General features: G+C 40.0%; 19 protein-coding genes and 1 long non-coding RNA gene across 53 annotated transcripts; 11 read left to right on the forward strand and 9 right to left on the reverse strand.

Moving 5' to 3' along the window:
• Nucleotides 1-375: 375 nt before the first annotated feature.
• On the reverse strand, nt 376-27,605 carry adam10a (ADAM metallopeptidase domain 10a). Its single transcript, XM_042408328.1, has 16 exons — nt 27,324-27,605; nt 23,212-23,362; nt 15,697-15,815; nt 13,237-13,395; nt 10,679-10,779; nt 9,981-10,139; nt 9,410-9,502; nt 8,965-9,148; nt 5,046-5,209; nt 4,721-4,904; nt 4,473-4,623; nt 4,175-4,358; nt 3,937-4,048; nt 3,535-3,755; nt 3,274-3,400; nt 376-2,014 (listed from the first exon to the last, which is right to left on the reverse strand). Exons 1-16 carry the CDS (start codon nt 27,373-27,375, stop codon nt 1,899-1,901), a joined length of 2,277 nt encoding a protein of 758 aa, XP_042264262.1. The 5' UTR covers nt 27,376-27,605; the 3' UTR covers nt 376-1,898.
• A 4,811-nt stretch (nt 27,606-32,416) lies between these two features.
• mindy2 (MINDY lysine 48 deubiquitinase 2) lies at nt 32,417-52,016 on the forward strand. 3 transcript variants are annotated; one of them, XM_042412508.1, is made up of 9 exons: nt 32,417-33,444; nt 33,899-33,956; nt 36,135-36,199; nt 43,895-44,053; nt 44,786-44,888; nt 46,345-46,487; nt 47,783-47,956; nt 48,889-49,098; nt 49,355-52,016. In XM_042412508.1, exons 1-9 carry the CDS (start codon nt 32,539-32,541, stop codon nt 49,541-49,543), a joined length of 2,007 nt encoding a protein of 668 aa, XP_042268442.1. In that variant the 5' UTR covers nt 32,417-32,538; the 3' UTR covers nt 49,544-52,016. The 3 variants fall into 3 exon arrangements, with proteins under 3 accessions (XP_042268442.1, XP_042268451.1, XP_042268457.1); XM_042412517.1 differs by having other exon boundaries at nt 49,358-52,016; XM_042412523.1 differs by lacking the exon at nt 49,355-52,016 and having other exon boundaries at nt 47,783-47,974; nt 48,889-48,972.
• A 3,069-nt stretch (nt 52,017-55,085) lies between these two features.
• On the reverse strand, nt 55,086-65,739 carry sltm (SAFB-like, transcription modulator). The gene is made up of 20 exons (XM_042413580.1): nt 65,572-65,739; nt 63,974-64,061; nt 63,815-63,867; nt 62,959-62,986; nt 60,908-61,574; nt 60,280-60,323; nt 60,035-60,144; nt 59,752-59,901; nt 59,459-59,571; nt 59,220-59,380; nt 59,022-59,119; nt 58,851-58,907; nt 58,600-58,742; nt 58,240-58,420; nt 57,919-58,043; nt 57,539-57,712; nt 56,803-57,114; nt 56,547-56,685; nt 55,889-56,046; nt 55,086-55,795 (listed from the first exon to the last, which is right to left on the reverse strand). The coding sequence occupies exons 1-20, from the start codon at nt 65,704-65,706 to the stop codon at nt 55,684-55,686; spliced, it is 3,048 nt and encodes a 1,015-aa protein (XP_042269514.1). The 5' UTR covers nt 65,707-65,739; the 3' UTR covers nt 55,086-55,683.
• A 1,802-nt stretch (nt 65,740-67,541) lies between these two features.
• rnf111 (ring finger protein 111) lies at nt 67,542-98,714 on the forward strand. 4 transcript variants are annotated; one of them, XM_042435036.1, is made up of 16 exons: nt 67,542-67,633; nt 67,974-68,043; nt 71,358-72,329; nt 76,125-76,257; nt 85,037-85,191; nt 87,222-87,416; nt 87,642-88,060; nt 88,695-88,950; nt 89,557-89,923; nt 90,031-90,156; nt 90,359-90,476; nt 92,974-93,054; nt 93,924-94,019; nt 94,304-94,390; nt 94,836-94,939; nt 97,184-98,714. In XM_042435036.1, the coding sequence occupies exons 3-16, from the start codon at nt 71,441-71,443 to the stop codon at nt 97,299-97,301; spliced, it is 3,144 nt and encodes a 1,047-aa protein (XP_042290970.1). In that variant the 5' UTR covers nt 67,542-67,633; nt 67,974-68,043; nt 71,358-71,440; the 3' UTR covers nt 97,302-98,714. The 4 variants fall into 4 exon arrangements, with proteins under 4 accessions (XP_042290970.1, XP_042290876.1, XP_042291052.1 ...); XM_042434942.1 differs by lacking the exon at nt 67,974-68,043 and having other exon boundaries at nt 67,548-67,633; XM_042435118.1 differs by lacking the exon at nt 67,974-68,043 and having other exon boundaries at nt 67,548-67,633; nt 94,307-94,390.
• On the reverse strand, nt 95,819-154,662 carry myo1ea (myosin IEa). Of its 3 annotated transcripts, XM_042434680.1 has the most exons (32): nt 154,279-154,662; nt 136,133-136,276; nt 134,977-135,066; nt 133,696-133,790; nt 129,026-129,113; nt 127,197-127,286; nt 126,000-126,131; nt 125,541-125,675; nt 125,131-125,263; nt 120,945-121,141; nt 120,732-120,812; nt 119,967-120,053; nt 119,774-119,857; nt 118,047-118,214; nt 116,940-117,025; nt 114,804-114,885; nt 114,436-114,542; nt 112,590-112,688; nt 111,965-112,109; nt 109,141-109,255; nt 108,887-109,056; nt 108,648-108,793; nt 106,743-106,889; nt 106,191-106,348; nt 105,481-105,570; nt 105,169-105,373; nt 104,081-104,116; nt 102,724-102,893; nt 100,374-102,611; nt 99,825-99,909; nt 99,388-99,437; nt 95,819-96,339 (listed from the first exon to the last, which is right to left on the reverse strand). In XM_042434680.1, the coding sequence occupies exons 1-29, from the start codon at nt 154,279-154,281 to the stop codon at nt 102,535-102,537; spliced, it is 3,360 nt and encodes a 1,119-aa protein (XP_042290614.1). In that variant the 5' UTR covers nt 154,282-154,662; the 3' UTR covers nt 95,819-96,339; nt 99,388-99,437; nt 99,825-99,909; nt 100,374-102,534. The 3 variants fall into 3 exon arrangements, with proteins under 3 accessions (XP_042290614.1, XP_042290773.1, XP_042290695.1); XM_042434839.1 differs by lacking the exon at nt 104,081-104,116; XM_042434761.1 differs by lacking the exon at nt 99,825-99,909.
• Nucleotides 154,663-159,406: 4,744 nt separating this feature from the next.
• On the forward strand, nt 159,407-177,615 carry mtmr10 (myotubularin related protein 10). The gene is made up of 16 exons (XM_042412590.1): nt 159,407-159,979; nt 161,458-161,518; nt 165,084-165,220; nt 165,696-165,768; nt 166,636-166,778; nt 169,068-169,161; nt 169,292-169,439; nt 170,151-170,238; nt 170,466-170,551; nt 170,866-170,996; nt 171,147-171,216; nt 171,577-171,647; nt 172,000-172,172; nt 172,282-172,452; nt 173,124-173,306; nt 174,292-177,615. The coding sequence occupies exons 1-16, from the start codon at nt 159,923-159,925 to the stop codon at nt 174,901-174,903; spliced, it is 2,298 nt and encodes a 765-aa protein (XP_042268524.1). The 5' UTR covers nt 159,407-159,922; the 3' UTR covers nt 174,904-177,615.
• Nucleotides 177,616-182,220: 4,605 nt separating this feature from the next.
• atxn1l (ataxin 1-like) lies at nt 182,221-192,828 on the forward strand. Its single transcript, XM_042417920.1, has 4 exons — nt 182,221-182,404; nt 184,462-184,728; nt 184,786-185,696; nt 187,122-192,828. The coding sequence occupies exons 2-4, from the start codon at nt 184,584-184,586 to the stop codon at nt 188,595-188,597; spliced, it is 2,532 nt and encodes an 843-aa protein (XP_042273854.1). The 5' UTR covers nt 182,221-182,404; nt 184,462-184,583; the 3' UTR covers nt 188,598-192,828.
• A 2,271-nt stretch (nt 192,829-195,099) lies between these two features.
• Nucleotides 195,100-212,646, reverse strand: LOC121880809 (zinc finger protein 821). 4 transcript variants are annotated; one of them, XM_042388553.1, is made up of 6 exons: nt 212,543-212,646; nt 203,406-203,537; nt 203,146-203,264; nt 201,583-201,681; nt 200,533-200,699; nt 195,100-198,911 (listed from the first exon to the last, which is right to left on the reverse strand). In XM_042388553.1, exons 1-6 carry the CDS (start codon nt 212,544-212,546, stop codon nt 197,951-197,953), a joined length of 1,482 nt encoding a protein of 493 aa, XP_042244487.1. In that variant the 5' UTR covers nt 212,547-212,646; the 3' UTR covers nt 195,100-197,950. The 4 variants fall into 4 exon arrangements, with proteins under 4 accessions (XP_042244487.1, XP_042244401.1, XP_042244316.1 ...); XM_042388467.1 differs by lacking the exon at nt 212,543-212,646 and adding an exon at nt 209,167-209,626 and having other exon boundaries at nt 203,146-203,261; XM_042388382.1 differs by lacking the exon at nt 212,543-212,646 and adding an exon at nt 209,167-209,620.
• Nucleotides 212,647-212,700: 54 nt separating this feature from the next.
• ap1g1 (adaptor related protein complex 1 subunit gamma 1) lies at nt 212,701-233,959 on the forward strand. 2 transcript variants are annotated; one of them, XM_042388177.1, is made up of 24 exons: nt 212,701-212,799; nt 219,778-219,981; nt 220,108-220,232; nt 220,441-220,582; nt 220,788-220,884; nt 221,755-221,831; nt 222,256-222,264; nt 223,657-223,752; nt 224,194-224,274; nt 224,362-224,460; nt 224,543-224,598; nt 224,698-224,811; nt 224,926-225,066; nt 225,599-225,653; nt 225,807-225,929; nt 226,044-226,133; nt 226,279-226,403; nt 226,527-226,631; nt 226,781-226,922; nt 227,220-227,346; nt 227,834-227,938; nt 228,100-228,260; nt 228,897-228,995; nt 229,116-233,959. In XM_042388177.1, exons 2-24 carry the CDS (start codon nt 219,781-219,783, stop codon nt 229,215-229,217), a joined length of 2,472 nt encoding a protein of 823 aa, XP_042244111.1. In that variant the 5' UTR covers nt 212,701-212,799; nt 219,778-219,780; the 3' UTR covers nt 229,218-233,959. The 2 variants fall into 2 exon arrangements, with proteins under 2 accessions (XP_042244111.1, XP_042244190.1); XM_042388256.1 differs by lacking the exon at nt 222,256-222,264 and having other exon boundaries at nt 212,702-212,799.
• Nucleotides 233,960-235,916: 1,957 nt separating this feature from the next.
• Nucleotides 235,917-277,169, forward strand: phlpp2 (PH domain and leucine rich repeat protein phosphatase 2). Its single transcript, XM_042418882.1, has 19 exons — nt 235,917-236,288; nt 241,202-241,482; nt 246,225-246,358; nt 254,283-254,473; nt 255,105-255,230; nt 258,995-259,149; nt 260,863-261,009; nt 261,937-262,167; nt 263,530-263,732; nt 263,880-263,940; nt 264,682-264,777; nt 265,449-265,604; nt 267,463-267,663; nt 268,988-269,150; nt 269,252-269,382; nt 269,605-269,718; nt 270,388-270,582; nt 270,740-270,971; nt 271,082-277,169. The coding sequence occupies exons 1-19, from the start codon at nt 236,088-236,090 to the stop codon at nt 272,366-272,368; spliced, it is 4,305 nt and encodes a 1,434-aa protein (XP_042274816.1). The 5' UTR covers nt 235,917-236,087; the 3' UTR covers nt 272,369-277,169.
• A 1,300-nt stretch (nt 277,170-278,469) lies between these two features.
• On the reverse strand, nt 278,470-285,787 carry marveld3 (MARVEL domain containing 3). Of its 2 annotated transcripts, XM_042418944.1 has the most exons (5): nt 282,250-282,377; nt 281,910-282,044; nt 280,360-280,626; nt 280,110-280,207; nt 278,471-279,343 (listed from the first exon to the last, which is right to left on the reverse strand). In XM_042418944.1, the coding sequence occupies exons 3-5, from the start codon at nt 280,614-280,616 to the stop codon at nt 278,733-278,735; spliced, it is 966 nt and encodes a 321-aa protein (XP_042274878.1). In that variant the 5' UTR covers nt 280,617-280,626; nt 281,910-282,044; nt 282,250-282,377; the 3' UTR covers nt 278,471-278,732. The 2 variants fall into 2 exon arrangements, with proteins under 2 accessions (XP_042274867.1, XP_042274878.1); XM_042418933.1 differs by lacking the exons at nt 281,910-282,044; nt 282,250-282,377 and adding an exon at nt 284,915-285,787 and having other exon boundaries at nt 278,470-279,343.
• usp10 (ubiquitin specific peptidase 10) lies at nt 284,146-310,630 on the forward strand. Of its 4 annotated transcripts, none has more exons than XM_042418895.1 (15): nt 284,146-284,443; nt 292,076-292,144; nt 293,324-293,369; nt 293,819-293,878; nt 295,999-297,234; nt 300,683-300,774; nt 301,355-301,464; nt 301,556-301,614; nt 301,702-301,805; nt 302,229-302,328; nt 303,876-304,056; nt 305,800-305,965; nt 306,604-306,748; nt 307,763-307,828; nt 308,621-310,630. In XM_042418895.1, the coding sequence occupies exons 1-15, from the start codon at nt 284,423-284,425 to the stop codon at nt 308,806-308,808; spliced, it is 2,643 nt and encodes an 880-aa protein (XP_042274829.1). In that variant the 5' UTR covers nt 284,146-284,422; the 3' UTR covers nt 308,809-310,630. The 4 variants fall into 4 exon arrangements, with proteins under 4 accessions (XP_042274829.1, XP_042274837.1, XP_042274847.1 ...); XM_042418903.1 differs by having other exon boundaries at nt 296,002-297,234; XM_042418913.1 differs by lacking the exon at nt 293,819-293,878.
• Nucleotides 310,631-316,738: 6,108 nt separating this feature from the next.
• Nucleotides 316,739-332,300, forward strand: crispld2 (cysteine-rich secretory protein LCCL domain containing 2). Its single transcript, XM_042418707.1, has 15 exons — nt 316,739-317,114; nt 319,568-319,934; nt 321,052-321,170; nt 322,489-322,621; nt 324,125-324,240; nt 324,698-324,798; nt 324,885-325,079; nt 325,167-325,227; nt 325,350-325,416; nt 325,507-325,637; nt 325,797-325,840; nt 325,928-326,000; nt 326,480-326,555; nt 327,580-327,710; nt 330,325-332,300. Exons 2-15 carry the CDS (start codon nt 319,659-319,661, stop codon nt 330,374-330,376), a joined length of 1,575 nt encoding a protein of 524 aa, XP_042274641.1. The 5' UTR covers nt 316,739-317,114; nt 319,568-319,658; the 3' UTR covers nt 330,377-332,300.
• Nucleotides 332,301-362,535: 30,235 nt separating this feature from the next.
• hnf4b (hepatic nuclear factor 4, beta) lies at nt 362,536-375,596 on the reverse strand. The gene is made up of 9 exons (XM_042410665.1): nt 375,393-375,596; nt 368,003-368,181; nt 367,332-367,426; nt 365,648-365,754; nt 364,882-365,037; nt 364,591-364,678; nt 364,223-364,375; nt 363,119-363,442; nt 362,536-362,816 (listed from the first exon to the last, which is right to left on the reverse strand). The coding sequence occupies exons 1-9, from the start codon at nt 375,594-375,596 to the stop codon at nt 362,773-362,775; spliced, it is 1,350 nt and encodes a 449-aa protein (XP_042266599.1). The 3' UTR covers nt 362,536-362,772.
• A 5,304-nt stretch (nt 375,597-380,900) lies between these two features.
• On the forward strand, nt 380,901-725,646 carry zfhx3b (zinc finger homeobox 3b). Of its 3 annotated transcripts, XM_042396488.1 has the most exons (19): nt 380,901-381,025; nt 383,493-383,556; nt 392,499-392,548; nt 408,048-408,172; nt 410,244-410,286; nt 481,110-481,218; nt 523,954-523,994; nt 547,869-547,943; nt 570,896-571,260; nt 632,161-634,689; nt 634,867-635,446; nt 638,475-638,971; nt 663,664-663,895; nt 697,902-698,009; nt 707,628-707,764; nt 708,320-708,520; nt 712,324-712,447; nt 713,293-718,815; nt 720,493-725,646. In XM_042396488.1, exons 10-19 carry the CDS (start codon nt 632,197-632,199, stop codon nt 722,223-722,225), a joined length of 11,628 nt encoding a protein of 3,875 aa, XP_042252422.1. In that variant the 5' UTR covers nt 380,901-381,025; nt 383,493-383,556; nt 392,499-392,548; nt 408,048-408,172; nt 410,244-410,286; nt 481,110-481,218; nt 523,954-523,994; nt 547,869-547,943; nt 570,896-571,260; nt 632,161-632,196; the 3' UTR covers nt 722,226-725,646. The 3 variants fall into 3 exon arrangements, with proteins under 3 accessions (XP_042252422.1, XP_042253219.1, XP_042254033.1); XM_042397285.1 differs by lacking the exons at nt 380,901-381,025; nt 383,493-383,556; nt 392,499-392,548; ... (4 more) ...; nt 547,869-547,943; nt 570,896-571,260 and adding an exon at nt 583,825-584,132; XM_042398099.1 differs by lacking the exons at nt 380,901-381,025; nt 383,493-383,556; nt 392,499-392,548; ... (4 more) ...; nt 547,869-547,943; nt 570,896-571,260 and adding an exon at nt 603,133-603,197.
• A 27-nt stretch (nt 725,647-725,673) lies between these two features.
• On the reverse strand, nt 725,674-753,684 carry LOC121893786. The gene is made up of 3 exons (XR_006095430.1): nt 753,379-753,684; nt 752,505-752,557; nt 725,674-726,627 (listed from the first exon to the last, which is right to left on the reverse strand). It is a non-coding gene; the product is annotated as an uncharacterized LOC121893786 (long non-coding RNA).
• Nucleotides 753,685-753,730: 46 nt separating this feature from the next.
• Nucleotides 753,731-863,805, forward strand: LOC121887811. 15 transcript variants are annotated; one of them, XM_042401365.1, is made up of 12 exons: nt 753,735-753,844; nt 754,197-754,404; nt 765,344-765,423; nt 784,208-784,314; nt 849,911-850,012; nt 850,872-850,928; nt 851,073-851,124; nt 852,064-852,206; nt 858,154-858,274; nt 858,482-858,577; nt 862,589-862,759; nt 863,617-863,805. In XM_042401365.1, the coding sequence occupies exons 5-11, from the start codon at nt 849,953-849,955 to the stop codon at nt 862,678-862,680; spliced, it is 621 nt and encodes a 206-aa protein (XP_042257299.1). In that variant the 5' UTR covers nt 753,735-753,844; nt 754,197-754,404; nt 765,344-765,423; nt 784,208-784,314; nt 849,911-849,952; the 3' UTR covers nt 862,681-862,759; nt 863,617-863,805. The 15 variants fall into 15 exon arrangements, 11 of the variants coding, with proteins under 11 accessions (XP_042257299.1, XP_042256557.1, XP_042255160.1 ...); XM_042400623.1 differs by having other exon boundaries at nt 765,348-765,423; XM_042399226.1 differs by lacking the exon at nt 765,344-765,423.
• Nucleotides 863,806-919,242: 55,437 nt separating this feature from the next.
• Nucleotides 919,243-940,320, reverse strand: dhx38 (DEAH (Asp-Glu-Ala-His) box polypeptide 38). 2 transcript variants are annotated; one of them, XM_042411586.1, is made up of 27 exons: nt 940,045-940,320; nt 938,816-939,144; nt 938,116-938,309; nt 937,423-937,578; nt 937,154-937,316; nt 935,899-936,017; nt 935,736-935,809; nt 935,475-935,630; nt 935,190-935,351; nt 934,947-935,054; nt 932,302-932,426; nt 932,014-932,151; nt 931,695-931,881; nt 930,965-931,150; nt 930,661-930,801; nt 930,191-930,301; nt 929,655-929,771; nt 929,383-929,490; nt 929,137-929,249; nt 927,401-927,609; nt 925,703-925,857; nt 925,280-925,435; nt 924,128-924,262; nt 923,552-923,677; nt 923,353-923,448; nt 922,116-922,237; nt 919,243-920,082 (listed from the first exon to the last, which is right to left on the reverse strand). In XM_042411586.1, the coding sequence occupies exons 2-27, from the start codon at nt 939,139-939,141 to the stop codon at nt 920,001-920,003; spliced, it is 3,765 nt and encodes a 1,254-aa protein (XP_042267520.1). In that variant the 5' UTR covers nt 939,142-939,144; nt 940,045-940,320; the 3' UTR covers nt 919,243-920,000. The 2 variants fall into 2 exon arrangements, with proteins under 2 accessions (XP_042267520.1, XP_042267511.1); XM_042411577.1 differs by having other exon boundaries at nt 938,116-938,312.
• Nucleotides 940,321-943,091: 2,771 nt separating this feature from the next.
• LOC121902536 (cytochrome b5) lies at nt 943,092-949,489 on the forward strand. 2 transcript variants are annotated; one of them, XM_042419876.1, is made up of 5 exons: nt 943,092-943,600; nt 945,781-945,909; nt 947,158-947,184; nt 947,331-947,362; nt 947,828-949,489. In XM_042419876.1, the coding sequence occupies exons 1-5, from the start codon at nt 943,400-943,402 to the stop codon at nt 947,919-947,921; spliced, it is 483 nt and encodes a 160-aa protein (XP_042275810.1). In that variant the 5' UTR covers nt 943,092-943,399; the 3' UTR covers nt 947,922-949,489. The 2 variants fall into 2 exon arrangements, with proteins under 2 accessions (XP_042275810.1, XP_042275820.1); XM_042419886.1 differs by having other exon boundaries at nt 943,095-943,600; nt 947,831-949,489.
• Nucleotides 949,490-954,365: 4,876 nt separating this feature from the next.
• Nucleotides 954,366-958,294, reverse strand: zgc:162592 (uncharacterized protein LOC561993 homolog). Its single transcript, XM_042412330.1, has 2 exons — nt 957,297-958,294; nt 954,366-955,980 (listed from the first exon to the last, which is right to left on the reverse strand). Exons 1-2 carry the CDS (start codon nt 958,096-958,098, stop codon nt 955,685-955,687), a joined length of 1,098 nt encoding a protein of 365 aa, XP_042268264.1. The 5' UTR covers nt 958,099-958,294; the 3' UTR covers nt 954,366-955,684.
• Nucleotides 958,295-999,815: the final 41,521 nt, after the last annotated feature.

The following is a 999,815-nucleotide window of genomic DNA, read 5'->3' on the forward strand; positions in this document are numbered from 1 at the left end:
TTGTTCCCTCCTGAAATGATTTTAAGAAACTATACATATATATATATATATATGTATATATATATTTCTATATGTTGCCAGTAACTCAACTAGGAGTATTCTGCACTCTCATCAGTGAAGTTGACCTAAATTTCTTCTGTCTGGAGACAACTCAAGTTAGACCAAATTAGGGCTGGGCAATAATATGTTATAAAATGTAAATACTAATTATAATCTTTCAAACATCTAAAACAAATTGCCCTACAAGCCCTAAACCAGATAATTTTGCTTTTTCTTTGAATGTCAGCAGTCCACACTGATAATAGTGCTTGGTTAAGCTTCCATCTCGTGTGTGGGTTCAGCCACTGTAAAGATCACTGACAATAGTCCATCAACTTCAGTCACACTGCTCTGAGTAGGCACATTTTTAATGCAATAACAGAAAATCAAAAAGGTGTAACATAGGTAAGAAATGTTCCTTGAGAAAACTCCCATCAGTAGGAGAAGAAAGGACAGAACAGTGATGATGGATGGCTGACACAAAGTGACGGCTGGCTCTGGTAAATTTCAGTTAACAGCAACAAGCAACAATAAAATTAAAATCTCTAGTTCTCCTCAATCGATTCCTCTGCATATACAAATAATCTGAACTGCAAGTAAAATCAATGAAAGCTAAATCCACAATCACATTTAAAGCAACCACGTTTTTCATCGAGAGGATTCCTCCAAACTGCTTTTGAGTGGTTTTGAACAGATTTTGTCATTTCTTCAATGACTGCAAGTGTCTGAATTTCAAGACGGGACAGAACAGAACAAGTGAGAATGTGAAAAGGACAATTGTGCTGGAATGAAAATCTGAATGAAAAGACACGCTTGAAGTGGTCGTCTTGCAAATGGTGTCACAAGTCAGTGCCAAAGCAACAAGTCGGGGGAAACAGAATAAAAGTGTGATACAATCAGGTTGATAAAAAGCTATTCTCTCAGCCCCAGACTATACCTTTATGTAAATGCTGCTGCAAGAACTATACACATCCAGATAATCAATCTCTCCCCCACAACGCTCCATCTGTTAACAGATGACACAATAATCTTGTTCAGCTCATTCATCTACATTCTTTTCATACAACCTGTCCTCTACATCCCACAACGGCAGCTAATGTGAACCCTTCTATACAGGCACCAGCCAGGAGGGACTTTACCCTGAAATGCACAAGCAGCCATCTTTTTATTAATCCTGAGAAAAGTGAATTAAAACAGTAAATAATCTTCATCGTATAGAAAATTAATTTCATTTGAAACACAGAAAACAAAAACTACTGCAACAATCACCTGTACAATCACGCTGAAGGAATGTGTCTGCTTTAGAAATGAAAGCTTCAGTGTTTGATGGAGCTTTGATTTAAAAACAATCTAATTACATTGGCAAAAAAAAAAAATCTTCCAATATGATGTTGTTTTCAATTGGCAGCAAAACTTGCAGTCCTCCTGCTGTGCTGATGATGGCAGCACCTCAGAGAGGAAGAACGAGTAAGAAAAAAGGAAGTATAGATGGGAGGACAGAGGAAGGCAAATCTAAGACACACCTGCTTCTATCTCTTCCACTCTGGTAAAAAAAAGCATTCAAAGAAAAATAAAGATTAAGACCACATAACAAAGATCAGTGAATTTCTCCTTCCGTCCCTCCTTGAAAAAGTTATTTATTTTCTATAAAAGCTGTGTGAACCACTGCTCATCTGGCTCTCAGAGCAGAGGTGCTGAGTGAGTTTGTTAGGCCCAAAACACATCAGGCTTTGTCCAGTGAAATCATTTCAGTTGCAAGTTCTTTGAATTTTGCAATATGTGGTAAAGGTAACTCTTTGGAGTTAAGTGCTCCCATTGTAGGCACTAAGAGGAACCGAGGCAAAGAGCAGACCAGTGTCTCAGCGTCTCATCTGTCCCATTTGATAGTTCTCTCTTTGCTGACGGTGGTGGTGCTGGCCCTGTGACTGTGCGTATGCCTGCTGCTGCTGCTGCTGTCGTCTTCTTTTCAGTGTACCTACAATACACAAACACATCAATAAGGGTAAAAAAAATGTAAGAATCTCAGATTCATTCTTAAAATGCACATACGAGTGATTTAAGAACATTTTTTTCTCTTAGGCATGAACAAAATTAACGAGTGGTCCACACCTGTCGTACGTGTCATGAATAGATAATCTCGGCCTTTCTTCACAGGGGAGAAACATTTTTTTGACTAACAATTATAATTCCCTAATCTGAATTAATTTGGAGTTTAAATATGATACCGAAATTAACAAAAATGAAAGAAACTTCTATCACTCCAACAGCTGCCTCTGTGTCTCTCTGCAGGTCTCTGTCCAGTATCATCTTGTGTTGCAGCTGACAGTGTAACATCACCTACTGTAGGCTATATTATTGTCCTCTAATATCTTTGTGACTTTGTGACACATGACCACCTCCCATCACGGAGATGTTTTTAGCATCTAACTTCATGTCAAATCATTCCTTCTTTATTTCTGTCACAGTGCAGAGCTGTTCTGAAGACACATTAGCTGGATTCATATTTTCTAATTGTTTCTAGTCTCCTACTGACACTCCTAAATTTGTTATGTGTTTGTCTACTGATTTCTGAAAGCAGGACTTGAAGCTGTGTGGTGTTTTTACTCTTTGGAACTTTTTGTGAATGAAACTCACCCACAAACAGAGGGGAACATGGAGCTCTAAATGGCAATTTTAGGGGCGTAGATTATCTAATGATTACATCTCATGAACGCGCACCTCCTCATGAGCAATTTACGACAAGTTCAGGCAGTTAAGAGAGTTTGTTGAATTCCACGTAGGATTTTCTTATTTTCCTTTTATTGCTTTGTGCGAGAACAAATATAAGAGAAAAATTTTAAAAATTCATGCATGAGGCCCAATGAACACTAGAAACTTGCGCCACTCCTTAAACCAGCGTTACTAATTTTTTATACCATCAGAAAGGTGCTGACAGCAGAAAACACAGTAATCACATGTAGGATCAAACACTGAAAACCTGCCTCATTATTTCCAATGCAGTATACTAATGATCTGGTTCATCTGCCATCAAATGATGCTGCAAACTGTACAAGTTATCTCAAAATCCACAACTCATACTTAAAAGAGAATTCATGTTGGTCCAAGTATTGTACAACAAAGTCTATCAACATGCACACTTACATGTCTCTCCTTAAACTGAACTCAACTACCTACAGTATATACTGTGGGCGTAAGTGTACATACATGTTAATATAAACATATTATGTACTGTACCTGGCAGTGGCTTTGGTGGGGGCAGTTTGGGGTTGCTGCTGGGGGTGTGGACACTGCAGATCTTGATGAAACCAGCCATTAGCATAATAAGAGCAATGCCCATCAACAGCACTGCCCACCAGTGACCCTGGATAACAGAGGATAAATCAAAAGATATCAAAAAAACAGGTGAGAAACACAGCAGAAATAGTTTCTACATGTATGTGTAATTGTGTTGACCAATCTTCAGTGTTCGTGCATTTCCTGAACTGGGATACTCACAACTATCCACTCTGCAATGTTCGCATAGAGTTCTGCATTGAAGATGGCTTTCTTTAGCCTTGCCAGAGGCCCGTCTGCGTCCACCAAACGACACCTCATGAACACGTCACAGTAGCCCTTAAAGTCATTGCAGGGTGAGCCAGGCTGCAGCGTTGTGACCGTCTTGTTGAATAATTTCTCCCATTTCGCTGAGCCTGTGCTGCTGCAGGTGTGGGGTTTCACTGTGGGCAGAACGAGAGGGAGTGACCTCCGAGATACTGACAATACGTCGGTTCTTATCCTGAAGATGTTTGAACTCATACACATAACTATCAGTCACTGATGTCATGCATCAGATAATTCTAGCTTAATATTACTACTGGCAAGGTGTATTTTAATTCAGTCTTGGAGCCTGTCACTCACTTTTCTCCATGCAGCACACGTGGCACAGTTCAGCTGCCTCATCCTTGCCGTCTTGGCTGGCACAGGTGCAAACCTCTAGGTCATACTTCTCACATATGGAACCAGAGCATACCTGGTCCATACAAGCGGGTAGAAGAAAATTATTTTTTACAATTTCTTTACTGAAAGTACAAACACAAGCTCAAAATCTGTGCATACCAGACACAAAACAGCAGTAGGACAACTAATGCTAACATACCCCATTGAGGCAGACTTGTGTTTCTTCATTGCAAGATGTGAAATTTTTCTTTGGTGCAGAGGCAGGACACTGAGGAGAATTTCCATTGCAGCTGCCCTGTTGGGCACATTCAGATTCCAGCCTGCAGTTGTCAGTTTTGCCCTTGTAAGTACACTCTTTTGTGCAACAGGGGCCTTGGCTAGGACTGTGGAAAGGGAATTACAAACACGCAGTCAAAAATCAAACAAATGCTATGCTATTAACAGCAATGTTTTGTACTCACAAAGTAGTGCACAAAGACACAAAAATCACATCTAACCTGCATGTTTTGCCAGGTTTGAGTTTGCACTTTTTGCCCTCCTCTTCATTGGCGTTATAGCAGCAGTTGTCTGTACACTGATCGACGTAGCCACAGTCACATTGTTCTTCACCTTCCACTAGTCCATTACCACAGATAGGCTGGCCAGACTCTGTACACACAGACACAACAGAATGAAGACCGACTCGCTCCCTCGCATACTGTCAAACATAAGCGGGGAACAGATATTTTCATATAAGAGGATTTACCAACAAAACAGTCGTCCCTCTTCTTCTGCAGAACAGCGCTTATGTTGCGGATGCTGCAGATGGAAAACTTGTTATTGTTGAGCTTGTCTCCTGATGTGGCTCTGGAGTACATGATGTAGTTGCCCTTCTCCTTTTTGTCCTGAAGCTTAGACTCTCCAGGGGTGCATTCGATCCCAGAGTCATGCTGCAAAACAGTAGACAAGTAAAGAAGAGAGGGCAGAGAGACTTGAGAGAGCTGCATATTATATGTTGCACAGCTTGGTAAGAAAAAAACTTCACATGGATTCAAACAGCAAAGGTCAGGGTTTCACATCATTGTACTTACAGGGGAACCAAAGTTGTGCCCAACCTCATGAGCAAAGGTGATGTGTGACACCTTGGGAGGGACATGGGAGGCGTAGTTCTGCACAGTAATGATACCAGTGTTCAAAGACTTCCTCTTCCCATCAGAGTACATCTTGTTCTTCTCGCAGATGCCCCCAGAGCTTCCTGTTGCCAGAGTGTAAAAAAAAGTTTTAGAGGCTTTGATTACCCTACTATTTAAATACTTAACATTTCACAGAGAATTTGATTTGTATTTTTTAACAACTGGTATTTTAAACACCTTTGCAGACTGAAGTGAAAGAAACGAGCCTCAACCAAAAGCATGTTTGTTTCTATGGTGCAAGGTGTTAAAGAGATAGTTCACCTTTTTTGAAGTGGGGTTGTATGAGGTACTTATCCACAATGTATTACCTACAGTAAATGGCGGTGTGCCCCTTAGTTTGGAAAAGCAGGCAGAAGTATTGGCACAGAAGCTAAGCAATGTACTGCTGTGGACGAGGGCAGAAGCAAAACATATTTTAGCTACCTAAAAAAAGTCCCACCTAAAACAAAAAAATATATATATCCATCAGTTTATATCAGTCTATATTTAGAATATTTTCACCGCTTTGCCTTGCCGTCAGACTGCCCTTTGCTCTGGCACTTCTGCATTCCTACACATGCTGCGCACTGTATTATGCCACAACAGCACTCTCTGACCCAAACATCTGATCTGTGGTGTTTTACAGTGCACAGCATGTGTAGGAATATTGAAGTTCTACAGTTGATAAAATGTAGTGCCAGAGGAAAGGGCTGTCTGATGGCAAGGCAAAGCAGTGAAAATATTCTAAATATAGCATAAACTTAAACTGATATTGATGTTTTTAGGTAGGCCTTTTTTTTTTTTTAGGTGGCTAAAATACGTTTTGCTGCTGCGCCCATCCATAGCAGTACATAACTTAGCTTTCATGCCATTACTCCTGCCTGCTTCTCAAAAATGATGGGTGTGGACCGCCATCTACAGTAGGTAATACACTGACTATGAAAAAGTACCTCATACGACCCCACTTCAAAAAATGCAAACTATCCCTTTAAGAGTTAAAGTGATCATATGAACCCTGCAGTCAGTTACCCTAGCAGGTTAAACACAAACATGAGTGTGCACACATGCCCACACATGCATGCACACACACACAGACACACACACGGGAGAGTAGCCAGCTGGTGCTGGTAGCGGGGACAGCTCAGCTGCACCAGGGTCACTGCTCCACAGTTCACAGATAAAAAACTACTTATGCACATCTGCACTCAAAGAGAAAAATCACTGAACCATAAACTACAGTAACAGATAGAGCAAGTTAGTCTTGCATACCAAATTGACTGATGCATGAGTAAGTGTCAGTTTTACCGTAAAACTAAAAACATATTGGTCTGTATACACAAGGACAGAGATCTTTTGCAAGGGTGTACAATAAGTAATGTCAGGTTCCGCACTATTAGTGTCTTTGATGCTATAGAGAATTTAGACACAGTGGTGCTTTGAGATAAATCAGCATGCTAACATGCTCACAGTGATAATGCTAGCATGTTGATGTTTAGCAGGTATAATGTCAACTATATTTATCATCTTAGTTTAGAGTATTGGCATGCTAACTTTTGCTAATTAGCACTTGACACAAGGTACAGCTCATTCTGATGAGAATGTCATCAGTTTTTTTGGTCAGAACCAAAGCATTATACACATACAGTATAATGGTGCTAGATAAAAGATCAGGGGGGCTATGAATGTCTGTGCAAAATTTCATGTCAATCTACCTAATAGATATTTTTAAGATATTTTTATACCTTATAGTGGCTCTAAAGGAAAAGTCAAGTAATCACCAAAAATAAAAAAAGCGCAATACAAAACACATTGTGTACATCCTTTTTATGTGTGCACTGACTGTGTAAAAATTAAACGAAAAACGTGTTGAAAGTATTTGCTTTTTGACTTTAATACTGAATTTTTTTTTTCATTGTGATATGAGTTGTATGTGCCAAATTCAAATTGTATTTCAGTGTTGTCCAGCAGAGGGCAGCATAGACATGCCAGTACTAAACGCAAAGCACAGTCATAACTTTTCATGAGGATATACAAGGGAAGGACACTACTATTAAGTTAGTTTTGTACATATACACATGTATGATCTCAAAAAGCACAAGTATGTAATAAATTATCTGCACAGCTCTGCTCAAAGGGCTGAAGCATGCAGACCTTTGCTGCACATCAATCCCATTTTCTGTACTTTGAATTATTCAAAATAAAAATACCAAAACACGGTCACTTCAAGGTCAAGATCAAGGCAAAAAAGAAAAAAAAAGCTAAACCCTGGAAAGCATTTGCAATCACAGTCAACATTAAGCATGCCTGCAGTGCTGCTGCTTTTCCCATAATCCATAAAGTCAGTCATTAGGAGGCAACATCAGAGGCAGGTTCTAGCTGCACAGAAACATCTGAGTAACCGAAGCACTCAGAGCAATAAACAATGTGTCCATTATGTCTAAGTGTATATGTACATGACTGCACATTATATGTTTGTGTACTGCTTGCGTGTGTGTGTGTGTAGGTCTTTCACTGAATCCACTTGTATCTTGACAACAACTGGTCACATCCAAAAAGACACTCATTAGTTGTGCTAGACCAGAATCCCTGATTGCCTTTTGTTCTGGACTCCCTTTGTGAAAGCATTCACCCCGCAGCTCACTGCAACCCATCTCTCATCCTGAATCGATTCTTTCAGCTTACAGCATTCCTAATTTGCCTGTATTGATTGTCTGAGTTTGTTGCTGTAGTCTTCATGTTGAGATGGTGGTGTCTGAACTTAATCAAAGGAATAGGAAGGAGTACCCCCCATAACCATTATTCATACATGTGCCTGTGAGGGAAAAACCTGTTTATTAAAGATTTCTGTGGGAACACATTATGAATCATTATGAATCTGGATAGCAGGGGACTTATAAAGGCATTCCCACTGGCATATACTACCATATAAAAGCTATTACATGTTTATGTAGTCATACACCACTGCAACCTATTTTCAGAAATATGCTGATAAGAAGATCAGAAGAGGTTTAACTCCATGGAAGAGCGCATAATGCCTATAAATATATTTGTCAGGACATGACACATATTTCACCAAAATCAATTTCCTCCATGCCACATTTGAAATTTGCTTCAGATTAGGAGATAAACACATTTTTCAAACATCAATGAGATCTAATCAGTGTGACAATTAAATTATTTCTTGATTGTTCCATGACCAAGCTGACCATAATGTTTATCTTGCTATGCAACTCCTCTGGAAGGCAATTTTATATTTAGTTTAATAATTGGATAATGCTAAATATTAATTAGCTGAATGCTTTTGGTACATACAAAAAAAACAAACTGAAACCAATTTAACTTGTTCACTCTGAGATAAATCTAAACTCTCACTAGAACATACAGACAAAGAGAAGAAATCAAGACACAGAATGCTGACAGGACATAACCTAACAACTTAATGCATTCAACTAGTTGTCCTTTCAGTTACTTTTACTAAGGCGCGTGTGTGTGTGTCAGAGTGTGAGCGTGTGTGAGAGAGAGAGAGAGAGAGAGAGAGAGTGTGGTGGGGCAGTCAGTGAGGTGGTAAAACAATGACTGAGATTAGGTTTATCAGGTTCTGCTGGGGTTAACGGATACACAGTCCTATCTGAGATTAGTTCATTATTTCAAGGAAGATTCGTACCACGATAACAGGGGAAGAGTGATCAAACCAGCAGTCAAGCCTCTGCTTATTCTGCTCACCACTACAGTTCTACCACTGATGCTGAGATATGTGATCTCAAACCAAAGTGATCTCATAACAAAGTCGGAGAGGTACTACCAGCTCCAGGGTTGTGTGTTTCTGTTGTGTACCAACCTGAGGGAGCCCCAACCCAAGCCAAGCCCAGAACGCCATCATCAAAGTCTCTGTCAGTGAATACGTAGGCCAGGCAGTAGTCATCATGGTTCTGTTCAGAGTTAAGCTCCAAAAACTTCTCCACTCCGATGTTGGCAAATCGAAAAGGATTGCTCTTGTCCTTCTCGTCCTCGGTACTGTTTATCTGAAAAAAAAAGGAGAATTGAACAATTACAGGAGAGAAGGTGAGAAAGGGGACAGACCTGTACACTGAGAGTGAAACGAAAAGGTCCTTACAAATATTCACTCCCTGAACAACAAGGTCAATAGACTTCTTCATTCATCTCTCTTTCAGGCCAGGTGTTTTAGAAACTGATTCTGCAGCACAGCCCGCATTTCCATGCTCAAGATGGCAGCAGGCATTCACCTGAGGTTTAACTCTACAAAGAGTTGAGATCCAACTTACCCTGATCCTTTTAACCATGAAGCTGATGTTTCGGATGCCCATGAAGTCTGTGGCCTGGTAAACAGAGTCGATGGCCTTTACATGGCTGGAGATCTGCAGAGAAAGTGATAGTTTAGATTAGTAGTCATGCAAATATGAAGCGTCTTGGTGGCTGAGTGGTTTAGATGCTCAACATATAAAGTAACTGAAACTGTAACCTTTTTAGCATCTCATCACGCTTTCCCCTACATGTTTCCTGACTATCTATTGTCGCTATCAATAAAAAGCTGAAATGCAAATGCAAAGGTGGAAATAAAACACATATCATGACAGGTAGTTTGTACTGCAAAGAGGACAGCAAGCTTTCTTCACATTTCATTTCTGGAGGAAAAAACTGATGACTTTAGCATTGAGTCACTTCTGCTGATCAGATTTTAAGTTATTGTCCAAAACACAGTAGATGTGAGTCAGTGAATGAATGATTAAGCAGAAAAGCAAATATATGAATGAGTTTTTTTTAGGTGCTAGCAAAAGAGCCTCCAGACTTCAGTCATGTTTACATACAGTACATACTATATGTATGGCTACGTACCTGGGCAATGACAGCCTCTTTTGTGCCATAGTATCTGAGGAAGAGGTGATCAGTCTGAATGAAGAGCTGGCAGGTATTTTTCTCTTTCCCCACTGCCCTCTTCTTCCTCAAAATGACAGGACCATGGGAGCTCTCCTCTTCCAACACACTGTTTACACCCTGTACAAAAACAACCATCAGGATGAAGCAGGAAGAAGATAAAGTGGGGAGACAAAGTAGTCTAAAATTAACAAGAATAAGGTAGAGAGTTAACGCTGTCCCCGGCCAAATCTATTCTTCTAAAAAAGCAGACATCCTCTGATGGTTCCTTCCTATTTTGAAAACTCTAACAGTGTGGGGAAATAGTGGGAAAAGAACTGCCCTGAAGACAGTGCACAGAAAGGGTAGGGTTTAGTGTTTTCACACATCAAAACAAAATAAAAATAACATTGCAGTATTTAAAAAGGTTAAGTGTGGCTCTAACATTACCAACAATCAGATGCTTGATTAAAGCATGTACACCTATGCTGTATATACTGTACATATATATATATATATATATATATATATATATATGCACACATGCTCTTACTGGTAGTGTAAGGTAGGTTAGACATGAGACAGAATCTATTTAATCTCGTGAGCCTTGTCCATCTGTGTTTTTAATTATGGGCAGAGGGAGGGAGGGGGAGGGGCGTTGTTGTGATGTTGGCACTTACTTTGACTGGCTCTTCTACTGCAGATGACTGGTACTTCCTCATCCTCTCAAACACCGAGTGGTCAGCACAGCCGCCTTCTGAGCCATACTTATGAGGATAATCTGTCAGATAGGGAGGAAACAAGGGAATGATTGGAGAGAGCTTACACTGCATTACGGATCTCTTTAGAAACATGTGTGGTGGGCTGGGTTAGGTGAATTAGGGTGGAAGAGTAGCTGCGTTAAATAAAAAGCTTAAGCGACAGGGCTTTTCTCTCAAAAAATTCTAACCAACAAATCAGTTTGCTTCTCTTTCTCTTTCCTTTATATCTTTCTTTCAGCTTTCAATCTAAGTAGAATAAAGGTCTTACTCGTGATCTGTCTCTACTAACTGAGAAAAAAGTGGTTCTCTGATCAACTCAATTTACAACTTCTGTGTAACAAAGTTCTTTCCAAGCTGACACACGGTGCATTAATCCTCACAATCCGCTGCATAGAATTTAAAAGGGCAAATGGGATGAGCCCTCCAGCAAACTCTGTGTGCAATGTGAATGGTTAACCAGCTCAGATCACGAAACAAGTCACGTCATGGTGATGGACGACTCAGGGAATTCTCACAGTATTCTCGCAACCCCTTTTCCATCCATTCCTAGGCTGCACACTGTGTAGAAAGTGACTGCATTATTCCCTTTCAGAAACAATACATGGATCTACATCATACATGAAATAATGTATGATTAAAAGCATCACCAAATAGGCCATTTTAGCTAAGAAGACATTAACAAACAGACTGACAATGTTGAATATATCATGTTTACTTTAATATGAAAATGTCTGCTGATGCAACTGGCTGCTATAAAGTTATAAAGTCAATGGCTACAGTTCCTCATAGTGACAGCAAAGAGCAAACCCAACTGCCATGTTGTATTATGTTCTTATAAACCTGATAAGGATCTGTGGCCAAACGTTACTTATTTACTGTACAATGTAGACAGTGTGCTGGTGTTTTATCTAATTTAAAAGCCCTGACAATCGCAATTGGCTTCAAATAACAACAATAATAATAACATGATTTTGGAATGGAATATATATTTTTAGCTGGGCTTGTAAATCAGTGTGTTCTGATAACGTTTGTTTCAATCAAATTGCTTCCGAGCAGCCTGTATTTGCAAAACTCATGATCCCAATAATATCGGTGCAAGACATCAGTCTGAATGTCAGGAAACCATCATTCAGTCCTGTGCTGGTCACTAAACTGACTGGACACACACTGAAACAACGCATTCAACCTCTGACAATGTGTGCCCTCTTTGTCAGCATAGTGAATGCCGTCTCATTCATCTGCTAATCAAAAGACCCTTGCAATCAGAAGTCAGAAATGAGGAATCTGTGTTTTATAACCATTATCCTCTTCTCCACTGATACTAGCACCACAAGCCAGCAGGAGACTTCTAAAAAAAAAAAAACAAGATTTCCCAGTTGGTCGGAGACATCACTAATGGCAGACAAATAATGAGTTAAATCTTTAAATATAATTTTATTCTGAGCAAAGACTCACTAATACAGCTCACACTAAAACAAGGTTTTACGAAGTCTTGGGAAGAGAACAGAATGAAAATGAAGGCCAAAACTAAGAAAATATAACACAGGTGGTTGAAAACAAACTTTTCCTTTATCTAGTGGACTGAGTGATAAACAAATCTAAATAATAAGTTCCTTGGAGGTTGCAAGAAGTCAGAAATTCTTCCATAAAGGTTTCACTTTTCTTCACTTTAACCTGTGACCTTTTGTTCCAACGCTCAAACCAACTTCTTTATCACTGCTGACAGAATTACTCCCCTGCTGTGGACGGATGACTTCACCATATCAAAAAACTCTTGTGGGAGCCCAAAAATAGTGCTTTCATCTGAATGCAATCTGCAAGTCAGTTTCAAATGAATATGCAAAGATTTCCATCAGCAGTTCAAAACAATCTCCCCCGGTCTCTGTATACGCCTGTGTGTTTGTGTGTTCCAGAGAAGTATTCAGCAGGACAGAGTGCCTTGCTGTAAATATCAGTCAGCGCAGAGCCAGGGTGGGGCTCATATCAGACTCCCTGCTTGTTTGCTGAATGCAGTTCTTTGGGTTAAGTCACTATATTGTGATTTCACTCACACAGTGTTTGGTTCATTGAGTTTGCCTGCAACCACACCTTGCCTGTCTGTAATCTACAAATTATTTTCAAACATGTGCCTGACCGAGAAACTCTCGGTTGTACTCTTAGCTTATCAGTGGTGGCCATGACTATGTAGGCCATGACTATGATGTGTGGTACTCCAATCCTGCTTCCAGTATCACCTTGTCTGTGGCCCAGGATCCAGGACCCAGAGCCAAATGTCTGTCAAACATAACCATTTCTCAAAGCCTGCCAGATGAGTCTGTGAACATCTCAACCATCAGCCTCTTACTCAACAACACTTGCCACACCAATACATCACAATTCTATTCCTCAAATTGCAAAAGAAACGTGTTTTGCAATATCACTAGAGTATTTTAAAATCTTTAAGAAATAGTAAAGCAAGTGCACTGGCAGATACTTACGGATGTCATCCTCATGATAGATGACGGAGTGGAAGGGAACATTCTTGTTCTTAAGGTATCTCTCTGAGGGTTCAACATAGTATGTTCCTTGGTGGGTCTTAATGAAGCCTTCAAATCGCCCGTCAACCACAGAGCCATGAGTCAGTGTGCCCTTTTCACCTATAACACAAAAGAGGAAGAGGATTTGCAGAAGCAGAAAAAAACATAACAAACTTGCCTTTCTTTCTTTTTACAGTCAAAAATGAACTATTACTACTAGTAAAATTCTCCAATACTGTGATACACAATACAAAGAAACACCTCTGGTCTAAATATTAGATCGGTTTAAGGGTAGAAGTCATCTTTTTAATGAGCATATAGTCACAGAGGGCGATGTTTGCATGGAGTCTGACAACACTGTAAATGTTTGCATTGACAACACAGTACAGTAATATTTGTGTTTTGTCTCCACTTGTGGCATTTTAATGGGATAAAAATGTGTGATGAGTACAACTGTCATGATGTGTTCAGACTGAACATAAAGCAAATTTTAGAGTTGGTGCAAAGGACAGACAGAAGCTATAGGAGGCACATACTGAAGTGAAAGAGTGTCTGCTGGAGTTGAAAATGTTTCAACTTGAGCAAAAAAAGATTTTGCATGAAATTACATGACATGATTCACCAACCAAACATTTTACAGCAATGTATGATGTGTAGCGTGCATGGAGGTTAGGAATCTGGTTAAACCTGCAGTGCAGAGCTTTAACATATGAATGAATGTCCCTTATATTCAAGCCCTTGCCAAACAAGTTCACACAACGCTGATTAGGTCTCTGACGGCTAGATAAATCTCTCTGTATTTCACAGTATACAGAGTTTTTAAATCTCATGTTGGGAGGAACATTCCTGCGCTGGCTGTTTGAAAGCGCACCCAGAAACTTGCCGGCCAAGCCCACTAACTTCCAGTTAGCCCTCTGCTAACTTGAATGGGGATAAAATAATTTAATCGTGTGGCTCTTCTAGACTTCCTAAATGTTATCGGACCAAATGGATCAAATCCTGATGAAATAAGTCATTTAGCTGAGGTTATGTGACACGTGTGGCAATTTATCCGATGTTTTACAGCCCAACAGTAGCGACAGAGTAGGCTACGGCGTAGCCTGTGGCGTACGCACATGTTGAAAGTCTTTTTGTATTAACTCTCACTGCCAGAAGGGAGAGACAAAAGTCCCACACTCCAGCTTTAATTAAGTGTAAACAAAGCAGGATGATACCACTATAGTCGTCAGGAGCCGGTGCCACAAAGTGATTGTAAAAACTAAAACTTTCTAAGATAAATTTTTGAGTTGAGGATATTTATTAAAAGGGCAAAATCCTGAACAGAAGAGTATAAATAATTTTCTCTGTTCCTCTCTCACACACTCTCACACTGATCACAACAGGACAAACAACCTTGTTTTTTCTCTTGTTCATTTGAACTCTGCTGGAGACAGGCAACAGGAAGACGTCCAGGAAGGGAACGGAATTGCGAGCGGAAGGTAGAGCTAAATGAAAGGTAAACGTGAGCCCTGTGTGTTTTGGGTTGTGATGTGATAAATACTCCAACAAAAAAAACAACCTCCAAATTTCTGTGACGCACACATACACACACGATATTCTATAATGCTCTTGTGAGAATAAAACTGAACTTTAAAAGGATAGTTTCACAATTTTTCAAGTCAGTCTTAAAACAGTCAGGAGCGTACATGATCGTTCAAACAAGTTTTGCTCGCTTTAATCATTCTTCCTGTTAATACTGACCATTAGAGATCCCCTCCAAATGCACTCACAATGTAAGTGATGGGGAAAAAATCCACAGTCTTCATTTTGAGCAAAAATATATATTTAAAAGTTGACCTAAAGCTAAAATGAGGCTTCAGTTGTCTGAGTTAGTCAAATCAAGCAGATATATTCCACAGTTACAGTCTTTTTAGTATAAAAAAAATCCCTCTTTGTGGACAGTGTTTTCCTGTTCAGCTGCAGCAGAAGAATAGTACCAAAAGAGGGAATCTGGTACTAAAAAGACTATAACTTGAAAGATATCGACTTAATTTGACTCATTTGGACAGCTGAAGCCTCATATTAGCTTCAAATGAACTTTTAATAACACATTATGAAGGGATTTCCCTAATGGTCAGTATGAACAGGAGGAATGATTACAGCAAGAAAAAAACAAGTGTCAGTCTTCAATTGGGCACATGACTGTTGTTTTAGGACAGACATGAAAAATTGTGAACCCATCCTTTAATCATTAAAACAGCGATAGATGAAAACATGGTCTCTTAGTTGGAATATTGGAGTCAGTCAGGAGATGATGTAAGAGATATAAAGCAGGAAGGGATGATGCAGACTTTGAATTAAAGTGAAAAAATAAAATCATAATAATTAGATTAGGGAACTGCACCTCCGCCCAGAATGCTGTGTTGAAACAGCTGGACTTACCAAAGATTTCTCCACTGTAAATGTGTGATGTATCAATGGGTGACTCCTCTCCTGATACCTCGATGATCACATCTGGAGAAAATAGAGTTGTATCCCTCCTCATCCGCAAGTTAAAATGCCTTAGTGAAGAAAAAGAGAAAATATCTAATTAGCATAAGCAGCATTAAACACCAAATGCAAAGGTGCACTTGGCTTCAAAGATTAAGGCCTAAGTACTTGATTTCATTTAAGGTCACACTCACATAGTCAAGAAGACAATGGCATTCAAGAGTCTTATAAATATTAGTTTAGGAGCCCACATTTAAAGGGGGTTTTGAATTCAGCCATTAATACTTTCAGTTTTCTTATGCCATACTGACTTTCACTATTACGTTGTTTTACCGTAAAAAAGGGACCAAACATACTTGAAAGCTGAGACAGCACACAGATTATTTAAAAACACTGAGAAAGTAGCATCATTTACACATTTTATTGAGCTTTACCACTCTGCTGTGCTGCTTGCTGCTCAGTACTGTGGTGCTCAGTGAGTTAGAAGAATAATTATGTCATGAGGAAAAGCACATGAACATTTGTGCGTAGCCATAGTGCAATTTTTTTGCAATCCTCTCATTAGCATAACCATGATGTCGAAGGCAAAACGGTATGCATCACATGAGGTGCACATGAGCCACTAGCTTCCCAGAAACCTGAGGCAATGCACTGTGAGGTTCACTGGATTATTCTTCACCAGGAATCTTTTGAGTAGTAACATGACTTGGTCTCAAGGTGTCAAGTATCCTCCAGGTGACTCAAAACAGTCACAAACTTTGTTTGTTTGGTTGCTTGGTAAATTCTCATTTATTTCAAACTCCCTCAATTTGTAATGTGGGGTTTTGTATCTTATAATTTTTTGTCTCCAAGCCCAAACTGAGATAACCTGATGACAACATCAGGGGTATTTTCACAGACTTTGGAAAGCTCCCTTCAAAGCCGCAAAGGACATTATACAATGTTTTCATGGGCTGAGTAGTATGCCTAGTAACAAGTATCCTGACCTTTATGTGTAAATTATAGTACCTTTAAGGTCTTTCTAAATATTTTGGGGACAGACCAAAACTAGATTGTTATTTCCTCCTGGGCAGCACAGGCCCATGACACAGGATGACTCATAGACCTTCCCCAGCATTCAGATTTCCTTTAATCATTATTCCTGCTCTCATTTCACACACACGCACACGCACACGCACACGCACACACACACGCACACACACACGCACACACACACACACCTTATTATTCTAGTTACAGTATCTTATTTATTAGCATATTATTAGTTTAGTGTTTTATTGTCTTTACTTTGAAATTCTTTAACCATACAGTAGCGTATGATCAGTCAAGTGAGTCCAGTCAGCTTTATTTATATGGCCCAAATTTTCCAAATATGGTTTAACAATCTGTGCAGCATATGACACTAACAAGGAACCATTTGTCAGAAGTTAAGTTCAAAGGAAGCCAAGAGGAGGGTAATAAAGAAAGCAAACAAAATAAAACAAACAAAAAAGACGAAATGCTAAAAGTGGAAAATGAAGCTCATCTGGCAATAGATTTTGTATAAATTCATCTGCTTGTTATTCATTCTGGCACACCCATTACAGCTCCTGTACTCTCCCCACCTTATTAATGGCTTCTACAACAATCAATATGACCTCACAACTTCATCTATGCCCCATCAAAAGCTCAGTCAACCAATATATCCCTCATGGCATACTGGTCACAGCTGCAGATGAGTCCATAAGTAGATTATTCAGTTTGAATTTTAATCTGCATTATAGCGTTTTAAACCTTTATTTTAAGCAACTGTTATACTGTCAATGAAAGCATCTCTTACAAAATATTTTTGACAAACATGCATCACTGAGCAAGAGGTATTTTATATAACACACAAATCTACCCATGTTCCTTTAAAACGTCATCATGCCCACCTCTTCCTCCATGAAAACTTCACTTAGTGAAAATCAGTGATACCATTAGCTATGAGATACACTTATACTATTACTATTACACACTTGAGACGTGGTTGTTCTTCTGAACAATACCAAACCAAAGCCACGAAGCCCTCATATTTCATCATTAAAACCCAGATGCTAACCTTGTGTCTTGTGCTCAAGTAGCAACTCCACTCCAAGAGACCATTACCAATGGACAATTATAGTGTGAACACTGAAATGCAGATTTACAATCTGTGTCATCCGACTCTACATCCAACCTTTTGAACCAAACCACAATAAACTATCAGCATATCAACTGATAAACAAACACAACATTTTGGGGGTCACTATTACATCATTAATCTTTCATAATAGCCCTCAGCTCAAGTTCTTCTCTGCTAAATGCCAAACTATTGTATGTTTAAGGTTGTATAATTACTAATGATTCATTGTGCAATATCAATTAATGAATAGCTTTTCATTTCAGGAAAAACACAAAATAAAACAAGCACATAATAATAAAAATAAAAATAATAATAATAATAATAATAATAATACTGTCTTTTTGAAAGGACAAGATTGAACTATGAGAATATTAAAAATGAAAGCAACTGAGACTCTCTGCCAAATCTGCTGAATAGTTAAAACTCAAAAAAGTTTTTTACTAACGAAACAAAAAGAAAGAAAATCACTGCCTCACAAAAAAACAACAACTTACAGACAAATAAACATGGCTGGCAACAGACAGGAAGAGAAGAGGCTTAGGATCAAGTCAGTGCTACTCTACTCACAGAAGCAGCTGGCTGATAAATTATTCAGACATGTCCCAAATGCTGAACACACTGACTCAAGCATCTGACAGTCATACACTTTGCTCAATAAGCAGACCAGCCCATAGAAATGGAGTGCCCTCGGGCCATGTCTACAGAGATTGTACTGTATATCTACAACAGGGGTAGTATCACTCTACACATATAAAGCATGTTTTATAAATTGTTAATTAATTACATTCTCTGGAGGAGCATCTGCTCTAGCCTTTGTTTTTGTGTTTGCTTGCTCACTTTTTGCAATGCACAATACTTACGAACCACAATATATATTCTTTACTTTCAAAGAATCCTCACAGCCCCACACACCCAAGGCCGGTTGCTACTATGCACTTTTGGTGTTAAGAGGAATTGCTTTCAAAGCTAAAACACTTATGACATGAACCACATCTAGATTTTATCTCAGAGGAAGACGTGTTTGTGGTGACACATTTGTTCAAAAGTACCTTCAGTAGAGAAACTGTTGAGATAATCTGTGTCACTCAGCATTGTCTTTTATTATGAGTGGAGTCCTACAAACTGAGAAGCACGGAAACATCTTCAAGAAAGGAAGGTTGTAACACTAGTATGTCCTCACTATGTTATGTATGTATCTATCTGTTAAAAATAAACAACCTCCAAGAGATTCTAAGCCAGTAATGTTGCATTGACAAATGACTGCTTACAAAAATTATAACAATACATCAATGTTGGAACTTTCACCACTGCAGTAAACATACAAGTTCACCATGATTTGAATTAGAATTTTTTTTGAAGACCACAGAACTGTCTGTGTTTGTGAGTGATGATAAATTATTAAAAAGAAAAAATCAGTAAGGATATTACAACTCCTGTAACATGTGCCCAGTGAGCTCAAATGGTAGTACAGTGATGTATGAATTCTATGTTAGTTAAAATGATTCAGAAAAATATCTTGATGTATTAAAATAGAAAAAATAAGTCTTACAAATGAGTCTTCTTCGTAAAAAAGTGGGACTCTAAACTGAACGGTAAATTATGTCACTTGCACCAGCAGTGTAGTCAGCCAGTGCTTGAATACTTTTTTGGCACCTCTCTACGTAAAGGAGCTCTCCACAGAGACAACTGTCTGCTCTGCTTTGTTCTGTCACCTGACCCAGCCTCAAATACTCATGTGAGTGGGCATACACAAGAAAGCTTTTCTCTTGTTACAACAAACCTCTATAGTGCCACACAGTCTTGCCTTGGGTTTTCAGAAAGGGAGAGAGAGGGGAGAGTGTGTGCCTGGGGTTATCTGAGCACACACACATGTGTGTGTGTGTTGAGAGGAAGATAGTCACAAACAAACCCAGTGGGTTCAGTAAGGATATGAGGGCTGAGATGGTTTCTCAGAGCTCACTATAGTAGTATTATGGAATTAATTAATTTCAATTAAGTTAATGCTAATAATGTCAGTCTCTTTCAACAAAATGATTGTAATTTTTTTTTTTTTTTTTAAAAAGAGAAAAAAAGGTAATTGATGGCTTTGATTGGCGGAGGGAGATTCCAGGGATAACTTCTTGTCAGACTTTCTTACTGAAATATCTGCCTATTTTAAATTATTGAACTAAAAAATTTTACATTTTCATCACTCTTCACTTCAAGCCCTTTTGTCATTATACATTTGAAGATAAAATAGGAACAATTTGGGCTACTATGACACCAACTCCACAACAAATTACAGTCTCAACACCACAGAGTTGAATTAAACCCTCTCTGACACAAAACAAAATCTCACAAAAGTAATATTTGCTTCAGGACAATGATATTGGCTTATATCAACTCATACAAGAGTTCATAATATTGATTAGAACTGGACCATTTATAACTAGAGCCACTAATGGTGACGCTAACTGGCTAACCTTTCAGGCTACCACAATGCCAACTTACATCAATGAAAATTCAAAATAATTTCTCCTCAGACCAAAAATGTCATTTTATATACAGCCAGTGCGATTATTAAGTTAATATGTAACTGACTTAATATCACTGACACTTCCTCATCGTTCTGTCCTCATACAGGCTGACTGTTCATGAATCTATCTCTCAATGTGTACTCTTTTCCTGTTCAGTGAATTGCACTAGAGAACTCAGTAATAAACATGTCTGGCTTGCTCCTCTGAGTCATTGTGCAGAACATTTCCTTCTGCTTAGACTATCCATGAATTTGTTAACAGTAATATACTGCAGGTCCATTTGGCCAACTGCTTCTAAAGAAAATTGTGTTTATGTCTTGGTCAGACACAACAGCGTATTCATACTTTGAAAATGATCATATTGTATGATGCTATGGTTACCTCACCAACACAGGCAGCACTGTTTCTCCAGCCAGCAGTGACAGGAAAGAGCACAAAAGCACAGGAAAAGGATCTGTGTGACAAGGGCTTGATAACCCAAAACAGACAGGGTGAAGAGGAAGGCAGGGGGGACTTTTCAGAAAAACATATTGCTGATAACACAGTGCTGCTAAGACAAATTATTTCTACGCTCTTAAACGTGTGGCATGAGCCACATGCGAGCGGATATTGATCAGTGACGGTGGCAAATCACCATGCATTATGGTGGTGACAAACTCGGTTGCTAAAAAAGGTACCACTTCACCCATCTGGACGTACTTTGGGTTTGGCCTAACGAAAGAGGCTTTTATCAACCTCTGCTTGGTGTAGTTTACTGTGTGGTACGGCCTGGCCATACCAAATTGGTGTGTCTGTGTGTGTGTGTGGCAATGTGTGCCCCGGTGTTGGTGGTCTAGGGGAAGGGGGTTACGATGGTGGAGGGCTCAGTGGTCAATGACTGTCCATCGGCACAACCCTAGTATACAATTGAAAGCAGCAGAAAACAAACTTCTATTGTTAGTGAGTCAAGGCAAGCCAGCTAGTCCACATTTTCTATGTCATGTGTTGAGGCACTGTGCAATCCTAAGCTGGGGTCTAGTAAGGGGAAGGCAGGCATTACTCCACGTTCCTTTGGAGTTGTAGCATATCCTTGCACTCAGAAAGAGAAGCTTGAATGATGTAGCAATTACAGTCTTATTTCTCTTTTGTGGAAGTCAAATTACGTCACCAGTCTCACAAAGATATAATTTGGGTATGAAATAAGTAGCTAGGGAACTGTGAACATTTTAAGCAATCACTTGTTCATGTACATTAAGCACATTCAAAGCTATACCAAAATTTGTCACTACTGTTAAGTGACATTTTGTAACTAACCTGTAGGTTAGTCCCCCACAATAACTGCTAAATTTGCACTGACTCTGATTTTGTTCCAAAGTAAACACAATAAATAAATTTAAAAAATAAAAGGTATGCAAATGTCTGTACTTTGAAAACATTTGCAAACATTTGCTGAATCAACTGTTCCTTCCAATGTCAATACCCTCATTTACAAAATTATACAATGTCTGACAAAGTCCTTACAATTACTGTTCAGCAGCATGTGCAAAATGCAGAATCACAGATAAAAGAGGGAATTTACAGTCTAACAGCATTTAATAGAAGTGAAATTCTTAGTAGTTATTGTCTTGTTCCTCTATTGCAAGCAATTTATTTGAAAATGTTTTACTCCTGTTTTCACACCTTCTGCTGCAGCCTGCTGTCACTTAATACCAAATGACAAGAACTCAGCTGATACAAATCTTAGAACATTTAAACCGTGTTACCACCTATAATAATCTGTTTCCAAAACAGGGGAGGCACCACTGTACTCAGACAACTTGGCCCTGACAAGAGCTCACCTCGAATTACACGTTATTTTAAACAGAACAGGAAAAAGATGGAGAGGATACAAGGGGACTTAAGAGGTAGGGAAAAAAATAAGAAAAAGGGAAGGTTTCGATTACAGCTTGCAATAATGTGGTTAGTCCTGTCTTTTCTGACCTTAAATAACCACAATGTTGCCACTGGTGCTCGCAGAGACATCTGTGCCACACTGACAGGTATCTGTTTATACCAGGAATAAAACCTACGCAAAATGGTGAATGATGTTCCCGCAAAATTTCACACTATTCTTGTTCAATGCAAAGAACAGCAGCTGCTTCGTCCATGTGGTGACCTTGCTGATAAATGTAACCTTTAAGCTCTACTTTTCCAGCATTATACTGTAGTAACATTGATTATGTCAAGCTGCAGTTCTTTCTATGATGGATTCAATAAGGAACCAGACATAGATGATATAATATGCCTTATCAAATGGCAGTGGGAGAACTGCGTGAAGGTTACATCCATTTCACAGGCATTATAATAGCATATCTAATAACCAGGTAGATATTTGCAAGAATTTGGACAGTAACATCACTGCTTTTTGAATGAACAGACCTGATGAGACTAAGTGTGTGTGTATGATCCACTATTTTATAATCTTGTAACCCAGGTATGATTGCATTTAGGCAAATTATTAATGCATATGAAGATAAAGCATATGATCTAAACTGTGATGACATGTTAAATAAACAAAGAGATCACCAGGGCACATGGACCAAGGTAAAAAACAAACAAACATCAAATGTAATTAGCACAAATAAATGACTGAAATGAATGAAAAGAAATGAAAAATACTTCATATCGTTCCTCATTCTATAAGTATAAAAGAATAAATACTTTTGTGTTAGAGTAGGAACGATATTCACAAAGAAAACTAAAAACAAATCAATTCTAGCAGCACAGTATGAGGTTGAGTCAGAGAAGTGAAACAGGAGAGGAGGAGAGTGTGTTTGTGCTTAAACTGACCTGCCATGAGAATGAAAGTCCAGGTGCACAGTCTTGTCTTGAGGAGAGAGTGCCCTCTTGGCTCTCTGGTGACTGTTGTGTAGGGCTTCTGTGTCATATGATAAACCTTCATAATGGTGAATAAATTTGTTCAAGGGGTTCCCATACTGACCTGAAACAGAGTTCAATGGCTCATCATTTATTTATCCATCTAATATAGAGTTTGACTGATACAATACACAGATATTAAAGCTTGCATTGCATTTGCTTCTCCAAAACAAATCCAGGGATGAGTACTTCAGTGGTAAAAAAGTGAAAGAATCATCCATGTGTTGGTCATTTTGGTGAACTTTATTTGCAGCTAATGGACTAAAACCTTTTTAAAAGACACATCATGCAATCAACAGAAAAACAACTGCACCTGCACACCTGCAAGAAGATCAAAGACCATTATACATCTCTGGCCAACAGGCCTTTTCACAGCAGACAATCTGATTGTCATGGTAGGAATTTTTTTTAACATGATGATTTTTTTAATGATGGCTCTGTTCAATTGACGTGTCCCGGTAAGCCATGACAGTGTAAAAGTGAGCCAGCATGCACAATACCAGGAGCAGCTAAATGGAATTAAGCCTTGATTAATTTTATTTACACCTGTGCTTTTCCTATATAGTGACATGTCAAAATGTCGTCCATGAAAACAACCTTTGGAGCCGGTTTGGTAAAAAAGGGATGAATCTCTGAAATGGTGACCAGCTATAGTACAAGCTGTCGCTCACTAGACATGCTTAACAGGCTTATTCAGCTTACTGACATGATCCCACAGAGTTAATCCTGCCGGCTTTCATAATGACCATTTCTTTGTTCTTTCAACAAAGACAAAGAAAGTGGTCAGTTTAGAGCACAAGTGAGGAGCACATGATGCACAGCCTGTCAGGTGACCGAGGTTCTTTTTCACTAGTACTGTATGTCATTGTGTCAGCTCAGGGACTGAATTGGCTGCAGGCCCTTTAAATGCTTATCTAAATTCCAAGGAAATGCTACTACCTAAATTCAAGTGAGTATTGTGTTGTAACAGGAAAAGCTTTGTTATGACGCTACAATGACGAAGTCTTTTGAAATTTCAATTAAAACTGAAGTTCATTAAAAAGTTCTGTTTAGAAAGTTAAACAGAAGAGGACTGGGGTCAAAGCTCTTTTATTGAAAGATCTTTGAGGAAAAAATAATGAAATACACATTACTAAGAGACTCCCTTAAGCCAAAAGATACCCCACCTTGCCTTCATATGTGTGCTTCACTGTTTTGCTATTTACTGTAAGGCTTCCTTCTGGTGGGACTCACAACTCCCTAAACAGGGAGAGGCTGTACCAGGCTCGTAGCAACTTGTCCATGACTGAGGAGAGAAAATATTCTAAGAATTAGCTTCTTTAGCCTTTCCTCAATAATGCAAATAATGACCACAAGCTTGACTGAACCAACAACCAGCTTCAAAAACAACAAGATGGGCTTTGGTATGAGAAATATGTTGATTTTGTACCAAAACAAACACTGCCAGCTCAGATTGGCTATGCCATCGTGATTTCAGAGACTTCCATTTCAGCCTCAATTGCCCTAGAGAGGTATGACTTTTGACAGACAGGAAACCACTGACACAAACAGAGGAGGTGGTGACTGCATGGATCACAACTGATCTCAGCAGTGCATTATCATGCATGCTGGGTGAAAGCAAGCTGGCTTTCACAACACATCCAACACCCGACAGCTCAGAGCAATCACTGACAGTGACAACTCAGACAGCGCTGGAAAAATAACAGTAAAAGAGGTTGTTGTACCCTGCACGCATCAAGCCTGATCAAAACTGCTCATAACAAAACTCAGTATTGCTCAAGACAATTGTCTGCAATGTACTATTCCCGTAAGACTAAGCTGCGTAACAGCAGCTTAACCACACAGATCATTTCCAACATGTCTATCATATTAATAGATTTATGGGTAGAGTGTGGTTTAGTGGAATGACGGAAAAAAACAGGTGTTTGTGGCAATCTGGATTCACAGGAGAACATCTTTTTTTTGCCCACCTTTCCTGCCCCTTGGGAGTATGTAAATTGCACATAGTCCCTTGATGCAGCTGAAGCACCGATCCACATGTTGCTCTGTCTGGTCACTGGATTCAAAGACAGATAGAAGAAGCAGGAAAAAAGGGAGTCTTTTTCATTTAAAGTTCAAACTGCAGCTAGCACTACACCATAAGCACTTGCTATGGTGGTTGCTGGTATGCCAGGCAAAATCAAGATGATGTTGCTGCATTCTGGCTTTATCATGGCTCATATTGTACAGTTATGGTTTCATACACAAACTTATTAACAAAGTTGGATTGTGTATGAATAGACAAAAAGGCTGACCCAATGAAATATATCTGAAGCAAGCAATAATTTTAGGCTCTTGTAGCAATACTCATACCAAAACTGCACAAACTGCATTCCTTATGATGCACTTAAAGTGCTTATTTGTGGTTCAACTCTTCATTCCACAACATGATGAGTTTAAGCACAAATGCTCCAACGATCAAAACAACCTTTACCTGAGTGATATAGTCAAGATAAGGTACTTATATTCACTTCGGGGAACCTTGATTGAAAAGGGATCAAGCTGATGCTCACCGACATTTGATTAAGTCTATGAAATGAAGCTTCACCATTAGTGTATCAGTGGAAGGCAACCGCTTGCTCATGATCTATTAAGTAGTTCAGCTCTGTTCCAAAAAAACTAAAAATCTAGTTTGTCTCCTGTCCTAATTTTCCACTCCCTCTCAGCACTTTAAGTGACTTGAGCTGTCTCAGCAACATCAGTGTCCTCAAGGGTTATAAGAGGATGTTTTAAAAAAAATTAATAGCTGCTTTCAATTACATTCTCATAGACATACTTTTTTACTTGCACTTGTCAGTATTCACTTTTTGCACATACTTTAAACTTCCTCTTTTGACAATTTACTATATTGTATTATATATATAAATATATTGGTCTATTTTGATGTTTTGTTGCAATGTTTGTGACACACTTCAGTTTGTATAATTGTATGAGATCTGAAAACCTGAAACTCCTCAGCACAAAGCATTTTATTGAAATCATCAGGGCGGAGAGCCATCATCAGGTTAAATAAATGTACTATTATTTACTTTTAATTACACAATACATGAGCCTCGGCTCTTGTTGTTTTGACTCATAGTGACTCACTGAGACCTGGAAACAATGACTAAAACTGTAGTTACTGATATCGTGGCAAGCTCTGGTGTACATAGATGCTATCTGGTATTGTTCAGACATTATAATACTATTGTTGAGGACAATGTTAGGTAAGCATTACACTTTGAAGGTTTTGTGAGGTGGTGGAGTTGTGACAAACAAAACAAGACATTAAGTAAAAGCAATGTCGGTGTGTCTACAACTTTTGATTAAACTAATGTAATAAATTCAGTCTGTTAATCATCCCTGGTAAGAGCAGTAAGAGGATATTAAACTACTTGACATTGTGGATCTATTTTGCTGCTGTAAACAACACTGGTGGATCAGAAAAAGTTTAGTTGACGCTCATTTACTGGCTTGAAGTGGAAAATTGAGATAGCTTACAAATATGCTTGTGGCACATGTGACAACTGTCAAACGTTGCAGCAGCACAGCTTATCATAAACAGCAGGTAACCTGCTAGCTGTAGTTAGCTGTATAACGCAACATTTACCAGAGCAGCGTCTGTTGTTCTTACATCATATTGACACAGTTTAACACTTGTGTTACTTCCGACTCTCTTATGTCTCCGCCATTCAAATATTTGTGGACGTTAGCGCTTTAACGTTCGTGTGCCAGTCAGGAACCGTCAAAAAAAAAGGAAAAAAAAGAAACGCGGTGTTGTCTGTGTCTGAGCGTAACTGTATCACACGAAACGTAAATAACCTGATATCCAGCCAACACGGAATACACACAGGTTAACAACCACAAATACTAGTTACCGTTAACATTAGCCAGCTAGCTAGCAAGTTAGATAGCCTGAGTATATAACTGCTTGATCCGATTAACGCTAGCTCTACTGACGATCCCTGAACACTTTCCTTTTCCTGTGAAATCAATCACAAACTTACCTGTAATATCTTGTAGGCAGCAAAGCATGAGAAGGAGATTAACAAATATCATATCGGAATTCCCTGTAAGTCCAGTAATAAATAAGCTAAGAGAGCCAGCAATACGGATGATTGCTTCTTGTTTCGTTTTTTTGTACTTAAAGGTATAGTCGTTCTTCCTAGTTAGTGACGCGCTCCCATCGCATACACCTCTGCCTGTCTCTCCGGCGAGTCTGACGTCAGACAGACAGATAAACCGATAGACAGACAGTTAGACAGAAAGACAGGCCCTCCTCCCTTCCGGTGTGTTTGGCACATAGAGACTCAGGACACACCTATCACCCAGTCGAGAGGCGAGCTCAGAGAAACGCCGTATTTTGGTCTTGTACACATACAAAACTAAACAACTGTGGAGTAAACTGTCACGATGTATTAGTGACTATATGTACCCTCACTTTTTATTACTTTGGAAATATGTATTGTTTGGATTCACGGGTGAATATTACAGAAATCTCTTCGCAGTTTTATTTAATTTATTTGTTTACTATTTTGACCAAATTTTATATTCGCAAAAATAAATTATTAGGCAAAAAGCCAAACGTTTCAGAGCTGACTCTCCATATCAAATCCATTTGTTCATTTTTAAAAAATGTATTATTACAACCTTTAGCCCCCCTGGCGTGTTTATAGACTCAAGTTGCATACACAAGGTGCTGTAAACTTGTTATATACTTGTTTCAATAAAGCTGTTTTAAAAAAATATAGGTCGAGGGGCTCTAAAAACAGCTACAAACCACCTCTATTCCACCATTCAGCAGTGCACAGGGCCAGCAAAACATGTTTGAGGTAAATTTCTCGGCTGGCAGTCTGAAATCATGGACCACACTGCTTTTCGGAACTGTTTTCATTAATCACACCGTTAGTTGTGTACTTCACGGATGTATTATGAGAGCTCTTTTAATACACTTCCGCAAATCATGACTTCCGGGTTTACCATCTGTTTTTTAGGAGGGGTTTGAGGTTATCTAGAGGACAAATCCCTAGTTCAGTTGTTTTTGTGTAGTTAGGGTTGGTGATTGTACAATAAAAAGTTGACTTTTAGTTATAATTGTATACTGTTTGGGCTTATGTTTACATATTATGTCAGTAATGAAAAAGAGTAAACTGCAAAAACTCCCTTACTTGAAATGGTACAAAATATTCTTTGAACTAGTCAAATTTTATTATTTCAAGCAAGAAAATCTGCCAATGGGATGAGCAAAAATGACTTCATAATTTTTCTTGATACCAGCATAAAAATCGACCTACTATCCAACACAATCTAACATTAAAACTAGTTTAAAAAAAAAAGACTTAGACTATACACCAATTAAAAAATATTTATGAATATTTTATTCCATTTCTGTCAAGTGTGTTACACTAGATGCCACTAAATTCTACACACTGCAACTTTAAGCCTGTTGGGCTTCATATGAGATATGAAATGTCAGAAATTCAAGTTAAAGATGCTTGAAACTAGATTATTTGTCTTTAAAATCACCTCAGTTTATGAGGTTATGGGTTGTGGTATGAGTCTTAACCAGCAGACTACCAGGGCCTACCCTTTAAAGCAGCTCACTTTATGAATTAATATCTTCAAACACTTTAGTTGAGATCTGGTTTTTGAAACAAGAAAACCAATCTTGTTTTCTCATCATAGAGATGTGGGATACTGTGTGATAACTGTGAAATCCACTTTTCAGACTTAAATAGACTGAATACCTTACGAAGACAAAATAAGACAGTTACCTTGAAGCAAGTCTAATAACCTACAGTGCATAGGGTGCCTGACAGGAGTATTTGTCTTTGATAAGAAAAAATAAGGTTTAATCATCCTAAAATAAGATATTATAATGTTCTTGAATTTCTTTTTTCTTTTTTCTTTGCAGTGTAGGAATGGTTATAGAATCAGAATAAAAATCTGTTTATTGCAAGCACACAAAGAACATGTCTTGGTATTTGCTCCCACAAACACAACATTTTAGAATAATAATAGAACAAGAGTAAGACAATAATAATAATGAAATTAAAAAAAGTAGGACTAAAATTAAATGGAAAAAAAAAATCAAATCTATATACAGAATGGAATAATAATAGTTTTGAAATGGGTTATAAGACTTAAAAATATTGACTGTACAAAGGAAATATGGACTGTGCTATGGACAAAGAAATGAAGTGTATGAAATATATGAAGGTGACAATAAATAAATGTGACATGTGCAATAAATAATTCAATTATTTAACAGTGAAGGTTGAATGCAATGTATAACGTTAAGTTCAGTTTGATACAGTTTAGCTATTTATTAGGGCAACAGCTTCTGGAAAGAACAGCTTCTGGAAAGAAGTTGTTCCTTTGTTTGCTGGAATTAACTGCTGTAGGTGTTAATTGTCGGAACTGGAGGCACACCCTTTTATTATGTAAGAGATTGACTAATTTAGACATGTAAATTCCAATTCAAAGCTAGTTGAGAATGAAGGCTCACATTAACACAGACAACACACATATAGTACAATAGGGAAAAAGAAAAAAATACAAACAATACACAGTTGATTTGAAATTGCATGTGGAATCCAGTCAGCAAATCAAGAGATAAAACAGTGATTATGAAGATTTTAAAAAGACAAAGCTAAGAAAAACATTGAGCAGACAGATAGACTAAGTTTTCATTTCCTGGATTGGTTTCCTTTTTAAACCACACAATTTATGCTACATCCGTTCTCTGTGCTTCATCTTTTAACAAATCTGAATTATACTGATGTTAAAGATGTCTGTCTGTCAGTGATATATTATGACACCAGCTGATGAGCGAAAGACTTCAATAGACTCAGTAAAACTGACTTAAAAGTCACTTAATTGGCATTAAGTTAACTATCCTTATGTTTTGCTTTGTGATTTTATATTATCTTTTTATATTAATCTTCAGGTACAACACGTGGCTACAGTCCTCTCAACCACTTGCCACAAATATGTCAGTAGGTGCCTCTCTGGAGGTCAGGTCCTTCATGCGCCAGAAGCAGGCCAGGTAACACTTGTGACTGATGCTCTAAATGCCCTGCATGCTCTACTCGGAAGCAATTTTTTTATTTCCAAGTAAAAATAATAGATTTAAACTATTTTGTATTTGATCATCACACCCATTGATAGCTCAGATTACTAACAGCTAAAATAGCAATGAAAAGAGCATTTTTTATTAAGGCTTAATATATTACAGAAGTAAGCTTTCATATCCACCACAAACCATACAAGTCAGATCAATTCTTCAAGATCATATACCCCGAGAATAACATTAAGAGACAGCAGTCACACCTAATCCTATTCTTAAAAAATGAAAATAAAGTAAAATAAAACAAACAAAAACCTAACCCTATTGCACATCTCTCCCTGGCAGAACTAATGCTTTAAGTTACAGGTTGTTATGGTTACGGATATGTATATATATATATATGGGTGGCCAAATCCTGATGGAGCAAAGATTTTCATGCAGTCTGAAGAATAATCTTTATGAGAGGCTTTTTAAGGAAAGAGTGCCCTGTTGCTTTTTCAGCTGGGTCGAGCAACTGCTGCCACCCAGCGACTTTAAGCAGTTACTGCATGTTTATTGGTCAGATCCGTCAAAATAACCCGCGTCACCCTGGGTACAGCAGTTTATGTAGACAGTATCTTTCCTTGCCTCGCTCTTAGTTAACTTATTTTAATTTCACACTTGGCCTAAACGTGTTTTTTTTCTTTTTCTTTGTCATTTTTTTGTATTTAGTACTGTTTCAGGACGAATGTACACTTTGTATTATTGAAATATGCCATAAAGGTTTGTAATTGAGTTTTGTACAATAAAAAAGGTTTCTTTTCTTGCATATCCATAACAGCCCACCCCCCAAAAAAATAATTTTAAAAATGATTAGAAAAGGGCGGAGACACGGTAGGCTGTTAAAACCAATTAATTAGATTGCTTTCAGGATGACTGGGGTTTTGCACCCAATAGAAACACAGAAGTAAATAATAAAAGACTTATGTTTTCTAGCGTGTTCAAACCATAGACTGTATGTAAAGAATACTGATAATATAGATAATTTTAATATACAGTCGGTGGTTCAAACCATGAATGTAGTTCATACTCACAGCCAATAATTGCCTCATCATTTCCAAAGTCTCGTTTAACCACACGGTAGTGTGGTCACGCGAGATTTCTGTGGCCTCACAAACGCTCGTGCACTCGTACGCAAGACGGCCACGGCAGGTTCTGTTCATGCTTCATTCAGGTGTCCTCGTAAAAGGGAGGACTTTAACATTTCAGCGGTTTGAAGAGGCAGCTACCTATACATACTTGATGTAAAAGTTTGAGCCAGCGCAAATACTTTGGGAGCTTAAAATGGTATCATAGCAGCACAGACCCCAGACTCTTTTTTAACTTTTCTATGCAGGAGGGGTTTTTTGTCTTAACTCTTATTATTTTCTTTATGTTGTGTGTTGTAAGTTTTTAATGTTGTAGCACCGAGATTCACTACGAATGAAAAGTGAAGTACAAATTGAATGTATTATTATTATTATTATTATCTTATTTTTCTTCTTCTTTTTATTATTATTAATATTATGATTATTATTATTATGTATTAATAGACCACAGACATAGACCAGAAATCCGAAATTCTCTGACAGCTTTGGATCATGTAAGCTGTCAAAGCTGTCACCTTTGAAATGGTGACAAATGTGCATTTGCTTTGTTCTGGGAAGTGAAGAGGAAGATATCTGAGCGCCACACACGTTAATTCATTCATACACCTATTGTATACATGCATTTTTTACATTATCAATACAATTATGTTGCTAAAGCGTCACATTCTGAATAAAACCATCCACAGTCTGATGAAATCACACACACACCTATAAGATATGTATGCTTCATGTTGTGGTGAAAAAATATTAAGCTTAAATTAGACTTTAAAAAAAAAAAGAAAAAGAAACATCACCTACAATTCAACCGCTGACGTGTTTTAATCAGTCACCGAATAAAGTCATCTGAGTGATAAACTTTAGAGTTTACAAGAATACGAGCTCACCCAAACGCACCACCGCCTGGTCTTTACCGCCCCCTTTACTCTGATGACGTCACTCGCGGAGTTGTCATGGCGTCTTTGGGACCGAGGCTGCTGCTGCTGCAATTTAGCTAAAAAAAAATCTGTCGACAGTCTGTAAATCGAAATGGAGAAAAATGCAAACCTGCACCGAGAAACTGACGGGAGCTCTCTGTGTGCAACGATCGCGGGAGAGATGAGCGACGTTACGGCTGTCGGCGGAGTGAAAGGAACAGCGGAGAAATGCAAGAATAGTGAGGCTCCTCTCAGTACTTTGGTTAACGTTAGTTGTAATAACAGCACCACAAATGTTAGTGCTCCCAGCGCCGTTAATGTCATTGCCAGCGCTGGGAAGTCTGACGTGACAGAAGTGATCCAAGTCCCCCCGGTGCAGGAGGAGAAGAAGAAGGACACCGAGGCGAGCGGGTCGTGGTCCGGGGATCAGATCAGTAACGGGATGGGACATGAGTCTGTACTGGCTGCAGAAGATAACGAGGGTGGTGCCCCAAAGTTAGTAAACAACAAAAACGACGGCCCGTCCTCACCTTCCGCCGAGGAGAGCGCAAATGTCGAGGCTGAGGTTTCGGCTTGTGTAGATAATGAGCCGACAAAACTTGCCAAACCGACTCATCTGTGTCCGGACGGCGCAATCACAGCAAGCGTCAAGTCGGGGCTGTCCGGTGATCACACCTTATCGGAGGGATTGCCGAGTGGGAGTGACCCCGATCCCAGCCTCGGTGGAGAGTCCCGAAGCATAGATTCACTCGAGTCCTTCTCCAACCTCAACTCCTGCCCCAGCTCCGACCTGAACAGCGAGGGGCTGGAGGACAGAGGGCTGGCCCTGGCCCTGCAAAGCGAGTACGGGGTTGATGGGACGAAGACTTCATGCACAAAGGACCGGGCCGCCGGCCAGTCCATATACCACATTAAGTGGATCAAGTGGAGGGAGGAGAACACGCCGATCATCACCCAGAACGAGAACGGCCCGTGTCCATTACTTGCAATTATGAATGTCCTTCTGCTTGCATGGAAGGTAAAGCATCCGAGATGAGCATAGATCAATAAGAATTTGGTTCTGATTTAATACAACTAGATGTTTTATGAGGTCGCTCAGAACTTAAACAGCAGTTGTTATTATTATCTATCACAGAGCCCTGTTGTATATGATTAATAACACAAGGTAGTGTGCATACACAGCTAACACCAATCCTCTCTATCCACCTCCTGTGAAAATCAATTTACTGTCAAGACATGTTGATATAGTATTTCTCAATGTTGTCATTGGACATGAATTTATTTCAGCATGCCAGTACATGCTGAATGCTGACAAGGCGTGAGCTGTTTTACAAACTGTACTTTCCTCTGTACTGTAGCTCATGACTCCCAACAGTAAATCGTTTGGTTCTGCTAAGTTTATGTTGCAGTGCTTTGTTTGATAAATGGGTGCTAAATAAATGAAAATGGGTGTTCACGTGTCTCTGTTGCAGGTTAAGATGCCACCTATGATGGAAATTATAACTGCTGAGCAACTAATGGAATATCTTGGTGAGTGTTTGCAGCTATTTAATCTGTTACGCAAGAGCAAGTTGCCAACAAATGCGATGTCACATCATTTAACAAAGGGGAAAACAATTGTAATAATGATGATATTGTGTGTTGTGTCGTGTCACCGCGCTGGCGCTCTTCTGCATGGTTTCTTTAACCTTGTTTCACATTTACAATAATGATCTGTTTTCTAACCTGCAGAAGACAACACGCATCTATAAAGTAGCTTAGCTCCACAATAATATGTTGGTCAGCCTTTACAGAGTTACACCATCCTGAATGAGTGTTGCCTGTGAGTCTGCACTTGTAAACACACTAACCCATAAAGACACTGAGTTTCAGCAGGCTAGTCAACATTCTTGTGTTTCACATCCTCTCAAATGAGTAGCTACATACCTAAGATCAGATATACAGTATTTATATACTGTATATATATATATATATATCAGTCAACAGAGGAAGATACCAGAACAGGGGAATCCCCCCTGAGCCAATCTGCTGCTGCTGCGAAGGAAACAGGAGCTATCCCTTCTCTTTGGCTGTCTTCTGCCCTTCATAACTAAAATGTCTTTAAAATATCAGATTGTCAAAGTGTCTGATTACAGCAGGGGTCCTCACTAGTGTTTCTGGACTATATGCGTACAGTAATAATTGAATGTCTTGGTGTCTGCCTGTTGTCGTGGCTCAAACAGCGCTCTCATTTCTACGCATTCCAGGTAGACTCTAATTTGCCCATCTGTGTGGTATTTAGGAGGATGAGTTCACCTCGTTCTTGCTTGTGATTCCAGCTCATGCAGTTCATTTTGTTTAATGTTCAGGAGCAGCTCCTGATAACTTCTAAAACTCAGCACTGTTTGTCATAACACATAACACACAAATCAAGATTGATGATGGGTGACAACGTTCAGGTGTGGTGTCATAGATGATGGTGGTCATTGCTCAGCAGCACAGCAGTGTATAAGTGGAGCATGCCAGTGATCCCGAAGCAGAGATGAGTCTGTCCACAGTTCACTGGAGTACAGAGCAGTGAAGGATTTTCCCTGTTGTGGATATACTGTAGTGAAACCATTCAGCTGGCCGGCCACCTGCTGGAAAAAATTTTGACTTGCACTGAAATTTTGGGTAACAGCACAATAAATCAAATGAGACGAGTTATTTTAACGCAACCATTAACGAGTCAGTCCAAACACCTCCTGAAACTTGAGTTCACACGTGTCTCAATTTAAATGTCTTTTGTGCATAGTCTGTTTTAGGGTCGGACTGTAATTTTTCACAGCATGCACATGAAGAAATCATCCTGCCTCAGGTCAACGATTACAATAATTTAGTGCTTTTTACCCTGGCAAAAAGCTTAAAAAGCCTTTTTTTGTCCCCTGGATATACTCCATTCATTATTACTTTCTTGAACAAAAAGAATTACAAAGTGTTTTCTCCATGTGTAGCTGTTTTCACTTCATGTGGCTGTTGGTGACAAGAGGTCAATGGCATTTGTCTGAGTACTTCTCACTGAAAATATGTGTTGACAGTGCAGCATGAGGTAGTTCTTAATAAATGAATGATTCTCTGTGAAGCATTTTGAGAAAAGTTTTAAAAGCAATGAATCGACTGCAATAGAGCATTCACAGCAATAGCAAGAATATATTTGCATTACTTTCTCTTCCGTTCAGAGTAAGCGAAATACTTCAACTCACAAATCACTTCATCAACAGTATACTGTTCAAAATGAAGACAAACAAAAATGTGGCCTTGCTGCATGCCTTTAGAAATATCCACCTACCTGTGATGTACTGTAAAAGTCTAAGATTTGTTTTGTCAACACTTGCACTGTGGTTTGCTGTGTCCACGATAAGAAAGCAGCATGTTTGTAGCGCTGAGCAGGCCGAAACTGAGCCGGAGCCCGACAGCTGCCAGGCTACGGAGCCGAGTCGATAGAGCTCTCAGGTGACACCACATTGGACAGAGACATGACTGAGCCTACGTATTTGGCCCAGCCCTTCCTTTGAGACATCTCAAAACATCTGTCACACTCCGTACAAAGGCATAAACTATGAATCCATTGTGATGATCATTGCTGATCAAAGTAGTGATTGTTTCTCTGTCAACGCTGCAAAACACAACATATGTGTCAACATCTCTCTCTCTCTCTCCCTCTCTCTCTCTCTTCCTGTCCCCCTGCAGGAGACTACATTCTGGAAACCAAGCCAAAAGAGATATCAGAGGCTCAGCGGCTAAACTATGAGCAGGTAAGGCCTGCCTAATTACTGCAGAATATTATTAATAAACAGGTGTGTGTTTTTGCTTATCCGTGTGCAATACTAAGCTGCTGACTGTACATGGTACTTGAGGAGCGCAGGGCCTTTGGGAAGAACTCTCTCTCTCTCACGCTCTTATGTCTAAACCGTAATCGTGCAAGTCTAACATGAGCGCTCACTTTGTCTCCTTGACACACTCAAAGTATATCAGCACCATTATTGATACATTTCATCACAGCATAAGAAGTGAGGTTTACACTGCTCTGATGTGCCACACAGAAACACACATTCAATATAGCCACCAGCGAGTGTGTGCAACATTTGCATCAAGGTAACAGAGAAGGTCAGCGGATGTTCTGTAATATGGAAATAAGCATCGGGTTGATTGCAAACCACATAAAACTGCAGCTTAGCTTTTTTTTCCAACTGCTCTATAGGTTACGTAAGATGTGTCTTGCAAGGCCCAGGGAACAACAGGGGTCAGGAGTGTCAGATTATGTTGTTTCACATGTCGGTAAATGCTTAGAGACGCATGGCTGGGTCCAGCTCCGGGCTATTACTGAGGCAGTGTGTGTGTGTGTGTGGCTCACCATGAGAGGCACTTGGAGATGGAGCTCCAGCTCTTCCTCCCATCTCCACTGCCTGCCTACGGTGTGGGTGGGGCCCTGCATCTCCTCCTCCTGCGTGGCAGAGCACCAGCACATCTGTGAATGATTTGAAGCCACACTTGTCCCTCATTTGGAGAGGAGGAAAAATAATGTGCAGTCTCACCCGTAGAAGCTCACTGGAATGGTTTTTCTAAATTTAAGTTGCAATACAAGCTCTTAAATAAATCAGTGGCAGCGTCAGCGTGCACGGTTAGAGTAAGGGAGTGGTTGGAGTTTGTGTTGCATAGTTATTATGGCGGTCTAATCCTAGACATTGGCCTGGGAGCCCATTTTTTGCATGTGGGTGTCCACACATCCATGTGCTGTCTGTGTTGGTGCTGTGGTTGATGCAGTATGTGGAGACTACAGTGGGCAGGGCTCTAGGATGCTGGAAGCTGAGATCTGGAGAGCAGGTGTGAGTGTGTGCAGGTGCCCTGTTCATTACGTTTTAAAGAGATGTGTTTCATTGCTTGTTGGATTGTGACGAAACACAACTGAAGCTACTCTGACTTTGAAAAGAGGAGTTCACCACAGAAGTAGTTCTATTTATATATTTAGCTTAAAAACATCATCTGTCACAGGAGTGTATGAGGTTTAAAATAGCAGTTGCGCGGCTGCTCTTTAGCTATTGTTAAATATTTACTCAGAGGAGCCGTGGAAGTGAGAGTGCAGTTTTGCTCTGCTTTTGTCTCAGTGGACCCAGCTCAACAGCACTCACAGGGCAGTTCATCCATGAGGACTGTTCCACCATTGGAGGAAATGGGTGATCATGTTTAAGAAGCCTCTTTTGTTTTAATTTGTCATTCACAGTCATCGGGCGTTCTTCAAAGATTTTGCTTAAACCTTTTTCTTGTTCTGAGCAGAGCAGATAAAATCCCAATGTGGAATTCGAAAAGCATTGCTCTTTGATGTGTATGCCTTTAACCGAAGCCTGTCTGACAATGAATGAATGCTAATTTTTTTCATACAACAGCGTGTGTGTTTGGTAAACACCCTGTTAATCAAATTAAAGGCCTTCTGAATATAAATCTATCTTTAAAAAGAGTCTACAGACGCATCAACTGAGACAAAAGCATGATTGGAAATTGCTGATGAGGATGCCAGAGACCAAGAAATTGTTTGTTTTAAAGTAAGAATATAAAAAAGCTCATAAAAAGAAATACAGCACAGTTTATTTGCTCCATATGGGGAGCAGAGGAGTGAATAACAAGAGAGACTGAACTATCAGTTGTGCAGGTTATGGTGTTAGACACTGATTTAATTCAAGTAACATCCATCTTATTACAAAATCAGTGATTAAGGTTATTTCAGGTGTTTCTAATATTCTGCTCTCCTAATGTATGTAAATGAAAAATGTATGCAATGTAATGTAAATGTAGGCAAACAAACATTAGATTAGCTTAATGATACACCCAACAGAAATATAGAGCAGCAACAGCTGTTGATATGTGCCAGAATTCATAAAAGTATGGCCTGTATTGTGGGACATAACAGTCTTGTAAACTGTTCATTATTTACAGCTCCCACTGATGGGTCATGGCATGATGTAATGGTTTATCCTCCAGTGATTGATAGGTTGTTTTTTTAGGTTCACGGATCTGGCTTCTCCAATATGATAATATGATTTTAATTTTGTTTCTTGGCTGAAAAATTTAAAAATCAGAATTCAACATGGAAAAATCAACTCATTCTTCCAAAACAGACAAGGCCTCTTTCTTTTACATGAATTTTTACAGGTTGAGACTTGATTAGACTTGATTAAATTTATGGGCTGCATTTTGTTTTAATGTTTGAAATGCTTAATTTAATGTACTGAAGGTTTTTGTTTTTAGGCCAGTTTTGTGTGAAAATCAACAAAGAAGCCTTCTCTTAGACACTCTTACACCAAAGAGTGAAAGTAAAAATACAGAGCAGCCACAGCAGAGTACTGTGCTGATGATGACGTGCATCCAACACAAGCACAGATGAATGTGAGGGATGCAGTGCTAATCATCTGATCCCGGAGTGCTCATCTGCTGTTGCAGCCCTCTGCCCTAAAGTGAAGAGATGTGGTCCATTACACAGCCCTTGCTAATCCTGCCATCAGTGATGCTCATAAGCGTCCTAATCCGCACACTCAGATGAGCCAGCTGAAGGCTTTACACCTCAGCACTCCACACCGAGCGCCAAAGCTGGAGTAGCTCACTGCTCATGGGACGTACAGTATTGCTACTGTAAACTGGAAAATAGAGTCTGCACACTACCACGGCTTTCATATGAAAATGTGTTTTTAAGTGACCGGTTATGTGACATTCAGAGCTATTATTCTACTTTTTGGACATGAAAGACAGTAAAAACTGATTCTGTTAAAATTCTGTGAGACAGTTGACTTGAAAAAGTTTGGATGTGAAATTTCATAGCCCAACTTTTTTCACATAATACGACTGCAATACATTATGGAAAATCAAGAATCATATACACAAAATATGGCAAATGTATGCAAAAGAAAACTCTTCACACTTACAAAAATTAAATTATTATTTTGATGATTTTGTAAAACAATAACACAGTATGATTGTATCATCACAATACAATTAAAAAACATTGAAAGTCAGTTAATGATAATATTGAATTATCATTCAGTCCTATCTCAAGCCTCAAATCTGCGGTTTATAGACTGGAGTTTATTGTTCTGGTGTCTATAAAGTAACTGGCTTTGTGTTTTAGGAATTTTCCTGTATTTCCACTTTCTCTAGTAGTTCATTGACAAAAGAATTGAAATGTCTTTCAACTACACACTCATAATAGAGTTGTAGGGCTCAGCTGCAAGGCTTATAGTGATCTCAGAGTTAAATGGCAGCAGGGGTTTGAAGCCAGCTGGGAAACATGGCTCAGAGGCTGAACGGAAGAACGAGTCTTCATCAAACCTTGTGATTAATATATACATACCAACAGTGGGTTGTTTCTCAGTTCAGATTTTTCTACATTACAAACAAAGTTCTGATGTTTTCCAATCAGTGTAAAAAGCTATAAGCAGCATGGAGTGGTGTTTTTCTTACTTCTGTTTGCGCCACATGAGTACCAGACAAGACAAATCCAATTCTAACCAATGCAATTCAAACCCACAGGAATCAAGTGCTAGATTTATTTTAATGAAACTTGTAAACACCTTACAATTGGGAAGATTTTTAGAATATTTCCTTAAATTGTACAAGTTAAATCTGCATAGAGATTAATGCACATTAAGTCACTGTACACAGAAGTCGTGATGGTCACTCTCCCCTTATTAGCAAACAAGCAATCAGCATCTGCCATTGTGCACTCACATGGGAAAAACACATAGAAAACACTGGTAAAATGGTGAAGAGCTTTCATGGAATTCAGTGAGAAGTTTTTATTTCTGAAGGCTAAAGAGCAGAGAAGAGAATACATTCTAAGTGCCTGTGTAACATTAATAAAGCAAGCATGAGGTTTTTTTAAATGAAAAATGTAATAAAATAAATAATGTACAAACTTGTCCACAGACAACCAGAATATCATTTGAAGCCGTCAACCATATTGATGAGGCTGATAAATTCAGCTTTGAAATAGGACCAGGTTTCTGTTTCACAAAGCAGGGTTTTAGTTATCCAGATCATTTTGCTGAATAAATCCCAGAACAGCTCTTTTTACACCTTACAGTGATGGAGATTTGAGGGGGTTCTGGGTTTTACTCAACAAATGCATCCAGGTATGGACTTGGTGCTCTATGCTGCTCCAAAAGCCTCTGTAATAACAAATGGCAAACAATCTCCCGTCTTTCCACTTGAATGAGGCGCTGCACAGGGCTGCCTGCTATCACTTTTACTCTTTGCATAAGCAATAGAGCCACATGTAGAGGCCATCCGTACAGATCCTGACATTAGGGGCATTCAAACAGGGGCGAAGCAACACAAAATATCATTGTTTGCTGATGACATATTACTCTACCTATGTAATCCTGCCAGGTCTGTTATCCAAGTTATTGAGCTTATTGATATGTTTTCTACATTCTCTGGATACAAGATTAATTACTCAAAATCTAAGGCAATGTCTCTCCAAGCAGGATCCTTGCGTACACGCTGATGCTTCTTTTTTTTGATGGTCTCCATCAGGATTTACTTATTTAGGCATCCGTATTACCCCCTCTCTACTTGATTTGTATATGGCCAATTTTACTTCTTTAATCTAGCATATTAGCAAGGATCTCGGCCGTTGGTCCAGTCTCCCTTTGTCATCGCTGGGGAGGGTACGCCTAAAATGAATGTTCTACCACACTTATTATATCCATTTCAAATGGTCACTATATTATTATTCTGTAAATAACTATCAGAGTTGAATTGTGCTCTCATAGCCTTCCTATGGCGAAACAAAGGTTCAAGACTAAAACTGGCCTGCCTACAGCTGCCGCTGGAGAATGGGCGGTTTAGCTGTACCTAACATTAAGCTGTACCAACTCTCATGTCTCAGCAGATATATTTGAGACTGGTTTCAAGAAGACCCAGAGTCTACTTGGCTTGATATTGAATCAAACCCAGTATCCCCTATACCTCTGAAAAATGTATTGTACACTTCCATGAAGTGGGTCAGTTTAGCTGTTAAGGGTAGCTTTCTTTTACAAAAATACTCTTAAAGTTTGGAGGCTAATTAGGAAAATAGAGGACTTGGACAACATTATATCCCTACTGATGCCCCTATACTCCAATCTAGATTTCCCCCCGGTCTAGAGCAGAACTCTTTCTATGTATGGTCTGGTAAAGGCATTAAGACACTGGGAGACATTGAAGAAAACGGTTCAATCTTGACTTATGATCAGTTAAAAGATAGGCACAAAATCCCAGCCACCCGTTTTTTTTTAGGTACTTACAGTTATGTAACTATGGTGTATGCACTCTCAAACAGTCTCAATACTGTTCTCTCCTCTTTAGAAAAAATATTCATTAACAGCAAGGACTCAACCAAATTAGTGACATGATTCTATGGGTCACTCTCCGGAACAGTGAAAGACAATGCAGCCAAAATTAAAACAGAATGGGAGAGTGCCTTTGGAGTGGGATGATATGTAGCTCAACCTATCCGGCTGTTTTACCACTAATAGAGGAAAATAACTACAATTTCAGATAAATCATAAACTACATATTACCCCAGCAAGACAAAATATAATGAACCCAGATCTATCAAAGTTTTGTAATAAGTGCAAGATTACAGAAGGTACATATGTTCACTGTTTACTAGAATGTGTATAAATGCACAACTGCTGCACAACTTAAAGAAATCAGTGACACAATTGGTCAAACAATGAACATTTCTCTGTCATCATGGATTCTTGGTATAGATAATCCCCAAAATATTCCTCCAAATCCATTAAAACTCTTGAAAGTTCTCTTCTTCTGCAGTAGGAGATGCATTTTATTAAGGTGGGTGTCGGAGGAGTCCCCTAACATGGCACTGTGGATAAGTAGTGTGTAAGAGTTAATGCCTCTCAAAGCTCTCAGCTTTTATTTAAGAGAGGAACCTTATCAGTTGTATAAAGTTTGGAGTCCTTTTACAATTTACTTAGGACCTGATTGTTTGCTGACGATAACAACAGGGATCTGTGGTCTGGTGTGGGGACAGTAGATGTTTTATTTTCAATGCATCATGTTTATGCATTTCTTTTTTTATTGTCATTAGCTTTTTCATCTGTCAAATCTGTCATAAACTGTAAACTGTCGATGTTTTTAAAAAATGTACCCCAGTAACACAGTAAACCTGCTTTGCGAGACAAGCTCCAGGCATCTTTATGCCTTCAGGCTTTGTTTTGTGTAACATTAACTTGCCTGGTGTGAAGCTACATACTGTATACATCATTTCAGACCACTGATTGTCTAGTACACTGTATGGAACATTGTAGATTTTGCTGGCCTTTCTTTTTTAAGATATCTCTGTTTTCTCCCTGGTATCATAGCTCACTCTGAGCATAGCAGCTGTAGAGGGTTTGTTTGGCCACTGAGTGATGGTGGGGGGGTATCATGTGAAAAAGTGACGTCAGTGCATACCTTCTGCTACAGTGAGTCATCTCCCATCATCTGGACATAAGGACATGACAAATTAACAGAGATAAAGTGATTTACTTAAATAAAACTTAAATAAATATGGCCAACACTAGATATATCAGTACAATCTCAGCTGTAGTGGGAACTCTGCAGTATGATGTGAAATAAATCTTTGACTTAAAGTTTTGAGAAAGTATTAAAAAAAAAACAATAACTAATTTTCGTGCCTCAAGAAAATATAGTGAACAGGGCTACGTTACTGGAACAACTTAAATATATTGCAAGTTTTTGGACTACATCATGAAAATAGCCATAAAATAAAACAGTTGAATCCTCTGTCTGAGATGACTGCACTAAAACATTTAGGGGTGTCTTGGTGACCTTAGGGGTTGAGGGTGCTGACTGCATTGTTGCAGCATCACATCTCTACTGTGCACCTTCAAAAATAAAGAATAAAAAATGCCCCAAAAAATACTTGAAAATGTTTGAATAAACGTAGTGTTTCTTACACAGCTATTGGATTGCATTATATTGTTAAGTGTTCCTGTTATTTCTTCCACCTGTTGTTAACATTATCAAAAGGAAATATCACCTCTCATGATGGTGAGTCTGAAAGCTTACACAAAAATTTTATGTCCAGTGGTTTCCTGACAGAGACTTCCATTTCTTCCTGTGGTTGCCAGTTGATTGACAGTAAACAGAGAGCAATTTAATACGTACAGTAAATATGAAACTACTCAATAAAGTCGCAGTGAAGTGACTGTATAGCAGAACAATCTGACAAAACCAAATGATGAGCATGTGTAAGCTGTTTATGGTACTGTACAGGAATAAATGGCAGCTAATGGTTTCTTGTAAAAGGTAGAAAATCAATCCCTGATAGCTCATAGCTATGCTGACTGTGTGCAAACAACCAGGAATAATGTTACAGAGAAAGGCAGAATCGCTTAATCTCTCTGCTGCATTGTTATCACACTGTTTTTAACAGAAATTCCCTTGTTTCCTAGAACATGAGTGATGCCATGGCAGTGTTGCACAAGCTGCAGACCGGCCTGGATGTCAATGTGAAGTTCACAGGGGTGCGAGTCTTCGAGTACACCCCAGAATGCATTGTGTTTGATCTGCTGGACATCCCTCTCTACCACGGCTGGCTGGTTGACCCCCAGGTGAGACAGACCTTGCTCACTACGAATACTGAAATATTTCACCAGGCAATTTATTTGTTGTTTGTTGAGGTCGCTTTCACACCTGTGGCTGTATTGATGTATTGGTCCGGAATAAACATAAGGTTATATAATAGCCAGACATGAAATTATGCATTTATTTCAATCAAGATCAGGAGCTCATTAAGAAATAAGTGGATATGAACATTATTAGTTGAGACTGCAGCCAGACCTCATATGTTATAAATAAAAAAGGACATCTAAGCAAAAAACTCAAATGTAGCATTTTATACTGTATGATAGTTGTTGTCAAATAATGTGGTTGCTATATTTTTCTCATTTTTGAATGAGTGACTACCCAAGCATACATGTTATCATGGTTACAAAATGATTTTAGTTCCCAATCCAACTGCCCAGTCTGCAGATAGATTGCATAAATTTGATAGTAGCAGCTGATCCTTCTTTTCAGCTAGTCTCTATGCAGTTGTTTGGTTCACACCCCCCCCCCAAATAAACGGAATCAAACAGGAAAATCCACCAACAAACAGGTTATGTATGAAAACACCCTGAAATTAAGTGTGCACAGTGATATGTAGTTGTTTCAATGTGAACACCCTGTCACTAGCATTTTCCTCTGTTAGAAATTTTGTATAACACTATTGTAGCATTTAGCAAAACAGTACCAAATCCTGGTGAATGTTCTTTCCCACAGTTTTTTTTTATCTCTGTTTGCAGATGCATGACATTGTCAAGGCAGTGGGCAACTGCAGCTACAACCAGCTGGTAGAGAAGATAATATCCTGCAAACAGTCAGACAACAGCGAGCTGGCAGGGGAAGGTCAGTTCTCTCTCTTCACTCCCTCCACTTTGTGACCTGCCCTACTTGGCACAGGTCTCCCCCTTCATCCCTTCATCCCAGTGTAGAAGAAGTAGCAAGTTTAGAGGAAACTATTAGAATTAATGTTTTGTCTAAATGCATTTGTCTAATTGTGCTTCCTGTTTGGTCCATTATTGTACAATAAGTTGAGCTGAGTTGAAAGACATTGCCATTTTGATAATATCCTCTTTCCTTTAATTTCACATGTTAGAGAAATCAAAGTCTTCATTGTTCACATATACAGTAGCGGTACAAGTACAGCTGCATAACATTGATTAATTCAGTGGCACATTCATTACTGTACATGGATATGTTTAGTGGACTGACCAGTGCAAACACACTCCGCACAAAACCACAGACCAAGTTCAAATAAAACCAGGACATATATGTGGCTCCTCAACAAATGACCTACTTCCACAGCTCACAGCTTTCTTACCAGCTGTCCTCAACTTTCTCCACTACATATTTACACATTCAACACTGTGCTTTCTGAGCAGTTGTCAGCTGGGCTGCTGCCAAGTCCTCAGTCAACGATGATATTGATAGGGGACATTCACTCCTTTTCCACTGTATTCCTGCATTTAGAGTTGGGAAATTGCTGTGAGGACTTGATTGAAGTGGTTTTATGCTGATGCTTCCCGTCACTGCTCAAAGAGATGAAAGAGCAAATTTCGACCACTTTAAATGGATTGATGCAACTCTTGAAAAAAACTCTAAAGTAAAAAAAAAACATCTCTTGTTTTGTTGAAATGTGTTAATGTGCGTAAATATTTAATAGTAAGGATTAACCAGGTAGTTGTTTTTCAGCGTTCTGGCTCTTTCTAGGTTAGCCTGTTTCTCTGTTTGAGTATAACACTGATTTTTTCAGGTGATTGCTCCAAATTGAGTGCTGTTCTGCCTTACAGATGTCACTCACCATCTGCCTCTGGGCTTACATTGGGTTCACTATAGTAACAGTAGCAAAGAGTCAGAATGTCCAAATAACTATGACAGACATTACAGCAGTGTTTCCAACATGCTTTCCAAATAATGTTCATGAATGAATAAGGGAGGTTTAATTGGTGATTGTAGTGTTGATGAGTCATCCGGTGGTCTGTGGTCTAATAATAAAAATATTTGTGAGTCAAAAATCAAAATGAGGTTTGCTTGCATCCTCCTGAACTAAATAATTGAACGTCCGTAGAAATAATTTAATCACTCACAGATCAAAAGGAGGGTGACAGGTGAAGTTTATCTTCGTAAAAGCATCATCATTAACATCATAAACACAGGGACAACGGCCACGAACCAGAAACAGTAAAATATTAAGAGTATGAGAGTAAGAGTCCATGTTTCTACATGTGCCAATCAATCACAAGTTCAGTCTTCTCTTCTTTGTTTTCCTGTATGTTTGTTCCTCTCCTTCTCCCTCTCCCAGGCATTGTGGCAGAGCAGTTTCTGAGCAGCACAGCCACTCAGCTGACGTACCACGGCCTATGTGAGCTCACATCCACAGTACAGGAGGGAGAGCTCTGTGTTTTTTTCAGGAATAACCACTTCAGCACCATGATCAAATACAAGGTAAAAAGTAAAAGTCACTGACAGAACCAACACCATTACAGCTGGAATTGGGAGAAAGCATGAGCATCACGTATGGAGCTCACTATAAAAATGGCAGCAATTTAAATCAGTCAGGACATGTTATGATCTGTCATTTCAGTCAGTGACAACGCTTGAAGCCTTTTAACTTTAAAGGACAATTCCTGTTTTTTTTGCATGTGGTATTTTGATGGTTACATTGACAGACATGTCTACCAGGTAAAACTAGATTTCTGTCTCTCTTAAACAGGCTGTCCTATCTTTTGTCTGTGCATTAAACATAATAAACTTGATTTAAATAGATGTCTTTCTGTGGGCTGCTCAGTACGAAATTGTTCAGTTGGCTATTTATTTTGGTCAACTTTGTTACAGAAAAGCCTTTGAGTAATATTTGATTGTTTAAACATTTGTAATTATTAATTGCAGTAGATTAAAGGATAGGTCCCCATTTTTTCCAAGTCGAAAAGTCAGTTTTTCTCGTGAATCCCAGCTGTGTGGTTCTATCCCACCGCCACAGCTCAGCACAGAAACACTGTCCACCCAAGTGGGAAAAGAGAATAGTAACCTTGGAAGATACTCACTTTTCACAGAACAAGGACTGTGGATTTTGTCCCTCATCACTTACTGTACATTACAATGACATTAGGAAAGGATCTCTTAAAGGCCAGTATGAACAGAAGGATTACAGCGAGAAAAATCTGTTTCGATGCTCTGTAATGGTATCTTGAATTTTGTTTTAAGACAAACTTAAAAATTGTGAACCTATCCTTTTAGAAAAGGACTTAATTTTATCAAATGTTAGCAGCATCGACCAGTTAGCAGATGAATTAGGAGCCTGTTCCTCTCTTTGCTTTTCCTCCGTTTCAACTAAAGCTCCTCAGTCCTTTTTCCATAGTGTTCACTGCACAGCATTGCTATGGCATGTTCTTCAAACTGATTAAAAGCTATGTACTTATTATGTAACAGATACACGATGTTAGCACGCACAGATCTGCATCCCATCTCAAACAGCTCTTGCCCACAGCTGGCTTGCCGTATCACTGCAGCTGGGACAGACCTTTCCTGTTATCTACAGGAGGGGAAGTAAAGCCTGCATACTTTGTTTTAAACAGTACACTATCGTTGCCAGAGTAAGCAAAGCTGTGTGTGTCACCTTTAACCCTCATACAATCATTAGAGTATAAGTTAGTAGAAAGAGCAGAAACCATGAAGTCATGGTCAAGTACATGATAAGACGTGAGTATGTAATGTATGTATACATGTGTGGTTGTTTCCAGGGCCAGCTGTACCTCCTGGTTACAGACCAAGGCTTCCTGACAGAAGAGAAGGTCGTGTGGGAGAGCCTGCACAACGTTGATGGAGACGGCAACTTCTGTGATTCAGAGTTCCGATTGCGGCCTCCTTCTGATCCGGAGACCGTGTACCGCGGGCAGCAGGATCAGATAGACCAGGTCTGAGCACTGATGCAGGCAAGGCTAGCAGAACCAGCAGAACCAGCAAAACCATGATGTACTTAACCATGATATGCTTATGACACCATCAGTGTGCCACAAAAGACAAGACAAAATACAAGACCAGTGATGTCATGCTTTCCTCAGTTTTTTAGTGACAGAAATGAAAGAAACGCGATGCAAAAGGAGAGACAAAAAGGAACAAAACACATGACTTAAAGCCTCCGGAAGCAACTAAATGGCACAAAATGTCAAAGTACTTCAGTAATGAAACTAAAATTGATTTCACAGTGGCTGTCTGTGTCTCTCAGATTCAACTGTGCACCATCCCAAACTGAAAAAAATGTAAGGAAAGCTTCCTCAATAATAGATGTGTTATAGCTCCCCATACCAGCTTTTTAAACAAACACACACGGCAGCTTGAAAATCTGTTGTGTGTGTTGCGTGGCGCCCCCCTCCATTCTTCTTACGTGCTCCGCTGTACCACACTGTCTCTATGCGGGTCTATGCTCATTGGTTGACCAGTGAGGTTCAAGCGCAGAACTTGCTGACAAATTGTCTGGCTTAATCCCGCGCTCACAGACTAGACAAGAGCATAATTCTCTTTGCTTACAAGATAGCTTCTGTGAGAAAAATCTTTTTTCTGCATTCTGCATGAGGTCTTTGCAGCAACAAAGTACATAATGTAGAGAAGAATAGAACATACAGAATATAATATAATAGGTAACTCTAGAATAAAGGAAGTTTTCTTAATCGTACCACAACTTATTACTACAAATAGTACAGTGAATTTGGTTATGTGTGTAAGTTATACACACATAACCAAATTCTGACTGACCAAGACTTCAGCTGTATCATGACAAGCATTGTATTGACAGCTTTGCTCGTAAATCATCAAGTCCCTCTCTCTCTCTTTTGCGTGTGTGTATCAGGACTATCTAATGGCGCTGTCGCTGCAGCAGGAGCAGCAAAGCCAGGACTTACAGTGGGAGCAACTCCCCGAGGGCATCAGTGACCTGGAGCTGGCTAAAAAACTCCAGGAGGAGGAGGACAGACGAGCCTCCCAGTACTACCAGGAGCAAGAGCAGGAGCAGGCGGCAGCAGCTGCAGCAGCAGCAGCAGCAGCAGCAGCACAAGCACAGGTGTGGAGGGAGGGCTTGAGGGAGACGGAAGCAGGTGGGAAAGGGAGGAGAAGTAGGACTTTTAACAAATGTGGGGCATTTAATGAACCACAGAGGGAAGATGTTGCCTTTTTGAATAGGACAGTCATTCTCAGTGCACATTATATTGATTAATCAATTTCTTCTAAAATACCATATTGGAACAAAATGTGATGTTTTTCAAGAAGCCTCTGGGTCTCTGCAGCTTCTCTGACTGTGTTGTTCTTGTTCGGTGCAGCAGGGTCAACAGGAGCCTGTGGAGGGAGACGAGGCGGACAGAGGGGGAGCAGGAGCAGGCGGAGCAGCAGCCGGCGCTGGGACGGGAGCAGCAGCTGGAGCCACGCCCAGCCCGGGAAAACAGTCCTCCAGTGGGGAGCGCAAACCCAAGAAGGAATCGAAAGATAAAGACAAATGTGTCATTTTGTAACATACAGCGCGTCTGTGTGAGTGTGCGTGTTTTGTGCATTTGCTTATCTGTGAGAAAGGGGACTGCATTTATTTCTACGTGGATCGGACACACAACGTACAGCCCCGACTTGACAACAAACAAGGGAAGGAGATGTTTGACTAACAAGAGGATTTGCTGTTCCCAAACCACTGGTGCCTGCTATCCTCTATCCTCAGCGGAACCTGGACATCAGAGGAAGGGACACTACAACGACAACTACCCCTTATCTTTGATAGAGTCAGCCAAACTTTGTTACAAGTTGCACAGTGCACTATATTTGTGATGTGGGGTCAAGTTTATTTGGGGTGGTATATTTTATAGCAAAAGACATCATCTGAAGAAACAAAATGTCACCCTGTCACCATGGTTTTCTCCAAAAGAAACATTCATTTCATTCTTTTTTTTTATTTTTATTGCAGCTTATAAGCTTTTTTGTACGTATCAATATTTACAAAACAAACACAGACCCACTTTTGTTTCAGTTGAGTTTTTTAAGTTAGCCGTTGATGCCAAGATTCATTTTTTATTTATGTATCTGCATAACAGGTAGCTTTTGGGAGAGATTTTATCGTTTTTTTTTTTCTGTAAGCTGAAAGGGATTTTTCTCCTAAATATTGCCTGTTGGAAATTAATGTTACACTATTTGTGTCCCCCCTCTGAAACACTATATACCTACAAAGTCATATGAATTCCTACAGGGTTAATTAATGCCAGACAGCTGCCAGATACTGTAGCTAGGTAACAATGCTCATCACAGCTTGCCCTGTTCAGATTTGCCTTACCAGAGTATGGCGGTGTTGTATTCTGCTCTGTTTGAATGTGAATGTGTGTTTGTTTTCATGTGTATGGCATATACAGTACACGCGTGCTATGTGGTATAATGGCGTATGATATACAGTACATGTCTCAATTCCTGAGTATCACTGATGTAACAGAAAGTTTTGGAAATAGACAAATCTTTCTACGCTGTATTAGTTAAGCTACAAATATGGGACATTTAATGTCTTTTATGTTGCGATTCTATTTCACATCAACTGCTTTCAGGACAGTCCAGATGAGGATAGTGTTGCAGATTTTAACTGAGAGATTTTTTTTGTCTGAATCTGATGCTGTTTCAGTGTGAGACACTACACGCGGATTAGATTTGTATTAGATCGCACCCAGTGTAGAGTGGACAGTGGTTTCTACAGTCCGAAAGGCTCTTTTCATTCTCACAGTCTATTTTGACACAATCACGATCTTCTCTGTTGCGTTCTGGATGGGGAAGTTCCACTGCAGCCATGTTTAGAAGAGAAATACCACACTATTCATATGTAAGTCACATGAACTATTAGTTTGGTCTAGGAAAGCTCAATTATCTGTGGACGTGTACTGTTCTTTTCCAGAAACCTGAATCCAAACCTTGAATCAGTCACATCAAGATATACAATCTTTAAATTTACCCCTCTATCAGTTTCAGAGAGGGTTAAATTCAATAGTGAACATTCACAAATTGAGCTGTCCTGGGTCATAGGAAACACACTATGAATACTGCATTTCTGTAGTACGACCTTTTAACTTTCACTGCAACATTGAGCGTTCAAATACACGGTGTACATATTTACGTAACGCATTCTTAAAATGGAATTAGCTAGTGGTTTGTGCCATTATCGTACCATGGGACTGCCTCCTGAGAAACTTTTCTATCTATACATTCCAATTGGATGCCTTGACTCAAGCCTTCTCTTACGCGTCCGAATGAGGGAGACAGTTGTCGCAGGAGGTTGGTCTTTGCAGTGCTTGTACAATGGTCTCCATTTTTGTGTAACCTTTTTTGTTCAGGACGGCCTCCTGCCTTGACAGGAGGACGATTACATGGAGGCAGCAGGCTACCTACTGTGTGGAAACCCCTTTCTTACGGGCTTCACTTGATGGCTGGAGTTTTGAGCTCCATGTTTGTTTGGCCCTAACAAGGCTATTTTTTGTATATATATATAACGCCTTATGACATTTCAACATATTTTATAGGATAAAAGGAAACAGGCGTACTACCAGAATGAGACAATCCATGCATTTTGACATCAGAATTACTCAGGCCTTTTCTGAAGGGACATAACTCTCGAGTGTCTTTTTCAAATGGTATGCTTTGTATCGGCACAGTTCCTTGGCCTGTAGTCACTTTCTCAGTCACAACTTTCAAGCATCTGTGTATGTATACGCACAACAAATACTTTGACACTCTGAAGGACTTAACACTATATTATTTAAGACCCTCATTGTTGAACTTCACACTACAAAAAACAATGAATTAAGCTGCTCTTCATGTGTTAACGTGGACTACCTGAAAAAAAAATAAAAACCTCCTTGGACAGGGTTAAGGAACACTGTTAATTATGTACACTTTTTATTGACTCCTTAGTCATTTTTTTCCCATGCAGCTTAAATAAATAACACACATTTAGTCAGGACAATATACTGTATGTGATCTATAATTATTAAGTGAAAGCAGACAAAGAGGAGGCTTTCTGGCAACGTTGTGCTGTTTTCTTTGCCTCTTTCTTTCATTACTAAATTCAACTTGGGGACCCACACTCCCGAGTTTCACCTCATTAATGTCTGAACATGCTGATTAAACATTCCAGTGGACGTTTAACAAAGAAACTACACCTTGGGCAGTTTGAATTGATTTGAAAGGTTTTTTTATGTTGGTTGATGTTTGTATGAGTGAAAAGAGTGCGGAGCGACACATGCCACACATTTTATTTTTTGTTATTACTTCAGATTTATGAGTTAGCTTGCTATTCATAGTCATTATTACCAGAATTTGATTTTTTTTTTTTTTTGTTGTTGCTGTAATGTGTTTGTTTTACCATAGTTTCTAAGATGAATTGATGGGAAGGATATTGTGTGTTCTATGTCTCAAGTGGTTTCTTGTATGCCTTGTAAAAGTGATGGTGGGTTAAATGCTGTAAAATTAGTATTTTGACAAGTTGGTGGTTGAACATAATAGTAGTTGTAATTTGGTTTTGCACTGTTACATTGATATGCACTAACAGAAAAAGAAACATACCTCATTTTATACAGAACATAAATTGTGCAAGAGTGCTATTGTTCTTTGGGTACCTTTTTAAAAAACTGAGTAACGGCCAAAAGAATGATCTCAACTTGGTTGCTCTTAAGCCAGGTGAATAATATTAATTTGTAAAAGTATGAAAGGGCTGTTTAAATGTTCTGGCTTAAAATGAACAAGTACATTTGTTAAAAATAGTACCACTTCAATAGAACTTGCTGCAATTTGATATATTCAGATTAGCGGTACACCTATACCAGACAGGCCTGAGTACCAGCACACAGCTCATAAATGATGAGAGGAAGCTATGAACTACAACTATTGATAGATGGATGTTATTTGACTGGTTTAACAGGAGCTGAAATTATGTTTTTCTAGACAACACTGGTACCGACTCAATGAGCAAAAAATGGTGTAGGTGCACCCCTAATTCAGGTAGTTATTTTTCCAGTCCAGAGTCCATCATGTAACTACACAGCTTTTCACAAACAGGGGTCATATGTCCAAACATTTAACATGACAAAATAGAAGAAAACGCTGCTTTAAAAGGCTTGAGTGTTGTCATCTATGTAGCAGAGGGAGCTGTTCATTCTGTCAGACACACATCCAGAGTGCTGAATAATCTGAAGGGAGACGTTTTCGTTAATGCAATATCAAACTCCCAGACCTTACTTTGTGGTGCATGTATAGTGTTGACTGGAATGTTGGTAAAATTTTCATTATTAACTACCCCAAGAATATAATTTCTGCTGTTCGGCCATGATGGTTATATAACGTCGCATAAAACATACAAGCAAAAGGAAGGTGTTTGTGAATATGGGAGGTTACTCATTTGTGTTGATTTCAATGTTCATCTATTCTACATAAATGACCAAATAATGTATGTAGCCTTTCACATTACAGTCACATATAATGTATATGGTGATATATATATATATATATATATATACACACATATATATAAATATATATAACAAAATGCCTTATAGACGAGGGACATTCAACCTGATTAGAAGTACCAGGATAATAAAAGACTAAGATCAATAGTTGCTTTGTTGTCATTGTTTGTAATAACTTAGAAGACGACCTAATATATCATGCTCATACTGTAAGAAAAGTATAAAGCATAAACTTCAGTGTTAATGATTAACTACAACTCACAGGCTCCTCACATGCCATCCCTGCCCATGTTGTTATGCAAGGACCAATTTCAGAAAGATTCATAATACAAAAAAAAAAAAAAAAAACGCAGCAAAAATGACTTCTGCAGTCCCTTTGTTGACAGTACACAACTCCCTGACTTTTTCCTTTGTTTTATAGTTTGACAGAGACAAAACAAATTAAAGTTGCATTATTTTGACAAGGACCTGCATACCAGAGCCCATAATGTTATGTTAAATTATTGACAAATTAAATTCAAACATCCTTGAAACTTCTCCAAAGCTTGACTGAACTTCATCTCTGGTCAAATCAATTCATTAATTTTTTTTTACAATGACAATGTATGTCTGAGCCTGAGGCACCACAGATGGCAGTCAATGTCAATGAAGCATCATCAAAGTCTGAGGGAAAAGGCTACAGAATTTAGCAATGCTGTACTTGCTGTATGAAAATCCTTGATTGTTCCCATGGATCTTCACTTCTATATTAATATTTACATTTTAAATTCAAGTCACCATCTGCAAGTTAGGTGCAAACTTGCAAAGATGTTCAGTGTCAGTGTCTAGTTTCGAGACCTTAATTATTTTTGTGTAAATTGTGGTCACATAGTACATGTTCCTACAGAAAGTTCTGTGACAACATACATACAGAGGAGCTAGGGCCAGGCAGTAATATTCCAGTGTAGGAGCACTGGTTGTTTTTTTAGCTGCTGCTGTGTGCACTGGGAGCATGAGCTGACACAATACACAGAGGAGAAGATGGGAGATGGATTAATGAGGGACCCAACAGCAAATTATTACCCTATTCTATTAATAGGTTAATCTAGCTGTGACTAGCGAGGCCATCATGAGTCATTCTGCTTCTTAATTTTGTGAAGTTTAATCAAGCTTTATCAACCAACTGTAAAGAGTGTGATAATCTCAGTGCATGCGTTGCAGCCCTGGATGTGTAGCCTTGGTCCAACTATGAAGGGACAAAGAAGCATGACTTCTTTATTTAAATTAAATAAAAATAGACAAAACTCAAATGACAACAAGCAATATAAAGGTTTATGGGGATGGTCTTATCTAAGTAGAGATTTCATGTTGTGAATCATATTTTCCAGACTCACAACAGATATGCTGCCACTAAACTGCTTCCTGCTTGTACCACAGGGTGTAACAATATCATGCCTCTAACAAAATCATATTGTGTGCAGACTGATTGCGTAGTGTACCCAAATTTCAAGTCTTGATGTAATAACAAAAATAGAAGACATGCTGTGGTCCTTTCCCGGACACCGACACCACTGAATGCTCTACAGTGACAGACTTAAATGTCAAATTTTATTTTAGAGATGAAGGCCTACTCACTCGCGGCCTATGAGAGGTATTTTGCTACTATGCGGGGTATGTTACAGTTTGACATTTTTTAAGCAAATTCAACAAATCTTTTACAAAACAACATCCACACCAAGCATGACTCTTCAAATAAAAATTACTCCTATGTCACTTCATGAGCTCTATAATACACTAAAATAAGACATGTAACACAGGAAAACTGAGTGTGACGTTGCCTTCAGAAGAATGAAGACAACACTAAGCTACTGAAAATGTACAAACAACACTCAATTGAAGGAGGTGATAACATCACTTGAAAACTTGTTACAAAGACCTAGAGCTGTACAATAGCGTCCTAAATATAAGTAAAACTTGTGCACGGGGTTGTTTAATGGTAACAGCAGAACTGTCAGGAAAACCCTACACTGAGGTAAACACTTGTCTATACAAAATAAAATAGTGTTATCAACCTCATGGCTACAAATGTGCCACCTAAAACAGTTGATATTCTAAAGAAAAAAAAAAAAAAAAGAGTTCAAAAAAGTCTTAAAATTTTCAGGTGCTTTAAAGTGGCAGAATTTGGTTGACAGTTAGAACTGCCGCGGCGTTCCTTTGAAGGGCTTGAAACCACCCACGTTGCCACCGCTGGGAATGGGGTTGTTGGTGATCTGTACAATTCGGTTCATTCCGGACGAGGAGTGACTGAGGAAAAGACAGATGAAGATCAAGTGTTAGATGGTGGAGGACAAGGGTCAGTACTATTCAGTTTTGTCATCATTTGTAACTTTGTTTTACCTGGAAGGCGGAGCCATCATGCTGCCTCGTGTGTCTCCCATCCTACGATTGTCAGGGAAGCCGCCGCCCTGGGAACTTGATCCTCCGTGCCACTCCTTTCTCAGTCCCTGCTCCCTGCTGTGACGTTCCACCACAACCTGGCGGCCGGAGCTAAACGGCTGCAGAGACAGAGATTTGGAGTCAGGAACCAGTCTTCTATGAACTGTTAAATGTGAGTCTGAGTTAAAACTAAAGGCTGAAACTTTGCTGTTAAAAAGTCTAGACAGTAGTATTTCTTATTTCGTAAGTGAAAACAGACTGTAATCTTGCAGATTATAGATCTGCTAGACTACCAGTAGACTAATAAAACTGGACAGGAAATAATTTTAATTTCTACTGCTGAGTACAATGCTGCAACTACAGATTATTTTCTATGAAATGTCAGAAAAAAAGTGGAAAATCCTCATCACATCACACTGAATGTTTCTTATTTTTGCTTGATAAATTACTCAAATATCAACATTGAGTTCAACAACGTTTCTGTAGATAATCATCAATCAATATTTCAGCACTAGCTGAGTTATTAAAGAACTTTAAGACTTAAAAAATAACCTAAGGACATTTTAATATTTTATGCATAACCATGGATCAAAGAAATGCACTATGAAGGTAAGCTGACCTGGTCACTCATCACCATGGGTCTTCCACCATCTCGATCGTTAAAGCTGCTCCTTCCACGGCTGGCTGAGGAACCTCCTCTAAGCGAAGGACCTGGTCCATCTCTGCCTGATCGATCTGCACGCATTCGCATAGGTCCTCTGCTCAACCCAGCACCAGCACAACAGCAGACAAGAGATTAAAACAAAGATTAGCTTTCAACTATGGGAAAGCAACATCCAAATGATAATTGTTCAAAAATACATAATTGAAATTACCGCATATCTCCCTTGTTGGCATTCATGCCGCCATCATTCTTCCATCCATGCCCTCCATCCCTGGGTGAGCGGTTGTGCGACATGCCAGGCATTGTAGCTCTGGCTCCCATAGGACGATCATGCATGGGTACGGGCCGTCTCTCATCTCTTTCCCTGCGGTCCGTGTCTCGGAGTTCGGCGCGTGGAGGAGGTGGCGGCTCAGCTCTGCGAACAGTTTCAAAGTTCTTGGGGTAGCGGTCAAAGCCAGAGCCATCTCTGTGAGGAGCAGGGCGACTCTTCTTTACTTCTGGCTCACCGTCAAACCGGTTTCGTCTGGAGACAAAACAAAGAAAGTTGGGATTAGTTGCGATACAGCATCCACAGAACCAAATATTTCCAGCGCATCCACAAACTTATGTCTATTCTGACATAACCTGAAAGCTTTTTTTTGCAATTAGTTACCTTCCTTAGTCCACACAGGTTACCTTTTAACCCTTTGTTGTAACAAACTGGGAAAAAACTAGATAATCCTGAGGTGAATTTTAAAATATCAAGCGCACACAAGAAAAAAAAATACATTTACCTTTATGTGATAGTTAACCCAATTAGAGGCCAATAAAATCAATAGGTTTTTAATAGCATATGTGTGTGTGGGACCTGTTGACAGAAATATTGTTCTAAAATTGTCTCTTAATTGTGACAACAATACCACTGATAACACTGCCACAATCTCGGTTCCGAGTTTAAACACTTGTACCTGTCGTATGCGTTAGGCTGCTCGACAGCGGCCTCTGGAAAGCGACCCCTCTCTCGGGGGTTGAAGTTTGAAAAGCGGTTCTGCTGCCGGTTGTAGTTGGAGCCTTGGTTCAGACGGACATCAGAGTCAGACTGAATCTTCTTATTGCCATTCCAATACGAATCGTCCCTCCGACTGAAACATAAAACACAGACATCATGAGTTTAAGATTACCACTTCTTGGGTATTTCAGAATGCTCAAGGTGTAGTCAGTACTGTAGTATCATTCATGCTAAATAAAATGTTAGTGAATCACTGCCTAATGATGAATCGTCAAAAAAGTGACACAATCACATCATCATCCTGAAACCGCAGAGGGACAAAATACAAACAGTATATACCCGTGTTCAACTTCACGGCCTCTTTTTAGGTTGTTTCTTTTTTCTTGTTCATAACGGAGCTGCTCCTGCTGCCTTCGTAGCTCCTCGCGTTCACGTGCCATGCGCTCTGTCTCTTTACGGCGTTCCTGAAAAATATTGAAATGCACTGATTGAATTAAACTGCTATGGGGTGTGTACATGGTTATGCAAAAAAAAAAAAAAAAAGAATAGAAACACTCAAAAATAATTTATTTAGGGGTAGCTGTAAAATTTCTCTAACATTTGACTTTGACTGTGAAAAGGTGTTTACTTTTACAAGCAGGTGACTCATGCTCAACGTACCTGCTCTATACGGATTCTCTCTCTCTCAAGCCTCTCCCTCTCCAAGCGCTCCCTCTCCAGCTTTTGTCTTTCCATCTCTAGTCTCTGGCGCTCCCGGAGCAGGTTCTCCCGTTCTTCACGCTCCCGCAACAGACGGACACGCTCACGCTCGCGACGTTCTCTTTCTGCAATTTCACGTCGCCTAAAAACAAACAAACATACATTCCTTGTTTGTTTTTTGTTTTTTAGGACAATGACGTAGAACTGAAGAGCAGAGTCCAGGACAAAATTTGCCACAGGGACAGTAAAATATATTCTATTCAAATACTTTAATTTTGTTCTTAATTTTGACTTAAATGTGTGTGAACTGCTCCAAATTACCTGCGCAGCTCTACAGCTCTACGGGCACGCTCCATACGAGCCATCCTTTCACGCATCCTCTGCTCCTTTATCTTCTCAAAAGGCAGGATGTCCATGTCTTCCCCCTTGTTAGCAAAAGGTCGTTTGTCTTTCATCATCTCTAACTGAGAGGGGAGAATGGAAATTTGAATTTTAAAAAAAAAAGGCCTTTTGGTGTAGCATGATAGAACCAAATACTTAACATTATATCCATAATATCAAGAGTTTTATACCTCTTCGGGAGGAATCAACCATTTGGGCCGTCTTTGCATATTCATGTTAACAAACGGCTGGAAGAAAAAACAGAAGCTCATTTAACATCCCCTGATGACAAGGACAAAAACATGCTTTAAAAATAAATAAACTCAAACAAATTTAAAACAAAACAACAAAAAAAGTCTTACTTTATCAAAATACCTTCCCCTTCTAAAAGGTCTCATTTTGCCCATATTAGAATCTTTGGGATGATCCATCATCATCATCTTGCCTGGGCTTTTTGTCCCTAGAGGAAAAGAAAATATAAATAATCAAAGATGAAGCATATGATCATTTGTTAACTGAATGCATCAAATTAGTTAAATGACAAGAAGAATAGAACCTACGCCCATGCTTTCTGTCATCTTTCTTCGCAGAACCTTGGCCCGAGTTAGATGAAACAGACTCAGATTTTCCACTTTTGGCCTCCTGTTTTTTGGATAAATCTCTCTCCTTTTCTGGCAGTTTATCCAATTTCTTGTCCTCTTTTTTGTAAGATGGCTGTGCTCTACATGTGAAGAGAACATCAGGTTAAACTTGCTTTCAACCAGCGAAGGATTCACTTTTCAACTTTTTTCTCACCCACTTGTTTGTCAATTTTATCCCGGTGGAACTGCGCTTATCACTTGATTTGCTGGAACTTGCTTTGTCCTCTGCTTCCTTCTTTGAGGGCTCTTTTTTGAACGGATCATTTTTAGCCTGGAAAACAAAAACAAAACAAATTAAATGTAATGACACAAATTTCTCATTAATAAAAGGCCACTCAAGGTCTGAAATGTGACTTCTAATATTCTGCAATGAAATAAAACAAATCCAGAAAAGCTAGAAATTAAATCCCTAAGCAACTTTACAAGTCTTGACATCTGCTTCCTAACTTACCCTTTCGACATATATCTGCTGCCCATGGAGCTCTGTACAGTCAAGGTGGGAGACGCACCGTGTCACCTCTGTGCTGGAAGACATCGTCACCAAGCCGTAACACTTTGAACCAGGACTACGGGCATTTGTAACCACCTTGGCACTTAGAACCTGTCAGCAACAAGTCATAAATTTGGATTTACAACATTTTTCTATGACATCGAGCAGAAAATTACAGCGACATTGTCACACATGTTCCAAATACGGAACAACTCAATCCAAAAACACAGCACAAATGATTTACCTTCCCATATTTGCCAAACAGGTTCTTCAGATCAGCTGCTTTGGTGTTTGATGACAGGCCGCTCACCCATATGTTACGAGAGCTGCTGTTACTACTACTGCTGACAACTCCTGATAAAAAAAGGTTTTCCACAACAAATTCAGCAGTTATCGGGTATTAAAAAACAGATATTGCATCAAGTTGAATAAAATGAGATAAGTGCCTCCCAGTTTTCATATTTCTGACAACATATGGACATATCTTACCTTTTTCATCCTTTGTAGCTTTTCCATCTCTGTCTCTTGAAGAGCTACAAAGCAAATGTTGCAACAACAAACAGTTGAAATGAGTGAAAGTAAATGAAACCCTGGTTTTAAGTGACAAAGCATACACCTATTGGAATAAAACACCGTGTTTTGTACTTTTCAGAAAAAAAAATCCTGTAGGCAAGGCGTGGATCTGAACCAATGTCTCAAAGGCTTCATTGCTTTTCCAGTGGTGTGATGGGTCAGGTTGTCAGCCAATTTATTCCCTGGACCAATGAAATCTTCGGAGGTTTGTTCAACTTCACAGCGAATCATTTGACCAAAAAGAAAAAAACTGCCATCATGGGGACTAATGCTCTTTTACAATGCCTTGTGTAGAAACTGGAAAAGGCTTTAGAACTGCTGGAACAGTCAAAGTAACAAAGTAAGAGGTGTTTTTCATCTCCTGGGTAATGTCACAATTTAACCAACGTCAGAAAAACAAATCAAAAGTAGTAAATGGCAGGATTAGGTACATCAGTGAACACTTCCCTTAAGGCAAAAAAAATCTTGAGGCTACCCACAATGTTGCGTTCTTAGTGAGCTGGACTTGGTAGTAGTATCAAAGAACTGACATAGAAAGACAAACCTCTTTGCTTGACCTGATGCCCCAGTAGTGGAGGGGCCTTTCTTCCCAGAATCCTTTTCTTTATCTCCCGTTTCAGCTTTCTTCAAGGCCTCTCTGCTGTCTTTCTTCGTGGGCTCACCCCTGGATCCATCATCTTTCTTACCATCTTTGTGGCCCTCCGTCTCTTCCGCCTTCATGTCATCATCTGGGCCCGTCTCAGCAGAGGCCTCTGGCTCATCAGTGCCTTTCTCTGCCTCTGGATCTGGAAGTTTCACATGTTTACCTGTTTCCAGGAGATCGTCCCCATCAACATCTAGGGTGATGGCATCTTCATTTTGGATTGAGACGGATAGGTGATCGTCCTCAGCTTCTTTAGAGGAATTCATGGCTTCAGCATCCATCTCAGCCAGTTCGCTCTCCACCTCTGGCTCAGCCTCCTCATCCATCTCAGGGTCTGCATCCTCATCCACCTCTGGCTCAGCATCTGCGTCGACCTCTGGCTCAGCCTCAGCATCCACGTCTGGCTCATCCTCAGCATCCACCTCTGGCTCTGAGTCAGCCTCAGCCACCATAGCTTCTGACTCTGGTTCGGCCTCAGCAAGGGCCTCAGCCTCAGGCTGAGCAAGGCTGTCCTCACTGGGTGCAGGCTTAGAATTTTCACGAGTACCATCATCTGTATCAGTTACATCTGGAGGGATTTAATAAGGATAAACATGGCAAGAAACACAACTTTTAACATTGACATGTCGCATGTTACTTTACCTAAAAAGTAGAATAGAAAGCACATTCAGTGTTAGTGGTCATCGAGGGCGTAGACACCACAGGAAGACACAAAACACACAATCTTCACTGAAAATGGGGGATGATTCAGTATTCTTCATTTCTTGTCACATCTAAAGTACTTGAGTCATAATTCATACTGAACGTGCAGATGCTTCCTAAAGTGTGTGGTGGTAGTTCTCCAGGTGGGAATCTCAAGCCAAAGTTCAAATGGGGAGGAAAACTCAGTTCTTCCTTCAGTTTCTTCCATTATGCTGGTCAGTCCATGGAAAGTCATCTGTGACTTTTTGGAAAATCTTCAATGTCTTCCAATATTTCTTCAATCATCAATGTCATCAATGTCTTATCAGCAGATTTCAGGAAACTCTGAAAAACTGTCTTTCGTCATCAAATCCAACCTGCTGTAGTGTGTCCAGTCAACTGTACACAACTGTGTACAAAAGGTGTGTCCTTTTAGTCACAAGAGTCTGTTCTCGCCAGTCCCTGGTCATGATGTATGTTAGGTCTCTTCACTGCACACATCATGCTGGGGCTACAGTCAGCTGGTAGGCAATATGTGTGATTTGGATAGATGATGTCAGTGATGAATTGATGAAGTCTCTTTGTCTTTCAAACGCCTTGTCAACCAAGGACTCTGCATCTTTTCAAAGTGTTCGAGGAGTCTGGCTATCCTTGAGTTTCCCAAATCCCAGCCTCATTCACAGGCTGTCTCACTTCTCAAAGCCTGGAATAAGGCACCTGATTCCTGTAAAGGTAGTGAAGTATTCGGATCTATGCAATGCACTTGTCATGGGTCTGTCCACCAATGTTGTCAATCAAAATGTCAACAGGAAAGTGCAATCATCCTCACGTTCTACAAGTTGTTGCTTCTTCCATTTCATTGGACATAATAAAATGTCAACTTGTTTGCAAACCTTCAATCCTTGTTTCCCTTTGGGAATGTAAGCAGGTGAGTGCCAGAGGCAACGGAAATCCATTGACACCAATAGAACGTTTCTGTAAAGTATTTAGGGTAATCCAAGTAAACTGGGTACCTGAGTCAAGATAAACCCAAATCCAATGATTCATGTGTGTACAAAAAAAGTTGAGTTGGTCTTCAGAAATGTCTTCATTAAGCATATCCTTGTTGCTCCTTTTAATGTATTGTGACCTAGATAGTGCAGTAGCTGACAGAGGCATAAAATACCACTAGATGTAAGTTATGCCAGAAGTTTCTGGCCATCATATGCGTGAGCTGTAAAAAAGAAACACCTTAATATTACAGTTTGGCATTAGTGTGCCAGCATACATACCTTTTTCTGATTCATACTCTTCGGTTTCCTATAAAAAGAAAACACTGAGGTGAGGCAACAAATATTTCAACATAACAGGCACAACAAGAAAAAGAACTCATGTGTAATATAATTTGTTGATGTATTTCAGTAGTTTTCCAATATGGACTTCTATTTTATCATTTTTAGTACCCATATTGCATTAATCGAGTCTCACATCAAGGTCTTAAGATATAGTACTTTAACTTTTCAAAGGTTAAAATTTCCATTAGAATTTAGCTTTAAACTATGTGTTGACAAATACATGGACTATGCTTTTTCCCCAGTCCTTTTAAGAGAATCACAAGGAAGAAGTTTCAGCATGTGTGAATCAAGTTTGTGGCTTTGTTTTCAGTTCTTGTGTATTAAATGGAACTGAGAAGAAAGGCCTGAATTACATGTATGAGAACTTTGTAAACAATACTTCTACGCACGGTTGTTGGCATGTTTTGCAAGTATCTTAACTGCCTCTTGTCATACATCTTTTTCCACACGTCAGACTTTGACTTCTTGGCAGCCACTGGACATTTGTTGAAATGGAAAGAGGTTTGTGTGGCCTCCTTTGGCGACCCAAACTTAAATAAATTCAGGTTTGCCTTTAAAACTGGCTTCACACAAACCATGGAAACAGCTCTCATTATGGTGATGAGGCTCACAATTAAAAACAATAGTTCTAAAATGCTTATGCTAAAGAACTCTCTACAAAGATGGCACAATATGCAAATCATAGAGAGGAAATTTGATATTAGTATCTAGCAATTATAGGTAGGAGAGGGCAAAGACAAAACAAACAACAACAGAGTTGTGGCAAATATTAAAAACGCAATGCCACAGTCACCTTGGAAAACACATCTTCCGACGTGGTGTCTGCGTCTGAATCCGCTTTTTTCCCTGAAACGTTAAATAATACAAAAGATCAAAATCCACATGAAAAAACATACAGAACATATGGATTTGCTAAGCCACCCAATCTCAATAAAATCAAAAGCAAGATTACCTTTAGTTTTTCCGCCTTTACGAGGGGGGGTGTCAGTTGAAAGGTGGATTTGAATGTTTTCAGGGTCACCATCTTCATCCTCAATTGCCTTAAAAAAAAAGTAATTTCATTAAACCAGTCCATCTCACACTACACTCTTGTTGTTCAAAACTGCAGTTTCATGTGTTGTTTACTCAAGACAGAATAAACTGTGAGCTAGATAGACAATGAGAGTTAGATAAAGGTTAAGAACTGTAAAAAAAAAAACAAACTAAAATGACAATAGATCATGTCTATAATTCTTCACATCACTCTGGGGATGTGCAACAGGTTAAATGTGCAGGCCAAGACAAAAGCCAATAAAGCCACATACTGTTGATTCTATTGCAACTACATAAAGGCATTTATTAAGATAATTTGTTGTCCATCAGTCAAAAATTTAGCCTAATTTTTCCAGCAGGAACAGCTGATTATAGATTTCAACTGAAACATGATGTTCTTTAAGGTATAGGGTGGATTCATTTTAAAAAGGTGAGCTCAGTGTAAAATGGATGGATGGCTTTGGGTAGTGAATATGATATCTAGATGCCTTAAGATATTAAATTATTACTACATTTGACATGGAATGTCAATCTCTGAGTTTTAGATAGTAATGTCCATGACCTGAATTTGTTGGAAGCTAAACAGATTTGATAAAGAGATTTAAAAAGGCTTTAGATTCAATAAGTTAATTTGATACATTCAATAAAATTGTATCAAACCCAACATCATTTAGATCTTATTAATTTCAGTAATATCCATGGCAAGCAGGGATCTTCCCCCAAACCTCATACGTTAAATGTTACAAAATTCAAATTGAACTTTTCATCAATATCAGGCCAGCACATTATGCAGTAAATGACTGTGAACATTTTCATTTCTATCACCTAAATGTTTTCGGTCTAAATCGCCAGCCATGTGAGTTTTGACATCGCTTCATCTCCCTAAAGTCATTCCATTTTTTTTACTGAACTATTTCATAGATAAGCACAAATCCTACTTTGGATGTTGTAAACATCATTCATTATGACCAAACACACATTCAAGGCACGTCTATTTAAAACCACACTTGAACGTGCCTATGCTAAGTTGGTCCTCTACTCCATTTGCAGAGGCTGAAGCCAATCACGTGCAATCTGTTATAATACGATAAGCTTGAAGTGATGCTCTAATTTCAGATCGTAAAGCTTCAGGTTCAGAAAACCCAGTTTCGCACTGCTCTGCATGTTCACGTCTCGTTTGGAGGCCTATCATCTATTCTCCCCCTTTTTTAGAAGGAGCCCATTTTGACCCCTTTTGCTGAATATCTCCAGTGTTACAACAACAATTTCTCCCATTAATCATTCCCCTTAATGTAGCTAACACCAAATGCTACACGCCTGATGTATGTGAAGTTTGCCAAAGTGTAACTGGCTACACAGCTTAACGTAAAAGTACTAATTTAAACATTTTAACTGCTAAACTGGCTGAAGTTAGCCAGCGAAACAGGAAGTCTGTTAGCTAACGTTAGCTACACTGCATTACATTCCCCAGGTTTATCCCTCTTTCTTGCACAAATGAGCTCGTGCTTTTTTAATTACCTGTTTAAGTCTTGCAAGAAGAACGCTCTTTACACCCGAGGTGTCCAAATTCCTTCGTTTAAGCTCGGATTTAAGGTCAACAACTCTTAATTCTGATATTTTCTTTGACTCCGTGGAAATGGCACCCGACGCCATTTTACCTCAAGATTACTGACTCGTGCGCGCGCGCAGACGGAGCTCTTGCTGCTTCTTCTTCGTTGTTTATTTGGTGTCTTTAAAAGCCGCGGCGCCACCCACTGCGGAGGAGAGGGCGAATAAATAAATAACACTATACATCTGTGTATCCCCGTTTAATTGGTGGTCCTTTGCAGATTAAGCCAACTTTAGGTTGTATGTATCTCACACAAGACTTCACAGGTAGACAGTTAATGCCTTTCCATTACGATGGGAACAGTTTTATTTACGAGTGAATTGCAACAGGCAAGTTTGTTCAGGCTGTCATATACATAGGGCTTTTCGGAGTGACAGAGAATCTTACTTCAGTTACAGGGAATTTTCCATTACAATAAAAAGCCAAGCATTGTGATTTAAAGCGTGGAACATTTTTTTTTTTAGCAAAGTACTGGAAATGCTCCAGCCCATATTAGTCCACATATGTACCCAGCTTATGAGCTCACACAGGCCACATTGCTTCTCTTGTTGAGCTCAAAAGACATTAAGACTGTTCCTTTAATCTAGACTCATTCTTAAATTTGCCACAACAGCCTCAGATATTTGTAAGGAGTCAGTAGTCACAAACTATATCTTTTGCACAGTATGCAAAGTCTGGCCTTGTGAAATATCTCATCTCAAATATACCTTGCAGTCTGACTGAAGGTGGTTGGAATGTGTATGTTAAATGAACAATTTACATTTCCTATATTTTTTGACAACATAATTTCATCTGCCAGGCTTATTTAATTAGAATATTATTATTATTATTATTATTATTATTATTATTATTATTATTATTATTACTACTACTACTAGTAGTAGTAGTGGTAGTAGTAGTAGTAGTGGTAGTGGTAGTTGTAAATAATAATTATAATAATAATATTTTTTGACAACATAATTTCATCTGCCAGGCTTATTTAATTAGAATATTATTATTATTATTATTATTATTATTATTATTATTATTACTACTAGTAGTAGTAGTAGTAGTAGTGGTAGTAGGAGTAGTAGTGGTAGTGGTAGTTGTAAATAATAATAATAATAATTATTATTATTATTATAATGATAATAATAATAGTAATAAGTCTGCACTCTTCCATAGTTTCTCTAGAGGTCATCAAATATTTTCACTTCTGCATAAGCTCCGAGGAGAGACTTTACATGTTTTCTTTTTATTATTGATTGAATGTTTGATTTCATTTATAGATTATCAGACGCAAAAAAAGAAAAAAAAATCTAAGGGATAACAGGTTAAAGTGAAAACACTTATTTCCAACATTAGTCTCACAGCACTGAGATCATTGTCCACAGGGTCCTTTTTTAAAACAGAAAAATAGAGGGTTTCATTTTCATCTATTTGAATGCGTGGATGAAACATTTAGCCTGAATGAAAAAGGGCTTAAAAAGCTGTAAATTACAGGACTAAGCTCTGTCCACCAGGGGACGGACGAGTACAGTATTTGCAATCGAGGATTTAGGAAGGTGACATGCAAAACAAGGATGAAACAATGTTAAATTATCACCAGTATATCAGATGCTTGTAATCGTACTTATGTGGACAACAACAAAGTCGAAGATGGTGTATGATCCTCTCGATCCATATGAAGTGAAATAAAATTAAATAAATAAGTAAATAAAGACACAATTAACAACAACAACAACAACAACAATGACAATGACAATAATAATAATAATAATAATAATAATAATAATAATAATAATAATAATAATAATAATAATAAATCAAGCTGTCGCAAAGTGTCGTAAAGTAATGCTTAGTAACGGTCTGGCGCCGCCTAGCGGGGTAACGTATGTGTTGTAACTGCAGCCAGCGAGCAGACGACCTGCTGGGTAAACAACAGTGGAAGCCTCGGAGGGCAGGAATGGGAACTTCGTCGAGGGCTAAATAGTGAGACATTTCTATCTTGTCAAACAGAAACATAATAGAGAGGTCGTGCTACCTTTTAAGAATTGATAGGATTCATTTTCGAGTCAAAATGGTTGAGTGTAATCGGGTATTTGATGAGTTAAAGTTGAGCTAGCCTCCACGTTAGCTTAGCTCGTAGCCATCCAGGGCCCCGTTGCCTCTGATTTTGCTTCTCGGCTCAGCTCGGGACTGTGTTGTCAGTTTCACAACCCAGCCACTACCGTCCTCGGATCGCGATCCCTGTGTAGGCCTGCCGAGTTACAGTTAGGGGTTAACATGTAGATATCTGTCCGTTTTCAACGCTTGTCGTTAATTTCTGCAGGATTAAACCTCACATGTTACAAGAAAAGGACGGTGACACATTTTGGTGGAAAAAAAGGATTTAGACCCAGGTACGTGTTGTCTTTGTTGTCTTCTGTCTGGAATATCTGTCAGGCTAGCTGGCTAGCTGTCCACTTTGGTTTCTCCTGATATGATAGCCATCGTACTATAACTAACTAACATTGGATAGTCGTATGTTTTAAGTTGATTAAGTTTATCCGGCCTTAGTCACTTGAGCAACGTTTGTGGGATACAGACAGACAGACAGACAAACAGACAGACAGACAGACAGATAGACAGACAGACAGCAGCCGGGCTTATTGTAATTGTTTAGCGTTGTAGAAACTATGCTTAGCCTCAGATTCAGTCTCGGTACTGTCAAGCTTGCTAAATAAAATCTGTTTTTGCTTGCCTAGTCAGATGGTCAGACAGAAAGCACGGTGTGTGTCGTTAGCAGCAGCTCAGCAGTCCTGGCTCAGTCGTACATCTTGAATAGTTTTACTGTTGCCATTTCTGTAACACCATGTTTTTCCTACTATCAGTAGCTGTGATTAGCTATGTTATATCTTACGTATCGCCATTGGATCCATTTTATGAGAGATCTGTATTATTGAGCTCTGATTCATGGGGAGTTTTTTTTCCTTCAGGGCTGTCCTCTGAGGCCCCCTGAATTCATGCATGTCATTGCGCAGCTTTCTCTTTGGCATGTGAAGGACTAATACTCATCAGTGAATTGTATATAAAAGCAGAAAGACATTGTGGCTTGTGTTATTGAAAGCCAGCTCACTGAATTCACAGTTTCACCAGATTCTTGAGAAAACACCCCTCTGTCACCGCTAGTCACATCAACCTTATTTCCACAAAAGTTGCAGCTTCAGGTCAAGTGACAACCAGTGTGTTACTTTGAAATGAGCTGTGAATGCTTGGTGCTTTTTCTCTCCCTATCAGCAATTGAATGCAGTGCAACACACAGGAGCATCATGCACACATGTACAACCTAATGCAGTCCAATACAACTACCCTCCAGTAAACACCACCAGGAATGTTGTTGTATGACATTTTACTGAGAGAGATGTTAAGTGAAGTGTAGTAGTTTTTGTGGACGTACCCAGAAATCTTGAAGCGTTCATATGAGTCTTGAACTTGCTAACAACTGAGCCCCCACAAAGGATTAAAATGCCAGAAATGCAGTTGTTAGGAGTTAAAATCTTTACCATGTTTACCATGTTTGGTAAAGATTTTGATACAGATACAATAATATCCGGATACTGGAAGACTCTTAGCATTTGTAATAACTTTTCAAAGAAGAATTTGGAAAGCAAGACACCCAGATGTCTCAATGTTGAGAATCAAGTTGTCTCAGCAAACAATGTGGATGGGATTAGCTTTGGTTTTATTTTCTTGTGTTGTGTTACATCACTTTTACTTCGAGACGGCTGCGTACACAGGGGTCGGTACAATATGTTCTTAAATCACTTGCTCAAATAGTAGCTCCATGATTTTGTTTTCTGATTATATCATATCAAAAATCGTGGTAAGCTTGTTGCTGTGGGTGAGATCACTGCATGCATACACTGCATGAGCCTAGACTTGTGTCATTTCCTCACACTGGCCCTAATGTCATGTGATTATTTTCTAAAAACCCAGCACACTCAGTGAACATCACCACAGCTATTTAACATCTTTTGTGATTAATGACAGTGGCATCTGCAATAGAGATATCCACAAAAATTTGGATCTCTCCAATTGCGAGCGATCAAATGTTATGTTTGTGTGTACTATGTGGGGTAGATGTTGTGATTTAAGATAGATTGTATGAAACAGTTGATTTGTCACAACTGCAACACTGTTTAATCTCTTCAGGTTAAGCATTAACATAGCTTTTCTGTATTGGTATTGTAAGTATTTGTGCAAGGAGTAAGGGAAATTCAAATTTTTGTTTATTTTATTTATTTTAGAAGAAGCTTAAACTTTGGGAGAACTTGCACTGCTCTGATAATTCTACCCCACCAACGTGGCTAAAGTGCCTCTTTTGTTCATTTTTTTTCTGAGTTACTTTTTGGTGCACACGATTACACACAGAACCAAAATCATGACATAAACACGCAAATCAATTTCACAGTGGATATTCCCTTTGAGGTCCCGTTTTCCTTTAGTGTGATTAATGTGTTGCCTTGAATCAACAATAAAACACCTCAGTATTGACTCAACCGTTACTTTTGACTCAACCTGCGGGTATTTATTTTCTGTCTTTAATCAGCAACCTTGAGTCACGCCGTCTTAATTTATACTAACAAACAGAATGAATGTTTGTGAATGAAACCATTGCCTCACATTACACATCATGAAACATTGTGACTGGCATACTAATGTTTTTTGGCTTGTGTGATGTCGATTGGTCAATAAAATGCATGTAAAAATATAATAATCACATATTTGGTTAAAAGCAAATCTAATATACTCTGCAGTGAGTTGCTTTGATGTTTAACAATGCAGTGCAAACAGCATGAGAACTTCAATGATCACATTATCTGCATTATGGAAACATTTTAATGAGAGAGATGACAGGTTTTTGTATACTTTAATGTAATTGTATAGTAACAGATTTTGGCCCCTCGTTTGTGCTCCTTGCATCACCTTCATATTTTTGAGTTTTCTGAGTTGATTTTTGTCTTTTTTTTTTTTTTTTTTTACAAATTTTCCCTGCAAAGCCCTCAGTAACTGTTACTAGTAGGGGTGGGGGGTTTTTATTGACGTAATAGTCATTCAAATATGTCTTCTATGTCCTTGTTTTCAAAAAGTACCAGTTGTTTAAACTATAATTGGTGCGTTGGATTGACTTTGCCCAAAAAACGCCTGTCAAACGAGCTTTGTGTCCAATTTCAGTAAGAGTCTACCTGCAATACCCAAAGCTTTGGCAGTTGTCCTGCTCCATTTATGCCAGCTGATTGTGAAGACAGATAGTAAATGTAATGGTCTGATGGGTAGGGTCCATAATTTAAATATTTGGTCGTATTTATAACTCCCTGAAACAGGTCTCACCATGTCATCTCATCATACAATGTAAAGATTGTGCTCATCTTGCAGAACCAAGTTGATCTTGATAAGCTCCCTGACTTTATCACAATTTATCCCAGCATTGCACCTCATGGATGAATAAGAACTGATAATATTTATAGAGCTCATTGGTCAGAACCCATAATTAGATTTGAACACTCTATTGCTGTTTATTTCATGTTGTGGTCTTCAATGTCATTCGAGAAGCCATGAAAAGTCTTAATACTGTCACTGGCATAATGATCTACTCTTTGGTAAGCAACCAGCTGGGCGGCTTGTGTGCTTGAAATGTAACTCTTTTTCTCTCCTCTTTTTTTTTTTTTTTTAGATTTAGTGAGATGCAGTGGATAGACGCCTAGGAACTGATGCGAGTGTACTTGGTGTTTGCCCTGTGAGGACGGACCTGCCACCATGAAGAGTGAGGTGCCATCTGAGGCCTCCAGCAGACAGGAGAATCTGAAGGAGCCACTGGTGAACCCAGAGCCCATGGAGGCAGCTAAGAGCTTCCCTAACAACATGGAGGTGATTGGAAAGGCGGGCAGTGAATTTGAAACCCTGTGTGGTGAGACCAGGCATCGGACCCTGAGGGACACAGGGACGCACAGAGACTCAGATAAAAGCCTCCCTGGGCGCAGAAAACGAAAAGGCCAACAGGCAGGGCCGTCAGACTGTTCACTTAAGGAGGGCCACATTAGTGAGAGTTCACTGGCCCCTCAGCGTCCCAGGGTAGAACATTTACAGCACCCCAGTGAGGATGAACATAATCATGAGTCCTCTTTTAGTGACTGTGCTTCCTCCCCATCGTCCAGCCTGCGATTTGGGGACTCGGACACACTTAGCTCAGAGGACGAGGGGGAAGCTGGAGCAACAGGGGGCCAACACAAGGCTCCTGCCCTGACAACAGGAGGAGCCACTGGAGTTGGTCTGCGCTCTGTTCGACCTGTTCTGGGCCGAACTCGGGGGAATCGCTCACATAAATGGGTGCGGTCTGAGGCTGAGCCAGTGCTGCTGAAGCGACCGTGTCTGAACAGCCGCAGGCCTCTACATAGGAAACGATTTGTGAAATCAGTTCCTGGAGGGGGACAGCGGACTCAGAAGCAAAAGGAGCGACTACTACTGCAGAGGAAGAAACGTGAAGTGATTGCACGCAGGAAATATGCTCTACTCCACAGCACCAGTAGTTCCAGCGAAGAGCTTAGCAGTGAGTCGTCCTCCCCCTCCTCTACTGAAGCAGAGGATGAGCTGTATGTAGATGTCAGCAGCACCAGCAGCCAGCCCAACAGTGCTACAGTAGCCACAGGTAATTACAAACCCTGACTGTATTACAGTTGCATCTTTGTGTTGAGATCTTTTACAGCTTGAGATATGTTTATATTGGCTTTATCACATGGTTGAAAGCATAAACTAACAGGCAACCTTTACACCATGTTAACAGTGTATTGCCAAAACACTGTGGTCTATAAAAGACATTTATTCTTGTATATTTAGGGCTTTCAAAATTTGTGTAGTAATGCTTAAAATTAATTGATTTAACTGATCACCAGTCAATAAAAGACAACTTAGATAGTTTGTACAGTACATAAGACATTTTAACAGTTATTCATTTTGAGCAGTCTGTTCATTTTTCTCCATTTAGAGAGCTGTTTTACCCCATTCTCTTTCCTTTAGTGTCACCCTCATTACAAACCATGTTTCATCTTTTAGCATGATTACTGGTAAGTTCCTGAGAATTGCAAAATAATGAGTGTGTGTCCTATGTTTTCGTATTGTATGGCGTAATGAACATTGCAAGCAACCGCGAGTGGCTGCTAGCCAGCTTTTAGGCTGTGAGTGTTACATCATTATATGGACATATTTATTTGTGTAATTGTTTTATATGGTTTGTTAAAAAAATAAGCGAGCGGATAAGAATTTTCAACAGTATAATGTAGCTCGTAGGTACCAGGATCGCTGACGTTGTAGAAAATAGTGCAAACCAGCATGAATTAACATACATTGACGCAATGTGAATTACTATGCACTGAAAAGCAGAACAAAAAAACACAAAAAGCTGTTCCTGGAGAAGAGGTCAACATATTTTGTAAACTTGCAATGAGAGTGCAACATAAGTTTTGAATCAGAAAGGTTGTTAGGATAAGTTGTTGGTGTGGTACGTTTTAAAAGTTGAAATGTATCGTCACAATTTATCTAACTTTTAAACCCTAGACTGTTAGTTCAATTCACTGTAAAATTAGGAATGAATTGGCCATCGTCCTAAACAAGGTAATGCATTAGTGGTTCCCACATAACACAGGACTTGGGGTTGTCAAGTTGTATGTAGAAGAAGCGTGATGATTGTAGGTTATCATCTCTGGTGATCTATGATCAATCATCTAGCTCACAAATAACCCTGGCCCTCCATTTAACATGGTTGCCTAACCCTGCTGTGATTTGTCTCATGCCTACACAAATACACGAGAAAATTATCAAACCTATTGTAGCTTTTGACGCTAGTTTTGCTTAAACATGATAAATGTGAGAACATACATATAAAAATTGAATGTATATTGTTTTAATGGCATGGGCTTGTGTGGATTGTTGGTTTGAAGGCTCTACTGATAAACAGCTACTCCCCTCTGCTGTTCAGGGCCCCACACCTGGCAGGCTGTAATGGAAACTGCAGCTCTCTGTACCTGTTGGAACAACAGGTTTATGCAGCTCCCAAATCTGAACTATAGCTTTCTTCTTTCATTGTCAGGGAAGTGACACAAGCACAGTGTGCATACGAAGGGCACCTTCAGTTTTCTGATCTGAAATGGTCCAGCATTAACAGTGTATTACGCTTTGCCCCACCTCTGCCTTAGTTCATTGTTTTCTTCATGTAGCCATTTTGGCTTTGCAGTATCTCTGCTGCTGTGGCCCTATGGGAGAATGGAAAGTTAGTTGTTGTGCCTCTATGGTGGGAGGCAGGTGGGAGAAAACTCAGGCACTGTTGAGCGGCAGCATTTGCATAGAAACAACAGGTCTCGGAGGGAAAACATTTGTTTACAGCAAGGGGAAGGCAAGGAGGCAAGTGATGAAATCAGCCTTTGAAATGTTCAGAGTTAGTGAAGATGTGTAATGTAGCCAAGGATAATCCTACATCTTACTTGAGGTCATCACAAAATATTAAAATGGCAATATACCCATATGTTTTTTTTCTCGAGATAAAACATCTGCTCCACACATGCTCTTGTGCACACATCTGGTGATTTGTCACACTTAATTGTTGACAACATCAATAACCGTTATAAAAATGGATCAGTCTCAAGCGTATTTCGTATCCACTTATTACCTGTTCAAGGTGCCACCTAGTTTGGATTCTATTGTAATGTTATATAGTCATGTTAGGAGTGGTAGTAGTGGTGTTATCATATTACATTGCATATTTGTTAAAGTTGTCTCCCAGGTTGTAAGGTGCTGTTGTTTTTGTAACCACATGAAAGCTTCACCAGAGTCCCAGGTAGCTAGACATGTGGAGGGTGCTAAGCAGCAGTTCTCAGGGGACAATTGGAATAGACTTCACAATGGGGAATTACGGATTTCACTTCCAAGGCAAGTCACTGCGTACTGGTTACAAAAACACAGCCCTACAACTCTGCAGCATAACACAAACTGTAACCGTGTTACTCTGTCTCTTAAGTAATGTGGTAGTTACTTTAAAATGTCAGTATGTGTTAGTTCTGACAATATATACTGTAGTTTGATAATGATACAGATGACTATCTCCTATTAAAGTTTGGCTTGAGATTTATATTCAAGGCTGAACAACATGGGTGAGAATTTGTATCTTTGAATCATGCACCAGATGATATATGCACAAATAAACATTTTCTGCATTTTATGCTGTATATTATTTGAATTTCTAGGAACTTTAAGAAGATATTCATGATTAGGCTTAACTCTAAGGTAATTGTGTAGGTTAAGCTGTGGGTCCAGTAAAAAAACAAAGAAACGTATAATGTATTTTGGGAGGCATTGCACATGGTAGCGTCACCATCTCCATTAATGAGGTTGAGGAGAATGATGCATTTGTCTGATTAGTTTTCCATGACTCGGCTCCTTGAGTATGATGTGGGTGGCATTAATACAGCAAGAGATGAAGTATTGACAGGGATCTTCATTGAGTGCGTGTGGTCAATTTAATTTTAAAATATAAATTATATATTACATCTCATTTTTAAAAATGGTTGTTTGAGAGAGTAGATGTACTTATTAATGTGTTGCCTAAATGATAACATTAAAGTTTAAAATCTTTCATCCACAATCCTTTTGGATGAGAGTTTAACTTCACATTTGAATATGCATTTGATGTGATAACTGTTCTATGAGAGTTGCGCCACATTGATGTCATACGTGTAAAAATGTTTACTACTAATTTGAACTAATTTTAAGGAAATTGTAATAATTTTTATTGGGAAAATACCTTTATCTACTGTCCTTCTGATCTCATGATTCAACCATTTACACAAACCTGAGGTGGCTCTCGTGATATTAAATTCACTCAAAGATGGAGTGAATCTGCATAGGGAACCAGTCACAGGGCAGATTTGTTAATAGTGCCAAAAAAAATTCCAGTGCAAACAGAGTTGAGCTCTGATGACCTACATTTCTCCTGTGCCCAGCATTAAAGTGTTAGCCTGATGATACTGCTGTTAGCATGAAATTAGATGAAATATAGATGAAATTGGAGAAATAACCATCTGAAGATTTACACAATTCACTTGGTATTAAACTAAGCTATTGAAAGGGAAATGGATCACATGGTTTTTGAGTGAGACTAGAAGATAAAAGGAAGACAAATGAGGAGTATATATCTGTCGTGTGAGAGTAAAAACACAAACTTGTTTTCTGCTCATTAAACGGTTCATCCAACATTAATGTGAGCATTTCCTGATTAACAAAACTGTGTCAAAATCCAGTGAATTGTAGCCAAAATCGTAAAAAACACAAGCTTTAAGTTTTCATTTCAAGTATGTATTCTTTGTTGATTTTTTTTGTAGTTGAATCCTTTTCGTGGCTTTGTCAGATTGTAGCAATATGTCAGTACAACACTAAATTCAACTGTTGTGCTCAGGTGCTCTGGATGAAGATGTGGTGGTGATTGAGGCAACTCCAGCTCCAGCTCCAGCTGTCCCTGCCAGTGAGGAGATCAACGTCACCTCAACAGACAGCGAGGTGGAGATCGTCACTGTCGGAGATGGTTTCAGGTAGGTGCCTCAGCTTTTTCAGCAAGCTCTAAATAAATAATGTGTTTGCTATGACTAACTATCAGGTTGTGTGGATCTGCTGTGTGGAAAACAGTAGAATAGTAAATTAATTTTTCATCAGCCATATATTAGCCATTTCTTAATTTTTAGCATGATGTAAGGTAAGGTAATGTTTCACTGTGTCTCAGATGTACTGTTTTTGTAGAGGAAGTGTTGCTTTTTCCTTTCTCCTCCTCTTTGTGTGAGAAAGAAAAAGCCATTTCTTTCACATTTTTTCAAGTAATCAAATTAATCAGATAATCAGTAATGGGGTGTTCAAACTGTTAAGTAATCATTGCAACCCATCCTTGATGTTTACTGTCAGACTATTGGTACTACCCCAATTGTTATTGGAGGTGGGTTGGTGCAATCATTTCCACCAGCTGAATTTGATTATCTCTCCCTGAAGTGTCTCAAATAGCAAGAGCTATACATTTCATTCCTGCTAGTAAAGCCACTTCATCAATTCATATACACTTCTGTGTGTGATGTCTTTCTGGGAGTATTTCAGCCTGCTTTGCTCCTACCATTGAAGTTCCCCTGCCTTGTCTCGATAAACAATAGCCTACATGTCAGCTGTGTGTAGTTAATGCTCAACATGTGGGTCTCCATCCATACTGTGGTAAACAAAGAGAGAACAAATGAAGGCTTAGATAATTATTTAATTTGTTGCTTCTTACGCATTGAAAGCACAATTAAACACCTTTATTTAGTTGTGTCAGGGCTCAAATGTAAATTAAACAAAACACTCTTTACACTCTGAGACAAATATTGAAGTTCTTAAAAAAGTCTGTCTTGCCCTTATGAAGGTGAATGATAGATACAGTTTTGTGGTGTTTGCGTAACATCATGTGGAGCATCTACAGACTAAAAAAATAGGACCTAATATTGAACCTTGAGGTACACCTCACCTCAAGTAATATTTGTTGCCAAGGAGCAAAATTTGCCTGTTTAAACAAAAGGTTCTATTGAAGTATGGTATGTTTGAAGTGCAACTCACTTTTGTAAACGATCAAATAAAGCTTGAAACCCAAAGCTGCGTGAGTTCCCAGAGCTGTAAATCAATCTAAAGCCAGACTGAAAACTACAGGAAATGTCATTGTTTGTCAGAATTGTCCAGAGCAATTCTCCCTTGTGAGTAATCATGTCTGTTGGTGCCTGGGGCTAAGGACAAGCTTCTTCTCTGTGTCTTGTGCATGACTGGTCTTGTGGTGTTGTTCCCCTTTCTTTAGAGCTTGAAGAGCCCCCTTTCCAAATACTGCTAAGCCATATTTGTTATGCTATTTATGTGGTATTTACTGCGGTAGTGTTTTGTCTAAGGGAGTTTTTAAAACAGGAAGTTGAACTGGTTTGTACTAATGGCTGCTTTTCCCAGATTGGGGTGCACTATATGAACCTGGGTGTTAATCAATAGTATGCCCTCTCACTAGCAGTGACTGTATCACTTATCCTATAACCAAGCACCAGTGTACATGACTGAGTTGCGTACTGTTTGTGGAATGCAGTGGTGAGTGTTGATGCTATGGGTTTAGCATGCTCATGAGACACTTGTGATTGCACTCATGAACAAGCAACAAACAGAAGCTGTGTATATAGAAATCTTCTGGCAAACCAATGAGTGATTGGAATAAACGATGCATTTGGATGGACAGTGGAGGAGTGGATGATGCCACAGGAGAGGTCAACAAGTTTATATGGACTTTTAATGGAATATATTTTAACTTACAGGAATTCAAGATGATCACAGAAACTGTCCTCTATGAATGAGGAAACAAACTGCCTTTTAAGCCTAAAGGGTATGAATCTGTTTAGGTGGAGTAAAACATTTATAGAACTTGAATAGAATAATTAAAGTCACAGGAAACTTGATCTAGAATCACATTTTTTCCATATCTATCTGTAGGAATACATGTGATGCACTGTGCAAAGCATTCGAAGTTAAAGGGAAACATCAAATAACAACAAAAAACCACCATTGAGTTTTGTAATTTTTCTAGTGGAAGTCCAGACACCGGATGGTTGTTACAGTTAGATGCAAATAACATCAATGACGACCACAGAAACAATTAATTCACATGACGGAAGTTGCTATGGCAACATGCAAACATGGCATGTTACAAAGGTAACAAAGGAATCTCACCGCCATAAACTGCATGTTTGACAGAGATGAACTCTAAAGGACCAGAACTGAAAATACAACAGACAATGAATACAACTTCAAGCTCAACCCAACATGAAGACAAATGGAAAGTTTTTCGTGCTAAACACTGATGGAGTATCAATAACCTGAGTATCAATAGCAGAGAGGGGGACAAGTTAACAATGCGGGCAAGCTGTTGAACGCTACTGTGCTGTACAACTGTAACAGTAAAACATATGTGGGTTAATAATATACAGTATATCGCTGCTTTTTCACAAGCAGTTAATACAAAAACTCATGTCAGTTGCAGAACTCCTCAACAAAACAACAAAACAACAAAACAGTTTACCAGCTCTGTTTGATGTGTATCCAGTTCTGCTGAAATTCATGTTGCACATAAATATCCTTTTTCTTTTTCTCCTTGGAATAAGCTTTGTACATGTTTCACCTGTAATAGTTCTGCATTGTCCAAGACTTAACAGAAATGAGAAAGTAACTGTCAACACTAATTGGACTTAATGATTGTCAATTAGTCCAGATGAGAGTGTTTTCTCTATTTGGATCTCTTTTACCTGTGACGTAACAGAGAAATTCAGATAATAAAAGGTTGGTAAAGAAACAACATACAAGCTATTTACAGCAATTAGTGACATTTCTAACAGCTGATAACAAGACATCACACATAATTTTGTTTCCTGTATATTTAAGGGATTCCAAGATCATGAAAAGTCCAGCTGAGGCTCCTTGCATATTCCAATATTTAACAGTTGACTGTTTATTTTATAGTCCTTTCACCGTTGGTTTTCTTGAATTAGCTCACTATTAGGGAGCGGAGCTGTTGATCGCAGCTTTTCATACTTTTGCTCTCAGACCTCTTTTTCAGGTTGATGGATTTAGGGCTGCAACTAATGTTTATTTTTAATTAATGATTAATCAGCCAATTATTTTCTCAATTAATCAATTTATCATTCTGTCTATAAAATGTTTATGTGAAAAAAATACATAATATTATAATTTCTTAAAGCCCAAGGTGACACATTAAAATGTCTTGTTTTATCTGATCAGCAGTCCAAAATCCAAAGATGTTCAATTTATTATCATATATGACACATAAAAGTTTCACATCCTCACATTTGAGAAACTGCAACCAACAAATGTTTGACATTTTTCTGGCTGTGTTTGTGTGTGCATGTAGGTGTAGCCAGTATGACATAAAAGGAGTAAATGCAGGTTGCTGATTGCTCATATTTAAAGATAAGTATGCCGCTTAGGATGAAAGAGCACAGAGTTGGGTGGTGTTTTAGTGCTCCAGTGGATCTGCTTTGCTCATGGATTCCATAGATCTACTTACGTTGCCCTGAGAAAGCAGGCATAGTAGAGCTACATGCCTAGTTGTTAATAGCAATGAAACCACATCACTCTAACAGGACCTGCTCGCCCCCCTTGTTTTTTAACTCTTTCCAGAAACACTTAACATAAATGTTAACTGCTTGTGGGCATAAAGGTTAGTTATAAGCCTGACTCATGGATGGACAGTTTGAGTGGTAGGGGGGCAAAAACAGTCTGTTTTTGAACAGGTTGAAGGGTCATTTTGTTATATGCCTCTCATAGTAATACCATATGTTGCCATTAAAAGTTTATTACTCGGTAATTAACACTTATGGTTACGGTGAAGAACAGGCTCCACAGGAAGTGAAACACATTTATTATTACCAGATTATACAACAATAAATACAACAATAATAATCCATTTACCATAAATCATATATGGTATATATATATATATATATACTTTATATTCCTGTTTACCATTTTCCAAAACATATAATAGTGTTTTCAATGTGTTTTTTCCATACTTAACAGCCTGGGTTTGTTTTTATTTCTGTGGTGTATAAAATGCACAAAACTGAGCCTCTCCTTTATCTGTCCCCCGCTTTGCATCTCTACCACTACAGTATCTTTTCTTCTTCCCTACTTTATATTAATGTTACCGCTAATATCTGAAAATATTTCCCGGAAGTGAGTACACCAAGCTTGGAATGCTATGGCTTGTCTAATCTGCCTGTTTTCCTGACTTCCAAAGATGTCCGGGCTCGCTAGAGTATGTAGAGATGTGCCTTTCCTGAAAGGGGGGGGAGGGGCAGCGGGAGGGCGGGGAATCAAAGGCCAACAGAATGAGCAATGAAAGCTTTGTTTTCACCGCCAGTTATCCAATTTATGAATGTGTGTTTGTGTGTAGTTTATGTCAATATAGACACAGTGCATGTGCATGCATACACAAACACAAATGTATCATGGGTCTTGGCTTTGTTTTTGATAGTGTAATAGTGTGTTACGGATAAGTGAAGGATAATTAAGTATTTATTATTTTTTGGTTGTTTGGTTAATTCATTGCCCTTGATCCCTCTTATTTAATTTTGTTAATGTGCAAATACTATATTCACTGTAATAATTACATTATCCTATATAATTCTGCTGCACAGTGCACACAAAGCCTCAAGTAGGTCTACATTAGTATAGAAAATTCTCTCCTTTCCTTTGGTGTTTTGTATAGTGTCCAGTTGTATTTTCTCTATTTTCATGTCTGCGGACAGAGGAGTGCCGGTCTGCAACAAAGGTTTGGACGGGATTTAGACAGCCTCTCTTTATCCCCAGCTTGTACAAAATAAACACAAAAGCAGTTTTCAACCATCGGCAGCACTTCAGGGAATGTGAAAAATGTTACTGAAATCGAGGGAAAGAGACAATTTTTTAACCCAAACCTGCTCTTCTCACATTGTTCAGGGACTTGCCGTCAGTATGGATATCTTTAACTTTAACTGCTGTCCGTTGTTAAGTCGTTCGTGCCACGCCACAGTTGACTCACTTGCAAAGCAGTGCATTAAGAGAACATTCCAGTGTTTTAACAGTGCACTGTGGGGCGTTTTCGACAGCTGGCCTACCCAGAGCGCAGCGGTTTACAGTAAACAAGGATTATGTAGTTGATATAGATCAATTAAAAACGGCCTTGATCAGTCCCAGCCCTGATGCTCCAGATCAGCTCAGGGACATGTGTACGTTCACAAAACATTCTGAATGCCATTAAATGTCCCGTGACAACAACACATACTGTCTTTCTGTCTTTAGGATTCCAGTGTAGATCCAATCCATGTATAAATAAGTAATGCTGTGTCTTTGTTGGGGATGGCTAAAAACAAACAGAAGGGAAAGCCACCTGTATTCCTTGACTGATCTACAAACACATCAAATCAACCTAAAATACAAATCTATTCAATGCAAGTTGGAGATTAAAGATCCACTCCAGACCTGTTTTAAGACATTCACAAAATACTCTGAATAGTTGTATCCAACGGAAAACTGGATATCATAATTCTTCTCATGTGTATTTGCAGAGTAATGCATTTTTAGAGCTTAAAATCATTGTGCTTCATTTTATTTTATATCTCTTACATTGAAAAGGATTGTTCCAAACTCAGTGTACTTTATCAGCATGAAGGGCTTGCATGTGGCTCTGTGATGATTATGATATCTCTGTATGAGATAAGGGTATCAGTGTTAGATAAGTACTCGGTGCTCAGAGTTAGTGATGTCAATATATCCACTATTGTGAAGACAAACTCAATGCTTCCATCAGTGCAAAGCCTGATGCCTCAAATTGTTTACCACTATGAACACAGTGCTATTCCTGCCTTGTATGAAGTCCTCCCCTTCAACTCCCAAACTCCCAGCCTTAACTGTCCATAGCATCAGTCCCAGCAGTTTACTCTACATTACCGCAGTGCTCAGCCCTCAGCCCTCCTCTCATCCCTTGGGTATGTGGCTCACATCACGTTGGCTTGGCACAACCTCAGCTTTTGCCACCCATTCCCATAGTGTTCATGTTTACAATGTACTGTTTTCCTCTTGGCTACCCCCCCCATCCTCAAGGGGTCACGGTGGTAAACAGATATTTACAAAATAATCCCAGGTCTGCTTAATTAGGAACTCTTCCCTAGTGGGTAGTCCTGCTCCCTGGGATCAACTCAGAGCTGAGGAGCCTGGCCAATTAGACCCCAGAACAACCACCATGTGCCCCCCTGTGCATATCACCCTCACAGCTGTGTGTTTTGTCTCTGTGTGTGCTTGCACGTACTAGTTTGCTTTTGCGATTTGTGAAGTAAGAAAGTTAATAAGCTTCCTCTTCAGTTCCATTTGTATTGTCATGCAGCATGTCTCACAGGAAATTGAATTGGATGCAGACAGTATGAGCTAATGGGAATCCCCCTTATCACAAACAGCAAGCAAGAAAGGCATTTCCTGCACTGAAGCAAATCTGAAGGATTTGATCAAAGCCAAACTCTTAATTGAGCATTCTGCATAATGAGAAATAGATCAATAATTTCACCAGACCATAATATTACATACTAAATGTATGTATTCTTACTTTCATATACAGTACAGTCTTGCAGTTGAACTCCAAACAGTGTCAGCAAACAGTTTTAGTTAATTGTTCCGCTTGTTGAAGGTATTGAAGTCACAATAAACAATTGAAATATTGACAGATTCATATTTCATGTTTATTGTATTGCAAGTTTTATTAGGCACATAATTCTCATCCCTTCGTTCTCTGTACTTATTCCTGTTCAGTCATATTTAGCTTGTCCTAGTATCTGTTGGGTGAAGGTCAGAAAAATACCAAAGCAGGCCATATCGCCATTCTATAACAAAACTAACACAAAGACAGACAAACACATAAACACAATGACACCAAAAGCCAGTTGTAAGTTTCCAATTCACCTGACTTGTCTGCAGGTGACCTGCATGCAAACAGGGGGAGTAAAAACCCTCACATCATTCCAATAAGGATTTATTGAATCACTTCATGATTTCATATGTGTGTATGCTTTAATCAATAATAATCACTGAGCTAGTCTATAATTTAATTTGACATACCAGATGCTCCATAGTTGGGATGAACGTGTGCTTAACAGGGTTATGCTATTGGCACTCAGATATACAACCTTCTCCCTCTGCACCTGTGTATTTTTTAAAAGCTCTCTGGGAGCTGCAGTGAAATCCCCTTGCCACAAAGCTCCATGGTTTCCCGCTTTACGGCACTCCCATGCAGTCTCTAGGCTTGTGTCTCCTGGGCTTATCCCTCCTCCCTCTGATCACCTGGCTTTACGGCACTGTGGGGAGAAATGCGGCTATTCCCTGGCCTTCCTCTCACTCTAGTTTTAGAGAGCAGGGGGTAGAGCGACAGGAGCCTTTAAGAGAGAAAATTAAAAGGAAGAAAAGAGGAAGGGCCGAAGGCAGGACGAGAGAGGTACAGAGCATTTGAGCGAGATGTTGGAAAAAGGAAGATGGGGGTGGAAAGGATGCTAAGATTTAGATGGAAGTGCTCCATGTTGGCAGTCCTGAGAGCAGGGCACAAAATAAGCACCAGCCATCAGCCAAATGCTGGTAAAACATACAAGTGGCTGGTAGGTTTGCTTCACTCACCCGCCAAAAAACAATGGTAATGGTAAAATTTGAACATTCACTAGTTATTTTGCCAGTTGACAAAAAAGTTAAGTTTGCACACTGTCTGAAAGAACAAGCTATCCCTATTTACTGACAGAGCTTAAACACAGGTAGCCTAATTCCTTTTAAGCATAGCTGTAATCAGGCATGTGCCAATCATACTTTTATGATTTTATTGTATTTTGCTCTCTGTAACTATATTAGGTCTTTCTGAGATGTGCACATGGATTTAAATGTGATTTGATGTGTGTCTGTGTACTGATGTTTTTGTTTCAACTTGTGTCACTGTGTCTACTGGATCTGTAAAATCCTGTCATGGTTTCCAGCAGTTCACAAAGTGAGGCTGACTTGATTCTCACTTCGCACAAAAAGCAGTTTGAACCACAGACTCTAAGCACTGTTTTGCTACATGATCAACATAAAGCACCATCATATCCGTTGACATACTTAAGAAGTGTTGTCTCAGTCTCTTAAATGGTTGGCGGAGAGCATGTTAAGTTAGTCTTAGCTAGCATTTCTTTTGAAGAAGGATAATGATGTGTCCTGTTTTAAATAATTTAAATGTTCTGCAATAAATACAAGTGCTGTCTTAAAATATATTCATTGGTTTGTTCCTCTTGTTGTGAGTGCAATTGTTTACACTAAACAATGGATACACAAGTAATCCTATAAGAATTGATCACCATATTAGCTCCCACAATTAAATAAACTGCATCAGGTGCAATATTGACACCCACTTCTAGTTTGTTTAGATTGATTTTTTCCTTCATAAAAGGTAAATGTGATGACCTAACTGTCTCACATACTCAAATTAAGTTTAAAAAGTGTTTTAAGAGACTGTAATATAAATTGCTGTACTCACTGGGTAGTAAGACCAGATTTAAATGCTTTTGTCAGGATCATCCACTATTGCTTCCTTGCCTACATTTGTACCAGCAGCCTTTTGTCAAAGCTGTCACTGTCCTGGAAATGAGCTTGAGAGTCTGGTTCTAGCAAAGGCAATGCTTCACTGAGCTGTGAGAATATTCATTGTGAGACCAGTGGTCCTGCACTGCAGTTCAATTGGCTGTAACAGGTTTTATGTTTGTGTGTCTACAGGTCGCGCTCAGTGGGGGGTCTTGGCAGGATCTGGGCTAATAGTTGCTCCCAGAACCGTCTCCAGGAGCCACGCGGACGTCACAGACTCTCCACCGTCATCCAACCACTGCGTCAGAATGCTGGGGAGGTGGTGGACCTCACTGTTGATGAAGATGGTAAGAGTAACTTAAGGAAAATCTGCCATCCAAGTACTTTAATTAAAAGTGTCACACTATGCATACTGTCAACAATTTTCTCACTTTTCTAGTAACCTGCCACCTCTCAGCTGCATCAAAGGTCATAGTGATGCCTTGAAATCTTACTATATTTTTCTTTAAGCAAACTGCTGTACATATGTAAAGGTCATAGAAGCTATTCTTCTGTGGTTTTACAATCTATTCTCTGATGTTTCATAACTATCATCCTTGAAGATGCATCTTAATAAGTGACCTGTGATATTAGTTTTGCATTTGCAGTATTAAATAAAATTTAAGACATTAGTGCCAAGGTGAGAAACTACAAATTAACAACTAAAATGTCACAAAGGTGCCTCATAGGCTTGACACAGGTTGACATTGACCTCTGTTTTGGTCACTTATCACCCTGGATTTTTAGTAGATACATTGTTAAGGAGTTGCAGAGCTTCATGTTAAGCCATACACCAAACCTCTTTAAATGTTTTTTTTAATTTAGACATGAGATAAGAGGCATGACCTGGTATCCTACTAGGTAAGATGCTAGCTACATAACAGCAACATCTGCAGTATGATTTCGGCAGCAGACCTTTGTTGCATGTCTTTTTCCATCTCTTTCTCTCCTCTCTCCTCGCTCTCTCTCAACTCTCTACTATAAATGTAGAACAAAATATAAAAGACAAACAAAGCAAAAAAAAAAAGAAGATCGTAAGAGCTTCATGCAGGACTCAGCCAGAATTCTAAATGACGTAAAATTGTTTATTAAAAAAATAATGTTTGGTATTCAGTCCCTAATAAAACATTGGCCAGAGACGGAGCTATCATAAAAATTAGTTTGACAAATGTGCTAATCATAATTTTTTAGTTTTTTAGTTTTCTAAGTAGTTTATTAAGTTAACTAGTAAAATAAAAATGGGTTGTTGTTATGCTTTAAATAGTAGCTCTTAATATGCATCAATTAGCCAGTCAGTGATAAGAATAAAGAGTTAATTGTTGTACACTGGCATTAACTAACCTACTAAAGCAGTAAACATATTTATTAAAACTGCCATTTACCTTCACAGCATACAAGTACTTTTTATTTTCTGCTGAGAGAGAGGCTCTGTGTGACATTCGGCATTTGTTTGACTTGTGTCCAATGTTAGTCTCTTCATCAGACGACACCCATGACAGATAGCAAAAGAGAAGAGCACTGAGTATTAGAGTTTTTGCATTTCTTAGGAGAAAGGGGGGAAATTAATTTGTGAATATGAAAAGCAGATGGCGTGCACACACTAGAATGCTAATAAGGTTTGCTCTTCTCCCCGGCTGCTAAGCCTCCGCAGACAAGCACACACATGCTACAGTCCAGACCAGGATTATTCTTTTCCAGACTAAGTGTCCAGTTGGATTTTAGGTGGCCACACACATTGAGAAAATCAGGCTTTTTAAATTCACAATTAATAATGCATACATCAGTCCAGTTCAGTTTTATTAGTCATATTTAGGTTAACACAGGGTCAACAGTACAATGAAATGTATTGAACTAGAAAAAACGGTCAGCTCAGCAACATGAGCGCTAGTCATAAAATATAGAATATAAGATTAAAAAAAATAAAACAGATGGGATGAGATATAAATGAAATACATCCACATGCTGTAGGCTTATTTGTAAACATGATGTAATATTTAATGAATAAGGTTTTGTTAAATAGTATAAATGTAAAATGGAATTTCCTCAATTAACAGTTTGAATTAGGCACTCAATCAATCCCCAAAGATAGAGTTTTCTGAAGCCTCACAGTCATCTCGATTCTACTCATTATACCTTTATCGTTTCAGTCAGTTCATATTTTATCTAGTAATAATAGCAAATAAAAACATTTTTAGGATCAGTTATTTTCAGAGCTCTGCACGTTCTCTCTTTTTTTGTGCACTGACAACAGAGAGGCAATACCCATGACTCTCCTCCTGATCACAACTGTCATTAATCCTCCTCTTCTAAATCATCACCCGTCTTTCTTTCTCCTCAGATCTCTCAGTTGTGCCAACAACCTCTGGCAGCATTCACCCTCAAACAGTCAGGTCATCCTCGTCATCATCTTCCCATCATGCCTCTACCTCAGAGCTCAATGATGTCCCAGGCCCCTCCACTAGCTGCCCAGGCTCAATACCTGAAAGTATGCACACACAGAGGCCAAGTGGCTCTACTCGCACAGCCACAGAGGGTAAGACAGGACACGGCATGTTGTAACCAGCTGCTTTAGACCATGTCATTGGAACTGTTTTGCAGCTTGTGTATGAGATTACCTCCTGTCAGCTGCTGGACTAGCAAACCCTGCAACAGGAAAGATGCGTATTTTATGAAAATGTCTATAGTCATATCACATCTTGAAATATTAACCTGCCCCTATCTTATATCTTTACTTAATGGTATGTCTTACTCTCATCAGATGACAGCAGACCAGGTTTGTCAAGTACATCGGGAGAGAACGCAGGCACGGCCATGCCCAGACTCCCATCCTGCTGTCAGCAGCACTCCCCATGTGGAGGGCCCTCCCCCGGTCACCTGTCCCTGAGCCACTCCCACTCAAGCTGCTTGCAGGTGTCATCCTCTCAGCAGACCAGCGGTTCTCAGCACGGCCACAGTCACAGCCACGGTCACAGCCACAGCCACAGTCACAGCCACAGCAATGCTCACCACTTCCTCCACCACGTCCATCACCCCACGCCACAGCCCCCGGGCACCCTGCCTTTTCAAGAGTCGAGCTGCGCCGTGGAGCGACCCAATGCGCTGCCTGCGCCCTGTGCTGGAGTAAGCAGCAGTGGCAACAGTAGTAGTAGCAGCAACACAGCCCACTACCACGACCAGGTGTGTCTGTGGTGTATTAAATACCAACATACTGCAGTTTTACAATAGTTTTTGGATTATTGCTGTTAGTGTGGTTATATAAACATTCTACTTAAACCTGGTATCCTCGACCACCAAATTCATAAAATGACAGATAGCTTTTTATTAGCAAAGAAAAGCACAATTAGCAACTCCTAAGCAGTTATACTGCTATGTTTTAATGTTATGTTAATTCCCAGATTGGCAGGACCAGTTCAGGTGGGGAAAGTGATATCTAGGCCGGTATCTCAACACTGTTGTTTTAGCACACTGGGTTGTTATTACCTTTTTAGAGTTTGGGGGAAAATATTACAAAAATGTCATCAAGAAGAGATTGACCTGTGATGAGTAGTAATTGTAACAGTTCCTCAGCTGTGTCTCACCTTAATTAGGACTATTGTGTGAATGAGGTGAGAAAATTACATTTTATGTGTTTAAAATGTGTTTGTGTTTTCACTCAAAGAAAAATACAACAGTAATAACTATTTAATTGTACATGGCTTATGACTTGTGCTTGACTGTATTTGAACCGGTGCCCACACAAAGGCTCATTTAGCATTCCACAGGAGGAGTTTGTCCCTCTTCTTTCTATAATACGTCTGCCACCCTCCCACAGCAAACTCTGCCAGTGGACCTGAGCAACAGCGGTGTTCGAAGCAGTGGAAACAGCGGGGCTAGTTTCCATGGCAGCACCTCGGCCTTTGACCCGTGCTGCCCGGGCTCCACCTCACGGCCTCCCGCGTACGTTTCCCAGGCCACCCCTGGGCCCAGCCAGCCAGCTGTAGTGGACTCGTTCAGCTCCTCCATGGTGGCTCAGCCTCAGCCACAAACACAACCCCAGCAGCCCTGCAGACATTACATGCACCCCTCATGTGAGTACGACAGGCTTACATTTTCTGAAATGTTCTTTATTTTTGTTTTTTGCTTTTTAAAGGTCTACTACCGCATTTGGAAAATGTACTTATTTACAGTACTGTACTGCTTGCGGAAATTGGCATACTGTCTCACTCCTAAAAACTAATGCTAATAGTAATTAACAGAGCCTGATGGTTAATGTGCCAAGTGCTGTGGGAACTGTACTAGGCAGCAGTAGTTAATTGCTCATTCTACTTAGAATAGTTCAGTATAGAGAGTGAAGCTGCATGATAAGGCTGGAGATGTAGTATGACAGTTAGTTGCTGCTGGTGAGAATAAATGCCTTTGCTTGCCTCTCCTCCTCCCTTTACTGCTGCTTAGACAAGTAACAAGGAAGTCTGCACCAAAAGTTATTTTATTGTTGATCAAGAAATTGCTACGGATGCACCATTTATACCATGAGGGGCCAAGACGTTTGTCTGCCAGCTTAAAGTACAAAAAGAACTCTTTTGCCCACATTTTAATTGATGCCTGTGAGAAATAACTAGACACTTGTCGGTCATTGGGGTAGTGCTTAAAGATGTTTTACTTAATTCTTTCATCTTCTTTTTCTTCTAACCCAGACGGCTCCCTAGCACGCTCACTGCATCATCAGCCCTCCTCCGCCTGCCCTCATTCCCACGGGAACCCCCAGCTTACACCTCAGCCCCCTCCACAAGGCGATTATGTCATTCCCCACACTGTCCATACCTTTCACCCACCACTGCCATCCCACCCCTCAGGCCACGCCGTGCCCTCTGCCCCTCCCGCTCCTCTGCCTGCCCACCACCTCTCTAGCTCAAGTGCCCCACTGGCCCAGCACCTGCCAACGGACCACCAGACCCTGCCACACCATATGCCGGCACTTGGGGCCTCGGTGCAGAGGCTTCATCAACACGAGATGCTGCAGAGGATGGAGGTCCAGAGGCGCAGGATGATGCAGCACCCCACGTGAGTACCACCATCACCCAACACTGGCTTTTGCCCATCCTGAGTTTGTGTGTTAGTGTAAGCTCTAAACCATTCTATCTTGAACCTGTATTCTCTTTTCTTTGCAGACGAGCACACGAGCGTCCACCTCCACACCCCCACAGAATGCACCCCAACTACGGCCATGGACACCACATCCATGTGCCACAAACTATGTCTTCCCACCCTCGCCAGCCTGAGCAGAGAACAGCATGGTCAGTGTCAGAAGCGATGAGGCTTGGCAGATGGCTGGTTTTAGTGTAATCTAACCCTGGTTTAATGTCAGATAATCAAATATTACACATTTTTAATGTGCCTCAATGGTTCATTGGTTTTATGTTCATGTTCATGTTATGTTATAATAGAGGAAGTTTTGATGTAATGATGATTTATCACTATTAATGTGCTTGTCAACAGGGAACTTGGCATCGAGGCTGGAGTGACTGTGGCACCATACCCTTCAGGGCACCTGCACTCCCACCTGCCCCACTACCACCCTCCCCCCAGACTGCACCACTTCCCCATCCCCTTCATGGTGAGAGAAACTCTGAGCACACATGCATATATTTGCATAATGAGAAAGAATCACTTTTTCATGAAGTCTGGCTTAGATTTAAGGGTAGACTATGCAGGATTTTACTAAAAAAACAATGTATAGACTCATACAAAAGTAATCCCTCTTAATCATCACTTATGACCCACTAGAAGTGTGTGGTGGTGTATTTATCTGCAGAGACTCTGCCCTCTGCCTGTAATTTATTGTTTTCTTGTTATTTTGCTGTGTTTGGGATGCTTCTGGGCGTCAACCTTTGGGCAGTGGGTGTGTAGCCTCCAGCCAATAACAGCGTGCAGGGTGTGAGGTTAGGACTCGTAGCGCAGCAACCAGGTTACATTGCTGTGTTTTTATTTGATTCAGTGCTTCTTCGTCTCGTCTATGTGCAGAGTGCTGCTGTGTGCTGTTCCTCTGCTGTCGTGCGTGTGTGTTTGACCGACACACACATCTGCAGAGCAGAGAGTGGATGTGTTTATTTGTGCTTTAGAACGTAACCACTGTGAAACAATCAGAAAATAACATTTTATTACTCTGATTCATGGCTTCATTCTCGCCAGCACCACTCGCTCTCTTCATTCACTCTCTAACTCACTCAACCACCTCTCTCTCTCTCTATCTTTCTCTCTCTCTCTCTCTTTCTCTCTCTCTATCTCTCTCTTTCTCTCTGTCTCTCTCTCTCTTGCTCGCTTGCTGGGCCGGGAAAGAGGCACTAACTTTGTATGCCGTGTGTTAACAAACACCAACCGACAATTCCTGCATAGTATACCTTTAACCTTTTAAACTCCACAAGGACGCTAGCATCCTCAGCCGACATTATTGTCTTTCAGAGGCTGTAGCGGGCTCAGTTTAAAGCTAGATTCTGATATCATATGAAACTAGAACATAAGGCATCCATTGGTACCAATCATGTCATGCTAGCTTGGCGGGAAGAGGGCTAAATAATGTTCCAAATTTAGGCTAAATTTTTGCAAGGGAAAAACCACCATGGCCATTTTCACAGGACCTCTTACCTCAAGATATCTGAATGAAAATGAGTTCTGTGGATACCCACCAGTCTCCCCTTTACACACATACCCAGTTTATGCTAATCCCATGCAGGTCTGGGCAAAAATCATGCAGTTTTTTGCATGCACTATAAATGTAGAATTTTCACCTATTCTAAAAATGGTGTATTTGAGTATTTCTGAATACTGAGGTCCCTAAACAGTCTTGGAACTGCATAAATTGGATATGACTGGAAAGCTGAGACTCTTGTGGATTCAATGAGCCCAATTGTATTTATGTATGATGATGTTCATCCCCACATTAGCCTTTTCATTGTACTGAGACCATTTTTTTGAAACTTGACCTCACTGTATAAAATGACCTATTGTGACCTCAAGGATAATCACAGCCTCATGAAACTTTACAACCACAAACTAGAGACCGAGGTCATTCAGACTATGTTTGGCTCTACTAGGTATATTGACAATAAGAGGGTTTCTGAGCAATTCCCAGAACAGAAGTGCTCACCATCCAATCACTGAAAAATGTGTTCTTACAGAAATCTCCAAATCTCAAAAGTTTTTTATACCAAATCAAAGCATGAATTTTTCTATGGTGTTCCTCAAGGTCTTGGTGTCTTAATGTGGTATTTTGGAGGGACGTTTGACTATTTTTATCAATTCTTGAGTGGTCAAAAAATGGTTAAATTTTGCACCAAATCTGTATAACAAATGGTATCAACCCAAAAATTGCTGCAACAACTTATGAGACATAAGAGAGGTTAATGTTGCTGGCCCCCTTATTTATACCATCAGTTATTTCAAGGATGGTTTGGTGAACCACATGAATTATGCATTAGCAATTAATAGTAGCTCATCAGGCATCTCAAGTGCACACTCAACAAATCCAGAGGCCTTGAGAGAAAAGACAGTCGACAGTTTCTTCATGTTATTGCTTGGTTGTCTTGTACAATCAGTTCCCCTCTGTATCATCGATGCAAGTGCACACAAAGTCAGGGTACTGTTTAATTTTTACAAGTTCCCCAAATGTTTTTAGCGTATCCACAATTCATCACAGCGAGTATGCTCAGAATTACAGGGCTGAGAAGTGGAAGGGATATGCAAGTGAATTTCGACAAAGATTCTCGGCAGAGCTCATTAGTTTTAATTTGTATACATCTATGACCTTCACAATCATTACATATCTTCTCCTTTGAAACATTCAGAACAAATAAAACATCTTTCTTTAAAACTGATCATAACTTTGATTTCAGAAATGCCAAATGTTACACACAAATTAGTAAAACTCACTCTCAAGGAGAATGTACACATCCCTCACTCCATAAGAAACTGCATGCATCATTCCAGGCTCTGCAGTTTACTAAAATTCACGTACAAATGCAGTGTGTAAAATTATGGAGGAGAAAAAAAAAGCGAAAATGTTTTCCTGAAGCTAAACATAATGTGTTTCATGTTTTTTGCTTCCTCCCTCATAGCACACTGGCATATCTGAAGTGACCTACCCGCACATTCGGTACATCTCATCTAGAATGACTGGCTTTGGAAGAACCTATGAGGTGAGGGTTGTTTTTTTAATGTCACTGCTGCTAAATGTCTTTTTTTTAATCAGCCTAAGCAAATATGAGTCGCTTTATTACTGCTTCATTCATCACTACCAGTCATCATCACATGACTGATCATTATTTTATCTTGTTATTAGTTAGTTATTGTTAATTTGTATTCAAAATGCACGCTGCAATTGGATGAACACACGTGAAGGAAGAAGAAAGGAGAAAGCAAGATTTAATGCTGTAGTGGAAGAGCATACAAGGAAAATGTTTAACATCTTGACCAAAAAAATAAAGACATTTTTTAATCAAGCTCCACTTAAAAGCTTTTTCCAGAGCTTTAAACTGCCTCTCACGGTCTTCATCAGTGGATGGAGTTCAGTCAGTTTAGCATCTTGTTTAACTCGGGGCTGTTTCACAGTTGGCAGAGCGGGTTGGCTATTAATCAAAAGTCGGTGGTTCAATCACCAAGCTCTGGTTCATATGTCAGAGTGTCCTTGAGCAAGACGTGTGTGTGTGTGTGTGTGTGTGTGTGTGTGTGTGTGTGTATGAAAAATGAAAGGCACTTTGTAAGTTGTATGCCAAATGAATGTAATGTGCTTGTGGCTGCTTCATTTTCTCCACCAGCATACTGGACAGATAGTGATTTACAAATTTAGCTGTTAGATTAATTTTGTGGTGTCAGTTTGGACATTCACACCAGCATACACACATGGACTAATCACTTCATCTTTGGCCTCTACTCGGGACAGGCATTAGTTGGTGTTATTGAATGAAAAGCGGAGCTGTTGTCTCCAAAAATCATCCACCAGGGAATGTACTGTTTTCCCAGAAATGTCCTTCTGTATCATAGAGTTTTGTTTCTCTCTTCCATTCAGGACCTGCTGCATTTAGAGGAAAGATTGGGGACTGTGAACCGAGGAGCCTCTCAGGGAACCATAGAGAGGTGCACTTACCCACACAAGTACAAAAAGGTGAGGATACGTGAGCATGTGTGTGTTTTTAAGTAGCCATGTATATATTACTAAACATATTTTGCAGATTATGTATATAGTTGTGCTTGTCTGTTACAGTTTATTCTGGGACAGAGTGCGTAGTGGTCTTTTGTGCTCATTTTCAAACGTCTGATGTTTTGCCAACATTTAGCAAAATACTGTAGTGTCTTTTACCCGCTGTGCAGATATGTTGGGAAAAGGTTTCCTTAGAGGTTTCCAAATGTATCTAAATAAGCAATCTAACACCCTGCCACCCAATACAGAAGGTGTTGGAGAGAGACATTGACCAACAGTTAACCCCTGAAGCTTGGGCATCTATTGGGAAAAATATGCACGCAACCCCAGAATCGGTGAGAAATAATGAACAAATCAATTTGGAAACATGTCTCTGCTCACATGTACAGTAGATGTTAGCTGTAGTCTTGGGGGCCAGGGAATTCGGCTCTAGAATAATTTAGATTTGTTTAGTATAGAAACAACAGATAGAAAGTTTTTTTTTCTGTTTTCAGGACAAAATGACCATTCTCTCTGTCCCCAAAGGAATTAAATGTTTTTGTTGAAATGTTTGTTTCTAAGAATAGTTACCTTTTTATATGCAGTATTATATTTTTATTCAAATGTAATATATATATTTGTAATGTTATTGCAGTGTTTTAGTTGAGCAGTTGAATGTGTTTTTACAGAGAATGGAATAATAGGATTAATCAACATATGTATATGTGATTCTGCTGAGGCAGCTATGCTGATTGACGCTGTATATCAAAAGACACATTTCCAAATGTTTCTCACGAACAGAGAAAGCTGCATGGTAAGCAAGACGAAGACGAGGGGGCAGATGAAGACACGGAAGAAAAATGCACCATCTGTCTGTCAATACTGGAGGAGGGGGAGGACGTCAGGTAAATGGCACCCCTCCTGGGTGTTGGTTCACAGTTTTGAATGTGTTCAATTATGCTTTCAGGGGCGTGTCTGTGAGCCTGTGAGCACAGACATGTGGGACATCAGATGTATTTGTTCCATTTTGCCACAGTCTCATGAGAGATTTAAAAAACAAACCCAAAGGCATAGTAATCAGCAGAAAACCCCAGAGTGCCTTAAAATTACCGGCCTCATGGAACTGCTTTTTGGCACTCACTCAGCTTTTTGAAGAGGACTTTCTGCCCTCTGTTGGTATTAAATGAAACAACAAGTTTTTTTTTAATTGAGGCACATTTGAGGAGATTATGTACAGTCATCAACTACAAGCAGTTTTATGAGTATAAACATAAATAATAGCACATGATATTACTTAATTTCTAAATGATAACAGCCATAAGCAGCTGAATTACAGAAACACAAATTTGTTTGTAAATTTAGTTTTTTTAGTATGTTGGTAAATCCCGCATTATTTTGGGTTAGTTTTTTTAAATATTACATTAGATTAGATTCAACTTTGTTGCAATTGCACATTATTCAAGTACAACAAAATGCAGTTTTGCATCCAAACAGAAAGTAAATAGTAGAATAAGGTGCCGGATGAGGCAATATTTACAGGTGAGAGTATATGTGATTATATGGTTATATAAACATGAAATATATGGAGATAATAAAAAGAAGGTGCTGGCAAGGCAATGTTTATAGATAAGGTGCAAGGGATGAGGCATGCATAAGTTATATGAAATTAATATTATATATGAGAATAAGTACAGTTGTTTTTGTTGTTAATAAATAACGTGTTATGATAGCATATGTTAATGAACTTGGCTCAAGTGGCCACAACAAAAGGGAGACACACCATGTTAAAGTTTCAACAAAAGATACGTTTATTTACCCAAATTAAACCAAAACAAAGAGTTAACTAAATATTTACAGCATGGAGTGCAGAAATCAGTGGTATCAGTTGTGTATGTGATGCATGAGTGGAGAGTGTGTGTGTGTGTGTGTGTGTGTGTGTGTATGCGTGAGTATTGTAAGGTGCATGAAAGCAAAAGCAAGGAACAAAGCAGCAATATAACCAAAACAAACAGGTGCCTGTAGGGAGAGGAGAAAAAGAGCTGCAGCAGCGAGGCAGCCGAGTGTCAGAGAGGCAGTGAGGCAGAAGGAGCTGCCAGCTGCAGCCAGGCTTTATAAACCCGGGAACACCATGAGCTCCAGGTGTTCCCGGTTGCGCTAATGACCGCCTGTAGACTGAGACAGGGCAGACAGACAGGTGAATCACACAGCGAACCAAAGATGACAGCAGGGGTCATCACAGCTAGCTAGTAAGGTGTCTCTTCACTTGTAGTATGACTTCTAGTGGGACGGGATCTGGAAGGACAGTCTGAAGAATGGACATGAAAACAGAACAGTGCTTGTTTAAGTTTTATATGAAGAGTTTAAATGTTTGAAGGTTCTCTCAGGAACATTTTAAAGGATAAGATTGACAGTATTCTGTATTTTACTGTCAACAAAACCAACAATGTGTTCGTCTGTCCTACCCTTCCCTCCTGTCTCTACTTTTCTTTTACTGTCTGTTGTATTTAGCCCCAAGCCAATTTGTTCCTACTAAAGACAGAAACTTAGAAAAACAGGTCACAAATATATAGTTAAATCTTTATTAGAAGCTAAATAATGTCCTTAAACTGCCGTGCACTGTGATTTGAGTATTTACAGTAGTATTAGAGTATTTACGGCAGCAGGACAGTGTATGTAGGATCAACTCAAAACATACTATAGTGTGTATGTTCAGGCTAATGAAGGAACATGTCACACAGTGCAACAATGCAGCTCATTGATGCGGTTTTAAATAGTTTCTTAGCAACAGTGGAGGTCAATGGGAAAGAGGGATAAGCTATTTCAGGCTTTGGCTTCATACTTATTAATAGGTGTAACTAATTCATGGGTCTCTGCCTGGGATTTGTTGACAAAAAAAAACAACACAGAATATTACAATATTCTCCTTAAAACAAATAAATAGCAGTGATAATTAGGCAGTACATCATTATCACATAAAGGCAACAGATATAAATGGAGCAAAATGGAGCAGCAAGTACATCAGGAGAAGAGCTGAACCACACTGCACCCTGCTGTTATTTAAATTACAGCTGTGACTTAAAGGTAAAACCTCAAAATTCTGTTTTCAATATTCCTAATCTTCTCTTTCGCCTCTCGTGTTTCCCCTCCAGACGCCTGCCATGTATGCACCTCTTCCATCAGCTGTGTGTGGATCAGTGGCTCCTTACCAATAAGAAGTGCCCCATCTGCAGAGTGGACATTGAGGCGCAGTTGTCTGCTGAGAGTTGATGCTGTTTTTTTTTCTAACAACCCTTTTGTTGAAATTTATTTTGAGATCATATTAATTTTCTCTTCAGTACTGCAGTCAACCAAAGATGGCATGAATTACCTGCACAGCTCTACTACTAGAAAATTAAAAATAAAATAAAAAAAAAATCTGACAAAAAAGCATTGAGCCTAGAGTGCCAGCTATCACATATTACTACAACAGCTAGAATTCTCCATTAAGGGTTTAAGATTTTATTGTATTTATAAAGCTTTTATGTAGCTTTTGATTGTTTCCTCAAGTGTCATTTTTGTTTTTGTTTTTCTGCATGTTTCCTTGCAATGCATTTCTTTGCACATGTAACATGGGCTCAACACGGCCTAACAAATTTGCAGGTGAGGATAGCTGCTCTAGTAAAGACGCATTTCTGTAAACCTAATGCCTTGCTTTACTAGAATAGAATGTCAACCTCCAGTTTTGAAAAAAAAACAAAACATTGCAGGATTCATTTTACCAATCATTGTATTGATTAGTTTTATGTTTAGAAGATGTGGATTGTTAGTGAAAGATGTTTTTTAAGTAAATCAAGACATTCCTAACTAGGGAAATATGTTAACAGATCAGCTGCTGTATTAGTGCACACCCAGTATTTCTAGAGTGGAAATAAACTCCAATGTTCACCTCACTCCCAAGAATATGCACATGCTTTGCTACGATGACACCTCCCTTCCAGCACCTGCATTTGACTAAACAACACCGCCATCTGATGTATTTTAGAGAACAAGAAAAGAATGTCACATCCCCCCTCCCCCTCTTGACTGTTCTTTCTAAACTGAACGATTGTTGGAGATCTGCTGTGAATCTTTTCTTCATTTTGTTGGGGCCTCTGCTGGTTAACTGAGTTTCTGTAAGGCGATCTCAGGCCAACGTGTGTAAGAAATTTCACATGAGCCTGCAAACCTGGGATCACTTGTCAGTTTTATCCAAGAAGTGTTTTTATTTCCCCGTTTTGTGTGTTCAGAGGGAAATACACAGCTCAATTTGGGATAAATACTTACAGTTTGTTCTCACACATGAGTCCATTTTATCAACCCTCCCTTTTGTCTCTCTGTAGTTAAGCAGCAGCGTCCATTTTTACTGCTGCCGGAAAGAAAAAACACTAATACTGTTGACTAACTCACTCGCATAGACTTGCACAAGAGAGAAAAAGGTAGGAGAATAGTAGTGAATATGACAGTGCGCTGAGGCCATGTATTTCCACTCTGACGAATATTAAAAAAGAAAAAAAAAAAAAAGATATTTTGAATGGAGTGTTGAAATGCAGTACTTAAAAGCAGGTATACATGCATTCATTGACTTAAAGGCACCAGGATCATATTCTGTGGGATTTATATTAGTTTTAAAAAATAATATTAATAAACTTGGATAACTCTTAATGGAGTCTTTTCCTTGGCGTCCTCTTTGAAAATCATGACGTTGGAGTGAATGATGGGTTGTTGAAGACACGGTCATGATGTTTTACGAAATGTCCGAGAACCATGGTACGAAGACTTAAAAGTTGATGTAAATATAAAGTCAGTGGTTTGCAACCTTTTGGGCATTTGACCTCTTAAGCAACGTCTCCTCATCACTGGTTTGTGTGCCAGTTGTGACCAGTTCAACAAGAGGTTTTTGTTGAACCACTACCTTAGATAACATGCTAAGGAATATGCACATTTTAATGTTAGTGTATTAATGGTTCCTGTATTCAACTACTCAGCTTATCCTGATTAAAATTAAGCCCTGCAGTATTCCCAATTTTTTCAGTTTTTCCCCAAAACCAATAAAAATGTCAAATAAAGTGTAGTAGTAATGTAGTAATTCTATTCTATATAAATTTCAGGTTTTTAGCAGTGACTCTAATCACCGTTGTACCTAGTTAAATGAAGACAGGCCTATGATGCCAGTTTCCCCCTCTAGTCACAGTATAAAGCACCCAGCTATGCCTACCTATGAAGAAAGTCTAGATATGGAACCAGGTGTGTAAGGGATAATCCATCCAGTTTTAATACATCAACTTAATCCCTCAAGGCATACACATGGAGCATTTCTTTAAAAAATCTAACTTACCAAAATGTGGCATTGCCTGGAAATTGTCCCAAAGATAGACAAAGTCGTTCCTGAAACAAAACAAGAATCATCAGAGAAACTGATTCACCTTCTGCTCCGTCTTGAATCACAGATGTGAAAATAAAAACTGTAGAGGAAAGAGTTTTTGTTGAATTTCTGAATATAGGCGTTTACTTTAGATATGACACCAACAGCCTAAACCAAAAGCCCTGCACACCCACCCAGGTGTTTCCACTTAATCTGGCTGCTTCTCTCTGCTTAAGTTAAAGGTGAGTATAGCTACGATGGAACTGCACTCCAGGTACTAATAAGAAGGATAAAGGTGTATTGCCCTGCTCTGACAGGAGCAACAAAGCTAACAGGAGAGTGAGGGAAACATCTTATCAAGCACATAGTCTTCCTACACCCACACAGTGAGGCACAATATTTAAAATCACCTGTGTGGCCTTTAAAGAGCATCATCGTCTCCTCAGCATGCACAGAGAGAGGCGATGTACTTGACATAACCAAATGTTCTAGTTTCTGTCAGCAGTAAGTGATAGTAAACATACAGCATTTAGGAGAAAGAAAACGATGTATTGATTGAAATTGTTATATATTTTCAGTTGAGAAAACAGGAAAGGCTTCAGGCCTCTGGTCTGGGTAGAGAGGAACTGTGAACGTACTACTGGCCTTCAAGTTACCCTCCCACAGTGCAGCTGCACAGTCTTAGATCTGACCTTGATTTGTGTTTCGCTTAACAGCTGTAGGATTCACTTATGCCAAGAATTATGCAACCGCAGTTGCATAGAAGATGTTTTGTTGCACTGCAGCAGCTGAACAGTCAGGGCAAATTAACATTGTTTACTCAACTATAAAACTGTATAACTTCAGTGCACTTTAGGGGTCTGAATCATTCAGTGATTTTCAAGGTACTTTTATTGCCCATGACCTCTATCAAAGATCAGTGATTTGCACCATGGCTAAATTTCTCTACAATTACTCACCCAGGATTAATAATCCAAAGGGCTGTTGCTTCAGAACAGACTGTTTTCACAGCCGACAAGCTGACTAGTCCAGTAGGGAAAGTGCAGGTGTTCACAATAACAATGTCTCTGTTCTACTAAAAGAATCCCAGTGAGTCATGACTCTGTGACATTTAATTTTATCATTTACACCTGTGCGTTTCCTACTGTAGCATGTCAAAATGTAAAAAGCTTGTGTTTATTGAAAATAAACAGATCTGTAGTTACCACTGAAGACACTGAAGGCATGTCCTTTGTATTTTTGTTTTTCTTAGGAATGTTATCAACCAGAAGTTTATTTTTTTTACTATTTAAAGTTGCACACAATGGAATTTTTAAGGCTGATACTGACATTTTTTGATTATTATAAGGAAGAAAATTAAGAAATGCAAATACAATTCTGTAATTTCTTCATGTTATTCTTTACAGAGTGGAGAAAGCTCATATAAAACATCATTTAGACAATAATGAAGGGAAACTCTGCAGCACATTACTCTTTAAAACAAACAATTGGCTTTAACAAAATTATATTTGAACAGTTAGATGACTTAATTAAACATCTGTTAAGTGCAGTTTGATCAAAGTTATCTGTGATGGCATGTGAATGTCAGGTAATAAACATAAAACACCTGCTTGATCATTGGTCATTTAATGGTTCCTCTTATAATAAAACAAAATAAAGCAGTTAAATTTACAATATTACATACTTTATTAAAAGACTCATCTACTGTTTTGTATTGCACAAGGATGCTTTTCAACCATCCAAGATCAAACTATATTTGATGATGCAGAGGATCTACGACAGAAGTCCCAGCAGTTCTTACTGACTAGAGCATAATGTGGTTATTTGATTTAAAAAAAATACAAAGGAATGTGTAAGTAATGCAACAGCAGTGCAAAAGATGTGCAGGAACAGTTGAGCCAAAGCAAAAGGAATTCTTTGTAGTGCCACGGAAAAATGCCAACAAATATCTTTCACCTAAAACCACTTTTGCGCTTGACAAAACAAAAATCCATTCACCCTATTCTGTGATAATTATCTACGTGTCGCTGAACGGGAAATAAAGCAGCCCTGTGAGTATCGAAAGCAGAGAGAGTGAGAGAGAGAGAAAAAAAAGAATACTAAGATCCTTCAGAAAAAATACAAAACAATTAATTTAAATCAGCAACAGGCGTACTCCTACATATGAACACATATACAGAATCAGATCTAAAAATGCCTGTTTTATCGTTTCATGTAAACAAATTAGTCTCCTCAGTAACTAGGCTTATTGCTAGCTTGGCAATCTGTCCTTCATAGACTTGACTTACTGGCTGTGGCATGATGAGCAAGTGACGGTGTCTGTGTCTAAGGTAGTACCTGTACCAATAAAGTGCTAATACACCACAGACAGCATGCTCAGGTTACAGTATACATGGCCTCTTTTCTGTGTCTAAAATATACTGGTGTGATAGAAAAACAAAACAAAAAAAACTAGAGATGAAGGTGGTTTTCCAGGTGATTCACCACTTGACCGCACAGACTGATTAAAATGCATTGCTTTGGTATTTAAAATCATGTAAAAATCACAGTGTGATTAATTACTGAATGTCTGTTCCCTGTAAGCAGTGACAGTTTTGCATCCAAATAAATATTCCTGGTAAAAACAACTTCAGTTTCCAACAACGAGCCGGTGACACTGGCACCGGCAACCGCCTTCGCTTCAGCAATCAAACCTTCATCTAAAAAACGACGAGTGGAGATTAAAATCGCAACCTCGTCCCACAGATTAAGCATACTTCATTCCAACGCTTCAAAGTGTTTGCGCTCGAAAAAAACCTCTCAGCAAGGTGAAAATGACAGTAAGGAGGACACAGAAAAGCTATAAATACAATAAATAGTTTTTGTTCAGTACTCAGAGGGACTGTGGAGGAAAACAGACCCCGGGGTCAAACAGTCTTCTTGTCTTGACTGTCTTTTGGTCTGGTGTAACAGAGAGTTACATTCATTTACTACAAAGGCAGTAGTGGAGGAAGTGTGAGCTTTTTCTCCTCAAAAAATCTCACAGCGCTTCACTCTCTGACTATAAGCACCATCCCATCCTCTGAGAGGGTCAGCAGGGACGCAGCAGACTCTCCTCCTCGTGCTGTAAATCCGCGGCTTCTAGATCTTGGTGACGTAGTTGTTGGGGAAAAGTCCCTGCTTTCCACGAAGTCGTCCTGTCCACCATCCAGATGCATCTAAACAACAAATACGGCTAAATTAGAATCTCATTTCAGACCGACATTTGGCAAGATCTTCACAAACACAGACATTATGATATCAAGAATAGGATGCCGTCTGTCTTCTTACCCTCTTTGATTATGTCAATAACGTCATCAGCATTGAAGCTGAGCTCGTCTGTGTCCTGAGCGTCGTAGGCGTACAAGGCTTTGCACTGGGGCACCTGCGGTTTGGGTTTGGGTGCGGGTTTGGGTCGTCCTCCTCCTGGTGGAGGCCTGGTGGCTGACGGTCTGTGGGCCCTGAGGTGTCAGAAGACAAAGAAGGAAACCACACAACTGTCAACATCTGCAGTAGGGTCCGCCTACAGGAGGGCACTAAATGAAAGAGCGAGTTTACTGTGCTGCAGTGGCTGTGAAGGTAACTCAGAAGTGTCAGAGTGCATCTTAAAATATTTGTGCATGTACAATCACCATCTTGTTATGTAAAAAGCCACATTTTTTTAGCTTAAATTTTAAGGTTGTATTGTTCACAGCTGTTAGAAACAGTAGTCAAATTAAACACTTGGTGTGTTTTTGGTTTTAAAACTGACAGCGACCATAAATCCTCCTGGAAGCTATAAAAATGTGTCACACACAAGTATATGACAACGTAAACAATATTTGTTTGTGTTGTCGTGTTTCATTTTAAAAGAATGCAGTAGTTCATCAACCAGCCACAAGATGGTGATCTAGTACATGCTGTATATTTACATCAACAAATGAACTGAGACTGAAAAATGTTGAAATTTTATGAAACCTTTCAGAGCAAAGAAAGGTGAAACACAGTCAGTGTATTTCAGTTCATCACTCAGGCTTTGCACTTAGGGCTCTGTAAATGTACATGGGAAACCATATTTATATACTGTATGGTCAGTATATTCTCTTTTATCATTATTTTGTAAACACAATGCCAAATGTAATACAAAATGCTGTGAGAGTGAAGCAAATAATTCAGGATAGTGCCGTCACCATAGTTAGGGGTCAACATATACGGAAATTGTTAGCTTGTAAATATGCTATATATGCATTTACTGAATACAAATATTTCCATCGCTCTCTTATGACTGTGCTTGAAAGCAACTTTCATCTTTAATATCCACTTTTTTTTTTTTTAATAAAACGGATCCCTGATGAAAAATGAGCCAGCAGAAGTGCACAGCAGGGATTCTTTCATTACAGAAATGAAAGATCTTCCACAAAAAGACGAATTTTAAAATAATTCCTCTTTGATATAAACTGAACTGCAGCAGAAAAAAAGATATTAGTTGCGAACTACGGTTGGCTCCTTTAGCGAGTTTGAACTTCTTTGCAGTAAAAAATTTTTTTAAAAAAGAAAGTATTTCACTATTAGCAGCTTAAAAATGTACAGAAGCATAAACATGTCCTGCTACTGAAAGCTTTTCTACTACTGAACCACCACCCAAAACACTGCAAACACTCCAACTCACATTCCTCCATTTGAAGCTGGTCGTCTGTCTCCATTACTACAAAAGAATAAATTATCCAAATTATGGCAAATTAAAGAAACACAAGCGTGTGTATTAATGTGTGTCTTTGATGTCTATGTGCATGTCTGGTAACTGTGCATGTGAAGTTAGAGAAAACATTTCCAGATAACACTGTCTAGTAGCATTAACCTGCAGGTATGTATGCTGTTCACACAAAATCTTTGTGTTTGTAAAGAAAACTATATAAAATATAATTGAGCCTCTAAGTTAATACATTAATTTATACAAGGTAGAGACAATAATGTGTCACTTGAAAAAGGATTTTAAACCTAACCTTAATTACACTTGCAAATAGTGCTTCAATGCTGGGTCATATTAGGCTGAATGACGTTTAGTGTTAGTTAGCTATTAATCATTAGCTATTATTAGGTCTGACATGCACAGTACCTGTCTACTTAATTGTAGAAATAGAAAATAGAAATTAAGAGAAGGGTCTCATCTTTTGGGAAAGAGTGTCACATCAAGTGTAAAGACACGTGAGGCCAGTGTTGAACTTAAAACACCACAGAAGTGACGAACTGCTCTCAGTTCTGGTGCAGAAAACTTGTTCTACTTCTTTAACCATCAGTATTTTATCACTTGCAACACACACTTTTAATTTTCTTTTTTAGTGCAACCCTGAGATTTTAATTTCTGGCCAGTGAGATGCCAGTAAAGACACTAATGTGTGAGTCTCAATTGTCAAATATAGGACATGACAGAAGCGACTGAGTTCTCAAAGCAACACAAGATATCAAACAGAGCTCCAAAGAGGCCAAATAACCTGAGACCAGATCACAACAGAATTGCAAAACTATTTAATATGTCAAAGAGAGCATTTCTCCAAAATCATGCCAAACACAAGATATATCACAATATGGAACTAACCAACAGTGATATAGTTGACAAATACTGATAAATTGCATTTAATATGTTTAATATGACCCACCTTTGTAGCAGAAAAGCTTCTACATCCTTTTTCCTAACACGTTGTCTGTGTGTGTGTGTGTTATTTAGACTATAGTAGTGTGTTCGTGCCAGTTTCTCACCCAGCAGCTCCTTGGTCAGGGACTCTCAGACAATCCAGGTTTGGCTGCGGCCGGTTGCTGCCTCGCTCGTTCAGCTGGTTGATGTTGCTGGGCAGGAAGGGGCGCGTCGCGTTGCTGGATGAGGGATTCTTCTGGTTGTGATGCTGAGCGTTCCTCTGATTGGCTACATGGTTAATATTTTTCACTCCACCGTTCTGGTGAGCAACTGCGAGGAAGAAACAGAAGGACGAGGATGGGTCACAGTGTGTTTTAGACAGTCCGCATGGAAACACGAAAATGCTTGTTTCAGTGGCAGTGCGGTGAAGGCTGTACCTGGAGGTCCCGGTGCAGCGCGGGAAGGGGTGTTCTGGTGAGTTCTGGACACGCTGGAGCGGCTCTGAGTGAAGCTCTTCCTGGTGGGACCTAAATAGAGACAACACAATGAGCTTAACTGAAAGAAACTGAGAGGTGAGATAATATCATGAGCTATATTTTGAACTGATGTATATTGTCAGAGGTGGGGCCGAGTCATTTCTGTGTGAGTCTTGCACCCTGACATTGAAGTTTTCAATCAAGTCTGAAGTAAAAAAGGGGTTTTTTTTTGTATTAAACATGTAATAATAATGAGTTATTTATTAAACTGAATGCCATTTGAAATGTTAAAACCAACAGAATAATAGTAAGTACCAATTCAAATGAATATAAATCAGAAATGCTTTACAGAGTTTGTGTACAGCACATTTACAAATGTATTTGATCGTAATTCACTGCAGTTACAATTATACATAAAATGAGATGTAGTCTGCCTTTGAAACAAAAAAATCACTAAGACTGGACTTAATAAAATAACATGCAGTTAGATGCACAATTCTTATAGTTCTATATGCTATAGTTCAAGTCAAGGTTGAGATTTTTTTAGTTTTTCTTCGTAGGTCATGATTGAAGTCATCAAATTCATCATGTGACTTGAGTCCACACCTCTGATACACATTGCTCATAGTGAGAACAGGTCATGGCTGTTCTTCGGGTCCACTAATACTCACGTGTGTTCTTGGGAAGCCCGAGGCCAACGCTGACCTGCAGAGATTTGCTCGAGGGCTTCAGTACAGGCATGTCTCCCTGACCCTGGATAAACATGACCTGCCGGGAACCGCCTCCACTCAAAAAGCCCCAGTTCTCCTTCTTCAACTTCATCTCCAGTCTGAAAACAACACAAATAGAAGTTTTGTACTGCTCAAGCTTAATTTACATCCTCTACATCAGAGTGATGGTTCATGTGACTTCATTAGGACATCATTTTGAAAATATGTTATATGTCACATTAGAGTTACAGTTTTTTCAGTTTTGCCTTTAAATATAGATTTTTTTAAATCTGTTTGAGCTGCTGAATCCATTAAACATCTCAACAAAGTCAGAAATGATTAAGTGTCAAATACATTTTAGAGGAACATCAACACTAAGGCAATATTTTAATGTTTCTTGAATGCAAGTTTAAAAATTGAGGATGAGTACTGAGTATAACTGACTGCGATAGATTTGTGTACTTTGCTGTTTTGACTCCCAATTGGAATGTTATTTTCTGTGTGTTTACTTACGTGTTACTAAACTTGAGTGGTAGCTTCCTCTGGGTTTTCTCCTCAAACCTGCGGGCCAACAAGCTGATGAACTCCGTCTTAAAGACACACTCCAGCAGGCTGTCGTACTCCTGCTCATGCAGGATCAAGAAATCATCCTGCATTGTACTGAAAAACATGAACACAACAGCTAGTGAGGCTCAATTTTAAAATCCGTGAAACAAATCTCACCGAGCGAAATTACACTCACAAGATTTTTTTTTTTTTTAAATGTATTTTGCAAAGACGCTCTGCACCTCAACCGTTCTGCTTTGATGGGAGTCAAGATGGAGAGTCAGAATCAGTTTTCACATTTGCATAGTGACACACAAAGCGGCTCACATCTAAAGAGGGGAGACAGCTTGTGCCCGTAACTCACACAAGGATACTTTGTTCCTTCCAGTGAAGTGGAGTTTTTTCTCTGATGAGCTTTTACAACTCATGCTTTTACTCATTTCACCACCTGGTCCGTATTACCCCACTGACTCAAAAGCCACATGCTTGCATCAACAGCTCTGTGATTTCTACCTCTAAAACAAGTTATACAGCGTTCCCAACAACAAAGCCCCCACAACTCATTCTGTCCCTTTTATTTCCTTCTTTCTTTGTAGTAAACTGGTCGACATTCTTTCATGAGAATGTTTTTAACTGATTTCAGCAACATTTCTGAGATGTGCACAAAAACTGCTCTCAGTCAGACCTACACACACACAAAGGGACGGACACACACAGGAGGTAGTTTTGATATACTCCACATGTTTTTGATATCCCTTGTGTGACATTTACAGGAATATGGGAACTTGTGTGTGATTGGAAATCCAGACTGTGGCTTTGAAGTAGAGTCATGACTCTGTGCAAATGTCTACAGTTTACATGTTGGGCCCCTGCACCACTGTGTGCCTCTGCTGCATGTTTAGCAGCAATTGTATTGTTTTAGAAACAACTCATTACCTACTGGTACCTTCCTATACTTGTAAATTTTGATTTTTTTTTTTTTTAACATGTGCCTGTGAATCCCAGGGAGGACTCTGTGATTCACCAGCTTTGAGATAAAGGCATTGGCAGGTTTCAAGGATTTTGGAAAAAGTAATTTTATTTCCTCTTCTATTAACATACCAAGAAACAACAAGTAGTAGCTCAGTTACAATGATGTTTTAGATGGTGCATACATGGTAACATAATAATAAAAGAATTACACAACAGTATATTGTCATGTAATTCAGTTCATGGTATGCAGGCATTGTTTTTTTATTGTTTTTTAAGCATTATGCTCTTTAAGCCAAGACACACTTGTCAGTGTTTTATCATTTGTTGAAACAACAATATGTATTTGAGTTTGGCAACGTGGCTCAGCTCATGTGATGTTTCTTAACTAATCTGTGTAAGCTTGATAAAGATTGTCCATGAGCTGGAAAACTCCTAAAATGAACATGACATCATACTACAAATAAAGATTTTTTAGTTATTTGAATTCATATAAACATGCAGCAGGTGACTGGAGAAGTGGAGGAGGTAGGCAGTGATGTAGCATGAAGAGTGTTGGTGTATGCTAATAGAACGAGCAACAAATTTTGTTTATACTGACCGTCTTTGTTTGACTTGGTTGTGTTCATATGATTGTATGCTAGATGGAACATGCAACTAAAAAGTCACTTTAGACTCCACTGAAATCACCTAAAGGAATAATGTACTCCAGCGTTATTCTGTCTGGAGAAAAGTAACTTTCCCTGCTCTGCGGAAGGGTGACACATAGCTTCAAGATGTAAAAGCTACATAAAAAGCTTTGTTCACAGTCAGAGAGAAGATACATTTCTTTAGGAATATTGCAACCCAGTTTTTCCCACATCGGAAGGAACTATATGCTGAAAGGTAGTGTCTATTTCATACCTGAGAGACACCGCCAAGATCTTCTCCACATCAATCCGCCTCTTCACCACCTCTGTCACCTGCCCTTTCTCTGGTCCCTGTTTCACCTTTTCTCTTCCAATCAGGTACACAGATTTAGGGGTCAGGATCAAGTCCCTCTTAATTCCCTGAGAAGAAAAAAACACAACATCTCCATACAGTAAATGTTTTGTCAGTTGTTGCGCCAAAGAAACAGGCTGCAGACTGAAGAAAAAACAAACCTTGAACCGGCGGTCATATTTTGTGACTTTGTCGGCGAAGTCGATTTTTTCTCTCTTAGCCAGAAACTGTCGCAGCTCAGGCCTGTCGTCCATACCCAGGTAGTCACCTATAAAGTTTCTGTTGAGGCTGTGTCGCCGCCTCTCCTTGCGGTTCAACAGCAGGTCAGAAGCTGCACAAACCCACAGAGAGAAAGAGAGTGAGAGACAGGGACGGATAGACGGGCACAAATATTATAAAAAGTTTCCTTACTCACCTTCTTCTCTCATCTGGACATACTTCTTGCGGGCCTGGTATTTCCTCCAGGCTCTCTGGATGGTCCTGGCGAAGCCATCAAACTTGCGCTCCCTTGTCTCTTCCAGCAGAAAGAGCTGTGAACACAAAGAAAGAGACACGACACAACAGTAAGAGACAGTCATACCTCAGTGCACAAACCCAAACAGACACACCTAAATACACTGAATGGAAGGAATGACAAGCATACTGAACATGCCTGAGTACAGTTGAATACACAGAGTCCATTCTCTGCTGGCAACTTCACTGATCATCTTTTTTGCACTTCAATGTGAGAGTGGAAGTTTGACTCCTAATGGACTACAGTTAATGTCCTTATCTGACAGCAAGAAGCGTCGGAAACTGTTTGGTTGAAACGTTGACGGGTATCGAATCATTTCTCGAAACACTGCAGTCACTCTGGTCATGCTTCACTGACCTGAAGAGCAACGTTGTATAAACTTGCGTGTAAAAAAATGAGATTATATCAACACCAAAACAATGTCAGCCAGAGGCCTGTTACGCAAAAGCAATTTTCTAGCACTGCTTTCACGTAGATCGTAAAATGGTGCCGGCGTCCCATTTCCTACTCGTGCACAGGTCATATGGTGGGTTCTTTATTAGTTAAACGCGTCAGAATCAACGTGAGAGGAAATTAACTTATGTTGCAAGTTGCAGTTTACAAGTTGCACATTTGGTAAAGTGGGACAGAGATTTTTTGTACAGAACGCAAACACTAAAAAGCTAGCTCAGCCACATTTTTACAATTAACAGAACTTGCACTTCACAGCTTAGATGATTCCTGTCTTTCAATTGTACACACTTAAACTGGATTGATTTGTTGTAATTCCTGGTTAATTACAAAGACTAAGCTAAATAAATTGTAATATTGTAAAATATGTTTGATTTCAGATATATTTGCACTTTTTGTTCTGTGTGTTGTTCATCAACACATTGTTCTATATTCTTCTATATGATCAATAAAACTCTTACACACATTTAAAAAATGTATTTTTCTGGATATAAAGTTATTTCCCCACTTCCCGCTCAAGGAGCTGACTCTGCGCCAAGAGACCACCAGTCTTTTCACCAGTCTATGTCATTTCCTGACGGGCCTCTAGACACGCAATCACAATCTCTGCCCTCTCCCTGCCAGACTAAACATCCTGCCCGCTGCTGTAACAGGCCTGGCATTGACACAGCCCGGCCACAGGCCGCAGTGTGACAGCACAGGACCGAACCACAAGCAACATTAAATACAACATCTCAACAGATCAAACTTCAACCCCAAAAGCTGTGAGGAGAGAAATACGTCAATTGATTCATTTATCTATGAAGTTACATCATGAAATCACTGAGGCTTCAATGTTTTTTTGTCAGACAGGTAATTAAACTTCCGAGGTGACAAATCCAAGAACAAACAGCAGGTGGTGTTTTGTCTTATATTACATGGTGATGAATTTAGCTCAAGGAGGAAAAACTCAAAAAAGGTTTCAGCCTTTCTATTATTACGTCTTTATAACTCAAATATCTGACAGGCATTTCAAACCAAAGCAGTATTGATCTTACTGATGATCATAGGGCTGCAACTCCCTAATATTTTCATTATCAATGAATCTGTCAATCATGTGTACCTTAATTGATAAGTAATTTAGTCTATAAAAGGAATTATGTCTTTAAACAACCAAGTTCCAAACCCAAAATATACAAAACTGAGAAAAGCAGCAAATCCTCATTTTTTAAGGCAGGAGAGTGAATTTAAAAAAAATGACCTAAATTATATAATAGTACACTTATTTTAAATCGATTCACATGTGAATGACAACTCTCTGTGCTCGTCGTTCTGCCTCAGCGCAGCACTTGTAAGACCTCACATGGACAGTAAGCCAGCAGCTCATCCATCACCACTGTGGGGGAGAAACTCTTCTCCAACATCTGGCTCAGCGTCAAACTTTACTTATTACATCCAACAGAAAAGTGCTTGAGTCACACAACTAATTAGCTAGTGTCAGTGTCTTATCAGACAGAAAGGCTTGTTTTGAGAAGCCTTTCAGCTCATTTCAGCGGTCCGCCCTGTGTGATATTTGCGTTTCATAAGTACACCTCAGTGACTCGGACTTTCAGTCTGGCACTGTGGGGGGATGGGGGCTCTTGGCGGCGCACTGCTGCAATGAATAAGTAAAGGCATTCAGTATCAGCTGTAAGGCCTGAATTAAGACTAAGATGTCTGTGTATTAGCCTCTAAGCATACATCTGTGTGTGTGTGCACGTGCATGCTCGGCCGTGCGTGATGTGTACAAATGTTAATAAGTGAAAGCTCAGGCTTCACACAAGTGCTGCTTTCATAGAAACCATGAAAAAAAGTGGTTATGGTGGAAAAAGACAACCCTTTACGATGTTCCCCCGACTCTGCAACCACAGCCTGAGCTTGTGTTTTAGTTCCAAAGTGGTGTTGACTCAGTGCTGACGTGGTACAAGGGTCGGGTTGAGTCTCCTCCCCTACAACAAGGATTTGAGCATGATTCAGGACACTAGTGCCCTTTTATGGAGTTTAGTGTAATGGTGAGTTCAGTTTTCCCCCTGCTAACAAATAGGCTTTTTGCATGTCAGCAGACACACTGACATGTGATATGAACTCTACATCTGTACAAAGATAACATATGAAAGAGTTGTGACGTGGTACTTTTGCTCGATGAATGCAAAGTGGAAAGATTTCAAATGGAGATGGAGTATTAGAAAAAGGGCGAAGACGAAGCAAAAGAACAGAGAACGTGACAGTCTGAAGGTGAGGAAGAGGACAAACGTACCGACTCGGGGGCCTTAACGAAGATCTTGGTGCGACCAAGCTGGAACTGATCCTGGTCCATGTTTACAGACCGTAAGAGATGAAGGACGCCTTGTTTCTCATCTCCTCGCCATGTTGGCCAGGACTCTTTGGTCAGGATGGCATACCTGAGGGCCAGAAAGTTTAGCAGAGACAGAATTTTTTAAAAGTGCTGTGTGTTTCAGAGTGTCTCCTCAATAAGGCTAAACACGCAGCTTGACGATTGACCCAGTGAACCCAACTGACCCAAAGAGATGCTGCACTCTTTCCTACTGACTGGGACCACAGAATAAGTGCTGCTGTTGCTGCTCTCATCCCAACCCAAATCAAAGATTATGATGATGATAGCCTGACCAGCGTAGACCGGAGCTGGAGAAACACATTTTGTGTTCATGTCCAAAGTGAAGGAAGGATGTGTTCAGTGCCCTTAAAGTAATATTGCAATATGATATCCTCAAGTAGTCTTCAGGCTTACAGATCTGACTAGTGGCCAACATTAAGTGTGTTACAGTTAGGTGGTTTAAACCTGACCCCTTTATTTATACAGATCATAATGAGATGGAGAATAACAAATAGTGTGACATCACTTTGAGTCTGAGGTGTGTTACCTGTTGAGGAACTTCTTGAAAACTCTGCGGTAGGCGTAACCAGCACGCCTTACCCTGATGTTTTCCTTCAGACCCAGGTACTCCACCTGATGCTTTACGCTAAAGACAGAAAAAGAAACAAAGATGAATATTAGGATAAAATTATGTCAGACTTTTCACTGAAGCGATGTCGACTACTGATGGAAGGTTTGATTACTTTTCTGTGTTTTTTGGACAGACAAAAAGGAGACTTTTGGGACATTTTGTGGCTTATAATGGACGCTTGTTATTGTTTTTGAATTCTTTTGGACATTATAGGCTTGATGATGGGGGAACGCTACAATAATTCCCTTCTTTTAGTGAGCTGGACTAAAAACACAATAAATACTCACACATGCTTACTGCTGACCCTCTGAAGTGGTATTGATGGACATTTATTCCCCCCTTTTTTTGTTACACCATCCTTAAATGTATGTGTTTTAATTTCATGTTTTTGACACTGCTGCCTTTTTGTGATGTAATGTTGGTGTTGTAAATATGTAAATTTGAGAATAAAAAAGTTAATAGAAAAAGACATAAAAAACTAAAAATAAAAACAATATCCAAGCAAAGAACTGCAACAAGTGTCTATATCCAGAAAAAATATTAATATTCAATTAACTTTGATTTATAACCACAACTACCTTGCAGCAGTGGTTTGAGATATCAGCTATTATTCTTAACTCTTTACTAGGTTCAGTATACTACACATAAAGCTCCCACTCCACTGGCGGAAGGGATAATCACAGGTTCATTGTATGCAAACGAGTTGCGTTTTGCTAACTTCTTCTCAAACAAAGACCTTAAGTACTACTTAGTACACTCAGACTTCCTGTGAAAACAGCGGTTCCGGTGCAAATTAACGAGCCACCCTGCACCGGACTCATAACAGGAAGGTCATAGGCTCTGAACAATACAGCAGCAACTCTACATCTGAACATGTAGTACCCAAGCCCTGTGAGCAGGGAGGAAAGAGCAAGAAACTGAAACAAAGGGATAAAGAAGGGGGAAATGTGAGACATGTCTCACATGACTTGGTCTTCAGACGGATAGAAAACATCCAAATAAGACCAGAAAAATGGTTGGAGGCAGAACAGAAGTCTTTGAAGCAGCAGCACTGACCAACATCTGAACAATGATCCAGTGTTGACCTTTTATGTGTGAATAGTTAAAGACCTACACCCATGTTTATTAAACTTTTAAAAGTGAAATTTTGGACTTAAGTGAAAGAGTGATTGTGCAAAATATCATTGATCATTAGCACTATGTCTAATTCGTGTTGCTCATGTGCTTCCATCTTCTAATGGCATTGAATAAAGCTGGCATTGATTTTCTCTACAATCACTTTTCATGCATCTTTACTGTCAATGTGGTGCTAAATTCTCCTGATTGTCTGTTTTCTCTGATGTATTTCCTCCAACTTGACTTTATTTTTGTTTCCATTTCAGTCAATTTTCTATTATTTCATCTCTATTTATACATTATAAATATATTAGATTGTTGTTCATTTCAGGATTTTACAAAAATAAGAATAACTTTTAAAAAAATCACACAGTATTCTTTTGCAAAAGAACATGTCACTGAGTAAAATGGGAGGATATTTTATGATGATTAAGCAAGATCACTTAAGAGCTGCTCTTATTGTATGTTACTCCCACACTTCCCTGTAAATGGGATGAAGTCACTTGATAAATGTGCCTCATTACTCACATTAAGGAAGGATTTTTTTTAAACTCTTAAACTGTCTCTTTACAGCATTCTTAAGTATAATTTTTGGTTGGAGTTTTAATTATATGTGTGACAGTGAGGGTGACAGGGGATGACTTACCGACTCTCTTCCCAGTCTCTGGGCTTCTTGGTTTCGTTAGGTTTGATGCAACGGATGTAGTGTGGAGTACATTTCATCAGTGTGCTCACCAAATCATTGGCTTGTCTCTGAGATTTGAAGTAAGAGCAAAGATCAAGAAAGGGGGAAAAAAAGAAGATGAGAGTGATGATGATGATAACGCTGTTAAGGTCATGAAAACCCAACATACTGGGACTTATTGAAATACTGACTCTGAGGGCCACTCCTGTGAGTCCACTGAATAGCAAACATATAGCACACATTATCTTTTCAAAGGTCTTTTCCCACGGGGACCCTGATAAGGAGGAGGGGCAGGTGTATGCAGTACACACACTTTGCTGAATACACACCTTTATTTTGCTGCCTGCAGTTGTGGGCCGACCCTTCTTTTCAGCGTTGAGGTTTTCTGGAAACAGTGCTCTGATGAAGGCGCTGTAAGGGGACAAAGGTGAAGAGACTGAGTCAGTATCAACAAAAACATATGTTGTAGACCTGGAAAAGCAGTAATGTCTACTTTCTCTGGCAGCCAAAAACAAAAATGCAGTTAATGATTGAAGGACCTTCGACAAAGGTTAATGGTTTGAATTCCTAAACCACTTGGGAAAGTCTGAGTTGGGGGTGGGTGGGAAAATTAGGGATGTGTGTGCACACTGTAGTATATTTGAACAAACCCTCCCTGTGCAGCTAATCTCCCCAAGGCCACTGCTGTAAATAAGAATGTGAGCAATTATTTGACAACGCTCCAGTTGCAGTAAAATAATTCAGGCATGAATGACTTTTGCTTGAATTTTGGCCTTCTGCACGATGAAGCACTATTTTAGGAATATATTTTAGGTAACTGTAAATGTTTCATTTGTAGATGTGTTTTATAACAACATCTTCACTAGGACATCTTGCTGCAGGTCAGAATGTCACAGATATCTGTGAAGTTTCCATACACTCAGGTTTCTCTCAACTAAAGACAGACACTCTTGTTACCAGGATATCTTATAACTTACCAGAACTTAAAGGATAGTGGCTCAGATTTGTACTTTTGAGCTCATTTTCATTATTACAGATTTTTTTTCCCATATAACTTGGTATACAGTGGTAAGAGAGATGACATGTGACAAAAGGTACATCTGAAGTCATCTGAAACCTCAGACTACGCCATTATAAAAATAATTTAGCATCTCATCAAAACATACTTGGACTCTCTTGGCTCAAGTCTCACATGCTCCTGTGTTATGGAAAAGTGCACACCAACTTTTTGAGAAGGACTAGAAGCTCTCCCTTGAGAATGAACGACGTCACCGTTTTCCTCAAAGCCGTAAATTGAAATTAATGATGATGTCTAGCAGTTGTTCTTGGCACTTACGCTGTAAATTGGACACTTTTTAAAGACTTATTTAAAAGGCTTGCCTGGATAATCTGATGCAGGTAAAACAATATAAAACACGGTCACGATCTTCAGGGCTTCTGTTCCCTTTTACCAAAATTATTTTTCGCTTCAGTGATCAGCACATCTGTCATTCAGGCACCGAGTGTGTGGCTCCTTTTGAACTGTGTCGGCTTTGAAAACTCACATACAAATGTGATGGCCTGTTCTGAAGCTGACATGTACTGCTGCTCGGCATTCAACTTATTACAACTTGCTTACATCTCTGCCTTTGGTGTTTTGTTGTTTTATTATTTCAAAGTGCTTTTTCATGTTGGGATTTTTTATATAATCCCCTATCTGCGATTTTCCCACATTGGTATTTGTTTGGTTTTAAACTTCTGACTCAAGGCTATGGACACAGAAGAAAGGATCAGCAGGTTATGTGTACAAATAGACCAGAAGTCTGCTAATACTGTCCAGCTGACAATACTGGTCATTCCTTTCTTCTCCATTTAGACCTGCTGCTCTCAGGAATGAGGCTGCTTCCTTCCTTCTCATGCTTCCTTTGTGACTGTGCCAAACTCTTTTATCTATGTGTTTTTATATGTGTATGTGATATACTGTACATATATGTGCATACTGTATATATATGTGCATTTTCGAGCACGTGTCTGAATGGGATTTTGACATAACCTCCTTTCACGCCTCACAGAACGTACACACAAAGGGTTTGAGCAGTGGCTTGAGGCCTGCGGGGGTTACGCAGACAATGCAGGCTGTTTGCACAGATGGCCACTTTGACACAAAGAAAGCCCAAGAAACCATAACACAGGGAGACCAGACTCCACAATGCAGCCCCGCAGGGAGACTGCACTTGTAAGGCCAGACTGGGTAGACCCCAAAAGCCGCATATCTGAACAGCAGCCAGACGTGATTCAGGGCAGAGGGCACGACGTAACGCGGCCCTGCACACTTCTGTTACATCCCGCCAGTTTCCAGATGCAAAGGACATCTGAAGCTCTCATTCAGATGTATTCAATTACGACCATATGCATCACAATAGTGAGTGAGCTCCATAGAAAGCCTCACCACATGTCGCTGCAATGTGGAAATAGGAGTTACTTACATTTGACTGCTCTGCATCAACTCAATGAGGTCGTTGAAAAGGACGTCTCGGTTCCTCTCACAGAATCCTTCTGCGTCGTAGGACACCTGGAGGATGATTAGGGAGAGGTGATAATTATCATAGGGGACGAGGTTAAGCTGTTTAAAACCTGCAGCAAAATGAGACATGCGAAAAATCAAATTTTGACTGATATTCCGACCTAAATCAATGGCTTGAATTTTATGGGAAAAGAAAATGATGGGTTGCAGAGCCAAGCTTTACACCTCCCTGGATTAGCCTCCTTATAAAACCAGCAGTGGTTTCAAAGTGTGTAAATTAAACCATGTTATTTCTCCTACACTATAGGCAGAGCTTGGAGGAATGTTTAAAGCCCGGTCATGGGAGCCCCCTCAAGTCTTTATGACATGGCTCATTAAGCCTGCGGCATGTGTACCAAGCTGAGGCCACCACACATCTGGAGAATGACACAGGACAACCTCGGCCAAGACCACCAAAATGAAAACGAATGTTAAAAAAAAAACATTTGATCAGCTGCAATATTCAAATGAAATGAGGTGGATTAATATGTGTCACGCTGTTACATAATGGGGACTGCATTTATAAATACACAAAGAAGGTGCAGAAGAGAGGAGAGAGTGTTAAATTAGATGGGAAAAACTTAAAAAGATGAAGATGACGACAGCAACTCCAGAATTAAATTACCAGCTGCAGAACTGGTATTTATGACAGATCATACAAGTAGGGAGCAACAGGAACAGCTCCCATACCAACACCATAAAAAATGACACTTTAATAACTTTCTATTTCCAGAAGTTTCTGTCAGTTCCACACTGCAGACTGTGTGCACACAGTAACATGATAGTCAGTTTATACCAAGGCCAAGTGTATGCGGTTTGCTTTAAATGTTGTTTTGTACTGCACCGTTTTGTGAACCAAGACATACCAGCGTCGGTGAAGTGCGATGTTTATGTCAAAGCCGAGTTCTGTTTATCAAAAACATACCAGCTGAGGCTAATACCTTTTAAACAGAACTATCAGGGACACTGGGAGTTGTGAGAGGACAAATGTACCAAACTCCTCAAAACAAACACATGCACTCAGACTGACCTTGCCTGCGTAGTGGTGGATGATGAAGCCTTGGTTCCAGCTGTTGAAGTGTTCGTGAGTGTTGATCTGGACTCTCAGCTTCTGCAGCATGGTCTGATCAGCTCCCTCACCCACAGCGTGCATGGTGGCACACACATCATCCAGGATGCACATGATGCCGGGGGGACTCTGAGACCACAGGGAAAACACTTTGCATTCATATTTTTCTGAGAAGTTACTAGTTTGGACGTTACATATTCTGAAGTTGATTGAATATTATTTTTTTGACTCCAGGGCTTATATGTGCCAGAGATAAAACAATTGACTGAAAATTGGTAACAATTTTGATAATTTAACAATCGTTTAACTCATTTATCAAGAAAAAATGCCCCAAAATATGAACTTGTTCCTGCTTCTCAAACGTAATGTCTTCTGTGATAGTAAATTTAATATTTTTAAGGTTTGTACTGTTGGTCAGACAAAACAAGATATTTGAAGACATCACTTGGGCTCTGGGGAATTGGGATGGGCATTTTTCACAATTTTCTGACATTTTATAGAAAATAATGGGCAGATTAATCTGTAATTAAAATAATTGTAGTTGCAGCACTAATATGTAGCATTTGAAGTTGATGATTATAGTAAATATCAAAAAAAAAAGAGAAATAAATTAAGGTCACTTCAGCTGATGGGATAATTATTATTATTATATTATTATCATTATTATTATTATTATTATTATGTATTAAATGAGAACTCAATACAAAATTTGTTGCACAAACACATAAAGAATCGTTGCTTTTTGACACTAATTATGCATGTAAAGGAGATGTAAAAGCTACAAATCTAAATCTAAATCTTCAAATCAGTGGAGTAATACACAGCCCTGTTTGGCTCCATCATGTCCAGAGCTAATCAGCGGCCTTTAGTGTGCACAGTGGTAACAGTGTCTCTAACTCAGAGAACACAAGTCTCTGTTGAAAGGACACATGCAAACTTGTCACTGGATTAACCAAAAAGGGTCTGGGTGTAAAGAGCTAAACTGTCAGGCACTGAATCAGATCCCCTGCTCCTCTCAGATAGAGGCTTGTTTTAAAACCCTTGTTGTGGATTTCATGGATTAGACCTCTCAGTGGGACAGATAAATCAAATTAAGAGGCATGTCGGCACGTTTGAGGATATTAAGTCACTAGTCATGGCAACAGAGCAGAAACTTGGCGAGGAACTTGTGCAACTCAGTTTACATTCACAAGGATAATAAAACTACCAAATGTTTCTTATAAAAACCTGATGACTATTGATACCCTTGTTTGTTGTGAATGTAAGTTGACAAATGGAAAACAGTACTATATTTTCAGATTAACAACTCTCAAAAGTTTATTTATTTGTTTTTTTGTTTGTTTATCTGTTTGCTATTTAGCAGGATATCTCAAAAACTGTCTTGTTTTTTGCATATATGTGATTTCCCTTCTCTGTTTTCAGGTGTGTTATGTGCATGTTGTTATGATAATGCATCAGAGCAAATCAAAATTTCTTACCATTGCAAAATAGAGCATTTTCTTTATCCATTTTTACTATTTTCTCATGAGCTATGTAAAAAAATATGTTGCATGTGCTGAGATGCACATGCAGATTAGACATTTCTAAACATTTCGTATTATTAAAATAAGACATTTTGAGGATTGTGCACTCTTGTCATACACAATCAGCATTATAGTTTCTTTATTATTTACTTATGGTTGACTTACTTTGCTCTCGATGAGATCACAGACGATCTTGTTGTTGAAGTACTCAATGGGAGTCCACTTGATGCCCTCCTGCACATACTCCTCCTACAAAAAAGAGACAGTGGGAGAGTGCAGAGTCAGAATATAAACCAACTATTAAGGCTGGTAATAAAAAATAGAGACCAAAAAGAAGAAGAGTCTGGAGGAACATCACCTGCTCTGCCTTTAGAGTCAGCTCGATGAATATCTGCTGGAGTTTCTCATTCACAAAGTTGATGCAGAACTGTTCGAATCCATTTTTCTAATGAAGAGACAACATGGTTAATAAAATCCATACAGACTAAGTGAGTTTTGTCTTCAGTTGAGTACGGAAATCCTCTAAGCTCAATGGGCTTTGTTTGGCACGGGAGCCATATGCAGGCTGCCTGGTATAAGAGGAAGGGCCGCATTGTGCAATTCACAGCACATACAATGGACATTCGGCATTAGCCTTATGTGGTGGTGGTCTGCATCTTCCTGTGGTCATCGAAATGTAGCTGACCTTTTCTTACATTGTGTATACAAAGAGAGGACCTTCAAAGTGAACGACAGACAAAGCTGGTGGAGCTGATTAGATATTATTCAGAGGGGATAACGTTATGTCACGTCATGGTACACACTAACAATCTGTGCTTCATATTAGGAGCCTAGAGCTCTTGCACACCAAAAGAAGACAAAAACACTTCCATTTAGTTTGTCCAGTCCTATCAACAACTCCATTAAGCAAACTAAACAAACACATAATCAGATTAGAAAGGCATGTTGATGTCTGCCTTCAATCTGCAATCAGGAGATGGAACTTAATCCACATACTTTATAAATTAGTCTTATCCTTTGTGTTTAATCTGTTTAAATGCTCAAAGTTAATACCTGTTAATCTAATTTATGTGTTGCTACAGAGTAGAACATGTGTCAGCATGTGAAACGACCAAACACTTACTTGGAAAATTTCAAATCCATAAATGTCCAACACTCCGATATTTAACTCCTGTTGATCCTTCACCATGGCTTTGTTGATGGACTGAAAACAAAGGATTGTGTCACAAGATAAAGGTTTATTACAGGTTATTTCAGCTTTTGTTTTACTTATTACAACTTCTGATATTTATTATTTATTTATGAACTAAACTAAACTAAACTAAAGCAATCATACCTCAACCAGGTAGTCAAACACACGTGCATGCAGGGCTTTGGAGAGGGCATCACGTGTGTAACACGCTTGCTCCACATTCAGTGTCACGTCAATAGACTCCAGCGCACTTCCCCACTTGCTGTCCATCTTGCGGCTGGTCAGTTTCTCCTTCAGACGGTTCTGGTCAATTCCAAGCAAAAACGCAGGAAAGGCTAGAACTGTAAAAAAGATAGAAGAGTTCAACTGTTAATTTTCCTCTTTTAAGATAAACCTCAGAGTGTGTACACTCAACTGGCATAATTACATTTTATGGCAGGACAGATGTTTTAATCCTGCATTAATTTACACACAGAAATGCCTATAATCAATTATTGTGGAAAACAGCAAAATAAAGCAGCACATTAGTGCTGGGTCCCACTCTTAAATAGCAATGAGACATTTCCCTTTGCTAAAACAAGTATGCAAATCAAACGCAGGACTGCATTCATTCGAAAGGTGGCCTTATGTAACCTTTGCATAGCAGAAAGAACCACTGTGTTCCGTATACCTTTTATACTCTTATCAATAGATCTAGTCTCACAAATCAGAAAAGCTTCGACTCATTATTTCATTGTGTACGACTGTGGTGTAAATCCACAAAATTGGGGCCGTTTTGTGGTCACACAACTGAAACTAAACATCTCCTCGAGAGAATTCAAAGTAGATGAGCTTTGAATTACTGCTGGATGCAAAATAGAAGAATAGCTTTGGACTAAAGAAGTGTGTTGAGCACACAGCATATCTTTTGCCGCGACCTGGCGTTGATGCCGTCCCCTGAGAGCCCCTCCCTGCCTTATTACAGTGACTCACTTCCCCTAAAAGGAAATGGCTCTCAGGCCTGCAGACTCACTGTGTCTGGGAATGCATCAGACCACTGCAGTAGCTCCCCTTTTGGGACATTAGGGTGTGACTGACCGTACGCCAGCTTAAATCATGAGGAAAAGTTATCCTTTGTGTTACGCAGGAAAGGTATGGATTGCATACAATAGCCTGAAGACTTACGCTGGCTGTTTAGGTGAATTTCGAGAACAATGCTCATAAGAGTACGAGTTTCCCTGCAGGAAATTTGTTAGTCAAAGTGGTGGTGGACAATGAGAGAAATAGCAAGGGGTGTTGTCTGTACAGAAGTTTGCCGAGCATGTGGCGTCACCTATACAACAATCCTGTCACTCGGTGCTTTACTGCTATAATATTGACTTTGCTTGGCTCTTGATGATAATAATTTTGAATAATGACATTTTGGATATTTGCATGTTGAAGTTCCGGTGTGGGGGCTCTTTAGCCAAGGTGGTACAGAATAATGAGATGAAATAAACCCTGTGTCTCAAAAACCATGATCAAAAGATTGGAAATATTGACATCTGTTCATAGAAAATGAACAAATCCGCTGTGAAAATGGAGACATTCCTGATAAGACTGTCACACCTTTACAGATTATTAAGAGTTACATCACATCTGCGATGGATTTTCTATGCCCGTGTTTCCCAGCAGTTTTTAAAGGATTTCTTTCAGAGATTTAGATGAGAAGGCTGATACCACTCTCCTATCTGTACAATAAATACGCAGCTGCAGCCAGCAGCCAGTTAGCTTAGCTTAGCACAAAGACTGGAAACAGGGGGAAACAGCTAGCCTGCTCCGTGGGCCTGCAAAGGTAACAAAAACTGCCAATCAGCACAGCTAACACTTAATAATTAACACGTTATATCTTGGTTCATACAAAAACCAAAGTCTAAAGATTGATTGGCTGATTGTGGTTTTACCTGAACTACTTCTCAGCCAGTTGCCATAATTTCTTTAATTTCTTTGTGCTAACCAGCTGCTGGCTGTAGCTTTATATTTGTAATCACCTCATGTAACTCTTAGAAAGAAAACTAATAACAGTATTTCCCAAAATGTTGAACTATTCCTTTGAAGGACTTTCTCAACTCTTCTGTATGGATTAATTTGATCCGGTACATTAACACCACATCTCAATTACAATTCACTCAGAGCCAAGGAACGCCCTGATCACACTCACAACTCTAGTCAAGATCTCCACAGATATGAAAGCTTTTTTTATGCTGAATGATGCAACCATACAGAATTGCATCTTGGATTTTAATATTTTACCCAATATAAAGATGATGAAACATTTGATCGAGCAGATGCAGAATATATATGTGATGTTGTCAAACAGCATCAAATGAACATTTAATATTATGCTGAAGCTACTTAAGAGAAAATTTACAGGTAATGTTTAGAATATTCTAGATGGTTAAAGTATGTAAATGATGATTTTTTTGTTTGTAATTTGGAAGAGCATTTAAAAAACAAAGATTTCCTCCTCAAGTACTAATTTATACAAAACATTACTGTCAGGATAAAGTTACTTTCAACCAGAAATAATGTCCCAACCAGCCTAATGTCTAAATGGTTTGTACAAGTAGTCTCAACATTTCTTTCAACAAGAGCTGACGCACTGACTCTTCTCGCTGACTGTGAGTAGATGTTTATGTGAACTTGGCCGGTGCAGTTTCACATGTGGACAGGGGGTCTGGATATATACAACACACAGGAAGTGAGACTGGAGGGAACAGGAAAGGCAGAGATTATGAAGCGCTGCTGTTACGTCTGCACAGAACAGACTAAGGCTTTGTACACTGGCAACTGCACTCTCATCTGCATCATACAGACCGGACGGTTTTAGGATCACGGCAGACACAGCGTGAGAGGGTAGGAGAAAGGAAAAGAAAAAGAAAAATGAGGCAAGAGGAGGAAAGAGGGAAGGGGACAGAGGGAGAAGTATTTTTCCAAGTAATTTTTGTCTCTGACAAAATATGTCCAGACCTTCAATAATAGTGTTTTATTTTCTGGTAATCTAGCAGGGCCTGGATTACTCCAGACAGTACTGGCTGCAGCCCTGCATTAACACAATAAAAATTTTAGGGAGTGAAAGTGGTGAGAGAGAAATATCCTCCAAAACCAACTGAAGAAGGGCAGCTCAGGACACTGAAGAGAGGAGAGACATTCACATAGGCAAGACTGCAATGAGAAGAAAATATTCACCACATCTCAGTCTTAAGCTGGATATCAGCACCAGCCTCTTCAGCCTCAGTCATAACCACTGAACTGTAGGTCTATTTGTCTCTTTTGTAGCCTTGCTAACAGCAAGACTTAAGGGATATCAGGCAGTCAGATGGTCAGTCCACCAGTTTGGTACAGACTAAAATATGTCTGCAACTGTTGGACGGATTGCCGTGATGTTTTGTACAGACATTCATGGTCTGCAGAGGATGAATCTTAACAATTTTGGTGATTCCCTGACTTGTCATTTAGGTCCACCAAACAGGTCAAAGTTTTTATTTATCCAGTGAAATTTCTTGACAAGTATTATATGGATTGGCGCAAAATTAGGTGCAGACATTCATGTTCCCCAGAGGATGATTTACAATTACTCTAGTGATCTTGTGACTTTTCATCTAGCCTAATGACATTCTCATCAGCCTAATGGTAAACGTTACACCTGCTTGACATCAGCATAAGCCTGTTAGCATGCTGACATTAGCATTTAGCTCACAGAACTGCCTCAAAGAGCCACTAGTGTGGCTGTAGACTCTGAGTCTTGTTATAAACACACACATAAAAGAGTAACACTGACACTTAAATACACAGTATGACTCTTGCCTATATAACTGTGTTAGATTGTAGTAGTGCTATATCTGCCCTGTGTGCTCAGCTATAAACTTGATTTTCCATTGTCATCAACATACTGTGGAGGCAGCCAGTCAGCTTCTCAAACCCACTAGCCTATGTTTTTTAGTTACAACTTGACTTATTTTAATGCCTTATGCCTTATATTCCTTAAAAATTGCTACCAACCTATAACCTTCTCTCAGAGTCTGACCAGGCTGACCAACAATCTTCTGCCAAACAATTTTGTGAAGGACAATGAAACGGAGCGTTGCACATCAAATTCATCTAATTTTCCCACTGACACACACAGTTTTGTGTATTTGTTGTCTTTATCAGGGATAGTACTTTGCCAAATGTTAAATAGCACCACCATTTTCAGTTTTAACATCAGCTTGTAGTTTGTTGCTACCTGTTTTAGGGTGAACCACATAAGGGCAGTAAACAAACTAGTGTTCAACTCTTTCCCGAACAGGTCAGAGTACGTGAGCCTACTTACACTCTTCACTCTCCACAGCAGCGTAGTTGCCTGCTTCCTTGAAACTGATGTTTCCCAGGTGCAGGACTCCAGCCACAATCTGAAGCACCATGGAGCGGTCCTCTGCTGAGATGCCAATCACCTCCATGGCATGCTGGGAAAGCAAAGGAAAAAATCATGCTAAATCAGGGGCCACAGTGTGGGTTCACTCACTCCTGCGGTACCTAGTTCATGTCCTCTAATTACTCCTGTTGCGGTTTTACTGGTAAACAAAAACAGGAGGAGACTGTTGGAAAAGAAAACAAAAGAGGACTGGTAGGGAGAGAGTGGAATGTAAAGGGAAGATTGTGAACCGCACGTTAGGCACAAGACTAGTATAACTTATTGTAGGCACTTGAAACACAACCGAAGGCGTGAAGTTAGTACTGTACCACTGTCTCCTGGAAGTCGCTTTTGTCGTTGATGTCATCCACTTTGTAGGAGCCAGACTGATTGAGGTAACTGTAGTAATCCAGGCTTGTGATCCCCAGGCTGCTCTTCTGCTCTCCACTGGCTCCTTCTATCAACTGCACAGAGAAAATTTATTGTGTATAATTGCGTAGGCAGCAGTTATAGACAAAGCCTCTGCACAAGGCTTGTGTGTAGTCTCATTTTCATACTTTTTCATGTTTATATTTATATTCTGTGCTCCACTTTGCATGTGAAGCCTGAACAGTTCTCAGATCTCTTCCAGGGGCCCCTATAGCCATGCACAATGAAAACAGATTGACCCTCTCCCTGCAGCCAAATGGCACGTCTAATCCAACGTGTCCTGAAATTCCCTCACAGACTCTCTTCATGAGCCAAATGTTTCCTCATCGCTTCTCAGTTAAAAAAAAAGAAAGTCTTACCTGATAGAATATATGGAAACTCCTCTCTCCAGGATTCCTCATGACGACACGTGACTTCTCCAGAAGGAAGTTGGAGATTTTCCCTCCGTCTGGTTCACCACCGGAGCTGAACTGGATCTCAAAGTATTTCCCCTGATGGATCAAAGCGTGATTTGTTTTTACTATTGGAGCGGGCTGCAGTAAAGCTTAAAGCAACGGCTATAAGATCTGAAATACCAGCACCTGGCTATTCTGGGGTTGCTAGCATTGTATTGTGTGTGTATATGTGTGTGTGTGTGTGTGTGTGTGTGTGTGTGTGTGTGTGTGTGCATATTTTGTGTTTGCTCTGTTCTCCAGACAAGCCTGTAATGTAATATCTGTTGACTGTCCCAGTCAAGCTGAAACCCAAAACTGAACAGACACACTATTTATCCAAAGACACTACCTCAAAAGTACTGATCTCAGGCCATCAGTGCCAAACCAAAATTCATTTCCCCAAAAGTAGACCAAAAAAATCCCAACTCCTGAGACAATACTGCTTTGTATGCTAACCTGAACACTGAACCAATAAACTCAGCCGAAAAAGCTCTGAGGGAATACTTTTTTCTAAAATGTGCTTGTCCTTAATTTCAGGTCCCTGCTGACCAACTTCCTTTGTAAGCAGTAGAAGATGTGCCTCAGTGGTTCAGCACGTATGTCTTTCTGTACAGTGTGTCCTTAGAATGCAGCGCTGGTTAACCAGGACACACATGAGGTTTGCAGCCTCAGGCAATAAAACAGAAAACAGAAGAAAAGCCGTTACTGTAAATCTTTGTTTTCCAACGTCTCAGCTGGGATCCAAAGGTGCGCCACAGAAAAGTTGAGTCCTCATATTATTCCTGGCCAACTGGTACCTAGTGCGTTTATTTCCCTCCACAGTTGAGGATTTGCATTGTGAGTGGGTTATTCTAATTTTGTCTATCTTAAAATATCCCAGAGTCATCCAGGCTTGTTTTCGGATGTGAGAAGATTTTCAAAACGAAAGTTTTCAATTCACCGCTCCTGTTTTTAACTTTTGCTTGTAGGTTTATACTCTTTGAAATGGACTTTCATATGTTTTCTTTGGTTAACAAGAACCACTTTTAAATTGAGCCACATTAAACGTCAATGCCAGTAACACAAAGTTAGGTGCTCTGATATTCAAAATGTGGAAGGGCCAACACAGAAATGAAGCCTTACAAATCTGCTGGAGTTGTTGTTCCTCACAGTCTTCGCATTACCGAAAGCTTCTAGCAGCGGGTTGGACTGCAGGATGATGTCTTTGACGTGCTGCGAGGAGACAGACGCAATGAACTGTTAGCTACGTCACACACAGATTGTACAGCAGCTAGAGACACCACGCTCTTCACATCCTCACCGACAAGCTGGTGTGTACGTCTCTGGAACTTTCCACTCACACACACACACACACACACACACACACAGATGCACATCCACAGACAGACGCACAAAGTCTGGAGGACATTATCTTTCCTGTGAGCCATCTGCATGTCAGAAACACATGAGTTTTAAATCAGTGCAGCAGACAGAGCTATTCCCACTTCCAGTATTGTACACAGAAGCGGGGAGAAAGTTATTTTGTGGACTCTTTTGCATTCCTGAACTTAGTCCTGTATGAAATGAAAAAATAAACATTGAAGTTCACACTTAGTTATTAACACAGTTATTAGCTTACTACTTTATAATAAATAACTTTTCATAGGCAACCTACACTACACTAATATCTTTTATGTTTTGACATGATTGATTTATTTGTGGAGCTGCAGGACACACAGTATCACATCAAAGAGATGACAAGTAAAGTGAGAGCACATTTCCCACATTGTCCAGAGATGTTACAAAAAATACTTTTTTAACCATAACTTTGATTTTCAAGAAATAATTATGTGTAATTATTAATAGATAGGATTAGTTTTTGTGAAGATGGTAACTGTCAAACAGATGAATATTGGCATGGGAGTTATTATCTATTCAAAACTATTCTCACACACGTGTGAACACACACCGTAAACATTGCATAACTGTACGTATCACAGAGTGTGTGCAGAGATGAAAGGAACCATGAGAAGTGACACTGAATGACGAAGTTTGTGTGTGTGTGTTTGCTTTAGAAGCAAACATTAATACTCCAACTTGCAACTCTGAATACTCAAAAAGAGTAATACTGCTAAATAACACACTTCAGGACTTAGTCATAGATTACCAGTCCTACTGTTGATTCAAACTTAAACTCTGTAGGTGATTTCTAATATCGCCCTGGTGGAAGAAGCTCTGAGTGGATTACATATAAATGCCATCATGGTGCAGGCATTTCCTCATGAAACTTAGATCTTTATCAAGCTTAGGAACAGGACATCTGCTGGTGTGGGGGTCTGCCAGATGGCTGGAAGGGGGGGGGGGGCGCTGGGTGAATAAGAGGCTGCTGATGGGCTGATAATGGGGTATAAGGGTGAGGATGAAAAGAGGAGGAGCATTGGGTTTGAGGAAAGGAAATGAGTCCAGGGTTGAAAGTAGCAACAGGTTGTTTGATATCATATAAGTCTACACTGACATTACATGTAATGCAGAATTTGTGAATGATTCTCCAAGTAGGATGTGCAAAAAAGAATAAAATATTTTGACATTGATATTAAATGAGAGCCATTAATTTAAAAAAAAAATCACAATCAATGTTCTCTGTTGAATGTTTGGTGATAATGATGGGAGAAGCATCTACATACCGAGTCCTTGTCTCAGTAAATGAAGATGCTTTTCTTGTCATTATACAGTATAGATATGAATCTCTGCTCCCTTTATTTAATGAGCAGGGATTTGATTTTAAAAGAGATTTTGATTAGTATTTGCTTTTTGCTGTCAACTCAGGTCACAAAATTATGCATTGCAAAAGACTCATTGTAATATTTCTTAAATATATTTACAGAGTTATCATTTAATCTATGAAACTCAACAGCTCAAACATCTCAAACATTTCACGCATCTCTTACATAGCGTCCTCGAGAAGTGCTCACCTGTACTCTGGGTCCGCCCCCTGACACTTTGGAGATGTAGCCCATGATATATTTGGCCGCCACAGTCTTCCCTGCTCCGCTCTCTCCACTGAAAAACAGACAAAGCTTAGGCACGTGTTTTTTCATACATGTAATCTGAGCTAACTTGAAATTCATCTGATGCACTGAGTTATAGCATGTGACACCTGCATATATGCCTGGATGTCAAGTTAAGTGATTGATGCAGGCCTGGAAGGCTGTTTGGTATTTGATACAAAACAGCCATTGTATTTTTGTATTTAATAATGGGGTGGGGTTATGTCCTTTGAGTGACTTTATCTGGATGTTTGCAGCTCCATAAATTTGAATCTCTTACATCAACAATTTTTATTTAATTAAGGATATTCATGCTATGTGATAATCATTGTCATGAAGATGTTTGAGTTTATTTTTGATTTCCATGTCCCAACAATGTAGATCGTGTATGTAGTATTTCTCATTTAGATGCTAAAAATCCTGCTGTAACTAAAGTCAAAACAATTATTGATCATATTAAGGATTTTGAGCATCTAGATGAAAAATATTACATATACAATCTTGTGAACCTATCCTTTAAACAGCAGGATACAACGAGGATGCCATCATATCTGGATTGGGATAAATCTAAGGGCAACATGGACATAAAGACAATAGAGTGTTAAATATATTGAATCCTGTGTTTTATTGAGGTTCGTTCTTTCCTTTTCATTTGTAAAACATCTTTGAATTGTTACAAATAAAAGTGACCAAAAAATGCAATTTTACACCACAAAAATGATAATGTTCCCCGTCATTCTTAGGATTATGCACGTGTCAGTGTGTATGTGTGTCTTTGTGCACATGTTTCAATCAAAGAAAAGACGACCTAGGACTAATCAGTCATACAGAATCTACTGAATAAACAGGTGAAATGTGTACACACCCCTTTTACTGAGTAAAAGAGTTTTGGGAAAGTTGAAGCTAAATTTAATTCAACATGTGATAGGCCACCGCACATCTGGGCAGATGAATGCTAAAGTAATAAGGACATTAATTCTGTTTTGTCACATTTACAGATTTTTCCCCTCATCTCTCTCTTCCCACACCCTACACTTGTCTATTTTCCTCCTTGCCTTTCACTTTGCCAGGGTCATACTTATTTTGACATATGTGGTTTGGCAGTGGAGTCTGTTTTTTCTTCTGGGCCTTAAAGTAGAGTCAGGTTGGTAATGCCTCTGTGAGAACCACAGCTGCAGACTGTTAGGGGCTGCCAGAGGAAGTCATGGGAGCCACTCTATTACACAGCAGTCTCTATATGGTTGTAACCCTCCCCCTATATACTCCCTGTCTCTCTCTCAGATCCTCAGCATTGTCTGGGCTACCTTGCTGCACACTTACTTCTCAAGTAACAACATGGGGTCGGGTAATAAACATGCTAAGTTTCAGTTTTACGTTTAATGTCAGACGAACCTCCAGAGCTCCATCTGAGAATATTGTTTCTCCTCCTGCAAGTAATTCTGCGAAGGGCTATTTTCAGCACAAGCTGCAGTGGGAGTTTGAGTCCCACTTTAAGCCCCCAAAAGGGCGAGTCTCATTGTTGTGGTGCTCTAATGCTGAAGGCATTGTTAACTTCCGCAGACATTTATTAGCCAAACAAGGACATAAGTTAAACAATGCAAGAAGCAGCAGGGTTTAAGCATCAACTTCATAAATCTTTACAGAAATCAGTTATGAGAGAAACACATGAACACTGTATTCTAGTTTTGATGGGTTTTAAATACAATAAAGCATATTGCATTCCCACAGAACTACTAGACTTTACATGAACAGTATTTAAGTAAACTCCTCAGGCTTCTTCATGATGATGAAGAGAGCATTGCTTTCACAGTATCTTAAAAACATCAACTTTTGCATTAAATTCAGACGAGCCGGCGTTCATCTGTTTTTAAGGCCCAATTTAACAATCTTAAAGAAGGATAAAAGTGAGTAGTTCAATATATTTTTCATTTCAAATTGAGGGAAAAAACTTAAAATGACACACTACCACAAGGATTTAGTGAAAGTGTTTGTGACTATAATTAACTTCTGCAGACTTTTGAAGCTGTAATTGTGATTGTGTTATGAAAGCTTTTTCTCATTAGAGCAGATTTTATGAAAGAAAACAAGCACATTGGATGACATTGTCTAAAAATAATTAGAATGGAGACATGTGGGTACACAGACGATGACAGAATATCCTCATGCGTTTTGGATTTTGTTTATTTTTAATGTGCCTAAAATGACGTGTACACACATAATTAAAATGTCTTTGAAGTGCCGATACCATCTGAGCTCTCAATCATGGTAAATCTCTACAGTATGAATAGAGAAGGACTTTATACGACTTCATGCAAAGTATGGCGACACAGCTTTGGTAGCAGCACCTCCCTTTATTATTGTTTTACACGCATACTGAAGTTCAGCGTTTGCTGATACGCCTCAGTTTCTGGACTGCCGCTGCGTCAAGCCAGCAGGAGTCAGACATCCGACCATTGGTACAGTACAGTGTCTAAACTGCTGAGCAGCCCATTTCAAAGCAGTACAATCAATTGTCCATTTAGCCTAAAATAATCTATGTTGAGGTTGGAAATTGGTGAGCAAGAGGATAGTATGAGAAAAGCAGATGAGTCCAAGGCCTTTGTTTGTTAATCCAAACAATATAATCCAACTTCTTTAAATCATTTTGCTAATCTACATCCAGATAACTGTATTCCTCAAATACAGGAGGCCGATTGATTGGTCAAATTTAGATGTTGTTCTCATATAATGGAAATCTTATTTTTACTCCAAGAAAACACGAACCAGAAGTATGATGCTGTGTCAGTCATATGGCAATAGTAGATCAACAGGCAGACATTTAAAGACAAAAGTAAATACAAGTGAAGAAGCTTATGTTAATTACAACATACACACAACAACCACTGTGAGTTACACCCTCTGACTAAAGCTGTATTTTTCAATCATTAAAAGTATCTTGGCAATCTCTCAATACACATTGTCCCCTTAAACCGGTCTAATTATAACAGCACCCTGCTCTGTTGGCACCTCTGAAAAGAAAAGCACAGCTGTGTCTGGAAATGAGCTCATGGACGGTTATTAAATAAGCCAGCCCGCACTGAATAAACCTGCTTTTTTTTGGTAGGATTAGGTTTAAGGAGCTGCTCAGTTCAGGTGACATGTTGACTGAAATTTGTGGCTTCATGTGTGAAAATGTCGACAAACTGAGAAATCACGTATTTCTGATCGGAGCAGATGTGAAGAGGTTGGTTCTTGGATGACAAAAGTCGTGATTGAACCTTTAAAAGATGTCAGGGCCCTGATTTCATCACATAGTTGTGATGTGGAGTGCCAAACTGATAACACCAACACAACACCTGCTACAATTCACCCTTATAATATCAAATTTCAGCAGTCACATGCTGTAGTAAGAGCAAGATAAATAGATACACTCTTAAATGTATACAACCTTCCAATGAAATGGCATTAAAATAACAGAGGAATAGAAGACGTCACAATTTCCCTGCAAGAATAGTCAAAATCGTCTACCTCTTCATGCTGAATATCCCTTACAGTAAATTCACACATTTTCTTAGTAAATAGGAAAAAGAGCTAACACAGGGCGATGCTGACCACACTGCCTGGCCAGCAGTTCACAGCAGCCTTTGTTTGCTGAGACCTGGTTCATCATAAAACCACTTCCATGCTTTTGTTTTGCTGATTTAGTCGATCACAAAATCCACCTCAGTGCCTTTATGTGGGAAACTGAACCAGCAACTGCTCGCTGTCCAAACAACGGGCTAAAGTGCTGAAGCAGGGGTCATTCATCATGAGGTAAGCACTATAGGAACCACACTGCTCAGGTGACTGGACCATAGGATAAAGCCTCAATCATGACACCACACTTTTCTCTGTGCAGCTTCCTACCTCAAAAACACTCACCGACACAAACAGACTGTAAAACGATCTAAAAAATCCCTAAATAGAGAAAGAGGAATGCCGGGTCAAGGATCATGCAGGTGTTCTTCCTGTTTTTTTATCCTGAAAGCAGGAAGTTAATGAAAAAAAGGCACTATAACAATCGCTTTGTTTTCAACTCACATCCTGAGTCCACATCCAGTTGTTCACTGAGTATTGTTTTCATACTTGTGTTTTAGAGCATCTTTATTTTCCTTAATTTGCATTTCACTGAACCTGAAATTGTTATGATGGAAAAACTCCCAGGGAGACACGTCACTTTTGGTCAGTCAGCTGTACTAAATGATGTGGTGGAACCTGTTACGTCTGTTCTCCTGTGCCCCTCCCATCCATTATCATGACCTGCAGAGGCTCAGGCGCAGCAGCTTTGTCATATCTCCTCACAGATCACATTGCACAGATTACTATCTCCAGCCTTTGTCTCACTCTCTCCCATCCTGGATGTTTGGTGAGTTGACTGACAGCTATAAGGTGTGGAAGTCATACAACTAACAAGTTAAACAGCAAGTCAACAGAGATATCATATTAAATGGAGAATTTAATCAAGCTGTCTCTTGTTGCGTGCTCATGTGTGTTTTGGTTGTCACATGCCATTAGATCATGATCTGTGAAGACATTGGAGAATCGTACAGTATGTGATTATAGTTTCAAAGTCTTACCTGATGATGACACACTGGTTTTCACGGTCGATCATCATATTTCTGTACATATTATCTGCCAGAGCGTAAATGTGAGGAGGGTTCTCATACTGAGCCTGAGGGTTAACAAAAGAAGGAGAGAGCCAAATTACGATGAAATAATATCAGGAATATCTGACTTCAAACATTAACATCCAAGGATGTGAAGACTGTGAATTTTAAAACTAAAGCCAAAAACACATTAAAGGATGAGGAAGATGTTCTATATTTTATTTATCATCAATACGAACAAGATCAACTAACAAGTAAGTCTGATTATTCCCTTGTGCCTCCACTGTTACCCAAAAAATATTGAAAACACACAAATGAGTGCACTGTTTTTTCATTATCATGAACATGGGCACTATAGTTTATTTTCACTCAATCCCACATATAGCACACCCTCCTGCTGCTGTGAATACTAGCATAAAAAAATCCGCCGCTGAAAATAGTTCCTTACAAACACACTACTTACTCCTGTTTGAGCAACTTTTGCCCAAAACTACAGTGCACACTACAGCAAATTACTGAGCATTTAAGAAAAATAAAATGATATATTTGTGTCTTGTTTTTAAATATGTATGCCTCAAGAATGAATGAATAAGCTTGGGGCCGAGGGCTTCAGTCAAGGTAGGAAAACAGAAAGTATCAAGAGATGAACTAGTGCGTAGTTGCTTTTGGTCTTTTTATGGGATTTGTTAATGAGATATATAGAATTACATCATTTACATGTATATATTAACCCCACTTATATTAACCCCATGATGACTTTTCTGCTACTTTCTCCTGTAGTTTGAACTGGAAAACAATGCAAATCTGAACCCGGTGCACTTAAGTACAACTGTAATCTGCAAAAGTCGACTGTTAAATTTGGCATGTGTAACGCTGAGTGTTTTCACAGTCAGTTGGGATTTTAAAAGCCTTCAAGTGTGCTCCTGGCTCAGGGAGACAAGCCCACTCTCAGCAGGCCGGCCAACAGAGGAGGCAGACTTGAATAGGCTGTTCTACGAAGGTACTGCCAAAGCCTTCTCAATGGTTGAGTCAAGTTTCTGACAGGCAACATCTGCGCCAGCTCACTGGAAAGTTCGCACTGCATCTAACCTGGTTCATTTCAAAGCCTTTGTTCTTCAGACTGTTACCATCTTAAACAGCATGAGGTGGATTTTTCTGGTTTTAACTTTTCAGCTGACAGAAGCCATTAAAATGACTTAATAAGTCATATAGTTTCATGTGTCTCTTAAGGGAAGATGGGATCATACTTACAGCCCCCTGATACATCTCAACTTCTTTTTCTCCAAAGTACGGCATCTGCTTGAACGGGTTGACGGAGATGAGCACAGGACCAATGTATGTCTGAGGAGGTTATATATTAAAGATCATAAAGCGAAAACAAACAAAACAGCAAAATGAAAAGCAAGTGCAAACGTCATAAGATTATTAATGTTTTAGAACTGGCAACACAATCTCAAAACAACTGAATTACGTTTTTACAAAGAGAGGTATGAAAGAAATTACTTAATTTTAGGTTGCCATGACGTCAAGAGAGAGTGTGCAGCAGTGGAGTATTTGGTGATCAGGACTGAGACTAAATAAGTATCCAGTTCTTACAAATGACAGAGAATAGACTGGCCGTGTAACACTGTGAGGTTTTATGCCCTGAAGCCAAAACGCGGCTCAAGGCAAATAAAGCTGCTATTGTGGGTGGCCTACAGTGACCCACAGCCTTGGCAGGGGGACCTCACAGTTACGGCTATTTATTGAACCGAATCAAAGGCCTGACTCAGAGTTGTCGAACCTATAACTGCCAGCATTTACTAAATTTCATAATCCTCAACGCTTGCCAAAGCGTGGACGAAGTTTATGTAACGAGTTGCTTTGAGAGCGCTCACCATTGCTTTTCAAAGGGGTTATTCATTCATTCTTCAACTCTTTTCACGTCATGAACAGCTTATGTGTGTGTGTAGCCACCACAGCTGCACATTTAAAAAACCTTAACCTCCCATTTGTGCAATGTGCTGTATGGAAATGATAGCTCTCAGCACACCACAATCAAAAATTACGACTGCTCAAAAAAGATAGCAACACCGCTCTGATTCTGACTGTAGACTTATGCAACCTGCTCTTCCTCACACCATTTCTTTCATATTTTGCACCAAAGTGAGAGAAAACTAGAGCGAATCTGACTTCTTTAAGAGAATGAGTAGGAGTGAGAGGTCTGGCCGGGGATACGGAGAGGCCCTTTGCCCTCCTACACACAGCACAGGCTCAGAGGAAGGCGTCACCTTCCAACACTGGCCTATTACTCACTGCTACTATGACACTGTGAATGACCATTCAGCTATTCTGGGAATAGCAGGCATGACACAGAACCCAGCAATTCCTCACTGAGGTGTGAACTGCGATTGTGAGGGAAGGATACAAAGATGTAGTCATCCATGTATCTCTTCTTGAGGTTGTCCACGATGGCGTCCTCATTGATCTTGCTGAGCAGCACCATGTCATCCACTCCGCTGTGTTTGACATTGTGGCTCTGCCAGTGGTACCGGTAGTGCCCCCGGCTCCCCTGAAACAAAACAAAAACACACACAATGCACAATTGTTAGTTCACTCAGAAAGACACAATGAGATGGCGTGGACTCATCGAGAGTCCGGTATGAAGGTCAAACAGACTGCTACATGAATTGAATGAATAGCACACTCAGAGGCTGAGGTAGTGCGGTTTCATCACACTGTTGAGATAATTGAACAAAATGAAAGCCAAGGGGAAAACGGTTATTATCACTTCAACAAAATCTCAATTCGTGCACATTTTCTAATCTCAGCTGCATGACCAGCCATGTTTACTTTAAAATAATGCAAAGTCAGATTCCCAGAAGTGCTTGTTGTTATTTGTCCAAGTGTTAAAGATGCTCTTACCCAACTTTTCTCCACATCCTAACAATCTGGTTTCTGCCTACGTTCCTGTTTTGTTTGAGCCGAGTGAGTCTCCAGAGAACTGAGGTCATTCATCATGCGCTATGAGTCAGTGTTGTCTGGCTACTGTGGACGAGGGTCACAATGTGCTGTGAGGAGTGAGTCTCTTTCTCCTGGATGGAGAACCACTCAAAGCCACTGAGAGCATCCAGAACATTAGTCAACACTCAATTTAACTCTTGACTTCCTCTCTCTTTAGTGAGGAAGTGTGGCGAGAGCAAGGAGCAGAGTGGCAAACAATAAAAGGAAAAAAAATCATTTAGTGATGCAGTACAGCATCATACTGTAATCTATGTAGAGAATTGTATTATTTTTTACGAAAATTTTATCTCTCTCACTGTACTCATAACTCCCTCAAAAGTAAAAGCAATATTTGTTTGAGAAATTTTGAATTTAAGAGATGTTTTATTATAATAGTGTACAGTGCAATAATATACGATCTGAACTTCCACTGGTTAACATAATATTAAAAGAATGGCATTATTCTCTATGTTTCATTGTCAAAAATCGCATAAAAAGACCAAAATCAACAATGCATTAATCCGTCTCTCAATGCTTTTCCAATTTCCCAGTCTGCCTGTGGCCAAGCCCATTCATTTCTGCTGTTCAGCTTTAAAAATAGACACAAACATAGAGTTTCTTTCCAAAGAAAAGGCTCAATAACTTCCTTGAAAAGCTAGCCACTGTAGTTTGTTTTTTTGGGTGGGTAAGTATTTTTGAGGCATTTTGAGCTTTTAGAGAGATGGCAGGAAACAAGGAGAGAGAGAAAGGGAATGATGTGCAACAAAGGTCCCCAGATGGAGTCAAATCGGCACGTTGCAGTTCATGGTTGGTGTCTTGACCCCTCAACTACATCGCCCCAGGGCACTGTAGAAGACCACTTTTGCGGCTGATTAATACACACTTGGAGCTTTAGTGAGTATTAACACCAGCAGGACTGAATAAGTGGAAATGATTCAGAACAAACTACAGTGCTCATGTTCATTGTAATGAAGCAATGTGTCATTCAGTGCAACAGTGTGACTCAATGATGTGTTTTTAAATGTTGTTGGGCAAGAATACTTCTTAGTAAAAATCAATTAGTTGTTGGTTTTGGTCCTTCCATTGAATTTTCTGACAAATACTGAATATCAGGACAAAACTCTGTTAATATTAAGGGCCACAACAAGTAACACCACGGTGCAAAATAAACCAGTGGAAAGTCATTGTGCATTTACTAATTAACTGTGAATTACTAACTGAAGGAGGAGGGCCAGGGAGCTCTTAATATCCTCCAGGGTGACTTTATTCTTTACAAGAGCAAAATTAAAACCACTTTACAGACTCAGTCGTAGCATGGGAGATGGCAAGGAATGTTAACAGCTTTTTCAGCCTAATTTTGCGGGTATTTTCCCTCGGGAGGGAAACAGCAAATTATAGCTTGATTAATCCTCCAGATCACGCCCATTAACATGTTTTACTGCTTTTTAGGTGTGGCAGAGGGAGATGCTTACTTCCTTCCTTCCTTCCTTAGCAACGTTGACAGGGTGATGTCATTGCAATGAGTGAAAGGAGAGGGGGGAAATCTGGACATCTGATAGGAGTTTAAGAGGAAAATTTGTGACGTGAATTGTCTGAAAGAGAAAGCTCACACACAAACACACTTACGCCCTTTCTAAGATTAGATTGTTTTTAGGACACTGATATGCAAAAAGAGCCCATAACCTTCTTGGGATATACAGCGATTCTTCTACTTTGAGTTCATTTGAGTTTACTTTGTTCTCTGAGGGGCTGACAGGATCTCAGTAAATAAAATTTCTTAGAGAAATAATCCTGCGTTTACTTTCCTTTATATTACTAATGAACTCAAATGTTTTATTCTGGCAGTTACTGGTTATCCTTTTACTGACAGCTAGTTCTTAGAAGTAATACTTTGACATATGAAGACCTTTTCTCTAAAGACAGACGTTAGGAGAGAGGGCTGGCCCAACCGCTAAGTGGAAACAATTGAACATGCTATATTTAACCTCTCTCTGCTATGTCTGGAATGAAAGTGTGCAGATTCAAGAAGGGAGAGGTAATAAACTGTAAACGTAGGACGTGAACACCAAAATATTCTGAAGATTGTTTCATATGTTTTGACTTAGGCTTTGTTTAGGCAAGAGCACTGAGAAAGTATTCTTAACTTACAGCAAAAGACAAAGGGAGAAGCTGAATAGGGAAGGATAGCTGCACACAAACACACAAAGACGCCTGGGAGGTGCCTGAAAACAACCGCACTCCTCAACAGCCGGGGGTGAAGGGTTGTTGTACTCAAGTGATTGTAATATTGGTGTTGAAGTGAGGAAGGCTGCTCTGCATCTGATCATTAATACATTTCTTTGTATTGCTATTAAATTCAAACTGCTACACACGTTTCTTTCCAGACAGTCTGAGAAGCTAATAGTATGATAATGATCTGCAATAAGAGCAGCTGTTTGCCTCATCATAACAACATTTTCTTTTATATATCTGCCTAAAGAAGATGTTAACTTTCCCTTAAATGTGTGACTGTATTCTGGACTTTCCTGTTTTGTGGCTAACACTGAAATTAAACAAGCATAACCCTATGAGTATGTGCATCCAATACAGCAGAACTTTATTAATCCCTGTAAGAGCAACTGGCGATGATGGTTGCCAGTAAAACAGTCAACAACACACATACTGTAGTGTGTAAAATACAGAAAAACAGAAGAATCTAACACCTAATGTAAGTCATACATCAACTAAGTAGACATGGTTTAAAACTGATGTACATACATTGACATTGGCATACAATAAATTGAAGAAAATCTGAGTTACTGTCTTATGTACACACACACACACACACACACACACACACACACACACATACACACAGGGGATAACTGGCACGACTGGAGTCTATGGTGGCTATAACAACATCGCTATGGAACCACAGACTTCTTCCTGAGTGCAGCTTAGCAACACAGACACAGTAAAGAACTGAGCATCTGACATCACTAATAAACTGTGTATGTAGTACAAGCAGTTTGGACTAAATATATGATATTTTGACAGATATTGTAGCAACAGCTATTAAAGGACCAGTGTGAGAGATTTAGTGGCATCCAGCGGTGAGGTTGCATATTGCAACCAACTGAATACCCTTCACCCTCCCCTTCCAAGCGTGTAGGAGAACCTACAGTGACCGCAAAAAATGCAAAAGACCCTGTCTCGAGCCAGTGTTTGGTTTGTCTGTTCTGGGTTACTGTAGAAACATGGCAGTGCAATATGGCGGCCTCCGTGGAAGAGGACCCGCTCCCTATGTAGATGTAAAGGGCGCATTCTAAGGCAAGAAAAACATTTATTCTTATTTTCAGGTGATTATACACTAACTAAAACATACTTATGAATGTTATATTCCATTTCTGCCAAGTCCGTTCCACTAGATGCCACTAAATTCTACACACTGGAAGTATTACGAATCAATGAAGTTTTTGTCTTGATTAGTTTTCCCTCGGAGAATTAAACATAATCATCCAAACCAAAACTATGGGACCAGACCTTTTCCCAGAAGTTAATACAAAGGAATTTCAACACTAGTCCTGATCCATAAGCCCAGGCTTTCCCTTCATGCAAATACCATTACCATATATGGAGAGTGCTGAGCAGAGCTGGCTCGGGATACAGGAAATGGCTGGGTTTGATTCAGTATCATAAGCGGCACTTTTCCCCTCATTTCTCCCTTCTGTGCAATTCTCCTTTTCCACTCCACGATCTGACACACAGTCCACCATGTGTTAGCCCTCTGTGGAAAACTTGGATTAAAGCCATGAGAACAAATTCCTCCCTTCTAAAATAAGAAGCAACTGAGGTCGTTAATCACTCTGTACCGAAAGTCTTGAGAAATCGCCCAACCTGCAATCGATACAACCAAGCAATTGAGGAAAAAACATGTAGAACTGACTACACATGGCAAAGGTAAACTGGATACTGTTTTTGACACAGACCAGTTGGGTTTTTGACCAATCAAAATTCCTGGTTGTCATCTTCAGATTAGGAAAAACCTTTTTAATGAAGCAAAGTACAAACTAAGCTAAATCTAGCTTAAGAAGACAACTCTTTCAATGCCAAAAGGCAGACTTATAGGTCATGTACTGACTTCTACTACAGAGAAACAGAAAATGCCCAAAGCATGCCAGCGGATATGACTTTGGACTGGAGCAGACTGCAGTAGGAGTGAAACGGTGCCTCCACCCCATGTCTGATAAGCCCTCATGTAGAAGATTAGCAGTGCCACCATGTAACAGCTTGCTTGATCTGATTTCTAGAGTCAATCCTGCCTAAAAAATGTTCTGTTCCAAACACATTACTTCTTGATTAATCTTTATTAATTTTCAGACTTACAGCTTTGAGAAGATACACAGTTGTGTTGATAGCAAAAAAAAAAATTCTTTCCTCTTTTTTCTTTCCTCTCCACATATTTACCACTCAGACTTTATAAACAGGTCATCTATTTCTCGAATGTACTTGTGCCTGTGCAACAATAACTGCTGTCATTTGTTTTTGCAGCCAAATTAGACGAAATCTCATCAAGGTTCGATCAAGGTTCGAGATGCACCGATACTGATATTAGATATTGGTCCGATACTGACTCAAATACCTGGATTGGGTATCGGTAACAATGGTCTGATCTGGTATGTAATACCAATATTTTAATAAATAACAATTCAGTAAATTTATATCTATGTATTTATTTGTTACATATTGTTTTACAAAGTTCGGTTGCACTGAGCAAAACTCTGAGACTTTGTTTAGCGTCGTCAGGTTAGGCTAACCCAGTGTTGCTAACCCCCTTCACTTTTCCTGCAGTTGGGGAAACAATAACTTTTCTTGATCTTTAGAAGCTGCAGCACTTATTAACTCACACATTGTAGCCTGTACTGTACACTTACTGCCAGATTGACAACTTACTGCTAACCTTTTTCTCTGCTTCGCTCGCATTCACCGTCACTTTTCTGCCGCTCGCTCTCTTACTCAACCACTCACTTGCTACGCACAGACATTACGCACTGCCCTGTTCCTTAAAAGCAGTTACGCTACCAAGAGTTTCACAGGCAACGACATAGAGATTAACTCACGTTTCAGAAAAGCGCTGCACAGACGCTCCCGAACACTATTGATTTTCCAAATTAATGGATATTTGGCATTATTTTTCACATTAAACAATGTTTTTTGCCCTGGTATCGAAACGGTACTCAGTATCGGCCAATACCCAAAGCCCAGGTATCAGTATCGGGACTGAAAAAGTCAGATTGGCACATCCCTAATCAAGGTCTTCAAATCCCTAACTTCATCTCCATTCCCTCCCTTTGGCAAAGTAAACGAGCAACTGGTGGTCAAAAAATAGCTAATGGTCTGGTTAGAGCTGGCTATGGATGCGGGGCACTGAATAACTGGCCAACAGCAGTGATTCAGATGCAATGGCCATTTCCAAATTATTTTCAGCACTAGCTAATAACTGTGTGATGAAAAGGCCAGTGGTGATAGAGCCAAGGACAAAGACCTGAGTAATCTAATTTGGTAAACATGTGTCACAAATTAAAGGATAATTCTGGTCATGGTGCAGGAGGCCAGCAAGTTTCCAAGGAGACTCTCAGTCTTATGAAATTAATTTAGCTTTTTTGTTTTGTTATGGTAACCTAAAGCTAGATAGGTTTCCTGAGACATTTTTACCATACAAGGTACAATCTACATATAGTCCAAATTAAAACAAAAGTCACCTCACAATCACAATTAAAAACCCCAGACTGGAAATCTACTATCTCTCTCAAAGTGGCTGACAGGTATCAGGATATTCTCAATTGATCATTTGTGAGACACAAGCAAACTTTATTTTTCATCTAGAAGTCTAGTCTTACCCTTCAGTTTTACATATAACTATACCAGCGATTTACTGAGAGGCTTGTTATGAAACTGATTTGAAGAAGAAACATATTGAGAGCAACTCTAAGTGCTTTCTAAAGAGGAGACGTGAAGAAGTAAAGTGGGGGAAATTATGCTCTGATGGTGCATTCACCTGAGCATTTCCATTAGTAGTAAGTTAATTTTTCATGATACACTCAGCACAGTTTTTGGTGACAGAACAATGAGGTCTGAGGTATTTTAAAGATATTTCTACAGTACATCAAAAACAGATGTAAAGCTGATGCATGTTGGAGACCACAGTGTGGCGTTACTTACAACAAATGCACACATGATATTGTGTCAGAGGTACTACTGTAATGTTGATGCAGCAAGCAGGAAAATAGTTCAGGCTTAAAGCACTGCACCAGTGGTTCTGCATGTTTTAGCCCATTAAATACAACTCATGTATTACTGCCAAACATTTTTGAAAGCATACCATAAGGTTTTACATTGATTTCCTACCTTCCAGCTAGCCGTTGGTGGTGGTTAACTTTAGCACCATATGAAAATCAACACGTCGAGACTTGAAACTTGCTTATTATCGACATTCCATCATAGTGAACATTAAATCTGCCTTATTTTGTCTGACAAAGTTACATAATTATTACGCAGCAATGTGGCCGTGAGCAGGGACTGTTGTGAAAACTGATCCTCACTGGTGTGTTTAAGCATTTGTGGGAAATATCATCCTCCAACCTGAGAGCTCGATACAAACAACAACCTTTAAGATGCAACACACAACCCAAGTTACTTGTTGTCTCCCTGGCTTTACTTTATCAACAACCATCAAACTTAGAAATCCTGTGAATGCAATGTTTTATGAAGTTGACAGTCTGATTGTCTGATCTCTGAGCTTCCTTGAATGCACCAACAAGGACTACTTTGCAAAATAGTCGCTGCTCTCAGCTTTATCACACAACCACATGGTAACTATTGTAACACAGAATAATGGCACCTAAACGTCTGCTTTAATAGATTACATATCTCAAGAAAGTCTTCAAGTTGAAAACTGCACTATGCTTCAGAAAATGGTCTGCTGCAAAGTATTGTGTATAACAATCTGCAGTTAACTGTCTGAAAGAACGCTGAACCCTGGTCAACCAGTAAACAGTGGATACATTTACATCATGAGTCATTCTTTTTATCTGGTGCTACAACTGGACAAACTATTAAAATCTATAATTGCTACTAAGAATGTCCACTCCTGAACTGTGCCAAGAGAGGCCGGGGAATAACTCCAATACATGTTCACGCCAGCAACGCGTGGGTTGATTTTGACTAACTTTTCCCCCTACTCCTTGTTGGAATCCAAAACATATCTGGTTTGATGGAAACTAAAAAGGGCTTAAGGGGAGGTATTACTCTCTAAACAGTATTTCCACCTGGTCTCTGTTGCTTGCGTTTGCACTTTGTCCAAGTTCACTCACTGTGCTTAATCGGGCCAGATGTAGATAAAAGTGCTGACTGAGATAAGTCAGCCTTTCCAAGGCAGAGGAAGAACATAAACAATGATGAGTAGAAACTCGGTAGATCTCAGTGGTGTCTATGGAGCAATGGCCTACAGTGTGGCAGTCTGAACCGGTCTGAACTTCTAAGGGATGGGATGCTCATTAAGGTCACACTGAGCCCTGTAAACACACTCATGGCTCTTCCTCTAAAGTGATATTGCAAACTCCAGATGAGGCTGGAGTTTGATTAAAGAGTAAATCCACACTGAATTACACAGAGCAGAAAACTGTTGCTGCATTGCTTTCTCTAAACTCAAACTGTCAAAAAGGCTGAAACTCTCTCGTTGCTGGGAAACAATGTATATAGTTATGAGTTGTAATTTTATGTGTATAGATTTTCATTTTGGCCTTATCATTCCACATTTGGCATTGTTTTTTACAGTGTTAAAAGTAGGCACAAAAAAGCCAAAAACCTCAGTGAATCTTAACTTTGAATAATACCTTTCTAGGTTAAATCCAACTTCAAGACAAATGAAAGCTTCATGACTAAAACTGTCGAAGCAAATCCACATTTTGTGGTATAACGACAACCAACAAGAAGTCCCATTTGGCTGAAAACCATATGGAAGAAGAAAGAGAGAAAGAGAGCAAGAGCTGCTTCACCTGCCAACTGTGGAGTAATGTCTGTAAAGTCTGTTCTGATTACATGGAGAAATATACCTGTATAACCTGTAGTCGAACATATTAAACTTTTATGACACACTGTCTCCCCTTAAACATCACTGACAGTGTCAATCAATTATTCTCTGTGGCCCAGTATTGAAAATTTCCCCTGGAATTTAAAAAAAACACTGAAAAGAAAAGCAATACCCATTGAAGTGGCTTAAGAATCAATATTTCTTCTTATCTGGAGTCTGCAGATTCACTCACATCTGTCAAAGCCTGCAGTGACATCACTGACTGGGGTACAGCCAAAAGTTGAAGCAACCAGCTTTCTTTATTTCAGAGCTAATTTAACTTGGAAGGCAAATTACATCTATTTTAAAACATTCAAATTATTCTCATGTTTCTTGAATGTTTTGCATAGAAACTGACCCATAAATGATACTGCTCAACAGGGAATTAGGCTCTTTTTTGGGACTTCTTTCAACCAAACAAGGTTTTAATTCTGCTTAATACTTGTTAGCATAACTAGAATATAAATTTAATAAACCTCATGGCTCCTCAGATTTTACATCACAGTGGCACAGAAATAACAATATACGGTATGTGAAGTCTTAAAATGGATGGCATTCCCAGTGGAAAGCGGGTCCTCCAGGGAAAGAGCAATGGTTTGAGATTGTTTGGGATATCTATTCAATGGAAAAATGAAAAAAGTTGAATTTCCTTCTGAGAGTTAAAGGAAATATTTTTGACAAGAACTGTGAAATGTGGATCTTTTACACTGACCATGATGCCAAACAAGCAACTTAACTGTTGGGATATGGAATAACTGGAAAAGAAAACATATACACGTCTGAGTTGCCGTAGTATTTGTTCAGTGTTGTATTGTTCAGTGTTATATGTGTGCTCATGCTGTTGTGTCCAGAGCTGAACACCCAATAAAAAGTAATAAAATGGGTGGCATTCCCTTTTCGACTCTAAAACCAGAGCCAAAACACCATTCACACCTTTGCCTGAGTCTCTTCCAATCACACAGGGCAACAAAGCAGACACGGCAGTGATCCAAGCCAAGACCCACCAGACTAATGTGAGTCAAAAACTGACTGCTCTGACCTAGACTGGTTTTCTATACAGGCAATAATAATTCTCTATGAATGCAAAGGCTTAGCACTGGAAACTTTGCCATCACAGGAAATGTTAAATGTATGTAAGTGTGAATTACACTGAATATAAAACTTGCTTTCCCATAAAAGATAAGCACCTACACAATGAGGAAAGAGCAGCGTGGGGGCTGAGACTTCATGTTTTCACAACACAACTTGCTCGGGAGACAGCGGTCACTTGCTTGTACTTATAACTGGGACCAGCATAAATAATGCAAACCAACAGGCCTCGTTCTCTAATTCCTTGCCTCAATTTCTCACACTGTTATGGATCTGAGCTGCCTATGGTCACATTCAAAGAAAGAATGAAAAGTAATATATTATTTTGCTAGGATTTGGTAACATGAGCACTGACTGGTTGGGATGTTATAATACTGTGCCTGCAGGGCAGGGTGAGCACCGCCTCTCCCAGAGAAAGAGGACATAATGATCAAGTGTAAACAGATACTGGAGGACTTCTTCTACACAAAAGTTTCAGCTTTACAGTGGCAGCATTTGTCTTTATCTGAGTATAGTAATGGAAACTGCTGATGTTAAACATCTCAAACTGAATCAGCGTCTTAAATGGATGACAACTGCTAATAAAATATAATATCAAAGACAGTGGTTTCGGGTGGAACTCAAACTTTTCGTGTGGAACTCAAACAGAACTGAAATCCTAGACAGAGCTGCATTTTCTTTTTAAAAGAGCCTCAGTAGTGGTTGAATGTAAACAAACCATCTGCAGTGGAAATTCATTCATAGCCGTGCCTTGTGCCACAACAAGGCCGAACTCTCAAGTTTCAATCAATGAAAGCCTAACCAGCATCTACCCTAATAGCAACTGAATACATGCAAATACACAAACTGTAGGCTTTTTCAATTTAAGACTGAAGAGGGAGGAGACATTTGAGTCATATGCAACAACGAAGCAGTAGTTTGGTTTGGTAAAATGCCACCAAACCCAGCAGGGCTCACTTACGCCTTTCCTGCTACTCATAAATTATATGAATGCATCCATCACTTCGTTGAAGGTAAAAGAAGAATCATGGACGCAGCAAATTTGAGTTTTGGTAACTAAAATGAGCCAAAAAAGACACACACTCTGGCATTTAGATAAGAAATCATTTAAAGTGGGTTGTAAGTAATACTGTCAAAAGCCCAGCTTTTCTTTGACTACATAAAGCCTCAAAAATTTCATAATGTACCGTTGGCACAGAAAGGTCTTCTAGTATCAGCGCTGAGAAGCTATAGTACCTGCTCATTTTATCAAACAGCTTCCACGAGAGAAGAAAAGTACAATGGTCAAGGTCTTCAAAAGAGCTTCCAGCTGAATCAGAAAGTTGTATCACAGAACAGGAGTCTTGCTTCTGTTTAAACAAAAATTGAAACAGACGTCCAAGGCTCAGTCAGAACAGTTGTTGGAAACCAGAGGTTTATCTGGTACATCTGAAAAAGACAGCAAATTATAGGAATTCTTTCACAGTGGGCCAGAGCTGTTTGGTTCTCGAGTACAGTGCTGCTACAGACTGAAACACTAACATGGGTCAAAAGGTGGCTCACATTACTATGAGAAAGGTCACGTAAGGTCAGACAAGGTCAACCCTAGGTTTTAACCTAAGAGCAAGAATACATTTTCCACACACAATGTGGTTTCAGTAAACAACACTTGTTCCCCACAGTTTTTAATTAATTCAAGAACTTAAGGAGCCTTTATAAAGAGATCAAACAGGACTGTGATGTAACAGCACAACAATATTGTTGTTAATCCTCCTTCCTGTCACTGAAACGTAAAAAAGCTCCTGACTGCATGTAGCAAGTGCATTTTCTACTGCAGGTTCACTGGGTGAAGAGGTGTGGTGCGTGCACATTATGAATGGGAGTCTAATGATGTTGACTTTATCAACTCCACCAAAGTGAACACAGTAATAATATAGCTAAAAGAATGACTCAGCTGTTTAATTCATGCACTGACAGCAACAAAAATCCCTGAGCTGCTTCTTAGTATGTGGTGAACAAAGCGCCAACCAGCCTGTACTGGTTGATGATGCATACTGTAATTCCTCTAATTAAAGAGCAGTGTAAAAAGTGTTAAACAAAAAAACACAAAAGTCTGGTGCTCACAGATGTGTTCACTTCATCTGTCCTTTGATAGAGGATAGCGATGAAATCACAGATGCTGACCTAAAACAGGAGGTGTGTTAAAAAATTGCCTTCGGCTTGTTTGGTTCTTTTGCTTTCTAACAGTAACAAGATTTCTCAGAGCAAAGATGAAAAAGCTGGATTCCAAGCAGAAGGGTTCAAGCCTAAATCAGACTCTATGAGGCTAAACAAGCACTGAAAATGGCCATCCCACAGTTTAATGGAGTTCATAACTCACTGAAATACAATTAACCCTCACATAAATCAAGATTGAGACATATTCTGCAGGACAAAATCCACCCCGTTGTTCATTACAGTTAATAAGAAACATAATTTGAAACTTCCGGTTATTACACCGAGGTCAATTTGTGAAGGCCAATTTGCAAATTTTGACCATGACCAAAGTCAGCTGACTTCAATCACACATCAGTAAATATAACTGATAAGCCAAAGAGGTCAAGGACAAAAAAATATTTTTATTTCATCCATTTATTTAATTGTACTGAGACACTGGTTGCTGTAAGCACACATTTCTATCAATAATGTCAGCAATCCAAAAGAGGAAGCCAAATCCAACCAAGATCATATCCAAGTCAATATTTGTTCTGGCATGTTAGCGCAATTTTATTCATAGAGAGAATATCCACATGGAGACTAAAAGTGGTTACCTGGTAACAGCAGTGACTACCAATACTGATAACTTTGCTGCTGAATACTGCATGACATAGGGTAGAAAAGATACATTTAATAAAGATAAAGATGATGTGATCTCTGTCACTCAACCACAGGACTACTAAACTGAACTGTTACTTACTTATTTTATAGTAATATATTTAGTTGGTGGACATGTATAGTACACTGTAAAACACGTTTCAGAGCATATCCGTTGTGACACTCCGGTCACTGCATGATTCCACAGAGAGAAATGCACTGACTCAGCCCTGCCATGGGACATGTGCCAAAACAAGACAACTAATTCAAACCAGCTAACTTTGGCTTTGTTTCCAGTCAGTTAGTTTATGTCTTTTTACAGACACACCAGCTGATGAGCCTTTAAAAAGCTGTGAATCAGTTCTTGTTCCCCATTGATCGCTGTCTACAGTTCTGTGAGTTTTCCCCACGTGGTCTGGGACAAAATTATACATGTAGAACTTGATATTTTGGGGATGTCACTGCAAGATATTCATTTGAGCACCTTATGGATGCCCTCTGTAACTGATTGTGGAGAAATCTGATAAATCAAAACCATGAGTGGCATCCAACCTTGTTTTATGTCCCTAATGTTTAATTCAGTAGGGCTGACTTCAAGAACTACAAAAATATAACTGGATATAATAATCCAGCCTAGTGCAAGCTCTACCACAAAAACCACTATCTGATCTGATATAACAGGCATTGTAATTCTCTTTGCCAGTACAGTTTCTAAGAGGAAGTGGGGTAAAACAGTTATAACTTATAGGGTCGAGGAGAACTACTGCAACTGACAGGATACAGACAAATTACATTTCCATTGGACGGAGTCAGAGGCCAGGCACTGACTCAGAGGCCACAAAACTGGCTGACATGTGACGATGGGAAGCTATCAGAGCAGATAACCTGGGGCACAGCTCCAAGAGTCTGACCTTGTTCCCTATCCACGATGAGGGAAGTCGTACATGCAAATAGGCAGCTATGAAAACACACAGTTTGGTTCATGATCTAAGGACAAGGAAAATAAACTAAACATGCATTAAAGGACATTACATTGACACAGCATTTACTATCATGTTAATTTCACTCATTACTTTCTTACCTTATTAGCTGTTTAAAGTATAAAATAGGTGGTCTGTTCAGGCTTTAAGTTGGGAAGAATGATCTTACAACCACTGAGATAGTGTTGAGTGGTGAAGACACCTGGGTTTAATACCCTTTTTGAAATACTAGACAATGATGTTCAGCAATAACACCAAGATGCAAAATGTGATTCATCGCCTCTTATCATTCAATCCCATCCACTGGAAGGCAGACTTCACTTGTAGTATGATTGGCATGTTTACCTTCTCGGTGGTGAGTAAGGACAAACCCAAACCAGCTACAGATACAGTTGTCCTTCATAATACCATGAACATCTATCTAATATCCAAATATATTGTGGAAAAACTGGAATACAAACAAAATTAAAGGCACACATCACATTTCAGCTGATGTCTAATTAAGTTTACAACCTATAACATTTCCATAAAATGTTTAAATGGTGTAATTATTAACAGTAACTATTATTTACAGGAACAAGTCCACTTAATCACACAGCACTAACATGTTGTGGGTGAGCTTTGTTGATCAACTGAAGTAGCTCCATACTTTCTCACCATTATACACTGTGAAAATATGGTGGCTGAGAGAGAACCAGTGCCACAGTAGAGTGAAGGTTACTTTAAGGCCGCCCTGGTTGCCAATCGTTTTGAAAACAAGCCTGAGGCAGAGTCAAACTGCTACAGTGGGGTAGGACACACTGCTCTGGGGACACAGTAAACAAACAGTCACAAGGAGAGAAAACTGCTGGGTGCTCCTCAAATCACCATTTCCAGGGTCCAGAATATCGTCTTACATCAGAGTTACAAGAATACCAGAGGCCTTGACGTCATCACAAGATGACTCATTGATAAAACATGAAGCTTTTTTAAGTGACAAGATCAAATCAAGCCTGTGGTTGTTATGGAAATACTGCTAAACCATCATGATTAGGTACAGAGGAAATATGCAGGACAATACTGAGATTTTTTCTTTTAAACTCAGCTGTTCAACTGCAAAATGTTCAAACATTACTATACCTGAGTTAATGAAAAAAAGGGATTTTGGCCAGTTAAAAATAGACCTTTATCGATTAGTCGACTGACAGATGATTAATCTGCAACTATTTTGGTAATTGGCTTCTTGAGTTTTAGACATTTTTTTAGAGAAGGATGCAAAACATTTGCTGGTTGCAGCTTCTTAAATGTGAGGGTTTGATGCTTTTATGTACCACACATGATAGCGAGCTGTCTTTTGGGGGGATTTGGACTGTTAATCTGGCAAAACAAGACATTTGTAGATGTCACCTTGGGTTCTAATTAGAAGAGGCACTTTTATTGTTGGACTTTTTATAGACAAAATGATTCATTGAGAAAATAATCTTCAAATGAATCAATAATGAAAATAATCATTAGTTACAGCTCTAGTTAAGAACAAAATAAGGTAAGTGATGGAGTACATTACTGTGAATGTGGTGTCCATCTCCTAAAACAACCTGAGTAATACGTGCAACACGGTAGTATAAGACTAGAAAGGATCTTTGTTGATGCATTAGCATTCTTCATTACTGGGTGTGTTCATATGTAACAATATCTAAAGCAGGACAATCACAACTGCTTCAAAAAAATGCAAAGATTAAATAATAAAACCAATGGTAATGCTACATTTCTATTGGTTTTACAACATAAAATACAAAAAAGCAAAAGTTGCAAAAAAAGCCGAACCAGATTTGCCTCAACTAATACAAACTTGATGGTAGTTGACAACTTGAATTTACAATGTGTGATTTATAAGATTCTTTCATCCAGGATGATTTACAACAAGTGCAACAGTAGAATAAATCAACACTTGTGAGGTTCGCCATCACAAACAGTGAAGCAGCGAAACATAGTTGCAGCTTTGTAACAAAGACGTATGGAACTGATCAAGAGGAGTGTGTGAGTGTACTGAACCACAGCGACAAGACTAACGAGTTCCCCAGGTCCACAGAATGGGTGTTCATCCTGTTTTGAGAGAGAGGGCTTGAATTCCTGAGCAAATCTCTACAGCAGTGATGGGTTTGAAAATGGAGCACCAGCTTTGAGATGAAGGGAGAGGGGGGTTACTCAGTATGCACCTCCCTGTAGGAGAAACTAATGCAAACCATCTGCTGTCATACCGACTTGCTATTCAGCATCTGGCAGAGAAGGAACCAGTGAGCGATGCTGCTGTCTGCTATTCCAGACAGTTAGAATGACAATCAGACTATTTTTTGCTTTACTTTAATAACAGAACTGTCTGTTGGAACCTAAAAGGACGGACCATGAAGTGATACTCTCCCTGACCTCATCTAAAAAACTCTAAAATGTAAAGACAAAACCTACTGTAACCAAATAAGTTGTTCTTGAAACATCCTTACATTAAGAAGAGAGAAGATGTTTACTTTTATCCCTGAACACTATATTACTTATAAATCTGTCATTGCAGGAAAGTATTTTCCTGCTGTCATTAAGTTAAACCACAAGAAGAAACATGCAGCTCCTGTTCATTTACACTAACATCAAAGCAACCATGTACATGTAAGATTCAAAATTTGAATGGAATGTGTAAATGATAACAACTCTGCAAAGGCAGATTATAGCAGAATTGTTACAGGATTATATTAAAGTTTTTCTTTGCAGTTTTGGCTACAGCTCAAGTGCAAAGACCCCATTATGCTGACTGTATATTTTGCAACCTTTGTCCTTTGGGTTTCCCTGTGGGCAACCCAAACTACTGATTCAATACAACAGTTTGGATGGCAGAATACAAACAGGTTTCAGTCCTAACTGTTTAACCCTCCTATTGTGTTAGGGTCAAATTTGACCCATTTCCAAGTTCAGATGTGTGAAATATACTTTTAATTTTTTCTGATCAAAACAAGGCTTCATTACATCCTCTACAATGGCCTACTGAATACAATAAAACACATTTTGATCATTTTTCTTTTTTTTAATGCCTATATATAAAACAAAATTACATCTGTTGTGTTATGGGTCAAATTTGACCCGGTAGTAATTATGGGTTGTTTATGCACAGAAATACATAGTAAATGTTGCCAAACCATCATGAATAACAAAAACTACAGCAAAACAAAAATAATAGTAATGAAATCCTATAAAAATAGTATAATAATATTGTGTAATAATATTAAAATTATGTGTCATGCAAAGAAAGTATATCGACTTGAATTCAATTGTAGAGTGGCATGCATCAAATATGATCCCATATTTATCCCATATAAGGTGTAAACTCTTTTCTAACACATTAGGAGGGTTAAACATCGTCAGTGTGCAAACTTCTGTTAACTGCTAAGGGTTTTGGGTTGGGGTTGGGGTTAGGGTTAGGGTTTATCACCTGGAAAGTAAATTTAAACCCATGACAAACTTATATTTTGCAGTCGAGGTCTTTACAATCGCAACACCTTCATTTAAAAGTGAAGTCTCCATTAAAAATGAAGCAGCCACATTTCCAAAGATACACAGGAATACTGCATCACAACTGTATTATGTTCAACCTCTAAAGACGGAATTTGGCTACAGAAGATAGCGGCACAAGGAATTGTTGCCAAAACATAACGATGAGGCCACACAGCGTCCTCCACAACCTGGCTCTAGGCGTGTCTGCAGCAGGGATGGCATTCGGTAACCAGGAAAAACCTGTCTCTATGTAATACACAGACACACAAATATATGCACACAACAAGCAGCACACACACAGTACACACACACACACACACATACATACCCTCCACCTGACACATGCTCCCTGCCTCTTCTTCCAAGACTAACCGGTTTTTAAGTAAGAGACGTCCCTGTCACTTAAACACTAATGTTTTTAAGTGACATGACATCTCTGTGGCAGCCATTCAGACAAAGTCAAATTCAACAGCTCTGGGTCAGTGCTGTCTGATTACAGTACTTTCACTGCTGCCTATAAAAAGTGTGTTACTGTCAGAAGGACTCTCAGGATGGAGACAGTGAAGGAGAGAGGGAGAGACCCACAGACAGACTCAAAGATGATTGATTAATGATTCTGGGGTGGATGGCAAATATAGAAAGGAATAATAATACAACATGTATCTCAAATAATTACAAAAGTACTATCAAATATTACTCAGAAATATGTTGGTTTTTTTAAAAATATATTTATGATATGTTCTATCCATAACAAACCAACAACAAAACAAACTATACAGTAGACTCACAGAAAGTAGAGCCATTAATTATATTTTAGGATTTAGTCAATGAAAAAACTATGAAGAGAGAATATTTTGTTTATTTTGTTTGTGTACTTATATGTGACTCATTACTTATAATATTGAATATTGTTGGCTTTATTGATTACAGTGGTGTGTTTATTTACAGGTACTGGACAATAAAGCCACCAACAACGGCTCTGTGTCCAATATTTGAATTATATTGGTAATAAAAAAGTAAGTAGAGACATTATATCTCACTCACCATCCTCTGCCTTCAACACAATAGTCTTCTCTCTCGTATTCCTCGCGATCCAATATTTCTGCGAACCTCAGTGAAGTTAAAACCGAGTCAAAAAGTCTACTTTTTCAAGGTAAAGCCAGAGGACAAAATCCAAGTTAACAGATGATATTCCCGATAGGCATCGGAAAGCGTGGATGCGGCTCCTCAGCGGTGTCCTCCTCCGTCCATTGTGCAGACAGATCCGAGTCCTACACTGACAGCATAAGCAGTGTTCAAGCTGCGAGCTGGATGGTAATTTACAGGGAGAGCAGTGCCCTCAAAATCGGCTCTAAAACATAACACAGGAAACTGAGCCAGAAGGTCCAATCAAAGGGCGCTGAACGCGGAATATGCTTAAATATTCATTAGTTACCGGGAGTGAAGCAACTGAGCATGCGCATTATTTGAATGTTCATAACAACAGACTTTCGACACTGCAAGTAGAGAAAGAATATTTCAGCATGACTCACATCATAAATGTAAACCATATATTCCCCTTGTTAGCTCTATCAGCTCCAGAACATACATAAATGTTTACTATATTACAAAATCTGACTCCTTTTTCTCTTGTTTGTGCTTTGCAGCCGTCCATTATAATACTAAGACCTACCAACCAATACTATAGACTTAATACAACATTGATTAGAATTTATTACACATTTTTCTTTATGTGCTTTAAATTCGCTGTGTATTTTATCAATGCCACCAACAGGTGGGCAACTGCCCTGGTGTCCCACACCCTTAGGGACCCCTAAAACTCCAGCTTTAACATATGTATGGATTGTGGAAAAGTAATTGATTATGAATAGGCTATGTTTGGGAATATGCACCACTTAATTACATTGAAAACTGAAACTGAAATGACAAGGTCCTGCATTTTTACCACAGCCTGTCTTGAGACCCCGTCTATGTCAAAAACTAGTTTTCATCCATACATAATTTAAGTGTACAGTATGCTCACGTGCTATTCTTGTATAAATCTATTTCATTTACTACAAGGTGACAGCGTACATACACAATGCATAGAAAAATGGATGTGCCGGTGTAGAGTGTCACGGCTCATTTTTGCCCCAGGCTCCCAAGTGGGTTAATCTTGCGATGCATACTGTAGAAGGCTTTTTTTTCCTACATGCTGAATGTGGAGTAATTAATGGCACTACATACACAGGCTGGGACTTTTTGTGACTCAGTGTGTCAATATCACTGGTTTATATACAGTTTATGTTCTTTGTTCTGGTCAATGTTATCTTCTGCCACTTCTCTTGAGACTGTCTTTGTTCTAAAATAGCCAATGACTAATAATTATGTTTTTTAAGTTAGTCCCTGAGGAACATTTATATGATGTAATTTAGGCCCACTCCCTCCTCAGACGAATAAAAATACAAACCAGAGGTTCTTTAGGAAACTTCTTTTGAAGTGCATGGTTGGTAATGGTATCCACTTCTCACAATCAGTCTCCAGCGTGGCTTAGGCTCGCCTTGAAATGATGTTGGGCGGTGAGACGACTCTCTGGGTGTAACCTGTCTAACAAGCTGCCTTCTGTAGACACATAATGTGTGTGTGTGTGTGTGTGTGTGTGTGTGTGTGTGTGTGTGTGTGTGTGTGTGTGTGTGTGTGTGTTTGAATAAAATGTAATTTTTATGATGAATATTAGAAAGTACCATAAATTAAATACTCTCTACAACATATTGAAAAACTTCCTTATAATAAAACCCAATATTTGTCATCTGAACTTAAAAATCATGTTTCCATCTATATTCACAGAATGTAATACATGTGGAAAGTAACACTAGAAAGTGAAGAAGGCTGTTCAAATATACAGAGTAATGGTATGACTTATCGAGCTTTTTGGTGTAGTGTTATGTCACCACCCAGTGGTCATTGCAGGACAAGGCAGACACCATGAAACAACCTGGAAATTTTGGGCACAACATTGTTGATTTGTGACAACAGCAGGGCATTTACCAAGAACAACATGAAGAAGACATTTGATTGTTCAACTTTTTTTATTTTAGTCTTTGTGGAGAAAGTATTCATATACTTTTCATGAACCACAGTTTGTCATAAACATGTTGCCGTGCTCAGCATTTTGATCTGTCTTTATACAACGAATTGCAAAAGAAGTTCAGTTCTAGTACTTTACTTCATGTAGTCCAGCACACAAAAAAGGATCTCAATCAAGATATTTGAAAGCCACTTTTCTCCTGTGGCACACATAAATATGTTTGAGAACTGAACTCATGAGTTGCACATTGGAAGTTCAGTGTGACATGATTGGTTGCAATATGTGAGAATTAACTGACTGATTTTCAAAGTTATGGTAAATGGGAATAAGTATTTATTTGTGTTTGTAATTCAAAGACTGTGTCAAACTGATTGAGAAAACTGATTAAATTTATCATCCACACCAATAAATCTATAAAATTTCAACACTTAAATTGGTAACTCTTGGGTCCCTCAAGTAATGTGGATTGTATATGGTGTATTAATTTCTGTAATAAAAGTTCCAATTGCCTGCATGACTGAATCTACAAAAAAGCTCCAAGAATAGATAAACAGCACAATCTAGTGGATATAATCTTGCGAGGTAAATAATATATAAGTATAAGAAGTTTAACATAAAACATATAGCAGTTTTGAACCATAAGATTATCTTTTTGGCCTGCATGAATCAATCAATCGCAGAAAAATCCCAGGTAATTTTTTTGTGACTGTTTTCAAATTTATGTGTGTTTTGTTTTAGGATCACACCGAGAATGCAATAAAAGATAACCTGGGTTTGTGGAGTACAAATTAGGCTGTTAGTAGCCTAAATGATGAGAGGCATTGATGATGTTAGAAATAATAATGTAATGTAATATAATAATGTATTTGTGTCAAATAATTATTATATATACCTCAGATTGTTGTGTACCCATGGAAATTAAAACAAGTTATCTAATTATTATGGTTTTGAGCCATCAAAAAAAGTTAGTCCCATGGCACAGCTTACCCCAAGGTAGGGGTAAAATGAGCACTCTAGGGGTAATTAGTGCTACCATTAAATACTGATATGGAAATGTCACAAAATCAAACAATTTTGAGATAATTTTGAACTTTATTAATGTCATCAATTAAACAAAGGCAAAAACTCATACTTTTAAGTAAAATCATGTGTCCTGTTTTCCACCTTGTTACCAAAACATTTTTGGTAAAAATTAAATTGTGAGTTTTGTGTGTTAGCTACAGAAATAATATGTGTATAAATGTGTTTTTGTGTATACAGACAGGTGACAAATTAAAGGAAAAACCGGTACAGGTCTAAATGCTTGACCCCTACAGTGAGGGGGTCTGTTGGCTCTGTTATGCTGTGGGGGGCATTTTGCTGGCATGGTTTGGGTCCACTTGTCCCCCTAGAGGGAAGAGTCACTGCAAATCAATACAAAGTTATTGTGAGTGATCAGCTTTATCCTATGATGAAACATTTCTATCCTGATTGGAGTGGTCTCTTCCAAGATGACAAGGCTCCAATTCAAAGGGCATGAGGGGTCACTGAATGGTTGGATGAGTATTAAATGATGTGAATCATATGCTATGGCCTTCACAGTCACCAGATCTCAACCCAGCTGAACACCTATGAGAGATTTTGGACTGACGTGTTAGACAGTGCTCTCCACCACCATCATCAAAACACCACATGAGGGAATATCTTTTGGATGAAATGTGTTCATCCCTCCAGAAGAGTCCAGAGACTTGTAGAATCAATGCCAAGGTGCACTGAAGCTGTTCTGGTGGCATGTGTTGGCCCAACACCTTACTAAGACACTTTATGTTGGTTTTTCCTTTAATTTGTCACCCGACTGTATGTACAGCATGTTTGTTTGTGGCTTAAACTTAACATTAGTCAAAAATTAGGTATTTATTCATCAACATTGTAAAACTTGTAACAGTGATAAAACATTATCATGAACAGTGTCTCTAGTCTCTAGAATATCAGAAAATAATTTTGGGGGGGTAAATTGCGCCTTTGACTCAACTTGCCCCAACATCACTGGCATGTTTTACCCCACAACCTCCATTTTGACAAAACTGTCACGCAGTGGCTCAGATCCACAGTTATGCTAAGTTTATGACCTTGTTTTGTAGCTTACATTGACTTAAACTAACATGTAATAATGTCTAAAACTTATCTATTTTAATTAAGATACAAGACTGATAACTTTAGTAACATGATGAATTCACTTGGCATGACAAAAATCTTTTTTTTTGCTCTGTTTTGCTGACCACTCTCTCCATGTGTTTGAGTCGAAGATGGATTGAGTAATGTGAACTATACTTTCTTAATTTGTGCTCAAATGATTACTTTTGTGTATAGTTACCTTGATAAAGGGGGTGGCTCATTTTACCCACTGGCTCGCTTTACGCCGTTCTCCCCTAGACATAGAATGTAGACCCTGCATGGCACTTTTCACTTGCGAAGGCAACACACTATTTAATGTTGTAACATTGGTTGTATACCTATATCCAACATTAAAAAGTTAACAGAAGATAGAGGAGAGATTGACAGACAGATGAATAGATAAATACATTCATACATACAGCACTCATCAAAAGTTTGGACGCACTTTTGACTGGTACTGTAGATGCAGATTCTCATAACATCAGTTTTATTTTTCTGCCAATGGTTGAGTTTATTTATCGGCCCTTGGTGTGTATATTTGCGTGGACTGAGTTTAACTCATATCAAATTGTGGTTGTATACGTAAAATGAAAGAAATTATGTTACTGTGTTTTGAAATCAATTTTGTTACTCCTACATGTGTTTGTTTATTTTGTGCAATAAAGTTACTGTAAAAAAATAAATAATTCACGCCTAAAAGCCTCTCGTTCTTCTGAGTTTCATGGGAGTTGTAGTCCATTGGGTGGTGCTCATGATGAATGCTAACGCAATAATCGTTATTTTATAATTCAAATGACAAAGTTGTCAGTATTTACTATCAAGTACAGTCGTAGTAACCCATTTACCTTAGAGTATGAGCAGCATACTGCCGCGTCCTGTTTCAACTTTTCAAAAAGTTTGATAAAAGAAGAAACTACAGAAATAAAGCTCAGCAGTGTAGCCCGGAAGTAGGGCGGGACCTCGACGCTTATAAACATGGCCGTTAAGCCCTCCACAGCATCAGGGACTGCGTTTGGCTCAATTAGTTAGACTTTGAGGAAGTCATTGGTGGTAACTACTTCAGTAACAGGTGGAAAGAAAATGTAGACGTTCATCGGAAGCCTTTACATTTTTTAAATTGTTTTATCTTTGCGTGGCAGCGGTTTTTATAAACTTTATGTAGTACTTCATGCTGGCTAGCTAACCGAGCTAACGCCGACGTCTCAACGTTAACTTCTGTCAACTTTTCCAACCAGCTAGTACCGAAGTCTGCGACTTGACCGCTTATCGAAATGGAGGAGTGCCGTCGCTCGTCCAGGCTGTGTCGATGAATATTTTACACACGGACGTCTCGGATTTACTCAGCTAAGGGCTGACTTAAACTTTATTGAAGGCTCCTTTTTGGGTTGTTTTTTTTCCACTGGCAGCGGCCAAGCGCTTTGCCAGGTCGCCCGTTTAGGACCAGCACTAAGAGGTCGGACATAAACAATGTTTTCTGTCAAACCCATGAAACCAACCTTCAAGTGCTATCTTCCTCCTGTGCAGGTATGTGTTTGCTCTTGACTGATAACGGCAAAGTTTTATTTTTTTTTACTTTTCACAGCGGATGGTCACGATAGAGTGTCTAATAATTGCTTTTGATTAAGATACTTTCAGCTGAAGTCGACTGGTGTTGCGGAAGGAAAGTTAATAGGCGTTTTTGACGCGTGGTCAAGAAATGAGATATGTGTAAGCAGCCCCAGTTCCAATATTAGTAACCATCATAAAATGCAGAAGCATTTACCAGATCGCCTTTGCTTCACGTCTTGATGTATGAATTGTCACTAGGTAGTTAGAAGTTTTTCTCCCTACTCCTCCACAACTTGGAGAATTGGACACCACAGGATCAAATTTATTTGCCTTGTTTTGCCCACAGGTGTACACACTTCTCCAGACAGTAAGTCAGAGGATTTGTTTACAGATGCTGGTGCAGCAACCCAAACAAAACCAGTGTTTCTAAGGCAAGGTTAAGACAAGAATCTAGACATTTTATTGAAAAATGGATCAATGAATATAGTATAGTGTAAAAATCAGCATCATATTGCCATGTATGGTCTTGGTAATCGCTTATAAGTTGCAAGTAGTGACAACAAATGATACACATTACAAGGGAATATCAATGATGCACTTAACCCAGATGAACAAAAGAAGAGTGAACCGTTGACGAGATATTTAGTGAACCGTGACGCTGCTTAGTGGCATTCCTTCATTCAGTTATAATGAATGGACTTTCTGAGGGCATGTTGGGCCACCTGCTATACCAGTGCTTTGCTTATGAAAGAAAATAAACTGACCATTTCATTTTTACCTTTTCAAGTAGAGTGCAGTCCTAGTATTTTGGGCTTGTTTCCTGACTGTGTACTCCAGCACTTCTAATTTTGAATAAAACAACTATTTGGTTAAATTGCTAACATTTAGTTTAATTTGAGGATATATACTTTCACATCTGATGAACCATGTAGAAACTGTTGTTCATTTTATACATACCCCCAAGTGTAAAAATGGCTAAGATTCCTACACTGCCCACCTCAAACACTCTTAAAGCTTAAAGTCAGTGCTTTAATCTCTTAGTCATTCATTCACTTGAAATATATGGTGTTGGAGTAAAGCCAGCAATGAAAAACACATGACTTTGTCTTTATGTCCATCTAATTTTGTAAAGAAAGCTCGCACAAGGCTTATCGACACTTACTGCATATTGTAATTGGTTATGCAACCTTAATTTACCACAACAAATCATAACAGCTGTGATGATGATAAAGATAGCTGTATGAAAACCACTGGTTGAACAAAGTTGTTTTGGGAACTTACAACTGCAGTCAGTCGTGCGCTTAGAAGCTATTTTGATTTCATGCTTTGTTTACAATGCCAGGACACGTTTGAGATCTACTTTTATAGCCCCTGATGTATTATTGCTATTTATTCTTTAACCATCTGACAAGTTTACTGTTTACCTGACTCTGTGTCTCATGTTTGCTCTTTAGACTGATGTGAAGAAAACTATCGAACCACCTATCAAAAAGGTGGAACCGAAGCTACTACCAGGTAAGTTTATTTTGACATGGTTCAATTTGATACGAAATGTTTTATAGTTTTCATAGTTTGAAACAAACTTCTTAGCATATTGATATTTTATTTAGTCAAGTCAAGACCCTGTGGGCCTAGTGGGCACCTAATGTTGTCTCAAAACTTTGTTTCTGTCTACATTAAGAGGAGACTTGCCACAGAGATCTTTATTTAGCTTTTTAATTTAAGAAATTCTGTTTGGGCTGCTGTTGTAGTTTTGATTAATGTGCTCCAGCAAGTTGTCATCGCTATTGGTTTCTGAAATAATGGATGTTTCAACACATTGTGGTAAGGCTGACAGCAAGTTGCTCAAAAGTAGTCGTTCCAGTCACACTAAAAGTTAGATATCTGGGATGGCTTTGAGGCAATAAATTGTCAATCTCAGCAATGGACTGAGAAACACCAGTGTGAAGCTCCTAAACTAGACAATTAAGTTACTTCCCTCTGTCCTGTTTGCAACACTGTCTGTTAAATTTCCTTAGACTAATATCTATGGATTTTACCGTAAAAGCACAGAGGAAGATTTTTTTAAATTTTTTTTTTTTTTTAAGCTTGAACTAAACATAGCTGGCAGTGTTTAATCAGACTGGTCTAACAAGTGTTTCAGCTCAGGCAATTGTTCATCAATCTGTCTTTATCTACAGTTTATAATACAAGTAGTCTCAAATCTTAGGAGTGCACTGTGTGTTGTGGTTTATCATTTATTGCCTCCCATTTTCAGCTTTCCCAGGCCCTCATTATTTCTGCCTACTCAGTAGGACTGGGCGATATGGACAAAATAAAATATCACAATATTTTTTATCAAATACCTTTTTATATTGATATTGCGACAGTATTGTAAGGATGACTGTTGGTGCTTTCACAAAATATTTACACAATTTTGATAAATAATCATTAGTAATGTGGATATAATGACTAAGTGGGTAAAGGGAAATCATAGAACAACTAAACAGTCTGGTAAGTTCAGAAAATTACATCACTTTATTGTAATGCAGCCTTTAAAACCAGAAAGATAAGAATGATTTGCCAGTTTGCAGTGCCACTGCCACCAGTGCTCAAATGAGCAATATAGCTTTTAGGATGATAATACTATAATAGATGAAAGTTATAATGTTCTGTAAAGTCAATAGTAATGAACATTTTAAAAGCACCTTTTAAAAAAATCAGTGGCCGCAATTCGAAAAGTAAAGAAGTGAATTGATTACTGATTAATTATTGCACAGATTAATGGAAATTTTAATGTGTTCAAATGGGATTTTTTTCTTTAACATTATCAGGAGCATTGATAATTGTTTGTAAGACATCATTGTCAATCAGCACAACTATTTTAGGAGTTCAGGTGGTGTAACAACTGTTTTTTTTTTTCTCACAGTGTGATTTCACCCTCTCATGAGGATTTAGAAATATTACCCTGATATTTCTGTTTGCATGAGCTTAGTGCAAAGTGCTCTTTGCAGCACAGTTCCTCTCTGTCCCCACTGTGTTTCCTCCTCTCAGTCATGGGAATTTGCCTTTTCTCCAGGAAATATTTACTTTAAAGCTCTATCATAAAAGTTGACTTAAAATGCTTTGCCAATTCTAATGCTGTGCCAATGCTAGTTAAATAACTGGAGCAGCAGGAAAACCTTCATCTCAATGATAGATTCTAGTTTAGGTCTGAGCAGCTGTCTTGGGACTCTCATAGGAGTGGCTCGACACACCCTTTGCATAGTGTTAAGTGGTATGTTATTTGGAGTAAATATACAGAGGTGTTGTTTTTATAAGTAAAACACTCCAGAGGCATAGAGTAATTGTAGTTGTTAGAGCCTCTCTTATGGAAATTATTCTTCAGTTAAAAACCTGCTGAATATCTGAGAAGCGCATTTTATTTAGCTCAACATCAACATTTTAATTGACTACCTGCTAAAATGTCTGGTAAAACAAACTTTCCACCCATTTTCAGGCAGCATTTACCAGTTTAGTGTCAAAGCTCCCTCACCATCCAAATCCTGGAGCTGGACAGACAAACGGGTCCCATGAACAGCTTCCTTGTTTTTAACTCACTGTAAAAATGCTGTTGGCTGCTCCGAGGGGAGGCTTTGAAGTGACTGTCTGTAGGACTCCACCCTGGTTGCCCCAGTTCTCACCTTTTTTTTAAGAAAATCTCTGGGGCAAGTTTATATAGCCGCAATCTTGTCTACGCTGAGCATTAATCGGTTTGTGATCGTGTTAAAGGGCAAGGATCATGTTACAGATAAACAACAGTGTATAGAAAGCTGCCTTATTAATCTAAAGCTGATGTGAACATAATGTGACTTTCATGTGGCAGAGCTGAAGGGGGTTACTGTCCCACTTGTCATTACAGAAATTTTAGATGTGTGTAGTGGTTTCTGCCCAACAAAATCTTTTCGTAAAGTAGCTTCAGTTCTTTGAATGCAGTGAGCTTCTGGTTCTGCAACACAGACTTTTTTAAAGCCAAACTGCCTTTACAGAAGAGCATTAAGTTATGATTAAGTGACTTCAGCCTCCTGCTGGCTTGGATAACATTTGATATACGTATAAAGTTATGAAGTTTCTTCTATGCTTCTGAGGAATCTCAATATCAATCACTGAAATATTGTCATAGGCTTAAAATTCTTTGTTTCACATTGTGTGTAATGTACATTTTTCTGTTATCTTTAATCTAAAAGGGAAATGGGAATTTCAGTAAAGCAAAACACAAAGGTACTTGACTGTTGGACTAGTTGAACTTGTTTTTAAATATCACTGCTAAAACACTTCTAAGTCCTTATTCCAAGATCTAGCAATAATGGTCAACTTTTTATAGCAGCATTCTTATCTATATATGAATCATTTTGTGATCGATGGGCAAGAGTCATGTTACCCATCAAAATCAAGACGTTTTCAAAATAACATTTTAGTTGATTTGTGTCAGCATTTATTGCTGTATTTGGCAAACTGTCACTATTCCTTGTCAACAGCATCATCAAGACTAAAACATGTATGTACGTTTTTAACTACTACTTCTCACATATTTAAATGGTTACATGTACAAAGTAGAAACAGAGAGGATGATGGTAGAAAGGAAAATGTGTGAAAATTGTCGACCTTGCTAAATTGAAATTGTTTAATCATGAACAACTCAGAAACCAAACAATGAAGGATTTAAAAATCAAACAAAAACTTAATTGCACAGCAATATGGTTCTCAATAAGACGTATGTCAACTATTATTCCAATTCTTTTTCTGAAAATATTGAAACAGATATTTGTTATTCAACATCAGTAATTTATACATTCATATTTAAATACCAACATCAATAATAAATTGATTAGATTATAATAAGAACATAAATAGTAAGTTTTGGTACACCAAGTTTGGGGAAATTTAAAAAAAGGATGTACAAACCACATTTCAGCTTAACAGCAGAATTTTTTGCAGTATCGTTCAAGTGCTCAAGTCATTTACTTTACTTCGCCTTTCTAATTTTCATTTTCTGTATGGTTCATTGAACTCTACTGGTAGATTTCACACAACCCTTTTTTCCATTTGTGTTTGTCACCAGGAGAGATAGTAGTTAATGAGGTGAACTTTGTGAGGAAATGCATCAGCGCTGAAAGCAGCCAAGATGACCTTTGGGGCAAGTTGATATGTACCAACTTCAAGGTCTCCTTCATCCCTCAAGATGCACCACCTAAACAGGTATTTGTGCAGACTAAGGTTTTGAAGCAGTTGAACTGTGTTGTTTTGAAATCTTTGCTATTCTTGGTAGTTGAACAATGTTGAACTTTCCTGTGGCTGCAATTGTGACTTTTTTAATTTGTTAAATATTCTAGTGGCACCAGCACACTGCTTTGTAGCTTAAATACTTGTATTTCGACTGCCATGTTTGTATGTGCAGTGCATCTGGCAAAGAGGAAGGAAAACTTGTGTACTTTCCTGCTTGACATTGTCAGTGATGTCGCGCAAGAAGTGAGAGAACAGACGTCATTTCCGGCTATGCTGTAGATTGTTGTAGTGATAATAAAATGTAACTTGATGATAGTTGCTCAGCCAAAGCACATTAAGTCAGTCTGTCAACCAGTATTTGAGACAGTGTTTCAGTGGGTTATGCATGTAATGGAATAGCCTACAAGATGTTGAACATACTATCTTTGTTGTTTTGCTTTCGCCACAGAAGACCCAGCTGTCCCACCTGCTGCTTGGAGTGCATGATATCCCCCTGACATGTTTAGAGCAAGTGGTAACAGGTAAATCTGATGTCAACATTTGTTGTGGCGAAACTGAAAATTTCATGTTTCACCATATCAGAGTTCAAACATTTTAGCCTAGAATTTTGTCTAAGTATCCCACACTATTAATTCCCTAATAATAAACAAATAAAAGCTTGCTACTATTACAATTTTTGCAAGTGTACCCAGCAGATATTTGATCTTACTCAATCAAAACTCTTGATTAAATAATTGATCAGTCAACTGTTTCAGTTCTAACGTCACATATCTTAACCCAGTCATTTTACAAGAATATTAGATGGCCCAGTCTACTCCTCATTAATCTTTGACATCATGGCTGCCAGGTCTCATTTGTTGTTCTTTCCTGGTCAGCAATCTGATAACAAGTGATGTCACAGCTTAGGTAGTGTTTAGTGGCAGGGCAGCCTAGCTGGGATTATCCTTGTTTAAATATCTCATTGCTGTCGATTGCTGACACTGCAAGGGCAACTGCCCAGAGCAAGGTCTGTTGTGTTACAGTGATGAAGCATGATGCTTGTTGTACCCAGCGTGTTTCTGACCCCGTTTGAACTGGGCTGTTAAAGACAACATAATCATTATTGGATTTGTCCAGTGAGAACAAGTGTATGTGCATCAAGAATGAGATAAGGCCCCAGTGTTAGTGTTAACATCAATTAAATCACACAGAAGTATGTTTTCTGTTTATACAGCCTTTACTGTGGTATGTGCTGAGTGTTTTCCAGTTGACCCAAAACCTCTAGTCACCTGTTGTGTCCAAAGAAGAATTGAATTTAAATTCTTTTTTTGCTTTGACTTTTTTTCTAAGATCTTTAAGCTTTGGCAATAGTTGAAGCTTTCTGCTTATATTTTGTTTGTTCTTCTCAGTGAACGATACAAAGGGGAAGAAAAAGGTGTTGGGCTCAAACCAGAAGCTGAAGTTTAACCCCACTGAGCTCATCCTGTATTGCAAAGACTTGCGCATTATAAGGTTCTGCTTTGGTGAGGCTGGGCCTGAGAGTGCCAAAAAGGTGAGTGATGCTCGAGTTTTATACCAGTGATGGTGATATGATGGTGGTCTTCTTGGAGCGGCTTTTAAAAATCAGTTTAATGCTTGTCAGACTCTTACCAACTTAAGGCCCATGTGGGTAATGAAATTAATTAATGGAAATGGTAAGAAAGTGAGGAAAAATATTCTGACCACATCTTAGTGATTTTTTTTGGATTTTTCTCATTTTAGACTTTGTCACCCCCTAGTGGTTGTATACAAAACTACGCCGCTAACCTCCACGCATCCGACCCAGAGACACTGAAGTTAATGTGCAGAAAACAACACATCAAGCAACACTCGGTTGCATCAGTGTTCACGTTTTTATTTTACCACTGGCTCTTTTTTCTACACAGAAAAGTTTGCCATTTCAAAAATTCAAAAGATGCTATAATCACATAAAAAATCTGCACATAGTGAAGAACAGACCATTCCTTTTACTCAGTTTCCTGTTGCTGATCAAACTTTTCCTTTCCTGACTGTGTTAGATCATTAAACACACACATACTCTGTTTCAGTGCTACAACCACTTCCTCAGTGACAAGGATATTTATATTATACAGACTTTACTTTGATGTGCTTCTCTCTCACCCTCCATCTGAACGGACGTGACTATCTTCTCAAAAAGCATGTTCACTGTGGCCATTAGCCAAACAATAAATAAAGACATCGAAAACAATGCTCATTCAAGTCAAAGGAAATCGAGAATGATCCTGACCGTAGGAACAACTGGCAGCGTGACTCTGACTCATCTCCTGCACAGAGAGATCGGTGGGACAGATGTTTCATTCTTCAAATTAGAGCTCAGTTAGTGGCCAGTATAATGAGAGATTTTTATAACAGTCATACATTAAAATGGTGTGTTTTTAAACTGAGGTTTTGGGCGATGTTGATGAATCAAATATTACAAATATCTCAAAACCAACATATTGATATAATGTCTTTTTATATTTAGTTGCACACAAGTGAAATTAAAGGAAATCATTAATAATATACAGATACAATGATCAACCATGTGAAGGCATTCACATCAAAATCAACTAAAAGAATCTCAGAGGCACAGAAATAAGGGGCCACCCAACTCGACGACCAGGAAAACTAAACACATTTCCCTGGTCACATTAGTCAGCTGTGTAGTGGGCTGAACTGTTAATTAGCAGGAGGCTTGACTTGACTCAGCAAGCCTTTCAAGTCCTTCAGCTAATTTTGGCAAATGATAATAGAACAAAAAATAAAAAAAGGGAAGTTGTTACCTTGAACAGAACCTGCTAGGCCGTGGTATTGTGTGACTGCTTGACATTCATTCAGCCTTCTCTCACATTGTAAGTGCAGGTGTCGTGTAAAAACACTGTGGAATCTGTAGTTGCATTAACAATGGAAATAAATTTGGATCTGTATTATGTGCATGAGGGTCCTCAGGAGCTGTTTGCTCACTGCAGGCTCACTACATGGCCCATTAGAGTTAGACAGCTGTACATCTATCTACAGTGTGCCAGTGAAGTGTACACGTGAATGTACACAGTTGCATGTCTGATCTCCTCCCATGTCATCTGGGAGCACTTTTTGTGAAGGTTTTAGAGCTCCGTAGCACATACCTTCAGCACATTTGGCTAACAGCAGCATTACAGTATGGTGCTGCGTTGAGCAGGGGCTCATTGCCAGTGTTATAAGTCTTAGTCTGTGTTTACAGACTAATTTAATTTATATAAAATGCATTATTAACTTTTTCGTTTATTCTGCTTACAACAGAATATGAAAGCTTTTATTTGTCCATAGAACACTGAAATAGAAATGGGTCTGCCCTCTCTCACTCCTTGACAGTTTATTTATGGACACCATATATGTAATTACAGTGTGCACCTAAAACGGGGCTCAGTTCTTTTTTTTTCTTTGTGACATATGGAATTAAGCCAACCTATAATAGCTTATTTCACCATAGGAAATTACAGAGTTGGGACCAGCCTTGTCTACACACACACTCACACACACACTTTTTTGGTGTCCTCTCGTGTTATTCACAGCTTTACTACTGAATGGACTGCTTTGTGTGACTCTAGTCGAGCCACAGAACGATTCAGTCCTGTAAACCCAGAGCAGTAGGCTGTCTGTTAAACATTTGCTTCCCCAGGTTGAACTTGTCCTTGTTTTCGTACGGTTAAAGAACATGCCTCAGAGCTCATTTTGGCACTCTGAATGAACCTGAGTTGGGAAGCTGAATAGTTATGATTAAGTATATGTCCTATAAAAGTACGTTTTCTTCTTTTTATTCTAGGTTTGCCTTGCTATTGCCCACTATACCCATCCAGCTGATCTTCAACTGCTGTTTGGTTTTGAGTATCAAGGGCGACGATACCATGAATCTAAAGGTAAACATAGCATGCAATACTTTCAAAGATTTCCTTCAGAATTAACTATTCCAAATTTGACAACCTGTGTTTTATTTCTCTGCATTAAATATGCACCAGAAATAATTCTAAAGTCTATCTGCATTTCCAGAGGAACGAGTCAACGGCTCCACCCCACGAGGAGGATTACTGACCCCCATTTTTGACCGTCCATCTGACTGGGATCGAGAGATCAAGCGAACGGGTGCTTCAGAGTGGAGGGTGTGCTCCATCAACGAGAGTTATTCCATCTCACCAAGGTCTTGAGCTCATGTTGGTTATTGTAACTTATGAAAGGGGGTTTCTGGCCTTAGATATTACAGACACTCTAAATTCCAGCCTTTATTCATACTCGGTATGTTTTGGCAAGACAGTATATTTACACTGTATGCCTTTTTTCGCTCACTTCACGAGTGACTTGTCGGGAAAAAATGGTGAATGTCTCAAAGAAACATGCGAGTCTCTATTTGACAATAAGTGCTATTCATCTGAGTTCAGTGGTGACATCATGGTGGGTTGCAGAGCAAGGATTGTGCAGTGTTTTATGTGGAATTTGAAAAAAGACTCAAAATTACATAATAGTAACTTGCACCACATTGTACACATGACATGGGTCTAGAGACTCTAAAACAATCCTTACTGTATACTCCCCAAAAAACAAACACAATGCTAAAGATACTCACCATGAGACAGAGACTAAAAACCAATGCCATGCTAACAATTTATTTACATCAACCCAGGCATTCTTTATTAACATTAATACAATATTATGGTATGACAGCATGAACATCACACTTAATGTATTCATGTAAAAAGATGGGTATGGTTATGTGATTGAGTGTAGCTAGGAAACATGAAAATACATGTTCTTAAATTTTTTTCCCTGTTTTTTCTAAAATGGTGTTTTTCTGTTTGATTCCTGTCTAATGTGTGTCTGTCTTTTTTTTTTTTTTTTTTTTAACATTTCTTAGTCTTCCAGAGTACATTGTGGTTCCAGTTTCTCTGGCAGATCAGGATCTGAAGCAGTACTCATATTACTTCACTGATAATCGCATCCCTGTGAGTACCTGATCTTTGATATCTCCCATTTAAGCTTGTCAAACATCGCTTAGGAATATTTTTCAATTATCCCTTTTTAATTGTTATCAGACCTGTAAGGACTACCGATGGAGTCATTTGTAATCGTTGTCTGCCAATTTCAGTCTGCATGTAATTCAATTGGTCAGAGTATTCCTACTATGCTCTCACCGATCCCTGTCTGTGTTATCTGCATTTCTTCTGTTTAGCTCTGGTGCTGGAATCACCCTAATGGGAGCGCTCTTGTCCGCATGGCCAGCATAACTGATCAGCAGCAGAGGAGGATTGATCAGAAGTAGTTCAAACTCCTTCTTTCATTCATATTCAAATCATGTGTTAAATGTGCTGTTTCTACTCTCTTCTACACTTAAATTTAGTAGCAGCCAGCAGATGTTCAGTTGCAGCAATGCAAAAAGTCTCAGTATGATTAGATAGAATAATTTTAAACATCAATTTTATAGTCTTGGTTCTTAGTTATTAAACTGTCCGTGCTAATGTTGTGAATATACAAATGATGTATTGCTGAGATGTTGCTACAGATGTTTTAAAGGGATCTATATTTCAGTCATTAATGTCATTAATGTCTGTATGTTGTTGTTGTTGTTGTAGAGTCTGCACTGCCATCACAAAAAGCCACCCACAGCGCAGTGAAGTCATCAGATCAGATCTGGACAAGTGTCTGCCTAACATCCAGGACATCCAGAGTGCTTTTTTTAAAGTCAAGCAGATCTGTGTCATAGGTGAGCCTCATTGTGCCTTTTTAACAGTAATGAAGTAGGTAACCAAGTATTCAACCTCTGTAAGCAGTGTAACTCGGTGAACATTTCTTTTCCATGGAAATGGACAGTTTTATAAGTGTACAAGTATTTGACTGTTTTGATTGTGTGCAGATCCTTTTGAGGAGTCTGAGGAGAGGTGGCTTTCTTCCATCGAAAACTCACGATGGCTGGAGTACGTCAGGTATGTAAACAACCTGACACTGCATGATAGTACTTTTTAAACTACTGTAGTCCTGATAGTTTACAGAGAGCTAAATTAACAACTTCATGCTGCATGATGTGAATGTGACCCTTTTGATGTGTAAAATTTTTATATTTTTGGCATAAACTTACACTTATTTGTGAGACCAGTTAATAATATAATTTTTCAGCCTTGAAATCTTTGGTCTGGTGATAATGTGACCATTGTGTGCTGGGCAACGACACGCTGCTGTCATCTGTTATCCAATGACTAATTAGTCCATGAGGACCAAAAATGACTGTTAAAAAATAATGTTTATATCTTGCTTGTTCAGTTAAGAGTTTTTGTTTGTGACTCCAGGGCCTTTCTTAAGCATTCAGCTGAGATGGTGTACTACCTGGATGGGAAGAATGCTTCAGTCATTCTCCAAGGTAAATTCCTCATTTATAAATTGTCTGAATCACTCGTATAGTCCTATAACCTTTTAAAAGTCACACCTCACAGTTTCAAACCAGAGTCACATAGCAACAGTATAATTTTTTTCTTTACTCTTCCAATTATTTGTTTTTGTAATTTTTCATTTTTCACAACTTTTGATTTTATTCATCATTTGTGATATTGTTCCAACATTTGGCTTCAAACATGAATGTTTCACACCAGCCAAAAACTATATTGTGGTTGAATTTCATTCATTAACATATGATCATACTGACCTTGAACTTGCTTACCTTGCAAACAGCTTGCTGATTTATGTTTTTGGTTTCTATTTCTACACCTGTACAGAGGAAGAAGACAGAGACCTGAACTGTGTGGTGTCCTCCTTGGTGCAGCTCATGTTGGACCCTCACTATCGCAGCCTCACTGGCTTTCAGAGCTTGGTGCAGAAGGAGTGGGTGATGGCAGGCCATCGCTTCTTGGATAGATGCAACCACTTGAAGAAGAATGACAAAGTGGAGGTATTTGTCCCAGACTGAAATTAGCCCACTGCCAGAAGAACTGACCTAATGGATTTGCCAAGATACTCATGCAGGTTGTTGTTTGTTTCTCTGTGTTCTCTCGGTTAAGTCCCCGCTGTTCATGCTTTTCCTGGACTGCGTGTGGCAGATGATGAACCAGTACCCTGCTGCGTTCGAGTTCACAGAGGCCTATCTGACGGTCTTGAGTGACAGCATGTGGATCCCGCTCTTCAGTACTTTCCTCTTCAACTCTCCTAAACAGCGCGCTCAGCACTTGATGGTGAGGGATGTATATACAATACCAGTCAAAAGTTTGGACACACTTTCTCAAATTTCAAGGGAATGGGAAGGTGTGTCCAGACTTTTGACTTGTGGTGTATGTACATTATTATATATTTAATTATTTATTCAGTTGCATTTAATGAATGTATTCCACAGAAATGCCACAGAGAACTAAAGCTAAAAATTAGACCATCACGCTGAATTCCAAGACATACAGTAAATAAACTAATTTAAATGAGAACAGGATTTTTAATAGATGGTGCAGTCTGTGCACAACAATAGAGCAAGTTTAGATCTACCTGTATGATGTCTGTCAGTTTGTGGTCCAAGAAGAATAAAAAACAGGCCATTAACTGCAGGTGACGGCATGTAACAACTCAACATGTTTTTGTGGTATCATTTCATGTCAGAGACTATTATTTCCTTCTGTGTGTGTCAGATAATTGAAAGGAAAGAGTGCAACGTAATGCTCCCAGATATGAAAACATTCAGCTTGTGGTCAGAGAAGTAACCAAGAAAATGACAAAAGCAAATTATGGCAATTTGTTTACCTCAATGGATTTTAATTTGGAGTCTGGAAGTTTTTTTCATAGTTTACAACAATGTTTTCTTTGTAAGACAACATACAGACATGTATGAAGCAAGAATAACCTTGTTTTTATTCTACAGGACTTTGCCAGGAATAAAGCCATCCCTCAAGGGGAAGACCAGGTTGTGTATTTCCCGCCTGTTTGGGACTGGTCACAACAGTTCTCCATCAAAGACCAAACCCTCTTTAACAACCCCATGTACATAGGCAAAGGAGCCGCCTGTGTTCAGAATGGGGAGGTGAAAACCTTCAGACGCACAAAGGTACGCAAGTCACCGAGTTTCACAAGTTTTTATAGGAGGAGTGACAGTATGTTGCGTTATGTGTGTCCTGTCTACTTTATACCTTGGATATATTACAAACACTTTAAAATTGCAGTGTAGATATAATTAAATGGTTTTCAGCCATGTTGAATAAAAGACTCAGGGTCTATACTCTTCATCACTCTTCATCACTCTTCATGGCCAAGCATCTCTTTTGGCTGTTTGATTGTTTTAAATCTCATTCAATTCATGTATAGATTAATATGCCAGTTGTTAGTGTGCAAGGACATTTATCACTGTTTTCTCTTTGTGATTAGGTAACACATGATTACTTTTATCACTATTCTATGTTTTTTTTCCATATGAAGTCAAATAGGAAAAAGAATTAAGTACTTTTTAGAGCTAGTTTATAATTTTGCAACCTACCTTTTTATAAAATACAAGAAAAAACTACACTGCAAAGGCAGTTACAGTAAGTAACCTCTGTGACTGTCATTTCTGATTAATTTTAAGTTGCTGAAGTTTCATTACTCCAAAGGTCAGATTAAGATCAGCAATGATGTGTATCCAAAATAGGTCATGTCAATCATGTGTTCTCTTATAACTACCTCATTCATGCAGCTGTTACAGTATGTTGTTAAAATGCCTCCAGTTTCTGATGAAGTAAATGTTTAACACGTGTAAACCAACCAGTCAGCAGTTTTGTTTATTGCTGCTGAGATTTTTATGGCCAGTCTGTTGTTTTGGTGTCATCAGCAACTTCAGAGAGAACACAGAAGGCGATTTATTACACAGAAAATAAATAATTGATTTTTCTTAAGTTGGGGATATCAGGATAATGATGATTTGATATTGCAGGTGGATATGCATATGAGAGCCCGGAAAGAGTGAATTTTGGTCCTTCATCCTGCTGCTGCAGCCTGTTACAGAGCTACTTTTTCATGTTATGTGAAAACAATCTATTACTGTGTGTCTTCTCCAACAGAAGGCCTACAGTTCCACATTGCGAGGAACCCCTGCATCTCTGCGTAACGGACTGAAGGGCGGAGAGGATGCAATGACCCGGCGGGGCTCTCTGGTGTCGGAGCTAAAGCCGGATTTCTCACCAGTGAAAGACGTGGAGAGCCCATCAGAGCGATTCTTCAGGGACTGGTTCTCTCGGCCTGCTGACCAGCAGGGCCTCCTGATTCCCCTGCTTGTACCTTCACACGTGGCCCTCTGGAAGCTCTTCTTTCTACGTTGGGTTCCTGAAGCCTGCATTCCCAAAGGAGGTCCCATCACCGCCTACCACAAGCTCTCCCAACTGGTCGACGAAATCGAGATACTGCAGAGCCACATCAGGCAGTATAAGGGACCCAGTCCGGGCAGCACACCACTCCCCAGCCCAAGCGGGCCCCCTTCAGATCAAAGGAGGATGTATTTTAAGGCCAGCTCCCCAAATGACCCCCCTACACCTCCAGACTTCCTTACCTCCTCCTTTCCTTTCACCCCAATGGGAAACCTGTGCCGCCGCACTGTCCATGGGACTCCCATTAGCAAATTTCTGAATGGGGCGAAGATCTGGCTCTCTACAGAGACTCTCGCTGACACCCCCTGAGGACGTGGGGCTTTAGGGCTCACTTTTCTGAGCCCAGCACAAGATTCTGTATCAGTTAATCATTTTATTTTCTATTACCTCTTTCTTAAATACTAAGAAGGTGATTGATTAATAGAAAAAATTAACTTTGTACTTCTGATTTTTAATTTATAAGCTAGAATTTGCACCATTGGTGCTGCAATGAAATTTCTAAACTGGTTAATTTCTAAACTGAAGTGCCATCTATAGGACTGAATCATCATTGTCCGTTACAGTTGAGGAGTTCACAATTGCTGAAGCACATACTCTTTATTGGCCAGTGAGTTGTTACTGTGATGTCTCCTCTTACTGTGAAAGATCGTCATGCTTAAAGCATTTTTATGTATTTTCTTGTCTACTTCAGCTAAGGTCTTTCTCAAGATTAAGCTAACTGCTCTTTTTTGCTGAGTTTGTTGCTTTTGGAGATGTTAATACTGAGTTGTGACTAGGTTGAGAGCTCCCTCTCTAAGATTTACCTTTTTGATTCAGTGAACATTTTTCAGCTATAATTGGAATTTAACAAAGTATGCGTGTGGCATTAATGGTATCAGTTTAATTGTCCTTTCTTTGAAATCTCATTGGTCAGTATGACTTCCCAGCTGTAATGGAACTGAAAGATTTCATCCAAATAGTGACGCTTCAAATTAGAAAATGACAGTTTATTTTTATTGCAGCAACAATGATGCATTTCACTGAATACTGATTTTTTTTTCTTTTTAAGTACTACATTGTCAATTACATTTCAGGAAATGTAATTTATAATGTAATATTTTATCTGATCTTTTTTTTTATTTCAGAAAGAGGAACAGAAAATAACACTGCTAACATGATTCTACTATGTGGTAGAAACAACAAAAAAAAAGGATCTGGCCTGGTTGAATGTAATGGGTTGGTTATTATTTTTTCTTTTTTTTTCTTGCACAAACTTAATGCTATTTGCTCCAAGTGCCCATATTTTAGTGGTTGGGTTAGAGTTTCACTGTAGGTAGCAAATAGTGTGAATTCAGGGTCTCACTTTGTAGATTTCCTCTATTTTTGAAGCAGAGATAAGGGCCTATATTTTTAGTATCACACTTCAGGTGATACTTAAAGGGGGAAGTTGAGCTGTGAGGACTTCAATCTGTGGTAGATATTCACTCTTCCTTTTGAAGAGGTTTCATTAAACTTTTATAGAGGCCTTCTGGTAAGGCACAGAGGACAAACTATTCAGATGAACAGTAGCTGAATGGGTGAATATTTGAAAGCAAAGGGATAGACAAGGGCTATGACTCAAACCAGTCCAGAGTTTAGTTATGTGGTGAACTGGATCTCAGACACTGAAGTTACTGATCCAATGAACATGACGGCGATGGGTCAATGACATAATTTCAAGGCAGTACATGAGAAAACAGCAATCAAACATCTGGAATAGAAAGTGTCAGACATAACATAAAACATGTCTTGCATAACACATAAATAAACTGTGTGTATTTCTGACATTTTGAAATGAAATAATAAAAATCTGTTAACTCACCACAAGCTGCACAGTGTTAGAGAGTGAAAGGGTTTGAAAGAATGAAAGCATTAACTGTATACACTGTTTAACATACTGTATGTAGCTATAGCAATACTTACATTTGCTTACTTTGTGTTCCTTTTTGTTTTTCCAGATAATGCCACTCTGCTTACAGGAACAATATCATAGAAAACATGCAGTAAAGTTCCTGTACTTCCTGTCAAGATAGTGATGCTCATGAGTGTTTTATGATGCAAATGTTGACTTTTGGAATGGGACATCCTTAAAAATGTCTCGTTGAGACGTTTACTACTTGCTAAACTAGGGACTGGTTTGAGACGCATTAGGGGAAATGGATCAGCCATCCAGTGCCCCTTTAAAAACTGGTGAGGAACTAGCACTGTGTAATGATTTAATGTCTTAAAATAACAATACAGCATTTATTATTAAAGCCCTTTGTAATGTTAAATATTAGACCACTGGACAGAGTGAACATCTGTCCCACCATTACACAGCAGCATTGATCCTTAGATGTTAGATTGACCAGTTTCCAATGATATTCAGACAAACTCGTGATTCTTTAGCAATAACTAGTTTCAGGTATTTTTAGTATACATGTGTATAATGTGAGTGCAGAGCCTGCTCTCCCAAATGCTAACAATTGCACATTTTACTCCATATATAGGTTAGTTTGTTTTAAGATGGTTGTTGAATATCATTTTGGCAGATATTATAAATACTGTATATGCTTGAAATCTTCCAATTAATATTTTTGATTCATGGTACTAAATAACTTCTATCCTTGATTTAGTCTTTATATTTTATCGAGAGATATTTATATGCCGTGTTCTTCCACTAATTCACGTCGTTGCACTCTGCTGTAATTGTATGATGACCGTGCTTCCACTTTGGCACAGTTTGATATTGATTAGCAGCAGATGTATTTATTCAGTTATGCAAATGTACTCTGAGAGGGATGCAGTTGCTGCTCTACATCCCCTGTGCCTTTTTATTGGGAAGACCATTTTGTAATTGTATTCTAAATCCTGTTGACTTATTTTAGTTTTCTAATTCTGACGGTTTTTATCAGTTCTGTAACCCGATAAAGTCAGAGGTACTGCACTGAAGCTGTTTTTCCTAACAGAAAATAAGGCTCAAATGTGTACCAGTAACCAATCATTACATTATTTTTCAAACGAGGTTGCATTCTGTCTTTTATTTCACTTGGAGTGAGCCCATGAAAATCCATCCATGGACAAGAATTCACTGATTTTTGTCTGTTACCTTTGACAGTATAAGCTCACCTCCCATACAGTATGTTACAATTCATGCAGTGAGAGACGGCACTGCTGTTTGTTCCCTGCGCAGCTCTTCTGATGAATACTATTGGTGGAGTTATTTAAACAAAGTTCTAGGTGGTTACCCCACAGTTTAGGATTCTCATCTTTAGTCTTGACTAAAGGCACTGACTTTGTCTCAGAATCTATAGTGGAAAAGTAACGCACACAAAGGGTTGTAGTTAGGTGCTGATCACTGGAAGCGGATTCAAAAGCAGAAAAGAAGTGTCGCACACTTTGGTTCCATATGTCAACAATGATGATGATGATGATTGTTGATCTTGAAGAAGGTTTGAGGGCCGAAACGTCATTATAATAAAAGAGAAATACATATGGAGCCAGAGTGAACAACACTTCTTTTCTGCTTTTGTCTCAAAATCTAACACTGAGTTGAGGTTATTATGCAAATAAATCTTTAAGTCTAATTAGGGCCAGACTACTAATACTTTTCACAATACTATACGTAAAATGAGTGATCATAACAGGCAAGATACATCAGTGATGATTTGGGTAAGAGCAAGGGCTCTTTTCACAGACTTATATTTTTATATAATATATTTAACTCCTTCTGAATTTCTGCACCTTCCAAACCAACTAAACATTTATGGATTTGAACTTGAAACCTTGAATTTCTGAAGACCACCCTGGTGTTGTTGGGGCCTCGTCCACATCATGACAGTCTGGGTCAAAAACTTCATATAGTTTACCAGTCAGTGCTGGTCCAGTTTTAAGTTGATGAATTGTACGTGTGGCCCTTGTGTCGACCACATTACCTTGCTGAGATAAAGGTTGAGCTCCCTTGCTCAGACTCGCTCTGAAAACTACTAAAGTGGGAAATCCTGCTAGAAATATTAGAGCTTAGAATATTTTCAAATTGTTTGAAAATAAATGGTGGAGATAATTGTACATCTGTTGTTGAGATGCACAGTTTTGTGGCAAATTTGGAAATGAAAATGAAAATGGAGCATTCACAACACTATAGTTATACTGAAACTGTTGCCCTGATACCTTGAGGGCTGTCAGCGGATCCTGCAAACCAGAAAGTAACTGGTGTACAAGTGTAAGTTTCACATCTGACTCAGAATCTGCACATGCATTACATGAAAGTGTCTTTATGATGAAGTTATGTTATCTGTAGATAGATAAAGATATAAATAAAGATTAATAAAAAGATGAAATCTGACCAAAAAGCAACCTAGACAAAAATATAAAAGAAGACAACTAAAGAACATGGTGTCAAATTTGTACTCAGGCATAGTTAAGTTGCTCTTTTGAACTTTTTTTGAACAGCTTGACATTTTTGTTAGTTTGTAAGTAATTTGAGTTTTTAAATAACCCTTCAATGCACCATTTGCTGACTTGAATGAACATAATGCATGATGAACCGTTTCAGCAACAGAACATTAAGGTTCGCCTTAAGACTAATAATAGAGTTGGACTACTTGACTGATTGTTTAACATGGATGCAGAGGTTATGTATAATATTTAGTTCCTTATTGTTGTACTCAAGAACTCAATATTACAGCATATTTTATGAGATGTTAATGTGACTAAATCTGATTGCATATAACCTTGCTTCAGTAAAACAAAACACAACCTGGAATTTTATTTTATTTTTTTTACATTAATGATGGTTTAATGATGTTTTTGTGCTTCAGAGTCAGATTACTTTGTGGAATGGAAGAACAGTGTCAGTGAGGAGATAAAAAAACATATCACCACATCCTCTGTTTTCACTTAAGTCTTTTGCATACAGCATGCTGTTCAGTGCACTTGAACTTGCTGTCACTGCAGTCATGACTCAGCTTTGTTGTGCTAATAGACCTTTTTCACTGCAGGCATTTTGGCAGGTCATAAGAAGGAAAAGCACAGATGCACCTATTAACAATGCTTACGTGTCATTGCAGTATCTCATTAAACCGTGCCAGTGAGCCAGCATGCACAATACCAGGACCCTGGAGCTGGAACACTACTGTCATTATTAATATTATTAATTACACTTGTGCTTTTTCTGCATTGTCAAATGTCTGCTGTGAGAAAGGCCTAATACACATTTGCTTTGGTCCCCAAAAGGCCTTGAACTGACTGATGTTTTTCAGGTGTTTTCAATTACTGCACCAACACCTGATCTTTTTTTTTTTTTTAACATATGGTCAGAAGCTTTTTGTTTGTGTCAGGGCTAGATAAACCAGTCATACTTTTGATTACTTGCAAATGTGCTTTCAAGTATCAACTTAGGCATGTCCTGCACCATTAAAGGACAGGTTCACACTTTTTCAAGTCTGTCTTCCACTGCAGCTCAACAGTGAAACAAAAAGAAAGAATTTGATGCTAAAAAGACTGTAAATGTGGCAGATATCCACTAGATATGACTAACTCAGAGTGCTGAAGCCTCATTTAAGTTTCTTTATTTACAAAATGACTGTGTGGACACACAAAATCATTTTGGATATCTGCCACACAGTCTTTTTAGCATCAAATTCCCTCTTTGTGTTTCCCTGTTGAGCTGCAGTGGAAGTATAGTAACAAAATGAGGGACTTTGGCACTAAAAAGACTGTAACATTGAAAGATATCTACTTGATTTGACTAATTTGGACGGCTGAAGCTTCATGTTAGCTTAAATATATTTAAAAGTTTATCTGAAGCTAATATGAAGAAACTTAAATTTTGCACAAAATGACTGTGTGGACAGACACACTGTGGATTTTGGCCCCCATCACTTACATTTAAAGCACATTTGAAGGGGATCTTTTAATAGCCAATATGAACCGGAGGAAAACCTCTTTCAGTGTTCATATTTTTGATTTGTTTTGTGCTCACATATATCAAAGTGCACCTGAGGAATAGAGAAAAACCTGGATCCAGGTAATGTTATTCCCCTTAAAAAGGCATTAAGAGTATTTTGTTTGTCTCGTAAGTGGATATAACAGTGACTCAGGTGTATTACATGATAAAGTGCAACCTCCTTGGTTACAATACAGAAAACTGTGGACAGAGCTTGAGACAGAGATTGGAAAACACCTGGATGGTAAATGTGAGTGTGGAGGCGCAGAGACAGTAATGCACATCCTCATAGAGTGCAATAATTACATATACATACAAAGTAGGAAGCTGTTCAAAGACCTGGGAGCATCTAGAGAAACTGTTTTTACTCTGCACACTATACTACTCAACCTGGATAGCCGGAGTAAGATGGCGGAGCTGCTGGAGTTTCTGCACAGTGTTGGATTATACTACAAAAATACTAAGAACTGTCAAAAAGCAGCAACCAATAAATAACTGTGGAGGGCAGCAATACGCCAGTGCAGCGTCTATTCTGCCTAAATAACAGAAGAAGAAGAAGAAGAATTGTGCGTACGTGCTGGACATTTGTTTGTTTGTTTGTTTTTTAACTTCATTGAGTACAATAAAGAACGAGGTATATTCTTGTGGACAAAATGCCAGGGGGATCACAAACAACACATAACAAATAGAAAGCAACATAAATAAGAAAAAATAATAAAATAATAAAGAATAAAAAATAATAAAAAATAAAATCAAAATAAATTAAACAACAGAATAGCTAAATAAAGACATTAAAAAAATCACTCATTAACAGTGTTTACAGCCTTCTTATTATTGTAGCTGTAGCTGTAAGTAGCTGTAAGAACATCTCGTATTCTTTATGAAAATCTGAAAAGAGGCTTTTTGTTACACAAATATGAAACTTAGCTAAAATAATAACGAGGCTGATGATGTAGGCTTGTTTCTTATGACAGAGTATTAGGGACACACTGAGAATAAAGTATTTTATTACATTAAAAAAATTGTAATATTAAAGTTGTAATATAACGAGAATAAAGTAGTAATTTTACAACAAAAGTCGTCATTTTATGAGAATAAACTGTTATAACGAGAAAATATAACAGCCTATTTCATAGGCGCAGTCTGCATTAAAATGAGGAATGTGGAGAAAAGTTACACTTTAGACTAGATTGCACAAATGACCAAATACGTAATCTCTTACGACACATCAGCACCAGATTATTATTAGTATCAGGACTTTGAAATGATTGTGCAAACGACTGTGTCTATACCGAAGAAAGAACCACACGGACTTGGAAGAAATGGCCTCTTTTGTAAAAGAAGAAATGTCTCGAAGCTCAACGGTTACATCTGATATAACGACTTTTTTCTCGAAATATTATGACTTTATTCCTGTAATCTAAAATACAAATATTTTTCTCTCAGTGTGGCTCTAATTTTCTTTCTGTTGTTACTTAAAAACCCAAACAGAACATGTTTATACAATGGAGCAAAATCAGCCATTAAATGTACCATGAATAAACCTCTTGCCGCAGTCTTTCAATGTAGTAACATGCCAAAATAAACGAGGCACAGTTATAGACTGTGCAGAGCAAAAATCAACACAATGAAAAAAACACAGGAAATTGAATAAACTCGGTGACGTCATTGTTGAGCGCCTCTGCTGGCCTTCGGAATGGGCTCGACTCCTGAGCCTTGATTTCTCCACTTGTCCCCCAGCATATCAACTTTTTATTTATTTTTATAAAGCAAAGCCTCTTCGCGATGACATTTGGAGGTACGTCTACAGATCGAGACACCGCAGAGGCATCCGTTGCAGACATTTCACGCGTTGCCATGGTAGATGTGAGTGAGTCCATCCAGCTAGCAGCGTTAGCAAAGTAGCTAACTAGTCTGAAGCTTTGGGAGATGTCCAGTGATACGTTATAGCTACAAATATATACAACTAACGGGCCTTACATAGCATTACCTACCATTTTAACCTGTCATCTACATTTATTATTAGTATACGAAGTGTCATGCTGTCATTTATTTATGTTTTGCGGGAAAATAGTGATTCTAAGTAGCTAACTTTAGCCAAGTCACCCACTAGCTAACGGTAAACAGTAACTGAAGTGAAGAGTAACGTTGGCTGGCGGAGATTTCTCGGTTGTAACTATATTATAAGACAGGAGTTGCTTTGTTAGTGTAGAGGAGGCGTTTGTTAGGAGAAGCAGGCTTTTTGAGTGTACGGATAACAGCGCTGAGAGAAACCAGGAAGCCTCTCGAGTTTGGACCAGGGTCTGGTGTATAAATAAAAAAGGAGATCTTTGAGATTGAATCCAGGATAAATGAGTTAACCTGCTTCTTAAAACAGCTCACGATTCACTATGGTGATCTAGCTGGGCTTATACACCACAATCTCAACTTTCTGTCTTTTAGATGTGAAGTGATAGCTGGATTGTAGAGTGTTATCTCTGATTTATATTAGAATAAAGTTGATGTATAAAACCAAAAAGTAATAGTGAAGATGTGCTAAAAAATATTTTGCCTGCTCATTATAAGGTGCTCTATTTGTGGATGTATGTGGGTTCTTCACTTTAAAAAGGGGCCATTTAGTCATGTTATGTATTTGTTATGTGTAAAATGTTGTGAATGCATGTGAAAAAGGATGTATGCAATTGGTGTGATTGTGAATTTTGATTAGTTAAACATTGTGGGTTTATGGACAGTGTTGGAGAAGTGCCTGCTGTTGTAACTTCTTTGACCCCACTGACCTGTTTCTAGGCCATTTAAACTAATGAGATTCTATGCAGCAAAACTTTGTTCAAACTCGAGCATTATTTTAAATTCTAGATGAGATGCCAAAGATATGCAGGGCTAAGTTTTGGGGAAATGCGTGTAAAATGATAAAGTTATGTAGAATACTTCTATCTGATGAGATGGTATCACCATAAAAAAAATCTAATCTTTGGTTTTAATGTTTCACTCAGCATAAACATCAAATAGCTTCAATGAAGAGTTGGAACCAGCTGATTTTTGAATATATGTTATAATGTCGGACAGTGTGGAATAAGATCATTTTTACAACTTTAAGGCCACTTAAGGGGACATAAAACTGGGATGTTTAGCAGTTGAGGTGTGTCGGGGAGGTGTGATGGGTGACTCATTTGATAACTATTAAACAAAATGTCTCCCTTGATTACAATGGTATCACTGTACAAGCGATTCTGTAGTATTTGGTGTGGTGCATAACTTTTTGTTATACATTTACTACTCTGTATAACAAGAGAACAACAAAAATCCAAAATGGCTAAATAAATCACATATTCAATACAGTAAGTCAATATTGTAAATAAATATGTACTACTATATGAAGTGCTTTCTATTTCACAGTTTTTATAGACAGCTGAGATAATGAATTTTTAAGACACTCAACATGACCATATGGGCCATCATTCAAAAGACAAACGGCCATAAACTAGCAAAAAGCTGAAGTGACAGAAAGTACAACCGTTCAAAGTTCAAACAGGTTCAGTTATTGAAGAGAACGAGAAAATCACCCATCTGATAACTCCGATTGAAGATGAAGTTGGTGTTTGGCCAGTCTTTAGGTAGCAGCAGTGCTACAGCCTTACCTGCAAAGTTTATTGGCTGACCGGCAACAGCATTCTCTGCCCATTTCTGTCTGTACAGTGACAGATCAGTGTGGCAGCAGCTTTCCATCTGTGGTTCAGCATAGACTTACACAATCTGTCAAGGACCATAAATAATTTTCTAACAAGCCTGAAAATGAAGATTTGATTATTTTGTCGTTTTTACTCTGTTAGACATTCTTTCATCAGTTTAGCCCTTATGTGATGCAGCTGTATGTAACCCTGAAAAAGATTTGAGTTGTACTTAAGAATCCTTTCTGTTTTCAGGTGAATTGGCAGATGAAGTCAGCCAGGTGATTTCAGAACTGTTTCCTGTGCGGGCGGACTGGCTTGCAAGTTTCAGTTCCTGTGCAGTGCAGTAAAGCTACTCACTTGGTCAGAGGATCGCAATGAAACCAGCTCAGGAGCGCAACCAGGAGTGCCTACCTCCTAAGAAGAGGGATCTCCCAGTTAGTAACAGTAGTGGAACTGGAGGGACAGGGGGAGGTGGGGCTTCAGGAGGAGCAGGAGCAGGAGTAGGAGGAGGAGGAGGTGGTGGTGGTGGTGGTGGCGGCAGTGGAGGTGGCAGTGGTGCTGGTAGTGGTATTGGAGAAGATGAAGTGGTTTCCATCCAGAACTCTGTGGCTAACAGTGACTCTCAGGGAGGGACCCCTGGATCTGGAGAGTGGCTGCGAGCTCAGCCAGGGCTTCATTATGGAGTGGATAGTTCTGATGGCATACCAGCAGTGCCAGTTGACCAGTACAGTATGCTTTATAAAGTAGCTCTTCCATCTGTTACCTACTCACCTACCAGTCTTCACCCAGTGTTAAGCCACATCTCTCCAGCCTACACTGTACACTCTCCTCTCTTGCAGCATCCGGGTCTCCCTTACCCTCCTCTTGGTTATGCCCAGATCCCTCATTCCTCTCTCCAGTTTGTTAGCTCCCCTTATGCAGCAGTACCCTACGCTCTGCCCCCAGGGTTTGTCCCGGGCTCATTAATCTCTCCCTCAGGCACAATCCCGCAGCCCCATGCTGTGTCCCACCTCGTTCCCTATCCATCTGTCATACAGGAAGGTGTTGTTTCCCCACCTCCCCCGGCCCAGGTAGCTGCTCATACCTTTGCCAAAGTTGCAGCATCTAGCGGTGTCCCGCTGATGTTGCCTTCAGAGCAAGCTGCCCAGCAGCACCTTGGTACTGTAGGAGTTCTACCTGCAACAGAGCTCAGCTCTCGAGGGATGCCAGTCTTCTACCATCCTCAGGGCGCCAGGGCTGCCACTGCCACCAGAGACCCACATAGTGCCCAGCAGGAGAATGAACCAGAGATGAATGGAGGGGATAAAGAGCAGGGGTCCAGGGAGGTTGTGCCAGAATCGGCCTACACTTCCAGAAACGCACGGCTACAGCAGGTAGCACCCAGCTCTGCAGCACAGGAGCACAACCAGGACAGAAGCCTGCAGAGCCGCAGGTTGGAAGAGAGGAGCTCACCTGGCCAACGCAGCACTCCAGACAGCGACCTGGAAGTAAGACACATTGTTGGCCTCCTCATGTGACTAATGTTTTCCTGTTAATCTGAGTTTCCCAGCTTTTATCTGAAACTGGTAATAGAAATGTTCATGTAAATACAAGACCATTTTCATGTGAAGGGATTAGGAATAACCTGGTTATCACACCTTGATTTAAGATGAAGAAACTTGATCACTTGGTCAGAAGTGATCAGTGATCAGGTTTCTAAAATTGTACATATGTGCATGAAAAGACCTCTGATAGATCATTCAGTATGGCACGCAACAGAATGAACTGAAAGCAACATTTCTGGAAACAGGCTCATGTTGTTGAAGGAATAAAATATTCCAAGAGACAGAAACACTGCAACTTAATAACAGAAAATATACTTCTCACATAATTTTTTTCAGGATGTGAAAGGTGTAATCAGAGTTCCTGGCTTTACATTATTACTGCATGCAAATGTACAGTACTGATCCTGATTTTACTGTGGTATTTTTATATTCAGTCAAATTTATAGAAATTTATATAGCCTAGATATTTATTTTATATCATCAGTATGTCTGTCTTAATTGTACACCTTCTCATAGCGGTATCTCTAAGACAATGCGTGTTTTAATTTAGACTCTACTTCCTTCCTTTATTGTGTGCTGTGTTAATTGGGCAATCACTCACAGCTTCACAATTGCCACTTTGTACCAAAGCTGTGGTTTCATGGAGATTTGTGGTGCCCAGTGAAGCCCACAGTTTGCTTAATTTGTGCTGCTGTTCAGGGAAAGAAGTAGACGATTCCTTAAAAATTAGATTAGTTCAGGCACTGTTGGTTGGCTGGCATCACTGACCACTAATCACTCAAAGTAATTAGTGCCATTTGAATTTCAATTTAGTTTTCACAGTAAGGACGTTATAAAGTAAGGAAATGTGGCAAAAAGCTGCACACTACATCGTTAGCTTAGGAAAATGTTTTAAAATAAGGAAAATAGGAATAACTGGTATTTTTACACCTACAAAAAAGGCAGAGCAATGGTGGCAATAATGTTTAATAATGGCTGCTGCTTGATTTGATTTTGGATGTTGTGATTTTTAAAAAAAAAAATTTAAATCAGGCAAGGCTCTAAAAGTTTACCCCCTTTCCAAAATTGTATAAATATTCATATAAAATGATTATATAAACATATGAAATGCTTATATTAAATTGTAAGGCATGTAGAGTATCTTTAGAAATTGTGTGTTGGAGTGAGCTTGAGTGGTGATATGATTAAAATGTATTTATTTACTGAGCCCTGCAGATATTACATACTTGCATACTGTGACTCAGGCTCCTGTGGGAGTACATTTGAATGTCTTGTTGGAAAGCGTGTTGCAACCCAATTTTGAATTGGGTGTTTCAGCAATATTAAACAAGGTCTGACTAACAGTTTATTTGTTTAATCAACTTGCAGGTGCAGCAGGTGGTTGGTCGTTTGGCCTTCCCTGGCCAAGGCAGCAGTGGAGGGAGGAAGGAGGTCTCCTTTGCTCCCTTGAACCTCTCTCAGGGTGCTCAGAGAGCCAGAGATGTCCATGGAGAGAGCACAGGAGTAATTTCTGGCCGCACTGCGTACGCAGCCCAACCTGTGAGTTACAGTGACCCCAGAGTGACGGGTCTCCAGCAGCAAACAGGGCAGCCAGGCCATGCTGTCATGCTAGCTAATGGGCAACCAGTCCTTATTCCCCTGGAGTATCATCCACAGCATCAGCCTCAACCACCACAGCAACACTACCCAGGACAGGCTAATGATGCCTCAGCCAGCCATGCCTCTACCACCATGGCCTCCCCTAACCCCAGCTTTAAAGCCTCTGATCCTTCAGCCAGAGTGTGCCTCTCTGAACGGGCTGTGGGCGAGCCGGCCACAGCTCAACAGCAGCAGCAGCAGCAGCAGCAGCAGCTCCCCCAGCAGCCGCCTGTTCAGCCTACAGCAGATGTGACTCAGGCCTTAGCTTCAAGCCTCATTCCTGCCTCGGCTCCCTGCAACCCGTCGCACTTCATGAAGGGCGCCATTATTCAGTTGGCTACTGGGGAACTGAAGCGTGTGGAGGACCTGCAGACTCAGGACTTTGTGCGGAGCGCTGAGGTGAGTGGGGGGCTCAAAATTGACTCCAGCATGGTGGTGGACATCCGTGCCAGCCAGCAGAGACCAGGTCTTGTGTCACTTCACTTTACTGTTGGGGAGCAGCAGAGCAAAGTGACCATCGATGTGCCCCCGGAGCACCCCTTTTTTGTGTTCGGCCAGGGCTGGTCATCCTGCAGCCCGGAGCGCACAGCCCAGCTGTACGGCTTGGCCTGCCATCATCTGCAAGTAGGAGACGTGTGTGTATCCATCACCCTGCAGCAGCAGCTTCAGCCACAGCAGCAGAAACAACCGCAGCACCATCATTCACAGCAGCAACAGCAGAACCTGTCCAGGACTTTGAGCAAAACCAACGCTACATCAGGACCTGGTCACCAGCTCATGGGGCCACCTGCCCCTCAGCAGTCACGGCCACAGTCTCATTTCAGGATAGACCGCATTCACAGAGAAAGACAGAGGGAGGGGGATAAAGATATGGTCGATAAGGAGGAAGCCACACACTTGGGGGTTGTTGGGCACACTGAGCCGCTCATCAGGCCAAGTAGGACCTCAGCAGAGCATCCCAGGAGTCAGAGCAGTTATCACTTGCACACAGAGGGCTCTGCTTTTACAGGAGCAGGGATGGGAGCAATGCAGGCTGCACTAGGTGCTTCTCAGAGGCGTTGGTCCTCACCTGGCCTCCAAAGATACAGTATGAAGGGAGACGAAGGGCAACGCCCTCAGATAAGCACCTCCGGCCACACAAGGCCCTCATTCATTCCCCAGGAGGTCAAACTGTCCATTGAGGGGCGCTCTAATGCAGGGAAGTAGCATCACATTTGGTAGCAACTACAGAAGAGACTGCCACGAGTAAAAATGAGTCTGACAAGGAGAGAAAGAGGAAAAAAAGAGTGTGAATGTAGCCTCAGAATGTTTGAGATTTTGCACACCTAACAAAAAAAATACAAGATCTTTGTCGTATCTGGTGAGAAGTTCTGGTTCCGTTTCACTCAGCCAAAGGATAAGAGCCTGTGGTATCCCAGCCAGCAGAGGTCTGACAGGGACACGAGAAGCTGAGTAGAAAGTATGTAGCTGATGAAATGCCTACCCTAGTCCTTACACACTGCATTTCTCTTCCTCCCTCCCTCCTTTGTCACCACTTCCTCATACCCACGCTTGGAGGTCACCATCTCATTTAGAATACTCTTGCTTCCTTTTTGACCAACACGGACTACGAAAGAATGTGTTTGTAGCGCGGTGAAGCTACCAACTCTGCAGGGTTTGAGTATTGAAAAGATTACAGCCAATGATCTTTTATCTCCTCCATTCCTAAGATCCTGTTTCCTTCTAAAGCATTTACCCAAAAAAGAGTGAGTTTGCTGACACCAGTGGCTCCTGCGGTGATGTTGGCAGCGTTGACGCTAACTGTCAGTGTATGTTACATTATGCCTCTACGGCAGGAGTCTAAAACCTCTGCTGTCAGCAGAGATATTCTCTCCCTTCCTTGCTTTTCAGGAGGCCGGTCTGCAAAGAGTTGGATCCTCTCTCAGGCCAAGCGTGGCATGTCCCACTTGTCTTACAATCGAAAATAGTGATAAATCAATCAGTCTCTCTATTCAGCAATCGACTTTCACTCCAAAAATAGTTTGAATTCATCATTACACACCATCACGCCCTCCGGTTTGGGCCGACGTAACTAACACGTGTGTGTCTTTGCATAAACGCCACAAATTGGAATCACGCTTTGTTCTCTATGAATGTTAGAGATATCTTGCATTCCAGTATCATCAGTGAGAATATCCATCAGTTAGTGTTGAACTTCATTCAAACTTCATTTAGAGAATCATTTCCCATCCTGAGCGACACCCTCCCTCCTCCTCCTCACTATACCTCAAAGCTTTCCAGACCAGACCGGTGACTTTTAATGCAATTTTGAAATGGTGTAATTAAAGGAGGAGGCACTGGCTGGTCATCACCAAAGCTACCTGTGGGAATGAACATCCTGTCACATCACTGACTGCAGGACACTTTAGCGTAAACCCTGGACAGCGGGGTGGAAGGGCCTTCTTGTTTGAAAGAAAGCCTGTGTGCGAGTGAGTCATCCACTAGGTGTTCTTTCTGTCCGCAACTTGAGTTACTGTTTGCTCAGTTACCAAATTAAAGCAATAGTTGTTTTCACAGCTCGCGGCTGTACTGCTCTCCATAAGGAATCTCTCTTTTAATCTCTACATTTGAGGTGTGAGATCTCTTTTAACCCCGACTTTTAAAGGTGATGCACTATTTTGGTGTTCATTTTCATCGATTCTTCAGTAGTTCTACACAAGCAAAGCACGCCTTTTGATAAATTTCTCAAAAACCATTGTAGATTAAACAGCTTCTCTTGTTTGATTCTCCATCTCACTGATGATATTTTATCTTGTATGGATTTACTCAAGTGCATCTTTAAGAGAGGCTTGACTCTAATTAAGTTGTGAACATAGTTGTGAACATTATCTTCTGTATTGTCTTTTTGTTTTGACGTATTCCAGTACAGTACGGTCCTTCGCTGTCGTGCTAGGACATACTTTATCCAACGCATCTTATGATTGTCTTGTGTTGCACAAATGTCACTCATTGATTTCACACTGACCTTGTAATAGGAATCACAGTACAGTAGATGTTTTTTTTTTTTGTTTTTTTTTATGAAGGGAATATGTTTAAAGTGTTGTTGTTGGTGTTTTGTGGTGAGATCGAAAAAAAAACTGACTTGCATTTTTAACTCTGTTTACAAATTAGCCAAGATGAATGCTGCAGTTTCCTCGTGGTGACAGAATTTTTTTTTATCCTCGTCACTGAAAAAAAAAAAATTTTTCAAAAGGGTGAAATTGAAAATAAGTGCAATTAGATCACACATGAAATCATTCAGAGGTTTCTAATCAGACTGCATACCACGCACAGACATTCCCATTGAAAAGCGTGACTCACACAGTACCAGTTTGTGTTTCCTCACCTCTGACAAAACATTTGATCACCTTTAGAATAGTTCATACTTTTTTTTTTCATATCTCCTTTCATGTACGTGCTCAGGCACAAATCTAAGGATTTGTTAGTTACATTGTTGTCAGTTTTGTGTCCGACTAATGTGCCGGTGTCAGTACTTGTAGACTTTTGAGCTAGCTTGTCTATTAGCCCCCCAGACACTGTTAGAAATGATGTCTTCTGACCAGCAAGGGTCCCACTTCCAGTGCTACACAGAAGCAAAGGTATTAGATTTATTTCATACACACCCGCTTCCCTGCCCCCCACCCTCGAGTAAAGCCCCTGCCTCCTTGTGGTCCTTCGAGTACATAACCTTATGCTCTGTCCTCAGGTTGAGGGGCATGAGAGAAATATCCCACAGGATTGACCCGAGGACTGAACAGGGCCTAGTAGACTCATCCACTGGTACTGTCATTATGAGATTGCCATTCAGAAAATAGTTTTACTACCATTTCAGAACACACATCACACACTCACCACGTTGTGTTTTTTTCATGCTGTAAGCAATATACATAATACCTGAAAACATTTCACATAGTCTTGGCGTTTTCTATGCAGTAAACTCAGTATTGTAAATGTCATTGTCTTAAGTACACCTGTCTGAAGCAGCAGGGCAGGTTGGCTGATGCAGTCTTTTTACGCTGATGTCTGGTTATTGGATTTATGCTTTATTCTTCTAGTGATACAAACCAGTATTTTGCTTTGCTACTTTTTTTTTTTTTTTTTTGCTCAGTGGTTCCCATCTTCCCACCCGTAAGTCACAGTAAACTCTTATTGTCTTCTTACGATGCCACACAGCTGGAGCCGTACCACTCAAAATGAGTGTCGCTCACTTTCCGTGTGTTAATCCAGCATTGTTTTTGGCACAATTGCCACTCAAACGCTGTGTTTTAGGTCAACATGCATTTGGCGGGTTTTGAACAGTGCAGGCAGTGCCACCTGTGACTTTACCTCCAGTTAATTCTCGCAACAAAGGCCATCCTGTGCTACCACGAGCCTTCAAGCAGGAGAGCTCCACTCGTACCAAGATGTCCGACGGATTTTACTCACATCACTTGATAGTCTGTTGCTGTAATTGCACTAAATGCCCTTCTTTACAGTGTTTAAAACTGTTGGTAAACTGAAGAGTTTCAAAAATGTAAAGCACACAAAATCATGGAGAAATCACAAGTTGTGTGTTTCTGTAGATAGATGTTTTTGGGTTTTTTTGTACAGATAGCTTTGATAATGCTTGTCGATAATGCCTTAAATTCTGCTTTGTACAATGTGTGTTGACATAATGGAATAATGCTTCTGGTAGACTTGGTGTTCCCTTTTCAGGCTGTGCAAGAGCAAATCACAAATGTCCAGCCTTGACACTCTTGTCATGCTTACAAGCTGAAATGAATATTTAGATGTCCCAAAGGGTGACAATGAATTCCCTTTTGGCCCCAAACGGTTCAACCATGAAATGTGCAACTTTAATTGTGTGTGTGTGTGTGTTTAGTTTTTGTTTTTCTCACAATCTATTCCGTTACAGTTCTCAATGCACTCTTTACTTAACATTTAATTCCTGTTTTTTCCCATGTGTGGACGTGAAGTAAATGGAAGCACTTCTTACAAGACAATGCCAAGAGCATCAGCAACAGAAGGCAATCCATCAACTCTTACACACACACACACACACGCAGACAGACACACGCATCTGTTGTTATTTTTATTGTTGTTGCACAGGATGCATACTTTTTTTTTCATCCATAGAATAAATGGATTGTGTTTGGTGTATTGTGCTTTGTACCCACAGTCTCTGGCCAACAGAAGGTGGGTTTGAGTGTATGGAGACAGACAGGCTGCGTAAATCTGATAGCTTTCCATTGGTGGTAATGTGACGGTTTATTTGTTTTGTGACGTTGGCAGTGCAGATTTTTTTTTTTTTTCTCCCTGTGTGATCTACTTCCTATTGTTTGATCCAGTATTGAACTGCAAAGGTGAATTTAAGACTGTTTTTGGTATTGCTGATGTCGAATTAAATCAGGAGAAATACAGAACGGTTTAAAGTTTTAAAGAAGTCTGTGTATTTTCAGATTTGACATTGTACTTTTTTGGCACAAGGTGACACTGCTTTTTATGTGACGTGTAACTATCTTAAAAACAAAACAAAAAACAGTATCTTTTTTTTTAAATGCCTAAATCTGCAAAATATATGCAATGATGTAAATGTAACATTCAATCCTCAAGTATAATCCAGGTTGTATGAACTTTGTATAGTGAGTTTTAATATCGTATGGCCGTACCAATATGTATTGATCTTTATCAGAAGCCTTAGAGTTGTCGACCCAAAGTGCTCCCTTAGAATACCCTACACCTACCTGAATTTAACAAAGCATTAATATTTCTATTTTGTTGCATTTTCATTTGTACCCTTTTTGAATAAAATAGATTTGTACTGTATATTTGTACCACTCTGTGAACTACTTAGGGCGGTTTTTGTTTTTTTGTTTTGCTGTTTTAATTCTATGTACTTTAAGGACACAAAGATATTGTATTTTTATTGTTACAGCTAACTTGGAGACATTGCATTTATCATGTTTGTTAAGTAAACACAATATAATATATATATACAAATATAAATATAAACTATTATCCAACTTGTGTGCTGTGTTTCTTAAGTTGCATTTACTTTTGTATTTTAGTTTTTTTTTGTTTGTTTTTTGTCTTAAGCGGTGTTTAGAGAAAGTTATGAAGTTACGTAAAAGCAGTAGTGGGAAAAATGTTCAGATCCTGAAGTAAAAGTTCTAATACCACAATGTAAAAATACCCCCAATACAAGTAAATGTCCTACATACAAAGTACAGATATATCATCAGCAAAATGTTCTTGAAGTATCAAGAGTAACAAACCAAAGAGGTTTGGGACAGCTGGTTTAACATAACAGCACATTGTGTTATAAACTTATCCTAAAAATCTGAAAAAGTAACTTTAGCTGTCAAATAAATGTAGTGGAGTAAAAACGGCAATATTTCTATTTGAAATGTAGTTGAATAGAAATATAAAGTACCTCAAAATTGTACTGTAGTACTTGTACTACTGTTTCCACTTGGATTGGTGGAAGTAATATATATAGATATTTTACATATGTACAAATGGCAATACAGTCAGTGTAAAACACTATTGGTAGTGATAGTCCAGCATTAATAAATTTACTTTAGAAGTTAAAAAGTATTGTCACAATATACTTACATGTCAAAACCAAAATTACTTGTATATATTATGAGTTATATATATATATATATATATGTAGGAAATGTGTGGCAAGAGCAAGACTTGCAACAAAAAGTCCACAGCTGGAATTGAACAGAAAATTGTGAGTTGGTGCCTCTAGGTGCCTGTGTGGATCATATTATTATTGATGCATTACTCTGTAAGCAGCATTATTTAAAGACTGTTGGGTAGTTTAACCTGTAACTATCATATTCTATAAGCCAACTATATGTGTCATGTAGTCAAAGCTTCATTTTCAAAGTAACCAACTATAGCTATCAAATGTAGTGGAGTAAAAAGGACATTATTTAAAAATGTATTTTAACTTAAGTGAGGTAGAAGTGTAGTGTAAAATTGTAGCATTAAAGTAAAATACAAAAATAGTAATTGTACTTAAGTACAGTAGTTGAGTAAATGAACTTAGTTACTTTCCACTACTGACAAATTGCCATTGTAAACAAATTAAACATGTTTCTAACACAAATCATTCTTAAATGTTATATTGACCCTAACCCTTTTTTGGAGGAGACCTCCAGCTGTTACAGAACTGTGACATCTGATCAACACTTTTTAAAAGTAGTATATAAACAATAAAGACATTTTTAACTATAACTCACCCTGTGACACATTCCTACCTGCTGTATAAAAAGTTAATGAAGTAAACATATTTTGTCATATGTTATATGAATACAACTGAACAAACACTATTTGTTGATGAATGCCAGGAAAGAAATCTAGTAAGTGGACCTTGAGTTTTCCAAGAATGAATGTTAAAGCTCAGCAGGTCTTTGTGAGTTTTGAAGACATTTATAAAGTTTTAAACCTGCCAGTGAATTATTTATACACATGTTCAGTTAATATATATTCATATATTATTATTATTATTATATATATCATTAAATATGATTGCGGCTCTGTTAAACTACGTTATCAGTCATTCATTAACTGTTTACACACCAGCTATTGATGCTTCATGGGATGTTGAGAAATACAGTAACATGTCCTTATAGCTACAAGTATAGAAAACATGAGAGTATAAAACATGAGAAAAAAATGAGTGAAGTGACACCGGCCATTACCATTATAGTAAAGTCAATGTTTATTTCCACATTCTTTACCAGGTTTCATCATGATCTGTACATCTGTTAATCCAGTAACAGAGGATGGCGGCCCCAAAGTGCCATCCAGTCAGAATGCATTGATATCGCAGCTAGCGTGAATGTTCTCATTAGCAGTTTAGCTCATTCATTTGGCCTTGTTCAGAGAGATTTTCTTTTGTAAACATGGACATTGAGAGGAAAATCCTGATAGAATTAATGAAAAGGCCAACGTTTTTTTTTTTTTTTTTTAAACGACACGTTTCTTTTTGATTAAACTGTAAAAAACAGGCAGGCATAAAACTAACAGTAGAACACAAGCTCATATTGAACCATTCTAGGACAAGTGCAGTTTCACGACATGCAGTGCTTACCTAATCCATACTGAAAGTACTGCTCATAAAGACCAACATAAAACTTCAGAGTTCATAGTACTTTCTTTGAAATAGTATGTCAAGACCACGGACACCGCAGTTTCTGTCGCGTTATTCCACTGTAGGGCAAAGGGGGGAATCACAGCAATTTCAAAGAGCAACCTCTGAGAATACCCAGTATTCATAGTCTGAGAGAAGAGAGAAATAAATGACACCTGAAGCCTTTGTCGAGAACACTGATCTGCCCTTGGTACAGTATGTCATGAATAGGATGGCAGTGAGACCCTGTAGCTTTCATGTGCTGAACTAGGAAGAGAAAACAAATCTTTGAGGACAACACGTCTCTAGAAAAGTCACACTAAAAACTGTTGCTATCACATCCGTATGATAGATCTATAAATGAGTCTTATGGACCAGGGTGTTGTATCTAGGCTCTGAGGCCTCTCTCACTGAGTTAAATTGCCTGAGAAGCTAAACTCTTTACATTGAAGTCTGTTTAAATTAAAAGTCGCATTCTGCATAGTTTCAGTGAAAAGTGAACTAATTTCCCTCGGAATAAATAAAACATCAGTTGCATAGAAGTTTGATGCACTCCTAGAAAAGCCGCTGAGGATGAAAAAAAACTTTCTGTTAAAATTTGCTGCTTTAGCAAACAGTCAGGTAGATTGACTCTGGTCTAGGAGTGACTCAAACAGAACCAGTACTTGTTTGTGTCTCTGATAATCATTGAGGAATATTTCAGAAACTGGTCATTTGACAATGTAAATGTTTGCATCTGGAGACGTGAAGTCAAGAAAAATTGGAGGTAACTTTACAGGCAGAAAGTTTAACTAAGGAAGGGGAGGAGGGGGGGGGGGTGGAGGTCCATCCCAGACATGGCCTCTAATTTAAACATTTTATACCACTGACGGTAACAAAATAATCAAAACATTTCCACGAGAAAAATATATTCACATCATATTGCATAAATATGTGCTGGAATGAGGTTAATGAATATAGATTAACAAAATCTCTCTCCCAGTATGAGTTGAATGTGTCATGGAATTAGGCCCCAGTGCTCAGTAACGGATGGGAAAACAAAAACCAGTTCCCCTTGTCGTACTATATGAATCACTATTAAATATGTTTCATCAATTCTGCTGATGCAGGAAATAAATTAAGTGGTTCAAATGATAGATTTCAAAAGTACTGCAGCCTTACAAAGCACGTGAATGCTACACAGATTGCACAAAGCAAAGGGACGCGTTATCTGTGTATGATCCTCTATAATAAAACCCCACTTTCATGTTGTAATGTACTCATAATGAAGCAAACTAATGCATCTTTGCGGGTATAGTTCAAGTAATGTAACAAATTCTGTTCTTAACAAGTAACGTATTAGGAACTGTTTCATTGTGACCACTAAACGGAACATTTTTAATACAATATTCCTTGATGTGATGAGCCCAAAATATATAAGAGGTAACTAATGTATTGTACAGTACAGTAACAGCAGCACAGACTGAGTTTTTATGAGCTAAAGAAAAGCTCTGTAACAGAAAATACAAAACATTGGCAGAATATTTGGAGTGTAACGATGTACGGAAAGGAAAAGAGATTGGCAAAGAGAATGTAAGAGGCGTACGCATTGAGTTGTACACCTCACGAGATGAGGGGGGAATGTTGCTCAACACTGGGCGTGTTCAATAGGACAAAACATTCAGAGTATCAAACCTGGCGAATACATGTGGTTACTGGTGTGTTTGTAAATCAGCTGCTCCTGTGAATGTTTTTGTCCTATTAAAAGTGCCTGAGTGATAAATGCAAACACAAATAGTGGAAAACAACCCGCATCCTCTGTAGTAGTGTACAGTACATATAGAGCTTTGGAAGCTTGGAGTTGGAACGCAGTAAGCCACAGGACAGAGGGCGCCACCACGGCGCCGGCTGAGGTAGTAGTTTGACTGAATGTGAACTTCCCAGGGACTCACGGTGGCAGCTTGAAGAGAGGTGTAGCTACCGGTAAACCCGAGTCACTGGGCTGGCGGAGTGGACCAGTAAGGAGGGGGCTGTGGCTACAAAGTCCCCACTCCCATCACTGAAGGTCCATGTGCAAAAGATTTTTCTCCACAAAGGAAGTATAACTGCTCTTACTTGAATGAACTGTGTTACATCTGCTAGCCCATTGACGAACAGATAAATCTCTTTACAACATGCTTTTATGTCATCATCCATACAATATGAAACATACTCAACCCTGTTCTTAAGGTTTTCTAGACTGTAATAAATTAGGAATTGAAGTAGTTTTTGTTGTATTTAACAACGCAGTTTGTGTGTGAAGCTGTTCCAACACTGGGAGCTGAGAGTAAACCAGCTAGGAATGCTTCACGGCGACCATGATAGCCTGATGGTGGAGTACGGAGCTTAACAATGCTGCTAGAAGCCAGTTGGTTTCCTCCCCAGCGACCAGGTCTGCTTATGGCAGCTTCATGAACAGACCATTATCAATGGAAGGGACAGGCATGGGACAGGGGAACTGAAAGAGACTCATGTCTGCTGTGAGGGCGGCCATAGCGGCAGGGTCATGCTCTATCTGCGTCCTCAGAGCAGGGTCGATCTTCTCCAGTCGTCGCTTGATCCTCTTGGCCTCCCTCTCGCGGATCAGCCTGGCCTGCCTCTTCTCGGGCGTCTCGTTTGCCCTCTTCAAACGCATGGCCTCCCTGTCCCTCTGCAGCCTGCGTGCCCTCTGCTCCTCTGATTCCTGCATCCTCTGCATGCGCTTGGCCTCGCGGTCCCGCAGCCTCCTCATCTCCCTCTCCTCTTCCGTCTCACACGCGCGTTTATTCTTCTTCGCCGTGCGCTCGCGCTCCAGGCGCTGCATGCGGGCCTCCAAGGGTTCGTTCTTCCTGCGCAGAGCCCATTTTCGCATCGGCGACTGGGCCTCCACCAACTGCTGATAGGCCACGCAGCTGTTGCACACCAGCAGCACCCCGGCAGGATACACGGGCATAGGGCTGAGGATGTCTGGGATAGGAGGAAGGCCAGAGGAAGAGGAGTTAAGAGCATCAGGGATAGAGGCGAGCGATGGCCCTTCAGAGAGGAGACTGTCGGGCAGTGAGGGGAAGGAGGGCCCTTGGTCGGAACCCGTGCATGGTCCTGGGCCATGACATGGTCTGGGGCCTTGACACTGGCTGGAGATGTGGCCTGGTCCTTGGCAGGTACGATGAGCTTGACATAGGTTGGTGTTGGGGTCAGGTGCTTGACATGACTGAGGGCCCTGACATGAACTGGGGCTAGGGCCCGGTCCGTGACAGGAGTGAGTACCTGGGCCTGGGCTGGACATGGGGCTGCTGGAGAGCGACTGGGACATGGAGCACGAGTCCCTGTCACCGGTGACATCCATCCTGGTTGTGTCGAGAACATCTTTAAGCTTCTCCCTGAGAAAAGAAACAGCATTAACCTTCACAGGTGAAACCGTGGCTGAATGAGGCACAATTTTAAATTTAAACTACAAGTGCGAGTGAATGTTATTAATGAACTGAGCAACATCTTTGTCCATCAAGCTGATATAGTGACATGATTTGAAACCGTTTTGTCTTGTGGGGAAAAAATGACTCATCTCGTCTTACTCATTTCCCAGTCCACTGATTTCAGTGATGAGTGAGACACTGTGTCACCTGACCTGTGGTTAGCTAAAAAAAGACTTTAGTGCTGTGAACACCTTTAGAGGAGGAAACTTTTCAGAAACCCTGGGTGAACAAAACATGTATACCAGGCGTACCTTCAGACACACTATTTAGAATTGTAAAAAAATATGAAAATATAATTTTGAGAAATTTTTTTACATTTACTGGCATTGATTGTCTGCCTCTGTATTGACTGTCAAATTATTACTTTAAGACATAATCCATTTATAACTTTGTTATAAAAAGATTCAGCATTTTACAGGTTTCTGGGGCATTTTATTATAAGTGGCAGTGTTCCACCATCTTTATCATATTTACAGTGACACACAACATATATTTATGTACATATAGGCCTTCTGATACTAATTCTTTTATTTAGAGTTAATTACTGCTGGCTATAACAAATAGCTTTTCCACACACCACTTAGATTCAGCTTTTCGAAGTTCCTGCTCAGTTGAAACATACTTATGCAGGTTTTTATGAGGATAAACTAACACTTGACTGTATTAGCACATCTCTTTTCTTTTCCCTCCTGTCAGAAATACAGTACATTACAGCCTCTATGTTTCTCCTTCTACTACGTGTCCTGACCTTGCCAGTGCTGCTTAAATTTGAAACACTATGGTAGTTGCTTAGCAACGCGCAAGTTTATTTCCATTAAATCTGTCATACCAGTATTAATTTTATTCATCCCTCATGTTCCGCATCTTGCCTAATCTCACACTTTTGAGAATAATTGCTCTATTGTGTTTGGGTGAACTTTATTAAAGACTATTTCAATTCATCTTTAAAATGTACAGGCCAACTGTTTATATATATATATATATATATTATATAACTTTAATAATAAAAACCTTGGCGTAGATATGTGTCTATTCAATGCTTTGTGACCTGCAGTTTTTAAAATAAAATCTTCACTATGCTGCTGCAAAAATCATTCTTGATCTGCACTATCTAAATTAGTTTCTCCTGCTGAATCAAGTGCCTGAATCGTCTGCCGGTTTCATGTTGAAGGTAACTGAACCCTCAGATCTGGTTTGAAGTGTTTAAAGATTAATGAAAACATCAGGAAAATGATCAGGAACAAAACAAGCCAGGAAGACAGAAAACGACTATGAGATGCAAACTGTATTGTGTATTATTTATTTGCTATGAAATATTTATTAATTATCTTTAATCTAATTAAAAACTGTGGAGCCACTTGACTTTTTTTTTAACTTTAATTTTTAACGGCTTTACTTTTAAAAAAAAGGTAAATACAGCATATAACTTATCAGATGTCAGATTCATCTAAATATTTGTTTTAAAAAGAAAGCACTGTGCGTTCACCACCTAGTGTAAGATGAGAGCTACACTGGAAATGAGCCCAACCTGTTAAAGTTGTTGGTGTCTGTGAAGTGTGCGCCACAGACAGCGCAGTTGGAGAGGCGGTCCTCGGAGTGGATGAGAAGATGCCGTCCAAGCGAGCCAGGCGAACTCAGGGCTCGCCCACACACTGGGCACACATAGCTCTTGGTGTTGCTCATCATAGTCGTGTGCTGTTAAAGACAGAAAAAACAAAATAAGAAGCTGGGTAAAAAAAAGAGATGTTTTAAGTACACCGCCGACAGCAAAAGAGGAAAGCTGTCAACTTTTTTAATGTAGTTGCTCGCTTGGATCAGAAAGAAAAAAAAGTTAACAACGGAGTTGAAGAAGTGGCGATTTTCACTTTTCTGGTGGTTTCATTTACCAATCATAAAGGAGAATACAACAACAGTAGAAATATTGCTGTGAAATATTAATGAATTTATACAACATATTTTAAACTGCAGGAGATAAATGATTTAGAAAACTCAAATATTGAAAAATAAATATTTTGATAGTATCAAAATGGACATTAACAAATCAAGTCCTGTGAAGTGATTTCAGTATTTCCTGCTCTAAATTGAATACTAATGTCCTACAATAAAATGTGTATGGCAAATTTTAAATGATGCTTAAAATATAAAAATTTAAGTTACAAAAGTTATGACACAACTTTGAAAATTAAGTCTATAGGTTAAAATCATATTAAATATAACTAATATTCTGGGCTACATTTAAATGGCTTGATATGGTCCTCAGAGCACTCAAGGCTAAAATGTAATTTTTTGATCACTTGTATTGAACTTGAACCAACTTAAGAATGTATTGCCTTGTAAATCCAACTTCATGATGGGATTTTAATTCACTACATGACACTAGACTGGATCATACAAGTCAACACCTTCACTGTCCACCTGCATTTCATTCAAGTACTGATGCTGAAAGCTGCTTAGGGGCTTTAAAGGTGGTGACCTACAATCAGCTTATTTGAAACAGACTGTAATAAAGGATCTAAAGCTGCTTTGTTTTCACGGTTCTGTACTTGATTAGGACGGGCGAGACAAGTCTTGTTCTCACCTGGTAGACATGGGAGATGAGCTTCTCAGGGCTGCTGAAATCCAGCGTGCAGAGAGGACATACAAAGTTGTTGCTGTGGTCTGACCCTTCCTCGCTCTCCTGAGGAAAATCAAGCACCATTAAAACAGATTTCAGGAGAAACACTAGTTCTACATGCAAAGTACATTCACATCACCTACACTTTCATATCAATTCTGATATTTTTAGCCCAACATCTTTTAAGTAAAAGCGAGTTACTATTTAAAATGTTGCCTTTATTAGTGAGATGTTTTTTTTCTGATGATGTTATGAGATTGGTGCATAAAGAATAAGGCTACACACATTACACATTTTTTGTCTCTAGCTGGGTCTTCGTGGACAGACTACTCGTTTCACACGCCTCCAACTGAAGCATTTGCTGCATTTGCTATATGATGATGTGTTGAACGTGTGAATGAGCAGAGTTCTCACAACCCTGATGACTCACTAACAGTGACATGATGCCGTGTACTGTCACAGATGTGACTCAGGCACAAACTGAAATGCAGAACGTTTTCTAACAGAAGGTCCAGGCACAAAACATATTGGCTGACACCAGTGGTGTACCAATTTGAAGTGCCTGTGATTTTTCACTTCCATTTTTGTTTAATAAGTAGGGGTATACTGGTTTATCCAAGCATTGTTGTACCCTGTAGAAGTGATTTAAGATCCTTCAATATTCTAAAACGTTTTTGCTGGTAAACAAAAAGACCTCTTTTATTTACCATATACACATAAAACCCATCTCAAAATAGTGAACTGGTTAATGAATGGTTGTCAAGTTTAACAAATAGACAATTTTAAAGTTTCATACGTGAAAAAGAGCCACCACATGAATGGTAGATATATATCTGTGCACTGCAACTGGATAAAATCCAGTTTGAGTTTTACAACTTTTAACATGTGATTTAATGACAAGGAAACACTGCGAAAATGTCAGATATAACAGATAGTACTACTTCCTGTTCCTGTTGACCTCCCACTGAATTTCAGGCAAAGTATCTGCTATTTTTCTGAGGCATGAATCCGCACAGCTACACGGATCTGTACAGTAACTTAGACTAAACACTGTTAAAACTGCAGCAAATCATAGAGTGGCATAGACTACTATAACACACATTACACACTGATCTTTATCCCAATTAATATTCATATCACCTGCTGTTTCACCCACAACTGGAGGATGAGAGTTTAAAAAACCTGCGGCTATTAAGTTCATCATTTTTCACAGCCCACACAAGTCTTGCCACAGTGCCAGCCACTTCAAACCTTGTGAATCTATGAACCACAAGTTGTACAATATATCTGAGTGTGAATATATGGTGAGGCACAAGCTTGTGTTAACTAGTTCAACCTACAATAGCTTGTGCATGTTTTTTTTTTTTTTTTTTTTTTTTTTTTTTTTTAAATGGGACATGTTAAATTAAAGTGTACTGCACCTGTAATGTTATGTAAAAGGTATATTGACCATTTTACACAACATTTTCCTCAGTTACACTTCTCCAGCCCATTTTTACCACTTGACGTGGGTACCGGCTCTCTCACCTCTTTGACTCCCGCTCCTTGTAGGCGGCACTGCGTTCTCTTGGTGGTCATGTGGTCGTCGGCTGAGGTGTTGGAGGATGAGTCTTCACCGTGGTTGTCAGGGTCACTATCGCTGTCTTCTATGGAGGCAAACACAGCCCTATCAATACAGACAGACAACAGAACACAGAGCAGGGCTTACTCTCACTAACACCCCTCAGTCCAAGGATGTCCTACAGAGTCCATCCAGTCCTTCCCTGTTACATCCCTCCATCCTGTACCTGAGATGCTATCCTGTCCAAGGACCTCCTGGGAGTTGTTGCTGCAGCATTCACTGTCCTCGGTGAATTCGTCCCTGCCATCCATGTTAATAGTGTGCTGAAGTCCTGTGATGCCTGAAGTGTGGAATGGCCCTGGAGGTAAAGACAAGTAACAGTCAGTCAGATAAGTGTTTCCAGTTAGCACCATGGAGTTTTCTGACTGGAGAGATAAGTGAGGAGTGCGGCAGGTAGTAGAATATTTATATACTGTATGTTAAATGACATGAAAATATACACTTAACACTAGAGGTGGGTAATATGCCATTATGTATGAGATGATATAAATGTGTCTTTTGTGAGAGATTTTGCCATTTAGTTTATTTCTTTACAGAAAAATTGGATTTTTATATGATTTTTGCATCAATGCCTAGTTACTCAAGTATTTAAATTGCTGGAGAGGCCAAAAACAGACATTCCTGACTGATTATTCTAATGTATCATATCAGGATATAAACCTAATTGTTTTATATAAAATTTCACCGTGACAGAGGATTTCATTTGTATTGTGCACCATTAAATTTCACATCATATTATAAAGTCATATGATGATGACACAATGGAGTTTCATGGTGCAAAACCACTGTATCGTTGTTTAAGAAAAGCTCTAATAGTGCTTGTTAATTTGACGATGAATCAATGGGTAACAAAATGCCAAGAACAGCATGTGAAGTCTGCAGGTGAAACCAGCGTGAGAGGCTAAAGAACTGAAAATAGTCAATTATTTTTTATGGTTGCCATTTCACGAAATGTTACGAGACACGTGAATAGAAGAACTAACCAGTCATCTCTCAGGTTTCAGAAATAAGCGAAACTGTTTTTGTATGACAGCATAATTTCCTGCATACCATGAACAGACAGCACTATGACTGTGCACCGTGGTGGCTCGCCCTCTTTACATTTATAGTGGATTTATTTCAATAACAGGTACTTTTTTAAAATAAGGCTATTCATAATATTTAATATAGAGCCAAACACGCCAATAAATTCAGCCTGTTTGAACACAGAGGACATTTTTATCCATATATTACATCAAGCACAGGAGTGCTTTATCTCCATAGCAACATAGAAACAGCATCTACTGTCATAATATACTGCAAGAAGGTATGAATTTTTCAACACTGATCCATTCACATATGGATGTCGATCTGGTTTTGTCCATGGAAACACACACTTTAAATTTTGTGAAAAATGTGCCCAGGCTTCTCATCTCAGAACATTTTGCCATTTGAGACGCAGAGACGTAGAGATGATTCATGCATAAAGGCAGCAAAAGTGATCAGACTGGTAAATTATTTACACAATTTTACATTTTTCTCAAGTCCTTTGGGATCCACATAAGATGTAAACCGCTGGAACTATGGAACTTCTTAACGGATGAGGCTGCTTTCATACGAACCAGACACTGAAACATAATGAATGCTGTGCGAGCAAACGGCAAAGGCAAGCCCGCTGACATGTATATGTGCACACACACATTAACTTCATTTGCATCCCAACCCCCACTTTTTCACATACATATACACTCACAGATACATGCTAGCTCTGTTCGACAGCCATGCTGCAGTCCCACGGGGGAAGCAGCCTGCACTATTTTCCTCTAGCTAGCTGCCTTGCTATTCGGTGTGTTTCTCTCTCTCTCTCTCTCTCTCTCTCTCTCTCTCAGTACCACCCACACACTGAACAGCCTGGCTTGCCCTCTGTCCTCCCTGCTTGTATGTAGCTCTGACTACTTCCATATCTATACCATCAGCTCTGAGGGGGAGGATAAAGCTTCATACCATGACAGCCCATATGTGGCTCATTTAACTCCTTGAGATGCCACTCTTTTGTTTTATCGCAGCCCTGATGGTTTGCAGGATTGGTTGAAACCCCTTCACTTTTCTGATTATCACACTTGACCCTGCAAGCCCGCATTTAACTGCCAACATTGCTTCACTGGAGACAGTTTCGTTGAACGCTCCTCTGGCATTCACACACAGAACATCCCACTTCAGATGGCTAAAATTAATGATGGCTTAAAATCCAATTTTCTTCCCTTGTGTGCTCTCCTTCCATTAACACGGATCAGAGATGGGAGAGAGATCCTGACTTCAGTTACCTGAGACTGACAGAAGTAATTACAGCCTTCGTCGCAATCCTGAGGTATTGCGTGCGCACACACACACACACACACTCTCCCTCTTGCTGTCTTAGAGGAAAACGACGGTATAATCTTGAGGAGGCTTGTCATTCTACTGTTTTGCTACTGGTGAGAAGTTGGTATGTGAATGCAGTTTGGGCACTTTTCCCATAGAAATCCAAGCATTCATTAGCACTGGTAGAGTGGGTCGGAGTATTGAACTATGAACTACTACAACAAGCTGGCTTCACGGCACATAGCCAATGATTGATGTGTGAGGGATACCCATCCCCCCTCTGCTACTCTGCTAGGCTCTGTCTGTACATCTGTCTCTCCTCGCTCCCCCCCCCCCCCCCCCCCCCCACACCCCCCCCTCCCTCAGTCTCTGCCACTGTGATGTTATCTCTGAGTCTGTGTGTCTGTAGGCAGGAGGTGACGCAGTGTCTGACTGAATCCAGACAAAGAGACAAACTCATCAGCCAACAGACACAGAAGAGGGAGAGAGGAGGAGGAGGTGGAGGAGGATGGGGTGTGTGTGTGTGTGTGTGTGTGTGTGTGTGTGTGTGTGTGTTGGGGGGGGCAGCGCGCAAAACAAAACAGACAAAAGATAGAATGCCAAAACTCTACTCAAACACCAAGCAATGGGGGTCCTGTTGAATTCAAGGCCCCCTCCTTCTCCTTTTCAGCCGCCATCCCCTCCAAAACACACACACACACACACACAACACCGTCTGAATCTGCAGGAAGCGCTGGGGCCCCTGTCTTCCATCCAGGAGAAGAACGAGGATGGTGGGCCAGTCATCTGATCAATTTTTACTTTGACCTAATGTTACAGAGAACAACTTGAAGTGATTTAACAGTTTTCTTTGAATGTGCAGTCCTTTCTTTTTCTTAGTGGAAGACTTTGTCTGGTTAGTGTGACACCTGAAATGAACACAAACTCCTCTCCTTGATAAATCCGACAAAAATGTCAGTTTTACACACATACACGGGGCTTTTTATCGGGCCACAAGACTACACTGTCATCCTTAGGACACATAATCAGGGAGGATTTGTGCTGAACATCTCTGAGTTCTTTAAAAGCCAAGTTGCTTGGCACAAACATGTCAACTCTAATAAACTGTACTTTTCACACTAGATGAAATGTGTGTCAAATTACTAAAAATTGCGGCTTCTGTTTGCACGCATATGTACACTTACTCAAAAAACTGAATGTTCTGAGATGTTAGTTAAACTCTCCAAAGAAAAAAGAAGAGTTTTTTTTCAGTGTGTGTGTACTGCAACCACACCAGTACCTACACTGTCAACAAACTGGTGTCTATTTACAGCCAATCTGAAGGAAACATTCACTTTTCTCCAGAAATCATGCACCACTTCCAATCCCAATTAACTTTTATGTAAGAGTGTTTTTCTTGACATACATCAAACTCAAGGAAGAACACAAATAGCCAGACAGACAGCACTGTTGTGTTATTGTCTGGAATTCTGTGTGTGTGTGTGTGTTTGTGTGTGTGTCTTTGTGTGTGTGTCAGCCCGCCTGCCTGTCAGACTGTCTCCCTGCCTGTCTGGTCTGTCTGTCAGTCTGTCTGGCCTGACCCTCTCTGGAGGGACAGCTCCGTGCATGTAACTCATGCCTCGCAAGAAAAGACAGGTAAAACAATCAAAAGGCAAAAGCAGAGGAAAAGTCCACGTACAAAAACACTTGAGGCCTGAACTCACACTGTGGTGACAAGGTGGGAGGTGCGGGTTTGTCCGTCGAGAAAATGTTTTGGCATTTGTCACAGCATGAAGCACACAGTAACGCATGCCACCATTATATTGTAGAAATCCCTCCTCGGGGTTTTCAGCTTCAACCTTGGGCTCTCTCGCGGAACTGTTACAGAGCAGCAAATGATCTCATTAGCTTGTGGGGGATTACTGCAGTCACAAGTGCAAGATGTATTTCAACACCAGTTTAAACTAACTATGTTTAGAAAGGAGGGCTGTAGCAAACATAACTTCAGTAGATTACACTGGGCAATCCCCTTTTCTGTAGGCTGAGGCGTGTCTTAAGTGGTCAGCGTACTGTCCACCAACAAGGGGATCTAGGGGGCAGAAGGCCAGAAGGTACCACACAGTCAGGAAGACTGACATTATACCCACACCTTCAGTTTGGTCTATTACCAACGTATTTTGTATATTGTATGCCAATACTTCATTAGAATACTAAATGGAAGTAAATGATGGTGCTACAGGACATAAATGTGCAGTGGTATTGATGGTACGTCAGAAAAGTCCTGCATTTGAAAAAAAATATGCTCAAGGACAACGTGCCACTCAGAAAAACACTCAAGTTAATCAATATGAGAGAATATGTAGGAATGATCGTAGTGTAGCAGGAAATACTGTTGATATCTCATTCTAAAAAAAAGACAGAATGACTGAATTGTCATCTTAAACCACATTTTTTGAATAGCTGGGCCTTTTTTTTTTTGCTGATTGGGTGCTTTCTGTCGCTTTCCTGTCATCTTGTACAAACTGAAATGGCCCCATGCAGATCCACAGAGTGTAAAACTTGAAACGCGTGTGTCCCCTCTCATCATCTAACAATAAGCTAGCTATGGTGAAACTCTTCTTCAACACACTTAAGAGGCGTTTTGCAAAGCTTATCTACAGAAATGACACCTTAATAACCAGAAAACAAGGCGAGCCCACAAGCCCCGACATACAGGCTATACTAGATGGAAACCACTATCACAAAAACTTCCTGTGAACCAGTCTCACACACATACAATGACATGAAGTACCAGACATGCCACTGAAGGTTGCACACACTCTCAAAATCTCAAATGAAAGTTATTTGCAGGATTATGTTCAACGAGCATGTAGTTGATGTTTGACAGGAGATCAAGTTGATGATTCCAATATAATATATTAGCACTGTACCAATCTGCCTGCCAGATGTCAAATATACAGCTACTTTTAAGTACCTATTGAACATTCATCAAAGGTCTTTGCTTATTTGTTTCATTCATTTAGTCATTTACTTATCAGTTACTACTTTGTTGTATAGTATTTGCCCACAGTTTGATTTTAATTAGTGGGAAATGAGTGTCTATAAGTCTATAGAGAAAAGTGTCTATAAGAAAGAAACAGAAAAAAAAAGAAATTATAAATAAGCCAATAATGTCTTGTGCTGTATTTTCACACAAACAACAAACTAAAATGAGATATCCACCACCGGCTGACATGAAAACGTTCTAACTGTTTTAATTCAACCGTTCACACACACACACACACACACACACACACACACACACACACACACACACACACACACACACACACACACACACACACTGCTGACATAATATACTTTGACTACACAATAGAGTATGTGATGTGTAAGTGAAGAGGAACCCTGTCTTTGCCTTACTACATGTATCTATATGAGTCTATTAGGCTATAGGCTACAGCGGACATCAAGCAGAGCAACTAAAACACTGTTTATGCAGAAATGATTAAACATATTCGTGTCAAACAACCAGAGAAATATGCGGATAACGAACGTGACATGTATAACTAAGTCGTGAAACAGTATCAGACAATACCTGGAATACCTACAGTCAACTTTGAAGGGGTTGGTCTGTTTTCGCCTGGACATATTATTGCCCACTCCCGGTAAAAAAAAAAAATAAATAAATAAAAATAAAAAAGAATCTCCTCCTAACCCCTGACTGTCCCCCCAGAGACCAGTCCAGGTGTATTCCGCACTGAAGGTGCAGATGATGAACAAAAATAATGAATAAAAAAAACCCCGATCAAATCGTCGATCAGCGCCAATGCAAAGGGTTAAAAAAAATAAACAACGGACACATAAAAGAGTCACATTCTTGCAGCTTGTTGAAAAATAAACCCTGTCTCCATCCGATCAGGGTTTCTTTTTTTTTTTTTTAATTTTTCAAAAATGATGTCCAAACCCGAGCAGAGAGGCACACCGAGCAGCCCCGAGCAGCTCCGATCCCCGAGCCGCTGGCACCCGTGCGCTCACTGCAGCGCTGCAGGAGCTCAGCTGATGTCAAGCCACGCCGAACAGGATTGTGGGATACACAGGGGCGATGAGGAGTTCACGTTAAAAGATAAAAGATACTATGATGCGTTCACGTCACATGGGAGGGAAAAAAAATGACGATGTAAAGTATGCTTGTAAGAAAAAGAAAATGTTTGGTACTTCAATAACACATAAAAAGTCGTCAAAATATATAAATTCAAAATATATCTAAGGGCTTCTTTGCTATATCTTTTTTTTTTTTTTTGGTCCCCATTGGTCACTTAGATCCAAAATGAAATACTGTGAAAGAATTAAAAAGTACAAATATTCTATTTGAAACATTTTGGTGTGTTTATAAACATGTTGTTGAATATTAAGTTGTAATAAAAATAGATAATAGTGGATAATAGTATTCAGATCCTGAGTTATGAGTTGTGTTTTGTCAAACTACTATTTTTTAAAAAGGTCTTCCAAACTTCCACACCCAACTTTAAAGCCTTCAAGTCTTCTTACATTCACACCCACAATTTGGGTTTTCTCAAGAAACTGGTTTACTATAAATATGGCTTAAAGTGATAAAGAAAATCCAAAACACATAACTTTCTCCAATAAGGAGAAAGGATTATTTCTTTATATAATTTCTAGATCACCTTTATACTAGATTTATTGAATTTACTACACAAACTGTTCAGTGTAAGTTAGACTATGACTGATACTGGATATTTATATTCATATTAGACGAGTCTGATCATGTTGGCAGGTATTTGTTTTTGATATGAAAGGATTACACAGACTTTTGATAGTGATCTCTTAAATTTGATTATGAATGAATGGTGACCAAGCTATATATACCGGGCATGACATTTAACAGTTAGGGTTAGGGTAATAAACTTGTCAGTGCTCTCTGGTGGATAAACTATGTAATGGCAACACTGTTTCTGTACTGAAATGTCTTGTTCCTCATCTCACTAAGCAGAAGCCTTTTTTTTAACAGTTAGTTCACCCAAATTACAAAATCATGTCTGTTGTTACAGTGGAAACCTGCTGAAAGCAATTTCTGTGAATTATCCAGAGAAACTGGAACATTGTTTCTGGAAAGACACATTGCATTTTTTTGTGCAATATTTCAATGCTGTGGCCGCGCAAAATTTTATTTAACTACACTGTAGTGTGATGGTGGCAGATATCTCAAAGCCAGGCACAAAAAAACAAAACTCTCTGCATAGCTATATGCCATATAATTGAGAAAATATGTTTTTTGTAATTTGGGTGAACCAAGCCTTTAAATTTAAGTCCCTGTTCCAGATTTGAAGAGGTTTGGAGTTTTACTCAACAACGTTATCCAGGTAACTTTGTATTATTGCTGTGTGAGAGAGGCCTCTAGAGCGGGTGAGTGTGGATAAGAGTATAGTTTGTTCACTCAGATGTGTCTGTGCTGGCAATTCAGAAATATGAAAAAGTGGCTTGATGGGTGTGGACCTATATTAACAGTGCCACAGTCATATACTCAAAGGCTTAATCAAGACTGACAATACTCCTGTGTACAATTCAGAAAAAAGGCTTCAGGCTGGTCGAAATAGCCTTTGCTAATAGGAAAGACCACATTAAATTAACAGAATTGGGCATAAAAAATAGCATCACATTTTCTGCATACAACATTATATTATAGGTTTTGCTAAGGCATTTTAAAATAACCATTTTTCATTTTTCTGCCACAGTCTAAAATAACATGTCAAGTTTATCAGACACACTTGTCCATAATTCCTGCCAGAAATGTGTTTTGCTTCTTGTTCCTACGGTTGGATGTTTGAGCTTCACTGTGTAAAATGATGTATGTGCAGAGTTTGACAACAGAAAGCTGTTTTCACATTCATCTACTGAAAGAGGAAAGTTTCTCTCTGCTCATTGAAAATCCAATTTAAAGGTGTGGTACTACAAGCATGATTTGCGACATCTAATTTGGAAGCCAATTCCGGTCCGATATACAAGTGTGATGTGGAAACATGAAGCCTCCAGTGCACAAACACTGAGAATGGACTTTAAAGTGAAGTAGGACACATCTTGTGTCCAGCCTGTAAACTTTTGAAATATATTTGCATAACTCTGGATTTTTTAATGAGGGAGAGAGAATAGATGTCATTTTAAGGATTTTAACAAGATAATTTAAACTTTTTTGTGGAAAAAAATCTTAAAACATGACTGGAGGGGATCTTTAAACATTCTAAAAGAAAGATGATATTTGACTACATCACTGGGAAAGCTGAAGTCTTTTCTCAATGTTCCTATATACCATGGATACATATTATGATGTAAGTATGATGGCCCCAATTTCACTGTATTTGGACCTTATTAATACCTCTAAATATTATCAGTAGCTATGAAGCCATGAGGTTTATCATTCAAAACCTCCCAGCTGCTTGAGCTATCCTACAGACCAAACCTGGGGAGTTTCTTATGTTTAGTAAACCATTGATCGAGCCCAGACAGTACAGTACTAACACTAGGTGGCGCCCAAACCACTGAATCAGCTAATGTCATAACATCACATGTAGTCGTCATCACTGACTGCCACGAGTAAACGGACCGCAGCACGACATTGACAGGGTAAAAAAAAATGTGTTCTTCCGCAGCGTTAAAAGGAAAATATGCCATCTCAACAAAATAATCTCGCCGTGTCATGAAATTCATGGCATTTGTATACCAAGTGACAGATGACACGCATTAGTGCGCAAACTAAAAGTCACATTTCGCTTAATTATTTAGTCAATCAGGCAGTGAGATAAATGAATTAATGTTAGCTAGCTGGCTAAGCCTACCGTTAGCCCTTTATAGTCAATGCGAGAACGATGGAAGAGAACAAGACGGCAATAAGCAAACCATAACCGGGATCAACAGTACAGTCAGCTAGCTACAGCTATCATCATCATTACAACATAATTAATCAGTTACCCATGTTGTCCAGTGAACACTGGCATATCAGGCGGGAGTGTCGGACAGAGGAGCAGACTAGTACAAGCTAACGTCACTGTGCGCTGATGTGATCAACTGTCCGCGCTTCTTTCACCAGCCTCTGGGACATGTCTGTGTAACCCTCCGCCTGCGGTAGTGCTGAGGCTGGAGTAGCCACCATTTTGCATGTCTAGTGTGTTCCTCCCTCCATTGCTAATAGAGACGATTCCAGTCATTTTCTGGCATCATTACGGCTAGTAAGTATATCCTAAGAATACTATGTCGGCAGAAATAAATGAAATTGGCGTGACGTTTGAGTAATCGTCAGTAGTTTGTGTTGTATCTGCGTTGACAAGTGTCACTGTGGTAGGAAGTCGCAGCCCTCAGCACCGGGGTTGTGCCTGTCAGCAGCTAAGGTAGCATAGCCTCATAGATGGCTAACTACCTGCTGGGCTAGGGATGTGAAGCTCAGTAGCCATTTATTGTCCTCTAACTCATTATCATCATGACACTTCCTTAATGCCAAATTCGTTTTTTCGTCTAGCTAATGTAACCACCGTTTACCTTGTAGTTGAGATAGTATTAGGATTAGGTAACGTTAACAGGGGAACATACGAGCCACAGAGGACTTGCTAGCTTGATAATCCAAATGCTTCAAGGAGGCCTAAACTGCATCATGTCCTGATCAATCGGCGATCAGGTTCAGGTGTCTTGCCCAAGCCTGTAATGGCCTCTCGTTTCAGTTCGACAATATCCCTCCTAATGCTGTTAATGTAAACCCTTCATTTAATGAAATATAATGTCAGCCAGCTGCTGCTGTGTTGGCAGCTTAATATGTTGCCCTTTCTCTGAAAATACTAGTGTAGTAGTGTTAGCTCGTTGTTAGCTGACTTTTGATAGGTGTAATTCGCGTTAGTAAGTAATATTGGAAATTTGATGTTTGGCTCCAAGTTAAGTAATGATATCAGACTTTCCTCACATGTGACAGTTTGTGTACATTTCATTCGCAAATTAAGGTAGCATTTGGATAACCTGGGAAGCTAACGATAGCTAGCTCAGTGTGTTAAGGACGTGGACTTTTTTTGTTCCAGTTGCTGAAGTTAATTGTGTGGTGTTGACAACGTGTTTATTGAAACGAATTAATATTAGGTACACCCCTTTTTAATAATGCGCCATGTGAGGAAAAGCCGTTGTTGTCAAATAACAATTTGTGGGTTAACGTTAAAGAAGTCAGCTGTAAGTAGGAAGTGGCAAATAAGCGTGACGTACAGTATGGGTGAGTCCCGTACATCTTTGTTAGACTCTTTTTTAAGTAGCTGCAGGTATATGTGGAATATTAAATAACTGTCATTTCATAAACCCAATTTGGGTCTGAACCACTGTCAAGTTTCCCTTATGAATTCATGCAGTTTCATAACATAAAGGCTGCATGATGTTATGCTTCAAATAAGACAGCAGTGACCTTAATGAAACCACTCAACCTTTAGCTCTGTTGGCAGTGAGTGTGGTGACTAACTTTGTGACTGCATACTTACTTGAGCATCAAGTAGAACTTTATTTTACAGAAGGGTGAGTCATTATTAATCGCACAGTATAGCAACACACTCACACCAGGCACTGTCACTGTGTCTACAACTCAGTCTCCTATATCGTAAACCGAAACCTCATGGGTTTGTCTCAAGCGCAGCAGAAACAGTAACGCTGTTCTCGAATAAACTGAGGTATCAAAAGAGTAGCACAGTGTCTCAATGATATGGAATATTTATGGTTTAGTTCTGTGCCTTATTCTATATTTTTGCGCTCAATATAGACAATTTGCTTAATAGTATGTAGTGAGCATTGCCACTGTCTTGGTAATACATCTGTCATGCACAGTTGCTCCTAGATTTTTAAATTATTCTTCACCACCTCACAGTAACAACTACGTCACAAAGCCAGGGGCAGAGAAAGTACTGTAGGAACTAGCATTAGTTAGTGTTTTAACGTTAGTGTTGGTTGCTTTACTAGCTTTGCCTACTGGCTGGTTTGCAATCTAACAAAGCCGAATACTTAACTATGTGTCTAGGTTAACTGAGGCAACTGGAAGCAACAACTGTAGCTTACGAGGAAAGAAAAGATGAAGAATGCTTGAGCTGAGGCATTAACCCTTGTTTGAACACAACCAGTTCGTCATTGGACCTCCATGAAGGCATCCTTAATTGTTGGTGTGAGATCTGTTGACCCGGCTCGGCTATTAAGATGATTGCCAGTTAGTTAGACTTGAGCCCCGTAATGGCTCTCTGTTGACCACTACACTGTGAACATGCAAGTCAAGTAATTTCATACATATTTACAGTTTCCCACAGACTGAGTATTTACTTATGGTAACAGGCCTTTGTAGGAGGTGGAATGGCTGCAAACAGTGTTGTATTCACCAGCTAACTGACATTTGCACATGAATGTAACAGTCTGACAGACTTTTCGATCTGTGGTCCAACACAGACGTGTGAATAGAAGAAATGGTGAATTCAAAGATCTGACAAACCATAAAAGTGGGGGCAACTCCATTAAAATTGTGTATATATACATATGAAACACTGGTTATAATATTTTGACTGTCAAATTCATGTTGTCTACTAAGATGCAGGACTCAATGTGACTTTGCATTCAGGAAGCAGCCAAGCATGGCATAAATGTAAAACATGTACTATCTGACACAAAATCAATTTTGTTTTTTATTTGTACTATTGCATATTTTCTCTTCCTTGTAGTGTTTTACAGTGATACTGTCACTTATTTGTAGCTATGTAGAGCTGATGACTTAGAGTTGGCGATATAAGAAGGAAAAGAGTTGTGCTTTGTTAGTATTTCATTTTTAACATCTGAGCGCATAGCTGCGCTTAGAGAGAAAATAAAGAGACAAAGTGCAGGTTACAACATCCTGGCAAATTGAGTAGGGAAAATGCTTCTCCCCAGTGGTGACTCTGTATATTTGTCTTCTTGGAGCTGTATGATGATCCTTTTGTCTAATTTAACTGTGCAGCTTTTCCCCAACAAAGAAGGTAGCAGTGAATATTACATTTCTACTTTCAATAATCTAATGTAAAACCATTTAAAACTGTGTTTTATCTCTTTATACTTCCAGTATGATGTATCAGACTCGACAGGTTGACTGCTCCCTGTGGTAAAAGGGAGGTGTGGCAAGCTTTTTGCCTGTTGCTGGTTGTCAGGCTCTGAAAGCTAATCTAGGCTGGCTCTACAAATCTCATGAGAGGAAAAGCTTGTTATGAACATTTAACAGTACGTGTAAATCACTCCCATATTGGAAAGGTGTGTTCTGTATTCAAAGCATCTGTCTACCTCATAATTTTGTATCAAAATGTCTTTGGGGGAAAGAAATTTATTTTGCATAATTCCTGATTCATGTTGATGATGCTAGCTTAGTTGTGTCAGATTACTTTTTTTTTTTTTTCCAAATGACCTGTAGTGTCAGTCAAGTTGTTAAGGGTTTGGAGAACTTTGAAGGTACTGGGGGATAATCACTCTGAGATACCTGCGTAAAAATGCAATGTCTACAAAACTAGTTTTTGTCATGTATGGTGTGCCTGCGATGAGCTCTGCAAACTGTGTATCATGAGACCCACGATGTTATAGAAGTGCAATGCTATTGCAGTGGAAAACTCTTTTAACTTTAGCTATAGAGCAAAACTTTCCCTTTTTTCATTTATAGTAAACATGACCTTGGTGAGTGAACGTTGGCTGTTGCTGCTTAACTAGTTTTAGCAGTGAAAATAATGGTAACAGTACACAAAATTCACAGTTTGGTATGTACCTCAGATTTGGGGTCACAGTTCGGTATGATTTCGGTATAGCAGGAAAAAAAAGAAAGGTGGAAAATAACATTTTGGTATTTATGTTTAACAACAATGGGTGATGGCCAAAACTATTACTGAAACAGTTTAGTTTTGCCGCAGTGGAAAAAGAAAACAACCTTTTTGTGTCCTGCAGGGAGTCAGGACACCTGCTGACAACTGTTTTATGCTGATTTATGGTCTAACTGTATATAAAGTAGCTGAAATTAGCTCCACCTCCATCAACTACAACAGAAAAATGCTGCTCACACACTGATGCTTTAGTATTTATTATCTAATGATGTCATATGTAATAACATATATAATATATGGAGCATTTTTAAAGCCATGTTAAAAGTTCGTGTAACTGAGAATTGCAACTGCCTTATTTGAGCTGGACTCAGTCTCTTCCTTGTGTGTTTGATGTTAATATTCCCTATCTGTTGTGTTTTATTTCTACTTAAACTGTAACTGGTGTGCTATCTTGGCCAGGTCCCCCCTGGAAAAGAGATTTCAATCTCAAGGGACTTCCTAATTAATAAAGAAAAATCAGTCAGAGGGACCAAACTACTACTTTTACTTTAATACTTATTAACATTTTTCTCTCTCAGAACTGGCGATGTGCTGTCTGACAGCACGTCGTAAGAAATCATATGTGTTTATAGTTGTCCTGAACGGCTTCACTTAAAGGCAGAGTGAAAAGCCGACTGTCATAGAGAGGGGAGGGAGACGTTTCACTACATAGATGACAGAGCATATTTTAATAAGTGTTGCACTCGGTCAACGTTATGGGTCTCCTGTTTGTCATACTGACAGCGGCAACATTAGTGTAACGAGGGTAACCAAGCTACCTTGGCTAAGCTGGCTAACATACACCAATGAGCATGCTAGTGGTGCGCTGCCAAAATGTTCCAGGTGAAACACGCACTCTAGAATTATTGATCTACATGTCGGATTAAGTGGATTATTAAACTATTTTGACAGTAATTGTTTGGGTCATGGAGTATATTCTCCGTACAACTGCATGAATTGAACTTTAACATCCGTACCGTGATGGTTTGGGACTACACGTACACTTTGGGAATACACATACCGTTACACCCCTAGTAACAGTAATAACAGTAAGGGATAGTAAAAAAACAAGTTTTCTCTGATTGTCTAAGAACGTGCCGCTTTTCTGCAAGAATGAGGAACCGTAATTCAGCTCTCAGCAGAGGCTGGATTTACCTTCTTTAATGTGTACACATTTGATTATAAGCACAGCAAGAGGCAGGGAGCCTCTTGCCTAGTTCAACACTGGGTCCATTCAGCTCAGGTAATATAAATGGTATTAAGACGGACAGTAGATCTTTGGCTTTATTAAAGTGACGCCTTGCCTGACTCCCTCCCCATTCCAGTGTGCATACAGTGAATTCTTAGATTCTCTACAAATCACCACCTTATGCAACAAAGGATGTCCTCATTCCCTCTGTGTCTAGATCCTTATTTCTCTCAGCAGACTGGCATAGTTTCAAAGAATTTCATTTGATCTCGTCAGCAATAGTCAGTGATAAGAAAAGGTAGGGAGTTTTCCTCTTTAGCCATTTAGATGAAAGTATTACGCCCACAGGTCTAAAAAGAAGAGTCTTAGCCAACCAGTTATGTCCAAGACAGATTTAAAGTTGATTTTAGGTTAATTTAAGGCTCATTCTGCATTAGTCACCTTCATCTATGAACGCTCAGGCAATATTCAGAGCTGGTGTCATGTAGGAACAGGAGCTGGAGTTGGTTTTCCATGTGAGGCACTCTGGCAATAAGCCAGCTCAGGACCTTGTAAGATTTCCATAAGTGTTAATGCAGAGTTCTAGTGAACAGTAGTAGTAACATTACTGGATAAGTCAAATGCTTACTACACATTTTGTAGGTATGACAGCTTAACAGAGCAACAAAGTGTCACCTGTTAGTGTCATTGAAAACCATAGTGGAAAAAAGCAACAACCTAATAAACCCTCTAATCTCCCGTTTACGACACAAATATAGCCAGGTGGGATAAATAATCTACTAAATAAATTTAAAAATCCATCACTAACGCAGCTTGTGTCAGAATCCACAGCACGTCTTCTGTGGTGTAATTATTGTCCAGGAAAAAAAAATGTATAATCTACCGTGTTGTGTGATAACCCTAATCCTCTACCTTACGTGGATAATAATACCAAGCAATTTTACTGGTTCCATTTGTGAAAGGGCCTCACGGGCAGACTGTGACTTCTAACCATCTTTCTGAAACCAGCTAGCAACTGCCTTTATAGACATGCTTTTATAAAGCACTCATCAATGCAGTCTCACATTAAGAATTACATTATTCATGAGATGCGTTGTGTATCAGAACAATGTCATCTACTAATTTATCACATTAAAAGATTTTTTAAGGCAGTTTGTTTTTAGAGTTGAAAGTGTGATGATGGATTGTGTAGAAATCTGTGGTCCTTATTTAAGTGAAACACCTGAGAACCTGCATGCCAGAATCTACATTCACATTATATTTTCATCATATAACTTAAATTTGTGACGTTCCGACTGTTTTATTGTTCCCTATAAAATCTTCTATTGCTAATCGCCTCGTAGTCTTCATGAGATCTCAATTATGGTTTGTCAAAGCTAGTTTGGCTTCCTAACTGATATGTTTCATTTTATAGAAGAGTTCATTGAGGAGTTTATTTTAAAATCTGTGAATCACCTTACCTGTCTTGCCTGTTTTGAAGAAGCAAGCGTAGTGACTGCTGGATGTGTTTGGGGTTTTTGGGTTAATGGTATTATTTTGGGTGTTGGTACATACAGTATAAACATAAAAAAATTTATGCTCACAACTAAGCATGCACTTCTTATAAATATTTAAACCTCTTCCTGTGGTTTAAAGCTTGTGTGCTCTCCACAAGGGAATGGAATTTCACCTGCCACTCTCCTTTCCCTCTGCACTTTTAATACTCTTAAAGAAATGCAGCTCTAAATGTAATAGTCATCTGTTTGCAGCAGCCTCTTTCAGTCAAATATTCATCATATCATTGGCTAAAAGTGTTTTAGGAGTCGGTCTGTTTACCCCCACACTTTCCACCTACCCTGAGTGCAGTCTGTCTTTCTGGATAATTTCAGTGAGTGTGTTTACATGCACACAAGAAACCAGGTTAATGGGAGAAACTGGGTTAAGGCTGAAGATCAGAGGGTGTGTTTACATGCTCTGCGGTGACTTCAGAACTCCAAAACACATTAGTAATTCCAATCCAAGCTGACATAGGTGTAGGTTATGTTATATAAGATGCTGCAGTGTGAAGAGTTTTGTTTTTCCTCAACTGTGAATTGATTAGAAGTGTACCTTATCTGCTTTAGTGTGGTCTAGTGCTAACCTGTTTGCTTTTCTTTGTTTTCCAGAGAATGCCAGCTCCGATTAGACTGCGGGAGCTGATCCGGACTATCCGGACAGCACGGACCCAGGCAGAGGAGCGTGAGATGATCCAGAAAGAGTGCGCTGCTATCCGCTCGTCCTTTAGAGAGGAAGACAATACATACCGTTGCAGAAATGTGGCTAAGCTACTTTATATGCACATGTTAGGCTACCCAGCACACTTTGGGCAGGTAAGTTGGGCGGTGGTGGTTGGAGGATGACTGGGAGGGCAAAATGAATGGAGGCTTTTTAGATTTCCAGTAACATTATAAGTGCAAATTTTGAACAGCTTTTTGACATGATGACTTGTTTTCCAGCTGGAGTGCCTGAAGTTGATTGCGTCCCAGAAATTCACTGACAAACGAATAGGTTATTTGGGAGCTATGCTGCTGTTGGATGAGAGGCAGGACGTCCACCTACTAATGACAAATTGCATTAAAAAGTAAGTCGAGGGAAAGAGCCTCACTGTACATATTTAATATAATTCTGTTCTTTTTTTTTGCTTTTTCATGCCTGCTTCTTACTAAATGTTTCCTCAAGCCTTTCTCAATCCCTTTTAGTATCAGTATGTATTGTAGTATTCAAAGTTCTGTCGTGTTTGTATACTTGTGTGTTTCCATGGCTAATTCATCTCATTTGTCCCACCCCAGTGACTTGAATCACAGCACACAATACGTCCAGGGGCTGGCATTGTGCACTTTGGGCTGCATGGGTTCCTCAGAAATGTGTCGTGACCTGGCTGGGGAGGTAGAGAAGCTGCTCAAAACATCCAACTCCTACTTGAGGAAAAAAGTAAGCCAACTGTTGTTATAATTAACTTCAAGACAAAGGAGCAAATGATTGACATTTATGTGAATATTTGAAGAATCAAATATTTGTGGTTGAATGAAATACAGGCATGTTTGCTGAACAGTTACACTTAACATCCTGAAGTGAAAGACTGTGTTTAAGATCGGACCGTTTTTCACTGTGTGTATTATATCTAAATATTTGACAGGCGGCGTTGTGTGCAGTTCATGTCATCAGGAAGGTCCCAGAACTTATGGAAATGTTCCTTCCAGCCACAAAAAACCTGCTGAGCGAGAAGAACCACGGTAAGTGTAAACGGTTTGTCAGGATGCAGTTGCTGGCTTGTAGGGAAGTATGCTTGTCCTACACAAATGCAGACTTTGTCCTATTTCCTGCCACTCACTGTGCTTTGCTGTGAACAGCTGGGCAGCTCATGTCCTTTTGAGTGGTGTCCTTTGCAGAGGAGAGTGGAATTAATGAGTCTGTCATAAACTCTGTGGCTTGTGTGTCTACCCCCCCCTAAAAGATATGTCACAGGCAATTTTAGGAAAATTGCTAAAATAACCTGATCGTGACATTGTATGGCAATGTAATATGGCCACAGACAAGAGAATTTGATTATTATCGTTTGCCACTGAATAATGTATACTGTAAATGGAGAATGGCAATAAGATGCACAAATATGCAACCTTGAAGGTGCAAAAATCTTGAGTTTCATCTTTTGCCAAAATGTAACACAACATCAAACACACTGTCGTGACCAATCAAATGGATGCAAGCTTGCATTCCTGACAGATTACTTTATAATGTGAAGGGTTACAGCTACTACTGTTTACCTCGCTATTGTTGATACAGATGATACAATAATTGTCACTTTGATAACTTTTCAGAGTTGCAAAATCCTGTCTCGTGCTTATAAACTGCTGTACAGGGTTTTGGCCATGATATGCCTTCATACTCATGGATCTATTATTCAAACTAGTTCTCCTGAATTATATTCCACTAAACCACCGGTGCCTTAAAGCACTGGCACTCATCAACAATAGTCCTTTGTGTGTGTGTTTGTTTTTTAACACGTTACTGTTTTAGGTCTGAATCCCCCGTAGCAAAGTAGACATACTCCTGTCAACATATTACTTCAAAACGAATGACCTTAACCTTGTCTATTCCCCCAGGTGTTCTGCATACATCAGTTGTCCTCCTCACTGAGATGTGTGAAAGAAGTCCTGACATGTTGGCCCACTTCAGAAAGGTACAAACATACTCTTACCTCAAGTACCTTTTGAAGAAATGACTTTGCATTTGTCTTAAGCTCATGTCACATTTCATTCTCCCTTTGCGTACACATTTCCTTCTGGTACAGCTAAGCTAGAAAAACACTTGAAACTTTTTGAGGCTTGGATTTGGATTGCGCTACAGGTTTATTTTACATTCAAAGAATGTCTCAGTCTTTTTATCTCCTACCGCTGTCTTTTTCTCTTGTATTTCAACTGCTGCTGTACCTCTCCTTCTCTAGGTGTTACAAAAGTGTGCCAAAAGCACCACCCGTCATACTCATGATCTAAAACATTATTTTGAGCTCTCTGAAAGTGAATGATTTCCAGTTTCCCCTCCCTAACATCTACCTCATATTTTTTCTGTCATTTGTCTTTGTTACAATTCCTGCATTGTGTTAGAATGAGAAGGTAAGAGTACATTCTGATCTCATAGCTGGTGCATGCTGTAAATAGTAATCACTTCACAGTCACCTCAGATGTAACCAAATTTGTGTCAAGTAATGTCATGTTGTGTTTTGTTTTGTTTTTTAAATATATAATTTTAATTTCTTTATTTAATATCTTTCTTTAACTTGTATGGTGATCATTACTATGTCAGTGTTTTGAATATTGCAAAAAAATTGTTTTGGTCCATTTGTCAGACACATTTCTCACGATTGTTTTTAAGTGTCATTATTTACCTAACTCATTTGATCACTGTTTATTTAAATACGGTCGGGTGATTTCACATGATTGCTACAGGTTTTGTCACCAGGAACAGATGATTTCCACTGTATATGTGTCACTGTTAGAGGATTATTTGTCATGTTAGTAACTGTCTGCGGTGGTTTTCTGTCTTTAACAAAAGTTAAAAGACCCTTGAGTTTAGCAATATAGTGCTAGGATGTCGTGTTAAGACTAAGAGAAGGTCAAAGGTTTAGATTTCTTTTTGTTTTTTCAGAGAACACTCTGTCATTTTGGGTTGATTGTCATCATACCCACAGTTAGAGGACAAGATTTATATCAATTTTATGACTACTGTGCACTCTGTTCAGTGATTGGTCTGGAATGTGTTTTGTCTTGCCAGAAAGACTGTAAGCAGGAAGAAACAGAAACAAAAGGGAAAAAATACACCTAACAACTCCAAAGCTGTTTTATTTACATGCCGAATCTTGTAAGTCAGCATGCTAGTCACCAATACATCCCGAGAGTCGCCAAGAACTGTGCTATCAGTTTCCTCTGCTGCCAGTCTTTGTGCTAAGGTAGCCTAAACATCCCAGATCTATCTCTGTACTGATTGCAAAGAAATTAAAATTATACCAATTTTCCATTTAACTCTGGAAAGACGGCAAACTGTTTCCCAAAACGTTCAATAGTTCTTGAAAGGTTACGTTTAACTGTTTTAGAAGAGAGCGAGATTGGGAGACTGAAACTAAGTCAGGTTAGGAAATAAATTGTTGTATAAATTAATTTTCTTTTAGAATTGAATCAAACTCTAGTCTTGAATATATCTGATTATTAAGCCATGGTCACCAAAGTGTGTATGCTCATTCTTTAATTCTTTCAAAGCAAAATCCTCTAACCTAATATTTTTGTACAATCAACCGCAAAAAACCATATTACTCTACCTCAATAACAAATTATTAATCCTTATCCCTTTGCTCTTGTTATGAGTTTGCCTGGCTGCCAATGTAAATGAGAAATTATGAAATTTGAAAGTGAATGAAATATGTTGATGAGGAAAAAGTAGAAGGTTTGTCAGATCAACACAAAATATTGTGACACCTCTTCTTTTCTCTTTTATTGTTGGTCTTTTTGTAGCTGGTTCCACAGTTGGTGAGAATCCTGAAGAACCTAATCATGTCTGGATACTCTCCTGAGCATGATGTGTCAGGCATAAGCGACCCGTTCCTGCAGGTAAATCTCCCCCTCACTTATTTCAAGTGCCCTCTACTATAATTGTGGATTTTCAGTTTGCCTGATGCTTATGCTGTACCATGCTACAAACAACTGTGACTAGAAGTTATGATGTAGGCACAACATCAGCTGTGTTTCAGTTTGACAGAAAAGGCAACATGTACAAGTGTTGAATATACAGGACCAGTCAAGGGAATGAGAAAGTGTGTCCAAACATTTGACTGGTACTGTAGGTGTAGACAAATTTTAATTGAACAGGGACTTTAATTGAACAAACTGCAAACGATTGAAGCATGGAATGGCACCCCTACAGCTACAGCAGACAATGTTGTTGCTGTGGAAAATGAATGATGGCAGAAACCAGAATTCATCTGCAGGAATCAATTAAGTACATCCTGCTTGTCATGTAGACTGACAGGACTGCCTCTTTCTTTTTCGTAGGTGCGGATATTGAGACTACTGCGAATTTTAGGAAAGAGCGATGATGACTCCAGTGAAGCGATGAATGACATTCTTGCACAGGTTGGAATGAAACATTAACACTACTTTCACCCAGAGGCTCTTGGATTGAGTATTATTCTGACAGACGCATGGTATATGTACTTACAGGTTGCAACGAACACAGAGACAAGTAAAAATGTAGGCAATGCAATCCTGTACGAGACTGTACTGACTATAATGGACATCAAGTCTGAAAGTGGACTGAGGGTGAGCTAATTTATTTAAAGGAAAACATTGTAACAGCATTGTTGTTGTTGTTTTTCCTGCCTAAATGCATTTTCTGTCACAGGTCTTGGCCATCAACATACTAGGTCGCTTCCTCCTTAACAATGACAAAAATATAAGGTAATTCATTCATTTACAGTACTCAAGACCTGGGCAGATAAAAAATGTACACATTAATTCCTGATGATTATATGTTTTTTATTAAACTCACCATTCCAGATATGTGGCATTGACATCTCTACTAAAGACAGTACAGACAGACCACAATGCAGTGCAGAGGCATCGGAGCACCATTGTGGACTGTTTAAAAGACCTGGATGTGTCCATCAAGAGGTGAGACAGGGATTTCTAGGGCTTTTGCATAGATTACATTCAATTTCAATTTTAAGTTTCTTTTTATATATCCTGGTGCTTTCTGTTGTTAATCTGCTTTTGATTGCTGTGTAGACGTGCAATGGAGCTGAGCTTCGCCCTGGTGAACGGCAACAACATTCGAGGCATGATGAAAGAGCTGCTCTACTTCCTGGACTCCTGTGACCCGGAATTCAAAGCAGACTGCGCATCAGGAGTCTTCCTAGCTGCAGAGAAGTATGACACTGACACACAGACTTCCCTACATATTACAGCTGGACTCAGCTTTTTGGTACAGATTTGATAACGCATCCTGTGTGACCTTGTTATGTGCAAGAGTGCAAAAGCAATTTTCTCCTTTTCATTTTCCTTTTGTTAGTGCTTCAAACAGAATAATGAAGGTTGATAGAACTTGTTGGAAGTAGTGTAATAATTTAAGCATAACTTAGTTCAGATACGTGCAGACTGAATCTCAGTAATGTCCGAAGAAGGAAGAAAATCAACATGTTGTTTCACAGAATACAGTATACAACATACCGAAATGCATCATACTGAAAGTTTGTGGTCCCACAGTGGACAGGACGGCTAACATTGAAGGAAATGCTGTATGATGAGAAAATGAGTGATCCATCGTCTGAAAGACTATGCTGACACCATTTATTTTCTGACAGCATTTGTCTTCTGGATGTAATGAGTTTAGACAACTTAACATGTTCCTCTTCCTCCTTCAGTCCTAAACCAGCAACAATCATTATATCCTCTGTTACAGGTATGCCCCTTCGAAAAGATGGCATATAGACACCATCATGAGAGTCCTGACAACAGTACGTATATTACGTGATTATTGGTTGGTTTTGATTCTTAGAGGTACAGTAATAATAATAGGACTTCCCTGTGTGCTATAAATGATAATTTCATCAAATCAGATTTCCTGTTAACCTACTCAAAACCATTGACATCTCTGCTCATCCTTACAGGCAGGGAGTTACGTGCGAGACGATTCTGTTCCCAACCTCATCCAGCTCATCACTAACAGTGTGGAGATGCATGCCTACACAGTACAGAGACTTTACAAAGCCCTGCTGGATGACATCTCACAGGTCAGAGCAGTTCCGGTGATGATTACATCTTTGAAGTGTGCAGACATAGATTTCACTATTGAATGTACTTGTTTGTGTATAAGAGGTGGACTTGTGTTTCTCTGTGTTCTGTAGCAACCTCTGGTTCAGGTGGCGTCATGGTGCATAGGAGAGTATGGGGACCTGCTTGTTTCTGGACAGTGTGAAGAGGAGGAGCCCATCCAGGTACACCCGGAAGAATCCCAAACATCACACACACACACACACACACACAAAACTGAAAACCATGCGAGGCACAAACCTCAAACTTGAATCAAACACCTGGTCATCAGAGGTTTATGTGCTTTTCATTTACTCTTTTTGAATCAAGGTGACTGAGGATGAAGTTCTGGATGTGCTGGAAGGGCTCCTGGTGTCCAATCTATCCACCCCTGTAACTCGGGGTTACTCTCTGACTGCCATCATGAAGCTGTCTACTCGCTTCAGCAGCGTTAAGTGAGTAATGGCCTTTTACATCTATCCTATGGTTTTAAGCTTAACATGTGCATGCTAAGGTAATTAAGATCATTAAACATAAATTTTTATCCTCTTTGCTAACCTGTGACATTTTTGTTTTAGCCGAATCAAGAAGGTGGTTTCGATATATGGCAGTAGCATCGATGTGGAGCTGCAGCAGAGAGCCGTGGAGTACAATGCGCTTTTCAAGAAATACGACCACATGAGGTGAGACAGCATTATTATCTTCCAGAAATTGCTGTCACATCCATCACAACTACATTGTACCAGTTAGCAGAGACGGAAAATCCTCCAGGGGTTGAGTTTGGCAGATCTTGTGTGTCCATCCTTATCCCTTTTTTGTTCCCCCACCTTAGGCCAGCTCTCCTAGAGCGAATGCCCATTATGGAGAAAACCGCCACTAATGGTCCCACAGAGATTGTGCAGACCAATGGAGAGACAGAGCCCTCTGTTGTGGAACCAAAACATCCACCCCCTGTCACCCAGCCAGCCAACCAGGTGAGGGCAGTTTTAATTACTTTATTAAGAAGAAATTAAATGACATACAATCATTGAATTCAATAACTAGATAACCAGTTAACAGAGTACCCTCTCCCACTATAAGATCTAATGTTCTTATGCAAAAATTGAAAAAAAAAGTTGACGTGATTAAGTTGTCTTCGACAATATAGATTTTTTTGTAATGATTGTAAAATAAAGTGGCAGAATTTTTTCTAAATGTAGTTTTATTGCTATTTTAATATGGTCCACATATATATATTGCACACATTTTATCATCTCTGTGTTGTCCTCTAGGCTAATTGTTTATTAGACCTGCTGGGTGGTAATGATGTGGTGCCAGTAATCCAGACCACAATGCCCACCAAGCCGGCCTCAGCAGGAGGAGAGCTGCTGGATCTACTGGGTGACCTCTCACTAAGCGGTAGGATATTCTGTATGAAGCTCATGACCCCTTTTAGAGCAAACAAAGACCTGATATAAACCTGTTTGCCACCAGAGTGAATGTGTTGTCAAACCTGTGTCTGCTCCTGTTCAGCATTAAAATAGTGCTCACACTTCCTGTTTTTGTATTAAAAAGTGAACTTGGGTTACCATAAAATTACTTTAATTTGCTAGACATTGGTGGTGACTTCCTGCCCACTGTACCAGAAACTGTATTTATATCAATTGCAGAGATAATTTAACATGACCATAGAATCCTATAAAGTTGCTCCACTTTGTTCATCCTGTTGAATCTCCAATATCAACAGTGTAGTGACAACTTTTAATGAGGTGAAAGTATTTACTAGTATTTTAAGCCCATAGAATAATACAAGGTGTGGAAAATGGTTTTGTCGAATGCTGACAATGACAAGATATGCTAAGTTGATAGCAGTTTAAACCCTGGTGTGTTACTTTCCCCCTCCCAGGCGGTCCGGCCCCTGCTCCCGCTCCCTCCGTGCCCGCTTCCCAACCCTCTTTCCTCCTGGATGGCCTCTCCTCACAGCCCTTGTTTAATGACATTGCATCTGCAGGTGAGAGCCTGTTGTTCCTCTTGACCATCCACTCCCAAATGTAGTTTGTGGTATCATCCTTACGTATTAAAGTGCTTGGTTATTACCATGACGCATTCCATGTGATGTTGGTTATCTCATGTCTAAATCTTGTGATGGTCTGCTCTAAAATCTCCACATAGGTATTCCTCCTATGACGGCATACAACAAGAATGGTCTGAAAATAGACTTCACATTTGAGAGAGCTAATCCCAATCCAAACGTTGCGGTCATCACCATCCATGCTTCCAACTCAACAGAGGCAGATATGACAGACTTCGTTTTTCAGGCTGCAGTACCAAAGGTAAGCAGGCATTATCTAGCGCTAAGAGTCATTGGCCCAGAACACTCGGGTTAAATGGGTTAAATTTTGCACATCTTAAAACATTCTTTTCCTCTTGTCATTATCTGATAATGTTAACAGCTAGCAATGCACACTTGCACAACTATACTGTACATTTAATAATGTAGAATGCCATCATATATGTATGTGGGATGTAAATTTTGAATCTGTAGCTTGAAAACACTGCCAATCTATAAGCCACATAGTACTAGTTTACAGTCTAATTTAAACAAATTGGCTTAAATAAGACAAAAAGAGGTTAAAAAACTTAAAATCTCACTGGACAGCCCAAAGATGCTGCCTGCTTGACTGTGTTGCAAGTTCCACCTTTGTCACTGGCGCCATCTTGAGTCTGTGTTTGACTAGACAAGAATAGAAGCCACAGACTGGAGGGTTGTGGAGATTCGGCAGCCCTGCTTGATCAAGGAACAAGAGCAGTGTTTGAGTGACATTTATTTATCTACATTTGTGCAATTGAGTCATTTTAACATTCATCAGTTTTGGTTAGCACCCGGTCAATGACAGCATCCCTATTTTATACTTCTGTAATGACCCCAAATTTTTCACCTAATCTAGTGTCTTTTATGTGTTTGTTAGACATTCCAGCTGCAGCTCCTCTCCCCTAGCAGTAATGTTGTCCCAGCACTCAACCAGGGAACTGTCACACAGGTAATCAGAGTCCTCAACCCACAGAAGGTGAGTTTGTCCTCTACAAATTATGTTTGATCACTTTTTTTTTTTTTGCACATAGTCTGCCACGTGCAGACTTCAATTACTTACTCTTTTATAAACATGATAATCCTCACAAAATTTCAGCAACAGCTACGAATGAGGATCAAGCTGACGTACACCCACAAAGGCTCGCCTGTGCAAGACCTGGCTGAGGTCAATAACTTCCCCCCTCAGTCCTGGCAGTGATGAGCTGCTGCTGTTGCTCTTAAAAAGCCCCACCAATGGAACTATGAAAACGATTTTTCTTTCGCCTCCCTCCTTTCTTCCAACGGATCCCCCTGTGACGTCACTGCAGACCGCTGCCCTCGAGTTGCATGGGAAACAGCAGAACATCTAACACAGGAGAATAATACAGATGTTGAGAAGACCCTATTGACTATTGACATCACCAGAATAATTGGGAAAAACATATCAATCAATGAACTTTGTCTTTTCTTTCTTAATTTGTTTCATGATCTCTTTTCTTAGTACTATTTTTCCACACATACCCTCCGCCCAGCACCATCACCGCCCACAAAAGCACATATGCACACCATTCACTGTGGTACACTCCACCTCTCAAGTCACTGTAGAGAAAAAAAAAGTGTTGCCCACTATGAGCACTGCAGTAAACTATAGTTTTATTCAATTAACACACTTTGCTCCATTGATATTTATGATTGGCTTGGCATTACATTTTTTATATGAAGGCCTGGGCGTTCAATCCTATGATGGCAGCAGAAAAAGCTTTGAAAGGTCTATTTCATGCAGTCATAAATTCTCCAACGGTTCCTTTTTTTGACGCTCCACATCATGATTGATATAACTTGTCAGAGTTGTATTTATTTTGAATTACATTAATTTGCTTAAAGCATGTTTGAGCATTGTAAGGATCACAATCACACCTTGACTCAAGTTCGGAGGGGATTTCTGGCTCTGGTAGTAGGCCTTCGTGTCCTATGTTTCTATAGGAAGTAAAAGAAGATTTCGAGCATAAACAGATCCACAATGCCCAGTTTGATCGCACGTGGCTAGTTTCAGAGAATGTCCTCAGATTTTCCCCTCACAGCTCTCCTAAAACCATCTAATCTGTAGCTTTAGTTTTAGATCTGTATAATAAATTCAACAGTAAATTGCTTTGCATAGTTTGAGGATGTTCATAGATTCATTAGGATGGATATAATCCAGGCCTGAAATTTATTTGAAGACAAGTTGATTGCGTTTAAATCTTTCCTGCATCTGTGTCCTCACAGTCTAGCTTGCAATTTAGATACATTTGAGATTTGTTTAACCTGGTTGAACTTAGTCACCATGCACATACATGTAAATGAAGCTTGTTATGAATGTAGTTACATGCACTGAATGCTTTTTTTTTTTTTTTTTTTTTTGTCCCCTCAAGTCTTCTTTTTCATGGCTGTCTTCTTTGATGGAGACGGCCATCTTATTGGCACTATTTTTGTGAAAGTATGTTTTATTTCTGCAGTAAATTGACTTAATTATTTATGCCTGATATCAAAGTGATGTGCCTTTCTGACTTAGCTAGATAAAATCCCCTGAACTATTGAGTTCTGTATGAGCTTCGTTTGTAAGTCTGCTTGTGTGCTGATCGTGTTTTTTAAATCTGAGGGAAACGGTCCTGATGGATTTGAAATGGTTTATCACTTGATTTGATAAGTTTTAAATTTTCACTTCTGTATATCGTAACGAGTTAATCAGTCACCCACTTGTACCGTCTTCCCCGGATGTCCACAGCGAAATCCTTTTGTTCTTATTTTTGACAAAAAACACAAATTATAGCTACATGATCCTGATGGTCTCATTCCCTATGTTGTGTTAAAGACTTTTCTTTATTCCTAAAATACCCTGAAATGCTTGTTTCTAATAACAAGTCCTAAATCAAAGCAAATCTCAAAAATTATGGCAGCTAATAGATGTAACCTTTTCATAAGCTGGCATCAAGGTTTAAAGTGTTTTTAAAAAGTATAAATGTTCGACTTAATAATGTTCAAAATATCATTAAGATCCCCCCCCCCGTCAACAAACATTGAAGTGTGAGTTTGGATCACTCGGTGAGGTACTGCGACGGGCTGCTCTGTGGTGACTGTTAGTATGATTTCTTGGCTCTCATCTTCTCTAAATCAGAAGTCTGACCATGCTGTTGGGGACAGTAACCTTAATACCTCACAATATTCTCTCTTTCTGTTAACTTTCAGTGGCAGTAGATCGACAGCTTGGTTTAGTCACAAATTGCAATCAAGGGGAGCATCTGCATGAAAGAAACTAATGATAGTTTGTACATCTCATTACTTACTAAGCTTAGCAGCCCTGCAATGCTGTGTTGAGATCCTCAGATGTTCAATCAGGCTGTATACTTCTTTTCACTATGCTTCACTATCTAACTTCTGTGACCAAATCAGAGTGACTATTAGCTTTGGAAATATTTTTGAGCTATGATATGTGTATATGGAGAAAATTATTTCAGTTTAACTTTTTTCTGTTGTTGACAAATGCTATATTGGCTTTTTTTCTGTACATATTGAGGGCTTTTACAATTTTGTCTCTTGTACTATCTTTCATCCTTTTTTTAGATACCATTTTCTAAAAATTCCAATTATTCACAATGTATATTGTCTAAATAGATCTAGTCAACATCAGTCTTTAAAGACTTCCCTGTATCACCACTTATTCATTGTAAAAGATATATGATCTGCTGCCTGTACATTGTATATAGTTGTAAAACAAACAAAAGCTGATCAAATTAAATAAAAACCCACATGAAGAATTAAAAGATTAGCTAGGAAGTATAATTGTATGCATATATGTACAAAAAAAAACAATCTTAAAAGGATGCAATTGAGCTGCATTTGATTTACTATTCTTCATACTTCAGTCATGATTGGATGTGTCATCTTTTACTTCTTTTACAAAGATAGTTGGTGAGTCAGCAGGCTACTCGTTGGGGTTCCTTTTAGATGTTGAAATAAGGGTTGAATCTGTCCTAAAACAGATGTTGTCTGAATGATGTACTGTACTACTGAGAAACCTAAGCACAGCGCTGCACAGCGGCAGAAGTGGCACCTTGCTTCACCTGCTTACCTGCCCCTCAATCGCCTCATGTAGCCATGCCCCCCTACCCCCCAAAGTAGAGCAGATTTCTTACCAAGATGTAACATTTCCCTCTGGCCTTATTTGTAGTTCAGTCCTACACTCTAGATTATTGACTATTAAATGCTGTTCAACCTACAAATCGATTTGTGAAATGATGCCCCTTGATATTGGTGTGTTTGCTCTCATGTTTGCCTGATTTTTGTCTGCCATGTATCACGTTCCTTTAGAACAATCATATCTTAACCAAACAAGGCCACAACTAATGCCGCACCAAGGAAGTTTGTTAACCTCACTGGGATTTTTCCCTCCACTATGGCCAGTTGGTAACAATTGGAATAGAGTTGTATCAGGATAAGAGCTAATACATTTTTTTTATTGGAGCAGCTGTGTCCTTCATTAGGTGTGAACAATACAGGGCGCTCTTTTGCCTTCATTTCTTTGCTTTTATCCCCTTATCGCTGATGTTATTTGCCCATGCATGGCACACCTTCCAGCTTTCTTGTTTGGTTCAGGTGCTCTTCTCTTTGGGGCTCCCATGTGAAAGGTGGGGCTGTAACCCATCATGTCAAACTGATCTGAGCCCTCACTCTTTAAAAATCAAACCTCACATGACAGTCAATCACGGCAGGATATGAGGGAGGAAGGCAATGGATAGCTTATTTGATTTTTGCATGCATAGAGGTGCTGCTTTACCAATCCAAACACAAACCTGGGACAAGTCTGTTCCACAAGCTAATAACCACAAGGGGGAGCTGTGCAAAACGGAAGGCTGACGGGATGGGAAAGGAAGTTTCATACATCTATTCCTGAATGTTTTTGTTGATGTTGTTTGTATTGTCTTATTCAACCAGTATGTACCCTTGTTAATCACATTTGATCAGTTCTCTCAATGATACCGTAATTCATGCAGTTTTAAATGTACAAAATGGAAATGAACCCAACATAAGTGCTTTGGACACTGTAACTTAAAAAGGAAGAAAAGAAACAGCAGTGTGATCAGCGTTTGAAGTGATAGTATGTTTGTGTGTTTGTGTGCGTGCGTGTGTGTGTGAGAGAGAGACAGAGAGAGAAAATATTAATGCTTGGGAGAGTGATGGTGTGCAACATGTCTTTTATTTAGATAGGACATGATTTTTGGCTGCAATTTCAACTTTCAGCTTCTGAGCTGCATGTGAAAGCCAGTGTAAATAATGTCATTTCTACTCTTGACCTGAGACTTTTTTTGAAATGCAAGAAAAATTCAAATTATAAATCTGTCACACCACCTTCATGGGTCAGTACTAACATATACAATAGGAGTTTGTTCGAATAGTGCTCACAATACTGTTACTGTTTTTGAGAGGGTGATGAAAGTGCACATCAGTCATTTGGATTAATTGGATATTTGATTTTTTTTTTTATTATTTTTTTTTTTTTTTAATTTTGTTAAGGTGAATTCAGTGTGGAAAGGGCTTGGAAGAAAGAGCATCTGGATTACCACCATGTTCACTTTCCCTGTGGAATTGAAAAAAAAAATGCACCCATTGTATTTTAAAACAAACTTTATTTGTAACCCCCCAGGCCTGTCCTGACTGTAAAACAATGTGGTATCTGATTTTTTTGGGGGGAGGGTGGAGGCATGAGGTTCACTTTTTCCAGTCAAGATTGTCATATTGAACTGAATCTCGGTTCCTTGGCTTCAAGGTGAGTGTGAATGTCAGACTGAAAGTATAAAATGATGATTAAAGATGAGAAGTTGTAAACTATTAAATGGGATATTTTCAATTTATGCTGTGTATTCTTGTCTTTGGGTTGGAGAAAATGATCAAGCGAATAAAAAGTCAAATAAAAATCTAGTTGAACTATGGTAGTTTGTTTTCTTGGTTTGGGGGTGTGGTGCAACAGGCTGACCTATTGAAAAATGACGGGTAATATGACAATATACACTGAGACAATATAAAATTAAGAAAATACCATTTATACCAATGTAGTAACAGAACTTTGAGAACAATGTTGCAAATCAATGAACAGGACATACTTATGGTCATAATCATGGATTTTATATGGTTTTTGCATTGTGATGAAGTACCTTGCTGCCATTCAATCTGCTGCATTAGTAAGAAAGTTACAGATAGTGATAACTTTTATCCATGTTGACCACCCCAAGCTCAACTGATTCTATGAGAGACTGTATCGCACAAATATATTTCAGGAAAATAATAACTTATTACGCTTAACTTTAGTTTCAGTTTACCAGCAATTCATCATGAAATGTACATCAGAGAGTCAATTAAAACATGAGAAATGAACATCTAGCAGCCAGGCAGCTGCTTTTATTCAGTATTCAATAATGTCACAAGAGTGTAGGTTAAACCTTGAGCGTGAAGAGCCCCTTTAGCAATCAATCCTTATTCACTTTATTGTGTAATCTATACAGAGGCTGAGTGGGACCATATAAAGAGCCAAGGTTTAATATTAAGAGTCAGAATAGACCTTTTTTAACAGAAGACATCCTGTCATGTCAGTAGGAAAAGCATAGGTGTGAATAATAAAGTTAATGATTTAGCTGCTTCAGTTTCAGGGTCCTGGTGTTTTGTGTGCTGACTCACTGTTACATTGTCGTAGCTCACTGGGACACTTGCGTAGTACGGAGCCATCGTTAATGTTATAAGTAACACCTGTGCCTTTCCTACAATGACAAGAAGTTTGTTGTTAAAAGGCTCATTCCTTAATTAAGCTGAAGATTCAAAATGAAAGTTAATTATGAGCAGGTGTGTAGTTGGGATTTCCTGACACTCAGTTTATACTACTTTGATTTTAGTGGCCCTTCTCCAGTCACACTACATATTACATACTATTAATGCTATCTTGCTGTTTACTTGAACTGAAGCTACAGAAATTAAGACATATTACATTAATGTTATTGGAGGATAAGTTGTGTAAATAATGGGAATAAAACAACTATTAGCATTATTGTGTAATTGTTTAATTTTAGGCCCAACATTTCACTGTAAGTAAATTTAAAGGATACATTTTCAAAAACTCTAAACCCCAAAATTAAAGATTAGGAAAATGTTATATGCCAATACATTTTATTAATGATATTCAAGATTTTAAAAAATGTTTCAACACATATATTTATGCTTTATAAATCAGTTAGATCAGCCATTAATAAGAACAACTTTTATGTTGCCAGGTTGTGAAAATCCTAAGATCATTAATTAAGTGCCATAAGTTTCTGAATTTCTAATAAGCCATAGGGTTTGCAATAATCATTTATAGGCCAACTTTCTGATATAGATACCATTGATTTTGTTCCAAATGTTAATAAAGTCATCCATAAAGGGTCAGGGGTTTGTCATCTGCAAATGCTAGCAAGTCACTAATAAATCTAGTTTTCTGCTGTAATACTCCATTTCTCTTTTCAAAAGGACAAACAGTCAAGTTAATAATAAAAACAAGACAAGTGTCATGCTTGAGGAAGGAATATTTCATAACTTGGCAAAAAGTTAATTGCCTATCTATAAAGCATTAATAATTGATTTAATATGCTACCATTAGTTACAGCTGATAAACCTTTTAAAAGGGCGATTTATTGAAAGGGGGCACTGAATGTTATGATATTAATGTTATAGCTACTGATACGGTGGGAGATTAAAATTGAAATATTGCACAAGTACAAATTAAAATCTACAAAATCACAGACACGCCCTACAACGACGCGTTTCGTGATTTTCTCTTATTTAACTGCATCAAATGGCAAAAAACGAGCCTCAGCGGCTGATGAATAATAAATACCTTGAAGCCGCCCATTTAATGTTTATTGATCAGCTGTCCTGCAGGCCTGTCTGACAGGCAGCAGTCAGATTCAGTCTGGATATGGCGTCGCTGCACCGACACAGGAGGAATTTTTACCTCTCCGTGGGAATTTCCCAGTCGCGTACCAGGACGGCACTTCTTGGTTTTTGTCGCTGTTAATATAGACCATACATGGCGATGGAGGACGAGGATAATAATACAGCGGTCGTGGCGACTAACACCCAAACGGGCATCAAGAAAGGAGATAACGGGGCTTGCATAGACAGGCAGCCGGACACGGTGGTCCACCGAGCGGGGCTGAATCAGACTGCAGGTCGCGGTAGCCGCAGTGGTCCCGGAGCTCATGCTACAACGGGGATACGAGTGCTAAAGGCAGGTCATAACCAGAGGATGTTTTTTTTTCTTGTGATGCAGTAGGTGATTCATACAAGACAAAGTGCTAGAAAAATGTCTCAATATTGTGTTACATGTCAAGGTTTTTCTTACATCGCAGTAGGTGATTCAAACAGGGCAAAGTGCATGAGAATGAAAAAACGCATCCTTGTAATATTATGTAACGTCTGTGATATTCGATGATTGATATTCTCTGGTTGATGATTGATCTGTGGATGATTCCCATCCAGTGAGGAATGTACCAGAGCCAATTAACATCCACAAAACACACACGCGCGCGCGCGCGCACGCACATACACACGCACAAACACACACACTCTGTAGGTTGTTTTAAGCTTTATATGAAGGCTCACTGCTGAACAGTTTTTCTAGGCAAGACATATGATGTGTAATGACAAATAGTCCCTGAGGTAACTGCTCACAAGGCACTACACACACACACATACACACACACACACACACTTAGACAGAATTACAGATGTGCTATTTAATGTGTATGCATTACTCAGTTATTGTATTTGAAGGAAGGATACACATCAAAATCCTTAAATAAAATAGGTCATCACTGCTTAATTCCACAAGTACAAGTGAACTACTCATTTTTATTCATTTGATTAAGCTCTATACTATATTTGCTAACAGATATTGATACACCGTTCCCATTCACCCATAATTCAGTGTGAACCTCTAAGAGGCAGTGCTGCTTACTAGTCTTTTTTTGCCTGTTAATAACAACATAAAACGAGAGTTACGAGAGTTACTAAGGTTCTATGCCTTCTGGATGACTGCCAGACACGGTATGAAATACCTGGATGTGCATTGCAAGACATAATACCAAAGTCACAGGTGTGACCTGGATGACGCAAGCAACCTGATAAAGAAGCCTGGCACCCAGCAGTCGTCTCCTACAAAATCTTGTTGTCAAGACTCCAAGTGACAGTGAACTATGGTGGCCATCTAGAATTCATAGAACCTTAGTTACATTTGTAACTAAAGTATGAAAGGGGCATCCAGGTATGAAATACCTGGGTCATACATGGGTCATACATGGGAAATACATGGTCCAACAAGATCACAAGGAATCTGTACTGACCAAGCCTCAGTTGCAGACCGAAGGAGCAGACAAGACAGCTGTCGCCACAGGTTGGGGGGGTGCCATGTTAATTCTGTAGAAGCAGGCAAAGGTACAGGAAGAAGCCAAGCAGCTGCAGCACAGATGTACTCAGTGGAGTAGCCCAGGAAGTGGAGACACTCCTGTTGAATTGACATTTCACTGGGGGGACCTGGAGGCCCCTGAGCCTGTATTCAACCCAGTTCGAGAGCCTCTATTTGAACAAAGCACAACCCTTCCTGTGCCCTCCATAACAGACAAACAGCGCATCAGACTTACAGAACTCAGCCAACATATCTATGTAGTACTGTCTCAGAGCCTGAGCAGGACAAAGCAGATTGACATTAGGAAGCAGTTCCTCCGCCCCTGGCTGCGGGGTGAAAACTGCCAAATTGATAAGCTGATTGATGTGAAAAGCTGAAAGCTTCTTAGGAAGAAATGAGGGGTTGGGCCAGATGGTAACCCCAGACCCATCAGAATTCCAACAGTCCCTGGCAATGGACAGGGCATAAAGCTCACCAACTCCCTTTGCAGATGCAACAGCAAGGAGAAAGGCAGTCTTACCAGACAGACATTTGAAGTCAGCATGTTCCAGGGGCTCAAATGGAGGGGAACACAAAGATTCTAGGACAACAGGCAAATCCCATGAAGGCACCCGTACAGCATGTGGGGGCTACAACTGGAGAGCACCTTTCAGAAAATGGCTCACCAGAGGATGTGACCCCACAGTTCGACCATCCACCAAAACATATCGAGTGGAGATGGCAGCAACATACACCTTAATGGTAGAGACGGAGAGCCCTTTATCCAGCAACATCTACAAGTATTTGAGCAATGTAGGCACAGAGCAACGTTCCGGGTCCACATGTTGATCCCTGCACCAACTGGAAAAGAGTTTCCACTTGTTGGCATACAGCGCCCTAGTCGAGGATGCACAAGCATTGATTATGGTCTGGATCACAGCCTGATCGCAAGAACTAAGTAGTGAGTCCGGCCCTTCAGGGGCCAGACATGCAGCTGAAGGCAATCCGGGTGAGGATGCCAAATGCGCCTCCCCAACTGTGACAGAAGATCCTGTCTCGGTAGGAGAGGCAGATGGATCACAGGAAACCATATCCTTCCTGGCCAGTGTGGAGCCACCAGCAGCACTGTGTGGTTGCATCTGTTTATTCTGTGAAGTGTCAGCATGAGTAGTAGAAGCAGAGGGAAGACATATAGGAGGCAGTCTGGCCAGGGATGTGCCAGAGTGTCCTGCTCCAATGGACTGGTTGGTTCCAAGAGGGAGACAGCAGGTAATGTGTTGATGTTTCCAAAGCAAACAGGTTGATGTCTGCTCTGCTGTACCTCTCCCAGATCATCTGAACCACCATCAGCTTCAGTCTCTTCTGTTTCTCCAGGGTTCTAGAGACAGAAGGCACTTGCTTGAGATCATCACCATCCTGCTTTGGTGCCTCTTAGGGTTGAGGCCCAAACTGTTGATCCAGATCTGCAAGGGGTGCAATGAAAGGAGTCCTAGAGTGATGACTGTCATTGCTGCTGTCAGTTTGCTCAGCAGCCAGAGGAGTAGGCCGTATGTTAATCTTGTGCCTCTCTGAAAACAAGAGATGAGGCTGAGGATGTCATCAACCCTCTGGAGGGTAGGGAGAGGCTCTCATTAGCACTGAGTCGAGGGCAACACCCATGAACATGACTTGCTGACTGGGAACTAAAGAGCTCTATACAAAATTCACAGTGAGTCCCAGCTGGGGCTGAGGCCACAATAGATACATTCTCATCATTTTGGCTAGCAACATAGGGTAAAGCAGCTAGGCCATCACCCTCATCATAGGTCTGGAGTGGTGGCTCTGAAGCAGCAGGGACAGCAGTAGTGGAGGGGCTGCCAGGCTGTAAATTAAGAAGAAGGGCCATAATCTGGGCAAACTCAGAGCCCAATGTGTCCACTTTAAGGGCCAAAGGTTCATCACACTTCTGTTTATTCTTAGTGCTGGAGGCGTCAACCTATGTGCCTGTGGTGCTTAGAACCTGAAGGGGGGTTGAATGGAGGCATTCCTGAAGGAGGTAAGCCAGCCTCAGCAATGCTACTGTCAGATGTGATCAACCTTGCGGCCCTCTCTGCTAACTACATTCAGCTACAATCAAGACAAGCATTTTCTGTCAGTCTTCGATGCCTCAGGTGTTCAATGCTGAGGCACGATGGGCATCTGTCATGGCCATCCTCTGAGCTAAGAGGGACCAAGCAAGAGTTACAAATGGAGACCGTAATCGTCGTAAGGCTAGTGATGTAGCAGTAGAGCGGGAAAAATTCAGCTACAAATCCAGACTCTGCTAGTGTTGCAGGCAATTAACAGCGTTAAGTCAGTACCCAAGGAGCAAAACAAAACATTCTCCGCTATGGTTCCCCAACCATTGACACAGCTGTCGTAACGAGGTGAAAACATGTCAATGAAACTGGCTGGTCAAGTATAAAACTCACAAACTAATACAGCACATGATAGCAATTCACCCGCAATGAGTGGAGACGTTAAGCAGGCAAGTTAGCAAGGCGTGCCTGCTGGGGACGTAAAGTTGGCTACTTACCTCCAACACTTTGTGGTCGGAGTTTTGGCAAAACTCCCGGTAGAGATGAGCACTGTCTATGCAGCCTCTGGGGGATGGAATCGTAGCTCCAACTGATGGCTACTGGCTTAGGTGGTAAAGCACTGACGCTAGCTAATGCTAAGCATACATGACCTGCGCATTTAGATGAGAAGATGAAAAGGAGACGACTGCTGGGTGCCAAACCCCTTTATCAGGTTGCTTGTGTCACCCAGGTCACTTGTGTGAGCAAATGAGGCAAAGATGACAACATGATTTGCAAACAGAGATGATGTCACCTTTCGATCATCAAACAGGTCTTCAGACTTGTATCTTGATATCCTGTCCATAAATATTCAGAATAAAAGTGAGGTTGAGGTGCATCCTTGACAAACTCCAACAACAGTGTGATGTTTCTGTGTGTGTGTGTGCAGAGCCTACTTGCAGAGTCAGAATACATTTTCATTGGATAGTTGCATGTTGTAATGCCTCTGTTGTGCCTGTGATCTGTAGTCTTCCATGAGCAGCTGATGTTACTAACATTTTATCATTTTAGTGTAACATCAGTCCTTATTAATGTCAAAGTTAAACAGTCTAGCATTTCATAATTTTCAGGGAAAAACATTAGGCTACCACACATCCGGCTAAGGTCACCACAAGTGATTAGGGCAATAATGGGTAGCAACAACGTGATATTCTAGGTGCTATCATTTATGCAGTCACATTGTCCATCCTTAGTGAGAGAGGTAACAGAATAAAAAAGCTTTTCCTTCTCAGGATTGTTCACAACTTACAGTCAGTGCTGTTGTTACAGGCAGATACTGCTCAGGAAGTTGAGTCATCTCTGGGGTTTCGGACTGTTGCTGAGACAAGACATTTGAAGCTGTCACCTTGGACTCTTAGAAACTTGGATGGATTTTTTTCCACTTTTTTTTAATACTTTATAGACCAATTGATTTATCAGCTAATCAAGAAAATAGTCTGCTGGTTAATTGATAATGAAAATAATCATTAGTTGCAGCCCTAATTGAGATAATGAAATGGGTAACTCCCAGCACAGATGCTGTGTTGAATTAAGCCCACAGCACCTTTGGGAGCATCAACAGCACTTTGTCAACCACCCTCAAGGTCTTTAGGCTATTAGATGTCCTGATCTGTATCTCTGATGTCAGTATGTGTGTTTGAATGACTCTTTCTGTATCCATAGCGCAATATGAAGCGAAATGGGAGTCGTGGCTGCGTGACAAGAAAGACCAGATTTGGATCACGAGAGCGGGACTGGCTCAAGGGGGACACCCAGCGGGGCTGTGTGTGTCTGTATGGGGGGACAGTAGACCCCCAGTTACCTGCCTCTGGCCCCCAGGCCACCTCCACCCCTCAGACAGACTTGCAGTTGGTGCTCTGCTCCACCAGCACCACCGTGGAAGAGCTGTGTGCCCAGAGGGATGGAAAGGGACTCTATGCTCAGCTGCATGGAGACCTAGTCAGGTAAATACATACTCATCACAGTTATACTTTATTACATCCAACAGCTACAGCCCTGCATCAGTGCCCTTACTAGATCCATTCAGTCACAGGATTGTTGTGCACTCAGAAGCATCTGAATGCTCACAGCCCAATGCATAATCATGTAATTACTGTACATGGGAGTAGAAATAAGTGAAAGAAATGAAAAGATATTTAAAGTGTATAGAGATGCTTTGGATTGCAGTTATGCATACATAGTGCAAACGAAATGTGAGTCCTTACACAGCTTGTTTAGACAGCTGTGTTGGATAAAATGGAAGCACATCTCTTCCAATCAGACTCACAACAGTTCCCTAACATCTAACATATGCAAATTTGAAGCACTAAACTTATAAATAAATGCCCACATCTCATTTATCTCCTATCACAAAACTAGACCAGGCCTTTGCTTTTAGTTGATAACAGAATGTCACCTTGAACAAGCTGGACTTGATGCAGAGAAGGCAAACACAGCAGTGAGGACCTGCTGCAGTTACCCCAACATCCCACACTCCCACAGCACCTCACCCACACCCTCAGGGATTACAACTGTACGCCTCTGTCAAATCCACAAGACATACTGTATGTAGACAGAAATAGCAAATGACCGCTTGATTATCTGTGAAAGCATAAAATGCTGGCTCGCTGATCCATGACCAGGAAGGAATCTGGGCTGTTCCTTTTCTGCTTTCCTGGGAAAGCCTATGTGAGGATATTAGAAAGGAGACAGTCTAAAATAAGTAATCAGCTGTAGCTAAAATTGCAGTGGCTTATGCCTTACTGTCTGTTCAGTGTTTTCATGATGTGGAATATTGAGACATATCTTCAAATCTGAAAAGGCATGTGGGGAACTAGAAGAAATGCCAGTTGTTGGGTTTATAATGGAACATAATTAATGGGTGTGTAGGTGGATGTTAATGGCAAAAAGATCATGCCATTGACATCATATATTGTTTTAGAGGCATGACTGGAAGTTGTTAATGACTCAATAGGCTGGCAGCCAGTGGTGTGATCAAATAACAGTGTATGAACCAACCTGGTTATATCTATGCTGATTATGAGCTGTAGGCATTGCAGAGTAATTCATACTGTTAAAAAATGAAAGGCTTTTGGTAAGCTTGTGGATAGTCTGTGCTGGTTAAATTTATATTCCAGCAGTACAGCACTTAAATTGCAGTCTGCCAGCCAGTATGACTGGGCAGATTTAAATCAAATAATAAAGTCTTCAACATCGAAAAACGGAGTAATACCAACTCTGTTTATACAAAGGAAAATTCCCTTCCTACATACAGCACATACGGTAAAATCAAGGTTAGCATAAATGCATTAAATTAAAAAGTGCATATGTCCATGGAAAATACATGAGCTGTAATGTTTGACCTTAAAGAGTCTCCTAGGCCTATAATTTTCTCTCTTTCATGTTAATCAATTTAGATAAATCATGCTATGATTTATAATACATGCAGATGTTGACAATAGTGAGACAAGTGCTGAAGAAGGAGCAGCAAGTAAGGACGTGATGGAAGAGATGCAAGCTTTTTTTAGTGACTTTCTTTTTATAGCTTGTAGTAATGTGCTGCTTACAGGAAGACATCTGTGTTCTTTCCTGATTTTCAGTCAGACAAACTCCCTTTTAAGTTAAATTTACTGATGCAATGGAGTTGATGGAGGACATTCATCCTTCCAGGATCACAATGCCAACAGAGTGAGCAAAGTGGTCTAGTATTCTCTTTCCCACCAATGGGCTCTTCCTGGGGGATCCCTAAGTGTTCCCAGGACAGATGGGATTTGTAATCCCTCCAATGTGTCCTGGGTCAGTCCATGGCTTTCCTCCCAGTTGGTAATGCCCAGAACACATCCAAAGTGAGGCTCCCAGACATCTCAGCTGGCTCCTCTCAGAGGAATAGCAGTCTAATACCATCGGCCTCCCAAATCACTGAGCTCCTCACTCTAACATGTAAAGTCAGGCCAGCCACCCTGCAGAGAAATCATATCTCATCCGCTTGTATTTACAATCTGCAAGGTGAGGGACCACACCAATAGCAATTCATGAATACTGCTATGATTGAAAATATCAGATGGAACTTCAACCAGGTGCCAGTGCTACTGGAGTCAAACGGAAGGTAAATTTACAGGTGAATGCTCCCAAATTCTGCCCAAATAAGTGGTACAGGACCAGTATCTTGTGGGCTCACAAGGCGAAGGGTAGACGCTGGGTGCAATACGACTGTTGGACAAGGGGAAGGATTGGAACAGATTAGGTATTGTGAACCTTGGCAACAGGAAACAGGGGATGGAGGATGACTGTTATTATTTGGCATTTGCCTTGTGGTCAAAGCTTTAACTTGCTATAACTGGGAGACAAGATATGGGTTGAACATATTATAGACTGCTATGTGGCAAAGAAATAAGCTATGAATATTAGTTTTGATTAACATCAAGCCCAGATTTAAGCACTCAATTGGCATTACTATAGTGGTAAATTAGAAAAACATGTCTACCCACAAATATTGTGATTTGTTTCATTAATTGTAAGCTTTGCTCAATTATAGTCTGATTATTGATTTTCACTAGAGGTACCTTCCAATACAGTACAAGGATAACAAATAATTAATACATTTTCAACCTCCTGCTTCCAGCACTTGATTTCTATGTGAAGAAACTGAATTGTTGCTACATGATCTATAATCATAGAGACATTACATCTCCTGAAAACTAATATAATTTGAAATACACCCTGCTGAAATTAAAACACACTTCTCCTCTTTTTGGTACTTGCAGAGCCTGAACCCATTTAAAGTTATTTTGGCTAATTACACCTCTCGATGTCTCTGTTGGGTGGTACAATGCTGGGAATCACCAGCGCAAACTAATAATAATTGTAAAGGTGTAAGGAAAATTTCAGTCAGTTACCATCTGTACATGCCCACACAATCCAGAGAAGTCTAATCAACCCAAATAAGTGGAAACACCTGTATAGATGCACCATTGTTTTGTAGGGGTTCCTCTACATACCACCTATCTCTGGTGTATCTACAGTAAATCCAGAGACACGTTTCCATTTTTTTCTGCACAATTTACCTTCCACCCTGAGAACAAATGAACCCATTGCCTGCCATCGGACAGAGATTTAACAGCTTCTTGCAGCATTGCCCAAGGTTAGCGGATTTGTGAATAAATGAGGCATATCTGTGCTGAATGTTAGTGTCAGTGTGAATGGTTAACAGGGACTGTCAGTCATCCCCCTTGCTGCTGGATGGAAGCTCCCTTAATCCTGCACTGAGGTGTTTGGGCCACAGCTGTGTGAAATCAAATGACATGATCCTGCAAATCACATATGCTCACAGAGGGAAGGTGGCCTTTGGTTGTGGCATGGGGACAGTGATGTTTCAAAATTCAAGCACTGCAAAGCATTTTCTGTTTAATTTACAGTAAATGTTCTTTAATCTTTAATCATTTAACACATTTAGTTGTTAGTCATCATACAGATACTGACGTATTTATAAAAAAACAGCTAATACATGTATATCAGTCCAACTCTACAATGAAATAGGAATCAAAAACTAATTGCTACTAACATCAATTTATCATCTTCATGGTATAACACTGTCTTTCTCTTATTTCTGAATGGCAGATGTGTCTCGCGTAATAATACGAATGACAAAAAACATTGAGACCTGTAAAATTATAATAAAGTTATAAAAATGGAGAGCTCCAGATTATCACTCAAAACAATTATTAGATTAAACAAAAGTGTGAGTTTCATTTGATTTGATTTCCTTCATGCAGAAGTATATTGTTAATATGAAAGGCTGGATTGCATCTGGCTATGGGTACTGGATTTCAGGTTTGGCATTCATCCTGTTACATATCAGTGAGAAGAGCCCTTAAAGTGCTTAATAGTGAAGTGAGATGATTCCCTCAGTCAAATCCACAGTTGGAGAAAGATTGGTCTTAACTATACATTCACATTTTAACACTTTTTTGGGTTTCATTGAGAAAATAAGTATGGTATGCAGGGTGATGAATATGTAGTATGTTCAGTTTGTCTGAGGTAAATACTTGTAATGCCTACAGTATTTTCCTATGATGTGACTCAAAGCAGTGGAGGCACAGAAGCACAGACAAAGACGTTTTGGTGGCACAAGTGCGTTTTCCACAGTTTGGTTTGGTAATTTTTTGGCTCCAAATGATCCATTCTGAGGTCAACCATCTCAGGGCATTTTTTTCTTTAAAGAAAATTCCAAAACACACACAAAAAAGGTGGCACACCCATCAGTCCCTGTTAGCAGTGCTTCCAGCTTGGCCAGACACCCCATTGAACATTTTTTGTAATATTTGTGGGTGGGAAGCCATTGAGGGGTCTTGTGTCATGTTGCTCCTCAAGTGACTCCTTCTGGTTGGTCAGGGTGATTTTGCAGAGGGAAGTTGAAGTTTTTAAATAGACTATTCCTTTTCTTGTTGTTGTTGAAGCCTAACTGCATATATATTGTTTTCTAATTCAAAATATTACACAATAGTTTTCTCCTAGGAGAAAAGTTTTCTCTCCAAGCAATTGTCTGCTGCGAGAGAGGATAAAGGAACTGTACTCCTTTAGTTTAAAACTTGTTTTTTATGTAATGCTTCTGTGTATGTGTCCCCCATTTATAGAGACTGAAAGAAACTGATGTTACTATTTTGTGGTGACATTGTCCCACCATCTCACCTTTGCTTCTCTCCTGCAGGAGGCTGGACCCCACTGAGCGACCTCTCCAGATGGTGTATGACTATCTGGCAGCTATGGGCTATGCAGACCCTGTGCGAGTGCAGCAAGAGGCAGCCAACTCAGACCTCAGCTGCTTGATCCGCTTCTACAGTGGTGAGTACTGACCCACAGAGGCCATCATCTCCAATCTTCACTATCTGCTGTTGATCCTTGGGATCTGGTGGGGGCCCAGTATCTTCCTCTGAAAAAGGTCTCTTTGTGTGTGCATGAAAGTGTGTGTTCTCTGACAAGCATTTTCCTCTGGTCAAATTAAATGCAGTTGTTGTTAAAGGCTCCCTGAATGAAATGCCTTTCTGAAGCTGTGCCTCGCTTTCAAGGTAGTCGGGGATACCACAAACATACACCCATCATGATGAGTGACCCACCATCCCTCTTCCTGTGGTGTTTCTCCATCCCTGTGTGGGCTACCTTTCACCTGCTGCTGTCAACATGCTCCCTTGAACACAGACCTGGAGTGACTAAGTGTCCTTGTGTCAGTGTGATATATAAATGCAGCAACTCTGTAGAGGAAACGATGACAAATTTGTATCCCTGCATGTATCTAAATACGGCTTAGATAAACACACAGACATCTTTAGCTCTCGTTTGTTGCAGGTCTAATGATACTCTTACAGTAGCAGCAATTAAGAGATTTGCCATTAAGGGTAAATGGTGAACGTTGTTCTGTAATGCTTTTCTACTTAATGAACTGACTGCTGTTCCTGCTGAGTCAGTGGAACTCCTCGTGTTTGGGGTTATAACTGCACGCTTGCTGTGGTGCCAGAGAAAGAGGAAGACTGAGCAAACCACAGCGTCTGAAGGGCTTACATGTCATTCCTCCCACACAGAGCACACACTCCTCCCTACACTGAAATGCAGTGCTGCCACACTGAATAAAAATACAGGCTAAACACAAGCTTTGTATTGAAATTTTCTTTGACCAGGCACATGCAAGGAAACTATTCTAACCATGAAAAGACTTAGCAACAGATATAATGACTTTGTTTATCATCTGAAACAACAAGATTATACTCAAATTTGACCAGTATGATATAACTGTGTACTATAAGATACCATAGTGACCTGCTTTATCTGTCATACATACTTCAAATCCATCAATCATCAAATTTTGGGTTACAAGCAGCTTTTATATTGTGATATGTTGTCATGGCTTTAGGCAGCCTCTTAAGAATGAATACAACTTTCTTTTTATACCATTTTGGTAATAAAACTGATGTTTGTTTGTTTAGCTGTCAAATCTCAAGCTCACTGTGGCCTCAGTCTTATTCTTAGTGTCCAGTGGAAGCTTAACTGTTGTTTGCCCCTTGCCAACATGAGAACTGGCTGGGTCTTGGCTACTATCTGTAGTCAAGCCGCATTGGCCAGAGTCTAGCCGGGGCCCCTGGGAGACTTCCTGCCTCCTTTTGTCAGCTCATGGGAAAAGAGGACCAGGGACCAGGCTTTACTGGTACTCTGGCTAAGGTCAAGAGGACAACTTCATTTGGTTGTTTGCTGCCTGTAGAATTTGGAAATAAGTAACTTGTAGTATAGTTTGTGTGTTATTGCTGCGTGTTGAATTATCCCATTGTGTTCACCCACCTTCCCTGTGCTCTCCAGTCATACAGCCTCACCAGTATACTACATTCTTTGGCTGGCACAAGGTAACCCTGGTGTTTCATTTCCACCCACCGTGCTGATGTGGGTGGGCTGTGATGTATTGATGAAACACACAACAACAGCCTTATTCTGAGATCCCTCTCCCAGGTGGTTGCTTGTCTAACAGCTGTTGTCAGGGGTAATGATCTGACTACGCAGATGAGGGGAATTGTGGCCCATCAATAAAGACTACAGTGCCTACGGAACCACCTGATGTGGTGCACCGTATATGTGAGTTCTGCAATTTAATAGGCTTATATCAGTGGTTTTCGACCTGCGTGTTGGAAACTTGAAAGTGGTAATAAGCTAAATCTAAATTAGATAAGTAAGACATGTACCTAAGAGCATGATTTGTGACATCACAACTCGTCTGGATCTAATCGTCGTCTAGTATTACCTTTCGACGTTGCTAGATTCGCACGATCATGACATCACAAGATCACGCAAGAATCCATCTTGTCAGGCGTATGTGTACCAATCAGTGTCCTACGTGTGATTGTGTGATCGTGTGATCTTGTGATCTTGTGAATCCATCTGCCTTGCAAGGTAAGACGATGATAGGTGGTGATAGACAAATGGCTCATCCAGTGCCTGCCCTTTTCCAAACAGTTTCCAAGGACGACTTCTGTGTAACAAACCATCTGGCGCATCAGATTAGGTCCAATATGCAACTTATACAAGTGTGATGTGGAAACTTGAAGCCTCCAGTAATACACTGAGAATGAACTTTTCAGTGAAGTAGGAGAGATCTTGTGTCCAGCAGTTAAACTTTTGAATTAAAGATATTTGTCTATTTATAGATTCTGGATTTTCCATTGAGGGAGGAGGAGGAGTAATTTAAAGGAATTTAACATAAGCAAGTAATTGTACTTCTTTGGTGGAAAAAACATATTATGCACAAATTATTATTCAAAGCAGCATATTTTTATGTCTCAAAATATGTCTGGAGGGGATCTTCACCATCCTCTTATTTGTACAGGAAACTCATCTCGAATCTTCTCCACCCTCCCACCTCCCACACTCACTCCTGCTGTGGTACACAGATGAGATGAAAACAAACATGGACAAGGGAGTAAACATTTCTAAATGCTGACTTAATAAAAATGCTCCAAGTGAAAACAACTCAGGGGCCTGAGGGCCAGTGGTTCTCTAGTTCGGCCCATGCAGCTGTAGCACAGATAAGGAGTGCTGTAATCTCTGGCGCTTGTCCACTGGGCCCTGTTCCACCTCTGCCTGGGTGATCTCTGTCTTACATCTTTGAGCATTGAGACCTGAAGCTGCTACACACAGTTCATGTCAGGCCTACCTCCAGTTTCAGAGCAGAAGGAAATAAGTCATTTGCGAGCAGTGTGAACTCACCTAATAAGTTATTGATTTGGCTGGTGCCAATTTACCAGCGGAAATTAAACTTAAATGAAGAGTTTGAATGTCTGTGATGGCATGGACAGTGAACCAATGTCTGAAACTCTGGGGCCCAATGATTTATCACTAAGTCATAATTATCATGTCCTGAAGGAGCAGAAAGCAAAAAATCACAGTAAATAACCAAGCACAAGGTTGCTCTTTCATTTTATGGTTTGTAGGGAGGAAGCTGGTTTACAGCAACCGAAAGTAGCGAAAGAGAAAAATTAAATTCTATTCAGATCTAGGTAGCCACAGAATTGCCCTGAGCAAGAGAGCTCTGCAGAGCGGGCTCTCCGTGGTTTCCTGCCAGTTCCTCATAATATGCTGTTTCTGTGATGGAGCTCTACTCCAGAGGATTTCCTCTTTCTCATTTCAAACCTGCAGACTGTCTCTTATCCTAGATTTATGGTCAGTTTTCAAATGAGATAGCTTACCGTTTGAGAAACAAAATGTTAATGACGTCTGTTATTGGTCTGTTTTAATGTATTCGGCCTTCAGTTGTGCATTTTCCATCTGTTTGCAGATCCTGCTATATTTGATATAGATAGAACTAAATTCCATGCACAGAGTTTAAAGAAGAGTTTTTTAATAACACAGACCACCGAGAGGAGGCATCTGGGTGGTGGGTTGAATTTGAATTTGCTGCCAAAAAAGAGCTTGCTGTTCTGAGTCAAATCAGACTGTGTTTCCGCCTCCACTGACCCCCTACTGCATGCTAACGCAATCTATGCAATCTTGAGCAAAACAAAAAAGCCCTGTGATACAGGGAGTATTGTGTCCAACTAAGTGCTTGACAGTTGCCTTGAAATAATCAAATATGTGATTAAAAACAGATTCAAAAAAGGGTAAACACCCTCCAGATCAAGATGAAGAGTTACAGACTGATTGTTACACAAAAGAGATGAAAATGGGCACAATGACTGTCTTTTGACTGCTGACCTTTTTTTTCTAAAACACAGACATGCTTTGAAAAGGGACGATAATTGGCTAACATACCTTTTTCATTTTTACGTTGGCTGTCATCCAGTTAATTAACAGCTGTTCAGAATTATATGTTGCTGCTCTTGTTTATCATTCTAATTAGGGCTGCAACGGTTTTATAATCGATGAAGCTGCAGATTGTTTTCTTGATTAATTTATTAATCGTTTGGTTAACAACATCAGCAAACAGTGAAAAATTCTCAAGACAATTTCCTAGAACTCCAAATGTCTTGTTTATGTCACAGATATATGGAAGATATTCAGTTTAATACAATGTTAAGACAAGGAAAAGTAGCAAATTCTCAAAAGTGGAACCATCAAAAATGTGGAATTTTTGTTTGAAAACAGTCTCAAACAATTACTTGATTATTAAAATAGTTGCAGGATTATTTTCTGTTGGTCAGCTTTTTGAATAATCAACTAATTTTTGCAGCTATATTTCTAATGTTTAATATATTAATATTGTCAATTTCAGTTCATAGTTATAGTAATAGATATGAAGACAAGCCGAAACACCAGTTTTATTCTTCTGTAATGAGTTATTAGAACAAATGGCTTCAGTTTAACTTACTTTGTAGCCCTCCACCCTGTTGTAGCTCCTCAGTTCAGTTCCCCTCTTTGTTTTTTATCACCCAATCACATCCTATCTTACACTTTTCATACAGTCCCTCTGTCCTCCCTCCCTCTGTCACCTCTCTCTACGGGAGCAAAATTTGACCTGCTGCGCGGCCTCGTTGCTCATCTCGCAGGCCACGTGAAGTGAGATGTCACCGAGACTGCTGGCGGGTGAAGGCCGCGGCCACACTCGAGATGAACAGAGGAGAGATAAGAAGTAGCACAATTGACTCTGATCTGTCACTTGTCACCCTGTCCCCGTGGTTTGGCAGCATCTCCAAGGAGGCCGCCTGACACAGGTTGAGGATTAGTTTAGTGGAGGCAAAAACATCCTGCAACAAAAAACAGTGTTACACAACATTTACGACCATGTCACTAAACCCCTCCAGAGCCACTGGGAATGGACAACACTATTCGTCATCGGTGGGATGGGATTGATTTGGCCAGCTTTCCACAGAGCAGCCAGTGGTGGCTGTTGAGACAGTTGGGAGGTTTACCGGCTCGGATTGGACTTTGATTTTGTGAACAAACCCGTTTCCCTAGCAACTAATAACCCCACAGACCTTGAGATAGAACATGTGTGTTTGTTTTAGAGAAGTTGGCTCTTTATGGCTAAGACTAGTTTCGTATTGTGTAAATAGGCCAATGATCTTTCAGACGAATGGTCGTATTGATAAGAAAGTGCAAAAAGCAACGTATTGGGCATGTGTGGATGCCTGTGTGATCACAGGGAGAATGTCCACTTTTTGTGTGCATATTACTCACCAAATCTGATCAAAGTATTATTTTACCTGTTGAGAAATAAATTTATTATAAGGTGTGCAGTCTTTGGTACATGTGTACACTTCACTGCTTTAAGAAGAACAAGTAGAAACCATCAAACTAGCAGCAGATCACTTGAGTTAGCTCCTGTAAGTACCAGGGAGAAGAGAACATGCTTTGCTGCACGGCTCTTTCTCTGTCTTACTTCCATTATCTCAGTTTGCTATGACAGCTCTCCGTCGCCTTTAATCTTCAGAGCTGATGAGAGCCATTGAAGGAGGCATGGCTGACATAATTTTTTGATGTTCAAATACCTATTTAGACTTCATTTTACATTCACACTTTAGCAGACCCTGCAGATCAGACTGAACTATTGTTGCAGTTTCTTCACTGCCTTTTGAACTCACAAATTATTTTATTTTGTCTAATATCTCTTGATCTCCAGGTCTCCTGTGTGAGTCTGTGGTGCCCTAATTGTGAGCTGATTCTCACACAGAAACACAAAAAAATTATGTTCTGCCTCATATCAGTCTTTTTTAGATGACCAGTGTCATACAAAAAGGATTCTTTCTCCACTGTTAGCATCCTGTAGGTTCTGGTCTTAAGACAGCATAACACAGCTAGCTTGCCTCTGTAGCTGTACTGTGAAGCCAGTGAGAGCATCCTGTCAACCTGTATCAATTCAAATCAGTTTGCAATGATGGCTTTACTGATGTGTGCGGGTGTTTGCAGTGTGCGGGTGTTTGGCTTAATTACTTGTTTTAATTCATGTATTATGTTTGGATTATTTAAACTGACTCTTTGGCTGTCAGCTGTATTCTGTAAACCTTTGAGGTTGTTGACAACAACTACTGTAACAAATACTCAAATGAAATGTTAAAAGGTTTTTAGTGTTTGACTTGCAGCATGTCATTTGCTGAATCTCTCTCTTTATCACTTGGAGAGGGGATTTGTGTGTGGATTCCTTGCACGGATTTAAGAGTCAGTCCATGATAGTAAATCCTCATCTGAATTTAAATGTTCTCTCAGCACAAGTAGCTGTTCAAATAAAATACTGTTTAAATGATGGCATTTAAAAAAAATATAAAACTGTCTGATCAAAGAATATATAAAGAAGAGTATGAATCTAAGCAATGCCTACTTACTGTACCTGACAGTTTTTGATACATTGTGCTGTGGATGTATTTCATATTGAATTGAGGTTTAATATCCAGCCATTCTGTCCAAGTGTTTCCCCCTCTTCAGTCAGTTACGCTGTAAGAGTTTGTGTCTCTAATTTTCTCTCTGATTGAGGGGACGCCCAAGGAACGGGCACTACTATTGATCTGCCAGCCAGTCAATTTGTCGTCAGAGGTACTTGGCTTGTTCATTATCAGTTTGCCTGAAGAAGAAAAACATGAGCAGGCTGTCATTTCATTTGGATGTCCGTGAAGTGAAAGTGAAGGTGGAGAGAGACAGAGAGAGCTAGTCAGACAGAAAGAAGGAGAACAGATTGCCAGTGAGAGCCTCTGAGTGGGAGGCAGCATAAGTTGGTTGGAGGAAATTTTAACAACAGAGGACAAGAGGCTGAGGCAGTGTCTCCTCTGTGCTTATTTGACCTGCCATTAACCTGAATGTGTAGAAGAAACCTGGCAGAGACAGCAGCACTGCTGTCTGATGTGTCCTTCAGCGCTGACCAGCTGAGGCTGTCTGCTGTGCAGGTTGGCATAATTTAATCGAAAAAGAGTTTAATTTGACAAAACCATGACTCATTCATCAATATGATTGATTCTTAGCAGTAGAGATATAGAGAAAGAAAGGAAGGAGAGAGTGATAGAAACATAATCATATACGTTCACAGGACACCTTAATAATTTACCTGCCGTTCAACTTTGCTTTGATGTGTTGACTGGCATGTGGATTTGACAGACACATATGAGAAGTAATTATATGATGAGAAAGTTTGGATCCTTAATTTCAAGGATCAATTGAGCCACTATGACTTAGACTTCTGCACTGGCCTAAAAGTGATACCCGTACCCGGCGATAATCATGTCTTCAAAACCTGATCTGTCCGAACCTGACTGGTATTGTCGAATTTAGCCTTGTGTATATTTTAGAACAGATTCGGAACAGCACACTCAGACAGATAAAGTGGGAAATTTCTCAATAAGTTACATTTAAAATAAACAAACACAAACACAACCTGAGTCTGCAGCTTTTATGCAACAAAACAGCTCAAATGAGTTGGGCAGCAGCGCTCTGCTATGGTTTAAATTTGATCGGTTTAATGGAGAAACTTTCTCCCCCTCAGTGTCAGATCAAACATATTATTGTGCAGTCAGTCATTCGTCCAGATGTACAGAATATGAGATAATAGGGCAGTGTCCATCCTAAGTGTTGATGTAAGATCAGTCCCTGGAAACATGAAGCTAAGGAACTGACTAATCTATAGGTGATATCATACTGACCTGTGACTATCTATGTGACTTCATTTTCTGGAAGCCTCCATCCTGACCGCAGAACATTTGCTATTAATTAGCTGAATGTGTTTATCAGGGGAGGTGTGGGGGTTCCTGTGCATTAGATAGATGTTTGCATATGTCAACACTAACCTCTATTTGTGGCCTTTTTCCTCCAGAACGTCCAGGGAACGCGGACCAGCAGGAACGGACCCTGCTGACAGGCGTATTTAGCGTCAGGAAAGGCAAGACGCAGCTGCACAAGTGGGCGGAGCGGCAGGTCATTCTGTGCGGCACCTGTCTAATCGTGGCCTCCGTCAAAGACAGCCTGACTGGGAAGATGCACATCCTGCCTCTGGTGGGGGGAAAGGTGAGAGATCAGAGTTTGGAGGTCAGACAACCTGAAGGGGTTTTCGCTTTCCCCAAGGAAGAGCCCACACTCTGTGCTTAGTGTAGATACTCTACATCATCACAGCTGGGCTGGATGTCTGGATAGAGCTGAGTCCAGTGCTATCAGTTAAGAAGATGACTCACTACTGTAGATGCACACTGTGTCATCTAACGCAATGCCCCTCAAGCATGTGCTATTTAGGTCATATACATACTATATATGTACGCATATAACGGTTGTCATTCCAACTAAAGATAATACAGGAGCTTATTTCCCTCTTTACCTTGACAGGGAGTCAATAAGCTATTTTATTGCTAACCAATAAAAGAAGGTGCAGATTCCTTTTATACATAACTATATGCACACTTTAATGAAAGGAATCCATTTACAAGTCTTTAAAATACAAACTGTATATCAAAAATACATTAATACATCACCACAAAATAAATACTGAAACAACGCTGACTGATGTAAAACTTTGTTAAGATGACTGAAAACTGAGTGATTATTTTACCAATATCATTGCAATAAATAGTAATGATAAACAGTATTTGCCATTTGTCTGCCAGTGTTCCTCCTCATCATATCTGTGTGTTGTCTTTGTATTGAGGTGGAGGAGGTGAAGCGGAGGCAACACTGTCTGATGTTCAGCTCAGCCGGATCACAGGCCCAGACATACTTTGTCAACTTTGACACACTCGCGGACTACCAGCGATGGCATCGGCAGGCATCAAAAGTAAGCAGGAGACAAAGAGTGTGTGTTACTGCCGTGTGTAGCGCACATTATGTTTCCTCCCATCTTTTCTCTCTGCAGCGATTTGTTTGATCCCAGTTTGTCCCTCTGGGCTCGTCCTTAAATCAGGGATTAGATGTTGGGACTACAGTTGCCTTCTGTATTGTCTGCCTGTGGAGTCGTCCAATCAGAAACCGTTTGTCTGAGTGCTGCTGATTGGCTCCACAGAGGCAGACTCTCAGTGGTGTCTGGCAATGATTGAACAGCATACCTCGAGTCACATAGTTGATCTGTTTTATTTCTATTAGAGTTCACTTCTATTGAGTTTTTTCTCTTTTACTGCAACTCACATCAGTCTTACTTATATAAGTCAGTGTGGATGAGAGTTAAATGACCCAAACACATTTTTGTATTTGTGTTATATATCTTTCAGACAGTGCTGCCAGGTCTTCACAGCTGTTCTTCAAACAAGTCATTGTTAGGGACTGAGCCCAAAAGGCAGAGGAAACGAGGACTACTGTTTTACAGTAGTCCTTGTTTCAGCTTGCTTTGGCTCTAATATTCTAATTCATGGCTATTGTGCCGCAGCTCCTTCCTGGAGCTGAACAGCCTTTTTGAGAGCCTCCACTGAGGCAGAGCCAGCCTACAATTAGCCATGGAAGGAGAAAGCCAACTGGAAAAAAAAAGAAAATCCAATTAGTTGCAGATTCATGCTAAGTCCAGGATCTCTCTCTACCGTGGTGGTATGGATTACTGGGTTAGAGTAGCCTATGAGCGCACTGTATTTAGGCAGAGACTTAGACGAAAGGTTTCTATGGAGACCGGGGATGATGACTGATGAAGGTTTTTGGTGGATTTGGGCCAGTGTTTATGCTACATTGCATAAATCGTAAGAGTGTGTGTTTGAGACGCAGCAATTGCATTTGTGCTTGCAAAATGAGCATACAGGATTAGACTGAATACTGAATGCAGGTCAGAGATACATTACAGTTCTGGAGCAGCATATAAGAATTAGTATTAATTGGAAGTCTGAATGTGTGAAATACAGTCCTGTAGATTTGTTTTTGTACATGTTTAAACTAATTATGTTACATACATTTGTACAACTAATTAGCATTTGGTACACATAATTAAAAATGTGAAGAAATTTTTTTGATAATGATTTTGCAGTATATGTCCTCTATTGCTGACATTGGCTATGCAGTTGCCAGAGATATACGAGGCTCTGGCTGATGTCAACAATCCTCTCTCAATAATGATTTTATGAGATTAATTATTTGTTCACGTACAAACTGCATTAAAAGCATAGCCCTGACTCCACATCAGATGTCTTTGCTAAAATTGAGTTTGCAGTTAGTTAATTTGATTAGTGAATAATATGTATTGCATTACTCACTGTTCAGTAACCATCGCACCAGAACAAGGACATCCCTGACAGTGTTTAAAAAGTCAGAAGCTGCACAGAGAAGGCTGAACTACTGCAGCATCTTGGAGTTTTAAGGGTGCAGCAAAGAGGACTGGAGATGTCGATCAAGTGCTACATTAATGCACCAGATATATCTGAGAAAACGGCATTATCAGTGAGATTGCCTATTTTTGAGCTGTCTTGTAATCTTAATATGATGCTAAACTGACATAAGACAATAGCATAGACATGTGAAAGTACATCAGTAGGCAAACAAAAAGGCTCAAAAAAGTGATGAGTTCAATTGTGGACAATTGTTAACTTCATCCATGTATGAATGATTGACTCAATGTGTTTTGACTGAATGATCAAGGAATGTGGCGTCCATCTTTGAGCATCTAGAAGAACTGGTAAAAATCACAAAACTTCTGTTCATGTCACAGTATGGAGTATTAGTCTCCTCCAACATAGCTGTCCATTTCAATGGACCATCTGTCCTTTCTGTGTCTTCTCTCCTTGTCTTCTTTCTCTATCACATTCCTTCACAGTTATTCACTGTCACAATGTTTGTAACTACTATGCAAATCACCTAAAACAACAGAACTATTATCTTTTGACCCCTCTTTAATTCTTCTGTCAGTCAGTCTGTGACCATCATCCCACTCTCACGTCTCTTAATAACTCTCTTTAAAGAAGAGTTGCCGGCAAGTAGAAGAGTAGTTTTGTGGGAGATGAGCAGTTTTGTCTTTGTCATCTCTAAAAGCGGTGACGTGATGTCACGCTCTGCTGAGCAGCCGTCCCATTTTCTGGCCTGCTGCACAGCGTGCAGCCCTGTAGTTAATGGAGGACGCTGTCCTCAGACTGGCTGAACGAGCATTACTAGGAAGCCTGCGATGATGGCTGGCCTGTAAACAGTCATCTCGGAGATGAGCGAGGGTCTGTTCAGCTGCATTTTGTTTGTGAAATGAGACAAATCTGTGTAAACGTACTGTAACAGCAGCGAAAGGAGACTGAGATTTGAATTATGCCACAGCACAGAATCACACATGTAGATATAATCACAGACACGTTGGTTTTGCTACTTGTGAAGACATTGTGTGTCTCACATTCATTCCCTTGGGGCTTAACACTATCTTAGCCTAACACAGTACAATTCAACAGCACCACAAACTCCAGCCATCAAAATGACTATAACATTGAATTAAATCCTCTCTAAAGCAGTTTTTAAAAAATTTACATTTTAACCTTGAGAGGATTGGATTTATCGCAGGGGTGTTGTATTAGACTGCATTAGTTTTAGATAGATGTACCTAATGAACTGGCAACTCAGTGTACAGCATGTCCACACATGTTTGCTGAGGCCTGACTGTAACAGGCTCATATTAAAGAGTTACTCTGTTTCTTAATTCACAATGACAGTGCTCCTCTGGAAGATAAACTTTATTGCTCTGGAAACTGGGGCATTGCCTGTCTGAAGTCACTTCTTGGCAAATAAACCGGCTGCTTGCATAATCTGAGGCAAATCTACAGTAGTTGTTTCCACTGTCCAAGTTCTCTTTAGGTAAAAACTTTGTCACACTTTCACAAGTGAAGCCAGCAGTTGTGCTCTTGGGGTTGGAGTTCACAACAAGGCACGAGGTTTTGGGTGTTTGCTGCCTGATAATGTTGATCAACTGTTCTTATATTTCTGAGTAGAGTTCTTGTGCAAGAAGGAAAGAAGTTTTATTGGGTCAAGGGAGGATGCTGGTTTTCTTAATTGGATTTGTTGATACTGATAGGAAAGCCGTTGGTAAGCAGTTAGTATGCCCTAAAAATGGGGTTTTAGTCCTACATTGTAAAGCTATTAATGTCACATGAGGATAGGGAGATAGTGTAGCTAATAGTTGTTAAATAAAGCAGAAGGTGTTAGCTAAAGTTAGCTGGAGTGGCACAGCTCTTCGTTTTAGATTTTTTGCCTGACAACTGTGTTATTGCACCACCTCTGAATGTGATTTAATTTCAAAAACTTAGAAAATATACAAGCGTAATGCTGCAGCTACCAGTCGTTTTTATTGTGGTTTGCTGTGCCTGAACTGCATCCAGAGTCAGCTCAGGAGAAGTTGACAAGGCATGTAATACAAATACTGTTAAGTTTTGGGAACAATGCTCCATCTACAGAATCTGGACACTGACTACTTCAACTGCAAGATGACAGAAGCCATAATAGCCATATTTTGGTGTCAAAATTGCAATATTAAAAAAAAACATGAAAAATGTGGTTCTGACACCCCGACCACAAAAAATATAGCCACTCTAATATCCACTTACAGTTTTCTAAACTCTGTGTGTATGTGTGTGTGTGTGTGTGTGTGTGTGTATAAAGGTGGTGTCTCAGACAGTGAGCCTGGTGGACCTGTCCTGCTACAGTCTGGAAACGGTGCCAGAATATCTGTTTTACAGCCAGGATATCACTCACCTCAACCTGCGACACAACTTCATGAGCCTACAGGGGCCTGGAGGCCTGCTCCACCTCCCCAGGTAATCACACATCCTTAACCTGAAGAATTTTAGCTGAACGTCTGCTGATAGAAGGATGCAACGAAGGTGAACAACCTTCAGCTAGAGAACAAGAGATTACAGTAAGAATTTGTCTTGCTGAAATATGTTTTAACACGACAGAGAATCTCTACTGAATTTTTTGGGTGCTGTTGTGTAGTTGACCCTGTGCTCCAGCCTCCCAGTGGAGATTAATGAAGCAGCATATTACTGTGGTACTTGGGGGTTTAGAAGAAAGCTACAAAGCTGTCATCAATCAAATTAGTCAAATAGGCATTTAGCTTCATGTCTAGTCCTGCACTGCAAATTTAGCTTATTTAAAAAAGCGGAATTTATTACTAGATGTACCACTATTAAATATTAATTGTCTGCAAATGTCTCTATTAGTTCTTGTTGTATGCCTCCAGCATTATCGCTTGGCTGGGATGTGTTTATACATTATATTATGTTATATAAGACCCTAATCTGCTACTTGCGAAGACGACGATCTACACTTCAATATCCTGCACTGCTACAATATATATTTCTCCTCCTCCATTTCTGGTGCACCCTCCTTCTTGTTTGTATATTTAGAAAGAGGATGCAAGGATAAAGTAATGAGGTCTGTACTCTAACCAGCTGTGACTCAAGACCGGCACCTCCACCGCTTACAGCACCTGGGGGAACAAGAGGAAGGTTAATATGGAAGATGTAACTGTGCAGGAGCACGGCACCACTTCATTCATCACAGCCCAGTCTCTTTGACATGTGAAAGACGTGCACACACACACACACACAGTAAAACTGATGCTTGGGATGTGTTTTTATTTGAGAGTTTAGGAAACACACATCCATGCAGTATTTTATATCAACTTCATCAAATCTAGCAGACACTGACTGGCCTAGCCACATCTAGGAAACATCATAAACTAGTGATACTAAGGCACCTATGGGGGTGATATAAATACTTTTCACTGTGAACGCTGTTCTTTCTTCCCTGCTGGGGCCGCTGGCTGTTTTTTCCAGCTGCTTTCAAAGCTGTCTTAATAACACGGTGCAAGCCCGAAGCACAAATAACAGCACAAAAACTCCCACAGTGGTGGACTTGTGGGGGAATGGATATACAGTATCTAATTTCCACAGTGTTCACCCGGGATTTCAAGCCTTACTGCAGTTTACCATATATCCTCTTTTTTATTCACATCCCTTGTCCTCTGCATTCTCCTGAGGAACAGCAAATAGCTCCGCAGTTGAGACAGTGCACTTAGAATGTGGACCACAGTACGAGGTCGGCTACTATGCTGGTGCTCGTCTGTCTCATTGAATGTTCCGCAGAGAAATTTTGCTTCTGCTCTGAAGCTGGTGGATGGTCACCTCAAGTTTTCTGTATTTTCACTGTTTATTCTCAGCACCACGCCGTGCTTGGCAGGTCATCTTCTGTTTCCCAATGTGGAACTAACAGCAAACAAAAACTTAAATGCCTCATAGATCACTTAGATGGCTGTTTGGTTGAAGAAAAACAAGCACTCTGTGTTTGTTTCTGTGTTCATTTTTTACCTTTTTCCTGGCACAAAGACAATGCTGTATCATAGTAAAGCTATTATTGTGTTATTTTTAAATAAATGAGCAAAAGTTTAGTTGTTTTTTTATTTTTGTAAAAGTTTTTGCTGTCCTACACATGCTAAATGTCCTACATGCTGTTCTCTTTGTCTTTAGGTTTTCCCAGCTGAAGAGCTTGAACTTGTCTCACAATCGTCTGGGTGTGTTCCCTGAATGTATGTGTGAGATTCTCACTCTGACTGAGCTCAACCTCTCCTGTAATAGTCTCCACACCGTCCCCGTGCAGATCGGCAATCTTCAAAGGTGTGATACACTGACACACATATACATGTACATACAATACATACGCTGCATACAGTACATAGATTCATACTTTAGATGTAATGTATACATTTCTTAATGTACATATGTGAGATGCGGATGAACATACAGGACACATATATTCAGTTAGATGTTAGAACTGCATGAGATAGACAAATAATTTCTGCAAAGGTGCATCAAGTAATTCTACAAGGACTAAATCCCAAAAGCAATAGTCACAAAATACAGCAAACTGTAAACATACCTCATTTGGCAAAAAGATAGATATTTTTCTTTGCTATATCTTAACCATCAAAAATCTGTCTATGTATCGGTATATAACGTTTCAAAAAGCAAGTTAACAAAAGCGAAAACAAAATGACATTTTCAGAGCTAATCAACAAAAGGGAAAGCATAACATTGAAAACAAATGAACCAAACAGAAAACACAATGTATGTGTTTGCCTAATTTGTACTTTTCTTTAGCTGAGAGAAAATAAGAAAGAAATAAGAAAGAGAATGATTTATTTCTCGTAATATCAGGATTTCAGTTTTATTAATTGGTTTTCTGAATTTTGGTGTTTTCTATTTGTGTAATGTTATTGTGTTTTTGCTTTTTTTCATTTGTTCTCTCAAATGTTGATGTGGTTTGCACTTTCAAGCCATTGTCCACATAATTAATGTTCTCAGAAAGTCTGGATTGAGGCTCTCATGGAGACAGTGAAAAGCATGAAGTTAAAATATTACGTTATGCAACCAGATTAAATCAGGATGTTAAATCTATCCAGCCTGTGTACCTGCTTAATGTAGGATGGTGCTCAGTAAACAATGAATTATTGTAACTTCAAATGGACACAAGCAGATATTTTGACCAGTCTTTGAAGTAAAATAAAAGAAAACATGACATGTTTTGTCCTTTCCGTCCTGTAGCCTGCAGACGCTGTCTTTGGATGGAAACCACCTCAGCTCCCTGCCTGAGGAGCTGGGTGGCCTGTCCCAGCTCAACAGTCTAGGGCTCTCCTTCAACAACTTCACTCACATCCCTGCTGTGCTGGAGAGATTGAGTGCATTGGACAAGCTGGCCATGGCTGGAAACAGAGTGGAGAGTCTGGAGTTGTGTACTCTGGCCAGAATGAGCCATCTGAAAAACATCGACCTCCGGTAAAAAGCCAGCCAGGGAATAAACAGCTCTCAGCCTCTGTACTGCCTTAGTCTCTTTCTTCTCTCTCTTTCTCTCGTCATTCTCTTCCTCCTCTCTTAATAAAGCCATCCATCATTGTGTGCATAACGTCAGATCAATATGTAATATATAATGGAAACGGAGCTTCCATATCACTGTCAATCATTCAGTGAGTATGAGGGCTGATGGAAAATATCCCTGTACTGCCATCTGTCTCCAAAATTTCCCTTCTGTACTTCTTATTCCAGCATTGACAGTAAGATTAATATCCTGACACAAACACTACTCTGAACCTCAGCCATTCCTCCATTCCTCACCTCTCATTTATTTATAGATGCCAAGTTTGCTGAGCACAAATGCTATTTTTCAGCCGTGCCCTGCTTCACACCTACATTCACACCTGGAAGCTTCCCACAACTACACTCATACAAATTTATTGGCCTCTTAACAGCTCCTCAGGAGCAGTTGGGGGCTAAGCCTCTTGCACATGGGGGTTCAGTGATGGTGTAATAAGGGATGGGAATGTTCTACTCACTGATTTTCCTGCCCAGATTTCTCCTATGATTCTGGGGATCAAACCGGCAACCACTGCTCCACCCACAGCCAGACAATAACTCAACCTTGAGAGTTAAGTTGTGGTTTGGCAACGGCAGACGTTGTTTATAAGGGCAAGGTGCACCTGTGGTGGATTAAAGGGCTGACAGCTCTCATAAAAGAGGAATTGTTGTTTATTAACAGGAAGGATTGGATCAGGGAGAGCCTTGACAGTCATGAGCTCAGAATTTCTCTACAATTTGTTGTCCATCTGGGGACTGTTTAAAGAAATAGAATACTAAATACAAACGACAGGACAGAGAGTTCCAGTCTGATTTTTCATGAAACCTGGATGAACCCGGATGCGTGCAACTTGTCTAAAATCTGTCATTATTTAACTCCAACATTTATAAATTATTTTTCTAAGAAGAGTGCTACAGTGTTGGAGTTTTCAACTGATGTTGAATTTTCTGCATGCCCTGATTTTCACAACAGTATAGTTCATTGCCCTGTTCTCGATAAATGTTAAACCATAAACTAGAGCTCCAAGTAAGGTGAATTTTAGAGTAGGAAGTGTTTTCTATTATTCATCCCTATATTCATAAAGATGAACATTAGCAGCAATAGCTGTAATAGTCTCCCAGTAATGTGTGCAATAAATACCATACTACAAACATATTTTGTCCACTTATTGCAAATGTGACATACCAGAGTTTGTACCGTTTATTTACTGTTTAGGACATTTCATATGATGTAACACTAATACATCGAAGTAGTAATTTCATCCCTTGTACTCCCTTATAATGCAGGCTGAATGGGCTTCGCTGTGTGAAGAGTGAGACTCGAGAGGCAGTGAACCAGGTGACCCAGCTGGACTTAAGGGACAATTGCTTGGACACACTGGACCTGAGCTGCATCTGCAACCTGGAGACTCTTCACTGCCAGCGCAACCAGCTGGGGTCACTCACAGTCAGCGGTTTCACACTGCGCATGCTTCACGCCAGCAGCAACCGTGAGTCAAACAGAGGGTCAACTAGCTGCTGTTATTGCCTCACTTGGCTGTAAATGTCTGTATGTTTAGTGATACATTCATCTCATAAAGGCGCATGTGAAGGGTTCAGATGTTTAGGTGCTGATTGCTGCTTTTATCTGCCCGTAGGCCTTACTACAGTCAACATCTATCCAGTCCCTAACCAGCTGACACACATGGACTTATCACAGTGAGTTCTGGCTGGGAATAAGAGCCGGCCACGGGATCTGTGTTTACAGATTTTTTTTACAGGCACAGAGGAATTTGCAGTACTCATAATGTTAGTCAGAAAATGTATTAGTTTGGGGTCTGCAGATTTAATTGCTATGTAGTAAACATTACTCATTGTTTTTTCTCTCATAGTCTGCTCTTTTTCCTCAACAGTTTGGCCCTATCACTTTTTCTTTTTCATAATGCCCAAGGAAACTAATGGCAGCTCTACAATATGCTACGCTATAATGTTTAAGGCAAATATGTACAAAAAGAGCCCCTCAACCTATCTTTTTAATAAAAAATAGATTTAAATAGATCTAAATAGATATTTGGCCAAGACCTTTGACCCATGCATACAATTTAAGGCTACTTAATTTTTGGTATGCATGTTTATAACCTGGTGGATGTAGGCCTGTAATTAAGCAGTAAACTCTTCATTATGTTAGAAATAGAAATACACTGTTTTCTGTTTCTGATCCAATTCCCAGTGAAGGAACAATCTGTAAATTTCCCCTTTTCAAGTAAACCTCCATTGTTTACTGTGCGGACTCTGTGTTATTATTAAAATAATCATTTGCATACTTAAAATTACTACTGTTTATTACAATGTCAAAACTGTTTACTCGTCCGTACAATTGAAAGCAAAATGCCAGCTTTGCTCTCTTTGAGTCTTTGCGTGTGTGTCTCTCTGTGCATATGTGTGTGTGTGTTGAGACAGGAACCTTTTGGAGTACCTTCCGGACTGGGTGTGTGACTGCAGAAAGATTGAGATGCTGGACGTGACGCACAACCTCCTGTCTGAGCTTCCCTCCAGGTTTACTGGCTCTGTTCTTTTGATAATCCTGATGCTCAAAATCCATATTTCGTGTTGCATAATTTGAATTTATTTAACTACGTGTTATAAACAGCCGACTATCTTGTCCAGAGGACCAGGTGTGACATAACAAATGGTCATGCTTTTTAACAGCTCACTCCTATGCCAAACTGACTTTCATTATTCCTGAAAATGTTGTTATTGTTGTAAGTACAAGGCACAGATAACAGATGGTACCTCTCTGTTTGTGGAAGACAGTATCTTTGTACAACTGTAAAGCAGGGCCATCCTGTAGTTGTTGGCTCAAAGTTTTCATCATTCACTGCCAGCCCTCAACACATGTATTTGCATTTGAATGAGACATCAGAAAAGCTTTTGCAAATGAGATAATATTCCTCTATCCACTGTACCCGCTCATGACCTCTGTGATGGTTTCAGAAGAGAATAAAAAGCTCCTGTGCCAGTCTGTTTAGGCAGCCAAGCTGAAAAAGTCATTGATGGATTAGTTAGCATGGGTTGCCATGCCTGGAAACCCCCCCCACCCCCCCAGCTTCACAAGTAGTCAAGTCTGCACGGGGAGATGATGTTCTTTAGTTCTTTGCCTTTTTGTTGGTCTGCTCCTTTTTCACATCCTAATCTGGCTCTCTAACGTCTCCTCTGGCCTCCAACAGACTGCTCAACAGCTTGAGTTTGAGAAAGCTGCTGGCAGGGAACAATCATTTGCAGAGAGTGCCTGACCTACTTGACCACGTCCCTCTGGAAGCCCTAGACCTCCAGCACAACAAGCTAGTCGAGCTGCCTGAGAGTCTCTTTTACAAGGCCTTAAAGTGAGTCTCTTACCTCCTTTTTCTCTTCTGATCCGACTCCCTTTCCCTTTCCATCCTCTCCTCAAGACTTTGTATGCTATTACTTGATTTCTTTAATAGTAAAAGTTGGTTCCTCTTCCTGCAGTTCCCTGTTTGGTTGCAGTTGATAGTCACAGTATCGTAGCTTATTGTTTTGGGGATGAAGCAGAATGTGAGTGGAAGGTTTGTGGTCTAGCTCAATGGACCATTCTAGACCATAAATGGAGCTTCACTCGCCCTCCTATTTCCTGTGTGGTAAATCACTTAACACCCATTAGGAGTTCAAGCTCTCTAATGTACTTTACTGTCTCTAATGCTGAGACGTAATGGCAGTGACTGCTTTGTGCATGATGGGTTTCCTGATGTGTTTTCTAAAAGCTGCACAGCTTATAAGGGAGAGCAGCAGTTACACTCAAGAATGATGCAAAAGGTGTCAAGTCAAGTCAATTTTATTTGTATAGCCCAATCACAAATCACAAATCTGTCTCAGGGGACTTAGTTACCATCGAAACTGTAACTATCGAAACTTCGCTGATAACTAACAGTCGTGCTTATTCATATTTCCATAGTCAGTAAAATCCAACACAAAGCCACAAGGCCTGGCCAGCGAAATGTCAACAATATTGTAATGTTTGTGGGTTACAGAGATATCATTGCACTTTAATAATGTCTGACTGTTTTAAAACAGCAACATGACAAAGGTCACTCCCTCATGGGTCAGAAGGACAGGTTTTATACTGTTCAGTATGTGATACCCACAGACAATGACTTAACAACACCAATTACACAGGAACCGCTGGAGCTCAAATTACTGTCCCTCCTCTCTGTGTAGGTTCAACAGTATGTAAATCAATGCTCCACTTGCAGGGATGAATTAATGCTCTGTGTTTAGGGGTATCCTCTTCAGTGCAGTGAGAATAAGTAGAAACCTCAGAAGCCTGTAAAGCTCTCACAGACTTGAACTGACTCCTTAACTATCTACATTTGTACCTTCACTAACATTACTATATATTCTCTATTCTGTACAAAATCTGTGGATTGTTCTTACGTACTTAACACATAACGTTGTAATACTACGACAAATATTGTAGCGGTAACTGTTGTTAGAATAATGTAATGTTAATCATCCTGCCACAGACTGCTTTATTGAATATAATCTTAATTGTAAATACGTCAAGCACTCTGACATATAAATTGGAAATTATAGTTGTTAAGCTCTTCAATATTTAAATTAACACTTGTCACATAGTCAAACTCCTACTTTAAACAAAATTAAACATAATTGATGCACAAAGACAAAAAAATCTGCCTCACTCTCCAAAGTGCTTGTCAATAATGTTATAAACCTTATGTTAAATCCAACTATACCTACATTTTAATATTCACTCTTTGATATGATTTAATAAGTTATACTGAAGTAACATGTAATATCCACAGAATTAAACATTAAAACAGGTGGAAAAGACTACACAGAAAATCACTACATACTTAAAGAACCAAACTAACAAATGTATTAATGTGGACCTTTGATTTGACAATACTGCATCTCTAATTATGTATTGTAGCAATCTAGTCTTTTAGTAATTAAGATTATATTTTTTTTGCCAGCTGCCTCTGATTAGGGGGGATTCACTTTGTGGAACTTAGAAGGTTTCCAATTAACATAAAGATCACTCATAATGGGCACCCACGTTCAAACCCACTGTAAATGAGACAGGATTGGATGGGTACACTCCGTAAATGCAATCCTTACTATGACACAATGGGCAGTGCAGAGATCTGCACACACTTTTTGTTTAAAACTAACACATGTGTTGCTTTTATTTGTCCTCCCTCGCAGCCTAAAATACTTAAATGTGTCAGCCAATGCCCTGGAAAGTATTCCTCCCAGCAGCCAATCAGAGGAGAGCCTCAGCACACTGCAGGAGCTTTACCTGACGAGGAACAACCTAAATGAGAACTGTGGTGCTCTGTTGGTGGGACACCAGAACCTGCGGGTGCTTCACATCGCCTACAACCAGCTGCTCTCCTTTCCCGCCAGGTGTGTTACCTTAGCTTCCATGTCAGTCAGCATATCTGATGCTCCAACCATTTGTGAACAACTGACTTCCAATGGTCATTATTATTATTTTAAAACTCCCTTTTATAATAAGGTCTTTTTGTCATTTTGTCTGTTTTTATTGTTTAGCTTTTTAACTTGGTTTGCTTCATTCTGCCTATTTTCTGATTTGTGTTTCTGCTTTTTGTAAAGTACTTTCTGTATGTTTTTAGTATTGCTATACAAATAAAGTTATTATTATCATTAAGAATCATTATCTAAGATGCTACTTATAGTGCCTTATGTTTATATTCTACAGTTGAAGTTGAATACATTGCCGCCAAATGCAGCCAAATACATTGAAACTCAGTTTTTCACAGTTTGATTGATTGTAGTTGTCATTCCTTGTCTTAGGTCAAGTAGGATCACTATTTTATTTTAAGAATGTTAAATGTCAGAATAATAGTAGAGAGAATGATTTATTTTGGCCTTTATTTCTTTCATCACATTCTCAGTGGGTCAGAAGTTTACATACACTTCGTATTTGGTAGCATTGCCTTTAAATTGTTTAACTCAGGTCAAAAGTTTCAGATATCTTTCCACAAGCTTCTCACAATAAGTTGCTGGAATTTTGGCCCATTCGTCCTCACTGAACTGGTGTAATGGAGTCAGGTTTCTAGGTCTCCTTGCTTGTAAACACTTTTTCAGTTCTGCCTACAAATTTCCTATTGGATTGAGGTCAGGGCTTTGTGATGGCCACTCCAATACCTTGACTTTGTTGTCCTTAAGCCATTTTGCCACAACTTTCAAAGTATTGGGGTCATTGTCCATTTGGAAGACCCATTTACGACCAGGCTTTAACTTCCTGGCTGATGTCTTGAGATGTTGCCTCAATATATCCACATAAGATGCCATCTATTTTGTGAAGTGCACAAGTCCCTCCAGCAGCAAAGCACCCCCACAACATGATCCTGCCGCCCCCGTGCTTCATGGTTGGGATGGTATTCTTCGGCTTGCAAGCCTCCCTCTTTTTCCTCCAAACATAACAATGGTCATTATGGCCGAACAGTTCAATTTTTGTTTCATCAGACCAGAGGACATTTCCCCAGAAAGTAAGATCTTTGTCCCCATGTGCAATTGCAAACCGTAGTCTATAGTTTGTTAACATGAAATCTGTGGAGTGGTTAAAAAATGAGTTTCAATGACTTCAACCTAAGTGTATGTAAACTTCTGACTTCAACTGTATAATTTAATGACATTTTTAATGCAAGTGTTCTGCTTGTTCAGCTCACTGGAGTTTTTCACTGTCATGTTTGTGTGTCTTTAGTAAACTGAGTAAGCTAGAACTGCTGGAGGAGCTTAATCTAAGTGGGAACAAGCTTAAGACTATCCCCTCCACTGTGTCCAGCTGTAAGAGACTGCATACCCTCATAGCACACTCCAACCACATTACTGTCTTCCCAGAGATCCTCAATCTGCCCGAGATCAAGGTCAGACTTCTTGTGGATCTGTTTGCGTCACCTGACAAGTGTGTTTATTTATAATTATGTTCAGCATGTTTCAGCTCAAGTGTGTTTCGTATGTTTTGTAGCTCGTAGATCTAAGCTGTAATGAGCTGACTGAGATCCAGCTGCCAGACTCGCTGCCTGCCACTTTGCAAGAGCTGGACCTGACAGGCAACAACAGCCTGATGCTAGAACACAAAACTCTCAACCTCTTCAGGTGAGTTGCAAAACTCAGACCAATTTTGAATAATTACTCACTGAAACCTTGGCTTTGTATTCTGTAGTTGTCTGGACACATACTGGAGGGACATTGCATCATTCTTACATGTGAAACATCATATACTGTAGCTTTATTACTGGTAGTGGTAGAAAATTCTGAAGTACATATATACTGTCATCATCTAAAATACTTTTACTGTATTTCTTCTCCTTTTTTTAGTCACATCACCACCCTTAAATTAGACCAGAAATCCACCACGTCAGCAGGAGACTCCCTGAGCACCTCTACTCCATGGAACCACAGTTACTCTGAAATGAGCGGCCAAAGGAACAAGTGAGCAGTGTGTTCTCTTTTGTTTGTGAACATAAAAAGCCTAATTTTCTTCAGCTGCAGACAGTATCTCTCCAAACTGTCATATACAAATAAACAAATGAGTACACAAGTGCTCATTGTATAAACAAATCTGTTTTTACCTAAAAAGCTTTCATTCATGTCAAATAACATCTTCCCTCAGCCAGCCTTTCTAGTCTGAAAGAAGTGCCCGGCTTTACCTTTTGTCTTCTGCTGTCAGGCACATAATCAGTCTTTTAAAACTTGTTTTGGTACATTGGATATACTGTTGGGTTGTTGCCATACAAGCACAGAGCAGGTGTCTAACAGAGTCAATATCTGAATCTTTGGCAGGCGCCTAGCAGTGGCATCAGGGCAGTCAGTGGATCTTTTTTAAGAGCTGCTGGTGCAGTGAAGCCTAATAACTCAATTGGATCTAATGCCTGTAACAATGATAAGTGCATCACTGTTGAGAGCTAAGTATGCTTGGCTGCTCCTTCAGGGTCATGGCTACCGCAGGGGCCCACATATGTTTTTTATCAGCTGTCACCCCTTGCTGTTTCCCTTGACCTGGAGCTGCAGTGTCACAAGCTGAACTATGTATGAGGTTTACCTCTGTATGGGAGGCTCTAAGTCATCTGTTTGTTAATGCCGATCCATCTGTGGGGACAGGTTGTGTGTGTCTGTGCTGGCCGTAGACCGGTTTGGAGACAGCATGGAAGCGTGTTACGGTATCTTTGATGGAGACCGCAATGAGGAGGTGCCCCGGCTGCTGCAGTGCACCATGGGAGATGTGCTGTGTGAGGAAGTGCAGCACTCTAGTATTGACAATGTGTATATGAGCAACACTTTCCTAACATCACACAGGTAAGACAAATTTGTAAATGTAACTCTTAACAAATACTTATTTTTGTGCTTGCAAATAACAAACAGATAATTGCACTCTCACTACAGTTATTTTGGCTACATCCAGTGAATTTTAGGGTTTTACAACAGCTTTGTTGTGTATTCTCCTATGGGACAGGAAACTAGGTATGGCTGGACAGAAACTGGGTGCCTCTGCCTTGCTGTGTTATATCCACCATGAGCCCTCAGAGCCTGGAGGCTACCTGAGCCTCACTGTGGCCAACGTGGGTACCTGCCAGGCAGTGCTATGCCGGAACAGCCGACCTGTACCTCTCTCTAAAGTTTACAGCTTGGAGAACTGCACTGAGGAGATGGAGAGAGTTAAACTTAGTAAAGCCATTATTACCGAGGTAATGTACAGATTTCTTACACTAGAGCCATGATTTAAAACTTTAGATCTAGTATTAATGTGCAGCTTTATATTCAAAGATTGTACACTAAGGGCCCTTCTGTTTTATAGGATAACAAAGTAAGTGGAGTGACATGCTGCTCTCGCCTGCTGGGCTGCTCTTATCTGTCTCCCTGGGTGCTTCCAAAGCCCTGGGTCCACACTGAGCCCCTCTGTTCCCAGGATGAGTTCTTGATCTTGGGGAATCGAGCGCTGTTTGAACGGGTCTCCTACCAGGAGGCTGTGTGCACTGTGCAGGCTGTGCGGGATCCACGCGCCGCAGCTAAGAAGCTTTGCTCACTCGCCCAGAGCTACGGCTGCAAGGACAACATCGGGGCTTTGGTGGTGTCCCTGCACATTAGTGAGGACAGCTGTACCTGTGATCCGCCGGTCTCCACCACTGAAACCCGGGGTCCTCTCCCAGCGCCTTTGCCTGTGTCTGTGACCCCAGGCTCCAATGACACAGCCATGCTGTCATCCAGTAGTGGTATTGTCTCTGAGTTCAACAGTGAGACATCAGCGTCAGAGGTAGGCAGCGAGGCGGGGTCCACTGCCTCTGACGAGCACCCATCGTCGGGACCTGGCTCTCGCCCAGAGAGACGGTGTAGCGTGCACCCCGCTACTGCACTGTGTGGGATCATGGTGCCAGGCTCAGCTGGGCCAGGAACCCACCCAGGTCTGTTCCAGCGGCAGCCCTCCTGTGCCACGTTCTCAAGCAACCAGTCTGACAACGGCTTGGACAGTGATGATGAAGCACCACTCGAGGGTGTGATCTCCAATGGCAGCAAGTTAGAAGTGGAGGTAGACATTCACTGCTGTGCTTTCCAGCTACGGTCAGGGGCCCCTGAGAGCCCCAAAGACCTGGATCTTGAAAAGCGAGGCTCTGACTATCCCAACGGCAAAATGCGCAGGCAGAACACCGTGGTGGTATCTGCGACAAACGGCTGCCTGCTGGCTGTTTGTGGGAGAGAGATTGCCGATCTTAAGAAGTCACCTTCCACATCTAGCCTGTTTGGAAAGAAGCTGTGCAATGGCTCTGTGGTGGCCCCTGAGGATAGTCATAATCTCATTGAGGTGGCCCTGGAGGCTCCCAAGAAGAAATCTGGCTACTTCACTGCCCCAGCACAGCAGGACCCCGAGGACCAGCTGATTGTGCCTCCTTGTCTGGAGCAGGAAGTCAGGGAGCAGCTAAGAGGCCAGAGCCCTCTAGTCTCAGGCCCCTGCGCACCATCCACACCCCCTTCCTTAAAAGACCCGGTGTGGGATCATCCACACCCTCCTGCCTTTGCCCCCAACCTGGTCCCAGGTCCAGGGCCGACTCCCATCTTACAGCAGGAAGTCTACGATACTGCCCTCTAGAAGGGTGACACAGCATATTGCCATGTGGCTGCAATTCTGTGATCGTGCCATTCCAGGGAGGTAGAGGAGATTTTTCTCATACATGTGGGATATTCCAATTCAAGTTGCCATTCAGATCTTTTGTGAAGACAAGACAAACATCTGGGACATTGATAGTCACAAGGTGATGCTGTGCCATTAATGTGAGAGTAAAAAAAAGGGTTTATGTGCAACAATTTGGGTATCCAAGAAAAGAAGGCAACCAAGATCCCAGATCATGACATAATGTGAAAAGGAAAGCTGACTATCATAGACCAAAACAAGCCTGACCTGAAATGGGATACCTCATGTGTTTAAACATGTCAGCAACATTTCCCTTTACTTGGAAAGTCAAGCAATCTAGATGGTGTGTGCGGGATCGTCTTCAGTGAGGTCAAATCTCCTCTCCAGGGGCTCCATGGTCTCTCAGGTCCTGGAGAGAAGCCCTGTGACTGAAACTTGAAAAAGTGCCTACTGCAGATAGCCTGGTGCTCCCGTACACCCTGGCTGTGTTTGAGGATAGAGTTCATTGTTTAAATTTGGAGGAGGGACAGTGTCTCCAAGAGACCAACACTGGCACAGCTACTGCTACCCTCCTCCTCCTGTGGCTTATAAAAGGAAAATCCAACAATATAAATGCTAGTAAGTCACATAGGACTAAAATATGTGAAGACAAAATAATTTACATTGCCAGAAAACTTATGCTTGGGTTTTATTTTATTAACATTCCCACTTAATGTGTATAGAATCTCCTCTATAGAATAAATAAATTCTATAAAGCATAACACACACTCACAACTAGCAGGTTTGACCTGGTGTGCTTGAGCTTATGACATCAAGATTGAAAAATATTGCTATTTAGATCAATGCACTTTGAATAGCTGTCAAAAATAACAATATCAAAGTCATTCAACTGTACAGAGCTGACATGGTGTAGAATTCAAAAATCCTTATAACGCTATAATCTGTGACAGTGCATGATCGAATGATCTCCTTACAAACTACATAGGAAAACAAAAGTTTCATTTAAATCTAGTCAGTTTTATGGTCATTGGAGAGTGGACTGGAGATCCCAGGATGTTTGGATATAATTTGGATATAATATAATTCAATGTCATCTGAACAAACCAGTCTATCAAGGCACAAAAGTGAATTATTACATGGTGTTCTGTCAAGACATGAAGGATAGATGCAGTATTTTATGTACTATGTGTTATGAAATATCTCCCCTAGTACTAAGATTGTACAATTTAATATATCCAAACTTTTGAGGCTGTTACCATTAAATTTTTTTTCATCCATCCATGTCCTTACAGGCAAATTCAGTCTCTGACATTTTTACATCACATTAAATCTTTTTTTCACATCCAGATGATTTTCAGGGTGTCTCACAGGTTATTTTGGCCCATTATAAAAAGGATGGATTCCCTTTTGTATTGCTTTCTATGAGATCGAATCTGTGCCCAAAATGGTGTCACAAAGTTTGTTGGCAGAACCCACAGTTTGACAAGTAGACATGCTATTTTTAATAAACATTAGTTTGCAGAAAAATTGGGACAAAGCAACTAATTGTGTCCCCTTATAAGATGATATTGCTGTCTTTCACTCGCACATATTTCATACATGCCTTTTTCTGATTAGGGGGAAATGCTTCTCTAAGGATTCAGCTCACATGGTTAATAAAAAAGTTATTCAGTGCAGCAGCACTATGAGGTACTGTAATATGAATGCACTGCAGCAGGATATGTTCCTTCCTTTAACAGTGTGTATTTTTCCTCTATTTGGTCCCATGCAGTGCTTCAATAGTTGGTGCCATCCATCATTCCCTATCAGTTTTCTCTTGAAATGTGTGGGAACAATCATTCAGTTTAACGTATGTTGTCAAATTACATTTTAAAAAAATATTATTTGAATTATCAGGTAAATATTATGCAGCCCTGAAAACCTCAGTTCACCCATTCCTGAACCTCCCCCACCTTGTGCCAAAAGAGTAAGCAGCTCTGCTGGGGCTGCCGTGGTTGTAAGAAGGCCAAAGTTGGGTAATTGCTCATGTCAGTGATTACTACATTAGATGTATATTTTTGTTTTCCACTCCAAAGTCGGTAGTGGTGCAGTTTTGGCATTCCACAGCTGTTGCATAGCTGGACCTTTCAGTGTTCCCTTTTAGCCTTAAAGCATCACCATTCAGTATTTTTGAAAGGAGGAGCCATTTGTTTAATCCCACTCATGCCGTTTGTGACTGAGGTCTTTAGCACCCAGGGTGTTGTTTATTAAAGCAACCCTTCTGTCCTTACTTTGCTCCACAGGAATGAGTGAAAAGTCGGTGATGAAGCCTTAATTGATGTATGAGTCTGAACCTTCTTGTGTTTTTTTGCGTCTTTTGGTTATTTGGATTTAACACTGTTAAAGCACTTTGTACATAGAGAATAAGGCTACTCAGAGTTATGTATATTTGAGTTTAATATATGTGGTTTTGATCAACATAGTGTGCTTGGATTATTGTGGCTCCCCTCAGCCCAACATATCACCTCTTATCTAAGAATACATAGCCAACAGATGTGATAATAATGTAAGTCACATAACAACGTGACATAACATTCACTTTTTGGTGTGTTTGTAATATGACAAGTAGTTCTTATTTATGAGAGATTTGTCTTTGCTTTCAGTTACTTCTGAATTTGTCTCAACTTATAATTCAATTTTCAACATCAGCACCACAAACAGCATAATATGCATTCTCAACTCCTAATAACAGTATCTGTCCAACATTGTTCTCATAGATATATATATATATATCTTACTATATAGTACAATGTTGTACATACAGTATATATGCCCCCTCCTGGCTGGAAAAGAGGAAGTTCAGTTGTGCATTTTTTTTTTCATTTTCATGTATTCCTTACTTTGCTTATTTAAAATTTAGACACTAATTTCAACTTTTTGATTTTTTTCTTTCAAATTAAGAACAGGAAATATTTGATAAGGCTGATAAATTGTTTCCAGTCACATTATTGATTTGACGGCACAATGTCTGAGATAGAAAAGGGAAAGCTTCCCTTTGACTCTGGCTATAACCAGACCTGCACCATCAGAAACCACATTGTGTGTCAGACAGTCATCCTGACAGATAGCAGTGAAACATAAACAGCACTGCACATGAGAGCATGTACCTGCCACAGGAAGAGCTAGAGAAGCTTTAAGACAGATTCTGATTGTGAAGAATATGGTACACATCTGAAAGAAGTTTGAAAAGTGCTTCTTTTTTGCAAGTTAGGAGAGGAGAAACAGACTTTTCCACAAGGTTTACTAAGAAATTGTATTCACAATAGAGGTTGGGGAATTCCTTCATTTAAATATGCAAAGTGTCATCTTTATATATATCTATGTACAGTACATCAGAGCATCATTTTCCATCACCTAAAACTACAAGAGTAATTTTTCTCAAAATGTCTGAAAATGAATATTGACTTTTGTGTGTATGTGTGTGAGATGTGTGTTATTGGGATTGTGTGTGCAAGTTGCATCACTGTTTTGGTATTTTGTGAGTGTCCTTTCCTTTGGCTTATTTTTAGTGCTGCTTTAACTATTTGGTCCCAGTTTGCCAAGTCAGACTTGGACCGCATTGCACTGTAACATGTAGTGCTCTTCAAAACCATCTGTTTTTTATACAGTTGTACATTCACTGTACATTCATTCTGTCTGTCTCTTGGTCAACACCATATATTCACCCACTATCCAGTCCACATTTTCAACATGAAATATGTTTGTATAATGATTCATGTATCAGTAGACTAATCAGTGTGCGTGTACATAAGCCTACTGTATGTGTAGATACAGGAAGAGGGAGCAGAGGGTACAGTAGAGTACAATGCATTGGTTAGAAATATTCCCTTTAATTCTTTAGTGGAGGGGGTCCAGTAGAGGGTATGTGCATATGAGTAGGCTACTGTGTCAGTGCTTTTTTTAAGCTGCTGATTCATTTAAGTGTAAGTCCTTTCCTCTCTGCACAACTTAACAAGCTCCCTGTACAACTATGTTGCAAAATGTCTGTGTTTGTGTGTATGTAAAAATGAAGCTAAAGTGCACATGTGCAGTAAGTGTATGCATGCCCTTGTGAGTAATGGATGGACTGTAATCCCGCGTGAATACGGTGAATGAACCTGATCAAAGATTCTCCAGTTGTTTAACATGTGACCAAAGTAGCCAGTTGTTTAATCTCACGGTTCCTTCCTGTACATTATTTTCTAGAAATGCTTGAATATTTTTTTTCTTGACACCAAGAAGCTGATGTTTATTTTTGTACTTCATTGTTTCATGCAAATTTCTATTTCCCTCTCCACTACAGAATTTAAAGTGATTGGGATTCTACAGAAAACTGTCACTCAATACGGTACTTTATTTTAAGGTACAAATTATAACTGTATTTAATGTTCAAAGCATGCCCTAAATATAAATCAAGATAAAAGCATAGAATACACACAAAATGTGATTTATTTGTACAAAAATGGAGCATATCGAAGATTTTTAGGTTTTTATTCAAGCATGCAGATTGCTGCTAAAATTTAGTTTTGTGTTTGATAATTAGAGAAGAGAGATTATTTAGGAACAAGACTAACAATGCGCACTTTTGCTGTTTGTCAGACAGAATTGTACTCCTGTGAACTTTGAGGGTGGAAGATGGTCATTATTTTATTTAAAATGCTGCTATCATTAGTTTCGAGCAGATGAGCTGTTTTTTTAAATTAACTTTAAGCCAAGTAGCAATAAAACTTTTTACTGTGAATTTCTGTCCAGTGTCCATTTTACTCATGATTTAATGATCATTTCATACCAATGCATATCATCAGAATTACTTTTTTGTTCGGCATAGATGTGTCTTCAGTTTATTTTGCCATTCATTTCAAAGTCCCGAACTATAATGTAATAGGAGGTTATCTTTATTTGTATTTATCTTAGTTTTCTCCTATTCAATCAGCCCTGATGTAGAACTCTCAAGCTACTGTAGACATTTGTATAAACAAGCTCCATATGCTGAGGTCTTGAGTAAATCCCTGAACACAGTGGATCTGCCATCTATAGGTGAAGCTCAGAATGACATCCTAAACTCTAGTTAAATAGTTGACAAATTAGGAGGAAAAAAAACAACAAAAATGTGACGAAACTCCTGGTATCAATGGTTTCCTTGTAAGGGGTGTGAGACATTTAGGGAGAAACAAAGTACATCTCTTGGCTTCTTTCAAGCAGAGTCTTAAAAATGGAAAGATACTGTACCTCTGAGGAGAGGAGCCATCATTATCATTTATTCATTTCCCTGAGGAATACTGTAGATGTTTTAGCCTTCCATCAGTTTTTAATGTGTATTATGAGTCATGCTATGTGTCAGTGATGTCAAAAGGATTTATGCCCAGCCTGATTAGTGAGGATCACTCTGTTGATATGAGGACACAAACAACATAAAAACTGTTGTGCACTAGTCAGACTTGATGCTTAGAAGGCATTTGACACTATTAACTGGACATTTTCCTATCAAGTGCTACTTACATTTGGATTAAAGAAAAAGTCGATTTAGTCTATCACAATGACCGTCTGTTTCAAGATCCAAGTGCCGGGATTAATTATCAACAGACTGAGCTTCACCCTGACAGAGCTGAGATCTGTGGAGGGTATATACAGTCATGTAGGTCTGGAACACACATAGTTCAAACCTGAAAGAGATCTTGGACCATGAAACCCTTAAAGACTGTACCTGACAATGTCATTCTTAAAGATACTGTTTGTGGCAAGTTGTTGTTTTTCTCTGCTACACAACTGACTCTTCTAAAAAGAAGTGTCTAGGGTTTTTTTTCTGGCAATGGAACAGTTTACTTTGAGAATCAACATCAGTACTGCCTGTACTATGAAGAGAACCATAACATAGAGAAAATAAAATTTAAAGTATAGCTGCTTGTACTGTTCTCATTGTTTGCTCTTTGCAAATTTCTCTATTTGAGTTTTACCCTCCTGGTGTTATTTATGCACAAGAGTTATTAAAAATGAGTAATAAAACATCATTTATATACCAATAGAGTAGTTTATTATAACTATACATTTATAGAAAATGTAACAGACACTATACAGAGGTATGTAAACTGGAAAAGTGTGAGAATAAAAAAAAAGTATGCTACAAAATCCAATTAAAAAACGTATAAAAACTTCATCAGAGCATAGCTAGTGGATAAAAAAGCTGATTCACATTCAACCAGAATGATTACACACAGTTACACTTGATAAGACAAAAAAAACCTTCCATGTGTTCTTGTTGCTCAGTGAACAAACGTGTTCAAATATGTCAAGGAGTAAATGGCGCTTAAAAATGATTGTCCTCGTTTCTCCTCTGCTTCTTCAGCTCCCGCACTGACCTGAAAGCTCTGACAGCTAACACTGCGCCAAAGATGAAAACAAACACACCCAGCACCCCAAAGAGACCTCCTGCGATATCAGCGCCGTGAAACTGGCACTCAAAGCCCTTGTGCCCTTTGCTCTTGTAGAGCTTCTCTCTCTCCTGACAGATGGGATTGTTGTAGGTTTCCCGCAGTTTAATAAAGTAGAAGGCCAGTGCGGGGATGTAGCCAAGGCCAATCAGGAAATTCAGCAGAGCCTCCCCGAGCAGCACAGGGGGCCAGCGGAAAGGGACTCTGAAAATCCCCAGGGCCAACATGGCACAGGCGTAGATCATCAAAACCCCTCCGCAGGCCATGGTGAAGACGTACGGAGGTCGCTTGAGCTGATGGAACAACAGATCCAGCTCCTTCACCCTTTCTGCATCGGCTCCAGTGAAGGCATTGGCTCCACCGAAATGATAATAGTAGATTCCACCGAGGCTGGCCAGGTCACGGTAACCCCCGTTGTTGCTGTATGGCACTCCGGCACAGATGATGATGAGGAGATTCACAAATACCTCCATAAGCTGGCAAAGACCTGGGAGACACAGGATATAAACTTTCCTGATACTAATGTATAGCAAAATGAAGCAATGAAACCAGAGCTGACACAATTGGTCGATGAATCATGTAGTTGATCAATATAACTTTAGTTATTTTTCATGAAAAAATGACAAACAGCTGCTTTTCGTCGCATATAAGAATAAAAAGAATATCAGAATATTGGTCAGATATAACCATGTGCTCTGGGAAACTGTGATGGGCATTTTTCACTAATATCTGACATTCCTTTATACAAAATTATTAACTGAATAATCAAGAAACTGATCAGCAGATTAATTGATAATGAAAAGAATCAATTTATCTGCTGCAGTCCCAAATGAAGTGGAACGATTTAAAAAACATCCCTGGGCCTGTTTCAACTCAGCCCTTCAAAAGTACATAGACATAGTATGATCTATTATCACTAGAGGGCAACTGTTAAGTATGTGCTCTCTGCAGGTGATAACTGAAGGAATAACAAGCGTTTTTCCCAGGTTTCAACTTTAGAGCAAACAGCGCTGAATTTCCAAGTTAACTAGAAACTGCCCAATTGCACCATTCTGAATTTTCAACCACTCTGTGCTTTAAATTCACTTTTAATGGATGATCGAAAGGAAGAAAAAAATTAATTTCAAAAAATCGGGAGTAAATATTTTTGGGTGGGCCATCCGGGCAAATTTTAAATGTTGACAAGCATGAGCTTTGATTGAAACTTATATATAACAGTCTCATAGAAAAACTATAAAACAAACATTACTTGCCTCTACCGGTTAGGATATATCTGAGATTGTAAAGGGCTTGTTTGTGTTGTCGCTCGTTATATTCCTCTTCAGAGTGATACACTGACATCTCTCTGGACCTGTAAAAAAAATACATGTTTTACAGTGAGACGGGATGTCATTTTACACGGCAATGTAATGAAATGAGCTGCATGACTCAACACATCAATCTGTGTGGAAGACATGACAGTGAGTACATGAGCCTGTCTATACAAAATATTTGGCCCCTTACAGTCTCGAGGGTCCTTGATGATCGTGGCCTCTGTAAGCAGGTGGCCCCTCATGAGAGGCGGTTGTCATGTCCCTCTGTCTCCTTTCTTTGGCCCTCCTGTCACCAGCAGAGCCTCTCTCGTCCATGTCTCTGGGCTTTTGGTTGCGATCTCTGCTGTCATACATGGAGTGGTCTGCATTGTGTGAATAGTCCCTGTCCCTGCTCTTGTACTCTGCATACTCATCACTCCTCTGGTGGTGTCTTCCCCTCTCTGGCATCGTCCTCTGCCTACAAAGGACGATTATGGACACAAATCCTATTATGGACCCTCATAAACAAAGATGGCTCATATCTCTGTAACTGACGCTGGTCTAGACAGTGAAGCAGCGTGAAGGATCATTTAATGAAGATTAATAGTTGAATGAAGTAAAGGACCACAGACTGAGGTTCATTCATATATGGCTAGTGGGGCAAGTGATGACATACAGTGGTCCCACATCTGGAGAGCAGTGGTGGAAAGTAACATTTACAAGTACATTTACTCAAGTTATGTACTTAAGTACAATTTTGAGGTACTTGTATTTCCACTTTATGTTACTTTATACTTCTACTCCACTACATTTCAGGGGGAAATATTGTACTTTTCAGATGAAGATTTGACACAATGGATAATATAACAAGCTTTTAAAATACAACACATTGTTAAAGATGAAACCAGTGGTTTACAATGTTTTTGGCTTTTTACATCTTACATAAAGCAGTGTGTAGTCGGGGTCACATTTCAGATGTCTATGAGTTGTTAACAGATCCACCAAATAGTGATTTTTCCCTCTAAACTTCTAACATGGTTTGACTTCAATAAATGTTCAAATGATCCAATATTTCACCAAAATCAAAGATTAGAGAAAAAGTCCAAAAATTGAAAACAGATTTGTGTATCAGAACTTTGAGAGGAAAGAAGAAATCCTCTCCCATTAATCATCTCATGACCCCTCAGATTTATCTGGTGACCCTTCGGAGGGGCCAGACCCCTAGGTTGGGAATCATTGCACTAAACTAGCTAACTGTACATAAAATAGTTCAAACTTGCTCCACCTCCAGCAGCTACAGCAGTAACATGCTGCTTATGCATGGTGTCATATATAACAATATATCCCATCAGTCAGAGGGACCAAACTATTACTTTTACTTTAATACTTTAACTACATTTTGCTGCTAATATTTATGTACTTTTCCTCACGCAGGATTTTTCATGCAGGACTTTACTTGTAATACTGTAGTATTATTTGTAGTATTTTTACATTGGCCGACTGGTACTTTTACTTGACAAAAAGTTCTGAGAACTTCTTCCACCACTGCTGGACAGGGCTACACAAATCTCTGATTGCGTCCTATTCAATAAGTTCATCAAATTCATCCGTGTAACTCTGACTGATAACATCACTTTTATTCTTTCAAGGGTTCCGCTCCTGCCTTTCTCATTCATCTGTGTTTCCATTTCATGATTTCAATTAAGGCTAATGGATGTAGAAGCTCCTGAATAATACAAAGATACACTATTGGTTTCCTACCTTTGGATTATCTACACAGTGGGGCGTTGATGGTCCTCGTTTCGTTTATGTCGAGAAAAAACAACTCATCCCGAGCTTCCTGTGTTGAAATTTCCTGCTTCTGCTACTCACCTGTGCTGTGCCACGCCCACTGGTCTGCGAGAAGACGGTGAAATTAATACCCAAAGTCGAAAGCTTTTAGGCTAATTTCTCAATTTATTGTGGTTAAAAGTGTGTTCAATGTATTTATTGTGTATACTTGTATATTGAATTGTAAGTATTTTATTAGGCCTATATTGGGGTTTATAACAGAATAAAACCAAACAGCAACATTTAATTCAATTGTATCAGTTTGACTCACACATTAGAGAGCAAATGCAGCTTCACTGAAGCTCAATAAAAACCGGAAAGTGTATAAAAATGGTTGGTTTCAGTCGTGCTTCAACTTCTAAACAAAAATGTGCGATTCATGCCCCAACCCGGACGTACACAGCGCACGCGGTCACGCTTCCACTGTGAAGCACGCGGCCACAGTCCACAACGTCACTTTTACTTTTTCCGCCCAGGCATGGATGCAATTCAAAATAAATGTCACGTAAAACTTGTGACCGTGTTTTGATGTCAATGAGGTCATGATAATTGATGATTGTTAATTGCAGCACTGTAGCATTTGTATTTCTGATACAAGTCATGACAATCAGTGGGTTATTTATTCAAGTCAATTGCTCCATGCATTAACGGGAGGAAGATCCCTCCACCCCCTCTGAAGTTGAAGAACCCATCAATTAATGTACTTCATGACGAAATGTAAGGCTGGATTACCAACCGAGTAAAGCATGCAACTGCCCCAAAAGGCCCAGGTTCACTGTGTTTCTCATTATATGATTGATTGCAAATATGGCAGGGATTTTTATTTTCTGGTAGAGGGGTGTCAAAATCTAGTTTGAACACCTGTATTATTTTAGTTTATATTTTGCTAACATGGTGCATATTTATAATAAATTTCAGAATCATCTTTATCTGCCAAGTATGTTTACGCATACAAGGAATTTGACTCTGGTTTAGTGGCTCTCAATGTAATTACACAGAATAACAACGCAACAGTCTTCAAAAAGATAGGTAAGGAATGACTATATACAGGTGAAACCATTTCTGTGAACTGTAAACAGGATATAAATAGTGCAAAGAAGTGAAGTGCATGGAGTGCTGAGATAAATATTAAATGGTGAAAAAAAGACATGTTACTTTATATACATATAGTAGGTGGTTATGTACAACCTGTTCAAATATACAGTGATCGCAGTAAGTTTCTGTTTAATCAAACTTGAGGTCAGGTAGTATTATTCCAGCATTGGGCCATATATCATGTCAAGTCAATTTTATTTGTATAGCCTAATATCACAAACACAAATTTGTCTCAGGGGGCTTTACAATCTGTACAGCAATACATCATCCTCTATCCTTAGACCCTTGATTCCAATAAGGAAAAACTTCCTAAAAAAACCCTTTTAACATGGAAAAAACTGGATGAGACTGCAAGAAGAGCAACAGAGGAGGGATCCCTCTCCCAGGACAGGCATGCAAGAGATGTTGTTTGTGCAGAATAGATGAAGAAACACAAATTGCAGAAATACAGCATGGAAAAACAAGGTGACAAATTTAACATGACAGCTTTAATGTAATAAAGCTGATAGCTTTAATATAATAAAGCTGTCATGTGTAATCCTCTGTGTGCAGTTTTACTTAATGGGAGCTTGGAGGCAACAGCACACACACACACACACACACACACCAAATGGGCACAAGGCAGGAGGTTGTGGTGGGGAATGAATATGAGGCAATTTTTTTACTTCGGGGAGCCCTGAAAAATCAGTCTTACCATGAGTGAATGTGCCTTAGCAGTGATTATGACATAACCTTAATTTGTTGTTGGAAAGGAGTTGCCCCATATGCACTCCCAGGAGGGTTAGGGCACAAAAACAGTCAGCTGAGCAGTCTACAAGTGTACAACCATGTTCAAACTGTTGCTTTTTTATCAATAGTGTTATCTTTCATTATTTTATTGTTGGCTCTTCCATTCATATAGATTTTGTAAGTATTAGCTTAGCTTTTATAATTTCTTGTACTTGTATTGTGCACTGTCTTTGAATTTGATGCAACAACATCTCTCACTGCGAAGGGGGGGGGATTACATGCACGGGGACTATTATCGTGAAGTGTGAGAGCAAACCGACACCGGAAGTGTCTGTCGTTATTCCTCGAGCTCACGCTGCCACTTACAACCGACCGCGCGCTGGTTCGGCTAGCAAGGCGAGGAAGATGCTCGATAGAAATGGCGGTGACGGCAAGGCGAGCGGCGTGAAGTGCTGATGCATTACACGGATCGAAACGTACGACTGCCAGGACAACATTGGGGAAAATGACAATGACGTCGAAGTAGGACACCTTCTGTAGCGGTCGTTACAAACCTTACAACACCTTCCCGGGAGAGTTTTCATCTTGTCAGCGGAGGAGAGAAAAATCTCACCGGGAGCATGGCTTCTTACAGCAACCAGGTAGCTAAGCTAGCTGGCTAACGTTAGCCTGCAAAAACAACTCCTGACGCTCTTTATAGACTCACGGCCGCCACACATTTGTACAACAGTCTGACCTAAAGTAGTGGCACAGTGTAGTAGCAGCTTGGTTACACTTGTGTTGTGATTTGAAACACCAGGGCTAGTCGTGTCATTGAAAATGTGAGTGCTAAAAAAGTGCTTGCTAATGCCCCTCTTTAAGCCTCATTGAAACAGCACCAGCATGGCAGCTAACAGGCCCCGCCGTCCCTCCATTCAAATGAGCCAGCGGCACTATTTGCTGCAGTTTTTCCCCCCTGGTTTTCACAGTATAACAGTCACGTTTCTCTAAATCACATGAAAACATACTTGAGCCAATGTCAGTGACACTTTGGTGCGAGATCCCGCAAGTGTCATGAGTTAATTCTCAGAGCAAAGTGACACAGAAAACTGCTGCGTGTATGCATGGCCCACCTGCTCCAGTGTTGCGACAGGCCTTCCCCCGAGCTCACATTTTCCATAACTGGTTAAAATTGCACACTAGTAGCGAGGAAGCATGGTGACGGTTTTGTGAATTGTTGTGCATGCGGTAATTGAAGCAGTTGTGAACTAGGATGTGATAATGTCGTGCTGTTCACTTAGCTGGTAGCCAGCTAGCAGCTTTGCACAGGTGGTGTGGCTCTACTTTGCAGTCAGCTCGCTAGTTGTTGAGCTAGATATATGCGACAGTGTGGGCCCTTCGTTGATAGCGAGGATTCATTTGATAGGGAAATACTTATAAACCAGGATTGAGCTTGCACTATGCCCGGGTGAACGTTAACACCGCCAGATTATGTGTGACTTAGATTTTTAGATGGCAGGCTGTGTGTTATTTCTGAGGAAGTTAGCTATCATGTGGGAAGGCCCATTTTGAAGTCTTAGCTATGCATGGCAGAGACATGCCAGGTCTGAAGTTTCTAGTAACTTATTTGATTGAAGTAACTTTTAACCTGAGACAAAGGTCCACACAATATAAATAGAGTGTCTGATGAAACATGCTGCAAAGTGTTCAAACTGGCTGATGAAGCAAGAGTTGGAACATGGCTAACGACCGTAGGAAGGGAAACCTCACTGAAGATTTGACTCTGCATGCTTTCACACTTCTTCCTGGCCTTCAAAATTCAGTGTTTCTATTGGCTTACTATTCTGGAAAGTGGAAGCTTAAAGGATGAAACCCGCCCCAGCTTCTTTCAAATATAGTTCTCAGCTTTTGCATGTCTGGTATGATGACCAGGCAAATTGTATTTGGTCTGTCAAATGAAGCATCGTACATGTATTCATGGGCATTCCAATAATCTTACTATGCTATTGTGTTCATTGTTCAAGTGTCTAAGTAGCATAAAATAAAGTAGTTAATAAATACAACCTAAATCAAGTATTGGCTAACTTGTTTCCCAGTTTCCTCAGGCAACCAGATTTGGATCACTGTCAACTATTTCGTTTGGTCTTGTTGTTCCTGTTGGCAACCATTTTTCTTGTGTTTTAAAAAAAAAAAATCCTTTTAATGACTTGTCCTGTGTGTAAAGTGCTCAGAAAATGAAAGTGCTGCTGTTCTGTTAATCAACTTTACATAAATTACAAATATGAAGGTTAGTGGAGTAAAAAATGTGAAAAATCCACAAGATAGTTATGTTAATATTGATATTGAGACACCCAAATGAAAGAAAAGTTTAAACAAGCATCGATAAAAGTTCTGTGGCAAATGAGGGCTGATAACCAGGAGGGGCAGCAAAAGAACTAAAGGCAGCAGCACCACAAGAGACATCACACTTTTAAAACGGCTTTCCCAAAAACAAGGAGCCAGTGTCAGCGCTTACTTATTGCATCTGCAAATAAATACAGCTTTAATCTAACATCTGTCAAACTACAACTGCAGGCAGTCATTTGTTCCCGGTTGTAATTCATCCTAAATATCTTCAAAGTGTTCCACCAAAGCATGTTAATTTCAACTGTTCTGTTTTTTTAAGTTTGTTGAATTAGCAAAGCTGAGCTACTTGTTAGTCATGTTTACCCATGTATGTGTGTAGGCTATATATGACAAGGGAGTATGAAAACAAAATCCAAAGAACCCTTGTGGGTAAGTGACAGTTAACGGTCTTAATTACAGAGATATTCAATATAATTACACAGGGTCATTATAATTGCAATTATAAACATTTAAAATATGGCATGCAGTCGTCAGCTTTAGCAACCGAATGCTGATGGCTGATTGTTAGCCTTGCAGCACTTTGGTGAGATTAAGTTGCATTAACCTTATTCAGAGTTGCAGTAATAAAGGCTTAGTCAACAATTTATATATTTCAGGACACTCAGGAAGGCCACTGCAGGGTCTGAAGAAATACACTGAAAATTGGAATTAATTTAGAGTAATTAAATGAAATTTGAAAATTAAATGATGCATTAAAACTGACTTGTAGATGTCACATTTAAACATTTATCCACAAAGCAAACCAGTTTGATATTTTGGGCATAAAATTGGGATTATTCTTCAAAAAGGACGTTCTTTGAAGTTGATACAAGTGAGAGAACCATTATGTCTTGCTTTTTGATAGTTACTTACATACCGTTCATGACATTGACATTATGAAACAGTTTGTCATTAATATGTTGTGAACTTTTATGTGAAGGTGTCCACCAACGCAGCATTTTTGTATGTAGCATTTGTTACCTCTGTAGCTACAATGTGAGATAGTGTATGCCTCAAAAATCTATTGTGCTCTTAAGACTGTTAAAAATGCACAAAAGAGCCGCATGTTGCAATCAGGTGTCATCTTTATTTTGTAGTGTAGTTCATTCCTATCAGCTTGCCAAACTAGTAAAACAGTGTAAACGAGGAGCTTCCTTCAAGAGAACGCACAGTGATGTCTGCCTGTCACTCCCCGGAGATCAAAAATGCAGTCATGTAGTTAGTATAAGCTTCACCAGCAATGAAATAATGTCATCTGGTGAAATGGTATTCTCATTAGTTGTATTCAAGTGTGCCATGAAATTTGGTATAAACATTCATAGTCCACAGAGTACTTTATATCTTTTGATTACTCCACATATTTTCATGTAGCCTCACCAACAGGTCAACATTTGCACTTGTGCAACACAAGTTATCAGCTAGACTAATGTTCAAGATGTTAATAATCTGCCTAGTTGCATTTTTAGCATTCTACTGACCTTTAAATAACAAAATCTGATATTTGATTTGATAGATTTTGCCACACAGTGGTAGCAGAGAACCCCATCATCCACCCTATTCAGTGTCAGTGAGAGTAGACTAAATATTAGAAACACTTCAAGCAATGCAAAACAATTAAATAACAGCTTCCAAAATGCTCTAAAGCAGAAAAAACCTACCTAACCTTTATAACCTTCATGAAGGTTTTATTGCCAGGCTTTTGTATTAGAATGCATTACTTTTAGCTAGGTGTACCTAGTTAAGTATATAAAGTCGTTTATAGGGAACAGTTGAGGGTTTGATTACAGGGAACAGCAGAATGGGATTCACCAAGTCAATTAAACTTGTATGAAACACAGCCCGTTGTCTTCAGAATGATTAATTAGGTGGTGGGGGAGGAAAGTTTCATACCAATTCTAACATTTATCTTCCAAGCCTAACAAAATGTTCAAATAACTTTTAGCAATTCACATTAATTTATTTAAAAAAAAAGAGAAACAGAGAGAGGGTTGTTTTGTGGCCTACTGCTAAGTATATCACTAAATGGTGTTGCCACAGTGTTTAACTCCCTAACAGTTGCTCTTGTCTGGTGACACCTTAAATGTTTTTTTTAAGCAGAATAGATGACAGTGATTCCTTTCTCCTTGTGTCATACTCCTCTTTATTACATGCTTGGTGATTATTGTCACCATATTACTACATCACACCAATATGCAGTCACAGGCATGCACTAGTGATTCATTGAAAACTAGTCTGACCTTATTTGTAGTGGTGCTGCAGCATTTTCATGCTCAGCCAAGTTGTCCATTAATAACTCTGCATTCCAATTTAAGAGAACAATCACATTAGTGCTGGCTGTGTCCCCTGTTTGGTCAGAGTTCACAGATTCTTTGACTAGTAGTCAGTTTTGGGGTGCCGTACCATATTAGTGTGACTCATCATTTGTAAAATAATTCAATGTTTTTGAATCTGTATATATTCATATACTTGCATCTTTAATGATTGCTTATGGTATACATTTCAAATATATTATGCCAAAATACTAAGAATACTCTGGCTAACTTTATTTGTATTTTGAAATACCACTCTGGGGTGTTTTGTGTGATTGGATTGTAAATGGGATGCACATCAGGGAGCAACAACAGTGAGGACGTTTGCTTAATTGGGCTAAATGTCAAGTTTTTTGTTTTTAGATTTTGCTATATGTAGAAGATAATGTGATCTTTTTGTGACCTTTGTCAGTTTTAGGGTTTAATGTGTGTTTTGGACAAAGCTATTTTTAGTAAGTTTTGATTTTAAATTGTATTTTCAATGTCACACATCTATAGATATTATCAGAGGGTTTTGAAAAATCCATGAAGAGAAAGTATCAATAATGATAGCTTATAAACCAGAATCAATCTCTGGAACATCATGTTCTTCATTGTTGTACTTTAAAAGTTCCATTCACATACACACAATCACAATCTGATATTATTTTGTCCCTGCTCACTCTGTCATGTTAGGCCTTCCCTATAGTCCTGTTGTGTGTGTGTGTGTGTGTGTGTGTGTGTGTGTGGTGTCGTCACTAAACTGTGTTGAAATCATACAGATGGCTAATTTGTTGTAATCCTCAGTGCAAACGAACAGCAAAGGAAGCTTAGTGTGGTACGTGCGGCACGCCTGCAGAAAGAAGCAAAGGGACATTCTTTCTGTTGTGATTGTTTTAGCCATCCTGAGGCCGTTGGATTATGGCTGGCTGGCTGTCGCTTGTAGTGCCATTTCAGCAATGTGGGCCCTCGCGTGGGGCCTCGTTTGCAAAGAGTTACATATGCTTGAGTTGCACTTTCTTTTCTGTGTGCCTCCCCTTTCACGTTCCACTGTTTATTTCACTGAGAGGATTAACGGTGTGGCTAGTGAGTTCATTTCATCTTTTCACAGTTGCTTTGTGTTTTCCATGCACATGTGGACACTTACGTTGCACTGTATGGTGTTTCCCATATAGCTGTGAGGGGTGAAGCATGACTGCAGATTAAAAACAATGTTTAAAAAAATAAATAACAATAGTAATAACAGTCCAACAATGTACTGAATAAACGAAATGAAAAAAAAAATTGTAAAGAAAAGTGACTATAAAAAACTCTGATACAGTAGTTAACTTATTTTACTATAGGAAATCATGGTAGAGTGATTTTTAATTATTTTTTATTTTTCATTAATCGATTCACATAAGAATCTCAATTTGTATCTCCTACGATTCTGAATTGATTCACAAAAGTCGATTTTCTAAATGTTAGTTAATAACATTGTGTTGACGGAACGAAAAAGGGAGAACTCAACTATGAGGGCAGTGCAGCACCCGGACAGTTTACAGCGCGCATACACTAGAGTTACCTTGTAGTTCATCCTCAACAAAGGCAACGGTTGCACGAATTTTTGATTTAAAGCAGACAATCTATTTCTGACCAGCTTTTTACAAGTGTGCATATGCAAAAGAAAAGAGCAAATAGGGAAACTGACCTGAACACAAGACACAGTGTGAAACGCTGTAGGGAGTAAACACTTTCTGTTCTACATTCTTATTGAAGAACATTTCATTTTATTTTAAAATGATATCAGATGAAAACAGGGATTTCCCAGAGTTTGGTGAAGCTCTCACGGGAAATCCCCGTTTTTATCTGAGATTATGTAAAGAGGCCAACTGACCTATTATCTTTGGCTGACGTGTGCGACGGCTGCAGCACAGTGACCGTCTGGGGGAGGTCGCGGTGGGGGAGAACCCTGAATATGATGAAGTGCATGTATAATGAGATTTTGAGTATAATTGGTGTATGGTAACATAACCTGGTTACTCTCAACAATCGGGTTTAGGCATGGGATGATATGAAAATTTCATGTCACGAAATAATTGCGATTAAAGATATTATCCTGATAATCATCACTAAAACATACTGGAATCACTTGACATTTTGCTTAGAAACAAATATCTTTATTGCATCATCATTTGAGTTCATTTGCCTTACTTGACGTCGGGCGTCCTGCAGTGTGAATATTGCACATCGCAACGTCAATACTGAAGCAATATATTGTGCAGCCTTAAAGCAAACTATTAAAAAATTCTTCTAAAACCAAAAGACTTTGTCAAACTCATTTTCACCAATATCAGGGCAGTGTCTCCACTTAGAAATCAATTAAAGATTTCATAATTGAGCTACCTGTAGCAGTGTGCTAGAGATGGCACTACGCAGAGGAAACACTGGTGGGTCAGTGGCTAGAACTGTTGCCTCACCTGTTCACCTGCTGGTATAACGAGGGTACAACACCAGAAATCTTGCTGTGTTGTCTGGGTATTTGTAATTCAGGAAAATTAAAAATGTAAACCCACATTTGTGTTAACATGGACATTTCTAAAATGACATGAATGTTCAAAATGAGAAATAATCAGATAACTGAGACTGAGTAGTGTGAGCTCACATGTCATGGGTGATTTTTGAAGCTGTACTTTGTGGTGTATTTAGTAAATGTTTGCTGGACAGGATCATGGTGTTACCACAGTCCTGTGGATTGCTAGCCATCATTTATGTGTTGGTGACTTAATGATAGAAAATGATAACTTAGGCCTCCACTGCACTTGGACAATTATATCAGTGTTCACAGTGTTCAGTGTGCAAGCATACAGCCATCAACCCTGTTATATTAAGCTATTGATACATTATTGATTATTTAACCAGTGACAAATTACTGCTGTAAATTTCCAGATGATGTTAGAAGAACTAGTTGGCAGACATACTCCACTGCATGGATCTGTGTGTGTGTGTTTTTTTTTTTTGTTTTTTTTTTTACATCACAAAAGCATTAGTCAAATGTCTTTGTGGTGTCTTAAAGAAGCTCAAACTGCATCCTTGGTTTCATTCTGTCAAGTTACACTACACATCTGCTTTAGCTTGTTTTGATGTTGAGGACACTTTGAGTTGTTTGTTTTAACGTTCTTAAACCTCTCAAAACTCACTTCACTAAAGCCAAACAGTCTTGGAATCAAATCTGAGCTTTTTGTGTTCATGATTTATGTATAACACTGCATGACTCATCACTTCATGTAGTGCTTTACCTTTGCACAAGCTAGCATTGCAGTCTTGGCTGGCTGACGGACTGTAGTAAAAGCCCTTGTACCCAGATATCCAGTGACGTTGCCTTTTGAATCAGTTCCAGGTATGAGGTGGACTTATCTGCCCATTTGACGTTTCCCTTGATTTGTTCTCTTCTTTATATGGATGAATGACCTCAAGTTTTACGTTTCTTCTGATGGTGTGTCAGGCCATTCAAGATCAGTTTCCTGATTTTTTTTTTTTTTAATTTGCACCATACCAGGAAAAATATATATTTTGAGAAAAGTGGAATTTACAGTATTGCCCTTCTTTTAACCTAATTGTTGTATTGATTTCTCCCCACAGTACATCTTCGGGGAATTCAGCCCTGATGAGATCAATCAGTTTTTTGTGACTCCACGATGTTATGTCGAGGTAAGGAATTGGATTACAAAGTAACTATAATCTCAAATATTTTAAAATGTCAATAAATAAGAATGCTAATGTGTTATTTTTACTTTGACAAATCATAGTTTTATTGCGATTGACAAAAAGACAAATTGGCAGCCTCTATTGGTCAGCAATATCTTTTTTAAGTTTATTTTGAACATGTTAAAAGAAACAAATAAAATATATAAGAGAAAACAAAACAGACAAAATCAGCAAACATATGTATCAAAATCCCAGTAAACAATCCAAAGAAGGTATTCCATGTCTGAAAAGGAGTGGGAAGAAGTTAAAAACTAGTCTTACCCCATTTTTTTGCTTTTAACTGTAAACTTTATGATTAATATGAAAACAACTATCTGCCAACATTGTCCATGATATCAAATCAAACAAAAACCAAACATTCAAACAACACAAGAACAAATCAATCAGGTTGGAAACAACCTGATTGATTTGTTCTTTGACAGGAAGTAACAAGGTTCATTGGACATGTGGTCCAAAAATGTTTTTACAAAGGTGTCACCATGAACTGACAATGAGAATGGGAACATGGTTGCATTTATAGAGCTTTGCCTGCTTGTTGTGCTACATATCACAACCTCTTGTACTCAAGTTCTTTCATGAATTTATAATATAGCACAAAGTCAAGAGGTTGTGATATGTAGCACAGCAAAGCTCCGTAAACAGAACTGCGTTCCTGTACATGCGTAGTAGCGTCTGCCTTACACAGAATGTCTCTCTGTAGACTGAAGATGTGATCACTGTTGAACTGACTGTTGTCACAGGTTGTGAATGCAGCTCCAGGCAACTTTTTTTTAGGTTACAAGTACTGCATTTGTGTCAGAACTTATAACAGCTTTACAATGACGACCTGCGCTCTCCTCCGGTGCTCACTTTGTCACATGAAGTAACACACACTCGTCATTAGTTGATGCAGCTTAAGGAGAAATTAGGTGCATTTGTTTTGATGCAACAGATCTCCCCACTAATACAATTATAGCAGAATAGTTGTCACACAAATGAGATTTAAAAAAATGTTGGACCACTTAAAGATATTCAGTTATCTGCAGAAATGTCAATAAATCTGGCTGCTTTTAAGAATTTCTTTCCTTAGGAAAACATTTTGAAAAATCTTTTTAACTTCTGATTTTGCCTTTTGTCTCACAGCTTCCTCCATTCAATGACAAAGTCCCGTGCGTCACTCAGTCTCCTGGTATGTACATTTCACATACACTCAATTATGTATAATTATAATGTAATGATGTGATAATGTATTTTTCAAATTCATTGGCATCAAGATACCCTACCCTCTCTTTTAGGAGCTGGCTATTCTCATTCTTTTATTTGATATTACTGTAGTTTCCCAAAGCAGGTCTTTTTAAAATATAAGATTGAAGCCCAGGCGGAGCTGACCTGATCTGCCTGGCAGGGAGATGTTTTTCATGTTATTTTTTTCTATATATTTATACATACAATGTGTATTAAACTAAAAATCCCAGTAGATTTCGACCTTCTCATTATTTTTAGGAATACGTCAGCCATTTTCATCTTTTACATTTCAAGCCACCAAGTAATAAAAAATTGATTAACAGCCACCATTCTTTAAAATGGTACCCATTTGCACATGACATTGCCTTACCCTGATTTGTATTGATTATTTAGGAAGTTACTGCACTCCTGCTGTACCTTATATTATGGAGTCTATGGGACTGCAGGTTTGCGGTGAGTTGAGGAGTCCGACACCCTGTGGCTTGACTAGCTGTTGTACGTTTGCTGTAAACTCAAAATCCAGGTTTCAAAAACTGGTGGCTTTCTAAACCTTGCGCCTGTATTCTTTCTCTTGCCTGTTGGTAAAATCTGTAGAGCTTTGCATGCTCAAGATACTGTTAAGTATCTTATCCTCTCTTGCATATAATGCATTTTCACCACTGCAGGGCTCCAGATTGACTTAAAATCAGATTGGACTTTTGTATGATTTAACAATCACAGCTTATTTACTAAGGGCATAGTGATGGTTTTATGTGGTTGCTAACATGTGTGAACCTATTTAGCCTTACCTGGTTAAGGTTTTTCTGCTGAATGCATTCTACAGTTATGAAGTGTGATCTCAGTAACACTAACAGAGGACTTTTCTAATCCCAGTAGAGGAGGTAACAGCTGTCTTCATACCCTCTTAACCCTTGCAGAATATCAGGATTGACAATTTGGGTGACCAGTCAATTTGTGTCATGATAAAAGCCACTTGGATGATTTTTCTGATTAGCATTTACTAATGTTTCCTGTTTTGTTCACTTTTTCACCTTTTGCGCCTCACACTGCATAATCATTTACTATTTAAGCTGCCATGCAACACATTTTAACCAAATGACGTACATTTGTTTTGTAATGGTGACATACATGTGTTTGTTGTACATTGTTCTATATTGCTGAAGCTGTTTTGATACTTGAAAATGCTAATCTAAAAAGTACTCTGTTTTCCAGAAATGATGCATTTTGATGTAGGCTACATCATTCATGTGCAGTCCATTGTGAAGTATCCAGACCATTTCACTTTTGGCACATCTCTAAAATTTTTAAGTTGTTGAAATGCATTCCACTTTCATTTCAGGGCATATAAATGATAAAAACACAACTGAGGACATTTGTGAATGTATGAAATTGAAATGACAACTGAGTTTGTATAAATAAGCAGCTAGCTTCATTTGGGATAAAATACCACACCAGCAAACAGCAACATTAAAAAAAAACTTATGTTAATTAGATGTCTCCATCAGAATACATAAACTTAATGGAATATATGGTTCATTTACAGTTAGTCTAGTCATTTTATGGATGACCTCAAATCAGAAAATATCAGTTGTCACTTTGCCATCACAGTTTAAAAAAATGCAGTTTGCAAATATTTGAAACATCAACAACTGGACTCAGTCATCTATAAAAGAATATTGTATAAAACTTCATTGACGTTTGAAGGTGGGTTGTATCATACAGAGAGGTGTAAGGCAGGCATGTTATGTCTTCTAGAATATCATCTTTTATCACGTTCTTTGAATTGTTTCCACACTAAATTCCATCACTTCATTCTATGATTTCTGATTATTTAAATCTATGTAAGCCTACCTCTTAAGTTTTTTTTTACACATTTTTTTATAGTGAAGGGTTACAATAAACCCCTTGTGCTTTGTTACTGTCTTATCGCTCTTGTCAAGCGACCTGGTCTCTTTTTTTTTTGTAAAGGCAAATTCGGCACAACTTACAAAACAGAACTCAATGCAAACTAAATATGAAATCTCAGTAACTTTTAAGAAATGTTGAATGTTTTGCTTCTGTGGCAGTTTAGCCTAAAAGGTGTAAAGTGGTGGGCTGCTTGTGCAAAACAGTGTTTGGTATGATATTATACATTCAAATTTATTTTTATACATAAATAAATTTACAACAACTCAGTCTGGCAATATGATTGCTAGCTACTGTTGAGAGTATGTCATAGAATATGTAGCTTGTAGACTTTATTGTCTCTTTTTGCCTAATAGGAAATGTTAGATGGTGAATCATCCTACTTAGGAATGTGGGTTTAGTCAAGCATAGACACAACAATAGTTGTTGGAGCTAAAAATAGGTCTAGCAGATTTTTCTCTTTTTATTGGTATGTCAGATTCAGTCCGAACTCCCAAAACCCCTTTTGGTGATGGTTTACTTGTTTAGAAATACAGTTTTTATATCAAACTCTGAAGGGCATCTTGTGTAAAACAAAACAGTGTTTGTTTTTTATATTTAGGCTTTAGGCTGTATTTGAGGACAAAACTTGTTGTTTCTAATTCATTTATGTGTCATGTTACCCGCAGCAGAAGACTATCAACGCATTGAGTTTGGCGTTGATGAGGTGATGGACTCCAAGCCTGTTGGGGTGAATGATCCTTTATACAAAGTATCGAGCACCCTCAACCCACAGGCTCCAGAGTTCATCCTGAGCTGCCAGCCAGCCCAGAAAGCCCAACAGACAGCTCCTCCAGCAGCTGATGTCCCTGATGGAGCCCACTTCAACTCGCTGGATGGCCCTGACTCGGAGGCCTCAGCCTTGGACAATCACCAGGCCTGCCAGGACATGGACGGCCTCCCTGGCAGCCTGGGACAGCGAGAGAGGAAGAAAAAGAAAAAGCGACCGCCGGGATACTACAACTACCTGGACCCGGCAACTGGCAGCAGCAACAACAACAGCAGCAGCGCAGCAGATGGGACGCCTGTGACAGCACTGGTGAACGGACATGCACTCGGTGCCCCACACCACAGTGCTGAGGATGTGGACGGTAAGGCATTGTCAGGGGCTGAACTTTCCACCCCTGGTCTTGTCTCCACGGCAACGGCTGCAGTGACAGCAGCCAAGTTTGCCCCTGCATCCACTGCCAATCAGAGGACTTGTGATAGCCCTGATGACTCTTCTTTGGACTTAACAAGTGGAGCTGCCTCTTTATCAGATGGCAACAATGCAACTTCCTCCTCTTCATCCTCCTCTCAAAGCAGAGGGATGACAGAGGGACCGAGGACTGCAGACCAGCAGCCAGATCATTTGGCTCCACAGAGCCCTGAACTTTCAGATACTCCACACAGCCCCTGCTCCAAATCACCTCTTCCTCCTTCAGCTGCTGTGGCCACCCCCTCTGTCGCCGCATCCATTACGACTACTGAACTGGAGGGAAGGGAGGTAGCAGACAGTGGGGTGGCCAATGGCCTAGCAGAGCCTGATACTCCTGTCAGTGCAGATGGACACAAAGAAGACTGTGAGAGTGGGGAACAGGCTCAGCAGGTCTCCCCAGACTCTGCTGCCCAGCCAGTAGTGACAGAGCAGGCTCATTCGCCTGTGATTCCTGCTGCACCTACTGCCAACCTCCCCAAATCCTGGGCTAGCCTGTTCCACAACTCCAAGCCTCTGCCTGGGGGCCCTCAGGCCTTTGTGGAGGTAAAGAATGTTGTGGAAGTTGTGGCTCCCTCCCCTGCTACGCCAGAGCAGCCTGAGAAAGTTGTGGAGGTCAAAGATGGCCCTGTCCATGTATCAGAAGATCCTATGGCCCCTAAACTTGCAGGTATTATAGAAAGATGTTTCTAAAAATAGCCCATTCTACCTGTTTTATATTGCTTTGCTGTAAAAAACAAAAAACATGTGCATTGCTGCTACACTCCCTTTACGTCCACTTGGTGGCAATGTTGAGACAACTGTACTGTTCTGCTCCTTCTATTTTTAAGTGAGTGTAAGCTTTTAAAACAATTGATGTTTAAGAGCAGAGCAGATAAGTGACCGTATTTCTCATTTTGCAGCCTGTGATCCTTTATATGAAAATCTAAGCTGACAAGTTTGCTCATTAACACCTTACCTCTGGGAAGTGTTTAGGACATTTAACATTAATGTCCAAGAAATGAAATGAACACTAGATGGTAGTACTACATCCAGAATAGCTGTCAGATACTGAGTCATTAGTCACATTTGTGTAACCCACTTTATCTGACACCCTGTTTCCAGCTTAACACCAATATAAGTAGGCCAGGAATGCCTTGGTAGGCCCACACCCTGTTAGCAGAGGATTGTTCCCCTCACACAGCTATGTCACAGGTAGATGGACAATATTTTTTTTAGATGTTGTAAGTATTAATTTATCTCTTTAGAGTCATCTTCCTTGGGAGAAATCATGTGTTCCCTATAAATGTGATATTTCAAGAGGGACATATGTTGTGTGTGGATGTAAAATGGAGTTAAGATCCAAGTGTTTGATTCAGAAGAAGATTCCTCTGAGATTATATTTCAAGTTATGTGTATATATCAAAGTTAAGATAGAATTTGGCCATTCAAACATTTAACTCCAGGGAGATTTTTTAAAAAAAGGTCTGAATACCCTGTTTCTTGAGGACATAATCGCCGAACACACTCACAACACAACTTTAACATTCACTTAAACTGTATCTTCTCAACCAAAAGAGAAGAAAAAGACTTCTTGAAACATCCCATTGATCAGAACAGGCTAGAAAATAAACTGAGGCCAAACACTTGTGGTTTGGCTTCAACGATCAGATGAAGTGACCACACCAGCAAGCACATTTTACTGGGATTTAAGAGGACTTCCGGTGTCAGTTATTTGAGAACTTGCAGACAGATACAAGATGCAAAGTACTTTGCTGTGCCAAGTCATTCACAGCTATGTCTTAGGCTAGGGATGTGCACTGTCAGTCTGTGGGTTGGTCTAGACTAGAACATCTCAACTATTTGATGGATTGCCATGAGCTTTTCGACAGACATTATTAGTTACCAGAGGAAATAGTTACAAGATGAATTCTGACTTTGGCTATCATCTGACTTTTCCTCGAGTGCCACCAGAAGGCTCACATTTTGGGCTTTTATTAAAAAAAAAAAAAAATCAACATTTACTGGATGGATTGCCATGAAATTTTGTAGTGTCTAGACGATGCATACTAATGACTTTGGTGATTCTTGTGTCTTTTCCTCTAGTGCCATCATCAGGCCAAATTTGTTAATTGCCCAGTTCTTTGGGTAAAAACAAAAGCCTTGAAAACCAATGACCCATCAGCTTCAGTAAAACATTGTGTTTAGTGCTAATTAGTAAATGTTTGTGTACTAACATGCTAAACTAAGATGGTGATCATGATCATGGTATGTTAGCATTTAGCTCAAAGCACTGCTGTGTCTTTAGTACAGCCTCTCAGAGCCACTAGCATGCCTGTAGACTCTTAGTCATGTTTCCATTTGAGTTGTCTTATCTCTAGCAATTGGACTTTAAAAAAAAAAGAAAGCAGATTGCACTATTTGAATTGAGTCCTTTAGGATAAACCTGATAATGTTGCATGTTTTTACACATGTTTGGGTTATTCTACAGTTGTCTGTCAGAAAGTTATGGAAACATACCCGAGACCTAATTTATGTCTTTGTATCCAGTTCCACTTTAAACACAATCCTGTTAAGTCAAAAGTGAGCATTTACAGCACGCTTTCTTCTTCTAAACTGCACAGTAGTTATTAGGTGTAATTTGATGCAAAGTTTTCACATTACAGCAACGGTTTGTTCCCTTTAATGTTTAAAAATTGTTTTGTTTTTTATGCAGAAAACCTTGGGACTGTATTGTTTTAGGGTTTTTTTTGCAGAATAGGGTTTCCTTAACCTCATGGGTGTCAGTCAATACCGGATTGTCTAAAACTCTAAACCGCTGGGATTATTCATATATATACACACATACACTTAAAAGCATCAGTGGATCACATTGATCCCCACACTGTAATAGCTTTTTTTTTTTTCTGATGGAGAAACATGCGACATAACAAGACTGTAGACTGTGTTAGACAATGCAAGTACCAACGGAAGGAAATGTGTCCCCACTGTTTGGATTATTGTGCATTTTAGTTCCTTAGCAGTTTTTATTTGAATGTGTTTGATAGTGTTTAGTCTGTTATTGCAGTATTTAGTACAATGGAGCTCCAAGTGAACGCCGTTTTGAAATGGATCGGCACACAGCCACAACCTGTTTGTCTAGTCTATACAACAGATTGGATTGATTGAAACAGAAAAAAATATGTGCAATAAGCCTCAGCGTTGCACCATTGGTTTACTTTTTCATTAATATGTAAGCTATTGGAACATTTGCACAAGGCATTGAACACTGGCTCAGTTGGGCCAGAGATGGTCACAGGTGCATAAAATTACAAATGGAGACCATAAGCAGATCTATAATCATTAACTAAAAACTGACCATAAGTTTTGTCTGTGTGTATTTTCTGTATGTGTTAAATAACACACAGTCGACAGGGGTTTGGGAAAAAAAGGTTTTCTTTTAAGTTCATAAAGGACTGTTGTGCTGTCCGTAGTGTCAGTAAGATGCATGTTTCTTTTACACAAGAAATGCTAGTGAAGTCTTCGTGGGTCAATATGACTTACTAGCCCTTTCTGGTATAAATACTCAATACTTGTTTCTCTTTTACTCTATAACCGGATTACCTTAGATTATGTTGTATAACACTGTTTTACAAAAAGTCAAGTACTGGCATGATAACTGGGTTATACTTACTACTATACTATACTGTATTAGTACATTCTATGTAAATAGAGGTTAAAGATGCACATCTTGAAAATGCTGTTGATGTATTTGTACTGTGTGATGTGATCGCCAAGTTTTTTTTTTGACAAGTTTAATCGTGTTACTGAACATTAATCACTTGTGTAAAACTATATCCACGTTACCATGGGAGCTGTGTTTGTGAATGACAGTCTCCCTTCCTAGGCGTGGTACAGCATATGCTTGCTCTCATTCAAGACAGTCTCTTGTGCTGTTGTCACAAGAGGCAGGAATGGAAGAAGGGACATTTGTATTGTTAAAATGAAAACTTGAAAGCTTGTTATATGATCTACTATGTTTATCATCATATCAGAGTGTTAATGACTGAAAGTATGCACTCAAAAATTATATTGATGTGGGTGTTCATTGTTGTATTGGCCTACCTATTGAAGAACATTGTGTCTGTTTGAATCCCCAGAACTTATTGAGAATGTGAAGTTGATACATAAACCAGTGTCTTTGCAGCCGAGAGGACTGATCAACAAGGGAAACTGGTGCTATATCAACGCTGTATCCTTTCACTCAGCTTTCTGCTTCACAGATTTATTTTTAACACCTCAGAACTGTGTTTATACATTACCCGTTGGGTTGTTTTAATGTCAGTGGAATAACTTGTTTTTACAACAGTGCCAAGCCAGAGCACAAAAGGATAGGTCAATTGGTAGATTGTATGAAGTCCCAGGCAAGCTGTTGTGCTTTTTATAAATACTGTGCCATTGTGAACTTAAATTCTTTGTGTTTTTCAGCTCTGCCTGGAAAGTTCTGTGAACGCCAGGAAAATGGCATTTTTCTTTTTAAAGAAAGCAGAAAACAGTTTAACAGTGATTAATCTTACTGTGTTTTTTGGAAACTGATGGAAAATTTGAGACCTTTCCAGCCTTCATTTTGATTGGAAAAACTTGCAAGATGAAACTCAAAATATGAAATATCTCCTAAAGACATTTTTTAATTTTACGAGCTTCTGAGTTACACCATGTGTTTCATAATGTTAGAATTCATCCATTCATCATTATCATATTAAGAATATTACAGTAACTTGTTACATTGCTTTTCCTACACACGGTTTTCCTCCCTGACTCTAAACACTCAGACCCTACAGGCCCTGATTGCATGCCCTCCCATGTATCACCTGATGAAGTCTATTCCTCTGCATAATGAAACGCAGAGACCATGTACCTCCACACCCATGATAGACAACTTGTGAGTTATGTTTCTGCAAACCGCTAGTGAATTGGATATCAGTATTCTTTGTCAAAATATGTTGAGCTCATCACCCTTGTTTCTCTGACAGTGTGAGGCTGGTAAATGAGTTCAACAACATGCCTGTGCCATCTAAAGCCAAACAGCAAGGTAAGTTGTTAGAAAGCCTATCCAGACACAGTTTTATTTCATTTTCTGTCCACATAACTGATGCGCAATTTGAAATTGTGTCCACAGCTGTTGGTGATAAGGTCATGAAAGACATTCGACCTGGTGTACCTTTTGAACCGACTTACATTTATAGACTCCTCACTCTCATCAAGTCAAGTCTCTCTGAGAAGGTAGGATATGCCACCTCAGGATCTTGTAAATTACAGAATCACTGCAAAACCAGTGTCAAGGTTTTGCTTTTATTTAATGGTCACACTCTTTTAATACACTTCCACTGGAACATACGGTGCTCGAAGGGAATGTTCTTGTTTTTTCAGAAATGCACTTTTTTCGATATGTAGAACAGAATTTGACCACATAGGTGAATAAAGCCAGTTCATGCATCACACATGCTGAATCAATCATGATTCACAGTTTTAATGAATGAAATTACGTAAACCCTAAATGAGACCGTAATCTTTTCCTGTCTGTGATTACATCAATGAACGTCTGTGTATGCACATTGATTTTGAGTCATCAGTGTTTTATTTGACAGGAGGCATTCTTAGTAGTGTGTTTTAATTGGTGATGGTGTCCTCATGCTCTGTTCTCAGGGTCGACAGGAAGATGCGGAGGAGTACCTTGGCTTCACTCTTAATGGATTGCACGAGGAGATGCTGGCATTGAAAAAACTAATCTCGCCTCAGGAAGAGAGTAAGCATGTTTACCACTTATCAAAATCATACCACAAAGCACATAAAGTCTTTATAGATGTTGGCTAATTCAGTTAATCTGTTGCATGTTATTGCCCCTCTGTGTTTTAAAGCTGAAACTCTTAACTTTCTGCATAATCAAACTGCAGCGAAGCAGACGGAAGCATTGAGCTTGTGAAGTTTTAGTAAAACTAACTTCAACCAGTTCAGTAACGGGAACGCCAGTATATTATTTACTGAAGTGATAAAGTTAGATGCCGTTTTCAACTGAACAGGTGTGAAATTTCTCAGCAGAACAGAGTAGCGAATGTGAATGAACTACAATAAACATTTTAAACACACATCACCAAAATGAAACTTACGTACACTTTAATAACAGACATGGATCAATTTGAACCCATGGCAGTGCAAGTGTAAAATCAGCTTTACTGAGCTGACCAGTGATTGGCTGGCTTGGGTTTTTGCCAAGCTAAAGGTTAAATTATTTACATATATAAATACAGGTTAAAGATGCACATTTTGAAAATACTGTTGTTGCATTTGTATAGTCTGATGTGGATTATATAGCTACATCATGTTGAATAATGTTAAACACTGTTTAATGATATTTTTAATCATGCTTTAATGTATATCCACGTTACCATGGGAGCTGTGTTTGTGAATGACAGTCTCCCTTCCTAGGCGTGGTACAGCATATTCTTGCTCTCGTTCAGACAGCGTCTTGTGCTGTTGTCACAAGATGCAGGAATGGAAGAAGGCACATTTGTATTGTTAAAATGAAAACTGGCTTGTTTTGCGATCTAGAGATAGTCTACTGTTTACCACTAGAGCTGCTGTGATTATTTGATTAATCAATTAGTTGATCGACAGAAAATTAATTGGCCGCTATTTTGATAATTGAATAATCATTAAGCAATTTTTCAACCAAAAATGCTGAATATTTGCTGGTTCAAGTCTCTCAAATGTGAGAATTTGTTGCATTTTTTGGTCTTACATTACTGTAAGTTTAATATTTGAGGATTTTGGACCGTTGGTTAGACAAAATAAGACATTTGAGGATGTCACCTTGGACTCCAGGATGTTGTGATGGGTATTTTTCACCATTTTCTGATGTTTTATTGACCAAATGATTAATCGTGAAAATAATCACTAGATTAATTGATAATACACAATTATCGTTAGTTGCAGCTCTATTTCCCTTTATTTACCTTTATTTACCTGTCATATCAGTGCTAATGACTGAAAGGATACACTCCAAAAATTATACTGACACAGATTTTCATTTTTTATTGCAGTTGTTCGGGGCTACCTATTTAAGAACATTGTATCTGTTTGAATCCCCAGAACGTCTTGAGAATTGTTTAAAATGAAACTTGTATCATCTTTTTATCCGTATATCAGTTGAAATACTATTGAATTTCCTGCAAACATTAAACTGAGGTGGGATTCAGGAGAGGAGTTCATTTTCAGCATGCTTCAAGGCAGTTTGAAGCACTTTGGTCACTGGATCTCTAAAGTTTTTTTTTTACTTTCATGTTCATTGAGCAGAAGCTCCTACACCCAACGGGCCAGAGTCTCAGCCAGGTGTGGAGGAAGATGTTGCTGATAAGGAGGAAGAGGGTAGTGAGGATGAGTGGGAGCAAGTTGGCCCCCGAAACAAGACTTCCATTACTCGCCAAGCTGACTTTGTCCGCACTCCAATCACTGACATATTCGGTGGACACATCAGGTACGTTGACAGACTGTTGTGTCAGTGAATGTGGAGGGGTTTTATGGGTTGTTTTTTTTTTTTTTTTTAAATTTTCATGAGCCCTGTGTATATGAAGGAATTATCATGACTTGCGGCCTGTTTTTGACCTCAGTTTATGGTGGCATCACTAATCGGTTTGCCACCAGCCATCTCCAGCTTTTATCCAACTAGCACAACAGTCCGTCAGAATAACAGCCACTGTGGACTCACTGTGGTAAGAAGTCTCGACAGTAAGACGTGGGGCACACATTCACAAACAAAGGTCTTAACTTTCAGACAAATTTGAAAGTTAAGAACCTGTGCAGGCATAGCCTACGTAAATAACATGTTCTATGAGGTTCTGGTCTGGCACAGTCCTGGTCTATACTAGTTGTACAGTGGCTCCAAGGATTATTTTCTCAGAAATGGTTGCAACCAGAGAGAAATGGAATACAGAAGTGTATGTTTACGGAGTGTGGTGTGTACGCCCACTGAGCTTGGCTATAACCCATGGCTTTTTTTGGAGGCTCTTGCAAAAGTAATTTGTTTGTCTTGGGGAATCACTCAGTGAGTTTACATGCACTTAAGTAACTGGGTTGCAGTCGATTTTCTCCTGAAAGCCGATTTCTGAACTGTCACTTAAATGAGAAACCTGGTTTCTGCAATCAGGGTAGGGGATTAAAGCAACCTGGTTTCCCCAGGTAGATTTCTCCTGGAGACGCCAATTACTCTGCCAAATATACAGGTAACCAGGTTTCTAATTGGCTTTTTACAACTATGCATGTGCATAACAAAAGACTACAGACAGGGAAAGCGCAGTGCAGCTGGATGAAAGGAGAGATTGTTACATGGAGTGATGTGTCCTCATATTTAAAATAATTTAATTTGACTGAAAGTACAACAAAGTAGTCTGAACATGTCTAAATAAGTCTGTTTCCACCACTGAAAATGTGCCTGTTGTTCAGACACTTGTGCTGTGAGGAAGTGTCTGCCTGTCTCTCTCACTGCGTTCCAACAAAGACACACACACACACCCAAAAAAAAAAAAGTCAGGAAGCAGCGTCTTCTATCACTAATGGAGTTAAAATCAGTTAGCCACGCTTCCAAAATAAGGTTGCCGGTAGGGGAGAAATCGGGTTACCGTTCTGCTGCATGTATACGCAGATTTGCAGTAACCAGGTTACTAAAGCGCACGCAAACACATTCCGCGATTACCCACGTAACCTAGTTTCTCAGGTTTTTACTGTGCATGTGCACAGTAAAAGACTGTGATTTTCCACAATTCAAGTTTTTTTAGTGGAACTATTCAACCATCAGGAGCAGCCAGGATGTTAGCTGCATTTTCCTTTTTAACTTTTCTGGGTCAGATGTTGCAATCAGGATATGCTTGGAATGATAAATAAAGGTCAGGTCATTTGATGATTCCAACGTCACTTGTTTAATCTTGAGGATCTACAGTATGTAATTATGTTACACTTAAAACAATTTAAAGCCATCAAGTGGTACTTCACAAATTAAGGATTATAAAATTCAACATTTGCAATATAAAGTGTGTATTTACTCAGCAAAGTATGTTATATAAAAAAGTGATTGTTTTGGTATTTGTACTGAAAAGTATCTCACTGGCACTGTTGGTGAAATATTTTAAATTATAACCTGCCATGATGGTAGAAGGCCAAGTCTTACATGTGTTATCTGGTATTTCCTCTGGATATCTTACCCAGTGTTTTGATTCTCTGTCAGATCGGTGGTGTATCAACAGAACTCTAAGGAGTCGGCCACGCTGCAGCCCTTCTTTACCCTGCAGCTGGACATCCAATCAGAGAAGATCCGCACTGTCCAGGAGGCTCTAGAAACCTTGGTGGCACGGGAGTCGGTACAGGGCTACACTTCTAAAACCAAGCAGGAGGTATAAAAAAAGACTTTTAGGTTACATTTATCTTCAGTCACGCTACCACTGGCTCAAATTTTTTATATAAAACCCTGCTCCACTGATGTACTGCTAGTTATCTTATTGTATTTTATTATGTTTTGGAAGCTGTAAAAATGTATCTTGTGCTCAAATAAGATATATTTGATTTACTTCCATCCCTGAATTTTCTTCTCAAAGATTGTATTTGTTTCCTTGGGTCGTCACAAATACTTGTCTTAGAACGGTACAATCAGTAAAGATTAGGTTTCTATTGTACTGGAACAACTGGTACAGCTTTAAAATGGGCAATCTTTATTTTTTATCTTTATCTTTCAACAGATAAACCTATCATTCTGGTCTTTGACTTTTGTCTCTTGCTAAAAGCCCCAAAACAGAGGGATTTATGAGTCACTGCTTTGAAGCTCTTGGGTTTCCAATAAAATGTAACCTCTTGTTCTGTGTTTGTTTTGCTCTCTCTTGTTTAGGAGCTTTTTATTGGGTTTAAGCCTACAGTTATAAATAAATGTGTGAGAGTCTTTGAAAATTGTAACAATGTTGTCTGGGACAAATCTTTCTACTACAATGTGTTCTCTCTAAATGCACATCTGTCTTGTCTTTTTGTCCTTCCTTTTTAGATTGAGATCAGTCGGAGGGTGACTCTGGAAGAGCTGCCCCCTGTGCTGGTGCTCCATCTCAAGAGATTTATTTTTGAAAAGACTGGAGGCTGCCAGAAACTGACCAAGAACATTGATTACCCCGTTGACCTGGAAATTAGCAAAGGTATGGAGTCCACCAGGTGTTCAACTTGGCCCACACAGTCTGGGGGAGGACTGATTACACTGTTACCCATGAACGGTAGAAAGTTGATGACCCAGTTTACCCACATCGACCAAAGACATCTCACTTTGAATTGAACTTTGTATTCAAGATCATTTTGTGATCATCACCAAGCATATGTACATGGGTTTGCATGCAGCAGTCACATTAACGAAGGCCATCCTTTTTATATATTTTTGTAAAGTCAGCTAATCGTGACAGCCTTATTGTGGGTAAGAAACATGTTTACAGGACTCCATTTCCAGTCATAAGAGCTCTTAATCTGGGTCAAGTTAGTAAATCTGCATCAACAGGCTGACAGATAATTAATTCCTTGAGTTGGCCAAATGAAATGCCAGTGTTGGCACGATTTACACTCTGAAAAAGATGGTTCCCTAGAGGAAGATGAATCTTTTTGATGTTCTAAAAGACAGAGTGGTGAGTCTTTCTCTAGGGGAATGATCTGTCTGCTCAGCATGGGAGCAACACATTAAAATGACACAATATTACCGGCATAGCTATGGCAAGATAGCCGTAGACGATCTGTGAGGAATCAGGTTCAGAATGAGTCAAAAAAAAAACAATGTTGCAGAGAGATTTTTAAACCTACATAAATATTTCTTTTCACCATTTTTGCACATTAAAAAAATAATTAAATTATATTTTTGAGACTTAAAATGAAAGTGATATTCCATGTTTTAACCTTGTCAGCCAACCAAAGCTGTTAACAGATCACACTACCTCAGAACAATGTCCCCATCTGAGGTTCAGGCCTCTAGGCTGTATAAAAATGAAAACCCTGTGTCAGCATAAAGGCAAAATTCCCCCCAAACCTGTTAATTTTTCTGCAGTGTAAATCATGAAAGTTCAGCAGCAGAACATGGTGTAAAGACATTCTGTATTTAATTATAATTTAACAGATTGCTTTAGAACGTCTTTTTCTTATCAGTGTATTTTTCAACTATGATTTCCTTTCAGATCTCTTATCCTCTGGAGTGCGGAGCAAAGTTGTGAAAGGCCAAAGAACTTACAGGCTCTTTGCAGGTATGTTTGTGTTTTGTTGCTTATGTACTTTAGTCACATTATTACATCTACTGGAGTGGGTTGTATTTTTACATATTGTCACTGTAATAGTTGTTAATTGAATATGATGTGGATCCTTCATCCACCCATAATAATGCTGCCAAGGGTACTTTAAGAATGCCCGTCCTCTCCTGTGTTGACAGAAGCTCTTCTGTTTGACATCAGTAGGTACTTTCAGATCGTAATAAATCAAACCTTTTTTGGAATATTTCAGTGTTTTGCTGAGTTTTCCAAGTAACACTTCATCCAGCTGGAGGAAAAGCAGTTCGTAATTAATCAGCCTCTGTTTTTCCTCTGCTTTCATTATTGCAAAATTCACAAACGAACATCATAGCTACACTGACCAATGGTTGAGGAGTGTGTTTGCTAAATAAATGAACAAAATGCCAAAACAACCAGCAATAACTGTGATTGATTTAACTGGACTTCTATCCCTCTTTTAGTCCCAGGGCTGAGTTCACTGAGTTTTTTAAAACTTCGTTAAGCTGAAGTGTTTCAAGAAAATAAATGTCACCCCCTGTGAACTAATTAATAAAATGGAAAAGTGAAAGAATCTCTTTATGTGTCAAGTTAAACTCACAACTTTCCTCCTTTTTTTTAAAGGAGTTTAGTCAGTGTTTGTATGCATTATTGTAGCTGTATTGTACAGCATTGGGTTTGTGTCAGTGTTCAGGTAGAAGTCAACAGATTTTTTAAATCAAATTTCCCACACTTACCTGATTTCCTTTTTTCTCCGTCACTCAACTTTGCCAGTTGTCTATCACCATGGGAACAGCGCGACAGGTGGTCATTACACCACGGATGTCTTCCACATTGGTCTTAACGGCTGGCTGCGCATCGACGACCAGACGGTGAAGGTCATCAACCAGTACCAGGTGGTGAAGCAGACTGCAGAGCGCACCGCTTACCTGCTGTACTACCGCCGCGTCGACCTGCTGTAGACACACACATCACACACATCCCGACATATACGCAAGCATCCCCGAATATATTCACAAACACACAATACATACATGCTCAAAAATGCACTCGTTGACAGTACATGTACACATGATACAAACACACACCAAACAAACGAACAGGAACACTGCCCAACTTGTTCTCTTGCAAGATTTTCCTCTTCTTCCCTCCTGTCCCTGCTTTCCTGAGAACCAGCTTTTCCAACACCCTTTTCCTTGTCTCTTGGAAGAAGAGAAACAAGCTGCATTCACGAAGATTTCCCTGTGACTGCTCTCTCTTCTCTGTGCACCACTGCTGTGTTTTTGTTTTTGTTTTGTTTTTTTTCTTTTTGTTTTACTTTAAAAGCAGCAAGGAAGGACTGTTGAATAGATGGAGGTGGGTTTGGGGTACAGGTTTAGGACCCAAGACTCACCTCTGGCTGAGCCCACAGCTTGGCTCAGATAGTGAACAGTGGACTCACACACAGGAAGAACTATCTACCACAGGCTGCAAGTGGACTGCTGGGGTAACTTCTCTTGTTTGGATTACCTTTTTTAAAGGAAATGACATAGAAATATCAGTGTTTGCCTTTTAGTAAGGAGAACTGTTGGCCTAATGAATTTGCAGCAGTTTAAAAGCATATTTGGATTTGCTCTAGTGCATTGAAAAGGCCCAGCACCAGCATTTACAAGTCTCTCCTCCCAAGGCCAGATTGTCTTTTCTGCCACCAACACCAACTCCTCTTCCTCCATTTCCTCACTTTTATGATGCTTTTAAATCTAGGTACAACTTGAGCCATCAAAAACAGGAAATGTGGTACATTAAATGAGAACTGAGCAGCTTCCTTGTTTGAGAGAACCTTGTTATGGTATCTGGGTTTAGATTTAGAAAGACTATCTAAAAAAAACAAAACATTAATGCGCTTTAGAATTTAAGTGATAACAAATAAGCTTCTGTGCACAAAGTATAAACTGATTGATGATTACAATATGACAGGCAAATACATATTTTGCAAATATTTAGACTAAAATGTAAAAAAAAAAGAAAAAAAGATATAAAAAATAAAATCTAGCTGACTGGAAACTTGTTTGGGTCCTAAAGGACTTCGCTAGTTTTTAGACTCAGTTCTTGCACTGGAGAGATGGCAACCAATCAAGACAGATTCCACTGCAAAACCCGCCCTTGTTTACTTTGTACATTTCCTTCTCTTATCCATTCATTCATTTTTATTTTGTCTTTACTTGTTTAAAGGTTCCACCTGTGTATAGGTGGCTTATCAGTGTAGTTTTGAGCCACACCACCCATCTAACCCCCCAACTCAGCAGAAAACGGGGGCTGCCTTAGGTTCAATCTGTGATGTTTTTCCACTCAGTGTACGTGTCTAACCCTAATCAGGCGGAAACTGCAAGTTTAATGTCTGTGATGTGTTAGGGGAATGTACCTGACACCTCTGTATTTACTCTTTTGTGGCTCAGCATTGCCTCCCAGTCGAGGGAAACTGAGTGTTGAGGGGAAAGTGGGACTACATCTGTGCTAAGCTCTGCATAATGACCCCCGGACATGCGCACAAAAGGAGAGTGTTTGCTTTTGTTGAAGATATTGATTTTTGGATCATTCATTCATTGTGATGATTTTTGTTTGTTTGAGCTACTAAAAGATGTTAGTTTTTTTTTTTTTTTTCTTTTTGTCATTGATCATTTATTGGATGTCCCCATGCTCTCGCTCCCTTCAGAAATATGCTTGCATTTGAATTGGTGTTTTTGAAAAGAAATTACACAGGCTAAAGCACAACGATGAATAAAATTGAACTAGTTCTTTGCTTGATATTTATTTCTATTTTGTCATTTTCTCTTTTGTCATGTTTTTCGATCAAGATCCATTTCATTCCAAACACCAGTGTCAGAATCGCAGTATTAACACATAACAAAAAATAATCAGCTCAAGTATTTCTACATGATTATTGATGTGTACTTGAACTTTTTTTTTCTCACAGACTGTCGTCAATTAAAACAAGATACACAGGTGAGAGCAGGTCCCTGTCTGAAGGTGGTTGTCCCACATTTTCCTGCTTCAGATCAAAGAGATAGTGCAGAGTGAAAACATCTATATTTTAATAGAAGGGCATATATTTGAATTAATTTAACATGTCCCTTGTTTGATTGTAAATTCACTGACACTGATTTGTTTGTCCTTTCAATTTGAAATTAAATTAATGTTGGATGTTTTCCAAAATGACACATCAGTTTTAAATTATTTTTAGCCTCTATGTGATATAACATCTTTATGTGATGCATAGTCTCAATTGACTTGTGGGTTTCAAAATCAGAAACCTCTCCCAGATAAACCAAAGGACAGCATTATATTGGCCCTACTGCCTCTCCTGCAATTTATATTCAAACTCTATTTTGCCTTCTCCATCGGAGGTCTTGTTCCACGTCTCGTCACAGTCCACGACTCATTCCACACTGAAAACAGAAGCATGCTGTTTAAGCGGTCAATACATCTTCTAACAATAGTTCAGTTGTGCTGCTGGCTTTGTAATCATTTATGCACAAATTGTGACACTGTTGATTTTTTTTTTTTTTTTCCTCATATTTTCTTTCCCCCTTTTGAAGAATGTTTGGATGTTGGGACTTTGAAACGGACACCTTGAGCTTTCTGTTGTACAGTTTTATCTCAGTCTCTCATGGCTGGTCAGGAAATGTGCTGGTGAAATGCTTCAATAATATCTCTCTTTTCAGTATGTGCTCCTAACACTATTGTCTGCTGGGAATTGTTGGGATATTGACCTAAAAACAAAATCTATACTGTCTTTTAATTTTAAGCCTCCAGCATTCTATTTTGTTTATTGTTCAAATAAAGGATTGTGCAAAAAGCAGTTTGCTAATGAAGTGTAGTCAGAAGACTACTTGGCTTTCTTATGATACTGAAAACATCTGCAGTCTCTTCACCTTGGACTGGCCTACAAAACAATGTGCACAATAAACCAAAACAAAAAAACGATCCACAGAGTCTTGGTCTACCACACACTGCTAATTGGTCTCATGTTCCTGCACGTCAACATATACTATGGTGTAGTATTTGTAGTATGTTATATCTCCCTTCCTGTGGTCTTGCTGGCTGCCTCAGTGCCCAGAGTGATCTTTAGGGCCGTGGCTGAGCTCGCCTCTGTTTGGTTTAATGGGAAGCAGACCCATCATTGAAAAATCTGCCATGTCAGGTTTTTTTCTGCCCTTCGGTATTCCTTACTATTTATTCCTCCCTTACTATAGCTCGGCCATCCACTGAAATGTGGCTTTGCTCTCAAACTTACAATCAAGCGTAGTATTTTTCCATGTTAATGTCAAAAGGCAACTACAAGAACTCTTTCTTTACAGGCCCACAGCATGAAGAGAAAATTACATGTTTAGACACCCACTGATAGACCACCTTTACTCACAAGCGTGTCCTTAAACCATGCTGTAGTGATGATAGTGTATGTTATCCTGCTCCCCAGCTTTTCTTTTCAAGGCTTGGTCTGGTGTTTTGAAACTGCATATTTTTCAACGCAAGTGAGTAATCTTGACGGTCGCAGTGTTGCAGCAATCACATGAAGTGGGCTTTTACAACATGATGCTTTTCTGTAATACTATGTTATTGTGCCATTTTAGGTCATTAAAGTGCCAGGGATCAGAATAATTATTCAGAGTAGAGATGGGCAATCCAGAATTGAGAGCTGTCCTGGGTCAGCAAAGTCAAACCACATGTAGCATCAAGATGAGAACAATGGGGCCCTGTCACATCTGCTCCACAACCAACTCGACCTCTTATGCCTGAGTTGCACTGTGTTGAGTCATGTGTTTTAATAGGCGAGAGACGGCCAATAAACTCTGTACTTTACCAAGCAGTAGCCATCATGGCTCAATATTCAAACGATGCAATAGTAGTGCCTTAATCCAAGGCAACATTTCACCAAATTTTCAACGTGAGATTACAGCATTTTCCTCTCACTCATTTTGACACATTAAACTGGTCACACAAAGCGCTACATGTGACTAATAGTTGGCCAAATCTGGATTTTCCAGCTGCAGGATCCGGCAAAGGTGGCGTTGAGCAGTAAAAAGCCTAAAAACATCCCTTACCAAATCAAATGGTGAAAACAGATGCTATGTCCATGTGTTTCTACTGTGTTAATGGACGTATAGTACATATTACTGATATGATGTTTTCTACCTATAAATCATGGCAGTTACCTCTGCCATGATTGTTGGATGTAACATATCTTCTACTCAAGATGTTAAAAACCACTAAAGCTGCAGTATGCAGTACAAGGTCCTCTGTGCAGCACCCTTATCCTCATTCTTGTGTGCTGGCTTTGAACTTATCTGGCCACCCGTCACATCTTCATACTTGTGGGAGTGATTTTTGTGCATTTCCTGTTCCATTTCAATACACCCACTGCTTGTTTTTATAATCAGCCTCGTACACCATATGGTCTCTTCATTCAGTCTCCCCCAGTTTTTCCCCCCGTTTCATCTCATCTTTATGCGTCTTGTTTAGAAGTTCTGCAGCACTCCAAAGTTTCTAAGGGAAGTAAGCATGGAGTTTCAAGGACCTCAACAAGCCCCTGTCCAAATAAACCAGCTCTCTGCGTTGTGTGCAGAGATCAGGATGTGTGTATGCGGAGCGGATGGTGGTTCCCCTTGAACACTGCAAAAAGAAAAACTAGGCTCCCGCTTCTTGATTATATAATGTCAAAATGTAAACAAAAAAAGATGTTTGAGTTGTGTAATCCCTCTGTTGTCTTCAACTGAGATTAATGCAGAGTTGTGAGTTTCCAGTTTCCACTTGGCTCAGTGTTGGGTTGATGCAGCCGAGTAATGAATAATGTTTCTAAGAAGAAAATCATCCCTTGGGTATTTGAATTCTGTCATCACATCTGACCTACATGATGATAACTAATCTTTATCACACACATACACACTACTCTGGACCAGGAAATGCAGATTGAGGTTTTCTCATCAGGACACTTACAATAAATTATAATCTTGACAATCCACTCATCCACACTCCCGAAATATGGATCATCTTTACACCAGAGTCTGGTTTGGGAAAAAACAGCACAAAACAATTAATGTTCTCATACTCATGATTTACAGTGTGTCAGAAAAGACACCAGTGAGACAGGACGTCTTGGCAATGTGCTTTGAAAGGTCAGCAGTGCTTAAGGAGTTTTCAAATTAATATGATACTGCTGACTGGTATTTGTGAACGGTCTTACCTCAGCCACGAAGACAAAAAACTGTAAAAAAGAGGGTGTACAGTTTTAAAAGATCATGGCAACATACCATACATGCACAGACTAGCACTACAGATCTAGAAGAGGAACTCTTATGGTTTCGTATATTCTTCCATAAAGTTGGGGGACTCACTAGGGAGGGACATACTAAAAATGGTCAAAATGGAAGACAACATAGGCCAAGATATCCTGACTTTTAGTTCCTAATATGGGTCAAGCTCCAAAACCACTTGGTCCTTGATGTTATCATTGCAAAACGATAACATCTTTCATTGGACCCTACTTCCTAAATGCCCTTTCATACCCCACAGGGTTTCCTGACACTGGCTTCCTGTTAAAAGTCAGTGATGATGATGATGAGGATATAATTTTGACATTATCTGGGTTGTTTTCTCAGACTTGACAAAGCTCATCCAGAGCCACACACAACATTATAGAACTGTTTTAACAGGCTGAGTTGTTATGACTAGTAAACTTCATGTGTAAAATCCGTGGAGTGCCCTTTTAAAATCAGAGCGGACCCATAACACTGTAAGGCTCCGCAAAGCTGTAATTTGTGGATGGTCTGCTGCTCTCATTGTCAATGCACAAAAAAACAAAAACAAAACTTGCATAAGGAGTCAAATAATCTTTAATATGGTGTAATCTTTTGCACTTATTTCCTTCATGTGGATGGCTTTATGTTTGGATAATCGATCTGTAACGGTGGCTGTCGCCAACTCAAAAACCATCAGGATCTGATTACATTGTTGTGTAATCGCTGAGGAGAATGGCTTCGTGTCAATTCAACATGATGCACCTGAAGGAGAAAACACTTCCCTCATAAATTCTGAGGCAGACTGCAGACGTTAGGACAGATCTAAATATCATTCACAAGATTTAAAATCTCCATTTAGAGAATCTCTGGATTGTGCCATTACAATCCCAGATGTTCTGCTAAGTGATTAATTGTCTGATATCCCACAATTTACAAACTGTATATCACAAATAATGACTTGTCTGACAGATGGGTGAGTTTCTCTGACGAGGAAGAATGAGGTCAAAATGTGACCCCATGAAGTTACTCTAGATCAGACAGATGAGCTTGATCTTCTAGCTTTTCTTTTCCTCTCTCTAAGAAACAAAATTTTACGGCAAACATCTCACATGAGCTACCCTCTCTAGCATCTCTGTGGGACACTGAAGAAAGAAAGCAGATGCATGATGGGCCAGACTTCCTGTTAAACATGTATTTTGACTGAGTGCAGAGCCCAAACTGGCAGACTCCTTGTGGGAAGACAATCTGTCTGAGGGTTTAGTTGCTGGCCTCCCTTCTGAGTGGCTGTGTTCTTGTAAATATCTGAGATGTTTCAGACAGAAATCAGGCTCATGATGGAATAAGATGTGAACTATTTGGGTCACAACACAGCTAGCCCTCTGGAAGGTCAGTAAGGAGATACGTCAGTGATGAACCCTGTTTTTAGAGCAGATGAGCCTTGCTTCCCTGTTCCAGCCTGCTTCCTCTCTTTCCCACTTTATCCTCTCCAAGACCTGATGTGAAGTGTGTTAATGCTGTATTTACTGATGTCATTGTCATGTTGTGGAGATCTAAATGAAGGTAATATGATTTTTTTTTTTTTGTAGTTTGTTTTAACTAGGGATGTAAACCCTGCGTGATGCAGGCTTTTGTTCCAGCCAAACTACAAAAGCTGATATCACTTTATTATCCCATGTACAATTAGTGAAATTAAAGTCTACAAAATGAATTGCAATGGTGCTCCGCTTGGACACTGTTATCAGTGCTGACATACAGAAAACAGAACTTTTAAAATAATATGTAATGTGGTGTAATATGTCGCACTTATTTCCTACATCTGGATGGGTTTATGGTTGGATAATTGATCTGTAACGGTGGTTGCAACCAACGCAAAAAACATCAGAATGTAACTGCATCGATGTGTTTGGTTGGAATGAAAACCAGGATATGGAGCCTTGTTTGACCTTTAACATCCCTGGTTGGGTCATGAACAGTGATCAAAAAGCGAGTAGACTGTGTTATCTGCAAGAGTTATTGTCCTACAGTGTTTTTAAAGGGGTTCTCCTGCAATTTTTTGAGTTGCCCTTCTATAAAATTGGGTGGCTCACATGAGACAGATTTTAAAAAGAATGGCCAAAATCGAAGCAGCAGAAGCCGAAATATCCTGATTTTAAGCTGAGTTTGTGTGTGTCAAGCTCCAAAACCACTGGATCCTACATTTCCCATAATTCATCTCATACAGGTATACAATACACAGGTATACAATACAGGTAGCATATTTTATAACACATACCACAAGAGGGCATTATGCAAATGTTTTCACAGGCTTTACCTGTAGTACTCCTTATGAGGAGTAACTGAACTTCATGTGTAAAATCTGCGGACTGCCCTTTTAATATTTTTATAAGTGATGCTAAAAAATAACACTGGTAGGATTAATAGTGAATAAACACTGTAACAAAAATCGATTAAAGTCATAAAAAATAGGCTTTAACTTAATATTTAATCGTCTAAAATGTATTCAATTTATGACAGAAAAGTTTATTGAATAATTACGGAGTCTAAAATGATCCACATCTGGTGTTGTTAAGTTTATTCTAATGTCTGTGTATGTGTCTATGTAATAACGCGATTGAGAAATGATCTGCCTGCCTGCCGCTGACTCGTTTTACAAGCCGGTGATTTACGTTATTTGTAGTTTTCCTGCTAACAACAGGCTGCTTGTCAGCGCGCGCACGCTGCGCGCCGTTTGCCTGCCTACTTCAGGGAAGCTGGCGAGTGCGGGGGAGTGAGGAAAGACAGTAATTTTTTCCTCTGCTCCTGAGGGGTCCCCTTCTCTATATAAGGCTCTCTGAGAAGCTCAGAAAGTCTCACAGTTCCTAGTTGCTTCAGGAACACCGCCAACAAGCAGCAGCAGCAGCAGCGAGCCCCGCGGCAGCCTGGTCCTCTCACAAGGGAATAAAATATAAACTGCTCCGTGTTCCGAAATATTCAAGCAACTGGAGACAAGCAAGGTAAAGATGAGCAAGATGACACATTGCACAAGTTATATTGCATGCAGCTACGCCTTGGTATATCAGAGGGTTTAGAAAAGCTAAAACAGCATTTTTATGCAACCAGATATAAATATGGCATAAGCCTATCACTCCGCAAAAAATAAGACTATAAGATGTGTAGCTGGTCAGGCTGGCTTTGTGGATGTAACACTTTTAGACAGAAATAACTTCGGGTGAATGGAGCTGAACCTTTCTTCTTTATTTACAAGGATTTTTTATTTTCCATATGCACTGATTTATTCAATGTAACACCATGAAATTATGAGAGAAAGAATCCACATATGGGTTTCAAACTGTGCCACTATAACTGTAAAATAGGCTGACACTTTACTTTTCAGCCATCTCAGTGGGAGATCAGTACCTACTGAGCAAAGGAGGGAAATATTTCAACATTTAATCCCAAATTTTGAGATATCATAATGTGCATAAAGTCATAGATGTCAGGCAAGTGTTTATGAAAATGCTTTTAAATAAGAGAATCTATATTGTGATATAGTTGTGTTTACATGCAACGTGGTGTTGAGGTGAAGTGGAGGTCAGTCCATCTTCAGATCACCATCAGTGGCAGAGGTAGTTCCCTGGTCTATAGCAGCATGTGGATATGTTTGTGTGTCCGTGTCCTCCGCTCGGTCTGTCACTCTGGTATAAAATTCAGGAGAGCCATGAGAAGGGCCCAGACAGTGAAGCCGGTAGAGGTTCAGTGTGAAAAAGGGGCACAAGGAGAGGAGCAGGGTGTGGTGCCTCAGCTGGCTCACGGTGTCCAGAGCTGGCACAGCATGTTGACACAGAACCGGTGCCAGACCTCAAGCCGCCTTTTCAGCTAGAGGGAGAGAGGTGAAGGGATTCAAGGAGAAGAGCAACCAGTGGGCTAGCTAGAACTTGGTTTATTTTTTTTCTTTCCTCTGTGATCACACTGCCTGACTCCTCCTCTCTTTACAAAGGTTTATGACTTTGTAATATTTGGTCTAGCTCAAATCTTGGAAGTCTTGTTCTCTTCCAAAGGGAGGTCAGTTGCAGGAACAGTTAGAGAATATTGCCCCCGGATGTGTCAGGAATACACTGTTATTCTCAAAGAGGCTTCAACAGGGTGAACACTTGTCAACCTGAACTGAACTCAGGTTTACCTCCTCAGTGTCACACCCTGCTGCTCAGTTTGCTTAGAACATAATGAGAGAGAGTCAGCAGATGATGAAGAAGGGTTAGTATTTCTACGGTGCTACAGCGAAGTCAGTGTTATATTTACTAACTAAGCTTAAGGTATCATTATATTCCATGTTAAAAGTGCTATATTATCATTGGGTAGCAAGGCTCTTTAAAGACCTTTGACTAAAATGATGTTAACCTGATAGTGAGGGGTGTATAAACTGAGCATTTGCTAGATCTTGCAAAAAAGTTTTTGGTTCATGTCATTTTTATATTTATGGAAAAATAATCACAACTTATCTCATTTGTGTTCAAAATAAGATGGTGGCAAATTAAATGTTGCACACTCATACATGTGGGCAGGTCAGTGTCACAGTGTAGTCTCACAATATGTTACATAGGATAATGATGATATCATGATGTTGGCAATTCAGTAATGCACAATAAATTGCATATGTAGATAAAGAGGAAAACATACCTCTTAAATTTGGAAAATAACTTTTCAAAAAGATGGCTTTGATCATACAATAGAAACTGAACCACCACTTTACACCAGTACAATATAGTATAATCCAATACAACAACTTTGCCAGTTTATAATGATCTAATTGGATTGTATTATATTTATTGTTATGTGTTTCATACATGAGGAGGACAGAATATTTTAAACACATGAATAGTTAATACTTCACTGTAAACACAAACGAAACACCCAAAGCTTCCCACAGAGATGACTCACTGCAGGGCAGTTGTATTAGATTGCATCAGCCTCTATTAGTGCAGGCTTCTTAATAATCTGGTGACTGTTTTCATGCAATGACCATAAACTTACTAAAGGTTACGCTGACAGAAAGCAGAACTCTTGAGAGTAAAAAGCCCAAAGTTGAGTGTGGACTCTATGTCTCAGTTTACTATGCCAGTCAGTATCACAAGAGACTTGTTCCCAGAATCAGTTATAACATTACACAACACCAAGGAATGTATAAGGAATTATAGTCATATTTCTATATTAGTTATCAATCCCAGCTGATGAGGAGAGAAGCAAGTGACAGCCACTGATACTTTGTACTTTGTCACACTTGTAAAACTTTGCAAAATGCATGTTTCTATATGTGTTTGTGCATTAAATTGACAATTTTGTTTGAGGAAGTGGCTCCTGCATAAGCTAAGTAATCTGTACTCTTGTATTTTGTAACCAGTACTCAGTACTTAGTGCCTTGTTGACTCACACAGCGAAGAAAGACTCATTAAATGTTTCCTCCCTGCAGGTTGTGTCTGGGACACAGAAGAGCTGCATTCGCACAAAAAAACGCTGTCTACTGTAGTCTGAAAGTCTAACCCAGACATCTGGGTGTCAGAATGACCTGTGCTGTCATGGCCTGGCTCCCTGTCCTGTCCCTCTCCCTCCTGCTGTTGTGCGTCAGGGACTCAGCTTCCCTCTTCCTGCCTGATTCCAAGGAACTCAGGCAGCTGTTGAGCCGCTACGAGGAGGAAATGGACCAGAACAGCACCAGCAACACAGCTGGCAGTAGGACCCGACGAGCCATCCGCTGGTCAGACCGCGAGGAGATTGTCCAGCTGCACAACAAGCTGAGGGGCAGTGTTTACCCCACTGCCTCCAACATGGAGTCCATGGTGAGACATGCCCCATTAACCAAATTACCTTCATATCTAACTATCATTCTCAATCAACAAAGATAGTTAACAACTTTAATTTTTGGCTTTATCTCACAGAGACGTTAATTTTAATGTGTCAGCAACACTGAGCTCTGAAATGAGGCTGGTGATTAGGGTTTAAAGCACTTTAAAAAAGTGGCGTTGCTTTAATAAAAACAACCTTTTCTCTCTGCTGGAAACATGCAGTCATGATGGTGAACTATTACCAGCCTGCTGTGCTGCTCTTTTACAAGGATAATAATGCTGACTCTGTCCTACCTGCAAACAGCTCAGCGCTGGAGAAGACAGCAGCAGAGCAAGGGAGGGCTGGGTCAACAGAGGACAGAGAGAATCAGGATAGAGAGGGAAAAATTATGAGACTACGTGGCACATCAATGGGTAAAGTAGATGAGGAATTATTGTTGAGACGCACAGAAGGTTATTGAAAACCACAAGGTCCATAAAGTTGAGAGACGCAGTGGTGGCCTGTGTCTCTGGAGTGCGGTTATAGCCGGGTAGGAAAGTGTCTGAAGATTTACTCTGCCCAGTGCTCTCTCGAATTCCAGCAAACAGGCAGTGTGTGTGTTTGTGTTAGTGTATGGGTGTTTGGGGTTACAGTGGTGTCTGTGTGTGCATGTGCAAGCGACCACCAAAAGGCTGGAAATTTACTGAGGAGATGTGCTTTGAGGGGCTACGCTGTATGCAGTCCTCCCTCCCTTCATAGCGCCCCCTCCATGGTGGGAGTCAGGTGTCCTCTCCGCTTTCCACCCTCCTCTGCACTGCTGTAAAGAAACCCACTCAGGAAATGTGGATAATTCAGCTGTGATTGCTGGAGATTTGTAGTGGACTGGGGCCAGGCGCCAGCTGCTCCACTCAAATGTCACTGTCTAAGGTTAATGTTGTACTTGTATCCAGCTCAGTTTCAGCTCACTGGGAAGGAAGGAAGTGCAGGAGGCCTTGAACAGGTTGTGGTTAGATATCTACTGAGTCAGAACAGGATGTGGATTACACTGCTTTACATTGTAGCGGATGGAGCAGGTGAATGTCGCAGGTAGATTCCCTGTGAGTGACTGTTGTTTTTACTGAATGTGTCCAGATATGGGATGATGAGTTGGAGCGGTCTGCTACTCATTGGTCCGAGGAGTGTCAATGGGATCATGGACCTCAGGACCTGCTCATGTCTATTGGACAGAACCTGGCTGTTCACTGGGGCAGGTGAGATGCACTAACACACGAAGAAAAATCTTTAACTGTGTTTATTTGGATGAGTATTATTATTACAAACAGGTGAAAATTGGGCAAAAATCAGTAATTCAAGTCTGATTTTAGAAACACCATTAATAATCTTAGGTATCATTTGAAATTTTTTTTTAGTCCTAATACAGCATCTAAGTTTCAGTACCAGTACTTAAGTACTTTTTTGCTACCTTACTTTGAGGAATATAAACATGTTCATCTACAAAACATTTTTTTAATTTAAGAAGAAGCCTGAGGAAGTTCTCAAATGTGAAACAGGTGTACAAAACTCGGTGACAGATTTTTTTCATCAGAGTATTGACGCTTGATACCCAGGCCAAAGCAGCACAGACGATTAGTTAAGTCATATTCTGTCACATTACCAGCAGCTCATTTGAACTTTCTATGTACTTCTATTTTTTTATGACGGTAAGTATTTCCTGAGCTGTCTATTTTGCAAGAGAAAGTCATTTATCGTAAAATACTGTGATGAAGAAATGCAACGACTGTTGGATGCTGCAAGACCCAAAATCTAGGTCAAAATCAGTTCAAACAGATTTGCTTCTTAAAAAAAAATCATGGCATTTTTCAAAATCAATGATCCATAAACGTGTGAGGTGAAAGCATATATAGCACTAGTCAGTGCTATCGTATTAAGTTTGATGTTTTGAAGTGTGTGTGTGTGCGTAGACATCAGACACAGCAGGCCTCTGTGTACACTACAACAGCGTATGGCTATCGCAGCAGGTGCCCTTCCAGGAATCTGCTCTCATTCTCACAGCCCCTTCCCTCCCTCCCCACTCCCTTCTTTTCTTCCTGTGCCAGCAAACCCAGTGTGGAGTCCTATTTTTCCACTCCTCCTCCACTCTCCATTTATAAGCTCAGCACTTTTCAATACCGTAAAAAGAGATGTTTATAATAAGGCCTAGGACTGATTTGTTAGGCTGTGGAGCCATGTTTAGGTTTGCTCTGATTTTTCCTTTTTTTTTAACCTGATTTGATTTCCCCTGTTATGGAGGGGAACAGACTGCTGTTTTGTGTGCCAGGTCAAATTCAGACTCATCGTTTGAGGCCTGCAGCAAGGGGAGGAGCAGTGAGGTTCATGCAGTGTTTCTTAAGTCTGGCCAAAGCACCTGGCAGCTCCCTCAGATATTTCCCTTTTGCCCCTGGTACCTGGATGGCCTGTGACTGAGCCTACTGTTTGTCTCTCTCTCTCTCTCTCTCTCTCTCTCTCTCTCTCTCTCTCTCTCTCTCTCTCTCTCTCTCTCTCTCTGTGTGTGTACATGGGGCCCTACAGATACCGCTCCCCTGCCTTCCATGTCCAGGCCTGGTACGATGAGGTGAAAGACTACACCTATCCCTACCCCCATGAGTGCAATCCCTGGTGTCCAGAACGCTGCTCCGGACCCATGTGCACCCATTACACCCAGGTGAGACCAATCAAAAAAAGAGGGCAGGGGAAGATATGTTAAAGGAATTCAGGAGAAACTTTTTAGACAAAATTAAAGTTAAAGTGAGTTGTAGGCTTACTCTTAACTTCAGTTATTATGTATATAATATCAGTTATTGCAAGATTCTTCTAGAGGAAAAGTTTTGCACCCAGTTTGGCAGGTCTGATTTCAGACTTTTGACTTCCTTTTGAATTATATGCTGTTGTCTCTCTGCTATATTTATGATAGTGTTTGTGCCAGTGTTGGCCATGTGCCTTCTTTTACCTTTTATACAAAACATATGTAACATAACAGGTGTTTCTGGACATGTATAAGAAAACAACGTGGTATGCGCCTTCTCCTCCTGTATGATATTTCACAGTATTTATGGGCAAAGTTGTTGAGAGACAGGGGGGTTAAATGACAGGCACGTATATAGTAACTTGTAGGCAGTGAAAATAGGGATGTCACCAGACGTAAATAATGAAACAGTGCAGAGTGAGGGACAGAGATGAGAATTTAGGAACGGGTATGAAAATGAATAAATCAGTCTAAAGGAAATAGAAGTGGAGCTGGCCTCTTCTTCCACTAGACTTTACTTTGTAGCTGCTGGGATGAGTTTACAGAAACATCCAGAATCCTCCCTCTGCCCTCACCCTGAAACCCGATCACTGCCATCTGGTAGTCATTTCCAGACACCAGACATCCCTCGCTGCTTGACCTGGATTCTTTTGAAGATGCTGCAGAGAGGGGACAGTGCCAAATCTGAGCATCATCACCTTGTCTCAGTCTCTTTATTTGCTGGAGGTGCTGATGTATCTGCAGCCTGAGCAGTCATACCCCATAACTACCTCTGCGGAGACCCTCTGGAGCTTGAGATTACACTGAGCTAAACTACTAGCACTTAGCACACATCAGTCTGCGTGCTGACTCACTGCTTCCAGTGGCCTCGAACTGTACCAAGAAAAAGATGAACATTCCTGAGGAGGGAGAGCGCACATGTTTGAGAGTTGGGAGGAAAGTGAGGAGGAGTCTTGGAACACGCTGTGTTGAATTCGCCGTCAAATGGCACATCATTCATCTGTAACACCACTGCAGCAGCTTTCCGTTTAATAAGGCGTTTTATTTTACCTTGGACAGCTTCGGGTCTATGCTAACTTCTGTTTGTTCTGAGTAAGATATTAAAACAACTGCCATTTTTTCCACTCCTAACTAGATGATGAATTTGATCATGATTGTGTCACAGAGGGTAAAATGTGTTCACACATGATGAGCATCTGACTGGGGCAGAATAAAATAACAGATGAGGCACTGCTGAAAGTCCCAGTGGCCCCATTAATTGTGACTGCCGATCTAGTTGCTTCCTCTGGAGTGACCGATTGACCCAGCTGAGCTGTTAGAGAAGTGACACAGGAAATCCAGGCTGTAAGCTGCATAGTTTAATGCGCTATATGTTTCTTTTCATTCATACCACTGGCCATTCTTTTATTTCCCTCTTTACAGCTGGTCTGGGCAACCACTAACCGTGTTGGCTGTGCTGTGCACGTGTGTCCAAGGATGAACGTGTGGGGAGAAATATGGGAGAATGCCGTTTACCTTGTGTGCAACTATTCCCCAAAGTAAGATCAATATTCTCTCATGTTCCACTTTTCATCAACACCTTTTCTCACTGGACTCTTCTTTAAATTTCCATTCTTAAGGTACTGACAAATGCTACAGTTTGTGTTCCTAATAGCTGTAGAGTTGATTTTGCCTGTTTGAATAGTTGTCCGGGGCGTTTGTGTGACATATTGGGGCCATTAAAATTCCTCCAGAAGTCAGAATAGAAAAATAATAATGAACACTGGGAAAGAAAAATAAGAGCTGAGCAGACGTTTGTTTTCCAGACAGCCCACAGGATGTAATTGCCTGACAGACAACGAGGAGGGTTTTTATTAGTTTGCGGGACTAATGACTGTTAGGAGTGTTGACCGCAGGCAAAGAGGGCTGAAGTAATTTCAAGGCCATGAGCCCAGAGATGCTTAACTGATGATTAATTTCCACCTAAGTCAAGCTGTCCACTGTGCGTTTCTGCAGGGGCAACTGGATCGGTGAGGCCCCATACCAGCATGGCCGCCCTTGTTCCCAGTGCCCTCCCAGCTATGGAGGAGGATGCAGGAACAACCTGTGTTACAAAGGTGAGAAAAGCCATGTGATTTTCATTCAAAGATGTTCAAATTAAACATATTACCAGCCTGAACTCTGTCTGTTTATCCATCTATAGACTCCCAGCGCTCAGAGACAGAGGACATGAATGAGGTGGAGAAGCCTCAGGTTCCACTCCCACCTCGCACCACTGCCAAACCTGCCTTCAAACCCAAGTCCTTTGCTCCAAAGAAACCAGTGTCCAGGCCCGCCACTCCTAAGCCCACCATTCCCAGAACTCCTTCTTCAAAGACTCCCAGTAACACCTACCTGGGTAGCTACAGGAACTATTAAAAATGACCCCATGCTTTCATATTGTTATGCATTTCTTCACAGATTCTTTTTTCTCTCTGTCTTGCAGCTCAGAACATTAAGTGTGAGACTAGACTGCGAGATAAGTGCAGAGGAGCAACCTGCAACAGGTCAGATTATTTTAATGTGTTTCAAAGTAAAGTTATTTTTGGATGTACACATTATGAATCTATTCAGTCTCATTTACCTGACACTTTCGTCAGTTTCATAAACTCTTTTTCTGACTCTGCAGATTTAATTGTCCTGCCAATTGCCTGAATAAAAAAGGGAAAGTTTGGGGGACCGTCTTCTACGATGTGGTGAGTCTGTTAGCATGAAACAAACATACATCATGTACCATTTTATAATGTAAATGTAGACTTATATGTACCTATTTTTCATTGTTTAAGCAATCAAGTATTTGCCGTGCTGCTATCCATTTTGGCGTGATTGACAACAACGGAGGACTGGTTGACGTCACAAGACAGGACAAGTTTCCGTTCTTTGTCAGAGCCATAAAAAATGGCATTGAGTCTTCCAGGTAGATATCTCTGCTCAGCCTCATTGTTGCCCAAACAGGTTGAAATCACATTAACTGATGCAACACTTGTGAAACAGATTTGCTTCTGTGATACACAGTTTATGCAATAATGAGAACCAGTGTCTTCCTGATTTCTAAACACTACGATGTCTTTTACAGTAAATATAAATCTGGCAATGCATTTGTGGTGGCCAAAGTGGAAGGTAAGGCTCACAATTGTGTTTACATTCACTCAGTAAGCAAACACATATTAGGTATATTAATTGTTTTTTCTTTTCTCTCTGTGTCAGAAATGTCTGTTGACTGCTACACCACAGTGGCTGAAATCTGCCCATTCAAGAAGCCTTTCTCACACTGCCCAAGGTGCACTCTCACATCTTTTCTTTAAATAATGCAATAACTAGCCAGTTTGCTTTATATGACTGCTCCATTAAATAGTACTGAAAACTTGTACTTATCTATAAATTTAAATATCCATGACCAAATAATCAACAATCAAAGTAAAAAAAACATTTGTAGGTATTATTTATTAAGAATTTTACAGTCAAAAACTCAGTTAATCTACTTTATTATAAAGTACGTACTTCATTCTAGTGAGATAAGCACAGAGAAATAAAGAAATACAAAAATGTGAAATAACCAAAATTGTTGTAGAATGTAGTGTGTTCATTAAGAAACTGATTGAGAAAATAAGTTTTCAATGCCTTTAACACACTTACATGTTGTAAAACCATTGAAATCTAGACACACATCTGCAAAAGAAGCTTTGAAATAATGATGAATATTAATATTACCCTTTCCTGTTGCTGCAAATTCATACAAATGTTCAATATGTTCCTCAGAGTCTCCTGTCCAGCCAACTGCAAAAATCAGCCTTCCTCTTGGTCACCAGTGATCGGGAACAGCATCTATACAGATGTAAGTAATACAGCGTTACAAACACATTGATCAAGAATCACACAGGAGCAGCGGCCATCCTGTTCTGTCCTATTTAAATAGAAGGGTCTTCATCTTCTGGAGAGCGACATCTGGATCTGGATGGTTAAGTTAGAGTGACTTTTTCAGGCTTTGTGGTACATGGTAGCTATGGAAAGCCATTCACAGTGGGAATATGGCTCATGGAGAATGAGAGTAATGGTGAGGCAAGCCTGAGGTTGCCAAGAATGTGTTACCCTGCATGAGGCCCGATCATTTACAGGCTCACTCAAGTGTTATCTTAGACTAAGTGCCTGTGTCTTAGAGGGAGGAGAGAAAGAAAGACATGGTTTTAGAAGACTAGTTTGTACATCATAAACTCTGACGTCATCTGAGACATGTTCAAAGTGCATTAGTCATTGTAAAGTATCCTCCAGACTAAACTTACCAGATGTACACTGTGCAAGTCTTCCCGTCACTCCTCTGGCTCATTTTGGTGTTTCCAACTGGCACATAAGGTCCATGAGAAGGTTAATGGGGTTTCACCTCGGACGATATTGACGATTGATGACGTCCAGCTGGCCACAGATCACAGTTCCCCAGAGATTCTGAATTATCATTGCTTACGTATCAACCGACGCAGAATCAGGAAGTCATGTGGCTCGAAGCAAATGTGCCAAGGAATGTTTTGCAATTTCAGGCACCCAAATGAATTTCTAAAGCTTTGTCGTAGTTGTTGATGTCGTAGATGTTGGTTAAATATGAGACATGAACCGTCTGGTAAAATTTGTTGGAGGGGAGTATGGACAGTATGATCTGTGTTTGGACTAGAAATGAATGATTCTGTTCCAGACTGTTGATAAGAGCTTATGGTCTGTTGTGTTAGAGCCAGACTTCTGGCTCAGACTGTGGAACAACTGTGTGAGTGTACCAGTGTGTATGTGTGTCTGGGTGCAATACATTTTGAACTGTATTTCATAGTGGAAGAATTACAAAGATATTAATTCAGCTCTCTTCCTCTTCACAGCACTCTAGTATTTGTAAAGCAGCTATCCATGCAGGGGTGATCAAAGCAGACGGGGGCTTAGTGGACGTTCTACCACTGGACAAGAGAAAGAAGTATGTTGGCGTCCTGAAAAATGGCATCCAGTCTGAAAGGTACTACTCATCTTTTTTTGAGGCCAATTATTTTTACTGTAATTCTGTTTCCCAGATCACGACTGTTGCACACTAACAGAAAGTACTAAGAGGGCACCATGTCAAATAGTTGTAGCTTACCATAGTGACATTAGAGATAGCCTGAGTTCCAGAAATCTATATTTTTAGATTTGGCTCCTAGCAGTCTCGCTGTAGCATATTTAAGAGAAGCTGAGTCCAAAAATGAGAACAACCATTTATATTTGGACATGGTGTGGATGGCTTCTATCCACAAGCAACTGTTTGGCAGCTGTGAAACCGCAAAGTCTCCCCTAGTTGCAATGTCAGCTATCAGTAAGAAGTGAGGGAATATGTTTGCTAGTAACATATCTTAGTAAAAAACTAACAGCCCCCCCCTAGCCTGCCATGATGGGGCATTCCCTTCACATTATATAAACCTATAAACCTGTAATCTGATAAGTCTCATACGAGTTAGGTGAGTTGGATGTTCAAAGTTATAAAGTATAATTCAGTGGTTTAGATCCAGGATAAAAAGAGAATATTTTTCCACACCACCAACCACTTGAGGTTTGCAAGAAATGGCGCGAAGGCCCTGCAGTCTCACAGGAGACTCCACTTATTCTGTCAATTCAGAATAATTCTATGATTCACATGAGGATAACAAACTCAGTGCACTAAAAAGATGAAGATGAAAGGTGCTCCACGCCAACAGGTGCAACAAAGCTAATGAGAAAGCGAGGGAGATGTCTATCAACTAGTGTCTGTACACGTCCATGCAGTGACGAGGTCTAATCAGGCAAAATAATTGAGAACGCCTGTGTTGGTGGACAGTTGTTGTGAAGGGGCTTTAAAGAGAAATAATAAATAAATAATTATGCAACTGAAGCTTTGTCCGAAATCACTCCCTTATTCACTCATTCACTGCTCCCTCCATAATAGGAACTCAATAGTGAGCAGTAAATTGTGATTTCAGACACTCACTAATCTTTGTCGTTTTGCGAAATCACTTTCAGCTGTACAGTTGCACAATGCTAATTTTCGCATTTATAAAATGCAGCGCACTGTATCGTGGGATTGTTAGCAGAGAGTAGTGTACATGCCATTGTGGAACTTTTTATAGTGGATAAATTTACACACTAAGAATTCTAATTATAATTGGTAGATAAAGTATAATATTTATCTTCAAAACTATGCTCAGTTCAAGCTTTAATATTTGACCAGTGGGAGTGTGGTAAAGAAAACCTTCACATACAACTGAAATAGAAAACATGAAGCTTGTAGTAAAATTGGACAAGTAAATTTGACAAGAGGATCTAAAATATGTTTGAGAAAGGTGCTTTTGTTCACCATACCCTACCTTGATTTATGTCTCCTGTAATACTGTATGTAGGCTAGTGGGTTTCTTGCATGCACACCATGTTTCTCACATCACTCTCATGTCTGTGGCCGGCTCCAGTGGACTAAGCTTAGGCAAGGAAGCCCTTGTGGCCAGTTCTGCTGGCATGTGGGGTTGTAAGAGTAATGGTGTGGTTTGGTGTGTGGACGGGCCACACATGGGATCTCTGCTTACTTTACCCAGGCATTTCAATTGAGTGTGCAAAGTGCTGAATGGCCAAAATAATCGCACTAGTCTGACTTCTATGAAATCTAATGCTGAATTGCGAAGGCCCCCACTCAGGGCATTGGGATAGGAGGTCAGTAAATGGCTGAGAGAGAGTCCGAGCCATGTGCCAACATCATGGCAGGGTGGGCAGTTTGGACTGGAGTCTGTTGCCGGGGAAGTAATCACAGCCTATCCAATTACTCAAGGATGGAAATGCTGTTGGCCACTTAAGTCAGGGCTTTCCTATATGGACAATTATCTGTGAGCTGATACCAATCGCATAGGCCTATCATGATTATTGATCATGGCAGAGCATCAAGGTCTCTCCACTAATGAACTAATTACAAAGTCATCAAGTTTAACACATGTGGTAGCTGGAAATGTCAGAGTCAGTAATACAGCAACAATGAGTCATACTGCTAACATGCCAACATGGTGGATGTTTTTTTCTTAAGATGTTGTGAACACCATGATTTCGTACTTTTTGATGGATTTGGCTGCTGGCAGGACTTGGGAAAGATTGAATATCAGACTTCCAAGAATGATGAAAACAAACATTTTGTCCAAAAAGATGTGTTTATTTGGGTCAGTCCAACAATTTTACACATCACAAGAAGTACTACTCAGCCTGCTGTGGCTTTGAAGGGAGCTTTGTCATGTCTGATGTGATCAGGGTTACCTCAGCTCAGGCTTTACTTTTTTTTTTTTTTTTAACAGAAAGCCTGCATTACAAACAAGAGGTTTGCAGTTTGAAAGTAGGCATTTAATGGGGCAGGAAGGGTCTAATGAGAGACACTATTGGTTAATATTGCATGAAGAAAAATGGTAGGATTCAGTGTTTTTGAGGCTTAAACCTAAAAGTCAACAAAAATCAACCTGTGCTGCTTCAGTTTTGATCAGTCTCTCACAAGTACCCCGACTTTGTGAAAGTAACATACTAAATCACTGCAGCAGCCCTCCAATACCCCCAAATGTAACATGTTCTTATTATTGTCTGTTGTCTTTTTGCAGCCAGAGCAACACAGAGGGAGGCTCTTTCCGTGTCTTTGTTGTGAGGGAGTGAGTCGTCAGCTCAGAAGTCCAAACACCAACAGAGTCACCTCAGTTGCTCTTGAAGAGCAGGAAGTGCCCACAGGTTGGATACCATGGCTATTCATCTGTCTCAGTGCCTTCAGTGGGAGCAAAACGTCCCGACAGATTGATAGACACTTTCCCCTCTAGTTAATAAACAGTAGCCACCCAGTAAAAGTCATCGTTCAATATTTTGATGGACCTTTATGTTTTCTCAGCTTTTAACTCCAGATATAGATATTTCTTAAACATACTTAATCTGTGAAAACAAAATGTTTTTATATATTTTATGATGCATTGAACAGCTGGTGCTGGATCTCTGTTTTGACATTTGCTAAGTTTTGAGTTAGACATGTTTTCCAGAAAGTATTATGTTTACATCGATGTTCTTATTACAACGTTTAAATTGGTTTTCATACACAGGAATGTTTACTGATCACACTGTATTTAATCAATGTGTACAGAATATATGATATTTTTTTTGTTTTAAAAATGGAGTACAATATACATTTTTTTATGTTCTATTCTATTTGTATTTTGTTTAATTGCCTTCTTCTGCTCACCTGGATAATCTTTACGTTTCTACTCCTGAAGATTTAGACTGTGAAACCAAAAGTCTAAATTGTATTTATGAGTTTAATGGAGGGATGATTGTGTTTCAGTGAGTAGGGATGTTTTGTTGGCTGGGTAGACCAGAACTCGTCAGGCAGATACTTATAGAGGGGAAACAGTGTGGTAGATGGAAGTGTGTACAGGCAGCAGGCACTGCTGTGGGGAAATAATGTTTCCCTTAATAAGGCTGGTGTCACTGCAGTTCCAGACATGTGGAGGTGATTTATAGAAGGTGTTACATTGCTCTGTTCGCTGTGGAGTCTGCGATAGTTGGTGCAGATGGGCATCAAGAATGGTGGCGATATTGTGGATGTATTCAATGACAATCACAGTCAGCAGATATGTTGAAAATAATAAGCAGTCATACGTCATTTCTGTATTTATTGTTGCTTACTGCTTTCCTCATTTCCTTTTTTTTGTCGCTGTATGATATATAAAAAGTGCTCAAATTGTTGCCCCCCTCCCTCCCACACCTAAGACAGATGAATGTGTCACATGTTTCAGGTACAGAGAGAGTTTTTTTTGTGTAGAGATTATTTTGAGGTGTTTGTGAATGTGCTTAAGATTCTCATCATCAAACTGAAATTTATGCACTTTTGGAACAATTTACACTTTGCAGTGCATGCAAGAGGCAGACACCTGTAATGTCCATTACTATACTGGATTGAGGCACTGTTGCCATTGGTACAGCCCTGATTTTAATGTTTGTTTGTTTTTTTTAATTTATCTTTACACTTTTTTGTAGTGGCACTTAAATTGACAGAAAAAAGCATTTTAGCATAGTTAACATCCCTCACTGAAACTAATATTAAGTCCCGTTTTTGTTGCAAAACTGGATCGGCGAGATCTGAAAGTCCGAAATTACATCAGATACATTGGTACCATATAGCCTTGTTGCTCTAACTGTTGGTTTCCTTTAGGATACAAACCATGGTAACGGATTGTTTTCAGAATAAAGACACACATACATGGCCTAGAAAAAATGAATCAGTAACTTTAAAATCTCTTCTTTCAAACATATTTTAACTTTATCTCTTTATTCTACCTCAGTGCTATCGCTACGCTAGGCATTTAGGTCTTTTCTATATGGGTTTTTTAAAATGGGAAATGATAAAGGTTTTGTAAAGTTATGGGAACTGTAAATACTATTATTTTTGTTCATGAATCATCCTTTATGCAGCAAGATTATAATTAAAATGTGTGAATTTGTTTTGTCTTGGTTGTATCGTTTTTATACAGGTGTAGGATGGGTTCTATATTTTTTGCACAACTTGAAAATAAAGTATGACTTACAAATACTTCAACACATGTTTCTGTTTCATTAAAGATGTGTCAAGTGAGTACATGATGTTATGGTTGTTTTTAACAATGTTTGATGGTTCAGTTATGATCCAGTCATTTCACAGGGGGCAGTGCCAGGTAACGCTCAGCACAGCTTAACCAGACAAGTCAGCTAACTGAATTTGTGACCTCATGGTCCATTAAAACTCAAAAGTCCTTTTTTGATTCACATTCAAAGCAACAACACAAAGCTAAAACAACATTGAGCTGAGTGAGTGAGTTTTTTCCCAAATAAGTACGTGAATTTAGGGTAGTGAGTGGCAAAAGATGAGAAAACTATGTAACTTTATTAAATGTACTTTGAGCAGATCATGATCCTAAAATCTGTGTATAAAGCATTATGAATGAAATTCAGACCCAGGCCACCCAGGATTTATCCGTCATCTTTGGAAGAATATCACTGACCATGTTCATAACTTGGCTCAGCTTTTTGTGGACATACGCATGTAGAGTGAAGTGGAACAATAAATTGAAGCAATCACTTTTATTCAAGGACCACATGCAAAATCTGCCAATAGTGCCGTTAGCTTATGGTGGAATGATTTCAGAAGAAAGAAAGAAACTCTGTGGCTAAAATTTAATGTTGTCCTTTTGGTTCTTGACCTTGTAATTTCCCATTTCACACTCCAAGTTGTTTGTGACAAGCTTACTGAGCTGATCACTTTATATATGCCATTAATAAATGCCTCATTTAATTAGACCCTGAGATAAGGGGAGAGACATGGAAAGAGGAAAGGAGCCACCAGAGCAACTTTGTGCTCTTATTAGAGGCAGATGTTCAGTTTCAGTTAAGCCCTGGTTAGACAGGGCCCTGGCCACCTTACTGATAAACAGCTGCAACTGGCTTATGTAATGACTGTTTTACTCCCATTGTCAATGGAGATAAAGATTTGCACTCACCCTGTAAATCTAGGGGTTGCTCAGAGAAAAAGCTTGGGGGCTCAGTCCAACTTTGAGTTTTCTTGTCCTTAAATGTGCTTTGCACAGCAGAGTGTATTGCTTGTCCAATAACTGAATTACACAGAACTCAAAGGGTAATAGTAGTTCAATTTTATGTTTTTTCTGATTGTAAGGATGGTTCATGTTCATCAGCCGAGCAGTAAGTTTCCACAAGCTGTTTTACTGGATTTTTGACAACAGTAGAAGATGTTGTTGGTTTTCGGAAACAATATTTTCCAGAGTCTTTAAAGGATAAGGATAGCAGTTTTCTATATGCTCATCCTATTTACAAGTATTGTGTACAGTATGTATCCAAAGCCTGATATATCGTATTCCTCGGTGCCATAGATCTCTGTTGTTGTTCTCTGGTGTTGAGTTTGTTTGTTTCTTCTTCCTCTTCTATTCTTGGGAAACACTGCAGAGACTTATATTAGCGATCGTTATTACGTTGTACATACATACAACATACTACATGCTACATTCCCGTGCATGTGCGGTGACATTTGCTTTATGCAAAACTACTCTCTGGAGACTGAAAACATGATCGCTGTTATAAGTCTTTGAAGGTGTATTTAAACAAACTACTGTGCCTATACTCTTGGTGGTGAAGGAACATGTCACCCAGTGCAATGGTGTGACTCACTGATGTTTTCAATAGTTTTTGGACAGAGCTCTACAGCACAAAGGAATAAGGATTATGTAAGATCAATTCATTGTTGGTTCAACTCTGCACATGAGATTTGTCTGCAATAAGAAAAATGTAGAAAATCACCATCCTTTAAAGACTCTGGAAAATATTGTTTCTCTACACCAACATCTTCTATTGTTGTCAAAAATCCATCAATACAGCTTGTCGAAACTTACTGCTCGACTGATGAACATGAACCATCATTTTAAACAAGGTAATAATGACAACTTTCCTATGATGACTCTATAAGGCCGCAATCATTACAGGTCTATCACAGGAAATAAACTGAACATGAGGAGATCACTACATGTTCCCAACTACCTCTAGTAATCCAGTCAGTAAGGCCCCACAACATGATCTGTAGGGAAGAAAATGCCTTCTCAGCATCTCTGTTGAATGATTAAGACTGCAACACTCTCTTAATCAAACAGCTGTCCCCTGTAAGTTTAAAGGGAACGGAGTTCAAGCAGGAGTCTGGTGAGCAATGGTTCTCAAATATATCTCAAACTTTCCCTTTTGGGTGTAACTTAGGAGTGATTTGACTCACCCTTGCATAAATTGCTGACTCTAGCTGAGCTGCAGGGAACCACAAACAGTTGATGAGTATGTAGTATGTAGTAGTATGTAGTGTTTCACAATAACTTAAGGTATTGTGCTTAAAATATTGGAAATTAGTTTGAAAAGTATTTGCATGTATTGGATGAAACCAGAGCGAAATACAGCACTCAAATTTACTGTTCAAGTTTTAACCACTAAGAGGTCTGTTCTTTACTTCCATGTGCAATTTCACATTGTTATACCGAGGGAGAGCCATGTGTATGGCTGTGCTACACTATTATTACCAGAAGTGAATATTGAGAATTTTATTGTTGGGGTTTTGGAAGGTGGGATGAGAGATTATTACGGTATAGTTCATATACTCCAGACAGGACAGGACCTCCAGGCAGGATGTTGAACATTAGACACAAATAAGTAATAGATTCCAGATTTCCAAATTATGTAATTGTGATGATATTTCTCTGGTCAGAGAGGCCTTATATAGCACATGATTTCAAGAAAGCCAGTTGGGACAGGCCTATGTGGAGGAATTTATGATTTAGAGAGGCTGGAGTTAAAGGCATCTTGTCTGGCCTGCTTGTTCATCATAAGAATTTGGTAAGATTTGTAGATAGAAAGGAGGCTTTACTAAAGCCATTTGTCTAAAGGGAGCAATTTGGAACGTATTTGGTTTTGATAAGTTTACCTCCTTTTTCCTATGTTTTCTGACTCACAGAAAAAAAATGAAAAAACATAATTTTACTCAATATTTTTGTCTCATTTCATTTTCATTTTATTTATTTATGTGACTCAAGACTATGATCACATGGTATGGAGCACAAACAGAACATACAATAATAACAAAACGATAGCACACAGCATGGCTAAAGTACGACAAATGTAACTTAAACAAAGGAAGGACATTCTTCAAAAAGGCATGTAATTTACCAATAACTTTTGGCTTATCTGATTGTAATAACAAATTAATTTAAGCATAGATGGACAGTTTAAATAATACTTTGGCAAATACCTTTGTCTATAATTCATTATGCTCACATTCTTACATTAAAATAAAATGTGATACTCCTCTCCTTAATGATTATAATCTCTAAAGTTATAGTGCAGACAAGATTTAGGTTCCTGACAACTCTTTTTTTTAACATAGTGGAGTTCATAGGACTTTGGCAATCATTCTTTGAGTGGATGTAGGGAGTAAACGCTTCACTGGGGTCATAAGGTGGGGACCCTCTTTCCATGGTGTTTAGTTGATAGGCCCACACAGCAACAGAACTTAAAAAGGATCAGTCAAGTATGGGTTTCTTCTGTCAATGATTCAGTCCTGTTTATTTGAACTATAAATCATAACCAAACTTCAGGAGAATCTGTCAAGTCCAGCTTTCTTCTGTCAATGATTCAGTCCTGTTTATGTGGCTATAAATCATCAACAGAACTTCAGCAAGATCTGTTGAGTCCAGGTTTCTTCTGTCAATGATTCAGTGTTGTTTATGCGGACTGTAAATCATAACCAGTAGCAACAGAACTTCAGGAGGATCAGTCAAGTCCAGGTTTCTTCTGTCAATGATTCAGTCCTGATTATGCAGACTGTGAATCATAACCAGCAGTAGAAGTGGTAGAAGCTTCACTGGGGTCATCAGATGGGCCCCCTCCTTCCTCTGTGTTTTATTGATTGGACCATGTCACCACCAGAGGGCTCAACAGTGACAGCTGGTGTCCCAGGTGCACCCCTCTCCGCTTTTACCCCTCCTGCTGGCTGATAGTCATTTTGCCGCCTAGTTCTTGTCCTTTCTTTTCAGTCAGAGCCAGTTGCTGCTTCGCTCGGCAGCCTCTGCCAGTAACTTGGTAGCTTATCAGAGGGCCTGTCCTCAGACTCCCATCCCTTTCAGCAGCCTGGTGGTTGACATGGCCACAAACCCCCTGCAGCTGACCTCCACAGGGAGCACCTATGTTCTCCAGCCCTTTTGTTCTGCTTCAGTTGCTAGATCAGGGGACTTCAGCTTTTTGCATTTGTATGCTTCACCAACTGCATCCTCCCATGGCAGGGTCAGTTCTATGACGAACAGGGACTTTTGTAAGGCTGACCACAGGATCAGATGCGGCCTTAGACTGGTTGTAATGATCTTCGGTGGGAAGGTGTGCTTCTGGTCTAGAGTGACCTTCATCTTACAATCCTGAGCTGTATCCAGTAGGCTTGATTCTTTTCCTGTAGTTGACCTCTTTGGTACCTTTCCTGCTGGTACAAAGGCTATGGTGTTTGAGAAGCCAGGGGTTGGGGGAAAGAAGGCCTCATTGTTATTCCTCCTCTCTTCCAGCACTAGTGCCAGTTGCCGGAGGACCTGGTTGTGCCTCCAGGTGTAGTGTCCTTGGGTGAGGCTGGTCTTGCAGCTGGTGAGTATGTGCTGTAGGGCTGCTGGTGTCTGCCAAAATGGACATGATGGGTCTTCCGCAAGCCACTGGTTCAGGTTCTTGGGACTGGGAAGAACATTGTAGATGGCTCTGATGATGACGCTAAGCTTCCATTTGCCAAAGATCCTTCCAGGCAAGCTTCTGGTGTTCGAAGTTTTCCCATCTTGTCCATTGGCCCTGTATTGCCTGTGAGACTGCCTTTGGACATCACTCTGCCTCCTCCTGCTGCTGTATCTCTTTTACCACCAGCCTTCTCTTCTGGGCAGGTGTTGCTCTGTGCCATGTGGGTCTACTTGTGCGTAGCCCAAAGCTGCCCTTCCATGTTGCACTTGGCCCACAACATCTCCATGCCTGAAAATAAATAAAATAGATAAGTGTGAACCAGAAAAATAATTTTCGAGCACAGTGTGTGAGTAAAGATTACAACCTACTGTAATCTTTCCCCCCACTGTTAATCCTTCAGAAACTAGTATTTAATAGTCAGATAATGTACAATGTTTATTAACAGTGAATTAGTTTCACAGAAAATAAATGCTGCCAAGTATAAATATCAGCACACTGCTAACTGTAGCCTCAGTTTGTGCCTCTCACAAAGCTGCTGGTAGCGTTATCAAGTCTGATAAAAGATGGCAGAGAGGTGACATTGTGCTTATAAGCCAAAGATGTATTCCTTTTCTGTGGCAGCAAACACAACACATGGGCCGATAACTATGCTGTGCTATATTCATAGCTTTACAAGATATTCAGGGCTGACGAAAATAACATTATAAACAGCAGGGCTGCGGCTATGTACTGACACTCCCCCTCAGACACACACATACACACACCGGACAGCATCTTGGTGCTGAGATGCTAACGTTAGCTCAGCTACAACACAGGTACCACACAGAAACTTTTACAAAGGGCCATGGATATGCTTCTAGTGACTGTCAATGCTCCAGTGGACTCTGACAGCAGCTGCTCATGGCTGGTTATTTTGCTTGGAATTTGTCTTCATTGTCACCTACAATTGCCGTCCATCTGACCATCATCAGTCTGTTCAGTGCCATAAGATCAAGGAGGGTAGTGGCACTCTGGTAGTGCTGAGCCAAAGTACGTGAATCTATTCAGTTACTTTTGATCATCTAACTGATTAATCGACCAATCTTTGCAGCTCTAGTGTAAAACACACAATGAGGACTGTTCCTGATTAATGAATTAACTTCCTGTCTGTGGTCCAACACAAAAAGGTGAATGATAGTTCAGTTCCTGTTCTCTTATTGAACAGGAGCCCCTTGGAGAAAATGATGTTCTCTCAGAATACAGATCTTGCATCAGGCTGCCCTCAATGTATTTAAAAGTGAGTCTATTTGACAAAGACCAGAGCATACCAATGAACAGCACAGCAGAAACAGCAGCAGGTGTTAGCTGACAATGGGATACAGACTGTAAGACATAGTAATGAACAGTTTTCACTGTGAAATTTTTAATTTAAGAGCACATGTACTCCTTGGGAAAAACATTAGCATAGAGCCCTGCTGGCATCTCTGATACTGTTGCTATGGGTGTTCTGTCAATGTGGAATCTGTTCATTGAGTTTTCCTTTGATAATGGAGATGGTCCTGGACTTGCTGGGCTTAAACTTCATACTTGCCCATGTTATGTTGGAATGAAGTTTTTTCCAGGAGTCGCTTTGTTCATGTGATAGTGTTGGCCAGGGAGGTCATGTCATCCATATAGGCGAATGAGAGGTAGTCGTTGTCCGGACTGCAGGTGTTCTCTCTCGCTGTCTCCTACCACCCATTTGGATCTTCTGACAATCAGTTCCGTGGCCATGGTTAAGGCTAGTGGGGAGATGGTGCATCCTTCCATTATTTATGATCCGGCTATTATTTATTATTTATAATTACATTAGCATTTCAGGGTTTGTATCTGCCTGCATCTCTTTCTGCAAGAAGGCTTACTGTGACTTTAAAACTGACCAAATTGAATACCAGGCGGATAGTGGATTATCTGGTGCAAGTAACCTGCAGTAAATTATATAACTGTATTCTGTCTGTGAGGAAGAAAACCAAAACAGTGTGGACCAAAATAAACACAGAATGAGGGGAACAATATGCCAAAACAAGTGGAACATGATATATCAGAAAAGATTCTCTGGGCTTAAAATCTTACAGTATGTACAACAAATTCATATAAAATATTTTTGGTAGGAGTACTAGTAAGGTATAAGCTGGTTTTGGACTGCTGAATCATTGCCACATCTTTGATTTGTTCAGTTATTCAAATAAGAAAATTAGATATAAGATAAAGAAAGCAATAAGAAATTGGCTGATGTGAACATGATGTCAGCCTGAGAAGAATGAAATGCAAAGAAATGTCGATTCAGTCTGATTATCAGGCAAGCCAAGTCATTAGAAAGGAACATTCAAGAATTAAAATGGAATTATGAACTGAAATTGGATGGAATTACAAGTTGAAACTACATATAAAATTGAATCTTATGTCCATATTTGACATACCTGTTGTGTTGTTGATTTTACATCGCCGACATTAAGACATTCAATGAGTGATAAATTGACGAAAATGTGATATTGCATTGAAATCTCTGCAATGTACTTATTGCAGATGTGACCTATGTTTTAGTCTTTCTTCATCTTTCTCATTTATCTCTTGTTTGGTCCGTCAGGTAAGACTGAAAGTTACTTTAGGTCTTAAAAGCCATAAAACACAGAGTTTCAACATCCTGCGCTGATCCTGATCCAAACCACTCATGCGATGATGCTTTCCTCAGTAATGTATCCCCATCCCTATTTCATTCGGTTCACCCTTCTTTGTTTTTTCTCAGCCTGAGAGCCACCGCAGTGAATCCCTGGCTCCATTCCCTCAGGACTTGGTTTGAATTCTGGCCCAGAAGGAGGCAAACCCAAGTGAGAGAACACAGGCTGTTTGTCAGAGAGATGATGGTGTGTAGTCAACCAATGTGGACTGGAACAGTTAAGCAAAGTTTCTCCGTCCGGGTACATCTATAGGTTCCATGTATTGGTCTAAAACGATAAGACCTCAGTCATTTCAGTGTTGACAGTCACACAGACAGTTTTTCTTTCTCCCTTGTGACGCACTTCCATTTTGGAAAGTGGGTTGTGTTGAAGATGCACAGCCCATGACTGTTGAGTGTTTACTCATTCACCTCACTCAACAGTCAGCATTTTGTGGTATAAACCATAATCCATGTTTTTTTGAAAACATACTTTTGTCCCCACTCAAGGATTAACATACATTTATATGGACGATGATTAAGAAAAAGTCGTCTGTTTCTGTCAGAAGTGGAAAAATTACAAAATATTGTCATGTTTAAACTCCTGGTTGCCTACTGGTTGAGACATACCACATAACTTAAATTGCAACGTCCGCAGACCTTTTTACCATATCATACCCTCTCTCAACTCATTTTTCCTGGCTCTCTGCACTTTCAGCCATCCAATAAAGGCAAAAATGAACCAAACCTAATCTATCTTTGGGCACATATGGTGTTTATTGGAAGTTTTCATAACTAGATCTATGATGCTGGACCCAATAGTAATCTGAGGGATTCAGTTTTTCTCTTTGAATTTGACTTTTACATTTGACACTTTACATATTTCGATTTTGCTGCTACAAGTGCTGCTGTTTATTTAAGCTGCTATCACTGCTACCTGCAGACTCAAAACACTTTACCCACCACTCAATTTCATTTCCTTGTATTTTTACTTTTTATTTCAACTTCATCGTCTCCTCACTGTGATGAGTTTTGTATCAATAAACTTTATAGTTACTATTTATGTTGGTGAATATTATATTTAGTATGTTTATTTTAAGTTTTTTACGCCTTCAGTGCTACATATTAGAGGTTTATAATGTACATAGTACATGCAATGTAGTAGTAAATGATCTATCCACCTGTTTTTGTTCTTCTGCTGCTTTGACACTTGTTTTTCCCTGTGTGGGATCAATAAAGCTGATCCAGTGAACTGATTTTAAGGTTAGGATAAAAAAGTATACTCCAATCTTCAGTTTAAGAATTGTGTTGTTTATGTATACGGCCTATTTATAACCATGTAGAGTAGAAAAAACACACAGAACATAAAACTGAACACCCCTGGTTTAACATTTTTTCCACCAGAGCTTTTCACAATGACAGATTGAGTCATAAATGATGAGGTAGGTAAAAGACTTCATTCACTCCTCCACATGACTTTCCTCAAAGGATCCACATTAGTCCAATATTTGGCTAATGATGGGTTCATGAAAAACTAGTTACATAAAACAGCTTTGAGTAGCAGTCTAAATATAGAGAACCTCGTTATAGACAACATAACAAAGAACACACTCATAACTCAGTTTTGTTTTCCAGCATCACACACCAGAGCCGACACATAATCACATGCTGATGATGGTTGGCTGCTTCTTTTGTGCCTCTTCTGCTGGTTATTTCCCTGCTTAGTGAACATACAGCATGAAGTAGCAGAAGATCTTGTCACCACTTTGTTCTGAGTGGAGCAGTGAGACAAGTGGAAAGTTAAGCTGAAGTAAACAAAGCTTGAGGGCCAGTGTTATTGTCTGTTTAAATAGTTCTATCCTCAGAGGGTTTGTGCTAGTACACCACCATTGAACCACCGAAGAAGGAATAAGCTGCTTTGGCAAACCTCTAGTTTGTTGAAATTTTCTCTCTGTGAGGAGGCTCTGAGAGCCTTCTATGGAGGTTTAGTTTGTCCAATCAGTCTAATGTCCTGACAGCAATGATCAAAACAATGCATAAACATTTACCCTCAGCAGGTATAGAAGTGGAGCACGGCGGAACAACAGCAGAGTGCAATTCGAGTGTGACTTAAAATACTTTTTACGGTTTGTGAAAAGAAATTTAAGAAAATTGACTTAAGTCCTGGTCATAGGGTTGTGGAGCCTTTTTATTTAGTTGCTTAGTACTGTTGAAATGTTTATGTCAGACGTGGAGAAGATGGCGATCTTCTTGTTTAACAGCAAATGCAAGAAAAAGACAAGATCTTGGGAAGAACTTAAGAAAATAAAAATTTTAAATGTCCTTTTGCATGTTTGTGTGTCTTTCTTCTTTAGTAAAGCTGCTATCCAGAACAATGCACAGCAAAATAGTAGAATGAGAGGTATTTTTCAAGCAACAATTTAGGATAGAAATACAAAAATATAAGGAAAGAGGTTGAAGACATATTTTTGGAAAGTAGCACATAATGAAGAATTTTTGTACATAGTAATATATTTAACACATTTAAAACCTGATTTTGTCCAGCTGCTCTTGTCAGTGATAAATTTGTTATTCCTTTACGTTATATAACCCTGCTGTCTCCCAGACAGTATGTCATATATTGCAGCATACAATATGTGTTGGATCTTAGAAGAGGTCATAAATCGCCCCTCCAGCACCCACTGTCTCTGTCAAGCTCTCTTCAAGAGTGAAAAACAAAACATTGAAAAGCTACAGTATAGTTCCAGGTATGGAAAACTAACCCCAGACTCATCTGACTTTTCGCGATTCTGAGAAAAATGGATTCTCTACTTGTAACTGCTTACCTCATCTTAATGCAGTGGCCATTAATTATAGGCTGCTCAATAGAACGCAGAGCACAGATGTGATACATTCATCACACTTGCAGAGGAAGGACTCTAAATGATGAAGTTCGGACAGGTTATATAACAGATAGTGTTAAGATATGTTGGGCTCTCTCTATCTCTTGGAACGGGCATCCATGCATACATGTTATTACTTAAAATCTGGTCATAAATTCAGATCAGGTTTCCACTCCAGATATGGCTTCAGCTCGGTTGAATGAACTAGTTTCCTCCACCACTCTGCCATATTTCTGCAAAGGGTCGGAATATTTGATATTGATCTGGAATTTGTGGATTTGTTGTCTGCTGAATCTCATTAGAAAATCATGCTTATTATACTGATATACAAACTGCCAACTTAGTTTTTTCATTTGCCCGGATGATCACAGTCACCATTTGGAAGATGGAGATGGTGACAGTTAACATATGCAACTGGAGTTGAGAATGCTAAGAGGAGCTAAGCAGAGCTCACACACAAATTGTTGACATAAGTTAGTAAAACACAGAAAATGTTTATGCCCTTTCTTTACAGTTTGTTGTGGACACTCAAACAACACCTTGACCACACTCTTGACAATACCTGACATGCTTGCATATGCCTGCCAAACCAGTTGCACTTCTCAGGATTTAGAAAAGATCAATATATTATCCAGACTAGTGCAGTGCCTGTTCAAAACGTGCCTTTTTGAAACAGGCTATATGTATCAATTGACAAAAGTATTGAATAAAATGATAAGGATTTAATGAATGAAATGGTTTAAATCCAGACAGAAACTTCACCAGTGGGACTAAACTGAGGTTGAACTGTAGGAGCAGTTTATGGCCTTCCATTGGTTGATTCTGCTGCTACTCAAATGTATCTGTGCTCCTATTGGCTAGTTTTACTGCCTCCTTCTCTGTTTTTTTCTCCTGTGTATGCTTGTTTTTCTCTCTTGGACAGTTTAACTGAGCAGGGCACGTGCCTTTGTGCCGCACAGCAAGTCAGACCCAGAAGCCCCACCCTGTTGTGATGTGACCGTGTTTATACCAAACAGCCACTGCTGAACTCAGACACAGAGCTGAGTGGCTCGCTGTTAGCTTGTTTTTTCAAAGTTTAATACTATTAAACGTATCGCGTGTCCAAATTGCACCAAATTCAACATTGCATGTCCTTGGGTCCCCAGCAATACACCCACCAAATGTGAAGTAGATTGGATGAATGGTTCTCCAGATATGCAAGGGACATACAGACAGACAGAGATTCCTTGCTTTATAGAGAGAGAGAGATATAGAGATGATGTAGCAGATGTTGCCAAAAACGTGCTTTTCTGTCTTTTTACATTTTTTTGGGTTTTAAGGTAAGTTTTATTGACTTTTAACAATATAACAGCACAAAGAATATATGTGACCACAACCAAAGCTGGCCTCCACCCAAACAGTCAGTCAGCACATCACAGTGCATCATATAACGAGTAGATTGATAATAAGGGTAAATTAAAGGAAAAGTAAAAAAAATGTATATTCAAAAATGAAAGATGAACAGATCCATTAATATATACAGTATATGAAAAGTATATAATCAATCATGCTATAAAAATTTAAGAGTTAAAATTTAAGTTAACATATTTCTCTTCAAACTATTTCAAATTCTGATGTTTTCAAATCATTTCATGTAGCACAAATGAGAAATCTGCAAATTGGCAGCTTCAAAAAATGTTTATCACAACAAGCCCACAAGCGACGTAAGTAAGGCAGGAGTGCACTGCTCTTCATCAGACTGGGTTAGAATTAGGGTTTGTGGGTTAGGGTTGTGTATGAGAAAGTGCAGTGGAATCGAAACATGACTCAACTCATTTGTTTGTGGTGATAATAAACAGTTTGTGTATTGGGGGCTTTCAGTGTACAGACTTTATTGCTTCAATTTGTGTTTCTGTTTTCTTCAGCACCTGCTTCATATTTTTGTGGGATGTGTTCTCTTTCTCCAAATAGTGTAACTATGCATAATTAGGAGCAACATTTGCCAATAGAATCAGTCAATTACTTTATGGACTATCATTTTGTGCAATATGCAGCTGTAACATTGTAAATAAGGTCTGTGGCCACTTCTGTGTCATAGATACGGATTCTCATTGAGTCATATGTAATCAGCATCTCAGTGAATACCCTGAGGTCACTTTTCCCATGTTACTGATGTCAGTGATCTGCGTTCACATTGGCAGTGACTGCTCATGCCAAGACAAATGTCAGCCTGGGCCTCTCTTTCCAAGTCCCAGCTTGTGGTGAGTTTATTATACTAAACTTTGAAAATCCCTTACTTTTTGCGCAGTGGTACCGTGGGGGCTCTGGGAAAGGTTTGGTTCCCAGACAGAAAATGCAACGCTGAGTGTGAGACAGGTTTTCTAGGCTTGTTGGTGGCCTTTTCTCTGAAGGTTAAAGCAGCTGATTGGTTAAGAAACCACTCTCTTTTTTATCTCCTCGCATACACACTGCTGCTCTCAAGAGTTTGGCTTACAAGTATGTGGGCCATTGTCGAATAATTTAAATGCCAGCTTTCCTATTTAAGGCTGATAATGACTTTTAATGCGTTTACGTTTACACATAAGGTTGAGACAGCTGTGATGAATGTATGTCATGTTTGTTTTTGTCTGTGTAATTATGCATGATTTTGTATGAGCAGCTTTCACTCTAAAGGAATGTTTCTCTAGCTGTATCTGGACTTTATTTGACATGCACTGTTTCTTGTTAAGAGAGCCGACCAATATGTTATCATGGTATAAAACACAAACCAGAAGTGTTTCTCTTTTCCCTTCTGTAATTTATAGTCACTAATTATGATAGTGGGTGGATGGCTGTATTTACAAGTGTAGTTATATTTAAAATCAGGTTGAGACAACCAGACGGAGGGGGGAGAAAACAGAAGAGCATTTTTGTTCTTGTCTCTCCTCTCCAAGAACCATAAATTATGTTTTGGGAGTGGTGGTTGGACTTTGACGTCTGAGCTAACCAACTTACTCACTCATTATGGCATTGTCTCTTTGAATTGAGTAGTAAGCAGTAACAGTATATCAGACTGCTGACATGAGTGTGAAGCCATCCTGACAGGCCTGCTTACGCACATCAATTTGAGGGGGACCAATGGATGCTGCTTGAGCCAAGATGCTTCCCTGGAACTCATGAACTGTGTCTGACTGACAAGCAGGCATCATAGTACTGCTGTCACAGCAGAGGGGTCCATCCAGAGTATCCAGAGCAATTGTCCCACCATGTCTGTCTTAACGAGTAATTGAATCAGTCAAAGAAAAAAAGCTATCTTAGACACATAGCAAACAATGGTCACAATTTCTGATCATGTGAATTATTTTTAGTGTATAGGTCATTCTCCGTACTCGCCTTTAGATGACCTATGCTGTGCATTTCTTTCATGAGTCTTTATGCAGTCTGTAGATTCAAAGGATGCTTTGCTCTGCTTAGCAAGTGATATAATTTCTTCAGAATCTCCTTCACAGTCTTCAGTTGCTGGTTGCTGATGTTGTAGTCTTGTTTCGTGGGGCTGAGGTGGCAAGAGATGAAGGCACGGGCATGGAGCAGGTATGGATGGCACAGGAGCGTCTGGTCTTGGAGGTTTTTGAGAAAGTATTGCTTCGTGGCATGCACCTTAATATAGCAAGGGAGCAACAGGTCTGGGTAAACCAGTATGGGTTCAGTAGTGAGAACATGGTAGGTATGTCTAGAAGAGAATATTGATAACTCTGTACTGAGGAGGAGCCAATCTGGGCACAAAACATTGCACTATTTTTGATATGCAACAAAGAAGAATATTTTTTAAGGGAGCATTTTGAGAAATACAGAGGAACACACACTTTTTTTGGACTCAGCACCTGGAAAAGAAAGATGTGTGTGCATTTTACCCACTGTTTGTAGAAGAGAATATTTAGAAAAATATGTGAAAACCTGGATAGCCTGAATTGATATGACCGAGCTGAAATACCTGAGGAATTGTTGATAGACATTAGCAAAGCTCAGAAACCATCTGGGCCCAAACTGTGCAGTGTGTTGTGAACACTCAGACACTGTCTGACATACAGTATATCGGAGCTGCCATACCTGCTAAACATGCTGTTGAACTTTGTGAGAATGTTCCTTAAGATGTTGACCAGAGCCTATAAAGTAGGGGATACAGTGGATCACCACGGGCTGGTAGACCATGGCACATAAAGGGAGACACATGAAAGATCTGCTTAACTATTTTATCTACAAAACATAAATTAAACTGCAAGAGATGAGATGTGGACACCAGGCATAAGTCTCATGAGACTTGGTTGACAGGACAGACCTTTGCCGCTACAGGATGACAGGACCACTCACCAAGGGAGTTGTGACAAATTCGAAATGACCCAACACCATTGCTTTAATCTCAGAGCCCCTTTAGGCAGACCTTCAATTAGCTGTTTTCTGTCACTCACTGTTTTGAAAAAGTTGCGTAATAGTTTGTCATTTGTATATAAATCTTTGAGTCTAAATGTAGTGGAAAAAAAGCATTTGGTTGCTACACATGCTAGAATGATACACACTTGATGAACACATTTTTCTGATGTGCTAATGTCATCCCACTATGTCTCTGTTTTTTAATGTCTGTCATCATCTCTCTGCTTTCGTCTTTCCGTTGCTCCACAGCTGTAAGTCCTTCCCAGGAGAAAGAATATAATATATGTTGCACTGGCAGCTCCAGTGCTTTTGTGGATTTTGCTGTCCTGGATGTGCACACTGCCATCTATCATCACCCCCCCTTTAGAATGAATGAGTCTCTGAAGTGATTATGCTGCACAGAAAAAAAGTAAAGAAGTAAACAATTTAGTGTGACTTTGGTCTGTCTGGATAACATGTGGCTTTACTTCTCCCCAAATGCTGTCTTTATTTTTCTGCCAAGAATAAATTAAGTGATCCTGCATGTTTGTGTGCTATTCATTTCTCATCTGTAAATAACTATTATCACTTCTACTGCTGTGACTATTACTACTACCACAACTACTGGTGCTACTGCCACTTCAGAGACCTTTGTAACCAGTTAAAACAAAACAGCGGCTGAATTGAAAAGTAATAATATATCTAATCCAAATACAGTAGCCTAGTCATAAACAAAAAAATGGTTTTACTACACGAAAACATGACTATAAAAGCTGTTTGAAGATGAGATGTAGAAGATGACTCATTCTGACAGCTTGAACTCCTGGATGGTCCCGAGCCTTGAGGCCCACATGGAAAAATGTCTGATTGACAATTAAGACTAGACTTTGTGGAAAGTTTCTAAACTGAAGACAAAATGTCAATTCAAGTTCGGTGTGACACAACTCAGAAACAACAGATGATGTACGGAAAACATTTTCCTTAATCTACACCAAATTGTTAAATCTTACAAAATTACCCCTTTCACTGAAATAGTCTAATCAGCTTTATATTAGCACAAACAGATGTACCAAATTGTAATATTTATATGATCAGAGAGCTCACTAGGTTGTAAAAGGTCAGCCATATGTTTCTAGATTTTGGCCATTTTGTAGCTCCAAGTCCAAAAAAAATGCCAGATGGGGTTAAGGTGAAGTGTGCTGAATCGTGTGCATGAATAAAGGCTTGTCTTTTTTTCTCTCTCTTTTACTTGTTGAGTGTCCAAGAGACGTCTATCTTGCGTTGGCATTTGTAAGTGTTGAAAGGAGGTGGGTAGTCAGATCAGGTTGTACACTGTGTATGTTTGTTTAAGAACAGAGTTATCAGAGGTGAGCCAGGTCCAGAGTCAGGTCATGTTTTTGCTGAGGCAGAGAAAAGTTTACAGTCTCTTTAATACAAGCAAGTATAGAATCAGAAATCTTTTGACTTTAGTTTAATTCTCTCTAGGATTCTGAGGATTGAGTGGAAACCTTAAAAACTGTCCTAAGAGAGCGACTATTAGAAATCCATTCATATTTTGTTTATCTGTCTTTAGACATTATAATCCTCAGCGTGAGTAAAAGACCAACCACTCCACTTCTTGTGCAATTCAGTGTCTGTTCTCCAGCTGTATTCCCGATGAGCCCAGACCACAACATTTTAATACTCGCTATGTCATTTCTGACATTCAGGAGACCCAGTGCCAGTGACCAGATTGGAAGCCCTCTCAAACCATGATATAAATTTACATGACGTGTTGACTTAGGGAAACTAATGCACATACTGGAAGACTTTACACATAAAAAGGACACATCTTGTGAAGAAAAGACGATCTGTGCTCTCTTTAATTGCTCCATTTATTGTGTAAAAACAGTGCTTCTCTGCAGTGGAAAAAGCTGAACTGCAAGGGGTTGTGTTGCGGTTTGGTCCCTCCGGGGTGTCTCTCTGTGATTCTATGTAACCAGGTGCTCTCAGGACCCCAACATGTTATGGTGGGCGACAAGTCTGCTGCCTCTCATCCATCCTCCACTTGTTAAACTGCGTTACACAACTCCAGAGCTTTCTGTATGTGTGTGTGTGTGTGTGTGTGTGTTTGTGTGTGTTTGTGTGTGTGTGTTTTGACTGCCCCACTTTATATGAACAACTCATTCACAAGTAGAGCAACAAGTCTGGCTAAAATTCAGCATTGTGGGGCTCTTGGAAAGTGAATAGAGAAGCAGCTCAACACACATCTCTGCCTTGTCCTAGCAAACACAGCTGTGGCTGCGTCCCCAAGCCACCCCTCTCTGTCTGAACTCTTTAGCCCAGAATTCCCTCAGCCAAACAAACCAAGCAGGTCAACACAGCAACAGTGGCCAGTTTATCCTTCATGCTGTGCTAAACAAGGATAGTTTAGAGCTCAGAGGCAGCTCTGGTGAGCTTATACAAACTCTATACCTGTCATGCTTTTGTCAGGGATATCAGTATCACATTATAAAATTCACTGCCTATAAATATACTGGCAGGAGGAAGCAATAGAGACTTATTATATATTATTATTTATTACCTTTAAATCACAGGTTAATTTAATCAAAATACATCAGTTTTCACCTTTTGTTTATGCAGTTTACTATTATGCAATGATGGCAGAGCGAACAGTTTCCTCCTGTCTTCATTGTAATTGTTTACATGTGTGGATTTTTTATGGCTGCGTTTACTGAAGCTTGTTTTTTATGACATAACATTGAAGTTTCTCTTTGATAAATGCAGCTTCAAAAAGCAAACTGTCGAGTTATTGGTAGAACTTTCTAAAATGTACAATGAATGATTTTAATGTTTTTGTCATATCTAAGCAACAGTCATGAGGAGAAGAAAAACAAGGTATTTTAAAGATTTTGTCTTTGTTGCAAATCTTGTTTGTTGTCACTGCCGCTATTATTATTCATTAGTCATATTTCTATTATTATTATTAATGTTGTTGTCATTGTTATTATTGTTGTTGCTGTGCTTCTCTGGGCTCTTCTCATTTCTCTATTTTGTGCCTCCTTGTCTCCTTTCTCCCGGGCAGATGATGCAGCTGTGCCACACGCCATATTTAATTGACATTGCTTTAAAATGACAGCTCTGGAGCAAGGATGTCTTATTTTGTTTAATCCCTGTTGCCTCAACTCCTCTCTCCTCGTGTCTCTTCCTTGCCTCCTCCACTCACATCTCAGGTGCGAGGGACTAAGACGTGAGGAGAGGAGGTGAGGAAAGGAATCAAGGATGTACAAACTGAGAAATGAGAAGAGGCGTCAGTGTCTCTCTCTCTCCTCTTTCCCTTCCCTCATTCTCTCTCAACCCAACTGATCAAGGCGGATGCCCGCCCACCTAGAGCCCCGTTCTGCTTGAGGTTTCTTCCCGTTAAAGGGGAGTTTTTCCTTGCTGCTGTCGCCAAGTGCTTGCTCATGGGGGAATGTTGGGTCTCTGTCAATTAAAGAGTACGGTCTAGACCTGCTCTATGTGGAAAGTGCCCTGAAATAACTTCTGTTGTGATTTGGCGCTATATAAATAAAAATTCAAATTGACTTGACTTGCACACACACACACACACTCTCACACATACACACACACACACACACACACACACACTAATTGTATCTAAATACAATAATAAAAGTAGAAAAATGACCTTTATAGGTACAAATAGTTGGATGTCATCACATCTATGGCTGCTATTCACATTGGGGACATGTAAAACTGTCACAGCAGCCATTGTTTTATTTCAGATTCAATTTGATTATGTTAACAGAAAAATAACACCATCTGACTTTTTTCAAAAAAAATACTTTGTGTTCAGTGGACAGAAAATCTGCTTTTGCACCTTCTCCTTATTTTCTACATACACAGAAAGTGTGTCAGGAGCTACAGCTGCATGAAAAGTATATTTGACTCAAAGTGGAAAGTATCAATATAATGTCATCAACTTTCTTTCCAACTTCATTACATGATGATGACACATTACCAAGACCTTACCATTTGTAGGTGACTTATTTTCTTCCTGAGGCACAACTGCAGTACTTTCACTTAACCTTTATCTGCAAGGGACAAAAAGGTCACAGGTTACAAACTCTGAGATCACATCAGGACCCTTGCTCTCAGTCAGACATAAATCACACTCATGTGATGGTAGTCATTCTTTTTGACTTTGTAGGGTCTTACCACTAGTGGGACAACTGCTATTTCTACCAATAATCGTACAAACTTATTGGGTCTTCTCTCTTCATACTAAAAGATATCGTGGTGTACAAGTTCACTGGAACATGAAGACCCTCTTTTGTTTGTTTTGTTGTATAATGTGGACTGGCAAGCCGTCTACACTTAGAACAGCCTCGTGAAACTTCATACACCCAAACCAGAGACCTAGACATCTCATAAAAAGGTTCTTAATAGTTTGCTAAGGTATTGTATATTCAAGATAAGGAGGCCTTTGAGGCCATCTTATAAATTGGATTTGGACCACAGAGCTCAGGTAGCTCTAGTAAGAATTCCTTTATAATTACATTTTATGGTTCACCTGTCTAAGAGAATTGTTTGAAACCTGAATTTGCCCCGGCATCCCAGTGTTTGTCTGTCTCCGTCACTTAAGCAGTTTTGAATTTACTGGACAGTACAGTGCACTTACGTTTCTAAGAGAACAAGAAGCAGACGTTCCTTTTGTTCTTGACCTCGTTGTGTCTACAAGTATGCAACCAGTATGGACTGAGTTCAGGATTGAATGCACCTTTCATTTGTTTAGCTACCTTCAAGAACAAAGGGTAAAAAATTACAAAATTTTCTCTTCAAGAAGGTGATTAATGGGGCACTGACAGTAGATCTTATCTTACCTAATTTTCTGGCCACAGCTGTTACGTCTTTTTACTTGCATAATTCTACTAATTTGCCCTTGGTTGAACATTAAGTTCAAACTTCAAGCGCTAGCTCTCCCTACAGAGTCCCCGATTGAAATTCAGACCACGGCAAGAGCAACTCTCTGCATGGCTATATTTAGGTAGAGCGGTTTCCAGTCATAAATCCATAACACAAAGAAGACTCCTGTCTGTCTCTGCTACCTGAGAGGCTAGAGAAAACATTTGGATGATGGACTTAACTGGCCTGACTGGACAGAAAGACACATACTGTCTCTCCTTACTATGTGTTTATTATAGGATGAATATGTATGACCACTGGAAATGCTAACTTCCTCGTCTGTCCTTAGACCATGTGAAAAGATGATGTTGATGAAGTTCCTGGTATCAAAAAACACCAAAAAATAAAAAGCAATGCTACTGCAGTTTTAGTGCTACCATGCCTTTATTGGTGCTACAGTTCAGTGTGACAATGAGGTGGAAATGGAAATATGAGTCAGGCATAGGTAGTAGTTGTATCATTGTATCAGTGAAGGTAATTTTCTTGCTCTCTTGATAAGAGTTTTACAGTCAAAAAGGATAAGTGTTAGTGTGGGGGTGACTGGAATATTCCTCTTTATCAAAGACGGGGTCTTTGTGTCAGTGCTTCAGCAGCTTCATGAGAAAATCATGATATAACTGACCATTTTATTTTATGAACCACTTGTTGATAGAAAATAGGCTTTTTTGCAAAGTCCCTAAATACTGTAAGTTCAGTCATCCTATAAATCCTACAAAATCTGCAAATAATGCTTCATTTGAATAAATACTAAGGTCCCTTTTTGAATAATTCATGTGTTTTTCAGTAAGTGTTATCATTCTCAAGGAATGAAATCAACCATGAACTGGCCAGCGACTTCCCCAGCCTTTTTGTGCATGGTGTTTAGTCTTTGAAACTGGCACCGTCGCACAGCCATCGAGCAAAGTGGAAAAGAGACAGTTAAAACAAAAAACAAATAATACCCAGAGGAACACGCAATGGAACAACTGCTCCAAAGATTTCCGGAAGAATTCATGGACAAGTTGGAAAATTTCAAGAAAGACTTTAAAGTATTCCAGACTGAAATGAAAGAAGCCTTTACTGATCTGAGTTTTAATGTGAAAGAACTTAAAGAAGAACTCAAGAATACCCGAGAACAGGTGGATGAGGCAGAGGAGAGACTAGGTATGTGTGAAGAAAGAGAGACAATCCAATCAAGGGCAACTGGACTTGGTTGTAGATACTTGAAGATGTTTCACCTCTCATCCAAGGGGCTTCTTCAGTTCTCACTGACTGGTGGGGAGTCCCAGGTATTTAACTTCAGTGGGGTCGTTATCAAGGTCATTGATACCCCTTGGTTTATTAGTGCTCCTGGCTGTTGGATTCACCTGAGGCCAAGTGTAAACAACACTCATTGGAGTTGTCACATAAGGCCAAATGTGAATGGTTAAGTCTCCTGGGAAAGGATGAAAGGACAGCATGTAGGTGGGGAATAAATGGTGATGTAGACCTCCTCCTCTGTTGAGGGATGGTTTCTCTACTAGTCAGTTGCCACTAGTTAGAACTGAGGAAGCCCCTTTGGATGAGAGGCAAAACATCTTCAAGTATCTGCAACCAAGTCGAGTTGCCTTCAACCCTCCTTGGATAACCATGACCTGGATTATGAAGAATCTTCATAGACATCTATTGAGAAATCAGCAAGACATGGCCGATAAGATGGACTATTTAGAGACCAAATCACAACAAAACTCAATCAGGATATGTGTAAGAAGGAGTTGAGGGAGATGACATAGTTGAATTTGTGAAAGGATTTTCATTGAACAAACTTGGAATAGGTCAAGACCAGCTAAAGATAACTTGAGCACACTGCTCCTCTCCTATGCATGCAAGTAGCCGAATGCAGGAGCCACAAGACAATAGGTGTTGAAAAGTGCCTGGGGAAAAAAAGAAATTTTACTTTGACTAAAGGTGCAACAGGAAAGAAAAACCCTGTATCCCATTCAAAAATATGTTCAGGAAATGCAGGTGGAATATAATATTCCCAGCTAAACTGAAAGTGTTTGGAAAAGATGGTGTGGATATCTATGAAGATGTCTATGCTGCAGGACAGGCCCTGGGTTACAAGGTCCCAAGTACATATGTGAGTGATTTGGAAGAGAAACTACAGAAAACAGACTTTTTGACAACCAAAGGGGAGCGGTGGCGGTAAAAGAAAGAGGAAAGACATGACAGGAAGGACTCCGCCTGTACTTGCAGAATTGCCCAGCCACAGGCTAAGCTGTTCAATAGAATTGAATTTAAGTGACTGCTAAGACCTTGCCTTTATTTGGACTTCATAACATGCACATCTATAACAGAGATAAAAATGGACCGTGGACTGTGAAATGTATAAGTAGCCAACAGATCTACACTGGTGTATGAATTTGGAGAAGAGTGAATATGAAACTAAGGTACCTGTAGTGGTTTTGAAAATATCAAATATAGTTAAGACATTGACTGGAGTTGCACCAGTAAGTTTGAGTAGATGATAAAATAGCTCTAACTTACAGTTTCTTTTTTTGTTATTGCTATGATTGTGTGTTCCACTGTTTTCTCTTTCTCTTTTTCCATTTTTTTTTAATTTTATGTTAAAAATGTAACCTCTAAAACCATTTACCCCATCTTTAGTCATCTCTTCTCTTATCTTCCTATATATACATATCTAGTACTACACCTAAGTGAGTAAAAATTTCCTTTCTATTATTTATTTATCTATCTATTTGTTGATTAATTTATTTAAAGGTTTCCCTTTTTTGTGTAATGGAAGATGTTGAGAATTAAAGGTAAGGGTTACTGCATCTATTATCTTATACTATGTAATATATGAGAGGAAATTAGTTAACCGAGGGGATGGATCAAAGTAGGCTCATCTGATACACTCATCAGCCATGTGTTGCAAATGATTTTGTTTTTCTTCAAGGGACGGGTACCAATTTTTCAAGGACCCTAGTATCCATCTGATTTGTTATACATGGAAAAGCTACCCATGGGAGATGGTAGGAGCAATGGAGTTCAGGTTAATTTTTTTCTTTTTTTTCCTTTCCTTTTTTTCTCCTTTTTCTTGTTTGTTCAAGTTGGTCTTCACAAAGGGAAGTTACGAGATTTGGCTCAGGGATGTGGTCAGCAGGAAAGGAAATCAAGAGCAGATAGCTATACTAAATTGCTGTGTTTGGAAGGGAAGGCCATGGTTTTTATCTAAGGGGATAAGACAAGATGATAAGAAAGTTACGCCCGTCAATGATGACAGACTTTAAAGTAGCCTCACTTAATGTGAACGGATTAAACAGTCCGATTAAAAGAAAAAAAAATTATTAAAATTAAAAAGGGAGGGGGGTAATATAATGTTTCTTCAAGAAACCAACTTATCAAAAGAGGAACACTTAAAACTAGAACAACTTACTGCTGCCCAAGTCTTTTCCTCATCTTATTGATCTGCAAAGTGAAGAGTTGCAATATTAATTTGAAAAAACATCCTATTCTATGTTGGGAAAATTATTGCAGATAAGGATGAGAGACATATTTTAGTTAGAGGTAAAATAGAGGAGATAGAAAAAACACTGTTAAACATATATAATCCACCAGAGCAGGGACCAGAATTAATGGCCAAAATTATAGCGTTGATTACTTCAGAGGCAAAGGGGACAACAATAATTAGTGGAGATCTAAACTTGATTATGGATCCGAAGTTAGACTGTCAATATAATATAAAACATAAATCAGAGAAAACATCAGTACTGTTAAAGAGGGGAAAAACAGAAATTGGCATCATAGATGTTTGGATGAATTATATCCCAATGAAAGAGACCATACGTACTACTCAAAAGCCCATAATAAATATTCAAGACGATTATTTTTTATGTATAAATCAGATTTAGAAAAAGTAAAACAATGGCTTTGTTTCCAGTAGAATTCTGGGGGATAATGTCAGAAGAACCTTGAATGTAATAGAAAACTCTTCAAAGGCAAAACAACAAATGCTTTCAAACTTTAGATGCAGAAAAAGAGTTTGATAAGGTCTCCTGGTCTTTTATATTTGAGGTGTGTCAAAAATTCTAATTCAATGACAAATTTATCCGTTGGTTAAAAATTATGTATAATACACCAAAGGCAAGAATACAAGCAAATGGTGTAATCTCGGATCCCTTCAATTTCTTTCGGGGAACATGGCAGGGAGACCCTCTCCCCCCTCTAATTTTTATTTTGGCAATGGAACCATTTGCAAAGAAAATAAGACACAATTCTAAAATACAAGGATTGGTACTCAGACCTGAAGAGCACAAACTAACAATGTATGCAGATGACTTGATCCTTTACCTAACATATCACAATTGCTGGAGGAGATAAAACATTATAGCATAGTGACTGTCTACAAACTAAATATGGGTAAATAAGAAGCAATGGTAGTTGAGCCAATAAATATAATCTAAAATGGGTCCATAATAAACTGAAATATTTAGAGGTGACCATCTGTCATATAAGATACATCAAAATAATTTCAGGGCTTTGGAGATCCAAATGAAACAAGATTTTTTTCTAAAAAATGGATACTGATCCCATTAACAATAACAGGGAGAATTGAGATTATTAAAACATATTTTTACCAAGATTTATATTTTTAATTCAAACCTTGCCAATTCATATACCAAATCTTTAATCAATGGGATAAAATGTTTAATAAATTTATTTGGGGAGAAAGGAAACCTTGTATTAAACCTAAAACGATCAAATCAACTTAACTACAAAGAGGACTGGCTCTTCCAAATTTAATAAACTTTTACTATGTCACTTTAATTAAACCATCTGGTTATGTAACTATTCAATGGCAAAGTGGAAAGAAATGGAAATTCAACAAATTTGTAAATATTGGAACATGTATTTATCTGCTAAAATGACTACTTAGGATATAAAATTGAAAATACATGTGTAAAAAAATACAATAATGGCCTGAATAAAAGTCACAAAACCAAAGGATATTCAAAAGGATATTATATTTATGGGAGAGATTGCAATGGACAGGGAATTTAAACCAATTTTGAATGAATGACAACAATTTTAAAAACTGGGCAAGTAAAGGCTTGACCTGATATAATCAGATAGTTTCAGATAAAGGAATAGATACTTTTGAGAATTCATTCATCAAAATTATATAGCCTACCAAAATTTCATAAATATTTACAAATGAAGAGTTACCTTGTAAAAGAAATAGGATTAAATAAAACGGTGAAGGAGATACACCAAAAAACATACTAGATCAGATTTATCACACAGTGTAGGAACTGCAGGAACTGAATTTCATTATATCACCAGAAATATGGAAGGACATAAGTGGCAATACATGGAAAACCACAAGTTCATTAATTTTGAGAGACTACTCTTGGAAAATTGAACTATGTACCTTTAAAACATCTGTTATTCAACCAAAACTCTACAGAGGCAACACCAAGTTGCTGGCAAAGATTTCGGGAAGTAGAAGCCAACCACACCCATACCCATATCCCACACCCATGTATTCTTTTCCTGGACAGTTTTGCAACAATATTGGACTGAAATAAGTGAAATAATTTTTCACACGCTCCTTCTCAGCCCAAGCACTTATTGCTTGGTAAAACACTACAGCCATTCTCTCAGCAAACTGATAAGTATCTCTTTAGAATTTTAAGAGCAGCGGCATTTAAGCAGATAACAAAAAATGGCTGAAACCAGCGGCACCACAACTAAGATAACAGAAGGACACAATTAACGGAATCTGTAAAATAAAGATTAGAAATCTAGCTAAACTGTTTGATATGTGATGGAAGAGGATACAGAAAACAAAAATTATACAAAAAACTGTATACTTTAAGATATTCCCTGAGCCAAACCTATTTTTTAAATTTTGCTACTTAAACTTCTTAATCAAATGTATTACTACTACTCGTGTTTTTTCTTTCTCCTCGTAGTTCTTTCTTTAATCTTTCCTACTTTGAGATGTTGGGATCATGGGGTGGATGGGGGGTGGGGGGTATACAGTAGTTATTATAAAGTTGTTTGATGTTACTTTTTCCTTTTTTTGGAGAAGTAACTACTGTAAGGCATCACAATTAATAAATAAAGAGTATAAAAAAAGAAAAGAAAAAGAAAAAAGAAACTGGCAACAATCAACAATGTGTATCCAGCTGTTGGCTGTGAAATATTTTCCATTGTTTATATGCACAGTGAGAATGTGTTTCTAAAAGGCTGCTTTGAGTTACCACAATATGCTTTTATTTTATTCTCAGGATGTTTAGAAGGGTGGTTTTCAAGTAATCCGTACTGTTTACTATTCACTTGTTTCATGTGGTCATCATAAAAAAAACAAGGTTCACAAGTTCAGTCAGATTTCAAAACTTGAACGGATGCAAATGTGATTTTAACGACCTCTGATTTGATGATGTTGGTGTTTCCCCACTTTTCCCCCACTGTCTCTCCACACTAACATAATCAAATAATACTGTAATACTGTGGCATGGCTAAGCCCTTCATGCCCTTTAGCAGAGGGAATCAAGCAGGTCTGTTGCCAGCTTTTGCCCGTTACGCAATATTTATACATGAGCAGATATCCAAGGAGCTCTAAGATGTTTGGCAGTCCCCGTGTTCATACACTCACAAGAGACAGCTGGTCTGTGATGCAGAAAGGGGGACTAATACGACGAGTTTGCATATTGTTTTGTAAAAAAAATGCCAGTACAGACAAAACCTCTTTTCTGGACTCCTTCCACCCAGGGTGACATAGACAGCTGAGAGCTGTGTGTTCAGCTTTTAACACCGATCAATGTGCTCTCTGCTGAACTTGACAGATCAATAGACTGCCAGCACAGCAGGCCCCTGGGAAGGAAACCAACATCACAGCAGTGTCACTGTTGATCCTCTTAACAATGACAAACAGTGAAACCCGAGTATGACAAGGAGCCCATTTTCAACTATCTCATGTTCCTGTTTAAAAGCCTAATTAACTGTTTTGAGTGGATATGAGAGTGCATGGTGGGTGAGTAAGCACATTCATTCTGTGATTTGAGGAAAGCGTAGTTGGGTAGAAAGCCATTACATCTTTGATATGGCACTTAATTTTCAGTAACATTTATTCAAAACCAAACTTATGCCAATAATGAACAATCCAAAGTCAATAATTTGACAATTCAGATAACACAGTATCACCCTTCAACATTATTACAAATAGAACATTTTGATCCATGCAGTTTATCTACAGTATTTAAACTACATTCAGTGACTGGTCAGTAGTATTACTGGTGTTATAAATCTTTTTTCAAAGGAACCCTGGCCTGGCTTGAAATGTCATATCTTGTTTTTTTTGTGGTGTGAAAGCAAGAGATTTCATGGGGCATACATTTATTTACAAAAGGAATGCCCATTTTACACACTTTTCCAGCCATGGTCTTGTTTCCACAGTTTCTCCTAGGGTGTGAAATAGTGAAGAGATTTTACCTCTCAGTCCTCCCTCTCTGCCTGATGGTGAATGCAGATCAACACAGATCTCTTAAAGTACATCCCAGACAAAGTTATGATCAGGAGGTTGAAAGAACTTGTTTTCATTTTTGATTTTTTATCCAGGAAAGGTTTGAAGGCAAAGGTCAAGTGATATCAAAGGCCAGTTGTAGAACATGCAGCAGGAAGCTCTTCAACTTCTCAGCCTATGGCAATATACATAATTCTTCTGTCATGGTTGATAAGAGTGAGCAATTCATATCAACCATAATGGAAAACAAAGGCGTTTGCTAAAATATCTGAACACAGAATATGTCCCTCTTATTCACTCTTAGTGTCTATCTGCCTACGTCTCTATCTGTTAATTATTTACAAAGTTTGTTCAGTCATGGGAGCTTGGAGCCTTTTTTAGCATGCTTTCTAAAAAGTAGGCATCAGTGAAGCACCAATGGCAGGTCAAAGGTCAATCACAATCACAAGGCTGAGACAAAAAGATGATTCTTGCACACTTGTATTTGTACACTATTTAGAATCTCCAGTGGGCCTGAATTGCACATCTTTGGATTACAGCGGTAAACCAGAGAGAAGCCAAACAAACACGTATTCATATTATATATTTTCTGTTCTGTAGCTGTACGATACATCTTCACCCAATCTGCTCCATGCTGTCCTCCACAGTGTCCCATTGCAGTCCCACAGCTGTATGTTTTTCTCCAAATGAGAGGAATCCCTCTGGTCTATATGAGTTAATGCACAATATGCAGCTGAGAAGAGTACAAGCCAAGCACACACTGTATATGCTGTCAGTGAAATGTAAACTTTGAGAAGACTTCCACCATCTGTGGAGACGATACACTGAACCACTTAGCTTTATGGGATTATATAATGTTATATAACTTCTTTAAACATGGGCACAGCTCATGTCACAGACCTGATACTGTCTCAAAGAGGAAGAGAACATGTCACTATTTAGCTAACCTGATTTGTGAAATGCATGAGTATTTTTTAAGAAAGCATGAATGCTCAATCTTTAGAACAGAGGGATTAAAAGATGACCTGAGGTCTGTCACTTCATGTGAACTCTTTTTATATGCAGATGACTGCGGTACTGGTTTCCCATAAAGATGAAAGCATAATTGAAAGTATGGTGAGTGCAGAACTTCTTAATGTTAGTAGGTGGATGACTGAAAACAAGCTGTCACTCCATTTAGGAAAAACAGAATCCATATTGTTTGGGTCAAAGATAAAATTGAAAAGGTCCCCTGGTTTTAATGTTGTTGTTGGTGACACTGTGCTTGCAGAGAAGGAGTCAGTCCTTGACTGTGTTCTGGATAACCAAATGTCAGGAGTGGGCCTGGCTGAAAAGGTTCTCACCAAAGGTCAATCAAAGAACACACTTCTTAGCTGGAATTTCAAAATTTCTGGACAGGAAAGCAATGGTGACCCTGGCAGGAGCTCTTGTCCATCCTTATTTTGACTATGTCTGCTGTTCATGGTACAATGGCCTAACTTCATACCTTAAAAACAGACTTCTCAAAACAAGTTAGTTAGGGTTATTCTGAATCTCCCCATGAGAGCTCACCTTGACCCTTGAAAGTACAGGAAAGAGTCCCTCAGATTGAGTTATTCATTGCACATAAGATGGTGCATATTGCTGTTGCTCAATATCTAAAAGAATATTTCATCCAGGCGAGTGATATTCACAGCTATTCCACTAGAGGCAGTTCCACTGATTTTGTTTCTCCCACATTTAGGAGTACCCTGGGGAAGGAAACTTCTCTGTACATGGCAGTAAATCTATGAAATAGATTGCCAAGAAATCTTAAAATCATAAGCAGCTTGGGAGGTTTCAAGCTGGTGTTTAAGAATTGGCTCAGAGGTTTTTTACAGTAGGATATTATATCTGATAATAGGGTGTCTTTATTTTATTTTCTTGGTTGTGTATTGATGTAGCTTATTTATTTTAATTATTATGTACAGACCCAGACTTGTATATAATCTGCCGAGGGGGCTCTGAAGTAATGTTGATATATTGATGTATTTATTTCTGATGTACAGAATTTGAATTACTTTTATGAACTGTGTGGCGAGTAGGGCCAGGCATTGTTCAACAAAGCACTGAGGTAGAAACTGATGTTGTTAATACAATGAAAACCTTGCTCAGTGATAATGAAGGCACCATTGTATTGTATTGTGTTATTGTTTTGATTAATGTCTTTGTGTCACTCTTGCAATGTCAGATCTGCCATCTTGACCCCTCCCCTGCACACCCCCCATCCCCAAAGGGACCACAATGGAAATAACCCTTAGGGCTTTATTGTGTTATCCTGACTTTTCCTTTGATGTAAGCACTCAATGCCCTGGCAGAGCTGGTGTTTTTAAAATGAAATCGTCATATAAAATCAATCAATCAACAAGCAATACATTTTTTAGAATTTACCTACTGTTGTGGATTCGGTTGCCATCAGCTTCAGGCAAGACTAAAGGATTGATTTCTTTCTCTATTTTTGTAGGGATCCTGTAATTTAGATAGGAAAACAAGCAGAGTAGCCAGACAGAGAAAGGCTTTCCTCGTGAGGAACACACTTTTACCTTCAAGTAACAATGAGTCATTGCAGCCCCTGTGACCTTCTGTGCTACCACCCCCCCACACCATCCCTCATCACATCAGGATTAATGCTCATCAAGGATTGTTGATTGATTGTTGATTGATAAAACTTGGTTATCTATAAACCAACATTTCTGAAATCTTAGATTAATTACTTAAATCCTACATATGATAAATTGAGCCTTTGCATTGAGAAGTCCCATGTGATTTGGAATGTAACCATTTCTCCATTAACATTAATGTGACAAATCTTTGACCACAAATACACATTTGTGAAGGTCCTTACTTACAAAGAAAAGCTTGCCTCACCTGGTATCAATGAATGAATTTCTCAGCTGGCTTTGAGCACCCTCTGCTGATAAATGTTGGGCTTGCAGTTCAGTTTTATGCACCAGTCAAAAATACTGCAAATGTGACAGGACTCCATTATGCTTTGTTATATTTCAGTGCAATGTTAACCTTTGTATGGGCCTATAGTTTGTGATGTGTTGAATGTTGCAGGTGCAAGGGTTCCTGCAAACTCAATACATTTTTTATTTATCTCAATCCCATCACAAATGAATAACAAGAAGAAAATTCAAAGAATTGCTCTTGTGGGTCACAGTAAAAAAAAAAAAAAGTTTTTTTAATTGCAAAATGGAACTGTACTTGTGTGTGTGCATGCATAATTGCATGTCTGCGCAGTATGTGTGTGGCTGAGTGTGTATATATTAGTTTGAGTGCTGTCTCAAATGCATAACATCCGTCCACTCTTTGGTTATGTTGTTACTTCCTAAGGGTGGTATTTCTTGGTGTGGACAGGTGCCACTGGTATGCCGTGGGCCCATTGGCAGCATCATCATGTCTGTACAGCTCAGTGCCAGTCTGTGTGGGCGGCAGGGAAGCCACTTGGAAGAGCTGTGTGAGACAGATGGACATCAGCATTGGCATTTAGCACATGAGGATTCAGTATCTACCGATAAAAAATATATATAATGCTTCATTACAAAAATCAAACAGTCAAGATTTTAAAAGAAAATCCCCTTTAGATAAGATCAGGCAAATTCATGGAAACAAGTATCAGGTGAGATCCACTGAACACTAAATTAATTTCATCTCAGTGAAAAGTCATTGCTGTTTAGGATCATATGAACACTGTTCCATAGGTTTCTACTTGGATGTTCAAAACTGTCTATGAAAATTGGTGTGTGAGTACTCACCTGTGGAAACATGAGAGGTGACTGAGGTGAAGTTGGTTGGTGAAGCTCTATGCTCATTTTGCTGGTCTTGAGTTAGTCCCCGGCCTTCTTTGGCTTCCTCCCCCAGCAACATCTCCAGCAGCAGGCTGTCCATTTTGGCTTCCCCCAACAGCTGTGCTAAGTGCAGAGTCTCCACCATCTGCCAAGCCACACTCTGCAGGGGAGGCAGGATCAGCAGCAGCTCCCCAAACCTTCCCCGCTGCTCACAGGTTGCTTCTTCTAGCAACAGATGGGCCTGAAAACGCAGATGCCGAACCACCTGAGAACTCGCCAGTCCTGGACAGTCTGTGAGACAAAGATAGTGAGACATACAGTATACTGAATAGAAGAGATCACTCTGTAAAGAAAATGAATTACTTAAGTATAGAGCTTTTATCATAGAAATCATAGAAAATTATCAACATGGACAAAGACTGAAAGAAAGGCAAGATTTTACACATGTATCAGGGTAGCATCTCAAGTTGAAAGAGTCATTTGCAGTTGCCAGCATGCCTCTTTAAGACACCTTTTCCACCATAAAGATGATATTTGACAGATTATCTACTCTAGTAATGAGCTTGACAGATTTAGAAATCCTGTTACAGATCTATTCTACACTGTCCTCACATCCAGCATCCAATAGTAATAATACTACAACTTTTTAAGGGGAGGATTGAAAAGATGCTTGATTAATCTTTCTATGAAAATCCCAAGATTATGTTATGGTGATATATGGTATCTTTGCACAGTTTTGGGGCAGAGTTAAATCAATTTGGAAACTCAGTCCTCAGGCCTTTGGTCCCCCAGCCTGCCTCTCCTCCTACTGCAGGTAAATGGACCATTTCTTCCAGCAGGCACCCACCTCTGCCTGAGGTGCCAAGGACTTTACCACATCCTGATATTATTAGAAAGTCTCCCTGAAATATACTGAAACTAGACTGTCCAGACTAAACTACAGATGCAAAGGGCCACGAAAATAAATGGATTCAAGAGAAAACACCAAAAAAGTTATTCTTTTGTCTGGTGCAGCGGATGAAAGTGGCAGAGAAGAAAATACTATCCACTGTCGCCCTCTTTCAGACTTACCTGGGGCAAAGAAAACAATGGCTCTGAGGCAAGCAAACTCTTTGTCTGTGATGTCCAGGTCTCTAAGAGGTTTAACCAGCTCCTCTTGGATTCGGAAAGCCACTCTGGACACCTCTACCTCTGCACCTCTCAGCGGGATCACAAAGTTGTTACCTGCTCAATAAACATGAATATATCAATTCATATAAAAGATATTTGAACTCTGACTCTGTAAGTTTAAAGCTACCTGTATTTGTACATTTTTATATTCACTTTATTTACAAAATATTAAAACATTTGATCCATGCAGTAATTAATATGTAATTGTTTCCCAATACACATAACTGAATTATAAAATAAAAAAGGACACAACCAGTGGGAGGTTTTACCTAAAAGGATGAGATTGTTGTAAGGTAGGGAGCGTCTCGCCGCCCCTAGAATAAGATGTTCTGCAGAGTGGGTTCTTAACAGGGCCACCTGCACACAGACATACACAAACTTCATTTCATATACAAGCTGTAAAATGCAAATCAACCAAAACATCACTCTGAACTGAGGAATGTAAACACAGTGAAACAAAGCAAAAAGGCAGCTGCTGTTACTTTATTCTACATGAACAAGCATACTGTATGTATGCTGTCTGTATAAGCAGAGCTTTAGGTATTCAGCCCCCTTCGTACCCTGTCATCTATTGGGAGACTACAAAACTCAGGGATGTGTTTTGCCCATTCTACCAGCAGGAGGAGTTGCTGCTTCATGGACTCAAACACATCTTCAACACAGGCCGTCTTCTTGGTGCTGATGTCGAGACTCCTTGGTAAGACCACCACTGGAAACTGAGAGCAGCAAAGCATAATGTGAGTTCACAGTGGGCTCAGGTGATACTGCAATGTGGGAATGAGCTTTAGAGAAGGTGTGTGAGTGTATATGTGGGAAGGGAGATAAATGGGGGGACGAGGAAGGTGATGAGGCTACTGGGTGTATTGGCACTCAGAGAGCTGTGATGGTTAAGGCAAGATAAGACAGGTAGAGGAGGTTTTGTGTGGAATATATAGAAACACGATGTACAGTCATAGCACACTTGTCAATCATATAATTTATTTCTATGTATTCCTTTCACATTCAAAATGGTATATCTGGTTGTTATTATGCATTTGAAGGTAATTGACCATCGGCACACAATCTCAGACCGAGTGGTGCATGCAATTAAATTGGCTATGATTAGATGGGGTCCCTTGGCAATTTTGTCATTTTTAAGGAGTAACTGAATCCAGCCTACAGCTAGAACATCCACAGAATTTAATGGCTACCTGTCTAAAATATAACCTGCATCTCCATCTCTGGTCTTCCAGAAATAGAGGGGGGGATCTCTTGACTGGCCTGTATGAATATGTTTATTTGAGTCACAAGACTTTGTATCTGAGTTATTATGCAATGGCAGGATACCTGGTGCACACTGGCCTCTGCTTGCAGCAGCACATTGATGGACAGAGTGCCCACTGTCTGTCCCTTGGCTCTGTGGCTGCTGATGCAGTCTCTCTCATTCTGAACAGCTGTGGATTAAAGAGAGGAAAGAACCATCAGAGACGTTTCTTGGCTACTTCAGACTTCACTCCTGCACTCCACTTTTTTGCACCTCAGCTGCAAACATGTTCTGAAAGAAACAACCCACTCTTTGCTTCCACAAGGTCTTTCTATCCTCTTTTTACACAGAGGTTGCTGATGCCAACATTTGCCATGCCAAAATGTGCCTGCTTTGCAAATGTGGCAGAAATTAGAGAAAATTCAGTTTTTTTCAGGGGTCTCCTGAAGTCTCCTTCTGTTTGGAGGCTCAAGTGTATCAATTTCAGGATGTAAAGTAGTATGGTGCAATTACATGTAACAGTCTTTAATGTGAAATAATTGGGGAGTTGAAGTACATCTTTCACTTATCTGTTTTGTTAAAAACAAAAAGATACCTAAACTTACATTTTATGTTGTATATTGGGTGCAGAAGTACTGTTCTGTGACCAAACAGTAAGAAAAAAGTGACTGGAAATTTTTTTTATCTACTCTGCTGATGGGAAGAATCTGCGACTTTTTTATTCTCTTCATCTCATCTGTCTTGTCTCCCATCTTCCTTTTTCATTTAGTCATCTAATCAAAGTTGCCTCCTGATTAGAAAAGAGTAGCAGTGAAAAAAAGAAAGAGAAGAGGGCAGGAAAACCAGCTTTCCATTGCTCTGTACTTAACATGAATTTAAAGTATGTAGTATATGGAAACAAAGTTTTAGAGGATAATAATAAATTCTCTTGCATAGACATGTCTTAAAATGATATATCTTGAGTTGATATTCTGATGACGACAACTTCTTCCATGTGGACTGACAAAAAGTGGGAGTGGATGCAAGGATGTTTGATGGTGCAGATTATGTTTAGTGAGATGTCATCACATAATGATGACTCCTCTATGTAAGTCATTAGAAAAAGACCAATCTGGATGGCCTCAGACTGATTCCAATATGGCTCCACAAAGTCAGACAACAAGACCAAGTATCCAAGTCATCAGTCATCAGAGCTGTCCTCTCACCAACCAATCAGGAGCATATTAATCAAACTAGAGGAGGGTCCCTCTGTGCTTTACTTACATGGTCCTGCATGACAATGTCACAAATTAATCTTCTGTGGAACATCAGTTAAGTCAGGATTTGGAGTAAACAGTTACAGGGAGCACGGGCAGAGGTCAAGTGTAAGAAGACTTGCTGCCTGAGGAGTCTTGTTTAATGCTTTATTTGTGTGTTTCTACCACAGCTGTACTTCTGGTTTAATTTGAATGCAATACTACAGCATGTTATGCAAACCAGACAAATTAGTGAAGTAAACATTTAAATTAGTAGCCCTGGCCTTCACTTCAGGGGGTTGTGAGCAACATCTTTCCAGAAAGCTGTGGAGCAAATATTTGTTCATGCTCCTCCATGTTAATTATTCATGCGAAGAGACTATTCATGGCTCCTCTGATCTCATCCCTTTCTCCCTGCTTATCTGTGGGAGTCGATGGAAGATAAAACCACTGATATACTAGGTGCACATACATATATAGTATATATGCTTGAAAATATATATCTGTCTGAAAATACAGAAATATTTCTGACCTTCTTTTCTCATTCCAGCCTTGAAACACTTTCGTAGTCTGCAGTAACGACACTGGTTCCTTTTATCTTTGTCCACAATGCATTGCCTGTTGAACCTGACATATTTGCACAGAATACAATTTCAGGACAAATGCACATACTGTCAATCCTTTTAAAACAGCTGTGACATACACATGTTTGTCAGAAGAAGACACAGTTACATACATATGTTGAACATTCTGAGGTTTAGGAACTGATCATATTTTATTCTTCAGTATTACATGAAGGGACCTGACTACTCATTACACACTCTGGGACACTGTGTCAATAGCTCAATCAACTGCTCACACAGGGAAGGAAAGGCGCTACAGCTATATCTCACAATTGATTTTGAGTCTTCAGTCATTACATATGTTATTGTTTCCATGCCAGGACTGGTCCCAGTGACCATGACCTTCAAGCTTCTTCGATGATAAGTCTCACCTTACAATAGGTGATAACTTAACACCACAGAATAACTTCTCGTTTTAACTTAAGTGAAGACCTTTTGAAAATTCCCAACATCATCGTCAGTGCTTCCGTCCATCACAAAGAGTTTGATGTAATATGTTGAAGGATATTAAGATGCATATGAATAAAACATATTTGATTCATGATCTGTGGTATTAAGGACGATTTATGATGGAACTCACCTACAGTTGTAAGTGTGGTTGCTGCGAATGCTCCTTCTGAAGAAGCCCTTGCAGCCATCACAGCTGGATGCACCATAATGTTTACCTGTAGCCCTGTCGGCACATATGGAACAGAGAGTCCTACTTCCATCAGGCTGTGGCAGTGCCGAGGTGGGTGCTGACACTGTCGAATCTGTCAATTAAGACAGCAGACACTGCAAAATCCAGACATCTGATAAACTACAGTATACAGTGAAAATGCCTGAGGAAAAGTTTGAATATGAGACAAGTGATAGATAGACATTAGCATTGTAAGGTAGCGAGATACTGTGTGACCTTTAAGACATGAACCCTTTTTATTTGGTTGCTAATGAATAAATAAATATCTCTGAGGCTAATCTAACAAGCCCCACAAGCATCTCAGACAGATCACATAGCTGAAAGAACATCAGCTTTGTTAGGAGCAGACAGCCACCTTGACAGAGACCATCATTCAAGATCCCTTTCATCAACCAAGGCAGGTAATGAATCTTATTCCACCTCAGTGAACAGAAATAACCTTGTATATGGACAGAACTTTGCAGCAAGCTGTTCATTGTCAACTTATGGCCCCTTAGAAATGGTGATGATAATAAAAACAAGGTTATAGGTAGAGATATCATTGGTCTATGTGAATGCTAGTGCCACAGGCCTCCGAAGAGCACTGCTAGTTATTACACAAGTGGAAGAGGAAACTCCCCATTCAATTAAACCATTTAGAGGGCAGCAGCAAGCCAAAATCCACACTTCTCCTCTGGCTAATTTTACACTGAGCGCTCTGTTTAAATCCAGTCTCCATCTGTTTTGCTCTAAATTGCATCCTGCCAGTGTTTGATTGCTGCAGGATTGTCTCTCTTAAAAGCGCTAACCGTCAAATACATGTTCCCGGTGCAGTGTTCCTGCACTGATGTTCCTACTGCACAGAGCCCAGGCTATAATGTATGTAAATTGCATACTTAGTTTAGGGAGATGAAGCAGCTAGGGATTACAATTTAACAAGGAAAATACTTTCTGTGGTCAAAGATCAGTTAGATTGAATTAAGAGATTAGAATACATTTGCCTCACAGTTATCTGGATTTGAAGAGCGGCCTGTTGGTAAAGCTTCCTCATTTAGCAATGAAGTGGCAAGGAAAGGGTCAGATTCACCTCAGAGCACTAATTATAATGTGGACACAATTCAAGGGAAAATCAGTCCAAATGTAAACTGATGTAGAGCTGATTTATTGATTAGTCAAACCACAAAAAAAATATTGGCAACTATTTTGATAATTGATTAATCATTTAAATTATTTTAAGCAAGAATGCCAAGCATGACCTGTTTCAAGCCTCTCAATTGTAATGATTTGCTACTTTTCTAGGTTTTATATCATTGTAAAGTATTTTTCTCTCTGTTGATCATTTGAAGACCTCGGACTTGGGTAATTGTGATGGGCCGCAGGTGGATATATATATATATATTTTTAGATCAAATTATTCCTTGAGGAAATAATAAAACATTAGATCACTGCATTTCTATCTTTGTTCTCTTTCTAATAATAATCACCGCTCCAATTTCAGCATCTTGTAGAGTGACAGCTGATGCCTTTGTTTGTAGAGAGTGATTTAAGTGAAAGTGTTTTCAGTCATACCTGTTGTATTTGTTTGCACTGGTATCACCATCATGTTGGCTAAGACTTCAGTGTCCGTGCTGCATTGAGTGTATTCTAGTTTAAAGATAGTCCCAGTAAGCTTCATGATCCTGATGTAGCTGTACAGTTAGCAGATTTTTTTTAGATTGGTTGATTTGCAAAACTCCACAAAATATATTTACTGTAACTTCCAGATGATTCATCCAGATCTTTTCCTCTTCATGTCAGCTCTCCCGAGTATAGGCCCAATCCCTTTCCTTCTCCAAAGTTGTTGCTCCTTCGGTTTTTTTTTTGTCTTCTTGATCGGCTCTCTGGGTGTTTATCTTCTCTAAAATGTCACCTCTAACATTCTTGTGGTAGTTTGAAAAGCAGCTCCACAATAGTCTGCTTCAGTGACTTCTATGTGCTGAAATTTGGCCCGCTGTCTGTTTGCTTGTTTCTTATCGGTAAAGTAGGGGAGAGTTCAGAGACAAGTAAACAAGACTCACTGTGAGGACCAAAAGGAGATAACAGTGAGAAAGACTTGTGCCTCTTAACATGTCACAATATCTTCATGATTACTTACATTTATTAGGAAGATAAATCTCATCAACAGAAGTAAAGACAAGTCCAAAGGTTGCATGTTGGGATGTCTTATCAAATTTTAGCTGAAAACTTATATGGTTTTCTGTTCCCTTGGATAATCAATATGGCACAGAAGAGTGATATAGCACAAACAACAGAGTGGGAGAGTGGGGGACTTTTTGATAAGGCACAGTGCTTGATTAACCTTTGCTTTTAGTTTTGTGGTAAGTGATATTGATCAATAACAAGCCTCATTGCAGGGGGCACTGGTGATGTTTGCATACACTATGTCTATTCTTGTCTCCATGGTATTGATAAAGAGCATGAGCATGTTGTTTCATGATGGAGACGGGCTTAATTGCTTTATTCTTTGACCATAGTGAGTGTGCCACCAGCTGTCTGCTGTAATTGATCAGCACTAGAGTCCTACTTCAACTTCAGAAATGTCATTACATGGTTTAGCAAAGATGTCTGTGTAAGTTACTTCATTCTTATTGTAAATGCTATTATGCTACACACTGTTGTCTGAGAAAAGTCTCTCAGTAAAGATAGATAACTCATCACTGGGCAGTTATTGATTATCCATTGAAAACTTACTTTGTATTCATCAGCTCTGTGGTAAAGAGAGTACATTCCATGGCATCCATAAAAAATATGGCTAGGCTTAGAAAGAAAAGATATTACATGGTAAAATATATGCTGTGAAATCAAATGTTTAACATTGTTTCATTAAAATATCCAACTCACCATCTCTGCAGTCTATATGATCTCACATACAAATACAGGGCAGATGAACAGAGTGTTTTAGATCTTAGGCGTATGAGGTGACGTGTGTATAGGGACAGTTTTGAAAAAGTGAAAGACAGGGATAAAGGTGAACGTGGTCATACCATTTTTTACAAATTATAACAAATTATATGTCAGACCACATATGAGCTTTCCCAGTACTGATATCCATCATACTTTGGTGTAATGGGATTTCCTGGGTGAGTAGCACTCCTTCCTTGAATGTCACGCTAGGCCGCAGGTCAGACCTCCCCTGGCAGTAGCTCGCACACTCAAGCTTTGTTTAGGTGATTGATAGATCATGAAAATCTGAAAGTCATAAGAAGACTGCAGAATAGGCTTCTCTGCTCTGTCAGATTCAGTCAGAGAAGGGTTAAAAATGACCCATGAATATTGATTGTCCTGATTGTGAATCTATAAACAAGTGACCTTAAAAACAACAATAACAAAAAAGATGTTTTATACCATCAACCATATAACTATGAACTGACAAGTGAAAACAATTCTTATACATTTTAATTCCCACATTCCCATAGTTTTGATTGGATGTAATATTAAGAATTAACAACAAAAAATACTAAATTTAATTTTGTCCATCTGTATTATTTGAATCCCTGTAGAGGAGGAAAGCTGACATACAGATGAACATCATCCAGCCAGGATTTTGTTTGTCCACTAAGGGGAGACAGAGTACACCATATCTGCCCAAACTTCACTGTAATACATGTATAATGTGTATGACCCAAAGCTGACTACAGCACTGCATCAAGGTAGTTATAAAACATTTTTAATAGCTGTCTGATATTTATTTGTTTGAAAACTCGTATTAATGCTTTACTACTTATACTCCATAATCAAAAATTGTCAGCATCCATACAGCTACTTAATTTAAATAAACACATATTTTCTTTTGGCACTATTATTTGATGACATGAAACATAATAAAAATGGCATTATTGTGTCTTTGTACTCAAGAAAACTTATAAGCATACTTCCCAAAAAGGAACCCTATTTGGGTAAAAACTCTCCAGAAACCTGCCATTCATTTATTTGATGTGGTCACACAAATGATGACTTGCAGAACGATACAAACTTGTTGTGTCTTTTATACATTTAGTATTGCATGAGCAATAGGTGTTTTCTATAGGACAATACAAATGACAACAATCTTTATCACAATGAAAATTATTATACACTGTGACACCTATGCTGAAACTCTGATTAATCTTCAGTAATTCTGCAATTTATACCTAATAAATTTTAATGAGTTTACTTAAAATTATTCATCATATTCATCCTACTTTAAAATGTCAATGCAGAGATGTCTTGACAGCCGAAGGGTTTAGGACACTGACCATGTACTCATCAATGTCCCCAGTTCAAGTCTGACTAGGGATGCATGTCATTCTTCCCTTCATTTACTACCACTATTGTACTGTATGCTATCAAATAAAGGCAAAAGAAGCCTCCCCAAAAATATATTAAAACATTTTTTGAATAATTTTTGTATGAGTTGCAGAAAGGCATATAAGGCTTATTACTAAGACTGGAAAATAAGAATGATTACACCAGCACGAGTAAAAGCCAAAATAACATGATACATTTTCATTTTGCTTTAGTAAAAATAAAATATCACCTGCTTAGTGATTTTTCCTGATCGATGTTTCAGTGGTATTTGTTTTTCATCACACATCTACATGAACAGTTCAGTTACACCATATGTCATGGATTCATGACAGACTGCTGCTTCATTCAAGCTCAGTATCTGAAAACATTCTCTAATCAAAATTGATTTTTCACCAACACATACACTACATGTGTAATCAATTTATTACATTGCTTAAATGTGCTCAATCGGACACAAATAAGTAAAAGAAAGAAGCAGGTGCACATAAAGACTACAAACTCCATAGTCTAGTAATTTATTATACCAAAGGAGAAAAAAAAGCTGTCTCTTCTCAGGCCGTCTCCCCTGCCCTGACACTACTGTCTGCCTGTCAATCTCTCTGACCAAGCTCCAAGTGTGACCCTCACTCACATAAATAATTTATTTCTTTTCCAGAATTACAATAGACACATCCCTACCTGCTTCTCAAGTTATTACTCAGTGGGTAAAAGAGTGCTGCATAACAGATGCAGGTTACAATAAACTAAATAAATGAAATGAAATATTCTGGAAATAGTTTTTAGATAAGAGCATTTTCTGTGGAACGTTTCTCCAGTCCAAACAAGGTCTGACACATTTGTCTCAGTGAATTTGATTAATATGGCTAGATCCCAAATTTCCACCTGAATAACAATGCAATGATAAACCCTCAAAGATTAATATGATGTGCAATACAAAAATGAAACCACTGCCTTTTGGAGTTTCATTCAAAAAATGGGGGGAAAGTCAAACAAAGCAGCAAAAATTGGTCATAAAAGCATGGTAAGCGCATGATTTAGTGGGGCGATAAAGACTGGAAAGGTGGTCATTCATCATGGAGGCTAGCTCACCAGGAGAGGGCCTGTCACAGACACCACCAGGTCTGGGAGGCATTTCAAGAGAGAGGGAGCCTCCAGCTGCCCCTATAACCTGTTTGTTCCAATGTCTTTTCCAGATGGACACATACAGACCTTAGATGGGTGACGAGTGATTTGTCTTTGCTGCTCTGCAACTCAATTGTCACAGCAGTATTGAGGGATGGATGTTGTTAACTGCAAAGCAGTTAGACTTCAGGGGGCTTAAAGCTCCACAAACAGATGAGGGGAACAGGAAAGCTTTATTGTGGTAACTTCAGATTACACCGTAACAATACAATTGCTCATGCAATAATGGAAACATTGACCCATATCACAGATTTGCAAATGTTGCGGCAAAAGGACCCAAATTTGACTTGTACTTCCATTACGTTAAATAGTCAGACTTAAGTGAGAGAAAAAAGGAAGTAACCTTTAATGAAGTCATCTGTTGAAAATAAGGTCACTTTAGTTAAAACAATTTTATTCATGAAACAGTTACCTTTTGTTTTGCAGGGTAAACTTGTAATGTGAGTCAGGCTACCTAAAGCCCCATTAAGTAGTAGAGTAATATCTTCTGTCAACTGTTTGACACACATAGGTCAAACCTGACTTTGCATTCGCCTTAATGTGTCATTGTGTATTTACACTGAAATAACTAATAAGAACCACAACTGTCTGTTTGTCACCATACATCAGGATTTGTTTATCTCTCATAAATCTCATATCTCTCTCTCTCACTCAGGTAGCGTATAAGCCAGTGTGACTATTAAGACAGTGTGCCTGAAAAAATGGTAATATTTTTCTGTACTTATATACATAGTAAATGTAACTATAGGTTGTTTTTGCCGGCCTGAATTCTCATAGAGAACTCAGAGAGAGACTGCAGCTCTCTATGTGCTCTCCCAACAGAATTGGTATTTTGTTTATGTTGGTTATGTGGTCAAATTCAGGATGTTTGTATTTGAATTTGGGGAAATATTTTCTTCGAACCGATTGGAGTTTTGTGCATTCTGTTAGAAAGTGCAACTCTGTCTCGACTTTGTCTTCCTTGAACAGCTAGCAGAACAATTCCTCTTTGGGGAGGCATGATTTTTTGCATCGGCCTGTCTCGATGGCCAGGCTGTGCTCACTGAGTCTGTATTTTGTCAAAGTTCTTTGTTGTTGTCAGTCACTGTGGTCAGGTAATCTGCCACACTGTACTTCTTAAGGCCAGATAGCACTGCATTTTGCCTTGTGCTTTTGTTTGTGTTCCAATTGGTGATGTAGATTTGTTTCTGGTGTGTTATAATTTGGTTGACACTAATTGATTTGTTCTCAGACTGGTCCTGAGGCAGATCAGGGTTAGAAAGTGAACTAAGGGCTCTTTTCTTTGCTCAGCTCTTGGCATTGCAGGGCTTTGTAGTGATAGGAGTGGGGATCACTGTTTTTTAGATAAAGCCCACATTTGATTGCTCTTCTTTGAATTTTGATGTATGATGGGAACTGGCGTAATTCAGCTCTGCAGGCATTGTTAGTGGGCTTTTTTTTTTTACTCTAAATGCATAATTTCAACTGGGTGTTTGCCCAATTTGGCCTAATTCTGGTGAGAAAGAGGACCCTTCACCTCACTACCATAGAGGGGAATTGGTTCTATGACAGATTTGAATGATTTGAGCGAGATTCAAATTGGAATTTTAATATAAATTTGATGTTTTAATGTATAGACTGCCCTGCGTGCTTTCTCTCTCAGTTCATTTACTGCTGGGTTAAAACTTCCTGTGGAACTTATTTTCAATCCTAAATAATTATAATGTGTACAGTTGTCTAATTTGTGTGTTCCTAATGTGAAGCTATATGTATTTCCCTGACATCTGGATCTTTTTTGAAAAATCTTTGTCTTTTTCATGTTTACTGCCGGGGCCCAGGTCTGGCAGTACTCCTCTAGCATGTCCAGGTTCTGCTGTAACCCCTGTTTTGTGGGAGACAGCAGAACCAGGTCATCTGCGTGGAGCAGGAATTTGATCTCTGAGTTGCATAGAGTAAGACCAGGTGCTGTTGATTTCTCTAGGACGGTGGCCAATTCATTAATATAGATGTTGAATAGAGATGGACTCATAGAGCGGCCCTGTCTCACTCCATGCTTCTGAGAGAAAAATGTTGTCCTTCTGTTGCCAATTTTTATACCACACTTATTGTTTGTGTACATTGATTTAATTATGTCACGTTTTACCCCCTACATCAGATTCAATAACTTTGTAAAATAGACCATTGTGCCAAATAGAATCAAATGTCTTTTTGAAATCTATGAAACAAATCCAATTGGACATTTGCCCAAGACATCATATTTGGTAATGAAGTTTATGAGTCTTGAATTTTTAATGCTACAGAGAACCTTCCCCAGATTACTGTTCACTCAGATGCCTCAGCAATCATTCGGGTCAAATTTATCTCTGGTTCTGAAAATTGGTGTGATGACACCATGATTCCAGATGTCAGGGAAATAACCTACACTGTGAATCAAATTGAAGCATTTCAGGATGGCCAATTGGAACTTTGGGCTTGTATATTTCAGCATCTCATTCACGACGCCATCAAGCCCACTGGCTCAGTAATGGGGGAGTCCAGGGGATTCAGATTTTCTTTTATTGCCAATTCTAGTTCATTTAATTTTGTTATGATTTGGTTTTGATTTGGGTCTGGATTGCTTGATAAAATCTCATAAAATGTTTCAAAATGACTGATCCATATGTCTCCATTCTGTATTGCCAATTATTATTCAATTTTTCTCAAAAATTGGTTTGAGTTTATGGACTCCTCAATTAATGTCAGCTGTTTGTGTGTGTATTGTGCCTTTTTGATTCTGAATGTACGTTTGTAGTGTTTAAGTGTGTCATAGTAAAGAAGGCACAAGTCCACATTTCCTGGATCTCTGTGTTTTTGACTGGATAATCTCCTAAACTTTTGTCTAATTTCTTTACATTCATTATTAAACCAATTATCATCTTTGGGATTCTTAGGTTTATTTTTGAATTGTTTCAATTGTGATTGCGGTCTGCATGATGATGTGATTGACATGTCTAACTGCATCATTTATGCTTTCTTCACTGTGTACATATGTGGTGTCCAGAAAGGTATATAATTGTGTTAATCTCAGGGGTGCTGATTGCTTTCTGGGACTCTTCTGTGCTGTACACAGTAATTTGGCTGTGGTCAGACAGAGGGGTTAATGGTTTAACTGTGAATGCACTGAGAGAGAAAGGATCTAGATTTGTTACCATGTAATCAACTGTACTGTGGCTAAGAGGTAAGTAAAAAGTATGTCTACCTAACGAGTCTCCTCATGACCTACTGTTGACCATGTACAGACCCAGACTTTAACAGAGTTGCAGGAGGTCACTGCCATTCTTGTTAACCTGGAGGTCAGAGTTGGAACAAGGAAGGTTAGTTATGTTTTGTGGGAAGTTTTGTCCAAATATATGAATGTTACCTAGCTCTGTACTGTAGTCAGGTAAAGAGCTGGTTCATGCGTTTAGGTCCCCGCAGATTAGCACACTTTCCTGGGCCTGGAAGCTGCAGATCTGCTCATGGAGAAGGGGAAGATATCTTCAATATAGTATGGGGAGTCACTAGGGGGAATGTAGACAGCACATAGGAATATGTCTGTTGGAGGGTTAATGATGTCTTGTTTTATTTAAAGCCACGTGTGAGCAGTCATATTTTATAAGGGTAATGTAGTTTGACATTTCTTCTTTGTACCAGATAATAATCCCTCCCTCTTTTAACAGTAGGGAGTTTGGCTGATGACAGAATGATTTCTTTGTAGTTTGGGGGACAGTGAGTGACAGACCCTGATCTACACCAGGTCTCTTGGAGGATGATGATGTCTGTGTATTTGGTGTTTTCTCTCAATTCAGTGGACCAGCAGAGGACCTCTTTAAATCCAGTGTTTATAAAAGACCACAACAGATTATGAGTGTTACTGTGGTGCCAGAGATTTACTCTTCATTTTTCAGTAATGACTAATAAGAAATATGCTAATTCATTATGCATGGGAAAGAGGAGAAGGAAATAAATAAAGTAGTAATAATAGCCTAATTGTCTGATTAGTTGACCAGCCAAGAGAAGACAGCCCTAATTGAGATAGGATACTAGTTAAAGTTTTAGTTAAGATGTTAAGTTGTCTTTTATACACACTGCACATAATAAACTTTTTATAACCATTAGTGGTCTTTATAGAACTTGAAACTAGCATTTGGCTCATTATTCTTACAGTGGTACATATGAATAATGTTCATGACACTTTAAAGTAACACTTAGCTCATCAGTCTGGTACATATGAGACTGAGCAGGTGTTTGATTTCTCCCAGGTCTACAGTGCTGCCAGTGCTGGTTGGTGTCATCAGTGCATTAGCATAGCGCGTCAGCTCTGGGTGCTGGGCATGGTGTTAGGCTGGACTAGCAGGATGTGGTGCAGGGTGAGGCTTGGTGAATATGGGCAGGGTGGTTCCGGCAGGGTGTGGGTTGGGTCGTCTGCTGGCTGGTCCTGAGGTGTGGGGTGGGTCTTGGGCTGTGTCCTAAAACCACATCCTTCAATGTCTTTGAAAAGGTGCTGATGGTGTCCTTGTGGAGGTGGACAAGGTCATAGAGACTTTGAATGTTGAGGGCAAGGTGGTAGGCTGCGTGGACAGTTGGCATGAGGGCGCATCCACAAGAGGTATCAGCATCTTTGTGGGAGGATGGTGGAGATAATGATCTTGGAGGAGGGGAAGGTCTGTGTAGCTCTTTGTGCTACTCTCTTCACAGACTCTGCTACCCTCTCCTGTCTCAGGTCATTACTACCTGTGTGTATTATAATGTGGCTAGGCTGACCCAAGGTGGACTCTGTGAGCAGCTGGAGGGCGTTGTCAGTCCTGCGGCACCAGATTTTTACTAACTTTGTGACCAGGGAAAAGCTGGTTCTCATTAACAAATTTCCCATTTGAGTCTATTAGGATAAGAACGTCAGCATCACTGGCTATCTTTTCCTCTCCAGATGTCTTGCTAGGCCTGCTGGTAGTGGCCTCCCTGTGTGAGTCAGTGGTAGAGTGGGTGTGGGTGGGCGTTACCGCAGGTTGTTGTGATGGCCTGGTGTCAGTCAGGGCGGAGGTGGAGGCCTGTGGTTCAGACTGAGAGGAGCTGTTGGTGGTGATGGAGGGTTGTTGTTGTTGGCTGGTTCTGAGACTCTGGAGCTGCTCCTTCAGGATGAGGATGGTTTGCTCTCTCAGGTGCAGTTCCTCTCTCATAGCAGTAAGCTCTCTCCCCATAGCCTGTCTGTTCTGCTGCAGCTCCTGGACCTCTTCCCTCAGCTCCTGCAGGGAGGCCTTTAACTCCTTCCTCACCTGGCTGTACTGGTCTCTTAGCTGCTGTGTGGACTCAGTGGATGTCTGGTTGGAGAGCAGCAGCTCCTTCAGTTCCACCAGCTCTACCTCCTGTAGGGACAGACGCTCTCTCATCTGGCACACTCTGCTCCCTGGTTGACTGCTGTGCACTTAACAGTCTCCTGAAGGCTGCTTCTCTTCTTGCCTCTCCCGCGATGGCTGCTCTGTGTTGTTAGTGCTGCTCCTCTCCTCACTACTGTCCTTGTCCTGTTTGTTTCTCTGCCAGGAATTTGACAGTGTTAAAGTCTTCCTGAACAGAGCTGAAACTGGTCTCATTGCCTTGAAACATTACGGTCCCATTGTGATAAACATTTACGGTGAGAGACGGGCTGTCCCTGTCCTCATCTTCAATGGCAGTAATAGATTAGTTATAATCAGTCTCTCTCCTGTGTGGGAGAAATCTGCAGTCAGAGCCTCTGGGTTTTCTCTCAGTATTTTATGTTTATAAGCTTTCTTTGCCTGTGCACTTTTCACTTCTGTTGGGTAGTTAATGACAATGAGGCAGGGTTTCCCATGGTATTTTGCAACACTGATCATTCATGATGGGTCCTCAAGGGCTCTCGGCTGCTACTTAGCAGGCTACTTTAAGTTAGCAAAGGTCTAGCCTTTGTATATCTTGAGGTAAGAGTTTTGTGGATATGAAGGGGCTTACTTCACTACTTCACAGCTTCACTTGAGTGAGAGGAAGGCTGTGCTAGAGTTTGGTGTCTTTAATCCTTTGGTTTGGAGTCTTTTTGTCCTTAGCTTAGCGTAGCCTTCCCTCTTCTCTTCTGTGTCATTAGCTGTCACGTTAGCCAAGTTAGTATCTCTGTGTCTCCTTCTTGTCTTTTCTAATTTAATGGCTCTATCTCAGTTTAAAACTATTTAATTTGTCATTCTGTAAGAGCTTCTGTGAAACATGACTTCTCCTTAACGCTCTCTCTTTTTTCTATCAATTGCCATTATTTTTTACATTTATTTAAATGATCAATAATGGTCAGATTTTTCTTGCTTCATGCAAAATAGGCAAGTTAGATGTCACTCCCGGCTGAAATTTAAAAAATCGTCGTTATTGTGCAGGAGATGTGCCTCAGTTCTGTGCCGTTGTTCATGATAAAACACAGGCGGTTGCTCTTAACTCCGGGTCTGAAAAGTGAAGTCAATGCGGAAGTGCCTTAAACCTGCATTCTCTCTAATGGCCAGCAGACGGCGACTCCACCGGTTGCAAAATGAGGTCCGATTATATGGAAGTCCATGAGAAAATGACCCTACTTCTAACTTGATTTATTACCCCAGTAAACACTTTCCTAATGACTTTATGGCCTCAATCGCTAGTTTCAAGTCTTCTTCAATACAGCATGATGTTCATCTTGTAAGTTATGGCCCATAAAATAGACGTAAAATAGATGATAAAGCAGCGTATGCTTTAGGGCGTGGCTACCTTGTGATTGACAAGTCGCTATCATGGCGACAACGTTGGTTAGTAACGTAACCATGGCGTACCCCAGATTCACAAAGTATAGACGTAGCTGCAGCCGTCGCTATTTCAATGTGTTTTTCAGTTCATGAAAGTTAATTGTAACATTTTGGTCGCCCACAAAAGTCTTGTTCAGGATTTGGTTGTACTAAAAGACCCTCTAAGGAGTCGGATGTTCAGTTTTTCCAGTAGGTACATTTTGTTTTAATAGTTTTAAGCCTGTTTTTCGCAGCATTAGCATCATCGCAGTTAACTGTCCATATTCAGACCAAATAGACTGTAAATGCACCGTGCTAACCAAGCTAGCAGGTAGCGTCAGATTCAGCGCCACTCTCTCGCCCAAATATGGTCACTTTTGGCTCCAAAAATCCAAGAAGGCAAAGTCAAAACAGGAATCCTCAAACCAATGGGTGACGTCACGGCGGCCACGTCCATTTCCTTTTACAGTTTATGCTTCCGAAAAAGTGAGTGCGACACCCGCCTAACTTTACGGTAGATATTCTATATCTATGTGCCCATCACTAAACGGCTGAGGTGCCAGGTAACTTAACTGCTAGACCCCCAATAAGCTAATAGCATCAAGAGAAAGTTGGTAAACCAGACTAAAGCTTAACTGGTCAGTGAATTCACCAGGTGGCCACAAACTAAACTCCAATGGGATGACAATTTTAAGTGAGTTACTTACTTCAAATAAGTTCCCAGCTAGATTTTCCAATGCTCTGGTGAAAAGGTCCAGCTGGTATGTTTTCTGTAGCTAATGTTCAGTAACTTCAACAGCTCATTGCTTTTAGAAACGTTTTGAGGAGGGCAAAAGTCCTACTGAGACAGGATGAATATTACAGGTGATGTGGGTAAAACTTTTTTTTGCCTCCACAATTTAACAGGGAAACTGGGGCTGTAATTTTTTACAGGGAGTAGGGTTGGGAAATATGACAATATAAACCATGAGAAATTAGTCTACCATCAAAAATGTTATTTTTTTAGCTACTCGCAGTGACTTTCTGAAGTCTTGTCCTAATAGCGAGGTTGCCAGGCAAGTCACTGCACCCTTCCAAGAAATAGTTCGGCACATAAGAGCCTGTAAAACCACAAATTGTCGTTTTTACGCACGTTTTTATTAAGTTGCTATTCTAAGGAATAGCTGTGTGTGGCCCTGCACTCACCAGAGATTGTTTTTAAGTCAGTCCCTCTCCCAAGTAGTTAATTTATAGTCTTTGGATATTGTAGATACTCTTGCTAGCGTAAATATTAATCACAAATGTGCAATATTTGTGAATGAATATTAACCTCACAAAAAATGCTGGTTTAAAAAACTTTTTGTCACCCCTTCATAGTGATGGAACAAATTGGTGGCATCAAAGCCCTGTGTTTTTGTGTAGCTGCTTTTAAAGTCAGTTGTTATGGTGATTATGCCCTTACGTAATATCCTTCAAAGTCTCGAGGTCATGGACACCATGACCCTGAGACTTTGAATTTCTTGAAGTGCTGTTGGTTGAGTAAGTTGAGATGTAGATTGAACAGTCTACCACTAACACAAGTTCAAGAATGGCTCAAGTGGAGAACCCCTTCTGCCTCTTTTCTTGTCAGAATTAATAAAGCAAAATCTTTGTGTGGCCTTCTCAAGATGCTTTCATATGCCATCCATCTGTTTTAAGTACTTCTCTTTTGTTATGTAAACAGGAAGCCCAGCATCCTAAGAACTATTGGGGCTTTGTGTGTTAGGGTGAAAAACAGTTTGAAGCTGTATCTATTTGTTTCTTTGTTTGTTAAGTGGAAAAAATCTGATTTGAATACTAACTGTGCATGATTCTGTATCTTTTTCTTTTCTTTCTGCTTGTAAAAATGTTTTTTCTCTCCTTTTTGTGGTCTAAGCGTACCCATGACTGCAAATAAAAGAAAAAGATACAGGGTACTGTGAAGAATGATTTAAAAAAAACTCCCTTTTTGAAGGTCCTCTGTGAACCAGCATTTTAATTAAAACCACTTGTTCCCAAACCTGTACTTAATGTTTCCCATTAGTCATGTTTGAGGGATTACAGACAGCACCAATGAAAGTCAAAGATTAAATGGAAAATGCAGATATGTGAACAATGCGGCTTGTTTTATAGCTATCACAGCTTTTTAGTAATTTTGAAAAATTAAGTGGCATTGACAAGGTTCCCTAAGTCCACTTGCAAATAAAGATGACATTTTTCAGGGAAAAAAATGAAAAAAAGGTTTTCTTGGTTTGCAGGTCAGTGGGAGAACACTTCAAGGGAGTTGAAAGATTTCTCAGAAATAAGATAAAACCTGGAACAGATAGGCTATTAACTAATGCATGTGTTTTACATATGATTTTGTATAAACTTTGTCTTAATGGGGGATGGTATGATTTTCTTTTATGACTGTTTATTCTAAAATATTTCCATTTGATATAGAATATACACAAAACTTCACCTTAAATGAAAAGACAACTTTTTTGTGGGATGCAAACACACTAATAGACCTGCTATCAGTTTAATGTTCTGCAGCTTGTCTGTATGCATTGGGAATAGTCAGTGACCCTTGGTCAAGGGTTTGTACCCCTGTCATTCAAGCCCCCTTCTTCCTCATATGTTCCCAAATGTGTCAGGACAGACAAAAGGGCAGACTGCCCTTTCCTGATTTCCTAGTGCCCTCCGCTGAAATATATACGCACAAGCTGAACCTAGCAGAGGTTTAGTGATTTTGAAAAGCATGGTTTAATTAGGTGGTGCATTTACCTTAGGTATGTTTTTAAATATGTGCTCTGTATTTGATCTCTCAGAAATGTTTCTTTTTTAAACCTACCACCTGCAGTAGTGTATCAGCATTGTGATCTAGCATTTAAAATGTGGTGAAGAATATTATTCAACTTAAGCAGACGATGAAACATTTTTCTTGCTTGTGTCTTTATGAAAGAGTGCGGAAGAAGTGAGGGATGCAGCAGCAGTTCATTTTTATCCTGTATCCATCCCCAGAGGAAGGGAAGGCAATGATCAGTAATGAGTTTGGCTGTTGGCCCAGTATGATTATTAAGAATTGCTACTGATAGCAACACACACTGTATGAATTATATCATGACATTGGCATTTGTAATCACATCTTTGCTTTCCCCCCTCTCTTACTGTTTATGAATTAGAACCCTGTCAGCTCTCCAGTACATTTTCAGAAGAGAAATGGCTGTGCAAGAGTTTCAAAACCAGGTATGAAAGTAATTTTTTTTGCTTTTCAAGATTTTGGCATATTTATGGGGCATTACTGTAGGAGCGGGCCCTTTAATGTTATTTGCAGAAAGCACACATTGTTCACATCAAGCTTACAAAAGCTGAAGGCACAGCTTTTGTAAGGCACATGACCTTGCAGCTGAAGGACCAAGCTGCATGAGGCAAATAGGATTCAGCATTTGTGAGAGCTCCATACAATTAATAATAGAACCAGGTTATGAACATAAAACTGCTTGTCCTAAAGCTTTGTGTTAAGCAGCCCAAAGCACCTACACAATACTGAACTGAAGAAGCATGATATGATGCAATAGCTTAGTCTATCAAAGCACGTGTTCAATAAAGGAGAGAGAATGGACCTGAGTAACTTCTGTGAGTAGGAATTATCAAAATTTTAACTTGGATCCCTGCTGGGCTCCCTAAAAATGTTTTACACATGATTGTGAATGTGAAATAGTGCCTTCATCATCACATTATCTTCATGTTTCAGTCAATAGCGTTGCGATTTTTCTTATACTCCTCCGCAAGTGTTTTAATGTTGAAATAATAATCAAAGATTTGCCGGACCATCTGGAGAATTGTTTGCGTTTGTTTTTTTAAATATTTAAAGCTAGATTGCAAAACAAAAATAGCACTATATATAATTAAAGTAACATTTAAAATCACAGATAAACATTGTAATTCCAAGATCTCGCCATACTATACAATATCTCAGTGCTAAGATGGAAAGCTAGAGGCCTACTGTCCTGATTACAGAAGTGTAACCACTGACTCTTGGGGCTGAGTCAGACAAAAATGTGGTGTGCTTTTACTCTGCTCGGCCAAATGTGAAATAAATAAAAAGAAAGGAAAATGGCTGCTCTCTTGGCTGTACCCTTGGTCCCTTGCTCTTTGTTAAAACCATATCTCTGCTGCTCCATTGCCCCCAGCTACATTAAATCCCATTAAATTCACCTTCATTAAAGCAGTCCTCTCTACTCCTTGCAGCAGCCCTGGTGCGGGCCTCTCAAGGACAGAGCAGTAATGAGGGTGGACTGGATTTAACCTTGAAGAGTACAGGTTTTCATTTCCAAATCAATAACTTATGGTTCAAAACTGCCACTAGATCCAGGCTATAATTTTCAAGCATTAATTGTGTGGATTATGTTTCTCCAGCAGTGAGAAGGTATTTAACTTTAAGCTGCAGTGTAGATATCACATTTATCATGTTGTTTCTTTTCTTTTTTTACAATGGGAATTGACAGCTTGCACATTTTCTATATCAGTGAGTTGTGTATGTGTGTATGTGTACATGTTGCTACACAGATGGGATAACTTAGGGAGATTATATTTCAAAGAGTCTGTATGGGTATAAGTAATTAGGCTGTTGGTGCAATTACAGTGAAACCAAGCAGAGGGCAGTAGGCTAGAATTTCTCCGTCTCCTCAATTCGGTGTTGCAGAACAGTGTCATCATTCACTCTAAAGATGTAGAAATATAAGACATCTCCTTCACAGCTATGTAAGGTAAGATTTGGCAGTTACCAGCTGTCAGAAGTAGGAAAATATGAATTATGAATGAAAAAATTAACACGTGGATGAAAGACAGCAGGTACAAGGGGAAAAGAAAAGAAATGCCTGACCTACAGTAAAGGAGTGAATTTTTTTCAACTCCTGTCAGTCTCCACGTTTTTAGTGGGACATTCTCTGTAGTGGGGTTTGCAGTTGACATATGATTGTATGGAAAGCATTAACTTGTCCTGCGGTAATAATTTCTGCTCGACATGTTCATAATATGAAATATTGGATCTTTTCATGGAATGGGGAGGGCTGAGGCTGTGGTGATCACTGGAGCTTAATTTTTTAATCAACTTCTCTCTTAAATGAAGCTTTATTAAATTACAAAGCTCACACAGTGGGAGTAGGACACAGGCAGAGATGGCCCAGTGTAAAAAAAGAGCTTTGTGGGATAATTAAATAAAATTAATAAAAAAAACCCTCCACTAGCATAGACTGGAAGAATGGGAAGGAGAGGAAACCCGGTAGCCATTTTCATGCTCTGCTTTTCTTTCATTCTTTCTCATTAGGGTCTCAGGAAATTTACCATGTGGAATTATGAAAAGAAGAATGGGATACAATGACTGCATATTGATGGATAGTAAATGGACACCCAGTTACATTCATTTTTTTCACAGTTATATTCATGCACAGCGCACACAAAAATTAAATGTACCTATTGTTGTTGCTTTGCCATTGAAAGAGGATCTGATTACATTTGGTAACTTTGGCAGCTTTGGTTAGAGTTAACTTCTGAGAATGCATACTACATTGTCATCCTTCACAGCTGACTCAAACCAACAATACAGTCATTTGTAACTTTTTTGACAAAAAAGTAAAATCCTTACACTATGTTACAGTATAATTGTGTGGTAATACAGTTGAGAGGAGAAACAGCAAACTTACTGTTGCATACAGACGCTTGTGAAAAGCTCTGACATCTGAGATTTAACAAATGGCTGCCGCCATTATAAGGGGAAACTTGTAATGTAGTTTAATTTTATGTTTAACCCCACGTTTTGGACATTATTTTCCACAGACTTGCAGTGTGAAGGGATATTTGTTTTTGGCATTTACTAGAATTAAGTAACACATATAGGCAGGTGGCTAAGTCAACAAAATGCAAGACTGTGTGGTGGGACAGAGCCTAACTTAACTTAATAGTCTTCCCATGCCCTTATCAATTAACAGCACTTGACCTGAGTAAACTGTAGGTCCTGGAAATGATGGACTGTGATTGTCTGTCGGGAGCATTTAACTTGATTGACAGGTGACCAGAGTAAGGGACTTTCAGGAAATATGGATTCTAAACTGTTTAGAAAAGTAGGAGTCTTTTTCAAAATAATTTCTCTGGTAAATAACTAGACCTCAGTGGGTAAGAGATGTTGATAGAGCAAAAATGGCTGAGATTAAAACTAAAGAAACCCGACCCCAGCATTGCCACGTACAATGCAGAAAAAAGTACCATCTCAAAATGCCAACATATTCTGCAAAAATGTGCATATACTGCACAAAAATGCATACAAAGATATTCCTTATCTACAGCTCTGTCCTCTTTTTCGACTTAGATACAGTATCTGTCAGTTTGTGTACCACAAAGAAACAGTTTTAAATTCTTATCTAACTTTGGGTCCACTCAGAGCAATATATTCTGCACTAGCTCAAGACATTGTTATTATAAACACACCCAAATTAGACTGGTAGACTGGTACTCTTATAGACTTAAAGGAACTGTCTCTGGAATAAATATCTTGCAGATTTCTCAAGGAATGTCTTGGGAAGAGATGTCAGTGGGTTGTTTTTGGCCTCAATCTGACACCACCAGTCTGTGAAAATGTGTAGTCCACCAGAAATCTTAGCTTACCGTATGTCCAATCCACAGTTCCAAGACATGAGCCATAGGGATCTTATCTAATTAATTAATCAGAGTCAGTTTCATTAATATGGTGTTCAAGACTATTTATTATGGATTATGCTATCTGCATTATTGTCTTGAGAGAGTGTTCAGGTACAAGTGCACCATCCAATAAAAGCATCTTTGAGTATTGTTATACAGTACTGTTATATACTTTATTTTCCGCAGTTGGGTCTTGCCTCATAATTAAACAAAGTGGCAAGATTTATTTGTCTTTAGCCATCACAAAGATTTTGGGAATTATCCTGCCAGGTTAGCATTACAATGAAACAGCTCCTCCTTCAACATGTATGCAGCCAATTGGAACAGTAATGTACTGTCATTGTCTCCTGTGGCAGAACATGAGATGGACATTTCCTCTTTATGTTGACAGCTTTTGTCTCATGCTTCCCCAGAAGTAGGATTTATTATATCCTGCTCTGTGAAGCACAGTGTTTTGCGTTTTATCCACCATAGAAAATGTCTTTGGCCTACTTGCCTTGTTTTACTATTGCCTTTAACATTTAACACAGCTGTCCTTGACATTTTGGAGAGCCTTATTATTATGTGTAGTCTCTTAAGAGGTCCTGCATTGTGCTGTCGGCTATTGCTATAATGTGGTATCTCCTTCACAATTCTGGATTTTCACTCTCACTGTTTTTAATTTTCAGAGATTCAAGTGCATGTTGGAAGTTTCAGGAAAAAAATCGCATTGACCCTCTTGTTTTAAAAGTAGACATCCCTTATAACTGTCCTTTAAATGATTTATACTGTGGAAAAAACTCCTTAATGTACTCTGAGCTGCTGTTCTTCTGAATATTCCTTTTTGAGCTGCATCTGTATCCGGGTCACTGCATGGCCAGATTAGATGGAGACTTTTTTTGCATTAAAGGTGCTTGTGATTAGCTGTCCCCATACTTAGCTCCGTGTGGTTCCATAACTACCTTCAAATCAATCTCTGGCATGACTAGAAACACCATGTCAGGTGGAGGAACATATTATTCAGATTGAAAAAGCATTTACAGGATGCAATCTTGTTTGAATTACAGTAGTTTTCAGTGGTCAAACTCCCTGCTGGGGTTAAAAAACAACAACAACAAAAAAATTCACCCTGCTGTGTTTGACTTATATTTTATAGAAAAGTTACTTTTCACTCATCTTTTGAAGGGTAATTGCTTTATGGAGGAAAAGAACACAGTAAAGATTTCTGGCACAACTTAACCTACTTCCGAGGTATATGGAAAAGTAAAAATGTCTGGAAAGGTCAAAACTTCAACAACAACTTGATAGTGAGACCCTCACAATCTCACACAGTCTAACAATAAAGTTGTTATTTTTACTACAAGCCTTGCTGGAGTTTTGACCCTTTCACAGGTAAGTGCAACAGTCAGGGCCTCCATATAAATTAATTTTACAGATATTTACCTTTTCTTGTTTTGTGATTCAACTCAGATTTGTTCAGTTGTTCTTGTATTTAATTAGGGAGTTCTGCATCAGTGTATAGTAGTCTTTGTCGGACAGCACTGATTGATATCATCCATGGCCAGAAACAAGACTATGTTCCAACCTTCACTTATGTCAAGCTTGATAGTGAATTAAAAAGAAAGAAGACTCAAGTCTCACATTGTATCTGTGACAGGACAAGAGATAGGCATGGCTGAACCCAAAGCAAAACAAAATCCTCATATAGTGCATGTCTGGTGGTGGACAATACCCTAATCCTAACACCTGCACTCCAGCTTTATATGTGTGGGGTTTGACCATGTTTCCAAGTTTGAATAGGTGATCTAATTTCTTTCCACAGTCTAACAACATCCTAATCAGGTGAGCTGGAGACTCTAAATTGCCCACATAGTGTGAGTAATTGTCTGCCTATTTGTGTCAGAGGCAGTATGTGTTCCTGTTGTCTGCACAATGCATTGTGGGCTAGACTCTAGCCCTTGTGATCCTGTGAATAGAGCTACTGGAGTAAAAACAATGAGAGAATGTGTTTTGACAGGAATGCCTCTAAAATGGATGTAAATTATCTGAGAAATAGATTGCAGTACCTGCAGCCGATCCTCAAAAACAATCTCTCAACTTGACCCTGTACATTTTTAGAGCTTTTTTCTTTGGTATGAAGTTGTCACATTGTGCATTCCTGTATTGGTTTCCAATTGTGCCTTTAGACAAAATGCCAAAACTGGAATGTGAACCGGAAACCCAATACTTAGCCATGCTTTTAAAGAAAATAAAAACACCTTTGGTGCACGGAATGCACCCAGTTCACTCATCCTTCCATAGCAAGATATCTAATGTCAGTCACAAAATCTTTGGCTGGACTTCAAAGCTGAAAATACGGTAAATCATATTTCAGCACTTAGTGTTGTGCTTATAGTCACCATGGAGCGTGTAGTTGGGCTAATTCAGTTAGCCCAAACCTCTTCCAGCCAAGGCTCTGAAGTTTTACACTCATGCCCAGTATGTTGTGAAACTGCAAACACTTTTATGTCTGTCTATCAAACTTTATAATGCTCTGATTTCTACCCCACTGGCAGTGTCTTTTAATTAGATTATACTGGAGGAATAACCAGAGTTCAGAATGCCAATTTGTGTCCCAGACTGTGTAAAATTTGCTTTTACACTGCCGCCAAACAGAGCAGGTGAGAGCAGTTAAGGTCCTCGGGCAAAGAGCAGCTAACTGTTCTCTCTTTATTTCTTTCTCCCTCTCTCTCTTTCTTTTACCTCTCTCTTCCCTTTTTGCAGTCAGACATGAGAGACATGAGAGGATAAATAAACATGTTATTCAAGAGACCTGCAATCAAAGGAAAATACAAAGGTTTTCGCACAGATGATGTCTCTAGGGCAGAATTATCTATACTATAGAGAGCAGTGATGTTGGCAAGCAATGAAAGCATGTGCAGTGTACGTGCTGTATATAGAAATTGACAGCGTGTAAGCTCACTCAATCATTTTTCTGATTTCTGACTGAGCAAGAGGTCAAGCAAGTGTCTACAGCTGGGTGCAAAAGCAAAAGGTAGGATCACAGGATTTATTTCACCCAATATTTTGACATTTGTGGATGTGTGCCAAGAAAGCAGTAATTGCCAAAATAATGTGAAAGTTTCATGACAAGAATTATGTTGCACATTGTAAATGCTTATAACAATCAGACTTTTTTATTCAGTGTGTTAGAAATTTATAATTTACATTGAAAATGGTAAGCCTGTGTTTGAAGAATACAGCCAATGAAAGCAGCAAAGTGAACAGCTGCAGGTAATTAGAGCTGGCCCAGGAATGGCCAGGGATTCAAAGTAAACATGGATGGTTTCCACAATCAACAACATTTACAAATGCAGAAGAAGGAAGCTACTGAATTTGTGAAGAATGTGCAGTGGGAATGGAAAGCATAGAAGCATGAAGCCAGCAGATGTTGAAAATTAAATACATGCGGCATGTGGCTAACAGGACTGTGGGCTTATTCTTCTGATGGTGGACCCTGGAGTTCTTGAGGGCTAGAGGACAGCTGTTCCGGGTTAATACTTACAGGTTTACATCCAGCCAGCCATAGCTAAGATTTTTTTTAAATGGATTTCCTTTAGGGTAAACTGACTTTAGTTTTGGTGCATATCTATGGCTTGCTACTGTTGTTTGCAACAGTACACATATCAAGTCTGATTCCTTAAAATTGGTCAGGAGTTTGCTACAGGGTACAATTGACTGTTGAATTGATTGACTTTAAATGGTTGGATGAAACCAAACTCGTATAGACTCATGGCACCCGGGGACCCCTGATTCTTTCAGGCAAATCCCTGAAATAGTTAAGTGTACAAGTGCCAAATGTTTCTACTTTAAATTGCTGAAAAGACGTGTAGATGATTGGCAGCAGGAACTTGATGCTCACTTGTGGCTTTGTGTGTGGTGATGCTTGCTGAGTTTTCAGTAACACAAAATGGCAGAACTACTGTAGGTAGATTTTTTTCTGTCCTGTGAAAGCAAACAAACCAACAACAAAACAACCTATGTAACAGCTCTTAAAAGGTCAGCGTCGGGGAAAGTATTATGAGACAGATGTATTTCAAAGTATTGTTCCATAAGATTGTAGCATTTCACAATACAACTCTGCCTTTTTTGTGCCCTGCAAACATTAGATGGATTTTTAATGAAAATGCGAAAGAACTTTAAGAACTTATGGAATATATATAGAAGAATTTTGTTCTTTGGCAGTAGTTTGCCAGCTGTACTTTGTACAAGAAATTCAATAGCTTTTTCCTCTTGAATTACAGATGTTACAAATGTTTTAAAACAAGACATATTCTCATGTATTTATATTTGTGGGTTTTGAAAGTAGTGCAGCAAAGGCATCGGTAAGAAATGAAATGGCTGGGAGTTGCCCAGTGGAATGCATTTTGTTAAGTCTGTCTCTGTGTGGCATCGCTTAACTAAATATTAGTGCACTGACTGGGCAGCCAGTGTGGTTCTTCCTTCACCAGCTTCCATTGAAAACTGTGCTGTGTTTATTCAAAATAGCTGCCTGAAATTTTACTGTCAGACACTCGGTCTCTCTTTGCTCTTTGGCTCTTGCAACAAAAACATGTCAGTTGTGTTTAAAATAGTAGTGTCATAAATTATTTGCACTAATCTGTGTTGGTATTTGTTCTGACTCATGAAGCAATGGGTGATTCTAGGCTGGAGAGTATAGGTTTTGTTTTTCAAAGCCAGGAACAGCTTCACAGAAATGAAGTTTAACATTTGCTTTTTGTTTAGCCTCACAGCCTGTAGAAACAAAATATGGCTTTTCACTGAGAAAGAAAGCACTTCATTAGAAAAACACTCTGCCTAGCATACGGTGCTCATTCGTTTCAATGTTAATATTTCAAAACGTCACTTATGTGCATAAGTTATTCTTTACAGCAATGCTTTAGTTTTCCTATGTTGGTACTATACAGTATGACATGTTCTTGGAATCCATAAAAAATTCTTCATGTTAGCAGAGTCTTGTGTTTTAAATTTTGAGAAACATGAGAGGATGTGGGAAACTATTCCATGGCTGGAATCATTCTTCTAAATAAAAGATGTTTTGTTTGTATTTTTCACCCATTTTAGAAATGAATTATCATAGATTACTACAACAAATGATTTAGAACTGCAAACTGGCCTACGATAAAGTGCTAATGTCTAATTTTGTGGCTTTTATCTTTCTTTCACTTCATATTAGTGTAAGTGTCCACCCCTACAATACATGTATGTAAGACATAAGGCAGTGTGTCAAGTTTGCTCTCGCTACTTCTCGCCTCTTTCACCTCTGTCACCCCTCATATCTCTGCCCCATCTGACCAGGTGTGCCTGTTCATTCACCCCACTCATGACTGCAGGTTGGGTAGTTTATTATTACTTAATCGCTCCCGTTGGCTCCCATCAGGTTTTAAAATTAATGTTGCCAGCTGTTTCTCTGCTCTCCTTATTTCTCTCCTAGTCTGACTGTGTCTTTTTCTCTGTTTCTCTGTACTTGTCAGATTTGCTTCACATGCAGTGGCCTCACGGTGGTGGTGAAGCTCCTTCAATGGTGAGTACTTTACTGTAGACCCAGTCTGTGGATCCAGCAAACAAGTTCTTAAATTCTTTGAAGATGTAGTCACAAAGTTTTAGCATAGTACAGTGCAGATTCACTTGCAAGAGAGGAAATGCTGCAAATTCTTTCATTGTGGGCTTCTATTGTTAGTTTTTATTTTGCAAAAACAGAACTAGATGTGTCAGATAAGATGATACATATTCACCCCAACTGCCCCCCTGTGGATTCAGAGATAGGGAGATATGCATTATGTATCTCATGTTAAATCACTTCTAAATGCAGTAGTAGTAAGGTTGGGGGAATGGTCAAATCTCCATTTAAAGGAGTTATGTTTTTGCCAAGGGGATGTTGGACAAAGTTGAAGCCCTCCTTCTCCCTGGAGGTGGGCTAGGATCATTAGTTTTAGTTTTTGAAGTGTTTGGCCTTTTGATGTTCCAATGTTCTCTTTAGGCAGCCTGGCCTGAAGGATATTTAATATCACTCCTACAAATTTCCAGTGAGGAATAATTTGAACTGAGCATCTGTCAAAGAAACAGCCATTTAAATACATTGGTCATGGTTAAAGAGGCATAAAATGAGGCCAGATTAGACAGAGCACCTTTCTCTGAAGGCTGGGTCTGGTTGAGTCGGGGCCAACCTGGGGCACAGGGACCCAGCCAAACTGCTCCTGCTTCTGATTCATTAAGTATAACTATCTAACACCACTGGGTTTCAAACTCTCTCCCGCCTGCCCTTCTCATGACCAGCCATGCTTGCGCCTCCTGACACTGTGTCAGGGTGGGGATTGTCTTAGGGTCTCAGTTACTTGATATTTTATTTATGAATGTTCAGGGGAGCTGGTACTAGATTATATTTCTCTCTTTCTCTGATGCTCTGAGTAACAGGGGACTGCGGTATCCCCGATGTCTTCACTTCAAACAACCCCCTTGTGTTTCCACTAGGGTGTGCAGGAGGACCTTTATCAGCGTATTCAATCTTAGATTATGTCTTATCACCAAAAGAATCATGAAAGAGCATGCATTATGTTCTATGAAAGAAGCTGTCTGTGCTTAAAGCAACTGACTGGGCCTGTCTAAAAAAATGTTCAGCTTTTCTTCTCTCCATCAACTAAAACAAAGGCACAGCCACTCTGAACCACAGCAGGATACAACACATTATACTGAAGATTATTTAATTGATGTAACTGACTTTTGTCTATACTCTATTTTGTCGCAACAAGGTTTATGCTGAGTTGTTAAGGGCTACCATTTTGTAACACGTAATAAAACATAAATTGTAGTAGTTAGTGCATTGCAAATTTCAGTCCTTTGTTAGTTTAATCTTGTGGAAGTACAACTTCTTTGATTTACCTATGTAAATACTTAGTTGGTTTTGAGGTCAGAATGAAGAGTATAATATCTAAAATAATATAAAAGTGAAACTAATAATTATTTTTTCCATATTTTGCTAGCAGTATGTATGTTTTAATGTCATTTGATAGACATTTAATGATGACTAGACACTATAATTGTTGGTAGAACATTTCATATCGGTGGATCAAAACAGATCAAACATTGTGAAACATAATTTTGTAGCCCTGGCCCTACATAGCCCCGTCTCCTACCACTCTTCCTCTTGGGTCTAGGTGTCTACAAATGAAGATGGGTTGCGTGAGAAGAACACCTCAGACATTACTATATCTTTGGGGTGAAATAAACAACACATTAGTTCCACATTGCCTTGGAACAGAAACAAAAGAAGGATGAAGAAGAGAGGTTAGAGGAAGTCCACTGCAGGAGGGAAGCTTGGAAGTATTGGTGGGCAGGGACATTTTCAGTGTGCTCAAGCATCTCTCTCTCTCTCTCTCTCTGTCTGTCTCTCTCTCTTTCTGGCCTCCAAAGTTTTTTTTTTCTCTTTTTTTTTCTCTCTCTCACCATGTGCTATAGATTAACTGCACCTCATACTGTACTGCCCTCCCTTCTGTCTTGTCCTTACCCTTCTGTCTGTATTCTATGCAAACTACAAAGGCTGGATAATATATTTTAATGTGAGACTCACAAACATTTAAACTTCTGTGATGGTCATTCCCTAAAAGAAAGGTCAACATGATGTATGCTAATGATACAGGCCTTTTCCAGATTCTTAAAAATCTAATTTGCTGTAGTAGTTACGGCCTTTTAAATTTTGCAATTTATGACCTGAATGAATAGCATTCCCGCAAAGTTAATAGTTGTAATTTTTAAAAACAGGAGTGCCAAAGGGCATAATCAATCTGAGTTTTCATTTAAATTATCACCCATTTGTGTTGAAAATTTTATAAAGTCTTTAACTTTATTTCTTGGCAATTTCCTTGTAATACCTGGGTTTGTGTAGTCTGTCCTTGCGTGTGAGAAGAGTCTCATGAGTTGAACACACTGAAACATTTGGTGTCTCTTCCTGACACTGATTTTACTTCATGGTGATGTCACCATGCATTATTTATATCCAAGGGCAAATCAGAATGGTAAATCATATGATGCAGGTACAGTGTGTCTTTAGGTGAGCTGGTAAATATTATTATGTAACTTAATGCAGAAAATCACTTTCACATTTTGGTGTCAGAATGAACCAGTGGACCGTCGGTCATGAATCAAACATTTTAGTGTTTGACATTTTTTACCTTTAGTTAGGAATCAGGACAGGCAATGTGTTTTGAGACATTGACAGAACAAATTGCCAAAATGCCTCATCCAATTTTTGTCAAAATCAGACTACTTTTGACTAAAATATTGTAACACAGTTGATAGATAGCTGAATATATAGCTCCAGGTAATCCATAGTCCCCCTAACCTACAAATGCATTAAATATAACTTCAGGTTCACTAAAGGAATTGTGAATCTTTTTATTCTTTGACATGGTTGCCCTTATTCTATCACATGTAGCTCCGATGCAATTAACCCTAAAAATGTTCATTAAAAAAATAGGTAAGCCTTAAGTGTTAATTGTCTAAAAATAGTTATCTCTGGGTCTGAACAAATCATTAATGAATGGAAATTCTAATCTAGTAGCAAAAGGACTTTCCTATCGAAGTGATCATATGTGCATTGTGCAAGATTTTCTAATTTTTCTCTCCTGATACTGATTCTGATACCTATACTCATAGAATTGGCGGATACAGAGTACAGATTGTGCTGTACTTGTGCTGTTTTTTTTCTTTTTCAATTTAAAATATGTATACTTTGTTTGGATATGATTTGAGAATCGCTTTATTACCATTTTATCACAATGTGACTAAGGAACTGAATGTAGAGTGGATCAGACAAATCTTTCCGATACCTAATCCATTTAATAAGGTTGAATACGGCCCACATGCTATCCACTATATCAGATCAGTGCACCGCAACTCATAACAATGAAAAAGGAAATATACAAATCAGCATTTGGCTAAAGTTCACCCTTTTGTACACAGGTCTTCAAGAAAGAAATTATAGTTGGTAGTAGTGTCAGAACGCCTGCTATACAGGTTTAGTTTAGTCTGCGGTGATATTAGTGTTCATTAACTTTACAGTCGCTAAACTTTTGGTACAACCAAGATGCTTTTGACCTATGGTGCTGCTGTTAATGTTAAGTAAAGGTTGTCATTTGGTAAAAGTTAAACTTCGTTATTTGTGCAGAATGAGGACTGTCAGTGTATTTGATGTGAGAGTGGCCATGCTGCCACTGCACACTTTCAAGTTCGTTTGGGTGTTAAATAACTAGATATCAGGGAGTAGTTAATCGGTGTAAAGTTGTAACTTTATCCTCTCTACCTTGACTTGACCTGGTGGTGGGAGGAGAGTGTTGGAGGTGAATGTGCTGTAAGTGTGGAATCACTGTGGAATAGGCTGTCAGGGTTCATTAGTCCAAGCCATCTCTATCTCAGGAGGAATGTGGCCAGTGGTTTAAAACCAATTTTCATTACCTGCCTTCATTTTATTAACTTCCGTACCATTACAAGGCGCTTCCCTTTGACAGTTGTTCCTTCTCACTGTCTTGTACTTCTTAGAGACCCCTGCGGGATCAAGGTTGTGAAACCTTACTTATCCTGTACTCTGTGTTCCCTTTAATCGCCAAGCACTGTGCCTCAGCCCTTTCCAGCCTTGTGCCAAAAGTGTGTGGTGTGTGTCAGTCTCAGAATTCAAATGTGACGGCCCTTGCATGAACCTCTGTGGCATCAGACAAGAGCCGACACGAGTATCCAGTCAAAACTATGGTTTACTCCCTGTGGATCTCAGATCTGTTGTACAGAGAAATTCTGCGGTAACATAAGTTTTTCTTAAAAGGTTAGAACAGGTCTCTCAGCCTAGTTTGAATTGTCACTAGCTGCTGACTTTTAAGTCAGACATATTGTACTAGGATAATCCTGCGGGAGCCAGAGATGTGTGGTAAATAGTAACCGTGATATCTATCTACTTCATGACCCCAGTCCACCACCACTGATTAGATCTGTTGGGAGCGTTTGTCCATGAATAAGATGGGCTTTTTCTGTAGCCTGGATGAAGAAGAGTATGAAGCTTGTGAGACGCTTCTCTTCGTGACTGCCACTTGGGAACAGAGGGAAATGGAGGAGGAGGTGAAAGGCCAGGTGTCTGCCACAGAATTTAATTAGAAAGACTGGATGCTTTGTCCTCTGTAAAGTTGCTTCAGGCATTCTTTAATTGCCCCATTCCCCATTTCTTCCAGCAGTCCCTTGTCTAAAGTTCATTAGTATTCATCTTACTCAAGCATTTGAATGTTGATTTCAAGGATATTCTACTTTACTTCAAACTGTTTCCTTAACTCTTATCCAAATCTTATTAGTGCTTAAATGTACACATTGAAATACGTGTCTAATAGCTTCCTTGAAAAATTTGGCTTCCAATTTTAAATATTGAAGTTGAAGCCACTCTAGCTTAGCTGATGAGATCAGTAATTGACTGTACTGATTAACGTAGTAATTATTAAAAAGCTTCCAGCTGAGGTTTTAGAGTGTAACAATACATATTAAGATTTGGATAGCTGGAGTTATAATATTGGCTCAAGAGACAGAGAGGTCAAGACCTGATAAAACATGATGATAAGGATGTGCACACTTTGAAATCTTTTAGGGATTCTCTCTCCCTTTGAAATTGTCAAAAATGAAAGCAGAGGGACTTGAATATGTAGCACATTTTTGTCAGTTACTGTTATTATGACTCCTTTTTTCCCAGAAATTAACTGTGTCTTAGAAGGACACACAGTTAAATGGACAGTGTACCATTTGACAAGAACCTTGTCAGATCACGGGCTTGCATTTTTGCACTTACACATTGCTCACTGATGTTCTTAAGAAGAATAGTAACTGTACAAAATGAATCAAGCAATCTTCAAAGAGAAATCAGAGAGGTAGTTTGGCATCAGAAAAACCAATAATGCTGTTTTTCATCATGATAGATCGCATCAAGTACAATCTTAGGTTCTGTACTGGTTGTTTATTAACTGACAGTTTTGAGCAACAGACTTAATAAGAGGAATTTTGAGATCAATCATGGATTGATTTAACATTCAATGAAATCCATCAGGGGGATTTGATCTGACGTTTTGATAAATCAGAGTATGCTGTAAGCAGTTAATGTTTAAATGTTCATGATTCATGTGTTTGCATTACCAAATATGTTAATAATGTAAGAATGCTTTTAAGAGAAAGCAAATTGCTTTTTTTTTTAGGTCTTTTCTCAATCACCAGTCTTGAGCTTTATCAGCAGCCCTGTTACCAGCTTTTAAGAAGAGAAAGCTGGGATTAACCCCAGCAATAACACTGACCATCATTCATTAAAACTGTAATCATGCGTAAAACGAGATTGATAGAAATTTCTCTAAAAGGTTGAGCACAGGGAATAGAAAATGAATTATATATCCTTATACAGGAGTTAATAGATGGAAAGTTAATTCAGCTGCTTTCAAAATATTTTAAGGCTCAAAAAATTCTCCTGGGCAAATTACAGACCTCTTCACCATCATCACAGCATTTCTAACAGGAGACAGGGGTTATGCCCCCTCTAGCGCTCACATACACATACCTGTATTGCAAACTGCACACACACATACACGAACACATATTCTGCTCTGCAATATAATATCTGGTTTATCTAGTTGCTGGGAATTGTTAAATCCTTCACCGGGGAAGCACTCTGTTGGTAGGATTACCTCAGCATTTGCCCACCATTTCTCTTATTTTTCCTTATTATCACTTTTTTTTTTCTCAACAGTCGAGGTTTAAGGCCAGTGTTTTAATGTTCAGCTCTATTCAATCCCTAGCTTTTACACTGGATAAAATATTTATTTTGGTTAATCACTAATGTATCACGCTGGGCTCAATAGCTTCAGTAGTCAGTAACAGGATTATGTGTATGATGGTTGAAAGTCAGGGCACAAACACTTTTTATATATACACAGCATTAAAAAGTTTCCAGAGTAATGTTTTTACTTTCAAGCACTCTTGGCTGACAGTTGTAGTCTGTCCATTTCACCATCTCTGTCTGGCATAAATTGTGAATACATCTTTTGCACTTGGATCCATAAATTAAATGGAAATTTGCTTGCCTTTTTGCCTTTCTTTCTGCCTTCAAAGCATTACAAGTACCTCACTATATGTGTGTGTCAGAAGAGGCACACTCTAAAAAAATAAGATTAACGTAACACATCATCTTTGCTGTGCAGGTTTTTCTGTACTTTTTTTTTATTCGCCTTTTCCACAGCTTGAGTCCCCCCTGCATAGTTCACTTAAGAGTGGACTCTGTACCTGCTGTTTTAAAGGTTCATTTTGAACGTACAACACAGGCTGACACCTGCCTTTGATTGATTGTTGAGACCATTGATCTAATTTTGAAACCTTTGAATTCCTCCTCTGCATTCTTCCTTTTTTTGTATGGGCTGGAATAAACCTAATTTCCTTGTGCCTCATGCAGTGGCTCGCTCTCCAAGGTGGGAAAATATAGTGAATAAATAAATAAAGAAACCCAAGAAACCGTTCTTTCACAGCAGCACAGAGATTTTTATAGACTGGATCAATTAAATTTGTCTTATTTGGAACGATGGGGCTCCGTAACTCAATAAGAGGTAATGTAGTTGAAAATGTCTCTCACTGTGTGGCCATTAGGTGAGAGAATGTTACCATGGGAGTATTAACATGCAGGGATTACAGAGGCATAAGACTGGTCTGAGCCAATTAGAATCAAGACTAGCCTAGAAAGCGGAGATGTGGGTGGGCATCCTCGGCTACCAAGTCCTGCTGTGAGGGCAAGAGAGAAAGAGGACATCACAGCCGGGGTTTGATGGAAACCGCTGTTGCTTCAGAGAGGAGAAGAGAGACATGGCTTTTAGTTTTGGCAAGTCAGAACACCAACCCATGAGTAACCAACACCATCCTACTGTACTTAGCTATTAAGGGTTTTCTATTATTGCATTAATACTTTAAAATTATGATTACTTTGGAAATGGATATATTTTAGACCCAGCAAAATGTTTGTAAATTGATTGAAATACTTGCTATTTATAATTACAGTATGAAGCATGATATGCAGTCCAGGACAACAATAAAAGTTTTGTTTTATGAAAAGCGGCTATTGTGTCACCAAGGGAATTTCAAGAATGACGAATAATTAGTTAAAAATAACATTGCATTAGAACATAATTTGCTTATTTACTAGTTTTGTCAGTTGTCTGGCCAATACAGATGTCTGGTGTTTATAGTAGTTTGTAGTGTAGAAATATTTGTGTAGTGTTTTATTTGTTATTTTGATTCTGTACCCAGAATCTCTATTTATCTCTGTCTCTTTCTCTATAAACACTTGACTAGACTTGAAAGGTGGCTGTAAAAGTTTTGTCCTTCATAGAGTGCAGTGGCTCTAGTCAACATGGACTGACAACAGTAACCGTGGATTCCAATATGCACTCATGCACCCTTTTAACTTTGTTAGGAGGTTAGTGCATTTCTTTGCATACTAGTACCTGCTTTATGATCTTCCATTTGGCAGAGTATATGATGGCCTGAATTCCTGTTTTATATCACTGATTGGCTCCCAGGCACGTCCCTAACTGCTTCTTCCCCAATAAACAAAATCACTCAGGACAGACATTTCTTACCATTTGAAAAGCATAAAGCAGGTGTATTAGACGCCAGCCAAGACATGCAGTGACTAACATCAGGGTTGTACGTGAAGACTTACACAGTTGTACATTTGTGTTCTAGCTAAATTATAAGTGTTTGGAACATCCATTTAGATGAAGAGGAGAGAGGGGGATTTTGCTGTAAGAGTGGTTTTAGAAGTTTCTTTTTGAAAACCACCAAGTCAACTGACTTATTTTTGGAACCCATTATTGTCAATTCAAACTGACTGCAGCCTCTGTGCTCTGTGAGGGATGAAACTTTTTACAGACACTGTTCAGGCCTAGAGAGGGTGAGGGCTCAAACAAACCACTTTAAGTTAAGTGTTTCTCATTATCATTATTGCCAATCAGCTATTGGACAAACAATGTATGCATGGAATTATATGATGATTATAATGGCTTTATTTAGTAAGTGGCACTGTTACACTCTATTGTTTTCATTTTCATAAATAGACATCCAAACTCCCATTGCAAAAACACTTAAAAATGTAGGCTTATTTCCTGCATGTCTGCTGAATTTCCTCCTGTAAATGGTCTATTCTCCAAACAGCTAAACAGCCCATCCTTTTGCATGTCTATGTGTGTGTGTGTGTGTGTGTGTGTGTGTGTGTGTGTGTGTGTGTGAGAGAGAGGAAGAGAGAGCACTTCCCTATCAGTGAACTCAGATGTGTCACTTGCTATGTCGGAGAAGGATGGAAACACAAAGTGCCTCAGGACATTGTAACAAAGTCCCTTGTGCCACCAGCCCCCCCGACACAATTACCCACTCATGTCTAATTGGCATTTGAGGCTTCTCTGCTTGATCGACCATGGCCACATCAGCATGAAGTGGCAGGGCAGCGCTTGCCAAGCTGTGACTTAACTGGTATCACGCTTTGTTACTCTTCTAGCTGCTTACATAATTTGCTGATGTAAATTTACTCTGCCTAATTAACATCGTCAGCCTCTCATTTAATCTGAACAGACATGGGATGCATCCGGTCCCTGGTGCTGCTGTCCGTTTTGCTGACTTCTGAGCGGCATCGCGTAGGCCTGTCTGTGGGTTGTGGTGCCGGAGTCTATGTGACTTGGTTGAACAAATCCAATGCTGGGTATACACAACTTGGCATGTGGAGTCGAGAGGAGGGGTTGGGAATGAAACTAACTTTCCAGAACTGTCCTGAATTAAAAAATTAAGTTTGTCTCAGTCGTTGGTCGACTGTAACTGAGCGCTTAACTTGAGAATGGTTTAGACAGTGGTGCATGGACACAAATCTGGCTGACAGGCCTCGCTCTGGAGAAGAGCTTTGTGATATTTGAGGTGACTGCGCTACAGACAAATAATCATACTCTCAATTAGAGTCCCTTTCTCTACTTTATGGTGTCTGCAATACCTAATGGCCTGTTCCCACAGAAATGTCTCTGGATGCCTGCACAGTCACCATTATCCAACCAGATCTTCTGTGTTAATAAATGACAAGCGTCTGGAATATTGATTTGTTAACCTTTAAAGTGGCGCCATCCAGTGCAGATGGCAGAATTATAGGAATCAAACAAAAGTAGAGGAATGAGCTCTGAGAATGGAGTGTGTACATAGAGTATGTTGTTTTGTTTGTCCCCATATTAGGATTGATCTGAAGTTGTGAGTTACGAACTGAACTGCTTTTACTGTTCTTTCAAACTTAGTTAACGCAGAGACACCAACCTCTACCAACCTCAGTAGTAGTTATTGTTGTTCTGTGGTGGACGCCCAATGATTGGGTTGGGTTAAGGGGTTGATGCTGAACAAGGGCTTAAGCTTCGCAGTGTTGGCCTGAGATGTACCAAGCCACCCACTCATTCAGCCAGTCAGGATATTAGATCAGACTGGTGGTTTGTGATGGTGGCAGGGTCAGTGAGCATCTCATTCGCACAACCCCACCCCACCCCCTCCCATTGCTGCTCACCCATTTGCTTCTCTGCCGCACTGCAGGGTAATCTGGACAGTGACACTTTATGAGAGAGGGGACGACAAAAGGATTTACACGCAAAGCCTGGCAGAGGAATATATCTCATTTGTCTCCAGAGTTTGAGCCTGAATGCATAAGCACAAAAGTTAAAGGAAATTAAGTTGGTTTACATTCATTTGCATCAGATGATTCAGACAGTGACACACTCATGAATTAGATTGTTTTTTCATTTGCTGTGCAAACGGTGTCATGGCTTTTAATTAAATCTTTCCAAATAACGCCAACTTTCTTGAGTACTTGCTATTTACATTTAGTACCCTTTTTAGCTTTGCTTTTTGCACTAACTATTCATAGCAATGATTCACCTTAAATACTTGTACTGTATTACTCCATGTAACCCAGAAGAGAGGAAAAATTTAAATTAAAATTAAATTCCAGTGACACAACAATACAATGCTGTGTTGCATTGGATTTTTTTTTTTTTTCTAAATATGGTGATTCTAGCTTTGTATGTGTGCAATCTGTCCATTACTAAGTAGAAAAGGTTCAGAATTTGTGTTGGGACATCAGTGGCAATCTGGGAGAGTGAGTCTGAAATTAGAGGTGAAAGTATTAAAATATTGATAACACCTCTCTGTGTCCATTGCTAGCCCATTAATTATTGATTCTACCTTGAAGGTAGCATGCAAGATGACCCCTTTTCATTCAGGCCCCTGCCTGCTAACTCCTGCTCTCATAAGTTGTGATTACTTGTGGCCCCACTGACATTTTGCTGTAGTTCAGCTGTGGTGAACATATGGTTTACTTTCTTTCCTTTGGTGTTTTTCTTCTCTTCTTGTCTTTGGAATAAGCTTTCATATATCCTAGGTGTGTGTCTTTGCCTTTTCACCACTATTCAGCTAGTATGTAGATAATGATGTCTATCATTTCTTTATGATTGAGCCTCAGTGGGTTAAATGTAATGTGTTATTTTATGCGAGAGAAACTTGGGGGAAAAAAAGAATGAATAGATATTGTTTGATCCTTCAACAATTTGAAAAATAATGGATACATATCATAACATTATGACAGGATTTTATTAATATTCCAGCTCCAGGTAGTCCACTTCCTGAAGCAAGTGTTTTGAATTTGCATAACAGCTGACTCCACATAAAGAAAAGAAAGACACTTGTGTGGATGATGACTTTGATGTTAATGTTTAAGAAAAACAACAACTAATTTTAGAACACCCAAATGTTGAATGATTTGAAATTAATTGCGTGTTTTAAAACATCTGTCAGGAATTGAGAGGCCTAATCTGTCTGTTTATTTTTTCACTGTGTCAGCCCTCTGCCAATCAGTTTTATCTTTATTTAAAATCATATGTGTACAGTACAGTACGTTGCACACATATGTTGAAGGGTTTTATTCAACAAAAATAAGCTTGACAAAAAGTTGTTTGTTCAGTCTATCAGTACAATTGTATTTAGTTGTGTCATTTGTCAGACTCTAAAGTGTACTGGCTGAGCTGGGTTTCGGTTTAATTATAATCCATAGCAGAAGATCAAGGATACATGTTGACTTATCCATACATATTGAATTATTTCAGATTTCTAGAAACTCTCCCAAATGATTCATATTTCATAGGGGGCATATTTGCCAGTGCTTCTTTGAAGATCTGTGCGGAGCTTCTGCACAGACTTTGGTCAGTAATAAATAGGAATTCCCCTGAGGATAAGGCTCATAGGTGCTGTTTATGTTGACCAATGGAACCACAGCCTGAAAACCGGAGGAGTAGCGCTGTTGGGATTGAAGCAGGTGGGTTCTGGGCTTCAAAGACCAAAAGATAATCTGCTGAAAAAATCTAAAGCCAGGCTCTGAAATGTGCTGAACATCTACGAGCTTCTGCTCACAAAGACACGAGGCTCATCATGTGGTTCGAGCCAGTCCAGGAATGCTTTGATGCTGCTGATCCCCTAACTTTTGTTAGTTTATTTGACTGAGTTTTTATGTATAATATGTATTCCAAATGCTAGCTCTTCTTTAAAGAACTTAGAGGAAATCCTGAAGAAATAACCTTGGAGTTGAGGGCTTGTGCTAAAGCATGAGTTGATTCAAAGGCTCAGCTGCAAAGTCTTCCATAACACAGAGTGAAAAGTGCCAGGTCAATTGCTGGATAAATTGCTGCAAAAAATGGTACCACATAAGCACAGGAGATTTTTTTTCTTTATCAGGCTTATATCTTTTTAATTTTCTGAGCAGAATAATAATGTAGAAATATTGATCGGTTTATTTTGTAACCTTAAAAATGATTTAATATCATGCAGTGACCAAATCTTTACTTTATAAAGTTTTACTCTCAAACAACTTTTTGAGAAGAATGGATGAAATTGGGAACTGATATCAAATGTGTAGTACAAATATTAAAGATATTAAATTATTATTATTGAAGATATACAATTGACTAATATATTTAGTTGTCATCTGGACTGAAAATCATTTTGACATTCAGTGTAAAGGTAAAAAGCAGCAGAAGTTCTCTTGTGACTGATATTTATGCTGAAACACTCCACAAATCTGAGACTTGTAGGGCCATCCAGCCATCCAGATTCCCTCTTCTCCTCTTATCATTTTTAACCTTCTCTACATTTTTGCAGCATTGAAGTGAACATGTGCTGCATTTCTCGAGCTTATTTCAATCGAAGCCACAGACATCCAAATTTGATCATGTACAAGCTGAAAATATGGAAGTACATTTACGCCACTGTATTCACATCTGCTGGAGTGCCAGCAATATTAAAAAGCGCAGCAAATTTAGTCTTCTGACTGAGCATTTTGAATTTGGTCCATCTATGACCCATTAAATTATGTGAAATCACCAGTATTTTTCAGATGCATGCCAGGTTAAAATCTGCTAATAAATCTTTGCTTTGGCAATATAGGAGGACAGAGCCATGGTTATATAGGTGTTTTGTCAAGGTGATTTCAACTGGAAATTGCTCTGCTCACATGATTATAAGGACAGAATGGATAGAACTAAGGCTGAGCCAGGAAATGGAGGAAATAAGATGATGTTATTTTCAATCTCCTATTCAGCAACATTTAAGAAGTAGTTCCTCCTCTTATGTAACCACTGTAGACTGAAGTTTACTGCATGTGTACACCTCTTGTGCTTTATAGTCATCTATTCCACTTGACCATAATGAATTATTGGCTTTCATTTTCTCGTCCAAGCGACATCTTTATGTCTTTAAATTGGACTATCTTAAGTGGTCTTCAAATGAAAATAGAGTAACATGAAATAGATGGGAAGTAGTGAAGGAAATGGCCTCCAAGGCTCCATCTTAGTTTATAAAGCAGGTTTTTGTGGAGAGTGATTGTGTTCTCTTTGCCTGCAGAGGGGGATGTTGCCCTGGACATGAGCTCATGTCCTCTGTTTTAAGGCAGTGATATGCTCGCTACCTGCACTGGCTTTTCCCCTCACATCTGCCTAATGTTTTTTGTATGCAGTTCTAAAGCATTTGTTATATTATAAAAAAAAAACCTGTGTATCATACATTGTATTTTAATGCTGTTTTCCCCCTTTACTGCTCTTCCCTTAAGTTTACACAATCAGCAGTGTATAGAGGCTGAGGATCAGACAATAATACACTATGAACAACAGCTCTTGGCAGCCCTGCATCCAAATGGACAAATTATAGTTGAGTATAATTTTAAAATTTACCAGAACATTAAACTGAGCTTTAAAAAAATAAAAATGATTTAGCAGATTTCATTTGGTGTAAAAATGTGCAGGTAAAAAGCCACTCAGCAGAGTGTTGTATGAAACCAGCCCATAAATAAGAGAAATAGTTGAGGTTGAAGAATAGGCTATGGAGGTGGGAGATGAGATAGCGGTGGTTCAGATGGCCCCCCTCCTGGTGCCGGCTGTCAGAAGGAACGAAGTAGCCATTTTGTGGCGAGTGTGGTGGTGCGGTAGAGATGAGATGGTTAACACCCTTCTGCAGTATAGCCACCCTCCTCTCTCTCCCTCTAATTTTCTCTCTCTCCCTCTTTCTTTCCCTCGCTCGTTCGCTCAGTCGACTATGAAGACACTTCATCTTCCCTGACAGTATGACCACTGCTGCATGTTCTGATGCGTTCAGCATACCTTCACTGCATCATAAATAAATCAGAGAAATGACTTTTTCTTTCTCTTTCTCTCACATGTTCCTTTATCTCTTCCTCTTCTGCGCCTGTTATCTCGAGGAGTAGCTGGAAAAGGGGAAATGGTGTGCCGGGTGGATTTCCTGTGTGCTCCTCCTCTTCCACTGTTCTTACTGCATGTGCAGGATCATCACCCTCCAATCCCCTTTTACATTATCTCAAAGGAAAGAAATTATTTTTGCTCCATAATGATATTCAGTGCTTGTTTTGACATTATCTGATTCAATTTTAATTTAAATGTCATGGATGTGAGTGATTTTCTTAATTAACGTGCACAGGGGATGCAAAATACAAACTTGTATAATAGAAACAAAGCACTGTCATTTTTCCCTTTTTGAAAGGGGATTTGGGGGTTGCATTGTGACATAGGGGCTATACAAATAAACTTGACATGCTTTGTTGATCGCGCTGGATCTAAAAAAAACACACCAACACACAAGCACACATGTATATTTGTGGGGCTGCAGATTACATGAGCAGGCGGGGTAGGGATGGGTGGATGGAGAAGAAGGGGGATATGGAGAAAGATTGTCAAGAACCACTCCCCCCCCCATCCCCCCCTCCCCGCGTCCCCACCCCTACTGACTCCCAGTTACCCAGTCCCTCCACCCCTTCCTGTAATCTCCACTCCTCCATGGGTAGTCTCAAACCTTGTGTTCGTCCACCACCAACCAATTACCTGGCAACCCTGCCCTTATCCCCAGCACAGGCGTGATGCTGCTGCATGATGGGGTTTTTTGTATATTGAATTCCATCTCCTGGTGAGATAAAGGGTGTAGGAACAGGGCCCTGCCGCTGTGCTAGATAAGTGTTTCTCACAAACCGTTCCTCGCCGCTTCTTCTGACACTGATTGTGGAGAAAAGAGACATTGGGGATGGCAGGGGGGAAAAGGCGTGTTGGTGGAGGGTTCTTGCAGTGAGATGGGACCCAATTTTAGTATGATTTTCCTCTTGTTTTTAATTTGTAATAAAGCAGCTCACATAGAGAAGTTGGATCAAGCTACTAAACGCTTCCCTGTTTCATGTTTGTGAAGTCTACATGTCACTACTGAGATCAATATTCAAATAGCAAGAAAATATTTTCTCACTCTCTGTTCTCTTCTTATTGTAGACTTACCAAACAGCAAATATTACTCTGTGGATCAATAGTTTATCTTCATTTAGGATGGCTGTTCAATCTGCAGAGGTGACAGTTATGGGTTGAGCAGCTCTGTGGAGTATCAGCTTTTATTCAGCTTCATCCCTTCTCTCTCAGTCCTATTTGTAAGCTGTCCTGAGAAGTGTCCCTTGGTACCTATGGCCTGAGCCAAGCCCATCTATCTGTCTTTGTCTGGCCCACTGCAGGGAACCACACACTCATTGGTTGTCCTGGGAAACAATGTAAGTGATGGACCACCGTTCATACATCAAACCTGCAAGGCGTTTGACAGTGCAGGACAGAAACATTGAAAATAATGACCACGGCAATATGTAACAGAGGTTAAAAATAGAGCGCTGCAGAGAAGTGCTGGCAAAGTTGAAACTGAGAGCTCTTCTGTGTGACCCACCCAACCCAGGCCCTCCCACTGTTTTAGAGGTTAATGGAAGCTGCCTTGAGTGCAGAAGAAAAGATGTTTCCAGTTAGCCAGAATGAGTGATATTCAACTACTTGGACACTAATATGCTCCAATTGAATTTCTCCCTTTGTCAGAGGGGAGTCTGTCCTGCCATGGACCCTCCCTCACAGCTGTGCCCTTGCCTCTCTCCGCTCAACCAGCACTGAGCCAAGTCCCAAAGGTCAAGTGTGAGGGGTCAAGTTTAACCTGAAACCAGACAGAGCGAGAGGGAGGGGGGGGGGGGGGGGCTGGTGTCACTTCTGTGCAGAATATTGCTCAGCACCAGTGTGCATGAATGTATATGTCTGGCATTATCTGTGCATATGTTAGTTGCATGCACAGCACCAGTCAAAAGTTTTAACACGCCTTTCCATTCACTTGAATGAGAAAGTGTGTCCAAACTTTTGACTGATGTCGTTTTAAGCGGACAACACCAGGTATTATTTCAATTAAAGCTTATTGAAGAGCCTGTATTGTAAGTGTTAAGTGTGCAGTTAGTGTGTGTGTAATGCAGCACATCTCCAGTTGATCTGTCAATGCCAAACAACTCCGACAACATTTTTAAATCTGTCCTCGAGGTGATGTAGTCCTCGGCTTTATATTTTTTATTCTGTCACAGATGAAATCAAATGGGGGCCATGCAGGAAGCAAAATCTGCTCATAAGTGGTCAACTGAGACATATCTGAGACACATTCTCTGCAATGCTACATGTGAAATACAGTCTGTCTTAACACTATGTAGACACATACAGTCTTTATCTGGATACATGATACTAGGTCTGAGCAGCGCCTATGGGCAAGGCTATCCTATTGCTTTCACATGTTAAGAACTTAATGTAATGTTTGTATTGCTCTCCTGTTTTAGTTTGGTAAATTGCTTGTGAATCTTGAATCTGTTCATGTACATAAACATCTGTATCTCTCTGACTTACTTTCTCTCTGACATACACACTCACAGCGTGAGTCATTCCACACCTGGAACAGATAAAGGGTCTTTCATGTTTGCAGGGCTATCCTGAGGTCAGTCAGTGCTGGTGTTGAGAGCTAGTTTTACTAGGAGTGAGTGGAGCTGGAGAAGAAATGAAAAGAAACCATATATATGCAGGTGTTGCAGAGTTAAGGAGGTTTTATTAGTCTACCATTCCTTCCTTGATTCCTTCCTCCACAACTGTAGAGATACCCCCTCGGCATCATATCTTGCCCATCTATTGCACAGTTGTCTTTTGAGCAAGAAGATGGGTAAAAGTCTGCTTGGTGCCTTTTGAATTATCAACAGTACGGCATATAAATAAAATCTACATTTTGTCGGGCTGCTGTTTCAATCTTGTTTCAGGCATTCATGAAAGAATGTGTGCTTTTTGTTGAATCCTTCACTGAGTTTTAATTTCCACCATATTAACCTCTATCCTCAATGCTTTTGTCTGTCAGTAACTTTGATATGATACGGACCATCATAAATATGTTTCTGAGCTACACACAAACATACAAAGACAAATATACACATGTATAACAAAACAGGCATTTATAAAGAACAACACACACTGTTTAAGCCTCAGCTGATCCAACACACATTTGGAAATACTACTATTATATCCTGTTTTGTCTTACTTGTCACTGATGTTTATCATGCACATATTGGTAAAGTGGATTGAGTGATGCCTGTGAATAATATGGTAATTATCGTGTAACTCACACTTATTTTTTGTTGCAATGAAGTTTAAAATATTTAACAGAAGTTTAAAATGAAACAGTCCTGGAGGAGCAGCAGTTTAAGGTGCATGTTGTGTTAATAAAATGCTCTTATATCAAATCTGGCTGAGGACTTAACACATATCATCTCCCTCTTTCTTTTACAGTTACAGTACTTTGTGTCACTCTACTGCCGACAGTTCAATAAAGGTAAAATGCCATATAAAAAATCTTTGAAATGTCTCTTATAGAGCTGTATTCCCTTGAATGTCACAGCACTAGGTATATACATTTCTTTTTTCTGCAGGGGAAAGCGTCTGTTTATGTGATTGTGGGAGTGCATGCTTTAATGTGTGTGATTGAAAGGACTGAATAAAGCTCCCCATGTCCAGTTTCTCACAGTAGTCTGCGGAAGAGCGTGAGAGTGGTCTGTGACTCCCATATCCCTGTAAAGTTTCTGATGCAGGTGTAATTCCCTGTAAAACGCCCTATAATTTACTGCCCTTTGGGAGCACACTGTCTCTGGGTGTGAAAATCAATAGGATGGTGGAGAGGGATTGGTCACTGTGTCTATGCTCAGCCACACTATGGCAGCAGTTAGGGTAATTCTGTAATGGCAGGGGATGAAGTTCAGCCTATCTAACGCTCTATCTGAAGCAGATAAATGTTTTACAACACCATCGTTTAACCCTTACTACCCACTCCACCCGGCCCCCAATGTCTCTAAAGGCTCTACCCAGGGACCGCCTCTAGAGCTGACGTCCAGACTGTGGTGGTGGTGGTGGTGGTGGTGGTAGTGTGTGAGTATATGTGTGTGTGGGCTTCACCCCCTCACCTCCCTGGTTGTGCATTCCGACTCTTAATGCTCTATAACCTTGTAAAGATAGCCTGAGGCATTTTAGCATATAGCTGATCTTCAAAACCCCCCAGTTGTTTCAGAGGGAAGCCATGCGGAAAACATGCATTGAATCTTACAAGATGCTGCATGTATAATGTAGCATACAGCTGAGCGCATCATATAGACCGCTGAATAATATAACCCTAATACAGTGCACCTCTAAGCATGCAGACTGGGTAATTTTACTATAAACCAATGAGATTGATAAGGAAGATCATAGAAGATATGGGCTAATAAGGAAGTAGCGGAATGATGGAGGATAACTCCCAGAATTAATCAGAATGTAGTGCCAGTGCCTTAACTTTGTTTCTAATAAAAGGAGGCGTGAAGCCTTTGTGTGTGTGATGATATGAGAGACAGAGTGAGTGTGATGGTGAGGAAATGGCTGAAGAGGGAGATCCCACGCAGACTTACAACCCAGTCTGCATGACGTGTCTCAGCTTCAGCAGGGACACGCAATTCATTCTGTCAGAATGGAACGGAGAGATCTCATTGTGCCTGCCTGGATTGGCACCAACAGCAATCACTTGTTTCTGATTTATTAGATAGCCAAGGAAATTAATTTTGTTCCAAAATGCATGGTCGGAAATTAGATGGTGAAATTGTGTGAAAGAATCAGTGATTGTTTTCCCCCCCTCGCTATCCCTCCGGTGGTACTGATAACTGCTGATCTCTGTGACACCATTAATGAAAAACTTATTCAGATTCAGGAAAAAAAACTGTCTTCAGCGATGTTGTAATTAACTTGGCTATCTCTCCCGCCCTTAACGTGGTTTGAACCCCCCAGGCCATCGCTGGCTGCTGACCTTAGGAAGTTCTGCCCTCCACCCTTCTTCCTGTTCACATGTCTGGAGATCCGGCCCATCATAGAGGCAAAACTGATATGCACAGTTGGATTAGTTCTTGGAGTGGTTCGACATATCAGTTGTGCTATCACATTCGCTGTAAGCAAAATACACATTCAAAAAGAATATAAAATGAGTAATAATGTCTCTGCACATTGTGATTGAAGTTATCAATAGGCAGCATCATAGATGATATTACTGAAAGTAATACATGAGTACACAGTCTAGCCTATTTGATTGTACCCCTGCCTTGTACTTTTAGTAATAGTTTCACAGTATTTGCCTTAGTGGTCACACTTCATTATTACCATGTCCATGGATGATCACATTCATTATCTGCCACAGTGTGTATGAGGAGCTAATAGCTAATGCAATCTCAGTGTGATATGATTGACTATGGAGAATACCTGAGTCACAGAGGTATTTTCACCTGGTCACCTTTTTTTGACCATGAATACTGCACATATAAATGTCAAAGCTGTGTAAAAGGAGCCATGTTGACTCGGCATTATACACAGACATAGCTCAAAGTTCTTTCAGGAATACTTATTTTACTTTGTTAAATTTAAGGTTGCATATTCAAAGCCTTGGCCTTTTTTGCACCTTAAATGACTTGCCAAAATGATTTTGCTCATCGTATGACTATGTATTGTATCTGTCTTTTCACCTGTTCAGTAGCATATCCTTTGTGATTATTACTTATTTTTTAAAAGTCAGTGGAAGCTTTCTGTGTTGTCATAAAAAACCAAGTGCTATCTATTCTCCTTACCTGTCAGCTATCTGAGCATGGTGGTATATTCACATTGTTACCTGTCTACTTTAGCACTTAGCAAGGTTTTGTAGCTTAATATAAATAAGCATAAAAGGCCAGTCAAGCTTTATTTTTATTTTGACCATTTATCCGCGAAAACAGTGACAGACAGCAGTAAACATGTAACACACGCAACCATACAAAATTTACAACAACACACTGCTATAAATTCACACTAATCCCCGCTGGATATTTGATAATTCACTGTTATTCCCCTGTGCGTCTCTCTACTCTTTCCCCAGCATTTTCTCTTCCACCAAGGCTGTTCCACCATTTTCTCAGGATTGAATGCAAATTGGTTAAAACACTGATCAGAACTTATTACAAAATGGAGACTTGCTTAGAGAAAGAAATGGTGCATCACTATGAGAGAGAGACTGGGAGGGGCTGGGAGCAGTGGTAGGTGGGGCTACTGGGGGTGAGTGTGTGTGTGTGTGTGTGTGTGTGTGTGTGTGTGTGTGTGTGTATAGAGGGGGGGTTTCTGTGGCAAGGATGGGAAAATTAGATTTTTTTTTCATGGGGTGAAGAGAGGGAGGATGGAGGGGGGTTGTGGGGTTCAGTAATGGCACCTCACTGTATTTTATATATGTACAGATGGAAGAAAATGAAAATGTCTTTTGAATAGGTTTTTGTGTGTGTTTCTGTCTGCACCTCTCTGTCTGTCTGCATTTCACCCACCCCTCCTTCTGCTCCCCTTTTTGCTGGCAGATCCCCAAGGTTATGGCATGTCTGGACATCTAATCAGGCCAAGTCCTGATGCTGAATATGTTGTGCCCCCCATACCCACCCTATACAGTTTATCCCATACCTGTCATTATATATTCAAGCCTTTGTCCAGTCTCTACTGCACACCATGCTGTGATAAATGAACACGACCTTGGAAAATAGAAAGGTTGAAGAACAATGATTCCACTTTTTATGAATTCATTTTCTCTTATGTAGCCTGTGTTCAGCAGGTACATCGGTAACGCGTAACGCACTCTCGCCTATGTTTAATAAAGGTATGCGTTTGAGCATTTGAAATTTATTGAAGCAAAATTGAGGCACAGGCTACATATGTGAGCCATTATGGGTAATTTAGGCAGTTATGTCTCTTGTCCCTTTGACCCAAAGGGATCATTTTTGCACCTTGTCAGTAATAATAAAAAGGAACAGTTCCCTTTGGAACATTGCCTCTTCTGTTTTGTGAATGGTTTGATTTTTCAGTCATTCTGCATCCGTGCATCTGTGTATGTCTCTTTGTAGTTTCTCTGCAAAATAATAGATTTTCTGGCAAATTTGATGAAAACAACTATATTGTGCCATGGCAAGTGAAGTCAGAATGAATCAGAATTTTACTATTTTAATATTTCAGAGGATATGGACAGTTGCATGCTGAAATCTGTTTTAACAGTAGACAGAGACTATGTTATTGACTTTCTAGTGAGGGGAGCGCTCTCTCTCTAACCTCTTCCCTCACAGACATGAGCAGTACCCACGCCTAGCCAGTAGATGGTGTGCCTTGTTCAGGTTTTCTTCGTTCCCACTCACTGAACCTTGCTTGCTCACCCGTGACTTGTGAAAGCGCTCTGGGGTAGGCCTCCCTAACCTATCATCCCGCACCCCCCTCAACACCCCTCTGAGTACCCCTTCCATCTCTGCCATCTCCCCCATCTCCCCTATCCCCCCCCCCCCCAACCCTCCATCCAGGGGGCAGAGTCACTGAGGTGGCAGTTCTAACAAGCTGCCGGGGACCGCACCGCTCAAATGAGCCAAATCAAAGAGAAAAGGGGGAGAGGGATAGGTAGCTCCATGAACCCCCTGCAGAGAACAACCATTCTGATGAATATGATATTAATTTGTATTGCTTGACATGATAAGCCCAAGGATAACCCGCTGCTCAGTCGACATCTTTACCTTGACATCCTTCAGACATTAAAAGATGCGCAAGAAAACATCAACAAAAAATTACTATAACAACAACTGGCCAACTAGCCGTGAATTGTTTTTGAGCGGATTTTTAAACAGGAACATTTGGAAGTCTGAATTGCAAATTAACAGGATTTAGATGTCTGTTTTGTTGTGGACAAGGTGAAGTGTTCATCTAACCCTCCAGTGCTGTGTGTGTGTGTGTGTGTGTGTTCATGTCCTTTCTGAAAAGGGAAAGGGACAGGTGGATGACTGAGGCACTACAACACCACTGAGCTGTTTTGGATTCATTCAAGAGAGCGCTCCTGTGTCATTTTCTTTTTCTCTGTCAAGTTCCCGTCTTCTCTTCCCCTCCTGTCTTCATTCTTCATTCTCTCTGATTTCCCATTTCATTTTGTGGTGCAGTTGCTATCCTTCTGCATCTTGCATCTCTCTTGGGCTTGGGCTGTCTCCTTGGGGTCCATGATGAAATGGCGTCAGGTCACTCCACCAAAAAATATACATGGTCATGGAAAAAAAAAGGCATATTGTGTCCTCTCTCATCAAGGAGCTTTAGTCTGTCACTTACTCAGCACACATTCAAACATGTGTGAGCAGGCACACACACATAGACGTAGGCAGACACACGCACATATACACGTAAGTACACATGCACATACACTCATGTGGTTGCTGCACAGTTCATTTAACACATACAGATGCAGGGCTTTATGGTTTTCTTAAAGCCAGAAAACAAGGAAGTGCAGAGAAATTGTAAAAGCCTGTGTTATCGTTTATGTTCACAAATGCTCCTGGCATGGAAGAAGAGCCATTGAAATTGCTCATCCAAGAGAAGGGAATAGGAAACGTTGTGTATAATAACATGAATGGTAATGCCTCAGTTTTATGCCCTTATTTTGTCTGTATGTGTGCAGGCTCAGAGCCCTGAACCTAGATTTCACAATGATTTCACAATTTACAAAATGTAATGCATACAGAAATGACAATATCAGAAATGTTTCCTCTCCTTTCCTCGTATCCCTCTTGGTGTTTTTAAACTTTCTGTAAGTTTAAAGAATTACACAGTGAATATGGCTTCACCTGCTGTACCCGGCCTTTTATTTTCTGCAAGATGTTCTTGTGGTAGATTCCCACCTGAGAGAACCCTGCATAGTTATCTAAAAGTAATGGATCCTGCTTACATACACAATACTCGCAGAAAATCAGCAGCACCTCTGATACTGCTCGGACATGAACATCTCTTAGTGCTTTTACGATTATTCGATTACGTAAATGTCCTTTAGGTTTGTTGGTAGATGTAGAAAGAGTAGAGATATATCAGTGTTTATTTATGGAAATATATAGTATTGTAGTGGTTAAATGCTGGACATTGTTTTTTTTTTACATCCAGTGTCAATATATCATGATTTGTTTTATGATTATTTGTGTCTTTATATGTGGAAATATCTTTCAAGATGCAGGGAAAAGTAAGTAAAAAACCCAAATGAGACACACACACAGAACAATTGCCTTAGTGTTAATGAAATGAATAATATTTTAGAATCAAAAACTATGTCATTTAAAAGTTTTTCTTGTTCACAGAGCAATTCTGTTCAGTTGACATGTTTCAAATGTAAGTATCTCTGGTACTCGCACATTGCCTTGTTGACCTTGGAAAGGTGCTACTTGGCTTGTGTATTTTAGTAAGGTGCTACTGACTTCACCAGGTCAGGACGGCACTGAGGGATACTGCCACTGTGTAGTTTACCATAGTGTACTTTCACTATATTACCTCTGGCCTGGCCCGTGCATCTGTCAGCCTCCAGATCAGCACTGGGACCACAGCTTGTGTTTCCTCTATGACCTCTCTCAACGACCTGTCGAGACACACGTGTTTAGTTTGTCTTCATCTCTATCGAGACTGTCAGGTTTATCTCTCTGGTCTTACTCTACTTCTGTACCATCCAGAAATTAACATTAGGGAAGGTGCAACACACATTCAGAAAGTTTTCTTTGAAAGAGCAACATGTGGTCAGGTATTCATTAACAGTAAGATGTTATTTAGAACAACTGAGAAAAACTGTGGCACATTTTTTGTAGGTTGATCCCGGTTGGTAAGTCATTTCCTCAGTGCTTTTGTGAGCATTGTCTTCAGACTGAATGCTGGAGGTGTTTTTGCTTTTGGTTTTCCTGAGTGGACACAATAAAAGCAATTTCTCTATAAAGCCACTCAAACATGGAGTGAACGGACAAAAGGGATTGGAGAAAATCTGGGCCACAGCAGAATCCAGCCTGCCCCTCTGCTAACCTCCTCTCAAACAAACACAGCAGCCATTTCCTCCCTCTGTCCCTGGAGCCCCTCGCCCCTTGCTGAAGCACCAATTCAGCCGGCTACAGCACAGGTGTTGTGACGTGTGCCATTTCTATCCTATCTCACGTTGTAGTAAAACAGCATGTTACCTCACAGGCTTCGTACGGCACTGTGTGTGTGCATAAAACACTTTCTCTAAATTGATGTTTGATATTAGTGTGTACAATTAAATGTCAGATAGTTGCTGGAGATGGAACTGGATTTTTACATTTTTTTTATAACCAAGTTTAATTTGAATGTAATTTTTTTTAATGGTTGGAAATTATTGTAAAAGCAAAAAAATGTAGTTGTATTTTCCCAAACTAAAATTTGTTATGAAAAGAATAATTAAAATGAGATCTCAGCTGGAAACAATTTACTAATGAATACCTTGATTTTAAAAAAGATATATTTTACCTGAGTGTATGTAACAAATCAAAATAGTATTCTGTTAAATTATGTCATTTTAGCTTTCTGTTTGTTTTTTTTGACATGCTTTACTGTTTATTTAAAGCAAACTGAGGGACTTCCCCAGGCTGAGTCTAATGGTGTATTTTATGTACAGATGCATCTGGTAGGAATCAGTTGACCCCGCTGAGGGAGCTCAAAGTGAAAGAGGCTGTTATGCTTTAGCACTGGCCGAACTGCCAAAGTCACAGCCCGATCGGTCTAAATCCCTGGCGTGTCCGCAAAGTCAAGCGTGATGGAATCATTGCTGTGCTGTTCCAAACAGTGAAAAACACCACCAACATAATCCAACAAAGAGAAAATACTCCAGTTTTGTCTCTCGCTGGACAATTCATATAATGTCTTCAATTACTTAAAGCATAAATTCTTTTTTACATCTTTTAATATGATATTTTTATGTATTTATTTTGATTCACATGCATAAATCAGCTTTGGACTATTTTTGCATTATTGTTTTATTCTGTCTTAGTTACATAATATTTGCCCTTAAAATATTTTATTTTATTAAAAAAATATTTTTTAAAACATGACTAAAATATTGTAAATTCCCCCATACAACTCCCATTTTTTATTTTCATAATTGATAAATTGTTTTATATCAATTTTAGGTTTTATATTTCCAATTCATACCTTGTATATTTAAATGTAACATAATTTATTTGAATTCTTTGTCCTGTTTTTGGGATGGTCTTACTGTTTTTGCCTCTGACATGGGTATTGAGGGTTAGGGGACAGAAGGAGGGGGGCGGTGTGTTTATTTATATTTCATTCTCCCTCTCTGTCTTCTGACATATCTGTATTCCTCATCTTTTGTCTACTCTTTGAATAGAAAAAAAAAATAGAGGAAGGGTCATTTTTTTGAATCCTCCTCTCGCTTTACCATTTTCATCAGTTGCTCTGATAGCCATGAATCTTGTCACTCATGTTTTTCATCAACTCATGTCCATGGAGCGTGTGGCGAGTCCTGGAGATGGCCGCTGAAGCAAATGCAGTGGTCAGGACACAACCACACTAGAGAACAGCACAAACACACATACAAGTATCACTGTCTCCATAAGATCAAACCTGAAACATGTACTAACATACAAAAGCAACAACGGCAACAATGTCCTGAAATAAAAGATTTCAGTAAAATGTCTGTGCTTCTTTGAATCACATGTACATCTTTTAGAGTTGAATTGACTGAACAGACAAAAACTGGAACAATGTGTACACTTGACAAAAACACATCTTTGCACGGACTTTAGTTTTTTTTACATGCGAAATGTTTTGTGAGACGTGCAAGAATTTGGTAGGAGGAAAACCGTGTTTTCTTGTGGCAAAGAGAGCAGAAAACAAGAGAGCTGAGTGTGTACTGTAATGTTTCCTCCTGGTTCGATTCTCAGATGGCAGGAGCCAGTTACTATCACTGGTGTTCCTCTCTGCATCTGGGCTCTGCTGCTTGTCAGCGTAGCTGTAGTTGTTTTCATATGTGAGCCATGTTTCTTTGGGTGCAATTTTTCTGCCTCCTGGATACTTTGTTCTTTCAGTCTGAACTTGACATTGTTTCCCTGCTTATGTTCAAGGCTGGAATGATTGGCTGTGACAAAAGGGATATCTCCCTCCATCCTCAAAAAAGAGTGATGGCCTCTCAGACAGCTGTCATTTACCATTAGTCATGCCCCATTCTCCTCAACTCATTTTATTTCTTATTGCTTTTTTAAAAATGTCAATGATGTTTTTTTTCCCCCTTTTTTTGGAGGTAATGTAAAACACATTTTATGTCCTTTCTGCTAAACCCACAACTGCCTCTATGGATGAAATAATTGCTTATTCTTTAGGTGTTAATTGTGATTTAATTGCTCTAATTACTTCATTATCTTGTACATGATTGAGATAATTAGCTCAGTGTTAAATACTGTGACTTTTTTTTTCTGTAAGACAGGAAGAATTCCCCTTGATTAGCTAATGAGATTAATTATACACAGTTATACACCAGGTATAATTGTGAAAATTCCCACCTGCAATTCCACTTTCACACCATTAATGAACAATCACTGTAAATGAAGACATGCATGTGTCTTTATAAGGTAATTAATTAGAAATGACGACTCACACAGTTTAAATGTGAAATGTGGATAATTTCAGTGTATTACTGTAAGTGTTCTCAATATTATTTAACTGAAGAAAAAGGTGCTACAGTACTTTGCTATGTGGGCTTTTCTCTTTTAGAAATGGTTCTTTCAGAATGAGGTCAATCAACTTTTACATGTATCTGCCGTAGGATTTGATAAGTAGAAAAGATTTCTTTTTACAAATATTTTTTTCAGGTTCAGAAGTTTGTCGAATGTCTCTTCTTGGATTGGAATTTGCATCTCATAAATTGTAATTACTGGTTAAGCATGGAACAGAGTTTGAAAAGTGACCTAATATCTTTCTCTCTGATGAGTGTGAAACAGATATTAGGTCTGTTTCACAGAAACTGTCGTTTGAATAAGGTCAGCATGCATTGAATCAAGCTGAATCAATCAGCATGGTTAGCCTTTAGTGGAATTCAACAATTGAGAACATAATAGCCTAAGTTTAATATGGGATGCAGCTGGAAAATATAGCAGTGTGCTAAAAAAAATCAGAAGATGGCTGGCAGCCTCGTCTGTCTATGTCTGTGTTTCTGTATCTTTCCCTTCTCCACCCTTCGTCTCTTTCTCTCTCTGTGTGTCTGCAGTCAGAGGGTAGAGTCAGTTTTACTGTCACTACCTGTGAAATTGTATTCCACGAAGATGGATGCTTTCTCTTATATTCATGACATCCAGGGAAGCACAGTCACCTCCAAAACTGTTTAATATGGATGCCGTGGAGGAGGACACATACACACACATTCATACACACAAACACACGTACTCTAGCACGCCTTTACACTGCACACTCACAAACACACACACACACACACACATTTTTTTTGCCCCAAAGACAATGCATGGCTGGTGTTTTGCTCCTGCTGATGATGAAGAGTGGTAGTGACAGTGCTGCTCTCAGTAGGGTTGATGCATTACAACACAGTGCTGCCATGTTGCGTAAATTCTCTGTCTCTCCTCATTGAGAACATGGAGGCTCCTCATCTAGCATGGTACACCAGTGCACTTCAGCTTCTCAACTCCTCTATTGTTTCATCTCTGGAGTTTCATAACGACATTCACTCTGTGTAGGCTAGTCATCCATTTTGATGGTATTGTGACATTGTCTGTTGTCTTCACTGCGTGTATATTCTCTTTTTTGTGGGCTGCGTGGCAGTCCGGCGTCGTATTGTACTCAAAGGTGTTTGCCATGGATCCCTGTGCAGCCACTGAAGAGTACATGTGCTCTGCAGGTGTAGCCCACCTCCCTCCCCTCACAGGGGAGAAACCATGCACAGTAATCTGCTCAGGTTGGAAGCTGAAACTGAGAGACCACGAGTAAATTGGTGGGCTCTGTGCATGCAAGATTTGCGTGTGCATGTACAGTTGCGCGTGCGTGTGTGCGTGTATTTATTTACACTGACAGAGAGTACGGTGGTGGAGGGGTGTGGTTTGTGGGTCAAGGGGGCAGGGGAGACTCACAGTGGAGGGGTGTGGTTTGTGGGTCAAGGGGGCAGGGGAGACTGACAGTGGAGGGGTCTGTGGGCTGCCGCCGCTGAAATATACAAGATTAATAAAACAACACTGAGCAGAGGATAAGACTCTGAGGTAACCAACAGACCGTCTCTCCCCTCCCCTTTCACTCTAACCCTCCCTTTGCTCTTCCACTCTTACCTTAATATAAACAAGAGATGGATCCCCACGAGTCCTTGGGGGGGGGGGTGGGCATCGTTATGTTTCATTTGGGCCGTGTTTTCCCTCTAGGCGCAGTGGTACAGTACTTAGCCAGCACCTTTCTCCTGTCTGCATGAGGCCAGTAGGGCCTCCCAAGTGTACAGGGTTCCTCCTCCTCCATGTTCTCTGCTCTGTCTGGACCCTCAAGTATCTCCCTCTAACATCATGATACAACAGGACAGTCAGGCAGAGCTCTTTGCGTGCACAGGGATACAAAAATACAGTGCGTATGTACTCTTTTAGGAATATCTCCACGGAGAGAGTCCTTGAACAGTTGCAATGTTGCTCCATTTCATTCTCTGTGTGCCTCTTTGGTTGAGCTCTATTGTAGAACTAAACTTAGGCACCATGCCCTAGCTGCAGGTTGTGTGGAGTTTCTACACCTCGTTCTTTGGTGAGGGGGAGGAGAGGAATCACAGAGTCTGTAGAAATGGGGGTTCTGTTCAGAGGTTCAGAAGAGAGGTTTTGTGTAATCCTATGCTAAATTCAGCATCAGATCTTTTGGGGAGCTGTGTAAAACCAGTATGTTTTTCTTGTCTTTACTTTTCCTGCACACCTCAAAAATGATGATAGCACATGGTTTTTCAGCTATCTCACCCTCAAGGCAAAATGTACAAGGCTGCTTGGCGGCGTTACCTCTTCCTCTTCCTAGAGACAGCTAACCCCCTCAAAGGATGCTGATGTCTGGAGAGGGGATGCCTATGAGCAGAAATGGGGAAGAAGGAGGGAGGTTTGGGATGGGGTGTGGGAGAGGGGGGGGGGCAGTGAATAGAAGGGAAAGAGGAGGGAGGGAATATGTGTTTGATTCAAAGAAAAAAAAAAGTCAATTCGGTCCCCCTGTTCTTTGTAGAACATTTAGCTTTGACCCTCCCTTGCTTTCTCTACTCCCTCCCACCACCACCAACCATCCCCCCCACCCCCCCAACTCATGCACACACAGACACACAGGGTCCAGCAGATCTGCAGGATATCACACCAGTGAGCCTTTTCTATCTTCTGCACAGAGATGCACGCTTCTTAATATATATCTTCACTGTATAGTGTGTATATGTCCACACTGTTGCAACAGGCAGACACTGAGGGAGGAGAGAGGAAAATAGGGAGAGAGAGTGACAGGAAGGGAGAGAGGGAGGAAGAGAGAGAGGTAGAGTGAGAGTCTGAGACTGAAATAGGAAAAGGGAGGGGGAGTGCTTTATATGTTGGTTACATGTTTATGATGCAGTGAAAAATATCAATTTAGATTTTTAAAAAATAAGGCTTGAGGATAGAATCAGAGTATTTCTCATATTTCTGGTGAACTAGTCCACATAGCTGCAGCCAAAGCCCTGACCAGACCTCTACTTGTGCTGAGCAGACTGGAGACGACCCAGGGTAAGTTATGGGCTTTTTTTTTTCTTTCTCTGCCTCTCTACGCTGCTGATTACGATGCTGCTGATTGATTGGTTAGAGGCTGTGGATTATCACGGGCCGCTCGTCACCAGGTACCTGATGATGAGAGGAGAGAGAGACGAGAGAAGAGGAGGAGGAGGGGAGGGAGGGAGTGGAAGGAGGGGTGGAAATTAGATGAGCATGGCCAGTCCTCACATCACCAGATCTCACTAACTCTCTTTCTGATTTCTCTGTTTACTCTGCCGTTGCACATTTGTATACTGCATGTGCAAAAATTGATTTTGTGCATTTGTGTGTATTTGTGTATCATCTTGGATGTGCGTGTGTGGTCCCAGCCGGCACACGTATCCAGCTCGCCCGCCTCTCCGTAGTCAAACCGGCGTGTGCTGATGAGGCTGTGGGGAGGGGTTTGCTGATGAGGGAAAGCCAGAGGGCCCTTTTTGTGAATATGCAGATGAGGGGCATGTGTAAATGGGAGGGGGCTTGACGTGAGTGTGTGCCACACGCTTTACTGTTTATATGTTCTCCATAGGGAGCCTGATCCTCAACAGATTGTCGGCGTTTGGTGTGATCTTGCCGCTGCTTTGTTTGGGGCATTTACTGACAAAGATAGAGAAAGAAGAGGGGAGCCGGGGAGGGGAGAAGTGGAGGGGGAAAAAACAGATAGAAAAATACAGTTAAAGAGAAGGGAGAAAAAAAATGGTAGAGCAGCTTCAGGGCATATTTTCACCCCATTGACAAGACGTGATGATTGCTGTTTTGCGCCCTCCCTCCTCCCCTTTACCTCCCCAGACGTTTTTCTAATCCATTTGCATGTCAAAGCAGTGGAGGCCACTGCGCAGATTAGTATGAGATGACATAATGATGTAATGAATTAAATGCTCCTGTTTAAGCGCTGCACTTTGCTTTAGTGGGAGGCAAGGACAGGGGGATGAGGGGGCAAATAAGAGAGGAACAAGTAAGGATGAGACACTGGCATGCTTTTCTGTTGAGTTTTCTTTTACACTCATCTCAGGAACGCTGATTGAAATAACCTTTCCTTCTTGATTTGATTACAACACGACATCTGAGTTTGCAGTGAGCTTAATTATATTTACATATTTTAGCTGCATGTATATCTTTGACAATTACCATCTTCACTGATGATTACAGCCAGTTAACCCTGGACTCTCATAAATTGTGCTATGCAGCATTTACTACTTATGGCAAATTATGCTGTATATTTTATTTAATTTTCGTGAGGAAAAAGTATAAATAGGTCTCTCTGTTGTTACATTTTATTCTTATTTCAAAAACAAAGAAAATATTGCAACTTATTTTTTCTTCTTAGTTTCAATATAAAAGTAAAAAAAGGTTGTTTTCTTTAAATAATGAAAGTATACTTATTTAACCCTCTCAGCAACCCTGTATTTTTCGAGGTTTCTGTTTGGAGAGTTGTGTGAAGACCAACAAAAAAGAAAAATCTGCTCAGATTTTGACTTGCTCAAGAAGGGATCACACCGGGGTGATTACTTTCATTTCATCTTCTCTTTTCCTAAGTTTCTCCCTTCTCTTTATCTATCTGCTGGATTTTAAGGATTTTTTTTTGCTTAAAATGTTAACAATACAAATATAGTATGGCTTTAATTGCTCTTCATCGAAATTGTCATGGCCTTTAAACCGGAGTGCTAAAAGTGACTGTGTGTGGCAACAATAAAAGCGTACGGAGTATATCATCGATTGATGCACTGGCTAAAGCGGTGTTTTTATGAAGCCGAAAAGATCTGAGACACGACACCTGGGTCTCTATGGAGAAACTACTGTGTGACAGGAGCTGGAGTGTGTCACTTTTGTCATCTCCCACCCCACCAATGATAGAAACCCCCTACACCCGAACACACACACACACACACACATGCATACACACCTCAGTCACCTGTAACAATTGGGATAGCTGCCTCATTGAGGACAGGTCAGTGAAGGGACTTGTTGAGGAGATAGATATGTCCCTCATCTCACTAAACTTTGCATTATTCACACTCTCTTACTTCTCTCCAGTCTTATCGATTTGAGATGTACTACACAGATTCGGTTTTGCCCGTCTGATCGTTGTTTCTTTTATTTGGTCATGATTTGGTTCATCCCACAGTGCTAGAATTGACTGGATTGGCACCAAAATCAATAGTTAATGAAGATATCATGATGGATCAGTGGAGTATTTATGGAATTAACTGAATTTTTCTTTAAAAAGCCTAAATGAAATAATAATTAAATTGATATAAACTTGGTATTGATTTTAAGTGATATCACAAATATTTCCTTGACAAAAAAAAAATGCATTTGTAGATGTTTTTCAAATCATATTTACAGTGATATAAGCACCACATTTTCAGTACTTACTGGTGAATTTGGAAAGGGGGGAAAATTTATAAATTTATTCTCCTGGTTTATGATTTCTAACCGTCCCCAGTGTGGCCCCGGAGCCGTGTCCAGGCGGGTGTGGCCGTGTGGAGTCAGCTGGCTGGTGCAGGGGGTAATGAGTATGCACTGTGACAGCTGGGATAAAGTGTATGGATGTGTTTGGTGGGAGTAATCAGCTGCCGACCACGGGGTGCAAGAGGGTGATGTGAGGCTTTATGACTGCAGAGCTTACACACACGCACACAAATTCACACACACACACACACACACACGCACACACACAGAGGTCCGTTGGGACTGCATGCTTCACCTCACCCTTGCACTGCTGAACATATCCTGAGCTTTTCCCTTTTGCCTTCAGTAAAAATGGATTTTCAGCATTTGCTTCCAATGCCTTATGAAAATTAAGAGATTTTTTTTTTGTTTAATCATACATAATTTACTTATAAGCAGAGTGTACAAGTTAACATTGTGATAAAACTTTTCCATACAGCAGAAAATAAACAAATATTAAAATTTTGTACTGGGCTGTGATGCACAAAGATAAAGCTATATTTTGTGAATGAGTATTAGTTTGTTAAACAGCACACCCAGCTAAATATTGAATATGTGGTATTTTTAACAAATGTTTTTCCAATATTGCAGAAGAAAATTAATAATGTTGCATCATATATTTCTTGTGGTGGTGTTGTGTAATTGCATTACTGAAAAGATTTGCTTTGTTACAAACCACATCTCAATTTAAGTTTTTGGAGCCTGTGGCTACAGTGCTTTACAAATAATTGATATAAAGTAGGCCCTACTGGCCAGTGAAATTGAACACACTAATAAATGCATAAAGGAAAAATAAATATTGATCACCTAGTACATGAGAATGCTATAACTTTGATTTGATTCCCACAGTTTGTTAGGTATAGTGTTGTGTGTGGGTATTGGTGGTGGGGGCCATGCATGTGTATTTATTTGACTGTCTGGGTGTTTGTGTTCGCCTGTCTGCAAGTGTGCAACTGCAGTCCTCTCCATGGGATGCCTGTGGTCTTTAAATATTATGTTTAGTGTCTGAGAGAGGTTATAAAGTGCCTATGTTGGCCTCTGTTTCAGTTTTTGATAACACTTCCTTGTGTGCATATGTGGAAAGTGAAAGTTTATGTGCATGTGTGAGAGTTGGAGCCCTTGCCTTGAACTCCTGGCCCTGTCACTCTGGGCTGCAGTTTTCCCCAGCTCTTCCAGGTTCTCTATAGTCAATGAGGAGGATAGGCGGGAAAGAGGATTATTGGTATTGATCTACCCAGGGGGATCATTAGGCATCACTATCAATTCACAGCTCCTAGCACACAGCACCGGCCCGCACAGACATTGCCAATTTGTCCCTATTAGAGAACCCAGTTTCTGGGTGTCTGCTGTGAGAGGCTGCTCAGGCCCCACTGGAGAGTAGCCAGCCAGGGCCTGGCGATGGCTTGACCACAATAGGCTTGGCTGCATAGGCTAGGGTGCTAAAATATTTGCTGGTTGTGATCACCTGATTGATATCATGAGGCATACACAATTAAATATTCAGTAAAAATAGTCTCTGAGTAAAAAAAAAAAAATCTGTGTTTTGCATTAAAATGTCTGGAACTTTAAATGTTATTTAGGGAAATAAGAGAAAATAAGATTTTTTTAGACTCCCTGCACACATTCCACTTCCTGTCAGTAGCTTCCTCTACATCCTCATATTATTTACCAAGGGGTAATTGGCACTGTAATAGAATACTTCAGTGAGGCTTATCCAGCCTGGCCCACTTATCTGTGTAAGCTGGCTGTTCTGGGGACTAAAGCTGCTAGATCCGTTGTCGCTGACTTTAACCCTCTCTGCTAGAGTCAGGTGTGCAGGGAGCTGCACTGCTGACTGCCAGTGCATGCCATGATGGGTGGTAGATGCCAGGTGATACCATTCACTAAATTTTGTGATTTTGACCCAGAATGGTGTCACTCAGAATTATATAAATATATAAAAAAAAATACGATATGTGCACACATTCTTTCACACCGTTTTTTTCTCTTATATGTGTTTTATTCTTGAATTTCAAATTCAAATGTGTTTTTATTTTATCAGGGTCTAGGTTTGCTTGCTACTCGGCTGCAAACTACTACACCAGTCCTTTGTTTTATATGTTGTAATGTTTGTTAACAATTTTTTTTTTGTTGACTAAAATAAACTTAGAATTCCAGTAAAAAGGTATTTTTAAAGCAACAGTAAATGCAGTACAACCTGAAAAAGACATTTGCTGTATGGCTCATTTTTTCGAACATGACTGTATTACTCCACAATAAAATACATTTTTAAAAAATCAATATTATATCTATAGAACACTGATATATCCATTGTATCACAATGACTACTCTTAGTCTTGTTACTGTCCATAAAGGGGAGGCTGACATCCAGTAGCCTACATAGTGAACATGTGTAAGAATGAAACATTATATTTATAGAAAATGACACAAACAGGACAGCACACTTACATAAGTGTAGTATGCCTAAAGTGCAGTGCTCAGAGAGAAAGGTCAGAATGTAGAGAGCCCTGTTGGGATGTCCACAGCTACTTACTGACATGGTAACCGCACACACACACACTGACACACACACACACACGTACATACACACACTCACACAAGGACTGAGCCAGACAAACTTTGCAGTTGACCAAGCGGGTCAGAGAACAGCAGGTGATTTTTTTCTCACGCCCCTTGACCCCTTCCCGGCCTCTTTATCTGCAGCCAAACAAAAATCTTAATCATGCAGAAAGCAGCCACGTCCAACACTGATTGTACCTTCACTGTTGCCATGTACACTTTGGACACACTACACTCATAGCATATCTATAAATATACTGTATAGATGTGACAGAAAAACCTCTCTGACTTTATAAATAGTGCCATGGTTAGCGAAGACAGTGTCATTTCACGCTGTGGGCTATTAGAGGCTGAGCCGGGTGTGAAGGACATCCTACAGATCTTTTAAGTGCCCCAATAAATCATCTTCAACATACTCAAAATTCATCTGAGCTAGCACTTTGCCCTCTTTCTTTCCGAATCGGTCCTGCGTGGTCCAGACCACATGAACACAGCAGTAGAAAACGTACTCCGGGGGAGCAACACATGGGTCCTCAACCTGAGGTTTTTGCATGTGGAAATCAAAGGCCTGCTGGTAATGACTTCAGTCTGGGCAAAGTGTGGGGGTCCTTATGAGCTGCTATTCCCCAGTCACCGCACTGCTTTCACACATCCTCATTCACAGGGCTGTTCATAGGACGCTGTGCAGCTCTCCCATGCAAGGTCAACGACCACACAAATGACATGTGGAGCCAGCTCTGTTTTAACCAGCCCATTCAGTCGGTCACACTTCATCAAATATAAAAGCAAAGGAAATATTTGTAATAGTAAATCATAAGGAAGTAGTATGCACTGGTTTATGTGAGACAGATTTTTTTTTTCTGAGTTAAACTGCATAAAACATAGAGAAAATAATCAAATTGATTATCTAATTTTTGTTCGTTTTAGTTTTCAGCAGCATTGTTGTGGAGCCACCAAGAGAGGGCAGTGTGGCCTGCCCAAGAGCATGGCTAGCAGCTGCTGCAATTCATGGTTGGAACATTGTGATCACCTGACATAGGCAGACCGGCACGCACACACACACACACACACACACACATACACACAGACGCACACTTGCCTTGTCCCTCGTTTGGTTGTTATATACATAGATGATATACAGACATGGCTGTCTTCTTTTCTTTCTTCATGGTGGTGTGGAGAAACTCTCTGATCTTCTCTCTGGCATGCATGCCTTTCTTATAGGTTCTGGATAATTTCCTCTCAGTTCATCTTTAATTGATGTTTGTCCAAACAAAATGAATGTATTCTACTTTAAAAGCCAACCAATTTATTCTAAAAAATTATATCCTTCGTCCATATATGTATTTTTAAATCATACCAATATTAATGCAGGAATTAATACAATATGAAATGAATGTAATGTAAGCAAAAGCAAAAGGGCATTTGTTAAATTGAAAGGACTACATGGTGGTGTGCCATTTTGTTTCTATCTTTTGTGTCTTTATGAAGCAGTGGAGGCAGACTGTCTGGGAGTAATCAGATAAAAACAGGAATCTTTCATGATCCTTAAAAATGTACAAATGAAAAATAAACAGATCGCACACAGCCAGTGGGAGCTATGTGTGCTTCCGCTTCTGTAGATTTTACCCAGTGGACCAGTCATCGGTGGATCTCACTTGTAGAAATTCAACATCATCTCAATATGCAGTTTGTGTCATCTTGTATGTTTTTTTGTTATCTGAGAATGTAAGAATGTGAATGCATGTTTTCTGGAGAGGAGGGAGAGGCTGAGTCTGTGAGGGAAGGAAGAAAAGCAGAGAAAAAGAAGGGAGAGATGGATGAGGGCAGTTCGGGGGCCCTGGGTGTTTTAATTATCCACTGCTCTGTCGTTGGGTCAGAGCTCGCTATCTCTCCCTGGCTTTATCCCTGTCTCATGATTTGAGCAGTACCTTTATCCCTAAGCCTTCAGCTCCTCTGGCCAAACAAAGAAAAAAGGGAGGGCAAAGAAGGGGTTTTACAGCAGTAACTATGCCACATTTACCATTAATATCCCTCAATCTCCTCTTTTTATGTAGTGCAGAGCAGAGTAACCTCAATAAAGTGACCCCAGTGAGGCCTGGTAGTGTATGAATATGGCTGTTGGGATGGAGGATCCTCTTGCACTAGGGCAGAGCCGGTCTAGTTCTGCTCAAAAGCTGAAGCTAAGTGCTGGCAGCCTCCTAAACAAGTGGGGTGAAGGAGCACATTTTTTTATCTTCTTTCTCCCTTCACTCTTCCTCTCTGCCTTTTTTTTTTTGTGAGAAGAGATCATCGAAATGCCGAGCGTTCCACGAACACTGTTTGTCTGAACACTATTGGCTGAGGAATGGCTAGTGTAGATGGGCACAGTGGTCACATGACCTTGTTGTAGAATATCCCTGAAGCTGAAGCATTTACACATCCATGCTTAGCATCGCAGTCGATTGATTTCACTGTTTCACTGAATGTCCTGATAAAATGGTACATACTGAGTTTAGGCTTTACTTTCATTGAACACTGAATGAATGAAACACACATTTTTTTTTTTTCATGAATGCCATAATTTTGAAAAGAGAAATTCTATTACCATTGCTTGTTGTAAAAGAAAAGACATTTATTGATTATTTAGTCAAATAAATGATCTATAAATTATTAAAATTATTAATAACACAAAGCTTTTTTTCTTGTTAATTATAAATATGGTAGGTTTTTAAAATTTAAAACAAATTTGAACACAATGCCTGATGAGACTGGAATTAAACTGTATGTTTACTAACAAAATTCTGTAGCAAAAATAAGAAAACAATTGTTTGGCTTTTAGCCCAAAATGATTATTATGGTGAATTTTGTCACAGTTTTTGTCTCCTCATTCAAATATAGTCACTTAAAAATATTCAATTGAAGAGAGAAATATTGGGTAGGAAAAAAAATCAGTGTAGGGAGACAAAAGACTCCTTGTCTTTTCTTCTGCTATATACTGTATATATATATTGTTTGTCTAAATAAAATCCACAAAGCAAATGTATTTATCAGGGTGTGCATAAAAGCCGTGTCTGTATACTGTATATCCTGAGTGCCTATGTGTTAGTCTGTAATTTCTGGACTGTACTGTATCTCCATGACAACATGGTTTTGATGTGGGTTCCCTTCCTGACATTTCCCCATTTGGGGAGGCTTGTGAATTGCCTTGCCTCTCCTTCAGTCAGCATGTCACATGAAAAAAAGGTGTTGGGGTGGGGGGGGGGAGAGGGGTAAAGGGTGGTGGGTGTGCATAGGGGGGCAGTATGAGGAATCTAATGGGCGTCTGGTCTGATTGTCCTCAGCCGTGGCAGTAGAGACAAAGCAGATGAATTGTGCAATGGATTCGAAGAGATTGGAGACAAGTGCATGTCAGCAGCCCCTCCATCTCTCCTCCTTTCCTCCCCCCATCCTCCAGGATCCCTCCCTCTCCATCTCTCCTCTCTTTTTGTCTGACATCCTGAAAAAAGCAGGCATGACAGCAGTGCTCTGCTTGAGCAAAACATTAAAAACAAAATGCAATCCTCACCCGTTTCTCTTTTATATTAGATATTCAGGCAGACATTTGGTGTGTTGGTCCCATATTAATTGTGAAACATCGCATGACAAATCTGCACAATATTAATCACTAAGCAAACATCAAGGACATTTTGATTCATGCTGTCTGAATTGCTAGAAATAAATGGCAGCATTTATAGAAAACACATTTAAAGATAGAGACACTCAGCTAATAAGCTTTAAAGAGGCACACTGGGCTGAAATCTGATAGAGTTTTTCCCTGAATGTTTTTGTCTTTCACTCTTATGATTTGATACTGTATAATCATTTCTTCAACTCTGCATGTTGAGCTAATGTCTGGTAGTGTGTCTGGCCCTGGGTCTATCCTGCGCCTCTATCCTATCCTTTCCACTCTGGTCGCTAACCTCCAGGAAAACGTTGATAGTTGGAGTAGGCAGCTTCAAACACCCCACTGCCTCTGTCCTGAAGCTTGAGGTAGAACAGCGATTCTTTGTGCTTCCACATGCTCAGCGCTGAACACTGGAGGAAAAATCACAGAAAGCCTTTTCATTGCTCCTGTCTTTGTCACATGAGGCTCTGGCCAGCATCGCTGCTTAGATGAATGATTATGATTTGTAGTAGAAGTGTAGTCCAGAACTGTAAGTAAGAGGATCTCCCACTGTAAGTGTGCTGATGTGGTTTAGACAGCTGCTTTGGCTTTGAAGTTTCAAAGAGGAAATACACTCAGGACTCCAAGAGGTATCACCCTTCTTCCACAAAAGATGCTGTTATTTAGCTATTTTTAGATTTTTATAGGTTGTTGTTTTTTTTTTTAATAATTTGCTTTAAAAATGTTTTATAGCACCAGAAATTAAACTGGTGTCTCCACATAATTTAAAAAAAGGGAAATAGTTTTAATACAAGCATTCAAAATAAGAGCTGAAATGTTATTTTAATCTTAAATAATACCCCATTATTAAGATGAATAGATACAATACATTTTCATTTCTATCAAGTGACCACCTTGCTGGCACTGGTCTGCCAGCTTTTGTTTAGTGTTGACTGCATTTATTATTCATCTTTATATCAGGCTGTATTTTAATATGAATAATGGAAGAGGTATCAGAGGAGGAAGAGGGATGTGAGAGAGGGGTGCCACACAGCATGTGTCCTTGGCTGTTCTCTGCTCCTGCACTCCTCAGAGTGGAGCAGGTGGGGGGGTGGGCTGAAGGAAGAGGAGGGCTGTCGGACTCAGAGTCTAGCTGTGCCTGGTGCAGGGCCAGGACTCTGGGTCCTGCTCTCTCTTTCTCTCCTCTCCACCTCCTCCTGCCTGCTTACCTGGCTGGCTCTCTTGTCGGATTTAATAACAGTGTATAAATCAAAAGCCTCCTGTCAGCCACACAGCCTTCATTAAATACAAATGGGGAACGGGTCTCTTTGGATCCAATTTTAATAAAACCAGGTAATCAAATATGGGTTTAAAAATGGGTCATCATTTCACAGCCCCACAGATGTCTGGTCGCCATCGGTTTCTTGTGTACACATTTAACATTTCAGGGAAGAAGACCCCATTTATACATATAGTACGCTCTATATATTGTCTGGAAGTGTACCGACATATTGTTACTTTGTATGTAGACACAATGAAGGTTCACCAACACAATACATTCTATTCAGTCTAACAACTTCTATAGCTATACACATTTTCCCTTTTTTTTTGCACACTTTACAGTTACAATATGTTCATTTTTTACATCAGCAGAATATACATCTTTGAGTGTCAGAATAACTGATCATTGTTAGAAATTATATGTTAAAATGTGATTGTTAATGTGTCTCATCAGATATTAACTATATGTATCTACTCAAGGTGTTCTAATTTTGTTATAAATTAAATTTTCCTGGTCAGCACAGTCTTAGTACTAAGTTTTTTTTTTTTTTAGCTATTTACATGTATACATGTAAGGAATATTAACTTCATGATGTACAGTATATAATGTACAAATACAGTTTGGAAACAAGCATATTATAGCTTAGTATAGTAGAATAAGCTGTTCTCTACATCCAATCACGTTAATTGCTTTTTAATCCATTTTTTTTATTGCTATAGTATGTAGCTTTTGAAGGCATAAAAGCTATTTGGAGTGAATATCTACTGATTTATACACAGAAACATAAACAGCTAGACAGGCAGAGACACACAGACATATATGTATGCCATGTGGTCCAGCAGGTTTTACAACTCAGCTGGGGTTAGTGTTGTAGCTGGACTGAGCCAAAGCTCAGGGTTTCCAGAGCACACAGTGTTATGTGGAGCCATCATTTACTGTTGCTGATTTTGGAGGAAGATGCCGTGATTCTCTGACTGCAAAATTACCTCCTGTTTGAACGATTCTTTTCTTTTTTTTTTATTTTTAAAGTATATTTTGGGGGAAATTTATTAGAGACAGTGAAAAGAGATGACAGGAAATGGGGAAGATGAGGAACAGGGACATTGCGGGACAAGTTGCATGTCATGCACGCAACGTTGATGGCTAAAAGCAGCCATTTTTATTTGATCTTGATTTGAAAGTGACACTTCCACAGTTTATAGTACCTGCTTACTATGACATAGACCTGAATTCTTTTTTTCCAGTCCATAATGTAGATTATTTGTGCATTAGATACATGATAACTTATTTTACAATTATGCATGGAAATTAGGGTAAAAGCCAGTAAAAGTGTCATGTAGTATGTTGTATTGTAAAGAAGGAAGTAGGACACTTGTACTGTATCAGATGCTTTGCACTTGTACTTTTTTAATGATCAAAAAGAAGAAAAACTATCTGTATCATACAGCTTGCGAGCAGAAGAGGGCACTATGAGTCGCTGATGTGCGTTCTTCTTCTCGGTCCCCCTCTTTCTCTCTGTGTCTGTCTCTCTCTGTATCTCATCTCCCTTTCTGTGTCCTCTCTCATTGCATTCACTTGCTTTGATTCACTCAGCTTTTTGTAACATTTTGCTTTGTTTTTTTGTATTTCAAAGCCACAATCAGCACAGATTCATGTCATGGAGAAGCACCTGTGTAAAATTATATTCAGAGCACATGTTGTAAAGCACAGGTGGAAATTGCAAATTGTACATTGTAGTGTAAATTAATACTTGACGCTATGGGGTCAGTCTTTGTCCACATAGTTTATATTCAATGGACACCAAATTTCTTTAAATTCCTAGTATTTATTTTATTTATACAGAATACACTTTTTTTTTTTGCATCCTGTGATGCGGTGTGTGGTAAGAGTTGAGTGTTTCTATGCAGGCTGCAAATATCATGCATCAAATCATATCACTTCTGCGTTTGGCCTGTTCAGCATTACACTCATGTGTTGCAGAATATCCTATAACACTCATCATCAGCGTAGTTTGACTTTTGATAGATTATTACTGTTGTTTTAGAAGAAAACATCTAGACTTATGATTGAACTGTTTTAGAACAAATTTATATCTTGTATTTCAGCAACTGTTACATATACAATATTTTGCAGATTTTGCATTTTATATGAATAGGCTATAGTAAATTCACACACTCTTTCTCAACAATATTGCAAGAAACTTTCTTTATAATTTTCAAGATGCCTCTTTTGCGGCTTTCTTCTGTTAAACTTGCTCCTCCTTTGTTCGAGAGGAAGACACGCAGCGAGAGCAGTGCCATGATTATTTGTCCTCCTCAACAGCCAGATAATCACGGTCAGCTCTACCTGAGCATTGTGTCCTCCACAGGCAGGTCATAGGAGTTCCCATCACCCCCTGGTGTGTCTCCCCCCTGCCTCTGTTCTTCCTGCCTCCTTTCCTGTTGCCATCGTGGCCTGCCATGTTAGTGCAGGCTCCCGCTGCTCAGCCCTCTCCTTCAATAAATCTTCATATGTGTTGGAGGGAAGGTGGAGGGTACAGAAAACAATAACCACCGGTACTCTCCATCAAAGGGTTATCTGGCTTTCACAGGCGCACTGACAGACTGCTCTCTGACATGGAGCAGAGGCCGAGTGCTGTGTCTCTGACAGGGAAGAGGCCCGGCTTCGGAGACAGGAAAGGGATTCATTTATAGGAACTAGAAAATTGTTCAAAAAGTTCAAACATTGAACATCTTCAAAAGTTCAAATGAGTGAGAGATGTGGTAAGGTGTGAAAATATAAAACAAAGGTTGAAGTTTGAATGATTGACCAAAGATACATGATTTTCACTTTTTACACTTACAATTTTTATTTCGTGCACCTCTCTACATCGTCATTTTTATCCACATTAATATTAAAAGAGACAATAAACTGTATTTGATTATGTTAATTTCCTTCCTTAATTTCCATTGCTGAGTTTTAGAGGAAACAGATTTAGTTATGAGGCAGAGATTTTTTTCCAGGGTTGAGATGCAGGGGCCTATTCTTCAGTGCCGCATTAGTGTGTCAGTGAGGACTGCTGTTATGAATTACCAGCCCCAAATTTTGCAACTTAAAAAGTGGGAATGAGAGTAAACCTTTTGTTTATGTCACCTATCATCTTGAAATATTTACCATTCTGCACCTCTCAGCTCCCTGTCTCCCTCCGGTGTGATAAAAGGTTGCTGGCTCCCAGTCTTAACCCTTTCCTGCTCCGTCCCATCTCCAGCTCCATCTCTCGCAAGAACAGACATCATATAAACCTCTTCTTTCTGCTCAAATCCTGGTGCCTTCATTTTTTTTTTACCCCTCTCCCCCAGGAAGTAGTTTATTCAGGTTGGTTCCTTTGGGAATCATATGAGCATTTGACCAGGTGTCTGTGACACTTTTCAGTATTTTATTCCAGAGCATGTTTGTGTGTTTAGTGTGTGTACTTGTGTTGTTATATGTTTGAGTTTTCATTTCGAAGGGAAACAATACATGCGCATACTTTTGCACTTTGTAGGTCTGTGTGGTTAGGAGTGAGGGTGTGTGCAATGTGTACGTTTTTTTTAAAAAAAAAAGAAAAAAGAAAAGAGGAAATGAAATTCAGTGCGGAATGAATTATGGAGTATGTATCGTTACCTACTGTGTGTTGTTCAGAGTGCGTGAGTGAATGGAATTCATGTGCTAAAGGTGCAGAAATAAAAACAGAAAAACTGTGGTGTGTTTTAGGCACAGTGTCAGGTACTGTATGAATTGCCTGCGGTTGCCTTGCAGGACTGATAAAATCTGAAATCCACCATTTCTCTCCATTCCCTTTCAACAAAAACATGTCCCCCAGCTAAGGTGCACCTTCATTGTTTTTACCATCACTTTTTCAAGAGAAAACAAAACTGTAAGGAGTAGCAGCCAGATACTGGGTTTTGTAAAGGTATATCGTGGTGCTTTGTAAGGTAAATTGGCATTGTGCTAGAGTCCCATTCCACTCATATCTTTTCACAGTGAGGGGCTAGCTGCCGAGATCAAAATTACTGCAAATTACTGCTGTTGTATTGCTTTGTCTAGTAAAATGATAACGTTTCATCAAATGTGCTAGCTGTGTGTTTCCAGGAAATTCTTATCATAAGCAGAATGAGCTTACAGTGATACCATGAATACATTTTCAATGTAGGAGAAGAATAAGCATACTTTATTGTTTTTACAATTGACTTGTTTTGTTATTGACATAAAAATGTGTCTTCTAATAAGCTAGTGTACTTCTGTCATACAGGCTAGAGTTGACTGTATTTGATCTTTTTATCTTTAAATTCTTTCTTGCTCAACATTTTTCCTCAGTTGGCTAAATAGAAGCACGTGCTCACAGGAATGTGTTTAACAGTAGAAAAAAAATCATAAACACTGTAAATCATGAAAGAAAAAAAGGTTAGTGTCCATGAATGTAGTACAGGATTTGAGAATCTTTTGTTTTACATTTGCCTCACCTGCATTTCATCCTTAATGTCTCTTCTTCCTCTTCTTCACATTGTTGTCTTTGTCTTCTTCCTTTTCTTCTTCTTTTTCTTTGTTGTCTACCTCTCCTGCTTCCTTTTTAACCTTATCCTCATCTTACTCCCCCTTTCTGTGTGGATGTTTCTCTCTTGCATTGAGCAGTGAAATCTTAGGGTCTGACTCTGGCTCTCCTCTCTGCCAGCCTTGTTTTAAAGTCCTGTCCAGATCTTTTTTTTTTTTTTTTTTTGTTATGGGTTTGGGGGGCGGTAGGCTGATGTGGGGGTTATGTCAGGAGGGGTGATCATAAATATTAGGAGCTGCAGGGAGACAAAGGGGCTAAAATGGAAAGGCTTGGCTGGACGAGGGGACCTGGCCATGTCATGTACCTCAGTCATTTTTCTTGTGCGCTTAGAACTCAGTCAGGGGTTTAATTGGAATCCAGACTTCAAAGAAACCCTCGGCCCATCCAGCAGCCCCCCATCCCAACTCCACCCCTGCACTAACTCCCCTGGCTGGATCCACTCACGTCCACAGCACATACACACAGACCGTGACCACTACAATATCAGAGAGAGCATCACCATGCACGACCCCGGCTGAAATTGACTTTGCCCATATTTGCACAAGATGTTTAGGTGTGGGTTTGTGTGGTTCCTTGTTTGTGTGGGAAATTGCACAGCCCTATTTTTCTTATACTTTACAAGGCGTTTGCCTTCAAATGTCCTAATTCATTATTTGCTTGGGATTGATTACAAACAGATGAAACATATGACATTTTTACAAAAAAATATGTATAATAGTTCGGTTTGAAACTCTGAAGAAGTTGGCCTACAAGATAATGTCAATATCAATCAACACATTCAGGATAGCATAAAGCCATGTTATTCTACATCTATTACTACAGCTACAAATATAAAACATCTACTGTCTCTTTCTGCTCAGAAAGGTTTGGTTTGTTATCAGGTAAGTACATAGATTAGATACATTGGGATTCGTGATATCCTGAATATCACTCTGATATATTTACTCTGATGGCAATGATGTTAGTAATATTTTACCCTCATTAAGGCCTTCTAGCACTCACAAGTAGTTGTATGTTTGGGAGTACGTTTTAGTTTCTCAGAGTGGACAAATTTAAAAGCTAAACACATAACCATGTTGTGAAAATGTCATGCAATTTTCATTTTTATACAAAATATTTTCAGTTATCAGGCAAACACAGTCTTATTTTGTGTATAATTTTTCATACAGCACATAGCACTCATAGTTTGATGTTATTTGACACCTTGAAAGAATTGCATATGCTGATTTATTTCTAGTCTTCATTGTCTGGTATTTATGTCATGATTGGATGACTTAGAAATGTGCTAAACATAGCTCAGAATTAAAGTGAGAGAAAGTTAACTTTGTAATAAACTAAGTCTGAAGAAAATGGGTGGAAAAAAATGTCTGTTGTACAGTATAATTAATATTAGAGCAGCAGGGGTTGATATGTAGTAATATATGCACCTGTGTAATTAAGGTTTCTGTCTGCGCCTCTGGAGTTTCAGTAGGCCTTGTTAGCACTATGCGGAAGACACTTTTGAAGCCATACCTGTAAGATAATATGTTTCAAAGCTATAATTATAGGTAGGGAAAGAGGACCTATTTTCAGACCTCTAACAAATCACTTCTTCCATTACACCTGGTAAAGGTGTTAATGACTCCTTGTCTTTTTGATTTTTCCATTTGAATTATGAAACAGCTGTATCATTTGAAGTACAGTTAATAGGTGAATTTCAAGTAGCCACGCATATAAAAAAAAAAAGTGTATCCAATTTAAATAGTTTTTCACTGTGAAAGCTTCAATCAGCATGAAAAACGTGTGTTCATCTTTAAACCTGGATATGAGGGGAAACACTGAAAATTTTGAATTAAGCCACAACTTAAACAGGTCATCTGATTATTAGTAAAGCAGAGTTTAATTGCATGAAGAAATAAGTGAATCCAGGAGCTAATTGTCCTCGTACCATGGCACTGACTTTGGATAACATTGACTACTTTGAATATAGAATAACAACTTATAATAGCAATCTTATGTTTCCATAAGAGGAAAATAAAAATGAGTAAATAGACAGATGTAATCTGTAGAATGTATCATTTGTTGGACTGAATATTATTATCATCTCATTTGGAGATGATGATTTATTGAAAATGGGGACCAATGCTTTCATAAGAAGATTGTTTTCCTTCACTGCAACTTTTTGACAACCGCTGGGAGAGAGGACATTGTCTCAGTCATTTTTAATGTATTTTGTCCAGCAATATATGCAGTTATTGCGTATAAGGAATTCATTCGTCTTTTGAGCATACCTGTTCAGTTTTGACCTGCCATATCATAACAGCTCACAGCCTGCTCTGTAAATGTATTCAGGCAGATCGGTTTAATGCACGAGCCTTGCTAACAGCTGGTGGTAGAGATGATGATGACTGATTGTTGTTTAAAAGAAAACAAAGAGGTCTTTTCTACTATCCTGCTGTCTTGTTAAAAAAAATGTATGGCTGTCTTGGAGACAAGCGTGGGCTCTGAATGACTAATAGAGCTGCTCATACAGAATGGTTTGTAATGGAGGTGTTAATGACCATGTTGCTTAAAGGTTACTTCTGAGTGGTGTTTTCTTTCTCCCTCACGTCAACACCTTTATGCTCCCACCAACGTGTTCACTTTGTTTCCTATTATCTTCCCCTTTTCCAGCACAACCTTGAGTGCAACCGCAGCGTCCAACAGATCAAGGGATGACAGAATCAGACGAGAATGAAAAAGATAATGAGAGAGAAAGAGAGATAGAGGGCTACAAGGGGAAAAAAGGTGCTAAATCAGAGAGGTCTCAGCCCAGCAGGATTTTGACTTAAAGGGACTCGGGCATCTGGAATTGGCTGGCATCAACCATGTCTCACACAGGCCTCTGCTTTTCTGAGACCAGGATGAAGGGAGCCACATGCTGCTCATGACACATAACAAGCATATAAACACACGCACCCAAACTCCTTCACTTCATTCAGTTTCATTAAATATATTTAGATTCAGATGTCCTTGTTCCCCACGGTGCTTCAAAAGTGCAGGACACAGTGGAACTATTTGAGGGAAAATCATAGAAGAGAAAAAAGGATTTTTTGGAGAGGTAGATAGAGGTCAGCGGTGGTGTTGGGCGTACTTTGTGGGGTGGTGGTAGTGAAGGGGGGGTGTTAGCTTTTATGATAATTGCATCTCAGCATCCCATTGTAAGTGGGCTCAGTGGTGGGTCTAATTTGAGAGCATAGGTTGTTGCGTTTTGCGCCCTGGCACACCAGACTATTGTCATATTCAGTGGAGTACAGGGTTCCGACTAGTTCTGACTATAGACTTTCACGCCTGGCCTTTGTTGAGTTCTGGAAACAGGTGAAAGTTTGGTCAAACGGATATCGTGGTGTAGATGGACACAGTATCAGAAATGATTCAGAATGACTTACATTGGGAAGCTCATGTACTTACTGTAGGAAGCTAGGAAATATTAAGCTCATCAAGCTGCTCTACACGAGCCACCTGGGATGTAGATTAAAGACAAGTAATAAATGTTATCCTATTGATGGTCATAGATGAGTGCTGTCCTTTACCTTTAAGATGAATTACATGTGAGGCGGAGATATTTGTTGAAACCCCACTCATTCCACAAACTGGTTCACACATTTTTTAAATTCTATTTAATAAGATACAGTATTTGATGAAGTGTTACAGGTTTAAGTTTCTGAAATAATACTATAAAATCAACATTTTCTGTGTTCAAGCACAAAAAATCATACAATATTAAGCCATTGGCAGGAAGGACTGGGTATCAAATCTCAAAACCATCTGAGTACTGACTCAATTGTGTCTGTTGTGAGTGTCAAAATTTGGCGCCGAAGGCCGGATTCTCAGTCTTGTCAATGTACGATCTGATCACATTATGCCTGATGTAATTCACAATTTTGTTAAAGGATATTTATGACGACTTAGATGTTATCTTTGTAGGTTTGGCTGTTGTTTCTATAGGTTATGATAACATTGCTGTAACCACAGTATTGCTCAGATCACTGGAATGTGGTGGCACTGTCAAAAATAAGTCAGATGGACCAAAAAACACAAGCAGTCAAATGATGATACTATATAATAAGAGAAATGATTACCCATAAACAGACAATACTGTTTACAGACAGACTTCTGGTTTGACTTCTAGCTAGCATACGTCCCTGTACAGCTGTGGGCTTTTGAGTCTGTAAGTACAGTTTAAAGTAGTCCATACACAGCACAATGTTGTAGAGAGAAAAGAATTGAGGGATTTCCCAGAATATTTATTGAGAGCCAAAGTCTGTGTCAGTTGATGGTTAACAAGTCAGTCTACAGAAGCACAGGCAAGGTGAAAACTAGGTAAAATTCAGACAAATTGGAATTAAAGTTGAATTGGCATCAAATTGACAGGCATAACATGCAAATAATTTAACATATTACACATATTTTAAATTCAAATAAAATTTAAAAAAAAAACAAGGAGTAAACAAACACAGCTGTGAAAGTGGAACCTGAAGTGATTAGATGTGAATTATTCAAGAAATGAGAAACAGGTTCACCAGGTTTTGTCATCATCAGATTTACAACTTTTAAGATTCAAATCCCAGCCACATTAGATCCAGATCTTTCCTTTGTATTGAAGATAGATTTTAGCAGGTGAATTGTTGTGGACAGCTGGCTTTGGACAAAAGAGGTCTGATAGGTTAGAGCCTGAGAGAGGAAAAGGAAAACCGCAGTGTTAGGGTACTGTGATGTGTTACATGTATGCCTCAGGTCTACTGAAAACACAGATCCAACAACACACACACACACACACACACACACACGCACACACACGCACACATACTGGTGTATCTCTCTACATCATCTGGGCTGATAACAGACCATAGTGCAGAGGAGCAGAGAGAGGAGATGTAACACAACCACACTTCTCACCTCGCAAGCACAGACATAGAGAAAGAGAGCAGCTCTGCTAAACAGCATACACTGTCTTCACCTGCCTCTTGCCCCTGGTGCAAACACCGTGCCCTCCTGCTTTATCATTGTGGGGAAACATACACGAACACACACGCATTTATTTAAAGTCCTCTAAGCCCCAAGTTTGGGCTGAGCTCATATAAATGCTGTCGTTTATAAATGTCAGGAAGAATATTCCACAGCGTAGAATCTTCAAACCATAAATCTTCCTCCATCACACCTATGGTGGTATTTAAACAAAATGACTAGACTGGCTACCAGCATCACAGTAGAAGTATATTTATTTGGCCTTTTCCTAGTATGTTTTAAAGGGTATGGTATTACAGCCAGTGCAGAGAATTATGTGATTCGTATTTTTAAATGACATATTGTTTTAAATATAGCCTCAATTAATATATCACATCAAACAACAGCCTTATAAATATGGAGAAAAAGCATAAATCAGCCAGTTATAGAGCATCAATAAAACATTACAGCATTCTGCAAACCCTGTCTACATGTCAGATTTAGGCAAAAACAACACTTTGGTTAAGGTCAGGTAAAGATTCTGGTTTTTGATTAAATGTTAATAAAGTACACAAGTCCTGTTTTGTGCTTCAAGTCACTGTAGACTTTTTCAGTATTTTACTAAGATCATGATCTTTCCCTTAGCTTAACCAAGTGCTGTGAGTGCATAAACATAAACATACAGAAGTTAAATCATGCTTTTAGGGCTGTAACTAATTATTATTTTTGTTATGGATTAATCTGCTGATTATTTGGTTGATTAATTGATTTTTTGTTTTGTGTATTTAATATCAGAAACAGTGAAAAATGTCTGTTATAATTTCTAGAGTCAAAGGTGATGTCTTTAAATTAATTATTTTGTCTGACCAACAGCTCACTATAATAAATGACAAAGAAAAGATTTATATCATCACATTTGAGAAGCTGGAGCCAGAGTTTTTTTTGGCATATCTGCTTAAAAAATCACTTAAATGATTATTTGACTATAAAAATTGTTGTAATAAATTTTCTGTCAGTCAACTAATAAATTAATAAATTAAAAATTGTTGGATGATACGGGACAGAGTGAACTCAGCAGCCAAACCATTCTCCGTTCTCTATTTCTCAGGTTTTTCAGGTTAGGCTAACTCATTGTTGCTAACCTTGGAGCTAACCCCCTTCACTTTTCCAGTAGTTGGGGAAACAACAGACGTGACTTTTTGGTCTTGAGAAGCTGCAGCTTTTATTAACGGACACACTGTAGTCTGTACTGTACATTTACTGCCAGACTGACAACTTACTGCTAACCTTTTCCTCTGCTCCGCTTGCATTCACCGTCACTTTTCAGCTCGCTCTCTCATTCAACCATTCACTTGTTATGCACACACATTAGGCACTGCCCTATTCCTCAAAAGGAGCTACAATACCAAGAATCTCACAGGCAGCGACACAGAGGTTGACTCACGTTTCGGTACAGCACTGCACAGACTCCCAAACGCTATTGATTTCCGAATGAATGGGTATTTGGCTTTATTTTTGGCATTAAAAAAATATATCTTTTGGCCTGGCAGGGGTTCTTGTTGGCCTGGCGGCCCACCAGGCCTGTACAATTATAGGGGAGACACTGGCATGTACTTTTCACGCCTAGGCGAGGCAAAACGTGACACTGACACGGTGGACCAGTGTGTGTATTACACGCTTTGGCGTAATACCGGGTTTGCTATGAGCAGATATTGGATTAAGAACAAATGAAATACATTGTTAGTCAATATTTTATTTCAACTGACAAGTTTCACTGCACATGAAATAAATAGATAAAAATAGATAAAAAGTAAATATTGTAAGTAGAAATGCAAACCCAAAAATAATTTTAATATTAAGTGCTGATTATTCTTCAGTAATAACACAAGATAATGTCAAATCTGTAGGTGCAGCCCTCATGTACCCTGCTGAAACCCCAGGCTGAGTTAGATTACCAGTGTGGCTGTGACAGAGGAAGACCACCCTGCTCCTCCTGTGGTTCTGTGTGGTAAAAGCCCCTACGTTTCAGGCATCTACCAAGGGGATTACACCTACCAGTGGGGAGAAGCAGACTGGGGGCCTGTGTTCTTAACGCAGGAGTGATCCTCTCCGCTGGTGGTTGTTGAGGGTGGGCTTTTCCACTACACATAGTAGCCTGCACTACCTGCGCTTTACTCAGAATGTCTTACAGTGTCTAAGTACTGGTATACTTTATTCTCACTTTTATGGTGCCACAAAAAAGTCTCTGAAATCTACCAATCATTTAACTATTAAGAGTTCTCTGCAGTACACTTAACTTTGCTGTGTCCTCTATCTTTAGATGGTTGTGTTCTCTTCAATAGATCTATCTCTATTTCTTTGCCACCTATCAGGAATGTGGTTATGATGGCACAATTGAGTTAAGAATGAAAGTGTTTGTGAAGTGCCAAACCCACTAACAGAGAGAGAGTAGAGGTGTGCGGTGCCAGGTCCTGCAGCAAAGGCCCCGTGTTCCATAAAAACCTTAATTGGTCTGTTAAACATCAGACTGTAATCACATGTGGTGAGCCTGGAGAGATCTGTAAACACCCTGTATGTGGTGTTTCTCTTCTCCGTCTCCATCTTCCTTCTTTCTTTCTTACATCACACCAAAACAAAACCACGTGTTGATTTCAAAGACTCAGAGTAGGTTTTGGAATTTCTTTTGTTTTTCTGTGTGTTGAAGAGACTGAACACAGTGGATGAAATATCTAATACATGTGTGACAGTAGCTGTCTGCTCTTTTTTCCATAACCAATTCAGGACACACATACACCAGGTTAGTCTTGTTACGGTCTCAATGCTAACATCCAGTCCGAACTGTATTGTGAAAATGGAAAGTTAATTTTAGTGTGCTACTGCATGAAGGACTAGGTTGTTTGAAGGGCAAAATAGAGGAGGCAGGAAAAAAAAAATCAACTGCAGAAGGTGAAGCTGCCCAGGTTCAGGTCAATCAGTTTTCTTCTTCTCACCTCCATCCCCCTACTCACTCACTAACTCCATCTTTCTTTCTCTCTGGAGCGCTGAGGCTGGTCGCCATGGAGTTGAGGTTGCTAAGTTCAAAGTGGTGCTGAGGACATGGTGAGCTTATGACAATTATACTTATGATGTAAACAGCTACACTATTTTCACCTTTTTTCTTCATTATTGATTCAGGGATTCTAGCTGGCAGAGACTTGTATTCAATTTTAGAACTACAGTAGTATTTACAGGACGCTACATTTAGCAAGAGTTTTACATAAAAATACATAAAAATACAACTGAGTCAACAGCCTTCACAGACACAGGTGCAATAGGGAAAAGCTCTCCAGCCTAACTTAGACTGTTCTCTGAACTGCAGTAAGAAAGCTAAACCCAACATTGTTGACTATTTTCCCTTTCCTTACCAGTTGTAGAGAGGGAATTCAGACTGGCAGAATTGACAGTGATTGTCCAATCATACCTTCAAAACCATAACCAAGATCCACGTGGCGTTGAAGCGATACTCGACATCTAAAAAAAATTGCAACCATTCCAAACCCGAAAATACAAGTGTAAATATGTAAAGATTTGAATATAGTGTGTTTCTTGTTTAACACACTACTTATTATTCTGTGGGTTTACTCGTGACACCGGTCCTGGATCACAGTTTAGGGTAATGTTAGTGACTCGGTTCTTCTGTGGAAGTTTACACACCAGCAGCCCCAGCTAAACTCGTATATTGATTAGTCCCCATCATAAACACAGTTTTTAAATATAATTTTAATACTGAAACATATGGTTTGAAATTACAAAACATAAAGCATAAATCTAACCTCTTTCTTGCTTTTCCAAGTATGTAAGATAAGCAGCCGATCATGGTGTGATTTTGCTGTGTATTTATTTCCATGTCTTCTGCAGGGATAATCAACTAGTTAGAATATTGACTTTTTTCTTGGGACATGTAACTAAAGGGGTGAAGGATAGTTAATAAAATTCCCCTGTGTAGTCTATTTACAGTTTTTTTAAGAGTTATCTCCTGCCATTTTGAGTCACCACAGATTTGTCATTACAATGACATAGAGATATTTTCTTTTCACTCGGCCCATTTTTGGACAAGTCAGACATGAGAATGAGCTGCAAAAACAGCACATTGGAGCTGGTAGGAACTCAGCATGCTGATCAAACACACAGCAGTAGCACATATGCTGCCTGACACTTAGTGCTGAATTGAGATCTTTCAGTTGAGGGGTGGTCTCCCATCACACTGCTCCTCCCTGCAGCCCCTCCTACTTAGTAGTGCTCTTGGGAATGTGAGATGTGCGTGTCTCCTGATGTGTATAGTATATCTTCATGTGTCTTTGGGTGAGGTGTAATCCCCCTTATGTCTTTACCACTGTATTAACTGTGATTGCGCTGACATGTTCATGAAAAGATTGCCATAATATGTATTGTAAGTAATTACCAAGTTGGAACACTGATACATTTTTTTTATTATTGCTTTTGAGGGTTTTCTTCTGATGCAGGTGAGGTAGTGTCCTATTCTGTTATTACACCCAGAGAGCTGATAGTCAACGTAGATACACGCTGATAGAAGAGGTTTATCACAACACAGCACAGCTACATTGATGGCTGCACTCTCCCAGAGGGTAGAGGTGCTTATTATGCATCCCATACAAAGGCACGGTGTTTGCTCATAAAAGCCCAGTCTGGATAACGATGCTTGAACACTGACTCTCATCTGATTTCATCTGAAGACTAATGATCAGTTTGCCTTCTAACTTCATTTCCTATCAGCATTACGGTGCAGCGGTGTTTTTCTCAATGATGAAGTGTTATAAAACTGTGGACGAAGTGTCTGAGGTACATTTGTGAAATGAGGCATCACAAGTCCAGCTTCTCCAGGAGATGGAATGAATTCTTTAAAGTAAGCTGTTGAGTGTAATGCAGAGTGACTGTATCCTTTTTTCCCCCCCTCTCTTGTTCTTGTTTTTCCACGTCCTGTATTTAGTAAGCCCACGCAGACATGGTGCTGCTAGTGACAGCATGAGTCCTCAGTTACCACCTGGGCCATGATGCTGCTATTCAGGCTCCATTGTCCACTTAATCGAAAATTTAGCCTGTAACAAAAATGTATAGAATAGAGATTGTTATTCTGCATGTTGATGTGCTGTGGAAATGTACTTATTTAGAAGTTCTGCTCTGCATGCACCTTATTGTAGTGTTACTTCACATTCTTTAATTTAATAACCTAAGGGCTAATATTTTAGATTTTCTAACCTTTTAAGACAATTTATCTTTTATACTTTGTGTATAGAGTAAATGACAAGGAATTTGATGATTGAAAATGTCTGCAACAACAGTTAAAAACCAGAAATGAATGTCAATAGGCCTCATATTCTCAGAGCATACGGATATCTAGGTACAAACCAGCTAGATATTCAGACATCTTCAATTCTAGCTATTATTTTCGACTGTGATTGACTGTGACTGTGTGATTATTTGACTGTGATTTTGATGTAGATATCTCCACATATGGTATACTTTGAGTCCCAAATCAGTTAAATCCTTACACTAACAAGTTTGTGAATTTAGACTACTTGGCCACCTTTTTATGTGCGTGCAGCTGGTAAAACAGTATAATGTGGGCGTGCGAAAGTGTGTGCCACAGGAAAGACCTGCTATGCATTAGATACGGCCAAGTGGAGGCAGCATTCTCTGCTCAGGCATAAAAGTGTTTGATAACACATCCACACTTAAATGCACACCTTATATAGCTTTCATACACCCTTTCCTTCAAGCTCAAAGATATGTTAATATAAAGATCAAATGAATCAATTTAACTCTGCAGATGAAACTGGTAAACTGCATAGCTCTGACCAAACAAATCAAACTCACAACACTTGCATGTTTGTCTTAATGCTTCAGTGATTTTCTGAAGCTGTAGAATATTGTTATTATTATTAACTACTCCGCTGTAAAGTTGTTCAGATTAATTTGTTGATGCTTGCATAGAACTACCATTATCATATTGCCATTATAACTGATGACGGCTGCTGCTTCAATGGATTTTTATTATTATAGAGTGTTTGCATTTAATTTGAATTATATTTTACAAAATGAAGCAAGTATATTCAGTTCATATAATTTCTCTTTTCAGCAGCTTTGGAAGTGCTTAAGCTGTCAGTCTTAACTTGTAAGTACACGATGTGCTTGCAGACAGACACATAGTATGAAATACCACCCTGCACTGTGATGTAGACATGGTAATGTTTAAGTGCTACAGAGGAGAAAATCAAGAAACTATATAAAGTGAACTGCTACATTTGGAAAAAGGTGAAGTGTGTAACACTAAATACTATGTGGTAACAAGGCAAAAAGTCACTAGCCATGAAATGTGTTTCGATCACATGCTTTCCCGTAGTTCCTAAAGTGAAACAACTGTTTTAACTGCAGCTTGTAACCACCCTTCCATAAACATTGACCTTATGCCTGAAAAATCAATTGCCTCTCTGAAATCCTACAGTGAACATCACAGGTCTACTGTGGATCAATTGAAAAATCTGGAAATTTACTTATTTCTCTTTTTTTTTTTTTTTTTTTTTACTTTAGGCTGATATGTGTTAATCATAAACCATTAAAATAGTCTATTACCACCAGTAAAACCACTGTGTATAAATTCTATAATTTATGGTACTGACAGCAGTCGCCTTCAAATCAGATGTGTTGCTTTAATAGGTTATTTTAAAGATCATCAGTTTGGAGTTTTAAAAAGAAAAATCAAAGGATTTGCTTTATTTATTTTTGATGTGATTGCTTGTATCTGTTTTAATGGCAAATCCAAACAAGGAGAGATGTGACCTCAGTTTTTACAGCTTTTGCAGGGTTTTTTTTTTAGCTTTCTTGAGGTCTTATAGGTTCCTCTGTTGTATGAATGGGTAATTAAAATGCACTCCAGAATGACCCATAGGAGCATTTTCTAATCAGGCGCAACATCATTGGTTAAATCACTGTTAAAAATAATTATGGTCTATGATGTGACAACGCTATGGTTAAAGTCTGGTTAGGTTTAGGCAGAAAGAAACACTTGTTTAGGGAAAGATCATGGTTTGGGTTAAAATGATCACTTGAAATGTGGGGTGGGTTAAAGTTACTATTTCCTTAAAGTTAGGCAACCTTTGTTGTCATGGCAACAGTAAACACCACAACAATCGTAATTTCGATTTTTAAAAAACTGTCCCAACTCGCGGTTGGAAACGGGAAGTGAGCAGTCTCCTGCAGCGAGGGCCACTAATTCCACTTTTTGCAAGTTAGGATCTAACCAGCAGGGTCCGGAGGGTTACTTTTAAAATGTGATCCGATACAATTACTAATCACCTGTTAAAAAATGTAATCAGTGACCTAATTCAAGTATCACAACATTAAAGTAACGTAACTTGATTTCAGTTACTTTTGGATTACTTCCCAACCAAATATGCAAATAAAGGCAAAAGAAAATTAATATCAATAACATGACCTTTACTTAATCCTGTAAGACAACAGAACAGTCAGTGGCACTTTAAATGTAGATCCAGAGCAAGTGTGTGTGTCAGAGTTCAGCCAGCAGATGACAGCAAAGTCAGAGATTTATTTATTTTGAACTATCACTTAGCGAATGAGAAATGGAACCCGGCGCGGACTACAACGGAGTGCATCTTTTCGTGCTGTTACCATAACGTTAGTTAATATCGGTGCAAAGGCAGGGCAGCAGTGTGTGTGCAGCGCTCTACTTCCACTCCCTGCAGGCATAGTGGCCGCGCCAGCCGCACGATGCAGCTTTCATGGTAACAGAGCAAGAGACATGGCTGCAAACAAGCATGAGTGCTCTTGCCGAGCTTCCGCGGCTTGTTGACAAATTGTTGACAAACCGTGGACGGTCGGCAAATTGTAACCTTGCTAATAATCCCCCTTTTTACTAAATGTAACGGTAATCTGATTATGTCTTTTTTTCTGTAACTGTAATAGAATACAATTACCTTTCTTGTATCCTAATTATGTAACGCCGTTACATGTATTCCGTTACTCCCCAAGCCTACTAACCAGCCACCCAACCCGCCACCTCTGAATATGAGAATTTGTCACCTTATACGGACGTCATCTGAACTGCGCCACTTCTCTGGCCGCTAGATAGCGTCTGTCACTCAAACATAACTATAGGTTATTTTTGGCGACTGACATTACGACCTATTGTGTCGTTTTTCTTGGGAGGACAGACTCCCATATACATACATAAAGTAGGCGTACACACATACTATGCAGAAGTTATAAAATCACTCACACAAAAACTGGAGACTGTTTGTTCCAACAGTGAAGGGCTGCCGGCAAGTGTGTGCCAGTGTAAGCTTGCTGAGGCTTCAGTGAGGGGATATAGTGTCCCTTCCCCCTCCTCTGCACTGTCCTTCCTTTGAGCCACATTTTAATTTAATATTCCAAGAAATAAGGCAGCCCATCAGGCTATCGTAATCACGTCAGGTTAATAGTAGAAGTAAAATTACTCTTACTTACTCCTCTCTTTTGGCACTTTCTCATCCAAACCCTTTTTTCCTCAATCAGCGCCATAGTATTTTTTCCTCCTTAAAATTCTTTATTCTCCTTCCCTAAGTGTTCTGATTAGTATTTGGATTCATCCTGAATGGCTGATGCAGATCCCTTTGAGAGTGGGACGACTGATTTTTAAGTCCTAATAGGATGTTCATTTTTGTGAGAAATATATCTGGACCCTCATTCTTTCTTCCTTGTTTTTTTTTTTTTACGCTATTTTGTTCTCTTTTCATTTAATACTATCTCTGTTGTTTTATTTGCTTGTCAGAGTGCAAACCCACACTTTTACACACACACACACACACACACACACACAGCCGCAGTCTGTGGGTGTCAGCCTGTCAGGGTTCTAGATGTCATGTAATTGTATGTATCACCTGCAGCATTCCTTCAGTGTAAAAGCATTCTCCTGCAGCACCGAGGCCTGCTGTTCCATAGTGATACGGCAATGCCATACATGTGACACCCCCGCATTGCTCCCTGTGGATCACTCTTTATTACTCCCATCTCACCTCCATCAAGGCCTGGTCTGCTGCCATTATGACACCTAAGGAGAGAAGGAGGGAAGGGAAAAGAAGGAGAACAGTCACACTCAAGGCAGTACAAGCCTGACAGACTGTCTTTTGGACAGGCTGGGGACAAAAAGAGTTTCCAGGCAGCCAGCTCCCTAAATAGGATTTCTCCTTTTTTATAGCACACCTTCTCACAATAAAGACAGTGTCTGAGGCTGCAATTGAGAGTTCGCAGACTTAAGTCACACATAGTTCTTCAGATAAGTCAGAAAGATGCATGGTGAAAGCTAATCATATTCAGACTCGGGCTTTGGGTGTGCTTAATTTTGATTTTGTGTGAGGCCTCAAAACTGTTGAAATGAGCTGTCTGCAGCATTCAAATTCTTCCCAGAAATGTCTCAGTAAATGAGGGTTTCCATGTGTTTTGTTAGACCTCTATGAAAGAGCGCTTGCCTTAAGTCACAGGAAACTGTTTTTAGCCAGTTTACTTTCATTTATTTATTTTTCCCCCAGCCAATGTCATGTTAAATCAACCACACTACCTTAAATTATGACTTAGGGTCGTATAATTGGGTTAGATGTGTTTTTGACATTGCTTGTAGTCTAGCGAAAAATATTTCATAAACATCACAGTTTGGGATTTGATAAATAATAAAGGCATCAAAGGGGGTGAAAGGTTTGGCAGATTCCAAAGGCCCCTGGGCTTTTAAATATGCCATTGATTATAATGTTTACAATTATAATGACATCATGACCAAAATATCTAACAGTTGGAACACACTTCATTAAATCCAACCTGCAGTGTCTCTCTCTAAATGACTTTTCACAGGAGACGTGACTCTGTCATATTATGAATAGAAAATTATACAGCAGGAAGAGGCGCAAAAAGAAACTGACGGGGAGTGTTGGCATCACGCCTCCTCTAAAACCTGCGTCTGGTTGTCAGAAATGAAACAAAGAGGAAATAGGAAAAAGGAAACCATTATTTACCCAAAGGTGGGTTTGCAGTCTGTGTTTGGCTGCACATGATGCCTTTAATTCACTATACAGCTATAGCAAATGTTGACATTGTGGGCTCTATTTTTGGCAAAGTGGAACTTGTGTGTGCAGTCTTTTTTTTCTTGCCCTTGCCCTTTTGGTATTGTAGTGATTCACCATGAACTTCACTGTGCAGAAGTGTGTCAGAGGAAATCAAGTGATACAGTGCAATTTTGGTGTCAACCGTCACCAGGATTAGCGCTTGCATCACATGGAACTGAAATGTCACTGCTATATTTTAAACTTTAATTCTTTTTGTTAATCTTTGTCAGCACCTAACACATTGCCATAGGCTTGCAGTCTATTTGTTATAGTTCCTCGTTTGTCTATTTTAATTATTGCTGCAGGAAAGCAAAGCTGTAATGCATCTAAATGGTAGTGCTTTTTCAAACACTGACACTCAGACTTAATTTTTTGAGATTCAATTTTTAAAAAAATCAATTAAGGAACATATTTATGTAATTGGTTTTAATACATTGAATTAACCTGTTCTTTTTACTTTTACTGTCGATTGATGGTATTTTCTCACTTCATCTTATTTTGCAGGGTTTTACTATGGTAGGAATTTTAACACGTAATATTGCACCTTTTTTAAAGACGGGGTTGTAGAGAAAAGAGAGCAATGGGGTTAGATGGTGTATGCTGATTTATAGCAAGGCCAGAGAGCAAAGCCCTGAAGCAGCAAATGCAGTGCTTCAAATAGAGATTGCCGGTGGCCTTTGGTGTGATCGGTGACCCAAGGTGAGGCACTTAGTGATTTATCTCTTACATAGCCCCTCATCTCTCTTGCTATGTGGTGGGGCAGAGCAGGCTAAAACACGCAGCACCTCTCTCTGAGCTCTGGCCCTGGCCTTGACTCTCTGACTGGCCCAGGAACATAGCCTAGTCTGGACTGGAAAGCATAGGCCACACAGCCCCGGCACCTCTGGCAGTCAGGGTTAGCAACATACAGATGATGGGTCAGAGATGCAGGTCAAGCTGGCAGACCTCTCAGCACTGCTGGAACGCACCCGCTGAAACTCTGTTATACTGTGATTTTATTGTTTTTGTTATCTTTGCTTCTTGAGCAACGGTGGGCGTCTTTCTTCTTTCCTTGCCGCCATTCTTTTACACACGCTTACGCATACACTATGCTATGATCCTTGCTCCCTCACACACACACACACACACACACACACATACACTTGCTGTGCACACCTTCATATACAGTCATGAACACTCTCTGAGCCCCACAGCTGTCTAAAGCTGAGGTTTGCTAATGAGGAAATGTCTTCTCAGTTGAGTGGACTTGATGCCAAGAGGAAAACCTGCAGAATCAGCCCTACAGCTTCATCTGTCCTCTCTCTGGTAAATGTATGTGTGTGTATCTACTGTATCTACACACATACACAATATACACATGTGCTCCCTGCGTGTGTGTGTGTGAGTGAGTGTGTAAGCCAATGTGGGGGAGTATGAGCAGTGTGTATTTGTGCATATGAGACCAAAAGAGAGAGAGAGAGAGAGAGTGTGTAAAGCTCGACTCCGCTCTTAACATATGGGACTGGGGCTGACATCTCCCATGCCCTGGGATCCTTTAGGAGCAGATTTAGAGTGATTTTCAGTGCAATTATACCTGCCAGCTTTGACTGGTAAAGTTGCCCTCTTCTCGGCTCATGTCTTCATGCTGGAGAGCAGTTCCAGTAATGCTGAGGAGACTGGTGCTGGGGCCCAGGGCCAACCAGCCAGATAAACCAGAGGAAGAGCCTCCTCTCTCTGTGACGGGCTGCAGTCGCCCATTGCCAGGATGCTGCATGGTGCCCAGGACAGGAAGCCATTCACAGCCAGTGGAAGGTGATAATGAGCTCCTGCACTGAGTGTCAGTCACCACTGCGCCCTGTCCTTGAAATCTGCGAGGGTGTGTGGGTGTGTGCATAGGGTGGGTTTGGTGGCACAATTGGTGAGGCCATGTGTGGAGGTGCAAATGACAGCATTAGGCCACGACAGGTTATTAGTGACCTCTGCACCTCTAAATAGCTTCTACTCATGTGTTAGGAGCGGGTAAATGCAATTTTAGAAACAAAATTGTTAAATGAGATCAAATGGATGGTCCTCTATCTGTAATCGATATTTAAAGATATTTGACATTTTCCTGCATATTAGAAAGCTTATGATCCAATCACTGCATGTGCGAGGTGGTTGTCGTTTCTGTGTGTGTATGTCATTTTCCTGACCCGGACCCCAGTGACCTCTGTCTGGGGCCAGACTGCTGTGTCTTCAGCACCATATATCAGATTAGCCATAAAATCCTGCCCTGGCCCCACTCTGCTCCACACACTAGGAACTAATGAGAGATGCACTATCAGCTGCACAATGAAGCCACTCACCACCTCCAGTGGAGTAGCCTGGGTAATAAAGAGGGGAGGGGTGTTGAGGACAATTTGATCCCTTACAAGAAGTATATTACCACTTCAGCCGCCGTGCTCGTGCGGCGTCCATTTTACCTGTATCAAGGTAGATGGTAAACGCACAGGCTCATTTTCCAGGTGAGAAGAGGTTCTGCACAGAGACTTGAGTACTTCGCGCTAATTTCACAGATATTTCACAGGAGCTCAGAAGAACATTTTTGTGTTGCAGTGGTGTTTCAGGAGATTAGGAGAAAAGAGTCTCTGCCTGGCTGTGGAGGAGCTTTCTGCGTTGTCTGCAGGGGGAAAATGAGACAGGGCTGAGGCAAGTCAGGGACAGGAAGATTAAACAAAGGTGCTGTATTGGTGAGGAAGCTAATCAGAGCCAGCCTGGTCTGGGAGGGACAAGTGCTGTCGCGCACACACACACACACACACACACACACGCGACACATACACTTGTTTTTTGTCGATGAAGTTGAACAATCTAATGTAAAGCCAAAGGGTCACATTCAACACTAGGTGTTTGTGTGTAATGGTGAATGTGTGTGTTTACTGTCCATAGTATATGTTTATCGTCATCTAATAAATCTTTATGTTCATGTTAATAGTAGTTCTCCTACTATAATTCCGTCCATGGTCAGTAAAATTATTCTAAAGGCCTCACGCCTCATCTTTGCTTTAGCATCAGTGTGCTATAATGTGTAAGATCTGCATGATGGATATGTTGATCCTTTTTAAAAGCACAGACAGCCATATGCAGTCTACACAGTGTCAGTTCACTAAGACGTTTCAGGGAAATGATGCAGGGTCACAGGGTGCTGAGATGAAAGCTAGATGTAACACATGTAATGTGATTTCAAAATGTGAAGATTATTACAGTGAAGTTTGTAAGTAGTGCCACTTATGAATTCCTAGAGAATTCTAGTTGAGAGGAGGACTGAATATCAAACTCAGTACTGACTGAAATGTGTCTAAATGTAGAAAACTGTCAATGATCAAAAGTTGGCAGTGAATGCTTACTCAGATCCTTGGACTTGTTTGCTTATTTTGTGGAATTAGATATTTCAGGATCTAGATCAGGAAACTTATGTCTAATTGTAGACATTACTTTTAGGCAATTTTTTAACAGTGATGCATTAAGCAGTTTGGGGTTAAAATATATTGTTATTCTCTAAAGTAAGGTGTAAAAAAGTATTTTTTTTGTATTGGAAACACAAGTTATTGGCACTGATATTGAAAAATCTCAAGTGATACCCAGCTCTAGTTAAAGAGCAGTGTTGTAGTTGCATCTGCAGTGTTTGTGCTGTGACACTAGTCTGAGATGTTGACAGTGAGATAGTGACTTACCTTATCTACCCTCCACCCCCCCACTCCACACACCTGACACCCATCTCTTTTGCACACAAACGCACACGCGCACATTGTGTAGTGATTGGTGCTCCTCTGGTCAGTGCATTGCATGTTGCTGACTCTTAAAAAGCACCTCTGCCCAGATAAATAATAGAGCCAAAAAGGCTTTCTCCTGTCGCTCCACGCCATCAACTCCAAACACCAAAGTTGACAACTCAGCTGTAAGGTGTCCATTATCTGCTGTGGACACAAGAGTTGAGCAGGCTCATCCCGTAGGGGCCACACATGTTAAAGCATGGAATAGCATCCCTAGGCCCCTCTGACAGCTCACTTCTTTCTTTGCCCTTTACAGTCACAGCTAAAGCAATGTGAATGTAGCAGAGAGCAGACCAATATATATTAATATCCTCCTCTGCTCAATGTCATGTTTATCTGTCAAGGTCGTGATTAGGATGAACTGTGATCAGGTATGCTATGAAACTCCCTCTGCTGCAAACACATCTAGACACACATAGCGTTCTTTCCCATCCTTCCATCAGTTGTGAGGATCAGATATGAGGAGCTGCTGGCCAGGTGAGACCAGCCGGTCATCTCAGCCGCTAGCAGCCCAACTCCTGAGGTGATCGGCTGGTCAACGTCCGTCATCATCGCGGGGAGAACATGATCCAATGAACTCTGTACAGCTCTTTGGTAATTTACCGCTGGCTCTGATGTCCCCATAGCATTTTGATATATGATATAATTCCTTTTGGAAGATAAATGTTGGTCTCACAAATGAAATCTAACAATTGTAGCTGCCACATTGGTTTGTCTGAATGTAAAGTGAAGCTTCATATTTTTACTGGATAGAACAACAGTGCTGCCTCCGGGGCTCTATATGTACCGATATCGCCACATTTCAATAAATATAAATGTATTAAAATGAACAGATCAATATATATTAAATTTTGTTTTATTTTATTAAGATACATTACAGTCTGGATTCTTATAATAGCTACGTTACAGACTGAATAACATAATTTACTGCATCTCACTGTCAATAAAGTTATTTTTATGTGAGAAAAAAAGTGTTAGTGCTGCTGTTCCAATTGCAGAATTATCATACTGCATCCTCCCATCCTCAGAAGTTTGTACTCCGGAGTTGAACTTTCCAGGTTCAAACTAGCAAGTACGCAAGTCCGAACTTGGCGTACTTGGTATTGAAAAGGGCCCTATGTCAAATTAGCTTCAGTCAAAGCCCAGCACACTTCCTGGAGGCTTGGTCGCCACATGTGGACAATTCCTGTATCTGTCGTTTCAAATTAAAACCCTCTAGTGTTCCATACATGGTCCAGACATATACTAGGTTTTGACCTAGTCTTGTTCTAATATCTTCTGGCATTAAAGCAGTAGCTCATAATGAGTTCTGATAAATTAAAGGTTGTATTGTTCGGCTGCCATGGCTGTCCTTGATCAGGATGCCAATTACGGAGGGTAATTTTCCTACTCTCCCCTTTTCTTCCATATGTTCCTAACAAAAGGAGGTTTCTGCAGGGTGGATCAAGTTGACACATGGTGACAGATTCTTTTATAAGTCTTTTTTTCCCAATAATATTTCAATGTTATGATGGCACTTTCTGCATTTTTAATAAATCCTACCCCCATTTTGTGTTCTTTCTTTAGGGGTAAAGTACAAAATACTGCTTCTTTGACTCAATTGAAGATGTCACCCAAGAATCTTTAACGTGAATAGAATAGTTTTGACTCTCCCTATGAGAAATGACAGATGAGGGCACAGTCTATCTTTATTTGTGTAGATGTAGTCAGACAAGTATGCCTCTCTCCTAACTAGTGCAAGTCTAAAAATAAGTAAATAAAACTAACATGCTCGGAGGCAGGTGAAGGGAGGGAAACCTCTGCTTTTTTCCATAAACAATATATGAGGTGCTTTTTGCAAGTCAAATCCTTAAAGATTTACTGCCGGCTCCGCTCTCAGTGCTTTTTAAAGAGCAAGGCAGCGTGCAACAGAAATGCTGGGAAACCTAGGGTGAGGGCTACAAATAGAAAATGAAGCACAAAATAATAGTTAATGGATAATATTTAACTTGAAGATTGCAAACATCTCCCTGCCCCCCTTTGTCTACAGTCTTTTTACAAGATTAACCAGATGTTCATATCTACAACTTCTACTTTGGGAATGCTCAAATCTATATTGGCTTCACTGGCCAGCATGGAATCACCCAGGGTCTGCGTGATATCTCCTCAGTTAGAGAGTGACCAGTAATTAAGGTCCTCAGATTCCCACTGCATGTTATTGCTTTAACAATCTCCAGGGTAAGATGCTTTTTGACTGCTGGTTGTGCAGTGACCTGTGCACATCAAGCTTTTCTCTGTTTATTGGGTTGTCTTCTTTCCACACTAATGGCCATAGGGGGCTGAGTCCAGGCTTCACCTGACCACTGCTCACAAAGCCGGGTCTCTGGAACCGACAAGCGAACGGAAATCACATTAACCCAGCCCGAACCAAAAGAAAAGCCTACATACGCTTGCACAAACATTCTAAACAAAAACAGGAGAATCTCACTGTTTTCCCCCTTCATCAGCAGCATGTGTCAGTTTGGTTCATTGTTGTTTACTGGTGTTTCATGAAGGCCGTCTGCCACCCACACCTCCTTCCAGAGGGCAGTAGACAGGCACCTTGTGAGGACACTAGAGGGCTGAAGATGTAAAAAACCCTGTGGGTGATGACAGTGTTTGACCCCTTCAGACAGTGAATAACATTAGTAGTTGTAATGGTGAGGGGATAATTTACAGGATTTGGTCTTGTCATTCATCTACTTTACGTTTGGTTTTTCAATCAGGTCAAATGATCTGATGGCTGTTTCCATGTCCGGTAAGAATCTAGGCTACTGCAGTCTGGCACATCACATCCAGCCCGTAGGCTTAAAGAGGAAGAATTGAAGGTGAATTAAAGCTAAATTAGTTATCACGGCAGTCATCTACTGGCAAGATTTTTTTTTTCTTGTTAAGATTGTGGTTGAGTTTTTTAGGTGAGTCTCCATGTCTCTCATCTTTCATCTGCGTGCACAGCTCTGTGTCCAGGAGGCATCTAGACTCATTTCTTTTCTACCCTTTACATTGCACCTCATCATAGACTCCCCCCGACTCAACAATGCTGTGGAGAATAAATCGACCATATTTCAGCACTGATGCTCCCTGCCCATTCCCAGTCCTTCAGAGGGGAGGGCAGTAGCCCTGGCAGTTTGTTGTTTTTATTTAATCGTCCCACTTCCATGTCATATTTTCTCTCTTTAATTGATGCCCATGCCTGTGTTGTTGCCCAGTGCACCATTGAGAGGATGCTTTCTCCAAACAGGCCCTTATCTTGCTCTAATAGGCCTGGCACTCCTCTGAGGCCTTCAGCTGTGTCAGGCCACTGCTGCCTCGCTGCGCCTCCGGTTTGAACTGTTGCCGTGTTGCCCATTAGTTCTCTCTCCAGGCCTCACTATTCCCCTTGCTCATCCCTCTGCCACCCCACCCCCACAGCCCCACAGCCTTCCCAGCCCTATCTTTCACCTCTGCCTGCTCTACTCCCCACACCCCAATGTTTCATCAACTTTAATATGAGCATGCTTTCACAGTAAACATTTTTCTTCTCATTTTTCTCTGCAGCTCCCCTCCGCAGGTTTGGTCCTGTCTAGGTAATTTGTGTGTTTTGGAGGTACTTTAGGCCATGTGCCACCCATCACATTCTGCCCTCTACAGGAGGTCTCTTTGATAAAGCCAGTGTGTTGGGTGCATGATTGCATCCTACATTACATTTAGGTGACATGAGATTTGTATTTATATGACTTTTCAGCATATATGAATGTGTGTGCGTATGTGTGTGTGTATGCTTATGTATGAAAGTGATTGCCTCCATTCGTGCACACAAGTTGGACACAAAGATATACAGGGAAATCTGAAGTGTAAAATGTATGGTACTGGACTTGCAGGCCATGTTTGAATCAGAGCCTCTGCACGCATTGATAGATTGGCAAAGCAGTTTGTTCTACCAAATTTAACAATGATATATCATTATCACAACTTCGGGGGAAATCTATAAAATCAATGGGCCTGCCGGTGGAGCAGGATTAGTATTACTAACACGCTGAGAGAGTGTTAAAGTGCCCGAGTATGGATCCCAGTTGTGGCTTGGATCAATGGCATTTGTGGACACTAAGCTCAATAACAAGCCATCCAAGAACTGGTTAGAAGAAGAAAGAAATAGATGTGAAAAGCAAATTTGCTGGTAGAGAAGCTAATATCCTGTGCGCGCCTGGCTGAACATGAGCTGTGTAGCTGCTGGCGGGTGAAGAGGGAGTAGAGGGCAGGAGAGGAATAGATTCCACCGCTGAAAATGATACAGATACAAATGTAGCTGTCATTATTGATATTCCTCCATCATTGATATTGGCAGACAGGGATGAAGAATGTAAAATACATTGATCTCAAAGGGTGGGAAAAATGTATTGAGTGACACAATTCGATTTAGATATTGAGTGTTTTCAAAAACGGCAACTGATGCTGAAGAGGTTATTGAGAAAACTGTATAACGAATATGTTTGAGATTTTCTTTTTTTGAGGGAGAGATTCTCTTTCAGATAAGAATAATCATTGACATCCCTGTTTGAACAGGGCAGAGTGAGATGTAGAGCTCTCTTTGCATGGATGCTGCACGGCAGAACAGCGAGAGGTGAGGCAAAGCCACCATAATTGGATCTGTAAAAGTCAAATTTCCTGTTTAGTGGTGAAGTCTTGAAAAGATGACAGAGAGTCTTGTTTTTAAAGGATGGGGATGTCTGGCCACAAGTACAGTGTTATTTCATAAAAGCAATGGCAGGCCCAACAAAAACATATATTTTCCTCAACTGTGAACAAGAGGACGCAAAAACTCAAGTTAGTACTTGCTTTATTGTACCAGTATCATATTGTTCCACAACAGAGATCAGAACGACAGACTACACTTCAAATATGCTTTGCTTTTTTATTAAAACTCATATAAATGCAGTGTTTTTAATACATGTTAATTAAAATATTTGAAAAGGGTAATGATTGCATAGATAGGTATAATATGTTTTATTATACCTATTCTATTGGTAGAAATGGAATATAATATTCACAACTATGTTTTCATTAGTGTATAATCACCTGAAAATAAGAACTGTGTTTTTGTTACCTTAGAACTATCTAACTAACTACCTGCCATGTTGCACTGCCATGTTTCTACAGTAGCCCAAAATGGACAAACCAAACATTGGCTCTAGAGAGGCGTTTTTCGCAAGTTTTGCGGCTACCGTAGGTTTTCCTACACGCTACAGCATGTGCAGATCTCAAACAACAAACAAAAGACAAACAGACGATATGTTAAAATATATTGGGGTAATACTTCAAATTCAGATGACAATGTCTCAGGGACAGTTAATGGCCTCATGAGAGTTGTTACGTGTGAAAAATACTGTGTGTGTGTGTGTGTGAGGTGTGTTCAATAAATGTCAATATATATAATTCGTAGGTATCCTTTGACCTTGTCTGCACACTTAGTATTACCATATGATGTTCCAACCCAAAGATGAGAAACTGACTTGCAGTTCAATAGACTGTGCTGAGACAAAAGACACAGAGAGACATAATAATTAGAGAATATTGTTTTATTAAGTTATATTCTTATGTGTACATTGGCTCATTGTTAAAGCAATGTAAAGCAATGACCCTCCTCATATTGTTCTAATGATGAGTTTTCTACAACTACCGCACACACATTACTGCACACAAGCTATAGTTCTTATTTGCAGGTAGAATTCATTTTCTTCATCTGCCAAGATACTCTGAGAGATAAACAGGACATTTTCTTTCTGTCAGTGAATCTGATTGCTTATGTGTTGTTGCTCTGTGATTGTACATCCAATAGTGGCCGGCTTTGGCTCCAGAAGTAACTGTTGGCAAGCAGGGAAAACTGTGATCAAACAACATCACTTCCCTAAGAACACAAGTGGGCCATCTATACAAAGGGCTGACGATAACAGCAAGACAACAACCCAACTTATTGGTTTGGAGGAAAATACAAAGGAGAGAATGATAGATTGAGCGTAAGGGAGAAAGAAGAGAGATTGTTCTTCTGCACATAAAATAAGGCCAGATACAAAAGGGAAGGAACAAGGTAAAAGGCAGATGAGATATTGTGCCAAGAGGGGGATGTGTGAAAAAATAAAATGTGAAATATGGACTTCTTCTGATGGGGACAGTTTGTTTTTACCTCTATTTTGACAGAGATGAGAGAAAGATGGAGAGAGACACAAACAGGCCATAATTAAACAGCCTAATGAGTTTGTGGCTCTTTTGAAGACTGTTTTTAAATGGAGTCCTGGTTTTGTGGTTGAAAATCTTCTCTTTCAGAGATGTCAAAGAAGTTTCTGACAGAGCAGTTATCACAGCATGTCAAATTGCTCCAGCTCAAGAAATAATTTGGATTTTTTTCTTTTCACAGAGTGCTGCAAAACAAAAGCCCCCCTCTCCCCCCCTAATTTGCCTTGGCAGGGTCCCTCTGGGTGGGGGGTCCGCATGGACAGAGAGGGCTTTGCCAGTGTATTATAGGATGAGGAGGGGTGAGATGAGTGAGTGTATGTGTGTGTGTGTGTGTGTTGGAGGTGTGTACGTCTGTGTGTGATGGGCAGGGGGGTGCGGTTGCGGTGGTGGTGGGTGGGGGGGTGCAGTCGCAAGCAATTTTACCCAAAATGCTGCAATTGTCCTCAAGATTGAACAGTGTAGAGCGGTAACGCTCATTTTCCAGTCTATTCATTATCTCCTCTGTATTTACTTATCTTTGTCTCAAAAGGAAAAAAAATCAGTGTTAAAAAGGGGCCCTTTCATGTGGAGAGGGTTTTTTAACAGAGCTTTATGTTCTGACATGGTTGAGTTAAACTAAACTGTAGTTATGTTATGAAAGCAGTATGAATAGCAAATTAGTACTTTCTGCTTTTCATTGGTTTTATAAACTGTATTAGATCCCTGATTTTTTCAAATTACATTTCCCTGCAGTCTCGTATAATGCCTTCTTTTGGATGAAAATTCCAATTTTGTGGTGTCAAATTAGCTCAAAGAAAATTACACCATTATTCTGGGACAGAAATAATTATATACTGTTTTTACAACCTTTGCCATAAGAGTTTATGATTTTATTTCTCTTTGAAAATAAATCTCCTCATAAATGATTCATTCTTGGTGAGAGATCATCTGACAAGGAATAATAAACCAGTACTAGCTGAGGCGTATTTACATTCAAATAAATGCAGACAAAGGAAGTTCATATGAAAAGATATTTCTTCTGTGTTTGCAACACAATAAAACATACTTGTCATTGTCCCTCTCAATGACTGTCAAAGCTGATTTACAGGTTTGTTTTTCTTGCATCTAAGAGTTTGACACAATGTCACCGTTGCGGATTCACTGAGAATTTCTTTCTGTGTCACTTAACTATACATGTAGATACTGTGTCTCTCTCTGATACTAGGGTGAGGAAACTGCTTATTTTGTGCTGCTGCTTAAGTGTAAACTTCAGTAGTTCAGTGCTAGTTACACAGATTGCCAGCTGTGAACATCTTGCCAAATGATGTGATAAAAACAGATCATTAATAACAGCTTACTTGAACAATTTAAAAAGTATGTATAGATATTACATACACTTAGCCAACTCAGCCTTATCATTACATCCACAAATAAGAAGGGAGCCAATTTGGGTGAAATCCAGATACCAATTTACAAAACCTAAATCAAAGAGTGTAATGTCTTAAATGGCACATCAGGGAACACATAAACATGAAAAAGTACTCACTAAGGGAAGTGTACTTGATTTGTAAGTAGAGGTTTGCAGCATTAAGGAAATTGCAGATTTTATACAGTACATTGACAACAAATGTAGCAGATTCATGATAAAATTAACCTATCTTTAAATTAATAAATCTTTAAAATGCTTCTCACCACTGTGTAAACCCCAGACCAGGCAGTTTGCAATGTATATTAATTGAAAATAACCTTGACCTATTATGCTAAAAGGTGTGCACGAATACAATGAATCTAATTACAATTTTTTTGCACTGTCACGTGGTGACGCAGCTCAGTGGGAATAAGCTTCAATGTCAGAGGATGTTACAGTGTGCTTAGAAGGCCTTGATAAAGTAACACCGCTGCACTACAGATACAATAAAGTCTGTGATAGAAATAGCTTGAAGAAACATCTCCTTAGGGTACACCTACAGCTCTTACGTAGCTCTTCAGGAGGAAAAAGTCCTATAAAGTATTCTCAAACAATTGAGCATAATGTTAGTTCAGGCAGGCCATGAGGTCAAGCTCAGCTGAGAAACCCAGCCTACATCAGCTGATAGCAGCTGATCTCAAAGCCAGCACACATCAGCTGATGGCTCAGCTGATTTTCTTCTATGCATTCAATTGGCAAATCTCATACAGGGCGCCTTATTTAAGCTGCTTTAGTCCGCCTACCCTTGCTGCTTCCTCTGCAAGCCACCTTGCAACCCGCCTCCACCCCAGTTCCTCCTTTACATGCTGTGTCTGACTTAATCAATGTCATTTCTGTTGTCATTGTTACCTGCTCTGTTCTGTACCCAATGGGGGGTCTTCACTGCTGCTCTCCCTGCCTAAGACTTTCCATGTACACACATGGAAGGGCAGGGAGGTCCCAGAACAGTGCCATACCGCCAAATATAACTTACTGCAGATGGCAATAAAAGTTTTCTTTGACTAAAGTGGTCCAGACTGAAATAAGTTTTTTTTTTCTCTCTTCCAACTTAATTACTGATATTTCTTTGTAATAGGTGCCTGATTTGAGGGAGATAATTAGGTGGGATATTGAAGTGGGCCTCCAGGGGGCTCAAGTCTGGTGGATCAGGAGCAAGAAGATGAGGGGAGACACCATCTTTTCAAATTATTCTGGGGGGCCAGTGCTCCCAAGCAGCTTATGCAGCTAAGGCTTGGTAATTAAATTATAATTTAACCTGCTGAGGGTGGAGTGGCAGGACTGGACCAGACTGGGGGTGGAATGGCACTGGCAGGATTTACACTTAATGAAATAATAAAGCAACACCAGCAAGGTATCTGGCAGTGAAGAAACAGACACACCGCCACTTGGCTCAGTGTTTATCCACTCTTCAGGGTTGGGGGAAGGTTCAAAGCTAACGAGTGGCTCTCACTTCATCTCTTGCTATGTTCTGTTGTTGAGTGCAAGTTAGTGTAGTGGGTGGCTCTGGATTTCCTTTTTATAGTTTTATTTTTTTCATAGATATTTACAGTACAGTATATGTTTGTTTGTGTGTGGTTTTGCTTAGATTGCCTACATTGTTGCCTCCTCAAATTCAATAAATGATTCGTGATAAAGATATTATATAATGTGTATAGGAAAGATGTATACAGTGTACCACAGTTAATACTGTATATAGCTGTTAATCTTGAATTCTGTCCAATAACAAATCTTTATATAGACATAAATACAGAAAAGCAGTCAAAGATTACATGTATTTGTTTTCTTTGGTTTGTGCTGATGACTGTATTATTCTATATTTACTTTGCTGCATTTTGCTAAGGGGTTATGTTTCTTGGTTTGCATGCTAATTATCTGTTGATTAATTAAAGTCTCTCCACAAGGAACCTTAAAGTGCATGTAATTAAAAACTCACAAAGTATAGTATATCCACAAAACAGCTGACTTTCAAACTTAAATAAGCAGTAACTCATGTTGAGAACATCATTGGTTCAAAATAAATTGATGTGTTGACTGGTTTGTATTGCACACAGGTCATTGCATTTTAAAAAAAAAAAAGGATTTTCCTAATATTTTAAAATTTTACCTAGTGTCTATATCTTCTTTCTATATGAATTACAGGTCAGATAAGTATATCCCCCCCAGTATCCTGATTCTCACCATACTGGGATTATATACAGGCAGAATGTAACTCACTCACAATCAGTAAGTCAGCTTGATATATTAATGTATATCCATCGTGTTTTACAGGAACACAAGGAGAAGCCAAAAAAAGAATTAAACAGCAAGAACGTGAGTGAGAGTGAAACAGACAAAAAGATTTAAAGGGGGATGATGTGAGGAGAAATATGGAATCCACCTTCCTCCATCTCTGCAGCTGCTAAGATGGATGCCTCACAGTGGAGGGAAGAACCATGCAGTGTTCCTATAGCTCTGCATTGCCGCAAGCTCATTACAACCCTCCCCTCCAAAATCACTCCCACCCCCACCTGCCCCACTCTCACCACTCACCCGAGCCTAAATCTGCCCCCACCCCAGCCTCAGCCCCAGATCCAGCCCCAGCCAGCATGACAGACAGGCCCAGTTAACAGTCCCTGTAAGCGGGGAAAGAAAGCCGAGCAGAGAGGTAAAATGACTGGACCGCAAATGACAGGTGTAGTTAAAATAGTGAGGCGCAGAAAGGCTTGAGGACAGAGAGCTGGGGCGGCACTGTAATAAGCAGGATGAAGGAGCTCAAGCATTGCCTGAGTTTTCCTCTCTCTTCCACTAACATCCTTCCTCAGGCAAACAAAGGGAAAATAAGAGAAAGTAAACTTTTTCCTTCAGACACTTCCTCTCTTCATTCATTTTTTTTCCCTCTCATGTCAGTCCTGCCTTGCACCGCTTCTTTTAAGAAAAGCTAATGAAGCATTATTGACATAATGCAGGATATTTACAATATTTAAGAGTTTTAATAACATGCTGTGTGGCAAGGCTGCTTGAATTGTAAATGGGCAAGAGGAGGCCATTTTGTTTGGCCCCCTTTGGACTCATTTAGATGGACACAGGAGGGATTTGCCTCCACTGCTGATCTGCATCTATTTTCTATGCCTTTCATCCATTTTCTATGTTGCCTTTTTTTTATCACCACCTCTCCATCAGATCCCGTCCAGCCTCATGTTTAAAATAATCAGTTTTTTGCAGCATCTCCATGCTGGGCAGGGAGAGACAGGGGGGTTGAAGAGTGAATAGATTGAAAGTGTGTAAACGCCAGTCAGAAAGCGAGGAGACTCTACTGTTGTTTGACCAGGAAAGGACATTGTCTGTCCATCATTTCACACCATCCTGTAACTAAGACTCTCTGTTTGTGTTTTTTCTTAACCATTTAGGTTGATTTCAAAGTGCAAAAATTAAAAATAAAAATCTTTAATATGGTCAAAATGTTAATCAAAGTCAAATGTTATTGACAGTATAGCTGCCACAGCTAGAGACTAGACTTCATTAAAGAAAATGTGTTGTTTAGTCTGTCTGAAAATTCAGGGGATCACCAAGGGGACCTTTCATATCTATAGAAAATTTCAACCCAAGAAAAATGACAGCATTAGTAATTTCAGCAAATGCCCCAAAACAGCACATGTTTATGTTCAAGTGACAAAGCCTGATAGTGGCCTTAGGATTTCTGACTCTTGTCCGTCAGAAACAAAGGAGGACGTTGGACGTTTTTATAGAGCCAAAGTCCGCAGAGGGAGGTCAGATGTTTGGATGGGTCAATAAATCCTCAGACTGTTTCCTTCCAACAGTCAATGTTTCTTGTAACCATGAAAAAGATTGTAACCACATGGTTATTATTGTAACCATGACAATGAAAGTCCACTAACCTTAACAAAGTGTAATCTCACCCCAACTCAGCCCTAATGTTAACAAAGTATTTATTTTAACCCAAACTATGACATTTCCCTAACCAAGTTGTGTTTGTGCTTAACCATAGCTATGTAAGATAAACCGTTTTTATTTTAGCAGCAGTGATTTGTTTTTGAAGGCACAGACAAATTGTCTTGCTGTTCTGGACGTCAGATGAAAAAAATTCTTCTGTCCTTTCAGAAGACCAGTTAAAAACAATGCATTTTGTCGTATAATTTAGAGGACTTGTTTCAAATTTCGCAGCAATCCATCCAGTTATTGTTGAGACATTTCACTCTAAAGCAAAAATCCATCTGCTGGAGGAAAAGTCAGGGGATCACCGAAGTCATCAGGGTACATCATCTTGGAACCATGAATATCTGTACAAAAAATTGTGCCAATCTGTCCAGTAGCTGTCAAGCTATTTCACTTGAACCTGCTGGTAGCGCCACAGGAAAAGTCATAGGATCACCAACGTTATTAGAATTTATCCTCTAGAGACCTTGAATATCTGCAGCAAATTCTACAGCAATCCATACAGTTACCTACATTTGAATGATTTGTTACTTTATGGTTTTCCCCTCTATAGGTGCAGTCTTTGTCTGATCAAACTCCTTTTTTCCCCGTTTGAAATGATTGTGTCTCCCTCCTCTTCCTCCTCCTGCTTTCCCTCCTTAACTCTGATTCCACTGCCTATCTGATTGGTATTAACAGGATTATCAATGCTGCTGCCATAATTAGAAGTAATGCATCACAATTACTGATATAGATCAAGAGGATTAAACTTCATAATGTGGAGCTTGCTTCCAGGCAATAAATCTCATGCATTTTGATCATATGGTCTTTGTTGATATCTACATGTCAGTATTTATAAAGCACTCTGCCACTATTTCCACAAGACTTATAATTACTGACAATTGTTGGCTCTCAACCTTCCTTAAGCCTCCCAGATTCTGTACAATGAATGAACGAGTATTCTGTCATGGCCTGCAAGCTGACTCCAAGTTGAGGTGAAGCCAGACTCTTAATTATTGTATAATATTTGGGGTGTTTAATACTGTAGTTCATCTTTATCTAGCTGTAAATTTAGATGAGTTTGACGGTCCAGAAAGTGCCCCAAAACGACCTAGGCTTAAATTGAAGTGACAGAAGCCCTCTAGTGGCCGTAGTAGTTAACAAAACAAAACATTACACTTAAAAGCGGGAAACCGCTGTCCGTTTCATGTTTCCAACCGCAAGTCAAAATTGGTTTTCATAAACCATGACCACGATCGCCCCATAACCTTAACCTAGTGGTCATTATTGTAACCAAGTCAACGAAGGTCCCCTAACCTTAACAAAGCAGTTATTTCAACTCAAACCACGATTTTTCCTTAACCTTTACTAAGTACTTATTGTGACCCACATCATGATCTTTCCCTAAATCTAACCAAAACCTAACCATAGCCTTGTCGTATCATATAAAATGTATTTGCTGGAGTACATGAAACAAGAAACATATTTTGTCGTTCGGGATTTGTTGATTTAGAGTGGAGTGACAGAGATGGGAGAAAGAGTAGGGTTATTGTTTGACATCAACTCCCAATGTCAAACAATAACATATATCATACAGACAGATCATATAGACCCACTGAGCTATAGACTGCTCCCAGAGTCAAAAACATAATATTATATGCTGTAACATACTCGCATGTGTTCTAGCATTCATTCTCCAGACTACATTAACCTGAATCACTGTAGGGCCTGCTGCTGCAGGAGCCCGCCATCCATGGACTCAGTATCACTGACATATACAGCAAGTGAAGAGTGTGGCCATCTGGGGGAGCTAAATTTAGCGGGTCCCTGTACGGAAGATGAACATCTGTCTTTATCAGCAGTGGTTAACTCAGTACAGGAAACCCAGCACATGTAATTCATGCAATATTTAGATGAGAGGGTCAGAGTGCTCCTGTGGGGATGGAGGCAGTCTCTGTTGCACAGACTGCATGATTGACCTGGGCCTGGTCTGTGGAGAGAGGTGCCAGCTCTGATCACTTTAAAGAACAAGACAGCACGCAGGAATGTCATGCTTTAACTCCCTCATCTGCTTATGTTGTGCCACTGACTGATAAAGCAAATAACAAAGCAAGGCATCCGAGTTTAGAGGCTAAATGATGATGTCGAGATAAGGATCAGCTGTGATTGATATTGACATGAATTTGGTGATAGTTTAATCTGCCAAAGGTGGTCAGCGTCGTCATGTTGTCAAATATTGGAGACATCCTCAGTTTTCCAGATGTCTGAAATATCACCTTCGTTGACATGGTCTGAAATTAGTGGATTAGTGGAACCTTGGATAGATTTCTATGGTTGTACTGCCAAACTTTAAATCGAGAGCGGTGTTCTATAACATACTATTACTACTAACATATTTCAGTGCTGTGGAAACAGAGAAGCTGTGAACCAGATGTGTTTGATGTAAAAGTTTGAGGTTTGTTGGTACAGATTCCTCCCTGTCTGTCTCATATCTTAAAGGATTGAATGAATAATATTCCTATGACTAAAACATTGCAGAAACACACGTGCACACTTGCACAGATTACAGTATGTAATAAAACTTTGGTGTTATTTGGCTTTCTCTAGTTTCCAGTAGCATGTGCAGCTGTTGTTGGAGAGTACAATGCAGCTCTTATTTCTTTCTTCATATGGCTGCTGAACCGCCACCTCCTCTGCCATATTAAACACTCAGTCAGTGTTCACTCAGTATTTCTTGGCAACGGACCTCTCTTTTCTTTGGGGTGTCATGCTGTAGCGTTGCTCTTACATTGCTCAAATCAAAGAGCAACAGAAGCAGTAAGAAAGAGGAAGGCTGAACAGACCCGAAGTCCTCCCAACACCCCCACCCGCACACATTCACGTGCACACATTCCCAGACACGAACATGCATTAAAAACACACAAGTACTGGCATGGATTCAGCTGAGACACACATCATAAAGCTGCAACATGAGGGCCACCTGCCTCTCTAGCTGTCTATCCATCTTCCTGTCACACTTAGAAGAGGAAGTACGTACATACAGACTAATAAGTGCTTGGTTAGCTTGTATGTGAGTACAATACTGGTATCACTTAGTGGAAAGTTTTTTAGTAACTATGTGATTGCTTAATGTGAGAAATTATTTGTTTTATTTTCAACTGAGAAGAGTCCCTTCAAATTCCATTATCTCTATCACATGTTAGACTGTACATGACAGAGAACCTGACCTTTGTTCTGACACTTATCTTTTACTGCACATATTATATAAACTTTTTTTCTCCTGGAGGGATGCAAGCTATATTTAAGAAAACCGATAAGCTGACAAAATGGCTGCAGTCATTTTTTGGAGACTATTCCAAAAAGCTCCCACAGGGGAGAGAAACTCCATCTTATTAAAGCAGTCATCCACTCACAGATACACAGTGATGATACTTGCATAATAATTTTAAACAAAAATAATAAATAACAACAAAAAAAAAATTCATTCAAGAGCTGGGCTGAGCATTTTTTCCCCTCCTTGCTAAGTGATCTGCCATTGTGTAACAACCGCTCCATTCAAAATATAACATTATTTAGAAATGAAGCCAATAACCCGTTAAGATATATGAAACTCATTTATAAAATGTTTGAGAAATTGCTGCCAGAGGGTTGTGGATTAATGTGTTCTCTTGTGCCACTGCTGAAGATTCAAAAAACGGGAGGTAAATATTTCACCATGAAACCATTTGCACACTTAAAGGGCACACACACACACACACACACACACACACACACACACACACACACATGCAATCACACAGGCTTTAAAATGACACAATATAAAAATGCTGTCCTTCACGCTCACAGCGGATGTCTGATATTTCATCCTTGTTGTTTTATTAAAGATTTAAACAAGTTTACATCTCCAACACATACAAATTAGCCAATTTTTCTGACACCCACTCTGATCTAATGGGGGAGATACGGAGAAGAGAGGATAGAGAGGTGGAAAGAGAAAGTGAGATTGTGATGGTATATTATATTTCCACATGTGAATTTAATACATTAAAAAACACATTATTTTAAATTATCAGTGCTGAGGGAGGCAGTGTTACGTTCTGTTGGGTATGACTTACAGAATACGAAGATATGTGAATTCTGTACTTCATAAAGTAACTTTGTCATTAGTATCGAGTAAATGAATATAAGAATTGTTTGTCTCAATATACTGTGTCTATGTTATAAGTCATAACAATATATAATGCTACTTTAATGTATAAGTTCAGTCTGTCTTATATTAACTGTGTTGAATAAATGGATCCCTGCTACCATCATCTTATTTTCATCCTGTAACTTTGTCGATTGACTTCTTACACCATTTTTTTATCTTCCGCATTTACTACATTTAATTTCTTTGTCTGTCGGCATCTCTCATGTCTCTGCTCCTCTGCATCCTCAAAGTCAATCGATTATCTCCAGGGCTGAGGTTCTGGCTCTCATCTGATGGGTTGGGTATCTATCCTTAGCTTTTTGACCTGGGACAACCCCCGCCTCACCCTGTGGCGTCTTCCGAACTTTGATGGCAGCATCCATATCCATGTCACCCGTCTGACACTGTCCATCCTGCATCAATAAACATTTGGGGAGGGCAGATTTTTCTAGGCTGAATAATTTATAGTGCATGATTAGAAACTCTATCCTGAGTAGAGGATCTTGTTGCTTGTATGTTTGTCTTGGATCTTTACAATAAAACATGACCCAGTCTGATTAGAATGTCCGGTGCCACAGATCTTGTTGGGTGTGTGTATTAGTGTGTGAGTGTGTGTGTGTGTCTGTCAGAGAGAGTGAGAGAGAGAAACAAGACAAGTGGATGCAGGGTTTCGCTTTGTTCAAAGTGGTGCTGAATGAGCAGACATAGTAAAGAAAATTATTCTTTATTGAGACCTTATATTCACTCATAGTATGAGTGTTTAATACTAAATTCTGTTGTCACACTGCTCAGTGCGACATGTGAGCCTTAATTATGGCTACATGAAATTTGACAGGCTCAATGAGCAGTTCTGTGTGATTTAATGAATTATAGAAAAACAGTCAGTATTTTTTTTTTCAAATGTGTCAGCGTTATGACATCACATAATAAGTGTAACTGAATGACAAATAAGAAGTGCTTGTAAGATTGTGACAGAAACCCCAAAACATTCAAATAAAGAACAGCTAATCCAATTAATTTGATATGTGAACTTACTGCAAACGGATGCTGTTTTTTGTTGAGTATGTTCTAGATGCTATTACATAGGGTTCAATAGTTTATTTAGTTTATTTCAGCAATTTATTAAAGTTGATCTCGCAGTAGCACACTTATCCATTGGGGAGAAAAACTTAAAACTATTATCTTTTTCATTTAGAATGCACATATATACAAACAATTTGTGGTTATTTTTCTTATGATCCAGACACAGTCTAAACTTTAACAGAGAAAACATGATGCATTCTTCCCATTCCAGCACCCCATCAGTTTCACAAATTACAGAGAAATACTGCATGTTCAAAATCCTAAAACCTGTCAGCTTCTCACTGTTGATGAAGCAGATGTGAGGCAAGCGTCTGGCAGGCACTGTTGTCCTTCACTGGGGCCTGCTTCTCTTTGTGTTTCAGAGGGACAGTAGAGCGAACGCATCATGAACTTCTCATCATACAGTAGCTATGAGTGTGTGTTTGGGATGGGGAGGGGGTGTTATGTTCATTAGCACAGTCAAAATGCCTGGAGGCATAAGCAGAGGAGGAGTGAGTGAAGGAGAGCGGTGAGGGAGGGGGTGGCTTGTATGGAAATTGACCAGTGTGCTGTAACTGTTCATCTGGTGTAGGCCTTTGAAGTGAGCTGTTCAACACTGCAGCCGGCCTTGTTCTTGATAATTGCCTAAATGATCTCCATGGAGCGCTGGGTTGTGTTACAACTGAACTAATCCAGGGGCAACCCGCTGATTTGACAAGAGAGCTCTTCGCTATGTCAGTCCCCCCCCCCCGCCCCCCCCCCTTCGCCCAAACAACAGCCTATCTTCCATTCTGTTTCGTCTGTTTATTAGACTAACACAGCGGGGGGTGTCATGGTAGTGATGTGGGTTCTGGAGGCGTGGGGGGTTCTGTTTGTTGTAGGGATGATGGCCACTGTGCTCCCCAAGCTTAGCCACACGCTTAACCCGCACTCCTTGACATCACACCCTACGCTCGCCCCCATTGATATGTAAATGAGCAGCAGCCCTGTTTGCAAATGAGGGAGGAATAATTAGTCAGGAGCACTTAGCAACAACAACAATAATACACGCGTCTGATCCAAGCTGAGCTGTTCTCTCTTTGTCATTTGAGCTGCTGCTGGCAATCAGACAAGGCCCCTCCACCCCCCACTGCAGCACCAGAGACACTGGTGGGTGGTGGGGCATCCACAACAAGTATAGTGTTTGGCCTTTTGGAGCCTCACCAGGGTTTAGGGAGCCAGTGGAGCATGGAGGCCAAGCAGAGCCCTAGGCCAAGAGCACAGAGTACAGAGCACAGCCTGGTTTGGAGACCTCTCTGGTATGCAGGGAGGTCAGAGCAGAGAGCGAACCGGAGAGGAAGTAATGTGGATACCCGGAGACCTGAGCTTTACAGGTCCTGGAGGAAGAAAGAGCACCGTCACACACACGTCCATGAAAAAGCTGAGGTTTAACTGGAAAAATGAAAGTTCACTTCAATTTTCAGTGAGAAAAAGTACTGCGTGTGTTTGTTTGTCAGAAAGGAAGAGAGAGAAAAAGAACACGAGTAAGAAGCAGAGAAAGTTGATAAAAACAAAATGGCCGATGGCAGATGTAGAAAAAAAATAAAAAACCCAAACAGCATCCATTTCGGGAATATGGCTCAGTATCTCGACTGGGAAAAATAGATTATTATGTCCAATTTACATACAGTGCTAGGGCTTCAAAGAGGTGGGTGTCATGTTAGTATTCCGGTGCCAGGCGTAATCAAGAGCCCCCCTCCCACTGTCCCAGGACAGGCCCAGTGGCAGGGTATCAGGTAGACTAAGGTCCCATATAGAAGCGGCCCCTATGAATTATAAATCATAGGCCACTGGAGCCACAGCCTGTGGGATACAGAGGGAGTAAGAGGGACTGTATTCCCGGAACAAAGGACAGCTATGGGAGGGGATAAGGTGGAGGGGTGGTGAAGTGGTGTCTTATAGTAAAAGTTAAAGAAGGACATACAATTTGCTGGTGTGTCACTGATGTTGTTGTCTAACATAAGTAATATCTCTGGGGTAATGATATAATGTTTTTTAGATAATAAGCAATTTAAGGAGTCCATCCAGTATATTTATAGTCTTTTTTTTTATATATGTGTGTATTGTACTGCAATAGAAACTGCTTATATTTCAGAATATTTTCTCCACCATTTTGTGTGTGCACATGTTCTACTTTATGCTTGTGTTCATGTGAAAAGACTTCTGATCCAGCTGGAGTTTTCTGGTCCTCTCCATTGGTCAGTGGGTTGTAGGCCTGGTTCAGTCAGAGGTGATTGAATAGAAATATTGTTGGGTTTTTTTTTTCCTTTTTTGGGGGTTGGTGGGGGGGGCATGCTGATGAAAGGTTGATTGATATGGTGTCAGGCGCTCTGTGATGGATTAAATTGTGTGTGCAGACGTTGTGGCCCTGGCCAGTCATGGCTGTTGCTGCCTTTTCCGTCAGCCACTGCTGCGGCAGCTTTAAGAAAATTTGATTTTCGCAGCTCAGAAACACACGGCAGCCCCTTTCTCTCCGCTGCCTGACTTCCATTTAGTTTGAGAGTGCACAAGTGATTCTTTATTGGATGAAATCTGCGCCGGATTGGATAAAGTGTTAGAGCGCTGAGCCATCTATCACTATCACCGCCCCAGCTCCAGTTTCATTTTAAAAGAAAAGAATGAAAGCAGAAAAAACAGAAAGGAAGAAGAAGAAAAACAGACAGCCATAGGATGTTGGAGATTTGAAAATTAACTGTGGCAAGGAAAAAAAAGATCTATCCTCCAACCACTAAGCCTGTTTCCTCTGTTGGAGGATACCAAGCTTTTCTCAGTAGAGATGCCTCCATGACTCACTAGTCTTTCAAGCTCTCCCATTTCTCTCCTCTCATAATATCTGCTGACCGACTCAAGCCCACACCTGTTCACACCCTGCTCCACAGATACAGTCAGTTTAACATAGTATTGGGTTATTTCTCCTTATTTGGTCCTAAACACAAGTCCGACATCTTTTGATACTACCGCAAATATGGGCAATTATTTTATTGTCAGGTCTTGAGAAGAATTTATCATGGAACAGGCAGGACACTGTTAAAGCTGGGCTGAATGTTATTTTTACTGTTGTAGCCTAAAACTGTATGACTACAGCAACATGATATACTTGACTTATAGTAGATATTGCATGACAAAACTGTAGTGTGAATTCGATTGAAGGAGCTGGTTCTTTGATGTTGCTCCTACAGCAACATTTTCAGTGTCTGGTCTCACTGTATGGACTTGAAATTTGCAATTCACCCACCTCCAATCTTTACATGCTCTCTTCTCTTCCTGTCATATTTTTCTTTCTTTTGGTATTCAGTATGTAGCTTGAGTCCATGCACATCTTCAAAAGCTACCCTACTATAAAACCGCATCCAAAACAGAGATGATCCATTCATTCTCTCCATTGTGTAATTATTTCCTGCTTTCTGCTTGCAGAAGTCAAGCTGGACCAAAGCTTTTTTTCCAGCTGAAGAAAGTGTTAATGATATTAATTCTATACACAAAAGCACTTGTTGATCATTTAAAATAGATGTTCTGTATAGGTACTTTGCATTTGCATAGCTGTGACAGAAATATATTTATTCTGGATGTGACAGACCAGTTCAAGCAAATAGGTTGTTGAACTGTGAGTTTCTTCACAGCCAAGTCACCCTGCAGCCTTCTTTCCTCACCCATAGTGTGGAAAGCGTAGGGTGACAAAGTTCCTGACCCCACAAATAGCCACCTCAGTCACCCTGACCTACATAAGTTTAGACTTACTCATCAGGCCAGCATCTCTAGTCCATCCTGGCCCAGCCAAACACATCTCAGTCTAATCCTGCGAATTAGTCAGACTTGTTTGTTTGCTCACATCTGACATTTCTCTTCCATTCATTTTTAAACACTATCCCTTATGTCCCTCTGTCTGTCCATTAGTGCTCTGCTCTATAAAGCAAATGGCCATGAATTTACCTCAGGGCGATGCAGAAGAGAGCATCGGAAGGAAGGAAGAGTAGAAAAAAGAGCTGGGGGAGAAAAGGCGGCAGAAATCGTGAAACTCCTATGTATTTCATTTTGTCTTACATAATTCATTTTGAGATGCATCTTGGATGATGTAAATCTGTTCAGAGGCACCCTCTATTCCAAGCCTTTACCCTTAAATGTCTCTGTGGTTGGAGTGTCCTGAGGCAGTTTGGACCCACCAGCCTGCCCCAGCCACAGCCTTAATAAATCATTATGGAGGCGAGCCGCTCTTATCAAGCTGGACAGAGACCTCTAATGAGCGCAGGGACCATGACTCCGCACAGCCCCAGAAATATTTTATTAAGAGAACATTTAAACACACACTATTCAGGATGTATGACCACATTGATGAGCCCCCTGTATCACATCTGCATCATAAATAGCAGGTCTGACACCGCAGTCTGTATGTGGGATCCACACATTGTGATGCAGCTAACTCCATCTTCTAGTCTGACTTGTCCACTGGCCAAAGCTGAGTGCCCTCCATGGAGCGCTTGGATTATTTTGCTGATCTCAATGGCTCCTATGGGGCCTTATGACCTTTGCTCTTATGCTCTAGTTATGATGGCCCTTCAGAGAAGAGAACATACTCACAAGTCAGATTCAGGTCGTCTCCCTGAATAATGGTCCTCCGCTTCTTTATGGCCATTGTGTGTTTTATGTATGACATTGACTAGACAGAACAACGGAAATCGACACGCTCCTGTGATGCAAAACTCAACCTGGAAACAATTCAGGATTTTGTCAAAGTATGAACATTTCCCTTTTAAAAGAAACACTGGCTCCGTTAATTTGATTATTCTTTTGAACCAAATATTATGCCAATCAAATAGATTCTCCACTTTATAGTTCAGGTTGAATTAATTGGCGAAGTCAGCTGCTGTACTGTTTGATTTAAATGAACCACACATTTAAATAGCCCGCACAGTTGTACAAGAGAAACACATTGTTTGAAAATCACCTAGCAACCTTGTTCTTTATGACAGCTTTGTCAAATGAAACAGTTTCGTGATTGACAGGATTGTAGCTTGCATTGTGTCAGCGGAGCCACTACTCTTGTACCTTTTGAAAAAAAAGTCTGTGTGCTTCTGCTCGTGTATTTTTTCCTAATGAATTAATGCAATTTAAACCAGAAGGGAAGGCATTCGAAGGTACAATGAGAAATAGAAAGAGATCATATCACAGGTTAAGGCCAGTCTCTTTGATACAGGCAGACTATCATTAAAGAAATGCTCAGGCTCTCAGCCATGAATCCACCATTCAGAAATACCTGACCTAGGATAATGGCAAGTACATTGTTAATGCATCATTTTTTTTAATAAGTTGGAAAATTGCTTAGACCACTGAACAAAGTCAGAATGAGCAAGGACTCACTGACAGTAATAATAAAAGGTAAGAAAGTCTTTCTGTTACATTCCTTTTAAGTGCCCAACATCCAAGACTGAAGAAAACTAGTAAGAAAAAAATCATTATGCGGTTGTTTCATCTGACTCTTTTCTTCCCCAGCACAGAAACACAGGGCTGATTAAAGATGACTAAAACCTAAAACCGACCAAGCTATGTACTTCTTCTCTTTCCTCCTCTCTTCAACTTTTATTTTTAATGGAATCTCGGCCCCGAGCTCGTTTACTCAGGAACAGAGGGATATAAATGTTTTAAAATTTAACCAAAAAAGAAAAAGAAAGGGAAGAAAATGGAATGGAAGGAGGAAAGGATAGGTAATATGAGAAAGATTTTAATCTCAATAATTCATAAAGCAGTCTTTCAATCCCCTTTTTCTCTCTGCTGACTGGTGTTTGATGAAGATACAGGCTTTCTCTCTGCTGGGCTCCAGCAAGGTAAATGTTGTGCGGTGTAGATAGGCCTCCGATAAGGCCAATATATGAGGCACTTACCAGGGGGAGTGGGAAACGGCATTACCCAGGCAGAACATAGGGGAGGAGAACAGAGCAGGACCGGATCAGAAACAAGGTTAGAATGGCAGCAAAGGCCCTAAGGGAAGCCAGGCAAGACAACAACTCAGACTGCACACTGATTGTAGCACCTAGGGTCTCAGGGTCAGTGAAGGGGTGGGACATACTTAAAGCCCTGAGAAGGTGTGTTTGCTTGTGTGATAGTGGGGGCATGTATAGAAATTAATTTGGCACTTATTAAAAAAACAAAATGACACTGGCTTTGTTGTAAAGACATTGCATTTCACTTGCATGATGCATGTTTTCTTCTGAAACACGACCTGCTGAATGTAAGTGTCAGGAATGTTTCATGTTTCATTATTTCGGTGATGTGTAGTTTCCCATATGGAGGTATCTCTTGCAGCTATCTCTTTCAGTCATTACTGCCTTTCTGCACAGGAAAGATCTTGTATATTTAATATATTTTGTGCACAAATGGTGTGATTTTTTTTTTCTCCCAGAATTCACAGTAAAATATATGGTGTTTTGTAAAAGTATGGAAAAAAACGGACAGGCTGAGAGTGTAGAGAGAGAGAGAAAGATGAGGATGAAGGAAGAGGGCTTTGCTGCTCTGAGGTACAGCCCTCTGATCTCCTTTTAAGTTGTGGCCCAGCATGCTCAGCAACATAGCCAGTCAAACCTACAGCCCCCCAGGGTTCAAGCTCTGCTCAAAGGGTTCTCCTCTCTGAGCCTCCTCTGCGTAACCGCCAGGCCATGGCTCCTTTCCACCCCAGTGATCACACACACACACTCCCCGACCAGGACTCGCATGTTGGACACTGTGTTTGAGGAAGCGTTCTGTGATAATGCCCCAGTATTGATCAGCTATCTGTGATGATAGCTGTTGGGAAAGCGACCTGAATTCAATCTGGAATGATTGTTAATAGTGGATGCTGGATGGATGGCTCAGCCTGCGGTCTGCCATAGTGGGGGTGAGGGTGCTGGGGTCCAGGGTTCACCAAAGGTGAGGGGCCCTCCTTCCCATCTGTAGTCCTGGGAGTCAAGTTCAGCCAGAGGGTCTATGGGGGACTGGAGGTCTGGACACCATGTCCATCTGGATCAATCTGCATGTGGCCAGCTGACTGAGACAGCCGCTCCTGGTTAGTGACAGGAGATGATGGCTGAAGGGGACGGTTGATTTGGGAAATGTGATTTTTCTAAGCAGTAGAGAACTGAACTGCTGGCCTTTATATTTGGTTAATGCAATGCAAATTGATTTTCAACATCACCATCACTGCTTATATCTCACTGGTTTCATGTTTATTTGACTTACAGTATGTATGTAATGGAAGGATGCGGTCAATATAAAAATTATTTTATTAAAAAAAAAAGAAAATGAGGCTAAAATAAAGTGACATTAAACCTTTAGCTTGGCAACTCAAGTGCACACTTTAAAAAGCACATTTGAATATAAATGTCTTTTTTTTCCTTTTCTTTTTTTTTTTTTTTTTTTTTTTTTTACAATTTTTCTAAGGGTTGCTGACAATTGTTTTGTTTGCCAGTAGCTTGTGTTGCATTTGTGAGTGTGTGTGTGTGTGTGTGTATAAGGCATTCATGAGATTAGTGTGAACCTTGTCCTCCCTGAAGGTGCAGAGGCCAGGCACACTGCCGCCGCTCATATGCATCTCTTTTATTGTCTATTGTGTGTAATCACAGTCCTCCCGCTTCTCAGTGCTAGACTTTTGACCCCTTTTATTTTGCTGTCCATTTTCAGCTGCCCCGCAACCTAACAGGCATTAGACTACTGAACAGATGTGCAGGGGGCAGTCAGTGAATGCTAATGAGGGCTTCTGAAACACCAAATCATTTTTTTATAGTCTGGATGACAAAATAAGAAAAAGTAGTATAAGGCATGCTGAGCCCCACTTTTAGCGAAATGATGGATTTATAAATTTAAAAAAAGAAGCTTTATTATAGGTGAAATTCCGAAGTCATTGTCTGAGTCATAGGCCGTGTGTCTGTCTGTGTCACTGTGTGCACATGTCTGTGTGTGTGTGTGTGTGTGTGTGTGTGTGTGTGTGTGTCCCTAACATGCAAGCGCGTGCATGTGTGTGTTGTGGCCGTTCGTGCGTTTGACTATGTGTATCCCCAGGCTAGACAAAGCATGCTACTCCTTGGCAGTTCCCCCCTGTCACTGCAGAGGCCTCAGTGTGTGAGTGCTAGTGTGTGATCAATCTCACGTGGACCAGTCATGGTGTCAGGGGCAGCAGTGGATCTGACTCTCTCTCTCTCTCTCTCTCTCTCTCTCTCTCATTCTCTCTCTCTCTCTTCTCTTCTCTCCTCGTCTCCCATTCCTCTTCCTCTTCTCTCTCGCTCCTCTCCATCCATCCTTTTTTTCTTTGACTGTGGGACAGTAGGAGTTGCCGGGTCAGGAGCAAGCCTATAGAGCGCCCATCTTTCTAGAGGATAATTAATGCATGCCAAGCTGGAGGGCTGATCCCGCCACCGGATTGCTCCAAACAGGTACCTGTGCCTTCTTTTTTTCTGTGGAGATGCCCTGCTCTGTTTCACTTTGTCAACTGAGCTTTGCTGACTGATTGATTTGCTGACCAACACTCATGCTTTCACTTTTTCACACTCTCTCCCTCCCTCCCTCCCTCTCCCTCCCTCTCTCACTCACTCTCTCTCTCTCACACACACACACACAGACACACACATGTGTGCACACTGTACACAAGGCGGTACTCACGTGCACGCACAGCCATTACTGAGTAACTTTTAATAGTGTTTGCTGGGGTGAGAATAGCTCGGTTTCCCTCTTGATCTACATCGTGTGGGTTTACAGGTTTACAGGTGTAGAGTTAGAGAGACACGTTTTATGCTCTGAGGTGGCAAATGTCATTTTTTGAAGTTGAAGTGGGTTGTCTTTACTGCTCTGGGCTACTAGGTGCTTCTACACCTCTGATCGCCTCTGATCGACTTTCTCAAAGGTTACAGCTTTTCTCTTTTCTGTGATTTTGTGTATTTGATGTGTTATTCCTCGCTGAGATAAAACCAAAATATGTGAAAAACTGTGATGATTCTGAAGCAGTTAAATCTGTTTGACTGCTTTGCAACATTTTTTATGTTTTACCCTGAAGTGGTTTCTGAAATGTTACACTTTTATAAATAACATATTCATAAATATATGTTGAGATTTTATATGTTCTTAAAGGCAGTAATAGTGAAATTGCAACAAATTCTCATGACAATTTATTTATTGTCTTTTATGATATTAGTGATACATTACATATAGTCACGATTCATCAGTCAATATAGGGACAGACAGGATAGTTTTTTATATAATATTTGGTTTATCATGTGTAATATAATCATATTTACCACCAGTTTAAGAGACTTTCATCATATTCACCTAACTTCATGGAAAAAATAAAAAAACTGATGTACTATTGAAGCCTGTTTTTGTTACTAAGTTATTACAAAGTTACTTCATTCTTTTTTCCTTTTAGTTTTTCTTTGGCCATTAGTTGGAATTGACAGACTGGATCAACTTTCAGAGTCCTGTAGGCATGTAGGCAAGCAGCTCCTTCACAGATTTGAGGAAAGAGGAAAAGGTGTTTCCTGTAAATGTCACTCTCATTTTTAGATGAAGAGATATTTTTCCAAAGGGTCAGCACAAGAATTCATGGTAGGCGCTGCCCTGGGAGCTTTGGAAAGGGGGTTAATTTGGAGAGAATGTGACAGTTATACAGAAATCTTAACCCCTTTTCTGCTCAAACACCCACCTTTCAAATGCGTTTTAACTGTCATCATGTATACTGTTGTATTGCAACATAACATAAATTGGTTAGCATAACATTTATTAGATGAGGGTAGGTGACCCATTTAGAAGTTGTTCTAAACTTAATTTACACGTACATATCCACCAGTCCAAAAGGTTAATGGCTGACAAATTAACCCCTGCAGCATTATCTTACAAATGGCCTGCAGCATATGATAACCTATAATCAATATCACCAATTACGTGTCAGACAGAGGCTATTGGCCATGACCTGTCTCTCATGAAGAGACTTTCTGAGGAAACAGGATCTCTTCCACTATGCAGATGCAGGATCTCTCCCATTCTGATGTCATTATAGACACCTGGGACCACCTATCATCCACTGACTGCATCTATTTATCTGCGTCTGTTGCTTCCTCTGCATTTTTTTTTCTTCTTCTCTTTTTTTCCCTTCATTTTTGTATTTTCTGCTCTTCCATCCTTATCTGTCCCCCTTTCTATGTTTTTCCTCTTCCTCTCTGTTTCCCTTTTTTTTACATCAATCTGGTCTGACTTCAGTTTTAAGCTATGTAAAAAAAACAATTAAAAGTTTAGGTGTGCCTTCTGTATAGAGTATATCAATTTCTAATCTGTCACTGCAGTTGCTGCATATTTTCTTATGGTATGACAATCTATCTCTAGCTTAAACTTCAGGGAAAGATTACATTGTTCTCCCTCATCAAAATACCTGACACATAATATGTCACTTGTTTCAAATTAAATTGTTATAACCCTTGCTGTAATCCCTAATTTTTTTCAATTGTTGCAGTAATTTCTATCATTAATATTTCAGATATATATGTGTAGTAAAAATCTAATTACACAAATTACTTGAGTGGTGAGAGTCAGAGGAGCTGCTTGTACAGTATTTTTATCTTTTCTGAAATAACATGACTTTGAACAAGCTGTAAACTTGACATCTCATGTTCAAATCTGAATACTGTCTGATACAAAACTCAACTTCCTGTTAAAACAAACCTGAGTTTTTCTTTTCATTAGTGCAGCAGCATCTTGCAAGTGATGTCAGAGACCATCTAACAAAAGTCCTGTTTTCTGAACAGAACATTTCACAACTCTAAGTGTTACATTGCAATGACATAATTAATGGGCAATGAATGAATGAATGGGAAAAAAAAGAAACATATAGTTAAACTTTTAACTGGTTTGTAAGTGGTTTTTGAATATAATCACCTTGGTGTTGGATCCCTGCAGACTCTTTTACTAACACCAGGCATTGTTTAAGCTTTCTAAAGTCTTCATTTTGTCGAGCTACATCTTCACCACTGTAATTGCAAAAACAATAACTGTGTTAATGACAAAAAAGGTCATGTGTAGCTGAAGGTTTTAATGTCTTGGACAAACGAAAATCTTGTCATTAAGGCCCTCAGCATGCAGCTTCCGTTTTAATAGTGTAACTTTTCATCTTGAAAAGAATTGTAGGTCAATGACTCTTTTATTCAGTCAGTACTCAAACAATTTAAAAGGCACGTTTTTTTTGTTTTTTTTTAAAAAAGGCAAATTTCAATTCAGGCACATATGAGCCATTCATCTATATTTATGAAATGCGCGACAAGGTTTCTTTCCTCTTGTAAAGAATGTGAGATTGAAGGGCAAATTAAATTCTGTGTTACTGCGTTAGTTCTTAAAATTCATACTGACGCAATTATTTTTATTTCTGTAAGGTGTTTACTACTGACATGAATATCAGTTTTAACTAGAAATCATCAGTGGTAATTATAGTAATTAATAACTAATTATTTAAATAATAATAATAATAATAATAATAATAATAATAATAATAATAATAATAATAATACAGGCATTGTATTTTTAAGTGAAATATTCAAGGCTCTCGTAGAGGCATCCAGACAGCAGACAGCGCTGGTCTGTGGATGGTCACTGGCTGCAGAGACCTTGAACTTCACCGGAGCTGGTTGGGGGTTCAAATGCTGGGTGGGGGGCTGGGTGGGGGGGCTGAGAGCCATATGCCTGCATGTGACTGCTGTGACACCCATCGCAAAACACTGACGCTCACCGACTCTTATGGTGAGGACAAATACCTACTGTAGCTCTCTGGCTCCTGGATATTTTTTCTGAAGAAAGATGAGTTTATTTTAGTTTTTGTTCATTTTATAACAGAAAAGACTAGACAATTCGCCATTTCAGTTTGTACCCTGCATGTCACTGTCTGCGGGGTTAAAGCAGTAATGTGATGGTAAAAACAGAAACCTGCGTCTGGTGATATTCACAAAGAAACCGAGAGTAACGTTTGAAAATTTAAAATGATTAATTTTTTTCAGGAAAACATATTACTTAAAAGGCCTTTCTATTAGCTATAACTTGGCCAGTCTGCAGATGCTTTCAGCTGTTTAGGCCTATAAAATATTCAGCCGACAAAAGGCTATAAGTGATATGTAGCGCACAAATCAAAAGGGGGGTCAGTTTAGGGTGGGTTTGTACTCTAACTGTTTCTGCTGTCCAGACCTGCTCCGCATGTAGACCCATCTCATCTTTGCCCTTCATGGGCAGGATGGCACAGACAGTTTACTGTAACCAATATAAATAGAAACTTTCAGGCATTTAATTATTTCTTTTGCTCTTTTCTAAATGTCGTGGTGGTGGCTCTGTTGCTTTCATCCTCTTTTTTCCCCCCAAACACAGACTATTTAGTTTCACAAATGTTAATTGATTAATGATCAAACATGCTCGAGAGTAGATACATTTACATCCTGCATCGACGTTTCGGGTTTCTATTTTTGTTTCACATCAATTTTTGGCTATGTAAGACTACAGGCCCGATCCTCTGTATAATATGTCAGTTCTTGCAGTAACTATGATGTCATGTTTGAAATCCCTTTGGTCTTTGAATGAAGAGAGGTAGCTCTTAATAATGAGCGCTAAATAAACATTATTATTTCTCTCTTCTGAGGCAAGAGAGGGAAGTTGAGACTAGGGTGAGGGATAAATAAATGATGTTAAGAGTTGAAACTTGAAAACAAACTCGCATAGATAAAACATCTGATTGTGACAGCTCCCAATCAGACGTGTTTGCCAGTTTAGTGCCAACAAAATATCCTGCGCAATAGTCATTTACACGTAAGTAGAAATTCAAAAACGTATTTATTTTGTGTATTTTAAAGAGAGCAGGTTGGTTTGGAGAAACAGCAGGCCTATACCTTACATTATACTGAGCTGGCACTGCATGATAATGTCTTTGAAAACGTTTAGGTGCATAATTTATCATTAAAAAAATCATATAATTAGTTTCAGGTGATTTAAAATGCGTTGCTTCCGTTTGGCTTTTCAATAATTTATAATAGCATATTTATGAAAAACAAATCTTATGGATTTTTTTTTTATTCAAATACAGATTAAAATGTTTTAACATTTGAGCTTTATTCTTACAAATAAAAATGTGCAGGCCCACACCGTGTTGCTTCTATAAGGCTGGGCCTAATTGTTGTATTCATGCTAACAAGTGTCCTATTAGAATATAATGAATATTAAATAGACGGAATAAACTTGTCAGTTTCAATTGGATCACTCGCCAAATTCCTCAACAGTTGGCCCGCGAGGCAATTAATACAAGCTATTACCCCGCGATAAAGCCTAATTAGCCCCGATTAGTTGAAAAAGGGGGAGGAGGTGGTGGCGCTAATTGAAAGATCCTTCAGAAAAGGAGGTTGTGTGTTGTACACACGGGGTCCTTATAAGCAGCTCTCAGTGGTAAATACCATTCACATTCAAATGAGAGTGACAAACTTTGGCACAGAAACAAGCACACGTCCGCCTCCCGGCCTTCCAGGCTGTCTTTAAAAAAAAAAAAAAAAAAAAAAAGAAAAGAAAAAAAAAGCGCTCCGCCTTTTGTTAACCTGACACGTGTTTAGAGGAGCGTGATTTGGGTAATTCTGCAGGAGGATGGCACAGTGCCCGAAAGCTTGGGAGAGACACCCCAACACGAAAACAGGCAAGAATTAAATTGTTATCCAATATATATATATATATTTTAAAACAGTCTTTTATCCGATATTAAAATATGCCCACAAATACGCACACGCGCACAGGCAACTCGCACACACGAGCAAACAAAAGCCCAGAACAAGAATAATCTCCTTGAAATAAAGAGGGGGAGTGTGTGTATGTGTGTGTGAAAAGAATGGACTTTAAATGCATTTAAGCTACAGTGTAGAGAGCAGAGCCTTGCACCTGTCTCCCTCTCGCTGGAGATTTGCACCCCTCCTGCTCCCGGCATTGAGGAGTCGCTCTGTGTGTGTGTGTGTGTGTGTGTGTGTGTGTGTGTGTGTGTGTGTGTGTGTGACTGGCCATGCATGTCATATTTTCGACACACACACACACACGCAAACGACGCCTTTCCTGCGGCATTTGTCTCTTTCTTGTGCACTGCAGTGAATATGTGACCTAAATAAGCATTTTACTGTCTGTTCTGCCTTTTAGACTTCTCATAAGAATAATCTGTAATTTTGCACGTTTTGTTGTATCCCCCCCCCCCCTCCCTCCCCTTCCTCCTCCATCTCCATGATGTTGTCTACTTTGATGAGTGTAATATTAACATGATAAGGAGATGTCAATGAAAAGCTCTCTATACCTGACTGAGCAGACGGCTCTGTGATATACTGGGTCTAATGTAATATTAATGCATGCAGGGCTTGTTTCTTATCAGGAAAGATCTCTCCAAAATTGTCCTCCACAGGGACCCACTTAGAATGAAGCACACATAATAGAAATGATCACTCTTTTTTAGCCTGCACCTGAAAGATATCACTCCACTTAATACAGTAAGTGACACGGATTTGAAAAAGCCTAGTCCATTTAGGCCTTTAGCATATACATTTTGTTGTGTGAGCATATTTTGAAGTTAAATTTTAAAAAAGCTCATTTCCATCTTCTACGAAACAGCATTTGTGATGAAAAAATAATACCTGCCTAACATGCAATAGTAAAAATATACAATCAATCAATTATTTTTTCATATTTTTATCTATGATTTTGGTAGCTCTTTGGACTGAACACACTGCTAAGTGAAAAGAAAATTAATTAAGGAAAATCTAAATGCAGCCACAAAGAAAACTCATGAAATTATTTTAACATTTAAATGTGACAAATCCTAAATCACAGATATATAAATATATATATATTTTTAACATAATATTTGGCTTTTACCTCTATTGCTGCAATTAATTTGAAATTAATCAGAAATGTTTTGGGGTCCAAAAGAGGCTTTTATTTACTATCATTTGCCTATATTTATATATCTACACATTTATTCATATTTAAAATATTAAAGGTCATCTAAATATCACAAGGGAAAAATAAACAGGAATTATTTTATGGCCTGAATATTAAATTAAAATTTGACTTCCGTGCAGGGCAGTTGAGATGTATTTAAATGAATAACGTTGTCAGTTGGAGGTATTGATTGAGGGATTTTGAAGGTGTAAGTAAAATGGAGTGTTGATGCGTCTGCTCTGGGCTCTGCCCTGTGAACAGAGAGGAACCGAGGATAATGAGGCATAATGCTGCCTGAGACAGGACCTCCTGCCGAATAAATCCCAAATTATACCACAAACCAAGTGAACATTCTCCTGGGGGCCACAAGGTCAAGTCCACGACCCCTGACCCCAGAGAGTCTGGGTCTGGAGAGGAGGTGAGGCAGGAGACTGAACATGGCTGCTGCTGCTGATGATGATGATGGAGAGGAGTGGGAAGTGCCTGGGACCTGGTTGTTGTCTGTCTCTGCAGCCTGCTGTCCTCAACCCTGCTCCTCCCTGCTTGATTTTAGCCAACACTCCATCTATTATTTAGCAGACTTATTAAAAGTTATTTCAGAGCCATCAGGTCCTGCCAGATGACCTGAGAAAGGGGGCCTCCCGAGTGGCCAGACAGGCTGGAAAATCCAAATGGACACAGTGGAACTGCTAAAACACACAGGCTCAAAACAAACAGAAAACACTGTCTGCATTATTAAGAGGTGCATTCACTATAGTAGAAATAAGAGCTCTTCAATATTTCACAAGCACAATCTCAAATATAGATGAATTTTTAATTAAAGCCAACTTTTGCAGTATATGTAAGAGAAGACTAAAAAAAAAAGAACATTTCAGCCAAGTACTAAAATAAGAAAATGATCTCACAAGTAAAACATCTTTCAGTGTATTATATAAGAAAATTAGTCATAGTTATAATTAGTCATAAAAATCATGTAAACAAACACTAACAAATACATTCACATTGTTCAACCTAAATAAAGCAGAAATCAGCCATGATTCTGGAAATTTGAACAAAAATATTTTAATAATATAATACAGTGTATTATTTTAATTTTAAATTCTAAAAATGTATGTTGCTAAAGAAATGATCAGTCTCTGTCAAAATATTGATAAATTCTTATCTGAGTGTTTAAATACTAAATACAATCCATAAAATCTAAGAGAAGCACAGTTTTTCTTTTTAATCCTTTTTGAACAGTATTCGAATTTCATAACCAATAAAAAGCAGCACTCAATTCAAATATATTGGCTTGTCCTCCGCAGAGTGACTTAACCTATGTCTTGACCAAGCTCTTGTCTTGGTCTATGCATAGTTTTGAATATTCATATCTTTGTTGAAGAAGCGTGACATAACCTTTTCCCCCTTAATGTGATATGTGCACATACACTTCCCAGCTGTGTCCAGAGAGGGCTGGGCTATCGCGGGGAGTTGGGGGGGGTGAAAGGCGTATAGTGCAGGAGCTGGCCGAGGCGGAAAGGTCAGGGGAGGCAGGAGACAGGCGGGCTGGCCGACTGCTAAAGCTTTGAACCTAACAGATGGTGAAGGTTAGGTGACGTCCCCTCGCCTGGCCTTTCCCCAGTAATTGAGGATAATTTGAGCACCAAAGAGAGGAGGCCTGTCCACTGTCAGGCCCAGAGAGGAGAGACGAGGTTAATATGAAAATGATTTTGCATTACGGCTGGCTTTGTGAGGCTGGCCGCAATCCTAATCCTGGCCTGAGGCAGCAGGAATGAAGAAGTGTCACCCTGGGTCCAGGCGCCACGCCACGCACATGAATACATCTCCAACCGATGGCCCTGTGCCCCCCATTAACCAGCACTCTGCCAGGACCGATTACACACTCCCACTCAGGAGCCAGGCAGGCTTTGGGGGCATTTTAGGGAGGCTTGGGAGTGAACTGACATCACCCCTTATCCCATAAGAACAAAAGAGGTGCAGAAAAGCCATATGATATCAATGGGGATTTTTCACCTCTCCTCACAGCTACTGTAGCTGACTACATCAACCCCTCTTTGCATCTAAACATGGATCTGGATCACTTTTTGTAAGAGTAAAATTTTATAAATACTTTCAACAACAAAAAAAAACTGTGCAAATGATGTGAAATTTCATAGCCAGTGGGGTCATTAATTTGTCCTTCCTCTCTGGTACATTTTTTGGAGAAACACTGCATTTGTAAAATGACTAGATTGACTGGACTTCCCCACAGCTCGGGCCTGTCAAGTTGTAACTGTGGGACCAATTCTGTCCAGAAAGTTGCCTCTTTGGTGTGATAAAGTCATTTACAACTATTGATCTAATAGTCAAACTGGGCATGTTAACCTGAAGAGCCTTGGAGGGAGTTTCTGGGAAAATGGAGGTGCCCTAGGGACCCTCTCATAAGCTCAAGCAAGACACAATAGACAGAGATGTAATTTAAAGTGTTAGCAGTGGCCCGAGTCCTCTTATAAGTCAGTATGGTGCTGCAGTCCTGCCAGAGCTTCCTGGATCTATTATATTAATAAAAGTTTCATAGCAGACACCGTGGTTGCTTTTGTTGGCATTAAATACTATATATGGTTGATTAAAACTTTTCACTGTGAAGTAGTTCTTTAAATGTGCAGTAAATTAAAATTATGAAAGACCAAGGTAAATATCAATGTTTGTACTTTTTTTTTTTTAGAGAATTTGCTTTACAGTACAGAGAAAAGAGTCAAAGCACAAATAATGCAATGCAAGAGGGACTAAAGTAAAATCTTTGTGTATTAATAATCGCATAATCTTAATTTTGAACCTCTCATCTGATGCAGCCACCTCATGTCAACTTTTTTTTAGATTAACCAATCATGAACATACATAGTCTTTCAAAAGTTACCAAATACAGTGTAAAAACAAAACACATTCTCCATTTCTAGAGTTTGTTTAACCAGCAATCACCTTCTTTTTCTGCTGTCCAACTGCTCGTATTAATTGACTTTTTTAATTTAATTCTGTGAAAAGTGTCCAATATCCAGTTCACACACTACTGTATATGAGTGTGTGTGTGTGTGTGTGTGTGTGTGTAAGAGAAGAGGCTGCTGTGCTGTCGAGCTGGGTGGCCCGTGGGCTCCCCCAGGTGTAGTCCAGATGAAGGGGTCTTTACTGGGGTGTCCCTGCTGCTGTGCCCTCTGCTTGTCTGTCTTATTCCCCAGGAGCAGCAAGCTTTAAACTGGCTCCACGGCCTGTGACCTCTTCCTCTAGCATGGCCTGTCTGAGCAGGCGAGGCACCCTCCCTGCCCTAGAGGATCGCCTACTGTCCCCATCTCTCTCCACCTCTCTCATTGTGTTCCCTGCACATGGGGAGCCCATGCTGAAGTTTTACTCCACTTAAACAAGTTCAAGTTCACGTACAGAATGCAGATTGATATTCATTTATTGGCTCGGCTCATGTGTTAGGAGTTTGGTTCATCAGGACAGGCAGAAGTGTGTTCATCCTCTCCTCTCTCTCTCCATCATTCTCTCTCTTGCCCCCACCCCACCCCAGCCACCACACCACCCTCCTTTATGGTGATTGGTCAGTTGTCAGGTCAGTTGTTCCCTCTGAGGATGAAGGGGTGAATGAAAATTGTTCACTGCTTCCCAAAACAATGGGAGAAACGGCTGTTTTATGCAGCTTATAAGCTATTTTCTTTTCATTGTGCAAACCAGAGATGTGCTGACACACACACACACACACACACACACACACACACACACACACACACACACACACACACACACACATACACTCACTAGGTATGATTGAAATTTTTTTCTGCCATACTTCATGATGCAACTCATATTTCAGTAAATCACAAGAATGAAAAATTTTCAGGCAGTTCAAATTTTATTTATTTGCTTTCTCACCAGGGGTGTATTTCTTCAACTTTTTTGCTCTAGTCGGAGATGTTATCTTGCATGTGTTTTTTATTTTACATGTGCAAGTTGGAGACTCGGGAAGAACCAGTGGTGCAACAGGGCTCTCTGTATTATTATCTGCTGATTATTTTGCTTTTTTTTTATTTGCTCCAATTGGAAAAAATAACATTCATCTTTCCTTTGACCTACAAGATCATGGTAGAAAGTATGTCTTTGAAAAGTAAAACAAAAAATCCACTTTTAAATAAGATCAATTGTAGACAAACCCAGGGCAACCCTTTGAAAGGCCCCGCCAAGAGATTTACCTTGCCCTGTGGCAAATAATATTTCTTGAACTGGGTTTAAATTTCAAGTGTCTTGGGTTTATAAAAACCTGGAACAAAAGAAAGCCAGTCTCTGAACAGCAAATATTATCTGCTGGTTGGGCAAGATGTCAAGATTGCCTTTTTGTTGTCTCAAATACAGGGCCAGACCTAGTGTCTGGCAAATCCCAGAATAAACCTCAGAATATATCCCTATTTACTTGAGTTTAGTAGGATCACTATAAAACCACATCTGTATGCACAGTTTGATATAGACCTTATCTGTATGTCGAATTTCAAGCAGTATCCTTTCAATATTTCTTTTTTAACAATGTAAAGCCCCTGCCCAGCTTTCTTGTTTTATACAATACTGGTAACATTTTGTATTCTCTATCATACAAGATTTGTCAAAACCTGAATACTTTAATTGACTGCATGTTTTCAGGCTCAGAATAATATTGTACACCATTAGAATAACTCATTTTCTACTTACGTTATGCAGTATAATTTGATGATTAATTACAGGAAGAAAAAAAGAGATCCTGCTGGCTTGCTCTCCAATAGCTATCTCTTAGGATGATAAACATAGCAATAACTATTTAGTTTTCCTTGGTAATAACAACACTAGGAAACCAAGTAATGACCTGCTCCCTTGATCAGTCTCATATCGAGCCATGATGAAAGCATATGGGAATTTGTTATAGGGGCCTGGTGTGACATCCATTACTCCTTAATATCCTGCAATCTTTCCACTCTCCTCTCTCCTTTGCCCCCAAAATCTCCAACTCTGTAACAACCCACCTCAGCACGCACATTCCCACCTCTCTATTCTGCCTGCTGCGGCACATTTTGTCTTTTGTTTATGTTATTTAAAAAGCAAAACACATCAGAGAAGGATGGCTAAGTAATCATAAAAGAAAGCTGCTGCTGCACCTCTGAGACACTTTTCTTTTAATTGGATGCAGCTTTTAAGTTAACTTCGCTGGCTATATAGAGGGAGGAACAGTACTGTCTGTAATTTGGTTTTCCTTTGTAGTGAGCCCTTGTCAGAGCCAAATAAACTCAGTGCAGCTCACCGACCAGGCAACCTTTCCTTGCAAACCATTGCACCCCAGCAAGAAAGCCTTCTCTGTCATCTGATGTTCCACTCTACTTAAAACAGAGCAGGGGTGGAAGAGGGGGGGTGGGGTGGGGGGGTTGAAAAAAAAAGAGAGAAAAGCCACGGCCCGCTATCATCATTTTATTTTGATTTTTTTTTCCATCCCATTCTTTAATCCCTCTGATGAAGTCTGGACAGGCAGAGGCATGCTCTCGCAGACAGCAATTTCACTGCACCATATGCGCCTCACACATCGGATGGCAGGGAGGAGAAGGGTCTGTCGGGAGCACAGCCAGGAGAAAGGAGAGAGGAAGAAAATACACGACATGAAATCCAGAATGGGCTACTCGTGATACCCCGTGATGTTTTGTCTGCTGCATCCGCTTATGCTCCTTTAGCATCGTGCCCATCGTGCGTTCACCGCTACTAGAAACGCACCAAATGAAACATGTCACCAAGGACACTTGACCTGCTCTAAATTATGAACACTTTTGCAGGTAAACAAATGAGCCAGGTACTCACACAAAAGGAGGCAGGTACCCACACAAAATGGTGGTGAGCTGCGCGGCTGCTTGGCCCCTCCCTATGCTGAGGATGTGGTGCCGACACCCTGATCATGTGATTAGAGAGGATGGAAAATAGCTGCGTGTCTACGGTGGTTGCCTTCAGACTTCCCTGGTTTATCCGTCCGCCCAGAGGAGATGCCTTTAATTTACTGTAGACAAGCATCAGTGCAAGGCAGAAAGACAAACAGATGGACGACTAACATTTGCTCAGACATTCACATCATGGTTGCAAAAATACTTTAGATCAGACATGCCTTACATGTTTGATATTGTGAACTAGAATTAAAATAGGCTTTATTGAATATTGTTTTCTTGTAGCTCTGCAGACAATATTAGATTATCAGAGTTTGCATAGTAATAGGCCTTTGGATATAAACTAGCCCAAATGTATTTGGATGTACAGATGTTATACTGATGTTAAGATCCACATCTTTTAAAGAAGGATATTCATGTAACTGTAAGGGGGGCAGAAAGGGAAAGGGAATGGGTGGCGGCTAAAATAATTAAATTTGGGTCAATAGACCTTGCCCAGTTACATACAAGGGGAGATCCATAACCCTGTGTGTTCCTTGATCTGCTTGCATTTTCAGTACACACTGTGCTGACCAAGCAAGTTGCTCCTTAAATCTCACACTTGCTTCCTATATACATAATATATCCATCTCATATCCTCTAGATTTGTTTACTCCCCCGGTGAAATATGTGTAGACCTCAGGAAGGATGCAGCGCATTCATTCTTCTCTCAGAGAGAAAGAGAGAGAGAGAGAGAAAAAGAAAGGATGTTAGCGAGGGTGAGTGGGTTGGGGGGTGAGGGAGGGTGGGGGGGGGGGCAGAAGGTTAAATTTAAGCTCTGATTGGGTAGTTTGTAATTAAGGTTGCATTTGGCAGCTTTCAATTTTAGGTGAGAATTGAAGGGGAATTAGAGTGACTGTCTATTACTAGGCTCACCTGAGAGCTCAGGAGCATGTATCAGTTCTCTGAAGCTCAGTGCTGTCGTATAGATTGCTCCACAATAGGCTGGCCGGTCTTGCTGACATTGAGATATTGTTAAGGTGGGCCAGCATCGTTCGAGGGAATTCAGTGTTTCTGCAGAAGGACGACAAACTATTACTTATTTAACACCAATTCATTTACACAGTTTTGGTTAAGATACTTTGATTAAAAAACTTCTGCTTACTTACAAAAGAGGGAAAAAAAAGCAATTATTGTGAAACATTCTTCACAGAAAGGGTGGGGTATGCCAGAAAAGAACTAGCTCGTACAGCATGTTCTCCAACCATGACTGAAGGCAAAAGTGTTTATAAAGCTGTTCCAAATGGTAGGCGGGGTGAAAAGCTGACTGTCATAGAGAGGGGCAACACACGATAATCATTTAAATATGGAGAAAACAGCGCATATTTGGAATGCCATTCTCCCCATATGAAATACCTTATAGCCTCTCCTGGAAGGAATTCATGGTGTTGCACTTGGTTGTACACACAAAGTGACAGAAGTAGTTGCGTAAAAAATGAAAAAAGAGAGCTTGAAAGAGAAGTTCAGACCCTTCTTAGTCTCTGACCTCAACATATCAGGCCAATCACTGTGTGAAGTGGGTGTAAAAGTCAGATCGTTGGTTTCGGAAAGTTGCAAAAATTGTCACAAAAACGTTGCCTATCCAGTTCTGAAAGGTGTAGGGGGGGGGAGGGTTTTCCAAAGCTGTCCAACCATCCGACAAGTAGTTCTAATGAAGTATACTGGCGCCTTTACACATCAGTCTTATTGCATCCATGCCGGGTTGGACAGTGGCTCCAGCGAAACGTTTTAAATGTATTTTAAATGGCAATAATAAGGCCTGCTGAGTGATTGATGCTGTCAGTGTATAGCGTATACCTATGCAACCCTGGGCCCAGCAGGTGTAGATCAGCTGCACATTAGACAGACAGGGGGAAATGTGGCACGCATGTGGTGATGTCTGGGGGAAGAGACATACATCAGCTGTCCCTCAGCAGTAGCCGCTGGAACTGTGGTAACAGCTCTGCCCAGGAGGATCTGTATAATGCTCTTCATTTGCTACAGGGAAAACTGAGACATCCCAGGGTATTGATCCAACTATTGACATCATTTGACGGTTCCTTTCAAGCATATTGTTAGGCTGCCAAGGAGAGGGAGTGAAAGTGTGTAGGGGTGATCTGTCATCAGGGTGGCGTGTGTGTAATGTAGTACATGCATATTCAAAGGTTGCTCAAAAAGATCACCACACTCCGGTCCCCAACCTCTTTTAACCTCTCAGAACCAGGAAGAACAAGCAGCTCATCAAGGCTTGTCATTACTGTTATGTGTTTCTTTTCTAACATTGTGGGCTGCTGTACTAAATTTATTTATAACTTTGAATTTTCAACAAGAACAGAAGTGATTTTTTTGTTTTAATTGTAACTTTTGGATAATTACAATAGCATTTACCATTGGGGTGGAACAATCTGTTTGACTTACAATTAATTCTACATTGTTCTTGTTGAAAATCTAAATATTTCATTCATTACTAGCCCTGTGAGAGACTGCTGCTGTGTCCACTCACCATTTGGGCTGCGCAGGCTGCCCTTGACTTTGAGCCGTTCCCAGGCTCTTGAGGGCTGCGAGGGGCTCCGAGGGGACAGCTTTGTGTGACGCACAGAGAGCAGATGTTCCTCTGCATTTGTTGTGGCCAGTTTGGGATGCCGTCTCTGTCCAGACCTGACCCCGTGACCCTTTAGGTTGATTAGCATGCTCCTGCAGTTGGGGTCAAAAACAAATCTCACATGCTCAAGTACAAGAAGAATCTGCTTACCAGAATAATCAAGGTCTTTTTGGTTCAGTTCATCAACTAATTATGTGTTTATTTGAATTTTATTTGAAAATACAATATATTTTGTTTGTTGCGATTTTGCTACTTTCATTAAATGTACAGAAGCATTAAGGACTTTTTTGTAGTTTGCTGAAGTTAGCAAAATATATAAAATTGCAATTTCCAAAATGATGTTTTATTTGAAAATTATATATTTTTTAACTGATTAAATTTGTCATTTCCCTTCATTTGGAATGAGTTATATCTTGGCCTGGTGCCTTCAAAACTTTGATAAAATGATGATTTTGTAGCAAAAATAAGTCTGGGATTTTATTTGTTGTTGCATCATTTCCTTCTTTCTCATTAATTCATGTACCGAGAACACTCATTGAACAAGAGTGTCATTCTTACAGAATGTACAATTGTTGATTATATAGTAATAATTATTATATTTAAAAAAAATCACAATCATAAGTTCAGCTCCAAGTTTCAATGGTGCAACAGATTCCTGTTCCTTTGGGTGGACTGCTCTTACTGTGTACATGAGAACTCATACATGCCACAACAAACTATAAGCAACCGGCTGCAGTGGGAATATATTACACTGGTCTTAAATAGTCAGGTCAAGAATTTGCAGTGGCACCTCCACCTGTCAGATGGGGGTCCTCTCCTCCACTTTTCCTCCCTCTCACTGTGTATCGTACAGTAGTGAGATGTTGTGAAGCTGCTCCCCACTGACCACATTCAGGCCCCGGGGCTTTCTGTGGGGAATGAGCTACTTGCTGACCACTTCAATAAAATTCAATCACAGGTATCATTCGCAATTCTTGTAACTATGTTCAGACTTTATAATGTGACAGGCTCTGTCAAAATCTAGATTATTGGAATAGAAGTCAAACCAAAAATTCGCTCCAATGGATCATTTGTGTGGGGGTTTGATACTGTTACTGAGAGGTGTGCTGAAAGGATGGAAAGACTTTCAGAATATTGATTCTCGTTAAATGAGGAAAGTTAACTTTCCTTGAGTTTATCAAATCAAATACACAGTGAAAAAGTATACAGGAAACTAACTTCAGTTGACAGGATGATGCACTTACAACAGAGTTTGATGCTTAAAAATTATTTACAGATATTATCAAAATTATTTTTTATAGATTTGTTTGTTATCTCATGTTTGGCCACAATACATATGACTTAAAAGAATGTCTTATCTAATTTGCATTGATGCATTGCATATGTGATCATTGAAATTATACACTATAAAGCATACTCATTAAGTTACTTGACATCTGAGTTTTAAAGGACTCCTAAATGTGCCTAATATTAATCACTGCTGTGCTAGAAAATAAATGTCTTCTGTTGGACTATATTATTCTAATCCTAATGAAATATTTTATACGTTCCAGTTTTCATATTATTTTATTTTATATGTTCCAGACTTATATGTTCCAGTTTTATAAGGACTAAATACTGAGTGATTGACTGAAGTTTGATGGGGAAAAATTGACAACAAAAAAAAAAAAGATTGGCCTGACGATGACGAGAAAAGCAGCTTTTTTTTTTCTAGCAGGGCTGTGGCAGCTTTCTATTGTCCCTCCACTCAGAGACATGCTGTACGGGCTCAGGTTGATTTGACCTCAGCCACATTGTTGACTCTCAAGGTAATGGGAAGCATCTTATTGTGTTGTCTGAGGTACGGTGATTACTGCTTTCCCTATGAAAGTTTCTCCAGGATCAAAGACTCTCTCATGCATTAATAAAGGGTGTTTTGTGAGAGCCTTATTAGCTGTAATGTGCCTGTCTGGTAATTCATGTCTGATGGCAGCAAGCGTCAGTTGTAGGCGGAAGAATGAAAGAGCACAGACAGTGTTGTATTTCAATATTGCTGCCTTTTATGGGTACTGGGGCTAAATTTATATTGATCTGAATTTGATAATGATTCTATTAGCTCTATTAAATTTGTATATATTCAAGGGCTCAGTTACACACCGAAACAGAAAAAGAGCCAAAGAAAACAAATTAGTGTGTAAGGGTGGATTGTGTTGCATGTAATATAAGAGGGGACCGTCAGTGGGGATCATCAGGAACTGTCAGTGAAGTTAGAAAGGAGAGAGCAAGAGGCCTTGTGTGTGCGTGTGTGTGTGTGTGTCTGTGTGTGTGTTGGGGAGTGTTTTAATCTCGCATCCCTGTGTTAATTGTTCATTTATCTCTCGTTATATGACAAATATATGTCAAAAATCAGTATCAGAGTATTTCTAAATCAAAGTCTGTCTTTTTTTATTCCTGTAAAACAGTTTCCAATGTTTGATGAGTCATCCTGCACTCTGGGGTGTTTACAAAAGCTCATCCAATCAAATGTGAGTTTGGGCGAGTAGCTAGCCACACCAATATCATCGACCTGCAGAGCCAGAGAGCCACCGCCGCCTCCCCCGCAGTTCTAGACACTGCAGTTCCAGATGCCTTATTTTTTTACCACTCACATTACGTGAAGACCCGCCCTACTCTGCTTCTGATTGGCTAGTGCTCAATGCCTTCGTTGGTTAGGTTGGTTATGTTGATTAGGTTGATTAGGTTTAGGCATGAGGAGTGAGATGGTTAGGGTTAGGGTAAAAATAACAGGGTCAGAGCCAATCAGAGACAGAGTAGGGGTGGGTCTTCGCAGAATGTGGGTGAGAAAAAGAAAAAAATGCGTTCCAGACCCAAAGTTTTTAGACATACGCGTGCGCGGAGAACCAGGACAACCCCCTATGCTCTAGACGCAACACTTATCCAGCAGCTTTTGGAGATTGCTAAACTCTATCAATGTTGACAACATTATCAAAATAATAGTCCACTTTTCTAGTCTTTTATTGAAGCAACACCGGTCATATAAAACCACGCTTCACTGTGTTTGGGTCGTAGTAGCTAACATAGCAATATGGAGAGAGATAAGAAGAGATGTGTGTTTGGATATCAGTGGCCAAAAACTATGTTTTCATTTTTAAAACAATGTGGCTGCCGAGGTCTAATTCATTCATCTCTCCCTTGTCCTCCTCCTGATATAACAACAGGTTTGGGTGTGTGTGGAGCCAACAGTTCTCTGTAGCTCTGTGTTGTGCTAGACTCTAAGCCCTGCCCACTTTTAGCAGTCCAGTCAAATGCGAAGGATTTGATTTAAATCCCTCATGTTACCGTACACCGCTCAAATATTCTGTTTCACCGAGAAATATGTCATCGTACAGAAGCTAAAGACGCTCTAACTTCAGTTTCATGTGGCCTTTAATGCAGATTAAATCATTGATTCTTTGTGAAAGTGTGTGTGTGTCTGTGTGTGTGTGTATGCACTGGGACTTGGTATATTTTGAAACATTAAACTTTATTTTATAAATAAAATACATCATTTGGATTTCTTTTAAAATGATTTTTTTCTCTTCTACTTTTATTTTAAGTTTCATCCACACATTGAGTGACACTGTCCCTCCTGTAGCACAGAGGCTGGTCAGTTCACAGAGGCCACTAGGTTACTTGTTATTAACACACTGACCAATTATTGGCACCTCACTGACACTGGTCAGCAAGCCTGCCAATACCTGTCTCCTACTATCATGGCCAGACAGAGGTCATTATCAGAGATCTGGGCCACAATGGGGACCTCAGGGACTCCACTATTCACTGGCTCAACAGGCCTATAGCTGAGACAGGTCAGGTCAATGCACCCCCATCCTCCCACCCCAACCCCTCTCTCTCTCTCTCTTTGTTGTCCTCCTCTGTTTCTCTGTGTCTCCCTCTGTCCGTGTGTCATCATCTTGTTTTTCTCTTAACATGTATTGCAGCTGCAATGGAAGAGTTTACTGGCACACCTTGATATTTTCTTAGTTTCTGGGGATGTTTTCTATCAGTAGATTTACAGCCATGTAGGTTATCAGCACTGAGTGCCTCCGAGCTTTGCCTGTGGCCCCTGCAGTTACAGTTGATACTGAGGAATCACAACTCAACCTCCGTGTTTTCATTTCAGCTGGCAGCATGAGGCTGATAAATCTCTGGGAAAACACTAATTTAGAAGGTATGCATATGGATGCGTCCCTCTAAAGTAATGGGTATTGTATACTTAGGGGAATTAACATTAGACATTTTACACAGTCTAAGAAAAATATAATTCATGCATAATTGATTGGCAGCATGATTGCCTGAGTTTACTGTCATTTTTCTGTGGTGAGACAAAGTCTTTCCTCGGGCTGTTTAGCCTAATGGACTTTGGGGATATTTAATTCAGCGCTGTCCAGGAGCAGAAATGGAGCTCCAGAACTCTTACTCTCTTTTATAACATGTATGGCTCCAACCACTCAAATGACTCTCATTTAGCATGCAAACCCATGGTCAGAGCCACTCTAATTGCCTGTCATTTTGATAAACTCTATCAACTTATTTAAATGTGTTGTGCCTCACATCCCAGTTTGAGGTTCAGGTGAGACGAGTGGTACTATTGGCATCCTATCATACTGTATTTGATGAGGCAGGCTGAATATTTAGTTAGGTGTACATTATGTTTCATTAAATGCTTTTGGTTCACAACTTCTATCATAAGTGTCTTTTGGCGACGTGGTCAGGGACATTTTTTAAACTTTCTAGCACAAGTGTATTAATATCTTATGGCAAGTATACTTATTAAATACTTAAGAGTGCCCCAACTCCCTCTCATTGTCCTCTCATCTTGCTTCTCATGTCTTGACACTCAGCTGTGAAATGTATTGAGTTTGAAAGCACAAGTGTGCTTGCTGGGAGGAAACTTGTGTGCTGCTGAGTGCTGTAATAAAATCAGAAAGTCTTTCTTTAAAATATCACCAACTTGTGCTGAAAACATATTTAAGTTGAATGGTAACACTAATGTTTGTTGTCCGCAATGTCATGATATATTTTAGAAGATAATTGTAAACTAATGTCTATGTATGTATGCACAGCTGTGAGAAATCTGAGTAGCACACAGATTTAAGTGTTTCACTGCACAAGTTGTAACAAACTTGTGATTATAAACATACATCCAAATAATAATATCTAATAAACATCTTCAGTGTTAACTACTGAAGTAAATAGCTATTGCATTGTGTCTAGTAATATTCATACCTTTATATGTTCTGTTTATGAGTATAAGGCATTTCCTTTTTGCCATTGAAACAAGAATACTAGTAAACAAAGCAACATACAGTATCAATTTTTGTTGTTGAGCAGCAGGGGTTTTTTGAACCTCTTGGCCACAATAAATGCTCAACCACTATGGCTGAAGCAAGTGATAGAGACTGTCTTTGGTTGTGAAAGCCTAAATGGTGCTATAAGCTTAAACTAACTAGCTTGTTTGATCCACAAGCAGACTGTGATGGACAGGTTGTTTTTAGTAATCATACTTTTCCTGCACTGTACGTAAACTCAGGTATTGGTTGGCGAGCTGTCTGTCATAAAGAGGGGTGGGATTTGAAAGTGGTCATCAACAAGGATCTTGGAAGGATTTTGCTCCGAGTTGTTCATACTGAGCAGTTGAACAGTCCAACATGGTGCTGACTAAAGAATGAAAAGATGAAAGTTTACTTGACTTGACTTGAAACCTTTGCCATTTTCACATCTAAGAACTTTCCAAGCAGCACTTCAGTCAAATCATAGTGAAGGCCTTATGATGGCTCATAACGAGAGCAGGCTAATAGTCATGTTTGGCAGCTGGCCCTTTCACAGCAGGGTGGACAGGGTGAACAGAACACGGCCAAGCCCCTGGTCGCCGCTTCATTATCCCTCTGTAACCAACCACATCAGCAGACACCTCCGCTCCAGCCTGCTGGGCCTGCCGCCGCACTGGCCACTCGCCTGAGACGACAGGCAATGAACTCCAAAACATGCCGTTCATCTTCCAGATGGAGTGATTTACTGATTTAGCATGGGCTCTGTCCCCCAAGAGCCACTGCACCCATACACCAGCATTCCCCACTCTGTTGAATAAACATTTATATTCTTTAACTTGATGTTCTGATATTATGAAAATAGAAATCAAGCAGTCAAAATGCATTTCGAACATTCTGTGCATAACCGACCGATGGAGAAAATGGAGAAAAATGACACTGGGGGAGTAAGTGAGGAAAAATGAATATATCTGACTGGACTGCGGCACTCAGAAGGGATTTGAAATTGTACTGGGGAGGGATGGGAGCGGTGGTTGCTCCTTTTCTTGCTGAGCTGTACCAAAGAGGGGAAGGGGCACAGTTATTTTGATTTCCTTTTTTTTTTTTTTATTACCTTCCACGTAGGAGAGTTTTTAGAAGCTGGATTTCACTTTTGTAATTTTCTCATCACTCAGACACAGCCACCTGTCTCTTTCCAAGATCCCCTTCCTTTGTCTCTTAAATAATAAGCCTACATCCGCGTATGAAATGGGGTAAGGAAAATGACCAAGGAGGGAAAATAGAAGGTGTTAGCGAGGGAGGCAAGAGATGAAAAGGGGGGAGAGAGAAAGAATAGGAAAAAAAAAAAACCTCAGCTCGCAATAGAAGACAGGGGGGTGGGGGTACTAAAAGATGAGAGAGGTGACCTTTTTCTCCCTGGCCTGCGTCTGGCCATCAGTAAGCAGCCATGTTTGAGAGGGACGCCATTTTCTTGCCCCGCTCATTACTGTGTTTTATATTCAGCTGTGTTGGGAGGCGCTGGTCACTGTTCAACCCTGCAGTCATGTCAGGCATCAGTTAAAGGGTGTGTATTATGTCTGGCCATGGATGTGTGTAAGGTATAAGGGAGGGGCTGTGAAGGGGAGCCAGGGGCACTCAGGATTAGACAGAAAGACCCCTGGGTTGGAGGCCGGAGCTCAAGTTCATCACTGCAGACAATGGAAAGCTCTTCAGAAAGCAATTGGGCTCTCAGTGATATTGGCCTCCGTGGTGTGGGCTGCGCCACAAAACTCTCTTCTCATCCACCGCCATCACAGCTGCACCTTTGCTCTCACCTGTCTTCTCCCAGTCTGGTCAAGGTCCCCTTGTGCTCATTCTGCTATGTTTATTTATAGCCCATAAGCATGACCAAATACCACCGCGACCATGTGTGTGTTTATTTGTGCTGTTTTTGCGTGTGCAAAAGAGAGAGGCACTGTTTTTCTGGGCATGCGCAAAGGGTCAGACTGTGCTCTGAGTACAATCCTCAGCGACAGTGCAACTACGCTCCCCAATACACACATACACACACACACACACACACACACACACACATACACTACTACCACCATTCCTCCTCCCTCCTGTCCTTCTCCCAACCCAACCTCCTCCCTCTTTACACCACTTCACTAGGACATCTGCTCCCCCAGCGTAGCTGCCATTGTGATGCTCCACACTAACAGGGGTTTTAGCCACTGGTGGTGTGAAATTAAACAGCCACCTCGTCCCTTGATGATAAGTGGCGTCCTGTCTTCATGCTGCGGCTATCTCCTGTCACACAGCACAAGGTCACGCTTTCAAGGGTGATCATGGGAATTAGAGTTCACTATAGTAAAAAAAAAAAAAAAAAAAAACAACATGAAGAGTGAACATGAAGGAGAGATAGTTGAAACTATCATGCTTGGACCTATTTTTATTTTGTGCAGGGTTTTTTTTTTTTCTATTGTTGACTGAACCTCCATCTGATACTGTATTGGAGATGAATTTTACACTGCATCACCTCCGCCACGCTGCACCCATGTCTTGTCTTGTGCCCTGCTCTCATGAAAATGGATATACAAGGGGTTGTCTCATAGTAGAAATATAATATTCTGTGTATTTAATGCACAGGTCGATATTCAGTACTTGATAATTACATATTTTTCAAACACCCACAATCAGCTAGGTACTCTTCAAAAAAGAAAGAGACTCATAGATGTAATGAAAAGGCTTTTTTTTTATCTGGGCAAATTATCTTTTTGAAATTAATAGTTAATATTTTAGTATTGTTATATATTTTTAATTCACCCTTTGCATTTTTGCAAATATAATGTATCCTTCCACATTCATTTCACTGAACAGCCTTGATGAGTGCTTCAAATGTGAATTAAAGCACTCCATTTTAAGAAGAAAATGAGTAATAATTCAGAGATATTAATAATAGATAATAATGCTATTCAGGAAAATTGAAAGTTGAAAAACAGAGGAGAGCAGAGGAGGAAACCAACTCTTGGATTGTTTAGTGATATTTAATGGCCACAAGTATGGAAATATGTTGTACACAATATCAGAACACAGGAGGGCTTGTTTACATATCATTGGTCAAAAAGGCTGCGCTGGGGTGATGAGGTTAAATTATACAGTATGACAGCTGTGTTAAGAGAGCTACTATAACATTCACATAGTTACACCAGACCACTCATTAATATTAATTATCTTCCTTGTTTATTTTTGCCTGTTCCCCTCTCTTGTGACTTGAAACATGGTGAATCTGGCAGGGCACAGAGATGCTGCAGACGGACAGAGGTGTGTGGCAGTGTAAGGGTCGGTGGTGGTGAAAGAAGTGAGGGGGGATTAGAGGTGACTCTTTATCACTTTCTTTTCCTGTCTCATAAGATATCACTTTCTTCGCCATTCACTTACTCTCTCTCAATTTAAGATGGTTAAGCAAAGGAAATGAAATATCTTTTTTTCTTACCAAGGCTTTTAAAAATAATATTAGAAATTCTCATGATTATGATATTATTAAAATGATTGAGATGGACTGTTAATGCCAATGGAGTAATTTTCCAGTTCTGCTTAAGCCCTAATGGTGGTGATAGAATGGCCTGGCTAGGCCCTGGGCCACATCATTTCCTTTCTCAGGTACAGTAGATGGGCATCCTGTGGCTAAGGACCAAGCTGTTAACAGGCTCTACTGGGGGCAGACAGTCGGAGTCTGAATTCTTTATAATAAAGTGTAGCACAGTGAGTGTCATATGGATAGTCACAGATTGTGTAAACAATTAACTTAAAACATTTTTTTCTTGATTTTAAATTAAGTAGCTGTGTGCTCATTAATTTTTTAATACACTTTTATTTGAAGCTCTTATGAGGGAGATTAAATCTTGTAAAGTTTAGCTTGACTGTGGTGTGGAGAAAATGACAATTAGGTCTTCAGCAGAGGCTCACGGCCTTCATACTGAATGATTTTGCTGGATGGTCGTGTTTCTGTTGTGTTGGTCTATTTCTCCTGCTGCGGGAGGGAAGGAAGGCTGATAGTGCTGACAGAGTCTTGGGGGTCCACTCTGCAGTCATGACTCCTGCCTGGCTGGTTGCCCCCATGGGTGCACACTGCAGCAGCCTGTTGACCAGCATGGCAACTCCAGCTTACACAGTCATTTCCAGCCTCCCTCCCCTTTCTGTGTCTGAGTCCAAGCTCTGCTTCAACTCACCTTTGGCGATTCCCATTCTCTCCTCATAGAGGGACTCAAAAGAGCTGCGATTATGCTCATTGTTGTGACTGTGTGTTTAACCTCTTTTATATCACAGCGTCCACTATAATTAAGAGTAAAAAACAAACTTAAGGCTTGTATCTGATATCTAATATTTATTAGTTTAGCATTATAATTGTAGTTCACAAAACGTATAAGTGGGAAAAAATGAATACACACACAGGTGTGTCACAGACTTGTATTTCACTCACAAGTGTGTGAGGCCCATATGTGTAGTTTCTGTACTCTGCACTTTCGTTGCACAAAATATATAAACTGAGATACTGTGTCAAGTTTTGTGGCAGACATGCTGCTATGATATGCATTTATGACATATGTTAAAACTTTATTTCTTCAGGGTAAAACTGAAATAGGTTCTCATAAAGGGCAGAAGTTAAAACAGGGATTTATTTTAATCTTTTTGAATATTCACTGGTGGTTGATAAAATAGAAATGCACATGTTATCTTTACTAATTAAATCAAATTCCCCAATTAGAGTGTTTTTTTTCCCGTAGTATGTTGTATTGAACTTATTAACAGAAACTTGTTTCATTCAGTTAAAACTGATCAGTCATATAAATAACTAAATAGCTGAAAGGTTTAGAAAAAATTTATGATACAAATCAGTCTGATATTATAGAATGAAAGTCTGAATTAAAGCATTTCAAATTATATAAATAGTGCAATTAAGGGGCCGGAGTAATTGAAATTATTATCTAAATTAAATTATTTTGTATGCAAAATCAGTGTGTGAGAGTTAAATTAAATGTTAAATCTTTTGAAATTGGCTGAAGTTTGTAGATATGTTTGTGAACATGGCTCCAATTACTGTGAACAGTCTGTTTTATGAATTTTGTATGGATTACAGATCTGAATGTAACTCATTTGTAAAAGAGGCTTTTTTAAGATATTTTTTTTATATTTTTAAAAGAATAATGTTTTAATAAGTAAGCTGTGTTTTTGATTCTGAGATCTTATTTGTGCTTTCTTACACTTTTTATGATTGTCTCCCTCACTCACTCTCTTCTCTATCTGTCTTTCTCTCTCTCTGTCACTCACTCACACACACACACACACACAGTGTAATAAATTGAAGCCATGTTGATGAAAAAATGAGTGGCAGTGTGATTTGGGACAGCTTGGAGAAGCCAGCAGTGATGTCATTAAGTAGCACCCTGGATGATAAGGCAATCCCTGTCATTGAATAAATAAATAAATTAATATCATATCTTATGTATTCTTTTCACCTCCCTTCAGACCCCCGCTATCCCAAATCCTGACCCCTCATCCCTACCCCCTACCGCCAACCCTGCCTCCCCCAAACACACACATCACAAATACACCCCTTCGCTGCTGATGCAGCCACCACCGTGGCTCCCTTCCCCCGCATGTCCACCGGCATATCAGAGAAAAAAAAATGAATGCAGCTTTGCAATAAATAATGCATTTTACTAATACGCATTCAGGTGGAGTCAGTCTTTGGCCCCATCTCACGCACATCCAGAGAGAAGGGAAATATAGAATCCAAGAAGGGAAGGCTTTCCTCCTGAACTGAAAGCGGTGACGGCTCGATAATAGGCTAAAACAACGAGCATGAGAGCGAAAGAGTGAGAGAGAGAGAGAGAATAAGAGAGTGAGACAGAGAATGAGAGGGAGGGGGGGGGGCAAGAGAGTGGCAAGCATATTATAACTCATCCATGTGGATCACCCTAGTAGATTGGGAGCAATCCCTTGTTGAAATTGTCTTCTAAACACTTAGAGAGAAGGAGACAGAACGGAGCAGCCAGCCCATCTCAGTGAGCCTGTGTGTGTATTCTCACACTGCCTGCTATCCCAGCCAAGGTAGAGAGACCTCTGACAGACTGCTTGCACGTGTGTGTGTGTGTGTGTGTGTGTGTGTGTGTGTGTATTTCACTTTGCTTGCGTGCGTGCGTGTGTGCACGCGCTTGTGTCTGTGCCGTTGCCTATCTTGTGAGCCAGCCAGCTAGTGAGTGTGTGAGCGAGAGGGAGAGAGAGAGAGAATATGTGTGTGTGTGTGTAAGGAAGAGGGGGTATTATGCACCCTGGATGTTGCCTCGTGCTTTAAACAGCTGCCTACAAGCCCAGGTACTGTGCGCCGGCTTCTAAATAAGCAGCACATTCACCGTCCCCTTCAGGACAGGAGGCTAGGCTGCAGAGTGTGAAATCAGACTAATACAGTGGCGTAGGGCTGAGCAGGAGCAGGAGGCAGCTCTTGCATGACTTACTAAGACTAGAGGTTTAGAGGACAAGAACCAGAGGAAGAAAAAGAGGGGATTGGACGTCAGAGAGAAAGGAGAGGAAAAAAAGACAGTAAGGTCAGTAAATCCTTTTTTAATTTCTGCTTTGTGGATTCTTTCTCTCAGTCTACAGTACTTTGAGTACAGTTGGTTTGGAGCTGGGACTGAGGCTGAGGCTGTGATTGCTGTGTTTTGCTGGAGAAAGTATTGATTCTTTGTAAGTTTGTGGGAAGTGTGCTCTTTTTGATCCTGCCAGGTGAGAGCAGATGGAAACACTGGATGTGTGGGGCTGGCTTAGAGCGGCCCAACTCCTTTAGTTGTGTGTGTGTGTGTGTGTGTGTGTGAGAGAGTGTGTGTGTGTGTGTGTGTGTGTGTGCAAGGGTGTATGGTGTTCTTGTGTTTACATAACTTTATGCATAAGTGTATAGATTTTGTATAAAGTGCAGTACATATAGCCTACGTGTAAAAAGCAAATGTGTGTTATTTTTGGAATTTTGGAAGTTGTGCTGTCACAGTCAAGTGTGTGTGTTTTCTGAGATGCTGTGTATCAGAAAAGGGGTTGACGGTGCATTTAGGGCAGGGGTAAAGTCGCCGCCCAGTAGCACTGGAGCGGGCCAGATAACAGGACTGGGAGTAAAACAGGACATGCCGGGAAAAAAAGAAGAAATAAAATAGCTTTTTCATTCTCAGTTTGTGTGGTCAGCGTACAAATAGTCGCCATTCACAGACAGTGTATGCTCCAAACACACCTAACAGTCACTGTGTCATGTGGTGACATGTTGCCCAATGAGAGAGATCAGTGCATACAGGTGCAAAAAGAACATGTGACCAAACACACAAGATGGTGTCCACTGTTTCTCCACTGAGAGTTATGCATATAATGAAGTTACACTTTTGGGGAGTCAGTCAGATTTAAGTGTGCCAACATTTATTGAGATAAGTGTTGCACTGATAACACAAAGTGAGTTTTTAAAGAAATACACATTTGGTTTATGCATTTATAATATTCATTTGTTTAGCATTCTGAAAAAGAAAAGGAAGAAATATTGAATGATTATTTTTTCTTTTTAGTCCAAAAGATGATTTTCATTAAGTGAGAAATACTGTGTCTGGGTATGGGTATGTGCCAGAATTTAGATGTGTTTAGCCACACACAAGCAAAGGAAAAGTGGAAAAGCCAGGACTACCAAATTGTCAGCAATACTAAAGACATCAACACAAAAATTTCAGCCATCCATCACAGCTGTCGGCCTGTTTCTGTGGCGACAGTGATTTATTCTAGAGCTGAAATCCATTTGGACTCTCTCTCTCTCTCTCACTAACTCACTCACTTACTCACTTACTCACTCACACTCACTAACACACACGTAAACCCAAATACCATGCACAGCAACTCTCCCAGTGTTAATAAGTGTTGATTTTTTTTCAGTTGCAATTATTTGGAGTCGACAAGTGTTGATTGGAGAATTATCTGTCCACTCACAGAGCTGACATGGCTTTGGGGCAGGTGTTCGAAATTTCAAATATGTTTTACTCTGGTGAGAGTGGACTTCATCACTGTTTATATTTGCGCTGTCATTGTAATATTAACCCTGATAGTCTGGTATTATATACAAAATAATCAGGAGGATCACTATGATTGCTGACATTAATTTTAAAAGATAAGTTTCAGATTTTAAATGGGACATATTCATAACACATACAAATTTGGCCTACCCTAATTGATAAAAAAAAAAAAAAGGTAGACAAAATATAAGAAACACCTCTCTGAAACTGTTTTTTTTTTTTTAAAGTGAACGTTATAAGCCTCTATGTAGGGTTTATTGCAGAGCTGTTGTATCACACTGCTTTACTTTTGGCTAGGTGTACCCAATAAACTGGCAACTGAGTGTACATACACTTGATTCTTGAAGTGTATGACTTCTTCACAGAAAAAGAGCATCAGTATCATGAGACCCAAGTTCAGAATAAAAGGCGCAAAAATAAAAGGGAGTATTCAATTACGTATTTTTCTCTTTGCAGTGAGACTACCATTGTAATTAAAGTTTAAATCAAAATATCATGCAATTTTTAATAACTATCAGTAGGTGTCTTTTCATCCCCTGCAATACAGTAAACAATATACATAAATGAAGACTGTCACGCAGTGATGATCCAGATTCTAAGCTCCATAAATCCCACACAGGAAGTAGCAGGTATTCTTACAAGCGTACAAGACTATTTTTGACACATGTATTACCCATACAGTGTTTTAGCTACTGTTGTGCTCATGACACGAGCAGAATAAATGTAGAAACATGAATGAAAACTGATATGTAGATTTAGCTGACAGTGTGTGTGTGTGTGCTTCCACATACGTATGTGTTTACAGGCATGTTTGTGGGTGAGAACGAGGAGCAAAACAAAAAAGATGCCTGTTACAATGCCGGTTTGCGCCCCTTCTTCATCCCCCCTCTCATTTAATTTCCTCTCTTTTCTCCACAGCTTCTCTGGCATTTTTTCATATGTCAGATGATAACTCAGGTCCTACACTGTGCAGGAAGATTTATCAGTCAACACACTGCCACTAATATCCCCCATCTGCCAACAAGCACACCCAGTCCCCTAAGCCCATGCTCTAGCCCTAAGCCTTGGCCCAAGCCCATGACTGCGCCCTAGTATTGGTGTGTATTTGTGCATGTGTGTATCTCCGTGCGTATACGCTTGTTTGTGCTTGTAGTCATGTGACTGTGTGTTTGCTGCACTGCCATATTGGCTGATGGATATTTTTGCCACTACTAAAACATGATGATGCAGATACATGGTCAGGAGCTGTCAGCTCTTAATATGTGTGTCTGTCTGCATCGCTATCTCAGATGTTGATCTGAGCTGGCCTGTGTGTATCTGGAGTCGAGCGGAGCAGAGAAGGCTCTGCTGTGTGCTCTGCTCTGGTCTGGCCTGTGTACGTCTGGAGGGGCGAGGCTAGCGCTGAGGCTGAGGCTGGCCAGAGAGGTCACTCAGGCTCCGTGAGAGCCAATACTCTGAGCAAGTCTTGCTTGAATGTTTCACTCAATCAGAGGCACACACTCCTGGATGCTGATTCTGATACATAACCAGTGTATGAATTCCATTTTTGGTAAATCAAGATCAACTAAAATGAAGTTGAAAATACTAATTAATTAAGTGGAAACTTTAAATCACCAATGATCAAAGGAGTTTAGTCTTTTTTTTTTATGAGCACACACATTATTTTAGTCCACTTGTAGTCCTGGTCATGTCTGAGGTCTGTGTGACTGAGGCTGGCGGTGCTTCTGCATAGTGATTAAACTCCAGCTAAGGTCTGGGCCTTGCCATGATAATGTGCCAAACTTAGCTCTGCTCTTAAAATCCTGGATTAATGCCTGCTTTAAGAGCTTAACATGGTCAGCCATTCAAACATGCACTGGATTGACTGGGCTTCCTTGGTTGCCTGTTATCTCCTGTAGAGTTTTACAAGCACTGTAGTAAGTGGGGGAACCCTCTGAATTTTAGCGCCATCACTGCCTGTTTCTCCATCCTGTACACTAGTGAACAGGTCATGAAGTACCACTGATCTGGGCAAAACCTGTGCCAACTGTATAACCGTACTAACATGGTATCCTTATGGAAATCCTTTTTGTTTTAATCAGTAGTTTTTGCAATAAAATTATAGCCTACTTCTTAAAACTCTGAACGTAATGTACACTGCAAATTTATGTAATATAAAAACATATCTGTCTTTCTCCCATTTCATTTTCTTTTAATTTTAATGCATACATATTTAAAGTTAATAGAGTCAATTACAAGCGGGAGCAAAAACTACTGCTATTTTTTTTACTCTAACTTTTTATAGCTGAATTGATTTGTCATGATTGTAATATAATATTTAATGTTCCAGGGAAGCTTATAAAACACCAGAAATAAGTTAATTTCTATAAATATGATAAAAAAAAGCTCTACTGTAGTTGTTAGAGTATGGTATATAAGATATTTGAGATTATGTACCTAATTTGCCTTTGATTTGAATGTGAGGCTTTTGTTAGCATGTACACATGTGTAGATTCTTTTTTTTTTTTCATTTAATAATCCAAATTCCTCTATTGGCTGTTTAGAAAGGGTGACACCTGTTCTCCTCCTATAAGATATCCACCTCAGTGCTGTCAGTGTTCACTAGGATTGGACGCTGCACGACAATAGAAAGTATTTACTCACACTGGAATGTCAACAACTACATCTAAATACCTGTCACTGCTGTTTTGGGTCCAACTTTAATGTCTGTCTAAAACAAGTACATCTATGAATCTGAAAAACATTAAACATTTTGACACTCTGATGGTCAGAATTCCTGAGACATAGGGATTGTGAAAAAAATGCACAGCCTCCAGAAGTTATGAAATCACATCAGTTATGAAATCACATCAAGCAGATAGAGAAGCTGATGCCTTCAAGGGATTAGTTTAATTACATTAATGTCCCGGATTTCTGCAATTCCTCTTGACTTCCTTGTTGCCTCATTTGTTGTTGCTTCCACATTGGTGTCCATGTTAAGCTGGAGGTTCTTTTGCCTTAAATCTGTAATATCCATTATATAAAAATACAATGCAATCACGTAGGAATAAATATGTATGGTCATTCCACATCTTATTACAGCTTATTACTGCAGTCATGTGCATAATCACTTGATGCTTTTCTCATGTGTGAGTAACTTTTGCACCCTCATCTGTAATCCCGACCAATGATTGTGCTTTTTTCAGCCACGCTTTTCTCCAGTGTGTCATCCATGTCTACAGGAGGAAATCTAATTATTTGTTTTATTATGGTTCCCTCTCAATGATAACAAATAAGAGCACTGGCAGTTAATTGAAAAAGCCTGCATGCTTCAACCTTCACAAGCAAATACTTCTTTTGTGTAATATTTTATCATTTGCACCTGACCTTATCTATTGCACATAATGTAATTTTTAATGGCACTACTGTAGAGCATAAATTTAATTTGGTTAAAATAGAAACCAGTTAAAACATAGTATTTTGTAGCATGAGCAGGATGGTTTGTTGTGTTGTTTGGTTTCACAAACTGAGCTTCTGAATTTCCCAGAGTAGTATTTCTCATTATGATGTACGGGCACAGAAAAGACCGGAGTAATGCTATGCGTTTCATGGTGTGCTGTGTGTAAGAGTAATGATGGTGGGGTTTGGTGTTATGTTGATTCCATCTTGGCTGTTCTGCAATAATTCAGGAGAGGAGGAGGGGCGGGGTGGTGGGGAGGCACCATTTTACTCCTCCAATCCCCCTTCGCCACCACTGGAATATAATCCGCTGTCTCCTGACCTTCAAATCATGCAGCGCTGCAGTCATTTCAATTGGCCCGGCCGCCATTAGCGTGAAATGTCCTCTAGCCACTCTGCTTCTGCACATGGAAGATTTCCTTTCTCCCAGCATGGTTTCCCTCTTCTACTTTGCTCCTTCCCTCCATCTCGCATTCTCTCCACCATGCCCCCCTGAAGCCTGGCTGCGATGGAGGGTGGGAACCTCTTGCACTAAGGAAATGAGCCACCATAGGAGATGCTGTTGGTCAAAAGACAAGATGAAAAACACTCACTCCATTAGTCGCTGATATATTTGTGTTGCACAATGGTCCTTCTGAAAAATTTGTTTTAGTATACAGTATATCTTTAACAATACATGTGCGGGTGAACAGCAGCTGTCATTGTAAAAATGCCTAAGAGCGTGTATGACCTTTTAAGAATGAACATGTTTTCGTCACTCAGGATACTACTAACATACAGTACTATGTACTTTAAATATAATGTTTTTTCCTCAAACATTTTTCTACATCTGCTAAATTATATGTTTTTAGAAGGAGAAAAAAAATTATAAAAATGACAACAGCAAAAATATTTATACTAATCTTTTCTATAAGCGAGGCTATTAGTGCATCTTTATCTCTGATTTTGAGCCTAGACACAACAGATGCAGCTTTACTGTGTTGTGGACAAACAGCTAGTTTGTGGTCGCACTGTTTGATGGAGATGCCCTACGTTGTTTCCTTGGCCAAGTGCATCACATCTAGGGAGCAGTCGGAGCTCTCCTTATCATACTGAATAGAGGGAAGAAGATATACTGACTGAGGCTTAGAAATCACATGCCAAAGCTCAGCATGTGTTATGTTGCTAGTAGATAGATAGATCAATTATTGAAAGAGGACATATTTGATATGATCTGAATATTAAAAATATATCAGAGGGCAAACAACATCCATGGCTGTCTTCAGATCTATGCTGAAAGATGTGTGTCAAATCTCCAGAGAGATGCTTTATTCAGAAGGGTCAAGGGGTTCTCTGAATGTTTGATAAGATGCAAGAATATTTTTTTATTATTCTTGTTGTTCATTTAAAAAAAGTAGTAAAAAAATGCCAGCAGTACCTTTTCAAAATTATGTTTATTATCGGTGTGTCTCATAAATTATTATTCTTCCATATTCATAACTACAAATAAATATCTATGACCTAGAATTCATCTCACGATAAAACATCATTACACAAACACACGTATCTCAACATTTTCATATTTTTACCGTTTCCAAAAGATGTTGTTTTCCTGGGTGGTGCACTGAGTGAATTTGGCTCACCCTGTCACTGCTTATTATGCTTCTGGGACAATGACAATTGGAAATGTGTACTTGCTACGTATACTGGCTGCCTGACTGCATGCTAGCTTTTGGAAAACAGTGACCCAGGTGCAGTGAGTGAACTGATGAAATTTGTTTACCTAGAAATCCATTGTGTCCCCTGGTCTTACACAAGTCCTCATCTGAAACCTTCCCTGAAGTCTATTTCTTCCCACTGGTTGTTATTACATACAGTGTATGTATTTATGATTAATGACCCCACTGGGGTATATCCATAATGCTATGACCTCAAGGTAAAATTGAAATGCATGCACTGGATGTAGAGCATTCTTATATTATTGCCCAATATACTTAGCAGCCATTACATTTGTTGGCACTGGTGAAAATAAAACAGAGGGCTATGAGGTTTCAAATCAACAAGGCCACTCTAAGAAATGGACTTATTGGAATTGCATTACGTTGATTAGACTGAGAAATGAATACTATTTACAATAGAGCAGTGTTAAACACTCTTGTTTCTCCCAGCTATAGGAGTGCATTGACAGTCGGTCAGCATCAATTAAATCTCCTGATCTGTATATCCTGAGAGGCCGGACTTGTTGTCTTCTAATAAAGCCAGTCTGTGGCAGCAGAATGTTTCATTTCCTCTTGGAGATTGCCCTCAGTAATGCAGAGTGCTTATCATACTCCTGGAAAAGGACAGCAACAACACAACGTTCTGATGCTTGATACCCAGATCAACCTGAGGCCAGTGCCAACAGCACTTCTAAGCAGCTCTTTGTCTTATTTTTAGCGTAGAAGCATGGTCATTTAGACTCAGAAACCCTCTTGCTTTTTTAATCAATGCAATTAAATGTTGTAATGTATGTTACTTAGTTATTATCCAGGTCAAAATATTAGTTACATTTTTAAGTTGACATTTTTTGAGAAGGATACATGGTATTTTGGGAATATTACAAATGGTTGTATGTGTCTGTTTGTGCAGATGAAAATGAAAAATGGGGTCTGGGAAGGATGGGGTTGTGAGGGGGCCAAGCTGTCCCTGGCCATTCATTCTCTCTGGCCCCTCTGTCTAATTAATGGGCCACGTTCATACACGTTATTGCACCAGAGGGTCTGTCACTCATTAATCATGTGACCTTCTGTGGCACAGTTAATGACCTTGGAGGAGTAGATCAGCTGGAGATGGCTGAAGCTGTGGAATTAAATTGTTTCTGGAAGTGGTCATGGTCACATCAGGCACTTTAAAAGCCACTCTGCTCAGACCCTCTCCTGTTACACCTCAGCCTGTGTCTCGCTCACATAGGTTCTTGCAGGCTCTGCCACAAGGATGGGCAAGGGAATTTCAGACATTAGGACTCAGGATTAGGGTAAGCAAGGGATGGAACCAATGTTGAAGTCAAATCACTCAGTTATGACTTTATTGGCTGATTTCCTGCATGGCCACTACCTGTCACTCTGCAAATCACTCATAGAAGAACCAACTCACTCCAACTTTTTTAGAAGAACTTCTCCCATCAAAGTTCTGTGTTGCAGTTCAATATACAGTGATTTTTTACATGCTAAAACTCTAAACCAATTTAGACCTCTACATTTCATAAAATTATTTTCATATAACTTTCTTTTCATTAGAATTTTAAATTTTAAAATTCTGTCATTGTTATCTCTGGAGGTTGCAACCTCTGCAGATTGTTAAGTAATAGTGCAGCCTCTGTACGAGATTATTTCATACACTTTGGCCTCATATATCTTTTAAGATCAATTTTCAAAATAAGTTGTGATTATGTACCGTGTTTTAGTGTCATAGTAATACTGTGATATACAATATCACATGTATCACATTGTAATGCAGAGCTAAATTAATAGGTCAATTAAGTCATTGGTCAATCAACGCATAATCATTGATTGTAATGACTTAATTGTTTAAGTAATGAATGAAGCAAACATTCTAGAGAAAGAAATCAACAAAGGCCGGTAGATGAACCATTTAAAATAATTTTAAAATATGCAGTGTAAATTAACATGGCTCAAGTGAAAACAAGACTGGCATGAATTTTTAATTGGGATGTGAGAAAGATGCCACACAAGTGGGTTGAGAGCCATTATAATGAAAGTGTACTCATCCCTTCCTTTTCACCTGCATATTGGAGCCACCAAGACAGTAGTAATATCTTGCCTCCGTTGTAACTCTGGCTGCAGATTTCTCCCTTATCTAGAGTGTAAATCACTGTTTTAGTGAAAATAGATATGCAGTGAATTGCAGTAATCAAGCCACCATATAATAAAAGCATAATTGTCTACTTCCAGGCTCAATTAAATCTTTGAAATTACATGCCACAGCAAGACACCATACTGTTAATTTCCTTTTTCATTTATCTGCTCTTAATTTGTTATCAAAGATTGTGTGTGGTTAATTATAAATCATTTTGTGATATCCAGTTTTTTAAAAAGGCCTTTATTTTGACTGTCTATAATTGCATACTGTTGTAAGGGTTAATGGGCAAAGCTGAGTGCTGTCAGCGTAACAGTGAATGCTGATGTTGTCAGTGATTAATATAGTCCAGTGTAAACATAAAATGGAAAAAAGCAGTGGGATAAAAACAGCACCCTGGGGTACTCCAAAGGAAATATGTGCCTATAGGCTACACATCTTCATCTTCACTAATAGTCACAGAGAACAGTTAACATGAAATGCCCACATATTGTTCAATAATGTATGTTTTCTCTGAAATGTACTTTCACACTTATTTACATCAGTTTGTTTGACATAAACTTTTAAAAGTACACCAATTTTTATTATTTTATTTTATTTTACTTTTGAGGATTCTTCCATTTTTTTTAGAAACCTGTAATACTGTAGTACAAAACAGGCAAATACATAACAACTCAAATAATAATGCTATTATTAATATGAGATGTAAAAAATTGTTCTTCCTGAAGGAAAGGCAGATTGGAAAACCAGCGAGTAAGAGAGATTATTTCCCTGGTGCGCCATGGCTGAAGAAAGTACAACAAACATATTTCTGTAGCCACCAAATTTATAATTAACTATTTTGAGAAAATAAAATAATTTCACATGTGTCCAAAGTTTAAACGATGGTTGCGTTATGGCTGCCACCTTCTTTTCACAATTGCAGCACTGAAATGTTAGCTTTCTTCTCAGTGACATTGAAATGGAGGGATTTTGTTTATCCCCGCCTTTGTTTATTTAACATTTTGCTCAGCGGGGGAGTTTCAGATAGATTGTTTTCAAGACAGTCCCTGCAGACAGCGAGCAAACACTCTACAGCTTCATCAAACAGAACAATCTTCAACTTTCCCCTTCTGCAGTGTGCAGGGAAATGTGACTGAGAGGAACATCATAATGGAATATGATTGAAAATGATCGTCATAATTTTTCTGTCGGAGTCTGTAACAATATGCAAGCACAGGTTTTTAGAGGATTTATTTAGAACCAGGTGTAAGTGTACCCTTAGAAAGAAAGAAACGCATTGATGGATGAAAACATTTTATTTTCATGTGGCAAACATTTGTGAGTTTTGTTATTAATGAATTCACTCACGTGTGATGGATTCCAGATATTTTTTTTCTCACTGAGAAGGCATCAACAGACATTTGGGCACATGAAATCCAACCTGAAATACAGAGAGGGAGCTAAAAGAAATCTTTGTGAGCTGAGAAGTGAGTTCCCCCCTGTATGAAATGAGCTATGAATTGAGCTCATTCCACATTGGTGACTCTTCTTTGTGCAAATGTGAGCCAACTGAGTTTTGATGACAGCATGGCACCATTTTATTTTCATTTAAAAATATATCCCTGACAAAGGCGTCAAAAATTCATTGTCAAAAGCGGCATGTTCAGTGTCAGCGTACAGATGTCAAATCTTGGTGGGGACAATCAATGACCTTTGGAATTCTACTCATTAAAACATGCATATAATCAAACACAAACACACACAGAGACTATGCCATTATCCTTTCTCTCTCTCTCTCCTGCCATCCTCTGTCTCTCTCGTTGCCTTCTTCCTTGTGTCTCTCCTTCCACCATCTTTCTCCCTGTTGCAAGTGCAGGCTTGATTAATATTTTCCACTGTTCCGTAACCATGGCAATAAGGTCACTGCATATGATACTTAATTGAATCTTCCCAATGCTTTTGTGTGCATCTCCTGTGTCCGGACAATAAAAATCTTCCACTGATGACTCCAACCCCCTTTACTCCACTCCCCTCCATCTTTCTTTTCATTTTGTGCCCCATGAATTTATTCATTTGTTTCCTCTGCTACCTCTTTCTTGCACTCCCTTTCTTTCCTGGCCTCTCTCTAACCTAGTCTTCCTTGTCCTATCATAGCATTTTACTCTATTTTCTTTCACCATCATTGTTCTCTTGCATGCCTTGTCCTTCAGCAAGGAGCAGTAGAGTGTGATTGTTATAGTGGTAAGCCAAATTCAACTTTCTTTGGTTTTGTCTTTTGTGTATGCCAACCTACTGGACCAGCACTTAAATGAGTTATTGCTGTTTAATGCCTGAGTAATGCACAGTACCCAGCTTCTTTTTCCTTGGCCTTTTTTCACCCCCCTTTTCTTCTTTCTCTGTATGTTGCTCTGACTTCTTTTCTCCCCATGCAGCATTTGCATACTGAAATCAGTCTCAGGGACAATCGTTAATTTGATTTCAAACGACACTGATGACTCAAGTGGTGAAACAAAAAGTCTTGGGTGCTCTCTGAGCAGGTGTTCTGATTAATGCCTAACAAATTGGGGTCCTCTAAGATCCAGACATAAGTGGGAGACACGTCTCCTCTTCACACAACACATGGACCAACACATAAACACATGCTGACTGAGTCTTTGTTCATGCAAGTATGGAGGCTAATCCATGACAAGAGGGGATCCAGATTCACAGGAAGAAAACACTGGAGTGGATAAAGAGTAGAGGGGTGAAGAGGAGGTGGTGTTCTGTCCGAGGAGCTGGCTTTATTATTAAAAAAAAAAAAAAAAATCAGCGCAATGGACATAGAAACTAAATACATATATCAACATTCGATTGCTTTGATTCAGCTGCGATAAACTTTCATTTTCACATTTTTTTATTCACCTATGAACACATGCCTGGGACAGGAGAAATAAGCATTTTAATAAGCTGTTCTACTTATAACAGTCTACTGTGTGCCTCTGTGTTCGACTTGAATAGCAAATAAGCCATAATAACATAACGTTTTAATGATCACAGTCAATAACATTTCATTCAAGGAAAAAAAAAAGACCATTTTGCAGTGGTACTTAGCAGGTCATTTTCCTGAAAGGTCAATTTTGTTAACATTAGTAAGGGAGTTCTGTTTGTTCCAATAAAAGTGTGACAATGATCTTGAGGCAATCATTAGACTCAAATAAAACAGAGGAAGATAGAGTTAAAAGACGGAATGAAAAAAAAATTATACATCAAATTTGACATATGCACCATAAAATAACCATTAGCGGTTACCTACAATCTGAAGTGACAGTCTATCAATAATGTCACTCTGAAAATGGGACAGGTTTGTTGCTGTCTTTAAATCACCAGAGACCCCGTATAGCAGAAAAGCATGCAGGTATAGGAAATGCATTAAGGCTTGATGTTAATGGGTGTGGTGGGAGCAGTGGGACACCCAGGGGCACAGGAGGACATTGCTCACTTCTCACTGGGTCACAGGCTTGAGACACCTGCCTGGTATGGAGTTCAGTCTTACAATAACAACATGTACTATGGCTCAACGCAGCAGTTAAAATGCTTAAGTAGGCTTAATATTTACATTCTGTTTTAATGATGACTTAAATACACAAATGTACTTTCTACTCAAAATATAGAAAAAGGATTATATAACACATTTTTTCAGATATTTCTGGAGTCTGTCCAAGCTGTTTTATGAATTTGCAATGCAGTATTGTGTTTTATTGTTATAATATATTTATGTACATTTTAGTTAACAGAAAAATGTCGAATTAAAATGTACCTTTACTGTTCAATTTAAAATACACAACCATCACATTCACGCAACCATAAACAATCCCTTTAAGCATTTACTGAGCAAACCCTCTCACTTTCAAAGATATGCAAACACATGCAAACTAGCAGAAGCAATTGCACTTGCAGACACATGCACACATTCAACACACACTGGCCAACCCCTTCCTCCCTAGTTGGGCATTTGTGAATAATCAAACTTAGTGTTGCATATGAATGGACCTTTTAATGAATGGGACATGCACGCAGTGTCGAGAGCAGAGCACGCTCCTTTTCTACTACCATGTTTAATAGGGAAGCACGTGGAGGCTATAGGATGCCCATCTGCTCCTCACACACGTCCCTCAGTCACCCCGTTTCTACCATGTGCTGGCGTAACAGGCAGGCATTGTAGCAACAAGTGTCTGCACATTACCACGCTTGCCAGTTCCCCTCACTTGGCAGCGAGCCTACTAAGCTGCCCGCCCCCTTATGAGAAAAAGACTTGATTGTGCCAGGGGAGAGAGCTTAGGGGGTAAACCGGGAAGAGGGATGAGGAGGAGGGGGGGCTGATTTACATACTGCAGCTTAGGCGACACTCATCTGATTTTAAACAGCTCCAAAGCAATTAAGGGTCATTAGTCCTTTTGTTTTGTCTTGTGGCACAATGTAGCAGTGACGGCATCTGAGGCGCAGTGCCCCCTGTGGGGGTTGCCTGTGGGAATGTCAGCACTATACAGGGTCTGTCTCCCACCCTTCCGCCCCACTCATGTCTCCTACTCTGCCATTGACACAGCTTTCCTCTGTGTGTAAACAAACACTCAGCACCAGCCTGGCACTGCAAGGGAAACCACTTTGGCAAAGACCCAGCACTGGAGTATGCAGCTGGTGACAGTGCAGGTTTAGGAGGCCCAGTCTGCTTATCCTAATTATCCTCATCATGGAAACAATTTCTTTCAAATGATATGCTTTGCAAATTAGCAGCATTCAATTAAATTCGTTTCTGGCGAAGACATAGACACACTTAGGAGGACAGTGTAAATAGGAATGTCTCCATCTGAATTTGATCTCATTTTAGGTTTACTATCCATTTGATGGGTTAAATAAATATAATATCTAAATGCAAATACACAACACTATTTAATACAAATTATAAATTTGTTTTTATACACAGAGTCAGCAAGGTCTTCTATTTTGATCGCTATCTACATGTTGACTGTTTACCACTCCGACCAGTTAGAGGGAACTAAATAATTCAAAAACATCTCCCTGAATATAATAGCATTCTAAAGAGTGGATATGATCAAGCTGGTATTTTAAATAAGATATAATACAGGAGAATAACATTGCCTCAAGGTCAATTGTGCAACTATAATGAAGGCTGGAATGTATTCTTCAATATGTTTATGTCTGTATCTTCCATTACTCACCTAGCAGGCAGCGGTGTGTTAAGCACCCCTGCTACTGTGAAAAGGCATCAAAGGCAACAAAAAGACAGGTATGGTATGGAATGTGAATGTACACATGTCCATTTGTGTGGCTGTAAGACCCTCCTCAGTTGGTATAGAAAAACACTTACTGCTAATGTAAATAGCAAGGCAGCATAAATCAGGAGCCACGCGCAGCCCGGGAGAATATCGTGTAATAGTTATTGCGAAATGAAGTGGCATTGGGATCAATATCCCACTATATCTCACTCTGGCGTAATGGCGCAGAGGGAAGCTGGAGGCCAAGGGAGTTCGGTCCCTCCACCCCACCACGGGCCTATAAATCTGCCTGACCTGCAGCCTGCTTATTAAAGTGCATACACAATCGGCAGCAGCCATCCAAAAATACACGCTTACTTACTGACCTGGAGTCAGGGGAATAGATGCCTTTACCTTGTCTAAGGGCAGGGGTTAAAGGCTGATTGAGGCTATAGCATCATCTCATCGTACTGTACAGAGAAGCAGAAGTGTTGGTTTTAGCCCAGCATTAATAATACTAACATGAATGCCAGCACTGCAGGGAATACTGTAGATTAATTTCTGTCTGTTGTAGTAAATCCAGTATGTCGTGTGTTGGTTTTTATTCTATTAATTAATTCATTAATTTGTCTTTTTGTCTTTTATTCATAGTATCTTGAGGCACAACTTTTCTTCTGCCAGTCTCACACTGGCAGAAGAAAAGCTCCCTAAGCTGTGGCTTATTCACCAAAATTAAACTACTGTGTATTGTTCACTGACAAATCTGCAGTGCTCTCAGTAATTATTTCATAATAAATGAAAGGAGAAAGGAAATTATTTTCAAGGTTGTGATTTCAAGGTTAAGATTTTCTGTCTTGAAAATTGTCTTTTCAACTTCAAATCTAAATTTCATGACCACACAGCCACAACGGGTAGAGTTTGCTTTCGGTACAGCATGGCAATTAGTTTGGTATTGTGTGTGTGTGTTGTGTAACATATAACCTGTGTTTGTGTCAAAAGTACATGTGTCCTCCACACACTTACAAGCACAATAAGATAAACAGAATGAGAAAAGCATATAAACTCATATTACAACTGCAATGCGCGTAGTAGCAGTGGGGAAAGATCTGTTTTTGAAACAGTTTGTTTTTGAAAGGCCAGTGTATTTTAGTGTCTAGCAGTGGGCAGAACGATATATATTAGCCTGGTGAGAAGAGTCAGAGATTATTGTGTTTGCTTTTGTTACAGAGTCATTGTTTGAGGTGCAACGATTCTAATGATTGGAGAAGGAGGCCTAAGATTTGTGATGTGCTTTTTGTCTTTCTGCTGCTGTAAAATGTGTTTTGAATGACACGACAATGCAATGAATGTATAAAAGAGGAGTAGATTTTGATTTACCTAGAACTTTTTTTGTGTTGCTTTTATGTATTTCATGCATATTATGTCTGTGCACTGTCCTTTTCTTGCCCTCAGGTTGTAATATAACTTCATAACAAACAGCCTGTAGCCTGCAGACAGAAATGAGTGCAAAATAACAATATGATGATAATGGCTGTCTGTGATTTGGTAGATTATTCAGGTTTTATCCATTCATACATAAGATTATGTTGCAAGCTAAGTACAGCCTTGGGATAGATATTATTGGTCAGTAAGAAGGATGTTGGCAAAAGGTTATGAATTGGAATGGTAATAAACTAACATGAACAATGAGACCTGTGGTTCAGTTTGCTTTCTTAGAGACAATTGTTTGAAGGATATACGATTGAAGACTACAGACAATGATGCATTTCTCTCATGTTTTGCAGGACTAGGACTGTGAAGGAAGCTTTCCTCCGCTTCACAGTTGGTAAGTGTTTCCTTGAAACTTTTTTTTTCTTCTTTTAGTTCACCACATGTATGAGACTGTAGGGGAAAGGCTTTCTTTGAGGAAAGTTTTTATTTTATAGATTTAGTCTCGAAACAAACACTCGAGGAGTTGACTGTAGAAAAGAAGTATCAGATAAAGAGTTTAATTTATGAGTTTAATTTATGAGAGTAGGGTGTGCAGAGAGTCTTTACTGATATATCCATTACATCCACATACCCCATTATTTCCAAACCATATCTTATTTTTGTCAAAAAGGACCTTGTCAAGCTTCTTTTGGGTAGCATTGTTTGGAATGAACCCTGTCCTTACTCTGAATAGTTCAGTCTGAAACACATCATGTTTATCTTCAATTTTATTTTAGTGTCTCCTATTAATTCTAATGTGTTTGGGTAGGATGGATAAACTTGATGATGAATGAAAGTAAACAGAGTATGATTTCTTCATTTTTTATCTTAATTACATTTTTTTGTCAAACTGCAAGTGGTGAGTGAGTGCAAAAACTTTACAAAAGCTGAGTATCCAATTAATTTTTTTTATTATTATCAGAATTAACTCTGAAAACTGAAATGGTAAATACACAAATAATCATATGTTACACCCACTGCAAGTCACTAGCATAAGGAATAACAATCAAGTAGGTAAAGAGTAAACATTTTTTATTACAAATGTTGTGCTTGACAATTTAAATTCGCCCACATTAACCTTCTCACAGTTGACTTCCTAGCTATCACTAACAGGGCAGGGGCTGAGTTTCACTAAAGCACACCAGTACACACTGTTATCAATAAGTCTTGCACTTTAGGTGAGTGAACACATTCCAAATGTTACACACGTGATTAATTTCATGGCAAACAATTAACAACCATGTCACACCTTAAGCCTGCCCTGGCTGCCTGACTGGTATTCGACCTGAGTAAAGTTAGTGATTGGTGGGGGAATGGGAAGCAAGCAGATTGACAACAAAACAAAACAAAGAAACAAAAATAAAGAAAGAAAGAGAACTAGTCCGCCTCAAGGGCAATACCCATATCTTTTATATTACTTGCCAGGGCGGACTCTACAGAGAAAGAAACCCCCAAAAAAACAAACAGGCAAACAACGAAAATAGTCCCACGGCAAGAGCTGTTAATGGACCTCTGATGCTCTGCAGGGAAACAAATATTAACAATCTTAAAAACACTTTATTACACAAATATTAAGATACATACTGATTAAATGTTAAAAACTACATGACTAAACCTTAAAATGCCTGGTACATCGATCTATTTTCCTACCGACTATCAGCCGCCTTCAACCCAGAAGGGAAACAGGTCTGAAATACATGAAAACAATACATGTCACACACACTCAAACCTGACAGTATAAAACACTATACACAGAAAACAGCCTTAGGCCTACCACTTGTTCTTGCACTCGCGTCTTCCATGCACACGAGCATGGAATGAGGTGTGCACCTGCCTCACTCCACTGGCCTGAACCAACAGTCACAACCTGTGTTCCTCCTGCAGGTAGCCCTATATCTGCAAATCTCACTAATTGGTGCACCTCCCCTTTTTTGTACTCAGTGCCACCTGCCACACATATCATTTGTCCCAAGGTGGCTTATGTAAAACAGACAATCAAAAGGTCTGGATTTAGTTCTTTACCTAAATAAAAATAAACATAACAAGGAGAATATGCTAAACAGATTTTTTCAGATATGTGTGAATATATAAATTACCACATTGGATATTAGCATATTCATTCTTTCTCTTTCTCTTTAAACATAGTAGAAACATTACCTTAAGCATGACATGAAGTTGAAAAGTGATCACCAGTAGAATTAAAGGTGCAGAGTTTAGTGGCATCTAGTGGAATGGACTTGGCAGAAATGGAACATAATATTCATAAGTATGTTTTAACTAGTGTATAGTCACCTCAAAATGATGAATAGAATGAACCCTTTATATCTGCATAGGGAGCAGGTCCTCTTCTACAGTGCACGCCATGTTGCACCGCCATGTTTCTACAGTAGCCCAGAATGGACAAACCAAACACTGGCTCTAGAGAGGGCCTTTCATGTTTTTGGCAAGTTTCACAGCCACTGTAGGTTCTCCTGCATGTTTGGAAGGGAACGGGTGGGGTATTGAGTTGGTTGCAATCTGCACCCTCACTGCTAGGTGCCGCTAAATCCTACATACTGCACCTTTAAGTCCGAAGACTAAATACATGTTATAGCTTTTTACTGTGTGTTTAACTCTAAAAAAAATTGTAATATTGTAAATCTATTGCAATGTCATATTTTAACAATAAGTGTCTAAATCTAACAGTCATTTCACATATTATTATTGTCAGAAATACATAAACTCGGATGATGCTGTATTATCACTGAAGTATGCAATAGTCTAAATCTTAAGAAAATAAGACAACAAATTAAACAAGCAGCTTGTCCTCACAAGCTGTCATACTGCATGTGAAATGATGGTTGATTAAATTGTTACATCTTACTGAAGACTTTATTGACATCTTGGCTACATATTCAGCATTTTAAATTGTTTATGTCAGAGCTGTACTGGTTTTAAGGCGAGCTGATAATGATAAAAATAGTCGTTATTATGAAATAATTTTATGATTGTTTAATATAACTGACAACTCAAGTAATACTTCCTAATTAGCTGTCAGTATCATGTATTTATCAACACCAGTCAAATGCTGTTTTATTTTAATTACATAAACAATTCAAGTGTAATTTTATAGGTGTGAAGTACACTTACATTATTGCATGTACATAATCATTTGTGTGATTGCACACACACTTACACAGGCGCAGTGGTTCTTTAACAATATGTATACACTCATAAATCTGGACAACAATTGTGGAGTAATTCAGTTTCCATGTTTGGTGGTGGTCTTTAGTGCAGTTGATCTATCACATGCCTTCTCACATACAAACACACACAGTAGACACCTCTTCTTCAAACTGCCACTAGCCCTGACCTTGAACCTAGAAGGGTAAGCCAGTTCAGATGGCAAAGGTGAGGATGGTCTGATTGTGTAGATTAGAGCAGAGGCAGATTTTTGATGAGGATGCTGAGAGAATAGATGAGGGTTGCAATTTGCTAGGGCCAGGCCAGACTACGCTACAAAGCTGTTGATACCACAGGTGATACTCTTAACAAGATCTGATGTGTGGAAATCACATGTAAATGTGCAGCACAGACTGACCTTTGCCCTTTTTGTGTGAGGATCTGTGACCAGTAGCTGACCTGTTATCCTCCCCTAAATGGTTTGACAATAGAGAGATGTATTGATCTGGTCAGTCTTCTGGCAAAAGGGTCAAGAGCTTGACACCAGCCTGCTTTGTGTCTGCAGGTAGAGTGGCGTTACCGATACTGGGGGGCTCCCTTTTTTCTTACCACCACCTGTATACATATGTTCAGCAACAAGTCCAAATTAAATGAAAAGATATACCGTTAGTAAATGGCTTTTAGAATAACACAGAGGTGTTTTCTGATCTGATGCCCCAATGACACAACAATATCATTTTTAGCATAGACTGTAAAAAATAATGGACATAGCCACTGTCACGTCACCCATTGGTTTGTGGATTCCCATTTTGAAGCCTTGAATTTGCATTTTGACCGTTGCCATCTTGGATTTTTGGAGTCAGAAGTGACCATATTTGGAGGAGAGGGTGGAGCTGACCTTAACGCCAGCCTCTAGCTTGGTTAGCACAGTGCATTTACAGTCTATGGTTAACTGTGATAATGCTAATGCTAATTTTTGGAAGCAAAAAAACATTAAAACAAAATGTACATACTGGAAAAAACTGAACATCCGACTCCTGGTCTTTTAGTACAACCAGATGCTGAACAAGACTTTTTTAGGTGACCAAAATGTTACAATTAACTTTCATGAACTGAAAACACACTGAAACGGCGATGGCTACGGCTAATCCTATACTCTGTGTATCTGAGGTTATGCCATGATTACATTACCTAACCAATGTTGTCACCATGGTAGCAACTTGCCTGTGATGGCACCCACCTGTCACTCAAAACAGCCACACCCTTAATTATCCATAACTTTAAGCCTTAATGAAATTTAAACGGGTGAATTATATAGAAATTCACCCCCCATACAGTTGTCATGAAAGGGGAAATTAGCTACATAGACCAAAACCACCATACCAGACATGGTCTATGAGGATTGACTCGCTTTTGGAGCCAGCCTCGAGTGGCCATTCAAGGAACTGCAGTTTTTGGCACTTTTGTATTGGCTTCATTTTTCAACCCAGTAGGTTGCCGCTTGATTTTTAGTGCCTTCCAAAACTGCTACCTGTGGTTTGGCTCAAAATTACTACTTCCTTAAGAATAGGGGACCTTTGTTGTCATGTTTACAATAATAACCATGTGATTAAGGTCAGGGAACAACTGTGGTCACAGTTAAAAGAAACAAACATTGACTGTCGATTGGAAACATGAACTTCAGCGTTAAAGTCCAATGTTTTGTTGACCTCCATATCTGGACTTAATCGCCCTATAATATCTAATATATAACTGTATCACCCGACTTCCTTCTTTGCTCCTGACGGACAAGAGTCATAATTATTACAGATGGGCTAAACATATGTCGTTTTGGGGCACTCGTTGAAGTGACCGATTCTGTTGTTTTTCTTGGGAGGACAGTCTCGTACTAGGCTACGGTATGTGTGGATCAGGCTTCTATTTCAATTCCTGGGCTTCATACGTCTGTTCCTACATCACTTGCCTTACCACGTTAATTGGGATTACAATGAGGCTATGTGTAAAACATTGAAAAAAAATAACACATTAGAAGTTGTATGACAGGCTCAGGAAATAGCTTCTTTTTCTCTTTAAGACAGCACAAATTGCTTAAAGTAATGCTTTGGTAACCTACACCATAACCCCCAGCCCCCCCCCTAAAAAAAATAACACATGTCTGCAAACTCCCTCTCAGAGCCCCCAGCTTTCCCCACTGCTCCTGGGCGGCTGCTCTCCTCTGGGTGAGCCCAAAGAGGGCTGGCCAGCTCCCACATCTGGCCAGACAGAAGAACAGAGAAAACACTAGGAAATTCTCTTGCCGACCACTAGTTCTCTCTCTTGCATACTGAAACCCTCCCTCTCTCTCTCTGTCTCTCTCTCTCTCCTCCTCTCTCGGATTCTTTTGGAGTGACCGGTGATAGAGCAACATCTGGAAGGAGCAGCAGTTTTTTTTCCTTGTGTTTTTTTGGGGAGATCTAGGCCCCCGATAATCCGTCTCCCTCCTCATTAAAGGAGCTGAATAAACACAGGCCTCTTCCAGTTGTTCCTATGAATTTCCTCACCAGGCGTCAGGAGACCCAAGCAGGGGCTACTGGATCAAAGCTGCCGGCAGCCCCATGTGTGCAGAGAGTGAGAGTGCGTTCCGGGGTTGGGCCCATTGCCTTTCTCCCTGGGAGCCTCAGAGGCTCCTAGGTCACACAGCCTGTCAGCTCTCTGGCCCAAACTCAGTAGAGGAGGAGGAGGAAAAGGAAAGGAAAGGAAAAGATAGGAAAGGAAACAGTCAGAAGAAAAATTGACCAAGATATCCACAGATAGATGATGACAAGACAGAACATGAGAGGACAGGAGAAATGTGGATGGATGCAGGCTTGCTGGTACATGAAAGAGAGCTGTGAAGTTTTAGAGGGTCTTTTGGTCTCTTTGATTTGAATGACCTGACACACAACTCTTTTTTGGTGTAGTCGTTTAGGGGGAAACTCTTTTGTTCCTTTTTTTCCCACACAGATCTTTTACATTTCATATTACTAACAACTGAAATAAGCATTTATAACTCTGTATGTTAGACAGTGGGACTGCAGTGAATGAATTCTAATGCAGAAAATTGCGCAAACCAAAATTTATTTCAGCACCTGTGTAAAAGTCTAGTCACATATACTACAACATTAGGAACAAAATAAACACATTGTCCTAGTTTGTGTGTGTGCCACTATAATGCGCTGACCCTGGTGTGACATTAATTTTCTAATTCCCTGCACTTCCTGGCAATCAACTTAGAGGGGCAGTGGTTCGCCGGAAAAGTTTGCAGTGGAGGCAATTAAAGGCAGAAATCTAAGCAGTAGCAAGCAACCACAGCAGCAGCAAAATCAACGGAGGCAGAAGAGGCTGATGCCTCACACTGTAATTGTTACTCACTTACTCAGAAAGATGATAAAATTTATCAAATTGCATCCCCTACACACACACACACACTCACACACACACACAAAATCACCAAATACAATGGTCAATGTAATTAACTTACCTGGCTACTAGCTGCATGATGGGTGCAGATGTGCTTGGAAATGACCATAGTGTTTGTGTAAATGTGCACTGTGTGTGTGTGGGGTGTGTGTGTATGTGTGTGTGTGTGTGTGTGCATGTGTACAAATGGCCCTGTGGTCGTCATCAGGCTCCCATCAGCCCCTCCATTAGTTACTGAGCTGTGGGTCCGTGCTGGAGCCTACCTGCCCTGAATACAGATGAGGAGAAGAGAGTATGGGCAGCAAGCACAATGAAGACAAACACACATGCACACACACACTCACAAATGATAGCATTAACATATTATCTACTTTGACATACAGTGACATATTTTGACACACACTCATAATCAAAGTAATTGCATTTTACACACCTAAGTGACTGAGATGTTGCATCATATGCACAGAATAATAGCAAAATCATTAAAAAAAGATTTCTGTATATTTCCTCTGGCTGATAAAAGCATACATGTCTGATTACTGCCTATCACTGGACACGCTGGTGGAGAGCACTTCATCTGGTGGTGGCAGATCATAGCTTACACATTCTGAAATAACGTCACACACAGCAGAGTACACACACTGGCAGCCCAGCACAAAAGCAAATATGGTCGCATACTTCTCTTCTCCTTCTGGAGCCGCAGACTATCGTGCTCGTGACAGGAAATCTGCAGGCAGTCATTACACCGAGCCAAGCAAACACGCAGCCACCGTGCTCACTGATAATGTTTTCACATGTGCCGCTGCTATGTTGAAGGCATAGGCACACGTGTGTATGTTGTGTATACACACATAAACACAGCATAAAAATGTAATGATAAAATTTGTATGGCAGAATATGCATGTTAAGGGATTGTTTAAAATAAAAACATGTCAACAGTAGGGTTTTCTTACTTTCTAATTCAAATATTCTTTATGGTTTCTTGCTGAAAAAATATAACAGATAATCTTGGTTTTATATTAATCACTCAATATTTCAAAATTGTACTTATTTGTATCTCTAAACCATAGCAATTTTTAAAGAAAATGACCTTAAGTTTGATAAAATATGAAAACAGAGAGGATGATAATGTCTTTCAGACATTTTCTCCCATGAAGATAGGATGGAGGAAGAATGTGAGGCGTTACAAACCTCATCAGTAACGTTGCTCATGTTCAAAGGCATGACAGTAAAAAGCAAGAAGTGTGTGTCCAGGTTGAGTTCAAGGCTGAAGACCAGGGCACTGCCTTGGAGTTCAAGTAGGAGCTATAAGGCACGAGGGCTGGGGGAAGGGGAGAGGGTGTGTGATAGCTTCTGTGTGTCCCTCCGGCAGTGCAATGGGACCCTTGGGAGACCTGGGTCAGGAGGCCTCCCTCCAACCCCCCCGCATTACTGTGCCATTTTAAGCCACCCAGCATCTATTTCCTCCAATAAAAACTAATAACCTTTTCTGTCGGAAATCACGGCAGCTCTTGAGTGCTGGAGCAGAGGCCTGGCTGGATGGCCTGTAATTGCGGTCCAGAAGTCCCCCTTTAGTTTATTTTTTGCAGTGTTTTGGATTTGATTTTTTTTCCCCAGTCCTCTTGGTCCTCTGCGCTTTGCGGCTGATTGCCTGCGCAGCTTGCCCCACACTCAGTAATCAGACAGGAGCTGGAGAGGGGGCAAAACAGCAACTCAAGGACCTTTTATAATTGGGAGGGATTTGGAGGGCAGTTGGACTTTACATTTGGTGTCAGAATAGGTTGTGATGGTGACCGTGCTGGTTAAATAACAGTGGTGGCAAAGCCTCCGTTGCAGTCAAGTAGTTCATTGTGAGGCAGCTATGAATAGTCTGCATGCATGTCTGCTCTGCTACTGTCCATTTGTCGTTGGGAGTGTTGTGGCGTAATTTTGGAAACCAGGTAAAACCAATCATTCACTGCACTATTAAGAAGAGATTCCTAGATGTCTACACTCATTTTCACCTGGGCTTGACTGCTATTCCAGCATATTCCTATATGTTATATCATGCTGATAATCTGCCTTTTCATAGAATAAGGAAATAGTTTATTTTATATGTTTATAGTTATTTGCAGTGATTTTTGCTTGTTTAGGGTCTCTGTTATGGAGGAAATTGAGATGAATACATTTTTAGATGCAGCAATTTTTCTGTATATCATAGAATATATATGTAATACAGAGTTGTAAATGTTTCTTCTCACTGTGACATTTTGTAATTTCATGTAATTTTCTGAATTACAATTGCTTTGAAAGACGGTTTGTAGCAAACCCTCAATCCAGGAAATAATCTGTAATAACAAATTACTACTTTAGAAGGTAAACACATATATTATTGTCACAAACCTCTTAAACTACCAAAATTCGCCTTTACAGCGTGTGGCAATTATATCTGGATCTAAATACATCCTTTAGTGTCACACTGTATCTTCTTAATAATAACTAATAACTTTATTTACAGAGCGCCTTTAAAAAACAAAGTGTAAGTGCTTTACAATAAAAACAAATAATACAAGTAAATAAGATCCAAAACATAAGATATGAACAAAATAAAATAATTTAAACACTTAGAACAAATACTATTAGTTAAGAAAAAGCCATAAGATAACAGTGAGTCTTAAGAAGAGATTTAAAAGAGGATCCTGAGTTTGCCTGTCTGAGATCTCCAGGCAGGAATGTCCACAGCTGAGGGGCCTGAACAGCGAAGACCCGGTCATCTTTAGTGACAAGTCAAGAATTTGGAATCATTAGTAGGGCCATTCTGGAGGATCTCAAGCAGCAATCAGGCTCATAGGGAGTTAGCAGATCACAGATATAGTTAGAAGCCTGACCATTCAAGGCTGTAAAAACAAGCAGTAAAATCTTAAAATCAATTCCAAAACTCACGGGTAACCAGTGAGGGGCAGCAAGGATTGGTGTAATGTGGTCGCTCTTAACTGGAGATCGTCAGCCAGTCATGTGTTTATGTGAAATCTGCTGCCGTTGTGGCTAAATTGTAGAATAATTTGGCACACCCAACAGTTCTAGCAAGTTAGCTCTGGGCTAACAGCAGGATTGGTCCAAGAATGAGGTAAATTCAGATTCAGCTCTGGTCAGGATGCCCTGGGGCTTAGAGCCCAGCTTGTCCAGGACTACAAAAGGTCCAGAGTGTAGCCCTAAGCAAACTGCATAGTGAAAAGAACTGTAGTTATATGATTGTCCATCTGTCTTGGGATAATTATAGTCTGGTTAATCCAAATTAACTGTTTGAATTAACCAATTAAGGGTTGCGTCTACTTTCTGTGTAAATACATACATGCAGTTGTTTGAGTTTTATTCATCACATCATACATTTTTTTTTACATTTACAGTGTACACTATCCAAAATAAAGTCCCCTTTCTTCTTCTCCTTTCTCCCTCCTCTTTTTAGTCTTCACAGTATATCTCAGATGAGGGAAATATGAAGTCAATATCAATCTGCCAGCCCTCCTCTGCAGATGTACAACCCAGCAGTAATTGACTATTTGCTAAAATTACATCATATATTTCTCTGTAATATTTGCGGAAATTATTTAAATGAAACATATTCCAGTACAGAGAAGAGGTCTGTGAGAAAGGGCTGGGGATTTGGGGGGCAAAAGAGAGCAAAATCGTGGGGTCATATGAGTAGAAACAAACTCTGGGGTCTCATAAATTGGCCAGTTTTTAATTGCGTGAGGAGAAGGGTGTGCTTGGGGAGACACTGCTGGATACTAATTGAAGAGAGCTGTAAGCACCCTTAGGGTCACAGTCTCTGCCTTTGGGTCCCTCCATGCACTGCACAGACATACAGAAAGCATGCCCCCATGACCCTCCACCCCCCCCCTGCCACAGAGAGCCACTGCTGCCCCCCCGGGGCATAGAGGACACAGCCTAGCCTTGCTTTCTGACAGTACAAACAAATATCTGTGGTCCCTACGAACAGACATTCCCTTTTCCACAATGCACAGCATTGGGTGGGCATGTCTTCTAAATGCAGGAGGGTGTGTGTGGGTTTTTATGTAGTGGGCTGTGCTGCTGTTTTGTGTTCCTGTGGCTGTCTAATTCTTTAATCCTGAAAGGTATTTCTGAGTATTAAGAAACAGGACACACACATTGCTGATCAGGTGAATCAGTATAATCAGAGCCTTCATCCTGTTGCACATTTCTATGGAAACATCCAATAATGTAAAAATATATTGATGTTTCCAATTTATGTAAAAGCCTGCAGCCAAAGTTTCTGAAAATCTCAAAGTATTTTTCAGTTGCTGTAAATCAGCATCATCTTCTTTACATTTCAATGTACTACATTCTTGATCAGTTATTAGTATATTGTGGGCATACCTCACTCTTGGCCTGTAAGAGAAATCTTCAAAGGCGTTATGATATTGATTCCATACAACACAAGTATAATAATCACATATTTTTATCACATGCATTCTTTGTAGCCGATTTATATTTACATTAATGTGTTTATTTTGGCTTCCTTGACCCTTGAAACATCTTTATTTTGCGCAAGATAACCTAATTGTGTTGCACAATTCTTTTTAAATTAAATCTTCAAAAGGTAAAAGTAACCTAATTTTCCAGTGTTCAGTAGATTGTATGACATTTGCTGCTCTTACACCAGTAATTATATATATATGTGTGTGTGAACTCTTCATGCTTCTGGATAAAAACCATATAGTTTAGGTGATACAACAAACCTTGATATTTCTCAACAGGTATATCATGTTGTGTTAGAATATAAGTGTGATGCTTGCATGGTTATCTGTACTGTGCACTATATGTCTAATGGTGACACATGGACAGATTAGGTCAGATGTGTTACTTGACGTCTCAGTTTAGGTCATGTCACTTTCAAGGCAATGAACTTGACTTGAAATTTAGGGAAATTCAATCGGTGCGTAATACCCCATAATGAGCAGATCAATAATAATTATGGAGCCTTCATGTCTAACAAAAGATAGCATTGTGTGCATACCATACTACTGCTTGTGGCCTGTGTAAAGGAAGAGAAGCACAGTTATTTCCATGAATGTGCTTATGAATTCCTGTTTGTGTGTGTTTGGTGGAGAGACATGACAATGTTATCATTTTCAGTACATTCATTTTTTACTTTTTTTTAGCCACCCGACAGAGTGGGTAGCTTTTGGTCTGTTCTGGCCTTGGTGGTTGTGGTTGGTTGTCCCACAGAATATAAATGAAGATATTGAGGAGGTGAAGGCACCACAAAAGATGCTAAAGTGAGAGAGAGTGGCGAGTGCTGTAAAATGATTTTGCCGTCAATTCTCAAATTAAATTTATCCACCACCAAAATAAGAAGAGAAGTTAGACCCACAAATAACAAGACATCTGCACACTGAAAATTACCTCACAAGTAGCAGCTATTCATTTCTCAAATTGCATTAAGTGTACAGTGTTGTAATAAGGCCTTGGTTGAGTTTCGTTGATCATCAAGTGCTTGTAATCACACACTGTATGTCAGAGGCTCAGAGTTAAGTGTTGGAGCATGACTGTTACAGTGAAAATAATCTGTGTCTGACCAGAGGCCTGTCATTGTACCCTCTGAGTCAGAGGCCTGTGTCTGTTTGCATGTACAGAATGCATCAAGTTGTGTGTATGTATGTTTGTTCATGTTGTTTATTATATCAAACTATTTCTCACCACCTGCAACCGAAAACATTGCAGGCTTTCACAAAGGCTTATTTGGAAAATATGTTTCTGCTTTTGACTACTGCACAGTGCATACTTATAATACTTTCATTCTTCCTGCCTTACTCAATATTTCAGGGGCTTGGGAAGCATTTCTCGACAAAGAAACATTGGCAATGATTTGCATGTTAGGTTTTCCAGACAACTAAAAGTTGTAAGACATTGGCATCAGTTTGCTCATAAAACCAGACAGGTATAACACTATAAACAAATCAGTATAAATCTAAAAAATCACTAATATCGTAAAGCATGACCGGTATTAAGGAGTCAAAGCAAGCACAGGAATACATATTCAAGCTTAGATATGTGCATTCTTAGGTTATACAATGGTTGAGACAGAAAAGAACTACTTTTTTTTTATCATTATAAAGAATAAAATTAAGTGGACTCATTTTGTTTCAATATAAAGGGCTTTTATGTTTGTCTTTTGAAACCTTTACACAACCTAGTTTAGTGCCAAAACCTAGACTATGATAGATACTGTCACATGTGATGAAGCCAAGCCAAGAGCTGATATTGCCTGATAAATTAACCTTTTCCGCTTGCCTTTTTTTCCCCTGTGCTCTTTCTATGTGTTTCTGTTTCTGTGTTTCAGAGTATTACTGTATATTTGTGTGCACACTTCCTTAATTGCATTAAGAGGATGACGCACTTTCTTACTCTGTTTAAGCTCACTTTAATTGCCTCTGAATGGTGCGCTTGGGAAGCAGGGACTGACGGCACAATGTGGACAAGCAATTAGCTATCTTTCATAAGACGCTCCAGGGAAAAAGAGAAGGCTCCAATTCATAAAGGAATTTCACACACAAGGCAACAAATGCTATTTTGTGTCACTGCTGTGGTGGCATCTTGATGGAATGGCATTTCATTCATTAAAGAATCAGACATTCGGGGAAAGCAAGACAGAGAGATCCAGTCAAAGAGAAAGAAGAGGGACTGTGATAAAAGCCAAAAAAAAAAAAAAAAGCTTAGTGGTAGCAGGAGACACTGAGATATAGGTGAGGTGCAAGTAAAAAATGAGAAGAGAAAGACAAAAAGAGTTAGTGGGATAGGAGAAGGGGTGAGGAAAGAGTGATCGAGGTAGATCACAGTAGAGACACACTATAGGTGCCCTGGTGAATTCTCACTTCAGTTTGGGAAGAGGGCTCCAGTGATGGCACAATGACAGTATGGCTCCAGAAACCAGCAGGCCTGCACTGTAGTTTGAAATTACAGACACACTTTGCATATTCCATCCATTTTGACATATCAATTGGAATAAGTGTGAAGTACCAAATGTGTTTAAAGCAGAGAAGGTAAAACACATTCAGGATGCTGCCAGAAGAAAAAACATTGCAAATGCTCCTTCATTTTGTTCCACAAGAAATTAAATCAAAGGAGAAATAATGTGACCCCTTTGTCTTTTTTACTACATAAACTTTTCACATGTCTTCACTGATCATTATTATGGGTCTGGGGTCCATAAAATGTTTATACCTTATAAATATTAATTTCTTTATATCATTTTTAGGTATGTCTGATGTAGGCTGACAATAATAACGTAAGTAGCTCTTAAAACATGATATTAGTTTATGATCCTTTATCTAGATTGGGACAGGTCGCACATGCATTTTTCATGTGTATAAAGTGTAAGGCATTAAGTAAATGACGTCATGCATTAGGTTAATGGCATTGTTGCGACATGTATCAGAAGCTTTTAATACCGTACAATGCAATAGGTAGCTCAAACAGCACCACTGGTGCTCGCCATCTCCTCCAGCAGCCCCTCCTTTTCCTTCTGCCTCTCCTTGTACTCATTTTTCTATGCTTTTTCCCTCCTTTTTCATTTTTCTATTCCCCCCCCACCCCCCCACCCCAACACACACACACACCAACACCCCTTCCCCCATCTTGGACAACCTCTCTCTGTCTCTCTCTTGCTGTCTCTCCCATTCTTCCTCTCTCTCTCTCATCCCAACTCCATTCTCCTTATCCCTCCCTCCACTCTTCTTCATTTAATAGTGGACCTCAGAGTGGTTGCCATGTCGACCAGCCGGCATATTACTATGGCAACCAGTCTGAGCGAGACGAGGCTGCTGATTAGGGAGAGATGTCTAGTGTAGCCTGGCCAGCGGAGGGTGGGGAGGAAAAGGGGGAAATGGTGTTGGGGTGCTAGAGGGAGGTTGTATATTATAACATTGTGTGTGTGTGTGTGTGTGTGTGTGTGTGTGTGTGTGTGTGCACGCGCTTGTGTGTTGTACATGTGCGCATCTCAAAAAAGAATTTGTCGAGGCTGGTCACTTCTGTAATAGTAAGCCAAAGGACATTTTAGATTTCAGATCACATTGCTACCTGCAGCCATGTACTGTCTAGATGTGTCTGACAGTCTTTTGCTTTCTTTAAAAGAAATAAGAATCTCTTAATCTCTCACTGTACTAACCTTCATCACATAGGCTTTTTATGTAGTGTCTGATTCTCATAGCTGGAGCACACCTATGGACATTTTTAAGGAGATTAATGATGAAAAGAAGTACATTTCCATGTCTAAGTTTTCCCTCAAAGTCAATGTGCTGAGTTACTTTGTTTTGGCGGTAAAGGCAAACCTGAACTTGGCTGAACATGATATTATACATTGCATGGTACTTAATGTATTTGGGCAGAATCATATCTAGTGTTATGACATGTGAGGGATGGAGCAGGCAGAGCTTTTAAAAAGCTGCACCCTCCTCCAAGAACACTAATGAACGCTGTAGAGGATGCCTCAGACCTCCCAGATCCATCAGAGAAACTAATTACAAGATCCAATTAAAGAGAGAGAGGGAGAAGAAGGGGAAGAGAGAAAGAGAGACAGAGAGAAGAGATGGGGTTGGTGGTGGTGGTGGTGGTGGCGGTGGGGGGGGGTGGTCTCCCTTTACCATTGACCCAGCCAGGCCGTCAGCTCATTCAAGACAGTAATTATAGCTTATTTATTATTCATCCTTGAGCTAAATAAGAGCGTGACATTTCAATAACAATAATAAGGGCAGAAAAAAGGCAGCACAAACTACAGACTTACTAATTGCAGTGCTCAGAGATTAAACGACTGGAAAAATGTTGTTATTTACTTATTCATAACATCTAGACCAGCCACAAGAGCATAGCAATGCACACAGCAAATGAGTCTAAGGGGCTCTCTCATGAGATCTCCCTGGTGGACATAATCCTCGACAAAACCAGGATGCCATTCTTTTCCTTAACAAGTGTTTTTGGGAGTCTGTAGCACTGGACAGGGACTTAATGACTTTCTCTCACTGTTTTTATTGTGACCATGTCTCATCAGAGTGAGCTGCGCAAACTGGTGTGAGGTCTTAAATTTTCAATAGATTTGTAAATCGTTGGAGTTAAGTTCTCAATACTCAATCAAATAGTTTATTGAGGCAATAATTCACAAAACATGTTCAAGATTACATTTATATCATAATATGGTGATTTTCAGTTTATCCAGCCTGCATAAGCCCAATGCTCCCAGTCATCTCATCCTCCTTTTCTTTCCATACAGCCATCTTCCCACCTCTCCTTCCCCTAAGCTGAACTCTGAGGCACCTCATTAAGACTGCCAGCTCTTGGCCTCATTGGTTGTGGCAGAGGTGAAGAATATCACATAATCATAAAGTGGAGATGGCATTACACTCATCACAAATTATAGATGACTTTTACTGTGTGGTGGCAGGCCTGGCAGACTAGTGCTTTACTTAAGTGACTGTTACAGGGGTCTGCGGTCCCCCTCCTACCTTCTGAAACAGTCACAAGCCTTCCAATTGGAAGCACCATTTATTTAGACTGTCTCTATTGAAATTGTGCATTTTTGTATTATATCACACAATGTTGAATATTTTCTTTTTTTCTGGAAACTGCCCCCTCCTTGTGTTACCTTACAGAAGCTTAGCCAGATCAGACAGCAGCTATTACGTTACCACTGAGACATATACGAGCCATGAGTAGAGCACTTCCTGATCATTACACATGGATGTTGGTATATTGAAATAAAGTCTAGTGAGGATTGATCAGGCTTAAGCCAGTGAAAGTCCATAAACAAAACCCATTACAGTTGTAATTGATTGGTTGTTGTATATCTATATCTACCACTGAATGCATTTAATTTAACAGAGAAGACTTTGTTGTCTTCTGTCATATACCTGCCAGACACTAAGAATAACTGTTTTTGATCATGCAAGTCTAATGTCGGGCCTCATGACTCTTCCATTATGGCACTGAGCTGAAACAAAAAAACTGGAAGAAAAAAAATAAAGACTCACAGCAATCGTGATTTGCCTTTGATTTTATCCATTTGCATTCATGTGTTCTTCCAAGCCACTCAACTCCTTTCCACCACTGACAGAGTAATGTATCTTACTGATGTTATTACATAACACGACAAAGATCAGGTCTTATCTCACTGAATATGCTGCTCAACTCCTTGTAGACCCACCTCTTCCGAGTGTACTTACTCACCTAATATGCTCTTTCTCTCACTCTCTCCGTCCATCCTTCTCCATCAAACTCTCTCAGCACAATTGTCAGTCGCTATGCACTCACATGTTACTTAATCCACCTGCAGCCTTGTGGCACTTACACCAGGTGGAACTTGGAACTGAGTGTTATGGCGCTTATTCTCAAAGGTTTCTCCTTGATCTTCTGTGACTTAGATCATACCTCATTTGTGTACACTGCTTTGGACAAAAGTGTCTGTCAAATGACTACATGTAAATGTATAGTTGTAGAATGCAACATGAGCCTTGTCATGTGTCCTTTTGCAATGAGGCAACAATACACTGTTCTGCACCTTGCTTCCTCTTCCTCTTAATGCCTTTGTCCTTGAATCTCAAAGGAGCCTTGTTAATATACTTCTATTAGGTGAATCAAGCAGCTACAGACTGCAGACGGTATAATTGAATAGTCAATATTCAGAAGTATGGTAAAGCAATGTTAAGAGACATGTATAGCTACTTTAATGGTCGGTTTTCTTTCTTGAAATGTTTCATCTCATGAGATGTAAGGGCGTGCATCAACGATGTGTTCCTTATATTTTACATAAGTGCAGTTCTACACATGCTTGAATGTACACACTGAAACTATGACCTTGTAGAATTGAAAGAAGGGAATAACAGCCCAGTGACCTATGGAGGAGGAGGGGGGGTTCATTCAGAGCTTCTTCTCTACCTCTCCTCCTGATTTTCCTTCTCTCACTCTTCTAATTCTAACCATGCAGACTCTTCATACCCTCCCTGTTCCTGGCTAGCACAGGAGGGGGAGAGTTATACTACTTCTCAGCTGATACAGGACATGTCCTCAGACAGAACCATTGATTTTATTGATTGTTTCATTTGAGGTTTTCCCATACAGTTGCATGCTTGTAGTTTTTATCAGGGGGGATGGCTGAGCTTATACACAGACTCATGGAATTTGGTTGAGAGGCTCAATGGGACCAGGAAAGGAAACTGTTGTGAATGTGGTATGGAATTGACAAATAATTGTATATATTTTACTTCTCTGGAGTATTAGATTAAACAGAAAACTCATGAAACAAGAAGATAGTAACCCACAGACATGAAGATTATATTCTTTCATGCCATAACCCATCCCTTTTTACAGTACCTTTTTCTAATGCAAATGGTGTGTCCACATGATTGCACACACTCCGCCATACTTACAGGATCACACCCGATACACAGACAAACACACTGCCCTATTGCTCTCTCAACACACTCACACAAACACATACACACTGACCAGATCACACCCCCTCGGGGCTGTGGGGCAGTGCTTGAGCGATGTCTCCCCAGGGGGCTGATATTTTATAGTTTGTGTCCATCAGTGCCGTAGCCCGGGGCGCCAGGGTTGACAGTAAGTGCTCTCAACACCGGTGACACTGATTCATCTGAGCTATGACACAGATGAGAGAGAGAAGGGAAGGGCGGGATGGCAGGGGGTAACCAGAAAAGAATCATAAAACACCTAGAGACTGGGTGTGCTCATGTTTTTTGTTTGAGTTACCACGTCCATATATTCTGTGTTAAATAGCATACAATGTGTATATATTAGCATATTCCAGTACATTGTCATGTTATTGAACAACAAACTTTCTTCTCTTTAGTAGTGGTTGGTGGGTATGGGTTTATGGGTGTTCACCATTACACATGGCTATGATATGGCGGTCTAATACGGGCTACACTGGGCTCGACTAGAGAGATTGGCTTAAGAAAGGGACTCCAATCTAACATGGCATTTCAATTTCTCATTCCCCCTCATGGCTGTGCTGTGCACTGCTGCACCTCTTCTACATATATATAGGGAGGACGCCTCTGAACCCCAGCCTTCTGGATGCGCATACTAAGCAATCAATGTGTCACCTCTTCCTGACAATCCTATTTTTTTTCATATGGGGGCCATGCTCATTTTTTCTTGTCAGCAGAAGGTAATTTGCTGTATTGTGATTCAGTCCTAAAACTTGGTGACGAGGTGTCTGATAAGTCGCTACCTCCCCTCTGTCTCCCTCACTCCCTCTCAGCCCCCCACCACATCACCCACAATATGGAAAAACCGAAGGAAGCACCCCAACCCCCATCATATCTACACCCAACTGCACCCCACACCCCTTCTTTCCACACCAAGCCCAACATAGTTGTATCTGAGGCGGGCTGCTAAATTAGATAAGCGGGGCTGTGGCGCAGCACCCCTGATTAATAAAAGATGCAGTGCTCCCTGGGGATGGCCCCTCTGAGGGCCGAGCAGAATCTACCCACAGACAATGGAGTTTGCTCTCACACAATGAACAGGAAATGGAGAGAATGAACCAATCATGGAAATATAACATTTAAAGCAGTGCTATCCTGTGACCCTCTGTAACATTATGCATGCATCATAATAGATAATAACTAATGTTGAAAGTGAAAAAAGAACAAAAATATTAATATATTCATTTATTTGGGAAGCATATCCTGCTATTGACATATGTTAGATAGAACTGCCGATTTCCTGCTGTTTTATGACATTCAGGAAAGAATCTGCAAGTCCTTTAGCAGAACTACTGCAAATTCATGGTTAGTTCCTTTCTTACCCCTAACGGTGAATATTTAACTTGTTGGTTATTATGCATTTTGCCTATGCATTGTCAAGGCAGCTGAAACTACACAATTATGAGAGAACTATGGCCTAATTTTTTGTCAATGTCTTGTGTACTGATAATATTGCTCTGATTATTAGAATAAAGTGTGAAAAGCCCCTTCTCTTGTTCACAATAAAAACAAACTGTTATTGGAAGTGATTTTTTTATTTTGAAGAGGATTTTTTCAGTAAACAGTAATTCAAAGAAGGCCACTGAAAAATGTTGTAAATACCTTTGTTTCCCAATTTTTATTTCTAATACTAGACACTGATCAAGTCAATGAGTTGTGTATGTCATTAAAACTTACTATTAGAATACTATCAAAACTAAACAACCACACTCCACAATGATATTCTTATATACACCTGAAATATATTTTTTCTTTTCTGAACATTTGTATACATTTCTGGTTATTTACTACTTATTACAAGCCAAGAGCAAAGAAGATTTTCTGTAGTTCTGTAGTTATTGTCATATTGTTCAGACTCAGGAATTCTACAAGGTGATTGCCACAGTATGTACAATGTGGGATGAGGTGATTGTTAGCAAAGCTTATGTTTGAATTAAATTATTTTGAATATTTAATGCTCATATTTAACCAGTAAGTAAATCATTAGTAGCAGTAGATTAATTAATACAGTAGAACAGCATTAACTAAGTAAAAAACTAGTTGTAATCCTTTGAACTGTTATTGGACTTGATACATATTCACTAAAATTTCAAATGCATTTTTCAATCTATACTGAACTATCAAAGACACACAATGAGGGACATTTGTACTGACAATGAGCTTAAGTTATTTCTAGTAATGTTGGAGAGCATACAGTACTACAAGTACTACTGTACTTGTTCCACTTAGTCTTACTCACTGGATGTAAACCACAAGTAGAAGCCAGCAGCTGGCTGACTATTGCATTTTGCACCCTTCTGCTTGTCTTCCTACTCTTTGTGTCATTGATCAAAAACAGTAAGCCCCAAAACAACGACTAGTCCTCAAGCTAAGAAGCTATAATATACATGAAACCTATTTAAATTGTCCGTGAAAGGTTTCTCCCATTTCAACACATGTATAAAGCATTATACATGTGATTATTTCTATGGATATTCATAGAAAATTGGCTATCTGAAAGGAACATTTTGCTATTGCTATAACACAATTTGACAAGGGCATAGCTGAGTGTAGCACACTTTAGGCCTGCCCTTGACTGTCCACATTTTTCTAAGAAATGCCAACAAATAGGTAAAACCAGCTCTTCTCTTCCAGCAAAAATAGCGCACCACTAAAATGTTGTGTGGAGGTGAGTATGTCAAAGTGGCACAAGGAAAATTATTCAGCTACTTAAAGCTTGTTTTTGACGATATTGGATTGAGTGTTTTGTTTGCGCTTTTCAGGTTTTTTACATTTACTTTTAAATTCTGAAATGTATGCATTTCAAATACAGTTATTAATCTCATTCTGTAGTTGAATTAAAATGCAACTGTAATGAAACTTATGGTTGCAAACACATTGTTTTGAGAAATATTCATTGTAATTGTTCCAACTAATGTCTGTATACAGTTTAATTATAATAATACATTAAGGCTTCTTGGGTTTATAGCTTTTAAAGTATTGCCCAGACTAGCACATGGAAGAGATTAAATATATAATAATTTCCTAACTAAGAAGTGTTCCTAATATATATATATTTTTAGGTGTGTGCTTGTGTGTGTGATTGTACATGCACTGTATGTCTATCTCTGTGGAAGGCTGGGCAAAAGGCTAAGAGATGCTCAGCTAGTTTTCACACCCACAGCATCATGTTGTCATGTCATTTCAGTCCTACATCAGCTCCATTCACATTCATCACCTAATGGCTTTGTTACCAGGAGGATATTATCCCTCTCACTACTTGTGTTTGTAAGACAGCCTGCAGTGATCCAGTTGCCTATGGAGACCACTGAAATCAAGGCAATATAATCATCTGGGTTTCCTTTCAAAATGTGTGCTGTAAATTGTGCATTAAAGCTGTTCTTTTTAGTACTCACATAATAATACAAAAGCATTCACTGAAACCTGCTTGCCCAACACCGGGAGACAGGTTTACTGGGCAAATGCAGAGCTACATCAGCCCAGAACAATCAACATGAATCCTTTTACACATATCCTCATATGTGCGCATGTGCGCTCATGTAGCCACACGGCTTTAGCAGAAATGCTTCTCCTCTGCTCCGTGTTGGTGGAGTGGGATTGTCGCATGGATCATGAACACCAGAGCATTTATCTTTAAATAACCTCCACCCCCTGTCGCTGTTGAACAATAGCAAGACGCTTCTAATTTTCTGCAAGATAATGGTAGTCATATTGAGATGAAAAAGGTCAAGGGTTGGTTTGTGAGATTCTGATTGGTTCTGAGCATCACGCTTCCCCTGGAGATAAAAATGGAAAGTGATATTTCATTTATAGCACCACCCCTCCAGACTGTGTAGCAATTTTAGGTGATAGTTCCATGAGGAGGCCCAGTTCTGCAATGATTAGAGTGCATCTAACGGTCAAACACTAAACACAAAACACACCAAACACAAAAATGGCTGCTCTGATGTCTTGCATCAGCAGTTTTTTTTGTGTTTTTTTTTGCTGTTTTTCATGATCAAAGGCATGTGTTGTATAGTTTTCCACACATGCTGTTTTTAATATTTAGTGATTCAAATTCCCTGCAACCCCCTCTAACCAGCAAAGATTGATGGGTTTTATTTATGCATATGTATAAGATATGCCTATGCAGTTGAACCTGCCTTTGACCTTCATCTGCTTACGTATTCAGTGAGCTGCTGTTGTACCACTCGGCACTGTTATATTTTAAAAAGAAAAAGTATTTCTTGTTCAAGTAGATACGATAAGTTATAACACATCATGCACTGATCCACCTCAACCCACAAGCCTCCATATAACATTATTCAAAAAGGACTGTAGTGCTTTATTCTGAAGGTGCTTCAGTGGAGATGTGAGTTTTTTTTTTTCATCAACGTTCTGCTGTAGCTTGGTATTGTTCAGTCAACGCAATATTTAATTCATGTTTTGACCACAATGGTTTGAAAATCACCACTTGTCGGTATGTGAATGTATTGACGACCAAACTATAGTTAACACATGTGATATCTACTGTAGAGCCAGGTGTCTGAGTGCACACAGCCTAGAGGATACATATGTTCACATAACCAAAGCACTACACATTGCCAAAACCTTAACACTCAAAGAATAAATCAACGAAACTGTCACAAAAAGCCTGTCTCTTAATAGAAGTGCCCCTGACAACTATAACAAATTTATGACATAACTTTCACATTGATAATGTGGTTTTTATGTAAATTCCAAAAAGCATTATGGACCAACAACACTAGTGCATTTGTCTTTTTTGTTTGTTTGTTTGTTTGTTTTTTTGTTGCTGCAGTAGCTTCTGTATAATCTGTTTGACCTGGTTTCTTGTGTTGTTTTTCTTTTCTTTTTTTTAAATTCCAGCCTGAGGGCAAAATGCATCACATATTATGCAGTGACCCAAACTGTATTTTCCAAAGAGAAGTCCAGCTAGTGGGAGTGGCCTCAGCTTGTTGAGGAAGCTGCCCTTTAAGGTCATTACAACGGTCATGTGATGGAGCCCCCTGGGCCATATGACAAACCAAGCTGCCAGGCTGAGGTGTGTGTCAGGGGTGTTTTTCCACAAAGCATTCTATAAAAGTGTAACTGGGCTGTATTTGCCCTTTCCTCTTGCTATGCGTTCAGCCAACAGGCCCCTGAAGATCTCTTAAAAAGTGCTGATCCACAGAGCTGGGGTAGTGCTCTTGTAATCCTTCTAGCTCTGCTCCACCTCCCCCCACAGTCCCACCCTCTGTACCTCCTGCTTCCTCTCTCACATTCCCTCACTGTCTCTTGCTGATGCGCTGCTGCGATGTGAGCGACAAGGTGATGGGATGAAGAGGCTTGTTTGGGCCCCAAGCTAATTACCACACATTAGAGCATGACTAAATAAATCTTAAGTGCTGCTAATTGCTTGGCAGTGAAAACAATAACAGGGTACTTGCCCAGAGGCTCTGGGGTAGTGAGGAGCTGGGGCACTGGGGACCAGGGGCCCTGGCACAGGGCCAGCAGAAGACACCAGCACCATCAGTCAACTCCCTCACCCTTCTGCCTTCATGTTAAAGTCGCACACCACTTGGCACTGTCACTACATGCGCCATATGCCCCACACCCACCACATCCGCCACCCAGCCTCTAACACACCGCCTGCAGACCTAACCAGCAAAGAATAAGCCATACATGACAGCCCCAGACAAGCTCAGTCTGTCTGTAGAGCCATCATACATCACTGCATTAATAGACATGAATTAGTAATGGCACAATTAGATGGGGTTGTTCTGACATTTACTAGTACAATAATGGGTTTCTCCACTGTACAACCCCCTTTGGCCTGTACTGGAGTGCCATCAGACCTTAGACCTTTAGATATGAGGCCTGGAAGGGGTAGAAGAATAAGAATAAGAAGAATAGGGCTCAAGTAGATATGTAGGAAGTAAATAAGTAAAATACAACAAAGAGCCAGAGTATTTCCTCTCACACACTAATAAGCAGGTTCCTGAAGAAGACCACTGTGTCTAAAATATGACATCCTGTCCCCCGCTGTTGGTTTGAACCAGCTAACTGTCGGAGTTAGAGATCCAGTGTTGCTCTCTTTATATATGTACGTATGTGCATGTATGTCATGTGTGTGTTTGTTTCCCTCTTAGGTTGCATTCTTCTGTGTGTGTGAAGAAGTTGTTTGAACAGCCTGTGCTGCCTACCACATCTCCTGTGACCAAAAGGTATGTGCAACACACACATCCCAAACCTTTCACTCTGCCAGAGTACTCACCAAAGATGCAGTAAACCACGGATGAGTGATAGGGGGAATTTCACAGATTCATTGTACTTTTTACACATTATTGGTGTAGAAAGTACAGTGCAGATTTGTGACTGTGTTTCCAATAAGTCTTCATTAAGATTTGGACAATGTTAAATTCTGTTCCCCACAAAGAGGCGAGTCATATTCTGCTTGATGCGCACAATGTAAAACTTATAATATTTAAAAAATGTATAAAAAAAATTATTACCTGACTTCATTTTTAAAAATAAATAAAAATGATAGATAGATAGAGAGATAGCAAGCATATCAAATATTCCAGTGTGCAATGAGCAAACTAAAGATAATAAATAAATAAAAAGGTAAGTCCCAGTTTAATAGCAGTCCAGATATATTCAAGGGTTCAGATATATTCAATTGTTCTGGTAGTCCTGATGTGCAAAGAGCAGTGTTAAAAATAAATAATAAAGTCAGCTTGGCTGACATGTTGTATAGGGGGTGGGAGGCGTTATACAGGATCGACAGCAGTTTTGCCAGCATTCTGTCCTCCACCACCCCCTCCAGTGTGACCAGTTGGCGTCCTTTGCTTTGATGCCTTTGCCCCAGCACACCTCAACATAGAAGATGGTGCTCACAACAACACACTGATAGAACATGTGAGCCTTCTCAGGAAGTAAAGCTGGCTCATGCCCTTCTTGTAGATTGCCTCAGTGTTGGTGGACCATTCCAGCTTGTTGTTCAGTTGAACGCCCAGATACTTGTAGGACTTGACAGTCTCCACATCACTCCTACAAATTTAGACCAGAGAAGGTGGGGCCTTCTTCTTCCTGAAATCCACCACAATCTCCTTTGTCTTGACCACGTTCAGCTGTAGGTGGTTTTCCCCACACCACTTCACAAAATGATCCACCAGGCCCTTGTACTCCTCCTCCTGGCCACCCTCCACACACCCCACAATGGTAGTGTCATCCAATAATTTCTGCAGATGACAAGATTTGGAGTTGTGCTTGAAGTCTGACGTGTAAATGGTGAACAGGAAGGGATATAGCACAGTTCCCTGAGGGGCCCCGATGTTACTCACAAGTCGCGCAGACACACAGCTCTATAGCCTCACAACTGTTCAGCACACGCCTTCAACACCAGGGGACTGATGGTGTCCGGTCTAGCCTTGCTCTGGTGAAGTCTCTCCAGCTATCTCTTCCCCTGGTTGGCTGTGATGTGAAGTTCAGCCTTGTTGTTTGGGTTGCAGCGAACGTATTTTGTGGGGATGCAGTTTATGCCATCAATGTCCTCACACTATGTGGTTCATGCAGGGCATTCCAGTCAGTGGCTTTCAGGGCACCATGCGGTGTCTCCATGGCCTTGTGAGACCATTTCCTCACTGTCATTTCTGTCACTGGTTGCTCCTGAACAACTAGCTTGTATGATGATGTGAGTGAAACTAAGTTGTGGTCTGATCTGCCAAGAGAGGCCAGGGCAGTGGAGCTGTAGTTATATTTAACATTTGCATACAGCAGATCCAAAGTCTTATTTTCTCTAGTTGTGCACTTGACAAATATGTAGAAAGTGGGAAGAGTGGTGGAGACAGAGAGATTAGCCTAACAATATTGGTTGCAAACATTAATCTGAAAACAGTTTACCCATTAAACATTTTCAATATCTGCATGAATTCTTTTATTTCTGATTTGTAGTTTCTTTTCTTTTAGATGCTTTTTCAATTCAACCTTTTTCAGCATCAATTATTTTCTATAACTTGAATTTCATTTCCCAAAGAATGACGGGGTTGAATGTGATGTGATCTCAGTGTCACGCTTCTCCTCTGCCACTTTGTGATCCTCCTTTTTTCTCCTAAACCAGTAGCTTCTCATTTGCACTGTCACTCTTCTGCAGTGTTTTACTGCTTTCCCAGGGGACTCATGTGCTTTTGTTAGCTTTTCTGTGAACACACACAACCTAATTGGTTGATTAGTTGAGGTTGACTGGCCTGTTAATTGAATAGTAATTTGGATTTGATGTGTCTAATGAAGATCCTAATTTATTGTTTGGCACTTATCCAAGGGTTTGTTGTTGAGAGTAGAAATCAAACAGAAAGGATGAAAGGAAACAAGAAAATGATTCAGTGTCTGAGTGCTGCTTTGACAGCACATGAATTAAGTCTTTGTGTACGGTGATAACATTTAAGAGTGTTCTCTTAAATCACTCTTAAGAGTGATCTCCCTAAAATTAAGCTGACATAGACAATAGTAAGGCACCAGTATTAGTAAAAAACATTGAAAATTTAGTATTGGTATTGATGCAGTATTTTGGTTATTTGTCCTAAGGGCATTAATCAAAAAAAGATGACTGTCCTTTGAATGAAAACTGTCATACAATGTCTGCTAAAAATATCTTAATCTCCTGCCAATCATTCTCACTCTTTTTTTCCCTAGACATTGTTATGTACAGTATTGCCCACACATGCTGACAAACAATACATAAAAAATCCATTCTAAAGATTCCAACCGATAAGTCAATGAACCGCTCTTATTGAAGGTACTATATGTAGCAATTCAGGATCAATAGATAATATACTCATACTTGAACAAAAACTGGTTTTCTCTCTGCTAGTGGTAGATCACCGTGAAATATAAAGGCAAAGAGATTAACTATTTTGGTAGGTTGCTCATCCTTTGACAAATGTGTCAGTTATTTTGCCAACTAGCCAACTGTGTACCACAAATGTTAGCATAGTAAGAGATAAGGCGGGGAGGTAAACCTACTGCAACTGATAAACTCTTTACCAGTCAATGAAAATGAGAGAAATTAATTTTTGCTGTTGCTGCACTGAACAAATAATCCATTCATTGTGTACAATGAACAACTTTGAAGCAAGCAACCTTGTACTGTGTTGTTTATTTTCCTCTTTTCACTTAAAACCAGTTGAGTCTCCCTGGTTACCATTGCATGTACTGTAGGTGAGCTGTATTTATCTTATTAATTTAGCTCAACTGCAGTACAAGTACATAAGTCTGATTCAAGAGCCATGTCCACACTATATATTAATTCTTATCACATTTTGAATATGTATAGTATGCTCACACTGAAAAGGTGATAAAAACACAGAAAGAGCATACATACAGTATACATTTCAAGGAACATTTCAGAAAACAAATAAAACAAGAAAACAATTTTTCTTTTTCCTTTTTTTTTGTTTAATTGAAGTCTTTTAGCGACCGTCTTGTATCACTTCCTGTTGGTACATTAATTTCTTGTATACAAACTGCCAAAATAGTATACTGTGGAACATACACAGGGCATTCACATTGTATTAGCATACAGTGTGGAACTGGGAGACAGTCAAGGATAAGTATCACCACAAATGTATGTAGGTGCTTTGCGTCCTTGAATGTTCATTCTTTTCATTCAAATGCATGTTCACACACAGATGAACCTTAACAGTGTTGCCCATTGTATTTCCCAAGTGTTTCCACACCAGAGCTCCAGTGCAAAGTGAGTTCATGAGCACCAAGGTCTTCCAACACAGCTTGTTGGAGGGATATAGCTTCTCTCAAATCCTCAATTATGCACAAGGAAGTCACATTTAAAATCAGTCAATGGAAACTTGATTTCCCTTTAGCTTTGGGGGGATGATCCCGAAAGCCTTTTGACCCTCCCTCCGGTGCAGCGCAGCTTGGGGCCTTGAATTGAACATTCATTGATGTTGTTGAGTTGTCCAGTCATTCGTCTATTCTGTTATATTCCAACAAAATTCAAAGCATAACAAAAAAAATCCAATCCATTGTCAAAATGTTGAAAAAATATTCCAAAGCTAGCTTTATCCATACTAGTTCAAAACATTGTGCTAAAGTCTGTTATTTGCCACAGTTTGGACTACCGTCTTTCGGCCATTTTCATCTTCAAGTTTGAAACCAGTGTTGCATTAGAAATCATCAGAAATGTTCCTGTTTCTTCCTTGATGGATGTTTGTATCCAGGATGCAGGCTATTCCTTTCCACCAGGTCTTCTCAGGGATTCGCAGTTTGGAATTCACTATAGCAGCTGAACTCATGAGCGCAGTATGTGCTGGGCCTTCTGTGTCCCATGTTGTCACCAAGGCAAACAGCAGATCTTTCACATTCCAGAGTGAGTTTCTCTCTAGACAAAACATGAAAAATTTGAATATAATCAGACATAAATATAAAAGGATAGGGTTTTTTTGTAGAACATATAAATTGCCCATCATCCACACCCCTCACACCCCACACTCCCTCCCTACATATTCAATCCCTTTGCAACCTCATGCAGTCATGCACACTTATGCACATGCAACACTGTACCTGGAAGTACTACATAATAGGCCAAACTAGTACGCGCATTAGCATCCTCAGGTGTGGGAATGACACCCTTTCTTGCACACATACACATTTCTTCACACAATTTCTCCATCTATCACTTACCCGCATACTTAAAGCAGTAGTCATTAGTCGCCCTCACCCTCCCTTGCTTAATGAGAAAGCAATTACCATAGGCTTCTCCCCAGTCCCAGTGGCCTGGCAGCATTGTCCGAAACCCGCATCCCCACCTACCTTTAGCTCTGCGTCTGCTTCTCTCTCAGATTCCCTTCTCTTCCCTTGTACCTCTTCTCCCTTTCACCGTGGCTGCAGACTCTCTCTCTTTCTCCATCCTCTCTGCAGCCTCTCTCTTTCGCTCCTCCCATCTCTGAGCTCTAGGCTGCTCTGGGTTTTAGACGGATCACTCTCACAATGGTTGATCAATACAGGTATTGATCCACTGGCAAAATGTTTATAAAATCATTCTGGGCAGCTGCGGTGCAGCAGGGAGGGGAGGTGGGGCGACGAGAGGGCCAGCATGCCATGCCATTCGCCTGCGAAAGAGCCACCATGGACCTGATTGGCTGTCTGTCTGCCCGCCTTGCCAGGAAGAGGGCTGGCATAGTCTGCGCTTCTTTGTCATTGTGGCTTGGTATACCACAGCCCTCCCTGGCTTACGCTGCTAAACTTTCCAGACCACCAAAGCATAGTGCAGCAGTTTAACCTTTTTGCGGCTCAGTGTTGACTGCTAGCCAAGCAGTGGCACCCACTCCCTCTCCTTTCACATCAGCCAAGAAATTAATTTGCATAAATTAGCAACCTGCAGGCAGTCCCAGTCTAATGATCATTTCTTTTCCCCTTGCTCCCCTCCCTTAGTGGGAAAACACTCTTTCGCTTCAGTGCTGCTCTGGTGTTTGCCTACATGTCCATGGAAATGTGTCACCTCAGAAACCTTGACCCTATTTCACACACACACACACACACATACACAGAATAACACACATAACACACATTATAAATCTCAGCATGAGCATATAGGGAAACTCAAAAGGCTAGCAATGTGCAGAGGAAGACCTATCCACACCTGTTCCTACTGTACTGTCATGAGGGAACAGGGAGCAGTCCAGGGACAGGACTTCCCCCCTAGCTCTTATCCTTGCTTCCCTTTCGACTCTCACATATTGAAGCTTAAAGTAAATGAAAGGACTCAGCTCTAGTTTGTGTTACTCCGATGTGGGGATCATTAGCAACATTATCAGCAGCATGCCACATCTTGCTGCTGTGCTCTGTCTACAGCAGAAGCACACTGTTGCTCCACTTGGGAATGCTACTGACAGGCCGGCTATCTCAAACACTGGAACACTTTAGTAACATACAACTAGCAGATTCAAGTGGCGTGGTTTATTTAAGGCTTTGCAATCTAGGGAGGGGCTTTTGCTTATGTCTTGTTGGGTGATGATGTATGAGATGTTTCTTTACACAGAGAAGATAATTGCAGTGCGGAGTGGCGTGTGGTGTAACTTTTTCCAGAATCACAACTCTTGTTGAACTAGACTAACATCTGTCAGCCATAAGGCCAGGCAGCCTCTGTGACCTAGAGTCAACCTCACCCGTTTGGGGTGTGTGGCTTTGTCTGTCCCCCTCCCTCTCTGGCACCTACCCTAGATCCAGATGCCCAGACACTGGCCCAAACCACAAAGTCTGGGCCTGTCCCCGTCCATCTTCTATTAAAGAACAGTGTTAAGCTAATTATGCGAGATGATACGTATGACAGTGTTGGATTTTTTTAATTAGATGCAGCTGTTCCTTTTGCTTGGCTCATGATGGAAGGGACCTCCTAGTTTTCCTTATGCCTCATCCAGTTCACTAACCCAGGAGTCCCAGGAATATGATCAGCACACATGTATACACAGACAGACACATGGGTTCACAAACATGTCTAGGAAGTTGTCACTTACACATACGCTGGAGAGTGGTAATTACTCTAACACATCCAGAACTGGCCACAGCCCATTCATTACCATAACATGTTGTAATGAAGTTTAATCCCTCATCATGTTGTCTGTGGTTGGAGAGTGGTGTGTGGCTGTTATCCTCCGCTACTCCAGATGTCTTCCAGGCTGTCTCTCTTCAGTGCTGTGTGCTAGACTGAAGACATGACATTTAGTACCCCACCTTAAGCCATTTCCCTCTTTTTTTTATCTCTGCTTTTTTCCCTTATAAATTCATTTTGACCTCATCCATCTTTGTTTCTTCCCTTCTCCCCTATCCTATTTTTCACCCCCTGTTCCTTCTTCCACATACCCTCCCATCTCTAAGAGAGTGTGTTATTTATTTCATCTGAATGCAGGGGCTCTTTGGTGCATGCTTCTCACAGAAATCAATTTCAGCTCAGACAGCATAACCAAACAAAGCACTGCACTCATTTCAGCATGGGCATAGATGTAACCCATCTCTCTCATTTTCTCCCTCCTGCTCCTTTATTGGAAGACATTTTGTTCTCACTCTGATGCCATTATGTCAATCACTGCAGACATGTGGTGATGTGTGAATGCAGCTGCTAAATGAGTCATGGCAAGCAATGATCATTAGAGACTGGAGAGTTTACATCTGTTAATTTATATGTCACTTTTGTTGCATACGATTGTCACCTTTCAGTTTGTGTGTAGACAAGACGCAGGCTCCTCCCGCTGCTGTATGAATGAGAAAGACTCAAGCTGCCAGTTCTCCTGTATCCTTTTCTCTGCCACCCATCCTCTTTGTACAGCAGTTGAGACCACCAGTTAATGCAGCCGCTGGATTGGCCTCTTTCCTTGCTCTGCTTTTATTGATTTCAGCCAGACACAGAGACAGACAGAAAGAAAGGGCCTTTTCAGGAAGAAGTTAAATGGTCAAGTAGCGGGTAGAGGGTGGCTTTCACCACTTTATTGACGAGGTGGAAAAATGTCACTATTATGGAGGCCCTTGCAGCAGATAGCGAGCTGATTGGATGAGTGCCCCCAGGTCAGAGTGGAGCACGTTCCCCCTGCAGCCAAACGAGAGCAAATAAAAGGGCAGAGGAATCTGCTTGAACTGGAGGTGAGGTTTCTCTCTACCAGGCCTGTCTGTAGGCAGCATCTCTCTGGGTGTATAAGGCAGAGTGCTTGGAATTTGGACCAAGGGCTGATCTCTGGTGGACTCCTTCCATCTGAACTCTCTTCTCAAAGTATTCTGGGTTTGCAACATTTTATAGCTCAAGGGACTTCCATTTTTTATTTGTTCCACAAGCACACGATACGCTTAGATGTTGAACCTGCGCTATATGCTATAAATATAGCTTGATAGCTGGTCTTCATAAAAGAGGATGAGAGATGAAGAAAATTATGAGAAATGCAGAGCTTGAAGGTGATGATCACATGGATCACACTGACATATCACTGTAGACGCATCCACTTCAAAGACACCAGGGCAGACAGCATTTAGCAAATTGACTGGGGGCTGACTGGCCTAAATATGAGATTTACCAGCATTGTGACTCCACACAAAAATTGACCCAAAAGTGGCCCAAAAGTTTTACTTGTGATTGAAATACACATGATTAAAGCAACACTTGCTACAAGAGAGGAGTGCAGGGCAGGCTCACTGTATTATAAAACAACAGGGATTTGCAGGTGTCACATTTTTGATCACCCCTGAGGTCAGAGGAAAGACTTTATTGATATAAGAATGTCAGAAATGGAGGGGAAATGCATAATGGGGTAATTGCAAAGAGAGCCTGCATGTACAGTAGATAAAAAATGAAATTAGGCATTGAATCTGAGCTGTGAGACTCTAAGAACCGCTGACAGAGATAGGGTTGTGAGGCCTGACAAATGGCCGAGGGTTCAACTACAAGCGAGTCTCAGGCCCTTTCTGCTGACGTCAGTTAGTCTAATTAGCTCAGCATATCATCTGGCTGGCCCCTCCTAGCAGCATAAGACAGACCTCTGGAAAGGTCAGCATGCCACAGCAGAGACAGAGCAGTGCTTAATCAGAGGTGAAATGGTTTCTTTTCCAAATTGATTCCAGTTCGGATCAGACAAGAGTGTCTTGTGTTGAGCCACTTAAAGACTTAAGGGGAAGGCAGCAGGCACTTTTAAGGGGGCTTTTAAAACAAGACACTGACAAATAAAAACTGTTCTGGTGACATCTGGATCAGGGCCCGAAGAGCAGTGGGCCATATGAAAGATCTGTCTGTCTGTCTGTCTCTATCTTCATCTCTTTTCTCTGTTTTTTTCTCCATGTGTCTCTTTTTCTCCTGCTCTGCATGAGACAGAGTACACACTACATGTGGACTGAGAATATTCATGTAAACTCTCCAGGAAACTTTGTCCCTCTACATAGTAAAAATTACAAAATCACTTTTATAATGTTGACACAAAACAGTACGAAATAAATATTTTGTCTTCTCCCTCACAAAGTAAACTAAGTACCATTAACACTGGACCCCTGAGGCGTTATATATCTTTTTACATCCTCTTAAAAACTCTTTTTACAACAGACTTGTCACAGCCATGTATACATAGAAGGAAACATCTGAGCTCGCCCACACCCACACACACATCTGCATTCACCAACTCCCTTATGCTGAATGCATAATATATGTAATGAAATAATGTTTCCAGTGGGGATGGTTGTGGCTGGGGGATGGAGATGTGTAGTGAATATCAATGTGGCTCCCCCCAGACTCCCTGGTTCAATTGGTGTGATGGTGGGGGGTAAATGAATATGTGGGAGTGAGAGAAGCTTTATCCCTTTGCCCAAAGCTACTATGAGTCCACACAGATAGAGGAGGGGGCTCTTCACTTTCCCACTTATGAACTTAAGATTCATGCATTCTAACTGATGGTGTGTCCTCTGTTGTCCTACATTCCATGTCCAAGCTGGTGTTAAATGGTTGTGTTCAGTCCTCTCATCTTCAGAGCTCCTAATTTTCCCCATGCTGACCACCTCTAAAATCTAAAAACTAAAATCCACAAATCTATGATGCATCTGCAGAATGTAGACACACACAAGCCAGTGACAGAGAATGGAGACCATCCCTCATATGGCGCCCAATCCTAGTGTACCACACACACTAGGTACAAGAGTTTAACCTGCTTTGAACCACAGTTTCTATAAGAAATCTCAATGAAAATCAATGGAGAGACAAATTACATTTTCCCCTGTGCCTCACCTTGACTGACTCAAGTGAGCTCATCTGTTCCATCTTGTCAGAGTAGAGATGCTGTGTCTCTGTCAGTCGGGGCTTTGATGTTTTAAACATTACCATTAATAATGTTTTCAGCATCAGAATTAATTGCTTTGCTACTGTGTCCTGCTCTCTTCATCCTACGCTGAAGCATGCATAAATCAAGACTAACTACCTTTGTCTTGAAATTTTGAGGTCAGGAATTTGGGATGAGACCAAACTTGAAAGTGGCCAAGCAGAGAACATTCTGTTTGTGTATTTGTGAGTGTGTGTGCGCTGCAACGTTGCAACGGTTATACATGAATGTAGATTCAATGTTTGAAAGACTTGTGTTGTTCATGTGTTGGAACATAATAATGTATAGAGTTTGCTTCTAACATTTATATGAAAAAATACAGGAATGTGTGAGCATATAGAGCACAGAGTAGTTCTAAAGTGTGTGTGTGTGTGTGTGTGTGGACTGTAGGTAAATGTGAGTGTTGGTCCTTGTTTTGGGTACTTTTGCATGACCTCCACTTTAGTGTAATGTTGAAATTTGAGCAAAGGAGGGTGCATGAACTTTTGCCCAAATAACTGGAATGCCATTCAAAGATGGCTACTTTTTTTCAAACAAAATTTGAAATATTGGAGCTGTCACTGAGTTAGCTTTGGGATGTCGTTCATTGCAGGATGTGGTGACTTTTGAATTAGCTTGGATTAGACGCTAGAGAAGTATTTTTGTGACTTCCAGATGTTCTGTTATCTATAATTCCCAGCTGTGTCCTGAGAGGTTAAATGAGCTGGAAAGTTTCTGTCCAAGTCCTGTTATACTCATCAAACTCGGGGAAATGTAATTAGTGCCTTTTTGAGTTCCCATCGCCTAGCAACTAACTCGTAAATAAACAATAAAAAATTGCCTTTCCTTTTTCATTTAGCCACACCTCTTATCTGCCAAGCACCTCCTCTTGAGTGGCTTTGGCCCTACCCAGTCTCGGGGGCCCGCAATGTGAAGACAGGGTGAGGAATGTGTGAAGCATCCAAGGAAACATGAACTGCTATTTTCCCACAAGTATGAAAAAACAGAGGCCATGGCTGTGGAATCTTTCTGACGCAATCAGCTAGTGGGATGGCCGCTGTACAGTAAAGCTGTAGTCTTAGGACTTAAAGATCCAAACTGGACCTGTGTGTGTTAGAGAGCTGCTGACGAGGTTAAAACCTGATGAACAAAACTGGATGGAAAGATAGAAGAAGCTGCTGGATGTCCCCATTTGGGAGCACTCCATAGTTCCTGCTAATTCATTTTTCAACAGGCATCTGTGGGGCAGCCTATTAATTGTTTGTTGGCCAAACCATCATTAAAAAAGCAGACAGCAGGGTGGCTTTTACAGAGATGTGAGATGGAGCAGAGAGCTGAAACAGGAGAGAGGATCACTGAAGAGGCCCCGAGAGGCCCTCCCAGATGATTACCACACCACCGTTGCCTCTGTAATTCTTCATACATTAAGACACAAGGTTGAAAGGAATTCCCAAACACAAAAACAGAGCAAACTTCAATGAGTCTCTCTTTCTTTCCTGATCTAATTATCGCTGCCCCCATAATCGCTGTTATATTCATCATAGTGCTCAGTATTTATAGGGTCTGTTTTCATCATAGTAATAATGTCACTCTGGAATTCCCATGCAGAGAGAGACAGAGAGAGAGAGGGAGAGAGACATACATCACAGAGTATATAGAGGAAGCAGCTGGAGATAGGGAGGGCTGGTTCTTGGATCCAGATATCATTTGATGTTGGGGAGGCTACAACAACAGGACTGCTCCCCTACCTCCCTGCAAATGCCCCCTTGTTTTGTCTGGACTTTCCCCCGCCTTTCCACTGTGGAGTCTCTCCAGTAGAACTGGGTTCAGCTTGCCCCTATAACCTCTGATCTTTAGGTCCTGTCCCTTTGAGCTGGGAAAGCTACTACCAAATTGACAAATTCTTTTTCTCTGTCTTTCTTTTTCGCTTCAGCACCTCAGAACTCTCTTCAAGTCTGCATCCTGTTAAGTCCAGACTCCACTCTCCTGTTCCCTCTTCCCACTCTGCACAATTCTCCTCTCCCCCCTTTACCCCCCAACCCACTTCTGTTCCAAGGGAGCCCAATGCCTCCTATTCTCTGCCCCCACAATGTTGCTCCCAGTATTTGGGTATATATTTAACACCCACATGTGAGGCCTGGTGAAAGTGCCTGGGGAATGGAAAGGAAAACAAGCATGCCCTCTCTCCCGGCCCTTTAGTGCTGGCCTGCTATAAATACCTCCGGGTGCCGCGCCAGTTCCAGCACCAGTGGCATGGGAACCTCTCCCTCCTCTGGTCCATTGCTTGGCCACTTAAGTCCAGTCTGGGAAGGCTTTAGCCAGCAGGCTGGCCAAAAGGATGGGTGGGAGAGTAGGTGTGTGCAAAGTGGACAGTAGGACATAATGGGGAAAAAAAGTAAGACTGTATTTTTAAAAAAAAAAGTAGGGCTGTATATGACTGTGGTGGTCTTTCTGTGTATTTTGTCTGCATCTCTGAGGAGCATCCCTGTGTCTTCTCCCTTTCTCCCTTCCCGTCATCTCCCTTTTCAAAAGACTTCATGTATACTGCATTTATGCTGTTTTGCCTTATGAAGATTGTATGAATATGTGCTTTTCAAACTGTTAAAAAAGAGATCCCCTTTTCTTCACTGCGGTGAAGTGTTTGTTATGTTACTCCCCCAAAAATTGATTTAGACTTTTCAAAGGTTTGTTCTTCACAGTGCTGTCTCCCTGTGTCGACGCACGACAGGCTCAGCTCATATTTTCAGAGTTTGAGGTAATAGTTTTAAACTGATAGACTAAACATCTCTCTCCCCAGCTGTTCCAGTTCTACAGAGTAAATAGTTTTATGTGCACAAACACACACACAAACTGTGTGACTGACTTAGTCTAATGATTATTTCTTTTTGGCTTGTGGGGTTTCAGGAGAATTTGCTGGGTTGTAAGTTAAAAGATGTGGTGTAGGGCACTTTCTTACTGTGCCTCTCCTCATTTGAGATTTTTAGGTTAGCCATTATACTGGCAATATCCTTGTGTTGTATGTCTCAGCTAAATGACATATTTTGGTATTTTAGTCCACTAATATATCTTATAGATTCAGTTATCAGCAATAAATAACACTGTGGATTTTTACAAATAGACTGTGGCTTTTCCGGTGTCAGCTACAAAAACAGATACTCAACCTCAAAGCTTTTTGTTTGGTCATTTAACATACTGAGTCTACAGATTAAATGTCTCTGTTGTTCCTTTTCCCCCTCACACCTCTTAGCATTCTCCCTAGGTCTCTTTTTCTCTCCCTCTCTTAATGCTCTCCTTTCCTCTCTCCCACCCCTACAAGGCTCACTTGTTATTTTTTCGTACAAGGTCCTGTAATTAAGTTTGACATAAGCACAGGGATTAAATATGCGGTTGAGGAGGGAGAGAAAGGAGCTCTGTTACAATCTCAAGGCCAGCTGTAAAATGGAACCAGATTGCGACACTTGGAGTTGGAAAGTTTGGGAAAGGTGCCGAGACTGGAGCTGTGTTCTACCAACAGCAGGGTCTGAGTCCTTCTCCAGCTTTAGAGCAGCTGAAAGACTACTGACTCTACGGCCAAAAAAGCTAATATTAAAAATCCTCAGGCAGAAGACTAACACTCAGTCCAGTCCAATGATGCTTTCTTTTTCAGCTAACAGACTGCCATCTCCTCCAGCTAAACATTAACTGTTGTCTGTCCAGCCAGATGACTGATACTCTTATCCCAGCCAAAAACACTGCTGCCAAAGTAATACTAGAAAGCAAAATACTACCTAGTTAACTATTCAAGTAAACTTTAAGCACAAAATGTATTGTTCCCCTCAAGAAAAGACAACTAATTTGTCATTCAGTTTATGCGTAGTTATCAAATAATATAGAATAAAAGCAGCTGGCAACTTCATAACAAAAATAAAAAGCATAGTGTTTTAAATTGTTTACAAGAACCCCATATTAAACTTATAAGTAAAGACAAAAAGAGCAATCACACCCATGACCTCCGACTGATGGTAAGAATGGAAAAGTGATTGTAACTCTGACCCATAATGCAACAGGAAAAACCATTTCACATGCTATCACTCAATCACTGACACCAAATATAGAAATATAGGCTAAGATCAGCCCCCAGTGCACCGAGCGTGTCGATAGGATTTTCTTCTGTTCTGAACTCTGAGAGGTCTCACATGGAACTTTGCATTCTTAAATAACTCTGGCAAAACGCTTTAATCTTAATGAGTCTGAACAGCAAATCTCTCATCTGCAGCAAAAAGGATTAGGAATGCAGAAAAAAAAACTGCCGTTCCACTTTGATGAATTGTGTTTAGAAAATCCCTGGGCATGAAGTTCCCCCAATGAACAAAGCGTTAGGCGAGAACGGATGCTTTTAAACAACACAACTTATCTGAGAAAAACAGAACATGCATTTAAGTTAAAATACAAAAGCAGAGCTGATTCGACTCCTCTGCAAATGATAAAGGTGACTAACTCTTTTCCTCAATCCACTTAGCTACTTTTGGAATCAAACCTGGAGTAGCTTTGCACAAATTACGTGCATTGTGTTTTCAGTGCTTCATCAGTGGTGTGTTTATTTATTCTGCGTGATGCATTCTGCTATTGTTAAGCATAAATAAACGAATTCATAATTTTTTTGCCTCTTGTTGTAAGCACTTGAAACGGAGTGATGCAGTGTTGAAGAAGGAAGTTGATGAGCTAAGACAGTTAAGTGCCAGGAGATGCTTCCAAAAACACAAAACCGCTGTTCCTAGTATAGTTTGCTACGGTTATCCGCACTGCTTAAAGAAGACCAACTTTTCACCAAGTGTGAAAATGTATTTAGTTAAGTATGCTATTATGCAGAGGTGTTTATTTGTATTTGATTAATACATTATTGATAATATGTTAATGTAATCCAAATCAAAGCAGTTCAGCATTTACTTGATTAATTATTACTCTGTGGTGTAATTTCCCCAAACAGCCTCTCTGAGTGGTAGGGGTTCGAGCAGTAAGCCTCTGGCTAGTTCAGACTGCTCAAACTACAAAGAGCCTCACTGCACTGGGACCTGCTCTTGGTTCCCCCTTTGCAACCCCCCCACCCACCTCCCCAAATGCCCCCAGGCCTTTAGAAAACTACCCTGGCTGATTCTCGCTGTATTTATTTTACCTTTCCTTCCAAATCAACACTCCCTTTTGTTTCCCGTAATGGACGTTTTACGAAGGAGATATTGCTGATGCAGGTCAGACATATGATTCATATTAATGAGAAAACACCATCATGCCAGATATATATCCTCCTGAAATAAATGGCCCTATTACCTGGATGTGATTTTTTAATATATATAAACGTGATTTTCTTCCCACTCAGGAAAAGTGTCTGTGTTGCAAAGACATCAATGTCTTGTGTGTGTGTGTGTGTGTAGTGATAAATATTACCATGCACTTGACCTATATTGATCCTCCAGTAGGATGTATACCCACTCCACCACGTTGAGCCTAAACATCTGGTTACCAGAGTGCTCCTTTGAATGACAGATAACATCTGCGAAGTCTGCTGCTATCACAGGAAACAATGTTCCTATCTCCCCCTCCCGCCCCTCTATCTCTCTTCACTCTCTCCCCCTTGTCCCTCTTTTCCCATGTCCTGCTCATAAGCACATCCCTCTCATTGATTTCCCATTAACCCCTTCCAGACTGTGAGTATCTGCCCACCCAGACACGCAGACACCAATGGATTGATTAACAACGTAATGGCATCACTATGGCTGCCCATTCCCATCAGCCTGACCTGGTCTGCAGGCTGGTCCAGTCCATGTCCCCCATCTTTCTCTCCACTGTTGCAGATAGTCATTAGGCTTCTTTACTGTATTATCACCTCCCTTCCTCCTTCCTCCTTCCTCCCTTGTTTCTGTCTCTTTCCTCCCTCTTTACTCCTCTTTACTCCATATTTCCTTTCTTTCTTGTTTCCTTACTCTTTCTCTTTTTCATTTCCCTACACCTTCCTGTATTCATCATCCTCTGTCCACTGTATTTTCCTCCTCCTCTCAGTTCCCTGTTAATATTCACCTGGCATTCAGCTTCAGGTCAACCCAATATCTGAAGCATAGCAGTCAATGTCTGTGCATGCGTGTTTGCATGAATGCCAATGTGTGCCAATATCTCCCTATATGTGCTTGCAGGTATGTGCTGATTAGTGTCATTGAGGACAGTAGTTTGCAGGGAATTTTAGACAGAAGTCTGAGATGAACTGTGGTCTACACATTTAGTCACATCAGAACAGCAGCACAACTTTAGCTTCAATTCCTACGAAAGCAGAATCACAAAAATACTTTCAGATGGTATTACAATGGATGAGAAAATTAAACTTGTTTCTGTGTGTGGGTGGCTGTATTGATGTGTGCATATGTTTAGATTTTTTTTTCTTTTGTTGTTGAACAGACTGTCTGTTAAAATATATACTTACATGGAAGGATGCCATCATATCTGTTTCACTATGTATTTCCTCCCTCACTTTGGCAACTGCTTTGGCGGTAGAGATAAAGTAAATGTGTGTTTGTTAGGTTGCGTTTGTGAGCCACAACTGAGGCAAGTTAGAAAAAGCCCTTCATTTAAGCATGGCGTGCCTCCATCAGTCCTAGTCTCTGATGTACAAAGAGCCCAGAGGAAGGAGCTTCACAGCTGTTTGTAAACTATGGGAACAGGAAAGGTCAACAAAGTAATGCAGTGCGTTTTTTTGTAACGCATTTTCATCTCTCTCTGTTCCATAGTGAGACAGCAGGGCTGCGCCCTGCCTCAGTAGTACTGGTGCATTTAAATTACTGTTCTTGCCTGGAGAATAATGGTGAAAGCATAACCCCATTGTATTCTTTGATAAACTCTGGAAAATGCATGGTATAAGCTGAGGAAGAGGCGCAGTTTAAGGGCACAATTGCCTTGCAAATCTACCATGGCAAAGTTTTTCTGAGAGAGAGAGAGAGAGAGAGAGAGACAGGGAGGAAGAGAGTGGTGAGGAGAAGGGGAAATGGGGAATTGAGAGTTGAGGGAGGAAGAAAAGGGAGAGGGAGATGGAGGATCCAGCATGTGGGTAGAGTAGGGGGGTCTGTGTTGCAGGGACATGTGTTATCTCTGGGTGCAGAGGTCTTTGTTTGCAGGGCAGAGAGGTATAGATTTCCTCTCCATGTCAGCGCCTTTATTTAGGGCTCAGCACAGAGGGGACAATAGCAAACTAATCCAGCACTGAATCAGGATTAATATTCAAGCTGCAAATATTAATTCACAGCCAAAAGGAGGAAATGCAGAATGTGTCAAAATGCTCAAACAAATAAAGAACAAAAAAGCCCAAGATCTTTGACCAAAAATTCCATCCCGAGTCTTTCATATGAGTGCATTATTTTTACGGGGTCCTACAGTCTCGTCTCAGCATTCTGTTTGATTTCTGTATTCATCTTCATAATGATTTTCTATAGAAGAGCGAGAGCTGGGGGAAGCTGAAGAGCTGCGTGTTGTTTTTGGCTATTCTCACTAAGCTTGGGATTTAAGATCTGGATTTGAATATTTATGATAGAAAATAATAGAGGTTATAAAAATAAGTCCCTGCAGAGCTGGGCTGTAAGTTATATGGGTAAGCAATGCCTCCCATATCAAAGGAGCCTGGAGATGTTGGCCAGTAGTCTGATGCCTGTAAAACCCTAAAGCTCTTCAGTCCAGCACATGGAAGAGTATGGTTCTGATCCAAAAGTGTCACTCCCTCGTTCTGGGACAGACATCTATCGGAGTGCTTATGAGCACCCATAATTTTGTAAAAAACTTAAGTTATTCAGTTCAATTTAGTTTTTTCTGCCTCAAAACAAAAGAAAACAAATGTGCCACTGAGGTGATATCGTTTGACTTGTTTCAAATATAGTTTCACTTGTTTTGAGATTGAAACAAGTGACAGTATGTGTAATTGACAGGTGGGTTACTCCTCTAGTTTTAACATAACATCACTTGATCCAAGAAAATGTTTTAAACATGCTGGTTTGCATTTGAAACAAGTGACACTTTGCCTTCCATTTGACAGGTTTTTCTTTTTTTTTTTCAAAGAAAACAGACATGTTAAGAGTCAATACCAGACTTAGTAACTTTTTATGATGACAGTACAGAGACAAATTTGGAGAATTGTGGAAGTTAGATGCTCTCTGCTGTTCTGCTCTTATGTCTCACTGACACGGTAGAGTGGCCCGTCCCACCATTGTGAGGAGTTAACATTGGCATCCAAGGGCTGAGCCATGCTGTGTTGCTGTGTGAAAGATAAAATATTTGATATATATCGATATGTTTGCTAGAAATAATGCACTATTTGTCTTTTCTGTTGCTGCCAAACCTGTTTAATGCTTAACGTGGAAGCATTATTGTTATACTTACCAATCTTGATCTACTTGTTCATTTTTTTATATCCCACATGACCATGAAAAAGAAGCAGATAGAATAAAGTTTTTACACTGGATTAGTACTAGAGTATTGTCCAAACAAGCGAGCATGCACGTCCACACCACCCGCATACAACACACACACACACACACACATACACGCACTAGCACAGTAATCCCACACTAGGGGGTAAAGGCCTGTTGTATACCAGCCAGAAAAACCATTGTGATGTTCAAAGGGACTTCACAGAGGCTCTAACCATTGATAAGGTCTAATGTGATGAGGGACTGTAAACTTCATCTTTTATACATGGCAACATAATGTGAAAGGTCAGCTTATCTTAATCCTCAAATCTGCAGCATCCAGGCCCGTGGCCCCATTTCATGAAGTTAAAGAAATAATCTTAGAGTCCATTCTGAAGACGGCCCTTATTATCTTCCCCGCAAGGTCCAATCAGAAGATATCATTAGAGTGTACTATGAATGCACTGTAAGGAATGATTATTTCTCTTTTCTAATCGGCCCCAATCATATCATAGAATCAGCTGGACTGTGTGCTCATGGTGAGAAGCTTTATTATGTCCAGTGATTAATCATCAAGCACTGCCTTATCCCTCTCAGACACACAGCACACTGTTAGCCTGGTTCACAGAGCGAAAATGGGAAAACATCACCTTGATCAGCAAGATGCTTTCGTAATTTTTTTTATACTCTTTAGTTCACCCCCACCAATGGCCATGTACAGTAAAATGCATAATCATCTCAAGGATATGGAGACAATACCAGTGATTCACTCGTGTACAGTCTAATCAGTGTTGGATACCTGTAGTTATAAAGTAGAAGACCATTTTGTTTTGCTCCATTCATTGTATTTGTGCGCATCTTTAAACATGCCATAGCTTCCTGAATTGGCTTACTCTGGGTTTCTTTGTTTGTTAACTTCTTGATCCGTCTCCATCTGTTTCTGAAATTTGTTAGTAACAATGTGTCCTTAAATTCCAAACAAACTGAGGACAGATTACATGCACGGTTGTGAAGTAGAAGTCACTACCATAGTTTGTTTATTAATACAGGCCAGAAAGGTTATTGTCTTAAGACCAAGTTTGGGAAATTTGTTGTTTAGGAATCCTTTGTTCTCAACTGAAAGTGTGTCAAATGTAGACAGACTGTGAAATATTTATTCCTTGACTGCAGATCATATTAGAGTGTTATTGTTTGTTTCGTTTTGTATTCCACTCCTAATTTGCCAGTGGTACAGTTTCTCGTGAAGTCTAACAAACACACATCAACTTTAACAAAGGTAGACCCCGTCCTGTAGCCTTAATTAGAAGGAAATTGTAAACAGACGCATGCCTTTCTTTTGCGGATTATCCATACTTTATGACTGAATGTTTGAAGTTATGAGGGATTCTGAATCAGCACTGCTCGAGTGGTGCTCTTATAGGACATTGTTGTCTTCAATTATTTTCAGTTATATTCCCGTCTGTAAGAGGCAGGGGATCATTTATTATTTAAAGATGCAATCGTTGCTGTTTATCTGGGATTTTTAAAACCGGGTTATCTTTTCTCATAGTTTTTTTTGATTAAAAGGAACAAAGTGTAATAAAGTGCAGTTTCAAATAGATGCTTGTCTCTCTAGCACGAGAGCTCATCTGCCATTATTGTGATTTAATATGAATGGTGCCAAGCAGCTGCCGAGAGACGAGATCTAACGAGCATCAGGGATGCTTTAGTATGTACATAAAGGGTCTCATACAGACACAAGCTGCTACAGACGCGCACAAATACACATTTAGTTGCAGACAAACAATTACACATATTTTTATCCATATGCTGTAAAGATGGTAGACACAAAGACTCACAGCTAATTGTTTCCGCAGCTGGATTAAAGACTTTTCCTTGGAATAACTACTGATAATTTGAACAAATACAGATGAATGCTATCTTATTTTAACTTAATCGGCTTTGGAGCAAGAATCAGAAAACAGTTTTATTTAGTTTACGTGATGAGTTCATACATACTTGTGATTGGGATTTTGTCCATTTCTTTGGAGGGAAGCAAGAACAGACAGATTATCACGCTGCAGACCCATATTCAGTGAAAGTACAGTACTGCAGTTGCTCAATACATCTTTCTATAACATCCTTCACTTCATTACGCAATAATATTGTCATGCACACAACTTCATCCCCCAAGTGCACCCTAAGAATAGAGCCTTTTTCCAGGTTTGAACAGTAGTGTTACATCCAGTCCCGCTACTATATCTCACTGTTCTTACACATATTGTTTTTTTTTAAAACCCCAAAGCCCCAGAACTCTTGTTGTTACCCTCTTATAGTCACTAGTATCCACTCGCCCAACCATCACTCTTGTTACTTCCAATACTTAACTTTACACTGAAGCCTTTACCCCTGAGACCCTAGTGTTGGGAGATTAGTCCGGCCTCAACTGAAGTAGACAAACTGCAATCAATACCTGATATAAGCAGTCCACCAGGGTCAGGCGACCTTGCTGTATGGCACCCACGGCAACTCTAGTAAAGTCCTTATAAATTCTGGGTGACTGACCCCTGACGACCTGGGCAGATAAGGTCAGTCTGGCCAGAGTGACCTAGAGCCAAGAGGCCAGTGTCCAGTCAGTCTGGCTGTCCTATAATGAAGTGGTCAGTATTGCCTTTCTGTCACTCAGCAATTACTGGGAGAGATATGGAGCCATAGATAGGTGCTGAATGCACAAGGAGGCAGTAGCCACAGAATTACATTCACGAGGCAAAGGACCGGTAAAGTGACATGTAAACTACTCTAATATGGACTGGTAATGACTGGGAGCAAGACGGATCGAAAGGAGTCTGACAACTTCAGCAGGACTGCATTACATCTGTGCATGCAGCCACAGGAAACACGACTGCAAAGCTTACGGTTAATACCTGCTCTTAAAAATCTGATGATCTGCCGCCAGAATGATTTAATTATGAACACAACAGCTGTGTTTTTTTCTTTACTGGAAGCAACATTCTGTAGCTTAAAATCATTCTTCAGATATCTTCAAAAAGATTCAATCAATGCATTTGCAAATTAATTTACACATACTTAAAAAAAAAGCCAGCAAACATCAATCATGACCTAAAAACCTCCTAATGTATAGGAATAATAATAGATAATTGATCTAGAAGGAGCTACTGATAGAATATTTCCCTAATGTATTAATGACACAGGTGCGACTTGCAGACAAAGAAGTGATCAGATTAAAAGATAAACAGACTGACACGCAGGCAGAGGTCATGTTGCCTGCACAAATAGAGGCCTGTGTATGTCACACTGTTTCTCCCATGGCCTGTTGTGCTCCCCGACACAGGTCAGGGGCTAGGAAATCCCCAAAGCCATCCAGCTGCTGCCATCAGAGACTCTCGGCATTCTTCTGTCTGCTAACTATTTAGTTGTCAGTGATTTGGTTAAGTGGAATTGACTTTTATCTGCGGTGTGCTGTGGGGCTGCCACTGGCAATTCAGAATCCCCCTTCCTCAGCTCCTGTCTTAGCCTGGTGTCACATCCAGCACATTGCTATTGGCAGCTGAGCCAGGCCTAATCAATAGCCCAGGTCAGGGATGGCCCGCGGCTCTGCTGTGGGTGGGCTATTGATCCGACACACACACACTCCCACAGGTCGCCCTGACAAACCGGGAAGTCGTGGCCTTGGACAGAGCGAAAGAGAAGAAGAAGTGAGACAACAAATTAACAGCGCTGCTTTGTGTCTACAGTAACTGCTGACGAAACACCGTAATAAAAATAATGAATTTATTGATTAGCAACTAATGTACTGTACACTTTATTTATGATAGCTGAAAAGGATCATTTAAATTGATATTTCAAAAATCATGAGAGTATCACCCAATGCTGTGTAAACATTAAAATCAGATCAGAGAGAAACCTTTCAGATGCAATCCCTTCATAACTATACGACCTCTGCCCCAGCCTGTCTGTCTCTCTTTCTCTTCTCTTTTTACCTATCTTTCTGTCTCTCTCTCTCTGCTGGGTCGATCCTCTATTGTCACTCTTGTAGACCTGTGGCCAATAAGCAAGAGTCTAGTTATTTTTGTTGCAGTTTTAAATGTTGCTCCCTGAGCTCCTTATCAGCACCACAATAAGAACTCTTGGGAACAATTAAGCATGGGCTTTAACTCAAGTCTAACCACAGAGGTAAAAATAATCGCACAATGTTTCCAAATGGAAGTGGCTTCAAAAGAGCTATTCAGTTATCACAAACTGTTTGCCTCTCCCGCCTGTATTCCCTAACTAAATCTCTGTCGCTGTGGAACTATTGGAACATATGACAAGCATATTTACCCAGCTTCACAAACCAGGCCCATGTGGAATTCAAAGTCTTTTTTTTTTTTGCATGTTTTTTTTTTTTTTTTTTTCATCGCTGGAATTGACAGTTGAATAAATATATATTGTCTATGAGACTTTGTTGTTGTATACAGGAGATCCTCTGCAGAACAGGCAATTATATATGCTGTTACAGGAATATGTCTTGTTCTGGTTACAGGAAAATTAAGTTTCTCCGGAAATCTTTTTCATTTCTCATTTTAAAAGTCTTCAGTGATATGTGAAGAGAAATTACTCACAGCAGTTCATTTGCTATTAAAGATAATCTTGAAATCATAAGAGGCTGTCCAGCAGTAGTAGGATACAAATAACCATAGATTAATTTTCTTGGTTCTAAAAACAGATGATTAATTTTGCAGTCTTGATGGAAGTCATACTGCTCTGGTTTGCTTCTCCTGAAAGACATTTATTATGTGCTCAGATTTCAGGGATGGGGTACAGAAATTATAGGTTCTGTTACAGGACTGCAATGAAACTGTGCTTTATACTATCATGTTATTCAAATATGCACAAAACGTATTTATGACTCTGTTTTTCTTTCTTTTTTGTCTCTTGTTCCAGGTGATGGTGTCATCCTGATTTGTTCTTCTTGTGACCTGGGAGTCCTTAAATCCCAAACCACATAGCTTTGGAAAATCCTGGAAATACCTGGAATTCTAGGAGTATATCACCAAAACTTCTTAAGGTGCCCAGGCACCGGATCAATAGCTTTACATTATCCTTTATTATTTTTTGTGTATACAAAGAAAGAGACGAAAGTCTGAACGTTAGCAATAGCAGCTGGCCATCCACCATTGCTTCGACGAGCCTGCTGTGACCAAGAGGGCGTGACCTTTCTGCCTGCTGACTTCAAACAGACACTTGAAAAGAAAACGCAGTCAGAGAGGCTTCCGTGTGGTCACAACTCAGACCAAAAACCCCATCAGGTAAGGCTATGAAGTCCCCCTTGCTCCTGCTGTCCAAGCCCTAAGCCCTTTAACTTCCTCGGGGCTTTGAAGCTAACTTGTCCCCAGTCTGTGTCCCCCACACAGTTAGCTTGCCTTCAGAGTTGGTGTAAAGGAAAGGCTGACTGATAAATGCCCTGCTTTCATGCTCTGCTCACCTGTTTGTTCCTCTCGGATTAGAGGCTCTGAATATGTTGACGTTGTTTGGTTGATAGACGCTCACTCTAGTTTCCTCCCTGGCCCCTTTGCAGATTTGGCCAATGACCAGCCACAGTGAGAGGGAATGGGCTAGAAACATGACAGGACTTGGCGTATATGACTAGGTGCATCACACATTATATACAGAAGCATGTGCTCATTACTGTCTGTGTCAAATTGTATGGACATGCAAACACACGCTATACTCGCACATAAACCTGCAGACCAACATATGTTTATGTGCAAAACCTTTTTTTTTCCACATGGATAGGAAATTCATTTTATTTACGGTTTCACACAATGACACGTATACACTCTAATATACGCTTTCTACAGTTATCAGTAATGCTGTCAGTAATGGGATGTGTGAATGTTCCAAGACATGGGTGTTTTTACTTTTCTAAGGGGACTAAAGTAATCTTCTAGCTGATAAAATGTCACCGCTGTTTGTGACTGTGTACAGGTGGGTGTATGTTGTGTTTTGTATCTGTGTACCTGGTGTGTATAAGAATAGATATACAGTATGTGCTTGAATTTTGAAAAAAAAAATGCAAAAATTGCACATTTTTGGGCTTCATAGCACATAGTTGTGAAATGACTATTTCCAGAGTGACTTTGAAATTTATTTCACTCAGCTTCACTCTTCGAGTTTTATTAGGGTCTAGTTTCCCAGTTGTTTTGCAAAAGACTGAAAACACATTTTCAGTATGTGATTAAGACCTGATCCCAGGTCCCAGGATTTGAACTATATTAAATTATTCTGCTTGATAAGGAAATCTCTATGATTTTATTTTTTTCTCAGGCAATGACTTGGAATCAAATAGGCCCTGATATAAGAATATAAAGATAAGGTGTTGTTCTTGTGTGGCAAAGCATCTTCCCCCCATCATACAAAAGCTAAAACAGCTAACTTTAGCTCCTCATCTACAGAGAAATGTGTTATTATTTTGCTCTGAAAATAGGCCTAATTAAAATGAAAAAGTGTTTACACAATTAATTGAATATACTGTAATAAAAAATGACAGTGAAAGAGGCAGGACACGCTCAATGAGATGAGTTACTGTATGTTGTTAAGGATCTTAAGAGCTTTTGTTTGAAAAGTTCAAAGTAATTTCACAAAATTTGGGTCATTGAAATTTAGTACCCAGCAGTAAGTCGTTGTTTTGAAAATAAGAATGAAGAAAATGGAGAAAATAAATAAATAAACAGCCTTTTTTTTTTTTTCTTTCACCAGCATCTTAAAAGATTATTTTTAGTAAAGGGGAAAATAAAACACTTGAAAGCACAAGAAACAATATTTATTGTTGTGGAGCTAATTAAGGACGTGATCTGAAATGTATTTTCTATTAAGTCTCATTTAGGGCCCAAAGGGTCAGCTGCCTCACAATAGGACAACAATAATGCAGCAGGAGTCAGGAGTGGAGAGGGCTCCAGTCTGGGGGAAAGCAGCTCCCCTCCCTGGCCTGTGCGCTGATGGAGCTGCACTCCTTGCCCAGGGCTCCAGGGCTCCGACACTAGACCTTATTTTTCATGTGGGTTGCACACACTGCTCTTCTGCAGTAGGGGTTGCTCCCTTTGTGCCAGCCCTCCCCCTTTTAGAGAAAAAGACATGCATGATTTCATACATGAAAGATATATGTAATTGGACAGCAGGGCCTATGCAATACATTTACAATTCTAAACAGAATACACCCCCCACACACACACACACGCACACACACACACACACAGACACCCCCACAGCCCCACACCCTTTTCTTCCCGAGGAAATATATTTGCACATATTCAAAAACATAAGATCAAAAAATAGACAAAACACAGGTTATCATTCTTTTTACATGCTTTATATCTCATGTGAATGTTCAAAGTGCACAAGTGCATGGCTCAGGCAGTTGTGTTGTAGCTTACAGAGAAATACAGTTGATTCTGGTTTGTACTGGGATATATACTTGTAACTGGATGTGTATCGAAACATTCAGAATGGTGAATCTAAAAGCTGTCATCACAAGTAAGGTCTCACACATTTGGAAGTTGGTTGAAAATATCAAGTCCACTTTATTAGTCATTTCATCATTTGATGGTTCAGTTTACAATTAAAAGTGTAGTCCTTATCTTTTCTTGTCATGTGCCACCTCAGAGTCAAGATGTCATATTAATTCAATACAGAGAAAAATAGATTTGAAATAGTCAAATAACACACATCATAGAGTTAGCTTGCATCTATAAATACAAGATAGAAAATGCAATACATCCACAAAAATACAAACCAAACTCTGTTAGGCTCAAGATTACACACTGTTGACCAACAGATGTACTCAAAGTCTGGATAATGCTGGTTGTATGTTTGACTTACATTCTCCAAATAGAAGAAAAATATGGATTTGGATCACATTTAAATGCAAACATTTCACAGTTGGAAAACTGTGTGTGTTCCTATTCTTTCAGACTGAGAGGTTATTTTTGTAAAACACAATCACAGTGTGCAGAAATCTGTTATGTATTATTGGTTGGACTTTGGGAAGCTTCAATCAATTAGTTACCTGTTACAAAACACTTCCTTTGTCTCAAAGGGTTATTAAAAAGGTTCTGTCCACAGCACCATGACCCTAACATGTTTAGACCATTACTGTATGGCAAAATTCTTTTGCAAAAATAGCAAATTTAGGCATAAGATAATCACAAATTCAATTCTAATTTAAGTTCAAGATGTGCAAGACACCAACTTGATGATTCCATATTAATTTTCAAGCTGTCATGAAGTGAATTAATGTGTGTCTGTGATCCAGTGCCCACATTTTATCCTCTGAGCTATGAAGGAGAATATCACATCACTGTCTGTCATTTGACCACAGGGAGGGTATGACCTTTTAGAATTCAAAGACAATTTTTCATGTTGATATCTTTTTGCCCTCATAAGCAACAAAACAACTTGTTTAACCGGATTAGATTCAGCTGATACACTACAGGGTTGTAGAGATGCAAAACATTACAAATTATTCAGTAACCGCATATCTGACAGAATTAGAAGTGGTGTTACACTCTTCTTAATTTCTTCTAACATGATGTCAGTCACACTTGTGCGAATGCCTGCGTATGTTAACACAGTTAAGAGGGCACACGAACTGTTGCTGCCCTGATTCAGTCTCTATCATACCAAACCTCCTGTGTCTCCTATACTGATTGAACTAAACAAAATGTACAGTATGTGCTTGAAATGGATTAAGGGTCATATCTCTACCACAGGAATGAGGTCAGCTTACTGTTACATACATGCTGAAATTCATAACATAAATGTGTCCTTAGCTGGAAAGCAGGCCATGTGAGCGGGATGTGCGGGTAGCGAGGATACAAGTGTCTCCCCTGTGCCAGACCGACAAGGCCTCTGACTGTCAGCGTGATAGCACTCAAACCAAGTTGAAAACTCATGAAACTGGCAGATGATGTGTTTCTGCCACGCACATACATACACATACATAGTAACACAACATAGAGAGCATAGGTAGATGGACTGGCGCAGGGCTCCATGTTTAAGGTCCTAGCCCACCCCTCCTGTAGAGTGTCTGTCATGCAAAAGTAAACACCTTCACTATTAAGTCCCTTAACAAGCTAACACCTAAAAAAAAAAAGGAACAGCCCCACTAATCACATAGTTTTATTGGCTCCAGGAACTCTTAAGGCTGTAAGGGAGGGGTGGTGGGGTGGGGGGGGTCACCTCTGTTGAGGTATTTAGAGCACAGGGGCCAAACCGCTTGATGGACAGGCAGTGCTCCGTGACCCCTACCCTCCCACCCCACCACCCACAGCAAATATGGGTGGGCTCACCTGCCACAGAGGCAAAGTTTAGGAGAGCTGATCGGGGTTAAGCGTCTGTAATTCCGCCTCAGTTGCTTTGACCATCTGATATTACTTCTACACATTACTCCAGGTGTCTCTCGGTCCTGGGGGCTCCCTCACAGCTCTGGAAGGTTTGAGCACACCAGGCTTCAGATGTTTCTGAGATGCTACATAGATGCTGTCTTTACATCAGCGGGTGTTGTAGAGAATTGTGTGATATGACTTGTTAAAGTCCATGCATGTAAAACTCTGCATGATCCCACCCTGTCTGTGTTCACTTTCTCTCACTTGTTTGAATATCAGCCCCCACTGAGCGCATGGTTGTTAGTGTGTGTAGTAACTTTGTCCACCTCACAGTCAGACACTCAGTATGTAAAGAAAAAAAGCAAATCAGAAGCAGCCATTTTATCCTTTTATTGTCATTATATAGACTCTTCATCATTATTCGTCAATTGGCATCATTGCTGTCTTCGTATCAACGTCATTGATTTAAATTGTAAAACTCATTATATCTGATTCGTTCTCCAATAATCACCTATTGGGTGTGTAATTAGACGTATTTATAGCCTTTTAAACTTAACAGATACATGCTTACTATTTAAAGCACTGTGCACGAAATGCATACAGCATCTTGATACTTATTTTACATTTTCTGGATGTTCTGTATTTGTTTTTTTAATGAAAAATTAGCAGATAAACTTTGAATTATTGCTGTCTTGTTTAACCCAGTCCATATACTGTACTGTATTTACGATGTTGAGGCATCCGAGGCTGTGACGTAAGATTTGGACTTGACCCCTGGCGTTAATCCCGGATCTGTATTTGCCTTCTGTGTCGCTTCCACCTGTCATCTTTCATCTCGTCGTGTTGTTTGGGGGCTCGTCTTGACATCGAGGAAAATTACTCACTGTAAGTTTGTTATATTTAAGTGCAAACGCAGCGAGCTCACAAGTGGCATTTTTAATAGGTTTGGCATTATCCTCCGTTCCGTTTGGGTCGGTTTACCACCAGCTAGTGTTGCTTTTGCCTGGAGTGGTCATATGGCTCTGATTTGGGATCCCTCTGTTTCAGTGAGCCTCTCCAAAGCGCGTAAAACCCCACGAGTCCCGCCTGTCTCTCAACGAGAGTCTGTGACAGCAGCTTTCAGGATTTCTCCATTATTTACTATACATCCCCGACCTTGATGTATGCCTGGCCTCATGGTGCTTATTTCTTTCTTTACAAATTGTTCTTCAGTTCAGGTTGTATTTTACTTGGGATATTTAGTACACAATTTGGCGTGAAACACATAATTCTAACATTGTGGACAAATTCCAGACTAACACGTGTAAACCATGTTTTTAATTTGCCATAATTTATTTGGGAGTGTTCACATGCATTTGATTACAAAGTCTTTTTTTTTTTTTTAACAATTCGTGAACTTGGGATTTTTTTTATCTGGGTGCATGATATTGAGATCTGATGGCAGGCAAAATGTTAAGGCATCTTCTTTGAAACATACAAATAGAAACAGAAAAAAATACAAATACAAAATCCAGAGTTTTAAATGGATTGCACAGCTAATCATAATATCCATCACTAGTTTGAATTCAACTGCTAGGAAATGATTTTCTTCTAAAAATGTACTCTGATCTTGAAGAAGTGGTGAGGTGTGATGAGGCTGGACGGAGGCTTGGCAGGCTCACACAGTTTTGTGTGTGTGTGTGTGTTTTTTTTGTTGTTTTTTTTTTTATTATTGGTTTGAGGGAGATATTTCTATTTCTGCACTTCTTTGGTATCAATAACAGTAATAACAATAAGATAAAATTAATATATCTAAAAAAATATATTTATTAAAATATGATGCGACACAGTGACCCCCATCTCCCCCCCTCACACACACACACACACATAAACACACATAAACCATCCCACATGCACACAGACACCCAGAGGAAGGGGGGGGGGGGGAGACAGAGAAAGAGAGGTACAGAAAGAGGGAGATTCACGCTCGTTGATTTTTTTGGAACCTGTACGTGTGTGTGTGTGTGTGTGTGTGTGTGTGTGTGTGTGTGTGTGTGTGTGTGCGTGTGCGTGCGTGCGTGCGTGCGTGCGTGTGTTCTTTTATTCGATTTAACCGCAGTGATTCCGATAAAATAATCTGCACAATCAAGTAAAGTCAGTAAAACACTGGACATTTTTGGATGTTTCACGACATTTTAATTTCAAATATTGACAGACTTCAGATTTGGATGGATTATGTGTTAACACGACTATTTTTCTAAAATCCAAACGTCCAAACTGTTTTTTGAATAATGCATAGGGTCATTAATAAGGTAGTACTGGCAGGACGAGTAAATGTATGAGAGAGAGGAATTGATATGCCTTCTTGTTTCTCATGTAAATGAGGCAGACTGACCAGACGGTCGCTCGTCATTTATTCTATTTCAAACTCTAAAATCACAACACCAGCAGCAGAAAAAAGGTCCTGTTTGTTTTTTTTTGTTTTTTTCAACTCAAGCTGTACACAGGAATATACTATCAGCTATGTTGCTGGCTGCAACATTAACAAACATAGAATAATTTCTCTTTTCCGTTAGAAATATTTCAATCGTGAGATTCAGTGTCAAAGGGTGTAAAAATAAACATGCAGATAATACATCGAAGTTTGTCCAGAAGGAATTTAATATTCATTTTTTATTTCAATATATTTACTTGGCTCACCAAACAAAAATACCCGTCAAAACTGAATAAAAACAGATTGTCTATAAACAGGCAATCATAGAATCAAGCAAACAGAAAATCAATAGGCAAATTATATTTCAATGATAAAACACACACAACTTCTGGGACAAAAATAAAAAATAATAATAATGAAAAAAAACTTCAATACACATATGTTGAACACAACAACATGTTTAAAATATGTTAAATAAAATATCCACCAATATGAATAGTACAGCACTTCTGCAGAATTTCTACATGTATGCATCTTCTAACAGTTAAAAAGTGTTTTAATAAATGTTCTGCCACAACACATGCTTACACAAGACTACATAGAAACCAGCAGCAATCACAGTTACAAACGTTTTAGTTTACATGAGGCTCCCCTAAAAATTCACCACACTGAGTTTTATTCCCTTCAAGAACATTCCCTGTGTGCCAAACATGACACAAGAATAAAAAAAAGGGAAAATCCGAGGCCACATGTGGATGCAATATTGGAATATTTGCCAACACTGCTTTGGAAAACAAAGTCGACGTAAAATATAGAAATAGAAGTAAAGGTTTGTATGGAGATGTGTGTTCTGTCCATCTGGGATACAGGTTATGCTTAAAGCATGACGGTGAAAAATCATCAGAGTTTAAGTGTAAAAAAAAAAATGCAGCATCTACATTTACAAATTATCACGACCCTGAAAAGTTCATTTTTTAAATACATGTACGATTTCTTTAGCAAAATATTGTTTTTCCTGAATATGGATTTGTATATCAGCTGTGCTGATTACTGCAGGATGATCCGCTAATTAGGCCAAGTTGATGTGTGATCTTTGTTGGGCTTTTGTGCTCCTTGTCTCACTCCTCAACCGTCAAGCGGCTACTGATGAAGTGTGGCCGTTTCGGACAGTGGATGCACTGTCAATGGCAACTGTTGTGGTGAAATGTTTGTTTGTGATTTCTGCTCAGATATAAGGTAGTCTACATCCTTACATCTCTCCTGAACACGCGTAACTTGGGCATGTTGATTTACATAATTTACACGCTGGCCAGTCTAATAGCCTATGTAATGAATACAAGGCAAAGGTGCGCTTTTGCAAAGGCCAGCTGGTCCGCAGGCGCTTGGCTCCTGTAAAAGAGTTGATGCGCTGCTTGATCCCTGTGGTCAGGCTGAACATAAGAGGGCGCTCCCATTGCACCTGGCTGCGCTGCCCTATCCACCCTAGACACATGGAGAGCCGGACACCAGTCCCTCATGTGCAATGATGTAGTGGTAAACAGCATAACCTAGACTGTATCATTTAGCCGAGGATCATCAAAAGACAAAGAACGACCAATATGAAAAAAAGTATAAAAATATATACATTTGTTTAAAAATAATTAAGCTTTTTTTCCCTACCAGTTAAAGCTTTATAAAAAAATTACAGTGATACTGCTATGTTTTTAATTAAAGTCATGTGAAAAAAGTTTTTTTTAATGTAGATAATCTCTTTTTCATAAACAAAAAATAGGCTGCGATGAATTCAGAAAGGTTTGTCCTCCATATTAAATATGGAATACTTATCAGCCAGCTGCGGTCACTGAGTGGAGAATCCAACCTACAGGCGCTGGATGTCGCATGTATCTGTCAAAGTGTGTTTTCTTTAACCTCATCACTAAAATAACATACAAATTTAAATCTTATTTTAATAACCAGTCCAACGTGTTTGTTTTGTGTTCCATCTTGAGCTTCCAGTCCACCCACAAAAGGTTTTTATTTAAAAATATTTTGATATCATAATCTTATTCTGACTGTTTCCTGGAGAATGTCTGATGCCCTTTTCATCTCTGTTTACCATAGCCTGAACATATGACTGACACCCTCCTTGTTAATATTGCAGCCTATGAGCATCTTCAATCCCCAAATCCTTCGGAATATAATGGTCGTTATCTCTTTATAAAGTTATATGACTTTTCTCGATAGCAGCTTTTATCTTTAAATACTTTCACCCCTGCTCATTTCCTCTGTTTCCCTTTGTGCTTTGTCTGGGATTGTGCGTGCACGCGCGTTCACACGTGCACACACGCTGCCGTGCGCGCGCTCACACACACACACACACACACACACACACACACACACACACATACACACACACACACACACACTAGCTGATTCCCAAATAAAATAAAATATAGTTAAATTACCAACGTTAAAATAAAAATTCTCTCAAAGTTGTCAAGTGGTGCATGTTGGTGAGCGAAATCCCCATCACAGAGCAGCGGTTCAAGCACGTTTGAAACGATTATGGTGCTTTGCCCTCTATCTGAATCACTGTTTTGTTCCTTGCAGTTCTGGTGATGGTCAAGCGCTTTCATGTGCCCCACATCTACGGAGCATTTTGCATTTTAAGCTACTCTGCCTTTCTTTGTCATATCCACGGGCTGTCATAGCCACAGGTTGTGTTGAATTTGCAATGCCACTCATCGATGTATGCCTATTGAGGCTGGCACGTGGACAGTTATCCTTCCCACAGAGAGGCGCAATTGAATGCTGGTAACACAAAAGCTTCAGACCCTGTCAGTTCCCCCTTTTTTTCCCTTTTCAGAGATGCATAGGCCCTAAAAGCATCAAGGGCTCCGTCTGGCTGGTCTTCTTTTGATTTAGCCTACACACTATACTCAATATGGTCACTGATGGAGTAATGTCAATCAAGGCCTTTGCATAAATTTGTAAACTGAAGTTTGCATTGTTAGGCTTTAGGCGACTGACTGGCTCAAAGCTGCCTCCTACAAGCCTCAAATTACACCAGACTCTTTTATTATCTCGTAGCCCCCTTTAACTCCTCTCGCACGCTATTTTCAACCTATTCATTTTTACAATCTCTTCTTCCCGAGAGAGCAGACACGTCGCAAATCCTCGAGATTCCTGCAGCCTGCCTCTCACACTGCAAAAATGTGAACTGTTCGACGGGGCGATGCAGTTTTCTTGTTGTTTTTTTTTTCTGAGAGAGGCATGCTACACAGCAGATGCTACATTGCTTAAAAACAGGTATCAGTGCCTGCCTCGGCTTGTGGATGGCAAGTGCGGAGGAAATGCCGTGTAACAGCACACCATATATTTTAGCAGCAGAGGGAGAGAGGGAGAGATGGAGAGGGAGTGTTTGGTCTTGGCCATATAGGCTACATTATAAGAAGTTTGATTTTCATAGGCTTCTTCTAAAGGGGATATGTGCTATTGGATCTGTAAAAACGTCGCGTCCCATGGGGGTTTTCATATTCTTTCTAACATTAAGTCACAGGCCTTTGCAAAAATATAAAATATAGCCTGTATATTTCATCAGGCATCATCACCACTGCAACATCACGAAAGGCTGCTTTACATGTATCTTAGAAAATAAAAAAACAGCCATCAGATGTATCTGTGCTCTCCATTTCCATCAAACACACGACTGAAAAAATAAATATCTCAGGCCGTTTTATGAACCCAGTTATTGCTTATGTCTTACACATGCTTGTATAATTGCTGCTGTGACTTCTATAGCATGTTTGGACAATGTTTGGATTTGAGTATATGTGCCATTTAACTATTAACTCTGTATCGGAATTCACTATATAGGCGCTGACGATCAAATCCGTATTATTTCAATAAACACAGCACGTTATGTGATCAGTGGAAGCTGCTACTTGTATTCACTGGACCAGGACTCTATATGGAGCTGTTTGCACAGAAAGTGTGCATACTGAGAGTGAGGGATTGTCCATTTCCTCAGAGAATCAACAATAAAATTATCATAACAAAGAGCACTGAGAGACTCGAAGGTTGATTTTTGCAATACAGTCCTTTCATACCGAGGACATGGGAGGACATCAGTTACAGAGGCAAATGGCTTTACGGAAAGATTATTAGGAAAAACAAACGAGAGAACCTCAGCAAATCTATGTTAGTATTGATCATACGGCCATTTAAAAAATCCTAATCACGAAACATATCAAAATGAAATGAGACACTGACCATAATATCATACTATAGCAAATTTAATGGCTACAGGCCGGAGCTGCAGCAAACACCTTGATGCAACTATGTCACCTTGTCACACATATATAGTGTTATTATTATTTAAGAGAACCTGCACGTATTGACAACATGTTCCCACCAGTTTCGCAATAGATGTCACGATAACCTGTTTCCCCATCATCCCTGTGTGTCACAGCTGCACTTACAAGTCTTTCACTGCTGTGCTGTGTAAGGAGTATAAACCGAGGCCATTTATATTCTTTAAACATACGCGACACGTATTGTAGAATTAAAATAAATCGTCACGTCCATATAGATAGAAAGGGGCTTCAACAAGTATTTATATAAAAAAAAAATTGAATTTTTTTTTTAAAAAAAGAGCTGAACTTGCTTTGCACACTGTACCAATACAAAGCAGCTCTCAGGAGTTTCCCAATTTCTCTGGAAAATATTTAAAGCTTTGTGCTATGAATGCCATCAAATAACTGAAATAAATAGTTTCTTTTATATTACAATAGCGTTATACAGTAGCCTGTTATCCTGATTTGGAAGTTGAGCTGATAATTTCACATATTTTGAGTAAGTGTAAATACGACTCGTCTCATATCCTCTCCGTCACACTTTTATCTGTACTATATTTTTTGCAAAGATCTCACTTTTTTGATTTAGTCACGAGTCTTCATTTTATTGTTTTTATTGAAATTGATCCACGTTTACTCACTAAGAAGTGTGTAAAGGAACACATATTGCTTTAAGTTTTATTAAAGTGGACTTAAGTCTTCTCTTATCATCAAGCCTCTGTCGTTAAATTATTATTTTTATACCATCTTAATATAAAAATGCAATGGGAATCCCCTAAATGCTGAGTACAGGCTGAAGCACGTAAAGTACAGAAAAGTTCAAAATTTGAGGCTACGCAACAGGATTTGATATCAACTTATAACTCTGAGCAAGTGCTATTTCTCTTAATGCTTAGAATATATATTTATCAATTCAAATACATTGTTTGCTGTGATAATATCCAGATCTCACTGTATCCACGATAAACTCTGCTCATTGCAGATTACAATACTTGTGGTAGCTTCTATGTGACTGTTACAGTACAGTTTTACATACATGTAGAAATCGCGTTTTGCGTGCTTCAATTATTTGGCAAATGTTTGTTTTAGTTGTTTACAAACATGACAGTTGTTTCTATAATTATAAATAGAATATGCAGAAGAATTGCACGTTTCCATTTTCGCCACTACAGCCGCCGACACTCAGTTATGTATTTCAATAAGTTGTTCAAACTAACAGAAAAAACACAGCCCTGTGTGTGCAGCCGTGGCACGACTGAAAATGACAGACTCAAGTTGAAAGACACAGAATAAAATAAAGCATGACCGTTTATGGATTTTCAGTGGCCAAAGTATGCGCACATCTTTCATTCAAAAACGCAAAAAACTGGGACAAAAACGTTTGAAAAAGTGGAAGAAAAAAAAAGAGCGGAGCAAAAGCTGTGCCTGTGGCGTCGGGCTTTGCCTGCTGCGGCTGCATGCTCCAGTATTAACTTTCACTGTCTTCCGTCTAATCAAACTCTTACTTTCCGCTGTTCTTAATTCCATATTTTCAATTCCTGATCATTACTTTCCTCTTTTTCTACTTGTATCTATCTATCCATCCCTCCCTCCCTCCTCTCCCTCCCTCTCTCCCTCCCTCTCTCTCCCGAGCTCTCTCCTTTGCTGAATCTTATTGATCCAGAAGGCGGCTAATTAGCCCTTCCCTTCGTGCCTGTGTAATGAAGCACATGCGCACTGAATTAATCACAGCCATTTTTTGCAGGAAACTAATTAGCAGGAATAAAGATCCAAAGAGTTTTTTCTTTTCAATCATCAGATCTCACTTTCACCTCTTCCTCGCTCCCTCTAACACAAGACTCATCGCCTGCTTTGCATCCAAATTATTTTTATATTGCCTTTAACAACTAATAGTACCTACTTCGTTTTTTACACTCCGCAACAACAATGATCTTTCTTTTGCCACCCTAAGCGCAAACTGACCAAAAGGGGACTGCCTTGATGGGATCTTTAGCTAAATCATCTCAATACTGGATTAAAAAGCGAGGATCACAAAGCGGCAGCGAGAAATTGTAAGTTTCAACTTTGCGTTTGTCTCTTTTCCTCTCTGTTTCCACGATCCTATTCTTTTCGCTTGTAGACCTATCTGAATCTCTTTTTCATATCTGTTCGTAGTTTTACGTGTAGCGGAGCTGGCTATTCTCATATTCTGAGAAAAGACTGGCAATCACAAGTTCATTTCATGCAAGTAGTTTGGTTTATTCTCGATTTTATTCGTATCGTTACCTGTGTTTACATCAGCGTTCGTCCTCTCCTCTTCATGAATGGAAGATAAGAAATGGGCAAGACAGCGATCCTCTTCCAAGCAGTTGACCGTTGAAAAACACGGTTTTAAAACAATTGTGTGCATTTCGGTGGAATCGGGGAAGGGTATGGGGGGCTTATGGGTGTCGAGAAACGTGTTTTGAGGCACAGATGCAGTAAGAAAGGGGGCTGTGTTGAGCAGACGAAGGGCAGCGGCAGCTCCACATGAGCGCAGCCCAGAAAAGGAGCTCCAAGTCCAGCCTGTGGGTCCGTGTGAGCGTCCGGCGAAAGGGGACATCTCTCGCTTTTCTAATTTTGACAGATTTGACACTTGCCACATCCAGGGGTTTTCAGCACCGTCGTATGCTTATAAAATCCTCTTCTGTATAAACGCATTTTTTTTTTTGTTCTTCTCCGACAACGTCTCTGAAAATGTGCAATCCCTCCGCCCTGTCTTAGTTCCTCTAGCTACACTTTTCCTCTTTACCCCACTTTGTCCATCTTTTCTTTTTTATTTTTTCACGGCTGTTTGCCTCTTTGAAGCGTTGTTTTTAAGTCGATTCTCGCTCATTCCCTGACGAAGTCACATGCAAATCGATCGACGTGTGTGTGTGTGTGTGTGTGTGTGTTTATGTGTGTGTGTGTGTGTGTGCGTGCGTGTACTAGGGGTTTGTGTTTGCGAGCGTCTGTGTGTGTGTGTGTGTGTGTCTGTTATGTGAATGTGGTGTGTTCAGAAAAACGGAGCCCCGGGTCTCCTTCATGACAAGAGCGGATCAGCAGGACCGCGGACAGCCTAGTCTGAGCTGCGTTTCAGAGAACAGACATGTGGTTCAGGGAAGACATAGGCAGGCTGGATCTGCTGCCTCCAACTACTTGGCTACCGTATCTGACTTTCAAGGGAACATTTTTTTTTCCCCGAGAAATGCTGACCGGAATGAAAACAAAACATTGCCCTATTAGGCTGACCTTAAGCAGACATAATCGTTCTAAAGTTATTGCTGGAAACTTTAAGTATGGTCCAAGCTAAACCTATAGGTCACTGCATGCATTTAGTTGCCGCTTAGCCGGTTAACATTTGCAGGATTTTTTGAAAAGTTAAACTACACATCATATCTTTCACATAGCCAAAATAGAATAGTCTGTACTCTCAGAGGAAAACACAAACCAGCATATCTAAGCTCTGAATGGGCCTTTTCAACAACATAAACAAACAAAAAAAAATATAGCTGTAGTTTATTATTGCCTGTAACTACATTGTTGCCGATAGGCTGTCGCCGAAAATAGATCTGATCGGAGGAAAATTAAAGAAAACGGAAATGCAGTTGTTATCTTGACGTTAAGGTGCTATAGTAAGCCGAATATCTCCATAAATATGACCAAAAATAGTGACTACTTTTCGGACGGGATGGAGCTATATGTAGTCATAAAAAGCTGCGAGAATTATAAGTCAATCATGGATATTTTTCGCGACATAGAAACGGGAAAGAACGAGGAAAAAAGGAGGTTTTGCGAGCGAGCAGAAGCAGGGATATGTGTACCGTTTGGGGAAACAGAAAGGGGGGTGAGAGGCTGTGTGTGTGTGTGTGTGTGTGTGTGTGTGTGTGTGTGTGTGTGTGGGTGGGTGGGTGGGTGGGGGTGTGTGTGTGTGGGGTGGGGGGGTAGGTCAGACAGCAAGAAACATGGGGAACAGGGGTCATGGAGTGAGTGCAGAGATAAAAAAAGAAAGAGAGGAAACCCCCTCGCAAACAGCCTATAGGGATGATGGGGAGAGAGTGTGTCTCGCTGGGAGAAAAGGGTGATGGTAGTTGTTGGTGTGTTTTGGGAGCCACACAAAAGCACTTGTGGTTGTCAGCATCTGCAGGATTAAGACTTTGGCTGTAGTTTAGGATGGGAGAAACAAAAATAGACTAGTAAAAGGTTTAGTAAAATTAAATGTTAAGGCAAAGAGAAAAAAAAAGGGGGTGGGGGGGCTGTTGCTGAGGGTAGGGGTGCTGAGGGGGTTGGGTGGAAGGGTCAGATAGCCATGGGCCATAGAGGAGGAATCAGGGGAAGAGGTCAGATAAACAGATCCCTACCTTTCAGACCGAAGAGGAGCAGACGGAAACAGATTAGCAGCGTAGGGGGAAAAAAGGGAAACTGGTATTCACACTGATTATTTCTAATCAGTGATCATATTCATATTCACTTAATTCCTCTTTTTTTTGTACTGCTACATAGTTCTTTACTTCAGTGATTTTGCTTTGTGCATGTAACAGTATTTTTTGGTGTGTTTAGAGACTCAAAGGTGGTTATAGTCTATAAGCACAGGTAGACTGTTGTGCCAAAACTCGAGTGATCTCCCTTCCTCCACTGTCTGACAGTAACACTCCTCTCCTCTTCCTCCTCCTCCTCCTCCTCCTCCCTCTCTCCGTCTTCTGTTACAAAACAAAGACAGCAGAAATGTTTACTGTCATCTCACCTGTCTGATTTTCCTGTCTTGTCTCATTGTCATATTTCTGCTTAATTACAACAGCTCCTGGCAAAAGTATAGGAATGTCATTGGCTTTATTTCTGTGTGTTCTATTTCAAATATGTGTTTGTCTGACGTTGTGTTTGGTGCAGCTAACTATAGTATCTCATGCTCATCCCTGGCTGTGTGATGCTGGAAGTATTCCGTCCATGAGATTGTGAGCTGTTAGTGTCAGCATGAGTGATCATTTTACCACAAACAGTGTTTTTAAAAAAAAAATAAAAAAAATTGAATTTTCATTTTTAACTCATTAGTTGTGCTCAGAGTTATTTATTTCTGAAGTGTTAATATATGTTTACTAAGGCTAGATTTTCATTTATTAGGTTATGTGTATTTTTTTCCTAAATACATTTTCACATTTTTATGAATAAAAACATTATTTACCAAAACCTTGTAAAATAGTATAGATATTTTGTCCAGAGTACATTATTAATACACTCAACTGTTTATTCTAATTAATTTAATTACAATTTGAAAATTGAAATTGGTTAATAGATCTTTGTGATCAGGTAACTGTTTTAAACCATTACATATATGATTCTAAAAAAATCTAGACTAAATTGTAAACATGTTATTTTAATGTGTTAGACATAACCTAACAAAATTCTTTCTCTGCACAGATAAAAATTATTTTAAGAAATGCAGATTTGTTTGTTTGTGACAGTAATGCTATAGATGCACAGCCTGTGCTTTTACTGAATAAACATATCTCTAGTTATGATTAAAGTAAATGCATATGGAAGAACTGCTGTCTGTGTGCTGTTGCTGTTGTGATCATTATTCATAAGATAAAGAGACAATTTGGTATTGTAATGCTGGGATGTGATGGCAGTTTTCTTCAGTTGTCTCTGAACCTGTACAACAACAAAACAGTCGTCCACCTCCTTTTTGCTCATGGTGCTCCTCTATAACCATATTTGATGACAGGTGTATTTAGAGTATTCTGCTGTCATTTGACTTTATTAACGGGAAGAGCACGTCCAGTTGGGGGAAATTAGATGAAGGGAGTAGCAGTCGTCATAGATAGGCTTGTTTCATGGTTTGGGGGGTAACGCAGAGAAAGCGGAGTAAGCGCCTCTGGCTGTCATAACCCCTTCTCTTCCTCTCACTGTGCCTCTCCCTCTCTCCCTCCTTCTCTCTCTTGATCTCATTCTTTATGTGTCTCCACATATCTCCCTTTTTAACTCCCACCTTTCCGTTCTCGGGCACTGGCACCGTGGGGGAGCTCGCTGCCATGTCCTCGGTCAGAGAGAGCCCTCTTTGGGTGAACAGTAGGCTAAGGCCATACGTGGGAGATTCAACACACTTTAGGTTGACGTGCCAGAAGGAGTGTATGCATAAAAAACATAAAAATCTACTTATTTATATTATCATAAGCTAAATATACAATGATTTTGTGTCTATTGTGAGTGAAAATGTTTAAAGGTTATTAAAATTATTATTATTATTTTAATCATTATTATTATCAGTATTTTGTATTAGCATTTTAATAAATGGTCACAAACCAAATTTAATTAATTCCTTTGTAGCGTCGCTCCATGAGAGGCAAAGCATTATTAATATGAATAGATCTACCTTTGTGTGGATGCGTCTTCACTGAAATCAGAGGCGAATGTGAAGTGTCTGTCTCCGCATTATCTGTATGGACATGTGTATATGAGGGCAGTCGACACAGATGATGGTTTTCAATCTGATGTGTGGTTTTGAATATGCAAGGTCGTGCAGCAAAGACCAGTTCTTCCAGTTGTCCTGCAGTTGAGGCCAGTGTACGTGTCATGCTATCATAAAGGAGCAGGCAGGGGGCGGGATCTCGGCTCAGTACAGGGGTGAGCGAGAAAGTGGGAAGGCAGAGTGGAAGAGATGACTGTCATGCTCAGGTGTGTGTGTGTGTGTATGTGTGTGTGTGTGTGTGTGTATTTGTGTGCATGCTTGCAGTGTGCATAGATGCTGTATCTGATCCTTAATCCCTGCAGCCCTCAGTGTCCAAAAGTGCCTCTTTACCCACTGAAAGCACCCCTTTTCTCTAAAATTCCCCTCCCTGTCTTCTTTGCAGCTTTTCTTCTTCTTCTTCAATGTCATCCTTTTATCTTTTTGAAGAGAAGTTGGCGGGGATTTTTGTGGTTTGCTCTTTCACAATATGTTATCGTGTTATCAATCTTGGTTAAATCATTGTGGTAGACTAGATTTATGAGTGAAAAGATGAGCATGTGTCTCTGTATGAGTGAACAACCGCATTCAGATTTGTGTGTATACTGGCATTATGAAAAATCTTTCTTTTGAATGTGCCACGTTGAGGCCTTGTTGTAATACACGTTTGTTTTTTTTTGTCATTATTTTTATTAATTTTGAACTGTTTTCAAAATCCTAAGCCGGTGTTCATATTCAGACAAATCATAGCAGACTTACAGTATGTTGTGTACACACGACATTGGTCAGATTATCATCATTGTCACACTGATAACAGCAACTTGGGGACAAGGGGGGAAAAAATCATTTTCCATTCAGTCATATGTGTGAAAGTATAGGTTGTATTTTGACTTTTCTCTCCTTCATTGATGGAAATTCACAAGCTGTCATAGAATAGAGCACAATAATATGTGATACAAATTTATACACATTTGTTTTCCATTTCTAACAATACATTTATGCTGTTGTTGTCATGGATGAGGGTTTATAATGTGTGTGTGTGGACATCTGCGTCCTTGACTAGAATCTCAGTACTGTTTCTGTAATAAATGTACAGTATCAGTTTTGTAGCAAGCAAGGTTGTTTGTTAGATTGCAGTGTTGTAACAGTGATAAAGATTGTTGTATTTCTGGGTTGCTGTATTGACTTTGAGTGGAAGATCTGTGTGATGCATGCCTGTCCAGGACTGGCAGCATCGTAAAAGCGTAGTGTGTGTGTGTGTGTGTATGTGTGTGTGTGTAGCATAACGGTTACGACTGGCTGTGTATATATCCTATTTGGGGCAGCAGCAGCTAGCTCTAGTGTTCAGAGATGGGAGGAACAACGGTTTCACGTCTGTATAGGCGACAAATGCTTATACGCAGGCGAGGCAGGGATGACAGTGACCACTCCAAGGGCTGCAAAATTGAACTGAGCTGCACCCCAGCTTCCCATAAGCCCACCCCTCTCTTGGACCCTGGAGGCCAGCATTCCACCCTCCGCGCTGGCGCTTATCATCACAAAGGACAGAATGCATAAAACATGGAGGACGCTTAGACAGAGGCGGCCCAGGTCGCCTTTCTCTCCCCACACTGAGCCCTTGAACAATACATGGGCCCCTCTGGCCTGTGACTCTGACGACACACACGCCGTCTTTTTATCCTCCCCTATTTCTTTGTCATCCTCTTCCTCTTCCTCTATGTTACTGTGCTCTGTGGAGTGATAACTGCCCTTGCATTGTTTATCTGTGTCTGTGAAATCTGCATTGTGTAACTGAAATGTAAGTGTGTGTGTGTGGGGTGTGTGGGTGTGAAAGAGAGAGATAGACAGTGTGTGTGAGTGAATGACAGATTTAAAATATTGACAGTGCATCAGCTACATAGCTCCTACCTCAATATTCTATATTATCTATTGTTGTACATATTTTCTGACATAAAATATAATATAACTCAAATTAAAAAAACATTGTTTTACTCACCAATTCACGCAAAGGTTAAATGTAAACCATTTAAATAATTTTCTACATATGGAGAAATTCAAATTTTTATAAAACAAATTATGTTTAAATGCAGCCAGGTGATCTGTGATTCAGCCTATTAACATGTCATTTTTCCATGTCACTAATTTACAGCTAGGTCACCCGATGATGCAACATCCCGACTTGTATTAGAACCAAATGCAGCGTGTATTCATATAAACAAGCTATCAGCTTCTCAGTTTTTCTGTCGGTCAGTAGGCTGGGGCTGGTTTGAAAGGCCAAATAAAGAGCTATGTGAAAGTGATATTAACATTACAGTCTTTTCTCCATGCCAGTCATTCTCCTCTACCACTACCAAAACATGCATAGTATTAACAATTAGATAGATAGATAGTATTTTTGGTGCTTATCACATCTGAGTATAAATTGTATTTGCATCAAAACATAACAGGATAACATTTCTCGGGTTGTGTATTTTTTAAATGCATGTTTTCAAATATGATGATTTTCTCATTCTGTTTTATTATCTTGGTTAAATCTCAGTTTTGGTTTTAGATTTTAATTTCCTTGCTCTGTGTGCACTGCATCCACTCCACTCTCACCCACTCCACTCTCATGACTGTGACAAACAGTAGTTTATCTGTGGCTGAGAAGGTTTTAGTCTGTGTCTGTCTATACATGCGTCTGATAGCTGGGCTGTAGGAATGTACTACTAGGATGTGCTGGACCCCAGCAGGTCTATGGCACTTCCTCTCTGTGTACCTCACAGCTTATCCTCCTCAGGATTATAGAGAGAAGAAAAGAAAAGAACGATTGCAGGAGCACCCTTTCACTCTCACACCCTCTTCCTCATTTTTGCAATTCACACACACACACAAAATCTCAACAAAAAGTGTAATTCACTTGCAAATGTGTAGTAGCCTGTCCATGTTCCCAGTGGAGGAGAGAGAGAGAGAGAGAGAGAGAGGGAAGGAGAGGGAGGGGCAGAGATGGAAAGACATAGAGAGCAGGCGGCAGTGTATTTCAGTGTGAGACAGGGCTGAGATGAAGCTACCGATTGCTTCTTCCCGGTCAGGAAAAGCAGCCGACTCCATCTGCCCATTGATAGATTTGCGTGGGATTTGTGTGCACATATTGTTTTTACTGCATAAGTAACTAAATGTGTGTGTGCTTGAGCTGTAGTCATACAGTAGGTATATAAGTTGCGACTCACTATTTGTTATTTCCCTTGCTTCTCCTAAGGTGGCCTGGTGTTGTTCTCTCAGTGCCCCAGGCGACTGATCTGCCAGTAGTGAAGGGGTTAAGAAGCAGGGATAGCCCTCTTTTGTCTCTGCGGCCCTCTTTGCCATTGTTGTGGTGGAATTGAGCTCGGTGCACCTCACTTGACCACAGCAAAGCAATAAAATGGCCTCTAAGTGCTGTAGCCTCCGTAGTCCTCTGATGTCAGCTCTCTTCCAGCTTCCGCCGCTATAATTCCCTTTTTTCTACTAACACATGGATATGTATCTATATATGCACACCATCACCATACTGCACCTAGATATTTTCTTACAGCATCTTTTTTTTTAACTTCTGTGAGATTAAGCCCACATGTCTTTTTTTTTTCTCTTTTTTGTCAAGTTCATGCAAATTACATACTAAACTTCTGAAGAATATATTAGTATGTTTTGATTTATGTTCGTGCTTTATACAAGCGCTAAATACAAATGATCAGATTGCATGATAATATGAATATATACAGTGAAGGACCTATTAGCACTTTCTCAGTTACATCTCACACTGCAGAGGTGCTAACAGTTCTCATAAAGCCCACTCAAAGATGCACACGTACAATGTTTTTAATTATCTTTTATAAAAGTTTTAAAATATTTATCAGAGCTTTACATTCAGCAGTTTTTTTGTGTGTGTGTGTGTGTGAGCCTGCCTCTGTGTATGCCAGTAAATACCACAGACGACCTGACCGCCACCGCCACCTGATAGTCCTTACTAAATCAAACAAAGTAGTCCCGCTGTTATAGCTCCTGAATGAATGATACCGCAATTCTGTAGCTATGCACTGTTATATTATTTTACTGTTGTTTTCAGCTATATTAGCAGCAATAATGACACAAATACTGTGCATAATAATTTTGTTTTTCAGTTTGGGAATGTGTTATTATAATACATAGTGTTGGTGGTATTGTGTTTGATTGCAGAGATGATTGTTTATAGCAGAGTCCCACCTTTGCAGACATTGTAATTAAAAAGAAGATATACTGCATGTGCGTCTGTCGCCATCCCATCTCATCTCATCTCGTCAAATAAGCATCTAGCTGTTGCAGCGAGCATGTCAGTGGATTTATGAAAGATTTCTGATTGGCTGAATTATAATTGGCACTGTCTCGTGTGTAAACCATTTATGCCAGGTGTCATACAGACCGCATTAAATGTTACACCAAACTGCAATTAAAGCAACATTTCCTCAAAGCCACCATGTTACACCTCTACATTTTTCTGAAGGGTGTCTCTGTCTTTTTGTGTGCTTTTTGCCTCACCCTTCTCCTCTCCTCCTCCCGAAACACGTGTGGTTTCCTCTCTGGGTCTCACTGTGCCTAAAACAAATGCTCTTTCTCATTTTCCCTGTGTTAAATGAACAAACATAAGGACCTCAGTGCCTCATAATAAATTGATTAGAGAGAAGACTCCCACACAGCAACACCGAAAACTAGAGATGTACAATGTGTGTGTGTCTGTGTGTGTTTAGCCTGGGGAGGAGGAGATATGTTCTCTCTGTCTCCCTAACACACATACACCAACACAGCAGCTAAAAATGTATATTTATCCAGTTTAATAGCAGTTCTTGTCTGCTGGTCGTCATGCTCCCACCTCTGTGCCAGGCTATGGTCTAACTGCTGTTTTGTGCCCAGTGGCTCATGTCTCATGACAGCGACAGTGCCGTGGCATTTACATATTTGACATGGAGCCCTCTGTGACTGTTTGGTTTTCATTTTGACGTTCAGTGCCACAGCACAGAGATTTGGACTAGGCTGGAGGGGGTTGGGCAGGTCCCATGGGGCTGACACAGGGCTAGACAGCCGTGACAGACTGGTGACCTCGGCTTTGTGACGTCATTTGCCTCGTCTGGTCACCATGGCTTTCATTTTTCCTACTGTTTTTTTTTTTTTTTTTTATTTTTTTTTTTTTGGGGGGGGGGGGGGGGGGTTACGTTTTTTATGAGGACAGTGGAAATATGACAGGAATTGAAGGGAGAGAATGATGGGGGACCTTTGTTGAACATGCAACAAAGGTCCGTAGCCGGATCCGAACAGCGGATGTTGCAGCCATATGGCATGCGTCTTAACCAGTAGGTTATCAGAGCGCGCTCCTACTATTTCATGAATGATGATGAAGATGGGGGACCCGTGCCACTTTATGCAGCGGTTTAGGGTGATGTTCTGGTGAATATGTTGTTTATAATAATGGCATGAGTATAGAACATCCCTTCGATCACCTGATCATCCTGCTGCATGACTGCAGACTTCAGTTTAGGTTCAATTAAAGGTGCCATTTGCCTCTCTGTTGTTGTAGCGGGGCTGCACATTTGACTTTTCTGTTTGACTCAGGTGGTAAGAAATAGCTAGCAAGCATTGTTGTGTGAAGCAGTAAAAGAAAACACACCCTGACCACATATAGGAAGTCAGCCTGAGGTAAGAGCAGGGCTCAAAACGGATACTGACTGTTACAACAGTTTTTCTCCTCCATATATGCCAAGTGCCAATTCTTTGAAATGCTCTGCTTTACACGCCCCCCCCCAAAAAAAGTGTGTGTGTATGTGTGTGTGTGTGTGTGTGTGTGTGTATATATAGATATGTATGTATGTATGTATATATGTATGTATATAGGTGTGTGTATATACACTTATATATATATATACACGTGTGTGTGTATGTATATGTATATATAGATATATAGATAATATAAAAATGCCATAGATTAGGTTTCATTTGGGCAGCATCTCTACAGATTCAGTGTTGTCCTGTCATCTCAGGCAAGGTGTGTATCTGAATCAGGAGGAGGATGGCTGTAAAATAGGCTCCTCTTATTGCTTGCTTTTTGTTGGAGCCAGGTGTTTCCTCATGTTGGATCATGCCCTAATGGGGAACAACAGGCCACATGGCAGGTGAGAACTACATTTTTAATGCTAGCGGATAGCTTTTCGTCCGTGGTCTTCCTGTTCAATGTGTAATGCTAAGAGAGCTCTTGCAAGCAGAGTACACTGGTAGAATTGCACTCTGGGCAGAGGATTAACACAGGAAGTAGCCCTTGTATAGTGCAGGCGCTCTGTGGATGTACTCTTTCCCTCCTAGCTGCACCAGGAGCAGGACAAGTGTGTAGATGACACAGCCTTTGTTTACACTGGAAAGAATATGGGTTTAGAGGAAGGAGAGAAAAGAGAGAGAGAGAGAGACAGAGAGGCGGTGGTCAGGACTGGGGGAGGGAAAGGGGGGCACAGACACAAGTGTCATCACTTCCTTCCTTTCTATATTTTTTTTTCACAAATCGCCATTGTCAAAACAACAGTAGACAGAAAAGGAAGTGTTGAAATCAGGCACAAGTTCCATTAAAATAACAATAATGCTTAAAAACCCAAAACTCTAAAAAACGTCAAAAGAGATAGCACGTTTGCTACTGAACGTTGCTAAACCTCGTGCACATATGTATTCCGCCTCTGTCTCTAATCTGTCAGCTTCGTCTATTATACCAAAAGTATAACACTTTTTTTCTGCTAGACAGGGTACATTAAACAAGCCTGTATGTTTTGACCCTGATCAAGACAGGACACTTTTTTCTCACACTCTTTGGACCTCTGGCTTCCTCAGGACATCTCTGTGCATGTCCATGCACGTGTCTAGATGTAGACATGGACATATCAGTATGTGTCCTTTCCTCTCCTCCAAATAGCATTTCTATATAACAATACATTAGGCTGACACCTGCACCCCCCTGTCTTGTCGAGAATCAGTCCTGTGGTCAGGGCAAAATTTACTTTCACATGACAGATGGCTCTGTGGGCCTTCAACAGGAAGCCTGGCCCCACTGTTTCGCAATCTCCAGAAACAAGAACTGAGTACCCGCACGATGGTGTGCAGTCTGTATTATGTGTAATGGATGCCAGCTTGCCTGTAGTGGGTACAAGCACAAGGCGAAGGGAGGGGGTACCCCGGCATAAGTGGACCCCTGAGACCTCCTGGAGGGGTAGAGGTGTGGCGAACGTCTGTTTTGGGCATGGCTTGTGTCAGCGTGTTTAGTATTTGCCTGTAAGGGCATTTATATGCAAATGCTAAACAACCTATTGGGGTGACTAATTACAGCAGGGCCTTTGTGTGTGCCAGGCAGTCAGAAGCAGGGTGTTTCTAGCATGCCAGGCCTGGACTTCCCCTGCTTGTTTACTCATTGTCTTTCCTTATTACCCCCTCATTGACACTCCCCTTTTGTGTGGCTGTGCTGTTTGCCTGCATGCTGGCTCCTCCCCTTGTGGTGCTGGAGTTAATGTAGTAGATTAAAGAGGCAGCACTCTGGCCCTGTTTACTTCCTCTTTCATCTGGTGGCCCAGCTCTGCTTTTACTCTATAACCATCCCTCCTGGAGCTTTTGTCTAGCCACCACCCATTCAGGGAAGATTCAGCCTCATAGTACTCTCTCTCCTACAACTAATGCTCAGCTAATTACTTTGGGTGATAAAAATGCATTTAGGTCAGGTTCTAATGCAATGCAAATTTATGAGCAGGCAGAAGCAAATATTAACTTGTAGAGTCACTGATAGTCATTGGCTGGGGACAAAGGTACACCTCCTTTTAACTGTTAAATGTGAGGATTTTCATGTGCTTTTGGTGTTGCTGCCTTTTTTTTTCTTTGTTGTCAGGGGTCTGAAGACAATGACAGCAGGATGCACTAAATTTTTTCCCGCTGTATAGGCTCCTACGAGTAACTTGTGTGAAGATATGCCTGCTGTTAGATACAATCATAGCGCAGTGAAGCCCCAAAACTAAGGTAGCCATTTTTTCATGTTGTATAGAACTAACTGAACCTGAAATATGCGTTTGAACAGTGTTTTCCTCTTCCAGTTGCTGCCAAAAATGACTTATATGTAGTCATGAAACCACAAACACGTCTTTGTGTTAAAAAGTGTCTATAGTGCTTCATGATTACAGAAGAATATTATGAGTATTGCAAGCTAGGAAGCCTAAATAAGTAAGTAAAAATCAAAGGGTTCAAGGAGTTTGGACTTAGACAGGCCGGCGTTCCTTGTGTTTTAAAAGCCCAGATTGAAAGCCTGGGCACCTGGAATCAGTTGTTGCAGTTCCTCTACTGGTTTATGCTTCTGCAGGGGATCTCGTCTAATTCTGCTTTTATTCCATGTCCATCGAAAACTGCAGCATTACTTCATTTATTATACAAGAGTATACAAGTATTTCTCAACATGTGTGTCAGTATGTTTTACTGTCCACCTGTTCCCTCTGTATTCTGAAATCTCGGCTGAATACTCAACCATATCAAACTGGCCCTACTGCATTCCTGTGAAATTATTTGTCTTGTGCTAAAACAAAGAGAGAGGAAGAGAGAAAAAGCTCTGATTTAGTGTTGCCTCTCACTTCATTTTACAATTCTAGTTTCACTGCTTGTTCCATGGTTTGCTACCACGTTTGGCCCTTATTATGCCAATTACACCACTACTTTCATGTTTTCGCATACAGTGACACACACATACATACATACCCATAGGGAGATTCTGGATCAAAAGCTGTCTGTGAGAGAGCCAGGGTACCTCGTAGAAAACAGCTGCCCTTTGCTGTCTCTGCCTCTCACCCCTGCCTGACAGCAGCCAGAAATATGAGGCCTCCCCAGACCTCTGTCCTGGGAAAAAAGGACAGGACAGCACATACACTCAGAAAAGCTTTTGTCTCTGCTCTCTCTCTCTCGCTTGCTCAGACATACAAAGAAGAAAGAAAGCCATTTGTCTATGCTCATTCACTCATTCAGCCACAAATAGAAATCTTCGTTTCACATATACACTCCCTCTGCCACATTCACAAAACCATTAAATTATCACATGCTTGATTTCTCTTTATTGTCTGTTTGTTAAACTCTTTCATTAGCTGTTTTAGTCAATTTGGCGCAATTTGTCTGTCAATCTTACTCTGCGTTTGCCTTTCTCTCTACTTCTCTCCTGCCATAAATATGGTGCCTGCTCTTTCTGTAAGCTAGGCCTTCCTCAGCACTGTCTGAGGGTGCTTTTCTTCTCCTTTACTCTTGTCTCCACCTTTCCTCCCCACATGTCTGGGATTTCTCTCCCTCTGCTCTGCTTCTCCGGCGTGTTTAAACCCTGACAGAGTTGAGAAAGGCATTCAGCTCCCTAATCCGGGCTCCCTCTATCAGGAATGCTAATACGTGTGATTGTGTGACCCGCCGAAGCCCGGCAACATCTGCAGGAGCCTATGGCGAGCCCCCACCCTCCCACACCCACCCTGCCCCCTGCCTTTGAGCGCTCACTCGCTGCCATTATTTCATTGTTTCACTTCACGCCTGTGACTGGGCAGTGCAGTTAACCCTCTGCTGCTCAGGCTAGCTAGCGGCAGTCCTGCACACAGGGCCAGAGGAGGGTACTGAGGAGGGGTGTATGGGTTTGGGATAGCCCTTTCCCAGGACAGGCCTCCCTGACTGCCCATCTGGACCCCTACACGCAGCTCTACCCCTCACACTGTTTGCTTATGCATTCCACTACTAGTCAAAGTGCATGTGTGTGTTCATGCCATCTGTTTAAAAGTGCAGTCACTTTTGAGTTAACGCATAATTGCAGGATTTACCCTCTGTGTCCCACTGGTGGACATTTCTACATGAGTAGCTTTTTCTTTCTCAGGGACGTCAGGAAAAGGAAACCTGCTCTTGATAGGAAGAGATCTAAAAGGATGGTGGTGTTAGCCAATGAAAACCTGTTATTAAATTTTCACCCACCCCTCTGCCAGGTATTGGAGTTGAAAGAAATTATTGTTTGGATAGTGTATGTTTTCAGAAAGATGAATTACCGGTGAAACAAAACTGACAAAGTGAATCTGTGTCAGGCTGGAGTTCTGCTGATTGAATTACCCTTCTCCTCAGTGCTGGCTGTACTCCTACATACAGTACCAGTCAAAAGTTTGGACACACCTTCCCATTAACTTAAATGAGAAAGTGTGTCCAAAATTTAGTCTGGTACTGTATATATTAAAGCTTCACCATACTATAGATGAGCATAGGATGTCTGTGTGCTTCATTCACATCCTAACATTAAGCTATTAAACACTGAGGATTGTTAACTTTTTACCTTGCTGCAATGTCCACTAGGAATCCACATTCAGTGACCATTTGCACATCACTGGCCTTGGAAAATACACTCTCACACACATATTCTGTTAATATTGAAACAATGATTTTTCCATTGTTATCAAAACCATGATTAATCATTACATTTTTGCAAAGCAAGGGCGGTGTTACCATGGAGACATAAAAATGATCCATGCTGCTTTGCACATCTACAGAAAAGTTTACATTTGCTGTACAACTCTTGGCAGTGCTTAGAGCTGCTACAGGCCTGAGTAGCTTTTAAGAGAGATCCACTCTCTTGGAACTCTCAGTTTCTTTCTCTGACCTTTGTTGTTCAACTCAACAGGCTTTTTGTAGTGTGCTGGAACACATTATTGGGCAATTCAGCATCAATGAATGATTTCTTGCATTCCCTTGTTGTTTGATGTCATTGTAGATTTTTCCTCACTGCTTTTATCACATTTTGAGAACTTTAATAGTTTTTTTTTTCAAATTGAATATTTTGAAATATGTATTGTGGAAATATTAAAATATATTCTAAATTTAAAGAGGGTGCCAATTATGTAAAATCCAGCTTTGTTATCTGTTTAATTTTACTCACTATTGCTTCCATCCTGCTTTGCAAGACCAAGAACATAACAGGAAGCACATTATCTACTAGTTGGACCTTTTTTTAGAGGAAAAGGGGAATAGTCACAGGAAATGAAAACAGAACCTCTTTCAAAGTGTAAAATTATTTTGTGTTGTTTTGAAATGAATGGAAATGAATAAGTACAAGAGGAAATGTTAAGACTGATCTAAAGCAGCAGTATGTTAAACTTCCACAAGTATGGTGCAAAGTTCATCAATACTAATAAACAAGAGTGCTCACTTTTTGACTTGAGTTATCAGAGATATTATAATTATGTTCAGACCTTAGTTACAGAATGTTAATTAAGCAATAAGCCACAAGAGGCCGTGGTTTAGAGATTTTGGAACAGCTAAGGGGCGTAGTTAGGCATGACGCTTTTATAAAACTCTAATAATCATTCTTCCGTCAATCAATGTAGTTTTTCAGTGACATTTAGCAGAATGGTTGCCAAGCAACACACAGACGCAGTGGAATGCATGCTAATCAGGCTAATCAAGCATGCTTAAAGATTGGGTGATTATTAACATTTATCGTCATTAATTGTGCAATTGTTAAGTAATGTTCAATTGTGTTAGCACTCTTTACTGGTACAAGGGTGTTTGACTCTGGACAGGTGTGTTTTAATTACACGGTGGCAGAAGCAAGGATATTATTTCAGCATCTTCTCTCGTAGTCTGGGCACCAGTAAGATTGCAGGGACAGTTCACATTTATGCCCCGTCACTGACATGATTTCTCATGCCTCTAGGCCAGCATCAGAGAGATTTTGTACAGTGGTGCTTCGCAAGCAGTGGTTGGTGAAGATTGTCTCGGTGCCAGCTGCACACATTTTTGTTACAGTGTAGCCCGGTTACTTGCCGACTGTTACAAAAATTATATTACCAGCAATTGACTACGTAACTAGAGAAAAGTCAGCATAATAGGTCACAAATAAAAATATGCAAGATAGCTAAAGTTACATCGTTAACTTATCATAGATTGTTGGTGGAGTTTGTCCACTTTGAATGGAGATAAAAGGCTGGTGGATTGGGTGGCAGCAACGAAAGGTATTTCTCCAACGAAGCGACAGGACACAGTAGGTTCCCTACTGCTCAAAGATAAATCCCTGTAGGCTCTTTGTTTCTTTGGTCGGCATCTTTGTGGTTTTTTGTGCATTCGTTGAATGACAGCGTTGCATATTTCTGACCATTCTCGTCCTGGCGGATGATAAATGATTCGGGCTTCAGTTGGCAGTGGCCCTCTTTAAATCTGCGTCCCATATGCAGCTGCACATTGAACCAGACTTTGTTGACAAGACCTTCAGGTGTGTTTGGATTCAGTGTCTGAGAGTGTTTGATTTTCTGAAAGTCTGCCTCCATTAACACTTGGTGGTGGGATGTTTTGTCGCGTCCTTCTCGGCAAAGTTTGTTCACTACTCCAACAAAAACGTTGTTGCCAGTGATAAAGTCGGGATCTTTCAACAGACGCTATGATTGGCTGATCAGTGGATCATTGATATATCGGTAAGCCCTGTACATAGGCCAACATGGCTGTTGAAACTATCGGGTTCACCTTTCACATTTTTCACAGTGGCATAAAACTGACAGAGAGCCTGGTTTAGCTCCATTTTGTTGATTGTTTTAAAATCAACAGCCAGATCATTCTCACCACACCAGGTCTGAAAACAGTGAACGGACCACAAAGTCTGTTTAACTGCCCCAGCTTTGTTTCTTGACTTTTCCAGCTCTTTAATTTCTCTCTCATTTCAGCATGTCTCCTTTCTTTTTTATCTTCATCCTCTATCCTGTCCGTCTCTTTTCCCCCACTCATCCACACTTCCCCCACCCAGTAAAATTCACAACAAAATCTGACATTTTGAAACAATTTGTATAGGTGGCTAATTGGTAGTCACAGGTGTATCTGCTATAGAGTATGTTACTACGGCTTCGAATGCAGCTCAGCCAATCATAATCAAGGAACTAACCATTTTATAAACTTAAATTCATAGTTTATCAAAGGATACAGACAAGATCTGTCTGTGTGCATTTTAGTTTTATGTTCCTCTCTACCATTCTGTGTGAACGGTTTTGCTTGTTCCCTGCAAAAACGATTTAAACTGAATATGAGCCATAGGGGAATATAAGTAGGCCTACCATTCCAGTTCCCATGACAGCTCATTGAAACTGGGGATTGAAGGATGTCCTCCATTTTTAAGATCAAACATCATGTCATAACAGGCCTTCTTAGGCTGCATTTACATCTACACCAACACACTACTCTGGAATTATCATCCACTGCATTATATACACACATTCTGACATTGTTTTTAATCTGTACATTCCAGATACATTGTATCTCTCCAATATAATATATAAATGTTTGATTGAAACAACTGCAGATTACAGCTCCCCCCATTCCTTTTGTTTACAGACGTGTTTCAGGGTTTCAAGACGGTTTAAAAGGAATGGGCTCTACAGAGCCAAATTGGATCTGGGTATGTAAATACTGCTCTGATGTTTAATGAGAAACAAAGTTAGCTAATTATAGCAGCTCTGAGAAACATGAGGAGGACAGTGGGAAATGTTTCCATCACTCCCTAGCTCTATAGATTACTGCCTAATTGCCTCAATCGAATCAGGCGGAGACATTAGCCAGAGAGGCAGAGAGTGAGAGAGAGAAACATGGGGATGGGGCTGATTACACATATCCGTCGGTGGCTCTTTAGATAATCCAGCAGAGGACCAGCAAGTCAGGCTCTCTGACATAGCATGAGCCTGTCTGTCTTCTTTAGTCTGTATGTCCCACGTGTTGTGATCCCCTCCCCCAGTGCAGTTATGAAGGTGAGGATAGCAGAGTACTGTATTCTCTCCTGCCACGCCAGCCAGCTGTAGAGGTGATTCATACTCCTGAGCGGAAGTTTTTCAACTATAATTACATGTAATTCTGACACATGTTTATGCTTGATTTTACCAGACAGCTTCTCCACTAATGACAAAGTAGTACATAACATCCTCCCAAACATTTGTTACAACAATATTTTTCTACCTTATTATTGTATGTTGTAATTTTAAGTACTGGGTGGAAAAAAACATGCAGTGCTAGTTTGGCTGACCTGTTGAGAGGCTGAGAGAATAGTTTCTTTCCTTTTACAACAAATGCTGCACTATTATCTGCTTTGTGAAATATCAGGAATGTAACAGAGTGAAACTGAGGACAAACAGCACAATGAAATGCGGGTGTTTTAAGAATGTCCTGATGCTGTGAAGCCCAGCTCATCTTTTCTCTCATTTATTTATGTCTCTGTGGAAATGTTGAGGAGGGGAGGAAACTGACTTGTTTACTTTACTTCTGTTAATTCCTCTTAATGTTGGTGCAGGAATAAAAAGGATATATTCTTGCGTATGGCCGTTAAATGTGTGTCCCGCTTATGTTTTGTCGGCAGGGTGAGGGGAATAAGAAGCTCCATTGGATCTGTTTCGTCCTCAGAGCACAGTGATATTGAGGTCAGCTGTCCAAAATGATCTCATGTTAAGGAATCGGCGAGTCAGCAGGGTCAGAGCAGAACCGCCATGACGACACTTTCTCCACGGTGATAACGCTGCCCTCCTTTCCCTCCCCTTCACTTCCTCTGCATGGGAACAGCAAAGAGTAGTCTGAACCGTGTCTGTGCCCATTACTCTGGAGCAGAATGGTACTGCCTTTGTCTTCTCACAGAACCAGGCTCAGAAATCAGGTGAAGATGGTCTTGGTTAAGATTAATTGGATCTTTACAGCTCTGATGATCCAGAGCTACTATGGCTAATCCTTCCATCTTCGTTAATCCTAAACAAACATCTGAACTGCTGAAAATAGCCAACAGAAAATAGCTGTTTCCTGGATGTCGTGGCGGTGTAAACGAGTGCCTGAACAATCCTTCCCCACAGTTTCCCAGGCTGAATGCCATGAGGCATTGCGTAGGAACTGCATGTAAGAATTCTGTGTGGGGAACCCAGACCCCAGCAGATTCCTTTTTAACTGTTCCGTTGGGAAAGTAGGCACTGTAAACAGATAATGGCGCTCATGCAGAAACGGCCCGGAAGTGGGAGGTCTGACTTGTTCAGACATTAAGCATGGGCACTCTGGGTGTGAATCTTTGGAAAGACATGCAGGCGTGAGCTGGGCATTTTCCATCAATGTTGCTGCTCATTTACATTCCCCCTCTCTCTTCCATTGGGTTCAGTGTAGACTTGGTTATACGGATAAAATACCGATAGTTGGGCTTATCAGTTGTGGAGCCGAAGCGTAGTTAGCAGAGCTTCAAAAATGTGTTTGTGTTGCTCTCAGGTCATGTGCGTCAGTCTTAAGTGACTGTCTATAAGCAGGCTACAGCTCATATCTCTTTTCTATCCTAAAAATCAGTCACATATGACCTGGCACTTTCTCACTCTCACGCTACTTTCTCAATCCTTCTCTCTGTCTCCCCTTCCCCTCCCACACACACATGTTCCCATAATTTATGGCTGCCGGGTCCTTGATCAATTGATAGCAGGGAATCCTTTGGTAAATAGAGTTTTAGACACATTGCCAATAGACCTGGGCTATTGATTGGAGTGTAAATTAAAAACTTAATCAGGTCTTTGAGATAAGATTTATCTCCGCCCCAAGCAAATTACAGGGCTGACTTGGAGACATAAAGGCAGGCTGGTGGGCAGAAGAGCACTGCCCCTTCATGGGTGCCAGAGCTGTGGATGTGGCCACGATTCTCTGTCTCGTTCTCGTTTCACTACTGGTGGTATTCCCCACCATTTCTAGGCTCACTTCCCTCTTGTGGAATAGAGACTTGAAGACTTTGAGTGTTGACATAATGGATGAAGGCTTTTCTTGTAGTCTTTAGTTAGAACAAGACTGACTTAGACTAATACACTTTAAAGCATCTGGTAGACATATTTATCCACTATGTCTTATTGTTCCATGATGCCCTTTTAGTATGGCTGACCCAAGTGGGAAGTAGTTTTATTTCTTTATCATTTTGTTCTGTTTAGCAGGTTGTCTTGTTCAGTCTTGTCAATATTCCCTCTCTATCCCACTCTTTCTCTCTCTCTCTCTATTTCTCACTGTGTTTAATCACTTGCATTCATTGCAGCCTGTGATGAAATATGTAAATCATTACAACCAGCTTTTATTTCTTCAATAATATTCTCATCTTGTTGAGGTCATTTTACACCACAGTAAATTCATGCACATTCATACGCACATGCAGTGTTGTCTATATTTTATATGTATTAAGACAATCCTTGGGATTGCACATTGATCAGTGTATGGATTTCCACAGTAATTGCTGAGGGAAATTTTCTCTGTCTCTACTCTTCTTCATTATTAATATTGGGAAATGGGTATACATTCAAAATGTCTCTGAGTATAATTTCAGTTTAAAATAACGAGAGCACTTTTAATTCATTCCATCTAATACCGAGTAGCATGCATACTGAGAACAGGGCTTTCCTCAGGTTTCACAGATAAGAAAGACACTCACTAAGGATCCTGGCATAGGTACCTCACAGGTATCTGTCTGGATCTTTTAGTCGGTAATTAAAACATACATTTTTTCCCCTTGTGATTAAGGCTGGTATTAGGCTCCTCTCAGGGATTATAGGACTTCCCATTATCTTTGGTTATAGTCCTCATATACAGAAGCCATAGAAATGACATTGACCCAGAGAGAGAGACAGACAGCGAGAGAGGAAGACAGAGAGCACACAGTTCAGGAGGTCACAAGTCCATTACCAGATAACCATAAATATATAAAAATGCACAGCACCGCTTCAGACTATTGTATTGTTGGTGAATATATGGATTTCATTTTGGGTTTGTGAAATGCTGTTTAAGTGTTATAAGGTCCCCGAAAGAGCCATGCAGCCTAACCCATCCAGTAGCTACATAATGGTGGCCAACCTTTCTCTTTGTCTAGTTGTGGGGGAGGCTCAGACCATCAGTAATAAGCTTTTTGCCTGATAAGCCCGGAAAATACTCGTTTAGTTAGTGAAAGTGCAGAGGGATCCTGGCCTGATAAACCCGCTGTTTCCTTCTGTAATACCCAACAGCTAAAATCAATAGTTGGGATAATTCTCCCGCTAGTCGTCCAGTCTCCTTTATCTGCAGCCTTCCTCAACCTATGTACATGGGGGTGGTGGTTAGCTGAAGTATGCCTCTGTGTATATGAGAGGTTATACAGTTAAACTTGCATATAACTTTGCTTTTTGTGAATGTTGCCTTCATTTATCTTAACTGCTGTTTTCAGTGCCACAGTGGATAGGATTGAAGCACTACTGCCAAATGCTTGCTTTGAACCTCTGATGTTTTCCAACTGTTCACTGCCCAGTGTGCCAGTGTCATGTGGGAAGCTCATTTTGCTACAGAGTTCACTGGATGGTCATGGTCATTTTATTGGTGTAAGAGTGATCATAATACAGTGAGTCCAGCTCCTAGCAATCAGCTCAGGTGTGTTTCAGAATGAATGCATGTATAAATCTGGTGGGAGGAAGTGGCTGTCAGCACTAATTCAGCCTGGCTAAGAGCTCTGTGCTCTGTCAACACAAGCTCTATGTTCTGACACAGGTGCTTGATTAGGCTTAAAAATACAGCACAGGTAGTGCCTCAGACATAGCCAAAGGTTCCGAAAAAGACATGTGAGAGGTCTGTCATAGATTTATGATGGGAGTGTGTTTGATTACCCTGTTGAAGGTTATGGGCCAAAACATGCAAGTTTTTAAATACATTACTTCCTCCCTTCCTCATGTACCTTGATAGTAGGTGAAGTTGCGTTAGAACTCCTATTCAAAGTGCGTGAGTTTTATCAGGCATGGTAAAGACTACAGAATTTCCCCCACATCACAACTCCACTTTTCCACTTTAGCCAGTGTTATCATTTTGCTGGCAGGCTCTCCCAGAGTTAGTTTCTGTGTAATCTCTCAGGCCATCATAGCGCTGCTGTAAAATACGGCCTCAGGTGTTAGTAGGCAGGGTGGTTAGCCTGCGACACCGTTACCTAAAGTGCAGTGTATTAAAAAGCAGTCAGGGCCCTGGATCACAGTATATCACAAGGGAGAGGCAGCGATAAGGCCTGCCTGCCCGCCTGCAGATCAATGAAGGTTACTGACATCATATCACAAAGTGAAAGTGAGTGCTGCACCCCTAGCTATTTATCAGCAGTGGATCGGACATGAAAGAGGTGGAGGAGAGAGAGGATGAGACAGGACAGCACTTTTCCCCCGTGTTGGGGGCTCAAGCCCTGACTCCTCCTCCCCTACCCTGTCTCTGACTCCTCCCCTCCTATATGGCAATAGCAAGGAGGCTAGGAGGATATATAATATAGAGGCAGTGGAGTACTAAGACTGAATGAGATTGAAGTCAGGAAAGTTGACAGTGGAAACTTTCCCTGATATTTCAGCACAGGCAACAACACATGACTTTTTATTTCTTGTGTTCTCTGTGTTTCTCTTTCACTTCCTGCCTCTCTATTTGTGTAGATCGATTTGGTTGTGTTAAAGTACTTCAAATGTCCTTGATTATCAATTGGATTCAAACATTTCTATTTGAAAATTTTGATCACCATTGTTGATATTGAACCTTGGTCCCACTCTAATTTTCATCCTGTAATCTGCAGCCACCTGAGGCACTACGGGTCCATAGATTTTAGTTGTTATATGACACAAAGTCAGCATTGAGACAGAAACACAAGGTAGCTTTAACCGCTGTAAACTTATCAATAACCCCATTTTCTTCCTCTCTTTAGCTTTCTGCAGGTTTATTGGTTTATTGCATTATATATCATAAAGCCCCCATTCTCCTCACTTATGTCTGTATTAGTATGGTAGTATTGAGCTGTGTGTATGTGCAAATGCACTTTCGCGTGTCCATGTGTAGGAGATCATGCTTACAGGTACGGCATGAGTTCCATTTATCAGCTGCCCGGGGCACAATGTGGAGGATTTCCCCCAATGGGTTAGTGTGTAACTGCTCTGTCAATACATGCTTGTCAAGGCTGGGAGAGTGTGTGGGGGGGAAGGCCCCTCACTCCAACGCACTGAAGCCACTTATTGAGCAGCCAATAGCTATTTACCTCTTGACGGTGGCAGGCAAAGAGAGAGCCTAGCCCGGCAAGAGGAACTCTGTGGCTCATTCCCTACTCCCAGGACTTGACTGCTACTAGCTTGCTCTGAACCAAGCCCATCCTGAGCCAGGAAGCAGAACCAGTGGCTCAGACAGGAGACAGGGAGGTCTGTGTTTATGTGGAGCAGGTTGTCCTCTCCTGGCTCCTGGTCTTTGCAGGTCCTGGCTGTGTGCGCAGCTTGCTGCTGTAAAGCCCTGCTTCCTCTCTGGAATCTCAGTGTTGACAGAGAGCATCTGGGCCCTGGGAGAGCTTCCAGCCTGCTGGGTCCACACATGTACACACACACAGAGGGAGGGATGGAAGGGGGAGAGTATGAGAGGTAGACCACGGGTTTCAGTTAATATGCTGTAGGCCATCTCTGTTTATCCTTTCTAATAGTAAGGATGATGTCGTGCCCATTGACCTGCACATGGACATGTCTTTCAGTCTGTGACCCTCCTTTTTTGCTGCAAGCACCTAAATGTGGTGTTTTATTAATGGGTGTTTTGATGGGTGTACCTTTTGATTCTCACCTGCTTTGATTTAACAAAGAAAAGAATGTTTTTGAGGAGGTGTTCATCTTTCCCTCTTCTTTTGTTTTCTTAGACCTTCTTGCTCTGGTGAAAATCCCCCTTTTTTGTGGGCTGTGTAGATCCCTGCGCTGTGTGTTGGAGTTGTGGGTAGCCTGTCAGGACATGTCCCATATACCTGAGTCACAGATGGATTAGTTAACCCTCGCAGTACTATTGAGTCTGCCAAACCATGCACAGCTGGGGTTTAGCAGAAAGACGGAGTAGAAGGAAAAGGAAGGAAAAAGGTTAGCCTCTACAGTTCAAAATGTGCCACATATAACCATCAATTTAATTTAACAGGCTTTATGACCTAAAGAGGTGTCCCTTTGCAGCCAAATTGTATATGTATTTCATGTATATTAAACCGAAAAGAGATGTCAATTCTGCACAAAGTAAGCCATACAAGAGCAGCACAGTGAGATGCCCCGCTGTTAAAGAGCAGCTGTCCAAACAAAGCGAGGGGAAAAAGAACAAGAAAAACACATTATATCAACATTTAACAACAGTTGCTCTGTAATCTGGTATTACTTCCACAAGCAAAGGAGGGGCCTGTGTCAGGCCAAAGTGAACTTGGATACTGTTGTGGCAGGAGGAAGCCAAGTGCTTTCGAGAGGTTAACCCAAGATGTGAAGGTCTACAGACTCATCTTAATCCAGGAGGCTTGTACTTAATCGCTTTTGATGTGCATGTGAACATGACTCGCTTCAACATTCCAGCCCTGACCATACCAGGTTCAGAAGACCAGGGCAAGGCTGAGCAAAGAGGAGGGGTTGAGGGGTATGGGGTTGTGGGGGTGGCTTCAGCTTGCACTAATTGGTTGCCAGGCTTGTCTGCCTGGGGCAAAAGGAATACCCTGCCCTCAACCCACCTCCCCCAATGTCTTCCAACTGTCCTCTTCCAAACTCCCTTTCTTTTCTAGGCCCTCCTGTGTCCCCACAATTTAGCATGTGTCTGTATGCGTGCTTGTCTGTGCACGTGCATGTACGTGCTACACTGTGTAAGCTGGCACATTATTAAGGGGAATTCCAGTGAAAGAAAGAAGTTGAACAGAGAAGGGTCTGTCCCCTGGGTCTGTGGTGGGTGGCATCCTAGCATTCTTCTTTGTGTGTGATTTCTGCCCACAGTGACCCTGTGTATCTCTCTGGCCCATTCAGTGTTATATGGCTGCATGATAGCACATAAAACTACTATATGGAGCATGAGAACTCCCATCTGCCTTGAGTTCACTGAACTTATTGTGGAGGTTTGCGAAGACTTGGAACTGTTGTCAAGTCAGGCTTGGGGAGACTAAGTTAGAGAGATTTGGCTGAGGCGGACTAGGGCTTTGCAGCTAGGCAGTCATCCAGAGTGACAGAGCACAAAGATGGAAAGGGAAAGACGAGGGTAATAGGAGCGACGGGGGATTAACAAATGAGAAGTCATGACTTGGCATCTGCGAGTGTAGTTCACACACAGACACACACAATCACTTACACACACACACTTTGGTACAGCGAGGAAAAAAGGCTGGCACACTGTAACATCTTGCCAAAGCATTGGAGTGAAGTGCAGGCTGTGCGTGTGCCTCTTCCTGTTTTGTCCCTGCATATGTGTGTGTGTGCGTGTGTATGCTGTAGAGTGGTTCAGGTGCGGTTAATGTTGGCACAAGATCTTCAGGCCCGCGGCAATAAACAACGGAGCAGGCAGGAGGCCAGATGCAACTCTACAAACTTTTAACCTCTCCCTAAGCTAATCCCTCGCCACACTAGTAACTCTTTCTTTTTTTAACTCATTCTTTCACCTCTCACTCTCTCTCTGTTCTTTATTTCTCCTCCCACTGCCTTCTCTTCTTTCTTTCTTTCTTTCTTTCTCTCTCTCTCTCCTTTAGTCCCACTCTCCTTTTAAGTGAAGTCAGTGTGCTGACCTCTAAATAAAGGCTGGAACACTACAGCTGTTACCAACTTCAAACAGCCAATGGCTCAGAGTGGAGCCTGTGCGGGTGTTAGGTGTAGAAATAATGTGCCTATTAAAACGAACTTAGAGCCCTCTTTACTCTCAAGGCTCCCTGGGTCTAAGTTGACCACCCCAAACCTTGCTTGGTACTTACTTCAGCTCAGCCGAGACAATCACAGTGCAACCAGCCCTAACCCAGCTCAGTGTGAGATAAAGACTGGGCTAAGACAAAGACACTGTTCATTTTGAGTCCATAGTATCTTTATAATTTATACTCTTTGCTATGATCTTTCCGTGGTGGAAGGCAGTAATAAATGGTCATCTACACTTCTTCACATTAGGCGCCAGTTTGATCATTTGACTGGACGTCACTTAATGTGGCCTCGTGCAAAACCGTTGAGGCCCCCAAATTATACACATGTGGTTAGTTCTCTGCTCAACACCGTGCTTTTATATTTCTTTTTCCTGGCACACACAACAGGTAAAAGCAAAAAGGAATAAAGAAAAGTAAGTTCACCGGGGTGCAATAAAGTTTTTAAACAAATGAATATGTGCTGGTCAGAGTTGCTATTAGTTAGATCTAGATCAGTGGAAAAAGTTAACCTCTGTATCCATGGAACAAGCTGACAAAATCCAGGTCTGGTTCACAATGAATCATCCACCTCAAGCCCATATTAATAGAACTTGTAAAAATAGAAGCTGTCTTTTATCCAAACACTAGCAGAATGTCTTTATGATAGAAAGACTCAGCCAGAACCAAAATGGAAAGCATCAGGATTAGTCACCTCACTCCCATATTTGTTGCTTCTTGTTATAGAGGGAAGGGCTGGCTTCCCTTTTTCTGTGTGTTTCCTATGGATCCCATTGCTTATCATAGCCCCTTATTTACTTAGGGCACAAGCTACATATAAAAAATAGGTAATAAGTCATTACCTCACTTCAAGTGTAATTCAATAATTAAATGACAATGTAGTACTTTTTGTAGTAAGAATGAATCCAAGTTCAGAACACCAAAATACTGTCCAGTGCATGATTTTAATTATGTTCTAATGTTTCTGTGTAGTAAACCATACTCATTGCCTTCAAACCTAAATTAGATGTTATAAAGTAGTTGTTATGACATTTGTATGTCATCCTTGCTGCATATTATCTACTACACATCTTTTCTTGAAAACTGGTACTTGTGTGTGTATGTTTTGTGTGTACGTGTGCCTGTGTCTGTGTTTATCCCTTGAGAAAAATAATTACAAGTTGTACGGGTTGTCATTACGAGCTCGGCTGTCCGGCCTTCCCCCTGACTGCATGGCTGCAGTAGGTTAATTACATGTCTGATGTAGATGATGTCACCATGTTGGCAACTCTTCTCAGGATTATGGACACAGACTTGCTTAAGATGAGCCGGACTGGGTCTTGATACTCCCCAAGTTGGAACAGCCGCTTTAGGTTTTTCCCGTTTTTGTATGTCATTCTAATTTTAAAAACATGTTTCAAAGAGAGGACATGTCCACCCCCATTATTTTAGGGCTGTCCTGTCATCTTTCCCAGAGAAACAACATCTCTGTTTATAGCCCTCTTCCTCCTGATGATTAGTGTATCTCAGATTTAATTTATTAGTACTGTTCATGTGGTTATTTAACTTGCCTGTTGAAAAATAGATAAGGAGCTCTACAGCTCAAACAAGAATGGACTTGTGCCAAAAAAGATATAGGAAAAAAATATCTGTGTGTTTGTGTTATGTGACTCACATTATACTCAAAATATCCCATGGACCATTTCTGAAAGGTTACAGGTAATACAGGGGACATTTCAAAAGTTGAAGGGAGTATTAAAAAGATACAGGTTGCTCTTGTTTGGAAAGCAGTAGAGTAATATTATTGAAACAGGAGTAGGACACGTAGAACACATTCCAGGCTGAAGTGGGTGAATGAGCAAGTCTAGGAATGGACATAACATTCCTTCTGGAACACCTGAGAGGTTAGGCGAATGGTGACTGCAAGGTAAGAGAATGCTGAGTGCAAATCTCTGTCGACAAGTTGTGCCTCCTGCTCTGCTCCACCTGGGGAATGTGTTACCTAATGGGCCACAAAACTGCCTGGAGACCACAGCTCTCTTATCGCTGATATTAGATGACCCTGCAAAAAAACAGGAATCCATCATGAGGAATAAGACCCTTGCAGAAAAGTAGGATTGAAGGCTTTTCATTTTTTTCTGTGGACAGAAGGAAAGAATGGTAGGTAATGTTATCTTGTTCACAGTTACAAGAATCCTGCTTGCAGAGGCTATGGGTTTCGAGTTTCTAATATGTATATAAAGTTTCACTGCACAATGGATCTTTTGTCTAGAGCAAACTGAACACTCCCCCTCCTTCTTTTCCTCCCTTCTCTTGTAAAAAAATGCATTCATGTGCTTGTGGGGCTGTGAGGACTCAGGTTTCTGTTATCTTTGTGTGCCATGTCGTCACTCGCCCCTGCGAGCTGAAATGTGCATCTTGCACAGGCAGGCGCGCTGCCAGGGCTGCTTCCAGCCATGGATTAGGGAGAATCCAGGAAACAACGGACTCCTGACAAAACAGCAGCATGACAGGTAACTGAAGTTGCACTGGGGAGAGAGGAGGCAGACGATAATTACAGAGCTTTTTGTTTTCTGGGCACTCTTAGCTGGCTACTTAAGTGCCTGATCTGAAATCTGTGCCTTGTAATTACAGTAGTGGGCCCCATTAGGGCAAAGGTCTTGGTGGGGATTATTCTCCTTCTCTTCTTTCCTCTGTGTATGTATGTGTGTGTGTGTGTGTGGGTGTGTGTGTGCATGTGTGTGTGAGACCTCCCTACCTCCTCCTGCGTCATGCAAAAACCACAGCAGTCAGGACAGAAGGAGGAGCAGGAATTAGCCTTCTCCTTGTCTGAAATGTCTTGTGTGCACAGTCACATTCACACTTGCTGCCTGATCCCAGAGCCACTGAGATGACAGTACCATGACCTGTACTTAGTGTGTCTGCCTTTCCTTCTCCCCTCCTCCCTCTCCCTTTCTCCAGCTCCATAATACCTCTGCTCCTGGTGCTGACGCTGAGAGATTTGTGTTGATTATGACAGGGTTGTCACAGTGATGAGTGTGCGGTGTGGCGTGTGTCATGTCGAGTTGACAAGGACTTTTGGCATGGTGTCTGTGGGGATGGGTTGTGGCTCCAGGTGAAGCTGGCCTAAACACCATCAGAACTGTGTCACCAGGTTGATGGAAGAATGCCAAGAGATTTACTTGTGGAGTTCAGAGGATAAACCTTGGCAAAGCTTTGGCACATGAATGTAACACTGAACCACCAGATACAGATAATGAGAGAAACGGAGTGAGAGAAAATAAAACGGTAAGAAATAAAGGCAGAAATATGGCCATGTGACAAGGAGATGGGGCTTAAAAGTGGGTCAACAGAGAAGGGGTCACTAAACGCCTCCAACCTTTAGGCACTGGAACAGAGATCTAGCAGTCAACATTAGATAGATCCTGCCTCTTTAAGCTGCTAGCCCTCCTAATAGATTCTTAAGCACTGGCTTTAGTGCATGTTAAACCAGGATTACCCAATCAATTATGGTCAGTACAAACAAGGATTACTTAAAACAGTACATTTTTCTTGTTGAGAGGCTAAAAGCAGGGTAAATGGAAGAAGCAGCGCTGCTGTTGATGCAAAGAGTAGTCACGATGGGGTCATGATGACCCCAGACATGGGCACCACAGGGAGGAGATAAATCCTCATATTAAGTTGATATTTTCACAGAGGGTAAAGGGTTACAGGTCTCCCTATGTTTTTTGAAAATTTCTGAAGCCAGGTTTTTATTTTTTTATTTTCTGAACCAGGCACACTTTGCCTTCCTGAAATTACACCAAACAACATGTCAATATAATATATTCTAGAAGATGAATAATGGATTTTGTTGCCTAGTATGTGCTGTATGCGTACAAATATTTGTTTCAGATGCTGCCCAACCATGTAGGTTTTGATGTGAAAAGAATGAGTATTTCAGTGGGTGTGGAGGACTGTGAGAGTTGATCAACCCTCAAATTCACATACTCGCCCTTTCTCTGAACTCGGCTTTTGTTTACATTTTAATCACAATCAACAGCTGTAACCTCCTTCACAATACCCAGCAAGTAAGGACATATATACTTGCCAAACCAGATCCCTGCGCTCATGTGTGTCTGTGTTTACACATTTGCTCCCTCCTGTGTGAACCACCACACACCCCTTAGATACCTAAAATACATAACCTTAGAAGCCAGTGTTTTATAATACTAGGTTGCATGTGATTGGTTGACTAGCTGCCTGTCGTTTGTAAGCCGGAGCTATTGTCTTGGAGTACTGAGACAGCAGTAAGTATGTGTCATTAGATAAAGCTCTGCAATGGCTTTGAATGGGCTTATGTGTCATCTTAACCTCTGCACATGTGTGAGTCCTTCTTTAAAGAGCAGCCAGGGATGTAGAGAAATTCTGCAGGATCTCAGAACTCTGACTTTTCTCTCTCTCTTCCCTACACACACACACACACACACACACACACACACACACACACACACTCATACACACACACAAGCGTTTCCTCTCTCATTCAGTTTTCGCCATGTTGTCAGTCAGTGGTGAGTGACTGGTGACTAACAGCCCTCTCCTATGTAAAAGGTCAGTGGGCCCCTTGGAAAGAAAGAGTCAGCTGTCTTTTTGGAAAGCAACTGTTCCCAGAGCGTTCAGTTTGTCTGTCTGTCAGTCAGTCAGTCAGTTAGCCATTTCCAATCAGAATATGTTGTTAATAGTGGAGAAGAATGGTGACACAGTGGGGTCTAGATAGTGTTTGTGACAGAAGCTAAAAGCTTGTAATCACTGAGGCAAGGTGTACTGTTCCCCAACAGTGTCATTATCAAAAGCTGCTGTTTGATAGGTCTTCTTCCAAGGATTTAAGATGTCAAATTATGTTTATACTATGTTTATGTTTATTCCAGATCACTCTGTTTGATTGGCTGTGTGATAGACAAAGAGTGTATGAAACAGCCTCTTTTATGTGACTATGAACCAAACGTGAGCAGTGCAGTAAAGCTAAATGCTACTTTTTTGTCATGTGAGAATTCCTCACCAAATTAGTAAATTCAAACACAATTCAAAGGTAAAACAACCCCCCTCCTCTTCTAAAAAAGTGACAGTTTGTCCCCATTTTGAAATGAATCTTACTTAATTAAGAAGCAATGAGAGTCCACAGATAGCATTCCTTAATTAGCTTAAGCTGGCTGCTGTAACCAGATCCACTGCATTAATGACAACACAGCCCCTGTGAAAAGCATCATTGTTCTCAAGATAATTGTCCTTTTAGTTAACGCGGCCCGGGAAGGGCTCTCCTTGTTAGAGGAGCTGGCTGGGACCAAGGACAGCCGGAGGCAGGGAGGGGACCGGGACTGATACTGGCCCAGTGCCCGCTGTGACAAGCCCACTTGTGCCCTCTGCTGAAATCCCCTTGGTATGCAGTGGAATTAGCTGTCCCTAGGGTGTGGCACCAGGGGGTTGGTCATTAATTATATACCCTGAATCTTAACGAATGAGGAGCAATCAATAAAATAAAGCAGATGTATGCAAATAGCATGCTGATTATGCTGCCTAATGACATGTCATGTTGTTGGCAGGAGAGAGCTGAGGGGAAAAGGTAAGGATGGAGATGGAGATGCAAAATGTGTCAAATTGCCAATCTTGTCTCATGTTGAAAACATGCATGTGCAGAGACATTAACAATGTACATGGTTTTACTACATTTTTTATAGCAGTAGATTTGAGCAGTGTTTTGGGCTATGAACCTGCACTGTTTCATTAGCTCGTTAGATTCTATTTCAGATCTTATCATTGTAGTTTTATGTTTCTCTACGAGACAGGGTGCATTGACTGTCAGCCAGGAAATGGTGTGAGACCTCAGGGTTGGGTCGACTGGAATTTGAGCAAGGTAGGATAAACTTTGGTGGAGTCTTAGGTGTAGGGGTGTTAGTAGTACTGCTGTTTGAGGGCTGATAAAGGCTATAAGGGAAAGAAGGAGAGGTTAGTTCACCTGCTTGGAACTCTGCCCCTGCACTGAGATCTCCATTGTATCCAGCCAGCTGGAGCTGTTGGAAACTCTATACCTGCCTTTAAGCAGAGAGGGAGGGCAGCCAAGAATTAACTGCTGCCTCATCCTGGCAGCCGCCAAGGATGCTGTCTGCCTCCATTCATGGTGAGCGTGAGAGGGCAAAGAGGGAAGAACAGAAAGGGGAGGAGAAAGAAACAGTGCTGGCAACGTCTGTCACAAAAACCTGAAAGAAATTAGGAAAAAGAAGGATTAGCAGAATCAAGAATAGTGTATCCTGTCTGGGCTATATACAGTGTATGTGGAGATTTTGTCTGGAATAAAGACGATGCTGACAGTACAATAGAAAAATGCACTTCCTCAAAGAGAGTACAGCTCATATTGGTGAGTAGTGTCCATTTCATGGCCTGTGTCTCTTTGTTTAGAATGTAGTCTGATAAAGGATATTTTGTCCACTTTGGAAAGTCTTGACACTGTGCAGTTGCCATATGCCTGCGAAGGTTGCTATTAGGAAATTTAGATAGTAGTCAGTGTAAGTGGAGGTATCATCTGCAGAGGAAAAAGTCCAGATTTGTTGCAAAATGGGTATTTCTGACAGCATGGCTGACAGTAATGAAAGTCCAGCTCTTCCCATTGCTGCCTACTGATAACTTGTACATAATGTCTGTCATGGGTTATTGCCATAGTGCCTGTCTAGACTGAGGGTTTGATTACGCTCCCCCATGGTCTACCAGTTTCCCTTCAGGACAGTGAAATCTAAGACCTGGGCACTTCAGGAGGCCAGGACAGTCCAAGGAGAGGCCAGGGAACAGGTGGTGACCCTGTGCAGCCTGGGAGTATATTATTGACCAGGGTCCAGCGGCCAGATTGATTACTTTATTGTATTGCCATGAACCTCAGTGGCCAGAGACCTCTGGTTGACCCTGGCTGGACAGAGAATCACAGTGACCCTCACCTTAGGTAAAGAGTTATGTGGCTTTGACCTGCTCCCTAATGGGGAGGTCTTGACCTGCTCAGCCACTGGCCTGAGTAGAGAGCAAAGTGGGCCTATGCCTCTCCCTCCCTGGTGTCAGCCTAGGTAATTTAGAGGCTGGGGGTAGGCCAGGGTCTTGTGGGGGCCACCTTGTTTTTGGACTGACTGTGTCCTGACTTTAGACCTTCCTGTGACCCACCGGTGTTCATTGTGTCAGCAAGATGGGCAGACCAAGGGAAAATGCTAATTAATCTTCACCAAATTACACCAAAATGGTGGAAAATCAATGTATCTCTATCATATGTCCTCACTTCCAGCTAATGGTCCAAATAGATGACTCATGGTGAAGGGGAGTGATAGTTTTTATGCAACACTGCAATGATAAAAACGGTTTTTTAATTTTATTGGTAATAAGTAAAAAAAAAGGTGTTTGGAAACTACATTGGATTTTTGAGTGGTCCACATATAGGACATTCACATAGCAAGTGAACCCTCACAGTGCCTTATGTAGTGCAGCAGTTTTCTGGGCTGAACGCCATGTAGACTAACCTTGTGGCCTGTATAAAGAGGGCAAGACAACAGGCAACACAGGGGACACAGCCTCTACCAGAGTAAAGGCTGTTTCCCCTACCATCACTTCCTACTTCCACTTAGCTGACGGACAGAATATCTGTCAGGCAGGTTTTTCCTGTGCTCTGCAGCTTCTCATCACAAAAAACAACCATGCTTTCACTAGGTTGGCTGAACAGTGTATGCTGCGATGCCTCTCCTCACTGTCTGTCTTCTATTATTGTCTTTGTTTAATTTGCTAATTTGTTCAGTGGAAGTTTCCCAAGATTCCCATCAAAATATGCATGGTGAGAAAAGGTTGGCTAAATATTTGAATATCACAGTCTTATTTTTAACAACGTCATATCTGAGCTACCTATGATAAGCAATCTCACCAATTTACAATGCAGATTTATTTTTCATCACCATCTTTAGCACTTGTTTCCCTGTCGATAAATAGGAGGCATGGCTGTTGAGTGAAGAGGAGCTGATTTGCTTTCTGTTTGAAGTGGATACTGTAGTCCTGTTCAAAGCAGGATGTAAAGGCCACTTTTCTTTAGAGCAAGTATGTCCTCACGATTGAGCTTGGTCTCCATGAAAACCTCTTGTAGCATTTCTTTTAGCAAAGAAAACATTCAGTTAAGTGAACAGTCAACACTGCCCATAGTCTACCTTTAGTAATTTTATTGCCCAGAAGTTAGCCTCAGTCTACACTTGGTGCTGTCTTGTAACATTCTCACCTATCAAAATAACACAGCTTAAAGTGCAGCCTCGTAATAAAATAAGTGATTCTTCTGTAGTGTTAATTCCTAAGATACATGTTAGAGAGGCCCACTTGCAGGTGTGTGTGTGTGTGTGTGTGACTCATGAGGAAAGTAGGGGGCTGGCAGCAGGAGGTTGTGTGTTTTATGGATGCTCCCTGCATACCTGTCCATAGAGGGGAATGCATGACCGCACCCACGCAACTGCAGGCGTTGTGGCTAATTACCGATAATCATATGATGATGGGCAGAACAAACAGATGTTCCTGCAAATAACCCCCTCTCTGTACTACCAACTCAACACACACACGCCATTCGCCTTTTTTGTTTTACAAAAACATTTAACCAAGCAATTAAACAAGCATGCTGTCAACATTACGCAGCTTTCATTAAGTCCATGTACAGCATTTCTGATGCTTCTGCAAAAAGCCCATCATGCTCCATCACCCACCCTCCTCTCACTCTGTCCCAATTAACACTCAGCCCCCATTACATTGATTGGCAGTGGTGTAGTATTGGCTAGGTGGACCATGAACACATTGATCACATTGACCCACCATGTGAACCATGAGAAAATGTTGAGCAGCAGATTTCTTACTCCCAACAACGGAATAAAAAAAATTCCAGTGGACATGAAGCTGTTGTATACTGTGTGTGTCTATATTGTTTGAGTGTGTGTACTTATATATATGTGCCTATTTGCATTGGGCGTGGCTGTGCTTGGTTGTGACAGGTTTCAGTACATGGGCTTTAATGTGGTTTTAAGGACCTAATAGGCACATGCCACACCTAAGCTTTATTCTTCAGGGGCCTTCGCTTTAGGAGTGTTGTTTCCCCCCCCCACATCTAATCCAGCCTACCCCATTGCATGCACTTACACACACAAACACACACACTCCCTTATAGCCAGTCAAAGGGCAAACCACTGCCCCACCTCCTGAAGGTGCACCTGGCATCTACAAGTCCACTCCAATTACATCTCCCCAATTACAGGTTATGAACCAATTAGTCACCCTCTCGTTTTACACTGCCCCTATCACTCCCCCTCATCACAGCTCAAATATGGGGGCATCTGTTAGAGATGGGGCAGAGGGTCCTATCATTGATAACATGAAGGAAGTTGCTGGGCATTTGCTGGTCAGAGTAGCCTGATAGATTATATACTGTTTTTCTTTTTTTTTTTTTTTTTGAAGAGATAATGGTTGACATGTAAATCCCTCATCCAGAACAGCTGTCTGGCAGCAGTTGTCTTAGCAAACTCCAACATGCACATACATTGTAAGAAACACACACTGGGGATAATTTAAGCTGTCAACTTGTAATTTGTAGTGGCACTCAACTTGAACTTTCAGGGTGAGCCAGTTGGCCCTGCTCTAAATCTCACCTCCTTGCTAACATGTTTTTTTCTGTGTGTATCTGCATGGAGGTGAGCAGAAACGTGGATAAGCAAGTTTGCTCATGCACACATGAATGAGTGGGCAATTTTTTATTGTTGACTTATGTTTTTAATGCTTTGTTTCTATCTGTGGTATGTGGTGGATTGTGTGTGTGTGCGTGTGTGTGTGTGTGTGTGTGTGTGTGTGTGTGTGTTTGTTTTGCAGTGTATATGTCTATCCTCCCAGCCTTATGGCTTCATTCCCACTTCTAGTTGGCATGTGTAAAGACTCTTAGCTATCCCAGTACACTGGCATAGCAGCCTGAGTGGAAACTCACTGCTCAATAGCAAGAATTCATTCATAATATGGCACTGTATCTAGTTGCTATATAGTGTCAGATTCATATATATGACCTTACACATTGGTGCATGTGTGTTCACACACACAGCATGGTGCCAAGGTAGCGGCTCGGTGCTGTGTGTAACATATTTCCTCATCATATGGTGCATTGAATGGAGCTGTCTGATGACCCAGGGTTAAGATTCAAAGTAGATCTTGTTTATCTTGTTTGCCAGCATGCTCTTTCCTTGTCAAAACAATGACATCATTAATTAAATGTGTATTAAATGTGCAGTTCTCAAGGACTATTAGGCAGTGCTGAATCTACTGCCACTGAGTGAGGTTTATTTCCCTGCAAAATATCTGATGGGTTTTGTTTTTAGTCATTGCATAAATATTATGTGGATATTATGCAAATGTGTTTTATCAGTATTTATGTGGGGTCACATGTTCTGTGCTTCTTCCTTAGTATTCCTCCATGTGGTCACTCCTGTCATCTGCCTTTGAAGTGCTAAATTACAATGTGTGTGTGTACATGCATGAGTGTACATGGGTCCAAACTAAGTCCTCACTTAATGCAACCATCCAGATGATTTCATTGTCAAGGCCTCATCCTTTTTCCCACATTCAGAATCAGGTTTTATGTTATTTTACTCACCTCTGCCAAAGATAACCTTACATCCATAACTTGGTATGTCTGTATTTAATACAGCACATACAGCAGCTGTATGCCCTTGACACATGCTCCCTCTGACAGGCTTAATTAATGAATGTTATGTGTCATAAAAGTAATGCTGTGGTCCTCTTCACATGCTTGCTTTTTCCCTGCAAGAGACATCTGTCATTGGCTTGAGCCCCTGATCCTGAAGCTAATTACCTAGCAATGTAAATTACACCAGGGTTGAGTTGAACCTGGGCTGCTTGCACTGTCCCCTCATCTCCATTCCCTTTGTTCGCTTTTCTGTACTTTTCTCTCTTGTAATCAGCCCTCACTCCACCTCAGCTCTCCATTGAGTCTTACACTCCTAGCTAAGCAGAGCACGGCATCATACATTCCCATCTGTGAAAGCCCACAACCAAATAGCAGATGATAATTCTTTATCCTCACCCTTTAGCTCCCTTTGTCCCTTTTCACTCTGTTTTTCATAACATTTTTCTCTTCGACTGCACCGTCTTCCTGCCTTTGTGTCTTGTATATCTGTCTGAGGACTCATCCCATACATGTAAAGCATGAAAATATATTTATTATTCATGTATAAAACTTTTGGCTTGACTGGTGGGTTGGCAGAAAACTGGATCACTGGCTAGTTTAATATGCCTACACATGCATACATCCAAGTCTATGCAAACGTACATGCTCATGCACTAAAGATATGTGCCTGTCCTCTGAGGAATGTGTTGGTTCTCTTGCAGTGTTTGACCTTCAGACCCCGAGCTCACGTGACTGAAATTCCACTCACACATACACACATATACATACAGTATGCTCACACAGCACACATGCACTCAGCTACTTTTATCTCCTCACTCGGAAATAGAACCTACACCACTTAAAAACTATAATAATACCCACAAGGTCCCGCAGCTCACAGATAAGAAAGCCCAAAGATAAATAGCAGCAAACAACACCCATTTAAATCTTTTTTTGAGACTGTTGATCCCAGTAATTGGGAGTCTTACGATGAATCCATGTTGCATGGGTGCTCTAGTGTTCCCCTACCTAGCCTCAGCTGTGCTACGCTGTGCTCAGCAGGCTGCCCAGCTGGGGCCCAGATGTGGCAGCCATGTCATGCGGAGCTGGGAGGCAGAAGATAAGAGGCTGATGGTAGGCCTCCTCCTTGGTCTTGGGTCTGTTGCGCAGCGGTTCAACTATATGTTGCGGTTGGTGCGATCTGAACTTTGACAGCCCATGTCATGCTTAATGCCTCACTTCCCAAATACAGCTCGGTAGGGCTGATTTATATCTACCAGGTGCTACAGTGTGCAAGCAGCTCTGGGATGAGAGGAGGCATGTGGCCATTTCATTAAGGCAGATGAACAAGGACTGCAGTGTGTGTGTGGAGATGAGGGGCAGGAGGCTGGTCTTTCTCAAATATAGCTCCACACCACTGTAGCTGTCACAACAGTCAGAACAGGCTAGGAGAGGAGAGGAAGAAGAGGAACTTATTAACACACTCTGCATTTCTTAAAATATCACACCAGTTTTTGCTTCTCCCTAGCTCTCATTTGTCTGTTCCCTGTTTTTTTCCCCCATGCTCAGAGATAGGATTTTTTAATGTGTTTCCAGCCCATGGGCATTTGCCTCCCCAAATTCACGTGCCTGGACACTTGTAGACACTATTGTGCCAAGTTTTGGTGAGCAGCCAACAGCTTTAATGGTCATATATTTGTTGATTTTCTTTCAACTTCTGAGCAGGTTCTGCTGTGCAGTCGAGATGATTTAACCCTGCCTTTGCTCTCCTTTTGTGGGGGTTGTCACAGATGAAAATGCTTGCCACTGAGCCTCATCTCTCTCTGTGCCACGCACACACCTTCCAGCTATAAAATTCAGGGGTATACATTACACATAGGAACTGTTTTATTATTAACAATTACATTTTAGAATGGGTTTACTCTGTTTCAGTTGTAGTTTGATGGCAGCAGCTTTCCCTCATGTTAGACAGGTCTCTCTGGAGGTCTGTGGCAAAGAACAGAACTCAGATTTAGTGCATATGAACACTTATGATTACTACTGCAGGCAGAACTGTTGTTTTTTAGTCACATTTAACCTCTTTATTTCCTGCCAAACGGCAGTGTTTTTCTTCACAGAAGGGTCTCTGAACGCTGTGGTCGGCTTTGTCAGTGCTCAGCGTAGCTACAGAAATGCTGTTTGATGTTCCTTACACACTTCAGAGTCAAGTGTTGAGGTGTCTTTCAGCGTTGCCCTCCAGGCCACCTTGTTAAACACTTAACAAGTTGTTTTCTTTTTGTTTTTCTTCCCTTTTCCTCTGTTGACAGTTCCTCATCACTGCTCCACTCAGAAGGAATGCACATCACCTTCCAAGGTTTGCCTTGGAATCTGTCCTTGTAAACCATAGGGCAAGCACAGCTCTCCTTTTAGGATGACAATTGCATCAAGATTTGATTTATGAGTGTTCTGTTTATAAACTGCATGTGTAAAAATTAGGCATCCCATTGGCATGTTAAGACTGAAGACATATTAAAGTTTCTTTTCATCTCAATGAAATGCTCTCATGAGAATGAGGCTAGCCACTCAGCTCAATACACAGTGTGGCTAAGTGTGAGTACTAACTAGCGTTGAATGCTTCTGTGGCACTAGATTAGCCATGTATTATAAGTCAGTGATGTCCACTGAGGTACGGATCCTGTTAATATTCACAGAGGACTTGTTACCACTCCCCTTTGTCATTCTCAAACATAAAGCCATCTTTGTTTTTAGAGTTTGAGACGAGTGTCTCGTTGCTTTGTTTTTCCTGTGTTTTGACATCCAGTGTCCCAAAATTTCTTGTTCACTTCCTCTTTTAAAAGACAGCACATTATTCTTTTAACTTTATTAACTCTCATAATTCAGCAGGGTAAGGGGGCAATAGAAAACACTTTCCCCCTGCAGTTCTTTCCCAGGATAAGGGCTTCAGCTAAGCAGAGAGGAATTTGGGCCAGGCCTCATAAAAAACGTATTTGTGTACCAGAAAGATTTTCGCTTTTCCTTTCTAAATCTTTGTCATTAATGACTTTAGCAAATGTGAAGGGGGGAGTGAATGGTTCGGCTGTGCAAGGTCTTCAAAGGAACCCTCTAATTATTTACCCAGGATATCCTACTCTAGAATTAGAGGCCAGGTCACCATTGGCTTTCATGCCTTTTTTTCTGAAAAGAAATAATTTCCACAGAATGGTTTCACTGGGACACCCTCTAATCCCTGTTCTGTGTGTGTGTGTGTGTGTGTGTGTGTGTGTGTATGTATGTGTATGTGTATGCGCACACGCTCACATGTGTGAGTGTGCGCACACGAGTATGTGTGAGTGTGAGTATGTGTGTGCACACATGCATATGTGCATGGGACTGCACCACTCCTCAGTATGAGGTGCATAAAGGAGATAGTAAGTTACCATTTTCCACACATAACACTGCATGACTTTCCACATCTCTGCTCTCACCCTAGACAGTTTTCACCCACATTACTCAGGTTTCCTGGTCATTTGGCCTTCACATGCCTTCTAAAAGGGATCTTATCACCCTACTCAGGTTTAGACACTTAACAGAAGACTGGGCCTAACTCTCAGGCTTGTGGCACTGCCTCACTGTTTCACTGCTGAGCCTCTGTGTGATTTAACTCAGAAAACACCACATTAATCCATATATTGATGTCCTCTAAAACTTCCTTTAGCGTTTTGCTCAAGGAGTGTATCCCTTTAAGAATGCTCTGCAGTGGTTTTTCGTCTAATTCCAGGTGCCAGTGAACCCAGTGTTTTACCAGGTGCAGGACTGGGTCATTACTAAGGTATTTGTTTTCCAGATTACACAGAAAGGCCCAGGATTATAGACATGTTATCCATGTCCCCTGTCTGTCTGTCAGGGCATGATCCCTGCATGGAGCACGGGTCCTGCGCCTCTGTATGCTGTCATGCCTGCTGGAGATCCCTGAGACCACACCCCAGAGCTACCAGGTTGTTCTGGGGACTGGGGGCAGACCCCCTTCTCCCATCTCTCTGTCAACAGGGGCTTGGTATGCTGATCAGTGTCAGCTATCCTTAATGGAAGTAGAAGTAGTGGTAATGACATCTCCCTGTTCACCCCAATCCCTCCAATCCCTAGGGTTTTGGATTGCAGGGTAAGGGAGCAGAAGGGGGGTGCGCATCAAATTTAGCCGCAGCCCATGGACAGCTGATGGTCTCTCCAAAACATTTACATAAAGCCCCACAATTGTGATAATAAACCATTTTATCATTGGGCTCCCAATCAATAATGCGGCTTCTTAAGGTTTAATATTTCAATGGTATTGATCATTTTAACAACTGTGTTTGTGGTTGGCTTGCCTTAACTGCAGCACTGCTGGAAGATGTGTATGTGTGTGTATGGCACCATGTGGTCTTGCCTTTTAGGCAATAGTTTCCTGTAATAACATAAATTAGTTTCCCACCTCCTAAAAGTAGAGTGATTCTATATTTCTCATTTCACACAGCATTGCAGAATTTTGTACATACTGTTCTGTCTTTAACTTTCATAACAGCAACATTCCCAAATACTTTAAGTTGCAGTCATTGGTTCACTTAACCCCCTATAGCACCCTCATCCTGTTACTATAGAGCAAATGAAATGGAATGAGTGCAAACAGAAGCTATGAAAGCACTGTAGTTAGCAGATTTCACTTCCATCCTCTCTTGAGAGAACGTCTGCTTCCCGCAGATATAAATAGGGGCAGATTTTATAATTAGTAGAAATGAAGGTCCTGGGGCTCAAAGACTTTGATCAGCACATTTCCCCCTTATCCCTGACCTTTCATTGGACACGTGTCTTTAGCTCTCTTGCTTTCTCTCCAACTCCCTATCACAATCCTACTTTCTGTATCTCTGTATCTTCTCCCTCTTTCCTGCTAATCTGCAAATATTACAGAGTAATATATATCTGCAAATATCTGTCTGGGATTTTTAAACATTTTACATTTAGAAATCTTCCCAAGGATCATGACCAGTATGTTGTTTTCTGATTGATTAGTGCTAGTGTCAGACAGACCAGTGTACAATGTATCAAGTGTCCTCTCAGTGTTTCTGCATTCCTCACTATGGGAAAGTCAGCACTGCATGCTAAAGGATGCGAGGTTCCATGTCAGACTGTTGCAAATCACTCAATATCCATGTCTGTTGGTTTAAAATGGCGATGTGTATCTAACTAATCTGATAAGTATTTGAAAGACACAGCTAGAAGTTATAGAAATCTCTCTCTCTATCTCTCTTTCTCTGTCTGTTTTGCAGTTTTACAGACTACCTACTGTGTACAAGTGTATACTGTGTGTGCTCTGTGCACTGGGTTGCCTGGGGGCGAACGTTAGTTTGTGCCGATAGCCCATCTCTGATTATACATCAATACCTTAATTCCAAGGATAATTTATGCTCTTATAAATTACAAAGCTTTCTAAACAAACCACATGGGACATAACAGGAAAATAATACAGTGCAGTCTTTCAGTATGGTTTGTAAATGAAGAAAGATAGCTTGTGGCTGCTGTAATGAGAAGTTACTTTTGTACTAATTAAAATAGTCCCTGCTCATTTTATTCTTAATCTGGCATTTTTCAGAAACCTGGTTGTCATTTTATTTTTAGTATCAGTCTTAAAACTTGCACTTGACTTTTTGGCTAATTTGTCTTTTGGATTTTTTTTTTTTTTTTTTTTTTTTTACAAACACAGTCTTTAAAATGTGTGCATATTTAAATAGAATGTATTTTGTCAGCTCACTTCATCTCTTCCCCTGCACTGAGGTTTGAATGAAATGATATGAGCCTTCTCACATTTATACTCCCAGTCTACCACAGAAGCCCCCCCATGCTGGTTGCTAATTGGCGGGAGACTGGGAGCTTCCTGCTGTGTGTACGCTGCTTCCCTTTGCTTTGCCACCCCACCAGGTCTTTCACCAACACTCTGCAGAACCCAGTAATTAACCCACAGCTAATTAACTACTTCTAATTACACCAGCACGCTGTTTCTATCACACCCTCCAAAACTGAGGAAACACTCTAGTGCCATGTGTAAATCCCTTCTGGAGGGTTTTGGAAGTTAGCTGAGTTCTGATCAGATCATTTAATCAGTCTTCCCTGTGTATGAGTTACATGCAGTTCTGCACTGTGATTTCACTGCTGCTTTGTCTTAAATCACTTTTCTTCCGTTCTGCAACATGGAATGGATTAGCAGAATTTGATGGTGTTGCGTAAAGGGTAAAATCATTTTCAAGGTTCTGTTTCAAGTCTATTAACAAAGGAGGCAATTGATACTGCAAACAAATCAATTTTGCCTTCTCTGGCCAGTATCGCTAGTGCAAAATGTTTACTAAATTGAGTGCTGTGAAACTACAACAATCAGCACATTGCCTCCTGGGTATTTGAGTTTTCTTATATTGTAATCAGCAAGGATTATTTTAACTGTAGTGATACAGTATACTTATTCCAACACTAGATATTTGATGCATAAAGTACACGTACGAAACAACAGTACTGAAATCTGGATCTGCATCTCGTCTCTATAGCACCCCACACTTCGATGTTTTCACCGGCTGTAACATGACAGAAGCTGCATGCCTCAGTTCTGCTATCTCTGAGAAATACTCCCAGACATGCAAGTGACTGGCCCCCTCTACTCACACACACTCATGTAAACACACAGCACTGTTCTTCCCCGCCTCAGACTCAACACAGCCATGGCTATTTCTGTTCCACAGACTGATAGCTCCTACTGAAGATCATTGATTTTACGGGAAGCCCTGTTTACAGGCTGAGTGCCATCGACCTGAGGTGACTTTTTGCCTCCTGCTGTTGGAGCAATACTGGAGCACCCTTATGTCTGCATTAGCAAAATGGTAGACAGAATATTTACAGCACACAATAAACAACAATGCTGTATAACTGCACATGGTTAATTGTCAGATTTACAATGTTGGGGATCAAATAGAACACAAACCCCACATACCTAATCTAACTATAATGGTCTTTTGTCTAGCAGTGGTAAACAAACTTTTTTGGCTCACATTCCCAGACAAAGTGACCCTGTGACAGTCTATGACACTGAAAGATAATATGCATTTTTTCCCTTTCAGACTACTTGAATTATTGCCAGTGTTATTATTTCTCTAAAAAAAATCATTAATCACAAAGATTAACAACTTAGTTTAATAAAGTATAATAGTTGACTCATATTTTTAGTATTAGAGTTTACTTTCATAATTTTATGCAGTGTTTAAAACATTTTTTTCTGTATAGTAAATCATTTCATGACACTTGTACACTGGCATGTAACATAGTTATTCTTTTCTTTAAACCTATTCTAACCCATAACTGTTCTTTAGGCTAGTAGGCTGCAGTTAGTTTTGGCAGAGAATAGATTGTAAAGAAAAGTAGAAAGAAAAAAACTTGCATTGCAGTGCCAGAAATGTAAATTCGCTCACTGTAGTTTTAAAACCAATATTTATATATTTTATAAGCCATGTCAGGCATTTAAATAGACTTATGTTAAACAGTGCAATGCATGCATGTCTTTATTGGTGATTAATTGGAACTAACCTAGGAGATAAACCTGGGCCTCACTCTGCCTGAGGACTACAATGGTTCTCCCATCAATGAGCATGTCCCTAGTGCAACATCAAAGGCCTTCCCCTGCTTTATCAATAAGAACCCTTCCTTCCCACATCTTCCTGTAACTTGCTTAGCATTCACGCCATTGATTTTCCAATTTTCAATAAGCGCCCCTTACCCTGCGGTGGCTGGCCAGGCTCTGTGATGGCTCAGAGACCGGACGCAGACAGGCAACATCACTGAGGGACAATTGAAAATCAGATCTAGTGTATTGTATTGGATCCTCTAGGCGTATTAAGAAACTGCTTTTTTTCCATTTTAAAGAGGTGTTCCCTCACTGTTAACGTGGATGTGGGTAGGAGTAAGGGTCAAAGCTGCATCATGTCCATAGCCCAACAGTATTCACAGAGTCAGATCTAATTCCCTCAGGAACCCCTGGAGAGCAGGCTCCTCTGGAGGCAAGGCCAGGCCTTCAGGCAGGTGATCGGGCATGCTTATAATCAGATAGTTCCTTAGCCTTTAAGTCCTCCCTCAGTTGGCCGGTAAATCCCCCCTAATGAAAGGACCCATAACTTAAAACTTATCTCATTTTCCATCCCTACCAAATGACATCCAGACCCACTCTCTGACAGTGTTCATTAGGACTGAGGCCTTTTCATAAGGCTCAACCTTATCTGCTTTGTTAGGGTGGAGGGAGGAGGTGCAGTATGACTTATTATTTTTTTTAATTTTTTGTCAGAGGAGGCCAAAAGAGAGAAGAGAGAGCCTGGCATAAAGTCTTTAAAGGCAGGTGGCAGCAGGAGTGTAAGTTACACCGTCAGGATCTTTGCATCAGAATGCACTCCCTCAGATCAGCTCAGGAATCCTTCCTTTTCTTCCCTCTGATTATCTCTTATTGTCAGCTAAGGCTTGTTGTGGCTGCATATAGCTTGCTTATTGTCAACTCAGTGGGCCCACATTGAAAATTACGATACAACTCAAGGGTAGAGGCCATGGCAAGATAACTTGTTTTGTGCAGTCAGTGGCACTGCTAGTATGCAAAAGTAAATGAGAATTCTCACACACATTACAGTATATAATCTCACATAATACCACTCAGCAGTAGTCACCTTTAGCGGGCTGTTCCATCATTTTGATTTGTGGTTATTAACACAGTCAGCACACAGAGACACTGGCCTCCTCCACTTCCCCTCTTCTTCGACCGCGTCTCTTTGTCTGTCTCCCGGACTTGTTTAGTGCCTCCCAGAGATTAAAGCTTTTCCTGCCTTAAACAGGTGTCACTGAGCCAGGCAGACCTCAGAGAGACAAACAGCGTTATATCAGTGGGCCCATCTGCGACTTGCCGACTCCAGACAATCCCATTGCTCATCAGTAACCACTGCAGGTTATTGAATTACACCATCTTGATTTTAAAGGGCAATCCTGTTTTCTGTAAGCAGTGGACACACCAAGCTGGCGCAGTGCTCCAGCACTGATCAAGAGTCATCGTAGTATCCTGTCTACTGCTAATTGCTTCAGGTATCTTACGGCAGTAATAGGAATGGATGGGTACATACCCTCAGTACAGTACACTTTAGCCACTCTGTTCAGACTCATCAAGGCAACTTAGAACTTTAGAGGTCATTGTGAACTAGCAGTCTTAACTACTAGTTGAGCATGTGGGCCCAGTGTTCCCAGGCCTGGTTGAGACAGGCAGTGGAATCTGGGGAGGGGCTGATAGAATAGATTACAGGAACAAGGTGTGAACACTCTTTTTCATTTCATTTTTCATTTTCAGACAGGACACATGGAGACTTTTTTTTTCTATGAGGCAGTCCTTTTAGAAGAGTCACATTTTCTACTTTTTTAAATTTCATTTTGTGTAGTTTATCCAAATGCTTTTAGTTTGGAGAGTCACTGTCTGTTTGACATGCAGCATTTTTTCTAGCACTACTCTCACTGCCCTCAGTCCATTTGTGTGAAATGGCTGTTGAGCTCATAGCCTCTTATTAATGGAGCAGATAATAAATACAGACCAGTAGGACTAGTATCCCCTTACTCAATATGGCAGCCATCTCTAAATCATGTCTGGCTGTATAAAGCAATCTTGTTAATAAGCCAGTCAGTCTAATATCTTTCATTTCATATGCAAAGCAAGACAGGGGTCATCAGGGTTAGTTCTGTAGAGTGTAAACAAAATAATCAGGTGAACTATTCAACAGAAAATGTCTATCCCCGGGTATTTATGACAATACTGACTATTATATTTCCTGTATATTTCCTTAATCAAAGTCATTGCTCTCATTATAGTAATTCTTACTTTATTTTTACTTTGCCCACAATATGCTCTGTATGCCTGTTATTGTTTATACTAAAGTCTAAATACACACATCTATTATTTTTGTGTGAGTGCATATAGGCTGGAGAGGTTTCAGGTATGTTCTGTGGGAGGGGAGCTTCATCAGACATTCATGAAGAGTGAGACAGACATTATCAATCTCTCCTCTCCCTCAGTGGTTAATATGTTAGGGTGTGGGGGTAGACTCCATTGTGATCACAGCTGAAATTTGCATCCCTAAGTAAATAAGTAAATAAATCAAGTGCAAGCAGTGAATGTGCTAATCAACTGGGACATGGCAGTGAGCTTGGTGCTGGGAAACTTTGCTCATGTAATATTCAGCACTGGCGGGTTAAAGGGCAGCCCAGAGTTATTGGTTTCAGCCCGATTGCCCCCTTTAATCAATGTTGGCTGCATCCCTTTAATAAAATTATTAGCTCAGCAGTATCTTGCGTTATCATTTTATCTCTTCTGCACTCTAAATTGCAGCCTGTGTTGGGCCTCTCAGATGCTCGGGGCATAGCCAACTCCCGAAAGCTCAGCTCCCATTTATTATTTCAGAGGCGGAGGATGGCTGGAGTGTTTGAAACCAGGCTGAGCATAGAGGTTATTGGATGCAAGATCTAAACACAGCTGTGGTGAAGTCCCGACCCAGCTTATGTATTTTGGGCTCACAGAAAATACTGCCCTTATTCAAACACATCTATTTCAATAATGCACATGTAGTATACTTTACTTATATGTACACAATTTGAAAACTGAGTGATAATGATGATACTGTCAAGCATTGTGTTTTTAGAAGCAGTTTTCCCTTTTTCTTCAAGTTATGTAAATGTTCAATGTGCTGATGGGTGGCTTCTCAGTGTCTAATTATCTCACAACGAATCTATTTGATCCATTAAGTTAGCCTGTTTCTCCTTTTTTCAGACTGCAAGTTAATTAAAAACGGATGTAGGATTTGCAGAATATAAGATTAGGGGTGTTGTTTGGAAGGTGAAGATAAAAGATGGTACCTTCCTGATATGGCAGGAAGATGAATCATCGACGGCTTATTAGTGCTTGTCTCAGGTATTGTGTTTAAGTACCTAATCTAGCGTAATGAGCACGGTGTCATTTTTCCAATTATATCTCAGACTTTTTGCTCTCACCCAATGTGCCATACATTTTATTTTCTTCATTTAAAGTTCCTATACATAGAGTCCCTTTCATATATTCAGTGTCTGATCTTTTCTTAATAGGTATAATCATGTTTAGGAGAATATAGATATTTATGTTTCCAACTTTTACAACGTAAATTAATTGTGTGTGCCCATGTATATGTGTGTACGTTTACATTAAACATCCCAATTACAACAATAACCTCTTATCTCACCCCATTTGTGTCTCTGCAGGCCTGGATGCGATGAACGCCTCATGTAGGCATCAGCATGGACAGCTGTGAGTCTCCCGTGGTTTCTGGGACAGACGATGGGCTCAGCTCCTCCCAGCAGCAGCAGCAGCAACAGCAACAACCACAGCCCTGGAACGATCACTCTAGCTCGCAGGTTCCTTGCACCAACCAGGCCCCTTCCCTGGACCCCCTGTCTCTGTCTGCTCCCTACCCTTCTCAACCCCAAAACCCTAGTGCACCTCATGACGGGGTGAGAGAACTACAGTCCCAGCAGCAGCAGCTAAAACAGACATCACCCCAGGCCCACCGTGATATCTCTGCCACAGGCCAGCTGCATTCCAGAAGAGAGGGTCTTGAGGAAGAAGAGCAAGAGGGAGTGAGCTGTGGAGAAGAAGAAGAATCGGAAGACTTAGATGAAATGGAGATTGACAGCTGTTTCCCAAGTCTTCAACCCTTTCCTGGGGTGCCAATGGCATCAGGGGGAGGGGGAATGTCCACTCTTTTGCATCATCAGCCCACACGACAACAGGGAGTGCCAGAGAGTGGGAGTGAGGAAGGAGAGGAGGAAGAGGAAGAGGAGAGCAGTGATGTGGAGAACCTGGCTGGAGAGATAGTCTACCAGCCAGATGGCTCAGCCTACATCGTAGAGAGCCTCAGTCAGTTGATCCAAAGTGGTGGGGGCATGGTACCCGGCATGCTTCCCACAAACTCTCTCACCAGTGGGGGAAAACCGGGAGAACCTGCTGGGACTTCATCCTCAGTCTACCCTCAGATCATCAACACGTTCCACATAGCCTCGTCCTTCGGGAAGTGGTTTGGCAATTCAGACCAAGGTTTCCCCAATACCTCAACCATGGCAGGCCTAAGCCCTGTCCTGCACAGTTTCCGTGTCTTCGATGTGCGGCACAAAAGCAACAAGGATTACCTGAACAGCGATGGGTCTGCCAAGAAGTCCTGTGTATCCAAAGATGTTCCCAACAACGTGGATTTCTCCAAATTCGATGGGCTGGCCCTATATGGCAAGGGTAAGCCCATTCTCATGTGTTTTCTCTGCAAGCTGTCCTTTGGCTATGCGCGTTCCTTTGCCACTCACGCCGTCCATGACCACCGCATGACACTGTGTGAGGATGAGCGGCGGCTGTTAGGGGACAAGCATGCATCTGCCATCATCCAGGGCATTGGGAAGGACAAAGAGCCCCTCATCAGTTTCCTGGAACCAAACAATAAGAGCACTCCTCTGCCATCTACCCTGCTCCCCATTAACTCTGGCCAGAGCTTCTATGGCACATTTAGTGGTGTCCATCTGGAGCCTGGAAGCAGCAGCGGGGGCAGCGAGACCCTCCTGAACAAAGACTCTGACTCTGGCCTCCAGCAACAGCAGCAGCAACAAACCCCACTCAGCTCAGTCCTCTCTCTTGGTGGGCTGAGCATTCCCAAAGCGTCCACTCTTACCTCATCCCCCGGCTCTGCCAAAGACTCCATTGCCCTGCCCAAACAGGGAGGGAGAACAGAGGAGCCTGGTGGGAAAGAGTTGACATGCAAGGGAGCGGATAGGGACACTGAGAGACATGAAAGCAAGGCACACCTATCAAGCCAGATGGGGGGCTCGGAAGAAGAAGAGGAACTGTTACTAGGGGAGGAGGAAGACGAGGTGGAGGCAGAAAGCACGGCAGTGGCCTGTGGTGGTAACAGTAGCAGTGATGGGGGTGAAGCGGGGGAACCAGCTGTCTCAAACCAAAGCATTTCCAAATCTCCTTTATTAATGCCTAGTAGCGCTCTCCAGCCTTCTGCCTGCACCTCTGCAGTCAGTTCTACATTCAACAGCAAAGCCCCTGCTTCCACTTCCTGCTCTGTCAAGGAAGAGGGTTCAGCTGCAGATGGTGGGGGGAGGACCTCAGAGCTCCCTCTGAGCTTTAACTGCCAGGGGCCCACTGTTCCCATGGCAATGGCAGCAGCCGCTGTCAGAAGGAGCGAGGATGACACTGCTGGCACTTCCTCCTCACCTCTGTCCTCCAATGCTGCTGCTGATGAAAGTGCCAATCGAGATAGTGCCACAGCTCCAGAACCAAATGATTGCCCGGCAGAGGGAGAGGAGGAAAATGGAGCCCTTCTGCACCATCACCACATGCACCACCATCATCATCACCTGCACCTTTCATCTCATGGCCACACTCACCCCCTCCCCGGGGGCTCCTGTGACATAACAGGGATGGGTGAGTGTTCACAGAACCATGGGCCTGGTGGCAGCGGAGGAAGTGGGGTAGAATGCCCCAAATGTGACACCATTCTAGGTTCCTCACGCTCCTTGGGTGGTCACATGACCATGATGCATTCACGCAACTCGTGCAAGACACTAAAGTGTCCCAAATGCAACTGGCATTACAAGTACCAGCAGACGTTGGAGGCCCACATGAAAGAGAAGCACCCAGACTCTGGAGGCTCCTGTGTGTACTGCAGCAGTGGTCAGAGCCACCCTCGTCTAGCTCGTGGAGAAAGTTATACCTGTGGATACAAGCCCTTCCGGTGTGAGGTATGTAGCAAAGATATGTGGTGATGCTCCTTTTATTAAGGAGTGCAATAAAGTTTTTTTGTGTTGTTGATTTATTGAGCCATTTAGATTCATGTAAGATGTAATTGGTATTTTAAAGTAATGTATTTAACACTTGATTTTCACACAGTTCAAGACACAATGTCTGATATTTTCCAGGTGTGTAACTACTCCACCACCACAAAGGGCAACCTAAGCATCCACATGCAGTCAGACAAGCACCTGAACAACATGCAGACGCTACAGAATGGAGGCTCCATTGGCTCTGCGCAAGAGCAGGTGTTTGGACATGCCCCAGGAGGAGTGGTGGCTGTCCCCTCAGTTACCCAGGCTAGCAGCCATCACCCTCCCCACCATCACCCTACACAGTCCTCCACCCATGTGGCCGGACCTTGTGGGGCTCCCTCGCCGACCAAGCCGAAGAGCAAACCTACTTGGCGGTGTGAGGTATGTGACTACGAGACCAATGTGGCACGGAACCTGCGTATCCACATGACCAGCGAGAAGCACATGCACAACATGATGCTGCTCCAGCAGAATGTGACTCAGATGCAGCATGGCCGACTGGGCTTGGGAGCCATGCCCTCACCGTCTGAGGCCGAGCTCTACCAATATTACCTGACCCAGAACATGAGCCTTCCACCAGGCCTCAAGATGGACCCAGCTGGAGCTGAAGCCCAGTTCCTCATGGGGAGCTTTCACCTGGATCCCAACATGGCTGCCTTGGCCCCTGCACTTGGTGAGCTAGGACTCTTATTTTGCCTCTCTTGCTTTCAGAAATGTCCCTAGTTGCCCACAAAATCACCCGGTACAGTTCAGAACAATTTCTTTAATGTGAATCAGTTTCACTTGGACTTGATCTTGAATGTAATTTTATCGAATTACAAAGCAACATTAAATAACGTCATTCACTTTTTATTGATTCAACAGCACACAAATTGAGGAGGAGTACCCATATCTTACCTCTCTACACTGCTATATATACTAGGTATATCACAGTTCTTTAGTTTTGGCATCTGGCTTTCTTTCTCTTGCTCGAAGGTATGCCTGGCCTAGTGAACTTGACATAATTTTCCCATTTTACAAGCAGAGTGCCAGTGAAACATGAGGGAGTGGGAAAGAAAGCGGATCCATCCGAGACAAGTTTACAGGGCGGCTTACCCCAGACCCTCAAAATATTTCCTTACACATAATGTACATGATAGTAATGTACATGACAGTAGGCCTATGTTCATTGCTTTAATCTCACATGCACAGTAAAACCTTTTAGTGCACAAGACCAGTCTGCCAATTGGTTTCATCTACAAATGTATATCTATAAATGTGCCAAGTATCAGGCAGAAGCCCAGAGGCACTTAAATTAAGACTGTTTGTCTTCCCTCTCACACAGTCCTTAAGAGGACATCTAAGTGACACTATATCTATGAAATTTTGACTGAAGTTCACTTTATGACACCCATTTTTTTTTGCTCACAAAAGGTGAGTTATAGGGCCAAACCTCAATGTTCTCTTCTCCCTGCCTTTCCCCTTAGGCAGCCAGCTTCATCCTTTTTATGTCATTATTCCCAAACTGCTGCTGAACTTCACCACTGGAGTTCTCTGTTTTTTTCTAACTTTGTAATTGCAGCTATAAATTTTATCTTGGTCAAAGAAGGGAGGTTAGAGGGCTCAGCATGGGTAATTCAGCAGCATAGCGGAGTGTTTGGCGTGCCAGTTACAACCCCACAGTTTGTACAGACTTGTCTCCAACTGTCGCCAGTTCAAAGACACAAACAAGAATTGATTGCTGTGACTAATTCTTTTTTCCCTCTGCTGCCATCTGGTTCATTTTCCTGTGAGGTGAGTTCTAATAAGCATGTTACAAGGGAGGCTATGATGACACAGTCTAGGCCCATAAACTACAGTAGTGTCATCTTTGGTCACACTTTAAGGAACTCTTTGAGCCATCTTACACAAACAGTCTGATATTAACTCTACAGTATGATACATATGGCTCAGTAAATCTCTGAGAGAATCCGCCATCACAAGAAGATCTCAGACCAGACGGCTAAAGTGAGAGATGCTCTTTCATACTCTCACTATGGATTTTGACTTTCCAGTGTCTTACTAAAGAAATAGATGACATATGTTGACCTCACATGATCTCAGCCTCCTGATAATCCATGTTCCCATGATTCAGCTACTGTAGTGAAAGGAAGATGTGAGATGGAGTTAAAGAGAAGGAAGGGAATGTGACATTCAGCTATTTGTGCTGATATTTGTTGTCTATCGTATACTGTGAAACAGCACAAAAGACAAATTCAAGAGCTATTCACTGAAGCGTTCATTTTGGGAAATGAATAAACAAAAATGATTATGTATAAACATCATTGTAAAAATATTTGTGTAAATGTAGACATGGATTGACATATTTACTTTACACTATTATTGTTTCAGTATAAAATAACTTATGTGAAAATAGATGTAAAGCTACAAATCAGTCTTGGTCTAATGGTTTACAACCAGAATTTAGTGAGGAATAGGATCCAGGCTTGTTATAAATCATTGAATCCATAGTAATGGAGCATGAGACCTAGGTAGAAATGAGAGATGTCAGGTGCAGGAAAAGACAGCACAAGGATACCAATTGGGCATGTATGTTTGGATCTGTGTGTTTTGTAAGAGAAAGTGTGTAAGGATCTATGACCAGGGAGCTGGGTCTGTGAGTGATTTCAGGGGGCTTCTCAAAGGTCTCCCTCTCTTGGCTATAAAAACTCAGGTAATGGAGAAAAGTCCGAGAGCAGGCTGCATACTGCAGCAATAAATAAAAAGGAGCTGCTGGAATTAATTTAGTGTAAAGCCAGGCGGGGTCAAGCCTGCATGCTCAGTCTGGGCAGTGAAAGATTAAAGATCAGCAAGCAAAGGCAAAAACTCCGGCTGCTCCTACCTCATTTTTTTAGCATTCATTTTTAAAGTCAGCCTTCCCAGACTGTATAGACATCAGTTTTGTGGTTGGTGTCATAGGATATGAGCATGCTATTTTTTTTCCCCCCTCTCCACCGTTTAGACTCAGTACCGAGCAGAATTAATCTGTTAGGTGTCCATATTGATTTAGAGGCAATCTGGAGAGAAAGAAGCAGAAGAATACAAGCAGAGAAGTGGATTTTGTTGTATTATGATTCAGTGAACAAGGGCGATTTACAGTAATGTGTGCTTAGGAACTCCTTAGTTCTTCAGTAATGATAAAATAACTTTTTCTCTGGGGCTCTTGGCCTCTGGAGTTGATTTACAGACAGGCCATGAAAGTGCACCAGCCCAAACATGGCAACGTTCACTCTCTGGACGTGTGAGGTTTTGGTCCTCATGGGAAAGTCCAGGGTGCTTTTTCTTCTTTTCCCAGCTCAAAGCAAGGCTAGCTATAGGCCCATAAATACATAAATGCACATTGTTCTCTATGCAATATTAGAGGAGAGCATGGCTTTTTAGAGTTGAAGATTCTTACTTTACCTGAGATGTTATCCATAATGGAAGCGGCACAAACTAATACTTCCTTTGGAAAACATTTTACTTCCGCCTGAAACAAACTCAAACTAATAAAATAATAATGTACACATCCTGAAGTAAATAACTGAGAAATAAAGTGATCTGTGAAAACTGAACAATGATTTAGACTGTAAGCTTTGAATATGTCTAACATAATGATAAATATATGTATGTTATCATGTTAATTACTTTATTAACCTTTTTCTCTTTCTTTTTGGCTGTTTTTGTGTTCCCACACATTCTAGTAGGTGGAGAGATCCCTATGGATGTGCGGCTGGGCGGTGGGCAGTTGGTGTCCGAAGAACTGATGACCCTGGGAGAAAGTCTATCGCAAACCAGCGACCCCTCCCTCAAGCTCTTTCAATGCGCTGTGTGCAACCGCTTCACCACTGACAACCTGGATGTGCTTGGCATGCATATGGGAGCTGAACGCAGCCTACCGGAGGAGGAGTGGCGTGCTGTGGTGGGTGACTCTCACCAGTGCAAGTTGTGCCACTACACCACTCAGCTCAAGGCCAACTTCCAGCTGCACTGCAAGACAGACAAGCATGTTCAAAAGTACCAGCTGGTGGCCCACATCAAAGAAGGGGGCAAAGGCAACGAATGGCGCCTGAAATGTGTGGCCATTGGCAATCCAGTGCACCTGAAATGCAATGCCTGCGACTACTACACTAACAGCCTGGAGAAGCTGAGGATGCACACCGTCAATTCCCGCCATGAGGCTAGTCTCAAACTCTACAAGGTTAGTGGTCTTCAAGCTCCTTTGCCACAACCACCATTCAACATATCTTGACAGTGTATCACAATTTTCATATCATCACCAAATATATACATAACAGGGGGATGAGAGCATGGAAGAGAGGTAGGATGTCAGTAGCATGGACATTTATAACCAAAAACCTGACTTTTTCAGGCAGCAAAATAGCCAACCTGCAGTATGTTAATGCTGTCTGTATTATCAAACCATTTGAGGTGCTACAATACAACTGGGAGAAGTAGTGTTTGTGTCACATTTGGGAGTATTCAGCATTCAATTGAACTACGATGAGTTTAACACAAATGGCCAAATGTGTCTTTAATCCTCTCCCTGCTAACTTGATACTCCTCCACAAGACAGTAAATGTTCAAGTGCGTGCCCACTACACTATCCTTGCTGCTCTGCCAAGGCATGGACGACAGCTTTGCAGTGTAACCCTTACCTTCCCAGTAGTCATACAGAAGCAGGGCCACACTGCTGGCATGAGAAGAACATGGCAGGTGGAGCTGATTTGGAGGCTTAGGGGTGAATCACTTGGAGACGAATGAAGAAGTGTGAGGAGACAGAGGTTTGGTGCTAATACTCCTCGGAGCAGGAAAGACTGAATCGTTCTCGACAGCCGTATTGATTTTTGCTGGACTTGGAGCTTCACCTTCTCCTCTAATCATTCCATAATAGCCAATGGATGAACACTCTCCGAACAAATGGCCATAAATCTAACAGGCCTGATTCCACTTAGGTACCTATCCTGTGTGTCTGCGGCTTCGGCCATTCTGCGCTTAACCCAAACTGGCATAGCTGCGCAAACACACACAACAAAACACATACAAACACTGACCACACATAGTCACGGTAAGCCTACACTACATACACACCACCAGAATCTAAAATATAATGCACTGTAATGTGCACCGTTTCCCTCTAGTAGGTGTTGCTTTTTAATTATAGTAAGCCTACTCCATTATCAAGTGTTTGACTCTTGAAAACACAGAAAGCAATTTAAACTATTCTATTGCTTGACATTTTTGTACTGGTATCTATTACAGTATGACTTCCTTTGGAAAGGAGGCATTAAAAGGCATGCGAACAAATGTGCTTCTTTAAGCATGGTGTCTTTAATCACATTAAAAACTTACTGTAGGTGAAGTGGTTCATTTATTGTAAACCTACTTGAAAAGGCTGTCTATTTGAAAATCATTCAGCATTATGAATGGTTCCTCAGAACCACAGGCATGGCAGACAGGTTTCCTTTTTCACAAGGCCTTTGTACTGAAATAACAGTGAAAGAGAGAAATCAATTTTCAGTGTTTTGTTAAAGGGGAAGGTGAGATGCAGGGCTCCAAGTAAAGCTGTTAAAGAGGGCCAGGGGACACAGGAGGTGTTGAAGGGAGAATGTACAGTTTGGCTTGTCAGTCTGTCGTTTGCACCCGGGAGGACAACAGGAACACTTCCATATGCACAGGGCACTTATTGATAGATACAAATATGCAACATATATGTGAATGTGTTGAGTCAGTTGTGAGACAGCAGAAAAGCATATGTCCTTGTGTTTTTCCAAGCCCATGGTCATCCTCTCCTGGACTTACCCTGGCCCACATTCCAATGACAGTCTCACATTAGACCAAAATAGACAGGCTCTGGCATCCTCTCTCTCCTCCTCACACCTTTGGAGGGAGAGACTTGTTTTGTCTCACAGGATATGGTGCAGTTTATATTACATTATATGCGTGGTTTCCACTTTGCTGTGAGCCCAAAAGGCAAAAGAGAAACAGGTTTTTTCCTCCTCTGTCTCTTTTTCCGCTCAAGTTTTTAAGAGAGAAGAGACATATGTCATACTGCTGCTCAGGCTGTGGGGGATTAAATATGTACAACACATCCAGGCATGATCATTTTTTATGACTTAAGCCTCTTAAGTTGGCTCCATATTTCTTAAAACCAATTGATCTTCTGAGTAAGAGTGTGTGCATTTGTCCAGAAATTACCTGCTCTCTCACCCTGAGACACCCTAGTCCACATAATCTTGCTTCATCTCAGACACTACTCAAAAACAAAGATGTACACTAGTTGACAAGAATTATTACAGTATTATATGATTCACAAATGTGATTAGTGGACAACAAGTACATGGTTGTGAGGCCTCTTGGTAGCACTGGCTCCCCACTTGACAATGTCACAGTCTTCGCACTGCATTTAATTTACTGTCCTGGTAGAGATACTGACAGGCAGAAACCCACAGTGGCCCACAAGCCTGTAAACCCAACTTGGAATATTATGCGAGGACGAAAAAAGGAAAATCACCATTCATTTATTCCTCCCCAAATAAATCTGATGCAAATAGCACAATTTTTAACCTTTTTGGGGAGAAAATAAATCATCAAGTCAGCATAAACAGATGTAAGATGTGGGAGATGCTTGGGACACTTCACCCAAATCAAACTGGTTTGCATTAAACAGGCCCTTTGTGTGCACAGCTCCATATAAATTGGAGCCTGTAATTACTGGAATTAAAAAGGAAGGTTTAAACTGAGGGCTAAGCTGGATGGGATAATTTGAGAGTCTGTGGTATGTGGCCCATATTAGGGCTTTCTAAAAATATAACCCCCACCACCCCATGTATTGGAATGTTCCAAAAGACCACAGAAACATCCAGAAAGTCATCCTGACCGCTCAGACCACCACACAGCGGGGGGTGATGCTGTCTTCCCCTGTGTACTGTGTTCTCAGCTGAGAGATACCCATTCTGAGCTCTCTGTGTTCTGCCAACACCCCCTCATGCCCTGAACGTAACTTTCACCTTCTCTTTTTCCCATGGACCAAAGGGTTTTAAGTGGCTCTGATGATAGCATGATGGTCACCCATCTGCCCCAAGAATGGTTACTTTTAAACACAAACAGATGGGTTCTGTTGCGGTGACCAGATTCCAACCTAAACGTTAGTATGTGTACTTTGCTGTAAGAATACTCTCTTCATCTTGAACAAACCCTGCTTCCATTCTGATTTTATAGTTATCTACGTGCGTAATATGTGAATACGATAGCCCTTATACCAGCAGCAGTAGGCCTAGGGCTTGGCTATGTGTTAGTGTGGAGGTGAGATGAATAGAATTAATCCAGCTCTCTGGCCCTGGCTGCTCTGGCCAGACAGAATGGGTGGGGCCTAAACAGGCTCAGCCACAGGCCTCAGCTTCCAGTCAAGGGTTGGGCGAAAGGGGAGGAGCATGGGGGGGTTAGCTGGCTACCTTCCTTGTCTCGGGGGCCGGTGCAATCGGCGGTAATTGAGATTGATTGGATGTTATTTTTCCTCTTGCAAATGTAGTCCATTAGCTTGGCACATGCATAATCAGTTTAGAGCGCAGTTAGCCGAATGTAATCATGTTCCTCGGTGTCTGCTCACACAAAATCCACTCCAGATGCCGCTTGGCCATGGAAAGAAAGGGAGAAAGTGCCGTCACTATCAGATGGGGAATCTTTAACTAAGAAAGTCCTGACACCCCTCCTTCTGTCCTGCTCCAGCTGTATTGAGCACACACATAACTGTACAAACTTTTCACCTATCTCTCTCCCTGGCTTACACACAGTCAAATACGCTGTCTGATCCTTAAATATGTGAACAGGGCTTTCGATCATATGTTCTGCACTTTTAACTGCACCAACATAGTGTTAAGTAGAGCCCAGCAGCTGGCCCATTAACGAACACAATACATCTGTATCTTGGATGGAGTTACTGCTCTTATTTTACCCTTCAGTGCAATCCAAAAGAATTAGTGAACACTGAGGAAAGAAAATGTCTACACTCTGCAGAGACCAAATAGAGGAAAAGAGGCTGTAATGTAAATGAAGGGATTAGTGGTTACATGAAAAGGCATTAAGGTGTTTCACTGATGATCCTACTCAGCAGAAGCACTGGCTTCGAAGACTCAGGAATTCAAGCCGTGATGACCTCTCCACATTAATGATTATAACTACCAGGATTGATTCCAATCCTCTTGCACTATACTATAATCTGTAGTTGGGGTACAACCACAAATAGGTTCCAGCTCTAGAAAAATATTGCAGTTTTGCAATCAAATGAAGCTAAAGTGTAATTTGGCCTCAGATAAGATACAAAGATGTATTAGGATCAGTTGTGGCCTTTTCCTCGTAGGGATCTTCTTCGTTTTCCAGAGACAAAGACTTAAGCCAAGTGCCCACTAGACGATTTTGGTGTTCCAGATAAGTTTTCATATTTTACACATCGATGGGGCTATGGAATCTTGTTGCCTCCTGCTACGGGTCAGCATGTCCATGTTTAATTCCTCTCTCGAGCTACTCAATTGTTCTGGGATGTCCCAATCATTCCTGAATGTATTTGGTGAATGAGGCCAATTGTCACACTGGCCAACATCAAGAAAAAAATTACGGCAGGTAATGTGAGATGTCCTCTGGCAAAATGACGTCTAGTGGGCGCCTGGCCTTACCCGCTCACCCACCAGACATTTCTAAGAAGAGGAGGGGTAGGAGAAGGATGGAGAGACAGACAGGAGAGAGAGGATGGGGTGGGGGGGGGGGGGTGGGGGGTGGGACAGGAGGGTTGGAAGGATAGATACTCTGCTAATTATCATGGCTAGCCTATGATTGTTCAGTAATAGTGCTCAGTGGGAAAGGTTGCAGCAGTTCCAGGAAGAGCTGAGCTCTGATTTACTGGTACTACCGCTCTAATAAAGCGCTCGCTGCACATCCTGGGAGACAGCCCATTCTCTCCTTTCACATGCACAAGCGTGTGAATGCACACACAAACAGACACATAACTCCCCTTCTCACACACACACACACTGAGCAATCTTATGATCCAAAGTGCTAGAATATGACAACATAACACTCATGAATTGTAGCATTTTAATCACTCATAGATATGCTCTTATAATATGATTCTATACAAGTGATGTACAAGGGACCAAATGCATAACGTCACATTAAGGAAGTGTTTCAATTCTGTTCGGGCCCCTGTAACACCTCTTCAGTCAACACAGCCATGATCCTGAACCCAAGTTGCCCATATCTGTGTCAGTGGTTGCCTGCAGGGAATTAAACTCTAGTTTCCTACGTCAAATAGATCTCAGTTACTTTGAGTGGTGGGTGGAAGAAGGAAAGAGTGGCATACAGCAAAAAATCAGGATTGCAGAGAGGGTCTGTCTGACAAGTAAGGGGGGCCAGTAGGGCTTAGTGTTTGGCAGTGTGCAAGAATTTCACAACTATTCCAGCTCCCACCTCTTGAGAAGGCCAGGGAAAGGGTCAGGCTCTGACCCGTGGCACAGCTGCTGCTTCTGCTGCTTCTGCTGCTGCTGCTGCTGCTTCTGCTGCTGCTGCTGCTGCTGCTGCTGCTGCCGCTGCTGCTGCTGCTGCTGCTTCTGCTGACTGGATGTACAATTGTCCTACTGTGGGTGTCACTGGGACTTAAAAAGTGACAGTGAAAGAAAGCAAAAGAGGGGAGAGGAAGGCTGATTAGACAAGGAAGCTTGCTCTTTCTAGCTTATTTTCAACAGCTGTTTACCACAACTGTTATGGTTAAAAGGGCCCAGGGCATTACAGACCAGATTATCTATACTGGGTCTGTGGTGGAGATAGAGATGCATTTTCTGTGTTCCGTCACACAGAGCCATAGTGGGACTAGAGAAAGGACCAAGAGGATGTGTTAACATTGTCAGCTGGGAGTTAGAGATCCTTGGTCATTGTGTTAATGATTGTTTGCTTTGATGCTTTGATTTGATTTTTTTTTTTTTTTGGGCAGGAGCAGCAGAGCACGCTCTTGCAAGGAAGCTGCTGATCTTGTTATCTCCAGCCCGATCAGCTGAAAAGGCAGATTGATGTTTGAGGAAGGAAAGGAAAAGGAGGCAAGGGTATATTAGTTTTTGTGACAGGGTTCACCACAGTTTAAGGTGGAGTTAAGTTCCACTTTGTGTTGGTGTTTTTGTCACTCTAGGCAATGATGTATGGTTTAGATATATAGTTTATATCTCCCACCAGATTCCCCCTTTTTACAGACAAGAAACTGTTTCTTAGACATTCCTGTCACACATGCTAGGCTCTAAATCCCTCAGTCCTCCACTCTGCTTCTATCTTTGTTATTTGACTTTTTTACTTCCTTCTCTCACCCATTTATCCGTCTTTGTTTCTCCACAAAACTTCATGAACATAACAAATACACATCACCCACAAAACAAACCAGTATGGATAGTGAACCAGTGGGTGGTCTAGTATGGTGATCTGCTTAAGGTTAAATATCTTTAATCCAACCCTGCTGGAAAACTAAACATTCTCCCGAACTAAATCCTCTTTCTGCACCCCCATCCCACTCTCTACTTTTACCTGTAGTTTTGAGCTTGTTGTTAGAAGTTTCTTGTTCCTCACTATGGCGCAAAGTACTGTTGTATTGTCAACACACTGATTCTTTTATTGAATGAATGGATCTAGCTTCCCTAAAAAAAATTTAAAAAAAAAAAAAAAAAAAGATGCATAGAGCTTTCCCATCTTAAATTTCTCTATAATCTGTCTTGTAAAGATGTTATTACAGACATATCAGTCATGATCCTCTCTTCTTTTCCGCGGCCTTTACAATTTCCTATAAACTTATTGTGTATTTGGTAGTCAAACTGCAGTAAAATGAGTTACCATGTGGGCTGACAACCATTACATTTACATGCACAGAAATAACTAAACTGCACTGAACACCCAGATTGAAGTTATTGATAAAGACCTTTTCATGTATTGCAACAACCAAACGTCCCCATTAACCAAGTTTGCATGTGTTGTTTGATGGTCAAGTTAATTTTTAGAATTATGGGTGGTAGTCTACAGGCTTAGAAAAAAATATTCATATGCTGTAATAGTAGTAATACTAATACTTCTACTATCACTAATTTGGGGTATTTACTGGTCTATAAAGCACCCCGATATGAGCCCTATTCCTTGTGGTCTTAGTTGTAGATGAAAGCCCCAGCATGTGGTTTCAAACACAACACAAACACAAAAGAAACAAGACTTGCTGCTCGTATACTTAGTAATGTATAGTAATGTGAAAGATACAACTGTAATAATAAGAGCCTTGCTTTTGTCTGGTAATAGGTGTATTTTAAGTGCTTGCAAAGGAACTGTGTATCTATCGTGGCTTGAATGAAGTGTCTCACAGGTCTTTTTGCTGAACTAGCCAATACATCTGGCAACCTATGGCCACAGCACCTAAAAGACTAACAGTGGCAATTGGCAGGTAAACTCTGCTTTGATGAGGCCAGGTGGAGACTCCTGTGAATGTATGTTGCTCCTAAGCTGAAGGGATGGAGAGAGCGAGGCAGGTAGGCTTACCGGCTCTGTGCCATCAATACATCAGTGGCTTAGCCACCAGATTAATGGCCTCTGAGTGGTCAGGGCCACAAAACTACTCAGCTCTGAGGTCTGTGTTCATTGGAGCTGTACATGAAAGCAAGGTAGGGTGAGGAGACAGATGAGGAGAAGGGAGGAGGTCTTAGGTACCAGGATGAGCACACAGGGACTTCCCTTCTGTTTGGGTTTGGCCTACAGAGTAGAGTCATGGGACAGATAAATTTTATTGAATGATGGATATGTGGCCCTGGCTGTTGTTTCATTTCCAGTGCCTTGTAATGTTCCACTTGTAAGTCCAAAAGGATGTTTGAGTAGCTCAACGTCACAATAATGTAAGCATTGTTAAGCAACTTTATATAAAGTGCATGTATTTAAAATGGAGGTAATTTTGTTTTTGAGCACGTTTAACATCTGACAACATATAATGCATTACACAGCTCTTTGTCTAACTGTTCAACCCGTTGACTTTGTTGTTTGTTTGAAGGTAGCTGGATTCTAGTTCAAGCCTGATTTACAGTTCTGCAGCCATTTGAATTGCTCCTAAATTTGCTTTTGTTTTACCTACCATTTTCTTTGTTTTAAAAAATCTTCCCCTAAGGTCTTACCATTTTGTGCTGCATCAATTACTGTTGGACTGCAGAACTTCAGTAATTTCTCGCCTGGATTTCATTGGCTGTTTGTTGTTGTTGATGGGTCATAGAGATGCTGATGCCTGCAAGCATGCTCTCCTCAAAGCAGTCTATTTTGGATGGGTTATCGAGCACAAAATCTGACATGAAGTACTCTGTGCAGTGAAAAGTTCACCTCACCTCTCTGTGACCACTATCAAGGCTTGAGTAAAAATGAACCATTCCACCAGTTTCCTGAGGTCAGTTCTCTGGGTAGAATGTTTATTTGAAGCAGTGAGGCCTCAGATGCATTTTCTGTAGTGCCAACAGAGAATATCCATCTCTTCCTGAACTTAATGGCGCTGGTTGTCCATCCATGATTTGGCTAATTGCTATGCGCTGGAGTCCAGGGTTAGAACTGGGAGCTGTAAATCTATCAGTGTTATGCAGACAATGTTTTCTCCAGATGTAGAAGAAAAGATTTCATCCTTTTGTAATTAAGCGGTGCAGCCCAGGGTGTCATGCGGTTTTTATTGGGGCCTCTGGAAAATATCATTTTGCACCTTGTTTTCTCATCATGCCTTTTATTCTTCAATACAAAAGATGGAAAAAAAATGAAAAGATGAAAATGAAAAAAAGCAGCAGAGAATAGAATCTCTTGTTTAAATTATTATATGGAAATGACTAGGTGGTGATGTAAGAGGTATGGGGAGTGTGGGGTGGAAGCTCAAAGGGGACAAAGGCATAGTCTTGGAACCAAGGCAATTACATAGTCCTTCAGATGAAGAATATCAGGAGAAAAAGTCGTTTTTTAACACCAGGAATGTTCCCAAATGTTATCTTTCCCACGGGTGTCGTCTTCTACACCTGTGTTCTACTTTAAACTTACTGCGGGAATGAGAGAGAAGGGGAGCGAGTTGGGGAAAGTGATAGTGACTGAAAGAGAGGGAGACAGCTTTAAGAGTTGGGGACAAGAATGCTCTTCAGCTTCTCAAGGGCGCCGATACTTTATGGCCTTCACATTCCTTCATGACAAACTGATGCCCAGAATAGACAGAGTAGTGTTGGAAAAAAAAAAAAAAAACTTTAACTACCATGCCTTTAAGCCCCACCCTCCACATATCATCTCTGTTCCTCGCTCACCTTCACCTCACCCTGCTTCGTTTATGTGGCAAACCTCAGGGTCACACTGTCTGAAGTTTTTTCTTTACTAGCCAAAGCTGGTGAAAGCAAAGGACTGAAGTGCAGGCTTTTGTTCAGTATAAGCAGTTTCACACATTTGTGTTTTATAAAGTCCTCTTCAATTTCATGCTGATTTACAGAGGCCTCTTTCCTCTGAGATCTCTTCAGAGACACAGACAGCAGAGGAAGTCTCTATACCCACTGAACTCCAAGGCTCACTCCCAGATCATATACTATCCCTCACTGCCTTCCTTGCCAACCCCACAAACTCTTTTTTTTTTATAATGTCAACATGTTCAATCAACACTGAAATTAAGGGCTGCTGAATAATTCAAACTTGAATCCTCCCTTCAGATGGCCTATCTCTGTCACTAGATAGGAATTTCCTTAATTTATGCTTGTTAGGTTGGAGTAGTCATGTTGAAATAATTTGAACCATAAGGACTGTCTGTGCAGCTACTGTTTAAATGAGAACTCTGGGAGCCGTTAAAGTTTGAACATGAAATTGTGAGATCTGGAATGCAAATTATTATTCAAATGATCAATGTATTAATTTGCATGCTGAAAGGCGTAAGGGGGGGGGGGGGGGGGCATCTTAATAAGTTCAGTAATGCAAAGTATTTTATTATTTGTTGATGTTGCAGGAGTAAGGGTGTATTAATTTTGCAGTTGTGAGTCCCAGTGTGACCTAAATATAGCTCTCTCTCTTTCTCTCTCTCACATACACATATCTGTCACACACACGACACATCATCACCATCATTTCACACACACACACACACACACGCACACATTCGCTCTCTTTTTCCAATATATTTAATCCTTACTGTATTCATCAAAAATAGTCTTCCCAGACAATTCAGATATGTTCACATTCTTGTTTCTTTGCAACCAGCTCTTTTGGGGAGATTAAATGTCAAAACAGCTGAAGTTATGGTATATTAAATAGAGTTAAAACACACTTAAGCCTTAAGCAGTTGAAACTGTTAAAGCGAGGAGTCATATAAAGGCAATCCCTTCAGAACATGAAATTGCTCTGAAAAATCAGAGATCCCAGGACCTGCTGTGTGATTTCCTACCATCTTCTCTTACACATCAAATGGAGCTTATCATTCAATTTTCCTCCATTTAGAACTTTTTCTCCTTTTTCTAAGGCTCAGTTTCTAGTCTGCGCTGTCATCACTGACTGGGTGAAACGGACGGAACAATTTAGCGATAGGTCTTTTGGTATTTAGGATTATCTTTGATCATAGGGGATTCTTGATTCTTTGAGTGGTCTATTTAAATCAGGAGCTAGTTCATGACTGAGCAGCCTGCAAGGATGTGCAATGTAAAATCAGGCCTGAGATTGAAATGTCTAGATAACATAAGATGGGAGAAAACGTACTGTATGTGTTGTCAATTTCATTCTAATAATTTATCATTTTAAGATTGAGTGGCTTATTGTAGAATACTGACCATGAGTGGTGCATATAGTTAAGAGCGATCAGTCCTCACATCTGGAAGGGAGTTTAGGGCTTTTTAAATGAGAGATCCAGCATTGGAGTATTCCCAGTATTCAACTTAACTTTTAAATCATTAAACATGATGAAGCCATCTCCACAAAGTCAGGGGTTTATATACGAAAATCAAACACCATCTGCCATCTCTGATCAGAAGCAACAGCCATCAGGCCAGGGTTACCAAGGCAGAACAGGAAAAGCCATTAACTGCCAATCACTGCATCGATCGACAAGCCAGTCCACCACTACCAACCCCCCACCCCCCTCTCTACCCCCACTATCCCCTGCCCACAGACACACTCATACAGTTTATCAGCTCTTACTGTACAGTGCAAACACAGACATACACACACGCACATACAGACTTGCGTAAAACTCACCCACACTACACAATGGGCAACATTTGGTAGAATTTGTCTTTTTCCCGTTTGAACCACATTATCTTTTAAATTATCTAGAGTCTAGATTTCAGGATCAACATTCTGTTCAGTTTAGATAAAGGTTGTCTGACTTTTTTTTTATATTGGCTCAGCAAACCCAATATGTTACTTGAAGGACAGTCAAGATGCTGTTCAAAAGATATTTCCTTCTGAGCATAGGTTTGTAATCTCCTCATTACCGAAATGCATCTCAGTAAAGTCTGTTGGCCTGTCAGAATGAGGGTAGACACTCCATTCTGCTCAGGCTCCCACCACATTTTTGGAGTCAACCCTCAGATAAAAAGGGAACTAATAGAGTCAGCGAAGGGCAAAAAGGGAAAAAGAAGATTGATTTTTTTTTTCTCCTCCATTTTCAGTGGTGTCGCTCGAACTGAGGGTCATTAGAAGAATATTTACCTACTTCCCAATTTAATAGAGATGCTGTATATCAGAGTGATCTGGATCAGAGGTCAGGGCTGGGGGGAGCAATTAAAGCGTATGGATCCAGAAGCTCTGGGCCTGTCCCATTGTGTGTGTTGTAGGCAGAAACAGATAGGTGAGCTAAAAGGGAGGCAGAGGCAATATGTATTGAACGTGGAAGTATTAATTTATTGAGCTTTGTTACTGATGTACTAGCGATGCATTAGTCAGGGGCACGAATGCATGCTTGGTGAGCGCACACCACACACAGGCACACACTTACACTGACAAGCATGCTTTTTTTCCCCCCCTGAACTGTGTATATACAGTGCACTCACATCGTACTTGTTTAACTATTATGTGTCATTTTATAAGTTTAACCAACAATGTATGCTGCTCGTCTGTACTGGCGCCATATTTTTGTAGTTTTCTCTTTTATTCATACTAAATGCGCTGTCGCTCCTATTATTCGGTCTGGTTAGGTCAGCCTTTTCTGGGGCCACACAATAGCCAGAGACAGAGCAGATATGATGGATGTGGCCTGGGGCCTATACTCTCGCTCTGCGTCTGCGGTGGCCTCATACACACATCAGCCACAGGGAGAGGGAGGGAACGCAGTAGGGAGGGAGGGAAGGAGGGCAGAGATACAAACCAGACCAGCCATTTTCCTCGTTCCGCTCATAAATATTTGTGTGGCTGATTTATAAACAGTGGAGCAAGAGAGGAGATCAAAGTGAACTGTAACGCTTATATAAAACTGGGGCTTTTTCATGACACTGCCCTACACACCATGCTTATACCTATTAAAGACAAAGCTATATATCATGAAGCATATTGGCAAGAGTACTGAATGGCCACTCACACTTCGAGGGCTCGGTCTTCACCCAGTTGTGAGTCTAGTTCTTATAGCGCTACCCTCCAAAGTTCTCAAACACTAGTTAAAGGACATCAGTATGTGTTATAGATAAAACCCAACCTGCTCTCAGCCTGTGTAAACTCCCCCGAGGTCAGTGGCTTCTTAGATGGATTTTAAATGGCTGTAGTAATGCCAGGCAGTCATATTAAAACATAGCAGCGCATTGAAGAGTCACTGTGTCCTGATGGTGGTAGAGTAGCGTTCGTCACAGTAGACAGCTGCACATGCTGATTCTGGCAACCAGCTGGTCAGACGCAACACAAAGGCCAAGTCTCCTGTACAGCAGTGAAGAGGGATTAGGGTGGGGTGAGGCAGTGTGTGTGTGTGTATACTGTGTATGTGTATGTTTGTTGGAGTAGAGTACTGGCTTTGCATAACTTCATGTGTCCAAATACTGGCAGAGACACACACACATACACATCCACCGTTATAGCACTCTAGAAGCAGAGACATTCTACACCTACAAGCAGTGTTTACCCAGTGCCCCCCCCAAACATACATACACATATATATCTCCCGTCCTACCCCCAGCCCCCACCCCCACCATTCATTCCCGGGCCTGGGTGCAAATGTGGGGGAGCAAGAGGTGCTCTCCTCTGCCTCTGGCCCTCTCCCTGATTAATAACAGTTATAGCTGGCAGATGCAGAGAAGCGCCATGAAGATGGCTGTTCACTGACCTCTGTGGGAGGAAGAATAGCACGGGTAATGGGAGAGAAAAGAAGGCCTTTTTTTCAATGGTGATTCCCCCCTTTGTCCACCAGCAGGACAGGGTGTGCTCAGTGTGGCGGAGGCCTGGGACAGTTGCCGCTTAAACAGCCTGTCTCTCCGTCAGTCTGTCTGCGTGAGTGTCAAGAGACATCTGGTTCTCTAGCTGTGGGAACACGGTGGCATTATTTTTCTAGGCACTTCACTTAGCACTTACATAACACAGCAGTTCAGGTATGTGTGTGCTCTTAAAGGAGATGTTGCTTTTTTGTCTGACTGCGTGGATATTTTTAATAATTGGCCTGTGTATTATAAAGATATGATTTGAGAAAGCCTTTTTACCATGTTTACAGGATGTATTTACAATCACTGAAAAACTAGACTATCCAGATATGTTTCTATAGCCCAGAAAGATAAAGGTATGATTCTATCATGAGTGGGAATCAGATAATGCGTCCCTCTCCCTGTATGCAGTTGTCCTTCCCCCTAAAATATGTTGTATATATTGTATATGACATGCAAGTCTGATCAGGTAGGCAGGCATTGTAGGGGGAGTTGAGAGAGAGAGTAGACTTCAGATTATTTTACCCCTGGTGTGTCTGAGTTTGTGTGCAGGGAGTTCAAAGTCCTGCTGAACATCAGAGGGCTGATGCTGAGTGAGGCTGACTAGCTGCAGCCTGTGGTCTGGGAAGGGTTACTGAATTATTACTGATGGTTTCAGGGGTAACTGTCCGACCACAGGACTGGGGAATATTAATCATTTATTTGATTGTCCGCATGTGCTGATTAATCAATTTGAGTAGGATCTGCAGGATTAACTACCCTATTATTACCCTGTAAGAACAGATAAGAGATAAGACTTTAAAATATCATATTCCATTTATCATTTATTTTTAGGTCCCTGCTGATGAGGGTGAAATAAAAACTGAGGTGAGATTAGGCAGAACAGCAACATGGGGAAAGTGTTGGGGGAGGAGGATAAGAGAAAGAGGAATGAGGAGAGAAAAAGTTTCTTAACGGCAGATTTTACTATTTCAGAAGATGGGTGAAACATACAGCTTTGTATTTCTTCAAACATGGCACAGAAAATCAAGTTGTGCAGCTGGGAGTGAGAGAGCGGAGAAAAAAAGGGGGGGGCGGGGAGACAAGAGGAACAGGAAGTTGATGGGAAAGTGATAGCTGTCTCCACCTGGAGTATAGCCTGAGCTGTGTGTAAAGAGGGAAGACAAAGCAAGGGAAAGGAGGGAGCTGCTGCAGTTGACTCCTACCCTGTTCTCTGGTTTAGGTAAGTTTGGCTCTCATACCGAGTATAGCTAGCTCAACTGATCCAACAATGGCACTATTCTTGTTTACCCCACTCACTATCTATTCAGTCTATAAATTCTCAATCTGCCAACTGTTTAATGTGTTATGTCATGTGGTAATGCCTTTGATTCCAACATGCCTCCGTTTGTAAATACAAGAGGCACTCAAAAGGCTGTGGTTTCTTTACAAGCATGGCGCCCCCGGCGCTTTGGTCGGGAATGCACTGAGAGGGAGAAGGATTGAAAGAGTAAGGCAGGGAGTGAGAGGTGGTTAGAAACTGTATACACTTCCCGTTGCTCTTCTGCCAACCCCTCTCCCCTCTGCCTCTGGTTGCGCAGGCAGGCAGTGAGTGAGAAATGTGAGAGGGAGGAGTATATTCTCTCTCCTGGCTGAACACAGCACTGTAATTATGCACTTTTCAGCAGGTTTTACCTTTAACACTTTCCTCCCGGGGTTGAGATTAGTGCTCACCATGCTTGATTTACTGCACAATTACTGAACAAGAGCTCTATCTAATCAATAAACAGGAAGGAGAAAAGTGGTACGCTTTGAAGTATAGTTTGAGATTTTTTGCACGATTGAGCAGTGTATATGGTGTAGCCAGTAAGGGCAGCTTGGCTTCGATGCCAGCCTGTGAAATATCTATTATATCAGGCACGCCTCTTTGCTTTACCAGTTCTCTAAGCCTCTTTACAGTGCTCAACTACTGGAGTGGAAAATGACATCTTTTTTTTTCTGACCAGTGCTTAACACAGAGGTCAGCAACAAATTGTCTAATAAGGACATTCCTTCAAAACATTAGATTAAAATCACAAGTTGTCCTATAAAATTGGGGCTTAATGTGATCTTATAACTTATGGGCACAAGTTACATGAGAAGGGATACAAAGCGCTCTTGTGTGGTAACTTGCTATGCCCTGTATTAGATGTCCCCAAATGAGGCAGCCAACACAATGACCTCCATGATGACACTTGCTAATGGCATGAGCAGTTATTTTAGGAACCTCCAGCGACCGGCCATCACAAGTCTTTCTGGGGCTTTGTAAAGCTTTTTGCCAGCATGACCAAAGCAATAGGCCTCTTCCAATTAGTGTGGTCAGTGTTTGATTTTTAGTGATGACAACTATATTTCAGCTGCAATTATGTTGCACTGGGAATGATGAGGGTTTAGGTTATTGATCCTCAATTGATCACCCTGATCAATGAGCACTTTTGTTTCTTTTTTATGAAAAGTGGAGTTATGTTTTTTTCTTTGGCTAATGAGCAGGCCCAACAAAATGCCCCTGTAAAGAAATCTGTGTTACCAGGGCCCATATGTATTAGTGATAGAGATGGTTATGCTCATGGGGAAAGGAGGGCACTGCTGAGTGCACCATTTTTCAACACAAGTGCGCTACCTCCCTGTGGGCATAGGTCGAAAGGCTACCATGGGTCGTATGAAAAAAAAAAATCAAAATTGGGTCCTGATGAGGGGGGGGGACAACATCTGTGTCTTTTTTGCATTTTAAGTATAGATTTCTAACTCAAAAAGACAAAGGCTTAACATTACTCTTTCTATAGAATGAACGGTAAGGTTGATAGGATGTGTGTAGTGAATGTTTATTGTACAAAGATACTAACACCTTAAATAGTGCAAATTGTGGAAGCAATGGTATATTTCATACCACTTAAAACATTTAGCTTTTTATCTCTAGTTTATACTCTTATGGACTACACCGACAGCACAATGTCAGGTTTTCACTCATTAAAGTTGCAGCTCTTTAGTTGCCCAGTACAGAAGAGTTGACAGTTGAAGCTGGTGGGTGTTTGGTGTATGAATTGCTTGAAGAACCCTCAATAGCAGTTTCACTCCAACAAGGTACTTCATGCTCCATGCAAATAAGCCCACATATAGACCCACTCTATATTTTCACCTCCACTCAACCCCACTCATTAATTTTCATTTTAAGAAGAGGACCTCTCAAAGGCCATGTCGCTCCTTTTGTCATTGCAATGCTGCTAATAAAGATAGCTGTGTAAGACTGGGTTAAATATTGACACTGGCTGAGCACATCATCACTGTTCTTAATTAGCTGGTGTCTCTAGCGAGCTCATGCGAGGGAAGTGCATGAACAACTAAACATTTCCCATCACGAGATCTCAAACACCCTCTCCCCAAAACACATTTCTATGAATTTTACATAAAAAAGGATACAAGATAAGTCATAAAACATACAGTGTTACAGCTATCACAGCCTTATTGCGTAGCCTGAAGCAGCAACCAATTATGTGGTAATGAAATATTTACACTACCAAACTGAGAACGCCAGGGGTGAAAGCTAGATAATACAAGCCTGAGGAGACTGTATTCTGTGTCTCCTCTCTGCCGTTACGTCAGCAAAAAGGTGGAACGGGAGATCAGCTAATGACAATAGGCTTAGAAGCAAGAGCGTGGGCAGACCTGCAGTTCAGTAAGCATGGCTTCTGGTCACCCTTACTGCTATCGGCACATTTAAGGGCTTTTTTCTGGGTCACAGTAACCAACGAAGAGGGAAGGAGACACATAATCGTAACATTGACTCCATGTCAGACACGTTAGGTTTTACCTCCAGAGTATGCGAGTCCTTTTGACTTCTGATGGCTACTCCCTCACAATGATATGGCAATGAATCTGCATTCACGGCAGAGTGTGATGTTTGTTCTCGAGGACTAATTGTGTTTGGGTAATGTTCCTGCTCTGAATTTAATTTTCACTGACTGCATTAATCATTACAAGTGGTGTCTGCCTGTATCTTAATCCAACACACCCCTATCCCCTGACTCACCATCTCCCTAACTCTTACAGAGCTCATTCCCCATTGCCCTCTCCAAACTGTTTTTCATCTTTCGTCTCCGTCTAACAAGCTTTTTGCTGCCCACATTCAGAGCTGCTCTGCAAGGCCGTGCTGCCATTGTCTAGCTGGCAAGTGACAAATGGGAGTCAGTGAGGTGTTGGAGACTCTTGACAACTGTGTGGGTGCAGGGCTGCCTCTGCCTTTACCCTACTAACACAACAGTGACCTACGGTACAGCCGAGTTCAGATCTAGGTAGTCAGTCATCTTGTTCTTATCTAGTATGCATACACACACTTCCATTAACAGCCCCTATATACAGTAGGTCTGTTCAGACAACCATCAAGATGCCTTTCATACATTCCTGAGATTTTCCTGTAAATCACATGGAAGTCACAGATGTGCAAGATGATTATGTTTGTTTCATAGCTGTAGGTGTCCATAAGCTAACATTTCATCAGGTGTTGCTTTGGTTTACATTATAAACATTATCCCTGGCAGGAAGCATATTTGACAAAGCTGTGTACTTAAACACACAATCCATAGTGCAAAGCACATGAGTACACAACTTGTGTCACACTACAGTAGTAGCTAGTACTGGTAGTACTTCAGAATTCAAACTTGTTTGTTAGCCCAATTTCATAGCCAGAGGACAGGGAGTGGTTTTTAGTGTAATATTAGTGGCCTCTAGATGCAGTCATCTTTGCCTGCTTGTGATGACTACCCATATACGGGGGTTGGGTATTGAGAAGTTCAGTTGTGTTTTTTTCCTGTAGCCTTTACATTTTTAGAGATACAGATATTCCTGCTAGTCCTGTCCTGTCAAAAGACTTGTTACAACACAAAAACCTGTTCCCTTCCTCTGTGATGACATCAGTTATTATTTGCAATAACGGTTAATAAAACACTGATGCAATGTTAGTATTCTAAGTCAAAATCTGAACATCTCAACATGGTCTGTGCCTAGTGTTTTGTGTAAAAGAAAATCAAAAAGCGTTCTTCTCCAGCCCCATACAAGTAATTGTTGTCACCGCTGTCCAAAATGGAGGGTTGCGATGTTGACACAGTACTGTGGGTAATGGAGAGAAGGGCCAGGGCAAGTCCTGATTTGCCCCATTCAGCTTCCAGATGGTACCTTGCCAGTACACATGTCATCAAGTGGCTGTAACAGTTGTTTGGGTACCCCCATGGCTCCACCCTGCTCTCGCCTCCTGCAGGCAGACTTATTGTACTGCAATTTTGGCAAGCTCCTCCCAGCATGGCTTTCATAAAAGCACCAGGAGGTTAAGCTGTTAATTAGCTACTGAAAGAGGAGGGCAACAGCTTGCTGTTAATTTGCTTTACTCTTTTTTTTTCTTATTTGGGGATTGACATCATTTCCTGCCTGTTTTGGAGTCAGTGCCGTGTGTCACAAAAGCAGGGCCTAACTCATTACGAAGGGGGGAAATGTGTTTATCTGGCTACGATTAGAAGTGCACATTATGTATGTATAGCCATGCTTATCCAAATGTTCTTAATGAGAGAGACCCTGGACGCCAGTGTGGGGCTCCTGTGGGCATAGGCCCAGGCTCGTTATCACCACACAGGGCATTGATCTCTCTACCGCCCGCTTGCTTATCCTCCTCCTCCTACCCTTTCAAAGACAGTGACTCGCACATGAATTATGTGGACACATTGATCAGCTGATTGAGAGCTATTGTTTAGAGCCCTGGGTCATTATTGAAGGAGGGATTACCCAACTCTTGTTTTGTGCGTGCTTATGGGAGAGTGTATTACTCAGCTCCTTGTCACAGCACATACTCCCCTTGGCTCACCTTAGATTTGTAACTGCTACACAAATTTGCACACACATACACACTTAAACACACACATACAGAGCACATACAACAGCCTACACGATCAACATGGCCCAAATGACTGCCTGCATTGATTGCCTTCCCTCTGCAATTATGTTCCCATTGTTTACCTCCTAGCATCTTACTCATTCAAACGGAATTCAATAATTATTGCTTTATTTAATGTTAAAGTAAGTAAGAGTGGTGGGTGTGGAGCACCAGTAGCTGTATTGTCTTTAAGTGTCTCTGTGACCCCTCCCAGGCTACTTTGTTTCATAGGCCCATGTTAAGTCATCCTCTCCAAGGACACCTACAGCGATCCATCTTTACCTCGCTGCCCTCTCCTACAACGCAGAGGTCCGTTTTGTTTCTCTCTTCCCTCCCAGAGACAAATATGCAGCCTGTTTTTATTCACCGGTAGTGATGGATCATTTCTACAGCAAGGCAGTAGAGGAAGCAACTTTGCACACTCAGAGACAGAGGGACAGGATGTGGTGGAGAGGTGGCAGGGATTTAGGAGGAGTAATGGAGAAGAAAGGACAAGGGTGGAGATGAGGTACAGGAAGCAGTAGGTAGGCAGATTGGACTTGGAATACGGAGTCCTCTCAGCCACAACCTAACTTTCAGGCATGTTGCAGCTTGCAGTGGCTAATTCAAAGCAGCCACCGCACTTGGCACCCAGTGGGGCCTCTGTGGTTGGAGCTGTTGTTCGTGCTGCTAGCAGACCTGGAATCACAGGCCAAACTGCAGACACTCACTGACTCCAGTCACTCTGCTTTGCTTTGCTAAATAACCCGCTTACGTTCCAGGGGAATCCCAGAGTGCAGATTTATGAGAATCAAGTCCCCAACAAATCTCTGCACATGTACAAATACACTGCTGCTGGGAAGAAAATGGTCATTCGATTGAAATATTTTCATTCTCTAGAACCTAATCCCAAACTTAATCCTCATCATTAAAATAATCTGTCTCTGAATTTAACCTAATCCTTATTTATAACCTTTACAATTTGGCAGCAATTGGGCAACTACCTTTTCAGATATTCTATTCTTTTTGATGCAATTTAGATACAATGGGATGGTAAAAAAATACTGTATTGTACAGTGCAGTGCATACATACTATGGCCAGTTGTCACACAGTGAGGCGTGAGTGTGTTTTTCAGCCCAAAAGGCACATTATATTATCCCCTTTCAGATTGAAATACAATTACCTCATTGGTAGTAATTGCTGCCATGACATCACTATGTTTGAATAACAAAGGTCCTGCTTGACTTATTCTAACACGTCTTAAGTCTGGAACTTGTTTGTACATTTTTTCGCAGCTGATAGAGAACACCTGACTTCTGCCTCTGTGATTTCAGAGGATATAATCTTCTCTGAAAGACTGGTCTGCTCTATTGCAGTGCATTGCATGGCTTCAGGTGTGAATTGTAGTTTTATAACCTGTGTAAGCTTCCCATTGCGTACGTGTGTGTGTGTGTGTGTGTGTGTGTGTGCGCACACATACACACACAGAGAGACACCAGCTTTTAGTGCAGAGAATCAGGGAGACAACTACAAAGCAATATCCAGGCAGATACTCACTGGCTCTCTCACAGAGGGAATTTAGCAGCTCTCTTAGAATTGATAGCTATTTAGCTCACAGATAGTCATCTGTTTTAATGCATTAATTTTGTATTAACAGCACTGCCAAATTTAATGGTGGAAATTAGGGTATGATCATAATGGTATTTGGCTGTGTGTGTGATAGTGTATGAGTATGCGTGCATGTTTGTGTGTGTACATTTCTGATGTTCTTTTTGTCTATACTTTTGTATGTGTTTGTTGCATGAACATGCTGTTTTATATAGCTCCATTGGGAGCCATTCTTTGGAATTACTGGCTCTCTGTCTCCCTTCCACCCTTCCAGTAATACCCACCTCCATCTTGTGTTAGTTGGACTCTCTCAGCAACCACACTGTTTTGTGTTAAAGGTGCACTTTTACTTTGCATTTAAGTGGATGGAAATGTAGATGTATGCAGTGCTCTGGGTGGGTGGTGAAACTGATACAGGCACGTATTGCCCACTCAGAGGGCAAGGTGCACTGTAGAGTTGTGAGAGAGAGGATGGGGTGGTGCCCACACCGCCCCTGTCCCTCTTTACCTGAAAAAGCAACGAGCACTGCTTCAGCCTCCACAGAAAGAGACAAGGTGATCTATTGGAAGCGAGAGGCTTGATAAACCGTGATAACATTTTTAAACTTTGAAAACCACTACAGTATAAAACAAAGCTTTGAACAGGACCTCAGGGAAAAATCAAATTGAATATGTTTTAACACATTAAAATGTAATTTAGAACATCGCTTAACATCTATAAAACAACAAAGATAGTTAAGTATCATTTCGGGTCATCTAACCAACCTCAGTCTTTACAGTAGTGGGCTGCCAAGGACACTGACAACTCACAAATTAAAGAAAACAAAATCAGTTGATATAATAAGCAAAGTAAGTACATTTTGACAGGAATTTTGTCTCTTTTCTCTCTTTAAAACACTACAACGTTTTAATACATCATTCATGTGTCTTTGTAATCTTATCTGTAAGATCAGGCCACACATACAGTACATTCACAGGCACACAAGCATGTCTCCCATACCCAATTGTTGTCACACACTTGCTCAGCTGAATCTCCTATATGGCTGCCGTAAATTCCCAGACAGTTCAGCGGTATTGAGTCCATGCCTCTGATCCAGCCAGCTTCCCCCTATTATGCTCCACAGCTCCCCCTCTGTTGGGGCCTCGATAGGGTGCTTAGAAACCCCAGAGCCAGGCAGACCAACTCCTTCCAGCCCAACATGACTTTTTCATTAAGCCGCCAAATTCCTGCACTCCAGTTGGAGGTGATTTATCAACTAGGGGCTTCACTGCAGGTTCATAGGAAACAGACATAGGCCCTGTCTCATGCATTATTATGTTTCACATTCAAAGTGTGTACATATGCATGTGCGTGTGAGCTAGACTGCGACTGTACTGTGTCCATACTCTGTTTGCGCTCTGTCTTCCTAGGGAATCCAATGAGAATCCATGTTTGAGAAAGTTTGTGTGTCTGATGATCAGAAGGTTGTTGTTCTCATGAGCATACTCGGCTCTCTCTGGCACTGTGGTGTCATTTTGGCTCAGTTCTCACTGGAATACTGAATGAGCCAGGGGCCACCTCACTGATCACTCTTCATTGGTTTGATCTCTTACCTCGTTCACTGACTCTGAAATGCCCCCAACTGCCTTGGGTCATGGCCAGTGCAGAGATGGTGAAAGTGGTGGTTTACAGGTGTAACCGTTTGACACAGTAGACAAAGCTACAAGCGGTGGGGCAAGTCAGTTTTGGCCCTGTTGAGGCCATCTTCCTGGCCAGTCAGGTTTATAGTGAATTATGGCCGATTCTGGGGCAGGCGGTCTCAGGTTTACTCCTATATAAACCCTGGGCTTTTTATGGGAAACTATAAAACTCCCAGGATTTTTTTTTCTACCTCTTGAGACTAGCTTTGAAGTTTCAGTCAGGTGCTGTCATTTTTTAAACTTGTCTTCTTGTAGATTTTTGGAGCCTTGAGTCATTTGCGGCAAGAACTCTCTTTTTTTAATTCAAGACATCTGCTATGACTAAAAGCAGTTAGCATGATGGATTTGGTGTTATCTATAACTGAATCTGTCTCTCAGGTTTCTCTACCTTAGTTCTGATGCAATATTTGTGCACAGAGGAAAAGGAGGAGAAGGAGGAGGGCTCCCACAATATCCAGCAACACCTATTCATGACATCATGGATGGCTTAAAACGAGGAGAGAAAGAAGGGCACACAGAGACACAGAGCCTTTTACAATCACCTAATAACTCTATTACACCGAGCTGTGGGGCTCACAAAAAGGAGGTGCGAAAAAAACTCCTATTCCTTTTCCTGGAAGCGGTGTCTTAATGCACATTTTAGGTGTAGAAGAGAGAAATATGAAACTAAACAGAATGAAATACAATAGCTCAGAAAACCCCATAGCAATATTACAATATTGCCAGAAAATTAAACATTAGGAGAAAGGGACAAGAGCATTTTAGGGAGGTATAATATTGTTATGATTGTTTTTCACCAGCCTGTCAACACCTGATTTAGATGTAATGTGGTTAAATGTCTAATGTTTCCAATGCCAGCCAGCCAGCCATGCAGTACAGAACAGAACAGACAGTTCAGTTTCTTCTTCATAAATCATAGTTTTCTCAAACTTTATCTGAGTATGTGGATGATTTATAAGGTAAATGATCACAGGGAGGTTTTTGCTCTTTTAATGCAATAATTGGTAATAAAACCTGACTATAAATACTGAGTAAACCCAACTTTAATCACAATTAAAAGCTGTCACCACTGTTAATGATGGGAGTAATTAGGTTATTCTCAATGCAGGTAAATATTGATTAGTGAATTTTACCTGTTTAAAAATTGCATGTGTTAATGCCTGGAGCACTAATTCACTTTTCCAATTGTGTTTCAGTCTTTTTAAGGCCTTAATTAAACAATTGTGGACAACATATTACAATATGCTGTTCACTTCTAAAGAAATGTGCCTCACAGAGGACATGAAGGCCACAAAAAGAGTAACAACAGGAAAACTTTTGGTGACTGACATTGATTGCAGCCACAGAAATCCACAGCAAGACTCCAGAGTTTGATATAGGAGCAGCACATGACAGGCATGACACAAGTGGCCATACCGAGTCTGGGGCTTTTATTGTAAACATGTAGAAACAGTCAGTGTGATGCTTTAGGATAATGGTCAATAACCCTGTTGCTCACACCATGCCCAGCCATATTGTCTTGGCCTTGCATCATTGATTGAGCTGTGCAGGAGGTAATTAGACTGGGGCTCTGTGGTGTGACAAGAGGTTGTGGTGGTATGGTGTCACTACGGGGTGTTAGGCATGTTGTGACACTGCAGAGAGCGGGCTGAAGACTGGACTAGGTCTGCTGTTGAGTCGTGGAGGAAGTGCTGGGGTTGACAGGTCAATACTGATGCTGATTTCCTGTCCTCTGAAGGTTGTCCTCCTGTTGCGGAATGTTCCAGTTTCTTTCAGAATGCACTCAGTCCCCCTCCTGCCTCTCCACCAACTGAGTTTGCCTTGCTTTCTCTATGAGAGAGCGAGGATTTAACTCACCATGATCAATATTTAGTATCCCATGCGTGAAACAGGCAGATGTTTGGAGTTTCCTTTTCAGAGACGGGAGGCTTCTGTTGAGTGAAGGGGATCAATGCTCCCTTCTGTCTGTGAGGCTGCAGACCCACGGCTTCTGAAGGGTGGCTGATGCGATTCCTGCCCACCCTTGGGCTCCTGAGATTTGCGTGCCTCCCAGGCCTCTCCTGTCCTGTTAGCCCACTGATACAGACACTCACGCAGACAAAGTGCGCAGTCCAAACAGTTGTCCTGAAGTGGAAGAGGTCTGGATGTTAAACAACAGGGCTGTGATTGGGAATTGATTTGTTCATTTGCCAACTGTGTGAGTGAAAGTGAGTCGGTGGTGCCTAGCCAGCTATCTGCCATCTACAATAACCTCTTTCTCTCTTTTTCCCTCTCTCTTTCTCTCTCTCCATCCCCTCCCACAGCACCTGCAGCAGCACGAAAACGCGGTGGAGGGTGATGCCTGCTACTACCATTGTGTGCTGTGTAACTACTCGACCAAGGCCAAGCTCAACCTGATCCAGCATGTGCGCTCCATGAAGCACCAGCGCAGTGAGAGCCTCAGGAAGCTTCAGCGCTTGCAGAAAGGTCTGCCAGAGGAGGAGGAGGACCTCAGCTCCATCTTCACCATTCGCAAATGCCCCTCTTCAGACACAGGTCAGAACTCGCCCCTGTGGCCCTCTTTTAGCGTCTCCTTATGTGTGTGTGTGTCTTTGCTTTTTGCTGATGATCTCTACCTATGCCGCTCTGTCTGCTTTGCACACATTAACATACATCCATTCGCTCCATTGAGTCACTTTATATGCTTGAGTTTTCGAAATTGGTCATTTTTCTTTCCTCTTTTACATTTACTTCCCCATATAATCAGCATTAACGTTAATGGTTAACATCTGTTTTAATACAGCAAAAAACATATTTTTTGAGTAGTGTTTTATGTTCTTCTTCTTACTTTTTGCTGTTTTGGTTCAAAAAAGATGATAGAGGCGGTTCAGCCATAACTGAAATACACAAGACATAAAACTCAACTATACATTACTATTTTTGGACTCAAAGTAATTTTTACATTGACAGAGCAAAATAAAACTCTCAAAAACATAGAGGAGAGAGGACATCATTCAAAGGAAAAATGTATTTAATTCTAACAATATTTTTTTTACCACAAAAATGTTACTTTATTTTTCAGATGTATTTTGATAATTTTAGGTGTTTTACACACATATCATTTACACAAAATATTGCTGCAAAGCCTGCCTTCCCCAGTCAATGCAGAGGTCCCTGTTAATGAGAACTATGGAGCTGTCCTCTTCAGCCATTAAAGACATATTGAGACAGAGCATTAAGGCCAGAGAAGGAGGAGTCGAACAACAGCAGCAGCTGCAACAACAACAAGAACACCAAAAAACAGACGCAGCTACAACAACAGTAGCATGACTAAAACAAAGTGCCCAGACTGCTCATTTATTATGGACTGATTAGGAAGAGTGAGCTGTGGTCAATTAACACTCTTTCTTAGCAGAGATTTGGTTTTCTAATCACTTTAACTCCTGTGCCCTGACAAAGGGGCTCTATTGTGTATCCCTCCAAGAGGGAACCATTACTGCCCTCGCACACATACTTGCTGTCTGTGTTATGTAGGGAGAAAAAAAAAGGCCAGCCTGTGAAGACGCTTTGTTCCAAGGAGGCAGGGATAATGAAGCCAGCGGCCGGGAAATTGCGCAAAAGGCAGTCACAGATCTGAAGCAAATCATTAGAGAACATATTTAGCAGAGCAATTAGGGACAATTAAGCTTTCTGCTCGCTGCACTCCAAATATGTTAATGACTACAGTACAGTGGACAAGCGAACATGCAAAGGCAAGAAGAAGGGCCATTTAGGTTAAAAGGGTTGGGGGGTTGGGAATTTACTTTTTTTGGTTCAGACAGGAGGAGTTGTGCTGTTTGAAAATACATGTTTCTTTCTCTCTTTTTCTCAGCAGATGTGTTTATCCATCTCTTTTTTCTGGTTTAAACTTTGATGTGCTAGATGCCCATTTTTGCACCAGGGAGAGGGGATGCAAGCCTTAGGTTAAGTAATGGGCCTGTGTAGTGAGGCTGTATGTGTCAGTGCACATGCACACACATGCAGACAGACATAACTCCCCTGCAGAGCTTCATCAAATTACTATAAAGCTCATTTATTCCAACAGAGCACTATATCTAACAAAATATAAAATTAGAATAGAACTGAACTTTAACTTAGAGTTCATGTTTTAATAGTGTGATTGTGTGTTTTAATGATGGCATGTGACTATTGGGATTGCTGTTATTGCCTTTCCCTTGCAATTTGCAGAGCTGCTGCATCTCATATAATTATATGCCTTATGACATGGATAAAGAAAATTCATTGTTCTTTTACACCAAGCTGCAGACAGGTGATCATTGTTAAAACAAATACAGTAAATATGACCATAATTATTTATTAGAAAAAAAATTAAGTGTTTAAAAAAAAATTGACTAGGCATCTTGATCAAATTATCCCAATAACAATCATACCTCTTCGACTATAATCATTAACTCGACTAAAATTGCTGACTCTAAAACCTCACTTCTGCAGTGCCATTTCACACCCCAAATGCCTTGTTCCAGTATCATAAACTGCCTCAGTCCACTTCATAGCCCCACCCCTGCACTAGGGCTGAACCATTCCCTCCTAGTGTAATATTTAATTTCCTCTCCGCTAGCTCTTCTGTGGCACATGGTTCTTTTTTGTGGTTGAGGCATAGTTGCTAAAGTGGTGGAACGTTCCCTGGCTTGTTAAAACAAAGTTGCCCCTGGATTTCTGGGTCACCTAGACAGTAATTCCCTCGCCTGCTGCTGTGCTGTGATCCTGTGAGTGGTTCTCTGCTTGTGTTAGGTGCTGGGCTTGTAGCCTGCCTGGGATTTTTTCCCAACACATATGCTGCCTGCCCCCCACCCCCACTTCCTCCCAAAAAAAGCTCACAACTATCATTAAAGACAACATTATACAGAGAGGTGGTAGAAATGGTAGCATGACATAATTCTTACTGTCAAGCTACTTTAAAAAAAATCTCCTTCACTTCTCTATTTTACACAATAATGTCTTTGAGCAATGTGAAGTCAACCGATACTTTTCTATGACAGGTATGAAATTAGGCTAGTTCACATGTGATCTGGTGTGTTTTATATTTTATCTTATGAGGATGCAGCAAAAACAGACTAGAGGGATTTGACGCTACATATCTTCTGTGGGCTGGATGTCTGAGGAGGAGAGCAAGGACAGCAGAAATTAAGTTTCTTTCCAATTAGACTAACGCAGGAATAAAAGGCTGGCATTGTTTTAACTCTTGCTCATACTGAAAATGTGCTGCTTAGGCATGTTGCTGTGTGGCTCCGCCTCCATTTGTCTTCTTTAACCCTTTATCTATGGGGGGGAAACAAAGGAGGCCTCAGAGGGACCCCAGCCCCACACAGCTGGCCTGTGTGCAGAGATCACTGACTAAAGCCCAGCACTGACTTGAACCAATGAACTCTCTGCACTGTTTTAAGGATATCCGTTCATTACCGGATATATATAAAAAAATACATAAGGAAAGGCAGGGGGAAATGTTGAAATTCCCCCTAGGTGTTCATTTGTGAGGACAGTCGGCTTAATGGCACGAGGACAAGATTTATTTTAGGTTTAGAGGTTGTAGACAAAAGTTAAAACCTAGTGTCATGTTGATGTCAGGTGTAGGGGTTAATGGTGAGTGCTGACAACTGTCAACAGAAAGGATCATGATGCATGGTTGCATGGGTATGTGTGTGAGAGAGCACAGAGATATGGAGAATAAGAGGAAACAATGGGGAAGGGACATGAAGGAAGTGGGGGGAAACGAGTTTAGGGAACTTGTGTGTGAGAGCTAGTGTGACACTTGAGCATATGATGACCCTATTTCATATGAGCGATGTTCACCAGGGCATATAGCTCAATGACACATTGAGGTTTCTCATTTCTTAACATTTAATCGACTTAAGTTATTTTTTGAACATAGAACAGAATGAGATCATGCTTTTAAAAAGGGCAAAGCTAAATTGCACTGAAGGGTGGATGCCCTCTTGCAAGACATATTTGCTTTGTTGTGTGTGTATGTGTGTGTGTGTGTGTGTGTGTGTGTGTGTATGTGCATATGAGAAATAGAGAGAAAAAGAGAGAAATTCAGAAGGGAACATTTCATAAGGGTTTGTAAAATATTTGTATTTTTCAGTGGCGGCATACGTGTGGGTATTTATATGTATGTGTATGGAGGAAGCAAAGATGGAGGCTGACAGTGTGGATTAGCTCCTGCTGTAAATCTGCCTCAGTCACAGATGGCAGGCCCTTGATCGCTGGGCTGTGACGGCTTGGCTCTCAACGCAGGAGGAAATCCCTGTCTGTGAGCCTAGGAGGCTGGGAAGAAGAAGGCTGGGGCTGGGGCCGCCTGGGCAGCCACCAGTCATTGTCTTTCGTCTGTGTAGACATAGAGGCCTGGGTATTGAAGGGAGAAGACTGGTTTGGGGTGAGGTGGGAGGGGTGGGGGGCGGTGGGGGTGGGGGGGGGTTATCTTACTTTGACTCTGCAGTTGTTTCATCCACCACACCGCCAAGAGCTTGTAAGTGGAACTTAAGCCTCCAGTTTAGATCAGCGTTACTTTTAATGACCAGTTTGAGAAAGTGGGCAGGGGAGCTGTGTGCATTATTAAATGGAAATGAGACGAAAGGATGCATACAAATTACTGCATAATAGTGGTATCCAAAATGAGATCCATTGCTTGTTTTGCTAAAAGGGGTGCGCTTTCAGGGTCACACACCTAATAGCAAGGCCTGTCCTGACAACAGAGGCATTTCTCTTCCCTCCCCACATGCCTCCCTCTCCCTCTGTGCCTCATGCATAATTCTTGAGATACTCATGCAGAATGGGTTGTGACATGGAAAAATACACTAATTAAGCAAATGCAGAAAAGTCACTCATAGTTTAGAGTTTACTCAACACCTTGAAGCTCACATGTTTTCAATGATGGCAGACAGGATGTGTCAACATCCAGTTTGTTAAAATGGTTTTACCAAATGTACAATACACTATATTGAACCATGCCTTCAACCTTTTGTCTCATTCTCTGCTTTTAACCACTGTCATGTGGCATATTAACAGGGTCTGACTCTCCCCTGCTATCATACTTAAGCTATCTGTATGTCCAGTGGCTAGGCTAAAGCTGTAAAAGCCAGGTAAAATCAGAGGTGAGCCAGGCCACGCTCTGATGGCATGCAAGGGCCATAGTCTGAACTTTTTCTCCCCACGGACAAGAGCAAAACAGACGGCAGCCATTTCTGGAATGTCCTCCTTTATTCATGTCTGTTAAAATGCAAAGTAAACCTTTCCAGAAACAGGATATTGTAGCCCCTAACCACCAGACCCCTTCTACATGCCACATTATGGCCAATCTGAAAGTAAGTTGTATAGACAGACACTGCTGCAATGCGCTTTTAATAAAGGCTGTTATTGCCCTGGTGATGCAGAGTGGATATGAGGATGAGGACTGTGCGGGCCTGGATGAGTAGGGCCCCAGAGGGCCTGCAGCTCAGTCAGGCCTCCGTCAGTCGCCTGCCTTCTAATCCCTGTCCGAAGGGCATCTAGGCAGCATAGGAAATTGTTTGCTGTCCGCAGAACGTGCCAGGAAATTCATAAATACATTACTTTTCATTTTGAAAATATTACAAAAGACCAGACGTTTATTAAAAAGCCAAAATGATGGCTTTATATATTTTCCAGTTGTGTATCAGCATTCATATGACCCTGCTGCTCTAACTAACACAAGCAAGTCTTTTCTTCCCTGTACCCACTGCTTTATGGACAGGCTTGGTTTGGATTCCTCTGCTGGCTCATCCTGTGATAGCAAATTGACCAGAAAGCCACCACTCTATTCTGGGATAGGCTGTGAATGAAAATGTCTTGTGTTCAGATTTTTACTACCTCTCCTGACTGAACCATCGTTCTGTAAATACTGGCTAGCTTAGCCCCTTGGGCTGGATGGTGGGTAAAGTCTGTTTCCTCGTCTGCCAGCCTGCCCAACATTTCTGGCCTAAAGGAGAACAGAGGGAGCATAAATGTCAAAAACAGGTGTCTATAGATTAAAAGACAGAGTTGATCAGAAAAGTGATCAATTCAATGAGGACAAATCGAGTCATGCTGAAAAAGTAACAGCCTCTTTAAAAATAGGACATGAACCTTTGAATGCAGTAGTTGTACTTGGGTAGATTTGCTCATGTTGTTTTCACCTTGTGTGTGCTCCGTATGTTTTATGCCCTGTGTGTGTGATTTCACTGTCATTTATGCCATGTGGGTGTAAATATGTGCCAGATTTTATTTTGCAAACTCGCATACCCATAAATGAGCACACACATAGGTGTCCACACTGAGAATCAGGCCGTGTGTGGGTGCGAGAGGCTCTCTCTGTCATCAAGCCCATTTTCAGAGGAGACTGGCAGCACATTATAATATTGGTTTCCCTCTCTCTTGTCATTACCAGACACTCTCCTTGAAAGCTGATCCAAAAGATAGACAGTCCATCAGGAGACAGTCATCTCATTTGTACTTACTAAACGTGTTAATGAGTTCTATTTTCAGGCCTAGAGGCTTTGCTGCTGGATATTGGAGCAGAGGTGGTGATCGGTGGTGTGAGGTGCCGGATTGCAGGATCAGGAGGGAGCTCAGAGGGAGGGGAGGGAGGTAATGCAGTAGCCCTGCTGCCCCTCATGTCACTCATACGGAGTGACCACAGCCTCCACAGGGGCTGCCAGTCAGGGCTGAGGGCGGGAAGTCTGTGGTCAGACAGACAGATACAGACAATGGAAGAGAGAATAGATTAGGTGACAAAGACATAATGGTTGTGATGGGTTTAATTATAGCAGCCTGCACGTCACTGTCATACAGGTACATGAGGTGAAGGAGAAACAAGTCCATTTTAGACAGAGGGACATGAGATAGTGACTGATTTTAAATGAAATGTGTTTGATAGAGCATAGGGCTGATTCATTAATGCAGAATGTTTTGTTTTCATATTCAACATTTTATTTTTAGTGCAGTCATATGTGAGTGTCCTATACAAGTGGCTGACTTTTCTTGTTAGAGAATATGATGCAGGTTTTGTCAACGATTATTATAATATTATAATTATAATCACAAAGAGCCAGATGTGAGTGTCACACAACCAACACACCCACTTTGGTTGATTATCCTTGTCAAAAAATGCATAGGCAGCACATTTTATACGCATAAATGCACTGCAAAACAGTGCAGATACATTCTCTCTCTCTTTTTTTACTGTTAATACATAGTAGTTTTGATATTTTATTTTCTCATAAGTTTTCTACACAATACTTAGTTGAACTTCCCCCTAAGGCTTACATTATCATCTTACACCCAGCACGTTCTCATCTATGATATTGATTGTAGTGCAAGTGTATGCCAGGTAGTTTAAGAACTAGAACCAATAAATTGTTAAACACTTAGATTGCTTCATTTGTTACTATGTTTTGGTATTGGGTGAACAGTGCTGCTCGCTGTCAGAATTAGGCAGCTCAATTTGACCATAGGCAGCATCAGAGGATTCAAAAGAAGCGGGGGTAAAGTTTGGGAACTATTGAGTGGAGGCTAGGAAAGTTTTATTTAGCCATTTTTAATAAGACTGTTTGTGCCCCCCCCCCCCTGCCTCCCTACACCCGAGAGAGCTGGAGGATCAAAGAGCATGATCTGTGCTATGGATGAGTTCACCCCTGGGTCCAGCAGAGACGATCGGCCTCGCTGACAGCAAAACAAAACCAGAGAATGAAGGATGCCCTATCCAGTAGCATGTTGCCCTCACACTTTGAAGGCTCCATTAGAATGAGGGCAGATGAAACAAAGACTGGCTGAAAGCACAGATGTTGTGATTCATTATCCACTCTGATAGATAGGCATGAGTAGTGAACAGAGTGTATGTAAGTACATGCGTGTGTATGTTGCTTAATTTGCAAATTTATATTAGTTACATTTGAAGAAAACATCCTTACAAACAAACAAAAAATAATGCAGTACAGCATGCTCATGCGTGGACACGCACGAAGCACACACATGCGTCCATGTTTTGAATGCATTAGCAAAAAGAGTCCCCTGCAGTACCTCAACCACATCAACTAAAAGCAGCCAGGCAGATGGCAGCAATGAGAGAAGTACAGAAATAATTCAATAGTGAACCTTTCTAACCTTTACCTGTGGGTGTGAGCACCAGTCATTGATTCACGCTGTGCCTGACAGTACACTACACACCACCTGAGGATGGTGAGAGGAGGGTGGATGAAGAGAAATGGATGAGTTTAGTGAAAAACACAAAAGGATAATATGAGTGGGTGGGAAGCTCTACTGTATGTCAGTGATGGTAGTGTACGACATGAAAGGGAACTTTCCACAGATATTGGAAAATATTTTGCACTAGTTTTCAGAAATACTGCCCCCCACCCTCTCATATTGGCCCCTATGTAGATGACTGGGTATCATCCGCAGACAGAGATTCTCTGGGGCTTGTGTCTGCCTAGTTCAAGAGAATTAACTTGTAAACCTAAAGCCCGGTGAGACTGGTGATCTGGGAAATGCTGTAAAGAACACTGTGGTTGATGAGTATCATCATCACATCATTGTCTCTTGTTGTGTGGCGGCTGCTGACTGGCCAGCAGTGACCCCTGTGAAGGCACTGTTTGTTAAAGAAAAGAAGTCAAGATTTTGAGGGAGCGCCAACAGTCCGGCTCTGTTTAACCAGATGGAATCGCCTGCCTAGTGACAATCCAAGACAAAATAGTATTTGTTTTGTAACAATCTTCGACATTCTTACTGTTTGACTGAGTTAGATTTATGGTGTTCCTCCTGGTCCAATGAATGGCCTATCTCTCAAAGTCTCTCTTTGTCTGGCTGGAAACACTGTTCTGAGACTACTGTTTTATTAGTTGGCTGTGGATATGTTTTTCACGCAGAGCATTTGGAGCAAAGGAGCTTGGATGAGCATAATTATGAATTATATTTAAGTATAAATAAATAAGATGCCATAAATGAGATGCCAGGCATTTATTTGTAAATGCACACTAAAGAGATCAAGTTCCACCTTGTCTATAGGAAGGGAAAAATATTTTTAGTAAACAATATGATTTGGACCAAAGCTCTGGGGTTTGGACCCATAATCAATCCCTCAAATACCAACAGCAGATTTTTTTTATGTACTAGCAATATTGTTTAACTACTTGCTCACAGTAGAACTGCCTGTCTGGCGACACATGCATCCTGTGACAAAAACATGGATATAAAGAAATAAAAGTTTACACGTGTATTCCTGGCTGACAGACGTCACAGTGTTCATTTTACTAAAACTGAAAACAGCACAGTACATAAGTAGCCCTCCGCTTGCAGTAGAAGAAAAAAAGTTGTTTTTTTACATAATAAGCAATGGGTGACTTTTTGAAATAAAGCATGTGCAAGTTGGTTTGCTGAATTTCCAGTTGCTTTACTCATTGCCTTCAAAAATAACTACTGTATATTTAGTCATTATATGATGATTTCTAAATCATGTTGCAATTCACAAGTGTGTTATACCTTTTTAGTGTTTTATATTTCATAGCATGTTCATTTGTGAATCCCTTAATATTCTTTTCATTTAAAACCAGATTTGCAAACGTACTGTATAGTAATATGAGAGAGAAGGCAAATATGTTGGAAACAGCAGAAAAACCCACCCTGACCAATTTGAAGCATTAAGATGAATAATCCACTGTTTAGAAAGCAAGCAAAGGTCAATTTTCATGCTACTTGCTCAGTAAGCATACAGGAGAGCATATCAAGTCGATTCAGCTGCGCTGCGCTGCACAGTCAAGAGGGAAGGATATGCAATTTCGGTCCCCTTTTGAGTTGGTCTGCAATGTAAGACCAAGTGCTGCTATAAAAAGATTTTCCAGTTTCCACTCAGGAGGCAGATGGACTTGTTTTTTTAAGTTGTAATGTAATGATATACATGGACTTGAATTGCTAGTTTGAAAGGAGTATATTGATGTTTGTCCAGAAATACTCAGGTGTGTAATCTGAAAGTATGCGACAGAGCAACAACCATTTCAGTGAGCTTCCCTTAGCTGTTAGTTGCATGTTGTAGTAGAGGTTGGTGATGAGTCGTTAATCTTATAAGCGGCAAATGAAAACCCAACCCATGTATGTGAGGAGAGAAAACCATGTGTCAAGTGTAAAATGTTTAGCAGTTACATATTCATTTTATTGAACATAAAATTGTTCTCTAATTACATCATGCTGAATATTGCTATTTTAAGCAGTGGATGGAGTGGATACAGTGTGGATGGTTTAAAAAATATACAGAGGAATAATGGTGTGGAATTTGTTATTTATCAATGTATGAAATGGACTACAACTAGCATTAATGACAGTTTTTCCTCACAACACCATCACAGCAACATCTTGTTTAGCCTTGATGCATCATTTAACATTTTGTTACAAATGATGATTATTAAAACATAGTTGTACGCCGCAAAGGGCTCATTATTTTTAGTCTTTATTTAATAATTTATTGGTGTTTATTTAGCATTAAAAAAAAACAAACATTAAAAATCTATTATTAAGAATCCATTATATAAATACTCAGGTGAAACAGAATCACAAAAATAACACTTGAAGTGCAAACACATTGTAGTTAAACTATTTTTTTAATTCTTTTTTTTACTATAATTTTGAGGGACTCCTGGCATATGATCATTTGCATTTTTTCCCTCATTTTTATCTCCATTTTCTATTACGAGAAGCACATTCTGAACTGTGCTTGTCTCAAGAGGACCTCTTTTACCGTAATCTACAATGAAAAGTGTCTTCCTGCAGCAGGAAACATATCAACTTTTGGTTGCATGGGGACATAAAATCTGGATTGATCTGTTCCTTTCAAAAAAAAAAAAAATCCTGGTATGTTTCTGTGAAATTCTGTAAAAACTGAGAAGGGTGAACCTTAACTTTGCCTGATGACTGGGGGTGCTTTGTAAATGAGTTTCTCTCATTTATATGTTGAATATTTCAAGCACTTGGGAAAAGTGAGATGGGGCACATATTGGTGTCTGAGATGTATAATGGAGAACACAGTAGATGTGTTTGAGTCCATGTCACAAGTTGTTGTCAGTCTAACAGGCAGCCCAGCACTCTGAGGCTGACTAGATTTAAGGTGGCACAGGGGCCAGTATGGCAGCCAGAATTACGAAAAATGGGCTGTGTTTTTGTCATGTTAAACTGGGCAAAAGAATCTAATTGGGTGGGGAAGAGCAAATGGCAATGCCTTCTTTGTTTAAGGGTCCTCTGCAGTCACTTTGCAAGAGCCATTGTGCATTGACCACAATAGCATTAGTTTGTGCTCTTGTTCTGGGCTCTTCTTTTCTCTGGCTCTCTGCAGTCAGCTCCTGTCCGTTCCACTCTGTCTCCACTCTTCACTTCCACGCTCCACCAGTGCTGAGGAGGGGACTCAGAAACATGCCCCCCATCATGACCACCTCAACCTCGCCTCTTCCTATCCTGTATTACCCCAACAATCACCATCATCCTCAATCATGCCTGTGATGCTTCCTTATCCATACTATTAAAAAGATAAAGATAATGAAAGAAAGGCACCTTTTTCTGCTTTGTTTGTCATCCACTTCTGCCCTGATAAGAGAATCATTATATTTTCTGGTTATCAGTTTTAAAGAAGCTAATCATTCAATGATAAATTATTAGAATGGATTGGTCTTGCCACGAGGTCTTGAAAATACAATGAATAGATTTGTAGTCATGGAAATAATTGTATTTTCTAGCATCATAAAACAATAAGACAATGCATGTTTTTAAGTTATTTTTCTTGCCATGAATCACTATCAGCAATGCAAAACAGCTGCAAATCTGACTGACTCTTGATTATTCAATAGACCTTAACAGTGGAGTAACACTGAAAATGACTTTCAATGGGCAACTATCGGAGTATACCCCAGTACTTATAATGATTCCTCTCAAATGAGAGCATTTTTTTCATGTTCTTTTATCTAGAGATAGGGACCATCTTTAAATTAGTGCTTGAGCCATTCTACAAAGAAGAGCACTTACCTTTCATGATGTCTTCTCAGAGGAAGCCAAAGCAATTCTCATGTTGCTTGGTGACCAAGCCTGCTACTTATAGTGGATTAGAATGCAGAAGAGGTAAAATACATTTGGTGGTCTCGATATGATGTAGAAAGTGGATGTTAACCCTTATTGAATATTTCTAATTTCATTTCTTGAAGAATATGCTACAATAAACAGTTGGTAGCAGGTGATTAAATAAGGCCTCTCTACAATAGAACCCACTGTAGGTTACAGTCTTGCACTACCTCCAGCAAATCCATGTGCAAATTGTATAACGACTAACCTCAGTATATTTAGTGCACTGTTAATGGCCCTCTGCCGTGTGAAGGTGTAATCATGCGTGATAAAAACCGGGCCCAAGTTACTAACCTAGGAGCAATCTTGTGTGCATTAAAGTGTCCTTTTTTTGTTACAAAGGTCATTCATAACTTGGTCGCGTTGTTGATGTACAGTGAGAGATATTGATTGATTAATGCATTAAGTGCTCACAATCCATTAGTTTCTGTGAAAGGGACTGGAGAGAAGACTTGCTCTTTCTCTTACTATGTATTTTCACCTCCCCCCGTTGTTCAAAGGGCATCATTTTTTGCTGGCAAAGTTTAAGGGACAAAACCCAGAATATCTGCCAAGTAATGCATTCAAAAGAACATTGGTTCTCATAAGTGTCAGTTCAATTACTCTGAAAAGCTTGACAAGGAGTTGCTCTTGCATTAGCCTTCTGTTCACCCTGACCCACAGAGACTATGTTGTTCACAGTCTTCACCTACTGTAGAACAAGCATACTTCAGCAGTTGAAAGTAAGAAAAAGATTTATTGTCTTGTCTGTGCAATTCTAGGAAAGTAAGAATTCACCAGAATTATGCTATCTGCCACTTCTTATTACATCATAGTGACAATTATTTACAGCATTTGAGGGGTAGCAATGGACCATAAGTTAAATTAAGTGATGACCAGGAGTATTATTTTCATCCTTGCCACTGTTTTAAGCAGATTTTTTAAGCCATGAATCAGAGTAGACACAGATATGCTTTTTTTTTTAAAACTATGTATCTTTTCAGTATGGTTTTCAAAACCAATGAGAGCAAGGGTCATGGGGTTGCTGCCTTACTACTTAGTGACAAGGAATAGGAGACCTTTATCGCCTGAGCCCTAAGCAGGGAAGCTGTGAAAGGGGCCTGAGAGTCAGTCATTACCTTAGAAACATGGGCTGCATTAGAGATTCATAACAGTGTGCCATCTCTGCACCTTTCATCTCCACCAGGGCCAGCTCCATTAGGATCTTTTATCTTTGTGCTGATGGCTGCTCTTGATAATGGGGCTGCCGAGAAATCCCAAAAAGTAAAGACTCAACTCTGACACTACTGGCCCTCCTTTTCTTCAAGTACAGTAGTACATCAGAGTACAGTAGAACATATGCACTCTTATTTGCTGTCTGAAAAAACAGATTTGGTATGTTTTTATTCATTGACATTTTGGTAGCACTTTAAGTCCCCTTATTAAGCATTTATAAGCAATATGCAAATATTTAATAACACTATGATGTTGTCATACACACTATAATGTGGTTATAAGCAGATATAGTATAAGGACATTTTTAAATGTTTATTCAGTATTTGTCAGTAATTATAACTTGTCCTATGAAGACATATTTTATGTTATTGAAACTGTGTTTTACTATATTTTCATTCATTATCTGTTTATACACCAGCCTCCACTTATGAGTGCCCAGAGGAGGAGTTATACTTGCTGACAAATAATTAATAAACCCTTTATCTGCAAACAGCTGCACTATAGTATGTTGTATAAACCATTTATGAAATGTTTGTACACTGCTGATAAATGCTAAATGGGGGGACTTAAAGTGTTACTGGCATTTTTCTTAAGTTAATATCCGTTATTGCACTGGTTTGTGGCTTAACCACAGCATAGCAGTTACTGTCCCTCTCATGTCCAATCACCTTTGACAGAGCCTACTGCAGTCTGTTATGGAAGTGATGATGCAGCCAAAAATGCAACAAAATGAATATTTTTTTGTGACATTTCTTTTTATCTTTGCTATTAATCAGAGTTTCTCTCCTACGTTCATGACTGGTAAAGATTTGTGAGGTAAAAGTTTATTAAAATATTGCCATTATTCCTGCTGATGCCCCCATGAAAATGCATTAATGATATCCCATGCAAAGCCTCATTGAAAACTTCGCTTTTGGGCAGACAAACACAACCGCATAATGGTATAGTAATTCATGCAAGCCAATGTTTTTCAAATGTTACAGTAATTATGAAAAATATTCTTACTTTTCCCCTACATAGCCGCAGTAGAGCAAATCTCATTTCCAAGGCAAAGCGGAGAAGGAACACACTGAATAATCATTGTGTTTAATGCTCTGGTCATAATCCCAGGTTTTATGATGGTTTTCTAATGATTTTCTAATGATGTTAAATATTAGTAGAGAGTACAGCCATAATTTGAACACAGCAGTCGTTTTTTCAATGCTCTATCAGCACACCCGATTGCAACTACAATGAATATTGCACTGGGAATGAGATTTAAGAGCCATCCCTTTTGGTGTTTTATTTTGCCGTCTCCTCATCTGCCATAAATCCTCATTGCTGTGCTCTTGAAGCCTCCGCCCTTGCCTGCCTTCCCCAGGTGGGAATACAATTAGGTGCAGGGGCCATTTCATTCAGTGCCACTGTCTGTCCACCGCAGTCATTCGTAAAAAACGCTGGAGCTGTCCCAGTAGAGAAAACAGTGGACTCCTGGGAAATATAAAAAACAAGGAAAGAAGAGGGAGAGAAACAGAGAAGAAAATAGTGGAGAGATGAGAACAAAGATGGAAAAAATCTCCAGAATTGCTGTCACAGGAGATACAAGTTTGGCCTCTGATGAGTGACAATATTGAGCAAAATATGTATTGGAGACAAAGGCTTTGTCTCCTTCCTGTGCCTTTTCAGTGAATTACACCTCTCCACCCCCTACCCCCAGCTTTTTAATTAAATGGCTGCAGCTCCATCTCTCTATCCGTAGCTCCCCATTACAGAGGCTAGATAAGGGATTGCTATCTGTAGCATGTTAAGAAAGGCTGCTGGGCAGCCAAGCCTCATGAAATTTGTCACAAGATCTCATTTTCCTCATTGCCAGACGTGATGCTTATAATTGATGTGGAGGCAGCAGTAATTTATTGGCCGTCCGCAATTATCATCCCCTTCTAGCAGGGGGATGTGACTGCAATTTATAAGTGTGAGTGCGTGTGTGTTGTTGGTGTGTCTGGGGTTGGGGAGGGTGACATTGTATCATATAAATTAACGCAAAAACATGTTTCTCCTTATCGGATGGTAAGTGTGTATGTGTGTGTGTTTGCCACTAAAGAATGCAAATTAATGGCAGGCTCCATATCATAAACAATATGGGGCCTGTAATGCAGCCATGTTTGGCTGAGGTGTCGAGGCTGTCAGTGCGCCAGCTGGACTTTCACACACAGCCGGGGGGTGGAAGGGCAACCAGAAGCCTGGGAGGTGGGTGGGGGGGGGGGTCAGAGAGGGCGGGCCAGAGGGGCAGAGGGGGCTGGTGCCGCAACCCTTTGTCCACAGCTCCTCCTTATGTCTTTAGGGTTTGTTTTCACATAGTAAAAACAATTACCCTGGGGGTAGATTGTTAATAATGCCGCTGTCTGAATACTGAGACGGTCATACTTAACACAGTCAGTCATTTACTAGTGTACTTAATCAAAAATGTACTTCTCCTGTTAACTTTTCACTGGCACATTCAGAAATGCACACTGTGTCCAAAGGAAATTTACCAATAGAACAGTCACAAAGTGAACTGAACGAAACTGTGGGTATTAAGAAGCTTCTCCCTTTGTAATACACACCTGAGGTGGCTTATGATTTCAATACACCTCCCTAAATTTCACTTCCCATGGAGAATATGGATTTCTCTGTGCTGTTCATAACATTACAGAGTCAAAAATAATAGATTTTCACATTGCCAATATGATCTGCACTGCATTAATAAAATCTGCATTCATTAACATATGAACATCATTAGTGGTATCAAGGCAGCACTTCAGCTCAAAAATGAGGCAATTCATGGCTTCTTTGTACTATATGAACTCACCAGGCAGAGGACAGTGTGCTACAGTCAGTGTTGTCCACACATTAGTAATGGTGGCTGGTATTTTCTTTGGTGTGGGTCCATGGGTTCTTCATGCACAACACACTTTATTGCCATTAGAAAGTACTACATTTACTAAAACGACTAAGACTTTTTGCTTGACAAAGTAGAGATTCAAATAACAATAATTTAGATCTTGTTTTCTATTCACCATCTGTAGCTTAGCTTCACATACACACAACTACTAATGTCACTGAGGGGAAAAGTCTCATGTTCTGTGCTCTTGCAGTCTTCAGTGCACTCTTTTGTACGCTCTGCTCTATAGACGAGTAGCAGGTTTAGTGGTGCACAGATTTTCCTGTTGCACAGCAGTGAGCTCCATGGTCAGAGTGGATTGCTGTCATGCCATGGTGGGGAAGAGATGAGGAAGATGAGGGCTGTCACCAGCAGCCACTCTGAGCATGCTCTGTTTGTCTTGGGAAATAGAACCTGTTTGTTTTGTCTACCTGCACGCCTGTTGTGTGCAGTTGCCAAATTAGACTTTCAAATCAAGAAGCCAGTGGGAGACCAAGACTCTAGTTTTCTCCTTCCCTTTAATAATCATCCCTGTTTACTCTTCAGGGAGTCATCTATTTTTTTTTTCTTAAATGCGCCCTCTAAGCAGGGAGAGTGTCTTTAATAAAGCAAGCAGGCATAGCGCCATTCCAACATGTGAATTGCACAGGAGAGAATTGAGAGATGGAAGCAATAGAGGAACACCAGAGGAGGGGGGAGGTGGGGCTGCTGCACTGCACCCTTCATGCTATTATCTTTATGGCATAGCAAAACATGCTTCAGGCAATCAGCATGAAATTGTTAATTGCTCAGCCCACTTGTGCGTTGCTCAGGGGACGGGGCTTTCAGGAGGTCCCACATCCAGTGAGTAAGGGGTGCTCAACTAACTGCCTCCATGTCTGCCGTTTCACACCACACATAACACTGTCCAGCAAACATGTTCATCTCACTCTCAGTGACCTTCACAGAATTGTAGTGGCAATCACCAGGGGCTCATTCCACATAGTGTATTTAAGAATTAATTGTAGCTACAAAAGAATGTGTGCTTGTTTAACAAATTTTGTTCACAATGAACTGGGCATAGAATTATCTTTAATATGTACCAAGGGTTCTGCGTGTGAAGTCTTAGAATATACTGTATATAAACACAACATAGAGACAGAAAAATATTATTATATTATCTATTTAGCAGGTATGGTTCAATGCAATATTTTTCTGGGGATTCAGGTGTGCTGTCTTTGTATGTTGGCCTATGTCAGGTCTTTGTTGCCTTTTAGTGAGGGAGCTGCAGATGTAATGAAGACTGTTTGACATAGGAGTCAAAAGTGAGTGAACCCAAGCCCTTTGTAAAAAAAAAAAAAAAAAAAAAAAAAACGGCTTCCGTGCAGACTCGAGAGGCATGAGGCCACCTCTTTGTCCAGGGTATGGTCATCACAGAGTGCAGCATTGGCTCAAACACGATTCCATGCACACACAAACAATGCACCTCTCACCCCTGTTCCAATGCACTTCTCTCACCTTCTAAGAAGTTGCTCCAGGTGGCTCAGAGGAGGATATGTAAGACATCTTTTCAAAATGAACACCACCCCACCCGTTACATGCTCAGTCAGAACATAATGCCCCTCCTCCTTGGCTATCAGTTTTGTTCCTGTTGGAAGAGAGGGAGAAAGAGCAAGGTTACATGGGACGTCATATTAATGGGGCCTGTCATGCGCGTTGATCGTCTTAGGCGTGGAGGAGGATGAGCGCTCAAAAGGTGTTGTCTTCAAATAGGATTTCTGCAAGTGAGACATCCTCGTTGGGTGATATCCCCCTCAGAGCAGCCACTTTCTTATAGAATGATCTGTTATTAAGCAAATGAAGTGCTGCGGGCCCAACGGTAAATCCCTCCACTTTGTCATGGTGTGCTCTCAGTTATCACACCCTGCTCCCTCATTCATTCCTGATGTTCTACCCATTTCACCACGTTATACAACGGCACACCAGCCTTGTATTTGAAGTCAGTCGTCCTTTTGGAACACGCGTGACACAGAGAGGATTCCAAGTTGTAATCAATGACTCCTTAAAAAGGTGCATTGATCTTATTTTTAAAAGGAAGTTTGAAACTGAGCAGGATTTTCCTCCTGAGTAGAGTAAAGTTAAAGGCACAGCCTGTGATCAAAATGTCAACAAAAAGGTAGACCCAAGACTTACACTACAAAACAACTACTACTATCTTTCATCCTTAATTCTAACTCTTCATTTATTTAAGTTATGTAGATTCATATACCTCACGTTTCTTTTTTACTATTAAATTAGTAAGTATTTAAACTATTAATATCTTAAAGAAAAGTGTGAGGGCAGTTAGAGTATCAGGGCGCAGCTGTTACAGCATGTGTGTCAGATCAGTTAAACTTCTCTCCCCCCTCTCTCAGTAGTGTATAGCTTGCCTGTTGCACCTCCTGTCTTTAATTTTAGGTCCTTAAATCCATTGGGCTTCTGTTACTGGTGGCAAATCAAAGGAATGTTTTTCTCCCGCACCCCAACATCAGCTCAGTCAGTCAACTGTGCAACAACCTCAACTTAAGGAACAATTAGGAAATCTCTAAATAAAGTTTGGTTTGACATGGGGCTTCTGTCCCAGCCATCCACATACATAACAGAGGAGGAAAAGGGGCGATCGGAAGGGGGCGGGTAGACAGGGGGAATGGCAACTGCTAGACAGGAATTGATTGCATTAATTGATATGCCAATATGTAAGCTTGTTACATCCACCATTGCTTAGGATGATGGCTAACAGGTCCTGCTGATCAATGGAACCAATAAAGGCCTCATCCATTAATGAGCAATGTGGTAATTAATGTTATCCCTAAACCAATTACCACAGGCAGTGCATCTACAGGAAAACACAGCAAGTAGTCCAACCAGGTTATCTCTGTTATACTCTTAGCAATTTTCTCATGTAGCCTCTTTACTGCTCTGTGAGTTAACATGGCTGTAAGGCTGCACTCTAGTCCAGTCTATTCACAGCACATACAAAAAATGTTATTGTAGGGTTATTGCAAAGGTTATCAAACAAATTGAAAATAAATTTTCAAAAGAGTTTTATTTAATATTGTATTTAAATGATACCACATTATTTATTGCCTCTGCCTTAGAGAACCAGCTAGCCACATATTCTAACCTAATCCAATTCATCTTGTTCATTTACAGGGGTTCAAGTTTGTAGAGCTGTAACTTTATTGTTTTTGTTAGGATCCCTCTTTCGCTCAGTCTCCTAAATCTCCATTTCCTCCTTTCTCTTCTTCTCCTCCCCCTCCTTTTTCTCCCTTTCCACCTCCTCCCTCTTCTTCTTCTCTAATATTATGTGTACAGCAGACACTGAGGTAGTTAGGTGTCAAATGTTCCCCACTCTTCAGACAACAACCAAAAAAAACCCCACAGATATCACAGATGACAGTGATATGACAAACGGGTTTGTTGGACAATAACTCTTGCACCGTATAATTATTATGCCTCTAATTACACATGTTACATGCAGTGTAGTCTATGTGGTGAAGAATGTGTCTGTAGCAAGTGTCCATTGCCACAAAAGCCTGATTGTCTTGACGGTTGCGACACAGACCAAACCACAGATTTAGAGCCAAGAAAACAAGCCAAGAAAACGACAAGTGTCTCCAATAGACACACTGTCTGTACATGAATAATAGCAGGCTTATAAATTGATACTATTGTTTTAATGTTTTAAAGTAATAATTGTCTTACCTATTCATTACCTTATTCATTTTCAATCATCTCATCTTCAAATAACACAGGGTTTTCTGCATTTTATTGCAAGGTTATTGTTAAGGAACAAAAGAGAAGTATAGTGTGACTGTTGATGCTTTACTGTGAGTCTGACTTTGAAAACAATTGAGTGTTAAGTAAATGACAGTCACACTGCTTGTCGGCCCTACCCTCTTCCTCCAGCCATTTACAGTAAATGCATTTCATTCATTGAGCTTAAATGGCAGCTGCAGTTGGTTTCAATTAATTATGGAAGCTTGTCTGAAACTTGTGTTTGTTCAGTCTTGCGAGACATAAGTATTATATGTCACTTGAATGTGTGATGTGGTGTATATTTAATGTATTTAAGTAACACCTAAATGCAGGAACGATACTATTCCTGTAAATAGACATTTATAATGCGAACATTCATATATTTATAACTTACTTCTCAATTTGGAAAGGAAAGCTGTTATGAACACATACAACTAACAAAATACAGGAGAAAGTTCATGCTTATACATTAATTACTCCTCCTTAAACAGAATAAACAAGATAAGAAACAGAGCTAAGTGTGAGATGATGACTTATTAGTTGGGATAGTGCAGAAAGGCCCATCTGTCTCTCTGCCTATTATCCGAGGCCTTAATCGGGACTTACAGCAGGGCAGGCTAAATAAACAGTAAGTAAGTTGTCTTGGGTAGAGGAACGTCAATGCCTGCAACTTGCTCAAGCCTTTACTCTGAATGGTTCTGTATTGACCCCTCAGGACCCCCTGAGAATTCCCTAATTGAAAATTAATATTGAATCAATGCCGCGGGCCATTTGCATATTGATTATAAACATCCAGGAAGGCACCGAGTATGTCTGGGATCAATAGGGCCCTTCTGCAGCAGGCCGAGTGCACTACATCACATGGCAGCTGCTTGCTCCTGAGGTTAATGACTGCTGCTTGTTAAGGAGCTCTTGTCAGGTAGAATCCAGCCGCAGGGTCTTTCTGCCAAAGCTGGCAGCAGGTGAACTGTGGAGGGTGGAAGAGGGGGTACTGATGGTGCTGATGAAGGGGAAATATGGGATTCGGGCAACCCCATATGTTTTAAGTGACATAGAGTCCAAGTGTTTCTCTGCATTACCTGTGTAGCGACTAGTAAGCATCATTGTTGCTTTGAACATGAGTTTATATCCTCTTTTTGGCACCCTAATGTTAAACTCTGATAACTCCATAACACAGACCATAAAATACTCCAACCATGTGTGTTTATATTGTATATGTCAGTAGCAAACCGTGACTCTTAAACCATGGCCCTCTGACCCCCCCGTTCCCTCGCTGGGGGAAAAAAAGCAAACTACCAGCCTAGCTTACTGTGTCCTCTGCTATTGTACTGCAAAAGTTACCTATGACAGTTCCAGTTCTGAAACAAAAATTAAGACGCTAGTCCAGCCTTAGCAATGCAATGAGCAAACAGCCTGGAGAAAGTGAGAGTTATCACCAAAACAAAAAACAGCCAATATAAGAATCATATCATTAGATTGGCACAGTGGCCTATTAAATATGTATGTTATGGTTTATTTAGTCATTATGCAGAATTACCGGTCAATCTGTAAATTTACCAACTCAGCTAAATTTACACATTGACCGGTAATTCTGCATAATGACCGTTTTCCCAAATAAACCTTAACATATACAAAACAGTGGCATTGACAGCCAAAATAAAATCAGTTGGCATGACAGCCTATTAGACTTTAAATAACTTACCCTTTGATTATTGCATTACTTTTATTTCAAGCTTCATTCGAAGTTAATCTTGAAAATGGCGTGGATAATAAATTCGCAACGATGTCCTCCTCACTAGCTGTAACGGTACTCGTGCCTTCCATCGTGAACCAACAGGCTAGTTAACTAGCTAGTTTATCTGCATTTTTTCTTTTTTTTCCCTGCTAGCTTGTTATTCATGTCCCCCACAGCAGGCAGAACTTGTCATTAAGTTAGCCATAACAAAGGCCACCCATTTAGAGGGAAGATATGATTGGTCAATTTAACGGGCATTTGAAATTAGTCTTGTTGAATTGCTATCGCTCAGCAAATTTATAGCTGGACCACCAATCACAGAGCTGAATACATAGCATTTTCTTCCCAGCAACTGCAGAGTCAGCAAAATTCTTATAGGGAGACAAAGGGGCTTCTTTCATTTAACCCTTCACAAACAGAATAGGCAGGTTTGAAGGGTTTATTTCCTCAGAAACATTTTGTTTAGATGTTGATTTTGAATTGATAAAATAAAATTAGAACATATGACTTTATAAAAATTATTTTTTAGAATATCTAAGGCCCTCTCTGAGGGCCTAGAGGGCCCTGACGGTTTCCCTCTGGTATATGTGTGTGTATAAGAGAGGATAAGGAAAGTAGGCTGATCAAAGATAACGGCAACCATTTCCAGCCCCTGAAGGGAAAGAAAACAATACTAGGTAGATCAAAAAGGCCCTTTTTAATTTGAAATGAAACTTTCACAGCATTACAAGACAAAGGAGACCCAGAATCCTCTACTTTCAAGCATAGATTAAGATTCAACACATACATTCCTCTCCCAAACCCCCCTTATAATAGTTTCCACATGTTGAAGAGATGTAAGAGGTGGAGGCAGGAGAGAAAGGATGGCAGCGGAGACAATGGAGTGAAAAGGTTAGATGCAGATAGATGGAGATGAAGCAAGAGAGCTCCATCAAACCACCTCCACTGGTAACCTGTGCATAGAATCCCACACTGGTTTAGTGGCAACACTGAAGCCTGGTTAATCTAATGGAACTCTCGAAAACTGGGTGATTCTCTGAACCCACAGGAGACAGCCGACCTGGTGTGAAGCACATGTGAGAGCAGTTTATCCTCCAGTCTATGAAAGGCAAGGTCTTGAATTAATGCCTCTGTGTAGTCTGTGTCCATTCTCCCCTTGCCACTGCCCCCCACCTCAGCCCACACCCTGCACTGGGAGCTAGGGTCTGGAAGCTGAGAATGGAGTGCCGGGCCCAGAGAACCAGGCTGCATCTGATTGCTTCATTACAGGCCCTTTCATTGACTTGGTTGCACTGAACTGATGAACTGAGGCAGTGGACAAGAGCACATAATAGGAAGAAATGAATTCTTATCACAACCTTCTCAGGAGGCCACTAGTCCTAGCTGGAGCCAAGAAAAGCCATGGCTGAATGGAGAGGAGGGGGCTGTATGCAGGCCCATTCATGAGCCAGAAGCTGGATCTAGACTGAGGACATGATGGAGCTTTAGGATGCTGGATCAGTTCACAGGGGAGGAACCATGAATCCTCAGAGAGCCATATTATTGTAGCCAGCTTGTTTTAATGATTGGTTTGGTGATTAGTGTTTGCTTTCTCCTGGTAACTGACACCCACGGCATAACATTTTTTCAATTGTTTATTCCAGCAGTCCTCCAGAGGCAGACCTTTGCTAGTTAGAGTCCCTGCTTCAGGCCCCATAGCAGCACCCAAACACCAACCACTGAGATGAATAATTAATTTTGTACCTTATTGGGCTCTCACCCCTAACTCTCCAAACTCTAGCTAATGAGTGAGAAGAGTCTTCTGCAGCGGGGACAATAACAGCACCCATTATAAAAACAACAGCAACACTAACAACCACAGCCATGCATACAATAAAAAATGGGAGGTGTAGTATAGCATAGCACCAATTTAGCAGCTGGCTTGGTCTCCATAGGGCAGGGGTTGTTAATCCCTGACCATGCCTTAGAGACTCTGACCGACCTGCTGATTTCCATGTCTATATGCCCAGTCAGCACTAAAACCGAGGAGGAGGAGGGTCGAAAAACCTACCCTTTACAAATGCAGCAGATGTGATCCTTAGACCATTAAATTAATAGTATCCTGTAAAAGTTAAAGTTACCTTAAATCATGTCATGTTGTGTCATCATAATGTTCCACGAGTGTGCATAAATTAAAAATCTGTTTAGTGGAGTCTGCTGATGGGCCGATCAGGTGCTTCACCTGCCAGTGCTCTCTCCCCTCTTCCTCTCTGCTTCCATCAAATCTCTCCCCTCCCCCCTCCTGCTCATACCTGTTCACTCGGCACAAAATGGATGCTGCAAAGCCATTTAATTGGCCTCCACTTCAGAATCCAAGGGCATTTGAAATGTCTCTTTAATAAAATCTCCCCCCACAGAGCTGTTCTTGACAGTGTTTGTGAAGAAGGTACTGTATTTGTGTGTGGTGTGGATGTTTTGTAGCCAGTGAACATTGGACAGTCTCGGTGTTCATCCTAAAGATGTGTTGGCATCAGTAAAAGCAACTGGGGTGTTGAGGATGCGTTTTATTCTTTTTTTTTTTTTTTTTGCATTGGATAAATGTTACAAGAACAGTATGAGACACACTAGTCATTTTGGTCATTTTAGAACAGCTGGCTCATGTTTTAGCCACATCATCAGTTCCATTTTTTTCCTTTCCTGTCTCTTACTCTCCTTCTCCTGTGGCTGAGCCAAAGATAACTGAGTAGCAGTGTTTGACTGTAATCACTCCAAGTCTCTTTCTCTGGAGAGCTGCACAGCGGGCAGCACAAATTCCACCCCTCTAGGAGCTTTCAGCCCACTTTCACAGTATTATGACATGTTCATGAAGAATCAGACAAAGACAAGTTTGCTTACATACCATATCATATTATGCACAAGTACATTAAACTGTTTAGCTTCATGTTATTTTGATGGATCTTAGAATCAACTGTAATCTAACTGCGGTTAGAAATAGAGAAAATTTGACCCACTCTGAGAGAGTACGCTCAACTGAACAAGTGGAAGAACGAGTCATTTAATAAAACTTTACAGCAAAAAAGAAGTCCTCATGCTGGGTGAACTGTGTAGGCCTGCTCTGTCAAGTGTCATTCTGAGGCATTGTTGAATCTCAGGTAAAATTGAAAGCCTAAAGCAATTTGGAATACTGATTAGTCTCAGATTAATACAGGCTGGATATACCACTGAGAGTAGAAGGATAACTAGTTTCAATGATGGTTGAGTTGGTGCATTGCATCCAATCATCTGGCTCTGAGTCTATTTTGTAATTAAGGCTGTAAGGTGTGCACATAATCAAATAAATAAATAATGCTGCCAGAATTATGTGATAATGAATTAATACATTACAAGAAGTGAATAAAGGAGCAGCTAATTGCATGAGATGAGTCTTTTTCATTAGCCTTTTGAGAGGAAATTTCATTATATGCATCACAAGCCATACTACCAGATGAAATCCAGCTTTAGAAATATGCAAATAGGGATAAAGTATTATGTTAGGAAAACCACAAGAATAACATCTAGTTTTGATTTTTTTTTTCATTTCACCTCTCTTCACTCCAAATAGAGACAAACAGGAAAGAGGACTACATTGGGTCTTTAAAAGAGAAATGCCTCATAACCCAGAGAAAGGTGCTGACCTGTGCCTGTAGTCTCTGTGTCTTTGAGGGTTTGTGGCTTTTCAGTGGCATTTAGTAGAAGCCTTTCTGGGAGATATAAAATATATGACTCCCTGAGTAAATTCGTATTTATTATTATTATTAGTAGTAGTACTAGTATTATTTTATATTGCAGTTTGGAATGACACATAACCTCACTCAAATATATATATTTTTGGCATATCTGCAATACATCTTGTCGTATTGATATTCAGTTTTGTTCTCTCTTTCTTTACCTAGTGTTGCAAGCAAAAAATAAACTTGGTTAAATGCATCTCCAATAATTGCACTGCAATGTTGGTTGATTATTTTGTACATAATTACAGTGGAAAACAACCTGTCTATTAAGCCTTTAATGGCAGTAATACAGAAAGCAATTACCATTACTTTGCTGCTCACCCTGAAAATAAAGATTTCTCTAAATGAAAGGATCCTCTGACTACTGCTAAGGCTAATTGTGTGGGGTCTTGTACAGACATCTGGTTGTACATCATTTGTAAGGGCTAAATGCTGATCAGTTAGGAAGGCCTTTACAAGCTGTGTCTTTAGTGTGTGTTTTTGGGTCTGCTCTGCTGCCAGGGAGTCTGATAGCTCTTGAATTATTTATCTATCAGGCTGCTGGACGGTAGTCACGGCGACCTAGGCCCCATAGTGGTTGTCTGGCGACATCTCCCTCCAACTGTAGCCATTAGCAGACAGGGGTAGGGGTGCTAATGAGCAGGGTGTAGTGTGCATGTGACCAGAGTTTTCTAACCCTTCCTAACATACAGATCCTCCGCACTGAATAAATACCTAGGAAAGATTTACAAAGATCTGAGTACAGAACTTTTTAATTAGGGGAAAAAACAAGGTTAGAAAAAGATTGAAAAAGAAAGATAGAAACAACCACCCGTTTTCCTATTAAGGAGAAATGTCAAGCGCGGTGGTGAAGCAATAGTCTGTGTGCATCCCTTTGTTGTCCTCCCTGACATTGAAGGCTAATTTTTCATGGTTATTTGAACTGGAAAATGAAAGAGAGGTTTGCGATTATTTCCTATAAATGACAACACAATCGCATTACGCTTCAGTACAAACACAGAGAGGATATTGCCTTTTCATATTTCATGTGAAAGTAATGGATGGGCTATGCAAAGAGTCACAGAAAGAAAGACAAATGGTGAAAGAAAGCTCCCTGTGTTTGATTTGTATTAGAAACTGAATGGATAGAGGTAGGGAGAGTTTTTTTCAATAAGTGGTAGCACTCTCATGGATGTTTTAAAGTGCCTGTGCAGTGTAATCATTGGATTTCTTTAGCAATTAGCCATGAGCATCCAGCTGGGGTGGTTGTTAGAAGAAAAGTTGCCCACTGTATCCACTTCGGTCTCTTCTAGAAAACCATATATCTATAGTATGGTCCCCCTGCACACTGTCTGTACATCTGGGCAGCTGTATAATGTAATAAATAAAAATAAGTGTAATAAATAAAGATAAAATATCAGCCGACCATCCTTCACCTCTCCTCTTAACTATCCTAAAACATCTGAACTTAGCAGGTCGTTAAACTTTTGAGAGAAAACACACATCAATGATACCCTATATTTTATATTTTAGATAAAATTGATTAGCAAAATTGGTATTCATAACCTTGTCAGATTCTGTTTTATCTTGGTGTACGCTTTCATAAACAAACAGCCAGCCAGGCCCAGGGCTGTGGATGGAGACTGGGAGGCAGGATGACCATCGCAGAGGATGGCAAACCAGCCCACTCTGGCGGGGCATGCTGAGAAATATGTTTGTGTACTTTAAGTTTACAAAGATTGAAGGACTGGCAGGAAAGCCTCTGCCGGCAGGACTCATGTAAATAGGACCCATGTGGGAGCTGTGAGCCGGACTCCTAACACGCGCTGAGGTAGGCGCTACATACATCCAACCATGGCAACATTGATTTTCTGAGCTAATACCTCCACAGAACAGTCCACAGGCAGATGGATGCACTACAAAGATATGCAAATGGTGCATTCAATAAATCGACAGGCAGAGATCTTTTTCAGACAGTCCACTGTACTGGTCTGCAGTGCCTAAAAGGAGAGATAAACAGATAAGTACCTGTTAATGGACACACACATACACGTATATGCACACTCACACAAACATACATGCACCTGCCTGTTACCTGGGAAAACTTAGATCGATAATAGAATTTCATGTTAAGCAGAACCGTCTCAGAAAAGCACATCAAATAAATGCTGGGACTATCCAACATTACCTTTTAATATGAAAGTGTTATTTTCAATGCGGCATGCTATATTTTTAATTTTCAAGGTTTTCTTCAAGAAAGCTTTTTGCAGTATATCTTCTGTATAATAACAAAACAAACTGTGTGTATAGTCATATTCAGTGTGCTTATTAGTCAGATATGAAACAAAAGCTGCTGGGTGTATGTCATATATAATAGATGTGGGCTGTCTTGTTAAGCCCAGCAGGCTGTATGTGGCTGTGTCTCTGTGGAGAAAGGCTCTGAAGCTCGCTGTACCTGGTAATTAAAGAGAGTTTGTGGCAAAAGCCAAACATCAGGAGAGATGAGCTATGAACAAAAGAGCTGTGACAGTTTCAGGTTATGTGATTTTTGTGTCCCTTTTTTGCCAAATGAAAAATCAATACATTTTCCGGGTTATACATATTCAGAGTGTCCACCAAGCTTCCGCCCTGATGGAGAGAGGGGCGGGGGACTGTGGGCTAGAGTGGGGGGAGTCGCCTGTTCGCCTGTCATAACTGTACCATCGCATTTTCCAACCCACTGGTGAATATTTCAGAGTTGATGTGATTGCCCTTCATGACAGCGGTGATGCTTTTTTTTTTTTTTTCAAACACCCCTTCAGCCACCCCCACACTCCGTCAACCCACCCCAATTCTGTTTGGTCCCTTTGAATAGCTGCAAATAGGTGAAGGCATTGTTGTGTTAGCTGGAGGAAAAAGAAAAAGATGCATTAATAAAAGGAGGTTGATTTAAGAGGAGGCAGCAGTGGAAGATGATAAGCATAAATGCATGGCAGGGGGTGGCAGAGAGGCAGAGTGACTCTTTGTGCAGGACAATGTCCCTCAGGCAGAGTAGATGGAAGAGCATTGCCCAGTGATGTTTTTGCCCCCCATCCAGGCTTTTAGCCCACCATCCTAGCAGGAAAAAGTACAGCCTGCATCTTCCATTGTGGACATAATATGTGTTAGTGAGCGCCCATCATCCTGGACATTCAAGGAAGTCTCAGTGTGGTGTGTGTGTGTGTGTGTATGTGTGTGTATGTGTGTGTGTGTGTGTGTGTCAGCTGGGGCAGAAGAGTGAGCAGTCCCTGAATGCTCACTCCCTATGCAGCCACATTAACCTAGATCCTCCTCTCCTTCATCACTCAAGTAAAACACAAAGAGGAAAGAAGTAGAGCGGCACTCGCTTTATCCTTTCTATTTGTAATGTATCTAAACATGCCATTATCACGAGAAGTATTTCTAATTAGTTCAATTTCCCATGAGATAACACTTTGGGGGGAACATTTAATATACCACATGGTGCTTAATAACAGTTCCTAATTTACTAAGTATCAAAAAGCACAAAAAAGTATTCAAAAAAGTAGTAGAGTGTAGCTTGTGTAAATGTTTTTTCTCCTCTGTTAAAGAATAATATTGTCGTATACAAAAAAACTTGACTTATGTGTGACTTTTTGTGACCTGAACACACTGAGCGTCCTTTAAAATGACCGGTGACTTTGAAAGGCAAGGGGGATCAAATTAAGTATTGTGTGGAAGACCTATGGGGCTGGTTTGATGAGCAGCCACCACCGGGAGAGCAGTGGAGCGGTGGAGGAGGGGGGTTGCTGCGATATTGTTCTAAGGCAGTGTGAGCTATCACTGCTGTTTGTGATTAACTTGCCGTTTAAAGTTTTTTTAGTTATTAGCTGCCCTAACCCCGTACCCCTCCTCCATCTTCTGCACCTCCTCCTCCTCCTTCGCTGCACCCCCCCACTCCCCCTCCTCCTCTCCCCTCCTGCCCTCAGCCCCATGGAGACACAAAGTATTCATTCACATTTAGATCCTGAGGTCACAGCAGGGCCAGCAGGGAGAGGCCAGCGTGTCCCCCCATAGACAGGTCAGGAATCTAACACGTAACTCCGACCAGCAGCGCTGAGGTAGCTTACTCTTCTTTCCTTTCAAAATGTGAAAGTGTGTGGGAGAGAGGGAGTGACAGTATGAGTGAGAAAAGGAGAGTGCAGAGACAGACACACTTTTACTTTGTGTGTGTGTGTGAGTGTGTGTGTGTGTGCTTTGATTTTGATACGTTTTTTTTTCCTACACTTTCATTCATTTTAAATATTACTGTTTGGATTTTTGAATGTATCTCATATTCAAAATTGATGTCCATATAATTGAATACAGCTGGAATACATCAGGATAATCAACATACATATCAGTATGAATGTTTATCAAGTCATTTTAAATGCTTTTTTTTTTTTTTTTTACACAACATAACATGTGTCCACATTTTAATTCAGCTTTACGCTTTGCAGTGCAGTGGTCAGTATGGTTACTGATAATGACATGTTGTGGTTTATTGGTTGTTCATAAGCAAAAGCCCCTCTTGTCTCTGACTAGATTGCGGGCATGTTTTGCTCTGTTGTGGTTTTATGAGAGGTAGCTTGTGAGGACGCAAGGAGGGAGCTTGAGAGTGTGTGTGTCAGGACGGGGGTTACGAGGGGTGGGGGAGTGTTTTCCTGTGTGTTGTGCTTTAAAAGGGGGGTCTTGCGTATGGGGCGCAGAGGTGCTGATATGAGGAGCGGACAATGCATGAAAGCCCTCAGCATGGGTCTGTGTCTCATTGTCCCATGGTACCCTCCTGTCACTTTCATTTTGCACCCTCTAGTCCAGAGTCAGGCCAACTTTGATATAAGGAAGGGGTGCAAGGGATGATGGGGGGAGCAAGAGGGGGATTTTTAAAAGAAGAAGTAGGGGAGAAAGATAGAGTCTGTGAAGTGTGAAATAAGATTGCTTTTTATCCGACAGTGCAGCGCTAAAGAAAAGGAAGCTGTCCGGCCCTGGATAAAGCGGGGGAAGCACACCTCTGATTTACAGTGCGGGCCTGTGACACCTGGTTAAAATGATAACAACAGCCTCAATAATCATAATGAGAGTAATGAGAGCTTAGACACACAGCTCCGCACAAGAGCCCAGAGAGAAACGGAGCTCAACCCTCGCTCCCAGTACTCGAGAGCCGGGGAGAGGGAGAAGCTCAGCTCAGCCCCTGCACTGGTTCCCCAGGACTTACGAAAGCCAAGAGAGATAGACAAGACAGTGCTGTTGACTGAGATACTGTATACTCAACAAAAAGTGCAGACTGTCACTACTGTTTGAGGAACACTGGAGCCCTTCTCAGGTAGGACTGGAATTCTGTACTTTAATGGAGGCAGTTATCATCATAGCAGTGTATTCTGCCGAGGCCGAGGATGGAGGAGGAGCCTGACCTAGTGAAAGATATCTAGAGTGACTATTATTACTTGCTGCTGCTCTTCTCTACAGTCTGGGAAGGAATACTGGAAAGTGCAGTGGTTACCATCAATTATTTATTAGGCCGTTTGTGCTTGTCAGTCTGATTAGCATTAGTGTAATCACTGCTCTTCAGGGGAAAGGAAGGCTGCTCTCTCTCATCTGAAGGTAATCTTGCTGTTTTCAGTGTCTCATCTTCACCGGACGCCTCTTGCATAGCATCTGCTTTTGTCATCTCCACATATTTCTTCCCTTTTTCCCCCCCAACCCCGCGTGTTTCTCTCTGTTGCTGCTTGGCCCCTTCCCCCGCACCTCATTAATGTGTGTGAGCAAGTTGCTCTCTCCTAGCTTGTATAGAGTGACACCTATGGGCCTGATTAAGCCTCTGCACTCACTGGCAAAATACGAGAGGGGAAGACTGCTAAGCGTCTAGATGGTGTGTGAGTGTGTGCATACGTACGTCTGTGCACGTGTGTGTGTGTGTGTGTGTGTGTATGTCTGGGAGATGCTAGAACAGAGAGCCCATGGACTGTCCCTACTGAGTGACTGGCAGAGCAAAGCTGATATTTATATGCTCAGAACAGATGAGTGTAATCTCTGTGTCGGCTATGGGCTTATTCAGCTTGCATGATTAGATTAATGGAACTGTTTCATATCATTGTATTAGGATGGTTAATGAAGACAATTAATTAGAAGACAACCTTCAGGCTATTGTCCTTTACATCTCTGAGATTTGGGTTAGAAATGGCCTGCTGCCATAGCTTTGAGTGTTTCTCCTCATCTATTTTCAGAGTTAATCTATGGCTACAATTTTAGTGTCTCTTCCATTTGCATCCTACTCTTAGGCCACTCATGACCTTTCATTAATTATGGTCGGCCCGGCTTTAATCATTCTGTAATACCATTGGAGATGAGATGAGGAATAGGCAAAGCCATTTGCCACTTAAAGATGTAACACTGCTCCTGGAATTAAATGTCTGCATTTCTGCATAAATTATGGACGGTGTTGTGTGTGCTGAAAGTGTCATACATGTTGATTTAAACATCTAAATAAAGAAGTATTGAAAATGCGAGGAAGAAAAAAATATTGCACATGTGAGCATGTACAGTATGCGTACAGGAAGTTGGGGGTTGGCACAGTGAAGCTGAATAGCATTAGAATGTTGGCTGCCTATCACAGTAATATTTAAGCATAAAAATGTGTCGTGTGTTGAGCACAAAGTGTGTATTAATGTGTAGGTGGGGAATTAGTCTCACTACAAGTGTCACATAACTAAGAAATGACACCTTGCCCCGTTTTTAAAGGTGAAGAAATTTACCTGGGGATTATTTTGTAATCTGAGCACCTATGCAGCTGTACTGTATCCTAATTCGTGCAGAGTTGTAGAGATTTATGCAGGCAGGAGTTAGATGGGATTTTGGGCAATATATCTCTGGTTTTTGTGGGAATGTTTAAGATCTGCCTCACCAGCATGGGATGGGCAGCACTGGATGGAGATGTTGCCTTGGAAACATAATAGAAACATAGTTAAAAATAAAAGAATAAACTGTATTCATGTGTATGGGATCCAAGGAACACTTAAATATGCTTTTTACTAGGAGCAAGTCAGCCCTTTTAAATACTTTTATTTAAACACAGGATCATTGGATCACAGGATCGGCTTTTAGCAGTAATGTGTAACAACACAATCCATACACCAGTCACTCTGCTCAGAAAGATGTTTCCTACAGCATTTGTATCAGCAAGCAGGAAATGGAAGCTATTGCTTAGGTCTTGCTAGTAATACATCAGTGTTTCCATTTACTTTGATTTTTAACCCCAAATGTATAAACATGCAGTTGTGTCTATAATAATACAATGATTGTCATGGTAATAAACACTTGTTATGATTTTGTTGCTATAGTGTACACTCAATCAACAAAATTATGTGTCTTAAAAGTATATGTTGTAGAAATTCTGAAATCTTCAACCTATTTCGTTTAAGCTACTGAGAAAAACAGACAGTCAATTTTCTTTCTCTCACACAGCAGATAATGAAATGTCAAATCAAAAAACAGTAATTTCCTTTAATGTATTTTTTTTCCATTTATAAACATGACTTATTTGCATAAGGTGTCTAAATTTACCTATTCAGCAGAAAAATCGTGATGTTTGTGAATATTCTGTTTGTGAGTAAGAATTGTAAGGGATTGAGAGAATAGTCACGTGGTCTCAGAAATGTAAGAGTGTTCAAAGTATATCCATGATAATGACACATACCGCAGTTTGAGAACACAATGTCAACTTTGTATGGAGTGTATGCAATGTTTCATAACTGATGGGATAAACAGTGAGTGTTGGGGATAATGTAACATCATAAAAGTGGTTTTGGCTGTGGGTAGTCATGTGGTGAGCTAAGATTGGATGTGTGATGACTGCAGGGCTGAATACTTGAACAGGATATTTCAGTAGCTGTTGTAGCATTGTCAATATATCAATAGCTCACAGAGTAGAGACCTGAGCATGAAAGCATTTTCAAAAGAGCATTTAAGTACTTTTGATGAGAATTAGCTGACTTGTGTAATAACTGATCGGGCCTATTGACTGTGGCCTAGTTTACTGTTGTCAAATCAATGCTATTGCATGCAAGTCCCACTACTTTTAAACAAAAGTAACAGGCAAAGGGGATGTTCAGGGGGCACTGGAGGGAAATAAACAAGATTGATGCCCTTTTTATTATCTGTTTTTGCTATCTTTTCCTCTGTGTGTTACTTACAAATGGCATTATCGGATATCCATTGTTTGGACTTCGATGCTGCTAAATGGCCTGATATATCGAGCTGAGGCTTTTAAGGTGGTTACAGGGGATTTCTGCCTTTGACTTGGCATAAAAATAAAATGAATTGTGGCTCTGAAAGTTTTAAATATTTATGATTTTTTTTTTTTTTTTTTTGCAATAGTAGGATAGAAGAAGTGAAATGAGGCTTGTATTGGTAAGTAACCTAGCAGATTGCAGCAGGGGACATAAGTGTGTGTGTGTGTGTTAGTGTGTGTGTGTGTGTGTGTGTGTATGTGTGTGAGAAACAGAATGAGGTCTTGTCTAGTATAAGGTCTCTCTCTTGAAGGATACTGCTCACAGAATTATTTTTCCATCTGCCTACTTCAGACCACATGTGCACACATTAAACAGAGGAAACCATATTTTTTGTCATGCTCTTCAGTACATGGTAAATAATAATGAATTGGACCCATATTTGAATATAAATATAATACTACTACTACTACTACTACTAATACTAATACTACTACTACTAATACTAATACTACTACTACTACTAATAATAATAATAATAATAATAATAATAATAATAATAATAATAATTTGTCCCTCCTATATAATTTGACTCTGATTTTATAATCCTTGTCAAAATACATTTCAAATTGGTGATCGGACAGCACAGGACAGAAAGCAGAAAGCAGATTCTGCCCTCTTTGTCTGCTAGCCTTGCAACTGTGTGTCAGCAAATGTAATTGTTGCAAGCTCCTATAGAAAAAAACGCTGCCGTCCCTTTAAGTGCTTCCACCAATTCTGATGGCGTGGTGATTTACATATCCCATCCTCCCTCCCCCTTCAGGAGAGCTGAGCGAGGATGTGGAGGCTGCTAGTGAGACCACCACAGACCAGGAGGACCAAACCAAAGACAGAGAAAGTGGGGGGGAGAAGGAGCTCACCAAAGGGACAGGTAAGGCCAATATTTACACCACACACATTTAGGGAGCACTGTTCACAGGAAACATCTGGACCTGCACCTGAATAGTGCTGCACATTAGGCCTTTTGTCTAATTTAATTAAACATATTTAAACAAAATATTGAGAGACTTTTTTTTACTTTCACTCTTTCGCAGAACTCCCTAAATCCAATTCTAGTTTTCAGAGGCTGCTTTTCCAGGCATTAAATCCCATCAGATACAGTTAGGCTAAACTGTCAATTTAGGTTATATGTTCAGGTGACATGTGACCCATGTTTTGTCTTTACTCAATAGGTGATGTGAAGAGAGGGGCCTGTATGTGTAATTCCAGCTGAGCCATGTGTGTACACACATGTGATAGCACTGCCCCCTCCTCAACTTTTACTGCACACACACACACACGCAAACACACACACACACAGGAGCACAGACAGCACTTACCTGTGTTTAATGTTATCAGATCAGGATGGTTTTATCTGCAGTGCTCTGTATTGACAGTTGTAGGTGGTGACTCCAATGAAGGGGTTGGGCATAGGATAAGGGGAGGAGCTTTTGGCCTCAAGAATCTGTGGTCAGCAGCAGGCTGCATCTCCTAAAAACCTTTTGTGAACATTTTAGAAAGCCCTCTAGGTTATGATCTAAAATTAGTTTTCAAATTAGGGGAGAATGTCTCTAGTTTGAGTGGTTCAGCATGGATACATTGACAACCATTAAGTTCACATCACATGCATCTGTGGATTTTTATTTTCTGTTGTGGGAACAATAATGAGAATCACTGCACTACATGGTAAAAACTGAGCATTTTAAATACCAAGTCCTAAACTTTGATTGATGTTTGGTATGATTGAAGTCTGTCTGTCTTACATTGTTTTAACAGAACTACCAGTTACAATAAGAGATGAGAGAACTGAATTCTTATATCAGATGTGGTATTATTGTTGGTAGTGCTGTAGCTGGAAAAAATACTTGATCAAGAACAGCTTTTGTGTTGGTGATGTTAACGTCTTCCTTTTTAACACAAATACTGTATGGTCGTCACCTTTCAAGCTGTTCTGGCCTGCTTGATGTGTTCCACATGAATGACACATGGTCTCAGAAACAATTGGACACAACTTTGAAGCAGGAGCCTAAAACTTTGGATTTTGTCCCATGTGTGCAAAGTATGTGCATCACTGGGATCTAATTACATATAATGCTGCTCACTGATTGTTTTCAAAGTCATAAAATGTCAGCGTAAATGAAATATAGTTTCATTTCCCTTTTTTATGCACAACTTACATTGTACGTCTGTGTAAGAAAAACAATGCTGGCAGTTAAGACATCTCTTATTCAATAGAAGAGATTTCTGATAATGATGACACTGAACAGTAACATGCCTGGATAGATGTTTCTCACTTGTCTAACTTCTTGTGTTACTGCAGGATGTTTTGATTTACACTAGTCAGGTTAAAAGCTGGAAAACAATTCAGACCTTTTGCATACCTAAGTTTTTTATAAAGTGCAGCAAAAAAAAAACTTCATCACAGTGTTTGAAGCCCAGCCTTTGTAAAATGTCTTTGATATTCGAACTTCTATTTTAAATGAGGCTGAGTTGTTTGTGCTCTTTGAAAGGGCGACACTCTTCTTTGATGGAAGAAATAATGATATGCATGCCTGACTGAATATGGCTAAAAGTATGTTTTAGCACATCAAAATAAAGCACTTTAAAAAGCATTAAAATGAGCTGGCCGATTAATAATTCACTCATACCTGTGGTGCACAGGAAGACGACTCCTCGCATTAGGATTCCTCCTTTTTGAAAGCCATGCAATTTGATACAAGCATATTCAGTTCCTTTCCTCCCCTCTGTCAGTCGCTAATCACCAAATAAGTGTGTTTCTGTGTTTTCACAAAGGAAATATATGCTTGCATATGAAAAATTTACAGCTTCCCAGCAGCTTATTAGAAACGCTTAGTTAAAAATAGCATGTGCATTAGGGAACCAGGTCTGAGGTTCTGTTTGATGTCAGTGAAAAGGTAGGTGGGAAAGTTGGGGTTCAAGGCTGTGTTGTCAGCGAAAGGTAGACAGCTGTAGTTTAATGGAAGGGTCCCTGTTTGTACTTTAAACTTTTTTTGTGATTGATGAATACAATGCCCATTCAAAGCAAGTGCAGAAAATCTATCTTGTAGGGAAAAAAGCAAGGAAGACCTCACAATGCATTTGGTAAACAGAGGAGCACTTGTTTGGGCTGATGATTGTCTGAAGATGTTTGCACAGTAGGCACACAGATGGTGTGTGTGTGTGTTAGAATATGGTGTATGAGCGTCCTGGCCAACCTGTTATTTATCTGAAAGGTGCTCAGTCTCCCACTGTCTGAGGCTGAGCTGTTTCTAAGGTCCATCATTAGGACTACTGAAGTATTTCTTCTCATCGTTGTCATGTAGCTGTTGGAACAGAGCACAATTGTTCCTTTACAAATGACAGTCACTGTCAGACAGACAGCATTAGCGAACACAGAGAAAAGGCTTCCTCCTTTTTAAAGCCACTGTCAATCTTATTTTCTCTTTCTTGTTCCACAGCTCCTCAGTATTCATTAAAATCATTTAGAGGTACATCAGAAGCCTTTGTAAAATGCATATGTATTCTGCATGTCATTTCTTGAAAGATGCCTTCATTATTCTGGTGTTTTTTTATTTATCTCAAAGATAACACATATATGCACATGTACAGGCATTCAGACATATGTAAATGTCACATGTTCCCAACACTTCAGGCAATATGTGGTGCAACTTTTTTGATTATACAATATTATCATACATATATAAATACTAAGAGGTGGAAATACAAATTTGACAGTAAAACACTATTTATAAGTGAAATACTAAAACCTTAATGTATTGGGGTAATTATGTTCGTATAGGCAGGGGATGCAATTTAATCATCTTGCATGATTAGTAATTCAAAGGGTCATTTTTAATGCTTGCTATGAAAAAGGTATAAATGGATAGCCATGAGCCTCTCTCCTCACACCTTCTCCACCTAGCTGAGACAGCACTGGAAAAAGGGAAGAGCTTCTGTGTAGGATCGGGATCCTTACCTTCATTAAAGCAGGTGGTATATATATGCAGCAGCTGAATGTATGGGGAAGCAGCAAGGAGAAAGGAAAGAGGGTGGCAAGTGTAGGGGAGATAGAAAGGTAAGGGGAGCAGAAAGAAGGAGGGGAATTGTTAATACACCTGAAGACTTGGACACAATGTGATTTGACATATTTAACATAAATGTATGGGAAAGGTTGTATTGAAAGTTGGGGGCCTACTGCATGGAGGGAGATGGTAGTCTCTCCACTCTGAGGCTGCAAGGTTGGTAGACCTCAGAAATTGAGCTTAATAAATAATTCTTTTCATACCTCGTTCCTTACATTCAATTTATGGGAGCTGGAGCAAGGGAGGAGAAAAAATATTTTTGCGCTTGGTTCATCTGTGTCTATAGTATAGAGATCAGACAGTTTCATAAGAACATACTAATAAATAGATTTTAATGCATTTTTAATATTTAACTAAAGCGAATTTAACCTTATACACAGTATTTGTCATTTAACACATCTGTATTTAACAGGCTAATTTGTGGATGTGTCTATTTGTGGATATTTTTACTGTTACTATTACAGTTACATGTTGACACTGTGAAAACTGTTTCAGTGCAGACAGAGCAATTCTGTACTAACACATTTCTACAATATGTGTGTACTTGTGAGTGCTTTTGACAGCACACACACACCTGTTTATGTGTTTCAGCATGCACATGTGCACATCCAGGTGTGCTGTGTGTGGGAGAAGCAGATGTGTTGTGTACTGTACTGTAGATGTTGCATTTAGTCTGTATAATGAACATGATGATTAGCATCCCCTAGATGCAGCATAGCAGCATTGCAGCTTGTGCTCTTTTTTTTTAAATTGTGCTCTGTGTTTTGCCATTAGTCTTCTGCTGTTGCTCATTCAAAAACAGGTGCACAAAATGTTATGGATTGTTCTCTGTATAACAGAGTAGATATGTAGATTTAATATAAGCTGTGGTTGAAGTTCGAGTTGTATGCTTATGGTTAGTTACAATCAAATTATTCAAGTTTATGTTATTGTTAATATAAACTAGGAGACATTCGGTGCAGTGGTGATTTGTTATTGCTTTTAAGCCATAAGTAGTGTGAGAAATCAGGAGACAGAGCAACAAAAAATGTTTGCAAATTCATATCACGTCCTTGTGAGTGCTTGTCATCCCTCACATTATAATTCCTTTTGTCTTTGAAGATAATAGGCCATAAATTGTCCTTGTTTGTGAGCCAACTCCCTGAAAGCTTAGTGTTTATGAGTTTTACCACCGGGTGTCTAATGGCCAAGCACCAGTGCTGTGTCTCTTTAGTGTCCTGTAAAGGTGAATGCCATATCATCTTGTTGTTCAGTGGCCTGAAGATTAAAAACGCTTCTGCTAATTAATATCTCCTCTCAATTTCTTCATCTTGAATTTGCCTTTCTTGCAACCATGCATAAAACTTGCTGTCATTATTTCACTCCTATTTATACTATATACAGTTAAGTCTTTTGATCAATAATAGAAGAACTGGATGTTCTAAATAATAGGAAATGATTTCATATATAGCTTCAATAATAGTTTTATTTTTTAAATGAATGTAGAATAATTACCTATGAAATATAAGATGAAATGGAACACTGCCCTTTATTGCTCTGGGCAGTGACACAGAATGTAGATTAAAAACCTGGATAGAAATGGGAAAAAGAAAAGACAATATTCAGGTATTGTTAGCATAGCATTAAAAGAGAATGACTTGTAGCACTAAGGGAGTTGTATCATCTCCATATTAATGGCCAACTTCCTGAGGGAATAGAGGTGAGGATTTTCAACACTGCAAGGAGGAGAGGGGCGTCGAAAGCCCTCTGCAGTGTGAAGGCGAAAGGGGAGTTAAGGGAGTTGGGGTATCAGAAGATACACTTTTAAAAAAGTGTACCATTGATGGTCCTTGAGTTAGCTTAAAGTTAAGGTGAATGGCAGAATGTGGCTGTTCTGTGCAAAGTGACAGTGAAGTTATGCAGCCTAGTTGGCGTGGACAGACTGGATGATATGTTACATTTTTTACAACCGGAGGCCTAAAGCTGCCACGGTTGAGACAGGAACTGTGGTAATGAGGGGGCAGAGGTTCCGGAGATGATGAGGACCCCATGTCAGTCAGTCAGTTTGCGGGGAATTCCCCTCCAAAAACGTTTCAATATTTTAAACATCTTCCACTTCCTTAGATATTGTTTACTGTAACTAGTTAGCTGTACGTTTTTAGAATATGGAGACAAACCAAGGACAAAGCAGATTGATGGCAGCTGTGATTGCACTGGAGATTTCAATGTCAGATGACCTGTTGTGGTTAATTCAGTCTGTGCTGTGTCAGTCACTCTGTCCAGCAGGCATCTTTTTTCCCCCCTTGAAAGCACAACAAGGCTGTGATTGCTCCAGAGACCGGTGCAGTGTGCTGACAGCCCCTTTGCTGCTTGAATAATACAGTCCAGCTATGGGAGGTGAGACAAGGTGCCAAAGTCCAATTCACTTACGGGACTCGACAGCACAAAAGCCTCTGGTTTACGGAAAAGGGGCATGAATTAATAATCACCAAATTGACTCTTAGGTTTTTTTTCTTCACTCCTGCTCTGCCTTATGCTTTCAAACAAAAGCCCACCCTGTGTATCTGTCAGAAGAGGTTTGGTGTGGATGGGGGCCCTGTGTCTAATGACCAGGCAGAATAGGTCAGGGTAACAGACTTCTGAATGAGTCACAAATTGTTAAAGTAATAATCTTGAAGATTTCCATTTAAATAAATGTCTGTTAAGTCACTATCTATTGCCAAATAAGGTAACACAATGATGATTGAGCCTATGGCCCACTGATGAAAGCCCTTGCATTTGCAGTGTCGGTGGCGACATTCCCAGGAAAAATCACAAGCAGCTCACAGTTAGTGACGTGTTTTTCATCACCCAGCAGTGGTTGGTCCACCAGAGAGGGTAGGGAGAGCTAACGCAACAGACTTGCTCTTCAACTCACTTGTGTGTGAAGCAGCATACTGTTTTTTTCGGTCTCTGCTAGCGTTGTGAGTAAACGGTTACTGACGTCACACAGGCGACACTGTTTGGATCTCTGGGAAGTGAAGTCCAAAAACACACCTGCAATTACTGCTTATAATTGCTGCCAAAGTGAACGAAACGGAGATCTTCAAGATTGTAACTTTAATTTAACCAACCACATAGGTTTATATACAGAAATATACTGTATGTTTATACTATACTGTAAATGTACTGAAGTAACCTTAGACAGTTAAAACCAAAGTGCACCTCTATTTTTCACATTTGAAGTATATCTCACCCATGACTGCCCTTTTCTGTTCTTTCTTGAAAGCATGTGTGCTCTTGGAAAAGTCCTATATCCTTCTCCATCAGGACCCAATGTTGTGGTCATTGGTTCTGATCACTTGTTCATATCATAGATTCGCTTGTCTCACATGTGCACACCTATGCTCAGATACCAGTGTCCAACTGTTTTTATCTCTATTTCATTCCCAGTTTTACAATGTTTCGGTCATTTTTTTCCATCACCCCATCAAACAGGATACAGTAGTTGGATGTTAGTCATGGTGCTGGTGATGGTGTTGGGGTGTAGGATTCTTAAGAGAAAGTGATTGATCAGATTTATGGAGTCTTAATTGGCCGTGACAAGAGACTGCATCTGAGTAAGTCCTTCATCTGTCCCCCTCTCTTTCACTTTCTCTCTCCATCTCTCTCTCTATCACACACATAAATACACCCTGAGATAGACTGCCTGTTTGGGCCCTTCTCTGCAGCTCTCCAGTCCCTTAGCATAAACAGCCACTTGTTTCACCTCTCTGGTGCTAATTGAGTAATTGTGGAAGTGGCATATACTTGTAATCAATTATGTTTATCCTCTTAATCATGAGGCTGAGAGGATACTTGTGTCTACTTAATTCATGCTTACTTCCTGTACTGTATGTATGCATTTTACAGCTATGGCACATTCCCTGTGTTACCTGCTCTTATGCACACATTAAAATAGTCTTAAAATTTATTTTTTACACCGTATCCCTCCCTCAGTTACAAAAGTCGTTAATGTCATTTTCATATATGTAAGTTATATTAGCTGTTATACTATTTTAACAGCCTGATATTAATTTTTCACAGTGTTGGATGTGGAGCTCTGTTTGGTTCTTCTGCTCTTCTTCTTCTTGTCCCAAGACTAAGAGACCTATTTTTTGTCTTACCTTCTATCTTTGAGGACTATAGTTTGCTTTGTATACTGTAGTGTTATTAAGCAGCTGATGGAGTGAGGAAAGGCCAAGGTGCAGAGATGCAACTATGATGTGCAATGCAATGGAAAAACTGAAAGAGCAATGAGTTTTAAAGGAATAGGTATTATAATTATCAAACTGAATTAGAATCCCCAAACTTAAGAATACATATATATTGTCATGATTTTCCTATTTAGAATAGAAATCAAAAGATCAACCAAATTGTTAAAATGTGAAAGTGTCCACACAAGACTGCCCTTGTTTACCCTGAGAGATGAGTTAAGGGGAAGTAGGAGTGGACTGAAGTAGAGTTGAGGAGGAGGAGGAATTGGCGAGGACAGTGCCATGACTGAGAGGTTAATGTCAGGGAATGGGAGGTTCCTTTTGTTTAACATTCCCTTTGTTTATTGGCGGATGTGTTTAATAGGATTGACTGTGACTGGACCCTAATAGGGCCTCCCTGACTGATCCCGGTGTCTCTGGGAGATCTCGCAGGCTGCTCTGTCCAAAGCCAGGTCCCCCACTGGGTAATCAGCTCAACTGCCCTCGTCCTGATTGGAGCTGACATTTTAATGTCTGGAGCAGGAGCGTGGTCAGCCCCGCTTAACCTGACCCCCCGCCAAACCACCCCTCCCCTACCAATGCCCTCTGTTCTCAATTTGCCCTTCCAGGACTGTACAAATCAGGCAAAATTTAACTCTTTATGGGCTTGTTAGGGGTTAGCAAGATACCTCCTTAAGTTTCACAGTGAATTCTTTACACAGGTGACAAAGCGTTGCAGCTCCCCCATGCAGGCTCCATGTGGATTTAGCTCCGCTCGAGCCCGAGCTTAACTGAGTGCTCAACTGTGATGCCTCTCTGTGTGCCACCTCTAGTTTCTCTTTCTCTCTTTCTTTATAAAGTGGAGTAGTTTTAAAGTGGTTTGCAGGGGCACTTGTGTGAGGCCTTGCTCCGCAGTCATGGAAAGGAAAAGACTTTCTATTTTGTTAATATTGGCTTTGTATGCATTAAAAAGGTTAGCCATATGATCAGGGTTGTGAGCTAGCAAAACACTTCAAGTCCCAATGGCATGTTTTAATGTCTTGAAAATCTTTGAGTAAAATGAAAGCTTGTAGTTGTATGCTACCAACATTCAAGGAAGCATTGAGTTTTGCACAGAGGTTTAAAAAGAGGTTGGAGAAGGCTTAACTGGTTACAGAAATACCAGTGAAACAGATAATTTCACTGGCATTCACTTGCTTGTGGAAACAAAGAGCAAAGGGATTTCTGAAGCAGTGTCAAACTGTAGTCACTGCTTGACAAAAATATTCTTTTCTTGATCCTTTTAAAATGGCCTGATTCCCTGAGTTTAATGAATACAATTTTAACAAGGAACTAACCAATGACTATTGGTTATAGATCCAAAATCTGAATTTTATCTTCTTCCTAAGCTGGTCCCTATCATCCTCAGGAATCCTTGTAGACAATTCTGTGTGTATTGTGTGTAGACAATTACCTTCTTGTATATAGCTTGTACAGTAAAATGTAAAAAGACTTGGTTGAAGACCTTTGTGTTAAATTTGGTGTGATATATTTCCTTTGTAATATACTTGTATCACAACATCAGGACCACTTTCAAACAAACAACATTCTGGCGCTATAGACTGTAGAAAATACAAGAAAATACTGTGCATTAACTGACTAAAAACATTGAAATACCCATTAAATATATAACAGGTAAAGACTATCTGACTAAAAGTGATTACAGAAACAAGTCATGTTTAAAGCAGAGATTTAGACTGTGGATCTCTCACCATCCATACTGTATGATGAGGTCGCAAGATGTTTGTGTACCATGTCTCAAGTTTAGAAACTCATGTGGACTGAAAATATGTGGTGGTGTGAAACCTAAAGCTGCACCCTGTGGTAAATTAATATTTGTATTAGCTATTTATGGTGTTGTATGTTACCCTGACAACCCAACATTGAAAGGGACAGCCTATCAGAGCATGTTGGCTGTGGGTCCCTCTGCAGCAGCATGAGAAGAAGAGTAAAAAGTGTGTGGTATTTTTATATGAGGAAACAAGAGTTGTATTACAACACCTTTTCTTCCCAATTCCCATTAAATGCAGTTATATCACATTTAAGAAAGACAGTCCAAAGCCCTTTATCCACAGTTATTGATTGACCTGTTCCCAGGCTGCCAAGTCCTCACCTTGTCTTGACATGCCTGCTCTTCTCCCTTTATCCCTCCCTGTTTGTGTGCATGTGTGTCTGCGTGAATATGTGTATGTTCAGAAGTGTCCGGCCACTTGGAACGGCACCAGTCAGATTCCCCGATCCCTTCCAAAAGGCCCTCTTCACGCTCAGAGACCTCTGAGAGCCCGCTCTCCTCAAAGCGTCCCAGGACATCTGAAAAGAGGGCTGCAGAGCAGGTGAGTGTTACTGTACAAACCACAGAATTTTGTTACCATTGATGCATTCAGATATTCATAAAACTCTGTTTCTCAAACTCTTTGAATTAGGGATTCGGATGGTTAACTCATCCTCAATTACCAAGACCTCATTATAAGCCTAAAACTTACACATCAATTAAAAGAAGAAATGTAAAAATGTACTATTAATAATTTTTAGTTAGTTATCCCACTGACCCTTTTTATACTATGCAGGGTTTTTTTCAAATCTACTCAGAATTATTTTAGCCTTTCTGCTGCAGTTGCACTGCTAATTGTGTATAAGGTGGAAAATCAATATAGTATTTGACAGATGAGAGCACTTTGAAGTGGGTGCCAAGACTCAGTGGTGCTCAGTATTACACACTTGTCTGTGATCAGAGGAATCTGCCTGCTTGAGGGAAGGGTGCCCCACTCTTCTCCCTGATCTACAGCTCCTCTTTTCTCACAAAGCCATTTCACCCTATTAACCCTCTGTGGATCTGTTTTTTCCCATTCTTTCTCTGTTTCTCTGTTCCTGTATCTACTTTCAACCAGATGTACCAGTGCCCCTACTGCAAGTTCACCAACACTGACCTGAATCGTCTCAGAATGCACGTGATGACACAGCATTCTGTCCAGCCCATGTTACGCTGCCCATTATGCCAGGACATGCTCAACAACAAGATCCATCTGCAGTTCCACCTCACACACCTGCACAGTGTAGCGCCTGACTGCGTTGATAAGCTTATCGCCACAGTAAGTCTTGTTCTGTGTGTATTTTGTCGTTGGAAAAGTTTTCAGTTGTTTTTTTTTTTCATTTTTCAGCCAACAATGCTTTTGAATCTTTTTCCTTACCTAGGTAATGTGAAGTTGTCTCTTGTTTTGTTAAATTGACATGTATTAGCTTGGCATGGCAAGTACATATTGTTTATTCTGGTCATCCAGTGCCATAGCAAATATAATGCATAAGTACTTACAGTAATACATTATCTTAAGTTTATATATATCAGGGAATGCAGAAGAGAAAATCACAAGAGATTAACAAATGGATGGCCTTGTCACCTGGGTAAGCTTTGTTGTATACGTAGCGCCAATGTAAGTTCTTATTCCAATTTGTCTGTCTACTCTGTCCCATTTTGTGTCCGTCATTATCTCCACAATCATTTATATTTTGTGTTAGAGGCAAGGAGACCACAACCAGTCCGTGCTGTGCTGAGTTTTATAGGCCCAACATATTGCTACTTATACACATTACAGCCAGCCAGATTGCAGGCAGTGGGTCAGGTCAAGGACCACTGTAAGGATTCAGCAATGCCAAGAAGATGAGTCACTCTCTCTTATTCAATCCCTCACCCTGGAGTGGCTGCCTTGCTGTGCGAACAATTGTTATTCCTGTCTTCCTTCCTCTAAATTGCCATCATTTATTCCTTTATCAAACACAAAGAATGCTGTTAATTGTGAAATGGCTGCAGGCAACCCCATTGGCTCATTGGAAATGATTGGGCCTTGTTAAGATGCATATTTTTTCTGTTCTTTTTCATTGTCTTAATGCGCCTTTCATCAGAGCCTTTTTTCAGCTCTCATCTCAGTCTTTTGGGGGAGGGGAACTCATAATCTGTTTTTGAAATTTTTTTTAATGATTTCAAGATAAGGAGGTCTCTTAGCTCCCAGTTCACATTCAGTTGACATTCTTACAATGTCTATGATCACCTGTGTGCTAGTCAAAACAAAGCCTTTTATTATGAATATGTTAAAATAATTATGACAGAGATGAATGAAAATTTAATTTCCAAAACAACAAACAAGAAACAGTTTCCCCTCTTTAAGAAATTCAAGTGGAGGCAATAGAAATGTTATTATTCACTACTGACTACTGATTTAGCCAAAATCAAGTCACATATAAATATTACATGTATAGACTGTGTTGAAAACACACTGTATTTTAAAATATTATATCAATACTCAGCTGCACTACAAAAAATAAGATATACAATTTGTAGTGTTTGTAGTATAGTCATGTGGTCTTTGACTCTCAAGTCCTGAAGTTAGATTTATATCAGCTGCAGTGCACTGGTGGACCCTTTTCTACTGAGATAGGATACTCTCCTTGCTTCCTTTAATGTTCATCAAGAGGAAATAAAATTTTATTTGCCCTGTTTTCTTGTAAATCACTGAGCAAATCTTTGTTCTGTTCCACCCTGTGAAGTTAAATAGCTTGCTGGACAATCACCGAGTAAAACATTGCTCTGTCTGCTGCCTGGCCATCTTCATCCCCCATCTAGAAAGTAAATGGCAAGCACATTAGTATGGTAGACGGCAATATTTATTTCTTTTATAGAGGTAGTAATGTACTGAACCACTACAAGAGGACCGTGACAGAACAGCAGTAATATAACACACATTAAAGCCAGCACCTTTTTATAACTGGTGAATGCAGATGGAAAGGTCCTTTTCCTTTCCACATGTCTAAGGAGAGGAGCATAATTAATTCTGAAATAGGTGACTTTTATTTCTTGCCAAGCATGCATAATGATGCGTTCACTCTCCCACCCTTCATCCACCTATCGTCTTTGCACTCCCTCCTCCCTCCTTTCGTTCCCACCCCATGTCTCTCTTGCCTCTTTGTCTCAAACACAGTACATATGTATAGTACTGTATATATATATATATATATATATATATATTAACATACTGTATATATCCTCAAGTCCTCCCTCTCTCCCCCTATGTTTCATTTTCATTTTCTGTCTGTGTAAGATAGGGGTAATGAAAATAATTGTGCTTCATTAATTCTGGGTCTGGCTGGATGATAGCCATTTTGAACTATGTTTGCCAATTAGGCGGTCCAAATTAAAAGTGACCTTGGGATACTCTGCTCTTTCCTCTAATCGGCTAATGAAGCAGTTGTCTAGAAACAGTCCACTTTGTAATGTAAATCATCAATTTTTTGTGTTTTATGACTTTTCATGTTGGTTGCATTAATTCTCTACTTTTAATTTTAAAGAGTAGGAGAGATGTAACAAAAACACAGAAGAAAAATGCTGGATGTGTTTTGATGAATTTGTGGCCACACTAATCATAGTGTTGGTCTTAGTGATGGGAAGAGTTAACTGTTATGATAAACCTTGAAACCTCTCTTGCTTACGAATGATTCTGCTCCATTTGGATTTAGCCTGTATGCTATATGACATGCTAAAATATCCTCAGCTGTGCCTCTCTGCTTTTTAAGACTATTTTTTATGGCATTTTTCCCCTTAATTAGAGAATTTAGAGTGTTGAGTGACAGGAGTAATGGGAAGAATGCATGGGGAGAAACAGAATAAAGACATGTGACAAAGGTCCCCATCCAGAATTGAACCAGGGACATCACACTAAAAGTGGAAGTGACTGAGACTGCAGGCCCACCAGGATGCATTCTTTAAGATTGTTTTTCCCTTTTGTTTCTCTCATTTGAGACACCTTTATTTGATATTACTTAAGAGAACTACCAGGATAACCACAATAAGTCTTTAGGTTAAGACTGAAGTGTGACAAGCGTCTTAAAATTGAGGTTCAAGCGTCTTAAAATTGAGGTTCAGCAGCGAAACAGAAGGGAAAAGAGGAGGGATGTGGGTAGTGTGAATTGAAATGCAGCATGTAGGGCGAAGCTGATTACTCTGTTTGTGAAGTTAATTGAAGGAAGGTGAAAAAGACAGGACCTCATCTTCCAACCTCTTCCAGTTTCAGCTGATGATTATTGTTAAATAGGTATCTGTTAATGAATGATTTTGATGAATTATCAGGTTTTGGGGGTGAAATGAGGGTATCAGAGGGAGAAATAGGAAGACAGTTGGGTGAAAGCAGCAGGAATAAACAGAGGTTGCTGTCTTTCACACATGATTGACTTCAACCTTTTGAGAGCGGGCAGAACCTGGGTTTCTCTCTGTACTTTTTCAATCAATACTTACTCGTCTTTGAAATGTTCCAATTAGAAAAGTAGGTGGAAAAAACATTTTTTTCTAATTTAAAATGCCCACCTTTTTATCAACAATGAAATTGTTTTTCTTTTGATTCTATTGTTTTTTTTATAAAGGAATAAACAGTCTAATTTTCAAGTCTTCTTAAATGGAATCATTTTTTATTAAACTGACACAACTGTTCTACTGTGAATTCAGAAGCAAGCTTTTAATTGTAAGATGGCTGGATGCAGTTTTTCTACTTTTACCTAATACAGTAGTTGTTTCTTCAAGAACATTTTTAAAAAGGCACGTGACAAAGTACAGGCTTGTGAGACTTTACATTTTGTAAATGACAAACAAAGTAAAAAGAATGGTTGTGACTGTGTGTATTCATGTGTAGACAGACAGTTACTCAGTGATTAATATGAAAATAGTAACATTCAAGTGTATGAGGATCTCAGTATTGACTCATTGGTATCTCTTAATTTTTTTGTGTTTGGTGTCAGTTATCCTCAGTGCAATGTAAAAATGTAATAGTCAGTATTGATCTGTCTTACCCCTTGCTGGTAAAATACAAAGAGATGATTAATACTAGAATTACTTTGTGTTTTGTTTTTCCAGGTGACAGCAACTGATGTACTGCCAGCAAGCATGTTCATACCTGTACCTGGTCCAGACAGAGAGTCCCAGAACACCCCTCATGCCACAGCCAACTCGAACTCTGAAGATACAAAGAAGCAAGTTGGTCAGTATCTGACTGTGTTAGAAATTTGGGAGTTACTTAGAGTAGGTCTCTTTTTTCATATATAAAATTCTTCTAAAATGTTCTTGGAAGTTAGAAAGTATATAAATAAATAAATTACAGTAATTTCACTTATGTGTTCTGTCATGAGCATATTATCATTGGGTCATCATGGTTGAATGTATTACTTTATAACTATGCAAGCACACACTGGTGCAATGTGAAGTCACTTAGTTTTTACTTATACTTTAAGTAAAGAATCATTATTCAGGTATTGTTGGTCATTTTAGTTTTACAAAAGCATTGTGTTGGTAATGGTTTCATTACATTTTTCATAGACAGTGGGCCTCATGATTGAATGTTTTCTTATTTTTGTCTTATATTTGTTCTGATGAATGCCACCTGTTCATGAGGAGGTGCGCGTTCGTGAGATGTGAGCATAATCTAAGCCCCTAAAATTGCCATATAAGGCTCCATATTCTGCTTTGTTTGTGGGCAAGTTTCATTCACAAAAAGTTCCCAAAGAGTAAAAACACTGCACTGCAGAAAACTGATGAATGCCACAAATGTTCTTAAACCACTCATATGTGCATTTTAAGAACAAATCTGTCTGTACGAATGCTTCTTGCATGAGGCCCAATGTACTTCTCAATGCTAAAGCATTCGTTCACAACAAGACAATATGAATAATGGTTGGTATTCACAGGCCTTATAGTTAGTCATTGCTTTTTCATGTTAACACAATGAGTGCTTTAATGTCCTCATAGATATTACTGTGGAAAATATTAAACTTTGCAAATGCAGGCACCTGATGAATTGCTCTCTTCTTTTGGTTTATTTTTTCACAGATGTATCAGATGCTGACCCAGAGAAGGGGGTGTCACTCCCTACAGAAATGGCTGAAGCTCGCAAGTCACCTCTTGAAGATCAACAAACGGAGAGGGATGATTCCACAGGATTCCTGTGCTGGAAGAAGGGCTGCAACCAAGTGTTCAAGTCCTCCAACTCCCTCCAGATGCACTTCAATGAAGTTCACAACAAAAGGCCCCAGTTGCCTGTTTCAGATCGCCATGTCTACAAGTACCGTTGTAACCAATGCAGCTTGGCCTTCAAGACTGTGGAGAAACTACAGCTCCATTCACAGTACCATGTGATCAGAGCAGCCACCATGTGCTGCCTCTGCCAGCGAAGCTTCAGAACACTACAGGCCTTGAAGAAACATTTGGAAACCAGCCACCTGGAGCTGAGTGAAGCTGATATCCAGCAGCTGTACGGTGGCTTATTGATGAATGGTGACATTATGGTCATGGGTGATCCATCCCTCAGTGAGGAGCATGGAAGTCTGGGAGAAGATGACAAAGAGGGAGATGAGAGTGACCCAGAGGAAAAACAAAGCCCAACAGGTAGTGACTCTGGCTCACTGCAGGAAGATTCTGGATCTGAACCTAAACGTGCTTTGCCATTTAGAAAGGGCCCCAACTTTACTATGGAGAAGTTCTTGGATCCATCTCGTCCTTTCAAGTGCACTGTATGCAAAGAGTCTTTTACACAGAAGAACATTCTTCTGGTTCACTATAACTCTGTCTCCCACCTGCACAAGGTTAAGAGGGCTCTTCAGGAGTCAACTACTGGTCAGCCTGAGCCTACCAGCAGCCCTGACAACAAGCCATTCAAGTGCAGCACTTGTAACGTGGCATATAGCCAGAGTTCTACTTTGGAGATTCACATGCGCTCTGTTCTACATCAGACCAAAGCTAGGGCAGCCAAACTTGAAGCCGCAGGAGGGATCACTAGCTCTGCAAGTGCTACTGGTACAAGTGGTGGAGGGTCCAGCATCAGCACTTCAACATCGAGTCCAAGCCCAGCCAGCAACTCAACTACTAGCTCTACCAACCACAGTTCTTCTGGGTCTCAAACAGCTCAGAATATTCTTGGAGGAAACCACATGAGCCAGACCCATAGCATCGAAAGCCTGGGGAATTCTTCAGTGAGCTGCCATTCCTCACCATCTGAGAACCATGAAGTAAAAAAGTCTAAATTTACAGACATGCTGTCTGCTAGAGGGCAACAACAGCAGCTTCAACAACAACAGCAATTGGCACAGGCTCAAGCCCAAGCCCAAGCCCAACTTCAGCAAGAGCTCCAACAGCAAGCTGCTCTTTTACAATCACAGCTATTCAACCCAGCACTTCTGCAGCACTTCCCAATGACAACAGATGCACTTCTCCCCCTGCAACAGCAGCAGTTGCTATTTCCTTTCTACATCCCTGGAGCAGAATTTCAGTTGAACCCAGAGATCAGCATCAGTAACTCAGCACTTGGTCTAGCAGGATCCACCTCCTCACTGCTGGAAGATCTAAAAAACTCAGCCCAGCAGGCCCAGCAGAGCTGCTTGCAGCAGCAACTGATGCATCACCACCTTCAACAGCAACATCAACAACAACAGCAGCAACAACAGCAGCAGCAACAGCAGCAGTCTCACTCACAGGCTCAGGGGCAGATGGCATTGTTGCAGCAGAGTGCATCTCTCCTCCAGCAGGTTGAAAAAAAGAAGCATCAATCCTCTCAGAATGAGAAAGACAGAGAAATACAAAGAGAGAAGGACACAACTGAAAAAAATGAGGAATATGTTAACAAAGATTCTACAGACATCAAGCCAAAAGAAAAGAAGGACATCCAGCATATTTCAATAAATATAAACCACGATACTGGCTTACCTCCACCAAGGATTGCTTCAGATGCTCGTGGAAATGCAACCAAAGCCCTGCTGGAAAATTTTGGGTTTGAGTTAGTGATTCAGTACAATGAAAATAAACAGAAAGCACAGAAAAAGACAGCTGGACCTACAGGATCAAGTGGTCCAGGTGGGATAACAAGAGTGGTGGACCCCATTGAGGGATTAGAGAAACTGGAATGTGAAGCCTGTGGCAAGCTGTTTTCAAACATACTGATTCTAAAGAGTCACCAGGAGCATATCCACCAGGCCTTTTTTCCATTTCGATCCCTTGAGAGATTTGCCAAGGAATACAGAGAGCATTATGATAAACTCTATCCACTGAGGCCCCCTACACCAGAGGCTGCTGTGGCTCCTCCACCGCCTCCTCCTCCGCCCCCACCTCCTCCTCCTCCACCCCAAAGAGCTCCCACACCAAATATTCCTGTCTCTGCTGCCTCACTCACACCTCCAACTGTATCTACTCCACAGCCACCAGTTCCAATGGCACAAATTCCCATGCCAATGGATTTGCCCCTCTTTTCGCCACTCATGATGCAGCCCATGTCTCTCCAGTCCTTGCCCACTCAGCTGCCTCCCCAGTTGCCGTCTGTTGAGCCAAGCCTGGCCTCAGACCTGGCTCAGCTCTATCAACAACAGCTCACACCAGCCATGCTACAGCAGCAGAATAAGAGGCCACGGACACGCATCACTGATGACCAGCTGAGGGTCCTGCGACAGTACTTTGATATCAACAATTCACCAAATGAGGAACAGATTAAAGAGATGGCAGACAAGTCAGGGCTGCAGCAAAAAGTCATAAAGCACTGGTTCAGGAACACTCTTTTCAAAGAGCGACAGCGCAACAAAGACTCACCATACAATTTCAATAACCCACCAACAACAACCCTAGAAGACACCAAAATTGACTCTAAACCTCCTTCCCCTGAACCTCAGAAACAAGATTTTTATGGAAGCAAGAGATCATCCAGAACTAGGTTTACTGACTACCAGCTAAGAGTGCTACAAGACTTCTTTGATGCCAATGCTTATCCTAAAGATGATGAATTTGAACAGCTCTCCAACCTTCTGAGCCTCCCCACTCGTGTTATTGTTGTGTGGTTCCAAAATGCTCGTCAGAAGGCAAGGAAGAATTATGAAAACCAGGGTGAAGGAGGAAAAGAAGGTGAAAGGCGAGAATTGTCAAATGACCGCTATATCCGTACCTCAAATCTGAACTACCAGTGCAAAAAATGCAGTCTGGTTTTCCAGCGTATATTTGATCTAATAAAACATCAAAAGAAGCTGTGTTACAAAGATGAAGACGAGGATGGACAGTATGACAGCCAAAATGAGGATTCACTGGATCTTTCAAATGAATGTTATACTCCCTCTGGGTCTTCCTGTCACACCCCAATGCCCTCCTCTTCAAGTCTTTGCCCACTTCCACCCTCCACTTCAGCATTCTCACACCTCCCAGCCAATGAAAAAGAGGAGGCATCACCAGCAACCACCTCAAACCTCTATGATGAGAAGCCCAAGCAGCTACCAGAAATTTCTGCTGATCCACGAGAAAACCAAACCTCTATTAAGCAGGAAATTGTGCATCAACCCCAATCTGAGGCACAACACCATAAACCTCAGAGAGAAGAGAAGATTCAAACAATCTCCAAGCCCATCAAACATTCATCTCCTTCCTTCTCTCAGCAACAACAGCAGTGTGGTCCCTCAGCCTCTCAGACAAGCCAGGCCCCATCTCAAAGCTCCCACATGAGCCTCAATGCACACCTGACCTCTGCTACACAACAGGCACAGCAGATGATCCCATACCAGTGTGAGCAGTGCAAGATTGGCTTCCCCTCTTTTGAGCACTGGCAGGAACACCAGCAATTACACTTCCTCTCTGTGCAAAATCAATTCATCCACCCTCAATTTCTTGACCGTCCAATTGACATGCCTTTCATGCTATTTGATCCCAGCAATCCTCTCCTGGCAAGTCAGTTACTCTCTGGGGCAATGCCACAGATTCCCAGCAGTTCTGCCACCTCTCCGTCCACTCCCACCTCCACCATGAACTCCCTGAAGAGGAAGTTGGAGGAGAAAGCTGGCACTAGCCCAGGAGAGAACGACAGCACAAATAGCGGAGAGGAGCCACAGAGAGACAAGAGGCTTAGAACCACCATCACACCTGAGCAATTAGAGATCCTTTATCAGAAGTATTTATTAGATTCAAATCCTACACGTAAAATGCTTGACCACATTGCTCATGAGGTAGGATTAAAAAAGAGAGTAGTGCAAGTCTGGTTCCAAAACACAAGAGCTAGAGAGAGAAAAGGCCAGTTTAGAGCAGTAGGGCCAGCTCAAGCTCATCGTAGATGCCCATTTTGTAGAGCTCTTTTTAAAGCAAAAACTGCCCTTGAGGCACACATTCGCTCTCGTCACTGGCATGAAGCCAAACGTGCTGGCTATAATTTAACTCTCACTGGTATGTTACCTGAACCGGAGGGGATGCAAATAAAAATGGATGTTCTAGATACATCAAGCTACTCCCAACTGGCCCCTACAAACAGTGATGGACAAAGCTCTTCCATGTCACCAGTGAATAGAGGCATGGATTTGTCTCCCAGGGCTCTACTGAGCCCTTCATCCATTAAAGTTGAGGGAATGGAAGATTTTGAGAGTGCAGCTATGTCCTCTGTGAACCTCAGCTTTGATCCAAGCAAACTTGATAATGACGACTGCTCTTCTGTGAATACAGCCATCACAGACACAACCACAGGTGATGAGGCCAATGTGGATAATGACAGTGCTGATGCGAAGCACAGCCAAAGTAGTGGTGATTACCTGTCTAAGTCTGGGGGCACTGTCCCCATCCTTGAAAATGATGACCAGATGTCCTCAGGGCTGGTAAGCCCTGCAACAAGCTATTATGCGAAGGACTATGAAAATGAAAATATAATTGACCACAGTGAGACATCCAGTCTGGCTGACCCCTGCTCACCAAGTCCTGGAGCTTCAGGTAGCAGGAGCATTGACAGCGGAGATCGTCCTGGCCAAAAGCGCTTCCGAACCCAGATGACTAACCTCCAGCTGAAAGTGTTGAAATCCTGTTTTAACGACTACAGGACTCCCACTATGCTGGAGTGTGAGGTACTTGGCAACGACATTGGACTTCCAAAGAGAGTGGTTCAGGTGTGGTTTCAAAATGCCCGTGCCAAGGAGAAAAAGGCAAAGCTCAACATGGCCAAGCACTTTGGAATAAATCAGACGTCCTACGAGGGGCCGAAGACCGAATGCACTTTGTGTGGTGTCAAGTACAGTGCTCGCCTCTCTGTTCGTGATCACATTTTCTCCCAGCAACACATCTCTAAGGTGAAGGAAACCATTGGCAGCCAGATCGATAAGGAAAAAGAATACTTTGACCCAGCCACTGTCCGCCAACTTATGGCCCAGCAAGAGATGGACCGCATTAAGAAGGCCAATGAAGTTTTAGGACTGGCACAGCAGCAGGCCATGCAGCAGCAGGGGATGTTTGATAATCCTGCAATGCAGGCGCTGAATCTCCAGTCAGCCTATCCAAATCTGCAAGGCATCCCACCTGTCCTTTTGCCAGGGGTTGGCAGCCCCTCTCTTTCCAGCTTTAACTCATCTAATTCAGGTATGTCATCATTTGGTATTCATTCACTGATATACAGCTAAAACTCGAGTTTCAGATGGGCTTTTCAACTAAATTGTAACTAATCTACACAATTATCAGCCTTTATTACAGTAAACATACTGTAATTATATATTGTAATTAAAGGGTTAGTTCATACTTTTTGAAGTAGGGTTGTATGAGGTAGTTATCCATAATCAGTGTATTACCTTCAGTAGATGGTTGTTGGCACACTCCCAATTTGGAGAAGCAGATAGGAGAATCGACAAGGAAGCTAAGAAATGTACTGCTGTGCAATGGGGCAGCAGCAAAACATATTTTAGCCACCTAAAAAAGGCCCACCTAAAAAAAAAAATAAAAAAAAATCAATATTAGTTTAAGTGTACACTATATTTAGAATATTTTCACCGCTTTTCCTTGCCGTCAGACAGCACCTTTCCTCTGGCACTACATTTTCTCAACCATAGAATTTTCGTATTCCTATGCATGTCGCATACTGTATTACGCTGCAAATCAGCTGCCTGCTTCTCTAAACTGGGGGCGTGCCAAATGCTATCTACCATGGGTAATACACTGTCTATGAATAAGTACCTCATACAACCCCACTTAAAAAAATAGGAACTAACCCTTTAACTGTGAAATCTAGTAATAACAGTACAGCACTAGAATACAATATTTCTACTCTTTTTAAAATAATTTCTCCTCCTATTAATCGTTCTGTCATGTGTACTAATTTACATCGGCAGTCATACTGTAGAATGTGTAACCTGTCAACGTTGGACTTTGAAAATAAGGGAGATTATCTGGGACCCCACCTGACCATAATTTTTACATTATCTAAAAAGTTTCCTCTCTCGGCTGCAGAGATCAAATCACCAGGTGCCTTTACTGCCTGCCCTGCTATAATCAAACATATGGTTGATGTGTTCTTTGTGGCTTCTTGAGTGTGCTTATGTTTAACAGAACTAGCATTTTGGTTAACATAATTTTTTCCACCATGACCAACACTAAGGTCCACCCTATACACCTTGCAAAATGCATGGTTGTTTCCTAACAACACTCCTTGTTAACACTAACAGCTCTCTGTGTCTCATATGAGGATACAATGTTCAAACAGAAAACAAAATGAGCGCTCCAAGAAGCTACAACAGAAACTGTGGTAGGAAGCCAGTCTGAGCCACTAACAGCTGTAAAGTGATGAAAATTTGCGTGAAAGCTATTTCAGAATTTGCAAGGCGGGTAAACGGCATTTATGTGCGTTTAGTCTCCACTACAGCCCTGTGTAAAGGGAAATACGGGTTTCCAGGGAATTTCCAGGGAAAATTACAAAACAGGAGAACGGCTGTAGAGGGGGTGAAACCCGGGAAAAATGGGAGAGTTGACAGGTCTGCCAAAGGTCATTGTTGACATGTGCCACTATGCATAGAACCTACTTTAACTTCCACCACTTAAATGTTAGACCCACAAATGCCACAACAGAGTGAACAAATGGCTCACTCTGACTGACTTTGAAGATTACATGAGGTTATTATCATTTACATAACTATTTTCATTGACCTCCTCCTATGTACTATATAATGAAACAGCCTATTGTTGTTATAGCTGAATAACCTTTTAACAAATAATTGTACATCCATCTATTAACTCTTAAATGTATGTTTGTATTTGAAAAAATTCCAGCTTTAACTCCTCCAAAACCTTCAAACCTCCTGAACATGCCTGGTGCCAGTGTTCCCTCACCTAGCCTCCCCACATCTGGATTACCCAACAAGCCTCCCTCCTCATCGTCTCTGGCCGCATCCAGCCCAGCCCAGACCAACACATCTGTTTCCCACTCAAGCCCCACCTCCACATCCAACTCCACTTCCTCAACCACCCAGTCCGGCTCCCGGCAAGAACTCCCCAAAGAACGTGATACTGAGAGATTAAGAGAGAAGGAGAAGTCCAGGGAAAAGGCAGAGAAGCCCTCAACCCCATCATCAACTGGAAGCACCCCTGCCCCTTCCACTTCTGCTGCCAGCGCTAAGAAGGAAAAACCTGAAGCAGCTGTACCTGCTACCTCTATGCCCACACCTGGTATGGAGTATGTGGTAGACCCTGCCCAGCTTCAGGCCCTGCAGGCTGCTTTGGCATCTGACCCCACAGCCCTCCTCACAAACCAGTTCCTGCCCTACTTCATGCCTGGCTTTTCCCCTTATTACACCCCTCAGATCCCCGGGGCTCTCCAAGGGGGCTACCTGCAACCAATGTATGGTATGGAAAGTCTCTTCCCTTACAACCCAGCATTGTCACAAGCACTGATGGGCCTGTCTCCAGGGTCCCTGCTGCAGCATTACCAGCAATATCAGCAGAGCTTGCAGGAAGCACTACAGCAGCAGCAGCGGCAGCTTCAGCAGATCCAGCAACCCAAGGCAAGCCAAACTCCAGTTCCCCCTCAATCCTTGGGGGATCGCAAAGAATCTGCCAAAGATCCAGTGAAAAAAGAGGAGCAAAAGGGCAACCCCCATAGTGAACCCCCCACATCTTCCTCTTCCTCCTCCTCTCATAATAAAGTACCCTCTGAGCAGAACGAGATGGATGGCAAAGCTGTGGATCCCCATCTAGACCAATTCATCGTCCCCAAGGTGCAGTATAAACTGGCATGCCGCAAGTGTCAAGCAGTTTTCACCAAGGAAGAAGCGGCTATTACCCACCTTAAATCTAACTGTTTTTTCGGTCAGTCTGTGGCAAACCTGCAAGAGATGTTGCTGCGTGTCCCCAGTGGCGTAGGTGCAGGAGCTGGAAGTCTCTATGACTGCCTGGCTTGTGACACTACGTTGGATGGGGAGAAAGCACTCAGTCAACACCTGGAATCGGCATTGCACAAACACAGAACAATCAAGCGATCAGCCAGAAATGCCAAAGAGCACGCTACTAGTTTATTACCTCACTCTTCAGCCTGCTTCCCCAATCCTAACACCGCATCTACCTCGCAGTCTGCCACTCATCCCATCAGCAGCCCCCCTACCCCGCCAACAACATCAGCTACCATGCCATCCTCTGCTGTCTCCTCTTCCCTGTGCTCCTCCTCTACTACCCAACTCAACACCACAGCTGCCGGCAAACCCTGGCCCCAGGCCCCTTTCTCCAGAGCTTTAGCTGGGAAGCCCAATGCCAGTCCCCCCTCTTCTTCCTCCTCTTTTCCACCAGTGTCCTCACCTTCAACGGTTACCTCAAGTTCATTGAGCACCTCAGGAGTTCAGACCTCGATACCAACAGACGTCTTTACCGACGAGTCTGATTCTGACAGCAGTCAGAAGTCAGCAGACAGGCTGGGCAGGACGGCGGAGGAGCCGCAGCAGCCTGGCTTTGTCAAAGACAGTAGTAGTTGTAGTAATCTTGCTAGTGTAGGAACAGACTCCATCAGATTGTAAAAGAGCTTTCAGTGATGGACAATATTTAAAAAACACAAAAAAGACAAAAAAAATCACAAATGGAAAAAAACATAAAAAGCAGCAATGTTAAAAATACATTAAAAGTATACAAACCAATTTCAGAAAAAGATGTGTAAAGACTAACTGCAATTCCAAAGCTTGTAACCAAAAATTTAAATGTTAGTGGATTGTTTTCCCATATCAACATGCTGGTTTTCGTTTTGTTTTTGATTTATTTGTTTTTGTTTTGTTTTACTCAACTGAAATACATGCATACTATATATGAGAATAGAAAGGATCGCTGCAGTTATGTTTTGGGTTATGGTAGAGGAACGCTGTACTGTATGGCAATGGACTGCCTCAAAGTTGACAAATGGCCCAAAAACCCTTTTGAAGAAATACGAGTCAACAAGCTGTCCTTTTTGTTTTGTACTAATTTCTACTTAATAGCACAGTCACAAAAAGCCAGTATGTACTGTATGGGAGAATAGTCTATCAATTTTCTTGCTATTTAAGCATTCAGATACCAATGGCTTGCAAAAGTAAAAGAATAATGTAATGTCTATTTTATTCTCAGGTCAACAGCTCACTGATGTTTTTCTGTTACAGAAATCCATGTTTTACACCTTTTGTTTCCAACAGGAGATAAGCATTTTTTTTTTCTTTCAGAACTTGATTTAATAATAGAAAGTTTTGAGTTGAGTGAAATTTTAATAAGGCATTGTTTCTGGGCATTCAAAAAGGGCAAATGATTTGCTGATTTTATCATTATAGAAATCCGTTTAAAGGTGGGGAAATCACAATTCCATTATACCCAGACAAGGAGAGCATTGCAGACATAAGAACGGGCGATAAAAAGAGTTTTGATTAAAAAAAAAAACAACCTTCTGTATTTATAATAGATATGAACATTTTTGGTGTTAAGTAGATTGTTGCATTGGAAATGAATTTAAACAGTATGGTAGGTTGAAAAAAAACTTTGTGTACATTTAGCTTTTGTATTGTCCAACTTTAAGACGCTTCATTTGATGTTGTCTTGGTCATTCCGATAGACTAGATTATGGACAGGTAATTTATCTAAACTTTATTTCTGTCTTTTTCTCAACTACTTGGGAAACATTCACCCAGATGCCCCTCCTGACAAGGCAGGATCCTCTTTTAGAATTATTTAAATTTTATGATTTGGTTGGTAATGCACCAACCAAACCGAAAAAAATCTTGGGTGAAATATTGAAAATTTAATTTTATTTAATTTTTGTGTTACCTTTGTGCACTTATCACTGTCTGACTCCTATTTCTCGCTCTACTTGTTCCTCTCTTCGCACTTATTTTTCTTCAGCTCTCCTGTGTTTGTAGATATGTACACTACAAAGCAGGTCTTTTGTTCTTCATGTAGTGTGGCTACAGTCTTTATTTTCATTTTGACATTTTTGTTGTCATAAATGAAAATGAAAAAAGAATACTAATAATAATTCTCACGCTTTAAGACAAAAAGAAAATCCAAAGACTAAACACTTTCACCATCGGTGCATAAAGATGAGAAAAGAGGCTTCTTTATACTTGAGAATTTGTTGCTGTTTTTAGAGGAAAGAAAACAAAGTTTTAAAAGATAAAGGAGTACGCATCAGAGTTGCCGTTTTTGCTTCTTTGCAAGCAAACAGGTGGCTTTTTTACGTAAATACCAAAAACCAAAAAGGGCCCTTGTCCTTGCATTGTGGAGTAGCACCGTTACAGAGCCATTGCAGTTTGTAAGATAGAGGTTATTAATCTTTGTTTGACTTTTTTGTCACATTCAAATGTCCATTTTTTTAAGAAAATGTATAAGGTCTGGTCTTCAAGGACATACGTTTTGCTGCTAATGTAGAATTTTGAAAGAAAAAAAAAAGTACCTAGATGCATGCTCATTTTGCTTTTGGCTAAGCTTTAACTAAAACAAACAATAAACCAATTTCTTGCCTCTGCAACACCTTTTTTTTTCTTGTTGCAAAAACGGAACTTTGAAGACTGTGAATATATGTTCCAAAGGACATTTTGCCGATTTTCTTTTTGAACAGACCAATGTTTAAAGCCAATGATCTATGACGTTTGTAAAGAACAGTGCATTCCAAATATCACAATGGATTTTTCTTAAGCAAGGACTGATCCTATTTCATTTAATTGCTTTTAATTGTCACAATCTATTTTTTTCCTCATTTTTAAAGTGACTGTAAACTGTTGTGTAAATTTTTGCATCATTGGTTACTGAACAAAGTGACCTCCACATGTCACTTTGTGCTGGCATGGAACATTGCTGAAAATCCCTCCATCCAGTCAAGGTTGTTGCTCACTTGTTAAGCAAGTAATAGTGGTTACCAAAAAAATGTATATAATACATCTGGTACTGATGAGTCTCATAGGTTTAGTAACATTTATGCCAGTTAACAAACACCTAGTCTCAGAGGGAAATGATGGCTGTTTAGCTAAGGTGCGGTTGCCCCCTTCCTGGGAAATCCACCAGTGACTTGTCCCATGTGTATGCAGGCTGTCACTTCTACACATAGATCACAGGTTCAGAGGGACGTCTTCATTCCAAAGCATTATTTCTGGAAAAAGTAGGAGGTTTTTTGAAGATGTCCCTTTGTTTCAAATAGTTAGGATGCTTTCATGTCCAAAGAAGTCACCCACTTCATCTTATTGCAATGGAAATGGATGTGCATAGGTACCCCCCACCCCCCCCTCACTGATGAACTGATGAACTAAAATTTTTATTTTTTAAACCAAAACCAAGACATATTTAAATTTGTGAAGAACTACTTTTTGGCCACTATTGTATAGCCAATATATTCACCCTAATGAATACAAGGCACAATCTTAGAAGTGTGTTTAAAGTGCTACGTCTTGCAGAGCAATGTGATTTGGTGTTAATACTACAGCATGCTGTTGAAAGTCAGTAGATTTGGTCTGCAAGCTTGCTACTTCTCTAAAGTTCAGTTCCCTGAAATACTGTCCATATGTACTTTCTTATTTTGGAAAATTCTTAAGTTGTACAGTTTTTCTCAAATATGTTTGCTTTATTTTAATTTTCAAATAATGTCAGACATGTATTGTTATTTTCTTATAAGTATTTGTATTTTATTTTAGTTTCTGTATATTACTTTTTATCATAAATTAACACTAGCTTTAATTTGATTGCTGAAATTAAGAAACAAAAACAAAAAATATGTCCTGGCCACTTTATGGTGTGATAATGTTCTTTATATTCATTGTCTCAATGATACTGTTCTCTCTCATTTCCAAAGTGTAATCTTTTGGGCTCTCTTGTGGAAGACAAAGTTGAGGTCTCTACATCAGATTCAGCCAGCCAGCATGGACTGTGTGTGAGTTTGTATGTTTGTGTGTGTGTGTGTGTGTGTGTGTGTGTGTGTATGTGTGTGTATGTGTGTGTGTGTGTGTGTGTGTGTGCGTGCGTGTTTGTGTTTCATAAGAGCCAGCATCAATTCAATTTTTTTGTTCCCTTGTTTGCCTTTTTTTTTTTTTTTTGTGTTACACACCAAAACGAACTGAACCACAAAGCTGGAATATGAATAACTAAAATTTACAAAATCAAATTTTAAAGATAATGATCAGACATTAAAATGATACCGAAGCACTGAGCAGTTTTTACTTTGATTGAATATATGAATGTGGCCAAAGCTTTATGCAGTTGAAACAAAAAGGAAAAAAAAAATTACAAGTTGTGCCCCAGATAAGTGTATATTTTATTGTGGCACAAAACGCTATTGTGGATGTCTGGATCCACCAACTTACATTGGGATACTTGATTTTAATGGACATTTACAAAGAGAGAGATAAAGACAAGGTTTTGCTGTAGAGGTCATCTTTTGCCCACTGTGAAAACGAACGTGTACCTGTATACAGATATAGATATATTTAAAACAAGACATCAACTTTTTTTTGTTTCTAAGATGAAGAAGGACTGAAAAGAAAAAAATGACTCTGGGAAGCTTTGGAGATCTTGTTAGGAGGACATGAGAGGCTGTGGGCACACCAAAACTGGGCATGGGAGCCGAAGATGGGCTCAAAACAGCTTTAAAACCACCTCCTTATTTGATTACTGACAACTCTGTAATGGGAATGGACTCTGGAACCAATGGACATGTGTGACACAGAGAGAACTGAACTTAAGTGGCTCCAGCTGCCTCTTTCTCCTTTCTGTCTGTCTCTTTCTTTCTCCAGATCTGCCTCTGCTTCTGCTCTTTGATGGACATTTTCCAAATTTCAGGACAGGATGGACAGAGATGCTTGCTTCATTTCTCCCAGTTCATGTTGCTACCTGTTTCATTTCCTTGTGCTTGTCTCTGGTTGACAAGTGAAGCTCTCCAGTCAAATGGCGGTTCACCCCTCTCTCTGTTGATTACATAATCTAAAAAGAGAAATGAACAGAGAGAGGGGACGGGTTCTCAAAGCTGTCATTCTTAAAGAGGCAGTTATACACTAAAAAAGCGTATTAACCAAAATTAACAACCAAACTAACAACCAAACAACCATTTGCTCCAACTTCAAAGATGAACTGTTACTTGGAGCTCTCTGTTCCTTTTGTGACTTCTGGTGCCACAATGTTTTTTTATGCTTTTAGATTTTCTTTTTGTTTCCTTGAATTACTCCTCCTTCGAGCCTCATAAGCATGGCTCTGTGGCTCCAGGCAGCCCATCCGAGGGTAAAAAAAAACAGCCTTGCAATGTACAAAAAAGAGCAAGTTAAACCAAAAATGTTGTTCTTGATGTCTTTTCTATACTGTAGTCTTGTTAGCTTTTTTGTTACTGTAATTATATGATGAAGATTTCCAAACTGTACCAAATTACATGGAAACTAACATACATACAACCACATGGAACTTCAGACTTTTAAAGAAACTTTTGTCACAAAACCTTGTTGTCCTAGTTAAGTTGATTGTAGATGGTAATTGAATATACTCCTTTGAAAATATTTCATCAAGTATGTTTCTTGCTCATTGTGATACATTAAAAAAGTATGAGCATAAACTGCACTGGTTTGGACTCATTTTTTGTTGTGGGATTTGATCACTTGCTGTCAGTGGACTTTGGCAAAACTCCAAGAACTGAAGAAATACAACAGTGTTCAGCATTCATCATTTTCCTCTGTTTACTGAAAAAGTTAGATTTGATCCTTAAAGGCACAATCAGTATTTTTTAAGATTTCGACCAAATAAATTGCAAAAGTATATGTTCAAATTTAATATACAATTATGACAGAAATATTCTGTGTACTTCCCATGTTACTCATTTGTTAACATTACTAGCAATAGAGAAAGAAAAGTAAATACATTCAATTCTTTAGTGATAGTTCTTATCTTGAATGAATTCATTTTTTATACTGAATCGCAAGTGTTAAAATTTCAGTTGTTTACATAATTCTAGAATGGTTTATTGTATATATTTTTTGATGTAAGAATGAGAACACATTCCAAACCTGTGTGTTTTACTTTAATTGTTGGGAAACACACAATGTTAACGCGAAGATCACTGATTGTGCCTTTACAAGGAAAACAACAGAAAACAGCTAATATAAAAAAAAGATAGTGTATATTTTCAGTGATGACATAATTACAATTACTGAATATTTGATTTCTATTCTGCTTCTTTGCAGTTTAAGGTGTAATCGGTAAAACAAAAAACTGCTCTTTAGTAACAGCGAGTGGTCGGCTTGGTAAAACTACAACAGAAGCAATTGTGTAGTCTCTTTCTTTTTCTTTTTTCTTTTTAAAAGCAAATTCATTTCAAGCTTACCAACTGTTTGCTAACTGATATTATGCCTAAGCAAGAAGAACACAGCTGCATGTCATAGGTGTGTAGGCCATATTACAATAACCTGTATATACAGCACCACACACACCTTCCCATTCACTTGAATGAGAACGTGTGTCCAAACTCAAGGCAGCATGCCTCATTTTCAAAGTTTATTCATTTGCAGTATAAACTAACAATCAGCTAGCAAGACACGACCCAGTGAGAGTACTGCTGGATGAAGCGCAGCTGGTCATGTCACAAACAACCAAATTAAGCCTAGGTGGCTAACATTAGATAGGTTGTTTATCTGTCTGACAAGTTATTTTATAGAGTCTAAATCTCCCTCCATCTTTCAAATGCCGCAACTTTCTTCACTCTGGTAAAACACAGCATGCAGTGGATAGTTCAGGGGACCTGGGAGTTTGGACTGTTCCCAATAAAAACAGAGCTGAGCCAGCTCTGCCTGTTCAGCAAGACTGAATTCTCAGCAGACACTGAGGTAACAGAAGGACTGGCATTGATCAGCAACACTTGTGAGCCCCCGCTGATATGTTATGGTCAATTTGTAACAAGAGCTAGAGAACATTACTGATTGTACCTTTAAATCTTCTTTGTGTTTTATTAAAATTATGTCTTAAGACTGTTTTAATTAATATGTAGAGTGATCTTGTCAGATCCCTTCAGCCTCTGAAATCCTCTGCCCTGAGATACATCATGTGTTAGATTTAGATCGCTGGTAGGCATTGTAAATGTCCTAGCCTAATTAATACATATTAAGCAACAACTGTGAACTTCTTCTTAATTAGAGGTGGCTGTGTGCAACTAATGTAATCTGAGACACTGACAATTAAAGCTTGGAAATTGGTGGGGAAGCAGAGAAAACAAAAGTACGAGTTTGGGGAGGTCTCAAAAATAATATCTGATCAACTATTAACCATTATCTTGTAACATTTAAATGCTGCAATGAACAGTAGCCTAATTAAAATCTAATTAAACTCCATTAAGAAACACCCTCCTCTAATACTTATCCCCACAGTATGACAGATGAAGATGTTGTGAAGAAACAGGCTCAGATTTCTCATTAAGTGGTGAGTTGTATTTTTGTATTTCTCTTTGTAATATTTGGTATAAGGCAGCAATAGCTTCTTTCTCCCTTCTTGAAGATGTCTGTGGTTCTGACACATGTTTTTGTTTGTTTTTGCCATTTCTAAAACACAAGCCCAAAACATTATGTCGTAAATATTAACTTTTTTGTAAGGCAAGAGACATTTATATTGGAATAGGAACATGAACATCCATTTTTGTTACATCTTTTCAAAATGCACTCTGATCTTTGAACTGCTGTTTTGCTCATAAAATATAGCTGAATTGCATCATATTTTTACATGAGGAAAATTCTTATAACCTTTGTTAAATCATGCCGCTTTGTAAGAAATATATAAAAACAACTCAAATCTGAGGAGCATCAAACCTCTAAAGGGAGTTTAAGGAAGAGGCCATCCTGTCTTAAGCAACAGGCGAGATTCATTGGCCATGTTGAGCCAATTAACACGCAAGGGCACATCCCGAATGAATTAAAAACAGCCTAATCCGATCAGTGTGAAAAGCAAGGCCATTTCCTTCACAAGCCTGGACCAGATGGCACTCACACTCAGAGGTTGCATTGAAACAGGCCAGGCCCAGTCACACAGTGTGAAATTGGGTTAGCGCCTGAATCTAACATAGGCCCTGGGCAATGTGAGCTCCCAAACCCATTCTCCCCTGGCCTAAAGGTAGAGGGCCCACCTTGTCAATCTGTGGCCCCATATTTAATTATCATTCTCAATGCACCCCACTAACTCAGTCATTTCAGTCAGTGGTGGAGCTGACAGCTTCCTAGAGTCATTTTGTCTCTTTCGACCAGTCAACCTTTTACATATCCCAAATAGCCCCTGACATACCACATAATGTTCTCTTTTGTAGGACAGAAGATGAGCACAGCTATGCTGGATAGAATATCACAGACTCTGTTTGTACACTCTGACCCAAACTGGGTGGTGTTACCATGCTGAGGTTCAAGCTCTTGCTTTGTTGGAATAATGGCTTGTTGGGGCTTCCAAAGCTCTTTAGTATCAGCTTTTACCCTTTGCAGGGAATAAAGGGTACAAATGTTGGATGATTCTCATCAAAATGACTACAAAAGCTGTGGTTGTGCTATGTCATCTTGGGCTTTGTCTTTAATAAAAAACATAGCTATCTAATGGTTGCCTGGCTTAAGGTTGGCATTACCCCTTGACACCACAAAGGCAGAAAATGGGGAGCAGAACCTGTAAGAAAAACCACACATCCCAGCATCCAATTCCACGCTGCTTTGGTTAGAGCATCCTGCCTCCATCTTAGCCAACAGAGGGTAGTCACCCTGCCAAAGAGTCCTGTTCCACAACCACCCAAAAATGTGATGTGATTAAACTGTCCATCAGCAGAATTTGAGGGAAAATTTGATGCGAAATTGCAAAACTATCTAGACTTTTAGCCAAGTGCTGTCACTAACTTTAAACCTGTTGAAGACTTTAGGAAAATGTTTAATGCAGAATTGTGTGTAAACTGCATTGAAGTACCAAATTGGTGTGTGTCACCAGCAAATACTGTGAACATACTGGATACATTTGCAACTAAGCCAATGAAAGACCTCGCTAAGCTGGGCTGCTTTGCACATGAACAGCTTGCACTGCCACTATCGAGGGTTAACGCCTGACAGGCAGTTTGGTGAAATAACATACTGTAGATGACCGTGAAGAACAAGAATTTCACAAACAAGCCTGGAAGCCACAGAATCCTTCTTTCCACATCACATAACTACAGCTCTTCCCTGTTTTCCACCCGACATATACCTCTGTGCCTAACCACATTGTCTTCTTCCCCTATCAATGTCAAAGACAAATTACGCTAGGGACTTGAGGACAGGTCGAACTAATTCAATCTAATCTGTCAGATAAAACAATGGGTGAATGAGGATCAAAGAAAAATTGAATGGGAAAAAAATTAAAAGAGAGAACTCTTGCTTCTTTTGACTTACAGGAGACAGTTTCCTGATTCAGAACAGACTGACACACCTTCACATCACTTCACACAATACACCCAAGAAAAAAATAAACTGCACGATACTAACATCAGCATTATCTGGATTAGTGAGTGGCCGATAAACCCCTCTGCCTAAACTCCACCTTGCTGACTTCCCACCCGTCTGGGATTCATGCTGGGGAAGGTGTGGAGGTGTCTTGGCAGGCTTCGGGCCTTGCCGCAGTGTTTCCCGTCTCCTGAACACAGGATCAGGTGTCGCCATTTTCACAGCACCTTCTGGTTCTGTTTAACAGGAAATGAGGTCCATCAGAAGAACTCTGACCAAAACTGAGCCAGAATGGGCCCTGACAGGCAGGAATATTAGCCTGTGACGGCAGTCAGTAATTGAATGATCGGCCCCCCCCCTCACTCGTAATGAAGAGAATATGTGCTGGGAATGTGTTTGTCCTTCTCTATCCTTCATCTGCCCTTTTCCTTTCCTCTTTTCCCCATTTTTTACCCCTTAATAAATCATTTGTGGGGGCAGAAATAAAGGATAATTTTACTTCACTTCAAAGTGCTTCTCATGGTGTCATTTCTGTAACCTCAAAGTGATGATGCATTAAAATGGCTTCAGGTTAGCTCTGCCCGAGAGTGTTTTCGCCTTGAAACGAAGCTGTGCTGATAGTGTTGTGAGAGAGCGTGAGCTGAAGTACATGAGAGATCAATTATCACACCTCATTTTGTTCTCATATGCAAAATGATAATGGGTGGACCATGTCAGACCTGAACCATCAGGTGGTGTATCCTTTCTCCATAAATGTGTTTCCCAGATTGTCTGAAGGGGTCTGTTAAATCCCTTTAGAAGTTAAAAAGCTGAAGGGAAAGAATTTGGCTTCTCCTTGATCTGTCTTCAAATGTCCCTCAGCGGACAAGATTTAAGAGTGATAAACCAACAGAATAAACCTAACACTCATCATGATATCACCATACACTTGTAAACGCTACTTTCATATTGAAAGGTTTGTTAAGAAATAGCATTATATTGTAGTTCTTGTTGCATGTTTTTCGTTACATGTGTATCTATGTCTGCTTCACAGAGACAAAGTACATGTGCCACAAAGGAGGCTTGGGTTTAGGGCATGGGTGAGGGAAGGTGATGCTGTTAAGGAAGCGAGAGGCACAGCTTTGAGGTGCAGTGTCATATTTCACATAGCTTTGGGGAGAATGTCAACTCTGAAAAGAATTCTTAATACTATAATTGTTTTGAGACTTGTTCTTATTAATATTTCTCTGACTTTGGTTTTGTATTTTTTAAACCTTAACTAAAATCAGTTGTAGTGTATTGCTGCTGGAATGCCTGTCAGACTGGGCCCTGACCCTGGGCTGGCTGCTATAATGATGGGAAGATGAAAGAGCCAGGCCCATTCCCAGGCTGCCCTGTTAGGGGGTGCAAGCCTGTGAAATGGAGAGATAATGGAGACCAGGTGTGCTGTGGATGCCTGAGACACTCCTCAGTCAGTCTGAGAGCTCCTCTCAGTGAGAGGGAGGGCACACTACCACTGTTCAAAACAAGACTGGGCAACAGTCCAATTCCTGCACTCCATATAATGCACACATATACATGCGGTATAATATTTATGTGAAGTATATATTTAGTAATTACTTCAGTCACTTATATATTTAGGTTGGTGAAGTTGGACACCTGCCAAGAAGTGCACCTGTATTTAAACTGGTGCTGTGCTGTCTTTTTCCCACATTTAGCTTGAATTATGTGTGTTTGTGTATCTTTGAGGTACTCAAACATGATAATTTGACCATTCAGAACAAATATTTTTGAGCATTCACCAAGTTTTAAAAGAAAGGTCAGGCAGACTGGCTGCAAAAGTGTTTCTAATTGGAACAGACAGGCTCGCATAGCTCTGCTGTAATTACTATCTAATTAGCAGGCAGCTAGCACAATCCAACATGCCATTTAACATCAACAATTTAACCCTTAAGAGGAACCCTTATTTCAGAGCATATTTCAAAGATTCTAGCGAATCCTGTGGGAGAAACAGTCTGCCCCACTTCTGTCTTCTACAGGAGGTCAGTAAATGTCAATTGGAGTGAGAGCTGAAAATGTTGAAGAGGGACTCAAGTGTAGATAAGTCCTCATTTAAGCCTTCTCCATAAGAGCTTGTTGAATGATAAATATTAAACATTGATTACATACAAATAGGAATGACTCTCTTATCATCACTGACTATTGTCTTCCTGAGATTATCCCATAATTAAATCTAACAGGGTCCTACTGAGGCCTTTTTGTCAAGTGAGCAAATTACTCATTATTCCCGCATGAATAAGGGGTAATCACAGTGCCTGCCACATGAACAAGCATGCAAAGGTAGTCAATCCATAAGAATATGAGAATATTGTAGAAAGGCAGATTCCTATTTGATTTACTCTATCTGGCTATTAAAAGGGCTGTCACTCAGGGCGGCTTATCTTGTGAGCTAAAATGCGGTTTCACATTTTGGAATGTAGCTTTTTATATTGTATAAATCAAACAGTCATTATGTTTACCAGATAATTTTAGAGGAGGCACAAAGGCCTGCTCCAAATGATTTAAACTCAATGAAATGCGTGTAAATACCTTGCAAGTAGAATATTTTTCTTTTCAGCAGATTCAAGTTTCCCAGTCAGATTTGATGCAGTCAAATGGGATCTAGAGACTGACCCTTTTCACTTTGTGAATATGTTTTCAGATGAAAATTTGGCCGTTTTATTTGCTAGTTAAGTGGCTGATATTTAATTTGAATTCATTCCTCCGGAGCTGTCACTGCATCTGACCCGTCAGGACAGCATAATATATTAAAAGTCTGTAGATTAAAATGCTAGAGTTTGGTTTAGGGGAGGCTGGAGTCATGCATTTGTTCCTTGTGTCTCATTGCTCTTTCTCAAAGCTGGTAACATGCCTTGGCTGCGTCTGTCCATCTTCTAATACCAGTAAAAAAAATGTAAACATGAAGTCTAATGAGAAACACCACCTACGCCACCTAATAGGAGTCAGTCAATGCAGAGGAGTTTGAGCAGTTTAAATTAGTATTTGTTGTGCTACAATTCCTACAATTGTGAATCATATGCAATTAATCTGCAGCATACTGCCTCGAGCCCATCCCTACCCCCAACACACACTCATTCACACTAATTCACATGCACACACCCTATCTTTTGGTCTGCCTCTTTATCCTTCTCACCATCTTCCTCATGTAGACATGACACTCTCACCGTATCAAGCCAAGGTCACTGAACATCCATTTCAAATTGTTGCCCACTACTGCAGCTTGAAATTAATAAGGCCACCATTTAAATGCTATAGTTATCAAACCCATAGCAAACACTGGGCAATCTTATCACAGCGCTCTCTTTCCCTCTCCCCTTCCCATGATATATTAATTTTTGACCAAACGTCCCCGCTTGACTACTGTAACGAGGTATGATGTATTGAACCTTGGCTGTTGCCATGGAGACAGCAGTCCCCTCTTACTTGTCATTAGAGCACAAACAAGCACTGGCATCTAATGTCATTCCAGTCAACATGAGGGAGAGCGATGAGAAAGGGAGAGACTGTGTTGGATCCCTGACTCCCTTTTCTCAGTTTGAATTGGTTTTGTGTGGATTATTTGGATTGTACTGGATGTTATGGGCCAACATACTCTGTGCAGGAGCATTGTTAGGTCATATACCTTGGGAGAGGCACATTTACTGTTTTTTTTTGTTTTGTTTTTTAAATGAATTTTCTATATTCTGGATTAATTTGTTTTGATTGTCATTTAGAATGCAAAATGAGCAATGTTCATTTCTAGGAAGGTGTTTATATTAAATGTCATTCTTAAAGGAAGTTAATTAGGATAGTTTTGATAGAAAGTAAGATAACATCCTGGGCGAATCATTTTCTGTACTGTTATAAAATTACAGCATGATTGGGTTTGAGGAAAAGAGTGAAGACAAATGCACAACATCTTCAATACAGAACAGAGGAAAAAAGAAAATGCAACAATGAGTCTCATCAAAATTGGGAAAATGCTATGCAGTTTTCTTTCAGCTAGTATCATTTTAAGCTGTGGTAAGATAATGACATTGTAAATTAGTAATAGTACTGCTGAAGCTTTGGAATATTCCAGTCTATGTTATTTCCATTTAAAATAAAGCTTTCTACTTGTTGTCTCGGCATGAAAGTGTGCTTCATTTTCAGATGTTCTCTCTCCCCTCATTTCAGTTTTAATCAGTGGCTGCTTTCTAGTCCCGTTGTTTGAGGTGAAAGTGTAGCTGTATGCCTCCCTGTCTTTTCTCTGAACATAATCTCTTCCTCACACAGAACAATAATCCTACCTTATTTTCTCTCTCAGTGTTGGTCTTTTATTACTTCCAGGTGTTAGGGCCCTGTCTCCCTCGCAAGCAGATGTGCTAGGGGAAAAAATGCCCTTTGTTTGGAGTTGTGCTATTTCAAACTGAATATTCAGTTGGCTATGCTCTCTGAAGGCAGACGACAGAAAAAAAAGACTAAAATAAAAACTAGGTGAATGAGTATTTGCATTAAAGAAAAACAGTGAAAGATGTGGGAGATTGAAAAAACAAATGGAATACAGATCAAACCTGTATGCTATGTGCACAGAAAATAGTCAGGAAAGAAACTGTGACTCTGGAAAAAAAAACAGAGACGGTAACCAAGGTAAAGAAAAAAAATAGTAAAATAGTTTCTTGTTAAGGCTACAGTAGGTTCAGTGATTCATGAGGACTGCTGGACACCACATCTGTTAGTGAGCCTTCTGTTGACTGATCAGTTTTTGCATGGAGATATATGAGTCTCATCTGGTATGATCCTTTATAAGAGGTTTTTAGTATGTTCTTACTTTTACTGTATCCACTTTCCTTTTGTAAACATTTTGCTTGTTATACAATAACACTGGATATACTGGTTATCTTATAATACTGTTGTATATGCAACATTTGGACATTGTATAATACCTATTTTTCTTGATCTTACACCTACCTGAGAGTAATATTAGATTTCGCAGACAAGAAACACAGAGCCTCTAGCAGTTGTGTTATAGACTCTCTAAAATATCCATTTTGGACTTTCTCCTTTTTCCTGTAAGCAGCTAAACTGAGATCACATGTACTTGCAATGAAAAGTGACAGGAAATTGACTAAAGCATTGGAAATCAATGGAAAGTAAATGTGCTCCCTAAGTACAAGTGAACAGCTGATAGCTGCCTTCTGTCTGCCTCTCTCTCTTTCCCTTTCTATCTCTCTTTACTCTCTCATTTCTTTCTTTCCTTTCACCTTCTTTAGCTCTTCTTTCAATTACTATCATACTGTATTCTCTCCAACTCTCCATCTGCTGAGCCAATACGTACACACTCAACAAAGAATTACATGATTTACTGTGTTGTGATGTGAGTGTGTTTTGGTCCAAACGAAGGAATGCAGACAGTGTATTATCTTTATCTGTTCTTAGAGTAGATGCCATGTCAGTTTAGAAAACACAGATTGAGTGCTAAGCGAACCTTTCAAGGGGTGTCACACTTTTCTTAGTGTGACAGCCTTTGAACAACAACAATAAAAAGGCTGTGTAAGCCATCTTCTGAAAACATACAGTTAGGTTAATTATTTATGGGCTCTATTTGATCAGACAAGTTAATTACTAAGAAAAGATCACCATTAACAAAAAGCCAGCTCACCTCACAGCCAATTACTATTTTGCCCAAGTTAAGTCAAAATTAGATCAGATTTGTCAGAGATATTGTTTGGGACACAGGGGAAAATTGATGCTGTGGCTTCCTGAGACAATGTTGAAAACATGAGATACATAATTCTCCCCAAGTTTAGACTAAATCTGATCAGCAGATCAGAGAAATAATGGACAATGGACGGACAAATTAATTAACTCATGGAGGAATGCAGATCTACAATCACACTGTGATGGTTTTATCATCAATGATCATATACAGTATGAAGCAAAAGAAATAGTGCTGAAAGGTACTCTGTGGAAGTTATAAAATTTTCCAAATCTTTAGATAGCTGACAGTTGGTGGCAGTAAAGTGCTAAAAGGCAGAAATAAGCCACAAAAAAGAAAAAAGCCACAAAAAGAGGAGAAGAAAAAGACCGCAAGCTGCTGTAAACAATGCAGGTATTAACCAATTTTCAATAAGTCTCTGTAGATGTTTTCTGAATTAGGAAGTACATCCAACATGTTTGTAAGACCTGAGTGTATTGCATTTTGTTGAGAAATGTTCAACTCCATAACTGGCTTAAAGTTACTAATTAATATCCGCTCCCCATGCCCCCCCCCCCCCCCCCCCCACCGGATTTCCAGCTGCTTCATTACATTTTCTGTAAACATGGTATTGGCTACTTCTGAATCACAGATCACAATCAATCATAGATACAATGATGAAAAATTCGTTGGCACTACATTCAAAGGAAAGTGTAATACTTTTGTAAAGCTCTACCAGTGGTTCCAATTCTTTCTAACTTCACATCATCAGATTGTTTTTATTTTAAAACTAACAGTCTTCAGCCCCAACCAATGTTGCCAAATGACATCACTTGAGGCAATTCATCAGACTTCGCACAGCCCCTTTGGAGCCACAAAAGGCATTGTACAATATATATATTTTTTAATATATATGCAGTAATGCTCCCAAAGACCTGTAAACAGACTTTGATGTGTAAAAATGGCACAGTTACCCTTTAATGTACCAAAGACAGTATAGCTCAATGGATACTGGATATGAGAGTTTGCAACAATATATTAACTGACATTTATTTATTATTTTACCTCATCTGGACTACCTCTCTTTTTGATTAAAAAAACCCCTTTAAATTTGGTTGCTAAAGAATTGTGACCAAGATATGTACTAAGCAGGACATAAAACACTTAAAAATAAACATGTCAGTGCTCTGGACAAACTATGTAACCTGACACGCCATATGGTTTGTTACACAGAACCATCTGAGAAGTCTTCCATGGAAACTGTTTGGAATAGTGCAGGCACTTTCAAAAGATACTTGGCAGGTGATCGGATGAACCATCCGTCAATCACCATCTATCATCGTCTTACCTTGCAAGGCAGCTGGATTCGCTGATTGGTCCAAACCACCAGTGGTTTGGACACAAGCACATAACTTGAAGCCTGGCAAGATGGATTCTTGCATGATCTCGTAATGTCGTGATCTTGCGAATACAGCCGCAAGGTAACAAACTATGTAGTGGAAATACTGTTTATACAAGACCTCAAATAACCTTATATATGATTGTTTATAAATGACCTATTTTTGGCATTTCAGCACTTTCCTGTTACTTATCAGACAAAATATAAGCTGATAATGATATATCTGCAATAACAGATATCTGACTATACCAGTGTTGGGTTTTATGCTGACAGACAAAAACAATTTCCTCAAACATGGCTCAGCATACATGCAAGCAAAAATGGCAAAATACACTTCTAAATGTTGTTACTATCTTCACATTGCCACTGAAAATGCCCTGAAAAAGAAATGTGGAGGAGACTGTGGGCCCTAATTTTATCTGAATAACATTCTGAAATTTTGTCATCTTAAGGGAAAACATGTTTTGGATACCAAATATTATGAAACAACTACTTTGATTATGTTTTTTTCGGGGTATTTTAAAGGAATTATTTTCATTGTTGTTAACTACATAATCCTTTGATATCCAAAGTGTCCTTGACATAGACTTTGCTTTCCTGGCTCTCATTTTGAACTCATTGAAAACTAGAAAATAAATCTTCATGCTGATATTTAGTTTAGACAATTACTGTTTGTTCCCATCATGAATCAATTCTTTTCAAGTCAAATTACCAAATTTGAAGAGAAAAAAGGTGTAGGTAATTCTTTCATGATGTCAGGTCCCAAACAGGCTTAGAGAACATTAATCCCAATCCAGACCTCTTGTCCCACAGGAGATCAATAGTTGAGGTGCCAAATCAATAGAATTTCATATAAATCTCTATCAGTTTTCCACTGTTCACCAAACTGTACTGGCCTATGATCTGTCTCTCTCTGTCTGTAGCATTCAACCGTACCAAATCGCCTAGTGACTCAGATAAAGACGATTAATCTCAACAGAGCCTGTAGCATTTTTCAAAGAGAAGTAAGGTCTTGCTATAAGGTACATCATAATATTTTGGATGAAAAAGAACATTTGATGATAGTTTTCAAAGGATGTTTTCTGTGTTGTTTTATTTCTTTTTAAAGAGCAGCACAACTCATATGCTAATCCTAGCTGTTATGCATGAGAACATTTACTGTGGTGTATATATTATGAATGAAGAAGGGTTACTTGTCCAAATATGAGGATTGCTTAAAGAGAGTAAGGGGATTATGGCTAAAAGAGCCCTGTGGATTTGTTTTTTATGGTTCTCTTGGTGAGGTTCCTGGCTAGGTTACAACTGTATGTTCTACTGTATGTTCTTTGTAAGATGGAGTCATCACCTGGGGAAATCAAGGTTTGGGTAAAATATGAATTTATCAAAACAAAGAGAAGGCAGTCATGTAAACAAAGAAATATAAAAACAAAGGCTCTCTCTCTCTCTCTCTCTGCCCACACCACCCATTCATCCTCTTTTTTCCTGTACAGACTGGTGTGAGTATGACCAGGCAGGGGTTAAATCCATTGCACCATAAAAAAGAGCTGTTCATAAAATGGAGGAATAAGAAGCAGAAATAATATTTCAAGTATGATTAGTTCATCCGCAGGGCACCTTGTGCGATTGAGAAAGGGGGTGAGAGTGGGAGGGGGTATTGTGCACGGCAAGCAGTAAATTATATCTAGCCTTTGAATGATTCCTGCAGATCCTATTACGACAGTGAGGGGGATTGGGGAATGGTGGGGGGAATGGGGCAGTTGGGAGAGAGAAAAGCAGCAGAACGAATCGGATGAATTCTGTTTCCAGCTGTCCGAATGATGGGGGAGATGAGGGGGGTGTGGGGGGAGAGGGAGAGAGGAGTGCAGAGAAAGGACAATAAGACAATAATTTGTTCTCTGCTCTAAAACATTGTCATGTAGACATGCAAGCACACAGACTCAAAACATTGCTTTTTCATTTTAACTCCAACCATCTCTCTCCCCAAATTTTACACCGAATCCTCTTGCCAAATGGGGTAAAACACCACCACCCATTACCACTCCTGCACTACTCCACCCTCCCTGAATATTTGAGAGGCGCTTGTCTGCCATTTGTCATTTTGACTGGTGATATAGTAGCTGATAGTGGCATTAATATGCTGCTGCTGCCGATAGTCCTCACAGGGAGACAGAGATACTGAATATATTCACTCGAAGCCTCAATTTTGACAGTGGTTACCAAATACTGTACATCAGTCTTTTTTTCTTTCTGGGTTGTTAAAGGACAAAGACAATACTCTGCACCAGTTAATGCATTATTGTTAATGTGTAATCTGTTCAAAATTTGTTAATGTTAATGTTAAAAATTCAAAATTTTTATTTGTTACTCTGTCTACTGTATACTCTTTAATACCATTTTAAAATACAGATTTTTCAAATTCAACTAATGCATATAATCCATGCTTTACTGCGTAATATAAACTCTTACGCCTCATTGTTGGAAGTGAAAATTGCATGTTTATGCAAACTATATGTTTATAGAACTACCATTTTTTTATCCTTTGTAATATTCCACATCATTTTTCATGTTTATTATTACTACTTGGTGTTGATTCTTTGCATGAAAATACATCTGAAGATGCTTCCACTTCTGTCACCTAAACAGATAAACATCTGGTGACTGCAGCCTTGGCCAGGAGGTGATGTTGTCAGATGGTGTCCAACGTTCATCGGGTGTCCAACGTTCATCGGGTGTCCAACGTTCATCAGGTGGTTCCACCCTAAACCGCAACACCCTCTCATTGCTGGGTCGGTAGTGGTGGCCAAATCACTGCCCATCTCCTCTTGGCTTCCAGCCCAACTCTTCCCTCCTGTTCCATAACCTTCAAGAGGCTCTTTCTGCTGCCTCCCCCAACCTGTGGGCTGCTGTTTTCCTCCCCTTTCCTGTCATTCCAATGGCTGTAAGCATTCTCCACACTGACTGTGCAGGGAATTCTCTGCAGCTGACCTCAACTGGGAAAAGCCATGCCTGCCATCCTTTCTCCCTACAATCTTGCTGCAGGTCTTGATATTTTGATTTCTTCCTTTCGAAGGCATGGTCGCAGGCCTCTTCCCTTGGGACTGTCAGTTTGAGGATGATGTTTTTAGCCTCTCGAGACCACAAGGCCACATCTGGCCTCAAGGTTCTTTGGACGACCTGGGGGAACTGTAGCCTTCTTCCCCGGTCCACCCTCATCTTCCATGACTGTGCTGTTTGCAGTATTTTGTTCTTTGTTGTCTTTGTGGCTGTTAGATTCTCTCCTTCCCTCACAAATGTGATTTATGATATGAGTCTCACATTGGTTGGGCACTTCTTCTGTCTATCCTGCTCCAAGGCATCAGCGAGCGTCGCAAGGACTTCACCATATTGCCACCTCTATCTCCCTTGGGTGAGTGCCATTTAACACCCTGCCAGGCTATATGCGTGGCATGGTGCGCCTCTCCCCACAAAACTTGCACAGCAGATCCTCCCTCATGCCCCACTTGGGTTTGAGAGTGTGTCGTACACCAACCGCAGTTGGAAGGAGATGCGGAAGGGTTCCAGCTTCCATAGCTCCACCCATGTGATTTTCCAAATTCCACACTTCAGCCACAATCATGGCTCTCCTCTCCTTTGTGTCTGCTCTTCCCCACTGCTGGAAATGGTTGGTTCTGAGACCCTGTCTTCCAGTGCATGGATTTCCGATTATGTCACCTATGAAGGTGCTAGTTGATTTTCCTCTCCACTCCTTCCACATGTGACATAGGAACTTCATAAACTGTCAACAACCACATGAGTCTGGGCAGCAGAATGTGTTGCCATGTCAAGTGTTGTTAGGATCCACCTTGCCTCCACATGGGTTGTAGTTGTTATAGTGAGGTCATTCATGTACCCTCTTATTGGGGACTATCTGACAACCGATTTCATTCTCGGCCCTCAGGCTTCTTTTCCGGCTGCTGTTATGAGGAGGTTCGTTCCCATGATGAATAGGATGGGGGAGATTGTACAGCCCATCATGATTCCTTTTTCCAGGTCTTGCTACTGCGTTGTAGACTGGCTTGATCCGAATCGTAGCTTGATTCTGCCGAATCAGCCAGACCACTGTTAGGTCTCCTCTTCTTGTCTCAGCCTACCATATCATCTGCCTGAGAACTCCAGTGTGTTCCAAGCACCCACAGAAGCCTGGAATCCCACCTTTCTGAATACATTTATCAGTGTACCCATTCTCAGTCATGTATGAGATCATCCTCTTAACCAGCACCGAAAAGAAGGTCTTGCACTCTACACTTAGGAGTGAGATTGTTCTGACCTGGTCGATGGTTGAGGAGTCTTGTTCCTTTGGCACAAAATAGCCCTCTGCCTTTTTTCCAGCTGGATGGAATGGTGCCCTTCTTCTATATTCTCCAGAAGAGCTTCCAAAGCCTTTAGAGAAGCTTCAGGCACTTCTTAAATACCTTGAAGGGTATACTGCTCAGACCTGGGGCACACCCTGTTCTGACCTCTTGGACCTCTTTCCAGGATGGTTCACTGGAACTCTTTTCCAGGTGTTTCTGCTCTGCTGACCTTTGAGTTGACACCTAGGGCTTGATCTCTGGAACCGTCATTGTAAATCTCTCTCAGGAACTCCTCCACGTCCCCTTTAAGGCTGGTTAGTCTCCAGATTTTCCTTCACCCAGCAGTGTTCTGGTGAACCTGAGATTGTCTTTGATGAATTGTGCTCTTTTGTTTTCCCTCTCCTTTCTCTGTTTTCGAGTGCTCTCCGTCCTTCTAGGTCTGCAGAGGAGTTCTCAGATTCCACTGGTCAAGTCCTTAATACCTCCCCTTTCATCAGCAGGAGCTCTTTTAAATTGCTTGTTGAGAGACTTGTTTTCTTTCCTCAGACAATGGATCCACCTTTCTCTCCTGGTTGGCTGCTTTGTAGTCCTGATGTTTACTTTCTTTTCCTCTGTACCAAAGTGTTCTTTTGCCAGATTGTACGTGATTGTTGTGTGTGTGTTGACTTTTTGTTCCACTGTCCTGGCTAGTGTGGCTTCTAACACTTCCTTGAGGTCTTGATCTAGTAGGTACCATTCGTTGTTTTTGCTTATCTTGGGCAATTTGATCCTTTCCCTTGCTGCTTGGGCTTGGGTTTTTGGGGTGTCATCAAGGCATGTTCCCCCTGTGGCCTTGAGGTGATGCAAGTGCTAAGAGATCTCCAGTATGGTGGGGTGCTTCCTGCCTGAAGTTCTATAGCACTGTGTGCTGCAGTTGCATCTTTTCTTGTTGCAATTTGGTTCCGGCTTGGTGTATTTTCAGCCCTTTGGTGTTCTTGCAGATTTTCCTGCAGTGGCACTTTACTTCGTGAGCTTCGGTGAGCTGTCTCTGTGTCCATATGTAATTTCTGTCTGTTACCGTTGTCTGTCCTGTTAAGTCTCTCTCTTCATAAAGCTGTACATAAGGAATAACAACTCGAAGTGTACACTGAACTATTTGAATTGGAGACACGATTTGTGGAGATGTTTTGCAACAGGACATGTACACAGTATTTAGTCTGTGACAGGTGGTGAAATGTTTCACATTAGAAATTTATTGACACAGGTGTTGACATCCACCATCTAAAGCTGAAAATATGGATGTGAGCTATATAAACAGGTGAAGTGCTGCAGATTTATCATCATCAGTAGTCACCTGCTATCAGCACTGCATTAGTCTCTGTCCTTTACCAGTAAAATATATCTTGTGAAAATGAGCTCATGCAACTCACTAGCTAAAGATTACAATGTCTGAATTGACTAAGATTAAAAAAATCATATTTCTCAAAGTTCTCAACATAATTTTTTGAATCATGTACTGAACACTACATGCAGCATACAATAAGAATAGCAGTCATTTCAGTTCTTTTTAACAAGATGAGGTGTGTATTATCAATTACCTCATGAGATGTCCCTCTAGTCCAGCATCCATGTTCTGAAAAAGCTGTTTGATTTACTGTATGTATGAGATCATTAATTAAGCCTCATTTTGGCAAACTGTGTTGGATGGTGTATGAGTGCCAAAGCAGAGAACAGAGGGCTGGACATTTAATGCAGAACATTAATAATAACAGAGGAGGAGGCAAGGGGGAATTAAAATGAAAAGAATTCTGCACCCAACCTCCCACTTTAATTGCAAATTTAAATTTCCTATAATGGATTCTGACATCTCAAGTCACCAAAATCCATCATTCTGAAGGGTATTATTCCTCAATTAACCTGTCACCCCCACCACCCTACGTTTTTCTGCAGGGCTTCAAAAAGAAATGAAGAATTCTAATTACTTTCAAATATAAAGCAGATTGATAACCCAGTCTTCTTTCACACACACAGATATAATCCTACAAACCATACATTCAAGGTAACTGAGCAGACTGAGATGATAGCCTACACAAAGTATAAGGGCGAGGTTATACAAGAAAAGAACAGGTTTGTATGATGTGGCCACTCTCAAAGGCGGAGTGAAAAGTCAGATGTCATAGAGAGGGGGAACACGCAGTTTTGTTTCGGATAATGCTGCACATTTTCAGTCAGTCTCTCCTGGAGGGCATCCATAGTGTTGCACTCGGTTGTACACACAAAAAGTGACAGAAATATTTGTGTGAAGAATGAAAAAAGGCCAAACACTATGTGAAGTGGATGTGATTGTCCGATTTTAAATTTCGGAAAGTTACAGAAATTGTATTCAACCAACCATCAGGCAGTTCTGATGGCAGATACTGTAGCAGATACCGTAGTTTTGCCCTAAGCCACCAATATACTCCCAAGTGGACACGTACATGGACGTTCGCTTGGAGGACATGCTCAACACATGTGCAGTAGATCGGCATCTACTGATTGTAGCATAGTGGCTGCATGGTCACAACAGACTGGAGATACGCGGATGTCTGCACAGAGCCTGCGTGTACACCCTCTGATGACAAAATTCACGTCACACGGACCACAGCGGACCCTCACATATTCGCGGACGTGGAAAGTATAACTCCAGCTTTATCCTCTTGTCTTGGCATCGATGCTCCAGGTGCTTCAACTCTACATTACTGATATCAGAATTAAAATAACAGAAATACTGTGAAAGTACTATTAGAACATTTAGGAAGAGGGGGCAGATAGGGCACTTGCAGAAGGAGAGTTTAATGTGAGCTACTTATGACACAATATTGATTAATTTATGCATTGAGGTATGCATGTCTAAACCAGCTTTCTCTCAGTTTTACACATATCAAACTGTCTACAAAGTGCACACCCCAACTGTAAACACTCAGATCCATGACTACAACAGCTGCAGCAACATTCATACTCTTCACAGCTGAGACTAATGCCATGCCCACCTCAGCCAGATCTTTCTTATGAACAGTCAGAATCCTGCTTGTTATAGCTATATGTACAGCCCAAGCAGCTACACCACAGCTGAGTGCTAAAGCACATCCAAACAGTGATCCTATAAAGTCTGTGTAAAGGAAAATCAGAAATCTAAACACATTATATATGTTAGAAAATAATTGCTGAAAACATGTGAAAAAACTGAGCTATGTAGTACTGAATTGCGGAGTTAGAGTATTAAACTGTTTGTCACCATTTCTGTATTTAGGATTTTTTGGGTGGGCCTGAAATGGTGGCTCAATAACGTAGAGGGGTTACTAGCATGACCCCTCCCCCACTATATAAACACTAGAGTGCACATACGCATAGTTAATATTTTTACACCAGGAAGTTTTACAAACTTTCATCTTAGACAACTGGGATTCACTTTGGATGATCTGCTGTTACTGGTGAATGGGCCCATTTTCAGTCAACGTTAGCACTCAAGGAGCTATTTTAAACCCAGCTGAACCTTCAGAAACCAATTTCCTTGGTTTATACTTAATAATGATAAAATGTTGATGAATTTCCCAACCACATTCACCTGTGATATCCTGCTGTAACATGTAAACAAAGCCAAAGCCAAATCAACTATTATTTATAGAGCAGATAGTGTTTCTTCAAAACTCAAATTTGTATTCTTAGCCTTCTTTTTTCAGTGCCTACTACAGATGTCCACAATAATTGTGTCCACAATAACATGAAAGCATAGGCCACAGTTCAACTCTTGTGTTGTCACTCTGCAGTTATTCAAAATTGCAATGCCACGAACATATACTAAACCTGAACTACTGTGTTCACTACAAAAATGCCAGCACCCATATATTTACTGGCACCAACTATCCATCTCCCCCAAGACCAGGGAGGTGGATGGGAGACAACTGTATTCTAAAAGTATTGTGAACTGAAGAGAGATGTTCAAACCAATCTTCAAACCAATAAATCACCATGTAAACAAAACAAGTGGTGGGAAAACAGTGTTTCAACAGAGGGCACCTACAGAGAGAAGTTACAGGCCGTGGCTATAAAGAGTTGTGCAACCAATTGGGTACAAAATTAGAGTTTAGATTTCACACATCTAGTAAGTGAGCATGACTCAGAAAATCACCTGTCTTATCCTTCCATCTCATTTATTCCTGAACAGCCACCTCATCACCACCATCAATCACACAAACCTTTGATGTTTTATCTCCTACTGATCCCTAAAGCTCTATTGATGGCTTGGATGTTAACACTTTCACTAATAAATAGAATATATAGAAGAATCAGATTTAGAATCAAGTTTAACAGCCACTATTCTAGTTGTCAGTTGCTCTCAGTTTATTTACATCCAGTTCCAAAAGCAAATGATGAGATGAAGAGACATAAAGCCGGTATTACATGTAAAAGTGATTTTTACATTTGAACAGTAAATATATTTTACATTTTGTAAAAGAGAATGTGAGTATAGTTATTGCACAAACACAACATTGTGGTAATTATACAGTAACAGCAGGGTTTTTGAACCCAATCTAAGTTCAGACTTTATTGCTGAGTTAACTATTTATGAGTGTAATGGCCTGTGAGAAGTTACTACTTGCTTTGGTGTACGGTGGTCTGCAATGCCTGCCAGAGAGAGAAGTTCAGTGAAGTTGCCTGGACGTGAGGAGCCAGTTATGATTTTTTCTGCCCATTTCTTAAGTCAGAAGGTGTTCAAGGCCTGGAGGGTGTGCGGGCAGGGTGGCAGTGATGATCTTTTCAGCAGTCCTGATTTGCTATTGTAGCCTGCACTTGTTCCATTTGGTTGGTAATACAAACCAGATTGTAACTGCTAAATATACACCTCTCTGGCAGGATGAAGTTTATCAGCTGGCACAGGAAATGCATCATATGCTGGGCATTTTCAATCATCGAGTCTATGTCCCCTTTACTGTTTGAGGAGTTTGAGATCACAGAAAATTCCCATGACCAATGTTACTATTGAGTAAGGTAATTGGGGTTAGAATTGTGGGGCTCCTCACCATTACCTTGCCCATAATCTCCACAGCTTTGAGTGTGTTCATTATTATTGTTGTATTATTGTAATAATTGTGACTGCACTAGAGGAGTATTCAGACTTGTGTTTGTATGCATTGTTTGTGTATCTAATCCAAAGCATTTGACAGGTGGAGATGGGCATGGAGTTTTGGGTGGTGATGATGGTGTTGAAAGGTGAGCTGAAATCCATGAATGGGATCCTTGCACAGGTCACTGGGTAGTGGAGGTGTTGCAGATGTACTGCAGTCACATGCTGACTGCAACTAGACTGGCCTGTTTACCCTGTAGGCAAACTGAGGGGTTCCAGCCGGGAGCTTGTAATGTCCTTTAGGTGGGCCAACACCAGCCTCTCAAACTCATTCATGACCACAGACATCAGGGCAACAGGCCCGTATTCATTTATATCTGTGTTGCAGTGTTTTGGAGACCAGTGTGGATCATTTGAAGCAAGAGGGAACTTCACATAGCTCAATGATTCTGGTGCAGAGCTGTGTGTGACAGGAATTAGTTGGTCACCACAGAGTTTGAGACGGGAGGCCATCTTGGTCACATGCTTTCCTGGTCTTTTATCTCTGAAAGATTTGACATGTCCAATTACAGAACTTAAGTGCAGGAAGAGGAAGGAATAATTGAGGAGGCTGCTACTGGTGTTGTTGGTTGTGCAGTGAGATAGAGCAGGTGGGAGGTATGTGCCTGGGCTTCTCAAATCAGCAGTTAAGGACAGTCAGATCATGAGCCAGTCTGTTAGTTCTCCACAGTGCTTGGAGGCCTGTCTACACTGTTGCGGGGCCTTTTGCTGAAAATGTGTTTTCTGTGTAGATTCTCTTGGCTGCTTTGGTTCCCTTTGTTAAAATGTATAGGGTTGCTTGATCGTACTGTCACATCTTGCCTGGACTTAAGGTGTTTTTTTGGTGTTATGTTGTGTTCTGTATGGTCTCCTGGTTTTGCACGTTTGTTTAGTCCCTCGGTTCATCACTGCATCATTGGTTTGTTGGGTTGTGTGCTTGGGTTTGTGTTTGTGGGTGGTTTTGGATGGGTTAGTGTAGATGGCATTCAGTTTGTTTTCTGGGTTTTTGTTCTGTTTCATTTGTGTGTTCATGTACTCCTCCACACCTGCCCTGCATTTGGACTCGTTAGCCCTGCCCTGCTGTCTTCCCCACACCTGCCCTGTGTTAGCCTCGTCAGCCCTGCCCCGCTCTGTCCTCAGCCAATCAGCTCCCTGTATGTTCATTCCCCTCTCGAGTTCTCCACCCATCTCCCCACCTGCACCTCATCTCCTTGTTAGTTCAGTTTCTTTAAGTTCTGGTTTTCTGTTCAGTCTTTGTTGGATCGTTTTGTGCCGTTCCTTCTGCGAGTTCTGTTCAGCCCTATTTACCTGTCCGTGACCGTCCACTATTAAAGAGTTTGTCATCATATCTGCATTCCGGTCTCTGCGTTTGGGTCCACTCCTGCATCTCCTGTTCCCTGACACGTACAGGGTTTTGTTGCCATTAACGATGTGTCCCTATCATAATTTTATTGCCACTCTACCTATGACATTCTGTGATTATATACTATGTCACATGGTGCACACTGTTCTTGTGAGCTGTTTATGCCCTGCTGCTTTAATTTCTAGCTCTCAAAAGCAAAAGAGGATTAAACAACCATTCAAAAGTTACCTTGACACCGCTTGCTTTCAGCATACCTATATACTTAACTACTGCCACAATTGCCAAACTTTTCAGTGTAAGGGCTGGGTTATGCTTGAAAAGAAATGGTTGGTACAATGTGTTGTCCCAATTTCCTCAGAAATCAAATGTGGGATCCATTAAGAGCAAGTTAGTGGCGAGAACAAAGTAGAACAATGTCTACCTCTGTGCTTTGTGGCATGTCACTCCTTGCTGGGGTAGTGGAGTTGACATTCTGTACCGAAACACTTTCAATGTGATTCATAGGTAACTTTTACATGTTAATAAATCAACATAATTATTTACAATGAACAAAGTGGGATGAAAGCAGGCCTGGTTCTATTGTGCCTCAAAATGACCCATATCTATTAATCTAGACTGTGCCTTCCAAACCAAGATGGTTTTGAAAAAACTTCTACTCCCAAAAATGTCAAATAAAACCAAGTTTTTTAGGGGCAGTCAGTTTTTTTAGTGTGTTCTTACCTGAATCAGTAATTACTGTGATTCCTCTTCAAACATGTGGTTGTACTGTAGTGACATACAGTCCACTGTTCTGGTGTGCAGTGTGTACCCTCTACCCTTCATTTCTAGCTCTCACAGGCACAAAAAGGATTAATCAACAATTATTTAACAATTATTTTTTATGATACTTTGACATTGCTTGCTTTTAGCATGTCTACCCACTTAACTACCACCACAATTACTGAATTTTTCAGCATAAGGATCCATTAAGAGCAAGTCAGTGAGAAGAAAAATCTCTAATTCTGTGCTTTGTGACATTCCTTTCTTTATTGGGGCAGCAGAGTTGACACACTGATTTCTCTTCTAATTAGAGTCATAGTTAAATTTTACTTTAATAAATCAACATAACTGTATACAATGAACATGTTGAGATGAAAGCAGGCCTGGTTCTGTTATATCCAAAGGACAGCTCATCTTAATTAATCTACAATGTTTGCCAAACCATTATATTTTTTCAAAAGACTTCTATTCTCATAAATGTCACAATAAAATTAAGTATTTTAGGCAATCTGACTTATAAACCCATCCCAAAAATACAGAAGAATGGGAGACCACAAACAATAAAGGGAACACACACTTGTAAATGTCAACATTGTGAAGACCAACAAGCATGCCAGGGAGCTGTGAGCATGTAGAAAAAAGAAATAAAAAAATAAGTCATCTGCCTGCTGGCATAATGCAGTTCTAGCTGGCAGTCTTGTAGCTGTTGACTGTTCTGTAGTTTTGTAATCATTCAAATTTAATTAAAGGCTTAAGGGGAACATGGCCTGAGCTGATAGTATAATGAGCTGCCAAGGGACATCTTTTGTTTGTAACAAAGAGGTTGCCAAGTCATAGTCGCATTATGAGCCTTGCATGGCCATTTTCACTGGCCAGATAATTCACACCTGCCCCAAGGACTGCAATCCTTTCCAAAAAATCTTCTGACTAAACTGATGATTTCATCTCACCCATCAGTATTACTTAACATCAAGAAACACAAGGAATTTAAAATCAAACGACTGTCATTATTGTTGTTTTATTATGATGTCATTTTCCCGTTTCTGCTAGAACTAGATTTATAGCTTGTTTCAGAACATGTGCTTTGATTTCTCTTGGATCAGAGACCACTTGTAAAGCTACATAAATTCCCATGTCTACTTAATAAGTGAAAGACAGGGAGTGACTGAAGATGGCCATCATCTTCACTCCTTTTTATAAAATCAACCAAAACAACAACAAAAACTGTTCAGTGGTGTTAAGTTGTCATAACACAAATAGCCATGCAAGATACAGTACAAAATGAATATAATCAATATTCAAATAAGAAAATATCAATGAATAAGTAAACAAGACTAAGAATCTGGGCAAGAATTATGTGCTTGACAATTTCAAAGTCAAAAAAACTTTGAAGTTCAACACTCAACCCTAGTCTTAACATCCTCATTACAATAGTTCCTCTATGCTTCCTCCTCTTTGAGCTATAAATAGCATATTGGCCATGCTACTGAGACCACTGACCACCTTGCCCACCATCTAATGGAAGAACTGCCATTGAAAATACTTTGTGACTATGGTAAATGGACTGCACTTATACACTCACCGGCCACTTCATTAGGTACACCTGTGCAATCTAATGCAATCCAATACAACAGTTCTGCCATAAATTCTACTTTTACAAAGCTTATACATTTTCAGTTTTTGTTGACATTGTCAGAAAGGTGATAATTCTACTTTATGTTTATTACTGAGGTTGTAGTGGGTGGTGGAGATGTACTGGAGTGCATTATGTTGAAAGGTGTTCCTAATATTTAGCCCCCCTCATGTATGTTAATGGAGTGGACAAACCACTAAAAGCGCTTTTACACTACAACTCTGATGCCATGCAAGGTGCCAACATGCTCATCAGGAGGATCTAATCATTCACACACCTGTGCAATCTAATGCACCAAATTAGGGTTCAGTATCTTGCCCAAGGAACACTTAGACATGTGGACTGGAGGAGCCGGGAATCAAACCGCCAATCTTCCGATTAGTGGACGACCCGCTGAGCCACAGCCGCCCCTTGCATTCAGCCAACCCTTGCATGCATTCTATTTTGTCTAATCACCAAATCTCTAAGATTTTTATATGCAGACTGTGGTATTTAAATTAATTCCATGTACTTCATATTACATATGTTCATGCTTTAGAATGTCCACTAGCCAGATATACTGTATCTGTTGGGATTGGTGCCAATCCTTTTATCACATACTGGGTGGTATGTCTTTGCATTGTACATAATCAACTGAATTGCTTGAAATTAATCCAACGATAAAATAGAGATATTACAGAGATGCATTCATATAATTTATTTTTGGTGCATCCCAGTGAAATACCAAAATAGACATCACAGTATGTTTTAAAGCTCTGCAAAAGCAGATCTCCTAAAAAAAATTCATATTGTACAGTTTAGAGCAAATTACAAGTAATAGTTTAAAATCCACATTTCTGGGCATAAGGTTTGAAGTGATTAAGTAAGAAAGCCTTTGCCAGCCTGCCTCATTAATGTATCTGCCAGTCACTACATCTGTGTTGTATTTTTGAGTTTCCATGGAAATCAAATCTCAGTGCAGTTGAGGAAATAACCTCAGTGTGCCCCAGCAAAATGTTAGGTTTGCCAGTGCGGAGCTGCCTTCCGCACTGTGCACCGACACCAAAATAGAGCCCATTGTCTTGAATGTCTCAAGATAACGTCACCTGTTATCCAGTTTGTCACGGAGTTAATACGTCTCTGGTGGACTGCATGCAATCTATTTGAGAAATGCAAAACAGAAAATATTAGTCTTGTATAAGTTACACATGCTCTAAGTTACACATGGTCACTTTCAAGTTCCTTTAAATTAAAATTTAATGGCAGAGGAAGGCATGTGGTAATAAAATCACAGCACAAAGCAGTAAATCCATGTAGTTAGCTGCTATAGGATTAAGATAATTAAGAGATTAATGTTTCCAAGTAATACCAAGTAATAGTTTGAATTTATTTTTAAATAATGTTGCATTTTATTGTGATTTTTTTATACAAGGACAGACGGATATTGGTTTTATATTTGTAAAACTTTCACAAAGCCTAGAAAAGTTTGTGACGTCATCCCAATGTAAAGTCTATGGCCTGAGCGGTAAAAACACTGTGCAGATTCAGTGGATATTTTTGGATTGGGCTGTTGGTTGGAATAAAACTATTTTATAGACAAAATGATTAATTCCAATTCCAAATGGGAAAAGCAGCAGATTAATCGATAATGAAAATATTTGTTAGTTGCAGCCAACACTCACTCTGTAATTAATCAGAGCTAAATATTTTATCAGTTGTGTTGTAGAAACTTGGGTAGTTTGGTTTGTTGGAGCAACTTTATCTGTAAATGCTAATAACTGACATTTCCAAGTCCTGAAAGCTTGAAATCCTCTAAATTGGGAGAGTGGGAAAGAGGCGTTGGGTAAAAATTAGCCATATAGTTCAGAATTAATGAGTAAGGGGGAAAAACGCACATGGTTTAAATTAGCAGTATTGCCTTAAATTACAGATAATACAAAGTGAATTGAAAACCCCTGCAGATCGTTTAACAGCATTTACCACTTTCAGCGAGATTTACAGATTCCTCAAAGACTCTTGTCCCGCTTAAACCAAAACATGGCTGCATAGGCTGAAAGTGGATCTCTAACTTGTTTCCAAAGCTACTAGTTCGTCTGTTCAGCAAGCAAAGATGGATAGCCAACAATGGCAGATACTCGGGAGTGTGCGTTTTAGCCTTGGATGTATAATAAGAGTTCTTAAGTGAGTAAACACGTGAAGTTAAGAATGGCTAAATTATGGGAAATACTTCGCTTCGCATTATTACCATGGATTGTATTACACCTAAGCATAGGTTAAAAAAGGTTGCAGCCACCTTAATTTAATAAACTGTTGGTTTACTGTCATGCACCACCCGGCCGGCACGCTACGCTACGCAAACCCAACACATCCACACTGAGTTGCCAACAGGTGCATGATGGGTCGGGCTACAATCCAGAACGATCATACAGCGGTGACTTCTAGTGAGGTATTTCTGGTATTTTGACAGCACCTGCTGTAGTTACTAATTGTCCAAGCCCAAATGTGTGTAACTTATCATAAATACAGTAAATATTGTCATACTAAGTGCGTTTTTCTATTTGCCTTGTGTTATCAAAAAACAAAAGAACAGAAACATAGCTAGCCAGCTAACGTTAGCTATCTTGGTGACTCGAAAGTTAGGTTGCGCTGATATGAATTGCAGAAATCTCAACTGTGTATATTATATATGTGTATATATATATATATATATATATATATATATATATATATATTTTTTTTTTTTTTCATGTAAAGTAACGTAGACATGGGGCTATTGTCCACTTCAACTTGTTACACAGGACAACGGGCGATGCTAACTTCGAGCCAAACCGCTGCATACGTTGGTTTAGGGGATCCATAACGGGTAACGCTATCCCTGCAGCTATACAACCATCCCAGAGAGCAACACCCTCTGTCAGGACTCTTCTTACAGCTCCATCTACAGTTTGACAAGGGACTGGGCCATGTAAAAGCATCAGAGCAACAGTACTAGCAGCAGAAACTCAGGTAACTAAGTATTGTGTCGTTTTCAGAGATAATTGGTGCTGTGTGCCAAGTTATACTTAATATAAGCCTGCTCACACTTTTATGATAGCCACTGCAGCAACTCATTCACCCCCCACAAACGTATGCAATGTACAGTGTAAATAGTTTCACATACTGACTGTGCAATACAAATAGGGTATTTAATAATTCAATCATAAATATTATTTGATAGGTGTTTAGTGCAAAATACTGTACAGTTTAAGCTAAGTTATATGTGATTCATTTAATTGCACAGTGTTTGGCAGTTGGTTTGCTGAAGACACTTAAAGTGGTTTGTGTAAAACTTTGTATGGACTTTACTACTTAAAATTCCTTGCCTCCTTTTTGCTTAACTTGTAGGCTTCTTACAATGTTTTTTTTTTTTTTTTAAAGAGTTTTCAAGGTTAAAAACTGATATGCCGTTGGTAGCAGCAACTCTGTTGGTCTGCACACCTTCCTGCCTATCAGCTAGTACTATCCTCTCAGCGGGATCACTCTAATCCAGTCCCAAATATATTACTTGGTCCTCACTGAGATAAGGTATATGGGGAATGTTAGTGTATCCATATGAATTAAATGGACGGCAGCTCTATCAAGATCATCCAGCAGGTCAAGGCTACTCTGCAAGAGGATATGATGTTGCCAAACTGATTTTATCCTTAAAGCCTCCCCTTTACCCTCACCCTGAGTTATCACCAGCCAACCACAGTAAGAGAAAAAAACACCTCCACCCCAGCAGTCTACATATGATCATGTGCAAATTTTTTGGCAGGTTCGAGCTATTGTTTTCCTATAGTGAGATCAATAATGGCAATATAATACTTAAAAATTTGGTTGCATATATGCATGATTGATTTTATGATTTTATACCCAGGGTTCAATGTAACCCCCCCCCCCCCCCCCCCCCCCCCCCCCACTGGCCCACCTGGCCCGTAGATCAGAGTTTTAATGGCCCCTTGTATATTTTCACTGGCCCGGCAGCCAAAAAATGAAAATAACTCATTTTTTTCCATAATTTTGGTGATTTATTATACTTAATATGTACAACAGTGAAGTTCCCTTTAGACTTGGTTGTTTTCCGTTAATTATTGATATGTAATGTGGATATATTACACAAATATACAAAATATAAAATTAGACCCACATTGATCAGTAAATTAATGGTGTATAAATGTGGGTTTCTCCATATTTTGTGTAAAGGCAGATAGTATGGAATACATGGGGAGAAGAGAACAGAATTTATGATAATAACATTTTAGTAAAATTTCAACCTTGATAATAAATAACATTAACAACATCAACATTAACAAATAAATGCTCAGACATCTTCAGAAATGTACTAACAATGAACAGTGAAAAAAAGCTAAGACATTTGTTTGTGTTCACTCTGCATTAAACCTCAGGTTAGTTACTTTAGGTTTAAACCTATATTGACCACAGCTGTAATATCTGTAGTTTATGATAGATTTCTGCAGTAGATGTTGACAAAGCTGGCAGGAGCCACAGAGATGAAGGCTCTACCACAACAATGTCATAAAAAACAGTCCTGGTAATCAGCAGTTGAGTTGCTGTTTATAAACCTTGGTGATTGACACTTAAACAGAGACCTGTGTGTCTCCTGCAGAAGCTGCTGCTGTCAAAGTCACACAGAATAGATGCACATAACTACACAGTGAGGATGCTAACCAGCTGGGGATTTAACCGGCAAACTGTACAAAACATGCCACAGTCGCTGTTTTCCACCTTGGAGTACTGTTGCTTCCAACAAAGTAGAAAGCCCCTCTTTCTTTTCGTAGCCTTGTAAGTTTCTTTCGCTGACATTTTTTCAAATATTGGCGTAACACCGTATTTGGTGACCCATCAGATTCACCGGTAAGAGACTAGTGGGCTAAAAGCGCAGCCTTCCCCACGTGTATTTCATCAAATAATGATGCATTTCATCAGTCACGTGTCCTGAAAATGATGGCATCTCCTAAAACGCGTTCACATTGCAGCCTATCACTGGCCTGTTGATGGGCCAGTGACAGCCAGTCAACTTACCCTGCACAAACTTTCACTGGCCTCAGGCCATCAGCCCTGATACCTCACCACTGTGCTAAAAGTTCAAATTATTTGAACTTCAGTCCAGTTTACTGCTGACCTTTAAAGTGTGCCCAATTAGATTACAGCTGACCAAGATGCATTAACATGGAGAAAGGAAGATATATGAATGTAATTTAAGAATGAGTGTGCATTATTTCGCTTTGCTTCAGCATAAATGAAACAGTTCTTGTTTATGAATTATATGGTGATATATCAGTGTTGAGCTTAGCTCTCAGCAATGACTCTGTGCCTAACCCAGTGGCAAATGCAGATCAGACTGCTTATCATGTGTAGACAGCCTAATACCCACACAGTCAGAAATGGCCATAAGCAGACCTGAATGAACTGTTTAAATGTTAGTTTGTAGCTTTGTGGCTTGGTCTTTTAAAATAAACTGTGCTATACCTAAGATTAATTGTTGCAGGTAAAGGAGGCATGCCAAGAGTTGCATCTTGGAGTAAGCAGCTCTTGCTAGGTCTCAGCACATAATTAAAAACAATGAAATGTATAGAACAAAGGCTGAAGATTCAGAGGTGTTATTATAGCCATTTATTGCGCTGGATTTAGCTTTTCTGGACAGTTGAGTCTTTATGTTGGTCATCTTAAGTTTGACAATGGTGCTGCTATTGAAATATGATTTTTTTATTTTCACATGAAAATAAATGTTGCAGTAATTTATTGATGTGATGTTTTCTCAATTTTGCTAATGGTTTGCTTTTTGCTTATGTCTTGATGTGTAGGTGTGTGGCATGTCAGTGGAAATTTGACATTCCTTCAGTGACCAGGAGAAATGTGAAACATTGTGAAGGAGTGACAGAGGGTCTGTCAGGAAGATTTTTAGCATGTCAACCGTTATGCAAAAACCACATAGATCCTCCACCACCTTGATGTTCATGTAACCTCACATAGGGACACACGAATTAAAATCAGACTTGGTTTAGAAAAACACAAACACAGACATTTTAAAACACAGACAATTTAATGCACAGTGCTCTAACGTGTTCTATACTGCTTATAGCTCATTAGCTTAACATGTCACTAGCTTCACATTTTTAGTTAGATATAGAAGGTCTTAGCTGTTGATAGCTAGTATGTTAGCTGATGGTGTTACCTGGTGATAAAGGCAGAGGTGCATGTCTGAGGTTAGGTAGCTGAAGAAAATTGGTTTAGTTGGTGGCTCAGGCAGCATGCTAGTTAGCACACCCTATTGCTGGCATGCTAGTTAGCTTAGTATGCTCACTTGCTAAGGTGAGGCAGCTGATGAAGAGTGTTTGGTTTTGTTGCTTGGTGGGTTGATGCAGTCAGTGATAGTAACATGCTAGTTAGCTTAACATGTTCTTAGCTGTTGTTGTTAGTTAGCTTAATGTTAACTGACAATGTCATAGATAGAAGTGAATATAGCTTGTTGCAGAGGGCTATGTTGAGCGTGTGGGTGCAGGTAAACAGGAGGGTGGTCCTGGGATGCTGGGAGGCTCACTGATGAGGCTTCTCTGTGTTGTGGGCCCAACCAGTCATTGAGAGGGTGTCCACCTGAAGATCTTGTAGATTTGCCTGCACTTGTACACTGTGTACAAAAGCTGCGTAGCAAAAGCAGCACTGTTTTTGTAACATACGTAAAGGTTTTCTTAACTACTGAATATGGAAAATAAATATTACTTTTCTGTTTATTTTTGAGTGCCAGTAATTAATAAGATCTCCACTGTGAAGACAAAGAATCTTGTGTACAAGTGTATTTAACAAGATATTGTTTAATTAATTGTTACCGAAGTAAATATAACAATCATTTGAGATGTTGATTTCAGGTGATATCACCCAGCCTATATGCTATAGCAACTGGGCATTTGGTTATTTAATGATGTCCCATGCCAGCTTGCAAATTACAGGTTAACCATGCGATGAGTACTGTCTTCATAGGTCCATCTTATTAAGTAATGTAAGATATAGGTGAAGGTTTAGTTAAAGTAAATGTTTTGTTTGAAGTGCTGTTCAAAGTCAATGTGACACTGTTTTTGTTGCAGAGTTGTCATTTTGCCACTGTAACTGGACCAGCTTTGATTTTGCTTCTGCAGGATTGCTTCCTACCTTCATGGGGGCATAAGCATGGAAAGAAATGCTGCCTTTCATATGTGAAACGTCATTAACCTAGAACATGGTTACTAAAAGGTAGTGTGTCTTGAAAGCATGACAGTTTCATTGGTGTTGTTTCGAGAATTAGCATTTCTACATCAAAAAGCTTTTTGCCATTAAGTAGAATTCATTAAATATTTTTAGCCCTAAGGAAAATGTCCCTTTTACCAATTGGTGATCTGGAAGAGCTATAAATATTAAAAATTAGAGATGGCATTAAAAAGTAATTTCATTTTTCTGTGTTTGCACTTAGTCTCTCTAAGTTTATCACTAATTCATTTTTTTCTCTTTCACAATATGATGTTTTATCATACAGTAATCATTTCCACTAAAGAATAACAAAGATGATAATAATGTGCAGATGCCTAGCCTGTCTTAGTCTGCGAATTATATCAGTTTTTGAGGATTTAGTGTTGTATTCACTATGACCTCAAGCAGTTGGTTTTTCCTATATCCTTCACCTGATTTGTGCTTTACAGTAAAGTTGTCACAGAGTTGTTTTGAATGCTCCATTTTCCACAGAGGGGTTGGAGGGGGGGGTTTCAATTGAGAGTCTTTCATGTTTGAGTAAACTGTGTTTACGACCTAATATTTTTTTCCCACCATTTCAGTATCGTGTGGAATTATTAACAAAGGAAGAAGCATCTATCTAAGCAGCAACATTACTTCTTTTCACAAATATTTTATTGGGATTTAGCTGTTTACCAGAGATACTTAAGCAACTGTTAAGGTTCTGACAAGGTGCAGTAGTGCATGTTTGGTGCACTTTAATACCTCACTTCTGTAGTATCAAGTCACCTCACAACAGACAACAGGCTGACATTGTAATTTGTTGGTGTGACGGACATTCTTTCTAATTGGTGGAATTAAAACAGTTCACTAAAATTATTAATGATACTGTTTGGCTGTCATTCACAACAGGTTTAATGGATGGTATAATGTAATGGAATTAATTATTGTTTTATTATTACCACCTCTTGATCATGGGATAGTGAATAGTAACAGTTCTTCTCCAACAAACCTTGAGACTGAGGGTACAATGCTAATGAAAGTGTTATCCCAAACTTGGCTGGAATGCTCACTTCATTCTGTTTTGATGTCAGGACAGGATATCAGAAATATATGCACATTTACAATGGATAAGTACTGATGTTATGTCTGTTTTTGTTTATTTTGTTTTTTTGTGCATATGTGAATGTTAGTCAGTTGGAGGAGATGGAATGGATGAGTGAGAGATGGCTAAAATGAGAAGCTGTCTGTTTGTGGTCAGAGGATGTGGTAGACTGCTTGTGTTGGGTGATACTTGATCTGATGTTAATGTGCTGCTTTGTGTGTGGGAGGGAGTGAGTTGAAAGAGGGAGAAGGGAAGATGGGCAGATAATCCCGTCTGCCTGATGAGATTGAATGCTGGGATTGATTGATCGCCTAATCATAGGAGGAAATGGGCCTGAAAATGAATGGGACTCTGCCCTTGGCTTGCTGTGGAGTTGGGTGGTTGGGTTGGAGGGGATGTTAGCTGCAGAAAGACATGGCCTTAATGTGCATGGGACCTGATTTCATTTGTGTCTGATATACAGTTATATGATCCTGGCTAAATGATCAAATAAAAAAGGAAGAGGGGGAACAGTGAAGGGGATGTAAATCAAGCTTTATTGCTGGAATATTACTTTTTCATCTCATCTGAAATGGATGCTTTGAGAAAAGAGCAAGAATAAAAATTCATCATGAATTTGGAGTTGATGGAGCTGTGTGTAGGTACAGATACCCATGGTCCCGGATCCAGTTAATTGGCTAGTAGGAGGTGTTGGATTATTATTATTTTTATTTATGTCGTTGTTTGGTTTGCAGTAGTTTTACCTTAAGCCAAGAAGATTGTTCACAGCTGGATTGGAGGATATACAAAAGGTCTAACAGATAACATGCTCCTGCTGTCACTTTGTCTCTAGTCACATTATCTGTCTTCACTGTTGCATACTGATAGCAGTTAAAAAAAGGAACTGGCTATGTATGTTGGCACTCCTGGGGAACCCAATATGCTCTTTCCCATCTCACAAGCACAAAGAGGACTCCAGCAGTATATTAGAATGGGTAAATTAGCTCTTTGTTTGAGGGTCCTTGCTTTTTATGTTGGTCCACATTTCAGAGTGAATGCTGCCAGAACATACCCTTTATGATGATTGAAGTGGTGGATTCGGCCCAGCATCAAGGCACAATCAAACCAGTAGATTTGCCTTGTTGTTTAGGTGAGGTGTGCCAGTTGTCACTTTGAGTTTGTCTATTTCCACACCTCTAAAAGACGCTTTGAAAAGCAAATACCTCCCAGACTTGGAGCATATATCACCATTTTATACGCCATTGTTGACAGAGAAGCAATAATATATACGATGATCCATGCTAAATGTAACAGTGTAACTTAATCTAATCCCAATGCAGTGGACTTTTCATGCACATTCAGCACAGATTTGAGTATCAGAACATTATCAGAGGTTGAATGAAGTTACCTAGAAAGGTTGTACTGATGCTCTGATATACCTGTGTTATTCCATTTAACTGACAGAATCTGAGTCCCTCAACTTAAGCCATAGGATATTTCTTTAGTTTCGAAAGGAGAAATTAGACAAAATAGAAATGTAGAGAGAAGAAATCCCAAAGTGTTGAATGCCTGATACTCAGCAGCAGAAACAAGCTTTGCTAATTCAGACTCCTGTATGCTGTATACTGAGTGAGGTGAAACAGTCAAAGTGATATGATAAGAAATGTGGAAGCAGAGGTCGACATTAAGATACCAAGAGTCTACTTTTTTTTGCTCACAGACCTTCAGAAACCACTTAATATCACAGTTATTATAATTTGTTTCTTTTTAATTGACTTCATGTTATCCTCATACAGGATCGCTGTTGTGATCCAAATACTTTTTAAAGCATACAGGACACACAGGAAGTACAAACATGTCACACAAACCAACACAGAAAAAATATCCACATTTACACTGTGACTAACAGTAATGTACACTACTATGCTCCCTCACCCCTGTAAGAGTTTTTTTCAAGTAAAAGTTGCCCACATAAATGCTCTTCTACCAAGCTCCATACATACCTTTGGTATATAGTCAGGAGTCCTGAGAACACAAGTTGTAAAACAGCATGTGTGACTGTAGTAAATACTAACAAAGAAATGATGGAGGCAAATAAAACAGTGCCAGTGGATTTGTCTATGGATCATTAAAACTGCATTAATTTATTTTTAACCACTTTGGGGCAGTGGAACAAATTGAAAACATGAAAACGTTGATAATCCCTCTATAAAGTTGATATGGCTCCTTTTTAGCTCTGCTTTGGTATCCACCAATCCCTCAGAAATACTGAGCTGCTAAAGTTCTCCACTGCTCAAAACAGAAATTAAAAGATGCTCAAATGCTCCATTGATATGACGGAAATTGTGATAATTCTCTCTGGATTTGATTTTGATCAGTGAAGCTTTAAATATAGTGTAGCTTTAAATATAACTAGCACTAGTGACACCTATCATGGTAACAACTAAATCAAATTGTCATTACTCATCCATCAAACAAGCAATCGATAGATATGTTTGTGTGTGTGTGTATATGATGCTTTGCTTTAATAAATCTTAGTCACGATCTATTAACCAGCCGTAATTTTTGTTGTGACGCTTCACTCTGTCTCCCTCTAGAGCAAAGTGCGTATGCTGCATTTGTTGGTGACTGAGTAGAAGGTTGTTTTGATCAAGAGCTTCAAGTCTGAGAGTCAGATGACTGAGGGAAAAATGAGCAGCCCATACAAAGAACTGGAGCTACTGTAGGCTAATTGATCAATGGCATTGATCAGCCAGTCAATCCTGGAGTCTATATTCTTCTCTGTTTACACTCCCCCGTTGCCACTGTGTTAAACTGAGCGTGCTCTACGCAGCCACCTTAGGGACGCTCTAAAAGCCGGCCTCACACCCGCCATTGATTGGCATGTCGATTATCTTGGAAGCTGTTGACAGCACAGTTGTTAGCCATCTTAAACATTAATGATGAGGGTGATTTGTTGTCTTGAGTTACACTCCTGACTAAAAGAAAAAGATATTCATTTTCAAGTAGAGTACCACTTTAAGTAAACTGAAACACAAAAAAAACGCTAATCATCTGTCTGTGATGATACTACCTCAATGATAGTGGAAGACAGTTTGTGAATGTGCCATCTCGTTGATTTTTTCCTGATTTTTGTATGATCACTGCATAGGAATACAACTGAAATATAGTAAATATAAATTTTAGCAGAGGGCTGACTGTGTGGATTTAATTTTAGCAGAGAACTCATCTAAAGTCCCTTCAGGATTTTAAGAAATGTACCTATTTGGAAAGCCGACAATAGCATACTGAGTGATTTTCTATCAATTTTTTAGTAAGCATGAGGTTGGAGAATTGTATGACTTTTTTGTAGGCGAATTTCTCCTTTCTCTGTCTGTCCATGATATGGAAAATCAAGAACTCAGAGGGATTTCATCTTCCTTTAAATTTAATAAGGCTGGCCTTTTTTTAATTATGAAATCCTCACCACTCTGCTCATCCATTACATCTCTGCACGAAAGACAAGAGCACATAAATATGGAGGCACAGTGGAGATCCATGTAATTAGAAAATGCTAAATGGATAACAGATGCATTATCTTGCTGAATTTTAGCATTGTTTTAGCAGGTGACAACTTGAAACGTGATACAGATGATTTGTGATTGGACATTGTCATGCATAAACAAAACGATTCAGATTCTATTGACATACTTGTTTTGTGTTTGTGTAGTGATTGTGTCATTGTGTCAGCATTATCATTTGGAGGACTTGTGAAGTGTGGATGTCGAGTCATCCCCTTGCTAAGTGTAATCAACACCAGATCATGCTATGTGTGTGTATGTGTGTCTGTGTAAAGAGCTTGCAGCATCAACCTCAAACCTGTTTCTTCTTTTATGCGTCATTTACTGCCTGTAAACAGTTTGTGTAAAGCAGTTTATAGATGATTTCTTCAAGTTCCTTGAGCCCCCCTAAATATGTGCTTAAGTTATACAAACTCTTCACTTTAATAGAGACACCTAGTAATGGGCTGACATGGCTGCAAAGACCAGTGCCTCTGAAAGGTGTTGCATCAAGTAATGCCAATGATCAACCTTCTGCATGATGCTTGCCATGCAGAGAAATTGGCTGCTTTAATTTGACAGTAAGTCTTCGTTTGGATTTCCCCTTATTTGTAGTCCTCGCTCTTTTTACCTTAAGCTTCTTCTCTCTGCTGCACCTTCCACAGGCCTCTTTTGGTTGGTCAACACATTAAAAATTGTGCTGCCTCTTTACAAGATTGTCTTTAATCTTTTGCCTCTTCCATGTCACCTCGAAACGTGTGGAGGCTGATATGATAATGATGTGGACCTGTCCAGGGTATTAGAGTTAAGCTGGCTGATTAGGCTGCACATCGATTAGTCTATCACTCAGCACTGGCCAGGTCTGGGCATCCGGGAGGGAGGTGGATTGGGTGGGGGAGGACTGACAGCCATTCTGAGGAAATGACCTCACTTAAGGTGAATCACTAATGTACACCCATTGAAACGTTTAACACTTACAGTAGGTACACAAAATTTCAGTCTTTCCCTGTCACTAAATGAGCCCATTTTTAGGCAAATAGTGGTGTTTGTGTTTTGGAACTTAAACTACATTTTACTTTAACGGAATTTGTACTACCCTCAACTACTACAGTTGAAAACTTGCTATCCTTTGACATTTTCAAGTAGGGCTGGGCAATATATCAATATTATCGATATCGTGATATGAGACTAAATATTGTCTTAGATTTTGGAAGTCGTAATATTATGATATTAGTGTCGTCTTTTCCTGGTTTTAAACCCTGCATTACAGTAAAGTGATGTAATTTTCTGAAGGTGAGACTGTTCTAGTTGTTTTATTATTTGCCTTTACCCACTTTGTTCTAATATAGGCATTACTAATGATTATTTATCAAAAATCTCATTTTGTAAATATTTTCTGAAAGCACCAGTCGTCACCCCCACAATATCTTCACAATATTGATATCGAGGTATTTGGTCAAAAATATTGTGATATTTGAATATGTCCATCTTGCCCAGCCCTATTTTCAGGTATGTATTACATTTTCCTGGTGGCAGAATCAAACTAAATTGCTGAATGAATTTCTAAATTACTCAAATTACACAAATGATACATAGACTTTTTCATGTCACGTTTAACAGCAGAGTTAAATTTTAACCTTGCTGTGGTCAAAATCTTCATGACTGCACCTTTTTTTTTTCACTTGCAAGAGTGAAGATGATAAAGGCTATATTGTAGAGCTATATCAGTGTAGGAGATTAGAGAATAATATGAGAAATAGGCTTGTGCCGATTGGCGATTGGATTGTATATCAGTGAGTTAAGTTAGCAGTATAGCTGTGAACATAGCAGTGCAATGTGTAAATAGTTTAGGCTATTTCCATCCATCCATTTTCTTTACGGCTTATCCTCTAGAGGGTCATGGGGGAGCTGGAGCCAATCTCAGCTGACATTGGCAGGGTACACCCTGGACAGGTCGCCAGTCAGTCACAAGGCTAAGATAGTAGTATAGACACAGACAACCATTCACACTCACATTCACACCTATGGGCAATTTAGAGTCACCAATTAACCTAACCTGCATGTTTTTGGTCTGTGGGAGGAAGCCAGAGTATCCGGAGAGAACCCACACAGGCACGGGGAGAACATGCAAACTCCACATAGAAAGGCCCCAGCCAGCTGGTGAGTTTGAACCCAGAACCCTCTTGCTGTGAGGCAACAGTGCTAACACTGCACCACTGTGCCGCCCACTTTAGGCTATTTGTCAGTGAATAAATGCTCCTACTGTGCATTTAAAGGTGTTTCTGGTGGTGTGGCATGTCTGCCCGCTGAGCCCTGTTTATCAGCACGACTGACCAATGAATTTTAAATCCTTTATTATAAACTAGATTGCTTAGATTGCTGTATCTTTTCCATGGATCTGACACCCCGCATCTCTGTTCTCCAAATGCCTGCTCACCAAAACTTTGCTCTGCGCTCCATAAGAGAAGTTAACGTTATAGCTATGATTTGGATTGTGATATTAAAGATAAGATAAGATAATGTTAAACAGAACATGATGCTGTGATATTGTCACACCAAGCACAGACACAGACTTTTAAAAGGGAACCGTTGCTTGAATAGAGGAGACTTTGCTATTAAATAGAATTTTTTGAATGTTTAAATATTTTAAATAAAATGTTCACACTCTTTTTGTAAATGTTTATTCATGTAATTTTAACTGTATTACTTTCATAAAATCATATTAAAATTTTGATCATTTCAAAGCTCCGTCAGACATTGAGCCACGCTCAAGCTCACTTAAGGTGGACTGACCTTTAAGGTGGACCAGCTATTCTCATTTAGGGGCAGGCTCAGCAGCTCCTAAAAAGATAACCCCCCCCCAACTGTAATGAAAAAACTATTTAAAGGATGCTTGGTTCTGATTCTCAAAATCTCTGCCCCTGTGCAATGGCCACACAGTAGCAGCAGTACCTGCAAACTTTTGCGTTTTAGCGTACATTCGACAAATACAATAAGCACAGTTGATGGGTGAGAAGTTACATCATGTCTTTGTCCTTGCTGGTCACTCCACCTGCACAGTCTCTTTTCAACTGTCAGTGAGGAACAGTGTATTGAAGGAAGAACATAACTGTTCAAACCTTAAGGGCAAGGAGTGGATTTAGCAGTGACAAGGAGAGCAGTGTAAGGGAATAGGGCTTTCCGACGGATCCAGGGGATTTTAAAGGGATAAAATGGGGGGGAGACAAAAATAAATTATTAATGAATAAATACATGATAAGCGAATAAATGAAATGAAAACATAATGACTATAAACTTTGATAAAGGGGCAAAAAAGTCTCTGATGTTAAGTAACAGTGTGCATGGTAGTTTGGCAGACCTCTAGCACATACTATACAGTACATGTAACCTACATGTAACACATTAATTGAAAATAGGATGGTGGAAAAATGGAAAGAAATAGGGGTAATATAGAAAGAACAGGAGTAAGAGAAATCTGGGGAAAGGGAGGGGTGTAGCAGGAGAGACAGAGGAGCCAAGGAAAGGTTAGGACCCTTGCCTTGCCTGAACACTCTAAGGCTTTTAATCCCGGAACAAAGTCATTAAGGTTCACAGCTACAGAAGAGGCCAATTAAAAGCGGAGTGTAGGCATACGTCTGGAGAAAGGCATCATTTGCTGCAGGAACCCAGGCCTTTTATCGGACCAGTGGGAGCCCTCCCTTATGCACCCAGGGAATCAGAACGCCCGTCAGACATCTCTCTGAGATGTTTTTACTTCAAATAATCCACTTTCACCCAGAAATAGGCCAATGGTGAATAGCAAGGAGATAGCTTAGACTGGCCTAAGCCCTCTAAAAAATATAGGAACATTTTCTTTCACCCCAGACAGTGTTTATGTTGGATACAAGACTTACTGTAAATTGAAAAAGTGCATTGAAATAAAATATTTAAATAAAAGAAAACACAGTGGGCCGTTACATCAAAAACTATTAAGTGAATTGATAGAACATAGGTTGGGAATATCTATGTTTCAGAATTTTCCATGTCTGTTTGTTACTTTAAAACAATATTGTGTCACTATTAAACATGATGTTAATGTCTATGTGACTCTTCTATTATTGGCTGGCCAATATACCCCTTTCCTCTTGTAAATACACAATGTACTTTTCCTTACAGACACAACTACACAGTATATAGAAATCTTCAGTTATCCCTTACAAAGCTCCATTTTACTCCAATTAGCTACTAAATCAATCTGTGTGATGATTTAATTCAGGGATTGAGTGAGGGGCAAGCTCTTGATCTTGACTTCCTTGTTTACTGAAATAATTGATATTATCAGATTCTTGGTGATTAATGGGCTTACTAAAGTATACTGGGGCTCAGCAGCTTTGCCTGAGTGCAAAGCCCAAGAATCATATTACGCATTTCCCTGGAGTCAGCTAATTACTGTGTTGAGTTAGACTGTAGAGTAAAGACTAAAGAGAGATGGGAAAGTGTAACAAGTGTTAATCTTCTAGCAAAGTAAAATATCACTTCTGTGGTTCCTTAAGACCCCCATTTCCTGTGGTATATAAATTATGGTTATTTGTACTGCTCCTGTGAAATTTTGCACTTCAGTGTATATAGAGCCACAGAGGGGGAAGTAACAATAGTGAATATAAATTGAAAGTATAAAGGGGTAAGAGTTAAAAAAAAAAAAAAAAAAAAAAACAGGCAGAAAAATAACAGACTGTCAAAGCTTTTGGGGCATTTCAGTTTGAAATGGTCGGGCTAGCCTTGCAGAGTTTTTAGCTATGGCTAGTCCTGCTACTTTAACTAAATGCTTTGGCCCAACTGACAACTGGTACAAAGATCAGCCATGGATCTGCAACAAACAAAAAAGGATCAGCATCTGCCAATGTTATGCCAGTTTTAAACAGTGGCACCTGATGGGAAGTGGCATCATTCAGCAGAACATGAGCATCATGCCATTTGTTGGAGATATAATTTTCTTCCAGTACAAACAGCAGGGGCATGTGCCAGTCATGAATGTCATATAAGCAACCTGCAATGCAATGCATGAATAAACAGTTTAAGTGGAGTGCTGTCCTACTCCAGATTTTTGATATAAGCAACCTACAAATATGTTGCAGCAATTTAAAAAGGCTTCAGCCAAATTGATGTAGGTTGTTTTATAATGTTGCTTTTATTACTTTTGCTACTATTGACAACATTTGTGAATAGATAGATAAATAATAATAGTAATAATAATAATTATTATATTACTTTTCATTTGAAAGATACTTAATTTCTCTGATATTTACTGTTACTCTTTAAGAAAGATATTCTAATCCAGTTACTTTATTAATTGTCTGAATAAATGGTTAAATACTCAGTTATGAAAATTATAATAGTTGAAGCCCTTGAACTATTTAAAAGTGAAATGGGAACAGCAATCAACTAGGCCTTCCCCTATTTCCAGACTACATACCACAATATAGCTATACTTTACAGTACATACATGAACATACTTTCTCTGAACAAGAAGCTTCTGGCTGAGGGGAAAGCAGGTTATAGGAGTTGAATGAATAGATAAAAACTATGTGTAAATTGCGCCAGATTCAGCAGACCACCATGGGAAATGCAGTATGAGGGTGGATGAGATAAGCCAGCCGTCTTTCTCAACTAGCAGAGCCTCCGGAGAACTATTAATAATGAAACAACATGCTGGTTTGTACAGATTTCACATATCATGAAAATGGCTTTTTAGTTGCTGTTATAGACCTTTTACCTGTCTGCTCAACTTACACTGGTGTAGGAGTTTGTGAAAGGCACAGTGGGAGCACTCTTTGCCCTTGTTGAGAGCTTTTTAGTTACTGGGGGAAACTGGTGTTTGGTGTGTAGAGTACAGTACAGTATATGTGGAGCTGTAGAGATTATGATCTGTTAGAAGTTCTACCACAACCAAGTGGCACTCTGTTACTCCGCTTGCTGATTTGCAGGACTAAGCTGGCTGAGTTGGAGTTTTTCCTCTGTGATGGACTGCTTTAGAATCTTAACCTGCAGGGTTTGGCGTGGCACCTGTCTGGTCTTTTTTGTCACAGTATCAGAATATATGAAATTTTCTCAACCACATTGCAAGTTAGAGAAGGAGGAAAGTCTGAAATGGCTAAATTATTTATCTGAGGACTGTAGAATGGTAGAGGTAAGAATTTGCTCCTTTATTTCAGAATACAACAGGTACTACTGTGTCCATACCATAAGAGTCTTTGGAGGAAACTGGCTCATCATCCGCTGCCTACCTGCCTGTCTGCCATTATTTGCAATGCTGATTGATAGCTCTCTCTCTAACCCCCTCCATCCTGAACTGCAACCGTGGTTTGCTGCCTTTTTATTTCTGTCTCCTTTTGGTTCCTTTTCCTCTTTTTCTCAGTCGCTATCGCTTTCTTTGTGTCTCTCTGTAGACTGTGAGCTGATATCATCCTTTGAAAAGGTAATGATCCCAGTGTGTTGAGATTATGTATGTGTGCTGCACAGTGTAATGGCCTGGCTTTTTATTACCTGCCGCATACTAATCCCACAACTGAAGGAATGAGATGACACCTGCAGGGAGCTGTGTGCAAGCTGCAGCCTCACATGAAAGAATGGCCATTAAAAATGATCAAAGAAATTACTGCACTTGGCTGCACAACTCTGCTCTCACGCCTGCTTAGGTGTACATCCCTCTGCCCCCGACACGCACAAGCACGGCATACATACACATGCACACATGCATACATGGACTCAAACTAATTAGTATCTCTCTCTGATGGATACTGTCCAAGTGATCCTCTGTGGAAATGTCCTGTGCATAGTTGCCTTAGGCTCTTTGCAGATACTGATGCACCCACGCTAGCAGATAGGAAATGGAGGACATGCATGAGTTCAAAATGATAGTCTGTTCTCCATACCCCTACCACAAATTATTCATAGACATATTACCACAAGTGTTTTCCAACTGCATTTTAATCAGACCTTCTCCTTAGGGGTCTTGTATTATGTTAAAAATGAAGTTTATTCATTGCATTTCATTACATCATGTTTGTTGTATTAATGACAAAAGGAGTTTGCTCTTTAGGAATGCAATCACTGGATATTTTTTAATCTCAGTATTTGCTTGAAAATACATTTTAACAACTAGCACAGTGGCGAACATTTGTGTTGCCCTGCCCTGTCAGCAGCAGTAGAATCATGGTTGAGTCAGTTTTCTCTTACTCTTACTTTCGATGCCCACCCAGTTACTAAATTGCATCTATACTATAGTGAACTGTCTTCTCCCACCCCCTCCTTCTCTTCATGACACTTTGTTGGCTTGCAGATGACATTTTTCTGCAGCCAGTCTACTGCCCCTCATAACAAATCCACTCCTTGAGCCGGAACACACTGATAAATGTAATTTATTTCCTATAGAGCTTGGAATAATAACTCTTTCACTTTGTTAAATGTCTGGTCTGAAATGGCAACCACTACTTAATGTGTTATTAGAATCAACACCTGCAGAAATGATAGGAATCTCATTTAAGGGAAAGAGAGCACAGGATTTAAGAAACAGCCCCTGGAGACATGCAAAAAGGACCACATTCTCATTGTAATTGTAAATGATTATTGCAGTATATATTATTTTTTCTGCAGTGAAGAGAGTCTCGCCAATGCTGAGGGAATGTGGTTATCACAGGGATCCATTTTAGTAAGAGATTCCTTTTCTTAGTACTCCTCCTTCCTCCCCCTTAGCCCCTCCCTTTCTCTGCCTCAGCGGTCCATTTTAGAACCATGCGGCTGCATGGTTTGGTGGGTAATTTCACTGCCTTTTCATGTGTCGGACGGCGAGGAATCCTCCTCCATTAGGTAGTGTCATCTTGTGATGTATGATGTATGCACAGAAAGGCAATCTGATGTTTATTCATGACTTTCAAGGCAATGCCTCAGCTAAGCCCTCTGATTTCCTTTTAAGGAACAAAACTACGTGAGATTGAGACTTCAGTTTAAAGGCACACAGACCATCCTGCAGCCCTCTTCTCTCTCTGTCTCTCTCACATACACATATACTCTCTCTCCTCTCACCCACAGCTCTTTTTTATCTCTTTTAAACTCTCCCTCGATATTTTTTCTGTCAGATTTAATTTATTTGACCCTTAGAAAAAAGATCACATGCAGTTATTTCCTTCTGATTTTGCCTGGCTGTCTCCCCATCTTGCCTCTGTACTTAGCTAAGGACTTTGATGAAGAGATGAATTTAGATCGTTTTTATAGTAGGCTGGCACGTTAATGAGACACCAGCACTGTGAGACTAAAAGGCCCTCTGGTCACACACGACACACACACACACACACACACACACACACACACACACACACACACACACACACACACACACACACACAGAGTATACATAAATATATTTTATATGTGAACCAGAGCAAGACATATTGACATCTGCCTACTTCTGTCCACCATACTGTCCAGTTTCTTGCTCTTATGTAAAGAATCAGGTGTTGGATGAAATCTGCAGCAATCAGTAGCAGTTAAGGATGTCCCAAACCAATCCTAAGGGTCATATCATGGCTGATCCAGGCACATTTTAAGTATCGGTATCAGCTAAAATAAAGCCAATCAAATGCCAATCCTGTCATTACTGTACTCTACTACATTTTGTCCACCTCAGCCTGCTGGTGTTGCAACACTGCTCTACTTTACAACAGCCCACAGTACAAGCACATTTGCTTGTAAATACAAGTGAAAATTAGTGTGCAATTGTGAACCTGTGCAAGTATCTCTGAATTCTGATGTCCTTGTGGGCAATTTTGCTTAACACTGAGTCTAATCTTCTCTATCTAGTAGGCTATACCTCTTATTTAAATGTGCCAGATACATATGAAATCAACATTGCATATTTTCTGCTGCTATGTAAAATAAGTATTTGATTGAACCTAAATGTTAAAGGACTCAGATTAGGGTCAGAAAAACTTTATTGGGACATCCCTTGCAGTAGTCACAGCTTTAAAATAACAGTGTTTGTAATTTTGACTCCAGATCTTTTGTGTTTAACAAGTAACCATAATTCAAAAAGCTTGTCCCTATTTGTCTTGTAAATTACTTTTTAATGGTAATGGTAATAAAGCCACATCTATCCATCATACTAGCACAAGTCCATGCAGTCCTTTGATGGGACTCCTCCTATGAACAAATGGTATCTATTAATATTCACAATGACCAACCAACCAACAGCACATGCATCATAAGGTATGAAAAACCTACCATTGGAGTAGTATTAATGTGTACATTGATGATACTCAGTCATGTAGTGTAGGTGTGTGTTTATGTTTGCATGTTGTTAGGGTGAAATCCTCTCAAGGCTTGAGACTGTAGTGCTGCATGTCAGGTGTAGTATGGCTGCTGCCTGTATGTGGTTTAATAAATTGATACCATGGATACATGGTATCTGACTCAACACACAGTGAAGGAGGGGATGTAGTATGTAAACCAAGAAAACTGTTATAATTAGACCTGTTTACCTAGCTTTCCGTGTATCTTTTTAACATGAGCCGTGGACAGGTCCCTCCTCCATCATCCCATGTTTGATTTGAATAGCTTAAGTGCAGTATGATCCTGCTATATTTTGGGGATGCATTGGAGCATGAGTGAGGCAAATGACTACATTTTGCATTTAACATTTGTAATACTGCGCTAATAACCACAGGCGCTTTCCTTGAGTGGTGCATATTCTAACCTTATATGATAAATAATGCAAATGTAGCAACCCCTGCAAATGCCAGAGAAAATGAGGTAGAAGGGAGAGAGAGGGCAGGAGAGCGAAGGAGTAGAGAAGGGAGAAGAGGAAGCTGAAGCTAGCATAACTAACTGATTGTTGTGCTGTCAAATTGATTTGCATGAAAAAGGCCGGCCTAATTGCAACACTTAGCTGCAGCGTACTGATAATACAGAGCAGGATTACAAAAGGACATGGAGGAGCTTTTATTGAGAAGGATTTCCTGGGTGTCTTTGAGAGATGCACCACCACCCTCTGTTTCTGTGGGGGCCATTCAAAGCAGTGTGTTCCTCACCTTGTCCTGTCTGACATGACATATCCATCATGCAGATTCATACCCTGAGTGCTGTCTGAGCAACCATTACCATATAAATCATTCATACATTTTTTTTGCTAACTTACCATTTGAACCTCATAAGTTTTGAGAAATATATTTATATATGTCACATTTTTAATTTTCCTTCAAGCGGCATGTTCCTTAGAGAAACAGTACACCAACTCCCTGTAAGGATTTAGGTGGAATGTCTCTTCCAAACAGATGGTATCCTTCAGCATTGAGGTGTATAGAATGAAGGAATAAAGAGAAATATCAGTCCAATGTCCATTTATTTCAGAGCTCTGGTTTTACTGGAGATTTTCATACATACATCTTTTGGCAGACAATTTATTAAAATAAAAAGCAAAATTGGCAGACAGCACAAGTTGAGAGAGCAGCAAAGTTACCTCCAGCTCACAGATAATCGCTACAGCACCCTTCACTCTTTATATACAGTGTTTACCTCAAGTGTAAAAACCAGCGGTGACAATAATAATAATCAATTGAAAACAAAAATGCATGCATGTTTACTTTGCAACCAAAGCCCTAAAATTGTCATTTAAAACATTTGAAGCAACATTGCAGACTGATATTTTTCAGGAGAGAAAAGAACTAAAGATAGCAGGCCTACCATCACAATGAATATAAAAAGTTACCTGGTTTAATAAGGCGAGGGTGTGGAAAAGTACAAGGTTGTGGGTGGTGGTTTAGCAAAGGGCTTCCTGAAGCTGCCAAAGGCAGTACTTCCCTTTCTTCCTTTTATTTCCTTTCTTTAATAATAAATGATGGATGTTTCAAATTACGAAACAGTGCTGGGAAAATCCAATTTAGTCCTGGGCTTTGTAGGGAGGGTGTTAAGAAAAAGAGGAGTTCTGTATCAAAGGCCCTTGTTTGCTTTAATATTTGCAGTGGGGCCACTACTGAATGATGTAATGTGCCATGTGATAATGGGTCATATGTGCTTTTAGCAAATCATCTAGTTCCTACCCGTAAATGCATTTCTGCTTTGCAAAGAATTGTTAGCGGCCTTTCCTTGTCAGATGTTGATTTTAGACCATTTTCATAATCAATTGTGTATGTGTGTATTGTGTTGGATTTATGTGTTTTGCATGTGTGGATAAAGATAGGAGCACTTAGTGAATTCCTGTTGCTCATTTGGGCGCCCTTACTGATATTTGTTGATTGTATACAGCTGACCCATGGGTTTTGTAAAATGTTATGTGATTCAGGCAATTGATCATCTTGCTGTTTAAATCCACAGCTGTTTGGCCAATGAACACCTGTTCTTATCCAACAGTGAGCAATGAAAATTTGTTGAGAGTTCTGAAAGCCAGAAATCTTAGCACCTGGCATAGTTCAGCATTTTAACAGCAGACATTGGCAGTGTGCGAAATACTATATAGCGTGCTATATTTACCCTCCGTCAACGGAATGAAAAAAGTAGGGTCCATGGCATGTAATCCCACAATGCACTACGTTGTATTTTAGAGATGCAAAAATTACAGTTGTGCAACAATACACCTGTCAGTGATGACACAATGATGATTCATTTACAGCTCACTTAAGAGTAAGCTATTGAGTGTCTATGAGGTATAGGGAATCAGGATTGCAGACACAGCTTTTGTGACTTCTCATAGCAGGAAAAGGCTAGGCAGGTGACATGTGTAACTAATAACATTAATGATGGAGCTGTTCCATGAAGGTGTACTAGTAGCACATACTAGTGAACCAGCATTGACACTAACAGGGCCCTGGAACTGGCACACCTGAAAAGAATGTAATCATTATTATGTAATATTTGACACTTGTGTTTTGCCAGTCAACATGTCATCTGTGAGAAAGGCATATTGATGTGTGTTGGCAACCTCCATTATTATGATCACTTGTAATTGCATATGTAACAATATTATTATTTATTGAGTGATTAACAATAAATATTTATTTTTTGGTTACTAGAAAACCTCTTTCAAGTCATTGCTTTGCAGAAGTAATTTTCTTTTCTTAATTTTCTTTTTCACTGTGTATTGCAATGCACAACCCACCTAATATTATTCTAATTTCTGATTGCATCAGTGTCACATCTTATTCAGTTTAATACGATATATAATTTAATTATATATATGTGGGCTTCGGAGTTATACATTCTAACTCAATGCTTGTTCAAAGGAACAACAATTTCTTGCCTCCAGGGACATCAATGTGGCCTGTCACTGCTACACAACAGAGAGCTGTTTCTCCCCAACTAGAAGACAACTGGTTTATTTGCATTTGTGTTTAGATGTGTCTGTTTATGCTTCCTTATCTCAGCTCTTTGTCTCTGACTGGTGATTGGATTGCAATCGGATAGTGCTTGACCACATGAAAGTACAGGCTGTAAATGCACCTAAGACGCATTGAGGAGGGATCGTGATCCGATTGGCCAAACCACCTCCAGAGGTGGTCAGGGACACATTGTGACTACATTGAACACAAGTGCAAATGCAATTGTGTTGTCAATCTACATACAACGACTACATGGGCAGAAATATGTTATTGCACGCGACTGATCCAAACCAGCGAGGTAACAGCCATTAGCCAGATAGCGAGCTAAGCTACTAGCAAGAAAGCTATGGATATTCAAGACACTAGTGGATGGAGTCAAGAAGAGACTGCTTCTTCACCCACTTCAAAAGGCAAGCAAAAGTCCATACAGTAGCAGAGTTGTTGGACCCACATAAACGAGAAACAAGAGCGATCGGATTTCAATCGGATCTCAATGTGGACACTGGAGACACATATTATTAATTAATAAAAAGGTGTAAATGTAATCAAGTTAAATCATATCTAGATACAATTTGGATACGAGACACATTTTAATGAAAGGTGTAAAGGGACTCTCTGTCCACTGGATATTTGTCTAAATTTCTCTCATTTTCTCCTCACCACAACTTCAATTTCAGTAGATCCTGTACATCACTCTCATGTGCCACCATTTGTTATCCTCTTCTCTACGTCCCTTGACAGTCTCTGTTTTTTGAGTTCATACTTAAATCCACCCTTACAACTGTCTCTGCCGCATTACCACTATACTTGATTCCACTTTGACACCACTCCCCTGTGCCAAAATGCTTTTTTAAACAACATTGACAAACATATATCATGTATCTTTTTCTTTGTTTTGCATATTTTAAATCTTTTAAATCTAATTATATCAAGTAAAATGATACTGTAATCATAAAGAGTCTGAGAAATTGTAAATAGTAAATTGTGAATTGTTTTTTTTTTTTTTTTTTTGGTACATTCAGCATGCCTTAAAGGACCAGTGTGTAAGATTTAGCAGCATTTAGCGGAATGGACTTGGCAGGAATGGAATACAATATTCATAGGTATGATTTAATTATTGTATAATCACATGAAAATAAGAATTTTTTTCGTTACCTTAAAATGAGCCCTTTATATCTACAAAGGGAGCGAATCCACTTCCATGGAGGCCACCATGTTGCACTGCCATGTTTCTACAGTAGCCCAGAATGGACAAACCAAACACTGGTTCTAGAGAGGGCCTTTCATGTTTTTTGAGTTTTGCAGCCACTATAGGTTTTCCTACATGCTTGGAAGGGGAGGGGGAGGGGAGGTGTATTCATTTGGTTGCAATCTATAACCTCACCGTTAGATGCCACTGAATCTTACACACTGGTCCTTTAAATCTAGTAATTCCAGCTATCACACTCTTTGCCCCTCATTGTATGAGAGGTCTTTGCAAAAGGCATATGCTGGCTAAATGCTGCTTGGTGAGTTACATGAACATTGGTGTCATATCAAAGTGTTATGGAGCTCACCAGTGCCAAGTGTATTTAAATCCTGCTCCATTTTTAAAAATCAAAACCCATTTTATGTTTTCCCTGTGGCTTACTCTGTTGAGACCTTCCCTCCACCTTTTAGTCTTACTTTCTCCTACACCACTTTTAACCTTCCCCATCATCCCTCTCCTGCTTGTCCCTTGTTTCCTTCTTCTTTTCCTGTTTCCTTCCTCTGCTCTGTCTGATCCTGCACATTTTCTTCATCGTGACTAGCGTGATGGCAGGCAGGCAAGAACATAGCACTTTAACGAAGCCAACATTACCAAAGAGCTTTGGCTGGGAGGAAGTCTGGCTTTTTCGTTCCTGCAGATTGGTTAATATTCCTGTCCACCACATAAAGAAATGTAAGAAGAAATAGGCATTTCATCTTAATGAACCTTTTCCTCAGAGTGCACACACAAGAAGAAGGCAAATCTATAAAAAGTTCTGAGAAGTAAAAGGCATAAAAGGCTGTTAGCTCTAAAAGGCACATTTCCTCCTTTTGTTCTGGCCATGATCGAGGTAATTCTCCAAATTTGCACTGAAAACACAGCTTAGTGTCTTTGGCTCTTGGGAATAAAAATGAGAATGGGTCTCAAGGTCCTTATTACAAGCCTCTCGTGTCATTTTCAAACAAGGCCTTCATCTGTTTCTGTTCCCTCCATCCTCCCTTTGGAACCTTATATAAGACTGGACATATGTGAAGAGCAACCATTGAAGCTGCAGTCTTACTCCTCTGACCAGCTGCAGTGAGTTACATGAACAGAAAAGACTTAAATCATTTTCTCCATTTCAGGTACAGCAGATAACTAACTTTCAGTCCTCGCATGAACAAGAAGAATGACTGTTCCTCGCTTATGCAAACACTCAGATTACAAATGACTGGCTGCAGACTTTAACAAGTTACACAAGCAGTATATTTTATTGCTCAATCATAATGCAAGATCTTTCGTATGTCAAAACTAGCTTGAACATGACCACAATTGGGAAGATTATATTTTTCCTACATTTGATATTTGGCTTCCCAGTATTCATTTTATGTGTAGTTTTTTTTTCTTTTTTTCATTTAAATGGACAGTTTTGAAAGATTTGGAATGGGCAGTGGACAGCTTCAAGCAGAAAATGTTGATCTTGTATCAGTATTGAGTTGACTAATGCCTACAGTGCTTAAGCAGCTACAGATGCAGATGGACTTCACAGATCCTTTTGTTGAAGTTGGCTCCTTCTTTCATAACCTTAACAGTAGGATTTGCCAAAAAGTCTTGAAGAAATGTCTTTTTCAGTCCAATTAATTCTGTCATTGCCCTTTAGCAGTAAAGTGTGGAGGCAGCAGATTTTTTTTTCCACAGCCAGCACAGGTCATGTTCATGTGTGCTTGCCTAGTTCTATTCTTATGAGTGCTTCGTGCCTTTTTCTCATCACATTCACAGCCTCAGCTCATTTTGAGTGGGTGGGACAGGGGAGGTTTGAACCAGACAGGTTGTCTCCTGACAGTACTATAAATTGTGGGTAACATGTAATTTCTAGAGATTTCATCGGCTAGGAGACAATGATATAGTATGATGCGGTTTGTTGTAAGATTCCATGTTACATACGTTTGAATATGGGTTGCTATAATTCAACAGGTTATGCTATAAATTATGTTGGTGTATGGTGTTTTTAAAATCTTGTTACAAGTACCCCTTTTTAACTTTAAGCACCTGCCCCTCTAAAGGTCTCTACACGAAACATGAGAACATAACATAACTTGAACATAAGAAAGTAATGATAATGAATTCTGAAGCTGAGCAGTGTTGGCCTTCTCTTTACATTATATTTATTTGGTTCAGATATGATAGAAAGTGTCAGTGTGGCAATATGCACAAATCAACAAAATGTATCTTCAATATGAAGCTTGTCTATCAAAAGACGTCATTGCCTGACTTTGCCAAGGCAAAGACATCATCTGTGGTTCAGGCTTATGGTGGCTCTACAGAGCTCAAATGTAAAGTAGCGTGCAACGCATACTATATCAAAGCAGACACTAAAACTATTACAGTGTGTGTGTGGTGGGTGATGATATAGTCTGCATTACAAAGCTCGGGTGTAAGAGTGGTGGTATTAACTGTCTGCTGCCGTAATGAGAGAGTGAGCTGTCAGAGACACACATGTAATGGCTCCCTTGCCAGCCGCCCAGTTCAGGCCCTGTGGGACACAGCACAGACACACCATTTCTTTCACACTGTCTCAGCTCTTGCACTCTTTCACTCTCCCTCTACCTCTCCCTTTCTGTCTTGTCTTCCCTCCTTATTCACTTCCTTTCTCCTTTGTTAAACTCTGACCTGGACAGGGACGATGGCAGGCCTCTCATATCTTTTGTCTCTTTCTATTGGGCAGAAGGCAAATCCTACACATGTCAACAATCACATACACATATAAAATCTCACTGAGCATGCAGGACTCAGGAGGGGCATTTAGTGACTATATCCCATAGGAAGGCCTATTCTATTCAGTATACAGTGGTTTTCTCATGGGCAGTCAAGTCTAACCTCACTGAAACAGGCAAACAGGCAGCAGCTTCTCAATAGACCAGAAACAATAGTCACATTCTGATGGTACATCTCCATCTCTCTGACAACCATAGCACTATATGCTTTGAGAACTGCTCTGTTAGAGGAGCTGGTTCACAGTCAACTTCCCACTGGACTTGTCCTTCATGTGCAAGGTCAATTTACTCTCCTAGTTTTACTGAAAACAAAAGGCTTTGCAGCTTTGACATCATTGTGATTTTGGTAAGGAAATAAAAATCTACTAAATATTCGCTATCTAGTTAGCCTATATGGTGTTCTTGGCTAAAAGGCTATTGTGCAGTGCAACAGTCACACCAGTAGTCCCAAGAAGAGGATTTCCAAAATTGCACATCCACTATTATGGCTGAGCTTCCTCCTCCTCTTTCTCCTCTGCTCCAAACCAATCTATAAGCATTCATCCCCGGAGGCCTGCCGTTATGACAGTTCTTTCATCAGCCATTACTGCTGGTGTTAATGGCGTCCTCATGCTGACTTTAAAGACTGATTATCATATTGTGTAGGTTGATTGACAGTTGACCTTCACACCAGTTTATGAAGAGCTGGCTAGATAGAGTGGGTCACCTCGATTGCCTCAGTGACAGGGTATTAATACTAATCTGATAGAATTACCAGGAACCAATTAATCTACAGACCTTAGACAAGACAGTTGTTAAAGAGATAGTGCTGTTTCTCAGCGTGGCCAAGACAGGCCATGCACATAGGTGCGTGAATTTCACAGCATGAGTGGTTCATTTCTATCAAGTCTATGTGTGTGTCTGTGTGATGAGTCAAAAGGTGAGGCATCATGGCTTTGCAAATGCTTAAGTGAGGTAACATTGACCCAGCGTGGTATACAGCTTACTTATTAGTGCAAGAGATGGATTCAGGGCAGAGAAATGGTCTGAGTGAACTGCCATGTAGTCTAAACATACTGTATGTTGAGGAGACATCTACTGATTTTCTGATGGAGAATATTTTTGAGTGAAGTCCTTAAATCTCTACCTGCATTAGTCATGTGTTTTAATGTAGTGGTTTTCATTAAAATTTCATTGATTGGCCTGAGGATAGGGCATTAAGACAGACTCAGTTGTGGTTCCATCTTAATTTTAAATTCTAGTGAAGACTGAAGTATCAGAATGTCAGGCTGAATTTTTGGGTACAGTGCTTCTATACAACTATAAAGATCTTTTATGTCTTTGGTTTAAATTTCTCTTATCATTTAACATCTGTTAAATGTTGGAACAAATACATACAAAATATATATAGAATATTGTCATAAAGTGCGAGGGTTTCCATAAATAGAAAAAATGTCTGCTAATGAATACTTGGATTAATGATGCTTTGGGATGCCATGAGATGACATTCATAATGTCTGGACCATATCATCCAACTGACATATTTATCGTTGTCAGTTCTGCACCCCGTCAATGCTGGAGCTTGTCACTTGAGATGCTGTGTTTCCTTTTCAAATTGACCTCTGTGGATATGATCGATAATTAAACATTTTGATAGGAGTACGAAGCAATGCGGGCTGTGTTTGTTCTAAGAGAGATAACATTTTCAGACAGTAACCAAAGCATGGCAGAACAGCCCGGCAATATTACCTCACGCTGAGCTGCATAATAAAGAGGGCCCGCATGCATATTAATGCCAGCACTCTGCATAATGTCTACATCTTATGACAGGCTTAGAAATACACAGACACCTCACTGGTATTGTTTAACATTGCCTATGCTTCACCGCTGTTATTTGCATCCACATTCCCTCATACAGGGAGGGATCTCCCCTAACCCTGGTTTCACCCACGTCATCTCCTCTGGCCCTTGCTGCCAGCCTCTTTCCCACACTCCACTAGTCTTGCACACTAACACCCCTCTTTAGAAACACATGGTGAAGGTGTGTGATGCCAAACGAGATCCTCGTTAACTCCCTCCCACTCGGTTGGTACAGTAGAAGCTTTTGGAAGAACTACAGCGACATCTGCATGTGCCATGGTTACAAAGCGCCAGGCTCATACCCACCCACTTCACTGGGCTTTCCCTGCCAGCCTGCTCCCTGTCTGTACTGCCCCTCCTCCTCGCCCCTGCGGCACTCATTTCTCAAATTACTAAACATGGCTAATTGTGTGAGGCGTGAAGCTCACTTCATTTGAATATTCTGGCTTGGGGGGGCGATTTGCCTTGCATAGGGGAAGAATTAAGCAAGGATGTCTGGAAAAGGGAGAATCCGCAATTAGATACACAAGTCTCTGCGGTATCAAATTTTACCTTGGAATTGTTTTTCATGCTGTTAATGTCGCACCTTTCTGCATGGGGTATTGTTTTGTATGAGAACTGATTTCATTTAATTAAGGACTGAATTTTAAATTAATTTCTATTATTCTTTATTTTTACTTTATTTACTTTATTTTATTTTATTTTTTTTTGGTTGAAAGTCACAGTAAACTAAATCTGATTCTTTTAGAAGGTTTCTTAAGAAAAAATTTAAGAGGGTTTCTATAGTGTCCCTTAAAACTACAATTTATTCATCTTGGAATTAGAGAGATGGCAGAATTATCCATTGGAATTCTCAAAGTGCTCTATAGTTGTTCACAGTGTGTTTCCCTTCAGTAACTACGTCCTTCTACATGTGCAAAATGTTAATTCTCACAGTATTTCTTCCACGTGTGTGTTTTGGGGGGTTTGAGGGTGTAATTTATCACTAATTAGTCAAAATATAATGGGCCTAAGTGAATCGCGTTTGAGTTTAGGGTATGGGTTATATTTTGGGGTATGTTTATGTGAGGAATAACTTGAAGCAGTATTTGTTGTATTGTGTAGAATGATTATGGGAAATGCCTCAGTTATTTCAAACTAGTAAGGAGGTTTTTAGCTCTCAGTCTCCCAGTCACTTAGCTTGTATCCAGCCTGGCTCACACCTGCTGCCAACAGTCACCTGCAGTGCTCTGCCCTCATTCATAAAGCATGTTAAATCCTTACATGAGCTCCGACAAAATTAACGGCGAATCGTTCATTCAAACAAGTTTTTTGTTTAAATGATTTAGCTGGCCACATGCAAATATTTCATCAAGTCTGAAATCGCCATAATAATCTAATTTCTGTTCAATTCACAAATCCACAAACATCATTAGTTCTACGTGAACAGACATTCTCTGTATGTGAGATGGCTCCTTGCACAGATTGTAAGGTGCTCAATTAATCCGTGTCGGAAAGGTTCAGCGCACTGACTTTTTTTAATTAATGTTGAATTAAACGAATTGGCAGGTTGCCAGAAACCAGGCACGCAGCTTTGAAGATTGTCATCGCGTAATGAGTCGCTTTTTTTCTCTTTATATTTTATGCTTTTCTATTTCCACTCCCTCGCTCTCCGCTGCCATTTGCCTGTATGCCTTAGCGATTTAATGATATGCAAATGAAATATGCATAAAACCATTCTGCTGTAGGATGATTAAGCACAGAGGACATTAGCCAGTGCCCGCCACAGTGTCTGTTGTCTCCTCTGCATTCCGCTTCGGCCAGGCGCCATCAACACCGTTCTAATAAAAGATCAATGCTGCTAATGCACTAATCATTTGAATCACACAAATAATATCCAATTTGAGGAGAAATTAGATTCCAGGAGGGTTTCTTCTTGCTCCAGTTTTGTAAGATCCAGAACCAGGAAAGGCAGATGTCTTCATATGTGAGAGTTGGTGCTCTAGAGAGCAGGCAGAAAGAAAAGAGACTAGGTTTTCCAGGAGGGAGCACTTAACATCACTGGCAATGCAGGAGCTTTTCTCTGCTTGTTTGTGAGAACTGTGGCATTATTTGACTACTGGCATATAACGAAGGAAGAAAAATATCCCCGTTCTTGCTTTCCTTCTCTCTCTCGCTCTCTCTCTCTCACACACACACACACACACACACACACACACACACACACACTCCACCCCCCATTCCATTCTGCTCTCTCGTGCAAGCCCTCTTTTTTTGTAATCCATTTGTGTAATGAAGACGCTGCACAATTAACATCCCCCATGGAATTAAATAAAAGGGTGATTATCCAAAGTTCATTAGCTCCGAAAGATTAGAATATCCATGTGTTTCCCCCGTGAAGAATATGGAAAAATACGGCACCAATTAGAAATTAAATTGTTAATCGTATTTGTTGGCGATCATGATTATCGCGTTTGAGATGCCCAAAAAGATGCCAACTTTCAAGCAGTCCTTCCTCAGTGGTGGTACAACCAGATTCAGACATCTTGGTAGTGCATGCCAAGATAGGGTAGCAAGCACAAAGATGTGATAATCCCTCCCTTTGGATGACTTCCTTAATTATTCATATTTCACAATCATGCCTCTTGTCCAAAGGAATCCATGGGGAAAAAAATTAAACAATAATTGTTCGATGCCAGTGGATAGATATCCTTGCGTTGCTAATTACGGTTTTAATTCCGACTGTGCATGTTAACAATTAAAACGAACTTAATGAAAGCCTCCGTTGTGTGTCTTTGCAGCGATGCCCATCCTTGGCTCTGTGCCCGATGCCAGCAGACCTCGCGGGAACCACAGAAACGTTCCTCCGGACCCAGGGAGTAGTCCGAACCGCAACTCAAACCAGTTGGTAAGTCAGCGTTGCATCTGTTTATGATAGTTTAGCGCAGGGGGAAAATCCTGAAAGGGTGGAGTTTGTTCATTTCTTTTGGATGGTTGGCAAGAAGGGGGCAAAAAAGTCGTGGAGATGTGGGGTGTGGGTGTGGAGGATGTAATGAGTTCCCACGGCCTCACTACCCCCAGTTTGGTTGCAGGCAGGCCAGCACCTCCCCCTCAGTGTTTCTTGAACTCAGGTTGCCTCCTTGTCCCTGTGCCTTCTGTACCCATTCGTCTGAGTTCCTGATGTGCCATCCCTCTCGCCTGGCTCTCATGCTGCCGGATACTATATTGAGCCTATAGGAATCCCAGTCCATGATGATTGCTGTGAATATAGATGAATCACACAAATACCTGCATTCCTCTCTCCTATAGCATGGCATGCTGCTCAAGTACAAATTCATGATCCTTTTATGACTTTTTAATTTTTCTGCTCCTAGAAGTTGTTCCTGTCACAGAAGAAAAAATGATCTGGAAGATAACGGGATGTGTGATTCATTTTGATCAGCACAAGTTCAAATAGAGGAGAAAAAAAAGTTAATTAATTCTTGTTCGTCTGCTGATTATAATTTGTTTTGGCAGCTCATTAGTATGCATCCTCATGTTTGCATTTTTTGTCTCTCTTTTGTGTCTGTGACATTGTAAACAGCTGTTATTGAGCTTCAGGCACAGTCCCCCAGGTCCATTCTTCCTCCCTCCTCCTCTTGTAGGCAGGCAAGCAAGATTGGCAGCGTCTGTTGCAGCAGTGCCTGTGGTAGACATTCAATGTGGCTGCCAGCCAGTGCAATAAGAAATGCCAATTTACACTGGGGGAAAATGTGGGGTAAAGGGGGAAGGGAGTTGGCACAAAAAGAGGCACTCGCTTCACACCCTCTACTAATAGTTGAACAGTTTGCCGCTTTTGTCTTGCTTCATCTTGTTTTTTTGTTGTTGTTTTATCCCCATTATGGATTCTTTTGTTGATAACTCAAGTCGTTCCCTTGATTGAATGTGTCACCCTAATTAACAAAGCAAATTTTGTTCTAATTAGTCATATCAGGTGCTGTAATGCCTCTGTTTGTTCTTTTCTCTTTTGTTTTTGGCAACCGACACGTGAAGAGTATCCGATTATGTCGATTTGGCTTAATTGTGGTATATCTCCCTCGTCCTTCGCCAGTTTTCGTGCCAGATGCCATCACATTCCCGCTGGCACACCACTTGAGACCCGCAAGTGCCAAATCATTGCTCCTTGGGCATCCTCCAAACCAGTGACTTTTACCCAAGTCCATAAATGCCAACTGTGAGACTGAAATGGCATTTGTCATCGCCCGTATCTTCCAAGGGTATGTCCTTTACTGCTAACGAATTGGCATGGCGTCTCCTGCCCAGATGGCTGGCTGGCTGCCTGGCACAGAGAGCTGTGCCTCAGATGGTTAGAGAGAGAGCAAGCAGGAGCGAGTGGGAGGAGTTTCCTTTTGTGTCACCGCCACACCCCCCAGTTATTACTAAAACAACAAAACAGCCCCAAGTTTCAGTTGTTTTAGAATTTCTATCTCAGTAATCCCATGTGACATCACCTCCATTTCCCTCTCTTGTGCATGTGGCTCCCATCACTGTAGGTTCACTTCCTGTCTTGCATCTTCTGTGGTATACAGTTTTACTGTATTTTAAAGTGCTGGATATCCACCCTTGTACCTCCATCATGGCGCCATGCAACAACACCTAATCCATCTGAATGACTGCTTCCGAAATTCATTCAGGTGTAGTTCACATCTTGATGTCTCCATCAGCAGGTGTTTACTTGTCCATCATGGCGGTACTGAAAAGATGAATGTGTGCTCTAAAGAGCTCCAACTTATACTATTTATAAGACAGCCCACCCATTCACAAAAAAAGAGAAAACAAAACCTAATGCGTGTGATGCTACCAAAATGACGGCAGGACCCTTCTGTCTCCCAAGCTACATCTAACCACCTACCCTAGAGAGCGAACAGAAGTCCGCCTTGGTGCTACCACTGAATGGATGGCACTGTGCCAACTTCTCTCTGCCATCAACCGCATTTGCTCCTTGTTTCCCTTATTTGCCCATCCCCTTTCTCTCTCAGTCCCTCTCTTACCCACCCTCCTCCTCTTCCTAGCTTTCCTTCCACATGCCCAGTACACCCACCTTCCATCGCGCTCTTTTGTTCTATGGGCTTGACATTAATTAACATACGGGTTAATTGATTCTAAAAGCTGATGATTTCCTCCAACTCGTACCCTGGCTGGCTTTTGCACCCTGCCGTGATACCTCGTGCCTGGCATTAGCTGTACCTCTGCATTGCTGTACCTCTGCACTGGTCCTGGATGGAGAAAGAGAGACCCTAGACCCACAATCAGTAGCCACAGTGTAGTGCTACAGAACCAGAGTGAGCTGTGTCTGTATGCACCACAGTTCATACTAGATCTCGGCTGCTTATTCCACTGTAGCTGATTAAAGTTGACATTTTACTGGCTGATCCTGCCGCACAATGTTGTCCTGGCATTTTTTTAAATAATCAAAGTCCTCCTTCTACCACCTCCTTCTTTTTTGTCTGTACTTCTCCCATTTTACTCTTCTTACCTCTCTCCCAGCTCTCCACACTCCTCCTTTCTCTCTCAGTATCTATTAGTAATTGTCTTTAATTGTTTCACAATCAATTATCCTGTTCTTCTAAGCTGCATTCGTGACCATCCGTGCCGTTACTTTTTGTGGAACATGGATAAGAAGCATAATGAACATGTTGTAAACAATTGAGTGTATTTTGTCATTTTGACAAAGCTCTATATATATATATGTGTGGTAATTATCTTTCTTTTAGTCATTAGCGGTTTCATCACTACCGCATAATTATTTCAGCCACATCTGCTTTTCTCTTTCGTAGCTTTTTATTCTGGTCGTTTGGTACGGAGCTGATTAGGTTAAAAACGGGAGACAAAAATAGTTTAATTATTTAATAAAACCCCCTCTCTCTGAAGTGGGTATGCCCGCTGCTGTTAATTACAGTAGCAATGCTGCTTGCTTTAATAGTCGAGGTAGAATAGACTAATTAAGAGAGAAATTTATGAACGCTCGCAAATACCGTGTGATGTTCTTAATGAGATTGCTATAGAAATTCTTACATATTCTCTCTCTCTGTCTTATGTCTATTTATGTACAATACACCTTTTCTGTTCGACAGTTGTTTGGCTGTTTAATTGGAGATGATCTGATCACAGAATTTCTTTTCCTGTTCTTCGAAGTCTTTCCCAGTCTGGTGTTTGAAAGAAAGTAGTGGCAAAGTGCTTCATAACATGCTATTCTTTCCTGTTTCACACCCTTTTGGGTTTTTTTTGTTTTGTTTTTTTTCCATTATTAAATAAAAAGCAGCAACTGGGCAATAGAGGCAACAAGAGGAATCCATTATGCAAATTGACCAGTATTTGCATAATGTCTTATGCCAGGAATATGCAAATGAATCGTATAATTTATGAGCGCCTGCGTCTGTCTCATAGTGTTCCCATAACGTACAATGAGGAGTTTTTTTCCCCTTCCTTCTCTCTCCTCCTATCCAAGCTGGCACGACATGCACCACACTCACAACCAGACCCATACAAAACAAGCACACCCACAAAAGGGGTTGCTGGCTGGGTACTATGACTGGGTGGGAAAAACTTGTCTGGCAGACTGATGGGGGATAAGGAGGCAGGCAAGGGGAGGGGACGGGTGGTATGGGAGAAATGTGTAGGGGGGCACATAAATCCCTCTACAAAGGCTCAGTAGCAGATGCTAATTCTCTAAAACAACTGCGAAACTAAATAAAATGAGAGACAAAAAACAAAGGCGGAAGATTTCAACTGGGTGGAGCGACAGCGATTTCTGACTTTTCTTTTTGTCTTGTTGCAAGAGCGTTGGTTCTACACTCTTTCTCTTTTCTTTGATGCCCGCTTTTGAGAATTTATTTTTTCTTGTCATTGGGGCTGGCAGCTTTTTCCTCTTGTGGAGGATTTCCTCATGAGTCAGTTGGATGAAGGCAGCTGAGTACTGGATGGGATGGAGAGGAGAGAGAAATACAGAAGGAGAGAGAGGCAGTATCTCAAGGCATGCGTGTGTGGGCTCCAGTCAGTCTCCACCAGTACCCTGGAATGCCACCACTCAATCCAGCCAAGCCCAGCACAGAGCATCCAGGCTGTATCCAGGGAGACTAGGACCAGACTCATCCTTATGTGTGATATAAATTGCCGCCAGTTGTTTGGGCATCTCATTCCCCAGCAGGATTCTGTTTGCTGCAATTATTCTATTACGACTCGTTTGTGATGATTGGCCTGCTTTGCATAGTTGATGTGAGGCTAATGGCTAAAGAGACAATTCCACATTGTTCCGGAGAAAAAAAGCCACAGGGGACTGCGTTGGAAAAAAGGCTTCCAGCACAGCACTCCAATTTATTTTGGACATGAGTGTTGGAGAAAAAAAACTTTTCTTGAATTCCTTCTAAGGGCCTGTCCTCACAGAAATTCCATGTCATCATATTTTTGCATCAACTGCCTCTGTTCTAGAAGTCGGAATGTGCTCTTTCTGCATTTCCTCACTCTTGGACACTGCTGTGCGTGATTGTAGAAAGGTGTTTGTGCCAGGACCGCCCCATTGCACACAGAGTGAGTGTGCCCGCCTCCCCATGTGCCTGAAGGGGCATCTGTTCCCTCCTTGTTGGACAGTGATTGTACAGCAGCAGACGTGTGTACTTTAGTGTGTTAGAACAGGGGCACGTTTGCATATGAGAAACAGAAAGAGACAAGGGAGATTGGATTATGTAAGTCAGCATGATGTGTCTTTCCTTCTTTGTTCAGCATATGCACACAGACCCACACACGCTTCAATAGGTGGACCGTGTCATCTTCTCTGTTGCTGTATCAGACATTGGATTGGAAAAAGGAAAGAGGACCATCTCATGGAAATACTGACCCTTCTGTGTTCTGTAATTTCACCTTTTGGCTTCGGTTGTTTCTCTCGCGTGCTTTAATGCGGTTGATGTTGCTAATTCCAACTCAGACCTTTCTTAATTAGAATGTCAAGATCATTATCCAATGCTATTTAAATTGTTTCTACGTTTGCGTTTTTTATTCACATGTTTTTCCTTATGTACACTGAAGCAGTGAAATTGCCAAGATTAGTTCTGTATGCATGCCAGCAATTATTTTCTGGAATTAGCATTCAACTGGCAGCTTATTATACTGCACAGACCTTTTATTATTTCTGATGAATGATTCATTTAAATGTGGAATATTTGGACTTGAATGCAGCATCTGAATATGCAGCGGACATTTTGCATTCAGGCTGTGATTATTGCACAAATTGGTTCTTCCGATATACATTTTTGTATGTGAACTAAGGTTACATATTACACTTCATTTCCTATGGTGGAAAATAGCTGAATCATCACTAAAGTTCACTTCAGCCCATGTTTGGATGAACCAATGATTTCTTACAGTCTAAGTGTTTTTATATTTTACAGTCCTCTTGATAACATTAGTAGTAGTAATAATGATAATAAGTGACATATTAAAAGAAAAGAAAACAGGAACAAATACAGAAAAAGATACAAAATGACAAACAAAAGAATAAACCAATGTTGAATGAACATTGTAGGGTTTAGGATGATCCTGGCTAACATATGGGCCCTGGGTAAGGGCAAACATGGAGTAATGATAGTGTCACTTTAAAGAACAAGTAGGAGATTACATTACGTCGCCAAACCTGTTCACAAATCATCAAATAAAATAAGGAACACTAAATACAGAGGGAGAAATCAATACATTAGCTAAAAAAATAAAGACCATCATTAACTTGTCAAAATACACCTGCTGTAAATGTCATGGTAACTAAGTATCATGTTTAATTTTGACAACCTTTTTAAGTGATAGAAGGAAAACCTCCTTTAGGTTCAGCAGAGGTAAAATTCAATTTCATTCTTTGAAATTTAAACTCTGTATTAACTTTAGTTTGAAGTTTCTCTAGATCACAGCCACACAAAAAAATATTATAAAAAGAAATTCAGCACTTATAGAAACACACTGATAGGTCATTGGCCTTTCAAAATTAAATTGTATATGTTTTGTATGTGTGTTGCTCGCAGTTAGTGCACAGTACCAGTCAAAAATTTGGACACACTTTCTCATTCAAAAGAATGGGAAGGTGTGTCCAAACGTTTGACTGGTACTGTATGTGTATACATGTTTTGTTCTTGTTCAATGATTTCATGTACGCTTCATCAAAGTACTCATTACAAAGATTTGGCAATAAAAATTGCCTAAAACAGCGAGTTTCCAAAGAAATGCCCCCAAGAAATTCAAGTTTCTTTGGAGGTCTGTATTAACATTTTATTTCCCTACCTGGAAAAAAATTATTCAGTGCGTCCAGGGTTTTCCCTGGATTTTTTGGAGACAAAAGAATAAAGGTTATGACAAATGATGGTGTTGATTTTGTAGGCCTGGGACGATATGCTTATCTCCCAATTCAATACTATCACAATACTTAAGTGCAGATTAGACATTACAGACAGACATTACCATTCAAAGCAACACTCTGCTGCCATGTCAAACAGGAAAACAGGAAACAATCAAACAATACTCTCAGTGCTGGCCCCTGTGACTTCTGTGTACAGCACATAGGGAGATATTGAAGTGGCTAATGTTGGCTAATGCAGTGGTACATGTGCAAGTATCAGTGGAACTGTTGACACATTGTCTTCACTGTGCAGTGCAAACTGCCAAAGTGATGCCACCTGCATTGAGTTGAGGTACCTTGGATATGTAATTAACTGGAACAAGATGTGGTGGTTATACTGTACAGTTGAATGGCATCCATAGAAACAAGCATCAGTTAGACATTTTGGTGCTTATGACCCACCTGTACTATAGTGATATAATCGACACACGGTTTTCTAATATTCCTATCCTAGCCAACCTGCATAAACATTTTTGGTCTACTGAACTGAGCCAAAGAGCAAAATACTGGCTGTACTATACAACTTTCTGGAAGATCAGTATGGCCACTGTCCTGTTCTGTCATCTGATTCAGTAACGTTCATCTCTGAAATCTTTTTTGTTCATCTTCAAAATGTCTGGGCTTATAATGGGTACTACAATAATGAAAGTGAAAGAGAAATTAAAGTTTTGGATCTTGCATTGTATGAAAGTGATGCCCTTCTAACTGATAGTGTCCTTGACTGAATAAAATCAAAAGGATTTTAGGAGGAGAATTCAAACTGAAACTCCATAAGAGCTACTAACTGACCTTTGTGTGCGTGATCTTTACAGTATGTGCATAAGTGAACCAAAGTTTGTTTGACACAGTACTGTCAGTCTCCAATGTTTGACCTCAACTCTTTTTTCTGAACTTTAAATACTCATTGTTGTGTAATTATTTCCGCATTTTTTTTGACAATATGGTGATAAAACTCATGTGGCTCCAGTCACTAGTAGTCAAGTAACAGTAGTAAGTTCTTTGGCTTACAGAATCCTTTTATTTGAGAAATTGTTGCTAAATGTTGGTCTCTATTGTATAAGTTTCTTTAGACTTTAATAATCTTCTCTGCCATTGACCAGATAAATTTAATAGTTAAAACATGTAGTTGCCATGTTTATCATGCATGGCTTCAAGTGGGGTCTACAAATAGGAGCACACAAATCTGTCTATAAATTTGGACCGTTTAATACATTAAATCTTAAAAATCATGATTAGCATGGCAGTATTTAATGCAAATTTAACTCACTGATGTGTTGTTTTTGTTCATCAGACGTCATAATAAACCTGAATCATTGTGAGCCAGGTGAATTTTAGAGCACAGTAGCAGGGTCCATAGTAATAGGAAAGGTATAAACGAGTAGTAAGGCTTGATTGCTAGCCTCACTGAAAGCTCCCGTCACATTCATTGCACCCTTTGACCCCTCAACACACATTAGTTACTGAGGATTTATTTCAGCACAAGATGTTCCCATAAAAGTGGCAATCTTGTCTTAATAGCATGAAGGTTTTAGCATGCTGGATAACAGCATCTGAAATCACAGAGACGCAAATAGGTCTATCCATAAATACAATCCATCCATAATAATGGATACCTCTGTAAAAGGAGCAGTGTTAGAAAAAAAAACTTTGCTCTCTCAGTGTAATGATATAATTGCACTTCTTCCAGTTTCAATAAACTCTATTTTTGTTGTGAGAGGATTTGAGTATGTGATGGGAATTGAAAAGTAGTGTAATATCATTGTGTTATGTCAGCTGAATTTTGTTTGGACAAAGTCTGAGTATGTAGTCTCTGTTTTGGTGCTGCTGGATCTTAGCGCAGCTTTTGATACTGTTTATCACAGCATCCTGATTGAAAGGCTTAGGCAGTGGGTGGGTGTCTCTGCGAGCACCCTCGACTGGTTCTCCTCCTATCTCTCACATAGGAGTTTTTTTGTGTTGCTTGGTCCCTATATGTCTGAAACTGCTGCTCTTTCCTGTAGTGTGCCTCAGGGTTCTGTCTTGGGTCCTATACTGTTTGCTCTGTATATGCTTCCCTTGAGTCATATTATTAGCAAATTTAAGGACATCTCTTATCACTGTTACACTGATGATATTCAGCTATATGTTTCTTATAAGCCTGATGAGACTGACAAACTATCTGTTTTGCATAATTGTCTGACTGCCGTAAAGGACTGGATGGTTAACAGCTTTTTACAACTAAAGGCAGATAAGACTGAGGTCCTTATCATTGCTTCAGATAGTAGAGCTTCCAAGCTTGCTCAGTGTATTGGGTCCCTTTCTATATTTGATCAGGCTATGCACTTTAATCAACAGCAGGTCACTTAGGTCTTCTGACCAGTACTTACTAGTTGTCCCTCTTGCTTGACTAAAAACAAAAGGCGATGGTGCCTTTGAAGTAGTGGCTCCAACACTGTGGAACCCTTTTCCTGTAGACATACGATCTGCGGTGTCTGTTGATGCCTTTAAAAAGTAGCTGAAGACTCATTTATTCGAACTGGCCTTTGTCTCACCTCATACTGTGTTACTAGTGTTTGTATTTTTTTTGTATTATATTTTATATTATACTATTTTTATAGTATTATTTCTTAAACAATTCTAATCTTGTGAAACACTTTGTGACCTTAATCTGTGAAGGATGCTATATTAAATAAACTTGACTTAGTTACTTACTTAATAGTCTTCTATTAGTTGTTGACTTAATAGTTGTGTTTATAAATGTTTCACTGTGTGTTTGCTGAATCTGGCTTTTCCCAGCTTTAATAAAGCCCTCACTCCTCACAGATGATGGATTTGCTTATTTAAGGCACTCATTATGTTTCTTATCATTGATTTTTGAATAGGCAGTCCTACAGTCATAACTCTGGTTATTTGACGGTAGTGTTGATGTGATGTGGTCTAATTTCATTTCATTTTCAGATGACAGATTCTTTGTGAAGAAAAGTCTTATTTAGACTAAAAGATTTTGACTTGGAAAGTTGTCTTTATGTTGATTAAAGGATTTTGTTGGCAATTTTCTATATTTTTATAGATGTATTTTCCAAAAACTATTTAAGTTCTTTGACAAATCTATAATGTAGTACAAAGTCAAGAGGTTGTGACAAGTAGCACAACAAGCTAGCGAAGCTCTGTAAACGGAACTGTGTTCCCATGTAACCATTCTCTTCAGGAATGAAGGAACATGTCAGCCAGTGCAGTGTTGTGGCTCAATGACGAGTATTTAATAGTTTTTGGACAACAACGGAGGTCTACGGCACAGAGGAATACGATGTATCAGGCTTTGGATACACACACAATACTTGTATGTAGGATTACTTAATTGTTAGTTTAGCTCTGCATATGAGATTTGATGACAATAATAAAAATATAGAAAATTGCCAGCCAAATCCCTTAAGTAAGATGTGAAAGGGTTTTAAAACTTAACAAAGTAAAACAAGGGACTGTGTATACATTAAGGCTAACATGCTATTAAAATGTGGGAATACCTTGTAATAAATTAATAGTGTAATTTAATTTTCTTGGAACATAAGGCGGTTGATATAGCATTGTTGCAGGCACTAGGGCATCCCACAATAATAATTTTGACTGTGTATTATTTAGAAAATACAGTAGTTATAAAAGTTTCAGATTTTTTGTAATTTTGAAGCAATGAAAATACATTTAGCACTACATCTGTGGTACATAGAAAGCTCAGAAATCTTTATTCCTACCTGATTTTATCATTTATTTTTTATTGTGTCTACAGTGCTTTCACAATCCTATTTAAGACACCATTGCTGGGAAGGAGGACATCATTATTCTGCCCTAGATTATAGACTCAACACTTACAAAGGCCATAGTGTGTTTGTTTGCTTGCTTGCCTGCTGAACAGTGCCCTGAGTACACTGCATAGTCTCAGGAGTAGGCTGCAGGGTCACCTTTTTTCTTTTTACTTTCTACACCTGTGACCTCAGATTCACATGGGTCATACTACTTCCAGAGTTCATCTGTGGTAGCGTTAAGGAGGTGCACAAAACTTCTTGAACTACCCAACAGCACTCTCCCAGGAGATCGAGAGTGCTGTTGAATGGTTCAAGAAGAAGCTGCAGGACCTACATGGACTGGTCTGACTACACAGAGATGCTTCAGAAAGAGAAAGTACACAAAAATAACTTAAATCTGTCTTTGTCTGAAACACGTGACATATTCTGTCAGCTCTGGCCAGTGGACTGTTCTTGTCAGAAGTGGAGTGTTGGTAGAGACACCAAGACATGGATTGCAGGCCATACCAACATTTGGCAGCAGTTGTTAAAACAATGTGTATGCTTAAAATCATATATATGCCATTTTCCACACACAAACTGGTATTAATAAAAACAGAATGTGCTGTGAAAATATGAGCACCTTACGCATGCGTCAGACCAGCCGGACACGTTTTTGTAGTCAGCTGCAAGTTATAAAAGATGGAAATGGGAAAAAAGGTGTTAAGCAACTCCACTGATTTTGTGATTTTTATGCAGTCTACACAGTAATCTGTAAAATAGCAATCACACATCTTTTGTGTGATCAATTTTATCATTTTTAATTTACAAAGGACTCCTTTTATTTCCATGTTAATATTGTTTTTATTGTATCCTTAATTGTGACACAGATATACACTACATTCTAATCATTTATATTTCTGAAATGTAATGAGTATTGAGATCACTGCTGCTGCTGATTTTTAGGTACACGTGATTAATTAAGGACATGGGCGCTATGAATAGCCACATCCATGCATAATGGTCACATGTGATGACAGCTGCTGTGGCGTCTTTGGAGAATCTCACCCATGCAACACAATTGGTAAAATTGCGCTACTACTTTCCCATGTGTTTCATTGACAGGTTGAATGACTAGTGGAGCAGGCACCATATTGATATGCAAACAATGATTAAGGCTGTGTCTAAATCCATTTATGCCTAATTTTGGGAGTGGAAATAAGGCTCATGCATGTGTACCTTGTTACACAATGATTTAGATTCATATAACAGAGCCATGCATACATGTGGCTTTATAAATCTGATGAAAGTAATGTGTATGCATATTTCTGGTTTTGTGCATATAGACTGTTTTAGTCATCAGTCTACACAGAGTTTTATGCATCTGGCTGCAGGACAGCAATCCACGGTCTTGGAGAAGTTGCAGAGTAGAGAATGAGGACTAAACTGTATTCCATCCCTGACTACACCTCCCATTTCTTTACTGTGAGCTGATGTAGCTGTAAAATACTCAGCTTCCAGCTCATCACCAGGTCAGAGCTCCATGTGCTCTTTCTTGACGGCAGAATACTCCTGCTGTTGCTATCTGCCAGCGAGGAGAATGCTGTGGCAGGACAAATGCACAAATACAAAATCGGACACAAATGTGTGGCTATTTACACAGTGTTTGACAGCAGAGTGTAGCCAACTACAACTTTGAATCACCGCTTCTTTGCATTTTTATTTCACTGTGTTTAGTAAGCTGTACACCAAACAGATCTTCATCTGCCCATGCATGAACCAGCAGCTCAGAAAGACTTTGCCTTGTCAACATAAAGGCCAAGCTCTGTGTATCTATCATTGTCTCATGTCCATCATTGCACAGCAGATTAATTCTTTGTCCTGGCAGCATAATTATATTTTCACACTCACAGTGGCAGTTATTCTGTGCAGGTATGTGCATGTGTCTGTGTGCGTATGTCTGTGTACTTGTGTATGTCTTCTGGCTCACTGCACTCCACTCTTACTAGTAGATGCCTCCAAAGCCCCCTGCCCTTTCACGCCTGATGAACCAGAGACAAGTGCCAGAGGGTAAACATGTCCACTGCCACATGTCTCTCTCCTGAATAGCTGCATTTAGCATGCACCACATGCCATACTCAATGGAAGCATACATGTCTGTGTACTCACAGATGCAAGCACATCTCTAATGAGTCTAATCTTGAAATACACACCAGTGCAAGGGAGCCGAGGGCTGTGTTAAGCACTTATGTTAACTATTGCATGCAATGTGCACTAACACGGTTGTAAGCAGAATCCTGCATTATTCAGACTGGGTGGATGGGGTAATTAAGAGTCTTGTAGTCACTTCATAATTCATCTGCGTTAAAGGCCCAGCAGTTTGGCTGGAATAAACAGAGCTGGCACATGATGTGATGTACGATGAGACAACATGGCACTTGTGCATAGAATAGCTGTCTTTTCATACTTAGCCTGCGGCTAGTTAGGGTTGAGGTGGAATAGTAGCAGTGGAGGGTTTAGTTGTTGATCAAATGAAAAGCCATCTTTCTTCATCTGCTCTGCCAAAGTAGCCTCCGCCCCTAATGCTAACCAGTTAATTGTTCTGGTAAAAAAAAAAAAGGACACAAAACTCTGCAACCCTGAATCCTATGCATGCATTTAATGTAAGCATCTGCTGCTATGTAAAGCTTTATTTGTGCCAAGAATACTACATTTTGCATTGTCTTTCTAGACCAGTGTTTCCCAAAGTGGGTGCCATGAGGACAGGCCAGGGGTGCTTCACTGTTCATCTATTGTGCATTTTTAATAATGTTTCACTACATTTAAAAAATTGGTGACATTTACATTAACTATGTCTTATTTTACATTTTCAAACATATCAAAACAAAATAAACAATGAATGTTAAAATCACCATCTTAAAAACTTTGTTTAATGTGTAGGTAAACACAGCTGATGTCACTGTTGTTGGTTGTCATAGTAACATAACATGCTTCCTGGCTCAGGATTTTTGCAGGAGCTCAGCAGTCAGAAAAAAAGTGAGTGTCAGAGCAATGATACAAAGATTTGAGACAAGAAACAGCTCAAAGAAATGCTGAAACATCTCAGCTCTCAACACAGAGACGACTGAATCTGAGCCGACCAACAAAACTGCTCGGCTAATGGCTTAACGGACTGGTTTTAGCTGCTTGTGGAAGATGGATATCCATCAGTGCACATTCACTGCGGCACGTTCCGAAATACATATTTGTGTGATGTGGTATACATGAAAATAAGACGTTCTGTCAGTGGAGTCAGACCTGTAGGTTGTTTTCTCTCTACGCATCAGCAGCAGCTCACATGTCCCATTAAAATACCTTTTACCCAACCTTTTTTGGGGTTTTGCTCAGTAGCTCATTTTAATTAAAGAAAATGAAGGATATACAATATATTAACATATTTAATTCAATGAATTGCTTATTTTAAGTAAAACTATTTATCTGTAAATTTACACAGCACCTGTTGGCTATTGTTATTGTTATTATCAATCTTTCACTGGAGTGGTGAGATATTTAATGTTATTTTGGTGGTAATACCATGAATGACCAAATGGGTGGGGAGCAAGTAAGTAAGTAGAGAATAGATTTAATAAATACTTGTCTTAATTTTTTAAAATATCCTATGATGAGTTAATAATGACCAAAAAATGTGTAAAGTGCTGTTAATGATTTGGATGAAGTTATTAATCAGTGTGTGATTGACTGACTAGTCAAAGAGTTTGAACAGATAGCAACAGATGATCGCTGGACATTAGACAGAGTATTGATCATGCATGTTTAATACTCTTCCCACTGCAGCTGAAGGAAAAGCTTACAGGCGCAGAGCTAATTAGTCACTTGTCAATAACTGACAATCCAGGGGAAAGGCAGCTGCAGTTCAAGGCTGCTAAAAGAAGAAGAAAAACTGGAGGACAGAGAGGGCACGTGTGCATGTAAACTTGTTCTTGTGGATTTTTCAGGGCAAATGTTTTTGGCTAAACAAGAGACTGCTGTAACTCTGTCTGCATTTATTTTATGTTTCCATTGTTTATCAATTGTGAATGATAATGACCTGAATCATTTTGGAAGTATTTTGCAAAATTATCAGGATTATAATTCCAGCAATTTTCATGTTGCCTGGACATAAGTGTTAGATAATCAATAACAATCACACTTTATTGGACACATGGACCCGTGTATAATGCGTGGAATAAAAAAAAGCCTTACAGGTTTAGTTTGTAATTTAATAAACAGCAGCACACAATCCAGGAAATTAAAAATATGTATGACCTTTTCTAGGATAATCTAGCTGGCAGTCCTAGCTATAGGAAGACTTCAGTGTGTGTGTGTGTGTGTGCGTGCGTGCGCACGCGCATGTGTGTGTGCTGTTTTAACTCCTGCTCTGGCATATCTCAGCTCTCTGAAACACAGGAAGTGATCCCAGAGCTCTTTAAAAGGTCAGCACAGCTCTGCTTTTTCCAGCCGTGACATTTGATTGGCAAAGATAGAAATGTGAGTGTGGTGGGGGTGAACCAAAGCCTCCTGTACATGCTTCAAAAAGTTATCTGAATGGAAGAGGTGAAGGGTCGCTTCCCCACAAAGCTATCTACTTTTAAGTTCTCCTTTTTACAGTATACCATTTGCAGCGTGCCCACATTTTGTTCTTTAATTGCATATTGGCACAGTTTTAAATTGTTTGTCTAGAACAGCAGGTTGTTAAACGTTCATGACAATTAAGCTGTGAAAGTTCATGTTATGTTTATGCAGATATGGTACCCACAAGTAAGGCATCATGATAATTTCTTGATAGTTAATGATAATGCTTTTAAACACTTTTCTGATGAAAGCCGCATTCTGATCTCACTGATGAAGGCAGGGTACTTGTGTTGGGTCATCAGCACCATACATCCAGTTTGCCAGGCCCTCCTCCCTCAGCCCTTAGCCCACCTTCTCCGCCTGCAGTCTTGTGTGCAGCGTGCTCTGGTGGCTAAAGGCGCTCGTTAAAGTCCATAACTTATCTCACGTTTGAAGCTAATGGGAAGAATACTGGCTGCAGTGAAAAATAAATTACATTTTTCCCCCCTCTCTCTTCCTGCCCTCCTAACCTGCAGCGTAATATGGCAGCGGTGAGAGTATGCATTACAGATCTTAAGCATTAGAATTTATCTGTGCTGCACGACGCTGACTGATGCATTTGGAAATAATGTAGTGGAGCTGGGCATTACAGGAACCCCTGTAACTAATGGACAGCTCTCGCCTGTGGCCACCGATGTATATCATTCAGCTGGACTACCTCATCAAGTCCAACAGTTCTTTGCAGGGCTTCCTAGACAGGCCAGCCACTCAGGGTTTGCATTAAAGACTCCTGCAGTAAAAGCCCCTCCCTGTGCTATTCTATCCACCCACCCACCCACCCCCCCCGTCTCTCTCTCAAGTCATTTATTTTGTCGGTTAAGTCCTTCAGTTAGACAGTTTATTTATTATTGTTAAGGATATCCAAGATTAAATCAAGGTTGATTGGTAGTCAGATTAATATGTAAATTAAAACTTCATTAAGCAACATTTTTAATATCACTGTGACTTTAAATCAAATGCACATCCAACAGTGCTGCTTTATGCCGCTTTTACCATTTTCAGCTCTTTTTTTGGTTTTGCAGCACACACATCAGTCACTTGGCTCTGACCAAGCTCCCTTTATTAAACTGCAGGACGCCATTTCCATCAAAGAAGCTAAGAGAAGATAAATGTTAAGATGAAGTAAATGAGTGGTTAGTGAAGAAATTTAAAAAAAATTTCCCAAGAAGTGGTTGCTGTAACCAGAGCTAGAAAGCTAGTAAATATTGGGCCTCAGGAGGCCAGAACGCCACCACTTTAATGGGATGACAATGGGATAACGTTACATTTTTGTTTGCAGTAATTTCTTGTGAAAATTGAGACGTCTTCAGACTGATTCACCTTTTAATCATTTGTGTCTTGAAAAGAAAAGCAACTCAACTCTTGTCTTGCAAGACCAATATGTTTTTTTGAGGACCACAGTAGTAGTGTGTGGTTTGCTGAACTTTCAACGAATCAACACAAATCATTTTTTATATCCAGATTTTGTGAAACCCAAATCATTGTGCCCCTGGTTAGCATTTAAAGTATATTTGAAACTACACCTAAAAGCATAGATAATTATTTAAGAACACATTGGTGGAACACATCATTGCTTTCCCTTTTTAAATCAAAGCCATATTTTCCAATGTGACTTGTGGAGATAATGTTGAATGCATTAGGCTACATTTATATTTTTTTTCCTTTATTTGATAATGGAAAGTGCAAAGAGACAGGAAACGGGGTAGAGAGAGCAAGCTGCTCTACTAGTGGTTGCACTGGCTGATTACAACTTCGGGTTCATCACGTGACACACACTGGCGCAAAAATAATTTTTCCCATACACAAAAGGAGCAGCTGTAAATCGGTGAATACATTTTTCTGAGCATGACAAACTACCCAAAATTCTTATTATTAGAATTTGATCCATTCTGTTCAATAACATTTGGAAAGTCTAGAGGAGCCATATGATAAATTATCTTATCCTGTTCATGTGTGTAGGGAGCCAACAGGAGGTCAGCTGGCTTGGCCTGCTTGGACACATATGAAGAATTCTAGTGTGCATGTTCAATGGGTCCAAAAACACCAAAGCGTGCGCAAAATCCAGGTAATTTTTATGGGAATGAATGGGGCACCATCTTATCGAGTTCTAATTCATACATCCATGAGGGAGAGGGGTATGACATGCAACAAAGGCCCGCGACTGGAATCGAACCACATATGTTGTAGTTATGTGGTATGCCTAGGTTGGACTGCATTACAATTTAACATTGGTCCTCCTCCCTCCTGTGGCAACTTGTGTTTTGGTATTTTCAACCAATTATGAAAGATGCTTGTTGTTTTTGTAACATAAGGCACTTATTAAATTATAATAAAGTTCTTTAAATTCTATGTGATCAAAATTGGTATTGATGGATACTGTGACAGCTTTGTTTGTAAACGTATGAATTGTAAATTTATTCAAACAATACTGATTAGAGAAGGGAACCCAATTCAGGTACATAGGATTATCAGCACAATAGAAAGACTCAGTGTTTTTCTCTTTCTTTCTCTGGCTCTTTCCACATGCCTCAGTGCTGCACATTTTTATTTAATGGTGTTTATGTTTTAATAGCTGCACCAGACAGTAGCTGCTTGTCTCTAAAGTAATGTAAAGAACAAGGGATAGGCCAGATGAATTCCATCCACACAGAGGTCAGAGAGACAGAAAATGAATAGCAATGTGGATCCCCCAGCAGGCAGCGGGAGAGACAGACTAATAAGAGCATAACAGAGGAGGAGAAGGGGGCCCTCGGGAACCAGCATAAAGGTTTTCAGTATATTTTTAAAAGAAAGTGGTCTGAAAATATAATGATGCCTGCTTTGAAATGCATCAGTAATCAGGGAAGGAATTTGTTCTAGGATATGAGGAAGGATTGAAATTCCCCAGTTGTGTTGAAGAATGAGGTTTGTAGGTGGAGGGTTGGGTTAGGAAGGGCAAGAGGGGAGAGTATAGAATGAAAAATGTGAGTGCAAGATGGAGGTCTTTTCTTTCTCTCTTCTGCTGTCTTTGCAGGTACATGGTGCAGGGGATAGAGGAGAAAGCTCTCGTTATGCAGGGTTCATTATCTCTTACAGATTTTTACAATTTGTTACAAGTTTTTCTCAGGTTAACTTTTACAAAACTCCTCAAACAGGGAAATACTCTGCCCAATGAAATTGTTTATTGTATGTACAAAATATAATCAGACTCCCAAAACCGTATGGACATGCCGCATTGTGAAATGAGTCAACTAAAACAGCAGGTACCATCATCTGTTGAGCTGAGTATTTGGTTAGGTATTACACTCAGACCCAGAAAACATCTAAAATAGATTTCAGTGATGTCGCAAGCCTTTGTATTTTGTGGATATTAAATTGATAGTATACTGTAAAATGTTGGTTTCTAACTTGCTTTTGTATTTTACTTTGTCTTGCAAAACAGCAGGGGATGTCTTGTTTTGTATTATGTGTTAATAAAATGAAAAAGCAAAAATAAAGTGCCAATACACAAAATATACAAGGTCCAAAACTGTAGTACAGTAACACTGAGATTCAGTTAACTTAACATCTATGTGGAAAGAGTTTGGACATGCAACTGATGCACTGATCATACTGGTCACACTGCTCTCAACTTTATGTTTCTGTATTAATAATGAATATAATAGTTTTATGGAGTATAGAAGTGCTGTAGATGTGCAGTTTTGTTGGTGCCACAAAAAACTGATCCTTGTCTTTGCAGTTAGTAAAGAGATAGTCCGCCTAAGCAGGAAAGTAAACACAATTTCATGGAAAAATGAGTAGCAAAATTACACTGTGCCCCACCTGATCTGCCTAAACAAAACATCAACTGCAGCACCCACCCAACTCAGCAGGTTCATTTGGAACCAGGAAATTCACAAGGAAATTGCACACTCAAAAAAATGGACTCGCACTCTACAAAAATAAGATTTTGATTGCATTTGCGCTACCACCAGCTTTGTGCTGGTAAAACGTTGGAAGCTAGAGACTGTGGCTGTGCAAACTGCACAAACAAGAGAATCCAAAGTTGACAAAGGCTTTCAACCTGTTCTCTAACACTTTAGTAGATTACTCTAAACAGTAGTGGTGTAGTCTTTGAACCTTAGCATCTTTCATGGTGTCTGGCTGGTCAAACTACTGAACAGGTTTGTCAGACTAAATTTCAAGTAACGACAACTCAACATCTGGCAACAGATCAATTTAAGATAATTTGTGCTTGGTTTTTTCCCTTCTGGTTTTAGTTAGGGGTGTATAGAAAACCCTATTTAAGTTAAACTTTAAATAATTTCTTTATTACCCATCAGAGGATTTTTGGTGTTGTGCTGACTTTACAGTATAATTCTGTCAAATCCATGTGTGAATGAAATCTCAGATGTTAAAGTGTAATATAATTATATCACTTCTATAGTTGGAAAATGGTTTTATGTAATTAAATAAAAGAGTGGGAGTCATGTGGTGGCCCAGTGCAGTCTTAAGCAAATTTTCTGCCCATGTGGATGCAAGAAAATCAGAAGTCAGCAGTCCTGCTGACTATTCTTTTTGTGTACATAGTGTGAGCAATGCCTGTGGGATTACACTAAAGATCTGGCTAATAATGACTGTCTCAGAAAATATTACCCCTGCCTCAACATCATTCAAAGAAAAAGTTTATTAAATTTTGATATATGTTTAATTTCCCCTGTGAAGTCAAATTATCGGTATTTGTAATTTCATAAACTCCCATCCTAGTCATTAAGTTAATTTTAGTTTTTAATTAAACCCACATCTTCCAACTGCTTTTACTGCAACTTGAATAAAAAATAGCTAATGCACTTCTATGTGATAAGTAAACCTAGAATTAGTCTTCTGTTTCAGTGATAGAAGATCATTAGCTCTGCAGGATGGAGAGTGTTGTTTACACTCAGAGATAGGGCAAGATTTAATTATTTTGTCTTACTGAATTGCTATAGTATTGGTTGGTGTAAAACCAGGTTGGTAATCAGGTGACATGGCCAATGAAGGTGATCAGAACTATTTACTCTGTCTCTGGCTGTTAAGTAATACTGTATGGACAATACACTGCACTGTCCTGTGCCTGAGCTACAGTCAAGATGGCGAAGCTGGATAAAGAGGGAGGTCTGAGGGAAAGAGGTCAGGTCTGGGCCACTGACCTCTCCCTCCAGGAGACAGACGATGTGAACTCCATCAATCTATGGACACAGTGATGGGTTTGTCTGACTTCCTGTAAAACAGGCCACTCTCAAGTAACTGTGAACCAGCGAAGCCATTCTGTAATGGGTCTGTGTGAAAAGGATTTGTTGGGAACTCAAACGGGAGGCCAACACACAGATAGCTATTACCTAACAGCCTGCCATTAAAAGGTTGACTGTGCCAGTGCCGGAATAGAAATGCTCCATAGCAAGCCCAATTTCATATAATTGACATTGGCTGATTGTTTACTGAAGTGCACATTTCCAGTGCACGTTCATTATGGCGCCACTAGATGTTTTATTTTATTATTTCCTTTATGTCATTTTACCGTGGGGCTATCATTTATAATTTACCAAACTACATCATCCCATCTGCACTGGCTTGCCTTCAACTGGGCTCATCAGCCCCCCAAAAAAGTGCCTTTTCCTTTTGGGAATGGTCACCAATAATACATTTCAATTTCAGAGCAGTGAATTATACCAATTGTAGATTGAGAATTTCTGTCTCCCTGTATTTATTTTTGCAGCACATGTGTTACAGTCCTAGTTCCCTGATAGATGTCCCCACACCCTCGGCCTCTCCTTTGATGTGGATTATCACTGAGCCTCATCTTTGCCCCCAGTCACCCTGTCAGCACCTTTTGATGTTTCCTGTGTGCATTTCCAGATAGAATTTCTAATAAGGAGTCATTATCATTTTGATTTCTTGCTGAATGAGAAGAGAGACCTCTGGCATTTGGCCTAGAGTAGTTGGTTGGAAGAAGAACTAATTGAGGTGGTGATGATATGTGTAAGGCGGTAGGTTTGCAGACAGATTTGGCTGATTGGCATTAAACCAAAGATGCTCACTGTACAATATGGGGAAATTAGTTTGGCATAAGCCTGTATTGAGCTCTATTTTTTGATAGTGATTTTGAATCAAAAGGGCCACTAGTTCTACTGAACCCACTGAGAAGTAACACCCACCAGGTAGAATTTAGCTTTTAGTTTTTAGCTGCTTTGCGCACATTGTATTAGTTCTCCAACACACACATGGACAGTATGGTTCTTTATTCTTTTAATATGAAATATTATTTCAATGATTGTAGTTGTTTCAATTATTTTCAAATATGTTGTAAACATTATTGTAATGCTTTATCATTTCTTGGTAAAATTCTGCTGAGATTCAGTATAATTGCCTCTGTCAAAGACTGTCTCAAGTAATGAAATTTTCAATATATGTAAGTATGTGCCACATAAGTGCACACAGGAGAGAGAAGTAGAGAGACAGTAAATGAGATTTTTGCTTCCTTAGAACCCCATTGCTTTAAAAAAATTCTATCAAATCAGCCATGTATTTATTTTGTTTAATAAGTTGAGATTCATTCAAAAGCAGTATTCCTCAGAAACTCTGAAACAGTGCATATACTATACCCAATATTATAGCAATATAATATAATACAATGTATTCTTTATTTTTTTGTCTGCTTTATTGGTTATCGATGGGAGAGGTAGAGGTAATGTTATGCAGCAAAAATGCTGGCTAAATTCAACTCTGTGTCTGTAATTGGAGGGCTTATTAAAGGGTGCTTTTGATGAATAATGACAAAACAAATAAAACAGGCCTTTGGGCTTGCCTTCCCTGTGTGAGTCTAGGGAGCACCTGCACTACCTCAGAATGCCTTTTGCAGGCCTTATTTGGAGGATGTATTGTAATTTAGTTCAAAAAGCCTATTTTTCTGACATGCAATAGATAGATCTTTTAGGACGCTGGGATGACAAATACTCTCTCTGCGTGCTTTCTTCATTGTAGGTCTGAAAATCATCTGTGATTAGTATGCTAATGATTGGCACTGAAACCTGTGAAGATCAAGACAATTGAAGTACTTTCTGGGTGCCTGGAGATAACAAATAACCTTTAACAGATTAAAATTTCTGCTTCCATTGAGTAAACTCCTAATTTTCAGAGCAATTTGTGAAAAATACTGGCAGTAATCTTTTCTTTTATGTTTTGAAGTCACACATCTGCCTCCAGCTCATTGCAGTTAATTATACTGAGGACCCTGTATTCTCATCTTTTCTCTTTTTTTCTTTTTTTTTGGTGTGTTCCTAGTGGATCTGCATATTTTCTCCCCAGCTCTACTTGATGTTGTTGCCTGCTGCTTGAGTTCTGAGTGGTTCATTTAGGAGGCCTGGTGGTGCTGCTTTGTCACAGTGGTGAGAGATCAAAGAGGCTACTTAAAGCTGAGGTTTAGGAAGAGCTAGAACACCCAGTTCAAGCAGTGTGCTTGGCCTGCTGCGGCTAGTATCAGGTCAGAAATAATGAGCATAGTATAATAGCCCCTTTAGAAACACAAAACTCCTCAAATTTGGACATTATACAGTGGAAACAGGGCTTTACCAAGCTCTACTCAGGGAAGCTGGGGATAAAGAGAAGCACAGGTATACATGCAGGCAGGTCACAGTGCTGCACCAGTCAACAATAAACAAATATAAAGTGTGGGTGGGAGGCCTTGGCAGAGGGTAGACACAGAGATGGGCTTCATAGTGGAAAACAGTGCTATGTGTTCAAAGAGTCTGATTGAAGATGCACGGAGGGCTGCCCCGAGCTGAAGACATCTGCCCTACAGTTCACAGCAAAAGGATCCTAGGAACACATGCATCTAGCGTTGGCAAAGCTGTATTAGTAAATGTTTCATTCTAAACCTTGGCTCTGTCATATTTCTTTCTCTCAGACCTCCATTTGTTTCATTTTTCTATCTACTTTTATTGCATTTTTTCACTATTTTTGTAAAGTAACATTCACACTCACACAGACCCACACACACACAGAAACACACCGCAGACACTAGTAGGTTGTGACCCACTGTGCTACAAGTCTAGCCTCAGTAGCTGTTAGAGGAGCCCAACCATTCTCAGAAGATACCCTGCAGTGTGCACACCAGCTCATCTCTCTCCATGCACTGCCCCGGGCCACAGGCTCCAGACAACCCCTGCCTCGTTACACTCCCCTCATCCACCTCACTTTTGCACTCCCTCTCTCTATTTCTTTCTATATTACTCTTTTCTCCCTCCCCGCATTGATTCAAATCAATTCAGTCTGTGTGCCCGGCCTGCTCAGCATATATCCATTTGTCCTGTGTAGAAACGTGTTCTCCCTTAGTAAACATACAGTATATACACCAATAAATATTGGAAATTTCCAAGCTATAAAACAAGGAGCTTTTATATGTTACAAAACTATATTGCATGGTGCCTGTCTGTTGTACAACATATAATGGATGACAATCTGTGAAATAAACTACTTATTTACATGTTCTCCTTGTAAAGAGCATTATTGTTATTTTTATTATTACTAGTTTGTCAACTAGACTGTCAGTAAAAGAGCTTCATTGCAGTTCCTCCCTGGTGTCCACAAATTTAAGTTAGTTTTTAAGAAATATTTTTTCTCTGTCACGTTCTTGTCTAAAGAAAAATACATTTTCAGAGTCATGGCATATCTAAAGTTTTCACTGCTACACCACAGCAGTGCAGTCATGAAGTCAGTGGAAAGTTATGGAAATGTTCATGATTTAAACTTTTAAGTATGGGCAACCCTGCATATGTACTTGTTTTGAAGAAAAAAGGTTTGGGACTTTTTTTAACACTTTGGAATAATACTGAAACAAGTTTAAGTATTGTTGTGCACTTCGAAGCTGCAATTTATCTATATTATTTCAAATACAGAGTTCACATTAATACCACTCATCTGACAAAGAAAAAGCATAACTGCACCCCGTTTTCCAAAAGTATCTAAGATGATTGTAAAATCCAGCTGAAGAGCCCTCTTAAACTTCTGAAATGTTTTTGAAAAGCATCTTAACTTAAGATGCCTTGAATAGAATAATAGTAGTGTTATTAGATGAGAGAAGTGCCATCTACCTTCTTTTAGGAGGGTTATGGTTAGCTTAAATGTGGTGCTTCATGCAGCAACACCATTGGTGACATTGAATGGACAAAATAGGCCAGTCTTACAGTAGCAAACAACAACAAATAAATTTCCCTGCAGGCTATGGCATGACTACAGGAAGGGAAACTGGCTATGTGACTGCATATTCCTTGACTGATTTATATCTACCAGTGTCTTTGGATTTCATTGTCATCGTCCTCATTTTGGTCACGTAAGGGTGGCATTTCCCAGATGGCAGTGATGTAGAGCAGAACCACCACAGAGATGACTGCATAGCATTTTGTTTGAGAAAGTTGTGGATAGACAACTACTGGCAATGTCATCGTATATAGTATTTTCATATACGACTCAGTTAATTTTAATTCAAATTTTAATGCACCCTTGATGTACAGTAGGGTTGTTGTCCATATCGCCTGTATCATATTAATCATTGGATGGTTGAACAATGTTGATCTGATGAATTGACATCACATGCATAGACAGTTGATAGCACACATTATACAGAGACACGTATAAGACACACTAGTTTGAGGCTTTTTGTGTTTAAGGACACAGTCTTCCTCACGCAGCAGCTAATTTGTACACTAAGTTTATTTTTTCAACTTACTTCCAATAACCAACATTTATCATACAAGATAAATGTTAACTGTACATTAAGCTATCGGCTTAATCCTAATGTGGTTGGTGTATAAAACAAGTCTATTGTGTCAATTGCTTCATTAGTTCAGTAGTTTATACATTTTTAGAATTTATAACATGAATTTATTACTTTGAAATGTATTCATTGTCTATTTCAGAACCATGGACAGCCTACATTAAGATGAATGGTTAGTCGGAAACAAGATCCTGATTGTGTTTTATATAGTGCTAGTGATGGTGATTATTCTAGGATATCTTGTAAGGCAGTTGAAGAACCTCTTTTGCCCCATGTACACCTGGTATTGTATCTGGATACATTATCTGGATAATGACATCCGATCTATGGTATTAAAATGCATTGTTGTTATGTCTTATATCTTGTGCCCGCATTGTGATCAGATGTCAATATGCAAATTAGTGAGACAGAGCTGGCAGACTTGTCAATAGACATGGCACATCGCAAGTCAAGGGAAGCAATACCACAAACAGAAATCATTCATTTTTGGGGAAGACTTACAGCTACTGCTAATACTTGTAGCCTTTGCAAGGCTTGCTTAAGCTAATAGGAAGAGATGGCGTGAGGCTACCTTTCAATTTACTGGGCTGATTTTTTTCTTATAATTGTGGTCACACTGTACAGATTTCATTCACACCTGGCTGAGATCCCAGCCAGATAACAATCTGAGCCAGACCACCTCCGGGTGTGGTCTAGCTGATCAGATTGCACTCCAATCCCACTGTGTTCTGTGTGCATTTACACATGGCAACATGGATGTGGATGGATGTGGATGGATGGATGGATGTGGATGGATGTGTGTTAAAGGTGCTGGAAACTGCACCACCACTCAGCCATGCTGCCAGTTTATAACAGTGGCCACTCATGGTACTGCAGCTAAAGAAATTCCCTGTGACTCACAAAGCAGATGCCCCATAGTCCACCATTATAAAAGAGACATCTGTAAAACTGTTGACAAGACACTTCAACCTGCAGACAAAGTCAATTGTTACTCTTTGTATTGTGATTTTTTTAAACCATGAAGGGTCAATGTAAAAAAAAAAATGTCATGGGTTGTACCAAGTATGGCGGAGGGATTGTCATTGACTTAAATTTTATGTTGATTAGAATTTGTTTGATTATAGTTTACATGTTAAGTGTTGTGGAATATTTTCGTGTGTAGTATGTTGTGGGGTGTTTTACTGAGTCTGCCTCGGGCTAGGGTTCGCTATATGTACTCATAAAAATATAAAACTTTAAGGGTCAGGTTATGCTCAAAGAGAACTCAAACGTGCAACGTGTTGTCCAACCACGTCAGTAATCAAAGTTGTTTTTACCTGTTCCTAATCCTAACCCTAACCATATTTTCAGACAGTCTCAAGAATGAAAAAAGAGAGCTAGAGAGAGAGATATTATTGTATTTATATATATTGTATATATGTATATTATTGTATAATTATTAATCATCTGTCAATGTTTATAATTTTCTGTACTGCTTTGGCAATGTAGATTTCTGATCTGTCATGCCAATAAAGCTTATTTGAATTGAATTGAATTGAGTTGAGATTCCTGGATAATTCAGCATCAGAGAGGTGTGGGGGTAGGGGGTTTCTGAAGCTTTTCGACCATCTGACAATCACTTCTGAAGAACCATACTGGGAGCTTAAGCTAACCTGTACATTAACTTAAGCACCCCAGCGCCTTAATGAATCAGTATGTGCACAAGTGTCTTAGCTTTGTTAATTAGTTCATTTATTAGCTTAAATATCGTAGTTATATAAAATAACTTTACATGATCAAATAAAAACATTGGGTCCAAACAATACTTCATATAAAATACAAATCTGTCAACACAACATCACAACACACATCTGCCAACAACAAAATCATATTTACATGATCACTATTTCCATCCTTTCATGCATAAGTCGCACGGTTATGTTATTATCGGCTAGGGATGTATTGCTCTGTCTGAGTACTGGGGCTTTGTGAAAGGCTGACTGTTAAATGGGTTTCTAATGATGGCACATGTTAGACTGAATGTGGGAGCTAAGGCCGAGCAGAATAGCAGTCTGTCCCCCTATAACAACCCCCAGCCCTTAGGCCTCACAGAAAACCCACTATCTCTTGACATCTCCACACATCTGGCAGTCAGCCTAAAGACCATGGCATTCAATTAGCTGTAATGAATTGTAATATTGTGCAATTTGAATCAGCTTCTAATTCTGCATAATTACAGGATCATTTCTGCATGGGTTTTGCAATTACATCTGTAACTGAAAGAAGGGCAAGAGTTCAACCGGAGAGGTATGCAAGTCTGCAAATAGAGCAGCTTTCTTTGCCTTTTTTGTTTTAATATGGAAATTGTGCAAAAAAAATGTGCAAAAATGATGAGACAACTTCTTATTCTCAGCTTACTCAATTTGCAAAGTGAGGCACAATGAGCACGGCTATAATAGCTGCTGGGATAGTAGATTGCCCAATTAGATGAGGTCCTTCCAGTGATAAGCTGCTCTCTCTGTGTGTACTAAAGCACCGTGACCTTGAAATCATTGTAAAGATTAGTTAGAGCTTTCCTGACTAACAGGGCTGGCTTTTGCTTATGCAAGCTTTCCTGGTAGGCCCATGGTCTGACTAGCATCCTGTCTTGTGGGAAAGAGTTTGGGCAACTGCACAAATGCGTTCTAATTACAGAAACATCCCTGTCATGCCTTTGTTTATTTAGGATTTAACGAAATTGAATGTTAACTGTGAAGGATTCTGTCTTCTTCCTTGTAGACCTATCCCTCCCCCCACATTCTTCAAGGTTTGGTTGTCTTCTTGCCATCCCCTTCTTACTCACTACGGTGGTAATGCATTGGAAAGGAGAACCAAAGTCACACTACATTAGTTTGGTGGTGGCTGTTGCTGCAGAGAGCCATTACTCTTCCCTGACAGTATCAAAGAGAGCAGCAGGGCTGGGCTGTGCCTAGCCTCCCGCTCTCTCTCACCATGCGCCACTCGCAGGAAATTGCCTCATACTTCAGCAGGCAGGAGGTGAAACGGCAGTGACACCAATGCATGTGTCACTTTCTGGGCTCAGGGCTTGGGTGGGAGTGGGCTTTGGTGTCACACACAAATGCTGCCTTGGGAGCAGTAGAGGAGCACTGCTCAGGGGAGGTGAGGCCAGGCAGTACTACAGAAGCTGAGCTCTGGTCAAATACAGTGATGACGGTTCTTGAGCTGTTGAAGCTGTGTAGACTGGGCTGAGTGTAGCGCTGCGGTGGAGCCCGACTCATTGTCATGTGGGCTATGGTAACTGATCTATGCCTAGGGTAATAGTTTTCCAACTTCACTGTTAATGTTGTTAGAACTATTGGTAAATATAGCCTTTTACACATATATACTGCTATACTGTACTATATATTTACACACAGTCTGAGTAGCCAAAGTAGTATAGCAGTGACTAATGGAAGCAGTTGGGATACTCAGCATTTTGTTTTTTTTAAGATTTTAATTGTACCTCATGGAATATTTTAGGCTTGAGATGCAGCTAAGATGAGAAGGTTGTAGATATATACTGTTAAAATGTCAACATCTGAATTTAGAATTGGAAATAAAAGAGGTATAAAAAATGAAGAAAACTGTAAGTGAGGGATGGAAGGGGGATGAGTTGTTTTGGCCTGCTGCCTGAGAACTTTTGGGTGAGCACAACAGTGATATGATACATTAAAGAGGGAGAAATGTGCCCTATATCGATATTAAATCACGTGTCATAGATGGTGTTATTGGACTTCACTCTTGATACACATTAGCTGTTTTGTAAGAGATACTGACAAGAAACATATATAATACCTGTTAAAAGCTTATGTGCTTATGTGTCCCTGTCTTTCAAAGAGAACAAGCTAATGGCAATTTGTGATAATCTCACCTGAATAGCATTTTCAGAGTTGGAGAGGGCAATGTTATAATTATAGAGGCACAGTCAGCACTTCAGCGCCTCTGAAGCATGGGTTAATTAGACCCACAAGGTAATGCTGTTTTTGAGCATCTTCTGGGGAATATTAGACATTTTATCAAAACCCTGCAAGCTAAGCAACATGCTTCAGTGTATGGTAGAGTAGTGAACTGTTTAATGTTTGCAGATAAAATGCATGTACCATACTTGTTGAGATAGGAGATGAACCTTTTTCAGGGTTTGGTGGGGGGTAAAAATGTGTTGATGCCATTCCAGCTCCTCTCGCATCTTGCCACATCGCACCCATCATTCTGTGCAGATGTCTCAAGAGGACAAATGTTTATTGCTATTATAAAGCAGCCTTTGTTGTGATCGTGTGTGCTCTCTGTCCTCTTCTCCTTGTTTCTGCTCTCCTTTCATTTTGTGCTGGGCTGGGGGGATTGGTGCAGCCCGCCGCCTCTGCAGCTCTGTGATTAGAAAAGGAGGGAGGGAGAATGCTTCTCAGCAGGACTCTCTGTTTTATATTCATCAAAAGAGCTGCCTTTGATTTGCTCCCTCTTTGACGTGTGACAGCATGGACTGCAGCACCACACTGCTGCTAAGGAAATCATGCACTTACCACCTGCCTTACACACCTCTCACCTTCTCCCTGCTCTCCTTCCTGCCATCCTCCAGCCATGCCCCCCCATCTCCACTATTACAGCCCGCCACCGTCCCCCCACCACCTCCACCTCCTGTAGTCTAACCCTCAGGCCAATGCACCAGCTTATTAATTTCTCCATTATTATTGATATTGCCGCTCTCCTCAAATCATCAGACTTTTGCCAAGGTCATCCTTGCTGAAAGTATGCCCCCGCCTCTTCCTCGCACCTCCTATCTTGAGAAACAGATAGACAGGCTGAAAAAATGGTGAAGTCACTGGCAGACAGACTGGTTGACACTAATAAAGTAACAAAGAGAATAAAGACAAATGCAATACAGAATTAAAACTCAGAATAGGGCAGATGATGTGTAAAGAAAAAAGAAGGATGATGACAGTGACAATGATGAGAAACCCATGAAGTCACTGCCATATTATTTATATTAGTTGTTACGTCCTAGTGCAACAAAACTAAGCTTTGACAAAGCGTTCAGCTACAATATGTTTCTTCTATCTAGTGCTTCTATCTACGATAATTAAGTCTGTGACCTTCAGGTCCTACAACGTTGGAAAGAATCTGTGGTTTCCCCTGAGTTGACACAGGGGCCCACCCTATTACCACCCTCAACTAGCACACCAGTCAATTCTGCCTAGTCTGTAATAACTCACGCTGCAATCACATACACATTCATACATACACCTTCACCTCACTGTTCAAACACTGTCCCATTTTCATTGTGTTTTACACACATACACACACGCACATGCACAGTTATGTTTGAACAGGACTGCTCTATACCACAGAGACTCAGTTGGTTATTAACAGCATAAATTATTTAAGAAATTTTCGACTCTGCAAACACCAGTAGGAAGAGACAAGAACATGCAGGAAGGAGAAACCTGGATTGTGACTGGAGTGTGTCTGTGCGTGCATGTGCATGTGTTTGATCCATGAGGGACAAACTAATGCCATTTGCTGCCTTATGTTTTATCCCTGCACTGTTGCAGCTAACAAGGTTACACATGCCCAAGGTTAGCTCTTTGAGAAGGGAACAAACATGTCTGTGCAATATTTCACCTCACTCAGGTTTATTCCAGAAGCTATACACAAAGATGTACACATACGGCACCTCTTATAAATTATATACAGTGCAAGTTGTACAATGGCTTTGTTACAGTTGTGCATAGTTCAGAAGTGAAGGAACTTTTGTGGGGTTCATACAGGAATTTCTAATTCTGTAGAACACACATACATACCACACTTTATTGTTATCCCAGACTTTGGCATGCACAACAACTACAGTAAGACACTGATCAACACATACTATATATTCATACATACTGTAAATCAATCCATAGCAGCTCGCAGCTTAAACATGATGATTCTTCTATCTCAAGGGTAGCACACACAGTAGCAGAGAAAGCCTTGTTTTTCAAACGTTGCAGTTGTTCTCTCCCCCGGTTAGACAAGATAGGTAAGTATCCAGCTGTGTGCCTGAACTGTGGAGATGTGATGTTTACATTACCTCATCTCTACAGTATATGTGTCTTCTCTCATGCTTTGTCTTTACCTAAAGTGTCTCCTTTGACAAGAAGCCTTCAGTTCATCAGTGTTACTGTAGCTCTTGAAAGCTTTTTGCTTAGTTGACCAATACAGGAATGCCAACTGAAGTGAGAAGGCATCACAGTAATAGCTAGTCACGGTGCATGAATAATAAGGGGGTGTAGAGGTCACAGCACCTTTCAATGTGTGTGTAGGCATCAGTTTGATTTGGCTGTCAGCTGCGATGGAGTTTGATTGGAGTTTGATGCCGTGCTCTCACCGTGTGATAGCCCTCCTCAGCAGATGACACCAGACTGTTCAAGGTGAACACTCTGTAGTCCTGTCTACATACATGCATGCATCTTATCACCGTCCTCCCTAATGGTCCTTCACTTAGCTCTGAGGCATCTTCTCTAGCACTCAAGCCAACGTCACCCTCTGTCATTTCAAATGTTCACTTGCCCCAGTAAGCAGACACAGATGTTCGGCTCTTTCTCCCCTGCGCCACTTGACAGAAAGGGACTGCAAAGGAGACAAGATTAGATGAGAAGGAAAGAAATGAAGAGAAAGAGGGGTGTTAAAGTCTGCAACACTGCACTTTGTGTCAGAAATGGCACATCTAGCCCCCTGTAATCTCTGAAGCCATGGTGTGGTGTGTCAGTGTTAAGTTGATACCAAGCTTTAGGCCTCTGTCTGTGGACTCGCACATCTGAAGCTCCACTGTAGCACCTAAACCCCATAATCCTACTCAAAAGGACAGCTAAGTGTGTATGTGCTAAAGATTCACTGTTCTTTTCTCTGAACAAAGTATTCTTGCTTCTTTTCCTTTTGCCTCTCGTTCCCTTGTGTTACCAGCCTGCTCCTTGGCCCCACAGGACCCCCTGAAGTCTATGGGTGATACCAGCATTTATCCTTTTCTTCAGAGTGACTCTCGCCGCAAAGGAAGTGCAGAGCTCATTCTCTTGGCTTGGCAAACTGCCTGTTTCTAAGGCCCAATGTCATACCGAAGATCTGCTAGTAATGTTGATTAGAAATCTTAGCTTTTAGTTGACCTTTTTGTGCCAAGCAGAATATTAATAAATAGCTCCAATCCTATTTTTAGTGGCAAAGATTTGGTTGGTAAAACATTTCCAGTGTTATCTCATGTCTCATTGATATGTAGTTCATCTGCAGTTGTGCCAAACTCCAAACACCCCACACAAACCTCCCACAAGATGTCTATGTTTTTGTGTTTTTGTAACTGGGTTGACTTTTCTTCACTATCTGACAGATCCACTTATCAGTATAACTACAGCAATGTAAATCATGTCGAGAGGAAGAGGCAGAGGTTGCATTTGTTTGCCTTCTTTTTTACAGGCATACTGTATACTGTTTTATTTATGGTGTTTCCGTATTATAAAGTCAAGCTTGGTGTGCATCACTATCATGTCATCGGTTTATCTTCAGTGTGCTTCTTCATTGTCTGCTCTCCTTCCTGTCGCTGAAGTCAAGAGTATTTGATGGGGCTCTTGACACAGCTGAGCCTTCACCTCCTTTGTTCTCTCAGGAAAGGGTGCCAAATTCAATGGAAGGTAGTAAATAGAAAAATGCTTCAAAGTCAGTATCTCTTACCCAATGAAGCAACACACATGTTTGTACACTTGGCACACAGTAAGATTCTTTGGCTCCTGGATGGGATAGAAAAATAAACATTCAATATTAGTGTTAAAGCTCAAGCATTATCAGAAATGCTGCAACATACCAGACCTAATCTTATCAGTGACATCTACCCCATAGAATCTTTTAGTTTAGTCGAACTGAACAAATAAAATAAAGTACTCTTGTTACATTCAGACACATTCCCACATTAGAGTGGCCTCGGCAGAGCCAACTGCAAGCAATTATTTGCTAGTGGTCAGCATTTGGCCTATCTGTGAGGATTAGCCGTGGGAGTGCTGACCTGGGAGCTGGTCAGCCGTGATGCCGTCACACCTGAGCGAGTGGACTCTGGGCTTGACAAGGGTTGCAGATAGACTGTCCAGGGGGCCGGGGCATTAGGAAGGAAGGCTGAACTCAGTTGGAGAAGCATTTGGGCTGATCCTCATATGCAACCACAGTTCCTCTCTGTGTCTTCCATACCAATAACCTCCAACAGAGGTGAAGCTTTTGAAATGAACCACTGCATAATGGTGATAAACTCAAGTCACGGGTCATAGCGAGAGATAAGAGCCTGTATTTAACTGGGCAGTTTCATACATCATCTCTCCGCCTTGGAGCTGTGGATAGTTTGAAATACGCCAAAGTGTGATTGCATGGGACAGAATGTGTGTGCCCATGTGTGACTGCAAGTTAATGTTTTTCTGTGAGTGTGTGCATGATTATGTGTAGATTTGTTTTACAGTGTTTGTGTGTGGAAGAGAGGGAGTGACTCGGAGTTTGCTTGGGTGTGAATGTGAGTGGAGAGAATGAGTGTATGGGTGTGGGCCTGTGTGCGTCTGTTCTGGCAGTGAACGTGATTGTGTTTTGATTAGCTCTCAGTGGTGCACCAAGTTCAGGCCTTGTTGAGATTCTTGCCGCTCTCACATCCCCATCGCTTTCCCAATTTGACAGCTGATGGGATCTCAGATGGAATGTGCGTGTGTGAATTGCCAGCAATATACATAACAACCTAATTTCTCTTTTCCATCTCTCACCCCTTTTCCCTCCCTCTCACTTTCATTCTACTCTTCTACATCTACTCCATTCATCTGGAGTCATTGCTCCGTCTTATTTCTTTCTTTGTCTTTCCATAACCTTTCATACACCTTTCATACAATTGTTCGTGTTCGGGACCAGTGCCACCCCCTGCCTTTTGGGCAGTAGTTTTTCATCCTGACGGTTCCATGCTGTCTTGATGCCACAAGTCCCTTTATCCAAAGTTATTTACGAATAGCACATTAGCCAGTGCACAATAACAGTAGCACAACATTCTGTCATTATGCAGTTCCTTATTGCTGTAAATGGCAACTGTGTCCAGTGCTTAACAACAACACCGACCACTCATCTCCCTATGTAAATCACACGTACTAACTGTGTCTGGGCATTTTGCTGTCGACTTCATAACTGGATAAAGTCACTACTGTGTTAAAAGTATTGCTGTCTGAATGACTTTTGAAATACCTGAATATCTAGGAAATTCTGATCTACAAAAAATGCTGATTTGTGGCTTGACTCAGTAAAAGTTCAAGAGTCTTGTAAAGACAAACACTTAATTTTAGAGAAAGTGTGAATTGTACTTTGTAATTGTTCATTTAATTTTACCATAGCAGGCAAAGCAGTGGCTTAGTGGCTGGTACTGATTTGCTTCGGTTTCCTTTGACAGTCCAAAACATTGCTTTTGTGAAGGAACTTTTTGTGGTTATAGAACTTTCTAGCTGTGCTGTGAACATAACAATTTGCCAAGGAGGTCCACAATAAATAAATAATAATAATAAAAATAAATAATGATGAAAATCAAAACAGACAAGAGAAATTCTATTCTGTCATAATTCTTTATAGGTAAGTAGTTCATGGCTTGAGTACAGGCCTGGCAGAGCATCACCAAGGAAGTTACACAGCATACTGATGTATGCTGCTGCTGTGTATTATTGACTTCAGCGAGTAAATATGATGACCTAACTTAGTTAATGTTAGCTTGTTCAATTGTTACTAATTCTCAAAGTGGGGCACTATGTATAAATGAGCTACAATTTCCACATCCTCATAAAGACTCTCAAATTAAAGCTGTGTCTGCACTTTAACTTCATAGTCATTGTTTAATCTCCAATACAGCTAACAGTATTGGGGATGAATTAGCAATAAAGGTCTCTCTTAAATAATAGCCAGTCTTAAATAAAGGCACAGATATTTCTCATGTTGAGGTAAATAGAGGTCCCAGGAACTATTTGAAAGTTTATTGGATATATTTCAGACTAGCACTGTACTGTATCTGCTGGTCCTGTCTTTGTGTGTTTAAACTTCCTTTTACTCAACAAAAGCAAGGTGTCAAAACTAAACCAAATTCCCCTTTAGCGAATAAACATGCATGGTCCAACAGCTATGAAATAACATCACATGGGCAGAGGAATACTTGATCCGGTTTTCAGAGTGCCTGATATTGGTCAAGTGACATGCTATTAATTTCTAAGTGGCCAGAGTGCACTGTATATATATTTGGCATGTTCTGATAAAAGTGTGTGCATATGATAACATGGGATGGTAAGGTGCATCACACGTGGGTGTCTTTTGGTGGGTGTATGCATGTGGTGATGCAGTGGGACAGGAGTTTGGTAATTAGACTTGGCAGCAGCTTGCTGTAGTATTAAATACACATCTCTCTCCCTTTAAAGGCAATAAGGCATGTTGGGATGCAGTGAAATGTTTACAATGCTGTGGTTGGCTCCTGCAGCAAGCCTGGTTAGAGAGGATATTATTGCAATATTGCAGCTCATAGCTCTAATCACTAATCCTTGGCCATCAATCAAGCCCCGTCCCCTCTTTTCCACCCACACCGCGGAACTTCTGAATTCTGCATTACAAACGCACTTTTTTTTTAAGATCATTCTTTGGGCATTTTGCCTTTATTAGACAGTCAGTGGAGAAAGACAGGAAACATAGGGAGAGACAGATAGGGTTATGATATGCAACAAAGGTCCCATGGCCGGGAGTCAAACCATGGACATCTCAGTTATGTGGTATGTACCTTAACCATTAAGCCACCGGGGCGCCCACAAGGGCACTTTTAATGCCTTCCCGGAATGCTTATAATCAACAACCTTAGTTAAATAGTTCATTCTTTTGTGTCAGGTGGAATTCTATAAATGTGTAGGTTCTGGTGTGTGGTTGTCTGTAGCCTCAAGGTTGCTGATAAATGTGTAAGTTTGCAGGCTTTTGAGAATCTAGCACTTGGTATGAAAGTACAACACTAAAGATGAGCTCAAAGAGAGATTGGGATAGCTGCAGAACAATGACAGTAATGAGAACCCACAGTTTGTTTTGTTTGTTTTTTTCATTTTTTACTGCTAAAGGTTATATTTTAGTGAGTGATTTCTTCTGTCATCCTCCTTGCAATTCAGGCTTTATACTGTATATATTTAAGCATATTTAATATTTAACTTCAGCTTTATTTATATATGTATATAGCCTATAAAAATTTAATTTTAACTTTTGGCTGGATCGGCCATGGACATGCAACAAGGATCTTTGCACAAATTGTAGGACGGTTTCCACATTCTCATAGTATGACCATATTCCTGAACTAACTGAGCTGCCAGGATGACACTGTCTACTGTTTAGTGACTGTCCACTCTGATATGCGGCCACTGTGGATGGCAGCCACTGCAGTACATGTGCACAGTTTTGAGTTATATTCAGGTAAGGATGACTGTCATCCACAATCATCCCTTTGGATTAAATACTGTTGAGGTTTTAGTACTCAACTTCCTTGCCAAAATCAATACAGTCAGTCAATAGTTGTGGCCACTGCTGCATACTTCCCACCCATCCTGTACTTTTCCACTGTGGTGATCTTAATACTATCTTCAGCTGTACTTTAGTTATGCATATCACCACACAAAATACAAACCTTACTCCAATGACTGCATTTTATTATCTTTTAATTCTGGGTGTTCGGGAAAACTTGAGTAACGCACTATTATACATTGTAGCTTCACCTCACTTCCCATTGGATGCAATGCTATATGTTGAAGGATGTCAATAAAATATATGAAACACAAGGTATATCTTTTTAATCACTAGGAAGAACAATGTTGATGCAGTCAGTGTCATCTAGTCAGAATATTGAAATTGTCAAGTGACTCTCACCTATGCAATCTTGTACAAGGGACATCCTTGTGAATTCACTAACTGAAAAGAGACAACCCCTAAGTTAATTATTAGTGTAAACTCTACCTATCCTCAAATACTGGGCAGAAAATGTTTTTTTTCTTTTCAGGCCCAGTCTTGAAATCTGTCACAATTTCCGCTCCTCTACTACATTTCTTTTATCCTGCCTTGCAAGACAAGATGGAGGAGATGAAACTAAGCAGAAAGAGTTGTTCCTATCAGCAGCAGCTATGTGTTTTACTTCATGATGAAAAGAAGTCTGGCTTTGTTTATTAGTAAGAGAGAAGTAGGTTGCTATGCTGTTGACTGAGCAACACTAATTAAAATCCCTGTAGAGCTAGGACTTTTCTAGCTGTTGCTAAACTTTGCAGTGCTTTTGAAATGCATTTCTATTTTTAGATGATCCAATTTGTGTCATCCCTGGCAAACCGTGTGTGTTTGTGTGTGACCATGTGTATGCACAAATGTGAAATGGTTGTGCAGTAGATTTTATATAACCATTTGTTGCAATGTGTTGTGTTAAAAAAAAAAAAAAAAAAAAGAATTTTGAAAGAAAAATGTGATTAGTTTTTTGTATAACAACATTAAGTCAAGTCAATCTTATTTATATAGCACATTTCATACACAGGAAAGCTCAATGTGCTTTATAGTAAAACATAAAAAACATTAAACAAATGAGATAGAAAACACATAAAATACTTCACATAAACAAAATAACCTTTCAGCCACCCATACAGCACACACACACACATACATACAATAGTTTTTTCACACACACACACTCGCTCACACAGGGAGTTTGTTCCAGGGAACAGTACTATCTATCTACTAAAGCAAGAAATCTCTGTATGTGTGTATGTCTGTGTGTATGTCCTGTGCGTATCTCTTGAACCGTTCATCCGATTGACACCACACTTGGAGGGTGTATGCCTGGGGACCAAAGGGAGTGAGTCAAATTTGGTGCAATTTCCTCATGTGATATGTTTAATATTAATAAATTTTGAATAAACCAGCGATTAGCGAGCCTCTCCACTCTGTGTGATGGAGCTTCAGGGCTCTGCTGACTGATTCCTCCATGTCAGGGAGAGACCAGAGACGAGGTATGACACGAGTCAGAGAAAAATTCTCTAAAAAGAGAGAAGTACACAGCAAAAATAGAGCTTTTAATCAAGAATGGACACTCTTACCTTGTGTCTAAACAGAAAGTGTTGCATTAGTAGCACGTTTAGCAGATCACCAGCGGCAGTGAGTGACTACACAGGAGGTGTTCAGGTACATTGTTGAACGTAGGTTACCCGTGTTTTGGAAGCGCTCAGACCTCAATACACAATGACTGTAGTTGCGCGTGTAAAACGAAGAAAATAATTTCCATAGGTTCAAAACCAGTTTTTCCTCATATGCTCCGAGATCATGGTGATTGTGAAGTGCCGTTAAAGACAAAGCACAAATCTTTGGAGCAAACATACCCACTCAAATGTGAACTGAAGGCACAGAAATAGGAATGATCTAAGTGCCCAATATGATTGATCCACTTTATTTAGGATGCACATTATTTTATTTTTAAACGCAGTCCTTATTTTACTTTAAATGAGAAAAGAACATGTATTTATAAATAGAGTACTTATTATTTATATCACCTGTGTATAATAGAATATTTCTTTCATGTTGTTGGTTGATATACTCATTCACACCTCACATCAACTGTATTAATTTTTCTATGCATTCAAGTAGCAACCGGAGGCCCATTCTCAACGGGCACTGCACTAGTAGTGGCTAAATGCATTTTCACCTGATTTAGATTTAATTCTTGGTACATTTAGACACATGCTTGATGCTCTGAGGGATCTGATTGGGCTATAGCCAGTGAGCAGGTCAGAAATATATTTAAGAGCCATACCATTTAGGTGCTTGTAAACAAGCAGTAATACTTTGTAATCAATTCTATACTATACCGGCAGCCAGTGAAGTACAAGTCTAATGTGTTGTACTTTCCTAGTCCCAGTTAGCATTCTGGCTGCATTCTGGATCCTGCCTATTGTCTTTTTGGGAAATCCTGCAAAAAGAGCATTACAGTAATCTAGATAAATGCATAGACCAATATTTTGGAGTCAGACTGACGGAATCAGACATCCTCATAGGAATGGAAGGATACGTTGTGATTCTATGTGATGGTACCAAGAGGGAGCATGTATAGATTGAATAGCAGTGGACCAAGAACTGACCCTTGTGGAACCCCACAGAAAATATTGACTTCTTCAGATGTGAAGTTGCCAAGTGATATGGAAAAGTCCTTCATTTTAAATTTGAGAACCATTGAAGAACAGTTCCAGATAAGTCAATACAGTTTTCAAGTCTATGTAGTAGAATGTCATGGTCAATAGTGTCAAAAGCGGCACTCAGGTCTAACAATACTAGAATAGAAAGTTTGTTTGCATCGCTGTTGATTTTAAAATCATTGGTTACTTTGTCAAGAGCCGTTTCAGTGCTCTGATTCACTCTAAAACCTGACTGGTACACATCGTAGGGGTTGTGGAGGGTTAGGTAACTGTGCAGTTGTTTGTGGACAACCTTTTCAAGGATTTTACTAATGACAGGAAGGTTGGAGATTGATCTATAGTTGCCAGTCAGTCTAGATTACTCTTTTCAGTAATGAAGTAACAGCAGCACACTTGAGAGAAGTGGGGAAAACACCACACTGTAAGGAGGCATTAATGATATGCAGAAGATCATCTGATAGGTAGTGAAAGACACGTTTAAACAATTTTGTGGGAAAAGGATCAAGAGAAAAGGGGTAAGATTGAAGCTGCTCGATCACCTTGTCAAGATCATTGCAGTTAACGGGTAAAAAATTACATGTGGTAACCAGGAAGGTATGCTGATGTGAGGCAACAGAAAGGTTAGATTCGCCTTTGTGCAATATTTAAGTATTGTTTCTGATGCTGGAGATTTTTTCTTGGAAGTAAGTGGCAAACTCATTACATTTACCTGAAAAGAGGAGCTCAGCAGGAATTGATCTGGTGGGATTATCAGTTTATCAATTATGGAGAACAAAAAATGACCATTATTTTTATTGTCATTTATCATTTGTGCAATGTGATGCTGTCTTGAAATTTTCATTTCTTTGTTATTGCAGTTAAGTGTATTTTTTTATAGATTTCATAACCTACCTGCAGCGTGGTCTTTCGCCATTTACATTCAGGCCTTTGGCAGGATTTTTTTTAGCATTGTCACTTTTTCCCCAATTCTCCAAGGAGCTTTGGGTAGTAACATAGTGGAAGTTGTCCATCATTTCATCACATGATGACATGGTGGGCAGTATTGTGTATTCATAAATAAACATATCTTAGTTTATGAATCTGACTACATTGTCATGTCTGGGTACACATATCATATTAAAAGTTACCGTTGGGTCATTCTGTGTCAAATCAGATACAGTTGTTGCAGCACGGTCTCAGATTTTGTTCAGACCTTGTCTATATCATGAATGAGTCCCAAAACCAAGGCCTGTAAGATATTTCTGTTCAAATCTTATGTTTTCATATTTTTTCAGTCCTTGATATTATTTCATTTTTGTAGCCTCAGAAACGTCTTATCTGGGAAGCCAGGTTTGGGCATTAATATCTTGACAAGTATTGTTCCTAGCCTCACCAAACTTTGTAGGTTGGAAGACAAACGAGTCCTGTATGCCAAAACCATTAAAAGCCTGCATGGTGTGCCACTTTATTTTTATAAGGCCCTAGATTTGGAGAAAAGTGCCAACAATTCGAAAAAAAGTGCCAAAAATCATCGATGTTTATAGCAATGATCTATTAGGCAGGGTTTTGGTGGGTGGGCATTCTTCTCAGTCATCAAAGAGGGCAAAGTTCATAGTTCATGTTTGCAGAGAGCATGCGTGCTCCGGTGTGGTTCGGATGAAGGCCGCCATGTTTGTAGTAATCACTATGATTATCAAAAATTATTAATTTTATGCTGGTATTTGAGGTCTCTAGTCTCTACCACTAATGGACATGAAGATATTATGAATAGTAGCATATTTTGGTCATTTTCATAGGACCAAAACGGTATGTGGGGTAGCTAGTAGGAACATAAAAATGTACATGGAAATTGCTTGATGTATGATTATTAAGGGTACAAAGTGCCAGTGTCCTTATGTTTTTCCTTCATAAAAATTAGACACAGACTTTAGAGATATTTTACCTATGGCAGAAAAACATTTATTTCAGGACTCTATCCTAGGCCTTAGTATCTCCATGATTATTGAATTCCTGTGTCATAGGAATCGTAAGAAATAAAGGATAAACATGTTTTCAATATGTTCACTGGAATAGAGGGCATTTGAGATGGGAATTGTGTCTCTGGTAAGTTCCTTGATATTGAAAATCAGTGAAATATTTTGGTAAAACCTCTGGTGGTACGAGGAATAAGTGGTATCCTAAATGGCCCTCTTAAGCTCCAGTGAGAGTATCTGGATGTGTTTCCACAAAAAGGTTGGATGTGTTATATGTAAAATACATGTAATTTTACATTGTGCATGTTAGAAAGCTATATGCCTTGATAGTAAAGAATATAGCTTGCATTAATGACCTATAGTAAAGTGAGCCCACAGAAAACATGTACCTCTTTACTCCAATCAATATTTCAGAGTCTGGGACACACATAAGTACAGATAGTAAGAGAAGACTCTGCTTCTTCATTATGGACATTTTTTTTCCTAGAGTTAAAACAATGCCTATAACTATGTGTATTTATCTATGAGTGGAACATGGAAGGACACTGGCACTTTGTACACTAAATGACCATACATTAAGCTATTTCCACATACATTCATATTCCTACTAGTTACCCCACATACCATTTCAGTCCTATGAAAATGAACAAAAAATGCTACCATGCCTTGTTTTATTCGTAATATCTTCATGTCCATTAGTGGTAGAGACCTCAAATATTGGCACAAAAAAAAAAAAAGATTGTATTTGAAAAAAAAAAAAAGATTGATACCATATGGGTGCAAAAAAATGGGTTTATAATACCCTCAATATCACTCTCATATAGGAATTTTGCACTTTTTTCCCCCCAATTATAGAAAATCAATAGGCATGCAATACAAACTTTTAATGGTTCAGTCATACTGAGAACATGTTTGTCTTCCAAAATTTGGTGTAGCTGGGAATAATACTTTTCAAGATATTAAAGCCTGAACATGGCTTACCAGATAAGGCGTCTTTGAGAGTGTAAGAATTAAAAAAATATCAAGAGCCAAAAAAATATAAAAACGTTGGAATTGAACAAAAATATTTTACAGGCCTTAGTTTTGGTACCCAAACGTTATATAGACAAACTTTGAACAAAATCTGAGATGGTGCTGCAACCACTTTCCTGGATTCTGTCTGATTTGACATGGAATAACCCTGTTATAGTTACTGTTACTGTTATATCAAGGCCTCTAGAGATAACCAGGTCAAGGGTGTGTCCTTGTTTATGTGTGGGCTCCGTAACATGCTGTGAAAATTCAAATGTTTCAAACACATTAAGAAAGTGTTTTGTGAGTTAGTGGGATTGTCAATATGAATATTGATCACCAGAGATGACAATACATAGTCAACAGAAATTTTTGTCAGCAGCTCAGCAAATTCATCTAGAAGAGCTTAGAGGGGTGATACACTGTAAGTAGCAAGATAGGAAATACAGATTTAACAACCATAGCTAGACATTAAAAAGTTGAGAAATCACCAAGAGAAACAATTTTACAGTTTAAGTAATCAGTATAGAGAGCAGCAATTTGAAATGTGAAAATTTAACTTGATTTTTTAGCAGGTGCTGTCTCAATCAGCTCTTTGTTACCTGTTTTGTCAAGCCAAGTCTCAGTGAGCACAGTACAGTCAAGTTTATTGGCACATATGATGTTATAAACAAGGACGGTTTTAAGATCTCACACTGATCAGTGACATTTTTAAGGTGCATGTAGAGGCACTGGTGACAGACTCGGATGGAGCAGGATTAATATGAATAAGATTTTCTACATGAGTGCCATGATGGTTCACAGATTGTATAGATTTTACAATCTCCCTGCTGCTGATCCTAACTGGGATTACAAGCAGAGGACAATCTGACCAGCAGAGTCAAAAGAATATGATTTATGAAGCTGGACAGGCCCCTCAAGTGGTTTAGAGCAATCTATTGTGTCCATGCAAGATAATTGACTTGTATTTTTGCCATAAGGATAGCTACGTTAGGTTTATAGCAATGATCAGTCAAGCAGGGTTTTGTTGGGCGGGAGGTGAATGATGCAGTTACCTTGTGGGGGTGTGATGGGCATATTTCTCAGTCATCCAGGAGGGCAAAGTTCATGTTTGCAGAAAGCATGCGTACTCCGGTGTGGTTCGGATGAAGGCCATCATGTTTGTAGTAATCACTACGATTCCAGAAAAGATAGAAATTGTCAGTGAAATGCAGACCAACAGTTTTGCATTGCACCTTGAACCAATTGTGCAGGGAAAAAAGTCATGTGAAGCAACCACAACGAAGACCTAGAGTAGGAATTAGGCCCGACATGAGGATCTTCCACAATAGAAGAAGATCCTTGTTGAGCGTGACAGGCCTGACGCTCTACAAATCAAAGTTGAAAATGATACAAGTGCAGTCATGAGGAATTTAAAATTATCATTTAACAGCTCAGGTTGACGTTTCCGAGTGTTGTTTGACCTAATATGGACGGTGATTCCAGTGCACTCAGGATGTTGTAGCATACAGGGAAGTTGTGTGTTCAGACTACCGGCGACAAAGCAACAGGCTAGAAGTCATTATTAATGGAAGCTGGCGACATGAAGCTAGTCGCTGCGTGATGGTGTGACACTCTAAACATCAAAGTTGAGCTGGCCTCAACTTTTTTCAGTGCTCCAATGATGCAGTGAAGCATCAACTAATTATATGTTTTTTGTTTCACCATGTCCACTCCCCCTCTCTCTCCCCACAATTCCTGTTCCATTCCATCCAAAAAATGGAAGAAATACTGATTCTTGTCGTTATCCAGTTCCCTGTGCTATTTAACCTTACCCTTTTCATTTACCGCAACACTAACAAAAAAATGCAGCTTGGCAGAGGGTTGCAGCTACTGCGGGGACGTACATTTTGAAACGTACAATGGCTAGCTGTGGTAGTGTGTTATTTAATAATGGGTGGGTGTTACTGTTTGTTCACTTTGGCGTGCACAGTGCAACAGTAATAATATACACCCATCTGTATTGCTTATAGTTACATAGATTATGGTCATAATTTTTTGATATTTCCGACTGGCTATTATTTTTACTGCAGGAGCATTGAAGGGAAAGGCCTTGTTTTGTGATGTTTGTGGCAGTGCTGTCTCAGCACGGGCAAAAACCACATGCGCACACACACCACTTATACTACATGGACAGATGTGGAAGGCAAGAAATAATCAGTGCTGCGCGAGACAGGTGTCAGCGTGTTCTCTTCACTGCCCATAAAAGTTAATTAAAGAAAAGGAATTTTTATTGTGCTCCATTGCTCAAGCACAGCCACTGGACTGCTGCTTAATAACAGCCTCTCCTGAAGCTCTCAGAGCAGCCTTTCCTGAAGCTGCTGTCACAAGAGGTGTACAGCTGAATAATGGCTGACTGCTGATGTGTGTACAGTATGTAGGTGTGTACCTGGGTCAGATAATTATTTTCATGTTTTCTAGAATTACAGTCTAGATATTCAGCCTTATCTATTACCATGTTTCGTGTCTTTCGTACAGTTAGTTTTCCATTTATTACATCTTCCATGTATGGAAGACTTTATTGTGAGAGTCAATGAGGTTTTTGGAACTGTGACAGAGAAATAGACTAGGGATGTCAATGGTTAACCGTTAATCGGTTAACTGCTGAGAATATTTCTGACCGGTTATGCATGTCGGTCCAAAGGTTAATTTGCATATACACTCTGCTAACGCCTAGACAATTATGTGTTCACAACATCAGATCTTCTTTTTGAATGGATAAAATAGCGGTGTAAAACTGAGTCCTACACAGAATGTCGCATTATGGGTTGTTTGCAGCCTTGATGTTGCTAGGCTAGTGAGTGTCTTAAAGTCTGTTTATATCAAGTGTGTTAGAGTCAGTCAGCCCTAAAAGTGTTTCATTGGTCCAGTTTAACCTGCAGGAGTTTCTGAACGCTCATGTAAAGTGTTTTTCTGCCACGGAGGAAATAAATTCATGATGAGTGAAAACAAGTCCAAAGCATCTTCCAGTGTCACTACTGCAGACATGGAATATGTCAAGCTGCCAAATACCACTGTCACAGATGATAAGGAGCTCAAAAAGACAAACAGGCAGTCGCTTCCAAGAGCCTGGTATGAGATATACTGTAAGTTATATTCAAAAAGTAACGTTAATGTCATTTTTCCAAAAATAGTTGTTGGAAAATGGGGGCGTCTTATAATCAGGGTCGCCTTATATTCAGGCCAATTCAGTACTAGCACTATACTGTACCACAGTAAGAACAAGCTTCCATGTCTGAGGATGGCTCGCAGTCGCAGCCAAAGATCACGTCAATGCTAGTTGGGGGGAGAAAGCGTGATGCACACTGGTCCAAGGCCATAACGCAGGTGATAGACAGAGACAGATATGCTGCCAATCAGTGTGGTAGAGGGTGAGTGATTGAAAGAGCTAGTTCAGTACCTCGAGCCTGAGTACGTTATGCCATCGAGAGCTACTGTGACTAAACGCATTGAAAACACATAGAGGAGAGGAAGGATGAGCTAAAAATCAAGCTAGCCAGGGCACGCAAGCTAGCTCTGACCACTGACTGCTGGACAGCTCTCACAAACAAAAACTATATCACAACTTTTCTTAAAATGGGTGTCGGTCTATCGAAAGCAAAATTAACTGAAACTGACATCCCTCATGTAGACCTGTCAGGGCCTGTCCAGAAATCCGTGAGGGATCATTTATATTGTTTTTTACAATATAATGTGCAACTGGAAGGAGCATTTTCTATTCATGTACATTTGTGGATCTGAGTATGCCATATGATGAAAAACATGGAGTAGCTCAATGAGTTTTAATTTATTTTATTTTTTATTTAACCTTTATTTAACTGGGAAAAGTCTCATTTAGATTAAAAATCTCCTCTACAAGAATGTCATGGTCAAGACAGGCAGCAGCACAATTAACAGGGTTGCAGATATTTAAAAAAAAATTAACTTATACACATACTTAAATTTACAATGAAAATAAAAAAATAACAATCATAAAATATAAAAAATATTTATTAGAATTTGTTGCAAGTCATCAATTTCAGGGATCAAACAGGGGCAAAATGAGTCAGTCAAAACATCTACAGCTACTACCAGTTCAGTACAGGCTTTAGCGACAGATAGTAGGAATAAGTGCTGGGTGCGAAGACAATAACTTCCCATACATTTCTGAAGGATGTAGATCTGTAGGTAAGATGGAGGCAGACCAAGAATGGTCTGTGAGAATATGCCAATGGTTAAGGCTACAGGCTGACAAGGCAGACCATTCAACCTGAGCATACAAAGAGCAATGGTGAGTAAGGCTTCAAGATTTCTAGTAAGTCTTTGGTAGACAGTAGACAGTATCCAGCACATGAAAGCATTGTGAAGATGCATGCATGTACATAACATCGCCATTGTCCAACACAGATGTAAAGGAGGCAGCAACAAGTCTCCTTTTGGTCTCGAAGGAAAAGCAAGACTTATTTCTAAAATAAAAACCAGAGTACCTTATATAGTGACATGCATGATTTTCAAAAATATCTTAATTCCTTTTAAACCTAAACTGGACAACCATTTGATAAAGAAATATATAAAGAAATATATTTAAGAAAGAAAAAATCTGAACACGAACCAATTGATTAATTGCAATTAAAATGCAATTTTTGTCTACTACAGCATACATACCTTCGTTCTGTGTTCTCCTTTAAGAAAAAAGTAAGAAACAGAAATGGAGAAATATATATAAATATATTTAAAATTTTTTGGTTTCATCATGACACCCCCTAATTTTGCATTAATTAGATGAAATACCATTCCGTTATCCATCTGCGTAGCCGGAGGCCTTATTTTGATACAGAAAATCAAATCTTGCATAAAGCGATAATGTGGCATTCTGTCACACGGAGCCTGATAGCATCCTGCTACACAACTCAAGAGACTTTGGACAAGAACCCACATTAGGTTTCCTGCTTAAGTCTCCTTCTTCTCTGACTTACAAACATTAGACACTGGTTTGGTCATTGCACTTCAAAATGCCTGTTAGCAACACAGTGTCCATGACTTGTAGCTATAGCAGTTTGTTTACTTTGTCTCTGCTCTGTACAATATAGCACCGGTAGCCTGCCAGCTGCTGTCAATATAACAAGACACCAACACACCCCTCTAGCTGGCTAAGACAAAAAGAACCATTTCTAATATTTCCCTAAAGACCTTTTTTCATTTTAATAATATAAAACTATTATCAATATATTTAAAAAGCATGTTGACATTATTTTTGACTGCAAAGAGAACCAACAAATCCCCTTTAAAGCTATGATCCTTAGATTTCAGTCCTGGTTGATGGTTGATTTGGCAACACCTGTGGTAACTGGCTGTAACTGCAAGTGTGGTTTGATACCACAGGTCCCAGAATTTTGGAGTTAACAAACTCTCCTTGAGAAGCTACTCTGTCAGAAAAACAACAGAAAAGAAAATCTGTTCACAGTGCAACCAAATATTTCATGCTGCACACAGCATAAGTAGTTTTCCACACAGCAGTAAGGTACAGTAAAAAGAGTTGTTCACCTTGCTGAGAGGTTTGCAGCCCACTGCTTGCTACTCCTCATGTACAGTAACAGCTTACTGTGGCTGTTCCCTCCATATGATTACTCAATGCAGTAAATAAAACTAAAAATCTGCTTTCAAAAAATTCTGAAAATGTGAGGGGGGGGGGACATAATTTCCAGTAAGGCGTGTCCTTGACAAAATGTAAGGGGCGTAGGTTTGTTACCGGCTGTTCTCACCGCCATACAAGCAACTACCTTTCATTTAGAAATCCCTGTACAATCAGTAGGTGGAGAGATCTCTGATTGTTTAGTATTGCGAGACTACTGTGACATACAGTATGCATTGTGTTTTTCCGTTGCTGCTTCAAAATAAAAGCCATCCTATTTTTTGCCTGCTGAGTGCTTTTAATGTGAAGCAGAAGCAGTAGGAAATGTTCAATTTCATCAGCAGTAACGTAATGCAACTCTACTAGAATTGTGCAAGAGTGACCAGTAAACAGTGATATCAATGAGATAACATTACAAACAGTAACACTGGCTTACATCAGTTTCTGTGAATCCCTCATGCGTGGATAGTAGGGCTGTCACTTTTTATTCAAAATTCAAACTTCCATTTTAAATGTGGGGAGAAATTACATATTTGACCTGTAATGACCTTTTCGAATTCACAATTTACAGTCTATAAGCGTAACAGACTGTTTGAAGTTGTTTGCCTTGTGATACAGCAGAGGATATTCTTAAAATTCACTATTAGCTTGACCTATCGAATGCTCTTTGACCTAAGCTAAATTAAGCTAATAAATAAAAATGGGAGAAGGACACCAGCGGGTAAAGCTGTGCAGATCGGATAATCATGACACCAAAGCATCTGAGAAGCAGTGTGTGGAAGTATTTTTGGGGCTACACTGCACATGGCAAAATTACCAACAAAGACACAGCTTGCCAACTTTGTAAAAAGCAGCTGTTTTACTCTGCAACTACAACAAACCTGAGGACTCACCAGCTAGCTTGCCAGACTATACTGAACAGTAAGACGCTCAGACACTGACGGATTGACATCGCTGGCCATATATATGCTTATGACAGTCACAGTAAATTGTATCTCCAACACATACACACAACGATATATGGGTTGTGTTCGAATTAATTCAAACAAATTACTCATTATTTCGGATTCATTCCTACTTAAAGTGACAGCCCTAACAGGAAGGCAATTGTGTAGTGTTTGGGACTTCAGTCTCGCACAGGTTCTAATGGGATATCTTGTTAGAGTTAGCTCCTGTGTGAAACTTAAAGGAAACACTACGCTGAGTAGTTATCAGCTAATTGTGCCAATATGCCGCCCTCAAAGTAGAGGCCTACATGTAGTTCAACTTTAATTACCAGGAAGAACTTGGTAGTAAATGAGGTGGCAGTGGAGGGGATAAGTTGGAGGGGGAAACTGAGAGGAGCGGTGCGGTGCAGTGAAGGACGCATTAAGCAATTAAAGTTGGGGAGCAGCAGAATGAAGTGATGTGATGATTTTTCCTGTAATTGTCATAGCTATCACGGATGATTACAAGCAGCAGAGGAGATAGGAGCAAACGGCAACAGCATGCTGTACATCAGCATGCTGCTTTGACAGTTTTTCACACATAATCACAGTCAACTGAATATACAAATACTGTTGGTGTGTGAATATACACAAATACTGTCTATATATCCTCACATCACTCATTCAACGCTGTATTATGACAAGATAATTGTATGTATCCCCCGGTAATTAAGTCTAATAAGATCCACCAGAATCAAATTTGCTTCCATAAAGCCAATACTAAAAATGCCTCTGCCTCTGAAATGTATCTATATATTCTCACCATCTGTGCACATATGCTTAAATAATTATGTATGCATCAATATTTGATGAACAACAAAGACGTTAGCGCCCTGCAGTATTTTTGAGCTTGAGCCATGGGATTACGTTAACAGTGTTCACACAACCTCATCTATGATTCATTTATTGCCAGAACCCAAGCCACCACTGTTTTACTCCTCAGAGCTTTGTCGAGCCTGTCTGTGGGAGATAGCCAGTGGAAAGACAGAGGCTGGGCTACAGCATGGAAAGATAGGTATAAAAAGGAAGACGGTAAGACGACAGAGAAATGTAACCTTTTGTGGGTGTTCTGTTTGTAACTGCGGTTCTCTCACCCCTATTCTCTGTTTTCGCTCTTTTCAGCCCTTCCCTCCCTCCTTTACTGCAGGTCTTTCCAGCCCTCATTAATGCTAATTTATGCAGCCTGGCTGGCACAAAACCAGCAGGGAGGGGTCCTCTCCCTTGATTACCAGCAGTGAGAGTGGGGGGTGTGGGAGGCTGGGGCGAGGGCGACCTGGACAGACACCTCATTTAATTTAATACATTGGAGCATGCAGCAGCGGGGGAGTTGAGGCGAGGGAGGGGGATAATCAAGAGGCTGGGCCCTTATAAATGTGCTCTGAGATGACATGGAAGAGATTGGATTTGGAAACGAAGAGCAAAGAAGAGAAAAGCCAAGCGGAACACGATTGATTGATTCCATTCAAGTGATCGTACCCACTGATGAGGAATGAGTTATTTAATTTTTTTCTGAGGGAGGAGGATCTCGGTGAGGTTTTTTTTTTTTTTTAAATTCAACACAAGTGTTTTCATTGCCTATCCCTTATTCAGCAAGCTCTTCCCTTTACAGTTCCAGTTGCAGAAATATATAGTCACCATAAATTTCTGTTATGCAACAAAATATTCTGCAAATATTAAACACGGTGAAATATAGAAATCCACCAAATTATCTCACCCTAAAGAATTAAACTTATCAAGAACACAAAAAGGAAAAGAAAAATGTTAGCACATGGTAGCAAGCATGATTTTCATGCAATATTATTTTAAAAAATAAACCCACTACATTCAGACTTTACTATCTTCTAGTTTCAACCCCTTAATGGTAGGGATGACCATACACTGAGTAACTAGAAAAATAGAAACTCTGCACAGTACACTACAATCCAACACAACAGCCCTACGGTCACTACCTTTCTGGAACTGATGCAAAAGTTGAGACTGTGTCTTATAGGTGCCATTTAAAAACAAATGAATTAAATATAATAATATATACATACACCTCTGAATATAATGTAGCCCAATACAACACCATCATAGACTCTGCCCTTGATACAACACTTCTCCAACACAGTGTCAACAACAAAATTAAAGATTTTTAAAGTTTCACGAAGATAGTGTTTGTTGCAGGCCTGTTCTACTGGATTGCATTACTGTACATTGTGAACATTAGGGTTTTTATTTTTTTGGCCAATCAATGTAGGATTTCTCTGTCAAAGGAAGATGGGAAACTGACATAATAGAACTTAACATGATACAGATGTTCCTGATCATTGGCTCTGCCCATAACATTAAGAAGATTATTGTTTTAGCATCCAGGCCCCAGACTTCAAGGCTAATAGCCATGTCTGCCAGTGGCCTGGGCTCAGTACTGCAACTCTTTAAGGTAAGGTGATACCTGAACCCCTTTTTCTCCTCTCTTCTGAAGATGAGCAATCCCATCCTGGGGCTAGTGCACCTCTCAAGACATCAGCTGAGGGTTGAAACACCACCCGCCCATCCCTCCATCCATACTGTGACGAATGGCAGGAAATCAGATGGTGGCCATGACAGGCAGATTATAAGATCCCTCTGTCTACATGACTTAGCCCTGTCTCTGCTTCTTAATCGTTAAATGTGATTAAAGCAAACAAACGAAGCATTATTAGATTAGTCAGAAGGACATGGAGTCTTTGTTGCTAATTATCTTTTCCTTTTTAATGAAATGCTGCTTGAAATTAACATTGCTCTCACTAATTTGATTTAGCATTGCCCCGAGAAATACCAGACAGCTCTGATTTGCCTGCAGTTTGAGATCCTTGTCAGGGGCTTGAGATCAAATGTTGGAGCAAGGCAAACATTTCTGTTCTTTTGCAAAGTTCACAGCAGCTGATTAAGTTACTGCTGCTGCACTTGTGCATTACAGATTATTTCAGGTGAGGCCAGAGAGAGTCTGAGACACTAAAAATGGACTAGAGAATGTTAAATTCATATAATATATAGAAGAAGATAAACAAGAAACTTAATAAAATCTAAATGTCAATGTCATATAGCGAAATTAATATTGCAGTGGTCATTTCAATGGACACTCAACTATGCTAGTGCTGATTGTGTTTGTTAGAAAGCTGTTGTGTGCTTGGATTAAAGAGGGTTAGCGTTTGTATGAATAGCGTGTGCGTGTATCTGTAACTGGCAGCGGGTGCTGCATTGTTGTTGAAAATAATCCTGTCAGCATAATCCTCCTTTGTGAGGTTCATTAATTGCATTTAAGATGGGATGCAATCTAGCTGATTCAGACCCTACTTTAGAGCTTTTCTCAGCTTTTGCTTCATAAAGCCCCTGTCGCTTCAAAGGCTATATGGTCCAGTAAAGGGTGTTTTCAGATTTTAATTTAAATTTACACTGCTTTTTATCCCTTTGACTCATAGCAGTGTGGCCACATTGTGTATACAGTGGCAAAATGAATTTAACAGCTTGCCATCTTCAGAGTGCAGCTGCTACCAACCACTGCTGCTTGGGTTGTTGAGCTAAGGGCAGCAATTGTAAATTAATCTCCTTTTTGAACAATACATTATCAATCATAAAGGGTAATATTTTACATTATATATCACATTTTTTGACAACATTCTAATTACATTGAAGATGAGATGTATATGTCAGGTTTGTTACATATGTACACTACATTCTTAATGCTTCAGGTAGTGCTGGGATATTCATTTACAGCCTTATTGCTTTGCAGCGGAAGCGGTTACACTTGTTTTGTTTTTCACTCCAAATATGTAAGTGTAACAGCAATAATCATAAACCTAAATTCTCATATACTCATCCTTGACAATATGGAGAAACAACATTTGCATGTTTACCACACAGATAATATGGGATCAGTGATAAATTTATTTATTTTTCAATATTTATTAAAATGGATAAGCATTTTCAGTAGAAATGGTGTTTAATTTATTGATTATCTGTTGCAGTTAGTAAAGATGAGAAAGATGATTTATTAAGTTAGCCATGGGGATACTTGCATACACTCTCTCTTCCCTGTACACAATAAGTCACTCCAGCTACACTTATTGCACAGCAAAGCTCTAAAATATTTTTGTAAATGTATTTCCTAATTATATTTGGCTAAGGTTTGCTTTTGATTCATGGTCACCAGTCAATTCCGCAATAGAGAAAGAGCAGGAATTTGGAGGCACTCAAGCAGCCCAATGTGAGCGAAACATAGCTTTCTCTCTCAGCCTTGCCTCTGAATTACTCTCCATTTTTATTTTCCTGAATGAAACTTCAGGAAATCCATTTAGGATGGCCTCTGCAGCTTTGGCTGTCAGAGATACAGCCGCTTAAAACCAGAGGTCACCTTCACACTTGTTTAATAGCTACTCAAAGCACCTTAGTGAGTGTGTTTTTGCCCTGACTGGCAATAAATACTCATCGACCGAGCAAGGTTTATCTTTTCTCAGTGTTTTAAAGGGATACCTCCTTTTTAACAGAATATAATGCTGGAAAACGCAATCAAACACTCATTCAGTGTAGGATTGTATAGTGGATCTGAAAAGTTTGTAGCTTGCTCTTTTGAGGATGACAGCTGTAGTCAGTAACTTGGATTTCCAGCCATTAAAATGGATTTCAACGTCCATACAAACATCTCAAACCACAGCATTATCCTATTCTCTTGTCCACCTGTATGCTCAATATGTTCCAAACATTGATCTTTTTGCCAAGATGTGCCAAAATATGGCTTAATACACAATGGTTAACTGTTTGGCTTTCTTAAAAGCAACTAGGTTTGCTTACATTGGTCCTGAGAGAAACAAACAAAAACAGCTCACAACACAAGTGATAATATGGATGCAGTGTTTTTTAGCCATATTTTGTGATGTTGTGTATGTTTGGAGTACATTAAGCATACAGAAGAACAGTGCAAACAGGGATTGGGCTGCTGGAGTGGTTTAAGAAGTTGGAATCCAAGCTGGCAACAGCTGCCTTCCTCCTCGAACCTACTGTGAGCAAATGTACTGAAAAGAATTTCCCACTCGACCCTTGTCCCAGTCTTTGACAGGCAGGGTGCTTGTTCCATGTAGTGTCTACCAGGGACCACCAGTGTTCACCCTCATAAAGTTTTTTGAATTCACCTTGTAAACTAAAATAAGACTAAGAGTCTATAGCCCTGCTACTACCTCTGTGGGGCTGAGGCACAGCAGAGTTAAATGCTCATGTCAGCATGCTCACAATCATGATGCTGACATGCTGATGTTTTGCAGGTATAATGTTTACCATGTTCATCAACTTAGTTTAGTGTGTTAGCATGCTAATATTTGCAAACTAGCTTAACACAAGGGCTGTCCCCTAAACATCAAAGATTCCAGTCATCAGTCGAGATGTCCCTCAGTCAAATCTCATTTTGTCAGTTGTATCACTACACTTTTTTAGCTACATTATTGTACACAGAGAAACATAGGCATGGCAACTATAAACATTTACAAACCAAGTCTTGTCTAAAATTACCAAGCCTAAATATAACAGAAATAGACATGGGTGATGGAAATGGAGGGCAGCACGATGGAGGGCAGCTTGACTCGTTTCTGTTCACTGCTCAGACACTCAGCTCAGGTGCTGAAAGCTAGCAGTTGGCTAACCTGCTTTTGAACAAACGCTGGTCTGACCTCCTGTACTTTATCCTGTGTGGTTGACTCTTTGGCTGACAGTGCTATCAGCAGTCAGGCAGAAGAGATGCTTGTAGTACACTGGTTTTATTCCTGAACTATGACCAGGATGCACATTTTTCATTTCTTTGACTCTGTGGTTCAATAAGACTGGACATATAGGCTGTTTAGTGTGGGGCGGGGTACTCTAATTGGGTAAAGGCTGTGAATATTATATTTATCATAATCGTGGGTAAGGTGTGCATGGATAGTAATGTTGAGTGTTTAATATAACAAAATATCTTTAGATAAGAAAAAGTTGGAAACACAGCTCCAGCTTTTAAAATATCACAGAAACAACAAATCTGTCTGTGGGCAGAGTTCAGACTCTTAAAGGACAATGTTATGTCTTATTACATGCTGATGCCACAATATTGCAGGGCTCCATGTTTATATTTTTTTTTCCCGGAAATAGCATTAATGCATATTTTTTTCACATTTAACATACAGTGTGCACAAGATGTAGAGGCAAGATGATTTAACCAAGAGATTACTAAAGAATGTCATTTTCCAAAAGTGTTAAAGTATTGACAAGTATTTACAATTTGAAAATGAGATAAAGAATTTACTTCACTGCAGAATTAAATTTTGTGCCAAAGATGCTCAGTATATATAGTAAAATAAATGTTCATAGTAGCAGATGATAAGAAATGTTGATTAAATATGTATCTGGCACATTGAAATAACAGCCTTTTGTCTTTGGCTCATCTTATTTTTCACAAGCAGCTTTCCCAAAATTTGGGGATCCTGATTCAGAACTTTTAAGCTGACAACCTTAAATTATTGATATGATATCATGAAAGTTTCATTGGGAGAATGTGAAATTGAGGTGATGTGATAAGCTAGATTGTGTTACTGGAGATGACTTATAACTCTTTTTGTGTTGTAACCACAAAAACAGTCTACTCACGATTGTGCAGTGGTGTTATAGAGGTATCTTCCCTCACAATTGATCTTTGGCTGAGTACGGACACCGGCTACAGAAAGCACACAGACCCGACATCAGCCAAGTTTAATTTTGACCTGTCATCAAGTTACTCATAGAATTACCTTAATTAGCGACAGCTGATATGACCTGCCAGCGAAAGTGATGTTCACTGTCGGCTAAAAATGAGAAGTTGTTACCTGAGTGGTCTGTACACTGCTCTTTGCTAATAAGACAGAGAGGAGATATAAAAGATTCAATAACAGATTTGTTTGTGTGGGACCTAAGTGAATATGTGTATTTTGCCAGTCCAGGTGTCAGAACCCAGAGTCACTCACACCAGTGTGCCCAAATAATATGTAGAGCCTAACTATGTGTATGTTTTGCACATGCTCATACTTAATCATGTATTAATATTTGTATATATTTAGTGCATGTATGTATTTCCCCAGATGAGATATGTTTTCTTTCATTAAAAAGGGGCAGAACAGCAGGACAACCTAGAAAATACAGCCTGCAAATAGATGTTTGTCCCTGCCATATATGTGGGAAGAAGACCCACAGTTCATTTTTTTGTCCTTTACACATAAGTTGTTTCAGGTGTATGTTTTATAATGTGTAATATGGCTTTTTTGGCATATGTAACACACACAATCGTGTGTGATTACTGGTATGAGCATTTGTGTTTTGTGTCGTCTTCTCAGCTCCATTTATTCTGGTCTTTGAGGCATATCTGTCTCTTTCTTCTGATTGTTTTTCTTTTTTTCTCTCCTCTTTTTTTTTCTCTGGCTGGTGGCAGGAGGGAACTTACCATGCATTTCACGTTGAACTCAGAGTATGTTGCTATGGTGGTTGCTAGGGATTTAGCCTAGAGTGACGTGGAAAGTCCAAATATTGAAGGTGTCCTTCTGATGCAGCGGCAATGGAAGGAATAAGCAATCGCCTCAGATAGTTTTTTTTTTAATGTGCCCTTTCATTATCATGCCTCTCTTTTGAAATATCAGAATTGATTTTCAAAACACAAAAAAGGACTGCATTAAAAGGCACGATTCAAAGAAAACAGGGAAAACATTGCTTTTCCATATAATGCTTGTTCATTAATTTTCTCATTTTGGCATGTATGTGCAGATAATTCTCTGCATCCCCCTCATAATAAACACTATCATTTTATCTATCTGTTAAACTAACAAAGGATAACTGAAAATATTTAATGTGACCAAGGGATATAGATATTTTATAACAACTAATACAACAACTTTTTTTTCACCTCCTAAAAGCCTTATTCTTTAAATGCAGTGCCCACTGATTTTGAATTGATAGATTGTACTTGACAGGTGAGGATGTACAGAGGCTGGAACAAATAATGGAAACATGTAACAATAAGTGAATATAAAATAACTGAAAAGGAGATGGGGCAGTCTTTGTCAGACATGTCCTGTTATATAAATCCTTCATTTCTGGTTTCAAGAAGGAAACCAGGAAGGAAATATTAAATGTATTTTCCCATTTGCAAAACCTCTCTTAAAGTTGTGTTTATTTTTGTATCATTAGAAGGACTATGTATCTCCAGTATTAGATAGGAATCCCTCACCTTTGGCATGGTTTCATTCTTATTTGGTGAACATAACTCACTGTGTACTAATATTTGGCCATGCACTGTGCTGTGAAAGAACATTTCAGTTAAAGGTGCTACAGTACACTGGCCATGTAAGCCACATAGGAGCTATTTCTTGAATGCTACAGTTCAGCTCTTGAAGGTGTTAATTCTGATGAAGGTCTTTTTTGATGGATTTGGTGGCTGATGTTCAAATCAAGTCTATTCTCACAATACTGACCACGCTGTATGTCAGAGTTCCTTTCAAAAGATAACATGGTATTGACCATGTACCAGTATACTGGAATTTCATTAGGAAAAAAGAAAACTGCCTGAGCAGTTAAACAGTCATATCAGCATGGTTATAACTGACTTGCATGTAGTGCATCAAATGCTTTATATGAAAGATAATACAGAGGCTGTGGGGAAGACTTGCAGTTTAATTTTTGAGAAAGTCATTATTTTATAGAAAAATGTTACCACTATGTGTCATTATTAGCTATTAGCTGGCTAACCCAGCCATGGTTAACAAAGCTTACTGTGGCTTATATTCTCTAACCAACAACCAAACATCTAAGCAGATGCCAAACCATCTGGGTATACTGTTGCACTGAATTAAGTGCTGGTGGAACAACACTGAAAGTGTTCCTAAGCTGGTGTGTATGTTAGCAGCTAATTTCTGATATTGATGCTGTTTTAGGAATGCAGCTGAGCCAAATACAAAAATAGGTAGTGATTTAAAAGGATATCAACTGTTTTGGAAAATACGTTTGTTCACTGTCTTGCCCAGAGAAACTGCAGATAAAAAAAATAGCTATAAGCTTACTCTGGCACAGTACTTCAAATGGTAACATTTATGTGTAATATTGTACATGGTCTCTTACAATAAATAAATAGATAATAGTCAGATGTGAAAAAATAATATCTTATTGTATCTTATTTTCACATTCTGTTTTGACAACAGAGAGGAGCATGTCCATCTTTACTTGGCTTGCCTTGTACCTTGGAATTAGGGGGAAACAATAAGCATTTCAGCACCTCCTAAACTGTTATCTATATTTGTTGTTTGCTAGCAAGCTCACAGAGTCACATGTGTTTTGTGCTTATGCACATCTCTGGTGTTACTAACTCTTATTAACTTCAATGACTGCTAACAGTCTATCTATTTTCAAACCAATTAATCCTCAGTTTCTAATTTTTCTAGTTTGCACTTCCAAAACCACCACCTGCCTCCTACATCCTGTCTTTTTAGGACCTTGTGTGATTTCTTTTATCATTGAGTCACTCACCAAATTGACAAATTACACCACTTATAAATAAATCACATCTTGACCCTAATGTTCTCCGTAATTACAGATCAATTTCTAAACATCTGTACATGTCATAACTGCTTTGAAACATTAAAGGCAGTCAACTCACCACTTATGTGTCCAATAATAGCTGTTTTGACAAACTACAGTCTGGTTTTCACAGACTCCATTCCACTGAAACGTCTTCAGCCAGCTTGATCTCAGTGAAGTATTTGATACTGTTTATTATGGCCTGTTATTGCACCATCTCCAGTATCAGATAGGCATCCATCACCTTTGGCATGGTTTCATTCTTATTTGTCTAACAAAACTCATTGTGTACTTATATGTACACAAGGCCTTCATTGTGTAATGAATAAACCTTTCTGACTCAGAAAGTTACATCTGGTGTACCTCAAGGCTCCATCCTGGGTCCTCCTATGTTATCAGTAGGTGATATTAATTACAATTTCGGGATCCATTTTCATTGCCATGCTGATGATACATACTTATTCATTCCAACTCAACCCAGTGAATCTTCAGTCTCTCAAATCCTTGCCTGTCTGAAATTTAAAAACTGGATGTCTTTTTCATGTTAAAAACAGATAAAACTGAAATACTTATTTTTGGACCAGCCAAACACATTTTTTAAGTCTTTTTAAAATGTCTTTCTGCATCTTGATGGTTGTGGAATTTCCACAGAGCAAAACAGCTTGGGTGTCATATTTGAGCTGTCCTTGTTACTTGAATCCCGCATTAGGTCTACTTTCAAGATAGCATTTCACCATCTATGTGATATAACCAAAATCAGTCCATTTCTCTCAGTAACTCATACAGTGATTTTGATCCATGCATTAATCTCTTCCAGGCTTGATTGTTGTGATTTCCTTTTTTTCCTAGCCTATTCCAGTCATCTATCAGTAGTAGGCCTGGGACGATATGCTTATCTCCCGAATCGATACTTGATACATGATACATACGTGATACTTGGGTGCCAATCCGATTCTTGAGTATTCACCTTTTGCTGCCCCGCCCATTTTTTCCTCTTCTGGTTCGAACGCAATTGTATTCATTCTTCCAGTTTAGTGCTAGCATAATTTACCAGCTAATGGCATTGTCAACAATGAGGAAAAACACAGTTGTGTGCTGGTTCATTTTAGACAGAAGACGTTATTTGCGATATGATTAAGTTCAGGATGCGATGTCGAAGCCAGAACTGTGTGACGCTGATAGGTGGTTCCTCTGATACACATAGCTGCTTCATCAGGTCTGCCTTTCAGTAGCTTTTCGCGCTGATCGGAGATCATCAGAGATTCAGCTCCACAAAGACATGAAATGTTCTGGTAAGTCTGTGTTTCTAATGTTTTTAACTTCCAAATCAGTCAGCATGCTGGCTTGAATTGCGAAGTAACGTCTGAAGTGTGTTTACTGTTTTTAGGCAGTGTAACAGCGGCTGCGCAGTTGGTTAGCTAACACTGTTAGAATCCTATTTTGTAAACGTATTTACCGTTTGACACAGCATGACGTTAATTATTAACTTCGGTTAACTAATGCAGGATCCTGGTGTCTAGTTAAATAGCTTGGTGACTTTCTGTTTGCTTAGCTAAAACATTTGTAATTTTTATTTTTGAACATTGGAACCTTCATGAACATAGGATTTATTGCAGGGCTGATGAGACTGCATTAGCATTGGCTAGGTATAACTAATATACTGGCAACTGAGTGTATAGATATATTCCTTTTTGACAATGTCCAAAATGCACCTTTTAGTGACAATGTGACACTATACATCACATGTGAATTCCCACAGCTTTTTTCCATTCTGGTTTACATCCACGCCAGAGCAAATGCAACCACAGCCACAGAACACATCAAGAGGACAAATTCATCCTGGGTGATTTTAATCACTGCCCAGCTGACAAATATTTAAAAAGTATTTACCAATACGTCACATGAACCACTTGCTGTGGTTCAGTCCCAAATGCATACAGGTCCATCACCACCCACCACCGAACTGCCAAACTGAAATATAGAGACAAAGTGGAGCAAACATTTATGCGAGGGAACCTCCATTCAGCTTGGCAGGGTCTCAAGAACATGGCAGATGTGAATACTGCTTCCACCACCCGCCAGCTCATTCAGGTTGCAGGCAGCAGCCTAGCATCACTCACTAATGACCTAAATTCCTTTTACACCAGATTTGAGACAGACAACAGCACCCAGCTAGATGCAACTATCTCTACACTCAAACCTGGTGACCCTGCCCTCACCATAAAAAAAGGATGCGGTGGGAGCCCTCAAGAAGTGAACACAACACCCATGCCAGACAACATCAGTGGCCATACCCTGAGGTACTGTGCTGAGCAGGTGGGGGGCGTGTTCCAGCCCCTGTTCCAGAGCTCCATGGTCAACAGCATAGTCCCCCAGGAAACACAGGTGGAAACACTCGACAGTTATTCCAATAGCCTACTGAAGAAGGGCACTATAAAGGCCCTGAATGACCTCAGGCCTATGGCTCTCACCTCTCTTGTGATGAAAGCTATAGAGGGGGTCATCAAAAACCATATCATCAAGGCAACACAGATGGACCCACTCCACTTTGCATACCACGCAGGCAGAGGTAGTGATTCCCCTATAGAATGAAATATGAGTGACACTGCTAAAATTTCTCCATGACCACTGATATCAATGGGCTACTAAAGATTTGCACTTGCACACTGCGCAAGCATGATAACACCCTACAGTGTGGAATTGTTTTGAGTCATCGACTAGTGCATCTAATCCGAGAATCCTTCCTCTCCTTATTCTTCAATGGACATCTATTTGAAAGGTACTGTTATAAAAGTAATGTAGCTCCTTTAGGGATGTGCATAATGTGTGTGTGTAGCAAGTGTGTGGTTGATCGAGTGCAGAGAGCAAGTGGCAGAAAAGTGACAGTGAATGTGAGTGGAGCAGAGGAAAAGGATAGCAGTGAGTTGTCAGTCTGGCAGTAAATGTACAGTGTGGGCTACAGTGTGTCATTTAATAAATGTTGCAGCTTCTCAAGATCAAGAGAAATCCTGCCTGTTGTGTCCTCAACTGCTGGAAAAGTGAAGGGGGTTAGCCCTGAAGTTAGCAACAATGGGTTAACCTAACCTGACCAGGCTCACTTCAGGTCGACCGACCTTTAAGGTGGACCAGCTGTTCTGATTTTGGTGTCAATCTCAGCCACACCTACTGTAAATAGAGAACAGAGAAATGTCTGGCTGCTGAGTCTCTCCCGAGTTTGGCTCAGCACCCCCACCCTCCACCCCCCGCCAATCCAAAGCAGCCAACCTGGGGGAAACACTGAGAGGGGTTGACGATGCAAAAGCATTCATTACAGACAACATACATAATCATCTGGAACACCCCAACACTACAGCAAGACTCCTATTTGCAGACTTCTCCTCAGCATTCAACACCCTGCAGCCACAGATTCTTGCTGAGAAACTCACCAACCTCTTCTACCTAGATGACCGACTAATACTGTGGATAATGGACTTTCTCACCAACAGGTCACAGAGAGTGCTGATCAACAACACCTTCTCTGACCTCCTACACACTTGAACTGGTTCCCTGCAGGGCTGTCTCCTCTCACTCCTGCATTTGATCCTCTACACTGATGACTGCAGGTACACCCAGCCAAACTGTCACATGGTCAAATTTGTTGATGACACAGTCCTCCTGTCTCTGCTTTCAGGCCCCTCACAGCATCACAGCTCAGCTCTTGATGAGTTTGTGGATTGGTGTGACAACTTCCACCTGGAGCTTAATGTGAACAAGACCGAGGAGACGGTAGTGACCTCCTCAAAGAAGCAGAGGGAACTTGCTGCGACATTCACCACCATTATCCACGGGAAGCCCATAGAGATTGTTGAGGAATATAAGTACCTGGACACAATCCTGAAGAAGCACAACTCCTCTGGGGTCAGTAAGGACACCCTCACAACATTTTACTACTCCTTCATTGAGAGTGTCATGACATTCCCCTTCACCTGCTGATTCCACTCCATCAGCCTCCAGAACAGAAATCACCTGCAGAGCACAGTCAAAGTCTGCTCCAAAATTATTGGACTTCCTGTCAGAGCCCTCTCCACCCTATGCGAGCAGCAGATGCTAAGGTCAGCTGACAGAATCCTACAGGACCCCTCACACATCCTGTTCCCTGTGTTTGAGTGGCTTCCCAGGCTTCAGAACACAGAGGAGAAGGGCAACCTTTGTCCCCAACTCCCAGCCATCCCTGTCCCTCTGCTCACCCTGCTAACCCCCCCTCCCCCCATAGAGTTCATGCACTAACACACACACACACACGCACACACAGTGACTTGCACATGACTTGGACTGATGCTGCTATCTATGTTCATTGAATCACTATGCACCTATATATTATGGAGGCAACCATCAATACATATACTGTGTGTACTCCATTGTACTTTCACTACACTAATATTATCATACTCATATCATTATAATTATTATCAATGTCTACAGCATTGTGCTGCATCATACTGCTTTATACTTTTTATTGCACTAATATTGATATATGAATATATTAATTGCACTAATCTATATTAATTGCACTATTGTTATCATTCTAATATCATTATTGTTATTATTATCATAATGTGTACATTATGCTGCATTATACTGTTTTATACTTTCATTGCACTAATATTTTTATTTTCATATAATTATTATTATCATAATGTTTACAGGTATTTTTTTTGCATTTTATGTATTATACTATTATCATAATGTGCACAGCTTATTTTTGCTTTTTACTTATTTTTAAATTTTCCTGTATTGACTCTGCTACTCTACACGCCTTTGCAAATTGCCCCTCAGGGACAAATAAAGTGTTTTGAATTGAATTGAAAAATTAGGATTTAGGATATATATATATATATATATATATACACACATACAACTTATGACCTGCATCATCTGCTTCTTCTACCCCTGGCAGTGCTGCATTACAATGTATGTGCATGACAATGGTATGTTCTGCAAATGTTCTTGGGTAGTCAGCCCCATCAAGGAGAAGCCATCATACAGTTAGCAATTTCAGTCATTTAATCTAATTAATTACTTGAGTCAGTGCATATATTAAATATTATCACTGAATGTGGTATGAATATTTTTATCTCCTCCAGCATATGTATCAGCCCTGATGGAGTCTCTGAGGGAGACCTCACCAAAGATTATGAGACAGCATAGTACAGGTCCTGCCATCAGATCACCAAACACAAGGCAGCTGGCTTCTAACTTGCACAGCCTTGACGGTTTAACGCAGGACTTAAGTGTGAAACCCTGCATGGATGTTGGGGTCCTCATTTTGCAGTTTAACATTATTACAAGTCATATTAATTCTAAAATTCATACTCATATTTACCAAGAGGTTACATTTTCTGTTTCAGACTGACTCAATTGTTTTGTTGTGTATTTATTTATATTTGAAACTTGGTAAGAGATTTATATGAAATTTGGGGAAAAAAATTTTGATCATGAATGATTGAGTGATGGGGTATTTTTTAACATTTTCACTATTTACTCATGGTTATTATATTAAAAAAACTCTCATGATTGTCTATCTCTGTGTGTATTTTGATGTAGAGCAAGATGCAGATTGAATATGAAAAACTCAAGACAGAGACTCATCAGCCAGACATTTCTCCGTTCTCTGTTAAAGAGCGGCTGAGATTGATACTAAAATGAGAATTGCCGGTCCACCTTAAAAGTCATTCCACCTTAAGTGAGCCTGGTCAAGTTAAGCTAACGCATTGTTGATAACTTCGGGGCTAACCCCCTTCGATAGATGAGTATTTTCTTTCTGTTTTTCTTCTGTTTTGAGGAGCTGCAGCATTTATCAACTGACACGCAGCCTGCACTGTACATTTACTGCCAGATTGACAACTTACTGCTAAACATTTTCTCTGCTCCGCTCGCGTTCACGTCATGTTTCTGCCGCTCGCGCAACTGCACACACACGTACACGCACTGCCTTATTCCTTAACGGAGCTACGCTACTCTTGTACCTTTCACGTATATGTCCTTTGAAGAACGAAGAGAGGGAAGATGACTAAAAAAAATCCACTATAACGTTGGGTGTTATTGTGCTCGCACAGTGTGTGAGTGAAAATCATTAGTAGCTCGTTAATATTAATGATCGTCTGAAATTTTAGCAGCAGCGCTCATAATTTTGCAGCGGCGGTGTGCCGCTGCTGAATGAATACAGGGGAAACACTGAGTCATTTTCTCATAGACTTCCATACAATCAAACTTCTTTTTGCAGCCAGTGGATGTCCCCCCCGATGGTTACAAAGCAAGCTGGTTCTTAGAAGGTTTGCTAGTTGATCCAACTGCAAACTGACATGAGCCTCAGCCCAGAACCAGCACTAGGTTCCAGCTGGTGGAAAGGGGCAATCAGATATTTTACCATATACACTAGCATACCTCCCGAGTTCTTCTCGTTCCACTTACTGTCTATTCCCAGAATTCAGACTTAAAAGACTTAAAACTCACCTGTTCTCTGTGTCCTTTAATATATATTTTCCTGTAGCCATCTGGTCAACACTTTTATATGTTTTAATCCTTTCTTTGCACTCTGTTGGTTTGATTGCCATTGTTCTCAGTGTTTTATCTCTACCTATTTTTTTTTATTAATTGTGTCACTTAATAATCTAACAATTTTATTGTTTGGTGGTTCTGCTGTTGTGTCCATTGTTTTTTGTGATTATGCACTCTAAATGAATGTTGACTTTTGTTCAAAGTTTCAAAATGCTTTAAGGTCACTATAAGGGCAGGGCTTCTGAGATGTTGTGTGCAGGATAGGAAATAATACCAATGAACATATATGTCTGGAAGTGTCACCCAAAAGTGGCCAAATATATAATGTCTGTTAACAAATTGAACCTAAATCTATAGAAGGAAGCTTGTTATGCCCTTCACTACTTAAATTGTAAACATTTGAATTTATTAAATTTGCAAACATTGTTCTGTGACATTAATCTTTCCCATTACCCTGTAAATTGGAAATGAAAAACTTGGTGACAGTAGCTGTTTGCTTTCCATATTATCTTTGATTGGATGTTTGCATTCTCCTAAATGCTTCTCTTTCTGTGTGTGATTGCTTGGTATGTAGGCTTATTAAGGCTGTTGCAATCAATGGCAGCCTAAATGATAATATCCAGTGCCCAACTCAAGAGCTGAAGGCCTGGGGAGTGAAACACCTGCCCTGCAGGTCCTCCCACTTCCTCTTGTACTGTCTTTCCCTGTCTTACAGTCCACAGCTGTAGCAGCCATCACACAACCCCAGGCAGGCTAGTTAGCCCTGAGAAAAGAGCCTGAACCCCCGATCAATAACTTTAGTCTTGTCTACTTAATTGCTCATTGGTTGACATTGGCGCCAGACTATATGTAAGTGCATGTTCCCCCCAGTGATCGACTTCGGCTCCATTTCCACCACTATCCACCTAGTGTTGGGCTTACGGTCTGCCCCTCTCTCTTTTCTCCTGTCCTCGCCTCTGTTCACCCATGTTTCGAATGGAGAAAACCTGACCTGATCGGCTTCTGCTCAGTTATCTCAGCGGGATGAGACTCCGAAGAGATGTGCTGCACTCTTACCAGGCCCGTGACTCCCAGGCTGCTCAGGTAAATATCCGGGTTTAATGACGAACAGGAAGATTAGCCAGTTACTCCCGCTCGCAATTTCATTGAGCGCCAGGAAATTAGCCGGTCTCGTTTGGGGTTTTTCTGAACGGCTTATTATATGATCTAATGCAGACACACTTTATGAGCGTGGAGCAGAGTATGGAGAGGGCAGTATTGATTGTGCTCATTGTGAATTATGTGAATAGATAAAAGTGTGAGTGTGCATATATATTAGCCAATTATGCGCTCAGGTGCTAATGTAAAAATTCTGCTGAATAAATATGAAATATGCCTCTATCAGCATCCAACCTGTGTCCCCTCGACACTAGTCATTTGAGATGATAATTGGGATAGCATGTTTGCCTTTTTCTGATGAGACGAGATATTGTGATAGCTCTCCTCAGCCTGGATTTAAATGTGTATTGATCAGTGTGAGGCTCAGGAGCTCAAATCAAAACAGCAGTGCAGCCCCTGTACACTTGCATATACTTGTGCCTTTGTTTTTCACATTATATTTTCAAGAAATCTTACAATCCACAGACATAAAACATCGGTTAGTATGTCACTTAACATAAGAAGCTAATTTGTATGTGTTCTTGCCCTCTTTTTCCAGTAGTAGTGTGCTAATGTCATGATTTAAATGAAGTATTGATCAGTTTAGGAGGGGAGAATAGAGAGAGAGGGAGCGATTGTGAGGGAAAGAAAGCAAGACCAGGGTTATCGGTGGATCGCACACAGAAAGAGAGTGCTAACGGATGAGACACGTTTTAAGCGATTCTGTGAAATGGATTTCTGCATAATCTGTATTCTTAATTCAGGAATAACCGCCATGCTCTTTTGTTTGACGTATTCCGAGAAGCAAAAATGGACACAGAGACGACAAAATGCTTTCAACTGGACATTAATGGACAGAAAGGTCTTTTTTTATTCTTGTTTTTTGTTGATTTCATGGAATATTTGCCAGCCAGTGTGCAGATGCTTAAATAATGGTTTGTCTTGGTTCCTGTCTGGGTCTCCATCTTGTCTGGCTATCATTCCCTCTGCAACGACGACACTGCAGCAGCCTCAGGCACACTGGGCTAAAGCCTCTGTCCAAGTGAACCAGAAGCTAGGTCTGTTTGTCTTCCTCTTGCTGTCCTCCCTTCCTTTCTCCCAAGCTCCCTCCTCTTCCTCTCTCTCTCTCTGTCTTTGGGTGTCTCTCTCCCCCTCTATCCCGTCCTCTCATGTGATTTAGCACAGCAAGGTTGTATTAATTAGTGGCCTGTTTATTATTGTTGACGCACTTACTGGGCAGGCAACTGTATGCTGTTTATCTCGCCATTTGCTGGACATTATGCTTTCATAGCTGTTTATAGTTAATCTGTATTATTACTGTAATACAGTAAAATGTTACCATCCCGGTATTAGTTATCACATAATTTTACACATTTGTGTTGTATTTTAATTTCATATATATATATATATATATATATATATATATATATATATATATATATATATATGACCTGCTCTGATAGTTATGTGAAATTATTTATAGTTATATATAGTTATGTGAAATTATTTATTTGTATTTTTTTTAATTAATGTTAACTATAAATTTTCACCTGAACCTGAAAGTCTTGATTTTTTTCAAAGAAGACATTTTAATTTATTCCTTGCTGAATGTTATAGTCAACGTTGAATCACTGATCAACTGATATTTTTTAGAATAAAGGCTGGATTCTACCTACCAGTTAGTATATTGTTATTTCACTGTGCAAATGCGAAGCGTGTTTCGAATAAATATTGATTTGGTTTTGAGAGTATTCAGCTTTATCTTCTGTTGTCCTTCTGACACAGAGTTAGCAGCTCCAGGCAGATATCAGGCCAGTCCTTGATGGGACAGGACCATGGCAGGCTTTATGTCTGAGTACATGCATAGTAGAATAGAGAACCATGGTGCATCTCAGCTACAGAGTGAGCAGGCAGGCTGCGCAGAGAGGATAGGCTCTGTGTACTGGATTGATTTTTCTCCTCCTCTCGCCGCCCTGCCTCCTTTTGTGGTTCAATAGCTGGACATCCAGGAGAAGGATCTCTCAGTCGCAGTCTGAACTGCAGGAGAGCCAACTGGATCTCTGGAGGAACACAGTCGCATGCAGCAATACCAAAAGCAGCTTCAGAGACAGACCATCAGGCCCAGGAGCTCCAGAGTCAGGTATAGTGCTCAATGCTAGGCCCAGGTTTTTCCAGCAGGCCTCAGACTCAGACCCATCATGCTTCATGTGCCCATCCTTATCAGTGCATTTTGAGCAGAACAGCATTGTCAAGAGCACATTTTAAATATTTCCATCCCACTGTTGTTTCATTTTGATTGTAAGTGGTTTTGCTAGAGCCATCTTAACTAGACTAATGCAGCTTGAGGAGTAACATAAAATTGTATATACTGGATGTGTATGAAGGACAGAGAGACAAATGATGAAAAATGCAAGCATCAATATGTGAAGCATTTAAATACACCAGAGCAGCACATCCAGAAAAAAATTTACACCATAGAGATAGGCAGGGATGAATGTCCACTGCACAACAGCGAGGTCGACAAACATGTTCTGTTTGACAAACAGGCACAAACTGTCACATTGACAAGCAAAAGAAACCCAGGATTCTAATGATTGATGACTGGGGTTTCCGACATGTATTCAGAAAAAAAACTCTGCTTACCACCTTCCCTAGAGAAAAACACTGACCAATCTGAACCACTGACTGTGTTGATTGCTGGTGTCTGTGTCACCTGTTGCTAAGCTTCTGGGCAGACTCTGTTTATAGTGTTCAATCAGAGACTGAGGTGTCATCTCAGTCGCACTCCCTGTATTGTTGACTGGAACATTCATAGTGCTGCCTTACCCAGTCTTACCCACTGTGAATCTCTGCTTATTTCCTCTGTTTCCCTACCACTCTTCCAGTCCTTATTAACCTTAATGATTCCCTACCCCTATTTATTTTCACTCACTTTTCAGGAGTTCTGTCACTTATTCAGAGGTTACAAAATATATGGACTCTAAATTGTTTTATTTTAATTTTAGTCCATTTTAAATTAAAGGTACCTTGTGGAGCTTTTTACCTCTAATTGCAGTGTAGCACAGTATTATAAGATGTAATGTAATAAGTCATTCCCCTTATTTTATAACTTGTAACCTTCCAACACGCTTAGTCATAAGCGATGCACGTGCACTGAACAAGCATGAAAATGACATGATGCGCGTTTTGCTGACTGCAGATGCTGGCTGTTATTGCTCTTTTGTTACCCAAGTAACAAAGAGCAATCACACTAAAAGGGTCCTTTGATGCAACTTAGTGCATCTACTTATTTACTGTATGTCCTGGTCCATAATTTATATTTCTTCTAATTTTCAAAGAAAACTTTGTAAATCTGCAACTTTCAAAGGGCTGGGCAATGTGGCCAAAAAATCTAATCTCAATTTTCTTTTCAAGTTTGAAACACCATATTTTTTAGACATTTAAGCAAGAATAATAAGACTTGCACTACCTGCAAAGCTGTCATCATTACGCATAAAATACAGATTATCCCATACAGCTATTGACTGACAGAGCACAGGAATTCCGTTTAGTTATCAGTTTCAGCACAGACAGCAGAAAAGTCAGATCACTAACTGATCTGCGCTGTTTGTGTTTTTCTGCAAGACATCAGCCTGACATCTGCAGTCTGCTGCTAGCTAGTGTGAGCTACCAGGTTAGGACACACTGAGGAAAGTAGGATGTGGAAACTGTAACTGGAAGTGATACCTCGTCAACAAACACAAACCGAGAGCACAGGTCAGTGTGCAGAGACATTTTCAGTATGTCCCTCTCGTAGATGCGACCCTTAAATTCACCACGAGATAGCCAGAGCCAGCTAAATACTTGGAGTCATGATAGTACCAGTAAACTGTGGTAGGTGCACATGTTGTGTACATGGACGTACATGTATTGTAAATGAATATCACATTCAAAGATGTTGTCCCATTCATTCCTATCAAAGTTGCTTAGTGTAGCATGAAGCCAAAAGAAGTCTGCCATGTTTCTGAGGGTTTTCTCAAGCTTCCACACTTTTAGGCCCATACAGCATGTACACTAGAGTCCTTCTCCAGCTGAGCCGGCTCAGATTATGCACGTCCTGTAGAAAGAAGAGTTGCGACACTCCCATGGACTTCTGTTGTAATCGCAGAATGTGGAAGTAACACGTGTCATGGGGCGACCAACAGTTCCAAACACTGTAGAGTTACAGTGTTGAACCCCATTCATTTCCAGTGTTCCCCAAGCATGCTCACTGGTAAGTTGACGAAACAACTGCATTTTTTTTACATTTTAATGCATTAGTTAATGTTTATCATAGCTTGTTAGATTCTAAATGCAGTTAGCTAATGTAAGCAACACTTCGCTAGCTACCATAACCAGATGTCAGTTGGCCTATGTCTACTTCAAATTAATTGCAGTTATTGGTATTCGCTGGTATACAAAGTTTATCTTTGGTTATTAGATTAAATATTAAAGTTAGCAACTCTTAGTTTCAACAGTATTAGTACATCTGATTACAATGAATTGTAGCTAGCTCAACTAAATAACATGTCTAGCTTGTATCTAGCGAGGTTGTTCCTTAGTTAATTCAGTCATTACACACATCATTTTGTTAGCACAATTGTATGTGCATCAATGACAGGTGATAAGATCAGCAGCATAAATGTTGATGATCACAGTAAAAAGAAAGTATAACTGAAGGTCACATATTTTTTCTTTTGAAGAGTTGACGTGAAAGCATGGGAGACTAACTTTGATGACCTAGCAAGCTAACTATCTATAAATGATCCAAAAAGCAATAAGGTATGTAATTGTCAATTGTATCTGTAGCATCCAAAACTTAATACCAATACCGCTTAAACAGTTGAAGATGTTTGGAGCTACAGTTAGACACAGTTAGACACTGACACAATTTCTGTTTATATAATCCCTGTGATATAGCACTTTGCCATTTCTGTAGGAGCAATGGCAAAGCTGGTGGAGAGATAGAGAGGCTGGTGGAGTGATGACCAGGTGGATGAAGTAATGGACCGGCTGGTGGAGAGATGACTGTGCTGGTGGAGCGAGGAGAGGCTGGTTAGTGGGGCTAGTGGAGAGATGACCAGGCTGGGGGTGCAATACCCAGGCTGGTGGAGTGATGACCAGGCTGGTGGAGCGACGGAGAGGCTGGTGAAGCTTTGCAGAAGCGTGATAATGACTCATTCATTTGAATCAGGTTTTTTGGAGCAGAGAGACATCTAAAACATGCAGGGCAATGGGTCCCCAGGAGAAAAACTGTGTTAGACTCTTAATATGATAGAACAGCATGCAATACACATAAGACAAGGGACCAGAAAAACAGACCCTCCATACCTATTGAGGCTGAAGCCATGCTAGGTGGTGGGACATTTGTAGGTGCAAATGTCAGACCGAACACCTCCATAGCAACGATCACGGTGTTTGTTGGGGGCCTGCTTGTTGTAGGCTTAGATGTTGCTTGGCTTTGCTGATTCTTCTTTGCCCTTTTCGTTGGACAGCTTTTTCGGATCTGCTTTTGTGATTCTCAACCTCAGCCTGATGTATCTGTTGTTTTTTTTTCTTTTTGTACTTCATGGCATGAGGGAAGCATGCTGTCCAAGAGCTTAGCCTCTCTCTCCAGCAAATCCATGGCATTTGGGAGCTCCATGAGGGATGCACTGGTCTTGGTTTGGAACAGCCCCTCAGTTTGCCGGACTAGATCAAAGGCGTCTTGCGACGGCCGACAAAGCGCACCTGGCTTGAATTCCTTCAGCTTCATTAAAGTACTGCGCTCTCCTACAGGACTTTCATCATTGTGCTTAATTGCATTTTGACATTCATCACAATTGTTGGAATATCTGATTACTGTATTCACCATGTAGCCCGTAAGATGGTAGCGAGCACAGGTCTTGGTTTTTGTGAGGTCAGGTGCAGGGTTGTGCTCCATCAGCTCCTCCATTCTGAGGCCAGGGCTGGGAAATGTCCCCTTTTTGTCCAGGAAGTCTATCAAAAGGCTGTTGTCATCCTCCTGATAGCTTCCTGATTTCATTGTCGAAAGAAACTGCCCAACTGTTATTGATTTCAGTGCCTGGTGAAACTCCGTTGGAGCTGGGACTGGATTCTTCTGTCCTATGCAGCTGAATAGGTTTTCGAGACAGTCTTGGGTAAACCTGCTGGTCAACGCAAACAAGTGTCCCTGGGCCAGCATGTCTTCTTGGATTGATAGTATTGTAGATGTTGCCATCACAATCCTTGTTTGCACAGGCTTCCAGCTACCTGGTTGTCCAATCTTCAGCCCACGGAACAGTTGGATCTTGTCCTGGAGGAACTTGATGGCCTTTTGGTACTCCTCCAACCATCACTGGGTGGCAAGAGGACATGATGTCAAATCAATGGTCCACCTGCTCCAGGAGCCATGCTGTTGTTCGTTTAGAGGGGGGTTGTTGTTCTTGCTCCACCATGTATTTCAGGCCAGCACTTGTTACCTTGCTAAAGACATTCAACGCAGGGCCCACCTTTATCTTGTCGAAGTGACTCGACCGAAGGGTTTTACGTGATAAACTTGGAGCAATTTTCAATGCCATCCCCTTTTGAAAATCCACCAAATCTTTCAGTGGACCAGTTGAAACTTTATTTGAGGAGAGGCTCTCCCTCTCATCCGTATCTGGTGGAATTGTAAACGTCTGTCCACAGACACTTTCATGTCCTCACCAGATGTGGGACATCTGGCATGAAGTATAATTTCCTGTCTGGTCTTGCTGGATGTGGGACAGACGCTTCGTTGTGGTCCACTACAAAGGCCTTCCACATTGCCTGATTAGGGCTGCCCATGTCAGTGGTGACGTTAATCACATGTAACCCTATGGAAGCTGCTCTGTCAATAATGTCCAGGATGATTGGTTTGTAATCTGCCCCATTAGTGGAATTGCCACCGGTAAGTCACTACTTGTTTCCATTGTGTCATGCTCCCTTCCAACATAAAAACACATGCATGTGTTGCCTCTCCTGTTTGGCTGGGTAACATTACATCCCAATAAAGCTTCCCTGTTTCCAGGTGCAGCTCCACGCTTGGTGTGATTGCCACCTCATCCAGAGTCATCTTTATGTTCCATCTTGTTCCATGTTTAGGTTCTATCTTTATGTGCTGCAGTCTTCTCTGCAGTGTTCTGTTGTCAGGTAGAGGAATTTCCATGCCCTGAGGTAGCCTGTAGCCCATTGAGCCTGTGGCAAAATAGTTTTATGGCCTTTTTTTGTCATTTCCTCATCTCATGCCCCTCTTACTCTTCATACCGATCATTTTTATCTGATTGTTAGAAATAAAATGCCGCAAATTCCTTTTCCATGACTAAATTTTTTTCCCGTAGGACCACATTCATTCTGTCGTTTTAGGGTTGCCTCTAAACTTGTTGTTTGATCTATTTGTTTTTCTAACTCCTCCCTCAGGTCTTTCTCACTGGCTCCTGGTTCACTTGGACGCTGCACACTGATTCTTGGCTTATTGGCTCCTTGTATGCCCTCTCCATCCCCTCAGTCTTCACCTTCCTCATCGTCTCTTCCCTCACTTTCCCTTCTCTGAATTCCATCACTTTCTCCCTCAGTATCTGAAATGATGACATGGCATTGTAAGTGCTACAGGGAGGGTGTGTGGGCTAGTCATTGAAACTGGAAATATTTTATAAATTATGACTTCACATTATTCATACTAAAATTAATTTTGGGACAATATGTCTGGTCACTGGCCACTGCATGAACATGTACTGGAGGTTTTGGGGTGGTTCTCACAGCAGGACCCTTCCTCCTCTTGGGCTCAGGCAAAGCACAGATACAGTTCGAACAGCATCAGCCTACAATTTCAGTTGGCCTTTTTTGTTCTTGTGAATTGCTCTCCCTCAAAATGTGCCTGCTGAATTACATACGAGTTTAATTTCCACACACATTCCAGACTTTACCTCATAATTGTCAATCACAATTTTATTGTAGTCATGTACATATTCCAGTAAAACATATCAAAAACCTTGATCCACAAGCTAAATGTCCAAATGTGGAGTATAAACATACAGTTTTCTGTTATTGTAATTTCTCATGATATTCAGGTTGCTTCTGCTGACTTGGGCCAACCATTTTCTTCTCCTGTTGGTATCTTTTGGGAAACCATACATCCAGATCCCTTTCTCGGACCAATTGGTGCATCCAAATGCTGCACAGCCAACCATAGTAAGACATCAATGTATAAAACTTAGATGTTATGATTACCACTTCAGTTTCCAGAGAAGGGGTGCTAATTAACCCCTCCCTGCCTCCCACCTCTTTCTATCTGACTGCATTGGGTTTCGATGTGTACATGTGTACTTAATCTATGTTCCTCAATGTATTAACTGTAACACAGTTTCATCTTTTTTTACCACTCCCAATTTTCTCCAGCAGTGACAGGCTTGACTCGACTCAACACCCGGTCTCCTCTGGGGCCTATGACATGGTCTGATTCTGGCAGTGCAGTGCCCTCCGCAAAAAATTCAAGTAAGTGTAGCATTTCCTGTGGTGTGGAGTTTGAATGTTTTTATTATCATTGTGTGGATAAGCATATGACTCTGTGATTCTTGTGTATGTCTGGAGAGGTTTTGTGCAGTGATCATTCAGTGAAGTTTACTGAGTGCTCACGGCCAGGCATCCAGATCTCCTTTTGTTCCTACTGTTGCAGTGAATAGGATTGGTCCACCTTACTCCATCTTAAGCACATATTTACACACCCTTTGTTGTGCTTCTCAGAAACCAATCTAACTGTTCTGCTTTACATTACAAACATTACTTCTGTATGTACAATCATGTTGTATAAAACTCATGATATTGTGTGACATAGTTAGAAATATGGTGGTACTTGGTCATAAATACCGACTTGCTACATTTCCCCAACTCCCTTGCATTCCGCTATGGAAGATGCACACTACTGAATGCATTACAAAGCAAGCAAAATATTTATACTAAAATACCATGTTACCCACATTTCTGAAACTGTGGTGGGTGAACACTAAAACCTCTAAAATATTCAAATCAAATCAAAATCAAATCAAGTTTTATTGTCACATACACAATCATACACAGTGTAATGCATAGTGAAATTTTTAGGTGCTTAGATCCAGAATGAAGCAAACAATTAGATAAATACAATATAATAAAAGTGAAACTAACAATAGAATAGAAAATGAATCTAGCAATTAGATAAAATAAAATAGAATAAATAACAGAATAATTCTGAAACTGGGGTGGTAAAAGTCCAAATCTTAATCCAAATCCTGAGGAGCCTATGAAAGCTCTTGGAGCAGGACGCTCGCATGCTGTGGGATGGAAATATTAGAGATGGAGAAGAAATACAAGATATGTGCTGTTGTAAAGAGCATGAGCAACTCCATAACTCGCTATCACCCTGTTTTGTTTTCTAGGATAAAATGATGAAATGCAGGAGCTGAATATTTTGAATATTTTATATTTCAACTAATATAATGACGTGTGTGTGTGTATGTGTGTGTTTCCAGTCTGAGGTTTGTGAGTGGCAGTTGTGACAGCAAGGCCCAGGTCTAGCCCTACCAACAACAGGAGTGGAAGACCATGGGTGGGGGAAAAGATTGGACCTTTACCCTCTCCCTGGACATCTTATGTAATGAAATGTTTTGTTGAACGCAATTGGTTGCCTTGTATATTTTGTACTATTGACCAAACTTCTTTCTTGCTTAAATTGAGCAATTGCTGGCATGATTGATATTCCCTTTGAGTGCATGTTCATGTGAATGTCTTAATATAAGACATTAGGATGTGCGTAACTATGACCATAGAAGCACATATGAATGCATACATACTGTAAATTAATACATTTACAGTATGTATATTTGTTTAATTTTGGAGGGAAGTGGGACTGCTCCTATGACGTAGGGAACAGCTATGAAAAATATGAATACATACATACTGTAATTTAATACATTTACAGTATGTATGTATTCATATTTTTCATCATGTGTTAATATTTACCGAAAATTGCTGGAAATATAGTCACTGCTGCTGTCTGTCCCACTGAAAACATTCAAACATGTTGACAGAGCGGATTTGTTTGGAACTATTGAGAGTACAATGAACCACACGATCGCATGGCGGTGAGATCAAAGAGTATCACAACTCTCTCTTTCAACGGGTCTGTCACGTCCAAGACTTCCTGTTGGCTCCCTAACCACATTAAATGGAATATGATAATTAAAGCATATGGCTCCTCTAGACTTTCCCAATGTTATTGCACCGAAGGGTCCAAATTTTGATAGTAAAAAGTGTCCTTTTGGTGGTGGTGGTGGTGGTGGGAGGGGGGGTTTGTATAGGAAAAATGCTTACTGTGAGGGACCCAGAAGTTCTAATTACCCAGTTTGGCCACTACACCAAAATAGCTTCATAGCCCATTCCTGGGGGCTTCATAGTGTAACTATTCACATCCTGACTCAAATCAGGCAGCAATCATCGTCCCTACTTTTTGACTCAAAATAAACTTTTTGCATATGTTGCAATAATTCAATTTTCACAATTTAGACATTTTACAAAAATTTGAATTCATCAAATTAATTTGATATATAACCCAGCCTACTATCAATGTACATACTTATGCAGCAGCAGTAAGTTCCTTGGAATGTATAGATACTAAAGCTGTTTTATAATTATGTAGATCATCAAAGTTCGAATATTCCTGAACTGTATCGGTGTTATCTGCCTATAAATGCAATAAAATGTTGATGTTGACTGCATAATATATAGTTATTGCATTGTGATATCAGTGCTAATTTTTAAAAAATGTTTTCTTTCGCATTTTTGGATTTTTATGATAGCAGACAGTATAGAGCAGGAGAAGTGGGGAAGTGATATGGAACTAAGGTCTAGAATCTAACCAGGGATGTTGCAGTTATGTGATATGCACCTTAACCATTCAGCTTTTAAGACCCCCTAATTTAGTGATAATTTTTATCATATATGTTACATAAACTTGAAAAATGTTGTAATAAAGTAAAATCAAACCTAGAATTGCTTTTTTAGTTTTATAGATGAACAGTTGATAAACATTTCAAGTGTGTATGATAAAGCTAGCACAAACACAGAAACATGGGTCTATATACTTAAAACCATAGTAGTGAAGCGTCCACATGGAACAAAGGTAATACTCACTGAACACTCCAGAGATATGCCTGCAGTTTCTCACAGCAGTGCCTCTGCTTGACCAGACCTTCCAATGGACACAACATGCAGCTTGTGAGGAACAGTGTTTGTAAAAAATGAGCATGACCAAACTGAAGTTTGTGTCTAAAAAGCATTTCAGATAAGTGAAATTAAAAGGAAATGAATGGGGAAAAATAATAAACAGAAGGGCCTTCGTGGATGTAAAAAAAAAAAAAAAATCATCCATGAAGTCCCCTTGACAACAAGACAGTTCAGGAACCTCACCATTCGGTCAATGAAAACTTTAATGAACTGATCTTAGATCAATTGTACAAGTGTGCCTTGACCAAACCTTTGCATAAGGACCTTGCAGAGAGGTGCTTGCAATCTAGGTAGCAATCTACTCAAGAGGTACGATAAAAGTCAGAACTTCAGAAGTTTTAAGATTCTCTGTAGGTGGAGTGCTAATGACGTTATTTATAGTGTCTTTGGTTCCTGTGGAAGGAAAGTTTGGATGGAGTGTGCTGTATGCCTGAGTACTTAAAAATGTCAGAGAGAACAATTGTGGATTTAGATTTTACTTATTATTTTTATGTGTTTGTTTCTTTCATGTATTACTGGTTCGGTTCAAAATGTGACATTAACCATTAACCTCTCAACATCAATTTGAAACACTTGTATGTATCAGACTTTTCACACTAAGTCTAAAATTCCTTGCTTTCAGGTAGAAAAAGCAATTTGCAAGCAGTTGACCAATATGTTCAAAATACACCATATGTGTATTTTGTGGACACCCTCCTCTTCTAATTAGTGGGTTCAGCTGCCTCAGGTATTGCTGATACTTTAGGGTCAGAAAATTAAGCATACAGCCATGAGATCTCCATTGACAAACAGTAGAAGGCAGTAGAATGGGCCACACTATAAGGTTCAGTGCTTTTCTGAAGCTTTTTAGACATACAACATGGTAGTTTCTAATAATTCATGAGTCAGTTTGTCAAGTATCTGTCCTGCTAGATTTGTGTCAGTCAACTGTACGTGCTGTTATTGTAGTGGAATGGATCAGGGCAACTCAATATTAACAGCCATGGTTTTGATAGGAGATGTTTAACAGTCTCATAAAGTATGGGTATAATGTTGTTGTTGTATAATGTACCACATACTTTGGCAATTTAGTATATACATATGTGCAAGCATGTGTGTGCATGTGGCTGCACGTATGTTCCTATATGTGCACTTGAGAGTTTTCTAGTTATCTTTTCCCTTTTGTGTCCCCATGTGTTTGCTATGTGTATTTCACATACTGTATTTGTATTTAAGTATGTATGCTTGTCTGTGTCTATCCTTCAGGTGTAGCAGTAATGGAAAAAAATACCCTCTCTGCACAGTGCAGTACAAGGCAGAATGGCTGCAGAAAGCACCCAGGTGGGGCACAGATGTAAGGACCTTGAGGCTCAGCTGGTGCAGACATGTACCCGGGTTATGCAGTGACAGGATAGGACACAGGACTCCAGGAGGAGGGTGAGACAACCACCGCTTGGCCTGATACCATGCTGGCTCACTGACAAAGAGACAGTCACAGGGAATAATTTTGTTCCAAGTTAATATTAAAGAAATACTGTAAAGTGAGAATTTATCAGTTAAGCAAGTCAAAAACCCAAATAAGACATCCAAAATATTGTCGCTATTTATGTTGCTAAATCAAAAATGGAACATAATTGACTCTAGTCTCACTTTTATTTCAGCTGTGTTGCATATCTTGACATGAATCCCTTACTAAAATGAAATATTCTATGTAGGTAACACAAATGAATGCCTGGAAATGAACAGTTATTAGCATATAATTACTTTAGCAGCCTATTTACCTGCCAATTTGTAAACTGTCAGTAGTAATGCTGGGGTTGTTGTGGTTCATAATTCAAAACTTCTGCACATTCATTCCTAAATTAGAATATTATATATTCATATTTGCAGCATTGGTGAAATGCTAAAAAGTAAATAAGCACTAACTTCAACAAATTATTCTGTTATTACTAGCACTGAATGTCTACATAGTGTATATAGTATACTGCATTGTATTGCATTAGTTCCTCAGTTTTGATACATAGCCTCTTTCTCAGATATCCACTACAGCAACACTACATGATTGTTATTCATTGTAGGTTTAGGAAATTGTATGTGAGAGAAAAGAAGATTTTTTATGCGTGTGTGCGTCCATTAGCAAAGGCAGACGTGTAGGTTTGCAAGCATAGAAGTTTTGTTTTTATTTTATGCATACACATGTGCATGTATGCGTGTGGGCACATGTGGGTTTCTAGTATTTGTCTCCCCTCTCTCTCTGTGTCACCTTTGTTGACTTTGTCTCTCTCCTTCTGCAGCGCTGTGCTCTCCGCTTTAATGACGCATATATCCTATCTCCAGTCGCTACCTAATCCCAGCAGCGCTGGCTCAGGAACAGATTACTGCTCCCAGACACCAGAGGAGAGAGGAGCAAAGCAGGGTGGGGGTTGGAGGGTAGAAAGAGATGCCTCAATGATACAATATACAGGGGGATTGAGGAGGCCAAGGTATGCATGTGAACATGCACATACTGTATATGCATGCATGTCAACATTCTCTGCGCAGAAAGATCCCCCATGATGTTTGCCCTCAGTAATATTCTTATTTTATTGTACCAATTCTCAATGCCATTTAACCCATTTTCACATTCAAAATTAGTTTGTCACATTAACTGTCCCTACCAGTAGAATGCAGTGTGTGCTTAGCCTACAAATGCCTAATGCAAGAAGATAAGATATGAAATATACAAAAACTTTATAAAGGCAACTAAACATCTCCTTTCTTCTCTTTAGAAGAAAATCCTACAGCTACAAGCAGAGTTGACCACCATTCAGCAGGTACAGTGCTCCTGACTGCTGGGACCTCTGCCAGCAGAATCAAAATATATTTTACAAGGTAGGGAATTCTCCATACCTGATCAATAAAGTATCATGTCATTATTGCATTTTGTTCACATTATTATTCCCTTTGTTAGGATCTGATTTTTTTTCTTTTTATGTATTTACTTGTTTTGTCTTGTTTTGTCTTGTTTGTTCAGCAAGTTCCAGACACCATCTGGCCTGCTGGGCTTTTTTCAAATCGGTAAAAATATATAGTCATCTGCTATTTAGTGTTCAATCATGTCCTTCTTTATACACAAAATTGTGAGAGTTATTTAAGATACAGTACATATAAAAGTGTGAACATGGAAACGTAAGGTGTAGGTAAAGCATGCCCACTTCTAAACATGTTACCTTGTGGTTAGTTAAAGCTTCTTGCTGACCTGTAGCTCCAGGTGTAAATAATTGGGAATGGTATGTGCTGAAGTGGTGTTGCCTGTCCAGCAGCTGCTGTCATCATGCCAGCTGCCTCCCAAGAACATGACTTTTAGGACCAAATGATTGCTAATAAAACATTTGATTGAGAGGAGAAGAGAGTGAGAACCATAAACAGGCTAGATTCTGCCCTTTAATTTCACCATCTCCAGAGAATTGGTTTTGCTGTGCTGCAGACTAGGTCCCACACACAAGCAGTTTAGTTGTCTGCCCAAGGACTGAAATTTAATTTAGCCTGTGTGTTGGGAGTGTGGGTGTGTGTATGTGTGTGTGTATGTGTGTGTGTGTGTGTGTGTGTGTGTGTGTGTGTGTGTGTGTGTGTGTGTGTGTGTGTGTGTGTGTGTGTGTATGCGCATGCGTCTGTCAGTCCGACTGTCTTTGTGTCTATGTGTCTGTCTGCATGAGTCAGTTTGGAGTACCTTTGTGTGCAAAACTGGCTATGCATGAACTGCATATGTAAGAGTTTGTGCTGTAGTGTTCGGGTGTAGCTATATTTTGTGCTTTCTTATTCTCTAGTGACTTAACCGTTTTACACTGCCAGGTTGTTACAATACCATTTTATACTGTGGTTGTACTGCGGCATTTATTTGCTCTATATTCTCCTCTGTTGTTTTGGATTTGAATGCTTTCTTGTGCAGCTTTGCAATTTATGTATTATCACTGTGTTAACCTGTAAACTGAAAAAATGCCCCCAGTTACTGTTGGCATCATCAGTTTGTTGTAGAACTTTTTGGCAATAATTTTATGTTGACTGTATGCTGATTGCATGTTAGAAAGTACCTCAGCTGAATTGTTTAACAGTGGTTGCTTTGGGTTTTCAGTATGGCTAGTTTGTAACTGTTCTTTGTGTGTATGTGCATGTGTGTTTATGGTGCAGGTTCCTGATGAAAGCCTAGAGCAGAGGCATATATCAGAGCTCCAGCACTAATAAAAGGCCAGCAAGCTGTGCTCCTCTCCTTCTGGGAACAGCACCGCTTTTTACTGCTTCTCTGACAGCAAGATAAAGTGCCCTTCCAATTAGAAAAATATTTGGCCACATACCTACCAACAGCAATTGTGGGTTTTTATTTTTCATGCCATTTGATCAGGAATCCTTGCTATTTTACAGCGTGCCTTCTTATCATTGTGTCCTATGTATGCACATGTTAATGTGCTCCCCACCACTGCACTACCATGCTGTATAATGAAATAACGATGGTAATATTTTGGTGTCTTTCTTCTTTCTTTTTTTTGGGTCTTTCTTTCATAAGGGTAGGGCTGCACACAGTTATGTTTTGGCATTGGGTTTGGGAGTAAGATAGTACACGTTTTAGCATTTTGCATGAGGATATTCATGCTGCTGTGTGTGTTTGGGTTGATGTCATTCTTGTTGCCCCTGCCATCCATCTATGCCTCATACAGAGATGTGTGCATATATACTTAACCACTGATGCTAGTTCCCATCTCTGTTTAAGAATACTGTAGATGTTTTTTTTCCTTTTTTCCAGTGAGTCCATTAAAATTAAATTCTCTCTTGTTGTTGTGAAAAGGCACACGTAAAAAATAATTGGCTGTAGGAGAGAACAAAGGGCTGGCTCCTCTCTCCTCCCTGCACACCCCAGCCAGGCATTAATACCAAGCCTGCTGCATTGTTCTGCTGTCTGCAGCCATCCCCCTAGCCAGACACTCAGCTCTGGAGAAGTCACTTTTAATGTCTGATAATCAAGGTGAATTTTCAAAAAGCTGCCATTTTCAAATGATGGTGTATATATTATGTGTAGATGGGAGTTCAGGAGTGGAGGAGCTTCACTCGGTGAGAGAGAGAGCTACAGCCATGCAAAGTGAAAGAGAGACACCTAACGGCCACAGAAGAGACTGCAGGCTTATTTTATCTCAGATCAAAATTCAGTGGACAGAAGCCAGCTGGACTATCACTGTCATTGCTGAAATTAGCCTGATAATTTGCTGTCTGTAATAATCTGTCGGTAATAAACATATTTTTTGAGGTACATTGTAACTAGCACCTCACTGTTTGCTGTAAAGTACATAGCCCAATACTGCAGCATATGTATGTGTCTCCTGTGGCTGTGGAGTGTCAGGGGAATGTATTTCTAGAGTACAGACGCTGCCTGCTGTTTCCCCTTGCTGAAGGGAGCTCTTGTGCAACGTTATTGGGGAATCAGGCAGCCAGCAGCAGAGCAGTGGAGCTCCATTTCCCTGCTACAGGGCACAGACTCATCTTCCTCTTGCTCCTCCCATCTCCCCTCTTCCCCCACCACTAGGTATGATTATTTCTCCTCCGCTCCACCGCACCATTATATTCCAGTCCGCAGTTACCCCTCCCTGCTGTCATTTTTCATGGCATGTTTTTGCCCGTGTGCAGCACTGCACATTTGCTCTGTGCCTGTGCAATATGTTAAGGAGGTGAATATATGCAGTGTGCAGGATGTAATAAGTATATATTTATTTTCTTTGCTGGTGATTTACTGTTTTTTCCGGTGCTTGAGAAAAAAGGCAGACTCTAGCCATGTATCTTAACAAACATGACTGCTGCGTATGCACTCGCCTCCAAGGCTTTTTACTCACCAGGGAAACCAAATTATACATCTGAGGCAGAATGGTTGTTTTGCGTGCTATGACTTAAAATCCTGCTTGGTATTTTGGGGTATATGCTTTGCTAATACCAGTTGGGTAAAGTTTTGGTTAGGTATGTGTCATTTGCTGCATTACAAATAGACCATTTTAGATACAGTATTTGCAGTAATGGTAGTGTTAACAGCTGATCAGGTGATTGGACATGGTGGCTCATTGGGCCATTGTTTGTACTTCAAACATCCGTGTTATAACTGACACAAAGCCAGGCAGCAAGCCATCAGCAGCACAGGTTGTTCACCGGTCTCCTTTGTGTCCCTCTCTACACTGCCCCCCAGTACTCCAAAATCAAAATGCAAACACACAACACACACACAGCTGAAATTGACATTATACTCAGAGGGGAAGTAGATCTAACCCTGTTAAACAGTAGGATTTAAATGGATTCTGTGCTGGGAGCAGCACGGCGCACAAGTCTCCCTCTGTGAGGCTGTCACAGTGGGAGACTTGCAGATTTGCAGAACAGACGATTAAAAAAAACTTGATTCTTAAAGAAATTCTTAAAGATACACTACCTGATTTTGTCATTGTGCCCACTACTAAACATAAATCCAAGAATATCCTCCTAGCTCACCGGTGATAAGTTTAAAAACAGCGAGCAGGAAAAAGGAAACAGGAAAAGGAAATTTAGAGGCCATATTGGGAACTACAACAACTCAGACAAAATCAGCAACTGAGAGAGAGTTATAGATTATATGAGTTTAAAAGTGTCTTGTTAAAATTGACTTAATGCACAATTTCAATACTTTGAAATGAAAAGGCACTTTCTAATTTACACCTTTTTATGTATTTTTACATTATTTTGGAGGACCTTCTGTATTACGTTTTTTTTTATTGTTTGTGAAAAATATATATCCTGGATGTCAGTGTACAGATACGTTTTATACAGATAACTTGATCGTTTTGAAACTAATTTTAAAATATTTACTGCTGTGTTTTTTTGTTTTCATTCAGTAATAAAGTGCAGGTTCCATATATAGAGTGTCTGTCTCCTAGCTTTGGGCTGTAATGCAAATCATGTCATACTGTATCTTCTACCAAGGGCAACTTTGAATGTACAGGTAGTCTGATATTGTATTGTCATATCTGTCTGCATAAAGACTGCCAAACAAGGAGGCTCAAATTCTATCTTTTTGTGTTGATTCATAAAAATGTACAAAATTGAATATATCTCAGGCCGCACAGAGCTTGTTCATGTTCAAGTATTTGCACCTGATACCTGGTACGATGCCTTGATGTAACATTGTTTATAGATAACTTGATTCTGCCTTCAGTGTGATTGCATAATAACCTAGCATTCAAATGCGTGAGTGCTTTATTTGTTCACGGTAGTAGTAGTGGTAGCATTATTTTTCTCTGGCTGGTTGGAGGGCATACTTTCAAAGTGTTGATCTCAGCTGTGGTGCAGAATAAAGACGGAGAGAGGAGGAGGAGAGGGCCGCAGGCATTCTGATGTAAGGATGTGTGGGGAATCTGGAGTGTGGAGAGAGAGGGAGCGTTTTGCCAGTCCAGTGTGGCAGAGCAGGTCTGGCTCAGTGCCAGCCTGGGCACTGTGCCCACGAGGAGGCAGTGTGCGGCTAGCACTGACTGTAGCACTGACGGAGAGAGACGCACAGACAGCAAGAGACTGAGAAACACAAGTGTGTCTGTGGGGGGTGTCTGAGGCTGACTGGCAGAAGAGATTTAGTCGGCATTTGCATGTGAAGTGGCCAGGTTATGATACAGCAGGAGTGTGAGGCAGCAGAGAAGCGTGAGTGGAGACTTCCTGGCTGGTGTTATGTCACCAGCTCTGTTACTGATCACAGGCCCAGTGTATACAAGCAGTACTGGTTGAACTTGCAGTTAAACTTGTATCCTGTTTTTACTGACGAGGAGTCGATGGAACAATTGGCACAGTTCATTTAATCAGGCATTTGTTGTTTCATTTAATCATGCACTTGATTGTTGCTGTTAATTGGTTTGTCTATTGTTTCTTTATGCACTGCCTGAGTAAATACTTTCTCCATGGGACGCAAATGTTATCTTTCTGCTTTGTATGCATTTACATATTGTTTGCCTTTCTACATACTGTATTATCTCTCTCTCCCTCCCTCCCTCTCTCTCTCTCTCTGTTCTCCTCTTTGTATCCTTAAAATATTCTGCACACCCCTCAGCAGTTCCGCATGGCAGACAGCCCTAATATAATCTGTGCGTCTGAATTCTAATTTATACCGTCAGGATAAAATAAATAGTCTGCAGTTAATTATGGGGAGCCAGCTCCTGGCTTTGCCCCGGTGATTTATGAAGTGCACGTAGGCATTCTGCGACGCATTTTTCTTAATTTATTTTTAATCTGTCTTTCAATTAATTTTACTGCAAACGTCTTAATGATGGCAGAGGGCTGTGTTAATGAGGCCGGTGAGGTGAAATGAACAGGCAGTCACCCCTGGTGGGTGAAAGTGAGAGGCTCTGTGGACGGGGTCATGCAGAGGGTCTTATCCAGCCATAGTGGTCCAGTCCCTGCCATGTCTTTACCTGACACACAGATCTTTTAGAGATTTTCACACATGTCAAAGAAAACAGATCCTCTGAAGAAAATTTGAATTTTCCAGTTCTTTTGGAGCTTTTTTGTTTCATGGTGTGCAGCAGAGGGTTTTTGTGCCTTATTTGACTTCCTCAAATAAAAAAAAACAATACAATACAATGTCAGTTGTTCTCAGTGATTGGCATCTTCACACCCACCATCACTTCTATTTAAACAGGTTCATTCATCTCTTGTAGAGGAAGTGTCACTCTATTCTTGAACTACGCCAATTTTTCCAGGGATTTTGACACTGCTTGATTGTCTAATTCACACATCTTGTAGAATACTCACAAATTCAGACCATGAATAAAAATCAGATTCAGAATGGAATTGAATGAAGCATGTTATTTTTGTTATTTTTTCTGACTAATGACTTTACAGTTAAGTTGAAATGTAGTGTAGCTTTGTAGTCTGGCTGTTTGCTGACTGACCAACTTAAGCAAGTGGATTTCAGGTGTTGCTTCAAGCTTGTATGGATTCACAATCTGCTTGCTCATACAGTCTTTGTCCCTGTGTGACTTGTGGCTCTCCAGAGGAAGGAGAGAAAGCTGTAGTCTCTGCCTCACAGACAAGAAAATGCCTCATATGATTAGAAGCATTTTATCCATCGTTTCACCCCCTATCAAATTAGACCAATGTCTCTTCTGTACTTGTTATGCACCATCGTTTTCTGCCAATTAGTATAGAGCGTGGTTGTCTCAGTGCTGGGAGGGCCTGGTGTGGGGTAGGCAGGAAGGCTCAGTGTAACCGTGGTGGTCAGCTACCAGACAGCTCACATCAGCCTACCCCATTAGGGACATCCGCACACAGCTCTCTGCATCAGGATGCTCTCATTTACCGCCTCCACATCCAGCCATTTATCTCTCTTTCCTCCTCTCCCCCTCTCACTCTCTTCTCTCTCTCTTTTTAATTTTCCTCTCAAAAACAGATCCCACATTAAGCAGCCAAGCATGGCTGCTGCAATGCCTCTCCTGAAAGAGCAAAGGAATGATTTAATTTCTCCTCCTCTCTGTCTCTGTGGCCTCCTCTCTCTGCTCATACACAGATCATTACACACAGAGGCCTCATTTTCATCTCCCTGTGAGGGCACATGCAGGGCTTTAACTAGTCAGCCACACCATGGCCATTGCTGACGATCAATACCTGTGGTCAGGACGGAGCACGCAGTGCTTCCTAAATAGGCCCTGCAGGTCCAACCATAAAACACCTTAGAGGCCATACACGCCACCCCATAAATCGCCGCCTCTTTTTTTTTTTTTTTTGGCTTTTATTCCTATGGAGGAGTGAGGGGAGCAAGCCAGTGTTGGATAGGTTAGCCATTGAGCAGGGAAAAGGATGATTAAGAGGTCATGACACTATCCTGAAAATACTGCTAATTAAAGGTTCAGGTCACGCTGTATTTAGTTAGTTTAGTGTATGTAGTTCACTCCAAATGTGTCTAGTTGGCATAAGCTTTGGCGATGTTATTTTGGGTTTACATTAGAATGTGTGTCCACTGTTTTGCTGTAGGATTTTATTTAAGGTATACCTGGTTTTTATCAGGTAAACAGAGAAAAGTTAAGATGGGAGACATACAAAGTTATGTGACAAACATGAGTGCATGCAACCCTCGGCACTCAAAGCACATGGTATATAATCTGCTAAAACATCAGGGCCTGCAGAGATGGTTTAATTTAAACAGTAAGCTACTCACAACTGAGTGCTGCTAATGAGATTTTGCTCAGTTGGAACATAAATGAAACCGAGATAAGCTCAGAGGAATAGTCAGTTCAACTTTTCCTATATGGATAGTTCCCTGTTTAGTTTGTGGATTGCAGGACTGGAATAGGTGATATATGGACCAGATGAGAGTTTGCCTGGGGGCTGGTAGACAGAGACAGAAAAATGGATGTGTTTCTCATCTTGCTTCGCCTCCAAGGCTCTCAACTGGCCTGATCCCTACATTAACCAAACAGATAGCCAACAACTTTAATTACCTTTGCATCCAGTCGCTCTCCCCATCCACCACTCTCCACTTCGCTTGTGCAAATGAAAAGAAAAAGAGGGATAGAAGGAAGAGAAGCATAATTACTTATTTTACTGGAGTGCGGCTGAATGCCTTTTGCCAAATGACTCTAATTCCAAATGGTTAACAAGATTTTTCTTTTTAATAGAGCCGAATCCATGTGACAGCAAATTGCTTTCCTATTTGGGGCCTTAATGGCTTTTCATACTTTGCACTTCCAATAAACTCGGAAATTAATATTGCACACTGTGTTATGATGCAAATGGGAGTGAGATAGGAGAGCTGTACCTTCATGCAGAAACCTCTGATTAGATCCGTAATTGCTCTGGTGGGATGATTTTTCCCGTTTGTTTGAGCTTATTTATTTATTTGTATAATTTTCATCCACACGCTTCACTCCAGCATCATTATCAGTGGCACATCTGCGTTGCTGTATGTTGCATTTCACTTTTGAATGACTTTTAATCAGTTGTAATATAAGATAAACATATTCACCCGTTCTAAATATGACCGTGGATAGGTTTTTTGTGGTCCTACCATGCTGTCAGTGAGCTTGACTCTTTTGCTTTGTATCAAGTGATTTAAGAAGAAAATAGCAATAATTATCCTCACACTTTTAAGTACATCCTCAAGAAGACTTTGTCCTTTGATTGAGACAAATACAAAGACCGAAAGACCACTTTTTGTTCCTCTCCAGTTGCCGAGTAGTTGTATTAGTCTGCTATTGATGGGCTCAGTTAGAATGGTTTGAACGCGCCCTGCTGTCGTACCAGCAGGCACAATCTAAAAAGATATATTTGTGCAAGATGTGTTTCTTAATTAACTTTTGATCCAAGTCATTTCATTTCCAATTCCATTTTACACATTCTCAAATATTAATCCTTGTCTGTGTATAAGGTATTGTATTCTTAATAAGGGGGATCACAGAGTGGGACACAGTTCACACAGCATACAGTATAGGCACTGAGGTGCTCTGTTAACAGCACACAGATCAGAACATACATATATAATTTCATTGCTGCCACTGAAAAAAGGAACTCCTAACAACATGCTCAGGCAGGAAATTCTTTCTAATGTCACTTTGCTCCATCATATTTGACAGCCCTTCTGCCTCTTTACAGTTAATCTATTACAGGCACATCTTTGTTTGTGTGTCTGTGTCAGTTACATGTATGTTTTTGCTGCATCTGACTCTGTATTGTCCTGCTTTGCATCCACTACTCCTGAATGTTGTAACACTGTCAGAAACCTCTTTAAAATGCAGATGTTGTAACTTGTAAATATTCCACTACGGCCCCCTTTAGCACTGTGCTCAGTTCTCAAAGGCTGTCATTAGGAAGATGAGAGTTGAGAATATATTTGTCTGTAGCTGCCGCAGCAGACACACAGCCAGGTTGACCTGCAGACAGAAATAGCAAATAAATTCAGCTGGATGGGTCTGCGATTGCTGCCAGCGATTGAGGTTAAGTGTCCTTTGGTGTACAGGGCCTGAGCGTAGCAGTAGTTCAGTCAGATATTAGTCACATGACCACACACATACAGTCTTGATTCTTTGGCTATATCACCATAGCAACCTTTCGTTTTTTCTCAGCATGCTCCCATTTCACCTGTCATTCTGGTAATTGGCTCTGAATTTTTCTGCATATCTGGAGAAAAAAGTCATGATGATCATAATAAGACAATATTTATGAACCGAACAGTGACAGGCAAGTGTAGGGAAATGGGGGAAAAAGCTGCTTTCATTAGGCTAGAATATTAATGTAGCAACAGGGCTTTTTATGGACTAATAAAGCTTGTTCTCCTTGTTTTCACAAGTTCCTGCTCATTGTGTGCATGAGCCACATTGTAGAGTGAGTCTGAGTTTCGATTTGGTTTTAATTGGGTCACCGTCTCCTCTCTCCTCTCATGCAGCCTTTCTGTTGAACTCAGCTTAATTAGACCTACAAGATTGTGACACTACCAGAAACATATTATATGTGCTCTGCCTCTATTTCCATTGATGTTCTGTTTTTAGAAGTATTGATAAGACACGCTATGTAATGACATTTGCTATACTGCTGTAGTCATTAATGGCCCTCGGCCGGTGCTAGACTGTATAGCAGCACAGAGAGAAGTAGATAAAAGGTTTTATGGAAATAAAAGATGGTTTCTGAAGGTGGAGATAGCCAGACCTAATGACTGTTGCTCCAGCTGCTCCTCATTACCAAGGTCACTGGCATGAGGACCAGCTGAGATCTGATAAGTGGTCTATAGCCTTTAAAATGGTCGTGAGGCCTGGCCATCAGCACTGCACTCACTGACACTACAAACTCTGGGAAATGCATAGCAAACTGATATTTTCTTTCATTATCCTTGTTTAAACTGGTTTTCTACTTGGACAATGTGGAAAAAAAAGGTCTGCAGTAATGCTGTATTTACATGATGGTGGCATGTTTATATTACAACAGGCCATATAATGCATTTTCCTGCATGGTCATGGTTGCCTGAGAGGTAATTATAGTGAGATGTAAAGTATGTCAAACCTCTACTATTAATTTTTATCACAAATATTATTTTCTTATGCACCAGCACTGGGGGGTATGCAACTTTATTTTTCTAATTTAGTTCTAATTTAATTTTTCTAACTTTGTTATCTGTAACGATAGCAAATCTTCACTGCACTGTAGAGCTTTTTGTTTAGAATAAGGACATAAAAACTGAACTATTCACGCCTGCTTTAGAAAGCAAAAACAAGAAACCTAAGCACAGTGTTGTATTTATATGTGCTGTGGGGGGAATGTCAGTGGAATTAATTGATTTGCCCATATGTATCAGAAGAGAGCAAGCTCCTAATCCCAGTTTGCATTATTAAAGATAATACCACAGTGGTTTCTGCAAGACCACCACACTGAATCAAAGTCTGACATGGACCGACGATGTATGGATATATTATTCAGAACATTGCATGGGCCTCAGAACAGTGTAGCTCCTTTATCTGCCCTCCCAGCTCCCTACCTCCTCATACATACACACATGCACACAACCACCGCTCATCAACCCCTGGAGGGCACCTGTGTTTTCAAAGTAAAGACCACTTAGAGAATAGCCCCAGGCATCTGAATACTGAAGTGCCCTGTGTTACACATTAGAAACCTCTGTACAAGCCAGGAACATAAACACTCTCAATAGCCCTTGTCTCCTCCCAAGAATACCCCAAATACCTGGAAACATGGGGAAAACCGCTTACACAGGCCAGAATGTGGAACAGATAGTCTGTGGGGACTTGATCACATTAAGGACCTCTCACTTAGATGTGTAGCTCATCGGACAATAACCTGGCCAAGAACTAGAGTATGAGAGGAGAGGCTGACAATCCAATTAGACTTTTTAATATTTTATCTTTGGCAACTGACGATGGAAGTAAATAGCTTTCAACATTCAAGGACACTGCCTATACCTGTTGTGTGTTACACAGACTTTATGTAGGTTTGTGATGGTTGAATTCATTGATAGACAGCATCGAAAAACAGCAGCTTAAACAGAGATGCACCGAAAGATAAAATGTGTAGGAGGCAAACAGCCACCCCTCCTCCAGAGGCAGACACGGTGTTAATGATCAGACATTTCATTCAATCCCCCAGTCGAGTAAATGAGGTTTGATCAGATGCCAGGCACAGGAGCAAGCAGCTTTCAGAGCCGGCTTCACAATCTGTCATAATCAACACTGTAATATTAAAAGAAAAACAACCCCATTAACAAACAGAGAAAGACAAGAGTTTTCAGGGAAGCAAGGAAGCTGTAATCTAAATTTTTAATGACTGTTCCTGCATAATGACTTTGTCTATGTATTTTGTCTGTTTGGAAAGGGGAACGAGTCGGCGCTGTCACACTTAATTCAGGCTACCCTTTTGTGCTAGAGCAGTGGGTACTGTAAATAGCTGGGGGAGACATTTGAATGTCTTAATAGACGTTGTAACTGCTCCATCTCTAAATGTGTTGAAATGGAGGCGTGAGGAATGGCATCATTAAGGTAATGTGTTCAGGAAGCCAATGAGTTGTGCTCTAACCTCTGCTGCTCAGCCTGAAATTCGGTAAGTGCACAATCTAAGGTCACCTTAATCAAAGAGAGGCGGCACTTACAAACACACACACACAAAGCCTCAATTACCTTGTGAAATTGCTCTCAAATGAGTCGTACAACATGTCTAGCTGCTCTGTTTATGTATTCTTGTGAAGATTCTGTGTTTATTATGTGAGTGTAATGGTAGAGTAGGTTTGTCTGTGAGATCTATTTGTGCAGTTGCTGCTGTAATACTACAAAACTGCAGTTTTTTAGACCAAATGCCCAGAGAAGCTGGTTATATATCACTTCCAGAATTCAGCAGATAGTACTGTTTCTTCAGGTAGACCAAATGTAGAGCTAAGTAGTTCTTTGGTAAGTTCTAGCTGAGACTCTATCCGAAGCACAGTAAAAGCAAAGATTTCTCTCTTGCTTCTCTTTTTTCATGTCATCCCCGCAGCGAGAGTCAACAGTCGTCTTTTTCCGTTCACATTTGTCCCATAATGTGTCTTCTCTGAGGCAGTCAGTAATGACCAGAGGTCATGTGTTGTTTGGTGCTCCAGTGTGTGTTTTGTTTGGGCTGAAGAGTTTTTAGTGATGAATTTCACCCATCACATTCTCCAATGTGGTTGACCAATGAGTTTTGTGAAAGCATGGCCTGTGGTGTTTTTCTTTAATAAGTCCAGAGGTGAGGCAAAGCAAGCAGGTGATCAGTCATCCTGTCAGGATCTTAGCGTTTGATTAGCCCAGTATATTGGTGGAGATATTTAACTTGCCACAGTAGCTTACGTCACAGACCAGTCTTAACCAACATGTCATGACTTATTTTAGTCAGCAAAAAAGTCACATTTTTGGCCCATTGACAATTTAGTTTATCTGACACTTTCTTTATGAGAAGATTAGAAATATTATTGATATTTTTTTTGGGGGGAGGGGGTTCTGTCACTAAAGGCAAGTAAATAGATTTACCAAAAAGAATGCCAATTTTTGAATAAGAGCCTGCTTTATAAATGTGAAATGTATGTGTTGTTTTGAGGGTGCTGTGTTGCCTGTATTTTTCAAGTTTTCCAGTCCTCTTCTTAGACGATCCTGTGTGTTATAGACTAGTGTGCTCTCCCCCCTGCCCTCTGTCCCTCCTCTTCTCCCTCAGGAGATCAGGACACTTGTGTGGGCCAAGGCAGCCCTTGCAGGGCCAACCTGAACAGTGGCACTCTTGCCTTTGGGCCTCAGTTACACACCTCAGAATGGATCTTTATTTACAACACAGAACTCGGAAACAGCTGGTCAATCCATTTAGCCTAAGGCCACTGATTTGTTCGTATTTACTACAACAGCCAAAGAAAAGCCGGGGTATTTTTTCCTCTCTCCTTCCTATTGATCCGGCACTTAGAAAATCTGCCCTGCTGTCTAAACACTATTGATCCCTCCCTCTCAACGACAGGCTCTCGCACCAGTGTATAAAGGGACTGGATGAATTGAAATTTCATTTCCGACAACTTGTTCCTGTTATTTTTACCCTTTTTTTCAATAGTGGGGAACATGCGCTGGCGAGCCGCCACTCACAGAGAGTCGATCAGCATTTGGCTCGGAGGGGAGAGGAGGGATAGAGGTGAGAGTGTTTAGATCATTCTAAGCAGGTCTTAACAACACTATGCCATAGACTGGTCCTGCTCTGTTACTTGGATCCCAGTGATCATTAATGGTTTTTAAGGTATCTATAGCTAGAATGGATATGTGCTCTTGAGACTGATACATTGGCAGTCTGGATGTGGATGATCTCTCTCTCTCTCAGTCACATGAAAGGTCAGCCAGCCCTGACTCAGTGAGCGGGCCTTCAAGCTAGTGATTATGTTGAACATACAGGTAAAGTAATATATATATTATATTACTGCTGACCAAATTGCTCGAGACCATTTAAGTGAACATTTCATTTTATTTTTCCTGAGTCAACTGTGCATTATTATTGGGTGGCAGCTGCAAGTTGGAACAGTTAAAACATTTTATGTATGAAAATTATTAAATGGACAATTTGAATTTGAACGACTTTATTGCCTTAAAAAGGTCGCTGCTCAGCAACTAATTCTAATGTCTCTGATGTATATCTCTGCAAGCTCTTGAATGCACCAAGAAAGTTTTCAAAACAGTCCCTGCTTTTCGCTGCATTACAACCTGATGATAAAAAGAGTTTGTCAAGACCCATTACTTTTGTATACAGTGCAATAATTTTCAGATTACCTCTCTCAAGTAAGTTTCCAGTGTAAACCAGTGGGTGCCTGGAGTTTACAGCAGGAACACAATATGTATGTAATGTATTATATGCTTTACAAAAAGGTCTGCAGTAGTTTTTTGTTTTGTTTTTTTGTTTGTTTGTTTTGAGTTATTTGAGATTTGAGGATGCTGTTGAGATATTGCACATACTGTTATCCAAATCTGCTGTGTTCCCCGCTCTGTCACCAGTTACCTTAATATAAACTTTATCTTTACTTGGTCACCTTTCATCATTCTGCCAATGGTCAGAGAGGGAAACTAAGCTAAAAGGGCTGCAGTGGGAGAGAAAGATGTTGACCTCCTCTCGTTTTTAATTATTTTTCCTTGATTGAAAATGTCACAAGGTCAAGGAAAAGTGTAAAGGAGAATTCATAATGAAGTAAAGAATGAACAAGAAAGAACAACCATGGTGTTGAGAGAATCTAGCTGAACTGTCATTAGGCCACCGAAACGTGGGCTAGGAATGTTTTTTTTTCCTTAAACTTATATTTATTCATTAAAAACATGAAGGACAAATCAAATAGCATAAAGCATCGCTATTATTACTAAACCATTCTTTTTTGCAATAGGCCCCCACATTTTTTTTTCTGTTTTACTAAGTTAGTCACTACCAGTGCCATGTAGTGATTAAATCCATTTGAAGTGAAATCTTACTGTAATTACTGCACTGAACATATAGAAATTGTAGGTCTTGTACCTTCTTTCACAATAGTCGCTTCTGTATTTCTCAGGATGGAGGAGATAATAAATAAAGGACTGAACTCATCGCCCTAACTTTATCTTATTACAGCTGCTATTTACACGATAAACACCTGGATCAAAAAACTGAGTTTGTCCAACTCATCAAGGTTGAGATTGAAACAGTCACCCTATAAGGTCATTAGCACATTCAATAGGAGTTCCACAGTGCCCCCCGTAGGGTAAAACAACCAGTAATGACTTCTGCTCCATCTGGCTCACCACCGTGTCCAACTCTTGCCATTACAAGATAGAGTATTACATAAAAAGGGAGGTTCTGTTTTAATTAACATCAATATTCATGTAATGGTCATGAAGCCAGCCCACATTCCATTTCAAGCTCTTAATGTTAATGCATATTTTAATACATTATCATTGCCACCATCATAATTCTTATTATGATAACTGTAATTATTAGATATATGACAGAATTATGGTTTTGTTCCCTGAAGGCACATATTTTGCAGCGAATCCAATTTTTCCCTCGTGTATAACGCTCCCAGTCTTCCCCCTCCAAAATACTGAGCAGACACTGATAAAGATAAACATACAAACACCCTAGTGTGTCTGCTGCTGTGCCTGTAAAACACTCAATCTGAATTGCATATCCGCCTTGCCACCAAGCTTGTCATAAGCTGTATTAAGAAAAATGGTCACACGGTTTGACATAAATTGGAAAATGACATTTGGAAAATGGGCGCTGCTGTGGAAATTAGAGATATTAAAATTATAAATCAGTGTCTGCTAGTGCAGGGGGGTGTGGAGGCTTTCCTTTTCTCTTTCTCTGTCTGCCTTTCTCTCCATGTTCATCTCTCGCTCTATTTCTCTCTTTTTCTTTGTCTCACACACTTTGTCTTCTGGGGCCGGTTTCACAGAGGTATTTTAGACTGGTCTTTAGTGTTAAGCCAGTCTTATTTTTGCTCATAGGTTAGGCTAATGCAAGTTAGACTGTTTCACAAAAATAAAGACAGACTCATTTTAAGCCAAAAAAATTAGACACCTGACCCTCAGGCTAACTCACGCCTAAGGCCCATGTTACCATGGTTATAAATCAGTGACACCAACTGACCAGTAGCACCCAACAAAAAAAAGAGGAAAACATTTCTTTCTTTGCATCTTGTACTATGTTTTTATTTCTTTTTTGAACGTTTTTGATGCTCCTCTCAACTGGAGGATTAACACTGTTCACTGTTGCTGCAAATTTTTTCCATATCAGATTTTTTTTTTATTGTTACACTCTTCACTAAATTTTCCAAGTAAATGTCCTTGTAACTGTTGAACTCCTCCAAAAGACACATAGTTTTTGCTGGGGTAAACGGAGCTGAGCGGTTGGATGTGGTCACTCAGTCGGCCATTTTTTTGTTTTGAAAAAGGTCTTAATTTACCCAGCATTCATTATACCATAGTCCTACTTAAGATAGTCAAGAACTAAACTGCTTTGTGCAACGGATGAATTTAGATGTCTATCTGGAGTCTGACTATCTGTTATATCTAAGCCACAGTCAAAGTCTATCTTTGTGAAACCGGCCCCTACTCTTTCTCTGGAGACAGTGTAGGGTCCGAGTCCGTCAGTCAGTCCAGTAAAAGTATGTTTTAAATGCAGTCACGCATAAGTCTGCCCCATAGGGACAATCCCACCCTCTTATCTGGCAGTAAAAGTAGTGGATATTATGAGTGTGTGTTTGTCTTTGTGTTTCTGCTGCAGCTGTATCTCGTCAGCTTATTGCTCGGCTCTCTTGCTGTAACCTGCTAATGGATCATCTCCGAGGTGTGATATGTATTATGCAAAAGTAAGGTGTGCTGACACCTTTAAAAACAGACAGCTTCAATCCTCTGTATACCTCACCTTTGCTCCCTCTTTCCTGTCTGTGTGTTGAGCAGAAGGAAGCAAAATGGCAGAATGAAGAACAGATTCCTGAGCTACAGGTGGAGATATACAGGCCATAGACATTGCTGGAGGACGAGAGGCAAGAGCTGCAAAGGAAAGTAAATAGCCTTCCTATTGACTGAAGGCACACACACACACATATGGCAATGGCAGTTTTATTTATCATAGCATAAACATGAGAACATAGGTAACATAAGCAACATAAATATAAGAATGTAAGCATGAGTAAAACGCAGAAACTGAATCAATGAGTCATACACCCAACATACATTAAACATACCACACACCTTTTAAAAACCCCAAAACATCAACACAATCAAATAGAAACCTCTGCCCTGTCACATAGCTGTACATATGATATCACACATATATTGCATATGAATACACACATATATCCACATGACATCTTCAGTAAACAGTGAAGGGTTTGCCACTACATATAAGTGCTCATGTGTACCTTTGACTTCGGTTCATCCTTTCTTTTGATTGAGCTCAAAGAAGATACCTAGAAAAGGCTGGGAGTGCTGTGGGCCTTGGTGCCTTGACCTGTTGACCTCCTCCTTTTGAGGGGGAAAAAAGGTCCCTGCCTTAAGAGGAGCTGCAGCTATGCCACATATGCTACCTTTAAGATGTGGGTCAGAAGTTCTTTTCATTGGTCGTGCAGGAAGAAAACATTCAATCTTTGTGCCCTTGAAGGGTGAATGTTACATTCACATATACCATCTTGGTGTTTAGACAGAGGTCCAAAGTAATCTTTCTAGGATGTGAAAGACAGGAGGTCATTCATTTAAGAGCAGTCACTTCCTCAGACCTGCTTCACGCTGCACATGTGCACACTCTCTCTAGCTTGAAATTTGATTTCTCTTGCAATGGTGTTTACTATTAAGGTTCATTCATGCCTGCATTCAGCTCAACTTAATTTCCTTAATACAGTGGGCCCTTAAATGTCAGGGAAAACCTGGTGTAGCTAATGTTCATTAAGTTCATGGCTGCTATAGACTATGGAGTTGGACAAATCTACTGTATGTCTATATGGGATATCTCAAAAGAGGGTATAGCACACCCACAGCCTCATTCCCTGCACTGCCATATCATCTCTACCCAACCAGCCACAACCATGCACTTCAGTATTTCAGCGCTTTATTTACTTCTACTTTTGAATTTCACTTGCACTCTCTGTCCTAATATTGAAATATTAAAGGAGGCATTTTTTAAGAGGTCAGGTAACGAGAAGAGGCACTTTTGTTAAAGTTTCAGATGCCTTTCACTGTAGTCAAGTACAGGGACTGTGTAGGAGGGGTCAGTGTCCCTGGCTGTACCACTCATGAAAACAAGAAAGGACCCTGACAGGTTCATTGGTATTGAAATGACAACAGCAAAATTAGCTGTAAAGTCATGAAATGTGTGGCAGTCATGAGCCACATTCTCCTATTTATGTGCAGTTAACTCTGTGATAAAAAAAAATATATTTGTGGAGAGTTTGCATCTGTCTTTGTGTGTTTGTTCCAGCTTTGTGATGCATAACAAAGAAATGAGGAGCGCCAGCTGAAGGACAAGGTCTGGCCCTCAAGTATGTCAACCAGCATAACCGACACATAGCGACGCATTCAGTGACACACACACATGTCATGAACTATACACCGACACGCACTGACTGCCTCTTGTCAACGTGACATTCTCAGAGGAATCACTTAAAAAGAAATCTGTTTAACAAGGTCTCACCCTTCTGCAGTGGGATGGGCGATAACACCAGAGTGGCCTTTCCGTAATACAGCCTCCTCTAAGGAACTGTCTTAATTCTCTTCAATAGCTGAACATCCAGGAATTCCTAATTTTTGATGTTGACCTGCTTTGCTGCTTTAAAAAAAAAAGTCCTATTTGCAGGGATGGAGATATAAAAGGGCCTCGATTGTCCTTATTAATGAAACTTTCTCATTCTCTTGTCATGATCCAGCATCAGAGAGTAGCTGAGAAGGAGGTCTTCTTGTTTTCACAGACAAAGCCAAGTAAAAGACTTGAACAGAGATCAACTTGATCTACCTGTGACAGCAAAGCTTTGACCTGTAGTGGTTAAGGTGGTCTTCAGGCCTGCGCTAGATCACCATGTGTGAAGTGTGTAACCCGAAGCAAGTGTTGAGCACTGAGATGATGTGTTTTTACAGCGCAGTCTTGCTGTGCTTTGGGATGGCAATAAACCACGGCCTTCAAAGCACAGCCAAGCGCCACTTACTGCTGAGTGCTTCTCTGGTGGTTGGACGAGATTACTCTCAAAACAAAGTGCAGACAGGTTGATTAATAGAAGGGTCTGCAGAGGTGCGTGCCGCAGTATATTTTCACACCCGGCGAACACTCGTTCATTTCATTCGCATGGACTTTTATGGGCTGATCCTGTCACTGTGTGAGTCTGTCACTTCATAAAAATGGTCCCCCTCTTTGAGTGTCTTTTAGAGAAAACTTATCAGAGCTGTTACAGACATGTTGTTTTAATGCAGAGGGAGCGCACTGTGACTCGGGAGAGCGACACCGTTCACTCACCATATTAGTTCATAGCAGATTTTGGGATGAAGAGACCTGTGTGTGTGCTTCTGAAATTATTACTGTATACTTCAAACATCTTTGTACTGATATGAACATGATTCATAAATGCTACTTTAAATAATCATCTGTCTGGCCAAAAGGAGTATTTAATGATGTTCCACTCTCACTGACTGTTATTGACGGTAACTGTGGTAACTGCCATACTGACCCTGGTCTTCTGTGTGCTGTCAGGTTTCTTAGTCCAGCTCCATAGCCATGCAGAGAAAGATGAACATGACCTGAAGATGGACCTGGGACGTCTGGGATGACTTCCATACTGCCTCTGAGATAGTGAGGCTTATAAATGCTGAAGTAGAGAAGCTGCGTGGCCTTCTTGTGTCTGCAGGAGGAATGAAGCCTCATCTTGGAGGTCCAGAACTGCAGGATATGATAAGAGACAGCGATGAAGACTGTGAGCAGGAAAGGCAACGAGGAGATAGAAACACGGTGGGACCTTCAATCTGGATGCAACTTTTTTTTAAAGCAATGGGGTCGAGTGACCTAGTCTACAGCGGTAATGACAAGCAGGCTCGGGGTGATTGCAGTTGTGGGGGGGAGGGAGAAGGGTTGGTGGCGGCGTGCCGTGCGGTCACCCCCTCATCACATCAGATCACAGGGTTGTAATTAACTTCAGCACCGCATCAGACTGCAATCAGCAGAACCACAGAGGAAATTAATTTTTTTTTCCATGGCGTTCAAAAACGTGGCGTTAAAATGCATATTAGCCTTGTGTTTTTAATTAACATTTTGTGCTTAGGAAGCATGTTAACAGTATCCCTTAATGAGCTTTGTGGAAAATGTGCCATGCAGAGGACAAAGGGCAACTTCCCCCTGTGTTTGCTGATGTGCTGTTCTTTATTCTAATACATTGAAGATTAGTAATCATTGTTTAACTCCTCATTCAATATTGCCTTCACATAATCCCCACCTCTACCACTGTTGCGATAGAATAGAACATTAGTTGTGACAGAAGGAGGCCTTTATTTATTATGTTGAGCACTGGAATGGAGATCTGTCTAGATCTGGACCTGCTTTACTGTGTGGATTTGTTGTTGTTAGACTTCTCACCTATTCGCTTAGACAATATTATCCTCACACTACTGTTTTATGGTTTTGAATCCATTTGTTGTCACACAAGAGTAACTACCTTTGCAGCTTTATTTTCAACATGATTTTCTTATTTAATCAAGTGAAAACAGAAACATTACACAAATTTGAAGTCGTAAACATGCCTTTATAAATTTTGGAAGTGTTGTTAAAACACCGCCTCCAAAATTTATAGTTTAACATTTCCCTAAGTAACAGATATTGAGCACTGTCCATATAATACAACAAACTGTGATTAATAATGTCACTAATATGTCCTGTGGCTCTTGTTGTATGTTAAAATGGATAACAGACTCTCCTTTATTTGTGACTCCATTGTGGGACTGCCATCAGCAGACTATTATAATCAGCTTTATCGTCACATTCAAACAAGTGACCAATCACATTAATGGAGACAGTGATTCATAATGTCATTGCTTCTGGTTATACTTTCCTAAACCTGCCTCATGTTGCTGCAAAGGGGCATCTTGATTGATTTCTCCCTTTGTGATCTTAGCAACCATGTGTTCTTGTAACCATACTTAGCATCTATAGTATGCATTTTGTGTCTGCCATATCTCAGTGATGTTTGTCTGCTCTGTGTAGTATGGGGGGGGGATTTGTTGCACTCTCCAATTAGTACTGTGGTGCTGGAGAACAAATTCATTATGAGGAGCACCTTCATTAGCAAAACCTTTTTCACCAAAGAAAAATATAGTAAATATAAAATATATATAATTTTTGCTAGAAATCACCTTACATAAGGAATGGTGTAACTGACTCTCGAGGTAATCGCCAACTGAACTTTTAGTCTCTACACAGTATAATATAAACTTTAGGCCGTCCCAGAGAAAATGACAACTTGTCATCATGTCTCCTTTACTGCAGAACTTAGAAAATATTGTTTCTTTCTTAGCACTTGGAAGTTTTTTTTTTCTTTCTAACGACTTGGTGAAATTTCGGAAATCCTGTCAATGGCTGGCAGCTCCTTGCTGGTTTATTTATCCCCTCTTGCATCTGACTGGTCAGTTATTTGTTTTCCACAGTGTCCTTGTGTGTTATAAATGGGACAGGCCTGTCACTTCAATGCTGAGAGGATGTTTTGAGTTCCTTGAGAGATTTTTTATTTATTTAATTTTGGTTGGAGCAGAGCGGTGAATAATGCATCTCAGCGTGCTACATGTACTGTTTTTATCATTAGCATGCAGCCTGAGTTATCTGCAGAATACTTATGAGTACCGGCAAAATGTTTGTGATGTTATTTATTTATGTTGCTCCTTTCAATTATTCATTTGTTTATTTATTCATGGAAGAACTAACTGAAATTGGAAAATTCATTTTTGCTGAAGGGCACTTGGCCCCACTCTATCCCCTCCCCACACAAAGGGAAAGGGGGGGGGGGCACATCAGGCTTGTTAGTAATTGCTTTATGTGGTGTTTCCTTAGACTCACCAGAGGACGTCATTTTCATCCAAGCAGACGGGTCAGCAAAGATAGAAAGACCGACAGGAAGAGAGACAAGTGAGTGGAAGCTTAAAGGTGGAAAGAGTATAAGAGAGACAGGAGGATGAGACTAAATCCGTGCTTTCCTTCCAAAACTTACAATTTAGCTTGTTCAGAGGGTTGAGTTGAGGTAACATGCAGTGATATATAAGGAAAAAAAATTCTGAACACTCTGACAGGACTCCACAGGTTGGACTGGAGGCAGAAGTTCAGATAGAGAAAGAACATAATAGGCTGTGCTTTCCTTCGGTTGTATCCGTGCCTTCACGCTCTCCTGGCCTCTCTGTGTTATTGTGTGCTCACTGTGTTTTCTTTAATTATATGGAGTGGGATTTTGTTCAATTTCACACTTGCACAAACATGCAGCAATTATTCCTGATAAGTGATAACGATTCACTGAACATTAAATGAGTGTGTTTGTGTGTATGGGCAAGCATGCGTGTGTGTTTGTGTCGACTTTAGCCTTGTGTCACAAACTGCTCATAGACATAGAATTCCAATTAGCATTAAATGTAAAAAGAAAAACAGATTTGTATGTCTGTGGTGCATCAATAATCATATTCACTGATCACTCATTCATTTTGACACTGTTTTGTCCTTGAACTTTCTGTTTGCATGGCAGTGCTGACAGGGCAGGAGTTTGCCCTGAAGCAGGAGATGCTGATCCAGCGGATGGAGGTGAATCTCCAGACTGATCAGAAAGTGGAGAGGCTGAGAACAGATCCAGCAGGAAAGGTACGGTTTTGTCTCACAGATCTCACATGCACATGTATACACATATTTGGACACCTTAGGCACACATGCTCTTGGGTCACAACACCAAATGCCAAAGAGCTGTCTTCCACAGTAACTGAGTTCTCACTGAGATCTGATTGCAGGACAGGCGATATGTTGAACGATTATTTTGACTTTTAGTTTTTGGCTGATGTGTAAAATGTCTCTTTCACATCTCCAAGAGGGTCAGACTAAAAATGGTGCCTTTGGCAAGGTAAGATGACTCTGATTTAATGCCAAAATTTCCCACAATACTGGTTTTAAACTTGTTTTTCTTTCATTCTTTAGCGGTAATAGCTACAAATAGTATTTCGCCACCAAACTTGAAAGATTTTAATAATGTGAGGTAAGTGTTAAGTTTTTCTAATCAATTCATATATACATTGTAGATGTATGGAGACATCTGTAGGTGGCATACGTTCATACGATCAATATCAATATCTACATTATGTCCTCAGTGTATGAAGAATTAGATTTCAAATTTCACATCAAGCCATTTCTAACTCAAGTACTTAGTTGCCAGAATGAAAACATCTGTGGCAGACTGGAAGTTGGAAGTTGTTAGAAATAATAAATTACTTTTTTATGATTTTAGAATATAACTTCAAATGTTCTGTGATTGAAACCACTGACTTTCTAGGACCAAACCATGAAGAAGTCTGCCGCCTGGCCAGGACACAACTTACCATTTACCTGCAGTCTAATGAATTCTGTTGAGGATGCCGTAGGAGTGGGTCTCATGAGGGTGGTCAGGCGTGTCACGCTCTCTTCTTCAAGGTGTCAACAAACAGAGCACAGCCATGGAAAGACCATTTGTATCATTTAATTAGAGCATGCTTCTCTTGGCACAGTTCATTTATTTTAATCTTGTTTATGCACCTTGATTGTTTCACAATATAGTTTTTTATAATTAGCCCAGATTGATTAAATTGCATTGATTTTGTATCCTTATTAAAATAAAACCCCCACAGCTCTCCTTCCTTATTTTTCATAATTAATGGTACAGTGTGGGGGAGGCACCAGTGTTGCACATTTTGTAATCAAAGCAGTGGTTCGAATTATTTATCGTGGTAGCTGTCAGAGTAGCACAGTTACAGGCATTTTATTAGTTTGTGGAGGTGTTGTGCCATGTGTGGTGATAGATGCAGATACTTGATAGCGCTGCTGCTGACTTAAAGTGCTAGAAGATGAAAGATTAAGCTGAGCTCACACGTTTTGTTTTAGCCCAGAGTTCAGCTCAAGCCCACGGACGCCACACCACCCCACCACCCCACCCATCCACCCAGCACTGACCTTGGCTGCTCCGCCCGCTGCATGTGTGTATGCGTATGCAGGCGTGCACGCAAGTGTGCATACATGTGCCTGCTAGTACAGAATCTCGTTCCAAACCTAGCGCTCTTTTTAATTTTGATTGATGACTCCGTTTATCTCTGGAATAACAATCCTCTGATACCCCTCACCACCATGTCTACAGCCTCCCTCTCTCCACATGGTAGCCCCCAATTTCTCTACCCATCACACCCCCAGTATGAAAATGATATTAGAAACAAAATGAGATTTGAAATTTTGTGTTTGACAAGCAGCTTGATGAAACGGTTTCATAGCTGGGCTTGATCCATGGAAATTTTATGCTAATAATACTGCTGGCCAAGCAATCTAGTTGGAAATTAATCAGGGGGCTGGATGGATAGGAGAGAAGAGGAGAGGAGAGGAGAGGAGAAGAGAAGAGAAGAGAGGAAAGGAAGAGGAAGGTATGTTGCTCCATAAACACCCTTCCCCCCTCCTCACCCTCATTCCCTCTCTCCAGCTCTGAATCTCATCAGAAATAGCCATGGGGTGTTGTCTGTGTGATGGGGTAGGGAGAGAAATAGGGAGTTAGAAAATTACACTGCAGCTTAGCACTGATTGATGCAGTAATGTATGCAGTAATGTATGCAGCCATGCAGCAAGCTGCCGTATTATGGATTAGACCTCTCCCGGTCTCAAGAAGTCCCCTTCTGCATTAGAGAGGACACACACACACACACACCTCTTTAGCCATGTCTGTTCTCTTGTTATTATTCAATCTATCCTGTTCAGCTTTTGGCAGTGTCTTTTCGGTATATATCATTTTCCTCCACTTTTGTGTGCGGTTATGTGTGTATCTAAATGGTGATTCAACACGCAGCCTTAGTGTGTTTCCTTTGTCTCGTCACACTTCCTCTCACACACACATGCACACTCTCTATATTTATTCCCCTTCCTCTCTAAACTCTGGGAGTCATCATTACACTGAGTCACTAATGAAGTCATTATCAGATTTCACTCGTTTAAAACAACACAATTAGTACAGAGCCCTTAATGATGTTTGCAAGTTAAATGCAAACTAATCGCTTTTTTCCCCCATTTCTCTCTCTCATTTCCTCTCAACCGGCTTGGTGCTCAGTAGGAATAAAGAGAGTTAATGAATCAGTGAAGTGTTTCGTGGATGTGGGTGTGTTTGTGGGCGCATTTTTTTCAACCATGTTACAAGTCTGTATGATTTATTATTTTTACCCCGAGAGACATCTGTTACACCATTCCTTAGTTTTGTAATGCATCATCAGCCAGAGGAAAAACAATATTATCCAGTCTGGGATATTGTACTCTTGAGTCTAATAATCTAATGTACACTAGAGCTGGTGTCATTAAAGTGCCAGTAGAGCTGTAGGGAGATAGTAGGTACACATCTGTCTGTCTCTGAATCCCCACTGGTGCTCACACCTCATTCCTTCACCTTCCCCAACGCAAATACACACATACAAGAGCACAACCACCATGCTCATATAAACACAAACTCACACACTCTGTCCTATAGCTAGTCCTGTTGCTGTTGCCGTAGTCTAGCCAGCAGGAGGCAGTGAACGCAGTAGACACTGAAGGCAGAAAGGAGAAAGTGACCAGACACTGAGTCACAGGCATTCTAGGACATTTTGCAACTAGTCCATGAGCAATATGTGCCTGTGACAAAAGTGTATATTCTGTTTGGATATAGCTGTGTCTCCTTGATACATCAGCTGATTAAAATAGACCTCTGTGTGCTTCTCACTTAGACATATGCATGCATGCCCTTGAGGCTGATCTGCAGACAGGAGACAAAGAGGCTAAACTGCAACCTCTTTCCCTCTCCTTGGTGCTCTACAGCCCTACAAGCACCAGGCTTGTCTCAGTAAGGTAGCCCAGCAGAACAGCACTCTACAGCCTCTAATCAAAGACATGAATGATGCCAGATCACAGGTCACTTCCCTCATCTCAGTATTTTCTGAAAGCACATGTGTTGTTTTGATTAATAAGTAGAAGATTGCAAGGAGTTAAGAGATGCACCTGCATGCCCAGGTGAGCAATACACATCACCAGCATTTTGGAACATTTTTGACGTCCATGACTCATCAGTCTCAAAACACAGAAAAGCTTCTATTTCTGGAAATTTGTTGAACCACACTAACTATGAGATACATGACCACCTTCATTTTTTATGCTCAGAGTCTATTTTTTCTCTCTTGCTCACATGTATTATGCATTTGTTGTTCAAACCACACAAATGTACCACTCTCTATGTTGTAAACTTATTAGCTGTATCTGGAATGATCAATCAATAGTCCGTTTCCATACAGAGCAACAGTGGGCAAGAGAACAGAGATGAAACAATAAATGAAAACAGTGTTGTGTTCTTCCCGCATACATGGACTTGAATTTGTTTTATTGGTCAGCCTGGTAAAGAAAGTTTGGCCTTTCAGCCTCTCGAGAGCTGTGCTGCTGTAAGGACAGCCGGTTGCGACAAGTTGTGTGGTTGTGTTTGGTGTGGTTTGAATAGATGACCTTTCACTTCTAAAACATAAGACGGATCAGCTGGATGGTGGAGAGGGAGTGCCAGGTGTTATAAGCATCAGTGTCTGTGAAATACAAACGGAGCTAAACAGCAGCTGTGTGTTATGTCAGGAGTGATGCATGTGTGATAAATAGTGGGTGTTGGCACCCAGTGGAGACCAGTACTAGAGGAGTGGAAGTGGTTAAAGGTCTGATGAGGAGCTTACCACCATCTGTAATTGAAGTGTGGAGGTGCTGCTCCCTATACACTTACTTTCACACTCATTTGCTACTCAGTCATAAGCCCAGTAAACAGAGACAACAAATCCCCAAATCCTCAGTCCTGATCTTCCAACCCCAACTCTCCCTGTATGATTCCAAAACGTGGGACTCATTGGATGTCGCTCTCTCATGCCAGACCTTGATTAGCAATACAGAAGTCTTAATCACACACATATCCATGAGCATGTATCACACATGCTGTCAGTGGGTTACACGCAGGTCAGACAGTTAATCAGCTGTGTCTCGTATGAGTTACAACCTATGGCCTGTCTGCGTTTTTAATACTGTTTGTGTTCCCCTATATTAATACACTGGTTGTGATCATCATATGGGGTGCACAAGGTCCAGTGTTTCTCCTCTTGATATCTGAACTTAGGTCTACTCCGTGTGCATAAGTACCCATGTGTTGAGAAAGGTTTAGGGAGGGAGAATGGTTATGTGTAATAAACAACTCGCTGGAAGATAGGATCTCATTTGTCAATGACACAACCTGTTATTTCATGTAATTGCTGTCATCCTACACTATTTATTGTAGAACTAAGCAAACTTAACACTGAGCACTTTTCTTAAAAAGTTATGGAAGTTCTTCAATTTCGGGGTGAAAAGCCAAAGGTGTTTTGTTTTTTTTTGTTTGTGTGTGTGTGTCTGTGAGCGTGTGTGTATAACATAAATTCAGCCACTACTCTAAATTCAGTTTGTATTCTAGATTGAATATTAGCAAGAAGAAGTTGTTAGAAGATTAGAAAGACTTGTCAAAACAGGATCAAATGTGTTAATTAAAACACAAAAAACACTTCAGTTATCAAGTCAAAAACCTGGCTTTTGAGCAAAGGTTGAACACCAACAATCTAAAACATGTGTTCCTAATGAGAATCAGTGATATTTAATGTAGATTTAACTGCTTCCACCAGGTAGACAAGCAACAGGAGAGTTCAGTGAAGTTATAAGCTGATTAGCTGTGTCTACAGCCTGCCTTAGTTCTGCCACTTCTAACTATGAATCCCAGCTACACAACGATGTGCATATGGCCTGTTATCAACTTTTATTACGCAGCTATTATGCACAGCAGTGCTTGGATAGACTGGTTTTGTATATACTATGTAAACAGTGAGGCTGGAACAGAAAGGGTATTTCCTATGGAATTAAGTTTCTGTGAATCTATGACAACATCTTCTACAGGTTTATTAGGGAGTCAGGGGTTTGTAATCAGAGACTGCTGAGTCTCTGTGGCAGCTGTAACAAGTAGTATGAGTTTCTGCCTGAAAAGGATGATAACAAGTTAAGGTCCAGTCAGGTTCATGACAGCAAGCATCAACCCTGCTGAACAGTCCTGGGACAAGACACTTAATCTCTGCTGGGTCCAGGGGGCCCTGACATCACTGAAGGGGGGCAAACAAAAAGTTAATGTTACAGCAACTGTAGATAGTTACAGAGGTGGGACATAGTGGGATATGTCATCTAGAACTGTGGTTGATGTAATTATTATGTTAGTTACTTATTCCATTAGACAGAATTGTCTCATGGTACCTGTATTATGTGTTCCAAGTTATTATCAGTCACTTATAAACTATTCATTTAGTATTGATGATACTTTGTCGGACAATTGTGACCGAGGAGTTAGATGTCAGTGATGTTAGATGATAGTGATCCCAGCAGAACAGAAAGCTTGTGTATTTATTAGCAGACCTATTCATCATTATGCTGAGTCAAGTCTCTTTGTGATTATCATAAAGCATATCCCTGTAACAACAGTATGTCACAAAAGAATCAAATACCTAATGTTCCTCAGTGCCCAAGACAGGAAGGGAGTGCCCATCACCAGACAGGCCCTCGGCATGTAAAGTCCATACCCACAGCAGTGACTAATTGTTTGTTATGTCAGTGCTTGTCGTGCCCGTTTGCCTTTAATGGAGTGTAGTGTGGTGATCCATCAGGCTGTCGAGCAAGCCCCATGTCAGTTGAAGTGGCTGTGTGTCAGTGGGGCGAGCATGCCGTGCAGATGTGATTTACTGCCCTGCTCGTTGCGCTGTGTTGTGCCTCGCCTCTTAGCCACGCAATGCAGCCCACTCCTCTCCTCTACTCTTCTCCACTTTCCTCTCCTCTCACCCTAGATTGATTACCAGCGCAACTGGCTCATGACACTCGTCATCTTCTGGCAACCTTTTAGTGCCATTTTATAGATGGTTAGCGCACCTCATTTGGCTATTTATACATCTGTAAGTGGCCATGAAATATAGATTTGTCTTGATGGGTGTCAACATTGGAGCTATGGAAGCGGAGCTCAGTGACACCTCGTTATTTTAATGGTGTGAGATGAAGAGGCCACATGGCAGGAGTAATTTTCAAACATGCCTAAATGATACTGTTTTTATTTTCATTTAATGTTTGCACTCATATTTTACTGAAAGCAATAAGACTGTTTTCTTTCTTGCAATGTTTGGTTGGTGCTGAAAGATGGAAACAGGGAGAGAAGAACATCTCTCTCTCTCTCACACACAGACACACACACACACATGCACACACGCACTAAACCACATATTCTATGTGAATGTCAAGGTGGTTCAGAGTGAGAAGAACCCTTAACAGTAACATGATGTGTGACCTGTCATCCACACACACACACACATACACACATATAATTCACTCCATTCACAGGCAAGGTCTCATAGGTAATTAGGTGCTGGCACCCACTCAGTGCGATGTGCTGGTTAATTGAATAGTTAACACATCAGAGGCAGGCCTGTGCAGATTGGAGGTGACACCTGTCAGGAAGCTGTTCTCTCCCAACCCAGGACATTTCCTGCTCTGCCTGATACATATGTCATCTTTGTGCAAAAACCAAATTAGGGGCAGGCAGCCGAGTGAGTGCTGTGCAGCAGGTGTGGAGATAGCTTGAGGGTGGAGGAAGGCAGGCGCTCCTCTGCTCTGTCCTTCAAGAGGATTTGTAAAGCTCCGGGCACCCATCCTTACTTCACTTCAGGCCATTTCCATGGGTATGTGACAGGAAAGTGACAGTTCTGTGAGTTTGTGTGTGTGTGCGTGCGCACATGATGTCAGGCTCTCCCCCAGGCCCTGGAGCAGTGTGCCGAAGGCATTCAGGAGTTGAGTATGCATCGTAGAGAGGTGTGTCAGCTGAGTAGAGGTGTCCAGACTCAAGCAGCTCAAAGACAGCTGTCTGGCAGGTAGACTGGCGTTTGCAAAAAATATGCCAGTTTATCATACAACACTTTTTTGTCCCCACGTACCATAAAATTGCATGTGGATACATACTTTATATGTGTTGACTCGGGGGTCACATTCTTGTCTAGAGATGTTGCACCTTCAGAAGGCAGGGGACAGGCTGTGGACAGAGGTCCTGTGCAGTCAGCAGGAGATAACAGCTCCAGAGCAGAGGGTTGTCACACTGGAGCGAGACCTGGGGGCTGCTCACGGCCAAACCACTGAAAGAGAGCAGGTTATCAGCTGGGCCATGTTCTCATGTTACAGAAGCCATTCCCTACATATGAACTGAGCAATTAAACTCACACACATACACTCACACTCTAGACTCATTATGTCCTCTCACATCTGCCACAGCAGGGCAGAAAAGGGATGGACTCCTGCGTCTGGCAAAGCACAGGACGCTCTGCAGAGAGGGACTGTGGAGGCACAGTTGCAAGCAGCTGGAGCTGCACAGCCTGATGGTAATACTACCATTGATACATCACAGACTGACCCAGCATGGCCTCCTCTCAGCCCAGCAGCTGCAGCATTCGCAGGAGCTCAAGGAAGACCAAGACCTCTGCAAAAACTCAGGTATGACAGCTTTTGGGAAACAGTGCATTTAATCCTCTCTAATTGATTGAGAAAATGTTGTCGCACAGTCTCAGTGTGTCTGTGGGCCGAGCTTATCAAACTCCTATCTCTTTGTTCTATCCCTACTGTCATTCTTCATGGTCAGATGGGGCAGAAGTGTCTTGAATCTCTTGAAAGACACATCTGTTTTTTTCTCTGTCACCTTCTTATGAGTTTTTCTGTTTTTCTCATATATTTTAGAAGAAACTATTAAAATTACAAAGACATTGACAAACAAAGAGAGAATGATTGAAATAGTATAAGTTAGGAAGACGGGGATGAAGGAAGGCAGTGACAGGTTTTTGTGTCAGGTCAGCTAGCCTCCAGTGCTGGCTTTAATACATTGTGCGAGACAGTCCCCTGTGTGTGTGATGTGGCAGCTGCCTCAGCCACTTATTTGCGAGGAAGTTGCCCATCAGTTCACAGCCCAAAGCCTTTTGTGCACACATCTTATCTACACAACATACCCACTCGCAAAACTATTAAACCATTCCATTATACATATAAAAAGAATCTTAATATATGGATGCACATGGAGAAGAGGTCTGTAAAAAGGTATATAAACAGAAAGTGTTGGGTAGAAGATGGACAGGTCAAACAAAATACCATACTTAGACTTATTTAAAAAAGTAAGTGTACCTGGCAGGGGACTCCATAAAACAGTTGCATGAATACTTTGTAAACACTTTCAGGCAACCGCTCTTTAAAGTGTCACCCCATCATTGTGGATTTACAGCAAAGCAGCACTGCGGGGACAAATGTGTCCCTAGAACGTGTATTTGTGTGAGAGTGAATATGTATTTGTTTTTGTATGTTTCATTTGAGATGCGTCTGTTTATGTTTATGCTTGACAGAAAGAGAACGCTTTGCTGTCGGCGGGTGGGCATCAGCAGTCTCAGAAGCAGTCAGCAGAGGTGGTGAAGACTGAGCAGGTCCAGAGGAATCTATGTATGACTGAGATTTAACCGCAAATATACAGGTATACCTTATTCCCTACACTGTTTAGAGCTTGAACCTGAAATAAATACATCTCTCAGAGCTGTTACGATATGAATTATCATGAGACTGTATTTAATTTAAATCTCATATGATCCCTAGTCAATATGAAAAACACCAGGAAGGAAATCATCTGACTGTGAACTCTTTAAAAGCCCTGCAGTGCCTCATACAGACACAACTAGTGGTTGACAGATCCTTTAGCACTGTGACTCTTGTGGTGTCCTGTATCCTCTCTCCCCTCAGCTTCCCACCCATCCCATTCCTCCCATTCCTCACCATCCATCCTGCTGTGTGTGGGCCAGACACTCAATAGACAGATCATTCCAGGTCGGGGCCCTCATGTGAAATCAGATGTTTAACTTGCCAGTTGAAGTGGGACAGGGGCATCTTAACCAGCACCTTGGTAAAGGTCTCATGATCTCACTCAGCCACTGGGGCTGCTGTAAGTACGCCCGCCACCTGCCAATAGGCATTAGGGAGGATTTAGTAATTAAGTGATAGGCTGAGGACTAAATTGGGTACTTGTGGGCTGGCGAGTCACCCCAAGGTCCCTACAGCCATGCAGATAGGGGATTCTAATTGCCAGGAATATTGATCAGCCTGGCGAGGGGGGTGCACAGGGAATTCACTAGCCATCGATTAGCTGTTACTGCACCTCACTTGTCAATGGAAGAGGGAGGTGAGCATTGGAAAGGCTCCGGGCTTTTCCCACAGTATCCCTCACCACCACCGGCTCCTTACACACACATTCAGAATCAGTGACACAGCATGTTGCAGTGAAAGTGTTCTCTAAACTTCTCATACACCCTCTCCATATGTGTAGACCAACATAACTCTTTTATAGGCAGTCCAGGGGTGTTATATTATTTGAAACAGGGAGCAGAGAGAAAGGCTTTATAAAGGGCCCGTTGGCAGTATTTTTATGTACTAATAAAGTGCCACCCTCCACCCAGCCCCATCTTTCTCCCTCCTCTCTGCTTTTTTTCTTTTCCTTCCAATTCGCCTCCCTGAGTTTGTAAGGGCTCTGACCCGTGGCTGTGGTCCTAGTTAATGTTGGGAGGGAGAGAGGGGACTGAGCTTGCCTGCCCTCTGATATTTAATTAGTTGCTCCACCTGGCAGTAAATAGTCCCTGGTCAGCGCTCACACACACATACACGCACACACGACTGCGATCCTAGTTTTATCACTTATGCTCCAGTGACACGTCACCATCACAAAACAACAGGCCATAAAAAACAAAACCGTGCAGGCAGAATTATAAAACATCCTCTCATTAAATGTTAAAGCTTGCCTGCTCAGATTGAGTCTGTCACACATGCACACATTGCCTTTTATTGATTTAGTTTCATGCATGACATACTTACAGCACTTTAATTTCCTATGACTGGGCTGAATAGAGACAGGATCAATTAGGGGATGTGTTAAAGGATATTAATTTTAAGATTTCATTTGAATTTAGATTGTGAGTTTGAGATTACTGTTCAGTTTGGTGGATTTTCAGGAAAAAGTAGCTTTGATAAGTCAAATTCTAAGGTTGTCATTTCAAGGGTAATATAAATCGCTTTTCAGATTTGCGAGTGTGTGATTCAGGACTCACAGGTGGAGTTTCTAAGGAAGGAGGTTGAGGAAAGCTGGGCCTGCTCAGTCCAGCTGCTCTACAGGTGGTGTATTAACTTCAGACCAGGCAACAAAAAATACGCTTTGATCTCAGACTGGCAGAAAAGCAAATAAGGATATACAGTACCATCCATGTGATTGAGTATCAAGTTCTTATATGATTTAATTTCCTATTGGATCCATCAGGACAGCAAGCATCCACCCTGCTGAACAGTCCTGGGGCAAGACACTGAATCTCTGCTGGGTCCAGGGGGCCCTGACATCACTGAAGGGGGGCAAAGCAAAAAGGAATCCCCTCGCAGGATCAATCAGTTTACGTTACAGCAACTGTAAATAGTTACAGAAGTGGGACTCAGTTGTGATATGTCATCTACAACTGTGGTTGATGTAATTATTATATTAGTTACTTTTTCCATTAGAACAGTTTCATGGTACCTGTATTATGTGGTTTAAGTTATTAGTCATTTATAAACCTATAAACCTAAATATATTTAGTATTGATGATACTGACACTGGTGAGCGCGGAGGTAGATGTCAGTGATGCTATTATATTTAGGTAAATGGCATCATAACCTTAGTCATGTGTAGCTTACAATCAGTGAGCAAGACATTTGTTTGGCATATTGTTCAAGGACGATTCAAGAAGACGTGGCTTCTTGGAAAAACAAATCCACTCAGGATTGTCTCTCCGACAATGCCTTTTACATGTACAGTATGTCATTTGGATTCAAAAACATGATTTTCTAGCAACTCATAGTTTAGTTTTACTGGGCCATCTTGGCTAGTGATTTCTATTCGTGCTGAAATGAATTGCAGAAACAGAAGCAGTGAGAAGGTTTGCTGTGCAGCAGTCTCTAACCTGAATCATTTAGAGCCTATTACAAAACATCAATATATTGATCGAAGTAAGTGTCTCAGTGTACTGCTCTGTAAACACACGGTTGGCTCAGTTGTGCATGTTTTATCTGCTTGAATCTTATCAGGATTTAAATCTTTTCATCTTCAATTCACTCAGTCGTGGCACAATTGGCTTCTGAGCCAAAGATTTGACCTTTGATTTGTTGTTTAATTCTCAGTTTGAATGGAATGTTAAGTAATACACACCTTCCCATTCTCTTAAATGAGAAAGTGTGTCCAAACTTTTGACTGGTACTGTATACTTTTGGTTTTCATTTGACTTATGTATTGAATTCTGTATGTAAAGGTTAGGTGTTTGATTCCGACTGGAGCTCGCCCATTTTACAAATGTAAATGTTCATGGTACTGTAAGTCACGAATAAAAATTTCCCCCAAATGATGAAGCCTGTGGCCTGTGTGCCATTTTCAAGCTGAAGCATGTTTCATGTACCAAAAAGCAGGCTTGGCAGCAGGTCAGGATGATCGGTAAAATAAAGAGAGTAAGACAATTAGAAGTGGACAAAGACTGACTCACAGGCAGGTCAAATGATGCACATTCAAATTTGTGTCCAGAAATCTTTGAATCTTTGAAATAATCAAACTCAACCACATTTTTATGATGAGATGCCCTAATGTATAATGAATAAGAATGTAAATGTGGAAAATAAGAAATAATGCCTCCCTCCCTTTTATTTTGGATTTCATGTTTTGCTTTAACCTCCTCAGCATTATTTTCATCAGAATTAGTACAAACATGCATGCTATGTGTGTTTAGAGTCTGAGCTCATTTTTTAATATTTATTTTTTAATACATAGAGTGTAAATTACATACATTTTGTTTTGTTTTTAACGTATTGCACAGTATAACTCATGAAACTGATAGATCAGTTTACATGTCCTCTGTAACTACCTATACACATACCCCTACAAATACTGAAAAAGAACTGAAGGAAATGTCAATCAACCTGTTTATCCCAAATCAAGTGGGCATGTAAGTCACTCGTGTACACACCCAGACATATACTGTGCACACAAACATTATGTCACTAAAGAGACATAACCCATCACCTTTGTGATGAGAAAGCATTCTTGTCTGTGTTCATCTGTTGATATTCATGGAATCTAGCAGCACCAGACTGTAAGCCGAGCATCACGATTTGATTCCATGCTCCCATCTGAGTCTCTGATCTGTGTGATTTCCAAGGTCATTTTGTCATCTCTGAAGGGGGATTGTTCCCCATGCTTGTCCTCTGATTGAAGCCTAGTTACAACTGTTCATACGCCACTCCGAGTCACCCTCCAGCCATACTCACAAATTGAATTAGTTTCAGTCTGAATTTGTGTTTCAAAACTAGTAATTATTTTTTAACCCCAGAGGAAGCCAAGAGAAATGAGTCAGATCTTCAAAAGTCATGAAATTTGACGATATATGATTTTACACCAACCAAAGGGACACAAGCCTGAAGCACAGCAATTTACCAACCATTCATCTGTTAGCAAATTAAATCACACCGCATTTGACATCTTTTAGAAAGTTAGATAAATCTGATGAAAAAGTTTCTCTCTCAATTACCATCTGAAATTAATCTCCTTAATCCCAATTTGATCTCTTTCATGCATATAAGGGGTATCTTTCATCTCCCCATCTATGTGCTTTAAATCTCCACCACAGAGTTAAGATGGAACGTGAATGTCAAACTTACTGCTACGTGAAACTCCAACACCCATGCAGCTCCATGAGATGGGAGAGCTGATTAGCTGAGATGAGGACAGAGGGGCGTAACTGACAGCCTCCCATTATCTCTCTCTGTCTCCAGGAGTGTGTGACGATGCTGCAGGGCGCCGGAGGCGGGCATGGTCCGGCTGTAATACATAGTCAAATAACCTAAAATATAGTCAAATATCCTAAAATACAGCTGCCAGGTCAAAGAGAAACCAACTTTCATCTCACAAATCTCACTTGTAGACATATAGTCAGACATATTTCCACTATATATATATTTAATGACATGGATTCATTTAATTCTTACTTTTCTTTTTTGATCTTATAATCAAACAATATAATCTGAAAAGGTGAAATTATGCTTTAAATGAACTATTTTCCATTGCACATTATGAATGCCCATGTTGACTGACAAGCAGCCATTGGTTCATTTTAAGGGGTCACAAACCCAAAAAGATCAGAACCACTGTTGCATTCTGTGCTTTTTAGGTGAAGATGAACAGATTTTAGGTTTTGTGTGCACATTACTCTGTCATATGCACTTTAATTGATGCTCTGTGCATATTTTGTGTGCTGTGTAGGTATTTAACCTCTTGGATATTATGTCTCGGATGAGAAGGAGACCCTAAAGAAAGAGGTGATCTTCAGCTGCAAGAGAGGACAGTCAAAGAGCACCGAGCTGCACACCGAGAGAGCAATGAGACAAGGAGATTGGAACTACTACTGGTACTGTTAGGTATATGAAAGAAAATGGTCATCTGAGGCCATGGCATTAAGATTTTTGTTTGTGCGTGAGTGCTGCTGTCCCTGTGTGTGTGTGTGTGTGTGTGTATGTGTATATGTGTGTGTGTGTGTGTTGTGGCAGAGAGGGATCATGAGTTGGCACGCCTGCCCTGCCCTGTGTTATGTCCCAAGAGAGGGGCAGACCAAAAGGAGAAGACTAAGCACTAAACTAAGGAGATGATCAGGCTACAAGCCACTAGCAGATACTCTCATGGTGAGCTGCAGATTCAGTCGGTCACCCAAAACTGCTCCTAGCATCCAAGCAACCATGTCCACATGATGATACTGATCAGGCCTACTTACACACCAGCTCTCTCCTCTTTAAAGAGCATGTTGACCAGCCAGTGCCCTACAAGCCCCGAACACGGCTATGATGTGAGTGCTCCATAATAGGAAGGAAAAGGAATCTCATCTCCTTTCTCAACAGTGAGTATTAGTTTAAGATAGCCAGAGCTGGGAAGGGGCACAATGCTAGCCCCCTTCACAGAGTATTCTGGTCATTAGCGTGGACTACACAACCTCTCTCAAGTAGAGTCGTAACCTCCAGAGGTCACACTGTTCACTAATTGTACTCTACAGGCAAGATCAGATTCTGTTGTCAAGAAAAGGGGAGACTATTAGCTTTGCCCTTTCTATGTATTCCTAAAGCTGATTAGATAATGAGGTCTATTTCCAGACTCAGGGCCTGAGTGTATAATAGTATTTAATGCTTTCTGATATTACCAGCTGAAAAGTTCAGGTTTTTCTTTTCTTTTTTTTCCCTTCATTTTAGCCACTCACAGACCTCAATACGGTGGACCTCATGTATTAGTGTTTTGTTAGTTATATATTTGTTTTGGTCTGGAGCTCCTGGTGTACTCATTACTTGCTCTCTGCTCTTCAGTGCCATTCTTTTTATTGATGCGTGTGTCTGTGCATGCATGATTTCATACACGTGTATTATCCTGTATGTGTGTGTGTGTGCTGACTCCTGAGCCAAGAGCACATCCCTGGCTCATCTCTGAGGCCTGGCATCAGCCTCCTTAAGTGCTGTCAATGTCACATGGTAACAGCAGCACTGCAGCCTCTTAATTGGTTTAGGAAAAGCATCCTTGTCATTTTGCGGTCAGTAAACTCTGCTAGAGAAAATGAAGTCCAAGCTGCTGCCACCTCCTCAACCCCCACACAGCCAGCCTAACAAAAAAATAATGATTATGTGCCGTGTATATTTGTGCGTTCGCTGTCTGTTTTCACTTTTTGCTTTTAGAAATAATTGCTGTTGGTTGTGTGGCTGCATCAGAGGAAGGGCATTAATGATTCTCACTGGCCGCGAAGAAACACTGCGCTGCAGAGGGCAGGAGGAGAGCAACTCATTTTCTAGAACTAAACATATGTGAGTGTGTGTGTGTGTGTGTGTGTGTGTGTGTGTGTGTATGTGTGCGCACGCATCTGCACCTGAATGTGTTTGGTCATTTATTTTTAGTAGATTTCCTTACTTTGTTGTGCAGTACATATTGTATACAGCCTATAATAATTACTCTGGCAGTGTGTGTGTTTGTATCACTCTGAATGACTCTAATACGCATGCATGTGCATTTGTGTGTGTGCAGCGTGTGTGTGCATGGCTGTCCTTTTGCACGGATTAGCTGGTGAATGCTGCGAGAGGATGATCAGACTGGGAGCACACCAGGGTTGCTCTGCGATCACACAGGGATTATGGTGGATATGGAGCTGTAGTGCATTCCAGGGCCGCCTCCAGTTAGGCTCATCTCCGCCACGCTCCCCTCACACACACCACTTTAATTGCCTTTGCTTCTTTCATTACTTTTATTGCCTCTCCTCTGCATTGCGTGCTCCCTGGGCTTGTGGAAAGGTCATTGTGATGGTGGTGGTGCTCACACAGCCTCCATCTCCCTGACTAGCAAGAAATGGCTGTGGGGCTGAAGCTGAGGGAACAAGTGACACAACAGGGTAGCCACTGACAGGCTGTGTACAGATTTTAATCACATTATTATTATTATTTAATTCATTTTTTCATAGCAAGGCAGTAAAGAAACTGTAAACCATTATTAATTTTTTGAATGCAACCTAAATGCAACACAGAAATTAAGCAGGTTTCATTAGGTATCAGCTTCAGCAGTGAAGACACAGATCATCACTCTGACTGGCTGTATGCACTCTATGTTAATGTGTAGAATGCTAAATCAAGCAAACGCATAATCATTATTAAAATGGCTTCATCGCCTGACAAAGGGAGGAGCTGGGCAGCAGTGTTAATGGCGTTGGCAGTATCTCGGCTCAGAGGCAGTGATGGGGTGACAGCCCTTGGATGAGGGACATGTTTGTGCCTTATTGCATCCTCTGTGCACAGTGCTGAGGAAAACAGAGGTTTTAGTTGTGTTGGGATCCTTGAGTGACACAAACAAACACACACACACATATATATGTGTGTATATATATATATATACATATATATATATGTATAAGCAGAATCAAGTTTGTCTTGCCTGTTGAAGTTTCACTCCTCTGCAAAACATCTTGAAATTCAAGACTAATAGATAGATGTGCACTTTCCTGATAAGTACATACAGACACCGAAACATATGTTAATATATGTACTATACGCATATGTTGAGGTTTTCATTATTTTGTTGGTATTTAGCTATATTCTAACGTGAGAATTGCACTCAATTGTTTGCTTGTTAAATGGTTCTGAATAGTGTGGTGTTAAAGTAAATATGGTTTGTTTGTTTTTTTTAATTTGTTTTTTATGTTTTTGAAAGGAGCCATTGCTACTACAATGTCATCTGAGCTTCACCACATAGTCCTGCATTAGTTTTTCTGTGTGTTTTCTCCTCTAGGCTTGTATGGGTGAGTGCAGGTTAGCAGAGCTTAGTGTCATCTTGCAGTGAGGCCAAGAGTAACCAGCATTGCTGGCAGTCTGGGAGGAGTGTTTCATTATAAATAGGATAGTGATGGTATCACTCAGGGCCAGCTATAGCCCTGAGTATACTATGACTCTAAGGTGATCCAGGTCAAACCTTTTCAGTCTGTATACCGTAACTGGTCATAAATGTTTCCTTGCTTCGTAGTGTCTCTCTCTTTTGAGGCTTTAAGCTCCAGTCTGTAAAAGCAGAACGTACAGTGGAACAGTAGCGAAGGTATAGACACAAACAATTTGTTGGAACAGTAATGAGATGTGGGGTTTTTACATTTTACTTTTCTCCCACTGCCTGCTCTCCATCTTTCTGTCCCAGTCTGAGGTGGAGGTTTTGTGTTCGGTCATACAGCCTTTATATCCATAAGATGCTCTCCACTGTCAACCAGCTGGTCCCAGAATGTAAGTAAGGCCCTTATATAAACTAGCATATAAATCTACCAGTGAGGTCTCTCTGTACTCGCACAATGATTGGTTTCTATCCCAACAATAGCTAATGCACATTTTATCATATCCCTACATTGCTGCAGGCAAGCAAATGAAAAACTGGCACTGAAAATAAAAGAGCAAAGCATGAAGATCATCCATCTCCGCCAAGAAAGAGAAAGTGGACAGAGGAGAGTTTATTTATGTGCTTTACTCTCAAATGCAACAGTGTACGAAATACAGTGCACTATTTGTGTGTGTGTGTGTGTGTGTGTGTGTGTGTGTGTGTTTGTGTGCGCGCGCGCGCGTGTGTGTGTGTGCGTGCGAGCGAGCGAGCGTGCAAGTGAGTGAGTGTGAATCCACCTGCAGGAAGGTGTGGAGGCTCGGAAAATTGAGGTCAGGAGACTTAAAGCTGAGCAAAAATAAACTCACCAGCCAAAACTTATAAATACTGTGGTGCAATGTCAAATTTCACATGAATTATCAGTGTTATTTATGTATATTAGACTGTCACACTAATACAGCTTCAATCAGCCACATAATTAAAATATTTTGAAATATCAAATTTATACAGACATGACTGCTGAAGCTTATAATTGTCATTTATTAAATATTTCAGAAAATGCCTATAATGGCTATAATATGCAGTGGTTATATAATGGTATTTAATATGAGCCTTAAATTTCTTCTACACATATGCTTTTTGTTAAGTTAAGTGAAAACAATATTTTTCAGCTCTGTGTTAATTTACTTATTAGTATATTAGTACAAATGGGACAATAGACACAATTTGTATTGCAATAAGAAGAGTGTGTAATGTGTGAGTGTTGCACCATGATGTGAGCGTGACATTTTCATCAGCATCAACAAATCACTTCTTTTTTTCACTTTTTTATTAGACAGAAGTTGCTGGAACTGTTTCTTCTGCTAAGTGTACAATATTTGTCGTGATCTTTGTTAGGCCTCTGGAGCCAGTTTGAACGCTTCATGCAGCATTCTTGCCAAGGAGTCCATCCACTTGATCAAAAGAAAATTGACATAACCGATACTTACCATAGACACAATAAAACCATCCTTATTAGTTGTGTGGTTCCCTTACTCTGCATCGTCTTACCAAGTTTACAAGCCAGATATTGCAGAATCTAACCAGAGACAGTCCATGATTAGGCGCCTTTGACTCTGATAGTTCTCCTATGTTAAACTGATGGTCCTGGAAAAGACCCCAGTTCTCTTCCAAAAGAGGTCTCAAATCTATACAAGCTCTTTTCTATGACTACATGTTTTCTGCTTTTCTGGCTGACTCCAGAGACAGTGTCAGTGACAAAGCAGTGAGCTTTCAGACAGAGTGTAAGTGTTTCTGGAGTGGCTCATCTAAAACACGGGTCAATACAAACACTCACCAGCACATCACAGACAGTATCACTGAAAAGCAAAGCTGCTGCATAACTCCCAGGATTTTATTGGCTGTCATGTTGATTTTTCTTGTTCAGGGATTAGCATAGGCCTCAGTGTGTTTGTGTGACTAATGGTCTGTGTTTTCCGGCTGTGAAATCAACAGCCTGAGAGACCCTGAACAGTCTGCACATCAGTGTTTGAAGTCCGCCGCCCCCCCTGGGTTCTGCTGCTAATGCAGCCCCAGCACATCTCTCTCTCCCTCCCTCTCACAGAGCAGAAACTCTCCTTTACATACAACCATGTTTAGCACTCCTCTGCTTCTGCACCCAGGATGACCCCCAGTGTAATCTGCTCGACTCTGGCCAAGTTGTCATCCCCACCTGTGTGGCCCAGCCTCAACTGATGGCTAAAACGTGTTAACACTGAAGACACATTTGTGCAGTTCGCTGGGAAATGTGGAGGGTGGCAGAGGGGAGTCAGTGATCACAAGACAAGGTGCAGCAGAGGAAAAGGTTTCACCTTGCTGGCACACTTTGAACCTCTAGAGTTGGCAAACTTTTCACCTAAGTGACCCAAGGACAGTCTCTCCTCAGGCCAGACAGATGGATAAGTGTTAGTCACTGTTAGTGTACACCGAGGCCACACAGGACACTTTAAGTAAACGTGTCACTCAAGCATCACCATGGAAACTTCTAACATTTTCTAAATAAAATATAAATTTAATGTGTTGCTTGAGAAAGGGTTATTTGTTGGTGGAATGGTGTCTCACATTTGAAGCCATCTCATTTTCCAAGCCAATACCACCTTGCCTCAAAGTAAGAAAGATTTGTGTTACCTGGCATTTGCCTGCGATACATTCCTATCTGATATCCTCTCAAATTGAAAGGAGGGAAATTGGGGCTGATAAGGGATAAGTTTTTGGTGGTTGAAGGACAGAGGCAGAGCGAGAGCGAAGGGAAGAGATGTGAACCCAATCTGCCTTGTGTTGACTGTACTGATTAGGGGCTTGTGCTAAGAAGAGCCTCTCTATCCCCTCATTCCTTCTGTTTACTTTGAGCCTCACCACCCTACACAGGCATCACTGCAACCAGAGTCCCCTCCCCACCCTTCTCTTCTCAGCTTCAGCCATATCACCTGCATCACAGGAGGCACAAGTGCTCCTTTGTATGACAACTAGTCCAATTAAAAAGATGAAAGCTTACTTAGGACTAGAAGGGGTTTGTTGGAGTTTGTTAATCCATTAGAAGTGGGGTAAACAGTGTAATGAGTAATAAGAGGAGATCAGCGACATGTCTGAATATTTGCTCGGCTGTACAGTCGTCTGACAGCTCTTCATGTGTGTATATTTGTGGATGCATGAGACCAGTGGAAACCGGATGCAAACTCAGCCCATTAAGGGCCACAGGGTGACTGGAGCGGAGTCCATCTAATGTTTTGGGACATGCAAAAAGCCTGCAGGGAGCCCGGAGTACAGAGGTGGGCTGAAAGCAAACCGGAGATCCAGTGAATAATAATAAATAGATAAATAAGCAGATGAAATGGCATGAGGGAAGCAAGGGAAATAGCACATCCATTCTCACGCAGCACGCTTGTTTATTTATGGCGTCTGAAGGCCTGGTGTGGATGCAGGGTGGGGGCTAGGGAGTACATGCACAGGCTTTCCCTTCTCAGAGCCCGGCTCCCCAGCTTTCATTAAGTGTCATTACCAGTACTTTCTGAAAGCTGGCCAGGCTGAGACCTCACATCCCCTCTACAGATAGTTGGCCATGCATATGGATGGATTTCTGATCCCTCTTATCCACCACTGAGGAGGGAGAATTAGGCCAGCGAGAAGGAGAGTAGGGGGCTTAAAGGGTGCGTCCATATCTGACTTTAATGGCAAAGATGGAGCTATTACTTCAATCGAGGGACAGCGTTCATGCTTGGTTTGTTTTTGTGTATAAGTCACACAGGTTATCAACATTGTGAGTGTTTCACTTAAGATTTCCCTTTCCATGACCATATGGGTCATGTACACCCATGTCTGCACAATCAAATATATTTTACGGTCCTGTGAAAAATTGTATTTCCATCTCAGCCAGTTGTACAATATACCATTTTAAAATGTGCATTTCTAGCAGCATGGTATTCATTAGCAATTTGCTCTTCCAGTTCACTTAGTTTGAGAACGTCCCCTGATTGATGGAGGTGCTTGTTCTGTTTATTTGTATATCAAGGAATGAAATATTCATATTGTACGCTTTTCCGAGCAGAAGTTATCTAGATCCAGTGTAAATGGTACTTGGGATTAGATTTTCACAGCAGATTGCTGTTATTAAGGGGAAAAAGCCAACTCCTTTGAGCAGTCATCTTCCTGGGAGGCAATCTATTTCTCTTTCACGCAGCCAGAGTGCTGGACCAGGCTCTTAATGCACTGAAGCAAAAGTGCTTCGGTCCGCAACCTTTCACGCCTTCAGCTCTCCTTTATGTGATTGAATAGTTAATAACTATGAGTCGCCTTTGAAAGCTCTGTGCCGTTGGTCCTTTTGAGGCACTTCTCTTCTTTTTGTCTCTTTGGATGCTGTACCTGCCCATTGCTCTGTCTGGCTGCATGTCTACTTGCCCCAGATGCTAAGTCGACTGATAGCCCACCTCTTCTCCACCAGCCCCTCTTACTTTTATCTTTGTCTCTCGCCTGACTTGCCGCTTGTGTGTCTGGCTGTCTGGCTGTCGTAGTCTGTACATCAGAATTTTGAGGGCTAGGGATCAGCTTTTTCATCTCTTACTTCCTCTTTCTCTTCCTATACGCATTCACACAAACAGACACACACACACACTCGCTCACACAGCTCATTAGCCCATCCCACGCTCACAGCTCTGGCAGAATGTGACCCTGCCTAATTGTGTACCATGCTCATTTGTTCTCCCTGCATGATGTGACGATTGCTTATTTATTCTCCTCAGGGCTCCCATCTCACATTAAAATGATTGACTCATTTCATTCACTGCACATTTTCAAGCTTTATTTGATAAGCTCATTTCCCTTGGCATTCAAATCCCTCCTTTTCCCATGCTTAAAAGTTATAATGTTACCCAGGCACATTATTGTTCATACTTTGGATTGTTTCTTTGGCTAATTATCTGTGTTAGAAAATAATTTTGCACGTGCGATTCTGTTTATTCTGGTGGAATTGAGCAACACAAAAGGGCAGACATTAATGATGCAGTTGGAATATCTGAGGAGCCAATTGTGTACACAAAGCTGGCAGACGCGGTCAACAAGAAGCTTAAGAGGGATTGGGACACTGCAGAAGCTCGGCCAGAATAAGCAGGCAAAATTTGCATTCTGTTAGAATTTACATCTGGTTAGAGACCTGTTTTACAAATAAAAAAGCCATCAACCTTTTTGTCCAATCATGCACTAAGGGAGTGTTTTGACACAGAAAAGAGAATAACAAACGATTGCTGATTGGGGATTTGGTCAGCATTGTTACAGTAGGATTTTGCCAGCTTCTTTTCTCCCTCCAGCTACTGTACTTCGACCAGGCCAAAGTGACACAGCAGCTGCTGGAAACATGCTTGTTTACTGGTAAGTCAGTTCAGATTGAGATGTGTGATAGGTGATTTACACAAGTCAATAACCTAATACGTATGAGGCATTTTGGTACTGGCTGAAATGTTTTTATTGATTTTATTTACTGATTCTTAACTTATTCTTAAATCAAAATGTTGCCAATTTTAGACTATTTTATATAGACAGTCCTTGTATGGCTGCCTGTGATTAGACAACATTTAAAGGATAAGTCGAGTGATATTTAATATTTTTATTATTGTCAACAAATCAAATGAAAAGACCAAAACCAACATTGTATTGATACCACTAACAAGTTTTGCCTGTTCAGCCAAAGCCTGATATAGCTTATTCCTCCATCATTAAAGCTTATGCCACATAACCACAACATCTCTGGTTCAACTCCAGCATGGGACCCTTGTTGCATGTCATACCCTTCTCTCTCTCCCCTTGTTTCCTGTCTGTTTCTCTGCTATCAGCTCTCCATTAAAGGCAAAAAATGCCCAAAAACATATCTTTTAAAAAACCCATCAATGAGAAATGTTGTTGTCATGGGTGTCATTTCAAACTTTATATTTGTGAACAGTTTTTAGAGATTTACATCCTCAGTAGGAATAAAAGGGCTTGGGGGCTCAGGGCCAAAGATAGTCTGTCTCTCAGTACTCTCTGACTTCCCTAGCCTAACAAAGTGTTGGTTAGTTTTATGGGATTGGTTGATATAATATTTTATTATAATTATAATAACAATTTAGTTAACCAACTCACATGGAATAGATGGTATGTAAATGTAGAATATGTACACTGTTGATGTTTGGTTACCCCCCACCAGGAAACACTCAGCTCAGCACAGCAGGGGGTGAGGAGCGACAATATTAAGTTTCCTTTAAGGGGAAGGTAGACTCAGACCCTACAGGTGGATGCAGGTGTAGAGGTGGGGCTTTTGAAATGTTATATGAACAGTGAGTGATAGCGTAGCTGTCAGGTGAGTGGTGTGACAGCAGGCGTGCAGCAAAAGAGTGAAGTACACAGCCATGATTAAAAGGCTGCATTGTTACAGTGAGTGTAGCTGCGGACTTTAGTTGGCTTTGCTTCATTATGGAATATCATCTTATCCTTTAACACTTCAAAATTTTCGCTTCATCCGTTTTTGTGGAAAAAAAATGTTTTATATTTCGCAAAGTAAGGTTTCAAAAAAGTATTGTTAGTAACGATATCAAAATTCAGGTATCATATCAGCACCTGTGTAGAAGTTTTTCTTTTAATTTTGTCATTTAGTTTTATTTAAAAGGAAAATCCCAAATAACGGCACAGTGCATTGTAACATTGCTTGTTTTTATCAGCCTTAATGCTCTTTGATCATCCATTTATTGCATGTATTGTCTAAATGATGTCTCTTGTGCTTTTGCTGTGCTCTGACTGCAGAAGGAGCTCCTATTAGTTGAGCAGAGAGGCTACAGAAGAGGAGAAGATTCTTGGCTGCCAATCTCCCCAAGCCTGTGTATTCCCCAGCAGCAATGTATGCTGCAGAGTTGGGAGACTTTCTGCAGGTCCAGGAGTGAGGGACTTTAGCCTTGTGCAAGCATCCAAGCAGATTTTATTGTATGAATCACAACTTTCCTATTCCCGGGACAGACATTTATCTACTAATGACAAGCACTTATAACACATGAAAGGAGGACTTTTTAAACCTCACCCAATTTTCATGAAGAGTCTTGATAAAAATATATTTTGCATGCCTCACTTAAGTACACAGTTTTGTTATTATTTGTGTTTGTAGAGTTGGTAGACGTCTGCACATAAATATAGTTTTACTTTCAGAATTATTCAAACTAAAAAACTACAGATTCAATAAATTGTTAAAGAAGTATCCATGTAGGTGGAAACTGCATAATAACCGAACAATAATTATTTTCTGTTTGAATGTCCTTAATAGTGTCAGTTTTTGAATTTCATTTGTTCTTTAGTACATGCATGATGAGCTAAAATTAAACTTAATCTATTTTTAATGATTAAGTTACTGTATGTTGATTTCTACAAAAGAAAAGTAGTGCTTGAAACCTTGAGTCACATAAGTACTCCTAGAGCCACAGACCCCACAAGCCAATGTAGCCAAAATCTTAATGAACATGGGCAGATAGACAAGAAATTGCAGCCAAATAAAATAATAATAAAGGCATCTAAACCCTAACAAGTCGGCCTTTGTTCTTCCACTCCACCCACTAGAAGTTGGCTGTGTGAAAGCAGGCATTGTTGCAGCTTTGAGGGCAGCTCTGAGAGTTCCATGCCCATCGGCCTTCAATCACATGGGATGTCTGAGTTTGACAGTATAAAGTCTTTCTTCTAGAACAAAATAAGACCCCTAAGCAATAGTGGATGAGCTGTTAGTAACCATTCAGTCCACAGGGAGGTAGACCAAGCATGGTAGTTCAGTATACACAAAGTGTTGGTTAGGGATAAGACAATGGACCAGTAAAAGCATTACTGGATGCTGCAAGACTCTTAAATTTATTACACTTACTAACAGAACTAAATGGTATTATTTGTTATTTTGTGTGGTAAGATGCAATTTTACCTGATAAAAAACAATAATAAAGTTTATGAAAGTTAGTATCTTAAAACTGGAATAGATGATAAGCTTAATTTAATTACTGAGATATAAAATACACCCAAATCATTCATTCTTCTCTTGCAGAAGTTGTATTCTGCTCCCCTACAAGTTTAACCTATTATTCCTCTTTCTTGCAGCATCTTGTAAATTCCATGTATATGGTTGTGCCCATCTCTTGTTTCATTTGACTTTTCAGAAGGCATCAGCGAGCATCTGCTGAGCTCACACAGAAGCAGTAAAGGGTGGCTCTTTGGTCTCTGGGATGTGGGGTAAGTTATTCACTCACTGGCAGCATGTGAGGATTAATTCCAGACTTACAGTAAGAGGACACCATCAGGTTCTGCATTGGCCAAATCAATAGGCAACATTCTTTCCAGCATAGCAGTCAATACACAACACTTAAGGTGTCTGAGGAAACTGAAGAACACCAATAATTGTTATTAATGCCTTGAATATACTCAAGCATTGCATTTAGAGGCAGTTCCTGTCTAAAAGACAATCAGCCGTCACCTATTCTGTCTGTGAATACAGAAATGTACATGACATAATGTGGCCATTTTAAAAAATGGTGACCAATATCTCCTTTTCAGTATGCTTGACTTGCCTGTAGAATTGATGTCAAGCTAGAGTTTTGAACATTCACAACATTCACATTCTGTATATATTTTAAGGAAATAGTTTTTATTCAGAGAAATATTTTTATTTGCCAGTTAATGCTAATGCTAACATTAGATGAGAAGACTGATAACAGTCATTTTGTATGGCAATTATATAGCTTAGCATAGCATCAAGACTGTAAACAGGAGGGAATAACCTTGCTCTGTCCAGCGGTAATGTCTAAAGCTGCTAAGTGAGACATTATACGTTGTTTGTTTTAGTATAAAAGTATAAAAACAAGTGGTTTTTGCATGGGGTTGGCAGAGTTGCTAGGTTACCAATGAAGACTTCAGGAAGTTGCACCCACATTGGCCAAGTAGGTCTGTCTGCAGACTTGCAGTACTCTACACTACACACCCACTTTACTACATGACACACCCGCTTGGTTAGGTTTAGACATGAGCAGTGAGTAAATATGTCCAAAATTTGTTTTGGAGTCCACCCATCTCTTGTTGTGAATGTGGAATGTTCCCAATAAAAAATTTAATTGTACAAAAATAATAACTTTTTCCTTCTCATTACCTTTAAAACATAAAAATGTCTTTATCCTGAAATTGGATTGTTTGCCCAGTGATAAAACAAATGACAGATTGTTTCTTCTTCTAGTTCACAGAAATTGCAGGGATACTCAATATCTATTTTTTTATACAATATGTATTTTTTTTACATTTTCGATGCAACATTTTAAAGGAAACCTCTTTAACTTTATTACTAAGACAAAATTTGTCCCCAACTAGCCACAATTTCTGCCAATTAATTTCTCCATAAAGCGAAGCCCAAAAGAGTCTTCCTGAGTCACAGCTTGTATGTAATTCCTGATGTATTTATTCAAGCGTTTATTCTTGGTAATGTCAACCTATCCAAGGAATATACCACTATTGAATGGATGGATCATTGAAACCTTGATTATTGAATCTCTCAGAAGCTGCAGCACACCCCCAGTAAAGCATCAAAAACCACTGCATACTCTTTTGGTGTAACTGGTAAACTGAATTCAGAGAGGAATTCATTATACTTTAGTAACTACTCATCAGCATTAACAAGTTGTTTCACCAATACAATACCATTGTCAACCCATTTTTCATAATGGAGTGATTTATTTTTATATTCAATAGTCTTGTTATTCCAAATGTAGTCATTAATTGGTGAAAAATTATTTTTGTAAATTAGTTTTCAGGCCAGCAAAGCTTGTTTATGAAAATTTGATAACTTTACAGGCAATTTATCAATTTTGTAATCACATTTAAGCAGAAATTTAACTCCAGCCATTAAACTAAATACATGTTTAGGGAAGTTATTCCAAATGTCTTTTTCTTTAATCAAATTAGTCAACCCTTTCACTGTGAAAGTATTATTTAACTTTTCAAAACTTAGTAAGACTGGCTGTCACTACCAAGCCACCAGGAGCAGCACTGGTCTTTGAAGCCAATTTGATGTAGTGGGCAAACCGTGTAATTACAACGTCATGTGATGCTATTGGGCCCAAAAAGACTCATAGAGACAGAGTGCAGTATGTCATACTCTGAAAACCAGAGGGAAAAACAGTCAGCGGCATAATATGCAACCAAGGGCTGAAATGCTAACAAAATGGGTCTGTCTCTTACACGGCACACAGCCCTGTAACATTATCCATTTTTGTCTCCTTAAAGGTTCAGTTTTTCGGTTCGGCAGCTTATAAAAACTTCTGGTTTCTTTACCCTGTTGGTATTGCATCCCACCACACAGCAGCTATTAGGGGTGGGCAAGACATAATTGCGCTCTGTCTCTACTGACTTACATTGTGAAAGAGACGCCTGTAAATCAGCAGATACATTTTTTTGAGCATCACAAAAACCGCAAAATAACTCGTTTCACTATCAGAATTTGATCTATTCAATGTGATAACATTCAGAAAGTCAAGAAGATCCGCACGATTGAAAAGTTTTATCCTCATTCAAGTTAGCCAGAGGGCTAAACTGGCCGGCAGAGGTCGTTAGTGTGCTTGCTCTCCCACAGATGCGGAAGTTATGCAGAAGTCGAACTTTTTTCATGGATGTATAAAGAGAACTGGATACAGCGTGAGGTGGGGCCCCGTTCATTCCATTGCAAGTTGCTCAGTGGCGCATGAAGCCAAAAAAAAGCCACTTCCCGCTATGAAGGAATTACCTGGATGAAAACATACTGTGCACGCTCTATGGGCCACATGCACCCATGGAGCGTGCTCACTACAGACTTCTGCCGGCTGAGACGGCTAACTCCCGGTTTAGCCCTCTTGCTAACTTGAATGGGGATAAAACTATTCAATCATGCGGCTCTTCTAGACTTTCCAAATGTGATCGGACTGAATGGATCAAATTGTGATAGTGAAATGAATCATTTCATGGGGGTTGTGACACTAAAAAAAGGTGTATCTGCTGATTTACAGATGTTTCTTTCATAATGTAAATCTACAGGGGAAATGTCTTTTGGGGCCAGTATGCATCACATGACCTTGTAATTACACAGTTTAGCCCATTTATTCTGCCTAGTTATTTATACACAGCCAATGGTTTGGCCACTATGTCAAATGTGCTTCAAAGCCCAGCGTTGTTTCTGTATCCAGTTTCTCTCTATAGTTGTTTTTATATTGTTTATTTTGGTCAAAGTATTTGGTTCATGTTCAAGATGTAATTATTTGGCCTTGAAAGTTATAAAAGTAGTGTTAAAAATAAAAGTATACAAACTTTCAGTATCTGCTTGAGCATTGATTCTGAAAAAAATACAAGCTATTGCCTACATTACAGTAACTATACAGAATAGCCCCACCATATGTTGATATAAAAAATATAAATAAAAAAACATGCACATATACACACTGTGATGTGATCTTTTGAAATGTAATGGAGATGGTTACTGAATGAATTACTCTGTTCCTAAATGAACCAAACATTTTTATGTAATAACTCATGCTGTTGGGCGTAAAATCTACGGTTGACACTCAGATCCAAAGGCTATAAAAAATAATAGGTGTAACCACCGTGACGTCACCCATTGGTTTGTGGAGTCCTGTTTTGAAGCCTCAAGTTTGCATTTTGACCGTAACATGGGCTTTTGGAGCCAGAAGTGACCACATTTGGACATGAGGTTAAAGCTGACCCTAACACCAGCTGCTAGCTTGGTTAGCACAGTGCATTTACAGTTTATGGTTGACTGTGATAATGCTGATGCTAATTTTTGCTAGCAAAAAACAGGCTTAAAACCATTAAAACAAAATGTACTTACCGGAAAAACTGAACATCCGACTCCTTAGAGGGTCTTTTAGTACAACCAAATGCTGAACAAGACTTTTTTGGGCGACCAAAATGTTACAATTAACTTTCATGAACTGAAAACACACTGAAATAGCGACGGGTATGGCTGCGCCTATACTCTGCGAATCTGGGGTTACACCATGGTTATGTTACCTAACCAATGTTGTCACAATGTTGTTGTGACAGCACCCACCAGTCACTCAAACTCACTCAAATCATAAAAAACTCATGTTTGTCAAGCATGGATTCGGCTTATTTTCCTTGGTTAATACTTGTGGAGATGTCTCTATATAATATAATTTGTATATATATCTATGTTGCTTGCAGCCAAATGTTCGGCATAAAACCCCCTGGAAAAAAAAGTTTTTACACTAAACATTTTTTTGTATATATACATATAGAGTGAGAGATAGAGCACACAAAAATAAAAACATTAGAAAATAACAATACAGTTCACTTCCCTCACAAAAATATGCAGTGTGTTGCACACACAGGTAGTGAATATTTTGTGAAGGGGTTACACCATCAGAGCCCTCTCTTCACCAACTCACGCCGCCCATTACACATTGCATTGTATACAAAACCACTCTATCAGTGCAAGCAGTTATCAAATGAAGGACAGCTAACAGCAAGCCTCTTGTTTCCATCATAAACCACATGTGGGTTCAGAGCTGGTGAAGGTAAAGGACTGCAGTAGACGTGTGTGTGTATGTGTGTGTGGAGGGGGGTGTAACATTCAAAATTCAATCAAGTGAAGGCCATCTCCAGCAGGGTAACGGGGAGTGGAGGGGGGGAGATAAGGGGAAACTCAGCTGAAGTTTCCACTGGGCCTGCTGTGCTCCTAATGCAGCCTTGGATGTAATTGGGTCCCAGAAGACCATTATCGAGGGTGAGCGAGGCAACAAAACAGAAAGGGGTGGAAAGAGAAAAGAAAATGTCTCATTCTTTGCTCGGTGCCTCTGTCCCGGCACCATTATGGGACAGGAGTTAATTAAAAGAGCAGTTGATGCCTATGTTTTTCTCATCAATCTCACTTCTGCTCTTATTAAGTTTGTAATGACAGCAGTGCTTGTCCCTGTCTGCTGCCAGACACAAAACAAGCGGGAGGAATGAGAGGAAGGGGCAGTTTAATGTGAGGGACAGCTCGTCTCAACAAATCTCACAGTGGTCAACAACTAATATTTGCCATAATCCCTCCATCAAATCTCAGGGTGACGATATGTAGTCTGTAGAGGAGAGCTGTACACTTATGAAAAGGTAGCTTCTTTATTTAGGGTGTGGCAGAAGAGCCAATTTAAGAGGCGTGGCTTTACACCCTAATCCTGTGGTGCCTATCTCTACCACCCTGGAGGCCATTTTAATTCCCTCCATCATTACAGGGACCTTCCCTGGAAAGCTTTCATAAAGGTGACTGCTGACACTGTCATTCACAAGGACTATTTCCAAATGTCAGCCCATAGCTGAGATTTGTCTCATTAAAGTTGGTGGAGTCCATTATATCCATCCCCTCCTCCGCCTGCCATACTCAATCAAGACGACTTGGAGAATTGAGGGGGTCGAGGGAGCGCTCATAATCATTCTTATTTGCATGAGGGTTACAGTGAGACAGACTATCACTGACCAACAAGAAAGGAGTGTAGCAGAGGGATTCAGCAAAGAGAAAAACACTGATAGTTGTTGCGCACCACATTTGAAGAAATCACAGGCAGGCCAGTTTCTTTTTGTCTTCTCCTTCCAAATTGATGCCAGCAAGTAAGAAAGGTTTCAGCTAAGATACATCAAGAAATGTCAGCGTAAGTATGATGAAGACACTGGAACACCATCCAGGCTTTTTGTTCAACAGTCTTGTGACCTGAAGATTTACATACAGCTTCAATAAAGCCAGACACATGATCCACCCACATACAGCTTGGCTCTTCATCTAAAGCATATCAACATCTTTACAGCTGAGGGGTTTCAAAGCCCCGGGATCACTCATGTAGATGTGTGACATCTGTGGGTGAGAGTGAGGGAGGGATGGACCCGGGCTTTTTGTTTCTCTCTGATCAGTTTCACTCGCCTCAGCTCACAATTGTGAAACTGACAATGAAAACAACCATTGTGGGAGTTTCATTATGCCCATTTCAGTAATGCAGCTTACAGGATGTTGCTGTGTTTGGGTTGCTCCATATTTATATTTATACATAAACCTCACTGACCTAATGTGAACTGTAAGAAGTTGATCATCTGCATGTGAGTCGACTCTCAGGACAGTTTAGGACAACCTGAAGTCCTTTTGTACCCAAGTTATCATTATCTTGACATGTGTTTTGTAGAGCTGAAAGGATTAGTCTATTAATCAATTACTTGATCAGCAGAAAATTAATCGGTAACTATTTTCATAATCAATTAATTTCAGTAATTTTTCAAGCAAAAGTGCCAAATATTCTCTTGTTCCAGTTTCTTAAAGGAGGATTTGCTGCTTTTCTTTGTCACATGAAAATAAATGTAATGTCTTTTAGATATTTTTGGGTTTTGGATCGTTGATCGAACAAAAAGAGCAATCTGAAGTGGAGCTGAGACAATTAGTTGATTAATTGATTAGTGTTTACTGTTATTGTTTCATAATAAATTAATCATTTAAGTTTCAAGTTTAAGCTTAACAATTATGTGGTTTCTGATTCTTAATTGTGAAGATTTGCTGCTTTGTCTTTTGATTTTGGACAGTTGGTCAAACAAAACAAGAAGGTTTAAGACATTGCCTTTGGGCTTTAGAAAATTGTGATGGGCATTTTTCACTATTTTCCAGCATTTTATAGACCAATCAACAAATTGAGAAAATGATAAGCATATTAATCAATGATGAAAATGATTTAGTTGCAGACCTAATTTGAAGACATCCCCTTATAATCTGAGATATTATGATGGGCATTTCACTAGTTGCTGAGATTTCATGGAGAACAACAATTAATAATGGAATAATTCGCAAATTAATCAATAAAATGAATGACTGAAAATGACTGAACTGTGGAATTACTTACCATTTTAAATTGTTTGTTGATACTGTGTCACTGTCGCTTGTCCTCATTGTTACCCTGTATTGTCAGTTGCCATGTATTGTTTTTGAAATGTGGGGAAACCAAAGATAATTTTCCACAAGGTGGACAATAAAGTTCCTAACTAACTATTGTCTACTGTTTTGTTTTCATAGGAGAAGATACATAAGCAAGAATATTCACTAAAGAGACCAAAGCTGAATATACTGTACTGCATTTTCATAATTTGCAGTAATATCACTTATTAAACTTAATTCACCTCCAAAAGCTATCACTAATGCTACTGCAATACTACCAACTTAAAAATGTTCATCAAATGACATAATTATATTAGGCACCTGAAGTGCACAAAAGGACACATTAGCAACTACAGTATCAAAGGAAATCACCTTGGATTAAAAAAATAGCTAACATTTATTTTCCCATTTTACAAAAGATGTTGAGAGAAAAAAAAACATCCATCAGCAGTCTTCCTGCTGGCTCAATTTTATGTAAAAAAAAAAAAAAAAAGACAAAACAGAACCACTGTCATTATCCAAATATGGCCTTCACTAAACTGTTTTGTTACAGATAGACCAGCCTATCTGAAGCTGTGTGATACTCTGATCAGCTGAGAGGGCAGAACATCAACAAAAGCACATTATCTACCCATTGAAAAGACATATTTGCAAACATTTGTTTAGAGAAAATGCACAAAGGAAACAAGAATTTTGCTATTTTGAACACAAAGACCATGAAAATAAAAGTGTTGATATGTTTAATCCAGCGTGGCGATGTTCAGTATGAAGCTAAAGCTGCAGTACATTACATTGTTGAAACAAGGTTAACAGAAAGTAGAAAAAGGTCAATTGCCTAAGACTGCATGAGTGTATTTTGTCTGTTTGTGTGTGTGTATTACAGTATAACTCTGGAGTCTGAAGACACTCATGCCACAAGTAGGCTACAGTTTGAATAGTGCTTCACTGTGTAGAGGAGCACTTCATAATGGCACACGCACTGCTCAAGCCTCAACAACACAAGAACTAGTAAATGCAAGGACACAAAGACGAGTAATATTGAAATAAGATCACCATCTACTATATAATATCTCCTCTGATAATACACTCAGGATGGAGAAAATGCATAGAAAATGCTTCTAGCTCAGGTAAAGTCACTACAGGGTCATCTGTAAAAACACTTCAGCAGTGACCATATTCAATAACAAATAAATATTGAATTTACAGAAACAACACAGCCATCCTTTATTCTTCCTTAAAATGTATCATGGAAACAGCTACTGGCTGATAAAAGTGAAGGGAGGCGTTACGATGGACTCGGCTGTCTTCGAGTCTTCTGCCTTATACAAGTTCTCTCTCTAGTGGTTTATACATGAACTGCAGCTGAATCTGGCCATGCTGGGAGGGACTGTTTGCTTGTGCTGGTGTGGTCGAGGTCTGGATGACGATGAGTTCAGGGGACCCGATGGTGGTTGGCGAGCTCTAACTTTCCAGGAGGTGTTTTACAGTCCAAAGCGGGCCGGGGTGCGTCTGGGCGTCATGGGGGCCTCCTCTTTTCTTCCTGGTGTGCAGATTTTCAGTCCCCTAAAAAAAAAAAAAAAAGAGTCAAGATAAGTTTACTACATATTATTCAGCTTCTTTATTACTCTGTTTAAATGCAACTCTTCATCTCTTCCAAAAATGGTGAAGGCAAGAGGAAGACTGGCCCGAGCAGCTCAACATGAAAGCAGCAGGAGAGTGAAAAGGCAAGCTGGTGTCTCTGAAGAGTGTTGGGACGTAGAGCCTGACGCCTCTGACAGCACAATCTATCATCTTTAATTACAGCAGCGTGACACCCTGACACTGCCCACACTTGCCTCATCTCTCACACACACACACACACACAACCTACAGCAATTACAACCATCAGGCCATAACCCCCTTCTGTCACTGTGTCCCTCTCTCTCTGGCTCCCTGTTCACTGCAGGTAAAAGTGTTGCGTTTCCCTTGATACACAATCTTCTACTACATTTATAACAGTAGTGCACACAAATATAGACGTAAACAGTATATGGATGTAATGCTAATACTTGAATAAGGATTTGCATCTGCAGGGTCTTAGAATGAATCATAGCAGTGGTTTTGCACGTTTTAGACTCAACATCATGTGTTTTACGTTACAGCAAAACATTTCGCAAATCACGTGGCTGTGTTTTAGAAATGTGAATGTATTCTCCACTGTTTTTCATTCATTTACGTACAATATCAAAAACTCTTAGCGCAATCTCAAAACTTGCTGGAGTTGTGCAACTCATCAGATCAGATTTGCATTAATTTTTTATTTTTTTTTATCAAAGTTAGATTATTGTTGCACCATAATGCAGATTTTCCAAAGGAATCTGCACTTAAACTGCATAACCACACAATGATAATGTGATTTTGACAAAAAAATAAGGCCGCCTTGATGCACACTGTGAAGGATTAAACAACTTGAGCAAGTTCCAGAAGTCTGCTAATTGATTTTTTCCAACCCAAACAGAAATTAATAGAAACAGATGGCTGCCTGGAATGAAGGAAAATACATCCATAAATCACGTATTTAAAAACTGTAGCATAGAATTATATAGAAGCCTGGGTATTATATGAATGTTTTTTTTCCCATTTGACAAAATAAATAAGAAAGAATAAGTAAAGAAGAGTATGAATCTGAGCAAGCATTCAAAAGAGTGAGGTTTGAAACACATGCGCCAAGTACATCGTTTTAAAGTGCTCCATCTCTGTATATAAAGAGCTACACCGGCTCCATCACCAACTCTTACCACTGATGTGATTCCAAAAACACTCACTTTCACTTTTTCACATTTATACACAAAACAAATGACCGGGACCATTTACTAATTCACACCACTGATCTCCACTGGTGAGCAGGGAGGCAGGTAATAAGCAGCCGGCACATGAAGGCGTACCTGACAGAGTATTTCAATCCTGGTCACACTGAACTCAGAGAAGAAGACGCCTGTGAGGCCTGCCGGAGGACAAAGGCAGCCAAGAGCCCAGGAGAGCTGACGATGTTCATTATCACACATCCAACTTCCCCTGCTTAAATCTAATTCTTAATCCCATACCTCGAGTGTGATTATTTTCAACTGATCTGTCACAGACGTGGTCACACAAACCCAGATAGATAAACCAGCTGATTAATTAACAATAAAAGTTCTTTTTAAAATCTGTCTTTATAACCTTATTTCTCTCTGTAAAGCTCATGGATGGGTGTGAAATTAATTTTTTTGGTCTAATTTGAAAATGAACGTTCCCCTCCTTTCTCTGCTCTGCTATGGCACAATTTAAATTGCTGCAGTAATGGGGGTCAGCCAGGAGTCAATATTATTTCTTTTTGTCTCGTCTGGAGGGACCAGAGGTGAGAAAAGCTCATCATGAAGAGTGAGAAAGGTGGAGTAGAGAGAGTGGGAGAGGAGGAGGGAGGGAGGGGTGGAGATATGGATTGGAAGCGAGGTAGGTAAATTAAACGTTTCTATCTTGACTGTGTATGGAAAATGAGGGCCACGGGGGAACTATTGTTGGATGAGGCCCCGTCTGTGATGAGGAGTCGAAAGGAGGAGAGATGGTCGCTGACTTACTTAACACTGCCGACGCTGCTCTTCCTCTCCTGCTCCTCTCGACGAGATCGCAGCTGCTCCTCAGCCAGTGACATCTCCTCCTCCATGTTGGTGATCTCCTCCTTGGCCCGCCGACGGTTTTCCTGGAGAAGCGGCGCAAACAGACGAGGAGGGAGCGGTGAGAGAAAAATAAGGAAAACATTAAGAGACAGATGCAAGCAGATGAGTATATAAGTGCACAAAGTACACCACATGGCCAAAAGTATGAGGACACCTGAACATTATACCCATGTGATTGCCCTGGTCATTGCTATAACGGCCTCCACTCATCTGGGAAGACTTCACACAAGTACTCAGCCACAACAGCCTTCGTGAGCTTGGCTATAGATGCTGGGCAATAAGGCCTGGCTCAGAGTCCAGGTTCCTATTCATCCCATAGGTGTCCACGAGGTTGATGTCAGAGCAAACAAGTTTTTCTGCACCAGACCAAGAACACCATTTCTTTATTGACCTCGCTTTGTGCACGGGGGGGAATTGTCACGTTAAAACAGGAAAGGGCCTTCCCCAAACTCTTACCACAAAGTTGGAAGCACACTATTGTCTAAAATATCCTAACATGCTGTAGTATTAAACCTTAAATAAGTAAATTATTTTGGCGAACTTTTTAGCAAACAGTTGCCCATTAAACATCCAGCAAACACGGAGCAACAGTAGCATTCATTTGGATTCGTATTTTTGTCCACCTGATGAATAAAAGTCCAGTATACACTTTCCTTTCAGCTCTGTTTAGTTCTCCACCAACTCCTGAGGAAAATATCTGGCTTTTTACCTGATAAATGCTCCACTATGTTCACCAGCTAGTCTGACCCAACTGTGTCTATCTGGGCAGCTAGCCTACAGTGAATTAATCAGAGCCTTTTAGCTGAAAACAGCTGTCATCGGCGGACAAAAATGACACTGATGAGAGCAGTAAGAATGAACCAAAACAGTAAAGTTGTGAGCCGGAGCAATGAGCTGAAAGATGCCATAAAGCTCTGTAGAGCACTACGAGTGACCCCATTCACATACAAGTAGTCATGTGATCAATTGTTAATGTAAAAATACTGATTATAGCTTTTCTAAGGGGCCAAGCTCAACCATGCAAAGCAGCCCTAGACCAAAAGTACACAAATATATGTGGGCACTCCTGTCCACATACTTTTGGCCATATAATGTATACATTTAATTTGTACCAAACACTAGCTTTGTCTCGTCTTACCTGTCTGCTTTTTCCAGCATGTTTGATGCTGTAAAACATTGGTCCAAGTTCCGCCAGCCACTCTCCATCAACTGCAGTCACACACTGCATGTACTCCTACAACACAGAGCAAAGGTTCAACTTCATAGACACACATTTCACACATTATTTTTATGCTGGCCAAGTTCTGCTGCCGACAGATATATATTTTTTTTTTTACCTTGGTGGTCATGACTAGCTCATGGTAGATGATGTAGTCGGGAGTGTAGCCCATACCAAACAGGGAGCTGGTAGGATGGAGGTGACATGGCATACCTGTCCTCACGTTCACATATTCACCAATGCCCTGGGAGCAAACACATGCATGAATCAGAAATTAAACAGGCTTCTGGATAAGTAAAATAGGACCCTGTGTGTTACTTGCCCAAGTCTAGGTGAGTATGTGCAGGTCTAAATAATGTGTGTGTTGAATTTGTGTGTGCACTTTAAGGTCAGAGCAAAACAGGTCATCTGGGCTAATTTGCTCTTCCACCTACCTTAGACAGCAGGAAAATAAATGTAAAGTATATCCAATACCGCTACGATTGCTCGGGTTAGCCGGCTGCTCATAAGTCAAACGGAGAACCTTGATTATATAGTCATGATTTCAAATTCCCTTTCAGATTTTAGCACTGTATTAATGTGAGGCCAGAAGGGATATTTCACAGTTCTGTAATTATGCTGCTATAAATCTGCCACAACCAGTTGCCACCAGGCTTAACATATTAACTGAGGAAAAACCCAGAGAGCAGAGTACCTTGAGCTTGGCAGCCTGGTGGAAGTAAGCGGCACAGATGCACTTCCTGATGATGTCCCAGTCTGAGCCGCAGGAAATCAGGTTCATCCTCTGCTGCACCATGATGTCCTTTAACTGGGAGCGCACCTCACGCACCTGCACAGAAACAGAATGTATTGAAGATGGAGGCAAACAGAAAACAAGTCCTACTTTTGGCAAAAAGGAGAGCTTGTAATCGGTTGTTTAGGGAATTATCAGAAGTTGTCTTATTTGCAAATTGACAACCATTACATGTAAAAAAAAAACACTGCAGCTTTGAAAAGGCCTCATGGGACATAAAAAGACATGTTCAAAACACCAAACTGGACTCGGGGTGCAGCTATCCCTGTACTGAGCAGGCGTCTTTTGTTTATTTCTGTTTTAAAGTCAATGTGTGTTAAATCAGCCCCTCTACCATTTTGTTTTATCGTACTGTATTTTCTACTGTATTTATGTATTTTAGATGTCGTTTGTTGCTGCGGTGTTCCTTTCACTTGTCCCCCACATTGTCCTGTATTGTATTGTTTTTTTATGCTATATGATGAAAGATAATTCTTCACAACGTGGACAATAAAGTTTCTAACTAACAAACTAAAAGCAAGACAATAATCCAATATTGAAAGATCCCCTGGGGAATTTTTGACCACTAGTAGCACTACGTAGGTAATTCAATACACATTCCTGTCACTTCAGTTTTCAGCAATTCAGTTTTGCGATGTTCTGCTGATCGACAGCTGGTGACAGAAATGTGCAAATAAGTGTAACAATGTGACCACAAAAGGTAGTGAAGAAGACCGCCAACAAATGAACATGAATGTAAACAACGCAGGATTTAAAATATTTTTTTGAATAAATCAGCTTTGCAATGTTTCATGAGAAGGAAAAGCATCTGACACGTTTGTTAGACCTCAAGAATGAACACAATAAGTTTTGGTGACACAAAAAATGAGTGTAAACGTAACTATTGTTCTTTTTGCTGTTTACAAGAAAACTCCACAGGACACCTATTATGAGGTTTCCGCATAATAATGTTGCGGAGCTTGAATTTATCAAGTGAAAACTAACAGATTTCCCTCCAGATTTCCCACCAGTGGGTGTCAACAGAAAGGAGAGGTGAGGCAGTGGGAGTCTGACCTTGCGCATGGCCTTCGTGTGGATGAAGTGCTCGTTGCACCAGATGCTGGAGTAATTGTTGTTCTTCCACTGCATGTAAACGTTGAGGTAGGTCAGGTGGTCACTCTCTGGCACTGAGAATTTCTCCCTCACCTGGTCGCTCTCCTCCTCACGACCCTGCACACAGACACACAGATGGAGTTTTCCATATATCACATTATCAAAATAATAATAATTTTAAGGCTGTTTTTATTCTATTATAGAATATTTTCCTATACAATCAAATTGTTTTCCACCTTTGAATTTGTTTAAAAGTATGATTAATGAAATAAAGTATTTAACACACAAAAATACACTAAAAAACAACACTGACATATTACACTTTGCATGCTTCAATTTCTGTATGTAGAACTGACTAACATAAACTACATGAAATGCAAGTACCTTAGGTCTGTAAAAGATGGCCGGCACAGACAGCATGGAGACAATAATGAGGATGTCAGCGCTGCAACCCATGTCACAGGACACAATCAGCATCTTGGACAAAGCGGGGTCGAGGGGAAACTCCACCATCATTCTCCCTGTTGGTGTCAAAGCACCTGAGAGGACAAAACAGAGCACAATTACAAGGTCACGCATGAAGATTATAAAAGTGCATGAGAGGTGAGGACAGCTTCTTTTGCATCAAAAGCCTTCTGGTGTGAGGGAGAAGCCGGGGTAATGTGCCACTTATTTGTCTATCACTGTGAGAGAGGAGGATGAACTGCTGACAGTTGAGAATACTTACAGTGGAAAAAAAAAGAAAAAGTGTGAGATCAAAAACTTTGCCAGTTCTGATTTAAATGATTAGACGACAGAGTCTTAGATAAGAAGCTTATGAGGAGGAAAAGCAGAGAAGCAGAGCAGCCAGTTTGGGGCAGGTAAGCCTTAATCAGAGATAATCTGCTGTTAACACACCATACAGGGAATCATCAAAAGTCCCCCCTTATCCCCAAATCCCTAAATCCCCTGGAATCTGGCTAAGGATGAGACAGAAATGAGACCCGACCAGTCAAATCAAACACGGGATCAGTTACTAGGCAATTACTCCACTGGCTAAACCTCACAACTACCTCCTGCGGGCCTGTTTGCAGTGTCTGCATCATCACTGCAGCATCTTTTAACAGAAGCTAGTCTGCCTGTGTTTGTGGTGTCAGCATCACCGTGTAGTGGCTCAAAGCAGCGCTGAGGGGGAAATACAACCCTCAAACATACAATACTCTGTCACAGCTTCATCTTCATCTCAAAGAGGGGATGATTAATGTTGTCTGGCCCTTTACAAGACTGATCGAGGCCAGGTGAGGCCTGATACTGCAGGCAGGGAAAAGAAAACTGATACAGAATATAACTGGGATAATATTGCATGACAATATTGATACATGATCAGCAAGTATTCATTTTTTATGGTTTAATCATTTTTTACCATTATTTATTTATTATTATTGTAATATTTAAATTAGAGCTGCAACAATTAGTCACCCAATTGATTAGTCAATCAATAGAAAATTTGACAAATAATCACTAAAATTTTTAAGCAGCCTCTAAAATGTGACATTTTTCTTACTTTTTTTACTCTTATGTGATAGTAAACTGAATATCTTCGGGTTGGACTGTTATCCAACAAACCAAAGACATCTGAAGACATCAGCTTGAGCTCTGGGAACGTGTGCCTTTTTAAGAATTTGCTAACATTTTATAGAATAAACAATTAATTAATGGAGAAAAAAAATCTGAAGCTTATCCATAATTAATATAATTGTTAGTTGCAGCCTTAGTTGTAACAATTAGGAAATGATGATGTACAAGGATGATGTACTGAAATGGTACATCATCCTTTCTGATATGGATGAAGCTGTGACCGTCACTGTCAGTTTGCATTAAATTAAATATAATAATATAACCAGTTAAGACTCAGATACAGAATTTAGATGACTGGTATTAAATGTGATCCAGCATGTCCAGTTGACATTTCGCTCCAAAAAAGTGGGAGCTGACCCAGCATATTACAAACCTGTTAAAATGTCCAACATTAAAAATAAATGAAGTATCTTATTCACATGATATTAAGGTATCTCTGGTAATTCCCACTTCTTTGCTACCCACCTGTGTTGTCCAGAGCTCCCAAGATCCAGAGCTGGTACATGGAGTTGAGCATGTTGTCTTCAGGTGGTGGATCCATGAAATGGAAGAGGAGTAAATCCTGAACTCCCAGGGACTTCAAGAGCAGGACCACGTTGGCCAGGTTGGTCCTCTGAATCTCAGGTATGGTGGTGGTCAGCATCTCGTTCTTAAAGGCACTCTGAGTGTAGAGCCTGAATGGAGAGGAGGGTAAAGAGACAGACACGGACACAGATGGACACAGTGAGTGTGGCAGTTGAGCCACCGTGAATAAATGGACTGTACTTGTATAGCGCCTTTCTAGTCTTCCGACCACTCAAAGTGCTTTTTACAGTACGAATCACATTCACCCATTCACACACATTCATACGCTGAATGGTACAGGGGCTACCATGCAAGGTCCCAACCTGCCCATCAGTGGAAATCTAATCATTCATACACATCCGCACACTGATGGCACAGCCATCAGGAGCAATTCGGGGTTAAGTGTCTTGCCCAAGGACACATCGACATGTGGACTGGACGAGCCGGGAATCCAACCGCCGATCTTCCGATTAGTGGACGACCCGCTCTACCTCCTGAGCCACAGCTGCCCACAGAATACTGTTCTTCAATAGAAAAAACGTAGATGTTTTATATTTATACTAAAATACTGTACAGACAGGGGCAGAGCAATGAGGAAAACGCTGCTGTGTGTCATGAGCACTTATGTGTATGTTACTTCTTTAACATGTGCAGACATGAAAGGAGGCCACATATAACTTTGCTTCAGAGACTCGAATAATTTATTCAGGGAAACATCCAAAGCCCAAGTTAAAATGAAGACCCTGAATTCACAGAGCTTTCTCAATAATTACAGTTGTCTGATACGAGTGCTTGAAATCACAGAACGATTTGAATGTGTGTGGAGATTTGAAGCTTGTGTGTAAGTACAAGCAGTCACAGCTAAATGGGCCTTTGAGTAGGGAATTCTCCATGCGAGCGGAGCAAACCAGCATGACTCACTCTCTCAGCTCTCCAACGTATAGATGCATCCACAGCTACCCAAACACCTTAACTGTATTCGGTGTAAAGCTGCTCTAAATCTCACTCTTCATATATGTGTGAGCCTGGGTGTATGAGCAGGTGGGCGGTGTTAATCCTGAAATATGTGGGCTTTCTTAGGCATCCTAGCTCATTAGCAATGAAAAATGTATAACCGTGTGTGTGTGTGAGTCAATCTACTTAAGTAAATGTGGCAAAAAAGGGAGAGGTCAAGTAAAACCCCTGACAGGGTCTTTTGTGGCACATTTCCCTGCTGTAAACAGAGTTAACCCGCATGAAATCCTCAGAAGATTAAGGCTCTAGCCCTCTCTCTCACCCTTACTGCCTCTGACACACATCCAGAGCCCTGAACAAACCATCTGAGAACAGCGCTGATCTCACATGACGGAAGGAAGAAAACACATTTGAACAGTTATGCGAAAATATTGCTACATTTTCTAGGAAGTGGGAACCAAACGTGGTGGTTTACTTTTGCGAGTGGACTAAGATAGACAACAGGGGGAGAGGGAAAATAATGTGTTCCAGCTCTCAGGAGGATGCAAAAAAGATCCTCCTTTTTTTTTTTTCCCCGTCAGGAGACTTGGTATTGACAACTAAAAGCCAAGTTTAGGAGCTGCACAGGAACCTGAATGTGGCGAAACTTTAAACCATGCACCAACGCAAACGAGGGCCATTACCTGTAACACTGCCCTGGTCCTGTACGCCCTGCTCTGCCAGACCGCTGGTTTGCATTAGCCTGACTGATGGGATAAACCTGTAGAGCATCCATTCCAATGCGAGGATTGAACACCTGTAAACAGAAAAAAGAAGTGAATGGAACAAAAAAGTTTGGTTAAGTCTTGCACATGGGGAGAAGACCTTTTAAAAATGTTGAGTGAAAAAAAAATATTTAAAAAAAAAAGGTGACTGAGACCTTGAAGTACCTTAAGTTTGCAGTATCCTGAATCCACAACAAACATGATTCCATCCACAGTGAGGGAAGTCTCAGCGATGTTTGTAGCAACAATGCATTTCCTTACACCATCGGGAGCCTAGTAAGGTGTAAAACAAAGGCAGTCAGCAGGAGGTCAGGTTTGTTTTTTCTCATTTGTGTTCATTACAAGTACTCATTAGTCTCAAAGCGTAGAAACAAAATCAGAAAATAGTTTGCAAATAACAAAAAATATGATATAATTAGGCAGTGATTGCTAGAAACCTTCTGGAAGATCTTGGCCTGGAGATCAGAGGGCAGCTGGGAGTAAATGGGCAGCACAGCCAGAGGTGGAGCATTCTCCAGGTCCTCCAGTCGCTCCACAATCTGATCCGATGTCACCTAAAGGGACAAATTTTATATATATATATATATATATATACACATACACACACACAGCTTAATTCTCTTGAGAACAAAATAGCTTCAAATAATACCTTCCTGTTCCCTGTCAACACACAAATTACAATTAATAATAATTAATAATAATAATAACAAATATAATCATTAAACTGAATATAAAATATACATTTAGAGTATAAACAGGATGCAGCCAGCAGCTATTGACAGGTTACAAGCTATGTATGAAAACAGAGTTGCCCAAGTTTCTCAACACCACCTTTTTGGAGATTGGCTTATTGATTGACCTTTTGTGTTCAGAGGGTTTGTTGGAAAAAATATTAACTTTACTCACAACAACTCAAATGTTGTTTACTCCTATATTAATATGCAAGACCCCTTTGAGTGGTACAAGCATTCACCTCGATATCCTCCTGCCCAGGCATAAAGATGAGGATGTCTCCTATCAACCCACTGAGGTGGATCTGCAGGGCCTGCTTCACTGCTGCCTCCACATAGTCCTCCTGAGGAGTCTACACAGCATAAAACACAACAGAGCAGAAACAAAAATTTAGTTTACAGTACTGTACACTTCTACACTTAAAACATATTAATGCACTTCTGTGAAATCCGGATGAAAAAGAACGAAGCACTGCAGTTGGCAGTGACATTTTGTCATACATGTTTCAAATTCTATAGATATATATTGTAAAGACTTTAATCCATCACCCACATTAGTGGTGGTGGATTAAATTCAGATCAAATGTCAGTGCATGGCAGGTCTACTTCTTTGCAGCTACCAAAATGATCTAGTGGTAATGATGTAATGTAGAGTAAGTGCTTTGGCAAAATATGGTAACAAAGAAAAGGTAGACAGACAGCAGAAACGTACCTTGCTAAATAAGATGTCTACTGGAAAAGTTCTTCCTGGAATGTGGAATATGGGTACGTTGCCAAAAAATGCTGCAAATTTATCCGAGTCCATAGTTGCAGAAGTAACTATGAGCTTCAAATCAGTGCGTCTGGATACAACCTGGTAGGAAACAGAAGACAAAAGTGACAAAATGAGCAAATTAAAATGGGTTCCATGACATCTTGGTGTATTTACTTTATATTGTAACACACAGCTGTCCATTTATCTTGGAAATAACAAAAAGAAATCTATCCTCAGTGAATGTTTGATAGTGTGAACTGACCTCACGTAGCAGGCCGAACAGCACATCAGTATTCAAGGAGCGTTCATGAGCCTCGTCCATGATAACAGCACTGTAGTGGTCCAGGTCTGACTCCCTCAGTGACTCTCTGAGCAGGATACCGTCTGTCATGTACTTTATCAATGTTTTCTCAGATGTACAGTCCTCAAAACGAATCGCATAGCCCACCTGCAGGAAACATTGTCAACATGGTCAACTAAAAATAATATGCTTGGCTGAAGCTTTAGAGAACTTTATATAGAGTAAATACTATTGTGTGACATGCACAGGCATGATAAAGAAAGGTAAATAGAAATGTTGCCTTATCAAAATTAAACATGCTACCTAAGCCCATTGTTCACAGTAATAGAGCAATTTCTGTTTTATCATTCCCAGTATTTGTCTTTCCTGTTGCTTCTCATTTAATTCACTGCTAAACCACAAGATGCTAACACACGTTATGTTTTCTTTTATCCACTAGATGGCAGTGTTACATAGCATATGACCAATCATTCTGCTTGTGTAAGAGCTACTGTGCGTCAGACTAGACATTACACAGTGTCACATTTACTGTACAAGCCAGTTTAAACACACTTCTTTGCAGAGATATGGGGATAACTGTCTCAAATCAGAGGTCATGGGGCAACCACAAGCAATCAGACAGGAATTAAAGAAGTTGAGCTATTAACCAAAGTTGCAGTTAGTTTGCTTGCGTTTCACACCGCAGTCTCACCTCCTCTCCCAGGTTGGTGCCGATCTCCTCGCTGACTCTCTTGGCCACACTCATGGCGGCCACTCTTCGGGGTTGAGTACATCCGACCAGGCCGTAGCTGGTGTAGCCATCCTCATGCAGGTACTGAGTCAGCTGGGTGGTTTTCCCACTTCCTGTCTCCCCAACAACGATCACTATGCTGTTGTCCCTGCAGATGACAGAAACACAGTAAACATTTAAAGTTAATTCGGCTAAAAAGTAATAATCATAGTTTGTATGTGATATAGAACACTTTGGGTGAAAATTAGGAGAGCCCTGAGCTCTATTTGGGTATCATTACCTTATGATGTTAAGAAGCTGCTGTCTGACAGCAAAGATAGGCAGGTACTGTCTCTGCTCCACAATGCTCTTCTTCTTAGCAAACTCACTGCTGGCCTCAGTCTTCTCTTTCATGTGGTCTGCAAATTTCTGCTCTGCTCTGTTAGTCAGAGAGAGAAAAATCACTGAATTTTAATATGACAGGTCAGACAAACTGACACCACAGTTCTATGATTAAAACCTCTGGATTATTAAAAAGAAAATGTGAAATGTCATCTAGATCCAATCTTCATATAAACAGTCTGGTCACCTATAGTCTACTTTGCCGTCCTCTCCTACAGCTTTGACTCCAGAGGAGTCTTCATCCTCGGTCTTCTTGATACCCATGATATCTCCCAACTTGGTGCCTGCCAATTCCCAGTGTTTGTGCTGTGCCTGAAAACATAATTATTCAAATTAATTCATATGATTGTGAAGATTAAAGCTTCTGTCTGTTACTGCACACACAGATTGCAATTTCATGCATGTTCAACACACACAGCAAAGATGATGGACCATTTGTCAAGTTGTTTCACTTCACTGATGGTGGTTTGCAGTGAAAATGTCATCAACCGACCAGGTGAGGTGATCATGAATAAATTATTTACTGGAGTGATGAGGTTAGACAGCACTGGCATTATCAACCAGACAGGTGTGAACCACCAAACCCTATTTACATTTCTCAACAACAGAGGATGAAGATCATCTGCTCCTGTTTTAGTGTTTCACCACATTCCAACATACAGATGACACTAACAATAAAATAATCATTTTAAATCCTGACTGGTTTTTGCTCTTAGTGTGTATATCAGCAACAATGACATCAACTGTTGCATGGGTGTACATCCTATCAATAAATATATTAAGAGCACAGTAATCAATTTCTTACATCAGCATTATGTTAAATAATAACTAATTTGCATACATAACCACCTATTGATTTACATTTTTTACAAGGTTTATGGATATTCAATATGTCGCATATTAGGACCTATTGTCTTGTCTTTATTTGGTCACCTTATAACATTAATCTATACTGTCAAAGTAATTGTATAACGATCCTATAGTAATCCTATACTTAGGATAGAAAAGAAGTTGGTGTCTGACCACATCTGAAGACAAAAGTATTTTAGAGTTGTTGTGAACAGTCACATTCACACGAGGTTAAAAGCTGGCTGTCATGATGAGGGAGGAGAGACGTGATAATGGTTTAAATATGGGGATAACAGGGCACATTTTCAGACATTTTCTCTCCTGGAAGGCATTCATAGTGTCAGTCGGTTATAAATGTGACAGTTAAAAATGCACTTTATTAATTCCTACTTTCAATATGTATTTGTCAATTTGATTTATCATTTATTAATTCTGTTGAGTATCTGTGAATTTTAATTTATTGAGTTATTTTTATTTACCGTTATTTTAATGTTTCCTGTGGAAATGACCTTTCTGCATGCACATCGCCTCTTCTGCATCTCCTGAGTTTCTGTAGTCTCCGCCCTCTCGCCCCTCACAGTGCTGTTTCACTTTGCTGAGGATAAATTGTGTGGAAAAATGCTACCAATTGTTTTCTTTGGAAATCAAATTGTTTATGTTGTAACCTTTAATGCATATTGTTTACTGTTAATACTATAACATTACCAAGCTGTTTTTTGACATTAATATAAGTTTTGTAGATGTTTTCATTTAACTTTTTAAGTTCAAGATGCGAGTATGGCAGGCCGCCCTGTGTCACGATGTGACCAACGTAGCGCTGCAGAAGTTTCCCAGTGTAAATTCTGTTTTTTGCATGTTTATTTTCATGTTTATTTTCCAGATGTGCAGGACAGACCAGAAGGCAATTCATGTGTATTATATTGTGTTCTGCATGTATGTGTTTTCCTTTGTTAAATGGTATCATTTCATTGTTTTTGATAGCCACCCAACCACGCACCTTTTACTTTGCCCACCAGGTGGCCCTGTTTTTCCTTTGGTATATTGTTTTTTGTGGATCAATTTAAGTTTTGAAGAGGAAAGAGTTAATAATTTATTATAATTTAGGTTAAATGTTTTCCTGTTAATTTTAATAATTGTTGGCTAGGAATGTCCTTTTATTAGGAATACTGTGTTGAGCTGAGTACATACATGCCCAATTAATGCATCTTTGTATTTCAAGAAAAAGAATTAAATCAGACAGTACTGTTTCGCATTGCTGTGGGGGCCAGATGTGCAGGACAGACCAGAGGGCAATTCATGTGTGTTATATTGTCTTCTGCATGAGCAAACAGTCCTTTGAGTCATCCTGGTCCATGCCCTATCCACATCCGTTACATAAACACGAAAATTGCCAAAAATAGTTGTGTAACAAATGAATAAAGTTCAAACCCTGCCACCATGTCAGAGGTGTAAAAGGAAGGGGTTTCTGAGCTTCTGTGTTTGACCATCCAACAAGTAATTCTGATGGAGTATACTGGTGCCTTAACCCTGTATTTATACAACACCCTCTTAAACCAAATCAACCAAATGTAGAGCTGAAACTATTTGTCAAGCGACAGAAAATTAATTGCAAACCATTTTGATAATTGATAAATCTCTGGTTCCTGCTCCTTAAATGTGAATATTTCCTGGTTTCTTAAATCTTCTATGATAGTTAACTGAACATCTTAGGGTTTGTGGACTGCTGGTCAGGACAAAACAAGACATTTAAGGTTGCATCTTTGGGTTTGATTATGATTTTTCACCTTTTTTTTTTATTTTTTTTAACATTTTATAGACCAAACAACTAAATGATTAATCAAGAAAATTATCAACAGATTAATCGCTAATGAAAGCAATTGTTAGTTGCAGCCCAAATGCAAATGCAAACAAGTTTTTTTTTGTCTGAAAGTGGTATTCATTTTAGGTCAGATTTGTTTTATTTTAGTTATTCATCCAGCCTACCTTCTTGCGTTCTTTCTGCTCACGATGTTTACGGACAAGCTGACTGCCCTTTCGGGAGATGATGGCCATGTCAGAGGTAGCATCTTTCACAGGGATGACAGGCTCTGGCTGCAGCAGCGAGACAAACACACATAAACAGACATTTAGATCAAAAGCACAATTATGGTTCTGACATAATTATGACATCTAATCCACTGAATAATTGCAGTAATTACCACAATGACCAGTTTAGGTCTTTGTTACCTGTTTAGTGAAGACAATTCTCCCATCCAGGAAGGGAGGGACCAGGTTGTGAACCAGCAGGTGAACCTTAGTAGCATTGTCCTCCTCAAAGTCTTCATCCACTTCCAACCTCTGCACCACACCACTGGTCAGCATACGATTAGTCTCCCACCGCTCATTATCCTGACAGGAGAAACACAGCCGGTTGAAAATCTTATACCAACACAGACAGACACACTATGAATGGTACACACAGATACACAAATGTAGTTCTGATTGGGCTGATAGTACACGTTGTTGTAGTACCTCGTTGATCTGTCGTTTCTGAGCAGATATTCGTTTCTGAGTCTGCTTCTGAAGGATCTGCTCTCTCTTCTTTACATATTCATCAGATGTGGTGGTGAAAGGGTTGTGGAACTCATCATAGCCTTCATCCATCATGTACCAATCTCTGTCAGCTTGCTGCAAAACAGTGAGACAATTAGCAATGTCTAAAATTAGAACTTACCACCAGATATATAATAGTTGACAGTCACTGTGAGGGCTGAGCTTGGCTGTGCCACTCACCTTCTGGTCTTCTTCCCACTGTTCTTTCTCACCCTCATTGTCAAACAAAATTCCTCCTTCACCATCTTTTTTACCTGAAGATGACACAATAAAGAATGTTACCAGACATACAGTTTTTAAATCTTCCATATGAGCGCAGAGCAGCTTGTTTTCTGAATGTTACCTTTTCCTTGGGATAAACGAGGTGTAGAGCCCAAGTGCTTCCTGTCATTGGCCCACTCGTTGTACTTGTAGGACGGGGTGGGCAGGGGTGTGTCGTCAGGGTAACGGCCTCTGACTGACCTAAGCTCACAGCAGAGCAAAGTAGCATTAGTTTTTGAGAAGCTATGCAATTCATCAAGTGTAGGGTAGAATTAACTGATGATTTACAAAAGCCTCTCATTAGTACAAGTAACAGTAAATAACAACAGTGTAATAGATTTCTGCACAATATTTTGCAATATAAAAATGTGACAATATGCATCATAGAGCTAAAAAATATGGTGGTATCAAATACCAATAGCCATGTTGTAACAAGCAAATAACGGGTCTCTTTCATCACTATTGCTTTGGATACTGGGGTTTATGGGAAAATAAGGTGTTTGGAACATGTGAGTCCTACCAAGTTCAAATACTTGCTCTTTTACTTTACATAGATATTCACGTCTAAGCGTTTTTCTTGATTCATCAAATTTGTTTTTTGCAATCTGCATGAAAAAAAAGGTGATTTATCTATTTAATAAAAACATCAAAATCTTTCTCATTTTCAATTAAAACATGAAAATGTCAAATGCTACACAGCATATTTTATGCCTACTGATGAATATAATGAATTTTCTGTCATAGTTTGTTTACAGATCCCCTCCACACATGTATTAAGACATACAAAAATACTCTGCTTGGACCAATAATGTGTGTCTGATATGGTTTTTCCAGAAAAAAAGTATAATTACCACGTTAAAACCCTTAATATGGCATCTAGTCCTTTTCCCTCATTAAAAATTCCACAATTTATAAATATGCAAATATATTTAATCTCAAAAGTTTAACTGCTGGACACAAGATGTCTCCTACTTCATAGTAAAGGCCATTTTGAGTGTTTGTACACTGGAGGTTTCAAGTTTCCACATCACACTTGTGTAAATTGAATATTGGTCCAGGATTGGCTTCAAAACTAGTTGTGATGACACAAATTATGCTCATAGGCCCACCCCTTAAAAACGGATTTTAAATGAACTCAGAGAAACTTTCCACTTTCAGCAGATATAAGTGAAAACAGCCTTCTAGTGTCAAAACTTTGCATATGCATTATTTTGTACGGTGAAGCTCAAACATTCAACTGCTGGAACAAGAAGAAAAACATTTTTGAGTGGAGGGGGACTTTAAGTCAAAAGCTTTAAAAATATAAATTAAATCTAAAATGAAAGACAGCTGTTTACCTGTCTCTCCTCTCACTCTCTCGGCTGGAGCGATGGCTTCGCTCTGAGCGATCTGACTCTCTGTGAGAAGGGGCAGGGGACGGAGACTCCCACTGGGAATGCCGTGAAGTGGCATAACCACTGTCGTCCTCCTCCCAGTTGGAGCGGGAGGGAGTGAAAGAATCTATGTAACAATAAGGTAGCAGTTTAGTCAACCAATTGAAATAGAGATAATTTGTACATCAAAACAATTATACATTTAAATATAAAAAATGATAACACAAAACTACCTCTGGGGCGTTGCTGTGGCGTAGGGGGTTCTTCTCGCTTAGTCCCCCGGCTGATACGGTCGGACCAGCCATCTCTCTGTGAGCGCTCACTCCTCTCGCTGCGCTCCCAGCGCTCTGACCGGCTGCTGCTGCTGCCACGGCTGCTCTCTCGCTCATCTGATAAAGACAAAGGACAGTTACTCTTAACAATCCTTGTTTTTGTATAAATAAATCTACTAATTATTCTTTAAACACTTAATTCATTTTACAGTAAGTAAACTGTCAAAAATAATAAATTGTCTGCACATCACGCGTCCAAAGTAACTTTAAATGTCTTTAAATTGCTTATTTGTTCTGATAACAGTCAAAATGTGAAATGTACAGAGCATCCCGGTGGCCAAATGGTTACTGAGCTTGCCAGATAACTACAACGTCCCTGGTTCAATTCCAGCCAGGGACCTTTGTTGCATGTCATACCCATCTCTCTCTCTCCCCCTTGTTTCCTGTCCACCACATAACTATCCAATAAAAGGCAAAAATGCCCCCCAAAAAACTGAAATGTACTCCATTTACAATAATGTGAAAAAGAAAAAGCAAGCAAATCCTCACAACATTTGAAAGCTGTTACCAGCAAATGTTTGTAATTAAAGTATAGCAGCATTAAAATATCACTGCTGCTACATGAATAAGGCGGCTCAGTGATCTTTAATTCACCTCTTTCACTCCGTCGATCTCTGCCCTTATCTCTGCTCCTTTCTTTCTCTCTTTCTCTGTTCTTGTCCTCTTTGGAGGAAGCATAGACTCCGTGCTCACGCCTGTCCTTCTCTCTCTGCTGGTGTCGGCGACGAAACTCTTCACTGACCCCTCCAGGGTTGGAAGGCGTCTCAGAGCCAGTCACACGATACTTCCTGCTGGCAAGATGAAAATAAAATATTACACATTAGTCATAGAGGAGTAAGTAGTGAGTTTATTCCCTTTTACTGAGGGAATCCCATTTCAATCACAGGAGTTGAAATAAGAAGTACCACAGAGTTGCAGCAGTTAGCCCGATAATCAATGAGCAAGGGGTCAACGCAGAAAGTACTATGATTATGAATATAAAACAGTACAAGAAAGGGTTGTTAACGTTAAAAAAAAAAAAAACAAGTTCATGTATGTTTTGCATTCACTAGAGATGCACCAATCAATCAGCCACCGATCAAAACCAGATGATTTTGATCGGCCATGACCAGTGGCAATATTTTTTCTTATTTATCCATATCATTTTGAATTTAATAATTTCTTTTTTTAAAAATCATATAAAACACATTGGGTCTCCATAGACAGGAGGGTTATAGGCTATGGACCTTTGTTTCTTGTACCTATGATGCAGTTTTCAATAAAATATTATTCTGTGTGAAGCGCTGACATTTACCTCTCCTTCTTAGCCTGCCTGTTCTTCTCGTCCTCTTCGTCATCTGACCCAGAATCACTTTTGCCTTCCTCCCAGTCCTTGTAGGAGGAAACCTTTGATTTCTTACTACCTCTGTCATCACCGCTACCATCTGTCTGTTCCTTACTCTCACGCTCCTTCCTTTTCTGGGCTGCCAGCAGATCCAAGCCCAGCAAAGAGGTGCGTGGGGTGGGTGCCCTAAAAACATGCGGCTCGGGGGCAGCACTCTTCTTCTTGACTATCAGTCCACCAACTTGAGCACCTGGATCAGTCCCCTCCAGCCTGTGCATGGAGTCATCGTCATCCATTTTCTATGGGGGAGCAACATGTGCAAATGGTGAAAATGTGTAATCCTACCAAATGTGAAAATTGCAACAACTGAAAACCGCTAAGGTTAACTCAAATAGGGCATCACTGAAGTCATTATCAATAAACCTGTTGATTATGTTTTCAATTAATTGCTTAGTCAATAAAATGTCAGAACATAGTGAACATCCAAGTTGATGTCCTCAAATTGCATGTCTTGTCTTACCAACAGTCCATAACTCAAAAGATATTCAGTTTACAGTCCTATCATAGAGCACAAAGAAAACCACCAAATATTCACACTTGAGAAGCTAGAACTGAGGAATCCGGGCCATTTTTAATTCATAAAATTAACCGATTAACGGAATTAATACTGAATATTTTTGTGTCGAACGGCTATTGAATCAATGGACTATTTTACTGCTTCCGTTCTGATTTGCAATGATAAAAAACACATTGGAGAAGCTGGAAGCAGAAAACGATTGCCACTCTATCTTTGTAAATGACTTTGGACAATTAATAACTAATGAAATTATGGTCAATCAATTTCTGCGAGTCGAGTAATGATTAATCGATCAGTTTTAACAAAACACTGAACCGCGATCTCTTTATATTCCATAAGAACATCAATTATTTAATAGACTTAAGATTTACTTTCAGCTCAAAGGGGCTGTCTTGAAACATTTTAACTTACTATTAACTTAACTTAGAAACAAACCAAAAAGACATGTACTGTGACACTGATTTAATTTAATGTTTTGTTGTTATAAACTGTAATGATGTGTTTCATTACAGGAAATGTACTCTTTTCAATCAATCATGGTTAGTAAACTGTGACTTTTGCATGTGTAGTTACAGTATTGTCCAGTTTAACAGCAGTGAGATGAAAATAAACTAACTCTTACCTCAGAAGCAGCAGCTAGCTTCAGCTAGCCTGCGAGATATCAGTCCTGACAGGGCCGAGCGGCAAAAAACTGCTGCGTGTTTCTTCAGCTCTTAAATCTACAAACTGTCACATTAATTGAAGAGAGTTAAGGTCGATTTATGAACCGTTAAGTAATTCAGAAAACCCAGAGCTGTGGCTGCCGGGGAAAATATTTAAACTGCAGCTTTCGTAAACACAACGCATATGTTTACGTGAGCCGCCATTGCCTTCCCACAATCCTACGAGATGGCGCAAAAAATATTTAAACCTTTATTTAAAAAGCTAATGATGACAGAGAGGAGAGAGAAATACCTCTTACAGACTTTTTGCATGGGATTCTTGTAAAAACTAACACACTGTACTTACAAATTATACATATTTATTTAGTTTAAAATACAAAATGTGCAATACATTTTACTCATTACTGTATATTTGAACAGACGGTATATACTGTACATAACCACCTATGTATTTAATATTTATCTCATCACTCTTTGCACTCTTCACTTCTTTGCACTATTTGTATCCTGTTAATTTCACAGAAACGGTTTCACCTGTATATATACATTCCTTGTGTATATTTCTGAAGATTGTTGTGTTGTTATTTTGTGTAAGTACATTGAGAGCCACTTAACTGGAGTTAGTCCTTGTATGCGTAAACATACTTGGCCAATAAAGATGATTCTGATTCTGATATTTTTTTAATTCAAAAAGGAAAGTGCACAGAATGATTAAAACATTAAACAGCATAATGGAAAAACCTGTCAAATATTGAGTAAAATCACGAAATGTATGTTTACAATCTGTGAAATGAACCAGCACAACTTCCTCAGATGCCCATTATTGTCAACAGGTAACATACAACAAGAATTAAAGCAGTATAATACTCTCTTTTAGTCCGTTTTGACGGATAACATCACTCGAAATCATATGTATTACTTCCATTATACCTGTTTTGATGAAAAAATAGCTATTTGCTATGATTCACAAAAAATACTACCAAGGTCTTGACAGGATGTTTTAAGAAAAAGGGGATAATATAAAGAAAATGTTCATGTGCATTGCAGGGACATTGTGTAAAGATACCAGGTATGGAAATATTATGATCTCTGCTTGTAAACTTGAAAGGTTGAGGAGTGCATTATGTGGGAAAATCATCAATCAGTTGCAGTAAAAGGCTTAAACTAGACATAAGGATTAACCTACTGGTATGTACTAAGCAGGAGATACTGAGTGCCATTTCTACTGAACTTGAAAAGTAACTGTTTTACTTAAAACACATCATTGTGTGCTAAGGAGACACATGAAAGAGGATCTCCATAGGTTACTTTTAAAGTTTTAGGTTAGGCTACACTTGTAAAACTATAACCATCATGTCAACATTATCAGTGTCAACAAGTGAGATGAGATACATCCTGCGGAAGTATTAAATGAAGTGTCACTGAGATAAAAAGGAAGTCAAAGAAAACATGCCAGCTTCCTGGGAAAACTGAAGAAACTGATATCTGTGCATGGTGTTTTGGCATAACCCTGTGGGTTTTGCACAAATCCATAAAAAGGCTCTTAGTTGTGGTACTAACTGCACATTTTAGGTTAAAAATGTATTGATGGTTATGTTACTGCATTTCAGTAAAAGTCTTAACATAATGCCCACTGCAAAACATCTTCAACAACATGAATAAAGTATCTAAATTGCAAACATATGCACAGTATTTGTTGTAGTAGGAGAGGCCAGGAATTTTTCAGTTAATCAGTTAATCCTCTTACAATGTTTCTGTTTTTCATTTTGTTCATAATGAATATTGCAAACAGTGATATTTAAATTGATGGTTTGTTTGGATTTATCCATGACTGTTGCACTGAGTTATCAGTCTCTCTTTGACACAGTAGTTCATATGGGAGGTTATATTAGGGCAAACTACATTCAGACTTTAGCACGGTGTACAAAGGTATTCAAGCACTTTCTTAAGATAGGGCGGGGTAAGGGACACGATTTGAACTTTATACAGGCAACAAATATTTCTAAGTATCTTAAGTGTCGCTGTTTTGGGCTGCAGTGCATGAAATCTAGACTTTACATGCCAATTTTGATCCATTTGCATACTTATCTACCACTATCATCTTGTGGTTGCTACACTGACTTATCAGTCACATACATATGCTTTACTGGCCCCCTACCAGCACAAAAAATAGTACATCAGTACTTCTATCAATTACATCAGAAAAGGACACCACTGCAAGTTACTCCCGTGTGTAAAAACATAAAATCAGTTTAGTACAGTATGTATATTCAATATACATTAAAATTTGATGCTTTACAACAATCCAATTCAATTCCCAAAAACTAAGAAAAGGTGACTATCACTGTAGGTAACACAATATCCATGGTACCTACAAATTATACATATTTATTTAGTTTAAAATACAAAATGTGTAATATACTGTACACAACTACCTATTTATATATAAAGTAAGATGTCTTTTTTTCTTACCATTTAATATTTATCTCATCACTCCTTGCACTATTTTTTGTGCTATTTGTATCCCATTTACAGTTCACAGAAATGGTTTCACCTATATATAGTCATTCCTTGTGTATATTTCTGAAGATTGTTGTGTTAATATTCTGTGTAAGTACATTGAGAGCCACTAAACCAGAGTCAAATTCCTTATCCAAACATATGTGGCCCATAAAGATGATTCTGATAACTTCTGATAACACAACCTCTATGAATTATTAATTACTGAAGAAACAGAAGTTAATATTCCTAGTAATGTGAAGAGACATAAATGTATGCTCTTTGTTTTTCTAGGTTTTCACAAATGAATCTCAGGTCTGCAGTTGAAACGGGAAAAAATATCCTCAATGCTTCAAAAATATCCCCATACAAAAAAATGTCACATAGGCTTACGCAAAGGTTGTTATAAAAACACGTATGCGCAATGACGGCGCACAGTTGAAACCTTTGCAATTTTCAGTCTCATGATCATCAAGTGGTCGATTTTGATTGGTTACCACCTCGAAAGTCGCGATTTCATTGGTCAGTTGTAGTGTTTGCGTTAGACGGTAAAGTAACACGCATGTCATTGGTCTGTTTCTCATGTCTGCTGATGTGCCGGGTTGGGGGGTTGTCTTGTAAGCCAAAATTGTTTAGCATTTTTGTTGTAATACTGGTTTTTATGTTATCTTCTTTCTACGAGCACTACTAGTGTTGTTCAAACAGGACGCAAACTGATCTAGTCGTGGCTAACTAGCGTTACATCCATATCTGGCTAACAGAAGCTAACGCTGGCTAGCTGATCAGTCGATATAGTTTATTCGCATTAACGTTAAAATGGGTGAAGAAATTAACGACAACCTCATCGATACAGACTGTAGACCTGCCAATGACACCAATGTTGAGGAAAACGGCGAAACAGTAGAAGGAAGTGTAAAATATTACACATTAGAAGAAATAAGAGTACATAATATGAGCAGTGACACATGGCTCATCATCCACGATAAAGTATACGACATCACAGGTTTCCTTGAAGAGGTAAGACACACTTTTTGTCAGGTAGTAGCGGGAACTTTTGGATAATGTTGTCATAATTTTTAAGTTTTTGCTTTAAGCATCTGGTTACCTCCCTTTGGCTAAGTCTACTTCCTGGAATTACAAAAGGGGTTGTTAGCAGCGTGTGTGGACGTGTAACCTTTACTGACTGGCTATTAACGAGCAGCGAGTCTATCCGGTGTTCCGGTTTAACGGGCGACCGTGTTAGCTGGTGACTTAAAGCCGAATTCGTCCGTGGTTGCTCCTAGTGACGGCAGACGTTGATAACGCGAATAGAAAACGTAGGTGTCCTCGTAAAAGCCTTATGTAAATTAAATGGTGTCGCCAACAAGAAGCATTAACATTTTTTTTTCACTTATTTCACTTAAATGAATCCTTTTAAATGTTATCTTGTTTGAGAGGAAACGCAAAATCTCTTTGCAGTATCCCACACTGATGGGTTACAGGATAATCAGACAGTAGGCTGGTCAAACCGGATAATCACACTGTCTGTACACAATATCGAGCCACACACTGTTGTGTTGTGTGTATACAATGTAAACCCCAAGATAAGCTAATTGTTACAGCTGCAGTTCCAATTTATAGACTACGTTTCGTTTCCAGCATCATAAGAAACGTTACGAGAGGCGAATGCTTCTTGTTGAACACAATTTAACTTACGTAAATGGCTAGCGTATATAATAAACACAGATGAGTATTGATTGAAGTAAGATTGATGAGGCGTTCTGTTCGTGTTTTCAATGGCAGCCGTCACTACGTCAACCACGGAAGCATTCGGCTGAAAGTCGCCAGTTAACACGGTCACTCGTTAAACTGAAACACCTGCGTTCAAAGTCTGCCAGTATTTCAAGTTAACTCGGGGTCAAACGTAGACTGTATGGTTCAGGCAAGGTTACGTCAAGCGATACTTAGCTAACGTTCCTCGGTGCAAACTACAGTCGCATAGCTGTGAAAACTAGCAATAGTAGCCAGCTGTCAGTTGTCCAGTTAGCTGTTAAACTAACCAGAACTAGCGTTTAGTTGAGTAGGTACTCACCATTTTCATAACGTTATACATGCACCAATATAACTGGGTAATATTAGCTTTAAAGGACAGGTTCATAATGCTTTAAGTCTGTCTGAAAACAACAGTCAGGTGCCCATATGAACACTTAAAGAGGTTTTCCTCGCTGTAATCATTCCCCCTGTTCATAGTGACTATTAAAAGGTCCCCTTCAAATGCACTTTAAATGTAAATGATGGGGGCCAAAATCCACAGTGTGTCCACACAGTCACTTTGCACAAAAAATCATTTAAAAGTCTATGTGAGGCTTCAGCAGTCTGAGTTAGTCATATCAAGTGGATATCTGCCACATTTACAGTCTTTTTAGCATCAAATTCCCTCTTTGTGTTTCCTCGGACCTGTTGAGCTGCGATGGAAGTATAGTAACAAAAAGAGGGACTTTGGCACTAAAAAGATTGTAATGTTGAAAGATAGCTACTTGATTGATAAGCTTCATATTAGTGTCAGATAAATGTTTAAATACATTTTTGCACAGAAGGAGGCTTGTGGATTTTGGCCCCCATCTTTCACATTGTAAGTGCATTATGAAGGTATCTTCTAATGGCCAGTATGAACAGGAGGAATGATTATAGCAAGAAAAACCTATTTCAATATTAATTTGAGCACCTGGCTGTTATTTAAAGACAGACTTGAAAAATTGTGAACCCGTCCTTATCCAGGAACATTGTCAATCGACATTACTTGTAGCAATTTCCAGTTATTTAGGCTAATTGTGAAAATTGTATTTTGGTGAATCTGTTCCAGAGGAGTTGCTGTGAACCACACGTTCACAGCATTTTAATGCTGTAGCTGTTGTAGTGGATAAAAAACCTGCAATATTTCCCTCTCAAATGTAGTGGCATAGGAGTGTGAAGTAGCATAAAATGGAAATACTCAAGGACAATCAAGTACCTCAAAATTGCTCAAGTACAGTACTTGAGTAACTTTTTTTTTCTTTTTTGCCTTTATTTAAGAGTCAGTGTAGCGAGACAGGAAACAGGGAGAGGGGTGGGATGTCACTTGCAATGGGTGGGGCAATGTACTTTAAGTTACATAATGAGTATGATGTAAATCAGGAAATTAGCTCAACACTATGTGTTAATCCATTCTATGATTTCAGCATCCAGGAGGTGAGGAGGTTTTGCTGGAGCAGGGGGGTACAGATGCAACAGAGAGCTTTGAGGATGTGGGTCATTCCACAGATGCCAGGGAGATGCTTGAGCAGTACTTCATTGGGGAGCTTCACATGGTAAGATCTCTGTTAGCTCTGAAAGGCCTGGTTTCCCACCTGTTGTATTTTGAGATAATGTCCATTTCACCTTGTCAAATACAGAAGTTTAACGTCTAAAAAATCATTATCATTGCTTAACTCTAATGTAATCAAGCAGTGTAATTTATTGGTGTCATCAGATTGCTTTGAGAATAAAGTAGCTATTTGTCACATAAAAAGGTGCCTGGAATCACAAGATGGTGTAATAATTTGGGTTTTGCATGCTTATTAGCAAATTGAGGGAGATGTCATGATTCAAATGGAAATTGGTTTGTGACGTCGTTTAGACAAGGTTGTCATGTGAGCAATAGTTCTGTCTAGTGAGAAAGCATCAAATTATGCCAAGCATAGAACTCTAAAGTTGTTTTTTTATGTCTCTCCCATGTTACTTTCAGCCTAGCCGCTGGTTTTCATCCATGCATTGTTAAGAAATAATATGGAAATATCATCCAACTAAACTGGGCAAAATTGGAAATTACAATGGGAGATCTTGCCAGTAGGACAGCAGGCACTACAAATCTAGTCTGCATGGAAGAGTGGCTGGAAAAGACCATGTCCTGGGGGACAAAGAGCATGACTATATGCCAGAAGTCTCAAAACAGGCATGTGATAGAATGGGAGCATCAGGCAATAAATTCTGCTGAGTGATAAAACACACTTGATCTTTTCCACCCAACATTATAATGTTATGACTGAGCTCATCAGCCAATTTACAGAGCACCCTTAAGAAGTAGTTATAATAGCAGGTAGTGATGGAACAGTAATCAACATATATATATCATGGTAAAAAAAAAAATACAAAAGGTTATGGTATAGTTAGAATTTTTATCACTGTTGATGTGGCGTTAAGTGACAGCAAATACAAAGGCAACCCTCTGACAACACTCAAAAAACAGTGACAGAAAATGAGACAGTTTTCTATGTATCAGCTTTTTGTGCTGTTTAAGATTCAGTTTTTTCTGAATTATTATATCTGACTGAAATTGAAGCATCACACTTGTGACAGTGATGGTACTATCAACAGGATTATTGGTTGGCATATGTGCAAGCTCAGAGGTTTTTCTGTAACAGGTGCTCATGTGAAGTGACATTATGTAGGTCAACATTCACAAATATTAAGAGGATAATTCATATCGTTACATCTGGAGTTTTGAGCATGTGTGTGAATGTTAATTTGTCAACCATCACGTCAAAATAGTAATACTGATGTATTTATTTTCTTTGTAGGATGACAGAAAAAAGGAACCGGCAAAGGTAAGCTCCACCATCTGTTCATCTAACCAAAACTGTAATAGAAAAGTCGCTGGAACAGAATTTACAAAAAAGATGCAAAGGTTTTGGGTTGTAGTTACTGTGTCTCTTTTTAATACGTTTTCCTTTTTCCCCATTTTCTGCTACAGGACGCAAATGCCACAAATTCAGGAGAGTCCAGGTCAGTCATCATGATGTACAATACATCCTCTGTCTTTCTCACAATTATTTTATTTTCTGTACAGAAAATACAGATTTTTTTTTTTTCAATCAAACAGGTCATACATCAGTCTTCATGTATTTTTTGTGCTCATGCACAAAAACATTAAGTTTCTTGCTGCAAGAGAACATTGATCATTGTAGTTTGCATTAAATAAAGTTCTCTTGTTGCATGGACGACTCAGAAAATACTTCTGGGAATAGAAAGTAAACAGAATATAGAGAGAAAGAGCAAGTGAGCTGCTTTATATGTATGAGTCCTTGTGAGTATGTGAGCTGTTCAACTCAAGTGTTTTAGCTACATAAAGGTATTTTTAAAGTTATATTTTTATAGATTTTGGCATTTTAGAATTTTGATTTTCACAAGCCACTAGCATAAGTTGTTCATATCATTATCATTACTCAAAAAGTGTTTTCTGTTTTCCAGCAGCTCCTGGACCACGTGGTTGATACCTGCTATCGCTGCAACTGTCATTGGTATCGTGTATCGCTACTATATGTTTGAACACAAGTCCTCTTGAGTGCTGACATTCTGTTTTCATCTCATTCTTTTCATCTGGAGGCCTTGAAATGTTTGACCAAAACCTCCTCACACTGAACGCACACAGTTACTGTTGGGAGTGTCTGCATCCTTTGCAACAAGAAAAGGAGGGGAGCAGTTTGATAAAGTACTTTTGTCCTTTGTCCATCGACATGCATTGAGAGCACCTAATAGGCAGTTGGGCAGAGACTTTATTAAATTGTCTGCCTTCAGTTTCTTTGTATTTCATTGTCACTATGCCTGTTTTCATAATTGTAAAATGTTGTCTTTAACTTACATATTCATATGCATTTGACCCAGTTTGGTCTTTATATGTTAATTAGCCAATCGCCCACTCAGAAAAAACTTTTTTTGTTTACTGCCTGGTTTATCAACAACCATTTGTACACAGACAAAATGGAAACACTGAAGGAGAGTGGGAGTATTTTTTTTTTTTTTTTTACAAGACGCTGCAAGGGTTTCAATACATAGATACATAGTTTTTATTTTCTTAGAAATGCTACTGCTACCTAAGTCAGTTTGACTTATGAATTTATTCCATTCACTCCTTACTGCACAGTTCTGGTGTTCAGCTCTGCTTGATTGCATTCATCACTTGGTTTTAAACACATAACCTTTCTAATCATGCAAATGTGTCTGTTTCTTTTGAAATTGGTGGTAAATTATATTGTCATTAATTAATTAAGGTATAGAATGTGTTATGATCTGTCCCCTTGTTTTCTACAGTTCTGCTGCCAGGAATTTCTGTAAATGTTAAAAATACCTGATTAACAGATGTATATAAATTAATGTAGTATGTAATAAAACAATATTTTATAACTCAGATATGATGGCTGAAAAGGAATAACTTGAGTGAATCCCCTTGACAGAAGAGAACTATTTGTTATTTGATTGTTCTGTTTTAAAATGTTTTGTCATTTGTTATTTAACTGATGCTTTTTCACAACTTTCTTTCATTGTGGTTTAGCTTCACTTTTCGTTTTGGGTGATTGGTATTGTCAGCTGTCACTGAAGGGTTTGAGATGTTTTGAATGAAGTCCAGTTTGTGTTTCTTGATTGGCCGCTGTTGGCAAACTGGTTGACTTGGCAGTTGTCATTAGAGCCATAGATGCAAGTCTTTGAATCTGCAATTGGTAACTACATATTTAATGCAATGTATTTTAGTTGTCTTTGATTTCATTAGGTTGCTTTTCAGATCTTGGTACTCATAAATATGATTTGGTTCAGTTCAGTTTTGCATTGCAAAATCACTGTCCATTGAATATTCTGAAATAGACATTGCCATTATTTTTATTTCATATTACTATTGGAAAAAGCATTTTCCAACTACAAAGACCATAATAATTTGAAATCCATTAACAGTCTGTTAATACAAAAGACTTCATTGTTTAGGAATATAACTTGCTGCTATTTTTACATGTGACCATGATATTATTTGCGGATTTGCAGAAAATTTACTAGATCAACTTTAAATTGCCATTTATTTGCATTCAACTGCCATTTCATGTCATTAAAAGCCTCTTTGAATAAAATGAATCTTTAAAACAGCATCAGTGGCCTTGATGTAGTTTGTAAATAACTTAAGACATTACAGTATTTAGAGTATGAGGTGAAGATTTTTGCTAGTTTTAGTTTGCAACCATTTAATTATTAATGTAAGACAAATACAACAAAACATTCAAACAGATACAGTCACAAGTGCTCTGTGAATGACCTGTAAATGAGTCGAGTCACCACTGAATATGACTGCATGTAGGAAGACTTTTATGCGAGGCTGAGGGAGGCATTGCAGCTGTGAACTGACATCCAGTTCAGCTTATAGGCTGCATTCATTACAGTCAAGGTCCCAAAACATCCCTAATTGGAGTGTCTGAATGAAACAATTATGAAAGGCTTTTAAAAATGAATTAAAAGGTAAATATTTCCTCCTCTATTGTTAGGTCAAAAGACATCAATAATCCTGCCAATTGTTAATGTGTGTTACTTACATTTGCTTTTGAAGTGGATATAGTGAAATACCCATTCATGCTGTAGTCTCTTGCAAGGAGTGAATGCATGCTTGCTGGTGCAGAGTTTAAAACTAGTTTATTTTCTGATTCATAGACTTGTTAGATATGGTAGAATGATGAAGCACAAAGTTTACATGATCACAAAGGAGGGACACCAGCCTGGTGCCTACAAATGACAATCTAGGCTACCAAACTGATTTTACCCAGAGACAGACAGACAGTATCTGAAAATCAGCTTCTGAACTGAGCAGGAGGCTCTTAGACGCCAAAATGATGACCTTAATCATTGTTGAGGGACATCGATTGTTAGGTTAGAAATGACAGGTTGATGCTGGGAACAAGAAATAAGCTCAAACACAAGTACAGAGTAGTCGGGGAAACGAATGCAGGTTGAGCAATCTGGATTTCAAATTCATCTAACACCTTTGATGGAAGCAGCTCCACTCACACACTCATCACTTTGTCATCCGGTGAGGTGGCTCTGGTGAATAAATCTGTCAGCCTTGTGTCCTCTTTGGTCACTATTGTTGGTTTAGCACATCATTGTTTTAACATATTCCCCCAGGCTGCTGTATAAATACTGTCTCAGACAATTACAAGCAGAAAGGCAAATTCTTTCTCCTTTTCTTTTACATATTTATGAACTCAATAACTGACAGCATGTTGTGACACTACTGTGCTAATTTGAAGAGAATACATGAAAAATAGAACAGCTGGGTTCAGTTTCACCCTGTGGTCCTTTTGGCTACAGTAGCTTAGAGGGGTGTTCATTCATACTTTGTTGACTGGAAGCCATGAGCTCCTTTCAAAAAAAAACAGCATTAAAATCCTGACGTGTTACACTGTATCATCAATGCAGTGGTTGGCAGCAAATAATTAATAGTGAGAGTCCACTTAATGCTTTACAGGTGAGAGGCATAAAGAAATGAGTGCATAATCTTAATAATCTTGTGAAAAATGTATTAATTTTGCCAGTGTGAATTAATGTGAAAATCACATAATGTAGCTGATGATGTGGTTTTGCACTCATATGCTGATTTGTTTTTCTTAGGTAACTATTTTATAGTGCAATACCAGCACACAGTGAATAGTACTTGAGTCCTGAATATGCTTGCTCCCCTCAGCTACTTTCCTGTGGAGAGAAGCAGGAAGCAGTGATTGAAATTAAAGCCTTTCAATCTGCAGCATCCATAAGAGCCCTCACAGCGCAGAGTGCCCATGACCAGCAAACCACAAAAAGCCCAAATCAACACCCATTGATTCATTCTATTTAATCAGATGGGGCATATCAAGAACTGGATGGTCCCTCAATGGTTTTGTATTTACTTAATTGATGAATTGGTTAAAAAACAAAGCATGTTACTGAACAATATACCTTTTGATTTTTGGTTTCATAAACACATTAACATCTACCAACAAGTGATAGAGAGACACTCTGAATGATGAAAAACACATGCTCAACAATAACAAGTGTAAAATATCAGTCTCAATTGTGACCTTTAGATTAAAACACCAACAAATTTCAACCAGTTTGTTCTATTTTGCAGCACCTCAACCAAACAGAAAGTATTATAAAGCTATGTTTAAATGCTCTGCCATGCTCAGTATAAACACAAGGTGGCACTACAGCCTCAAGATGTTAATATGTCTATTGTTTCATTTAGCACTCTACCACAAACAGTGAAATATATATATATATATATATATAAAGATGGCTAATCTGACTTATGCACCCACACTAATACATTCATCACACAATTTAGCAGTGTTTATCTCCAGGTTTCCATGTGCACGGAAGAGCGGAAAACACGATAAAAACAACGCCGTCACACATGGTGGGAAAGACATTATGCAATGATGAAAAAACAACAACCTTCAACATTGTTTCTGCGATAGTGTGATACTGATAAAGACTGTGTGCAATGAGATGGTTGACTGTAATATCCAGAGACAATATACTGACTAAACTGATACGGGGCTTGTTTCTGTTTTTCCACTCTTGCTTGTGTCTGAAACTGCTTTGCACTACTTTAGAAGTATTTACATTTGGAGCTTTTTAACTGTGGTGTCTCCAATTTTCTGTACAGTAAACCAAAGTAAGAAATGTTTCAGAAATTTGTTAGATCTCAGCTGTAGATATTTTTTCAGTTTTTCATCCAACGAGTATTAAAACCACTGACCATTTTATATCCATGTCAGCAATAATGACCAAAGTAGACAGTATGACGAGCCCTTATGAGACAGCATATTGTATCTGTGGGAGTATAGGAAACCCTCAGATAAACATCACTCCCCATGACTGAATGGGCCTGTCATTTCTATCAGCAGTCATCCTCAAGGAGAACTGAGGCTGCTAATGCACAACACTCTAGTGTCCTGGGAGACCGGCTCGGCAAAAATCTCCAACGGCTAGAAAAAACACTTATGGATGCTGCAGAATTAAACATGATCTCTGAAAGTGGTTTGAGCTATTTGAAATGGTCAAGTATTCATAGTATACTACATATTACCGTGATTTGTTTTGCCATGGGGCAATATTGAGATCAAATTCCACATTTGTACACAGGAACACTTTGGTAGCAGAGATGCATCTCCAAACAGAGAACCAGTGTCAAATGTTCTGTCTGCAGAGGGAATCCCGAGAGGATCTTGCAGCTTTGACAACTGCCTAAAAGGTTCAATAAAACACTCACCGCTCACAATAAGAACATTCCCAACTACCCATCTCCTCTGAAGGACTTAGACATTAAAGGATTAAATTCAGCTGTTTTCCCTCAACTAATACATTTTTTCCTCCCTGCTGAGTCACTTAAACTGAATCCTTGCATCACACCACATCAATGAGGTAATAAATAAAAATATATCATATTAAATGCAAAGAGTGCCACATTGAAACAATAAAAAGTGTAGCTGTCAAATCCATTTCTACCTGAATACATTATACCTGCCTCATATCAACATTTCATTACTAATTTGCAAACAATTTAATACTATTTACATGTACTAAGGAAGTGCATCTGCTATATTTACTTCCTTTCTAACCTCATTCTTTGCATTCTTTCTTGTAGTTCCTTCACAAACAAGTTGATGGCCTAAATATACTGAATGTATATATAAACCTGTTGTTGTGTTGTTGTTCTCTTGCCAGGAACAACACCAGACACACAATCAATCAAATCTTTACCCGTTGAATATGCAGAAGCCAGAGCATTATGCTCTCATCTCCTGACTGTATTCAGTAATGTTCTTTAACCCCGTACCCCTCGACTCAACCTGTTATCTAACATGGAACTGGTAGGTAGTAATTAGCATAATCCAACTCTAATGATTATTCATCAGACATTTTATTAGATGAAAATTTTAGAGAAACTAAACACAGAGAACGAATATTACCAAAATCCAATGACGTGTCAAATGTTTGTGCATAAACTAACTCACTGTAGTTACACTTCCAGCCATCTATTGTTTAATTACATGATAAGATATGTAACTGCTAACAGAGATATCTTTTACATTTAATAGTCACACTCTATATTTATCCTCAATGATCCTCAAGCTCCTGGAACATTCATCAATAAGTTAAACAATACATAGCCTACCTCCTTTGAGACTTTCATTACATATATCAAAATAGTCTTACAGAATTAACACTGCTGACATTGTAACCCTAAACCAACAACAAACTTCTAATTTAATTTTATGGTCATCTAATATAAGAAATGAATGCTGTTTTAATGCTGTATACTGTTCTAAGATAATAGCAATTATAAACCCCTGAATTAAATTTTTGTACACTGGGTATAAGGAAACACTGCAAGCATGAAATGCTCACAATTTTGACCTCCACTTCCTGCAATAAAAACAAAATAATTGTTGGTAGGCCATGCTCACGTAGTACTGAGGAGGTCATAAAAATATTGAAATATGGCATTAGCTTACTGCATCTACAAAAAATTACTGTCCCAGTGATTTATAAGTATCCAGGGGAAGCTGCTCATAGTTTCTCACGGAGGAAAAAGAAGAAGATTATCAGCAGAAAATTGCAAGCAGAGGCGAGAGTAAGCAGCAAAGTGTCAGCAGTGTCAAGGCATCTAGTATTATAGTGGAAGTTTCTGCAGTTCTACCAAACACCTAGCTTCAGGTTTGGGAGATACATCCACAGCATACTAAAGCAGTAAATGTTCACAGGAATAAAACCATGCTGTATTTTGTCAGACAGGGCAGAGCAGCTCATGCAGAGTGCTGAACAGCATGACAAGACTCAGGTGTTGTAAGTTACACTGTTCTTTCCAGTCCTTTGACGAGACTGTTTTGTTATTTAGTGCACTGCACAAAGAGCAGACAGTAATTAACACTTTACAATTTTCAATTAATTTCAGATTTGTTCCTTTTTTTATTTAAAACAAAAGACACAATTCAAAAGGCACAATGCTTTATTTCATAGATAATTCATAAACCAATACATTATCAAGTTATTTCTTAATTCTTTATAATATTAGGATTTTAGAAACATAACAAAATTAATTTATACAAAAGGTCATATTGAAGTCATTTCCCTCACATGATTTTCTGATGTCTACAACTTTGTGGAGAGGGTCACCACTGCTAATGCCCAAAATGAATCATGGTGACACTACACAGCATTCTGAAAACTAAAATAAGTTGCATAAAATGGTTCTAAATGTCATTTTTTGTTGAATGTTTTGGGAGGATTACCAAGATTAAATCTAAATCAACCTTCATGACAGTAAACTCTATTCAGACAAGATGACATGGTCATTGCCAAGTTGAAGCCCTGCTGTAGTAGAATATACTGAGGGGGTACATCATGGGATTAATAGCTCAAAGTAAACAACCACAGCCTCAGAAGTTACCCAAGTTATCTCTTGCCAGCACAAATGTGGTGACCTTTCTACAGTGTGGCTGCTTAATTACTTTTCTCCTTGCATACACTGAAATGCTGTGACTTAAAGGTTAACTTCTCCCAGCTGTTATATGCCAAGGTCTCCGACTCACAGTTTAAATTGAGGAAAAGGTAGACATGCTCAATCCCTCAAAGTAATCAAATAGTGATGCTGGTTCATGAAATGTATTGTGAATAGAAGTCTAAATACCAGTTTCTTGTGATGAACTAATCGACTAGTATTGAATGTTTGAAGTGAAATATGTTGACTTAAGCAACAAATCCACACATGCAGAATCTGACAATGTTAAAATACTCATTTTATAGCTGTACAGAAAGTGATGGTGGATATTTCTGGGGCATGGACTAGGTTGAAGGCTAACTATAAAACAACTAAAAAGTGATTTAAGAGGTAAAGTCTGCATCACATCTTGGCAACAGATGTGTGTGTGGGTAAAACAAAAAAAATCCAAATAAGTTATAAACTGAGCTTGTGTTCCAGTCAACAGAACACAATTTTTAGATTGAAAATTGATTTAAAAAAAAACAAAGAAAAAAAACATATACAACAATCAAAATAACTCAAATAATAATGAAGTAGAGTGCACAGTGGACATCTCAAGTTTTTTCATAGCTGTCATAGCCTGTATTAGTATCAAACCATTTGCATTGCAACTCAGTGACCCATTACTCTAGTTCTCACACTTAATGCCTTTCTATGGATATGCCAATGACTTGGCCTCAGTTGACTAGCCCAGTCACACAAAGCAAGACAATACAGAGGTCCTTGACCATGTCCTCTAACATGCCAGTGGCGCAGGTGAAGAAGTCCTAAGCCAAGCTTAGCAGGGTGCAGGTGGAGGACACACTGGAGGACCGCTCATGGACACTGTTGTTATTATCCAGAATTCCTGACACAAACTGTGTATTTGAAGTAGTGCAGCACCCAAGGGTTTTGGCCAGTTCGGGGCAGAGGGCCAGAGCCAGCCTCTGGAGGATGAGGTGGAATTTCCTGCGGAAGCTTCTGTTGATCCAGAAGTAGAAGATGCAGTTGAGGAAACCATTGGAGGTTGGCAGCCATACCACCACAAATTCAATCCACTCTGGTACACTGCTACCTGAGAGTGCTGTGGGTCAGAAAATATGTAAATGAGTATGTAATATTTCAACATTTTATTGTGAGTCATTCCCTTGACAGCAGTGATATGAAGTCATTAACTTAACATGTAGATATAAAAGTACAAATTAAGAGATGACTACGTTGCAGTGATGCTCACTATCATTTGGACATTAGCTCACTTTGAAGTTTAAGTTAATACTTTCAGCTTCATTTTGCAGGGATTTTCATCCATATCAGATGAATTACAGCCCTTTTTGGAAAAAGATTTCCAATTCTAAAAATATTCAGCTGTGACTCCACTTGATTACTCCAAGACAGCACATGGTGGGGGTAAATGAGAAAAAGTCAAAAAAGGTCTGACTCATAAAACTGGCCATGAATCAGTATATTCATGCCCAGAATTACATAAATAACTTTGACAGCCATTTCTCTCAGTACAATCCCTGTCGAAATTGATGGATGGATTTATAAAGGGGGAAATAGCCATTAAAGTTACATTCTTTAAGAGCGAATGGGTCCTAAACATAGGAGTGTTTAGGACCCATTTGGAGGCAGAAATCCTAGTCAAGCATACAAAACACAATATCAAGAAAGGATTGTTTGAACTTTGATGTACTTTTTGTATGACCCAACACAATTTAAAGCTGTACAATAACAATATGACACTTCCCATATATAGTCCTTGTCCAAAAAAACTACTACACTACACCAACTTACACTACACAAGGAACCTAGCCATACAAAATGTGTCGCAAGAGCAGTTTTTATATATTTCACAACAGTTATAGTGGACCTCAGGAAAACTAGCAACCACATTGTAGAAGCTAATGGAGATCCAAATAAATAAATCTATTTATAGTGATTGATATACTCTATATCACCAGGATGCAGCGGCTACCTCATTAAGCTCCTTAACAAAAGAGAAATGTCCAGAGTGGTTTTCCCTCTTGAAGGAATAATGTTTCCTGTGACTTCTATATTTAGTTTTGCATCTGTAGGTATTTTCCACTCGTTGAAAGTTGAACAATTTTGTTTTGATTTTATTAGAAGCCCAGTTTAACTATTTGTCTAAATGTATAGAGAGATGAGCCAAAATATGGTAAATGTGCAGATTGGAGCAAAACTATATGTTCAGGCCAATTTGTACTTGTACCATGATGTGAAGGAGTTGTAAGAAAGTCACAGACATCCATCCATCTTCTATATTATTCTAAGAAATCCCACAAAAGGAGTTTCATCAACAAAATCCTAATGGCGATTTTTTAATCTTTCTTGCAATGCACCCCCTTTGAAGCTTATTCCCACTGCTTATTTCATGCTTACCATTGTAGATCATAGCTGCCATGCAGGGTGTCCAACAGGTGTAGTAGGCTGCCATCACAGGCACGAGCACTCTGGATGCAACGTTGTGTCTGCGGCGATGCGCACCGCTGTATTTGCGTAGTTTCAGTCTCTGTCTCTTGGCAGCGCACCACACTCTCAGGTTTGCATATGTCATAATGATGGAGCAAGGAAAGAATATAAAACATGTCAAGCTTAGGGTGTATACCGTGTTTGTAGAGTAGGATGGATTGCAGACCAGTGATGCAGTAGAAAAATGAACCTCGATAATGCCATCTGGAAATGGTATTGGCGAAAGTAAACACGGAGGGAAGCACCAGGCGAAGGCAATCAGGAGCAATGTCCTTTTTCGTGTCATCAGAGATGAGTATTTCAGCGGGTAAAACACTGCTATGTACCTCTCCAGGCTTATGGTGGCCAGTGTATACATGCAGGTGGAGTAGACTGTGGCATTGCAAAAGGCCACGACATGACAAAGCACATCTGGCCCTTCACTGTAGTCCTTTACCAGACTCACCCAGAGATTCAAGGGCATGACCAGCAGTCCAAACGCAGTGTCTGCAGCAGTGAGAGAGAGGAGGAAGTACCGAGAGCTTCTTGACCAACCAGCTACGGAGGAAGTAATAACCAGGAGAACTGCAATATTTCCCAAAGTGATCATCACGCCCAAAACGATTATTATGCTTACTTTGACGGACCGATGAGTCAGCTCGAGCACTCTCTGAGAGTCAGCACTTGACAGGTTGGAGTCGTCAGAATTTGACGTGTTGAGTGTTGTAAACATTTTTCCTCAGAGTGGCATTACTGCGACCAAATTATCAAGCAAATGCGGCAAAAAAGTAAATGAAAGTCCATTGAAGTGAGCAAAAGTATGAACAAAGATGTGAGGTTACACTAGAAAGCAGCTCTGCAGCTGCTTGTAGCCTTTTACTACAACCTGAACAATCAGCAGCACACCTGAGGCAATTAGTGTCGGGTGGTGTCAGTCACCTCTCTGAAATCCACTGCAGCAGCATCAACAGTTGTTTTTTTACTGATACCACAATGATTAATTTATAGTTTTAGCTCATTTCTAATCATACATTTATAAATTGTATAATTTATTTATACAATAGATGTTTCACTTTTTTATTTTATTTCATAAGAACTTTACACAATTATAAGGAAAAGTGGTAAAAGAGAAGAGGACAGGGAAAACAGAATGTAATATTTTTTAAAAAAAATCATATAGTAACACAGACTAACTTAAGAAGTCTTCCAAATACATACGCAAATTGCCTTTTAAAAAGTGCATTTAAAAATTATTTTAGGTATTTAAGTGATATTATATTTAATTGAAAAATGGACACTTGGAAAAACCATCTCACAGAAGCCAAAACCTGAATTGAAAATGATAAAAGTAGGGCTGGTGTAAAAAAGACCATGAACTGCAGCGTCTCCTTGATAAAGGCAGAAAATGTTAAAGATAAATAAATTAAGCAACAAAGGCTAGTACACTCTTTAATCAGTCCAAAATGTTGAAATACATACATGATTAACTTTATCCACACATGCACAATTTCACTATGTGCTACAAATATAAATTTACTTGCACTTTTATTCATAAAATCAAACTTTGTAAATTCATAAATGCATGTGTGTGAGTGTGTGTTTGAATATGAGATCAGTTATGTGGTATGAAAGAATTGGGAGCACTCCTGTCAGAGAGGGGTGGGAACAACAAGTGTGACTGTTTGGTTTAAAGGATAAATTTTGATTTTTTAAAATTATTTGTAAATAGGGTTCTTGTCAACATCCAAGTCGTTATTACGACTGGGAAACTCTGATTTTTCAACAATGCTCCCTGGCTGGAAACAAACCATGGATATTATAGTTATGTGGTTTGCTCTTTAACCATTAGGCTTTGGGTGCACACCCTAGATTTCAGGTTAAGCTAATATGAAACTTCAACAGTCCAAGTTAAATCAAACCACTAATAACTGAGTTAGACACAGTCCTAGTCTTGGGTTCTGTTTCTGTGACATGCTATTGATGCAATTGTCTGTGGAGATCAAGATTTTTAGATGCAGTAAGAATCCACCAAACCTACAGCCCACAATGAGTTTTTATACATTAGCACACTATATACATAGGAGCTGGGCTAAACTACTTTATGGTATGTAGAAACTGACCTGTGTGTTCTCACTATGGCTTTATTAATACAGTTAGTAAGACAAAGTGTTAGCCCTGCGGGGCTTTCATCGCATTCAGTGGTTCTGTCTCACTAACTGGAAATAATGAAGATACCATGCGAGAGAGGACTGTAGCCTCAATATATTATTAAGGACTAAATGTATCCAATATCTATCATGAATAATTCATATTATAGAAACATTGTAATACAGCTCCTTTCATGTTTTACTATTAACGTTACTATTTTTAAATGGCTGTGTTTGTTGCAAATAAAAATGCCATTCTTGACTGCATTCACAACCACACATTCTATCAAGCTACAAGTTTGCAGTGCAGCCCACCTCGACAGCTTTCATCACAAACAATTCATCTTCACCAAAGAAGGGCCCACAGAAGATGTACACTCTGTCACAGCCTCAGAAGGACATCTCACAACAGATCATGGTCCAATTTCAACGATCATACACCATCAGTGTCAGGCTCTTCTCCACCTCCTATTCCAGTGAGAAGCTTAAGTGTTTTTGTCTGCACTGCTGAGTGGTAGCTGCCAACTGCCCTCTTTCAAAAAAATTGCATGACTCAAGGGCAAAGACAAGGGCAGGGAAGATTGTCACTAACCTTTCTCACTCAAGTAACCATCTGTTTCAGAGGTAGTCTTCTGTGTGACAGTCAGTCCATTAAACAGCATACAGACTTTTTCTGAGCACGGTCACCTACTTCCCTGTATCCACAGGGACGGTAATATCACCTATGATTTATTATATCTCTAGCAGACAATCATACAATCTTACTTGTCTTAGTGTATAAAGGTTTATATAAAGGAAAAGAAGATTTGAACCCTTGACATCACAGTGGATTCATCAAATGAACTCAAGAAATATCCTTCATGCAAATGAATGGGAAACCACAATAAAGAAGAATTTAAATGTGATATTTGTAATGTACAATTCGGGTAATAAAATAATATTTTAACTCCAAACTCATCACCTTTCCAGGCAGCGTCCTAGGGGCTTCAAAGTAATCAATCTTCTATCTTGCCTAAGAATCTGCTGCTAATAATATTAATGTTTAAATAGTAGTATAGCAGCTGCTACTGTGTGCCATGGGAGGAACCTTTCCTATGAAAGGTATGCAGCACACACAGGATGTACTGTAAATATACATGTATATATGGCCTTAAGACACAGCTTTTCTGTTCTGCTACCAAGGGGTGGATCCCCCAGAGGAGAACTGACAGCTATCTGCGTTTGATATATGTGTTTCTTACTGTCCTAATGAGCGGATTTCTCTTGGTGATGTCTAACATAAGGCCTGGAGGAGGGGGTGGACTCAGGCTCTTGGGTTAATATTCTTAGTCCCCTTCCCCCAGTGCACTCCTTCATGTTCGTTCCACAGTCGATTGCATGCTTCTTACCTGATTCTGTCTTGTTTGGAAAGACATGGAAGGATGGACTAAAGTGCAAAGAGTTAGTGGTATCCTATTTTATCACATAAAAGGTGCCAATACCAAATCCATTTATTTCCCTCTTAAAATGTTCCACTCTTGCTTTCCATTAGCAGAAAAATATTCAAGGCTAGTGTTATCTGACAACCTAATTATTCCACTAAATAAACCCACAGCCAATAAAAAGGTCTGTCCGCAAATGTAAAGCCTGTGTCTCAAAAAATTGGGGGGTAAATTTTAAGAGTGAAGTAGTGCACTCTGAGCCATTTTCATCCCCTCTCAGTTCATTCATAAATCCAGCGGCTTTTCAGAGTATTTCTTTGTGGCTAAAGTCTATGAGGTCTTTTTATATGACAGAGAGGGAGTGCTTGTGTGTGTTTCTATGTTGGGTCTACATGTGTGGGTGTGCACACACACAAGCAGTACTTGCCTAACGGTGCATGTGTAAATGTAGTTGATGCCATACGAACATGAGCGAGATAGAGAGAAGATGGATTTATACACGCTTGCAATTGAATATCCTGTGAGTGGGTGGACTCCTCCATTGGCCACCTACTGCACAGCACTTCCTGATGTGGAGGAAGGTAGCCATTGATTTGATCGGTCTGTGTATGTGGGCTTGTGTGTGTGTGTGTGTGTGTGTGTGTGTGTGTGTGTGTGTGTGTCCGAGTGTTTGTGTGGGCTCTAATTCTTCCACAGAGGGTTGATGTATGATGTTTAGGAGAGATAGCATAGCGGGGAGGCTTGATGGGCAATTGTGTGAAAACTTGATGTCTGTCCTGACAGTTTGTCTAACTGATAAGAGCTCTGCCAGCACAGACAAAACCAACCTGGCAGGTTGGAAGTTATTAAAGTGGTGTCTAAGATATATCCTCTTTGTGCCTACACACCAATGTGTACTCCCTGTGGACTCAAATAAGGAAGACCATCTCCCTGCTGTGTGCAGAGATAAGTGCAGAAACTGAATGGAGAACGTACTATATATGTTATCATGCGTTGCATATCAACAACAGAAGAAATATAGATTCATCATATTGCTGAAAGTGTGAAAGGCATGTATGAGTTTCCCTTTGTGTTTCATTGCCACTGAACAAATATATACCATAGGTGAGACAGAAGCAACAAGACAACTGTGGGAGTTTATTGATCACAGTTCAGTCAATTAAAACAAGCTTATCTCAAGGCTTTGGAGAGAAATATGCTGTATTCCTAACCACTGTGTGTGGACAGAGAGAGAGCAATCTGGTGCTCTATATTACTAAAAAAAATCCTGGGTAATTTAAGCAGCACATATTGACCCTGTTACACAATGTTTGTATGTCATAGTGCCTCTGCTCCTCTCGGTTTTACAAAAATATCATGCTGAAGCAAGAATTTCAGCCTTGCATAAGAGCTACTCCCCACTCATTTAAAAGGGCTGGAAATTGGAAATTGAATATCATTGAAGATCTTTTTGACTTTTAGGGTTTTGAGAGAATCACCATTGTGCCCAACTAATATGCTTCCCTGTAGTTGATCCCTTTATGCAACTGGCTTCTTATTCTCTCACAAATCTCCTTTAAAAAAGGTTGATGGACTTTGGAAAAAGTAGTAGATTTAAACCAAATGATTGAAAGAGTGAGGTGAAGTTTGTGAATGAGAGTCTGTTGGAGCCCTGTCAACTTTCTATCATAAAATGTAGTAAATATAAATCTGTGACATTCATGCTTTGTCTGTGAGATAATGTGTTTTAATTTAAAACTTGCAAAACTTTACGCAGTTTAACTACCAGAAAAGCTGCATTCATTGATTTGACCTTTAATTTTGTGTGGTTGCAACTTACATCACACAGTTCTTTGGTAGCCTTGCTGGTCAGGAGCATAGCAGCCTTATTTTGGAGCCAGTTGCTCCCCAATGACCTTACATTGAATGCAATCTGTCATATCTACATTTCAAGGTATTTCAAGTTCACTATTAGACTGCAAATTTTACTGATAGTGCATCATACTAAAACCTTGGTCAATGTCTATAGCATAGTGTTATGTAGAAGTGACAATACACATGCAGTCTAAACACCACTATGCAGACAGATTGATTTAATCATATCAAAACCTGAAACCTAAACTGGGATTGAAAAGCCACATTATCTATAGAAATCCACATCCGATTTCACTCTATTATTCTTTATTAGGGAAGTACAATCTTATCATTTTGTAGAAGTTAATATGAAAATCGAAATATATTTTAAATACTGTTGTTGTCCAACAAATCTGCTTGTACAAGTTACTTTCCATTATCTCGTAGTAATACTGTCTCTGCATCCAAAACATAACAGCAGTTTCTGAGAAATATTTTTAACTACTACTTTTTAAAGTCTACACTGATCATATATTGAATATAATATTTACCTGATTGTTGGAGACTTTGTTATTGTAGTCTCTGGACTGTTAAATTGATTCTGATTCTGAGAGGGAAAGTCGACAGAAGAAAATGGCAAACTCTGGACCAAAATCTAAACTTTTCTCTGCAACTTATCTGAACTGTCATTTGCATTTCCTTGGTTTAAACAAGATAAGACAACAAATTGGACCATGAAGCTGAGCAAACACTGTCATCTCTCCATTTCAAGATTATGCACAGACTTCTGTCCTTAAAGCAAATGAGCAAGTCAAACCTTTCAGTGGCACTTAAATTCACTGTCTTTCCTGGTTATATTTAAAAAATGCATTTTAGTAAAATCTAAGATAAGATTAAGTGGCAGCTGTAGGAAACATGTCTTCCTCCAAAACACCATGTTTTTATACAAGAAGCAAGAACAAGCAGGAGAGAACGGTGGTATAGTCCAGTAAAGAATATGTACAGTATGTTTTTAGACTCAGGTATTTTTGAAATCTGCTGATGCACAGTGTTGTTTGGTCATATAAATGAGAACATTTGTGCATTTGGCCCCCAGAAACACATAACTTGAGATGACTGTTCTCTCTGTGCTAGCAGAGGTCACACTGGTGTTTCACTGCTCTACAGTCTAATAGTGTATCATCTCCACTTAAAAACCCTGACCTTGCCTGGTTCTCTCCACTCCAGAGCAAAGAGTGATAAAAATTACAGTTGTGTAACTGCAATAATGAGGCCATTTGTGTGAATTATAGTGAAAACTGAAAAAGTAAGATCTATAAATGTGCTCGGAGAGAGTAATGCTGCATCTTGATGCACAGTAATATTTACATGCCTTCCTTGTCTTATCACCAACATGTAATGAGATGTTTAGATACTGCACTCTATAAAACATATCTCATGTTTTGTTTTTGTTAAGTTTGACAGAGAGATTTTATTTGTAAACCTGAATAATTGAAAACATGCTTAATCATGCTTGTCTAGTTTCAAATATTTCTTGCACAGACCACTGTGTTATGTCAGGGTGTGGCTGAGAGGTCAGACAGGAGAGGAGAGGAAAACATTGTTTGCAGCACTACTCTACCAATAATAGATATGAAGTTTATAATAATACAATAAATAATGCAATAGATAAGGCCAGCAGCTCAACCCAGTCATCACAAGACTGGCTACCTTTAGTCAAAGTCTCTTTTGTGATTGCCCTGTCTGCAAAGCTAGTGACTTTCTCTTTTATCAGTTGTTCTGTTCCTGTTGATTGTGCAGAGAAATGCTTATTACTAGATGACGTCATCCATGTGTGCGTCAAACCTTTGATGCTGAGTAACAGGCAGTGAATGAAAATGAGCCACTGAGTGTGGCTAAAAGGGCTGCCTGTTAAAGTTATGGCAATAATTGTCTCCTCTGCTGCTGTACTTACCTCAGAATATGCAGAGTTTATCAGCAGCCTAATATTATGTCCTTCAACAACCACAACTACAACAACATCAGAAATTCTACGGCCATCAGAGAGACATAACCAAACATTTGTGTTTTTCAGATTACTGTGTTGGATTTGGCATGTAATTTTAATGTTGTTACAGCTGAATCCCAACCTTTGGAAAAGTAAAACCCTCAAGCACTTACTCAAGCAGAGTCATGTTTATCTGTATAACATCACTTGCAAGGTCTTAATGGGCTTCACAACCTCACAACATAAATAGTTTCACACTCAAGCCAAGTTCTCTAAGATAACAGGGAGAAAAAAGAGTTAGCAAAATGGAAAAAGAAATAGAAGAAGAAATAGAAGAAGCCTTTGGTTGAAGAAATTTAAACACATCTTTGGCAGAGTGTGCAATAAAAACTGTAGGAGGGAAAAAAAGCAAACTAGACTAAGAGTCTACAGCCATGCTAACGGCTCTGAGAGGCAGGACTTTTGCACAGCTGTGCTGTGATTATAAACCAAAGTATTAGAAAAGATGAAACTTTGACCTGATGATGGCACTAGATGAAAGGTCAGGGCATCACCAAAGTCTGTTTTTATCCTGAGGTGAACAAAAATGTCTGTACAAAAAACCACGGTAATCAATCTAATAGTTATTGGGATTTCCATCCCTAGAGCCGCAGTACAAGCTACTAGCATGGCTACATTAAAGTGGAACAGAGTTGGTAGAAAATCAAAACACAGTGGGTTTATAATCCAGTTACACTAACTCCAGCACTCATTAATGTACAAATACTAATGTAATAAATTCAATCAAATTGATTCAGTATGAGAGGTCTTCTATGTACAACACTATACATTATGCATATAAATACTATGTACAGTATGTTTCTAATGTATGATACTAATTGTGTTGTTTTGTGGTATTGCCCTCCCATAATGTATTCCCCTCAGAGGCACACACACACACACACACACACACACACACACACACACATACACAAGCCAGTTCACAGGCAACTCTGCACATGAAGTTTGGTGAGGTAGCTGATGCAGAATGGTTTATCTCATGTTTTGAACACCACATAAAAAGATCAAAAGCAGAATCAATGTAATGCACACACTGTCAACTTTTTATCTCCAGCCTCCGGACTGCTGTCAAGCTTAATAACGAGCACTTATTAAACCCATTTGTTTGGTGAGAATCACTTTATTTACCATGCTAACAGAAAATCAGATTGTAGCTTCCACAGATGAAATCTTTCTGTGAAGAAAACAAAAACACATTTAAAAGACATGCCCGAGTGTTCGGCACCAGACTATGATAAGAGCCATCTTCATGCTTCATCTTCAGGCTCAGAAGGAGAAATGTTATATGCTTTATTACCTGATAGTACGGCCCAGTCATTGTCAAGACTCAGTAATGTTGTTGTCAGACATTACAGCTTTTATTGACAATAAAATTGCATCTTTCCAGCTGGTTCCTTTACAGTTAATATACCATCAGTAGTACTGGCATAATGGCAAAGATGTCATTGGTTTCTACACTTAGAGTAATTGGATTTGCAGTAATTTAAATCCTAAATGGAATGAAATTAGGAATAAATATTAGTTAACAAAATTAGAAAATGTATTTAAAATCCCATAATGTGATAGAATAAATAGAGGTAGAATGCATGTAGTCAATTTATATGTAGCAGCCATAATTTTGAAATGTATGACCCTGCTCTGTAGATAACTGATCTGCTTAAGTCAGCAAGGTGTTTGCAGGTCCATGGAGAGGTCATGAGGGTCTCAGCACTGAATAATTGTTGACGCTGAAAGCTAAAGCACTGAAAGCAGCTCGATCATACATCCTGGTTCACACCCCACATCTTCAGTCATCTGAAGAGGTGGATAGAAAAACCAGAATCTTTTACCCAGCACTTGGACACAGTGTAGACCAAGATGCTGCCAGACAGGACTCCATGTGGAGTGCACTCATAAGGCAGGATGATGGATCCTGGCCTCTTGATCTGTGAGATTCACTTTGAAAGTTAGTAGGCGTTCAGCTGCATTACTAACCGGGCAAAACAGGCAGCTGCCCAGGGGCCCCAAAATCCCCAGCTTTACTTCATATTATTTGTGTCTACATAATGTAGGGCAAGGTAGCATTATTCACTCATAGGAGTACTACAAGGCTGCAACCAACAATTATTTTTTATTATCAAGAGGTATGACAATTATTCTCTCTAAAAATTGATTGATAGTTCAGTGTATAAAATGTCAGAAAATAGTGAAAAACGACCCAGATCCCCATAGGAGGCTAATCTGGCCATGATTCAGACCCAAAACATCTCTGCGTTTAAAAAAACAAAAACAAAACAACAAGCACTGCATTGGTGAAGGCATCATTTTTCAGGTATTGGTGAGATGATGAAGTACAATCCAAACAGGCCTGTTGGAATAAAAAATCCAAGAGTTCGACGTCTTATTAGATTCCAAAACACTGCAGAGCAGTTTAAATTACCATGAGAAAGGATATTACAACTCTGGAAAGTTATCACGCCAGCAGTGTTTTTATCCTCCATTGCAGTGGTCACGAGGTAAACAATAGAATAACACTGTTCACAGTACAAACAACCCTGTGATTTGGTGCTGCGTTGTTTTTTACACAGTGAAAATGGTCTTAGTGAGTGAACCTGCACTTTAACAGGTGAACTTTTGTTAAATCTTACATGTTTTTAAAAAGTTAAAATAATCACTGATAAATTCCTTTGTTTTTCAATGGTAAGAAGTGTTGAGTAAAGCGATACACGTTTTCAACATACTTTGAGGCACTATATCCTGTCAGTGGGTTACATACGTATACGTTAGGCAACCCTGGTGAAGCTTCTTGCCATCTTTGTTCATACTAAAGAAAATCAGACAACAGTCATTTCTTGCTCCTAATTTCAGCCAATCAGGGCACATTCAATATATTCAAACATCAAATTTTTAGCTGCAGTCTTTTTTCTGTCCATTTCATATCAGACATCCTACTAACTGCCATTGTTGAATGATAGAGCACTTCACTCATGTAGAGCATCCCTGCCTATCCTTCTTTCCCTCCCCCTCAATCTATGTCCCCTCCTGTTCTGGATTCACTGCTGTTTATCTAAGCAGGAGCAGGTGCTTGCTGAGGAATCCCTTAGGATTTCATCTTCATATGAAGCTTGTTTACCATTCACATATTGATGCCCTGTTCACTATATAGCCGCTTCCTCAGTGTGTAGTGGAGAAATGGTAAAAGATTGATTTCTGGTATTTGCACACTACAAAACACAACATATTTTATCACTGAAAACAGACACTGGCCCATTATGATGAGGTTGACAGTTGTATATTTATTAGTTGTAAGCCCATTATTGAGAGGTAGCTTGTCAGTGTGATAGAGTTTTTACCCAATCTACCTTGTTGCTTTCATAAATGAGACTGGGTTTATTGAGACTGGGTGTGTTTTTGTCACTCTTCCTCCTCCATCATTCTTTCATAACCACTATCTTTAATATTGCACAAAAACCACACGTACAGGATGTCTGTTTCTGACCTGTTGGGACCCTAGTGAATCATAAAACATGCGAGATCCCTTTGTTACACAGTGACATAAGAATCATTTGTAAAAAAAAAAAAACGATTGCACCGTGTATAGAGGTTGCATTAATTCCTATAATGAATTTCGCAAATGTCACAGGTTTCATAGGTTGTTACACAAAGTTTAGTCACAAGGGAACTTTTAAGAATAAATATTTCTATGATATGAATGCTGCACATCTTAACCCATTTAGAGTAATTACACACTAGGAAGTATGAATGTAGATGTCTTAAATAATTCATCCTTTTAAACATTCTCAAATATGTTTACTCAGGGCCTGGCAGGCTCTTTGTGTGTATTCTTTTGAATGTCTTCAATGTTTTGTCAGCACAAAGCTCCACTGCATGCAGATATGTTTTTGATTCAGGCTAGATACATTTTCTTTTTCTTGTTGTAATGTCACCTTTGCACACACAGACTTAACTACATCAAACATGTCTATAGGTCATTTTAAACCTTTGAATTCACTTTTAAGACATGTGTGCAATGTGTTATAGAGTGAAGAAGTGGTGTTATGTCAGGCAGCCAGGCTCCAGGAGCAATAGTGCCATTATTTTACCCATAGAGATAATAAATAACTGGCTTTTCAAACATTCCCATCAATTAAATTCTCTCCTGGATAAATTATCACTATACAATGAGCGACAGAGCCAAAAGCTTATTAGAAAGTCAAAGAATGGCCAGATCAAGAGTGTTACTGCTGTGATAGGGATGAACAAACTGTCAAAGGGCAGAAGAACAAAAACATTAACCCTGAGCCACTCTGAGTGGCACACGGTGGTTTACTGTTGTTTTATATAGTTTCTAAGCGATCAAAAACTATGTACAATTGATCCAGCATTTAGTATTACAGTAATGCTTAAACTGTTGCAGTTATGATATCCTGCTTTTGGTCCAAATTAAACAGGTGATCCATGTAATATAAAAACCTGTGTGCTTCATACATTACAATGTCTTTTGTTCTTTGCTGCCACATCAGTCGCTATCTCTTGAGAGCTGCATGGCTAATTGGTTATTATATCTCAGTATGAGTTGGGAAAACTACAACTGCAATAAAAAAGACACTGTGGACCATCAACAAAGCTCTTACTTCTGAACACACCTCTAGGGTGTCTACATTTAGAAATAATGCAATTGTGAATATATATTGACTTAAAACCCAAAGGTATAAGAATGCCTGGCTACTTAGATAAATCAAAGATTATAAGAATGTTAACTACACATGTCATTAGGTCCAAGATAAAATACAGATCTGGTGAAGGTTAGCTATTTTGGTCCTGTTCTCTGATACAAACTGCCCGATGAAGTTGGAAAATCTTACTGAGAGTGTGTGTATCTGTGGGATGATTTTGTGGTTTGTCAATGTCATTGTGGGTGTCAGTGTTATTTGTTCTTGTATTTTATTGAATATAGTTTCACGTCACTTGTTGCTATATGCACTTTAATTTAAAGCGCACTGAGCTTACTTCTAATAAAATATGCCATATGAATAACATTTCATTTTCAAGATAAGTACTGCTAATTGGAACAGAACAATTTGCATTTGCAAAAGGACATACAAAAGGGGAATCAATGACTATTACAGGATTATGAAGAACATCATAGATAAATATTGAGGCAGTGCCCCTGTCTTTTTTTGTCCTAAAAGCAATGAAAATGGGATTAAGGCCAGCTTACCTTACCGAGACCACAGGTGTTACATTGATAACGCCCTTAATCAGATGAATAATCAGCATTGCTTTTGTTGGTAATATAATATTCATGAGGTCGATCTTTAGATTCTCACTAAATAGTTACTGGTGCAGTGTGTTTAGGTATGATTACAATCAAGTTTGATTAACAAATAGACAAAACTATGGTTTGATAGTGAGCCTACATATTGTGTGGATATTGTAGGATTTTGTCTTTCACAGACAGTACCTGCAAAAACTATTTTAACATCATTAAAAACAAAAGGACAGATACAAAAAAAATCTGTTAATGGATAAAGGAACTGTCAGAAATTTAATTTAGAAGGAATGGTCCTGTGTTTCTGAGGCTAAAGGAGAGGGGAACGAGATACTGAAGCACCTTTCTGTAGCATTCAGTACTTGTCTTGCCTGACATCAATATACTTCTGGGTCAGTTCTCTAAGTTGGAAACTTCAAGTCAAAAAAAGAACTAAAAGACTAAAACTCTCCAAAATGTAGCTTTTCATTTCCTTTCCTATCTTCACATTGACCCTTTCCATGCCCTTTATCTGTGGATGCAGCCCCAGTTTATCTCATATTCCTCCTGTGATCTATCCACTATATCTTAACAATTCACTGGTAATATACACGTTTTATTTAGGCCAACAATAGGAATCTATTAATGAATCATTAACGCAGTAATACTGTGGCAGCCGTGGTGATAATGAATATGGATGTTGGCAGCATCACTTCTGTCAAATGGAGGCTTTAGTATGGGCACGCTGGCACAGAGCGAGAAATGTGTTTTTTTGGCTGCTGCTGCTGCATCCCATGTGTCACAGACTCAATAACGCTCTTTTATCCCCTCCATACCGTCATCTCCACGTCCACAGTACCTATGATTCATCAGAGCTTTGGTAGCCAAAAAGAATATGAGATTAAATTTTTAAAAATGTATATGTTAGTTTACAATAATATGCTGATTAATTTGAAAAAAAGAAAAGAGAAAAGGAGCCACTGTGCAAAATATAAATAATTTTATGATGAAGAAAAGTTCACAATGATTCTTTTTTTATTATTATTATTATATAGTTGTCATTACACTGAGATGTACTGAGTAGTAAGCAATTAGACCAATTAGGGCTACACATAGCCACCTTTACCTGTTAGTACAGTATGTATAATTTGGTGTATTCAGACTGAGAGAGATTGTTATGATTGAAATGTGGTGAATGGAGACTACCATATCTGAAATCATAAGGAATACACATTTATCATGGTGATCATTTTGAATTGTTAAACACAGGAATAAGTAGTAGCATCCATAATGGCTACCATCTATCAACTGTGTCAGTTTCAGAGCCGCTGTAATGAGCTCAATGGCTAACTGGTACATTACACCTAAATGAAACATATAATAAAGTTACTATATTTTTTTTTTACATGGTTAAGGTCATTGAATAGGTTTCTTTTTCAGAAGCTGGTTTATCTGCGGTCACTGGAGGTTTTATGTTTGATTCAGCCATATTGTGAAAAGACAGTGTCACCTTGTCCCTGTCTTTGTATTTAATACAGATTGAGCAGTAGGATAAATTGTCTCCATAAAATATTCCCATCACTCCAAGCAATACATATATGAATGTCGAGTGAAGTCAAGTCAATTTTATTTCTATGGTGCCAAATCACAGCAAAAGTTATCTCAGGGCACTTTTCATATAGAGCAGGTCAGGACTATACTCGAAATGATTATCGAAAATATGACTAATAATAATAACAGTAGCAGCAGTGGGTGTCAAGCAGGACCACAGGGGCAGCAGGTGGTCCGCAACCACAGATCCATACATACCTGTGAGATGAGAAAGCACAAAACTACAAGGAGTTAAGTTAAGTTAGTAACATGCATTAATGGGACATGAATGTGTACAGATGGAGAGAGGACAGAGGAGCTCAGTGTATCATGGGAAGTCCCCCGGCAGTCTAGGCCTATAGCAGTATAACTAGGGGCTGGTCAAAGGCAAGCCTGGGACAGACCTAGCTATAAGCTTCATCAAAAAGGAAAGTTTTAAGCCTACTCTTAAACATAGAGAGGGTGTCTGCCCCCCGGACCCAAACTGGAAGATGGTTCCACAAGAGAGGAGCCTGATAGTTGAAGGCTCTGCATCTCATTCTACTTTTTGAGACTTTAGGAACCACAGGTAAACCTGCATTCTAGGAGCGCAGTGTTCTAGCGGGGTAATAGGGTAGTATGAGCTCTTTAAGATATGATGGTGCCTGACTATTAAAGACTTTGTGGGTGAGGGGAAGGATTTTAACTTCTATTCTAGATTTTACAGGGAGCCAGTACAGAGAAGCTAAAATGGGAGAAATATGATCTCTTTTTCTAGTTTTTGCTGCTGGAGAATATTTAGAGCTTTGTTGGGGCAGCTTAATAATAAGGAAATTGCAACAATCCAGCCAGGAAGTAACAAATGTGTAGACTAAATTTTCAACATCTTTTTGAGACAAGATGTGTCTGATTTTTGCAATGTTACATAGGTGAAAAAAGGCAGTCCTTGAAATTTGTTTTATGTGGGAGTTAAAGGACATGTCCTGATTAAAGATAACTCCCAGATTACTTACGGTGGTGCTGGAGACCAGGCTAATGCCATCCAGAGTAGCTGTATCATTAGATAAAGTGTTTCTAAGGTGTTTAGGGTCAAGCACAATAACTTTTGTGCAACAGTTTTGTATGAATTAAGTAGCAGAAAATCGCAGGTCATCCAGGTCTTTGGTTAATTGATTGGTTACATCTGGTTTTATTAATAAATATAATTGGGTATCATATGCATAACAATGGAAATTTATGGAGTGTTTCTGAATATTATTGTCTAAAGGAAGCATATATAAGGTGAATAGTATTGATCCAACCACAGAACCTTGTGGAACTCCATGTCTAACTTTTGCGTGCATGGAGGAGTCATTGTTAACGCGTACAAACTGAAATCAATCTGATAAATAAGACTTAAACCAGCTTAATGTGGTTCCTTTATTGCCAATTAAATGTTCTAGTCTCTGCAATAGGTTGTGATGGTCAGTTGTGTCAAATGCAGTACTAAGATCTCACAAGACAAGTACAGAGAGAAGTCCTTTGTCCAATGCAATTAGGAGGTCATTTGTAACTTCCATCAGTGCTGCCTCTGAATCCTGACTGAAAATCCTCAAATAAACTAGTATTATATAGAAAGTCACACAACCGGCAACTGCTTTCTCAAGGATCTTAGAAAGAATGGGAAGGTTAGATATAGGTCTATAGACAGTCTATAGATATTTAGAAAACAGTCTAAATATATATCAGGTTTTACAGCTTGTTCTAAGGTTCCTGTGTTTTTTTGTCTCTAATAGTTAGAATTTTATCATTAAAGAATCTCATGAAGTCGTTACTACTGAGAGCTATAGGAATACATGGATTAATAGAGTTATGACTCTTTGTCAGCCTGGCCAAAGTACTAAAAAGGAACCAAGGGCTTTTTTTATTCTCCTCTATTAATAATGAGTAATAGGCAGCTCTGGCATTACAGAGGGTCTTCATGTATGTTTTAAGACTATCTTGCCAGACTAAGTGAGATTCTTCCAGTTTGGTGGGATGCCAAACCCTTTCAAGTTTTTGCAGTGTTTGCTTTCATTTGTAGGTTTGGAAGTTAAAATATGGCGCTCACGTCTTTTGTTTTATTATCGTCTTCTTTAAAGGGGCAATGGAGTCGAGTGTTATTCACAGTGAGCCTGCTCCACTATCAACAAGTTGATCAATTTGGGAGGGACTAAAGTTAACATGAGAGTCCTCTGTTGTATTGAGACATGGCATTGAATTCAGTGCTGATGGAATCGCTTCCTTAAATTTAGCTACAGCGCTATCAGATAGCCATCATTTTTGTCTAATGAGGTATAGTCCAGTAATAGGAATTCAAAAATTACTAAGAAATGGTCCAATAAAATAGGATTTTGTGTCAGAGTCTGCTCTCCCCCTCACCTGTTGCTGTGGGAATTTTCATTCAGTCTCACTCACTGCTCTGCCACACCCCTCATTAGTTCAACCACTTTCACCTGGCGCTCCCACCTGCTCATCATCTCCAATCAAGTCAGTATATAAGCTGCCTCGGCCCACTCCCTCTTTGTCAGATTGTCTATGCTACTATGCTAAGTTGTCTTGCCTTCACCCCCGGACTGCCTTCCTAGTTCCTGATCGGCTTGTCTCTGACCATCGCTTGTCGTCTCTGCCCCAGTACACCCACCAGCCTTCTGTCCCTGACTCTGAGTTCTGCCTGCCTGTTCCATGGTCTTTGTCTGCTTGTGGTTGAGAGACGTTCCGATTCCTGCTCTGCCATCTTCTCTGGTTACATCTGCTCTGCTGCCTGTTTACCTGCTGCTGAAGCAGCCCAGTCCACGACGCCCTGCCTACTGCCTTCCAGCAGTCAGTACCCCCCCCCCCCTTCTCTGCACACTGCTGCTTCCCCTGGAGCTCTGGACTAGAGACTGTTCTTGTGCAGTGTTGCGTCTTTCCCTCTTTGTCACCGGTCAAGCCTGCCTAAGAACTGTTGGACTGTTGCCAGTGCTGTGGTTTGTCTGCCTTGGGAGTGGAAGTTCGGGGTTCGATTCTCAGTGGAGCCATACTCATCAGAACTGTGTTTCTCTGACAGTGCTACTATTGTCTTGACATTGTGTGGAATAAAGACTGTAAAATATATACTGGTGTCATTTGTGCTGCAATTGGGTCCATTCTATACCCATTACAGTATAATCTGACCAATTATGGATCCAGCGCACAAACCCTCACAGCTGAGTCGCCTTGAAAGGATTGAAGGCGTCCTTCAACAGCATGAGGCCATGATGACAGCAGCCGTGACTGAAGCCAAACAGGCAGCAGCAGCCCACGAGCAGGCGCTAACGATGTTAGCTGGACAGCTGCAGCAGTTATCAGTCCTGCTAACCCAAGCCCCTCAAGCCTCTGGGGCTGCCTCTCCTCCTGCTCCGCCTGCTACAGCTCCTGCACCTGCTCCAGCCCCTTTGCCACTCATGGATGCCCCTGAGCCCCGGGTGGGAATCCCGGAGCGCTACAAGGGTGACCTAGAGACCTGTGGCCCTTTCCTCACCAACTGCTCTCTCCTGTTTGCTCTGCAGCCCCAGCAAGTGGAACAACTCGGCCCTCTGCGACGCATTCCTCAACGGGTTGGCCGACTACATCAAAGATAAACTGGTTTCTTATGACATGCCCACCACGTTGGATGGGGTGATTGAGTTGGCCACCCACATCGACCTCCGCATCCAGACCCAGTGACGAGAGAAGCGTCAAGGGGGAGCCCATCGCCCTCTGCCGTGCCGCTCCCATGGGGGTCACCAACTCTGACTCCTCTTCAGTTCTGCAGACAGGGGACCCTGAGCCTATGTAGCTGGGATGCACCTCCCTCACCCCAGAGGAGAAGGAGCATCGCCATAAGGCCAACCTCTGTCTCTACTGTGGAGCAGCAGGGCACTTCATCTCAAGATGTCCAGCAAAAGCCAGGGCTCATCAGTAATGGGGGAGATCCTGGTGAGCCCAACTTCCCTAGCATCTCCCTGTCCTCAAAGAGCTCTGCTCCAGGCCCGGCTCCTCCTTCCAGACAGTACCCACACCATGGCAACCTTCATTGACTCTGGGGCTGATGCCTGTATTATTGACGAGGAGCTGGCCCATCAGTTGGGGCTCGGGCGGGTTCCCTTGCCACAACCGGTTCCCACTAGAGCCCTAGATGGACACATCTTGGGCAACGTCACACACCAAACCTCTCCTGTCCATCTGCTGCTCTCTGGCAACCACCACGAAACAATCCAGTTTCACATCCTGAGCTTACTCCGTCTGCCTCTCATCCTGGGGTATCCTTGGTACCCTAACATCGACTGGGTCACAGGGGCCATTTGGGAGTGGAGCCCCTCCTGTCATCTTAGGTGCCTGCAGCAAGCCTCCTTGCCACTTCACTCCCCCAGCCTCAGCTCCTCGCATAGTTGCATAAGACAGTGCACAAATGGACCCAGCTAAAGTCTCCGTCGTCACCTCTTGGCCTATTCCTGATACCCGCAAACAGCTTCAGTGCTTCCTGGGTTTTGCTAATTTCAACGGCCGCTTCATCCGCAATTACAGCTCCGTGGCAGCTCCTCTCACCTCCCTTACCTCCTCCAAGGTGCCTTTTCAGTGGTCACCCTCCACTGACAAAGCCTTCCAACCTCTCAAGCGGGGTACACCTCAGCACCCATCCTTCAGATGCCCGACCCTAATCGCCAGTTTGTTTTGGAGGTGGATGCCTCTGATGTGGGGGTAGGGGCTGTCCTGTCCCTGCGCTTTGCCACTGACCAGAAGCTCCACCCATGTGCCTTCTTCTCTCTGCGTTTGTTGCCTGCCGAGAGGAATTATGATATTGGCAAAAGGGAGCTGCTGGCGGTGAAGATGGCTCTCGAAGAGTGGCGTCATTGGTTGGAAGGTACCAAAGAGCCTGATTTTCATCAGCATCATCCTGACCAGCCAGCTAAGATGCCTGCCCGTCGGGGAGCCCACGCTTTGCTTCCACCAGACTGGTCTCTAGGGGACCGTTCCTCGGGGGTAGCAACAGATGATGGAGAAGATTATTGAATGTTCAATTTCGATGCCATCAGTCAGAACAAGGTTGAGGATGTGATTAAAAGAGTGACTGAGTTTATTTACACTCTGAGAGAAGCCAATTGAGCCTAATAATGATAAATGCAGTGCTATGGCTATCATTATCAACATCCACATGAATATTAAAGTCACCTACTATAATTGCTTTACTATCTGTACTAAGTACTAAAGTTGACAATAATTCCTAGAATTCAGACAAAAATTCAGAGTATGGGCCAGGAGGATGGTACACTATAACTATAAATAATATATAATAGAATTGACTGTACAAAGTTTTACAGGTTGGGTGTGAAAGACTAAGAACAAGGCTTTCGACTTATAATTGTGGCTGGTGAAAGTATTTTATATATATTTTGCATGTTTTATATTTTCTTCTGAACAATTATAAACAGTTTATTTTTGTCATTTTGAAGCAAGAGCATTTTGTAAAAGTTCAGTCTGAACTGCAGAGAGATATGAAATATTCCTGACTAAAAGGTCTGAATCTAAATGCAAATTAGTATGTTTTAAATACAGTTTCAAAGACTGTCAGTTAAAATTAATTGTTAATTATGCAGAATATGGAGAGCTAAAAGTTTTCTCTAACAGTCTCTTACCTCTGAAAAACTGGTTTCATGTCCTCTCTCAGGCACATTTCATTATTCAGTTTAATTCTCATCTTAACTTTAACACACAAATTAGGAGATAGCAGGAACTTTACTCTGCAGATTCTTTCTACAGGGAATAGTATTGAGTGTTCACTAATTCAAAGTGAACTCAGAAAATTGTGGTTTGTTACCCCACTGTTGAGCAAATAATCTTATTTCAAGTCTAAAACACCATCAGAAAGTTATGAACAGCTTTGACTTTTCTGCATTTTGTGGTGTCGCAGCCTGAATTCTAAGCTGATTATTTGATAGATATAGTCCTGTTCTACTAAGCTGTACCAAGGTCAGATTCTCTCTCTGGTCCCTGTCTTTTGTGGTTTTCTGCAAAGCTGGGGTGGACTCATTTAGACAGAAGGTACTGAACTGCCCAGAGATGCCACTTCCAATTATACTACGTAAGCAGAAATAAATACTGAACTAAATAATCTCTATGATTTGTCACTCCATCACTTTTTCTCTTTTTCTCTTTCTCTGACTTTAACAGAAGAGCAATGAGGGTGCAAACATAGTTGTTGGTTTTGTTTTGAAAGAAAAAGCATGTTTTAGAAAAAAAGGTGTGTATGATTTTTTTTAGCCCAGTCTTCAGCATTAATTCTGTTTTTTTTTTGCCACGGAAAGGTTGGTAAGTTTACTCAAGAACATGTGTGTATCCTTGCTAGTCAAACATTTAAAGGACCGGTGTGTAAGATTTTGCATCTAGGTCTGAGGATGAGATCTGAGGTTGCAGATTGCAACCAAATGAATACACCTCCCTTTATAAGCATGTAGGAGAACCTGTGGTGGTCACGAAACTCTGTAGAAACATGGTGGTGAAACATGGTGGCCTCTGTGGAAGGGGACCCGTTCCCTATGTAGATATAAAGGGCTCATTCTAAGGTAACAGAAACACAACAATTCTTATTTTCATGGGATTATGCACTATTTAAAACACACTTACGAATATTATATTCCATTTCTGCCAAGTCTGTCCCACTAGATGCCATTAAATTCTACATAGTGGTCCTTTAAAAAAGGATTAATGTAGTGCTTCTTGCTTGTAGAAGGACAAGTGAGAAATGACTTGTTCGTAGATGGATATATGAAGTCTACGGGGCTGCTTCTAGGAAAACAGCCACTTGAGTCACCCTTATCTAAAATATTTTGCTCATGGAAATAGTGGCTTACAGGTTGTCTCACTAACAGAAATACTATGTTGCATGATTATTCAATCTGATCAATACTTTATAGGGACATTTTACTTTCACAGATAGATCCTTCAGGAGAGAAACTGTTTCAGAGAAAGACCAGGAGCAATAGCTCAAGTTGCGTTTTCCATCAAATTTGCAATTAATCAGGAATTTGTAATCAATGCTACAATACCAACATAATGACATGTAAAATGTTCCACATAGGATACAATCTCTAAAGACATGTGTGCTCCTATTGTTTCAAGAGGAGCATTAATTGATAATGGTCAAAGTCAAGTAAACTGATTGCATTATTTTTTACAAGACTGTGAGCTTTCTAAATTACTGATCAAATCACAGGAGCATATGGAATATACATAAATAGCTAACTCCTAAATTATATTCTACTATCATGATATAAATGCTGGGATTAATCTGAGTGAAACAATGGCCAACCTAAAAAAACAGAAAGAAAATGAAAGAAAAATAATGAATGACTTTGAGAGTGAATGTGGAAGGAGACTTGCATGGGAATGAGACAAGAATGTGAGAGATGGAGCTGTCTGCCACTGACCAATGACTGCATGATGATGCAGTAACCCTAATTATCAGACAACTCATTTAGCCTGACAGAATGATTCACAGTCACTACAAATATATCTGCTGTATCCATGGTGAAACTCAATAACACTCACATACACACCAAAACTAAGTGCTGTGAGTGTCATAAACGTCTGTCTGCTACTATATTGATCGATACGGTATGTGTGCATATGTGCAAACAGACCACTGTTAAGTTTTCTTTTTACTATTTTCGACTTTCTTTAATACACAGAAACCCAAGGAAAACCCATAACTTCTATCCACAACTAACAAAAAAAGAAACAAGTTAAAACTTTTAATTCTGGAGCACCCTGGTAGCCGAATGTTTATTATACCACATAACTGCAACGTCCCTGGTTCACTTCCAGCCAGCCAGCTTTGTTGCATATCATACCCATCTCTCTCTCCCTGTCTGCCACTTCACCATCCAATAAAGGCAAAAATGCTTAAAAAAAACAAAGTTTTATATAAAAACTTTTAATTCTTCTATAATTTCTTAAAATTGCAACAATCTTAAGGACACGTAGCCTAATTATTCTATTTAGTTCAAAAATTGATCAAAATCTCAAGCAGCCTGGGTATTAAGGTGTGACCATAAACCACAACTTCCCTGGTTTGCGTTCGCTTGTGAACCTTTGTTGCATGTCATTCACATCTCACTCTCCCTTTATTTCCTGTCATTGTTCTACTGTTTGCATTATAGGCACAAATACCAAAAATGTAAGAAATTATCAAGATTTGAGGCAATAACACACATTACTGTCTAACTGTAAGGGCTCCCATAAATGTTTTCAACAATAGTTTTCTAATTGTCTTGAGAGATTAAATTGTGAGTCTGGGCAAAATGGAATGCATGAGCACAATCAAAATTTTAAAACTTTAAGGAAATATAAAATATATATAAACAATACCAGTATTTTAAATGCACATCTTTAAACTCCTACTTCTGCATCATTAAGTCTTGTATTGACACAGAGGAAAAGAAAATGCGACCTGTCTGTAAATTAATTGATATGTCTTGCAGAATTCAGGCTCACTCAAGAAAAAAAGACTGCACTTTCCATTGGTTTTCATTAAAACACAAACATAGAAATTAATGTTGTAAAAAGCGTGAAAGATCATAAATTCATGCGTGTATTCTTAAGCCCGTGGCAACTCTGTTATGCTTGCTGTATCACTGGCAGTGATAGATATAAAATACCTAATTCTGTATTTTCCTTTATTTCTCCATCAAAGGGTTTGGGACTTCACAAGATTAAACTTCCGCTCTTTTGTCATTTTTCATTTATGTGTGAACAAATGATCAAAGACATTCATCAAAACAATCTGCTGCAACTGCTTAAATTTAACGATGTTCTAATACACCATTACTTTTAATATATCAGTGAGATTTTCTTATGGCTGCTGCAAAACTAAAAAGTCTTTATAAAATTTATTTTTATTTATTTTGTTCCCATAAAAATTTATAGTATTTTTTTCAAACTACCATATTTTTCATGGCTTGCTTAAGTTGTAATAGAGCAATACAGATATTAGTAGATCATGAATTCAGCATAACGACAGAAGAATCAACACAGTTTGTCTTTATTGTACAACCTCAGCATAGTATTACATTGCACATCACTATTTAATAAATGTACGCAAAAAATGGAAAACAGTTTATTTTCAAGATAACATAAAACCTACAAAGATAGATTTCAAAGGAGATGTCCTACTCTAAGTATTAAAAAATACTGATAATAAAGCAGCTTCCATTGATAGAAACATTGGTTTTTTCATACAATAAACTGTTTTATTTATTCAGCCTGTCAATCCAAATATATTCCATGTCTTGCTGTCTTGAGACAATGTTGGAAACTGGCATAATCTCTCAGACAAAAATCTGTGGCAGTGATAAAATGTCAGTCAAACATTTTAAAATGTCAAGCACATCGATATCAGACAAGGCGTAGGTGGAGGTCTGTTTGTGCCAGAGGGAGTATAACAGAGAGAACTTCAGGGATGGATTTTTCTGCTGCTGGAGACGCATCACACTGCCTTTTAACACTAAGCCTTGGCCTTAATGTCTGAAGAACAAAAAAGCAAAGGAAAGAAGCTGTATGATCCGGAGATAAAGAGCTGAGTGTTATTAACATTCCTCACCTTTTCTTCTGTTATTGCTTCAACATGCCCACTCTGTTATTTGATATAAATGCCATATTAATTAAAGGCATTTTATATATTACAATGAAAAAAATAGACTTGTTTTAATCTTGTATTTACAAAAAATACCGCTGAAAATCTAAACCTTTAGCAGTATCAGAAAACATTAATAACTAGTCAGTCAGTGTCAATCACTTTAAAACCTAGCAAACAATCCAACATGGACCAATATATTAAAGATGAAATACCTGTGAGTTGAATTTTGATACAGTTGGACCACCGATTGTAGTATTGTGAGATATGTTATTGACATGTAAGGAGTTTAAAACAACCCATATTACAAAGTGATCAATATGATTGTTTTGTAATGTGCTAACTACTATAGGTTTTGGCAGAATTTATATGGTTATGTTGGGGGTAAAAATCATGGTTTGGGTGAAAAAAACAACGACAAAAAAACGTTTGAAAAGGTTTGTTGACCCATCAGTCCACCACAACATCACACTGTTTCTGCCTCTACCTCTGATGCATGTCAGAGACCACAAGAGTAAGCCTACATTGTTTTAGGCCTTTGAACAAACAGTCAATGCTGTCATTTTTCTGGTGAGGACAGGTGTGCTTGCTCAGGTGTCTGAGAAACAGATTGACTCTCCCTCCTGCTTCTCTATTTTCTTCTTCATACACTTGAAATTTCATAGTTTGTTTCCACATTGCAGGCTTCTTCGGTTTTGTCAGGAGGACTTCTACAGAGAGGATTTGTAACTTTTCACATGACCTTCAGCAGCTAGGTCAGGATGCAATGTTTGCACAGTACCTGTTCCTCATTCTAAGGCTGGATTAGATTTCTTTTTTCTAGATGTTTTATTTTCAGTTTCTCCAATTCTCTGTCTTATACTGTACCTCCTCCTTCTCACGTGTGTCTTCTGCAGGATTCTGATCTCCTCCTTCTTCTCCTTTGTTGAAACAGGGCGTCCCTTTCGGCCCTCAACTTCTTTTGACAAGCTTTCTACATTGATTTCACCTCCTTTCTCGAGTTATTTTTCCTGCCTGGCAGCTCTGTTTTATACTTGTTGTTTGCTTTCATAATATGGAACTTTCATTTCTTCAACAAAGACCCTCATTCTCTTCTTCCTGGAGCTCTACTGCAAACCTGTTGTTGCTCTCCTATACAGCACCTATAGATCTTTTTGAAACTCTTCTCTGTATTTTTTTGTCTTGTTTTTGGCATGTGGGAGCTCTGTGGCAACCTTTAGGTATCCTTGCTGCACAGCTCTGTCAGCTTTTTCAATTATTCCTTGATATTCCCCACCTCTTTCTACACACTTGTATTTCAAACTCATCTTGTGTTTCCACTTTTCCTCAATATCATTCCAGTCTTTCAGGCCTGTCTTCTTCTCATTTCCTAATCAAATGACTCTCATGCTGGAGCATATATTCCAGACAATATTTAAGTGCCTTGACCTTCCTCCAGGGATTTGGTTGTCTGTTTGTCTCAGCTGTCCTGGTCTCTTTCTGGACCTCATTTCTCTTTTTGGCTTTTTTGCCTTTATTGGACAGTGGGCTGCAAAGAGGCAGACAGGAAACGGGTATGATGGCTATGACATGCAACAAAGGTCCCTGGCTGGAATCAAACCAGGGACGTTGTGGTTGTGAGGCATGCTCAGTAACCATTCAACTACCGGGCGCTCCAGAAGCTCATTATTCAATTCATTTGCATTCTCTTTGTAGAGAGACTGCTTTTCTCTTATTCCTCCTGCTTGGTAACCAACTCCATTTCCTTATTTTCCTCAAAGGCGCTATGGTTTTTGGTACTCTGTAGTTTTAGCTTTTAATCTCCTTTTTTTCATCACCATCATTTCCTCTGTTCAGTCCTTGAGCCTCCTGGCCAACTTGTAGGCACCCAAGGAACTCATGCTGTAAGCCTTGTCCTTCATGTCCGCCATGTTTGGCTGGGTGATTCAGTCTCTAATAATTCTTTCTGAGGTTGTCATCTGTGGTGGTGTCTCTGATGAAAATCCTGTCTGCTTGCAGAGCAAAGCATGGAAGAATGCTGTTTTCCTCATCAATGTTTACATTTCACTTTTTACATTCACATTTTCTGAAGTTTTCTTGTATAGTTTGTTTCACCACAGATTCTTATAGCCTCTCTAAATTTGGCTTGAATGAATTGAATAGTAAAAATGCATATATGATATCAAAGTTGAGTGTCTCATTAAGCATCCACAAAAATCTGAGTGAAAATATTAGATTAGAAAACCTAGTTCAAAAAACAGCTCATTTTGCTGTTTAAACCATTTCTCAAGACTGTGTAGACGTGGCAGATCACGTTTTGATTGACACTCACACTGGCTGCTGGGGGCTGGCTAACAGTAGCTAACAACTGGGTTTCTATGGTGTGTTCTACATTTATTACATGTACTGTTATCATTAAAGGAGAGGAATAGCTAAACATAAGACAAACTGAGCAAGAGAGAGCAGGAGAGCGAGAGGGAAGCCACTGCTAATTGCTAACTAAACTGCTAAGCTAAAGTAACTAGCAGAGCTGAAAAGCGTGTAAATAACTGTGATAAGCGAGAAAGTTGCTAAATGAAGGAGCGGGCTAAGAGTGCTTGAGCAGAACTAGTGTAAATTTAAATTTACAGTGGGTAATTAGCTGCAGTAATGAAGAATATAGCAAAATTAATTGGGTTGAAATGCAGAAACGCTACCAATAACACAAAAACTACAGCAACTGGAAATGAAACAATATGCTTACCGCCAAACGTCATGTCGTTTGATTGGTTTGCGGAATTAATTGGGTAATTTCTTTTCGTAATAAATGTCCAAGCATAACCACACCCAATTCAAACCCAGTATGATGAAAATTTACAAAAACTTATATGACAGTATTTCGAATTTGTACTGAAATTTGTAATACTTTTTAGATGCTTACTATTATGTTACATAAGACCCTAAATTACATAGTTAGAGGGCTGTTGTGGATTTGGTTTCCCAGTGGCTTTAAGGGAAACACGAAAGGAAAACAGATAATTATAAATGTGATTTTGAATGTGGTTTTCTTACATGAGGAGCAAAACCTGAAAGTTACAGTTTCATTTTGGCTCCCTTTTGCTATGCAATTATTATTTAACCAGAGAAGTAATGTATGAATAGCATTAGCTAAAATGATAACTATTTTTTCATCATTTTGATGAGAAAACCTGCAAGCACAGATAAATAACATGTGATAGTTATAGATATGGAATATCATGTACCAAAATCGGTGCAGAGATATGGCTTAACTAGGGTAAACATGTCTAACCATATTTCTGCACAGAGATGAAATTCATATCAATCCTATCATCTAACTTTGATACCAAACAAGCATATTTCCCAAAATGTCAGAGTTCCTTTAAGCTTTACAGAGTCTAATCTATCATCCAATCATATAAACCAGAAATATTAAGATCTTTGTTTTTTCTTACAGGAAGATCCTCTGATGGCTGTAAAGTATATTCATTCTACTATATTAGATTCAAACATGATGAACAGAAATATTATTCGTTACTCTATGAATAATCTGTCAACAATGGAAGCGTTTTTTTCAATGACACATCCATGAGTTCAAACATTTTCTCTTGCAAGGCTCTTTGATGGCAGGACGGTAAACCTCACTGCAAGTCACTGAAGATCAAAGGTATTCATTTCATGGTACCGCTTCTTCACTTACAGAAATGACATTTTAAGGGATATAGCCATCTCTATTTTGAAAAGTTTGACTTTGTAGATGATTGGGAGGAAAGATAGTGTAATGCATGATGAAAGATGAAATATGATGATTTTAAAATATCCCCCAGTAAACCACCAGCTGTTACTGTTGTGCCCTGTTGTTGTAACTAAAGGATTTAATTTTTTTTTTAAAAGTCTTTTAAAGTCTCTCTGGCTTCTGTAATTACAAACAAACTCAGAGCTCATCCTGATGCTCCTAAGTGCGTCATAATAAGCAATGCACATCAGATAATATCAAATACAGTACACGTATTGGTCTCAAGAAAACTTTCCAATGTGAAGAGTTTTATTATTCACAGGAGGTTGCTGTGTGTTTTTATGTTGGTGATCTTTCTGATCTTGTGTCCCAGCTGGCTTCTGCTTTGTCACTGTAAGTCCTCCCTGACCTCTAACAACCTGCCTGTCAAAAAAACCCAACAAAAAAACAAAACAAAAAAAACACAACACAACATAGTTGGATAACATACTCTGCTGCATACCCAATGAAAGAAGATTTGGCTAATGGATTTTATATTTAAGAGGCACTTTTTCTGTTTGATTGTTGTTTATCTCAGTATAAAATAAAAGTCTGAGGTATTTAATTACCTCTCCAATATGAATTATTTCTATTGATATCTTCTTCAGACAATGGACATGGTTCAAATATGGTCAGTGTGTACATTGACTGTCGGTGGAAAAAGACTGAGCCTGCAATAACAAACAATGTATACTTTACATTACTGCACACCATAATCTAAGAGTATAGCACCAAACTGCTGAGCTTGTAGATTTACATTGATTTCTTTCCCTCCAGGGAGCCTGCATTTTCCATCCATTTCAATACATCCCTACATTATACCAACTTGCAGGGCCTTCAAACGTACTTGATGAAGGTAATTTATCATTGTGAAACAGTTGTGACCTTTAGTTTAGTTTTTATTATTTATTTTTTTTACATTATCAATGAGTAGTGTTGCAGTTAGAAGCATTGGCAGCTCTGGAAGCTCTGTCTGCAAGTGTGTTGACCACACTCTGTGCAGAAAGGCATTGTTAAAGTACACATAACCTTATTTTAATAAAAAAATTCCAAATATGCCAACAATTCATGTGAGATATGGGGAGAAATGTGTAAAATGTTGCTCAAAACATTTAGGGTTTTCTTTTTGTTGAATAAAGAAAAATGAAAAGATATGATTATATATTTTTAAGGTTTCCAAACATCGCTTAGCCAATAAGAGATGAAGACTGGAACCACCGTATCTGCTTTAGAATAATTTTCAACTGGTATATTGTTCTCAAGTATATTGGTATCTCATATTTAAAACAAACACCAATAGAATCACCAGCAAATGGCAAATGCAGGGTGGCAGAGCGCAAAACTACTTTTGGTCAGTTACCTTTTTCAGTAAAAGGGATACATGTTTGGAGTGCTCTACCACCAGAAATAAAAACACAAACTGACCTGAAAACATTTAATGAAAAGGTGAAACACTGGCTGAAAAAAACAAACAAACCTGTGATCATTGATCACATGCACATGTACACACAGACAAACATACATACATACTCATGAAGACTACATGCATGCATGCACACGGACAAACACACCTATAAACATTTGGCACATATATTGTCCTGAATAAGGGAACATACACACGTGTACACATACACTTACGCAACACATGTAAAATGATTGTAATGTGATGTAAATATTGTAATTTGTGTATGATCATGTCACATATATGAGAATGTCACTATTTATTGTGTGCTCAATTTAACTAATGTACTTTTGGTAATGATGATATGTTATGACCATTTTTAAATAGAAAAGCCTAAGCAGGGACAGGGGTCACAAATTAGCCTTGTCTAGAAATCCTATATGCAACATATCTGTACCATTTTATTGTAACTTGTTACAATGTTTTTTGCATTGTCACTGACAAATAAACTCATAAAAAAGTGAATTAATTCCATTGAACTGTGTAATAACCTGGCTGCAGCTCTGACCAATAAAAAGAGGGATCTTTTAAAGCAAGCATCAGTATCTCATATCATATTGCATGCACTACCTGGCAGTGTCTTGTTATTTTTGTATGTGTTTTTTTTTTCCAAGGAGTTAACTGTCGAGGTCACTGACTACTCCACCCCTGAGGACGCCAGCTCTGCAAGAGCTCAAGTGGATGACAAAGTCTTGAACAACCACAGCGTTCCTGCTCTAAGTTACCTGTTTATAGACTTAACCATCACCAAGGTGTTTGTCTAGGAAGTGTCTGATTCACTTCACTGACTGAGGCTGAGTTGAATATTCCCTCAGTGTAGCTTGTTGCATGGACAAACGCAGCGTCAGTCACGGTCAATTTTCATCCCAGTTTTTGGGTTGGACTTCAGCTGTTTACTCAGATTCAGTGTGCTTCTGTCCTGGCAATACAAACAACAAGAACAAATATGTGTAGTTGTGTCAGGCAGTCTGTTTGGACAGCATGGTATAAATGTGGCTTTACACCCTCACACTTCCAAACAATTGCCTGTCTGTCCACTACAAGTGACATCTTATCTGTCAAGCGGTCAATGAAGCTGGGAGATAGTGATAGCAGGGACAGACAGGAAACGGTGTATTGAGCTAACACATCTAAGCAGCACCACATGGTAGACCTGTGGAGAATCAATGGCATTGATCCCAGCATTGCTGTACAGACCAGGAAGTATATGGAAGAATCAAGAACTGTACCAATATACTGCTTGCCTGCCAAAACATAATTGCCAGCTTATTTATTATTATTATTAAGTGCTCTATAAACCGATTAGAGCAGTTGTTCATAATTCTGTTGGTCTTTTTTACTGTTGTAAGAAAGCAGTAATGGCTCCTTTTGGTTGTGAAAACTTTGGTTAATGCTTTAGATTACATCCCTCAAATGAAATATAATAATGAATAACATAAATATTACCAATGAAATACCTAGTGGGTTCCTGCCAGTAGGTACAAGGGAAGAAATGTGTAAGTTCTTTTTTCATTACAGATTACATATTAAATAACCGCCTCTCTGATCTGAACCCAAATGGTTTTTGTTATTGGATTCCTTTGCTAGTCCTGGATTGGGAATAATAAACACTTTTGCTTTCTTGCTCATGAATCATTTATGTATGCTTTTCAAAAAAAAATGAAAGCTGACATTATTTCTGAGTGATGAATATCTTGCCACATCAGTTTTGATCATCAGATGGATCTTGTATTGTATCCCAAAACTACATGAATGTTCCCCAGTATTTTATCATCCTTTTAAAAACATACACATAACTTTTTTATAGCAATACAGTAGCTATAGTAATATAAGTTATATTAAATATGTAAATACTTACAATGTAAATTTTTAAAAGTCCTCTCTTAAACATAAACTTGTTAGGCTAGTGCTTATTTCCCAAAGTTTTCTATCTTCTGTACTGACAGGGATATGTACCTGGTAAGTGATTTTTTTGAAACCTCATAATTAAGATGTAATTTGTCGGCTGTAATCTTAAATGTTACCAAGATTTGCTGTTTATTTTTATTCCTGTCTTTAAGAATTTTGTGGGCGAAGTACTGTAGGCCACAAGTACGTTAAAAACACATCTCTTTGATGTTTTCCATCTATTACCATCAGAAGCCTTTCTTTGGGATGGTGTTTCACTACAAAGTACCTGATTCTACTAAAGTGAAATGATAATTCTGAAAATTAAAATAGAATAACAGCTAAATATTAAAGGGGAAGTCAAAGGCTCGCTTAGGTTGTTGGCATTCATCCATGACGTTGGTCAAGGAGTAAGTACCAAAGCACAGAGGCTTAATCCAGGAGGTATAAGGCTGCAGAAATCTCACACCTACTGTATCAGCAATTCAGTGCTCTGACAGGTTTACTGTTTCTTCTTCATCTCCAAGCTTACTGCGATAAGAAGGAATCCCTCGCAACCTCTGCTAGATTGATTGTCCAGAGTAAGCAGAAATTTGATCTATAAAATGTCCCCAATGAAACACAGCTCAGTGACAGCGAGTGAAGTCATGGGAGTGACAAAGTGTTTCAGGCAACTGAAAGAGGTGTACCAAGAACATTAGACAAGGGATACCCTAGTGTGACATACTCATCAAATCTAAGCTGGACGAACTGCAGGAAGTCAATGGGGAATTGAATGTCTGAGCTTCTCTTCCTCTCTCTTGTTGCCATTTTGTTTGCTTGAGTCACAAACATCTAAAAATAACATATTGATGAAAAAGTAAGAGCTGCCTACTGCTGTTAATTTTAGCAAGTCTACAGCGGCATGAGCAGCTCTTTGAGACTATACCTAGGCAGAGTGGTGCTTTGATCACGTCAGAATGATCACAATGCTAACATGCTCATGTTCACCAGGTAATATTTTTCATGTTCACCATCTTAGTTTAGTGTGTTCTTCTCTAATTAGCACTACACAATACAGCTGAGGTTGATGGGAATGTCACTAGTTTTGCAGGTATTTGGTCACAAACAAAAATATCGGACAAAGTAAAATTTTGAGCTGCTAATGGCACCAGAGGAAAAGTCAGGGGACTGAGGTCATTGGGATTTATCCATGTGCACCATGTCTGCCAAATTTCATAGCAATTCAAGTTCTTGAGATGCAGCATTTCAGTCTGGACTAAAGTGTTGGATTGGCCAAGTGACACTGTTGAGCCATGCTGCTAGTGTGGCTCAAAAGTTTAGTTTAAAACATTTAATTTAATTCTGTGCTTATCATAAGCATTATTGGCCCATTTGAAACACCCCGAGTGGAGAAAATCAGGTGAGTATACAATGTGTTGATGATTGGTGAGTAGTAATCTCTTGGGAAAACTGATTAAAACACACTCTGAAGAGCAGGACCAATATCAATCTATGCCGGCTGTTCAAAAACAGATTCGGAGGGATTTAACTCACCTGCCAAAAACACTGGTCAGCCAACTCTGTTTGACTGGTTTACTCTGTCTCTCAACTCTTCTTAAAACCAACTAGGACTTCCTGTTTGTGTGTATAGAATAGAGTAGGCTTTGTCTACAGTGCATCAATCACGTCACAGTGTTTGTGCAGCAGTGGCAATACTGCACATTAACATTTATAGCATACATACCACCATGGGTAAAGAGAAACTGAGACTTGTTTGATGACGCAAAGCATATTCTTTTCTCCTTATGGCCCCAAGATAATCTATAATTAAGATGGTGACTCCGATCCCTTCACTCCCATAAGAACATTTTGTGCTTGTAAAACAGTGAGGCATTTACAACATGACTCTGGCAATGAGTGTTAATGTGTGATGGTAAAGAGACAATGGCGTTAGATCACAACAGACAGACAGTCCCATATGAAGCTTTGACTTTTTCCACACATACACATGGGCAAACATTTAATGGACCAACAGAACCATTATAAAGCTCCTAATGGACTCTAAACTGTTTCTGTGCATCACCCACTCATCCCCAGATAATTTATGGCTTTTAGCGCTATGAATCAGCATTAATTATTATTATCAGTATTAATTTTTAAGCTTAAAAGAAAGGGTTAAGTTTCCATTGAAGAAATGGCCCAGCTTAATAAAAAACATGCTGGAGGGATTAATTAAACAAACATCTTAATACCAGCAATCTCATCTCTCTACAGTGTCTTTTACAATCCAGTTTATATTATCACAGCAAGATTAATATTGAGACATAAAAGTAAAACACTCTTCCATTATCTAACCTCCTTTTATTTCTCAAATTACACAGCACATCTTTGACAGTTTTCTGTATTATAAAGTTGCATGAGGGAAAATCTATTTAGCTATTTCCTGCACTCAGCTGGTCTCCTTCAAAAAATCGAAAGGACACGAGCCACACAGCACACATTGCATTCTAGAAAAATATTGCCTCTATAGTTTCAGTCAATAACACCACATGATACCTTCTGCAGATGCACACGTAAGATCCCTCTACAACTGGAGCACAACCCCATTAACACATATGCACAAGATGTGGTTGTGGGTCTGAGCGAGGACAGCTTTTTTTTGGGTTGAGTCTACTTCCATTCTTGAATTCCCTTTAAACTCACTATAAACATGATAAAATGCTGAATTATAATGACAATGAAGCATTAATATTACAAGTGTCATTAAGGACTATTTTTGCATTGGGTCTGTGCCACCCAGCAACCAACTGCCAGCTGCGCTACTGACCGACAAACTCATAAGAATACTGTTGAACTGGCTATTGGCTAAAGGTTAGCATTGATACTAATTTAATACCATTCAATGAAGAATTCATTCATTCTTGGCTTAAATGCTCCAAGAAATACATCACTGGTTTGATAACTCAGGCTTTCATATACTCATTTAATTAAATATACATGCATGCAGTCAAAATGTAAGGTGAATCCTTAGAGTACAGAAAATATAAAATGACTGAAATTAGCTGCCTCTGATATTAGATTGCAGAATTTTAAATTTAACAGAAGTAGAAATTGAAAAAATAAAAGTCTGAGTGAAACTACTCTGCAATAACAGATTCTTTGGTCACTTTGGGAGAGATTGACATCACTGTTTAAGTTGATACTGCAAACAGTTGCCACATCCAGCAGATATGGAGCACGTTGGCTTTCATTTGGAGTTGTGTCTCTGGACACCTGATAAATGAAAGTCCAGTGTTTACTCTCCTTTTGGCTCGGTTTTTGAAATATCTGGCAACCTTAGCTGCTACATGCCTCAAGCTAGTCGCTAACTTTGACTGTTAGCGGTTTGGTGCTTTTGGTGTCATTGTTGTAGAACTTTTGCCGAAAACAGCTAAATGCTGAAATGATGCCAGTGAGAGTGAGGCAAAACAGTAGTGAGGGCCTGTAAACCAAAACAATGAGCTGAAAGACGTTAAAATGATCCGTAGACCTGATAGGAACTGCAGATTCAGTTGCTAATTCTCTTAGTTTATCGCTAAGCAGACTCATTTTACATACAAGTAGTAGAAGTATGCTATCCATTGTTAATATAAAAGTATTGATTACACCTGCTTTAAAACTGTACATATATTTGCAAAATTTGGTTTGATCATACTGAATAAAGTTGAATTTTGAAGTTTGTTCCTGACCCTGGAAACAGCAGTTTATGTAACAATCTTATGTTATAGTTAATGTGATATAATCAAAAGCTCCAGAACAGCCACTAAATGGATTTGAAGTGGGATTATTTTCGCAACTGAACCATGAAACATAACTTTTAAGACAACACAGGCAAGAAGTCCTTACAGCACTCAGGAAAAAATGGGAATTTGAATATGACAACTGGGCAAATGCCATCTGCTGATGAAGATCATTAGATATGATTGAAAGCCCCCGAACAACTACCAAATTGACCTCTAGGTAAGATTGTTTTGCCAAACTGATACTCAGTTGAAAGCTCTCCTCCTCATTTTAATTTTAGCTTTGTGTCTTTTTAGCCAAAATGAAAACAAAGTGTCTAGAGGAGCCTGTTTAAATGATTTTGAGGATCACTTAAGACTCTATGAAAAGCAGTAATGACTCATCATGGTTGCAAAACCTGTCAATTATGTTTTGTAGCAGCAACTGTTTGCATCTCCTGTGAGCGAGAGAGAGCAATTGTGCTTAATAGAAACACAATTATGTGGTCTGTTCCCCAGAGAAATAGTGACGTGTATTTATCCACTTTGTCAGTTCTGATAGATGGCACCTCTGTCATGGGTTTGCAGTTAGAGGGAGATACCAGTCAGTAGCCATTAAAACAAAATGTCTTGTTCTGAAGTTCCCCTCATACGTTTCTCAGGGACATTATAGGGAAGAAATGTCAGCAATGCATTACTCCTACAATGGATGTGCTTGGTGAGGACAGACTGCTCTGTCTTGTGGACAGCACTAAATAAATATTAGTCACCTTCTGGTGGGAACCATTTGTCTCACAAATGTTTTGCTGATTGTTAGTTTTAGAGAGAGAGAGTGCAGCAATGACAACACCTGTCCAACATTCATCAGTCCACTGACAAAGACAAACAAATGAAATACATATATGTAAATCTATATAAATATAACCCCATTTAATGCTCATTCTGTCTTCTCTGAATGCAGCTTGCAGTCTTCTCCCTCTTATCCCCACAAGGCTGATGCCATGACATGATTACCTACTTTGTTGCGGGCCATCAGTAAAACACTCTGTACCAAATCTTTTAAATAGTCTTACCACAGAGAACACAGCATATGCTGCATTTGGCTAATATAGGAACTGCAACCGTAAATAATTACCCCAATACAGACCTGCTCAATGGAGTGATGGTCTGGTAACATTGGAGGGATGTGAACTATTACATTAAATATGTATTATGAAATATATTGTATTATTATTATGGGAGTAGTAGTATAAGAAGTAGTGAAACTGGTATTCTCTTTAATTTCCATTCTATATATTTCATAGCATTGTATTATTACCGTATAGTGTGTTTATTACATATGGCACATACAGCATATATAACACTATACTTTACTATATTATCATGTGTATTTATATATATTAGTCATACATATACCTGTATACTTATGCAATTCACTTATATAGTCTATATTGTAACATATATATTGTAAATAGCTATTTTAATGTCATCTCTCTTATTCCTTATGTTATTTTTATTTATTTCATTAAAATAGTCCTGTTTTATTACCTTTTAGTCTGTCTGTCTGTGCTGTGGTAACATGTGAAATTTCCCCCCTAGGATCAATAAAATCTTATCTTAATATTCTTGCGTTGCTCTACTTTGGTTCAACAGAATATCCTATGAACCTGTTGTAAAAGATTAAAAACAAAATTCTGAGACCAGCGGTGAAATCTCTACCATACAATAAGTGACAATGGAGGAAAAGAGAATGCAGTCATAATTTTAATCAAAAAAGGTCAGCAGAACAATGAAGAACCTTTGCCCATACTCATAATAATGTCCAATTACATCCTCGCCATTCAGACCAAGATCAAGCCCCGTCTTTAATCGGCTTTTCCTCTTTATGTGCTCGGATGGAGACTGGGCATAGATCATTTTTCCCACTTTATTACATTACAATTATCTATGTTTTTAGCTCCTCATTTATAATAAGATCTATAAATAGTCATCTAAATTCAGTGTAGCCAAACCAGTGATCAAATTGGGAAATTATTATTTGCTTTATCGCCTGTGATCATCTAACCAGTTAAATTTGTGAATGTGAACAATCACACAGTTTTCTGGCATAGAGGTTTATTTTCTTTCTCTCTCTTTTGGATCTTGTATATCATGATGTCTTCTGTCTTTTCCGTCACACTGATGATTTTACAACACAGGAACTAATTCCAGATAAAAATGATGCAGGTATCTGGCGGGATGTTTGTCTGTAATTTGATTTTTAACCATATTTTGCTTCATAATAACCAAAAATTGTATATTTGATGTCAGAAAATTCCTCTGTACAAAACCACAATCACCAGTTTATTTTTTTTCTCCTCCTTTTCCTCTGACAACGATGGCAGAAAATAAATGCACAATTAGAACTCAAAACATCAACTATCCTATGTCACAACATAAAATCCAGTTAATGTTCAGTTCAAGGTTGCGGTTATTGAAGTAAACCACAAATATGTCAGAGGGGTTTGATAGACTCAAATGTTTCCTGCACCAGGGGCATTTTCTCCCTCAGGTCTGATCAAGAAAGGTGACTTTTTCCTTTTCTTGTGATTTTATCTTCTGTTGTGACATTTTCAGTGACAGAAATAACCCCCAACTCGACATAAAAGAGGACTCGTTACACTGATTTGAGTGAAGCTTTTGCCAAAACGTTTTTCCCGTATGAGCAACATTTTGTTTGTTGTTTTAATCAAGGACACTATGACATGTGGACACGTGTGTGTAACTTGATTACAAAGCCAAAGCTGTAACAAATAAACATGCAGCACCAAAAAAGGTTTAATTTTAAGTCAAAATGCACGGATCTCTTGAGCCATGTTAATAATAAATGCTTTGCAACTTATTTTTGTTTTTTTGTGCTTTATCTAAAGCATCTTTATCATTATTCACCTGAAAGCCATCTGAACTCTGTATTTGACATTTCTTCAATACTTCAAGCTATTGCTGCACTCCTTCTAAGGTTTCTTTTTTTTAACCAATATGGTTTGGATTGATAAATACAGATAAAACTACTGTGTTATTCAAATTATGTCCACTTCCTTTTCTTTATAGCATATTAAATAAATTTACTGTACATTGCTAGCAAAGGGATTCTGATGCTGAATAAGACTGTTTGTAAAAACTAATTGTAAAATAGTCACTTGTTGTGAAAAGGAATCTCCTGATCTCCATCCAGTATAGATATTAGTGTCTGTTTCCCTGCAGTGGAGCCATGCAGGCTGAGCATTGAACAAAATTAAGTCCATTTATCTCCCACGGAGACAGTGAGCCACTAGAGGCTGTAAAGTGGTAACTTTGTTCACTTATTCAAAAACAGCGATAATGGATGTCAACACATTAGTTTTTAAAAAAAAAAATTATTAATTTCTCTCACCAATATAAATTAAGCAACAGCATGAAGAAACACCTAATACTATATAAATACTAAAAATACAGAATACAACCACTCAATTGTGATGTCACCACCAACACGGAGGGGGAAAAGCATTAATGCATTTCACGATCAATCCTGTTTAAAAGCATCAATTCACTGAGGGCATTAAGGTGTCTTTTAAAGTGTGGCTTAAGGTATTGATTAGGTTGATTGACTGATAGAGAAAGAGAGCAATGACTGAAATGTAATCACAACTTCTTGAGTCATCTGTAATGTAAAGCTGGTTATATGATCTGTCTATTTGACAGCTGTCTATCAACACCTGCTAAAATCATTCAGTCCATATGTTACTCTGGTGAGTACAATGTTAGTAATGACTTGAGATGATGGCTGATGTGCATTGTAGTAATTCACTGCTTCCATCATATTGGCTCAAATCAGTTAAAAAGCACATTTAATCTCATTTTATTCTACTTGAATTTACTTTATTTTACTGTTTATTGTGTTTCTAATGTTGTTCTAAATTCTTCACCCCGTAAAGCACTTTGAAAAGCCTCAGTATGTAAGAATAAAGTTGGCTTGACTGGAACATGACATTACATTTAACAGTGAATTTCAGTTCATTAAAATTACTGATGATGCAACATTGAGACATGTCAACAATGAAAAATTGTCAACAAGGAAAGAGAGGAGGTCATTAAAGACATCTCCCATCTATTGAAATGAATCAATAACGTGGACAGTGTGTCAATAAAATCCTATTCTCAGTTCAATGAGATGTCACATGTGAATGCAAGCAAGAGATTATAATTAAGATTACAAAAAAATAAACATCAGGGCAAGAGGGAGGCGGAGGATCTCAAAAAACATCACAGATCAATAGGCAACAGACTTTAGAAAAACACCTCATATGCTGATGCAAAATCAGGAGAGAGTTTAGGGCTTAAATGACATCAGTAATCAATAAAAAACTGTCTCCTGAATCCAGTGTGATAACTGACATTTCACCTCAACAGTAGAAAAAATACATGCACAGAATCTGATAAATGAGCAAATCAGAGAACCTGGTGAGAGTTTTTGTTTTTAGTTAAATGGCATCACCAATCAATGAGAAATCTTCACCAATCTAATTTAAATGCACCTCGGTGTTGTATTTGGATTACTCACTTGTGTAATCCTGGCTTTTGTCGTTGTAGATATACTTGGTTTCAATAAAGTTCTTGCATCACAATGTGACCTCAGGGTCAATACAGGCCATAAAGAGGTTATAACCAGCATGAAACTTAAAAATATTTGTTCAGGCTGACACTTAAATCAACCTGCCTAAATAATATATTTGATGTTACACACCCGTCTGTGTGAAATGTCAAAAGATTTATTCAGTTTATCTTTAGAAAGGAATCAAATTTCTTGCTGGTTCTGGCTGGTTTGTCCTGAATCACAGATGCGTGCTGCCCTTTATGTTTGGATGAAAGTCCCATAATGGCATTTTAGGCCATAACAGATGTCATTTTCTGATAAGACTGCACACTGTTATGACCTCCGTATTTTGGAGTTGACTCACAACATAGACGTATAATTTTGTCTCTTGACAGGTAATATCAAGTCTGTGTCTAAAGACAGAGTTTAACTGGTCTGCTGTAGAAATAGCTATACTACAAATTTATTACTGCCATTTATCGAGTTTGTGACCTGATACTTGTTTAGTTCTATTTCTAATCTGCTTTGTTTTAATCTACAATGTCTGCAGTCGAGCTTGAGAGTGCTATCGGTGGAGAAACTGGTATTTCTTTCTCTTCAATGATGAATTTGCTCCTGCATTGCTGTCAAATGCCAATGTAAAATGGAGAGTACAGAACAAAGCTATTTCTGTTTTATTCAAAGGACCTGACACTGGTGACATTTTATGTGGCTGAAAGATGAACTAATCTCCAGTGTAGCTGGAAATGTCTTAAAACAAGGTCACACAGTCTCTCACTTATCTGTGGAAATGAGAAAAATCAATAACCAAATACTGTCTAGAAGATAAAAGATATAACCAATAGTTGTTGGGTTTTTTTTTCAAAATCAGCATTTCAGTTTTTTTTTCATTAATTTGTCACAGCATGAATCAATGTAACTCCAGACAATTTTGAACCAAATGCAGTTCAATATGAGGTCACATAAATGTGCAACATTTCAGTGAAAATCCTGCATTACAGTTTATTCAGTAAAACCTAAATGTTCATCTGCACTACTGACTCACTGTTCCATTTAATGCAGACTCCCACGATTATCACAAGTGTCTACACAAGCCCATTTAACCTGGTTACCATGTAATTGCTAATCATCATCATGGGCCACAAAATCAGCCATGTCTCTAAAGACTTATTGTTGCCTTCGTCTTACATTAGCTGCATCCTCTAACGATCCCAAAGCAGCGATTGTATTACACACGGATATTACAAATTAGTGCTATAACGTCTTTCTTTTCATTCAGCAGATGAGTTATTCTTGTAACATGTATGGCTTGTTGATATCTGCCAGCATTGGTAGAATCACAAACAAGAAGAGTCAAAGGGAGAAACTGTCCCTTTCTGCTTATGGTTTGTATTATACTTTCATTTGTGTTGTTCAGAGGCTCGCTATGCTTCACTGATTCATACACGTGTATCTTCATGTTGCTGCCTACATAGATGACATCATTATCAATAGCAGTTGTTTTGGCCCATAACCATTTAATACCAAGTATTTTCTAATCAGCACTCTGTCATAAGCTGTACATGTGTAGAGTGGTAAATGGTTCAAGAATGTTCATCCTTTGTTAGGGTTTCTTATTTGATTACCTATACAAAGACAGAGACCTTCAGGCTGAGCATTATTTTCTTATTATCATTATTATTGGCATTTGCAGAAGGAAAAAAAAAAAGAAATAATCGAAAAGAGAGTTATTAATACATTTATACCAATTAAATATATTTGACATGTGCCACAAAACATGTCACAAAGACCCTAGATTAAGTTTAAAATCCCTGAAAACCAATTTCCTTAATCAGCTTCTTACTATGAGAGATGAGATCCTACATGAACAAACTATTTTCTGTTTGTTTGTCAAACTTAGAACAGTTTTGGTTGTTTTGCATGAGATGTTTCTGTATTTGAATTAGTATACCTGCATCTGATCAAACCACATCAAATTGCAGAATTTTAAATGTGATTGTTACTCATGTAGTTAGACTGTTTCATGTAATAGGAACACAGTTTTAGGGGATTTGAAGCTGAAATCCATAATTTCTCAAACATTGTTGGCTTCTATTAAAGCAGCATTGGATGACATAGATTGGTGATGTAAAAGTATGTTTTTCACAACTTCCTGTGCTTTGGTTTGAACACAATGTATTTGTATTGTCATTCAGAAAATTAGCAAGCTGCTACCCTGAACAATGAGACTGAATAGCAGGCAACACATAGACACCACAGTAGATGTGTCAGCCTAACAACACTCGACCAAGCAGATGGCATAAAATGAAGATCATTTTGAATCTAAAACAGTTATGGATTTCAGCTTTAACAAACATCAGTCTTGTATTCTTCTGACCTCCTGCTGCCTTTTATCTTCAAGAATGACGTCTCAAACACAGACAGGCCTGCTGACTGTTTTGCTCCATCTGTTACTGGTTTACAGAAGTTCAATTTCAACTTAGCCCTGGGACACACTGGGAGGTGGAGGAGAACGGGGGATGCTGAAATTCAGTGGTTGAAGTTGTGCAGTTGTGGAGGGAGATTCATGGGACTGAGGAACAAGGACTACTGCGGAGAGCAAAGAACAGTCGAGCTGGTCAACAAGGCACACTGGATCCTAATTAAGTTACCATATCTGTGGGTGTCAGAGGCATAGACAGAGAAGCCTGGGACTGAGGAACAAAATTAGTGAGCTAAATCTGAATGTCCTGTAGTCAGAAAAGGCTGAAGAGGCTGTATTTCCTTCTTTACCTTTTTCACAGCACACATTTCACTTGTCAAGGTAGGAAAAACACAGGTGTTACTAATAACATTAAAAATGGCTCTGCTATATTTAAGTGTCAGTGTGACAGTGAGGCAGCATGCACAATACCAGGACCTGGAAACCAAAACAACTAAATGGAATTTAGCCTTCATTCATTTTTATTATTTACAGTTGTGCTTTTTTATTGTGACATGTCAAAATGTCTTTCATGGAAAAAAAAAAGATATCTGCATATTTAGAGATAGAAGGTTAAACTTTCTGCTGGCTGCTTGTGATTGTTGTGGACAATTTACTAGCAGATTATACTGTTTTTTAAT

This window comes from Thunnus maccoyii, chromosome 1 (genome assembly GCF_910596095.1).
Source record: "Thunnus maccoyii chromosome 1, fThuMac1.1, whole genome shotgun sequence".
In the NCBI taxonomy this organism is placed as follows: Eukaryota; Metazoa; Chordata; class Actinopteri; order Scombriformes; family Scombridae; genus Thunnus; species Thunnus maccoyii.

What these genes read in the sequence shown, in the direction of transcription:
- LOC121887811 (XM_042401365.1), top strand. Translation starts at nt 849,953, where the DNA reads ATGAGACTCCGAAGAGATGTGCTGCACTCTTACCAGGCCCGTGACTCC. An exon ending in CCAAGTGAACCAGAAGCTAG is followed by an intron (nt 851,125 to 852,063) that starts GTCTGTTTGTCT and finishes GTGGTTCAATAG; the next exon opens with CTGGACATCCAGGAGAAGGA. An exon ending in CCCAGGAGCTCCAGAGTCAG is followed by an intron (nt 852,207 to 858,153) that starts GTATAGTGCTCA and finishes CATGATATTCAG; the next exon opens with GTTGCTTCTGCTGACTTGGG.
- rnf111 (XM_042435036.1), top strand. Translation starts at nt 71,441, where the DNA reads ATGAAGAGTGAGGTGCCATCTGAGGCCTCCAGCAGACAGGAGAATCTG. An exon ending in TACTCGCACAGCCACAGAGG is followed by an intron (nt 87,417 to 87,641) that starts GTAAGACAGGAC and finishes TACTCTCATCAG; the next exon opens with ATGACAGCAGACCAGGTTTG. An exon ending in GCTTTGGAAGAACCTATGAG is followed by an intron (nt 93,055 to 93,923) that starts GTGAGGGTTGTT and finishes TCTTCCATTCAG; the next exon opens with GACCTGCTGCATTTAGAGGA.
- adam10a (XM_042408328.1), bottom strand. Translation starts at nt 27,375, where the DNA reads ATGATATTTGTTAATCTCCTTCTCATGCTTTGCTGCCTACAAGATATT. An exon ending in CAGTAGAAGAGCCAGTCAAA is followed by an intron (nt 10,140 to 10,678) that starts GTAAGTGCCAAC and finishes GTTTTTGTACAG; the next exon opens with GGTGTAAACAGTGTGTTGGA. An exon ending in AAGAGGCTGTCATTGCCCAG is followed by an intron (nt 9,503 to 9,980) that starts GTACGTAGCCAT and finishes CTTTCTCTGCAG; the next exon opens with ATCTCCAGCCATGTAAAGGC.
- hnf4b (XM_042410665.1), bottom strand. Translation starts at nt 375,596, where the DNA reads ATGAGTCCATCTCTATTCAACATCTATATTAATGAATTGGCCACCGTC. An exon ending in CAGAGGCCAGTGTGCACCAG is followed by an intron (nt 365,038 to 365,647) that starts GTATCCTGCCAT and finishes TGCTGCTCTCAG; the next exon opens with TTTCCAGTGGTGGTCTTACC. An exon ending in CACCTCTCATGTTTCCACAG is followed by an intron (nt 362,817 to 363,118) that starts GTGAGTACTCAC and finishes TGTCTCACACAG; the next exon opens with CTCTTCCAAGTGGCTTCCCT.
- zgc:162592 (XM_042412330.1), bottom strand. Translation starts at nt 958,098, where the DNA reads ATGTTTACAACACTCAACACGTCAAATTCTGACGACTCCAACCTGTCA. An exon ending in GGCAGCTATGATCTACAATG is followed by an intron (nt 955,981 to 957,296) that starts GTAAGCATGAAA and finishes TCTGACCCACAG; the next exon opens with CACTCTCAGGTAGCAGTGTA.
- sltm (XM_042413580.1), bottom strand. Translation starts at nt 65,706, where the DNA reads ATGGCGTCGGGTGCCATTTCCACGGAGTCAAAGAAAATATCAGAATTA. An exon ending in TTCTTGCAAGACTTAAACAG is followed by an intron (nt 64,062 to 65,571) that starts GTAATTAAAAAA and finishes TTTTTTTTTAAG; the next exon opens with GCAATTGAGGATGAAGATGG. An exon ending in ATGATGGCTCCGCCTTCCAG is followed by an intron (nt 55,796 to 55,888) that starts GTAAAACAAAGT and finishes TCTTTTCCTCAG; the next exon opens with TCACTCCTCGTCCGGAATGA.
- dhx38 (XM_042411577.1), bottom strand. Translation starts at nt 939,141, where the DNA reads ATGGATGACGATGACTCCATGCACAGGCTGGAGGGGACTGATCCAGGT. An exon ending in GACGGCAAAGTAGACTATAG is followed by an intron (nt 932,152 to 932,301) that starts GTGACCAGACTG and finishes TCTGACTAACAG; the next exon opens with AGCAGAGCAGAAATTTGCAG. An exon ending in ACACGAAGGCCATGCGCAAG is followed by an intron (nt 924,263 to 925,279) that starts GTCAGACTCCCA and finishes GTTTCTGTGCAG; the next exon opens with GTGCGTGAGGTGCGCTCCCA.
- usp10 (XM_042418895.1), top strand. Translation starts at nt 284,423, where the DNA reads ATGGCTTCTTACAGCAACCAG. An exon ending in CTCCACGATGTTATGTCGAG is followed by an intron (nt 292,145 to 293,323) that starts GTAAGGAATTGG and finishes TTTGTCTCACAG; the next exon opens with CTTCCTCCATTCAATGACAA. An exon ending in TGACCTGGAAATTAGCAAAG is followed by an intron (nt 306,749 to 307,762) that starts GTATGGAGTCCA and finishes ATTTCCTTTCAG; the next exon opens with ATCTCTTATCCTCTGGAGTG.
- LOC121902536 (XM_042419876.1), top strand. Translation starts at nt 943,400, where the DNA reads ATGGGTGAAGAAATTAACGACAACCTCATCGATACAGACTGTAGACCT. An exon ending in GAAAAAAGGAACCGGCAAAG is followed by an intron (nt 947,185 to 947,330) that starts GTAAGCTCCACC and finishes TTTCTGCTACAG; the next exon opens with GACGCAAATGCCACAAATTC. An exon ending in ACAAATTCAGGAGAGTCCAG is followed by an intron (nt 947,363 to 947,827) that starts GTCAGTCATCAT and finishes TCTGTTTTCCAG; the next exon opens with CAGCTCCTGGACCACGTGGT.
- atxn1l (XM_042417920.1), top strand. Translation starts at nt 184,584, where the DNA reads ATGAAACCAGCTCAGGAGCGCAACCAGGAGTGCCTACCTCCTAAGAAG. An exon ending in AGTAGGAGGAGGAGGAGGTG is followed by an intron (nt 184,729 to 184,785) that starts GTGGTGGTGGTG and finishes GTGGTATTGGAG; the next exon opens with AAGATGAAGTGGTTTCCATC. An exon ending in CTCCAGACAGCGACCTGGAA is followed by an intron (nt 185,697 to 187,121) that starts GTAAGACACATT and finishes ATCAACTTGCAG; the next exon opens with GTGCAGCAGGTGGTTGGTCG.
- crispld2 (XM_042418707.1), top strand. Translation starts at nt 319,659, where the DNA reads ATGACCTGTGCTGTCATGGCCTGGCTCCCTGTCCTGTCCCTCTCCCTC. An exon ending in GAACAACCTGTGTTACAAAG is followed by an intron (nt 324,799 to 324,884) that starts GTGAGAAAAGCC and finishes ATCCATCTATAG; the next exon opens with ACTCCCAGCGCTCAGAGACA. An exon ending in AGAGGAGCAACCTGCAACAG is followed by an intron (nt 325,228 to 325,349) that starts GTCAGATTATTT and finishes CTGACTCTGCAG; the next exon opens with ATTTAATTGTCCTGCCAATT.
- zfhx3b (XM_042396488.1), top strand. Translation starts at nt 632,197, where the DNA reads ATGGACAGCTGTGAGTCTCCCGTGGTTTCTGGGACAGACGATGGGCTC. An exon ending in ACAAGCCCTTCCGGTGTGAG is followed by an intron (nt 634,690 to 634,866) that starts GTATGTAGCAAA and finishes GATATTTTCCAG; the next exon opens with GTGTGTAACTACTCCACCAC. An exon ending in AAAAGAGGGCTGCAGAGCAG is followed by an intron (nt 707,765 to 708,319) that starts GTGAGTGTTACT and finishes ACTTTCAACCAG; the next exon opens with ATGTACCAGTGCCCCTACTG.
- myo1ea (XM_042434761.1), bottom strand. An exon ending in ACATGGATGACTACATCTTT is followed by an intron (nt 135,067 to 136,132) that starts GTATCCTTCCCT and finishes TAACCTCCTCAG; the next exon opens with ACATACATTGGTCCTGTGCT. An exon ending in ATGGATTTGAAATTTTCCAA is followed by an intron (nt 120,054 to 120,731) that starts GTAAGTGTTTGG and finishes TCTCTTCATTAG; the next exon opens with AAAAATGGATTCGAACAGTT.
- marveld3 (XM_042418933.1), bottom strand. Translation starts at nt 284,961, where the DNA reads ATGGAAAATGTGAGCTCGGGGGAAGGCCTGTCGCAACACTGGAGCAG. An exon ending in CTGTCGCAACACTGGAGCAG is followed by an intron (nt 280,627 to 284,914) that starts GTGGGCCATGCA and finishes CGTCCTTTGTAG; the next exon opens with GCAGAGGACGATGCCAGAGA. An exon ending in CATCAAGGACCCTCGAGACT is followed by an intron (nt 280,208 to 280,359) that starts GTAAGGGGCCAA and finishes TTTTTTTTACAG; the next exon opens with GTCCAGAGAGATGTCAGTGT.
- mtmr10 (XM_042412590.1), top strand. Translation starts at nt 159,923, where the DNA reads ATGTTTTCTGTCAAACCCATGAAACCAACCTTCAAGTGCTATCTTCCT. An exon ending in AGTTATTCCATCTCACCAAG is followed by an intron (nt 169,440 to 170,150) that starts GTCTTGAGCTCA and finishes AACATTTCTTAG; the next exon opens with TCTTCCAGAGTACATTGTGG. An exon ending in TCACTGATAATCGCATCCCT is followed by an intron (nt 170,239 to 170,465) that starts GTGAGTACCTGA and finishes TCTTCTGTTTAG; the next exon opens with CTCTGGTGCTGGAATCACCC.
- LOC121880809 (XM_042388382.1), bottom strand. Translation starts at nt 209,206, where the DNA reads ATGTCCAGGCGAAAACAGACCAACCCCTTCAAAGTTGACT. An exon ending in CAACCCCTTCAAAGTTGACT is followed by an intron (nt 203,538 to 209,166) that starts GTAGGTATTCCA and finishes CTTTACCTCCAG; the next exon opens with GGCCATTCCACACTTCAGGC. An exon ending in GACACCAACAACTTTAACAG is followed by an intron (nt 198,912 to 200,532) that starts GTTGGGCTCATT and finishes TTCTTTTCTCAG; the next exon opens with GGAGAAGCTTAAAGATGTTC.
- mindy2 (XM_042412508.1), top strand. Translation starts at nt 32,539, where the DNA reads ATGGAGAAAAATGCAAACCTGCACCGAGAAACTGACGGGAGCTCTCTG. An exon ending in TCCTTCTGCTTGCATGGAAG is followed by an intron (nt 33,445 to 33,898) that starts GTAAAGCATCCG and finishes TCTCTGTTGCAG; the next exon opens with GTTAAGATGCCACCTATGAT. An exon ending in GCTGGCTGGTTGACCCCCAG is followed by an intron (nt 44,054 to 44,785) that starts GTGAGACAGACC and finishes CTCTGTTTGCAG; the next exon opens with ATGCATGACATTGTCAAGGC.
- ap1g1 (XM_042388177.1), top strand. Translation starts at nt 219,781, where the DNA reads ATGCCAGCTCCGATTAGACTGCGGGAGCTGATCCGGACTATCCGGACA. An exon ending in GCTGAGCGAGAAGAACCACG is followed by an intron (nt 220,885 to 221,754) that starts GTAAGTGTAAAC and finishes CTATTCCCCCAG; the next exon opens with GTGTTCTGCATACATCAGTT. An exon ending in TGAATGACATTCTTGCACAG is followed by an intron (nt 224,275 to 224,361) that starts GTTGGAATGAAA and finishes ATGTACTTACAG; the next exon opens with GTTGCAACGAACACAGAGAC.
- phlpp2 (XM_042418882.1), top strand. Translation starts at nt 236,088, where the DNA reads ATGGCGATGGAGGACGAGGATAATAATACAGCGGTCGTGGCGACTAAC. An exon ending in GGCCTGCTCCACCTCCCCAG is followed by an intron (nt 259,150 to 260,862) that starts GTAATCACACAT and finishes CTTTGTCTTTAG; the next exon opens with GTTTTCCCAGCTGAAGAGCT. An exon ending in ATGAGCGGCCAAAGGAACAA is followed by an intron (nt 269,719 to 270,387) that starts GTGAGCAGTGTG and finishes CTGTGGGGACAG; the next exon opens with GTTGTGTGTGTCTGTGCTGG.